The sequence below is a fragment of the Pongo pygmaeus genome, chromosome 1 (assembly GCF_028885625.2).
Source record: "Pongo pygmaeus isolate AG05252 chromosome 1, NHGRI_mPonPyg2-v2.0_pri, whole genome shotgun sequence".
NCBI classification, from domain to species: domain Eukaryota; kingdom Metazoa; phylum Chordata; class Mammalia; order Primates; family Hominidae; genus Pongo; species Pongo pygmaeus.
The window spans coordinates 155,492,487-156,645,919 of NC_072373.2; the positions used below are offsets into that span (position 1 = coordinate 155,492,487).

Consider the following 1,153,433-nt stretch of genomic DNA (forward strand, 5'->3'; position numbering starts at 1 on the left):
GACTAAAGGGTGTCTTTGAAACACTATCTTTGTTTTGTTACAACTGAAGAGCCTTTAATTTAGTTAGTCTGGAAATCAATAGCCGATTTCTAGCAGGGGGAGGTAGAAGGAAGGATGGTCACAGAACTCCATTTTGAAAGTCTTATTCATTTTGACCCACATCGTCTACAAAGTCTTTTGCCAATTTCTCTGAGAGACATCCTTCTGCAAATTCTAGGTGTTCTGTTCTGTTCCCCATAAATGACAAGGTAACTTTGAGTCTGTCACTTTCATTTCACCTGTCAGCTCTTCCTTTTATGGAATTGACCTGAAGAGAAGTGGCTTTCCTCTTCTTTTCCCTGAATTCACTCTCTGGCTGGTTCGTCTACTAACACTGTGTTTTTTGCCATCCTCCTTTGGTCATCACCTACGATGTTTCCTGCTGTGTTACTTCCCTGTACCTCTCAGGACTACAGGGGACAACCTGGGTTATTAGGAGCTAAGCTGCAAAGAGATGGAGAAATGAAAATTTACACTTGTACTGGCCAAAATTTAAGATTTGGGATATAGTAGTGTTTAACAACCTTTTTATAACTAATGGGCCCTTGTATAATTTTTTTGAACTACTATGAATGTAGTGTTTCGATAAAGATTACTTTTATGCAGGAAAAATAACAAATAATGTCTTCCTATGAGAAAGTCAAATGTACCACAATGAGATGACCCACTATAATTATTATAAAAAAGAAAAAAGCAATTTTTATTTGGCTTGGGCCACCTTGCCCTATGTAACTCTCATTTCTTCTAGGCTTGTGGAAATCCTGAGAATAGGTTGCAGACCCATATTATTATGTTAATAAACCCTAAGGTGTTGGTCACCCTAGGTTGGGAATGACTGAGCATGGCTTTAGCTGGAATTATGAAAACAAAATCATTTAGTGATAAAGGTGCTTTGTCTGAAGAATATAGTAATTTAAAATTCTAATTTATTTTCTTTTTATTTGTTTTTTAATGTTATGATGTTTGTCTTAATATTGTAAGTTCTCAGTTATTTAGTGATGCATTAGCTGCATTCTCTTAACAGAGGTAGCATGGTGAATAAAGCAAGAGCTTTGAATCAGAAGGATCTGATTCTTCCACCTACAAGCTGATACCTTCATCAGTCTATAAACCTCTCTGAGGCGTAGTTTCATCATCTATAAAAAAGATCAAGAACATCTACTTTATAAGATTGGTGTGAGGATGAGAGATGATGTATGTACAGGGAAGGTAGTGACTGGCACAGTGTAGGTATCTAATAAAGTGTAGTTATCATCATGAAGATGGGTAAATTACCATTTTTGAATGCTTGCTATATACCAGGCCCTCCTCATTTTCTGATTAGAAAATAGAGGCTTTGGGAAACTAGCTTTCTCGAAATCACATAGCTAATTTATGGCTGTATTCATCACCATAGGCCAGCTTTGCTGTGATAACCAGCAGCCCCAGATCTGAATAGTTTTAATCAGCAAAGATTCATTTCTCATACATGTCATGTCCATCATGGGTTTGTGTGTGGCTCTGTGCCACATCATCCTCAGTGAGGAGGACAGGCTGAGGAAAGCACCACCATCTGGAATGTTGCTGGTCACTGGGGCCAATAAAAGAAAGATGAAGAATTCTGCGGGATCTCTTAGAAGATTCTACCTAGAAGTGACACGCGTCACTTTTCATATTTCATTGGCCAGAACAAGTCACATGGCCATCCATGCCTAACATCCAAGAGGTGGAAATATAGAAGCCTTCCCTATAACCCAAAGTGATAACATCTTTAAAGTGATTGAATTCTAATTCAAACCTAGATCGCTGGTTTGCATATGGACAAAATAGGGGAACTGGAACCTCTTACTTCTTCTTAAATCCATTCTTCATAACATGGCCTTTTGGTACATCTGAAAAAAATTCTCAGAATTTACAGTATCACAAGCATAACTACTCAACTCTTAAGTGCAGAGGTTTAATGCCAAGCAAACTAGAGGGGATTTGTGGGCTTTCTACTTTTTGTGATTATGCATAATGAAACTATGCACCTTCCTTGTCGACTTTGCCGCTTTCTTTTTCATTTATTTGCCTTTTAAGTGAGTAAAGTTGTATATTCCCCTCTCGACTTCCTTTCCCTGCTTACAAAATATTTCTCCACATCATAGCACACTCCAGTGTTAACCACTTTGCTTTTTCCCCTTTGGCTTACAGCTTAAGAAATAGCCTTGGTTGCTGTGTATGAGTACGGAACACATTGGAACAATGAGCACCATAAAATTTTGTGCTCCTGTTTCCAATGTTGCAGAACCTTGGCTCATCAGAGCATTTTCTCACATCCTGTCTGACTGACCGTTTAGCTCAGGGATAAAAGCTCCCTAGGGTGACAGGCTTGCACAAGTGCAGAGAATAAACCCTGTAGTCATGATTCTTCCTCCTCAACCAAAAGGTGGATTTTGATGTGGCCTTTAAGTGAGAGAAAAACTTATTGAAAAAGAAGCCCAGAGGAACGAAGAAACCCCACAATTCTGATCTTGGGTCAGCTATGGGGATCATATTACAAACTGTCAATATATCAAGGAATCCCCAGATTTTTCTTTTCAAGTGAATCTGCAGAGCCTTAGGAGCATGGTTGTGCTATTTTAATCATCTGCCTGTTTCTTAATTTATTTTTACTGCTTTGGGTTTTCCTGCAATTCACCAATGAATAATCACTCTCTCCAAACTCCCACTCCAGAAATGTGTTTTTCTCTTTGTATTTTCTTTGATGTTTGTTCCACAACTTCCATTGAGTTATTGTCTTTTATCATAACAAGAAATTTTCATTAGTTCAGAATTTGTTATCACTCCAACAGCAACAAAACTTTTTTTAACCTATGTGCCCTTAGGGAGGAAGTGTTGGCTAAGCAATTTACTAGTGAAAGCATGCTTGTCTGGAGAGTATTTAAGTTCTATGAGAAAAATCCATGAACTCCTTTAACGGTGCTTATTTCCATGAAACTAATATGGTCATTACCAAAAAGAATCTTTACCTAATCAATATCTATGTCTTAAAGTCCCATCAGGTGGCATTTCCTTAATCAAGTCTGAGTTACAACATGAATGTGTAAGTAATAAAGTTATGTTTATTCTTTTTTTTTAAAGATAGTATAGGTCACATGGTTTGTTCTATGAGCTTGACTGTCATCTACCTCCCAAATGAACAATCCTAGTCTTCTGTTCGAGACCATGAATCTACTTATAACCTAAGTTTAAGAATCATAATTTTCTTGTCTATACAATTTAATTCAAAGGTTGTGGAGAGGAACAGAATAAGGCAATTCAGCCAGCAGTTTATGATGCAGGAATGCTTGAAGACCAGTGCTGCTATGCTTCCATGGAAGAGCCAACTCCAAAGTCATTTAAACCAAATGAAGCTATAAAAATGTTTTGGAGATGGTGGCTCTTAAGGGTGAGAGGGCGTGGAGTATACTATTTACTCTGTCAGAAAACAGATGTGTGGTAATGAATGAAATTCCTGCTCTTCAGTTTTGTTTTTCACCAGCCACATTATTGAGTCACTGTGAGTGATGAGGGTTGGGAGAAGAACAGTTGGCACAATTGAGAACAGCTTTTATTTGAGATCAGTGACCTTGCATTTATTACCTTCTCTTTGTGAGGTTATGTCTTCTTACCTCTTGGATGTGGGAAGCAATACAGCAAAGTGTTTAAGTGTGCGGGTTCTAGAAACATAGACAACGGGATTTGAATCTCAGCTGTGCCACTTAGTAGCTGGTATTTAATCTGTCTGAACCTCAGCTTCCTCATCTGTAAAGTAGTGATAAAAATAAAACCTACCTCACAGGTGCAAAGATTCAATGAGTACCTGATATATGGTAAATGGCCAATGGATATTTTCTGATCTTGGGCCAAGTGGAGCTTTAGTTCTGTGAATGCCAAGTATAATGTCTATTTCTAATGGCAAGCAGTAGTGTCAGCCATCTGTAGCTGTTTCAGAAACACTGGATCAAGTAAGCTAACCTATTCTTCTATTGGATCAGGCCATTGTGATGACTCTACTAAGTTCCTCTCCCAAAATTCAATGCCTGTTGTTTAGAATGCATTTTTGGCTAGTGGTGGACAATCACAGACATGCTGAGCTCCTTAATATCTCTCAAGTTCACTCATACATTGGTGGCGCCAGAGCCAAAGAAATATCCTTTTATTACTCTTTTTATGTCACATTTTTCATGTCCTCTCCTCCAACTGGAGTGTCAAGGAAAACATGGATTACACTCTTTCTATCATTGTTCAAGAAATACTTGTTAAATACTTTCTAAATCATGGTAATTTCATTGATACTGAAGGAAAGAGCAGAAATTTATGCTAGGGTTGGAGGAGAGTAGACATGAACACCAACAACACAGTGTGTGGATAGGGGGCAACAGTGACACAGACAATCCACAGTAGAAGAGAAGGCAACCTTGAAGCAGCAGCTTGACACACCTGAGCCCTGCTTGAATCCCATTTCCTTGATGAAGTTATCTCTGCCTACCACTTCTCTTTCTCCTCTCCTTTCCTCAGTTCCAAATCACAGCCTCCATTCATGTTCAGATTACAGAAGCAAGGGCAGGGTCTACAGAGACTAGTTGAGTCCACCCTCATCTGGAGAGGCTTTGATGGGGAGTCTTGGCTTGGGGAAGACTTGCCTCTTTCTCCCAACTTCCATCTCCCCAGCCAACTCTTACATATCTTTTTAGGCTCATCTTAAGCCCTGACTCTTCTGTGAGTTCTTCCTGAATTCTCTAGAGAAACATTTTGGGGTGGGGTGGGGAATGTATTTATCAGAAATATAATTATTGGAAAAAATGTAAAAATAAATGTCCCTTATTCTCCTTGGAGGTCTCTTAGTAGTTATTTCTTTCCAATGATCTTTATGTTTCTCTCTTCTTCTTTTCATCTTGTCCAGTCTCTTCCCTCTCCTCATATAGAATCTCTGGGACAGGATGGTGAGAAATAATCAGGGTCTCAAGGATAGAAGAAATAATAATGTGGTAATTGTGGAGTGATGTTTAGCATCAGAGACAGTGGGTACATAGCTGGACCTGTTGTGGGGTGAGGGGGCAGGAACATTAGTTAGAAGACACCTTACACACATTTGCATCATAGCATTAGGCATTTTGATTTGTCATTCTTTGCACATCATTTTACCCAACAGACTTCAAATTTGAGGGAAGACAGGAGTTCTGTTCATCTCTGAGACCACAGGCTTAGAAAATGTCATTGATTTCCCATGGCCACTAAATAAGTCAATTGACTGTCCCTATTCCAACTGATCGGTCTACAGATTTGATGCAACTGAAAAATAGGGATAGAAAGATCTGGAGACAGCTTGCCTATCCATGTTGTTCAGAACTCTAAATTAGGGATGCACATTTGAGTTTGTCACTCTATTCATTGAATATGCCTGGTTAGCCTTTCCTAGGTCTAATGCCATGCCTCACTAAATGGATCACTGGAATTAAGCTTATTGTCTTAGTCTGCATGTGCTGCTATAACAGAATATTAGAGACTGGATAATTTATAAAAAATAGAAATTCATTTCTCACTGTTCTAGAGTTTGGGAGTCCAAGATCAAAGCACTGGAAGGTTTGTTGTCTGGTGAGGGCTGCTCTCTGCTTCCAAGATGGCACCGGGTTGTTGTTCCCCCTCTGGAGAGGGGGAAAACTGGGTCTCACAGGCCAAAACGGACAGAAGGCAGTGAACCCACTCTCTCAAGCCCTTTTATAAAGGCCTTATTCCCATCCATGAGGTTTTACTCTCAGGTCTTATTCCATGTCCTAAAGACTCACTTGTTAATACTATCTCATTGGTGATTAAATATCAACACATGAATTTTGGGGGACATTCAGACAATAGAAAACAACTTCAGGGCAGTGCACCCCTTATTATCAAAGGTTGGAAGTTAAATTTTGTACATTGGCACTTCATTCTTCAGCCTCTCAATGCGATAGTTTTGAGCAACCCAAGCTAACATTGGGGGATGCTAGGAAACTCGCTTGTAAATTTAACCTTCTGCACAATGGAGCATGTCCTGATGAAATGCTTATCTTATTCGCCTCCTACTGAGGTTTTATATAATGCTGATAAAGAAAGTAGCTCTGGATCACATCAACTCATCATGCTTTAAGGTCCTGACACTCGTGGACTGAGATGGGAGTGATAGCCTTGAAGATCTCCAAAATGCCTTTGGGATAACATCTGGGGAGAAAGTCTTGGTAACCTGAACTCTGTCTTTCAGGAGAATAATAAACACATGGAAAACTTATTTCTTCAACCTATTCATTAATTTCTTCATGTGCCTATTTATTCAGCACCCCTCTGTGAGAGGCACAGAGCATTTGGTACTGGGAATACAAAGGTGTGGTCCTTGTTCTCAAAGTCTGTGAGGGTAAGTTACATCTCCAATTGTGGTGATAAGTTAGGCCAGAGGTCAGCAAACTTCTTCTGTAATGGGAAAGATAGCAAGCATTTTAGGTTTCATGGGCCATAAAGTCACTGTTGCAACTACTCAACTCTGCCATTGTTACATGAAAGCATAGGTCATTTGTAAAAAAAAAAAAAAAAAAAAAAAAAAAAAAAAAAAAAAAAAAAAAATACGGGTGTGAGCATATTCTAATAAATCTTTATTTGTGGACATCAAAATGTGAATTTCATATAATTTTCATGTATCATATAATATTATTCTTCTTTTGATTTTTTCCCAAGCATTTAAAACTGTAGCATCCATTCTTAGTTTATAGACTGTACAAAAACAGGCAGTGGATCAGATGTAGTTGGCAAACCATACATTGCCTACCTTTGATCCAAGACATGGTCAGTGCTATGGTTTGAACGCGTCCTCCAAACTTCCTTTGTTGGAAACTTAATCTCCAAATTCATATGTTGATAGTATTTGGAGGTGGTGCCTTTGGGAAGTATTTAGGACTGGATAAAGTTATTAAAGTGGAGCCCCCAGTGATGACTCTGGTGGCTTTATAAGAAGAGGAGAGACCTGAGCTGACATGTTCTTACCCTCTCGTCGTGTGATGCTCTCCGTGATGTTATCATGCAGCAAGAAAGCCCCCACCAGATGTGGCCTCTTAACGTCAGACTTCACAGCCTCCAGAATTGTAAGAAATAAATTTCTTTATAAATCACCTTATCTGTGGTATTCTGTTATAGCAACAGAAAACAAATAAGACCATCACTGATAGTTTAGATCTGTGATTCCTAAGTCCAATTGCTGTTCACCCTAAATGAAGATCCAATCAACACTGTAGGTGTAATCCTTATCTCCCTGCTGCCCTTCTACTTCTCTCAATCTCCTGACCCCGACTCTCACTCCACAGGTCTTTCTATAAAACTGAAATCTTTTTATAAATTTATGATACTTCTGGGGACATCTGGGGACTTTTTTTTTTTTTCCTGTGAGGAAATGAAAAGGACTCCAGTGACTATTTGGTCTTGAAACAGTTTAATTTAGTTTTTTTCTTTATTCCCTTTCCCTATCTCCATTCTAGAAATTAACATAAAAACTCATTCTGGCTAAATTCCCAATACATTTTCACAGTGAGCATTTTCTGAAGTGAAAATTAGTAGCTTCCTTGCAGTTTTCATCAGGAATGTGAAATTGTGGAGCTCACAGGGGTAGAGAACTCAAACCCCATTTATGAATTAATACATGCTGTTGAGGGTACCTCACTGTCTGCAGAGTGCTGGTGAATCTTTTCTACAGAATCCTGAGTATCTAAATAGTATATTTTAATTTCCCTTCTCATTGAACCAGTGAGAAAATACCATTTTCTATTTGCGAAAATGAATTTTGTAACAACCAGTACCTATATAAGATTACATTATTTACACCATTCTTAGGGATTGGCAACACCTGAGGCAAGTTACAATGTATCTTTCTAGTTCCTCCTCCTCCTTCCCCAGTCCCAGTTTTTATCCAGGTGAAATCTAGTTACAGTGAGCATTAAGGGCAACCTCAAATGGAAATCAGTGTTAGTGGGGATAGACATACGGTAGAGGGGCACGGGGAGATGACCTCTGCCTTAGTCTAGCTCTGGCCAGTTGGGATCTGAAGCCGCCTTGAATCCTTCAGTCTCAGGACCTAAGCTATTGGGCTAGCATCATATTTTTTTTTTCTTGGAATGGCTCTGGTCACTCAGGTCCAAAACCTGTAATGGTATAGAATATCTGGCTTCTCTGGCAATTTATAGGGGCCACGGAAAAGTAAATCAACTTGTAATTGTTAAAGGCATTTGTAGGCTGAAATCAGATAGATCTGGATTTGAATCCTAGTTTTTCCCATTGGAAGCCACTGTAGATGTCAGAAAAAATAATTAATTTCTTTATGTATTAGTTTCGATAGCTATGAAATGGAGAAAAAAACCTGTCTCATAAAATGAAGATGAGGATTAAATGAGATAGTAAGTGCTCAATAAAAGGCTGAGGAGAGCATTTAGTAACAACTCATTACAAATGCTGCCACTCAAGAGTTTCTTTTTTTCCCTTCACTCATGCTGCAAACATTTATTAAACTGTTGCTTCCTTCTGAGAATATAGAAAAATGGAATAGATGTACAAAATGAAATGGAGGAGCTTGCATTTGAGTAGAAAAAGCAGCATCTACTTTAGCAAGTGTTATACAGGGGGTAAGCATAAAACAGGCATATCCCAGCCGAGTGGCCCCCAGAGGCCAGAGTCATTAGCACACCTGAGGATGTCAAAGAGGAAGTGTTCAAGCTAAGTGTTCCAGGATGAATAGAAGTTTTCCAAGTAGTCAAGGGTGCAAAGTATGTTTCCACTAGAGGAATAGTGCAAGAGTTTGGTTTTGCTAGAGTTTAAGGTAGTAGAGAAAGTGGTCACACAGGCTCGGGAAAGACGCTGGGGCCAGGTGATGAGGGCCCCTGAATGTCACACTAAGGAGTTTGAACTCTGTCATACTCAGTGGGCCTTTACCACGTGAGGAAAAGCAGAATGACATTAATGAGGTGATGCTCTTTCCACCTCTAAATGTGGCTGACCCAGAATAGAGACCCTAGAAAGCTCAGTCACCACTGATGCGTCCAACCCTTCACTTATACATGAGGAACCTGAGGCCAGAGATCAAGTCATTCTGCAAAACACCTGACCAAGCATGAACAAAACAAGAATAGGTTATCTGAGTCTAGTGCTTAAACTTCCTCCACATTAAGATCCTCATTTAAATCCAGGCTGCTTCATCTAAGCCCTGCATTCCATGTACTGGATTCCAATGTAAGTATTGTTTCTGGGTGCTTTACTGAATAACTGCGTCTCCCCCATCTTCTGAAAGCCAGCACTGTCAGCCCTGCCCACTGGAAGTGGGAACCTCAGCTAGGAACAAGGATAGGGGTTTTCCAAGGAGAAAATGCGTCTATTGTAATGCCTTACAGATGCAGAAACAAATTCAAAACCCAAAACAGATTGAGAGACGTCCTTCTTTCCCTCGAATTTGCAATCGCTGTTTTAGCACTGGAAACCACCGCATCACACAGTAGCTGCTCCCTGCTCTTATTATCCTCAGCCGCTACCCAGTCCTTCCTTCCCCAGGGCCTAGCAGGAAGCACGCCAGCCAAAATGTGTGCGTGTGCGCCTGTGTGTGTGCACGAGTGTGTTTGTGTTTTCATATTACAGATACCTGGGGAACTCGCGCCCTAGAGCAACAGAGCAGGGGCTTGCCTGGGTCTCCTCCCTATCAGGGCCCAGAAAAAGGGGTAGAAGCTGGCTTCACTTCCAGCTTCCGCAGGCTCGGTTCCAGCAGCGCCTCCGCTTCTCCAGACCCTGGGCGCTTCTTGCCTCTCTCCTCCCTTAGCAACCGGGAAGCTGTGGATACCAACGGAGGGTGGGAGCCCGGGAGGCTGCGGGTAGCCCGGGCGCCCAGGGGCGGCGGCGGCCCAGCCCAGGTGCCCGCGCACAGGGGACTTCAGTGCGGAGCCACCCCTCGAGCGCGACTGTCGCAGCGCCAGCGCGCACGGGGCCCCACGCACCCACCCTCCGCACCTGCCGCGGGGTCCAAAAGGGATCCTGCAAAAATGAGCCATTCTCACCCCTCTGGGTAAGTGACAACTGGAGCTTTTCCACGCTGTGGCAGGTGGCGGCTTCAGCCAGCTGCCCCTCCTCCTCCCTCCTGCTGCGGAGGGAAGGGGCGAGAGGGGATCGAGGGGGAGGGCTGGGGAAAGGAAAAAATATACGAATTCTGGGTTGCAGCGAGGATGGCAGAAATCCCAGGCATCATGTCTCCTCCCTCCCCTTCTTCGTTTCTTTCACCCACGTTCGCCCCTTTTGAAATTTTCACCCTGGAAGGATTAAAAAATGGAAGTGAAAAACGCATACATTAAGCAAGAACCTTCGCTGGGATCAAGAAGATCCTGTGGTGTGGAACATGTGTGTTTAGATGCAAAAGAAGAGGTTACCAAAATAAGTATTCGTTTGGAGGTTTGAGACTGAGAGATGCATTCTCACCTTAGCTTACATACAAGCGAGGTGTGAGTTCATTCAGTATTGAAAGATGTTTCATTGGGAAGAGGGGGTATTATTTCAGGGATTTTTTCTGCCCAATCTCAAAAGGACCATAAGGGTCTTTAAAAAGTATTTTAATAAAGGAAGGTTATGTGGCACAGGAAAAGAGACGGAGGAGTTGTGTGCCTGTGTATTTACTCATGATCTTCAGTTGCTTTAGGTAGGTGAACCCCTTAGAGGACCTATTTTGGCAATATTCAATGTATTCTAGAAAGAACACCGTCATTATTGGCTGTTGCAAAAAAAAAAAAGTTTCGTTTTTTTATTGGAAGGGAGAATATCCAATTTCCTCCTGAATTAAACAATGTAATGCATATTAGACAGTTTTTTATTATGATACATCTAGTAAGAAGATAAATATCCTAGTCAATCTTGCAATTAAATTGAAGGCACTTTCCTTTTCAATTGCATTTATTGCACATTTCTAGGAGCAGCAAATTAGCAGAGGACAATATATTTGAGATCATTTGGAGTTTGTGATGTTTGAAATACCACATTAGTCGTTGTGTTGGAACTTATACCCAAACCTCAAGATTTTACTTTTTAATGAATTCTCTGAGTGTAATGGCATAAATGAAAATGTTTGAAAAAACTAAAGCCATATAAGGTGCCATGTTGGAAATCAGTTTCAGAACTTTTAGAAAAGTGATATAGCTATGATTAAATAAACTTTTTGTTTTATCTCAAGTTGAATTTAATTTAGGTACTTTTTAACATTTTGATGCTGAACTCCTGTGCAATTTTTAGTTATCTGTGGGTCATGTAAGATGCTACGTAAGATGCGAATAGCACTATTTTTCAGCAGCTGATGTTTGCAGTATGTTTGCATTTGGGAAAATAAATGTGTCAGTCATGGTTGTCTTCCTATGTTTTTCAAGTTTTTGGCTAGTTAGAATCTGATTAGACCATTTAATAATCTATTTTAAAATGTGAAAAAAATGTAGCTATTTATTAAATTGTGCATGATTAAGATTTCAGAAACTGAAGTCAAATTTTTCTGAAGTTCCATTAATTCCAAGCCTCTGGGGAAAAGGGAAATTTGTGATTTAATGCAAGAGTATGTTTCATGGTACTCTTCAGGAAAGGTATTAAGATGGCAACAAATACTTTGCACTTAAATGGCAAGCTCCTGAAAAGTAGGCACCATATTGTATTAATTTCTCTGCCCCCGTTACTTAGGACAGTGTTCAGAACAAAATAAAACTCAACAAATGTGTGTTGAATAAATGGTATTGCTGGATGGTGCATCCAATCTAGAGATGCATGTATTCAGAAATGAAAATTGTGTTAGAACTAAATATTTATTATGTGCATACAATGTGCCAGGCTCCATTCTAGTGTTTTATATGAACTACCTTATTAAATCTTCCCACTCATGCCAGTTTTTAGTCACCCTCATTTTTGCAGACAAGGAATTTGAGGACTTATTGGGGGAACCCACCCCCAATATTTCAACATAGGTTCTTTATATTTTCCATGAGTGTCGGCCAGCTGAGAAATAAAGAGAGACAGTATAAAGAGAGGAATTTTACAGCTGGGCCACCAGGGTGACATCACATATTGGTAGGACTGTGATGCCCACCTGAGTCTCAAACCAGCAAGTTTTTTATTAAGGGTTTCAAAAGGGGAGGGGGTGTAATAACAGAGAGTAGGTACAAAGATCATATGCTTCAAAGGGCAAAAAGCAGAACAAATATCACATGCTTCTGAGGGAACAGGACAAAGGGCAAAAGCAGAACTACTGATAAGATCACAAGGCAAAGGGCAAAAGCAGACTTACTGATAAGGGTCCAACAAAGATCACAAGGCAAAGGGCAAAAGCAGACCTACTGATAAGGGTTCAACAAAGATCACAAGGCAAAGGGCAAAAGCAGAACTGCTGATAAGGGTCCAACAAAGATCACAAGGCAAAGGACAAAAATAGAACTAATGATAAGGTTCCAACAAAGATCACAAGGCAAAGGGCAAAAGCAGAACTACAGATAAGGGTCTATGTTCAGCGGTGCACATATTGTCTTGATAAATGTCTTAAACAACAGAAAACAGAGTTCGAGAGCAGAGAACCGGTCTGACCACAAATTTACCAGGGCAGAGTTTTTTCCCCACCCTGGTAAGCCTGAGGGTACTGCAGGAGACCAGGGCGTATATCAGTCCTTATCTCAACCGCATAAGACAGACACTCCCAGAGCAGCTGTTTATAGACCTCCCCCCAGGAATGCATTCCTTTCCCAAGGTATTAATATTAATATTCCTTGCTAGGAAAACAATTTAGTGATCTCTTTCTCCTACTTGCATGTCCATTTATAGGCTCTCTGCAAGAAGAAAAATATGGCTTTTTGCCCGACCCCACAGGCAGTCAGACCTTATGGTTGTCTTCCCCTGTTCCCTAAAAATCGCTGTTATTCTGTTCTTTTTCAAGGTGCACTGATTTCATATTGTTCAAACACACATTTTACAATCAATTTATACAGTTAGCACAATTATCACAGTGGTCCTGAGGTGATGTACATCCTCAGCTTACGAAGATAACAGGATTAAGAGATTAAAGACAGGCATAAGAAATTATAAAAGTATTATTTGGGAACTGATAAATGTTCACGAAATCTTCACAATTTATGTTCCTCTGCCGTGGCTCCAGCCGGTCCCTCCGTTCGGGGTCCCTGACTTCCCGCAACAAGGACTGAGAAGTTTCTAGAGGTAGCATTGCTAGGAAGGGTAAGGGCTGGAATACAAAGCCAGACAATATAGCATCAGAGTCATTTCTCTTCACCATCACACTATGTTGCCTCACATGGTCAACAACTGAGATGTGCAGGAGCCTAAATATATAAAAATTTGTGTCTGGATCAGACCAACATCTGATAGAGGATGGCTGTATGTAAGTATTTAGTATTTTGATAGATGATTAGAGGCTAATTTTATAATAGTGTGTGTGTATACATTTTTTGGTTGTAATTTATCAAAAGTAAATGAAAACAATAAGCACAAACACAACAAATCTAAATGTCTTAAAATTCACCTAAGAACAAAATTATTTGAATTGCTAAAGTTTTTCCTCAAATAAAAGTAATGACTTTTTCTTGCTTATGTTACCATTTGGAAATAATAAAAGTTTCAGTAGCAAATAAAAGGTTTCATTAAACCTGAGAAGGCTTTTCTATCATTACTGAAGCAGTTTGTACTTATTACATTTTAAGAGTAAAATGGTAATAAAGTGCAGTTATACACTAAAACAAAAATTTTAAATCCCTCAAATGCCACCAATCAATAAATCATGTCCTAATTCCTTCTCTTAGCGCTTCCTTTGATTTCCATTGCTTACTTAATTACAGCATGAAACACTTGATGTAAAAATTGCAAAGGGCCTGTGCCGGCTTTGTTCCGATAGAGTTTGGAGTAAATAAAAACGGTTTTTAAAACTTCTGCCAAAGAAAATAGAGATTTTGAATCTGAGCTGCATCATAATTTGGTAGAAGTCAACTATAAAATACCATTTCCAGCATTGCTATCTCAAATGAAATTGTTTTAGAGTGGAAAATTACAATTGATTGTCCTTCTAGTTTGCTAAATTTCACTCATGTTGCTATTTATGTGTGTGTTTGTGGGTTGTGCATGAGTTCTAGAGGTGGAATAGTGATTTTATATCCCTCAGTCATGCATGGGGATAAAATGATATGTCTCCTCTGGCTCAAGTTGGCTTTCTGTGTGAAAGATACACTTGGCTCTAAATAGAGATAATCACACTCATCTGTAAATTTTCTTTGAGGAAGGAAGAATGAGAAGCATTATAGCTCATGACAAGAAAAAAATGCAGAAGACATATGTTTTGAAAGACTGTTCAAAGGTTTAGAAGCATTTTTTGTTAGTTTAGACTTATTAGTTTATACCTTTTTAATGTAAAGAAGTGTTTCCGTAATGACAGAGTACACTGAAGCATGGTAAAGAAAGAATTAATACGTCCTTAGTACTCCCTGATAATGCAGTCGTTTTTCACTGAAGGCAGACTAAAAACTACCGTTAGGTCAAGTTGTCAATTTTACATAGTATGTGTATCCAGGAGAGGCAACAATGATAAACCCACCACATTATTTCCTAAAGAAAGGTCCATTGCATTCTTAAGTAGCATACGTTTCTTGCCTTCTGAGTTAGCAAACTGGGATGTACTTTGGATAGCTACAGTAACATTCTAGTCTGTTTGTTACCCACTCACACCACCAAAATTATCTCTTTCACACAGAATTTCAGACTTTAAGTCATTAAATATTTAAATTAAACTTTGGTAGTTTCTATTCACCCTCCCGTTAAATATTAACAAATTAAGGAGTAAATTGATTGTGCTTAAATGAGTTGAATTGCACAGGCTTATTTGTTGTGGCTTCCTCTGTAAAGCATTTCATGTTATAGATTCCGCTCTTTTAAAAATATATATAGATGTCTTTTCTTCTCTTACTGCTTTAACAAACATGTTCATGTAAGTAGATGGGAATGGAAAGGGGTTTGTTATGGCAATGTCATTTAATTCTTTGAATTCCTTCAGAGTTATAAGCCAAAAATCACATAGTGATCACACACAAAAAATGTTTTTGATGATCTTTCAAATGACAGCTCAATTAGGTCCTTCTTCAACTATACTGAAAGCTAAGGATTGGAAACTACAGTGTTTGACTTGCAATTAGATTTGTTGCCCAGTCATGAAAGTCATTTGTTGTATCAATACCTGTGCAATACTTCAAATTGTCTGTTTCTCAGATGTTTTTCTAAGCTCAAAGCTCTACCTAATAAGACCACCAGATGAAGAGCGATGTGTCCTTCTGCTGGAAAATTCAAAGATAATTGTAAAAAAGTGGGTGGAAATCAACATGACTGGAAGTGCATTTTTCAGGAAGATCAATTTTAAGGGAGTACAAAGCAAACTTGAGCAATAGAAATTGATTCCCTTAAAACAATTGTATTGGCCCGTTCTTACACGGCTATAAAGATACTTCCTGACACTGGGTAATTTATAAAGAAAAAAGGTTTAATTGACTTATAGTTCTGCATGGCTGGAGTGGTCTCAAGAAACTTACAATCATGGTGGAAGGTGAAGGGGAAGCAAGGAACGTCTTACATTGCGGCAGGAGAGAAAGCAAGTGAAGAGGAAGTGCCACACTTTTAAACCATCAGATCTCATGAGAACTCCCTAACTGTCACAAGAACAGCATGGGGGAAAGTGCTTCCATAATCCAATCACTTCCTACCAGGTCCCTCTCTCAACATGTGGGGATTAAAATTCGAGATGAGATTTGGGTGGGGACACAGAGCCAAACTATATCAACTATCCTTATCCAAGTTCCCCCAGGAAAGTCTTTGGGTTTCTCTCAGTCTCTGCTGAGAAAAAGCATCTCTAACTAGGAGGATAGGTGGCGATGTGCCTAACTTATTTTGATTATTAATATATCCATGCAAGGTTTTCAGGGAGATGGGAAAATAAAACTTCTGATTCAATTCTGAATTTAAAAATCAGCCCCAAATATTTGGAACCTGAAGTAAAGTTTAATTATTTTTGATTTTTTAATTTCTGGTGCTATCACTTTCAATTAAAACTTTAGCCACTGAAGGTAGTACTGAAATAGTCTTCTAACCTTTAGTTATTCATTTTGGTACAGACCAAGAGAAGTGGTGTGCAGAATGAATTATTGGAATTTCCCCTGCTATGGCTTACTCACTTCCCCACACAAGTAGTTGAGAATAGTGTATGTTATGGAACGATTCCGTACATGTCAATCAGTTTAAATAAATCTGTCAAATTAGGTGGGGATAAAATTTGCAAAAACAAAAAATCTAAGATTAAACATTCATATTGGTTTGTAAGTGTCTTTGTCACCTTTTTCTAAACTGGAAATCCTAAATGATATATTATGTGTATGATTCATATTAAAAAAAGAGGAAAATCAGCTGAGTCATAGACAAAATAAAGACCTTGGCATCACAAAAAATAGTGAACAGATGTATATTTATGCTTTTAATTAAAAAAAATTTAAGGTAAACGTATTCATATACAGTTATTTCATTAATTTTACTTTTTGTTTAACTGACCAGCTGCTAATCCTGATTATATTGAATAGGAAGACTTGTGCAGTGCCCTACTTGTACAATGTCTACATACTCAAGAGAGAATTATTTGAATCTGTAGGCACTGCATTTTGATGTTTCCTTTGTTTATTTCTTTGGCTTAGATCCATGGTTCTAAAACTTCAGCATACAAAAATTGCTGAATAGTACGTTGAACACACAATCATGTGTATTGCACTTCATGGGTTAAATAAGTGATTTTCAAGGATAGATTTTTTTTTTAACCAGGTAGTATATTTGCATGTTGTGCTAACTAAAAAGTCGACCCAAACATAAGATAGGATTTACTATACCTCTGGGTTCCAGCAGAGCAGAAGTCGTTTGGTTCTTTCACTGGCCAGAAGCTCTAAAATCACTCTCTTCTTACACAAGTCCCAGTAAGGAAACACATCCTTTGTTGACAACATCATTGCTGCAAATTGTCGTATCAGGAAATATAGTTGGATTAAAGTAATTCGCCTGAGAGCTTGCCTTTTTGGATTAATGTTTTTCTGGAGGAAAGAGAAAAAGATGTGACAAGTTGAATAGTGCAGCTTGAAAAATCCTACCTTACTGAGACTCTTTCAGTATTAGGATTAAAAATTTTTTGACAATTGTAAAATCATTGCTTTCACAGTGAGCCACAAGAAGCATACTTTAAAAGTGAAGAACATTGAAGAGTGTAGATACATAGATTTCATATAGATCTGGATTCTTTAATAATTTCTTATTCTCTTGTGGGTCTACTTACTCTTGCTGTCTTTGTCCCCTTGTCTCTTTTGTATGGTTAACTTTTTTGGTAGATGAGCAGGTTACTGTGAAGTGCAGTTTTTTCTGACAGTGAAAGCATGGTTTCCCCCTGCTCTGGGGACTCTCTTAGAGATCCTTATTATCCTCTTCTCTTTTTTCTGAGAAATCTACATGCATGTTCTGGGATGTAGAAGGTATCTATGCCCTTTTTTGATGGTCATCAATGATCTTTTTCTGTTTGCCAGCACAGATAATTCAGAATCAAGGTATGGTATTTTGGGTTTTTATGTACTCAGAAAAGATGTCCCTTATTTCTTCTGTCTAAATCCATGATACATACTTAGGTTGGTCACCTTCTTTCTGGTTATTTCTGTGTCATGGACTTAATTGTGCCACCCTCCCTTCTGTCTGCCTCCCCCTCCCCCTGTAATTTATATGTTGAAGTCCTAACCCTCAGTTCCTCCGAATGTGACTGTATTGGAGACAGAGTCTTTAAAGAGGTAATTAAGGTTAAATCAGGCCAATATCTGGACCCTAATCCAATGTGACTGGTGTCTTCATAAGAAGAGGAGATTAGGACAAAGACATGCTCACAAACATGGCCATCTGCAAACCAAAAAGAGAGACCTGAAACAGACTCTTCTCTCATGGCCCTCAGAAGAAACCAACCCTGCTGACAACTTGATGTCAGATTTCTAGAACTATGAGAAAATAAATTTTTGTTGTTTGAGCTACCTGATGCCTTGTTATGGCAGCCCTACCAAACTAACGCAAGCTGTTTGTAGCTGTTGATGCTCTTCATTACTTGGCTCTGCAAAGGCTGAAAGTGGTTTTTATGAGAAATGCAGAATCATTTAAAATAAATGATTGATTGATAACATATGGGAGTCATGGGGGTCTTAGTCAATTTGGGCTGTTAAAATAGAATACCATAGACTGGGTGGCTTATAAACAATAGAATTTTATTTCTCACAGCTCTGGAGGTTGGGGAGCCCAAGAGACATTTGCAGGGTCTGGTGAGGGCCTGCTCTCTGGTTCACAGATGGTCGTCTTTTTTTTGTGAGACGGAGTCTTGCTCTGTCGCCCAGGCTGCAGATGGCCATCCTCTTGCTGGGCCCTCACATGGCAGAAGGGGTGAGAGAGCTTTCTGAGGTCTCTTTTTTAAGACACTAATTCCATTCATGAGGGTTTTTACCTTCACCTAATCAACTCCTAAAGGACCCATCTCCTAATATAATGACATTGTGGGTTATGAATTTTGGGGTGATACAGACATTAAGTCTATAACATGGAGAATGGAGATTTGAAGCCAAAAGTTCAAAAGGGAGGTAAAAGTCAAAGCTAACAAAAAATATGAGTAAAGCCTTAGTGAGGAGAAATAATTAAGATAATAAATCAATGATCTCTACAGGTAAGTGTTGAACTGTTAAGTCTGATTAGTAATCAAATTACTTCCTACCTCTCAGTGCCTGATGCTGGTTGGAATAGAAAATTGAACATTTTAAGCTGGTGATCCATTTTTATGTGACTGTTATTATTTTTCTATAATAGTCATAAACATTTACAAATTAATGAAAATTCTTAGGGCAAAATATTGAAGCAAGGAAAGAAACAGCAGGGAACTAAACAGACAATATAAATTGCACATAGTAGTTATGAAACAGCATTAAAAGCTAAGGATTTTAAGTTGAATTGAATCATAGTGTTTTATAGTAGCAGTTAATTTGGCATTCTCTATATGCCATGGATTGTAATATTTTATATTTGTGAATATTATTTGGCTCTCATACAAAGAAGCTGTTTCTCTTCATTGCTTGCTCCAAGATATTTACCATAATATTGTTTCTGTTGTTTAGATTGAAATAAAATAATCTGCTCTAAATTAGAATAATAGAGTTAGAAGGAACTTCAACTTTCTGGGTACTAGGGATACAGTGTTTTTTTTTTTTTTAAATCTTCCTTTTTGTATTTATCTGTATTTTGAAAATTTTTTACTTTGAGCAGAAAAGTACCATGAGGAAAATCAAACTCATTTGAACTTCTACATCCATAAATAATTATAGTTTGCATTTTTATTATATTCCTATGGATTATTCAAGTTGATTATTCTGTTTTTAAAACTATGCTGATAAAGCTATACTACTTAAAGAGCTGCTTCTAAGACTATTTTGTCTTTAAAGTTATATCAACAAGTACCACACAGATACTTTCCTTGTAGCATTTGAATAGTTTTTATATCTCCCATGTAAATTGCAAACTCCATAGGGTGGAGACCATACCTGTCTACATCTTTGGGTTCTCATTGTATCCCAGGACTATGCCCCAAACTTAGCTCAATAATTCCTACCATATGTCTCTGACTTTAGTGACCTTAGGAATACATTCAGCTGAAAGTAACAGAAAGCCAAACTACTAGTGGCTTAAATAATAATAAAAGTTATTATTAATTTTACAAGTAGTCCTACAAGTAGGTGATTATATTTTTTAGTAATATCAGGACTTGGGGCCTTATCTCTGCAACATTTTTTTATTTTTTTCTATGTTAGCAAGATGACTACCCTAGATTTAGGCATTATATTCTTATCAAACCACTCCAAACCAAAAGGAAACAGATGGGTAAAAAGAAGACTTCTTTTTTTTTTTTTTAACAAAAATAAGGAAGGACACCATTTTTAGAACCCTTCCATTAGACTTTCCTTTACATCTCATGAACCATAACTGCAGCAGTGGACATGCCTTGCTATAAGAGAGAGTAGGAAAGGGTGTTTTTGACTTTCTAACTTCTACTATGAGAGATAGGCAAGGAAGGCAAGTTTGGGCATGGCTTCTTGTAGCCAGTCAGCCATGTCCACTACAGAGCTTTAGTGACTGGCTGCTAGTGGACTTCAGCTGAGTTTTAGATTGTCATATTTGCCAGATAGTTGTTGTGTGACCCTAAGCAAATTTTGTAATTTCTCTGATTCTTGTTTTTTTCCATCCTTGTGGGATTTATATCTGCTTTGTAGTTGTTGTTAGGGTTAAATTAGATGCTGTAGTACATTTAGCACAGGGCCTGACACATAGTATATGTCAATAGGTTCGCTTGGTGTCTGGTAGCTTATAATACTGATGGTACATAAGTAGGCACAGATTTCTACAGGACAACTTCCATACCTAAGTCCTGAGCTAGATGCAGAGTTGGGATAATTGGAGAAGGCATCCTGGAGAGATTAATTTGGGGAAAGAATGTTGAAGAAGGGGAAAGACATAAAATGATATATCTGGAAACATTTTTAATTTTTTTAGAGATATGATCTCACCATGTTGCCTAGGTTGGTCTCAAACTCCTAAGCTCAAGCAATTATCACACCTTAGCCTCCCAAATAGCTGGGATTACAGGCATGAACCACCATGCCTGGTTGGGAAACATTTTTAAATAGTAAAAAGTACTCTTTACAAACATGGTATAATTTCAGTCATCACTGCAGTAGTCTATTGTGACTTCAAATAAGTGAGAGGAGACAGCAGCATTACTTGTTTATTTAGGTGACATGTTCTTAGAAGCAGGCAAGGATGATATAAAATCATGTGAAAGCTGGCCTGTAAGGAGAAGTTAATGCCTCTAATTAACTTTTGTTTTTAAGTTCTACTTACTGTGTCTTACTTAATTTTTGGAACCTTGAGTAGAACACTAACTGTACATACCAGATTAGGATTTTTCCTTTTTTTTAACAAAATGATATCTGCCTTCAATTTTAAGTCATAAATTAATTTCAGATTTATTTCTGATCATCTCCTAAGCCTTTATAAAAATGAGTTTGAACATTTTTTTTTCTGTTGAAGTCAATAGTTGGGAATCTCTCTGCAACTGCAACAAATGAATATTTCACCACAATTCATAGGGATTTATGTAAGATTATGACTTTTAGAATCTTCTTTCCCATAGTTCTTCTTTCCTTTCAGTCAAGCTGGAGACATGGAACTTCAATTCATGCTGGAACCTTCCAGAATAAAACCTTAGGGAGTGAGTGAGGCTGGCCTCAGGCTGCAGTGTGTGAAGAGGAATATTGAAATTCCAGTCCTTGGTGAGGAGATTGGCTCAGAAAAATTAATGGAAAGTCTGATGTTTCAGGGCCACATGCAAGAGCATGGAGCAAAAATCAAACTTGAGAATTCTGTGACAGGGAGAAGGAGAGCTCAGGCAGGGTGATTAAAAGACAGAGATATTCAGAAACTGTAGTCGGGAGTGTGGGCAAAAAATGGGAACCCTTCAAAGAAGGAATGAATAAAATTCCAACTGTCTGAAACTCATCTTTCCCATTTTTTTCTCTTCCTCTAAATTAAAAGGACTGCTATTCCAAAGAGAAAAAAATCAATGTCCAGTGCAAAAAACTATGAGATAAACATGCTATTTCAGAAGAGGATTTATTTTTGGAGTCAGAAGGATGTAGCTTTAAATTCCAGTTATGCTTTATGTAAACTCAGGAGAGTTAATTTCTGCATCTTATTTCCTTCCTTTAAGAATACGGAGCTAATAAATATCGACATATAATAGGTACTCAGTGAATGGCACCTGTTGTGTATTTATTTTTATCTTTGTGTAAAGCATATGTTGCTTAAGTCTTTAGGATTTAATTCTTAAGGGACATAAACCCCAAATAAATAAAATACACAGTTCAAAATAAGCAGACATGTCCCAAGCTAATTGGAAGGGAGCATAGAGAAGGTGTTTCCAGTCAATAAATCACTTTCTTGTTCAATTAAACTAATTTCTTTTAAATGACAACCTCTTCTCAGATTCATGAATCTTTAGAAAGAAAATTAACATTGACCTACCAATTCATGACCCCTCAAAATGAGGTTGCTCCTTTAAGGAAATCATTCTCTGAACAACTGAGAATTTTAATAAAAATGGAAGCAATGACCCAGAGCATTTGTACCTCTCTAGCACACTTGCTCTTTTTATCAAATTTGAGAATTCAAGACAAACTCATGAAACTGCATCATTGCTGTGACATTGACAAATGGTAGAAAGACTGGTGAAAATCTTATGGGTATTATTTTTAAATGGTTGAGCATTTAAAATTTAGTCAACCTCTTTAACCTTTGCCCAGATGTCATTACCATTTTAAATCTTACTACTGTGCGTAAGAATTACATTTTAGGGCACTTAGGAGGTTTTTAACATGGTTGATTATGTTTTCCTTCTCAACACACATAGTAAGTTTATTGATTTGTTCTCTTTGGTGTCTGGCTTTTCTGTTTTGGTTTTTCTTCCCTTTTTCCTTTCCTTCTTTTTTTCTTTCTCATAGTACCTCACTCTGTGGGATCATTTCTGAACATTTTCCCGTTGTACATTAAAATAGTACTATTCACATTGAAAAGAATATGTGAGAGTTTTTTAAAAATTTGCCAAGTTTGATTCAGATAAGCAGACCCTATGACTTGCATCACAGAAAACTAGTGGAAATCACTGACAGCCGTTAGGTGCCATTCATAAGCATTTGTGGAAATACCCAAAGACTAGAAAGTAACTGAAAATTATACATACACGAGTAAAAGTATTTATGTATATATATATATGAATATATATACTTATGTGTCTGAATGTGTGCACACATGTATATTGAGCCTTCTTATAATCAATGGATGGTAGTTTAAAGAGTTTAAGTAGGCTATTCATATCTATAAAAGACTGTGTTCCAAGATCAAATATAAAAAAAAGTGTGATCAGATTTCCAAGCCAACATAGCACTCTAAAGTCTATTTGACACATAATGGTAACTGCCTTAATCAACAATTTACAGTTTAATAATACTGTAAACTCAATTCCCTTTTATTATATTAATTTTACGTTAAATTGCATTACTCTGTTCTCACACTACTATAAAGAACTACCTTAGACTGGGTAATTTACAAAGGAAAGAAGTTTAAAGAGGTTCCTGGTAGGGTCTCAGGAAACTTGCAATGATGGTGGAAGGGGAAGCAAACATGTCCTTCCTCACATGGTGGCAGGAAGGAGAAGTGCCGAGCAAAAGGGGAAGAACCTTATAAAGCCATCAGATCTCAGGAGAATTCACTCACTATCACAAGAATAGCATGAGTAGCATGAGGATAACCCCATGATTAAATTTTCTCCCATTGGGTCCCTCCCATGACACATGGGGATTAAGGGAATTACTATTCAAGATGAGATTTGGGTGGGGGCACAGCCAAGCCATAGCATAAATAATCAACAGATTCCTATTTGGGTGACAGAAACTTGTGATCTCTCTCTCTGGGACTTTGTGTATGATTTCCCTGCTTCTTAGAATGAATCCAGATAGTACTTCTGTCCCCACAATTACCCACCCAAGTTTTACTTCTTCCCTCAACACTTGACTTGTCATTTAGGACCCAGTTCAGATTTCAGTTCTTCTTGGATACCCTTCTTGTATGAGTATAATTTACTTATTTGTGAAATGTGATAATAATCTGATACATAGGATGTTTTACAGATTAAGTGAGATTGTGCATGCCACACACAATAAACAGTTGCTGTTGTGATTGTAGCACACCATACTGCACTGCCATTCTTTCTTTGGTTGGATTGTCCCTTCAGGGCAGGGACTGTGCTTATGCAGCTGTGCAACTTTGTAACCTTGGGTTAGTAGGAGGCCAGGCTCATAATAAGCACTTTGGGTTTATTGCACAAAATAACTATTCTAATCTCCTTTGTGTCTGGCAGCAAGCATGCTGACTGACTACCCTTCTCTCAGTTTTACCCTCTGGCCTTTAAAAGACAGTGGGTGTCTTCTGTTTTTCCACAGGGGGTTTTGGAACTGTGCATGTGTGTGCACAGGCACACACACACACACACATGTGCCTGTGCAACAGGGGTGGAGACAGTAGCAGGAGGTGCTTCTAGCAGGACAGTGTAAAGACAGGCACCATGGTGCTCTCTTATCCCTGGACCTTTGCATGTGGTAATCCCTCTTCCTGGAGCAATCCTCTTGTAAGTTCCCGCACCTGCCCCTCAAATGGCCAGGCACTTATTCAGTTCTCTTCTACTGGCTCAGACTTCATTTTCTTCCTGATTGTTTAAATCATCCCCCTGCTCCCAAGTCTCCTTACTGTACTTCTTCTATGATTCTAAACCATGGTATATTTTCCTTTCAGAGCACAGGCAAATGTACATGTGGTTCATTTAAGAATAAAGCACTGCTAATAACACAATAGCAGCTAACAGTGTCATGCACTGCCCTAAGCTCTTTACTTGCATTATCATACTAATGCTTAACAGAAGTTCTGTGATATAAGGCACAATTATTTTCCCCTTTTACAGATGAGGAAATTGAGCTTAATAGTGAGTAAACAACTTGTTGAAACTCATAGAGTACAAGTGTCAATAGAAGATTTAAAACTGGGTATTTCAGAGGGTGGGGGTAAGTGAACAACACACTGGTAAGATGATCTCAAAAATGGTTAGAAACAGCATGGCTTTTTAAAAGAACCAGCTCTTAGGAAATTAACCTAATCTTTAGTGGAAAAAAATGACAGGCATTTGAATGAAGCTCTTTAGTACAATTTTATTTTTTTTCCTTGTATAATATACTCAATAATATATTTAGAAAATATAGCCTACACAGCAGCATTTTTTTTTTCCAAATGCACAATTGCTGGTAGAACCCACCTATTAGGTGTTTGTTGATTGTTCATTGACAGAGAAGCACTACTTACTACAGAGTTCCCTGATAGGTTGGCCAAGGGTTTGTTTGGTCTGTGTACGATTTGACTTCTCCCTCTGCTCAATGCTGCTTCCTCTGTTTTCCTTTCACAGGTGTTGATTGCTAATAAACATCTTGTACCCAAAGCTGCATTTCAGCATGTGTTTTGAGCAAATCTGAGAATTGATTTTCTCAAATTAGCTAAGATGGGAAAGGAGGACAAGGTATTGGGAAGTGGAGGGGAATAGGAAGAGCAGAAGGAGGAGGAATACCTCATAGAGAACATTCAGTTTTATAGTTAAAGCAGAACAATCCTGGTTTGAATCCTGGATCTGCTTTTAACTAGTTATGGACTAGTTATCTAACCACTCTACATCTGTTAACTCATCTTTGAAGAGGGAAGATAATACTAATTCACAAGATTGTGTATGTTATACAGAGTGTTTACTCTATGCACTACAAAAACTTAAGAAAGTACACAATAAATGCTAGTGATAAAAATTCTTAGTTTCCAGAAGTTTCCATTCTGGTCACCTTTCCTCTGAATAGCCTCATTATCTCCCTTAGTTTTAATTTTTCTATTAATGCATATTTTTCAAGCTGCTACAATCTTTTTCTGTTCAAAGATGTAACATTATAAAGAGAAGAATTCATGGTATATGAAAGCATATACCATGTCTCATATGCAACTAGTCAAAGTTAGTGTGTCTCAGGCCTACTGACTCCCATTTACTTCTTACCCATTGCCTCATCTGTGAACACTGCAAAACTATCTTGCCAGCAGTCAGCACAGTTGGAGACCAGTCTTGTTTTTACTAGTCACTTCAAACCATCATATTAAGGCTATAAACAAAATAATATTATGGTTCTCATCTGGCTTCATTGTTAGAATAAGCTGAGAAAAATTGTAAATCAATATTTAGCATAACTGCTGAGATCTGGCAGGTTTGGATGCAAATAAAAAAGAATGAAGAATGTAATATAAAATCATTTATATGATATTAGTTTAATCACCCCCTATAAAGTGACAGGCTGTAGAGACTCTTGGTGTAATTGTAGTTGGCAAAGAGTTTTCTTATATAGGAATACAAAATAATTGACCCTCATGTCAATTGTTCTATATTTGTCTTTCATCAAGTTTCTTCAAAAGGATATATTTTTTCTGCCTCCCTGGGGACTATATTTTTTTCTAATGCAATATGTAGCATGCCACAAAGGCACCATTTTTTCAAACACAAGAAAAAACAAAAACAAATGACAAAAACAAAATTGTTAGTATGATCACTCATGTGGAGAATGCTGCATTTAAAAAAGCCAAAATACCTAAAACATGCTTCTGCCATAGACTACTTCTATTTATTGTCCAGAAGCAGAAAAGAAAGGTGATTATCCTCACATGTGGGTTTTAAAAAAGGATATATGTCAAGGAATTGGACCAATATGCTTCGTTTCCATTAACGGATTTGTACATTTACTCAACAAATCTTGGCTGAGTTTGTGACAGTTTACTGTGTGAATGGCTCCGTACAACACCTTGTAGGAGGGTGTACAGGAAGACAATCTTACATGAGTCTGAAGACAGTGATTAAACATGGGTGAAAGAAATTCTGGTGGAAGGTGGTGAGACAAGGACCCTAGGAAAGAGATAGGTACAATTTTGTGGGAACTCCTGTGACATTTTGGCATGTTCTTTATTGATTTATTGATGAACCCTCCCTACTTTTAGAACCTCAGCTTCCTGAATGTAAAATGAGGGAGTTTGCCAGATTCTATGTGGGTATTTTCACATGTGAATTTCCATATTCCAAAAATGATGAAGCTTTAAGCAAATATATTTCCAGACCAGTAAACTGAGATGTTCACTTCAGGGAGTAGTCCTAGCATTTTACTTGATGGATAATGGCTAGGTAAAGAAGATTGAATTATTGAGGGTCATGTATCTTATAAGGGGTAGAATTAGAATTGGACCTCAAGTCGAGGGCAAGGGCTCATGGGAATGAGTGTGCTCTCTTGCTCTTTCACCTTCCGCCATGCGATGACTATTTTGTGATGGAGTTGTTTCAAAAGTGATGGTAGGGGAATTCCCACAAGGGAGGGCCTCATAACATCTTGTGATGGGGCCAGTTGGGATTCCAAAGAAAGAAACACTAAATGCCAAGGTCATCAGTCCAAAGCATTTATCAAGGGAACCTAGATGGAGAGTGCTGCAGCATATTCTCGCAACGAACAGTGAGAGAAAAGGGATGTGCTATCTAGGCGTGTCCATGGTGAGGGGGCCAGGGTATATGGAGATTATATGAAATTTTAGGAAATTTGGTTCATAGCCCAGGCCAGTTTCTTTCTAGGAAACCCAGATAACTTTTTCAGTGCCTGGGAATGTTCAAGTCCTCAGTTTGGGTTCAGGCCTGCTGGGCAAAACCTACAGCTGGTTGGGTCATAAAGCAGTCAAGGCACTCTGATTTTTAGTCATGATACAGAAAAAAAGTGAAGGAACTGGGGAAACTTTCAATGACGCAGTGAGAAGGGAGAAGGCCCTCACCAGATGATGGCATCTTGATCTTGAACTTCTCAGCCTCCAATACTGCAAGAAATAAATTTCTATTTTTTAATAAATTACCCATTTTGTGGTATTCTGTTACAGCACCATTAAATGGGCTAAGACACAGTCCAATCACCATCACATTCAGTGTCCAATGTTTCTGCTCCTTGCATCAGGCTTATGGGAGAGACCTTGCAGAACATAGAGGAATGGCCCTCAAAGATGTCCATATTTTAGCCTTCAGAGCATGTGGATCTGTTACTTTACATGAAAAGGAAGAATAAAAGTTGCAGATGGAATTAATATTGTAAATCATCTGACCTAAAATAAGGAAATTATCCTGGATTAATGTGGGTGGGCCCCATGTAATCACAAACGTCCCTAAATAGGGAAGAGGGAGGCAGAAGAGCCAGAACCAGAGAGATATCATTGTGAGAAATAGTTGACCAGCCATGGCTGCATTTGGCAATGGAAAGGGCCCAGGACCCAAGGCATGTAGGCAGCCTCCAGAATATTGAAAGGAAAAATAACTGGATTATCCTGTAGATCCTGCAGAAGGAATGCCACCTTAATTTGAGTCGTTTCTGTCTTCTGACCTCCAGAGCTATAAGATAATAGATTTGTATTGTTTTAAGCTACTAGTATGTGGTAATTTGTTATAGCAGCAATAGGAAACTAATGAACACTTTATTAATTCAGATGGAATAAGTCACAATTTGGGTTAAATAAAACTAACCTGGTTGAACCAAAATTATTTTTAATATCTCCTCAAACAAGTATGCTTTTGAGGAAATTTTTAGTGCAAAGCAGGATGCAGGAATATATATTTAAGAGATTAGCTGAATTTAAGACTTCAGCACATTGCTTTTATGCTAAAATTATGAAGGAAAGTTACGTATTTGTTAATATAAGACTGTAAGAATTTTTATTTGAAAGGTTTCTATCTCTGTAGTGGAGAATTGGGTGGATTATATTTCTCTGTGAATATTTCACCATTCACATTTTTCCATCATTATACTTAGCATACTGTAGTCCTCACATTAGCAAGACCTGATGAGTGGTGTTCACTATGATTTGTTACATAACGAATAAGCCTTAGGTTATATGGTCTTTGGCAAGTGATTTAAACTAAGGCTTGTTTTTCTCATCTACAAAATGGGGATGATCATATCTTCTGTTATGGACTGCATGTCTGTGTCTCCCCAAAATTCATATGTTGAAACCCTAATCCCCAATGTGATAGTATTTGGAGATGAGGCCTTTGGGAGGTAATTAGATCAGGAGGGATTGGTGCCCTTATAAGAAGAGACACAAGAAAGCTTGCTTCTCTCTCTGTTCTCTCCCATATGAGGACACGATGAGAAGACTGTCATCTGTAAACAAGGGAGAGGGTCTTCTTCAAGAACCTACACATGTTGGTACCCTGATCTTAGACTTCCAGCCTTCAAAAATAGTGTTTGTTTAAGCTACCTAGGCTATGGTATTCTGTTAGAGCAGCCCCAAAGAAACTAAGAGAAATTGGTACTAACAGTAGGATACACGTATCTAAAAATGTGGAAGTGGCTTTGGAACTAAATAATGGGTGGAGGCTGGAAGAGCTCTGAGGTACATGCTAGAAAAAGCTTAGATTGCCATGAGGCAATTTTTAAAGGTGATTCTTGTGAGGACTCAGAAACGAGAGAAAACCTCCATCTTCTTAGAGAATACATAAACAATAATAAACAGAATGTTGGTGGAAATAAGGATGGTAAAGGTCATTTTAATGAGGTTTCAAATGGAAATGAGGAACATGTTATTTGAAATTGGAGAAAAGGCAATATTATAATAAATTGACAAAGAATTGGCTGAACTGTGTTCATATACTAGTGTTTTTGAAAGGCAGAAAAATTGAGGCAGAGGGTCACTTGTTCACAGTTATGGAGCCAGTAATGGTGGAGCCAGAATTGAACTGAAGTTAGAGTTGGCATTTCTCTGTCTCTTTTCATCACCAAAGGTAATGAAGACAGTGTGGGGATGGGTAGTACAGGGAGAGATGAGGGTAGAGTTACAGGGTGCTTCAGGTCAGAAGAAATGACATTATCAATGTGATCCATAAAGAAATATTGCCTTAGGTTTTCCTAAAACTGACTCACATTAAGCAATAATCTTGTTTTGGAGCTTTTCCACTTTAGTAAGATAAAAGAGCTGTAATAGTTAGATATTGTTCATATTACATGGATCTAAAACAACTAGATGAGACTATGTATGTGAGAGTACTTTGTAATCTGCAAAATGGAATATGGATATTACACTCCTTCCCCAGCTCAGGATTCAGTGCCTGACATGGAGATACTTGGTAATGAATTAGCTTATGATACAGGAAGAAATCTCTCTCTCTTTCTCCTGTGTCTCTCTCTCTCTTTCTCTCTCTCTCACATACACACCCAGACACAGACACATACACACGCGCACACACAGTGTGTATCTAGTGTGTGTATCTCCCCACTAGATTGGGAGCTCCATGAGTGCAGTGTCTGTGCCATCTCTGTGTCCCTAATGCCTTACAGAATAACCTATAATTAGTCATTAAACAATAAGCTTTTCTGATTTAAAAAACTATTATAGTGCCTTTCCTTTTAGCTGGGATTTTTATATGGTAGACTATCTCTCTTTGGGATCAGGAGAAGGGATTGTTATGAATCACTGACTTTATTACAGAGCCACATTTATATATTACATGGTGGGAGGCAGGGTTAGAGGGTTAAGTGCTGAAAGGCCACAGCTGGGAAGGTAGCACCCCGGTGACTCCGCTTTGGCTCCTCTAAACTTCAGGCCCTGAAGGATGTGTTGTGTGCACTGAAGTGAGGGAAACAGGAACCAGCATGGAGACAAGGTTGCTCTGTCTCCTGGGAGACTGTTTTCCCCAGTGCATTGAGCCAGGAAGTGGGTTTTTCCCCCACCTAGTGACCAGGGGATGGGTAGATAGTCTTGTTCATCACATAAAGAAACAAACGTGTTAGACTGGTCTGGCCAGTGAGTTGTGGGTCTTGGCATGACAACATAGCCTGCGAGTAATATGGTCACAATGCCCTGGTGCTTCTTGCTGTGACCAATGGAATCGATGAACAGGGTGCAGTGGAGGATCACAGGCCTGAGACAGCACGACCAGGAAGTCTAGTGTTGACACTGGATGCAGAGTGTAACATAGAAGCTGCAACACAATCACCAAGCCCAGAGCAAGGTGACCTTATTCAGCCCAGGCTTATGCCATGAGCAAGAAAAAAAAAAGAAAAGAAAAGAAAAGTGAAGGGAGTAAGTGGCACTGAATGTAGAGGAAAGGGTGGAATTTCAGAGAAGCTCCGCTAACCTGAGTTTGTGTTGGTCAGTGAGCTCTTGTAATTGGGTAAATGCGAAGGTGGGCTACAAGCCCATATCAAGTACAGGTGAAAAGGACCAGAACAGAGAGGATCAGCCAGACCACAGTGTAGCTGACACTGGCCCACGCAGCATTTGACCATCTCCCTGGAAAGGAGTCTTGATGGTCAGAAAGATGGGCACATGTATATGCATGCAGTGGAAATGCTTGAATTGACCATTATACCAAATCTGTATATAATTTACTTTAAAGCAATTTCTTGATATCAAACAATTTAGTAATGTAAAGTTTCAGTTAAAAAAAATTCCATCATTGTCTAAAAAGGAAATAACTGAGCCAGTTATTATTCAGCTGTCCTACCAAGCTAGTCATATGATGATAGTTGTAGAAGGAGTTGCTTACAAATGGTATCCCAAGCAAGAACCCACATTTATTCCTAAGTAGGAAAAGGTGATGTGTAAAAAGGTTTCAACCCAACTGGACCTGCTCGACGATTTGTAAGCCTGGACAGGCATCGTGCACACATTTGTTAGCAGAAGCCCGAGAGAGCAGAATTAAAGTCAGGTGCTACCAAAGCTGGCTAAGCAATTGTTATTAGGATCTAAATATTAAAGAAGTTACAGAGCCTGAATTAAGGAAGGGGATACTTTATCAGTCAATAGGGAAGTTGAGGTTTATGTGATCCCAACTTTTTGACCCCCCACTTCATTTAATCGGGTTTTAGCACTCCCAGCTATTCCAAAATTATTGATTTTCTTAAGAAAAAACTTGAGCCTGAAAAACAGACAAAAGACTACATATGATATCACTCTAATGATTTATCTTAAGAATCTGTGAACTGTGGAATCATGATTGTTAGGACTGAGAGACACCTGCTCACCTTTCTGAAATGAGGAGCTGAAAAGATATTCTGAGATTTAGAAAGGGTAAGGTATACAATGTTGACCTTTTGGAGACAGGAAACCTTTGATGAACTATAGGACACCAAGACAGTTCATTTAAAAGATGGTTTCAAAGCATTATCCGGAGCTGGTTTTCTGTGTGCCTTACTGAAGCTCTTGGGTTGTCTTTTTACATAAACCTAGGGAAATAATGGCTTTTGCAGTTGTTCATGTGTCTGCAGCCCTCATGTGGCACCTTGGTTTCTAAGCTTTGTAACTGCTTTTCAGTCTCTTTTGAGGATGAAATTAAACTTTTCTTACTGTTTGGCAGCATGGAACTTTCCTGCGATGGGCTGTTAAGGAGAAAAGAGGCATGAAGAAGTCACCTATATCATCTCCATGTAATTAAGGAGTACAAACTGTTAAATAAAATTGTTGCTAATTATATTTACTTGACTCTATAATACGAGTCCCTGCTCTGATCTTAGAATAAATTAAGGATTAGCAGTTCATAAAATGTATAGATTATAAAACTTTGTTGCCAGTAATAGAGTATGCATTTTTTTAAAGACAGCTTTGTGTTTGGACTATCTTTAAGCTTTCTTGTTCTCTTTCTTTCTCTGCCTCTCCCTGACTCTGCCTCTGTCTATCTGTCTTCCTCTTTGTCTCTCTCTCTCTCTCTCTCTATGTGTATATAAGTATACACACACACACATACACACACACACACAGTAGTCCCCTCTTATCCGTGATTTCACTTCCGGTGGTTTCAATTACCTGTGGTCAGCCACAGTCCAAAAATATTAAATGGAAAAATTCCAGAAATAAACAATTTATAAGTTTTAAATTGCACGCTGTTCTGAGTAGTGTTGTCAGATCCTATGCTGTCCTGCCCTGTCCTGCACAGGGTGTGAATCATCCCTTTTTCCTGGGTATCCACGCGGTATATGCCACCCCCCCTTTAGTCACTTACCAGCCGTGTTGGATATCAGATTGAAAAAATCTAGTATACATAGGATTTGGTACTATCCACGGTTTCAGGCATCCACTGGGGGTCTTGGAATGTGTTCCCTGTGGATAAGGGAGGACTACTGTATATACTAACATCTATATATATGTCTATGTATGAATGTGTATGTGCATGCACCATGTATACATACATATGTGCGTGCATGTTTTTGTAAGTTACTGAATAATTAATGAAGGATAGATTGAAACAGAAAATAGTGCTCAACTTTGACATACAGACTTAGATTGACAATTTACTAAGGTATAGCATATAATCAACAAACCAATTTATCCTCTTTTAACTCTTAAAATAAAAGACCCTAAAAATCAAAAGTGATCTATGAATTATTGTTTTGGTGCTGGATGTGAAATTAACGCAAATGTCTAGATATATATGAGGAAGTTAACACTTCAAAATACTGAGCTTAAATTTAGTTAGGAACTTATAACAATAAAAATAAGTCCCAAACAAAATCATATCTTTATTTACTGAGCACATTATTATTTCGATACACGACAAATATCATCAATAGGGGTACCAAGAATAATGCTCTATCCTGGCCTGGCCTTCAAATCTAGCAGAGGACACCAAGAAATAAACAATTACATATTATGTGATGAGATAGTAACTCAGGGTCTTATGGGGTAGGAGCTGGGGAGCGGGAGTGGAAGGCAAGACAGCACACCAGGACATATCGGAGAATGTTTCCTAAGAGGAGATGCTTATACACCACGGATATTATCTGCTGGCTGGCAGGTGAAGGAAGGGCCTTCACAGTTGGGAGACCACGTTGTATTCTGAACATGAGAGACAGCAGGTAAGTTTGAGTTACCAGAGTTTAGGGTATGTCATGAGAGGCTGGAAGAATCTGCTGAAGGAGCCCTTACTTTCCCATCAGGCCTCCTATGTGAAGCCCTTTTTGACAACTGTAGCTGGTGGCCTCCTTCTCTGTGCTGCCATGACTTTTTGCATATTTCTGTTGTTGTACTTTCCCCATCCACTTTACCTGTTGATGTGTGATTTCCATACTTGTCTGTGGAATAATTAAAATCAGGATGATTTTCTAGATCTTATCATAAGACTTAGAAAAGAGTAGGGACTCAATACATGTTTATTAAACACATACATGTATGACTGGCAGGCTGCATGAGTGAATGATTATGCACTATTTGGGGAAAAAGTAAAGAATTGCCTTGGTTATCAAGCAACCCCTTGTAAAACCTTATTGGTTTTATTTCTGTATTTTAGGTTACTTGCTGCATATAATAGCCTTATGGATAAACACCTGGCTGGGTATTTTAACAATACAAGGATAAGGCGTCATCTCTTAAGATCAGGACTGGTAAGTTTTGGTTTACTTTCCGCTGACCTTCTTGTTTCATTAAGTCCAATAATTCCCTACCTTTTCAGGCTTTCTCTTTGAGTGACATCTTCCACTTTCCCTCATTTTAGAAAAATTACTTTATTTCCAAAGTTTTGATTTGTGTATTTGAGGTTGTTTGAAAAGATAGGAAGGCAGGTCACTATGACTGCTAAGAAAACTTATAAATTATTGAGGAAAAGGCCCTGAGACTTTCCAACAGCATATTTCAATGGTTTGTTTATTCATTCATTCAACACATATTTATTGAACACATTGTATGAGCTAGAAACTGTTAGGAATTGAAGATAGAGAAGATTTTACTGTCAACTTCAGAAAAAATATTGCTTTTGATATTCACAGAATATGGTGTGGAAGACATGTACATTTCAACATTTCCCCCAAATTTAAAAACAAGTATTTCCTGTGATGGTTTATTGATAATATTAGTGTATTTCATTAGCTTCACAACTGTTCTTTCCACAAAATTTCTATTCCTCTAAATGTATACAATGTGAAACCTTTTCAATATGTTATAGTATTCCATGGAAAGAAAGAGATGTGGTTATAGAAAGTGTTAGCTGTTTACCTTCTTAAAACACAATGGGTTTCCTTAACTATTGTTGCCATGGTGTTGAAAGAGCACGTATTGCATTTCTAATTGTTGTTTCTGTGCTTGGCACTCTAGCTGATAGATCTCAGAGAGCTTGCTTTTCTCCTTCTGAGGATTTGTTATCAGACAGACCTGGCTGAAACTGAGCTTGCCATTTATAAGCCATAGAATCTGGAGTAAATCACTTTCTTAACTTTTTCAGCCCCAACTTCCTCAATTGTAAAATGAGAATGATGGCATGCAGCTCTCAGAATTGTTGTGGCAGTTAGAGATGTGCAATAAATGGGTGTTGTAATTATTGTTACTATTAACATCACTTACTATTAACATCACTTCTTTGGATAACAGTCTGTGAACTTTGCCTACAAATGGGAAGGACTTTGTATTTACTTATCAGCATCATTAACAAGCACTTATTGAACACTGGTTGTATGCATAGCAATTCAAATACGAAAGATGCAGGCCTTTCTCTAGAGGTTCAAATATAGCCTCTCAGCTAGCAGTGTTCAGGGTCACCAAGAAACCCAACAGAAAATGCGAATGTGAGACCTAACTGAATCAGAAGCTCTGTTAAGGGACCTATCAGTTTTTCAACAAGACCTGCAGGTGGTTCTGATGCATGGTCAAGTTTAAGCACCTTTGCCCTATAGGAGCTTCCGCTCTAGTTGGGGAGATCAGACATAGTCGCACAAAGACCGTAAGTGGGTTATTTGTAATTCCAAGCACACTTTCTATAGGTATACCTCTTTCTTCCATTGGAAAATGTATTTACAAAAAAAGATTATCAATAAGCCATCACTTGTAGCACAACTCTGGTTGATCTTAATACTCCAGTGTGTTGCAACAGTAGTGTTAAAAACTACAGTTAGCAGAATTAAGAAAAATATGTGGCTTGCATGAAAGACGGGAGCAAAGCTTAAATAAGTGGAAAAGAAGAAGGTGAACAATCCGTATGGGTAACGCTCTTCGTTTACAGGGGATAGAGAACAATACAACAAATCAACAAATATGCCCACAGGAAGAATTAAAGAAAAGAAAAATAAGTAAATCCACAACAAAAATGGCCACTCCTAGGACTTGCAATGATGCCAGTTGAGACCAATATTGAATATCTTCTATGTATGCTAATGCATAATCTGTAAAATTCTGAATCAAAACAACAATTAAATTACATTTTGGGCTGGAGAGTGGAAGAAAAAAAAAAGCAGTAGGAAAACAAAGTAATGAAACCAATTATTTTTAAAGCAAACTGATGAGCTCCTCTGTAGCTCGCATGTTTGCCCTTCAAAGTACTTCCTACAAGATCATTTGTCCTGTGATCACTGCTCCTGGTCATTGTTTCAAAGTAGTATCCCGCCCCCTTCCTCCAGGAAAGTGTTCAAAAAAGAAATGAAAAGAACACCTGGGTTCCATCAAGGGAAAATTGTTACTGTGATGAAAATCTTGTTTTAAACGTCAAGTGTACCACCTGTGTGTGTTTTCACAGTGAAGGGTATATGAGACTGCCTTTCTCCTTTTTGCCTCATGAAATATTCATTAAAAGTGAAAGTTGATCAACCATAGTGATATATTCCTTTAGGCTTAAAAGCTACTGATGCTTTCTCTCCCTCTTTCTCCCCTTTCTTTTTTTTTTCTCTCTCTCCCTCCCTGCCTCCCCAATGCCTCTCTCTCTCTCTCTCCACCCACCGTGTGTGTGTGTGTGTGTGTGTGTGTCTGTCTGTCTGTCTGTCTTCTCCACCCTCCAGCCTCCCTTTTTTGGAAACTAACACCACATTTTCTATTTTATATTTCTATGTATGTTTTATTTATTCATGACAGATCACAAGAAGTGGAAGAATACTTTCTGAAAAAGAATATAAACTAAATATTATGAAGCGGGATCATCAAAAATATATCCGGGAATGCTTAGCCCAGGCAATTTTTCATAAAGTTCTTGATATGGAGGTAAAAATATATACTTACGTTTTATTTTATTTTATTTTTTTCTACTTCCACATCACTGAAGATGGAGGTATAAATCTTTACTATTTTCTTTGTAATTGATTTTGTCTAATATGATAATTAATAATGATTTTTACCTAGAAAAAGAGATATTCTTTCTGCATTTCATTAAAAAAGAAAATGAAACAAAGAAATACTCAATATCTCTCTGGGTAGCCAGGAGCCAGAAGTCTAGCATAAGCTTTTCTTCATTTCAGTTGGAGAAAAACATGGACATCATTATATATTTTGTAATATTTAATTTTCCAAATGTAGATTTTTCATTTACAATGGCTACTCTAAAACATACCAGCCCTCACCATCTGTACCTCCATTTCCATTTGCTAAAAAAGGTGACATCTGTTTAAATATCAGTAATTCCATTGCCATGAATTATTTCAGATCTGTTATTCTTTTAAGGCTCCGAAGCTCAGCCGTATGTTACATTTCAAGGAATAGGCATTTTAACATCTGCTGTCCCTCCTACCGTAGGTCACGCTGGTCAACATAGATGCACAAACCAAGCATCAACAATATATTTTTTTAATCTGACAGGGTATCTTAATGGGATATCTAGCTAATTTGATAAATTATTTCAGCCTTGCTCCATGGAACTTGTAGTTTCAAGCATCAACACCATTTTAGTCTCTGAAAAAGCATGTCACTTCTTGGCTTGACCATATAAGCAATAAATCAGAAAACTTGGCTCATAAAACCATTGACCTGTGAGTGCAGTAAACATTTATGAACAACTGTAGAATCATCAGTAAACCAATATTAAGTCTAGTGCCACTGATATTTATTATTATGCTACATTAGGTAGATGAAGTGTTCACTTAAGATGTGTATGATCTGTTAATTTAGGAATTCACTTTGTGCTTCATATCATGTCCATGAATTACATAGAATTGTTGTTTTTGGCCCTAAATTCTTGCTTATAAAAGTATTAGCTGTAATTTTTCTGTGAAAACAATAAATAAAATTAATAAAACATAAAATTAGTACCTTGTTTCAAATTTACTCAATAGGCACTGAGTTCTCTGTTAGCCTTAATCCTTGAAGTCTAGTTTTCCAAAATCTCACTTAACACACTGTGACACATCATAACTGTTGAATATGCTATTATTTAAATATTTGTGGATTCCTAGTTTTGAATAAATATTTTAGATAAATGTTAACATGTAATATATTAAATAACATAATTGTTACATAATAGAATAAATAATATACAAATATAATAGAACAAACAATATTTATCTTTAAATTGTCACATTTGTCTCACATTTAGTTTATGCTGATGCTCCTTGCTAATACTGCTGTATTCACATTCATGCATTCACTCATGCAACAAGCCCTAATTGCAGGTTTACCATGTGCCAGTATGAGGCTGTGTGTTGAAGCTGCAAGGTAGGATTTAAAAAAATACTGTAGAATGTGACTAAGTGCTAGAAGAGAGGAAAAAATAGAGTGAGTTCAGAAAAGAAGAGGAGGATGACTTTTCTCTGTGGGAGTCAGAGGAAACTGAACAGAGGTCTTGCTGTTTGAAGACTGAGTGAGGGATCCTGTGAAAATGTGGGAAAGGTGTTCCAGACCTCAGAAGTTGCAGAGGTGTGAAAGGACATAGTAGATGGAAAGGAACCCTCACTGAGGCCAGACTGCACAGTGGGTTAGTTGGCAGGAGTGGCAGGAAGTGACACTCTCCAACAAGTTGGTACCCAGTCTCTGGAGAGCCTTAAATTCTCAACTAAGTTTGGGGTGTAGGTGATGAGGCAATGAAATGTTTTTCAGCAGGGGAGTAAAAGAAATGAGCAGAGCTGTTTTAGAAAGATGATGTTGCTAAAAATGTGGAAGATGGATTAATGAACTGGAAAAGATTGGAGATGGGAGGTCAATTAGGAAGCTATTGCCAAAGGGTGTAGGCTAATAGCAGTAGTGGTAATGCTGGGAGATGCAGCTGTCTACAGAGAAGCTGAAGTGGGAGAAAGATTTAAGCTGACTGAATGCAAAGGAGTGAGGGAGAAGAAAGAGCTCAGAAGAAAGATTTTCTCACCTGGTTGGAGGTACGTGCACTGCAGATCAAGAACAACAGCGTGGGCTGAAAAGGAACCTTCAAGTGGTCAAAAATATGCCTGTTAGAATGGAGTCCTGGAAGCTGGAAGGTTCTCACAAGCTGCAGAATGGTTAAATAAGATGAGCACTGGGGGAACAGAAGGAAATTAGGTTTGACCCAGAAGACAAAAACATCGGTGGACTTGGCAAAAGTAGTTTCAGCAGTAGGGAAGTGGCAAGTCAGTAGATGTGGATGACTACAGTGAGTTGGGAATAAATGGAAGGTGGGAAAAGGTTGATAGTGAATTGAACAGTTTGATGATAAGTGGGTAGGAGATCAGAGGAAGAGAGAGAGGAAAGGGAAGTGTTAAGAAGAGGATTGATGATAGGGAATTATTGAGTCTGCAGGATTCCTAAGGCAGCAGGAGGGAACCAAGAACAGAGGGGAAACATTTTTGCAAAGGGCCAATAAATAAAACACTCTCAAATATGTCTAATTAATTTCAATTTGCCTTTTAAGCAGATTATTTTTACGTGAGGCTTATTTTTAAATTATAGAATAATATATTACAAAAACTTGGGGGGAAAAAGCATAAAAAAGGAAAATAATTACATACAATTCCTCCTTTCAGAGACAACTGCTGTTAACATGCATTTCTTTCTAGTCTCTTTTCTATTCGTATTTTTACCTTAGTAAACTCATACTATGTTGTGACAGGGACAACAAGGTTTTGTGAAAAAACAAGCGAAAAACAGGAAGTTAGTGTCAGATAGGCCAAGGTTGAAATTACAGCTCCTCCCCTGGCTGGGTATATGACCTGGGACAAGTTCATTATCCTCTGCCTCAGTGCCTTTGTTTGTAAAATAGGGTGGCTTGGCAATTAGAGTTGTTCAAGAAGAAATAATGTATATGAAGCACCTTCTTAGCACAGGGACAGATACACAATATGAGCTTGATAAATTAAATTGTATTTCTGTGAAATTCTGTATCCTGCTTTTATCCTGCATTATGTGCATTGTCCATTTCTTAAACAAAATCTGTATGAACCTTATTTAAATGATCAATTATATTTTATTCCATCATATGGATGTGCCAGAAATATAGCCATTCTATTTATAGTTCATATTGTTTCTGCATTTTTTTTTGCCTTGAAGAAAAAGGAAAAAAAATATTTCACATAGCATCTTTGTGCATAAGACATTTTTTAAAATTACTTAGATTTCCCACAGGTTTAGAAGTGAAATTTAAGGGTTAAAAGTTATGAACACTTTTAACTGCTTAATATATGTTCAAAATGGAATTTCCAAATAGTTGCACCAATTTATATTCCCACTTGTGCACTGATGCAGATGATTCTTCTCCATCTCAATGACAAGAGGAGTAATTGAGAATATAGTTAGCTGTTGGAATTATTTTCCTCTAAACTGGTCTTTGCTATAACTGATATGATTCTCTCCTTTATTCTTTCCTGTATGCTTAGCGTTACCATCAGCTTGAAATAAAAAAAAAATTGGAGACCTTAGCTAGGAAGGAGCGAATCCAGAGCTTTAAGGTAAGGAGTTATATAACTCTCTATTACTTCATAGTATTATTCTATGATTTAAAAAAAAAAAAAACCAGTGAAACTATGATTCCAGTTCCCTGGGACACTTTACTTTTGGTTAAAACATAGTTGAAGTCAATGATGGTTCCACCAAGCCTAATCTTAGCCATCATCATTACAGAAGACTGTGACAAAAATAGGAGCTGTTTGTACAAAATAAATTTTAATGAGGCACAAAACTTTCAAAGACAAACTTGAAAATGTTCTTGAAATTTTGCTTTTATATATTCTTGTGATAGAGGCCAAGGGATTTTAGTTTGTGTCTTAAGAAGGTAAAAATGGATGGTAATGTTTCCAACCTGATGGAAAACAGGGCTTTTTAAGAATGATACAATGACACATTTTCATTTGAATGTGACCCTTGGAAATATATGGTGGAAAGGATCCTCTTAGCAAAAGAAAGCATGGTAAAGTATAGATTTTGTAAAACACATTTTAAAATTCCTTGTTTGTTTTCTATTTTTAAAATATATCTTCTTTGCAGTGAACCCAGGAAAATATAAACTTGAATCAAGAGATGAGATATTCAGTTAAATTCAAAATTTCCATTTAGGTTGGCAGTTTTACTCAGTTTCTTAAGTCATTTGTAATCACATGTTGTTCTTAATTTTCTGTGTACTGTAGTATTACAAATGTGTGGCCTAAGATACGTTTCACAAACTGATGAATATTTGTAAAGCTTCTGTAGAATAACTTGCCATAAAAGACAGTAATTTTTCACCCTTGCCTGATGGACTCAGGTCTATTTTATCAGGGTGAGAAGATGATTTTGTTACAAAAATGTTTTCAAATGACAGAAGATGGGTCAGTTTGTCAAGATCAAAGAGTTGGTGTGTAGAGATTTGTGGTTAATCCAACTTCGCCAATGTTGCCCTACCTCAAGGACTAAGTCATAGATTCTATAATTTATCTGCTGAAATGTTGATGGAGAAAATGTGGTTACTGGAAAAAAAGAGTCACTCACACTGCATGAAGCAGGAAAAGCTGCTGTGTGTTATTCATCCTTGCCCAGGTAGCCAGATCCACTAAAGGAAGTACATGGGCATATTGTAGCATCGTCAGAGATTTGCTACCCTTGTGCCTCTTCATATGATTTTTATTTGAACAATTTTCACTTTATTACTGAATTTGGCACAAGATATATTTTAGCTCTCATTTTTTAAAACATGGGACACTTTTTGCCTAATGGAATTATTTATTTTCTAAGATAGAAAAGTACTATTTCTGGTAGTCTACTGATCGCAGCAGTAAAGCTCATTATGCCTTTTGTAGTGATCTGCTTGAAGCAAATTAACAAATATTATTGCTAAAATGGAGGATACACTGCTTTTTCAGTTATTTCTTTGAGCACAACTAAAGCCTACTCAATTTCTTGCCTTTTACCACCACACCTAGTTCCTTAACAAAAGTAACTCTTGGAAGAAATGAGAAGGAATTTCTTTAGTCATATAGTATTTCGTACATGTCATTCATAATCTAACCTAGATTACTAACTATGCATCTATTTGCTAAATTGCTTTCTTATTCTAGGGAGAGCACACAAGAAGGTCTGTTGAAAATAACATGCCAATCCTATCTCCCCACCCACCAGTTGGCCCAAAGACTAATCGTGGCCATAGTGTTCTGGTTGATGAAGGACATTCCTGTCCATTAGCACTGGTGAGTAATATTAAACACTTTGTCATGCAGTATCCCAGCTAATTAATTTATTATTTCTTATTCTCAGAAAGGATACTCTCTGGGAGCATGTCTCCATAATGCTGCCAGTCCTACTGAATGAAAATATAGTCTTATATCTGTTCAACTCTGTCTCTTCTGAATATCTCACTTCTAGTTAATATCACTACTGCCAAATCAATTTTGCTCGTTAATGCTAGATTAGTTTTCTGGAAGTCCAGATTACTTATGTTACTTACATACCCAAATAATTTCCCTGGCCTGTATTCCCTACAGAAAAGCTCAGACTCTCAGGTGACATTTAAGACTCTAAACCATATGACCTCAAATTAGCTATTCCAAATTTTTTCTGCATGATTACTCTTTAGCACCCTTCAATGCAGCAAAATGGGACCACTATACATATTCTATATTTTCTGACCTCTGGATTTTGTTCTTGCTCTTCCTCTACTTCCACCTTATCTGTACATATTCAATGGTACCATGTAGCATATTGGGCTAAATACTAACATTTGAGCTTCTTTTATTAAAAGTCTGTGCACATACTCTAAAATAAAAATAATTAAATGTACAGAAATTCTATCTGAAGAAACTAAACACTGATATTTTATTCCAGGTTGATTCATTTCTAATCTAAAGGTGGTGTTTGCTTGAGGGAAGGTAAAGTACCTTGAAATAATATAGATACAGGAAAAGATTTATAAAACATTTGCTGGAGGTTGATGGTTTAAGTTGTAAATAAATTGCTTGATTATGTCTTTATTCTTGCTTTGTGTAGGCTAATATATTTCCTTGTTAACATGTACTTTTTCTGAATTGCAAAATATTTATGGAGAAATTGCAATGCTTTCACAGATTGTTGAAGTAGGTTCATCATATATAGTGTTAAGCTTTGACATTTTTCAAAGGGTAAATATGTTTTGACATTTCTTGATGAACAGCTCAAATGATGAAAAGCAACCATCTTTCATTTGTTGTCACCCTATTTCCAGGTTTGATTTGAATATATATGTATACAAATTCTTTTATTGGATGGCAAATTCACTAGACTCTCAAAAGCTTAACCTGAGTGAAACAAAAGAAACAATCAAGCGCTGTTTTCTGTCTTCCCACCTGTTTCAGAGAGGAAAAATCCTTGAAAGGCTTTCTTTTCAATTTTCCAGCTGAACACCTTCAATAAATAGTTTGTGATACATCCAGCAGATCTTAATGTGGTAGGAGTGAAAAAGTAATTTTAAAATTACAGGAAACACTGACACCAGCTTCAAAAACCTTTCTGTCTGGTAAGCCAGGATTCTTCATGTGACCCGCCCTGATGATGCTTTTGCACCGTAAGGGATACCTATTGTGATCTTGGAATTAAATAGGTCCCATTTTACAGAAATCCAAATCCCCCTCCCTTTTTTTCCCATCTGGATACATATTCTTTAAATTTGACTCATGATCTCCAAGTGTCCCTGAGATGAAGATAATAATCCTTTTGAGATATTGCCATTGTTTTTTTTTCTTTTTTAACTTTTTTAAGTGACTAAGGAAAGCATCCAATACAATGTTAGTGCCCTTGGTAACCTAAACTTTCAAAATAGTATACAGATTTTTAGCTGTACCACTCCCGTTAAAACTATGGAAAATCATTTCAGCTAATTCTGCATATGCTTGGAACATTCACCGACACTAATCTTCTACTAAGAATTAGAAATGCTCAGCTAAGCTAAGTAATCACCAGGTAGTTAATTTCAATTCATATTCTGGTATGGTTTTCAGAATGTTAAGCTACAATGCCATATTTATTCCAAGAAAATATATTACCCACAATTTAAAATATAGTGAATTTAAGGTGGCTTCTGATGTGAACTACAACAATTTGTAGCGCACAGCTGTTAGTTAATGGTGCAGATTTGCTTTTAGAGATAAATGTAATCAGTTAAACATTTGACTACCACATTCATCTAACTGAATATCTATATGCAAATGTAGGGAAGTAAAATTTAGAGCACAACAGCCAATAGATCATGTTAGTTTGCAGTAAACTGTTCTCTTAAATTTCTACGATAGATTTTCCAAGTTTTTGTGTTCAGTTGGATTATTTGACAGGAGAGATCCTTGAGGCATGTTTGTTTTACAAAGTTCAAAAGAATTCTTTTGGGTGATCTGATTCCTTTGTTCAGAAACCTCTGTTCTAATTTCTCTTTGTGGGTTTTAAGACCTTTTACTTTTTGGACCATATAGGCTTATTTTTTGTTTCTTTAAACCAAATCCTGCTTTAGTCAATCCACTTGGCTTCTCATATTGGTTGTGATATAGGTTTGTGTATGAAAACTGTAAATATAATAACATTGGCATAAACAAAAGTGTCTCCTCCCCGTCTCAGCATATACATGAGTCTCAGCTGGTATGCTGTCTTAACTCTGTGAAGTCATCAAAAGCCCAGACTCCTTTTGTGTTGCTGATCTGCCAAACTTAGGGTGTTGCTTTTATCCATAAAGGCCAAGATGGTATATCACCATTGGGATATTTCACCAGAGGGGAGGGGTAAAGTGAGAGCACATATCTTCTCTCTAAGCACATGACCTGGAAGTCTCATGTGTCACTTCTGCTCTCATCTTATTGGCCAAAACTGAGGCATGCATCTACACAGAATTACAAAGGATGCTGGGAAATGTCATCTTTATTCATAATAACCATGTTCCCAGTGAAGAAAAGAGAACAGATATTGGGGAATATTATCTTTGCTACTCTTCCCATGTGTTGCTCACAACCAGCTTTCTTCCTGGTTGGATATTCAAATTTATCCTTCTTCTCTGCTTATCCACTTTCTTCTCTTGTTTACCATTGGAATAAAATCTAACTGCTTCTGTGGAACTTTAAGTTGTATTAGCCTCTTTGGCTTACCCTAAAGATTCTAAGAACTTTTACTTCTAAGTTCTGGTCTCAGGTATTTTATTGTCTGTTTGGCAGTGTTTGTGTGGTTCATTTGACACTAGTTGTTTTGTGTCACCATTAGATATTAAAAATTACTTTTTATGTTCTCACGGTTTCTATGGTAGGAATTCAATAAATGTTGACTTAACAAAATCAGAGGTTTAGCAACATATGACATGCTTCTCAAGCCTAACTTCTAAGGCTGGTTTTTGGTAGTAGGAGCTGCCTTATCATCTTTTTTTAAAGTATTTACACACACTTTTCCAGAGCTGAATATTTGTTGTTCACCATTCTTTAATGTATTAAACCCTTTTCATTAGTCACTTATATACCACCCTTCTCATCCTCCTTCCTAAATATGTATGTACTATTCTTGATAGACTTTCTACTATTTTATTGCGTTAGAACAGTTGGGTCAAAAGTCTGATGTATTCTACTTTTGACACATTGCTAATTTTTTTTTTTTTTTTTTTTTTTTCTGAGGCAGCATCCCACTCTGTGGCCCAGGCTGAAGTGCAGTGGCACAGTCCCAGCTCACTGCAGACTCGACCTGCCTGGGCTCAGGTGACCTCCCACCTCAGACTTCCGAGTAGCTGGTGCACATCATCACACCCAGCTAATTTTTGCATTTTTTGTAGAGACAAGGTTTCACCATGTTGCCCAGGTCGATCTCCAACTCCCGGGTTCAAGTGTTCTACCCACCTTGGCCTCCCAAAGTGTTGAGATTATAGGTGTGAGCCGCTGCACCCAGCCACATTGCTAATCTTTATACTAAACTAACAATATTCTTTCAATGCCCCAAAAGCACTTCTAATGCACTATACAAGCACTTTTGGCATTTGCTGCAGTATATTCTTGATTAGAAAATGCATCAGTCAGTGGCTCAGCAGGAGACAGACAGATGGCTCAAACAGTGTAATTAGAAAGTGTTTAATAAGCTATTTGCAAAGAAGTAGGCAGGGCTAAGGAAAACCAACTGGGGATGCTAAGCATGCAGGGTCAGCATATCAGGAGCCACAGCACCCAGGCCTAATGGGGGAACAGAGGAATTGGACACCAGAACCAGCTGCTGGTACCTGTAGCTGGGAGAGGGCTTCCCAGTAGGAGCTGTGGACTTTGGTAGAGGGACCCAGCTGGCCCATTATGACCCTGCAGGGTGAGTCAAGGAGAAGAAAGACCCTAATCTCATCTCTTGCTAGTGCCTGTCACTAGTGGACTCCAGCTGCAGTCCTGAGGTTAGTGGGTGTAGTCCCAAAAGGAGTGACCCCCAGAGTCTAGGTCAGGCCAGAAAAGGTGAATGGTAGATCTAGAGGGACAAATGGAAAATATCTAGTATAGAAAACATATCCAATTTTATATACATTTTCCAGAGTTGCCGGTTACGATTTTTTTATTTTTGTTTTCCTAGTATTTCAAGGATGCCGTTGAATAAATTGTAATGCATTTCCTTTCCTCTTTTGTTTGAATTATACTGTCTGCTTTTACTTCAGCACCAGTCTTAAGGCTTAAAAGATTCAGAATAGAGTTTATATTGAAGACATTAGGCAGAAATGAGTCCATTCCAATAATATCCGTTTGGACACCTAAATTAGGAACATTATTCAACATAACATTAAATTGAGCAAAGCCATTGTATGAAGAGCATAAATTAGTTATTGTCAGCAAGTTTGCAGTATGAATGAAAATACAGGAATGTAATGGAGGATTTCTCCTTTGTCTAGAATACTCTATAATTGTGGCATTTAGTTATGTAGAGGACTTCAACACCATATGTTTTAACAAATACTTTGGGTCATAAGGGTATGTATAATGGAAGGACATAATTAAAGTTTAATCTGTTCAGTAAAAAGGCACCATTAATTACTCTAGGCAATTTATTGGGTTATTAATTGGTTCTGGAAACATGTCAAGATACTAATTTACATGGAATTTTTCCCCTAATTGTCTAGACAGCCCCTCGACCATATACTGCTCCAGGAAATATGCAGCCTCCAATTCGATTACAGCCTCTTCCCAGTAATCCTGCAGTAGAAACTGTTCCAAAGGTAACTTCAAGGTCCAGATCAAAAACCTCATTGCTGGAAAATGAAGCTCTGTTTCCCATTGGGGTAAATGTTATTTTTGTCAATAAATATATTTTAATTTTTGAGTAGATTATTATAGGTTATTACAGTGGTCAAGGTATTATATTCTATTAAAATCTACACCGTGAAAATTATATTGTATATGTATGAAACACTTACTACATACTTGTGATTAATTATGTCTTACTCAAATGGGAAGGCCTGTAATTTGTGTCACTGAGTGAAAAAGTAAAGAATAGATTGGTAATAATGTATGGTGGTTTCTCCTTAGTTTACAAGGCTGATTGAAAAACAAAGGGGAAAACTTTTCCGAACCAGATATGACTTCTATCAGAAAAGACCTAGTGTTGACTTCTTGCAAATTTTAAATGCATGAAACCTAGAAAATGAAACTTTCCAAGAATAGGTTTGCATTTGCATGCCAACTTACTTTCCCATCAATGTATGAAATTGCTTCAAGTTTGACTTTTAGAAGGTTGAATATAGAAAGAATAGAATGTCCATCTTTAAAAAATGCTGGGTTTATCACACATAGGAGCTTGATTCTGCTACCCTCTCAAGGTTATATCTCAGATAATTTTCCCTTATTTTAATAGAGCACAGGAAGGAGGTATGGTAACCATGAAACATGAGTTACTTAAATAGGGAGGAAGAATTAGTGCATTCACTAATTAGGGAAGGTATTATTAATTTTTCTAAAATGAAGAAAATTTTGCCAGCTTAAGAAAAAACCTGCGACATGAGTACAATTGTCATTATGTTCAAAGGAATGATTATGTTTCATTTAAGAAACACAAGGTATATGAAATTAAGATATTTTTATTTTTAATTGACAGATAACCTTGACACTAAGAAATTAATTCAGACAAGTGATTGTGTTTCACAGTAAAAGTATAAATACAACTCTAAAAATAATAATATATTAATCCACTTAATATGCTTTTCAGTTTCTGAAGCACTTTTTATAAATCTTATTTCAGTTAATTTAATAATAGTTTCCTAGAAACCAAGAGAAATTAATCCAAAAGTGGTGGTGCTTCATCCAGGGAAGACTGCTTACAGTTAGGCAGGAACTTGTTGAGTCATATGTCAATTAGTTTGACACTTTCTAGGCTCTGGTCTCCACTTTGAAGACCCAGAGATTTCCTGTTTTAGCCAGGGTCCAGGAATAGTCACATCTTGTGAGATTGTCCAGGCTAACTAAACGAACTCAAAACAAGCTCATTTTTCTCTAGATAATAAACGAAAATAGGCAACTCAATGATATTCACAGGCTATTTATTCACCAAGAGATGTCATAGTCAAGGCTTATAGAAGAAGTGCATTATCCCCTAGTAGGCAGACATATATGAGAAGCCAAATCACAATGAGAAAGTTGCCTAGTGAGCGTGGAATCAGAATGAGGGGAGATAGTGTAATAGAATGTTAATCGTATAAGGCCTATATGGCCTGATACACCCATCTCATCTTGGGAATGGGCTAGCCAAAGGTACCAGAAAACTCAAGGGTCTTTGGCTAAAACCCTCTGTATCCTCCAGCGGTAACTTTGCCATTAGGACTAGAAATATTCAAAGTCCAATGAGTAGGATTTCCTATCCCCTAGATAGTACTCGGATGGGTACTTTCCATGCTTGCCAAGGTGATTATATTATTTTTTAAATTCCATAATTATTAATGCTACTTTGATCAATACTTTGTCCCATTAGATATGTGAACACCATCAATCAGGTATTATTTAAGCTCTGCTGGCTGGGGAGCAATTTTTTTTTCCTTTAATGTTGCTCTTCAAATCTGTTCTGAGCCACTGGATAGATTTACTAATTGAATCTTTACAGGGCCTTTTCCTGTTTCAAGTTTTTTGGGTATGTATTATTGAAAGACAGGCAGCTAATGGTAGCTCTCATGTGCTGACAAGATTGAGATAAATTCCACAATAATGTCAACTAGCTAAACTCACTTTTCTTTTAGTAAATATTTATTGAGCATTTATGATGGCCTTGGTACTGCTTTAGGCATCAAGACAGACAAAAGTAACTTATTGGAGCTTATAGTGTAATGTTCACAGACAAAGTATACTGTGATTATGTCTTATCTGTAATTTTTTTCAATGGCATTGATGATGAAAATGATTTAATATAAAATCAGACAAGAAGCTCCTAAAGAAGAATAATATTCTGTACATTGCAGAGTATGTAGCGAGCACTCAAAAAACTCTTATTGCTTTTTTAAAGAGTAAAGCATATACATGTTGAAAGTTCTTGAAGGTACAACAGATAGAAGTAGGATGAACTGAGGGAGGAGCCAAGATGGCCGAATAGGAACAGCTCCAGTCTACAGCTCCCAGCGTGAGTGATGCAGAAGACGGGTGATTTCTGCATTTCCATCTGAGGTACCGTGTTCATCTCACTAGGGAGTGCCAGACAGTGGGCACAGGTCAGTGGGTGAGTGCACCGTGCGCCAGCCGAAGCAGGGGCGAGGCATTGCCTCACTCGGGAAGTGCAAGGGGTCAGGGAGTTCCCTTTCCAGGGGTGACAGATGGCACCTGGAAAATCGGGCCACTCCCACCCGAATACTGTGCTTTTCCGACGGGCTTAGGAAACGGTGCCCCAGGAGATTATAGCCCACACCTGGCTCAGAGGGTCCTACGCCCACGGAGTCTCGCTGATTGCTAGCACAGCAGTCTGAGATCAAACAGCAAGTCGGCAGCGAGGCTGGGGGAGGGGCGCCCGCCATTGCCCAGGCTCCCTTAGGTAAACAAAGCAGCCGGGAAGCTTGAACTGGGTGGAGCCCACCACAGCTCAAGGAGGCCTGCCTGCCTCTGTAGGCTCCACCTCTGGGGGCAGGGCACAGACAAACAAAAAGACAGCAGTAACCTCTGCAGACTTAAATGTCCCTGTCTGACAGCTTTGAGGAGAGCAGTGTTTCTCCCAGCACGCAGCTGGAGATCTGAGAACGGGCAGACTGCCTCCTCAAGTGGGTCCCTGACCCCTGACCCCCGAGCAGCCTAACTGGGAGGCACCCCCCAGCAGGGGCAGACTGACACCTCACATGGCCGGCCAGGTACTCCAACAGACCTGCAGCTGAAGGTCCTGTCTGTTAGAAGGAAAACTAACAGAAAGGACATCCACACCAAAAACGCATCTGTACATCACCATCATCAAAGACCAAAAGTAGATAAAACCACAAAGATGGGGAAAAAACAGAGCAGAAAAACTGGAAACTCTAAAAAGCAGAGCGCCTCTCCTCCTCCAAAGGAATGCAGTTCCTCACCAGCAATGGAACAAAGCTGGACGGAGAATGACTTTGACGAGCTGAGAGAAGAAGGCTTCAGATGATCAAATTACTCCAAGCTACGGGAGGATATTCAAACCAAAGGCAAAGAAGGTGAAAACTTTGAAAAAAATTTAGAAGAATGTATAACTAGAATAACCAATACAGAGAAGTGCTTAAAGGAGCTGATGGAGCTGAAAACCAAGGCTCGAGAACTACGTGAAGAATGCAGAAGCCTCAGGAGCTGATGCGATCAAATGGAAGAAAGGGTATCAGCCCTGGAAGATGAAATGAATGAAATGAAGGGAGAAGGGAAGTTTAGAGAAAAAAGAATAAAAAGAAACGAGCAAAGCCTCCAAGAAATGTGGGACTATGTGAAAAGACCAAATCTACGTCTGATTGGTGTACCTGAAAGTGACAGGGAGAATGGAACCAAGTTGGAAAACACTCTGCAGGATATTATCCAGGAGAACCTCCCCAATTTAGCAAGGCAAAAGATACTCCTTGAGAAGAGCAACTCCAAGACACATAATTGTCAGATTCACCAAAGTTGAAATGAAGGAAAAAATGTTAAGGGCAGCCAGAGAGAAAGGTCGGGTTACCATCAAAGGGAAGCCCATCAGACTAACAGCGGATCTCTCGGCAGAAACCCTACAAGCCAGAAGAGAGTGGGGGCCAATATTCAACATTCTTAAAGAAAAGAATTTTCAACCCAGAATTTCATATCCAGCCAAACTAAGCTTCATAAGTCAAGGAGAAATAAAATCCTTTACAGACAAGCAAATGCTGAGAGATTTTGTCACCACCAGGCCTGCCCTAAAAGAGCTCCTGAAGGAAGCACTAAACGTGGAAAGGCACAACCAGTACCAGCCACTGCAAAATCATTCCAAAATGTAAAGACCGTCGAGACTAGGAAGAGACTGCATCAACTAACGAGCAAAATAACCAGCTAACATCATAATGACAGGATCAAATTCACACATAACAATATTAACTTTAAATGTAAATGGACTAAATGCTCCAATTAAAAGACACAGACTGGCAAATTGGATAAAGACTCAAGACCCATCAGTGTGCTGTATTCAGAAAACCCGTCTCATGTGCAGAGACACACATAGGCTCAAAATAAAAGGATGGAGGAAGATCTACCAAGCAAATGGAAAACAAAAAAAGGCAGGGGTTGCAATCCTAGTCTCTGATAAAACAGACTTTAAACCAACAAAGATCAAAAGAGACAAAGAAGGCCATTACATAATGGTAAAGGGATTAATTCAACAAGAAGAGCTAACTATCCTAAATATATATGCACCCAATACAGGAGTGCCCAGATTCATAAAGCAAGTCCTGAGTGACCTACAAAGAGACTTAGACTCCCACACATTAATAATGGGAGACTTTAACACCCCACTGTCAACATTAGACAGATCAACGAGACAGAAAGTCAACAAGGATACCCAGGAATTGAACTCAGCTCTGCACCAAGCGGACCTAATAGACATCTACAGAACTCTCCACCCCAAACCAACAGAATATACATTTTTTTCCGCACCACACCACACCTATTCCAAAATTGACCACATACTTGGAAGTAAAGCTCTCCACAATAAATGTAAAAGAACAGAAATTATAACAAACTATCTCTCAGATCACAGTGCAATCAAGCTAGAACTCAGGATTAAGAATCTCACTCAAAACCGCTCAACTACATGGAAACTGAACAACCTGCTCCTGAATGACTACTGGGTACATAACGAAATGAAGGCAGAAATAAAGATGTTCTTTGAAACCACCGAGAACCAAGACACAACATACCAGAATCTCTGGGATGCATTCAAAGCAGTGTGTAGAGGGAAATTTATAGCACTAAATGCCCACAAGAGAAAGCAGGAAAGATCCAAAATTGACACCCTAACATCACAATTAAAAGAACTAGAAAAGCAAGAGCAAACACATTCAAAAGCCAGCAGAAGGCAAGAAATAACTAAAATCAGAGCAGAACTGAAGGAAATAGAGACACAAAAAACCCTCCAAGAAATAAATGAATCCAGGAGCTGGTTTTTTTGAAAGGATCAACAAAATTGATAGACCGCTAGCAAGATTAATAAAGAAAAAAAAGAGAGAAGAATCAAATAGATGCAATAAAAAATGATAAAGGGGATATCACCACCGATCCCACAGAAATACAAACTACCATCAGAGAATATTACAAACACCTCTATGCAAATAAACTAGAAAATCTAGAAGAAATGGATAAATTCCTCAACACATACACCCTCCCAAGACTAAACCAGGAAGAAATTGAATCTCTGAATAGACCAATAACAGGAGCTGAAATTGTGGCAATAATCAATAGCTTACCAACCAAAAAAAGTCCAGGACCAGATGGGTTCACAGCCGAATTCTACCAGAGGTACAAGGAGGAGCTGGTACCATTCCTTCTGAAACTATTCCAATCAATAGAAAAAGAGGGAATTCTCCCTAACTCATTTTATGAGGCCAGCATCATCCTGATACCAAAGCCTGGCAGAGACACAACAAAAAAAGAGAATTTTAGACCAATATCCTTGATGAATATTGATGCAAAAAATCCTCAATAAAATACTGGCAAACAGGGCTAATATCCAGAATCTACAATGAACTCCAACAAATTTACAGGAAAAAAACAAACAACCCCATCAAAAAGTGGGCGAAGGACATGAACAGACACTTCTCAAAAGAAGACATTTATGCAGCCAAAAAACACATGAAAAAATGCTCACCATCACTGGCCATCAGAGAAATGCAAATCAAAACCACAATGAGATACCATCTCACACCACTTAGAAGGCAATCATTAAAAAGTCAGGAAACAACAGGTGCTGGAGAGGATGTGGAGAAATAGGAACACTTTTACACTGTTGGTGGGACTGTAAACTAGTTCAACCCTTGTGGAAGTCAGTGTGGCGATTCCTCAGGGATCTAGATCTAGAAATTCCATTTGACCCAGCCATCCCATTACTGGGTATATACCCAAAGGACTATAAATCATGCTGCTATAAAGACACATGCACACGTATGTTTATTGCGGCATTATTCACAATAGCAAAGACTTGGAACCAACCCAAATGTCCAACAATGATAGACTGGATTAAGAAAATGTGGCACATATACACCATGGAATACTATGCAGACATAAAAAATGATGAGTTCATGTCCTTTGTAGGGACATGGATGAAATTGGAAATCATCATTCTCAGTAAACTATCGCAATAACAAAAAACCAAACGCCACATATTCTCACTCATAGGTGGGAATTGAACAATGAGAACACATGGACACAGGAAGGGGAACATCACACTTCGGGGACTGTTGTGGGGTGGGGGGAGGTGGGAGGGATAGCATTGGGAGATATACCTAATGCTAGATGACGAGTTGGTGGGTGCAGCGCACCAGCATGGCGCATGTATACATATGTAACTTACCTGCACATTGCGCACATGTACCATAGAGCCTAAAGTATAATAATAATAATAATAATAATAATAATAAAAAGAAAAAAAGTAAATAAATAAAATAAAAAAAAAATACTGGCAAACAGAATCCAGCAGCACATCAAAAAGCTTATCCACCATGATCAAGTGGGCTTCATCCCTGGGATGCAAGGCTGGTTCAATATATGCAAATCAATAAATGTAATCCAGCATATAAACAGAACCAAAGACAAAAACCACATGATTGTCTCAATAGATGCAGAAAAGGCCTTTGACAAAATTCAACAATCCTTCATGCTAAAAACTCTCAATAAATTAGGTATTGATGGGACGTATCTCAAAATAATAAGAGCTATCTATGACAAACCCGCAGCCAATATCATACTGAATGGGCAAAAACTGGAAGCATTCCCTTTGAAAACTGGCACAAGACAGGGATGCCCTCTCTCACCACTTCTATTCAACATAGTGTTGGAAGTTCTGGCCAGGGCAATTAGGCAGGAGAAGGAAATAAAGGGTATTCAATTAGGAAAAGAGGAAGTCAAATTGTCCCTGTTTGCAGATGACATGATTGTATATCTAGAAAACCCCATTGTCTCAGCCCAAAATCTCCTTAAGCTGATAAGCAACTTCAGCAAAGTCTCAGGATAAAAAATCGATGTACAAAAATCACAAGCATTCTTATACATCAATTACAGACAAACAGAGAGCAAATCATGAGTGAACTCCCATTCACAATTGCTTCAAAGAGAATAAAATACCTAGGAATCCAACTTACAAGGGATGTGAAGGACCTCTTCAAGGAGAACTACAAACCACTGCTCAAGGAAATAAAAGAGGATACAAACAAATGGAAGAACATTCCATGCTCATGGGTAGGAAGAATCAATATCATGAAAATGGCCATCCTTCCCAAGGTAATTTACAGATTCAATGCCATCCCCATCAAGTTACCAATGACTTTCTTCACAGAATTGGAAAAAACTACTTTAAAGTTCATATGGAACCAAAAAAGAGCCCGCATCGCCAAGTCAATCCTAAGCCAAAAGAACAAAGCTGGAGGCATCACAGTACCTGACTTCAAACTATACTACAAGGCTACAGTAACCAAAACAGCATGGTACTGGTACCAAAACAGAGATATAGATCAATGGAACAGAACAGAGCCGTCAGAAATAATGCCACATATCTACAACTATCTTATCTTTGATAAACCTGAGAAAAACAAGCAATGGGGAAAGGATTCCCTATTTAATAAATGGTGCTGGGAAAACTGGCTAGCCATATGGAGAAAGCTGAAACTGGATCCCTTCCTTACACCTTATACAAAAATCAATTCAAGATGGATTAAAGACTTAAATGTTATACCTAAAACCATAAAAACCCTAGAAGAAAACCTAGGTATTACCATTCAGGACATAGGCATGGGCAAGGACTTCATGTCTAAAACACCAAAAGCAATGGCAACAAAAGCCAAAATTGACAAATGGGATCTAATTAAACTAAAGAGCTTCTGCACAGCAAAGGAAACTACCATCAGAGTGAACAGGCAACCTACAAAATGGGAGAAAATTTTCTCAACCTACTCATCTGACAAAGGGCTAATATCCAGAATCTAGAATGAACTCCAACAAATTTACAAGAAAAAAACAAACAACCCCATCAAAAAGTGGGCAAAGGACATGAACAGACACTTCTCAAAAGAAGACATTTATGCAGCCAAAAAACACATGAAAAAATGCTCACCATCACTGGCCATCAGAGAAATGCAAATCAAAACCACAATGAGATACCATCTCACACCAGTTAGAATGGCAATCATTAAAAAGTCAGGAAACAACAGGTGCTGGAGAGGATGTGGAGAAATAGGAACACTTTTACACTGTTGGTGGGACTGTAAACTAGTTCAACCCTTGTGGAAGTCAGTGTGGTGATTCCTCAGGGATCTAGAACTAGAAATTCCATTTGACCCAGCCATACCATTACTGGGTATATACTCAAAGGAGTATAAATCATGCTACTATAAAGACACATGCACACGTATGTTTATTGCGGCACTATTCACAATAGCAAAGACTTGGAACCAACCCAAATGTCCAACAATGATAGACTGGATTAAGAAAATGTGGCACATATACACCATGGAATACTATGCAGACATAAAAAATGATGAGTTCATGTCCTTTGTAGGGACATGGATGAAATTGGAAATCATCATTCTCAGTAAACTATCGCAAGTACAAAAAACCAAACACCGCATATTCTCACTCATAGGTGGGAATTGAACAATGAGAACACATGGACACAGGAAGGGGAACATCACACTTCGGGGACTGTTGTGGCGTCGGAGGAGGGGGGAGGGATAGCATTGGGAGATATACCTAATGCTAGATGACGAGTTAGTGGGTGCAGCGCACCAGCATGGCACATGTATACATATGTAACTTACCTGCACATTGTGCACATGTACCATAAAACCTCAAGTATAATAATAATAATAAAAAAAAAAGAAGTAGGTTGAACTTTGCTAAGTAGCAGGAGTGAGAGTCTTTAATTTAGGCAAAAGTGATTTGGTCAAAAACAGACGGGATGAGATGCAAATGAGTAAAAATAATGACTTGATTGAAAATGAATGATGTTAGAATGAGAGTTTCTCATATATCATTGGTAGAAGTAGAAATTAGTACAAGTATTTGTGAAGGCAATATGGAAATATCTACCACCATTTTAAATGAACATGCTCAAGCATTTTAACATGTAGGAATTTATCCTAGGAATACACAATATGTGTAAAGAAACAGATTCAAGAATATTTTGTACTGTTGTATTTGCAATAGTGAACAATTGGAAGATACCTAAGTAATAGGGTATTGTTTTAACTTGTTATGTTATATTAAAGTACATTTAAAAAGTATAATTACTCGCACTGGCATGAAAAGATGTCCAAAATGCTGTTGAACTAAAACAAGCAAGGTAAAGAACAACATGTTAATTTTTTTGAAAAACTGGTAAACCATTTCCAAAGAAGGCATGTAATTGATTGATGTCTACTCAGAAATAATTTTGTTTTAAATCCTTAAACACAAAAAGTTCTAGATTCATTGATTTTCTTGTCATTACTTTTTACTTATTTTTATTTTTTATTACAATATAAATGTACTCCATTACAGAAAAAATGGAAAATATAAGAAAAGAAAAATTAGAGCATGACAAAATGCAATATCAACCATTCTAACAATTATAAACTCCTTGGTGAATATCCACTTAAATCTCTTTCAGTTCATATGCTTTTTTAAATCAAAATATGGGCTATCCATGCCCTTCACTCATAAGTTCCTTTTGCTCATTTAGCAATGAGAGATATTTGGAGAGTGACTTTCCTTTCTATAAAATAATTTTTCACCAATAAGCATATTAAAATACAAACTAAGTTGATCAAAAATTAATTAGAAATTTAAAAATAAACATAAGTACAACATAAATTTATATTGTAGAAATAGAAATAGATTGGTGCAAAATAGATAAACCTACTTAAATATTCCTTAAAATTTGGAAAAATACCTCAGATACACAAAAATTACCAATTTGTGAAAATTCAGTGACTCACTTATACCTGACAAATGTAATTATTGACTATACCTTTGGTGTTTTTTAATGATTAAAATAATACATGCTGATTAAACTCTAAAACAATATGAAGGTATATCCCCAAAGGTAGCCCCACATTCAAATTTTTTCAGTCATTCTTGTTTTTAATCAGAATTCGCACGTAAATTATTTAAAAGAAATTTGTGGTCATACCATATGAACCTTTTTATTTCAGGATAAATAGATTCATGTTATTTTTGTTTAAGCCTGGTGAGATCTATCATAGGAACAAAGCAAGATGTAGTTAAACATCCTCCTATTGATGGACATATATGATGTTACATTTTGTGCAACTAACTTCTTTATATATATATATGTGTGTGTGCATGTGTGTATATGTATCCTTATACACATTTATATTAGTGAACTTGTATAGTTATCTGTGTAGGATTTATTCCTACCACTAGAATTTCTAGGTCAAAGGATATATACCTTAAATTTTTGATAAATATTTTAATTTTTCCTCTGTAAATGTAATAATTTACTCTAAATAGTACATGAGTTATTTATGCTAAACAGTACATGCCAGTTTGTTTACAGCTTTGCAAACCCTGCATATTCTAATACCTAGATGCTTGAAATAAGCATATGAAAAAAGTCCTAATTTCCTATTGCTAAGTGGACTAAAGCTCTGCTTTAAAGCACAGCACTTCAAACTTCTTGATTTTAAATTGTTTAATTGTATTGGGTTTAATGGATTGTTGAAGAAAAACCCCAAAAGTACTATAAAAGTGTCATCACTTTATGTTAGTTAAAAAATATACCACATAAGGTTAGAATTTTTAATTTGCTGCAGATACTACAAAGTGTCATTTTTCAGCAGACTGGAGTGTTTTGAGTTTGTCTATTGATATCAGTTGTGTTTGCATTCAATGTCAATCATTTAAGCTTGTCTTTAAATTTGGGTTACATTGAGTCACTGATTCTGTTTTATTGGTTCTTATGTCACAAAATATGATTACAGGGCAAGAAGGCAGTGATGAAGCTCAGGAACTCCATAGGCAATTCACAGAGAATTAATTCATATCAACTTCCAAACATTAACAGTTACATGATGCCTATTCCTCCTCCACTTCCCCTAAATGGGAAAATCACAAGAGAAAATAGATCTGAAACATGGAGAAGGAGAAGATTTCATCCAACCACTGCTCCAAATGGCTTAGAACCTCTTTTGACCAAGGTGATTATGGAACAAATTTTTCTTTTATTAATTTATCTCAGATTACATTGCACTATTAGATTTCTAGGTTTGCAGTAAAAGAATTTGGAGGAAATTGCATGCAAAATGTTGTGTGTAAAGAAATACAATTTTATAAGTAAGCTTGAATGTATCTGAAACCAAAGGTTTGAGTAATTCAGTTGCATAATGAGTTTAGCACAATTAATAATAAAAGATTTAATAATTCTTGTGGTCAAATTTAATTTGACCAATACCTATTTCCAAATCATTTATTTCCTTAAATGCACCTGTTCAGTCACATGTTGTTGGAAATATCTTAACATCTAATTTGTAAAAATTCAGAAACCTTGATATACTTAAAAAACATAATATAGTTTATTTTGAACAATTTATGGCAAATTACTGTATCATACATAGAAAAATTATTTCAGTAATTTTTGAAGAGATTACAGTTTGTTGTACTGATTTCCTCAAAATACTAGTAGAAGAAACAGTATTAAGGCCTGTTGGACTTTATACACATACAAGCTAGTAAGAAGGCAAAATAGCTCTTCATTTTTATTATGTTAAATATACAACTAATAGCAATTAAATGACAGTTTTGTGATTGGCAAATAAGCTGGGTCAACATTTCACTGACTGATCATCAGGAAGTGAAGTGCCAGCATGCACATAGATTCTTAAAAACCAACTTCACTTTCAGGAACCTTATTCACCCCAGGTCCACATCTCACTCCCAGCAGCTGTCCTTACCTCTAACCTTCTCAGAAGATGGGGACCATCTTCTTCCTGCTTGCTTGAATTTCCTTTTTTCAACTCTACTTTTACCAATTCTCTCCCCTGGTTGCTGTCTTTGACAGGATGTTTTCTCTCTCATTCCCAAGGCCCACCCTTGCCCTGCGTCTTTGATCAGATACTCTCACTGTCGGTGGTAGCTCGTACTATCTGTCATTCTCTCTAATTTGGATTTGCTGCCTTCCTCTAATACTCATCTCTGTCACTCAACATATCCAGGCCTTAGATAAAGGAGCAAATTATTTCCTCACATGCTGCAACCTTAGACTTCTGTTTTATCTTGTTCTTCATTAGTAAGTTCTCTATAGAGCAGTTTACTGGAGCTTAGTCCAACAACCCCAGGCAACTCAACTTCCAACAATATTCTTGCTCACAATTTTATCTACTGTTGGTCAGCTGTAATTCTAGGACCCAGAGTGGAGGAACAGCTCAGAATGAAGGAGTCTGGAATATGTTGGCTTCATGGGCAACAGTACCACAGATTGCTTTTAACGTTCCACTCAGGAGTGGCACATGTCACTTACACTTGAATGCCATTTGGCAAGCCCTTGACCAAGACTGACCTCAATGGAGTAGGAAGTATCAGTCTCTCACAGAAAAGGGCAGTGAATATTTGGAACAATAATAGAATCTACCACATCCACTACCTTAATTTTTCACTCTGCATGCTGGCATTGGTTTCTATCTGGCCAATGAACATGCTCTCAAAAGATGTGGCTCACACTTAGCAAAAACAATGAGTTACTCATCATTCTCAAACACTTGGGGGGCAGGATTTGATTTTCAGATGTTAAAATGTATTACTGGGATACATTCTACCTGTTCATGCTCTTTTAAAACACAAGTTTAAATGTCTCACAAGCCATAAGAATATATAAAGTCTTATCTATATGTACAAGTTCAACAACAATAACCAAGCAAGCACCATGCACTCACTACAGCTTCATGATGAACTCTACTATCATATTATGCAAGAGCCCCCTTTTTCCTGCCCCATCATTCTTTACTTTTTTCCAGAGCAACCACCATGCTGACTTCCCTGTGAACTATGTCCCTGCTTTTCTTTAGAGTTCTATCGCTTATATGCATAAAACTTCAGAAATAAGCTCAAACCCAGCATTGTAATGGAAGGACACCATTTCCAGGAGAAAATAAGGTGAATAGAATCTTTGGGTCACAGCCTGGGTTTGGTTTTCAAATAGTTTTAAAAGCCCCTTCTGGGGAAGTCAGAGTGGTCAGGTCATGAGTGTGTCAAGGTATCTGGTGAGGTCCTAGTGTGAGCCAGACACTGGATGTCCAGCAGGAAAATGACCAGGAGAATGGGCTTCTGTAGCTGGGCATGGAGGAGGGAGCAGCAGCTTCTTCATCCCAGGGTCATGACAAGTGAAGCACAAATAAGCATCTGAGCCAGGTTCCCCTGGGATTCTGCATTCAGGTTAGAAGCACAGCATGGTGTCATGAGGCATGCTGGCTTTAACAGACCTTATCATATCTGTCTCCTGAGTCACAGGGCTTCAGTCTGACTTACTCTCTTTTTTTTTCCAAGAAAAAAACCCTTTTTTCTCTCTTTTTGGAATCTCTATTTTGGGAATGTTAGAACTACTAAACTGATGCTCTAAGATTCTTAGCTTTTCTCTCCTACTTTTTACCTCTTTGTCTTTTTGTTCTACTTGCTGAGAGGTTTTTTTCAATTTTATCTTCCACACATTCTACTGAGTTTTTTCTCCTGCCATGTTTCAATTCTAAGAACTCCTTTTGTGCTCACTGAATGCCACTTTTAAAAATGCATCTTATTCTTGATCTGTATGATTTTAACTCCTTCGTATTTGTGGAGACTTGCTTTGTGAGCTAATATATGTTCAGTTTTGGGAAAGAATCATATTCTTTAAATGTTGAAATTAAGGTTCTATAAATGTCCAATAGATAAATATTAATTGTGTTACTCATATTTTTACATTTGTAGGCTTTTTATGTGTTTAGTCTCTTAATTCTTGAGTTATAATGAAAATCCATTCTCTATCATTATGGATTTGTCAATTTGTCTTTGTAATTATGCCAAGTTCTGTTTTGTAAATGTTTAGAAAATCTTATATGCTCTCAGACTTAAGATTATTTTAATCTTACTGGTGAGGAGATCCTTTTTGTCATATTGCTTTTTGTCTTAAAATCTATTTTGTCTAATAATACTTCTTATTTTCTTTAGATTAGTGTGTGTGTCTGTGTGTGTGTGTGTGTGTGTGTGTACTGTATATGGAGAGTTGACACTTGAATAACATGGGAGGAAGGGGTGTCATTTCTCTGCACAGTCGAAAATTTGTATATAAACTTTGACACCCCCAAAACTTAACTACTTATAACCTACTGTCGACTGGAAGCCTTACCAATAACATAAATATTCAATTAACACATATTTTGTATGCTATTTGTATTATATACTGTATTCTTTCAAAGTTAAGTTAGAGAAAAGAAAATGTTATTATGAAAACTGTAAATAAGAGAAAATACATTTATACTACTGTACTGTATTTATCAATACCATAAGTTATGTCTTCTCTTTACAAAATGAATCATCCACCTGTGGGCAACCTCAGCTAGAGAATTCAATTCAACCTTTTCTTATAATGTCATGACTTTGCTTCTTGGAGTGTTTCTCCAGGTGAAACTTTGTTGAGTCCCATGATGTTATTCAGTGTTTACAGTATTACGCTAAACACGATGGAAAATATGTAAGAACTTTGAGGGATTACTTTTTACTCTGATAGATGATTTACTAAAGAGATTAATTACTCGTGTGGACATGACTAGTGTCACATAGCATTTTAAGTGGATACTCACAACACTTGAACTCACTACAATAGCAACCGAAGGTGGCTATGAAATTACTACAGCAGTACAGTATTACTACAGTTAATTTTATGCAGTTATGATTTAATATTGCATCTTTATTTGTTTACATTTCTCTTGATTGTAAATGGCACCATGCATGGTCTGTAAAGAGTATGTGTAAGTTTTGATAAATCTTAACTTTTTATAATAGATTTGTGTGTATTTTATGGTAGTAAATGATAAAACAGACTAGCATCTACATATATTTTATGCATTCATAACATACATTTTTCTTATTTTTTAAAATATTTCTAGGCTATACAGTTTGTCTTCAACTTTTTCAAATTGTTGTAAATCTCCAAAGAATTTTCCAACATACTTATTGAAAAAAATCTGCATATATGTGGACCCAAGTGGTTCAAACCCATGTTGTTCAAGGGTCAACTGTATATGTACACATATGTATGTGTGTGTATATGCATATGTGTGTATATATTCCTTTCACTTTTAGTCTTTTGGTGTCTTTAGTTTTAAACTTTAGGATTTAAATATGTTTATGTAACATGGGGTGGATTGTGTTTGATTCTATCTGAGAATCTCTGTTCTATTAATAAATGAGTTGAGTCCAAGTATATTTACTTTGTTTAGTGACATATTTAGACTTATTTCTACCATCTTAGTTTTTTTTTTTTTTAACTTACCATGACGTTTCTTTGTAAAATTTTATGCTATTAACTGCCTCTTCCTTAAACCTCTCCTCTCTTGCCTTCCATGGCATTCTGTTTTCATGCTTCCTCGGGGTCTCCTTTTACCTCTTGTCCTACTCCTTTGTGATTCTTTTTCATCTTCACCCATAAATCTACCCATCCCTATAGGCTTCAGCCTTTACACTTGTTTTTCTATTCAAGATGTAGTCATCTTCACACATGATTTCATGCTAGATGTCTGTTGGAGTTGACTCTAGCCCTGATCCTTAGGCATCGAGTAAAATTGTCTCAGTGGGGAGAGTCACACACTTTTACATTAATATTTGAGTTTAGTTTATTTAGATATAGAAAAGATTCATTTAAGGGGAGATGGCTCTTGTGACTAATTTACACATAAATTCATCTTTCATTTTATGACTACCATCCAGCAAAGCATTTTTTAAAGGCTCTTAAAAAAAGGAAAGAAAGAGTAAAAAGCAATGAAATATGGCTTGCTGGTAGCCACCACCTGCTCCTCTATGAATGTGTAGAACAACATGGTCTCTGGCTTCTGTGATTCATGTCTCTGGGGATGATCAGTAGAGCCAAATGGCAAGGTGTGGTAAGACTCGCAGTCCAGCAAGTTGTCTCTGGACTCTGTTGCTTTGTCCTGTTTTGTTCTAGCACCTTCAGAGCTTTATACTGCATTTACAGAATCCATGAGACTAGTTACATTTTGCACTAAGGTTTACCTCACTCACCTCCAGACTTTTATGTTCCCATTCAGGATCGAGGTAGTCTAACCTTACCAGTCACCTACTCTACACAGCAGCCTGCTGAAAATGTGGAAAGTTTCATATATAGCTTTTATAAAAGTGAAAGTACAGGCTTCCAAATAAGAACCTACTTAATGGTTATGTTTATCTATTTTAGAAACCAATAACAAAGTTTGCTTTTATTTTTTATACATTTTTGAAAGAGAGGGCAAAAAGTTTATGACACTAGTTTGAGACTTTTCCATGAAAGCCCCCTATCTACCTCCTAGGTACCAAATAAGCCCTGTGCAATTACAGATGCCCAATTGATAGGTCCTACTGCTCCTCAAATTCAGCATGGTTACAACTTAAGCCAGTTTCTCCATTCAGTTGCCTTATTTATCTTAAAGCACAAACTTCTGTCCTGTAATTTGACCTCAAAATCTATAATATCTTCTTCCTTATGCATTGCACATCCAGCTAGTTGCTAAGTTCTCTAGATCAGAGATGTCCAATAGAAATAGAAGGCAAGCCACATATGCAATTCTAAAATTTTCTAATAGTCAATTTAAAAAGATAAAGAGAAACATGAAATAAATTTTAAGATTTTAATATATTTTATTTAATCAAGTATATCTAAAATATCATTTCCACATGTAATCAATATGAAAAATTTTAATTAAGTATGATGTATTTTCTTATACTATGTCTTTGATATTCAATGAATATTTTATACTTACAGCAAATGAGCTACCTTTCAAATGCCCAGCATCCAAATGGGGGAAATGGCTGCTGTCCTGGATGGCACAGCTCTAGATGCCACCTGAACAGTGGCTCATGTACCTGATAATCCTTTTTCATCCTTACTGCTACATCTCTAGTTCATGGGCTTGCTAACTAATCTCTTAATGGAACTGTTGCAATCATCTATATACTTGTCCTGCCTCTAAATGAGAATATAGCTCAGTCCAGTTTTTGTTGATAATGGCAAATGATATGCTAGGTCCTGAGGTTACCAAGATGGGTAAGACTAAACTCTTTCTCTCAGAAAGATTGCAGTCTAACAAGAGAGACAGATATATATATATATACAATTAACCATGATATATTGTGATGAGTACTATAATTGTGATATAAATAAAGCACAATAGAAACATAGAGGAAAGAAATATTAGTTTTGACCGAGGAGATTAGAGAATGCCTCCTAGAGAAGGTGGCATTTGAAATGGGCTTTGAATGATCAGTAGGAAGTTAGCAAATAGAACCAGGGAACTGAGATTGAAAAGCAGAAAGGGGAAAAAAGAATAAGCAAAATTCATCTCGGTTTTATTAGATTCTACATAATGGTGCTAAATTAAACTTTATGGAAAAACTCTCAACATACTCCTCTACTGCTTGAAACTTTCACTAGTTGGCTCTTTCTTAATGAAAGTAGGTATATTGTTCTGCATGGCTATTTAAAATGTGGGTTTTTAAAAATTATTCAGGTATGGTGAGACTTACAGATTAAGAGACAATTGTCATCAAAAAGATAGATTGTTACTCACAGTTCCCAAGAGGAGGGGACACACCACATGCATTGATCAGGGATCCATCCAGAATAATGTTTGCCAATCTGGGCATTGGAGTCCAGCTAAATTAATAGGTAAAATTAACCATCACAAGACCAGGTGCAGTGGCTCACATCTGTAATCCTAGTGACTTGAAAGGCTGAGGCAAGAGGATGGCTTGAGGTCAGGAGTTTGATACCAGACTGGCCAACATAACAAGACCCGATCTCTAACACCTGTAATCCCAGCTATTAAGGAGGCTGAGGCAGGAGGTTGACTTGGGCCCAGGAGTTTAAGGCTGTAGTGATTGCACCACTGCACTCCAGCTTAGGCAACACAGCAAGACCCCATCTTCAATAATGTTAGTAATAACTCTTACACCACACCATGCAGAGCCACACAAGGAAGCACCAGAGTAGGTTAGGAAGCAGAGGGAGTGGGGAAGGAAATGTGAGCAGGAACCCTTATTATCATTTCTGTGGGAAGGAATAGGTGAGATAGATCCTGAAAAATCTAGAGCTCTGATGCCTCTGTAAGGATTGAGGTGTTTCTGGGCACATTAGGAATAAGTGTGAGGTAAAGTTTACACAGAAGTAAGAAAAATGGCCCAAAAGAAAATGAAAAGAGAAACCATACTAAAAGCAAAGTGGGAGGCAAAACCAGAGAGAAAGAGAAGAGAAAGGGAAGAACGTATAATGTAGTGCTGTGAGGTTTTCATACAACCAGCTGCTTCCTAAGTCTTTGGGATATGAACACTCGTCCTCTGGCTTGTGTCAGATTTTCTCTCCCTAGGGCCACCAGCATCAACATGGGGATTGCCACTCTTTATGGTCAGGCTGGTTTTGTATCAATCTGTTTCAAGGAATAGTCACCAAAGTCGGTGTTTGGTTTAACAAGACACTGTGAATCAGTTTTCCTGTTCTGGTAACTATTGAGTTTCTGTAAATGTAGCAAGCTTCCTATTTAGGGTAGAACCAACCTACTGTAGCTTTATCAGAATATGTAAAGGACAGAATATGGAATGCCTAATTGTTCCATGTCTGTGTCCAGTTGGATCAATGTTAATTAGGTTCTTACTAAGCATCAGCACTGGCAAGTTACTGGGGCATGAAGATCAGTAGGACATCATCCTTATCTACTGAGAGAGAGATAATACAAGGAAATAGTTCCAATATCATGTGACTCATACAATTACAGAGGCCTGGAGATTAAAAGTAGTTGATAGTGTTTGGGCCACTACAATCAGTTCAGTTGCCAGACATTTAAATGTAGCATGAGAAATTGCAATCACTGGGAGATAATAGGTATTAGAAAATATAACACATTTTATGTTGCCTGGGGAATGTTGGAACTTATCCCATGGATAATGGGAATCACTGGAGGGCTTTAAGCAGGAGAGTCACATGATCTGTTTAATAACAATAGATCACTGTGATTTCCAACAGGAGGGAGATTTTGAGGGATATCAGACTAGAAGTGGAGAGACTAATTCGTAGGGTGACCATACTTCTCAGTTTTCCTGGAATAGTTCAAAATTCTGCCCCTTTCCCCCATTTCCTAATTATTAGTAACACCTCTTTCACTGTGTGTCCAAGTTTGCATGATAAATTTCATGGTCACCCTACTTGATGTCCAGAATTCACCAGGGCTTCGTGAAGAAGATGGAGAGGAGTTATTGCCCAACACTATCAACAAGAACAGGCCCTTTGACACTATACTGTTTGTGTGGGCATGGATAAAAGAGATTTCAGTGAAAACTTAGTATATCAATTGAATGCTAAATGTTGCAAATATATAATGGCTGATGGGTTAACCACTCAATGGGCTTGCTGTTTATTTATCAGCTCAGTTGTACTTGCCTGAAAAAACTGAAAAGAAATGAGAAGGAAAGTCATAAGCAACTGGTGAAGGAAGTCAGAAAGAAGAGCTTTAGTTATGCAGGGGCATGAGACCTTGCTCCTGTTCTTCAAATGGAACTGAATTTTCATGGAAGGTTTTGATACTTACTTGAGGATAGCAGAAAGGGCCGAGAAACCTTATTAAAGTTTCATTTGTCTCTGGTCATTATATCTTTGCAAGATGGTAAGTATAGAGGCAATTCAGTCAATTGAAAGAAACTACTGTTTGTTTCCTAGTGCATATATTTAATCACGAGCTGTCCCTTGGGCCTTCTGTTAGAACTCAGAAAAAATTTACTTGGTTGCAATAATTAGGGAATATTTTTTAAAACGAGAATGAAATAATGAGACCCAAGAGAAAAGAGATGTTACTATCAGAAATAAGCTTTAGCAGAAAGAAATATGAATAAGAGGAAATGAAAAGGATAAAGGGCTGCCTTTTCCTGTATTTTTCTCTTTAAAAGTTTCTCCTTCCAGTTTCTCATTTCATACACAGGACACAGGTCTTTCCCTGACTCTAATCCCACTATTACCTTGTATTTATATAGTGCTTATCTCCTACAAACTCACAGGGCTACCTCTAAATCCATGCTGCTTCAGAAAGTATTGCTTAACAAAAGGGGGATGCTTTTATTTAATCAGTCACTTCATTAAAGGTGCCAGGCGCAGCTTGGAGCTGGATTTGCCTGAGGTCTGCTGATTGTGCAGTGGGCTGCACACAGGCATGTCACAGCTCCACAGTTGCCCAGGCAAGAGGAAACATGGGATTATGATTTTCCAAGTAGGAGCCAGACCTGGCATCATCCCTTTGCTTCAACAGGGAGATGTTTCTAATCTGCAAGAAATTATCCAGTTTGCTGATTTACTTTCATGGCTCTTGATGCCCTGTAATATGTCTCTTGATTATCTCTTTATTTGAGAGCTCTTCCTTCCAACAGGCAAGAAAATTTGCTTGAATTTTTAAATCTTGGACTTTCTCCCTCATTTATACTTTCAGACGGTTGCTAGCAGAATTTCATTCCATCAGATTTCTTTCCTCTGGTTTTTGCTTCAGAGAAATAGAATGAAATGGAAAAAAAATTATCTGAAGTGGAAGAGGATGAGTTTAGAGATGGAAATATTTTAGTAGTTCCTTCAAAAATGTTTGTTGCAGCTCTGTTATTCTTTAGAAAATGCATGCTTCTCATGCATCTATAATTTGATGGAATCAACTCAAATTACTGCCTTGGATCCACTTAAAGTTGGTCTCTGCACATTTTTTGTCTAGCTTAAAATTGATTTTTAGAAAAGTGAAGTAGATGAGAAGGAAAGGCTGGCCTGTGTACAATTCTAGAGGCCTACAATTTTCTTACTAGCCCCCCTTAAAGTCTTTCAACCCTCTCAGCCTTTCTTATTTCTCTGCCTCTTCCTCCTTTCCTTTGTTCTGCTTCTACTTCCTCCTCTTCCTCGTAGAGGTCAGGCAAACACTGTGCTCATTCACTATTATGAAAATATTTCAAACAATTAATTAGGAGTCAATGCCTAGGACATTGATTTTCTGGCATACACATTTACTGCATATTTTATAAATAATTTAAATTGGGCAATGCCATAGGATATCAAATAGGTTTTTGTAGTAATTTTAGAGACTTTGTTCGGTAGATTGTTTTGATACTATAAACAATATTGATATTGGATTTTCAATCAACTGAATGCCCCTGTGAAACTGGATAGTCCCAAGCACAAATTATTGATGACCCCGATCTTCAGAATGACGGTAGAAGAAATCATACCTGTGCATTTCCCTCTCAGATGGAATAAGCCCAGGGAAGGATGTGTTGTCAGTGCTCAGTTGTAAAGATAAAGCAGCCAATTACAAAAACTATTGCTAAATCTCTAAGTCAGTTCAAATTGAAACAGAATGATGTTACTAATATTTATTTAGTTCATTTATTTGGATTTTTATTGGAGAACCAGCTAAAAGAGCCAAAAGTTTCTTCTTGGTGTCACTGAAATTTTTGCTATATATAACAAACACACTCCCACACACCTCCCCACACACTTGCACTTAAAGTAAAAAATGACAAACTCTATCCAAATCCCCATTATTTACATTAAAAATACAAAGCCAAAACATATATGTTATAGTTATTTAGGAGGATTTATTTTGCAATGGGTTTGACTTTTTGTGCATTTGTAAATTGACACTTTATTTAGATTTTGTTGGTAGGTACTTAAAAATAACCTTCTTTATTCTTCATATTACAATGTCAGGTAAGAACTCTTATTAGAAAGTAATTTGTTAATAAGCCTCATTTTTTTGTTTATTTCAGGATTCAAGAAGGGTTCATAAAACATCCTTACATAGTAATGCAGCTATTACAATGATCTATTTGGGGAAAAATGTGCACCTATCTTCTGATAATCCTGACTTCCGGGATGAAGTTAAAGTTTATCAGCAGCACTGTGGTGGGGAAAACCTTTGTGTCTACAAAGGCAAACTGCTTGAAAAAGGTACACATAAAATGTGAATGTTTTTTAATTGCTTCGAGTTGATGCTATAGATAAGCTGCTGTTGATATAATATCAAAATGACTTCAATCACTTTATGAAATTATGCATATCCAGGGACTTATAAACCAGCTGCCTAAAAGTAAATCTAGATTTACTGCTCTATGATTGAAACTGAAGCAGCAATTACTCTCGCAGATTGTGGAAGAAAGGATTTGGAGTGATTTAACCTGGTAACAGATTAATTTTGGGATGGAGATATATGATCATTAAAATGTTGCAGGAATAAGCTGTCCCCGAAATTACAAGTTAACTATTTGGCTTGCCATAGTGAATTATACCATACATTATTCTAAGAGAAAAATACCAGATTGGAAATTTGTTCTTTAGAGGTATGTTGAGATAAAATCACAAATCCAATAAACTGCAGGGTGAATCACACCTAAATAACTTGGTGGAGAATTTGGCTAAATAGCTTTTTAGTACATTTTTGCTTTCATTTGATCATAAATCCATGTTTGTCCACATAGGATAATTTTTATATGCAATATAGGTTTTTGCAAATTATACTGTAATGTTTTTCCTCAATATTTAGTTCAAAGGAGCAGCAGTGAAAAGAAATAGTATTTACGGGGTTATATTGTTACTTCCTTGCTTAAGAAACTGGGTCCAAAAAGTAATAGCATTTTTACTAATTAAAAGAAATATATGTATTTGGATAATCTTGGTAGGAGTTAAGGGGAGAATTGGGGACAAACATGGAATTTTTACTTTTAGTCTTTCTGATTTCCCTCATTAATTGAAGACAGTGACTATTACTTAAAATAAAATTCATGTCCTTAAAGAGAGACTATAAATTCATATTGAGGAACTACATATGTAAAACTTTCCATCACAAAAATGGTAAACACTTAAACGATAGTTTTAACTTAAAGTGAAACATAATATGATGCTCAATGATGTCAGAAACTGTTTATTTCCATTTCCATTTTATATATTTGGTAGGAATGCAATTTACCTTGTTTATTTTGCTGTAGCATTCCAGAGTTCATTCCTTTCATTTTATAGATGAGGAAAATGAGATGATTCCAGAGGTGGAGTGGCTCCCCAAGGTAACATTCTGACCAGAGTCGAGAGCAAATCCCGAGCCCCCGGCTAGGTGCAAGGCCCTTGATCAGTTACAGGCAGCCCCAGTGAGCTATTCTGAGTAGCATGGAGTTTCCTACATTTTCATGATATGAGTGGTGTGAAACCCCTAATGATAGTGGCATAGATACATACACTTATTTTTTTAAAGTATAACTTTCAGCTATTAATTTAGGAGAATGCTGAAATTAGCTGTAAAGTCGGAATTAACATGATGAAAACTGTCCTGGACTTTAGATCACACTTTATTCAACAAAATGCATATACAACATCTATTTGCTGGAAAATGTGATAGATACAAATGAAAAAAGAATGAGGCTTAGCTAAATGATTCTCTGGTAGATGATGTACACTCTGTGATGAGAGTGAAAAACCAAAGGTTATGGGAGAAAGGGTGTTACTTGGCTCAGTATTATTTTGCATACATATTGATGCTGGGACGTTTTGTTATGGCATTGGACAGTCTTGAATAATAGGATGGAATGGGGACTTAAATAATTGAATCCTGTCCATGCAATAATTTTGTCTCAGCTTGCCCTTGATTGCCAGGAAAGTAATTGTTCAAAATTGAAAAGTTGGGTGGCTCACAGTTGACTTGTGGTTCAGCAATCTTAGCAATTTAGCTGGACTGAAAAGAATCTGCCCTTTCTACAAATCAAAGCTGTGCATGATTCAGTAAAATGTGAATAGGGTTTTAAAAGATTTCTGTTAACAAAAGTTGGAGGGAGAGCATTTAACATTGTGCTTGGAGCAGTAAACTCATTAAAATTTGGCTTTTATTAATTCGTCTTGCCTTTTTATTAGAAGTAACAATAAAATTAATTATTTAGAAATGTGGCAAGTGCATCCTTTATTCCCAAGTAATTCATGATATCTTGCAATTTGATTTTAGACTTCAAGCCACAAGCTGATTGTTTATTATATACACCTATGAAGTTACTGAGTATTTCCTGCTACTTGTAATTTCTTCACAGGCATTTTTATTTGCCATGTTTATCTTTTCAGACAACACAAACCATGGCTTCTTGGGTTCATTTTAAGTGCAAAAAAAAGTAACATTTTTTTTTCTGGCTTTCTTAGAATCCCTTCCTTTTCTGCTCCATTTTCCTTTATTTCCATAACGGGATCCTGTTGCATCTATCTGTGCATTCCTCATTATGCTCTGGCAAATACAGCTGCTTCACTTGTCCCATACACACTATTATTTTGCCTTTGCTGTCCTATTTCCTTTGTCTATAGTACTTTCTCTTTTCTTCTTTTCAAATTCAAATATTACCCATCTTTTAGGACTCAGATTAAGGCTGTGCAGCTTTCTCACTGACTTCTACTCTGTTTTATCCCAATAGCTTTCAGTCAACACTCAAAACTGAAGCAGTTCATTGTGCTTTGACTTATATTAACGATTTTTAATTTTTTTCTTTTTTAAGAGACAGTCTCTCTCTCACCCAGACTAGAGTGCAGTGGCACAAATATAGTCACTATAGCCTTGAACTCCTAGGGTAAAGTGATCTTCCTATCTCAGCCATGCCCAGCTAATTTTTAAATATTTTTTATAGAGATAGGGTCTTGCTATGTTGCCCAGTCTGGTCTCAAACTCCTGGACTCCAGCAATCTCCCTGCCTTGGCCTCACAAAGCATTGGGATTACAGGCTTTAGCCACCACACTCAGCCCTGTTTCTTATTTTTCTTTTACTCATTGACTTTTTTTTCAGTTTTAAAAAATAGCTTTATTGAGGTGTAAATTAAATGCCATAAAATTTATTCATTGTAAGTGTATAATTCAATTTGTTTTTGGAATTGTACAGAGTTGTGCAGCCATTATCACAAACCAGGTGTAGGACATCTCCAGCACTTCAGGAAGTTCCCTTGTTCTCTTTGACAGTTGGTCCCTGTCTCATAGACAGCCCCAGGAAGACACTGATCTGCTTTCTGACTGTACAGATTTTCTTTTCTGGACATTTCCTATAAACACAATCATACCATGGGTAGTCTTTTGTCTTTTTGCACTCACTTAGTGTAATGTTTTTGAGAGTCATACATATTTGTAGTATCAGTAGTGGCTCTCTCTTTCTATTGCTGAGTATATTCCATTACATGGATACACCATATTTTTAAAAATTTATTCCCCAGTTAGAGGACATTTGTACTGATACTAGTTTGGGACTATGAATATAAAAACACAAGTTTTTGCATAGATACTTGTTGCTCTTGATTAGATTCCTAGGTGTGGTTTTGATTGCTTGTATTTCTAGGTATATGTCATATTTTCTCCTTTTTTTTTAACATGTCTTTTGATTGTTGAAAACTACATATTTAGGTGCTATTTTAAAGCTCCTGTGAATTCTGGATTCTGACTTTCCTCTATCAAAGGTTATTGTTGTTTCTGGTTTTTCCTTCCTTTTTTTTTTTTTTGTTTGTTTTTTGTTGTTTTTTTTAGTAACTTACCAAAATTAAATCTGTGAAATTTAGCCTTCATCATCCTGGTGCAGAGCCAGCCATGTTTTGCTCAGATTAAAAAATATTATATTGCTATTTTTTAGTCTGGACTCTTGGGGTAGTCTCTGTGTTTTTATACCTCATTGCTAACGTCCCCAGAAGTATATCTGAAAACATCAAGAATTTATTCTCTCATGGGTTCCTAGGCCAGATGTCAAAAATGAAGGTATTGGCAGGGACACACTCCCTGAAAAGCCCCAAGAAGCATTCTTCTTAACTCTGTCAACTGGCCTGTGGTTCCGTCACTTCAATCTCTGCCTCTGTGTTCACATGCTATTCTTGTGTGTCTGTGTGTGTCCTCACCTCTTTTTATAAGGACATCAGCCATTGGATTGAGGGCCAAACTTAAATCCAGGATGATCTCATCTTGATCCTTCACTAATTATATCTTTGAAGACCCTATGTCCAAACAAAGTCACATTCTGAGGTTCTGGGTGGTCTTGAATTATCGGAGGACACAGTTCAGCCAACTACAGTGGGTTCAGGGGTACATTCAAACTTTGGGCAATTTTCAAGTATGCTCCAACTTTTATTTTCCACCAGGTTCTCTTGTGTTTCTTCTTTGCCTAAGGGAAAGCTACTGGTAGGCTGGAGATGTATGAAAAGGTTGAACCCTCTCTGATCCATGCCACTTCCAGTTAGCCAGGGATATATAGGGAGCTTATCAAATGCTTCTATGACTGGCTTATTGCTTCTATCTTCCTTTTAAATTTTGAGTTGTCCACTGGCCTGTTGCTTGCCCTTATTAGAACTACAGTCATGGCTGGTTGTGGTGGCTCATACCTGTAACCCCAGCACTTTGGGAGGCCAAGACGGGCAGACTGCCTAAGGTCAGGAGTTCAAGACCAGCCTGGCCAGCAAGGCAAAACCTCGTCTTTACTAAAAATACTATATATATATATGTATATGTATATATAGCTGGCCATGGTGGTGTGTGCCTGTAATCCCAGCTACTCAGGAGGCTGAGGCATGAGAATAGCTTGAACCCAGGAGGCAGAGGTTGCAGTGAGCAGAGATTGCATCACTGTACTCCAGCCTGGGCGACAGAACAAGAATCCTTCTCAAAAAACCAAAACCAAAACCAAAACAAACAAACAAAAAAACCCAAAACTACAGTCACAGGCCCATAGAACCTCTGACCTTCCCTGTTAGCTTGCCTCTGAGATTCCTACTTATTACTGGCCATACCAAGGCCAAGGGTTTTTCTCCTTGCACTCTAAATCAGGTCATCCCCCACAGACAGCAAAGCGGCTGGTTATTTGTGGCCTGGCCTACCCTATTAGAACTGCTGTGATAAGGCGGTAGCAGATATTGGGGATAAGAGTAGCCCAGGCAAAAATGCGTGGATTCCCATTACCTAAAGTTCAGTAATTTTTCATGAATACATGCTTCTCAGTTTGTTTTAAGCCTTTAGTTCTTCTCCAGAGATAAAATTTTAAGGAAGAGAGGCTTTGGTGACTGCGATCCAGAAGACTGATATATTAATTTTGCCTCTCCTGTTTAATGATAATCTTTTTGAGTGAGGAGAACACATTTGATATTTTTCAGTATTTTTGTTTCTCTTTAGTGCCTAAAACAGTGCTAGCAACTGTCAGTGAACAATAAATAAACTGTACAAATATTATAATTATAATCATATATAATGCTTTCTAATATTTTACATTCTAAAATATTTAAGACTGTGTTGTGGATAGACTGGCACATTCTACCCACCCCCATCTCTGTTTTATGGGTGAAAATTCTGAAAGGCAACAAAGTTAAATGACTCACCAAGATACACTCACCTGTGCCATGAACCAAAACCTTCTAATTTCTAGACTATGTTCTTTCCACTGCTCCATGAAGAAATCGTCAAGTCAGGATGGGGACGTGTCACTGTATTTAAAATACAAAAATAAGTAACAAAGGAGTAAAGGCAAAGGGTGTCAGTTCTTGTTCTAGAAGTCTGAAAAACAATGAAAAAACAAAATGGAGTAATATCTGGGTATACTCTCCAGCTACATGAGCATCTGATGGAAGGGCAGTCACTTCTAGGGGTTGATTTCCTGAGACCATTCTCAACATTTCCTTAAGGGCACTCTCTTCCTGAACTGGGAACTTAGGAAGTTATGGAGCATGATACTGCAGCAGAATGGTTTATATTACAGGAATGTAGAATGAAGCTTCTATAACAAAAACAATCAAACTTGCTTTCACCACCTGAGGAGTCCATTTATCATTAAGACAAAAGGATTTTTAAAAAATATTGTATCCTAGTTTTCCCAGACTCTAACCTTTTTCAGCTTTCTCTTTCCTAGTTTAATTTTACATCAGAAATACTAAGGTACAAATGACTGAATTACCTTTTTAATAAGTCTGTTCTTTAGAATGAGTTGCATCTAGTGTAGAGTTTTGTTTTTTTTTTAGACGGAGTCTCACTCTGACTCCCAGGCTGGAGTTCAGTGGCGCGATCTCAGCGCACTGCAAGCTCCGCCTCCCGGGTTCACGCCGTTCTCCTGCCTCAGCCTCCCGAGTAGCTGGGAATACAGGTGCCCGCTACCACGCCCGGCTAATTTTTTTGTATTTTTAGTAGAGACGGGGTTTCACCTTGTTAGCCAGGATGGTCTCGATCTCCTGACCCCGTGATCCACCCGCCTTCGGCCTCCCAAAGTGCTCTGGGATTACAGGCGTAAGCCACCGCGCCCGGCCGAGTTTTTTTTTTTTTTTTTTTTTTTTTTTTAGGGAAAAAATGTGGTACAGTGTTTCTAAATAACTGAAAAAATAGATTAAAATAATAATTCACTCATTATTTTGGGGGAGCCTTCTATGCCATTGTCCTGGGATTTGGAGAAAAAAGATGTGTCAACTTCAGCTCTTATGGATTTCACAAACATGTAAAGCAGCAAATGTCTAGATTAGGGTTCTTAGAAGGCAGTCCCTAGAACAATAGCATCAGCATCACCTGAAACTTGTTAGAAATGCAAATTCTTGGTTCTTACCACAGACGTACTGAATTAGAAACAGAGGTAAAACCCAGCAATCTGTATTTTAACAAGCCCTCTAGGTGATGCTGATACACCATTAAAATTTGAAAACCACTGGTATAGCTACATCTTAATCTATTGTAGTAAGTGCAACAATAGGAAATGTGTACATAGTAGAGAGGTGAAAATTGTTAACTTTATTATTGCCAGATGTGGAAGGATCCAGAGAGGCTCTATTTCTTTTCTTTTCTTTTTTTTTTTTTTTAGGAAGTGACGTAAGAAATATTCATGAGACACAGGATTTTGAGTCACTCTGCAGAGAATAAGGTTTCCCAGACTTAGGGTTTAGGACGTCTGTGGGGATAGGGTGGCAGGCTTTGCAAATAACATTATAAAGACTTGGAATGATTAAAAACTATTAATTGTAAGCAGTGGTTCTAAATTTATTGGTGGGACTTTTGGGTGGATGGGGAAAACAAAGTGTTCTCAAATCCAAACAGAATTGAGTATAGCTTGGAGATGAAATAACTGCTTCATTCATGTATGTATTACAATATTTAAAGTCACAACTAAAAATAAAAGCATTTTAAAATGTATTAATGAGCTCACAGTAGCCTTTTATTATTAACTGCTTTATCAACAGATAGCATAGCAAGATAGAGGCATGGAATCTACAGAGATGTTTGGATTCAAACTCTAACTCCCCAACTCACTGTATGATCTTGAGTAAATTACTGAACTCTTCTAAGTCTTAATTTCTTGACTAGAATCTAGTGATAGAAAAATTCCCACTTCACATGATTGAAAAATAACAAGATAATAAGGCATAATGCCTGGCCACAGTAAGTGCTCATATAACCTTAGGTATTATTATTTTATTACAAATCAAAGAATTTTTATAAAAACTTGGAGTATTTATTACAAATAAAAGTAATCAAATGCAATTTTATCATTAAAAATTGTCCTCAAATTAAAAGATGATCTAGATCTAGCTTGTCCAATCCATGGGCCACAGGCTGCATGCGAGTTTGAATGTGGCCCTACACAAATTCGAAAACTTTCTTCAAACATTGAGATTTATGCAAGAACTTTTTTTTTGTTTTTAGCTCATCAGTTATTGTTTGTGTTAGTGTATTTTATATGTGACCCAAGACAATTCTTCTTCTTCCAGTGTGGACCAAGGAAGCCAAAAGATTGGACACCCCTGATCTAGATCATAATATTGTGTTTATCTAATAGAAAAACATGATTTAACGGATGTTAGTCCGAAGTCAGTTGCTTTCACTAATGTATTTCTATTTTAATTCCAGAGACCTTTCAGTTTATTTCCAAAAGGCATCATGGTTTCCCCTTCAGTCTCACCTTTTTCCTGAATGGGATGCAGGTGAACAGGTTAAGCTCCTGTTGTGAATACAAGCATCGAAAAGGTTCCAGGCTTGGAGGCAAACGAGGCTACTTTGGGTTTGTGTGTGTTGAGAGATCATCTCCTTGCTACAAGTATGGAAACAAATGTCCTTTGGTAGAGGGCAAGTTTTGCTACATTTTTCTTTGAATGCTTTTACTAATGCATTTCTCTTCACAATTATTAAGGAAATTCAGTATAGATGGGCCTACAATATCTAGGTTCAGGGTTGTTTATTGTAACATGGCGTGCTGAATTTGAAATTATAAGATATAAATCAGACTTACAAAGGTGTTATATAACGAAGATAAAAGCTAGTGCATTTTAAATTATTTCACTTTCTATCTCTCCTTCTCACTTTAAGAACTGTTTCTGAAGGGAAGGAGAGAGATATTTTTGTTTGCTTGTTGTTTTTGTTTGTGTGTTTTTCCTCATTCATCTTAGTAACTGGTTTTAGACTGAGCCTTAAAGTGTGTGCCAAGCATCTGACTTACATGACTGGACATTTTCGGTTATGCCTGTTAGAGGTTAGGTTTGCCTGCATTACTGTCTGACCCAATTTTCATTATCTCCCTTAGTTTCAATCTTGGGCATAACAAAATGCATGATAAAAGGTCAGTTTTGACTGTTATCAGCTTTCATATTGAACATTCTGTTTGAAATCAGGAGTCTTGCTTGTGGGCTTTCATATTTTCTAAAAGTATTGGCTAGATGCCAACCTAGAACACAAAAGTGAATCAACTAAAGTATTTGTCTCCATGGAACTTATTCTAATGGAGGAAAAGCTAATAACATACCTACAAAGCAATTAATATATGTGAGATGGTCAGCATGATGAACACAAAACAGGGTAAGGGAGATACATGGAGTGAAGGGAGACAAGAGTCATGGGGAGTGTGTTATTTTATGCAGGATAGTTAGGAAGGGCCTCTCTGATAAGATGTCTTTTGAACAGAAACCAGAAAAAAAAGTTTCTTTCTTGAAATAGCTTTTGAGCTAGAGGAAAAGCATATACAGAAGGCATGAAGCAGGCACGTGTTTGGTGTGTCTAAGGTAGCTTGGCCAGCGCAAAAGGAATAGAACCATGAAATTGGAGATGAGGTCAGAGAGACCATGAGGCCAAGCCATGTAGAGTCCTAGGGTCATTGCAAGGACTTTAACTTTTATCTGAGAAGGATGGGAAGCTTCTAAGGCAGGTTTTGAGCAAATAATTTATCATGATCTAATAGTAACTCTTATGGGAAAAACAAACAAGGGAGTGTGGGGAAAATAGTAGAAACTGCTTTAATCCAGAGAAGAGATAATGGTGGAATGAGTTAGAAGTAATTTTAAAGGTAGAGCTTACAGAATTTACTGATGAATTGGATGCAGGGAATGAGATAAAGAGCAGAGTCAAAGACAATTCAAAATTTTTTGTCTTGAATAACTGGAAAGATGTCCAATTAACATGTACTTAAGATGAGACTGTGGAATAAGCAGGTTTTTGGGGTGGAATGAAGCGGTTTTGGTCGAGGACTCATTGAGTCTGAGACACGTATGAGATAAGCAAGTAGAAATGCTGAGTAGGTAGTTGGATATATGAATCTGGGGTGAGGTGAGAGGTCCAGGCTGGAGATGCAAATCTGAGAATGGTTTGCATATAGATGACATGTATAAGTTTGCTTAAGAATTGAACATAGAGAAGATGTCTGAGTGATGAGTGTCACTCCATTTAAAAGGTGAGGGAGATAAAGAGGAACTAGCCTAAGAAGGAAAGGCAGTGAATAGAAAGAGAACCTAGAGAGAGTAGGATCTTGGAAATAAAGAAAATGGTTAAAGAATAAGGGCATGATTAATGGAGTTGAATGTGTGGATATGTGAAGTAAAATGAAGACTGAGGATTGGGCATTGATTTGGTAGTGTGTTGGTTACTGGTGATCATGGCACAAGTTATAGTGCAGCAATTGGGGTGTAAGCTTTCTTGGAGTGGGTTTAAAAAATAGTTGGAGAAAAACGAAGGCCAGAGACTATAGAGAAGTTTTTAAAAGAGTTTTGCTATAAAGAATGGTAATTAGGTGGTAGCCAGGAGGAAGAATGTAGTGGTTCAAGGAAGGCTCTTTATTTTTTAAGATGGGAGATACTATAATATGTTTATATGCTAATACAGATGATTGAATAGAGAAGAAGAAACATGAAATATGACATAAAGCGTGGAAATTTCTGGAGCTAAATGATTGGGTAGACTGGAGAAGATGAGATGTAGGACTCAAGTGGGGGTATAAGCCTTAAGAAGAGGAGGAACATTCTTGTGTAGTAACAGGAGGAAAGAAAGAAGGCATACAAGATAGAGACATGAGTTGCTATTAATAGATGTGCTGGGAACAACTGGAAGCTCTCTGCTGATTGTTTCTATTTTCTTAAACAATACATAAATTTATCAACTGAGGTTAAGGCTGAGAGAAGAGGCGTTGGATGTTTTCAGAGAGATAAGAGCGTAAAAGAATCATCCAGAGAATGGAAGATTGAATGGCCTAGGGAAAGATAGTATCAATGCCCAGCTGGTACTTAGGGGCCACCTGAACTGCCTTCCTATTCCAACTCAAATATGCTGTCTCCTTATTTGAGGGCAGGTCATTTAACACAATTCTATTTAATTCCCAGAAAAGCTAATAAACATCTACAATCAGCCATGTGCAAATATATTGCATTCTTTGGGAGTTGTGGTATAAATCCAAGCTGTAAATTATTAGCCCTGAGCACTTTCTATGGAAGTTTAATAATCAGTACCAAAATCTGACAGATGGCATTTACTCTCCTATTCAACACCCACTAGGCTCTGTACAATTATTTCTATAATTTCAACACTTGGTACCCTCTAGATTCTTTCTTCAACCTTTTCAAATAATAATATCAAAATAGTTACAATATTAAAGAATAAGGCCTATGACTCTCAACTAAAATGCACAGCTCTTATAGAAGAATGGTTTTCAATTTTTTTTGGTTAACTTCATAACCATTTTTCCAGTGAAATCTGTGAATGCCCAGAATAGAACAGTGCATTGTCATTGGATGTCTCCCTGTTGCAGGTCAGGTAAAAGTTGAGTCAGACTGGTTTAAATGGGACAGGGTTAGGTCAGTGAGTGCTAGAGCCTTGCTTGTTTGTCCTCTTCCTCACCTGAGACTTTTCTGGTTATTCTAGAGACCATAACACTGCAGAACTCCATGGAGAGTTGAGAACTACCCCAAAGGAGACTGATAACACTTATTATCTTCTGTAACCTTGGTTTTGTTGTCACACCCATACTGATACTTTTAGTTATGTTAAGAATGTGCACTAATTCCTCCAATACATCCAAAATGAAATTAATTTTAATTTATTTAAAAAATAATAGTCCCTGAAACATTTGTGATGAGAAAAAGGAGGGCATGGTACAATAAAACAACTGAGAATTATATTTCTAAAATGATTAGGAATTACCTGTTTAAGGTCCTCAGAAAACAAGAAAAGCTGAGCAGTGGTCACTTCCAAAGTGTAAGGTTCCACAACTGTACTCATCTCAATTGTAGGAACTGTTTGAAGAGGCATAATAATTTTCAATTGCTAGCATGAAACATGGGAAGAATTGCCTAACCATGTAGAATGCAGACTGCTTTGAGCTTTAGTAATCATAATCAACACCTCAAATTATATTCAGAAGTCAAATAGGTAGTCAGTGACGAGGAGAGCACAGATGTTACTCACTTTGTTTGTCCAATTCCCTTCAGCAGATGGGCAATAAAAAGTCTGTGCATGCAGTAGGGAGGCATCAAAGCCTTTACGCAGCCACAACATAAACTAAAAGTAACAGCATATCAGAGGCTCCAAATCAATGGATTTGGTGTTGCAATTGATAAGGGAAGAACAGCTCGAACAGAAGGCAATGCTAGTAATCATATTCCGTGAAGATTCATGACACCTTTATTCCAAGGAAAGCAATGTGCTAAGCACATCATCATTATAGTCAAGAAATATTTATCATGCTTAATATGGGTGAGATAAGTATAATCTCATTATCTCATTTTTTACAGCCTGATAGTTACTTTGAGTGCAAATCCTTTTAGCTTTATTTTATGGGCAGATATTGAAAAGTTAAGTGATATAACTCAGTTCTCATATTTGCTTGTTGGGAAAATTTATTAAGATCAATTCCTTTGCTATTTCTACACTGCAGATGGCTGAAATTTAGTGAAATCTTCAGTTTAAGATATTGCCATTGGATTTGTTCAGGTTGAGGCATTTTTCAGATTTTACATATTATTTCTATTCTTCTGGAACTGGCAAGTCTTGACTGCTTTCTGATCCCTTTCACCTGCCCACTATAAATTCAGTTCTCTGGTAGTTGTGTCACATGGAGAGAGGGGGACATGAGTAGTTCTAGAGAAAGAAGACTGAAGAGACTGATAACTACCAGAAATATTTTTCAGATCATGGATTTTATCCAGGTCTTGCCAGAAACTTCTCCAGATTGTATTAGTGTCTGCTGAGAGAGTGTGAGTTCTTTCTTTGGTGGTAAGCTCAAAGTGTAACATTTGTCTCTGTAACTAGTCATCTCTACTAGTTATATCATAACTAGGAACTGGAGGCCTACACCTGTAATAGACCAATATGGTTGTGCTTCAGTATGATGTGATGGAGCCTAGCAGTCTTGAGCTAGAATCCAGCTCCATCACCCACGTACTGGGTGACCTTGAGCTGCTAGAACCTTTTAAGCCTCAATTTTCTCATTTGTAAAGTGGTGATGATAGTTCTTAATTTATTGGTCTATGAGGTAATGAATTCCTTAAGATAATGGATACAGAGTACCCAGAAAAGAGCTTGGCACAGAGAGACTGCTCAATAATCTTATCATTATCATAATCATCATTTTTATTAATGTATATATTATTATCATTGGAATTCTTATTTTAATATCAACTTAAGAGATAGAAAGCTATAGAAGACAATTTATTCATATTACTTTTGTTATAATTGATTTAAAAAGTTTTAATGTCATAATGCATTGAGATTATCTGCATGGTTCACCAGATTTGACTTGGAATGACTTCATAACCTCTATAAATTACTGCCATTTTTGAGGAATAAGAACTTATTACCGGCAAAAATCACCAGAAGACTGTAGTACAGACTTCAAAAGGCCATTCTAAAAGCAATAATGACAGTTCTATGAAAATAAGTGAACAAACTCCTGAGTTATTCACTTAAAAGATGCAACATTTGACTGTATATATTTCTTTAAAAAATCAATCATATTTATTTAGAGCCAATCTTGTAAGTCTTTTGTTACTGTTGTTGTGTTGTTAAAATATAACTTATCAGACTGAATGACATCTTGCTTCTTCTGACCATTTTTATATCAGCTTCTCTATGTTTGTAAATCTGCATGTTCTATTATCACATAATTCTCATTTAAGGACTTGAGATATATCTTTATGTATGTAAAATTATATACCCATCTATATTTCTGTATCTATGATACGTGTTACTGTTAAGGACCAAAAATATACTTGAAGACACAGATTTTAGTTTGAAACTATAGTTCTTGGTTGACGAGTTATTTTATTTTATTATTGTGGATAACGTTATTAAGAATTTGTTGTTTGTTTACAAGATTTTAGTATCAAAAAATAAGCTTATTTTTAATTAGCTTTTTTAATTGTTTATTTTTATTAGTGTGTACTGTAATCAAAACATTTTTGTATCTGTTTTTACTAGAATAAGAGATAAGTGCTTTCAAAAGCTTTGAGGTTCCATTGTGCTGTCTATAAGGGTTAACAAACACTTCCTGTTAATATTTTTCATAGGTGCATTATTGCAATGGGCCTTGACAAAAAAACATCTTTGCCAAAATCTAGGAAAGAAAAGAGCACTGAGAAAGGAGAGGAACTGAAGAAGGCTGAGGGGAAAGTGAGGAAAGAGAGAGAGTATGTGATACCAAAAAGAAGTGAGATCAAGGAGAACAAAACCTCTGTTTCAGCCAATTTTTCAGCTCAAGAAATAAAAACAGGGCTCAGAGAAGTGATAACTGCTGTGGAGGAAATGACAAGTAAAGGAAAACCAGGACAAGAAGTCTTGGAAGACGACCAGGAAAATACTTTAAAATATGGTAATCAACAACACAAGTTTCTTTTGTTGTAGCTGTGGCTGTTTCGTTTGTCTTTGAAATGTGATGATCAAAATTTTCAAAAATACCCATTAAATGTTACTTTAATGTGGACTTTAGGCAGCTCTGTTACATGTGGGGTGCCCCTGACCTCCTTCCTCTGCTGTTTTGTATGGAGTCCTGTGTCACCTACCTTAGAGGAGGGCAGATCTAACCCCAGAAAGGTTAAAGGTTCTGGCCGCAGAGATGAGGAGAGAGAATGAGTACATATCAATATGAGTTAGAGACTCTATTGACTTCTGCAGAGACCATTTTGACCAAATAGAATTTTACCTATTTTAAAAGTTTTTGAATGTACTGTTTTTCAGGAAATTGATGAATTGCTTTGACATCAGGTAGGTACAACCTATATGATTATATGGTGATAGAGTATTCCATAACTAAAAGCAGTTGACTATAGGCTTAGGGTTGTGGAACCTATCTGTCTGCTTTTTTCTTTTGCTTTCTTCTTTTTTCTCTGTTCTCTCCTTCTTCCTCTCTCCTGCCTTCCACTGCTTCTCTGTCTCCCTCTCTCCATACACATACACCCACCCACCCACACACACACACACGCACATTCATATATATACGTACACACATACATATGCAGGCACATCTCATTTTATTGTGCTCACTTTATTGTGCAAGCTTTGCAAATATAGCACTTTTTATAAATTAAAAGTTTGTGGCAACCCTGCACCAAAGTCTATCAGCATCATTTTTCCAACAGCATGTGCTCACTTCATCTCTGTGTCAAATTTTCTCAATATTTCTAACTTTTTCATTATTATGATATCTGTCATGGTGATCTGTGATCAGTGATCTGTGTTGTTACTATTGCAGTTGTTTTGGGGTGCCATGAGCTGTACCATGTAAGAAAGTGAAGTTAATCAATGTTCTGACTGCTCCACTGACCAGCTGTTCTCCAGTCTCTCTCCCTCTGCTTGGTCTTCTCTGTTCCCTAACACACAACAGTATTGAAATTAGGTTAATTAATAACCCTACATAATACACTCTAAATGTTCAAGTGAAAGGAAGAGTCTCATGTTTTTCACTTTAAATAAAAAAAATGATTAAGCTTAGTGAGGAAGGCATATCAAAAGCCAAGATAGGCTAAAAGCTATGCCACTTGTGCCAAACAGTTAGCTAAATTGTGAATGCAAAAGAAAAGTTCCTGAAGGAAGTTAAGAGTGCTACTTCAAGTGAACACGTGCATGATAGAAAAGAAATCCTTATTGCTGATATATAGAGAATTTTAGTGGTCTCGATAGAAGATTTAAGTAGCCACAACATTCTCATAAGCCAAAGCCTAAGTCAGAGCAAGGCCCTAACTCTCTTCAATTCTATGAAGACTGAGAGAGGTGAAGAAGGTGCAGGAGAAAAGTATGAAGCTAGCAGAGTTAGCTCTTTCGTGAGAGTTAAAGAAAGAAGTCATTTCCATAGCATAAAAGTGCAAGGTGAAGTAGCAAGTGCTGATGTAGGAGCTGCTGAAATTTTATCCAGAAGACCTAGCAAAGACCGTTTATAAATGTAGCTACATTAAACAGCAGGTCTTCAGTGTAGATGAAAAAGCCTTACATTGGAAAAAGATGCCATCTAGGACTTTCATAGCTAGAAAGGAGAAGTCAACACCTGACTTCAAAGCTTCAAAGGATAGGCTGACTCTTCTTTTATGGGATAATGCAGCTGGTGAGTTCATGATGAAGCCAATGCTCATTTAGCATTCAAAAAATCCTAGGGCCCTTAAGCTTTATGCTAAATTTTATCTGTTTCTGCTCTATAAATGAAACAAAGAAAGCCTGGATGACAGCACATCTATTTACAGCATGGTTTGCAGAGTATTTTCAGCCCACTGTTGAGACCTGCTGCTCAGGGAAAAAGATTTCTTTCAACATCTTACCACTCATTGACAATGTACCTAGTCACTCAAGAACTTTGATGAAGATGTGTAGTGTGATAATGTTGTTTTCACGCCTGCTAACACAACATCCATTCTGTTGTTATCCTTATGGATCAAGGAGTAATTTCAGATCTTGTTCTTTAAGGAATTTATTTTTTAAGGCTATAGCTGCCATATATAGTGATTCCTCTGATGGATCAGGGCAAATTCAACTGGGAACTTTCTGGAAAGGATTCACAATTCTAGACACCATTAAGGACATTCATGATTCATGGAAGGAGATAAAAATATCAACATGAACAGGAGTTTGAAAGAAGGTGATTTTATTCCTCATGGGTGGCTTTGAGGAGCTCAAGACTTTCGTGGAGGAAGTAATTGCAGATGTGGTAGAAATAGCAAGAGAGTATGTTTTAGCAATAAAGTTTTTTTAATTAAGGAGGACTTAGAAGCAAGGCCATTCCAGTGGCAATGGCCACATCTAGTGCCCAGATAAAAAGGAACCAGGGATCCTCAGAGAAATGACTGATTCTAAGCCCAGGGCAAGAAATATGCAAGATGATCCTGAAGCATCTTGCAGTGGCAGAAGTGACCAGAAAAAGATACGCTATGAATATAGTAAGTGTTCAATGAAGGCAAAGTGGAACGGAATCTGATGCAGCCTTTGTGAATGGACATAGTCCTTTTTGTCTCTCGGGAGGAAAATACAGATCAATAGAACTGAGTCCATGGTCAATGACTGAGACCATGGACAATTACTGTGCAGAGAGTGTGAGGAAGAATACACACTGAAGAAGGAGTCATGCAGAGGGAAGGGAATAAGGATAAAGTTATCAGGACCAAAAGTGCTGAGAATGAGTTGCATTAAACAATACAGTTGTAATTGGTGCCTGATGAATAAATGAACAACACTAATGTAAAAAAAAAAAAAAAGAAATAGCAAGAGAATTAGAAGTGGGGCCTAAGATGAGATTGAATTGTTGCAATCTCATTATAAAACTTGAATAGATAAGGAGTTGCTTCTTAGGGATGAACAGAGACAGAAGTTTCCTGGGATGGAATCTACTCTTGCTGAAGATGCTATGAACATTGTTGAAGTGACAACAAAGAATTTAGAATATGTATAAAATGTATTAGTTGATAAAGGAGTGGCAGGATTTGAGAGGATTGAGCCCAATTTTAAAAGAGGTTTTACTGTGTGTAAATGCTATTAAACAGCATTGCATGCTACAGATAAATCTTCATGAAAGGAAGAGTCAATAGATGTGGCAAACTTTATTGTTGTCTTATTTTAAGAAATTTCCACAGCCACCCCAGCCATCAGCAACCACCACCCCGATCAGTCAGGAGCCATTAACATCAAGGGAATATCCTCCACCAGCAAAAAGACGATGACCAGCTAAGGCTCAGATGATTGTTAGCATCTTTTATTAATAAAGTGATTTTAGTTAAGGTGTATACATTGGGTTTTTAGATATAATGCTATTGTATACTCAACAGACAGCAGCATAGTAGAAACATAATTTTGGATGCACTGGGAAACCAAAAAATTTATGTCACTATCTGTATTGCAATGGCCTGGAACTGAACCTGCAATATCCCTGAGGTATACCTGTATATCGAATATATATAGGTATACATTCACAGATATAGGTATGCTTGTATATACTTACACATGTATATAGGTATGCCTGTATATACTTATACCTAAAGCAGTAATAACAACAATAATAAAATTGCCAAGCACTGAGCACTGAACTAGGCACTGTGCATACACTGTCTCATTTTATCCTCACCATTCAACATGGTAGGTATTATTACCACTTCAATTTTACAGGCTGAGAAATTGAGGCTTAGATACACAAAAAGAAAGTAGCAGAATAAGAATTTGCACCCAAGTTTGTCTAATTCCAAAGCTCAATCTTTCAAACACTGTACAACCTTCTATTCTGTATAAGTTAGCCTACCCACTACATGGTTGTGAATAGTGTGTCCAAAGTATCAGAAAAGGAGAGCTGCCTTTGTGTCCCTCATACTCAAGAGACAAAGCTTGGATAGGGGGCACAATAACCATGGGTTGGGGTACCTGTGGAAGGACTGGCTTCGGGAAAGGGACAACTTCTAGGTATCTTCTTCCCCACCTCATATTTTTGCTGCCCAAGTGTTTCAGAAATCCAAGAGAATAATTACAGGGCTGTTATAGCACTAGACTTCATGTTTGATTATTACTGAATAAAGTGAATCTTTTACAAAAGATTTCACTTAGAACACTTTTACCAGCTCACCATTCTTCACGATCTCTTCTAGTCTTTGTCTTATCTTGGGATGAGAATTTTAATATATCTGCACCAATAGTAATCACACAGGTATTAACAAATAGGATGTGTTTTCATGTGTTTTAACTTTGAAGCATGGTGGTTTATGAAAGTCATTTTCAATGAAAGCTTTTCGTTTTCTTTTTTTTTCTTAAACCAACATAACTAGTGCTATGAGTGATGTACTTTATACTCATGATACCTATGATAAAGCTTTTCCTGAAGTCTTTCTTCTGTGTTGGCTAGTTAATGGACTTTAAATGTCCATTTCCGTTTTTAAAAATTCAGCCACAGCCGCAAGGGTTTAGCTCTCTGCATAATAGTCGCTGATGTAAGGGCAGCAAGAAATTTGAATCAAGGTCAGCAAGAGAAGGTTGTGGCTAGATTGATGTTGACCCAGTGTTGACTCACGTCCTCATTAGTGGGGATGGTAAACAACAAGCTAATTAAATTCTCTAGAAGAAGGCAAATGGGATGGGGAGAACAGAAGAAATTATGTAAAAGATTTTAGAAAGCATGCTGCTGGTTTATTCATATCAAAAACATGAGTAGATGACACAAAGGTGGTGTGCTTTGAGCTATAATGACAGTTTGGAAGGCTTGTGGTTAACAGAAAGCTAATACTTAAATGTGATGATAGCAGGGATAGAATAAAGCCAGGGCAGCCTTGACTTTCATATTTGAGAGAAAACACAAAATACGACGCTGGGACTGTTCTTGTGGTTCACTTCGTGTTCCTTCACTTTTGTGCTGTGCCTCAATTATATAACTGTAATTGTGTCCTAATTGCGGACACTTGGACTGCTCTGATTTTAATCAGGTGCCTCCACTAAAGTGTGTTGCTGTCAAAGGAGTACATATCGTGTGTGATTTCTCCTGTTCTATAATCTACTCCCTTCACTACCCAATCACAAGGACTATTACTACTAACTAATCCGTAATATTTATTATGCCCCTGCTATTCATGGCACTGTGCTAAGCATGTTCCAGGGATTATTGTTCTCAATACTCACAACAGCATTGTATTACCCATGTTACAAATGGAGAAACTGAAGCTTAAAGACAAATTGCCCAAGGTCACATAGTTAGTGTTTTAACTGGGTCTTGGGCACATGAATGCCTGATTCCCAAACCCTGACATTTCACTACTATGTAACACTATGGATGGAATTGCAGCAATCCACTCATATTCTCTCTGGCCCTCTGCTTATCTTATGGTCAGTAGCAAACACCTGTAGTGTGATATATGTATGTGTATTCTGCAACTAACCTCACCTTCCTCTTTTGGGAAGTCTTCCATGAGTCTCTAAAATGACTTTCCATCCTCCTTTCATTACATTCCGATTACTTGACACTACTTCACATAATTAATTATATGTCCTATCTAAAAATCCATAGCAATCCAGCCCTGTTGTGTTGAAAAACATTACTGAGGATCACATATTACAAACTACTATAAAGTGAGTACAGTATTTCTTGTGTACCTACATCTTATTTCCTCAATAAAAATTGGAGAGTCCTTCATGGCCGGGATTGTCTTATTGTAATGTCTTCTGTCTTGCAATTTTATCCTCTTAACCATAGAAGATTCTCAAAAAATAGGCTTATTGACTGATAGTTAACAGGGTCAGGTGAGGAATTATCCTATAACTTGGCCGGTAATATTTGGATCAAAATATTTACTTGTTTTTATTAGTAGTTTCTGTTTGTGTCTAGCAATATAAAGCAAATTCTTCGTCTTCTTGCTTAGTTTACAATTTTGGTTTACTAATATTCATATTTTGTATTTAAATGTATTAAATCTCTTTTGTGGAAACATTTTTGTGATTATCTAATTTTCTTTGTTATAGGTTTTGATTTCACTTTTCCCCTTATATCTCCCTCATCCTCTATATTTACAGAGCTTTCTGGGTATACATTTCTAGATTAAGTTTCTTTCACTGGGTGGACAGCTCTCAAGTAAATTACCCGAGAGGCCCCCCTCCCCCACAGAGAAGCCAGAATAGCTAATAACTAAAACACACAAAATTGAGAAACCTTTATTTTCTCGGCAATTTTTACTGTAAGGATAATTGTTTATTTGCTTAATTGGTTCTGCATGAGATCCTTTTGCTTTCTATCCTTGGCATGTTGTCACTTGAAGATTTTTAGTTTTTGGTGGAAGAAAAAGGGGAACAATTAAATATGAAAGGTGAAAAATTACAACCATGAGGGACAGCTGGAGTTTATCTGATGTGACAATTTCCTTTTCCTGCTACAGATTTGTAGCACCTCTGCAGGGAATAAAGCAAATATGTGGCTGTGACAGGAATATTCTATTTTGTATACATTCTTATTATTGAAATGTAATTATTTAATTTATTGTAGGAATGAATAATGCATATGATTTCATTTCTGGCCTACATATAGAATCCTTCATAATGCCTTTTCTTGATGTCCATTTGTTTCTTAAAGAATGTGCTATTCACAGTGTTACTTCTCAGGGCTTTTGGACTTGATTAATTGAATTTTTCCACTTCGCTATTCATTAAGTTGATATCCAAATATTTTGAACATTTTTCATGTGAAATATGACCTCACTGGATCTCCAAATTAACTTTCATTATTATAATCCTATTCTCTTCATTTTTAATTTATTTCTAATTTATTGTTTTATATCAAGTTCTTCTCTTTCCATTTTGGTTATTTTAGATGATGATGTTCATTTGTAAATGAACTTTTATTAGGTTTCAGCCTTGTCATTTGGAGCTTCATTTCTTTTGTGCTCTTGTGTATGTAACTGATTGGAATCTTTGATCATTTGCTGTTAGTTTTCCATGTTCACTAATTGAACGAAAAAGAAGAAGCAAAGAAAGGCTCAGAGAAGAGAGGATAATGGAGTCAAAGTTCTCATTAGAGAGAAATAGGTTAAGTATAAGGGGTTCTATTTTCATTCTTATAGTGGAGATTTTCTTTTTTCAGAGTATGAAGAAGATTTTGAAGTAGATGAGGAGAAACAAGGTGAAAAAGCTAATGAAGAAGGACAGGCTGATGTTCAAATGAATGGAATACCACAGTCACCTTTGGATGATAAAAAAGATAATTTAGATCCTGAAAAAGAGAGTGAAACCTCATCACAGAAGGCACCAGATGCCCATGAAAATGTGAAAGATGAGAATGATGGATGTTCTGAGAGTGAACTGGAAGAGGATAAACAAGGCGAGTTGTTCAGCTTATCATGTAACATAGGCTGTTTACTGAGCGTGTTTACTACTTTTCTTTGTTTTCTATTTAATGAGATAATCCTCTTTTTTTTCCTCTTGAATATATATTTTTTAACTTTTAAATAAGGGGTACAAGTGAAGGTTTGTTACACAGATAAACTTATGTCATGGGGGTTCATCGTACACGTTATTTCATCACCAGGTATTAAACCTAGCACATGAGTTATTTTTCCTGATCCTCTTTGTCCTCCCATGCTCCACCCTTCAATAGGCCCCAGTGTTTGTTGTTCCCCACTAGGTGTCCATGTGTTCTCATCATTTAGCTCCCACTTATGAAAGTATGAGGTAATTTGTTACCTCCACGCTTTATTAATGCAGCTTCAAAAACCTAATGAAAGAGGGACATAAAACAAATGTGTCTGTAACAATTTTAGAATGTAAAGGAATCTTAAAAAGAACATTTACGACTATAGCCATATCCTATCAGTGTTCCAATTACACTGAAAATGTAACAGATTGTTTGGAAGGAAAAAGTTTAAAATTCCCCATTTCCACAGTTCAGTGTATCTTTCCATTACATAAACTTACATACAAATATTTATGTAATTTTTTACAAATATTTAAACATATAATTCATGTTACTCTTGAAATTGTTTTTTTCAGTTTAATATGTGCACATATTAAGTATCCTAAGAAGTCAATACATGTATGAATAACTTATTATTGCTAATAGCAATATGAAGGTTTATGGTGTGCCAGTTTATTGTTTTGTGTACTGATATTTCTGTATCTTTAGGCTAGGTTTCCTTAAGTATTTGCTTATGTTTAATTTTAGTAAATCCTGGCAGATTGCTTTCTGAAAGGGTCATATAATTGACATTCCTAACAAGGATATCAGAGAAAGCCTGTTTTGTGATACACCCACTCACCTGGATTTTATTAATCTTATTTATGTTAATGTTATGGGCAAAAAAATACTAGCTTCTTGTCTTAGTTTTTATTACCCTAACTCCTGGTGGGTTGAGCATCTTTCCTTATATTCATTGTCCATTTATATTTCCTTTTCTGTGAATATATTGCTTGCTTTACTCATTTCTCTATTGGATATTATGGCTATTGGAGGGCTCTTTATTATGCACAGTTTATCACATGCTGTCATGCTTTCATTCAATTTTTTTTTTACTTCATTAATATTTGGTCATTCGGAACTTTTTGATTTTTATTACTCTAATCTATTAATCTTGTTTGTTATTGCTTAACAGTTTCTTTTCTAATTAAAAAGCCTTCTCCTAATCCAAAGGTTAGGGACATATTCCCAAAGTTTCATCCATTTTCATTATTTAATTTTAATTCAGATACTTAATCCCTATGAAATTTATGAGTTTTTTTAAACGACTTGAGGTAAAGATTCTTTTCAATGTAAGATCATAAAATCCATGTAATAAATAGTACTAAATTTCACTTTTAGCATAAGTTGAATCAATGATTTTTCAAACATACCTCAGCATTTCAGAAATATAAGAAAGTATAATTTTAATAATAGGTAAGATGGGAGAAAGAGAGATATAAGATATAAGATATAAGAAAATATATGGAAAACAGCAGTAGGTAGACTTTCATGGTAAAAGAAAGAGAAATAAAAAAGTCCTAAGTTAGAAAAGAAAATGCAAGAGGAGTAGGAATATTGGAGAGGATCGAACCACCAGTGGCAGACTACAGCATAAGTAAGTAATGTTCTCACTAGATATTAGGAGTTTGGAAACTCAACAGATGTTCAGAGGATAGATACAGGAGATGAGACAAAATGTCTGACTCTTTTTTGGTTCCACATGAATTTTAAAATAGGTTTTTCTAGTTCTGTGAACAATCTCAATGTTAGATTTAGGTTTTACTTTTAAGTCTTTAATACATCTTGAGTTGATTTTTGTATATGGTGTAAGGAAGGAGTTTAGTTTCAATCCTCTTCATATTGACATAGCTGATTTCTCAAAAGATATTTTTTAAATATTAAGCAACTACTTGAATGCTAACACCAATAATACTAAGATGTTTTGGTTAGTGCCATGATATCTAGCTACATTTATGCTTTACAGTTATTGGAATTTTCAATGGAAAAAATGTATAATTAGCAATGTTGTATAGATACATAATATATAATATTTTAAATAGATATGTAATGAAAACTGTAAGAACACACAGCTGGTTCACAAATATTGGGAAATTTAAGAGCCAAAATTAAATTGGTTAGCTATTTTCTTTTGCTGTTTCATTAATGATGTTATTAAGCTATGCTTTTAAAGGGCTCTTTTGCATGCTTGGTGTTTTAAAACAGTGTCATTGTGAAATCAAATCTCATTGCTGATTATGGTTTTTTTTTACTCCATCGTCAGACTTTTGTATTTTCCATTCCTTTATTTTGATAACTTGCCTTTGTGTTATTCAAGGCATAAACATGCCTTTTAGTATGTGGAGTATCAACATTAGAGATTTTATCCAGTGAACAAGTAGCATGTATTAAAAATGATAATGACATGATGGATTCCTTGAAATACTCTGTTGAAAAGCCAGACAGCATTTCATTTTCAAAAGTGTGAGAGGCATATGTGACCACTGAATCCCAGACACCAGTACATCCTTTTTATTGACATGATTAAGAATCTTGCTGTTAGTATTTGGATGTGTTTCATTTGAACCTGCCTGCACCTGTTCCCAGAGGGCAAACAATTGCCCAGGCTGTCACTCTTGTGACAAGTCGGCCCCATTTGAACTGCCAGCTAACAATTGCGTCGGCCCGCCTTGATGAATACACTGTGCTGAGCAGCCCATGAGTGATAGAGTGCTACTAGCTGCAAGCTGACTAAGAGAGGACCCTGGTTTAGGAATGATGTGTGAGACTTCCTATCATTTAAAAAGAACGACAGCTTCCTTTTCTCTGCATTTGTGTTGGCAACCCCAGGCACTAATTCACCAGTTGAAAATATATTGTCATAGATGAATGTTATAAGGTTGAGGGGAAAAGTATCATGTCACTGAGGATATACTTTTATGGACAGTTTGGATGATAGTGTCCATGAGTAAGAGGTCAACGGGTACAAAGTTACAGTTAGACAGGAAGAATAAGTTCTAGTATTTCACTACACAGTAGGGTGACTATAGCATATAACAATGTAATATATGTTTCAAGATAGCTAGAAGAGAAGATTTTGAATGTTGTCGCCACAAAGAAATGATGAATGCTTAAAGTGATGCATATGTAATTACCCCAATTTGATCATTATACTATGTGTACATGCATTGAAACATCACATTGTATCTCACAAATATATACAAGAATTATTTGTCAATTATAAATTTAAAAATTAGTAATGAAAAAAAGACTAACTAGCTCCTTTTGAGAAAGATTAGACAGATTGAGATAGAAGTAGAGATAAAGAGACGAGAAGAGACTTCTCCCAGAATATGAAAAAAAGAAAGTAAGACTTGAAGTCATTTTTTTCTAGTAAGAAAGATGATTTCATTCATGCTATTTTTCAGTCTGTTGAAGAAGTAAATCTTATAAACTTTTAAAGTCCCAGAATCACAGTAATATTCTACTTAATTGATTTATGATTTTAAGAATCTCACCCTTAATCTTTTGGCTTCAACATGGGTTTGAAAAGAAGTATAGGAGTGTAGGCTTCTCCTGTGTTGAAATTCTACGTGCTGTGAGACGCACCCTTGGACTTCAGTGTAATGTATCTGCTTCTTGAATCAGAGAAGATTATGGGAATGTTATAGGTGGCTTCTGATCAAAGACTATAATATGTGTGATTTTTTGCATGGTCAATCAAACTTAAATGTTTCTTAATGGTAATAATTCCCCAATCCATAGTCACTTTTCAATTGTCGAAGTAGGAAGGCATAACTTCAGGTGAATACTTAAATGTAGAACCATCCTTTAATTCACACACAAATACTTTTCTATGAAGTGTTTCTCTACAGTTTGAATCTGCCTTGTAGAAAACAAAGGCATTACATAGACACTCAGTGAACTCTTGTGAATGAAGGGCTGATTGAATAGATCAATAGATGAATGAAAATAATGTATGCAGCAAAATGTGACGCATGATTTGATTGTATTGTAAATATTTTAACAGTTTATTTTAATGTTTAGAAAGTGAAATTAAAGGTAAATATGGAGAACATTTTATTTGTTTTATTCTCCTCCTGCTATATCTGCATTTACCTGTGAATATGTATTCTTACATATACTTGTCTCCCTGATGATTTGAGACATTTCATCTGATAATAATAACTATCAGTATGCGGGCATATGTTCCCTCTTAAGACTAAAAACCAGTTATCATTCATAGCTGGAATTTGATAATTTACACTTTTATTTTCATTAAGCACAGATTCATCCTACAATATTTATTGAGTATAAAGCACTTGTCTAATTAGCTATTACTGTACATGAAGATATTGATTGAACTGACATATAATATAAACAGATTTTCATGAACCTGTAAGTATCATTAAGACAGAACTATTTATACAACTAATAGTAGGATATATAAATTCATGTGTCATGGCTAATTTGAAGAAATTAAGAGCAGCACATATGCAGATTTTGCTGTGAACTCTTGGACTAAGGAATAGGAAGGAGAGAATTAGATGGTATTAGAGTTGAAAAGCATATTGGATCCACTGAGTTGGGATCCACGATCATGTCACTGAGATCATTTAAATTTTTAACTTAATTTACTCATTTTAGTTTGTGAACTTAAACTGCAGTTTCTGTAGGTGCTTCCAGCTAATAAACCAAAAACAAAGTAGTTAAAATCAGGACACTAATTAAGGAAATGGTGAATTTAAACTGTGGTAAAATTATGCTCCTTGCTAGCAGGTGAGAAAATGATTGAAAACTAAGGTCAGGTCTGGTCATTGGTTTAAAACAGACAACTTGGCTACTGATTGCAATAAGAGTATGGCAATAGTTTCTGAGAGAGTTATCCTCAGTTACTGTTAGAGTGAACCAATACCTTTATGAACATGTGCAGTGGATCTATTGCCCTCATGCGAAAGGAGGTGGATAATTGGTCAATCTCTGTTTTGAGTGTGTATTGTAGGTAGAAGCAAGGACCAAAGTTTCTGTTTTCTTGTAGAACATTGCCTGGCACATAGGAAGTTCTCAATATGTATTTAGTGGACAAATGAATCTATGTAAGTTGGAAGGAAAGTGAAGGACAACTCAGAACCTCAGTTATAAGGAGGGAGAGCAGACTTTATCTTGGATTTGCTGGACTGGTGTTGACTTTGGATGTGTGTGTGGCTGGTGCCCTTGGTCAGGTGTATCAAGCTAGCAATCAGACAATATAAACGGTGAGGACTGCTGGCATACAAAGCATACACACACACACACACACACACACACACACACACCATTTTGTGAGTGTCCCCACAGTGTTCCATAGTTATTTGGTAAATAACTGAATAACATGTATATTTTCATAAAATAGCATCATGATCAATGTTATAAATAAACTAGGGAAGACTTTGATTGCTACCTTTTGCTTTTGCTTTGTATTCATATTCTGTGCCTCAGAATATTTTAAATGGACTCTGAGCTCTAGAGTGGTGGACAAAATTAAGAATGACCAGTAGAGATAAAAAAGCGAGGACAGACTACACATTTCATGAGTTCTGATTTTTGAAAGAGAACAGTTTCCTGTCTGTCAGTCTTGAGTGGTAACAGTGGAAAGTTAGCTAAGAGGAGCAATGGTGGGTCCATGGCTGTGGGTATTTCCTGTCTGAAGGCCTTTTAGCAAATAGAAGGGTCTTGGTTTTATTGCAGTGTATCATTACAAAAGAAGCATTTACAAAAACTTGCTACTTACTAGCTAATGGACATTGGGTACTATTGAACCTCTTTGGACCTCTCTTTCTGGATCTCAAAATAGAAGATAATTATTATTCCATAGGATTAAATGAGATGTTTGTAAAGTGCTATTTCATGGTTTGGTTTATAGTAGGTGCATAATCATGATTGGTTTTATCTTTATCATGGTAGCTGTGATATCACTCAATATCTCAAGAAAGAAATTACAAGAGAGAAATTTATTAGACTATGCTACATGTATGATGTCATAGAGGAAAAAAGACTATAAAGAAATAATTATTCCATTTGATTAGGTTAAATATTTTTCTCATGTAATTTCTACAATTATGTAAGGAGAACAAGTAGAATTATCCCCATTTTACACTTAAGAAAACAGAGGCTTAAAGAAATTAAATAGCATAACCAAAGTCGAAACTATTAAGTAGCTGAGCTGTGATTGGGACACCAGCGTTTGTTGTACAGAAGAATATGTTATTTTTTCTCAATCTCATGCTGTGTCAAACAAGATTTTAATTATAGGGATGCCAAAAAAGAAAGAAAGAAGCAGTTATCAATGACATGAAAAGGGAAGAAGGGCCTGGAGAGCTCCTGATTGTGGAAAGAGAAAAGTCAAAGATCTTTCTTAGGACATGGAACAATGGCACCAAATTTGCTGGCTTCGGCCAAGACCTCAGGCAATGAGTGCAGATCTTTTCTTTGCCAAAACAAGCAAAAGCAGGTTCTTATAGCATCACTACCAGAAGGGAATACACAAACAAATGGAATTGGGTAGGAGGCACAGCTGTTTATCAACATGCTTCCAAGATAATTTTTCCCTCCTAATGACAAAGCGAATTTACATATGTGCTCTCAAAGTTTTTTTTAATATAAGCATTTGCTTTATTTCTAAGAGAATAAATAAAATTATTTTTGAAAATCATATTCCATAACCCTGAAGCTTTTTTAGCTTTTTTATAGGCAAAGTCTTACCCCAGTGTCTGTGTATGTAAATGAGAGAAAGAAATGAGAGTGAAACTAAATTATAGCATGAGGTTAGGGAGAAATTTGAAAACTGAAATGAGTTTGTATGGGAGGTCAGGTGCCCTGGCCACTTCGAGGCCATTCATTCTCCTGATCTTTCTTCTCTGAAGGACTGACTCAAACTTGAAGCAGAGTATATTTCAGCCCTTTGATATAAAATAATACAATTAATGGAAGCTACTAAAGAAAGGCAGAGGAGCACTCATTTTTAAAAATTATATGACCAACTCTCAGAGCCAAAAGTAGGAGTCATCATTTCCATATTCAGATGGTAGATATATTTTTGGAGTTCAGAAGGAGTATAACATTGAGTCCTAGCTAACTATGTATTAATGAAAGCCATTGATTAAACTGCTAATAAATCAGAGCTGATGTTCTTTTTTTAAGGAAGAAACATAAGACTCTGAAGGGAAAGGGGAGTTCATAGACCCTAAAGTTTCTGAATGGATACAAATAAGATGGAGAAGAACTCTCCTTGATCTGCTACATTTTCTACCAGAGAGATGGCATATCCAGATTTTATGAAATGGAGAATAAAGAATGAGTAGCTAGAGTATGTGATTTATTTGAAAAATAGTGGTCATCTGGTGTTTGTCAAGGTATCAGGAGATAAAAGCAAATGGAATTAGACTTCAGGGGCTCTGTTGCTGAAAGGCTTTTTGAGTTTGTTTTTTACTGCTGTGTAGCATCTCTCAAATCTTTGTGGAAACTCTGATATGTCTCTGAGACTATATTTAAAATGCTAAGACCTGTCATGGAGAGCCGGCAGGGCTGGAGGCATGGAGAGAAGAGGATAAGCTCAAAGACAGGTATTTTTTATCTTAAACTCTGCATTAGCTGCTACAGCCATCGGTACAGCTGCCAAATGGAACTGAAAGAAATAAAGAAACAGAAAAACGAGTAAGGAGTACAGAGAAAACAAAAAAAAATAGGCAGCATTTAAATGTAGGATATTTTATTTGAAAGTATAAAAAAAACCAATTACAGACATAGACCTATTGGTTAGAAAAGCAAGATTGTATTTCTCTGGCCTATAGCAATGTATGCAGTGATTTTTTATGCTGTTCAGCTTCCTTATTGAGATTCAGTGTGTATGGTACTTTATTGGAAATTGTTAAAACCTTTTTAGGTATTACATAAACCAGCTGTGGCTACCGTAAGTTTCTAGACTGCATATCTGTAGCACCCTGTCATCACACTGCCTAGATCTCCCAGAATCTCTTGCCAACTTTGTTGACCCATTTCCCATCTTCTGCTCCCTTCACCTTTTTCAGAGGACTGCCCTGGACTACTGGTGGTGCTTCACCCTCAGACTCAAAGAGCCTGGAAATGCCAGAGAGTTTACATTCCCCCTAGGGTGGCCCATAGCCAATGTCTGACTTTTCCAAAGTATGAAAGCCCAGCTCCTGCCTAATATAAATTACATCCTAATATAGCTTACATGTCAGAAGTGCCCATGGGATCAGGTTGAGGTTGAGATGGGGCTTGAAATAGCTCCCTTGATTGATTTCTGCCCTTCCTTCCCTTGTTTCCCCTATTCCCTTAAGAGCTCTCCTGGAGCACATCTAAAATACTTTTCTCACACATGAATCTTCATCTCAGCTTCTGCTTCTGAAGAGCTCAAAATAAGATAAAATCTCCATCTATGTACACACACACATGCAAGTGTCACCTAAAAATATTTGTCTATGTACTGGCCAAATACACAGATCTTACTGTGTCCATATACCAAGATATACTAGGATGGTGGATGGTACAGTAGGTAAAAATTTAAGTTTCATGCACACAGAATACTGTGGTGATAGAAGGAAATAAATTTTTTAAAAAAGCTTTTGTTGACGAGACAAAGGATTATTCATTTTTTTCTATAACAAAGTGGATATTTACAAAGGGTTTTCAATAAAAAATGGCTTTCAAAGAACAATAAAAAACCAGGGATGGTTGATAGTTAAATGTGATCTATTGAAAATTTCTATACACTCATATATTCCATCGATTCGATAGATTTTCTTTATCCTAACAATGATTTAGACCAGGGGTCTAATCCCCGAGCCATGGACTAGTACAGGGTCCATGGCCTATTAGGAACCAGGCTGCACAGCAGGAGGTGAGTGGTGGGGAAGCCAGCGAAGTTTTATCTGTATTTACAGCCACTCCCCATCCCCCATCACTGGCATTACTGCCTGAGGTCCATCTCCTGTTAGATCAGTGGAAGCATTAGATCCTCATAGGAGCAGAAACCCTATTGTGAACTGTGCATGCCAGGGTTCTAGGTTGTGAGCTCCTTATGAGAATCTAATGCCTGATGGTCTGCCACTGTCTCACATTATCTCCAAATCTGACCATCTAGATGCAGGAAAACAAGCTCAGGGCTCCCACTGATTCTATATTATTGTCAGTTGTATAATTACTTCATTATATATTACAATGTAATAATAATAGAAATAAAGTGCACAATAAATGTAATGCACTTGAATCATCCCAAAACCATCCCCATTCAACCCCAGTCCATGGAAAAGTTGTCTTCCACGAAACCAATCCCTGGTATAAAAAAGGTTGGGGACCGCTGAGTAGACTATATGGGAAAAGGGTATCAGGTCTATACTAAACTATGTTTTAAAATTTTTAGTATTATTAATTGCTAACATAATTTTTACAATTAAACCAATTGCTTTACAGAACAACAACAATGTCATCACTTTTATTTTTTGTAGATATGAAAACTGCTTCATCAACCTCATCCAGAAGTCACCCTTATTCTAGTGACAGTGAGGATGAATCTGCAGTGGGGCACAAGGAAGCCCACGCTGACAGCAGCACAGATGAAAGTGCCAGAAGTTCATCTTCTCAGGAGCTGAGTGAAAATGATGAGCCAAGAAAGTCTCACCTTCCAATTGAGGAATCCTTAGAAATTGAAATTGAAGACCAAGAAATAACAAAAGCAGATGTGGAGATCAAGCCAATGCCAATAGATGAAAGCTTTGAGAATGTTCTTAAAGAAGGAACAGAGAAAGGAACCCAAGGGATTGCAGAGGGTTTATCTGAGAAGTCTGGGAAACATGTTTCTGCAGAAGATAAGGAAAAGGATAAGAGTAAGCTTTGGGAAGAAAGCACTGCTCGGGTGAAGGACAAAAAGGCAGGTCTCCCTGGGGTGGAGGAAGGTGGTAAGTATGGCCGTTGAGTTGAGCTGCCATCATCCTCATGCATGGAAGCTGATTTTGGTCATTGCATTATGCCAAAGCTTGGGAAATACTACTGTGATAATGCTTTAGGGATTCAAGATTTTTCCTGTGTCTCTCTTTGTCACATAATCATACATGTAATTTCAGTTTGCTGTTTGCCTTCTCTTGCACTTAAAAAATTACTTGATAATTTCTATCCAGCCTGTTTCCTATTTTCGGTAAATTCCCTCCTATGGGAATTCCATCTCAGGAATGAAATAAAGCACAGTATGTGTCTGAAGGCAAGGATGTGTGTGGCTTTTAGAGATTATTTAATACTAGCAATACTATTTGTTTTTAGCTATATATGGAGTTTCAGATATATAGCTAATGTTAATAGGTGCTTACTACGTTCCAGGCATGGTTCTAAACACTTAGATATATTAACTCATCACATCCTCACAAAAACCCAATCTCCCTCTAAGTTACATTCTATTATCGTCATCTCTTTTTTACATATGAAAAATAAAATGTAGCTTCAAAAGGTTAAATAAGTTACCAAAGATTACACAGCTAAAAGAGGCATTCCTGGGATGTGAATTCAGGCAGAGTTGTCCCAGAACTTATAAATATTGCCTATTGCATCTGTGTAATATGAATTTAGATTTAGACAATAGTGTAAAATGTTCTTACAAGATTCCAAACTTCCCTTTGAGTTCTCTGAAACTGAGTTACTTTCTGATCCCTGGGGCTCCTGGGTGTGTAAGATTGTTCATTTGACATGGAAAGAGTAAGGAGTGTCAGGATAATCAGGCCCCAGACCTTAGACACATGGAAGGTCTGATGCTTTTCTCAACTTGAGGAGCACAATGAAAGGACTGAGGGGTGTCCTGTGGAGAGCTGGATTGTACCTGTCCGACGCTTGCCTCTCACATAGCCTCCTGTGCCCTGGAACTGGTTCACAGTCCTTTTGTTGCTCTCTCTCATCTATCTCCCCTGTCAATGCAGGAGCCATTCTTCTTGATTTTAAGGTAAAATTTATTTTCACATTTAATATTACTAAAATTCAGCTGCGTTTTAAAAGCATATGAATACTTTTAGCGTCTATGTTACTTTTAGACCCTTAAAAACTACTGTTAAACCACTGGGGTCTACTTCTAGGAATTGAAGATGTCGAATAGTTATCTATTACTTCAACCAATATTATTAATCTTCTACTATGCACAAGGCACCATAGTCAATAAAAAACGTGTAAGAGAGGGTTTCTCTCATAACTTGCTGAGTGGAAGCCTTGGCACACCACCGGACAAAAGTTAGTAGTCCTATGTAAAATAGAGAAGGTACAAAATGCTATGTGGCTTCAAAGGAGAGAAGTCCTGTTTGTTAAAGGACACCTTGAAAGTTTTCATGAAGAACATATTTGAGAGACTTTAAAGGTTAAATACAATTTCGAAGGTGGGATACAGGAGGATAAAGGTGTTTTAGATAGTGGAGTATAGCAATGCATATGACCTTTGAATAAGTTAACCAAAAATAACTCTAGAACAGAGTTTGACAAACTTTGGCCCGGGGCCAAACCACTACTATTTTGTCTTGTTTTCTAAATAGCCTGCAAGCCAAGAATGATTTTTGTATTTTTAAATAGCCCACAAAATCCTAAGAATTTACAAACTGGGACTTTAGAGATAATGTTCATTAACCCCTGCCCTAGAATTAAAATGCAAAGACCCTGAACATCTTCAAAAGGATTTTTGTCATATATAAATCAAGATTCTAGCTCAAATATATTTGAAACCCTTTTATAAAATAATTCAAATCTTTGATCTTGAATTTCATTACGAAATTTTCGTACATATAAGGTATCATCTAGAAAAGGTGTACAAGCTGACAAGCTGCTAATCAAAAAGGTAGAGGTGTTAAAGGTCAATAGAAACACTAACATTATTTTCATTTTTTAAATTTTCACTTTAGAGAACTAGATTGTTTACCTGAATTTGTGTAAGTAGACATCTTTTTGTAAAGTAGGATATACATAATGAGGGTCATAATTAGGCTGTAGAATATCAGAGATGTGGCACTATGATCATGTCACCTGGAAGGCAGTAGTTTTTTTTTTCTCTGAGTTTGTAAAATGAAAAGTGTACTGGCTTATACGTTTTCTCAAATATATTGGGAAACCTATGGTCTTGACTTGATAACATTTTGTTATCTTTTTATTAAGGTGGATTCAACACAAGGTGGCAAGGTTTGGGACTGTTTGTCTTTGATTTTAATTTTTTTTTTTTTTTTGAGATGGAGTCTCATTCTGTCACCCAGGCTGGAGTGCAGTGGTGCAATCTCGGCTCACTGCAACCTCCACCTCCCAGGTTCAAGCAATTCTCCTGCCTCCACCTCCCAAGTAGCTGGGACTACAGGCGCTCACCACCACGCCTGGCTAATTTTTTGTATTTTTAGTAGAGACGGGGTTTCACTGTGTTAGCCAGGATTGTCTCGATCTCTTGACATCGTGATCCACCCGCCTCGGTCTTCCAAAGTGCTGGGATTACAGGCATGAGCCACCATGCCTAGCCTGTTTATCTTTGTTAAGCCATAATATATGAGCTATTATTAATTTTTTATTAACAAATAATACACATGGAATGACATTTAGACAATAGAGAAAAGTAATTTTGAAAAATTACTCATAGGTTTATCACACACAAAAAGATCACTTTTAACATTTGGTCAGGCTCTTTATTTGTCAATTTAGGATTTACAAAGTTTTGTTTTCGTATTTTGTAAAATATATCCTGCTTTATATCTTAACATTACACCATGATCATTTTTCACATCTTTAATCTTTATGGACATATTTAATCTCTGTGTGTTATGCCATTCTGTGGTTTTCTCATAATTTAGCCATTTCCTTATAGTTGGACATTTATATTTTTTCTCACTTTCACTATTGTTATTAGTACTTTAGTGTCTTATTACTAAGATTGTTTCAAATGTATAAACATTTTCTTAAGATAAATTTCAATAAGTAAAATTTTTGTTCAAAAGTTATAGATATTTTAAGGTTTTTGATAAACTTTTTTCTCACAAAAATTTGGTTTAAATGTTTAAACATCACAGAACAGACAAGAATAAAGTGAAAGTGAAAGTGAAAGTCTTTCTTGCCCAACCTTTACTCTTTTTCTCCAGGGATGACTGTGGATAGCAATTTTTTTGTGTGTGCATGATTACAGAAATTATAGGTAGGTAGATAGATATAGATATATTAATATATATTGATATATTACAAAGATACATATACATGTTATCTTTATATATAGATGGAAACATACTGTACATTTTGTTCTGAGACTTGATTTTTTTTCACTTAACACCGTATCTTGAATGTCTTGTCACATAAGCACACTTCTCTTTTCTTCTTATTCACCTTATCTGTTATTCTTATATTGCCATGGTATTGTATAACTGCACATTTTCTTTTTTTTCCCCCCTTTTTTTCTTTTATTATTATTATTATTATTATTATTATTATTATTATACTTTAGGTTTTATGGTACATGTGCGCAATGTGCAGGTAAGTTACATATGTATACATGTGCCATGCTGGTGCGCTGCACCCACCAACTCGTCATCTAGCATTAGGTATACCTAATGCACATTTTCTTTAAAATACGTTGCCTTCTGTGTAAGAACTCATAGTTTTTTTCTATTGTTCATCTTCCACAAAAGAACAAAATTTGTGGGTTGTGAAAGCCAGGAAATATAGAGTCAGGGAATATAAAGCATAAGACATTAACAGGTAAAACAGAACAAAGACCATGTATAATATTCAGAATGATGTGGAAAGATTAATGCTATCAAAATCCTGAGGCTGAATAAATTATAACAGTTGGGGGGCTAATGTTTTCTAAATACAAATACTCAGGGAAACGATTCAATAAATTTGTTAATATTTTAAATAATAGATTTAAAAGTCAAAAATATTCTTGAAATTTTTTGTATGAATAACAATTTCTAAGAAAATTCCACATAAAATCACAAAATATGCACACATATATATTGTACTTAGATCCCTGACTGGAACTGTAGGTAGAAATGAAAGAGGGCTGAGAGAATGTGTAAACGACCATGTCTCACATTTGTATGGTATTTAATCATTTTTCAGTTAGAATAAAAGCTGTTATTATGTTAAAGAATAATCTATGTTACAAATAAATCTGTGGGCTAAAAATCTTATACAATTAATGATGTTTTGTAGACTCTAAGCTAACACAATTTAGTTTGAATTGTTTTTACTTGAGATCATAGCAGTGGGTAAATGAGTAAAATACAGCCATTGCCTTCATACCTTTTAGGTTGATTGCATAAAATGATATTTTCCTTCTCACTATTTTACAGTATGTCATATTTAATTGGACTTTGTCCAGTCCATCAACAAATGAGATGAATTGAATAAAAGATGTACTGTATGCAGTGAAGCAGATAAAGTAAAAGATTATAATTGCTAGCTACAATAAGACAGTGTTCTTGGGTGTTAATCCAATATTACAGGGCATAGTGTTATTTTAATGTTTATTTTTCTGTTATTTTCAGCTTAAGCTGTCATGCGTTGTGACACAATCTTGGCAATATGTTCTAATAGTGGAATAACTCAAGTGCATTAATTTGTAAAGTTAATTTAATTTATACATCATAAATATAAATGAAATAAAGAGTAGTGTATTTAATGTAAATTATAATGTAAAATGCATATGGGAATGAGCATTTTCTATTTTTATATGTGAATCAGGAAAAGTCATAGTGCTTGAGCAGGCAATTTGAACTTAAATAATAGTATAACTAAAATGAAATGCAATTTTGTCATCAGGCAAGCAGGATAAAATGGTCCTGATGAAAGAACAAGAAAGTCAAGTGTTATGAGTTGAGGTCTAAATACAATTTCTGAATGACCTGTGGAAGCATGTGGTTGTTCTAATAGACCTCTTCAGTCCATAAATATTTGCTGAGGATCTGCTTTATGCCACACACTGTTCTCAATGTGAACATAACAGTCCCTTTCCACATGAATTTTATATTCTAGATGGGAGATATGCCTGCCAAGTGAAAACTAAGCATGTGATGGGGTATCTGGGCTAAGTAATAGAAGGAAAATAAAGCAGGGTAAGGGGATAACAGAGTGATGGTTTGAGGAAGGGGTAGTATTTTCGGGATGGCCTCTCTAATGATCGGACATCTGAACAGAGATGAAGTGCAGGGGGAGGCCACTCTGTCATCTGCAGAAAGACCACAGAGAGCAGGGGTCCAGCAAGTGCAACGACCCCAAGTTGGGAGCATAGCTGCTTAATGAAGGAATTGGAAAGGAGGCCAGTGTGACAGAGTCTAGTAAACAAGTGAGAGTAGTACCAGATGAGATCAGAGGAGGAAGCTCATAGGTCATGGAGAGTAATTTATTCTGAGTTAGGAAATCTTTCCTCTAGAAAGATGTGAGATCACAATGGCATGATCTGAATGTTTCGAAAAGATTATTCTGGCTACTATATGGAGGCTAAACTTTAGCATTCTCTGCAACTGTCTTTGAACAGCTGTGGTCTTCGGTTTGTAATTAATCCTGGTATTTTGTGGGCCATGCGTCAATGTTAAAGATGACACAAGAACATCTTCACTGTGTAGGTAGATGACGTTAATCATGAATTTTGTCATGGTGAGTTGTTGGGAAGATAATCGACTGGCTACACAAAGAATGATGAAAGCTCATGGATACTTTTCAAGGTCACCAGGAACTTGGAATAAGCTTGGGCATATCTTTATGGTGTTTTTATGGCCTTCTTACATTCTTAAAATACAAATGAAAATTCTTGACAAAACCCTCTTCTGATATTCAGTGGCTCAGGATTCTTGACATGTTTTAAGATGGGATCAATTTGGTTTGTTTAAAACAGTATAGGAGAGAGAATGAATTAGATGTCATTGAGAATACACGATAGGGAATGTAAAAGATGTAACGTATACCAAATTAAAGCATTTGTGTTTTGACATTTGAGAACCTGGAAGAAAGAACCGATAATGAAGATTCAAGTAAGCATTAAATAGAGTAACCAGTATTTTTGTTTCAGGGTGTAAACCATTTATTAAAGTTTTACGTATTAGTGGTTCTACTTCTCCTTACCTTTCTACTGCCCAAACCCCTCAGACACTATTGGCTAGAAAATACGTAGCACAGTTGACCTGCTTATCTGAAGTTTCAGTTACTCATGGTTAACCTCAGTCTGAAAATAGGTGAGTACAGTACAATAAGACAGACAGAGAGAGAGAGAAGGAGAGAGAGAGAGAGAGAGAGAAAGAGACCACATCAACATACCTTTTATTATAGTATATTGTTATAATTTTCTATTTTATTATTAGTTATTGTTGTTAATCTCTTATGTGCTTAATTTAGAAATTAAACTTTATTATAAGGATGCATGTATAGGAAAAAGCATAGTATATATAGAGTTTGATACTATCTACTGTTTCAAGCATCTGCTGGGGTTGTGGAATGTATACCCTGCAGATAAGGGGAGACTCCTATACTGTAAAAACAAACAAACAAACACAACCCCTGAAGCCCCCAAGATATACAGTACATTGAAGTTCTTGGATGATTTCTTGAACTTTCCTTCTTATTCCTCTGCATATTTTCCTCTTCATCTGCTCTGGCCAACAATGACATCTAAAGCTTTACCATGGAGAACAGGCAACTACAGGACAGAAATACTGTGGCTTCGATCTGCCCCCTTTTACATTGTTTTAAAGGAGAAAAATGGCCTAGAGGATGTGTAAAATTGTGGGAGGGTCAGGGGAGAAAAGAGAAAGAAAGAAACAAAATAAGCACAGAGTTACAAAAAAATCAGAAAAGAGAAAATGCTACCCTGCAACTATGTTTGGCCTGAAAAATTACAACTTTCATCATCATCATTCTAAATATTTTTTTGTTAAATCAAAGTTTATGGTAAAGAATACCTGAAAAATTCCAAAATATTCATTTAAACCACATAAATAATGCTTCAAAATGATCATAAGAATGTTTTTTATTTAGTAAATATTTAATAATTCAATTTGCATCTTGACTAGCAGATATTAAAGTGTCAACTTTTACATCCCACTTGTGATGGCCTGAATTTTCATATGTGATTTGATTTGTTTCCACAAAAGCAGTTGAATTATTGCAGTGAGTTTCTAAGTTTCTACATTAACATAGCAGCAAGTGATATGAAGGCTATAAATCGACTTTTAAGGAGAATGTTAATTAGAAACACTGTGAAATTTACTTCATTTGGTAATATGAATTCAGGTACCTGATTTCTTTCTCCCTGTTCTATTTTAAAGAGGAAGAAAGTATAAAAATAGCAGTTTAAATGTTTTACAAAGTTTAAAAAGTGTGTTTTTGTATCTAAGGAAGGTACCATCCAGATGTCACAAAATCCAAGGAATTTGCTACATGAGGGCAAATTAGAGAAAGACATCAGGAGCTATCTTGTGTTTGTTTCCCACGAGAAAGAGGAGCATCCTCATAGAAGTTAAAAAAGAAATCATCCTAAACTTAAAGGATTAGAAGAGGCTGGAAGCAGGGGTGAGCCGTGAGGAAGTGAAAAGCCAGTGTGCTGGCCTCTAATTGTTCAGTGTTCTCCACTGTTGCCACCCCCCCAGGAAAGCTTGTGAGGCAACACCAACAAAAAGTCAGCTGCACTGATGGGTAGAGGGTCTTCTCCCCTGAATTCATAGAGGCACTTCCCTAACAAAGAAGATGGCAATGTCAAGACTAGAGTAGCTGTCTAACCAAGCCTGGAAGCTCTTGCAACCACAGAAAAGTAACGCAATGAATTACATTTCTGCTAAGAGGGTTCAAAGCCCCTCTTTCCTTTCCTTTCTCCTCTAGCTCTTGGGTCACTGAATTGGAATTGGAAACTATTTCAGCTTAACGTTTTTGAGGAAGATCTGCATCCCAGTGGGATTTAAGAGCATTCAAGAAGCTATCCACTCTCTTAGTGGAAAATACAAAATGAATAACTCTCATTTGTATTTGAATATAAACATCAGTCCTTTTCATAATACATAAGGACATAGAAAAAATGATTAATAATTAATATAATTTAGAATATGGTTTATCATGTAACTATTATTCTCCATGTGCCTTTTTTATAGCAGCAAAGAGCAGAATTTGTTGAATCCACATTACATGATAACAGTGCAATAAAGCTATAAATCATTTACAAAATATAATTAACTCTCACCAGAAAAATTGAAAATTTAAAAGCAGTACTCTAAATAATTCTTGGATCTAAGAGAAAAAATTCACTGGATAATTAATTAATTGTAATTATTAGTGCAAACAGGTGGTATTTGTAAGGTGACCAATCTCTCACTATAGCCACAAACAACCACCTCACTCACACTATAACAACAACAACAACAAAAGTAATAAACCACATGGAGAAATACTCATAATCAGACTTTAAGAAATGTATAAGAAGGAAAAACCTAACACATGGACTTACTAAGAAAAATATGCTATTCCACACAAAGTGGATGAAAAAGAAATATGATAAATGAGAAATCACTCCAACTATTTGAGTAGAAGACTAAATATAAAGATGATGATAATTTTTGCCAGATTTAATCCAAAATTTGTTGTAGAATGTCTGCAAATCCTAACAATAATAGTTTGGGATTTGAAAAAAATTCACTAATTTGGAAGAAATAGTACTGAGTAATGTGAAATTCTTTGCAATAACACCAATAACATACGACTATACAGGAAAACAAACTCTGGAGGAAATATTTGCCAGACGGATATGAAAAAATTTGTGTTTGTATGGACATAAAGATGGCAACAATAGCCATTGGGGACTACCAGGCAGGGAAAGTGAAAGGGGGCCGTGGGTTGAAAAACTACTTATTGGGTATTATGTTCACTGCATGGGTAATGGGATCATTTGCACACCAAATCTCAGTGACATGTAATTTACTCATGTAGGAAACCTGCATATGTACCCCCTGAATCTAAAATAAAGGCTGGAAAAAATGATTGATGTCTATAATACATAAAGAGTTCTTACAAATCAATGAAAAGGCAAACATCATAACAGAAGAATGTACATTGTATAGCAGGAAATTCACAAAAGGAAAGCTTGCTACTAATATTGAAAACTCTATCCTTGCCACCACTTTTCAATTACTAAATTATCAAATAAAGAAAGAATTGGTGGAAATTGTGAAAATAGTGCAGGCACATAGGCCTTTCAGCTATTATTGATGACATTGTTCATCATACCTCCTTTTTAAAAGAACATTTAGAAATATGTATAAAAAGCTTCTAAAAATTCATAGCAATTCATATTCCAGGAATGTGTCCTAAGGGATTAGTCAGAAATATGTGCAAAAATGATTATAAGTAGTGTTTAAAATAGCTTTATAATCACAATAGAAATAGCTTAATATTTAACAATAGACATTGATGAACCAAAATTTAGTAAGACTTTATTATAATGTTTTATATGTTATTGAAGAGCCTTTTAAATTTAATGATATGGGAAAATAGTCACAATACATTGCTAAATTAATAAAGTGTGATATTAAGTGCTACCTTTAGTAAGAATCGAGTAAAAAATACTTGGAAATCTATTAAAATGTTAACTTGTAGTCTTCTCTGAGTAGTGAAACTATGATAATTATTTTCTTCTTTGTATCCTTTAGTTTTTTCAAGCTTTGGATAATCTATCTAAATACTGTCTCCACATTTAGGGAAAATACAATACATATTATTTAAAATATATTTGTTTTTATACCAAAAAGCTAACATTGTAAAATAAGCATATTTTGATATTTAAAAAAATACCTTAAAGTATCATTATATCATTTGAGTGAAAAAAAAAAGCTGACTTTCTAAGAAATTTTCTGTGTGTGACAATTCCATTTTGCAACTAATGCTGTGAGAATTGACAATCACCTTTGCCTCTAGTGGTCACCTTTATTGATAGGTAAAAGACAGGAGCCTTAGGGGATGAAGGGCTAAATAGAGAGAGGCAACAAAGTGATATGTCACATTGCTGAAATGGAAGTCTCAGCATGCACAGTCCTCTTTTACTATGGGTGGAAAACAGTTGAGGTTAGACACCAGCGAAGTTCTTGCTTTTAAGTTTCAGTTTCAGAAGAACATCTGAGAAAAAACGACCAAGTGAAGCCTTTTCTGGTTTCACACCTAGTAAGTCCTTGATACTTAGGCCAGCATCCCATTCTTGCTGAATCTGAAATAGGCAACACCTAACTATACAGGCTCTCATCTACTTCCGAAGGCTAATCCTCCAGGGGCAAGCCAGCAGACGTGGGCAAGTGGTGATAGCATCCCTGAGACAGAGGGACTACAAGCTTCACTATCATTTCTGAGTGAGTTTTAATTTTCAGATGATGTTAGTATCATTTGGCTTCTTATAGTAGTCTTTTGGTTCAGTACGTGCTAATTGCTTAATTATTGTTTGTTATTAATATTGTAGACTATATTTTTTATACCCTGTGGACTACTTGGAAAAAACTTTGATGTCTTAGCACTGATGGAATGAAGCTTCATGTAATTGCCAAATAAATTTATATGCAAAACCTGAAACATTGCTTATTTGAACTCTCTAGATATACAGTATTCACATTATTATAGTAAGATGATATTTAACTCATATGTATTATGTTTGTCAAGTTTCTAAAATGAAAACTTGATAGCAAATCCAATTATTACATCATTGTCATGAGTCGATATCATCTCTAAACTCTTATTGTAAAAAACTTTTGTTATATTGGATGAATGAAGAAAACTGATGTTCAAATATTTTTAAAAGAGAATATATTTGAACTATATTATTCCTCTTTTTCATTTCTGTTTGTCCTCCTAATATTGTTAAGTCACAATTTTCCCTCCAAAACCGATTTAAGGCAGGTATTTCACTATTTGTTTCCAAATACAGAGGGGTCAGTAAGTAATTACCACTTAGCAGTTCACTTTAAACTAAGCAAGAAACTGCATTCTAGTTCTGTTTTCTCAAAGTAAAGTCATTGTATCCGCTGTAACAGAATATTGGGGGGAGGAGGAAGGAAGGAAGGAAGAAGGAAGGAAGGAAGGAAAGAAGGAAGGAAGGAAAAGGAAGGGAAGGGAAGGGAAAAAGAAAGGAAAGGAAAGGGAAGGAAGGAAGGAAGGAAAAAAGGACAGAAAAGGCGGAAAAAGGAAAGAAAGGAAGAAAGGGAAGGAAAGAAGTTTCAGAAATACTATGTTCTTACCCCAGAAGACAGATCTAAGTTGAGTTTTATTTGAAATAACTTTTGTTAACAAGGAGGTGATATAATGGTAATGTCAGGGATTTATGGAATTTACGATATGGGTAACCAGATGATAAGCAAGGGATGTAGAAAAGGAATTGTCAGAAACTAAAGACAAACTTAATTGGCTTTACACTTTGGCCTAGAATCATACCACACTGGGTGATGACACTTAGAAATGTCCATCATCATCATCATCATCATCATCATTGCTGTTATTATTAAGTGCCTAGACACTTGTTAATAAGTGGAAGATGAAGATGCTCTCTCTATATTATTTCATTTAATCCTCTCAAGAACCATTGAATAGATAACTCTTTTTGACAGATGGATAAACCAAGGCGTTGGGTTAGGCCAAAGCATTTACTCAATGTGATATGGTTAGTATGTAATATGAGACTTTAATTTAGGTCTCTGTGATCCTGAAGTCTATGCTAGTAACCAACTACAGATAACAGGAATTTCTACAATAGCTTTTACTGTCAAATTTATAGGAATAGTGTAATAGCTTTTTTGCTTCTGTCCACATGGAGTGAATATTGGGGTCAAATCACTAAAATCTACTAATGGATGAAATGCTCATAGTGTAGTCAGCTCTAGTAGTTTTAGCAATATAAAAAAGCAGTGATGATTGGTGTCATAAAAGCCATAGCACACGTTCCTAGAAGGGAAAATGCAACTAAACTGCTTTTTTCAATCATATCATTGCATGTGCATTTGGCAAATCTGTCACTGCTCCTGGCTACTCTCTCTCTCTTTTTTTAATGCAAGTATTTCTCTGCATGGATTTCTTTACTTCATGATCTTCTGTTGTGTATTGTGTTTTCTTTTTGAAATCATAACTTGGGAGTTGTTTATGCTTCAGAGACTTTTAAAACAAGGCTACATTTTAATGTAAATGCACTTAAATTGACCCCACTTATTTAAATGATGTGAAATAGCTCAGCAATGTTCCTATGACCTGTTTTTATAACTTTTGATATTTTATGTGACCTCCAATAAGCTGGACAGATAATAACAGAAGCCTTGGCATTGGGCTACCACCGCCTCTGTGCTGCTGAGTCTGGCGTCAGCAGCGAAGATGAGGGTGGGAAGCCACCGAGGAAGCTGGAGGTTGACACAAGTGGCGGTAAGGGCACATCATTACCTAGGAAGAACCTTCAGAAATCCTCTGCAAAAGACGGCCTGTTTCCACCCTTCCTATTCTTGTTTCTTCCTTCCGCCACTTTTTTTTTCTTTTCAACTAAGGAATAGCATGGCCAGAAGTAGTTGACAGGCCCTACGGAGAGCTTTACAGCTAACATCAGGTATAAATTTATTATTATTTTTGAATATTGATGTCTAGGATTAAATAAAAGAACATTAGATTATACAATACTGGTAGGAATTTTCAGATCAGTCTTCTTTCAATAGCATGCCTCCCAGATAGTTGAACGGCTAGGTGAATTTGCCTTAATTGACCCAACTGGAGAGATGGAGAACCATGGTACATTTCACAGTGATTCATTTGACCTTTTTTTTTTTTTTTTTTTTTTTTTTTTTTTTTTTTTTTTTTAAACTAGGAAAGGATTCATTGCCATTAGCCTATGACCTGGCTCTTGGTGGTAAGTATTCCATCTGCAAGTGTTCCAATTAGAGTGATCCAACAGACCATGACTCATATAAATCTGGTCAAACTTCTCATGTTCTTGAAATCACTAGGCTTTCTAGTATTTATTGAATGACTTTTAAGAAATGTGCTTATTTGAATATATTTATGTGTATGGGGGCAGGGAAAGATATTCATTTATTCATCATATGGTCACATTATCCCACCTTCAATTTTAGTAATTGTCATCAAGCACTGTGAGGCATTTGAGATTTTACCCTTCTTTCAAGCAACAACTTAGCCAGCCACAGTTTTATAGATCATGGCAGAAGACATAAGACACCTGGGTCAGAGAAAAAGGACTTTATTGCTCATAGCAAATAGCAGTAGCCAGAGTACCTGTATTTATGCTGGTTCCCTGAGCTCCATTTCTCACTTGGCAACATGAAGAGGGCCAGGTAACACTTGATTGTGCAGTGGGCTGAGTTACAGGAGAGGGACCCTGATCTTAGAGAACCCATAACTTTTATAGTGGGCATTCAACTAGAGGAACTCAGGTGCACCTTCCCAAATATTTATTCTGCAATGCAGAGATACTGGGTATTATTGATCAAATTGAATTCAAGCAAGAAAACCTAATTATTTTTAAGCAATGAAAGGTGTGCACAAGGAAGATTATTAGGGCTTGCTTTATGCCAGGCACTGTGCTAAGCATATTACATAAATTATCTCATTTACTGTCAAAGGATTCTGTGAGTACAGCGTTGCTATTCCCATTTCATGGATAAGAAAATGAAAGATTAGAGAGGTATTATTTCCCAGTTTATATAATTAGTAAATGGCAGAGCTGGCGTTTTTTACCCAGGTTAGTCTGACTTCCAAGTACACACTCATTCCACTACATCAAATTGCCACTGTTTGTGAATTGCTTGCTCTCTGATATTAAATATTTTTTCAAAAGCCCACGGGGTTACCATAAAAAATTTCATGTTTTTATACTAATATTTCTTAGAAAAGCTTCAATTACTCTTTCTCCCTTGCTTGAGGAACATCATGTCTGACTCCCTTATAGTGTGTGTGTGTGTTCATATAACATCTCAGCTGGATGCCATTAGCACTTTCTGTCCTAGAATTTAGGCATAGTATATTACTACATGGTGGCTAGGCAATTTTATTTCCCTGTTTCCCCGAATGTTCTTTAATTAATCCATAAATTTAGAAACCAGATTAGAAAAACAGAGGACTTTCTTTAAATGTTTTTATAACTGACTTTTTAATATACTTTCATGTAGGAATTTGAATAGCAACAGATACACTATTAAAGAGACTTGACACACATTATTGTTTCCTATTGTTTCAATTTAATTTTGTTTCAAATCCGGTAATAATCTGTAATGAAATAAAATGGACCATATTCTCTCAGGTGAATTGGCTATATGTTCTGTGAACAAATATTTGATTCTACGTTTCGCTTTGGAAGCTTTTAGGTAAAAGTTAGGAAATAACTGCTGTGATAAGCAGAGGATGACCTGTAAAGTCAACCTCAGCCCTATTGATAGACCTGAAATTTTTATTTTACTCCTTTGAAAGGAGACATCACAAATTACCTTCCAAACACATTTTAAGGGAAATGTAATATCAGCTATTATTGCTTTACCTCAAAATGGTTTATCATAATAGCTGGCAAGAGACTGAGGAAATGCAACAAACGATAGCCCTGTTTTGTGTTAGAAGCGGTAATGAAATGGTAAGACAGTCTTGGATAGGGTATAAAGTAGAGAAGAAGTGAGTAAGACCAGGACTTCAGGCTTCTGGTAGGTTGTTGGTGATGATGTTGGGGGTGAGATGGCTAGCCAAGAAGGCAAGCAAGTAAAAAACAAATGAGGAGCATCATACTTGCCTACTTTATAAGTTTTTTTTTTTTTAAGTTAGAGTTTGACATCTTGGTATGATAACTTATTTTATAAAATCTAGTCCAGTGATTTTTTAATTAATAAAGATTAAATTGATATAAATTATTAAGATGAACCTTTTCAAAGCTTCTAGCTCCCTAAGTGCTGTTCTGCAGTTGGGAAATTGAAATGCTTTAGGTGTTTGGCATGACGTGCCTTTCTTTACTTATTTTACTTGCAACATATATATAACTTTATTTAATAGTTAAAAAAAATCCACTTGGTGCCATTAAAAAACATATTAAACCAATATTTATTGAACTATGAACTATGATAGCTTGTGCACCCAGGTTTACCAGGAAATTATGGGTGAATACTTGTACTTCAAGAAAATTATTTATGCTGAAAACTGTCCCAGTCTACAAAGTCCTATCTTGCTTTGTGATCCTGTCTTGCCAAAGGCAAATTAGCCTCTGAACACAGGTGAGAGGTAATGCAAATCGGTGTCTTTAGTAAAAAGTCTTACCTTGAGCTACAAAGGTAAGACTTTTTACTAAAGACACCAATTTGTGATGACTAAATCTAGATATAGTAGCTTATCACCTGGGAGTGAGAATCAGCAGTTCACACTGTATAATGATTGTGTTGCTAAAGGCCCATGTGAGTACCAGAAACATAGGCAGAAGACAGACATATTATGCTGCTACAGAAAATAATAAGTTCAGGGCCAGGTGCAGTGGCTCACACCTGTAATCCCAACACTTTGGGAGTTTGAGATCCAAGAGTTGAAACCAGCCAGGGCAACGTGGAAAGACCCTGTCTCTACTAACAAAACAAAGCAAAACAAAAAAATTAGCCTGGCATAGTGGCATGCACCTATGGTCCGAGCTACTCGAGAGGCTGAGGCAGGAGGATTGCTTGAGACCAGGAAATCAAGGCTGAAGTGGGCCACGTTCACACTGCTGCCCTCCAGCCTGGGTGACACAGCGAGACCCTGCCTGAAAAAAAAATAAAGAGAGAGAAAAAGAGACAAATAAAATAATAATTTGTATGAAGATTAAATATTATTTTTCTTGTTGCATAATTTTTTCCGCTTATTATTATTTCTAAGAAAGGAAGTTTGTATGTATGTGAAAGAGAGAGAGAGAAAGAGGAAGCCAAGAGAAAGAGTGAGGTGGAGATTTTACTGATTGCAAGACATGGGGACATCAGTTTTTTTTGCTTATTGCTGCTTATTTTAAACATCTCTGATGATCAGCTTTTCTTTAATATCAATATGTTCCTTAAATTTGAAGACATTTCTTTTCACAATGAAAAACCATTATTAAGTCATGGTGCATGTTATAGTCAGCATCCTAGAAACAATGGAGAAAGTGTTTTATATATAATACAATGGCCTCTTGATATCACATATAAATATCTCACACTGTAAGTAAGTGTGATATAAGATTATAGTGTCCCCTCCCTTGTTCACTTTGATTAAAGTAACCTTGATTTCTAACCTTATTTTTATAGCACCAACAATGAATTTCGTGGTGGATGAAACAGCAGCAATCAACTCAAACAACGTATCCCAGCAATTGGCACAAAAAACGTATACACTGGAGAAGAAAGAAGCAATGGAGGAAGATGAAGCGCCCCAGCACAGAGATGCTGACACAGTACAGGGAAAAGGGGAGGCAGCACTGAGGGGAGAAGCAGGAGTTGTTCATGAGGCTCCCTTGAGGGCGTGGAAGCCAACAGCAGAGCAGCCAGAATTGGCAGAAGAGTTTACAGAAAAAAGGGAGATCCCTCCAGGCATAGAAAGGGGGGCAGAGGCAGCAGCAGAAGCAGAAGGGGCCGGAAGGCTGGGTGAAGGGGGGTCAGACCCCATAGGACAAACAGCAGCAAAAGATGCTGTGGGTCTGAGTAAAGAGGAGGCTCCTGAAAAGCAAGCCTTGATGCTCACAGTGCTTGAGACAGAGAAAGCAGCTTCTGAAGGGGAACAGGGTTTTGAGAAGGCAGTGCTTGCAAATAAGGCAGCAGCCCTGAACTCGGAGCATCTTCATGAAGTAGCAGCCCTGAGAGAGGCAGCGACATCGGAGGAGGGAGAGGCTGAGGGTAGGGTGGCTGTGAGTGATGTCAGAGAAAGTGAAGAGGAAGCATCCATAGACCTAGAGGACACAGGACCCATGGAGGACACAGCATCAAAGAGAGAGGATGGTTCTGAAGAGGCAATTCTTGGGGGAGAGGAACCAGCCAAAGAGAGAAAGGAGGTTATGAGAACAGAAACACCCTTGAGCCCCTTCACAGGAGACGCAGAGGCAAGCCGGATGCAGGTTTCGGAGGGCAGCCCTGAAGACCTTTGCAAGGAAGATGTGGAAGGGGAAGAGATGGTGACTGAGGCAGAAGCTAATAGGGAAGATGATAACAAAGAAATGTTACCCAAGGAATTAGATGTAGCAAGAGAGCGAAGGAAAGCTGAGAGGCCAAAAACATCTCTGAGGAAAACTGACTCTGAGAGAGAAGAGGTGACAAGGGCAAATGCACTCAAGGGTGAAGACGCTTTTAAAGAAGAGCAAAAACTTAAAGCGGAAGAGGGGAAAACAGAGACGGAAGTAAGATCTGAGAAAGAGACAAAAGCCCCCCCAAATGAAATGGGATCTGATGCTGAGAACGAAGCACCTGTGGAGGCATCTGAGTTATCTGACAATCCAGGGCTTCTAGGAGAAGATTCACTAAAAGAGACAGTGGTTCCCATATTTGAAGCAACGCCTGGATTTGAAAAGTCGCTGGAAAACATAACAGCTCTGAGGAAAGAAGGAGGAGGGGAAAGACTGAGCGAGGCCAGAGACACAGAGCACAAAGACAGAGAAGAGCTGTCCAGCAGGGAGAATAGGGCTCTGAAGGAGGGGCACCGCCAAGATGGAGAGGGGGCCTTAGCAGCTCCTGAAGCTGAGCCAGCAGGAAAGGTGCAGGCCCCTGAGGGGCTGATCCCAGCCACAGGCCAGGCAGAGGAGCTAGCAGCCAAAGATCACGACTCCTGCGCAGGACTGGAGGGGAGGTCTGAAGGGCAAGAAGGAGTGGATGTCGTGCTAAGGACCCAGGAAGCTGTTCCTGAGGAAGATCCCATAATGGCAGAAAAGTTCAGGGAGGAAGCTGTGGATGAGGACCCAGAGGAGGAAGAGGACAAAGAGTGCACTCTGGAGACAGAAGCGATGCAGGACAGGAACTCGGAAGGGGACGGGGCCATGCAAGGAGCAGGAAACACAGAAAAGAATGAGGGTATGGGAGGAGGAAGGGTTGTGGCTGAGGAAGTTCAACACGCAGGTGGTGAAACGGCAGAAACAGCCGCAGAGGAGAGGGAGGTGTTGGCAGGTTCGGAGACAGCCGAGGAGAAAACAATAGCAAATAAAGCCTCCTCCTTTTCAGATGTTGCTGAGGAAGAAACCTGGCACCAACAGGATGAGTTAGTGGGAAAAACAGCAGCTGCAGGGAAAATGGTGGTAGAGGAATTAGCAAGGAGTGGGGAGGAAGTGCCAGCAGCAGAAAAGATGACAGTGACATGTACAACAGAGGCTGGGGTGGGCACTCCAGGAGCCCTGGAAGGGAAGACCTCAGGGCTAGGACAGGAGCAAGAGGGAGGGTCAGAGGGCCAGGAGGCAGCCACTGGGAGTGGCGATGGGAGGCAGGAGTCGGGAGCAGCTGAAAAATTCCGATTAGGATTATCACGGGAGGGAGAGAGGGAACTGAGTCCGGAGAGTCTACAGGCGGTGGCAACACTTCCTGTGAAGCCTGATTTCACTGAAACCCTAGAGAAGCAACAGCATATGGTGCAAGGAGAAAGCGAGACTTCAGATGTTTCTCCCAACAACATGCAGGTCTAGGAGACTTGCTGGCAGACGGTGAGTTTAAGCGTAATGTGTTTGTAGGACTAAATAGCAACCCTGCGGTGGGTCTCCTCCCCTTGGGGCTGGCTTGTCCCTTTATTGGTGTCTGTGCACATGTAAACACACAGGCTTCAATTCTGTGTCACTTAGCCCTAAGCCTGCCAGGAAAGGGGCTGGGAAAGATGGAGGAGGGGCCAAAGCATGCACAGGGACACACTGCTCTTCCCGGTGTGACAAGTCATACTCAGTCTTTGCAAGGCAGCTCCTTGAAGTGGTGAGATCTGTGTCTCACAGATAGGACCCCCAAAGAGAAAATACAGAGGAGAATGTGCCACAAAGGACAGACCACAAAAGTAAAGAATCGAACTCTATTTCACAATTCATTTCCACCTTAGTGTTTTGAAGGATGAGATGAAGGTTGTTTGTTATCATTTGCCTTTAAGTGGGCCCTATGCTTTCATTTCTGCAGTTTCACAAAGTTTTTACATATATAAAACATAAGCATTCTATATTTAATATTTTACATATATAAAATATTTTACATTCTATGTGTAAAATATTTAAATATATGAATCTTGAAGAGTCGAACTAAAGACTAAAATTATTTTTTGCATATTCTGCTATTTCCTTTAGGCCCTCATATTCTTAGTCCAGTTTCTACTATTGTGAGTGATTTTATCCTGGCGCTACTATCCTTTTTATTGTTTTTCAGGATAATTTAAAGATGTCTTCTGAAGATGTAAAGAGTGGAGAAAGATTCACGCAAGCATCTCACCAGGATTCTTGATTTTCTCTCTCTCTTCTTCTTAGTTGCTGGTTGCGCTCGTCTGAGATGATTCCCAATCTGTCAGCCCTGGTCAGTAGCTCAGTAACCACCTTGAGAATAGCTCAAGTAGATCTGTAGGACCCTTCTTAGGAGCAGTGGTTCCTCATGGAGAAACTTGTGAGGCTGTTACACATTCTACACACCTAACATTATTTTCAAACAAAAATGATAATTTTCAAATGCTTGACTTTTACCAAAGATCACTGGAAGGCCTGATGTTAGGGGTTTGTTTAAAGTCCTTTTTATTGTACAATACAGAGCCCCAGTCAATTCCACAATCTCAATTTCATACATGGGAATTTTATTTAAAAATCTGTGGTTTGGGGCTTTAATGAACTGGCCTGTGAAAATGAGCTCTAAAGTTCCTCCCACGTACACTCAAAACTCAAGATTGCTCCAAATCTCTAAGTTCTTCCAGCAAAAGATTTCTTGGCATGTATATTCACTTATACTTAGAAATATTCATTCTTTTAATTTATGCCAGAATAACAAAGTGGAAATCTTATTTCAAAATGCTCTTTGTTTTTTTTGTGTGTGTTTCTGTAGTTCTGCTTTCTGGGGTAGACTAGTAAAATGGTAGCTTCCAGCATTTTGTCCCTGGGGCCTTATTTATAGGGCCACTCAAATTTAAATAAAAGTAGTAAATAATTTAGCTAAGTGGAATAAGTATAATAATTATAGTGGTAAGCATAGCACATCAGCATTATGCCAACATTCTAGACTCTTTAGTTGATGTCATTAAATGGAAAAGAAACTCGGATTAAATGAGTGTGCTGCTCACCTTCCCAAGTTCTGTTATTTCAAACCTGTGAACTAACCTTGCAGTTCATTATAAATCAACAGTAACAATTGCATTCTAAATTACTCCCTGATATTATTTTCTAGTTGTGTATCAGCCTGTCTCCTAGGGGTTTTCATTTCCTTGAAGACATACCAGTGCCCCAGAGCACATGTATGTATCTACCATTTCTCTATGTGAGAAGGCAAAAAAAATTTCCTTAAGCAGTGATTTTCCAGCCAGAATATACATCAGATTTTCATGGGACACTTTTATAAATGACTCAACCCTTTTCCCCACCCCAGAGATTCAGATTTAATTCATTTTAGATGGATCTATGCATCAGCATATATTTTTTTAACTTTTCAGTTGATTCTTCTCTGTAGCCAAGGTTGAGAACTGCTGCTTAAATCATCATATAATCCATGCTGGCCACATTACACTCAAGGTCCCTAGGGACCAGGCATATTATCATAAGAGGTATTTTCCATTTTAATGTGTAATGGAGCCATTCAATGATCAAAAATACACTGGGCCAGATAGTAGACTGGTCCCTTGATCAGAAGCATCAGCACATCAAGCATCACCTGGAAATTGTTCCCAGCCTTTGTCTCCTACCTACTAAATTAGAAACTCTTGGTGGGGTCCAGTAATCCATAGCTTAACAAGCCCTCCAGATAATACTGATGTACACTGATGTCTGAAAACTGCTGTCATGGACTATTGATTGTATTGAGGATTAGTCTCAGTTGGAAAGCCAACTACAGAGGCATTTTGAACTTTCTTTCTTTGCCTCTCTATGTCTCTCTGTCTTTTCCTGTCTTCTGATTTATCTGTCTTCCTTTCTCTAGTAAATGGCACTCAATATAAAAGTGGTGAAGTCAATCTTAAACTTATTTTTGTTATGATTGTATTGATACATGCACGAAGTCCCTCTGCCCTACTCCCTATTCAAGGATATTACTCACTGTACATCATAAATCTCCATCATCTGTCTTAAAGTTTTACGAGTAGATTTCATCTACATTATATTCAAGTTCATTTATTACTGAGCTGTATTACTGTGGAGCTCTAACAGTATTTGTTTCCTGATTTCAAACTCAATGCTACAGAGCACTTTGAATACATCACACCTTATGGGAAAGATAGTAAACTTATTAATCCCATTGAAAAATTAGTTTTGTACAATGTGCTAAATGGTATTGCATTGGATTACTTTTATATTTAACACACTCCATCAAAACATCCTGTAACAGAATTCTACAATCTGCATGTGAATTTAACTGTGAAATTCAGTATTGTGATATTTTGAATAAGTGAATTCTTTCTCTGCAAATACTATGTTGATAAAATTACTTGTATGTTCACCTGAAATGGTTTGTTTCCTGTTTCTTCATTATTAAAACATAAATCAATCATATGTTTACAGATACATGTGAATGGTTCTTTGTAAATAAGACTCAACTTTTGAAATCTCTGTGTTCTTCCCTTCCAATATTTGAACTCCACAGAGCAGAGAAGTTTCACTAGGCTGTATTTTTGACTACAGTATATGATGTATTTATACTGACTGTCTACACTCATATGTGTCTTTCACACACATAAGATAATTTCAGGGAGAAAAATTATTATCACCTATCACCATTTTATAGGTAACTGAAAAAAAGCTCAATAAAGTTAAGTGGCTTGTCTAAAAATCAGTCAATCTCAGGTCATCTGACACAAAATTTGGACTTTTTCTTATCATATACACTACTTCTAAGAAGAGGTATCTTAAATAGATACTAAGATATTATATGTGAACATCTACTTGTTTTTGTTTACTTGTAGAAGGGAAAAAAATTAAACTTCCTCAATATATCCTCTATCAGTGAGAAGGGAGTTATATTTCCAGCTAATGTCAATCAAAGAACAAAGGAGATTATTAAAATAGTTCAAAAGAAAAATAGGCAATCAAAGGAAATGTAGGTAGATTTAGGTTTTCTGCTTGTACTTCTTGAGTTAAGCCTTTTCTAAGAGTGTTGTAAATTTAAAGTACAGTTGAGTTCCTTAATCTTTCTAAGATCAATAATTTTCCCAAAATTACTGCCTTTGGAAAAATGATTGTTTGAGAAAAGAAAAGAAAGCCTTAAGGAAGATTCATCTAGTAAGTGAAATATTCCAACAGTCTCAAGGACAGCCCAGAAGAGGCCACTTCTGACCTTGGGTAATATTTCCTCTCTGTTTTCTGTACCATTTGATTATGTCATTTAAAAAATTATTCCCTGACACCATGGCCAGCAGCAAGAGGTACAAGAGAACAGGGAATAAATACAGCTGGAATTCTTTAAAAGTTGCTCTCAAACTCACCCCTCTTTTTTTTTTCCTTTGCTTTTTTGTTCTTTATTCTAACAGCATGCCCTGTGACAGGGAAACTAAGCTCTTCAAAATAACTGAAACTAAATCTGTAAGATAAAATGCTGGAATTTGAGAAGGCACATGACTTTTGTAGTTTTTTCCAGAAGGCTCAAGGTGTTCAATAATCTGTGGGACTCAACAATATTTTGGAAATTTGAAATACCCTCATTTTTACTTAGGGAAAATGCAGTACACAGAAGGTTCTTGGGACAGAGAAACCAGTGTCTAAATCTTGCTGCTTTGTCATATGTTTCCTGGTCTTTATTAAATATCTACTTATAATTAAATATTATATTAGGGACCCATAAATTATGCGAGAAATCTCACAGTTGTTCAGGAGATTGGTGCTAATGAGACACAGAGACATTCAAACTGGTGTAAATGTACCTCCCAAGGAAGATGAAGCTTTTCATGGGATTCACTGGCAAGGCTAGTTTGCAGATGCTTAACCTCCGTATGCACTTTATCTTAAAATGGACTTGAGAACTAGCCTGCAGTCAATGTTTTTTGTCAGTCCCCCACTTCTTTTCACAGTAGAGGCCAACTCTTCATTCACTTACCAAGTTTACCGTGACACAATGACCCCTAGAAATACATAAATCAGACAAAGGAACAATGTGAAATATGGCATAGGGGAGGACTTTCCTTCCTGGAAATGACTGGGTAACAAATCTCTCTGCAAATCAGGTGGTTTTCAATTCTTTGTTTACAACAAAATTAAATGAAGATGTGATTGAATTGCCAACTGATAAGTCATTGAAATATTTTTGGTATATTATCAGCTTGTAAATTTTGGCAAATTGGAAGGAGTTCAAATAGGAGCATTGTTGTACGATATAACAAAATTACTTCCATTCCCATCCACTTATTTATGTGACATGCATAATTACTATATTTTTATATCTATGAAAATAAAACAAAGTGGAATAGAACTGATACTGAACACTGTTATTCCAGCAGTAAATAATATTCATTTGCAGACATACAAACAAATTAAAAATAGAAATCACTATCTTAGATGCATTTTTGCTTTTACTTTTTATGTATAATATTTGCCAAAATTTATAGTATAAATGTTGTTTTGATTAAATGTGTATTACTAATAATTGCAATGATAGCTCAGTCCAGGAGAGATTTAACACATAGAGTCCTATGGTCACAATAAATTTTTTAAATTAAAATTTAATTTACATAATAATTTAATGGCAGATAATTAAGACAGAGTAAAAAGTAAAAGACTTTTAATTATAAAAATATACCAAAGTAGCATAAAAATCTGTGGGCAAAGTGGAACGGAAATGTAAGTTTAAGAAAATAAAAAACGTGAGATTTTTCTAACAGTAAAGTAGAGCTTAGCAACATACTTTTGAAAATGGATGTCTTAGGTCAGGTTCCCCCTGAAACACTCTGGATTAGAGGTTCGTATGCAGAAGGTTTATTGGGGCATGCCCTGGGAACAACACTGTAGAGAACTGTAAAAGCAGAAATGGGCCAAGATACAAGATTGATAGAGATGTAGTTGCCACAGAGGTGCAGCTCATCAAAGGGGAGCTCTTGAGGTGGGATTGCCAAATGCAGATGAAGGACCAGGCCTCTAAGTCCCCACAATAGGACAGTTGCTTAATGTTGGCTTCCTACTCAGGAGCAAGCATAATCTTGGGCTGGGTGGTCCCTTCAGTCAAAAGCAATTCCTATGGAGAAACTCAGGTAGCATACCCCACCCCAGGCTGCTGGAGGCTGATCGTGTCCACTGTGAAGAGACTATCAGGGTGGCACCCCACTGCATCCATGACATGGATAAAGGTGATATGGAATTGCTTTAGCATTTTCATTTCTTTGGATACATGTAGAAAAAAGATACAACTTCATATTAAAGTGTCTTGTTTTATAAAATAATAGAAGTTACATCTGTAACTACTTAAATATATAAAAATGTTTACATGTCAATATAAAAATATATGAGGACATATTGTTTTTCAAAACCCTTTCAGAGGTATGTGAACAGAAATATTGGGAGTCCACTAGTGTAAAGGACAAGATGAATAGCTGAGGGCCATGTTTCTTGTGGCCTGGCAGTCATCCTGAATCAGTAGCCAAAATTTTGATTAATGTACAAAATCTGTTTTGTCTACGTACTACTAAAGTGATGTCTGCCAGTAAAACAAATGAGTGGGTCTTCCAGCTTGGTGTTGCTATAAGGAGGAAGAGTCTTAGCATAACGTCTAGCTGTTTCTAGGAAAGGAAGCGTGCCCCTCTAGTGTGTCTGAGTACACCATCAGGGCATGATATGGTTTGGTTCTATGTCCCCACCCAAATCTCCTCTCTAATTGTAATCCCCACATGTTGAAGGTGGGGCCTGGTGGGAGGTTATTGGATCATGGGAGTGGTTTCTAATAGTTTAGCACCATTCCCCTAATGCTGTCTCATAATGAGTTCTCATGAAATCTGATAGTTTAAAAGTGTGTGGCAGCTTCCCCCTTGCTCTCTGTCTCTCCTGCCACCATGTAAGATGTGCCTTGCTTCCTCTTCACCTTCTGCCATGATTGTACGTTTCCTGAGGCTTCCCCAGTCAAGCAGAACTGTGAGTCAATTAAACCTCTTTTCCTTATAAATTACCCAGTCTCAGGTAGTTCTTTATAGCAGTGTGTAAACGGACTAATACAGGGCAGTTAACGGTTGTATTCAAACAAAATCTCACTGCTAATGAGTAGGGATTAGCTAATTTTTCCTGTAAAGAATCAGGTTGTAAATATTAAATATTTTAGGCTTTGTGGGATATAAAGTTGCAAATATTCAACCCTGCCATTTTAGGATGAAAGTTGCCATAGACAATACTTACAAGAATTGGAATTGGTATGGGGTGTGTTCCAATAAAACTTTATTTACAAAGAGAGGCAAAGTGTCAGATGTGGCCTGAGGAATGTGCTCTGCAGACCTCTTCTAAAGCACTGTCAACTTAATAAATAGTTCTGTGACTATGAAGAATAATCCTCACTCTGCCACAGAAATTTTAATTTTCAAAAATGTGCCTTAAACACAAATATTTGGAAACAACTGGAGTAAGGAACTAACGACCTTTAATCTTTCAGTGGAATGGATGATTTATTAGAATTTGCCTCTTCTTTTAAGACTATTATTTTAAAAGCTTCATTTTAGTCAGGTTTTCAATCCTTCCTTTCCATTCCCATCTTCTCTGTTACATCCGTTAGAATGCAAATGTGAGATGTTGTGATGAAGGGAAAAATAACTTTAGAATTCCGACAATTACATTTCATGTTAACACAGGCTGATTTGTTCTTCAATAGAACAGTATTAGCCCCACGAGAGAAGAGAAGTGATCTGTTCTGGTCCACATGCAGTTCCCTGTGCCAAGAGCAGTGTCTGGCACACAGTACATGCTCAATAAATATATGGAAATGAATGAATACCTGAATTAACATACAGACTGGGGGAGCATTGTTATATGCTGTTCTAAACATTTTTAAGCCCAGATTTGAATGATGCTGATAGCATGCATGGAGTATCCGACTTTGTTGACTGAAGAGAAAAACTAATAATTTTCATAATACGTTAGAGTTGGTAGGGACATTAGATATCACACATTCTACCTGTTCCCCTTTATGTATCAGATTGAGAAAGCGGAGAACAAGAGGGTCTGAGGAGTGGGTTACACATTGATCAGGGACGAAAACAGAACTGGAACTTCTATCTTTAGTCTAGAGCTTGTTTTGCTTCAAAATGCTGTTTCTCATTAGTCAGATTTTCTTTTCAGAGATACAGAATCCTAATTTCTAATCAAACTTACTCTCTAAAACTCAGTGTTTTTTTTTCTGTTTGCTGTTTGCTTTTTTAGAACAGCTAATTTAGTTCTTGCTTTGCAAACATGGAAATACAAGTTTTCAAATGCAGTATAAGGTGAAACATTTCGGTTGTCTAGATCTTAGAGGTCACTGAAATTGGTCATTGCCCTTTTATAATCACCACTGAGACTGTCAAGGTCAGTTAGAGAGAGACTGGTTATTTTGCACACATACATACACACACCTGTGCATGCACACACACAAACACCCGTGTCATTAACTTAAAGAAAAGAAAATCTCTGAGAATGAATGGAAACTCTTCCCACTGAACTAATCATAATGTTAATGGCTCCCTACTTAGCACTGAACTCTCCAGTAAAATTCAACAAATTACAAACCTATCTAAGCATACACAAATTGGCTTAACAAACTCAAATCTAAATTCCTGCATATTAACGGTATTGGTTGTATATTAGAATTTTCCTGAAGAGATTTTTTGAAATCTCTGGGGGTAGAAGTTGGGCATAAGAACAACAAAAAAAATCTTCCTAGGTGATTGATACGTGCAGCTAAACTTTCCCACCACTGACCTCAAATTTGAATAGCTACTGTGATTAAAAATTAGACCTAAATGTTATTTCACAAGCCAATTTAAATCAGTATAACACACCTTGACCCATTATGCTTTTACTCTTTTACTCTTTACTTTTCCTCTTTTTCTCCTCTACTCTTTAAACCTCAGAATGCTATGAGGAAGGCACTATCAGCCCATTTTATAGATGATAAAATTGCACAGAAAAGTGAAGTGACATATTCAAGACACAGGGCAAGGAAGTATCACAGCTGATATTCAGATCACACAAAGTGGCTCCATCTGGAACAGGAGTTCTCGAAGTTTGGTCTGTGTAAGACTGAAGGGCTTAGTAGGATAGAATTTGCTGGGCCTTATCCCTAGAATTTCTGATTCAATAGGGCTGCAAGCCACCTGTAATTCTCTATTTCTAACAAGTTTCCATGTGATGTTGATGTCGCTACAACAGGGACCAGATTTTGAGAAACTAGAATTCAGATTGTGTTGGTAATATGGATACAAGCTAGAGTTTGAGAATGACTAGTCAGTGGTTCTCAGCCTAGGCTACACATGGAGTCTTGTGGGAAGCTTTAAAAATCCTGATCCTCATTCACCCCAGACAATTTGAATCTCTAGGGTAAGACCAGGCCATCAATACTTTTTAAAGGAATCTGTGCAGCCCTGATAAAGAACCACTGCCTTAGAGTACACTGTATTAGCCACAACATTCTATCCCACCCTCCACACCACTGAAATTCATCTCTAATACATAATACTGCTACAATTACAATGTTTCCAATGCACAGTACTACTACAAGAGTCATGGTGGGATCATTGTTCTGTCACCCAAGACACAGTATTTGAGTTACGCACTACTACTCTGTAAGATGCCAATAAATATCCTTCCATTCACCACTGAGGCCTCTTCTGGAGTAGAATGTTTCTCCCATAATAGTTAGATTCTATTGGTTTTCAAATTTTCATCACCTTTTGCAAACCATAAGATCTGTGAAGCTGAGTCCTGGTGGACGTGGAGCCTCTGAACAGCCACGGCGTGTTAAGTGCTGTGTCTAAGTAGAGAGCCCATGTTCGTGGCAATCACTAGCTCATGTGACCCCTGACGCTTAATGTAAGATGGTTGTACACCCCAATCCACCCAAGTCAAGGGGACTTCTCTAAACTAAGCGCCTCTAGCCTCCGTGCTTGTCCAGTCCACCCCTGAAAAACATCTGCCTCAGCTGATCCTAAGGAGTTTGGGAAGGGTCAAATCACAGTGTGTATTTATCTTGTCTCCCAAAATTCATCTCCAAGAGAAATCAGGGTATAAGAAGCAAGAATGGTTTTGAGAAAAATAAGTTAGACAAGAGTAGCCCCAGGAGAAGAGTTGGAAAGAAACCACAGCAGTCTCATGGATTATACCTGTTGGTATGTAATAGTGGTTTCCATTTACAGGTTATTATCACACATACCTTGCATTATTCTCATGAAGTAGAATCTAGTGGCAAAGGAAAGAAGATAGGGCAGGTATTTTAGTTCCTCACAGGTGAGGCAAAAAAGCTCTGAGATTTTTTCCTACCCTTTTGTTCTCAAACATTGCATTCTATATAATTTTTTCAGAGCAATCTGCCAATTTTTTTTTATTTATCTGTTTCTAATTTTCTGTTTAATGCATCCACTGAGCTTGTGCTTTCAACAATTTTATTTTTTGTATTTTTCCTTTTTCTCTCTCTTTTTTTTTTTTTTTTTTTTGAGATAGAGTCCCACTCTGTTGCCCAGGCTGGAGTACAGTGGCACAATCTCAGCTCACTGCAACCTCCAATTCCCGGGTTCTAGCGATTCTCTTGCCTTAGCCTCTGGAGCAGCTGCGATTACAGGTGTCAGTCACCACGCCTGGTTAATTTTTTTATATTTTTAATAGAGATGGGGTTTCGCCATGTTGCCAAGGCTGGTCTCAAACTCCTGACCTCAGGTGATCCGCCTGCCTCAGCCTCCCAAAGTGCTGGGATTACAGGTGTGAGCCACCATGCCTGGTCTATTTTTTTGTTTCTTTCTTAAGGTTTTATGCAGTCACTAATCCAAATCTACCTGATCATTTTTGATGGTCACAGGCTGCTTGTTAAGTTTTCATACTTCACGTCATTTCCTTTAAAAAATTTCTTTAAATATTTTACACTTAGCTATTTTCTGTTCTGAAATGGATTCTTCCACTATCTGGAATTCTTAGTGATCTGTTTCTGCAGTTTGTTGTTTCCACTGACTTTTATTCATGATGGTTTGTTTCTTAATTTGCATGTGTATTCAGTTAATCTTAATTTGTGAATAATTTTTTGGAGTCCCATTTAATGTGCCAGTCTTTAATAAATCTTCTTCTTGTTGTCTGAAGGCTTAATCTCCAACTTTAGTACTAATATTTCATTGTCCTCAGGGAAACCTTGATTTTCTATTGTGCTTACCAAGATCACTGCTGGAAGCTCACTTTTTTAAGAATGAGTTTATTTCCTGCAAGTTCAGCAATAAAAAAAATGTTTTATGTGGGCTCTACTAGTGTTATAATGGGGTTTTATGTGGGCTCTACTAGTGTTATAATGGGCTCTACTAGTGTTATAATGGAAAGGCCCTTCAAAGTATAGAGTCCCTATATTATAAAAGGCAGACTTTTGACACAATCTTTAAAATAACTGTATCATTTAATTGAAAAATAAGAGAATACATATATGTTTTCCAAATATTCATAGGTACCAATATATAAATAGGTATGAGGTCCCAAGAATAAGGTTTGAATTTGATTATAAAGATACTAGCAATTGAGACAGTTTTTTTCACAACTGAAGCTTCTTACATGATGTTTTAATACAATTGTCTTTAGATGGTTGTGAAGAGATTTTAAAATTGCAATGCTCTTGTTATTGGCATTTAACATTGTAATATTCTTTTTAGTGGCATTCAAAATTGCAATGCTCTTGTTAGTAGTATTTCTTCTCTTATTTCGACTCCAAGGCAGGGTTCATATATGGGTCAAGGAAACAGCTAGATTGTATGGAAGTTTAGAGAAGCAAACTTTCCTATTGCTCCTAGGCTACAAACCTGGGCAGCATGTTACTGTACTGAATACTGTAGTCAATTGTAACACAATGATAAGTGTTTGTGTATCTAAACCTAGCAAAGATACAGTAAAAATATGGCATGAAAGATTTTAAAAAATGGCATACGTGTATAGGGCACTTACCACGAATAGGGCTTGTAAGACTGGAAGTTGCTTCCGGTGAGTCAGTCAGAGAGCAAATGTGAAGACCTAGAACATTACTATATCCTACTACAAACTTTAGACTACAGTAAATTTATTTTAAAAACTTTTTCTTCAATAAATTAACATTACCTTACTATAATTTTTTACTTTATAAATTTTTAATTTGTTACTGACTCTTGTAATAACACTTTGCTTAATACATAAACACATTGTATATGGTACACAAATATTTTATTTCTTTATATACTTATTCTATAAGCTTTTTTCATTTTAAAAATTTTCTATTTTTTAAACATTTTCATTAAAAACTAAGATACAAACACACACATTAGCCTAGGTCTGTGCAGAGTCAAGATCATCTCACATTACTAGGCAATAGAAATTTTTCAGCTCCATTATAATCTGATGAGATCACCATCCTACATGCAGTTAGTCTTTGACTAAAACATTGCTATGCAGCACATGACTGTATCTGAAATTTGGTCATGTATAAACAACAGAGATTTTTTTTCACAGTTCTTGAGGCTGGCGAGTCCAAGATCAAACTGCTGGCAGATGCCGTGTCAGATGAGGGCTCATTTCTCATAGGTGGCACCATCTTAGTGTCCTCACATGGCAGAAGGGACAGAAGGGAGAAGGAAACTCTCTTTTTTTATTCTTTTTGAAAATCATTATTATACTTTAAGTTCTGGGTTACATGTGCAGAACATGCAGTTATGTTACATAGGTATACACATGTCATGGTGGTTTGCTGCACCCATCAACCTGTCACCTACATTAGGTATTTCTGCTAATGTTATCCCTCCCCTTGCCCCCCACACCCCACAGGTCCTGGCAGGTGACGATCCCCTCCCTGTGTCCATGTTTTCTCATTGTTCAACTCCCACTTATGAGTGAGAACATGCAGTGTTTGATTTTCTGATCTTGTGATAGTTTGCTGAGAATGATGGTTTCCAGCATCATCCATGTGCCTGCAAAGGACATAAACTCATCGTTTTTTATGACTGCATAGTATTCTACGGTGTACATGTGCCACATTTTCTTAATCCAGCCTACCATTGATGGATATTTGGGTTGGTTCCAAGTCTTTGCTATTGAAAATAGTGCCGCAATAAACATACATGTGCATGTGTCTTTATTGTACAATGATTTATAATCCTTTGGGTATATGCCCAGTAATGAGATTGCTGGGTCAAACGGTATTTCTAGTTCTAGATCCTTGAGGAGTTGCCACACTGTCTTCGACAATGATTGAACTAATTTACCCTCCCACCAATAGTGTAAAAGGGTTTCTATTTTTCCACAACCTCTCCAGCATCTGTTGTTTCCTGACTTTTTAATGATTGCCATTCTAATTGCTGTGAGATGGTATCCCATTGTGGTTTTGATTTGCATTTCTCTAATGATCAGTGATGATGAGCATTTTTTCATATGTCTGTTTGCTGCATAAATGTCTTCTTTTGAGAAGTGTTTGTTCATATCCTTTGCCCATTTTTTGATGGGGTTGTTTGCTTTTTTCTTGTAAATTTAAGTTCTTTGTAGATTCTGGATATTAGCCCTTTGTCAGATGGATAGATTGCAACGTTTTTCTCCTTTCTGTAGGTTGCCTATTCAGTCTGATGAGAGTTTCTTTTGCTGTGCAGAAGCTCTTTAGTTTAATTAGATCCCATTTGTCAATTGTAGATTTTGTTGCCATTGCTTTTGGTGTTTTAGACATGAAGTCTTTGCCAAAGCCTATGTCCTGAATGGTATTGCATAGGTTTTCTTCTAGGATTTTTATGGTCCTAGGTCTTACACTTAAGTGTTTGATCCATCTTGAGTTGATTTTTGTATAAGGTGTAAGGGAGGGGTCCAGTTTCAGTTTTCTGCATATGGGTAGCCAATTTTCCCAATACCATTTATTAAATAGGGAATCTTTTCCCCATTGCTTGTTTTTGTCAGGTTTGTCAAAAATCAGATGGTGGTAGGTGTGTAGTGTTATTTCTGAAGCCTCCATTCTGTTCCATTGGTCTATATATCTGTTTTGGTACCAGTACCATGGTGTTTTGGTTACTGTAGCCTTGTAGTAAAGTTTGAAGTCAGGTAGCATGATGCCTCCAGCTTTGTTCTTCTTGCCCAGGATTGTCTTGGCTATGTGGGCTCTTTGTTGGTTCCATATGAAGTTTAAAGTAGTTTTTTTTTTCCAACTCTGTATAGAGTCATTGGTAGCTTGACGGGGATAGCATTGAATCTATAAATTACCTTGGACAGTATGGCTATTTTCACAATACTGATTCTTCCTATCCATGAGCATGGAATGTTCTTCCATTTGTTTGTGTCCTCTTTTATTTCATTGAGCAGTGGTTTGTAGTTCTCCTTGAAGAGGTCCTTCACATCCCTTGTAAGTTAGATTCCTAAGTATTTTATTCTCTTAGTAGCAGTTGTGAATGGGAGTTCACTCATGATTTGGCTCTCTGTTTGTCTGTTATTGGTGTATAGAAATGCTTGTGATTTTTGCACATTGATTTTGTATCCTGAGACTTTGCTGAAGCTGCTTATCAGCTTAAGGAGATTTTGGGCTGAGAGGATGGGGTTTTCTAAATATACAATCATGTCATCAGCATACAGAGAGAACTTGACTTTCTCACTTCCTATTTGAATATCCTTTATTGCTTTCTCTTGCCTGATTGTCCTGGCCAGAACTTCAGATACTATGTTTAATAGGAGTGGTGAGAGAGGGCATCCTTGTCATGTGCTGGTTTCCAAAGGGAATGCATCCAGTTTTTGCCCATTCAGTATGATATTGGCTGTGGGCTTGTCATAAATAGCTCTTATTACCTTGAGATACATTCCACTGATACCTACTTTATTGAGACTTCTTAGTATGAAAGGGTGTTGAATTTTGTCGAAGGCCTTTTCTACATCTATTGAGATAATTATGTGGTCTTGGTTCTGTTTATGTGATGGATTATGTTTATTGATTTGTGTATGTTGAACCAGCCTTGCATCCCAGGGATGAAGCCAATTTGATCGTGGTGGATAAGCTTTTTGATGTGCTGCTGGATTCGGTTTGCCAGTATTTTACTGAGGATTTTTCACATTGATGTTTATCAGGGATATTGGCCTAAAATTCTCTTTATTTGTTGTGTCTCTGCCAGGCTTTAGTATCAGGATGATGCTGGCCTCATAAAATGAGTTAGAGAGTATTCTCTCTTTTTCTATTGATCAGAATAGTTTCAGAAGGAATAGATCAGAAGGTACAAGCTCCTCTTTGTACCTCTGGTAGAATTTGGCTGTGAATCCATCTGGTCCTGGACTTTTTTTGATTGGTAGGCTATTAACAATTGCCTCAATTTCAGAACCTGTTATTGGTATATTCAGAGATTCAAATTCTTCCTGGTTTAGTCTTGGGAGGATGTGTGTGTCCAGGAATTTGTCCATTTCTTCTAGATTTTCTAGATTATTTGTGTAGAGATGTTTATAGTATTCTCTGATGGTAGTTTGTATTTCTGTGGGATCAGTGGTGATATCTCATTTATCATTTTTTTATTGCATCTATTTGATTCTTCTCTCTTTTCTTCTTTATTAGTCTTCCTGGTGGTCTATATATTTTGTTGATCTTTTCAAAAAACCAGCTCCTGAATTCATTGATTTTTTTGAAGGGTTTTTTATGACTCTATCTCCTTCAGTTCTGCTCTGATCTTAGTTATTTCTTGTCTTCTGCTAGCTTTTGAATTTGTTTGCTCTTACTTCTATAGTTCTTTTAATTGTGATGTTAGGGTGTCGATTTTAAATCTCTCCTGCTTTCTCTTGTGGACATTTAGTGCTATAAATTTCCCTGTACACACTGCTTTAAATGTGTCCCAGAGATTCTGGTACATTTTGTCTTTGTTCTCATTGGTTTCAAAGAACATCTTTATTTCTGCCTTCATTTTGTTATGTACCCAGCAGTCATTCAGGAGCAGGTTGTTCAGTTTCCATGTAGCTGTGTGGTTTTGAGTGAGATTCTTAATCCTGAGTTCTAATTTCATTGCACTGTGGTCTGAGAGACAGTTTGTTGTGATTTCTGCTCTTTTACATGTGCTGAGGAGTGTTTTACTTCCAATTATGTGGTCAGTTTTAGAATAAGTGTGATGTGGTGCTGAGAAGAATGTATATTCTGTTGATTTGGGGTGGAGAGTTCTGTAGATGGCTATTAGGTCCGCCTGGTGCAGAGCTCAGTTCAAGTCCTGTATATCTTTGTTAATTTTCTGTCTTGTTGATCTGTCTAATACTGACAGTGGGGTGTTAAAGTCTCCCACTATTATTGTGTGGGAGTCTAAGTCTCTTTGTAGGTCTCTAAGAACTTGCTTTATGAATCTGGGTGCTCCTGTATTGGAAGCATATATGTTTAAGAGAGTTAGCTCTTCTTGTTGAATTGATCCCTTTACCATTATGTAATGGCCTTTGTCTCTTTTGATCTTTGTTGGTTTAAAATCTGTTCTACCAGAGACCAGAATTGCAACCCCTGCTTTTTTCTGTTTTCCATTTGCTTGGTAGATCTTCCTCCATCCCTTTATTTTGAGCCTATGTGTGTCTTTGCACATGAAATGGGTCTCCTGAATACAGCGCACCGATGGGTCTTGACTCTTTATCCAATTTGCCAGTCTGTGTCTTTTAATTGGGGCATTTAGCCCATTTACATTTAAGGGTAATATTGTTATGTGTGAATTTGATCCTGTCATTATGATGCTAGCTGGTTATTTCACCCGTTAATTGATGCAGCTTCTTCATAGCATCAATGGTCTTTACCATTTGGCATGTATTTGCAGTGGCTGGTACTGGTTGTTCCTATCCATGTTTACTGCTTCCTTCAGGAACTCTTGTAAGGCAGGCCAGTGGTGACAAAATCTCTCAGCATTTTCTTGTCTGTAAAGGATTTTATTTCTCCTTGACTTATGAAGCTTAGTTTGGCTGGATATGAAATTCTGGGTTGAAAATTCTTTTCTTTAAGAATGTTTAATATCGGCCCCCACTCTCTTCTTGCATGTAGGGTTTCTGCAGAGAGATCTGCTGTTAATCTGATGGGCTTCCCTTTGTGGATAACCTGACCTTTCTCTCTGGCTGGCCTTAACATTTTTTCTTTCATTCCAACCTTGGTGAATCTGACAACTATGTGTCTTGGGGTTGCTCTTCTCAAGCAGTATCTTTGTGGTGTTCTCTGTATTTCCTGAATTTGAATGTTGTCCTGCCTTGCTAGATTGGGGAAGTTCTCCTGGATAATATCCTGAAGAGTGTTTTCTAACTTGGCTCTGTTCTCCCCATTACTTCTCTGAAGCTTCTTTTAAAAGGGCATTAATCACATCATCTTCCAAGGTGCCCAGTTCTTAATACCATCAACTTAGAGGTTAAGTTGCAGCCTATGAATTTTGGAGGGACACATACATTTAAACCATAGGCTGGACCACTGTCAATTTCCTGGTTTTGGAACTATGCTATCCTAACACAAAATATTCCATTTGGGGAAAGTGAGTGATGAATATTATTACCTCCCTGTACAGTATTTTGCAAATTCCTGTGAATTATTATATAAAATAAAAAATGTTTTCTAAAAAACCAAAGTGGGGGCCTAGCACAGTGGCTGTAATCCCAGCTATTTGGGAGGCTGAGGTAGGAAGATCCCTTAAGTCCGGGAGTTCAAGATTGGCCTACGCCAGATAGTGAGATCCCAGTCTCAAAAATGAAAAATAAATAATAATGTAAAATTTTTTAAAAAATCAAAGTGGAGAGTAGGGTAAGGCCTAGAGGAAGGGAGACATGAAGGAGAATGTCGTACCTATCTCTGACTAGACCTGAAAAGAATGGAGAAAAAGGAGTCTTTGTGACACACAGTTTGCTCTAGTTCTCCAAAGGCATTGTGGGCCAAAGCTCTAATTAGTGATAACAAACATTCATTTGCCTGTTGTGTACTCTGTTATGAAATCCCTGAGTGACCCGGCAGGGTGACATGCAGCTATATAAGGGTACAGAAAACCAGTCATCTTCTCCTTGGAGACATGACTAATAGCCCCTTTTAAATGAATAGTGTTATTTGGATAGTTATTAATGCCATGCTTTACAAACATACACCATAAATTAGCACCACAGGAAAAATGAACTCTATGGAATATATAAAAATAAGTGAAAACATGACTGTTAAGGCAGATTATTTAAAATTATAAGGGGATGAAAGAGGATCTTTTAACCAGAGTAAGAACATTTGTAAACACTTATAGACACTCCTGTTTGTTGTGCAATGTGGTTCTGATTAATTACAATGAAGGCTTGTGTTATGAATAATCATTTTTGATACAGCAGTAACATTTGATGGAAAAATTGCAAACAGGAGATATCTTTCTGTGATTCTTGAGCTGTATTAATATAAATCAATTAACAGCTTAATGGACTGGGTGGGGAATGGAACATACTAATTTAGCTTAGGCAAGCAACTTGAACAGTTTCCACTACTCACTATTTTACATTATGCAGAATTTCCATTCGTATTAATAACTTATTACTTCTATTAAACATGCATTTTCCCTAAAGTTTAATGTTTCTTCAGTGGACACCAATTAACTGAGACAATCTTTTCTTAGCTAGCCAATTATTTTAATTACTAAAATTTTTAAAAATGTGCTTGCTTTGCTAGATTTGACCCGTTGAACTTGGCCATAGAAGGCATTGACTTAGTATAACAAGAGGTGAAAGGTTTTTTGTGAATAAGTGAATGCTAAAAAAACCTTTTAGACAATTGGGTTCCACCGAGCATAACAATCCTGTGTTGCTATTACTTTGCATTTTAGTATTTATCGATACCTTTAATGTGGTACCTTTCCAATCCAGCAGTTTTTTTGTTTGTTTGTTTTGTTTTTTTGTTTTTGTTTTTGTTTTTTTTTTTGAGACAGAGTCTCACTCTGTCACCTAGGCTGGAGTGCAGGGGCAGCAAGATCTCGGCTCACTGCAACCTCCGCCTCCCAGGTTCAAGCGATTCCCCTGCCTAGGCCTCCCAAGTAGCTGGGATTACAGGCACAAGCCACTAGGCCTGGCTAATTTTTTTGTATTTTTAGTAGAGATGGGATTTCACCATGTTGGCCAGGCTGGTTTAGAACTCCTGACTTCAGGCAATCCTCCCACCTCAGCCTCCCAAAGTGCTGGGATTACAGGCGTGAGCCACCGTGCCCAGACTAATCCAGCAGTCTTTTGTTCTGTTTTTTATTTAGTTTCCTTGTTCTCTTTGTGCAGAATTATGGCTTGAAGGATCAGCAGGCAATTACTGTAACTAAGGAGAAACTATAAGGTGGTGGGTAGGTGCAGCTGTCCTATAGAAAAACTTGAGTGTTTGCTTCCTGATTCTTCCTGGACTAGTGGTAAAAAACAATGCGTGAGGCCCAGGTTAATGAGTATTGAAGACTTAGAAGTACAAGTAATGAAAGATCATTGTACTCATTAGTCCTCTAGGGTGGTGAGGGATGCTTAAAAGGAAGGAACAAGAAGCACCATGAAGACAGAGTTTGTTTGGGGGGTTAGTATCCTCCAGACCACACCAGGAATCCAATTATTTTCAGGCAAATAACAGAAGATCTTGAAAAGCAGGTAAAAAGTCCTTGCCACCCTGTGGAGACATGGATCAAGCAAATCAAGAATACTATTAATAATGTGAAGTTTAAATATTAATATTCTAATAAAGTAGGAAAGTGAGTAAGCAGATTAATAGAATAAGAGCTACAACAAAGAGGGAGAGAGAAGAAACAAATAACTTCATGGAAATAGATAGAGCAAAGGCAGCAAATTCCTAGTAACACCCCCTAATTTTGCTGATCATAGCCGGACTGCAAAGGGGTTGATGAAGCACAGCAGTGCTGAGTACAACATGCCACATGTAAGAGACTGTGAAACAGTGAAAAAGAGACAACAGGAGATGTCACAGGGGCTGAAAGAAACAAGACTAAAAATATAATCTCATCTTCACATCCAACTAAACCCATTCATTCATTTATTGATTCATTCTTACTCTCATTTGAGCATTAATTCACTTACTCCTTCATTCCACAAACCACTCCTTACTAAGGAGGAGCTGATGGTGAAAATTTCTTTGTATACTGTCTATCCTAGTTTGGTCCCACCTGAAAGCAGAGCCTGAGGCCAAAGTTCAGAAACTGCTACTTTTTAAAGGCATGCAATCCTATAAAAGTAGGATTGAAAGGAGGAAAGTCAGAGTGAGAAGGGAGAGGAGGGAGAGCACATCTTACAATGTGTTATTGAGCTAGATGCTGTTTGAGACCCAGGGCAACTGATTGTCAGTCTCAAGGAATTGTCTTCTGAGGCTCTAAACATGACTGTGCCTCAGGACAATGGGGTGCTGTGGAGAAGGGAAAGAATTTATTTCCTGGCTTTGGTCTCCACAAGGCTGGGAAGACCTGGAATATTTCTCCTCAAGGCAACAGGAGAGCTCCAGGGAACAGAGCAAGAGGCAATAGGGACCTGCCTTGCCCTTAGGTGAACGTGGTGAGGTTGTGTCCACACGAAGTTAGTTATGGTAATGGTGGGTGGCTTAACGGCCAAGGGTATAGGTGATGCCAAGATCTGAGGTGGGATCTAAAAGATGTCTACTATATATTCCATAAAGATATTAGCAATTGTTTAACTATATTGCAAATCTAGTTATAATTGTATCCAGATAAGATTGTGCTTTTGTGTTATTTTCATATTCTTTTTGTTGTAGAGCCTCCATTGCAGCATCCTACTTTAGGGCTTATCTTACAAACACTCAAATTTTTTCAAGCCATAATGCTTTCTTAGCATCCAGGAAATAAATAATTAGCCTTCAGTGCTTGGTTGATTCCTCTCTCAGTCATGTTATATCAAGCATGGCCAATGTTATGGAACATTTATCATGTGCCTGGCCCTGTGATAAATGATTTTCATGCATTATTTCACTTAATCCTCTCTCTGAGGTAAGAATGATTCTCTCCGTTTTACAGATGAGGAATCTGAGGTGAGAGAAATGAAGTAACTTGCCCATGTTTGCACAGGTCACACGGTGATAGGGGGAGCCAGACATTCACTCAAGCCTAACTGTAAAGCTCATGCCCTTGACAACTATGCACATGCTTTGCAAGTATGGTTCCACGACAAGCAGCATCAGCATCTTCTGGGAACTTGTTAGAAATACAATTTCTTGGGCCCCAGTCCAGAGTTTCTGATTCCACAATGCTGGCAGTGGGCCCAGCAACCTGTGTTTTAATGAGCCCTCTACAAATTCTGCTGCAGGCTAAAGTTTAAGAACTGCTCTATGCTATTCCACCTTTTATAATTCCACAACTGTACAGGGCAAACATGTGTCATCTGGTGTTCATTCACCTTTATTCTGATCACCTCAAGGTACCCTCAATATTAACATTAATTCTTATTCCTCAGATGATTTTGAGTTTCAGGAAAGGAAAAAAAATAAAGACAAGCCTGATATTCTTCACTGTGGACTAATTTTTGAAGTGGTGTTAAGCAGACCATGGATTATTGTAAGTAAAAAACTGAAGGACAAACCTACATTCAAATTATTTTTATTGCACATCATGGTCCTGCTTCAATCTTACCCTTCCCTGATTAGTTGAGATAAAAGAAGAGATGGAGGTCAGTGAAATTAGTGCGCTTAAAAACCTTCTTTAAAGATGGTAAAGATAACTTTTTTCTGCATATGAGCCCATTGGTTAAAAGACAGATACTTGAGATAATATTCTTTTTATCTCACTAATTAAACATAAAGCTAGGCTGGGAGTGCTTTGGAGACATGTCCTCATCAGCAGGGCCTGGCCCCCGTGGCAGTGTTTTAATTCAAGAAGCCTAATTTAATTAGCACCCTGGCACTGGGTCGGCTGCTGTGCTGCCTTGGATCTCTGGCCTGAGGAGAAATGTGCAACCCCTGCTCTTTTTATTTCTAGTTAGCCTCACGAAAGTAGGATGTCCAAGGAGAGAGAGGAACTTTGCTTCTCCATCATATTTTGCATATGGTGCTAATTGAGCTGACAGTCTTGGACCACAGTCTGTTATTGCTGCAGCTGAGTCTTGAGCTGATACCCAGTGAAGGGATTGCACATGTCAAATGGCTCATCTTTGCCCCTGTGCCTCTTGAAATATGGAAGCAAATTGATCAGGGGGAGCTCTTCAGTCTGCATGCTTGAGTAACTGCAAACAAAACAAAACTAGGAAAAAAATAAGGTATTCAAATCCTGCTGGTAATGGCTACACCCTCTCTCCTCAATTTCCCTACCCAGTGTGCTAATGAGGAAAGGAAAATGTGAAATGCCTTGGCTTCCCTAATTGCTGTGTTTTGCACTTATAACTTTTTTGTTCTTGCTTATCATGGTGAGAGTCCTGCTTCTGTCAATCATTTTTGGTTCTTTCTGCCTAGAAAATAACAATGCATTTTTTTTTTGAGACTTGAGATTATTCCAGCCCCTTCTCTTCCATAATTACAACAGGGAAAATAATGATTATTATTTTTTTGGTTTTACTTTGCAATAATAAGCTGTAGCAATCAGGAAAAGGTTTTTCTGGCCCCGAAACTTCTCCTGTGATAGTTTCCAAATTTTCCTCAGGACTGTAGAACTGCAGAGTTGTTCATTTTTATCACAATTCTGGATTGTGAGTATGTGCTATTTTTCTATCTTTTCCTCCCTCACAGTGGAGGCTGTATTGTGTAATGAACAGATCATGGACATGAGTGCAAGAAAAAAGTTGTTTGAAACCTGCCTCTATTCTATACGAGATTGGATTCATTACTTTCCTTCTCTGATTCCCCACTTGAATAATAATAATAATAAAAATCCCCTCTTCCCAGGGCTATGCAGAAAATTAGGCCAAATACTATATTTTAAGTAATTTTAAACCATTTTTGCCACATAATAGTGCTCAACAAGTGTATACTCTTTCTATTTTCACTTAGTATCCCCCTTGCTTGGGGAATCCTTTCTGGTTCTTGTATTTGGCTGAAAGGATTTGATTTGTCTTCTAATTTAATTTTAGGATAAACAAGGCATTGCTATCTAAGGTCTGCTGGATCTTGGCTCAAACTGCCTCAGAGGTGTAGGCTCTCCAACTTGCTGTTTGCAAAGATGAGGTGTTTAGGGACATTGATAGTTATTTTTACCATGGAGAAAAAAATCTTCACTGTTTTCATGCTCTCTTTTTATAATATAGTTCTTTGGATGCATGGTCACGTAACAATAACACAAACAACAACATATGCTGGCCAGGTCTGGTGGCTCAGGCCTGTAGTCCCAGCACTTTGGCAGGCCAAGGAAGGCAGATCTCTTGAGCCCAGGAATTCAAGACCAGCCTGAGCAACATGGCAAAATCCTGTCTCTACAAAAAATACAAAAATTGGTTGGGTGTGGTGGTGCATGCCTGTAGTCCCAGCTACTTGGGAGGCTGAGGCTGGAGGATTGATTGAGTCCAGGAGGTGGAAGTTGCAGTGAGCCGAGACTGCGCCACTACACTCCATCCCAGGTAACAGAGTGAGAGTCTATCTCAAAAAAAAAAAAAAAGAAAGAAAATTGCTATGGCGTTTGGGAACCGTAGTACATACTTTACATCATTTGAAACCCTTACAGCAAATCTACAAGATAAATTTTTGTTTGTTTGTTTGTTTTTGAGACAGGGTCTCACTCTGTCATCTAGGTTGGAGAGCAGTCATACAATCACAGCCTTGACCTCTCAGGCTCAGGTGATTCTCTTACCTCAGCCTCCTGAGTAGCTGGTACCACAGGTGTGCACCACCACATCCAGCTAATTTTTTTTTAATGTAATTTTAGTAGCTACAGGGTTTTACCATGTTGCTCTGGCTGGTCTCAAACTCTTGGGCTCAAGTAATCTGCCTGCCTCGGCCTCCTAAAGTGCTGAGATTGCCGCCACACCCGGCCAAAAAGATACATTTTATTACTATCACCTTACAGATAATAAACTGGAGCTCAGAGTGGTTGAGTGACTTGCCCAAGGTCACACAACTACTATGACAGGTCTGAGTGACTTCAAAGCCACTGCTTATTGTTAAAGAAAGGGAGAACAAATAAATAAAATAGGAAAGGAAGGAGGAAAGGGAAAGGAAAAATAAAAAAAGAGAGAGAGACAAAGAGAGAAAGAAACAGAGAGAAATCAGACACTTCATTTTAGATGGACTGTCTAGCATTAGCCTTTTCTCCCACCACAAGCACCTATTTTTTCTCTTTCCTAGGGAAATGTCAGCTTTGGAAATAATTTAACCCAAATAATCACTCTGTTGGAATAACTCTTTCCTGGTGCTGCTATAATTTGGCTTACAATTACGGTTAATTGAACATCTTCGGAGTGAGCTCAGTGCTGCATGCACGTAGAAAGAAATTTAATGTGCTAAGCATGCAAAAACATGATCTTAGAAGTTCATTTTTTCTGAGAGAAAAAGAAAGCAATTAGTGCGACATTTTTCAGCAAGGAAGAAAAAAACCTCATAAAACCCATGATCTTGAGACAAGCTCTGAGATGATCCCTGGGCCCCATTAAGGGTGCAGTAATGAAAAGGGTTTGTGAGCTACAGGTTGTAATCTGCGAAAAGGTTCTCCTTCTCAGGAATCAAGACACATTAGTCTCATTATTTGCAGATACTTGACAAGACAAGAGCCAGAGGGAAGCAGCAACATCAGGAAATGCAGTGTGAAGAGAGGAGGTGGCTAATTAGAGGAAGCAAAGAAAGAGATCTTGATGAATCTGTTCTAGAAAATCTCTTTCTAAAAGAGGGGCATTTCAGAAGCAAACAATCCTCCCTCTGGATATAACGTGGGAGGACACCTGGCTGGGGTTACCTAAGCAGGTATGCCTCAATGCAGCCAGTCAGTTACCCCAGCACTGTCCACTGCCCTGACTATACACACATTTGGCATTATGTATACTGTGATTCTTTTGGTTAAAACTATCTTTTGAAAAAAACTCTCTAAGGTATTTCTTTCAACTCAACTCATAAAAGGATTAAGCCCCAAAGTATCCCAGGCTAAGTGCTGGTTCATTTCCTAGAGTAGCTAGAGCAAAGGAATAGAGGGAAAGCTATGGAGACAGGTGTCCTTTAATCAGCTCCTTTTTCTCCTTCTCTGTCTTTGCCAGAAGGGTTTATGCCTGAGCAGTTACGATTCCTCGGTCCTGCTTATTATAAAGTCCTTTGGGAATCTGATTGGTGGGATAGAGTATCTGTGACTCCAGAATAATTGGGTAGGGAAATGGAAAAGGCTGGAGGCTAAAAGAGGATAAATCTAGTTGGAAGTACCAAGTTGCTTTTAATTTCTGTCTCTGAACCTACACTGGGCTATCCACAAGCTAATCAGAGCATGCCAGGATTTGTGACTTTGCAACCATAAGTCATAAAAAGAGGCTCAAAGGGATTTTAAAGGTGGTGTTGCTGTTCTTCTGATAGAAATTGCCCTCTGGAAACATAATTTCTAACTGGCAAGGGGGAAGTGGAGGAGAGAGGAGCTTGCCACAGATATCTAAGGAGCAATCAGCACTTCTACTATCCAATTATCCAATTCCATTTATATATGAACCCACATTACTTCAGGAGGAGGAGAAAGCAGGTATGCCTAAATGCAGCCAGCCAGAGTCAGGCTCTAAATTCCTTGTTTGCTCTTTAGGCCTGTGGTCATCCTCTTTGAATTTAGAGAAATGGGCCTCAACTTGGGGCAATTTTGTCCCCCATGGCATATGTAGAAATGTCTGAAGACACTTTTGATTGTCATAACTTGGGAGTATGTGCATTAGGGTTCTCTGTTAGGAAGAGAACCAAACAGATATAGATATAGATATATGAAATTATGGAGGCTGCGAAGTCCCATGATCTGCTCTCTACAAACGAGAGACCCAGAATAGCCAGTGGTAGAGTTCAAAGGCCTGAGAGCTAGAGAACCGATAGTATGCATTCCAACCTGAGTCTGAAATCCTGAGAACCTGGAGCACCAAGGGCAGGAGGAGATGGATGCTCCAGCTCAAGCAGTCAGGCAGAGAGCAAATCCTCCCTTCCTCCACCTTTTTGCTCTATTCAGGCCTTCAATGGATAAGATGATGCTACTCACACTGGGAAGGGCTATCTGCCTTTCTCAGTCTACTGGTTCAAATGGTAATCTCTTAAGAAAACACCCAGACACACCCAGAAAGAATGTTTAACCACATATCTGGGCATCCCATGGTGCAGTCAAGTTGACACATAAAATTAACTATCATAGGGGATGTTACTGGCATCTGGGGGGTAGAGACCAGAAAGCTGCTAAACATCCTACAATGCATAGGACAGCCCCCCACCCTCTCAACAAATGTCAACAGTGCCAAGGTTGAGAAACCTTGATTTAGAGGATATCCAAGATCCCTTTGCTAACCTTATTTCTCTTGCCAAAATCAAAACACACAATCATCCTTCAATTTTTATAGTTTCCTATCTGTTTTTTCCTATCTGTCTTTCAATGGCAAAACTATTTTGTCTCACAGAACCGTTCCTGTCTTCCAACTAGGAACCAGTATGGAAGGCAGATTTCTCATTTCTCGAAGGCAGTAGGCACTTAGGTATTCTCCCACCACATCGTGCAAAACTCTAGTATCAAAAAAATGGAAGGTTTGCATGCATAGGCTGGTTTCATAACTGACCCGATAGCATCTACGACCTCTTGTTCTGACACAACAGGTTACCTAAGTAGATCACAGAGCACTTGGTATGACATGGAAAGGGGACTAAATTAGTGCTATATTTTTGCAAGCTTCCTGACCTAAAAGTTGCTACTGTTTTTACCAATATGGCTGGAAAAAAAATATACTCAGCGGAAGTCTTGTTGAAATAAAATACACTCCTAAATCAATTTTCTATTTCACCAAAGAATCTTTAATCACACAGGTGAACACTAGAAGTAACATAATGAGAAAAGAAAATGAACAATGTTCTAAGAAATAAACCATAGCTGTCAAACACAAGTCTACATAATTCAGCCCAGGAAAACATAATTATTATCTGTCCACCACAGACTTAGGCTCCATCTCTAAGTAACTATCTAAATTTTTTTTTAATTTACAAAATTAAAAGCAATTCATATATATTCCGTCTTGGTTCTTTTGCATATTATTCTTTAGGCACAAATCCAAAGTTTGCTAATAGTGAGGAATTAAATAGGACCAGTAAAAACAAGCCCAATTTAAGGAGACCTTTGAGAGTAAACTGTTATAGTTGGAAGCCAGCTTGCCGTGGTTGGAATCGTTGCTGTCAGTTTGGGGAAAAAACTCTCCTTAGGTATACGCCGAATGCTGTCAGCTGCTGTCCTCAAAGCTGCTACTATTTCGGCAAGAATGAAAATGCATTGGGCTCATGGGATCGGATACATAGCCTGCATCAGAAAAGAAGTTCAGTTGTTACTTACTAGTCTTTCAGTACATCCCCCAATTTTTTATAACCAGCCTGAACCAGGCAGGTCTTCCAGATTATGTGAACAGAGAATCTGGACAATGGTTGATGGTGAGTGGTTGCAAAGCACAAGCAACATTTACAATGAAAACAGAGAGCTGAGACCAGGCAAATATGAATGATGAATGTCTAATTTGGACCCAAGCTGGCCAGGTGGCATTTTGGGTTTGGAGTAAAGAGGGGTACAGCTCAGGCAGATGGCATGTCAGGATGGCTAAAAGCACAGGCTTTCATGTCAGGCAAATCTGGGTTTAAGCATGGATTCCACTACTTGCTGGCTCTGTGACTTTCGTCAGCTTAACCTTTCTATGCCTCGGTGTGTTCATCTGTAAATGGGAGAAACAATAGCACTTATTCATAAGGTTAGCAATGCACCTAAGACAATTAGCACTGTCTGATACCCAGTGAATGCTAAACAAAAGATGGCTATAAAAAGGAAGGTAAAGAAAAAGGAAAGAGTCCAGGCGCAGTGGCTCATGCCTGTAATCCCAGCACTTTGGGAGGGCCCAGAGAGCGAATCATGGGGTCGGGAGATTGAGACCATCCTGGTCAATATGGAGAAACCCCATCTCTACTAAAATACAAAAAATAGCCGGGTGTGGTGGCACGTGCCTGTAGTCTCAGCTACTCAGGAGGCTGAGGCAGAAGAATCACTTGAACCCGAGAAGCAGAGGTTGCAGTGAGCCGAGATCGCACCACTGCACTCCAGGCTAGCGACAGAGCAAGACTCCTTCTCAAAAAAAAAAAAAAAAAAAAAAAAAAAAGAAAGAAAAAGAAAAGGAAAGAGCCTTTCTCAAACCAGATGGCTTTGTTTGTTTTCTTCTCCCTGGTAGCCCAAATTTTAAAGGTACATAAAGTTCTTAGGTCTAAATACCAGTGGCATTTGATGCCCTTTGAAGCAATAGCCTTGGATGTGTCCAGAGAATGAACCTAGTGGCTCACGATCAGGCCACTGTCCGAGAGAACCACAGGGCTATGTACAGGGAAGCAGTTTTCTTTTCACTGTGAAGCAAGAAAGCCATTCATTGCTTCTGTGAAAGTGAGTACATTTGTCAATAGCTATTGCTGCTTTTGCTCCCCTTTGATAGCTGAGTTTTCATAACCAACCCAGTCATCTGCATTTTCATTAAGACATCTAGCAATATGCAGTTGGATCGAAATATTTATTTTCATAAGAAAGGTCTCTTGTTAAAATATCTTAGGTAGCGCATAAACTCTCTTAAGAGAAAATGCCACTGATAGTGATACTCCTGTCAACTGGTCTCTCTCACTCACCTCTTTTGGGACTGGCTCTGGTCAGATGTGAGGAAGGTTATGATGGGGGACGATTTGATGAGGGGCAGTAGGGTACGTATCAGCGGATCTAAATTCTGTGTAGACTAAAACAAAATCTACCTTCTATAGCAAAATATTTTCTGTATCCAGGCTAAAAATGAGACTTCATTTCAGGCATAGATAGATGCTTTCATAAGCTTGTAATACTTTTATGACCACTATCAGCTTTCTAACATACCCCATGCAATTTTACTGGCCTGTGATGTTCCAGTGCCTCTTGCCCCACAGGACTCCAATGGAAATTTGATTGTGGACATATGTCCCAAAAGGGTGTGTGGGCTGTACCCTCAGGAATGATCAGCAAATCAGTAAGGCATTGAGGCTAGCATTTATTATTGATGCCATTATTGCCAGAACGTAAGAACAGATGTGTCGGATTGTGGACCTAGTCAGTTTAAGAAGAACTCAACTGAAATTTGACCACAGCCTTTAGGAAAAGACTGAAGCAAGTCTGCAAGTTTTGTTACTTTAAGGTAAAAGGTCTCAAGTACAGAGAAAACAGCTATGTGTTTCATTTTATCTCCATTTTCGAGCTCTGCTCTTTGGCGGCAAAGCAGGGGGAGAAGAAGCTCATAAAATTGCTGTTATATTGCAATCAGTTTATGAAATAGAATAAAGGGCAATTAAAGGGTTCTTTCTTGTATGATGTGATGCTCCTAATGGGAGATATCAAATGTATCTTCTTTGTTTACAGGTACTCTCACTCCATCCAAACACCCTCCATGTTTTCTTTCATCCCTGAGACAGGTATGCATAGGAAAACCCAAATTTTGCATTATTACATCACATTTGTCTTACTTCTCCATCTTGGGGGAATTCTTCTGTAAGAAACAAATTAAGTTAAAGAAATGCTTCATCTTGAAACCTTACCACGAAAGGAAAGACTTCTGGTCAAAGCACATGTTTCAAAGGATGCCCTATGTTTTGTGGTTGTGAAGTTACATCTGTAAAGGTTTGAAGAAACGATATTATATCTATTAAAAAAATGTGAGGATGTGACACTTGGAGTGCATTTTCCCCTCAAAAGGATCTGTTACTGGACTGGCCAATTATGTTGTAAAGCTGATGATAAAAAGCACTCATCTGCATTCTAGACACGTATTGGGAGTCAGAAGCACAAAATTTCCCTTTTTTAAATGTGCCCAAGTAGTTTGTCTGCTTCTATTCAGAACATATATTTTTCTTTGTTTCTTAAAAGGTTTCTAATGCCTTAGGTAATGAGTCTCTGCAGATGAGGTGAATTGGTGAGGATCCCAAAGCCGAAGGTCTCCCAGGTCTATTGCCCCCTACCCAGGCTCACATCATCTAATTTATTATTTCCCAAACCCAGCTCTTATAATAAATCTGATCTCTTTAACTGACAGATACTTTTTCAGTCCTTCAAATAGTCAAAGGAAGTTGCAATGGATAAATGGGCCCATTGTGCTAAAATTTCAATTAAACATAGTGCCTCTCAGGCTTAAAGGTTGGTAAAAGGACATCCCAGCCCTAACACATTGATATGGCAGCTGATGATAAAGGCAATTGTCCATCCTCTGGCTTCCAGGGGCCTGAAAAAAACTTTGTTAATTATTTCAAAGAGCTTTATTAATTCTTTCTGAAGAAGTCCTGTGTAAAATGGATCCTATCAAACTGTCCTCTCATCGCCTCTCCAGCTGTTTGAAGGAATGGCTGGATTTGCATTTTACCCTTGAGTGCTTGGCTAAAGGGGAACAGCTCTCCCAACATATTATGTAATTGTGAAAATTCATCTCTTGTTTTTCCTCTCCCTACCCATACACACTTAATGTGGGGCTTAGAAGCAATGGACTTAATAAAATGTTGACAAAGTATTTGGAATATCATGAGGAAGGAGTTTTTTTAAAAAAAAAAAAAGTTGTACTTTTTTCTATGTACACAAACACATACAGGCACTCACACATAATCACACATATACTTACACACTCATGCACACTCACACATACTCACACACACATTATTAACCTTAAAGGTAAATGAGTTATAAAAGACATATAAAATCAAATTTTATACTTTTATATTTTTAAAGCATCTGTCATTTTGGATATTACAATATGTAATGTTTTCTCCCTTTTTATCAAATAGACCTTACCTTTCTAGGGGTAGTTTTCTTAACAAACCTAAAGAATCTGTCTACTTACCATATTTGTCAATGGGTGTGTATTGAAGACTTCTTTTCATCTCCTCCAAAGACAGACCTTGAGAGGAATATTGTCCAGCACTGGAAAATTAATAAAACACATAGTTTCACAGTGTGGTGATCTGATAATAACATTTTTATAAACACAGAATTTTTCCACTCAACATAGATCCCAGAGAAATGGCAAAGTGATACAAAGCAGCTTTTTTCTTAAAAGTGACTAGTAGGGGAAGAGTTCAGAATTATTTGGTTCAAGTCATATCCAAGTGTGAGTCCTGGCTCTTAAGCATAGTTTACAATTTCTAGCAATATAACCTTGGGTATGCCATCCTTTCTGAGCCTCAGTTTATTTATCTGTAAAATAGGAAAAGAACATAAATAATTTCCAGTTTGTGCTGGTAATCCTTACTAAAAAGAACTAAAACAAGAACATTATTATCTTAGTAATAGTATAAATAAAACACATCCCAAGAAGTATTATTATTATTATATTATTTTTATGATAATGATAAGATATAGTGATAATATTCATTGCATGATTCTTTTGTGTTTTTATATACATCACTTTACATATAATATAATATCATTTCCTTATTTTATAGATAACAAAACTGACACTGGAACAATTAAGTAACTTGTCATGTAGGTTTGCTAATAGCTTATCCAGCATTCAAATCCTCGTCTTTTAGATTCCAAAGCTGATATGTTTATCTATTATCAAATATGAATTTCTTAATGATTCCTACTCTTTATTGATCCTTCTCCTTTCTCAAACTGCTCCTTCTTTTTTGCCAATTTGGTAAATGGGGTCACTTCCTTCCCAGTTCATCTGACTCAAAACCTGAATTTATCAGAATCCTCATCCTAACATCGAACTACATCTGTCAGTTAATTATATATCTATAATCTGTCTTGCATCCATTCATCATTTGTCATTCTCAAAGCAACTACCCTAGTTCCCCCCAGAACTTCACCATGACTTAATTCTCCCAGCCCTCAAGCCAGTTCTTTCCATTTCGGTTACCAGTATCACATCATTCAGTTACCTTGAGCCAAAATTCTTGGAGTCATCCTCGGTAATAGCTTCTTTCTCTCACATTTCTCACTCAATTCAAGTCCTTTTAGCTCTGCCTCCAAAATATAATCCTAATCTATCCAACTCTCTCCAGCCTCAAGGCCTAGACTAATCTTTTCCTCTTTGGGATTTTGCAGTTTGCCACCTAATTGATCTTCCTGCTTTCACTTCTGTCTCTATATAGTCCATTCTTTGTATATTATCTAGGGTGATCTTTTAAAAATATAAACAGATTACATCATTCACCTACTTAAAACTTTTCAATGGCTTCCCAGTTCATTTGGAATAAAATACAAATGCTCTACCTATAAGGTTCTTGTCCTTCCTACTTCTCAAACTTCAACCCATACCCCTCTCCCCATCTTTTGCTAAATGCTTCTTTTTGGCATTCTTTCTGTCTCTTGAACCCTCCAAGCTCTTTCCCAATTCAGAGCTTCTGCATTTGTTAACTCTGCTTGCAATGCTCTTCTTAATAAACGCAAATCCCCTTTTGCTGAACGCTTGCCCTGCCTTCATCTATGACTGCCTCCTCTGCCATTTAGGCCTCAGTTCAGGCCTGAATGGCAGAGGAGCCAGGAAGAGCTCCTGGCCACCATTCTGAGTGACTATTCCTCTGCCCATGGCCACTCTCTATCACATCACATCACTTTATTTCCTTCTTTCAGAACTATAGAAAATTATCTTGTTTATTTATCTGTTTACTTATACACCCTCCATATTCTTTCCACACAATGAGGGTGGGAACTTGTTTCTCTTGTTCCCTGCTATATCCTCAACACTCAGAACAGTGCCTGGTACATAAGAGAAGCTTAACAAAGAGTTTTTGGAGCATTTAATAGAATTAATAGATCCTTAAATGACATTCTACCCCCCAGTCATTCAATACTCCCCCCAAAGGGTCTTATTATAATAAAAGCCTTACCACAGCATTCCCCTGCAATTCCCCAAGCCGATATATCAAGTCCTCTATAGCCCTACTTGGGTCTCTGTGTCTTGTATTCTACAATTCCTTAACTTTTTTTTTACCCAAGTTCAAGCCAGACTAACAAATTGAATTTTGCAAACATTCCTCAATTTTCTGTTCTCTATGACTATGGCTGAGCTGCTCTCACCTGCTTGCATATGCCTATTTATCCCTGACAGGAAGCAGTATAGTGCTATGGTTAAGAATGAGCATTCTAGTGCCAGACTCCTTGAATTTGAATCCTGACACCATCACTTACTATCTTGGCAAGTTATTTAACTATTCTATACCTCAGTGATGCAACTATAAAATGGGAATTATAACAAGACTTAGCTTATAAAGTTAATCATGAGAATTAAAAGAGTTAACAAATTTAACGCACTTTGAACATTGCTGAAATTTAGTAAGCACTCAATAAAGGTCCAACTCAAAGTTGGCATCTTCTTTGAAGCACTCTTGAAAACTCCCAGTCAGAATTAACCTCTTCCTCTTCCATACCCCTCTAGAACTTGATAATTCTACCACAGTACTCATCAGAGTCTGCCTTAGGGTAGAATTATCTGTACTTGTATGCTAGCGAACCTCATTACACAGATAGCTCCTGGAGGTCAGAGATTATGTCTGACATCTTTAGATTCCCCACAGGGGTTAACCAGTACTCCGCAAATACTTAAAAGAATGTTAAATTAAATAAAATGAAATTATTACAAAATGTTCATTTGGAGACATCAGATTTTCCTGAAAGCTAACATCAGTTCACACTGATTAATTCTTTCTACCTGCCTTAAAAATGACTGCATCTTTGGCCTCACTTCCTTAAGCTATAGAGTAGAGATGCCATTTTTTAGAAGAAAGCAATACTTAAAAAGAAGACAAAGTATTGGCTTAAATGGGACATAATGTGTTCTCAATTAACATTAAATATGGCAATAGAATGTCACTCAAGACGTTTTTCAAAATACAATTTCCCTTATTAATATACCTAACTTCTTTAGAACTCTATCTCCTTTTAAGAAATGTACTATACACAGTAGTCTTGGCAACACAAGATAATAGGAAATAAATATTTTATCACCAAAATGGCTATCTGGTTTCTTCTGAATAAAAGCTCATATCCAAGCTGCTCTGTTTGTTCAGTTGCTAAATGCAATCCATGTCAAGGGATTTAACCTTTTTGCCCAAGAGATACCACATAGGCTGGCTCCAGATGCTGTTCTAGGATGACAGACAGATGGAAGCCACCCATGCCCAGGTCAAACAAAACAGAAGAAACCAGACCCTGATCAATGGAACTAGCTGTTTCCACCCATGTGCATCCAGACTTCAGCAAGCTTTTCACAGATGCCCGATTTAGAAGATACACCAGGACCTCTATTTGCTGAAATTGTGGTCAGTGAAAATAAGGAACTTACAGTGATGCAGCTGCCTCAAGAATTCAACAAAAGTAAATGCAAACTAATGACAGGTAAGGAAAGCACTCAATTTTGCAAGTATTTCAACGTTGCTGGTCAACTAGGTAGTCTTCTTTATGCTAAAAAGATGATGATATATATCATAGATAGCCATATATATGAATTATTAGTTCCTATGTGGGTAATTTAGTAGATGTAAAATGAAATTTTATTTTATGAAAAGAGAATAACATAGTCTTTAGATTAGTTTTTGCATACTACCATGTTATATTAGTATATATTATTTTAGTGCTAATTCAAATTAGCTCCATGATGTATACATAAATATAAAAATTATCATCAGTCACTGTTTTTATAAAGGTGCATTAGGATATGAATAATTTAATAAAATGAAGAACAGAAACAAATTTTTTAAAAAATATTTTTACTAATTAATTCATGCTTTAGGGGTATAGATGTCCCAGTGAACATCTGCCAATTAGACCAGTTCATGCTTTAGGGGTATAGATGTCCTAGTGAACATCTGCCAATTAGACCAGTTCACACTCAAATCCACAATATGTAAACTGTATTTTGGAGTGTGCATGCCATTTAGGCCATGGCTTGTCAGAACAAACTAGCCTGTTTGCAAATGGTCACATTGTCTGTGAATGAATTAATGCACCCTGGGTAAAGACGGGAACCAGGGCATTTAAAACTAATGACAGAAGAGTTAAGAAGAATGGGAAAAGTGCTAGAAGATAATATATGCAAACATAGACTCAACTCCCCAAAGCAGGAGTAAGACAGCCTACAAACTAGGCTAGTGAGTTAATGTACATTATAGGCAAAGCTTCAGAAAGGAATGATTTAAACAGAAGTTTTCCGCACTCTTAGAAAAATATTGATTACTAGGAGCTACCATGGATACATTAAGAAAAGAAAATCGTTCTAGATTTACTTTATTATTTTTTTGGTGAAGATAAATAATAAGGGGAAATCAATAGGCTAGAACATACAGCTGGATTCTAGCAGAGTGTTGGACAGAATTACTCCTGACTCCTTTGTAAGTAAGAAGGGGAGATCTGTGCCAGATGACGAGTGGTTAGATTGAATTGTGACTGACCGAATATCCACAACTGACACAGTCTTCAAATGGTGAAGGCATTTCATATAGATGACATTCCCACAGGGTCAAGTTGAGCCTTAGACATCAACAATAATTAAAACAAAACACAAAACACTGCATTTCCTAAGATTAGAACTGTCCAAAAATAGATTGAATTGTTCTAGTAGGGGATACTGTTCCATCCCAGGAAGTCTGTAAGCTAAGGACTGAAACACCTCTTGGCTCCAGGTGCTGTAGAGGGATCCAGGCACCTACCTGGAGGTCACAAGATGTGACAAGTGACGTCCCAGATTCCTCCATTTCTTACATTCTGTGATTCTTTTTTTGTTTGTTTGATTTGAGACAGAGTCCCTCTCAGTCACCCAGGCTGGATTGCAGTGGTGCAGTCTCGGCTCACTGCAATCTTCACCTCCCACACTCAAACAATTCTTGTGTGTCAGCACAAGAGTAGCTGGGATCACAGGCATGTGCCACCATGCCCGGCTAATTTTTTGTATTTTTAGTAGAGATGTGGCTTCATCATGTTGGTCAGGCTGGTGTCGAACTCCTGTTGATCCATCCACCTCAACCTCCCAAAGTGCTTGGATTACAGGTGTGCGCCACAGAATTCTGTGATTCTTTATAAGGCATTTGTGAATCATGTAGACTTTGAGAAGCTAGCTTTGGCATGTTGCAAAGGCAGAGTGAAATTACACAGTCCCCATTTAGGCAGGAGATTTTTAGCTTCCTTATCTGACGTGTCCAACATTTGGTCAGGGCTGAATGCCTGATTTTTGCATACGTACCACAGCATATCTGGCTATACGTTACCACTGTTACTCAGCATGCTGTTAGTAGCTTTTGTCTAAATATATTTCCTTTGAAATGGTAACTGAAACGTGCTATATGCCTGAAGGAACCATTGCATTTAGTGCTCCATTTCAAAGGAGGAACTACATTTCCATTTAAGATGAAGCAGAGGAAACTGTAGAGAAACCACTTTCACATAAACTCATCGTTAAGGATTTGAATGACAGGTTGTGTAAGGCTGGCACTAGGAAATCCAGAGCTGCTTAACAAGAATTCTTATATAAAAGAAATTTGTAGAATATTCATGTTGCAATGCTTACAGGATAGAGAAGATACTCCTAAAACTCTATGTAATTTAATCCAAAGAGATATATTGTTAAGCAAGTCCCAAGAAGAAATATGAAAAATAATGTCTGAAGAGACTGGGGAATTCTGGTGCCATCTCTCTAGTGTGGTGGGACCAGGCAGTGTCACAATGAATCCAAATGACCCCATTTAGAGCCTTGAAAACAGACAGTGTTGTGGCTTCCAAACTACAGCCTGCCAAATGTTTTTGGTATTGGAGCAATGAATCATGGTTTTGGCTGTGGGATTTCATTAATTCTCAGAATATTTGCTAGTGCCACAATTGCTTCTGACTGAATTGCATTCCAAAGAAGACTTCAAATGGGTATGCAGTCCAAAAGGAATCATTTTTTTAGAATCACATTCTTCTGAGTGTGGCTTTTGCAAACTTGGGAACTTTGATTTGGTGAATTATAACAGACGTATACTATTTTACATGGCTTGAAAGTAAGAGTGAAATTAAAACAATTAAATAAAAATAAAGAGACCCAGAACATTATGTTCTACTATGATACAATAATAATAATTTCTTATACTTGCAGAAGGCTTTATAGCTTGCATATACTTTTCTATCGATTAGCTTGTAACATTTTTATAAAACCCCTGTGTGGTGTCTGGGAAGGAATTAATTTCACCCGCGTTTTGGGGATGCAAAGTCAGGCTCAGAAAGTTTGAATGACTTGCAGAAACCCACAGAGCTAGCCAGAGGCAGAAACTGAACTTGAACAAAAGTTTTTCAGACTTTCATTCCATACTCTTTCTACTAAAACACACTCCATTTAATAATAGCACATGTCAAACTACTGTTCAGTTACCATTTCGGGAGCGCACTGAATTACAGGGCTGATAATAAGTTAAAGGGTTTTGGATTATTTGCACATAAAGATGAACACTAAATTCTTCTTAGAGAAACATCCCTTATAATCAGAGCAAAATCAGAATCAGCTTTCTCATGTTTGCTTGATCTTTAAAAAAATACTTTCCTTTATCCAACAATTGCTTGCTGTTACCTTGCTATGATGCTAAAACATGAGACACACATGCACTAAACTTTCTAAATGAGAAATGTATTATTCCTCTCAACCCTCTGATCTTGTGTAAAATTTTCTAAGCTGCATGCATGGATTCATCTTCCTAAACACAGTCTGGGCTATGTTGAGCAGAAAACCATTAGGTTATTAGTGTGATTAAAGACTTCAGGCAAAATTTTCTTCCATTCAAATTGGTCCAATTAGTTTTTATGCAGCTAACAATGCCCTCAGGCTACCTGTACTCTGGATGATTTAGCCATTTGGATTTTTAATAAGGCAACACCATTTAAGGCCTCACAAGTTTGCAAACATGTTTTGTGGTTTATTGCTGTCTGTCATAACAATGTTACCTATGTGATAATATTAGCACAAAGATCAATTCCATATGCACACTTATCCCCTTCTTCAAGAGGAATATCTCCAAGTTAGAAGTTATCTCTTATACTCAAAAGGAAACACATACAGTAATACTTAAACAGAATTTCAGCTATTTGCCCCAATCTAAGGAACTAATACAAAGAAAAGGTGGAGAAACAGCTTGCTGAGATGCCTAATAAAGGTGTTTACACTAGGATAATAAATGCCTTGCCATAGAAAAGGCTACTAGAGTCATCTGGCTCATCCTTTTGGCATTTAGCTGAAAACAGATCTATTTAAAACAGATCTGTCAGACGGGGTAAATGCCTTCCTATGCTTTGCAGTGTCTTTCCATGCAGCCCACATTTCGTCTTAGCCCACCTTTCCTCTGGCCTAAAGAGTAAGATGATATTTCTATTAGAGACAGGAATTTACTTGGCCTAACTTTGAAATGGTCCAGTCAGACTCTTATGAATGACCATTTGCTAATTTATCAGTTAAGTTCAATATGTTTATTTATTCATGGTTTCATCCTGGCTGTTTTCAAAGCATTATTTTGTTTTTGTCAATATTTCCTACTTGACAATGTCCTAAATTGAAACAAATTTATTGCTCCCATTACAGAGAATGGGCAAGTGCCAAAGCATTTAATGGGGCCAGAGGTCAGTGCAAAATATCTCTTTCAGGAATATCAAACCCATCAGTTTTTTTTCAATGGCAAATGTCCCCAGGCTATAAAAGAACTGAAAGACTTGGCAACTAGGTCATGGTTCTGCTTGAGCCATTAGGCAAATATCCAAGGTCTCAGCTCCCCCCATTTTTAAAGGAAAAAGCAAGTAGGCAAAGAATTATGAATAAGGAAAAATGCAGTGAGAACTTAAAGTGTGCATTAATTCCTTGATGGCTCATAAATTATTAATAGGCTCAACAGTAACCTAACAACACTACCACCTCTCAATTTACCTACTAATTTAAGCAGGTATAAATGAGTCAGCTGTACAAACCATTAGGAGGCAGACTTTGCATGCCTTGACTGCTAAAACTGAGGAACATACTCTATAGCAAAATCTTTCATATCCCTCACCTTCTATACTATCATCCAGGAAAAAAAAAAAAACAACTTTTTGAGTTCTTGGTAGCATGACAGTCATAAGGCCCACTCCTCACTTCCTAATTTTCCCACCTACCATCTTACCAGGAAGGAAACTGAGGCCTTGAGAATTGAAATAACCTATCCCAGTTCATATAGCAAGGTTGTAGTGAAATCGAGAATATAACCTCGAATTCTGATCTTCTAGTTTTATTTGATGATTTTTATTTTTATTTTTAAGGACAGTAAGAAAACAAAATTGTTTCATATCTGCTAAGCGTCAGGGACTCTACTCGATACTTTACAAAACTTACAAAATTTGCCCCACCTAACAGCCCATTTTATATATGAGGAAACCAAGGCTCAGAGAGTCTATGCCTTATCCAAGATAACCCAGTTGTAATTCAAACCTAGGCCAGGCAGTTATTAAATCTTTTCCAACTTAAACCTGTTGGCTCTAGAAGTGATTCTCAAAGTTATGGCTATATCCCTATCTCTCTCCCTTTTTCCATGGCTGTTTATCAAACACAATGCCAGGAGCTGTGCTATATATTAGGAATACAGACATGAGTGTGATGGATATAGACCCTACCCTCTGGGGTAAATAGAAATGTAGACACCTAACAGCTGGGCACAGTGACTCATGCTTGTAATCCCAGCACTTTGGGAGGCCAAGGCAGTAGGATCTCTTGAGGCCAGGAGGTAGAGGTTGCAATGAGCTGTGATTCTACCACTGTTCTCCAGCCTGGGTGACAGATTAAGACCCTGCCTCAAAACAAGGAAAAAACCGATAGGCATGTACAGGTAAACTTCAACACAGGAGAAAGGACATGCTCTGACACTCTCCTTATACAGAGAAAATGAAGAACAAGCCCTGGTTCACAAGGGGTGGGGTCATCCAGGGATAGAGCAAGGCAGGGGCATGTGCAAAGACTTTGGAATCAAATGGCTGAAGTGAATATATGAACTTTCTTAAGAAAACTTTTCGTTTAAAAACTATCTTAAACATAAAGAAAAGTTGCCACAATTACACAGAGTTTATTCTTCTGAACCATTCGAGATAAGTTGACAATCTAATGCCCATCATCTCCCAAATACTTTAGTGTGTTTCCAAAATAAAGACATTCTCCTACATAACCACAATGCAATCATTTGATTCTTCCATCTACTCTCAGACGCCATTCAAGTTTTGCCAATTATCTCAATAACGCTTTTTATAGCAAAAGAATCTAATTCAGAATCACATGCAGCACTGAGTTGTCATGTTTCTTTATTTTCTTTCCGTCTGAAATGGTCTCTCAGTCTCTACTTGAATTTCATAACCATGACATTTTTGAGGATGACAAGCCAGTAATTTTGCAGAATGTCCTTCAATTTGGTTTTATCAGACGTTTCCTAATGATTAGATTCAAATTATGCATCTTTGGAGGGCAGTATCACAGAAGGGATGTTGTTTCTTTCATTGTGTCCCATCACATTTTGATTTGTCCCATTATTGTGCTGTTAATTTTGATTACTTGATTAAGTGATGTCTCATAGGTTTCCACATTATAAAATTACTCTTTTTCTCTTTGTAATTAATAAGTATTTTGTGAGGAGGTACTTGGAGACTATATAAATATTCTGCATCTCAGCCAAATTTTATTTACTTCTATCACTTATTTATATCTATATGAACTTATAGTTACAATTTTATTGATGTCACTGTCCTCATTTATTTTGATACTCAAATTAGCTCATAGTTGACCACCTGGGGTGCCTTCGATGTATTCCTTTGATATGTCACCATCTTTCTTTGTATCTCTCTCCTTTCTGGTTCAAGATGTTTCAGGCTTATTTTCTTGTTTTGTACCTTCCTTGTGTCAGCCTTAAAGTCTGTCATTTCTTCAAGTGCCTTGTTTCCTTTTGGTAAATAACAGTATTTGGAAATGAGGATCAAGGTGCCAGGTGTGTTCCTGTAGTTGAAGTGCTGCTCCACCCAGGCCCTTTCATTTAGCAGGCACAGCTAGAGCATATGCATGAGCATACATAGGTGTGTAAACACATTAAGACTTCACTCTGTCAAAGCATAAGTTTCCAGCAACATCTCCAATTCCAAACCAACAAACAGAGTTGACTCTAGTTTTCATTCTCTCCATATTCACAACACCATTCTCTGACGGTGAGAAACCTAGCTCCTATTATCCTAAATATATTTACGTATTTGATCATTGTCCCTGAATGTACAAATCTCTCATTGCTGCTGTACCCTTTCCCCACTCCAACACACACACAGATATCCTCCTTTACCCACAAGGGCTCCAATATCCCACACCCATGCAGAAGGCTTCCTCACTCTCATGTGTTCTGACACCTACCTGCCTATTCCCCACCTGCCTGCCCCAAGTGGGTCCGCTCCTCACTTACCTGGGGATCCAGCACTCAGCACTGTACTATGTCCCTATGCCATGCCCTCGTCACCCTGCTCAGGCTCCAGCCCCTTGCATTGGGCTGCCTGCCCACATGTACACCTTCTTCACCACCCTTATCTCCAACTTCCTTCCAGCAGGCACTTTCCTGTGCCCATGTCCTTCTTAGCCTGCATGGAACCACAGTGGCACTACTCTGTAGGACGTCCTGCTTACCATGCTTGGGCTCTGGCCTTACTTGAGCCACTGTTCTCTCCACCCTTCTCATACATACTGTTCTTCCTGGGCTTCGATTCTGATCTCCTCTGCCAGGGTGCTCTCCCACGTGACTACCTTATTTACCATACTTAAGCACTACCACCTTGGCTAGGCAGCCCCAACCTCCTGTGGAAACCCTTTCCTTCTCCCACTTTTGTTCTGACACCCTATGCCAGGCAGTGCCACCCACCACTCCCATCCACCACATAGACATTCTCCACACCTTACTTGGACTCTGACATTCTGCTCCATATCCACTGGGGAAGTCCACCTTACTCAGCCCTGTCTAATGGTTTTGGACTAAATCATCCATGAAGGGAAGAGATAAAACAGTAACAATGGTGAAAATTTTAAAATACTAATCAGATTATGTCACCTCCCTGATTCCAATCCCTCAGTGGCTGCCCAACACATGTAGATCAACACCCTAACACCCTGTCCTGGCTGATAAAGCCCTCATGACCTGGCCTCTACCTACTTCTGGAACTTCATCTTGTCCCTATCTGCCCTGTCTCCCCTCCCTATCCACCATAGTGGCTTTCTGGTTCTCCTTTTTGCTCATGCCTTATAAATCCCACATTTGCTCTTTAGCTCTGCTGAATGCATTTCTCAGAGTATTCTTATGGCAGGCTTGTTTTTGTCATTTACCACTCCATCTAATCTTGTGTTTCCTATTTTCTACTATGCCTTGTTTCTCAGTAAATATGGATTAAAGAAATGATTGATTGAATGAATGAATGATGTTTCCTCCTCTGCAATTTTATTCATGTTTATCTTTGTCTGTTTACTCTGATACTTTTTAACAAAGTTTGTGGTCATTGGTGAACCTCCTTTCATTTCTTTAGCCACTACTCAAGGATGAGCCTTATGAGTCTCCGTGTGCCTGGCACTTCACAAAGCACCTGGCATGGGCTAGTAAAACTGTTTACAGTGACCTGAAGGTAGCCTTCATATTTTTCCACGAGGAGATGGATTTCCAATGTATAGAGTTTTGGGGCTATGTGACTTGAACAAATATAGATTTTTACGCTTTTAGAGCAGGCAGGGATCAGCAAACTTTTCCTGTAAAGGACCAGACAGTAAATATTTTAGGCTTTGTGGACCATATGGTCTCTTGCAACTACTCAACTCTGCTGTTTCAGTGCAAACACAGACATAGATAATATGTAAACAAATGAGTGTGGCTGTATTCCAATAAAACTTTACAGAAACAAGAAGGGAGTTGGATTTACCCATGAGTTGTAGTTTACCAATCTCTTCTTTAGAGTGTCAGATAAGTCCTATACGTGTTGCTCTCCTAAGCTGCCTTCTACCTTTGGGCCAAACAATGATATCTCAGCGAATGTAGGATCTCCATTCATCTTAGATTTTCATAGCTTCTCCTAGGAGAGGAATGTTAAAGACTAAAATGCCTGAGCTAATGGAAAACAGAAAAAAATACCCAATTTATATTTATTTAGTGTTTACCACATATTAGACATGTAGAAATTGCATTCTCACGTCACCTTCATTGCAACCTAATGAGGAAGATGATATTCTTATTTTCGTCCTATAGCTGAGAAATCTGAGACTTGGAGAGCTCAACCAACTTGGCCAAAGTCACAGGTTATAAGAACCGTAGAACTTGAATTTGAACTCAGGTCCATCTGAGCCCAAGCTTTTAACCACTACTTTATACTCATGGCCACTGGGTAGTTACATAAATAAAAATCACAAAACCAATATTATTGATGGAAGATAAAAGCAGCAACCAGATTGGAGCCTACAGAGCAATACATATTCTTTTCCCCTTTTGGATTGAGGAAAGTTCAGAGGCCATCTTTGTTGATTTTAGATCTCTGGGCTCCTTTGTGTGAATTCAGATCCCTGCAAGAAATTCCATGTTCCTTTGTTCTTTATGACAAGCCAGTCTGCATGGGAAGGTTTTAAAACTCCCTAAACTCTTTGAACATGCAGAACATTGATCTTCACAAACCATTTGAAATACCCTAAGGAGGTTACAAAATTTCAAGCAATGTTTTTTTTTTGTTTTGTTTTAAGCGAATGTATACCAAACCTCTGGGACCCTTTGCCTCATCACACAACACCAAAGCTTTCCTCTCCTCCTCTGTGTATTCTTTGCTGTCAGACCCTGAATAACAAAATGATATTATGTAGCTGGGGTGCCTTGTTCTCACTGAAAAGCTCTTCTCTTGCCAGTAATGTGGGGGTTCTTGCCCCACTCTGGTGTGATGTGCTGTGATACCTCTTTGAATCCTGGGGCAACCCAGGGTTTGACATTTCCTGCTGGGCCAACTGCTGCTCCTGGCTTCTGTATTGACAAGACCATGACTGTGGATGCTGTAAGAAGTTCTCTGTGGCCTTCTGCACAGCCAGACCTCCATGGTCATATTTATATTGGTATTTATTAAGCTTTGATATGTGGCACACCAGAAGCACACTTCTTCAGACTAGGAGTCATGCTTTGTTACTTATCTCTGTAGACTTGGCATTTGGGCACAGAGTTTACTTGCAACATTTATTTTAAAAATAAATTTGGTTGAACTGAGCTCCCGGTCATTTCTTCAGCCTCATCTGTCAGACTCAATGTTCTATGCAGGTTGGCCAAGTGGTCAGGGACTCAGGGTGTGAATCAGACTGAGCCAGTTTTCAGTCTGGGCACCTCTACTTCCTAGCTGCTGTCCTTGAGCAAATTTTTTACCTTCCTGTTCCTCACATTCCTTTTTGTACCATGAGGACAATAACAATACTTATCACATATGTAGGTATTTGCGAGAAATATGTGAGATGGTATACATGCAAAGCGCTTAGAAGAATCCCTAACACACAGGAGGTGCTCAGTATTAGCTACCTTATTATTGTTGTTATTATTCTCATTCTCATTTATGCCTGCTGCATTCTTTCCTTCCCCTCTTTCACTGGATAATGCTACTCATCTTTCAGGCCTCAGCTTCTCTCTTCCCAATACTTGGTTAAGTGCCCTCTTTAGTATGTTTTTTATTACACTGAAGAATCTCATCTTTCATTCTTTGTCTCTTTCCCCAGTATCCAGCTCATAGCCCATGCTAAGTAAAATACTTACTATATAATTGAATGCATAGAAAGTAGGTATAAAAAAGCAAATTAATTGGCTACCTCTCCTTCCAGCCCCAAAGTACCTCAGCCAGAGCAATCCTTTTAGAAACAATCCTAATGATGTTACCTCTCTGCCCAAACCCCTGCAGTAGCACGCATCTCAATCATAGTAAATCGCCAAGTCCTACCAGTGGCCTGTCCCGCTTCATGATGCAGCCCCTTCACTTTTACTTCCTTTGTTTTTCTTTTTTTTTTTAGACAGAGTCTCTCTCTGTCGCCAGGCTGGAGTGCAGTGGCGTGATCTTGACTCACTGCAACATCTGCCTCCTGGGTTCAAGCAATTCTCCTGCCTCAGCCTCCCGAGTAGCTGGGATTACAGGCAATTACCACCATGCCTGGTTAATTTTCGTATTTTTAGTAGAGACGAGGTTTCACCACGTTGGCCAGGATGGTCTAGAACTCCTGACCTCATGATCTGCCTGCCTCGGCCTCCCAAACTGCTGGGATTACAAGCGTGAGCCACCACGCCTGGCTGTGGCCCCCTTACTTCCCTACTTAATCTCCTGCTACACTTCCCCATGATCATTTTGCTTCATCTGGCCTCCTGGCTATATTCTCTGAATCTACAGACATAATCTCACCTCAGGGAATTTGCACTTGTTGTTCCTAAAACTTGCAAAGCTGTTCCTCAGAGACTTGTGGTTCTCTTGTTCACTTCATTCACGTCTTTGCTCAAATGCTATCTTCTGGGTGAGGCTTTCCTTCCCCATTCTGTTTGAAATTGCAAACTACATATCTTTCTTCACTCCCTATCCTCCATACCTACTGTAATACTGTATAATTTACTTTTTTAAAAAATTGCCTGTCACTCTCCTTTCACATTAGAATAAAACATCCATGAGGGAAGAGATTATTTTCTGTGTTTTATTTGCTGCTGTATCTCCAGAGCCTAAAAGTAAAAGTTTTGATATTTGCTAAGTGAACGAATACATTAGATTAAAGTATGCCCATTGCTCTTAGAACCAAGAAAAATGACAAATCTTTTATGAGCATCATTCCAGAAGAGATTTATGTGACCTTTTCATAATGCATTTTCCTGTACAATTTTTTAATAGGGAGAAGTTGTGTGGAGATTCCTCAGTTAGTCACCAGTTGGCCCTACATACTCCAGCTGTGGCCACAGCCAGTGAAACTCCACAGCAGCCCTGGAGTCCGCACAATGTCAGGTGCAGAATACTTGCACTTTGCTATCTAATAGGCCAAGCCCCCTCTATTTCTGGCAGGCCCACAGAGCTATTCACTTTGCATGTTTCCATAACCATCTGAATGGGGCAGAGATCAGGCTGTTAAAATTCCCAACAGACTCTTCAGAATGCTTCTAAATACTTCTGATGGTAATTGCCATATGGTTACTCTATGTTTTGAAGACTTTTCACAAAGAAGAATTCACTGGAGCCTTTGTGGGCACTGCCGCAAATACTACTGGATTGTGTTTGTGGCTGGCCACAGTTAGGCTCTTGACAAATGCCAATGCTTTGCAAAAACAATTTTTGGTGAAAGCAACAACTCCACATTCACTCATGCCTTTGGAACTGTGGCTTGATGGAATTGCCTTGTTCTCCATATGGGCACAGGGAGTGGAATATCATACACTGGGGCCTGTCAGGGGGTGGGGGGAAAGGGGAGGGATAGCATTAGGAGAAATGGTTAATGTAGATGACGGATTAACGGGTGCAGAAAACCACCATGGCACATGTATACCTATGTAACAAACCTGCATGTTCTGCACATGTATCCCAGAACTTAAGTATAATTTTAAAAAAAAGAAAACCACATGCAGCAGGGCACTGGTTCCCCAAGACCAAAGAAAACCTCAAAACTTGTATTAGCAATTACCAACAAATAGGTATTGATCACCTACTGCATACCAGACCAGACACTGCCAATTGTCAGGGCCTGGCATACAGTAGGAGCTCAACCTCTGCAAAGACTCATGAAGAGGGCAGAGCTGAAGTCTAAATTTTCACCGAAATTACTATAAGCAGCTAATGGCCAGGCAGAGTCTATAACTTTGAGGCCTTTGTTTTTTAAGTGAGTCTCTTTCTCTTTCTCTCTTTCTTGTTGCTTTTGGGCATTTCAAAAGAAAAGAAAAGAAAAGAAAAATCTTATACATCAGCCAAGTATGTTTGAATACACACACACACAATAAAGGAAAAAAATTGCTTGTTCTCTTAAATATGTGTATAGAAAAACACAAATATCATGCTCAAAATTTGATGATACATGTCTTTACAAATCCATTATGAAGTATCAAGTGAGATAATGTCTATAGATGTGTTTTTTGAAATCATAGGTGTCAGAAAATTTATTTCACATACAATTCCTTATTTAATCTTCCCAGCAACTGTGTGGTATTGGTATTATTATATATATTGTTTTCTTGAAGAAACTGAGGGCAAATTGTTCTGGCAACTTGCCTCAGGTCACCTGGCCAGTAAGAGGGAAGAGAGGAATCAGACAGAACCCATACTGAGGCTCATTGTTTTTCTGCTCCACAACGTGGCTGTATTACAGAAACCTTGTGATCTGCTGTAGTGAATGCATGAGGTTTCCCCTCTCATTAGTAATTTGGATTCTTCAATTTCCAGTGGGCAGTTGGGCTTGGAGTTAGAAGTGCAGGCTTCTGATCATGAACCTACTGAAGCTTTGGATCACGCAGTGCTGGATTTTATGTGTTCACAGTTTAATATTGAATTCCTTCTACAGGTAAAGTTTCCACTAAAGCCAGGGGCTAAGGTAAAAAGACTACAGATTTTCAACCTAAGAAATATACCACTTTTAATCCAGATTTGAATCGAATGATCAATATTCCAATCAGAAAATGAATCATGTTATTCTGGGATTGCTTCCTGGGGCATTTCTCTCTTTCTCTCTCTCTCTCTCTCTCTCTCTCACACACACACACACACACACAAACACACACACACACACACTTCAGGGACCAGAAAAACAGCTACTTACATTTTGGGAACATGCAGGAAAAAGACAGATTCTCTCTTTTTCATGCTACTTTTTAAATGTATAATACCCTCAGGAGTAGGTCTTCTATACTGTGTGGGGAGAATTAGTCATGCAACTCCTACTACAAATATTCCCCACACACCATTCTGGAAGTGTACTCCTTGGTCTACCTTTTAATATGAGACACCAAGCTGAAAGGAAATCCTGTCTAGGGAACAGGTAATCTGAGCTGCTGCAGGTTCCCATAGGAACGCTAGGAACTCACTGCGTTTATTTATGCGCATTTGCGGCAGCTGCCTCCTTTGGATTCTGGCTCTTAGCAAGTACAAGCAGCAGCTCCAAGAGCAGATCTGTCCTAAATGTCTCTCTTTGAAGCCCATGAGTCCATACCCTTCTATCTGTGTCTGGCCCCGATTCATCAAGGGCCTGAATGCTTCACCTGCTATATTAAGTTTCCAACAGCGACTGAACCAGATTTTTTAAATAAGAACAATCCCTGGCCAGCGAATCAGCATGAGAGCATTGGAAAAGTGATAAGGCAGATAGTAATTACTGCCTGTCATCTATCATTGGAGGGATGTTGATATATCTCCCTCATCTGAATTGCTTTTACTCTACCTGGATCTCAGTTACCTGTTTAGAAGATTAACAACAGTTGGATGCAGCCCCAGAATCACTCTGGGCTTTTGAGTAGTTATGATTCATAGCAGAAATGGCATTATGAATAGACCAGCACAGGCTTTAAAGAAATTCTGACTTATTCTCAGGGATCAAAACACTTAACATTTCAGTAGAAATAGCAAGAAACAGTCACTCACCCATTTATTCATTCATGTATTCATTTATGAGACCCTGTGCCTTTCTTATCATAAATTTATCACGCTTTGCTGAAATGGCTTGTTCACCTACTCTGCCAGAATAGGGACTGGGGCTGTCTTGCTGATCACTGTGACCTCCGTGCTAGGAATACAGTGCGTCTTTACCAATCATTTGCTAAATAAAGGAAGGCAGAAAAAGACTTTATGGAAATAGTAGCACTTAATTTTGACTGCATACATGTATATATAGGTGTATATATAGGTGTGTATATATATATACACATATATAATACACAAAAACATAATGCATTTACATGTATGTGTGTGTGAGAGAGAGATAAGGTAAAGATTTATTGTATTAGAATACATATTTCATAAAATAGTTAACATTTATTGAACAGTAACTATGTGCCATGTATTGTTTTAAGTGACTTACATAGTTTTTTTCATTTAATCCTCATAATAACCATGAAGTAAGTATCATTATTATGCCTGTTTTATAGATTAGGAAGCAAAGAGCAACTAGAAAGAAGTTAATGAGCTTGGGCAAGATCGCACAGAGAAAATGGCAGTGCCGCAGTGTGAACCTAGCCAGTCCTACTGGGAGCACATGCTGCTTATAACTACAATACACAACCTCCAAATATATCCTAATTTCAGCTCTACAAACTTCTATGGTGATGGAGAGACGAGGACATTATCTAAAAATATTCTGAAGTTGAAACTGTTGCCCAAAGGAGAAATAGCTATAAGAACACTCTGTACAGTCAGGGCATCCAGAGCAGAGAAGGTGGATCTGTGCTCCCACAGATAGGACCCCTACACTGCCACAGGGACCCTGTGGACTATTCAGTCTTCCCTTCACCTCTGCTCCCATGTCGCCACTATTCACAACTGTGCAAATTAAAGCTCGAAGCAATCCTCCCCAAGATGAGCCAGCTCCACATGTACCTTCCAGGTCTAAATTTCATACGGGGCTTCTTAGCCATGTTACACCCACCCCAGCTGCTTAAACATGTTGCAACTCAAAGGGGACTGTTTTCTTTATCACCGCCACATAGACCAAGTCCCAAATACCACATAGTATGCCCCAGGCCTCCCTTCCTTCTCTTTTGTTCTCAGTGTCTTAAAAATGGAAGCAGACCATACAGTTAATATTTAAAGAAGGATTGATTTTTCCGATTTTTTTTTGAAGTGGTGAGACAAAAATTTTGGTGTTTTGCCAAAAATTTTGGAAAGGGAGGAAGGAAAAGGTCAAAAGAGACAAGCAAGGACAGAGGGACAAAGAGCCAGAGGCAGAAGAGATAACAGGGAAATAGATGGATGGATGGGCCTCAGAAATGAGAAGGTCAGTTTCTCCATCCAAGGTGAAGAGAGGAGAATCCATCGAGTCACGGAGAGACTGGAGGGGCCGAGGAAGAAAGGTGGTGGAACTCATGTGAGGTAGTCTTAAATTCTTCAGAAAAGTTGGAAGCGGGGTCACTTCAGTTCTGTACGTGTATTTAAATGCCATATCTTAAAATTTCACACTCAAGATTCTAGTTCAGTTGATTTTTTGAAAAATTGAATTATCATTTATAATCAAGGTATATGAGGATGCACATGTATAAGAATGACACTATGGACTTTGTGGACTCAGGGGGAAAGGGTGGGAAGGGGGTAGGGGATAAAAGACTACAAATTGGGTTCAGCATATACTGCTCGGGTGATGGGTGCTCCAAAATCTCACAAATCACCATTAAAGAACTTACTCATGTAACCAAATACTACCTGTTCCCCAAAAACCTATGGAAATAAAAAATTAAATATATAAATGAGCTTGGGCAAGATCACACAGAGAAAATGGCAGTGTCCAAAGGAGAAATATCTGTAAGAACACACTGTCCAGTCAGGGCATCCAGAGCAGAGAAGGTGGATCTGTGCTCCCACAGATAGGACCACCACACTGCCACAGGGACCCTGTGGACTATTCAATCTTCCCTTCACCTCTGAATGACACATATTATAAACTTAAAGCTTTGGCTTGACTATAACATATCTTCATTATAGGTACTTGTCCTCACATTAGAAAAATTTCATGTATAAAATGTAATTTTCTTTTAAAGATATATTCTGTGGGGTTATTTTGTAAGACTATTTACTTTATAAAAAAGATTCTTAGAAGTTTTTATCTCTATTCTAACTTTCTTATGATTTTAGTTTAAAAATCAATTCAAAAATTATACTTTTAAAGTAAGGTAATTTGTTTTAAATTGAAGACTAAATACTCCTTAAATAATCCATATTTGTAAATGTGTTTTTAAAAACACACCCTTTACTTATGGAAATAAATTATATAAAAGCAAAATATGTGTTCAAAACACTAATATAATAATTTTGAGCTTAAAAAACAGATATTGTTTTGAAAACACTATTAGCGATGGATTATGAAGCCTCTGCACTGACAGTGTGCTCCCCAGACAGGCATCAGGTGAAACATGGGAACCATAAGCTTCATCATGATTAGTAGAATCCACTAAGATCTGTAAGCAGTGGGAGCCATAGAGCCATAGAGCCACCCTAAAAAGAAGTCATATTGGGGTGGGATAATCAGAGATCCTTGAGGTAAGAAGGATCTTACCTCAAGGTTGGTTGCTTCTCAGAAGCAACCAAGAGTCTATAACTGCCCTTTAGATACATTGGTCCCTTTAGGTAAAGAAGAAGAACGAAAATGCTGTGGAAATCTCATAAATAAAAACAATGAAAGGAGTGAACAGTAAGAGGCTATGTGGAAACAGGAGATGAAAATAAATATAAAAGAACTCCTTTCAATTTCTATTAATGACCTAATAATTCTTCTAGCCATCCAGACTGAAAAGCAGACTGTCACATCTGACATCTCTTTTTTCCTCCATTGATCAGCAAACCCTCTCACTCCACTGGGCCAATATTTCTCAACATCTATTATCATTTCTCTGCTTATTCTTGACTTACCTGGGAACCTCCTGGTCCACCATCTGTCCTCTAGTAACCTGCACACAGCTGCCCTATTAATCTCCTAAAAGTGCTATTCTGGCGAGGTCATCACTTGCTCAAAAACTTTGAATGACTTCCCACTATATGCTGACCACAGTCAAAGATTGTTACTTTAAGTACTAGCTAGAGCAGTGGTTCTCAAAGTGTGATGCCTGGGACATCGGCCTCCCCTGGGAACTGGTTAGAAATTCACATGTTTCACTCTACATCACACCTGCTGAATCAGAAACTCTGGTAGTGGACCCAGCAATTTGTGCCTTAAAAAATCTTCCAGGTGATTCTGGTGCATTTTCAATTTTGAGAGCCACTGGCTTTGTGATTGAGACCATGAACTAGACGTCTTAGTTTCAAATCCTTTATCTGTTTACCAGTCGTACTCTTTACACAAGACACTTTCTAAGCCTCAGCTTCCTCATCGATGAAATAGAACCTAATTGAGGTTGCCACTGTGAGTTGGACATAGCAGATTATATATAATGCTTAGCACCCAGCCCACACATATGGAGCTCTCCATAAATACCATTATTACTAACAATTATTATTAAAGGCTACTCCTGCTCTGATTCTAAATGCTTTCTACATGCTGGCTCAGTTGACCAATTTACCATTTCCTGTCCAGCCTGCTACCACCAGCACAGTACCTTGCTCAAGTAAGTGTTTGAACGTTTGACATATGAATCAGTGAGGAGCTAATGCCAGAAAATTTTTGATACTAATCAAGTTCCTTAGGGAAGAAGAAGCTTAGTTTGAAATTGGATGGAGTGAAAATTCTAACGAACGTTAATGAGGCATTGATTTACTATCTGACCTGAGAGAGTATAATAAACCAGTTGTTTTTTATTCCCATCTGTAAAATGGGATTAATGTTATTAACCTTTTTTTTAAAAGAGTTACCCCTACAAGATATATTGCATATAGAAAGTGCCCACAGGTGTTGGGAATGATTTGTGTAATACATAATAATGAACAGCATCTACCAAAATAGGGGTGGGGGAAAAGCTAAATTAAATAATCCCCATCAACAGAGCTGGGGACAAGAATGTTTCTGTTTTTATTTTTTTGAATTGCTATCAGTGTTTTCTCATAATGATGCTCATGGGAGCATGACTGTAAATATTTCTTTTAGACTTCTGTAGAGAGGTTGCCGGAGAAAATACTGTCTATCATGTAGTTAACAATTGTTGATATCATTTTTGTGAACTGGCAATAAGGGTATTTCATCTATGTAGAGTATTCTAACACTGAAAAATCCCAGAAGTAAGCTGCCTTAACTTGTTATAATAAGGGTTGGGGAAACATGTGGCTATATGAGGGCACATTTATTATTACTACTGGAGAAATAATGCTGGAATTAGTGATGGGGAATATACAAGCCATCCTCAACCAAGCTGTGGAAATGTCTTTCTTTTTAAACGTGGCTGACCACGCCACTTACTGTCGAGGTCCCATGGCCCATAGTAGTAAGGTCCCACGGTCCAGGTCTCAAGCAGCAGGCCTGGGTCTATTTCTCCAGCTTCATCCTCTATTGCTCCCTGCCTCATGTAGGCAGGCTCTACACACAATGAACTTCTTTCTCACAGTTTTGCTCACATACTAAGCCCCACAGTAAAAGGACTTCATCTCTTTACTGTGACACCTCATGCCTTGTATTGTACGGATTTAATATTGCCTTCCTGACTCAACTATTCTCATCTTAAGTCAGAAACCATGTCTTAATTTTTCCTTTATTTTCATCATTTAGCAACATATCTAGAAATTATGAATCCCTTCCCCATCCAAGTAAATAGTGATTGAGCAGATGAGTGAACAAACAAATGGATAGCCACATTCCTGGCTAGTGGGAAATTTCAGAACAGAAATAAATGACCATATTTTTAAAAATTTTGAAATACCAAAGTTATTATCAACAAAAACATGGATGATTTGCACTTCAGACCTACATTCTCAGCCTAGTTCCAACTCAAAGATCCGCAGAGGATGGCTTCAGCAATAAGTTGATTGTCCTTTCCTTCCCCTCTAGTGAGGCTCCTAAAGACATCAGTACTACTCTCTCCATTTACATTTTCTTCAAAGGCAAGTCCCTTCTTCTCAACTGAGTCAGACATCAGAACCTTGAAGGCAGCCAGGAGGTAAACTGGCTGTATGGGGCATTAGGTTGGCAGGTGTAAGTATAGTCCTTTTAATAACTAATGATCTCCAGTCTAAAGAAATGGCCAATTTAGGAAGACTAGGCTTCTGAAGAGAAAAACCTCAGACTTCCCTTAGCTTTTATCATACTTATTTTTTGACCTACTTGAATGTCATTGCCAGATTCAGCTTTTAGTTATTTCCATCAGTGTTCAGTCTCCATCCCTCACCTGTTGTGTCTGCCCACCTCAAACCATGATCCACTTAGTTTGACTACGTCGGATGTCAGCCACCTGCCCACCCTGAGTTATGTCTGACCTCAATTACTTGCAATCTCTTCCTGACTTCTGCCCTAATTAGACTTGTGCCTCTTGTAAAACTGGTTGCCAACAGCAACCATCAGAGAAACTTCAGTCAAACAGCACACCCTTTCCTAGTATCATTTCTATATGTACTGGCATGATAAAATGTTAGAATTTCACCTTAACGTTGGTTAACCATATATTTATTTTCTGACAAAGCACCAAAAAAAGTCTTTCAGGTCTCATACTGGGTTAGATGTGGGTTTTCTGCATAGTCCCAAATGATGAAGGAAAAATAACACGACTATGACCTTCAGGAAGGGCACTCACCTAACATTCAGTCCGGAGTTTGTTTTCTTCCTAAGCTCTATGAAGTTATGTCATCCCCTGTATTCATTTCCTAGGGCTGCCATAAGAAAGTTCCAAACACCTGAAGGCTTCAAACAACAGAAATGTATTCTTTCACTGTTTTGCAGGTTAAAAGTCCAGAGTCAATGTGTTGGCAAGGTTGGTTCTTTCTGAAGGAATATTCTGAGGAAAATTCTGTGCCTGTGTCCTAGTTTCTGGTGAGGGCTGCAATCCTTATATTCCTTGGCTTCGAGGTAGAGCACTTCAGTCCCTGCTTCCATCATCTTCACATGCCATTCTTCTGCATGTCTCTGTGCTCTTCTTATAAAGACACAAGTCATCTTGAATTAAGGGCCCACCCTACTCCAGTATAAATTCCTATGAACTTCTCACATCTGCAACAACCCTGTTTCCAAATAGGGTCACATTTTGAGGTACCAGCGTCTGAGACTTCAACATATCTTTTTGGGGGATACAATTCAACCTATAATATCCCTTCACATTTTTACTACAATCTTGATTTTGTTTTTTATCATGAGTTCCAAACAGAATTTCTTATGCTGTCCTGAAGAGAGCACACGTGGCTTTGGGTTTAGATAAACTGGAGTCAATCCCAGCTTCCCCACTTAATATCTCAGGAGATGTTTCTTGTTTTGACCAGTTTTCCCATCTTCAAAATAGAGATAATATCTACCTTGCAAATAATTGGGAATATTATATTAATAATATGTGTACTAGTACATAGTAGGTTCTCAATAAATTCTATCAAGACTTTTCTTCTTAAGTGAATAACTGTTAGATAGTAGAGAACAACATAGCAATTTCTATTAAAATGGACCTTTTCATCAATGCTCGCCTTTTACTTAAATGCTTCCTCTTGATAAGGAGCTTCTCTGCAAGTGTATACACAATCACACAAATTGCCAAAAGCATCACAAAGCGCTTTCAGCTTGTCAGCTTGTAAGCCTCTGACAAATACATAGAACTGTGTGAAAATGCTTTAAAACAATTGCTCCTAGCATTTTGGTCAGAATGTATTTATTAGACCGTATCTTATACTTGATTGTGAAAATAAACAAGGACATAAATGATCTGGCTTTAAATGCTCTATAAAATCTGCATTACAAGACTCTATGATTCATAAAGGAAGCTTCTATTTTGGTGTGCCTGGGTAAATTTGGCTATGCAAACTTCGAATAGCCTTTGAATTGAAAAACGCAGTTATCGTTTACTGGCTGACAACCTTTTCAAGGGAGAGAGAGGCAGGCACTGTACAACCAAAGATAACTTTACTTAATTAGTTTTTGGAAGATTATTTACTCCCCTTAGTCTATAGAAAAACAAAGGTCTGTCAGCACCAGATGCATCTGAGCTTTGCAGATGTGGTTGTGGCTTCTTGCAATCTGTAAAGATTCATCTAAAATATGCTTTCAGGTCTCCTTTTTGTGAAACTTTGACAGGATAATAGAATTAGATTTGCTGAATTTCACTAAACTGTAAAGTAATGTGTCATCAGCTTCACTTACTTTCCAAAAAATATTTCTCTCTGGTAATGCTCATCAATCTAGCTTTTCAACCCCTAAACATGAAACTCTGAAACAAAAAGGATGACTCCATCAGTTACGCAAGTGACAAGATGTTAAACATTTAACACTCCCACATAGTAGCGCCAGCTGCCTCTGGATGAAGCAGATTTGCTTAGGTTTGGCATAGAGAAAAAAAGGAAGACAAAGAGAAGAAAAATGAAAGGAAGAGGAACTCCTCTTGCAGCGAGAATGCAAAGTTCTCTGCAGATGTGCAGGAGTCTGAAGTGGGATGTGCCTACTGCACAAACCTTTTCTTCTGAGGGAACATTGCAAAGACAGTCATCATCAGGTTCTCAACTCCTACTACCAGTGCCCCTGCATCCCCAACATTTCATGGACTCACTCTGATAAGAGCACCTAGTGCACTGGATTAAAATAATGAAAGGATGGGGACCCAGTAAATTTCCACATCCCAGTATAATTTCTCAATAAATATCAGCTGAATAAACGAACTAGGAAAGCACACATGGGCCTCTGGGTCATTCAGACTCTTTCTGCACAACAATTTCCTCATCTTAGGCACCTACCTCTGCTGTAATCTCAGGCCAGTGAAACAGTATCGACTGAGCAAGCTGTGTGCTAGGTTGATTCTAACAACAGAATCCCTTGACTTTGTTAACAGCCCCAAACTGGCATCAACTTTAAAGAGTCAAGACTATTTTCCTCTTTAAGTGTCTTATCAAGAGGAATGTTAGTGAAAGGGCAAAAGTTGTCAATAGTTTTCCACGGTGAGCCATCTACCTGGATGAGGGACAGGAAAGGCCAGCTTTAGGTGATCACACAGTGACCCCATCATAAGGCTTGTTTACAGAGAAGTTTTCCTTGTAGAGTGAGGCATGCTGCAGGGGGTGCCCATTTTGAAGAATACAGTATGAAGCTCCCAACAGTGAAGACAGAATGGTATAAATAGCAACCCGTCAGTGGTAGGTGTTTGTTCTTTCACTCAGTGGACTTCTGATGAGTAACTACCATGTGCCAGGCGTTATTCCAGGCACTAAAGGATGAAGCCAGGAGGGGGTGGTGTGGGAGTGGAGATGCATATAAAGAGGAATAAGGAATATGGCTGAGATGCTGGACAGTTAACTCAGTAGGTCTCAGATTCATCATCCACCTTTTAATGTAGAGATTCACAAACTACAAGCTGTGAGACCTTTGGGTAAGTTAATTTCTTTCTTTTGGTGTTTTTGTTATGATGGCTGGATTTTTACACCTTTATTTCTCTTTCCTCACCATTTAAAGAGACAGACTTATAAACAGATGATCATGTGGGTGATGTCATCAGTACAGGAATAGTTGAGTGCCATGAGCCACCCTGCAGTGCTGCCTGTTTTGCACAGTTCTAGGGGCCAATCTTGGGTTCAAGGTGGAGCTCTACTCTGTCTATGTCACTCGTGTCTCATCTAGATTACCATATTATCCCTAGCTCCATGTCTGAGTCTGTACAATCACTCACAGTAAACACAGCTGCAGAAATCATGCCCCTTTAGGGTCCCTCACAGTTTCGAGTCATGCCCCAGGACAATTTCAATAAAGACTGGTGGCTGCTATACCCAGTCCCATCCCGATCTTTTCATGTTCACTGCCTGAATGAAGAGAAGAGTCTGAGGTCTCAGTGACTGGAAGGGAAGCTGCATGAAGGAAAGCTGCCCTCTTCCTTCCGATTCTCCTTGGGTACTGAACTTACTTGTCTCCATGTTCTTTTATTTCTACTTCTATTGACTTTAAATCCTCATCTATAGCTTCTGCTCTACCCACACCCAACCCTTTGCTGTTACCAAATGTACTGCGCAGGTTCCCACTTTCCTGCCTTTGTCCCGGTTGCTTCCCTTTCCTAGTATACTCTTTCTTCCTTTCTCTGCTTGGTTAACTCTGCCAAACTCAAATGAAACGGGATGGCTTTTGGGAAGCCTACCTTGACTCTTCCCAGGCTCACAGGGCTTCCTACACATGGCTCAGTAGTTATCTTCCTGTTTGTTTCTCTGACCTCCTCCCTTAGACTGTGAATTCCCCCAGGACTGAAGAGATCTCTAATCCATCACTGGGTGTCCAATATTTACTACATGATTCAAAACATAAGAGATGCTTAATAAATGATAGATGAATGTGTATCCGGTGGAATTAGATCAATGGAGAGGCTAGCGTAATAGGGAAAATGACACATACATTTGTGTTTTCCACCTGAAAGTAATATATTGTTAATTCTTTAAATAAAGAAAATAAGAGTGGATTACTTGAGGTCAGGAGTTCGAGACCAAGAGTTCGAGGCCAACATGGCAAAACCCTATCTCTACTAAAAATACAAAAATTAGCAGGGTGTAGTGGCGTGTGCCTGTAGTCCCAGCTACTTGGGAGGCTGAGGCACAAGAATTGCTTGAACCTGGGAGGCAGAGGTTGTGGTGAGCTGAGATCGCACCATTGCACTCCAGCCTGGGCAATAAGAGTGAAATTCCACCTCGGAAAAAAAAAAAAAAAAAAAGGCGGGGCATGGTACCTCACGCCTGTAATCCCAGCACTTTGGGAGGCCAAGGCGGATGGATCACCTGAGGTCAGGAGTTCCAGACCAGCCTGGCCAACATGGTGAAACTCTGTTTCTACTAAAAATACAAACATTAGCTGGGCATGGTGGCAGACACCTGTAATTCCAGCTACTTGAGAGGCTGAGGCAGGAGAATCACTTGAACCTGGGAGGCAGAGATTGCAGTGAGCCAAGATCGCACCACTGTACTCCAGCCTGGGGGACAAGAGTGCGACTTCGTCTCAAAAAAAAAAAAAAAGCATATTCAGTTTGCTAAAACTCTTTATACAAGAATACAAGACTAGCTATCAAAATATTGGGCCTCTCTGGATAGGGGCAGACACAGTGCTGTGTACCTAGAAGGAAATGAACACCCATTTGTGAGTTAGTTGATTAATTCCATGAACTTTTCAATGCTAGTCATATTTAATTAAACTTTGTATACTGTTCAAGATCCTATATATGTCTTTCCCAAAGAGAAAGAGAAGTTTATTTAACAAAGTATAACACATAGATCTGGTAGTTGGTAGTTTTGAACAAATTACAGACAAGGTGCTGTCTAATTTAATGAGCAGTAATTTTTTAAAAATTCAAGAGATTTGACCATCTCTCAATAATTTTTTTCTCATTTTATTCTTTTTTGAGATGGAGTCTCACTCTGTCACCCACGCTAGAGTGCAGTGGTGCGATGTCGGCTCACTGCAAGCTCCACCTCCCGGGTTCAAGCCATTCTCCTGCCTCAGCCTCCAGAGTAGCTGGGACTATAGGCACCAGGCACCATGCCCGGCTAATTTTTTTTTTGTATTTTTAGTAGAGACGGGGCTTCACCATGTTAGCCAGGATGGTCTCGATCTCCTGACCTTGTGATCTGTCCGCCTTGGCCCCCGAAAGTGCTGAGATTACAGGCGTGAGCCACCGCACCCGGCCTCAGATCTTTTTAAAAGGTGAGAACTGATTGCCCTCTGTGCTACTGATCTCAGGAAGTAAAAATCAGGGGGTAAAAAATGTAGTTAAACATCTCTAAGTCATGTTTAAACTCAGAATTGTCTACCTTTTACAAAAGAAATAAAATACCCAAAGAATACACAAGCAATAGAAAATTTGTGACACTGAAATTCAAGCTGGGCGCATAGGCTCACACCTTGGAAAGCAAGCAGATCGCTTGAGTTCAGGAATTCAAGACCAGCCTGGGTGACTTGGTGAAACCCTGTCTCTACAAAAAATACAAAAATTAGCCAAGTGTGGTGGCGTATGCCTGTAGTTCCAGCTGCTTGGGGAGCTGAGGAAGGAGAATCACCTGAGCCTGAGGAAGCTGAGGCTGCAATGAGCCATAATCGCACAACTGTACTGGGTAACAAAGTGAGATCCTGTCTCAAAAAAAAAAAAAAAAAAAAAAAAAAAGAAATTCAGATCACTCAATACCAGAAAGTATTTCATAGGTACCTTTCAAAGTCAAACACAACACTCTATTCTTTAACATGTATGATATGACAAAAACAACGATCAACATTTTAATATGGTGCTTTGTCCTCAATTTTATTTATTTCATAATTTCATAATTCATTGTCCTCTATGTTAATCTGATAAAATAGTATTGAAGAAAAGAGTATACGATTTATCTTGCCCTAAACAATAAAGGACAATTTTTAAAATAAAATGAAAATCATTCATTTGTGTAAAACCAATAAATTTAGATTTGTTAGTTCTCAAGCATCTTAAATCTTTTCTGTTTTTATGTAGTACTCTAGCATTCAGCAGTCACATTCACAATTGACCATTGCTTTATTTTCAGGGATTATAGAGAAAAATTGAAATCCTCAAAAGTCATTTTCCTGATTTCTGTCGTTGTCATAAATAGCTGCTGGGTAGAAAACATCCAGAAACCTTTAAGTTATTCCAAATGGCAACTTGACTGAGGAATGGTCAACACTGTCAAATTTGACAATCAAGTAGTGTAAATAAGTAAGGAAAAGCTATGAGAAATTTATGGGTAAAGCTGCTATTTAATGAGGAAAAAGGAGTGCTCTACTATCTCAAAGAGAATAAGTGATAAAAAGAAGAAGAAAGTGTCTGAATAAGGATCCTGAATTTCAGATAGACACAGGCTTTCATTTCTCAACCTCAGAAAGGGGTTTATCCATCCGTGGGTAGAACTGTGAAATAGGGACATTTATCTTTAGTTAAAACAAAACAACACAAGTTTCTCAGGGACGATATTAAGTGTTTTATATGAATTTTCTGCAGACCCTGTAAAAACCAGACAAGGTAATATTATGGTCCCTATTTTAGTTACCGAGGCCCAAGTTTACACTATTCTTAAAGGCAGAGGTGGGATTAGAACACATACCTCTGGCTTCAAGATGCAAGCTCTTTCCCAGTGTAGCACACTAACTCCCACTTATGTTATCAGCAAAGCACCCTTCCTCCTGAGCCTCTCTTCTACCAGACATATGCCCCAGGTTGGGCACTGACCTACAGCTTGTTGTTGGTTTTCTCAGTTCGTGTGCAGTCTCCCATGCTACCATTCTGGCAGACTGATTCACTACTTATCCTCTGAATGCAGTCTGCCTCCTGGCCTGTGGGCTATTTTTTTAATGCTTTTCTCTCTGCCTTTTGTAGAGTTTGGTGTCCAGATTCACCAGTTCTAGAACTACTCTGGCCAGGTTTAAGTCCTACATCAGGCATTTGCCACTTGTATTTTGGGGACTTTATTTTTTCTCATCTGTGAAATTGAAAAAATCACAATACCTTCTTTATTTTTATGAAGATTAAATGAGATAACACATTTAAAGTACCATAGCCTGTTATCTGGTACAAAATAAGAACTCAGTATGGTTACACTTGTGATGGCTATTATTATTACTGTTTTTATTATACTTTTAGTTCTAGGGTACATGTGCACAAGGTGCAGGTTTGTTACATATGTATACATGTGCCATGTTGGTGTGCTGCACCCATTAACTCATCATTTACATTAGATATTTCTGCATCTCTTTGGTAAGGCCACCTTTTGCAAGAAGCTATCCACATGCCCTTTAACCTGATGGAATCATTGCCTGCCTCTCCTTTTTCTTAGTAATGCCTCCGTCTGTGTTAGAATACACTGGAGTCGTGTGCCCATTATTGTATACAATCACATTGCATTATAATACATTCGGCGTCTATTTTCCATACAAACTACTTAAAGGTAGAAATATTACACTATGTTTGCTTTTTGGCATCTTTGGTTCCTGGCAAACTCCCAGCACAATATTGTGACTCTGCAAATGTTTGTTGAATGAACACCTGACTAACCAGAGAGGAAAAAATACAAATGCTGCTTCAATTTTCAGCCTTTGTAATTTCAAAGGTACTTGAGTTCCTAAGTCTCAGACCCCATGTTCCTGGATAACTAGCTCATGCCATAGTACACTAAAGTACCATATTAGTAGGGAATACCAACATGGCTAAAACAAGTTCTTTGAAATTCTCACCATAGAACTGTGCATATCCATGTTGTTGATGTCAGTGAACCATCCTAATGTGAAGGAGAACAGGAAGTACATTAAAGCAAAAAAGAGACTTTGGGGCCAGAAAGATTTGTATTGATTGAGTCATTCATTCATTCATTCATTCATTCAATACACATATCTCCATCACACTATATGCCAAGCATTGTGATAAATATGAAGAATGCAAAAATAAAAGACACAGTTCCTGGCTTCAAGAAGCTTACTCTGTGTGTAAGTGCGTGTGCATGTGTGTGTGTATGGCAATTGACATACAAAGACATCAATAATTATAATAATGTTTCTATTCTCTGATGGGATATGTACAGAATATAGTAACAACAAACATGATGGGTAACTAGTTGAGGGTATTTAGGACAACTTCCTAGAGGAGGAGACGGTGGGATTGAACTTGGTCTTAATTGAATCCTTTATGTATTTTTGTGTTAAAAAGATGGGGGGGTGAAGAAATTTAAAAACTGCTCATCATGTGTGCTATTTGCAAATTTTCCTGGACCTATATTTAAAGAACTTGGATCGTGCTTGCCTTGAAATATTTGTAATGAATAATACAGGGATCTTTCGATCAGCACACTGTGTAATATTTGTTACTAAATTAAGATAATAATTTGTTCAACATTCCTTTCAATGTATTTTCTTTAGTTTAATGAACATTGTCAATTGGTATTACAGATATGAAATTATTTAATATGAATGGCTCTCCCCCTAAAGAAACTTATTCAACAGAGACATAATACCAAGTAGAAAGTGGTAAATGAATTAAGATAGATAAATCTTTTCTGAGAAGACAGTGAATCTTTCCATCAAGTATAAGAATGAGATTAGGAATGCTCATAGGGAGCGGTAAAACAACCTTGGAGAAGGAACGGAATCTAGAAAGAGATAAGAGCAAGGTGACATTCTAAATACAGTACACTAAAGCTAAAAGCGTCCACAGAGATTGGTTACTGTATATTTGCAAGTCGCCTGTTAAAATCTTGCTAAAATGCAGATTCAGCAGGTCCGGTGTGGGGCCTGAGATTCTACATTTCTAACAAGCTCCTAGGTGATGCCAGAGCTGCTGGTCTGAGTCACACCTTGAATAGCAAGCATCCAATTCAAATGCCTCATTATAGATGATAATCCTAAAACCCAGGGCAGAAAGGGATTTGCTCATGTCACACAACTGATTAGTATGAGAGCAGCTCTCTTGTCTCACACTATAGCAGCTCAGCAAGTAGTAAAAAGATCATGGGCTTTGGAATCAGGCTGATCTCGGCTCAAATCTTGGCCCCGCTGTTTACTAGTTACAAAGCCTTGGGCAGGCCATTTATACTTTTTGTGCTTCAGTTTCTCATTTGTAGAATACTGATAAATAACTCTTAGCTGTAGAAGAGTTCTGATAAGTCTGTGCTACGACAGGCATAAAAAAATGCACAATAGCGTCTAGAACATAGTAAGTGTCTATGTTCGAATACACATTTCTGTTCTATGTCACAGATCAAAACATGTAATGTGTCTTCTCTTTTTATCCTTTGGCCAGGTCTGTATTGCCATCAGTTCACATGGCAATATTATCTACATCATTATCCCCCTAGGGCCCGGGCTGTGTTAGCATCTGGTGACACTTAGTGGCATAGTTAACACTGGCTGGGCTGGCAAATAAGAGATTGATGAAGGCCAAAAAAACAAAAAGTGATTTCAATTTTTTCACTGTCTCTTTGAAAGAGAAGTCAGGGTGGCAAACATATATCCACTAGTAAATTTTTTGTACTCTTTTGCAGATGAGGCCTTTAAAACATCTGCTCATGAATAAAAAATGTTCATCTAATATGACAAATATTAATGGTGAAGATTTTCATTCCACTTTGGTCAATCCAGGAGTTATTTTCTTCCTGGGTCCAGTATTTTTTCAGATTTCCTTAGTTGCCATTACCTAAATATCAAGAAAAACTCCATCTCATAGGTTCCAAGGAGATAATAAGAAATGACAACTGGTTAAACGTGTTTTTTTACAAGAAAATTCCTGCTTCAAATACTAGTAAGCAAAAGGAAGAATGATGCCATTTTTGCATTATATGAGGTTTAGATATAGTCCGCATGGAAGATGTTAAAGGTGAAAAAAAGAAAAAAAAAATCCATGAGGAATTAAACCTGTTAAACTGTTCAGAGCCATTGTAAGAGCTGCTTCAGAAATCTATTTAGAAATCATTGCTCTTGTATCTGAATCATTACAGACACCAGCATCACCCACTTCTTATTGCTGCGAACATAGCAACAGTTGCCATGCTAGCAAGAGATTCAGATTCGCAACACAAACACTGGAGTCAGGAGGGAGCAGGGGGAGGCCAGAGCTGGAGTCAGGGCGGATGAACAGAACACAGTGCTGCCTGTATAGATTTAATTAGGCCGGTTGTTCTCTTTGGTCCCTGTGCTTGTCCTGTCAGATATTTCAGGACAGCAGAAGCAGTCTCAAAAGCAGCATTTTTGGACCAAGTCTTACTTTTAGTTGTACACACACGCGACTGCCAAAGGCGGGATCTGTGTGCTTTGATTTGCTTAAGAGTGGGCCCGGGCCCTCCTTTGTGTATGAATGGAGAGGGTTTCTCTTCATTTCCAGGAATGAAAACCTCGTAGAACTCTCATCATTAGAAAGTCAGGCCATTCGTTGTCCCAATATGTCATTCATCTAATTGAAAACTGAGAAATCTGTCACCATTTATTTAGCAGTTTGCCTCCGGCGAATCTTCGCAGGTTCTCTTCATGTGGCTGGGAATTAGTTAATTAGTATTACAAAACGATTGAAGAGGGAAATGCACTCTGGCTAGCCCTTTGGGTTAGGAGGGAGTGCGTTTTAGGTCGCTAACAAGCACTGCTGACGGATAGAAAAGAACACGAAATTACAGCATCAGAATAGCCACGGTGAGAGCTGCATCTCATTCTCTCTCTCAAGTGGATATGTTGTAACCTAAATATGTCACTCGCTCACTCTTTTCATGCGAATCTTTTATGTGTGACAATAAATCCAGGTCCTTAAATTTGTTTTAAAAGGTGCCAATTTTACACACGTAGGGCTCTTCTCATATCTTCACTTTTATTAATTTTCCATTTTCATCACCTCTTCTTTTGAAGAGAATATTTTGTTTGATGTTCTTTCTTTTACATTTTTCAAGGAGAAAGGCTGTTTCAAACTAAGGGTGGTTTTAAAATGAAGGAAAAGATTGACATTTTTCACATGCTCCTCAACTTTGAGGCTGCACACCTTTGTTCGGCGTGAAGTCTCCAAGCCTCTATCCTTAGTACAGCAGTCAGGAGGGCCGGAGGAGGCCTCACTCGTGGTTTGGCAACTGACTGCTAGATGGCGCTAGAGAGCAAGGCAGCTAAAAACAAGCAGCTAACATGGTTGCTTTAGTCCACATCAGCCGAAAAGGAGTTCTTAACATAGAGCCCTATCACCTTTCAGCACAGACTATGTCCAATTCTGGTGATTTGTAAGATACCAGAAGCATGCAATGCAGAGGGCACTAGCAATCAATTTATAGCCCTCCTTTCACTTTTCGTGTATATGTGTGCATAAGGGAATTGCTTGTATATTTCACTATAGTGCTGTCTGGGTATGCACCTAGGGATGCGGTGAAGAGGTGTTATGTAAATATAATAAATGGCTGTGTTTATTGTTTGGATCTTCATGGAGATAGTTTTAACTTCGTGAAAGACCACTCCCCACTTTCTTTAATTTCCCCATCTATATAAGATGGCATTCAAGAACATAATGAGCTATACCAAACACTTTCACACTGTCACATCAACATGCATAGTTATATATTTTCCTTTTCAGCCCCATACCACCACAATATTAGGAGATTTTCTGATTTTGTTAATTAGTAAAAACTATGGGCATTTCAAGAAGATATGAGCTTAAAAAGAAAGAGATAAAAGGCAACTGATAGGCATCATGGCACTTGCTTAGATTCTAGCTTCTCTCCTTTGCCTTTTATATTTTGCCACGGCAGGCCCTTAATGAGCTTGATAACTGACGTTCAGGAAGGGCGTGTCATAAAAATTTTACATCTCAGAGATGATAGCTATCCTAAAAAAATGGCCTTGGCCCTAGATTTAGGCAAGCAACATCTTATTCTCCTCATTATACATACAAGATCCATAGAACTTAAGTCACAAGTGTCATTGAGTAAGAAAGACAACTCTTCCTACAAGCTCGGAAGACACTGCTGAAGTGAGGGTTAGATACTAATATAATGTTCCAATAAGCACTGCAGTCTTTTGTAAATTCTATAGATATCATATTTCAAATCAGCATTCTTTGAATAAGTAAAATATAAGTTAGAAAGCCAAAGACCCTTTTTGGTTTTATTAAATTTATAAATATTAAAATTATTTCTAAGTAGAATCAGCTAAAAGATGCTGATTCCCTATTGTATTTATGCATGAAAAAGAGTGATCTTTTTCTTCATTTCTGGCCCTGAAAAACTCTTGGACTTTCATCACCAGAAAGTCAATTGTTGCCCACAAATGTCAGCTAAAAGATTGTTGTTGTTTTTTTCATTCATTGATTGCATTTGACTACTACAGTGGAGAGTACATTTAATGAGAAAGTGAAAAGAAGAGCCTAATTTTACAGTGTACTCAGTTCCATAAAGAAATCATGCTGAAGTAGAGCTATCCTCAAAGCTAGTCCACAAGTGTCACTTCAGTTAAGTTCCTAGAAGGAAGAAGTTCGTCCTTTTATGTGCTCTGATTGGTTGTCGCTACTTTTACAAATGTGGTCAGAGAGTGAGGCTGTTTTCGAGAGGCTGTTTTGAAGAAGATACAGAGGGAGTCCACGGCACGCCTGTGAACGAGGCAGCAGCTGTGGAGTTGTGTTCAGTTTGGATCTGTATCAGCACAGGCAGGTGATTATAGTGTTTCATCAGGAGGCATAAGCTGAGGCAAGGTGGCTACTATCAGAGTTAGAGTGAGAAGGGAAATTTCCCTGCAATCAAAGGCTATTGGCCATAGACAGAGGGCAGTATGTTCCACTAGATCTGGCAGTTTAAGTGCAAGGTAGTTCAGTACTCTGGATAGCTCCCTGATGATTCTCTTCAAAGCCCAAACTTGACATTAGAACGTTCTGGTGTTGGCAAACATGTTGGCAAAGTTTAGTCTTCAGAGATAGCATGATGTAATGAAAACACTACCAGACAGGCCCAAATTAAATTATGAACTACGTTTTTTTCTACTTGTTATATGCAGTACTTGCATTATTTGAGTTTCTGTTTTATCTAAAAAATAGAAACCATGAGGCATACTTCACAAGATTGTTGAATTCAATGGCATCATGTTTGTGGGAAGTCATTATGTTCATGTACTTCACAAATAGGTGTTTTGCACCTACCATGTACCGGACACTGTTCTAAGTACTGGAGAAACAGCAGCAAAAGGAGAGATATTTTATGCCTGCATGAATGTTTACAATCTACTATGGGTATGAATATAAAAGAAAATGATTTTCTAAGATTATCATTACTCCAAGTAAATATAAGTGCTATGAAGTTCTCAGACTGACTCTTGTTGGCCTATAGCATGAATTTTAATAGATTATATGGTAGAGACATCATGGGTCCAAGCAAGGTGGAGGGTCAGATAAGAAACACCTGTATAAAGCCAAAATCTTCAAAGGGCAACATCCAGATTAGGTAAATCAGAAAAAATAAAATACACTGTACATAAAGATATGCAAAGGATAAATATCCTACATTATTCCTGGCTCCAGGTAATGTGAGAAAAAGAAAATGTATATATATATAAAACCCTCAGAAGTCTCATCTGCCAGCCCACATACAAGCTAGTTTAAGGCAGAATTATTACTACACATATTCTATGAAAAACTCCAAGTTGGCTGGATGCGGTGGCTCATGCTTGTAATCCCAGCACTTTGAGAGGCCGAGGTGGACAGATCACGAGGTCAGGAATACACAACCAGCCTGACCAACATGGTGAAACCCCGTCTCTACTAAAAAAATACAAAAATTACCCGGGCGTGGTAGTGCGTGCCTGTAATCCCAGCTACTCGGGAGGCTGAGGCAGGAGAATGGCATGAACCCGGGAGGCAGAGGTTGCAGAGAACTGAGATTGTGCCACTGCACTCTAGCCTGGGTGACAGAGCCAGTCTCAAAAAAAAAAAAACAAAAAAAAAAAAACCTGCTAGTTGAAGTTTTGGGTAGTCTTGAGGTATTAATGTCTCTAGATAAAATGCGTTTGAAGAAATAAAAGAAGAAAAGTATGGAGCGGGTCTACAGCTTTGTTAAACTCTCCTGTAAAATTGTAAATGGCATGCAACTTCTAGAACTGGAATATAAATTAGAAATAAATTGAATTAGAAATGCAATGAACAAAGTAAACAACATATTAAATCCAGCTTCTGAGAGAATAAGTGAACTGGGAGACAGATCTGAAAAAATTACCCAGAAAGCAGGATAGAGAAAGTAAAGGGTGGGAAATATTTTTTTAAAAAGAGATTGAGAAATGTGGAAAATAGAGTGAGAAGCTTTAAAAAATATCCAATTAGAATTCCAGAAAGAGATACTAAAGAAGATGTAATAAAGAAATGTTAGAAGAGAAAATGGCTGAGGATTATCCAGAATTTATGAAATATGTCAATTTTCAAATTCTGGAAACATATCACAAATAAAATAAATAAACATAAATTTATATCTATACACAACATAATTAAACTGTAGGATACCAAAGATAAAGAGGACTTCTAAAAGCAGTTTTAAAAGGCAGATTAAAAACAAAAGAAATAACAATTAGATTCATCGATGAAATTTTAACAGCAACAAAGAAAGTAAAACACGGAATAGCATTTTCCCCCTGAAGGTGCAGGGAAACAAAGTAACTGAACAATTAAAATCCTCTATCTAATAAATATCTTAAAAAAGAGGGAAAATAAGTGTTTTTCATTTGTTTACTTCCAACAGAGTGAGGCTTAAATAATTTTTAAAGGTGCATTTATGGAAAAGAAAAATGACACTAGAAGAAAGATTTGAAATGTAACCATAACAAACAATAAAACATTAAACATGAGGTAAGCCTAAATAAAACATAGTTGTATAAAACAATGAAATCATTATGGAATTTATAAAATCTTGATGAAGATAAAATACTGGAAATTAAAATAAAGAGGTATTATAGAGGTTAGGAGAGAATGATTTTAATTAAAATGGTCTAGGATCTTTCATTTAAGAATAAGACAAACATATTAAAAATATAATTAGTTATTTTAAATAATGTATTAAAGTTTCTGGGGTACTCATCAAAGAATAGAAATATAGCTCATATTCAAATAATCAAAGGAAAGAAAAAAGATAGAAAGATAGGGTGAGAAAAAATACTAGACAGAATAAAATAATACGTTTGCGATTAGTCCAAACGGTTTCAGCAGTCACAATGAATGTAACTATTTATCACACAAAAGGTATATAAGAATCCCATAGAGAAAATTATAAACTCTTACTAAAAGATATTAAAGAACAACTACATAAATGCAAAAATGTACTACATTCATGGTAAGGGGAACTCAATATTATAAAGATGTCAGATCTTTTCATATTGACCTATAGGCTTAAATATCTACAATCAAAATCTCATTTTTTTTGGTGGAAAATACAAGCTGATTATAAAAATTGTAGTAGCTCCCTCCCCTCTTATCTACCAGGGATATATTCCAAGACCCCAAGTAGATGCCTGAAACTGGAGATATTATTGAATCCAATATACAATATAATTTTTTCTTATACCTACATACCTATGATAAAATTTAACTTATAAATTAGGCACAGTGAGAGATTGACAATAATTAATAATAAAATAGAACAATTATAACAACATACTTTAATAAAAGTTATTGTGGGGCCTGGTGCAGTGGCTCATATTTATAATCTCAGCACTTTAGGAAGCTGAATCATTTAACATTAGGAGACCAGCCTGGGCAACATAGTAAAACTCTGTTTCTAAAAAAATAAAAATTAAAAATTAACTAGGCATGGTGGCACATGACTGTAGTCCCAGCTACTCAGGAGGCTCAGGTAGGAGGATTGCTTGAGCCAAGGAAAAAATTCTAGGTAAAGTGTTCATTCTTAATAAATAATCAGACACGGTCCCATTTGCAGGAAAAGTAAAGACCCTGAGTTCAAGGGAAATGCATGCTTGTTGTCCCTTGTAACCCACTGTGCACACACCTGCATTGCTGGGATGTTTCTGTCCATTGTTTTGCTGGTTTGCTTGTTTGTTTATTCATTTCTCTAATGAAGATTCACATTAATAGAATATAAAATAAATGAGTCAATAATTGGTGTATTTATCAGAATATTATGTTTTGCTTTTATCTCATGCTAAAATAAGTGTCATATTAATGCTCTGCACATGAAATCCACCTTTGAAGGAACATTACCTTTTGTTATAGAAGTTTTAAATATCAAAATTTTTTTTAAAAAAACACACACAGAATGAATGTGGTAGTCACTTTTCTCCTCACACATCTTAGTCACCTACATTCTATCCTTTTAGTAATTAAAAAAGAAAAATATTGACATTTAGTGTGCTAATAGTGGGGGGGAGGAGAGTGGAAAAGAAGTGGAATATCTAGTAGTTCACTATTTTTGGATGAGAATATATTTGAACTTGACAGGAATGTAGGAGTCAAAAAAATCTGAATGCCAGAGTTTTACTCACTTAAATTGCAGAAATACAAAGCCTGGTATTTACAGCCTAACTAATAATTTTCTTAGTTTATTATAAATAAAAATATTTAATATTCACCACATGCAGTTAAATAATAAATGAGATATTGTAGGCACCTGAACAAAACAAAAAAGAAGAGAATTTCTGTTTTTAATGTATTTATGATCTAACAGGGAATAAGACACATAAGAAAAAATAACATGAATTATAACGTGACACAGAGTACTGTGGTCTTTAGTGAGGCATGAATGGAGATGGGGTAGCCCCCAGAAAATACTTCTTCATGACATAGTGATTATGCTGATTGAGATAATTACTGAAGGCTGGTTAATATTTTGACAAGATAAGGGGGATGTCAAGGTTAAAAAACTGTTAAGATACAGTGGTAGGTTGATGGTAGGTTAAACATGAGGTGTTTCTGGGAACTAGTGGAACTTCTAGTTTGTCTGTAGTTTTCCTCTCCAAGGATGCTATTGACATTTTGTGTAAGATAATTTTTTGTTTTTTGAGATTGCCCAAAACATTGGAGAAACCTCAACATTCTGGTCCCAGCTCACTAAATAGTAATAGCATCTCTTTAGTCCTTGGGAATACTAAAACAAACAAACAAACAAACAAAAAAGAAGCCTCCCACAGTTCAAACAGCCTAGGATGCATCTGAGAAGAGAGAGATCGACAGTATCACTCTCTGTTTAGAACCACTGGAACATATGATGGAAACGTGTATCACTGAGGATTTCGGACTCCTGAATCAATTGGACTCCGGAATTCACTTAATTTTAGAGGCAATGGAGAATTATTGAAGGTTTTAATGCAAATAATATAATTAGAATTGGAGTTTTACATAATAAAGATTATGATGGTAGTAGGTGGGTTAGAGCAAGAGGAAGCTGGAACAGGAGAGAAGTTAAAGATGTTGCAAAAGCTAGGAAGCAGAGAGGTCAAGGCTGAATAAATGAACTGAGGTTGAACTGTGTGTGTGGAGGAATGTGTGTGGGTGTAGATGTGTGCATGTGCATGTGTATGTGTGTGTGTGTGTGCATGTATGTGGTGTGAGTTGAAGCCATGGGATTGTAGAAACGACAAGAAGACCCATGGAAAGAGGAAGCAATGTGTGAGAACATTTACGGTGGTCATGAGCAAGGTGCTGAAATTGCTGATTGTGGTGAGTTGACATGAAGTTAGAGATGGAGAGATGATTGAAAGATTGGAAGAAAAGGGAATATTTGAAAGTTAGAGTACAAAAAAGAGTGTAAGAGAGGTGGTAGATGAAAGAGGGGAGTATGTGACCTGGGGTGATGAGGAGGAGACATGGCCACTGTTATCTGGTAAACATCTGCTACACTGAAGCAAACGGACACTGTCCCCTTGCTGCTCTCCCTTCTTCATTCCTCCTAGGAACATCAGTGTCATGGTGCTATCATCTTACACAATTGTTGTAACCCAGAAAAACTAGAGTAAATTAAAATTTTATAAGTTATATTCAACTTTTATAAACTGCATTCCATTCTAAGTGCACTAGGCAAGCTATTTAAAGAAACCTTTGATGGACCCTTTTGTAGTGTGAAAAATTAATCCCAAATGTATCTGTTTTACAGTTCCAAACTCTGGATCCCGGTTTTCTTCTCCTGGACAGCTAACTAGGTCAAATCATTCTATTCTCAGAGCCCAGCCCCACGTAAACACTAATTGGTTTTCACATCTGAAAGGTTGTGTATCAGTTTGTCATTTCTAAATTTACATGATGTAATCCATGTACAAGATGGGATTTCATACCCTGTGGGAGGAGCAACTGCCACATGCTTAGTTTTCCAAATATATCTAGAGGCACAAAATATTTTAAAAGAGGCAGAACTTCAAGAGCGCCTTTCTCAATCTCAGATTTTATCAAGTTATGGTTTTGGTAGGAATTAGGGAATTCCTATTATCTGCGGAGAAAATCTCTGACACAATTTTGCACCTCCAAATTTATTTATAAAGAATAATAATAATTAGAAACAAATATACAAACAACCAAAAACCCCATCAAATCAAGCATTACAAAACTCAAACCTATCATCTGTGAACTTCACGACCAAAAATTGAAAAGTAAATGCATCATTTTTCAAGACATTGTTGAGGTGTCCCCACATCCATACGTTAGTAGGGACTATAGGAAAAACCTTGTACTGATTTTTCAAAACCATAATGCTATACTAAAAAATTACATTTTAACTCTGTAACTTGAATTAATTAGGAAATCCAAAGATCAGAAATTAGCGGTACATTGCAAGGAATTTTGGCAGGGATGATGCACGTAATAAGTCATCAAAATGGTCCCCTTTGGTCACAGATGCTATTTCACCTTGGCTTTCTCTTTCCTCTCTCATTAGCTGCATCCCCTTCTTACAGAATGACTGGCAGGTTAGCATTGTATCATTCTCTTTCAGTATGTTTCTTATACTTGGATGTACATTGGAATCACCTGGGAAACTTTAAAGCATTCTGATGCCTGGGTGCCAAACCCATGGGTTTTGGTTTAATTGGTCCTGGGCACTGGTACTTGTAAAAGCTTCCCAGATGATTCTAATGTGCAGCTAAAGTTGAGAACCACTGTCTCACAAGCTGTTAAACTCGTGGCCCTCCTGTACTTAGTCCATCAATTCTTATATCCTTGGGCTCTTCGACTTTAAACACCTATTGATCGCTGTTCTCACTTCCTCTGCCTTCATATACACAAGCTGAAAAGGCAGGCTTGGGAGAAATAGCTGAAGTTATTCACAGATTGACTTCCAGGAGAAACTGGAAGTCCAGCAAATACAAGTATTGGCAAAATATTTCAAGCTTCTGGAACATGCACCTCCTATGCCAGAGAAACTCAGAAAGCACAGGAGAGTCCTGAGTGAGAATTCCAGCTTTGCTTACTTACTCTTCATTAACTTGGGAAAGTAGCTTACCTTTTCTATGAGCCTCAGTTTCCTCATCTATAAAAATTGGAATACCATTTTGTAGGTTGCCTGTTCACTCTGATAGTAGTTTCCTTTGCTGTGCAGAAGCTCTTTAGTTTAATTAGATCCAATTTGTCAATTTTGGCTTTTGTTGCCATTGCTTTTGGTGTTTTAGACATGAAGTCCTTGCCCATGTCTATGTCCTGAATGGTAATGCCTAGGTTTTCTTCTAGGGTTTTTATGGCTTTAGGTCTAACGTTTAAGTCTTTAATCCATCTTGAATTGATTTTTGTATAAGGTGTAAGGAAGGGATCCAGTTTCAGCTTTCTCCATATGGCTAGCCAGTTTTCCCAGCACCATTTATTAAATAGGGAATCCTTTCCCCATTGCTTGTTTTTCTCAGGTTTGTCAAAGATCAGATAGTTGTAGATACGCGGCATTATTTCTGAGGCCTCTGTTCTGTTCCATTGGTCTATATCTCTGTTTTGGTACCAGTACCATGCTGTTTTGGTTACTGTAGCCTTGTAGTATAGTTTGAAGTCAGGTAGCGTGATGCCTCCAGCTTTGTTCTTTTGGCTTAGGATTGACTTGGTGATGCGGGCTCTTTTTTGGTGCCATATGAACTTTAAAGTAGTTTTTTCCAATTCTGTGAAGAAAGTCATTGGTAGCTTGATGGGGATGGCATTGAATCTGTAAATTACCTTGGGCAGTATGGCCATTTTCATGATATTGATTCTTCCTACCCATGAGCATGGAATGTTCTTCCATTTGTTTGTATCCTCTTTTATTTCCTTGAGCAGTGGTTTGTAGTTCTCCTTGAAGAGGTCCTTCACATCCCTTGTAAGTTGGATTCCTAGGTATTTTATTCTCTTTGAAGCAATTGTGAATGGGAGTTCACTCATGATTTGGCTCTCTATTTGTCTGTTATTGGTGTATAAGAATGCTTAAATGGGAGAAAATTTTCGCAACCTACTAATCTGACAAAGGGCTAATATCCAGAATCTACAATGAACTCAAACAAATTTACAAGAAAAAAACGAACAACCCCATCAAAAAGTGGGCAAAGGACATGAACAGATACTTCTCAAAAGAAGACATTTATGCAGCCAAAAAACACGTGAAAAAATGCTCACCATCACTGGCCATCAGAGAAATGCAAATCAAAACCACAATGAGATACCATCTCACACCAGTTAGAATGGCAATCATTAAAAAGTCAGGAAACAACAGGTGCCGGAGAGGATGTGGAGAAATAGGAACACTTTTACACTCTTGGTGGGACTGTAAACTAGTTCAACCATTGTGGAAGTCAGTGTGGCGATTCCTCAGGGATCTAAAACTAGAAATTCCATTTGACCCAGCCATCCCATTACTGGGTATATACCCAAAGGACTATAAATCATGCTGCTATAAAGACACATGCACACGTATGTTTATTGCAGCATTATTCACAATAGCAAAGACTTGGAACCAACCCAAATGTCCAACAATGATAGACTGGATTAAGAAAATGTGGCACATATACACCATGGAATACTATGCAGCCATAAAAAATGATGAGTTCATGTCCTTTGTAGGGACATGGATGAAATTGGAAATCATCATTCTCAGTAAACTATCGCCAAGAACAAAAAACCAAACACCGCATATTCTCACTCATAGGTGGGAATTGAACAATGAGAACACATGGACACAGGAAGGGGAACATCACACTTCGGGGACTGTTGTGGGGTGGGGGGAGGGGGGACGGATAGCACTGGGAGATATACCTAATACTAGATGACGAGTTAGTGGGTGCAGCACACCAGCATGGCACATGTATACATATATAACTAACTTGCACATTGCGCACTTGTACCATAAAACCTAAAGTATAATAATAATAAAAAAAAATTGGAATACCTACTTCCTAAGGCTGAATTAGATGACTATTTAAAGTGTTTAAAATAGTGCCCAGGATGTTCAATAGTGACAGCTATTTAAATTGAAAGAAAAGAGAAAATAGTTAAGGCTCATTCACTGATTACACACCAAGTGAAAAATAATTCCCATTTATTGAGCCAATTTATCTAATTTTTTATTCTTTTTCTGCCCAACAAATATTTCTTACTGACTTTATGCCAATCATACTGCTAGATAGATACTAAGGATACATTAATGAATAGAACATACATAATTTCTATTTTGACACACTTTAAAACTTAGCTAAATGCTTTACCGATTGCTAGAGTTGATTTCAAGCAGTGCAAGGATTGGGCTTACTTGGAGGAATGGTACTAACAAACTGACCTTGAATGCACCCTCACAGCAAATCCTCAGGGAAATGCCACGCTGTTAAGAGAAACTTGCACCTAGCAGACAGACACACCCTTATCAGAGTTCCATAACAGTCAGGAAGGGCCAGAAGGCTATAAAACACTTTATGAGAATATCAAAAGGAGCATCTCAAAAAAGCTGATGGGTTTTTTTCACCCAGCATGTAGGTTTTTTTTGAAAAATTAGTAGTGGTATACATCTCTAGATTCTGGAAGGCTAGAGAAGCTCTGTCCCCTCCACCTTTCATTTGCCTAACTGGGAATGCTGCTGTGCCTCCTATTCTGTGTAGCTCTCCATGTATTGTAAATTCTGTGACTTGCCTACATTTTTGAAACTATATTCTTTGCTTGGTTCTGCTGGCATCTTTCAATCAAGTACTGTCACTACTATGACAATAGTACCTCTCCTTAAAACAACTCTAAGATCTGGTATTATTATCAGTATTTTACATGTGAGATTTAAATAACTTGACAAGGTCATTGAGCTAGTACATGGCAAAGCCAAGATTTAACTTCACATCTCTCTGATTCCACAGCTCATCCTCTTAACCTCTGTCTCAAGTGGACAAACCTCAGGTGACTGTGCTTTAGAAATATCAAAATCTGGCTGTTCAGAGAAGTAGCTTTAAAAGCCACAAGTAGAGAATAAGAACAGCAGATAGAACTGGAAGATGATGATGTGACCAAATCTAATGCAGTCTTGGCCTATGGGTCCTTTAGAAATTACGTGAGAGACTAAAATCCAATAAAAAATGGTGTCCAGTTTGTGTGGTTATCAATCAAACCTACTGATACTTAATTTCATGACATTTTATAGATTAAAGACTTCACGAATCAGAGTCCCATCTCTTCATAGCTGCAGCTGTAACTCCTTTATCAGATCAGGAATATAATAACTACAGCTAAAAAAGCAACAATTGCAATTTGTAGATTATATAGAAACCCTTGCTAAGTCCAGATAATCTTTTCCCACTTAAGAACCTTTACTCTGATAATGGAGTGTATGAGTGTGTATGTATATGCAGGTGTGGGTGTGAGTGTGCATGTGTAACTGGGCTGTGTGCAAATGCTTTGGTGCTCACGTGGATGGAGAAAGATTTTAAACTAGTCTTTTCTGGTCTTCCATGGGTTGGAAAGTATGCACTCTTTAGGGTATCTATGAAGCTCAGAGTGACTGTCTTCTTTGCTCCCCATCTAGAACAGGGGACCCTGACAGCCATGTTTATATTAATGAAATATGACCCCATTCCCACTCCAGTTACCCATGCCTTTTCCCATATGGCTTTGCAATTCTTCCCACTAAAAATCAAGTGTATTTTTTCTTCCTATTGATGTTGAAGTCAGCTGTGAAACTTGCCAATGGAATGTTGTCAGAGGATACAACTTGAGCAAAGGCTTTAAATGTGCACGTAAATTTGGGCTTGTCCTCTTGAGTTACTAGTCTTTGTCTATGAGAAGAATATACCCCAGGTAGTACATTTTTCTATGTGGGTGTCCAAGGAGGTTGATAGACCCAAGGAACAGACCTGAACACAATCTGTAGTTCAGAGTCAAGCTCATCCAAAATGAGCCCACAAACAAGTGAGCAAGAAATAAATGATTATGATTGTATATCGCTGAATTCTGGGATGGGTTATTATACAGAATTATTATAGCATTATATGACAGATATACTTCTCCTTGAAACTTAACATTTAAGCTGAGAGACAGAGACTATCTATTGGGAACTGGGGCATGTGAATGGCAGAGCTAGCTATGAAAGAATGTTGATTTCTTTTTCTCTTTTTCTGACTTACCTTTTTGCTTAATCTTTTTGTTTTTGCTTCTTTTTTCATCGAGGTAAAGTTCGCACAGCATAGAAATAACCATTTTAAAACTAGCATCCCAGTGGTATTTAGTACATTCACAGTTTTACAACCACCACTTTAATTCCAAAATCTTTTCATCAGCCCCAAATAAAACTGGGTGACAATTAAGAATTTACTCCCAATTTCTCCCTCCTCCCTATCCCCTAGAAGCACCCATCTGCTTTTTGTTTTTATAGATTTACCTATTGCTATGGACTGGAGTGTGACCCTCCTCAAATTCATATGTTGAAACCCTAGCCTCTCATGTGACTAAATTGGAGAGAAGGCCTTTAAGGAGACAATTAAGGTTAAATGAAGTCATAAATGTAAAGCCCTGATCCAGTAGAGTTGGTGCCCTTATAAGAAGATAAAGAGACACTAGAGCTCTCCCTGCCGTATAAGGACAGAGAAAAAAAGGTGGATTTCTAGAAAACAGGAAGAGAACATGCACCAGAACCTCAACCGTGCTGAACCTGATCTTGGACTTCCAGCTTTCAGACTGTGGAAATAAATTTCTGTTGTTTTATGTACCCAGTATATGGTATTTTGTTGTGACAACCTGTTTTATCAATCTGTTCATTGGTTGATGGACTTTTGGGTTGTTTCCACCTTTTGGTTATTATAAATATTGCTCTATAAACATTTGAATACAAGTATTTGTTTAAGTACCTATTTTCAATTTTAGGGTATATTCCTAGGAATGGAATTTCTGGGTCATATGGTAATTCTTAGAACGCTGAACTTTTGTTGCTCAGATCCTCAAAGCTGTTTCCTGGTTTCCACACAGGAATTCTTGCTTGGATGCCACAAAATAGCTTCAGAATACTTTTAATAAATCCCTTTTGTTACTCTGCAATAGATGTGTCTTACTTAAGCTAGGTTAATGCCTGTTACTTGCAACCAGAGGACCTAGGCTAACAGATAATAAAATTTCTAATTTTTAGTCATAATATAAGAAAAATGGGCTGAAAACTCCTCTTTCAAAGTTTTTCAGGGGGTAATCAAACCCTGTTGATAGTAATCAAATCAGTTGACTATCTTGATAAGATTCTGAAATAAGACTTTACTGTGAGATTTGCTTACATTACCACTCACCTTTGGGACAAAGCAGCATAGGACCTTGCATTTAGAGCATATTCCAATTCGAAACGACTTCTTAAAGCTGCCACATGACTCCGGCCAGGTCCTCCCCGGCTCACCAGGCAATCAGAAGAAGAAGAAGGTGAGAGAGACCCACTGCTGTTACTTGATGCAGGAGACATCAGCTGAGTGGAGGAGCGGCAATTTCAATTGTTTAATACTTCCAACAGGTGTGAAGACAACATAAAATATGGATTGAACTTTCTATTCCAAGGTTTCCCATATTTTAGTTTCTACTCACTCAGCTTGCTCCCGGCTTTTCCTTTCGGGAAAAAATCTAGTGGCAACATCTGGCTAGCTTAATTTACTTTTTTGACCCAGTTCTGTGCTGACAGCTGGCCTCTTAAATTTATGCTCATCTTTCTAAAAACACAGTAGGCCCAATTCAGATTCATAAAATATATTTAGAAGGTTATTATTCAATGATCAAAAGATTCTTCACGTTCTTCACTATGGCAATAAGATTTATGGCAGAGTTCCTTTAGATCATAGCTAAAATTATTCCCTTTACATGAAATTATTCCCTTCATGTAAAATGAATTTACACACTTTTCCAAGAATACATCAATTTTATAAGATGAAAAATGCTTTAATGTGTGGCAAGTCTTTTCCCATATTGAAGAGGCCACTCCCTTTACCACGTGATAGTTTTTCATATGTTTAAAAACACCTTTTGGACTTGGCTGGGTGCGGTGGCTCACGCCTGTAATCCCAGCACCTTGGGAGACTGAGGTGAGCGGATCATGAGGTCAAGAGATCGAGACCATCCTGGTCAACATGGTGAAACCCTGTCTCTAATAAAAATACAAAAATTAGCTGGGAGTGGTGGCGCGCGCCTGTAGTCTCAGCTACTGGGGAGGCTGAGGCAGGAGAATTGCTTGAACCTGGGAGGCAGAGGTTGCAGTGAGCTGAGATTGCACCACTGCACTCCAGCCGGGAGACAGAGTGAGACTCTCTCTCAAAAACAAACAAACAAACAAACAAACAAAAACCTGTTGGACTCACCCTAATTATCTCTTTTCTGTGATAAGCATCATTAGTTCCTGCAAATGGTTTTCATGTTACGTGATTTTCAGCTTATTCACCACTCAAATCTCTCTCTTCTAAAATGTGTATCCTAGTTTTAATTATTCCTTTAAAAGGCTCAGGGACACAACTGGGTACCACATGGCCATTTCAGAACAAGAATAATCATATCTTTTATTTTGCAGCAAGACAGTCACTTTATATTCTAAATCCCAATGAGCTTATTATCCACTAGCATTCATGATGCTCCTAAGCCAGGTCTCCACCATTTGATACTGTTATTATTTTTTCTTTGGCTGTGCTGCAGGACATTATATTTATATCTATTCCTGTTAAAACTATTCTTGTTAGACATGTCCTGTTACTTCATCCTCCAAGATCTAGAGTCCTGCTTTCAAATACTTTCTGTCCCTCTTAACTTAATTATATCTGCACATGGGATGAGTAGCTCCCTCTTGGCCTTGATCTAAACCATTGACTGAAAAGTTGAAGAACAGAGAGGATAAAGTCTTATGAAACTGCACAAGTCAAGCCTCTTTAGGCTGACTCTGGTCCATTAATTAATGCAACTCAGTCCAGCAAACTCTCTTAGCACATAGCCCATTCATCTTCTCCCTTGGGGAGAGAGTATAAATAAGAGGCTTGATCAATATATTACAATAAGACAAGCTAGTTTAGTAGATCCTATCATGTTTGTAGATCCTATCATGGTGGATTCCTTTTTTCTGGAATCCACCTCCAGATATATCTATCCCATTAGGCTGGAAGCAAACTCGCTCAAACCCTAAGTTTCAAAATGAGAGGATATTTTAAATTCAAGTCTTGACGGTGTCTCTTAATACCCAAGGCTTCTGGCAGATGCTTTTGTCCACAGGGGCTGCTGAAGCCCCACCAAATATATGACTACTTCTCCCCACTTTCTGTAAGTCCCAGTACTGAATAAGAGAAGGGAAAGAGGATCTTAGGTCTAAACACTGAAGCTTCTTTTTACACAAAAGTTTTCTTTAGAAATTCCAGCAAAGAGTCATGAGACAGAGCCACTCACTGCAGGCTGTAACTGCAAATCCTTTTCCAATAGACTAGGTCCAATGATTCTTAGCTGAGTTTTTTTTTTTTAAGAAAAAAATCCTACTTTTCTTGATGGTTCCACTTTGAGATTTAGTGGTGCAATCTCAGATTGATTCTTTTTCTCTCTATTGTTGCCCCTTCCCTGCATATGCAGATGCATATGTGATCCTCTATGTGTGATGTATGTCTTCCTCCACCAGTAGCACTTATTTGCATTTGAGAATATATTATTTTTGAATTAGTGTGCATGTTTTAGCTCCCTCGATTATTTTGAAATGCTATCTCTTGACCAGATGTGTAGAAAATTAAGGCAATTATAGAGAAACTTAAAGTAAACAGCTTTAATAAGGCAAGAAAATCCCATTAGCGTGATTACCAACATATATCACATTAAGCAACATATATGTGGTGTGAAAGCAATGCCTTCCAATTAATTTATGAACATATTTTATTGATAATTTTTTTTACTCATTGAATGTAAATGAACAAGGGCTTACATATCTCTGTATGCAGAAATTTTTGCATAAAAATTGATTAAATAATTACCTTCTAACGTATTTGTTATACTTTCCAATTTTTACTTATCAATTTTTTAAGCTGAGCATGACTGTGTCCATTTGCCTGCCCTATTATTATAGCCTGCCCTAGTATATTCGAAGGTCTCGAATTCACTCTGACTTTGCCTTTGTCCCTGTAGATACAGCTAATTCTGCTCCACCATAGGAATTTAATGAATAGGGTAAATATGGATGGAGTTATGGGTCCTCATAGTAACTTTTGGTAAGTACCAGCTCATCTACATTCCCTGACAGCCTTGGATATGCAGGGCTTTTTTATGGACATATTTCAGAAGCTAAAATTTTTACCTCAATGTTGCAGAGACACTCTTCTAACTTCATGACAACTTCAGAAAACTCGGGTCTTCCCTGTAAATAGAAAAAAGAACTTTTTTTCCCCTTAAGAATAAAAGGAAGGAGACTCTCTTTGGATTTTAAAATTGGGTATTAGCATTTGTAAAGAATGAGATTAACAATAAAGTATATTTTTATTTAAAATACACTTTTATTGAAGTGTTAATTGAATGTTCATTTGCTGTTCATGGAGGGATGTTGAGTCTCCCTCTGATAAGAGTTTTAAGTCAGAATTTGCAACTACATTCAGATAATGAAATAGTGGAAAAGGTTTAATTAGCTTTGCATGTTTTTAAATGGCAGGTTTCCTCTTCAAAATGAAAGAATAATAGTGAATACTAAAAACTATTAACTATCTCAGTGCCTTGTAATATACTGCACACTGTGTATAAAAAGAACTGCTAAGGCTAGATTTATAATGAACTTCACTTTTGAAAAGGTCATCTCAGATTCAAAACTAAGATGATGATAGAAACCTCAGAACTATGCCTTACTTTAGGGTTTAAGATAAGCTTTTTACTTTCAGACAGTGCCATTAAAGATACTGCCCATTATGAACCTCTGTGTCAGATGAATTTGGTTAAAAAAATGTTTATTCCAAATATATTTCAAGCTTTGTTCCAGTTGCAAGGGATACAAAAATGATTATTGGAAAAATTCTTGGAATTTTAGAAAATGTTGGCCTCTTCTGAGAAAATTGTTTGTCTTCTTTTGTCAGATCCTAAAACCATACACCCTATCATTTCTCCCTTTATGAAACTTTCACTGCCAGGAGGTGGAGAGCCCAATTTAACATTCAGGTTCAGTAACCAACTAATTTAGATTCTTAGTAGAACAGTTTCTCCCTTACTATCTAGCCCACCCCTGAGAACATTGCTTCCCTTATAAGCTGTTTCCTCTCACATACTCCTTGTATCTCTAGGTTGGTGGGGGCAGTGGGAGCAGTGCGAGCAGTGGAGTGAGCAAAACCCTGTGTCTTCCTTGTTGTCACTGCTACTTCCAAATGGTTTCTCCTCTAAACACCACCAGCTTGACAGGCTATACCACCAGAGTCTAGCCACACCCCCTCATTCTTTGTGGATTTTAAAAACTGGCTTACTTCATACTCTCTAACACTACTCTTTGTACTTTTATTATCCATGCAAATGATCATTAAAATAGCCTGACCTCTGGGTTCCTTTGCCTACTCTTCTCCAATGAGCTTGTCCTCCAAACTCCTTTAGTTACTCAGCCCCTTAGTTATACCCTAGACCCTGTCACGACCAATGCCTTCACCCCTCCATGCTCTTTAACCCCTCAATCTTTATCAGACAACTCTCTGAGCTGTCCCTTTCTCTCTAGCTCACTTCTTCTAGAAACCTGACTCCAACAAGCTTTGATCACACTGGTACTTGGAAGCCATTTTACCACTTAAAACAAAACAAAACAAAACAAGAGCTTTTTATTATTAGCATTTCCAAATATGTCCTAAAGTAGATGCTCTTCTCTTTACCTACCTACCCATCTGCCCATCTTTTTCCCTACTTGTTTTTTTGCTCATTTCATCATCTTTTCGCTGTCACTCACTTTCCCTTTACCTATCTTACATTTCGTTTACATTTATCATTAGATTCACTTCCAACTATCACTCCCTTCCACACATCCTCAACTCCCTTGCTTCATCTTGCATTTGGTACAGTACTGAAAGAATCCTAACCTTTATTGAATCCATTCTGCCTGGTCTCACTTCAAAATCTTGACCCTCTAATCGCCCATGGACCGTCAGTACTGCTCAGAGAGCCTATTACATATTTCTAGCCCATTCACTCTCTCACACTTCAGATGGCTATTTTGTACCTTCTCCTCTCTCCTAAACCTCTAGCTCCCACTACTAGATTGACCTACTCACCTATGACCTACATAATTTGCCCTCACTTTTGTTTCTGTGGATGAACTTTGCCTGATTCTGAGGCCAACTCCTTCACTTGTGTGCTCCAGCAATGATTCTCTCATCTATTTTTTTTTGCATCGTTCATGTTCCTTCTTTATTGTTTAATCTCCACCAGCGTACAGACATACTATACATTCTTCTATCTTAAAAACAAACAGCAAAATAAAACCCTTAACGTCTCTCCTTCAAGCTACTGTTCCATTGCTGTTTACCTTTACAGCAAAATTGTTCTAGAGTTATCTAAATTTGTGGTCTCTAATTCCCCTTCTCCCATTTGCAATCCATCCTAATCAAGCTTTCTCCTACAACACTGCTGAAACTGCCCTTGTCAAGGTTACAAAGATCTCATTGCTAAATTCAGTGGTTACATCTCAGTGGTCATCTCACTTGGCATAGCGTTAAATATAAGCAACAATTCCTTTGTCCCTGAAACATGTTTTTCAACTGGCTTTGAGGACACCATTTTCTTATTTTATTTTTTTCTGCGCTCATTGGCTTCTTCTTAGTCTCCTCTTTTGGTTTCATCTCTCCCCCTTATCTTTAAGCTTTTTACTGCCCCAAGACTCAGTCTTTGAGTCTCTTTATCCTTTAAAATTAATTTGTTGAGGAGTTAATTCAGCCTTATGCCTTTAAAAAACAACTCCTAGATTATTATCTCTAGCCCAGTACTTTCTCCTGAACTCTAAACTCACACATGCAATTAATTATATTCATAGCCTTTCCCATTTCAGTAAATGGAAACTCCATCCTTCTGCTTGCAGAGGCAAAAACACACACACACAGACACACACACACACAAGTGATGATGTTTGACTACTCTCTTTATCATACTTGCCTCTAATATACCAGCAAATTATATTGATACTACCATTCAGAATCTGAATGATCAAGTAGCTTATATTAGATCAACCCTCCTACAGAAAACAACAAGAAACTCTGGACAAAATGTAAATGACAGCTACCTGAAGGCACTGGAAAGTTAATAAAAGCAAGTAGATCCTGGAGGGGAGCGAGTCACTTAGAAGAAAAGAACTAGTATATTTCCTACCTCTCTCTCTCTCTCTCTTTATAGCATTTAGCCTGAGGGTAGACCACTTCTGCATTTTAGGAACCAATTAAAATTCTGATGGTTTACTTGTTTGAAGGACCAGAGGACAAAATTCAGGGCAACTGGAGTGTATTAGTTATTGTTTTATAACAAATTACCATAAACCTAGTGATTTAAAACAATGTTCACTTATTATCTCAGTTTCCATCGGTCAGGAGTCCAGTATAGATTAGCCGGGTCCTTTGCTCAGAGTTTCACTAGGCTGAAATCAAGGAGTCAGCAGGCACTGTGATTCTCATCTGAGGCTCAAGCCCTCTTTTAAGCGCACTGGTTGTTGGCAGTACTGATTTCTTTGTGGTTGTGTGACACATGTCTGTTTTCTTGCCATCTGTTGCCCAGAAATGACTCTCAAATTCTAGAGGATGCCTACAGCTGCTTGCCAAATAGGCAGCACAACATGGCTGTTTGCTTCTTTCCTAACCGGCAAGGGCAGATGCCTGACTTCCTACTCTGTGACCAGCTGTAAAACTTATTCTGCTTTTGAAGGGCTCACCCAGTTAGGTCAGACCCACTTGGGATAATCTTCCTTTAGTCATATGATGAAACATAATCATGGGAGTAACATCTCATCATATTCACAGGTTCTGCCCACACTGAAGGAGAGGGTATTCTACATGACATGTACACCGGGGACAGGAATCTTGCAGGCCGTCTTAGAATCCTGCTTATCACAAATAGGCAGTAGAGAATGAGAGGAGATCCTGGAAAAAGCCCTGGAGTCTGTGTGTAAATTCTACCTAAATCTCTGGTTGGCCCCTGAACCACACATGCATGAGGCCGACTAACCAGCCAGGTAGGACTAAAATAAATGAACTGAGATTAGATCTGCTGCCCCATGCAGGGCATTGTTCTTACTGTTTTCTCAGACTGGAATTACCCAGTGCTTATTCTCTGCCCATGGAAATTCACTGCACTCTGCAAGGCCCAACTCAAGAGCTACATCGTTCTTAAAGCATCCAAGTTATTCCACAAAATAATTGTTCACTTGCATTTAGATTTACTTCATTTCTCCTTGTGTTATAGATAGGTATTTACATGTCTATCACTAGCTAGAAAGTTCTTTGATGCAATGGTTTATTTACTCTTAGACACCTAGCACATTCCATCAGACAGGTTAAATGAGCTCAAATTTGTTAAATTAAATTGCATCATTATGATAAAAAATCATCTGGAATATGCTTACCTCTCATCCTTGTCTACACCACATCATCCCTTGCTTGTATTACTACAATTGCCTCCTATTTTTGCTACTTACGTTCTTTGCTTATCTGAAAGTAGTTCCCAACTCAGTAGTTAAAATGATCATTTAAAAATATACATCAGACCAAGTAATGCCACTCACTATAGCCTCCAATTACTTCCCATGTTATTTGGGTTAAAACCCTATGTCTTTGCATTCATCTCTAAGGTATACAACAACCTGCTCCTATGATTCTGTGCCCTACTCTTCCTCTTACACACTCCTCTCTGGTCATCACACCAACCTCCTCATGCCCTTGAGAACTTTGCATTGGGTCCTCTCCACCATGACACACTAATGCCTTCACCTTCTCCAGCTTATTGTTCAAATGTTGTTTTATCACAGAGATTTTCCTTGTTCGCCGTATTTAGAGCCCTCGAGTCAATGTGATCTTCTCCTTTTCTTGTTTTATTTATTCTATAGCACTTATCACCATATGACTTAATACATATTTTATATTATTTGTTTATTGTTTATATCCTTTTATAGAAGGTACACTTCACAAGGGCAGGTGCTTGTCAGCCCCTGCTCTATGCCCAGTACTGTGAGCAGTGCCTAGCATGCAGAAGGTGATCCACAAATGATTGTTGAACAAATGATAGAATTAATCATTTTATGTTTTTTTCAACATTTTATTTTGTTCTCACACTATCTTATTATATAGGTAGAGGGTTTTATTATAATTTGCTCCTTGTTTTTTTTTTTAAATCAACCAGGGAAGATATTATAAATGAATTGTCTTTTTTGAACATAAAATTCAAATGATGTGAAATATTTCACTGGGAGGTTGAAAAAGCTTTGAAATAAAGGTAAAATTTAACATTTACTAAACACTTAGAGTACCTATTTAACTCTTATAACATTCTGTACTGTAGGCATTTATCATTTCTATTTTACACATGAAAAAGCAAAAAATAAAAAGAAATTTTTTTTCTAAGATAATATAGTCAGTAAAAACAGAGCTGAATTCAAAGCTAAGTAGAGCTTGTGAGCTTAATCTTGACTTCATACTCACTCCCTAGGTGTGGCATTTAAATCTATAAGGAGTAAGAATTTAGTTGTAATCATGTAAGACTCAGTGCCTGAGATTAGCTTTGCATACTAGAAGAAACACTGGATTGAAAGTTAAAAGACTTGGTTAAATACCTATCCGCTATGTGATTTAGGATGGTTTACTAACCATCCTGAGCTGTTTTTTAGTCTCCAATTGGGTTGCAGAATTAAAAGAACTAAGTAAGATAATGTTTGGTGAAAGCACTACAAACTATACATTGTTTTGCAAAGTAACTTAATTTTTTCAAAATACTAATATATATGCCCTGGATGTGAGCTCTCTGAATTTAAAGTCAAACGCTTTAACATTTCGGTTTAAATTCTATGCAAATTAAGGAATGTAGTTATTTACCTGGCATCTTAAGAGAACACCAAGATGCTCACTGAACAGTAGAAATTACCAAAATGCCTCATGAGCTGTATGTACCGAAATAATGGACAGTGAATGCCAACATTATGATATACATTGCCCTCTACTTTCCTTTCAGGTGGACGGCTGGTACTCTTTGCCATCATGTTGCGGTTGGTGGCAGCTTGCCCTGAGTCATGTGTGGTGTGCACCAAAGATGTAACCCTCTGTCACCAGCTAACCTATATAGTAGGTAATAAAACTAATAACTCTAAAAAGCAGTGCTCAGTGTACCTGGAAAATTGGTTGCCATACCTTTCATTGTACTGATTGTTCTCTGGGCTCAGCTTAAAAGAGGTAACCCTTTAATGAGTACACTTCATACAATGACTAAAGAGACTAGTAATATTTTATTTTCCTGTTCCTGATGGTCTCAATCAAAACTATTTAAAGACCTTCAGAGGTGATTGAGATATTTTGCTATTGCAAAAGAATATCACCATTTTATCCAGCTACACACTTAACAAATACATCACTTTAATATCTTTGTACATACTTTGTGCAGATTTGAACCCTACCACCAGCTGGAAGAAATATAAATAAATCAGAAACCTGAACTGCAGTTGTTCAGCATTAGTAAGATTAAGTGATGTACCAGTGAAACAGATTATTATCAAAGTGCATCTCATTTTGAAAGTCTGGTCTCTTTTTATTGGTGGTAAATGAGCTGTAGAAATGCTAACAAGATACACTGCCTGTATTCATTACATATTGCTTGCTTAAGTCAACAATTTAATAAGACACCTTATTAACAAATTTGAGGAGAATGTGATTTACATCCTGATATCCAAGAAGAGATAAACAAGCTATAAGCTCTGCCAATGGAAAATTTCCATAAACAAGCTTGAGTTACGACAGAGTGGAAGAGGATAATTTCTTCCATTTCTAATATCCCATGACTCTGATAATTAGGAGGTAGATGTTGTCACCATCCATGACAGGACAGGGAAGGTTTCAAGGATAGTTGATGTGTATATTGTTTCTAATCAGTATTGAAAATGCTTTAACACTAAACTCTCACCATCTAAAATGGATTTCTTGACTTCACTACATTTATTTTTCCTGATCAGAGATAGTTGATGTCTGTAAGAAACAAATATTTCTCATCTACATTGTTGCACCTCTATATCCTCCTTCTCATTTACAGAACACCATATTTGTGAAGTTAGATTTCATAAATACAGAGAATAAAATGGATGAATTGTGAGTGGGGTTTCTGTCTAGACCTAGACAAGAAGTAATTGACAGAAATAATAGCCTGCTCATTCAGAGTCAGCAAATCCCTAAAGGACTGGGGACCCACGAAAACAAACCTCCTTCATCCCATATCAAAAACATTGATGAGAGAAACAAAATGCCGAACTGGCCAGAATTAATAGAATTCAAATAATCAATCACACATGCTGAAGAAACCACCAGGATTTAAGCTTGCTTGTGCTGCAGGGATGAGAACAATTCTTCCAAAAGAAGGCACTCTGAGAATCTTTTGTCTTTTACATATTTTTTAATCTCTTTGTTTCCACGATGCAGTCTGAATTTCCTAAGGGATTTGTGATTTGCTTCCCTGGGGTTGACTGTTCTAATATCACCTGTAGACCTCCCAGTGACAATGGACTTCTCCATCCTTATGACACTGTCATTTGCAGTCAAAACAATTTTAGCATGATAAAGATGTGTTACAATAACTCCTGATTATAATATATCTTTATTGAGTTAAAGTGCTTTGATTTCTAATGACAGAGCAGTGATAGCTCTGAGGTGATTATGGTGAAGGGATTTAACAGTTGGAAGCCCTGAGCACCACCTGTCATCACATGAAGGACTTCATTGGAGGGAACAGATATTAGACAGGAGGCCAAGATGACCCAGACTATAATGAGAACCCCACTGACAGATACTTGGGTTGTCTGGATTGAACATATATCCTTACCAAGTTGCCAACTTTTAGCCTGGGGCTAAAAAGCAGAAATCAATGCTCCTTCTCACTCTCCCCATCCCAACACGCACCTTTATGTTTGGAGAAAAGATGATTGACTTCACAGCATAAATATACATTGCTATGGAACACTGACTATGGGGGTCAGACACAGGCTCAGCTCTTAGTTGACTCTGTCCTGGATCTGCAGGGCTAGATCAGGTCGGTACACAGGCTCGGAGGGAGGGCCTGAAAAGACACCTTCAAAATAACATCGATGAAGATAATCCGAAACAATGAATTAACTTTGACATCTAAAGTAACAGATGGGTTTATGTTTCTCAAACAAACATGTCACAGTAGCAAAGAATATAAAAATCCATCATTTTGATATATAGCCAGCTTCCCCTCAAATTTAGAAATCAGAAAATCATTTTCATTTTGGGTATTGTTTACTGTTTTTACCCAGGTGATAAGATTGCTCAGAGGATATTGATTCTCTGCTCTCTACCATACCCCCTCCCTCCCACTCATGTGTATCCTGCATCTAGTCTGTGCTTTTTTCCCCACAGCAGCCCCTATGACCACGAGGGTTTTAATCATCACTGATGGATATCTCTCCTCTATTGAGAGCACAAACCTGTCTCTCTTGTTTAATCTTGCCCTGCTCTCCCTGAGCAGAAATGCTATCGAGGATGTTCAGGAAGATGCCCTGCATGGCCTTACGATGTTGCGGACCTTGTTGCTGGAGCACAACCAAATATCCAGCTCTTCACTCACTGATCACACCTTCAGCAAGCTTCACAGCCTGCAGGTGCTGGTGCTGAGCAATAATGCTCTCCACACCCTACGAGGGTCTTGGTTCCGAAACACAAGGGGCCTGACCCGGCTCCAGCTGGATGGGAATCAGATCACTAATCTCACAGACAGTTCTTTCGGAGGCACGAATCTCCACAGTCTCAGGTATCTGGATTTATCCAACAATTTTATTTCCTACATTGGGAAAGATGCCTTCCGGCCCCTGCCTCAACTACAGGAAGTGGACCTTTCCCGAAATAGGTTAGCCCACATGCCGGATGTGTTTACTCCACTGAAGCAGTTAATCCTTCTGAGCTTAGATAAGAACCAGTGGAGCTGCACTTGTGATCTCCATCCCCTTGCTCGGTTTTTAAGAAACTACATTAAGTCTTCTGCTCACACGCTCAGGAATGCCAAAGACCTAAATTGCCAGCCATCTACCACAGCTGTGGCAGCTGCACAGAGTGTGCTGAGGCTGTCTGAGACCAACTGTGATTCCAGAGCTCCCAACTTCACTCTGGTTCTAAAGGACAGAAGTCCCCTCCTCCCAGGGCCAGATGTGGCCCTGCTGACTGTTCTTGGCTTCGCAGGTATGCCGGGGAGAAGTGTGCCCTCCTCTTTTCTCTTCTGTTGTCCGTATTTTTGCAGCATGCTAAGTGATGCTTATCTCAGACACATGGTTGCCAGGGCTATGGAAAGGAGACATTGCCAGTAGATGTGGGAGGATATTAGCTGATTTGGCACAGGTTGCAAGAATTTCCTGTTTCAGGGAAGCTGTCTAACATAGAGGAAAGGGCCCTGGACCAGAATTCAAGAGCTCCAGCCCTGGTATAAATAGCATTGTGATCTTGAACAGGTTAACTTGCTATTTAGACTTTAGTTTCCTTGTGTGTAATACAGGAATAATATCTATATTTCACCAATCATCCTTTCACCAAAGAGTACTAGTGCATTTGTTATGACACTAGGAGATAGATATTTAAAAACTGATGGGACATAGACTCTTTCCTCAAGGAACTTACATTTGTATGCTTCTCCATGGTGTATAGTAAGAGTCAGAGGGCTTTCACAGATGGACGAAGAGATGCTATTATGGCAATCACATATATCTTAGTCTGCAGTGTTTGTATGGCAGAGTAGTTAAATAAATGAGCTCTGTAGTTGGATTGCCCAGGTTTGAATCCTGGCTTTGCTATTAGCTGTGTGACTTTGGACACATTATCTAACTTCTCTGTGCCTTGGTTTTCCTCCTGTTGGGGGGTTTTGAATTCTTCTAAGATTTCTGTTTGTCCAACTCTATGTAAACTTGGCCCATACTTCCCCAGACCAACTAAGGGGAGCATAATATGCAATTCTTTATATATTTTTTGTAATTTAAAATTTATAAAACTATGCATCAGCTATCATTACACCTCACTGGATGAATAATATAAAATGGCACTTAGTGTCATTAGCTGAAGACCAAAGATGCATGAGATTTCTTAAGTTATCTAGCTCAATGTGTGTGTTTTCCCCTATGCTCTCAGTTCATGGTGAAATCCTCTGCACCTGTGGGTAACCATGGTGATGAGGGGGCAGGGAGAGAAAGAGAGAGAGACCAGAGACCAACAAATGGCATCCAAGATTGACGTATTTTAAATATGTGCTATAAATCATTATTCTATAACAGTTATCTAGTGAATTAATTGATTGTATTTTTACTTCCTGACATTACACTTTTAGTCAGGATAGATGGAGACCAGCATCAGGTATAGACAATGGAACTACCATAAGCAGTAATCCAACTCACTTGGAAGGAAATTCAAATGTTAGGAAGATAAATTCTTTCAAAAACCATGTAACTATGTCAGTAATTGTATGTGCTAAGAAATAATTTACCATAAAAGACATAAGTGATAGGGCAGCAGAGAGGTTTCCCTTAAATGTGCTTCTTAGAATACTAACACTGGTGGGTAATTAATAGATATTCCAATAAAAACACACAGATGCACACATAGGCAATAGATAGTGGGGTTCAAATAGGTTTAGAAGGTACTAAGTTAAGCAAAGTGAAACAGTTGTACTCACTACAGCACTTCTCGTAACCTTTCATTTTCTAATGAGCACTATAAATTTCTAAGAGGAAGGTGTGATATGGAGCATTTCTTGAACTTATTTGGCCATGATCCCTTTTTTTCATAGAGGATTTCATTAAATTTGTGTTCTAGAGGACATCGTTTTGGAAATATTATAATAGAGCAATTTTTAGCATCTTTTAGTTATCTTTTACATCTGTTTTCAGAAATATGTATTCAGAAATATATTTAGCTACATTAACAGTTCTTTATTAGTATTGAGATAAATACAAATTCTAGAAGATTCCAAAGGTTTTGTCAAAGTGACTGGGAGCTTAATACATGAATAAATTCTGATAAATTATAAATATGATTACATATATGTTGAGTTTTGGTGTGAATTATCATACTAATATATCTTTCATCAAATAATTGTTAAATTGTAGTGCTTTGAGAAGAGATTCTTCTTTAAAAAGACTGATTTTTGATGTTAATTTGCTCCATTAAGATTCCACTCTTTCTGAAGCACACATGTGGCGAGTTATCTATACTTCTAGATTGTGGGAAAAACACTTAGAACTATAATTTTGCCTATGAGTCCATTTTCTTCTTCAGCTATATCTAAGTCATAAAAATTCCAAAGAATATAAATAGCTATATTCAGTAAATTTAAAACTAATAAATGGTTATTTGGCATCAAACACTAATATCTTGACACTTATGCTATGAACTGGTAGATAAAAAGTTTTTATGAAGCTGTAACATGTTTCTAATGTTTCAATAAGAACTTATTAATTTTTCCTTTTTCTCTTGCCAACTCAGAAAGATTGTTAGGACACTTTTTAAAAATAGAAACAATGCCTATGGCAAAGAAAATTCAAACGTCTTCTTAATAGCACATTCCGCCTGCCTACAAGCTTCATTTGCTGCTTTTGCTTTCTACACTAATGGAAAGTGACCATACCTGACTGGTAATGGGATACAGATATATACCTAGTATCAAGAGCAGGGGAGGGAGTGGGTCCCTGCCATTCAGACACAATTAGAGGAGAAACTGTATCCTGTAATCAGATGATGTTTACTCTCATTTCAATGGCTGATTCTTGTCTTAAAGAAAACTTAGCCTTTTTGTTCCTTCATTATTTGATCTACTAACTGCACCAGTCATATAAATTATCATCATAATGATTTATCTTTTGGATTTTTTTGTTCCTGATAGGTGAGTCTTCCAGGAACAATAGAGCAATGCAAAACCTAAACAATGGTAGCTCAGTAATCATAATCATAATCATAATCCCAAATCACAATGAACACTCATTGAATCAAAGCACTGTATTAAACATGTCACATATTATTTCATCCCTGGGTAGTATTAGTTATCCTCATTTGTGAAAGGAGAAAAAAAATAAGTGTTAGAGAAATTAGAAAATACCCAAGGAAAGTGTCAGAACATAGCTTTGAGTCTTGAGTTTTCTTACCCATATGAGTTAAAGAGTGGTTCTAATTTTTGATTTTTTAATATATTCTTTAACATTTTAAAACCAAAATCCTTGTTTGGGATAATTCAAACTCTAGAATCTGTCAATAAAAGGATTATTATTTACATAATTTTGCTACAACTTTAAAAATGTGCCTTTAATAGAGATTGCTTCAATATGTTATAGCACTTTCCAAGAGTGTATTGTTGGCAAATGAATTAAAATAGATTTAAGAGCTCAAGATATGGTAAACTATACAATGGTTTGAGGATTTTACCAGAAACTGCTATTCTCCGTGTTTGCTCTTCATCTTTAACAGAAAAAAAAGAAACAATCATGACCTGATACCCTCCCTTTTCATTTAAGTTTTAAAAATATGTTTTCATTAATATTGTCTCCAGTGGATAAAACTAGGCATGGTGCAGCCAGTCAAAGAATCTGGAATGCTGTCTTCATTTCTAGAAAAGGGCACTGTCCTCAGGCAGATGTGGGTTTAGGACACAGATCTCTTTATTCAATCTGTACTGACACCTTATCTTCCTAATCACATCTTGAGAATTTATAAGGTTAGATCACCAGTGATTTCATTATCAGAATTCATAAACAGAATCCCTTCTGTTGATTTAAGAATATTTAATAAATATTTCTGCCTCCTTTGTCTCATAGTTGTGGACACTGGGGATAGAATGTTGAACAGGACTAAAAGGATGTGTTGCCTCACAGTGCTCAATTGCAGCAGAGGAGGACAGTCTGCGAACAAGCATATGAATGAATAAACAGAATAATACACCTTATAAGTGTGAAAAAACAAAGGAAATCATTGTGATAGACAGATAATGAGGGTATGACTCAGGGACATTGGTTTGAACATTTAGGTGGTTGAGGATGCCATTTGTCAAGATAGGAAAAAGTGAAATAGAAACAGGTTAGAGTCAGCATATGGGTTTGAGAAACACTGGATCTTGCAATTTTATTCAGAGGACAAACTATGTAGAACATGAAATGACGGTACCAGGCAGTCTGAGATTAGACATCATTCACTCTATTATGAGAGTTCATAAAAGGAGGTGGCATAGACAGAAAAAATAATGTTATTGCAGGAACTGTTTTATCTTAAATGAGTTTCAGTTCATGAAACAGCCTTTTTTCTACCAAAGAGATTCCAGATGGTGTTGTTTCTTATAATTTTTAATATGTATAAAGATCCAAATTGGAAAGCAGAACAATGTCAATGGTAGCCTCTTTCTGGACTGATATTTTTCCAAATGGTGAAGGACTTCCTACCCATTCTGATATCTTTCAAGCCATTAACCTTTATATTTGTGGTTTTTACATTTGATGATTTATATGTTTCTTCCCAAGATGTTATCTTTTAATGGTCTCTCTATTTGTCACAGGAGCTGTTGGTCTCACTTGCCTAGGTTTAGTTGTATTTAACTGGAAACTCCAACAAGGCAAAGCAAATGAACACACATCAGAAAACCTTTGTTGCAGAACCTTTGATGAACCCCTGTGTGCTCATGAGGCAAGAAATTACCACACTAAGGGATACTGTAACTGCCACTTAACTCTGGAAAACGAGATAAAGGTCATGTCCATTGTGGAGTCCAGAAAGGAAATGCCACTTTTACAGGAAAATAGCCATCAAGCAACATCGGCCTCTGAGTCCGCAACCCTTGACAGATCATTTAGAAACCTGAAAAAGAAAGACCATGGGGTAGGCAGCACTTTATTTTGCCAGGATGGTAGATTGCTGCATTCAGGATGTTCAGAGCCTCCTGGAAATATGACAGCTTTTAACGAAGCAGGCTTACTTACAACATATAATCCAAGGAAAGTTCAAAAGCTATGGAATCTTGAGCCTGGAGAAGTCCAGCCTCAAACTCTGCAACACGATATAATAAGAACAGAAGGTGAGTTTGTCTTGTTTTAGAAAATCCCACTCCGTTTAACTCTTTTTGAAGGAGGGAGCCTCCCTCCTTTAATGTCCTCAACGGGAAATGCTATAAAAATCACTATAACACTAGTCTATTCCTTTTCTAAAAATACTGTATGTGTGTGTGTGTGTGTGTGTGTGTGTGTGTGTGTGTGTGTGTGTTTGGGCTGAGGTGGAGATGAAGTGTTCTTACTTTTAGGAGCTGAGAGTGCATCTCCTGACTGCTAAAAGTAAATTTTGAGGCCCAACACCTAACAATGTTAAAAAAAGAAAAAAGTAGCCTTTTAAATAGCAATAGTGCTGTTAAGATCTATGGGATGGCTAGTATCAGCTTTTATTCCAACATCCTTCGAGCTCTAATGCCAATTCTGCAGTAAGCAACCTTCCCAGAGCATGACATGTTAGAAGAATGGGCCCTCTAATGCTAGTGATTCATTTCAGGAATGATGTCAAGAAACATACTTTGCTTGCTGAGCTGTCAGGGATGATAACTTCCCAGTCTAGGGAAAGTCAGGACTTAATTCATCGTCCCACGCTGGGAGCCAAGTGAATCTGGCCGTGACATCTACCCACTGTACATGGGCGATGTCAATATTTAGGTGGAGGCAATGAATTAAACGTCTTCCTTTTTCTTCCTGAATAGTAAGGCTATGCATTCAGGCTCAGCAGTGAAAATGTTGACAGCTGCTCTGTAAAGAGGTTCCTGTCATTTATTTGAATTGGTTTACAACAAGCAGAGCTTTCTCTAAGAGTATGAATGACAGAGGTGCTGTATCAAGAAATTCTTACCACAGGGGTCTGACCCTAAGGATGCATTTTGGGGCGACTGGATAAGAATAAAACCATATTTTATTTCACGTATGTTATAAGGTAGGATGTGAGTTTATTCCATTGCGTTCCCACACTCCAGTTCTTACCAGTGTCTGGGGGTTGATGATTTCATACAAGACAGGGATGGCTGAGGAAAGAAACATACGCCATAGAAACCAGGTCAGACTGGCTTTATTTTATAAAGAAATAGGCACTTACCCTTTCATTAGAATCATACCTTAGGCAGATCTTTCATTTCATCTTTTAACTTTGTCCAATGCCTGAACTTCTTTGTGGGAAACTCCTATAACTGAAGGGGATGTGGTCTCTTAACCATTTAAAACCCAGTCTGTTGTTTTCACACTGAGAACACTGGTTTGTCAGATTAACATGAATACTTTTAAGAAATACCAGAAATTCTGCTCTATGCCAGGCATTGTACCAGAACTAGAGAGGGCAGGTATTTGAGGAGAAAACAGCCAAGGTCACATCTGCTCCAGAACAGAAATCGGTAAAGAAAAATTGCCACTCTGATTATGTCTTCTGACTTGGAAAAAGAATTATAGACTTTCCAGGGTAGAGGGGACTTTAGATCTACACTAATAGTTCTTAATGTTTATCTTTGAGTCACAGAACTCTCTGAGACTCTGACAAAGGCTACAGATTCTTTCCCCACATAATTTGTTTACTTACATAAAGCTCCCATCTAGTCCAACCTTCTAATACACAGAGAACAAGCAGCTTCTCCAAGGTCACCCAGAATGTTGACGGCAGATCTTAGATTGGAATTAGATGCTAGTCTGGGACTTAGTTTACCTCTTGGGGAAAATTGGAGATGGAGTATCCCCACCCTTAGGAGCTGAGAGTACATCTCCTGTCTACTAAAAGTTAATTTTGCGGCTTAACACCTAACAATGTTAAAAATAAAAAAAAATTAGCCTTTTAAATAGCAATAGTGCTGTTAGGATTTTTTTTGGTTAAGATGTTTTGCAGTTAAGATTTCTTTTTTCTCATGGAATAAAAAACTTCTTCCTCTGGATGAAAAAATTTCATGAAACAATAGAAAGTACACAAATAAATAATTTTAAATTTTAGATGCATTGTGGTTAAGACAATAGGGTCATTTAATGTCAGATAGACTTGGGTTCAATTCTTGGTTTCAACACTTAGCTGATGTGTGACTACGGGAAAGCATTCAACTTCTTTAAAGCTCATTCCTTCATCTGTAAAAGTTATAAGACAGTAGGATCTCTCCAATGGATCACGTCTCTTGTGAGTATTAAAAGAGATGATGAATGTACATTATGAGCACAATGCCTAGCTCTTAGCATGTGCTCAATTAACGGTATTACTATTATTTTTGTCATTAATATTATTTAATGTGTAAAAGGAGATTATAGGCAGACATTAAGGAGAAGCCAGTACAAGTTTCCTTCTTCCACATGTGTCTATAGGGCTGTAGATATGGTCTATCCCCAAAGTTAAAGGAAGCTTCCTTTCTGAATGGTTCATCATGTACTGTTTTCTTTTAGTAAATGAAAGATTGTAACTTGAAGAGGAATTTGCAGGTAGACATTTAAAAGAAGCTAGCAGAAGAAGTTATAAGATTGATAAGATTAAATATTATATTAATCTGTACCATTTTAAAAGTCCCAGGCAAAGACTGCTGCCACACAAACCTGGCTATATTTCAAAATACTTATTTATTTAACAAATATTTAATGAACATTTTATTAAGTTATGGGAAATAAAACAGATATGGTCTCTGCTTTCATTGAGTCAACAGTATTGCAAGTATTTCCCTTTCGTTGTCAAATTATTATCTTATTATTGATTATCTGAAACCTGAACATTACTCAATATTGCACCCATGTTCTGCCCAATATTTAAGTTGCAAATGGGAAATGAATTCAGGAAAAAATTACTATAGCCATTTAAAAACGATTTACATATTATTCATATTTAAAGCTAACCTAACCAACAATTAAAGATATATGACTATAAATAACATTTATATTTCTAACTCCACAACTTTTAAGTCAGCATCACAACTGACTGCAGTGTGACCATAAAGAGTGCCATTGCAAAACATATGGGACTGACAAATGTCCTTTGTAGGTTTGGTTAAAAATTAGGAAATAGTCAAGAATTGCAATTATCAGAGGAGTCAGTTTTATACTTTTCATAAGGTTTCTACGCATCTGTTTGGTTGGGGTAATAAAACTCTGCTAAGTGCTAAATTCTTGCATTTCTTGTTCCACAGATATCAGCAGTGACATATTTAGAAGAAGATATGCAACACCCGCTTCAGCCTTGGCAGGAGAAAGTCTTGAGAAGCATTTAACAAATGAATCATGGCAGCCTCCAATAGAAAAAGAAGACAATGGCTTACAACCTCATAGGCAAAGACATTTTATTACAAGCTCATCATCCAAGCCTTGTGAGCCTGAGGAACACTATGTACAAAAGATCGTACAAAAACATAGATCAAAATATGATGATCCTTGTGGACTGTTAAAACAGAGCAAACCTAGGTATTTTCAGCCAAACAATTCTCTTATCTGTAAATATGTGCCCTGTGAGCAATTTGAAGATTACATGAAAGAAAAGAAGCCAAATCATAGACAACACTCAAAGCCTGAGAAAGAGCAAATCCAAATTAACAGTGCAATAGAAAAATTTCTTATGAGTGAGGACAACATAGATTTATCAGGATTATCAACAAAAACCAAGAAAGCATATTCCCCAAAGAGAATTAGCTTCCATGATCCTGATTTAGTAGAAATAAATAGGTCGATGATGTCACCCAAAATATCAACCCCTTGGAAACGACAGAAAAATCAAGGTAACCAACTGACTAAGTTGGATGTTAAAAAATTTAGCAACCGTGGGGAGAGAAACAAAGGAGAAAAATGGTTTACTAATTCATGGGTTCTGAAAAGGAAGAGAACCCCTCAGTCTGACCTCAAAGGGAAAATTAAAGGACAAAACTTAAAATTAAATTTACATCCTTTTAGAAAAGTCAGAGTCCATCCAGAAAAAACCTCGTCAGGTCTCCCAAAGCAATGCAAGCAGGTATTGTTGCCTCCTAAGAAATTATCCAAAACTTCTGAGACAAAAGCCAAAATAAATACTGTGTCTTCTGCAGATTTTCTTCAACAGTCAGAGAGTAGCAACTATGTTAGACTCACTTCAAAGAGGCTGCCTCTGAAACATGACTCAAAGCAGACCCCATATTACCAACGAAACACTAAATGTGCCCTCCTGATCAGTGCTAACAACTTGTCTGTAGTCAACCAGAGCTCTATAGAAAGCAACTGTTACTCAGCTGGCCACATTCCTGATGGAAACACATCAAAATTGCCTCAGCCTACACCCACTGATGTTGAGCACAGGCACTCACATTCTGAGTTCTTAACTGAGCAAATGGAAGATGCAACTCAGCTTGCATCAAAAGTGCTTAATTATTTACCAACTACTTGGGAAAATACAGGAAGTGATGTTTTACCACTCCAGCATTCCAGGGGGGCTACTGACCAAGGGACAACGGAGTCCACTGAGCACCTGGGACAGAATGTATCAAAGACCAGTGAGCTAAATCAGTTTTCTTTGTCCCCGAGGAATCAAACACAACTTTTAGATGCTCACAAGACTGACAGCTACAACAAGGAATACACTTTAGACCAAAATGAAGCCTTACAACACAGAGAGCAAAATTCAAGTCATGCACAGCTTGAAAATAAAGAAAAAACATTAATGACAAAACCCCAAATACCACATCAAATTGTGGAAAATTGTATTATGGATAAGGAAGAAAATGATGTAGAAAAAAAACTTTCAAAAACAGAAACTTATGATTCCTCTCTCATTCCCCAAACACAATCCAAGAACAACCTATCATTTATGAAGACAAATTCAATTCCATACCAAAATAGAATAGAACTTCCCAAGGATATCAGTACTTCTCCTGTTAGTAGTCAAGCCGTTTGGCACCTAACCAATAGTAGCGAAAAAGGAATTGACAGCACAAATGCATTGCCCAGAAATGACGGCACTGAAGCACTAGAGATAAAAATAGTAGGGAAAGAAGAGAAAAATATGCTTGATGAAAGCAAGACAGATTCTAGTATGTTAATTCAGATCACACAAATGACCTTAAAAGGCACCACAAAAGAAAGGCAGCAAACTTGGGAAAATGGAACAAGTGAAAAACATATATTATATGATGCAAGCTCTGCCGAGGAGACCATTACAGCTAAAGATTTAAGTATCACAAGTTCCCATGAAACCCAAAATAGAATACTTTGCAGTGAAGTAGATTCTGAAATTAACAGTAATATACATAATTTTAGAGAAGTTCAAAATATTCAACCAGATAAAGATAGTGCACATAAAGAAGGCGCAATGACAGTGGAGACACATGAAGCGCTTTCCTTCTTACCAGGGTTAAAAGACAGTTTTGAGGCAGAAAATGAGGTGTTTTTAGTTCCTCCAGAATAAATGAAGCTGAAAACTCTGCTCCAAAACCTGTACTGTATCCACCATCTGCTGAATACGGTACTACATCACCTTTAGAAGCAGAATAAAGTGAACAAAATAACTCAAATAATAATCCTTTTCTACTTTAGCTTTCTTCAAGAGGACATACAAACACCCACTAGCCTTTGCATGCATTACAAGTGCATCATTTTGGAGGACAACAACGTCCTCAGTAACTCTTTGTTATCAATAAAATAAAACCAAAGAGTTGAATATATGACAAAAATCAAAGATGGAGTCATAGGATACGTCTGACACAATTAACTGAGTATGCTTCTCTAAGGAATGAAAAAACAAGCAAGAAAAGTTTTGCCAAGTCTTGCAAAAGCAAGCAAACATTGAAAAAAAAAGCCTCAAACAAATGAAAAACTACATAAGAAGAGTATTTGAGCAGATTGACATTTGATGTTTACTTTATGTAAATTATTATACACATCTTAATTAATGGTATTACAATATTGCTTTCTACATGGATAATTATATATTCATATTTATGTTTGATCTGTTTTCCTAATTATAGTATGAAAATAAAAATTCAGCTTTGTTAACTGTAGTCTAACTGATAAGCATATTGGTATGTTTCATACAGTTGCAATTGTCCTGTTGACAATTATGCTAGATTTAAGTAGAAGTCTTTAAAACTTGTTATTTCTCCAAGAGAAAAAAATTAAGGATTTCCAGGGATAGTTGGCTGTTCCCATAAAAATCTGCAAAATCCTATAAATCCACTAGGTGGAGATCTCAGCTTCAATCATTTTAGAAGAACAGGGCTTGAAGATCAACACAATGGATCCTGAACAAAAGGAATTTTAATGAGCTTTATTGCCAATTGCTATTAATTTAAGATTTTGAAAACTAAATAACCTATTAGTACATAGCTTTCAAGGTCTGATCTCTTGGGTTTCACATACCACTGTTGTTTGGAGTGAGAACTCCTCCTTGTACACTGGAATTAAATGTGAATATAAATATTGAATTTAAAAACAGTGACAGAAAAAACATGTCTCACTCAAAGCCGTGCTTATTTGAAAAATATAGATATATTCAAATAATTTAATTATTGAGACCACTGTAAAAAATATTTGAAGCATACCTTCACAGTTTAGAATTTATAATATTTTACATTTTTTAGTAGGGGAACAAAAAGGTTAAAAGGGAAACAAACTTCCTTTTCTCCTGTCTCTATACCTGTCTAGGTCTATACATCTTTATATCTACATTTGGTATAATAATAATAATAAATAAGCTTTATAAACCTTATAAGTTTATTAGAACAACATAAATATTGCCTACATACCCCGCCTCTTTTGTTTCCCTTCCTATTCAGAATTGCTAGGAAATGACTTAAGTTTCTTATTTTGAAAATTCCTAAATTTCTTACCTCTCTTCTTCATCTTTTCTCACCAATATTCAAGACTTTATTGCTTTTAATCCTAATTCCTCTGGTATTTTTGTTCATTATCTCCGCTTGAGCTTAACTCCTATGCCACCTATCTGCCTTGCCTGATCCCACTTTATTTTTAAAGCACCTTTAAGGTGAGACTAGTATCTATGCCAACTTCTTGCATGATAAGTTTATTCCACCCTAATTGACAGCTTCTTCATCTTCGTAGACCAGGTCACTCTTTTTCTTGGTAGGTATCTTTCCTTTTCCTTTTTATTTTTTTCTTCTTCTTTAAAGCGCTGCCACCTTACTTCAGCACCTTTAGCTTTGTTCTCTCTCCTCTCACTGCCAAGAATATCCCTGATATCTAGAGGCCTAATGAGTACTCTTGGTCACTAGCTGACTCTCAGGAGGCAGCATTTCTAGTTCTCCTGGTCTCTTTGCTCTCTTCCATTTCTGAAATCCAGTCTTTGACCTCTTTATGATGTTTCCTTTGAAATAGTTCTCAGGTTACCTTTGCCCTTGAATCTCCATGGTAACCATTGTAGTCTGTGTGTTGTAATCAACTGGATTACTCAAACAGCAATCCAGCTGGCTGCCCCGACTTCATTGTCTTTTGCTTGAGTTTCAACCCATTAGTTTTTTATCTTTGTTGGGCACAAATCACCTGGGGCGCTTGTTAAAATGTGGAGTTTCAGGCTCCATCTCAGAGATTTTCATTCAGTAAACTTAGGTTAGGGCCCCAGAATCTTCATTTCAACAAACTTTCCAGGGTAATCTGGAACACATAGTTTGCAGCCCACATATTAAGAATCAATGCTTAGCTATTCCAATGAGCATTACAAGATAATTCAGTGCTTGCCTTACTATAGGAACTACAATTTTTTAAGTAAATAAATCCTTTGTATCAAACTCAGATGAACTTTCTAAAAAGTACGTTTATCTTTTCACTCCTTTAGAGAAAAAAATATAATGGCCATAATTTCATGTCCAAATTTCCTGTTCCAGTTTCCAAAATCTGTCACTATCTAGTATCAGGCTTTTTTCTACCTCTTACTGTTTTCCAACCTTCTCCCATCTTCAATAGACTGTTCTTACTCTCCTCAATGTTCTAGCTTATGAGTTTTGTCGACGAAGACATCCTGGAGAAAATACTGTGCTTCAAATTCAAGGAATGAAGTAAAGACAGATATGCAAGAAAAAATGAGAAGCCAAGTTGATAACCTAGAAAGTAATGACCAGAATAGCATGATGTTAAGTGTCCTCCATCTAAAGATGAACTTATTTCAAATAATGCCTGATATAGAGATTTAACCTCTCCATAGCTACAATGTTGCAACTGCTGCTAGTCTTTCCCTTGTATCTGTTCTCTCAATGAATTTTCATATGTTCTGGTTGCTTATACTATTTTTCTTTCTCACCAAGCCGCCTTCTTTCAGAAAACTCCTGTTTATGGTCTCAGCTCAAGTGTTATTCTTTTTGGGAAGCCTTCACTAACCTGCATTCTGTCTTTGTCCCCCAACTTGCGAGTAGTATTGTTTTAGTATATAGTCTCACAGAGTTTTGTCTTAATCTTGGCAGGTAACTGTAGAATCATTAATATGTTTATTCAATCAGTCTCCATATAACTACCAGGTCTTAAACTCCATTTAAGAGTTTACATCTCTATTGAATCCCTTTCCCCTATCCTAGGAGGTATACAGTAGGAACTCAACAAATAATTGTTGAAGGAAAGAATGAAAAACAGCCCATTGTTCCCTTTTCTTTGCCACTCAGCTTGCTAACATGGTGAAGACCTTACTGGACAATTAAGAAAGACTCAAGTGAGTCACATACAGAAGCAGCTCAACTTCATTATCCTGAGGTGGTTACCAGAGCCAAGTCAGGCTCAACTGACTGGCAGACGCACATATCTCAAGTCAGCTAAAGACTTTGCTTTCCTAATACGCTTTTTTTCATCTTCCCCTCTGCATCTCATCAGCAGGACAAAGACTCTGTGCTGATAAACTTCACTTCTTAGCAGTACAACTTTTCTACTAAGCAATCAATTTTTATCCTTTCCTTTTTTTAACAGTATCCTTCTTTGGCCGTATTCCAATTTCTGTTTGTCATTTCCCAACCCTTTGCTTGAGATCCATTCTACCCAAAAAATGCTTTTAGAACCTGCCAATGACCTATCTTTATATTGATATCAGAAATTCCACATGCCTGTTATCTATAATTATGAAGAGACACTTCATCAAAGAAAAAGGGATTCCCTTGATTGTTATTTGATGGTAAACTTTGTCATAGTGCGTCCAGAATCGGTGGGTTCTTGGTCTTGCTGACTTCAAGAATGAAGCCACACACCCGTGCAATGAGTGTTACAGTTCTTAAAGATGGCGTGTCCGCAGTTTGTTCCTTCAGATGTTCAGATATGTCCAGAGTTTCTTCCTTCTGGTGGGCTCGTGGTCTCGCTGACTTCAGGAGTGAATCTGCAGACCTTCGCAGTGAGTGTTACAGCTCATAAACACAGCGTGGACCAAAGAGTGAACATCAGCAAGACTTATTGCTAAGAGCAAAAATCATAGCTTCCACAGCACAGATAATGACCAGAGTGCCTTACCACTGCTGCTGGCTCGGGCACCCTGCTTTTATTCCTTTATCTGGCCCCACCCACATCCTGCTGATTGGTCCATTTTACAGAGAGCTGATTGGTCCGTTTTGACAGGGTGCTGATTGGTATGTTTACAGTCCCTGAGCTAGACACAGAGTGCTGATTGGTGCATTTACAATCCTCTAGATAGACATAAAAGTTCTCCAAGACCCCACCCCACACAGGAGCCCAGGTGGCTTTGCCTAGTGGATACCTGGCCAGGACCATGGGCAGAGCTGCTCGCCAGTTCTGCGCCACGTGCCTGCACTCCTTAGCCTTTGGGTGGTCTGTGGGACCCGGTGCCCTGGAGCAGGGGGCAGTGCCCATCAGAGAGGCTTGGGCCACGCAGGAGCCCACGGTTGGCGGGGGCACTCGGGCATGGAGGGCTGCAAGTTCCAAGCCCTGCCCTGCGGGGAGGCGGCTGAGGCCTGGTGAGAATTCGAGCACTGTGCGGGCGGGCTGGCAGTGTTGGGGGACCTGGCACACCCTCTGCTGCTGCTGGCTCGGGTGCTAAGCCCCTCACTGCCCCGGGTGGCACTCGCCGGCCACTCCAAGTATGGGGCCTGCACTCACCCGGAACTTGGCGCTGGCACGTGAGCGCCAGCCGGTTGCCTCCTGCGCCTCTCCCTCCACACCTCCCCGCAAGCTGAGGGAGCGGGCTCCGGCCTCAGCCAGCCCAGAGAGGGGTTCCCACGGTGCAGCGGGAGGCCGAAGGGTTCCTCATGTGTGGCCAGAGTGGACGACGAGGTCAAGGAGGCGCCGAGAGTGGAAGGGCTGCTAGCACGTTGTAACCTCTCAATAGCTCACCTCCCACAGAGAGAAGGAAATTCTAGAATAGGTGCTTGATATACTTTTTCTGAGAAAACATGCCTGAAGTTCATACTGAAATACAAGAAAATGTTTTCCTAAACTATTTTATGTGATGTAATTTTCAAGAAGAAATTTTCTGGACGGCAAAATTCAGATGCAGGGATTGAAGGCACTGATAGGCAATACTGGTATTCATTCATTTACTCAACAAACATTCTTGAGCATCCAGCTTTAGATGTTAGTGTTATAGCAGTGAACAAAATAAAACAAAAAGCACTGCTTTCATGGAGCTAACATTTTGGTAGTGATGGAAGATTCTAAACAAATAAACATGTAACATATCAGGTTGAATGGCCAGGATAAGAGGTTATCTTCTGAGATACTCAATCCACATCCCAAAACGATCTTCATTTTTCTTCTTAAGAGTTTCTGTGTACACAGATGAGACTGGGTAATGACTTGGTCTGGATTTTGCCTTTAGGAAAAGAATGGAAAATTTGCATTCTCTTTTCAAACATCTGGACTGGGGCTTATTCTGTGTCTCCTAAGTGAGATATTTCCTGAAATAATAACAGCCTCACTTTATTCTCTTGTTGAAGAGCTATAAAGTGCCTAGGAAGGATCAGAAACAAAGTTATAACTTAAGAGGACAATAACTAGGATGGTTTAGGATGGAAAAATAAGAACCATTAGGTCTTTACGTATGAGGTCCTCCAGTGTGAAGAATGCAAACTAATACTCTCCACTCTGAGCAATGGAATCAATTGATTGATATCAAAACACGAGGATTTTAATAGACAACAAAATATACTGGCAAAAGGATTACTAGACACTGGACTGAACTGTGTTACTAGGAAAGAAGTTGTGCAATCTCCTCTGTGAATCTCTGAGAACAAAGCAGACATAACCTGTCTGCACACTTAAGAATCCTTTCTCGCAGGCGGATTGTTTGGAATTTCATTCTGTGATAATATGACTGTTCCCTCTCTATTCTTTTAGACCTATGACCATATTTAAAAATGTATTTTACTGTTTAAATATCCCTTCCATAACATTGATCACTCCATTTGAATTCAAAGTCTATGCTGTTAACCACATCATAATACTGTCAACTCAGAAAGTTAGAGAGGGATTAGGACCCAGGTCTTCTGCCTCCTACCTGAGCCAGTGCTACTGAAAACCACCTATTCTGAGGCCTGCCTCATGTTTAAAAGCCAACACAAATCCATCTTGTGCCAAATTTATTGCTTCAGAAAATGACTAAGTGTGGCTCACGCGTAGTTAATAAAAATTGCAGCTGAGATGAGACTGTGAGTCATCTGTCATACCCTGGTCTCTCTTTTACTAATCAGTTGTGAGAAACGTTTCAAAATCAGAAAGCAGCAGCTAAGAGATATGAGATACTCAGACTTCTTGAGGCAATTAGAGACTAAGGAGCAGAAGGCAAATCAGTCTTCCCGCCTTGACAGTCTTAAAATACACACTGAAAGTAGACTTTGGAGTTATACTATTTGTGACAGATTTTGACCATAACACATTTTCTAAGAGGAAATAAAAATTACTCACTTCAGGACATGCGTTCCACCCTCGTATCAGCAGAGATGATATGGGCTTGGGAATGGAATAGCCAATGGGAGGTCTGATGTGGTGGTAAGCCATGTCTGCTGCCGCAGCCGCTGCAAACCAAATGGTCATGTCAGTTTTGAAATTCACATGTTTATTTCAAGAAACAAATGAAGACACACACACACAAAAAGGCATTAAAAATCAATCTGAGCAACATCAGCAGAGATTCAAAGAGACCTCTAGGCTTTTTTCCCCCAATGGTCTAAAGAAAGTGATGGATAATTTGATACTATAAATTTATCTTTATTCATTTGGTTTCAGACTCAATAAATAGTACAGGGCATTTATAAGGAGTGAAGGAATATGCAAGGAGCAAGTAGTTTTGTTTGTCTGAAGTATAGGGTATGTACATGATATTATAAGAAGTAAAGATTGAAAGGCAGATTAAACAAGACTGTATAATGCCATAAATCCCAGGCTAAAGAGCTTATATTGTATGTAGTAAATATGGAATACCACTGAAATTTGCACTTCTCATAGCACCTGTATCACTTGAGCAAAGTAGATTTTTTAAAGCTTAAATCCTATTACTGGTTACAAGGTTGTTGGGATTTTAATTTTTAATATTTATAAAGTAGTTATTATTTTTAAAACTCGCTTGGACACTTCAAATCCTTATTTTAGCTAACAATACTCATTGATTGAAGTCTGTCGTGTTGCCTGCCTGCATGGATTTCTGAATATTGCTCATCTCAAAGTCTGCATCACTGTGTTGTGATTCTTAGAACTTCACTGCAGATTCCTGATTGCTAAATATTTCCTGTTCTGCAACTAATGATTTCTATACTCCCTTAGAAACCAAGCTTGTAGCTACTTTTACTGAATGCATTTTGTATCAGGCGTCATGGTGGATAACTACATAAACTCCTTTAATCCTCCTAACCACCATGCAAAGTAAGTGTTGTTGTTGTTGTTGTTGTTATGTGTGGAACTAGTTTTTAATTTATAAACATTTTACACATAACTAATAGTTGGTGCAGTCTTTTGTTTCAAAATCCATGCTCTCTTTAGCACACATTATAATGAAAATACTCTGTAATCAACACATGATGCCCTGTCTATTCCTCACAAAAATTGCTCTGCATCAGTGAGAGAATAAAGTTCCAGGACATTGCTGCTGCCTGTCTTTTAGATTGTGGTATTGTAAGCATCTGTCTATATCCTAATGACTTTTGAGATATAAGCCACAACTACTACCTCTACTCTACCAAAATTTACTCCGATCAAATTCTGTTTATCCATACACTTTCAGTAGGTCTAGTGAAATTATATGCAGTGTGATTTGATCGACCCTTTGCTTTATGGATTATTCTGAATGATTACCTAATTTTGCCAATTGTAAATTCATACTTCTTCTTTGTAGAAGTGTAAAAAATTAAGAGAATTAGAAGGAATAAATGTTATCATTTAGAAGAAACCATTGTTAAAATATTTCACATATCTCTTATATATTCTTTACATCATTGACCTTATGTCAATATACAATTATGTAATTCTTCTTTTTCTAAATATTAAAGAATTAATCTAAGCAATCAAGCATTTTCTCATGTTATTAACACTCTATGTTAACATATTTTAATGACTCTGCATTTAGTTTTTAATCATTTCCCAATTTTAGGTTTTTCCAAATTTGGGTGTAAACACTTCAAAGAATATCTTTTCAACATGAGTTGCCAGATTTCATAGATTATTCATTTATGATATTTTGAGGAGTGAAAATGATGTGCCAAAGGCATAACTACTTTAAAGACTTCGGTACAACAATTATTCTAACAGTTGTACTAAATTTATACTCTCAACAGCATGTGTGTGAGGGTTATCAATACATCTGCACCAAAATTAGGTTTTCTCATTTTATAAAACATGTTACTAATTTCAGAGGTAAATATATCCACTCATTTTTTTGTTGTTTAGATTGTGTTCTTATCAAATATGTCACTACTTATCAAATGTGTCTTCTGTGTCACAAAAAATTAGGCATTTTGGAGTACTTTCCCTGGTTACTCTTGACTTTTTTTTTTTTTTTCTCGATTCAGAGTCTCACTGTGTCACCCAGGCTGGAGTGCAGTGGCGTGATCTGGGCTCACTGCAGCCTCTGCCTCCAGGGTTCAAGTGATTCTCCTGCCTCAGCCTCCCAAATAGCTGGGACTACAGGCACGTGCCACCACCCCCAGCTAATTTTTTTGTATTTTTAGTAGAGATGGGATTTCACTGTGTTAGCAGGATGGTCTCAATCTCCTGACCTCGTGATCCTCCTGCCTTGGCCTCCCAAAGTGCTGGGATTACAGGCATGAGCCACCAAGCCGGGCCACTCTTGACTATTTTTAAATTTTTTCTGGAATGAGGCAAATCAATAAGCAAACAAACTGGTGCTTAGCAATCACTGATCTTCTAACTCTACTCTACTTTGTTACCTTATGATCATTTAGATACTGTTGAACTGGTGTAGCTATAAGAACATAAGCCAGTATGGTGAGCACATTTAAAATAGTTGTGCATAGTCTAATGGGTGGGGAGGGACTAGTCATAAAATGAGTTAAACTCAGATGCAGGTGCCAGCCATCCCCCTTTGAAACTCTTTTAGATTCTGGTATCAAAAATATAGAGTTACTTGTTTGCTTCTTGGCAGTGTGTCTGGAAAATCGGTTTAAGATGAATGATATTTAATTCTTCATTATTCAAAGTAGATTCTGCAAAGTCTTGGCATCTCCTCACCTTTGCTTTAAGCACTCTTGGCAGTGATGCTACTCATTAGTGTCTCCATCAGAAAGTGGGCAATGTAACATGAGGGAGTCATGAAATTGAAATTTGTTACCTTGAGATTGTTTTGTCAGTCTTGCCTAAGCAGCCATGCTACACCAACACCTGGGAAATTTTCTGGTATTACAGATTCAGGAAGGAGATTGTCAGCCCATTAATCAAATTTTTACCTTGATTGCTACAAAAAATATGTTAGAGGATTTATGTAAATGTTGGTTTCTACTTTAAAGAGTGAGACTTTGCCGTTAAAGGAGAATAAAGCTAAATTTAAAAATATTAATAACTATTTATTGAGCAACTATTATTTTTCAACACTCTCCTGAAATATTTATCAATAGTTAGTAAAAATAATAATCTAGATCTAGAGTAGGAGTATCCAATAGAACTTTTTACACTGATAAAAATGTTCTTGTAATCCCAGCACTTTGGGAGGCTGAAGCGGCAGATCACGAGTTCAGGAGATTGAGACCATCCTGGCTAACACGGTGAAACCGCATCTCTACTAAAAACACAAAAAATTAGCTGGACGTGGTGGCTGGTGCCTGTAGTCCCAGCTACTCGAGGCAGGAAAATCACTGGAACCTGGAAGGCAGAGGTTGCATTGAGGTGAGATCGTGCCACTGCACTCCAGCCTAGGTGACAGAGCAAGACTCCGTCTCAAAAAAAAAAAAAAAAAAAAAAAAAGTTCTATGTTGTTAAATATGATAGCATAAAGTTACAGAGCACTTAAAATGTGGCTAGTGTGACTGATAAATGGAGTTTTTAATTTGTTTAATTTTATTTAATATACATTTAAATAGTCATGGTAAGTGGCTTTCATATTAAACAACATAATTCTAGAGCATAGCTTGCACTCTCATTATCCTGAAAAACAAGAGTTAAACCCAGTATTGTTGAGTCAGCCACAGAGTCTATATAACCATGGTGTCAATTTGTGGATTCAGCTTCTCCCTTGTTTCTCGATACTTTATCAAGAAAAGAAAAGACACGAATGGAGATTGTCTATGTTGTTTCTCAAAAGTGATAGACCAGTGAAAAGCTACAGAACAGGCATTCAGCACAACATGTGATAACCTCATTCATGTACTCATTTGTCAAAATGTAATGACTATTTTATGTAAGTGATAATAAACCAAAAATAATCTGGTGTTATTTTTTTCAATGAAAATTGATAAATGAATAAATAAGAAATACGTGAATGACTAGTTTTTTTCACTGCATTTTATGGTTCAGTCGTTAATTCTAAAATGCGATTCCTTTTGCTTGGAATGTTCTCCCCTACCTCTTTTTCCTTCATAACATCTACTGTCATTTAGGTCTTATCTTTGATTGACTTTTCCTGGGTACCCTTCCTATGTACTTCCATAACAACCTGTACTATCATAACATGTATTATACTTAATTGCCTCTTTATTTGTCTGCCTGTGCATATAGATCATAAATGCCTTGAGGTCAGGGACTGTGTGTTTTCACCATTGTATCTTCTGTGCCTAGCACAGTACTTGGCTATTAATAGGTATTCAAAAGGTATGCATTATTTCCCTTAGGATAATGGCCTCCAGCTACATCCATGTTGCTGCAATGGACATTATTTTGTTCTTTTTATGGCCATATAGTATTCTGTGGTGTATATGTACCACATTTTCTTTATCCAATCCTCTGCTGATGTGCACCTAAGTTGATTCCATGTCTTTGCTATTGTGAACAGTAGAGGTCATTATCCAAGGGGAATTAATGCAGGACCAGAAAACCAAATAACACATGTTCCCACCTATAAGTGGGAGTTAAACATTGGGTACACATGGACATAAAGATGAGAACAATAGACACTGCAGACTACTAGAGGAGGAAGGGAGAGAGAGGGGCAAGTTGAAAAACTACCTATTGGGTACTATGCTCACTGCCTGGTGATGAGATCCATAACCCAAACCTGAGCATCACAATAAACCCATGTAACGAACCTGCACATGTACCCCCTGAATCTAAAATAGAAGTTGAATAATAATAAACAATTAAAAAAGGTAGGCACTAAAAGTGTTATTTAACTGGAACTCATATAAATTCTGGTATATAGGACTCAGTAACATTTATTGAATAAATGAATGAAGATGATAGCTTAACAGCAATAAATATCTTATTCATTATTATGTTTAGAGAACAGGGCACAATGCCTAGCCATCAAGAAACACTGTAGAATGAATATAATGTTTAGTTTAATTCTAGATGACAACATGAGCAGGTAAATTACTGAAATCTAGTGGCAAATTTAATCAATAATATTATCTTTCATTCAAAAATATGGGAGGAGGTGCTTCAATAAATTGAAGCAGAGTGACATAATAAGAAGTACCTTTACCAAGGAAATCTGGAGGTCTAATTTTCAGTCTGGCTTTGCTGTAAACTCTCTGGGAGATACTAATTAAACCAATTTGCCTCATAAGCATTAATTTTGCTAAATGTAAGATGAAGCAGGGAAGACAGAATATAATGGTGGCAAACATGGGCTTTGAAGACAGAGAACCCGAGTATTTAAGTCTTGACTGCCCTCTTACTAGCATGTGACATTGAGCAAATGTCTTATCCTAAAAGAACTTAACCCACAGGTTACTAGGACTAAATGAGATAATATACATAGAGCTCCAGGCACATTGTTGGCTCTCAGCAAGTGTAGCTGCGTTGTTGTTGCTATTATCATCATCTGCACATCTAAGAGTCTTACCAATTCTTTTTGGTTTGAACCTAGAGAACTAGATATAAAAAACATAATTGTATGTTTTCTGTTTTGTTTAGAACACCAGTCAACTTTGGTCCTTTTTAGATTCTCTTTGGGTATGAATACCAAGTAAAATATTACATTGAGTTACTGCAAATTTTAAGGCTACAACCTATCTCACTGGTCATAAGTCTCAGCTCATAACGCAATATGACTATGCAGAGAGAATGACTGTGCAGCTCTCTATGACAACCTTAATTATCTATACCCCACTTACAGATAAGTTAGTATTAGATTCTCAATCCCTAAAGTAACTTTTCACTGTTTTCTGTTTTATAAAATTAAATTTAGAAACTCATATTAAAAAGATTAGAAAGAGAGCAATACACTACAATATTTTGTTAGTAAGTTTTGACCAATATAAAATTGCCAGAAGTATCTTAATTTTTCAACTTTGATTGTGTTTATGTGTGTTCTGAAAAGTATAATTGATTCTACTTCATTGTTTTTAATGGGCAGGGCTGTGGTGAGACAAAGCAAATGTGTTCTACAACCACAGCAAGAGCTAAGACACATTCTTTGTTAAACTGACACTTTTCAATGATGTATCACCAGAGTATATAGCATCTGAGAGAGACCATGAGATTGCAATCTTGAGATTGCACTAAGAATGGCTTAATTTTTTAAACCACATCCCATTCTCATTATATACTGTCAGAAGAATAGATTAATTTGCTCCATTGTCTGTTCTCATTGCAATATTTGTCAGTGTAATGAAATATTGGAATGTTAATATCAGCTATATTCATAGAAATATCTCCATCTATTGGACTGATTTAATCTTTCCAGTGATCTGTGTGGTGATTGGTTGGCTCTACTCTTTTTAGTGATAAACTGATAAGGATTAGCACAATAAACATAAGATTTCAGAACTTTAGCTCACTCCTATTTTCCTGTCACTTGTCAAAGAACAGTCCACATCATCAGTGTGTTTATATCCTTTGAAGTTAATATATCCAGAATGCTTTAGGGTCCAAATAATATGTGGAAAAGGACATAATCATCTAATATTTAAGGAGGGGTAGTAAATTCAAATGGCTACCAATATGAGACCTATTGAACATCTGTGTCTTTAAATGTACTTTAATTCATATTTTTAAATACCATATGTGACATAAAAAAAGTCTGCAAGCCATATTTGGTTCCCGGACTTCCAGTTTGCAACTCTGAGTTAAAGTCTCAATATGAAGTCTCACCAAAACCTGCCTAGAAAAAATTGGCAGATGTTCTTAAATTACTGCTATATCCTAGACTACTAAGAGCCTGGCATTAAGGAATCCCAGGACACAGAGTTAAATCTCTTTGTGAACCAGCTGGCATCACACAGGAAAACAAAAAGAAAACAAGAGACTGCCTTCTTTGGGCCCAGACTATAATTTGAAAGTGATCCACAAATCTGGGTACCTGGTTATAAGGAAATGGGAATGGATGCAATGCATATTGATGGATTAATTCATCTCAGCATTCTTCTTTAGTTGATCATGATGTATCAGAGGAGACAAGCCCAGGAGAGAAATGAAATCTGGGAATCAGGTGTTGATTTCTTTCTCTAAAATGTATTGAGGACAGCTCTTATTTGCCAGGTTGTGCCAGCTTCTTTTTCATCTTGCCTGGTTCTTCTCTCTCTGTTTGGCTTCACACCTTGGCTCCTTCTCCTCCTAATCTGATCATTTCCCTCATAAATCTGCTCCTCTTCTTGTATCCATCGTTATCATGATGGTTAAGCCAGAAGTCTGGAACTCTTTCTTGACCTCCTCATTTCCCTTGTGCTCCCACCTCAATCCATTGGGAAGTCCTATTAAAATCTCCCTAAACCAATATCTCCTTTCTCTTTCAAAGCTACTGCTTCAGTTAATGTAATAGATATTTCTTCTAGATGAACTGATTTCCCTGCCTCCAGTTTTGAATTTCTCCAATCCAGCCTTTGCTTTGTTACAAGGGAACATTCTAAAATAATAATGAGTTGTTCTATATTCCTTTTTAAAACTTTGCAGTGACCTCCATTCATGACACGCACAAGGCCTGTGATAGTTTATTTAATGTGTCAACTTGACTGGGCTAAGGGATACCCAGATAGCTGGTAAACTGTTATTTCTAGTGTGTCTGTGAGGGTGCTTCTTGAAGAGATTAGCGTTTGAGTCATAGACTGAGTGTGAAAGATCCACCCTCACCAATGTGGGCAGGCATCATCCAATGCCTTGAGGGCCCCAATAGAATGAGGAGACAGAGGAAGGGTGAATTAGCTCTCTTTTCTGGGGCTGTGACATGCATCTTCTCCTGACCTCAGATATCAGCACTTCAGATCCTTGGGCCTTCAGACTCTGGAACTTACAGTGGTGACCCTCCTGATTCTCAGGACTTTGAACTCACACTGAATTACATCACTGACTTTCTGGGTTCTCTGGTTAGTGGACAGCATATCGTGGGATTTCTTGGTCTTCATAATCATATGAGTCAATACCCACAATAAATCACCTCTTTATACATATAAATAGATATATTCCACTTGTTCTGCTTCTCTGGAGAAACCTGACTTGTACAAGGACCTTCAACATCTGGTTCCAGTTTTACATTTATAGTCTGTGTTGTTTGACTGATGTCGTTGTATTCTCTGATTCATCCCTACTGAACTATCTGTGGATTTCTCAGGCCTCTGGACCATGCTGATACAGATTTCTGCTGGATCATCTTCCTCACTTCTTCATAGTTTACCTATTTAATTAGTAGTCATCTTTTAAAGGTGCATTCAGGTATCATCTGTTCTAAGAATCCTTCCCTGATATCCTTTTACTTCCTCCAGTTTGGGTAAAAGGCCCTTCCAGGGAGCATCCTTAGCCCTCTGTGCTTCTCGCTAGTTGAGACTTACTCTGCTGATTTTGCTTCTGTCACTCATTCTCTATACTATGAGTAGTTTGATGGCCTGGTCAGTGACCTATTCCTCTTTATTGTCTGCTTACTATGGCACAGTTCCTGGCCCAGAAAGAAAGAACTCAATGGTGGCCTAAAGATAATAATAATAATAATAATAGCTAACATTTATTGAGTGCTTATTATTATCAACCACTGCTCTAACCTTTTGAAGTAGGTCTTATTATTATGTCCATTTTACAAATAAATGAATGCTTGTGAGGATGCAAAGAAAGGGGAACTCTGACACACTGTTGGTGGGAATGTTAATTAGTACAGTCACTGTGATGGAGAACAGCATGGAGGTTTCTCAAAAAACAAACAATTGTACTACCACATTATCCAGCAACCCCACTGCCAGGTATATATCCAAAAGAGAAGAAATCAGTATATCTAAGAGATAGCTGCACTCCCATGTTTACTGCAGCACCATTCACAATAGTAAAGATTTTGAATCAGCCTAAATGTACATCAATAGATAAATGGATAAAGAAAATGTGGCACATGTTCACAAGGAATATTATTCAGACATAAAAAGAATGAAATCCTATCATTTGCAACAACATGGATGGAACTGGGAGCCATTATATGAAGTGAAATAAGCCAGGCACAGAAAGACAAATATCACATGTTCTTGCTCATATGTGGGAGCTTAAAAAAAATGAACTCCTGGAGATAGAAAGTAGAATTACCAGAGGCTGGGAAGGGTAGTGGGGAAGATGAGATAAAGTGGAAATGGTTAATAGATACAAAAATACAGTTAGATAAAATGAATAAGATCTAATATTCAGTAGCATAATGGAATGACTATAGTTAACAATAATTTATCGCATGTTTTAAAACAACTAAAGAACAGAATCAGAATGTCCCTAATCCAAAGAAATGATAAATGCTTAAGTCAGATATCCCTATTATTCTGGTTTGATCATTACACATTTTATGCCTGAATCAAAACATCACATGTACCCCATAAATATGTACAATTATTATGTATCCATAATAACATAAAAGAAAGAATTAAGAATAAAAAATAATAAACTAAGGTATAGGTAGGTTAAATAAATTGCACAAGTTCGCAAGACACATGCCAATTCTCTTTAGCCCCTACGGTGTTAGCCAGGAAAATATTTTCTTTAAAATATTGAATTAATTGCCAATATTAAAAAATGCATAGATTTCTGAATTAATGAGCAGAAATTAGTTGATATGGTCAGCGTGGGTATACCTACGTTCCTGCTCAGCGCTGTTTGGCTGGAGCGTGAGTCACAGCACGTGATTTCTTATTCATCACACTGTTCCGCCTTGAGCATCCACATGGTCCTGTGGGCATTTGATCTTTTTGATTTGACCTTTAAGGTGGTGGATGTGATGGTTTTTCAGTTTTCCTAAACCTGAGATTACAGGTTAATTTGAACATGTGAGATGCAAAAGAGACCCTAACTTCAAGCTTTTCTGAATGTATACCTATCACTTGTGTAGGAGTCAATGCTAATATTGGTGTTCTTTGTTTATATTTTTCCCAGGAGGTAGTATGCTGTTAAATCCAGAAGGATGAGTCCTCTATAATGCTGCTACTACCATAATTGATAATGCTGTCTCACTTTGCAGTCATGGATTCGTTCCTCATTGTAAATGGCTAATATATAGCTTATATTGAATCTGATGCTTCACATAATTTATTGCTGAACATATGCTAGATTGCCTAACCACTGCAATGATATTAGACATCTTGTTTCTTGATTCATGGTAACTGTCCAACTTTGAAAAATTCAGCATCTATCATAAACAAACTCTCTTTCCAATAAAGTACTATATATTTTAATATCTGGGATATTGGAATAAAGATACTTAGGCAAGACTTTCAACTTTTTATTAAATAATATTCTCCCTCTAAAATGGGTAACTATTTCTGGGGTCCACAAACTAAAATCTCAGGGCCCTTTTTACCTTTTTTAAGTATTTAGTTTATAATTAGCAAAGTCTAATGAAGTAGAGAAAATTACAAAACTGTGAGTAAAATGCAATAAATACAATGATAAATGGTGACTTGGGATAAGGAGGAAATTGCACTTAACTTGATATTGGAGAATTAAGAAAGATTTTTGGAAAGAAATTATATTTAGACTAAGACCTAAAAATAAATTGGAGTTGGTATAATGAAAAGTGGAGAAGAGTGTCTCTGACAAAGAGACTAATGTACACAAAGGCATGGAGGTGAGAGGATACATGCTGGGGATATGAAAGTTTCCTGTGGTTGGGATGACTCTGGATGACAGGCTGCATGTGGTGAGATGGAGGCCGGGGAGGCAGGCAGGGACATAATCATAAGGGGCTTTGAAGATTGTTTCAAGATGTTTTGTTTTTATCTTAAGAGCAAAAGAAAAACACTGGGGATTTTAAGTCAGAGAAGTGCTATGTTCAAATTTGCATTTTTAGAAAGCTAAATCTAGTGATTGGTGGAAAAAAGATGATGAGCAAAGCTGAAGACAGGATACTATTTAAGATAATGTGCTGTATTTGACATGTGAAATAAGGAAGTAGCAGTGGAGATGGAGATAACTGGATGGATTTCAGAGATAAACTGTAGAACTGAAAATAGGAAAATAATTTTAAAAAGAAAGAGAGAAATAAATAAAACGAGAACTAAAGAGGAGTCAAGGATGACTTTGAAGTTTCTACATGGGCCACCTAGAGAACGAGAGTGCCACTGAAGTATAGAATCAAAGGGAGCCTTGACCTTGTATTGCACTTTTTCCTAATCTTGCACCTTACAGTTACAGAGAGTTTGCAATTTATAAAGTGTGGTCACAAACATCATCTCACTGAATGCTCCCAATAATTTTTTGTGGTAGTCATCATTAATTGCATTTACTGAGGAAACAGTACTTGTGAAAAGGCCTAGAGGTCAGATGAAATGCAACATACTGAGAGTACAGAAAGTGAACTGGTGTTAGTAATGTGAAAGGTACAGAATCAGGGAGAGTTTTACAGGACATAATAAGAATTTTGAGATTTAATCCTAAGAATATGGGAAGCCATAAAATAATTTTAAGCAATGGTAATATATCAGGCTTATGTTTTTAAAATATTATTTCAGTGGATGTTTAGAGATTGGAGAGGAAAAGAAAACAAAAATAAACCAAGAAAGAGCAGTCAAAAACAATTTCAGAAGTTCAAATGATAAAGCTGGCAGTTTGCACTAGGGTGATGGCAGATGAAACATTTTGAGAAATAGACAAATTTGAGGTATATATCTTACCACTTCAATTCAACATTGTATTGGAGGTCCCTGACTGTTCAAAAAGGCAAAGAAAGAGAGAAGAAAGAAAGAAAAGAAAGGAAGAAAGAAAGAAAAGAAAGGAAGAAAGAAAGAAAGAAAGAAAGAAAGAAAATTCTTTATTAACAGATGACGTAATTATTTATGTAGAAATGCCAAAGAAGGTACAAAAAAGGGAACTAGGATGGATAAGTAAATTTAGTAAGTTTGTGGGGTACTACATTGTAATAAAAAATATTATATTTCTATATATTAATAGTAGCAAAAAATTGGACATTGATTCATTGTATTTTATTAAGTTCTCGGGAAACATGTGCAGGATGTGCAGGTTTGTTACATAAGTAAACATGTACCATGGTGGTCTGCTGCACCTATCAACCCATCACCTAGGTATTAAGCACAGTATGCATTAGCTATTTTTCCTGGTGCTCTCCCTCCCCCTGCCTTCCCCAACAGGCCCCAGTATGCATTGTTCCCTTTCCTGTGTCCATGTGTTCTCATTGTTTAGCTCCTGCTTATAAGTGAGAATATGTGGTGTTTGGTTTTCTGATCCTGTGTTAGTTTTCTGAGGATAATGGCCTCCAGCTCCATCCATGTTCCTGCAAAGGACATGATCTCATTCCTTTTTATGGCAGCATAACATTCCATGGTGTATACACACCACATTTTCCTTATCCAATCTATAATTGATGGGCATTTGGGTTGATTCCATCTCTTTGCTATTGTGAATAGTGCTGCACAGAACACAAGCATGCGTGTATCTTTATAATAGAATGATTTATATTCCTTTGGGTATATACCCAGTAATGCGATTACTGGGTCAAATGATATTTCTGGTTCTAGGCCTTTGAGGAATCACCACATTGTCTTCCACGATGGTTGAACCAATTTACATACCCACCGTCAGTGTAAAAGCATTCCTGTTTCTCCACAGCCTCGCCAGCATCTGTTGTTTGTTGACTTATTAATAATCGCCATTCTGACTGGCATGAAATGGTGTCTCATTGTGGTATTGATTTGCATTTCTCTAATGATCGATGATGTTGAGTTTTTTTTTATATGTTTGTTGGCCACACAAATGTCTTCTTTTGAGACATGTCTGTTCATGTCCTTTGCCCACTTTTTAATGGGGTCGTTTTTTTTTCATGTAAATTTGTTTAAGTTCATTGTAGATTGTGGGTATTAGGCCTTTTTCAGATAGATAGATAATAAACATTTTCTCCTATTTGGTAGATCGTCTGTTCACTCTGATGATAGCTTCTTTTGCTGTGCAGAAGTTCTTTAATTAGATCACATTTGTCAATTTTTGTTTTTGCTGCATTGGCTTCTGACATTTTTGTCATAAAATCTTTGTCCATGCCTATGTCCTGAATGGTCTTGCCTAGATTTTCTTCTAGGGTTTTTATAGTTTTGGGTTTTACATTTAAGTCTTTAATCTATCCGGAGTTAATTTTTGTATAAGGTATAAGGAAGGGGTCCAGCTTCACTTTTCTGCATATGCCTAGCCAGTTCTCCCAGAACAATTTATTAAATAGGGAATCCTTTCCCCATTGCTTGTTTTTGTCAGGTTTGTCAAAGATCAGATGGTTATGGATGTGTAAATTTGTGGTCTTATTTCTGAGTTCTTAGTTCTCTTCCATTGGTCTATGTGTCTGTTTTCTTTTTTTTTTTTTCCAGTATCATGATGTTTTGGTTATGCAGTCTTGTAGTGTAGTTTGAAGTTGGGTACCATGATGCCTCCAGCTTTATTTTTTTTTTTGCTTAGGATTGTCTTGGCTATATGGGCTCTTTTTTGGTTCCATATGAATTTAAATTTTTTTTCCAATTCTGTGAAGAATGTCAATGGTTATTTAATGGTAATAGCATTGAATCTATAAATTACTTTGGGCAGTCTGGCCATTTTCATGATGTTGATTCTTTCTCTCCATGAGCATGGAATGTTTTTCTATTTGTTTGTGTCCTCTCTTATTTCTTTGAGCAGTGGTTTGTAGTTCTCCTTGAAGAGGTCCTTCACTTTCCCTGTTAGTTGTATTCCTAGGTTTTTTTTTCTTTGTAGCAATTGTGAGTGAGAGGTTCATTCACAATTTGCCTCTCTTCTTGTCTATTGTTGGTGTATAGGAATGCTTGTGATTTTTGCACATTGATTTGTATCCTGAGACTTTACTGACATTGCTTAAAGCTTAATAGGTTTTTGGACTGAGACAATGTGGTCTTCTTGACATAGGATCATGTCATATGCAAACAGAGACAGTGTGACTTTCTCTCTTCCTATTTGAATATGCTTAACTTCTTTCACTTGTCCTGATTGTCCTGGCTAGAACTTCCAACACTATGTTGAATAGGAGTAGTGAGAGAGGGCATCCTTGTTTTGTGCCAGTTTCCAAGGGGAATGCTTCCAGCTTTTGCCCATTCAGTATGATATTGGCTGTGGGTTTGTCACAAATGGGTCTTATTATTTTGAGGTATGTTCCATCAATACCTAGTTTATTGAGAGTTTTTAACATGAAAGGATGTTGAATTGTATCAAAGACCTTTTCTGCATCTATTGAGATAATCATGAGGTTTTTGTATTTAGTTCTGTTTATGTGATGAATTACATTTATTGATTTGTATATGCTGAAACAGCCTTACATCGTGGGGATGAAGCCAACTTGATTGTGGTAGATAAGCTTTTTGATGTGCTGCTGGACTTGGTTTGCCAGTATTTTATTGAGAATTTTTGCATCAATGTTCATCAGGGATATTGGTCTGAAGTTTTCTTTTTTTGTTGTATCTCTGCCAGGTTTTGGTATCAGGATGATGCTGGTCTCATAATATGAGTTAGGGAGGAGTCCTTCCTTTTCAATTGTTTGGAATAGTTTCAGAAAAAATGGTACCAGCTCCTCTTTGTACCTCAGTTAGAATTCAGTTGTAAATCCATCTGGTCCTGGGCTTTTTTTGGTTGGTAGGCTATTTATTATTGCCTCAATTTCAGAACTTATTATTGGTCTATTCATGGAAGCAACTTCTTCCTGGTTCAGTCTTGCGGGGGTGTACATATCCAGGTATTTATCCATTTCTTCTAGATTTTCTAGTTTATTTGCATAAAGGTGTTTATAGTATTCTCTGGTGGTTGTTTGTATTTCTGTGGAGTCAGAAGTATATCCTCTTTATCATTTTTTATTATGCCTATTTGATTATTCTCTTTTCTTCTTTATTGGTCTAGCTAGTGGTCTATTTTATTAATTTTTTCAAAAAAACACCTCCGGGATTCATTGATTTTCTGATAGGTTTTTTATGTCTCTATATCCTTCGGTTCACTCTGATATTGGTTATTTCTTTTCTCCTGCTAGCTTTGGTGGTTGTTTTCTCTTGGTTCTCTAGTTCTTTTTGTTGTAATGTTAGGATGTCAATTTGAGATCTTTCTAGATTTTTGATGTGGGCATTTAGTGCTATAAACTTATCTCAACACTGCTTTAGCTGCATCTCAGAGATTCTGGTATGTTGTCTCTTTGTTCTCATTGGTTTCAAATAACTTCTTGATCTCTGCCTTAATTTCATTTTTTTACCCAGGATTCATTCAGAAGCAGGTTTTGAATTTTCATGTAGTTGTGTGATTTTTAGTGAGTTTCTTAATCTTAAATTCTAATTTGATTGTGCTGTGGCCTTAGAGACTGTTTGTTATGATTTCAGTTCTTTTGCATTGGCTTAGGAGTGTTTTACTTCCAATTAGGACATTGATATTTTTAAGAGCAACATTTACAATACATCAAGAGACACAAAATAGATAGAGATAAGTATAATAAAAATATGCAAGGTTTGTATGCTAAAATATGTAACAAATTATGTAATGTATGAAATTTAAGAAGACCTAAGTGAATATAGAGATAAACCATGTTTATTGAGCAGAAGACTAACATGGTTAAGATGTTCATTCTTCCCAAATTGATCTAATAATTCAATGAAATTGAATCAAATTCCAACAAGCTTTTTATAGAAATATAGACAAGCTGATTCTAAAATTTATATGGAAAAGCAAAAAAATCTAAACGGCCAGAGCCTTTTTAACAAAGAAGAACAAAGTTGGAGGATTCACATTACTTAATTTCACGACTTACTATAATATAGTAAGATAGTGTGGTATTGATTTAAGGGTAGACAGAATAGAGTTGGAAATAAGTGCATACATATAGGGTCAACTGATTTTTGAAAAATGTACCAAAATAATTTAATAAGAAAGGATAGTATTTTTGAAAAATTATGCCAAAAGAATTGGACATCTGTATTAAAAAAACAAATGAACAAACCAAAGAATAACAAATTCCACCCAAACTGGGTACTTTAAAAAAATAAGAACTCAAAATAGATCTTATAAATACAAAACCTAAACCTATAAGACTTCTATGAAAAAATAGGAGGAAGTTTTTATGGCTTTGAGTAAGGCAAAAATATTTTTAGATAGGATACAAATTGATTTAAAATTTTGGTAAGATGGATTTCATTGACATTAAAAACATCTGCTCTTTGAAAGACATTGCTGAGAATACAAAAAGGCAAGCCACAGATTACAGGAAAATCCTTGCAAAACATGTAGCAGATAAAGTACTTCTCCCTATAATCCCTATAATCTAAGAACTCTTACAACTAAATGATGAAACTATTTAAACAAACATTTCACAGAAGAAATATGGATATCAAATAAGCACATAAAAATGTCAATATTTCTAGTCATCAGTGAAATGTAAATATCACAATGATGTCCCATATACCCTCACTCAAATGGCTAATATATACATATATATTTAAAAATAAACAATTCAAAGTGCTGGCAAGGATGTGAAACAACTGAAATTCTCACCGACTACTGTTGGAAATTTATAATGGTACAGACACCTTGGAAAAACTCTTATTATAATGTGTAGCAATCCATCTATTTCTCATTTATCCAATGGAAACAAAAACAACTACACAGAAGCCTCAATTATTTGAGCAGATTTGTTCTTAATAGCCCTAAAATGAGAAGAACTCAAATGGTCATGAACTTCTGTATGCATAAATAAATCATGGCACATCTATAATATGAAATATTACATAGTAGTAAAAAATAATAAATTACTGATAAATAAAGCAACATGATTCCATTTATATGACATTGGTATATAAGCAAGCTTATCCGGACAGAAATGAGGTCATTGTTTGCCAAGGGCTGGAAGTGGGAGAAGTGGATTGATCCCAAACAGGCACTGGGAACTTTTTGGAGTGATGGAAATGTTCTGCATCTTGAATGCAGTTGTGGTTATACAGCTGTATATATTTATTAAAACTCATTGAAGTGTTAACCTAGAAAGGTAAATTTTACTGCAGGTATATTATGCCTAAATAAACCCTATTTTTAAAAAGACTATCGCAGTGGTTTAAAGGAAAGATGGCTTGGGCTACGATGGTGGTGGATGATGGTAAGTGGTAGAGAAACCCATGTATTAGAAGGTAAAATAAACAGGGCCAGGTTAATGGATTGACACAGGGGATGAAGCAAAATGAGTTGTATTTCTTTCTTATGAAAAAACACCACAGTACATCTAAAATTATAATCAATTTTCTGTATATCCATCAATCTTATCAGGATGCACACTCTAAGAAGTGGAGAGAAGGAAGGACATCAGAACAAGACCTTACAAATGGCAATGTTGGTTCAGCTTAAAATAGAGTCCACATGTCCACACTATAATAAGGGCTAAGTCTAATTTAAAACTATAGAAAATATGTAGAGAAAAGTTAGGACAATTACATCATCATTATGCTTAACAAACTATGCACAGAGCACATAACCTGTGAAAAGTACTGTGCTATGCAGAGTGTAATTAAAAGACCATATGGTAGCTTGGGGAAAAAAAAAACTCCAAAATAGAGTATGAGATGAGATGTGGCTTCCTCTCTGTACATGAGTACTCATAAATATTTTGATCTTGGTCAAGACTTTTAACTTGTTAAAAGGGATGTTTAAGTAACATCTCTTTTGACTTTATCCTTCTTATATATTGTTGTAGGGTGGCCATTAGGAGATTACAATATAATTATTTAAAATTACTTATGATTACATTTGACAACTACTTTACAAGTGTGCTAAGTTTTAGGGATGCAAAGTCCTTAAGGAGATTTGTCTAGTGTGACAAGATATGAAAGCAATCCAAATGCAATTGAGAGATAGACGCAAATGAAGTTTACTTTAAACCTAAAATATGTGTATATTTTACCTGTGATTAGATTCCTCACCTTCACTTTCTACACGTAAGCAAAGCATAATGTGTATCATCAATGAAAGCCAGACTCACTGCATGTCCCATTTTTAGAATGTATCCATATATATATATGCATGTAATACAAAAATGTTAGGAAAACCCATCTTCTTTTTTATGATGTGAGATAAGCAGAGAGCAGCCCTAATAGGTTATTTCTGTGTTACTACTTTCTTATCCCTATATACATGTTAAAAGGGCAATTCTAAAATCTCATCTCAAAAAATAAATATCACATTGTCCACCTTATTTGCCCTCACATGCCACATGATCATAGTTATTTGCTTGTTTTTTTAACAATCAATAAATCAAGTCCCAAACTTTAATAAAATATACCTGCATTTCTGTGTGTCTGGGTCTGAAATCACAGGTAAGTCATTAAATTTTCTGGGTTGGGCACACACCTTAAAACAATTTAAGATTGTTTGCTTACCTCCTCTTTTGCCATCTCACAGAGACTAATCAGTTTGTGAAAAAAAATTTTCTTGAAGTTATAAAAATCCAGTGAACTTTGTAAAACAGGAAAACTTCAACTGCAGTGTGTCCTACCTGGCTTGAGATGAGCGAATGGAATTTCGCCGGTGAGAATTTCCCACAGACACAGAGCATAGCTGAAGACGTCTGCTTTGATGGTGTACCGAGTGCACTGTGTGAACACCTCAGGAGCCATCCAACGGAGGTTCTGCACATCAAGAAACATCCACAAGCCATTTACCAAGTGTTTGGTTCTTCCGCTGCAGAGTAGCATTCTTCTTAGTGAGAATTTGCTGTGTTCTTCCGAAGCTCTCAAAAGGCATAAATATAAATTAACATCCATACGTATTGCCCTCAATGTGTGCAATAAACATGTTTATACATACACAGTGTGTTTACTGTGGCTGTTCAGTTCCTCAAAGTGCATTTTTTAATCATTGGAAGATCATAAAGTTCATAATTCTTCCTAAAACATCACACCAGTAATTAATCATCAAGTAAGTCCGCCTCTTATACAATGAGAGACAGCATTATTTTTTTTTAATCTATAAACATCTTTCTCCCTTAGAAGCCTTACAAGGTTCAGAATAGCCAACCATGGATTCATCCAGGGACCCTATGTCTCCCTGGGAGTGAATCACACACTGTGGGAGGCACCTCCTTCAAGTCTTCAGGTTGTAATTTAGGAAGTTACTAAATTAGGCCCATAAATAGTGCGCTCATGGCTGAGGAGAGAAATGGCTCCAGAGGAGTGCCCAGAATATTCCTATGAAGCAGATTTATCACTGGCTGGATCAGATGTCTTACTTTCTCTGCCCAGATGTGCTATTTATGAACGCTGTTTGTGCAATATTCCAGAAAGGAAGCCCATAAAATATTACAAGTCCCTCCGTACAAAGTCCTAGCCTCTGTTTCGATAACATTATTTACATTCTTTGCATTTGTGATTTCACATTTTTCAGTTAAAAAAATTAGTTTCCATTCTGGGATGCAAATGCATAAATTTGGTTGATTTCTAGTTTAGGGCGCAGAACACTGGATTTAGAGTTAGGAGATGAAAATTCTAGTTCTGGCTCTACCACTTACTGAACAGCTCTGGGCAAGTGTCATGTTTCCTGGACCTCAGATTCCTCAAGGACAAAACAGAGGAGCCACGCCCTCCCAGTTCTAAATCCCCATGGCACCTTATCTTCTTAAGAAACTTTGCTAAACACTTTTAAACGTCCATCGCAGGAAACCATTATTCTTTTATCACTCTTAACCAAAATCTTGTGTGTAGTGTTGGCTGCTAATTCTTTTGAAATGTCCACCTTATTTTGAAACCATGCATAGTTACAGCTTTCCAATAATATCTTTATTCTTATTATGGTGCTCATATGCATTTCTTCTACATGAGCTTCCACATTCCAAAGAGCCTCCATTTTTATAGCAGATTATGCATTGTGTCACAACATTGTATATGTGGGAGCAGGTACACAGTATGCCCGTTTTTGCACGGAGGGGTCATAGAGTGATTAGATAACAAACATAAAGCCACATAACTAATGAGAAACAAAACAGCTTTCAAAATAAATTTCAAATTAACTCTCTTATTCTAGCAGCATAGTCTTTAAGCACAGCACTAATTTATTTATTAGCACTAATTTATTTATTAGTGCTGTGCTTAAAGACTATGCGGCTAGAATAAGAGAGTTAATATTATTTGCTGTTGGTTAAATTCAATTTAATTACATTCAACAAAAGTTTATTTAGTTGGACAGTCTCAACTAACTGCTTTTTAGAATTATGTGGGGGAATTTTTAAAAGATGCAGGGACTCAAGATCAATCTTAGGCCAATAAAATCATAATTTCTGGGATCAGATTCAGGCACTATGCTTAAAAAAAGTTTCTAAACTTATTTTAATGTGCATCTAGGGTTGAGGACCACTAATTTAGTTGCCTCTGTGTCCCATGTCTGGGATGAGCTTTGTGTCCTGCCAAAAGATTACTTATTGTTCCCACCTCCCTTACCTCATAAACTGCCATTTTCCTCCTTGCTCACCTTACTCCAGCCATGTTAGCTTTGAACACACCAAGAACTCTCCTGCCCCAGGACCTCTGCACTTACTATTGTCTCCACCTGCATAGCTATCCCCCCATGTAGATTACTCCCATGTCAGGCCTGTTATTAAATGTTAACTTTTTCCTTCATCCTATCTAAATGACGTCCTCATCACTCTCCATTCATTTACTCTGCTTTTATTTTTCTTCATAACAGTCATCACTGCCTGAGATATATTTTGTTAATTTGTCCAGTATTTATCCCCTTCCAGTAGAATATTAGCTCCATAGGAATGAGAACTTAGTTGATGTTGCAAAGACTGAACAAGAAGAGAGGACTGGAGTTAGAAGACTATTGCGATACTAGTCCAGAAAAGAAATGATGAGAATCTGAACCGAAGCATAAGGAAACGAGAGGTTTAAGAGGTTAAGATGAACTTAAAGAAGAAAAGAAAGAGACATCCAGAAAAGGTGATTGAGTGTAAGTAGAAGCAGGAAAGGGAAAGAATGAAAAATTACTCCAGGCTTAGGTAATTAGTTATCACAAGTAGTCCAGAAAGAGAAGTCTACTTCTTTTCAGGGGGAGGGATTGGGGAGAGTGAAGGAGAGGGCAGGTAATGAATTTAATTGCAGACATTTTGAGTACAGTTATCCTTGCTTCAGTTATTATAATTTATATTTTACTTAAGCATTAATACTTGGATATACCACTTATTACATTACAATGTTAAAGTGGAGAACGATGAATAGTTAATAGACGCTGATGAACTACTAATTTTATTGTGAGTTCCCTATTAAGTGTTAACTTTACTATAAGTAGCTAGGTGATCTAAATATGAAAAGATCCATGCCCACCACGTTCTTTTCAGTTACATTTGAAACATATTCTGTATTATTTTATCCATAATGTTTTCCAAATATATATCTCATCTATTTCTCTAGTAGAGCCTTGAGGTAGTTATTTTGACAGCTTACTAAAAATAAAAACATAAGCCATTATCCTGACACTGAGACAATGACATTTCTTCCAATTAAAACTGCTCTCATCTTGCGTCCTCTCATGCTAAGTTTACACATTTTAATTGGTTTATAATTATAGGAAACACAAGCAGCAGCAAACCCCAGGTTGTTTTGTCATGTTGTCTTCATCCAGAGACTGTAGAAATCTTGATTCTGAGGGAAAGAGAAAATAAATCACGTCAAAGGAAATATCTTAAAACCAAGGTCAAAGATCACAGTTAAAATTTTGAAACCTCAAGGAACTTCTGTCTTATTCAAATTCCCACTTCCCTTCTCTTGGCTGGAGATAACAAAGAAGAAAAACTAGAAATAAATGACAGAGTTTCAAAATGGAGGGTCATTGAAATTTGAATGATTTAGGGTAGGATAGCTGTCAGTGTTCAGTGTTCAGTTTCATGGTACAATATCAGGCGCTAACTAGGAACAAAGTAAGAAAGGATGCCATTTGGAGTATTAGTCATGGAAATCTCACCTCCAAAATCTGCCACCACAGCATGTCCATCCTCATAGAGAAGAATATTGTGACTGTAAAAAAAAAAAAAAAAAAAAAAAAGTAGACATTTGAGTAAGCTTTGCTATGTCCTAATCTAATTGGCCCCTCAAAGAAGAGGACCATAGACATCATTTGTTTGCCCTAGAGAATAAATGGGCCTCAAAGGGCTAAATCAAAATTTTTTAGTTTTGCTGATTCAAAACAGCTATTTATAAAATGTAATCATGTTTATACTTTATCTAATGTTGAATGTATAAAGAATTCCTACTTTAGACAAACCCTCTAAACTTGTCAAAAAGACCCATCAGCTGCCAAGATCAGTTTTTCAGCTCCTTGAGGCTCATTTTCTAACACAATTGTGGTTACAAGGAAAGAGTGAAAAGCATCATGGCCCTATTAGAGTCAGAGCAAGAGAACCAGCTTGCTGGAACCCTAGGCACAAGGACAGTTCAAGACAAGGCCTGAAATGAATGTAGCAAAAGGATTCTCTATGGAAAATGCCATGATCAATTCATTCTAGATACAATTTCAGCACAAAGGAGTGTTTTGAGATCTGTGAAATGATGCCAACTAAACCACTTTTTAAGGTTTTGAGGAGAATAGCATAAAGGTCACCAAAGTCCCCCTTCGACCAAGAATTCAAGTTAGATTAAGAAGAGTGTCAGAGTAGATCTTAAATGTTCTCACAACACACACAAAAAGGTAGCCATATGAGGTGGATAGATATGTTAATTAGCCTGATTATGGTAATCATTTCACAATGTATACATATGTCACATCACCTGGTGCATCATATGTATAACTTTTATTTGTTAATTATACCTCAATAAGGGCAGAAAAAAGATTGTCTTTTTAAAGAAGTAAATCAAAACTGAGATAGTCCAAAGAGAGCTTACTCTTCCCCAAAATTAGTAAATTTAATTGTGGACTATCTTACAGACATGTATATGATAGTCCAAGATTGTCTTTGAATACTTCTTACCATATGTCTTTGATGCCCATTTTACATTTGGCTTGTAAATGAGTCATTTCAGTATTAGGAGATTGCCACTGGATTTTTTTAGTGCATATGGGCTATATTATATTTATTTTATAATAAATTACATAATATTCCTTTATCCTTAGGAATATTGCTTCCTGGTCAAAACAAGAAAAATACCACTATTTCTTAATCTTGAGTGAGTCCAATATGATATTGAATCACTTTATATAATTGCCTTCCCGCCTTGACTTGACCTTTATAAAAAAGTTACTTTTGAACTTCTCTTGTAATTGCTACTGATTTTATCTTTGGAGTATAAATAATCTTCTTTTAAATTACAGAAAATCTAAAATACGTTAAAATCATTTTTCTTGTAGCAGCGCAGTGTAGAAGTATTCCAGGATGTCAAACGAAACAGGGACCTCCAAGATGATGTCTTCAACCACAAATTACTAATTAATACACATGATGAGAATGAGACTGTCCTATCAGAGAACTCTACAGCACCAGGAGCACTCTGGAAGTTCAAATGCAACAAGAAAAGTGCATCTACACGCTATACTACTAGACAGAGTGGGTTAAGAAAGGGATTAGCTTTGAAGTGGGCTTTGCAGAACAGTTAATAAGTATATAAATATGTGCTGAGACTTTATCATGTGCCAGGAAAATTTCTGTATACTGGGATATAGTGGTGAACAAGACAGGCAAAGACTGAATTTATACAGTAGTGTAAAGGAGATGAGGCTGGAAGAGACAAAGGGGAAATGAATTCTAGATTGGGGAAAGATCTTGGCAAAGGACAAGAGTTGGGAGTGTGTGTAGTATGCAATAGGAATTATACTAAAAATGTACTTACTAAATCAGAGAGTGCATGCTAAAAAATAATGAGGGAATATTTGGGTGAAAGTGGTGTTGAATTGCTAGGGAATTTGAAATTAGAGAACAATTCTGGACTTGATGCAGGATGTCAGAAGGCACTAGTACAGGTTTTTATGCATATATTTTAATGCTCTGAAATCACAGACTGGTATTTCCGGATAATTTTAGAATGCAGTTACCAAATGACTAAAGTGCGAAGGTAGAGTAGAAAAAAGAAAGCAGTAGAGTGGATCTATCAAAACATCTGAGAGCAGTTTATATCTGGGAGCCTATCTGGGAGCAGTTTAAATATTAGAGACTAAAAGACAACAACAACAACAACAACAACAAAAACAAAGATAACCTCCAAAATTCTAGCTTGGTCTTCTAACTACAAAGCAATAATATACGCAGTGAGAAAGAGCCATATAACCAGAAAACCTGGCAACTTTTATGAATAAAATAGTGGCTTACTTGGGAGTCTGTGGAACTTGAGTCAGAGTTATGCTTGGCAAGATTAGACCCACCTGATAAACAACTATAACATTTATCACATTGAGGTCACATTCCAAATGAACTCTTATGTTTAAAAAACAGTAACAAGTCAAACAAAACAAAGGATGCAGTGACAGTTTAGGAAGACAGGACAATGAGAGTTCATAGCAATAAATGTGTCTAAATGTCAAAAGGATGCTATGAAAGTGACTTTGCAGAATGAGAGCAACTTAGCAAGTGCTAGAATAAAGTGAACATTTCTATTCACTTCAAGATAGTCTTGGATTTGTCCACTCCTTCTCTAACCACTCAGTAATAATGAAAACTAAATTGTAATACCATCTCCAAGATTCTTTCACTCATTTTTTCCACTTTGAAGTAAGCCGTGCTTCCTATATGGAGTGAAATTCATGAAGAGGGGCAGGCAGGGTTGAAGCTGACAGAACCTGTACTAATCAGTCACAGTGACATAGCTTCAGTGGGCATCACACCCAGAGTCAAAGCCTCTAAAATCAGGGAGGTTGTGTGAAGGGTCAGCAATGTCAGGTTTGAGGATACCAGGGAAGGAGAAGAGCTTGGAGCTGAAGCCAGCTAGGACAACAGAAATGGTACAATTATTATTAAAGGCGAGTTCAAGAGTTTATTACTGAGAGATGTCGTGAACTACAAGTCCGGAGCAGTGTAAAGATTGTGGGAATGTGGGAGTAGTGACAGAGATGGTGGCAGTGCAGAGAGAAGGGGGTAAATATTGAGTGAGGGTCTCCTGTGAGCCGGCACCAGTGTTTTCAACATTTTCCCATTCCTCATGGAGCCACTATGGAGATGGTGTTAGCATACCTATTTTACAGATGGATAATTGAGGCTAGAGAGGTGAAATCAGTGTCCTGTATCATAGCTGGGAAGAGGTAGAGCCAGGATTCAGTCTCCAAAACTTTCCTGTTTTAGGAGAAGCTGACTCTCACACCAACCATACCCAAAGGAGGATTCAGGACTGCTATAATTAGATGTCTGGAAAGAAATTCCTGAAATCTTGTTTGGGTTAAGTCAGGCCTACCAGCTAGTGCCCAAAATACCTGTTTTGAATATGTTACTGTAAGGTAATGAGACTGAAATCAATAAGCTAATTAGAAATAAACCTAATATACCTCTGTTCCACCAAGGTAAAGCAGGCAAAGACTACCTTTCCTCCCTTCAAGAGATTGGATGCTATGTCATAGGCTCTTTAAAGAAATGTAGGTTAAGGAAACATAATCACTGCAAACAAGGAAAGTGCAATTTGACCTGGGAAGTAAGCCAGGCACATGAAGAGTGTCAACACCAGGGAGACAATCATCAGGATCAGAAGAGAGAAATAGAAGGGTGATGGGAATTCTCAGACTTCTTTTCCTTCAAAAGACCACCCAAGAGGTTTATTTACATCCATTTGCTCTTCTATAAAATCTTGAGAGAGAAAGGCAGTCTTCTGTTATATATGATATTGCAGAGTATATTCATGAGCATTGTAACATTCGTGGAAATAGCCCCATGAGTCAGATCCTTCTGATTTGAATCTGACAAATCAGCAAAATTTGATTTGATTTGACAGATGAGCAAACCTGTCAGTTGAGCTAGTGCCTCAGCCCTTACCTTTGGGGTCAAGGAAAATGGTTAACTTATACTATAATATACAAACACGTACACATAAGCTGTGCATATGCATGTGTGCGCACACACACACACACACACATACACAGACTTGCATCTTAAACTCTCCAGAAGCATCTTCAAGGGTGAAGAATCACTGAGGAATGCTTTTTAGATAAAAACGAGTTTGGTAAAGACCATTAAAGGAATTTAAGTAGATAGAAGTCAACTAGTCCTTTATGCTTAGAGTAATTTTTAGCATTTCTGTGTTTAACATTTTGATTTCATCTAAATAAGTGTGATTTCTATACTCCATGCTGTTTGCTAGCTTGCAATTTTGTTGTGTCAAGTGAGGCTTAAGTTCAGAAGCAAGTTACTTAGTTCATGAGCGCGCCCAGCCAACCTTGCCATGTCAGCAGCTCAGAAGGCTTTATTGCTCCTTTTGATCACCCTGCTTTATAGGAGATACGATATGCTAGAGGCGCATTTACTAATCTGGAGATCTGAACAAATCTCTACATTTTACTGTAATTGATCTCTTTTCATCTCTTGCTCCTTAGTCTCCTCGGCTCCTTGCCCCAGATGTTAGGACTTGGGCTGAAGTTCTAGCTCAACCAATTACTGACTCAGTTTACTATCTCTGCTGCAAAGGCTAAGTTCTGTGCTAGAAATTGCAGTGTATGCCTTCAGAAAGAGAGTGTGGTCTGCTTGGGAATGAAATGCAAACTGAAAGAAAGATCAAGGTACATAATCTAAAATTTAAAGTGGTTTTCATTCTGAGATACCTAGAAAATAATATAGTGAATGTAAGAATTTATTATAAAAAAGATCATTAACCAAGTAAACCAAGTAGAAAAAAATAGTCTTAAGAAATATGAGGAACAGGAGGTACTACATAGAAAGAGGACCTATAGTCAGAAGACTGCTTAATACCTAGTTTTTGCTATTACTAGTCCTGTGATTTTGGCCAAATTATAATACTTTAACTTTTTGAGACTCTTTTTCTCATCTCCAAAAACTGTAAGAGGAATGAAGAAAATGAAAAAGAGATAGATGGAATTTGGCAAATTCTGAACTGCTGAATAAGTATTAACTATTATTAATACACATAATACCTAGCTTACAGCATGTCTGTCCTAATTAAGTGCAAATGCACTTTCGTAAACGTAAAGTTGTATACATTAGGTATTAAGTAATGAATCTTGGAAGCAAAGTGACTTTCTGACTCAAAACTCACAATAGAGACAGACTTTACTGTGGAATATTTCAAGTCACTCTTAGTACTAGAGAGTCTTTTCTCCTTCCACTCTTATTGTCTAATTCTCCAAAACTATTTCTGCTTTGATTGAATGAGGGTGTTTCACTTAAGGGAATCTTTGTTCCCCTGACTGCACTGATACCACAGTATTTGGATTTGGCTCTAGCTTTGTCTTTTACCATGAAGCAAATGATTTGAGTCAATTGTTTATGTAACAGAAGTGAGTATTTATCTCTTTGAAGTGTCTGTCTTTCACAGATTACTCCACAATAATATTCTTTTAACCTTAACAATGCATGCACTTAGTGGAATACAAAATATAACTGAGGGCAAGATTTACTTCATCCAAATAAACGATGTGGATAGAATCCACGCTCTGACCTTCAGTTCTTTCTTCCTCAGTAACACGGTTCACATTCAGACATGAATAAGCTGTTTGCAAAGTGGTATGTGCATATGTGTGTGTGTTGTGTTTAAATCTTATAAATGTTTTCTCCAGATTTCTTTTAACCAAAAGTGAATGGAAGTTAAATTCTGCTGGTTCCTTTCTACAAAAGAAAATTTTCCCCAACCTCAGAATTGAATTAATTTAATGAAGTCATTATGTAAGGATCATGAGTCTTTTCATTTTAATTGCCTGTATTGAAAATTTACCTAAAGTGCTCGAATGATTCATAATCAGTTGGTTATGTACTGTAGTCCAATACTAATTGTCACTATTAATCAGACTGGCCTGATTATTAGACCATTTTCCAATTCCGATTTTCTTCCAGAGCTGGACTGAAGTTCATGGTGGCCTTAGAAGGATCAAGGTGACTTGCTACTTTCACTCCGCTACCATTAGGAGTTCTTTTAAGTCACTTAAAAATTCATAAATATTAATTCATTTTTTCTGAATTACAGAGCCATGTAATTGCCTGTGTCAGTTGTTACTAACAAAAACTAGTGTAAGGGCACCATGGCCAACCTCTCAGTGTCCTTATTTGAAGAGATGACAGCCCCCAGAAGTGTAGGCTTAATAACACAACTGCAATCCTTCCGAGGCTTCCTATAAGCCACTGTTTTCTGATGTATCCCTGAAGGTGATTAACTCACATGATTAAAGACACATGGCTATCGGCATGCCTGGAAGCATTCCAAGGGTTAAATCAGTGGAAGCAATTAGGCTTCATTTTCAATCTCATCACACTGTGAAAGTCATTAGTTTACAAACACATCTGCCTGACAGGCAATCATTCAAACCTGATGCTAAGGAGTCCTGGTCTTCCGATCTGCTGGCTGCCATATTTTGCCCTTAGAACTATGTGATGGCTCAGGACTCTCTTCCTGCCACAGGCCTTTCTGGGGAGTCTCACCTTGGTGACCTTCAGCATAGGCAACTACATTTTTCTCTTCTCTTGAGTCTTCCTTGAAAACCCCTCATGAACTTTTGGCAGCTGCCACTGCCAAACTCAGTGGGATACCTGAACATAAGACTCCCATACACTGAACTGATTCCAATTTGTTTCAAGGAGCTGATTAGACCCTTGAGGTGCAATTCACATCCACTTACTTTGGATCTTTGCACCCTTTCCTAAAAAACTCTTCCAAGTCATCTAGATCTGCTCCTTGTAGTTGCAAATATAGTCTCATATGCTTCCTATTTTGGTCTTTTTCTTATTTGAGTCTATCTGTTTATCTATCATCTATCTATCTATCTATCTATCTATCTATCTATCTACCTACTTATCTGATCTCTGCTTCTTACATAGCTAGGTAACAACTATTGATCATAAAGTCATTATCTTCTTGAGGATAACTGCTGGAGGTCCTGGTTTTGAGCCCCAGGATAACAGAGACAGTACGTTTGGGCTCGGGGAGATTAGCTCCTTATTCATGTATATTATGTGGTAACTGGACTGTCAGGAACTACCTGGGGCTGTTTCACAATTTGGGCTGCAGATAGAAACATAATAACAATTGTACAGTAACATGAGAAATCACATACTTTAAGTTCATAGCCAAATAAAGCCTCACCAGACATTCTGTTTTCTCAGAGACAGGGTCTCACTCTGTTGCCCAGGCTGGAGTGCTGGGATGCAGTGGTATGATCATGGCTCACTGTAACCTCGAACTCCTGGGCTCAACCAATCCTCCCACCTCAGCCTCCTGAGTAGCAAGGACTACAGGCACACACCACCATGTTTGGCTAATTTTTGAACATTTTGCAGAAATGAGGTCTCAATACGTTACCCAGGCTGGTCTTGAACTCCTGCCCTCATGCAATCCTCTCTCCTTGGCCTCTCAGAGCACTGGGATTACAGGCGTGAGCCCCTGCTTCAGGCCACTTCATCCTACATTCTTGACACCTCCGTGTACCTTGGGGCCTAACATAAACTACTTCAGGACTCCTACCATGTCCAGAAGAATTTTCTTCAAGTTAAATGAAGCCTATGGAAGTCTGTTTTTCAGACGTTATTTTATCAGGGCACTCCCCTCCTTACCAAAGGCCAGAGAACCTCAAGTGTAGGCTTCACTATTAATCCCTTTGAAGGCAGTTCTTCACTACAAATACAAACTGTAATTTTATTATTTCATGATGCCAGAAAACAACCCTAGTTTGACTTCATACAGATTGCCTTGAAATTCCTCGTATATACCCTTGGTTCTGTAGAGGAGGCATGCAGGTGAAGAGCTGTGTTGACCGTTCAATAGCTCCCAATACTCATCCAGGAACAGCAATACACAGATCTTAAACGTAATCTAGGTTAGAGAAAAGGAATTTACCAAAGCCCCTATCATGACTTCTAAACACGGAAAACCTAATTTCAGTGAACTCTTGGAAACCATGGAAACTGAAAACTCCAATAAATGCAAAGGATTGTACAACCTTGATTTTTCCTAAAACAAACTTCAATCTGTCAGTAGAAGTATATTGGAAGGCTTACCTCTAAAGCTAGTGGATTTGTCCCATTGCCAGTGGGATTGAAGAGGTGGATTGTAAGATTTGTATTGTGGTTAAACCCATTTATTGAGGGTAATGTGAAAAAAAAAAAACTCATACTCTTCATTTACTATTTGCTCAGCACCATAAAAAGCAAGTGGAAGAGTGATAATGACTAAATAAATCTAACCACATACATGCATGCTATTGATTCTGAGGTTTCTATGAGCAAGTGCTCTAGAATGAACAAGCAAGTATAATTTTCATTTCTATGTATGGTTACAGTCATTTCTCATTCATCTTAACATGGTATAATATGAAGAATCTTAGGTATGCAAACTGCAAAATGTAACATTTTTGAATGCTGAAGTGACGATCAAGGTAACAACACAGGAGATGACAGCTATGCATTCATTATATATAATTTGTTTTTTTAAATTTAAAATTGAGAAAGGGAGGAAGTATATTGGAACAAAATTGGCAATTTTTCTTCATAGGGACTAACATTTCTCTAGTGCATTGGTACCGTGGATGAACAGAGGTTTTTGACTTCCAACAATTGGTTGTGAAACTTGGATTTGGTGGTCACAGGCGAACAATGTGGGATATTTTTTTCCCATAAAGCATATAGTCAAAACCTCAGAGAATAAAGAAGATGGCAAAAGATATGTGACATTTAAGTATGAAAAGGTAATAATTAGCTAGTCTGATTACTAAAATAAAGTCATCAAGCCAAAAAAAATAAAAAATGTTTCCAACTTTTGCTCTTTAACTATTACCTAAATACTGCTTCCTAGCCACCTTTCTGAATATTCAGTTTTGAATATACTAAAAACTATAAAGTCCCTATGCAATCCCTACTCTGTACATAAGCCCTGAAATGCACTGGACATTTACATGTGATGAGCAAACACAAGTCTTCCAAAACAAAGGACTGGCAGGAAAACAATATGAAAATCTACATAGCAGAAATGTAGCAGACAGAACAAAGGAGATACAGCAAGCAATATTTTAGAATTGAAAGGAAAAGATCATTAAATGATCCCTTATTCTATAAAGGAGGAGCTGTTTTTCCTCCCAAGGCCACCTAATGAATCATTTGACTAACAACTATTCTTTTTCCTATATTACTCACTCTTTTTTCCCTGAACTGAGGATCTAAGCATGTCTCCAGCCTATGTGAAATGTGGAGATACAGATGCTAAAGGCACTAACTACAGGGTATCTATTTGCACAAAAGTGTCACCGGATTCTTCTCACTCACGTTTAAGAAACGAGATTCAAGAATAACTCTCTGGCAATGTGCCAGGGACCTTCTGAGCACCTATTCAACATCCAGACATAAAAGGTCTGTTAATACTGTCCATCTCTGCATGTTAAAATTAAATCCCAGACACTAATGGGGAAGTAAGGGAAACAAAACAAGGCCAGGGAGAGGAGAAAATAAAGGAAGAACTATACGAAAGATGAGTGAGACAGAAAAAAAGAGATGCCATTGACATTTTGTGTGCCAAGTTTCCTGTTAGAAGACCCTGGCGTAGTTGTACATGTGTCAAGCAGATGAGGGCTGAGCTTAAAAATAACAGCTGTGAGGAGAGCTGGGCTTTATCAACAAACGAGGTTTTCTGTATTAAGAAGAGAAGCCTCAGACTTGGGCAGCTCTATCTCTGACGAGCAGAGGTTTTGCTCCTGCAGAGCTTGATCTCTAAGGAGTGTTGTCTTCTAACCTCTCAGAAGGAGCCACAAATGTTGTTTTAAAAAGTATGACTTCAGGGGCATTTGTTTGCAGCTCCTCGCAAAGTGGGGATTTGTTGGTAACTCAGGAAAGGAAACTGCTTTTATCTACTGGACTAATCTGAAACTATGGCTTTTACTATGGTATCTCCATCTCCCCTTAGCGAACACAGGGAAACTAAATGCCCATGTCTCTGCAAAAGGGCAGGTTAAAAACGTACTTAGTCTCATATGCCTTCCATCAAGGACACTTTGAAAATTCACAAGAAATGAACATATCTATTTTTTTTTTAAATTCACTGAACCATTCAGCGTCTCTTCAGTTGCTGAGAAGGGAAGCTGTTTATTTTTTTCAAGACACCAGACAGTCTATCCCTGTGAGCTAGAAGTATTAGTCACAGGAATGTAAGTTATCAACCATGATGGTTTAGGGCTATTTTAGCTCTAACCCTTTGTCAATGCTGTGTGACTGTCCCCAGAATACCCTCCAGCTCATTCTTGCTTCTCTCCTTCCCTTTGTTCATGGTGTCTCCTCCAAGTTTGAATTTACTTCCAACTTTTTCTCTAAATAAATATCCCCATATTTCAGGACCCTGTTCGATTATTTCTTCTCATCCCGGCTTTCCTAGCATTTGTTTCCAATAAGGTTAGAAGCTCCACCGAAGCAAGAACCATGCCAGGGGAGTTATTGATAACCAACAAACTCATACTGAATTAAAATGTATTCCTGACACTAGAGGAGTAAAGAGCAAGAAAGAATGAGAAGAATGGGAGAATTTTATGTGGTGGTTATATTTAGCAGTAACTTTCCCTAGAATTGAATTCGTTAGTTATCAGACCAAATTGTTGTTTCATATTTTTTATAAATATCCAATTTGTGACTCAAAATAAACTTACTGAGACTTCAAACCTTAATTTTTCCCTTTTAGTGTTACTCCAGGAAAATTCTTATCTATACGTTTTCTATATATTCAACATTTACTCAATAAATATTTATGAAATATTTATTTGGCTTTTACTACATTGCTGGATATTGTGCAGGACACAGTTTTCCAATAAACTCACCTTTCCAGTAAAGATGAGGAAATGAGCTGAATAAACACTCTTCACTTTATCCCTCTAATCATTGACCGCCATGCATAAGCCAGGCCCCTCTGGCTGAAGCTCTACTCACACCAATGACTTCTGCCTCATGCCCTTCCTGACCAACGTGTTCCTCGTCCTTATTTTAAAACAAGCTTGTCTTGCCTGCTGTTTGAATCTTTACCCAAATATTCTAGCCTGCACCAATTGAGACTAAATGGTTATAACTATTTTCAGTTCCATACATTTGGCACTTAGTATATGTTCTCTCTTCTTACTACTTTTTTTCTCTTTGCACATATCTCATATTTCTCCAGGTAGATTAAAACTATTCTTAAGCCACTTTGTATCATTTGTCTCCTATGATCTGAGCAAATTATAGCAGCTCAAGAAACACTATGGTTGTGAATAATCAATATAGTTACTGATGTTACATCTTGACTCTTCAAAGTAACCTTCTAAGAAACATTCTATGTCTCTCTTCTTTTTTTTTTTTTTTTTTTTTTTTGAGATGGACTCCCTCTGTCACCCAGGCTGGAGTGCAGTGGCAAGATCTCTCAACTCATTGCAGCCTCCACCTCCTGGGTTCAAGTGATTCTCTTGCCTCAGCCTCTCAGGAAGTGGGGATTTCAGGTGCTTGCCACCATGCCTGGTTAATTTTTATATCTTTATTAGAGATGGGGTTTCACCATGCTGGCCAGGCTGGTCTCAAACTCCTGACCTCAAGTGGTCCACCCACCTTGGCCTCCCAAAGTGCTTGGATAACAGGTGCAAGCCTCTGTGTCCAGCCTCTATTTCTCTCTTCTTTATAATCAATATTCTTAAAGGGTTTTCTGCTTCTACATCTTCACTGACCATCCCCTCTTCAATCCACTACAGTCTCATTTTGTCTTTACCACTCCAATAAACCTTTTCAATGTAAACTATTGTGTGGTTAAATCCAATGGAATCCTTTTAGGCTTTATATTACACCACATAATGCCTTTGAGCCCTCCTTCTTCTCAACCAAAGCTTGTTTCTTTTCTCTTAGTGAAGGACATCACCATGAATTTAGTTACCCAGATGAAAACTGGGGGCCATTCTTGATTCCTCCCTCTTTCTCAGCCCCCTTGTAAAATGTCACCATGTCCTAACAATTCTATTTTCAAATCTATTCTAATGTGTCCATTATGCTTTTTAGGTATTACTCAATTTGATAGTGTGCACTTATCTCCACTAGACAAATCAATAATCTAAGACTTTGTATTCTAATATCTCATTTGTAGAACTACAGGAGCTCTCCTTTCAATGGTAGACATGATGTTAGGTATTAAGTAATTATAATGATAAGTATTACTCTGTGCTGGGCATAGTCGTAAGCAACATATGTTAACCAGTTTAATATTCACACAACCCAATGAGATATATAATTATTATGCAATTTTACATATGAAGAAAGAGGAGATAAGCTGAAGCATGAAAGGATGAATGACTCTGATAGTGTTTAGAAAATCTAATGAGAACGTGTAAGGAGAATATGTGATGTGTGACTAAACAGTTAAACTATAGGAAGAAATGTAATCAAAGAAAGGTTAAGTGACTGCAGTATGGTAACACAGTGAGATATTTTGAATTCCTCATCTCATTTAGTCTCCATAGTAACCTTATATGGTAATATTAATATTTCATCTTTACAACTGAGGTATAAGGTCACACATTTGATAAAGTGTCAGAATTATGATTAGAATCCACATTTTGCTGGTTTCTAAATTCATTTACTTTCCTCCACATATGCTTTGACAGGGTCACACAGAATGATTTAAGTAAAGTTAAATTAGAAAGTATGGCCTAGATTTCTAATTTGTTGAATTAATTTGGGAACATCTGTTTTGAATATTGTTTTTAGTGGAAGTAAGGAGAATGAGTGTTAGAAGAGTGCAGTCTATAAGCTACAGAAAGTATGTGCAACAAAGGGCACAAAAAGTGATGATTAAGGAAAAGTCTGGAACATGGAGAGACAAAAGAAAGAGGGGCCACATGAAGGGGAGAGGTGAGGTGTGTACCTGTGGGAGGGCTGGGAGGGGCAGTGGTGGTGGAAGTGGCCTGTGGCATCTGAAGGAGGAGATAAGCTGAAGCATGAAAGGATGAATTACCCTGATAATGTTTAGAAAATCTAATGAGAATGTGTTAATAGAAAATGTGATGTGTGACTAAACAGTTCAACCCTATGCATATTTCATGATGATGTCTTTATGTGATCAGGTTACTCATGAATCCACCAACTGAGACAAAGTCGAAAGTTACCCAGTGATTTTATCCAAGTTTACCAATAGCTGCTGAGACTTTGTATGCATCATGGAAGTGACATATGATTAGTATTCTAAAGATGTCTACGAGCTATCCAGCACATTGCGGATACTTTGTATTCTGTGCTTTATCCCTGCTGCAGAACATTTTGTTCCTAAAGAATTTAGTGGTTTTTTTTTTGTCTTGATTTATGTATAGCTGTTCTATTTAACTCCATGGTAATAGAAACAAGAATCTTATAAAGATTACCCACATACCCTGTATAGTCAATAAAACAAATGCAAACATTAATTTCAGTGGCTGGTCTCCAGCAGATGATGAGTTGAAGTGGCCCTAAACTCAGGCACTTGAAGTTTGGTTAGAGAGCTCTTGTGGAATGTGGAATGAGTAAGGGACTGTGAAGTGGAGACTTGGGTTCAAATATCAGCTCTGCCATTTAGTTCGCTGAGTGATCTGGGGGAAGAAATTAATTGACTGAGCTTCACATTTCTCTTCTTTAGCAATGTGAGATTTTTAATGAAGATGAAATTAAATAACACTTGTGGGAAAAATCATCTAGCATAAACCTGACATATAGTGTTTTCTCAATAAAGAAATAAATAATGGAAATAAAATACCTGCATTGGAGAATTAATTGGTTGCTTTCTAATAGGATATAAATAAAAAAATCAAATGAGATATTCCTCACAGAGTGATAAAAAATACACATATACCTTCACTTTATTTCAGGTAAAGGGGATGTGTGAACAATCTTAAATAGTGAGAAAAAGAATACATAACCTTAGGTAGAAATCACCTTAAGACATTAACTCTTGTAGAAGGTATTAGCACATTACGGCTCTAAAGGCTGTGAGGGAGTACATATTTATCTCCTCAATTTAAAATGCCCTTTATTACGATGAGTAGGTTTCTAAAAAGAAGCAATTGTGCTGAAAAACATTAAAATAAATAAATAAATAATAATAATAATAATAAAAGCAATCCAGGGCTCTTCTTTCCTCCCTAACTTGCGTGTGAGTTTTTCAAATTTTAACCAACTTGGAAAAATGCATTCAGAAAGTTGAAAACCTGGGAGTTTGGTGACCAGGAGGCCATTCCATGTTAAGAGTGCTGAGGGTGGTATGCTACACAGTGGGCCTGAGAAGGCCCAGCACATCCCCTTCCTCAATGACACAGAATGGCTTATGTCTTTACTCCTGCCAGATATTCAGGTGATGTCAGTCCTCTCATCCTTAGCAATCAAGCTAAGCCACTCATCCTTGTGAAGTATCTACCATTTTCTCATTTTACAATTATCTTTCTTTCCGGTTTAAATTCCTACAGCATTTAATTCATATTATAGTGTAGAAAGAACAGTGAATTTAGAGAAAAAAGATTTAGACTTTACCACAGCTCTACCAATAAATAGCTTTTCTTTTTTAAAAAATTACCTCAAATTGCTTATCTCTAAATATGTTACCTCAATTTCTCTTATCTCTAAGAGCTACCTTGCCAGGTTACTGTAAAGATTAAGCAATAAGTCTATAAGACCTTAGTAATTTGCAAAGCACTATATAAATGTAATCATTCATCACTTATGTGTACTTCTGAACCCCCACTTGGCTGTAAGCACCTTTAAAACATGAATCATCCTTTCTGTTCTTTAAATCTTTGCAATTAGAAGTCAGTAAGGTTTTGATTTTGATTTTTACACACTGGACATTCAGTAAACGTTATTCATGCTGGCAGTGTTCTGGAGTTTGTCAAATATCAGGAACAGCCTTTAAACTTCATAAAGACTCAAGACAATTCCAGTAATTGCTCTTCCACCTAAAAGCAGATAAGTAACTGATGCTGACTATGGATAGAGAAAAGATATTTTTAAACGCACTTATTCCTAGTGTTCCATTATTGGAACGCTAAGCATGTGGGAGTTATTTATATCATACTGCTCAAGATCATCGCCAAGGTCTGATTTTTCACTCATTCAAAAATTCAAAAAATTGCAACCTCTAGCATAAATGGGTTAAGCTAAGAAAAAGAACAAAACTAATTAAAATTCCTGACAATATAGATAAGAAGCAGCCATTTTTTTCCATCTAAGGTGGCATGTAAATTTGAAATCAGTTAGTTTCAAAGACTGATAAAAGTCACATTCCCAACTTTAAAGAGTTACCACGTGATAATGTTCTCTGACACTTATTATAGCTATTGCTAAAACTGGCATCTGCAGAACATTGCATCTTAATGTCAACGTTGCCTTGTTATGGCTTGAGTGGAAGCATTGCAGTTTGAATGCAGCTGCTTTATGACATGATAAAGAATTCTGAAGGCTGTGATGCTGCTTGCAGTGTTCTCTCCTGATAAAGTAAAAATGTAGGAGATGTATGTTGGTATTTAATAATTTTGAAAGCTTTGAGAAAGCTGTGAGAGCTTGGCAAAACATAGCTGGCCAGAAAACCTCTTTGAAGTATTTCTCAAGCCCTGTTCTTATCCTCAAAGGCAAAGTGAAATTCAAGGAAGACACTGCATGGCAGCAAATCCCAGTACCTTCCTCTGGCAGTCTTTCTAGAGTCCTACATTGTTCTTTTCTTCCTTTTCTTTGAACAAATAGGTGCCTAGAATGAATTATGTGAATTCTAAAATGTTAAATTTCAAACAGCAGTTTTAAAATATATTAATTTAAACATAGCAAATGATTTATTTGCAGTTTTCCTCCTCCAAATATAGGAGAACTTCTTCTAGTTAATTTTTGGCTTTTACTACGCAGATTTCTACCTCTCTTGTAGTTGCAAATGCATAAAAAATGCATCCAAATCTATTTACTCATTCATTTCATATCTATATACTAAGGAATCAAAGTGCATGTCTCCCCTAAATTATTTTGTCTTTTCTCTTATTGCTCTTCGTAACACCCATGCCATTTGAATGTATTCTCTCCTCAGATACTTATTATTTTCTTCTTTGATGTATAGCCATTTATGTTGTATCACACCCTCTTAATACATTATGAAATCTGTGAATACAATATATATGTATCTTAATCATTTCTATACTTAACATGATTCCTGGAACATCATAGTCATCCCAGAGACGTGTATTTAATGCATAAATGAAAGCATATTTAGCTTTTGTCAGCAATTTTCATTTGTTATGCTACTTTGATAATATCCTGTGTAGGTTATCCAAATTTTCTGCCTGAGAGCAGAGAACTAGATGGAAACTTTTGTCTGAAAAATAATGGATTATATAATTTCATATATATGCTGAATATCTAGTTTGTAGACACAGGCTTTTGGGTACCCTCAAGCTTCCTTTTGAAGCACCAAAGAAAAACAAAACACTTACACAATGTACACACATCACAAACACACATACACACAAATTCACAGTAGCACTATGATAGACACTCAATACACAATAGCACAAATTGGTGATTGGCTGATCTTTCAAAGAAAACACCCCTAATTGTAGCATGGATAGTGTAGTAAGTTCAATGGTGGCCTTAAAAGATAAGACCACCTCCTAATTCCCAGACTTTGTGAATATTATCTTATTTGGATAAAAGGTTTTTATAGAAAATTAAGTAATTAAGTTTTTTGAGATGAGATCATCTTGGATTATTTGGATGGGTCCTAAATCCAATGACAAGTGTTCTTACAAGAGATAGAAAAGAAGAAGACACAGACACACAGAGGAGAAGGTGATGCAAAGAAGGAGGCAGACATTGGACTGATATGACCAAGAACCACCAGAAACAAGAGGCAAGGAACAGAATTTTCCCTAGAGCCTCTAGACAGAGAACCACCCTCCTGACACCTTAACTTTGGATCTGTCCTTCAGGACTGTGAAAGAATAACTTCGTGTTGTTTTAAGCCACCAACTTTTGATAATTTGTTACGGAAGCCACAGGAAACTAATATAGATGGACTGGTTAAAAAATAATTCTTTGTTAATTTAAACCCAGAAGTTTAAAACAGCAACAGCAGAAACAAGAAGGAACTATGAGAAAGCATCTAAATGCCTCTTTGTGATTACTACCCACCTGCTAAGTAGGAGCAGTCAGCCACAACTAAGCATATCCTAGTGAATTATAAAACATTGCAACGACCGAAGGTATCCTATAAACATCTAAGAAAGAAACTGACTTAAATAAAAGGGAGTTTATGATGATTTTTATGTGTTTTTTTTTTCTCTTGAACATCTAGAAGAATGGGCTAGGGAGAATTTTGTTTTGGAGGATAAGATGGAAATTGAGTTGTTAGTTTGGACAGAATATCAGTGTAAGATTAGGTTGAGCTGTAAATGCCAACCATTTTCCTTAAATTTTTACCCAATTAGAAATGCTCTTTGCTATATAAAATTGACTACTTTATAATATTTAATATTCAAGTAAAGATAGACAATTCACATTGGACAATAATAAAATTCTTTTGAAAATGCTTTTGAAATCCAGTATCACCTCAAATAAGTTTTTGAAGATTAAAATTACTACTGAGAACTCTAAAAGAAATTATCACAAAAGAAAAAAAAAAGCATTAGAATGAGCTGTCTAAATAAATTGAAGACACCAAATAACAACTTCTTAAACTAAATAAGAGTTTATTTCTCTTTTTTATTTCAGAGTCCTAGAGGCAGGCTTCTATGGCTGATGTGGTAACTTCATTCGTTAGGAACTGAGACGCCTTCTTTCTTGCTGCTCTGCTCTTTCTGATGCATTGCCTCATGTTCAAAGATGGCTGCTTGAGCTCTAGCAATCACAAACACAGTTCAGGGAGCCCTAAAGGAGAGGGTGAAAAGGAAAGACCTCCTACCTTTTAGGAAGACTTCCCACAGTCCCATATAACATGTTTACTTGTATTTCCATTGCTTGAATGTAAGAATCAGATGATGTTTTAATTGAAATAAAATTCTAGGCTGGATGCAATGTGCCCCAAATAAAATCAGGGATTTGTTACTGAGAAGAATAGACATTGAAATTGGAAATAGATGTCTCATCAATACACATATTGAGCTTCATGTATCTTTTTTTTGTAACTTTTAGATTTTTATTTTTTAGCAGCCACATTTTACTTAAAAACTTTCAAATCTAAAAAAGAATAATGCAATGAATACACATAGTATTCTCCTAAATGTATCAATTATTAATATTTTGAGATGTTTGCTTCCTTCCTTTTTTTCTTTTCTCTCTCTCATCTCTCTCTCTCTCTCTCTGACACACACACACACACACACACACACACACACGTACACGTACACTTTTCTCCTGAACTACTTGGACATCATAGCATGTAACCCTGTTAGTTCAGACCCTCTGTGAAGTAGGTGCCAGTATAAGTTGGGCTTACAAGAGATATATTGTGTGAGCTGTGAGAAATAAATGGTTGGGGCAGCAGCAGAAGGCTGAGAGATACTTGAGACTCCTATGAAGAACAGAGAGAAGAAGAAGAGATTAGGGAGAAAAATTTCAGAATGCAGCACATTTCTAAGTAAGTTTTGGCCAGGCCAATGGGAAGTCTTTAGCCAAAGTCATCTGTTAATGGGGTCCCACTTCTTGAGGGCATGGGCCTGCATTAGTACACCCACTGTGCACAGCCACTGACTGGAAGCAGCATGAAGGGTACCTTGGCTTGAACAGGGAGGTACATGACATATAGCCACCACGGTAGTCAATTTTGCTCCTGTCTACAGGAGATCTGAGCAGTACATTTTCATAGTTGCTACAACACCTAATACTTCATCACATATATCCTAAGAACAAGTATATTTCCCTGAATAATCAAAATGCCATTATTATGCATTTCTCTCTCTCTCATCTTTTCTCTGAAATTTCAATTTTTAAAAGATATCTCTGTTAATATGTTACATAATTACCTTATATAACATATTAACAGAGATATCTTTAAAACATTCAGTGGAGATGACCCATAGATAGCCATAGGATTATGGAGTTCAGGTGAGAATAAAAGCTGGAGACACCCTATTCAAGTCTTTGTCTAACTAAAAACAATGGGAGGAAATAATCAGATATTCAAAGGCTAAAAATATACACACATCATGGAGTCTTCCACAAAGATATATTTTGGAAGAAATAAGTGGAAAATAAAAAGACAGAAATGAAGAAAACATAGTATAAAAGAATTCCAGAGAACATTACTACCAGTCAAACATTTTTCTAAAAGATTGTGGTAAATATGACAGAATTAAATCGTATGGGCAAAAATTATTCTTGAAAAAGAAGATATTTAATGTAAGAATAAGAAAAAAAATCAATTAAAATTCATGTATCTAATTTCAATTACACTGGAAAATAATGAGTAGAAGAGGAAGGGGGAAACAGAAGCATATTAATTTTGTTGCTTTTTATCAGGGGAATGCGAAGTTATAATTTGGTTCTTGGATTTGACTATATAAGCCACCTTCCCACTGTCACACCTACTAGTGTAAAGCCTCTACCTTTTGGGAGAATCTACTCTCATAACTTCTAGGCACCCCAAATTATGTCACGCATGCTAACAAAGACTTCTTTTCAGTTGCTCTGTGCTAGTTCCACAGCTCCTTCTTCAGCTCTGCTCGTTACTCTCCATCATTAGTGTAGCCCTTCAAAGGCACCACACTAAGGTCCCTTTTGGTAGTGCCTACAATGACTTACAAGGTTATTATCACCCGACTTTGCTATGAATCCTTCACTTGAAAATTTGACTCTGCTTTTTAAATTCCTCACGTCTTTGAATTTTAGTGCTATGCTATGCTTCATGCCAAAGCAAGAAGAGGTTTCCCCAGTCATGTGCTATATTTGGATGCTTGAGAACCAGAGATACTCTGGTGAAAAGGGTAAATGTGACTCACACGTACAGCACCTTCCTCCAAAGATCTCAGAACTGAAATTCTGAGGTGGAGCCTGGGATCAGTCTCAGACTGGGCCATCCTAGAAGACCTCACCTTCCCACACTAACGATTCTTTCTGTTCTTTGTGTCCACAAAACTCCTCACGACAACTATCTAAAGCATATTCCCTTCTGGAAGGCAAATCAGAATGTCTGCATACCAGTAGTAGCTGTAGCTTAGCAAAAAGCTAGGACTCTCATTTCACTCATATTATGTAGAGAAAGTAGGTTTAACAATGATTTATAAAAATATAAAGATGACCATAATCTAAAACCAAGAACAGGATATATATTGTTCAAATCACTGGGAAAAGAAAAACAAAGAAAATTTAGTCTATATAGGAAAGATATAAAAAAGAAAATATTAAAAAAGTATAAATATATAAAGTATAAAGGTCAATAAAGTAGAAAGAGTATAAAAATCAGAAATTAGTAAAGTTTAATAACAGTTATAATAACAAATGTGATTCTATTAAAGACCAACATTAAAAGACAAAGATTTTTACAGAAAGATTTTTCAAAAAGTAAGAAAGATTTACCAAATAAACATAACGGGTGGAAACAATGAAAGCAGGAATAATAAATGTTAGAAAAATAGACAGCTTTTCAAGCCATAGCTGTAGCAGTGAACAAAATACATAAATCTCTATACTCACAGTATTTACATATAGTATGACAAGACAATGAACTTTTAACAAATAAATGAATGATGGATCAGAGAGATGTAAGCTATGTGTAGAAAAATACAACACAGTAGAAGAAAAACAGGAAAAGCTGCAAGGGTGGGGGTGGCTATTTGACCTATAATGGTCAGGTAAGGACTCACTAATAGGACAATATTTGAGTGTGGAAGGAAATGAGAAGGACAGCCATATGGGCTGGGGGAAAACTGTTTCAACTTGAGGGAGTGGCAAGAGCAAAGGCCTAAAATTGGGCATGCTTAGAGTGTTCAGGAACAAAATAGAGGACCCCTCGTGGCTCGGATAGAGCAAACCAGAAAGAAAGAATTTGTCAGAGTTTTCACAGGGACCAGATGATGTAGGGCCTTCTAGACAATTGTATTTTGACTTTTACTGCAAATGATTTAGGAAGCCATCAGAAGGTTTTGAGTGTAGGAGTAACATAATCTTTTTTTTTTTTTTAATGACTTTTGCTACTTTTTTGAGGTTAGGACAAAGGGTTGGGAGGAGCAAGAACAGAAACAGACAGATGAATCAGGAATTTACTATGATAGTCCAGGTGAGTGATAAGAGTAATTTGGATCAAGATGGTAGTGATGGCGATAGTGAGAAATAGTCTAATTCTGCACATACATTCAAGAGAGTTGACAGAATTTCCTTAATGGTTAGGTGTCTTTAGTACCTACTGATTTGCTTGTCTTTCTTATAAGCTTTCAAGTTCAATGATGACAGAATAGATATATTTTTCAACTTAGATCCTTTGTACCAACATAGTATTTGCCCTAAAACAAGCAATCAATATTTTTAAACTAAGTTCAATTTATATATGCTAATATACAGGTACATCAAAATGGGCATTGTTGAATAGCAAGAGAAGCAGAACAATGTAAAAAGCATCAACACTACTCAAAAATTTTCCATCCATTGCTTGACACAAGTTCATGAGCAGAATCACAATCCCAAGTATAACTGGATGGAATAAAGGTTAAAATTAGTATGCCAGATAAATGGTCCTATGTTTATTTTATTGTTATAATTTCTTCATATCAAACTCCAAGCATATTTTATTCTTTAAAATGAAACACTATTAGACTCTTACATCACAATGTCAAGATATAAATTTTAAAGAAAATACAGAATGATTTGTTATTAATCAAAATTGTAAAATAACCAGCATAGATTTTATATATGGACAGAATATTTTCAAGTAAAAATTTCATAGGATTTTAAATCCGTGATTAATTCAGATGCCACAAGTGCAACACTAATAAACACAACAGCTCCGTTATAAAATTGTCACTCTGTATGTATTTGATGATCCATTCATTTTTTTCAGTAGGTTTTAATGAGGTGAAAACTTGTAGAGTGCTCCTATTCTGCTATCATACAGCAAATAGCCATGGAAAATGATGTACTCATTGTGAAATCCAATGCATGATATGTATCTTAAAGCATTCTAAATGCAATGATAAACATATCAACGTTAAATCATCTGCACTCACACCATTAAAAGAACTGATTGCAACTGATTTTACTGAAATCTATATATTGTTCTAACTTTACACATTCTTTTCTATTCTCTTTGAAAGACACTTGGAACATTATTAAGAAATAACATGAAATAACACAATAATTTGGATGCACACTAAAACACCAGGTCTAATGTAGAATACTACTATAATCGTAAATTTTCGGTGCTTGCATTCAAAGAATGCAACGTTCTTTATACAGAATTAAAGTGCCTCGAATTAACTTCTATGGAAGTTGCTACTTTTTAGTTTTATTAAATGTAATGGCACAGATACTGTGGATTAAATACATTTTATCAGAAGATATCAGTTAATTTCTTAAATATTAACATATCGGACTGTACAATATTCTTAAAATTTAGGAAGAATATGTGGCTCTACCGTAACAACACCTTTATAATTGATTACCACTATTTCAGAAACAATAGCTTTCTTAATATAGCTTGGGATTAAGAAGAGGTGTGAAATGTACTTTATACAGTGAAATGTATTGTGTGACTATATTGAGAAGATGCTAGAAAATTAAAATGAATAAATTATATTTAATGTTGTTTTATACTAATATCCAGGAATTTCTCATTTGTTTCTGACAAGCCTGAGTGTATTGACTTTTATTTCTATGCTTTTTAGAAGAGCCTGTCTTATTCCTTTCTCTGTTCCTACAGTGTCCAGCACATGGTAAACTTTTCATAAATGTTAAAATAAATGATTACTCTGTGAATGAAAGAATAAACACATAGATGACTGAATTAATTACCAACAATCAATTCATCAAGGTGGCATTGTTAACCTGACATCACTAATAACACCTGTTTTGTATTCTTTTCTACCCACAATGACTATCTTTCACTGAGTTACCTACATTTTCTTACCTGAACAACAGAGAAGTCATGGTGTACATTTAGAGAACAGGGGATTAAGATTTAATGTGATGGGCTGGGCATGGTGGCTCATGCCTGCAATTTCAGCACTTTGGGAGGCCGAGGCAAGCAGATCACTTGAGGTCAGGAGTTTGATGCCAGCCTGGCCAGCATGGTGAAACCCATCTCTACTAAAAATACAAGAATTAGCCAGGCATGGTGGCATACGCCTGTAAATCCAGCTACTCAGGAGGCTGAGGGACGAGAATTGCTGGAACCCTGGAGGGGGAGGTTCCAGTGAACTGAGATCACGCCACTACACTCCAGCCTGGGAGACAGAGTGAGACTCCATCTCAAAAAGAAAAAAAAGGATTGAATGTGATGAAAAAACAGTACAAAAATGTGTGGCCTGATGTCATTGAGTCAAGGTGAGACAATATTTAATAGGTATCTTAAAACTCCCAAATCTTTAGCAACCTCCTACTCTGGCTGCATCCACATCCTCCTCCTTACTCCCAGCTTGGGCTTCTCACATGGTAATAGCAGTATTCCAGAGGGCAAATTCCAATGAATAAGTATATATCAAGCCTCTGCTTGTGTCATGTTTGCTGGTGTTTCTTTGCCTAAATTAAGTCAGTTGTCTAAGTCCTCAGTCAGGGTAGGAACAGACTATGTAAGTGTGTGATAACCAGGAGGCATGATTCCTTGGAGTGGGGGAGGGGATTAATATAACAATCTACCAAAGAATAATGGAATTAATTACGTAGTTTGGAAAAGTTACTCTGGATGCAAATTAGAGATTTAATTAGATGTGAGGAAGACAAATCAGAGCCCAAACTCCCCACTGTTATGACAAAGTGCCATCCAAATCTCCTTACTCAATAAGCAGTGCTCTTTTATCTAATCTGTGTTGCTACCTTGCTACCTCTTTTGTAGTTATGTTTAAATATAAAGAAGGATTCTTTATCGCTTTGATTTGCTTAAGATTCCATGGATAATACTTTGAACTATGTATTGTACAATATGTAAACTATTTTGTTTTATATTTCTTAATAACAACTCTAATTTACCCAATTCTCTCAGCCTGGAATGCCCCTTCTCCCATGTCTACATCAGCTATGTGTCTAAATTCTGTCCAGCCTTCAAGAGAAGATTCAAATTCACCGTCTCTATTTCTTCTTCTTCCTCAATGCTCACTCCTCCAACATTTAGATGTTAATATCTCCTTACCTTATCTATATCCCGTGTTATTTTCTTTGTTGTGAATTATTATTTGTTTCCATTCTTTATCTATCTTACTATCTTTTAGAAAGCAGCAATTGTTTCTTATTCATTTTTCTATCCCCTCAGTGCAAGACACATAGTAGGCAATCAAAAAAGGTTAGTGAATAAATGCATTAGCAGAATTTCAGGCAGCCGTCTGGGGTCTTTAAGGCCATTATTTCTGGACAAGACATGTGTGTCAGGGTTGGGGAGGGGGTCCTTCTTCGATGTACACCAAATAGTTTGTTACCTATTTGACCTACGTGTTAGACCCCTTTTGACTGCATTTGTATATAAAAATTTCTAATTGAGGGTTATCACAGGTTGATACTTTCAAGAACCAACAAGTTTTACCCATGGTTATTATCCTCTCTTTTAGATGAAAATGTTGTATTTCAGTGTATCCACACTTAGCTGCATCCCAGATGGTTTATAATGATGATAATTAGCATTTAAATAGAGTCTTACCTGTTCAGGGGCCTTACAGCCGTGCTTATTATTTAATGAAATGGTCACACTATTATCTTTTATTAAGAAATCTTCAAATATAAAAACCTACGGTATATAGACATCATAAAAGCCTGGGAGCTGATAAAACCAGTGATGCTGTGCATTTTGCCAGCAACTTCAATTTTATGGTATAAAATTGAAATGTGGAAGACCATTAGAACTTTTTGAGCCCTGAAACTTAGCATGCAATATATGCTTGAAGGTATGACTACACAAAGACAAAAAAAAATTATTTTCACAATAATCCACCATTTGTTAAAGAGAAAAACCTTTGCTTTTCAACAATCTCTTAATCACCACAGGACACAAGTGAACACTGAAAGAAATCAGTCTGTTTGAAACTCTTGGTGAGATCATTCAAAGCCAGTCTCAGGCTGTGATTCCTCATAAGGCACTACTGATTTTGAGAGCACCATAAGAGCATAGTTAGGCTTTCAAAGAATACATCTCAATTCAAGATCCCTACTGGCTTTTCACAGTTATCCCATCATCTTGGCTATTATATTAGTGTATCTTAGAAGGAATACCAGGCTTTAAAAAAATTCTTTTCTTAGATGCCAAGTTTCTATCTAGTCTTTCATGGTTTAGTTTTGCAGCTGATGAGCTCTTCGAGAAATATTAGACAAGGTCTGAAACCAGGTTAATGAAAGAATTGTAGTGCAACTTGAGGTAAGTAATGAAATGCAAATAAAACTAGATTATTTTATCCTTTTAGAAATTAATATTTTCTTACTTCTCAAGAGACACACCTTTGTGTTATGAAAATTTGGAGATTCATATATTGAGGAAGCCTGGAGTAGTGGAAAGTGCACTGGATTAAGAATCAGACTTAGAAAATGTTAGTTATAATCTCAGTTTGCCATTAACTAGTTGCGTGATTTTGGAAAATTAATACAAGCTCTTTGGGACAGCTAAAGTTCCACAATTTTAAAACAAGAAATTAGGGATTAATAATACTCTAATTTTAAAATTTTAAATGGGATTCTATAAATGGCAACATATAATTAAAAAATAGAACTTCCTTTATTGATGTGGTTAACAGCCTGGGTCCTCTTGTATATTTTATGAGAATTAATTTGTCATCTAGAATTCTATTATTATATTCATCACTCAATAATTATTTTAAAACAAAATTGTTCTTACATGTATGCTTTAAATGCGTGCAGCTTAACTATCTTTTTGCTTTAGCATATTAAGCAGAGATCAGGTGTTAAACTATTTCCTTAAGTCCCATGTTTCTTACAGTTTCTAAGAGTAATCACTGAATCAGTTGGAATCTTGGTGCAACCTCACTCATTGACTTTCATAGTAAAGTCACTAACTTATCCAATTGTCAATAAAAGAATAATAACACAAAATATAAAATCCCTACACCCTACAATTTGAGATGTGCACAAATGTAATAATAAATATAAAAGAAAAGGTGGGCGTGGTGGCTCACGCCTGTAATCCCTGCACTTTGGGTGGCCAAGGTGGGTGGATCACTTGAGGTAAGGAGTTCGAGACCAGCCTGGCCAACATGGTGAAAACCCATCTCTACCAAAAATACAAAAAATTAGCCAGGTGTGGTCGGAGACACCTGTAATCCCAGCTACTTGGGAGGCTGAGGCAGGAGAATCGCTTGAACCCAGGAGATAGAGGTTGCAGTGAGCCGAGATGGTGCCACTGCACTCCAGCCTGGGTGACAGAGTGAGACCCCATCTCAAAAAAAAAAGAAACAAATAGAAAATAAAATAGTTTACATATTGTAGAATACATAGTTCAAAGTATTATGCATGGAATCTTAAGCAAATCAAAGCAATGAAGAACCCTTCTTTATATTTAAACATAACCTCAAAAAAGGTAGCAAGGTAGCAACACAGATTAGATAAAAGAGCACTGCTTGTTGAGTAAGGAGATTTGGATGGCTCTTTGTCATAACAGTGGGGAGTTTGGGCTCTGTCTTTATTTAGCCAGACTTAGGTTTGAATACTGGGTTCTGGACTTCCTAGTTACATGACCTTGGGCAATTAATATAACTTCTCTTAACCTCAGTGTCCTCAAGTGCAAATCAATGATAAATGTCTTTTCTATCTTATAGGGACGTTGAGAAGATCAAATAAATAATGAATAGAAAAGTATTTATAAATTGCAAAGTGCCATGCCAATGTAATTTTATTTGATAGAATAGTTAATTCTGGTACCTTTAAGAAGACTCTATTATTTTTTTTTTTGTTATATAGAAGCATTAGATGAATGTCATCTTTCTTGAAGTCTTCTACATTTATACATAATAAAGACAAAGCTTTTTCTAATTAAGGCGTATGTGTGATGAGTTTAAATAGGTTTTCTACAAAATAGTACAACAAAATGTCTTATACAGACCTACGTTATGAAATTATCTACTTAAATGTTAAACTATAAGCTTAGTCTGAAGGACTCTGACAATACATTACCATGTTGCATTTGGATTTGAAGCAGGGACTTTTACTTTTTTAAAATCCAGGTACACTAAATAAAGAAGGATTTAACTTTCTAGGCCTGTGACTTGTGACTAACTTGAGTAATTGATGATCAATAGGGAACTCAGAATTAGAATGTCTGTCTTTTCTGAACTTGATTTGTGGGCAGATGAAATGTATCACATAGACTTAGATTTCTTGGAAAGAATGAATAACTGGGGAAATCAGAACACAAGCCTGACAAAAGCAAGAAAGAGAGAACTGAGTGCAGGAACCACATTGTTTAGCCATCTGTTATACATTGGGCAATGTGGAAGTTATTTTGGAGATAAATCTTCATTTATTATTCACCGGAATGCTATGAAGCCAGCAATATTAACTTCAGTTTTTATAGAAGAAAACAAGAGTGCACAAAAGGGAATGAGCTGATTTAGTCCATGGGCTAATAGGTGGCATATGTAAATGAGTTTCAGTGATCACTAAGGTCTTTTCGAAAGCCAACACTTCATAAAGAAGCCTATCCCTACTTGAAAATTGTCATCGGTTTGGCATTCAATGTCCTACCCATGCACTGTATTTTGTCGTGGAAACAAGGTAGATTGTTGTATGTGACATAAGGGTGCTCACATCTAGCTATTATGTACGTGGTGATATTTAGAGAAAAGCAACTTGAAGGGTTTGAGAAGGGTTCTCCAGGAGTCTTGAGATTTATTAGGGAAAGATTGCTACTGTATGGGAGTGGTAGTGGTGTTATAAGCAGTGACCACAATAGTAGGTCAAATTCATGAGTGTGATCTATAAGGACGAGTGACATTATGGAACTTTGAAAGGAAAAATTGGTGATAACCATGGGCATATACCTGTAGGGTCTGCAAAAGGAGCAGGTGATTTTCATAATGCTAAAGTTCTGTATTATTATTTAGGCATCATAAGTGGTATCCCCTTACATCAGTTTGTAGAAGATCTAGACCATCTTCTTTGGCTGGGACCTAGAAAAAGGTTCTAAATTGTACCATTCTGTACAAATAATACAGAAAGTGGATGTAGTTTAGGGATCAGGTATCTCCTCTTCACTTAAAGTCAAGTATAAGATCAGCAGCTGTCAGGCATTATCTTCACTTCAAAATGAAGGAAATATATAAGTACTTCAAAATGGAGAAGATGTGTAAATCTGCAGAAGACGACAAAGAGTCAGCCTAAATTCTACTCAAATATGTATTTTTAGAAAAACAATACAACAAAACTACGACTGTGCCAAATGCAAATCTTTTATCATAAGACCTTAAAAATTATTTCCTGAATAAAATGTTTGTATAATTTAATGCTAATTTAATTGTCTATTGATAACTGCTATAATATTTCCTTTATACTTAGGCATCAGAATCACATTTCCTTGTATCTGATATGGCAGAAATCCCTGCTGCATGGCAGAGTAGCAAAATAACCAAGATAAAAGATTTCATACAACTACATCTTCCGAGGAGTTCTGAGTTAATAGCATTATTTCTCAATCTTAGAAGCCCCTGGTATACTTTCTAGTATATATTAACCACACCATCATTAGCTGAATATTTTTTCATTTATTTTAAATGCAGAGGAGATAGCAAAAATGTTAGCAGAATAATCTTCACTGATTGTACTATTAACTTTGGCTTTGTTGAATATCATGCCTTCAAATATACATGTTAATCCTGTGTATTCATTAGCTTAAAAATAGCTCAAATTGACAACTGATTTATTGTTGGAAGGCTTGGATGGAAATGCATTTTCACTGATACCAAAGACACTAACTTTGACAAATGGAGTGCCAGAAGAGGATAAGGAAGAAAAAAAGCAAACAGCACATCTTTAAATCATTTGCTTGATGTAGGACATTTCTGGAGGTTCTTTATGCCATTTTGGAACAGAAGCAGAGACATTCTGCAGTGATAATAGTAAACGGCATAGGCCATTCACACTTGACTATGGTTTCTGTTTTCTTAGTAGATGTAAAGCCTTAATAGGAACTGTGGTAGGCAGGATGGCCACTCAAAGATGTGTACACTGTAATTCCTAGAACCTATAAATGTGTTAAACTGTACATAGCAAAAATAACTTTGCATATGTAACTCAGGTTACAGGCCTTAAAATAAGGAGATTATTGTGAAATATCATGGTAGTCCCAATCTAATCACCAGAGGCCTTAAAAACATAGAACTTTCTGGAGCTGAAGGCAGAAGAGACACAGTAAAGTATGTTAGGGAGATTTAAAGTGTGAGACAGATTCAAAATGTCTTGTTGGCTGTAAAATGCAGGGGCCCACATACAAGGATTGCAACCTCTAGAGCAGGGGCACCCAATTTTTTGGCTTCCCTGGGCCACATTGGAAGAAGAACTGTCTTGGGCCACATATAAAATACACTAACACTGATGATAGCTGATGAGCTACCAACAACAAAAAATAACAAAAAACTCATAATGTATTAAGAAAGTTTACACATTTTTGTTGGGCCACATTCAAAGCCATTATGGGCCACATGCAGCCTGTGGGCTGTGGGGTGGACAAGCTTACTCTAGAGGATAAGGGAAGCCTTCAGCTGATAGCCAGAAAGGAAATAGGGACTTCAGTCCTACAACTACAAGAACTGTTTCTGCCAACAACCTGAATAGTTCAGAAGTGGGTTCTTTCCAGCAAGAGCCTCCCAATAGGAGATCAACTGACCCATCTCTCCATTTTGGCCTTGTAAAACCCAGACCAAATAAATTAGCCCAGACTTTTTAACCTATAGAGCTGTGAGATGATAAATGTATGTTGCTTTAATGCACTAAATTTGTGGTTATTTGTTATACCAGCAAGGAAAACCTAATACCTGAATATAACTAAATGTGAACATGCTTATAGTAAGCAAAAGTCCAATGTTCACATGTAAAAGTTTCAGATGAGTGCTCAACCGACTTTTTGAAAATCACAAGAGAACAATAACACCTCAGTTGGCTTATTCTAACATCACTAAAAGCTGTTTACAGGGAGCGCAGTAGTTGATCATAGGAAATCATGTTTATTTCTTTCTATTTCTAGAACATTTTTTCTAATCCTCTTTTTTTTCCCCCATCTAACTAGCCTCTTTAATCTTTCCTCCTGATGTGCCAGTTGGTTCTGTCATAAAGACAGTGAGATAATCCTTGGTGCTTTTCTCTGTGTCATGAAGTCTTTTAAGTGCTATTTTGTAAACAGTTTGAAAAACCTCTCTAGTTCTCCGCATATCAGTTTTCACTACTTTGGTTTATTCTCATTATCATTCACTTAGATCATTGCTTATCACCTAAGACTAGTTTATTTACCACTTTTCAATTCTAAAAATGTAAAGAGGATCATATTATTTACCTGCTTAAAATTAATGACTCCTCATAGTTCCAAAACTCATTTGCTTGGCTTAAACCACCCTGCATACTTCATCCTCATGGTTTTTTTAGACTCATATCTATATTCTTTGATCAATCACACTGAGATACCTAAGCTCTCCACAACTTTTTGTATATGCTCTCCCGTCTCTAATGCCTTGTCTTTATTCATCACCTGAATAATCCAACTGGCACCTAAGAGCTAAACTTAGCCACTATCTCTTTCTAGAAGCCTTCAGTACTATCTTCCAGGCAGGGTTAGAGCTCTCATCTCTGTGTTGCTGTAGATGCCGATGCTTAACACTGTCATAAAACACTGTATTTTGTTGACATTGTCAGTTCACTCAATGGTCTTTCTTTTTTTAAACTGTAAACTTCTTAATAGTAATATTTTTAAATCTTATATAGTCAATGACTGTCACACACTAGGCATTAAGTAATATGTGTTGAATAATGAAATTAATATGAATAAATGAAGCAACCAATCATCAAATCAGTTAACAGAGCTCTGGTTGCCCCTTAGGGCTGGGAGAAGCAGAATCATAACCAGGAGTTTACTTAGCAGGATTATAGTGGTCTATAAACATAAATAAGAATGAGAGCCACAAATATAGGAGATTCATAAAGAGGAAGAAGCATAGAGAACTGAAATTAGGTAAAATGAGTCCATAGTCTGGGAGATCAGCATAGGCCAGAGGTTCTCAAAGTGTGGTTCCCAAATCAGCAGCATTAGTCTCACCTGGGAACTTGTTAGCACTACAATATTTTGGCCCCAACTAATACATACTGAATCAGAAACTCAGGAGTGAAGTCCAGAAATCAGTGCTTTAACAATCTGTCCAGACGATTCTGATGTATGCTGAAGTGTGAGAACTACTGTCATAGGCCAAGAGAATTAGACGAGTGACTTGGATTTTAGCAAGTACAGTCAAATATTTAAGACATCAAGTTCTCAGGAGGAAGGAGACAAGTTAAGAGAAACTGGATATGAAAAGTTAAGCTGTCAAACCTGATGAAATTAAACAGGCAAGAAGAGATAGATAGAAGGGATAGAGCAATAGATAAACAAAAAACAACTCATACAGCAATATTGAGGCAATATTTCCTAAGGTTGTGGGTCTTGATAGGTTTGGGGATGGGGAAGATATAAATTCTGATATACCCTTGGTGGTGATGAAAAGGATGGATGTACTAATTCATATTTAATGAAAGCTTTCTAGGTGACTCAGATACACATTACCTCTTGTTCTTAGGTGAGAAGCATTTTCTTCTTACAATCTATATCCAAATCTCCTGACTTTTTATGTATGAAGTAGTCAATCTAGCTCAAATAAAAGGACATTGGGGTGGGGGGTGGGGTCCAGGTTCTTAACTAACACACAGTACTAAATAGATAACACATAAAAAGGACCGAAGAAATTCCAATTATTTACTCAAATGGTGGTAATAAGAACAGGATGCAGGCAAAATGAAGCATAAGAAGTAAAATTTAAAAACAAATACTCAGCTCTCTCTTCATTATCCATGGTAATGTGATTAGCATGGACTTCAGCCAAGTCTTTCAACTATGTTTCTCATTAACTATGTACAAAAATTCTTAACAAGGAGCAGAAGTTCCATGAGTTTGCATACATGATGGCAAAGATTCATATAAGAATGAAACTTCAGTCAATTATCTAGGTGTGTCCCCAAATACAAATATTTAGCTTATGTAAACAAAGCCACTGGTTCATTTTCATTTTTCATGTATACATTTTGGTAGCTACAGCCAGTATAGTATTGTTTTTGCCCCTCTGATAACTTGTTATGGGTTTGAATCTAATATTAATAATAGACAATAATAATAAATCAAATGTCTATGGAACCCCACTTTATGTTCAACGATGTCTAATTTAATTAGTATTGACATACTGAAAGTTTGGCAGTAACACGGGAGAGAACAAATGTTACTTCAGAACTAGAAAATTCGGAACAAAATATAACTCTATTTTATGAAATTGAATCTCAAGCTTGATGTTGATAAGTTAAAACGACTTAAAGGAGGATGTACCATGGATTTTTACTATTGATAATAACTGATGAAAACTACTTCTGAGAAGAACTGTATAAAATATTTTTTGAAGGTTCAAAAACAGCTAAATACAGTGAAGAATTAAGGGGCTATGATCCAGAATGAGAATGATACCAGGAGATGTGACTCCAGAATTATGGGTCACTTTTTCTCTTTGGAAATCTTCCTATTGCATTCCTAAATAAAATACACAGAAATAGATAGAACACACCAAGAGACATGTAAAAAATGCTGAGAGTAGTATATTCTTATTACAGAAATAGTTTAAATATCTATCATCATTAGAATGAAAAAATAATGATGGAATTTCATATTATGAATATGAGTGGAATACTACAGAGTCGTTAAAATTCCATTGGAAGAAGAATTGTCTTGGGCCACACATAAAATACACTAACACTAATGATAGCTGATAAGCTAAAAAAACATAAAAACTCATAATGTTTTAAGAAAGTTTACACATTTGTGTTAGGTCACATTCAAAGCAAAGCTGTCTTGGGCCACATATAGCCTGTGGGCTGTGGGGTGGACAAGCTTACTCTAGAGGATAAGGGAAGCCTCCAGCTGATAGCCAGAAGGGAAACAGGGACTTCAGTCCTACAACCACAAGAATTGTTTCTGCCAACAACCTGAATAGTTCAGAAGTGGGTTAAAATGTTAAAATTGAAGACTCTACCAAAAAAGTTTAACAAAATAAACCAGATATGAAAATTGTCTATGAATCTACATATATAGAGTTAAAAATAGGCAAGACTAATCCATGGAATCACATATCAGTATTGGGGAAGGGGTAATAATTACACATTTGAGTTTTGATTCAACTTGCCATGGTTCAAGACTTCCGTGTAATTCCAGAATAGGAGAAAAATGAGTTTTCTCCAAATGGTCCAAACCAGAAACACATTTTTTTCAGTGGGTTTTGGAGGTAGATCCTCAGCTAATAATATCTTACTATTCCTTGTTTTGTCATAGTTATCTCTACATAACTATTCCTGAGGAACTTGTAAAAGAGCAGTATAATCACCATGAAGGCAGGCATTAGGCTTCCTGGGTTGTCTACTGAAATAACTTCTTACTACCGCGCCATTTTATCCTTTTCAAAAGTCACATAATTACTGCAAGAGTTGATTCAAGAAGTCAGATCACTTGACCCAGTTGTGTTTTTGTCTGTCTACACTTGGATAATTCTTTATGGTGGAACAAAATTTAGCTATTATAAAATGAAGAAATAAACTAAAAAACTCTAAAGGATGAGAACCAGATTATTCCAACTTAAGTTTATTATTCAATATTCAAAAAATATATATATAAAATTAAACTTTGTATCATTTCCATCAGTACCTTTTAGGATGGCAGAAGTAAGCATACACCTGAAATTGCATTCTTCCCTGTTAAAATAGTGAGCTCCCCTCCAGATGTAAATACTATGGGTGATCCAGATCCTAGAGGTAATGGCAGACCTTTGCTTGAAGAATTAAATATTGAAACATAAAATAAGAAGAGTTTTGAATTAATTACATAGCAATGTTATTGTTTGAATTTACATGGCAAAGACGAATCTGATCATATTTGACATCTTATTTCTTCTGTTATTTTCTCTGTGTTAAGCTGTTATTATCTCTCTTAACCTCCTAATGGGAGGATTATATTTGAGCAATTGCCTCTCCAGCAACATTTATGAAAATGTTTAGTACTCTAAAAGTACTTCCCTCTGTAGCTCATTAAATATTCTTTTCTAACTTGTTCAAATGGAGTATAGATTATTTAGCTTCCCAATAACTGAACAGTAGAATTTACCAAACAATGGCAAGCTATACATTTTCTTTTTTGTTACAAAATGCAGACAGGTACATGCCTTCTCACTGATAGTGTTATTAAAGATTCAATACCACTTGTAAATAACAATGGTCTGAATTTTACAGTAAAGTATTGAAACCAATAAATAAAAAGTTTGAAAAACATTTTTTTCCCACTGTGACTGCATTAAAAAAAGCTTTAGAACATTGCAAAGAACTGTACAAAGTACCAGAATTGCTATGACCCAGAAAATCAACCATATATGGCATTTGATGTGTCATATGCATGCACACATATGGGCTTGAATGATTTATAGGAAGATATCTATGTTTCTATGAAAGCTTTTCTATAGGTATAGAGGCTACCCTCACTTACTTAATGCCTTTGCCAGTGTGGAACAACTACCTAAAAATTGCCTTTAGTATTAGGCTCACCGTCAACTTTGAAAAGTAAGAAAGTGAATATTGAATTAAAGACTTTAAAACTTTCCAATATTCTTGACATCCCTTTTCCAAGTACTACCATACTACCAAGGTCAACTTTCTCTTAGACTTAAAATTACTCAAAAACTTTCTGCTGTTTCCTTTTCTTCTTTCTTTATAAAACAAGATATTGAAATGGTTCAGTTCTCTGCTCCCAAAGATATCACTGCAGTTGTCTGAATTTCTTTCCATTCCTCTTTTTCTTGTTAAAAGGCATTAGTGAACCCTTTTTTTCTACCCATTTTAATTGACTTCTCTCGGGCTAAATAGCTCTTAAGAAAAGTTACACAAACAAACAGTGGTCTGGGATGTTGTATAGAATTTTTCTCTAAATTCTCATAATGCTTTAAATTGCTCCTGACCTTCCTCAGCCCAATGGTGTTTGTATCTGTGGTATGTGTGAGTACTCAAAATTTTCCCTCCTGATCCCCACGTATCTTCCTCTCTCAACTCATACAGCAGCAGAGTTTAAGTGTCCCAATTAAGCACCAAATTATCTTGGTTTATTTCAGTCACTACTATTTTATTTAATTTAATTTTATGTATTTTTGCTCTGGCTGGAAATTCCTATTCCTTCAAGTCCCAGCTCAAGTATCACGGTGGCTTTGAACCCCTTCCCATTCTCTGCGCAGAGTAGTTACATTTTTCTCTGTACATTCATGATATGATGCATTATATCATATTTGGCAATTTTGCCTCCTACTAGGTTTAGAGCTCTTTAAGGACAGAAACTACATCTAAGTTAAATTTGGATCCCCTCATACAAAACATAATATAGAGTATATTCTAAATCGATTCTTGCTGAGTATACGAACAGGCCAATTAACTGCAACAACAAGGTAAGGATGCACCCCTTTCATCATATGGTCTTTATAGTAATGAGGTCCAACTCATGTGTCATAGTCCCTTGGGTGGTCAGGGTGTTATTGCTTGGCAGTTATGCAGTTGGCAAACTGTTATTTTCGTCTATTCAGCATACACTCACACTTCTTGATTTTTCCTTGGGGAGTCTCCCTTTATGCTATTAGTTCATGAGGTTCATGTAGATCTAGGATTCTAGGAGTGGTTTATGAATTGTCTGGCTGATCAGAACATCACATCCTCCTATCTCTAGTGATTGGTTTAGGAATAAGTATGAGGCCAAAGCTAGGGCAATCAGAGCCAAAGATATACAATTGTAAGACATGTGTTGGTATTTGGTATCTAAGACGTGTATTGGTAATGTGGAAATACAAGACTACTTTCCACTGCAGGAATAGCCATCAGGTCACCAGGCGCAGATTAAGAATAAAGCCAACAGTAATAAAACTAATAAGAAAAAATGCTTAGAGATGGAGAGATAACCGATTTTAAATATATCATTTGAAATCCTACATCTAGACATGCTTAAATGACACCTACTCCCGATTTTTCAGTTCTATAAGAGAAAATCATTTCTGTTTTGCTTAAGCCAGTTTGAATGGGTTTTCTGCCATTTGGAACTTTAAAAGGTCACTTAATATTCTAACAATCCAAATTTGCATTAAGCTTTGTCTAGAGACTATGTGTCACACATATATACCATTAATTTTCAAATATAAGCAACACTACTATAGCGTAAGAAACAAACTCATCCATCCAAACCCAAATAATGGACTCAGAGGCCCAGAGAACAGCGAAAGTGAGACTTTTGATGACAGTCTTGCAAGATCGGGTGTCTGATGGGCAGGCACCCCCAGCAAGGTTAAAACAAGTAATTTATCCCCTAGTACACAGGTCCCTCCCCTGGTTCCTCATAAGCTGATAGGCTGAGTACTATGGGGTCACAGTCTTCCCAGACATTGCCTACTGGTTGTTGGGTAGGGACTTTAGGTGCTTTCTTTTCTTTTTTTTTTGAGACGAAGTCTCACTCTGTGGCCCAGGCTGGAGTGCAATGGCACCATCTCGGCTCACCGCAACCTCTGCCTCCAGGTTCAAGTGATTCTTCTGCCTCAGCCCCCCAAGTAGCTGGGATTACAGGCAGATACCACCATGCCTGGCTAATTTTTGTATTTTCAGTAGACATGGGATTTCACCATGTTGGCCAGGCTGATCTTGAACTCCTGACCTCAGGTGATCTGCCCACCTTGGCCTCCCAAAGTTTTGGGATTACAGGCGTGAGCCACTGTGCCCAGCCAGGTGTTTTCTTTAGGGTAGTCCTGCTGTATTTTGTTGCAGCCCACAAGACATTGTAATTCTAGTTAGCTTAGGGGCTCTTCAAGTATTTGACCAATGACTGAAGTAGCTGGGCAGGCTGATAAGAACAGACAAAATGGGCTATTTTGCAGGCTAGTAAACTTTCATCTTAAACTTCTTTGGTTTAGGTGAGGGCAACTAAGCAGGGGGTTGGCAGGCGGGGGCGGGGGGTGGGGGTGACAAGCAAGCATCAGCTATCCAAGCAGGGGCCTAGTATATCGTGTTTCTTCTGTAGTTTGCTGACCTAAGCCGATTCAAGGCACTTTGTCTTAGAAATGGACCACTGTATACATTATGTCCTTCAATTCCATCCTTTTCGGTTTTTTACTCCTATTGGTCCCATTTCCGCATAAGAATGGAGGCTACCAGTCCTTTCCATTTCCTGAACCAACTCTCTAGCCAATCAGTAAATGGGTCATCAGTTCTGGCATTTTTCGTGACTTCATTGGCTAAAGTTGTTAACCCTTGGAATGCCTTGCGATGGTTCCGTCTACAGCAGTATTGTTAGGAATGAAAGTGCAACACTTTCCACCCAGTGTGACGCATACACCCCTTTTCTCTGCTAAGATTGTGTCTAGTTCAAGTCTGTTCTCCCAGGCCACTCGGCTGGTGGTATCTAACTGGCTAGCCACTCCCTTGAGAGCATCTTGAATATAGTTGATGAATCTTTGTTTATTATAGTAGATGTAATTAATCCAATCCACATTTTAATTAATAGCTGACCACCAGAAGAATGCTGATTCAAACCCAGCAGCTATTTGGTTTTGGGCCTTACATTCATTAGGTACTCATCTAGGGACTCCTACTGAGTCAATATAAATGTTGGGATCAAAAGAATTTGTTAGATCTCTCTGACTTCGGGGGCCATGTGTATTCTCGGGAATCCTATGGAATGCCAGGGTGAATGGAATGGCCAATTGAACTAAGGCACAAATCCCAGTCCAATTGAATGGTAGTAGGTCATGGAGGTTCCCCTTTCCACAATACCACCAGACATCAGCCTGGGGTACATGAAGAGTCAAGTAGTTGCCTTTGTTTGACTCACCAGTAATGTTTAGGATGTGGGTATAAGTTGAGAGTTCTTTTATGAGCTTATTGAACTCTGCCCCCTCCCTAGAGAGGCAAGAGGAGTGGTTCACATTTCCTATGGAGAAGGAGGGAATTGCTCTAGGGTCTGATTTCTGCAAGGTGGGAAAGAGCAATGACAGAGTTTTGCAAGTCTCATTTCCCCATGCATCCCTGTCCTAGTATAGAGCCAACAGGCAATGCATTTGGTTGGGATTGATATCCCATCCTAGGGGAAATGGAACCACCTGTGCCTCAGGCCGCCCAGTAGATCATGCATAACAATCACTCTCATTAAGAGCTAGTACCAAAAATTTGGCCCATTCAACCTAGGTATTTACATCCCCATATCCAGTCTAAATTTGTAAAGTCTGCCTCAAGTCAGTTACCTTAATTATTTCTACTCTCTCAGGGTCATTGTATGGTGGATTAAAGGAAGTAGTAGGATCGGTAGCTATAGTAATCCTAGGTGTGCTTGGGTGGAGTTGGTGACTAGTCTAAAAGCTAACCATCCCATGGGATCCCTTCCTCAGATGTCTATTCCTAATCCATACCTCCAAGGTTCCTGGTCTAGAGTAGCTGGATTGTTTATGGTAATTAATATAGGATTGCATTATAAATTTCTACAGTTAGGTGGCGTAGGGCCCTTATACAAATGTATTTTATTCTTTAAGGGTTTGTTTTTGGAAGAATGGCTCACCCAGCCTCAAAATTGGGTGGTCCACTAGGCCTCATTCCAGCCAGCACAGGGCTTTCCCCAATAGCGACCTGTTTCGGGACATAGATATTTGTTTGCTTGTGACATCTGCCTTTGGTTCCCTAAATTCTCACAATGTAAGACTTGGCAGGCATCAAATTTTATGGTCTGGGGGGTGAAGGTTCTAGTTATGTTGACTATTAGTTTGATTGGATATTCTTTTTCTACTGGGCTCTATCCAATAATTGTAAACCCTCTCACCCTTGGTAATAGGATTAATCCTAACCACATCCACCCACAACGACAGAGCCTGCCTATAGGTTCCTTCTAGGTTTTCCTTAGGGTTAGCTTTAAGGGTTCCTTAGGTGATCTATACACTTCCCATTCATCCTTTTCCCTTCCATCTGGGGATTCTTTCACCAGTCTCTTGACTTGAGTGTAATGTGTCCACCGCCCGCCCCCCGGCCCCATCCAGCTGTTCATAAGGCTGTCTCAGTGATCAGGAGCACTTGAAAGGGACCTTCCCAGCATGGGTGGAGCTTGTCTTCTTTTTGAGTCTTAATTAGCACTGAGTCACCAGGCTGAAAGTGGTGAACCATGAACTCAAGAGGTGGGGTTTGAGTCAGAAGTCCTTTCAGCCTAAGGGATGACAGGGTGGAGGATAGGTCCAGTATATAATTTCTTAAAAATTGGTCTTTGGTTTCCACACTAGGAAGGTCACTAGTCCTACCTAAATACGGGAGTTCACATAATAACTTGTAAGAGGAAAATCCCAAGTCTTTCCTTGGGGTTGTCCTAATCCTAAGGAGTGCTATTGGGAGACATTTGGTACAAGGCATTTTAGTTTTGCTTTTGGGTGTTTTTTTTTTTTTTTTGAAACGAGTTTTGCTCTTGTTGCCCAGGCTTGAGTGCAATGGCATGATCTGGGCTCACTGCAACGTCCACCTCCCGGGTTCAAGCGATCCTCCTGCCTAAGACTCCCAAGTAGCTGGGATTACAGGCACCTGCCACCATGCCTGGCTAATTTTTGTATTTTCAGTAGAGATGGGGTTTCAACCATGTTGGCCAGGCTGGTCTCAAACTCCTGAGTTTGATCCACCTGCCTCAGCCTCCTAAAGTGTTGGGATTACAGGGGTCAGCCACCATACTCAGCCTTTAGTTTCTAAGATTAGTTTAGTAGTATGCTTTTTGAGAGTTTGATTCATTTTCTTGACTTTTCCAGAAGAGGGGAGATAACAAGGGGTGTGGTAATCCCATCTAATGTGTAAACCTTCCGTAATTCCTCTTAGCACCCTCAAGGTAAAGTGGTTCCCATTGTCTGAATCAATATTTTCTATCAGGCCAAATCTGGGTATAATTTGTTCTAAAATTATTTTGACCACATTCCCGGCAGTGGCGGTTGGGAGGGGGAAGGCCTCCACCCAGCCTGAGAGGTGGTCTACCATTACCAGTAGATACTTTAGTCTCCCTATTTTGGGCATTTCTGTAAAATCTACTTGAATGCTTTGAAATGGCCTTAACCCAAGAGGTCTCCCTCTGGAAGTCTGTTTTCTAACTACCTTTTTGTTTATTGTCTGGCAGGTCGCACAACCCCCACACACTTATTTAGCAAGGGTATAAATCCCTATACACACATAATTCTTGGTATTGCATCACATGTGGCCTGGGGACCCCAATAACTTCTCCTATGCAGTTTGGACATCAGTTCTTTCATTATGGGTTTGCTTATTTCTCTTCCATCAAGGAGCATCCTCCTCCCATCCTAAGTTTGGGTGGCCTGTATCTTGCTCAGCTCTTCCTCCTCTTTAGAAAATTAGGGTCTGAATACCATCCTAGGGATATCTGGGATTAGGCTAAACAGTTTAACTTCTTCCTCCAGGGAGGCTTGCTTAGCAGCTTTAACCCCACGCCTGTTTCCTACAGCATCTATAGTGTTTCCTTTCTGATGGCCATTTACATGAGCTATGGTTACCTCTGCTGGAAGCAAGATGCTTTCTAAAACGTTTTTAACCAGTTCCCCATGTATTAATTTTTCCCCCCTGCTATTTATTAGGCCCCCCTGTGTCCAGATCTTTCCAAAGGTGTGTACCACTCCATAGGGAATATTTGGAATCACTATATATAGTGCCTTCCTGGCCTTCTAGGAGCTTTAGGGCCTATATAATTCAGAAGTTTGGTCTGAATATTTATTGGGTAATCTACCTTTTTCACATAAAGATTGTTTGTTTCCATCAATGACAGCATAGCCATTGTGTTATGCTATCATAACATATGATATGCTGCTTATCACTTGGGATGACCCATCCACAAACAGACTCATTCTATCATGTAGTGGAATTTCTTTAAGGTTTGCTCTAATGTGAGTTTAATATTCTATGATATCTAAACAGTTATGGTTTGATGCCTCCTCATTTTCCTCTCTTTTTCATAAGAAGCTGGCTGAATTTAAGCAAGTATCTATTGTTAAGACAAATTATCTTTTTCTAGTAATATGGCTTCATATTTTAAAATTTGGGAACCAGTCAACCATCTTCCAGCTCTTTGATTTAATATATTCCTGACCTAATGTAGGGTGCTCACTACCAGGGCCCTGATGAAGGTCAGCTTTCTACTCTCCTCTACGAGCAGGGCCGTGGCAGCTACTGCTTACTTGTACTTTTGTCTCTTTGCCTCCTCTCATTTATTGCCATTCTCTCTCTTTCTCTTTCTTCCTCTTGTAGTCTTCCTTTTACATTCTCTCTCTCTCTCCAGTCTCACCTTCTGCGTATCTCTTTAATTTGTCTTTTTAAGTCTTTCTCTCACTCATTTTCTTCTTCTATCTCTCTCTCTGTCATCATGTTTCCTTTCTCCCTCATACTCAGTTTCTTCCTCTTTCTCTCTCTGTGCCTGAGCCGAGCTGTGGTGTGCCCTGGCTCCCCCGTGTCATTTCAGCAGCAGCTTTCATCAACAACTTTCAGCAGTCAGCTCCCACACACAGCTGCGTGGCTGGATTTCCCCTGCCTTCAGGGTCAGCAGCTTAACACTTTCTCCCTTACAAAAACCTTCTGAGCTTCCCTCAGTAATTTCTCAATCGTTTTCTCATTCCATTCATCAATCTTTTGCAGCTTCTTAGTAATATCAGGCTAGCTTTTAGTCACAAAATTAACCTTTAAGAGGCCTTGCCCTACTGGGTCCTCTGGATCTAATCCTGAATATTTTCTCATTTGATTCCTGAGCCTCTGCAGAAGCGGGGGGAATCTCCTCTTTTTCTTGTTGGTTCTCAAATGCTTTTGGGACATTCTGTGTCCTAGGAGTGGACTCTAATCCCTCTAATTATTAGCTCCCTAAGGACTTGTATTTGAACCCATTTCCTGGGGTCATTATTATCCCATCCGGGATGTGCATTTGGGAATTTCTGCTCAGCTGGCAGGACTCCTTGCCCGGGAGGATGCTGTCTCTCCCAAATGGTCATGGCTGTCCTTCTAATCATTCCCCTCTCTTCCCCAGTAAACAGAATATTCATGATTAACATTATCTCAGCCCAAGTATAAAAATTGGGTCCTAACAATTGATCTAGCTGCTCTGCTAAACCGAGGGGATCTTCCAAGAGTGGCCTCATTCCCTTTTTAAAATTCCTAACCTCAGTACTTTTTAGAAGTGCACTCACAAATCCAACTTCTCCCTGTCCCACAGGGACTTCTCTAAGAGGGTACCTGTTAGACATCTGCTGTTTAGAAGGAACGGGGAAATTCTCAATGTTTCTCTTACATTTTTCTAATTCTTTCCAGGATTTAAAGGAGCATTGGGTTTAGCTCCTTCATGACCCCCAGATTACTCTTACTCTGGCCTTCCTGCTGCCCTCTGATCTCCCTGTCCTCTACTTTGTGAGATGTTTGAGATGGGGCAAGCAAGTTAGGGGATCCCAGGGCTTTTCATTGAGAGAAGGCTATTTATTACGCTCTTTTTCTTCCTCTTTAAGGGGGAGCATGAGGGTTAATTCACTAATCCAACAAAGAGCATAACCCACCTCCTCTTGTGAGGATGGGGTTTTATTATTCACATAAAGAATTAAAGCTTGGCACACCCAATCCTCATCTGAGCCAAACTTAGGCCAAGAGCCCAAAGGCTGATGAATGGGCTCTTTGGGCCAGATAAAACAGCAATACTTTATCATCTTTTGCTTTTCCCTTTGGGGGAATTTCAGAGGGTGTCTCTTCAGTTCCCTCTTTCCTCTGTTCCCTAGGCCTAGAATTCTTATTTCACATTTTCAGTTAGTCGCTGTGTCTGAGCTTTTCCTTGTGTACTCAGCCCCCGCACTGGAGGTTTCCTGCATGCCCTGAGAATCACTTCATCTGTCTCCAGCCGTTTCCCTTGCGGGAGGACATAACCACGGATTGGGACTCTGCACTCACTTCGTATCTTAGATACATCTCAGTCACACACACTCAACCTCTGAAAATGCTGAACCACCAAGGCAGTACACATAGTCCAGTTTTCCTACCTTGGCTCATACAGGAGGTTCCCAGTTGCTGGGGTGCCAGCTTTCCTCCCTGTGTCACTTTCATCATCCCCTGAATAACAGTCTCAGGTTTGTCTATGGGTTCTGCGGGGAGACAAGACACTTGGGCAGAGCAGGCCACCTAAATCAGGTGGGACGCATCTCCCCTCTCGGCTGGAGTCCCACTCCATGTAGGCACAGAGTTCCCCATACAGGCCACCAGGTCCTGAGAAACAAACTCACCCTTCCAAACCCAAAGAGGGGACTCAGAGACCTTGAGAACACTGAAAGTGAGACTTTTAATGATAGTCTTGCAAGATCAGGTGTCTGATGCTCAGGCACTCCCAGCATGGTTACAACAAGCAATTTATCCCCTAAATTGCTTGTTGTAGTCCCTGGTTCCTCCTAGGCTGGGTACTATGGGGTCACAGTCTTCCCAGATGTTGCCTATCAGTTGTTGCGTAGGGGTTTTAAGTGTTTTCTCTTTTTTTTTTTTTGAGACAGTCTTGCTCTGTTGCCCAGGCTGGGGTGCAGTGGCGCGATCTCGGCTCACTGCAAGCGCCGCCTTCCAGGTTCACGCTATTCTCCTGCCTCAGCCTCCCGAGTAGCTGGGACTACAGGTGCCCGCCACCATGCCCAGCTAATTTTTTGTATTTTTAGTAGAGACAGGGTTTCGCCATGTTAGCCAGGATGGTCTGGATCTCCTGACCTCGTGGTCCGCCCGCCTCAGCCTCCCAAAGTGCTGGGATTACAGGCGTGAACCACTGTGCCCGGCCTAATTGTTTTCTTTAGGGTTGTCCTACTGCATTTTGTTGCAGTCCACAATACATTGCAATCCTATTTAGCTCAGAGGCTTTTCAAGTATTTGACTTACTACCTAAATAGCTGGGCAGGCTGAATAGAACAGACAAAAGTGAGCTGTTTTGCAGGCTAAATGGCTTCTTAGACTAAACTTCTTTGGTTCGGGTGAGGGCAACTAAGGGGGGAAAGGGGGTTGCCGACAAGCAGGCATCAGCTATCCAGCAGGGGCCTAGTATATCCTGTTTCTTCTGTAGTTTGCTGACTTAAGCCGATTCAAGGCACTTTGTCTTGGAAATGGACCACTGTATACATTATTTCCTTCATATAGTAAATAAAACATAAAAATTATTTATAAGAGTTATTCACTTTAGGGAAGCACGGTTAAGCACGCTCTAAAAGAGACAGACTCTAAAAATTCAACAGCATTCCTTGAGGTCTTCCTAATTTTTAATACTAAAAGAGACTGTAACACCTAAAAGCTTTCTAACCACTGATTTGAAACATCTGGTGCAGTCCTGAATATGGAATAAATGCATATTAATTGATTTTGATCATAAGAGGAGGTTTTCCCATTAGCTTAAAGATAGCATTACCTTGAACCAGATAATATTGTTGATTTGCAACCATTTTGATCAATATTTGACCAAAGGCAATATTTGACCAAAGGCAGTTTCATATGGTTTACCCTAATACAAGTCCAATAAATCAATAGAGTTTCACTATTTTTATCCCATGGCTGGACAGGGGTCCCAACCTGTGGCCTGTTAGAAACTGGGCTGCACAGCAGGAGGTGAGTGGCAAGCGGGTCAGTATTACCACCTGAGCTCTGCCTCCTGTCAGATCAGCAGGGTCATTAGATTCTCATAGGAGCACAAATCCTATTGTGAACTATGTGTGCAAGGGATCTAGGTTGTGTGGTCCTTATGAGCAAATCTCTAATGATCAATGATCTGAGGTGAAATAGTTTCACCCTGAAACTATTCCCCTCCTGGCCTTGTTTCCCCTCAGGGCCCCCATCCCCCACTTCCCCACCTTCTGTGGAAAAATTGTCTTCCACAAAATTGCTCCCTGGTGCCAAAAAGTTTGGGTACTGCTGCTGTATAATACTATTCCAAAAAAAGTCGAAATAGCAATTTTGTAAATATTTGTTACTTGATCCACCTTATTTTTTGTTCAAACTAGCTTGTGTGTTTAGACATAGCATAAGAGATAGAAATTGCCTGGAAAATTAATTTCCATTTCTAGTTCTTTTGTGGTCTGCTAAAGAAACAGCCATTTCAGGTGCTCGAACACAAGTAGCCCTTTCTCCACCCCATAAAGTAAGCTCACACTCTTTTGATAGATGTTCCAGGCCCATATAAATTTTTCTTTCTCCTTTTTTTTAATTATATGGTATGCTGATACAAAGAAAATGCTTGAGAATAATTTGTTTTTTTACTTAAGTTTTCAAATCCTTTCTATGCTCATTTTTTTTGTCCAGAATGCTTTTCCATCCTATCTATATCCCTAACTAATTCAATATTCCTGTCCTTCTCCACTGCTTTAATTATCTGAGATAGCATATAGAATAAAATTGAAGAAAACTGCCCTGCAATTATGAGAATAAAATAAATATAAGCCAGTGCCCGCTGCCTTTCACCTATACCTTCACTCCTCTCAGCACACTCCTTTCTGCTAATCGTCACAATGACAGCCATGCTGATTATTTGCCACCTCTATGAGTACCACATGTTCTGTGTCTTCACAGTGCCTGAGGTGCTTTTAGAACACAGGAAAACTGCTATAAGTGGCTTGTGTTTAGGCAGAAAATGTTCCCAGAAACTCTAGATGCAAAAAGTTATTTTGTATTCCTGAAGACACTTATGATACTGCCTGAACCTTAATTATGCTTCCCAACATTTGCAAAATTAAAACCTCAAATTAAACATCTCATTAATGTAGCTCCTTTGCAATTCATTCATTCGTTTCAAAAATGATAAAGGGGAAAAATTATGCATTTCAGGAGGTACTCGGTCACAATACCAACTCTCACTTACTGGAATGTCTCAGAAAATAAAAACTGCAAATCCTGTTGTGGGAAGAGTGTGGAAAACAGGAAGTCAACCAAGTGAGTAAACATGAAATGGAGGATTATCCTTATTTGTGAGAAATCCATTCCAGCAAGAAATTGAATCGGGTTTCTGCATCTAAAGCAGTAGGGCTACTGATGGAACCTGGGAGAAATGACTTTATAGATGAGAAGTAGACTGGACTAAGGGCTATGGACAGCATGGTCTAGTGACTTGAGAACTAAACTAGGAGTCAGAGATGAGGAGTTAAATCCCAGTTCTGTTACCTGCTGAGTTTAAGTAATTTATTGTAATTCAGCAGGCTCATACTGAGCTCCTACCTCTGCCAGGCCCTAAGCCAAGTGCTAGGACTTTGTTCACACATTAGATCCTTCTATTTTGCAACATCTACTTTTCCTCTGTACCAGATTATTCCCTTATCATGGAAACTGGCTCTAGTAGCTGCCATCCTTCAAATCCCTCCCTGACCCACAGCCCCCTCCAGTTACAATCCAGTTATCCATTTATGACAGACTTATTATAAGTGGAAAATATCCTAAGTGGACAGTGCATTTAATACCTTGATAAACTTATTGTGAAGTCAAAAAATAATAAGCTGTACCATCCTAAATCAAGGACCATCTGTATGTTTTGCTCATCTTATTTAAATTATCATGTATATTCAGCATAGTGATAACTTCTGACTAATTGAAAAATGCTCCCCTCTCAGCTGTCATAGCACCATTTGCTGCTGGCTTTCCTTTTTCCCTCTCTCAGGCCTTCTCAGTCTTCTCTGAGAGCACTCACTCCTCTGTCTTAGGTCCTCTTCTACTCTCTTTTCTTTCTCCACAAATGATCTCATCTACTCCACAGCTTTAAAAGACATCCATTTGCTGAAACTCTCAAATGTATAATTTAAGTATTTCTCTCTGAGCTTAGATTTGCATTTCCAACTGCTTTCTGAAGGTCTCTTCTTAAATGTCTAACAGGCACCTCAAATTTAAAATGGCCACAAAAGACCTCTTGGTTTTTATTTCCCAAAAGCTACTTCCCAACTAATGTCTCAAAAATCTCACCTGTGTCTGCCTATTTCTTCCCTTCCCCTCATCTCCTATATGTATCTAGTACACTTTACCTAAACGAACAAATAAACGAAACCCACCAAATCCATTGCTTTCTCTCCATGTCCACTGTCACCATTCTATTCCAATCTATTTTCATCTGCCACTTGGAATGTCACCATAGATTCCCAACTGCCCTCTCAGCTTTCATTTTTGCCCTTTTCTCCCTAATACATTCAGAATATTCAAGTATTAATCTAATAAAATATAACCTCCATAAAGGCAGGATCTGTTTTGGCAACTGCAGTATCTCTAGTGTCCAAAAAAGAGTTGGCATATAGTATATATTCAATAAATATTTGTCGAATGAATAAATAAATAAAGCAGACCATGTTTCTCTTTTGCTTAAACATCTCAATGGTGTACTATCATATTCAAAGTAAGATTTCAGCTCAAAAATGGCCCATGGTACATACATGTTGTGGCTTTTGCTAAAGTTTTATTTTATTTTATTTTCTATCACTCCTTCATTATCCAGTATGTTTCAGTCACACTGTTTTGTTTTTTTTTTTCTGAAAAAAAAATATATAATTTTTTCATTCCTACCTAGAGATTTTTCACTTGCTGACTCATTGTTTCTCTGGGATAACCTCCCACCCATATCTTTACCAGGATGGAGCTGCTTTGGATTATTCAGATCTCAGCTCAAATGTCACCCTCTCAGAGAAGGCTTTCATAACCAACAATCAAAATTAGTCTCTCTATTCCTAATAACTTACTCTCACATCTATACATTTTACAGCACTTACCATATCTAAAATATCCTTGCTTATTTATATTATTATCTGTCTCCTCCTACCCTACCTCTCCTACCCACTTGTAATCTGTATGCTTCATGAAAGCAGAGACCTTTGCCATCTTACTTAATCCTATAACCTCAGTACTGAGCACAGTGCCTGGTAGATAGTAGGTGCACAATAAATGTTGGTAAAATAAAAAATAAATGTTAAAATACAGTATTATCACTACTGCCCGAAGCACTGTGATGACCTCCATGAATATATCACTTCCAAAGAGTCATCTGAACCAGAAACATTTCAGAGTTAAATACTGACTATATTCACTCCTGTACCTTTTATAATTAGAGAATATAAGCCAATTTGCTGTTACACAATCAAAGCAGAGTACCTCAAAATAAAGTCCAGGAAATATGATTTTCTCTGTATGTTAATGGGTAAGTCTAATTAATTTTCAGGATCCCTAAAAGTGAGAGGTAATACTCAATCTTACCCAAACTTCTTTCATCAGAGAGTCTTTTTCCATGGCATATCTCACTTGACCAGAATTCCAAAGTTTTCCTTAGGAAAACACTGAATTAAAGAATCCAGTGATTGTAGGAGTTATTAAGATGCTCCCTACGTTTTTCTCAAACTCATTCTTCCTAGTTTTAGACTAATAATGAGACCCTTTATTTTTGCTCTGCCAGTGCTATTCACTGCCCACCACCTTTCAAATGCCTCTAATATCATCATCTTCTCCCAGTGTCCTAGATTTTTTAAGGTAACTGATACTTTTGACATCTTGTACTACCTAAAATTGTCCCTTTTCTCTTATCTCCATGATTACCCCTCTCTCCTTTTCCTAATGGTGCTTAATCCTGTATTAATGTTTTACCCCCACTGCTATTTCTAATTGAACTCTCTACATGAAGCAGTCATTTATTCCCATAGCTATAACCTTTTGTTTTCCTGAAATTTACATCTAGCCCTTTCCAACTTCTAAAGGGTCTAAATGAATGGTTAATCATTCAACAGTTTTTCAGCACTTTCTATTTATTAGGCTCTATGCTTGGTGTAATGGTACTAAGGTGAGCAAAATGGTCCTGGTCCTTTATCTTGCCCAGCCTACATTTTAAGTGAGGTGGCAGAATAAAAAAAATTCCAATAAAGGAAAGTAAGTGTTAAGATAAGGAAGAAAACAAGTGTCATAGGAACACAGAAAGGCAGTACCTAACCTGGTCTAAGAGGAGAGGTGTATCAAACAAAGCTTCTAAAAGATACTAAGGTTCATGAAATTTCCAAATGCCCTCTACCATATTCTTCACAATTCTCTATAAAGATGATTATTTAGCTGGCATTTCAAACAAAATGGTTGAAATCAGTTTCAACAACTTTATGTGCATCTTATTGTGTGCATCATTATCTACCCTGACAACAAGGCTGAAATATTGACATCTTTCCATTTTTTCTTCTTCTCACCCTTACTTGGGATCAGTTACCAGATCCAGTCAATTTCACCTCTACCATAAATCTATAATCTTTAGATTCGTTTGCTTTCCCATGGCTTCCTTCTCAGATCCAACACTCATTACTTCCAGCTTGTGCTATTTTAATTTCCTTCTGACCTATGGCAAATGCTCCTGTACTAAGCCACTCTCCATAACACTGCCAGAGAGTCTTGTATCTGTGGTCCGTTCCCTTGCAGTTAGCTGATACTGAGGTTGGGGCATGGTCTCTTCATCCAACAAAGTACTCTCAGTTGCATGGGTGCTTTGAGGATGCTTACATATTTGTGTTAGCTGCCTGTTGCAGGCAGCACATGAATGTCACAGATGGTGAACAAGAATTCCTAGCAAGAAGTTCCTGTACTGTGCTGGACTTCCCAGCTACTTATTGCCTAATTTGAAACCGGGAGGTGGGAGACATTCCTGAGAGATGTTACTCTGGCAGTATGAAAGGTTAGTGTGAGATTCTGTACTTGTAGTTTGATGGTATATTTTTCAAGAATCAAAAAATAAAAATAAATATAAAATACCAGGAAAATATTCAAATATGAGAACCATTTTCCTTGTTATATTTTTCAGATAAGTCAGGAAGATAAATAAATGTAAAGTTAAAAGTAGGATCATGTCAATTCTCAATTTTCAACCCACAGATTATTTCTGGTGACCTAATGTTTCTTTCCTACCTAATCAGATCTCAGGTGGCTGAGATAAGATGAAGTCTGATGTTGCGGATGAGATGAGGAGAGGGAGACTGATTAGTTGTGGTTTGACTGTTAAAAGGTATATTTTTAATATTGACCTTGGACTATTACTTTCTTTGAATTGCCACTGCATCTGCATTTTCCTCCTCCTCCTTTTCCTCTGTTTCTTGCTATTTCTCGAGATGATTAATGTAAACAAAGCATATTGTGGCCATCAAGAGGGAGAATATTTGTTGGGTAGGAGAGTGGGAAGACTGAAAAAAATTATTATTATTTGTTTTGTGACGGAATCTCGCTCTGCCACCCAGGCTGGAGTGCAGTGGTGCAATCTCGGCTCACTGCAACCTCTGCCTTCCAGGTTCAAGCGATTCTTCTGTCTCAGCCACCTGAGTAGCTGGGACTACAGGCACGCGCCACCACACCTGGCTACTTTTTGTGTTCCTAGTAGAGATGGGGTTTTACCATATTGGCCAGGCTTGTCTCGAACTCCTGACCACATGATCTGTCCACCTCAGCTTCCCAAAGTGCTGGGATTACAGGCGTGAGCTGCCATGCCCGGCCTTAAGTGTTCTTTAAAGGTATTATTTGAAACTTACTTGTAACAAAGATATGAGAGTTGATACCTTAATAAACATACATTCAAACAAGTTATTTCTAGAACCATTTAAGATAAAGGGACCAAGAAGTAACATTTATTGAATGTCTACTATGTGCCAGACACTGCTAGCTATTTTAAAACACTATGAGGTAGATATTGTCCCTATTTTATAATGAAAAAATTGATGTTTAGAAATAACTTGTTAATCATTGCAGTGTTTTGAAGTGGCAGAGCTGGGATTACGCCTGGATACCGCCGACTTCAAAGTGCACAGTCTTTCTGCTATACTTTGGTTACAGGTTCTCTTTTATTTTTCCACTACTCTTAAAACTGCCATCTTGATTCCTAATCTCTATATTGTTGACCAAAGCTCATGGTAACTTCCTTTATAAGAAATGATACTGAAAGCTTTTTTGGGCAAGCCAAGCCCAGCTTTTGAGACATTGGCTTCAATTTGGGAAGTCCCTATGGTTATCTTTTTGAAACAAATCCTAGCTATGAACCTTAATCTTCAAAGCAGGAATTTCTTGTGTATAAAGTTGTGTATTCTTGCTGATTATACAAACATTTGACCAAAATACGATTTTCATGGCACTTCACTAATCAAATGCTGAAAATATGAATTTTTAAATGTATTTGCTTGTTTCTTTTTTAACTGCTCTTTTTATTGTTTCTTTGACCCAGAGTATATATTCTTTGTTCTCACCATGGTAGGTTTTACATACCAGAAGACCACACTTTTCCTTAACATATTCTAAAGAATGTGACGCACAATAGAAAACATATATCATAAATTGTTTGTATTGTTCAATTGTTGAGACATTTGAACAAAGGTAAGCATAGGAAATTATACAATTACAGCTTCCTTTCAGCAAAAACTATCAGTTAAATGTATTTGCCAAATAATAAGAATGAATATAGATAATATATCCTGTGTAGCCTGTCTATACAAATTTTAACATTTACAAGTAAACAAATGGCTCTCTGAAATTCCCAAACCTCCCTTGTCTTGACAATGAGTACATATCCTTAATATACAGTTAAGGTTAGCAAAGTAAATAAACTACTGCCCAAATGAGATCAATGTAAACTATATTTTTGTGAGTCATTTATAGTCATCAAGGGATGATTTAATTTATCACAAATACCTTCATCGTGTTTATTTTGAAGTTTTAACTTTCACACTACTAATTTCTTTCTGTCAACTAATTTTAAATTGTCCAATCCAATTGTCTGAATTTGGGCTACGTTGACCTTGGATCAGAGTACAAAAGAAAATATTTTTCACAGATCAGTTATTTGATATATAATTTTCACTTGTTGAGACTATGTAAAAGTGCCCCACAATTCTAATTTTGAAGAAGTCTGATTTTCAATTTATTACACATGAATTATATTATTTATATGGCTTCCTTTCTTGAACTTGATTGTAAATTAATTTATTGTATTTTTTCTGAGTTACTGTATCAAATTTCATTAGATCCCATAGATGTGTTTTCTCATAAATGATATTTTGTAAAAGGAAAAACTCATTCTAGCTGCACCCCCATGTTCCACATTTCAGTGTTGCATATCTAGTAACACATTACTCTGAATAAATGGAATGATTTTAGGGTATTTTTTTTTTTTCTTTTCAGATGTTACATCTGTCAGTTTTCAATACCAAATAGGTCTGAAGTCTTCAATCTACCAGTTATTTGATGATGTATTAGTTTGTTCTCACACTGCTAATAAAGACGTACACAATACTGGGTAATTTATAAAGGAAAGAGGTTTAACTGACTCACAGTTCCACATGGCTGGAGGCCTCACAATCATGGCCGAAGGCAAATGAGGAGCAAAGTCACATCTTACATGGCAGCAGGCAAGAGAGTGTGTACAGTGGAACTCCCCTTTGTAAAGCCATCAGATCTTATGAAACGTATTAACTATCACGAGAACAGCATGGGAAAGACTAACCCCCATGATTCAATTACCTCCCACTGGGTCCCTCCCATGACACATGGGGATTATGGGAGCTATAATTCAAGATGAGATTTGAGTGGGAACACAACCAAGCCATATCAGATGATATATAAATACTCTAGGCCTTTCCTTTGCCATCCAATTTATGCACTTTCATATTTGGCTAAGGAGTAGTTTCTCTCACTGAATATCTTTTGCATCAGACCAGAACCTACAAGAATAGAAAGTAAGTGCACAGTCTCAAAGGCACTCTCTCATCTTCATTCCTGTCAATGTTTATGGTGCTTGGACTGAACTCTTAACCTTTGCAGACAGCTATGTTGACCTCAGTGTGATACATATTTGTATTCATTAATGCCATCTTAGTAAACCTTTTTTTCTTCCATTTCAGTTATGTTGATTTTTCTCCTTTAGCTGGAATTGTTTTTGATATCTTTGATGAAATTATTTGGCAGATGATTATTTCTCCCTTTTAAGGTTTTGAAAAGGACAAATACCTTTGTTCATGATTGGAAAGGTGCCAATTCACATTACTTTACATACCTCTTTCTAAGATTTTCACTTTTTTGTATTTACCACCCATGTTAGACAGTTTACTTGTATCCACATTAGAAGGAAGAACTACATCTACTTAAAGACTACAGTTTGATGAGTTTTAACAGTTATATACTCCTGTGAAACCACCATCTCAACCAATACAAAAAATATTTCTGTCACCCCAAAAAGATTCATGGTCCCTCTTGCAATCAATTCCTTTCTTATTCCTCACCCCTAGGAAAACATTAATCTTTTCAACTCTATTGATTAGTTTGCATTTTCTAAAATTATATATAAGTGGGATAATATGGTATGTACTATTTTACGTGTGCTTTCTTTCACAGGGCATAAGTGGAATGAAGGCAGAGAACGTTGACCATATTTGAACCCATAGTTGAGATAATTCTGATCAATTAGGAGGAGTGAAGAGTAGCTGAGAAGTGAAAAGGATGGGTTAGATAAATTAAGATAATTTTTACTAATATAAGTAGAAGGCACAATATATTGGTGCTGTTGAAACCATAAGGAATATTTAAAAAGAACAAAAATCCTTATCAGAGACCAACTTCGGTGTCAGCTAAAAATTAAAAGTTTTCCATTAAGGCATCCAATAATCACTATATTTAAGAAGCTGAACATCAACATGAAAGAAAATTGTGAAATGATTAATTTAGACATAAAAATTTAACAAGTTCAGGAAATCTTGCCACTGTTTTTTCAGGTTCACATGAATCTGATTTTAGTTCCCACATACTCTTTTCAGAGGAATATTTAAATAATTTGACTGTGACAAGCCAAACTGTTTTGAGACCTCATTGAAAGTCAAATGAAAACATTAATCAAATGCAAAAATATTCCAGTCAGGCATAGAAATGCTGCAGGTTAGAAAATAAAATGTTGCCTGTGAGAAGGAAAATCAATTGATTTAGAAAAAGCAAGTATTGGTTCAAATTTACATGGTCAGTAGTGACTGGAAATCACTACAATTTCAGGAGGTTGTATTTTTCTTCAAAATCATCAGATAGTCTTGAGCTATAGCTACATTGCAAAACCAATTTGTTTGACTAACTTTTCACCTGAGTAAAATAGAAAATCAGATCAGTCAAACAACTGATTGTCTTTCCCTTTCTCATTGTTTTTTATAGACAGGCTTTAGTGACTAGCATGCAAATAATTATCTACAGCACAAAATAGCCAGAGAAGTGACTTGTGGAATAGCAGTGTTAATTGAGCAAAAGAATGACTTTCATACTCTTAAATGCCACAGAATTGTTCAATATTAAGTGAGAACTACCTTCTCATTTCAGCTATGAATTCTAGAAAGTACAGCTCCTTTGGTAAGGCGATCTGAAAAATACATTGCATTGCTATTCAGTCAGTGCTTCTCCTGTTTTGTGGGGCCAAATGACTATACATCCCTATATTTTGGATTATCTGACTACTGCTCCTGTTTTGTGGGGCTAAATGACTATACATCCCTATATTTTGGATTATCTAACTATCTAGTGTGGGTAATAACCTTAGTCTGTCACTTACCAGCTTTATCACCTTGATGATTTGCTAAGTCTCTTTAAGCCTTTTTCTGTCATTATGTGTTCAAAACTGTCATCATACAGAGCTACGAAGATTTAATTAGATGATGTCTGTGAAGCATTGAGTTCAATACCTGGCATAAAGAACATTAATATATGTTATTCTTATCTTCCTTGATTAGTATTAATTCATTCATCTGACAAATATTAATTGAATTTTTATTAGGCCCCAGTCACTGTGCAAAGCACTGAGAATAAAATGGTGAAAAATCCACAGCTCCTGTACCAATTAAGCCTAGTGTGTAGTGGGAACACTCTCAAGTTCATGAGCAATTTTAATAGCGTGAGAAGTGCTCTCCTGAAATAAGCAAGAGTATGATGTGCTGTGGGAATGTGTAGGAGGGCTTCCTGCAGGAAGCATTTGGGATAGACAGGAGTTAGAAGCAAAGCTTCATGGAGGAAGTGTGAGGAGGGGCAGAGAGAAGAGAGAGGTAAGGCAGGGGCGAATGTTTGTGTCTGAGGGAATAGCATGTATTAAGAGCTATAACAAATGAAGCTTTTCAGATGGAGGCTATAGAGGCAGTTCCACCGAGAAAGCCAGAAAACAAAATAAGGACAAAAAAACTCTTTTTTGTCCTCTCTAGCACTTACAGTGCTGAAGAACAAGCTCGGCAAGTAACAGCTCTTTAGCCTCATTCATATTTAGGAAGCAAAAAAGAAGAAACTTTGTCAAACCCACAGAAGATTAATAAAAGTTCAACGCTAAATGTCTGCCTGCAAGGCCACCCATATCTCAATAGAAGAAGACTCAGAATGTCTTTCACATTCTTTGTATGAAAAGAAAAAAAAAGAAATTAAAGAAAGAGAAAGAATTCGAAGCCTGTAATCAATCCTTTCCTTTACAAAACCCAGCAATTCAGGAGGCCTGCCAGAGGCTGTCTTTCAGATACCATGGACAGGAAAAAGCTTATTAAAATGTGCTCCATTCCCAAAGAAAGAGGTCACTCAAGATCCCCAGACCCTTAACTCTGAATAGATTTAATGAAAGCCCACTCTATTTTAAGAATTTAGAAGGGGGATTTCCCTCCCAAAAGAAAAGAAGGCAGACAAGGTCAATGCTCCAACACTATTTCATCGATGACACCAGGCATGCTTTTCACTAACTTTCTGTAGGTTGCCAAAACCATTAAATGAGGGTTTAGTGACTGAGAATACAGTTCTTCACGTACAAGGCTTGAAACATAATTGATACAAAGACCATCCATCCAGGATTAAAGAGTTCTAATCATTCTGTGAAGCTTGCATGCTCTTTCCTCCATGCTGGCCAAAGAAACACTGCATCTTTCAGAAAGGGACTATGCTGTTTCCCACATCATTTGGTAACCACAAAACCTTTCACCTTCAGTTAGAGAAAGATAATCTAGACTATTCTGCAAATAGTACTGATGCAGCAGCTGGATACAAAATGAATCTTAGTCCAAGACTTTCCGGTAACCCTGCTTTATGTAATTAATATACATTGTATACAAATATCTCTTGTAGAATCTTTCTCTAAAATCCTCCATTGACTGTTGTCCTGGTACCCTTATTAATCACAAGGGTATTTCTGTGAAAAGGTAGACATGGACATCATTATTTCCATTTTGTAAATCAGAAATCTGAAGCAGAAAAACGTCAAGTGACATAACAGCAACACAGTAAGAACATGAATAGAAATGACAAAAACGATTGGGAATTGTCTCTTGGGAATCAAGAAGGTGTGATAGGATGAATTCTTCCTTTTCTTTCACTATTGAAGGAAGGATAAGGGACAACCTTCTCAATGCTAATTTTGAAAACATCCTCCCTGGTTGTTTATAGTCGGAAGGACAATTGCTGAGTTGAGTCGCTGAGTGCTACTTGAGTATGGAGAAGAAAAGCTGGCTAACCACATAGGTTATACACATCCTCTGCAAAAATCGAGCCTCTCTTACTTGGATTTTTTAGTTTCCATAATGTGCCTCTGATGATACTTCCCCTTCTCTGCCATTATGTTTCCAAATAAATGATGGTTGAATATCTAAATGGATGGCATTTAAATTGCACCTTTAAGTTTTGTGAAGGAGCCCTAGGAAGAAGAATCACTGAGAAGGATCTTGGATAATCAAATAACTGTGTTAACCCTCAGCTACATTTTTAATCAAATTCTATTCCAGATCTGCATCTGTCTAATGGGAGTGTCAGACTGAATCCCTCATTCAAGTTCGAACCAAGAAGGAGTGAGAGGTCTTAATGAAGACAGTAATCTGTTATTTGAATCCCCTTGACCTTCTCTATAGAAAGAGATCTACAGTAAAACAATCCAATTATTTCCCAGATCTTTAGGGCAAGAAGAAATTATCCATCTGAGATATTATAAGCAAAGTTTGTGTAATACAATCAAAAAGGAGACCTAGATCATTAGAAACATTTAATTCAGGAAAGCAACTAGGGCATGCAAGAAAATTTAATAGTGAAAAGATTCTTTCAGAAGAATAAAGAAGAAAAACAATGCTAATAATGCTAGTGTATTTTCTCATTTAAATCCAATAAGGTAGGCATTTAAATATAACCATCTTAGAAATTAGAAAACTGATATGTTAAATAAATTGACCAAGGACATAGGTAAGATGTGGCAGAGCTGGGATGTGAACATGCTTAGTCTGGCTTCAGAGCCCATGCCCTCAATTAGTTCTCCTGTGGTCTTCCAATAGGATGATAACCCACATCAACACATATCCCCAGAGGCATCCATGCTGTAGTCCCAGCCAGAGAAGACTAACATTATTTAGAAACTTTCTTCCAAATAGGGAGGATTTTGAAATAGAAAATATTAAATGAGACTTTAAAAAGGTTTATAATTATCTGTATCTCTTTTTCTAGGCCAAATTCAAAGTATAGCTAGCTATTGGAAATTCAATCAATTAGAAAGAAATTTCCACTTATTAAGATTGTTTCTCATTTATTAGCTAGAAATTTTGGCTCTGGGTCCCTAGTCAGGTTGCACTCAATTAAACTCCAGAATCTTAAGAACACAACAACACAAATGAATCTCAGCAAGCAAGGGTTGAAAACGATGAAGTGAGAAATGCACAGATTACCACACGACAGCATTAATATCATTATTGAAAGGTTAGCTGCTTAGGAAATCGACAAGGTGCCAAGAGGGCATTCACGGTGCCTCCCAAGAAATGAGAGCAGAGAAGAAACGAAGCCGAACAGAGAAAAGCTTTTGTTGACATTTTCAAAAGCCAACTTTATACAGGCCATATCCCCAAAGAATAGAAAATGGCAATGTAAGAAACCAGTAACACCAGAAAATTGCAGGCCAGTGAGTTCACCACCAGTTACAGGAAAGCATTTGAAAGGTTTTAGAGGATCAGGAGGGGCGTCGCTTCTCCCTCCACGCTCAGTCTGTGGGTGAGGGAAGGTGACATTGCTGTAGGGAAGGTACAGTCGCCACGCTAGCTTTGGGCATTCGCAGGGTGTGAGTGTTGTATTAAGGAAAGAGGCTGCAGAGTGAACCACTTCAACCACAAGAATGCACTGGAATAAGAAATCCTGATGCCAGGTTCCAGTGTGGAGTAGCAGTATTTTTATAGCAAATAAAAAGTAAACGTTGGTATGGCAGGATTTCTAGTTTTGGTCAAATTAGTACCTTTCTGTGCTGTTACACAGATACATTTATTTGCACACACACATCTTGTGTAGCATTTCAAATGGCATACAGAAGATGTGAGATTGCGGAATTTGTCTGTCTGGGCTGAATGAGGCAAAGGTTCTGATGGGAGCTACTGTAAGAGATGGTCAATTTGTCCAGGTTTATGCAAGCAATATGATAGTGTGGGGAAAACGAATGACTTTTTCAGACTTAGATATACCTGTTTTCATTTAAAGGGAGTATGTGTCTAAGGGAATTTACTTAATGGGGTGTTAAGTAAGAGCACTATTTTTAGAATTAGTGAATGCAGCCAAAATTAAATGAGACATTCTAATGAACGCAGATGAGAGAAGAACAACATTTTAACTGGCCCTGGGAGGAAACTTTAGCTATTTCTGTAGGGGGACAAAAAGAGTACAACTCAGGACTAAAGGACATTCTAGTAGTGAAGTATGGGAGGGAGAATATTAACCAAAGTGAAATGTCATGAGAATGTTTGGAACACAGTTGGCCCTCTGGAAACTACGAGCATTAGTTAAGGAGGCAGGGATGAATCTACCCTCAGAGAAAAACCAGGAAGAGTTGGATAGTGAATCTTTGTGGAAATAATGGGTATAAACTTGAGCCAGAGAGAACTCACTGTTTCTTCTGGAGGTTCAGGGAGCTGAGGACAGACAGACAGACTGACTTCAGATGGAAACTGAGCATGTCAGAAATGGGGATAGAAATTATGACTGGACACCAACACTGAGTGCAGCTCATAAATAGGATTAGAGTAATTTGTAGAAATAAATGGTTAAGGAGCCCCTTCTGTTGGATGTGGTACAAGGTTCTCTAAATACAGTGGCCATAGTCTTTTTATTTTAATGTTTACTCCTGAAGAAAAAAAAGTGTGTGCGTGTGTGTGCGCGCGTGTGTATGTGTGTTCACTGACATACAGTGCATGAGATTATGGCAATGTTTTAAAATGTATACAGCTTATTTCATACTATTATATTTATATAGTTATACATTTTTCCTCTTGAGCCATATTTCGATTCAGGGACATAGTCATAGGTTTTTCTTCTTGGGCCACATTTTGATTCACAGACATATGTCGCCACACTCCCGAAGCTATTCTCATGTTTTTAAATTAACAAAAGTGAATGAGAAGAGTTATTTCAAAATTAATTCATATATAGCATGCTTTATTAAGTAGTTTTCATTCATTTCCCAATTACTGCTATTAGTTCATAAATTGTGAAAATACATTAATAAACTAAAAATATTTAGTATGCAGCTAACATTATATTTGTATAACTGATTCATGCAAATCCAGATCAGCCTTCTTAACTACCACCACTACTCAAACACCTATTACCTGTTATCACCAGTGTACATAGGGTCAATGTAGCCCCGACTTCTGGCTGACCACTAAAACTCATTTCCTCTTCTTCTGGGAGGCACACAGCTAGACTACATTTCCCAGGACCTCATATGGTGCCACCAAGACAGAGCTGACTGTATCACCCAATGCCAAACCCTCAGCGTCACTGTCAAGTCACATTGGTCATTATGAATTATGTAAATGCCCTTGGGGATTAGCTGAGGTGATGAAATTTTATATATATATAAATATATAAAAATTTATATATATTTATATATATAAATTTATAAATATATATCAATTTATATATATAAATATATATATATAAAATAAAATTAAACTGAGAACAACAACAAAATGTGTGCCATGCTAATGCCTGGCCCATACAACATGTCATGCACATCTTATATATTCTTGCCTCATTAACGCTCACTTGAATTTGGATGACCCCCTAGAAGTCACACATTGAAGATGGGTCCTGAGTAACATCATGGATAGGGACCGCCTCAACAACTTGTTCATCCACACAATCAAGATACAAACTTCAATTGTATTGGAACCATTACACATTATGGACTCTATCATTACAGCAGATAAACTACCCTAACTAATCTGAATTTCACATTGTAAATATTAATAAATTATATAGCTTAGTTTTTTCATTACTCAAAGCGGTAATAAAATTGAATCTGATTGCAGTTGATTGCTTTTTTTAAGAAAAATTTTAACCTGAAAATCTGAAATCAGATTACAATTTTGGACATAAACATTTCAGAACTACAGGTAGCCCTAATCCTTAAGGCATCCATTGTATATTATGAATTAACTTCTCTTCTATGTACTCCAAATGATAGTGATTATTTCTCATGCTGAGGAGATTTGAAAATAATCCCTGAACTCACTTTCTGTAGAGCTGACTTCTTTCTTCTAGTTTTAAAAGGCTGGAAGCATTCCAAAAACATATGGAAATGTGTCTGTTTATATGGGCACTTACATATAAATATGTATACTAATATGTGCATTGATATAATAGTGAATTAAAAAGACAGAGATCCACAAACCCATGGAACCCATGGCACAGAATAGGTCCAAAGATCTAGCATTTTCCATGGGAGTTGTGTTATCTGTGCTAGGCTCCTCAGGAGCAAATTACTTAGAATTCATGGGTGATACCAGAAAGTTCCCAGGAGTGTAGAATCTACACAGATAGCCAAAACAGAAATAAAAATTTTAATATCAGACAACTGCAGTGCACACTGCAGTTCACGTGGGTATTCAAGGCTATAAACCCTAGAATAATATAGAATATGTACACATATATATGAATCCTTCTCTTTATATGTGTATCTATTTATTACATATAATTCTGTATTATATGGGTATATAGTACTTACATAAACCATGTGCAATATAATTGTCTGGTATTGAAACTTTTGTATCTGTTTCGGCTACCTGTGAAGATTCTACACTCTAGGGAACTTTCTAGTATCATTCATAAATTAGAAGTTATTTTCTCTGGAGGAGCCTTGTATGGTACAACTCCCATGTAAACTGCCAAATCTTGGGACCTATTCTGTGCCATAGGTAGCATGGGTGTGTGGATCTCTGTCTTTGACATTCATTACTGAGTAAGTCGATACACAAATGTACGAATGAATGAATAATTAGACTGACTAAGGTGATTATTCTGAAAACATTTGGAGTTACGTTGTGACTTGATTCCCTAATATTCCCACTTTGCTCTGGCAGCAGAGAAGAATGAAGTTATATGGCAAATGATTAAGAAGAATAATTGACATCAGACTAAAATGTGATTCTCAGTCTTGCCTAGATATTGGAATAACTTGAAGTGCTCTCTCTCCAAATATGATATGTAGGCCCCAAGCCTGGAGATTCTGATGTAATCAGTATCAGGATTTTCTTAAATTTCTCCTAGAAACTGTGCAGCCAAATTGAGAGCCACTGCACTAGAGCAATGTTTCATCTCCTAGATCATAAGAATTAATTGGTAGTCTTGTTTAAAAGTGTAGATTCTCAGGCCCAACGTAAGACATTCTGAATCAGTCCCTTCAGTGTCTTTGAATCTTTTTTTTTTTTTTAATGAAGGCCCCCAAATGATTCTTCAGGAAAGTTTGTAAATAATTCCTTAGGCCCTGTGCTCTGCTGGAAAAAGTGTTATTATCTGTCCTTCTCACCTGTATCCCTACAGCACAGCATAGACCCTAGATCATATCATGCATTCAATAAGTGTTTGATATTATTTAATGAATTAACATTTTTCAAGTGCAAATGAGTAAAAATAATTGATAAAATTTAAAATGCTACTTGTGATGACTGGTTTTATACTAGAGAATCACAGATACGGGTTGTCAAGGATTTCATAAGAGTTTTAATGGCTTCTCTTGCAGGACTTTTATAAGTATGGTAATATAATCAGTTAACTGGTCTGCATAGAGGTCTTCAGAAGTCTTCTGAAGATGATATTTGCCAATGAATGCAGAATTCTTTCTGTATAAGCACTTATTAGAAAAGTCACAAGTTAAAGAAATAGCTGAGAGAGGGACTCTATAATACATGGAATTTGAGGAACACAAGAAAATTAACAATTTCTTTATTTTACTTAATTGTTGTGTTTTCTTACATGCAGGAATTTTATATTTTGCATTCAACTGACAGGCAAATGCATATATCAAATTAAAAGCAACTATTATAATTTTCTATCAATAATATTTTTCTTTGGCACTTCCTAAAATCTTCACTATTTTAGTTAAATATCATCTTCAAAATTAAGATTCTTTTAGCTCATAACAGCTCTGTCTTTTTAAATTACCTGTCATTTGTCATTGGAAAGTCGGCTATTTTAAAATTATCACTCATTATTTTCCTTTATACCCACTAGAATAAGCTGGCAGTCAAAAACGGTGAGTCCTTCTCAGATCTAGACCCCAAACTAATTAGTTATGTCATATTAAAAAAACCTCTGTACGTATGAGAATATTGTTGTAACCCTTCAGTGGGTTCTCCTTGCCCAGTGCCTAGATAAATTTGATTTATCAAGACAGGGGAATTGCAATAGAGAAAAGTTTAATTCACGCACAGCCAGCTGTACAGGAGAGAAGAATGTTATTATTACTCAAATCAGTCTCCTCAAAAACTTGAGGATGGGGGTTTTAGGGAAAACTTGGTGGGTAGTGGTCTGAAAGTGGGGACTGCTGATTGGTTGGGTTGGAGATGAAATCATAGGGTGTCAAAGTTGTCCTCTTGATGCTGAGTCAGTCTCCTGGGGCCAGGAGACCAGATGACCCAGTTTATCAGTCTGGGTGGTAGCAGCTGAGCCATCCTGTACAGCATCTGCAAAATATCTCAAGCACTGATCTTAGGTTTTGCAATAGTGATTTATCCCCAGAAGCAATCTGGGGAGGTTTCGAATCTTTCAGCCTCCAGCTATGTGATTCCTAAACCATTATTTCTAATCTTGTGGCTAATTTGTTAGTCCTATGAAGGTAGTCTAGTCCCCAGGCAGGAAAGAGGTTTGTTTTGTGAAAGGGCTATTATTGTCTTAGTTTCAAGTTCCTCCCAAAGTTATTTTGGCCTATGTCCAGGAATGAACAAGAACAGCTTGCAGGTTAGAAGCAAAGTGGAGTCAAGTCAGATCTTTCAGTCATAATTTTCTCAGTTGCAGTTTTTGCAAAGGTGGTTTTAATTGTGGAGTGTTTTTCCATCCCCAGTATTAAAGGGAACAAATGAGGGATTAAGAGTAATAAAAAATGCATTTTGTATGGTACTTCACAGTTTATAAAATGATTTCATATACATATTTCATGTGAATGCCATGTGCAATTTGTGATGGAGGTTATCACTATTTAATTCATTACAGTGTTAATATAACATATATAATACTATATCTTTATAGAAGGAGAATATCATGTATTTGATCCATGTATGTTTGCAGTGATGTTTCTGCCTCAGTGTCAAACAATTTGAAAAATATACTTTTCCAAGAAAAACACACAGCTTCTAGTATTAAGTAAAAAGCATTAAATCCTTTAAGATATAAATAATGACTAGCAAACTCCAATGCCACAAAATGAATGTATAAATTAGGCCAAATATAAGTTGGTAGGTGGTGAGGTCTACAGCAAATTAGAGAGGTGCATTCCTGCTTGAATTATGAACATTTTCAAAATATTTAAACACTATGGGCCAAACAAAACCTATCTGCATGCCTTCTATGCAACATCTGTTCCACGCCAGCAGAACATGGAGTGTGAAAGAAGAAATAAAGCAGGAACACAGAAGCATAAGAAGATGATATGAGAAATTGTTTGGGTCACAGGAATTGACTTTTTAAAAGATTAAAGTACAGAGAGTAAGGTTGATAAATATTGCTGATGCCCATTCAATATCATCAATATGCTCCTTCTATCTCTCTCTTCTCACATGGTTTTGCAGTTGTTGTTGTTACAGTAGAAGATACAGAATACTACAGACTTAGTCTCTTTAGTCAGTTTCCTTATCTGTAAAATGGAAATAATAATAACTATCCCATAGAGTTGTGTGGTTAAATGAAAGCATGACAAAGGCTTAGCAAAGCTCCTTTCATATTGTGATAAATAAATGGTAGGTATTATCATTATCATCATTTCCATGGAAAATAACTACTTTCTTACTCTCCTTGAACTTTTCCTTAGTATATATAGTTGGCCCTCTAAATCCATAGGTTTCACTTCTGTGGATTCAACTAACCATGGATCAAAAAAATTTTTTAAAGATTGTGTCTGTACTGAAGATGTATAGACTCTTTTTCCTTTGTCATTATTCCCTAGACAATATAGTGCAAAAACTATTTACATAGCATTTACATTGTACTAGATATTATAGGTAATCTTGCAATGGTTTAAAGTACAGGAGAGGATGTGCATAGGAAATATGCAAATGCTACAGCAATTCATACCAGGGACTTGAGCATTCTCAGACTTTGGTATCCTTGAGAGGTCCTGGAACCAATCCCCTGCAGATACCAAGGGACATTTACTGAAGATCAAAATTAACTTTCAGAACTGGATGGTAAAAACCCTCAGCTGGCTTTGCTTGCCATGGGAAAAGTAGAGTTCTTTTTTTTCACTCAAATAATTGCAAGAACCACAAACTCAAATATAAAAGTGCCCCATCCTGTGGGCTCAAACATCCTTTTCCCTTTAAAATTATAAAAGTTATTGGGCAAGTTGGATGCTATACACAAGTAGTCATACTTATACCAATTAGGTCATTGCTTCGTAAAATGACACTCATAGAAATGCCACAAGAATTTGGTTCAGTTAAAAAATATTAATTAGACATCTTCTCTGTGTAAGACACAATGCTTAGTTCAGAAAATGTGAGATGAAGTCTCTGACCCTGAAACCCTGACTTGCCCAGGCTAATGGGGAATATAAAAATATAAACAGACCATGTCAATACAAATGCAAATAAGTGTACGAGTTTCCCAATCTCTGATGTGCATCTTTCTCTCTACTTCCTTGAGTGAGACTTTCTAGGTACCATGCTAAAACAGAGGTTAGTATGCTGTGAAAAGCCTGAGAAAAGATTAATGCCTGTTCTTTAAACTCTACGTTTAGCTCCACATAGGCTAAGAAGCATTCTACTCAACTTTCATCTTTGACTTACTTGAAATCCTCTGAAAGTTGCTATTTCATCATTTTGACCCTTAATTATTTTCTATATAAAGTGGAACTCTAGTTGCTTTCTGGGCATATGTCTTATATGCCAAGTAGTGCAGTACGCTCTCTGAGGGAAAGGACCCAGGCTCTTTTGAGCATGTACAATGCTACGTATGCATGCATCTGAAAAACAATGTTTTGCTGTTGCTACCAGATTAAAGATTGATAGAAAATAGTCTACAAATAATTGATACAATAGTTTGGGACTCTATCATAATGAAGGCACCTACAAAATGTTTCATAAAATTTAAAAACTTTTTGATGCAATTAAGCATTTAGGTTAGATTAGAGGCAGCAAAAATTGTAGATATAAACTTATATCAGCTATATAGTAAATGTTCTGTTTTTATTTTAATCAACATTTATATTTTTGGTCCTGCCTGACAACTGGTGGTAATAACTTGCACATAACTCAGGACAACAGAATATATAATGGCCCCACAAATGGAGAGTTACAGCTAGAGAAAACTTGCAATGATTACTTATTGCAGTGAGTACTCATTTGTTTTAATATCATGTGCAAAAATGTTTGGGATGGAAAGATAATACTCTTAAAATCATCGGTTCATATTATGCTAATTTATCATCTAAATCTGTTTCTGAAATAGTTAAATGTTGGTTAACTTAAATGTTTGGTTTGAAATTAAGAAAGGTAAAGAACTAATAGCTAAAAATTAAGAAATGACTTTTATGTGAAAACTAGTAAATAATTATAAATAGATTGAGTCTTATATATGTTTACTTTCAATATTTAAGATTCTACCACTCACATATCTGATTTATCTCTCCTACCTTTCATATCTATCTGAGAAGAGAAAAATGGCTGAGGGCAGTCTGAGCTGTATGAGCAACACAAAATTTATCAGGCCCAGAGAGACATGAGCATGGGACTTTAGTCATGTCTCCAATCTCCATTTCTCTGGGGCAATAGTGTAAAGGCATTTTGTTCCTGACTAGCTGTGTTACCCATTATCTTTATGTTCCTATAATTTTTGATTAAAGAACAAGGTATAGCCAATCAATAGCTTATATTATTTTAATGTAAATTCTTTGTAAACAACTTAAAAACTGCTTTTTTTTTTTCTTAAAAACTAACTTGTAACCACTGCTAATTGGAGTATGTATTCAGGACAACTTGAATCCATGCTCATGGGTAATGATCCTCAAGCTTTGAGCTTGAATAAACTCTGTATTTTGTTACTTAAAGTTGACATGTCTGTTCCTTTCATATCCACTGCCACCAGTGAAATTCTGCTTTTCATTACTTCTTATCTAGATTACTGCAACAACTGCCTCACTAGTTTCTCAACTTTCCCTTCAAGTCGATATTTTACCAGATGCTGGATTCATCTTTCAATAATATAGCTCCAAATTTGTGATTTTCAGCTCAAACGTCTTTATGGTCTTCCTAAAGAAAAAAAATCTGAAATACCTTAGTAATAGCATTCACTGGTGTCTGTGCTCTTGTTCTATTTTTCTATACTTTTTTCTAATTGTCCACTTCATACATTATACATATTACATACATTTATACACTTTGTATACTAAAATGAAACTATAGTTCCTATATATACCTTTAACTTTCTAATGTCTATGCATTTTATTAATGTCTTCCCTAAGCCTATAGGATGCTCTTCCAAACTCTACCCATCTTTCAGGACCAAGCTCATATGTCATCCCTTTCATGGAGTTGTCGTTAGAATCCTCAGAAGCAATTAATATTCTTGTTCCTGAAATTTTTGTACTAAATCTTGTATATAACCTATTATTTTATACCTCAAATACATTTACGTAAATATTTTTCTCCTCTACATAGAGTGTGAAAACTCCTTGAATGTAGTCTATGAACGTCCCACTTTGTAAGCTCTACTGTGCTGAAAATAGTCTTTAAACATATATGTTCAAACATAGTTGTTGACCAAATGACTGACTAGAGTAATCAATATTTAGTAGCTTCAGAACTGTAAAGCTTTTATAAAGGACTATATACACAATCTATTTGAATCTTATTGACTATCATAAAATGAAAGTGATTGATGTGGAATAATCTGACTTGCTTCATAAACTAAATCAGTGTTTGTCCAACTATTCTCTATAGCACCTTTGGGCTTCCACAGAGGTGGTGCAGGAATCTCTCTCCTTAGCATTGGGAAATGGGAAGTAAATAGAGTTTTCTCCTCCCCACTTTACCTTCACCCAACACTGCTCCATTTTGTATATTGGCCTTTCCTATAAGACTTTACTCAGAGAAAGTTTTCACCATTTAGGAAAAGTTTTGAGATCACTTGGGGTTCCACCACTGGAACACTCTGATTTCATATTTGTTTCACATGAAATCCTCTTTACCTGATAACTAGGTAAATAAGCTGTTGTGGTTAAGCTGAATTTATGGTAGCACAAAGTACGTTTCAGATAATTTTATATCAGGAGCTACTCCAACACTTCACTTTATAGGAGACATATCATTTTTTAATAGCCATTTAGCTCACTGCTTGATCTGACCTTACTGACCTGGGAACTAGTTAGCTGGTGCATCTTACAGATATTACTATATTTGTGAACATTCTTCATAGATTTAAAAGACCCCTGAGAAGCAGTTATACAGCTTTCTACTCCTTAAAAGACAATGACAAAACTTTCTATCGCCTAAGCTTATGGTAGCCTGTCCTCTTACCCACAGAGTACCCTGATCTGCAATAAGTCTAAAATGTATCTTCACTGAAATCTGTCTTAAACTCCCAGTTAGTTATATCCTTCTGAGTTCATTATTTAGGAAAAAAATACCTGTTCAAGTCACGATGTATAATTGGCTGTGTCAGGTTGTGAAGATACTCCATGCCTTTGGCAACATCTACTGCAATAATTAATTTAGACTGCAAATCAAGAATCCTAGAATTTAAAAATAGATTTAACAGAGATGAAATGGTCAAAACGAATACCAAAAAAGCAAATGATGTGTGAGAGTTGTTATTTTATATAATCTTAACCATTTTTTGTTTCTTGAAGGTTAAGCTAGAAATTCAACAAATCTGAATGGCTTTCCTACATCAGAAAATGCTTAACTATGAATCAATTAAGATATACAGCATCTCTTGTTTAAGATATTATACTTGGTTTTATAATTTATTTATAATACTATACTTCATTTCTTTGTAACATTGTAAAATGAAATCTATTTTAATCACTATATGAAACTACATTCTAATTACTATATACATAAACTCAGAAAGTGAATTCACATTGGATTTGTGCAAGATCACTTTTTTAAAACTTTATTTTATTCTGAACTTACATATATCTTCTTTATCAGTATTTCAAATTTAGCCTAATTATTTTAAGCTCCAGTTTCCAATTTAAATTCCTTAAATTTGTTATCTTCAACTGAATTTCTGCTAAGAAAGCACAAAGTATTTCTATTCATTGAAACACAGTTATTAGGCATAAATTATTAGTGATATTAAAAATGACACACTTGCTAGCAGCACTCAGATTTCAAAAGGTGAAGGCTCATCCAATGGGAAACCCTCTGAAGTATTGCAAGAGTAGTTTCAATGGAATGTCCAAGGATAAATCAGAACAAAAGACCAATACCTCTTCTGCTCATGAAGGAGGGAGAACAGAGAACCCCCTGATATGTATTGAGTGACAATGGCAAACTGGCTGGGATCATTCAAGCAAGCGCCCACAAACTGAATTACGCAGGGATGATTGAGCTGGCAGAGAATGGACACCTCTCGGCAAAACATATCCACATCTGACTTGGAGCAGTAGGTATTGGCTCGATAACTGGAAATGGCAGCAACAGAAAATCTTCAGTAAACAGATGGATCCAAACAAGGGGCTTGCCATGCATATGCTTCTCAAAGGTCACAATTCCTCCTGGATGCTAAATTTTTTCATTTGCTTGCTTACCGTTTTATAGCCACTATTTTATTTCTGCATCGTCCTTTATATACTTTCCCAAAAGAACCTACAATTGTTTAAAATAAATAAATAAACACATATTAACTTGAGCTCATTCAGCTAAACCAGACCTTTATTTATTTATTTTTTTAGGTTACCTGAGCCAATAATCTCATGGAACTCAATTTCTGAGAGCTGAAGATGGAAATGTGAAGGCAATCCAGCTCTTAGAAGGAGAATATCTGCCTTCTCTGCAAACAGAAATTGTCATTTTATTTTTTAAGGTAAAAAGCACACACGTGGATGTGTATACACATGCATATATATATTTAACTAAAAACATAATTTCCTAATAACATTTAATTTTTAATTTTCCAACTGTAATTGACTACTTGAAGATGCTAAAACCTTAACCAAAATGATCCCTGCCCCCCTGCATTAAAATCATGTTAGTTCTATGTCTTGATTACTCACTCCTTGTTACCAGGGCTAAGGGTCTATTCCTGATTTGGTCACCAACCAGCTTGCCTGCATGACATGGCAACCCTGGAGTCCAGTCCGTATCACATTATGATAAAGGTTCTGATCTGGTAACTCTCTTCAGTCTATTCCAATAGACTTAGCCAAATATCCATAAACTAATCTCAAAGGGATGCCAATTAAATGACAGGAAATAAGCATATGAATCATTCTAAGGAAACACTCATTCTACATTCTAAGGAAACAATTTGGAATTTAAATTCCAAATAGTTAAATATATATTTACACTTGAATCAAAGTTTTTACTTTCCTGGTCCAGTGTTATTCATTTCTGTGTGAAGCATACATTCAAAAAGGTCCCAAAGTATTACTTATTGGGGATATTTTGAAAAATAATATATATTTTTTCACACATGTTTTCTAGTCCCAATTCTCCTTAAAGAAATATTAATATTTATAATTCATTTTTATAAAAAACAGAAACATCTAAACAGTCCAGTGAGAATTTGATCTTTCTTTAATAGTCATGTGAAATTTTCACTGTTATTATATCTTCATGCACTGAAAGGAGATAAAGGGTAAGGTTAATTATGAAAAGAATGGTCTGTCAATAATATTTGTTGTGCTTGTAAAATAGTCATCATTTGTAATATGTAAAACAAAATTGAAAGTTACATTTGAAGCAATAGTTATCCTTAGTAATTAAATATAACAATTGTCCCAGATTATAAGTACCTTTTGTCATGCTTTTAATCTTCCCCAAGGGTGATGGAACAGACACATAGGAGCCATCTAGAAATTAAATTATATAATAGAGTTGAAAGTAGCAATCATTTTTTTCTACATAAAAGTTCAACATTATAAAAATAAGCAGGTGACGAAATGAAGTCAAACTATCGCTTCAGGACCAAATCTTTCTCTGGATACTGAAATTGTACTGCAAGTGTTTATTTAGAAAGTGCATAAAAAGATTTTTTAGAAAATCCAAGTTGTAGCAGACTCTAGCAGATTTAATTTGTGTCTGGATATGAGTATTCAGTAATAGATTACTGAAATGGAAAAACAACTGCTCTCAGCTTATCCAGGCCTTCCTAGTCATGCACAAGCCTCATAAGCATCCAGTCTGGGAAATGTTAAACTTAGAGGAGCTGCAGATTGGTGAGTTAGAAAATAGCTGAAATGGAGGCTTCTTTATGTTCAGCCTCTCCCAGACATAAGGTTACTTAAAATAAATCTAATCTGACATAGGCTATGCCCTCCTCCCTAGCCCCAGAAAGAATGATAGTAACAGAAACACAGGTTTACCTTTAGGCACAATATATTATACAACAATGAAAACTGAATAAGAAGAGGGGTACCTCCTCCAGGCTGAGAATATTCATTACAGGGCAATTCATCTTGCGGTCTCTTATAATGCTTCAGGAGTGTGACAATGGCATCATGCCCTTTATGAAAAGATACAAAGAACAAAGAGTCCTAAATTTTGTTTAAGTTATCCAGTCTACTCTCAAATCCAAAAATCATTGGAAGTAGCTTACAACATAGGACAAATCATAAGAGGTAATGTATTGCAATAGAAATTTAGTTCATTCATTCTTTGGTTCAAAATAATTTCTTAAGACTACCATATGCGAAGCACTATGTCAGGCACTCTACTGGGAATGGGTACTGGTGATGCAGTGAACAAAGTGACTATGGTCTTACCCTTAAGAAGCTTACAATGTAGTTGAACAAATAATCAGAAAAATGATGAGGATTTCTAAATAAGGCAATACTAAGTACTATGGGAGTATATAATAAAGGCACTATTAAAAGGGCAAAAAGTACATACAGTAATCAGGAAAGAGAGATGTATTTGCTGTGACTGAGCAGTACATTTGATTCAGTATTGCAGTATTATGCAGCACTAAGATAATTTACATAGGTTTTTAGAGACAGCTGGCTGCCTGCCAATATTTGTACTCCTCTTTCACAGGGTGATTTTGTCACTGGGAATGGCTGCCCACCCAGTGACATTTTCCTATGTACCTTACATCCAACTGTGGCCTTGTGACATATTTTCATGAAGGGAATATGAGCAAAAGTGAAGTAACTTCCAGGTCTGTGCCTTAAGAAACAGGTGAGCCTTCTCTGCTCTTCCCATTTGCTGGCTAGATGCAGAAGGCTCTGAAGCTCTAAGGGTTGGAAGAAAGCCATCCACCGACCAGAAATGCCCATTGTGGAGTGCTATATGAGAAATATTTTTCTATTATAACACCACCAGCAATCTAGTGTTTACTAGTTACACTAGGGGCTTATGATTTTGAAGGATAAAAAATGCCAAATGATCCTCTGAGTAATGCAATGTTTTTCAATAAAATTAAACTTCAATACTATTTTAATGCATTCACTATAAAAATAATCTATGAAGCTAATTTACAAAAGAGAAAAACAGCCAACCTTAAAGATGTTGCCACAGGATGTGTGAAATACAACAGAGCTCATTGTAAAACTGGCAAACTTAAGGAATTGAAAAAGCTTAAATACTTATCCATCACAAAGGATCTGTAGTTAACATGGGTTAAGCATACACCTAGCCTATGTAGAGAGTATATGCCGAGATTTGCTTGCCTTTCAAATCTTCCCTTCCCCAAAAACTTTAAAAGAACAGTGCATTCAAGATCATGAGGTGGAAAAATCATGGTATTTACAAGCATGAAAAGCTTTTCCAAAGGTAACAAGGCTAAGATTCTTCGAGGAAAAAAAAAGCAAAAAAAAAAAGCATTGTGATTACAATTGCTAAAACTGGTAGCAAAATTTAAATCTACATAGTTAAAAACTAGGGTCCATTTTCTCATCATCTCCAGCTTTCTGTTCATGACTAGTGGATCTCTAATTTTCTCAAATCATAGGCATAAGTTATAATGAAATGACGTGGGGGCCAGTCCCATTGGCATTCTTTCTTTGGACCGTAGTGAGCTCATGATCAGGGAAACCTTAAGACATTAAGGACATTAGCCAACAAACAAATTTCTAGGGGAGGAACCTAATAGGCAGAGATAATAGATAATGTAGTAGTCCCAAGATGGGAGCAAACATAACATGTTTAGAGAATGAAAAAAGGCCAGTGTGGCTTCACAAGCAAGGATGAGAGTGGTATCAGATTTGGTTGGACAGGTAGGCAAGTGTACTTCACGTGGACTAGTGCTTCTCAAACTTTTTACTATGTATAAGAATCACTTGAAGTGCAAGTTCAAACAGATTCCCTAGCCCTGTCCCAATAGATCACAATTGAAAAAGTCTGTAGTAGGGGCTGAGTGTTGCGTTTCTAACAAGATGCTCATCAGCAATCTGCACTTTGACTACGACTGATGTAGAGCTTTACAGGTGAGGATAAGGAGATGAGATTTTCGTGTAGTGTAGGCAAGATAGGGAGCCACTGAAGCTCTTTAATTAGTTAAAGGATATGATTTGTTTTACTTTTTAAAAAGATCCTCATCTACAGTTAGAAACGATAATCCACCCTTTTAAGATTGTTGTAAAGATTAACTAAGATGATGTATGTAATATGCCTTACAGTTCTAACACATCAATGTGCCTTTTGGGTCTTGTCACTGCTTTTTCACTTTACTTTTTGCCCCAAGAATTGTAGGTGAACTTGGAAAGTCCTTTTTGGAATTTCAGATGAATCTTCTAAATACTAGTGTATTCATTTTCTATTGCTGCTATTGTTAGTTATGACAAACATAGTGACTTGAGCAATACAAATTTATTATCATGTAATTCTGGAGGTCAAAAGTCCAACATGTTTTTCTCTGAGCTGAAATCAAGGTGTCAGCAGGACTGCATTTCTTTCTAGAGGCCTTAAGAGATAATCGGTTTCCTTGACTTTTCCAAGTTTTAGAGGCCACCCACATTCCTTGGCTTGTAGCCCCCTTCCTATAGCTTCAAAGCCAGCAATGGTTGGCTTAGTCCTCATATCATATTGCTCTGACCTCTGCTTCTGCCCCCCTTTTCCATATTACAATGAGCCCACTGGGATAATCCAGGATAATCTATCTCTTAAAGCCAGCTAAATAACAACCTTGATTCTTCCCCATGTAAGGCAGCCTACTTACAGTTCCAACAAACAGGACCTGAACATCTTTGGGGGTGGCAGGGGTCATTACTCTACCTCCTTGATTCTTCCCCATGTAAGGCAGCCTGCTTACAGTTCCAGTGAACAGGAACTGAATATCTTTGAGGGGGCATTACTCTACCTACCACACCCAGTTTCATGAAGATTTCAGTGTGCCTGTGCCTTGCTTGTGTGTTGGTGCTGCCTGCTGTTGAGCTTTTCTTTTCTTGCTTTGGTGGCCATTTTAACCTTAGGATAAAAGCAGCACTAAAGACCAGAAATTCCTTTGGAATTAAAATTTGGCTGAGTGTCTTGACTCACACCCCAGTGTTTTGTGGGGCTGAGGTGGGGGGATTGTTTGAGGTCAGGAGTTGAAGACCAGGCTGGGCAACATAGCATGACCCCTATTTCTAAAAAAATTTTTTTTAAATTAGTGGGGCATGGTAGCATCTGCCCGTAGTCCCAGGTACTGGGGAGCCTGAGGTGGGAGAATCACTTGAACCCAGGAGTTCAAGATTGTAGTGAGCTATGACCACACCATTGCACTCTAGCCTGGGCTAGACCTGGGTGAGACCCTGTCTCTAAAAAAAAAAAAAAAATAATAATAATAATAATAATACCCCTCATCTGTTCCTTGCTAGATTCACAGATTCTAAGGTTATTTTTTTATTTTTTTTTCCTCCCTTCACACTGTCTGATCCCACATTAATAGGACCTATAGTGCTTTTGGAATCTTCCTTTTACTTAATTTGGTCTTCAAGTGTTTGGGACCAGGAAAAACACAAAAACAAAAAATTTTTCTTATTTCTGTTTTCCCTAGGAGAGACTTCTTGAGGGAATAAAAACAACCCAAACCCCTAGCATTTACCCAAGCACAACAAAGCTTAATTCACAGAGCCCACCTTCCAGTCTATCTCAGCCCCTACATAGAATTGACATCGGCTGACAGACGAGAGGGCCTCATGCTTTCCCCAGTGAAGCAGAAAGTTGCATCCTGAATCCTGAGCGCCTGTGTGAGTTAGTGATCACACCCTTGATGTTACCTTTCATTTCAACAGCTCTCTTGGCTCCACTTGCTCTGAGCAGTTTCCATTTCCTGCCAGCACAGTGGCACAATTTGCTGGCATTTTCTTTGGGATGCTTTTCATCAAGAGCCTAATGAGTGCCTGGGTTCTGGCTGATGATAAGCATGAAGCTGCCAGGGAAATGCCAAGAGGCCCCCTCAGCTCTGGAAGGCTTCTCTGCCTGATTTCCCACCTCCTGCTAACTGTGGGCTAAGGCACCCACGTATGGGAAATTTTCCATGACTAGAACTGCTCTGACAAGCCACTAAAGTACATGCAAAGAAACCTGAAACCCACTAAAGCCCGGCTCCTGGACGCTTGGCCACAAGGAGTTAAGCAGAAAAATAAACCTTAATGGAGCTCACTAAATGGACTTATTAAGCCAAACTCCTGATAATGGATACACCCAGATAACCAAGGCACACTAATGGAATACCTCCAGAGACAATCAAACTTCCACTAATTAAATAAAATGTTTTCCTATATTTAAGAATTTACTATCTACACCCAAGCATTTTACCAAAATAGAAGGTTGCTATGTTATTAGCCTAATGCAGCTCTAATGATGATCTGTACTTTTAGAGTATTATTCACTGGAGCACCTAAGGGTTCTGGCAAATATGATTCTTCTCCCAGCTTGAAATCTCTTTCATTTCCTGCTCCTCACTCTTTCAGTCCTGTGTGTATTCTCCAAATTCAGTGCTTTCCCTTTAATTTGTCTACTTGTGTTCCTTTATTTCTTATATTTGGTGTGATTTCTCCCTCTCTTAAATCCTCTTTGCTTTCAACTTTCTTAATAGTTATTTTAAAACCTAAGTTTTGTTTAAGATGACAAGTCAATCCAAGAGACTGTTACAAAGACAGTTTAATATCTACATCATGGTCATATATACAATAGATGCTTTATAATTATTTAAGAAGGGAAGTACAATTTATCTCCCTATAAGGTTGTCTCTCTGTCCCCCACAATTTTAACTTAAAAGCAATGAAGGCTGATTCTAATCTCTTTCTATGAGAATATTTTAAGAACTAGATCTGCAGATTAGTGGTAAATGACACCAGTACTAAGATCTCCATGATTTGGTGACTCAGAGACCCTTTGGGTTCACAGCTGTGTAGAGAACATGGAGATTTAGTCTCAGTTACAGAAGGAATTCTCATTGATCTCATGTCTCACATGCCCAGGTCATCAAAGGAACAGCCTAGGCCTTGCTTTATAACTGGCCTAAATAATGAAACTTTCACAGTAATGATAAATATTAGCCTTTGTTCAATATTTTAATATATCCTCTTCCCATTATGTTAAAAACTCACTTTCCAAAAGCATTGAAAAGTGGAATCAGAGGGTGGCTTTGGACAATTGCCCTTCAATGGCTCATCTTCCTCCTGACCACCCTGGTCCCATACACTGTTCATTATTAGATCAGAGGCAACAAAAATTTCTGACTTGATACATCTTCTCATCACTTAAATATGAAAGATGTCCTAATTTTATATCACAGAGAGGGAACTCACATCCCCTTTGACCCATTATTCTTGTTCCTTAATCAGCAGGCCCCAGTAAGGATGTCACTGGTCCTTTACCTTAAGAGAAGAATCCACGGGCATGAAGAATGCTTTTGCCAAGATATTTTTATATGCAAACTAAATTATTTAGCTATCCTTCCTTTTTCTCTTTTTCTCATTCTGCTTTCCTTTCTCTTTCCTTTTCTTCCTCAAATATTCATTGTGCACCTATGAGGGGCCAGCTCCAATAACACCTTCCCAGAGAGACCTTCCCCTTCCATGATTACTCAATTTTAGATAGTATCCTTGAATTTTGTGTTCACCATTGCATTTCCTTTTTATTTTATTCATAGCACTTATTGTTAATCCATATTTTCTATTTGCTTTCTTGCTTGCAGCCTGTGTCTTCAAGTTAAAAATGCAAACTTCCTAAGATCAGGGAGGTATTATCTGTTTTACTGTTCCTAGCACTAGGAATTTAGTTCCTAGCACAGTGTCTATCACACATTAGGCTGGCAATACATTTTTGTTGAATAAATGAATGGTACTAAGTATGAGAGACAGGGTTGAAAAAGAAATATTATTTACTTTTATATGCAATGCTATCTAGTGTAAAAAATTATATAAATATAATTTCACTCAAATTTTATTTAGCCAAGCTCTAGGAAGAAAAGTTACATGATGTGAATGTGTATAATGGTGAATCTTACAACAGTCTGGAAGACTCAGGATAGTTGAGACTGTCTTTCAAGCTCAACTTGAAAGATAAGGACAAACTGATTAAGCAAAAAGGTAGGAGAAAAGGATTCCAACGAGAACAAAATTTTTGCAGTTCCAATGCATGGAAAGAGCAGCTTTAGAACATACTTTAAAATATTTTGCCTGTTTATTTGAATATTAGGACTGTGCAGTTAATAAGGAACCTATGATATTTACAGAAATAGTTACAGAGACAACAGAATAGTGGTAGTTAGTATTTCTTAGAATATCAACTCACCAGATGCCATGTAGTAGAACATGGAAAAGAATATTATGTCTAAAATATTTTCCTCCTGTCTCTCTCACTGATTTCAAGAAGCATGTGTTGAATATCTATTAGGAGTCACCCACTGAATTCAAATTTTTGGAAGACAATGAATTAATGGCCCAAATGCTTGCTCTCAAGAAGTTTACAATTTGGTAAGAGGAGAGAGTGTTTCAGTATAAAGTGGTAAACACAGAGAAAGAGATGTGCACATAACAAAATAAAATATAAAGAAAGGATGTATGTGCTAGGCTGGAATGTCAGGGAAGACTTTCTAGAAATATTCAATAAGACTAGGAGACTTCCATAAACTAAGTCTTGAAGACCAAGTGGCAATCAGAAATTTAAAGAATGGGGTGACATGGAGAGGACAGAGAGGATATAAAGGCAGATTGGACTGCCATGATAAAAGTCTCGGAAACATGAAATAACATGATACGTGTAAAGATGAATGAGCAGTTTTATACTATTCCTATTATGTGAATTGACACGGCCTCACAGGGTCATCAAAATGTGGATTTGATGAGTTAATATATGTGAAGTATTTAGAACATGCATGGCAGAGAGTGAACATTGAGTGACTGTTGGTGATCTAGCGAATATGATGATGGTTGTGGCATGTGGGGTTGTCCATGTAACAGGAGTAAGAGGATATGAGGTTCAAGAGGCAAGAAGTACACAAGACAATAAAGTTTCTGTATGTTATGATATCAAGCTGAGACTTTTTCTTATGGGTGATAGTACATCAGAGAAAGGTTTTAGACTGGGGAATAATATGGCCTTATTTGCACCTTGAATATATCTCTCAGTCTACAGTTGGAAAATTTTAAAATGCTGAGGACAAAAAAGGGCAGTTATGAGGTTATTAAAATGGATTAGAAGTATTATAAGGATCTGAATTAAAATAGTGATAGTAAAAAAAAAGGATGGATTAAAAATGTACTTATTAAGCAAAATAAAGAAGACTTTTGGATTGAATCGATAGGATGTGTGGTGGGAGGAGAAGTTGAGGAGGAAAAAGTAATCAAGCATCATTCAAGGTTTCTGACCTAAGTGACAAAGTGGATGGTAATACCATTAAATGACTGATTGAATAAAGGATACATAGTACAAGAAACAGAATCATGAGGACAAAAAAAAATGTTAAGTTCAATTTTGGACTTGTTGAGTTTTGCAGGGTCCTCAGATATCCAAGCAAAGAAATCAAGCAGTCGGTTGGTATGGTGGTTTGAAAATATGATCACAAATTCTTTGACATTCCTCCTTGACTGTGGAGAAAAACCCTGCTGTAGGAAAGAGGCTTGCAAATTTGTGCTACAGTTTTAAAATACTGTTTTATGTATTTGCATGCAACTATGCACATTAGAATAATGTCTTTGGATTACTTTCATAATATTTTGATTAGTTATTTTCAAAATCTCCTTTATTTTGCTTCAGTTCTGAGGCTTAAAATTAATGGTATAACTTGAGCCATAAATAAGAAATACCAATATAACAAAACAACACACACTTTTATATATGCAGGGATTGTCCAGAGGTGTTTGGCAGGAATATAAGCCCTTCATTAGAGGGTTTATAGCGGATGCCTATTATCCTAATATATCATAATTTCTAACTGTACATATTATAAATTAGGAAAGACCATGAAATTTGGGAGTTATGTGGATTCGATTGAATCTCTGCTCTGCACTTACCAATAAGAGATACCGCCATTCTTATTGAGATTCTGTTATGGGCCAAGCACTTAAATCTTATCCTTAAACCTCATCAGAATTCTGTAAAGTGGTTATTTTGAATTTGAGGGTAAATGCTGAAAGAGGTTAAAGAACTTGCCCAAGGTCATTAAATAATAAGGATGGAGTTTTGGCTTAGATCTAATTTTACAGTGTGTTGGTAAGAGCTTGAATTCTACAACAAGACAGACCCCCTATTTGGTACTGCCCCTCTACTCAACAACTGCATGGGTTGGGCAAGTGTGACTTAACAGCCCAAAGTCTTAATCTCTTTATCTATAAAACAAAGATAATAACAATTTGAAGGGTTATTTTGACTAAATTATATATACATATACATGCATCTGTAAAAGATACTCAATGAATGTAAGTTCTCTTTTACTATCCATTTTAAGTATGTGAATTCTTACGTTATCACATTTCAAAAACATTTTTGTGAATTATCTCCCTGCAATGATGAAGGTTCTTTCCATTCTGACAGTTGAGATTATTTTACTTACTTATTTTTTTAAAAGAGAGCAGCTAAACATGTAAGAAGATAACCAGTATACAAAAACAAAAATTCACACATGGATTCTTTACTCCAATCCACTCTTGCACACTAAACTAGTATCACTAAACTAAGTAACTAAACTTGAAATAGATAGGAATTTAATATAGAAAAAGCCTGGGAGTTCATAATCCATTGGTGAAAATTTACCAAATAATTTAATGAATCTATCTCTTCTTATTTGTACTCCTCTCCCACCCTCATTTCTCAGTTATTTTTTTACTGTCTAAAAACTGTAGAAACTCATGACTGTAAGATTTCATTACTTTCAGAGAATACACTATAGTACATTTACTAGAAATAATTCACACAATACTACACTTGTCAAAAGGAATGAACAAAGTATATATCATGGTACAGGAGCCTTGACTTTTATTGTTTTTGCTCACTTATTCACTAATTCTCCACCTCCAGCTTCCTGTCACTGTGAATTAGGCGCCTTTGCTGTATACAAATATTGTATTCTGGGTAATTAGATATTGTGATAGGAGCCTCTGTATATTACTTTAACTGGTGTCAGTACTGAAGCAAATAAGAAGTTTTTAGTTCTGTTTCTAGTTTGGGTTATTTTCTGACCCTAAACAGCCTGACATAAAGGAGTGCTTTTCTTTGTCAAAGGCAGCCTTTTCAAATCTAACTGCCAGACACAGTATTGAGCTATGTGTTCAATTCTAATTGGCTGAGATCTTTTCAATTCGGCAGTTTCATCTTTAATGCAATGGATGTAAGATTATGTGTAGGTCTTTTCAATGGGTTTTCCATACTGGTGATTAGGGCAGAGGATTTGAACATAAGCAGGCTGCTGGCTATTTCTTCTGACCAATTTAAATTGATTCATACAGGTCCTTTGTACCACAGGAAAAGGGCAGAACAAATCCAAGCGAGTGAGACAGCGATCGCTACACTTTCAGATGGAATAGTAGAAACAAAGAAGGGGAGAGATGGGGAGGGGAGACACTCTAAATATTGTAAAATTGGAGCTCTAAGTACTCTGGCAGATAAATATTGAAACTTAAACAGTAGGCTTCTGTGTAGGATGCAGGTCACCAGGAAAATTATTTTCAAGATTGATTTTGATATATTTAGGTTAGAAGGGCTATGCAAATAGAAAGCATTCTTTATATCCGATTCCACAGGGAACCATAGTGAGTAAACCCTTTTCTGAAAGTATTCCAAAAGAGAATATAACTCTTGCAGAACTCCAAATCACACTTCAATGTGCCATATCAGAATAGTAGAAAGAAGGTCAGCTAAAATTTAGCTTAGGTCAGGTGAAAAAATTTGGCTTAGAGCCATTCAGATAGAGACGGGTGCTGCTGAGAAAGACTGCACAGTTTTCTGTTAAGAGATTAGACTAGGATGAACTATTTAAATTGGGCATATCCAAAAGTACACCTATTCAAATAGACACCCTTGATTGTGAAGCTCCCTTCTTGTTTATCTCTCCCGGGATAGGATAGGGTACATGGTAAACCACAATGGGGCCATTCTTACATCAAGTAGAGTTTTAGTCCTTCCGCAACTTTACCTCCAAATTGCTCAGGGAACTCCTTAGTATGCCATATCAATTAATATAGTGATTCCCTCTCCAAGGAGACAGGAAAACACTTCTTGTTTCAAAGGATACAGGGACAGGTGCACTGCTGACAATATTAACAAGGCCACTTCAATTCTCCCTGAACACATGAAAACAATGCAACATTTTTTTAGGAAGAGAAAAATAGCAACAATTTCATTTGTCATTTGACTTGCTTTGCCCTAGAACATTTGCAAAACATCCATCTGTCTTCTGAGCGACAACATTCAATTTGTTAAAATTCATAGTAATAATGGAATGCAACACTGATGGCTGGCACATTAGTTTGAACAAATACGGTGACAAATACAGCATATGTTGCAGAGGCCAGTGGGCAAGTCCTCTAAGCTAAAGGATCTTTGTTGACATTTCATAGGAAATCTTAGACGCTCATACAATGATTCATTGTTTCATAAAAGTGTGGAATTCCACGAAAAATAAAAGTAAAGCCAGTTTTCAACTATCACTCTCAATCAGCTAAAAACAAACAAAGCCAACCCCTGTGAAGAGATAGCTGCAGCAGCAATTTCTGAGCTGCCTTCCAGAAGACTAATGCTTTGTAAACAGTCTTACGCTGAAGCTCACATTTCTTGAGAGTCACTGTCTGAGAATCACTTGAATAAATGCAATGTGTTGAGGAGACAGAATTTAGTAAGGCCTCCTGAGATTTCAGAAAATTAAGATTTTCCAATTGATATTAAGATACAGAGCTACCTAGATTTTTAAATACAAAGTAGAACACCTTTATATCTAATAGAAATGCAACCATATATTCAACGAAAGACATATATCTACATATATGAATGTTCATAACACAGTACTCTTAATAGCCCCAAACTGAAAATTATCCAAATGCTCATGAACAGTAGAATGAATTAAAAAATTGTGATATAGTCACAAAACATTATACTATACAATGATAAGAATGAACAATCTACAACTGCCTGCAACAATGTGAATGAATCTCACATATTGTTGGCTGAAAAAAGCCAGACACAAAGAGTACATAGCATAGCATTTCATTTATATAAAGTGCAGAAAGTGGCAAAACAACTATTCCACAAGAAGGCAGTGGTAACCTCCTTACGGGAGTGATTAGAAGAGAATGTCAATGGGGCTTTTAGGGGACTTGTTATGTTCAGTTTCTTCATTTGGGTGCTGGGTGATTTCAATCTGTGAAATTCATTGACCTATATGGTTATAATATGTGCAAAGGTATATGTGTTTGTATTTATACAATATTCAAATAAAAAGCAAAATAAGCCCACCAAAACACAGCAGGCCTATATCTAACTCATTACTTAATATTCTATGTCTGTTCACTTGTCTTTATTAAAGTAACTCCCACATCATTTTTCTACTAGCAGTCTTCAGACCTGTACATTTCTCCTTCTCTTTGTCTATATGCTTACTGCATGCTTACAACAGCTCTACATTTTCATCCATTAGACTACATTTCTCCTTTCATTGATGGACTTTCATATCCGACTTTATTTATGTATTTATTTATGTATTTATTTATTTTTGAGACGGAGTATTGCCCTGTTGCCAGGCTGGAGTGCAATGGCATGATCTCAGCTCACCGCAACCTCTGCCTCCTGCGTTCAAACGATTCTCCTGCCTCAGCCTCCTGAGTAGCTGAGATTATAGGCATCTGCCACCACACCCAGCTACTTTTTGTATTTTTAGTAGAGATAGGGTTTCACCGTGTTGGCCAGGCTCGTCTCGAACTCCTGACCTTGTGATCTGCCCACCGTGGCCTCCCAAAGTGTTGGGATTACAGGCATGAGCCACCGCACCTGGCCCATATCCCACTTTAGTCAGAAAACCTTTTGAATCAACTTCGTAGGCTAGGAAATCTTATAGCTTAATAATTGTTATTTTCAGTACAATCTTTTAGGATTTGAATATTTAAAAAGATAACTATGTTTCTTTACATATTTTTAATATCGTAAAAAGACAATGCAGTCATCAAAAGTTAAAATAACAATTAAAATGTGACTTTAAAATCTGGCATATTTTTTATAGTATTCAATTATAACCTATAATTTCAAAGATAATATACATTCTTTCATATCACCTAAAAATCTAAACTCCTTAGGAGTGTATGTGTATATGGAGAGCTTGCTTATGAGGCAAATATATCTCAGTAACAATTACAAAGATGCTTTTCACCATCTGAATGTCTTCAGTTACTTCTCTCTTGAAATGATGAATTTGTTATCAATCATCTTTATTTCTGAGCTACTAGTAGTACGACTGCTATCACACTAAAATAGCAATTAGTTAGTATTTATTTTGTGTCAGCCACTGTTCCAAGCAATTTACATATATTATCTCATTTAATCTTTACAATCTTATGAAGTAGAATTTATAATCCTTATTTTTCCGATGAAGAAAATGGAGCTCAGAAATATTAAATAATTTGCACAAGGTCAAATAATATATCTTGATTTAAACCCAGTTATTCTCATACCAGATCTCAAGCTTTCACCATTTTGAGCTCAGATAAGTTTATACTTAAGCAAATAAGTTTATATTCAAATAAGTTTACACTTGGCTCCCTCACATTTTCTAGCACAGGCATTGTCAGCAGGGTTAGAGCTGACAAATATTTCTTTTTCTCCCCTTTGTACTTCTTTCTTATAAATTTGAAACCACATCAAAATTCCCCCATATAAGAGATAAAGACTAGCTCTGAGCCCACTCTACTATCATTATCCATCACAATTTTGTTTCTCTGGTACTTAGAAATGTGACTATTCCCTTTTCAAAGTGCCAATACTGAGAATGCCTTTGGCTCATCTGCAGCCTAGGAGTTGCCTTCTCTGATTACAGTGTATTGGACTCTTTGATCCAAGGCCCCAGAAACTCAAGTAAAATCTACAGAAGAAATGAGAGTGTTCAAGTCATGCAAGCGAAGTAATTATTGACGCGCTGACATAATCTATGCACACAGTTCAATGTATCTCTATAGAGACACGATGATTAAAAATATACCTTTTTCATAAGCCCACATCAAACATGTCTGCTCATCTTTTTCACCACTAGACCTGCTGGGATCACAAGCCACTAGATTCATATCAGCTCCATTATCCAGTAAGAACTGAACCAGGTGAATGTGACCGTGGTAGCAAGCAGAGTGTAATCCTGTAATAGAAAAGAATTAAAAGAACAAAAGGAGAAAAGAGAAAACCTGCTCCCCAATTTTCAAAAGACAGTTATCACCACATAATAGCATTATTTCCAAAGGTATGAAGTAAGGATTGATTTCTTTTATAAAGAACTAATTTTATTATTGACCAAACGAGACATTACTTTAAGCAAAATGGGTATTATATTGTACTCAGTATTCTATAGAGACTGTCTTTTCCTCAGTGCAATTATAGTATTTCTATATCCACTGTAATTACCAAGAACAGATGTTAGCATCTTTACACAAGTAAAAGAACAAAGACCTATCACAGGTATTTTTTTTTTTTGATCACCAAATCAAGGGCAGAGCAGTGTGGTCAGTCTGTCCCTAGTGCTGGCCATTAGAGGATGCATTGACTGCAAATAATTTAACACAATAATAAAATTGACCAAAAAGTCAGTCTGCTTTTTATTATTATCAGTCATTATCAATTCTAAATGCTGTCAGTTGATAAAATACCCTTTCCCACTGGAGTTGAGCACTCCCTACATGCTCAACATGCCTACATGCTCAACATGCCCCTAAATGCCTTTGCATACCATTATTCTTAATCATTGATAAGCATCTAGAACTAGTGGTGCTTTCACCACATTCTTACCAGTGTGCCCATCCCTTCCTTGGTGGTTGATGTTTATGACATTCTGATCAAGAAGAAATTTGACTAGGTCAATGCTTTTGCCATAGGTACAAGCACTGAAAAAAAAACATAAAACAAGAAAGATAGAAGGTCCTTGTTATGAACTAAATTGTGCCCTCTCCCCCACACCTCGAAAAATCACATGTTGAAGTTATAACCCCCATAACCTGACAATGAGACTGTATTTAGGGATTGTGTCTTTAAAGAGGTACTTAAGAGGGGTGGAGCCAAGATGGCCAAATAGGAACAGCTCCAGTCTACAGCTCCCAGCATGAGCTACGCAGAAGATGGGTGATTTCCGCATTTCCAACTGAGGTACCGGGTTCATCTCACTGGGGTGTGCAGGACAGTGGGTGCAGCAAACAATGCCTGAGCTGAAGCAGGGTGAGGCATCGCCTCACCCGGGAAGTGCAAAGTGTCAGGGAATTCCCTTTCCTAGTCAAAGAAAGGGGTGACAGACAGCACCTGGAAAATCGGGTCACTCCCACCCTAATACTGCGCTTTTCCAACAGGCTTAACAAACGGCACACCAGGAGATTATATCTCGCACCTGGCTCAGAGGGTCCTACGCCTATGGAGCCTCGCTCATTGCTAGCACAGCAGTCTGAGATCAAACTGCAAGGCAGCAGCGAGGATGGGGGAGGGACGCCCGCCATTGCCCAGGCTTGAGTAGGTAAACAAAGTGGCAGGGAAGCTCGAAATGGGTGGAGCCCACCACAGCTCAAGGAGGCCTACCTGCCTCTGTAGGCTCCACCTCTGGGGGCAGGGCACAGAAAAACAAAAGACAGCAATAACCTCTGCAGACTTAAATGTCCCTGTCTGACAGCTTTGAAGAGAGTAGTGGTTCTCCCAGCACACAGCTTGAGATCTGAGAACGGGCAGACTGCCTCCTCAAGTGGGTCCCTGACCCCCAAGTAGCCTAACTGGGAGGCATCCCCCAGTAGGGGCGGATGGACACCTCACATGGCTGGGTACTCCTCTGAGACAAAACTTCCAGAGGAATGATCAGGCAGCAGCATTTGCGGTTCACCAATATCCACAGTTCTGCAGCCACCACTGCTGATACCCAGGCAAACGGGGTCTGGAGTGGACCTCCAGTAAACTCCAACAGACCTGCAGCTGAGGGTCCTGCCCGTTAGAAGGAAAACTAACAAACAGAAAGGAAATCCACACCAGAAACCCATCTGTACGTCACCATCATCAAAGAACAAAGGTAGATAAAATCACAAAGATGGGGAAAAAGCAGAGCAGAACAACCGGAAACTCTAAAAATCAGAGCACCACTCCTCCTCCAAAGGAACGCAGCTCCTCACCAGCAATGGAACAAAGCTGGACGGAGAATGACTTTGATGAGTTGAGATAGGAAGGCTTCAGAGATCAAACTATTCCCAGCTAAAGGAGGAAGTTCGAACCAATGTCAAGTTAAAAACTTTGAAAAAAAAATTAGATGAATGGATAACTAGAATAACCAATGCAGAGAAGTCCTTAAAGGACCTGATGGAGCTGAAAACCACAGTACGAGAACTACGTGATGAAAGCACAAGCCTCAGTAACCGATGCGATCAACTGGAAGAAAGGGTATCAGAGATGGAAGACGAAATGAATGAAATGAAGCGTGAAGAGAAGTTTAGAGAAAAAAGAATAAAAAGAAATGAACAAAGCCTCCAAGAAACATGGGACTATGTGAAAAGACCAAATCTACGTCTCATTGGCGTACCTGAAAGTGACGGGGAGAATGGAACCAAGTTGGAAAACACTCTGCAGGATATTATCCAGGAGAACTTCCCCAGTCTAGCAAGGCAGGACAACATTCAAATTCAGGAAATACAGAGAACGCCACAAAGATACTCCTCGAGAAGAGCAACTCCAAGACACATAATTATCAGATTCACCAAAGTTGAAATGAAGGAAAAAATGTTAAGGGCGGCCAGAGAAAAAGGTCAGGTTACCCACAAAGGGAAGCCCATCAGACTAACAGCAGATCTCTTGGCAGAAACTCTACAAGCCAGAAGAGAGTGGGGGCCAATATTCAACATTCTTAAACAAAAGAATTTTCAACCCAGAATTTCATATCCAGCCAAACTAAGCTTCATAAGTGAAGGAGAAATAAAATACTTTACAGACAAGCAAATACTGAGAGATTTTGTCACTACCAGGCCTGCCCTAAAAGAGCTCCTGAAGGAAGCACTAAATGTGGAAAGGAACAACCAGTACCAGGCACTGCAAAAACATGCCAAATTGTAAAGACCATCAAGGCTAGGAAGAAACTGCATCAATTAATGAGCAAAATAACCAGCTAACATCATAATGACAGGATCAAATTCACACATAACAATACTAACCTTAAATGTAAACGGGCTAAATGCTCCAATTAAAAGACACAGACTGGCAAATTGGATAAAGAGTCAAGACCCATCAGTGTGCTGTATTCAGGAAACCCATCTCACGTGCAGAGACACACATAGGCTCAAAATAAAGGGATGCAGGAAGATCTACCAAGCAAATGGAAAACAAAAAAAGGCAGGGGTTGCAATCCTAGTCTTGGATAAAACAGAGTTTAAACCAACAAAGATCAAAAGAGACAAAGAAGGCCATTACATAATGATAAAGGGATCAATTCAACAAGAAGAACTAACTATCCTAAATATATATGCACCCATACAGGAGCACCCAGATTCATAAAGCAAGTCTTTAGTGACCTACAAAGAGACTTAGACTCCCACACAATAATAATGGGAGACATTAACACCACACTGTCAACATTAGACAGATCAACAAGACAGAAAATTAACAAGGATATCCAGGAATTGAACTCAGCTCTGCACGAAGTGGACCTAATAGACATCTACAGAACTCTCCACCCCAAATCAACAGAATATACATTCTTTTCAGCACCACACCACACCTTTTCTAAAATTGACCACATATTGGAAGTAAAGCACTCCTCAGCAAATGTAAAAGAACAGAAATTATAACAAACTGTCTCTCAGACCACGTGCATACTAGAACTCAGGATCAAGTAACTCACTTAAAACCGCTCAACTACATGGAAACTGAACAACCTGCTCCTGAGTGACTACTGGGTACATAACGAAATGAAGGCAGAAATAAAGATGTTATTTGAAACCAACGAGAACAAAGACACAACATACCAGAATCTCTGGGACATATCCAAAGCAGTGTGTAGAGGGAAATTTATAGCACTAAATGCCCACAAGAGAAAGCAGGAAAGATCCAAAATTGACACCCTAACATCACAATTAAAAGAACTAGAGAAGCAAGAGCAAACACATTCAAAAGCTAGCAGAAGGCAAGAAATAACTAAGATCAGAGCAGAACTGCAGGAAATAGAGACACAAAAAACCCTTCAAAAAATCAATGAATCCAGGAGCTGGTTTTTTGAAAAGATCAACAAAATTGATAGACCACTAGCAAGACTGATAAAGAAGAAAAGAGAGAAGAATCAAATAGACGCAATAAAAAATGACAAAGGGGATATCACCACTGATCCCACAGAAATACAAACTACCATCAGAAAATACTATAAACACGTCTACACAAAAAAACTAGAAAATCTAGAAGAAATGGATAAATTCCTCAACACATACACTCTCCCAAGACTAAACCAGGAAGAAGTTGAATCTCTGAATAGACCAATAACAGGCTCTGAAATTGAGGTAATAATTAATAGCTTACCAACCAAAAAAAGTCCAGGACCAGATGGATTCACAGCTGAATTCTACCAGAGGTACAAGGAGGAGCTGGTACCATTCCTTCTGAAACTATTCCAATCAATAGAAAAAGAGGGAATCCTCCCTAACTCATTTTATGAGGCCAGCATCATCCTGATACCAAAGCCTGGCAGAGACACAACAAAAAAAGAGAATTGTAGACCAATATCCTTGATGAACATTGATGCAAAAATCCTCAATAAAATACCGGCAAACCGAATTCAGCAACACATTAAAAAGCTTATCCACCATGATCAAGTGGGCTTCATCCCTGGGATGCAAGGCTGGTTCAACATATGAAAATCAATAAACGTAATCCAGCATGTAAACAGAACCAAAGACAAAAACCACATGAGTATCTCAATAGATGCAGAAAAGACCTTTGACAAAATTCAACAACCCTCCATGCTAAAACCTTTCAATAAATTAGGTATTGATGGGATGTATCTCAAAATAATAAGAGCTATCTATGACAACCCACAGCCAATATCATACTGAATGGACAATAACTGGAAGCATTCCCTTTGAAAACTGGCACAAGACAGGGATGCCCTCTCTCACCACTCCTATTCAACATAGTGTTGGAAGTTCTGGCCAGAGCAATCAGGCAGGAGAAGGAAATAAAGGGCATTCAATTAGGAAAAGAGGAAGTCAAATTGTCCCTGTTTGCAGATGACATGATTGTATATCTAGAAAACCCCACTGTCTCAGCCCAAAATCTCCTTAAGCTTATAAGCAACTTCAGCAAAGTCTCAGGATACAAAATCAATGTGCAAAGATCACAAGCATTCTTATATACCAATAACAAACAAACAGAGAGCCAAATCATGAGTGAACTTCCATTCACAAATGCTTCAAAGAGAATAAGATACCTAGGAATCCAACTTACAAGGGATGTGAAGGACCTCTTCAAGGAGAACTACAAACCACTGCTCAATGAAATAAAAAAGGATACAAACAAATGGAAGAACATTCCATGCTCATGGGTAGGAAGAATCAATATCGTGAAAATGGCCATACTGCCCAAGGTAATTTATAGATTCAATGCCATCCCCATCAAGCTACCAATGACTTTCTTCACAGAACTGGAAAAAATTACTTTAAAGTTCATATGGAGCCAAAAAAGAGCCCGCATTGCCAAGTCAATCCTAAGCCAAAAGAACAAAGCTGGAGGCATCACACTACCTGACTTCAAACTATACTACAAGGCTACAGTAACCAAAACAGCATGGTACTGGTACCAAAACAGAGATATAGACCAATGGAATAGAACAGAGCCCTCAGAAATAATGCTGCATATCTACAACTATCTGATCTTTGACAAACCTGAGAAAAACAAGCAACGGGGAAAGGATTCCCTATTTAATAAATGGTGCTGGGAAAACTGGCTAGCCACATGTAGAAAGCTGAAACTGGATCCCTTCCTTACACCTTATACAAAAATTAATTCAAGATGGATTAAAGACTTACATGTTAGACCTAAAACCATAAACACCCTAGAAGAAAACCTAGGCAATACCATTCAGAACATAGGCATGGACAAGGACTTCATGTCTAAAACACCAAAAGCAATGGCAACAAAAGCCAAAATTGACAAATGGGATCTAATTGAACTAAAGAGCTTCTGCACAGCAAAAGAAACTATCATCAGAGTGAACAGGCAACCTACAGAATGGGAGAAAATTTCTGCAACCTGCTCATCTGACAAAGGGCTAATATCCAGAATCTACAATGAACTCAAACAAATTTACAAGAAAAAAACAAACAACCCCATCAAAAAGTGGGTGAAGGATATGAACGGACACTTCTCAAAAGAAGACATTTATGCAGCCAAAAAACACATGAAAAAATGCTTATCATCACTGGCCATCTGAGAAATGCAAATCAAAACCACAATTAGATACCATCTCACACCAGTTAGAATGGTGATCATTAAAAAGTCAGGAAACAACAGGTGCTGGAGAGGATGTGGAGAAATAGGAACACTTTTACATTGTTGGTGGGACTGTAAACTAGTTCAACCATTGTGGAAGTTGGTGTTGGGATTCCTCAGGGATCTAGAACTAGAAATACCATTTGACCCAGCCATCCCATTACTGGGTATATACCCAAAGGATTATAAATCATGGTGCTATAAAGACACATGCACACGTATGTTTATTGCGGCACTATTCACAATAGCAAAGACTTGGAACCAACCCAAATGTCCAACAATGATAGACTGGATTAAGAAAATGTGGCACATATACACCATGGAATACTATGCAGCCATAAAAAATGATGAGTTCATGTCCTTTGTAGGGACATGGATGAAGCTGGAAACCATCATTCTCAGCAAAGTATCACAAGGACAAAAAACCAAACACTGCATGTTCTCACTCATAGGTGGGAATTGAACAATGAGAACACAGGGACACAGGAAGGGGAACATCACACACCAGAGACTGTTGTGGGGTGGGGGGAGTGGGGAGGGATAGCATTAGGAGACATACCTAATGCTAAATGAGGAGTTAATGGGTGCAGCTCAGCAACATGGCACATGTACCCTAAAACTTAAAGTATAATAATAATAAATAAATAAATAAATAAATAAAGAGGTACTTAATTTAAAATGGGGTCATTAGGGTGGGCCCCAATTCAATATGACTGACATCCTTATAAGAAGAATCTGGGATTAAGACACAGGTGACGTAGACAGACAGGTAGCCATGTGAAGACACAGCAAGAAGGCAGCCATCTGCAAGCCAAGGGAAGAGGCTGCAGGAGAAGCCAAACCTGTTGACACCTTGATCTTGGACTTCTAGCCTCCAGAATTGTGAGATGATAAATTTCTGTTGGTTAAGCCACCCAGTCTGTGGTATTTCTTTATGGCAGTCCTAACAAACAAATGCAGCCCTGTTAAGCCAGGCATTCTAGATGCACACATGTATGTAAGAGAGCCAAAGAAACAGAGAAGAGAGGAGGTGATGAAAAATAAACAAGCACCATCTACAAAGGCTAAATAAAAATGTGGATATATGGTGAGAAAATCCTAAAGATTCTCACATCTAGACCTTTAAGAAAAGAGCTGTATAAAACTTCCAGTGTTTTTTATCAAATGTTTTCAGGGATATTAGTCATTTTTCATAAAAGGAGATAAGATATAAGAGTTCTCTGCATTTTTAGCTGCAGGACCTAGGAAATATTCTGCAGGACAATCAAATTAGAAATTCAGGAGGGTTCTGAGAGTTTTAGTCAAATCCAGGTCACATCCAAATCACTGAAATGATTCCCAGTAAAACCATCTATTGTCTCTCCAAACAATTCCTTGACCAGAGAGTAAGATCTCAAAGCTTTCATTTTACTGAAGGAGCATTAGTTGTGGACTCAAAATCCAGACTTCTGCCACACACAAACCAGAGGATCCTGGACAAGTTCTTTCACCTCTGTGAGTTTTAGTTTTACCATCTATAAAACAATGATAGACAATACCCTATCAATTTGCCAAATTGTTGCTGAAATTTCAAGTGAATTAATCCTTATAGAATCACATTACAAATTGTGGAGGACCTCTCATTATCAGCTCTTTCCAGGTGTGAGAAAGTATTTGTGGAAAAATTAATAAATTTCAAGATGCAAGGAAATAAGATTTTTATAGATAATTTTTGCACATAGATTTGTTGAAATACTTATCTGAAATTCTGACTTCTACTGTTTACTGGGAAAGCTAAGATGCATTGAGAAAAATATTTTGTATGAAATTAGCATGCCTAGTAATGACTACTGGATTTAACTTTTTGATTAGTAATTCTCATAAATGTTCTTTTCCTGTAGTTTCCCTCATACCTCTGCTTTTGCTATCACTTGTTAACTAACAATACTCTACATTCAAATCATGAAGAGATATGAGGTATGTAATAATTGACTGGAAGGAACTAGCATTGGGCAAAGCCCCAACTAAATAATGGCTAAAGGCAGGGCACAGGGGCTTGGTTCTAGAAAAAAAGAGGGAGTTCACTGGGTCTTAGCATTTCCTCTTCCTGGGATGGTCTTGCCTAAACTTGCCTGAGTCATTTTTCTTTCATGAAATACTATTCTTCATCCAATTAAACTGAATATGAAGTATTCTAATGAACCAAAGGCAGAATTCATTGCTGACCCCTCTGCTTCTTTGTAATTTCAATCTTACACTGCTTATCACACTGTAATATGGTACTGGATACACCTCTGTTTACTTTGATACCTTACAATAGGGCTCCTTTAAGGACTGAAAGAATCCTGTCATCTTAATGTTCCCAGTAGCCTCAATACAAGGTAGGTCTTTAATAAATTTTTCTTGAATTATTGAGTGAATAAGAAAACCACCATCTCAGTGCAATGTATCATATCATCATTAACTATTTGCATTATAAATACGACCCATAACAGTACACATTTAATATTGATTCATTGCTCTTTTTCAAAGAAACTACTTACAGAAAATGAGTTCTGAATATATGCACACATATATACATGCACATACATACATGCACATATATACACGCACACACGTGTGTACATATATACATATATATTTGTATATGTGTGTGTATACATATGAAAACCGCAACAGAAATGTACTGAGTGCTTACTCTGTGCAAAATACTATGTACATAGAAAAATTCATATTCAGAATGAATTCCTCACATAAAAGGAGTTTCTTTTATAAATATATGCTTAAAATGAATATAACAAAAACATTAATCTGTTACTCTGAGTAGCCACAGGCTTACACGAAATAAAACAATTGGGTATATACTTTCAACTCACTTCACAAATCTTCTCATATAAACAATCTTTTGGAGGTGACAGTCACCCTCTGATTACAGCTGGTTTCAATTTTAGTGCATGAAGTAGTAAAATGATTTGAAAACTAGCCTGAGGTGTCAGCTGTAACAGGCATGACCTAATGGGAAAGAGAATACTAGCAACCAGTACATATCAGTTCTGCCAACTGTCCTCTGCAGGGACAGATTCCACTGATCCATTTGACTGAAAGTATGATCTAAGGAGTTCTTGCATCTGTTCTGAGTGTGTAGAAAACAGACAAAATATTCTGGTACTAGAACACGAAGAAATGTAAAAAGCACAGGATTTAGAATTAGGTAGGCATTTGCAACATTATTTTCTATCCATAAGAAACTTTGGCAAGTTACTTAGTTTTCTGAGCCTCAGTTTTCTCTTCTGTAAAAGAGAGATAATAAATCCAACTTCATAAAATGTTGTAAGGATTACACGAGATAATGGATGCAAATCATCTGGCATATGGTCACTATTCCATAAATGGTGGTTTTACTTCACCCTTTTTTGACTGAGTCTTTGGTTGACAAGAAAAATCTGGAAATGTATGTGAAATTTGACAGGTTGATGCCTGATGCAGAAGCACAAGCTTAATTTTAGTTTGGTAAGAAATAAAGAGAGTCTCCTCATTTTTATTATTCATCAATGCAATACAAAAACATTATGTGAACAACAAATTAGTCTCAAATACATTTTTAGAGGTTACAGACTAATGGAAACATATGTAATGTGTAGGCAAATGGACAAATTTTCAAGATCTACTAAATATGAATTACTATGCTTTTACTGTTTTAGCAAAATAGTTACTCATTAAAAATGAAGGCCTTAGATTTTATAAAACATCCACCTTCCTTTTGGGCATTTTAGGGAACTATAGCTCTGATTTATTAGCAACGTTTTCTTTCCTTTTTCTCTCTTTTTATTTTGGTTGCAACTTTTCTAATCCCAGCTGTTCCTTCAGTGTGCGTTTCTAGAGCACACCGTAAAGGGCTCTCATGAATTCCTAGAGAAGAGCTAATGCTTTCTTAGGTATTTGAGTGGCCACCCTGACTAGGCTTTTACAGGCTGACAGATGGATGTTTTAGATAGGTAGACACATTTTCACGTAAGGTTTAAGTGGAAAGGAAAAAAGTGTCACATTTAATGCTGATGAATTCTGGTAATGAGATTCTTGTTGGAGGAGGATTATGGGCACATCCCTTTTTGGCAGCTTTCCATGGAGTGAAGAGGAATAGAAGCAATATGCTTACAGATGTTGATATGCCTGTTGCCTTGGCAACATCAGTCTCTGTCTTTGTGGCTGCTGCCAGGAACGCAGCATCTGGCTTCGGCCCCATCTGTTATACTGACTGCAGCATCTGCCTCCACCTTTTCTTCCATGCATCTAGCACTGGCTCTTTGTCCTCTGCCCTACCTCTGCTATTGCTCTCTGATTGCAACATCTGCCACTATTTGTTCTTGCTTTATACACACAACTTCAGGTGCTTTAGAGTGTCAGCTAAGTTTAGTGGCTATTGCACTTAAATATTCTTTTACCTATGAAAAGCTGTTTCACTGAAGATGTTTTCCTTAGTCAGACTTTCTGTTCCTGATATTTGGATGATTTCCTTGGCAACTTCAAATTTGCCATTGTAGCATGCCCTAGATTTGAAGAAAATATCTTGTTAATATTGTAAGCAAGTACATGCAGTATACCTGGAGAACCTATGGAATGCTACATAATACTCACAGGTGCAAGGGGGTATCTCCATAGATATTAACCACATGAGGTTGAACTTCCAAATCATTTTGCAGCAGGTACTTAACTATATCATGGTGTCCAAATCGAGAACAGAAATGGAGTGGGACATGGTCTTCATTATCTTGAGCATTCACTGTTATCAGCAAGAAAGAAAAAGATATGTTATCTAGAATTCTTTGTTTCTCAACCTTCATATGTATAGTACCACAGACATTTCTAAGTGCCTGAGTGATTCCTGGAAATTGCCAGTTAATGATAATCATAAAGGAAATTAAGGGCGACTAATTTTTAAAATTATAATGTTATTCTATTGCCTACTACCACATTAAACAGGTTTCCTTCTAGCTTCCATAAATTCTATGGAACACATCAAATCAAATCTATCTCACACCATGGAACAGTTCAGGAAACTAATAGCATCCAAAAGGTACATGTGGCCTTATTTCCACAAGGATCACATTTCAAATTGATTTTTTTTTATCTGAATGATGTTAAGAATTACAGATCCTGACCAGAGCACCATTCCCAGAGATTTGGGTTCAGTAGGTTAAAGTGGGGCCCCACAACCTGTATGTTTACAACACTGTTGTAAACAGCTCTGATGTATATCCTTAGCTGAAAATTGCCATACTACACTATGCAAAGCATGGTATCATGAAAGGAAAAGCACTTTAGACTTAGGCAGAACGCATTAATTGTTCTACTTTAGACAGGTTATTTAAAATTCAATTCTTCATTCAGTAGTGGACATGTGTCCTTCTCGTTGAAACACCCAGCCTTATAACCTCTTCTGATGTTTGGGTAATTCTGTATACTGCAAGTATTAATGAGAAGCCAAGACCACATTCTATCACAGAAGCAGAAAATGTGCTTTCCAAGATCTGTTTGCAGCTAGGGAACAGAATTAGCAGAGGGTGACCATATGTCCTGGTTTAGGCTTGTTATCCTGGAATAATTCTTAATAATGACACTTTTACTCTCAACAGTTCCCTGGTCTGGATACCTATCTGTAGACTCCTCCAATCAACACATCATGTGAGACTCTGACTTCAGAGCTGATGACATAAAAATCAGGGCCTAATCTATCTTGGCAATGTGGCAGTGGTGGCAGTAGCCCCATCCAATTTCCCATGGTAGCAATTTCAGCCACAGATTCAATGCCCTGCATTGTTGGCATCAGAAGCACAAGAGTTTATGTGTGCCTAGCAAGGGTGGCAGTGCATCTTCACAGGACCACATCTGGGCATGATTTTGGATGTTGTTCCTCACTGTGAGAATTTCAAACATGGCTTTCTACTCTGTTCTGAGGAAGAAGATTCTGTGTGCTACATAGTATCCTTTAATCTACTCCTTTTATGCCTAAATTAGCAAGAGTTAGTTTCTAATACTTGAAAGTAAAAAAAAAAAAAAAAAAAAAAAAAAAAAAAACTTGACAGATACACTCTCTTTCCTCAACAAGAATCAAATGATCACTATGTATTAGCCATTAAGCTAGTGTTGGAGGTATGGATGTCTTATCAGTAACAATGGATATAATAAGATCATTGTTCCAGGGATGCTGAAAAGAATAAAGAGGATCATGATTGGAAAGCGTCTATCTAGCATGATGCTTGTCACATACTAGACATTTAATAAAAGTTACTTAACGTTTTTACTAATGTCCATCTTAGAAATTTGCTATGTCCAAAGCTAATAACAGATAAATGCAGAGTCTATACTCTCAAATAATCTACAGTCTAGTTAAACAGTCAATAATTACAGTCCTGAAGTAATAACAACTGAATATCAAACTGCTCAATTCCTAATCTGGATTTAATAATTTTTAAAACTAAAATAATGGAATCAACTGCTCTAAAGCCATTTGTTTTATTGTTTGATTACTTTGTCAATCTAGACAGGGTCTTAATTAGGCCTTGTAGCTGCTATATTTGTAGACAATCATCCTCATTTTATTGTCCTGCAAGATTTTAAGCCAAAGGGAAATCTTTAACAAAGTCACTGAGCTTCTCCTCCCAAGGCTGTTATTACAAACAAACCTTTGAATCTTTTTTTGTTAATGAGTAGCTCAAAAAGACGCCTTTCATTCAGAAGAATGTTCTTGGTTCTTTTGATTATCTCTCTTTATAAAAAGCTTTTCCTTTGTTCACATTCTGTACTAAGCCAGGGAAGGTCAATGCCACAAGTCAATGCTTGAGAACAGTTAGGAGTCCAGGGCATCTGGAGCGTGACGTAAGAATTCTTAAGGTTCAGAAGGAAAAATGCAAAGCAGAATGCAGTGCAATCTTCTATTAATTTATAATTTGCCTTTGGCCATCCTTGGCCCCACCCAGTATTCCTCGCCAATTGAATCAGTAAACTTCAAATTAGGTTATTTACTTGGTGAATTATCCACAGTGGCTGAAACATTATTCCCATCAAAGAAGACGTAAATACCAACTGAAGGAACAAGCCAGGACAAATATGGAATCAGACATAGAATTTATGTGTATACACATCTGTTTTTGCTTCAGTCATTGTGATGTATTTAGTTTTGTCTTGGACCAATTTGCAAAGACAAAAAAGAAAATATATTATTATATCTTAGAAAAATTGAATGCATGAATAATATTCTATTTGCTCTAACTTAGCATCTTATTGAGAAACATATAAAGGAGAATTTAAAACAAAAAATACATGCAAATCATTATTAGGAAAATATCTAGTTCCTGGTGCTCTGTTTTGAAGAGAGTAGGTATATAGTGATGTCTTTTGAAAGAAATATTGAATATTGGGTGAATGGGTGTTGTTTCTTCTTTATTTCTGCGTATTGACCAAGCAATGTCAGCAGGTCCTACAAGATCTTTAAAATTACTCCCAGGTCTGTCTTTAATAAGCTTTCAGTAACAGATCTGTGTAATACATCCAACAAGCTATATTTCAAAAAATAAAACACTTCCTATGGCTGGAAACGTTCTAGGAATTTTTTGCGGCTTTCTGTAATATCCAGCTCTGTCCAGTTGCAAGGATTGTGTTATTTAAAAGAAATATAGCATTTATGATTAAGATGACAAAAATTATTAATTCAAAATTTAATTTTTTCAATTTTTAACATTATCAAAATGGCATATTTTGAAGGCTGTATCACTATTTTTTTTCTTATGCAGTCCATCAATATTTTACCCTTTTCAATCTCATTTAGGGGGCATTATACTTCTCCTTTTTCATTACCCTAAGAGATACAAAGAAGCAGAACAGAGACTTAAAACATATCTAACTGAATAGGTCAGCCTCTCAAACATGCTGAACCAAAGAGGCTACTTTCAGAATTACATTTTGGGTAATTTTGCAACCTGAATTTATTTTCATTTGTGACATTCTGTTACCATGGAAATGGACTGTAAATACTGGATTTCAAATTGTACTCTTTTTGGGGTCATTTATTTAATCTTTCTGCTATGTCCATTTACCACAGGCAGGGTCCAGATCTAAAATAAATCATTTGGAGGCTTAGCTACATTTTAGAATAAGTGAACTAACTAATAACAAGTCCTGCACAGTGTCCATTGGCATAGCAGATCTTCTGGTTTATTTTTTGCAACTGGTTGAAGTGCAAATGGGACTTAAATATCAAGCACGTACTAGAAAGAAATAAAAATACTTAAAAATCTGAGTCATGCCATCTCTTGATTTTATAAAATAATTGAGTAAGAGGCATGTAATACTTGCATGCACCAAAAAGAAAATGTTAAAAATTGTATCATATGATGCTGGTATGTAAGGGGGATATGGTTGTAGTATTACACATTTCAATGCCTTTTACAGAGGAGTCTTTTGATCCTAGAGACATGCTGATCATAAATGACATTCATTTTGACACTACTGAGCCCTGGAGTTGTGCAGAGGAATAAAAAGCTAAGGTTGGCATCAATAATAAAAGGAAAAAGTGATGCAGTTCCTGACCCCTTGGAAGAGTGAGGCAGTTTCAAAAACACGATTATGTGTTCAGTCATTCACACAGGTGTACCTGTGCCTATTCTAAACTAACAAAATGAAAGAGACTGCTTAAACAAGGTCCAAGGAACACCATTCCTTACATGCTGACAACATAGGTTGTTTATAATAATGCTCTAAAGTAGCTTCCTGAGTTACTGCATACTGGCGTATAGAAAACAATGCAAGCTATGTTTCTTACATTTTACAAAATAAAGTGGCCCCTGTTTACAATTTGGAAACTGGAAATTACCTTAGTCTCTTGCCACGGTTGTCTCTAGGATACTTTGTGTATTCCTTATGGGTAGTTAAAAAACATTGATTAGCTTTATTAACTAAATATCGATCTGAATTTTGGACCAAGGAACTGGCAGTTCTAGAGATTTGACAACCATGTCCTTTTGGAAATGTGTATCGTTCCCGCTGCAAAGGCCAGCAGTTCTTATGGCTGGGCTTTTAATTAGGTCTCTTGGGGGTCAATGGAAGAATGTTGGATATGCCTGAGAGAATTTAATGGCAAGATGCAACTCTGAGTGAATTTTTGTCAAAAAATAAAGTTTGTGAGGAAAAGTGAAAAAAAGAAATTTTTCAATACTTATAATAAACTTTCCAAAATTTATTTTATAATTAAGAAAATAAAAATAAAAGGAAATTCTATTCTATCAACTGATTCTGAAGTCCTTCTATGTATTCTAAAGCTTTTTTTTTCCCGAATGGATCACACTCAAACTCTATTAAAAAGTATAGTAATATAATATCAGATACTGGGGATGCTGTGGGAAGCAACTGAAATTCTCATATATTGTTGTAAGATTTTAAAATAGTACAAACATTTTGGAAAACTGTCTAGAAATTTCCTAAAACATTAAACATATGCATACATTATTACCTTTTGATTTATCAATTCTCTCATATATGTGCTTATATATATATTCAAGAGATATGAACATATATGTCCACAAAAATACTTGAATAAGAATGTTACTGGCAATTGTATTCATAATAGAAAAACACTAGAAATATTAAAATGTCTACTAGGAGAAGAATGGATATACCAATTATGGTATATTCATGCAATCATAAACAATATAAAAGAACAAACTATGATCCATACAACAACATGGATATATGTCCAAATCATCTTGTTGAGCAAAAGAAGCCAGTCACAAAATTGTACAAACTTCAAGAACAGACAAAACTATATATAGCAATAAAAGCCAGAATATTAATCACCTTTGGTGGTAAAGTCTATTTACCTGAGATGAGTGCATAAGGGAAAATTTCAGAGTGATGAAATATTCTAAATCTTGATCTGGGTGGTTATCAATGGATGTATACATACATAAATATTCATCAGGTTATATATCTAATATTTCAGAATTTGCTAGAAGTAAATAATGTCTCAATTTATAAAAGATTAGTGAACAACAGTGAAGACAACTAATTCATCTAAGAGAACTCTTTACTTTCACTGGAGCTCCTAATATATTAAGAACTGAGCTAAAGCATGTTAAGAAGGATTCGCATGTAGACCTAATAAATATATTAAAGATGAATTATGACTTGTGGAGCAAATAAGTACATGACTACAGAATTAGTCAACTTCAAGATTATTCTCTAGTAAGAGAAGTACAAGTAAAAGGTATACATAAAGCAAATGACAGCAAAGGTCTTTTAAACATATAATCTTACCATCTGCTTTGCTGCCTTCTTCCATCAAGAGTTTTGCAATATTCAAGAATCCTTTTGCAGATGCTAGGTGGAGGGGTCTATCTCCAACTTCACCACTTACATTTACATCAGCACCAAATTTCAAAAGAAGGCGAGTTACCTAAAGGATTTATTCATTTGAAATTAGTATCAAAATTCAAACAATAATGCAAAACTTTTGGCAGTATACAAGAACACAACTGGCTTAAACCACAAAAAAATTATTGTTATATCACCTAGCAAGAAGTTCAAAACTGGAACAATTCTAGGGTTGATTAATACAACAGCTTAATAAGTCAAGTTCTTTCCGTCATTCTGTTCTGCCATGCTCAGCAAGTAGGATGGATCAACTCATGGTAGCAAGAGAGCTGCAGCATCTCCAGCCATTACAAACTGAAGTTCACAGCGTAGAGCAGGAGATGACCTCTACCTTTCGGAACAAGCGACCATTTTTTTAAATCTAGAAATTCCTTCTTAAAAACTCTCCAGAAACCATCTTCCCATATCTCTTTAGTCTGGACTAGGTCATTTGCAACTTTCTAAACAAATCCCTGGGCAAGGGGAAAGATTTACTGTGAGTGGCTTCAACTAATCAAGATCTAACACATAGTGGCTGGGGATAGGAGCATCTGTAAGCACAACCTCTAGGAGAGAGGTTGAACAGTGAAATAAAATAAGGAGTCTGCAAGAAAGAAAAAAAAATATGGCCCAAAGTGGTAACAGTTGAAATGATAGTTTTGCCTAAGCAACCAATAGTGCCTGCTACTGACCTTATGTTGTTAACTTGAGGGGTAATATCATACACTGATTAAGAGTTAAGGTGCAGTTTAAGATAGTCCTAGATTCGAATCTAGAATCCGATTTATATCAGCTCTGTGTTCTTGAGAAAAATTAGTTAATTTATCTATACCCAAGTTTTTTCATATGTGCAATGGGAATAATAAGACTTAACTCATGGGTTGTCATGAGGATTAGATTAGGAATTTGTTTAAAGTGCATAGCACAATGACTGACATACAGTATTTGTTCTGTAAATGTTATTTTTTATTTTTGTTGGTGAACTGAGACAATGTTGTTTACCATTTCTGTTTCAGAGTTAATATGGGGCTAGATGAGATGCTAGGGAGCTTTGAAAACGTTTTTTAAAAATCGTCTCCACATTTTTTGACCTTGAAAACCTACTTTTGTCATTTGCTCTCTTTAGTATCAACTCTCTTGTCAACTTCATAATGTAGGTCTTCACTGTACATAAATAATCCTCTCTAGAGTCATGCAGAATCTTCTCTGAATGATCTCTTCCAAAGTCTCCTTCTGGCCAGAGCCGGTGGTAGTTGACTTGATTCTTGATTTTCACAGCAGCTTCAGCCATATGGGTCTTTTTCTGGATACGTGAGTGAATTGGAGACAGAAACAGTAGCCCTGGCATCTTCTCCATTTAACTGAGACTCTACATCCATAGGCTCAGAGAGGGATAAAGTGATGAAGCATGTAGGAGTCTTCCTCGGATTGTTTCAGGTAATTTAGGAATTCCTTTGAGTCACTTACATGTATACTTAAGAACTTTCCAAATAATTTCTGTAAACTTGATATTGGCTCTCCTGAGAATTTCAAAAGTCACCTCAGTGATACTAAGGTTAAGTTAGGAAGCGTCTGAGTCCTTAAAATAGCAGTTAGGGTTCAAACAGCAATTGACCCCTCTCAATTGTCTTGACCACTGAAGTGTCAGCACAAAAGTGAATTCAAGCTCTAAAACTATTTTTACTTCCCATGAGTCAGCAAATAAACATGTCTTAAGTATAAATCTCTCAAGAATATGGCAGACATTTGATAGAAATTCTAGAGAAAATATTAGCTGGGTGTGATGTGGGGAACTGAGTTCCTATTGAGTGTAATAGACAAGAGCAAGGGTTTGAAAATCAGGCTTCTACTTATCAGCTATATTGCTTTGAACAAATTGTTTATCATTTTGATACTTCAGCTTCTTCATTGCTAAAGTTGTAATAATAATATTTCTACCTCTTGGAGTTGTTGTGAGGATTAAATAAGTCATCACATGAAAAGCACTCAGAAAAGTGCCTGGTGTTCAATAACTGTTAGTAAAAGTGGTAGCCCCAACTTGGAGCATGTGCATTTTATCTCTTTGTTGGCTAATGGGCAGATCAAGACTTAATTCAGGTGAAATCAGAACAGCAGAAGTTTAGTTTAAAGAACCTTGCATGCCTAAGCAGATATTTTCACTTACACAGACTCCATATATTCTGATTATGTGACTTTATAATAGACTGATTTAAACTATCTCTGAAATCGATTGTCTATTAAGGACTATTATTACATACCTAGGAAATATTGCTCTTGGTACAAAACATCTACTCTTCCACTTAAAAATAAGTAAATAAACAAATGACAAGGAACATGGCACATTAGGTACATTTATATATTGAATGTACCATTCTCCTTGTCAGCATATTTTAGCAAATGACAATAGCCTGCATAAATTACTTATGTGCTGCCTTCACACACAGAAAGTGAGTCCCTTATCATAAAAGGGCCATCCACATTTCAGCATAATTTTATAAGACTGTGACTATATTTTCAGGGAAAGTAAACAAATTTAGTTCTCCACCCAACATGCATACAGGCTCTTTATGTTTCTGCTGGGTGATGAGGTTAATCGTCAAAGAGGATGACTCTACAAATAATATGCATTGTATATATCTTGTCTGTGCCTGAGGTTAGGAAATGATGGGATTTTTCCATTACTTGTGCTTTTGGGCCTGTACTTCTAAAAGTATTTTCAGTGCCCAGCTCTTCATTGCACTCCAGTGCACTCTGAGCAGCACATCAATGAAATAAGCAATCTTCCTACCTATAGGTCACGCTTCACAGGTCTTAGAGTGTCCAGGCATATGCCAGCTAGCAGAGGAATAAAGGCACAATGACTATTGAGCACAGGGACACAAGTAAGTTTGATCTTCAACTTGGAACCCTCAGGTGGTGCTGTGGCATGACCTCCAGGAAGGTAAAAAGGTATAATTCTAACCTACAATTGAATGAGTCTAGAAAGACAAAGTGAGGAAGAGTGAAAATGGAGTATTCAATGAACAGTTATATTTGGTTATCCAGTTACATTTGTATTTCTCTCTCTCTCTTTTTTTTTTTTGTTATTTTTAGTTCCATGAGTATTCTCACTGCCAAAGGGCAGTGCTTTAAAGAAACATAGAAATTTTGTCTTTTGATATGTTAAGGTTGAAAATCAGCAGACTTTGGAGTTAGAACATGTTGCCTTGAATTCTGGCTTCTCCATTTAGGAAAATTGGACTTGATAATTTGTCTCACTGGTTGAAGAAGAATAAGAAGAGGTACTTTGGTATAGCAAAACAATAAAGACTTTGGGATCAGACAGAACTGAGTACATATTCCAGCTCTTCTATTTATTATTAATAGCTGCATGACTCTGGCATGCTACCTCACCTGACTGAGCTTCATGCATACCATTGATAAGAATGGGCAAATAGGCTGGGCGCGGTGGCTCACACCTGTAATCCCAGCACTTCGGGAGGCCGAGGCAGGAGGATCACGAGGTCAGGAGATCCAGACCATCCTGGCTAACACGGTGAAACCCCGTCTCTACTAAAAATATAAAAAATTAGTCAGGCCTGGTGGCAGGTGCCTGTAGTCTCAGCTACTTGGGAGGCTGAGGCTGGTGAATGGCATGAACCCAGGAGGCGGAGCTTGCAGTGAGCCGAGATCGAGCCACTGCACTCCAGCCTGGGAAACAGAGCAAGACTCCGTCTCACAAAAAAGAAAAAAAAAAAGGGCAAATAGCCAATTTCAGGGTTGTGGAAAAATTAGAAAAAAAGATAAAGGTTCTATCATAGTGCCTATCCCATAGTATAAGCTCAGTCATGTGGCAACTCATTAACTTCATAAAGTCGTGAAGGTTAAATAAAATCATGTATTGAACAAAAGTATGTTAAAAACTTTAAAGTTTCTATATATGTTATTTATTACAGAAAATAAAATTTTATAAATATGGACCTGCTATAGAATCACACATTTAAAGTAAATTATAAAGCACATTAGTAATTGTTTTTATAGAGCCTTTATGAGTTGTTTTATTGCCATTAGCATCATCACAGCTATATTTACTGAGCATTTGCCAATTTATATTGCATCTGAACAGCAACCCTATGAGGTTATAATTAATATCTTTCCCCATTTTATAGGTGAATAAATGAAGATCAGAGGGATTACATAACCTACACCTGGTCAAAACACTAGGAATTTTTCAAATTTAGGCTGACTGATTCCTGTGGCCACACTTACCAATGTACTTTTCTGCCTCTTTGTGTACTAAGATCATCAGCAAAAATGAGTAACATGACAACCGTAATGCTTATATGGATCTACAAGCTCCTCAAGGATGGGTTGATGAGAATAGGGCAAAAATAATACAAAGATATTTTAAATATAAACTCTTTGAAGATAGGACAATTCAACAAAAGCCTACACTTAAGCAATACCTAACCTTTGGAAATCCTACTGTCAGACTTACCTGTTCATGCCCATAGTACGCTGCAATGTGCAATGGAGTGAAAAAAACTGCATCTTGAATATTGACATTAGCTCCATGTTGCAACAGCACATCAGCAGCCTGGACAAGAAAATGATTATGGTTAAGAACTTCAGTTGAGTTATCTGCCTATTAAGATTCAGTTTACAACCACCATGCACAAATCTTCTTCAGGAGTTGCCACCCTAAAACACAACTTTCTTCCATCCACCTTATCCAAGACCTCCAGTGTCCTGTTTTTTCATGAAAGATAAAGACTAAATTTCCTTAGTATGACATTCAAGGTCCCTTCAATCTGACAGTGTTTATTTTAAATGTATTTCTCATTAGTCTCTTTCCTAAACCCAATTGTAGAGTCAAACTGCATCCAGCTTCCTGCTCCTTTGAGGCTTTGTTCACATTATTTCTTCACCCAAAAATGTCCTTCTGCCTAATATATTCATGCTTTATCTCCAGCTAAAATGCCATCTCCTCCCAGATTTCCTCAATTTCCCTCCCTTCATTGCCATCTGCCTGGCTGAAATTAAATGTTACCTCCTCATAAATCTCATATAACTTTCACTCATATAATTTACAACATTTTTCTATTTATATACATGTTTTATCATCCTTACTAAAGAGAAATTTCTTTAAGGACAAAGTGTATGTCAGATTCATCTTTATACTCTTACTCTAGCATGTGGTCATGCAAATAGCAATCATACAATAAATATTTGTTGAAGAAATGAATGAACAAATGAAAAACCCTAGCAGGAACTGTTGGCTAATTGTCATCATGGAAAGCCATAGATTGGTATTTGTAGGGGAGAAAAAAAACATTTTTTCTATCCATTTTAGGTTTATTGGCTGAGGCCATATAAATTAGACTGACAAAAAGGCAGATAAATAAGAGAAAAACAATCAGGAGTTTATTAACATGTGTATTGCACATAAATGGGACTACTCAGTGATGAGTAACTCAAAGTAGTAGTTAGAACTTGGTCTCATCTATAATCTTACCAAAAATTTACAATAACTTTGTAGAGCAGTAATAAGACAAAGAAAAATAACTTTGAACTTCTACTGGCAACAAATTGGGGAGAAGGTAAATATATGGAGGAAACTAATGGAAAATAAAAGTTTTAGCAAAGTTTGTTATATAGATTCCTCTGGTGACTTCTCTGGGCTGATAAGTGTCTAGAGTTATCTCTTGTGATTAACTTCTATCCATTCTGGTAGAGAAGACAGGAAGGAATCCTTCATAAATTTATGTCCCTCTTTTAGGCAAATAGAAGGAGAGCAAAGAGTTCCTATATCTGTTTCTTTCCAATTTTCTGTAGCTCAAAATAATCAATATGCTAAAGTAGCCTATTTTGGGGGAGCATATTTTGCTACCCTTCACAACAAACTTGTTGATATTTCCAATTTCTTCTCCTAAATACCTGTCTCCGAGTCTCTCTTTTCTGTTCAACACAATGAAATAATTTCCTTCGAATGTGTTCATTTTCATTGTGGACTTTGCTAATGTACTGTCTATTCTTCAGTTGGTCAAATAATAAACATTTTGAAATTTTTTAAAAGTCTATTAGAAGAGAAAACAGAAAGATGAAATTTAAGAGCTCAAGGGACTTATGTCCTAACACCTCTTTTGTTTATATGAACAAATTGCCGCTTAAGTCATGTTTCGTCAATTGTGTGAATCATAGACCTACAGAACTAGGGAGGGACTGTGGACATTACATATCAAACCCTTACATTTTAAAGATAAAAAAATGGAGAACCAGGAATTAAGAAATTTTTCCAGGTCATAGAGCAAGTCAGTGTCAATAGCAAACTAAATCTTTAGTCTCTTGCCTCAAGCTTTGTTTCTGAGTGCTTCATAGTTTGAAATAGTTAATTTTTAATCATCTATTCATCCATTAAACACAATTTATTGAGCAAATATGAGCCAAAACTATTATTTTACATGCTTATCTCATAATTTAGTTACTCGGGGGAATAGCATTAGAGATGCTAATAGTTGTCATATAAAATAAGGAATTTTTATTGAAAAATACGAAATTTCTGATGGGTCCAAATATAAGCAGGTGCATAGGCTTCTATACATTCTCACAACAATTTTCTTTGTTAATACTTGAATATTGCTGACTAATGATCAGGAGAATACACTTCGTGTACAGTGAGTTGTTTTTATAATACAAAAATTAAAACTGCAATGAGCTTTTATTGAGGGAATATTATCTATCAGACCCAGAAACAAGTGTATCAGTGGTAATCAAAGTCTACTCTGTTTCGTGCCAAAACACAGAAAGAGGTGCTACTCTCCATTTTAAAGATGAAGAAACTGAACCTCTGGGCAGCAGAAGTGAAATTCAAATCCAGGTCTGTTTGACATCAAATCTTGTTTTTACCAGTCCAATCCTCTGACCTTGACTTTATTAACACTAAACTTTAAGTAAATGAAGTAACTAATTCAATCCCAGATATGAAGAAGCCACCTGTCAGTAGAGGCTCCATAGATTTAGACTGAAAATGAATGCTGAAGCCATTTATAACAAGAGCTTGGTATCTTTAGGCTTCACATGCCTGGGAATCTCAGAAACCTTTGAAGGAGGCCCCTAGCAATCAAGGTAGATTAAGCTTTTTACAATTCCTCTTATTTTAAATATAGCATAAAGTAGACAGCATGAATTTTTATGTAAAATGGACTTTCAAATGTTAACCTATAGAGCCAATTTCTTAGGCATGCTTCCAGAACTTTCATTCTAAAAGATAAGAGTTCTAAGGCTTTAATAAACAGTCTAAAGCCATTTTTTTTCCTCCTAAGTTTGCACTTCTCCAGTTACTCAGAAGGTCAACATTTGGCTGAACATTCATTAATTATGAAGTGTTGGTTTTCTGAGAAAGTGTCAAAATGTAAGTTTTAATGAAACCATACAGAGTCATTTTTGAATTGTAGGCTTTACTTAGTTTGTTTTAAAATTCAAGAAAATATTTAACCATTGAGAGCAATGCATGTTAGAATTACCTGATTTTAGCTAATGAGTAGAATACATGTACTAATTTGTATGACCTTTGGAGTAATGATGGGGAGAGTATCTCCCAGCACTCTAACGGGAATATGGTATATTGTCTGTCATGTGGACTAAGACAAGTACACTCATATAAACATTTAGGCTTCAATATATACCTATTAAGTTATTTTACTCATGATTTATCTGCTTCAGAACCTGAAAAAGTTGGTAAATCAACTTCACACTCTTTCCACTACATGAAACTCTTGTGAAGTCACAGACTGCATCTATTTTGTTCCCTACTATGGTAGGTAGGTAATAGGCATCCAATAATTTTAAATTGGATATATTTCCAGTACAGTTAAAGTGCAAATTTGGAAGGTATATATGCCACCAGGCATAAGGTAATATAAACATTAATAATTAGGACTTAATTATATGATAGAATTTTTAAATAATTCAATTCATCATTTATTGATAATTGATTTCAAATTAACCTTCAGCAAGTCCCAAGTGTTTGCTATATTCCAAGACCTGTTATTGGAGTTTTAAATATATTATTAACATTTTTGAGTGGTATATATTCTTTTATTTTGAATTTTTTTGTGAGACTATATGGTCATGATTTTTTTTCTCAGAAAAAAATAACTAGTAAAATTTTAAACTAGAAACAGATTTTATGACAGCTATCTTAATATACTTTAAGGATATAAATCTTTAAACACTTTAAGGATATAAATTGTATCATACTTGGATTTATATAACTGACAAATATATATTTATCTTAATATTATTAAATATATATTTAATATTAAATGTACAGAATATATTATATTTATATAAATAGATGATTATATTTAATAATAATGGTACTGATATATAAAAAGGTATATTTGACACATAATAATACTATTAATATAATAGTAGTATATAATAATACCACTGATATATATATTAAAAACTACTACTGACATATATATTATATATACTCAATATATAAAATACTGAGATATATATATTAAATACTACTACTGAAATACATATATAAGAATAATACTGAGATATATATTATATATATAAAATATATATATTATATTATATGATAATATAGTATTATTATCAAAGAACTAAGATTTAAATATGGGCTGGTAACTTGGTACTTTTTACTGATGGAAGGATAAGGACTATAAATTGTCTCCCATTAAGTGGTTGTTTTATGAGCACAGAAAATAAGTCAGAGCTCTTTATTTTGATAGTATAACAATTACTGTATGAATTACCCTTTACAATATTTTTATTTACCAGTTGACTCTCAAAAAACATCCAAGTGAAGTTCCTCCAGTTTCTAGCTCGTAATTTAAACACGAGTTGCGCATTCTGCTTTTTCTTTTTCCTTTTTTTTTTTTTTGACACGGAGTCTTGCTCTGTCTCCAGGCTGAAGTGCAGTGGCGCAATCTCAGCTCACTGCAACCTCCACCTCCCAGGTTTAAGCGATTCTCCTGTCTCAGCCTCCTGAGTAGCTGGGACTACAGGTGTGCACCACCACGCCCAGCTAATTTTTGTATTTTTAGTAGAGACAGGTTTTCACTATGTTGGCAAGGATGGTCTCCATCTGTTGACCTCATGATCCGCCCACCTTGGCCTCCCAAAGTACTGGGATTACACGCATGAGCCTGCTTTTTCTTTTCAGAATGTCTTGCCTTCTCTTTCTCTGTTTGCCACACACCCAGTCTCATGACCAAGCTCAGTTCCCATGTTCTCCATGAAAAGCTTTTGAAAATAGGTCATTGTATTAATCACTTATTTTCTGAATGCCTATAAAACTTAGTGACACAATGTAATCTTTCTGGTAATTAACATTGTGGGTAAATCACTCTTCCATAAAATTTTAAACTTATGTTCCAAAGTTGTCTCTATGAAGCGTAAGAAGTTTTGACTCCAAGTAAAAGGATTTTTCACCTGAAGCCCTGAAATTCAATCCTTATAACTAAAATAGCCAGACCTTATTCAAAATCTCAGAAATTCCAAAAGTAATGCCTATAATAACAAAGGCCCTCACTGTTATTTCTTGTTAAATGTTTTTGCTACAGTATAACTTTAACTTATTTGACTTGGTTCCATTTAGCTCCCTCTCTTTTATTTTAAGGAAGTCATTGGGCAGGGATAAAGGAGAAAAAAGAATGATCATATAAAGAGGAACTAAATGTCCCATGGAAGAGAAAATAGAATAGGGTAAATTCTAGATGAAATAAAATGGCAATCAATCTCAGTTGAAATTGGCAAACCAAATACAGTGTCTCATACCTAGCAGACTTTCAATAAATATCTACACTTGGAAATTAAATTTTTCTTTGCTTTAAGTGGTATTTTATTTTCTATTATTTATTTGGATCTTCAAATTCATGCTTATAACAATGTTTTCCTTAAGATTTACAGTTTGCTTAAAGCTACAATTTTCTCTTCTCTATGCCCGTGTCTCAACTTTATTATTGAGATTTATAGAGAGAAGAACAATGAAGCTGTATTGGGATGACACCCATTTCCATTTAGTGGAAAAATCTGTATTAGTAAAGCTTTAGAGGAAAAATTGTTTTTCCAAAGTCTACGACTTATCAATTCAAAATGATTCTAAAGACATTAGCATGAAAGTTGATTTAAGATTGATACTTTTTCCAGCTATTTTCAGTTCTGACATTCAATAACCAGTACTCAATTATTGTCCCCTCCAACTATTGTCCTTCCTCTTAAACTTCATAGACAATTTTTTAAAGAGTCATCTCCAACTTTCCTCTACCTTTCCTCACCTCCTATTCACTCCTCCGCCCACTACAATCTGTCTTTAGACCTCACCACTCCAGGGATATTTCTCTGGAAAATGACATCAAAGGCCCCCTAATTGCCCATTCTCATGGATGCTTTTTAGCGTGTAGTGGATTCTTAAAATTTTATGTTGTCTCAGGATTCATTTTGAATATAAGTTTTCTTATACCACAGCAGGACTTAGTCACCAGGGACAGTTTCTAATTCTCTGCCTCTTCCCAGTTCCTCAATGTGGTTGATCCAGATACCTGCCATGTATGACAATCTCCTGGTGACCCTCTCCTTATGGGACAGCTATACATAATCGCTGGGTCCGTCCCACAGACCTGGCTGAGCGACAGATGAAAGGGAGTACTCAGACACAGGTATGCAGTGTAAGAGCAGCTAGGGGTCTGCTGGGCTCTAGTGGCTGAAGTGCGAGCCGCTTACTTTTATTCAGTGTAGATGTAACTCCAAAAGCCTGGAGCAAACACAGTCTGTGGGTAATTAACATTTATTGTTCCCCTTTCAGGGAAACTCATGCATGCGGATGATCAGAGGTCAGTTCCTGGTCAACATAAATAAACAAGCCTGTTTAAGATTAATTCCCCCACACTTACTTGTACCTACTCCTTGCCCTCTGCCTCAGGGTCGGAGAACAGCTGACTTCAGCTTATTCTTCCCTGAAGGTATGCAGAGCCTTCTGACCTTTCAGAAGGTCTGCTCCTTTCCCTATAGTTTCTCCCACCACTCTGATCTGTCTTCTACACATAATCTCCTTGGCTTGCTCCTCTGATGCCCACACCTAGCATGAACTGAGGAGCAGATAAGCAGCAATGATCCCTCTCGATCACAGCAAGGCCCCACAGAGCTAGTGCCTGCTTACTCTAAAGCCATTAATTAGAACTTCCCTCAGGAAACCCACTTGTGTAACTGTTGGATCCTTATTGGAACCCAATAAAGGCTTTAGCATAATGGTCTCTCTTTCTCTCTCTTGCTCCCCACGTGCTGGTTGAGCATATGTGTCCTGAACTGTCCCTGGCCCCACTTCCCATTGGCCCTGTAAGGTGTGCTGCCCTCTTCTTTCTGACATCTGTAAGTTTATCTTATAAACTCAGGTTTATGGGAGCACAAAAACATCAAAAAGCACACATGCTTCTTTTTGTCTTATGTGGTTTTATTTGGGACCAGCTAGTAATTCCTTCCCGCAGCAGAAAGTCCTATTGAGCAGATAGCTTTTCAAAGGTATTTCAGTGATCACCATATTGGCAGCATATTTGTAAAAAGGATCATGACTATGTTACTGTTTGCAGTTGACAGCTTCTGTTATTTCATGTGCTTTGTTGAGTTGCCTCCTCTGTGTCTCACCTGACTGACACATTGAGCCTGTTTTCTAAGTCAGGGCTCTCCTAAAGAGTGACTGTCTTTGTACGAAAATACTGGACACAGGTCAGATAAGAGCCACAAGGAGGTCTGTAAATATCAACAAGTTTCCTGTGAGAGAAGCACCTGGTCACAGGTTGGACACTTAGGTATTTGGCTATCTGCCAAGATAAAGAGGTAGCTTTATCTTGAAGCCCTGTCAGGGCAGGACTAATGTTTATAGTCCTCTTGTGAGGGAGACCTCAAGACCAAATTAGAAAGTGCATAACATGACCTTTTCCTTATTTGACTGTTTATCCAGCATTTGTTACTATTGTCTACTTCTTCCTTAAGATTTTATTCTCCCTTAGATTGCTTGACACCACAATTTTTGAGTTTTCTTTCTACCTCTCTGCCTACTTATTATTATTCCTCCATAGAAATAGCTTTTTCTCGGTTCATCTCTTAAGTGTTGCTTTTTCTCACTGACATTGTGTTTCCTTTTGTTCTCCTTTGTTTCCTGTAATTGTCTTGTATTAATTAATACATGTAAAGCACTTAGCACAATGCTTAGTATATAAGAATAAATGTTCCAGAAGTGATAGCTGTAGATATTTTGCTCTATATATCCTTGATTGATTTCATCTATGACTACTACTTCTACTCCTGCTACTAGAAACACACACACACAAACACACACACACACACACGTGTTTTTCTCAGACTTCCTCCAACACTGGATCTACCTTCTTTGGCAACTGATAGTCCTGTTTTGTATCTTTTCCCTATTTCCCAGCCACCTTTACCCTTGGCTGATATTGTCTTTGCATTGATCGAATCTTTACCATTTGCCTTTTTGATCCTTGTTATTTTGAATGAAGCATTAGAAGGCAAAAATAATGTGGGCTAATGGGCCAAGAATATCTATTTCATTTAATGTTCACAACAATCATACTGAATTGTTATTAATAGCCCCATTTTAAAGATAAGGACCGTGAAGCTCAGAGTTTTACAGCTTGTAAGGAAAAACAGTTAAGTTTAAACTCAGGTTTATGAGAGCACAAAGGCACCAAAAGGCACCCATGTTGCTTTTTGTCTTATGCGGCATTATTTGGGGCCAGATAGTAATTCCTTCCCATTGCAGAAAGTTCTATTGTGGAGACAGCTTTTCAAAGGTTTTTCAGTGATAGTCATATTAGCAGCATATTTGTAAAAAGGACCATGATTATATAATTGTTTGCACTTGACTGAAAAAAAAAGTTAAACATATTCTAAGTCATATGTTATGGGTCTTGCAGAGTCTTATATATTAAAATGAGAATTTTACGATTTTTTCCATATAGAGATGTACCAAGAGACTTTAAGAAAGAGTAAAACATGTTTAATTTGCATCTTAGAAGGATCTTTCTAGGAAAAATGTATGGGTTGAATGGATTGAAGAAAGAACAAGACTGGAAACAAGTAATCAGTGAGTAACATCCTGCAGTAAGTTTTGTTTTGTTTTGTTTTTAAGAGATAAGAATAAAATGAGCTGAGGTAGTAGTGTTGGCCTGGACATGGAGAATGGATTTCAGATATATTAAGATGGTAGAATCACCCAGCTTGGTGGCTCATGCCTGTGATCCTAGCACTTTGGGAGGCCGAGGTGGGCAGACTGCCTGAGCTGAGGAGTTTCAGACCAGCCTGGACAACATGGTGAAACCCCATCTCTACTAAAATACAAAAAATTAGCCAGGCGTGGCAACGTGCACCTGTACTCCCAGATACTCAGGAGGTTGAAGCAGGAGAATTGCTTGAACCTGGGAGGTGGAGGTTGCAGTGAGCCGAGATGGTGCCACTGTACTCCAGCCTGGGCAACAGAGTGAGACTCCATCACAAAAAAAAAAAAAAAATGTAGAATTAGTCAGAACGACAACATATGGGAGGCTGGTGATAAGTAAAGATGAGAAGAAATGGTCAACAAATGACTATAAAAGAGGATGCCTACAAAGGGAGATGAACATGAAGATAAAACTTTGTTTACTTTATGAACTTACAAAGTAGGAAAATGCCATGAATTTTTGTCTCTTAGATTAATTACTTGTAATAGCTAGTTTATTTTGGTTACCCTTGGCAGAACTGTGCTCTTATTCAACACCACAAACTGTTTCCATTGGGGTCAATCTCTCAATCAAGATTTGAACATAATTCTCAAGGTTTCAAACAAATGAACTGAAAGCTATGCAATTAAAATTACCAGGGATTGTTTACCCATTTGTATTGAAGGCTTATATTGCTTAGAAAGCATTTTAGATGGTAACATTTGCTTTAGAGTTACCAAGCCCTTTTTTGACTCTATGCTCTAATTTCTATAGGCTTTTCTATTTTTAATCTATCTATATATATATATATATAATCTCCACTCCTTGACAACCATTACAAATGTTAGCTGAGATTTCTCTATGTCATGTGATTACAGAGTTTTTCACTTATAACATTGGTTGAATATTTTTGTAATGACTATTATTTTCTTGACATATCTCTAATTAAGTATTTGAGTACAAAAATCTATTGGAAAATAGTTTCTTCAGGCTGTCACAGAAATGAGGTCTTTTTATGTGATCTTTCTCTTATTATCACAGGTTAAAATTAAATTGGATCTTAAAATTACACAGAAGATGATTCCACAAGATAATATCATAAAAGAAATTAAAAGGAAACTCTATAAAGCCATGGAAATAAAACTTAGAGACACACACTAACTTATGTATATAAAATAATTTCATCAGTTATATAAATTTAGCATCACTTCTCAGGAAGTGACAAGAATACAAGCAGAAAAGCTGATGGATAGAGAGAGGGAGGAGAAGTGAGATGAGGGCAAGGCTGAAGATACAAGTGATATCGTTTTATAGAGGTAATAATTGAAACTAGCAAGTAACATACTTTCACTAAAGTAAGAGGAGATATTTGTAGGATATTTATGGTTTAAAACTGGGGAGGAAGGGAGCCAGAAAAGGAAAGAAAAGACTCATCTAAGAAGCAGAGAACAAAAGAATGCCTGTCAAGGTAGCCCACAAAAGAGATATTTGTAAGAAAAGAAAGGCAGACTTTCTGTGTTGTTCAGTTAATCATCATCTTCCTGTGCTATTTGCTTCATTAGATGTATACTTTTCCCCCATCATTCTCTTATGTGGAGTTCTTATTTTAAAGTCCCTGGCAGAGAAAATAGGCTTTCAACGTTCATGATGCTATGACCACATCATATTCTATGCATTTCAAAAGCCAAAATTCTGTTTTAGGGATTTATTTATATAAATTGCCACAGGCCCCACAGTTTTCACTACATTGCAATTGTTCAAACTTGGAAACTGGAGTAAAAGTTAAACTCCCTCCTTCTCACATTCCTCCTCACATTGCACCTATCTTCAACCTCACATTACAGAGGAATGAAAGTAGCATCTGACAACCAGTTTTTTTCATGACTTTCCTCCCCCTACTCAAGTCACCTGTTCCTCTCTTTTCTCAGAAAAAAATATCTTCTGCCAAAAGTATTTTGAAAACCAAAGTGATTTGCCTCCACTTGAAAAATCAACTTCTCGGAGGAGCCAAGATGGCCGAATAGGAACAGCTCCGGTCTACAGCTCCCAGCGCGAGCGACACAGAAGACGGGTGATTTCTGCATTTCCATCTGAGGTACCGTGTTCATCTCACTAGGGAGTGCCAGACAGTGGGCGCAGGTCAGTGGGTGAGCGCACCGTGCGCCAGCCGAAGCAGGGGCGAGGCATTGCCTCACTCGGGAAGCGCAAGGGGTCAGGGAGTTCCCCTTCCAGAGGTGACAGACGGCACCTGGAAAATCGGGCCACTCCCACCCGAATACTGTGCTTTTCCGACGGGCTTAGGAAACGGTGCCCCAGGAGAGTATAGCCCGCACCTGGCTCAGAGGGTCCGCAACCTACTCATCTGACAAAGGGCTAATATCCAGAATCTACAATGAACTCCAACAAATTTACAAGAAAAAAACAAACAACCCCATCAAAAAGTGGGCGAAGGACATGAACAGACACTTCTCAAAAGAAGACATTTATGCAGCCAAAAAACACATGAAAAAATGCTCATCATCACTGGCCATCAGAGAAATGCAAATCAAAACCACAATGAGATACCATCTCACACCAGTTAGAATGGCGATCATTAAAAAGTCAGGAAACAACAGGTGCTGGAGAGGATGTGGAGAAATAGGAACACTTTTACACTGTTGGTGGGACTGTAAACTAGTTCAACCCTTGTGGAAGTCAGTGTGGCGATTCCTCAGGGATCTAGAACTAGAAATTCCATTCGACCCAGCCATCCCATTACTGGGTATATACCCAAAGGACTATAAATCATGCTGCTATAAAGACACATGCACACGTATGTTTATTGCGGCATTATTCACAATAGCAAAGACTTGGAACCAACCCAAATGTCCAACAATGATAGACTGGATTAAGAAAATGTGGCACATCTACACCATGGAATACTATGCAGCCATAAGAAATGATGAGTTCATGTCCTTTGTAGGGACATGGATGAAATTGGAAATCATCATTCTCAGTAAACTATCGCAAGAACAAAAAACCAAACACCGCATATTCTCACTCATAGGTGGGAATTGAACAATGAGAACACATGGACACAGGAAGGGGAACATCACACTTCAGGGACTGTTGTGGGTTGGGGGGAGGGGAGAGGGATAGCATTGGGAGATATACCTAATGCTAGATGACGAGTTGGTGGGTGCAGTGCACCAGCATGGCACATGTATACATATGTAACTTACTGCACATTGGGCACATGTACCATAAAACCTAAAGTATAATAATAATAATAATAATAATAATTACAATAAAAGAAAAAAAAAAAAAAAAGAAAAATCAACTTCTCAATTACACTCAAAAGGTGAGTTGGAGTCATCTAATAAGACATAAGAAGGGACACAAAGATTTTGCATCTTACACAGACTAAGTAATAAAAATTCTAAACGTTATATCATTGGTTAATGAGTATCAAGCAGCTGGAATATAAAAACAAAAAGACAACATTAACAATTAAATCTTGGGCTCAAGGGTTAATCTTGTTGCAAGTACATGTGTAGAATATGCAGTGTGTGCCTTTTTTGGAACTCCTTTATTAATAAAACCAGAAAACTGACTATTTGATATACTGCAAGATACTTTCTTAATTCATTTTAGGACAGCAGATGTGGGTAATCAGTTGTACCTTACAGACTATTTAACAATAAAATTGAAAATGTTGGTCTGCAAAAATTTTAGAATAAGTGATTCCATGAAATTGGTGCTTCCATAGTTGTAAAAGCATTTAACTGGTTATGAAACACTATGCTTTGACAGATACAGAAATGGATTATGGATAATTTTCTTTCTGAGGAAGAGTTTATCAAAATGAAGAACACACATCATCTAGTCAGAAACCTATTATTGGGATAGAAAACAGTAAGCATAATGGTGGTAAATGCATCAACCATTCCATTGGTTATATTAAACCATGTTAAGGTAAATACAGGGTGGCTAAATAATAGAAGCTTACAATAAAAATAAAAAGAAGCACAATTTCACATGTGCCCAAGTAGTTTTGGCTTCAGAAACAGAAATGAACAAGATATAATTGCAGATGGGACTCAAGCCCAGACTTCTATAACCCAACACATGGCTAGGAAATGGCAGAACCTGTATACAAACACACTATGCAGGCTTGCTCCAGAGCTCACATGACTAAACTGCTATGCTATGCTATGGTCAAAAACCATTGCTCTTGGAGCCAAGTTTTGCAAAAGTTTCAAATATTTTCACACTTTTATTCAACAAACTCAGAACTCAACCTGAGTACTATGACAGAGTAGAGCTAGGTGGCACCTAATAGTAGTGGGCATAATCCAGCACCCCTTTCTTGTTCCCTGCATGACTTCCAAGGTACCATTGGAACCTTAGACATCAGAGAATACATATTGAAAATCATTGTTCCACAGAAAAGAGTTGTTACTTTTTGGAGAATAGCATTGCTACCATATCTACTTGCCAGGCCATGTTTGCTCCTAGATGAAGATGAGGCCAAAACATGAGTATAGCATCATGCTAAGTTTCCTGGGGTAATGGAGTCCATATCTTCCAGACATAACAAGTAATCTCTCTATGAATCCATCTCTCTATATATTTGATATTGTCTTTGATAAAATATAAGTGGTATTGGTGCTACATGAGGCTAAGTAGTTCCCTTGAGTTTGGGGTTGACATAATTAAAATGTCACTTCCAAGAATAGGTTACAACAAGGTTATGATTTTGTCTTATACTCTCTTGACCTCTCCCTCAGGTGCCTTGTTGTGAACTGCCCTACGGATAGAAATACATGGTAACTTTGATGCCTCTGGATAGCAGCAAGTATGGACTTAAAGCCTGCCAAAGTCCACGTGAAGAAGCATGGAAGTGGATTATCTTCCAAACACTCACTGACATGGCTACAGCCTCACCCGACACTTTTACTGCAGTCTTCTGAGAGATACTCCCTAAGCCAGGGGACCCGGCTAAGCCATTCCAAGATTCTTGACCTATAGAAACTGCAGTATAATAAATGTTTGTTTTGTTAAGCCACAAAGTTTTGGGGTGATGTTTTATATAACAATAAACAGTTTAATACACTATTGTGCCTCTCAATTCATTATTTAAAACACCCAGGTTGGAAATGACTTTTACATTGGAATAGTTACTTACGACTTACTTGTAAATATTAAAAGAGGAGCAACAGCTCAGATCAATAAATATTTTTGAGTACCTAGCTATTCTAACCACTGTGCTAGGCACTGGGGGTCAAAAATAAATTAATTACTCCAAAGCAATATACAGGTTAGCGGAAGAAACAAAATAACTATGATATAAGGTACATGTAAATTTGATGCTGCTAATGTGTGAACTATCACAACAAAGGCAAAAAGCTGTACATTTTACATTCTGTCTGGGGAAGAAAAAGAAAGCTATAGAGAGGTATAAATCTAAAACGTGAAATAGAAGTTTTCTAAGCAAACGGGAGGATCAACCAATTTATCCATTCCTCAAACATTTGCTCATCCACTGGCACCTGGCATAGAGCATGTGCTCGCCAAATTCCATCCATTCTTAAAATCTAATTCGAAGTGTACTCTCTTCATAAAGCCTTTTTAGACCTTGAACTTTATTGAACTAATTATCTAGACAAGTGATTAAATATCCTGGTAACCGAAGAGTCACACTGAGGCTTTTAAAAAGAATTTATTACAGATATCCCCTCCAGAGTTACTGAATCAGAATCTCTCGATACCACAAATCTACATTTTAAAAAGCTCCTTAGGGATTTCTTCATCCATCCAATATGGAGTAACAGGGACTGGATTACTCTTACCTGAGACAATCTCAAAATGGGCTAAATGTATGAAGCATTAATTTTTAACAAATGAAATTGGACATCAGGCAATGAAGGACAATAGTTCCTAGGCGATGAGAACAAACTCGATGAGCCCTACAATTGCCCCAGTTTATTATCTTTATACAGTTTCCAGGCCATGATATAAAAGGGGAAATTCAGACAGACCTAGGCAAACTACCTTTCTTGAGAAAACATAGTTGAGAGTCTGGAGAAAGCGAGGTGGCTATAGTTCATAAAATAGATTAGCGAAGATGAGAAAGCTGTGCAAAGGAAGAACAACAGAGATATGCAGGGGGTTCCCCTGGATGACTCAGCAGAGCATTGATCAGTGGGTCCATCTGAAGAAACTACTACTGATTGGGAAATGGACCAGCAGAGACAATTAGTGGCAACCGTGCCCAGGGCTGACACAGGTCCAGGGATAGACTCTATTCCCACTACCCAGACTGGAAAACCTCCTTTGAGAATAAAAGAGGGTTGACTTAATTACTCCAGAAAAACAGACATAAAGCAGGAGTGTCCTGAAGAATCAGGAACATGTGGTCAGTCTACAAATAAGTCTCCTAGTCACCTGGTCCCTAGCCATTTTCTCTAGGCTTCCATTCCACCATATTCCCTAACTCAGTTCCTGACATACCCTCTTTTCATGTCTCCTCACTGCATTTCCTCCAGCCAGAAAGCTCTTATACCTGCTATTTCCTTACACCTAGATTTCCTCTCCCCAGAAATCTCCCTCTGTATCCCAGCTTCTTATTTCTAAAGTGGAAATAATTTTACCTACCTTGCAGGGCAGTTATAAAGATTGAGAGTTAATATTTGTAAGCCACTTAATCCATAGTAAGCATTATATGTAATTGTCACTACTACAACTAATACTATCATTATTATTTCTTCCTCTCTTTACTTGATTAACACCTACTCAGATTCTCAGGTTGTAAGCCAAGTGATCAATTCCTCAGTGATTCTCTCCCAACCTCCATGACCATGGATATATACTTTCAGCAAATATTGTGTTGCCTATGTGGCAGGCAGATGCTGTGTTAGGAACTGAGAATAGTGAAATGAAAAACAAAAACAAAGTTATGTGTCTTTGTTGAGCTTATATCTTAGCCAGAAGACAGGCAGTAAAGAAAAGGAAATAAAAGATAGACTGTGTTATATAATGATCAGTGCTGGAGAAAAATAAAAGAGGGAGGCTGTGCACAGTGGTTTCCGCCTGTAATCCCAGCACTTTGGGAGGCTGAGGCGGGCAGATCATGAGGTCAGGAGATCGAGACCATCCCAGCTATCACAGTGAAACCCCATCTCTACTAAAAATACAATGTATATATATATATATATATATATATTAGCTGGGAGTGGTGGTGGGCACCTGTAGTCCCAGCTACTCGGGAGGCTGAGGCAGCAGAATGGCGGGAACCCAGGAGGTGGAGCTTGCAGTGAGCCAAGATCGTGCCACTGCACTCCAGCCTGGGTGACAGAGTGAGACTCCGTCTCAAAAATAAATAAATAAATAAAAATAAAAATAAAAAATAATAAAAGACGGAAGTGATTAGACAGTATCAGAGCTAGGATGGTCTGGAAGGGCCTCCCTGAGAAAATTACATTTGAACCAGAATCGTATGAAGGTAAGGGAGTAAGACATTCAGTAACTGAGAAAGAAGAAAAGTCCAGGCAGAGAAAAGCAGGTCAAAGGTCTCAAGGCAGGAGCATGCCTGGCATGTTTACGAAACTTAAGGTTGAAGAGGAATGAATATAAAAAGAGTGGAGATGAAGGTTAGAAAGGAAATGAGTTCTTTTGTTCTGAATAATATGGGAAGTCTTTGGAACAGCAGAGTGGCATATCTCACACATTTTAAAAATCTCATTCTGGCTACTATGTCAAAACAGGGTAATGGAGAAAAGGCAGAAGAAAGGAGATCAAGTTACCCTCTTTTAGGCATAGCATCATGGTGATCTTCCTCACAGCTTTTATCCTAGTGGCAGTTTTATGTTTCTTGTTAATTATTTGATTGCCAGTCTTTTTCACTAGACCATAAGCTTGGTGAGGCTAGGAATTATATACAATTTTATTCACCATTAAATTACCAACATTGAACACAGATCTTGGAACCTATTAGTTGCTTGGTAAATATTTGTTTAATAATTGTGTAAAAGAATCAGTGAATGTATATTATTATATTTCAAATTTTGATTTCTTTAACAGATTGTAAACTCCTAGATGGCATAAAGCTATATTTTATACTTCCTTCAATTTCTACAATTATCCTATATCCTTGTGCATAGTGGTCAATAAATGTTGATTGACTTGATTTGCTGTTTCCCTAGTCTATTTTTATATCTCCTACAGTATAAATTTCCTTGAAGAAAAATATGTAGAACACAAAAGAAATCTTCTAGAAAGTCAAGATAAGCTTTAAAAAGTCTAAACAGATAGCATGAACTCTTAAGGTTTACATATTGCCAGAAACTATGAAACTAACACAAAGGAGAATCAATGATAGATTTTTTTCCCCCTGTCTTTTGGGAAATAAGACTTGATAACAGAAGTTTATTTATAATCATAGCTGCAAAATTGCCTCTAGGAAAGCAATAATAATGGAGCAAGCTATCTTGTTTTCTTACAAATCCAATTAAAAAAAAAAAACCAAAAACTTGGTTTTATTTGTCAAAATCACACCAAGAGAACCAAACCTACAGCATTTACCAAACCAAGTCTCCATCTGGCTTACTAATTCCCTGACACTGTAATATACAAATGTAGGCATTAATTGGTTGACTGAAATACACAATAATACATTTTACTGCTTGGAGATACTTGATACATTTTAAATACACAATAAATGTATTATTCATTCTCTAATGGTTCTTCACTGAGCTGAAAATATGTAATGTTTTTAAATATCAGTCTCAGAAATAGTATTTAAACTAGACTAAAAATGGAATCTTCACTGTTTCTGGTCACTTTTTCTCTTCTAAAGACACTTCTACTTGTAAAATTGCTGGTATAAGCTCTCTTTCATTATGTGACAAATTCACATTACTAAATCAAAATAAAACCTAATTTCTTTCCATGAATAATTTGTATGCAAATCACAGAGTATATGCAGTATTCACGTAACAAAGAGGTTATAATGGGTTGTATTTTCTTTCCAGTAATGTTCTTCATATGCTTGAATTTTGATCACAATTAACGGAGGCTTCGTAGAGGCATTTCATGATTTTTTTTCATGATAAAATAGGCAGGGAGTGAGGTAGAAACAAGTTTCAAATTGCTTTTCTTCCTTTGACCTATTTCCTAAGTATAAGATATAAATGACTCAAATCATTTTCTTAAGCTGTAACAAAATGTAAACTATAGTTTAAGAGCCTGTGGAGTCTCTTCACTATTACTTAACTACAAACACGTTTCTACCCAAATTGTAATCAAATTAGAGGAAACGAAGACAATTACATGTATATTTTTTCACTATCAGCATTTCATTTTATTATGATTTTGATCACTTTTCTGTTAAGAACATTTCCAGGAATATTCATAAATGTGTTTATGACATCAAGGTGTGCAACCCAAGCAGTTGCAAAGGATCCTGTACTTAGGATGACTTCCTGCATGATTTAATGTTCTGCTGTTGCTGTCTTGAAATTATCCACACCCCCATTTTTAAACAAGAGACTCTACTTTCACTTTTTTCATTGAGATCTGAAAATTATGTAGCCTGTTAAGAGAAGTAAATTAGTCAAATTTTTAAGCAGATCAATAACATGCAAATGAGATAGATACAAACAAAGAAAGCGACTTTATTTGTTGTAAATATTTTAACAAAATGTTCTTTGTTAAAGAAAATTTGAGTTAAAAAAATTTCAGTGCTAATCACAATCAACCAAGAAAACACCTTGAAAGTTTTGAAAAACAGTATTTTCTTTTCTAGTTCTGAAATATACCCTTAGCAATATTCTAAATGATCACCAAAGATGGATGAAAAAATGTAGCAGGCCCTGAACTTACAATAAAAGTTAAATATATATATGTATATATATGTGTATATATATGCGTATATATATGTGTATATATATGTGTGTATATATGTGTATATATACACACACACATATATATATATATATGGCAGTAAAAATAATTACCCTGCTATATGGGGAATACTGCAAATAAGTCTTTTAAATGGTCAACTTTAGAACTTGAAATACATATATATACATACATATATATATATATATATATAAACAATGAACTTTCTCCTGTCAGCTTCCCTGAGGTAATATTCTTAAAGGTTCCCTCTCTTGGGCTCTACAGAATATTGGTTAAGACTTCAGTCTTATCAGAGGTTAAAATTTAGACTCTGAAACAATAGCTGTATGATTTGGTACAATTTACCTAATCTCTGTTTTTCTCATCAATAACATTAAGTGAGGATTAAATTTGATGATGTAATAATAAAGTAAGCAAAAGCCCTACCTAAAGTAAATTATTCATAAATATTCACTCCTCAGCTCTAAGATTAAAGCATCAACACACAGTACAGAGAATAGCTTTTCACCAGGCAGGCCCTGAGATGGCAGAGGATCCAAATCACGCTCAGCACTATGTCTGAAAGCAAGGCAAGTATAGTTCTGTAGGGCAACCCTGAGTGCTGGATCTATGGAGGGAACGCTGAAGTTGGGAGTCCCAAGAGTACTACTATAGTCCAGCAGGCAGATGATTGTCCTCTGGACAATCTGCTAAACCTTAGTGAAGCTCTAAAAGCCAAGACTCCAGGTTTAGGAAAATGCCTGACCAAATGAAGACAGGAAAAGAGGAGCCTAAACAGAAAGCCAGACCTGGGAATTGGTGTGAGAAAATTATGAGTCTAGGGTGGCTTCAGACTGTGTCACCTGTAATTATCTTCCAAGTGTCTAATGAATGCCTGCTCTGTGCCAAGCACAGGAGATAGAGAGGCCTGGTCCTGGATTTAAGTTTACTGTATAGAGTGGATAAATAAAATATGTGACATCAGCGTGGTGAGAGAAGAACGCTAGAGATAAACCGCATGTTATGGAGCAAAGAGGAGGGACTGGATGAGGGGATGGGAAGTGAGTCCCCCAAAGAGATAATGCCTGTATTGAATTTTGAAACTTAGGAGAACGTGCAGGAGCTATCCAGGAAAGAGGTAAAGGAAGTTCCAAAGATATAAACCAGAAGAATCCCAGGCTCTAGGATCCAAGACAGTGAGCCATTCTCAATTTCATTGAAAAAGACTGGATTAAAAAGTGACTGAGGCTGTTTGAATACTGTCTGCCTAGGTACAGATTGGTTCTAAAACAGAACTGAGGCTTTCCATGGGAGCTCAGGTGGCCCCACTGATGAAACAAGGAAGGCAGAGATTTAAAAATTGGGGCAAAGATAACAGGGGCAATAATAGAAGAGACAGTAGCAGTATTGTAGGAAATAAACAGCAACCCTCAACTCCCGTTTTAAGATTTCCCCTTTCTCCTATGCGGAATTTTTAATTGGTAGCTAGTGAAAAGAACAGATGTCAGGATTTCTTCTTTTCCTAACCATCCCAGCAAAGTGATGATCAAGACAGAGATGGCCAAAAGGACCATTGATAAGGCTTAACTTGGACAGTTTTGCCAATTAGAAAATAGTCCAGAATAATCAGAAATCAGCCTCCTGTTTTAATCTCTCCTCATTAAATAATTTAAATTCCTCTCGGCCTTGTGTTTATTTTGATTAAAAATATACAAGATCTCATTGTCATCTTCCAGTCAGCCTGCAAAGGCAAGATCAAAAGCAAGATCAGTCATAAATAACCTCGGTAGAAGATACCCTGTTTATCTTTTTCTTATGTTTTGTTTGCCCTTAACACTCAGCTCTGCTGCAATTTCATAAACATATTCTGTGATAAACCCTGTATCCTGAACAAAAGCATTGCCCTGGACCCAAACCAGCCAGTGTCAAACACTGTTGAACATGTATCAGAGGAGAGGATTACCAAGAAGCTAGGAGGACCTCCAGGCACTGCCCTCTTTGGCAGGTGACTGCTTTTAACAAATGAGACTGATAGTGATTTATCCTACTTTTAATAATCTCCAGAAAAGAGGTTCCACAATTTCTCTGTATTTGTATCTCCCCTCTGACTTTCTTTCCATGTCCATATGCTTTATAATTTTTTAAAAAAATGAATGAATAAACATAAGTGATTTTCAACCCAAGAAGTATAGTAACCAATATTCCCAGAAAAGCTGTTCATCTTTTAAAAGAGCAAGGGAGCAGAGAACTCATAGAATCTAAATACAACTTATATGAAATAGAAATCACACAGGTTATCAAACTTAAAGGCTGTTAACTTTATAATATTAATGAGGCATAATACAAATATTCATAGTTAATATTTAAAGTACTAATGATTAGGCCAGAATGTTATAAAGTTTGTAAATTATTTCACAACACACACCAACAAAAATATACATTATAATAATCTTTTATCAAATACCTTTATATAAAAAGCAAAGGATTTTTCTGTGCACAAAATTTCAGTATTCAGAGGAGAGGCTCAAACAGACTAAAATTTCATTTGCAGACCTGTGGCAAGACTCACTCCCATTTACATGATAAAATGTCACCAAGAACAAAGAGACTTCAGATTTGGACCAGATAACAGACATTTCCTAAGCACATTAAAAACAATTTACTGTTCTTGATACCTTCATGAAATGTGCCCTGGGAATGTATCCTCAGAAGAAGGGCTTGAATCTATTTTTGTCGTATTTCATGTTTCATATTCTTCTGTGTTAATATATTTTAAGCTATTTTCATAGAAAAATACAAGATGTTACACATGGAATCCTAGCCCTAGTTCATTAGAACCAAGGGCACTTATAATTGGAATAATAACTTTTTTCAATAAGGAGGAAATTAATTAGAGATAATAATTTTTAAAAATCTTCACTGTATATGACAGATTTTTTTCTTGACAGCTAGAAGCTTACAAGTTCTGAATTAATGTATGTGATTATGACAACTGAAAATGTATTAGTATAACTCACTCTAATTTCTAATTGCTCACATTTCTGAAAGAAGAATAATGATTAAAAGTTATGTTTTCAAATATCAAATATCTCCAAATTTGCCATGTACCATACATAGTTCAATACATAGTTCAAAAGTAATGATCCTTGCAGCCGGAGGTTAACTGCAAAAACAATAAAAACAAAAAAGGAATCTATTCAACAACAAGCTGATTTACAATTTGAAACGTATATCTTGAAGAGAAATAATGTTTAACTGGGGACCAACTGACTTAGGGCTTTCTTAAGGTTAGCTCTGTTTTGTCTGTAAGTACTGAGAGGAAAGTACAGTGAGGTAGTAGAGGTTATAGCACTTGGCCATCCTCTGTATAGAATGAGGTGGTCTTTCATTGAAGTTAAGTGAACAAGAAGTATCTAAAAAATATGACATATTTATAAAAAAATTTACCAAGATTCTAAATTCAGATACCTTTGCATGTATCTTTAAGTTCTTAGTTCATTAAAAAAAATTAAAACAATAAACTTGTAGCTAATTCATTACAAGTGTTGTTTAATCAACAAAGAGGAATACCCACCTGACAAGTTGCATTTAAAGAAAAAAGCTTAATTGTAAGTGTATGGTTTTATTCTTTATTTCTAGGTTTTCTATTGTGTTCTGTTGATCTATATGCCTATCTTTGTACCAGTATCATACTATTTTAGTTACTGTAGGCTTGTAGTATAGTTTGGAGTTGGGTCATGTGATGCCTCTGGCTTTGTTCTTTTTTGCTTAGGCTTCTCTGGCTATTTAGGGTATTTTTTGGTTCCATGTGAGTTTTAGAATTTTTTTTCTACTTCTGTGAAAAATGACATTGGTAATTTGAAAGGAATTGCACTGAATCTGCAGACTGCTTGGAGCAGTATGGACATGTTAGTAATTGATTTCTCCAATCCATGAGCATGGAATATTTTTCCATTTGTTTGTGTCATCTATAATTTATTTCGTCAGTGTTTTGTACTTCTCCTTGTAGATATCTTTCACTTTCTTGGTTAGATGTACTCCTAGGTGTTTTATTTATTTATTTATTTTGTGTGTGGCTCTTGTAAGTGGGATTGCATTCTTGATTTGATTCTCAGCTCAAACATTATTAGTATTAAGAAGTGCTACTGATTTTTGTATGTTAGTTTTGCATCCTGAAACTTTACAGAAGCCATTTATCAGGTCTAGGAGTCTTTTGGAGGAATCTTTGGAGTTTTCTAGATATGAAAACATATGGTCAGTGAACAGAGATAATTTGACTTCCTCTTTTCCCATTTAGATGCCTTTTATTTCTTTCTCTTGCCTAACTGCTCTGTCTACAACTTCCAGTATTATGTTGAATAGGAGTGGTGAGAATAGACATTCTTGTTTTGTACTAGTTCTTAGGGAAAATGCTTCCAACTTTTGCCCTTTCAGTATGATGTTGGGTAATAGTTTGTCATAGATGGCTCTTATTATTTTGAGGTAAGTTTCTTCAATGCCTCATTTGTTGAGGATTTTTATAATGAAGGGATGTTTGATTTTATCAAATGCCTTTTCTGTGTCTATTGAGATGATAATTTGTTTTTTGTTTTCAATTCTGTTTAGGTGATGGATCATATTTATTGGTTTCCATATGTTGAACCATCCTTGCATCCCAGGAATAAAGTCTACTTGGTTGTGGTGATTTATATTTTTGATGTGCTGCTGGATCCAGTTTTCTAGTATATTGTTGAAGACTTTTATATATATGTTAATTAGGAATATTGGCCTGTGGTTTTACTTTTTTGTTGTGTAGTTGCCAGATTCTGGTATCCAAGGTGATACTAGTTTTCTAAAATGAGTTAGGGAGGAATTACTCCTCCTTGATTTTTTTGGAATGGTTTCAGTAAGATTGATATTATCTCTTCTTTTTATATCTGGAAGAATTCAGCTGTGAATCTGTCTGGTCCAGTGCTTTTTATGGTTGGTAGTTTTTCTATTACTGATTCAGTTTCATAATTTTTTATTGTTCAGTTTGAGGTTTCAATTTCTTCCTGGTTCAGTCTTAGGAGGTGGCGTGTTTCCGAGAATTTATCCATTTCCTCAAGGTTTTCTAGTTTGTGTACACAGAGATATTTATAGGGATCCCTTAGAATCTTCTGTATTTCTGTGGAATCAGTTGTTATTTTTGTCACTTCTGATTTCGCTTATTTGAGTCTTCTCTCTTTTTTTCTTTGTTAATCTTGCTAGTGGCTTATCAATCTTGTTTATCCTTTCAAAAACCAATTTTTCATTTCATTGATTATTTGTATATTGTTTTGGTCTCAATATAATTTAGCTCTGCTCTGATTTTAGTTGTTTCTTTTCTTCTTCTATCTTTAGGTTAAGTTCTTGTTTTTCTAGCTCCTCCAGGTGTGACATTAGGTTGTTAATTTGAGATCCTTCTATCTTCTTGATGTAGGCATTTACCACTATAAAGTTTCCTCATAACAGTGCTTTTACTGAAGCCAAGAGATTTTGATATGGTGTGAGTCTTTTCATTGTTTCAAATAATTTTTTGATTTCTGCCTTAATTCATTATTTATTCAAAAGTCATTCAGGAGTAAGTTTTTTAGTTTTCATGTATTTGTGTAGTTTTAAGAGTTTTCCTTGGTATTGATTTCTAATTTTGTTCCTCTGTGGTCTGAGAAGATGCTTGGTATACTTTCAGTTTTTTGAAATTTATTAAGACTTGCTTTATAACTAAGCCTATGGTCAATCTTAGAGAATGTTCCCTGTGCAGATGAGAATGTATATTCAGCGGTTGATAGGCAGCTTATTCTGTAGATGTCTATTAGGTTCATTTGGTAAAGTGTCCTACTGAAGTCCAGAATTTCTTTGTTGGTTTTCTGCCTTGATGAGCTGAATGCAATCACTGGGGTGTTGCAATCACTAGGGTGTTGAAGTCCTCCACTATTATTATTATTATATATATTTTTTGAGATGGAGTCTTGCTCTGTCCCCAGGCTGGAGTGCAGTGGCGCAATCTCGGCTCACTGCAAACTCTGCCTCCCAGGTTCAAGTGATCCTCCGGCCTCAGCCTTCCGAGTAGCTGGGATTACAGGTATGTGCCACCAAGCCCAGCTAATTTTTGAATTTTTAGTAGAGACTGGGTTTCACCATATTGACCAGGATGGTCTTGATCTCCTGACCTCAGCCTCCCAAAGTGCTGGGATTACAGGCTTAAGCCACCATGCCTGGCCGTCCTCCACTGTTATTGAATGGTTGTCTATCTCTTTTCTTAGGTCTAGTAGTAATTGTTTTACAAATAAGGGTGCTCCCTCCAATGTTAGGTGAATATATATTTAGGATGGTTAAAACTTATTGTTGATTTGAACCCTTCATCATTATATAATGCCCTTATTTGTCCCTTATTACTGTTGTTGGTTTAAAATTTGTTTTATATGGTACAAGAATAGCAACCCCTGCTCTTTTTTCATTTGTCATTTGCATGACAGATCTTTCTCCATCCTGTTACTTTGAGCCTAAGGGGTCAAAGTAAACCCATCACATGCAAGATGGGTCTCTTGAATATAGCATAAAGTTGGGTCTTGATTTTTATCCAATTTGCAACTCTATGTCTTTTAAGAGAAGCATTTAGGCCTTTATGTTCAAAGTTAATACTGATATGTAAGACTTTGTTCCTGTCATAGTGTTGCAGCTAGTTGCTCTATAGTCTCAATTGTATAGTTGCTTTATAGGGTCTGTGGGCTTTGTACTTACGTGTGCTTTTGTGGTAGCAAGTATTGTGCTTTCATTTCCAAAAATAAACAATGGAGAAAGGACATCCTAATCAATAAATGGTGCTGGAAAAACTGGCTAGCCATATTCAGAAGAATAAAACTGAATGTTTACCTCTCACCGCATACAAAACCTAATTTAAGATGGATTAAAGACAAGTGTAAGACCTTAGACTATAAAAGCCCTAGGAGAAGACTTGGTTAAAAACTCTTCTGGAATTGACCTAGGCAAATAATTGATGATTAAGACCTCAAAGGCAAATGGAACAAAAACAAAAATTAACAAGTGCGACTTAATCAAACTAAAGAGCTTCTACACAGCAAAAGAAACTATCAACAGAGTAAACAGACAACCTACAGAATGTGGAAAAATGTTAAAAAATTATGCATCCAACAAAAGATTAATATCTTAACTTAAATCACCACCAACAAAATAACCCCATTAAAAACTAGGCAAAGCACATGAACAGACACTTCTTAAAAGAAGACATACAAGTGGCCAAGAAACATGAAAAAATGCCTAACATTACTAATCATCAGAGAAATGCAAATTAAAGCCACCATGAGACACCATCTGACACCAGTCAGAATGGCTATTATTAAAAAGTCAAAAACTAACACATGTTGGCATGGACGCAGAGAAAAGGAAACACTTATAGACTGTTTGTGGGAATGTAAATTAGTTCAGCCCCTGTGGAAATCAGTTTGGAGATTTTGCAAAAAATTGAAAATAGAACTACCATTTGATCCAGCAATCCCATTACTGGGTATCTACTCAAAAGAAAATAAATTGTTCTAACAAAAGAGACACCTGCACTCATATATTTATCGTAGCACAATTCACAATAGCAAAGTCATGGAATCAGTCTAGGTGCCTATCAATGATAGATTGGATAAAGAAAATGTGGTATATATGTACCATGGAATATTACACAGCCAGTTAAGATTATGTCCTCTGCAGCAACACGGATGGAGCTGGTGGCCATATCTTAAGTGAATTAAGTGTTAAGTGAATTAATACTTAGAATTAACTCAGAAACAAAAAATCAAATACTCCATGTACTCACTTATAAGTGGGATCCAAACAATTGACATGCAGATATAAAGATGGAATAGACACTGAGGTTTCCAAAAGTGAGGAATAAGGGACGGGAACAATGGTTGAACAACTACCTACATTCACTATTTGGGTGACAGATTCAATAGCCCAAACCCAAGCATTATGCAATATATTCATGTAACCTGCACATGTGCCCCCTGAAACTAAAATTTTAAAAATAGTAAGAAGAAAGAATAAGCTTTGGCTCCATATTAAAAGTATGACAATAAATGTGTATTTTTATATATTAAAACAAAATATTGAACTATAATATGTATTTTTAATGAGTTATTTCTTTTGCAAATTTTAAAAATCAACCAACTGAATCTAGGTCTTGATCAACTGAGATGGGCTTTGTAATATCTGAAGAAGGTATTCCCCAAGCTTCTGGGAATACTGTTGGGCCAACAGCAGACAGCACAGCCCTTAGCTGTCAGCCTGACTCTGGGGATTTCCCTTGGCTGAAGACAGCTGCCTTGTTCAAAGTCATGTGCCCCTTCCACCGGGCAGAAAGAGACAAATGACCAGTTGCTTTGCAAGTATAAAAGCACAGCTCCCTCCTTACAGCTTGGAAAAGCTTCAAGGGTTATCTAGTTTCTGAGCTCTTCATGGGATTGACTGGGCTTTCATTGACGCTGCATCACAACCCAAATTCTTCCCAGTTCAGTACTGGTTCCTTCCTTTTCTTCATGGGTATTGATCCTGAAAGCATGTTCCAAAAACCTCCTGATCCTAATGTCTGTGTGAGTCAGCTTCAAGTGAGTCCAGCAGTAGGCTTCTACAGTGCATTCACTTCAACCTGGCTCTTAGAGAACCCCTCACTACTTGCAGCCTGCCTGACAATCAACATCAAAATTGTCAATTTGACCAAAACACAATACATGAATATAGTCCCCACCTTCTCTACATCCCTTTCCCACTTGTAACTCCTCTCCCTATGCCTCTTTTTCTTACTCAAAGTCCAAGAATAGATATCTGATATCCTACTTTAGTTTATTTTAACTTTCATTATATCTCATTATCATATTATTATAATTAATAACTAAAATAGGGTAATACTAGCTGCTGTAACAAATGAACTCACAAATGTATGTCTCAAATCCAACATAAGCATACCTAAAAGATATTTCAGGCTTGGTTCCAGAACACAGCAATAAAATGAATTTTGCAATAAAATAAGTCACACACATGTTTTAGTTTCCCAGGGCACAAATAAGTTATGCTTACATTATTCTGTATTATATTAAGTGTGAACAGTATTATTTCTCAAAGCACAATGTAATACCTTGATTTAAAATATTTTATTGTCAGCTGGGTTCAGTGGCTCATGCATGTGATCCCAGCATTTTGGGAGATTGGAGCAGGAGGATCAGTTAAGGCAGGAAGTTGAGACAAGCCCGGGAAACATAGTGAGACCCCATTTCCACACACAAAAAATTAAAAATTAGACAGGCATGGTGGCAAAAACCCATAGTCCTAGCTACTCTGGAAGCTGAGTGAGGAGGTTCGTGTGAGCCTGGTAGTTCAACATTACAGTGAGCCATGATTGTGCCACTGCACTCCAGCCTGGGTGACAGAGCAAGACCCTTTGTCTAAAGATAGTAATAATCATCATCATCACTTTATTGCTAAAAAATTTAAAAATGCTAACCATCATCCTAGTATTCAGTGAGTTGTAGTCATTTTGCCTATAAGATCCTGCCTTGATGTTGATGGCTGCTGGTGTGGGTGTTGCTGAAGATTGGAATGGCTTTGGAAACTACTTAAAATGAGACAATCTTAAGGTTTGCCACATTGATTGACTCTTTCTTTCATGAAAGATTTCTCTGTAGCAAACGATGTTCAATAGCATTTTACTCACAGTAGAACTTCTTTCAAAATTTGGGTCAATCCTCTCAAGCACTTCCACTACTTTATCAACTAAGTTGAAGAAATGTTTTGAATCTCTTGTCAATTCAGCATTATTCACAGTATCTTCACCAGGAGTAGATTTTATCTTAGGAAACCACTTTCTTTGTTCATCCATAAGAATTCCTCATCCAATCAAGTTTTGTCATGAGAGTCTGGCAATTCAATCACATCTTCAGGCTTCATTTGTAATTTTAGTTTTTCTCTTTCCACTGCATCTGTAGTTACTTCCTCCACTGAAGTCTTAAAACCCTAAAAGTCATCCTTGAGGGTTGGAATAAACTTCTGCCAAATTCCTGTTACTATAGGTATTTTGATCTCCTCCCATGAATGGCAAATGATCTTAATGGCATCTAGAATGGTGAACCCATTCCAGAAGATTTTCAATGTCCTTGGCCCAGATCCATCGGAGGAATCACTATCTATGGCAGCTATAATCTTACAAAATGTATTTCTTAAATAATGAAACTTGAAAGTTGAAATTATTCCTTGGTCCATGGGCTATAGAATGGATATTGTTTTTGCAGGCAGGAAAGCAACATTCATCTCCTTGTACATCTCCATCAGAGCTCTTAGGTGAACAGATATGTTGCCAATGAGCAGTAATATTTTGAATTGAATTTTTTTTCCCTGAGTAGTGGGTCTCAACAGTGGGCTTAAAATATTCAGTATACCGGCTGAGCACAGTGGCTCATGCCTGTAATCCCAGCACTTTGGGAGACCAAGGCGGGCAGATCACATGAGGTCAGGAGTTAGAGACCAGCCTGGCCAACATAGCGAAACCCTGTCTCTACTAAAAATAGAAAAAAAAATCTGGGCATGATGGCAGGTGGCAGGAGAATCACTTGAACCTGGTGGCAGAGGTTGCAGTGAGCCAAGATCATGCCACTTCACTCCAGCCTGGGTGGAAGAGTGAAACTCCATCTCAAAAAAAAATAATAATAATTCAGTATACCATGTTGTAAACAGATAGGCTGTCATCCAGGCATTGTTGTTCCATTCATAGAGCATGGGCAAAGTGGATTTAGCACAGTTCTTAAGTGACTTAAGATTTTCAGAATAGTAAATGAGCATTCACTTCTAGGTAAAGTCACCTGCTGCATTAGTTGCTAACAAGAGAATCAGCCTGTCCTCTGAAGCTTTGAATCCAGGCATTGACTGCTCCTTTCTAGCATGAAAGTCCTGGATGGCATCTTATTCCAATATAAGACTGTTTCATCTACATTAAAAATTGTTTTTTAGTGTAGCCACCTTCATCACTTATCTTAACCAGGTTTTCAATATAATTTGCTTCAGTGTTTACATCAGCACTTGTTGCTTCACCTTGCACTTTTATGTTATGGAAATAGCTTCTTTCCTTAAATTTCATGAACCAACCTCAGCTAACTTCAAACTTTTCTTATGCACTTCCTCATCTCTCTCATCCTTCATAGAACCAAAAAGAGTTAGGGCCTTGCTGTGTATTAAACTTTGGCTTAAAGTAATGTTGTGACTAGTTCGACTTTCTATCCATATCGCTAAAACTTCCTCCGTATCAGCAATAAGGCTGTTTGGCTTTCTTATCATTCATATGTTCACTGGAATAACACTTTCAATTTTCCTCAAGAATTTTTCCTTTGCATTCACAATTTGGCTAACTGTTTGGCATAAGAGGCCTACCTTTTGGCCTATCTCAGCTTTTGACATATCTTTCTCACTGAGCTTAATTATTCTGGCTTTTGATTTAAAGTGAGAGACATGTGACTCTTCCTTTCACTTGAACACTTAGAAGCCATTGTAGAGTTATTAATTAACATGATTTCAAAATTATTGTGTCTCAGGGAATAGGTAGGCCCAAGGAGAGAAAGAGAGATGGGAAAATGGCCTGTCAGTGGATTAGTCAGAATACATAAAATTTGTATTAAGTTCACCGTTTTGTCTGGGCACTGTTTATGGCTCCCCAAAACAATTGCAACATATCACCATCTCAGATATAATATTGACAAAGTTTGAAATGCTGTAAGAATTATCAAAATGTGACACAGAGACATGAAATGAGTACAGGCTTTTAGAAGTATGATGCCGACAGACTGGACTGATGCAGAGTTGCCACTAACCTTCAATTTATAAAAATGCAACATCTGTAAAGCACAATACAGCAAAGTGCAGTGAAACAAGGTATGCTGTGGAAGTTCATTTCTTGCACATTTACCAGTAGGCACTTGGTAAATAGGTTGGCATGTTGGCTTTCCTCCACGTAGTCATTTAGAAGTCACCGCTGTCTTTACTAAAATGTTTCCAAGGTTCCTATGACAGAAGTTTTATTCTAGTCAACCATAGGAGAAAAGAGCATGGAAAAGCAGGTATGGTTATTGGAGGCCACACCTGGAAATAGTGCACCCCTCCTTCATTGAGTATTCAGTCACAAGGCCACCTCAAACTGCGAGTGGGACAGGAAAATTCAGTCTTCCTGAATGTCCAGGAGGAAGAAAAGAACATAGATTTTGGTTAGCTGCTCTGTTACATTAGGGTCACTGAGAAGCCATATCTCCCAGGACACAATGGATCAATTCTCTGCAACCAAGTCTTTTTTAGGGGACTTGTGACTAATCTATAAAGTTGAACTTCTTTGGTTATTCCTTCTCTCCATGTAACTATTTGATGTGATCGCTATTGATATTTTTTTCTGTTTTTACCTTTTCTAGGATTGTCTGGGTCATTCTTAATTTCCTATATCAACCCCCTCCCCACCATTTTTTTTGAGATGGAGTCTTGCTCTGTTGCCTAGGCTAGGGTGCAGTGGCTCAATCTCGGCTCACTGCAACCTCTGCCTCCTGGGTTCCAGCAATTCTCCTGCCTCAGCCTCCCTAGTAGCTGGGACTATTGGCGTGCACCACCACGCCTGGCTAAGTTTTGTATTTTTAGTAGAGACAGGGTTTCACCATGTTGGCCAGGATGATCTTGAATTCCTGACCTTAGGTGATCCAGCCTTCTCAGCCTCCCAAAGTGCTGGGATTACAGGCATGAGCCACCACGCCCGGACCTACCCTTTTTAACTAACACATATAAGAGAGAAATATGTGTATGTATTTTATACATAGTCATATCCTTAAGATAATTCTTACATATCTCTCCATAGAAATGCACATTCACACTTTATTGGCATATTTATGCTTAATTAAGGAGATAGAACCCCGTAGATCAATACCAGTCATGGTTCTAGGCCCTTTAGTTACATTTCCCCCAAAACAACATAACAAGTCAATCCTATTATTATGATTATGTTAGAGAGAAAGAAATGTAGAGTTTGATAAAGTAAGCACCTCATCCCCACCCAAGGCTAGCCAGATAGCAAACAACAAAACTGGCATTTAAATTTAAATTTGTTTGCCTCCAGAGCATACCTACACTTTTAACCAGTCAGTGCACTGCCTCATAACTGGTGTCTATGCATGAAATACAATGAAATAGATGTATAAGCTACAAACTGGGACAGGAATTGTGAATAATTCTGCTCAATCCTATTTCAACATTTTAGTGGGAGAATGGTCTTTACTAAACTCTGAGCTCCAAAGCTTTAGGCTTAAGATCTTTGCATTTTACATTGCTCTCTAGGCTCTCTTCTGCCTTTCACTTTGTCCTCTAGTAAATCATTTATTTGCTTGGATCTTCTAACATCAAAATTATAATTCTGTAATTCCATTCAGGGAGTTTCTATCAGTGTCAGTAATAACATATATCTTAGTTATATTTAAATAAAACCCTAGAAATTATGTTTATGTTGAAAGAAAACCCTTAGAGAGCTGAGATTCTGATACAATGACTTAAATAGACTGTAAAATACATGACTATGTGAGCACATATGTAGGTATCTGTTTAAATTCATTTTTTTCTCACAGAAAAACAAATCCTGTGGTCCATAAGCTTGATCTAATGCATCTCTGGCCAAGTAAAAGTCTTTTCAGAAGTATTTTCTCTTTCTTACTATGTCCCTAAATGTCCAGTGTGTTGCTTAGATTTCTGCTTCTTGAAAATTATGACAAATGTCATTTAATCCTGCCACAAAAGTGATAACGAAAGGAGATAATTCTAACGCCAAAAGAGCGAATTCAAGGTAGACGCAAATATATAGGATTCTAAGTTATAAAATTAGATAGAAAGTTTTGAAAACTTCTTGAATATGAAGAAAAATGAATGAAATTTTAATGAATATGCCATTTAGTACAACTTTAACTGTATGTATTTGTTGATATGTAAATATAAACTAATAATTTTTAGTTAATACAATATAGCAAATATTGGCTTATTGCTCTAGAAGATAACATACAAATATCTTCATAAAAGAGCCACTGCCTGTCTCTTCAGCATCCTCTCCATACCCTGTTATGTTAAACTTCAAGGTCCAACCACATAAAACTGCTAGTATTTTTCTGCATATACCATGATGCTTCTTGCGCCTCTGTGAATTTATTTATACTGTTTCCTTCACCTTGAATGTTCCCACATTCAATACGGTGACTTAGTTTCTTCATGTTTATAATGAAGATAATAATACCACCTATCTTTGGAGTTGTGAGAATATAAAGAGACAATCAATGTAAAGTGCTTAGAAAATACCTGGCATACTGAAAACTCTTAATACAGGTTGTTTTCAAAGATAGGTGGCTTCATCTGTGCTACTTTATTTCACAATAGTTCAGCCAATGATATACTGTTGGTGTGGAAATTTACTGTATCAAAAAAAGTCTTTCAAGATTTCTAATCTACTTATTTGATATATGTTTGCAAAATATTACGCTTACACTAACAACATATTTAAAATAGCAAGATAAACAGGATTACACTCATGTATACTGGTAAATTCTCTAAACAAAAAATAAACTTCAATGTTCTGTCACAAAGATGCAAAAACCAGTAACCATAAGCAGTTAAACACATATATTTGTCACCAATCAGCACACTTCAGGGTAGAGGCTGCTACATTTACAGTGGCAAATAATTTGACATATTTCATGAAATCAATGATTCAGGAGGCTTTTAATTTCTGTTTTTCCCACTCTGAAGAACAGAACCTCGCTCTGTCTCTTTCCACCTCTAATATAATTCAGGAAGAATATCAAGTCTTAATTTAAAATGAGTGATGTAGTATAGAGTTTCAGATGATATATCTTTTCAAAGCTGTCAGTTTCCTTTCACCATGTTTCCTATACTCCAAATACAAGTTTAAATTAAACATAGATCAACAATAAATCTTCCAATTGGTATCTTATTTACAGCACTTTTAGAAGAAACATTGATGCTTTTTTATAAACCAAAATGGACACTTTCTGATTCCTTCAGAATTAAAATTAAAACAACTAAAATATTTGTTGAAAATTTATTAGCCATGAGATGTCTACATGTCTCTTATCCTCACAATATTATTCCCTGATGCAACTCCCGCGTAAGGCAGGGAAGCATATTATATATAGTATGTGTGAAAGAGGCCTCAGTTTTCATCGTCCAAACTTATTAAGTATGAAATTATTATGATTTGAGGATTGAAAAGGAGAAAAAACTACAGAAGAAGATGATTTAACCAGATACCTGGGACAAAGTCTATTGCAGATTTATGATATCTCTAAAAATTTGGATGATTTAACTCTCAAATTTGAGTGACCAAAAGATCAGTGTAATTTTTATATCATGATAAAAATTTCAATTATCAATTTGCAGTTGTGCAAATATTTATACTTAAATTGGACATACACAAAAGACAATTCTTTATTTTAAAGTGCTTACCTATATATTCATATAAGTAACCAAGAGCTCTTACAACTCACTGCAATCATTCATTCCTATTTGCACTACCTGACTATGTTGCAGTGTTTGAGTCTTTGAGAAGAAGATACTCAAACTCAGTATCAGGTTATCTGTTGTGTGCCTCTAATTTTTACTTTTTGAATTGGTATATCTATGCCTACTCTACTACTGTATGCTGAGTATATGAGAGGCAAATACATGATATTTTTAGTTAGTATTCAGAATGAGATCAACTATAGTGGAGGAAGTAAACTGTGGATCCTCATCCACACTTAGACCTGATTTATTTGATGAGATCCTGAAATCTGAGCATAGTGTGGTAATGGAATGAGATTTTTGGAGGGAAACTGAAGAGGAGAATGTATTTTGCATATGGGATTAAAGTAAATAAATTATAATCAAATAACAGACTTTGGAGGCTATAAAACATAGTGACATCTTTGAAACTCTCCAATTGAGAAGTTGAGTCAGTTTCTCCTCCCTCTGAAACTGGATGGCTTTATGATTATTTTAACCATAGAGTACAATAAAAGCGAAGCTATGTGACTTTCAAGGCTAGATCATAAAAGGCCATGTAGCTTTTATTTATTTGTTGAAATATGAAAAATTATAGACCAGAGGCACCTTCTAAGAAATACAACTACCCTGACATGCTATGAGAAAACCCAAACCAAAATAAATGAAACCAGTATTTGAAGAGATATCTGTATCCCCTATGCTCATTGCACATTATTCACAATAGTCAAGATATGGAAACAACTGAAGTGTCCATTGACAGGTGAATAGACAAAGAAAATATTATATTTATACACACAAACACACACACACACACACACACACACACACACACACACAATGGACAAGATGCCAAGCATGGTTAGGTTCTGGTGAGAGCCCTCATCCTGGTTTCCTCACATGGCCAAGAGAGAGAAGAAGCAAGCTCTCTCTTACCTCTTCTTAATTCCATCATGAGGGCTCCACCATCATAATCTTACTGTCTCCCAAAGTCCCATCACCAAACATGATCCCAATGGGGATTCGTGTTTCAACATATGAATATCAGGGGGAATACCAGTGTTCAGCCCATAACACACTAGCTACATTTGAAGTATTCAACATGTGACTACAGTAACCAAATGAGCAGTGCAGAATTTCCACCATCACAGAAATTTCTACTGGATGGTGTTGATCTATGCTGAAGCACAGAGATAAAGAGAAAAAGAAAACACAGGGAAGGTACTATATTAGTGTAAAAAATTTCTAAAATTAAAAAAAAATCAAGTCCCAAGAGGAAAGGAGAGAGAGAATGGGACATAAAGCAATATTTGAAGAGATAATGCCTGAGAGATTTTCTCAAATGAAGAAATGAAGAAATGCCTGAGAGATTTTCTCAAATGAAGAAATACATGAAGCCACATATTCAATTAATACTACAATTCTGAAGGATTCCAAATAAAAAGAAAATCATCACTGGGAATATCATGGTAAAACTGATAACACCAAGGGAAAAAATTTGAAGTAGCAAGATTTTTTTTTATGTCTTAATTTGCATATCTTTGTTTAATAAGTATGATTTTTACAAGTATTTTTTCTTAATAATCCAGTTGTATGCCTTTTTTTTACTTACAATATAACCTTATTTTTATTTTTATTTTTTTAAATTTCTTTTTTTATTATTATTATTAAGAAGCAACAATAAAATTGATGATTGGTTGCTTGACACAAATAATGGAATGGTGTCTTTAAAGTATGAAACAAGTATGAAACAAAATAAAGCAAGGCCAAACTCCTGTCCAACCAGAATTCAGTAACCACTAAAAATATCCTTCAAAATTGATAGTGAATAAGTCATTTTTTTTCTAACAAGCAGAACCAGAAAATACACCCACAGTGTATGTGCATTAAAGGAAATATTCAAGAACATATTAAAGAAAACTCTTCAGGCAGGAACAACATGACTCCAGAGAGAATAACAGACACACAGAATGGAATAAATAGCTATGGAAAGGGTAAATATATGTTTAAAGCTAAATAAATAGTCTATATTAAAAATAATAATTACGACTTATAGCATTTAAATATACAAAAAAGTAATATATGACAAAAATAGAATAAAAGAAAGTGAGAGGTGTATTCCTAATGTATCCTAAAGCTCTTTCACTGTTTGGGAAGTAGCAAATTTAATTATACTATATTGAACAATGTTATATCAGTTTTTTGTTTTTTTTTTGGTTTTGTTTTGTTTTTGACGGAGTCTTGCTCTGTCACCCAGGCTGGATCCCTGTGGCGTGATCTGGGCTCACTGCAAGCTCCGCCTCCCAGGTTCACACCATTCTCCTGCCTCAGCCTACAGAGTAGCTGGGACTACAGGCGCCCGCTACTATGCCCGGCTAATTTTTTGTATTTTTAGTAGAGCCAGGGTTTCACCTTGTTAACCAGGAGGGTCTCGATCTCCTGACCTCGTGATCTGCCCACCTCGGCCTCCCAAAGTGCTGGGATTACAGGCGTGAGCCACCGCGCCCGGCCCAGATTTTTAATGAGTAGAGAATGCGCAGTATAATCTCTAAGGTGACCACTCAGAGACTAGTAAAAATACTTAATTTAAAAGAAGACAGAAAATGAACAAAAACAATAGGTGGAGCAACAAAATCAAGTAATAAAACAATATACTTGAACTCAAATATATCCAATAAATTAAAAATTAAATAAACGGATGGAATATTATTAGTCTCAAATTTTAAAATACAAATATTTCTTACAAGAGACACACATTAAATATAAAGATGCGAGAAGTTTGAACATAAAAGGATCAAAAGAAAAATGTCATGCAAACACTATTCAAAAGAAAGCTGGCATAGTAATACTGCTAAAAGTAGAAATTCAGGTGAAGAGAATTACTGAAGATGAAAAGCGACATTTTATAATTTAAAAGGAGCCATTTCATCAAGAAAATATAGCAATTCTAAATCAACAGGCATTTTATTACTATAGGCTTAAAATATATAATTCGAATATTGAGAAATAGAAATAAAAAATAGATATCCATGATTATAGTGGGAGAGTTTAAAGCAACTTTTATTAACTGATAGAACAAATGCATAAAACAGTAAGTATACAGACAATTTTTAAAATGTGATTAACAAAAATTACCTAATTGGGAACTAAAGCAGGAACTGAAGAATGGACATATTTTTCATGTATGCAGAGAACATTTGCCAAAATCGACCATATGCTTGGTCATAAAGCAAGCCTCACCAAATTTTGAAACATTGTAATAACACAAACTTTAATTTCTGACCATAATATAATTACACTAGAAATCAAAGTAAAAAAATAACTAGTAACTCTCAAAATGTTTGAAAATTTAGCATAAATACATATAATTTTTATTTGTAAATTAAAAAATAAAAACAACAATCTGAATTCAATGAGTATAAAAATGACATGTCAGAAGAAGTGCAGCTTAGGTTAGGAATCCAAAATTAATTTAGCATTCAAAACCAATGTAAATTAGCATATTAATGAAATAATAGAAGAAAATTACATAATTATCTCAATAGATGAGAAAATGCATTTGATAACAATTTAATGTTAATATTAATTGTTGACTAAATTCTTAGCAAACTAACAATAGAAGGAAAAAATTCTTAATGTGATAAAAATGTCTATACATACTTAGAAAATAAACACAAAATTATAGAAACTCTATAGTTAATGCTGAAATATAATTTTATCCCTAAAATCAGGAATAAAACAGGGCTATTCTTTGTCACCATTTCCGTTTGACATTGTTCTAGAGGGCCAGTGAAATAAGGAAAGAAAAAGAAATAGAAAACTAAGGACAGAAGAATCTATTTGCATTCGAATCATCCCCATAGTAAATATAAATCATTAAAATGTGAATTAAACAAAATCACTAGAAACAAGGCCAATGTACAAAAATTATATTTTTATTCATTAGCAACAAGAAACAAATGAAAAATTTAATTCAAATTTAAAAAATAGTTCTATCAAAAATCACAGAATTACCAACCTGATTTTAATATATAATAAAATGTAAAAAGCCAAAAAGTAACAAAAAAAGTCTTAAAGAAGATGATTATTACATTCATATGCTTGGATGTCAAAACTCATTGTAAAGCTTCAGCAAGGAAGACACAGTGGTATTGACATACAACAAATAGAACAGTAGGTTAATACAGAGTCTAGAAACAGATCATCACATATAAGGCACTTAATATTTGACTTAAGACAAGATGGAGCAAATGGAAATACAAAATATGTTGGTAGATTCAACTCCAAATATGTAAGTAATAATACCTAATAAAAGTGAGTTAATCTTTCAGGCAAAAGAATATCTGTCTAGGATAGAATAAAATTCAATTATATGCCATTTACAAAATGCCTTTAAAGTAAAACAGTTAATGAAGTCTTAAAATAATAGTATAGAAAAAGATATGTTCAATAGATTCTATGCAATAAAGTCTCATATTATTAAATTGATAAGGGAAAAATTGGACTTCGTGGGTAAAGTAAACCATTGCTGGAGATAGAGAAGTTCAATTTATTGTAATGTATTTATTAATTCACCCCAGGAAACTATAAACCATGTTAAATGTTATATCAATAACACATAGCATCAAAATATATTAGGCAAAACCTTATAGAACTACAACAAGAAACAGCAAGATCTACAACCATGGTGAAAAATTTTTAACACAAAATTGATAGATAAAGCCAACAAAAAAACAATAAAGATATGAAAGACATGAAGGACACAATCAAGCCCTTGATCGAATTTGCACCTATAAGCTGTGTAGCAAACAACTGCAGAATGCATATTCACTTCAAGAATAAAGGGAACATTCACAAAATTGACCAAATATTGGCCCTTACAGCAGCACTCAATGCATTTCAAATACTGGAAAACTAATGACAAAGTTCTTTGTTTACAGTACAACTAACTTAAAAATCAATATAAAGGTAATCTAAAAACACTAAGTTTGTGAAGTTGGAAACCTACTTCTAAATAATTTATGGGTCTAAAAAGAATTTATACAAGTAAAAATGTTTTAAACTGAACAGTAACAAAATATATCAGAACTTAAATGTGCCAAAAACAGAACTTACAAATCTGCAGCCTAAAATGCTGTTAGAAAAAAAGGTTAAATATTAATAAGCTAAGCTATGCATCCATCTTAAGAAATTAGAAAAACAGTAGTGAAATTATATGAAATTAAGAAAGATAAAAGCAGAAATTAATAAAAAAGAAGACAAACATATAATACTAGAGAAATTCAACAAAGCCAGAAGTTGGTTCTTTGCAAAGACACAAAATTGCTAAACTTCTGATTTCTGATAAGACTGACAAAAAGAGAGACCAAAATAATCAGTATCAGGAATAAAAAAGAATATGCCACTATTGATAGAAAATTAAAATTATTAAGAGACTATTCTGAGCAACTTTATATAGGATGTTGCATGACTAGACAAATAGATCAAATGAACAGAACAGAGATCTAGAAACAGATTTACAATTAAATGGACACTTGATATATGACAGAATTAGTATCATATATTATTAATAAGGAAAATATAGGCTTTTTAATGAAAGGTGTTGAGACAATTGAACATGTCAAAAATTAAGTTAAACCCACGCTTTGTACCATAAACTGGAATCAATATTAGGTAGATAAAGCACTTAAATATTGAAGGCAAACCATCAGACTTTAAGATAATAATTTAAAATATCTTTATGAAATTGAGTCTTGGGGGCTTCTTAATATATGAAAGCATTAATCATAAATAAGCAGAAGGCATCTGTAGCATACTTATCCATAACAGAAAGCAGGTTGGAACTATGGTTAAGATCACAGACTATGAAGTCAGTCAACTTAGGATGGAATGTAACCTACACCACTTACTAGCTGTGTGACCTACATTAAGTTATTTAACCTTTCTGGAACTCAGTTTCCCAATTTCTAAAATGAAACTAATAATGATACCTATCCCCTACATAAAACAAGATAATCTGTATAATGTGCTTAGAACCTTCCCTGGCACATAAGTCCTATGTAAACATATATTATGTGTCTACGTAACAGCCACATGCATATGAAAATTGTTAAAATGTCATAAGTGATCACTCACAAAGAAGTCAGAATAAAGTCACAAAAATATGCCTTTGATTTCATTTACATAAAGTTCAAGAAGAGAAAAAATTTAAAATATATAATCAATGATTTTATACAGAGATATGCATTCGCAGAGTTACACATACATTTACATATACTTAATATATAGGAAAGCAAAGGAATAGTTATAGAGTGAGAGGGATTACTCTAGAAGAAGGAGACAGATATGAAATCAGAAGTTCTCATGAAGATTCTCTGGGGAACTAGAAATTATCTACTTCTTAAACTGGTAGTCATTGTATGGATATCCACTTAACTATTATTCTTTAAACAGCCTCTCTCTCTTTATGTATGTGTATATATTTAAAATACATATGTTTACAAAAGAACATGGTGCACACTTAGAAGCTATCTGCTGTATTTTTTTAAATAAGAAAAGGATGCTTCAGAAGCATTTAGTGTGATCCTACATTTGACAAAGACATACATGAAACAAGCTAGGAGAATATCCATCAAAATGTCAATAGTAGTTGTCTTTGGGTAGGAATAAGTGGGGAGAGGTGTGTAGCCATTAATTGTGTAGTCATTTCTGTAAAGGTGAATATTTAAGAAAATGCATTCATTCTAGTGGTAAGAAAAACTAAAAAGAAAAAAACAACTTGAGTGTCACAACAAAACTTAAATAACATTATACATGTGTCACAAAGTCTTTATATGTGTCTTTTCATGTCAATGTATAATCTTGTACAATGTCATGTTTAATGATAGCATAGTGTCCCACCATATCCATGCACTGTTTTGATTTAATCAATATTTAATGCTGGGTATTTAGAGCATTTTGCTTATTTATTTTGCATGAGCACCCCTGCAATTCAATCTCTTATTATTTTTGTAAAATTAATTTCTAGAAGTGAATTTCCTGGGTTAAAAGGTATGCAAAAATGTGATGCAGAGTTCCCATCATAATTTTGACAGCAGTAGTTTGAAGGTAAATTTATTATTTATATATTGGTGCTGGGTTTTGTTCAATTACAAATATTATAAAAGTTTAGAAAGGCTTAAAACGCTTAGTTACCTAAATTAGGCCCTATTTCAACAATTCTCCAGGAAGGGCTCAGACTTGATCTCTTGAAAAAAAAAAAAAGAAATACAGAAGGCAAAATACATTAAGCAAAGAATTAATTCTGTACATCTCTTTAATCCCATACCTAGTTTATTCCTGCAGATGTGGTATGTGCTAAGTGTGCTTGATTAATTGGAGGTTACTAAATTTGCCTAATTCACAGGAGGTTTCCACTTTTCTGGCGATGCCCAGAAAAGTTAGAAGCAACTATTTAATAGAGGCAATAAGACACCAAGCTACAAAAATTCATAGGCTTTTACTATAAAATGGTGATTGACTAGATTTTCAAGGAGCTATGTTATCACATGGCTCATGGAGTACTCCCTTCTAAACAAAGTGACTGTCTCTTATTCTAACAATTCATTTCAGCCCTTCTTAGTATTATCGGTGTGAGAGTCATGCATTTGGTTTGCCAATGTATTAGGCTAAAAGATATAAAATCAAGTTGGAGAGGGACTAGACATATACAATTTTCTAAGTACGAGGTTAGTGGGGGAAATAGCAGATATAAATAATCTGAATAAACTTATTTATCTTGACAGTTTGCAAATGGATCAGAAGCTATCAATGGCAAGGCTGTGTGACATAGCACAGGACTGTAAGTCAGTAACTGATTTTATGCCAGAGAGCACAATTCCCATGTTAGACTGGAGACAAGATTACTGATTAGAACAAAGATTGGGAAAGTTCAGCCAAGTCACAGAGAGAGACATGCAGACCTAAAAGACTAATGACACTACCTATGGGTGAATTGGACTTCTTTTTTGTAGAGTGGAATAAATTTAAACTCCATTACTCTCTTTTGTTAGGGTCAAACTTCTTCATTAGATTAAGTCCAAATTCTTTTTTTATACTTTAAATGGTCAAAAGATATATTAAATGGGGAGAAGAAATGGATAAGTTTTAAACAAAAAATTTTAAAGACAAAATGTGATCATCATTTTTTAATTAATTTTTAAAAATCAAAACAGCATATATCTATTTTTTAAGTCAAAAATGGTTCTACAAGGTCAACTTTGAAAAACGAAGTTCTCTGGTTTACTTCTCTTTCCATTATTATTTCCCAAAGATAAGCACTTTGACTAATTTAGCTGCTTCTTTGGATATTTACATACACAATGTAAAAATAACAGATTTTTAAAAATATTTATTTTTTCTGTTTAACCACACTATGTGGAAGATGAAGATGTAATCCTTTTACTTGTTGCTCCAAGCCACAACATACACTCTTTCCCCATCCCCCCATATATAACTTTTAGCTTTAACTATATTCAGTGTTTAAAAATTTATTTTTCCACCTTTATTGAGGTATAACTGACAAATAAAAAGTATGTATTTATTTTGTGCAACATGATGCTTTGACTGATTTATATATACATTGTGAAGTGATTACCACAACCAACCTAATGATCATATCCATCACCTCACATAGTTAAATTTTTGTGGTAAGAACATTTAAGATTTACTCTCTTAGCAAATTTAAAGTTACAACATAATATTAATAATTATAAACACTATACTGTACATTAGATCTCCAGAATTTATTCATTCTTCATAACCAAAACTTTGTATCCTTTGACCAACGCATCCCTCTTTCTTCACATCCAGCCCCCGGCAACCACCATTCTACTCTCTGCTTCTGTAAGTTTAAAGCTTTAAGATTTTACATGTAAGTGAGATCATGCAGCATTTGTCTTTCTGTGCCTAGCTTATTTCACTTGACATAATGTCCTCCCAGTTCATTCATGTTGCTGCAAATGAGATAATTTTCTTCATTTTAAGATAAATAATATTCATATATATTATATGTATAGTATTCTACATCTACATTTTCTTTATCCATTCATAAATAGATGGACACTTAGGTTGATTGGTTGATTTCACATCTTGACTATTGTGAATAATGTTGTAATACGAATGAGAGAGCAATAGAATGAGACATCATTTTAAAAAAATGGGAGTGCAGATATCTCTTCAACATGCTGATTTTAATTCTTTTGAATATATACCCAGAAATGAGGTTGTTGGATCACATGATAGTCATATTTTGAATTTTTTGAGGAATCTTTATACTCTTTTCCATAACTGCTGTACCAAGTTTCACTTTTCTCCATATTCTTGCCAATACTTGCTATTTTTTGCCTTTTTGATAGTAGCCATTTTATAATGGTATGGGGTAATATCTCATTGTAGTTTTAATTTGCATTTCCCTGATAATTAGTGATATTAAGCATTTTTTTCATATACTTCTTGGCGATTTGTATTTCCTATTTTTGAGAAATGTCTATTCAGGTTTTTCGCACATTTTCAGATTGGAATATTTGTTATCTTTTTACTGAGTTGCTGAGTTGAGTTCCTTATATATTTCGAGTATTAACCCCTTATTGGATGTATGGTTTGCAAATATTTCCTTCCATTTCATAAGTTGTCTTTTTATTCTGTTGATTGTTTCTTTTGCTATGCCAATGCTTTTTAGTTTGATGCAATCCTATTAATCTCTTTTTGCTTTATTTATTGTGTTTTTGAGGTCATAGCCAAGAAATCATTGCCCAAACCAATTTCAAAAAGGCTTTTCTCTATGTTTTCTTCTAGTAGTTTTAAAGTTTCAGCCCTTAACATTTAAGTCTTTAATCAATTTTGAGTTGATTTTTCTCAGTATCATTTATTGAAGAGAATGTCCTGTCCCTATTGTGTGTTCCTGCCACCTTTGTTGAATAAATATTCTTATACCGTTATGAAGGTTTCTATATATGTGATGAGTCACTTTTTTTTTTGGTGCTTCCAAAATTCTTTCTCTGTCTTTGACTTCTGAGAATTTAATTATGACATGTCTCAGTGAATATCTCTGTATCTTTGGGGTTCTTTGGGCTTCAGGGATCAGGATATTCATTTCCCTCTCCAAACTTGAAAAGTTTTCTGTCACTATATCTTTCAGTAAGCTTTCTTCCCCTTTCTCTTTCTCTGTTTCTTCTTGGACCTCAATAATGCATACACTGGTTTACTTGATGATGTACCAAAAGTCCTGTAGGCTTTTCCACGTTTGTCATTCTTTTTCTCCTTTTTGTTTCTCCGAGTAATTTCAAATGACCTGTTTTTTCCTTATTTTTTTTTTCTCGCTGATTCTCTCTTCTGCTTGATCAAGTTTGTGTTGAAGTTCTCTGTGAAATTTTTTAGTTCAATCATTGTGTTCTTCAGCTTCTGAGTTTCTGATTGATTTCTTTTTATGGTTTCTACCTCTTTGTTGAACTTCTGATGTCTGTGTTCTCTTGTAGCACATTGAGCCTCTTTAAGGTGATTATTTTTAATTCTTTGTCAGGCAGTTCAGAAATCTTCATTTCCTTAGGGCCAGTTCCTAGTGCTTTGTTTCCTGGGTAGTGTCATGTTTCCCTAATTATTTGTGATCCTTGTGGCCTTGAATTGGTATCTGTGCATTTGAAGTAGATACTTCTTCCAGTCTTTACAGACTGGCAAGGAAAGCCCTTCACCAGACAGCTTGTCCAGAGATTCTGACCAGGTTATCTACTGGGGTTTGCAGTGGGCTTGCCACGGGAGTCCTCAGGCAGGCTGGCCTGCTGCCTAGGTCAGTGGGTTCATGGGCCTAGTGCCTAAGTCCACAGGGGTCAATCTGATGTCTTTTTTTGTAAGGGCAGGCCTGGAGCCTGGGTCTACTGGGGAGGGCCTGGACATTGGGTCCATATGAGTGAGCCTGGTACCTGAGTTCATGTAGGAGGGCTTAGAACCTGGGTCTACTAGGGGTGGCCTGAGCCTGACTTATGGGGGCTGTCCTGGCACTGGGGTGGCCCAGAGCAGGCCTGGAGCTCTGAGGGCTCATCTGATACTAGAATGAGCCTGAGGCCTGAGGCCACAGGTTACAGGGGCTAATTTGGCAGTGACATGGGCCTGTATGCTGGGTCCATGGGGGCCAGAGAGAGGTCTGGGGACATGACGACTGGCCTGGTTCTGGGATCCACTGGGGTAGGCATGGTGCTGGGGCCTGCAATGAAGTTAGGGACTCACTTTATTCTTTTCCTTTACATGGAGGGTATCTCTATTTGTACTGAACTGTGCAGGCCTTAGGGAAGGGTGACATGCATAATATAAAACTATTCTTCTTGTCCTCTTCAGTGTGTCTTTGCTGATTTCTCTGCTCCATTCAGATGCCATAATCTCTCATCTGAATTTCTTAGCTCTTGTGAAGGTATTTTTATGTGTGGATAGTTGCTCAAATTGATATTTCTGTGAGATGACAAGCAATGGAAACACCTACTCTGCCATACTGCTGACATCATTTGTCATCATTTTTTTTAAGGCTGTGATACTTTTTATAGGTATTAAGACTAATTTGTTTGAAGTTATTCATGAAAATTGCTTGTAATTTTGTAAGCTACTTTCTTCATGAAACATATCATTATAATCTCTTTTGCTTTTATGGAGAGGAGAAATAATTTTCCTCATTCTGTATAATTTCTAAAACTCTTGAATAATTATTAGTTTACTCATTTGACAGAAATTTATTAAAAATCTACTATATGCAAAAATCACAATATTGGAAACTGTGAGAAATATGATGATTTCTAGTGTGCAGTTCCTGTGCTCAAAAAAGAGTATAATAAAATCATCAAATAAAACTATGCTCATGAAACAGGTGGTGTTACATGTTATTAGAAACGTACAAAAAAAAGTTGTGGTTGTTCAGAGCATAGAAAAACTTCAAGATAGATGGATCCAACAGTTTTATGAAACTGGCATTTCATCTGGGCTTTGGGGATGGGTAAAAAAGGCAAACCATAAAGAGACTATAATGCTGTAGAAGCACAGGGCATACAAATGGGTAGCAGTTAATTTAATTTAGAGCATGTTTTGCAAGATAAAGAGCATAAAGATCCAGGGCTGAAAAGGTAGGAGAGCTAGATTATCACCACTAAATCCCTTGCTAGGTGTATTTTGAGGTCAGAAAGGTTTTTGTTCAGGAGAATGCCTTTACCAAAGCCATGTGTTAGTGAGTCCCTTGAATTTTTCAGGAGAATTTTGAATGAAGTGGACTGTAAAAGATCTGGACACGGGCCTTATAAATCAAGGTACTATTGTAGGAAGTCCAGGAGCAGAATGACAGAATGAATTCAGAGAAGAGTGAAGGAACATATTTGCCGCTAACTAGGAATAATCTTTATATTTCTGAACAAAAGATGTGTATCCATTGCCCTTTATCCTATTTAACTTGGAACTTTTCTCAAGTCTTCTGAATACCTCAATATATGTCTTTTCGGGACAAATTATGAGAAAAAAAAATCTTTAACTATTGTCAGGACCTGCCCAGATGTGGAGACCTGCAGTAATTGTGAGAGACTCAGCCCAGAGCTGAAGGTGTTAGCCCATTTATGCCTAGTGTTCCATTATTGGAACGCTAAGCTTGTGGGAGTTATTTATAACCTACTGCTCAAGGTCATCGCCAAGGTCTGATTTTTCACACAAAAAATGTGCAACCTCTGGCATAATTGGGTTAGTTAGTAACCTGAGATCTGCTTTAGGGCAGAGAAAATAGTAAAATGGCAGCAAAATGAAAGATGCAGCAAGGGGCTACTCTGAATTGCTTCTCAGAGTGACTTTAGAAGGTTTTGTGTGCCTTGCTTAAAAGTTCCATCCTTTACAGTAACTATTAGGTTGGTGCAAAAGTAACTGCAGGTTTTTTAGATTAAAAATAATGGCAAAAAACACATTTATTTTTGTACCAACCTGATATATTGGCCTAATGTATAGTTGTACATGAACAAGTGATAAGTAGCAGATGGGCCAAGTGCCTTTAAGGGTCACCACAAAAGAATGATTCTATGAGAGAGGACAGTTGCTGAGAGTCAATTATGGGGGCTCTAGCCTCTTCCTCCATCCCACTCTCAGCAAGCTTCTAAAGGGTCTTTGGAGATCCACCAAAGGGAGTCATCAAGAAGAACAACTCACACGATGTTTATAGAATATCTAATACTCAAAGGCCACTGTCTAAACACCATCCCAGGATGAATCATCCCTGAGAAAAAGTAAGTAGCTCCCACTTGTTATTTTTCTACTGTATTCAAAGGTCAGGTAGAAAATATTATTATTACAATGTATTCCTAATTAAGGGGAAGAAGAAGAAGAATTTCCTGTCTTCCTGAGACATAGGGAGCTCAGAGGTTTCCAAGCTCTGAGGATGTGACTTTAACAAGCTATAGAAATTTTGATTTACAACTCAGTCTTCAAATTCCTGGTAAGGAGTATGGTGTGCAAAAAGAAGGTTAAGTGCAGATGAATTAAAATATATAGGTGTTTCTTATCAACTGCTGCAAATATGTAACATAAATATTTCTGTTTAGCTAATACATGTTAATTAATAACATGAATTATACAAATATATGTATATATTTCTATGTATATATAAAAATGTGTATATACATTATCTACATATAGATGTATAGAGGACCTAGGATGTTGGAAGCAAATTCAGTGCATAGAAAGATTGACATAAGGATGCAAATTAACACAAATGGTTACAAAGGGATTTCTCATTTCAGGTTGATTTGATTAGCAATAATCGTTGAATCTAATTTTTCAGGTAATGTTTCTTCCATCATTTTCCAGGGAAGCAAGCTGATGAACATCTCATTTACATTTTTATTAGCCTATAAAGCTTTTCTTGCTTATGCTCTTCTACCTCACCCTGAAAGCAATACTTAATGTTTAATAAAGCTAACAGAGTCTATGCCAAAGACATGAGTGACAAAAAGAAATTGACAAGCTAGCATCCTTTTATGTTACTCCTTACAATTGATACATGCTTAAAGAATTGCTCTGAGACCTTAAAATAACTGATAATAATACATGATCTATGATCTTGTGTTTATCTCCAGACCAAAAGGCTGCAGAGTAGTAGATTGCTTTTTCTCCTCTAATAAAGAGTATTCTGTAACATAGGGCACACTCAGTAATGGGGTATAGAGTTTATGGTTTCAACTCCTGAAGAAACCATCTTTGAATGCCACAGAATATGCAGTGTTCTTAAATTAAGTCTTAGATATTTAAGACTATGTGTAAAAGAAAGGTTTAGTTTTAGAAACTTAACTGTTTGAAATGAAGGTATATCAAGTTTTGGCATTGTGGAACTGCACATGACTACGAAAACCAAGTATGGAAACCTATAAAGTTAATGACAATGAATGGTGATTATAATACCTATCAATCATTAATGACATTCCTTAGATTGATATTTAAACAATAATTTATAATGATGTGCATCAGCTGGCATATTTGGCCCTTGCCATGTTTTCCATATCCAAATTATGGTAGTCTGAGACGTACATATTGGTGGTCTCCTACAGAAACAGGACTTGTTTCTCTGCCTGTGAAATTTTGGGAGACTTATCAGAGACAAGGTAATATTGCTGCATTGTGTGAAATAAAAACAACATCAGGCTACATAACAGATTCAGAGAAAGAGAAAGACAGAAAGAGACAGAGAAAAGCTTCAAAATTATTTTTACAGATTCAGCATGACATTTATTTCAAAATATGACAAGGATAATTGTTATGGGGAATTGTGTCCCCTGAAATTCACATGTTGAAGCCCTAACCCCATACCTCAGGATGTGACTATTTAGAGACAGAGCCTTTGAAGAAGTAATTAAGTTAAAATAAGGTCATTAGGGTAGGCATTAATTAATATGACAGGTGACCTTATAAAAAGAGTAGATTAGAACACAGAGACCAAGATGCCAGGCATGTGCACACACAGAGATATGACCATGTTAACATACAGTGAATGCATCTGCAAACCAAGGAGAGAGGCCTCAGAGGAAATCAAATTCGCCAACACCTTGATATTGAACTTCCATTGTCCTGAATTGTGAGAAAATATATTTCTGTTGCACAGAAATGTATAGTTGTACATGAACAAGTGATAAGTAGCAGATGGGCCTTGGTAGCAGTAGCAGATATGACATGGTCATATCTCTGTGTGTGCACATGTCTGGCATCTTGGTCTCTGTGTTCTAATCTAACTCTACTCTAATGTACAGTGAAATACACTTCACTCAGTCTATGATATTTTGTTATTGGCAGCCTTGGAAACTAATGCCATAATACAAAAAAGAAAACCATAGACCAACCTCACTTATGAATATTAGCAAAACAAGTTTAGCAGCAAGCTAAGGGAATAATGTACCATGACCAATTGTGTTTCATTCCAGGAGTACAATGATAATTCAATTGAAAAATGATAATTGTTCTGAAAATATCAACCATTGCAATTAGGAAAAAGAGAAACAAGATGTTTAATTATCAGAAGGGAAGTAAAATTATCACCATATATTGGAATTTAATTGTAAACCAGGAAGTTCCAAAAGACTCATCTAAAAAATATGATGATAAAACAAATCAGTAAGTTTAATGATTTAAACTTAAATATCAAGAACCAATGTTTCTTGATTCTTAATATGTTTTATATAGTGTGTGTATAGGATACACACACTATAACAAATTAGAAAATGTCATTCACATTGCAATGAAAAGATAAAATACATAGGAGAAGAATTTATGAGAATAATATTCTGCTGAAAGATCAAAAAAGAAACTTGAATAAATGGAAAGAATTTGTTCTGAAACAGAAGACTCAATATAATGGGGATATTAAATTTCCCTAAGTTAAATTGTACATTAATGTTTTACCCTACCTAGGATACCACATTTTTTCTTTAGAACTATATAACAGTAAAATCAGAAACAAAACAGAACAGATAAAAATGAGAGCTAACTTTCCTAAAGTTTATGTGCTAGGTAGTGTCTAAGCATTTGACATATATTGACATTTAACACACACACACACACACACACACAACTATTATTGTGGGTGATAGTATAATCCACTTTCTAAAACTAGAAAATTGAGGCCAAGGGAGGATAAATTACTTTCCTATAGCTGAGACTGCGCTGGGTCACACCTGAAGTCAGCATAGTACTGGGTCTTGCCCAAAGGCTGTGGTGACTATTTCTTGGCTACCACTCATGTTTATTCAAGGCCTGAGGGCTCTTTAATCAGCAAGTGGTGAATGCTGCCAGGCCTGGGTCCTTCCCTTCAGCGCACTGGGTTCCCTTCTGTCCCAGGGTGGGTCTAGAAATGCTGTTCAGTAGCCAGGGCGTGAAATCAGGAGAGGGCTTCCGGAATCTGCTAGTTGCTTTATTTTACGGTAGCTGAGCTGGTTACCCAAGTTGCAAGACAAAGTCTTCTATACTCTTCCCTCTCCCGTTCCCAAGCAAAAGAAGTCTCTCCCCAAGTTGCACTGCGTGGAGTTGGGAGATGGGTGATGCAAGTACTCCCTTGGTCACCACCGCTGGTGTCTCACTGAGTCACGTGCACCCCAAGTCCACTGGTTGCAAGCCCAGAAGAGCATCAGTACTTGCCAAGTAGTCCTTGAGGCCTCTCTTTCAAATTTTTTCAGGACCCCAGCACTGTAGTCAACCAATGGTAGAGCTAGCTGGAAGTCAGGTTCCTACTGCTGCAGTGGAGGGTTACCTTCTGGCTGAGAGTAGTCTAAATGCTCCCTCCATGGGGGCTGGCAGAATTCTGCCCTGTATTGTTTTTCACTATGATAGGCCATCATTGAGTTCCAATGCAAAGTCTGACAATCACTTTGCTCTCTCTCTCTCCCAGACACATGGATTCTCTCTTCGTGCCATGCTGTGCCACCAGTGGGGAAGTGGAGAAGAGTTTAGGTAATGCAAGACTGTCTCCCACCCTCTTCAGTGCCTCTTTCCTTGTTTTTTTTTTAATTTTTTTTTTGAGAGGGAGTCTCGCTCTGTCACCCAGACTGGAGTGCAGTGGCGCGATCTCTGCTCACTGCAAGCTCCACTTCCCGGGTTCACACCATTCTCCTGCCTCAGCCTCCTGAGTAGCTGGGACTACAGGCACCCGCCACCACGCCCGGCTAATTTTTTGTATTTTTAGTAGAGACGGGGTTTCACCATGTTAGCCAGGATGGTCTTGATCTCCTGACCTCGTGAACAGCCCATCTCGGCCTCCCAAAGTGGTGGGATTACAGGCATGAGCCACCGCACCCAGCCTTCAGTGCCTCTTTTCTTGATGTTAAAACCAGGCACTGTGATCATTCACCTGATTTTTTGTTATTATGAAGGTGTTTTCTTGCCTGGGCAGTTGTTCAGCTTGGTTATCCTGTGGGGCGTTAAGGGGACGATTGCTGGGGAGTTCAATTCAGCTATTTTGCTCTGCCTCTTTCTCAGCCCATTTTTCAATTGGGTTATTTATTACATCTTATAATTATTGTGTTGTAGTTCCATTGCATTATAACTTTCTTCTTATTTTAATACTACTACTATGATATTTTATATCTTGGAAAGGAAAAGAGAGATAACATACATTTAGAGCACCCACAATGTGTGAAGTACTAGGCATATATTGTGCATAATGAGTGATTATGATCCTGGGCTCTAGAATGAGCCCTGAATGCCACTTTAATAGTTACTAAAGCACTTAAATCAGTACCAACCAAAAGCAAATTGTAAAGCAAAGCAAATGAAAGCTACATCTTTCTATTCATTCATTCATTCATTGTTTCTATTTATCTTCCTCAGATATCTCTTTTAAATCTAATTTCTTCTAATACTCTTTAGGGGAGGGTTCTTAAATTTGAATATGCATATGAATCATCTGGAAATCTTCTTAAAATGCTAATTATAGGCAGGTCTGAGGTAGGCTTGAGATTCTATTTTCAAACAAGTTCACTGGTTATACTATATTGCTAATCAATAAATCAGACTTTGATTAGCAAAGCTTTAGCCTATGAACTAATTACTAAAATTTTAACTACAAAAAGCTAACCGCAACTGAAGCATTAGAAACTTCTGCATTTTTACAGTCATAACTGCTTAAGAATGCAAAGAGTGAGCCTGTGGTGGGAAGGAAGATTAATCATCTGGAGTAGGGGCCTTGTCCAATATCCAGGTAAGAGGTGGCCTGCCCATTCAGGAAGACACCCCACTTAGCCACTTTCTCTCATGGAGGTGTTCCTAGTCTGATAATTTAGGCACATTCTCGTGACTAGAAGTGTAGTTTGGGGACTTGAAGTTTTAGTTGAAGATTTCTTTCCAGCATTGATTTATAATGAAAATAGACAGGTAGTAGAAAGAGAATTGCATTTACACTATCAGTTGAATCTGTATCTTTTTCTGTTTTGCTAAATAAAGTCATATGTTATTATAACATAATTTTGATAGAAATCAACCTTATTGAAAATGAATGAACCTTGAAAACTTTACACAAAATAAAAGAAGCCAGTCAAAAAAGACCACGTTACATAATTCCAGTTATATAAAATGTCTGGAATAGCCAGTCTGTAGAGATGGAAAGTAGATTAATGGTTGTCTTGGCAGTGAGGGGTGGGTGGGACTGACTACTTAATGGGTATTAAGTTTCCTTTTTGGGTGACAAAAATATTCTAAAATTAGACTTTGGTGATGATTACACAACTCTGCGACTATACTAAAAACCATTGAAATGTACATTTTAAATGGATGAATTATATGGTATGTGAATTTTATCTCAACAAAGCTATTAAAAATGTAATGCAGAAATTTTAGAGAAAAATGATACAGCCCAAAAGAATGGGGACCACACAAAAAGGCACCAGAATATCTTAATGTGCTTAGTCTTTGAGGTGGTTCAGATCTGCAGATATGGCATGTTTTCCTGACACATTCTAAGCTTCTGTGTATCATGTCCAAAGCTTAAATTCTGGTCAGGTGAGCTGAGAGGTTACTGTTTGGATCAGGAGAGAAGCAGTATAGCACAGTGAGTGAGAGCTGGCTCTGAAGCTTGGTGGCATGAGAATGCCTGCTCTACAAATTTTTGGCTCTGTCACCTTGACAAGTTACTTATTTGTACTTCGATTTTCTCATCTGAGGAAAACGAGGAGAAAAATCTCAACTGAGAATGAAGTCAATTAATATGGTCAGTACAAAGTTATCTATTCAAAGCATTAACTATTATTTTGTTTCATTATTTGTTCTGATTCCAAATGGAGTTCACAAGGGACTACTGCCTATTCACAAGATTGGGACAGACTTGCTATTGTTTAGGTAAAAAACTCATGACTACCCTCTCTCTAAAAAATTAAAAATAAGAGAAAGAGAGAGAGAAACGATATTTTATAATTCTAAGCATTCTATCATTTGTGCCTTTGGAGAGGAAACTAAAGCCATTATTAAAAAATAACTTACACAGGGTCCGAGGCTTCTTGGTAAACAAAATTCTCTACTGAAACATTTAGACGATTTAGTAAAGAATGAACTGAAACAATACTGAGTGCATTTCCTTGAAATCAGAAATAAGTTCCAAAATAACTGGGAAGCATTTCTGAAGCAGTGATTGGATAAGTGTTTACAATTTGAAAATGGGAAATGGTAGGATAGAATAACTTCAACTATGAATAATACGCTCACCTCACAAGGTGTATATGAAAGTACACTTTTCTGTAAAAAGAAAACCACTCCACAACCTCTATACATTACACATTGGTTTACATGTTTGCTGCATGCCTTTCTGTTCACTGCTCAAACAGTTGTCAACGGCTGCAGAAAACTGATTTGACTTCTGGCAACTGCAGAAACTACAGCATGTAACACCAGAGTAACAACTTTTTAAAGAGTTATTTGATTAAGTATAAAGTGTTTTACACTTATGGTGTGAGTGTGTTATGTGCTCATATACTACATTATACTTCCATAGGTTATGCCCATATAGTGAATGCGTTATAAAATTAGTTTTGAATCATTTAATGTTGCTTTAATCGTATATGTAGTAATGCTTGGGCTTTAGATAATAACATATTCAGTTTCTTTTTTCACTTTCTGAATACTTTTCTTGTGTCTTGTGGGTATAAGCTGTGTTATAGCAATAAACAGAAGAGTCTCTGGGGAGTAATCGCTCTTTTATGTATAAGACTACAGATGTGAAGGTAGATCCCCAGGTTGGAGTCCCATCCAGCTTATTTATTTATCATCTGAATGCCCATGTAGATGTCATTCAACTTCTCCAGTCCTCAGTTTCCTCACTAATAAACTGAGTCTGGCAGTAGTTATCCCACAAAACAACCAAATGACAAATGTATGTGAATGATAAAGTACCACCAAATGTTAGCTAATATTTTTCCTTTTCCATGCCTGAGAAAGCGTATGACTCATATTCTCCAAACCTAAAGGGAAGAAGAGGATTTAATGCATGTTTATTGATTGCTGACAGGATCTTAGGCCTTGTACAAAGCAGCATATGCAAATGTATTGATAGATGGATATATCAGTCAAAGAGAAGTATTGAGACCTGGGACAACTAATATTTGCCTACTCTTCAAAGCACAGTAAATTTAAATCTGAGTCCCAAATTGTAGTCAGCATGTCTAGGAATCTGCAGCACATGTTGTCTTCTATTATTGAAGAAGACAGCTGCCTAGTCAATGTAAATTTTATTGTAAGATTGTTTAATAGAATTCACAATTATGGGAGGACAAACACACTTGAGACACTAATGGAAGGTCTGAATTTGATATGTGGAGACAAAGAGTCCTCTCAGACTTAGCATCAGCTATTGTTTCACAGAGAAAGGTGGGCAATAAAAGATAGTGACTATTAATGAAACGGAACACCCACTGATCCATTGCTATTTCTGCCAACCATGATAATAAAAAATAGGAGTGGAATAAACACCTAAATTTTTAGTATAGTAAGGAAATACTCAATGCATATTTTATCCCAATGTGCTCTACCTTTCTGCACTAACTTTTTTGATACCTGGGATCCTTTAACTCTTGAAATTCTCCTAATTGTAATATTAAAATAATCTTAGTCCTTTTCATATCACTCAGCAATTCTTTGTTTCCTTCAATAATTCCTTATTCAATAATTCCTTAAGTCTCTGTGGAGATTCTCTTAGGCTCAGTCCTATGACCATCTATTATGCCCAATATACAACTTTAAGCTGTTATTATGGTTTTAAACATTACCTCTCTATATATAATTTCTAAAAATTTACGTTAAGCCCAAATGTGTCCATTAAATGCCGTTTGTATGTTTCTAAATGATTAATGAACATTTCCACTTGAAAACTTGGATGTCATCAGAAAATCAACATGTGTGGAGCTAATTGATTTTTCCTCCAAATTGAATCCTTTACCCAAGCTTTTATCTTTGTTTGTTTAATCATCATGTAATCGCACTAGAATTCATGCTAAATAATGCAGTCAAAGTAATCCTTTTAAACATGTTACTTATCAAATCTCCAATTATTCTCTTGCTGAAATATTTTCTCAAATAGTCCCTGTTTCCTATGGGGGAAAAAAATCACATTGGTTCTTCTAATTTTCTTTAAAGAGTGAGAAATTCTGTGTTCTACTAACCTCTTAATCTGCCATGCCATCTACTCTTGTGTGTTATATATTGTAAACCACAGAAATTGTGTTATACATTGTAAACCACAGTAATTGCTTCTTGCATTGAATTAAACGCCTTAGACTTCTACTCTCCAAGTTTCTTTAGTCTGGTCTATTCTTAACACCTAATTTTACCTAGAGGGACACTTCACAATTTGTTTCATGTTATCATTTTACTCACTGCCCCTTAGTGTGCTTAGCTCATTCTTTTCTTCCTATTTTTGGGCCAGATCCCTCTTATTTTTGCTGTCTAGTTCTCATCATTCTTTAGACTAGTTCAGTTTTAAATCCCCTCTCATAACTCCTTCCCTAACTCTTTGAGGCCACGTTAATCTCTGATATGGTTTGGCTCTGTGTTCCCACCCAAATATCATCTTGAATTGTACTCCCATAATCCCCATGTGTTGTGGGAGGGACAAAGTGTGAGATAATTGAATCATAGGGGTGGTTTCCCCCATACTGTTCTCCTGGTAGTGAATAAGTCTCAGGAGATCTGATGGTTTGATCAGGGGTTTCTGCTTTTGCATCTCATTTACTCTTTTTTTGCCTGGTGCCATCCATGTAAGACGTGACTTGCTTCTCCTTGCCTTCTGCCATGATTGTGAGCCTTCTCCAGCCATATGGAAGTCCAGTTAAATCTCGTTCTTTTGTAAATTGCCCAGTCTCAGGTGTGTCTTTATGAGCAGTGTGAAAATGGACTAATACAATATCTATCCTCACTGAACTCTTAACTCTTCCAATTTTGTGTTCTCTGAGATTTTCTCTATATTATTATGTTTCTAATTATAGATAATCTCTAACTTATGATGGTTCAGCTTACAATTTTTTGACTTTACAATGGTGTGAAAGTGATACATTTGAGTGGAAACTATACTTTGAGTACCCATATGACCATTCTGCTTTTCATTTTTAGTACAGTATTCAATAAATTACATAAGATATTCAGCATTTTATTATAAAAGAGGTATTCTGTTAGATGATTTTGCTCAACTGTAGAATAGTGTAAGAGTTCTGAGCACATTTAATGTCAGCTAGGCTAAGCTATGATATTCAGTAGGGTAGGTGTGTTAAATGCACTTTCCATTATGATATTTGCCACTCATGACAGATTTACTCAGATATAACCCCATCATAAGTTGAGGAACATCTGTATTCCCAATTATCAAACCTACTCTCATCCTTCCTACTCCTTACTTATAACTATATTGCTGTTTTACATTTGAATTGCTTATATATTTTTTCTGCATATTTATTTTGTGTGCCCAGTTGCATTACAGAATATTTAGGGGAAAAATCTATGTCTTATTTTGTTGTATCATTCCTATATTTCTATATTCTAACCATTTATAGACAAAGTAGGGACTCAAAAAATGTTAAATGAATTAATACATATGGGTAAAGATATATTGACAGTGAGTATTTACTACAATTATAGTTGACCCTTGAACAACACAGGTTTGAACTATGTAAGTTCACATATACACGGATTTTCTTTCATCTCTGCCTCCCCTGAGACAGCAAAACCTACCCCTCCTCTTCCTCCTCCTCCTTTGCCTATTCAATGTGAAGGCAATGGTGATGAAGACCTTTATGATTATCCACTTCCACTTAATAAATAGTAAATATATTTTCTATTCCTTATGATTTTCTTTATAACATTTTCTTTTCACTAGCTTACTTTAAGAATATAGTACATAATACATGTGACATTAAAAATACATGATAATGGACTGTTCATATTATCAATAAGGCTTCCAGTCAGCAGTAGGCTATAAATAGTTAAGTTTTAGGGTAGTCAAAATGTATATATAGATTTTCAACTGTACAGGGGATCAGTGCTCCTAACTGCCACATTGGTCAAAAGTCAATGGTAATAGTTTTCAAAGAAATACTCCAACAAAAACATTCATTTTGAATATAATTATTTTAGATATTTTTGGATACCCTTTTCTTTATTATTTGATCAATAATTTAATTTGTCCCCCATATAAGAAGAGAATAAAGGCTAATGTATCTATACTTGCTTTTTGCAGTGCTAGCTATTGACTGTAAAAGTCATCAAATATCAGCTAATGAGGGAAATCAGAAAACCCATGAAGAACTGCGAGGCAAGAGTAGAGCTCTATTTGGAATACTTTGGTGAAGTTTGCCCCAAGTCTGGTAAAATCAATATAATACCTTCTTCCATATTATGATTTAGAAAGAAAGAAAACAGAGCTATTTGAATAGGAGATGAAGAAACTAAGCTCTTAACCACTTTGCTTTGGAAGCCATTGTAATGCTATCATTCACAAATGTAATCAACACAACATTAGGAAAAAAAGGATTTTGTTTTGAAGACATAGTCTGTAATTTTCCTGGCATTAAGAGGTTGATCATGTTTTCCTAGAAGTTAGTGTCTAACTCATAAATTATTTCACCCAGATTTCTTAATGTTTACCACTCATTTACTTTATCACTGGCCTCAGTTTCTTTCTTTCTTTATTGGAAAACATTTATATTTAAGTGAATCTAATGGAATTTCCCCTTTCCTCATAAGTAACACAAACTCACTTATATTTACAATGAATCTCACTAAAAGGATTTATTTTCCAGGAAATAAGGTGATATGGAAAGGAATGGAAATGTCAACATGAAGAAAACTATTTTGCTCTCAATTAGATATTTTAATTTGTATTGAATGGAAGAGCCCTTTGAAGTGACACTGTTAAGAGAGATGGATCACATCTGTTTTATAGGCTTCACGTATAATTTTATATGCGGCTGTATTTGTTCATAGTTTGTGTGCGTATATGTGTGTGTATTAGTGAAGAAGGTATAACTGAATTGCAACATGACTAAAAGGGGGAAACATAACTATTTAATAATGAGGATGTCAGACTTCTCATCTTTTACATTGTTGAGCTATTGGTGTTTCCACAATTGATAGAGTGTGACAATCATGAGATTTTTAGTAAAATGATCAGGATTCCAAACATGGCTCTTTTCCTCAATAGCTTTGTAATTTGTCAAGACAATTACTATATAAGAGCCTTAGTTTTATATCTATCAAATGGCAGCTGCAATAAAAACTATTCCATGAGGATTTGTGAAGTTAGCCAAATCATGCAAATGGAAGTCCTTCCCATAATAGGATATATAAAATTAATACTGTAAATTTAAGACAAGATCCAGAGTCCTTCCTATGACCTTTAAAACACTGTGGATTTGGCTTGGAACCATTCATCACCAGACCTTGTCTTCATCATTCTTCCTCCGCTCACTCCACTCTAACAACTCTGGCTCAATCATGTCCCTCAAACACACCCAGCCTTTTTAGGACTCAGGGTCCTTAAGCTTGAAATCCTTTTCTCTCCTTTTACATGGCTGACATTCTCATTACATTTAAATCTCTTTTCCTATATGACCTCCTTTCAGAGATATTCACTGTACATCTTATTTTAAATAGTGCCCCCTTCTCTCTCATTGTTTTCATTTTACCTCACTTTATTATTTTTATGGTACTCACTACTAATTAAAATTATATAACATTTTCTTGTCTTTATTGTCTATTTTATTCTTTACAGCTAAACTCTACAAAATGAAAATTTTGCCTGACTTTCTTGCTACTGTCATCCCAGCACCTAGAACAGTATCCGGTGCATAATAGGTGATGAATAAATATTCATTCAAGTAATACATAAGTAGATGAATGAGTGAATGATTTTTTATTTTGTCCTTACTCTGCATTAAGCAAACTACAAAGTGATTTATATAAATTATCTAATTTAATCATTATAATAGGCTTACTAATATTCCTATTTTATAAGTGAAGAAAAGAGGGAGGTCATGAGATTCAGTAACTTCCCCAAGGTTAAAATAGCAAGTTGTGGAAACTAAGCTGCTATAAAGCCTCCGTATATCTAGCTACCTTTATGTTAATTGATGATTAAATACACTGTTAGAAAATTGACTGAATTGACTATCCAAAGCTCATTTATACAGCTAAATTTTACCCCAATAAGAAATGAATGTGTTCAGTATCTAAAAAATAAACCAACTTGTAGAGTCTCAAAGACAGTATTTCAAAACAGTTAAGAACAACAACCCAAAAGGTAATAACCTTTGTTTTCACAGGTGCCAAAGGCATGACTTACCTCTAGGTGGCCAGCTATTGTAGCAATATGGAGGGCAGTGAGGCCACCGTATCCAACCTGCTGTATATCAGCTCCACCATGAAGCAGAGAAGTGATCAATTCTGCATTATCCTGTAAGGAAACATATCTTTAGTGTTACTTTTCTGCTAATAACAGATTCAAAAGCTGTGCAACAGGATGTATTGATTTTCTGCCTATCAGCCAGTTCAGGTGCTCAAAGGAAACTTAAGTGTGATTTCTAGCATAAGAGCACATTAGATACCAGAGAATAGTTCTCAGATGGTGGAAAGTAGGACCAAATGACAGAGGTGTTCAGTTCTAATCAATTCTGTACCGCTTGAACAAGAAAGACAGAAAGGACATTACCTATGGTGAGACTCTTGCAACCGCAAACTCAGTTTTACATGTAGGTTACTCCAATGAATATGCTTTTCCAGCAACTAGAATTAACTCCCAGTGAGGTCAGGAATTTACAGTAACAGTTTAAAGGTTTATTTTTTTTTCTTTTAGAGATGAGGATGAAATATGCCATTTAAGAAGAGAGTAAGAACCAAGTACTGAACAAAGTACATGCAGCCCAGTAGGCTGTTTCATGATAGTTCAGTAATTTCTTCTTACCTAATACATAATATCATTAAATCTAGGCACAATAAATTCATAATATCTTTCTTAACTTGACTCATTTTACCAGTGAATATGTTAGAACCATTATTTGAGCCTCCAAATTTGAAAAATTTGTGCAACAGTTAAAGTAATTCTTACTTTTTTATAATATTATTTGTGTTATATTTCTGCCTTTGGAAATACATGAAATAATATTTATAATATTAATAGCAATTAACATTCATTGGATTTTTATTTTGAAATTCAATATTGTAATTTTGTTTTGTATTTAATCTTTGTAATACAAAGATTTCCATGTTTAAGCCTCAAAGTAGGAATTTAAACCACAACTTCTATAATATTTGGTCTATCAACACACCAAGTAGCAATAAAGTCAAGTCATAAGATAGGCCAGTGCATTTATGACTTACATACATATAATATCAAATACTGTTAAGAAAATTTTACCACTAAAAAGCAAAGTTCGATTTCTTAATGCTGTCACACCTGCATAAAGGCCTACAAGAAGTTCTAAAAAATGAAAAAACTTTGGTAAAGAGCTACAAATAGTAAAATTAATGTTATAGTCTCCAAATCCTCCCCTTTTTCTACCTGCTCGCCTGAGAAAGTGAAATAAATATTGCGTCTTCAACCTTTCTTCTTGCATTGGCTCTATATACTTGAACTATAAACTTATGTTTTCTCCATTCTAAAAAAAAAGGGTTTTTTTCCCCACTGAAGCTAAGCTAATTTTATCTCTATTATTCCCTTCATTTTCCAACCTTCTGAAAAAAGATATTGAATCTGTTGACAGTTCCAGTCTCATTTCTTTAGCAATCTTTAGGTAGGTATACCCAAGTTCCACATAAATCTCAAATGAGTTCACCATACTTATTCTACATTGAATTTTGCTTTTCTCACAATACTCCTCACTAAGGCAGATTTATTTCCCACTTCTCTTTTCATTGTATTACCAGGTGAAGTCACCATGACTGTTTCTTCCACCTGAGGCATTAAGGACCTCAACAGTCTCCTGAAATCACTTCCTCAATTTCTAAAGGTAAACTATTTATCAAATCCAGTGTCCTTGTAGTCATTCTATCTATGATTAGATCATCTCTTTCTTCTCAAAATTCTTAACTCCTTTGCTTTCCTAAGTCTATACATTCCTTGATTCCTTTTTGTTGCCTATTCATTGTTTCTGACTGTCTTGTAAAAGCGTATGATTTAGAAATTTAGCCCTAAGCTGCTTTCCCATTCCTAAATGCCACTTTGGTAATTATTATACAAGCTGATAAATGCATCTTTGGTCCTGACTTCTCTGCTAAGTCTGAGTCCCATATATTTTGCCTATCAATGGCATCTCAAATGCAAAATTCGAAATTGTTCTTGTAATTATCATTTATAATTTTCCCAGGCTGACTTGTCATCTAACATTCCTTACTTATACGAATGGCACTTTTTTATTCCAAGGGACCTAGAGTCCCTTCAGCTCAGTTTCAGAATTCTACTGGTTTTAACTGACTTACACTTCTCACATTTCTTCTCCTTATTTCTAGCATCATCCTCCATATTATGCAGCTTCCTAACTAGTCTCCTTGACTAATACTTTTTTTCATTGCAGTCCATCCTCCATATGATTAGATACGTTTTCCTACACCCAGTTTTGATCATGCATTTCTCTTTTCAATATACCCTGTATATGCTAAACAAATATTGATTGAGCATATCTGGTGTTTCAAACTCTTTTCTGAGCAGTGGTGACACTGCAGTGAGTAAAGATAGTGAAATCCCTGCTCTCACAGAGCTTATATTTTACTATGTTTATGTGAATGGAGAGACAAAAAGTAAACAAATAAGAAATTGCTATACAGTAGCTTAAAGTACCAACTGATATGAGATAAAAATAGACAAATGATTAGATGGCTATTTTAAACTGGTTAATCAGGGAAAGCTTCACTGCAGAGGTGACCTTTGAGATAAATGGTAGATGGCAAAAAGTCACAATTTCAAGGATAAGTATTAAAATATGAAACATAGCTAGTGCCAAAGTCGTAAGACAGATATAAGCTTGTTGTGTTTGAAGACCAGCAGTAAGGCCAATGTTGAGTAAATGGTTAAACAAAAGAAAAGAAATTTTCAAGATGAGGTCAAAGATGTATAATCTTGCAGGGCCTTCTAGGCCATGGTATGGGGTGTTTGGATTTTTTTCCAAGTGCAATAAGTAGTAGGGAAATAAAATGATAGAGAGATAGGGAAGAACCAGGAAGAAGCAGATTTGGAGGCAGAAGTAAAATGTTTCGTTTTCACATGTTAAATTTGAGCTGCATATAATGCAGGGTTAAGATGTAGGTCAGAATTAGCCTCACTAATTAGAATTTCAGCTCTCACTATGACTATGTGAACTGGAGCAGTTCTGTCACCCCTTTTTGCTAATTTCCTTGATTATATAAAAAAAGAGTAATTGTATCTACCTTAAAATTGTTCTGATAATACCTAGAGTACCTTCCAAATAAAATATTGATTTGATTTCATCACTTAGCTTCTCTTTCTCCTTTCCCTTTACCTCTTCCTCCTAACTCCACTCCCTCTGCTTCGTGAGTTAGGCACTGCAACAAACAAAGGAATAAAACATGGAAAAAGGCTGTACCAGTACTGGAAGTGAGAAAATGTCTACTAGTTTAGCTGTGGATAGGCTGCCAGAAACTGAGAATTCCTCCTCCAGAGAAAACAGTTCACAGGAGTTAACTCTCACTTTACCAATAATCTTGGTGAGGGCTAAAGGCATGATTAGTCTTGAGATAAATAGGAAAAACATTGCCTTAAAACATTTTCCCTGCAGATGGTCAGAAATTTAAATGCAGAGTAGTAGGGAAGGTCTTTTTAAGCATAAAGTTATATTTTTAAATAGAGAGAAAATATGATAGATTTGAGCAAATTAAAGTGTTAAAAACACAATAAGGCAAGTGACAAGTTGGAGAAATATTCACAACATATAAAACTGACAAATGGTTTACATATTTAATACATAAATAACTTGTATAAATCAGTAGAAAGATGGATACTGTTTTATTCGACAAATATTTATTAATGAATGTCTATTTTATGACAAGCACTGTACTAGGCTAAATTAAAATAAATTTTATGTAAATCACAGAGCATGTGAAACATTTATCTATTAGGCAGTTTTAGTAAACACACATTTATCCTTTCTTCAAGTATCTTTGTATTTTCTCCTTATTCAGTCAATATTTGTGGAATTTTTTTTAAAGTATATTAGGATTCCTTCAGAATGGGCAAATGGTAAGGTCAAAAGTTAAGAGTAATAATTTATCCTTTCATACCTTGGTTGGATTTCTCAAGCTTGACCTCTAATTGATCTAAATACTTTTTAACTAAATACTGCCAAAATAAAACTTTTATCTTATGCAGCTATGCTAAAGATAATAAACATAAAGCAGTAATTACTGCATATAAATTGCTTACTATGAGCCAAGTTCCATGCAAAATGTTCTATCTATATCCTCTCATTTAAGCTTCTCAATTTACCTATGAGAGAAAATAATTATTAACCCTATTTTATAGCCGATGTCACTCAGGCTCAAAGAATTTAAAGTGCTAACTGAACCTGAGTTTGTAAGTGTTGAAGGTAGATGCAAACCCAGGTCTGTTGGACTCCAACGTCAGTACTTCACTTCTGACTTTCCATAGTGGTTTTCCTGATTGAGTCACAAGGAACAACTTGAGAGGACATACTTTTGTTGTATTTAACTGATAAGCCTCTTACTCTACTGGAATATTTTGTCCTAATGGAATAATTTTAAGAGTCAGCAATATGGTACACACCTCCTGGAAAAAATTTTCCTGTAAAATGCAAATATTAGGCAAATTTTGAATACCTTAAGTTTGATCTCATTTATTGCTTGCAGTTTACCGTATATAACAAATATCTAATGGCAATGTTTTTAAAATAAAGTCTCTTAAGACTTGTTTAGAAAAGAGTCTTGTGGAAACTGGCAGGTTTCCTTTATGCACTCTCTAGCCAAATTTAAAGCATTATTATTCAATGTGACACACAGAGGCATCCTATAAGTGTGAGATAAATAAGCTCTTTGTAACGTATTTGTGTATATCATATTTATTATTTTTAAACAGAAGAAAATCCATGTGTGGAAGAATAAGGCTTAGACAAAAAAGCACTCCAGCTATATCCTTGAGAAATAGAATTTGAGGTAGAATAGATCTCCCAAAATGTATGTAAATGGATAAAAATATTTTGTAATGGTAGTAACTGCAACTCTGTACTAGTCATAAAACTCTAAAACAATGCTTACCTAATATCCTGCTTTGTTGTTAGCTCTGTGATTATTGCTATGGATAAAGCCAAGATAAGCAACCACTATATCACAGAGCTTAAATCCTCTACTACCATATTACACCCATTTTTAAAATGTATTTATTAAACAAAAAAATTTCAACTCTATTTCAGTATAGAAAAGAAACTGATGTATAAAAATGTACTTTCTTCTGATTATGGAAAAAATATACCTTCTGGTGGTTTTAAAACATGGTGAGCATTCATCTATACTCAACCCACAGATATTTGCTATCTATGCCCCTTCCCCTTGAACCTGGGTGGATTGTGATCAATAGCATGGAGCAGAGTGTTTCTTTTCTAAGGCTAGGACATAGAAGACCACACAGCTTCCTTCCTGTTTGCCGAAAAACACGCTCTGGGAGCCCTGATCTATAACGTAACAAATATGACTAACTGGTGTCAGCCATGGTATAAGAAAATGCAGGCCACATGGAGAAGGTACATCGCACATGAAGGCTCTCCAATCATCTGTTCTAGCTAAGTCCAGCCTTACAGTTATCCCAGTCAGTGTGTTAAGCCTCCAGAGAATTCCAGTCTACCAGCTGATGAATAAACCCATTCATTCACATTTTCTCAGCTAAGGTACTAAACATTGTGGGACAGAATCAAGCCATCCACACAGCATCCTGTCTGAATTTTTGAACTAAGAATCCTTGAGAATAATAAAATAGTTGCATTAGAGGACCAAGTTTGGGATAGTTTGTTATGCCTCAACAGACAACCAGAATACCTTAGAGAAGAAAATGTAAAAAACAAAGAAAATGAATAAATAATTCAATAACCCATAGTACTACCATATAATCACTATTATTTATGTGTGTATTTTTCCCTTCCATTCTTTGTCCTATGTACGTATGTTTGTGCAACCAGATGGAGCACAAGCTACCCCAGCAAAGTAAACTCGTGTTTCCATATTGATGGGCACTTCCTACATTTGCGACATGTTTCTTAACCTTTTGAGCTGTCAAGTTTTTGTCTGTAAAATGAAGATACAATTGTATCATTCTCATAGCATTGTTGTGAGGATTAAATCAGATAATGCTGTAATGCATTTAGTACAATGCTTGACACATAATAATTGTTATTATGTACACTATTGATCTAATTCTACATATAGGTAATTTCCTTTTTTCATATATTATAGAATCATGAGCATTTCCTCATGTGTGGCAGAAATAGATATGCCATTGAGTCCTCCCTTTATGAAGAGTGTGGCAGGATGGTGGTTCACTGGCAGCTTTCTCAGTTATTTCAGGATCCACTGTAGTATTAGAGCTGTGGTCAGTCTCTTCTCAGGGTGGACCTTACTCCCAGTCAATGACTGAGTAACGTGGTGGTAAAAGAAGGGCCTCGACATTTCTACCCCGTGTGGCACTCCTTTCATAGGCAATTTTTCCTCTGGAGCTCCTCAATGGGCTGGTGGAGATTTTAGCAGCTCTGTATTGGGATCTGATGGCACCCCATAACCAATTCTGTTTCATTCCTTTTCCTTTCACAGGTGTCACCTTTAAATAAATCTCTTGTACTCCTATATTCTTTTCAGAGAACACTTTTTAGAGAACCCAATTGGCATTCCATAGCATAAAATGTGTTTCTTTAATGTAACTTTAAACTGAGGCTGAACTGGGATTTGAAATCAGGTCTTCTGATTTTTAATATTATGCTTTTCTTAATACATCATGTTATTTCTCCCTCCCCCCCAATTACCCTTCAACTGCTAATAATTTGTCTTTCATGTTTCAGCCCTGACCTTATATTCCTCATTTGTATAAAAAGAAATATAATACCTACCTTACTTACCTTACAAGATTGTAATAAAGATCAAACGACATAATGTATGTGCAAATGCTTATAAATTCAAGATACTTACAGGTGTAAGCTTATATTTATATTAAATGTATCACCCCAAGATTGGCCTACCTCTATGAGAATATTCACCTTATGATTCAGCCCACTCTGTCCCAAGAGATGTTTAGTCATAAAATACTTCCATTTCTTTATCTGCAGGGTTACAGAGTTGGGCTAAATTTTTTTCTGTAATATCTTATTCACCTCTAATATTCCCTGAAGTGTCATACCAAACTCCAAGAATGAGCTGAACTTTGATTGGAAAGAAAACTAAGTTTCTGGATATAAAATAGGGACATATAAATAAATGTTTTTAAAATATGTTTCTCTAAGTATAATTTTTCTTCACCAGCATAGCAATTGTTAAAGTTTATGTGTTTTTATAAAGAAAAAGGTTTTTTTAGAAAAGTAATTTTGGAGGCTTTGAAGAATATTATTAAGTTTTCCTTTAGGACAAGGAACCATTCAGGGCTTCAGTATGAAATGTACTTAGTTCCAGGCATTAAAATTTAATGGACTAGAGCTGCCTCGTGCATCATAGACATCCCCAGTGAAAGTATCCATTAATCAGTATGAAAATAACTGCTCAACTCACAAAGGTTCATACCTATACATCTCTTGTTGAAATAATTCTGGATTTATTTTGACAAAAGATATCAGTTTTTAAGAGTTTCAGTGTGGTGGAAATACTTGACTTTGCTTGAAATTTTGGAAAAAAAAGAAAAAAAGAGAAGTAACACACTCTTAGATTGAGTATCTGTACTCCTGCTTTGGACCTATTTTTTCCCCTCACCTCTGCCAACCCTCCTTCTTCTATTTTCTCATTTTCCATAATGTATTTCTTCCTGCAGGCTGCTTCCAATTGAACATCCTTAAATCATCCTTTGAACATCCTTAAATCATCTCTCATTTAATAATATAGAGATGATTTAACAGGAAGAGGATAATAAGAATCTCTACCTATGCAGTGGGGCGGGGGAAGTAAATACATGCTACTTGAAAAGGCATAATGAATATTCTAATTTTTTAAATTTGTTTTTAGCTATAACATAATATCTATTTTAAAGTTTAAAAATAACATTGAAACAAACTCTGAACTTTTATGTTTATTCAAGGAGCAAGAGTTTAAAAAGATAGGACAATGCTGTTTCAGAAACCTTCCTGATCTGGCCATTCCTCAAATATTGCCTGATCTTATACTTTTTGGAAGAGCAATTAATGTTTATTTGCCTCCATTTCCCTAACTCTATTTATTTTCAACCCATTTTTATATCCTTTTCTCCCAAAAATTTACTAAAATATCCCTTAAAGAGATATCTGACAATTTCCTAATTTCCTATTCTAATGGCCCAAATAGGACACTATTTTGCCCATTGTCAACCTGATCCTACCTCCTTTGAAACACTTTTCTTCCCCCCAGTTACCAGAGAACTATAACTTCATTCTTCACTCATAAAACATCGATTTATTAATGTATATATATCAACGGTTGTTCTAAGCACTGAGAATAAGATGATAAGCAACTTGGATCTGATCTCTGCCTTGATGATGCTCATAATTACTATCAGAGATTACAAACAGGCTACAAGAGGAATGGAAATATATATGGCTTAGCCTGTTGAGTATTTATGACTAAAAATATGAATATTAGGAAACTTCACATAATTTATGATTCTCTGAAATTTTGGGAAATAATGGGTCTACATTTTTTGCATGACAATGATTAGCTGAAGCTGAAGAGTGACCATTCCCTTTACATGGGGCATATGTTTTCTAAGTTACCACAGTCTTTGCCACTCTCTCGTATCTCAAAAATATTCAGTCTTGAGTTTTACTTCCCATTTATCATTGTCTGTTGTATTATCTAACACTTTCATTTACTTATGTCATCCTTAAAATATGTGAGATTGTGACCCCTAGTATAGAGGAAGATATAAAGATTTAACTAAGTAATAATATACAGTAGCATACACAGCATAATAAGTACCAGGAGCTAAGAGAGTACAATGCAGCAATACCTAACCCAAACTTGGGAGGGATCAGGGAAGGTTTTCCAGGAAATACTACTGTCTGGTGTAAGAATTGAAGCATAAATTACAAATTACCATCTTCAGCTAGGATCCTATTAACTTTTTATTGAGAATATGTTCATTTAGAAAGAGATTATAAAATATTTCATTACTAAAGGGAAATGTGCATATAAACAAGCTATCTTAATGATTGCTGTAATTTAAGAGTAAAAATTTTCTCTAGTTTCTTAAGTGAAAAGCTACTATTAAAGTGTTTAAAAGTCATCATTAACTGGAAAATTTAGTTAAATATGCAAAAAGTGGGATTCTTTTTTTTTGAGTTTTTTTTTTCTTCAAATTATTTCTTATTGCTATCTTGTCAAATTCCCATTTAGGGAAAATGCAATCTTTAATCAGGAAACTTTATTTGTTCAAATATAAAGGTAATTAAGATTTAAAAAATCCATTTAAGTTAATGAATATTGAAATCTGTCCTCTAAATCAGTTGTTCTCAACTGGGAGTGATTTTTGCCTCTCAGGGGTGATATCTGGAGATATTATTGGTACTCACAACTGGGCATGAGGGAAGTGGCTGCTGTCATCTAGAGAACAGAGGACAGGGATGCTGCTAAACATTTTTATAACACAAAGGACAGCCTCCCACAGCAAAGAATTATCCAATCCAAATTGTCAGTAGTGCCAAGGCTGTCAAACCTTGGTCTAAATCGACAGCAGTTAGAAACTATGAAACACTTACTTTGGGTCTTTAGTTTCAGGATAGTTGAAAATTTCAACTTTGCAGTCAAATATATGTGCTAAGGAGGAAAAAAATAGTCAGGATAAAAGATATTAATACAATGATTCAGGCTATAAATCGCCACTGATAGAAAACAGAGTTTTCTGATGGGCACAGTTACGTAGCAAAAAATACCTAGGTCTGGTAAGCCAGGTAACATAGATTTAATTCGATTTTTCCCCTATTCATGTCCTTCCCTTTTGTAACACATATATAAAATGAGTTGTTTCTGAATGATTGGAATTAGATGTTGCAAGAAATATATAGGATGGGATAAATGACCATTACCATTCAATATCTGCCTTTATCATATGAAATGTTAAAAAGAAGTTAATGAATCAAAATGATACTTCTTTCTCACTAAAGAAATTTCATTAAGTGGCTTGTCTGCATATTGAATGAGAGTTACATGTAAGGCTAAATTAGATGGTCTAATAGGATTTTGTTCATTAGCTTTCTCAATTAAGATCTTCTAAACTATATCAGAGGTCTCAATTTTTTCCCCAAAGTCTTGTGTTTCATTTTAGGAATACAATTTAGATACCACCTAAAGAAGTATGCACTACAGAGGGATATAAATGTGACAAGAATCTTGTGATAAAATTCATTAGGGTACAAAAAGAATTAGAAAATCTACTTATATAAATTTATATATAAAGATAAATGAAGTTTCATTCATGTTTAACATGTAAATTTACACTGGCGGCTTCAGTTCATATATCAGCTAGTCATGTGTCACATATAGTACCCAAAGTATAATATATATTTAAAATTCTACATGGGAAAGGACTGAGAGCTGCCTCTCACTCTTTTTTTTCTTAGCTTTTAGTTATTGGGGATGTGCTGTAGCTTATGTGAGCCAAAGTAAGTGTGTTTATAAATTTTAATATCAAATTTTAACTGAATAGACACTTTAACTGAATAGACAAAATTGGCAGGTATCTTTAAAAGAGTCCTGTGAAGAAAATACACAACATGTATATTACTAAGGTAAGAAGCAGCAAAGAAAAAGCTGGTACTTTTTTCTACCAATCTGAGCTTCCTTAAATCAATTTTCTAATCTAATCATATTTGTAATAAACTTGTCAAAATATTTTATATTATCAAAAAGGCTATTTGAAATATAAATGTATAGCTACAAACTTTAACACTGGTTGTCTTCCAAAGAGTAGATTTTGTATTAAGCTATTAACTGATGAGTTTTTTTGTTAATGTATATAATTTATGAACACATATATGTGTTTGGGGGTGCTAATTTTATAGAGTACATGATAAAAGATGTTTGGAGTCCATTGATCTAAGTATAGATGCCATTTCTTTTATATTGTTAGGATTACCTTTTCTCATCTCTTTAGAATGTAATAATCCAGAAAATCCAATCCATTTCTTTTAATTTTTCTATGCAAAATGAAAAACATGTTAGTTTCCAATAAATGTTTGTCAAAGTTAGAGTTCAACAATAATAATGGTTAATTTTTATTAAGTATTTACTATATGCTAGGTATTTTGCTAAGTACTCCATATGATTTGTTTCCTTAAAACTCTAAACTACACAATAAAATAGATAATTCCATCTGCTTCATGTTAGAGGTTAGAAAATTGAGGAGCATAAGGAAAACTCAATTTGCCTAAATATGCATAATTAGCAAGTCTCATAACTGAGATATGAACAGAAGTATTCTAGCTTCTAAGCTGACAGTCTTTCTTAAGCTACATAATATCAACAAATGTCAAGTATTGTTTCTTCTAATGTTTGGACACTCACTAATTTCCAAACAAGTATTTCTCAAGGATCCTTTACAGGTCCCATATACTGAGGAATCAAAGAAAAAGACTTAGTCCCAGTGTCCAAAGTTTACAGACCAACATTTGAAATATGCAAATAAATAAATAATTATAAGTGCTACTATAAAAGATAATGCAAACTTAATAACTGAAACCCAAAAGAGAGTGCAATAATTTCTGTCTGCGAGTTCAATAAAACTCAATTTATCTTGGTTTTAAATAAGTAATAATTTTGCATCAGGAAAAGAAACTAAAAAATATTTAAGCAGAAGAAATTATAAGAACAAAAATAAAGACGTGTGGAACTGTCTGGCCTAAAGAATGGAGTTATCTAAAATGGCAATCTTCAAACTTTAGTCTACAAATATATCAGCTGGGATTTTTTTAAAAATGTACATTCTGGTTGTGATGCTTAATATAGGTGTCAACTTGACTGGGTTAAGGGATGCCTAGATAGCTAGTAAAACATTATTTCTGGGTGTCTGTGAGGGTATTTCCAGAAGGCATTAGTTTTTTGTTTGTTTGTTTGTTTTCGAGACAGGGTCTTGCTCTATTGCCCAGCTGGAGTACAGTGGCACAATCTTAGCTCACTGCAATCTCCACCTTCTGGCTTCAAGTGATTCTCCCATCTTAGCCTCTCAAGTAGCTGGAACTATAGGTGCGCACCACCACATCTGGCTAATTTTTGTATTTTTAGTAGAGACAAGGTTTCACTCTGTTAGTTTCAAACTCCTGAGCTCAAGTGATCCACCTGCCTCAGCCTCCCAAAGTGATGGGATTACAGGCATGAGCCACTATGCCCTGCCAGCATTTTCATTAGTAGACTGAGTAAAGAAGATCACCCTCACCAATATGGGTGGGCATCATCTAATCTTTGGAAGGCCTGAATAGAACTAAAAGGTAGAGGGAAGGTGAATTTGTTTTTATTTGAGCTGAGACATCCATATTCTGCCCTCAGACATCACTGATCCTCGTTCTTGGGCCTTTAGACTCAGACTAGGATTTACACCATAGGCTCCCCTGGTTCTCAAGTCTTTGGACATGGACCAAATCATACTATCAGCTTTCCTGATTCTCCAGCTTATAGACAGAAGATCGTGGGACTTTTGGGCTCCATAATAGTGTGAGCCAGTTAGTATAATAAATATGTCTCTAGATAGATAGATAGATAGATAGACAGATAGATAGATCCATTGATCCTATTGGTTAAGTTTCTCTAGAAACCCCTGAATAGTACTGGTTAAATAGGGCTGGAAAGGAAATAAGAGCAGCATTTCTGAAATCTTTTAGTTGAGGTGGATGCTACTGATCATATGACCATAATTTGAGTTTGCCACACTTGAACAGTAATCCTCAATATGTAGACTAGATTGTTTACATCAAAATTCCTAGGTTGTTAAAAATGTAGATTCCTAGAATACCCTAGATGTACCAATTTAAATGAGAGTAAAGTAGAAAGGGAAATATTCATTTTAAACATATATTACTATATGATCCTCATGCACATTACATTGAAAACCATTAGGGTTGAACAGGCAGAGACTACAGGAAAAGAGTATGGAAAGTGATTCCAGAAAAGTTATAAATTAAGGGATCTTGAGACTCTTATTTAGGAGTTTGAATGTCATTATATAGACAATGGATGACAATAGTAAGTGTTAAAGTGAGCACTGATATCATAGATTTTTGTTTCATTCAGATCATTTTGGAAGCAATGCAAAAGTAGATATGGGCATGACAGAACAACTTATATAGACTTTCTCTACTGGCAAATAAAATCTACAAAATGGAACAAAATATATGACATAACTGTTCTCAAGCACTGAAGAGCATGAGCAAACAGCTGTGTCCTTTAAGAGAAAGATATAAAGCAAGTCACACAATATCCCATGATTGCCACGGTTTTCTGCCTGAAATACTTTTCTGCCACAAAGCATAATAGGAAGTCTCACTGAGTTAAGAGTGTAAATGAGAGTTCTGATACTATGAAGGGGCTGTATTTGTGGAGCAGGATAACTGAGAAGAAGAAGATGCACAGAGAGGGCACTGCAGAAATCTGCATGGAGATCCATTATGAATCCTTGAGCTGGGCTGCATAAGCACAGAGAAAGATTTTGGAAGATCTAGAAAAGATCACCTGATTTATTACTAAAAGGTGAATGGTGGTGATACTGGAGGTCATGCAGTACTGGGGGATTTTGGAACTCCTGTCAGTTGGTATGAAGAGACTTTACTGAGTCTCTCAGTAAGGCTTGGGAATTCAGGTGACATGCCAGAAAACCATACTTTAGGAGTAAGCACCACGTCCAGGGGTGAGAACCACATGCTAGAATAAGAGGTATGCCAAGAGGCGGCCGGGCACGGTGGCTCACGCCTGTAATCCCAGCACTTTAGGAAGACGAGGTGGGCGGATCACGAGGTCAGGAGATCGAGAACATCCTGGCTAACACGGTGAAACTCCGTCTCTACTAAAAATACAAAAAATTAGCCGGGCGTGGTGGCGGGCGCCTGTAGTCCCAGCTACTCCAGAGGCTGAGGCAGGAGAATGGCTTGAACCGGGAGGTGGAGCTCGCAGTGAGCCGAGATTGCACCACTGCACTCCAGCCTGGGCGACAGAGCCAGACTCCGTGTCAAAAAAAAAAAAAAAAAAAAAAAAAGGGGTAGGCCAAGAGGCTAAGTTCAAACTGAAATAGCTTCAGCCTAACAAAAAATCAAATCAAGACTGATTTGATTGAAATGTATCCACGAGAAATGTAACTGCCCTCCAAAAATGAAACAAAAACAAACATAAAAAAAAACTCAACATTCTTTAAAGGAAGAAGACATGATAAAGATTTCCTATAACACATAATACATAATTTCTAGCTTTCAATAAAAAATTAGTTGATATATGAAGAAACAGAAAAATGTGCTCTGTAGTAAACATGAAATAGAAACAAATACTGAGCTAATCTAGATGTTGAAAACAGCAGATTGGACATTTAAAGTAGTCACAAATAATAGGTTCAAAACCTTGAAGGAAAATATGGAAAAATGAAATAACAGATGTGTCATCTTAGCAGAGAAATTGAAATTATATCTTAATCTTAATAAATAAAAATCCTAGAACGGAAAAGTAAATAACCAAAATGAATAATTCACTGGTGGATTGTTATCAGATGGGAGATGGCAGAGAAGTGGTTTGTGAACTTGAATTCAAATAAGTAGAAATAATCTAATTTGGAGAACAGAAAGAAAGAAGAAGGAAGAAAAAAAGCAGACTCAGTGATATGTGGAAAATTATCAAACAATCTAACATATGTATTTGAAAAACTAATGGTCAAAATTTCTGAATTTGATGAAGCCATAAATTTACAGGTATAAAAACTCAATGAATCTCAAAGAGCTTTAAACAGAGAAAACCATATGTAGGATTATTATAATCAAACTTCTGAAAAGCATATTTTCTCTCTTGTTAATTTCTTTAAAAGTTATAAATGTTTAACACAAAAATTCTAATAATATATTTAGGTTCTTATCATGTATAGATGCAATGTATATGGCAACAATGGCACAAAGAATGAAGATAAAATGAAACTATACTACTGGAAGGTTCTTATATTTTAAGTGAAGTAGATCAATATTCACAGGGAGTGGACTATGAAATGTTGAGAATCTATAACTGTATGGTAATCACTACAGTCATGAGTTTAAAAATAATGCAAAAAACTTTTACTCTTCAAATGACATTTATGAAAATGAAAAGGCAAGTCATAGACTGAGAGAAATTTTTGCAAAAGTATATTCAAGAAAAGAATTGTATTAGGATAGATACAGTTCTCTCACAATTCAAGAAAATAATAAACAAAATTACAAATGGGAAAAAGATTTAACAGACACTACATTAAAAAATAAAGGATGCCTAATAAGCACATAAAAACCTATTCAACCTCTTTAGTCATCAGGGAAATGCAAATTAAAATTATAATGAAATACTAAAATTCATCCAATAGAATAGCCAAAAAAAAAAAAAAAAGACCACACCAAGTGCTGGAAAGGATGTAAAAAAACTACAGCTCTCATACCTTGCTGATGGGAATGTAGGAAGGAATTGCTAGTTTGTTAAAAAGTTTGGTAGTTTCTCATAAAATTAAGCATGCACTTATTATGTGACTCAGCAATTCTACTTTTAGGTATTTCCCAGGAGAAATAAAAAAGTATGTTCAAATAAATACCTGTATGTGAGTGTTCAAAACAGCTTTGTTTATAATGGTCAAAATCTGGAAAAATGTCCATCAGCAGGTAAATGGTAAACAAATTGTGGTATATCCATATAAGGGAATACAATTCTACAAGAAAAGCATTAATTACAGAATATACAACATGGGTGAATCCCAATAGCATTATGATAAGTGCAAGAAACCATATAGAAAAGAAAACACACTGGATGTAATAAATTTATTTAAAATTCTAGAAAAGAGAAAACTATAGTGACAGAAAACACTTGTTTCCAGAGACAAGGTGAGAAGGAGATTGACTGCAAAATGGCATGAGGGAACTTTTTGGTATAGTAGAAATGTCCTATAACATGATTGTGATGATGGTTACATGATTACATACATTTTCAAAAGTTAACAATTATAGACTTAAAATTGATAATTGTATTTGGTATATATTAAACCTCAATAAAACTAAACCCTGTGAAAAACTCAACAAACTAAAACAAAAAAAGATGTATGAGGATTAATTATTCACGTGGTATTAAAAAGCTAAATATCTGCTTCATTTTTATTAATGAAAGCAGAGATTACTCTATTGATTAGAATATATACAGTCATGATGTCAGAGGCATTCGAACCAGAGTGAGCCACTCCATTTTGAGTGAGGGCTAGGAAACTAGGAAAATGAGGCTGAGACTTACGGGGTTACATTCTCAGAAAGTTAGGCATTTTTAACCTCTAGATGTTTACAGTTAAAGAACAAGTTAATAATGTTTACTGAACAGACCCAGACTTGGGAGTGTCCAGATATCCTGATATCTGTAGAACAAAGGCATTACTAATTTTGCTTTAAAGATAATAATATCGATTCTTGCAAAATATAGTAATTAAGAAAATTAATACGCTATCACAAACCCTTGTAGCAGAACACATCTCCCCATATATACGAGCATTGTACCTAGGGTGGATGCGCACCTCCTCTTACTTTCAGGAACATCCTACCCTGTCTATGGAGTAGCTGTCCTTTCACCACTTTACTTTCATAATAAACTTGCTTTTACTTTGCACTGTGGACTCGCCCTGAATTCTTTCTTGCGTGAGATCCAAGAACCCTCTCCTGGGGCCTGGATCGGGACCCCTTTCCTCTAACAATGAGTCAGGCCCAGCATGCCAGGGTATATAATTGGAAGAGCTATTTGATGTAGTGAACCAAAGGATGGGAGAGTTACATTATTCATTTTGTGAGTGTTATGAACAAAATAAAATTCGATTGTAATACCAAAAAAATTCAAAGAAATATGTATAAATAACTGGTATGCATGAAAAATATTAAGATAAAAAATACAAGGATCAGGTGAGAAATTCTTTCAGAGTAAAGGAGATTACAGAAATAAGAAAACTGAAAATGCATGATTGTGGATTGAATCCTATCCTAGACAAGAAAAAATAATCTATAAATGACACAATTGGGACAATTGATAGAACTTGAATTTGAACTATAGATTATAATATCATAATGTTAATATCATCTCAATGTTCTTTTTAATTTTATAATTGCATTGGAGTTATGTAAGTGAATTTTCTTTTTCTTAGGAAATGAAGACTGAAGTGGCAACAGGGCATGTTTTATACAATTTACTGTCAAATGGTTCTAAAAAAACAATAATGGAAATGGGACAAAACGCAAACAGTTAATGAACCTGGATAAGGAGTTTCTTGTACTATTCTTGCAATTGTTTTTGTAAGTTTGCAATAATATTAAAATTAAAAAGTTAGTAATACTATTTGGGGAAGGGAACTGGAGCCCAAAATGAATTATATACTTACTGGAGTAGTTCTGTCAAGGGATTAGAAGTAGGTTTAATGCATTTAATGATTACTAGGTTTAATGCCTGGTAGTGTGAACAACTGAGAGGTGACAGCGTGCTGGCAGCCCTCGAAGCCCTCGCTCACTCTTGGTGCCTCCTTGGCCTTGGCGCCCACTCTGGCTGCACTTGAGGAGCCCTTCAGCCCGCTGCTGCACTGTGGGAGCCCCTTCCTGGGATGGCCGAGGTGTGGAGGGAGAGGCATGGGCAGGAACTGGGGCTGCACAGGGGTGCTTGTGGGCCAGCTAGAGTTCTGGGTGGGCGTTGGCTTGGCGGGGCCTGCACTCAGAGTGGCCGGTCGGCCCCGCTGGCCCCAGGCAGTGAGGGGCTTAGTACCTGGGCCAGCAGCTGCGGAGGGTGCTCCAGGTCCCCAGCAGTGCCGGCCCACTGGTGCTGTGCTCGATTTCTCCCAGGCCTTAGCTGCCTTCTTGCGGGGCAGGGCTCAGGACCTGCAGCCCGCCATGCCGGAGCTTCCCCCCACCCTCCGCCGTGGGCTCCTGCACGGCCGAGCCTCCCTGAAGAGTGCTGCCCCCTGCTCCGCAGGGCCCCGTCCCATTGACTGCCCAAGGGTTGAGGAGTGCGGGCACATGGCATGGGACTGGCAGGCAGCTCCACCTGCAGCCCCCGTGCAGGATCCACTGGGTGAAGCCAGCTGGGCTCCTGAGTCTAGTGGGGACTTGGAGAAACTTTATGTCTAGCTGAGGGATTGTAAATACACCAATCAGCACTCTGTATCTAGCTCAAGGTTTGTAAACACACCATCAGCACCCTGTGTCTAGCTCAAGGTTTCTGGATGCACCAATTGGCACTCTGTATCTAGCTAATCTAGTGGCAATGTGGAGAACTTTTGTGTCTAGCTCAGGGATTGTAAATGCACCAATCAGCACCCTGTCAAAATGGACCAATCAGCTCTCTGTAAAATGGACCAATCAACTCTCTGTAAAATAGACCAGTCAGCAGGATGTGGGTGGGGCCAGATAAGAGAATAAAAGCAGGCTGCCTGTGCCAGCAGTGGCAACCTGCTCAGGTGCCCTTCCACACTTTGGAAGCTTTGTTCTTTGGCTCTTTGCAATAAATCTTGCTACTGCTCACTCTTTGGGTCCACACTGCCTTTATGAGCTGTAACACTCACCGTGAAGGTCTGCAGCTTCACTCTTGAAGCCAGCGAGACCACGAACCCACCGGAAGGAATGAACAACTCCAGACATGCCACCTTAAGAGCTGTAACACGCACCGTGAGGGTCTGCAGCTTCACTCCTGAGCCAGCAAGACCACGAACCCACCAGAAGGAAGAAACTCTGAACACATCCAAACATCAGAATGAACAAACTCTGGACATGCCGCCTCTAAGAACTGTAACACTCACCGCGAGTGTCTGTGGCTTCATTCTTGAAGTCAGTGAGACCAAGAACTCACCAATTCTGGACACATTTTGGCCACCACAAAGGGACTATCACCTATCACTAAGCGGTGAGACCATCGCCTATCGCTGAGTGACGAGACTGTCACCTATCACCAAGCAGTGAGTACCATTGGACCCCTTTCACTTGCTATTCTGTCCTATTTTTCCTTAGAATTCAGGGGCTAAATACTGGGCACCTGTCAGCCAGTTAAAAGCAACTAGCATGGCTGCTGGACTAAAGACACGGGTGTCAGGCTTTCTGGGAAAGGGCTCTCTGACCACCCCTGACTCTTTGGAGTTGGCAGCATTGGTTTGCCTAGAACCAGCTTCTGCTTTTCCTGTACTTCTGGGCTGAGCCGAGGGTTGACAGAGAGGAAAGCCATGCAGCTCCGGGATCCTGATAACAAGTTGGTTGACCCTGCAGCCATGAGCGGACCTGTCAAAGGCATGTTGCCCAAGCGAGACTTGCCCATCTATCCTAACTATCCTGACCCTTGCCCCCTGGGTCCTAATGCCTGCCAGACAAATTTCCTCTCGCCTCTCTTCTCCGAGGTTAGTCCTGCTTCTAAAAATCGCTACCTGTCTCTGGTGCTTTTCTAGTTTCTCCTATAAGAATGACTTCTAGTATAAACTCCAAGACTCTGTTACCTTCTTTAGGCACCCTGGCTCACCAATCAGAAAGACATAATTTTTGCCCAAAGCCTCGTCATAGTGGGGACTACCTGGAATTTTAGGATCTCTCCTCAGACTAATAGGCCTAACAAAAGCTATTCCTGAAGCTAGGATATGGGGAGCCTCAGAAATTGTATTCTTCCTATTCATATAAGTGAGGACAAAAGGTGTCACTCCTCCAACCCTGGAGATCCCTTCCCTCTATCAGGGTATGGCCCTCCACTTCATTTTGGGGGCATAACATCTTTATAGGACATGGGTAAAGTCCCAATACTAACAGGAGAATGCTTAGGACTCTAACAGGTTTTCGAGAATGTGTCAGTAAGGGCCACTAAATCCAATTTTTCTCAGTCGGTCCTCCTTGTGGTCTAGGAGGACAGGCAAGGGTGCAGGTTTTCGAGAATGCATCAGTAAGAGCCACTAAATCCAACCTTCCTCGGTCCTCCATGTGGTCTGGGAGGAAAACTAGTGTTTCTGCTGCTGCGTTGGTGGGAGCAACTATTCCGACCAGCAGCGTCCAGGGGCCGTTGCGGGTTCTTGGGCAGGGGTTGTTTCTGCTGCTGCGTCGGTGACTGCAACTATTCTGATCAGCAGGGTCCAGGGACTGTTGCGGGTTCTTGGGCAGGGGGAGAAACAAAACATACCAAAACCATGGGCAGTTGTGTCTTTCAGGTGGGAAACACTCAGGTATCAACAGGCTCACCCTTGAAATGCATCCTAAGCCATTGGGACCGTTTTGACCCACAAACCCTGAAAAAGAGGTGGCTCATTTTTTTCTGCACTATGGCTTGGTCCCAATATTCTCTCTCTGATGGGGAAAAATGGCCACCTGAGGGAAGTACAAATTACAATACTATCCTGCAGCTTGACCTTTTCTGTAAGAGGGAAGGCAAATGGAGTGAAATACCTTATGTCCAAGCTTTCTTTTCATTGAGGGAGAATACACAACTATGCAAAGCTTACAGTTTACATCCCACAGGAGGACCTCTCAGCTTACCCTCATATCCTAGCCTCCCTATAGTTCCCCTTCCTATTAATGATAATTCTCCTTGAATCTCCCCTGCCCAGAAGGAAACAAGCAAAGAAATCTCCAAAGGACCACAAAACCCCCCGGGCTATCGGTTGTGTCCCCTTCAAGCTGTAGGGGGAGGGGAATTTGGCCCAACCCAGGTACATGTCCCCTTCTCCCTCTCTGATTTAAAGCAGATCAAGGCAGACCTGGGGAAATTTTCAGATGATCCTGATAGGTACATAGATGTCCTACAGGGTCTAGGGCAAACCTTTGACCTCGCTTGGAGAGATGTCATGCTACTGTTAGATCAAACCCTGGCCTTTAATGAAAAGAATGCAGCTTTAGCTGCAGCCTGACAGTTTGGAGATACCTGGTATCTTAGTCAAGTAAATGATAGAATGACAGCTGAAGAAAGGGACAAATTCACTACTGCTCAGCAAGCCATCCCCAGTATGGATCCCCACTGGGACCTTGACTCAGAACATGGGGACTGGAGTTGTAAACATCTGTTGACCTGTGTTCTAGAAGGACTAAGGAGAATTAGAAAAAAGTCTATGAATTATTCAATGATGTCCACCATAACTCAGGGAAAGGAAGAAAATCCTTCTGCCTTCCTCGAGCAGCTACAACAGGCCTTAAGAAAATATACTCCCGTGTCACCCAAATCACTCAAGGGTCAATGATTCTAAAAGATAAGTTTATTACCCAACCAGCACTCTGTATCTAGCTAATCTGGTGGGGACTTGGAGAACTTTTATGTCTAGCTAGGGATTGTGAATACACCAATTGGCACTCTGTATCTAGCTCAAGGTTTATAAATGGACCAATCAGCACTCTGTATCTAGCTAATCTAGTGGGGATGTGGAGAACTTTTGTGTCTAGCTCAGGGATTGTAAATGCACCAATCAGCACCCTGTCAAAATGGACCAATTAGCTCTCTGTAAAACAGACCAATCAGCTCTCTACAAAATGGACCAATCAGTAGGATGTGGGTGGGGCCAGATAAAAGAATAAAAGCAGGCTGCCCGAGTCAGCAGTGGCAACCCACTCGGGTCCCCTTCCATGCTATGGAAGCTTTGTTCTTCGGCTCTTTGCAATAAATCTTGCTGCTCCTCACTCTTTGGGTCCACACTGCCTTTATGAGCTATAACACTCACCGCGAAGGTCTGCAGCTTCAATCCTGAGCCAGCGAGACCACGAACCCACCAGAAGGAAGAAACTCCGAACACATCCATACATCAGAAGGAACAAATCCTGGACACGCCGCCTTTAAGAACTGTAACACTCACTGCTAGAGTCCACGGCTTCATTCTTGAAGTGAGTGAGACCAAGAACCCACCAATTCTGGACACACAACTACTTTATATTATTTTTGTGTTTAAAATGAAATAGTAACTTTAAATTGTTTTTCACCCTTGTTAAGAAATTTGCAAAATAACTATGCATTTTCTTATGGCCTTTTAATATTTTTGCCTGCTTTGTTTCCCAAGAATCTAAATTTTCATTTAAACTTGCTATGAAAAAGTTATAGTTTATGCACCCTTCTCTAAAATAGAAGAAAACATAAAAATAGAGCAAAGAAAACTCTAAAAGTGGAAATTTAGTTATTATAAACAGAGGTTGAAGAAATATATTCTCTAAATATTGTATCCCTAAATGATTCAGAACCCATTTGTGTGCCAGTGTCATGCTAAATCTCTGCAAAATGAACTAATACAGAAAAAATCTCCCAGACGGTGAGGTTCAGAATTCATGGTTTCATACAGTGCCATGACTATCCATCACTACCTTCCTGTTCCTTGGAGCTCTTCTACTTTCACCTCCTGCCTTTCAGAAGAAAAGTCCACATCAGATGCTGTTTTCTACACTGGAAACTCAGACTGTTTTGTAGTTTAGCAGGATAATTAACTGGTATTAAAGACAATTTAGCACTTAACTGAGGCTTTCTCCCAGAAGGAATTAGAAGAATTGACTAGGCATTGACTAGGCATGAAAAGAGATGAAACTTTAGAGTATTTGCACTGTGAATTACAGGAATTTGTGATGCTAGACCATGGGAAAATAAGGTCCTCTTCCCTCCCAATGAGAAACTCTCTAGCAGTTGGGGGAGGGAGATAGTGCAGGGGGTTCCTAATACAAGCAAAAAGTTGTCCCTCCTCCCACACGTGCACACCCAAAATTGAAATAAAATTCTGTCACAGACTCGCATGAAAATGAGAAAGAACAAAATACACAATATACAAATGAGATTCTGGGAGTAATGAGCCAATCGTACTTGACTTTAATCACTATTCTAATATTGTCCAGGTATCTACTTTAGCCTTCAATTGCATTTTCTGTAAAATAAACCCTAACATGCAGTTATTTTAATGACTAAAAGACATTAAACTTAGTATGATATTTAGCTCATAATAAATACAAAGTAGAAATTGTTATTATAATTATAAAATGATCAATACATATTATATAATTTGTATGTTTTATAAATTTATATTTATGAAAATCTCAAGGTTCAATTCCAACACTAAGTATCCCAGTTTGTCCAATCCACTATTATATTTATTATTCTATCAGGTGCTGAGATTAGGTTGGAGCCAGGGGCTAATGTAAGAAAATAAACAGCTAAAGCAAAAAGGTTTTTTAAGAAAAATTTGCAGTAAAGAAATACAGCTTCAGTGTGCTTCTTTTGTCTTTAAATACAACCTCATCTCTCTCTGCACAGAGGCATCATGGTGTTCTGATGAGGAGCTTTGGCAACAGAACTAGACTGCCTTGTCTTAAATCCTGGCTAACCCCTGGCTAACCATGTAACGTTGGGGATAATAATCATATTCACTCATGGGGTTCTTGTGAGAATTAAATGAGTTAAAGAAAGCATTAAAAAGAGTATGTGTCTAGTATGCAGAAGGTATCTGCTCAATAAAGAGAAAGAAGTCCTTTAGTAATGTAATGCCTCTGGTCACTGAAAATTTTCCATGATTACTAATTTGAAAAAAAAAAATAAAACCTAAAGATACACACTATCCTTAGTTCCAATGCAGTGTTTATGGGAATTAAAGTGTCATACCTTGTAAACTGCTAAATGCAAGGCTGTAAATCCATTTCTTGTCAGTCGAGATGGGCGGAGCCCTTTTAACATAAGAGTTCGAATATGTGATTTGTTGCCTTAAAGAGAAAAATGAAAAAAGGCTAAATCGTTGTGGGGATGGGGTGAGTTTAAGACTCTTTTTGACTTAATGATAAATGCCATACAGCTGTATAAAAATGTCAAGCTGCTGTTCTGCAGGCCATTTGTAAAGTGTTCTATTAATTGACAACCTTACTAGGGGATATTTCTTTTCCATTTATAAAACTTTATTCAAATGCTGTGTAATTTGACTCTTTGTCTTAGATTTTTTATTTAGTACTCTCATCATCAGATGGTTTTGAAACATAAACACATAAGAGAATTCACCATAATAAACTATTACTGAAAAAGCTTAAGTTAAAAAATCTAATTGTAGAGGATTTATCTGAACATTATTAACAGTAGAGCTTATTTAGATCAAAGAAATATGAAGGATATAACCAAGGTTGGGAAGGCACATTTAAAGTTGAGAGAACAATCTGTTAAGCAGAGTCTGTTTGGTTTGTTTGGGAGAAATTGTTAAGGAATATGGTTAGAGTTGACACACATTTCTGTTCCATTTTAAGAAGTTAAGTTCAATGAATTTAGTTTGGATTAACAAAATAAATATTAATGGTTCATTCATTAATTCAATAACTTTACTGAGTGGCTATTACAGGCCAGGCACCATTCAAAGTGCTTGAGATACATTGATAAACAAAACAAACTAAAGTGTAAGCCAAATTAAACCCTTAATCTTCACTTCGATCAATCTTTACTTTTAGATTTTATCTTTGGCATTTGTCACTTTTCCACATACTCTTGTTGAATATTGTGAAGCAACTGCTTGATGATATTTTGGGGAATCTTTAAGTGCTTCTGAATTTAAGTTAATCCCTGACTGGCATGCCCAATATTGAAAAGTGCTTTTTGATTTCCAAGCAAACTGAGTGACTTGGTTTCCGGTAGGAACACAATGAAGCTTATATTTAAAGCTAAATCAATTGGAATATTCTGCCTGATAGTTACTGCCTAAACTGAGATTATCAAGGTTGGAAAAGGCAAAGCAGAAGGGAAAACTGAGTATGAATAGAATTCTTTTGTAGACTATTAAGCAGCTCAAGTCACTGACAATATACACATATAACCAGTTTAAGAAGTACTAAGTTTCAAGTACTCACCTCCACAAATGCAACATAAATGAAGTAGAGACAGCCCATTTTCAGTGTGGTAATTTAAATTGACTTTACTGAAGGCTTCATCAGAGCTGAAAAAAACATTTTACAGATGATCACAAAATTCATCTTTTAGCATATTGTCTTTCATTTGAAAATTATAAATGCAAATCCTGTTACTATCAATTCAGAAATGTATTGTTTCTAAGATTATTTTGCACTTACAGAAAGAATCTTGAACCCTTTATATGAAGAATTAAAATTGAGAGGAAATTCTGTAGTTTTACATTGTAATGATGTCACCAGAAATAACACTATGATTCCAATAGTTCCTCCAGAATCACTGACAGCTACTAGATGTCACAATAGCGAATTTAGTGGCACTTTTTAAAGACAAGTAAAACCAAGGTCAGACGTAATCTAGGAACCTGAAAGTCACTATTAGTAGGGAATACTTATATAATACATATATAAAATTGATTATTATGTAAATCAGGAAATCAGAAATCAGAAAATTATCAAATATAAAAGGCCAAGAAAAGTCAAATATGGCATGAAATTATAGGGTCAAAGAAAGACCTTCCCCTTTGCCTTTCTGAAGGTTTGCTGAAATCAACTGACAAAAGGGACATTAATAGAAGAAAAGGCATAAAATATATTTGATCATAGTTTTAAAAGGCACAAGAGACACAAGACATAACAGCCTTCAGAATGAAGACTCAAAGATACAGGAACAACTCTGTAAGTTCTCCTTTCTATGACCTGCCTTGAGGGGAGAGGGATTCTAGTCTCTATGGCTATCCTCTGGGGAAAATGAGGGGCCAGAGGCAAGAGGACAGGAGAAGGTCAGAGACAAAGTTTTGCTTCTAAGGCTGCTTGTAAGGCCTTCATTTTGAGGTGTCATTTTCTGAGCCTCAACAAAAATGATGCTAAAATTATCCCAAGAGTCACACTTCAAAAAGAAAGTTGTATATTCACAGTGAAGTCGGCAATGGTAACAACAGTGCAATAATCATTTTCTGATTGCATATCACATGCCAGATACTGTAGTAAGCACTTAACCTTACTTATTCCTCACCACAGTGAGAGGTGACAATGTGCTAGCAGCCCTTGCTCGTTCTCGGCACCTCCTCAGGCCACGGTGTCAACTCTGGCCACATTTGAGGAGCCCTTCAGCCTGCTGCTGCACTGTGGGAGCCCCTCTCTGGGCTGGCTGAGGCCAGAGCTGGCGCCCTCTTCTTGTGGGGAGGTGTGGAGGGAGAGGAGTGGGCAGGAACTGGGGCTGTGCACAGTGCTTGCAGGCCAGCACAAGTTTGGGGTTGGCGTGGGCTCAGCGGGCCCTGCACTCTGCGCGGTGGGCTGGTGCCCCCGGCCCCAGGCAGTGAGAGGCTTAGCACCTGGGCTAGCAGCTGCAGAGGGTGCATCAGGTCCCCCAGCACTGCCAGCCTGCCCGAGCTGCGCTTGAATTCTTGCCAGGCCTCAGCCGCCTCCCCATGGGGCAGGGCTCGGGACCTGAAGCCTGCCAGGCCCAAGCTCCCTCCACCTCCCTACCCCAGTGGGCTCCCAGGCAACCTGAACCTTCCTGACAGGCACCACCCCCTGCTCCGTGGTGCCCAGTCCCATCCACTGCCCAAGGGCTCAGGAGTGCAGGCACGCAGTCGGGACTGTCAGGCAGCTCCGCCTGCCGCCCCTGCGCGGGATCCACTAGGGGAAGTCAGCTGGGCTCCTGAGTCGGGTGGGGACTTGAAGAACTTTTATGTCTAGCTGGAGGATTGTAAATGCACCAATCAGCACTCTGTGTCTGGCTTGAGGTTTGTGGATGCACCAATCAGCACTCTGTATCTAGCTAATCTGGTGGGGACTTGGAGAACTTTTATGTCTAGCTAGAGGATTGTAAACACACCAATCAGTACCCTGTCAAAATGGACCAATCAGCTCTCTGTAAAATGGACCAATCAGCAGGATGTGGGTGAGGCCAGATAAGGGAATAAAAGCAGACTGCCCCAGCCAGCAGCGGCAACCTGCTCGTGTCCCCTTTCATACTGTGGGAGCTTTGTTCTTTTGCTCTTTGCAATAAATCTTGCTGCTTCTCACTCTTTGGGACCGCACTGCCTTTATGAGCTGTAACACTCACCATGAAGGTCTGCAGCTTTACTCCTGAAGCCAGTGAGACCATGAACCCACTGGGAGGAATGAACAACTCAGGACGGGAGGAACAAACAACTCCAGACGCGCCACTGTAAGAGCTGTAACACTCACCGCGAAGGTCTGCAGCTTCACTCCTGAAGCCAGCAAGACCACAAACCCACCAGAAGGAAGAAACTCGGAACACGTCCGAACATCAGAAGGAACGAACCCCGGAAACACCATCTTTAAGAACTGAACGCTCACTGCGAGGGTCCGCGGCTTCATTCTTGAAGTCAGCGAGACCAAGAACCCACCAATTCCGGGTACAACAGCACAATGTCATGCATATTGTCACATATATTATTTTACTAATTTTATAATTGAAGAAATTGAAGCTTAAATAGGTTAAATAACTTGCCCAAGTTGGAAAAAAAGAACAAACTATTTAAAAGGCAGAATCATGATAGGATTTGAATCCTGGTATAACTATAAGAATGAGGCTTTCAAGGATTACCACACTGATGAAATGATTTTTTCCACTTTGAAAACATCAAAACCTAACAGGTATTGCTATATAACATTGGACATACATATTGAAAAACTGCATTTTGTCAGGTGTTTATTGCTACAGAGGAGCTCCAAAGCCTTTTCTTCTTTCAGTGTTTGCCATTAAGTTCATTATGATTAGCTCAAAAGAATGTGCATCCTTCCCTGTTTTGCTTAGGCTGCTGGTTACAGTTTTTCTTAGGATCACAAGGCCCCTCTCTCCTCCCCCAATCCTTTTTTTTTTTTCTTGTGGTTTTATAGTGTGTTTCATTTGCTGGACAATAGAAAGACCAGGGAAGAAAAGCCAAAGCAGCTCAAAGCTGAATCATTGTCCATCAACATTCTCAGTTTCCAGTCACAGTTTTCATTCCCTTTTTATTTATGGACACTGATTTCCTACAAACTTTAAGAGAAAAATCCAATCTACCTAGCTTGAAAGGCAGAGTTCAGCTCTGCTGAATACCTCTACTATTTGAAGTCATAACCACAAAGAAGACCTCTGTGACCTGTGAATGCATTTCCAAGTGTGTTCCAAGTACCTAGTTTACTTTCTTCCAAGACATCCATAATATATTTGGCTTTGAGGGTTTAAAAGCCGGGCTGGGCCAAAGATCACACATTTCTAAGAATCATGTTATTTTGTGAAGTTACTGCCATACCATAAATAGCTCTATCATTTATAAGTAGACCCATTTTATTATAAGTAGACATTTAAAACAGTGGCATTTTCATCAGAAATGATTTTGATTGCAGTATTTTTTGAGCTGAGGGAAATTGCTGATAGAAGTGAGTTAAATTCTTAACTATCTTCATGAAATTCTAAACTCCCTTCTTATATTATTAACATTTATAAACACTGGAGTTCGTTGTACTTCTACAAAAGGCTTTCCAAAGCAAGTTAAGGTGTGTTTCTCAGTATTAGTAAGCGTGTCTACGTGTTTTGCTGCAGGGAAACACAGAAAGCAAGAAGGGTAGGAGGGTAAAAAAAGTTTGAGAATACTGTATTCCCATGGCTGTGAAAACAAACCACAAGGCTTGCCATTTCTAATTAAAGCATTTCACTGAGGTTCTTCAATGACCCTGGATTTAGAGCCTTTCTCTTTTTAGCAGTGCCCTGGAGAATAGCACTTTTTCTTTTTCTATTTTAAAATTCCAATAGCTTTTAATGTTCTTAACTGGATGCCTTGATGATAATGTTCTGAATTTATAGTACCTTTCAAGTGTAAGTACTTTACAAGTGATATGAGACTTTGGCTCACTCACCAAAGACTATGCTATCTCTCTAAAGCTGCTAGAGATTTAAATAGGCAGGAGGCAGCTTGAAATTGACCTGTGAAGCCAAGGATATGATCTCATTTCTACTGAAAAATGTCCTGGGAGCACCATGGACCTCAAGAGGTCGAGAATTTTAGCTTTACATTCCTTTTGAAAGGCTACCTGTGGCTCTCAAGGGCCCTCCTGGGGCAATGGTCTTTGTTCAGACAAAGACAAGGATTTCATTAATAGAATCACTCCACTTCTCACCAGGGACTATATCACAGTACCCTACCAGAGATTAGACCTTTATCTGTGAAATCTGACCCAGTCAGAGTACAAGAGAACTTTGCTTCAGGCAGAAGTTGTAATACATTGGGATTATATTCTTTTTCCCAATATCTTATCAGATGCTACTTCTCCCCACCTTTCTTTTTGGAAAGATTTTCCTGAATTTCTCTGTAGATATTATGTGAGATTTTGGGTGTGAGTGAAATGAATTTACTTTCAGATGTCTGTTTTCTATGTATACATAATTTTTATTTATCAAGGTGCCCTGAAAAGTTTAAGTTATACATAGAACACAGAACTGCACATGAGATTCTCTTATTTAAACTTGATCTCTCAAACTTTTAATATTACTGTATTTTCAACAGTGGAGAGACTCAAAGAATGAAAAATGCAAAGGAGGGAAAAAAGGTTAAAGTTGAGATGAAAATCACTTTCTTTGAGAGGGTAAACTCAATTGCTTTCTTATTCTGTGATCTAAATTTGATGATCCATTCAATAAGTCTGGCACAACACCTACTAAACACCTACTATACGCCTCACTTCTGCTCTTAAGGCTCACTTCAGGCTGTTTTCAAGAGTCTCCTTGATATAAACTACTGACTAAATCCTGGATCCTTTGAATGCATCAGTCCTGAAAATACACATACTAGATAAAATCCTGAAATTGACTGCTGTGTTAGTCCTGATATCTAATACTCTGATGAGCTTTGCAAAACAAATGAACATGGAATAAACAGAAAATACAAGATGCCAGGTTCCATTGCTTTATTTTTAAAAAAGAAAGGCACTAGGTGAATGTTTATTATTTACATAAATAAAATTGAAAGCAAAATTAATGACTCTTTATTCAACAATTGTTCCTCAGCTAACTGAATCTTGAACTAGACTTTACCATCTATAAGTGACTCAGTATAGAGTCCTAAAGAGTTCCTTGCTTTAAACTGAGCCGCTGCTTGTTGCTTTTGTTCTCCTCTTGAATTATATCCTCCTGGAACTCATGCAACTTCTATTAATGTCAACAAAATGAATCAACAGAGAATAGACTCCTGTAATATTTGGCACTCAAGTGTGATTTTTAATAGTACAACTTTTAGCTCAACTTTAATAACTGGAATGTACATTTTTAAAATGAGAGTTACTTTGGGGGCTATATTTGAATCCTAATTCTCACTTCCCATTAACTTCTAGTCAAACGTTTCTGTTTTGAAACATGTAATTAAAATATTCAAGATATTTAAGCAATCGTTCCTAGGAGAGAAATTTCATTTTCTCTTCTTTTGCCTCTTCTAAAGTAACTGTGTATGTCAAATTCACTGCCAATTGAGCATCACTTATGTATTCTAATACCCTAAGCTCAATTTATTTTTTAATTTCCCCTTACATTTTTCATCACCTGCCATGCCACACTGTAACTTAACATATCCTAATGAGTTCATAGTGCATGCTGGGGCATGAATGAAGTTCCTAATTAAAATAAAGCCACTATTATGAATATATTTCTAATAGTAAATGCTGTTCTTAATCATTAAAAATGATAGTTCTGTACCCAAAGGTACTTTCTTTCTTGTAGCATAATGAATTCTTTTCCTAGCCTTTACCTTTTACCGAGAAAAGTGTGCAGTTTTGTGATTCAATTAAACTTCTTTTTCATGACCTCATCCTTTCAAGAAGATATCTGACATGACCACAAGTGGGAACTTATTAAAATGTAACATTTGAACAGTTGGCCAAAAAGTAACACACTACTCTCCAAGGTATTCAGACAGGTAGGTACATTTTAAAGCTAATTCATTGGTTAAAACTTAGGGGAAAGCCAAGAACGTAGAAAGAAGGTAAGGATTTTTTATGGGTCGTCTAGTTTCCCAAATTGATCATTTAAGTTTAAAATGGCTAGTTGCAACTTCTTGCCTATTCATTGCAGATTCTTCCCTGCCCCATGCCCTCCAAGCAATAGAAGCAGACTATATCAATAAGATCTGTTTCTAATATATATCTCCAAGAAATATCCAGAAATATATTTGTTCGATATCTTCCAAATAAAATCTGCAAACTAATACTGTGAAGTATATTCATTTATTCAGTCATTCATACAATAAACAATTATAGAGTTAGAGTGACAGATACAGCAATAATAGCTAAGTATGATAAAATTGGCATAATTATTGTTATCTCATAAGATTGTTGTGAAGTGTAAATGAGTTAGAGCTTGTAAAGCTTTTAGAAATATTAGCTGCTATAATAGTTATTTCTAGTAAGGCATTGATATTATTTTTACTGTTTTTGTATTGTTTTGCTCTTCAAAACAGGGATAGGAAAGAAGGAATCATGGAGGTACAGGATGGAAAAGAAGAAGAGACGAAGGGAAGGGGGAGAGAAAATGATAGAAAGATAGCGAGCTACAGATGGAGAAGGAGAGGGAGAACAATAGGGAGAGATAAAGAGAGAGAGGCAGAGAGAGATTGAGGTCAAGTTGCTTCTCAATGATTTCACAAAATATTCCTGTAAAATCATGGTTCTTAACTAGTTTTACCTGGACAAACAAGAAAAGAATTAGAGAAATAGACTGCCTTCGGGCATTATGAATTCTTTGTTTCCTTTTGGATTTGAGGGTTTTTTTGTTGTTGATGATTCTTATTTTTTGTTTTGTGGCTAATTGGCAAAACACACTACCCAAACATGCCAAATAATATTTTCATTCTATGTTAATTATAAGATGACATTTTGCCTTCAATATCCTACTTAGTAGTTTGACAGAAAGGGTCCACTCCTCTTAAATAAGATCAGCTTGAAAAGTTTCCAGTGCTATTCATCTTAAAATAGCCAAATTTCATACTTAGCTATAGTGCAATAATTTTAGAAGATATTTTGTTTTAAGGATGAGTATAGTGGAATGCAACAGGCCTCAGAGGAACTTTTCAGAGAGAAAAGGTACAAAAAGGTATATCTCAGAAAACTTTTTTTTTTATTTCCTCTACACATTGTGACTATTTAATGGAACAGAGCATTCTTTGGACCACTTTTTTGTACATAATTAAACCTAGTCAATTTTAAATTGAGGCACTGTATTTACTGACCAAGATGTATCTACTCAATGCCAAAAAAATTGTTTTGGATTATGCTGATGTCATAGTGTTTAAAAATTATAACTTTTCTGGGCCAGGCACAGTGGCTCACGCCTGTAATCCCAGCACTTTGGGAGGCCAAGGTGGGCGGATCACGAGGTCAGGAGATTGAGACCATCCTGGCTAACATGGTGAAACCCCGTCTCTACTAAAAATACAAAAAATTAGCCAGGTGTGGTGGTGGGCGCCTGCAGTCCCAGCTACTCAGGAGGCTGAGGCAGGAGAATGGCATGAACCCAGGAGGCAGAGCTTGCAGTGAGCCTAGATCGCGCCACTGTACTCCAGCCTGGGCGAAAGAGCGAGACTCCGTCTGAAAAAAAAAGAAAAAGAACTTCACGTCTAAAACACCAAAAGCAATGGCAACAAAAGCCAAAATTGACAAATGGGATCTCATTAAACTAAAGAGCTTCTGCACAGCAAAAGAAACTACCATCAGAGTGAACAGGCAACCTACAGAATGGGAGAAAATTTTTGCAACCTACTCATCTGACAAAGGGCTAATATCCAGAATCTACGATGAACTCAAACAAATTTACAAGAAAAAAACAACCCCATCAACAAGTGGGCAAAGGATATGAACAGACACTTCTCAAAAGAAGACATTTACGCAGCCAAAAGACACATGAAAAAATGCTCATCATCACTGGCCATCAGAGAAATGCAAATCAAAACCACAATGAGATGCCATCTCACACCAGTTAGAATGGCAATCATTAAAAAGTCAGGAAACAACAGGTGCTGGAGAGGATGTGTAGAAATAGGAACACTTTTACACTGTTGGTGGGACTGTAAACTAGTTCAACCATTGTGGAAGTCAGTGTGGCGATTCCTCAGGGATCTAGAATTAGAAATACCATTTGACCCAGCCATCCCGTTACTGAGTATATACCCAAAGGATTATAAAACATGCTGCTATAAAGACACTTGCACACATATGTTTATTGCGGCACTATTCACAATAGCATAGACTTGGAACCAACCACCAACCCAAAGGTCCAACAATGATAGACTGGATTAAGAAACTGTGGCACATATACAACATGGAATATTATGCAGCCATAAAAAATGATGAGTTCATGTCCTTTGTAGCGACATGGTTGAAGCTGGAAACCATAATTCTCAGCAAACTATCGCAAGGACAAAAAACCAAACACCGCATGTTCTCACTCATAGGTAGGAATTGAACACATGGACACAGGAAGGGGAACATCACACACTGGGGCCTGTTATGGGGTGGGGGGAAGGGGGAGGGATAGCATTAGGAGATATACCTAATGTTAAATGACGAGTTAATGGGTGCAGCACACCAACATGGCACATGTATACATATGTAACTAACCTGCACGTTGTGCACATGTACCCTAAAACGTAAAGTATAATTAAAAAAAAAGAAAAAGAAAAATTATAACTTTTCTGGAATATGCTAATAGTTTTAAATTTTATATTATAGATTAAGCAGATACAAACTTGGCTTGACAATGAAATTAGAAAACATAGTCTTAAAATTTATTATGATAAAAACTATTGAAACAAAATAATTTAATTGAAAACGTTTTAAGTCACATGTGGAGAGCCATCACTTCCATAGTTTTTTCAAAAAGGTTGTATAATATTCATAACCAAGATTATGAATATGATACATTTTGAAATCAAATAGAGATGGATGCAATCCTAGGTAAATCATACAAATTGTTTAATCTAGTTCAAGCCAGTTTACTTTGATTAGCCTCATTTTCTCCAGGTATAACATGGCAATTGCAAAACTTACTTCAGAGGGTTGTTAACATAAACAATAATGATTAAGTGTTAACTAATATTTTTGAGGGTTTGCCATGTGTCAGACACTGTGCTAAAGCACTTTACATATACACCATTAGGATTATATAAGCTGATGCACAAAAAGATACGTAGAAGCATTTCTGGCATATGGTAAGCACTAAGTTATTAGTTTGTTTTACAAATAAGTACAAACATAAATAAGGCTAAATAAGGAAAAAAAGCTGCCTTTAGTGAACACATATACTAGTGGGGAGATAGACCTATAAATGGATAAAAACAACATCATGTAGTAAGTGCTGTTATGTTGATAAAGATTAGAGGCAGCACAGAGGAGGATATAATCAGACAATGGTACTCTAAAGTGCCCTTTCTGTCTTTCCTTCTCCTCCTGCCTTCTCTTTTTCTTCATTTCTTCCTGTCACCAATCCATTACCTAAACAAATGTCCAAAGTTATGAGTGAGTGCAACTTTATAGCAGAAGATGAAAGAACATTCCATTTCCATTTCCCCTCTTTCCCACATCAAGCTCCCATTCCAAAGCTGCTATAAATTGGCATAAGCAGGATAATTATTTAGCTATTTCTGTCTTACATTTAGCACTATATTGCTGTTTATTATATTGTGGGTAAAAGCTACGCCAGGAAGATTGTGTATTCGAGCTGATAGAGCAATGGTGTATTATGTGGTGAAAAATCTCTTATAATGAATGAAATTTGCGTCTATCGGGAATGCCATAAAGAAATTGGTTAGCAAATGAAAAACTGTGTTTACATCAGTGATCCTTTACCTTTGACGCTAGTTTAAATGTTCCTTTTTGGGCATTGTATACAGTCTTCTTGCTATCTAAATGTTTAGAGAAAGGCTGATGTCAGGCAACATAACAGTTGTTTATCATAGGAATGTTCTTTATAAGAAAAATAAATAAGGGTGAGTAATGAGATTCTAACATTTATTTAGCACCTATAATGCTCTAGATACTCATTTAAATGTCATTTCATACAGCGTTATGTTTGATCTTCCCAACTACCTTTAAAATTTTGTGAATGAGTGAGTAAGACAATTTATATTCTCAGCACACTATTCTTTTCTTTCTTTCATCCATCATTTTATTCCAAAGAAAAGAAAATCCTTAGAACTCTGCCCTGGAAGCAATTCACTTTTTTCTCCCAGATTATGCTCTCTACCTTGACGAAATCAGACAAAAGCAGATTATTCTGTTTTTGCTTGTTTGTTTTTGGTTCTCTTGACTATCTGTAGACCACACCAGTTGCTTACTTTCTGTTCCCATATTCCTCATCCCTTCACTAATATCACCTCAGGCAAAGAGTTCTCAGTGCAATTTGGATATCTTTCTAGAAGTATAGTTTTCAAACTTTAGAAGTATTATTTTTATTATGCATACTTTTATCTGGGGAGCTTGTTAAACATTTAAGTTATTGGAAGACATATCCAGAGATTCTGATTCATTTGATAAAGGGTGGAGTCATGGAATCGAAAATTTTAGCAAGTACTACAGTCTCCATCTCCATTAACATAAGAGGCCCCTAGTTCTTGCAGAAACATCATTCTAGACTCGATAATCCTCTCCTCAGCTTCCTTATCATCACATTCTGTAGCTTCTTTAATGTCATCAGCACCAGGCTATTGGTCTTTCTCTCCAAAAATGTCTCACCATTATCCTCAGTAAATTTGATAGCCATTTTGATGAGCCTTCTAATACTCTAGTCTCAAAATTCTTCAAATCCCTTTCAATCAAAATCATTAAAAGCTATATTTCAGATTTCGGCATTTTCCTAAATTGTGCTAATACTTTACATTTTTAATTTTGAAATCATCCTCTTCATAAAAACTTTCACTCTTTCTAACTTTTAATAAGCTATTTGTTACTCTCACTTTATCATAAAGTCTTCTATCCTTCAAACTGTCCTTATTTATCCAATCAATCATGATAATAGAAATTTCCAACTATTCAATGCTTACTATGTGTTGGGCTCTGTACTTAGTATTTAATTTACCTCATTTCGAAAATATCCTGTGAGGTAATTATTATTCACCTCATTTTATAGATGAAAATGAGGATTAAGGAGATTAAAAAACATATCCATGGATATACAGCTTATAAATAGAAGAAGCTGTATTTAAAACCATGTTTGTATGGCTCCAAAATTCTTACATTGATTCACATAGCTTTCTTACTCAAGTCAGATAATACGGTCAAGACATTATTTTTTCTCACTTTTCCTAAACTTTCTATGGTACTCATTCATTCTTGCCTACACACCTTTACTTAACTATGCTTTTTATCTATAATGATTCCAAAAATTAATGAATAAATCAGGACCTAAATTTTGTTTTTGTAAGCAGGGTATAGTAGGAAGAGCGCTATCTATGGAGTCAAGCAGACCTTGACACAAATCACATTCCAGAATTTACTGACCATATGACTTGACAACTCCCAATGCCTTGTCTCTAATACTTAGTTTATCATTCACCGGAGTTAATATTATTCGGCGCACATGAAATGACAACAATCTACATATGACTATAGATTAAATAATGTCTTGTATTTGATGTATCCAGAACAACACTTGAATATGAGCTGGCACTCAACAAATTCTGGACTGTAAGCTCCCTGACACAGATTCCTGCATCTCACCCCCAATGCTAATCCGAAAAAAGAAGGTCACATTTGTTGCATTTAGTAGAAACATAGGAAAAGTCCATTATAGCAGTTGTCAAGACAGCTTGTAGTTGTCGATGTGGTATGAGAAAGAACCTACATCTTAAATCCATTGTTAATCCTAATATTCAGGTTTGGATACATCTAGTTTAAGCTAGCCTTGACCTATGTGCTCAATACTTTCTAAATTAAAAAATAATACTAAATAACTGAGGCTTTGACCTTTAAAATTTGAGGAAAATCTTTTCAATGTAATCATATTTCATTTAGCATATTTATTTAAGTCAATAAGAGCTGGATGTTTATGATTAAGTTCTATATTCATACTTTTCCAACAAAATAAATACATATTTATAATTCTACTATACTAACGTGCCAGTTATATTTCTACAGGAATTTCAAATGTAGTTCCATATCTCAACATGTGATACTACTTGCAAAAGTCAGATCAGTGGTATCTCATCACAAGTGTCAGTGTTGAGTTCATCATCCTGGGCCAAACTATAGAGAGAATCAACTATTTTTTGAACCATAAGTTGAACACTTGTGAAAGCCTTGTTACATCCATTGACAAATTTTGTATAAACTATATTATACATGGATGATTCTATTTGCCAGTTATGTGATATTTATATGTTTACTATATCTACAATTTTGTTGTAAAGATGTGTCATTTGGTCATTGCTTTACACTTGTTTTCTAAGTAAAATAGAGGGAGTTCTTTGCCATGAGTGCATTACATAACACAGCTATAAATGAACATGGCTAATTGGCCTATATGGAACTTTTCCTTAGTCAGGCAGGTAACTTTCTTGACCCTCTAATGGACATCTAGTTTCTCAATGTCAGATTCAATTTAACCAGAAGGCTTTTTGTGTATATAAGGGTCTTGCTCTTCTTTTCTGAACATTTTGTGTCTTCCAAGGTTGTGACACTTAGATTATTTTTCTCTTGTTATCATGGAACAAAATCTACTGAAATCCTGAAGGCAATATTATATGTTGTTATATGATTGTTCAGGGGCAGAATGATACTCAGTTCCATTAAGGGATAGCCTTTCAATGTCAAGAGACCAGAGGGTTTGTTAAAATTGGACTTACCATCATAGTTCAAAGAGAACAATGTGGCCAATATGCGGCCACTATGTGGGAAGAAAAATCTTGCTTTTCATTGCTGGCATGGTTTACAAGAATGATCTAATTCCTGAGAAGATTACTGAGATCAACAATAGCTTGCATTCAAAGGCTAGCCCTTAGGTTTTTATTTTTAAACTCTAATGATGGCAGATTACAATTTATATTTTAAGGAGGTGAGACGTTATGTTTGCAGTTTGAGAGCTATATGAGTGGTCAAAAAGAGATAATCTGACATCCTAAGGCTTAGAACATGACTGCCTATGTCTGAGGTTCTACGGGTTTAAAAAATATATAGACACTTTAAAAAATAAGGTGAATACTGAAGACACTTATACAAAGAAATAATAACTCTTACAACTTTACCCAAATATATTCCTTAGTTCTGTCAGTTCTTTTTCCTTGATCTTCAGGTCATCTTCTAATCTTTCTATTGTGATAACATATGATTCACTGACTTTTTTCTTCCATTCATCTAGTAAAGAAGAACAAATGAGATTGATTTATAGTTGTGTTTTGCAAAATGTAGACACAGATCATAACAGACAAGTAATCAAAACTGTTTTTTTTTCTAGATTCTACAATACTTAATTTAAATTACTGATTGTGAGTTTAAAATGCAGATGTTTATATTTAAAATGCAATCATATTGAATTGTAGTAATTAAGAACTCATTTGATATTGGATAATATATTTACATAGAAAAATATATTTGACTTATTTCATTTGATTTTATTGCATTTTAATTATAGCAATCTCTAGTTGCAAGACGGTTTTTAGTTTTTAAATACTAGATACTTAAGATATAATTCTAAAATCTCTACATTCAGCAATATTCCAATTTTTTTCTGTAACATTATACCAAGGAACTAAAATAATATTTTTGTAAGAAATTTCTTGTTTCCTATAAAGATCTTCAGAAAAAAATAATTTGAGTTCAGATAGTTTTTCAAAGACTTTCACATAACATGCTGCCTTATCTTCCATATACAAATTGACACACATTCCAATGAGTTGTTAGTTATCAGTAACTATAATTGAACCATGTTACATTTAAGGAAATAAGAATAATTAGAATAATTACCAGTACAAGTTTGAGTTGGTCTAGATTTATAATTTCCCATTTATTATAAGTTTCTTCTTTTCTCCAGGGCAGTTCTTCAAGTTATAAGATTCCAAGTTCAAGTGCAGTGACAGTCCAGTTGAAAAATACTTTGATAGTCTGGCTAAAAATAAGCCCAACTGCCAAATGGAATGTCATGCAACAATGATAAAGAACAAAATCGTGTGTGCTTTCGAGGGTGAAATCATAAAGGGAACTAATCAGTCTGTTTAAAGAACTGTATCAAAAATAAATAGCAAATGTTTCAATAGGATTATTTGTTTCCATCAATTATCTACCTGTACATACTTTCATGGACCATTTATTTAACAGATAAATCTAGAAAATGATTCAGTTACATCTGAAGTTCACAAAAGAGCTGTTAAAACTACCTAGACCTTCTTTCAAGATCATTTTCTCCTAAGCCAAAATGATGGCAGTTGGTAAAGAGTGGTAATAGAATGTGTCTACATAAATAAATAAATAATAAAAACTCATTACCTCTAGCATATAACTAATAGAAATGAATGTAAGTTTGGCCTGTATAAGAGCTACATAATTATGTTTGTATGAAGAAATTCTCAACATAGACCAAGATTTATCTTATTGTGGATTATTCTGACCATAAGAATCATAGATCAGAATCTAAGACATTAAGTTCTACAAATAGCAATTCGTAAAATAATAAGTGACAAGAACAGTAAGATTAAGAATAAGAAGATTTAGCATTTGCTATGTGTCAGACCCTAGTCTAACTGCTTTACATATATTTCATTATTTAATCTCATACAATGCTGCTAGGTAGATATTATTCACAAATTATGGATGAGAAAACACAGAGTTACTAGTAAGTTGGAAGTCTGGAATCAATTCTGACCATGTGACTCTAACATCCAAGCTAGATATTATTGATTTGTCTTCCAGAATTTCTCTTTTATGCACTTCCATTTACTTTATGGGGACATTTCTCTTTGTATGCATATTGTATGCCTATTTCTACTGATATAAAGAACCCAGTCTATGATGGAGAATAAATGGGAAACCCAGAAAGAAAACATTCAATTTTTCACTATATATTTATTTCAGATAATCTTCTTATACCTAGAAAGTATAAACTTTAATCTTCAGATTCACATCCAGAGGATATAGCTTTAACTTAACAGATATGGATTTCATATTTTCTATAGTTAAATGTTCAAACAACTCTCTTTTTGAATAAATGCTTAGACAAAGTTAGGATTCACCACATCTTTTGCTCAGCAAAAGTAATCAAAGTTTCAGAGGTAAGGCTTCCAGACTGATAAGATATAGTTGGCGCGTCAGGTATCTGGCTTCATAGACACTTTTTGTCCTCACCTGGACATATTCTCCTTTTCCCTTCTTATCAGTACATGCCTACCACAGCTGTTGATACTTGCTATACTGCAGTGGCATCTGGTTACCTTGGTCTATACACTCGACATTCTCCTTGTTTGAAAACCAGACATCTTCAGTTCCACCAGCTTTCTTTAAGCACTTCTGCGACCCCCATTTTCTCAGTTTGAAAAGTCTTTGTTTTGTCCAGGGACCTTCCTGCTTAATCTCTTCTTCCTTCCTTATCTTGAAGACCATACTGGACAGCCTTCTTTAAAAGACTTGCAATCTCCCAGGGCTACACTTTGGGAAATAATGCACCAGCTCTTTCTCCTCTCAGAGTTTCTTAAAATAATCATGGTTTCTACACTCTGAATCCAGAAGGACAAAGATAGGAGCCTTCTAGAAGACAACTAAATATATTTTTCTTGATCTCTTTTCTTATTTCTAATATCTCAGATCTTCCATCCGTGTGTGTGTGTGTGTACATGTATGTTTTCTACATATGGAGGAAAAATTAGCTCTTACATCATCTTCCACTGTGTTTCTAATTTCCTGCTTGGGACACAAGTCTGATGTACTGCTTTTTAGAATTTTTCCTTTTGATTTTCAAGAATACTTTTATTCTCTTAAAAAGCCTAGGTTTTACAAATGAAAGCTTTGGCTTTCAAAGGTGTGATTTCTGCGATGAGTTTGAAAATCCAATCAGCAACTCAGTTGAATTCTCCCACATTCTAATGCAATACATTTTGCTGGAAAAAAAAAGAAAGGATAGCAATATAAGAAATGCAGAAAATTACTCAAAATATTACCCAAAATATTAACCATTATTGAACTATAACAGTTTCCTGGTTTGAAAGAAACAATATTTATCTATAAGCCCTTCTTAAGAATGTGGATCTAGGTAATGGTTTGAGGTACTAGAGTAATTTTTTCTGGGTACCTTCAGCCTGATGAAGAAATGCTGGAAATGTAAATGGCCCAGGATAATATCCTTGCATTCCTTTTCCAAAGAATGTTGGAAAGAAACAACATAGAATCAAAAAATATTTTCCCTAATACTCAGTACATTTCTGTAGAAAGTACTTCTTTCTAATAAAGAGTTGGCCACATACTCTAAGTTGAATCCCACTCTCCCCAGTCCTGAGACATCCAAAAGTGGAGAAAGCATGTTATACCATACATTATCAAAAACACAACTTGATTACAAAAGTAGTCTGCTTTCAAAGTTTAGTGAGGGTAGGCAACATGAGGAGCTTTGTTTAAAAAAATAGAAACCTGGGCTCCATCCCCAGAAATTCTGATTCAGTAGATCAAGAGTAGAGCCCAGGAATCTGAACTTTAACAAGTAACTGATGATTCTAATGTAGACGCTACTTGGAGCATCATTTAAGAAGCACTATTTTAAGGTTGCTTAAAGTGAGATGCCTACTTAACAGAAATTTTTTTACGTTTGAATTTCATGCAAGAGAACAGAGATAAGTAGAATAAAAACAAAAGAAAGATTACTTCAGATTATCAAAGAGTTCTATCCTGTGGTAATTCCTGGGGCAATACATGATTTGGCTATGCAAGTATAGTCTCGTATTTTAAAAGTGATTCACAAAAATTGAACCAACCAAGATATTCCTTCATAAGTGAATGGAGAAACAAAACTGTGGTATATCCAGAATACGGAAGATTATTCAGCAATGAAAAGGAAGGAGCCATGAAAAGTCATGGAAGAACTTTAAATGTATATCACTAAGCGAAATAAGCCAGTCTGATAAAGCTACATACTGTATGATTTCAACTATATGACATTTTGGAAAAGGCAAAACTATAGAAACTGTAAAAAGATCAGTGGTTACAGGGGTAGAAGAGAGAGGAAGAGATGAGTAGGTGGAGCACAGGAAATCTTTAGAGTAGAGAAATATTCTGTATGATACTCTAATGGTGGATACATGACATTATCCATTTGGCAAAACTCACAGAACTACACAACACTAATGTAAACTATGGACTTTAGTTAAAAATCATGTATCAATATTGGTTCATTAATGTTAACAAATATACTATATAAGATGTTAATAAGAAAAATTGTGCGTGTGTAGGGGGAGTATATAGTAACTCCATACTTTCTGATTCTTTTTTTTTGTAAACTTAAAACAATTCTAACAAAATATTAATTTAAAAAATTATGAAAAAATATAAAACAAATTATGCAAAAAATAATAATTCCTTAAAAAGAGCATTTGAAGTATTCAAGAAAATTTAATAATTTATAAAGAAAAGCCAACTCAAATACATGATTAATAGTAAGGTTTCTTTATTTTATGCTTGCTCGTTTCTTCATTAGAAAATGTCAGAACACATTTAGTAAATATTATTTCTTCAACTACTTTGTTTCAACTACTTTGTTTCAACTAAGTTTGATATTCTACTGAATTGCCTAAATCTAGTTTTAATGCCTCTGTCTTTTCAACTGATTTATCAGACCACTTCTGCATACAAATAGTTATATTCTAATACTCCTTCAATAAGCCTACTTATGTTCTTTCGTCATTATTTTATTTGGGGTTCATACAATTTATTTATCCAAATCTACACTTACGCATCTGCTATTTATATTTATTTTATACTGGTTTCTTTATAAAGATTTAAAAGGATGCTTTCAAAATGAAAAACATAAAAGTTGACTTTGACACTTTTACCTTTATGGTTCCAACAGAGAAATGATAAGGAAAATGTATCCCATGAAATCAAACTAATGCACTTGGGACAATTATTATCACATTTAGAAGTTGAATTAATTTATACTTTGATAATTTCTTCATTGTATATTAGTCCTTATTAATATATTTCCACGTTTTGGGGAAGCATAGATTTTCAATGTGTTGCATCTGGTTGACAAATTAATCATTGCTTTAAACATAAGAAGCTGGAATTACTAGTTAGTTTATATTTAGGTTTTTTCCTTTATTTTTAATAAAGATTAAATAATTTGTGTTGAAATAAAATTATTTAAAAAATAAATTGACCATTGCCTAAGATGCATACAACTATTCAAGTGCACACAATTATTTGATTAATTTTCTTTTAAATAATGTGTTTCTGCATTTAAACAAGCATAATTTGTAAGAGTCTTATTTATCAAACAATTTTCTTTCTTTTTCACTAGAATATCTAAGTTTTTAGTATGTTGGATGATTTATAAATCACCATCATCAATCTGAACATGTTGAGGTAATATTCAGATTAATCCTCAAAAATGAGTAAGACTTGAGAATACATTATAATGAATATATATTTATAATACGAAGAAAACAATGTCACAGTAATTTAAGTATGTGTTCTCAGTATCTTTAACTGCCAGAGTATATTTTAAAAAGGAATAAACAACATTGCTATTTCTGTGTCCAATAAAGTATAACGGCAAATGCAAATATCATAGTTTTTCCTGTGACTTCCATGTTGATATTTAATCAACATGAAATAAAGTTGATTAAATAATCTAGATTAAATAGAGGTAAGAGTCACATTTCTGTAACTGGCTAAAATTTCTTTTCCAAATTTATATGACTTCTTTGAATTGTCAGTCTAGCTCAGTTTAGGAATTGATCAGTCCATTTATCCATTCAACAAATATGTATTGTACCAAGAAATCCACAGAGCTCATGGGGCCAGAGATGCATGAGTAAACAGGTAACCACAATGCAGTATTTGTCCTATGATGAGATATACATGATTGACATGAGAAATTCCATCTATGAGAGGCTAAATTTCAATCAGAAAAAGTTTCTTTGAGGAATTAAAATCATCAGAATAATCTAAACTTCATGACTCAGGCCACTTCCATTCCTTCTTAATTCTTTCTTCACCCCTCCCAGGAGTTAATTAACCAGCTTAAAAATGATATTGTGTGATAATTATAGTTCAATTAATAACTAATTATTGTTTTGGACAAAAAACATTTTTAAAAATGTCATTTAGAATCTAATGTAATCAACTTTATGTTTGTTTGTTTTAAGAATTAGAGGTTTCTCTAATTAGAGGTTTCTAAATCGTATAATAAACAAACATAAAAAATTGGGGGGAGGGAAACCAAAATAATAGTTCTACTTATTTGAGAGTTTTCTTTTCTTTTCTCAATTTTTCTTTTCTTTTTTTTTAATTTTTCAATTTTAATTTGTGTGAGTATATAGCAGATATATATATATATTTAAGGGCCACATGAGATATATTGATAGAGGCATACAGTGCGTAATAATCACATCAGGGCAAATAGGGTATCCATCACATCAAGAATTTATCCGCCAATCAAATTAGAAACTTTTAGTTATTTTCAAATGTATAATTAAATTATTTTTGGCTATAGTCACCCTGTTGTGCTAACAAACACTAGGTCTTATTCGTTCTTTTGAACTATTTTTTGTACCCCTTAACCAACCCCACCCCCCACCACCTGCTACCCTTCCCAGCTTCTGGTAGCCACTCTTGTATTCTCTATCTCCTTGAGTTCAATTGCTTTTATTTTTATCTCCCATAAATAAATGAGAGCATGCAAAATTTGTCTTTCTGTGTGTGGATTATTTCACTTCACATAATGATCTCCAGTACCATCTATGTTGTTGCAAATTACAGGATCTCATTCTTTTTTATGGCTGAGTAGTACTCCATTGCATATATGTGCCACATTTTCTTTATCCATTCATCTATTGATGGATACTTAGGTTGCTTTCAAATCTTAGCTGTTGTGAACAATGATGCCACAAACATAGGAGTGAAGTTATCTCTTTGATACACTGATTTCTTTTCTTTTGTATATGTAATTCAGCAGTGGGATTGCTGGATTATATGATAGCTCAAATTTTAGTTTTTTGAGGAACCTACAAGCTGTAGTTCTTCAATAATGAATAGCGGTTGTATTCATTTTCATTCATACTAACAGTGTACAAGAATTCCCTTTTCTGCACATTCTTGCCTGCATTTGTTATTGCCTTTTTGATATAAGCCATTTTAACTGAGGTGAGAAGATATCTCATTGTAGTATTGATTTGCATTTTCCTGATTATAAATGATGTTGAGCACCTTTTCATATGCCTGCTTGTCATTTGTATGTCTTCTTTGGAGAAATATCTTTTCAAATATTTTGCACATTTTTAAATAAGATTATTAGATGTTTTTCCTATAAACTTTTCTGAGCTCTTTATAAAATTCTGGATATTAATGAATCCCTATCAGATGGGTAGTTTGCAAATATTTTCACCCATTTTGTGTGTTGTCTTCACATTGTTGATTGTTTCTTTTCTATGCAGAAACTCTTTAACTTGATGTGATCCCATTTGTCCATTTCTGCTTTGGTTGCCTGTGCTCATGGGATACTACTTGATAAATCTTTGCCCAGTTCAATGTCCTGGAGAGTTTCCCCAATGTTTTCTTTTAGTAGTGTCATAGTTTGAGGGCTTGTAGTTAATTAAGTCTTTAATCCATTTGGATGTAATTTTTCTACATGGCAAGAGATAGAGGTCTAGTTTCTTTCTTCTGCATATAGATACCGAGTTTTCCCAGCACCATTTATTGAAGACACTGTCCTTTTCCCAATGTATGTGCTTGGCATCCTTGTAAAAAATGAGTTCATTGTAGATGTATGAATTTACCTCTGGGTTGTCTATTCTGTTCCGTTCATCTATGTGTCTGTTTTTATGCCAGTATCATGCCATTTTGGATGCTGTAGCTCTGTAGAATAATCTAAAGTCAAGTAGTGTGATTCCTCCAGTTTTGTTCTTTTTGCGTAGGATAGCTTTGGCTACTCTGGGTCTTTTGTGGTTCCATATAAATTTTAAAATTGTTTTTTTCTATTTCACTGAATAATGTCATTGGTATTTTTATGGGGATTGCATTGAGTCTGTAGATTGCTTTGGGTAGTATGAACATTTTAACAATATTAATTTTTCCAATTCACAAACATGGACAATTTTTTCATTTTTGTGTGTCTTCAATTTCCTTCATCAATGTTTTTTAGTTTTTATTGTAGAGGTCTTTCAATTTTTTGGTTAATTCCTAGATATTTAATTTTATTTGTAGCTACTATAAGTGGGATTAATTTCTTGATTTCTTTTTCAGATTGTTTGCTGTTGGCATATAGAAATGCTACTGATTTCTGTGTATGTTCATTTTGTATCCTGCAACTTTACTAAATTTATCAATTCAAGTCATTTTCTTGTGGCGTCTTTAGGTTTTTCCAAATATAAGATCATATCATCTGTAAATAAGGATAATTTGACTTGCTTCTTTTCAATTTCGATGTCCTTTTTTCCCTCTTCTCTGATTGCTCTAGCTAGGAATTCCAGTGCTATGTTGAATAACAGTGGTGAAAAGTGGGCATCCTTGTGTTCCAGATCTTAGAGGAAAGCCTATCATTTACAATGATACTAGCTATGGATTTGTCATAGATGGATTTTATTGTGTTTAAGTATGTTTCTTCCATATCCAGTTTTATGACTTTTATCATGAAAAGATGTTGAATTTTAGCAAATGGTTTTTCAGCACCAATTGAAATGTCCATGTGATTTTCATACTTCATTTGGTTGATACAATGTAGTACATTAATTGATTTGCATATGTTGAACCATTCTCGCATCCCTAAGATAAATCCCACTTGGTCATGATGGTGACCTTTTCAATGTGTTGTTGAATTTGGATTGCTCGTATTTTATTGAAGGTTTTTGCATCGATATTCATCAGTGATACTGGCATATAGTTTTCATTTTCTGACGGGTCTTTGATTTTAGTATCAGGGTACTACTAGCCTCATGGAATGAGTTTGGAAGTATTCCTTCCTTTTCCATTATTCCAAACAGTTAGAGTTGGATTGGTATTATTTCTTTTTTAAAATGTTTGGTATAATTAAGCAATGAAACCATTGAGTCCAGGCTTTTCTTTACTGGGAGGTGCTTTTTATTATTGCTTTGGTCTCTTTTCTTGTTATTCGTCTGTTCAGGTTTTGGATTTCCTCATGGTTAAATTTTGGTAGGTTGTATGTGTCTTGAAATTGATTCCCTTCTTCTATATTTTCCAATTTATTGACATATAGTTGCTCATAGTAGCCAATAATGATCCTCTGAATTTCTGTGGCAACAGTTGTATTGTTTCCTTTTTCATTTTTTATTTGGATCATTTCTCTTTTTTTCTTAGTCTGGCTAAAGGTTTGTACATTTTGTTTATCTTTTCAAGAAAAACTCTTTTTGTTTCATTGACATTTTTTGTTTTATTTCAAATTCATTTTTTTCTGCGCTAGTCCTTATTATTTCTTTTCTACTAATTTTGGGTTTGGCTTGGTTTTGCTTCTCTAGTTCTTTAAGGTGTATCATTAGGTTGTGTATTTGAAGTTTTTCTACTTTTCTGATGTAGGCACTTATCGCTATAAACTTCCTTCTTGTTCTGCTTTTGCTGTATCCCAAAGATTTTGGTATATTTTGTTTCCACTAATATTTGTTTCAAGAAATCTTTCAATTTCCTTCTTAATTTCTACATTGACCCACTGGATATTCAGGAGCATATTGTTTAATTTCCTTGTGTTTGTATAGTTTCCAGAATTTCTCATGTTGATTTCTAGTTTTATTCCATTGTGGCCAGAGAAGATCCTTGATATTATTTCAATTTTTGTGAATGTTTCAAGACATGTTTTGTAACCTAACTTATGGTTTGTCCCTGAGAATGACCCAAGTGCTGAGAGGAAAAATGTGTATTCCAAAGCCATTTGACGAAATGTTCTGTAAATATCTATTTCGTCTATTTGGTGCATAGTGCCGATAAAGTCCAATGTTTCTTTGTTGATTTCCTGTCTAGACGATCTATCTAGTGCCGAAAAGTCAGGTGTTGAACTCTCCAGCTATTATTGTATTAGGGCCTATTTCTCTCTTTACTTCTAACAAAATTTGTTTTATATACCTGAGTGCTCCAGTGTTGGGTGCATATATATTTAGAATTGTTATATCCTCTTGCTGAATTGACCCCTGTACCATTATGTAATGACTTCTTTGACTCTTTTTTTAGCTTTTGTATTGAAATCTATTTTTTCTGATATAAGTATAGCTACTCATGCTCTTTTTTGATTTCCATTGGCATAGAATATCTTTTTTCATCCCTTTATTTTCAGCCCATATGTATCTTTACAGACGAAGTATGTTTCTCGTAAGCAACAGATTATTGAGTTTTTTTTTCATCCATTCAGCCAGTCTATGTCTTTTAATTTGAAAGTTTATCCCATTTACATTCAATATTATCATTGATAAATAGGGACTTAGTTCCTGCTATTCTGTTATTTATTTTCTAGTTGTTTTGTGATTTTCTCTTCTTATCTTCCTTCCTGCCTCCCTTTCAGTGAAGGCGATTTTCTTTGGTGGTATGATTTGTTTTCTTGCTTTCTATTTTTTGTGTATCTGCCACATGTTTTTTGATATGAGGTTACCATGAGGCTTGCAAATACTATCTTATAACCCATTATTTTAAGCTGATAACAACTTAACACTGTTTGCATAAACAAATAAGCATAGAGAAAACAAATAAAAACTCTACACCTTACCTTGTGCCCCCACTTTTAATTTTTTGTTGTTTCGATTTACATCTTAATGTACTATCTATGTCTTAAAAATTTGTTGTTGTAGTTATTTTTGATTGGCTCATCTTTTAGTCTTTCTACTTAAGAATGGTTTACATACCACAGTTACAGTGTTATAATATTCTGTGTTTTTACTTACTATTACCAGTGATGATTTCTGTTCATTAACTCCCTTTTATTTCTAATTGAAGTACTTCCTTTAGCAGTTATTATAGGACAGGTCTGGTGTTGATGAAATTCCTCAGCTTTAGTGTGTCTGAGAAAGTATTTCTCCTTCAAGTTTGAAGAATATTTTCCCCAGATATACTATGCTAAGGTAACAGTTTTTTTTTTTTTATTCAGAACTTTAAATATATTATGCCACTCTCTCCTGACCTGTAAGGTTTCCACTGAAAAGTCTTCAGCCAATGTACTGGAGCTCCATTATACGTTATTGTTTCCTTTCTCTTGCTGCTTTTAGGATTTTTTTCTGTATCCTTGACTTTGGGTGTCTGATTGTTAAATGCCTTGAGGTAGTCTTCTTTGTGTTAAATCTGCTTGGTGTTCTATAGCCTTCTTGTATTTGGATATTGATGTGTTTCTCTAGATTTGGGTAGTTCTCTGTTATTATCCCCTTGGATAAAGTTTTTATCACTATCTGTCTCTTTCTCTACCTCCTCTTTAAGGCCATTAACTCTGAGATTTTTCCTTTTGAGGCTATTTTCCAGATCATGTAGGCATGCTTGATTCTTTTTTATTCTTTTTCTTTTGTCTCCTCTGTGTATTTTCAAACAGGCTGTCTTCAAGCCCATTAATTCTTTTTTCTGTTTGACCAGTTCTGCTATGAAGACTCTCATGCATTCTTCAATATGTCATTTGCATTTCTAAACTCCATAATTTCTGCTTGATTCTTAAAAAATTATTTCAATCTCTTTGTTAAATTTATCTGAATGAATTCTGAGTTCTCTGTGTTATCTTGGATTTCTTTGAGTTTCCTCAAAATAGCTACTTTAAATTCTCTGAAAAATTAAATATCTCTGTCTCTGCAGGATTGGTCACTCGTGTCTTATTTAGTTCATTTGGCAACATCATGTTTTCCTGAAAAGCCTTGATGTTTGTGGATATTCATCTTTGGGCATTGAAGAGCTAGGTGTTTATTGTAATCTTTGCTGTCTGGGCTTGTTTGTATTTGTTCTTCTTGGGAAGACTTTCCAGGTATTCCAAAGTACTTGGGTGTTGTTGTCTAAGCCATATCTGCATTCAGGGGCACCCCAAGCCTATTAATGCTATAACTGTTGCAGACTTGTGGAGGTATTACCTTGATAGTCTTGGATAAGATCTGGAAGAATTCTCTGAATTTTTAGGCAGAGACTCTTGTTCTCTCCCCTTGCTTTCTCCCAAACTAACAAAATATTTCTCTCTGTTCTGAGCTGCCTGAAACTGGAAGTGGGATGACACAAGCACCCCTGTGGCCACCACCACTGGGGCTTCACACTGGGTCTCACTCAAGAGCCACTATAACCTCTACCTACCTATGTTCACTCAAGGCTCTGGGCTCTATAATCAGCAGGGGGAGGGGAAAGCCAATCAGGTTTGTTTCCTACTTTTCAGGATGGCAAGATTCTCCAGGTCCTGGGCAGGTCCAGAGGTGCCATCTTGGAGCCAGGTACTAAAGTCAAAACCTTGGAGGTCTACCTGGTGTTTTATTGTACTTTGGCTGAGCTGGCACCCAAACAATGAGACACAGTCTTTTCCACTCTTCCCTCCCCTTTCCATAGGCAGAGGAACATCACACAGTGACTACCACCATCACTGGCCCTTGAGGAGTACAGCCAGACTATTGCCAATGTTCCTTTAAGACCCAAGGGCTGTTAAGTCAGCTTGTGGTGAATGCCACCTGGCCCGGACTCAACTTTCAGGGCAATGGTCTCACCTCTAGCCCAGGGCAGGTCTCAAAATGCTGTCCAAGAGCCAAGGCCTGGAATTAGGGACCTTAAGAGCTTGGTGCTCTTCCTGACTGTGGCTGAGCTGATACCTAAGCTGCAAGACAAAGTCCCCTTTATTTTCTCTCTGCTTTTCTCAAGTAGAAGGTGTCTCTCCCTGTACTTACCACAGCTGGAAAAGTGCTGAGTCTTATCTGAATCCAGCAAGTCTCAGAGTCTCACCCAAAGCGCACAGCATACAACCTAAGTATCACTGCTGGTTATTCAGGGCCCAAAGGCTGTTTAGTCAGCAGGTGATGGGTCCTGCCAAAACTTGGTCCTTCCCTTCAGGGCAGCAGGTTCTTTTCTGGCCCAGGGTATGTTTAGAAATGTTGTCCTGAAGCTAGAGTCTAGAAGGGGTACCTCATGACTCTGACTGGTGCCCTATTCTACCGTGACCGAGCTGGTATTAAAGATGGAAGACCAAGTCCTCTTTATTCTTTCCTCTTCTTTTTGAGAGTTTTCTTTTCACTTGTCATTTATCTACCTGTGGCTGTTCCTCAAAGTGAAAAGAAATATATTTTGATATAGGCAGGACAAATTATTTAAAGATTTGAAAAATCGGACTATATAATGTGGTTGTTAGCGAATCCATAGATATGTAACTATTATGTAGCAAAATTAAATAAACAAGTTTGTGTGGTTTCCCCTTGTTGAGTCAGTGACTAATTCCCTATTGCTTACTGCAGCAGACTCCAGTGATAGAGAAAGCAGGAAGCTGCTGTGTCTGCTACACTGTGGCCACTCAAAATTAAAATCGGTCCTGGTAGTTCTTCAACTTTAAGAGAAATGCCATGCCTGAGCCGAGATCCCGCCATTGCACTCCAGCCTGGGCAACAAGAGTGAAACCCTGTCTCAAAAAAAAAAAAAAAAAAAAAAGTTGAAGGCCCTGGGACAGAAGAGCATTATCTAAGCACCATGTCTCTTGGTTTGTGTAAGATCCTTGAGTTAGCATGATGAGTGATTCCATAGGACCAGTTCTTTGCTGATTCCCTCCAAGCAGAGAAAGTCTCAGTAAGCTCTCTGTTTGTAGTTACCATTATTTTTGTTACATCTTCTCCTATATCTTCTTAATGCCAGAATGGTGATTATAGTTATCATGTACTATGTTTTTTAACCCCCTTGTCACCATTCTCTATAACAGTGGCAGAAATAGCATTAGCAATTTGTGTGTACGCAAAGGTTCATGATCTTCCTTCATCACATTGGCAAGCTCAGCACTCCACCAATAAGAAATAACTTTGATTCTGTTGTATTTTGTTTCTATACATTGTATATTTAGTTGTGGAGCTAGACTGGCTCTTCTCATAGTTGAAATTTCACATATATAATCTTTAATATCTTGCATAAAATTTAAAGGAGTGCTAGGAGTTAGTATAATGCTGTTGGGGTAAAAAAAAAAAAACTCAGCTTTCATTCATAACCCCATTAGTGGATCAACACATTTCATTTGGTGAATTAATAGAAAGTTGCAGTTTGTATGGTCACACAGATTACCGATTTCTTTTTGCAGAGACTATTGTCTCTGAAGCCAATTATTTAGGGACTTGTTATAGCAAGTAATATTTGAGTGCGTCCTTAATGCCAGGCAGACTTTTAATAATAAACCCAAGTTAAGTGCTTCCAATTCAACATATGTCCTCATAGATTTATATCTCATTTTATTGGCATCCAAATAATATAACCTTCCCAACCAGAATTCAAGTTTAGTATCCAAGTATATACAAAAAGATTTACATTTTAATTACAATTTGTGAAAAACTTCATGTTTTCCTTACAACTGTACTCCCCTTCTTCAACATGGATTATCAAGAGTAGACTATAATTATTATGAATTTCAAGACCACTTGTTTTCACGAAAAGCCATTTTTAGGAGTTCTCACTACTAGTAAGCCTAAATTGTACTTCCTTGTCTGGTAATATGGAGAGTGACTGCTCTAGTATTCTTGCCTTTATCTCCAGGAAAGTCATATTCCTGCTTCAAAATGTCAGCTCTTCTGAGGAGTCTTTACCAACTTCACAAAACATTTTGGCCATGTTGTCCTTGTTGCTCCCATTGTATCTCACACCCTGCTTTGTCTCTTAAACCCATAATTTGGTCACATGAAGTTCACACTAATGGAGAAGAAAAATTGTGAATTAATGGACTTAAGCTCAAGCTAGAAACTTTAAAAATGAAATTGTCATCAATACTAAGAGGCATGTTCTGAATTACATAAGGAAATTGTACATGCAAAGGTGTTAGAAGCACCTCTGTCTTGTCCGGGGGTCTCATTCTTCCCATACCAGTAACTTTATAATTTAAGGTCACCCCCTCTTGAGGTCTAAAGCAAATGATGCAAAGACAATTCTAACTGTGGTGTTTCTGATGCCTAGGTTTATTAAATCATAATAGAATATACTGGATTTGATTACAAGTCTTGAGCCTATTTGTTTAAGTTGGCTCACCATGTGTTATCATGTCTTAACTGCTGACTGGAGTTTCCCAGGTTGAGGTCTAGGTCTGATTACACAAATAGTTACCTAAAATTATCACCCATATTTCCCTAGTTCATATATACAGCCAGAGAATAAATGATAGGGCCTGTGGTAAAGGGTAACAAGGCATTTGGAAAATGTGTAGGCCTTAAGCATATCAGAACAAGAGATAAATGCATATTATCACATTGGAGTTTTCACAAATTAACTCCATCATTATGTTTCTGAAACTCTCATTGCCCACGACGCTCAGTGCAGCTATATAACAGTTAACCTATTAGTGAACTACAATAGTTATGTTTGGGTCCCCTAAAGACTATATATTCTCTCTTTGACTTATTATATAAAACTCATTTCTTCTACAGAGTCTGGACATGTACTAATTTACAAAGTCACCTTGAGATGATCTATCAGGGCTGCATCATTTAATGTTACTAAAGATGGCTGTTACTAAAGATGGCTTCATTTTGAAGACTAAACATATTTATATTTGGTAAGTTTATACTATAATTTTATATGGGTGCATATATACTATATATAATACACATGTATACATTACATAAATATATATACATATATACAATACATATATGTAGTTTAAGAATAGGCAAGAAATTAAACACATTTAAATTCTACTCTAAGTTGCTACCCATGCAGCATCTGCTTCTATTAAGGGATTTATTATAGAATATAGAATTAATGTTTTTATCCCTCCTCCCAGGCAATAAGTAACTTGAATGCAGGCATCTTTGCATTTGAAATAGCCCAACACAGTTCCTTATAGGTAAAGACATAAATTTAATTGTTTTGGAATGAATTGAACTGAATAAAATTGAACTGAGCTGAAAGGGATTGAACCAATTGAATTGGATAGAATCCATTCCTTCGGTAAGAGGAATATTGCTAAGGTTGGAAAAGAGGTAAAGTGAAAATAGAGTAGGCCATTGCAATTCTGCAGACTAAATACTACAGCCTTTTGAAATTCTATGCAAGGAAAATTCACACAAATATTAGTCTCTTTGTTTTCCTCATCTTACTGTATAAGTAATCCTTAAGAAGTTTTCGCATTAGTTGGAGTTGCTAGCATTAGCAATTTATACAAGGGATTTGATGCTCTAGCAATAACTTACAAACCAGACTTTCAGGGAGATTTTACAAACTACAATTACAAGAACCTACTCATGATCAACTAAATCAAAATCTGCTGAGGTTAGGTCCTTGAATTAGAAGTAAAATAAAACTCCAGAAAGTGGTTTGACACAGCTTGTCTATAAGGAAGTATAAGGCAGGGCCCTTGCTTACAGAGCTTATAACCTAATTTGATATTCAAAAATCTAACTAGCTTATTTTACAAAGTAGCTTTTGATGAGTATCAAAAAAAAAAAAAAAAAAAAAACAAAAACAAAACCTCCACATGCTATGAAAGAGGAAGAAAGGGTTAATTGGGCTAGTACAGAAGGATTTTTGAATCTGGCATGATTTGCAATAAGTCTTGCTACTTGTAGATTTTTAAAAATCTTAGACAGTGGGAAAATAAATAACAATTTAATATCTAAAATATGATAAATCAAGAGTCTGGACACAATTTAGATTATATCACATCAGAGAATTCAGAAAAATTATTAACATGATGTTCATTAAAATCTCTATTATTGTTTTACACAGTAAATAAATTAAACAAAATTGATGGGACCAAAGTAATTTAAATTTCATCTTGGATTTTTTTGGGGGACTAAAAATTGATGAGGCTAAATTAGGCAAAGTCATAAATATCAAATGACAGAGAAATTATATAAAGTAGCAGCAATGGTAGAAACTATGAACAGAAAAGATAAAAAGAGTTACAAAAAGAAACATGTAATCAAACCAAAAGAACTTAGAAAAGCTAAAAAAAATACCCCACAAAAACACAATACAATTATTGGAGGAGAGAAGTACCTGAAGAGTGGTATAAGCCAGTGTTCTGTAAGTGGGAGAAATACACAAATTATATACGAATTCATGGTATGTTGAAGAAAGTGAGTGGTTTAAACAGAGGCATCATTTTATAAAGAATAACATAAAAAATTTGCTTGTTGCAAGTCTGTTGGGATTACATTTGAAATGTAATGTTCAATCCTGTACACATCTACCTCATTATCATGAAAGAAAGATCAAAGAAATAAAACTGTTCTTGGAAATGAAGAAATCGGTTATGAAATATACTTGTCCCATCTAAAGAAAGTAATTGCACATATTCTGTAAGTGCTCCTTTAATAATTCCATTAAATTTTCTTAGATATCATAACTGAATAGAAGGCATATTTTCACCTGTCGGGAAGGTTTTTTTTTTTTCTTTTCCTTTAAATTTCAAAACACTTTCTAGCACACCATTTCAGACTCGCAATGCCCAGTGGCCTTTGCTGTTCATATATTTGACTTTTGGTTTAATGACTATCACAGTGAGTTAATAACAGTGCTAGGAACAAAGCTAAAATGTTGTTTCATTTTTATACATTTCCTTTGTTGAGCTTTATGCTTAACTAGAAAGTTATATTTTGTTTTTATGCAATAAAAATCTTTGAAGATTGTTTTATTGGTTTAGCTAATGTCTGACTATGGAGTATAAAATGTGCATTTGTGTACATATTTTCGTCGTTGCTGTTGTTATTTTTCTACTAAGAGCCATGAAAAAAAAGTTTACGCAGTGTAGTTTACTCCATAAACACCTTCTTTTAGCTCTTTAAATCAGACTGATATAATAATATGTGGTGTCATTTCTATGCTGTATCAATAAAAAAGCCAGCTGCATACTGAATTTTTAGCTCAGCACAGATAAGGATAAACTTTTGTAAAGACAAAAGTACCTACTCATGTCTAAACAAAATCATTTCCAAGAAATATGTGTTTTAATGTGAATATAAAATAAGGTTTTTATAAGGTTTTGAAATCTAATTTAAGTATTTTCAGGTTCAAAGTAAATAAACTTCTGTACAATATTTGTACTATGTTAATTCATTTGTGAAGTTTCTCTTTTCCAGTTCTCTTTTGTTTCAGTTATACACAGTTCAATAAGTGCTGCTTATCGTTAAGCAAAGCTATCACATAAATTACCATATCCTTTAATTTACAGTGTTTTATTAGGAAGTGATCTGTGGGAAGACATTAATTATTATTATTATTTGTTTCCTTATTCGTTACTATTCATCAATGTCTAAACTCAATTTTGTCATTTGGTAGCCAAATACTGGGACTATCACTCCCATATTACATACACACACATAAACACATACAACTTTCTCTCTTCTTTCCTCTTCTTTGAAATAAATTGTTAATCATAATTTGGTAAGAGGTTTAATTTCTAAGGTACCTGCGTATTTATATAAATATGAAATTACCTGCATATTTATTAAAAATACTATAAATTAATCAAGTTTAGACCTTTTCCCAAGCCACTCTTACACTTCCATGTGATTTCTGAAGTGATACACTACACTTTGACTGGGTTTCTTTCAGACCTTGCTATGCACCGAGCACTCTCGCGTACCAAACTAAGAGATCTTTCCTCATCATGTAGCTTTTGTTAGTCTCTTTGGCTGACTATTCAAAAGCCTTACTTATGGTAGCTCTACCTAGGAATTATTGCAATTATTTTTTTTCCTATCTTATCCTCAACTAAACTGGAAGAACCCTGAGAGCAAGGGATAAAATATTCTTAGTGCTGATCAAATATCCTTGGCACATAATTAACTTCAAATTGTGATAATTTGAAGTCAGAGAGGGTCTAACACTGGTCTATGTGTTCTATCTACTATAAATGGTAACTTTTTTAAAGGAAATTTTGTAGGCTTATTTCCTATTTCAAAAAGTATACATTTAACATACTTTTGTCTGCTTATGTTTATTCTGACCTGCTCTGTAAAAGATTTAACATGGTTTTATCATCTCGTAGCAGCATCATGCTAGGTGCTGAGCTGTCTACTCCATCATGTGGCTTATGGGATGGGGGATTCCCCGTTTTTTCTTCATATGTTTAGCATTTTCATAATCATTACTTTCCATGACTGTAACATTCATTATAAAAATATATCATCCACTAGTACTATCCCCTCCACTAACATACCATACCCTCTACTAACTAAAATATATTACTAGTGAAAATGTTGGATAATAAGTCAATAAGATAATACAGAATTAGAGTTCTGTTTCACATAAGTGAGAATAATGGACTGATTTTAAATGCTAAGTATAAAAGTCATAATCGCAAAAAACAATGAGGAACTAAAAACAATAAAGTTGTATACACAAACCATTTCAGGAAAATGCTTAAATCCAGAAATATAAGTGGATATTTCTTTGTATAAGAAATATAGGTCGTATGGAGTAAGTTTCTGCCCTGAGGAATTTGCCAAAAGCACACATTTAAACTTAGGTTCTAAGGAACCAGAGGGTAGCCAAGGGTTTCTTCAGGTCGGAAATTCTTAGAGGGTGTCTTTGACACCCTAATAATCTAAAGCCTCCCAAAAATATGCCTTTGGATAAGAATCAACTAGAAGTAAATATGTCCTCCTTTATTCCAAACCAAAGAATTGTCAAGCAGCTTGCCTTGCTGTTAAGCAGAGCAGAAGAAATTTAAAAAAACAAGAAAGGAAAAAAGAGAAGGAAAAGAAAGTAAAATAAGGTTCCTGAGAAATTATTGCTACAAAAATATTCACTTTGGATTTATACAGAGCCTGGTAAGTCAGAGAAGCTCACTCTTGAACTTAATCTGAGGTTGCTCTTAAGTGGCAATGCTTCTCTGGTCTCCTGATAGAAGCAAATGCAAAGTCTCTACAGGAGAGTCCATTCATCTTAGGCCATGGGAAACCTCTGCAAATACTTTGCTAAGGACAATGACCAACAAATAAAGTCAATCAGATATACATGAAAGCATAGCAACATAACACTGAAGAAGGATCAGAAGCATATCCACCCTGACTTCAGATCGTAGAATTATTAGATATGTTTTACAAAACAACAGTGATTACCACATTTGAAGGAAAAAAACAGAAGATGGAAGGTGGGGACAGCAATGATGATAGATGTCCAGAGAACAGGAAACTTTAAAAAGGGACATAGCAGATTTAAATGAAAGGAAAACGCTATGAATTAAAAAAGAAAAAAATACTATTTTCATTTATTCTCTCCCCAAATATGTTGGAGAAAAAGCTTTTAATGATTAAGTTATATTTTCATTTCAAATTCACATCTGTGATTTTAACCTGAAAAAAGTACCCCTAAAAACATACTGATAGACTTGACAAAAATGGTTAATACTTTGTGTTGTACATTTGAATATTTTAGAGAACTAAGCAAATTATTAAATTATGCTAGCCACGTTAAATCCTCTTTTTTTCCAAAATGCTAGTCATTCTTGCTGAACCTTCCTTATTTCAGATTTCTGATATTTCAGAGACTAACAGAAAATAACTATATTGAGTCTGCTGTTAGTAATTCTCAAATATACATAGAATCATGATTCAGTCCAAAATATAGTTAGCATTGGACACCTGTTATTCCTTGACTCCTTTTTGAAACAAACTTATTAGGAATCTCTACTATTTTGTGCACTTCTTGGAATAAATAATGTACAGGAATCATTCAAATGCATATTCAGTGGGAAGCCATCTGGCTTCATGTGAATTTATGAATATTTTAGCTTGCTCAGCTAGTCAAAAGTAAAATCTGGCACTAGGGATTATCATGTAGATTTGTGACAGTATTACAAAAAAAAAAGCTTCTGTAAATCAATGATTGACATATCTACTAAAGCATAGTTTCTTTTTGGATTGGGTACACTTAAAATATGTACAACATTGCATGATTAGTTTGGAAGTCATAATTCAACTTGAATTAAAACATAATGTTTCATTAAAATAGTTACATATAGAAATCGAATCTTGGAATTGAGTGGACTTTATAATGTTATTGTGGTGGACACTGTGATGGCACCCATATCGCTTCTTCAATGAAGGGCTTGTTAATTCAGCTACTGCAAGTGCTGTCAGTAGATAGCTTTCATCGGTCAGCCCCCTTTCACAGATTGGCTTATTCCTAAAGAGATATCTTGTCCATTGTCTTCCTTATCAATTGGGCACCTGAGAAAAGATAATTGATGTGTAGTATAAATGCTGGCCAATCAGGTTCAACTTGGGAAACACTGAAGTGCTGTTCTAGTATCCAGAGCTCCTCTTGGGATTAGCCAATTAAGGCTGTCTTTGGGATTGCATCTCAGCTTCACTTTCTTCTTCTCTGTTTTGCTCTCTCCCCTTCCTTGTATAAGTATTAATCCCACAGGCCCTCCTTAAAAATATTTTGCATTCTAAAGTACATCTCAGATTCTGGTTTTCAGGAAATCCAACCCACAGTCATTATCTAATCCTGTTACTGGTGGAGAGTGACCAGGTTCTTGGCACTTTGAACAAAGAATTGGACAAAACACACAAAGCGAAGAAAGAATGAAGAACTTTATTCAGAATGAAAGTACACTCTACAGTGTGGGAGTGGGCCTGAGCATAGGGGCTCAAGGACACCGTTACAGAATTTGTGGGGGTTTAAATACCCTCTAGAGATTTCCACTGGTTACTTGGTGTATGCCATATGTCAATGGAGAGGATGAAGTAAAGTTACAAAGTCATTTACTCTGCATACACCCTACGAAAAGGATACTTCCTGTCATAACTTAAGTGTGAATCGGCCTTATGTTCCCTGCCTCCAGGCTCTATTTTCCTGACTCAATCCTACCTCTTATCTAAAATAAGAACTTCTTGAGAAAACTCTTGCTAAATTGTCTTTTAGACTTTTTGCTTAAGCCTATTATCTCATAAGAAAATGTACTCTATTATTGGAAAAAATTCTTTATAATGTTGTATATAAATTTTCTTCCTTGTAGCATCTGGAAAAATATAAAAATCAACTTCATAATCCTGCTGGCTTCCTTATTAATTAAATCCTGACCCATGTTCACAATTTATGGATTCATATTTTAACAATTTGAGAGTTACATTTTGATAATGAGAAACACAGATTTGAGAATTGATAACACATAGATGCTATGCGAATGGATGGTATTCCAAAGGAGTGAATGTGGATAGAGAAATTCAAACACAAATATCTGTGACCTTCTAGTGATATGAGGTGAGGAAGATGAGGAGAAATCAGTTAAAGAGACTTAAAAAGCGTGACCAATAAGTTAGAAAAAGAACCAGTAATGTGGGGTTCCTTGCATCCAGGTAAAGAATGCAAGTCAAAGAAGTAATCAATTGATATAAATGCTGTTTAAAGGGCAAGAAGATGAGACCAGGAATGACCCCTGGATTTAGCAAAGTCGAGAGTGCTGGAAATCTTCAGAAGAACAAATTTAATGGAGTAGTGGTGATGGAGAGGGGTGCTAAAAGCCTGAATTGGGTTGAAGAGTAAATAGGAAGATGGGAACTGAAGAATGGAAGAACAGACAATGTATTCTAAAAATTTTAGTGTAAAAGGAGCAAGGAAATAAAGTAACACCTGAACGAAGTGTAGTGAAGGGTTTTTTTTTAAATTGGAAAAATCACAGAATATTTGTGTGCTGATGAGAATAATCCATTAAAGGAAGAAAACTAATGGCACAAGAGAAAGAAGAGATAAATGCTATATGTCTACAATGTAAACAATGTGTGCATATCTCATAAGGGGATGGAAGAAGTTGATCTGAGGACGAGAAAAAAAGTTAAGACATAATTTTGGATTATAAAAAAAAATAGCTAGTGAAGAAAGTCTTGGTGATGAAGATGTCAAAGGATTTCTAAGAACAACTATTACTTAATGTTGTGCTCTGATATGTATCCTTCTCTTTCCTTCCAGCACCTTCCTCCCTAGCTCCAATGATTCAGAGAAATTTGCTACACATAAAATTTGGTGAGAAGGCCTTTTTCTATGGAGGATATGGTGATGCCCTAATTGCGGGAAAGAGGAAAAGTTTGAGACTCACATAGTGAAAAACAGGCGCTCAGCTCATAGAATTGTGAGAAAATCACATGCAAGCCCAAACAGAACTAACTCACCAGAAATGGAAGCTTACAGTCCAAAGTAATTGTGGAGATATATGATCTTCAGGAATTTCACAGATATTTGAGAGAAGTTTTTGACATCTCTGGGGTTTAGAATAGAGGTTCAACTAATGTTGCCTACATCTAAAGGGAAAGCAAATTTCCAGCTGACATCTGATTACACATAGCAAATATGAAAAAGGTAAAAAAACAACAATGTGGGTGGTAAAGAGATTGCAGACTATCACCAGGCAAAACTTCATGGAGAAAATAAAGTGCAGAATGTTAGAAAGTAGTATGAATCTTTGTCCTAAAAGGTAGTCTTCAGGGGAGCAAAATGGGATACAAAAATAGTACCAAATTAGTGAAGTAAGGTTGAGATGGCTACAGTATTCCTTTTTCTTTCAATGCCTCATACACCCCAATGCCAATCTTTTAAATCTTTCCTTTGCAGGCTTTCTGCAACTTTGCCTTCACGTGCAATTATAAAAGTCAGATCATTGTTATTACTGCACACAATAAGGCATTGTGGCATGTAAAAAAAAAAAAAAAAAAAAAAACTACTGCATTAGTCTAGAAAACAGTGGTAGCTCAACAAGTTGAGAGAGGTAGATGGATTTTGGTTGTGTTTTTCATATATAGACTTCACTTGTTGAAAACAGGATGAAAAGGATGAGGGGAAGTACCTGAAGAGTCATGGTAAATTTCCAGGTTTTTTCCTTGAGCAATTTGGTGAATGGCTGTGTCATTTATCTAGATGAAAAAGATTATCTTAATTGATAGAAGATTAGAGCTCTCCAAATAGAGATGCCTATGTATTTTTTTTCCAGTAAGGGAGGGATACGAAGCAGGGAGGTACATATCTGAATCTGGAATTCAGTGTTGGGTATAATGGCTAGTACAACTTCGGTTTCATTGTAGATGAAACTAGGCTGACTATATCCTGATGAAATAATATGGCTAAGAGAAGTATTGTTTTTGTTTTTGCTTATTTTTATGTCATGGAAAATTCCAGCACGTTTGTAGTCTAGAGATACATACTCAAAGACACTAGAAACATGGCTAATTTTGTAAATTGCTTCTTCTCACTGAACTCATGGTAAATATTTCTTTTGTATTGAAGAATCAGCTGTTGCAACAAGTAAAAAAGAATTACTCGACAACTTTTTCCTTCCTTCCTCATAGGCTAGCTTCCATAGACAGCTCTTTATTTGACTGGATAATGCTTAATTAGAAGCTCTATCAACTTCAACCAGTCATGAGTGATCTTTCTTATTCAATTTCATTAAAGATTGATCCCAGTGATATATAATTAGTGCATTTTTAATTTATGACTTTGTCAGTGTGCCTGCACATTTAAAATCTGCACCTGGGCCACCTGATATAATCATAATTATTTCTTTGTGTAGTCCCAAGTTTTCTAGTTCTAGAAATATTTGAAACTTCTCTAAAGTACAGCATATTGATGGACATCATTTACTTTCTCAAACCCCAAGGCTAAAAATAATAAGAAAGAAACCACTCACGTAAAACTTCATTAAGCAGTGCAACATTTCTAAACCTGCAAATGAACACTTACTTGATTTCTACATAGTTGTATTTTAAAAGATTTTTTTGCCTCAAGATGTAAATGCTTTAATTCTATTCTGGGCGATGTGACACTCTCCTACAAGGAAGTGGTAAATTAAAACTCACTTGAACCATCTGAATGTGCTGCAGAGAAAAGAGTGGATACTGGTAAGAAAAGAAATTAAAAAAAATCATTCACATGTGCAGATTACTTAGCTACGATGTGTTGGTTGTAACAAAGATTTTAAAAAGCATTTAAGGAGGCTGGAGATTCAACAAGCATATCAGTAACACATCATAAGCCAGTGGCCAAAGAATATAGACAGTTTAGTTTAGATTGTTTCAGAAATGCACTGAAGCACAATTGAAGGAGTGTAATTCTGGCACAGATAGCTAGGAAATGACACTAGCAGATGGATTGCACTAGTCTACAGCAATCAGAAATGAATTGCTCTGTGTGAATGGTTGAAATTTATATGTGTGATGGCTAAGAGATCCCTGCAGCCAGAGGCTTCAAAAAGATAGACTTTTTGTCCAAGCAGCCCAAAATAAAATGTTAACTCTGTTAGTATCAATCAGTTACTTGCATGCACAATAATACTCTTGGGATGAACATCTTTAGACATAAGTGTCAACAATCAAGCTGATGTGCAGGTAGTTGATAACAGTGACTCATTTACAGGCATCTTCCCTCCACACCTCCAATCCTCCAAGTAGCAATACAGTAGGAAAATCAGCAGCTTTTATTATTCCATTTCCCCAAATATTAACCTGACCTAAAGTTGTTATCTACTAAACTACAGCCAAATTGGCAAGTTTGAATGATGTGGCAAGTTTGGTTTGTTGTGGCTCACGTAGACAGCTCTTCCAGGGACAGAACTAGTATTCTTCAACCAAACTGGTATGACTAGACTTTCTTTACATATTAAAAAAACCTAAGCAGAAGTTTCTGTATATACAGATAAATGGGAGCATGAAAAATGCTATTATGTTACAGAATTTGGCATACTGGTATTGGAGGAAGGAAAATATGACAAAGTTAAATGCAAGGAATGTTAATAATTTTACTAAGTATTAGAATTGTGTTCCTCAACCTCAATAGAAATAGGCTTTGTCTAAAAATTTTAGAGGCACAGAAGACTCAAGTTAACTAGATGTATGGTTGCTATTATTTTTCTTGCACTAAGCAAATTAAAAAGGTTTTTAACAATTTAGTCCTTGACACAGATGAAGACTTGATTTAGATGAACAAGAAAAAGAGCATTTGAAATCCTTTAGCTTGTTTTGAGCTACTAATGAGTTTTCACTTCTCTCCATTGTAACTCTGCTAGGCTAGACTGAGGTGCCTTAATCCTGAGCCGCCAAGGTGCTCAAGTCCAGACGGCCTCATGATGTATGTAAACAGCAACTCTGATTTTGTGTATTTCACTTAACAGCTATATGTGACAGAAGGCGGTTTTGATTTTGGCTTTATTGCTGAATTTGGTAATCTTAACATTAGGAGTACTATGTAGCTACAGAAGATGACCAGATCATCACAGGTTATGGGAATTAATCCTAGATTCATGCCATCAAACTTTTGACAATTTCAGAGTATCACTTGGATTTTTAAAGCTTTATTTCAATCAGTACACACTGATACATATCCTTTATTTCTGCTTTGCTTAGAGAATAAATGCCTAAGGTAAAAGATTATTGTCAAATGTTGAATTTTTCCCATGCCCTTGATAGTTATTAAATCATCAATAAGTTTATGGATTACGTTACAAATAGCAGGCTTTTACACACCTGAGTATATGATGTAAGTGCCATGATTTTATAAAAATAAAAATTATAAAATGAGACAAAATGTTTAATTTCAAACTTATCCATGTAGGTCTTATTTTTCTACTGCTGACAAAACTCAGAAAAAAAATTATCTTTATTGGGAGACTAAATGAAAAGCCTGAAAAATTAAGATTGTCACAAAATTTAGTCACTTCTTATCAAAAATACACTTCTCCTCTATCATCATGTACACTACATTATTCAGGGATTAAATTTAGGAGTGACTTACTTTTTTTTTTTTTTTTTTTTTTTTTGCCTAGATCCTGTTATTAAAACACATACTTAGGTTAGAATCATTCCTAATTCATCTTTTTTTCTCCACATTTAGACACCCCAGAAAACAGAATGTGCCTTACAAACGATAGTATAATAGCTATTAGCCAGGCAGCAACAGTCATGGAGTTGTTACTTGCTCACATATGAACTTGGTCATATCTGTGTATATGACTGTTACTTCAGTTGAATTAGGTACATTATTGGTGGTACGTTTGTGCTACTACACACCAAGCAATACATCTCAAAGCAAGAGACATTGATAAGTCCTTTCAACAGAACCATTTCAAAAAAACTAGAATCTATGCATTGTGCAGGATTATGATTAAAATTCAGATTAGGTAAAATATAGTATTGAGCACTTAATAAACATATAACATCCTCTGAACGCTCTATAAGTAGATAAATGTTAAACAACAGCTACCATATATTTTCTTTAAAAAGAATCTTGAAAAAGAAAAAATAAACACACAAATACCACAATTGAGGGCTTCAGACAAGTCACTTCTGGTTTACCAAACAATAATTTTCATATTAACATGTTAATATAACATCAATTTGTGAGAAATCTCTTTCTGACTTTGAATAGAATCACAGGTCCGATCTTCTAAGGACCTGTGATTAAACTGAAACAAAAGTGAAACTGAGTTTTGTCAAATAGAAGGGTATCAAAACTTGCAGGAGTGTGGGTCTGCAGCTGGGTAAAAAAAATCCAGACATAAGTGTGGTAGAGCACTCAGGAAATGCAGCCTTACCAATAACTCTGAAAGCACAGAAGATGGTACTAGGTGGACATATGCATATCAACAGCTCTGAAAGTGCTGAAGAGTTTAAATGTGAAGCTGTAGAAATTTCTTGATGATATCTCAATATTTTACTTTTTTGTTATATGTATATGCAAGAGGGTTAAATAAAAATCTGTATTTAAAAACATCTAAAAGAGATCTCCAATAAGTATGAAAATTTCAAGTAACAAAAAAAGCATTGTGTCATGTTTTATTGTGTTTTTCTTAATGGAACATAAAATAATGGTGATTCTTATAACTGATGGCACTTCAGATTTGGTAAAACTACAATTTTGAACATTTAATGGATGACAAAGACATAACATCCTCTGAAAAATCTGCAAGTAAATCAATCATTTTTAAACAATAGCTACCATATATTTGTATCTTCTCCTTGGGAAAAACTTTGGAAAACAAAACACGCACAAAACTATTATAACTGAGGGTTGTGGACAAGTTACTTCTAGTTTACCAATTTTTATATTGACATAAAGTAGCACAGACTAGTTATTTCATTTAAAAAAACACACTGACAAATCTTTTCTCTATTACACTTATCAGACTTTTCACTTACATGCTTATACCAATATAGAAAAACATAACTTGAGATTCTAGCCAATTTTTATTTTCTTGAAACTGTTTATCATCTGTGTATTATCTCAGTTTTTCCATTTTCCTGCCTGCTTCTTGATGTCTGCATTTGGGCCAATTATTGTTCCTCAGCATCACCAGCATGTAGACAAAAAATAAGATGAAAAGTAAAGGCAGTTCATTTGGTAATTTAAGTTTTGTTAGAAGGACTGATAGGAGATAATGCAAGTAATGTCTATAGTGAAATTATATGATTATTGATGAATCTCAATTATTACTACCACTTTCCCCACAGATAAATGAGTTTTGTGTGCATATGTGTGTTTTCCTATGGAATGGAACATAAAAGAAAATTTTAAAGATACACAAACACATGTTCAAGTGTATAATACATATGTACTTTTAGTTTCATTTTGATAAAATTAATGAGATACAAATTTTATCATCAATTTCAGAGGTCTTTGTATCTAGTTCTTTATCAACTAAAATAATCACAATATATCGGGCACTGAGTGAATCTGTCAGCTATGGATTTGTTTCTGAAAAAGTATTTCTACAGTATTCCTACACTACTCTGAAGACCCTACAGTATGCCATTTTTATTATTCAAAACAGAATTACAGTTGAGGAGAGAAGTGCCAGTGAATACTTAGAACTTCACTGGATCAAAAGTCTCAAAAAAGATGGAAAAATTCCAAAGGTATGCTTAGAAAATTACCTTTAAAACTAATTATGTGAAAAAACAATGCTCCACAAATCAATCATTATTAAAAACAAAAATACTGATACACATCCAAAATAGTATCTCTTTTCTCAACTTAGTCTTGAAATATTTTTCATCAAAATGATTTATATGTAATTTTGCGCTATTAATATTACGCTACAGCAATTATGTTAATACAGTTTTCATTAACTGAGTTCAGTGAAACAGCCTACAGAAAATACCTATCTCTGGAATGTTACTCAAAAAGGCAAAGTGTACAATATTTAAAATATCTCTAAATCAAATTGCTTTTTAAACTGATTTCTAGAAATATTTGTTCCCTGTAAGTTATCATATCTTCTACATCTTTGTAGATAAGCATTTCTTCAATGGACAGCAACTTATAGCTATTCAGGCTGAATGCTGACTTGTTCTTAACAGCATTTAACATCTTTAGGGATGTTGTAACTGAGTCACTCAAAGAAGAACAAACTGGGAAAATGCGTGCAGTCCACAAACTCAGACATGTCTTGTTACCAGAGAACAGTTCCTCTGTAACTTTAAGATTCCAAACATCTAAGCATGACAGGAAACAGACTCCAAAGAATTGAAGTAACTTTATATCTGACAATGTTTTCACACTCTTTTTCAAGTTGTCTTGCACTCCAAATGCCATAGTTGCATACTTTAAGTATCTATTCATCTTTAAGCTTAAGGAACACACAAAAGAATGTGCGGGGAGGACAGCTTTTGTTAGGACGTAAGAACCACTAATAATGCAGTTTTCCCCAACTGTAACATCAGGCCCCAATCTGGAATACTCCACAACTGAGCCAGGTGCCACAGAACATCTTGAATCCAGTATGCTTTGAATGATACAGGATGTTTTGCCAGAGCATTCTGGTATATCTGGAAAGATACTAAAAGTTATGGACTGTAAGCCGAGCTCTGACTTTAAACTGTTATCTGAGGTAAAGTAAAACAAATATTCTTCGGTTGTTCCAATGTGATAAAATTTGGAGTTATTAAGAACAACAACATTTAGTGATGTTCCTTTAAGAAGATGAAATATTCTCTGCCTCATTTCTACCAACTCTGACTCTTCTTTAATGACATTTGATGTGTTTCTGGTGTACTCCACACTTGCTCCAGGTCCCAAAGCCTGCAGAAAGTCACCATAGGCATCTATTTCACAGCTCAGTGTGCCTACTTTTTCATAAAAAGCAAGTAACATTTTTGCTGATTTATGATCCATATAAAATAGGCTATCTGTGTAGACATAGTCAGAGTCTAATTTAAGATCGGCAATGTCACCCCTAGCAAAGTCCTGTTGACAAAAATTTCCAGGTCTACAAACAGCATTAAATTGATACATCTTTTCTATGCTGGGCTTATGAAGGAAACGATGGCAAGACCTGTATTCAAGGTCTCTATGTTTTAAATCATCAAAAGGATCTAAGACAAATACTCCATGTGTGGTACCTATAGTCAAACTAGAAGGATGAGCTAAAGCAGTAAAGCCAGGTTTGTCAAACCTAATAAACTCAAATTCTCCAATACTATAAAGTTCAATATCATCTGCACAGGTAACCAGAATTCCAGGATTCATATTTAAGGGGAAATCAATGTACATGGCTAGTTTTAATTCTAGCATCTGATAAATGGGGTTACCAAGAGGTAAAGCAGTGAAAATTTTTCCCAGAGCACTTGCATTTGGAAGTCGTTGACTGTAGCCACCTATAAAATTAAAACGAAATAACCATTTAAAAATGCAGTATTATTTATAAAATTTTCAAAACCCCGGGGTTTTATGACCCATAAGTTACAAATCAAAATATCTTAAAAGATATTTAATATATACCACTTGTTACTGCAAATCAGGAAAGAATAATGAAATCCAGATTAAAAATTCGAAGAGAAATTCTCTTGTTGCCATTTGATATAAGACAATTTTAAAAACTGTAGGTCAGGAAAAAATTTAAATATACTGTAGAATCTGTGAAATGTTTTGAATTACATGTATAACAAATAAGAAGGACCACGGCCCAAAACATGATGTTGCATCTACATTTGTTTTTTTTTTTTTCTGAGATGAAGTCTTACTGTCACCCAGGCTGGAGTGCAGTGGCGCGCGATCTTGGCTCACCGCAACCTCCGTGTCCCAGGTTCAAGCGATTCTCCTGCCTCAGCCTCCCGAGTAGCTGGGATTACAGGCGCCTGCCACCACGCCTGGATAATTTTTGTATTTTTAGTAGAGACGAAGTTTCACCATGTTGGCCAGGCTGGTCTCAAACTCCTGACCTCAGGTGATTCACCCAACTCGGCCTCCCAAAGTGCTGGGATTACAGGCCTGAGCCACCGCACCCAGCCTGTATCTACATTTTAAACAACACATTTCAACTATGTTTAGACTTCTAATTAAGAATCTACTTCACAGAAGGCCGGGCGCGGTGGCTCAAGCCTGTAATCCCAACACTTTGGGAGGCCGAGGTGGGCGGATCACGAGGTCAGGAGATCAAGACCATCCTGGCTAACACGGTGAAACCCCATCTCTACTAAAAATACAAAAAATTAGTGGGCATGGTGGTGGGCGCCTGTGGTCCCAGCTACTCTGGAGGCTGAGGCAGGAAAATGGCGTGAACCCGGGAGGCGAAGCTTGCAGCAGTGAGCGGAGATCGTGCCACTGAACTCCAGCCTGGGCGACAGAGCCAGACTCCGTCTCAAAAAAAAAAAAAAAAAATCTACTTCACAGAAAATAAAAGTTATAGAAAACTAATATACTAATGCTAAAATACTTGCTTCTTTACAACATTTCGCTCAATGATGGACAGCATATACATAGGTTGTCCCATAAGATCATAATGGAGCTGAAAAATTCCTATCACCTAGTGATGTTGGAGCCATTGTAAAGTCCTAGCACAACGCACCACTCAAGTGTTTGTGGTGATGCTGGTATAAACAAACCTACTGTGCTGCCAGTTTACTAAACTACAGAACACACAATTATGTATAGTATATAATAATTGGTAATAAATGACTATTTTACTGGTTTATGTATTTACTATACTATACTATACTATACTTTTCATTGTTATTTTAGAATAAATTCATATGATACATATAAAAAAAAGTTAAGCATAAAATGGCCTCAGTCAGGTCCTTCAGAAGGTATTTCAGAAGGCAGCATTGTTATCATAGGAGATGACAGCTCCTGAACTTCAGTAGGACTATAGAGGTCGTAGACACTGATACTGATGATCCTGACCCAGTATAGGCCTAAGCTAATATGTTTGTGTCTTCATTTCTAACCAAAAGATTTAAAAAGTAAAAATAAAAACAACAAAATAAACCCTAAGGATATAAAGAAAATATTTTTGTACAGCTGTACAGTGTTTGTGTTAAAGCTGAGTGTTATTACAAGAGAGTCAAAAAAATTAAGTTTATAAAGTAAAAATGTTATAGTAAGCTAAGGTTAATTTATTACTGAACATCAATAATACCCATAAAGCACTTGGCACCACACAGTACATTGTTCAACAAAGGAGAGCCAATAAATTTCTGTTTTTTTCTGTTTTCAAAGAGCAGCCAATAGTAAAGTTTAGCACTAAGAATTATCTATTTCCAAAAAATAAAAATAAAAAAAATTATCTAACTATGCATTTCCTGGTATCTAATTTAATTTTTACTAAACTGATAATAATTATTTTCTTAAATAAAATTGTAAATTAGATTTTTTTACACATTTTTAGGCTTCAAACCAGAACTTGGATGCTTTACTTTGACATCATCTTTACAAAGAATCATTGTTTTGTATGTAAATCATAAGAATGAGAAAATGCCTTGGAAGTCATGTAGATGAACAATTCTAAAATACCTGTCCCTGGACTGGTGTCAGTTCATGACAGTTTTCATTAGCCCCTTAACATACACAGAAAAACAACAAAGGTTTTCATGTAACCAAAATCTTCACACAACTAAACGTATTCAATTTAAAAAGCTATTCTTTATTCTGAGACCATGTCCTTCCTACTCTTCTGTTTTAAAATGTCTTATTTTGTGTGTGTGATTTCTCTTTTATATATTTACTTGTCCACTCTGTATCTTGTCACATTTTCCTTTTATTTTTAAGCAATGTGGCCTCTGGCTACCAATAATCACACAAAAATGCAAGATAAAAAGTACTGGCAAAAGTCTAGTAATGACAGTGTTAAACCACCCTTCTCTCAAAGCAAGAATCCCCATTAAGGGGGAAAGAGTGTTAGGAAAAATAGCTAATGCATGCTGGCTTAATACCTAGGTGACGGGTTGATAGGTGCAGTAACCAACCATGGCACATGTTTACCTATGTAACAAACCTGCACATGGACCCTGGAACTTAAAATACAAATTAAAATTAAAAGAAAAATCCCCACTAAAGTATTCCCGAGAACTATTCATATTTGAATGAGTTGTCTTAGGAAAATAATTTTCTATATACATACCCAAAACAAAACAATATTCATAAAAGGTTGACGATATACGTGATCTACAATTTTACAAGTAAAATTTGTGAAAATCACTATACTACTTACAACCTAAAAAAAGTCATGAAAATCATAAAATTTTTGTTTTCAAAGCAGAATAACTTCAAAGATTCTTTTAAAAAAGAAGGAAAGTGTTTGCAAGAAAGAAAAAAGTCTCTAAAGTATTAAAGGTGGAAGACTAAAAAGAAAATGTAAATTAGTAAAGTATAACGTTACCAGAGTGAATTAATAAGATGGTAAAAGAATTCCATTTATCTCCATATAGCTTTTCCAAACATTGAAGGGCACAAAGTGTTGATCCTCCATTTCCTTAAAAACAAAGTTAAAAAAGCACAATTTATTTAATAGAAACCTACTAAAACTTTGTCATGACGGTAAATTTAGGTGTTATATAACCTTAAGGATTTGCCTTTCAGGAATAATTAAATAGATGGACATCAAAGGTATTGGCAATAGAACAAAATTAAAAACATCTCATAGCAAACAACCAATCAATAAATTAGCAATGAAACCCAGACAACAACCCTCAGTAATAAATGATGAGGTAATATTCTCCCCAAAATAGTAATTATAAGAAAGAAGAAATAATAAATTACACAATCTGTAACACTAGAAGACTGATAAATATAAACATTCATACAGAGTTACAAATCACAAAGCCCATTTAAATAATTCTCCCAAATGACACAATCAAAAACACAAGTTAGAGTTCCTTTCGAAAAAAGATTTTTAGAACTTAGATTCCCCCAAAAAAATCTTAAATATAACTACCACACTAGTTATCTTGGGCCAGTTACTTAACTCTGAGTACCTCAGATTCTCATCTATGGAAATAATATCACGCCTGTAATCCCAGCACTTTGGGAGGCCGAGGCAGGTGGATCACGAGGTCAGGAGATAGAGACCATCCTGGCTAACACGGTGAAACCCCGTCTCTACTAAAAAATACAAAAAAAAAATTAGCCAGGCGTGGTGGCAGTCACCTGTAGTCCCAGCTACTCGGGAGGCTGAGGCAGGAGAATGGCGTGAACCTGGGAGGCGGAGCTTGCAGTGAGCTAAGATCGTGCCACTGCACTCCAGCCTGGGCAACAGAGCAAGACTCCTTCTCAAAAAAAAAAAAAGAAATAGTAACAGTACTGACCTCATAGTTGTAAGGATTAAAATAATGCTGGCTAATTAGAATAATGCTAATGTCATATTAATGTCATATACAGATATCCTATCTCTGGTATCAAGGTGCTTCAACTTTAAGTATCACATAGAAAAGAGCCTTCAGAAAAACAGCATTTATTTCTATTTGCAATGGAAGGTCAAAGGGCAAAGTTGACCTAAACTAGGGTTTTCAAATATATGTATTATCTTTAAGCCATGCAACAGTGTTCTTTTGCATTCTGCATTATGTCCCCAAAAGGTCAAGAGTATTTTTTCCGACTAATTTGCTTTCTTCATGTAAATTGCTGGAGGAACTCCGGAGTGGAGAGGACCTCAAGGGTTCTACTGATAAGGTCCAAAGGAGTATTCCTATATGAATAGAGTGAATTTCATTAAAACTAATAAAATTATCTTTTAAGTAACATTCTGGAAGTTTTTCAAGGTAAGTTATAATGGGTAAGAACAGTTGCTATTCCTTTTATCTTTCTAAAAACAGTCAATTTATGTTCATATTTTAAAGTTTGTAAAGCTGTGGGTAGAGATATGCAGCTTATACACTGTAAGTCACAGAAACCTTTTCTTCAATGATTATTCTGCTTAGGACCTATATTATAAACTTGACCATAAAGCACGTACCAATTTTGGCTCCAGCAGGATCTACAAAAACGTGATATTGAACTCCAAGGGGTAACTCCTTTCTTTTCAGCTTTTCTGACAGCTGTTGGTTGTAAGCAAGTTCCTGTTTTTCATCAGCCGCTGTTATTGCAACTATGTCCCAGAATTCTCCAGGTGCTACAAGTTTGCCTATTTGGAAAAAGCAAGGAAATGACAACAAAAATTATCGGCATTTTCTAGTTGCCACAGGTTTGCCTATTTAGACAGATGAAAAAGAAGGTAACATCTATTACCATCTTCCAAAATGTATCTTTGGCTTTTGAAAGTTAGGGAATAATTAGTGGTGCATTAATATGATTCAAAATAGTTATAATGAGGACTGTTCATAAGTTCCTTTTTTTTCTTTTAGATCACTCCCTCCTTTTATGGTCTGCAATCCAATTTAATTATAAATTCTGAATGACATAATGTTTCTTGATTAAGAGAGCGACTTTTAACTTACCAAAGACTATTGCCTCAATTCTTCAATAAGAAGAGGAGACAAACATCTCCAGCTTTGCAAATCAATTCTTATGTATCAGGGACACTTAGTGTTAGGTGACTAACAAAGACACAACCCAAAGATCCCTTCTCTCAATGTTGCTGTTTATAAATGTGGGTACTTTATTTTCTATTACTTTAAGATGAACCATGAAAACTTACATAGGCTGTTAGAATATAACATAAGATTCTGGATAACAGAAGGTCCCAACTCTATGATGACATCTTTAAAAGACAGTCTGCACTTTTAGTAGACAGTTGGAATCTCCTTATTGATAAACAAAATGATTTAGCGTTTTAATTAGTTAACAAACAGAACTTGTCAGCTAGAATCTAATAGTCCTGAATGTTTTACTGTTATCCAAGAATTAGTCCCAGTATTTTTTAAGCAGTCACTGCAACATAAATATAACCACTTTTATTAGACAGTTGTACAGGGATTAAGTGGCATAGCCAATTTTTGATAACAAATTTCTTCCTTTTAATTTTTAATCCATAATTCCTCCATGTTCTGTTACTCCCTCAACAAACGTTTACATTACAGAAGTAGATGAACGTAATGTAAAGCGTGAAGTAGATAGGGGGCTGGCAGCTACTCCTAAAGGTCAAAATACTGTGCTTCATATCTTTTAGATTTAAAGTAACTTTTATTAATGAGCTAATCAATGCATAACTTCACTAGTCAGATTTTCTTTCTTCTTCTTCTTCCGCCCTCATTTTTAATATCTATACCACTAAGAATAAAGTAAGCAACAAGCATGTCAAGCAGGGACAGTGAAAAGAATAAAAAACTCAAAAGGATTATTAGCTAGCTACTCCTGGGGAGCGTCATAGGCCTGCATATGAGAAGTAAACGGGAAGTGACAGTCCAGCAAACCTCCTGGCACGCAAAAGCACCCTCCCACTGCATGGCCCAGGAGAACTCGGGTGCCTTGTCTGGTACCTCTCAGCTCGGAAAACCTCCGCAATTTTCGCTGGGTGGCTTCTCGCAGCGATACTTCCGGAGGGACCCCAGCAGCTGCCATAGCCCCACCTTCCCTGAGACCTCGCCGCACAGCACGCATGCGCCCTGGGGTGCGCCTCCGTCCAGTTGTTTCTGAACCGCCCCCTCCGTGCGTCGCTAACGTAACCACGCCCCCGGAGCGCCTTGGCTGGCGCCGGGAAAACCATGATGTGGAGAACTTGGGTGTTGTCTTGTTTCTCTAGCAACGGTCTCAGGAGCAGATGGCCACCCAGCAATTTGTCTGACTGTGTTGGGGCTGGGCCACTTGTCTCCAACTCATAAGGGCTTGCAGCCCTGTTGACCCGGTGAGTGGTTCAGGTTGGGTGACAAAATTGTTAGAACCGACCCGCTAAGGATAAGGCGAAACTACAATCTAGCTTCCCAACTTTCACATCAAAGGCGATTCGTCCTAACTGGTGGTTTGTTTCAGCCTGGAGCAGTTCCCCAGGATAGCCTGATAGAAGATCTCCGCCATCTTTCCTTTCCCCCGCCACCCCAGGTCATCTGGAGCCATCTGCCCCCAACCCTGGGTCATGATACATACACAGTCTGAATATTTAAAATCTCTGTTCTTTTTAGGAACCTTAAGTTTGTGGTTCCTAGAGAGTGAGCCACTCCACCCCTCTGTTTTTTCTTAGTAGGCTACACACGACAGCCTCTCAGATAGTGTCTTTGGAAGTTTATAAAATTCAGTCCGCGACCAGGCTCCAAATATTTTTGGTATTTTGGTTTCTTCTCTGTCATTGTTTTGTATATGCAGTTTAATCTAGAATGTTCAATAACATTCTTAGGAATAAGTCAGCCTTTTTAGGTGTATTTTGGGTAGCTATATAGAGGTGTTCCTGTTATAGAACACCAGGTTTCTTAGTTTAACAGACCACTTCATCTTTACACAGAAGAAAACTGAATCAGAGAATAGTGACTTAGTCAAGGTATCACAATTAGTAAGTAATAAAAGATTTAAGAAATATATTTCAATCCCAAACCCAGAACTTGTGCTATTTCACCATACCGTTTGATTTTTTGAGAAGATTTCTGTGTATCAACGTCTTCATTAGGTACGTAGACATTCAGGGCACCATAAACTCTTGTCATAAATTTACTTAGTTTTTCTTCTCGGGCTTGTTATACAATCGTGTTCTAATAGTGGAAGCATTTGGATAAAATGGCAGATTAGATTACTCTTTCATAGTTTTATCATTTAAAACTTTTCATTAATTAAAAAAAACAGTATCTTATTGAAGAACATTTAGAAAATACAGAGACTTGAGTGAAAGTAACCAAAGGAGAAAGTAGCGAGAGAAGGTCAGAGAGGGAACAAAGGGCCATAGAAAGAATTTTGGTTTTTACTCTTAAGGGAAACAAAGCCATTGCAGGGTTTTGAAGTGACTTGCCTTATGTTTAAAGAGATCACTCAGAGATATGAGAATAGATTATAATGGGGGATGAGGCAATGATAGAAGCAGGGAGACTTCTTTGGAGGCTACTGCAATATTGCAGGTGAGAGTTGGTGAAGGCTTGACCAGGATGGTAGGTAGCAGTGGGAATGGTGAGAAGTTGGTCAGATTCTGGCTATATTTTTAAGACAAAAACAATAAAATGTGCTGATGGAATTAATGGGTGTGGACTGTAAGAGAAAAAGAGGAGTCAAAATGACTGCCTTGGGATGGATTGGCCATCAATTAAGATGGGTAAGTTTCTGACTGAGGAAGGTTGTTGGGGTAATAGAGTCCAGAATTTGATTTTGGACATGTGGAATAAAGAGACATGTGTATGCAGTGAATATGTAATGGAAGTTTGTGTGTGTATGTGTCTGTATGCATTATACATACGAGTCTAGAATTCAGGAAAGAGGTCTGGGCTAGAGATACAATTTTGGGAATTGTCAGCAAGAAGATAGAATTAATTTTAACTGTGGAACTAGGTGAGGTCCCAAGGGAGTGAAGGTCAGTAGAGCCTATATGTTTGGGGTCTGTATATTCTAATAAGGTGAAATAAAGAAGGAAGAACTAACCAAATAAAAAATCCAGTGGTAACAATTGTGAGGAGACAAACAGAGTGATGTGTTAGATTCTATCATACAGAATATTAAATAGAGTATTTCTTGGATCTGGGATGGTATCATAAAGAATATTAGGGTATTTCTTGGATCTGGGAAGGATGGCCATAGAAATGGGATATTATTTTTTCTCAATATGACTATATCATGCAATCAAAATTTGCTGGAAATAAATATACCATATTATCAGCTATGGCTTCTGTTACCTTTTCTTTCTTTTCTCAAATTTTCATTAATATTAATTTTTAAGTAAAAAAAATTAAAAAATACTATATATATGAGTAGGAGTAAATTTCCGTGGCAGTTGATTGTTGGGGGCAAAAAAAGTTTAGGGATTTTATTTGAGTTCATATTCAGTATAATAAAACAGTGTGATATGACTGTTTAACATCTTAAGCTACCAGAGTATTATTTTACTAGAGAATTCGCCACAGAGTTTTTCCAGGTATTTATCAGAATATTATATTACCAGAGTAAAATACATCAATCCAGCCAAGCTGTAAGCCCATTAATTCTGCACAAATCAAACACACAGGAAATAATCTGTTTAGTTTTGGATTCTACATTTTTAAAAAGATGTTGAACATACTAGACTATAATAAATTGAAAAATTATATTCTGTGGAGGCATTTGGGCTTTTTATTTCTAGGAGGAGAGTAGAGAGTATCTGAAGAGCTGCCATAAAGAAGAATGAGATAGATTTTTTAAAACAACTTTATGGAAGTACAGATTTAGAACATTTTCATCCCCCCATTAAAATGTCTTCCAACCCATTTACAGTTAATGCCAGTTACATTTTTTTTTATTACTACAGGCATAACTGTGACTGTTGTGTGGAAATTATAGAGAAGCATGTTTTAATTTTCCCCCCTTCTTTATATGAGGAAGTTGAAGCCAAATGAATAGGGTCCTGGATTATATACTGTGGAGCTCATAGTGCATGCTGTGGTCAGGCCAAGCTAGGGCTGTACTTGTTTCCAGTCCGTGTGCTTCATGGCTCTGTTTAACCACTGTTTCCTCCTGTTACCCTTCCTGACATGCAACAAAAGCAAAAATTCTCTTTTTGCAGTTTGTTTTATTTCAATTTATTTACTCAGCTAGCCTGTTCTCAATTTATTTCTTAAATATATTTTTTTCTCACTATGCCCTGTTGGAGGAACCCTCACACCCCTCAACTTTCTGTAGTGCAGAGAAACATTCTCCCACCCCTGAACTTTTATTATACTTCCTCCCTTAGTATTTTGTAGATTTTTTTTCCAAATGGAGTTCCCCAGTAGTGTAATCATAATGTACTTTGTCCAAATACCAGGATGAAGTTTCGGGGAGGGGAAAGGGATAGGGAGAGGGCAAGTGGTTGAAGAATATAAATTAGTAGAGTCAAGAATTAAATTTTAATTAATGTAATACAATATTTATGACACTTAAGAGAAAGGTATTAATGGCTTAATTTTGGGAGATCCAAAATCTGTTCTATGAAAGCTAACCAAGGAATGTTTTGGGCTAGAAGAAATCTTTGTCGTGCTAATTTCTTTATTAAGAGGTTGTGATTTCTGTGCAGATTATTTTCTGTGAATGTTTTTATTAATTTTGGCTGTTTAATATCCCTCTTCTGGCTCAGCACCTTTTAGTTTTTTCAGGCTTATGCTTTTGCAGTCTCCAAGTTGGAATAAAAATAAAAATTGAAAAATGATGTCTCACAAAAGCTTTGTTTCTGAACAGAAGTATATAACCTTCTAAAATTTAAAAAGCCAATATATTTAAAGAAAAAAATGTTATAATTACAAATGAATTCTGATTCCTTATTCTGAATGACTTTTCATGTCATTTGAAAACATATAGAATATGCCATGAAAACATAATGTTTTGTGCTACCAAGGTTATTTATATTAAGTTATAAATGCACTATAGTCTGTGTTCATTTTCCGGGACACATGTACTAGTCTGACTGTTCTACTAGACTCTCCCCTTCTTAATTTTTAAAATGTATTTTTTCTGTGATATAAAATCATGACAATTCTTTTATATTTTTAGAGATAGGATTTTTATTTTTAGAGACAACCTTTCACCCAGGCTGGAGTGCAATGGCAGATCATAGCTCACTTGTGGACTCAAGCATTCTCTTGCCTTGGCCTCTCAAAGTTCTGGGATTATGCAGGCATGAGTCACTGCACCGGCCCATGGCAATTCTTTATTAAAACAGTCGTTACTTAACGAATCTGTTATCCAAATAAAAAGTATTTAAAAAATATAATTTCTTTATTTTGTTACTAGAGATGCACTTAATATGTTGCAGACATTCTAAACTAAAAATAAAGCTTGTAATCACAATATGTATAAAATATTACTGATTAGAATCCTTACAGTTAGATTTTCTAAAAACTAAAACTTTTTATTCTTTTTTTATGATTTGATTTTATATGCAGATAACAGCTGTTGTGATAATTCTGGAGTCTAGTATTCAGATTTCCATCTAATATTATAGTTCATGCTTATAAAATAAATTACTTTCATGTAGACCATCAAATCTAATATTTTAATATATTACTTAAAATAATGATGATCTGTCTTCCAAGTATCTAAAAGCTTCAGTGAATAAGTGTTAAGTCTAAAGGTAATTGGTACACTCAGCAAAGACTTTCTTTGAAAACTTTTTTCCCAATATTTATTATGTATCACATTTGGAAAAGAAATAAATATACAAAATACATAGTTTTTACTTCTTAATATTTAATTTAGATATTCATGAGTTATAACCTTGTATAGTTACACTTAATGGGTTTGCCATCAAAGTTGGGAGTAAAGATGAGATATAACTGATGTGCATTTTATTTTATAGACATGGTTTATATAGTGTGATTAAAATGTATGATAATTTTTAAATTAGTACTTTAGTTGATACAAACTAAGGGAAGGTTTACTGATAATGGTACTGATTTATTTTTAACTGCAGAATTTCTTTGAAACTGTAGTTGGAGCCTTGATACTTTCTGTAACGTGTTGCTATACTTAATTTGCCTTTGAACATTATATTATTATTTGAACTTGATAATTTACAAATGTGTATATACATTTCACAAAATAGTTATAAAGTTATCAAAGTCTAAAATGAACAAAAGTGACTAGATTCCTCCTCTATGTGCATATTTTAAATTTGCAACAAGTGGTAAGGGGCTTCTAACTTGGTAGAGGAGGAGATATCAATTGTAGTGGTTTTTAGCTTCCCTTGGTAGGCAATAGAATCATATGGGCCCATAGCTGCAATGATATGATTCAGGGGATATGCTCTGGGGCCTGGTCATTTGAGTTATTCCAGTTTTCAGATGTACAATATAAATAAATAATGAGAAACAAAACTGAAAGGCTGCATGTGGTAGTTAAAACAAAATATGAAAAATCCCCACTTTTCCATAATGATTGGAAAGTTTGACAGAATATGTAGCTGAATAATATAAATAACTGACACATACATTATATTCTGAATATAGAATACTAGTTTTTTTCTGTAATTTATTAATCATGTTAATCTTTCCTTTTAATAGCAATAACCAGGTATTATTATGTTCTGTTTTGTAATTTTTAAAAATATTAAGGTTGTTTATGTACTGGCAAATACATATTGTTGGCAGAGGTGAATATTAACAGAGAAAATGAATGTAAATTAATATAGTGTATGGGGAAGACTGCTTATAAGACTAAATTATTTTAGTGTTCATATCACATCAACTAAAAAGAAACCAGTTGAGAAGATTTTAAAATATTGAATACATATAAAACAAAAATCAGTTAAGAGGAACTGAAAAATATGTTTTTAGACACCTGGGATAAGATTTGGTATTTGAGAGGAATACAAGAATTGGGAGAGAGGTTGACAGGTAAGGGCTGAAAAAAAACTACCTGTTGGGTGCTATGCTTACTTCTTGGGTGACAAATTCATTCATACTCCAAATTGCAGCATTATGCAATATACTTTAGTAACAAACCTGCACATGTACTCCCTGATTCTAAAATAAAAGTTGGAAAAAAATTAACTCTGAATGTCCTAACAGATAAGGAAAGGATACATTTTGGAGTAATATTTATTATTGCATGGTAAAAGTAACCACAGAGAGTATATGGAAAGACCTCCCCACTCTTCACTAAAGATGTGAACTACAGGTTAATGGTTAGATGCTTTGTATTACAGAAGAACCTACATATAATCTGAGTAGAGTATTTATTTTTTATAGAGACTGTAGATCTTTATGGAGTCTTCTGGAATGAGATAATGATAAATATGCCCCTCCACCCAGAATATTTGAGAATATAATTAAGAATTACAATTTTCTTGAAAACTAACTTACTATATTTGTTACTTTTCTTGTATTTACTTTGGACTAAATTTGCTGCTCTTTTTCAAGTTCTAGAAATGGCAGCTTATATGATTCATTTTAGATCTTTGCTCTTTTCTAATATATGTATTCAGTGCTATGAATTTCCTTTTAAGCACTGCTTTTACTATATCCCACACATTTTGCTAAATTTTACATTTTATTTTTATTAGTTCAAAATATCTTTAAATTTTTATTGACCTATGTGTTACTTAGAAGTGTGTTGTTTACAAATCTCCCAAGTATTTTGAAATTTTCCAGCTGTTTTCCTGTTATTGATATCTAGTTTAATTCCACTGTGGTCTGAGAGAAGACGTTGCATGGCTTCTGTTCTTTTGAATTTGATAAGGCATGTTTTATGGCCCAGAATGTGGTCTGTCTTGGTGAGTGAATGCTCCCTGTGAGCTTGAAAAGAATGTATATTCTGCTGTTGTTGGATGAATTAAAACTAGTTGCTATTATGATTTTGGACAAATTATTCAACTAAGAATAAGAAAAATAAGAGATTTTTATTTTATCCTCACTTGTTCCTTTCCCAACACTCTTTCTTAACATAGATATGAGTATCTGACCTATATCATTTCTCTTCTCTCAGAACTTCTTTTAACATTTCTTCCAAGGCAGGTCTACCAACAACAAATTACTTCAGTATTTATCTAACAGAATTTATTTCTTTTTCACTTTTAAAGAATAATTTTGCACAATACAGTGTCCTTGATATAGTTTTTGAAGCATATATTTTATCTTGAATTGTTAATGGAACTAGGCATTCAATTAATTTTGTAGAGCTTACTGTGTTAGTCTGTTTTCATGCTGCTGATAAAGACACTCAACACTGGGTAATTTATAAAGAAAAAGAGGTTTAGTGGACTCACAGTTCCATGTGGCTAGGGAGGCCTCAGAATCATGACAGAAGGTGGAAGGCATATCTTACATGGCGGCAGACAAGAGAGAATGAGAACCAAGTGAAAGGGGTTTCTCCTTAAAAATTCTAGGTTGGTGAGTTTTTTTTCTCTTAACACTTTAAATATTTCACTCCATTATCTTCTGCCTGCATGGTTTCTGATAAGTCAAATGTCGTTATTATCTGTGATCCTTTATAAGTAAGATTTTAAAAAAATTCTTTGGCTTTTTCCAAGATTTTTTTTTTTTACCTTTGATTTTCTGAAGTTTGTATATTAAATGTCTAGGTGTGAGGTTGTTTTTTTTATTTTCTTACATTTATCCTACATGATGTTCTCTGTTTCTTGAATCTGTGGCTTAGTGTCCGATGTTAGAGTAAATTCTCATTCATTATTGTTTGAAATACTGCTTTTATTCCTTTCTATTTTTCCTTTTTTGGCATTTTTATTACACGTATGTTACACCTTTAGAAGTCTCACACTTCTGGAATATTATGCTTTTTTTTCAGTCTTTTTTTTTCTCTTTGGTTTTTAGTTTTGAATGTTTTTGTTGACATATCCTCAAAGTCAGAGATTCTTTTATCAGTCATGTCCAGTCTACTAATGAGCCTTTCAAAGGTATTCTTCATTTCTGTTACAATGTTTTTGGTCTCTACCATTTCTTTTTTATTCTTTCTTAGAATATCTGTCTCTCTACCTACATTATCCATCTGTTCTTGTATGTTGCCTACTTTTTCTATTAGAGCCATTAGCATATTAATCCTAGTTGTTTTCAATTCCCAGTCTGATATTTCCAACATCCCTGACATCTGTGGGTCTGTTCCTGATGAGTTTCTGTACTGCCTGTCTGTTGCTCCAATTCTGGGGTCAGCAGTTTACCCTATGACCTTACTTTGTGTAGCTAAGAAGAGTTGTTGATTTTTAGTTTGTTCAGCTTTTTAATGTGTTGTTAGGATGGAGTGACTACTCCAAGCTCCTTACATAGCCATACTGGAAACTGCAGGTCCCTTGATACACTTTTTGAAGCATATATTTTATCTTGAATTGTTAATGGAAGTAGGCATTCAATTAATTTTGTAGTGCTTACTGTATTAGTCTGTTTTCATGCTGCTGATAAAGACATACTCAACACTGGGTAATTTATAAAGAAAAAGAGGCTTAGTGGACTTACAGTTCCATGTGGCTGGGGAGGCCTCAGAATCATGGTAGAAGGTGGAAGTCACATCTTACATGGCAGCAGACAAGAGAGAATAAGAACCAAGAAAAAGGGATTTCCCCTTCTAAAACTATCAACTCTCATGAGACTTATTCAGTACCACAAGAACGGTATGGAGAAAACTGCCACCTTCATTCAATTATCTCCCACTGGGTCTCTCCCACAGCAAGTGGAAATTATGGGAGCTACAATTAAGATGAGATTTGGGTGGGGACGCAGCCCAACCATATCATTAAGTGCCAAACACTGTTCTAAACCCTTTACGTCGACTCATTTCGTCCTCATAACAATTCTATGGGCTGTTATTATTATCTTCTTTTTACAGATAAGGAAACTGAGGCACAGGATACATAACTTACTTGAGATCACCAATCTTAGAACAACTTATATTTCATTTCCTTTTTCTGTACTTAGTTTATAGGGTGCTTGAAAAATAAAATGAACTTGTCGTAACCAGTAGAATGTGGCTGAGGAGATGCTTCAGTTGAACCTAAGCCTTAGGAAGTTTGGACAGGTTCTGCTTTTATGCTTTGGGAGCCCTTAAGCATGTAGAAAGTCTGGCTACCCTATTTCAGACACACATGGATAGATGACATGGAGAGGACAGGTCAAGATAGAGAGGTCCTGAGACAGTATGGAAAGAAAGACTGGTTCATCTCAGCATTCCAGCTGAACCTAACCTTCCAGCAGTTCACTGGAGGAGTGAACTGACTGATGCTTCAGCCACTGTCAGTTGGAGAACTGCTTACTTCAACTGAATCAACACACAGAATCTTCAGAGTAACAAAATGATGGTTATTTTAAGCCAATAAATTTTGGAGTGATTTGTTACACTACATAAATAATTGAAAAATAAACCTTTTTTGTTGTTTTGCAAGAGATTATTGGCTGTGCAGAATTAAAAATAAAGGAATTTACAATAGATTTCTACCGAAATGGGAGAGACTTTGTCATTTGTACTTAGAAGTCTTTTAAAGGTTCCTTCCCCATAGTTTGCTATTTCTCTGAGGAAAGGAAAAGACAGACATGTGTATGAAAGAGACATTTATTGAAACCTGAGTCAATTCTAGTTCAGGTCCTATGGAAAAATTTGAAAAACTACCTAACCATAAAACAAGTTTTCTGTTCACAGGGTACATATAATCTAGTGGAAAACAGGGTCATTAAATAATAACATATATAAATATGTAATCACTAAATTGGGGACGTGGGGATGGAATCAGAGTCTAAATAATGACTAGACAATAATTTGCCAAAGAAGGTTACACTGAGAGAGAAATGTGACATCATAAGATAGCAGGTTAGCACATTTCATTAACTAAGAAGCCAGGGTTCTTAATAGTTTGGATTTTTTAAATTTTTGCTTTAAGTTCAGGGATAGATGTACAGGTTTGTTACATAGGTAAACTTGTTTCAGGGTAGTTTGTTGTACAATTGATTTAGTCACCCAAGTGTTAAGCCTAGTGCCCATTAGTTATTTTTCTTAATCCTCTCCCTCCTCCCACTCTCCTCCCTCCAGTAGGCCCCAGTGTGTTGTTCCCCTTTATGTGTCCATGTGTTTTCATCATTTAGCTTCCACATATAAGGGAGAAAATGCAGTATTTGGTTTTCTATCCCTGCATTTTTTTGCTAAGGATAATATCCTCCAGCTTTATCCGTGTTCCTGTAAAGGACATGATCTCATTCTTTTTATGGTTGTATAGTATTCCATGGTGTAAATGTACCACATTTTCTTTATCCAGTCTACCATTTATGGGCATTTAGGTTGATTCCATGTCTTTGCTATTGTGAATAGTGGTGCAGTGAACATACGTATATGTGCCTTTATAATAGAACAATTGTTATTGCTTTAGGTATATACCCAGTAATGGGATTGCTGGGTCAAATGTTATTTCTGTTTTTAGGTCTTTGGGAAATTGCCACACTGCCTTCCACAATGGTTGAACTAATTTACACTCCCACCAACAATGTATAAGCGTTCCTTTTTCTCTACAACTTCACCAGCATCTGTTATTTTTTGACTTTTTTTTTGTTTTTTAATTTTTATTTCAATAGTTGTTGGGGTACAGGTGCTATTTTGTTACATGGATAGGTTCTTTAGTGATGATTTCTGAGATATGAGTGTACCTGTCACCCAAGCAGTGTACACTGTACCCAGTATGTAGTCTTCTATACCTCGTGACCCTCCCAACCTTCACCCTTGGGTCCTCAAAGTACATTATATCATTCTTAGGCCTTTGCATCTTCACAGCTTAGCTCACACTTATATGTGAGAACTTATGATATTTGGTTTCCATTCCTGAGTTACTTCACTTTGAGTAATAGCCTTCTGGGCTCCATCCAAGTTGCTGCAGAAGACATTGTTTTTTTCCTTTTTGTGGCTGAGTGGTATTCCATGGTGTGTGTGTGTGTGTGTGTATATAAACATATACCTATATATCTATCTATATATATCTATATATATCTCTCTCACATTTTTTAATCCACTAATTAGTTGATGGGTACTTAGGTTTGTACCATATCTTTGCAATTGTGAGTTGCGCTGCTATAAACATGTATGTGCATGTGTCTTTTTTATATAATGAATTCTTTTCCTTTGGATAGATACCCAGTAGTGGGATTGCTGGATCAAATGGTAGTTCTACCTTTAGTTCCTTAAGGAATTTCCATGCTGTTTTCCATAGTGATTATACTAGTTTACATTCCCACCAGCAGTACTCCCTTTTCACCACATCCACGACAGCATCTATTGTTTTTTGACTTTTTAATTATGGCCATTCTTGCAGGAGTAAGGTTTTAATTTACATTTCCCTAATGATTAGTGATTTTTTTTTTTTTTTTTGCTTATAATAGTCATTGATTAAAGCTAAAAAGCAGGCAGTTGAACAAAATGGGGGAAAAGACATTGCATTAAGTAATATCAAAAAGATCTCAAATTTGAATTTAATATATCCTTAATTACACTAGTACTTAATTCTTACAATTTTTTTCTAATAGACATCTTTTTGATTGAAACTGAAAAGTAGACTGTTGTACAAAATGGAAAAAAAAGGCATTGAATTAAGTAATATCGTGAGCATTATCCCAAATTTGGATTTGTGTGAACCAATATTTCATTTCTTCCTCAAACTCCATGTATTATTTACAAGAAGTTTTCAAGTGAGGCAAGAGTGCCAATCAAACCAATTCCCTTATTATATATTACAAATTTTATGTAGAAAAATATTTGAACATATTTAAGAATTTTGGTGGGAGGGGACAATGTTATTTTATGAGGTTCATTACAACAGTATTTGTTAATGTCACAAAGCTACTAACAAGGTTATTCATCTAATAGCTAAAATTTGAATATCTCACATAAGTGTAGAACCTCTCATTTTGGAAAATTATCTAGTATATCTGAGATCAGTAAGGAAAACAGAAAAAACTCCACTTTGGAATAATACCATTAGTAGTTCATTGGCATGTTCAAATGACATATAGATAGTATTAATGCAGAAGGTTTAAAATAAACAATTATTCCTGGTGGATGAATCTATAGACATTACTAACTATATTTGATTAATAGCACTGTTGAGAATCCCTGAAAATAAATTCCAGGAAGAAGATAATATCTTCATAAAGAAATTTCAAAAGAGACTGTTAGAGATGGAATAATCAATGTGAGAAATAAATCCTTTGAAATAAAAATACTTATATATATTTATATAGCTATATATTAAATATAATTATATATATAATTTTGTGTACATACATATAATTTGTGTACTAATGCCATGATTAACAGTATAAAGCCACCTTTAGCATTATGTGAAGAAATGAGATCTCTGAGGTTCCATTTTGATGGGTGTTGGTTTTTCAAGGACTTTTTTTTTTTTTTTGAGACATAGTCTTGCTCTGTCGCCCAGGCTGGAGTGCAGTGGCGCGATCTCCGCTCACTGCAAGCTCCACCTCCTGGGTTCACGCCATTCTCCTGCCTCAGTCTCCTGAGTAGCTGGGACCACAGGCGCCCGCCACCACGCCCGGCTAATTTTTTGTATTTTTAGTAGAGACGGGGTTTCACCGTGTTAGCCAGGATGGTCTCAATCTCCTGACCTGGTGATCCGCCAGCCTCAGCCTCCCAAAGTGCTGGGATTACAGGCATGAGCCACCGCGCCCGGCCCTTTCAAGGACTTTTTATGCATTTGTGAGCTAAAAAAGAAATGAAAATTAAGAAAATGAAAAGGCAAGCCACAGAATGGGAAAAAAAATCTTTGGAAAACACATATCTGACAAAGAATTGATATCTGAAATAATACAAAGAACTCAAACTCAACAATAACACAATACCACAATCAAAATATAATGGACAAAAGATCTGAACAGATACCTCACCAAGGAAGATATACATGTGGCTAATAAGCGTATGAAAGATGCTCAACATCATATATCATTAGGGAATTGCAAATTAAAACAATGAGATACCATTATTCACCTATTAAAATGACCAAAATCAAAACATTGACAACATTCTATACTGGTGTGGTTGTGGAGCAATAAAATCTCTCATTCATTGCTGGTGGGAGTCCAAATGGTACAACCACATTGGAAGACAGTAGCAGTTTTTAACAAAATGAAATATATTATTTGATTCAGCAAATGAACTCCTTGGTATTTATCCAAGTAAGTTGAAAACATATCCACACAAAAACCTGCACATAAATTTTTATAGCACTTTTATTCATAATTGTGTAAAGTTGGAAGCAGCCAAGACATTTTCAATAGGTGATTGGATAAATAAACCAAACCATAGTGCATCCATGCAATGGAATGTTATTCAGTACTTTAAAAAATGAGTTATTTTTCTAAAGACTTGGAGGAGCCTTAAATTTAAGCTTTCTTTAAATGAGGAAAGACTTATATCTTTTCTATTTTGGATGTCCAAATGATGGATGCAATGTGGATATTATCCTACATCCCAGCACCAATAGAGCTTCATGAGTTTAATTTGTAAAGGCTTATTTATATCTGTCTATTCCATATCTGACTCTATATTTTTAAGACTGGTTTACTTGTAGTTGAGGCTAATCTTTCATAAGGTGTTCATCGATCACCTGTTAACATTATTCCTATGCCCTTAGCCCAGAAATTCTGATACAGTAGATATGAGATGGGGCCCATGAATCTGCCTTCTAGTTAATTCATTGACACTTAGAGCTGGAGGATTCTAGTTTTAGGCCTTGGTTATGATATATAAAGTAACCAGTGGCTTGAAAGAGTACAAGAGTGTATCTGGATTTTCACATTTATTCTCATTTGAATCACACTGATTTAGTTCATCTGCACATCGTAGAAATCGATTCTTCCATTGGGGAATGTTGATCTTAAAACATACTTCCAAATAGACCACTTGAGCTTGTACGTTCTCTTCTCACCTATCACTGACTACCTTTTATGAAAGCTGAAATTACTCTTAATAAGTGAAAATTCACATATATGAGAAATACTGTATAAAATTATATTAAAAACCATTTATCCAAACATTTTAGATAAATTTAAGTAGTCAAAATTTAAAGCTATTAGAATTCTGAGCCTAATTTCCTAATTAAATTGAATGTAAATATTGTGACAACAAATTTTCTCTTTAAGACACAAATATTGTTGATAACATTTGAAGGCCTGTATAGAACCTTTATTTTATCTGGCTGCATTGTTCAGCCTCTTTCACAAAGATTATCACTCTCCTGACTTGTTTATTATTCAGTGTATTTCTTTAACAGTATATTTTAACAAAAATTATCATACGAGTTATATAAAGTATGGTTTCGTTTGTTTGTTGTTAGTTGTCTTGTCTAGAAGGGATGATTTTATCTCAGCTTCTTCACTGAATTTTTTAAATATTCTATGAAAATGGAATTTTGTCTTCCTCTTGCTAATTAGTTCGTTCACTGGTGAGGGCAGTGATAACATTCTGATTAGCTGTTATTGAAATGTTAGATATTTAAGGTATTTTGGGATAGAAAGTTCTATAAGAATTAGTTTTTTTAAATTTTAACTTTAATAACACTTTTTACTTGCACTATCTCTTGGCAAAATTTTCTTTGTTTTCAGGTAAATTTTTGAAAGTGGAAAAAAAAATCAAAGCACTTTCTTATCTTTCCTAGATGTTTCATGGAACAATCACAGAAGAGCTAACCAGTCATGAAGAATGGAGTCACTATAATGAAAACATAAGAGAAGGTCAAAAAGATTTTGTTTTTGTGAAGTTCAATGGCCTTCATTTAAAGTCTATGGAAAATTTGCAGTCTTGCATCTCTCTTAGAGTATGCATCTTCTCAAACAATTTTATTACAGATATTCATCCACTTCAAAGTTGTATAAAATTAATCAAACTTGATCTCCATGGAAATCAGGTAAGCAATAGCCATTTCAGATATTTGCATATAAATGAAATTTCAGTTTTATAATAAGTACTTATGTTTCCTATCCACAGTATTTCTTCAAGATGGTCTTTTGTCTAAAATATAAACAAAAATTTAACAATAAATTGAAAGCATGTAAGATGTATATAAATACAGACACTTTGATGTAAATGAAAATACATAAATAGTGTGTAATCTGGTATGTTTCACTTCTTAAATCTATAGCCTGGATTAAGAATGCCTCATGATTCCTTAATTTTCGTTAGGTAAGGAAAGTATTTTAGAAAAGTTTAAAGAGTCAACCTATTACAAAGAAATTTTCGTTGAACAAAAAAGTATGGTTATGCATTTTGCTACGCTAATAATAATAAATTGTCTCAGATGCCCAGTGTATTATGGTTTTCAACTGGCCATCATTGGATAATTATAAATACTCTGTTTGCTTATTAATTAGAAACTTGCTATTTGGGGAATATTGAATTTTATATGTGTAATATTTTACCATTTTCTGTGCTATTCGAAAAAAGTAATTTTGGAATTTAAAAGATTTTTAATAATATTTCAGATAAAGAGTCTACCAAATACCAAATTTTGGAATGGATTGAAGAACCTAAAACTACTCTATCTTCATGACAATGGGTTTGCAAAGTTAAAGAATATATGTGTATTATCTGCCTGTCCAACCCTCATTGCCCTCACTATGTTTGATTGTCCAGTAAGCCTTAAAAAAGGATATAGACATGTTCTTGTTAACAGTATATGGCCTCTCAAAGCACTGGATCATCATGTGATTTCTGATGAAGAAATAATTCAGAACTGGCATCTTCCTGAAAGATTCAAAGCATGTAACCATCGACTTTTCCTTAATTTCTGCCCAGCTTTGAGAAAGGTAATTGGCTTCTTTAGGGTTTCATTTTAATTAAATGTATAAAAGGAAAATTTTAGCTTCTGAGTTCTATATCTAAATTATGTAAACTTTTTAATAGTTTTGCATCATTTATATAAAATAATATAAACCAGTGAATATATTTGTAATGTCTTTCTATCTGAAACTTTATAAAAGTTTGTATGCCAGCTACATAAAAAAAAGCCTGAAATGATCAAATTGTAGAGAAACAAATTTTTGTTTTTTAAATTGAAAGTAAATCTCTAATTTATTCAGGATTTGGTATATGAAAGACTCCATTGGGAAATACTTAATGTTTTTTAAGAGTGTTAAAGGACGACTTAGATTATTATTAGAAAATAAAATATTTAATTCTTACACAATTAATTTGGTTATTTAACAAGATAAAACCATCATTATCTGTTGATTTATAAAATGTTAGAAGAAGTGATTGTGAAAAGTTGATACCTAGTTAATGGATACAGACTACTTAAGTGGATTTACAAAAACATAAGGAAATATTCTTTATAACACGTGAATGAATATTGGAACAAATCATTTAAGAGTTCAAAAGAGGGGGTTAAATTAGGTACAAGATATAGTAACAATGTAAGTTGCAGGAAATGTTTATAATATGTTCTAAAGATATGTGAAGTCACATATATGTGTAGAAATTTTGAGGAAGAATAGAACATCACTTTGAACAGTGAGTATATCTAAAAGAATATATAAACATTGAACAGTGATTATGCATGGAAAAACTGAAAATTACAAAGTTGGAAGAATTTTATTACTGCATATAATTTTTTTAATTAGGGGTATAGTACTGATTTTGTAATAGTTTTAAAAATTTAGGATTTTGGTAATAATTTTGTACTAATAGTTAAAAATATAAAAAACAAGGTAGTATTTAAGTCTGATATCTTAACCTGGGCCATAAATAAATAATTTCACTTAGGTACTTCAGTTGTGTAGTATGGCATAATCAAAGGTGGCAACATGCATGACCCTTTTAAGGATAATCAAAGTGACTGAGATTCATTTAAGGAAGTAATGGAAAGTTGGGCAGTGGGCATTAAGAAAGAACTTGGATGACCTGCTAAAGAGCTTAGACTTGATGAATATAATGAAGATTAATTGAAATTATTTGAGTAGGAAAATTAGGGTAGGTCCCTCATAGTAAGTGCTCTATGAATAAATGGTATTGACAAGGTTTTTAAAAGGTGATCAACCCAACATTTAGCTAGCAGATTAATGGAGGATAGAAGCCAAATGAGGGCAAGGGGATCAATTACTATAGGTTCAAAATGATGTGATTAGGATTGATATAGGCAGATACCAGTAATAAAGAAGAAAGAACACAGTGTAGAGGACAGACACATATTCAGTGAATGCCATTGTGGTAGGCACTTTATACATTTTATTTCTTCATTCTTTCACCAAGTATATACTGAGTACCTAATATATGAAAAGGACTGTCTGGGACTTGGAGATTCAGTGGTAAATAATACTGACAAAATTCTTGTCCTCATTAAGTCCAAGGGAAAGGCACAGAGAATAGACACATCTGAAAATAAAAATAAAACAAAACAACCATAAAATGTAAGCTAGTGTTAATTGCTACAGAAAAGAAAGTAAGGCATTAACACAGACTGAAAGGGGTAGAGATTTGGGCTACATTAGCTAGGATGGATGGGGAAGGTCTTTTTGAAAAATATTTATTCCTCATTGTTTCCTTGGATGTGGAAAAGTATTAGTCTTATTTTACAGGAGAAAATGAAGCATAGTGAGGTTTAGGAACTTACCCAATATTGGACAGAAAATGAGTCATGAGCTGGGATTTCAACAAGTCTACAGTCAACATTGCATCACAAATGACAGACAGTGCAGAGATTTGAGTGTACTTTTCACACTGAATGTGGAAAGAGGAGAAGAATAAGTGTGGAAATACTCCTCTACTATTTTGAAGCTGGATAACTGGGACAGAAAAGAACTTATTTAACAGAAATGGCAGCACTTAAAGACTTTTGGTAAAAAGATAAGTTTGGTCATACTTATTTGAGGCAGGATATTAAAGAAGAAATATTAACTAGACATTGGAAATGAAAAACAAAAATTCAGAAATAGTGTTCTGGACTTGAGTGTAAATTCAGGAGTATTTGCTTGGGGTCATAGTTAAAGCCTACTTCTCTCAGGTAAATACAGGGATCAATAAAGGCTGAAAACTAAGGACACAACCTTGGGCACGGTCTCATTTTGTGGGTAGAAAGCAGTGTAACCAATGAAGATAAAGGATAATTGATCTCAGCAGGTAAGAGTAAAAAAAAAGTTAAATAGAAAAGAAAAAAGCATATTGGAAGAATTTTTGATGGTAAAGAGGATGTCGCATCTTCAGAATTTCAATAGCTTGCAGTTGTTGGACATGAAATTGCAATGGGTTATATATAATTGCCGAGTATAGAACCTTTACTGAGAATATTTTGGACAGAAGAAAAATAAAGCTTTAACTATAGGAAATAGAATTTATGAAAGATTTATCAAAGTGAAGTGGTACTTACTTCACTTTAACTTACCAGATTTATAACTTACCATATTTATAAACTGAGGATAAATGAGTTTTGATTAGAAAGAGAAAGAGACTGAAAATATCATAAATGAGGAAATAATTGGAGAAAATCATTGTGAAGAAGTATAAATGGACGGCAACACAAATGGATTAAGACTTAAAGAGATATAGGCGTACCAAATGCTGACATGATTTTTATGAGTTGTGAAGATTTAAAGAAATCTGTTTGAATAACAATTTTTGAGGCTACCTATAAATTTGTGTTCATTACTTCCACTAAGCAAGGTTCTTTTGATTATTCTTTGATCATTGAAATGTTTTGTATTTTATTTAATTTACAGCAACAAAAATAACTCTTGAGAAGGAATAAATATGAACCTATGCAGATAATTATTTAGTAATGTTTGAAATATGTGTTTTAGAACATTGCACTTATTAATGAGTATAAGAATATTATGAAAACAGAAAAATAATGAGCCTTGTAAGAGTTCACACGATTATTTTATATAGTTGGTATTCTACATTCAAGGAGAGCTTGAATGTAGAAATTAAAGAAGCATATGCTCATTTGAAAAGAGACAAATCTAATAGTGTAATTAAAGCTTGTGCCTTATAACACAATAAAAATATCCAGAAGGATTTTATCCTAATTGTGACATAAAATGATTTCTAACCTTTATTTTTTAAGTCAGAAAAAAACGAGGAAGCGTGGGTTCTTCTTTGCTATACGAAATCAAAGTAACTTTACAAATTTTAAGTGCTTAGTTATCTAAAATCATATCATAGAAGGATATATATTTATATTTTGATTGTTGTATATATGTAACTTTTTAAAGATCAGAGTGATATGGGCAAGAAACCAGTGCTATCAGCCAGTATTGTATTTTGTTTACATGTAATAGAAATCCATCTAAAGAAGGATTTTATTTTCATCATGTTACAGAAAGTTAGGATATAGGAAGTCCTTCCTTGTAGTTGCTCAAGGAAACCATGAAGGACCAAGTTTATTCTAGCTTCCTGCTCTGCCACCTTTAGCAAGTGGACAGTCCCCCTACCTCTCATAGGCAATGAACTTCTTCACATCCAAGAATGTGCTTAGGGCAGAAAAAAGGGATTGGTGAGAACAAAAATCACATGCCAGTGAAGTCTGTTCATTTTATATTAGGAAATAATAGCTCCTGCAAACGTCTTACTTGATAGACTTCTGCCACTGGAACTGCCTCACATGACTACCACTAGATAGAATGGAATCTGGTTTGATGAGTATTTTTAAGTGGACACATTTACTTCCTAAACAAAACCAATATTCTATTAATAAAAAAGAAGGAAGATTCTTGTAAGGCAGCTAATATCTCTGTTACACAGAGAAAAACAAATTGATAATGCAGTACAAGGTTGATATTTTAAGGTAGAGATTTTTAACTTGAGCATTTAGCATCCATTTGTTCTTTTAATGTAAATGTCAAACAAAATATAAAAATCGTATGTATAATTACCAAAAACTATTTAAAAGTAAATTTATAATTGACTCAGTAGAGTAATATAGATTAAATAATTTTTGTAAAATTTAACGTGTTTTTGCTTTCAAAAAATACAAAAGATAAAAAAGAATATACATTTAAACAGTCTATATAAGAAAACCATAAAACTGTCAAAAGTAAGATGATGGCTTATGAAAATTACATGTTTACATTTATGGATGTTTCCTGAATGTAAATGTAAGTAAATTGTAAGTGTATTATAAATGAATGTAAAAACCGAAATAAAGTTGTTTATTGGCAAGATTGATTCCAAAAACCAAAGTAATGGTGAACAGATCAACATAAAATGCTAAGCAAATATATATTAAGTAGAATAAAGCAAATACTTAACATTAGTTTCAAACAATGTAGAATTCAGTATATAAAGCATTAAATGGCATAGATAGGAACTCTTTCATTGATATAAAAAGTAACAGCCACAATAATGATATTTTAGTTCTGACAATTAATGTGCACAATAGTATTATGCAAAAACATATACCATAAATACTTTGATAAATATAAGAATAAATCAATAGAAAATATTATAGTGGAAGGAAAACATAACATTTTTATGTCAACAAATTATGTGTGGAAAAATAAGCACATAGGGCTTCCATTTCTAAGAAGATAGAGTAGATATTCCTGTAGCTAAGTACAATTAAATATCCTGGACATTATATGGTAGTAATTACTATGTATTATATAATTAAATTATATGATCTGTAATAAACATATTAATTCCCTAAAACATTAAAATATATGTTCCTTAAAACATATAATGTAAAACATATAATTCCTTAAGATATTATATGTAATAAACATATTAATATCTTAAAAATTATACACAAACATCAAGAGACTAAAAAGGTAAAGAGAAGAGGCAGACTGGATAGAACAGTTGAAACCCAAGAAATGACACAGTGGTAAGTTCTTCATTTTGCTGGTTTGTTTTTCTTCTTTATTAGTCATGGTTCCCCAGAGGGACAGAACTAATAGGATAGATAGATATATATATAAAGAGGAGTTTATTAAGTATTAACTTACATGATCACAAGGTCCCACAATAGGCTGTCTGCAAGCTTGAGGAGCAAGGAGAGCCAGTCTGAGTCTCAAAACTGAAGAACTTGGAGTCCAATGTTTGAGGGCAGGAAGCATCCAGCACAGGAGAAAGATGTAGGCTGGGAGGCTAGGCCAGTCATTTCCCCAGTGCCAGACTGCATAGTTGGCATAGACATACTTAGCAGCTGAAAGAACCCCTACACCTTCGTATATCCAAAACCTGAAGCTGACAAAGCCAGCAACACAGAAGGGACAAAGGGTGCAAACAAAAAAATACATATTAAAAAAAGTAACAGAAGCCTGCTCTGTCTATCTAAATGAACAGGAAAGGATCAACATAGCAAGACTGATAACTTTTAGAAAATAACCACTCTACTGCAGTCAAAGTACAGAAAAATCTGTGGTCTCACATTCGCCCATGCAGCAAAGTCTGGGTGGGGAATTTAGACCTCTACCTTTTTGAGACTCAAGTGAAGCAACCCAACACCCTGTAGGGTGATGTCAAAGGAGGCCAAGTAAGGAACCAGGGATTTCATTTCTGTTGGCCAGTTATAAGCTCTTACTAACCCATTGTAGTACAACATTCCTGCCCCTCTCTGCTGAGGTGGTGTCAGAGGAGAACTAATGGAGATCAAGACTTTTACCATTGCTGGGTGATAACAAGGCTACCCCTAAAGCTGTGCCAATTAAGACCACACAGGAGCTATAACCCCTACAATATAAACAACAGAAAAAAAATACTGAAAAATGAACATAGCTTCAGGTGTCCATGGAATTATAATAAAAGATATAACTTTCATGTCATCAGAGTCTCAAGAGAAAACAGAGTGCAGCACGGAAAAGGTGCTTGATTAAGAAATAATGGCTAAAAACTTCCCAAATGTTGCAATAGACATAAGTCTGCAGATTTAAGAAGCTGAGAAAACCCCAAATCAGCCCAAAGAAATCCAATGCCAAAAAATATCTTAATTAAACTTAAAACTGAACACAAACGAAAAAAATCTGGAAAACAAAGAAGAAAGACAACACTTTACCTATAGGTGAAAAACAATGAGAATGACAGAAAATTTTGCACCAAAAACCGTAAAGAATATAAGCAAGTTGCAAAATATTTTTCAAGCTCAGAAAGAAAATAACACGATCAAATCTTAATTCTATGGCAATGAAAATATTCCTCAGGAATGAAGAAGGAATTAATATATACTCAGATAGAGGAAAACTAAGAGAATCTATTACTAGCATACCTCCCCTAAAATAGTAGCTAAAGGAAGCTCTCTACATAGAAAGAAAATGATAAAAGAAGGCTGTGGAATATCAGGAAGGAAGAAAGAACATGGTAAGCAAAAATATGGGTAAATGAAATACACTTTCTTTCTCTTGAGTATTATAAATACTGTGTAAGCAAAAATTATAACACTGTCTCAGGTTGTTCTAAATATATATAGAATGTATACTTAAGAATTATAAACAGGAGTGTAAAGGGATGTTAAGAGGGATAAGGTTTCCATACTTCACCTGATCTGGTAAATTGGTGACATTACATGGTTGTGACATTAGTTGACTGTGGTATGTTAAATCATCTACTAAGCTGTACAAAGAGATATACAAAAACAATATATAGAGAGGAGTGTGATGTCAGCAAGATGGAAGAATAGGAGATTCCCAGTTCTAGCCCTCCCTCAGAAGCACCAATTTAGTAACTATTCATGGATAATAATGCCTTTGTGAGAATTCCGGAACCCAGGGGAGAGGTTACGCACCCAGTAGAGTGCAAAATCTGGGGAAGAATGTTAAAAGGATAAAAGGAACAATTTTACTTTACTTGTATCACCCTTTCCCCAAGCTAGCAGAGCATCACAGTGAGAAGGATCTTTTTGGCCTCCCATTTATCCAGTGCGGGAAGGAGAGTCTGAGATGAATGTTCATTTTCCTCAGCATTTCAGGGTGTTGCCTGAGAGGTGCATTTCTGTCTTGCCTCAGCCAGAATATGGGAGAATTAGCACAGCTAAATCATCAGGGGACAACTAGGAACAACAACAACAAGAAAAGGGGGAGGGCAGAGCTCTTAGTGGTGGGCAAACAGATATTGGTAGTAGCCCCATAGCCCCTACCATTGGCCTTCACTGACTGTAGACCTGTCAGCATCTTCACCTAACAACATTTTCTTACATTTGGCCCCAGCAGACCAGCTGGCCTCACCTGACCTTGGACCTCATTGGCCTCATCTGACTTTAGAGCCAGTAGACACTGGTCAGCAGGCTTCACCAACCATAGACACCAGTCAGAGCCTCAGAATCCCAGGGTGCACTGACTGGTGAAGACCTTTAATTCCTAAAGCCAGCCTATGAAGATGAGAAGATTGTTTTAGATGTAACTTCTTCAAATGCACAAGCACCAACATAAGTATATAAGGACAATGAAGAATAAGGGAAACATTCTACCATCAAAGGAAACTAAAGGAAACTAATAAAGCTCTCTCTAGCAACCAAACCTAAAGAAATGGAAATCTGCAAACTGCCTCACAAAGAATTCAAAATAATATTCTTAAAGAATCTTAGTGAACTACAAAAGAACATTGACAAATAACTAAATGAAATCAGAAAAACAATACATAAAAAATGGGATGTTAAAGAAATAGAAACTATTAACCAACAAGAAATAGAAAACATTAACCAAAATGAAATTGTAGGCTGGGCGCAGTGACTCATGCCTGTAATCCCAGCACTTTCAGAGGCCGAGGCAGGTGGATCACCCAAGGTCAGAAGTTCAAGACCAGCCTGGTTAACATGGCAAAACTCTGTCACTATTAAAAATACAAAAAAAAAAAAAAATTAGCCAGGCGTGATGGCAGGTGCCTGTAATCCCAGCTGCTTGGGAGGCTGAGGCAGGAGAATTGCTTGAACCTGGGAGGCAGAGGTTACAGTGAGCTGAGATTGCACCATTGCAGTGCAGCCTGGGCAACAAGAGTGAAACTCCTGTCAAAAACAGGAAGGAAGGAAGGAAGGGGGGAAGGGCGGAAGGGGGGAAGGGGGATTGTAGAGTTCAGTGTTATAATGAATTAACTGAAAAATTCAATAGAGAGTTTCAACAGTAGACTCAGTCAAGCAGAAGAAAGAATTAGTGAAATTAAAGACAGGTCATTTGAAAGTGTCCAGTCAGAGAGATGAAAAGAAAAGAAAAGAAAAAAAAAAGTGTGAAGAAACTCTATGGGACTGATGAGACACCATCAAGTAAAACAATATAACGCATTATGGATATCTTACAAAGTTAAGAGAGACAGACAGAGAGAAAAGAGGGAAGAAAGCGTATAAAATAATGACTGAACACTTCACAAATCTGGAGAAAGAAACGGATACCTATACTTAGGAAGCCCAAAAATCTGCACATAGATAGAAATGAAAGAAATTTACATCAAGATACATCAGAAACCTTGTGGGCTGGAAGAAAATGAGATGGTATATTCAGAACGCTAAATAAACAACAACAAAAAACCCAAAACGTGCCAACCAAAAATACTATGCCTAGCAAAATGCTTATTCAAAAAATAAAAGAGAGATAAAGACATTTACAGATAAACAAAAATTGAAGTAGTTCATCACCACTAGGCCTACCTTGCAAGAAGTGCTAAAGGAAGTTTTTTGAATTGAAACAAAATTTATTTTATTATTTTTTATTATTGTTTGAATTGAAACAAAACATTAAGTCTAAACAAAATTTGTTACTGAATATACAATATGAAAAGCATGGTATCAGTGACAAAATATGGGAGGGGACAGTAAAAGTGCAGAAATGTACATGTGTTTGACAATAATTTATGGCAGCTTAAAATAGACTTTATTAAGAGGTTTGATACAAAACTCATGATAACAAAGAAAAAACCTATGGTAGATACACAAAAGATAAAATAGCATCAAAGCATAGCAGTATAAAAATTATCAAGCCACAAAGAAAGAATGCAAGAGAAGAAGAACAAGAGAACTACAAAACAGAAAACAATAAAATGGTAATCATTAGCCTTACTATTAATAATTATTTTAAGTGTAAATGGATTAAACTCACCAGTTAAAAGATAAGGAGGGATTGAATTTTTTTTTTTTTTTTTTTTTTTTTTTTTTTTTTTTTTTTGAGATGGAATCTTGCTCTCACCCAGGCTGGAGTGCAGTGGCGTGATCTCGGCTCACTGCAAGCTCCACCTCCTGGGTTCATGCCATTCTCCTGCCTCAGCCTCCCAAGTAGCTGGAACTATAGGCGCCCGCTACCACACCTGGCTAATTTTTTGTATTTTTAGTAGAGACGGCCAGGATGTTGGCCAGGATTGTCTCAATCTCTTGACCTCGTGATCCACCTGCCTCAGCCTCCCAAAGTGCTGGGATTACAGGTGTGAGCCACTGCGCCCGGCCTGAATGGATTTTTAAAAAACCGAGACCCAACTATATGCTGTCTTCAAGAGACTTTCCTTGTATTTAAATCCTCACATATTGGTGAAGGGAAAGAAATGGAAAAACATATTTCTTGCTAATCATAACCAAAGGATACCAGGAGTGTCTACATTTATTAAAAAAGTAGGATTTAATTTAAAAACTTACGAAAGACAAAGGAAGCCATCAAGTAATGATAAAAGGGTTAATCCAACAAGAAGCTATATCAAATATAAATATATTTGCACTCAACATTAAATTATGTAATATATGAAGCAACATTAGCAGTTATTAGGAGAAAACAGAAACACAATAATACAATACTTCAATACCCCACTTTCAACAATTGATAGATCATCCAGAAAGTAAATTGATAGGGAACAGCAGACTTGAATGACACTGGGGGCCAAATACACCTAAAAGACATGTACACAGAATCCAGCAGTAATATAATATACATTCCTTTCAAGCACACACAGAACCTTCTTTAAAATAAATGACATGGTCACATATAAGTATTAAGAAATTTAAAATGATTGAATTTATTCCAAGAATATTTTCTAGGCACAATGAAATAAAACTAGATACCATTAACAAAAGGAAATTGGGAAAATTCACAAATGCAAGGAAATTAAACAACTATTGAGTCAAAAGAGAAATCAAAAGAAATTATAAAACACTGATACAAGTGAAAATGAACTTAATAAAATTTGTGAAAACACAACCTACCAAAACTTATAGGATAAAGTAAAAGCAGTATGATAAGGGAAGTTTATAGTGAAATCTATTTTAAAAAAGAAAAAACGATCTCAACCAACTGTATACCTGAAGGAACTAGAAAAATTAACAAACTAAACCTAAAATTGGCAGAAATAAATAAAGATCAGGGCAGAACTAAATGAAATACAGAATAGCAAAGAAATTCAACAAAAATCAGTTGTTTTTTTTAAAAGACAAACAAGATAGACAAACTCAGCAAAACACAGAAAAAAAGAAGACAAACTCAGAAATGAAAGAAGAGACATTACAATTAATGCCACAGATATAAAAAAGATTTTGAGACTCATCTAAAACATACTCCAACAAAGTGGACAACTTAGAAGAAATAGTGAATAAATTCCCAGAAACATACAAGAGTTCCTTATATAGGTATAAAAACCTCCCAAGAATAAATCAAGAAAAAATAGAATGCTTGAACATACCTATAACAAATAAGGAGGTTGATTATGTAATCAAATTCCTCCCTAATGAGAAAAGCCCAGGGTCAGATGGCTTTATATATGAATTTTAAAGCATTAATACCAATTATTTTTAAATTCTGCCCCCCAAAAAGAAGAGCACACACTTCTAAACTCATGTTATAAGTCCAGCATTACACTGCTACCAAAGCCAGGCAAAAACAACACAAGAAAACTACAGGTCAATATCTGTGATGAACATGGTTACAGCAATTTTCACCAAAGTATTAAGAAACTGAATCCAACAGCACATTGAAAGGATCACACACTATGACTGAGAGAGATTTATCTCTGGGAGCCATAGATGGTTCAACCTATGCAAATCAATCAATGTGATGCACCACATTAACAGAATGAATAATAAAAATCACACAATTATCTCCATAGATGCAGAAAAACATTTGACAAAAATTCAACACCTTTTATGATTAAAAAAGCTCTCAACAATTATGTATGGAAAGAGTTTCCCTTAATGCAATATAAGGACTATATATAAAAAGCCCACAGTTAACATCATACTCAACAGTGAAAAACTTAAGTTTTTTTTCCTAAGATATGGAACAAGGTAACGATGCCTCTATTCAACATAGTATTGGAAGTCCAAGCCAAAGCAATTGGACTAAACAAATAAATAAATGCCATAAAAGTTAGGATGGAAGAAGTAAATTTATCTCCACTTGCAGGTGGCATGGTCTTATATGTTGAAAACCTTAAAACATGCCACAAGAATACTGTTAGATTTAATAAATGAATTTAGTAAAGTTACACATAACTCAGTTACATTTTTATACATTAATAATAAAAAATCTGAAAAGGAAATTAAGAAAGCAATCCCATTTAAAGTAGCACCAGAAAGAATAAAATACATAGGAATAAACCTATCAAGGAGGTGAAAACTTGTACATTGATAACTATAAAACTCTAATGGAAAAACTAAAGTAGACATAAATAACTTGGAAGGTATCATGGGTTCATGGACTAAAAAATTAGTATTGTTAAAATGTCTATCCCACCCAAAGCAATGTACAGATTTGATCAATTCCTATCAAAATACCTAAGTAATTTTTTACAGAAATGGAAAAAAATCCTAAAATTAATATGGCACCACAAAAGATCCTGAATAGCCAAAACAATCTTAAGCAAAACAAACACAAAAACCAAATAAAGCTGGAGGCATCACACTTACTGGTTTCAAAATACGTTACAAATCTATAGTAATTAAAACAGTGTAGTACTGGCATACAAATAGGCATATAGAACAATAGAACAGAATACAGAACCTAGAAATAAACCCATGAATATATGTTCAACTAATTTTCAGCAAGGGTGCCAAGAATACACAACAGAGAAAAGATATTCTCTTCAGTAGAAGATGTTGAGAAAACTGGATATCCACATCAAAAAGAATGAAATTGGACCTTTGTCTTACACTATACTCAAAAAGAATTAAAATCTTAAAGGTAAGATCTGAATCTATAAAACTTCTAGAAGGAAACAGGGGAAAACCTTGACATCGGTCCTGGCAATGGTTTCTCCAATATCCCACTAAAAACACAATCAACAAAAGCAAGAACAGTCAATTAAGACTACATCAAACTAAAAAGCTGCTACACAGCAAGGGAAACAATCAACAGAGTGAAATGGCAACCTATAGACTAGGAGAAAATATTGGCAAATCATTTATTTAATGAGGGGTAAATTTCTAAATTATATAAGGAACTCTTATACCTTAATAGCAAAGACAAACAAACAAAAAATAACCCGAATAAGGAATGGTTAACAGACTTGAATAGACATTTCTCCAAAGAATACATAAAAATGAATATATAAAAAAGATATATGAAAAGATAACATTACTAATCATCTGAGAAATGAAAATAAAAGAATGAGGAGATACCATTGCATACTTCCTAGGATGGCTATTATTAAAACACAACAAAGCAGCCTGTAATTCCAGTGTTTTGGGAGGCTGAGGCAGAAGGATCACTTGAGGCCAGGAGTTCAAGACTAACCTGGACAACATAACAAGACCCTGTCTCTACAAAAAATTAAGAAATTAACCAGGTGTGGTGGCGTGCACTTGTAGTCTCAGCTAGTTGGGAGGCTAAGGTGAGAGGATTGCTTGAGTCCAGGAGTTTAAGGCTGCAATGAGCTACAATTTTGCCAGTGGCACACCAGCCTGGGTGACAGAGTAAGACCCTGTCTCTTAAAAAAAGTGTTGGAGAAATTGAAACCTTTGTACACTGTTGGTGGCAATGTAAAATGGTACAGCTATTATGGAAACATTATAGAGGTTTCTCAACAAAGTACAAATAGAGCTATCATACGATCCAGCATTTCTACTTCTGGGTCTATATAAGAAACAGTTAAAATCAGGATCTTGAACAGTATTCCATGTTCATTGTAACGTTATTCATAATGGCCAAGAGACAGAAACAGCCTGCATGTTCACAGAGAGATGAGTACAGAAATAAACTATACATACACAATTGAATATTGTTTAGCCTTAAAAAAAGAAGGAAATCCTACCATTTGTGACAATATGGATGGACCTGAAAGATAACTATGCAGTGTGAAACAGGTCAGTCATGGAAGGACAAATACTGGATGATTTCTCCTGTGTGAAGCATCTAACATAGTCAAATTTACAGCAGTAGATAATCAAATCATGTTTACCAGGGGATAGGGAGGACACCATGGGAAGTGTTGTTCAAGGTTTACAAATACCCAGTTATGCAAGATGAGGAAGTTCCTGCAAATTGTGGTACAACATAGAGCCTAAAGCTTGCAATAATGTATTGTAAACTTAAAAGTTTATTAAGTGAGTAGATCTCATGTTAAGTGTTCTTACCACAAACAAACAAAAGAAAATAAAAGTGACACAAGAGAACCGAAAGAACTTTTAGAGGTGATGGATATGTTTATTACCTTGATTATGGACATAGTAACACAAGTAATACATATGTCCATACTCACATTAATTATGTTTAGGCTTTTTGTGTATACTAATTATATGTCGGGAAAACTCAGGGAGAAAACCTCACTATAGATAAATCTAAATGTAATTCCAAAAATGTTTAAGTAACCCATAGGAAATCAAGAGAAGAAAACAATGAGAGAAAAAAACAGAGGAATCTAACAGAAAACAAAAAATAAAATGGTAGTCTTAAGCATTAACCTGTCTATAATTACATTAAAATTTACAGTAAATGGTCTAAATATGCCAATTGTAAGAAAGAGACTGGCAAATTGGGCTTCAAAACATTATTCAGCTATGTGTTGTTAACAATAAACTAATTTCAAATTGAATGCTATAGGCAAATTGAAAATAAAATGATGGAAAAATATGTATCATACAAAAATTAGTTAAAGAAAAGTAGGATTGAGTAGCTGTATGAATATCTGATAAAGGAAATTTCAGCACAAAGGGAATTATCAGAGGTGGAGAGAGATGTTATATCATGATAAAAGTTTCAATCTACTAATAAGGCATAGCCATTCTAAATGGGGATGCATTAAACAATAAAGCAAGAAAATATATGGACAGAAAACTGAAATGAGAGATAAGCAAATCTACAAATATAGTCAGAGATGTGAATACTTCTCTCTATCAACTAGACAGGAAATTAGAACAACTAGATATGAAATTAGGATATATATAGAAAATATGAACATCCTATTAACCAATAGTATGTAATTGACATTTATAGAACACCACCCAACAACAGCAAAATATACATTCTTTTCAAGTGTCCATGAAATTCTATATAGACTATATCCTTAAATCAAATATCAGCAACTATCCCTAAAACAAATATCAATAAATTTAATAGAATTTAAATCATACAGGGTGTGCTAGCTGATGACAGAAAGATAAGAGGAAAATCTCCAAACACTTGGAAACTATTACACATTTCTAATAAATCCATTAGTCAAGGAGGAAGTCTTTCGTGTGTGTGTGTGTGTGTGTTTTATTTTATGTTTTTAATTGTACAATTCAGTGGTTTTTAGTGTATTTTATCATTTCAATAGATTTTTGTGGAACAGGTGCTGTTTGGTTACAAGAATAAGTTCTTTAGTGGTGATTTCTGAGATTTTGGTGCTCCCATCACCAGAGCAATGTACACTATATCCAGTGTGTAGTCTTTTATCCCTCACCCCCTACCACTTCTTTCCCCAAGTCCCCAAAGTCCATTGTATCATTCTTTAAAAAAAAATGTGGAAGTTCAGAGTGTCATATTTTTTAATTTTTATTTTTATTTTAAGTTCTGGGGTACATGTGCAGGATGTGCAGGTTTGTTACATAGTTAAACATGTGCCACGGTGGTTTGCTGCACCTATGAACCTATCACCTTCTTATGCCTTTGAGTCCTTATAGCTTAGCTCCCACTGTGAGTGAGAACATACGATATTTGGTTTTCCATTCCTGAGTTACTTCACTTAGAATAATGGTCTCCAATTTCATCCAGGTTGCTGCAAATGCCATTATTTCATTCCTTTTTATGGCTGAGTCGTATTCCATGGTATATGTATACCACATTTTCTTTATCCTCTCGTTGATTGATGGGCATTTGGGCTGGTTCCATATTTTTGCAATTCCAAATTGTGCTGCTCTAAACATCTGTGTGCAAGTGCAAGTATCTTTTTTGTATAATGACTTCTTTTCCTCTGGATAGATACCCAGGAGTGGGATTGCTGGATCTAATGGTAGATCTACTTTTAGTTATTTAAATAATCTCCACACTGTTTTCCATAGTGGTTGTAATAGTTTACATTTTCACCAATAGTGTAAAAGTGTTCCCTTTTCACCACATCCACGCCAGCATCTATTATTATTATTTTTTTATTATGGCCATTCTTGCAGGAGTAAGGTGATATCACCTTGTGGTTTTGATTTGTGTTTTCCTGACAATTAGTGATGTTAAGCATTTTTTTCATATGTTTATTGGCCATTTGTATATCTTCTTTTGCGAATTGTCTATTTGTGTCCTTAGCCCAAAAGAGGATAGTGTAAAAGAAATACAGAAATGGTTAACTGAATAAAAATACAAATACAAAGTATTAAAAGTTGTGGGACACAGCTAAGGCAATGCTTAGAGGAAAATTTATAGCACTAAATTGGAAAAGAGGGAAAATATCATATCAATGATCTTTGCTTCTCACTCAAGAACTAGAAAAGAGCAAAATTAACCCAAAGCCAGCAGAAGGAACAAAATGATAAAGAGTGAATATTAGTGAAACTGAAAAACCAAAGAAGTTGAGAAAATTAGGAAAACAAGCATCTGGTTCTTTGAAACAGTGAATAAAATTGACAAACCTGTCAAGACTGACAAAGGAAAAGGGAGAGACAAATTATCAACATCATGCATGAAACCAGGGAGATCACAGGCCTTGCAAATGTTAACAGAATAATAATACTAAATATTCTACACACGTAAACTAGACAGTCTGGATGAAATGAAACACTTCTACAGAAAAAAACACAAACTACAAAAACTCACCCACCATGAAATAGATAATTTGAATAATTGTATAACTATTAAGGAAATTGATTTCATAGTTTTAAAATTCACAAAAGAGAAACATACAAGCCTAGATTGCTTCACTGGAGAATTATCCCGAACATGTAAAAGTAACACCAAATCTGTACAATATATTCCAAAAAATAAAAATAAAAAAGAAACACCTCCTAATTTATATTATGAAGCTAAAATTATCTGGATACCAAAATAAAAGACAGCACAAGAAAGGAAAACCACAGATCAATATTCCTTAAGATTATAAGCATAGAAATCTTTAAAAATATTAGCGAATACAATTCAGCAGTATATAAAAATATATACTATGACCAAGTGAGACCAAGTATAGGGATTCAAGGATGGTTCAACATTCTAAACCAATGAATGCAATCCACCTTATTAAAAGACTAAAGAAGAGATGTCATACCAATTCATGCAGAAAAAACATTTGACAAATTTCAACATCTATTTGTGACAAAAACTTTCAGAAAAATATGTTTAGAAGGCAACTTCCTCAACTTGAGGAAAAACATCAAGAAAATACCTACAACTAACATTATGCTTAATGGTGAAAGAACGCTTTTCCCACATTATTGGGAATAAAGCATGGGTGTCCACTATCACTTCTCTTTTCAACATAGTGCCAGAAAATAGCCAGTACAACAAGGTGGGAAAAGGAAACAAAAGGAATAGAAATTGGAAAATAGGAAATACAACTCTATTTGCAGATCAAATGATCACCTATGTAAACAATCCTCAAGAATCTACAAAGAATGTGTTAGAACTAATAAGTAAGGTTAGCATTGTCTCATTATGCCAGATAAACCTACAAAACTTAATTATATTTCTATATACTAGCAATGAACACATGGAAGCCAAAATTTGAAATACAATTTATCATCATTCAAAGAAATGAAATACTTAATATATAAATCTAATGATACATGCACAGTATTGCTGTGCTGAAAACTACATTAACACTGATTTAAAAAATAAAAATAAAGATCTCAATTCTACTGAAATTTATATACAGCTTCAATGCAATTCCTATCAAAATTCCATAAGATTGTAGATGTAGTCAAGATTATACTGAATTTTATGTGGAAATATAAACAAACTAGAATTGCTAAAAGAACTTAGAAGAACAAGAAAAAAGTGGGATGCATCAGTTACTTTATTTTTAGACATGTGTAGCTATCATAATCAAGACTGTGGTGGTATTGATAACACATGGGCACATAGATCAATAGAACAGAAAATAAAACCTAAAAATAGGTTCATGCAATATGTCCAAATGAATTTTGGCAAAGGTACAAATGTAATTTGATGAAGTAAGAAAGTCTTTTCAATAAATGGTCCTGGAGCAATTAGCTATCCATAGCCAAAAGACCAATAACATCAAAAACCCTCAGTCTAAGTTTCATACTTTATACAAAAATTATCTCAAAATAGGTCAAGCAGTTGTGTAAGATGTAAAGTTACAGAATTTTAGAAAAGTAATACTTTTGGGGATCTAGGACTAGACAGAGTTCTTAGACCTGACATCAAAAGCATACTTTGTAAAAGGAATAAATGATAAAATGCATGTAATCAAATTTTTTTTCAAAAATTTTGCTCTATGAAAGACCCTGTTAAGAGAATGAAAAGATAAGCTACAGATTTGGGGCAAGTATTTGCAAACTCTATGTATTTGTTTGCTAGGGCTGCCGTAACAAAGTACCACTAGGTAGCTTAAAGAGAAATGTATTTATTTATTTACAATTCTGGAGGCTAGAAGTCCAAGATTGAGGCATCAGCAAAGTTGATTTCTTCTGAAGACTCTCTCATTGGCTTGTAGATGCTCTTCTTCTCCCGGTCTTTACGTGGTGTTTCCTCTGTGAAAGTGTTTGTGTCCAAATTTCTTAAAAGAACACCAGTCATACTGTATTAGAGCCCACCCATATGGTCTTATTTTAACTTATTTAACTCTTAGAACTCTATCTCCAAATACAGTCACATTCTGAGTTATTGGGGGTTAGGAATTCAGTATATGAATTTGAGGGGAAACGATTCAGCCTGTAACACCATGTATCTGGAAAAAGACTAGTATATAGAAAATGTATACAACTCTCAAGCCTTAACACACACACACAGACACACATACACACACACATCAAAAACATATGAAACAATCTAATTAAAAATTGAACAAAATCCAGAAGAGGAATTTCACCAAAGGGTATATACCGATGGCAAAGTAATCACATGAAAAAATATTCAATATCATTAGCTGTTAGGGAAATGGAAATTAAAACCACAATGAGATATTACTACATACTATTCAGAATGGCTAAAATTAAAAAAAAAAAGGAGTGACAATAAATTCTGGCATGTATGCAGAAAAAGTGGTAGGAAAATAAAATAGTACAGCCACTCTGGAAAAGATATTGGCATTTTCTGAAAAAACGAAACATGGAATAATCATATGATTCAGCAATTGTAATACTGAGAATTTATCCCAGAGAAATGAAGGCTTATGTTCACATAAAAGCTTGTACATGAGTGTTTAAAGCAGTTTTATTGGTAATGGCCCCAAACTGGAAAATACCTACATGTCCTTCAATGAGTGAATGGTTAAATGAATTGACACATCCCTACCATGGTATAGTACTCAACCAGAAATATTAACAAATTATTGATATACATGCAGCAATCTGTATGAATGTCCATAGAATAATGCTATTTATGTAGAATTATTTCAACAATAGAAAAATTATATTTTCACTGCCTAGCACACTTAGAGTACTCACTTTTATTATATAACTACTATGTACTATGTTACAGTTTTGTTGTATGCCCTGGGTTCACAGTTAATAAAACATAGCCCTCTTGTACCTCAGTGTTTACCAAGTGATCCTTAGAAATACTGATTTAAATAATACAAAAGCTTCCATGCTAGTGTGGGGAGTTTCACACAGATTTTTTACCATTTTGTGGAACTATTAAAAGTGAACATAATATTAAAAGAATAAATAAAAAGGTAAAAATGATATGATTTTTCTTTATTTGAAATAAACACTTATGGGATTGGTATGTTTTACGCTTTTCAAATATGCTGAGAAAATGTGTGCCAAATTTGGATTTTTTAAAAAAAATTAACTGATATAATTGTACATATTTATGGCATTCATGGTGTTTCAAAATATATAGTGTATAGTGATCCAATCAGCATAGTTAGCATATTCATCATCTCAAACATTTATCATTTCTTTGTGTTGGGAACATTCACTATCTTCCTTCTAGCTGTCTAAAACTATATAATATGTTATTATTAACTATAGTCATTCTGCAGTGATATAAACACTAGAACCTATTCCTCCTATCTACATGTAATTTTCTATCTTCTGACAAATCTTTTCCTAGCTCTTCTTTCCCTCTACCCTTCCCAGCCTCTAGTATCCTCTGTTCTACATTTTACTTCTATGAGATCAAATATTCTTATGGAAAATATTCACAAATAAAATAGAAAAAGATAAACTTTATGGACTAGATCGTAGAACTAAAAACATGGAAGTAGGAAAGATAAAAATTATATAAGTACAATAGACATTTAGAATGTCAAATTAATTGGGAAATTGTTTTGCATCATTTTATACAATGTGACTAGAATATAGTTTTAGAATTAGTTTTTAAACAACTCTTACTGTCGACATGCAAAACACTCTCATCCATATGAGTCATAATTATAAAAGTCCTTAATATTCTTTTGCATGTCTCACTCTATTTTGTTCCAGGATTAGTAATAGCCCCTGGTTCATTTCAGGCACAGTGTATAGAATTTCTATTATTCTACCAATCATTTTATTGATTGTTGATAGTTTTTTGCCTAAGCATCTTTTGTTCTTTGCTAAGCCTTTACTAAAATTCCTTTGATTGGATTGAAAACATTTGTAGTGATTATCTTTTATAGTTAATTTGTTGATTTCATAATTTTACATTATATTAGTTTGGATAAATTAATTAGTACATGTCTCTTTTTAGATAAAATTTTGTAAGTATCAAATATAATAATGTACGTAGAAGTCCCTTGTAAACCCTAGAACACTATATCATTTTAAGTATTGCTATAAAACTGTTGAAAGATAACATTGTTTGCATGCTTAAAACCTCACAACAACCCAGTGAGTTGTACCATCGTTATCTCCATTTTACAAATGATGAAAACATGAGACAGGTTATTCACCCTATAATACACAGCTAGCAAGTGGTAGAACTAGGATTTAAGCAAATGTAGTTTTTCTTCAGAGCCATCACTTCTTTAATGGAGTGAATGCATTATTATTATTATTATTTTACAAAGAGGGTTCCTTCATCTTCAGACATCAAATGGTTTATGGCATTTGTAAAATTTTGCAGGGTCTTTATTGCTACTTTTCAAGATCATTGTTTTACGACATCAGAAAGCTTAAGTATTGTCTGTAGGTTACTTGTTTTCTGGAAGGGACACTCATACTACCCAGAGCTGATGAATATTCCGTTTATTTCTTTAATGAGAAGGAATTTTTCATGACTCAGTGAGAAGCAGGACTCTGATGTAAACTGCAATATGAGCTTAATGGTTCTCTACTGATGAGAACTGCTTCTGACCAGGGCTACTTGGGTCTAATCATCTAAATTCCCTCCTGTATTCTTTCTGCTTCTCCAACACTTCTACCCCCCATCCCCTTGCCACCACTTATGCACTCTTACGTCATTACACTCAACCCCTTTAATCATAAGCCACAGGTGGCATCATGAGCACAAATGTAATTAACAAAGAAACATACAGATTTGTGGAAATCACATCTATACTAGAAACTAGTAAAAGATAATATTCTTACAAAATATTATTAGCTCTGGATAATTCTAGACATAGCAAAGACTTTTTGTCAGATACAATGAAGGTGAGACTGCTATGGTCTAAATGTGGCCAGTCTAAAATTTGTATGCTAAAATCTAATTTCCAGTGTGATGGTGTTTGGAGGTGGAGACTTTTGGAGGTGATTAGGTCATGAGGGTAGAACCCTCATAAATACGATTCGTGTTCTTTGTAAAGAGGCCCCAGAGAGATCCGTCCCCTTTCCATTACGTGAGGACACAGTGGGAAGGTACCATCTGTGGACCAGGAAATGGGCCTTAATCCAACACTAAAACTGCCAGTAGCTTTATCTTGGACTTCCCAGCCTCCAGAACTGATAGAAATAAGTTTCTGTTGTTTATAAGCTACCCAGTCTATGTATTTTGTTATAGCTACCCAGATGGACTAAGACATAACTGAATCAAAAGAAGAAACTAAGGCAGCCTGACTTTAAGATATTCTTCCTGAAAAATATTATAAAATCACAGGAACTAGAGGAAATTCTGCAAAACCCTCTATGTTTTCAGGGTGATGATAGAACAAGTGACAGGATCCATTACTACAGAATAGTTTTCATGGAGAGATTCAAGTACAGTCAGGGTTACAATAAATATCAAATGGTATATGACAGGACTCATGTGAGAGCAGTTAGGAGCTTCAGAAAAGAACTTAGACTCAGCCACATAACTGAAATAGTTGATAAACTAAATCAAAAATTCAATATGAGAAACTGACCTTTGACAGAATGGCTTCACCAAAATGAGAATAAATACATAAAGTTGTGAGAAAAAATGTAGACATTCATGTAATATTTATGAATAGGATGGAATTACAGTAGAGAAAATTAAAGCAAATAAAGGAGAAGCAATAATCAAGGAAATAATGGATAAAACACCATGAATCTGAGTACTGGGAAAAATTCTGTGAGCAAAGTACATATATTTTCTATAAAAATCTTTGAAGTTCAATTCTCTAATCACAGGAAAAAATGCAGAAGTATTTATATTTCTGATGAATTTTTTGAATGTAAGAAATCACTAGGCAAATAGGGGTGTTGGCATGAGTGAAGAGCCTGTGAGGCAGAGTGGAAAGCATTTGCAAAGGCACAGAGGTATTGATAGAGCTTGGCACATGCAAGTGACAACAAGTAGTTTCGTGTTCTTGGAGTTTAGAGGATATGTTTGGGCATGTCAAATGATGCTGGAGACAAAAACGGGATTAAAATAGCAAGGGGTGTTATATGTAATACTAAGGAGACAGGACTTTATCTTGCAAGATCTTGGGGAAACATTTCAGGCATTTATATGACCTGATTTTTATTCTAGAAAAATCATCTAGTAATTTTGGAGTGGAGGGAAATTGAATATAGGGGAATTAGGAGTCTATTATAATAGTTTAGGTGTAGCATATAAGGAACAGATTGAAGGGCTATTTGATAGAATTTAGTGATTTATTGAATGGAAAAAGGTGCGAGAGAAAGAGGAATATGGGTTTATTACTTGGTTGACAAGATGAAGAATCATTTTTATGACTATATAGATAATACGATATGAGTGTGGATTGATTCAAGTTAGGGAGATAATTATTTATGGTTTTGACATGAAAGTAAATAAATGGAATTGGAAGTTTATTTTATATGCCTGTAATTTAAGAAAGAATGTCTGACAGGAGATTACAGCTATGTGGATAATCTAGGTATGTGAGGCAGTAAGATATAACAAGGAAGGTGATCACTTGAGAAGAGTTAGCCAAGAAAGATGAAAAAGAATGAAAATCTAAGTTAAATCAAATGTTTAAATGTTTGCAGAAGAAAATGAATCAGCAAAACAAAGAAAAGTTTAAAAGGGAGAAAAAGAGTGTGATGTCTTTGTAGCCATGCAAAGTAATTGAGTTACAAGAATAAATTGATTGACATTGTTAAGTCATGCTTGGAGGCCAACAATGATAATTACTTAGTATTTTAACAGTCAGTTGATAATCAAATGCCAGTTGTAGACCAGATATCTCAGTTAGTCCAGATATGTAGGATGAAGAGTTGTTAAATTTGGTAAGCTTATATGGAGAAGATACACCAATGATTGCATTAAAGAACAATTTGTCAGATAAAAACATCAGGATTAATAAATAGAGACCTTATTCAAAAAGCTGATTGCATGTGAGGGAAAGGAACTATTGCAATAGGCAGAGTGGGATTATTACAATATGGAGAATGTTCTGACCATAAGATCTGCAAAAGTCATAATGGTTAGGCAAAAGAATTTCTCATTTATAAGGAGGAATAAACAAGACTATAAATAAATGAATGTGGGGAAGTGGAATGAAGAAAAGTGCTATGGTCTGACCTTAGAGCACAGACTGTTTTACCCTGAGAAAAACCTATTCTTAGGAGGGGCTGTTAAAGGGAGACTGTGTGCTGGCTGGGGCTGATGGTGGCCCAGAGTTCAGGGGCCCAGGGGAAGGAAATAATCTCAACTAAAGTTTGACTAACAAATATTTTATTCCAATTGACTGGTGGGGACAAAACCTTTCAGCTAATTGTTACAGAAGGGAAGAATGGGAATTTGGAAGGTCTGTGTCAGGTCTTGTTATAAACAAACAAGAAAGGCATCCAAGAGTATTATTTAAGTCAGTCATAAAGAGCAGGGTGCTTCTTTTCAGTAAGCCATTTCGTGTAACAAAGGACTGAGGAGATTTCTTAACTTTCACTGTTTTCCAAGAACACAGGGGTCAGGTGAAACTCAACATTGTCGAGAGTGACAAATGAATTATTTCACAGGACACAGGATAATATTGTATAAAGACACTGAATGCAGATCAACATCAAGAAAGTCTTCTTGGGGGAAGGAACTGAGTCTCCCAAAGACTAAAATTGTGAGACAAATCATTGAAAAAGGCAGTTCAAGAAATACAGATGGCATTTGTAAAAAGCATTTAAGTTTGATTATCAGGTAATTCTATGTAGGATAAATGGAGATGAGATTAAGGAGCTAGGATGGGACTAGATCAAGAAGGACTTTGTGTGGCAAACCGAGACATTTGTAATTTGTCTTTCATTGGTAAGCCAATAAATATATTAATCTAGAATGTCATATGATAAGATTTGCATTTTGGAATGCTCAATCTAGCAATAGTGCATTTTATGGTTTGGAGGAAGTGGGGGAACAGGAATTAATTAAGATATAAGTTAGGAGAATTTTAGTAAGTTAGGGAAGTGGTGTTGAAGACATGGGAAAAGCAATGGCAGAAAGTAGAAGAAAAAGAGAGGTAAGACTGATATTTGGGATGTTGAATGTACTGCATCTAGTAACATTTGCATGCCAGGAAGCATAAAAAAAGAGAGAACCTAGGATGGTTCCAGGGTTTCTGGTTTAGGCAACTGTGGGCAGTGGTACCATTTACTAAGGTAGTGTATATGAGAAAGCAGGTTGGGAAAGAAGATTCATATTTGGGAAAGTTGTATTTAGTTAGATATCAGTTTGACTATATTGTTACATAGCTCAGGAGAGAGGTCAGGCCTAAACATAGAAATCTGAGAGTCTGTAGCACAAAAGTGAGTGTTCAAGCTATGAACTTAGAAGTGGTCATTTGGAGGATGTGTAGAGATTAAAAAGCGACATGGAGAAAATTCTTTCAATGTAACAATGAAGTCATAAACATGGTATATATAGTTTTTTTTTTTTTAAGTGCAGAAGTAAACAAGATTTAGAGGAAAACTGAAAGGAGTGTAGTACAGAATCTAAGGCAAGTGTTTCAAGGAGGGAATGTCCAATGTTAACCTTAAAAAAGTGCCCTTGGATGATAGGGATAGAAGCCAGTGGAATGAGATACAGAAAAAAAAGAAAGTGGGAGAAACAAATGTGGAATTCTGTTTCTAGATTTTGGGCTCTTAATGAAAGTTAGATATAAAGGATTGAGGGTTAGGATTTAAGGATAGGTAAAGTTATATCATCTTTATATATGAACAGATAGTGCTAGCAGAGGGAGAGCCTTAGAAAATAGATATGAGACTCATAACAGTGACAGAGTGCCAATCTTAGACAAAAAGAGAGTTACTTCTTGTTTTAAGTTTGAGTAGAAGGCACTTCTACTCAGTATAGATAGGAATATAGTTAAATTTACAGAGAATGGAGGGGAGTTAATTGATGGAGTTCAGACTTGGTGGCTCTAGTTTCTCTGTGAAAAAAGAAGCAGTGTTTAGGAAGCTCCAGGGAATGGACTGGAAGAGTACTGAATAGTGTCAAAGGTTTTCAGTAGCTAATGTTGGGAATGGAATAAAGACAGAGCCAAGGAAATAAGTTTATAATTAGCAATGAGTGTTTGAAAGTATAAATCGGAAGCAGTACTAATCTGCAGGGTGTTGTGATTTTTTTTGTTTCCTGTAAACTTTTTTATTGAGTGTATATGCAGAAAAGGTGTATGTTTTAAGTGTAATATGGTTGATAATCTTCAGAAGAGGTGCTTCATAAACAATGCAATTGTCAGTATTTTTAATGCATTATCTTACATTCAAAACAAAATAGTGACCTTATTTCTAACCAGTCAAATTGTCAATGAAATATACTGAACCTATGATCTCAAATCTAAAAATTTTCAGGAAAGGAGATCTTTCTCAAAGCCAATACGGAATCTCTTCCAAGATAATTTGCTGTGTTCCAATAAAAGTGTCCAACATTCTAGTTAAGCTACAACAAAATTTTTAACTACTATACATTATTTTATGAATCAAAGTATATCAATTTTCTTTATGGGGGCTGACAGAGTATTTGCAGTTTCATTGGACACCTGTTTGTGCCACTACCATTTAGAGAGCAGAATGATTATGGTTAAAATTTTATACATATATTATCAGATTGGGAAAATAATCTTTAATGGAAAAAGTTATCATCAAGAATCTTACGTTTTGTGTAGAGAATTGAAATTATTTGATGCTACTAATTATTGTTCTTTTACTCTAATAATAAAAATGTATTTATTATTTTTATTACTCAATTTCATTGCTATAAAGAAATACCTGAGGCTGGGTAATTTATAAAGAAAAGAGGTTTATTTTGGCTCATGGTTCTATAGGGTATATAGGAAGTATGGTGCTGGCATCTGCTTCTGGTGGGGGCCTCAGGAAGCCTACAATCATGGTGGAAGGTGAATGGGAGGCAGGCAAGTCACATGGTGAGAGAGGGAGCAGGAGACAGAAGGGGTGGTCCCACAACCAGATCTTATGTGAACAATATGAGCAAGAAGTCACTCATCATCAAAGGGATGACACTAAGCCATTCAGGAGGGAACAGCCCTCATGATCCAATACCTCCCACAAGCCCCTATCTCTAATATTGGGAATTGCATTTCAACATAAGATCTGGAGGGCACAAACATCCAACTGTATCATAATTTAACTATAATGCCTATAAGACCTTGTGAACATTTTGTTAGTTTATTTAAACCAATAGATTACCAAATGTAAAATATCTTTTGAAAATACTTTCATGAAAGATAAAAATTATTAATTATATTTTCTTTATACAGGGAACAACCTATGAAGAGGAAATTAATAATATTAAACATATTACTTCAAAAATTAATGCAATTCTGGCTCATAATTCACCAGTTTTGATTGTTCAAAGATGGATACGTGGTTTCCTAGTTAGAAAAAATTTGAGGTATGTTTTGTTTTCTTTACTATTCGAATATTGAAATAAGAAGGTGAAGAAATAAATTATAAGAAGTCAATTCTCCAATAATTTGCGTTTTTGTATTCTCTATCATTAAAATGGTATAGTCTGTTTAACCTAACTTTAAGAAAAATACCACAGACTCTACAGTAATATAATATTTAACATAATCAACATTTGATATTTTATTTTTTCTTTTCAATTTACCATATAAATACAAATGTAAGCCATGGATTATATAATGGGATACAATAGAAATATAAAACATGGAACATATATGGAAGATTTTGTATTTTGTTTAGATGTGAATACAATTTTGCTGACACATCTGCTACCACATCAATCTATATTGTCCTTTATTTTAGTTGTCTTTTCCTCTTTTCTTGTTCCTTGCATTCCTTATCAGTAACTAAGCTTTGCAAATAAATGGAAACCTTTTTGCTAGAATTTCTCAACGTTGTACTTGCAGAGATAAGATAGGATACTCTGTCATCAATTTATAATATTGGTCATACCAAACGTCAAACATATGAAAAACTAAATGAAAATATTCATATAGCTTATTCTAATTGGTAAAGTTCAGAAGATAGAAATGAAATTTGGCCCTGAAATATAGATAGGATTAACGTAGATCTGGAATAAGAAAACAGACATTTGTTGATAAAGCAAGATTAGAAAGTTTCACTGAAATGAGATTCAACATTCTGTGGTAAGATAGACACAATGAGATACAATGCCTTCCAGCACAAGCCAATATATGCTAAATCATAGGTAGCAATAGTCCTGATACAGAGAAACAAGTATGAGGGATAAGTAGTGAAACTGACCATAAATACAGTGCCTCCTGCTTCTGAGGAAGTGGTTCCACATAATTTTCCACACTGAGGTCAAAATATGAGAGAACATAATCTCACATTGGAAACAAGCCAAATTATCTGAGTAAAGGAGGTGCAAAAGAATCAATCAGGCAGTTGCTGAAAAGTGCATACTTTTAAAAATATTAGTTATGTCTTTATTTTGCATTTGAATTTAATGTGCTCTTTCTATTAAATACAGATCTAATTAAAGGGTCTTGTTTTTAGTTTATTCCCCAGGGATTTTTTCCTCTGGTAGAATGAAGGTTCTCACTGATGCTCACGTAACATGAGATAAAAACTTTGTTCATGGGAACAATCTTTAAAAACTAAGCATGTATGAATAGAGAGTTTTGCAGGAAGAGATTTCAGTAATAATATATGGCAGGGTTCAAGATAAAATGATTTGTATTTTCTCTCTCTTTAAAGCTCTGTTCCATTAGTTACATTACTTACCTGTGCTGGGCTTGAATTTCTTTATCTAAAATTGTAAAGAACAGGGGATAATAAAAGTACTTATTTCTATTTGCTTGTGGGAATTGAGATGATCAATATAATGCTCTTAGCACCCGACAAAAGTAGATATTACATTCTTTTTTTTTTTTTTTTTTTTTTGAGACGGAGTCTCGCTCTGTCGCCCAGGCTGCAGTGCAGTGGCGCGATCTCGGCTCGCTGCAACCTCTGACTTCCGGGTTCACGCCATTCTCCTGCCTCAGCCTCCCCAGTAGCTGGGACTACAGGCACCCGCTACCACGCCCGGCTAATTTTTTATATTTTTAGTAGAGACTGGGTTTCACCGTGTTAGCCAGGATGGTCTCAATCTCCTGACCTCGTGATCCACACGCCTCAGCCCCCCAAAGTGCTGGGATTACAAGCGTGAACTACCGCGCCCGGCCTTAAAAATTTAATTATTATTGTTCTTGTTATATGTAGTGCTCTCTGTGTTATTTGGCCCCATGGGAAATTTTCCTTGGATTTCTTGCTCCCTTCCAGCATGCAGACAGTAATCTTTCAAAAATACAAATTTAATCATTTTATTTACCAAGTTAAAGTCCTCCAGTGGCTTTCAATTTGTTTAGGACAAATGTTTAGGATATTGCCTCTTTGATGTGTTTCACATACTTTTATTATCACAAGCTCTTACCATACCGTATTATAGTCGTCTCTATAGTTATCTATGTCTCCAGATTTACTATAAACTGTGTGAGACTGTATCTCTCTTTTCCACTCTGTATCTTTAATATGTAACAGAATGCCTGACACATGTTAGGTGCTCAAAAATACTTTCTGAATTGAATAATACATCAACAAATGGAGAGACAGTGGGAGCTGAAATCAGATCTGGATTCATTCATGGTGAAAGTAAGAATTAGGAAATATGAAGAGCTCCCCTGAGAGGGAACTATAGATTCCCACAACCTAGGGTCCGAGTGATTAGTCCTCTTGTATCTCTATTTCTAGGCATGAGAAATGTCTCCTCACACCCAAATATTTTGTACTTTGAAATTTTTAACTTTAAGTACTTGAAATATATATGGCCAAAATTTATAAAATTATTATGATTAATGCTATTATCTTTTAGAGTGGTAGTATTTCTAGTACGGGTGATACAATATAAGGAAAGTATACTTTTATTCTTAGAATGAAATGTTGTAATTAGATTGATAGCCTCCTAAACCTACGTAAAGGCAGCTATACTGAGATCATGGGGAGGATTATTGGTTGTGTTGATGGGTTGTAAAAAAGGAAAAAGAATGGAAAAGAATATAGGAAACAAACATTTATTGAATGTGCAATATTTGTAAAGCACCATGTTAGGTACGTTAATCCATTATATTATTTAATAAAACAGAGCTTCTGAGTCTTTCTGTATTTTCTGTTTTACAGATGAAACATTAAGATTTTAAACTTGGTGGGGAGGCTAAGATATGAATCAATATAGAAAGCCATTTTGTGTCGGTCATTTGTGATCAGTTATGAAAAGATAAAACTGCATGTACATAAATATCAAGTTCTGGTGTTTAACATATTCCACATTCCATGCTCCTTTTACTTTTCTAACAACACCCTTGAAGTCAGCTTTTCCAAACAGCTGTAGTCCTTTCAGTAAGGAATGGTATATGGAAAGTAAGATCTAGAAACTAGATGTATTCATTGCTATTGGGATGTCATTATTCCTAGCCCATTTTAGCAAACAGAATATGGATTATTCTTCCCATCATAATTTCATGTTAACACCCCAAATGTTAATCCAACACAGAGGGTTCTTCACTGCTTTCATTCAACATTATATTTCCCTTCGAATTTTGATTGCCAACATTATTAATTTTACTCATTAGCTTAATCCTACAATATACACAAAATAGTTTCATAATCACTATTACACACTACTATCAACAACGTATTTAATACAATTCAAGATTTGTTGCAGGATTTTTTTAATCATTAGACTGGAGATATATTGTTGAAATAGTTTGTTGAATAGTTACTCATATTCATTTATCATCGTGATGGTAGTTCTTTTTCTACTGATTTTCTTTTTAATTTTAAAAATATTTCTTATTTTAGTCTATTTCACTTAGGAAATTTTTTGTTGTTTTCATTTATAATTATAATCCTGGTTTAGTCTTTATATATAAAATGAGTTTTTAAATACTGGTTTTTTTAATCATTTCTATCACTGCATTTCTAAATTTGCTCTTACATGTCCTATATAATTTTCTTGCTATCTTTTTGTTCATTTTGAAATAATAGGTGTAATTTTATTTTTATTTTTTATAAGCTTCACTTTCTGGCCTGCTTCCATTGTCTACAATGATATTGTTATGCTCTTTATTTTCTTCTTATTGTAATTCTGTAAAGGACGAGATAGTGATTTTTCTGCATTGCTATTTCTATAAAATTAGTTTTTCTGAACTTTAAGAAGAAGCTTTTCCTATTTTAGTATTTGAAACTACTCCTATTGTGTTTGTGTAGCATCCACAGTGTTGTGGTTCTCTTTCTGGTATCTCTGGCTGTGGTTTCTATTACCTCCCTGTTAATGTGGATATTTTGCTCTCTCTTTTCACTGTTTTTCTCTGCTACTCAATTACTATTCTTTTCCCAGGAAATTGTCCTCACTTTGGGCTTTGACCTGTAGGAGAGTTTTGGCTGGTTGGTTTTGGGGGTTTAGAGTCCCGGAATGCTTCAGATCCTTTAGATCTTACCATAGATTTTTTATTTATTGTATTCACACACTAATGCCCATCCTCCCAACCCCGGATTTAGCTTCTGTTCTATTTGTTTTGTTTCTATCCATCAAATGCCTCATTACTTTTGTCTGTTTCCTCCTGAATAATTGCTAACACAGCAGTGGGCTTACAATTGTCAATGATTTTTCCCCATTCATTCACATTTTAGATTTCCCGAGGATACCTTGTCACATGGTACTGTTGTAGATATTTAAAAAAAATTGCCTTCTAGTTGTTATGTTTGTTTCTATGAAGGAATCTGGAGAAATTAGAAAACTATGTCACTGCCGTAACTATTATCCCACAGTGCCTTTAAAAAGTAGTGTTTACATGTTAAAAGCATCATTCAGGCTGAGGTGGGCAGATCACGAGGTCAAGAGATCGAGAGCATTCTGGCCAACATGGTGAAACCCTGTCTCTACTAAAAATACAAAAATTAGCTGAGCATGGTGGTGCAGACCTGTAGTCCCAGCTACTCAGGAGGCTGAGGCAGGAGAATTGCTTGAACCCAGCAGGTGGAGGTTGTAGTGAGCCGAGATCGCACCACTGCACTCCAGCCTGGTGACAGAGCAAGACTCCATCTAAAAAAAAAAAAAAAAAAAAAAGCATCATTCAATAACTATTTCTGGTAAACTAAATTTCTGTGACTTTCACATTTTAGGTGATATTTATTAAATAAATATTTATTTCTTAAAACATATAAGGTGGAGAGAAATGAAATATCCTGTAGTCATATCATGAGAGGTATAATTAGGGGAACTTGGATATATAAGTATCACAAGAGTAAATTTAAGGCAATTCAAATAGTTGACCTCAAATTGTGGAATATTTTCTGTAAGTAAAATAGATAAAAGAATCAGGTATAGTGAGTGAAAGTTTTAGAAAGACAAATTTCAGCTTATTTTCCAAGAAAAATGTTTAATTCTGTCTGATTGTATGGTTGCAAATTTCTTTTTGCAGGTAGTGTTAATGTAGGAATGATCTAAATTCTAGGGCTATAATAAACTAGGTTTTAGCAGAAGCGAGAAAAGTCTAAGATACTTAGACTGCATTTTCCAGTAAATATGATTAAAATACATTAATGTACATATTGGAAAATAATAACAAAATAGTACATTATCTTATCCAATGAGGAGCAAGATAAGGAGGCCCATAATCATCACTATATATTACAATTTCCTGAAAGCTTTAGTAAATTTGATAATTAAAAAAAGAATAAATAATATATTTGTATGTTTTACTTATTAAATTCAGTTCTATGTAAGAGGGATCCCCAATATCTTGGCTTAAACTAGGCAGAAGTTTTGTTTTTTATGTGAGAAGAGTCTGTGGTTCAAGAAGTCCAGGCCTGTGATACTGCACAAAATCAAGGACCCAACCTTCCTCTAACTTTTCAGTCTACCTTTCTAATTTGTGTGTTTTATCTTCAAGGTCATTTATGGTCAAAATGGCTGCCAGAGTTCCAATCTTTACATCTGATTTTATGCTGGAAGACAGGCAATACTGAATGGCAGAAAGGGGCACATCTCCCGATTATAACAGCAATTTTAATCACCCTTATCGGATATACTGCATTTCCCTTTTCCTACATTTTGTTGGCCAGAATTCCCCTTTCCTACATTTCCTTGGCCAGAATTTAGTTGTATGGGTACACCGGCAGCTAAGAAATAGGGTCTTTTATCTGATCACTTTGTCACCTGCATGAAATTTGGCTACTGTTATAAGGATTAAAAAGAGAATTGGAATTGAGTGGTGTCAGGCAGTTTCTGCCACAGAATATTTGAAAGCAAAAGATAAAATAATAATTATTGCCTAGCAGCTACAAATGCATGTATGAACAAAGGAGAGAGGCTAGAATATCAAGAATCTAAGCATCTGTCTCATGAAGATAGAAAAATAGCAGAAGTTATACCCAAACACAGTAAAGGGGAATAAGAAAAGTAGTATCAGAAATGAGTGAAATGGAATACAAATATACAATAAACATGAGAAAATACACATGAAAAAATTAATATATTTAAGAATTCATTATTTGTGGAGAGAAATTGATAGTACTCCAGCAAGACTGATAAAGCAAAGAGTAATTACCAACGTAAAGAATTTAAAAAGGCACATTGCTGTAGGTCTACAGATATTAAAGTGAATAAGAACAACTTTATACCAAAAATTACAGTTTTTTATGTGATATGAAAAAATTCTGTTAAGAAACACAGTTTTTAAGCTGACAAAGGAAGAAATAAAAATACTAAATAGTTGTACATACATTAAAAAATTGAACACATTCTTGAAGTCCTTTTCACAAAGAGACATTGAGCCTGGATGAATTTACTGATGAATGATTCTATACATGTAAGGAAAATATAATGCTATCTCACATAAATTTCCCAGAGAGTAAAAGAAAACACTTTACATATTATTTTGAGGGATCAACAAAACCTTAATACCAAAATCTTACAAAGACGTTACAAGAAAGAAAATTTCAGGTCAGTGTCATGAATACAGATGTAAAAATCATGAATACGATATTAGAAAATTAGACCCAATGATATAGAAAAAATAATACCTTGTAACCAATGTAATTTATTCCAGGAATACAAGGTTAGTTTAACATTAGAAAATCACTTATATTAACAGACTAAAAGAGGAAAATAACACCATGGGCATTCCTCACTTTTGCCTGGAACCATGTTGACTAAAATGTGTGCCTATTATAAGCCAATTGTGTCCTCACTTCGCATGGTTTCAAGGTAACAAAGATTTGATCTTATTTAATCTCATCTCACATGTGGTAGATAGAATTCCTAGGTGACCCACATGGCTTTTGTTCCCTGGTGTTACTCGCATGATCATGTTATGTTGCAGGACAAATGATATTACGCAGATGTAATTAAAATGACTTACTAATCAGTTGACCTTAAGAGAGATTATCTAGATGGATCTAACGTTATCTCACAAGTACTTTAAAAACAGAATTTTCACTGAATAACTGAACAAGTGAAGGTTCCTCCAGAAAAGCTCCATGCTTCTTCCCCCACAACATACCTTATGTATCTCTTTATCTGTATCTTTTATAAATTACAACATCCTTGAGGCCCAAGGACTGGCCTAACCACAACCATAACTACTGCCACCCATGTATGCCATGTGGAGGCCTAAGGACCAGCATGTCTAGCCCACCACTGCCACAACTGGTGACTGAGGACTGGCCTGACTGGTGTCTCTGTCACCAGCAAAGTCTTGCTACAGCCTCTACCAGCAACTGCAGCCTCAGGCACTGAAGAACTCACAGATACTTCTGATGCTAATTATGGTCAAATAAATTATACTGAGACTACTCCACTACACCCACCAGATTCAAAGTCAAAGCATCCTGTCCAACCAACACTGTAGATACATCTATAACAAAAAGTACTTCCCTACAAAAAATTGGAATAAGCAACTGTTAACACCAGATGTACAGACATCAATGTAAGGACACAAGAAACATGAAAAAGCAGGAAACATAATGCCTCCAAAGAAACACAATAAATCTCTATAAACAGATTCCAAAGGAAAAAATATATTTGAAATGGCTGAAAATTTTTTTTAATGATTTTAAAGGAACTCAATGAGATATAAAGGAACACAGATAAACAATATAAAGATATCAGAAAAGCAATTCATGACTTGTTGAATGAGAAATTTAAAGTGACCAAATTCTCACATTTTGAAAGACCCAGAAGGAGAAGAGATGGACAAAGATGAAGAAAACCTATTTAATGAAATAATAGCTGAAAACATCTTAAGTCTTGCAAAACATATAGACCCATATACAGAAAGCTTAAAAGTCCTCAAAAAGATTCAATCCCAAAAGGTCTTCTCAATGGCACATTATAGTTAAACTGACAAAAGACAAACGCAGAGAGAATGCTAGAGACAGCACGAGAAAGGCCTCAAGTCACATATAAGGAAATCCCCCTCAGACTAACGGTTAAAACTGTATCCAAAACATGTTTTTATCAATAATGCATGCCTTTTAAATTAAATTTTTAAGATTTCTGACACTTTCACTTTATTTTATGGACATTGTGTTGATATTGGAAAGCTCTCCTGAAATGATTAGCATTTTGACATAAAATCATTATTCTGTACTATGATTGTCAGGGTAGCAACCTATGTTATCAAATATCAAATTAATTGGGTTTGAAAAATACCTTAAAATGTTTTTATTTATCATGAGTTAGAATCTTTCATGGTTGACCAAAGAAAAAGAGTAGATAAAAAGAGAAAAATTTATTTATTTCATGTGGAGTTTTTTTAGAATTTTCTTGTTGCCTAGAAAATTCTAGAGATTAAGTGTACCAAATTAAATTTGCTTTTTAATTTTTATTGTTCGTAGGCAATTTTTTTCTTTTGATACAGAGTCTTACCTGTAGTCCAGGATGGAGTGCAGTGGCGTTATCTAAGCTCACTGCAACCTCCACCTTCCTGGACTCAAGCGATTCTTCCACCTCAGCCTCCTGAGTGGCTGGGACCACAGGCACGCATTGCCATGCCTAGCTCATTTTTGTATTTTTTATAGAGATGGAGTTTCACAATGTTGCCCAGGCTGGTCTCCAACTCCTGGGCTCAAGCAATCTGCCTGCCTTGTCCTCCTAAAGTGCTGGGATTACAAGTATGAGCCGCCTTGGCTGATCAATCATAGGGAACTCTTATAAAGACTATTTTATTTATTATAAAATAATATTAACTATTTAGGTCTAATCAACTATCCTACTTACTGTGAATTTTTTGGTGTTATTCAAAGTTGACAGTGGATTAAAATCATCAGATAATTTATTCAAGTTCTGGCTTGGCATTGTGTGCCAGACATTTTATGTAATTTACCTCATTTGATCCTATAAACAATCCCAAATAACTTGCCTGAGGTTTCAAAACTTGTAAGTTATAGACATAGGACTCAGGCCCATATTTCATGGATCATAACCAAATAAAATAAAATAAAATAATCTGTATTATTCTGCTAGCACTTGCTAGATCTTGGGAAATATTATTTGTTAATAAAGTTTTCATAGCAAAGTTATGAAATTATATGCAAATGTGCACTACCTGCCTTATAGCCATGATATAATTATTAATTTTTATCGATCAGTTCATTCTACAAGTATTTATTGAGTGCCTACCATAAGTTAGGCCCTTTCCAGGTCCTGAAGATACAACAGTGGACAAAACATTTAAATTCACTGCCTTTGTGGAGTTTATATTTTAATAGAATTACTATTTTCACATATATAGTGGCATATCATGGAACATATATAATGGTACACTAACATTGTATATGATTTTACATTATAAATAACATAATTATTTTATTCCTAATAGATTATTTTTGCTGAAATACAGTCATGCATTGCTTAATGACAAGGATACATTCTGAGAAACGTGTTGTTAGGTGATTTTGTCATTGTGTGAACCCATAGAGAGTACTTTGACAAACTTAGGTTATATAGCCTACTACACTTAAACAAACTTAGGTGGTATAGCCTATTTGTAGCCTAGGCCACAAATCTGTACAGCATATTACTATACTAAATTTTATAGGTAATTGTAACATAATGATAAATATTTGTTTATCTAAATATAGAAAAGAGAGTAAAAGTATGGTAGTATAATTTCATGGGGACCACCAGTGTATATGCAGTTTGTCATTGACTGGAACATCATTATATGACATATAACTATATACTTTGTGGGAAATTTTAAATGTACACTTGTCTTTATTAACTCATTTGATCCTCACAGCAGTTCTGTGAGGTAAATATAATTACTTCATAGATATGATAAAGAAAATTGAGGATTTATTTTTAAAAGTGGATAAAAAGAGAAAATACTACATTTAAATACTTAATACAAATATAATTAAGAAAAAAATAAGTAATTCATTATATTTTAGTGGTGGGATATTTTACAAAACTCTTTTCAAATTTAGATTGTAGGCCTAGTATACTTGTGATGTTTTTCTGATTATTTGGTTGATGAGTAGTTAATGAGTTATTTCTTTCATAATTGATTAAAGCAAATAATTTTTTTAATCCTCCCATAAAAGTTTAGAAGATTAGATTATGTAGTATCTAGAGTTCTTACTTGCAAACAGCAGAAGCTAACTGTAAATGACTTAATAATAGAATTTGTTAGAGGTTTTTCAGGAAGCTCACGAAAAATTCAGGAAGACACAGTAACTGGCTTTGGAAAATGAACGCAGTGAGAAGCATGGCAGAGCCGACTCCACCAGACAGCGTTCCTAGTTTTCTGTTATTATTGGCTACTTGTCTCCCCATTATTCTGTTGCAGCTGTCATGAATACCCTTTTGTTGTCCTTGTGCTTTTGGATTGTCCCTGACAAGTAAAAATCCAGGGAGAAAGCACCGAATTGGTTAAGCTAAGTCATATGACTGTGGCCTTAGCTCTTAGGAAAATGGAAAATGGAATTTGTTTTCTTAAGTCATTCATACGCTAGTGATAACAACATTAGTAGAGGTACCCAAAATGGAAGGATTTTCAGGTGTTGTATACCTCTACTAAATGTACATTAAATTATTTTTGTATGCATAGAACATATTATCTTAATAAGCAAGATTGATCTGGGGTCTCTATAAATATTTCTGTAGGTAAAAATATTTTAAATTTAATTTAAAATTGTATATGTATATGTGTGTATGTGCATTTATTTTTCATTTTTCCTCAAAAATTTCTAAGGCCATATGGGAGAAAAATATGTGTGTGTGTGTGTGTGTGTGTGTGTGTGTGTACACATACATGTATGAATTAGGATAAAATATAGATGTAAGGTTGGGAAACTGTAGTCCACAGGAAAAATCTGATATAGCCTGTGCATAAGGAATAATGGTTTTTATAACTTGAAAGGATTGTTAGAAAAAAAAGAAAAATATGCAATAGAACATATGTACACTCCAACACCTACATATTTACTAATTAGCTTTATATAGAAAAAGTTTGTTAACCCTGACTGATACAGAAGATACAATGGAGATAATTTCGTAAATGTTTTTTTTTGCTGCTTTTTTTTTTTTTTTAATGGACTGTTACAGTCCTCTGAATTTAAGGATTGCTTGAAGCTGTGTCCAAGAAAGTGAAAAAAAAAACTTTTTTTTTCTAATTTTTAAGTTGATAGAAAAATATTAATCTAGTTTCCTTGAAATATAAAATATATTGAAAATAAAGGAATGCTTCATGTTAAACTGGACTACAGAAATTTGTTCTAGATTAGGTTTCCATATGATAACTAACTTAGAAATCTGCATTGTTGATTACTTGGGCAGTATTTGATATGTGGATATCCTGGGATCATGCCAAATATGGTTGCAAATAAGACTCCTTGTCAAATGAAGGGACACTGATTATAATCTAGGAAATTAGACCACAGGTCAGGACTAGGAAGTTAGCTAATTTGTGTGTCAAATTTAAGGGCACTTTGTTAAGGAGAAAAGAGAAAAAACAAGAGCTACTAACTGAAAGGTGCCCAAATAGGTAAAGAATAAATGGATCATAGTTGATTCTGAGGTCAAAACTTTAAACACCAACATCTATTTATGCATTTTAAATGTACATCATTAATGCTTCACTAGTTCTTAAAGGAATATAAATTATTATAAGATAATACTCAAAATAGCATTATCACAACTTATATCAATCAGGAAATGATTAGTCTCATTTAAAATTACTCACCTTAAAGATTTACTTTAAGTATAAAACATTTATAATGTACTTAATATAATTTGTTAATATGAAAGCATTATACGCAACTTTTTAGTAATGTATCTAATATGCCAAGAGTAGTTACCTTAGCTACCTGGGTTTTGAGACTTCGTTTTGGAATTATGAGATAAAAAGTTATAATATATAATACATAAAAGATTATTATAACGTGTTATAGTAAATTATGTAATTCTGAATGCTGAGTTTGTTTAACAATGATTATATTACTTATGTATAATGAAGATTAGGTTAATTCCTACCTTAAAAGTTAGGTATATTGAAGATACCAGTAGCACAAGTTTCTTAAAGAAAATTATATTTTAAATAATAATTTTATGCCAACATTTGCATGAAAAATGTTTAATACAGTGAATTTCCTGGATATATACAATGATTTAAAATATTGTCTAGCTTTGCATATGGTAGGGATTGTTAACCATCTGTTAAGACAAAGTACAGATTCAAGGCAATACTATCTAAAATTTGCATCTTCAAAATTTACCTTACTTCATTTAATGCTATCTTGGAACACAGATGTGCTTTCTTCTACTATTTGTCAACCAAAAACTATCTTTATTAAAATGCTATTAAAGAATCAATAAAATTTTGTGACTGACTAAACAGTTTTTATAATTAAATATTATCCATAAAATAGTGTCTCCTGTTCATCTTACCCAGTTGAATAATGGCTCTGCTGAAGTTGTCAGAATTGTACTGAATTGTTTCTTTATTTTATTTAAAGCTTACTTCAAATAACTTTAATTGCACTAATACTTTGCAAAACATTTTGACACCTTTGAAACTCAGAATAAAAAATAGATGTTTATATTAGTCTTATTAGAAAGTAGTTTTCCATTTTTCAGAAGTGGTACTAGGAGCAGAATATTTTGTGTGTTTGCTTTCTTTCAAAATGAATGGGCTTCTACATAGATACACATACAAGACAGCTTTATTGCTGTCTTCTTGTCCTTATTAGACTTACTGGAAGACTGGTGTCATAAAAAGTTGGGTGGGCTCATTCCAATAATCTGTGGGTCTTCCTGCACTTAAGGCAAGAATAGTACATCCATCAGCAAGTTTCAGGAGCTGCAAAAATAAGTGGCATGGCCTAGACGCATGCCATGATGATTCAAGCTGTAACAGCATGATCGCCTCTGTCTGCTTCTTTATGGGTTCAGATGAATATACCCCTGACTCTTTTAAGCAAGCATTTGTGGCCATTCCAGGAATGGCCTTTAAAAATACAAAATTCATGTGAAATTGTATATAATACATGACAATGAAATTTAAGCTACTTTAACAGTCAGCCTTATATCTGTGACCTTTACATAGGCTTTGGCTACCTACTTTAAGAATGGTTTGGCCATCTAATTTGCAAAGTCAGAAAGTCACATTACAATGCAGTATTTCTTGGTTGAAGTGGACTGGGTGTGATGTGATTAATTCTGCTTTGGGAAAGTAGGTAAACACTATAAGGAGGAGAATATGCTAAAATTGAAGCTTTAACAATTCCTGAGTAGTATGTGGATTTCATTATCTCATTTGATGGGATAATTAATAATTTGAGAAGCAGTATTTTTAGTAAAGTGGAAGTACTGGCGATACTATGAGTGTGAATTAGAGACTGGTACAGCTACTGTGGGAAAAATTTGGAGGTTCCTAAAGTAACTTAAAATAGTACTACCATATGATGCAACAATTCAACCCCAGTCTTTCTAACTTAAAGGAAATGAAATCACCAACTTGTAAAGATATCTGCACTCCCATGTTCATTGCAACATTATTCACAATAGCCAAGATACAGAATCAATGCAAATGTCCATAAAGGAATAAACAGATAAAGAAATTGTTATATATGTTTGTGTAATATGTGTGTGTGTGTGTGTGTGTGTGTGTGTATAAATGGAATATTATTCAGAATAGTATTATTCAGCACCTTTAAAAAGAATGAGAATTCTTTAGGGGAAGAAGTGGTAACTCTCAGTTTAATCTCTCCAGGATTAAGTTATGAAACTGCTTTTCAGTTGATACTCCAGTTATCTTTTAATAGTGGAAAACAAAAGTGGACTAGGAAAATTTTTCATAAAGCAACAAAATGAGCCCAATATTTTACCAAAATAATATTGTTTGTGTTTTTTTCTTAGTTTTATTTAACTCATAATTTTGGATAAAAGTGACATAAAATTGTTGTAAAAATTAGAACATTTTTTATCAAACAAAATACGTATCTAATACGCATTTAGAAATAAAAAGTATTGAGTTAAATTATCTGCATCTTAAAAATACCAGATGTTAGTAAATAATTATTGAATAAGCTAATGTCTACATTGGTGTGTTCAAAACATTTAGAAATTTAAAAATTTTTAGAAACAATTCAAACAATATATCTGTCCATTCATATTTTCTAGCTACTGTTTTTGTGGCAATACAGGCAAACTGATTTTTTTTTTCTTGAAAAAGCCATAGTTATACTTTTTTTGTAAAATATTAGCTCAAACCGTGTTTTATAGATGCAACATTGCCATCTAACCATGCTTATTTTTAGAATCATCAGCTTATTTGTATTTTGAATTGATAATGTATCATGTGCTATCAAGAAACTGAAGTATATTTTTTAAAATTTACTATTGGAGATATAAATTAGAATAGACAACAAGAATATCTTGGCAGCCAAAGAAAACCTAGTTCCATGATGTTAGTATATTAGTTGCCTGCTGTGTCTTAAGTGCTTTAGGTGTTTTAGGTGTTGAAAATACAAAAAGACGCAAATTATGGTTCCTAATCATAAGAAGATAATAGTTCAGTTATACAGACAAACAAACACAATATTTTATCTACTATGATAAATATTATAGTAGACAAATATTCAGTCAACTTTGTGGGCATACCATTAATTCTGATTGGGTGAGGTTGTCAAGAAGGACTTCATAGAGCTTATATTACATGAATTTTTTCAAAAATTTAAAAATTTCATCAAGTATGGAATGTATGTATGTTTTTATATTGGAAGGGGTGTGGTGCCAGAAGAGTGGGATTAGTTGTAAAGGGTTTAATTCTAGTCAAACTGTAGGATGTGTAAAGTTATTGAGGTAGCGAAGGACATTTCACATTGATATGATAATAACTTATTTGGTGTGAATATATCATAGGGCAGGGGAAACAAGCTTAATTGCCTTGCAGTAGGAAATCCTGTCCTATATGATTTCAGTCCTTTGACTCTGAATTTCATTGAGATTTGCTTATGGCAAACACTTTCCACATGTGCTTAAAAAAAGTGTCCTCTATAGTTATTGGCTAGGATATTTTTTGTATTTCTATTAGGTCACTGGTTAGGTGGTGTTCAACTATTCTATTCCTTATTAATTTTGGGATTACTAGTTTTATCAGTCACTGGGAGAAGTGAATTTACATCTCTCACTGTGATTGTAGATGTATTATTATTATTTCATTATAGTTAGGTCAAATTTTGTTTTACATATTTTGAACTATGTTATTAGTTGCATAAAAATTAAAAATCATTATGTCAATCAGTCAATTGAACCTTTTATCTTTATGAAATGACTCTCAATTCATCTAGTAATCTTTATGGCTTAAAGTTTACTTTATCAGATGTATTTACATTGGCTTGTTTTGTATTTAGTTTTTGCATATTTATTTTCTATCCATTGGGTTATAATCTTTCTGTATATTTATCTTTATCTGTCTATCTAGCTCATAAATAACAGAGTTTGGTTTTTTAAACCCAGTCTGACAATTTTTATATTAACTATCATATTTGGACTATTTACATTAAATGTTATTCCTGATGTTTGGGGTATTAAATACATTGTGTTATTTTTGCTTTTTGCCTTTCTCTCTTGTTCTGTAAATTTTCTCCCTCATATTTCCTGCCTTCTTTGGAATTTAGTTTTTATTGTTGTATGTTTTCCCCTCTACTGTTTTGGAAGATACACTCTATATTTCCAATTTTGAAGAATCAGTAATCCTGGCAAATAAAATATGCTTATTTCCTTTAATATATCTTCATTTAATTAGTACCTTTACTCTTCTTCTTGACCATATAAAAATTTTAGAATTCTATTTTCATTATTTTAGAACTCTATTTCCTTTTCAACTTTCATGCTATTTTGACATGTACTGTAATTTTATCTATGGGTTATAATAAGACATTAATATTGTTATTTTTATATAGTCAGTATTTATATCAAGAAATGTTATCCTTTGTTATAAGTAGTGGCAAGCCATTACAAGTGTTTAAGCACAGAAGAGATGTCATGAGATGTTACTCTACAGTTATGTGGAATAAAAGTTTTAATGAGGGAAGACTAAAGCCATCAATCCTAGGTTACTAAAATAGTTTAGGTGAGTAATAAGGGCCTGGAATAAAATATAGATGTAGGGATTGGATAAAGGTATTTATGGGTACAATACAGAGAATTAGAGAATTTGGTGAGCAAATAGGTAATGGTTGTTATGGTGAGAAAAAGAAGCATATGATGGATGACACTAAAAATTTTGGTGTATGCAATTGCATGGATAGTGGCCAATTCTCACTACTTCCCTTCCTAGCTTCTCGCTTTTTCCTTCCCTCGCTCCCTCCCTCCTTCCTTCCTTTCTCCCTTCCTTCTTTCCACTGAAGAGTTTGAAGTCAAATTATACATTTTATTTCCCCAAAGCCGTCATATTTTCATCATTTACAGCCTAACATTTTACATTTATGTATGTGTGTATATATATACACAAACATGTGTATATATATACACACACACATACATATAAGTATATATATGTACACATAAATACATTTTTTTGTGTTTGTGTTTTATTTATTTATTTTTTGTAGAGACAGGGTCTTGTTATGTTGTTCAGTCTGGTCTTAAACTCCTGGCCTCAAGTGTTGGCCTCCCAAAGTATCATATTACAGGCATGAGCCACCATGCCCAGCCACTCTCATATTTTCTATGATAAGTGTACTGGGGGCTGTATTGGAGAGGAAGGGAAGGTGGTGGGAGAGGAACAGGTATATCATAGATAACTGAATTTCTTATGTAACCCAGTTACATCCTGGAGCCCATGTAGTCCTGGGAGTTATGAAATGTGATTTGAGTATAAACATGATCATCTTTAAAATGAAAAATACTCCCATTACAAGTATAACTGGCAACATGTTCTGAGTCCAAAAATGTAGTTTCTCAATCCGCTTGTTTTGAAACACAGTCTTTGCTGGCTGCTTTCTTGAAAGCAGCCATAAGAGAGGATTTTTGTTTAAACTGAGGCCATTTCACTCTCCTGAAGAGTTCCACTTGCAGTTTTTCTCCTTTTGTTTCTCATATTGAGACAACAGACATTCAACTTGACATGCCTAGCTGAACTCTGGGTCAGACCCTGCCCATGGGACACCAAAAAGTAAGTTTATAAGTCTGGTAATGGATTGAAGGATATTTGGAGACAGTCTGGGCATTTTGGCCCCAGTTTACTCAGAAGGAATAGCTGAAAATAGACTTTTTGTGACCTGGGATAATTATAAACTGTGATTTGGCTATAAACATGATTGTCTTTAAAATGAAAAATGCTAAAGGTCTTTATGCTTATCTGTACTGGCCTCTACGCCATACTTGGAATCATACATCCAGGTCACATTACCATTAAATAAAGTCAGGGCCTTGTTTTTTTTGTTTTTTTTTTTGTTTTTTTAACGGAAGCAATAGAGCCAGAATATTTATTTCTTTTCTTCTTCCTTCTTCTTCTTTTTTTTTTATTATTGTACTTTAAGTTCTGGGATACATGTGCAGAACATGCAGGTTTGTTATATAGGTATACTCGTGCCTTGGTGGTTTGCTGCACCCATCAACCCATCATCTACATTAGGTATTTCTCCTAATGCTATCCCTTCCCTACCCTCCCACCCCCTGACAGGCCCCGGTGTGTGATGTTCCCATCCCTGTGTCCTGTGTTCTCATTGTTCAACTCTAACATATGAGTGAGAACATGCAGTGTTTTGTTTTCTGCTCTTGTGTTGGTTTGCTGAGAATGATAGTTTCCAGCTTCATCCATGTGCCTGCAAAGGACATGAACTCATCCTTTTTTATGGCTGAATAGTATTCCATGTTGTATATGTGCGACATTTTCTTTATCCAGTCTATCACTGATGGACATTTGGGTTGGTTCCAAGTCTTTGCTATTGTGAACAGTGCTGCAATAAACATACCTGTGCATTTGTCTTTATAGTAGAATGATTTCTAATCCTTTGGGTTTATACTCAGTAATGGGATTGCTGGGTCAAATGATATTTCTGGTTCTCAACCCTTGAGGAATCGCCACACTGTCTTCCAAAATGGTTGAACTAATTTACACTCCCACCAACAGTGTAAAAGTGTTCCTATTTCTCCACAGCCTCACCAGCATCTGTTGCTTCCTGACTTTTTAAAGATTGCCATTCTAACTGGTGTGAGATGGTATCTCATTGTGGTTTTGATTTGCATTTCTCTAATGACCAGTGATGATGAGCTTTTTTTCATATGTATTTTGGCTGCATAAATGTCTTCTTTTGAGAAGTGTCTGTTCATATCTATTTTTATAGTATATAGAAAGATGTTGGTTAGGTAAAATCTGCAGTAGCAATTTAGGTTGATTGTTTAATTTTAAAAAGTGTTGCAAATAAAATAGGAGTGAATTTAAAAAATTTAAAGAGGAGATGCTTTTCCCACTGTAATTATACTAGATACATTGTCTGTTAGGTATACATGATTTTTATTTAGATCATTGTAAAGGCATGTCTCCTGCCCCTTAGGAACCGAAAGTTGAAAACAAAAGCAATCATGAATTCAAGAAATAGACAAAAATATTATACTCGTAAAATACTTAACATGTTTTTAACAAACAGCAGTAAAATAATAAACTTAATTCAGTGCTTGAAGATGTAAATAAAGAACCGTTATGAGGTTCAGCAAATAAGACTCTAAAAGTTTTCGACTTCAACTGTTTATGGTTTGAGTTGCAGTATAAAATGAATCAAAATGGTTTTCCCTTTAGCCTTAATGATTTCTACTGAATGATAGTGAAGAGAGTGGAAAGAATGAAGAAGGCTAAGGAAATTTTGCATTTACAGTTAGCAAAATAATTACTAAGAACAGGCTTCCCAATTTGCCTCTGAGAAATTGACTGGAATAACCAAAGTAATAGAAAAATTTTGAATGGTGGATAAGAAGGTAGATAAAACTCATTAATGCTCACATTAAGGAATAATTCCAACAACAAAATCAAAGTCCCTGATGATTTTTTGCTATTTCTAATATATATATAATTAGATCTATTTCTTCTTTATGGATTCTTGAACAATGCTTTATTCTTGAAATTGCCGTTCAGCTGCTCAGTAGGGTTCCAGAGAGGTACCTTGGAATGATGCTTACTGCTGTGCTAAGAAACTTTCTGTGTAGCCACCATCTGGAATGATGGCAAAACACCGTGGTCTTACAGAATTATTTGGGATGTGTTTCCTTCTCTATTTCTGGAGGAGTATGTAAAAGATTGGTATTATTTCTATCTTAAATGTTTAGTAGAATTCACCGGTGAAGCCATCTGTGCCTTGGATTTTATCTGTGGGAACATTTTAAATTGTGAATTCAATTTCTTTACTTGTTACAGATCTAGCTAGGTTTTCTATTTCTTCTTAAGTTAGTTTTGGTAATTAGTGTCTTTAAGGAATTCGTCCATTTCATCTACATTTTCCAATTTGTTGGCATAATACTATTTCTCATATTTTCTTTTGATATTTTTAATTTCTGTAAGGTCATTAGTAATGTAGTCTCTTTTTTATTTTCGTAATATATGCCTTCTTTTGTTTTACTTAGTTAGCTTACCTAGAGGTTTGCCATTTTGTTGAATTTTCAAAGAATCAATGATTTTATTAATTTTCTCTACTATTTTTCTAGTTTTTTATTTCACTGATTTCCTCTCTCATATTTATTCCTTCAATCTTGCTTCCTCTCTCATATTTATTGCTTCAAGTTTGCTATCCACCTCAAACTTTTCAAGAGGAAGTTTGGATTTTGATTTAAGCCATTTCTTATTTTCTGATATAGGCATTTACAGCTATGTTTTCATCTAAGCACTGCTTTAGCTACATCTCGTAATGTTTTATATGTTGTGTTTTCATTCAACTGAAATAATTTATAATTGCTTTGGTGATTTATTCCTGTCCCCATGGTTATTGAGAAATAATAAATTTATTTCCAGATATATTTGAATTTCCAAAATTTTCTTCTGTTGTTGATTTCTTATTTAATTTTACCATGATTATTGAACATACTTTGTTGATTCCAATTATTTTAAATTTATTGAGACTTATTTATAGCCTTGGTATAAGATATATCCTAGAGAATGTTTCATGTGATTGAGAAGAAATTTCATTCTATTATTGGGTGAATTGTTCCATAAACATCAGTTAAGTAAAGTTGGTTGATAGCGTTCCTATAATTTGCTATATGTTTGTTGATTTCTTGTGTTGTCATTCTGTCTATTATTTAGAGTGTGGTATTAAAGTCCACAACTCTTACTGTTGAATTGTGTAACTCTTCCTTCAATTGTGCCACTTTTTACATCATATATTTTGGTCTCATTTTTGTTGGGTACATACACATTTAGAATTGTTGTGTGTACCTGATGAAGTGACATTTCCAACACTGTAAAATTTTTGTCTTTGTTTCAGTAACATATTTTATCTTAAAGTCTATTTTGTCTAATATTAGGATAGCCACTCCAGCTTCTTATAGTCACTCTTATTATGGTATTTTTGCATTATTTTATTTTTGGCTGATTTGCATCTCTGAATTTTAAAGTTTCTTTTGTAGACAGATTGTAGTTAGAACTTATGTTTTGCTATTTTTAAGTTAATCTGAAAGCATTTGTATTTTAATTGGAATATTTAATCCATTCTCATTTAAAATTATTATTTATATAGCTGGACTTACATAAACCATTTTTCCTTTGGGTTTTTATATATCACATGTATTTCCCTGTGTTTCTCCTTTACCACATTCTTTTATATTAAACAGGTATTTTCTAGTGTACCATTTGATTTCTTTCTTGCTTTTTACTGTATTTTTTGTTATTTTCTCAGTGGTTGCTCTATGTACTACAGTATGTATCTTATCACATTTTACTTCAAATTAATACTACTTTTATTTCAGTAAAATGTAGAACTTTGCTCCAGTATAACTTAAATCCCTCGACCTTCCTTTGCCCTGCTGTTGCTCTATATTGCATCTATATATGGTAATTCAAACCAGACAAAAGAGTGTTATAGTTACTGCTTTTAAAGATATTAAGAGGAGGGAATATATACTTATAGACTCTTTGAAATTAATGTATATATTTATAATTTCTATTACTTATGTTTTCTTCCTGTGAATTGAAGTTACTGTCTGATGTCACTTCAATCTGCTCTCAGTCTGCTATGCCATAGTAGTACCTTTGCACCATGTAGGTAGAGATGGTAGGGGTTATGGGGGGCTATTGGTAGCAGGAGCAGCACCAGGCTAACATGCTACAAACTCCCCAGTGTTCTTATTTATATTTGTTATCATTTCATCAATAAATACTTTTCATTTGGTTGTATGCCTTTAGTCAATTTCTAGTCTTAAAATGGTAATTTTTGGAAATTTTGTTCAGTTTTACAATTACTCTTTGGAGAGAGGAGTTGCCAAGTCCCTCACTCAGCCATTACAGAAGACCTCTATTTTTTAAGAAATAATTTTTGAAGATCAGATACTCTTACTCCAATAATGTTAGAAATGAGTAATAAAAATGTCAAAATTTCCTGGGAATCAAAAAATACTCTCATAAATAATACTTGAATCAAATAAAAATTCAAATATAAAGTTAAAGCATTGAGTGTCATTTCATATGAGACAAATAAAATACAGCTGAAATAATACTTATAAGGAAATATAGAGATTTTTTTTTTGGTAGGATTATGTGCTTTGTCTTTTTTTATTATTATACTTTAAGTTCTAGGGTACATGTGCACAATGTGCAGGTTTGTTACATATATATACATGTGCCATGTTGGTGTGCTGCACACATTAACTGGTCATTTACATTAGATATGTCTCCTAATGCTATCCCTCCCCCCCTCCCCCCACCCCACGACAGGCCCCAGTGTGTGATGTTCATTTTTTATGTACAAGTGTTCTCATTGTTCAATTCCCACCTATGAGTAAGAACATGCGGTGTTTGGTTTTTTGTCCTTGCGACAGTTTGCTGAGAATGATGGTTCCCAGCTTCATCCTTGTCCCTACAAAGGACATGAACTCATCATTTTTTATGGCTGCATAGTATTCCATGGTGTATATGTGCCACATTTTCTTAATCCAGTCTATCATTGTTGGACATTTGGCTTGGTTCCAAGTCTTTGCTATTGTGAATAGTGCCGCAATAAACATACATGTGTATGTGTCTTTATAGCAGCATGATTTATAATCCTTTGGGTATATACCCAGTAATGGGATGGCTGGGTGAAATGGTATTTCTAGTTCTAGATCCTTGAGGAATCACCACACTGTCTTCCACAATGGATGAACTTGTTTACAGTCCCACCAACAGTATAAAAGTGTTCCTATTTCTCCACATCCTCTCCAGCACCTGTTGTTTCCTGATTTTTTAATGATTGCCATTCTAACTGGTGTGAGATGGTATCTCATTGTGGTTTTGATTTGCATTTCTCTGATGGCCAGTGATGATGAGCATTTTTTCATGTGTCCGTTGGATGCATAAATGTCTTCTTTTGAGAAGTGTTGGTTCATATTCTTTGCCCACTTTTTGATGGGGTTGTTTGTTTTTTTATTGTAAATTTGTTTAAGTTCTTCGTAGATTCTGGATATTAGCCCTTTGTCAGATGAGTAGATTGCAAAATTTTTCTCCCGTTCTGAGGTTGCCTGTTCATTCTAATGGTAGTTTTCTTTTTGCTGTGCAGAAGTTCTTTAGTTTAATTAGATCCCATTTGTCAAATTTGGCTTTTGTTGCCATTGCTTTTGATGTTTTAGACGTGAAGTCCTTGCCCATATCTATGTCCTGAATGGTATTGCCTAGGTTTTCTTCGAGAGTTTTTATGGTTTTAGGTCTAACATTTAAGTCTTTAATCCATCTTGAATTAATTTTTGTATAAGGTGTAAGGAAGGCATCCAGTTTCAGCGTTCCAATACGGCTAGCCAGTTTCCCCAGCACCATTTATTAAATAGGGAATCTTTTCCCCATTTCTTGTTTTTGTCAGGTTTGTCAAAGATCAGATGGTTGTAGATATGTGGTATTATTTCTGAGGGCTCTGTTCTGTTCCATTGGTTTATATCTCTGTTTTGGTATCAGTACCATGCTCTTTTGGTTACTGTAGCCTTATAGTATAGTTTGAAGTCAGGTAAGATGATGCCTCCAGCTTTGTTCTTTTGGCTTAGGATTGACTTGGCAATGCGGGCTGTTTTTTGGTTCCATATGAACTTTAAAGTAGTTTTTTCCAATTCTGTGAAGAAAGTCATTGGTAGCTTGATGGGGATGGCATTGAATCTACAAATTACCTTGGGCAATATGGCCATTTTCACAATACTGATTCTTCCTATCCATGAGAATGGAATGTTCTTCCATTTGTTTGTGTCCTCTTTTATTTCGTGATCAGTGGTTTGTAGTTCTCCTTGAAGAGGTCCTTCACATCCCTTGTAAGTTTGATTGTTAGGTATTTTATTCTCTTTGAAGCAATTGTGAATGGGAGTTCACTCATGATTTGACTCTCTGTCTGTTATTGGTGCATAAGAACGCTTGTGATTTTTGCACATTGATTTTATATCCTGAGACTTTGCTGAAGTTGCTTATCAGCTTAAGGAAATTTTGTGCTGAGACGATGGGGTTTTCTAAATATACAATCATGTCATCTGCAAACACGAACAATTTGACTTCCTCTTTTCCTAATTGAATACCCTTTATTTCTTTCCCCTACCTGATTGCCCTGGCCAGAACTTCCAACACTATGTTAAATAGGAGTGGTGAGAGAGGGCATCCGTGTCTTGTGCTAGTTTTCAAAGGGAATGCTTCCAGTTTTTGCCCATTTGGTATGATATTGGCTGTGGGTTTGTCATAAATAGCTCTTATTATTTTGAGATACATCACATCAATACCTAATTTATTGAGAGTTTTTAGCATGAAGCGTTGTTGAATTTTGTCAAAGGCCTTTTCTGCATCTATTGAGATAATCATGTGGTTTTTGTCTTTGGTTCTGTTTATATGCTGGATTACATTTATTGATTTGAGTATGTTGAACCAGCCTTACATCCCAGGGGTGAAGCCCACTTAATCATGGTGGATAAGCTTTTTGATGTGCTGCTGGATTCGGTTTGCCAGTATTTTACTGAGTAATTTTGCATCGATGTTCATCAAGGATATTGGTCTAAAATTCTCTTTTTTGGTTGTGTCTCTGCCAGGCTTTGGTATCAGGGTGATGCTGGTCTCACAGAATGAGTTAGGGAGGATTCCCTCTTTTTCTATTGATTGGAATAGTTTCAGATGGAATGGTACCATCTCCTCCTTGTACGTCTAGTAGAATTCGGCTGTGAATCTGTCTGGTCCTGGACTTTTTTTGGTCTGTAGGCTATTAATTATTACCTCAATTTCAGAGCCTGTTAAGTGGTCTATTCAGGGATTCAGCTTCTTCCTGGTTTAGTCTTGGGAGGGTGTATGTGTCCAGGAATTTATCCATTTCTTCTAGATTTTCTAGTTTATTTGCGTAGAGGTATTTACAGTATTCTCTGATGGTAGTTTGTATTTCTGTGGTGGTAATATATCTCCTTTATCATTTTTTATTGTGTCTATTTGATTCTCCTCTCTTTTCTTCTTTATTAGTCTTGCTAGTGGTCTATCAATTTTGTTGATCTTTTCAAAAAACCAGCTCCTGGATTCATTGATTTTTTGAAGGGTTTTTTGTGTCTCTGTCTCCTTCAGTTCTGCTTTGATCTTAGTTATTTCTTGCCTTCTGCTAGCTTTTGAATATGTTTGCTCTTGCTTCTCTAGTTCTTTTAATTGTGATGTTAGGGTGTCAATTGTAGATCTTTCCTGCTTTCTCTTGTGGGCATTTAGAGATTTTTATTTAAAAACAAACAACAATACCTCTTAAAAGTGGAAATACTGATTGAAAGAGGTAACGCACCGTAGAAGAATAGAAACCTCTACTGATCATCCCCCTTGCTGAAGCACCAAATTGAACAACTATTGGCACAAAAAAATCACATTTATAAAAATCAAGTGAGTAATCACTATATTTGGTTTTATCTTCGTATCAATGAAGGAGCCACTCAAGAGGGTAGGAAAGCCAGTCCTTAATTGCCAACATCACCCTTCCCCCACACTCTGGCAGTGGCCACATGGTGTGGAAAGAGAATCTGCACTTGGGAGAGAGCGAGAATGCAGTAATTCTGGAACTTTGCATTGAAATTTAGTGCTGCCCTGTCACAGTGGAAAGTGGCACTGGGTGGAACTCAGCTAGTGCTCATGGAATGTGCATTGAGATCAGCCATAGCCATAGGGAAGTCGCTCATCCCAGTGGTCAGAGCCTGAGTTCTAACAAGCCTCACCACGTTACCCAGGGCTAAAGTGCTCTGCGGAGGCCTACGTTAACTTGAAAGGCAGTCTAGACCACAAGGTCTGCAATCTGTGGGCAAGTCCTGGTGCTGGGCTGGCTCAGAGTCAGTGGAGTTGACAGGGGGGCATAACCAAATGAGATGCCAGAGGAGCAGCCAAGGGAGGGTTTGCATCACCCCTCACCCAACACTAGACAACATAGCTTGCAACTCCAAGAGAGACTTCTGCCTTCTATTTGAAGAGAAGAGAGAGACAAGTAAGGAGGGCTTTTTTTTTTGGCAACTTCGATACATGTTTACCCACAGTAGAAGTCGGCATGAGGCAGAGTCCTGAGGCCCCTATTCCAGGACCTAGCTCTTGGACAACATTTCTAGACATACTCTGGGCCAGAAGAGAATCCACTGTCTTGAAGAGAAAGACCCAGTCCTGGCAGGATTCATTATCTGCTAGCTAAAGATCCCTTAGGTACTGAATAATCAGCAGTGGTACCCAGGCAGTACTCATGGTGGGCCTTGGGTGAGACTGAGAGACATACTGGCTTCAGATGTGACCCAGCACATTTCCAGGTGTGGTGGCTATGGCTAGGGACTCCTTCTTCTTGAGGAAAAATGGAAGAAGAGAAAAGGTGACTTCATCTTGCGGATTAGGTACCAGCTTGGCCCCAACAGGGTAGAGCACCAAGGGTTCTCAGATTCCAGGCTTTGGTCTTGGCTCTGAGATGGCATTGCTGTACCATCCCTGGTCCAGAGGGGAGCTCACTTCACTGAAGGGAGAGTCCTAGGCCTGGCAGCATTTACCACAAGCTAACTAAAGAGCCCTGGGTCCTTGAATAAACATCAGAGGTAACCAGGTAATACTCACCACATAACTGGGGTGGTGATAGTTATGGGGAGAGACTTCTCTGCTTGTGGGTAGAGGAGGGAAGTAGGGAAGGACTTTGTTTTGTGGCTTGGGTGACAGGTAGATTCCTAAAGTAACTGACTGAAGGTGCTGGCTCTTGGATGGCATCTCTTGACCTACCTGGGACCAAGGGGAACTTGCCACACTGAAGAAAAGAAAACAAGCCTGACTGGCTTCACCAACTGCTGATTTTAAAGCTCTGCAGGCTCGAGTGAACATAGACAATAGCAAGGCAGTGGTTACTGAAAGACTTGGTTGAGATCCAGTTCTGTGCTGACTGTAGATCTGACCTAGCACAGTTCCAGTGGTGGTGGCCACAGGGATGCTTATGCCACCCTTCCGCAACTATATGTAGCTCGTCACAGAGAGAGACTGTTTATCCATGGGAAAGTAGGAAGAAAACAAGTGTTTTTGCTTTGCAATCCAGATAATTCTTCCAGATCTATCCAAGAAGAATTTCGTGGAAGTACCTGCATGAATCTTTAAGAGCCACAGCATTACTGGGCTTGGGTTGCCCCCTAATGTATATATGACTACAGTGATCAAAAAACTTAGATCACAACACCCAAATTCCTTTAAATATCTGAAAAACCTTCCCAAGAAGCACACATACAAACAACCTCAGACTGCAAAGAGTCCAATAAATACCCAATTCTTCAGTGGCCAGACACTGATAAACATTCACAAGCATGAAGACTATCCAGGAAAACATGACCTCACCGAACAAACTAAATAATGAACCAGGGACTAATCCTGTTGAGAGAGACATATGTGAACTTTCAGACAGATGATTTAAAATAGCTGTCTTGAGGAAACTCAAAGATATTCAAGATAACATAGAGATGGGGTTCAGAATCCTATGAGATCAATTTATCAAACAGATTGAATAATTAAAAAGAATGAAGCAAAAACTCTGGAGTTGAAAAATGCAATTGAGATACTGAAGAGTAAATCGGTTTCTTACCAGCAGAATTAATGAAGTAGAAGTAAGAATTAGTGAGCTTTAAGACATGCCATCACAAAACATACAGAGGAGACAAAAAAAATGAGATAATAACAGAGAACTTCCCAAACCTAGAGAAAGATGTCAATATCTAAGTACAAGAAGGCTATTGTACACCAAAGAGATTTAACCCAAAGAAGACAACCTCAAGGTATTTAATAATCAAGCACCTAAAAGTCAAAGATAAAGAAAAATTCCTGAAAGCAGCAAGAGAAAAGAAACAATTAACATACATGGAGCTCCAATATATCTGGCAACAGACTTTGCAGTGGAAAACTTTTAGGCCAGGAGAGAATGGCATAATATATTTAAAGTGCTGAAGGAAAAAAAGCTGTATCCTAGAATAGTATGTCCAGTAAAAATATCCTTCATATAGGAAGAAGATATAATTTCCCATACAAAAAAAACTGAGGGATTTCATCAATACCAGACTTGCCTACCAGAACTGCTAAAAGGAGTACTTCAACCAGAAAGAAAAGGAAGTTAATGAGCAGTAAGAAATCATCTGATGATACAAAACTCAGTGGTAATAGTAAGTACACAGAAAAACACAGAATATTTTAACACTGTAATTGTGGTGTCTAAACTAGTCATATCTTGAATAAAAACAACCTAGAAGATAACTACTCAAAAATAATAACTACAACAACTTTCCAAGACATAGACAGCATATTAAGATGTAAACAGAAGCAACAAAAAGTTAAAAAACAGGAGGATGAAGTTCAGTGTCGAATTCTTATTACAATTCTATTTTTTTGTTTATACAATCATTGTTAAGTCATCAGTTTAAAATAATGAGTTATAGAATATTATTTGCAAGGGTCATGGTATCTTCAAATAAAAAAATACAGCAGATACACACACAAAAAGCAAGAAATTAAAACATACCACTGAAAGGAAGACAGGAAAGAAAGAAGATCACAAATCAACTAGAAAACAAATAACAAAATGGCAAGAGTAAGATCTTACCTATCAACAATAACTTTGAATGTCAATAGACTAACCTCTCCAATCAAAAGCATAGAGTGCCTGAATGGATGAAAAAACAAGACTCAATGATTGGTTACCAGTAAGAAATACACTTCACCTATAAAGACACATGTGGACTGAAAATAAGGAATGGAAAAAGATATTCCATGCCAATGGAAACTAAAAAGGAGCAGGAATACTTATACCAGACATGATACATTTCAATACAAAAACTATAAACGGAGACAAAGAAGGTTATTATATAATGGTACAGAGGTCAATTCAGCAAGGGGATATAACAATTTTAAATATATATGCACCCAACACTGGAGCACCCAAATATATAAAGCAAATATTATTAGAGAAAAAGAGGGAGATAGACCACAAAACAAAAATAGCTGGAGACCTCAACACCCCACTTTCAGTATTGGAGAGATCACCCAGACAAAAAAATCAACAAAGAAACACTTCACTTAGACTACATTATAGACCAAATAGACCTAATAGATATTTACAGAGCATTTCATCCTATAGCTGCTGAATACACATGCTTCTTCTCAGCACATAGATCATTCTCAGGGATAGACCATATATTAGACAACAAAACAAGTCTTAAAGTATTTTTTAATAATTGAAATTATATCAAGTGTCTCCTCTGATGACAATGGAATAAAACTAGAAATCAGCAACAATAGGAATTTTGGAAACTATACAAACACATGGAAATTAAACAATATGCTCCTGAATGACCAGTGGGTCAATGAGCAGATTATGAAGGAAATTTAAAAATTTATTTAAACTAATGATAATGGAAGCAGAACCCACCAAATATTATAAAATACAGTGAAAGCACTACTAAGAGGTAAATTTTAGCTATAAGCACCAATATCAGATATATTAAAAAATCTTTAAACAACCTAACAATGCATCTTAAAGAACTAGAAAAGCAAAAGCAAGTGGAACCCAAAATTAGTAGAAGACAAGATCATAATAAAGATCAGAGCAGAAATAAATGAAATTGAAATGCGGCAAATAATACAAAGGACCAATGAAATGAAAAATTGGTGGTTAAAAGATAAATATAATCAACAAACCTTTAGCCAGATTATCCAAGAAAAAAAGAGAGAAGACCCAAATCAGCAAAATCAGAGATGATGATAGAGACATCACAAGCAATACCACAGAAATCCAAAAGATTACTAGATGATACTATGAGAAACTATATGCAAATAAATTGGAAAACCTAGAAGAAATGAATAAATTCTTATACACATACAACCTACGAAGATTGAACCATGAAACGATCCAAAACCTGAACAGAGCAATAACAAGTAATAAGATCAAAGCTGTAATAGGAAGTCTCCTAGCAAAGAAAACATCAGGACCTGATGGCTTCACTGATGAGTTTTACTAAACATTTAAAGAAAAACTAACACCAATCCTATTCAAACTATTCCCAAAAATAGAGAAGTAAGGAATACTCATTCTACAAGGCCAGTATTATCCTGATAAAAAGAATCAGAAAAAGACAGGTCAAAAAAAGAAAACTACATTCCAGTATCCCTGATAAACATTGATGCAAAAATCCTCAACAAACTAACAGCAAACCAAAATCAACAACACATTAAAAAGAGCATTCATCACCACCAAGTGGAATTTATCCCAGGAATGCAAGGATGGTTCAACATACATAAATCAATCAATGTGGTGCATTATATTAACAGAATTGAAGGACAAAAATTATATAATTATTTTAATTGATACTGAAAAAGCGTTTGACACAATCCAATATCCCTTTATGATAAAAACCTAAATAAACTAGGTATAAAATGAACATACTTCAACAAAATAAAAGCTGTGTACTAAAGACCCACAGCTAGATTCAGAATGAATAGGAAAAAACTGTCTTTTCTCTAAGATCTGGAACATGACAAGGACGTCCACTTTCATCACTGTTATTCAACATAGTACTCGAAGTCCTAGCTAGAGCAATCAGGCAAAAGAAAGAAATAAAGGGCATTCAAATTGGAAAAGAATAAGTCAAATTATCTTTGTTTGCAGATGGTATAATCTTATATTTGAAAACACCCAAAAATCCCACCAAAAAAATTGAGAACAGATAAATAAATTCAGTATAGTTGCAGGATACAAAATCAACATAGAAAAACCAGTAGCATTTCTGTATGCCAACAGTGAACAATCTGAAAAATAAACCAAGAAATTAATCCAATTAACAATAGCTAGAAATAAAATTAGATATCTAGGAATTAACTTAGCCAAAGAAAGTGAACCATCTCTACAATGAAAACTTAAAACATTGATGAAAGAAATTGAAGAGGATACAAAAAAATGGAAATACATATGTTCCTGGATTAGAATAATTGATATTTTTAAAATGTCCATACTACTCAAAGCAATCTATAGATTCAATGCAATCCCTACCAAAATATCAATGACATTCTTCACAGAAATAGAAAAAACAATCCTAAAATTTTTATGGAACCACAGATGACCCAGAATAGCAAACGTCAGCTTGAGCAAAAAGAACAAAACAGGAGGAATCATATTACCTGACTTCAAATTATACTACAGAGATATAGTAACCAAAACAACATAGTACTGTCATAAAAACAGACATATAGAACAATGGAATAGAATAGAGAACCCAGAACCAAATCTATATATCTACAGTGAACTCATTTTTGATAAAGGTGCCAAGAATGTGCTTTGGAGAAAGACAGTCTCTTCAGTAAGTGGTGTTGGGAAAATTGGGTATCTGCAGTCAGAGCAATGATACTGGACCACCATCTCTCACCATATAGAAAAATCACATCAAAATGGATTTACAGCTTAACGCTAATACCTCAAACTATGAAACTACTATAAGAAAACTTTGGGGAAATTCTCCAGGACATTGGACTGTGCAAGAAGTTTTGAGTAATACTCCACAAGCACAGGCAACCAAACAAAATTGGACAACTGGGATCACATCAAGTTAAAGAGCTTCTGCACAGCAAAAGAAACAATCAATAAAGTGAAGAGACAACCTGCAGAAATTGATAATATATTTGCAAAATATCCATGTGACAATGAATTAATAGCTACAATATATGAGGAGCTCAAACAACTCTGTAAGAAAAAAATCTAATAATTTGATTAGAAAATGGGCAAAAGTTCTGAATGAACATTTCTCAAAAGAAGACATATACATGGAAAACATATATATGAAAAGGTGCTCAACATAATTTATCATCAGAGAAACGTAAATCAAAACTACACTGAGATACCATCTCACCCTAGTTAAAATGGCTATTATCAAAGAAACAGGCAAAAACAAATGCTGGCACAGATGTAGAGACATCTGTAGATGTCTGTTTTTATGACAGTACTATGTTGTTTCGGTTACTATATCTCTGTAGTATAATTTGACATTGACATTGTTGGTAGGAATGTAGATTAGGACAACCACTATGGACAACAGCTTGGATGTTCCTCAAAAATCTACAAAAACTACCATGTGATCCAGCATTCCCACTGCTAAGGACATACCCAAAGTAAAGGCCATCAGTTTATTGAAGATATATCTGTGCTCCAATGTTTATTGTGGCAGTATTCACCATAGCCAAGATTTGAAAGTAACCTAAGTGTCCATCAACAAATGAATGAATGAGTAAAGAAAATGTGGTACATATACACAATGAAATACTATTCAGCCACAAAAAAAGAATGAGATCCTGTCATTTGCAACAACATGGCTGGAATTGGAAGTCATTATGTTAAGTGAGATAAGGCAGACACAGAAAGACAAACTTTGCTTATTCTCACTCATTTATAGGAGCTGAAAATTAAAACAGTTGAATTCATGGAAGTAGAGATAGAATGACGGTTACCAGAAGCTGGGAAGGGTAGTAGGGTGGGTGGAGTGGGGACAGTTAATGGGCATAAAAATATAGCTAGATGTAATGAATAAGATCTAGTATTTAATAGCACACCAGAGTGACTATAGTTAAGAATAATTTATTGTACATTATAAAATAACTGAAAGAATATGTGTGGATTGTTTGTAAAACAAAGGATAAATGCTTGAGGTGATGGATACCCCATTAATCCTGATGACATTATTATGCATTATAGGCCTGTATCAAAATATCTCATGTACCCCATAACTATATACACCTCCTATGTACCTACAAAAATTAAAAATTTAAAAATAAGTAAATAAAAGTTGGAATGGAAAATTAACACAGAAGTTGAACAAAAAAACTAGAGTTAGGAAACAATGCTTTTAATTTTTAGCTCCCACAAATGAGTGAGGACTAAATGTTTATTCTCTCAAAAGACTAATGAAATAGATAGGCCCAGGCCAGAAAAAAATATTTTAGAAAAGTAATGAGAAGTTCATTGTAGATCCTGGATATTAGCCCTTTGTCAGATGAGTAAATTGCAAAAATTTTCTCCCATTCTGTAGGTTGCGTGTTCACTCTGACGGTAGTTTCTTTTGCTATGCAGAAGCTCTTCAGTTTAATTAGATCCCATTTGTCAATTTCGGCTTTTGTTGCCATTGCTTTTGGTGTTTTAGACATGAAGTCCTTGCCCATGCCTATATCCTGAATGGTATTGCCTAGGTTTTCTTCTTGGGTTTTTATGGTTTTAGATGTAACACTTAAGTCTTTAATCCATCTTGAATTAATTTTTGTATAAGGTGTAAGGAAGGGATCCAGTTTCAGCTTTCTCCATATGGCTAGCCAGTTTTCCCAGCACCATTTATTAAATAGGGAATCCTTTCCCCGTTTCCTGTTTTTGTCAGGTTTGTCAAAGATCAGATAGTTGTAGATATGCAGCATTATTTCTGAGGGCTCTGTTCTGTTCCATTGGTCTATATCTCTGTTTTGGTACCAGTACCATGGAACTCCAACAAATTTACAAGAAAAAAACAAACAACCCCATCAAAAAGTGGGCAAAGGATATGAACAGACACTTCTCAAAAGAAGACATTTATGCAGCCAAAAGACACATGAAACAATGCTCATCATCACTGGCCATCAGAGAAATGCAAACCAAAGCCACAATGAGACAGCATCTCACACCAGTTAGAATGGCGATCATTAAAAAGTCAGGAAACAACAGGTGCCGGAGAGGATGTGGAGAAATAGGAACACTTTTACACTGTTGGTGGGACTGTAAACTAGTTCAACCATTGTGGAAGTCAGTGTGGCGATTCCTGAAGGATCTAGAACTAGAAATACCATTTCACCCAGCCATCCCATTACTGGGTATATACCCAAAGGATTATAAATCATGCTGCTATAAAGACACATGCACATGTATGTTTATTGCGGCACTATTCACAATAGCATAGACTTGGAACCAACCACCAACCCAAAGGTCCAACAATGATAGACTGGATTAAGAAACTGTGGCACATATACACCATGGAATACTATGCAGCCATAAAAATGACGAGTTCATGTCCTTTTTAGGGACATGGATGAAGCTGGAAACCATCATTCTCGGCAAACTGTCGCAAGGACAAAAAACCAAACACCGCATGTTCTCACTCGTAGGTGGAAATTGAACAATGGGAACACATGGACACAGGAAGGGGAACATCACACACCGGGCTTGTTGTGGGGTGGGGGGAGGGGGGAGGGATAGCATTTGGAGATATATGTAATGTTAAACGACGAGTTACTGGGTGCAGCACACCAACATGGCACATGTATACATGTGTAACAAACCTGCACGTTGTGCACATGTACCCTAAAACTTAAAGTATAATAAAAAAAGAAATGAGAAGATCTATAACCAGAATTACTAGTAAGATTAAAATTATATAAATGACTAGCATACAAAACTATGAAATATTAAAGTCTAGAGAAAAACTTCTCACCAGCTTACTGTGCCACATAGACATGCCCATAAGGGGTTATGGTTCAGCAATCAGCGCAAGCCTAGTGTAGCCATAATCCTCTGCACCTTTTTGGCAGGTCCCTTCCAGCCACAAGTTACTTGGTTTGTTTTCAATAATAAACAAATAATATCTTATTCTTTGTTTGCCATGACATGGAAAAGTTGGATGGCACTTATCTGCCAAAATAAGAATGATATCTAGCAAATACGAACCATCAAAATGGACTCTAGCTGAGTATAATATCTCTATAGACCAATAAGCAAACAATAAAATAATGAATGAACATTGACAAAGACAGTATTCTCAAGTGGTTTTATTTCTGAGTTCCACATAATCTTTAACGAACAAGACTATAATATTGTTTACATTATTCTTGCTCATAGGAAAAGTTTTTAAAATACCTATTCATTTTATAAGGTTGGTACAATTTTGATTCTAGTACATGACAGGGTAATAAAAATGTTACTGCCCAGCATCAGGAACACAGGTAGACACAAATGTTAAATGTTAATCAATCATAATGTTCTGCAATATATGAGAGGTTTAATAAATCATGACCAAGTAAAGTTTAGTCCACGAATCGAGGGATAATAAGTGGGAAACTTATTAATACAATTAATTAATGGAGAAAATGTAATCATGTTATTGAGTGCCTGAAAAGTAACTTAATAAAATTAATACTCTTTCTAATAAAAATAATTTTAAAAGACTGAGCTATTTATTAAATATTATCGTATTTATTTTAAAATTTAAAATTTTTAACATTGTTTTGGAGTTTCAAGTTAAGGCCATACATGATAAATCTGGCCACATGTTTAGAAAATAAGAAAGAAATTATATTATTATATAATGTATTAATGTGAATGGTAAATCAAAGAGATTAGTAGAATTTAAAAGTTTGTTTGGCTGGTGGCTGGATACAAAATATGCATATATAAAAATGGATGTTTTTCTTCATACTAACAAATTCCAATTGCATATAAATGGAATATTTTATATTTCACCTTGTTAATAAAACTGGAAAATATTTAAGAAACAACATACAGGCCAGCACTGTGGCTCACGCCTGTAATCTCAGCACTTTGGAAGGCCGAGGCAGGAGGATCACAAGGTCAAGAGATCAAGACCATCCTGGCCAACATAGTGAAATCCTATCTCTACTAAAAATACAAAAATTAGCTGGGCATGTTTGCATGCACCTGTAATTCCAGCTACTCAGAAGGCTGAGGCAAGAGAATCACTTGAACCCAGGAGGCAGAGGTTGCAGTGAGCCGAGATCACGTCACTGTACTCCAGCTTGGCGACACAGCAGGACTCCATCTCAAAAAAAAAAAAAAGAAACAACATACAAAAAATAAAGGTCCTATGTGAAGAAAATAATAATTTTTATCAAACAATAAAACCTGAACATATATAAATAAATACCATATTTCTGGGTGAGAATTCAGTATAATACAAATAACCATCCTTTCTAAGTTTATATTTAAACATAAGTGATTTCAATTACAATCTTGTTTTTGTAGAGATACTGGGAAATATGCTTTTAAAGTTCCAGAGAAGGAAAATTAAATTCTTTGTAATATCCAAGAAACATCTGAAGAAGTATGCCTTTCCAAATATTAAAAATTACTTTTAGGCCACTTTATCAATATATGGTTGTATTGGCACAGGGATAGAGAAATCAGATGAACAGAATAACAAGGGCCCCTAAAAAGAGCTGTGTATATAAGGGAATCTCAAAGTAGGATAGGAGTATTATTTTAATTTGGTGGGGAAAGGATGATTTATTTAATAATTAATAGTGGTAAAATTGTTTATCTTTCTAAACAAAATATTTGTTTTCTTACTGTACACCCATAAACAAAAATATATTTCAGATGAGTTAAAACATCACATATAGGACATTAGAAGATAAGTTGAATATTTTTGTAACCTTGTTGTGGGGGAGACTGTTCGTAAGTGACCTATATATGGAGAAAATGTATTTAACTACTTTCAAAAGAATATGTCTATACAAATCAGAAAATGTTCACATATAAATAGCTTGTATATAAAGTAGTCGAGCAAAACAAAATGAGTCAGAAAAAAATGGACAAAGGATGTGAATAGACAACTTACAGAAGAAGAAATATAAACTACCAACCAACATATCAAAAGATCTTTAACCTCATTAATATTCAAGAGTATGCAAATTATATCAGCAATTAGATATATTTCCCTAATAATTTGAAAAAAAAATTTTAAGTGGGATAATAGTTCTTATAAGGATTTAAGGGAAGGGGAATTATATTACTGGTGACAATTGCTACCACTATTTTAAAAAACAAAATGACAATTCTTACTAAAATTAATTTTTAAAATGTTATACTATTTGTAATGTTTAATTTCATGTGTCAACATAGCCAGGCTACGGTGCTCAGTTACTTGGTCAAACACCTGTCCAGATGTTGTTATAATGGTAGAATTTTAGATGTGATTAACGTTTAAATTTGTAGACTTTGAGTGAAGCATATTACCCTCCATAATGTGGGTGAGCCTCATCTAATCAATTAAAGTTCTCAAATACAAAGACCAAGAATTTTTTGAAGAAGCATTTCTTCCTCAAGACTGCGACATAGAAACCCTGCCTGAATTTTGAGACTGCAGCGTTGTACTTGAGATTGCAACATCAACTTTTTCTCTGCAGGCCTGCCCTACAGATTTCAGACTTGCCAGCTTCCACAGTTGTGTGAGCCAATTCCTTAAAATAAATCTCTCTCGCTATATATATATATATATATATATATATATTTTTTTTTTTTTTTCTACTGGTCCTATTTTTCTAGAGAATCCTGACTAATACACTCTTACGCCAGCAATAACAGTTCTTGAAACTTATACTACAAAAATAAAATGTGTGTGTGGGAGGTAGTGGGGTTAGGGAGAAGGCTGGGAAGAGACAGAGAGAAAGAGAGCAAGAGAGAGACTGTCTTATTTGTGGCAAAACTCTTGAAAACCTTATATGTGTCCTTTGTTGAAAACTGGATACAAAGACAGTATAAAACATTATGCAGTTGTTAAAAAGTAATGGGTTAGTTCTAAAATTTAATTTGAGTTATTTCAGAAATGTATTAAGTTAGAAAAGCAAGTTACAAAAAAATACATTTAACAAACTTCTTTGTTTGCACAAAACAAGGGCAAAAGTTTATGTCCGTTTGAACAGGGGAAAAATGTGGAACCAAATGTATGGGTAGGTGCCTGTGCAATGGTCTGTAAAAGCGAGAGTGTAGTAATGATTGATAATTGTGTGTGTGTATACAATTTTAAAAATGTGTACATATACATGTGAGTGTATTTTTATTTTACAAAAAAGGGTATGTTATGCCTGCTATTTTCTAATAGGGTTGGTTCCATTTTCTATAGTATTAGATATTATTCCATAACAATTTTTAATAGCTAAATGTATTCTTTTAAATGGTTATGTTTTATTTAGGTAAATTCTCCCTTCTTGGTGGACATGATTATGGTTTCTATTTTCTCTAAATTATGAAAAGATAGGGACAAAACCCTGTAAATTTACGTATGTCTATATATCCATTATAATGTCTTTATTAACAGTTTCTAGAATTTGATTTGCCAGGTCAATGGATATATAGAATTATATTTTTATTATTGTATTACTGATACTAGTAATTGCTAGTTATATGGTGTATTATTACTATTATTTTGAGACAGTCTTGCTCTGTCACCCAGACTGGAGTGCAGTGGTGCGATCTCAGCTCACTGCAACTTCTGCCTCCTGAGTTTAAGTGATTCTCCTGCCTCAGCCTCCCGAGTAGCTGGGATTACAGGTGCGCATCACCACGCCTGGCTAAGTTTTGTAGTATTACTAGAGACAGGGTTTCACCACGTTGGCCAGGCTGGCCTGGAACTCCTGACCTCAAGTGATTTGCCCACCTTGGCCTCCGAAAGTTCTGGGATTACAGGCATGAGCCACCTCGCCAAGCTGGTATATTATTAATATTATCAAGACAATATTTGTTTTTCTATTATTTCTGCTAATAATTGTACTACTGTTAATACAAATAATAAGGCCTTATCTTTTCTTCATACTTTGCTTATCTTTTCTTCATACTTTTTACATGAGACTTTTGTCATTAAGTCAAGTCTTTATTTAATGAAATGAGCCACAAGAATGAAGGTGGTTGGAGGTAGCTCTTAAAGGCTATGTTGAAAGTTAATATTTCCAATTGTGATAAAATATGCACATCTTTTCCATCTATCTATATTTTTACTTTCAACCATTGCCAAAGTTACCTGGAAAATCACCTTTTATCATCAGTTCTGGATAACTTCTATTTAAAATATTTTGATATACAAATGTTCTGAAGATGATAGTGACTTTTCCTTTACTGATTGTGATGAGTATTGTGATGATTCTTTTTAAATAATTTAATATACCTTTCTTTGTTTTACAGTAGAAAAGAACTAAAAGGTGGCACTACATTATAACTAATCATTTCCTTTTTAGGACAAATAGAGCTGAAGACTAAGTACATAACAGGGCAGATTTACTCTTTTCAATTAATAATCATTTGAATTATTGGTCTTTATAAGTTTTGCTCTTCATGGTTCTGCAATTTATACCTTATTAATGGTATATTACCTATTATCATAAAATCTTAATACTTACATAATGGTTTAAATTTTTTCATTAATATGTAAATTTAAAGCTCTTTGCAGATAGCATTTTGTAGATACTTTTAAAGCATTCTAAACATATATATCTTCTTTCTCATTTAAAAATTACTGTGATCAACATTTCCTTTGAATTTTGATGCTCACTACCTTGTATATTTCTACTGAACCCAGGTAATTAGCAACAAACTTTGAGGAAAACTTAAAAATTATCTAATATTTTTTAGTTAATAATACCTATGTATTGAATTGTAAAATAATAATTAATCCAATTGTTTTTTATTTAATACCATAGAAAGAAATCTCAATTTTTTTTCTGAAATTGCTGAAGTTATTATCTCACCCTTTGACAGGTTCAGTGGAGGTGATCCTTATATTTGATTGCCTGTATGTTGTCATTTCAGAGAACTGTTAATAGACCCTTATTTTGGTTTTCTAGCCTTCAAATTTCAAGCCATGATAGTATTCTTTAATACATGACCTTATATTTCCAAAGTTACAAAAGAACATAGTGAAACTCTATTACCTTAATTTCAGTCGGCAAGGGCAAGAGCTACAGGTGTAGGGCAGTGTATGGATTTTTAGTTTTTATTCTTTTGGTATTCTCTCTACACCAACACATTTCTCTAATATTGGGTACTCTGCTGTGGAAAAACTTCTATATTGGAGAATTCTTCTGTTTTATTGTTTCAAGCTGTAGTGGGTTTTTTTTGTTTTTAGGTTTTTAAAATCAATATATTTTGATTTTTAAAAAGAAAGTTAGAATGTATATTTTGGACTTATTTTTAATTGAATAATGTCCTGATTTATATTGTTTTAGTTCTTTGTATTGATTTTCTATTTTACATTATGCATTTTAAGCATTTAATATTTGGTTTTTGTCATCAAGTCTTGTTTTGCTTCTCTTTTAGAACATTCTTAGTTGTTTTAACACCTGTTCCAACATTTGACATTTTTGGTGGGAGGGTTCAGATTCCTTTGGGAATCTGAAGAAAGCTATGGGTATTTTTCTCAGTATAGATTCATGACCCTGAAGCTAAACTGTAATATATACCATAACTTTAAAATTCTCCTGTTTTTTTAGCCTTTATTCTTGGAAAATTAGAGTAAATCTGAGTTATTTCATGAAAGATCCAAGACCCCTCTCTTCTGACTAGGTTACCTTGATCTTGAGATCTAGACTGTCTCACACTGTCCAGCCAGGATCTTAATGGATTAATGAAGCCACTTACTTATTGAAGGCAAAGCAAAGTTTTACAAACACGCCATTTTATTTTGAACTCTTGAGTTATTTTCTATTTTGTAATGAGAGTTTTAATTGCTAAGGCAACCAGATAATTCCTGAATTCCTCCAGCCAGTAGTTCATTAAAAAGCCACTTCCTGTTAGAATGTTATTTAGGGAGTCTCCAGTAAAAATAAGATGAGATGGAAATATTAAAGAAATGTTGAGATTAAATAATTGATGTCTTTAAAAGTTAAATTTAAATGTTTTGTCCTTATAATTCATTATAATAAGAGAAAAATAATCTTCCATTGAGAAGTTTTTCTAATCTAAATATCATTAGACTTTGGATTTTTAATCAATAGGTCCCTAGAGTCTTGAACAGTGCTTTTTGAATGAATGAATGCTTGAGCAATTCATGAAAGAGTGAATAAATACTTCTGCTGAGATAAAAATTAGGTTTTAACATCTATAGGTTGTGGAAATGATTTGTACCACTTCAATTCTATGAGTTTACTTTCTATCAGACACTATAAAAAATAAATCATTAGATAAGATAGTATATTTTAGAAATAAAATGAAAATAAAATTAGATTATATTTAAAATAGGAGCCATGTGAAATTAATCATATAATTGTATAAAATATTAAGAATAAAAGAGAAATTTATTTTGAAATAAACTTAAATCTTAACATTATTCACAGATACGTCTTATATCTTTTTTGTTCCTCTCTTCTTTTACAGCTTTTATTGTTAGTGAATATTTTATAGCTTAACATTTACATTTCTTCATTGATTTCTTAATTGTATGTTTTTAGTGATTTTCTTGGTGCTTTTTTTTTTTTTTTTTTTTTTAAGATGGAGTCTCGCTCTGTTGCCCAGGCTGGAGTTCAGTGGCTCCCTCTCTGCTTACTGAAAGCTCCGCCTCCTGGGTTCATGCTATTCTCCTGCCTCAGCCTCCTGAGTAGCTGGGACTACAGGCGCCTGCCACCGCCTGGCTAATTTTTTGTATTTTTAGTAGAGATGGGGTTTCACTGTGTTAGCCAGGATGGTCTCGATCTCCTGACATCATGATCCATCCACCCACCTCGGCCTCCCTAAGTGCTGGGATTACAGGCATGATCTTGGTGCTTTTATTAGGCCTTACAATATACACTTTAACTTATCTTGTCTACTTCATATTTATACTAACTTAAGTCTAGTAAGATATGGAAACATTACTTCTATATAGCATTATTCCCTTTCCCCACTTTTTGTACTATTAAATTAGACATATTACATCTATACATGTTACAAATCCAACAGTTTGTGACTATAATTGTTACATTATAAAACTGTAAGCTTTTTAAAGAAACTAAAAGATGAATGGATATAGTCAGAGTTTGTTATATTAATATTTCTATTTATCATTTTTAGTTCTCTTCATTTTTATGGATTTGAGCTACCATTTGGGGTAGTTTCACTATTCCAACTTTGCTCTCACCTGCCTCCTTGTGCTCTTATTGTCAGATATATTTCTATATGTTATACATCCAACAATACAATTATATATATGTGTATATATATAACAACATACACATAAAATGATACAATTTTATATATATATATAATTGTGTGTATATATAGAGAGAGAGAGAAAGAGAGAGGGGTATATATATATATATGTTTATATAATTACTTTTTCAATTAGTTAAGAGAAAAATGCATTTATACCGATTAATAATTACATAATTACCTTTGCCAGCACTCTGCTTTTTTTAATCTTAAAAAGCATGGAGGTCTCTTGACTTCAGCCTAAAGAGAACTTCCTTTATTAGCTCGTAAAAAGCATGCTGCTAGAAGTAAATTATTTTAGCTTGTATTGATCTGGAAACATTGTTATTTCACCTTCAGTTTTGAAAGATCATATTTTCTGGATTTAAGATTGTTGACTCAATTTCTTTCTTCTTTTTCTCCTTTCAGAACTTTGACAATGTCATACTATTGCCTTCTGGCTTCCATTGTTTCTCATAAGAGAGGCATAGTTAATTTTATTGGGGTTCCTTTGGACATGACTCATCATTTTTCTTGAGTTCAAGAAGATATTTTCGAGATTTTCTGTCTTTAGATTTCAATAGTTTTACTATGATGTGTCTGGATGTGGACCTCTTTACATTCATTGGACTTCTTGGATGTGTAGATTAATTTTTCAAAATCAAATTTTAGAATTTTTAGCCATTATTCTAATATTTATTTTCTGCCTTTTTCTCTCTGTCTCTCTTATTTTCTTGTATTCCCATTATTTGTACTGGTGGACTTAATTGTATCCCTCAACTTTTTGTGGGTCTGTTCACTTGTCTTCATTTTATCTCTGTTTTTCAGCATAATCGGTTGAGCCACCATAGTAAAATTTTTTTGTTTCAGTTATTGTACTTCTCAGTTGCAAAATTTTTGTTTTTTTAAAATTATTTTTATGTCTTTATTGATAGTCTTTATTTGAAAAGGCATTGTTATCATGCCTTTAAATGTATTTGATTTCTTTTAAGCGTATTTACTTACTTCAGTTTGATTTTCTTTCAACATATTTATAACACCTGCTTTGAAGTCTTTGTTTCGCCTGTTGTCTGGGCCCTTTCTATGTCTGGGCCCTTTCTATGTTGGTTTCTGTTGTCTGCCCTATTTTGTATATAATTTACATTTTTGTGTTTCTTTGCCTAATAACACTTTGTTTAAAATTAGACATTTTAGGTAATATATCGTAACAATCCGGGATACTGTAGCCCGACCCAGAGTTTCTTGTTGTGATTTATTTGTTTAATAACTTGGCTGGACTATTTTAGTGAAGTCTATTTTCCCTGCATTGTGCAGCCTCTGATATTGCTCCTCAGAGCGTGCACCAGCTATAGTCAGCTATTTGGCCAGCTATGTTGCTCTTGGGACGACAGTGGTATAAGCTTTCTTTGACTGTCTTCTGTGATTTCCCTGTTAAGCTGTCTGAACTTTTTTAGTATCAAACCCAGTGTCAACCTCCACTAATTGCTGGTTGATTGCTCTATTGTCTTTAACAATGCTCTGGAACATAAATTACTCCACTATCTGATTCATTTTATGTTGGGGCCCCTTCCAGAGTAATCTTTGAGGCCAGTTTTTGCTGTTTGCTCTAATCCCGGTACTCTTCTTAGTTCTTTTCCTGTTTCTCTCTGGAAAACTTCAACCTGATCTTCAGTTTACCTTTTTAGTCTCATGGAGCTACCATCCTCCTCTTAATTGCTTAACACCATAATCTCTACTGTTTTTAACAGTGCCTTTAGATTTGAACTTCTCCACACTCTGTTTCATAAAGTCAGTTCACTTTGAGGGGATGAGGGGAGCACTTCACGGTCTATGTTCATATGGGCTACATTTATCCTTGGGCAAAATCACTGTGCCACTGTCCTAGATCAGAGGGAGGAGGCAGTGGCTCACTTTTTTTCAGAGTGACATTCACAAATAGACTTCTCAGCTGTGACAGCAGTCGCTAGTATTCTCAACTTGCCTCACCTGGCACAGAATCGCTATCTTACAAGTGATCTAGAGTAAGAGCTACCAGGGCTCCAGTATTCTCTACCTGTTGCACCTTGATTAGAGCTTCTGCCTATCAGTGGGAGCTGGAGGGATGAAGAAAGCCCCAGACCTCTCAACTATTCTTTACTGACATAATACCTCTGAAACATGGAGGTAGGATCGGGATGTGAGATAAATTTATGCATTTCTTGTGAAAATACCATAGCCCTCAACTGGGACCCAGTGGTAGAGGGATCCTATGTTCTTGGCTGTACTTATTCAGGATGGAACTTCTGTCATACTGAACTGGGGTTGAGGGAGGAAGGGAGGAAAGAAGAGAGAAAATTGTGGTTTGAATGGCAAAGATTCACTGTTAACACTGAGATGTAATAGATTTTCTTGAATAGATGTTTATTTTGCTGTACGCCCTTTGGACAATTTCCAGAGATATATAACTTAAACAAAAATTTCCACCAGATACTGTTTCACTGGGAAGAGATTCCACAGAATTTCTCACATCTCTATTCCAGAAAATCATCTCCCCAACATGATCCTTTTCAAAGCCACTCTTCTGCTCAAAGCTCTGCAATGACTTTCCATCTCAGTGACCTTCTTTCTGTTTTTCAGACATGCCAAATGTGATCTTGTCTCATGAAGCGTACTTCTGCCTGGTTCTTTGCACTTGGTATTTGCTCTGACTAGAATGTTTTTTCTGTGATGCCCACTATATCTTGTCTCTTCTTAGCAATATTATCCCAGACCAGCCTATGTAAAAAGCAATTTACTTATTATATATTTTGTGTTTTATTTCTATACTATCTATCTCTACATAGTAGAGAACATAAGCTTCATCATGTTAGAAACTTTTTTTTTTCTCTTCACAGGGCACATACTGAGCATTTGCAGAAGACTACTTTTCCCTTTAACATCCATTCTTTTCTTTTTTGGCAATTGACTGAAAACTAGAGATTGTATTCACACTCTCTTGTGGCTAAGTATGTTCATCAGACTACAATTTTTGTTGTTGTTGTTATATTGGAAAGTGAGCAGAAGTAATGAGTACAACTTCGATTTTATGTGCTTAAATTGTTATTGTTCCCTCTTTGTTTTCACGTTTCCTTATTCCGTGGGCTAGAGTGCATTCATCATGTAGCTGATGGCAGTGATTTTGGATATGGAAAAACAAAATCAAATGACTTTATGGAGCAGAGCTACTCCACTAGCCTAGACTGGTCAGCATGAGAAAGTAAACGGCCTTATTTAAATTATTATAAATTGTATTATCGTAGTATATTATACCTTAACTAATTTGTATGTCATTAATACAAATATTTTGAATGAAGGAGTAAATAGGTGGAGTCTACTTAAAACATCTTAGAAGTGAGAAGATTGCTTTCCTCAGTTAATTTTGTTTTATTTCTCCTATTGAATAATAATGGTAATAATGGTAACCATCTACCTCATTTATCATTTTACTTCAAATGATTATTTTATCACTCAGAATGGATGTTACTGATTTTTGGTAAATCACCTCCATGATACTAATGTGGTTTCTTTTGATCCTGTTTTACAAAGATTTTTCTATAAAGATAGGCTGCTAAATTTTATCCAATGCCTTTCCTGTATGTACTTATATAATCACACTTTTTTCCTCCACTAATTTGTTGATGTAGTGAGTTTTACAATACATGATCATAGTGTTATTATTCTTTGCTTACATTACAAGATTCTTTTCACTAATATTTAGAATTTTTGTGCCTGTGTTCAAAGGTGAGATTGGTCTATGGTTTTCTTTTTATTGCCTTATTAGACCAGTAGGCCTTGTAGTACAATATTGAGTAGGTTTGATGAAAGATTACATCCTTTCTTTGTTTTTAATCTTAGAGGGAAAACATGTAGTTTTTGACCATTGAGTATGATGTTAGCTTGTAGATGCCATTTATTGGGTAATATTTTTGATCTATTGGGTTAAATAAAGCGTAGTATTAAAATTAAGCTCACCTGTTTTTTAAAATTTATTTTTAGTGTGGCTAATCAAAAACTTAAAATTATTTTTGGCTTATATTATGTTGGACATACTGCTCTAGAGCATATTTCCTAGTTTGTAATGAAGTACAAATATAATTTTTGTGATATAGTAATAACTGTTACCTCATTTAAAAAGTTCCTTCTTCACTAGGTTTGGAAAAAAAATAACTTCACACTGGTTACCTTATGTTTCTATAGATAATTTAGACATGTTCTCCTTCCCATTATTTATTAAAATGCTTAGCCAGATGTAAGTACAGAATTGTTTGTAGATTCATATCAGCTGAAATTTCTCAGCATTCATTTATCCTCTGATGAATGTTGATGAACAAATCTTAGTTACTATATAACATTATATAATGTTAGCATTATATAACAATACTATGAAAATAAATATATTATTACATTCAATTTAACACCATGTTTTCTAAGTTGTAAGTGAACTCATGACTAATTTTCATGTTTTTTAATGGCAAAAAACTGACAAATAGTTTTCCCCTCCCCTTATATTCAGCCCTGTGTTTTTCCATAAAAAACAGCAGGAGAAAATTATTAGAGGATATGAAACAAAATGGATTTATATAACCAAAGGGTATGAAGATAAGCTCCTTAAGGATCTCTTTTTCAAACCTGAAACTAATATAAAAGGAAAGCTTGCATATTGGAAACATGTAAGTATAATTAGTTTATTATTTTTCTTTGAAATGTTTTTATTTAAGATATTAAAGTTATAATTTAGGTAGCACTATTATTTCTTCAGTCTCTATTAAATGTCCTTCATTACATTATTAATATCCTGCTTTATATTTTTTGATTGAAAAAAGTCATATAGTAATGTAATACAAATATATTTTTGTGGTGCATTAATAGTATACCACAACCATTTAATAATTTATGCTTTATATATATAATTTTTTATTTAGTTTTTACAAGTAGTAATAGTAATGTAAAAACCACTTCTCAGTGATTGAAAACATAAATATTTAGTTTATTAAAGAGTGGTAACTCTATAATACAACATTCATCATTGTTTTATGCTATATTATAAATTGCTTTGAGGACACAGTGGAAATAGAAAGAAATTCATTTATGTTGATTGAATGCCTATTATATCCCAGGCACTGTGCTAAACATTTTGCAAGTGGTATGTAACTTATTCTCTGTAGCACCATAGATAGACATTTTTATCTCATTTTGATCAATATGAAAACTAAGAGACGTAGAGGTTAATTAACTTACCAAAAGCTACAGAATTAATAGGTAGGATCGGACTCCAGGTCTTCTGACTCCAGAATTTGTGTTTTTTTATCTTTATAATTTTGTTTTGATTTGAACACTAATTAATGGTAGAAATGAATACTTAGCATTATAGTAGAATTAACTGGAGTGAACATTCTATAATTTCTAAAGCACTTGGTTTGTGATAAGCTCCTTCATATGTGGCTCTCTGCTTGGGTAGCCTGAACTACAAATATTTCTATTACATTAGCATTGTTAGAAGGCAATACAAAAGGTCCAGACTGTCATTAGTCTTATTTCAAGGCAAATGAACACCTGTGTTCCAGATATAGCATAGGAATGTTCTCAATTCCTTAAATCATGTGAAAGTTATTCATTGAATAAAAACATTGGATACAAAAGGCAAATGTATTCTACTCAAAACTTGTCCCTCATCAGCACTCAGTGCCAACAGTATTTGCTCCAGATGATAGTGTGTATTATAAAATTATAAATTTCATCTGAAGTATGTTTTGACCCTCTGTGTAGAATATAAAATCACTGGATTTCAGAGCATACCACCTGCTTTTTTGCATACTTTATACAGAGTATGATTTCAGAGTATGATTAGAGAGTATGATATCAGTATACTGATAACCAATTTGTTGTGTAATTATAACTACTTTGAATATATTGACAACCAATGTGTGTGTGTATAAATATATATTATGTGTATATATTGTGTTGTGGCAAGCAAATATATATGTACATGAAATCAAATAAAATATTCATTTTCCAAAGATTTTTTAGTATGTATAAAGTTATATAAAATGTACCATTGTCAGGGTTTTGCAAGTATTTTGAATATTATGAAGTTTTTTCCAGATAAATTTATTATAAAGAATGTTTGAAATCTCCCTTGTATTTTTAATAATTCTGCTAACTATATCATTATTAATGTTACTTTTTAAGAACTATTCTTTCATAGTTGATAAATATGTACATTGTGTTGTGCATTTTTATTTTTTATAAACACCATTCATAGAATATTATAGAAGTTGTCTTCATCTCAATTTCTTAAAGTAATTAAAATTATTTTTAATTGTAAGTTTTATTTTTTGATGAATACTTTATTTGTATAAAATTGTCCTTCAATCTTCTGCTGGCCTCATTTGTAGTTTCCTCTTCAGCTCACTTAGTTGATATATTATTCTTTTATTATTATCTTTCATTATTCTTATTTTATTATTTATATAATAATTACATATTATTATTTTATTCATTATGTATTATTTTTATTCACTTATTATTCTTTTATCTTTTATTATTTTGAGTGGTAAAAATAATAATATCAACTAAGTGAGCTACCTGATTTCTTGTGCCTTGGAGTTTGGTTTGTAAGAAACTGTAGTGATAATTGATAAATCTAAAGGAACAGTGAAAGGGTTAAGGAGTAGGGAAAGGGGTGGAGTTGAGAAAACATGAACATTTAATACTGAGAGTTCATTAAAAAAAAGACAAAACAATAGCAACAACAAAACATGCCATGAGCAAAGCAATACAAAGGATTAGCCAAGAATAGAACTCAAGGTTCAGTAATTAGATGAAGTAATCAGTATCTGAATCTTCTCCTGTTTTGGGATAAAACGTGCTTGACTTAAAGAGTTTAATAATTCCCATAACTACGGAACCTAAAGTGCGAAGAGACAGAGGAGTGAGTTCAAGCTACATCCACTTAGGAAATACCACGGTGCAAAACTAGATGTTCAAATAAACATCCAGTGTTTATGGAGCAAGAACTAACTGTAAATGAGATAGAGAACCAGAAGTCAGAAGCCATGAGGAGTGAATTTGACAAAAGCAGCTGGGTCAGACTAGAAGAAATGGAGGATGTGGAACACTTCCTAGACACTTACTAGGGACGTTATTTTTCCATGGCTTACAGGTATTGAAGCGTGGTTGTGACTGGTACAGATTAGGCTGGCATAAATACAGAACTGTGGGAGTTCAATTAGATCCAATTGAAGGAAAACTTGTATACTATTATGATAGATTCTAGGAAAATTTGAATACTAATATGAAAGATTTTGCTAGGATACCTAAGGATTTTTTTTTATTATTATACTTTAAGTTTTAGGATACCTAAGGATATTTAAAATCGGCTTTGGTATTGTTGATCCTTTCCCTTGGAGGTTACTGCTGTTCTAAGCAAAATATATGTTCAGGGAGTAATAGAAAACACACCAATACCCCACCGGGGCTTTGACTTCAAATTCCTTGTAAACTTATAGTAATAACCTAGGCTGGACTGTGTTGTAATTCCTTCATTACCTACACTTTGTTGGCATAAATAGTCTTCTTTCATCTACTTCCTATATTTCAAACATGAATTTTAGAAGGACTATAGTGTGAGAGATACTCACACCCATGGGAGCCAAAAGGAAATAGATGGGGGCATTTCCCAAAATATTTATGTCAGAGGCAGCCTAGCTCCCCTCCCTTCCTCCCCCCGCCATCCCCACTCCTTGCCACATACATCGGAAGCTTCCTTGTGCTGATTTAGTTCCTGTGTTGTAAGGAAGGAGAGAAAGCATCTGTGAAGTACGAAAGTGATGGCCAGAAACCTTTACTGCTTCAACCATGTGGAAAGAAAAGAATCAGTCTATATGTTGTGAATTTCTATCTTTTTTGACAGTCCACTTCCTAGGATAATGATCTAATCTTTTTCTTAGAACTTGAGCAATACCCTTTCTCCTTGAGGCATGAAAATTGGAATTTCACACCCTTTGTCTTAATCTTCTGGAGAGGGTGCCTGATTCTCCCTGGTTATCAGCAAAGGAGGAAAGCTATCTATAGGGTAACCATATACAACCTCTCTGAAAGGGATCTCTTACTCGGAACCACTTCTAACATACTGAATGTTCACATCTTGTACGCTATGGCTTCGTATACCTCCAGAAAACACCTGACATAAAATAACCTGGCATTCAACTATACTAAAGTAAGATTTGTTTTATAACTGCTGATTTGCTTGAATTCTAGAATATTTTTATTTATTTTTGCTTTGCTTCCAAAGATTAATTTTTCCCATAAATAAGACTCATGGAACTATATACATGCTATGTTGAGTGCCATTTTGTAAGATCAAATAAAATTAAATGTTCTCATATACAGTTCTCCCTGTGAACCCTTTCCATTAATTATTATTAGATGTATTATTCTAAAGGTTTAAATATATATTTTTAAATCTGATGAGCTGTTTGTATTTAAATCTATTATAATTTTAGTAAGGACTCAAAAATATCAACAAGATAACTTTTTAATTATACCACATAGGCCAGCCATGTTGGCTTACGTCTGTAATCTCAGCACTTAGGGAGGCCAAGGCAGATAGATTAATTTAGGCCAGGAGTTCAAGACCAGCCTGGCCAACATTGTGAGACCCCATCTCTACTAAAAATACAAAAATTAGCTGGGCATGATTGTATACCTGAAATCCCAGCTACTTGGGAGGCTGAGGCATGAGAATCACTTGAATCCCAGAGGCGGAGGTTGCAGTGAGCAAAGATCACACCACTGCACTCCAGCCTGGGCAAAAGAGCAAGACTGTCTCAAAAAAAAAAAACAAACACACACACACACACACCACGTAGATGTGAAAAAATACATTAAGGTATAGTCAGCAAGATATTAATAGTGTTTATAGTTAATACAATTTTAGATAATTGTTGCTTTCTAAAGGTTTATACATCTTTTTAAAAATTCAAATGTTTTATTTACAAAATAAAAACGTTTTTATTGTGAACAAAAAATTTACTTACTTTTTTGATAACATAAATACAGAAATATTGCCTTCAGGTACCTCTGTTTTATATTTTATGCCACATCATCAGTTCTCTTCTTTTTAATTCATAAACTTTATTTGTTAGAGCAGTATTAGTTTCATAACAAAGTTGAGTGGGAAGTACAGAGAGTTTCCCTATACCCCACAAACGGCATCCTACACCACAGTAGTAAATTTATTAAATAGATGGACCCATACTGACACATCATTATCACCTAAAGTCCGCAGTTTCCATTGCGGTTCATTGTTGGTGTTGTACACTTTATGGGTTTTGTCAAATGTATTACTGTATGTATTCACTATTGTAGTATTCAGAATTGTTTCACTATCCTAAAAATTCTTTGTACTCTGCCAATCCTTCTTACCTTACCCCTGGCAACCACTGATCTTTTCACTGTCTCCACAGTTTTGCCTTTTCTGAAATGTCATATAGTTGCAATCATATAGTATGTAACCTTTTCAGATTGGCTTCTTTCACTTGGTAATACGTGTTTAAGTCTTGTTTATGCCTCTTCATGTGGCTTTGAGCACACATTTTATTTTTAGCACTGAATAATATTCCATTGTATGAAAGATCATCCGTTCACCTGTTGAAGGACATCTTGTTTGCTTCCAAGTTTTGGCAATTATGAGTAAAGCTCCTACAAATATTGTATGCAAGTTTTTGTGTGGGCATGTTTTTTATTCATTTGGGTAAATACCAAGGAATACAATTGCTGGATTGTATGACAAGAATGTCATACAAACAGCTGTACCATTTTGCATTCCCATCAGCAATGAATAAGAGTTCCTGTTGCTACACAAGACTTCAGCTTTTGGTATTGTCAGTGTTTTGGATTTTGGTCATTCTAATAGGTTGGTAGTGGTACCTCGTTGTTGCTTTAATTTATAATTGCCTTAATTATGTATGATGTTGAACATTTCATATGCTTACTTACCATCTATGTATATTCTTTGGTGAGGTGTAATTTTCCTTTTACTATTAGAAAGATGAGATAATTTGTCACCTGTCCTATATAAGAGAGAAAAGAGAAGGATTCCCCTTACTCAGGACTATTGCATTGGTAGCACAGGAGTGCATTTACATCACAGTCTGTGTAGCTGGCTTTGACTAGAGTGTTGCAGAACACAGCTGGCAAGTCAGGGTGAGGTTGCTGTAATTTCATACATCAAGAACTAGTATTATTTGATTGCTTTTAGTATTTTATGTCTACTTTAAATTCAGGTAAATATGGGGGGGGAAGGACAGAGGGAGAATAATTAGTTCCATAATATTACAAGCCAAAATATTGAAGCTACTGCTCATCTTCTTTTTTATCTTGTTCAACAGAAAATGATACTAAGAAAATAGTGAAGGAGTTGATTCTGTATGAGATTTAGGAAATGTGGAACTGGTCACCTTCTTTTATAACATGGAATGTTAAAAAATATGTTTAAGTATTTTTATTTTGGGGGTCAATTTATGTCATTGTTTTGTGAAATAGTGTGTTTCCTTATGCTGGAAAGTAAAATTTTATTGTTATTCAGTTTCTGGGATTTGTTGTAGCTTAACTAATGCTAAGAAATGAGCTTTGTGATGACATTCTTACATCTACTCTAGAAATTGTCATTTGTTATTATATAACTCTCATTTTAGGGTTCCACCAGTAATGCAATTTATTTTAAATAGATATTTACTGAATATTTACAATATTCTAGGCACTGTAGTAAAGCATAAGGCCTAAAAACTTGCAATCAATCAAGTTCTATGCTGGAACTTGTAGGGGATGGGGAAGAGCTAGAAAAATCTCACTGGGCACAGGTTGATTTTATAAAGAATGGAAATGAGGGAAATATAAACAATGAAGTACAGTTTAGTCAGTCAGCCACCTGCAACTAATGGGTCTCATATAAGAAGCTGGAGTTGTCCTGAGTATTAGGAATTCTGAGAAGTAGTGGTTTTTAGTGTCTACTTAGGTAGAAGTATAAGATACTTATCAGAAGAAGCATAGGGAAGATACTAGAGCTACCAGAGGCTAAAGATAATTTTAGTTCAGCCTTTAAGGTCCAAGGAAGCAATATTGATGGCTTAGAAGGGAGGCTATAGCCCTTTCTGGAGAAACCCATTTTTGACACTATTTATTATACCTAGCTCCATATATGTGGATAAGAAAGATTTCAAGCCAAGTAATTGCAGAATTGGTTTCGAAAAGCAGCAAGTGGGTGCTAGATTAATACATAATCTGAGGTAAAAAGCTGTGTGAATTGCCAAAGTCAATAGAGAGATCACTGGGGAAATGAGAGAGTTGAACAGAGAGTTTATCAAATGCCACAATATATCCTAGGAAAGGGAAAGAGTAAGAGAAAGGAACTAGGAAGTGTTCATGTCTTTGAGATCTTGATCTCAATTTTTTTGGATAAATATCCAGAAGTGGGATGGCTGAATCATATCGTAGTTCTAATTTTAATTCTTTGAAGAACCTCCATCCTGCTTTTCGTAGCTGCTACATCATTTTGCATTTTCAAAAACAGTGCAAAGGAGTTTCAACTTTTTCATATTCTTACCAACACTTGTCTTTTACTATTTTTTATAATAGCCATCTTAACAGATATGAGGTAATATCTTATTGCAGTTTTGGTTTGTATTATTCTGATGATTAATTTCACTGGGCATTTTTATATACTTTTGAGGCATTTCTGTATCTTCTTTGAAGAAATATTTATTCAAGTTCTTAGGCAATTTTTAAATTAGTTCTTAATGAAAACATTCAACATTATACCTTTATTTACCACTCAGTGAAGATAATACTGTATCAGTATCGAATAATTTGGAGAGTAGTAGTTTCATTTTTATTCTTTTCTAAATATTATTTTCCCTCTTGATCTGAGATAAACTATGAACAATGTTTTTTCTCATCTACTTTGTCCTCTTGATAGTCTCCAAATGCATTCTCTTACAAACTTGAGAATTTTCTTTTTTTTTTAAATTATACTTTAAGTTCTAAGGTACAGGTGCACAACGTGCAGGTTTGTTACATATGTATACATGTGCCATGTTGGTGTGCCGCACCCATTAACTCGTCATTTACATTAGGTATATCTTCTAATGCTATCCCTCCCCGATCCCCCAACCATATGACAGGCCCCAGTGTGTGATGTTCCCCTTCCTGTGTCCAAGTGTTCTCATTGTTCGATTCCCACCTATGAGTGAGAACATGCAGTGTTTGGTTTTTTGTCCTTGTGATAGTTTGCTGAGAATGATGGTTTCCAGCTTCATCCATGTACCTACAAAGGACTTGAACTCATCATTTTTTATGGCTGCATAGTATTCCATAGTGTATATGTGCCACATTTTCTTAATCCAGTCTATCATTGCTGGACATTTGGGTTGGTTCCAAGTCTTTGCTATTGTGAATAGTGCCACAATAAACATACATGTGTATGTGTCTTTATAGCAGCATGATTTATAATCCTTTGGGTATATACCCAGTAATGGGATGGCTGGATCAACTGGTATTTCTAGTTCAAGATCCCTGAGGAATCGCTACACCGTCTTCCACAATGGTTGAACTAGTTTACAGTCCCACCAACAGTGTAAAAGTGTTCCTATTTCTCCACATCCTCTCCAGCACCTGTTGTTTCCTGACTTTTTCATGATGGCCATTCTAACTGGTGTGAGATGATACCTCATTGTGGTTTTGATTTGCATTTCTCTGATGGCCAGTGATGATGAGCATTTTTTCATGTGTTTGTTGGCTGCATAAATGTCTTCTTTCGAGAAGTGTTGGTTCATATCCATTGCCCACTTTTTTGATGGGGTTGTTTGTTTTTTTCTTGTAAGTTTGTTTGAGTGCTTTGTAGATTCTGGATATTAGCCCTTTGTCAGATGAGTAGATTGCAAAAATTTTCTCCCATTCTGTTGGTTGCCAGTTCACTCTGATGGTAGTTTCTTTTGTTGTGCAGAGCTCTTTAGTTCAATTAGATCCCATTTGTCAATTTTGGCTTTTGTTGCCATTGCTTTTGGTGTTTTAGACATGAAGTCCTTGCCCATGCCTATGTCCTGAGTGGTATTGCCTAGGTTTTCTTCAAGGGTTTTTATGGTTTTAGGTCTAATATTGATGTCTTTAATCCATCTTGAATTAATTTTTGTATAAGGTGTAAGGGAGGCATGCAGTTTCAGCTTTCTACATATGGCTAGCCAGTTTTCTTAGCACCATGTATTAAATAGGGAATCCTTTCCCCACTTCTTGTTTTTGTCAGGTTTGTCAATGATCAGATGGTTGTAGATGTGTGGTATTATTTCTGAGAGCTCTGTTCTGTTCCATTGGCTTGTAACTCTTTTTTGGTACCAGTACCATGCTGTTTTGGTTACTATAGCCTTGTAGTATAGTTTGAAGTCAGGTAGCATGATGCCTCTGGCTTTGTTCTTTTGGCTTAGGATTGTCTTGGCAATGAAGGCTGTTTTTTGGTTCCATATGAACTTGAAAGTAGTTTTTTCCAATTCTGTGAAGAAAGTCATTGGTAGCTTGATGGGGATGGCATTGAATCTATAAATTACCTTGGGCAATATGGCCATTTTCATGATATTGATTTTTCCTATCCATGAGCATGGAATGTTCTTCCATTTGTTTGTGTCCTCTTTTATTTCATTGAGCAGTGGTTTGTAGTTCTCCTTGAAGAGGTCATTTACATCCCTTGTAAGTTGGATTCTTAGGTATTTTATTCTCTTTGAAGCAATTGTGAATGGGCATTCACTCATGATTTGGCTTTCTGTTTGTCTGTTATTGGTGTATAGGAATGCTTGTGATTTTTGCCCATTGATTTTGTATCCTGAGACTTTGCTGAAGTTGCTTATCAGCTTAAGGAGATTTTGGGCTGAGACGATGGGGTTTTCTAAATATACAGTCATGTCATCTGCAAACAGGAACAATTTGACTTCCTCTTTTCCTAATTGAATACCCTTCATTTCTTTCTTCTGCCTGATTGCCCTGGCCAGAACTTCCAACACTATATTGAATAGGAGTGGTGGGAGAGGGCATCCCTGTCTTGTGCCAGTTTTCAAAGGGAATGCTTCCAATTTTTGCCCATTCAGTATGATATTGGTTGTGGGTTTGTCATAGATAGCTCTTATTATTTTGAGATATGTCCCATTAATACCTAATTTATTGAGAGTTTTTAGCATGAAAGGCTGTTGAGTTTTGTCAAAGGCCTTTTCTGCATCTATTGAGATAATCATGTGGTTTTTGTCTTTGGTTCTGTTTATATGCTGGATTACATTTATTGATTTGAGTATGTTGAATCAGCCTTGCATCCCAGGAATGAAGCACACTTGTTCATGGTGGATAAGCTTTTTGATGTGTTGCTGGATTCTGTTTGCCAGTATTTTATTGAGGAATTTTGCATCGTTGTTCATCAGGGATATTGTTCTAAAATTCTCTTTTTTTGTGTGTCTCTGCTAGGCTTTGGTATCAGGATGATGCTGGCCTCATAAAATGAGTTAGGGAGGAGTCCTTCTTCTTCTATTGATTGGAATAGTTTCAGAAAGAATGGTACCAGCTCCTCCTTGTACCTCTGGTAGAATTCGGCTGTGAATCCATCTGGTCCTGGACTTTTTTTGGTTGGTAGGCTATTAATTATTGCCTCAATTTCAGAGCCTGTTATTGGTCTATTCAGGGATTCAACTTCTTCCTGGTTTAGTCTTGGGAGGGTGTATGTGTCCAGGGATTTATCCATTTCTTCTAGATTTTCTAGTTTATTTGCATAGAGGTGTTTATAGTATTCTCTGATAGTAGTTTGTATTTCTGTGAGATTAGTGGTGATATCCCCTTTATCATTTTTTATTGTGTCTATTTGATTCTTCTCTCTTTTATTCTTTATCAGTCTTGCTAGTGGTCTGCCAATTTTGTTGATCTTTTCAAAACACCAGCTCCTGAATTCATTGATTTTTTGAAGGGTTTCTTTGTGTCTCTATCTCCTTCAGTTTTGCTCTGATCTTAGTTATTTCTTGTCTTCTGCTAGCTTTTGAATGTGTTTGCTCTTGCTTCTCTATTTCTTTTAATTGTGATGTTAGGGTGTCAATTTTAGATCTGTCTTGCTTTGTCTTGTGGTCATTTAGTGCTATAAATTTCCCTCTACACACTGCTTTAAATGTGTCCCAGAGATTCTGGTATGTTGTGTCTTTTTTCTCATTGGTTTCAAAGAACATCTTTATTTCTGTCTTCATTTCGTTATGTACCCAGTAGTCATTCAGAAGCAGGTTGTTCAGTTTCCATGTAGTTGAGCAGTTTTGAGTGAGTTTCTTAATCCTGAGTTCTAGTTTGATTGCACTGTGGTCTGAGAGACAGTTTGTTATAATTTCTGTTCTTTTACATTTGCTGAGGAGTGCTTTACTTCCAACTATATGGTCAATTTTGGAATAAGTGAGATGTGGTGCTGAGAAGAATGTATATTCTGTTGATTTGGGGTGGAGAGTTCTGTAGATGTCTGTTAGGTCCGCTTGGTGCAGAGCTGAGTTCAATTCCTGGATATCCTTTTTCACTTTCTGTCTCGTTGATCTGCCTAATGTTGACAGTGGGCAGTTAATGTCTCACATTATTTTTGTGTCGGAGTCTAAGTCTCTCTGTAGGTCTCTAAAGACTTGCTTTATGAATCTGGGTGCTCCTGTATTGGGTGCATGTATATTTAGGATAGTTAGCTCTTCTTGTTGAATTGATCCCTTTACAATTATGTAATGGCCTTCTTTGTCTCTTTTGATCTTTTGATTTAAAGTCTGTTTTATCAGAGATTAGGATTGCAACCCCTGTCTTTTTTTGTTTTCTATTTGCTTGGTAAATCTTCCTCCATCCCTTTATTTTGAGCCTATGTGTGTCTCTGCATGTGAGATGAGTCTCCTGAATACAGCACACTGATGGATCTTGACTCTTTATCCAATTTGCCAGTCTGTGTCTTTTAATTGGAGCATTTAGCCCATTTACATTTAAGGTTAATATTGTTATGTGTGAATTTGATCCTGTCATTATGATGTTAGCTGGTTATTTTGCTCGTTAGTTGATGCAGTTTCTTCCTAGCATCGATGGTCTTTACAATTTGGCATATTTTTGCAGTGGCTGGTACCGGTTTTCCTTTCCATGTTTAGTGCTTCCTTCAGGAGCTCTTTTAGGGCAGGCCTGGTGGCGACAAAATGTCTCAACATTTGCTTGTCTGTAAAGGATTTTATTTCTCCTTCACTTATGAAACTTAGTTTGGCTGGATATGAAATTCTGGGTTGAAAATTCTTTTCTTTAAGAATGTTGAATATTGGCCCCCACTCTCTCCTGGCTTGTAGAGTTTCTGCCGAGAGATCCACTGTTAGTCTGATGGGCTTCCCTTTGTGGGTAACCCAACATTTCTCTCTGGCTGCCCTCCACATTTTTTCCTTCATTTCAACTTTGGTGAATCTGACAATTATGTGTCTTGGAGTTGCTCTTCTTGAGGAGTATCTTTGTGGCATTCTCTGTATTTCCTGAATTTGAATGTTGTCCTGCCTTGCTAGATTGGGGAAGTTCTCCTGGATAATATCCTGCAGTGTTTTCCAACTTGGTTCCATTCTCCCCGTCACTTTCAGGTACACCTGTGAGACGTAGATTTGGTCTTTTCACATATTCCCATATTTCTTGGAGGCTTTGTTCATTTCTTTTAACTCTTTTTTCTCTAAACTTCTCTTCTCACTTCATTTCATTCATTTGATCTTCAATCACTGATACCCTTTCTTCCAGTTGATTGAATCGGCTACTGAAGCTTGTGCATTCGTCATGTAGTTCTCATGCCATGGTTTTCAGCTCCATCAGGTCATTTAAGGACTTCTCTACCCTGGTTATTCTAGTAAGCCATTCGTCTAATCTTTTTTCAAGGATTTTAGCTTCTTTGTGATGTGTTCGAACTTCCTCCAAAAGGCAGCAGAAATCTCGGCAGACTTAAATGTCCCTGTCTGACAGCTTTGAAGAGAGTAGTGGTTCTCCCAGAATGGAGTTTGAGATCTAAGACCAGACAGACTGCCTCCTCAAGTGGATCCCTGACCCCCGAGTAGCCTAACTGGGAGGCACCCCCCAGTAGGGGCAGACTGACACTCCACACAGCCGGGTACCCCTCTGAGACGAAGTTTCCAGAGGAACGATCAGGCAGAAACATTTGCTGTTCAGCAATATTTGCTGTTCTGCAGCCTCCAATGCTGATACCCAGGCAAATAGGGTCTGGAGTAGACCTCCAGCAAACTCCAACAGACCTGCAGCTGAGGTTCCTGACTGTTAGAAGGAAAGCTAACAAACAGAAAGGACATCCACACCAAAACCGCATCTGTACGTCACCATCATCAAAGACCAAAGGTAGATAAAACCACAAAGATGGGGAAAAAACAGAGCAGAAAAGCTGAAAATTCTAAAAATCAGAGCTCCTCTCCCCCTCCAAAGGAATGCAGCTCCTCACCAGCAGTGGAACAAAGCTGGACCGAGAATGACTTTAACAAGTTGAGAGAAGGCTTCAGACGATTAAACTTCTCCAAGCCAAAGGAGGAAGTTAAAACCTTGAGAATTTTCATGCCTTTTGACTGGCTTTCCTATAATTGCCTTTTGACTGGCTTTCCTATAATAGGTCCAGTTTTGTAAGATTTATCTCTGTAGTTATTCTGTATAATAGTGGTTCTCAAAGTGTAGTTCAGGGACCACCTTAGGTTCCTGAAATCTTTTTAAAGGATCCACCATACCAATATAGCTTTTATAATAATAGTAAAACAGTATTTTCCTTTTTGATTCTCATTCTCCCATTACTGTATCATGGAGTTTTTCCAGAGGCTGCATGACGTGATACAACAAGAGATTTAATATATGAACAGATATGAAAATCTCTGGGTTATCTATTAAGCCAGACACTAAATCTATTCTTAAAAATATAGACCAATCCCACTCTTAACAGTTATTTTTTTTGAAATATAGTTCTGTTTTATAATAATGTGTAATTTCATGAAAATAAAATGGGTTTCTTATTGTTATTTTAAATAAATTAATACATACTTTAAACTTATTACACTTTGAATTTCTAGTATGGTAAATATTGAAAGAATATAATACACATAAATAAAAGATTTTAGGGGCCTCATAATTTTGAAGCAAATAAAGGAGTCCTGTGACCAAAAAGTTTGAGACCCTCTGCTAAACATCTCCATCAGATATAATTTTTATAATTTCTTTTTAAATATAACTATATGATAGTAAAGTAACATTTAGATTAGGAATGTTTTGGATAAACATATAAGTTAGCAGTAATGACCTAAATGTATTTTCACATTTTTTATTTGCTATGTTCCCGTGTGACCATGGTGTAGTTATATATGGCTATGATTTTAGAGTACAAAACTATCCAATATTGAATATACTGTCTACATAAAAAAGCATTCTTACTCATTAGCTAGAATTCCTGTGCTTAATGTAAGTTGCTTATGAGATTTATTTAGGCATAATGTATTTAACAAATTTCCTTCCCAATATCTTAGTTACAATAGTTCACAACACATATGCCTTTAAATAACTTCACTAATGTTACATTTTTAAAGGCAAAATTTTGTCATACATGTCATGGATATGTATGTAGAGACACGAGTAAAAATTTACATGAACAGTTCTATGAGAGAAATAATAAAGAAGGAAGAGAATGCAGTAGTTAGAATTGGGAGTAATCATCCCTAATAGCGACTTAAACAAAACAACTGTTCTCTCACATAAAAATCAAGAGATAGACAGTGCATCGCTGGTATAACAACTCTGCATCATAATGTTCTCAGAGTTCTTCACTCCTTCCATCCTGTTGCTCCAGCATACATGGCCTCTATTTTACAGGTCCTCTCGTGGTCCTCAATAGTTTCACCAGATCCAGTCATTATGCTTTCATTCTAACCTGCCAGAAAGAAGAGGAAATAAAGAAGAAGAGGGCATAGCTATTGTGTTTACTTTGGAAAGTTCCTAGAAGCTGCCATGCAACACTCTGCTTATATCTGGTAGGCCCCACAAACTGGGCTCATAGCTACAAGAGGCTAAGAAATAAAGTCTCATTCAGACCATCCAAATGCCCAGCTAAAACATGATTTTCCTTTATTGTAGAATAAGATTGGAATGACTGTTGAAGGACAATTTCAAACATTTGCATGTACCTTTTCCAAAAACAAAACACAAAGCCTCTACCAAAGGGAGCAAACCTAAAAACTTATGTCACTATAATAGTCAGAAAAAATTCCATCATTTCTGGTTGTGGTAGTAAGTGATGTTTGCTCTCTAATATCTATCGTATCTCTCTTCCTCTCTAATAGCATCCCCAAATTTTAGCTGTCTGGATTAATTTGCATTTCTCAGCTTCTCTAGCAATTAAGTATTGGCATGTATATTAGTTTTCTATTACTACAAATTTGGTGGCTTAAAATGAGATAAATTTATTTCTTTATAGTTCCAGAAGACTAAAATTGGCTTTACTTGACTAAATCAAAGTGTTTACATGGCTGATGTTTTTCAAAGGGCAGAATATGTTTTCTTTCCTAGTCTAGTTTCTGGAAGCTGCCTATATTCTGTGGCTTGTGACCCCTACCTCACATTACCCTAACCTCTTACTTCTGTCATCTCATCTCTTACATACATCCTCTCTAATGTCCTGCCTCCCTCTTACAAAGACCCCTATCATTTTATCAGGCACACCACAATAATCCACTCATCTCAACATCCTTAATCACATCTGCAAATATCTTTTTGCCCATGAAGTGTTATGAGCTGAATGTGTCCCTTCAAAATTCATATGTTGAAATTCTAAACTCGTGTGGCTATATTTGGAGATGGGGACTCTAAAGAAGTAATTAAGGTTAAATGAGGTCATAAGAATGGGGTCCTGACCTGATAGGATTAAGAATCTCCCCCTCCCCCAACCCCATGTGCACATACTGAGGAAAGACTATATCAGGACATAGTGAGAAGGTTGTCATCTGCAAGCCAGTAACAGCCCTCCTCAGAAACTGAATCAGCTGGAACCTTTACCTTGGACTTCCAACTTTCAGACCTGTGAGAAAAAAAAGACTATGTTTTAAGCCAGTCAGTCTATGGTATTTTATGGAAGCCCTACCCAACTAATATATAAGGTGGCATTCACAGGGTTCAGGGGATTAGGACATAGATGATTTGGCAGCCCTTTATTCAGCTCATCAAACCATGTCATGAATGGAAGTATTTGGCAGATTCTGAGAAATGTCCCCAAAAGACAGTTGGCAATGGATTTTGTCTCTTCTTTCTGCCTTCCTTCATTCTGTGGCTTGGAACTTCATTTTAGACCATGAGAGTGAAAGCCATATATGAGTGGAAACTTGGAAGTATCCTGGGTAACAGAAAATTGCAGTTTTCATACCAGCCCTGGTCTTCTTACATTCAGATATTCATGTGAGATGGAAGTACTCCTATATTGAATAAGTCACTACTTGCAGCTAAACTTAATTCCAGTTGTTATAATGGTAGATGTCCAGTCTGCTTCACTTAGACAAGATATAGTCTAGCAACCTATAGCTAAATTATAAAATATTCACCTTATACATACCTAGCATATAAAGTGGCATAGAAACAGCATACCTATAATAAAACTCTAATTTGGAAAAGGGAAACACAGTTGTTTCTGCCCCCATAGCAGTTACCAAATCAGTCTGATAGGAATAGTAAACACTCTCTTCTTTTGAAATAGAGTAAACACATCTGGAAAATCTCCTGTATTTTCCCTGTGAAAACATCTTACCTGTTTATTCATATTTATGGCAACATCAGAATTAGGTATTAGGGAATTTGTTCCTCCTGAGTGTTGGAGTTTCATAGTCTTAATAGATTTAGGGGCCTATGGGTTGCTATAGAGATTGAAAAACCACAGGTATTTTTAGGACAGACTTTAATTTATTTGGTAATACATTTCATTCAAAAACTTAGTATGCTTCTGATTTATTTGATGTCAGTAGTTTCTATCGTTAAGCAAGTAGAAAGATCTTGTTTAGACATTGTTTATAATCCTGAAGCTTCTGATGTTTCACTTACTGGTTTTTGTTTTCTACTCATTTTCCTCTCTTCCAAATTAATGATAGTGACCATAGGTGGACTTTCTGAAACAATGGGTGTTGGAGGGAAGACAAAATTCTTAATCTCATCTTTCCTGCAGACATTTACACCTTTGTATATAAGTCTTATTTCTACTTGGAAGTCCCCTATTGTAACCACTTCAATTTGAGGAATGAGATGTTGGTTTTTTCATCTACACAAGGCCCTGAATCACTAGAATCTCAGTAAGCTTAATTTGCAGACTTCAAAGAGTACCTGCCTTATCAAAAATTTTATTCTATTTTCATCTCTTATTTCAGCCTGGCTAGATATAAGCCAGATTTTTTTTTTTCTCTCAAAAGACATAAAAGCTACAAGTAACATCTAAGACACACTGAAATATGGCATTTGTTTGACAATTTCTGTAACAGAACACACTCAGTCAGCATGTAGCCTGCCTTCCAAAGTGAAAATGTTTTGAAGCCATAATAACAAGGGTCACCAGCTCTTCAGCCTGTAATATCTTGAGTCCTTATCACTGGTCACCCAATCTCCTGTACTAAGGTAGTGTCAAATGTTTTACATTTCTTTCATCTGTACCATCCCACTTCCAGCTACCATATTGCTATCAGTTTAAATTAGATTCAGCTATGTGTAATAAAGATCTAAAATGATACTAATATGTTTGTTCACCTCTCAGGTAAAACTCCAGAGGTATACAGTCTAGGACTGATATTATGGAACTATTTCACTCAGTACTTAGTGACTGACTGTTTTTATCTCATGCTTTTCTGCACATGACCTCCAGTCAAATAGTACCTCATGACCCAAAATGACTGCACTTACTCCACCCATCACATGCACTCTCCAGCCACCAAGAAAGAGGAAGAGAGAGAAAATAAAAGTGTGAGGGAACTTGTAGTTGTGTTTTAAGTAAGGTTTCTAAATGATGCCACACAATATATCTTTAGCTAGATTTTGGTTTTATCATTACATTCAGCTGCAAGGAAGGCTGAAATATGTAGGCATTATTTTAAGCAGAAATGTGCCCAGACAAAAACCAGAGATTCTAATATGAAAGTGAAGGAAAACCAATATTAAAGAACAAATGTAAGTCTTTGCTGCAGAGTAGGTATGGAAAGCAATTGGCAAAGCAATAGAAAATAATCAAGAAGTATAGAAAGTATTTAATGGAGGTAGAATGTTATAATAAAATATTATAAAATAAAATAGATACTTTCCACTTGAATTATTAAAACATTTATTTACCTGAGACAGTTAAAGCAAAGCTAGGTTGTGCTGATGTCAAAAATCTTGCTATAGGATGTTTGTTACTTTTTACTAATAAACTTGTATTATCTGTGGTTCTTGTTTCTCTTATTTGAATTTCACTTGTTTTTGGTTTCTCTTTGATGCTTTCTGAAATTTTTTTCAACTACTCTTCCAGTTCACTAATTTTCTTGTTAGCTATGTTTAATCAATAAATTTTAATTTTTTGTTCTTTTCCTGCAGATATATCAAAATTGCTCATTCTTTATTGAAAAATAATAAGCAGAGTAACTCTATAGTCTTTGTCTGTTCATGTTCATTTGATACCTCATGTCTTGTGTACTGCTCATTGTATTTGAAATATCAGTTGTGAAAATTTTGGGCCTTAGAATGAAGGTACTTTCCTCCAGATAGTGTTTCCATTTTCTACCACTAGAAACTGAATCACCACCAATATTTGACCATGGTACAATTTAAATCTTGAGATTTTATGGATTATTCAGGTATCATTTTAATTTACAGCCTGTTTTATTCCATGTTTACCTGTATCATGCTGTAGCTGTGTGAGTTTCCAGCTCACTATAGACAGGATCTTCTACTTTGGTGAACATGGGATTTGATTTTTGATTCCTGATCTCCTTGAGCCACCAAAGTTATTCCTGATCTGCAAATTTTATCAGAACAAAAGCATCTTTGAGGACTTACCTCTGGGGATCTTGCCTTCTCTTAAATTTTGACCTGATAAGTCCTAGCTTTCTTGGTAGCTCTTTCCTAATTTTCAAAAGACTTTTAATTTTTTTATTTTAATTTATGTATTTACTTATTCTTTTTGAGATAGTGTCTCACTCTGTTTGTTGCCCAGGCTGGAGTGAAGTAGCACATTCATGGCTCACTCCAGTCTTGACCTCCTGGACTCAAGCAGTCCTTCCACTTCAACCTCTCTAGTAGTTGGGAATACGGGTACACACCCCCACACCCAGCTAAGTTAAATTTTATTATTATACTTTTTTTTAGAGACAAGGTTGTTGCCCAGGCTGGTCTTGAAATCCTGGGCTCAAGCAGTCCTCCTACATTGGCCTTTCAAAGTGCTGGGATTACAGATGTGAGCCACCATGCCTGACCTAAACAAATCTTTCATAGGGCTTTTTGAAACTTGAAAATTAGTCCAAATTTATATTTTACCAGTCCTGGTTATGGATGTCTCTACTCTCCAAATTTTATTTTCATTACTAAGTATTTCTGGAACAGTCTTCTTTTGACCTGATAATCATTCTCTCTTTTTAGCTGTATTTTAAATACTAAATCTGATGTACTTTGTGTTGATTTTATAATTTATTTTCAAGTTTTAAAGTTCTCTTATAGTTTTCTCATCTTCCTAGCACTTCAGTTTTAAAAAAAAAAAAAACTGTTTTGTAGGTTTTCTCTTCCATTCTGACTAGTCTATCTTGAATCCTGATTTATTATAATTCTGTAAATGCCACCAAATAATTTATATTTGGATCCCCAAAGACAGAAAATGCATAAGATCCTATTACCAAGTTTAAATGAAAGTTCTGGAAGTGTTATAGCTAGTAATTAATGATAAATATGTTGTTTTCTGCATTTTAGTTATTTTGAGCTTCAGTTTTATCAAACAGTAAAAACATAGTAAAGTTCATATTTACTTGGCTTCTTTTTACATTCTTGAGTTACCACTAGAAATAGTAAAAAGTGTTACAGTTTTTGAAAATGTGAATCCTAAATTGCCTGAAAAATTTTAATAATTTTCTCAGGTCTCTTGCTATTATGTTAATTATTTTTGGTATCTCACATGGTTTACATTTTGTTATAATTTTGAGAAACACTACTGAAGTTACATTGCCAACTTCACCATTTTTAAAAACATCTTTACTGAGATGTAATTCACATACCATTAAAATAAAACAGGTTTTTTTTACCTTTAAAAAAAACAACTTTATTTATATATACACATACCATATTATACAACAACTGTAAGTGTATATTCAGTGGCTTTTGGTATATTGATAGAGTTTTGCAGCTATCACCACAATCTAGATAAAATAAAACAGTTTTAAGTGTCCACTCCAGTTGTTTTTAGTATGTTCACAAATTTGTAAAACGATCATCACTAATTAAATAAAATTTTCATTCCTCCACAGAAGAAACCCCATACCCATTAGAAGTTCTCTCTACAGCCCCTGGGAACATTAATCTATTTTCTCTCTCCATGAGTTTGTCTATTCTTGGCATTTAATATAAGCGGAATCATGCATATATGTTATTTTATGTCTGGCTACTTCCACCTAGTATAATGTTTTCAAGAGTCATCCATGTTGAAACACTTTTTTTCACTGCCCAAATCTCATGTCAAACATGTTGTAACATTTATCAACAATGTATTTGTTTTTTATGCTCAATAATATTCCATTGTATGGATATGCCACATTTTGTTTTTCCATTCGTTCGTTGAGTTCCTTCTAATTTATGGATATTTTTAATAATGCTGCTCTAAACATCCATGTACAAATTGCTGAATGAATATATGTTTTTAGTTTTCTTGGGTGTACCTAAAAGTGAAATTACTGGATGATATGGTAATTCTACACTTGACTTTTTGAGAAACTGCCGAACAGTTTTCCATAGCAGTTGTACCATTTTGCATTCACATGATAAATGCATGAGGGTTATGATTTCTCCAAAACCTAACCAATACTTGTTATTTTATGTCTTTATGATTATAACTGTTCTACGGGATACAAAGTAATCTCATGGTGGTTTTAATTTGCATTCCCCTAGCAATTGATGATGCCAGCATCTTTTTGTGTATTTATTGTCCCTTTGTATATCTTCTATGGAGAACTGTCTGTTTAAATCCTTTGATCATTTTATAATAGATTATCTTTTTATTATTGAGTTGTGAGAATTCTTTACATATTCTTGGTACAAATCTTTTATCACATATATAATTTGTAAGTTATTTTCTCATTATGTGGGTTGTCTTTTCACTTTCTCAATGGTATTCTTTAAATCCCAGATGCTTTTTATTTTGGTAAACTTACATTTATATTTTTTTCTTGTTGCCTTTATTTTTCGTGTCATATCTAAGAAACCATTCTTTCAGTCGAGGCCTCAAAGATTTTTTTTCTATGTTTTCTTCTAAGAGTTTATAGTATTAGCTCTTATATTTAGACCTATAATCTATCATGAGCTAATTTTCATGTGGTGTGAGGTAAAGGTTGACTTTATTATTTTACATGTAAATATCCACTTGTCCCACTACCATTTGTTGAGAAAAATTTCTTATCTCTATTGAATTATCTTGGTACTCTTGTCAGAATTCAATTGACTATATTCAAGGATTTATTGCTGGACTCTAAGTTCTATTTTATTGATATGTATGTCTGTATATATAATTTTGGCATTGAATAATTTATATTATTTAATAGATATGCTACTACTGAAGAACAAAAAATCTTAAGAATCTTCAATGGTATAGTTTGTTATTGTTTTATGCTTAATATTTAAATCTATTATCCTAAAATGTAAGCATTTTTGTCATTATAATAAATTTCAGAAATTAACATGCAAATAATTCCTCCCATGTTTATGAATGTTGCGTTATTTTCTTTGAAAAAACTTATGAAATGTTTGTAATTTTTAGACTCGTAATGGATAGAAATCTATGTGGAGAGTTAGTTTCTGAGAGTTGACATATGGAAAGAATATTCAAATACCTGAGAGACAATTGATGTTTTTTTGTTTTGTTTTTTTGTTTGTTTGGTTTTTTGTTTGATGGAGTCTCACTCTGGTGCCGATGCTGGAGTGCAGTGGTGCAATCTCCACTCACTGCAACTTCTGCCTCCTGGGTTCAAGCAATTCTTCTGCCTCAGCCTCCCGAGTAGCTGGGACTACAGGCGCCATCACACCCAGCTAATGTTTGTATTTTTAGTAGAGACAGGGTTTCACCATATTGGCCAGGCTGGTCTTGAACTCCTGACCTCATGATCCACCTACCTCAGCCTCCCAAGGTGCTGAGATTACAGCTGTGAGCCACGGCCCCTGGCCTGATGATTTTTTTACCTATAGAAATACTGATTCATACCACTGTTAGGCCACATAGTATAATGCAAATATGAAGGTCTTTGTAATTAAAAAATCAGTTTTGCTCATATACTTAAAGGTCAGTAGATAGGTACTCACACAAATTCATAGATATAAGTATCAATACAGATATCGACACAGATTGTTTTTACATGAGTACTAAAGATTAGCTAAAAATTTCACATTCTATGCTCTTGCGTGCTTTTTTCACCTCAACATGCGATGGGATAATTAAATAGGGTAGATTTTTTTTTTTATGAAATAGCATTTTAGATGAGGTAATAGAAGAATACAGATGAAATAGAGACCAATACATTTATATATTTAAACACCAACTCTGTGGTGGATCATTGAAAAAAATGAAAGCCAAAAATTAAAAAAAAGATAAAATTTTAAATAATACTATTCAGAAGAACAGAGGAAGGAAAATGCTAACTAAGAAAACTATATGATCAAAGCTGTGGAAGTGAGAATTAGCTTTGCAAATGTGTTAATGGAAAGGAAATTATCTTAAACATAGAGATGTATGAGACAAAATGTGGAAACAAGTGGATAGGGCTGTTAATGAACATTTTAATTTCACATGAGCACTCAAAATGATTATTTGGCAATAAAAGTTCTCTCTATATATTTTAATACCATATGTGGAGTTGTGGAGTTATATGCATAATATTTATCAAAATACTTGGAGTAAACAAGTTACATTTATTATTTAATCTTCCATATAAGCAACCAAATGTTAGGATTGCTCTTTAATTGTAATTAAGATATGAAGGAAAGAGTAAAGAGTAAGTTCTTACACCTATCAGCCTAAAGTTTTGTAGGTGGTGAAATGTTACAGATGACAAGAAAGTGTAGAAAACTTCCTAGAGCCTAGATAAAAGAGCATAATAGGATTATAGATTACAGGAGTTTATGGGTGTTTCGGCTTACCGTTTGTTTTTTGTTGTCTTTTCATCATTCTCTTTAGTCTTTTGTCCATTATTACCTGTTTTCCTAATATAAATTAAGTATTATTTACTCTTTTATATCTGCCTAACTCATGTTCCCAGTTTCTTTAAGATGCTTTCCAATGAGCTCAATCTTTTGATAACTTTTAGAGCTTTTAGCCTATTACTCATATTAAAACTTAAACATATACTTTATCTTGAGATTCACAGGTGATGGTATATTAATTAAAAAACAATAGATTAAACTAAGGAAGAATTTGAACTGGGTTAGTATGACAGTACAGGAGACAGAATGGTTATAGCACTAGGAATTAGAAAAAGAGAGTCAGTCTGGTATCCAGTGAGTACTGTAAGCTCTATTCATTGTCCACACAGCAAGAAAGAGTTGAGCAACTGGCATGAAGCATTTAGCAACATTGAAATTGGACCAGGTTAAGATTAAAAGTCAGTTAATGGAATCTGTCATCAGGTATCAAATCCCAGACACCATGCTGAAGTATTGTCTTAAGAAGAAAACTCTGACTAAAGACTGGATAGGTGGAATAGAGGCTTAGGAAATGGCTCAAGGCAGATGTCAAGTTTGAAGAAACTGGGAAACATTGCAAAGGCAGAAAGGGGTGATGAAGTCTCAAAATGAGGTAAAAATCTAACTACCAGCATTATATGTTAGGCTGTTCACAAAGATAAATTTATAAAGAGTTCTAAATTTTGGTTTGAAGACACTTAAATAGCTCCTGTCACAGGTACTAGAACTGGAAAGAGAGTGGGGTCTCTGTTGATTTAGTAGCTCCAAAGGATGGAGAGGGTGATTAGACAGATGGAGCATTATTTCTACCAGCAGCTTTTTTCTCAGAAGCAAACCATGGCTGCATATTGTGAGAGATTCCATTATTAGAATTGTGTGTTAGAATTAACTGTGTTTGATCTTAGTGCCTATGAATCAATCAGTCAATTACTGAGAGCAAAGTCTTCTTTTTCGCAGATAGGTCTGACATAAAAAAGCATCACTATATGTCCTTCTCTGCTTCACCTCCATTCCAGCACACTGCCTTCTTTCTACAATTATGCTATCTTAAAGTAGGCACTAAAAAGCCTTTGTTCATTTGCCTTAAATTAAATTCTGGGCTCCCAGGCTAAAACCTCCTTCCTGGTAACTCCTTCAATTTATTTCAGAATAATTTATTCCAAGATTGTACCTCTTTATCTTTTCCCTCTTCACTTCAACTTGCAATGGTAAATAAAATAATATGGTCTCTGATGTCATCCAGAATGAAGATTCATTTTCTTTTAGTAAAGATCACTTTTAGTATTAGGGGAAATTAGTCTCTCTCTGATTTGTTATTCAGGTTTAATTTGTGTATGTCTTTATTTAAATTTATTTATATTCGACCTCCTTTTAAGGTGACTATTCTATACGAACATTTTTACACTAAAAATATTAGCCATTTTATGGCAGGTTGTGTTTTATTTATTTATTTTTTATTTTTTGCCACCCTGTACTTAGCATAGTGATATGCACATAGGATGCGCTAAAAAGATATTTATTTATTTATTTAAAATAGTATCTGTTGCATTTAAAAAGTATAATCCAAATTCTATTTACATTGTTTTGAGTTACAACTTATAAATCACATAATCATTTTCATATATTTTGTGAAAACATTATTCTACTGCCCTAATATAAAATAATAGCTAACAGAATCTGCTTATCATTGTGATATTTGTATGTGGGTGGGAAGATTGAAGGGAATCATTGAAAGAAAATACATTAACATTATAAGATGCAAGTCAAAGAATAAAACATAAAGTTATGAGCTATAGAAATAAAACTGATTTTCTTGACAGTCCTGTTATAGTAGAACTTGGAATACCCTTCAAAGATAGATAAAGTAAGGGGTTACCAGTACTGTGGTCATTATAATGAAATTCATTACTCTGGAAATTCTATAGGCTGATGATATTAACAGACCAAAAATAAATCACGTAGATAAATTAATGAATAGTAGATTCTTAAGGGTTATTAAAGAAAATTAAAATGTTTTGGTGGATAAACAACTTTTTACAGCATGTTCCTTTTTACTACTTGTTAGAGGTAAAATGCTTGGTATATATGACAATTAGTCTGCCTCAGTATGCCAAGTCATTTTCCCCTTAATTCTTAGAATTCTGGTATTATCTTGATAATACTACTAGAGAGACAGCATTGGAGTTTTACATAAGATCTGCACTTTTTGTCTTTCTGTGGGAAATAAATATATATTCTCAACTGCTAAATATTTATCAGAAATGCATACACTCATTTCAGAAGAAAAATATTCGGGGACAGTAGAGATAGAAGAAAATAATTAAAAAGTATGCCTGTCCTTTTGAATTTTAACTTTTGAGCTCATTGAAATGTGAAAATTCACATGTTTAGGTTTCTTGCTATCATTTGGAGAGCCATGATTATTAGAATTCATGAGCACCTAAAAGCAAATCTTGAGCTCACTGTCCTCCAGGCAAAATGTAATGTTTGCTGATTATTATTAACTAATGGTACACCTCAAGAGTTTAACTGTATTTTTTCCATCTTTAAACTTTATTACTGTATTTTTCTTCAGGATAAAAAAAAATTATGGGTCAATTTTCACTGAAGTGGGCTGGATGTGTGTATTCATCTCTCATCAGTGCCAAAAGGAATTATGCACATCATTCATTGGACAACAGGATGAAAACTTGTCTCTGTTTGGACACTAGGGATATCAGCTGTACACACAAGATAAGTGTAAAGTTGAAAAGAGAAATACACTTAGTAATTCACTCAAGCTAGCATTTATTAACAATTTAAAACATGCATTAAAATGTTCATGATATTATTTCCTGCCTCATATAAGAAAGCTAACATTACAATTCTTAAATTGAATGAAACATACCATCATAAAAATTGCTTTGCAGAGACTGATAATGCAAAAACTTTTAAGCTGTTCATCCTTTTCTAATGAAAAAGATAATAAGATCAATAAAAGCACCATTCTTTACCACTTAGAATGAATTTTTATTTGTTCAATGTAAGAGAGATTGGCTATTTCAATGTATTTCAATATTGGTCTAAGCTTTAAATGACAAAGATTTGTGTTTTATGACTTACCTATACATCAACAGCACTGAATTTTCTCAAAACTTATTTAGGCAATATGACTTGGAAGGAAAATGTTAACTATTGAATCACACTGATGCTCTCTGGTTTACTTAAGATAGTTTTTTAGATACTCCTTATAAGCCTGGGTTTTGCTGACAAAATTCACCTACAAAGCCCAGAGAGACTTACAGTCACTTGCAGGCATTTCTTTATATTAAAGCCTTTAAAAAATAAAATATACAAGATTCTGACAACACTTGCCTTAATTGCTTAAGAACTTAAAATAGGCTTGTTGGTAGAAATAGTTTGCCAACTACAGTTTTGAGTCACCTTATCCAGTCCCTGGAATATTGGAGTCTTGTAAATAATTAACATTTGGGCAGTGGCTGAAATATTTCTGATCAGAGCTGTAGGCATAAAGTTGTTAAGCAAGCTGTGCTGAATACAATGTGGAGTGAAACAGACTAAGATTTGTACTAAGGCTGTAGAATTTTCGGGCTGCCTACCTTGGGTGAGTGATAGTAGTTTACTGAGACTGAACCTCAGGAGATATATAGGTACATACATACGCACGTGTGTGTGTGTGTGCGTGTGTGTGTGTATTTTCTGCCTTGTTATATAATCCGTCATTTGATAAAAAGAGTCCCTGAAGTTGTAAAGATACATGTGGCATTTGGTGGAGAAGAAACATAACTATACTGCATTTGAGACAGTCATTTTAGGCTTCAGTATTGTAATAAAAACTTATGTGAAGTAACACTCAGGAAATATTCTGAAATCCTAAAATGAATATATTATTCCAAGTTGCAGGGGGATAAAACCTCAATTTTAGAAAATATTATTCAAGTAATTGTTATTGAGTCAATTTCATAATTTATCAATATGTGTTTATAAAGTACATGCAAGTAGATTGTAATATGCCTTACTTTAGAAGTCTAATTTTATATATATATAGCTACTTTGTTAATAGGAGACATTTTTCTCATGAAAAAATATAAATCCCTCCTCAGATTCAAACTCAAACTTAAAACATATAAATTATAAATTTCTGAATTACTTAAGGTGCTTAGGTAAAGTAAGAGCAAACTAATCAGTAATAAAATATTGGCAAGTCACCATTTGTGACTTTTTTCTAAATCTTTCATAAATATAGACATTGTTCAAATACACTTAGAAATATAGACTTTTGAACTATGTATTTTATTGTTAAGAAAAAAGGATTTCCCTCTTGAAAATTCCATTTTATTGCCCATCATTAAGTTTTACATGACCCTATGAACTTTTCAGAATTGCAAATTACTTAAGCGTGTAAACTCATATTACTCATATACGTATGCCTCTTTCATTAAAATGATTAGATTTATAAATTGAAAATATTATCGTAACTAATTGACCTAAAACATGAGGTTTAATAAAATGCAGATTTTTATCAGGAGCCTAAGAATTTAGCCTATGTTTTCTACTATGTTTTTCTCACTTTCAATGCCTTTTTTCTTGTTTTCACATCTACGAGGGAAATAATCAGTGAATTATGAAACATTTTGAAAAAGACATACTTTAAATATTTACTAATAATAACTTTGTGCCTATGTTTAATATTATGCCATGGATATAGCTGCCATTCAATACATAATTGTTGAATAAACTAATCAAATTTATCATCCTTTTTTGTTATTTGTGACTTGATAATACAACAGATTGAAGAATACAATCAAACTGGTGCGGAAATATCAAGATAAGTAAACCACAACCTCAGTCCTCAGAGAGAGTAATTTTTACTAGGGGTTAGCAATGGACATAACTATGATATAAAGTGGAATGCAACAAATGCTTTGAAGGCTATAAACAATGATATTAATTATTTAAGGGAGAGTTATACTGTTTAAAGTGAGATCTTTAGATAAAGATATAGAAGTATTTTTAATCATTACTAATAATACGTTAGCTACTAGATAATGTAATCCACATACTAGAAAAATAGGGTTGTGAATAGAATTGTATTGAAATGTAAAGAAAAATTAATCAAATACATTTTTGGAGAGATTTTCAAATAAAATGAATACTATATGTTCTGAAATTTCCCCATGTCCTTTATTTTACTTATTCCATCTAGTATCAATTACTACAATACACAAACTAGCATTGTTTTTTCCTCAGTTTGAAACTATAACCTGCTCTAAAATCTCATGGAAGTTTGCATCATCTCTTTTTCACTGGGTTCTACAAAGGCTACTACCAAGTGTCCACTGTAGTGTAGCTAAGAGTAGGCATCATTAATTTACACATTGGTGCCTCCAATCTTAGTAAAGATAGACATTAGACTATTAGACCATTCTTGAACTGAGGGAGAACATAAGCTTTCTATTATCTTTTTTGTCATGTGTTCTTAAACTGGACACTTGCAGAATAATATAATATTCAGGTGCCCTCATTTCTTGGCTACTTTGTGTATAGAAGAGAAATGTCACATTTCTTTTATTTATACTATATGTTTCCTGTGTTTATTTATCCAGGCCATTCTTTTTGGATTCTCTCCTATGTATCAAGGGTATTATCACTTCTAGTTCACTCTCTTAAGATAAAGTAAGATTGGTATCAAATGCAAGATAGTAGCAATTTTTCAAACAGCAGTTAAACCTGCCAGTCACATAAAGGAGTTATCTTTTTTAAGTAACTTTTTAGAGTTACTTTTTAGTAACTATTTCTGGTAAAACTTCATTTTAAACCATTTGAACCATGCTCCTTTCTCCATGGCTTTTCTTGTTAGCCAGTACTTATTATTGAAAGAAGATTCCAAGTGCTACTCCATAGTTTACCCACTTTGAGGACAATCCTATTTACTTGCCATACATGGATTGCTGTACACGTTAACCTCCCCCTAAGGTGAAGGCTTTGCATACTATGTTAATGAGCGGCTGTGCTGCCAAACACTAGAGCTAACAATATTCATTCAAACAAATGAGGGTGACTCTTTGTTTGTGTTTTAGTATAATCTCTTTGAGTATTATCTGGAAAAGGTAAGATCTGGATTAGCACTCTGATTTGTATCATTCAGAATGTGAAAACAAAATTACAATTTTTTAGAGCTCTAACTAGGCTAAGTTGGGAAACTCAAACTAGGAAGGGTTGAAAATGCACCTTGAATTTGAAAGACAGCAGAGTTCAGTATAAAGTGTTTATTCTTGATCTAGAAAGAAGATAGAGGCAATTGTTACCACTGCTACTGCTCCTTAATTTTTAAAGATAAATCATTATCTCTCTTGGGAAAATACATATCTAGTACCATAATCCATCTGACTTTTATAACCAGGTACTTATTTAACTTGTCAATTGTGGAGAGTTCTATAGCTCCTCAGATAATCTATTCCAATTTTCAATAATGCTCTGAGAAATTCTTATTATGATTAGATGAGATTCATTAATATACTATGTCTCCCCCACTTCTATACCTATTATAGATTATATTTTCTTAGCTTCTTCACTCTGAATTACCTACGGATGGCTCTTTTATTGATGTTTTGGTTTTTTTTGTGATATAGAATCAACAGAACAGGTAGATTTATGTATCTGACTAAAGATATAATTATTCTTACCAGATGTTTATGTTTATGCTTTTTGTGTGTGTGACAAATTCAGAAATTGATAAATTGATAGAGACACCAAAAAATTCAGAGAATCTAAGACACCAAAAAATTCAGAGAATCTAAGACACCAAAAAATTCAGAGAATCTAAATTCAGAGAATCATGATAAACAGTTTATAAAGAGATGCAAGAGTTGTGAAGGGTTGCTGAGTGAGAAACTTTGGAGTAACAAAAAGATGTGAAAGAATTCAGGAAGAAAAGAAGAGAATGTTGAATGTGTTATTGGGGCAAAGTCCTGTAGAAAATACAAGCTATACGTTTCTTTTAAAATTATTTATGGTTGTTGGACTGTCTCCAAAGAATGGAGCTTTGTTTTACATAATATTGAACTGAAGTTTCTAAATCTCCACTCATTCCTTCTGCTATTTCTCTTTGGCTATATTCATCCAGCATTTAACAAATAATTATTGAGTATTTATTGAGTGTCAGAGAACATTCTCAGCATTGAGTAAAAAAGGAAAGAAAAGTCCTTGCCCTTGTGGATTAGATTCTAGGAAAACAAACAAACAAACAAACAAATCTTAACCTATGTTAGCAAACAAAATTGTGATAAATGTTATAAATAAAACAAGTAGGATGTTGAGATAGAGAATAATAGGAGGAGGACTATTTCTCATAAGATTGTTATGGATGGTTTTTCTGAGGAGGTAATATATAAAGTTAAGTCCTGAAGGAAAAGGAGCTAGCCATGCACATTATGGGAAGGAGAGTGTTCCAGGCAGAAGAAAGATCTTACACAAGGACCTGAGGCATGCAATAGCTTATTTTGTTTGGGGTTTGTTCAAGAGACTGCATTAAATCTAGTATAGCAGGACTGTAATAAACCAATTCAACAGTAGCATGAAATGAGTTTGGCTGTGTGGTCAGGAGCCATATTTTGATGATGTTCTATACCTCCTAGAAAGGACTTAGCATCTTGAACAGTAGGAGGATTTAAAGCTAAAAGAGAAACATCATTGGATTTACATTTTGACAAATGCAAATGTATATTATAAAAGCCAGGGTGAAGGCAGAGTCCAATAAGAGGCATTTGTGATTGACCAGAAATAGATGATTATAGCTGTAGAATAGAGAAGTAGCTGAAAATTTAGAGAAGGAAGCATATTTAAAATATATTTCGGAAGTAGCCTTGCCGAGATTTGCTGATAGCTTAGGCATAAGGTTTCAGAAGACGGGTTAAATAACAAATTCTAGTATTTCTGAGTTGATCAAAGAATTATTTTTTTCTGCATTATTTTTCAAAATGAAGAAGATGGACAGTGGAGGAAATAGGGACCCTGAATCTCCCTTTATCTTTTCTCTATACTGGATTTATCTATAGCCTATTTATATAGGGCTTATGTTCACAATAATTCAGTAGGTAAGCTGCTTACTATTCATGTTCCAGGTTATCCAAAATCATCTGAAAATATGTTTTCCTCATCTGACATAGTTCTTCAGAAGTGAATATGGTAAAACTATTGCTTCTCTCTTTCTCAACGAAATGCTTAATACAGCTTAGGGTCACATCACATAATGAATTCCTAACTAATTTACTTTTAACTAAAACATATTTTATAAATATAATATAATATGTCTTATCACGCATGTTTTTAAATCATTGTCAAGTATCCCAGTGATTAAGTATATGTTGCCCAACTGCAATATTTATTTCTATTTTACTTCATCTGCTTAATTTACTTCCAGGCTGTTGACACTATCTTAGATTTTTTTGGTATTAATTGATTTTGTTTTTTACTATCTCATTGGAAAAGGTAGCAAGCATTTCTTTTATATTTGACTTCTCATTTATATAAACGTTGACCAGAATGGAGCTGAAAACAGAACCATGTATCATGCCATTAGATACCTCCCTTCAGCTTGGCATCATTTTATTAATCTTCAGTCTTTCATGGTCACTCGACATTTCTGATCTCTATCTAAAAGTAATGAAAGATTTTTATCAAACATACTGCTGAATACAGGTTTACCATGCCAAAGATATTTGAACCTGAATTAATTTTGACCTTGTTAAAAATGAAATTGTATTTGATATAATTAGCTTATTGTCAACCTATAATATTCCTTGATTATTATTCCTTTACTAAGTGCTACCAAATATCCTTAAAATATTTTCTGCAATTATTGAGGACCAGTGTTAAGTCTAAAGTAGGGTAGTTAATCGAATATACTTTCTGTTATTGAAAGTAAGATCGTTATTAGATCATTCCCAGTCTTCTGATAACTTTTCCTTCCCTATGATCTCAAAGATCTATCAGTAAGTGCACACATTCTCTTTCCCTTCTTGCATTACGTATAACAGAAAAGCCCATTTCTTTACTTTTGCAGCTTGTGTGAGCCTCAGTTCCTTTAGAGCTTTAAACTTTTTGATCATCTTTCTATAGATTTGTTCCCCTGTCATATATGTACCCTTTGTCATGAATTCTTCTTTTCTAAAAACATGGAAGGAAATATTTTTATAAAACGTGACAAGCAATGACAGCCAGATACATGAAAAAGGATAATTAGGAGAAACGAAGAAAATATATTTCTAAAAGGAGCTAACTAGCTATCTACTTAATTTCTGACCCTTTACATTTCATGAGTTTATAAATTAACTGTATTTGTGATAGAGTTTGGATATCTCAAATTTGACAGATTTCTTTGGGGGGGTTCTTGTTTTTTTCAGGGGAATCTAAAGTTGTAAGTACTAGTGGAAACAGGATCACTGAACACACTCATTATTTTATCATGGGTAGGATAAAAGTGAGATATATAGAAGAAAGAAATGACACATTTCTATGGTTCAAATGCAATTTGAGGTGATTTTCAACATGTGATGAATTGCATCGTTAGGAGGGAGAAACAGAGAGAAGTTTCCAAATAGAGCAAAATTCTTAGAAGTAGGAAAATACAAGAGTGATCATGTAACTTGAAGAGGACTTGCAGAAGAATTTGAGGTTGAAAAAGTATTTAGAGTTGTTGTTACAGACTGGAATTGCAAAATAGTGCCACACATTGTATTTTGTCATACTTCTCTAATAGAAAAATCAGGGCCTAAATGAAAATAGAAGCAGCATTACTTAAAATTGTGTCATATTTTGACAATATGTTTTGGTATTGTGACTTCTTAAATTTTAATTATCCTTGGCAAGATTGAAAAATTTTTAAATGTAAAGAGAATGTATGAGCTTAAAAGTACCTATTTGTGTTTCTAGCAAAATGAGGTGATTTTATCACATAAAGAGTGAATAGAAATTGTCTTGTGTAAGAGATGAGTGAAGAATTTTTAAATGAAAAATAAAAACAGGTTTATTCCAGGAACAGATGATACTTAACACCTATAATGAGCATTAAAAAGCCCTTACCCTATGAGTCACTGCTTGGAGACAAATTGTTTTTGATAAGTAAATTAGAGAATATCACATATAAAATTTAAATAATAGAAACTAAGAAAATTGTAAATACAGGGGACCAAGGCACATATCCAAGTGTCTTTTCTAAATTATCAAATAAAGGAGGTTTGAACAAGTGAACAGGTCGAAGCAGTGGGGGAAATGTAAGGATGAATTCTCTATTTGAAAATTCTGTCAGCTGTGACATATCAGAGAGTTTACCTGACTTTCTTCTTCTTAAATGAATGTGGTGCCATTCACTGAAACTAGGACTAAGAACTAATATATTTGGAGGAAAAAAATATGGTTTTGATTCTCTTGAGTATGCGATGTCCATGTGAAAGAGCTCAGTTTATGGTTGTTATGATTATTAAATGAGTTAATATCCATAAAGAACTTCACAATAGCAAATGATAAGCACTATGTAAATGTTCCAGAAACAAATACACAAAAGCAAAGATCTCAGAAAGATCTATGGAAACTAAATATTTGTGAATCTTCAGAAGTTAGATCAGTGTTTCTTACCAAAGAAAGTATCATATCCCAAGAAAGTTTTTTAATATGTAAACACATACCCTCATCTAAGCTTCTGAACTTTTTCTCTGATAGAGACTATTGGTTGCCTACCAATATCTACTCTTTTCTTCTGTCATGGTAACGGGCCCAAATTTCATTCCAGGCAGCAAAACACCTAGCAAAATACGTTATTCTTTACGCTCCCCTTCATAGCCAGATGTGGGGCCAATGAGATATTAAACAGAAGTTATTTGAAAAACCTCTGGAAAAGCTCCTTAAGATACATGGCGTGTGTCCTTTTGTTATTTCCCTTTTCCTCCAACTTCTGACTGAAATGGTGTTTGGAGCTCTAGTAGCTATTTTCACTCATGTGAAAAGTTTGAGGATAGTACCCATGCAGATACAGTAAGAGATGATAAAGGAATTTTGAAAGAGCCTATGTCCCTGATAACCTGATGAAAGCTCCATAACAGTCCTAGATGAACTGTGAAGAAGAAAATAGATAACACTGTCACTAAAACATCCCAACCAGTTCACAGATATTATACAGTTTACATTTGACAATGCCTCTGTTCCCCATGAAGCTACTTGCTACTCTTCCCAGACATAGCTGATCCATTTGTCCTTTTTCTTTTCTTTTTTTTTTTTTTTTCTGAGATGGAGTCTCATTCTGTTGCCCAGGCTGGAGTGCAATGGCACAATCTCGGCTCACTGCAGCCTCCGCCTGCTGGGTTCAAGTAATCCTCCTGCCTTGGCCTCCCGAGTAGCTGGGATTACAGGCATGCACCACCACACCTGGCTAATTTTTGTGTTTTTAGTAGAGACAGGGTTTTACCATGTTGGCCAGGCTGGGCTCGAACTCCTAACCTCAGGTGATCCACCTGCCTCGGCCTCCCAAAGTGCTACGGTTACAGGCGTGAGCCCCTGTGCCTGGCCCATTTGTAGTTTTAAAACGTGTGATAATTCTGGTCCCATTTCTCCCTTCCTTTCTTCCTGTTATTGTCCCTCTTTTTCCTCCTCCATGTTACTGCCTTTTAGTGCTCTGTGAAATAATTTTGTCCCTCCCTTTATTACTCTGAATCTTCCTTCAGGCTTTCTGGGGAACACTATCTTGCTTCTCTTTATTTATTCCTTGTTTTCCCTCTTCCCTGTTCCTTTTGTCACAGCACTTTCCTGGCAGGTCTCTCTTTCCCTCAATCTCTCTCACAGCATTGGCCAAGGTACAATATTAGTAGAAAGACAGATTGTTAAAATTATACACAATGGAGCTTTTTTTATTTTTTTCTTATCCTTGCCTACCTCACAAGTTTTTGTTTTTGTGTTTTAAATGAAAATCAATCATGATAATGTATAATTCATGTGAGAACACTTGACGAACTCTAAAACACATGAGATATTATCATTGTCATTGCTTTTATTTTAACAGAATATATATTATCCTGTTGATTTAAAAAATTCCAGTGAACACAGAAAACATGTTTCATCTATTTTATGTGAATTAAAACCAAAAGATCTAGGCATGAAATCAAAAACGTCAAGACATCTCATTCAAAAAGGTTAGTTATATGAATTTTTAATTGTATTTAATAAATATATTTTGATGAAGAGTAAATAATGCAATTAGAAATTGGGCATGTTGATTTGCAAGTATAAATCCAAAAGTCTATGAAATATATGTTGAGACTTCTAGACAAAATATCCATATCTTGGAGCAAATGAAGCCAGACACAAAAGAGTACATGTAATCCGTATATAAAATCTAAAAAATGATAATTATCTTCATAGGGGAGTAGTGACTGGAAGAAATTACAAACAAGCATCTAGGATTTTGATAATATTATTTCTTGATCTGTGTGTTGGTTACATGCTTTGGAAGAATTCATCCAGCTATACACTTGTGATTTGTGCACTTTTCTCTATGTATTCTCTATTCCCATTAAAAATATTACAGCAATGTTAAAAAATCGTATCTTATTCAACATTTTCTAAATATACATATTCAGAAGGTTACTTTATGGATATCAAGAACCTCATTTGGGATAGAAGTCGGGAATTAGGAGAAATTTTTGTTAGGAAGAATCATTGAACTGATAGCTTTGTTACTGTATGGCTATGTCCGTATTGTACCTCCTTCAGGAAATCTGTCAAGTATCAGAATAATTATTACAAATTAGTTAAATTTTATAAATTATTAAATTTCTTTCAGACTTTGGACATCATCATTTTTGTTGAATAAAAATGCAAATTGTCTTATATGATTGCTGATAAAATTTTAATTTTAAATGTGATCTTGTTTTTGTTTTACAAAATTTATTCTGATAAAATTTGTCATGATTAACCTTTTCTTTATCTTTCACAGAAGAATCATAAAATCACTTTTGTAAAATCATTTGAAGATCTTATTTTTCTCAAGGGCTTCTCCTAATTCTTAAACATTCAAATCTTTCTTTTTTAATCCCATGATGGTGTCTTTATCCCGTTTGATTTTCTCTTCTTTGCATATGAATTGGTCAAACTCTGTTAGATCCTCATTGCCAGTGGCTTTATTTCATCAGTTCTCCATTTTACACATGTACTAATTTAATAAAACTATTTAAAAAAAAAAAAAAAAGAATGGACTCTTCAACTGTGTTGAAGGCTAGCTGAAAAGCCTTTGTGTGTGTGGTCTTTTTATTTTGTTTGTTTGTTTGTTTGTTTGTTTGTTTTAAGACAGTCTCACTCTGTCACCTAAGTTTGAGTGCAGTGGAGTGGTTATGGCTCAGTGCACCCTCAACCCCCTGGGATCAAGTGATCCTCCACCTCAGCCTCCTAAATAGCTGGGACTACAGGCATAAGCCACCATGCACAGCTATCTTTTGGATTTTTTGTAGAGATGGAGTTTCACCATGTTGCCCAGGCTGGTCTTGAACTCCTGAGCTCAGGCAATCGCCTGCCTCGGCCTCCCAAAGTGCTGGGATTATAAGCGTGAGCCACCTCGCCTGGCCAAAAGTCTTGGAATATGAAAACTAAATAGTATTTATTGAATCTGGAACATAGATATCAACGGTGGCCTTGACAAAAGCAAATTCAGCGAAGGAGCAGAGATAGGAACCATGTTGGAGAAGGTTAAGAGTGAATGGAAGTAAAGGAGTAAAGACATTGACAATATTTAACACTTTTGAGGTATTTTAAACTTTACAATTTTTATGCTGTCAATAATCTCAAGGCATTGAAAGAAAGAAATCAACCTTCTGAGTATCAAAAATTCTAAATTATGAGCCAAAAGCATTTTTAGTGTTATCAATATTTTGTTATACTTTGAAAATTTATTATATATGTATAAATTATAAAAGAACATTATGGTCAGAATATTCGAATAATCAAAACTTCATACCCAAGGTTAATTTTGGATATAATAAATTCTAGATATTACTCCTGCCTTCTAAGGTAAAGGGAATTTGAGTGCATGACTGTGGATTAAATTTTTTTTCAAAATGGTACAGTCTGCTAATAGGTACCTACTTCTAACTAGGCTAGAGATCTCTTCATAATCAGAGCATAAATGTGAGCATAAATTGCCCCACAATATGGATCATCTCTCAGTAGACCTATTTCCTAGATACTATTACTCCTGAGCACTGATTATTTTTTCTTCCTTGTTCACAAGCCCAAATATGAAGAAATTTAAGAACATGATAAAAACATTAATCTTTCAATTTAAAAAACATATATATATGAGCACAAAAGCATTTTATTTATAATTTTAGGAGGTTCATGGGATCACCAAAGCCCATCTATGGTCCTTAAATTAGTTGATAAGAACAATAATCACATAATTTAGCTAATATACGAGATTTTATACTACCTCTAAAATCTCCAAGAGAAGCTCACCTCAGTAAGCAATGGTTCTGGTATTATCAATTACATATCTTGCACACTTTCGTATCTTCATTCCTTTAGCTATTCCTAAACATTAGACATTATATAAGACTTACTTGAGATATATGTCATGCTTAATGTTTCTGACAGATTATAGATTAATTTGAGTGCTATTCATATCATCTATTACCATAATTCCAACTTTGAGATACCATTCTTAAATACTGATATTTGTGTGGCTAAATATAATGGTGATAATCAAACTACCCTTAAGAGTAATATATGATTTGTTAATTTTTAACTGAAAATAACATGTTATTCTATGTATTTTCTAATCCTTATATTGTTAATATAAGATCAGCCTGAATAATTAATATATTGCTGAGTATTACAAATCCCATATGGGACCATATTATTCCATTTTCTCACCTAGACTTTCAAAGTTGGCAAAATTTTTTAAATATTTATTAGATAAATACACTAATGAAAGGGACCCATGCTATTTGTGCTATAACTACATGTCCCAGTTTGGCCCCAGAGAGTCTCAGTTAGTGCCTGTTGTCCTGGTGTATAACAGTGCCTTTCAGTCTTGAACATGCTCCAGTCTAAATGATATTTTATTGTTATACAAAACATATGTGCCTTACTTTTTCTTCTTCATAAATCAGTTTAACATGATTGGCTTATCAAACTAGAATGACACAAATCAAAGATCTTATCTCAGTATGAAACTATACTAATAACATCAAGGCTACAATCAAGAGACTCAAATGAAACAAGGAGACATCTGGGACATCAAGGGTAGCTTTCTAGATCTTCTCTTCCCTTGGAGAACATGCACTTCTGACCCGGAAAAACGAAGTCTCTAGTGAGGATTATGAGTTTACTTCCAACAGAGGCAAGTGTTTACATTAAAAAATATTTTCATTTTATTTTCCGGAGGGTTGTGTAGTTTATTGACATTTTCCAGGGAACACACCTCACAGACTCTGTGTTTATTTAACAGAAGCAATCCTGGCAGGGCACAGTGGCTCATGCCTGTAATCTCAGAGTTTTGGGAGGCCAAGGTAGGAGGAATACTTGAGGTTTGCAGGTTGCAGTGAGCTATGATCATGCTATTGCACTTTAGCCTGAGTGACACAGTGAGGCCCTGTCTCTAAAAAATTATATAACTATATATAACTGGATAGATAGATGATAGACAATAGTTATATATACATACAAGCAATTTACCTAACAACCTATATATATAACTATAAAATTTATAAGTTTTATATATATATAATGTGTGTATATATATATATATATATATCTTTCAAAGACAAGGAATCAATTATACATATTGATATATATAAACAATCTTTAGCCAGGGACCATCCTGCTGAAGGCATGCAATAGGTAAGGTGTCTTTCTTCTGAAAAATATAATTTCTCTATTTTTTCTGGAGTTCCAGTTGACATGGAGATTAGATTACATCACAGTTTTCTTTTCTTCCTACATACCCTCATTTTGTAAACAAAATGAGTGGATTATTGGACAGATACTTTAACTCCTTCCTCCTGCCCCTTCAACACATTTTGAAATTGAGAGGCATTTTATTATGCTTAGATTTCTTTTTACTAAATCATAAGTTATTACTAAACATGCACACACACACATATATACACACAATTATATATATACATATATATCATTTTCAGGGGTACATATGCAGGTTTATTACATGGGTAAATTATATATCACAGGGGTTTGGTGTACAGATTATTTCCTTACCCAGATAGTAAGCATAGTGCCCAATACATGTTTTTTTGATCCTCTCCCTCTTGCCTCCCTCCACTCTCCAGTAGGGCCCAGTGTCTGTTGCTCCCTTCTTTGTATCCATATGTACTTGATGTTTAGCTCCCACTTATAAGTGAGATCCTGTGGTATTTGATTTTCTGTTCCTGTGTTAGTTCACTCAGGATAATAGCCTCCAGCTCCATCCATCTTGCTGCAAAGAACATTATCTCATTATTTGGGGGGCTGCATAGTATTCCATCTTGTGTATGTACCACATTTTTTTAATACAGTCTACCATTGATGAGCATCTAGGTTGATTACATGTCTTTGCTATTGAGAATAGTGCTGCAATGAACATGTGTGCATGTGTCTTTATGATAGAACAATTTATATTCCTTTGGGTATATGTCCAATAATGGAATTGCTAGGCCAAATAGTAATTCTGCTTTATTTCAGAAGTCACCAAACTGCTTCCCATAATGGGTGAACTAATTTACATTCCCATCAGCAGTGTATAAACCTTTTTTTTCCTCCACAACCTTGTCAGTATCTGTTGTTTTTTGACTTTTTATAATAACCATTCTGACAGATGCGAGATGGCATTTTATTGTGGTTTTGATTTGCATTTCTTTAATGATTAGTGATACTACATAAATATTTTTATTAGCCCTAGGCATTCAAAATTCAACTAGGGCATGTGAAATCCTACTGTCATGGGGCTTTCATATTATTGTAAGGATGATATTACAATTTTCAGTGGAAATTTTGGAAGATTATGAAGTTCAAAGTCTCCATGCACCTACTTGTAACTTGTGACTAAGGATAGATATTATGTTGTCTCATTTATATTATCAAATAAATGGTAAATTACTTGTATGTGATATTTTAGCTGCTGATTGATTTTGTTATAAATATTATCCAGAATTCTTGTTTTATTAATTAGCTAGTTTGTAATAATAGGTGCTTTTATCATCTTTAACTTAAATTAAAGCTATTATTTCTCCTAGCTTCATTTTATAATACTTATCCAAATTTTTTTATTTTTCTCTACAAAAATGATATAACACTGTAGGTCAGACATTTTTAAATAATGCTATACTTCATGAATACCTATTTCATCGGCTGCTGTAAGAGGCATTTTCAGTACTAGAAATTAACATACAAATTTCTTGATTTATACTGAAAAGATGTGGCATACAAGACTAAAATTGAAACCTTAAGTGTGTTCTGTTAGTGATTTTTAACCCTTTATAGTAAGTATAGCTGCAGAATGTGCCAATATTCTATAGCCATTTCAAGGACCATTTATATTTCAGATACAGTTATAAAAAAGTAAATTCAAATACTTTCCAGAAAGTGCCAGCTGCTACATAAAAGATATTTCTGAGAACAAAACTGCTACTTCCTATTCAGCAAAAAAGGTCAAAAGTTTAATTATTTGATGGTCATTGTATCAACCTGCCTGTGATCAGATTTATGCAGTCTTTAGTTATTTTACCTTCATTATATACTTTGTCTTGCTCCAACTCCACTTATATCTGAAATGAAGACTCTAAAGGTGATTTTATGGTTTCCATTGAAACACATTACATTTTCTGCCTCCAACATTTTTCTTCCAAATTCGTCCAATTTATCACATCTTTCTGATTTCAATCCACTTGTGCTTTATGCAATTTTAACAGTGCCTTTTTTTTTACCATTTTCCTAAATTGTTTGGTGGAATGACTGATATAAAATAATATCAACTAGGATATAAAATGATATCAACTAAATTACTCCAGATGAGCAATTAAAGCATACGCATGCATATAAGACTAGAAATCTTTGCCACCAGATGTTAAATTAAAAGCAAACAAGCAAACAAACCAAAAATGTATTTTGTTTTTGTATCTGTGTAATATTTCAAATTGCTTTTAAAATATTTTAAATACTTTTACTACAGAGAACAGAGAGGAAGAAGGTGAAATTTAAATCATATACGTTTCAATTTATTTTGTAATTATAAGCACCAGTGCCATATATTCCATGTGCTCCCCTGCATTGCCCAGCTTCCCATGCAATTATGTAAAAATTATGTGATCAGTCTCTCCACTTGACTGTGAGCAAAAGTAAAAGTGATCACTTCAGAGTGAAAGCAATTAAAAGAATCATTCTATTTCCCTGCTATGCAGATCTTAGAGGCCATATGTTCCATTAATATAGCTGCAAGGTCCTCCTGACCCACACTGGTTCTTAGATGAGAAATAAAGAAATCTTCACTGTACTAAACTGTTGAGATTACAGGGTTTATCTGTGAGGGAAATTAGGATTAATTATGCTATTAAACACAGAAATTAGTATCATAACATAAAACCTAAAATATGGCCTTATCTTTGTGATTAGTTATAAAAGATGAAAAAATTGATATCAGGAGCTGAAAAGATGGCAGTCCAAGTTGTTTAGTAGCAAAGAATTTCCCCATGATAACTTGGAAGGCAAACTATGTGCCTACTAATTTATGTCTCTAAGACAAGAAGCTGGAAGACAGAATATTGATTCTGTGTGTTGGTTGTACTTGACTATGTTTTGCAAGTTACCTTATAGCAAAAAGAGAGCTCAGAAAAGTAGCTGGTTTTCAAGACAAAATAAAAGAAAAAGAAGAGCTCCAAAATTAGGGCCTTGCACATTTGGAAAGCTGTCTGCTTCTAAATCACAAATAGTAAAACAATAAATTTAACAAGTCTTTTAGACAAGGGCGCAAACTTCTTAAGTGAAAATTATGACTCACAGCACAGTTTAGATTAAGCGTATGGGCTTCCCAAATATTATTCCAGATTTATAGTAACTTCCATTAAATTGCTAGAGAGTGAGTTGTGGGAAGAAATTAAGAAAAAAAAAAGCAGATATGAAAACTACATATGACTCCAAAGGAATTTTGACTGTGATCAACCACATATGGAACTCACAGAAGAAAATAGATCAGATATCTATAATTTTAACGGAAAGGTATTACCAGAGATTTTAGCCTAAAATACCTTTGAGCATTCAACACTTAAATATACACTTGATTTCCTCGTCTTCAGCACTAAAAAGTGCACTGAAACAGCTTTTGTAGCCTCTGAGGCAGGCAATTCCCTAATTCTCCACACCTTCAGAAGGCAGGAGAACTCCACACAGAAAGCAGAATCAGGGACTAATTCAGGAACCACCTGTACCTTAAGGTAGGAGAAGTTCACAGAGTGTGTACTTCCACTTGTGGTTAGTCTTTCCCTGTTCCACTTTTGTATATTTAACGTGTATATGAATGGGTGGGGCAGAAGGCAGATGATTTGTCTTTTAATTCATAAGTCTCTGGACTAAAAACTTATCCAGACCTGATTGAGAGATACTGCACACATAGAGATTCTGGACTTGATGGGATTTCAGTTGTCATTTTTTAGGAGTGTGTTCAATGTTTGGGGAAAAGGGATCAAAGGATCTTTGGTGACTTATGGCAATAATTTTGTTCTTACAAAGTATTCTACTTGTTTCTCTACATTTTCTAGCTTTCCTTAAATTTAATTGGGGTGACATAATTTATTACTGGTTAATAAATTCTGGCTCAAAGTAAGTGTGTCACTTCTGGGCTAAGCACACCATTCTCTTTATTTCGTTGCTTTAGCATCCCTAGAGCTAGCTTGTGTTTCAGATGGTCTAGCTATATTACATACGAAGAATGCCCCATCCAGTTTAGGTTTGAATGAGCAAGAAATCAACTTTTGTTAACTATTATGATTTTAGGTTTTGTCTGCCATGGCATCTAGTGTTAATTATCTTGAGTAATATACTAACCATGGTGATGGACTTTTCTTATAATCAAATAGCTATAATAAAAACATGTATTTCGTAAGTAGGCTAGGAAAATTAAGTGAGAGAATGCATGGATAGCACTTGACATAAAGTCTAGCACATGTGTATACTCAATTTTCCAGTAGCACAGAATAATTGTTAATAAATGTTAGCTGCTGCTGCTGCTGATATTGTTATTATTAGGCCTCATATACCCATAGAACTGAAATGTATTGTGAAAAGTAGCTGTGGTTATACCAAAAAAATGTGTCTATTGTATAATATTTTTTGAGAATTTAGAAAGAAAAGAGATAAGAAATGGAAGCCCATAGGGGATTATTAAGTACACATTATGTCAAATAAATCTAATTTTCATTATTATTGGTGTTAAAATAATAACTTATGTAATATTTATATGGGCTATCTTGATTTTTAGAGATCTTTGAATTTAAGAGATTTTCTTAATAATCTTAGGACAAAATAGAAAATATTAAGGTATGGGTACATTTTTACTTTTTTTTTTTTTTTTTTTTTCGAGACGGAGTTTCACTCTTCTTGCCCAGGCTGGAGTGCAATGGCATGATCTTGGCTCACTGTTACCTCTGCCTCCCGGATTCAAGTGATTCTCCAGCCTCAGCCTACCAAGTAGCTGGGATTACAGGCATGCACCACCACACCCAGCTAATTTTGTATTTTTAGTAGAGATGGTGTTTCACTATGTTGGTCAGGTTGGTCTCAAACTCCTCACCTCAGGTGATCCACCCACCTCGGCCTCCCAAAGTGCTGGGATTACAGGCATGAGCCATTGCGCCCTGCCTCAGTTTTTATGTAGTTGAATAATCTTACTTAACAACTATTATAAATGCTTCAATGTTAACCTGAAGTTAGCTTTTTAAGGGGCTATCTCAGGATCATTCTGTTTATTACCATATTAGAATTAGGTACAAACAACATGACTATACATTATATGAGGCCAGAAGAGTGAGCTAATATTTAATAAAAAATAAAATTACAAATATTTAGACTGAAAGAGCTAAACCCGGGAATATAAAATTTTTAACAAATATAAGTCTGCCATTTAAAAAATTCTATTTAAACACAGATTAAACGATATATGATTTAAAGAAAATTCATGTGAAGACATTCAACTTTTAATTGACCTCAAGTTAACTATGGAGGAACAGTGTATTTTGTACCTCTTCAATAGCTGATATATCTTCAGCTTTATGAATTGATGCATCTACAGTGAGATAAAAACCTATTATTTTACTCTGATGTCAGCTCTCCTAGGATTATGATTCACCTTTGACAATGATTATAACTAACAGAAGCTTTTATAGAGAAGGGTAATTATGATGCTAAGGGGACTTGGAATCAAAACAAGGGGAGACTGTTCCTTAATATAAAACTTTCTTAAAGTTAGACCAGCGTAAAATCAAAATGAAATACTTAAGAATTAGTCACTTCCTTCACTGAAGATATGCAGACATAAGCTGGGATAAGCATTTGTTGAGCTTTTTGAATAAGGAAGGCAATAAAAATAATTGGTTTGGTTGTACTAGAAGTCTTCTGTAGTGCCAGCTATCTTGTAATAGTCTGCAGTTCTTTGATTGTAAGTACAGTGAACAAAGTCTTGAAGAAATATATGAGAATATTAAGTAGCCAAATGTAACGGGAGAGCTAGGTGGAGAAAAGAGACAAAAGGGAAAGAAGAATTATTCAAAAAATGGTTACTTTCCAAATTTGATGAAAAACTCTATTCTACACATTTAAGGATATCAACAAACTCCAAATAAGGAAAATACAAAAGTATTTCCATCCAGAAACATTATAATCAAAATATTAAGAACAAAATATAAAGATAGAATTTTGAAAGTAGTAAGATGAAAACAAATAATTACATGCAAGGAACTCCAATGAGAATAATAACTTACTGCTCATCAGATATAATGAGGCCAGAGGCAGTGAGATAACATCAAAATGCTGAAAGAAAAGAAAACTATCAACCAAAATTCTTAAATCCAGAAAGTGTCTTTCAAAAATAAAGGTGAAATAAAGACATTCCAGATGAATGAAGGTGAAATAAAACCATTCCCAGATATATGAAAGCTGAGAGATATCATTGCTAAAAGATGTGCCTTAGAAGGTGTATGAAAGAAAGTTCCATGAGTTGAAAGCAAGTGGCACCAAACAGTATTTCAAATCCACATGAAAAAACAAAGAGTTTTAATAAAGGTCATAAAGTCAGTAATTATAAAACAATGTAATTGCACCTTTCTTCTCCTTTTCTCTTTTAACTTACTTTAGAAACAACTGAATAAAACAATATGTATACATAATTATATTGTTGGCCATATAACATATAGTAATGTAATATATTTGGTAATAACAGCATAAAGGAGGCAGGTGTAACAAAGCTATATTGGAGTAATGAAATGATGTGAGATAACAAGCCTACAGAAAGAAATAGGATAAAAATTGGTAAATAAAAAAGGTAATAACAAGCTCTTTGACTATATATACTTGCTCTCCACTTTTCGTCAGCTTTCTAAATATATATACAGTATAATTACAAAAATATTTTCACCATATATAGACATTATACATTATATATAGTATCTAAATATGCACAAAAGTGGGGAATGACATTTGCAAGAGTAAAGTTTTCATATTTTACTGGAATTTACTGGAAATCTGGTGTCATTTTGATAACTTAAGATACATATCTATTGCAAGCCCTAGAGTGACCCCTGAGAATATGGCTCAAAAATAAAATTAAACAGTCATTAAAATAATTAAAATGGTGCCATAGAAAATATTCACACACCATATCAAGATAAAATTAAATGTGAATTGATAAAGATCCAATCAAAAGACAGATTGCCAGATTTAATTTAAAAACAATCTACCTACATACTTTTTAAAGCAAACACACTTTAAAGTTTCATGTAATTTGAAACTAAAATGATGGAAAATGATATCATGCAAACAGCAATCATCAGAGAACTGGAGGGACTGTATTAATATCAGTCAAAAAAATTAAAATGAAAAAGCAGTGTTGCTAGAAATAAAGAGAGGCATGTCACAATAATGAAAGAGTCAACACTTTAAGAATATATAACAAATATAAAAATATATGCACATAACAACAGAAACCCCAAATTGACAGAAAGCAAAATCTGACAGAACTTAAGAGAGAAACAGACAATGCAACAATAAGAATTGGAGACATTTATACGCCACTTTGAATAAAGAATTCAATAAATGGGTAGAAGATCCAAATGGACCTAGAAGATCTGACCAACAATTTAAAGCAGCCACATTGAGCAAACCACTCATCAATAGCAGAATACACATTCTTCTCAAGTGTGCATGGAATATTTTCCAGTTTAAACCATATACAAGTATACCAGGTTATGAAAAGAATCAAGGAATTTTAAAAGATGGAAATGATACAAAGCATGTTCTTTATTCATTATAAGATTACATTAGAAATGATAGAAGAAAATTTTGAAATCTCACAAATATACAAATACGTGTAAATTAGGAAACACCCTTCCTCGTTTTTTGTTGTTGTTGTTGTTGTTTTTTGGTTTTGGGGTTTTTTGTTTTGTTTTGATTTCTTTTTTTTGTTTTGTTTTGCTTTGGTAGTGGTTGTTATTTTAGGACTACTTGAGTGTCTATTTTATTTAATTGTTTTTACTTTCTATTTTTAACTTCTATTTTAGGTTCAGGGGAACATATGAATGTTTACTACATATATAAATTGTATGTTATGTGGGTTTGGTGTACAGATTATTTCCTCATCCAGGTAATAGGCATAGTACCCAATAGGTAGTTTTTCGCTCCTCACCCTCCTCACACCCACCACCTTCAAGTAGGCCCCAATGTCTGCTGTTCCCTTCATTATATCCATATATACTTGATGTTTAGCTCCCATAAGTGAGATCATGTGGTATTTGGTTTTCTGTTTCTGTGTTAATTTGCTGAGGATAATGGCCTACAGCTCCATCCATGTTACTGCAAAGGACATGATCTCATTCTTTTTCATGGCTGCATGGTATTCCATGTTGTGTATATACCACATTTTCTTTATCTAGTCTACTGTTGATGGACATTAATGTTGATTCTGTGTCTTTGCTACTATGAATAGTGCTGTGATTTCTATTCCTTTGAGTACTCATTCTGTTTTAAGTCCTTTCAGAAATTGTCAAACTGCTTTCTACGATGAGTGAACTAATTTACATTTCCATCAGCAGTGTATAAGCCTTCCCTTTCCTCCACAGCCTTGCCAGCATCTGTTGTTTGTTTGACTTTTTAGTAATAGCCATTCTGACTGGTGTGAGATGGTATCTCACTGTGGTTTTTATTTGCATTACTCTAATGATTAGTGACATTGAGCATTGTTTCATATGCTTGTTGGTCATATATATGTCTTCTTTTGAAAAGTGTCTTTTCATGTTTTTGCCCAATTTTTAGTGGGTTTATTTTTCACTTGTATATTTGTTTAAGTTCCCCATAGGTTTTTGGATGCTAGACCTCTGTTGGATTCACAGTTTGCAAATATTTTCTCCCATTCTGTAGGTTGTCTGTTTACTTTGTTGATAATTTATTTTGCCGTGCAGAAGAAGCTTTTTAATTTAATTAGGTCCCAATGGTCAATTTTATTTTCTTTTGAGAAAAACTCTCACTGTGTCTCCCAGGCTGGAGTGCAGTGGTATGATCTCAGCTCCCTGCAACTTCAGCCTCCCAGGCTCAAGGAATCCTGCCACCTCAGCCTCCCTAGTAGCTGTGACTACAGGCATGTGCCACCAAGCTTGGCTATATTTGTATTATTTATGGAGAGATGGTCTCACTAAGTTATGCAGTCTAGTCTCCAGTTCCTGATCTCAAGAAATTCACTGGACTAGGCCTCCCAAACTGCTGAGACTACTGGTGTAAGCCACCATGCCCAACCTCATTTGTCAAGTTTTGTTTTTGTTGCAATTGCTTTTGCCATCTTGATCATGAAATCTTTGCCTGGTCCCATGTCCAGAATGGTATTTCCTAGTTTACCTTCAGGGTTTTCATGGTTTTAGGTTTTACATTTAAGTCTTTAATATATCTTCAATTGATTTTTGTATATGGTATAAGGAAGTGGTCTAGTTTTCATTTTCTGCAAATGTAGTATAGTTTGAAGTCAGTTAATGTGATGCCTCCAGCTCTGTTCTTTCTGTTTAGGATTGTCTTGACTATTCAGTCTGTATTTTGATTCCATATGAATTTTAAAATATTCTAATTCAATGAAGAATGTCATTGATAATTTGATAAGAATAACATTGAATCTGTTAATTGCTTTGGCCAATATGACCATTTTAACAATATTGATTAACAGTATTGATTCTTCCTATCAATGAACATGGAATGTTTTTCCATTTGTTTGTGTCATTTCTGATTTCTTTGAGCAGTGTTTTATAATTCTTATTAGAGAGATCTTTCACCACCCCAGTTAGCTGTATTCCTACGTATTTCGTTCTTTTTGTGGCTATTGTGAATGGAATTGGATTCTTGATTTGACTCTCAGCATGGATGTTGTTGGCGTATAAGCATGTTATTAATTTTTGTACATTGATTTCATATCCTGAAACTTTGCTGAGGTCATATGTCAGATCAAGTCCTGCCCGTCCACCTCTCTAAGCAGCTTTCCCTGCCAGCTGAAGTGTCCCTGAAAGTTGTGACATCTCCCACTGCCAGAATTCCAGAGGTCTGTGGTGAGAGTGGGATGCTTCTCGCCTGCTAAACTCACCCCTTCCCCAGAAGTCATTGGGGGTCAAAATGAGTTCTAGAAGAAGAAGGAGAAGAAGAAGAAGAAGTGTGACTCAGGTTACTAGAATCAGAAATGAAACAGGGGACATTACCACAAAATTTCCAGAAATAAAAAGGATGATAAAGGAATACAATGAACAATATGCAAAGAAATTTTATGTTAGATGAAATGAACACTTTCCTAGAAGTATAAAAATATGCAAATATTTGAAAATCAATTATATAGCGAATAATTCGAAAATAATTTAAGAATACAATTTTATTTATAATAGCAACAAAAAAAGAATAAAATTTAACAAAGGAATAAATTTAACAAAGGAATAAATTTAACAAAGGAAGTACAGGACTTCTATACTGAAGAATTAAAGTAGATCTAAATAAATGGAAAGACACTCATTTTCTTAAAATGGGTGACTTAAAATTGTTAAGATGATATTACTACTGAAAGCAATCTAGAGATACAAGCAATCCCTGTCAAAATTTCAATGCTTTTTCTTTTCAGAAATGGAAAAGGTGATCCTAAAGTCCACATAGAATGTAGGGGATTTCCAACAATCAAATGACCTTTAAAAATAAAAACAGATTTGAAGAACTCACAGTTCCTGATTTGAAACTTACTGCAAAGCTACAGTAATTAAGACAATGTGAAACTGGCATAGTGAAAGACATTTAGATCAAGGCAATACAATTTTTTGACAAGAGTGCCAAGATAATTTATTGAGGAAAGAATAGTCTTTTCAAAAAATGGTGCTGGGACAGCTATATATATACATTCAAAAATTGATGTTGGATCCCTACATCACACCATGTACAAAAATTAACTTTAAATGGATCATAGATCTAAACATAGGCATTAAAATTATAAATGTGTTAAAAGAAAAGATGGGAGTAAACCTTTATAACCTTAACTTGGGCAATGATTTTTTAGATCTGCCACTAGGAGAATAAGCCAAAAATAATAACAAAAGAAAAAAAAGGAAGCAAATAAATACAGATAGAAAATGAAAGATTGAAACACATCAAAGTTGAAAAAATAAACCACTTAGTGCTTCAGAATATACCATCAAGAAAGTGAAAAGACACTCAGTGAGTAAGTTGCAAATAACATATCTGCTATGGACTTGTACCCGGAAATATTAAAAATCTCTTACAACATCTTTGGCCACCAGGCAATACAAATAAAGAATTTAATGAGATTCTATTTCATACCCATTCAGATGGCTATAATAAAAAACACAGACAGTGCAAAGGGTTGGCAAAGATAAGGAGAAATTGGAAACTTTGTGGATTGCAGATGGATTTCCATACATTGCTGGCTGTAAAATGATACATCAATTTACTTTCTATTTTGTTTATAATTAATACATAATTATACATATTTATGGGGTACAGTATGATGTTTCAATACATGTATACATTGCACAATGATCAATAGCATAATTAGAATATTCATCGCCTCATTTACCATTTCCTTGTGTTAGATACATTAAAAGTCCACTCTTCTAGCTATTTGAAAACATGCAACAAATTGTTGTTGATTATAGTCACTCCCCAGTGCTACACAACACTAGGACTTATTCGTCCTATCTATTTGTGTATCTGTTAACCAACCTCTATTTCCCTTCTCCAACACTCCCCAGCCTCTGGAAACCACTGTTTTATTCTTTACTTCTATGAGATAAACTTTTTTAGCTTCCATATATGCAAGATAACATGTAATATTTGCCTTTCTGTACCTGGCTTATATCACTTAATATAGCATTCTCCAAGCTCATCCATGTTGTAGCGAATGACAGGATTTCATTCCATTTTATTTCTGCATAATATTCCATTGTGTATATATACCACATTTTCATTATCCATTCATCTATTGATGAACAAAGGTTTATTCCATTTCTTGGCTATTGTGAATAGTGCTGCAACAAACATGGGAGTTCAGATGTCTCTGAATACTAATTTCATTTCCTTTGGATGAATACCCAGTAGTGGAACTGCTGGATCATATGATACTTCTATTTTTAGTTTTTTGAGGAACCTCCATACTATTTTCCATAGTCATTGTACTAATGTATGCTCCTACCAACAGTGTATAAGAGTTCTCCATTATCTGCATTCTCACTAGTATTTATTTTTTGGTTTTTTTTTATAATAGCCATTCTAAGAGGGGTGAGGCAATATCTCACTGTGGTTTTGATTTGCATTTTCCTGATGATTGGTGATATTAAGCATTTTGTCATATACCTGCTGGCAAGTTTTATATCTTTTGATAAATATCTAGTCAGGGATTTTGACTATTTTTTAGTTGGGTTGCTTGTCTTTTAGCTATTGAGTTTGAGTTCCCTATGTGTTTTTGATATTAACCCCTTATCACATGTATAGTTTGTGAATATGTTCTCCCATTCTGCTGATTGGTTCCTTTGCTGTGCAGCAGCTTTTCAGTTTGGTGTAATCCCATTTGTCTATTTTTGCTTTTGTTACCTGTGCCTTTGAAGTCTATTTCAAAAAGTCCTTGCCCAGTCCTATGTCATGCAGCATTTCTCTTTTGTTTTCTAGTAGTTTCAAAGTTTCAAGTCTTACATATAAGTCTTTAATGCATTTTGAGTAGATTTTTTATATGGTGAGAGATAGGGGTCTAGTTTCATTCTTCTGCATGTGAATATTTAGTGTTTGCAGCACCATTTATTAAAAAGACTGTCCTTGTTGAATGAGTATTCTTGCCACCTATGTCTAAAATCAGTTGGCTGTGAACATATGAATTTATTTATGGGCTCTCTATTATGTTCCACTGATCTATGTGTCTCCATTTATGCCAGTACCATTCTGCTTTGGTTACTATACCTTTTTAGTATATTTTAATGTCAGGTAGTAAGCTTCCACTACCTGACATTAAAATATACTAAAAAGCTATAGTAACTTATATTCTTTTGGCTCAAAATTGTTTTGGATATTCAGGATCTTATATAATTTGGGGAATTTTTTTCTATTTCTGTGAAGAATGTCGTTAGTATTTTGATAGGAAAAACAATAAATCTGTAGATCACTTTGGGTAGTATATTAGACCATTCTCACACTGCTATAAAGATATTACCTGAAACTGGGTAATCTATAAACAAAAGAGCTTTAATTGACTCACAGTTCTGCATGGCTGGGGAGGCCCCAGGAAACTTACAATCATAGCGAAGGCAAAGGGGAAGCAAGGTACATCTTACATGGTGGCAGGAGATAGAGAGTGAGTGCAGGGGAAGCTGCACTTTTAAACCATCAGATCTTGAGAGAACTTCCTCATTATCATGAGACCAGCATGGGAGAAACCACCTCCATGATCCAATTACATCCCACCATCTCCCTCCCTCAACATGTGGGGGTTACAATTCAAGTTGAGATTTGGGTGGGGACACATATCGGGTAGTATGGACATTTTAACAATACTAATTCTGACAACCCATGAACACAGGATAGTTTTCCATTTATTTTTGTGTTCCTGAAACTATTTCACCAGTATTTTGTAGTTTATATTATAGAAATATTTTCTTTTCATGGTTAAATTTATTTCTAGTTATTTTATTTTTGTAGTTATTGTAAATGGGATTGCATTCTTGATTTATTATTCAGACAGTTCACTATTGGTGTATTAAAACACTACTGATTTTTTAATGTTAATTTTGTGTCTGCAACTTTACTGAATTCATTTATTAGTTCTAAGAGTTTTTTGGTGGCGTCTTCATAGTTTTTTATATGTATGATCATGTCATCTGCAAGGAGGGACAGTTTGACTTTCTCTATTCCAATTTGGATCCCTATTTTCCCTCTTGCCTAATTGCTCTGGCTGCGACTTCTAGTACTATGTTGAATACAAGTGGTGAGAGTGGGCATCCTTATCTTTCTCCAGATCTTAGAGAAAAAGCTTTAAAATTTTTCCCATTGTGTATGATATGAGCTATGGTTTTGTCATATATGGTCTTTACTGTGTTGAAGTATGTTCCTGCTATGTCTAATTTGTTGAGTTTTATTTATTTATTTATTTATTTATTTATTTATTTTTGAGACAGATTCTCACTCTGTCACCCAGGCTGGAGTGCAGTGGCACGATCTCGGCTCACTGCAACCTCCACCTCCCGGGTTGGAGCGATTCTCCTGCCTCAGCCTCCTGAGTAGCTGGGACTACAGGCACCTACCACCACACCCGGCTAAGTTTTTTTGTATTTTTGGTAGAGACGGAGTTTCACCGTGTTAGCCAGGATGGTCTTGATCTCCTGACCTCGTGATCTGCCCACCTCGGCCTCCCAAAGTGCTGGGATTACAGGCGTGAGCCACCGTGCCAGGACTTTGTTCAGTTTTTATCAAGAAAGGGTGTTTAATTTCATGACTGCTTTTCCTGCATCTGATATGGCCACTTTTGAAAAACAGATTGGCAGTCTTCAAACATTAAACAGTTGCCATATGAATCCCTAATTTTATTTCTATCTGTATACCCAAGAGAATCATAAACATATGTCCACATAAAAATTGTATATGAAAGAAGCAGTACTTATAGCAGTTCAAAGGTGGAAACAAATCAAAAAATCAAATAACCATCAACCAGTAAGTAAAAAATGCATTGCCCAGTCCTGGGCATATAATGAATATGTATAATGAATGATATTCAATTACAAAGAGGAATGAAATACTGATATATGTTACAACGTGGATGATTCTTGCAAACATGTTAAATAAGAGAGAAGACACAAAAGGCACATATTTTATGACTCTGTGTATATGAATTGCCCAGAAAATACAAACCTAAAGAGATATAAAATAGTTTTGTAGTTGTCAGGGGCAGAAAAGAGGGGGGAACAAGAAATGACTGCTAATTTAAATATAATTTAAATTAGATACCTGCTTTCTTTGTAGGGTGATGAAAATGTTCTTGAATTAGGTAGTCATGATAGTTGCATTATTCTGTGACAAAGTGTCAGAAAAACACTGAATCATACCCTTTATATGTATGTGTGTATATATATATATAAAGTGTCTATGTATGTATGTGTGCGTATGTGTATGTGTGCATGTGTATGTATGTGCATACATGTCATGATGGTTGTGTTATTCTGTGATAAAAAGTGGCAAAGACCCACTGAATTATACACTTTATATGTATGTGGGTATTTATATAAATTATATTTATATTTACATATTATTTAAAATATATTTAAATTTTATATAATTATATATTTATAATTATACAATTATATAATTCATAATACATAATATAATTATATATTTTATATAATTTATAGTTGTAATTCATAATTGTATTTTAAATTATATTTATAATTGCACATAAATATATACCTATATAAACATACATTAAAATGTGTATGTATGTGTGTATATGTATGTATATATGTATGTATGTGTGTATTTATATGTATGTGTATGTAGGTGTATATATATAAATATTGATTTGTGTTTTCTTCCTTTTTGTAATTAATAAACTTTTAGGACAGTTTTTGTTCATAGCAAAATTGAGCAGAAAGTACAGAGATTTTTCCATAACAGTCTGTTTCAATATACGCACAACCTCTTTCATTATCCACATCCCACACCACATATAATATAGTGGTACAATTGTTACAATAGATGAACTTAAACTGACACATTATTATCTGCAAAAGATCATAATTTACCTTAGGGTTTACTCTTGGTGTACATTCTATGAGTTTTGACAAATGTACAATGACATTTATCCAACATTACGGTATCATTTAGAATCATTTCACTGCCCTAAAAATCCTTTCTGCACTCCTTATTCATCCTGTCCTCCCCACCTTATCCCTGGCTACCACTGATGTTTTTACTATTATTTACAGGTTTACCTGTTCCCACATGTTGTATACCAGTATCTGGAATCATACAGTATGTAGCCTTTTTAGATTGGCTTCTTTCACTCAATAATATGCATTTATTTTTTGTGTTTTTTTTTATGGCTTGATAGCACAAGTCTTTAGCACTGAATAATATTCCATTGTCTGGATATACAAAGGTTTATTTATCCATTCACCTACTAAAGAATATTTGGTAGTTTCCATATTTTGCCAATTATGAATAAAGCTGCTATTAAATATAAATATCCATGTGCAGGCTTTTGTACAGACACAAGTTTTCTAAGTTTTCAATTCATTTTGATGGGTACCAAGGAACATGACAGCTGGATTTTACGGTGAGAATATCTTTGGTTTTGTAAACACTGCCAGTCTTCCAAAGTGGTGGTACCATTTTGCATCCTACCAGCAATGAATGAGAGGTCCTGTTGTTCCATAACCTCATCAGTATTTGGTGTTGTCAATGTTTTGAATTTTGGCCATTCTAGTAGGTGTGTAGTGTTATCTTATGAAGTTGCAATTCTCTAATAACATATGATGTGGAGCATCTTTTTATATACTTTCTTGCTATCTGTATATTTTCTTTAAGGAGGTCTCTTGTCCATTTATTTATTTATTTATTTGCTTTTAGAGACAAGGTCTGGCTCTGTTGCTCAGGCTGGAGTGCAGTGGTGCCATCATATCCTGTTGCAACCTGAAACTCTTTGGCTCAAGCAATCCTCCTGCCTTAGCCCCACAAAGTAGTGAGATTACAGGGGTGAGTCAGTGCACCCAGCCCCTTGCTCATTTTTTCATCTTGTTGTTTATTTTACTATTGAGTTTTAATAACGTTCTTTATCAACTGTGTGTTTTGAAATAGTTTTCTAAGTCTGTGGCTGCTCTCTCATTCTCTGGATAGTCTCTTTTGCAGGGCAGAAATTTTAATTTTAATGAAATCCAGAATAACAGTTATTTCTTTCATGGATCTTTGGTGTTTTTTAAAGAAGTTATTGTCATACTCAAAATTATATAGGATTTCTTCCATTTTCTTCTCTGAGTTTATAGTTTTGCATTTTATATTTAAATCTATGAGCCATTTCAAACTGATTTTTGTCATGGGTGTAAGGTCTATGTCTAGATTAATTTGTTTTTTTGGCATGTGGTGGACCGGTTATTTCATCACCATTTGTTGAAAAGACTGTCTCACTTCATTGTTTTGCCTTTGCTCTTTTCTTAAAGATAATTTGACTATATTTATCACGGGACAGATCTATTTCTGGGCTCTCTACTTTGTTCCATTGATCTATTTGTCAATACTCTTGCCAATACCAAACTGTTTTGATTATTGTAATTGTACACTTTAAAAAGATACATTCTTTGGCATATGAATTTTATCTCAAATAAGATGTTATTTTTAAAAACCAGAAAGAATAGTGAACAAGGAAATTGTTAAATCAAAATTAATTGAAGACTTGAATTAAGATCAAGTGTAAGTAAGATTCCTACAATCTAGAATTTATTTTGTTTTAAAGAAGTCAGATATAATACACATTATGAAACAAAAAGGAAATGCAGATTTAATATATTCCACAGAGAGAAGAGCTCAGAGAGGGATTTGTAATTGTTATATAATAAGAGATTAAGCAAAATTTATTATATCAGATAAAAATAGTAAATCTGTATTGGCTTATAATCTACTCCAATGAATAACCGCTGTCTTCCCAGAGTGTGAGAAAAGCAGTGTGAGAAAGGCTTTTGAGTATATTAGAGATGTCTACCATTATTGAGGACATAAGAAGTTGTAAATCAAAAAATGAAATTGAGAGCTGATTTAAGAAGAACAGCTAAATTTTAAAATTTCTTCCTCAGTGCCAAGCAGATTTCACTCAACCCTCACAGCAAATCTATAAGGTGGGCACTTTCATTCTCCCATTTTATAGATGAAGAAACTATGGCATCGTGAATTTAAGTAACTTTCATGAAGTTACTTTCTGAAATGATAGGATGTGGCATTTCAGACATACAAGTGATTGTGCTCCTGGTCTTTCACCCTAACTACTATCCAACAGTGGCTGTAGCTGTCCAATGGCTCAAAAAAAGAGAAAGTTAGATCCAAAGTACTGTTTCAGTGGACATCGGACTAGTAAGACTTACGTAGTCAGCACGGTCCTGGTGGAACTCACATATTTGGACCTAAGATATCAGGTAGAGAACTTTAGATCTTCAAATTAAGATCCCAATCTTAGAGGAAAAAAAGATTGAAGCGTCACGATCCTTAGAAGATGAAAGAAATGCTAAGCTTGGGAAAAGGGAAAAATATAATTATTAATGGACTGATTCATAGTTATTCAGGAACCTGTAGAAAGTTTGACCTTAATTCTAAGCCAAACTTGCCCACTCTATTTTTTTTCACTCTTTATGGCCAGGTATGAAATTGGTTTAAATATTTTGTTCTACCTAAAATTACCAGACAGGTAGAACTCAGGGTGGAGTGGCGAAGGCAAACTGTATAAAAGGCAAATTTTAAAAGGGAACACATCATAAAGCTGTAATTTACTACCTTAGAATAATGAAACCCCTTATAAAAAACCACATATTGTATGATTGCATTTATAAGACATGTCCAGAATAGGAAAATCTGGCAGACAGAAAGTAGATTAGTGGTTGCTTAAGGTGAGGGAGATGGTAGGAGACAGGGGATAGTGAATGACTCTAATGGGTATGGGGTTTCCGTTTGGGGTGATGAAAATGCTCTAAACCTAGACTGTGGTGATACTTATGGTTGCACAACTCTATAAATGTATTAAAACAATTACATTGTACACTTTAATGATTTAATATACCACTAATATGGGATATTAAGTATATCTCAATATGGATGTTTTTAAAATCATATATAGGCACTTTTAAAGCATGCCAAATGTCAACAACAGGTATGGCTATTTGAGACATTGTCACTAACAGCCACATCATTGCAATGGATACTATTTGTAAGCAGCCTTAATAACTGATAATCAAAAAGCAATGTTTTAAGCAATTTATACATTAATGTGAACGGTACTTATAAATTCATGTTTTAGTGTGTTTTCCTGCTTTAATGTTTATAATGCTCTATTTTCATTTTTGGAAATCAAATAATGGTTGGTGGTTAACATTTAATGTGTTACAATTTTCCCATGTAGAATATAGAGAAATAGGCTCCAGGATAGCACTTCTTTGCAGAATGTCTAATTTTTAGAAATGGATTAAAGATGTAAAGTGAGAGGGGTAAGTCCTGTGCATCTCTGTAACTTTCTATTCTATTACAATAAATCCCCAGTAGAGCTTTATTACATGTGAGATGTAAGATGTTTCATAAACTATATTCTTTATTATAGTGATCTCATACCATATCTTAGATAAGTCATTTATACCAGAGTATATGTGTGTGTGTAATGGGAGAGACTTCATTGAAAACATTTGCTACTAAGAAAATAGGAAGAAATTGCAACCATTGCTATAAGTTAAGTGAAATTTTTGCATCTAGCAAATCAGGAAAAACTCAGTACATGACAGAAGTTTATGCCACTTCTTTCTTCCTTATATCCATTTCATTTTCCTTATTTTCCTGTTCTTTGCTTCACCTAAACTTAAAGCTTATGTATCACATAAGGCTATAAGCTTGTGCAAAGGTGTCAGGCCAGTTTGCTGAGGAAAGCAACTGCTTCAGACCCACTTGTGAGCATTCAAATCACAGCTATACTGATTTTAAATAGGTTTGGACCATTTGTTTCTTCACAGATGGTTCATAAATCTGCAATACATTCAGAAGAATCAAACAAGCTCTGTTGACCACAAATGGTGTTGGCTTCTGTGTTCCTCTGAGTCCTAAAAGATCCGACTATCTGTTCAGAAAACTGAAAGTAAATTGGCTGGTATGATCCAGTTGTTTTCTCTTAAGTTGAGAGGTACATATAAGGTACAAATATAAGAATAATTGCTTTTTAGCAAGCTTTTTCTTTAATACTATATCTAAAACGAGCCATTTTGTTGCCTTTGTGTCAAAAAAATTCAGTTTGTGGAAGTTATGGCTGGAGAAAGGAGAACCTGTACTTCAAGTATTATCTGGTATTATTATTTAAAAAGTATGCAAGGTGGGTGTGATGGCTCACTCCTGTAGTCCCAGCACTTTGGGAGGCCGAGGTGGGCGGATCATGAGGTCGGGAGTTTGAGAGCAGCCTGATCAACATGGTGAAACCCCATCTCTACAAAAAAATACAAAAATTAGCCAGGTGTGGTGGTGTGTGCCTGTAATCCCAGCTACTCAGGAGGCTGAGGCAGGAGAATTGCTTGAATCCGGGAGGCAGAGGTTGCAGCGAGCTGAGATCATGCCATTGCACTCTAGCCTGGGCAACAGAGTGAGACTCCGTCTCAAAAAAAAAAAAAAAAAAGATGCAAAGGTGTCATTTTCCTCAGTTTTAACCTGAGTATTACTAGGAATTATGTAAATGGAAATAAATGGTATTTGTTCAAAATGATTTTATTTTAAGAATAAAATACTTTAAAATGACATTGTATTAGTTAAAGTTTTAAATGATTTTTTAAGATAAACAATTTGAATACGACGTTGAATTAGGAAAATGTTAGTTATGTTTTTAAATATGAAAAGTATGAACTGCAAAACAGTAATACATATAAAAATATTTCTTCTAGCTCACTAAATCTGCTTTTCCTCCAGTTTTTCCCATGTCAGCAAATGGCATCACCATTCACCTGGTTTCTCAAGCCAAAATGCTACCATTCATCTTTGATTTTTTTCTTTCTCACTTCTGCCATCTAAGTTATCAGCAACCCCTTCTGACTATACTTGTAAAACATATGCCAAATCTTTCTACTTCTCTGTGAATTTATTGCTTTCATCTAGGCCCTTCCTATCATAAAATCTTACCTGGGCCACTAGAGTAGCCTCTTAACCAGTCCCCTACTTAGACTTTTATGGTCCACATTCCAATCCATTGCCTTCATGGTAAAACACATACCATATCAGTCCCCTACTTCAATGGCTTCAAATCTCAAAATGAAGTCCAGAACTTTTCTTCTGTGACCTACAATGCCGCATAGAATCTGGCCCCTGCCTTACCTCTGTGAGCGTCTCTAGCACCACTCTCCTGTTACTTAGTGGATTTCAGGTGGCTTTCTCTCTGTATCCCTAACAGGCTAAATGTGCTTCTGTCTACTGCCTTTACATTAGCTTCCCTTTTCTTCTGGAATGTTCATTTTTTCTCCTTGCTTGTTCTTACTTATCTTTTCTCATCTAGGGTTAAATCAGATATCCTCTAAAAACCCATTCCTATTCACCCAATCTAATTACTAGACCCTCTCACTGCCAATTAATTTTTATCAGAGCATTTATTTCTATTTGATATTTTCTTGTTTATAAATTTGTTATCTGTCTTCACTAGAATAGAAGTTTCATGAGCCCTGGGATAGTGCATTTCTTAGTAAATACCTCATGTATTTTGTTTAGAAAAGCGTCTTATACACAACAAACATTCAATTTTATGTATACACTTTTCACACATTATATTATTATTGGACTTCTATATTTAACAAAGAAAACATTTATGAGTAAAGACAGACTGCTAATATTCATGGAAAACAACTCTCAAACACAAAGGAAAACAAAATTTACAGAAAAAATTAAGAACTAAAGAAAGTTTGAATAATAACTTTTATATTTGTGATCCCTGAATATCCGTAGAATTTGCAAGCTACTAAAATATGAATGAATGGATGGAAGGATAGATGAATTAATAGGTGAATGAATCAAAATGATTCTAGGAAGCCAGAAGCTACTTAATCCTTCATTGAGATCATACGTAATTTTAAGTAGCTGCTGGGAGGTTATGGGGGAAATTGGTATCTGTTACGTTAATAACACAATGAAATTGAGATATGAGACCCAAGACTGGACAAATGGTCACATTTTGGACATTCTAGGAACATTATCCTCCCCTCTCCAAATTAGAAGAATTATTGACATGCTAGGATGAATTAAAATTGAAATAAAATGGAAATAAATAACCATCCCAGGGTGATCAATGTCTCTGAGCACTCCTATTATCCATTAATAACACACTAGTTTGCCACAGCATACCAGTTGGGCAACTTTACTTAAAAATTCAGGAGAGGGAACTTCCTTTGTGTTTGTCTGTTCAAGCTGTCATAACAAAATTCCAGACTGGGTGACTTAAAGAACAGAAATTTGTTTTCTTACAATTCTGGAGTCTGAGATCAGGATGCCAACATGGTAAGTTTCTAGTGAGGGCTCTCTGCCTTTTAGAAAACCACCATCTTGCTGTGTCCATATGGCCTTCCTTTGATATGTGTGCATAGTGAGAAGGGAAAGTGAGCTATCTGATATTTCTTCTTATGAGAACACTAACCTGATTCAATCAGGGTTTCACCTTTATGACTGAATTTAACCTTAATCAGTTTCTGAGGGGCCCCACTACCAAATAAAGCCACACTGGGGGTTGGGGCTCTATTTGGGCTGTTATAACAAAATACCATAAACCAGGTAGCTTATAAACAAGAGATTTTTTTAAATCATTCCAGAGGCTGGGAAGTCCAAGAACAAGACACCAACAAATTTGGTGTCTGTTGAAAACCCACTTTCTGGTTTATATATGGTGCCTTCTGGCTGTGTGCTCACATGATGGTAGAAGATGAAGGACCTCTATCAGGCCTCTTTTTTTATATATATATACTTTAATTTCTGGGATACATGTGCAGAACCTGCAGGTTTGTTCCATAGGTATACACGTGCCATGGTGGTATGCTGCACCCATCAACCCATCATCTACATTAGGTATTTCTCCTAATGCTATCCCTCCCCTAGCCCATCACACCCCAACATGTCCCCAGTATGTGATGTTCCTCTCCCTGTGCCCATGTGTTCTCATTGTTCAACTCCCACTTATGAGTGAGAACATGTGGTGTTTGGTTATCTATTCTTGTGTTAGTTTGCTGAGAATGATGGTTTCCAGTGTCATCCATGTCCCCGCAAGAACATGAACTCATCCTTTTTTATGGCTGCATAGTATTCTGTGGTGTATATGTGCCACATTTTCTTTATCTAGTCTTTCAGTGATGGGCATTTGGGTTGGTTCCAAGTCTTTCCTATAGTGAACAGTGCCACAATAAACATACATGTGTATGTGTCTTTATAGTAGAATGATTTATAATCCTTTGGGCATATACCTAGTAATGGGATTGCTGGGTCAAATGGTATTTCTGGTTCTATATCCTTGAGGAATCACCACACTGTCTTCCACAATGGTTGAACTAATTTACACTTCCACCAACAGTGTAAAAGCATTCCTATTTCCCCACATCCTCTCCAGCATCTGTTGTTTTCTGACTTTTTAATGATTGCCATTCTTACTGGTGTGAGATGGTATCTCATTGTGGTTTTGTGTTGCATTTCTGTAATGACCAGAGATGATGAGCTTTTTCTCATATGTTTGTTGGCCACATAAATGCCTTCTTTTGAGAAATGTCTATTCATATCCTTTGCCCACTTTTTGATGGGGTTGTTTGTTTTTTTCTTGTAAATCTGTTAAGTTCTTTGTAGATTCTGGACATTAGCCCTACATCGTATGGATAGATTGCAAAATTTTTCTCCCATTCTGTAGGTTGCCTGTTCACTCTGATGATAGTTTCTTTTGCTGTGCAGAAGCTCTTTAGTTTAATCAGATCCCATTTGTCTATTTTGGCTTTTGTTGCCATTGCTTTTGGTGTTTTAGTCATGAAGTCTTTGCCCATTCCAATATCCTGAATGGTATTGCCTAGGTTTTCTTCTAGGGTTTTTATGGCTTTAGGTTTAAGTCTTTAATCCATCTTGAGTTAATTTTTGTATAAGGTGTAAGGTACGGATCCAGTTTCAGCTAGCATATGGCTAACCAGTTTTCCCAGCACCATTTATTAATTAGGGTACCCTTTCCCCATTTCTTGTTTTTGTCAGGTTTGTTGAAGATCAGATGGTTGTAGATAAGGGGCGTGATTTCTGAGGCCTCTGTTCTGTTCCGTTGGTCTATATATCTGTTTTGGTACCAGTACCATGCTGTTTGTGTTGCTGTAGACTTGTAGTATAGTTTGAAGTCAGGTAGCATGATGTCTCCAGCTGTGTTCTTTTTGCTTAGGATTGTCTTGGCTATGTGGGCTCTTTTTTGTTTCCATACGAACTTTAAAGTAGTTTTTTCCAATTCTGTGAAGAAAGTCAATGGTAGCTTGATTGGGATAGCATTAAACCTATAAATTGCTTTGGGCAGTGTGGCCATTTTAATGATATTGATTCTTCCTATCCATGAGGATGGAATGTTTTTCCATTTGTTTGTGTCCTCTCTTATTTCCTTGAGCAGTGGTTTGTAGTTCTCCGTGAAGAGGTCCTTCACATCCCTTGTTAGCTGTATTCCTAAGTATTTTATTCTCTTTGTAGTGGTTGTGAATGGGAGTTCACTCATGAATTGGCTGTTTGTCTTTTATTGGTGTACAGGAGTGCTTGTGTATTTTGCACATTGATTTTGTACTCTGAGACTTTGCTGAAGTTGCTTATCAGTTTAAGGAGATTTTGGGCTTAGACGATGGGTTTTCCTAAATATACAATCATGTCATCTGCAAACAGAGACAATTTGACTTCCTCTTTTCCTACTTGAATACCATTTATTTCTTTCTCTTGCCTGATTGCCCTGGCCAGAACTTCCAATACTATGTTGAATAGGAGTGGTGAGAGCAGGCAACCTTGTCTTGTGCCGGTTTTCAAAGGGAATGCTGCTAGTTTTTGCCCATTCAGCATGATATTGGCTGTGGGTCTGTCATAAATAGCTCTTATTATTTTGAGATACATTCCATCAATGCCTAGTATATTGAACATTTTTAGCATGAAGCCTGCTGAATTTTGTCGAAGGCCTTTTCTGCAACTATTGAGATAATCATGTGGCTTTTATCATTGGTTCCGTTTATGTGCTAGATAATGTTTATTGATTTGCATATGTTGAACCAGCCTTGCATCTCAAGGATGAAGCTGACTTGATAGTGGTGGATAAGCTTTTTGATGTGCTACTGGATTCAGTTCACCAGTATTTTATTGAGGATTTTCGGATCAATGTTCATCAGGGATATTGGCCTGAAATTTTCTTTTTTTGTTGTGTCTCTGCCAGGTCTTGGTATCAGGATGATGCTTGCCTCATAAAATGAGTTAAGGAGGATTCCCTCTTTTTCTATTGTTTGAAATAGTTTCAGAAGGAATGGTACCAGCTCCTCTTTGTACCTCTGGTAGAATTCAGCTGTGAATCCCTCTGGTCCTGGACTTTTTTTGGTTGGTAGGCTATTACTGCCTCAATTTCAGAACTAGTTATTGGTCTATTCAGGGATTCAAATTCTTCATGATTTAGTCTTGGAAGAGTGTATGTGTCCAGGAATTTATCCATTTCTTCTAGATTTTCTGGTATATTTACATAGAGGTGTTTATAGTATTCTCTGATGGTAGTTTGTATTTTCTGTGGGATCTGTGGTGATATCCCCTTTATCATTTTTGATTGCATCTATTTGATTCTCCTCTCTTTTCTTCTTATTAGTCTGGCTGGTGGTCTATCTATTTTGTTGATGTTTTCAAAAATCCAGCTCCTGGATTCATTGATTTTTTGAAGGATTTTTTGTGTTTCTGTCTCCTTCAGTTCTGCTCTGATCTTAGTTATTTCTTGTCTTCTGCTAGCTTTTGAATTTGTTTGCTCTTTCTTCTCTAGTTCTTTTAATTGTGATATTAGGGTGTCAATTTTAGATCTTTTTGCTTTCTCCTGTGGGCATTTAGTGCTATAAATTTCCGTTAATATTATGGCAGAAGGTGATGTGGGAGCTGGCATATCACATGAAGACAAAGGTGCCAGGCTTTTTAAAACAACTAGCTCTCATGTGAACTACCATAACAGGAACTCTCTCATTATCATGAGAGGGCACCAAGCCACTCATGAGGGTTCTACCTCATGACCTAAACACCTCTCACTAGGCCCAATGTCCAACATTGGAGATTGCATTTCAACATGAGATTTGGAGGGGACACACACCTAAACTACATTGCTGCACAAACCAAACTGTGCAAAACAGTAGGCTAGGGGCTGGGAATGTAGCATCAAAGACCAAAGGAGTAGATCCTTACTCATAAGAAGGTTATATCAAGTTCGATCCTATAGCTAAAAACTACTACATAGAGCTTTAATGTAAGTGGACTATGATTAATTCTATCAGGAAAAACATATGTGATAGTTTAAAACATATGAATTCTTTTTTAAGCAATAAGGAAAATATGACATGTGAAAAGACATGGAAGAATGCATAGAATATGAACAGATATAGATAAGAAAAACAGCATACTGAGCAAAACTTAAAATAATAGAAGCAAAGGCCCAACGATGATAAGATATGATGCATGTGTTGGGGAAAAATATGTCGCTCTTTTCTGGTATTATATAATCCTAGGCCAAAAGTGGAAACTATTCTTCAGTCTATGGGTGGAAAGCCATAAAGATTTTGTCTTCCTTTGTTTGTATATAAGGTACAATGTTGTTAGAACCCTACTTAAGAAAGATAAATATTATAGCAGTGAGTGATTTCTTGAAACAGAGATTCTGAAAACAGAGAAAGAAATTAGGAGACTTTTAAAAGTGTTAATGGAACTATGTTCAACCAGCTAATGAGAGACTCTGACTTTTGACTCTTTGGCTCCCCAGTCTCTTGCTTTGGACGCACATATTTAGTGTTTATTTCTGGACACTTTGGCTTTATATCCTGATGGACTGCCTTTTCTATTTGCTAGACTTGATTTCCTACTTTGCTGTAGAATTTACTTACTTTTCCAATGTTGATACTCCTGTAGCCTTTCGTGAAAATCTTGCCTATTCAATTATTTTCTACTGTCCTTCTAGACCACAAGCCCTGCCCTTCTTCATAGTTCCCTTAACTTCCATAAAACCACCAGCATCATATTTGACATTTTTACACATAAAGACAAGGTAATTTTCTAAGGAAGATCAAACCCTTGTAGACTAGAGTTAGCAGGAATGTAATTTTAATAAGTGGAAGAAATCAGGAAACATCTTTTTCTCCTAAATTAAGAAGCATAACTTTTATACTTGTATTTGTCACCTGATTATGAATTCATTAGTAGGTCTGTCAAAAAGTAAATATGCAAACAACAATGTGATTTAATTTATTGTATTAATTAGGTTGGGTATAGTAACAAATAGACCCAGAAATGTATATTGACTGAAACATAATTACTTTTGATTTCTGGCTTCATGAGTGACCCAACTTGGATGATTCTGGTCCATGAGCAGTTTTTTCAACAAGTGATTCAGGCAGGCAAGCGGCTTCTATCTTATGGTTCCACCATCTTTTGGGGTTTCATTCTCATCTCTACGTAGTGGAAAGAAGGTGCACATTGTTTCTTAAAACAATCCCTTGGACAAGGAATGACACATAGCAATTGTGTTCACACTCTATTAAAAAGAACTTAGCCCATGGTCACACAAAGGAAAGCAAAGGAAGCTAAGAGTTTTAGTATTTTTGTCTGTCCAAAAAAGGGAAAAACAATTGATGGCTGCTATTATTTTCCACTAGAGTTAAGAAAAATAAGGTAAAATGGATTATAATGCCCTTTGCAAATATGACATACTAATAACTTGTTAAATGTGGCCTAAGGCTGCCTCTGTTCCTTGAGTCCTTATATAATGAATTGCAACCTAACTTAGTATGTAAACAAACTGAAAGCCTAACTTAGGGGTATACTTTTGTAAAAGATAAGTAAGTCATAGCCAATCACAGCAGCCAAGCTTCAGCCAATCACAGGCCACCAACTGATACGATTATGTCCAAATAAGGCAAAATTGAACCATAACCAATCAAGCTGTTTCTATATTTCTTCCATTTTCTATCTATAAATACTCCCTGCTCATTTATTACGCAGAGTTTTCTAAATTTTCACTGGTTCTCGGTGCTACCCAGTTCATGAATTATTCTTTGCTTAATTAAACTTTGTTTCTTTTAGCAAACTATATGAAAAAATAATACGTGTGGTTAAGTAGTACTAAGTATGTGATAAGATGCTGCTATTAAGTCAGTGTAAGTTAAGTAATTGTGGAAGATAATACAGAAAATATAAGAATTAGATTCAGTGCATTTCTATGTGAAAATGTTTTAATAGTGATTTTCTTCTCCAAAGTTACTATTAAATCACAAGTTGAAAAGGTACTTGGGGAAAATTCTTCTTAGTAAAGTAAATAACAGGTTCTTATCAAGTTTATTGATATATTTGGACAGAAAATAAAATGTGCTTAGCTCTCATATAATGTATGATATTTGTGTTCTGTTTGATGTAGGTCAGGAGTCTGAAGATGAAATTGTGGGTGAACAATTGGATACCAGTTTTAGGATATCAGTTTTCAAACTACCCATATACACTTCAGGTTCATTGAAGAATAATGCAGTATTGAGAGAGAAAAAACAAGATTTTTTTCCTCCATATCCTCAGCCAATCTTTACTACTCATCCAAAGCCAATCATTAAAAAAGACATACGATTGGAGAGGAGTATGAAAGAGTTTTTTGCAACACAGAGAGCTGGTATGAAACTCCGAACATTTAGTGATATTGACAAATATTACACAGAACAAAAGAAGCAGGAATGCCATAAAGAAAAAGTAAGAGTTGTAGCCATGGCACAAGTTTCTCGAGAAAGAGTTAGAGTAACTGTTAATGAACATTTGAATCAGAAAAAATATGCTACACAAAAGCTAATTGAAGAAAATAAAGAAGCAATTCAGAACAGTTTACGACAAGTTTGGCAAAACAGATTCAACTACCTTGAAAAAGCTAGAGAGAGAAGAGCTCTGTTTCTAAAAGAAAAATCCCAAAAGGCTGCAGAGCGTTTATTAGTTCAAAACTTAAATAATGAGCGCACTCTTTTGACCAGAGGACTACTTAAAATTGACAGACTGAAGAAGAATGAGGCTGTCCTAAAAGAGAAAAGCCTGATTGTTAAGCAAAAACTAAAAGCAGAAAAATATGGAAAGAATTTACTTAAAGAAATGAAAAAAGTTAGGTAGGTACAATTTAGATATAATAGAAGCATTTAAATCAATTACATATGAATATTGCATGCTAAATTTTAAGATCTAATAATTAGTATTCTGTTTATAACATAGTACATTCTACTTTGAAAAATTAAAACAAAGAACAAATCATGTACTATTACCAAAGATAAGGCAATAAAATAACTCTGTCTTTCCCCATCTCTCCACCTGTGCAACAAAACCTATCTACCTCTTAGTTATGAGTTGTTCTTATTATCACAAATGGCATCATCATCAGCCTCTTGACCAGTGCTATCAACCTCAGTTTTTTTGCAACAAAGTCTTCGTTGCCAATATCTAATGTTTTTCTACTCACTTTACTTCTAAAAGGAGTCTCAAAAGGATCCTTCCTTGTCAATATGACTCCTCCTATTCTAACTTAGGCTCTCATAATCTCTCCACGAATTCACATTATTCTTCCAACTGAGATCTTCATTCCTATTCTTCATCTTTTCATCAACCCAAGTCTTTTCTCTGGCCTACAAACCTCAACAGTCTTTAAAATAAAGTTCTGATCACATCACTTCCTATTTAAATATGTTAATAGCTTGCAGTTGTTCACAGAATAAAACTGAATTTGCTCTAAATGGTATTTCAGACAATGTGCTCTGTTCTTTCTGGTCTAGACTTATCTCACGCTAAATTTTCTGCTATAAATTCCTCCCTCCTCCCTCTAGCAGCACTCTGCTCTAAACAGAATATTCTCTACTCCCTACCCAACTTTATAGTCTCTTATTCCTATGCCTTTACTGATACTATCCCCTTTTTTCTCAAATGTGTACTCCTCAAGAGCACTACAAGCTCACAATGTTAATGTTGTCTAGATATTATTATGCAACACAAGCCTCTATGTTATTGTGCAAATCAGAATGCTTTGCTGTGTTCTAATTGGTGAGAAGGTGGTGCCTACATGTGAAGAAAAAGACACTCTTTTCTCCCGGGAAGTGCCTCACAAGTGGCTGCTTCTTGACTGTGTGTGACCTTGTTTTGTACCTACTTGCCCTCATCATACAATGCATGAACTGCACAACCACTGGTAAAATTTATACTTTTATTACCCATCCTTTAGCAACCAACTCAAAGGCATTTTCACTTTTAATCTTACCAACTGCTCCTCCAGTCTGAATTAGTCTCTTTAATTTTGTGGTGATTTTATATACTTTATTGGAATCTCCATGTTACCAGTTATAACCAGAGAGCTTTTATCATAGTTGCATGGTTGGCTTACGAAGTCTTTTTTTAAATTCTTTATTTTTTATTTATTTTAGTTTAAATTCCAGGATAAAAGTGTAGAACGTGTAGGTTTGTTACATAGATACAAGTGTGCCATGGTGGTTTGCTGCACCTATCAACCCGTCATCTAGGTTTTAATCTCTGCATGCATTAGCTATTTGTCTTAATACCCTCTCCCCCCTCACCCCCAACCCCCCAACTGGCCCCAGTGTGTGTTGTTTCCCTCCCTATGTACATGTTTTCTTGTTGTTCAACTCCTACTTATGAGTGAGAACATGCAGTGTTTGGTCTTCTTTTTCTGTGTTAGTTTGCTGAGGTTGATGGCTTCCAGCTTTATCCATGTCTCCCTGCAAAGGACATGATATCATTCTTTTTGTGGCTGCATAGTATTCCATGGTGTATATGTACCACATTTTCTTTATCCAGTCTGTCACTGATGGACATTTGGGTTGGTTCCATGTCTTTGCTATTGTAAATAGTGCTGCAATAAACATACGTGTGCATGTGTTTTTATGGTAGAATGATCTATATTCCTTTGGGTATATACCCAGTAATGGGATTGCTGGGTCAAATGGTATTTCTGGGTCTAGATACTTGAGGAATCTCCACACTGTCTTCCACAATGGTTGAACTAATTTACATACCCATCAACAGCATAAAAGCATTCCTATTTCTCCACAGCCTCACTAGCATCTATTGTTTCTTGACTTTTTAATAATCGCCATTCTGACTGGTGTGAGTTGCTATCTCATTGTGGATTTGATTTGCATTTCTCTAATCATCAGTGATGTTGAGCTTTTTCCATATGTTTGTTCACCACATAAATGTGTTCTTTTGAGAAGTGTCTGTTCATATCCTTTGCCCACTTTTTGATGGGTTTTTTTTTCTTGTAAATTTGTTTACATTCCTTGTAGATTCTGGATATTAGCCCTTTGTCATATGGATGGATTGCAAAAATTTTGTCCCCTTCTCTAGGTTGGCTGTGCTCCCTGATGATAGTTTATTTTGCTGTGCAGAAGCTCCTTAGCTTAATTAGATCCCATTTGTCAATTATGGCTTTTGTTGTCATTGCTTCTGGTGTTTTGGTTATGAAGTCTTCACCCATGCCTATGTCCTGAATGGTATTGCCTAGGTTTTCTTCTATGGTGTTTATGTTTTTGAATTTTACATGTAGGTCTTTAATCCGTCTTGAGTTAACTTTTGTATAAGACATAAGGGAGGGGTCCAGTTTCAGTTTTCTGCATATGGCTAGCCAGTTTTCCCAGCACCATGTATTAAATAGGGAATCCTTCACCCATTGCTTGTTTTTGTCAGGTTTGTTGAAGATCAGATGGTTGTAGATGTGTGGTGTTATTTCTGAGATCTCTGTTCTGTTCCATTGGTCTATATATCTGTTTTGTTACTAGTACCATGCTGTTTTAATTACTGTAGCCTTGTAGTATAGTCTGAAGTCAGGTAGCGTTATGTCTCCAGCTTTGTTCTTTTTGCTTAGGTTTGTCTTGGCTGTATGGGCTCTTTTTTGGTTCCATATGAAATTTAAAGTAGTTTTTTCTAATTCTGTGAAGAATGTCAATGGTAGTTTGATGGAAAAGTATTGAATCTATAAATTACTTTGGGCAGTATGGCTGTTTTCATGATCTTGAGTCGTCTTATCCATGAGGATGGAATGTATTTCCATTTGTTTCCTCTCTTATTTCCTTGAGCAATGGTTTGTAGTTCTCCTTGAAGAGGTCCTTCACATCCTTTGTTAGCTGTATTCCTACATATTGTATTCTGTTTGTAGCAATTGTGAATGGGAGTTCTTCATGATTTGGCTCTCTGCTTGTCTGTTGTTGGTGTATAGGAGTGCTTGTGATTTTTGCACATTGATTTTGTATCCTGAGACTTTGCTGAAGTTGCTTATCAGCTTAAGGAGTTTGTGGGCTGAGACAATAGGGTTTTCTAAAGATGGAATCATGTTGTCTGCAAACAGAGACAATTTGACTTCCTGTCTTCCTATTTGAATACCTTTTATTTCTTCTTCTTGCCTGACTGCACTGGCCAGAACTTACAATACCATATTGAATAGGAGTTGTGAGAGAGGGCATCCTTGTCTTGTGCCAGTTTTCAAAGGAATGCTTCCAGCTTTTGCCCATTCAATTTGATATTGGTCATGGGTTTGTCATAAATAGCTCTTATGAGATATGTTCCATCAATACCTAATTTATTGAGAGTTTTTAACATGAATGGATGTTGAATTTTATTGAAGGCCTTCTCTGCATCTATTGGGATAATCATGTGGCTTTTGTCATTGGTTCTGTTTATGTGGTGGATTACATTTATTGATTTGCATATGTTGAACCAGCCTTGCATCCCAAAGATGAAGCCAACTTGATCATCATGGACAAGCATTTTGATGTGCCGCTGGATTCAATTTGCCAGTATTTTGTTGAGGATTTTCACATTGATGTTCATCAGGGATATTGGCCTGAAATTTTCTTTTTTTGTTGTGATCTCCGCCAGGTTTTGGTATCAAGATGATGCTTGCCTCCTAAAATGAGTTAAGGAGGATTCCCTCTTTTTCTATTATTTGGAACAGTTTCAGAATGAATGATACCAGCAACTTTTTGTACCTCTTGTAGAATTCTGTTGTGAATCTGTCTGGTCCTGTGCTTTTTTTTTCGGTTGGTAGTTATTAATTACTGCCTCAATTTCAGAACTTGTTATTGGTCTATTCAGGATTTCAACTTCTTCCTGGTTGTCTTGTGAGGTGTATGTGTCCAGGAATTTTTCCATTTCTTCCAGATTTTCTCATTTATTTTGTAAAGTTGTTTTAGTATTCTCTTTTTTGTAGTTTGTATTTCTGTGGGGTCAGTGGTGATATCCCCTTTATCATTTTTTATTGTGTCTATTTGATTCTTCTCTCTTTTCTTCTTTATTAGTCTAGCTAATGGTCTATTTATTTTGTTAATTTTTTCAAAAAAAAAAACAACTCTTGGATTCCTAGATTTTTTGGAGGGTTTTTCGTGTCTTTGTCTCCTTCAGTTCTGTGCTGATCTTAGTTATTTCTTGTCTTCTGCTAGCTTTAGGATTTGTTTGCTCTTGCTTCTCTAGCCAACCCCCCACCTTTTTTTATGAAATGGATTTTCACTCTCGAAGCCCAGGCTGGAGTGCAATGGCATGATCTTGGCTCACTGCAACCTCTGCCTCCCAGGTTCAAGGAATTCTCCTGCCTCAGCATCCCAAGTAGCTGGGATTACAGGCTTGCGCCACCATGCCTGGCTAATTTTTTGTATTTTTAGTAGAGATGAGGTTTCACCATCTAATTCAGGCTGGTCTTGAACTCCTGACCTCAGGTGATCCACCCACCTTGGCCTCCCAAAGTGCTGGGATTACAGGCATGAGCCACCATGTCTGGCCTCTAGCTCTTTTAATTCTGATCTTAGGGTATCATTTTGTGATCTTTCTATGGCTTTCCGATGTAGGTATTTAGTGCTATAAATTTCCCTGTTAATACTGCTTTAGCTGTGTCCCAGAGATTCTGGTATGTTGTCTCTTAGTTCTCATTGGTTTCAAATAACATTGATTTCTGCCTTAATTTCATTATTTACTCAGGAGTCATTCAGAAGCATGTTGTTCAATTTCCATGTAATTGTGTGGTTTTGAGTGAGTGTCTTAATCCTGAGCTCTAATTTGATTGCACTGTGGTGTGAGAGACTGTTTGCTATGATTTCAGTTCTTTTGCATTTGCTGAGGATGGTTTTACTTCCAATTATGTGGTCAATTTTAGAATAAGTGCCATGTGGCACTGAGAAGAATGTATATTCTGTTGATTTGGTGTAGAGAATTCTGTAGATGTCTTTTAGGTCCACTTGATCCAGAGCTGTGTTAAAGTCCTGAATATCCTTGTTAATTTTATGTCTCATTAATCAGTCTAATATTGACAGTAGGGTATTAAAGTCTCCCACTATTATGTGTGGGAGACTATGTCTCTTTGTAGGTCTCTAAGAACTTGCTTTATGGATCCAGGTGCTGCTGTATTGGGTGCATATATATTTAGGATAGTTAGCTCTTCTTGTTGCATTGATCTCTTTACCATTATGTAATGCCCTTCTTTGTCTTTTTTATTTTTGTTGGTTTAAAGTCTGTTTTGTCAGAGACTAGGATTGCAACACTTGCTTTTTGTTTTCTTTTTTCCTTTCCAATTTGCTTGGTAAATCTTCCTCCATTCCTTTATTTTGAGCCTATGTGTGTCTTTGCACGTGAGATGGGTCTCCTGAACACAGCACACCGATGGGTCTTGACTCGTTATCCAATTTGCCAGTCTGTGTATTTTAATTGGGGCATTTAGCCCATTTACACTTGAGGTTAATATTGTTATGTGTGAATTTGATCCTGTCATCATGATGCTATCTGGTTATTTTGCACACTAGTTGGTACAGTTTCTTCATAGTGTCATTGGTCATTATATTTTGGTGTGTTTTTGCAGTGGCTTGTACTGGTTTTTCCTTTCCATATTTAGTGCTTCCTTCAGGAGCTCTTGCAAGGCAGGCCTGGTGGTGATGAAATCCCTCAGCATTTGCTTGTCTAGAAAGGATTTTATTTCTCCTTCACTTATGAAGCTTAGTTTGGCTGAATATGAAATTCTGGGTTGAAAATTCTTTTCTTTAAGAATGATGAATATTGGCCCCCACTCTCTTTTGGCTTGTAGGGTTTCTGCTGAGAGGTCCACTGTTAGTCTGATGTGCTTCCCTTTGTAGATTACCTGGCCTTTCTCTCTGGCTGCCCATATGTGTCTTGGGATTGATCTTCTCATGGAGTATCTTAATGGTGTTCTCTGTATTTCCTGAATTTGAATGTTAGCTTTTCTTGCTAGGTTTGGGAAGTTCTCCTAGATAGTATCCTGACATGTGTTTTCCAGCTTGGTTCCCTTCTCCCCATCTCCTTCAGGTACTCCAATCAGTCTTAGGTTCATTTTTTTTACATAGTCCCATATTTCCCAGAGATTTTGTACATTCCTTTCATTATGTTTTCTCTAATCTTGTCTTCATGACTTATTTCAGCAAGGTAGTCTTCAAACTCTGATATCCTTTCTTCTACTTGGTCGATTCACCTATTGATACTTGTGTATGCTTCACTAAGTTCTCGTGCTATGTTTTTAGCTCCATCAGGTCATTTATGTTCCTCTCTAAACTGGTTATTCTAGTTAGCACCTTCTCTAACTTTTTATCAAGGTTCTTAGCTTCTTTGCTAAGAACTTTAGCACATGCTTCTTTAGCTTAGTGGTGTTTATTATTACCCATCTTCTGAAGCCTACTTCTGTCAATCCATCCATCTCATCCTCTGTCCAGTTCTGCACCCTTGCTGGAGAGGCATTATGATCATTTGGAGGAGAGGAGGAACTCTGGCCTTTTGGTTTTGCAGCATTTTTTTCACTGATTCTTTCTCATCTTCATGAGTATGTCTAGTTTTGATGTTTGAGGCTGCTGACCCTTGGATAGGGGTTTTGTTGGGAATTCTTTTTTGCTGATGCTATTGTTGTTGTTTTATGTTTGATTGTTTTTATTTCAATGGTCAGGTCCCTCTTCTGTAGGGCTGCTGAGGTTTGCCAGAGGTTCACTTCAAGCACTATTCATCTGGTTCACTCCTGTGCCTGGAGATGTCACTTGAGGAGGTTGGAGAACAGCAAAGATGAGTGCCTGCTTCTTCTTTTGGGGTCTCTGACCTTGAGAGGCACCTACCTGATCTCAGTAGGAATGCTTATGTATAGGGTGTCTGACAATCCCTGTTTAAGAGTCTCACCCAGTTGAGTGGCACAGGGAGCAGGACCTGTTTAACGAAGCACTTTGACCATCCCTTGGTGAAAGGTGTGTTTTGCTGGGGGGAAACCCACTTGTCTGGGCTGCCCAAATTCCTCAGAACTAGCAGGAGGAAAAGTTAAGTCTGCTGGTCTGCAGAGACTGTGGCCACCCCTCACCCTAGGGGCTCAGGCCCAGGGAGATCAGACTTCTGTCCCTGAGCCCCTGGCTGGAGTTGTTGGAGTTCCTGCAGGGAGGCCCCACCCAGTGAGGAGGGAAAGGTCCGGGTCGGGCCTGAAGAGGCATTCTGGCTGCAGTCTGCCACAGCCGGTGTGTTGGGCTGTGGGGGATACCTCTTGGGACCAAGCCACCCAGCCTCCCTGGCTCCATCAGGGGAAAAGCATATCCTGGAGCTATAGAGATGGCTGCTGCCCTATACCCGCCCTGGGAGCTTAATGTGTTAGGCAGCTATCAGTCCCAGTGTTGGCTGGTGCCCCTCCCCTAAGGACCTCAGGCAGCTTAGACAGTAGGCAGTGGCACCTGTGATGCTGGTTGCCCCTCCCCTGGGAGGCTTAAGCAGATTCTAGTTGAGTGGCTGTTGAGAATCTGAATGGCTTCCCGGTGGCATGGGTTCATGAGTGGGATCCTCCAATCCTTGGGTTGCACAGTTCCATGGAAAAAGCACGCTTTCCTAGGCTGGGTAGCACACTCACCATCTCCCTTGACTGGGGTGTGGAGGCTCCCCTGCCTCGTGTGGCCCTTAGGTGGGCCACCACAGCACACTGCTCTTCCTTCCTCTCCATGCATCATACCAGCTGCCTAGTCAGTTCTTGTTTTTTTGTTGTTGTTGTTTGTTTTTCATTTTGTTTTGAGACATAGTTTCACTCTTGTTGCCCAAGCTGGAGTGCAATGGCACGATCTTGGCTCACTGCACCCTTCGCCTCCCAAATGATTCTCCTGCCTCAGCCTCCTGAGTATGGGATTACAGGCGTCTGCCACCACACCCAGCTGTTTTTTGTATTTTTAATAGAGACAGGGTTTCACCATGTTGGCCAGGCTGGTCTCCAACTCCTGACCTCAGGTGATCCGCCCCCCTCAGCCTCCCAAATTGCTGGGATTACAGGTGTGAGTCACCTCACCTGGCCCTAGTCAGTTTTGATGAAGACCCTGCATACCTCAGTTGCCAGTGCAGGATTCAGAGGCGGTTATGGTTCTTTTTGATGACAGCCTCCAATCACCGCTGCTTCTAGTCAGCCATTTCGGCCCCACCCCCTCAAGAAAATAATCAAGTCTTTGTATTATTCACTCCATCTTTCTATTTCAATGCCCACTATAGTACCTAGTTAACAAATTTATTCAACACATATTTCTTGAGGAAAGTAGGCAAGAACCTCAATTAGTAAAGGTTGTATATAAACTCATTTAAGTCATATAACAACCACCGAGAAGAGAGTGCTTTTTATGTATTTGTACTTAAGTCATTTAGAATAAGAAGCAATGTATATTTTTTCTAAATGCTTTTACAATGAAGATAAATAATCAGAATAATATTAAACATAGAGTAAAAATGTAATTAACCAAGTTACGAAAGTAGCTTCACTAATCATTAGACTAAGTAAACTTCTTAGTACAAGTGCTTAATTCATGGCAGTAAATTTGCCCTGCACATTTTTTCTGCCCCTCTGTGATCACTGGTGCTTCTACTAAGTAGTACCTACCTTCAATTCAAATAATTCAAGTAGTAATTCATTTCTAGCTCTTGAAGAGTTCTCTTACAGGTGACGTAGGCACGTAAAGATCATTTGGCCCAAGAAACTGAAAATTGAGGTGGGAAATATGGCAAAAAGCAATGAGATTAACAGAGTTACGTAATAATACCAGCAATAACACAAACACTACAAATAGACAATTAAAATTTCAAGTACATTAATAGGTTTATGGCTGACACTTCTATAACAAAGACAGATTAGCAAGAAAAAGGCATAACAAATTTATTTCATCAAAATATTATGTGACCTAGAAGCTTTCTAAAATGAAGACCCAGGGACAGCTATTATTATGCTTAGATTTGATGAAGAATAGACAATTTTGTAGAAGTATGATTGGAACAAAAAGAAAAGGGTATGACCTAATGGTAATGAACTGGGGATGAGGAGTACCAAGCAAGGCCTGTTTGTTCAGCTTCTTCTTGGCCTTTCTATGTAATATTCCTTCCCTCCTGGTTTAAAGTATGGCACTTGTCACAGTGTTTAAAAGAGAGGAGGCAGAAGTTGAGAGCAATCTTTCTGCTTCTGCAAGTTTCTCAGTTTCCTTCAGCTTAAAATACATAGTGTGCCAATGTGCCATATTTGGGGGCAGCATTTTTTGCTACTCCAAAATCAAAACCTTCAAAGAGAAGCCTTAACTAAACCAGAGTGTTACTTCACTTAAATTCTCCCTTGCCCTGCCATACAAAGATGAATAAGATATGCTTGATCCTCCAAGAACTCAGTCCAGTGGCAAACATAAGCATACATTTCAATTGTTACAAAAAATAGTAGTAGGAGAAGTACTATTGTTGATTCACATTGGAAAAGCAGAGAGGTGAGAGGATACCATTATAGTAGAGAGGTAAGGCAAGGAGAAGAGGATAAGCAAAGTTGGAAAGTTCAAAATAGGTGAAGCTAGGGGAGATCAAGGAGATCGTGAATATTCCTGTATCTATAGCAGAAAGTTTATGAAGAGTAGTTGACGGTGCAATTGCTTGAGAAACATCAACTTTATTAAAAAGAGCATCTAAGTCTCAGTAGACAGTTGTGCAGTAAAGACCATTAGGATTCCTACCAGAAAGATACATTGCATTTTACACATGTATTTTACCATAAAACTTTCCTTTCAAGAAATATCTCAGAAAATAATTCTTAGGACACACTTTGGACAAAACTTTCTCAAACAATTGCAAAAATAGAAATTGTTTTATGGTGGAGGTTTTAAAATTTTAAACCAAATTTGGTAAAGTAGGAGCTTTGTTGACTCAAAATATTTTAACTTACAGTTAGTAAATTTAAATTTTATTAGTTGCCAAGGAACATTTTTAAGAACATAAAACCATGACCCATATAAATATAAAATGAGCACATGCCAAAGGTATCATTTAACTCATTAAAGAATAAATAAGTTGTGAGAATTCAAAAAGCATTTATCTATCTATCTATATATTATATCTATGTCTATGTTTATGTCTACTCCTATGTCTATATTGATATTGGCAATCAAAAATGCTAAATTAAGTTCACAGATAGGTGCAAAACTAGTCAATATTCACTGGGCATTAATCAAACCTAACTTAGCTGAACACAATTATTTATATCTCTATAAACAAGAATCATTTGTATTGCTCATAGTTTTTCTTAATTTAGAGTTGTAAAATTGTTCAAGGAGATTGAAAGGCACAGATAGTTCTGAAGGGTGTACTAGCCAGGACTCCGAGTAATTTTATTTTAGCCTTTCAAAGTCTTTCACACATTTTTTCTCTGATATTAGATTGAAACTGATCAGCCACAGTTTTATCCTAGTGGTATTTCAAATGGCCAAATTATGTATATACGTATTTAAGGCTTGTATAGAAACACTTAAGAGATCTTCAGAACTGCTTATTTTATTTAAAATTTTAAACAGCATCATTTTTAAAAGCCTGTGCTAGAAAGGAGTTTTAAATAAGAAAAAGCATTTGCCTTTTCCTACTTATAAGCAATTTAAGCTATTTACTGATGTGTTTTATGTAATACTTTATTATGTATGAAAAATATTATATATTTCCCCCTCCAAATTTAAAATCATTTTCTTTAGTGTACACTTTGTGTGGGGGGTGTGTGTGTGTGTGTGTGTGTGTGTGTCTGTGTGTGCTTTGGAAATATTTTCTATAACTTATTTTAATTTAAAAAAGTATTTTGGAAAAGAAAATGAAAGCTAGTATGATGTATTGAAATACAAATCTAGTGCAAGTCAATCTAATTTAATCAGCTTAGTTTTTTCACAGTAAATTGAATGTCTGGCCATAATTAATTTTTAAGGAATACAGACTCAAACCAGCATCCTAATATATGTTAACTGAATTATCTTCTCTCATAAGCTACTGCAAAAGTATTAACCTGCAGAGAACATAAGAATAGGGCAATGTTTTGGTTATGTGAGTAGTATGTCCCAGCAGGCATCTTTGAGTTTTACTCTAAATATTTTCAAATAAAGATTAGGTATCAATATACAGAAAGAAGCTGTGATCAAAAAGTGAAATCTAACTGGAGACTTCTGAAATTTTTCAATTCTGATACTTTTTCCGCTGATGATTCTTTATTCTCTTGACCTAAAAGCATTCTGATAAATTTCAATAACTAGTGAAGTCATTATTGAGAATGTAGCTCCCTAATCCTGCTATGTGGAATGAGAAAGAGTAAAAGAAAAAAGGGGAACCATAAAGCTCTAATTTAGAAAGTTAATAAAATACCCACAGGAGTATTTAAGCATTAATTAAAGATAGACTTTGAAATGAAAGAATCTATGTATCAGATAAAAGCTAGTCAGGGGTTTTTCTAAGATATTCATGTCTGTACTCTGAGAAAGTGATGATACTGTTCAAGCCAGGACAGCAGGGTGTCCATTTTGAAGTAGGGTATCACTTAGCATAGAAGAGCTAGAAAATAAAGTGGTTTTTCAATTACACCATCTTCAACTTGTCCTTATTTGGTCATCAATTGACCCCCCATACTACCATCTTAATTTACTGTGGTCTTTACATCATTTTGACTTATGAAGCTTTTTCTCTCCATCCAATTTCTGCCATAATCATTGTTAACTTCCAAATTCATAAGAACAGCCCTCCCAATTACCTAATATCAACATTTTTGGACACCAACAATCTTTATCCTACTGGACGTTAATAAACTGATTTCCATAGACACATACAAAGATCCTCTTATCACTTGGAACTGCCCCACCTCTTAAATCTTCAACTCCTATATATTTATTTATAACTAAAATCTATCTTTTCAACTCCTTTCTTCCTCAACTCGTTTCTTCCTTTACTTCCACCACACATATCCTCCAAATATATGGTGACACCCATCCATCAAATAACCTCCTTTATGCACTTTTATTTTCATTTCTAGTGTAGGCTCCGGGGTTCTTTAATTCAATTATTATTTTGTCCATTCTCTCCAGTGTCTCTAAAGTTCTTTCATTTCATTGCCTTGATTATGCTAAAATGTTCCTTACAACCCTCACCTTGGAACAATTCAACTATCTATCTTCATTTCCTGTATTCAGATAAAAATGTCTAGAAGAAATCAATGCCCCATAGATTTATGCCAATATTAATTTTATGGTCTCCAACTTGAGCTGCTCCCACAGTTGCTTGCTTTCTCTTGTTACCTACAAGAGCCATTTAAAATCTTCAACAGTACAGCTTTCTATTCAAACACCACTTATGCCCTCTCCTTCTCAACAAGATACTTTATCTATTTCCCAAAGAAATTTTACGACTTCAAGCTTTAATTCATTCAACTTCCTATATCCATATTTATAAAATTCTATATATTTTATATTTACCACAGTTTCCTTTTCTGCTGTCTCATGATTAGGTTTCCATTTTCCTGTTAAAAGCTAATAAACTCTCCTCTTATAATTCTTATAATCTTTAAAATCAAGTAATGTAAGGCTGCTGTGTTAGTTAGAATTATGGCTACCAAGAAGATAGATACCATGCCCTCCTTGATTCCCAGAACTATGAATATGATGAGATAGCACACCTGTGAATGTGTTGGTAAAGGGACTTTAAATATGTAATTAAGGATATTGCTTAATTAACCTTAACATAAGGAAATTATTCTGGATTATCCAGATGGGCCATTGTATCACATGAGCCTTTCAAATACAGAGACAAAAGAGAACATCAGATTCAAAGTATGAGAAAGGTTTTACATGATATTGCTGACTTAAAAATGGAGGGAAGCACAGGGAAAGAGTGATGATAAAATGAATTCTGACAACAACCACTGATCCTGGATGAGGACCCAAGACCTAAATGAGAACCACTGCTCTGGCTGACACCTTGATTTCAGCCTTGTGAGACCTAAGCAGAAAACCCAACTAGCCACAATGTGCCTGGACCTCTGACCTAACGAAACTATGAGCTATTATAAGGTGGTTGTTGTAAGCCAATACATTTATGGGTAAATTGTTATGCAGGATGAAAAATAGAGATTCCATCTTTGTTCTGTTTTCCCAAGATTGTATTGGTTGTTCTAGGACCTTTGCATTTTCATATAAATTTAAATTTTAATAAATTCAAAACATTTAAATTTAACAAATTTAAAATAAATCTGAATTAATATATATTTAAAACAAATGTAAATGTTAATTTCTAATTTCTATCGTAGAGGCTCTTGGCATATTAATTGTAATTTTATTAATCCATAGATCTACTTGGGAAAAATTGACATCATAGTAATATTATCTTATAATCTTTGAGATGATATAACTCCCCATTAATTTGATCTTTTTAAATTTCTTTCAGCAATATTTTATCATTTTTAGGTATAGACCTTGCCTATCTTTTATTACATTTATGTCTAAATATTTTATGCTTTTCTGGTCACAGTGTAAGTGGAATCACTTTCTTGATTTTATTTTCCAATTGTTTGACATTGGTATACATGGATATAATGATATAATTGATTATTTCATATTTCTCATTCTCTAAGACTTTTTTATATATTTTTATTATTATACTTTAAGTTCTAGGGTACATGTGCATAACGTGCATGTTTGTTACATATGTATACATGTGCCATGTTGGTGTGCTGCACCCATTAACTCCTCATTTACATTAGGTGTATCTCCTAATGCTATCCCTCCCCCCTCCCCCCACCCCACAACAGGCCCCGGTGTGTGATGTTCCCCTTCCTGTGTCCAAGTGTTCTCATTGTTCAATTCCCATCTATGAGTGAGAACATGCGGTGTTTGGTTTTTTGTCCTTGTGATAGTTTGCTGAGAATGATGGTTTCCAGCTTCATCCATGTTTCTACAAAGGACATGAACTCATCATTTTTTATGGCTGCATAGTATTCCATGGTGTATATGTGCCACATTTTCTTAATCCAGTCTATCATTGTTGGACATTTGGGTTGGTTCCAAGTCTTCGCTATTGTGAATAGTGCTGCAATAAACATACGTGTGCAAGTGTCTTTATAGCAGCATGATTTATAATCCTTTGGGTATATGCCCAGTAATGGGATGGCTGGGTCAAATGGTATTTCCAGTTCTAGATCCCTGAGGAATCGCCACACTGTCTTTCAAAATGGTTGACCTAGTCTACAGTCCCACCAACAGTGTAAAAGTATTCCTATTTCTCCACATCCTCTCCAGCACCTGTTGTTTCCTGACTTTTTAATGATTGCCATTCTAACTGGTGTGAGATGATATCTCATTGTGGTTTTGATTTGCATTTCTCTGATCGCCAGTGATGATGAGCATTATTTCATGTGTCTTTTGGCTGCATAAATGTCTTCTTTTGAGAAGTGTCTGTTTATATCCTTCGCCCACTTTTTGATGGGGTTGTTTGTTATTTTCTTGTAAATTTGTTTGAGTTCTTTGTAGATTCTGGATATTAGCCCTTTGTCAGATGAGTAGATTGCAAAAGTTTTCTCCCATTCTGTAGGTTGCCTGTTCATTCTGATGGTAGTTTCTTTTGCTGTGCAGAAGTTCTTTAGTTTAATTAGATCCCATTTGTCAATTTTGGCTTTTGTTGCCATTGCGTTTGGTGTTTTAGACATGAAGTCCTTGCCCATGCCTATGTCCTGAATGGTATTGCCTAGGTTTTCTTTTAGGGTTTTTATGGTTTTAGGTCTATCATTTAAGTCTTTAATCCATCTTGAATTAATCTTTGTATAAGGTGTAAGGAAGGGATCCAGTTTCAGCTTTCTACATATGGCTAGCCAGTTTTCCCAGCACCATTTGTTAAATAAGGAATCATTTCCCCATTTCTTGTTTTTGTCAGGTTTGTCAAAGATCAGATAATTGTAGATGTGTGGTATTATTTCTGAGGGCTCTGTTCTATTCCATTGGTCTACATCTCTGTTTTGGTACCAGTACCATGCTGTTTTGGTTACTGTAGGCTTGTAGTATAGTTTGAAGTCAGGTAGCGTGATGCCTCCAGCTTTGTTCTTTTGGCTTAGGATTGACTTGGCAATGCAGGCTCTTTTTTGGTTCCATATGAACTTGAAAGTAGTTTTTTCCAATTCTGTGAAGAAAGTCATTGGTAGCTTGATGGGGATGGCGCTGAATCTATAAATTACCTTGGGCAGTATGGCCATTTTCATGATATTGATTATTCCTATCCATGAGCATGGAATGTTCTACCATTTGTTTGTGTTCTCTTTTATTTCGTTGAGCAGTGGTTTGTAGTTCTCCTTGAAGAGGTCCTTCACATCCCTTGTAAGTTGGATTCCTAGGTATTTTATTCTCTTTGAAGCAATTGTGAATGGGAGTTCACTCATGATTTAGCTCTCTGTTCAAATAAACTAGAAAATCTAGAGGAAATGGATAAATTCCTTGACACATACACCCTCCCAAGACTAAACTAGGAAGAAGTTGAGTCTCTTAATAGACCAATAACAGGCTCTGAAATTGAGGCAATAGTTTATAGCTTACCAACCAAAAAAAGTCCAGGACCAGACAGATTCACAGCCAAATTCTACCAGAGGTATAAGGAGGAGCTGGTACCATTCCTTCCTAAACTATTCCAATCAATAGAAAAAGAAGGAATCCTCCCTAACTCATTTTATGAGACCAGCATCATCCTGATACCAAAGCCTGGCAGAGACACACACAAAAAAGAGAATTTTAGACCAATATCCCTGATGAACATCAATGCAAAAATCCTCAATAAAATACTGGCAAACTAAGTCCAGCAGCACATCAAAAAGCTTATCCACCATGATCAAGTGGGTTTCATCCCTGGGATGCAAGGCTAGTTCAACATACTCAAATCAATAAACATAATCCAGCATATGAACAGAACCAAAGACAAAAACCACATGATTATCTCAATAGATGCAGAAAAGGCCTTTGACAAAATTCAACGACCTTTCATGCTAAAAACTCTCAATAAATTACCTCAAAATATTAAGAGCTATTTATGACAAACCCACAGCCAATATCATACTGAATGGGCAAAACCTGGAAGCATTCCCTTTGAAAACTGGCACAAGACAGGGATGCACTCTCTCACCACTCCTATTCAACATAGTGTTGGAAGTTCTGGCCAGGGCAATCAGGCAGGAGAAAGAAATAAAGGGTATTCAATTAGGAAAAGAGGAAGTCGAATTGTCCCTGTTTGCAGATGACATGATTGTATATCTAGAGAACCCCCTTGTCTCAGCCCAAAATTTCCTTAAGCTGATAGGCAACTTCAGCAAAGTCTCAGGATACAAAATCAATGTGCAAAAATCCTTAAGACTTTTAAACAGTTCTTTTACTTACATTTTCTTCACAGCTTATAATGTTTATCTGTAGGAGGGCTATTTTAGTACATTTATTGACTTAATTAGTATCCTTAATTACATGTGCAAGATTCCTTTGCTATGATTTCTACACTGCTACATGTCCAGACCTGACTACTCTCCTGATTTCTAGGCTTATAGTACTAGTAGCTAACTTTTAGCTACTGCTAAAATGATTATTAAATGCTAGGCACTCCTTTATGGATTTTAAATGTGTTAGTTTATTTACTTCCTACTAAACCCTGTGAGTTGAAATGTCCTCTTTATAAAGATGAAAAAAAAATGATACAGAGAGAACTTAAATAACCTATCTAAAATCACACCAACAATACATTTCAGAGCCAAGCAGAATGGCTTTACTTCCTGTACTCTTAACTATAAGCCTTCACTTCTCTGTATTCAACATCCTGGGCATCACCACATGAATAAGTAGGCTCTTAACACTAACCATTTCCAGTCAGAACTCTAATCTTTCTTCCCATCTTGTTGCTCTACCTACATTTCTTTCTGTTGAATGCCACTATTATCCATCCAGTAAAATGAATTATTTAATGTTAGGCATTCACCTAAGAATTTTTAATGTATCAACCCACTTAGTCCTTTACCAACCCTATGAGTTAGATTATCTCCCTAACAATGAAGAAAATGAGCCAGAAAGAACATGAATATCTTGTCTAAAATCACATCATCAATAAGCTGCAGGCTTTTTAGACTTAACCCTCTCTTTCTCTCCTCAAGTTCAGATTTCTGAGTATACCTACACATAAATAAAGTATTTTATGATCTGGCCTAAATTTGTTTCTCCAGCCTTGCCTGCTCCCTTGTTCTCCTTCCCAGACTGTAAGACCCAGACAATTAGATTGATGTCAGTTCTTGGAGCATTCCAAGCTGTGCTACCCTCTCTACCTTTGTTTTGACTGTGTTCATGCTATAAAAATAATTTGAACAAAATTCTCTTCCACTTTCTGACTGGAAAATACACATCTTTCAAGATTCAGTTCTAAGGTTATTTTAACTCTAAACTCTTTTTATCTTCCCCTCCTTGCTCTTTAGTTTATATTTACCAAGTTTTTACTCAAGTTTTTCCTCACTCTGACTTGTTACGTAATGTTTTCACGATGAACCATAATCTCATTTGTATATTTATATACATTGAATTCTCTTAACTTTTGATAAGCTTCGCGTAGTTACATCATGTCATATTTATGTCTCCAGCATCTAAGGTTAGTGCCATGCATCACAATACATAATTGTTGAATAAATAAGAATGAATGAATGAAATCTCCTAAGACCTGTGACATTTCCCCGGTTTGGCAGAGTATTAGTCCACTAGGACTGCCATAACAAAATATCACAGGCTGGGTAGCTTAAACAGTAATTTATTTTCTCCCAGTTCTGGAAGCTGGAAGTGCAAGAACAAAGTGTCAGCAGGTGTGGTTTCTGTTGAGCCCTCTCTCCTTGGCTTGCAGATGGCCACCTTTGCCTTGTGTCCTCCCATGGCCTTTCTTCTGTACACTCACATTTCTGCTGTTGCTTCCTCTTCTTATAAGTACACAAATTATATTGGATTAGGACCTACCCATATAATGTCATTTACCCTTAACTACTTCTTAAAGGCCTTATCTCCAAGTAGCCACATTCAAAGACACTGAGAGTTAGGACTTTGACATATGAATATGGTGGAATGCATTCAGTCCATTACAGAGTTGAAGAAGTAGCTTGGGTTTAGTGAGGCTTAAGTAGATGTATTTTAAGTGACGACATAGGGTAGTTTAGATGCCTCTTTGGAAATCTAAGCCATAGTTTGTGAGAATTTTTAATTATAGCTTATAGATATCTCATAAATACTTGTCTAATATGAATATTGTTTAATGATATAACCAAGTTATATAAATGGAATTCTGTCTTTCTCACTTGGATATGCCTATTTTGAAGACATCTAATTATCATCATTAACAGTCTAATAGATTGCATGGTTTCAGTATTTAAAAGTATCTCATTCTATTACCTTTCTTTCTCCTCTTAGGTCTCGAGAAATATATAAAAGACATTGTGAAGAAAAATTTGTTATGGATATGATTGCCTTTGAAAAAGCCTGTGAAAGACTTCAAGATGCTAAAACAAAAGTAGCAATTGTGAAAACAAATTTAGACTTTGAAGTTCCCAATGGACTGATATAATGAATCAATGCCAGATCACATCCTATGATCATCTTAAATTATAGTCATTATTTTTAGTTGAAGGAATTTGAAATAATACTCTAAAGCAAGAAATACTCTACATCACAAGATGGATTTATATATAAATCTTCTAAAAATATAAAGATTAGTTAAAATGTTTCTCTTATTGGTCATAATTTAACTTAAAGTTGACTTAGCACCTCTGAAAAATTTCTTAGATCAGATGCCTAAGGAACAATTAAACTGATTTTATTTATTGCAGACAATGTTGCAATTACATTGCTGATGTTCTGTTTCATATTCTTTCTAAATATAGCAATTCATAAGCTAATTTAGGTTTTTCTGGAAACCTTAGAATAGTAATTTCTACTCCAACTGCTGACTTTTATTAAGACACTGTGTACGTTGATGACTTTTATTACCTGCTTTTATATATTTAATTATATTTCCTGCTTATTTTGTTAAAACAATTTCTGAATTTATTTTTTAAAATATGGTTTCAATATTTTGTCGGTGATATATGCTGTTATAAAAATTCAGAAAATATGAACTATGAAAAGTAAATTAAACATTCTTATCACCTTTCTTGAAGACTGTAAGATTTTTGTATATTTACTTTTGATGGGTTTGCCCTGTTTGGTATATATGTGAAGACAGGGAAAAGACAGAGGAGAGAAGCAAGAGAGAACCCATATAATTATATATTGGAATCATAAAATATACAGAAATGGTATATATTAACCATAAGTCTGTTTAATACATACCAATGGTAGAAAATTTGAAAAATAAACTTAAAAAAGACATAAAAATCCTTTGTAAAATTTGCATCCATTTTCAACAGGGATTTCATATATCTAGAAAGATGGGTGTCTCACTATAATTATGACATTGTTCACTAAATACGATGTAGCTAATGCTATTCAAAATTTCTCTTTAATACTCATTGGTTATATATGTAAGCTTTTAAAACATTGTTGCTTAAAAAATTCCCTAGATAGAAAGAACCTGGCCTCCTAAATCCCTGTTTGGAGTATGATAGAGAACACCTGTTTAGTGCTTTACATCATCCAAAAGAAAATTCAGTTATATTAAGGGCTTTGCAACCACATCAATTACATTAGGCCAGCATCTATGAGTGATTTAATCAGTAGAGAACTTGTTACCAAAATAAGAGTGCTACTATCACAAAAACCCAACGTATCTGGTACTGGCTTTGTGGGATGGTAAGAAAACCAATACTGAAGACAGAAATATGGAGACCGAGGTCTACTGATGCTATAGCCCATGTAAAGTTTTAAAAGTTATGGGTTCTGGGTGTTAGTCTCCTATACTGCCTTTAACTTCATTATTCAGATCACTTATGTCTAAAAAAATTTTTTTAGTTAAATCTAGAAAGCAATATATATATTGTTGGTTAATTTGTTTTTCTACTCCTACCCTTTCAGCCAGCGCTTTTTTAAAGATTTCTTAGAATTCTGTTGCACTCCTGCATAGAGTAACTCTTGCCTTCAGTGCAAATTATAGACTTAAGCAGAATGATTTTTTTTAAATTTCACACACCCACACAGACACAGATCACACATATGTACAGACACATACATAATAAAAGAAAGTCTAAAGAACAATATATTATTTCTACCTCAAATACTCTCTTTAGAAGCGCTACCATATTTCTTGATTTGTTTCTGTTATTTATCTTCTACAGATTGAGCATCCCTTATCCAAATTGCTTGGGACCGGAATTGTTTCAGATTTCAGATTTTTTTTAAAATTTTGGAATATTTGCATATACATAATGAGGTATATTATGGATAGGACCAAAATTTAAACACGAAATTCATTTGTGTCTTATATACATTTGTACACATAGCTTGAATGTAATTTTATAAAACATTTTCAATAATTTGGTGCATGAAACAAAGTTTTGACCACATTTTTACTGTGACCCATCACATGAGGTCAGGTGTGGAATTTCCCACTTGTGTCATGTCAGGTGTCAAAAAGTTTTGGACTTCGGAACATTTTGATTTCAGATTTTCAGATTAGGGATGCTTGACCTATAATAGCACGTCCCATCCCATTCAAGTTAGAACATTAATGGTTCTTGAAAACCATGATTATATGACTTCTTCCTTGACTCCAGTTATTTTTCACTCCTGGCCAATATGCTCCATATCACAAATGTCACCTGCATAATTTTTAACAAAATCTAATACCCCAACACTATGATCCATAGAAATTGGGCTAATCCTTCCAATTAGATGTATTTTACACTTTCTTCTGAGTCACTATAACAATTTAAAATATTGTATTTCAATTATAATAGCAGCATTATTTTTGAAAAGTAGAAAATGTATTTAAATTATAAAATGAAAGTAATAGCCTATGACCCACAGATAACCACTGTTAATATTTTGGGTTCTTTTTCTAGGTTTAGGGGTATATGTATGTATGTGTGTTGTTCTGTTTACTGATCTCTTTTTCTTGCTTCTCACGCAACTTCTCCACCCTACCCTGTCACTTTCTGGGTCACTGACACTTAAACAATTGTTGGCTGAGCTCTTCCTGTCTTTGTCTTCATCCATAATTCTACGGTAACTTTCACACATAAAACAAATGAGACATACGAGCACCACCTATACATTCAAACATATACATTTTCTGACCAACAGTTTTATTGTAAGTAATATATCATAATGGATGAGTCTATACAGAGTGATTCAGCAGACTTCTAGCTAGCATAAGTAGCAGCAAACACATTCATACTGGGGAAGAGATCCTATTTTTATACTGGTACAGATACAGGGTTTGAACTAGGAGGCAGTAGTGGAAAGGGAGTAACCTGTCTCCCTACCTTATTTTAGGCAAGTGAGGCTTCTCGGTTTTATGAGGCAAAGTATTAGTAGGCTTTGTGGGTTTTTAAGGAAGAAACTTGCTTGTCATTCACAATGGGGGCTAAAAGTATCAGACATTCCCTCCCCCTACATTTGGCTACAGTGAGGGCACCTGATTGATTATTTATTCTTGCCCATGATTCTGGATCTTGAAATATTGCTAAGACAGAGGTAATTTATAAATTATTCACTGCCATTGCAGCTCAACTTTCCAGAAGAAGCAGCTACTAGTTTCCTATGGCAGTAGTACCAGAAGTTCTTCCAGATTCTTTCTGTATGCTAACATCACTTTGTTTTATGCCACTGGATTTGCTAAGTTCCTGCCCATTCTTTAACCAGGGAATTTCTAGGCTTACTTTTCCCAGTAAGTGTCTGATTATCAACAGGAAACAGAGAGTTTACACACAATAAAACTATGAAGGAGTACAGATAGAGCTCCAGCCATCCCTTGGAACATCTCCATATACTTCCATGTCTAGAGCTAAAGTTAATGGAAGGCTGCCTCAACACTTTACAAGCAAGGGCTTGTATTTCTCAGGAAAGAATATTTGAGTAAGCCTACCAGGTAAAGCCTGTTATAGTGAATTGTTGGCTGAAGGCAAAAGGTAGCTTGAAGAGATGGTGGAGGTGGACAGTAATACATTTTAACTATGGCTTCATAAATATATACAGAAATAAAGATCATAACCTCTACTCATATTGCCTTCATGTTTTATCATGAATGCATTTGTATACTTTATATTTTTTCTTCCTCTCCATTTCCTCTGCTCCATATAATATTAATGTAGTATCATAATAGAACTGGAGCATAATGGACATTGCACAGTGATCCTGGGCTCCAAGGTAAATGTAGTAACTAATGAGACTTTGAGTTATTTCCCTTAGGGAAGTGGATGTATGCTTTTTTGGTTGTATAAAGAATACTTATATTAGGATTGAGCCACCTTATGGGAGTAGTGAGAGGTATTAGTATCATAAGAAAAATGTAGATGTACATTTGTCCGATTCTTTTGTTTATTTTTGCGTATAAATCATCTAAATGTTCTTTTTCTGGGAAAAAACGCTTTGGCCTGTTTTGAGTTATTAACCATGTCTTAACACAAATTTAGAGGGATCAAAAAGTTTTCACTTCAACTCCTGGGATATAGAGCCAGTCGTCTGATGCTCATGTTAGCACTTCTAAAGGACCAGGACGAAAGACAAGAAGTCATTCCCAGTGGTGTTGAGTCCAAGAGTGGCAGCGGAAAATTTCCAGTGATAGCTATGTCAAAGATGGCCATATATGTGGCATTGTCTACTGAGTGTCTGCTACCTAGCCTGCTTTGATATCTACCCATTTTCTGAGCTTGGTCCCAGATTTCTTCATTTAGATTCATGAGTTACCAACAATCCTTCCAGTGAGTATCTTTGTTGTTCTTACTAGCAATGGTCTCAGTTGTACACCAGAATAAGAAGAATTCCAATACATTTATTTTGTCTCAGTAAATCTCACTTTACAAATGTAAGAGTTTTTTTGTTTGTTTGTTTGTTTGTTTTTTTTTTGAGACAGAGTCTCACTCTGTTACCCAGGCTGGAGTGCAATGGTACAGCCTTGGTTCACTGCAACCTCCAACTTCTGCCTCCCGGATTCAAGCTATTCTCTGTCAGCATCCCAAGTAGCTGGTACCACAGGCACGCACCACTACGCCCAGCTAATTTCTGGTATTTTTAGTAGAGACGGAGTTTCACTATATTGGCCAGGCTGGTCTCAAACTCCTCACCTCGTGATCCACCCACATCGGCCTCCCAAAGTGCTGGGATTACAGGCATGCGCCACCGCGCCTGGCTGTAAGAGATCTTTTTAAAGCTCAAAAAGTAGGCTTTTTGTCTTAATAATCTGTCAAATGGATATAATATTTATCTATCATGAAAGTTTTAAACATAAGTGAATGTGATATACCCAGAACAGTTCCTGGGCCATAGTAAGTGTTAGATAAGCGTTTGCTGTTATTATTCATTATTTTCCATGCTGGGAATTTTCCGCTTTGGGGAAAACTGGAAGGGAATGCTTCAGAGGCTGCTCATCAGAAGGCACAATAAATTGAAGTTCAAGCATGATACTTTGCCTGTACAGCCCTATGGCACTCATCTTACCCTATCTTTTGTTCCAGTCATTTGCCTATTTGTTTAATCGCCTCACTTAGGTTATAAAGTCTTTACAGTCAGAAAATGTGTGTTACCATCTTTCTATTGACAGCCTTCTCTAGCAGTGTCCTACACATCACAATGGTCCTTAATAATCATTCACAGATATCTTCCTTGGCTATGATTTAGTGTGTAACAAAGTTGGAAGATTTTTTAAAGCCTACATTCAAAAAGAACAAAGAATCTCTTTATATATATTTTTACTTTTATTATAAATATGTATATTGAAATGATTAAACAACTATTTTCTCTTTTCTGTAGTTTCCTGTCTGCCCCATTTGTCACCTTTATTGATTTCTTCTCTTCTAAATATACACTTTCTCAGGCCATTCAAATCATACCTAAATACATAAACATCCTGTCTTGTGTTTTACATATCAATTCTATAAAATCAGACTTCCATTTCATCTTTTGACCCTGTAATGAAAACATCAACAAAATCACTAATAACCTCCTCCTTGCTAAGTCAAATCAAAATCTTTTAGCCTGTATTTTGCTGGAATTTTCAGAAGCATTCGCTACTATTAATTTTGCCCTCTTTGACACATCTTTTTCCATCTCAATTTCCATGACACCACATGCTGCTCTTTATATCTTTTCTTACCTTCTGACTTTTTTTCCTCCTGTTATTTTTTCCTTAAATTTTGGTGCTATCACGTTTGTAAACTGAATGTTTGTGTCTCCCGAAAAGTTATATGTTGAAAGCTAATCCCTCAAGTGACCATATTTAAAGGTGAGGCCTTTAGGAGATGATTAAGTCATAAGGGCAGAGCCCTAATGAATGGGATTAATGCTCATAAAAGAGGCCCCAGAGAGTTTCCTCACCCCTTCTGCCATGTGAAGACACAGCAAGAAGACAGCCATCTATGAACCAGGAAGCAGGTCCTCATAGACAATGAATCTGCCAGTGTCTTAATATTGGACTCCCAAGCCTCTAGGGATATGAGAAATAAATTTCTGTTATTCATATGCCACCAAGTCTATGGTATTTATAGCATCCTGAACAGACTACTGCATCATTCTCCAATATATAGCTTTCTTCTCAATTTGTATGTTTCCTGGTTCACAGCATGCAAGGCCATGTTTCTTGACATTGTCCATAATCACATTGCCCATGTTCTAACAGGTCCTAAGAGCATCTCTCTTGAGGTCCAGACATATATCTAATCATCCACTGAACATGTTCACTTGGATGACCCACATGGCACTCAAACTCAACATGCTACAGACTAAAATCATAGATCTTCCCTTTCAGAACCTATCCTGCAGGTCATCCTTAACATAATTCTCCACCATATGTCTTATGTAACTAAATCTTTTGCATCCTCTTATCTCATTGCTCTTAAAACTCTTTTCTGAATCTCCAATGACAATGTTTAGTTCTTGCTATTTCTTTCTTCAAATCTATTCTGCATATCCTGAAGTGGAAATCAACTCTTTGGTCATATCCCAACTGCAATAGGATAAAGTTAAAAAAAAAAAAAAACCTTCCAAGTATCAGGAAAGAAGAAAAATCTTAATGGCCTTGACAGTTCCTACCTTTCCAGTTTCTCCTGCCATCAGAAGTCTCAAGCCCCATGGTCCATCTATCAGATTATTCAATTCTCTAATTCCTCTGCCTCAAGTGCCCTTATGCTTTTGTCTGCTTAGAGAACTTCTGATTGATCTTCTAGAGTCAAGGGGCATGTTCTGAAAGTCTTTTATCCAGTGCTTCTGTGCATGCCTTTATTATATTATTGTTTTATTACATTACTTATTTACATGGCATTACAACAAATTTATTATATGCTGTTCCACACATTTGACTGTGGATTCCCTGTATCTTAATTTGTTTATCCCCAGTGCTTAATAAAACAAGAAAGAGGGATATCTTTTAATTTCCTGTGTGTACTGTTTAGCCCTTGGAATGACATCAAGAACAAATAATACCCTTTAAATATTTTAATTGTTTTTACTAAAATTTTCTGTCCTATGTAGAGGTCAAAGATTGATAAATATATCCTATAGATTGAGATATGAGCATTCAGTGCCACTAATATTTCAAGAAAAAAACCCTAATCTGCTTCATTATTTGCATTAACTATCTAAACTATTCCGCTGAGGAATCAACTTTTAGGTTAAAAGCCCTATTTATAGTAATTTCAAAAACCTCCTATTTTCCCTTCTTTCCTACATTTAGAGAAAAAAAATACAAAGTTAAAGGCTGACTTTTTTTAGAATTTTGCTTCTAAAAATGTGGTTCTTCAGATAAAAAAGAAGAGTGATTATGAGAGTTAAATAAAGAATGGAGTACTTTATCATCGCTTTAGAAAGAGAGTTTCTAACACGCTACCTGCATGTGTAACTGTTAACCACACTTTTCCTGGCCACCCCTTTTGCCTCCTCCTGCCATCCTTCTAGCCAGAATGGATCCATATAAAAATGCCAGCTGCTCTCATGATTTACACAATAAAGTACTTTTGAGAAGTAGAAAGTCACCTGGTAATCATACAGATGTTTTTTTTAAATTTTTTTTTTGGTTGTTCATTTGATAGGCTAGCTCCAAAAACTCATCAGCATAGGTTAATATGGTTTAACTAATTTGCCTAAGAGTACACTATGTGGCCTCCGAGATGAGCTGGACCTTGTGAAAATGACAGACCTGTGCAGTAGAAATCTTTAGACAGTGGCCTTGTTCACCTGATATTGATACGTGGTAAAGGTCTCTATTACAAGGTGATCTTATTATATGAAATAAACACATCACAAAATGTATTTTTCCATGTGTGTTCATAAGTCTGTGGGTGTGTATATGTGTTTCCATGTATATGTGAATATGTAGGTGCCAGTCTCCATATGCAAATGAGAGCTATTGAAGATGACTGAAGCTCACAACATCAATGGCTTAAACACCCAGGCAAAGGAAACATCTTGTGGGCCCAGTAACCTAAAGAGGGAAATATGCATGGTCATTGCCCAGGCCACAAGGGGAGAAGGTTTTTTTTATTGTTTACTTCTGGAGAACTTGATAAATAACTGGTAAAACACAAAAATAAAGCCGAGTGCCAGGTAAATGTAGTAATGTAAAAGATCAGTTAGAGCTAGATCTAGGTTTTTATGGGGCCTGAAGCTTATTCAACTTGAGAGGATTCTCTTTTGGGAAAATAATACAAAATTATCAAGTTAAGTATAGGGCCTTGGAAGGGGACCATAATATGAGGGGTACTGAAGGTTAAGCCTCATTATCTTCACTATAAATCTGCCTGTATAGTCTGAGAATCTAAAAGTCTCTTCAAGATGAAGGAAATAATTCATGAGAAAGTGGATCGTCAGAGGTGTAGAACCTTCTTTTATCTTCTCATGAATAGAGGTCATTACCAACCAGGCAAAAACTAAATGGTTATATTTGTATAATATGCAGTACTTTTCAATTGATACACACAGTTCCTAGAAGTCAAGAAATGTATGATTTGATATAGTATAATCCCTACTCTTCATATCAACACCTCCTCTATCATTTCAGGATAATTCCATCATGTTTAACTGCCTGACACTGTCAGACTAGGGTAACAGACCCTCTACTCTCAGTGACTTAGCCCAGTTTAGTTCATTTCTCACTGATACTCCATGTCCAGTGTGACTAAGGAAGACATCACTGTTTAATAGTGTCAGTGTCTTACAGATGGCCTATGATGCTGCTATGGCAAAGAAAGAACATGGCAGAAAGGAGGGGGCCCAACAGCCCTTAAATGGTTTGGCTCCAAAATGACATGTCAAGTCTGCTCAGAGTCCTTGGCCAGAACTTTTCACATGGCTTTACCTAATACAAGAGCTTTTGGAAATGCTGGGGAGCAGATAAATGTTTTAGGGAGCAAGAACAGCCAAGTTCATCTCTAATATAGAGAATATTTATGGGGGCATTATCTTTGACCAGCCATCACAAGGGAACTTCATTTCAAATGCACACACACACACACACACACACACACACACACACACAGAACAGGTCCTCAAATAATATCGCTTCATTCAACAGAACTTCCTTATAAAATTGATGAGAAAAAAAAATTGATCCCGGGCTGGGGCCACTGTCTGTGGGGGGTTTGCATGTTCTGCCCATGTATTTGTGGATTTTCTCCATTTTGGTGTCCTCTCACATCCCAAAGCTGTGCACATGAGGTGAATTGCCTGTCTTTATGGTCTCAGTTTGAGTGAGTGTGGATGTGTGTGTGCGTGCCCTTTGATGAGATAGCAGCTTGTCCAGGATGGGTTCCCAGGATAGGCTCCAGCTACCCACTAGAATAAATGGGTTGGATAATGACTGAATGAATACAAATTATTGTCAAATAAAAATTTGTAAAGTATACAATAATCTTACAAATGTATAACAATAAATGATGCTGTACAAAAGCACTCAGTGAACTTGCCATATTTGTCATTGTTTTTGAACCGTGTGGTGATAGGAAGTACTCTTTAAAGTTTTCACTTTGCAAACATCTTGATTTAACCCACCACCATGATGACCACCGTCATTCACTTATTCACCAAAATTGAGTAAATAATGATCTTACTTGTTTTAGTCTTTCTTATATGTATGTATAACTCACTGTTATTTCAATATTTAATATTAGAGTCTTTTGTCTTTATTTAGAAGTTTGGTGATGCTTTTGTGACCAGAAATATGCCATAAGAACTTAACTCTTTTTAAAAATATATATCATTTATTTATTTATTTTATTATTTATTCATTTATTTATTTATTTTTGAGATGGAGTTTCACTCTGTCGCCCAGGCTGGAGTGCAGTGGCTTTAACTATTATTGTGTGGGAGTCTAAGTCTCTTTGTAGGTCTCTAAGAACTTGCTTTATGAATCTGGGTGCTTCTGTATTGGGTCCATATATATTTAGGATAGTTAGCTCTTCTTGTTGCATTGATTCCTATACCATTATGTAATACCCTTCTTTGTCTCTTTTGATCATTGTTGGTTTAAAGTCTGTTTTATCAGAGACTAGGATTGCAACCCCTGCTTTTTTTTTTTTTTGCTTTCCATTTGTTTGGTAAATATTCCTCCCTCCCTTTATTTTAAGCCTATGTGTGTCTTTGCATGTGAGATGGATCTCTTGAATACAGCACGTTGATGAGTCTTGACTCTTTATCCAATTTGCCAGTCTGTGTCTTTTAATTGGAGCATTTAGCCCATTTACATTGAGGATAATATTGTTATGTGTGAATTTGATCCTGTCATTATGATGCTAGCTGGTTCTTTCACCCATTAGTTGATTTAGTTTCTTCATAATGTTGATGGTCTTTACAATTTGGCATGTTTTTGCAGTGGCTGGTACCAGTTGTTCCTTTCCATGTTTAGTGCTTCTTTCAGGAGCTCTTGTAAGACAGGCCTGGTGGTGACAAAATCTTTCAGCATTTGCTTGTCTGTAAAGGCTTTTATTTCTCCTTCACTTATGAAGCTTAATTTGACTGGTTATGAAATTCTGGGTTGAAAATTCTTTTCTTTAAGAACTTTGAATATTGGCTCCCACTCTCTTCTGGCTTGTAGGGTTTCTGCTGAGTGATCCACTGTTAGTCTGATAGGCTTCCTTTTGCGGGTAACCCGACTTTTCTCTCTGGCTGCCCTTAACATTTTTTCTTTCATTTCAACCTTGGTGAATCTGATGATTATGTGTCTTGGGGTTGCTCTTCTCAAGGAATATCTTTGTGGTGTTCTCTGTATTTCCTGAATTTGAATGTTGGCCTGCCTTGCTAGGTTGGGGAAGTTCTCCTGGATGATATCCTGAAGAGTGTTTTCCAACTTGATTCCATTCTCCCCATCACTTTCAGGTATACCAGTCAAATGTAGATTTGGTCTTTTCACATAGTCCCATATTTCTTAGAGTCTTTGTTCATTTCTTTTCACTCTTTTTTCTCTTATCTTGTCTTTTTGCTTTATTTCATTAGGTTGATCTTCAATCACTGATATCCTTTCTTCTGCATGATTGATTCAGCTATTGAATCTTGTGTATGCTTCACGAAGTTCTCATGCTGTGTTTTTCAGCTCCATCAGATCATTTATGTTCATCTCTACACTTGTTATTCTAATTAGCAATTCGTCTAACTTTTTTCAAGGTTCTTAGCTTCCTTGCTTTGGGTTAGAACATGCTCCTTTACCTCGGAGGAGTTTGTTATTACCCACCTTCTGAAGCCTACTTCTGTCAATTCACCAAAGTAATTCTCCATCCAGCTTTGTTCCCTTGCTGGTGAGGAGTTGTGATCCTTTGGAGGAGAAGAGGCGTTCTGGTTTTGGAATTTTTCAGCATTTCTGCACTGGTTTCTCCCCATCTCTGTGGTTTTATCTACCTTTGGTTTTTGATGTTGGTGACCTACAGATGGGGTTTTGGTGTTCACATCCTTTTTGTTGATGTTGATGCTATTCCTTTCTGCTTGTTAGTTTTCCTTCTAACAGTCAGGACCCTCAGCTTCAGGTCTGTTGGAGTTTGCTGGAGGGTCACTCCAGACTCTGTTTGCCTGGGTGTCACCAGCGGAGGCTGCAGAACAGCAAATATTGCTGCCTGATCCTTCCTCTGGAAGCTTAATCCCAGAGGGACACCCATCAGGTGCCAGCCAGAGCTCTCCTGTATGAGGTGTCTGTCAGACCCTACTGGGAGGTGTCTCCCAGTCAGGCTACATGGGGGTCAAGGATCCACTTGAGGAGGCGGTCTGTCCATTATCAGAGCTCGAACACTGTGCTGGGAGAACCACTGCTCTCTTCAGAACTGTCAGACAAGGACATTTAAGTCTGCTGAAGCTGTGCCCACAGTTGCCCCTTCTCCAAGATGGCTCTGTCTCAGGGAGACTGGGGCTGCTGCCTTTTGTTCAGAGATGCCCTGCCCTTAGAGGTGGAATCTAGAGAGGCAGTCATCCTTGCTTAGCTGCAATGGGCTTTGCCCAGTTCTAACTTCCCTGTGGCTTTGTTTATGCTGCGAACATAATACTGCCTACTCAAGCCTCAGCAATGGCGGACACCCCTCTCCTTGCCAAGCTCTAGATTTTTCAGGTCGACTCTCAGACTGCTGTGCTAGCAGCGAGAATTTCAAGCCAATGGATCTTAGCTTGCTGGGCTCTCTGGGCGTGTGACCCAAGGTACAGTCTCTCACGGCTTCCCTTGGCTAAGAAAGGGAAATCCCCCAACCCCTTGTGCTTCCTGGGTGAAGTGATGCCCTGCCCTGCTTTGGCTTGCCCTCCATGGGCTGCACTCACTGTCAAACCAGTCCCAGTGAGATGAACCAGGTACCTCAGTTGGAAATGCAGAAATCACCCATCTTCTGTGTCGATCCTGCTGGGAGCTGCAGACTGGAGGTGTTCCTATTCGGCCATCTTGCCAGAAATCCTCTCCATAACTCTGTTCTAGTATCAATTAACCTTTGGTAAAATTGATTTTATTACATTGGTTTCCTTAAAGTCACAGTTTCTAAGAATCTATTGACAGTGTTAAGTGAGGACTTTATGTATGTATATACATATATATATATATGTGTACGTGTGTGTACATATATATGTGTAAATTTAAGATCAGTGCCATCTACATTTAGAAATTTGAATAGTGATTGGCATATATGAGAACTTAAGAATGTTTGTTGAATAAGTGAAAGATTAATGAGTGAATAGAGAATATTCATGATGACTGTAATTGTTGGAAGATGAAAAAAGAAGGCATGTGTTCCTAAAGTTCCAGCAAGAAAGCCCCAGTACTATAATATAATTCTGCCTTTTTTCCCCATATCTCTTTTCAGGTCTGGCCTGCTTGTGGCTCTAACTAAATAAAATTACTTATATTTCAAAAGTATTATATTCTGTCAAGTGAGCCAAATTTAGCAAATAATTTGAACTCAGGATTCTTACTAGGACTGTTATTTTTAAACAAACAAAAGAATTGACCTTGAGAAGTCAAATGTAAAAAAAAATAATGTTAGGCCAAGGGAGAAATTGAGGTGAACTACAGATCTACATGGCACTTCACTCACCGGGAGCTGAGAAGGAGAGCTAAGCAAACAGAAACTAAAAAATTAGTATTTATATTTTCTTGGCCGCAACCACCTAAAGTTTTCTTTAGAAAAGGGAATTATATAATTCTAATGAGTAAGTTTCCATAATTATTTTATTAAGAATATTTGTTTGGGTGGTATACAGATATATTCACTGCTTTAGCTGCTTTTAAAATATACTGAAAGCCATTATTCTTAGCAAACTAATGTAGGAACAGAAAACCAAATACCGCATGTTCTCACTAATAAGTGGAAGCTAAAAGATGAGAACTCATGGACGCAAAGAAGGGAACTACAGTCACTGGAACCTATTGGAGGGTGAAGGGTGGAAGTAGGGAGACGATCAGAAAAAATGACTAATAGGTCCTAGGCGTAATACATGAGTGATGAAATAATCTGTGTAACAAAACCCCATGACATGAGTTTACCTATATAATAAACTTGCACATGTACCCCTGAACTTAAAATAAAAGTTAAAATACATAAATAAATAACCTTTTTCTCATTGTGTATTTTTTCATTTGTAATGTTATCAACACTATTTCTTTGTCATGCAAATTTATGTTATCAACATTTAAAATGAATTTATTTCTACTAGAATATACTTCATAATGGCGAGTTGTATAATGTAGCTTATTGCATTACAACACTGTTTGAGGAACTTTTTATCTTTTATCTCTCACTAGCTGATATCTGGCCCTGTCCTTAACTGTCGTGCATGAGTTTTTTCCCTCCATTTTCACTACTGCTTTCCAAAGAATTGCAAGTCCAGCAGAGTTCACCTGATTTTGCCTTTCTTTTCCTCCTATAAATTACAGGCAATATCTTTGTTCTTAAGTACTGGCTTTCTTTTGAAAAGACTAGCTTGCACCCTTATTTCATGGTATGTGAGCCTATCACCACATAAGAGCCATGGGGAACCATTTCCACTAATGGACTTTGTACTCCCCAGTGCAGTTAATTTCACCCTTGTGGTCAGAAAGAGTTAATTTCCTTTGCCACCAGGGTGTTAACACAGACACTAGGGAGAAGATGATACCCTGTGTTTTTCCGGAATGGATGTCTTACAAGTCATTAACAATTTTATCTCCCAGAAATTTTCTTAGGTTTTTTTTGTTGTTGTTGTTTTTTGTCTCTAGAAACTTTAAACATATACAACATGCAACCATTGCTCTTTAAAGGGCATCTCAACAGATTTCATTTTCTTATATATTTTTTGCCTTTCAAACAACTTGATGAGTTGCTTCATTAATCTCTTGGTCTTCCTGCCTCTCCTCCATCTGGCATCACTAGCAGATGGAGGCAGAGTTGCTCAGATATAAAGGGACAGACTCCAACTACAAATATATCATAAAGATAACAAACAAAGATACTTTGTGATTATTGGACAGTAAAAATTACATAAATTCCATCTATTATTTTCATATAGCTATTATTAAATATGGAATTTTACAATGTAATTTGGTACATAAACTGTGAACTACTGATTCTGGTTCATGCATTTATTCAACACATATTTGTTGAATACATACTATGTGCCACGAAAGTAGCTTGGGATAAAATGGGGGTAAAATAAGACAGAATCTTTGTTCTCAAAATATATGTAAGTAATAGTTTCTAAGATACTGAGTATTGAGGGTACACATTAAAAAACTTATGGCAGAAAGATTTTCATAAATGCACCATGCTTCTGTCCTTCTACCCTTCACACAGAAATCCTTTGTAAAGCCCTCTCAAGTAAACTGTATCCAACTTAACTTAGTATGTATCAGAGTCATTCTATTGCAATTAAACAATGCATTTATTGAGAAACAAATCCTTACTGAGCAACCACTATAAGCAATAGATTGTGCTTGGCCTGTGGTGAGTGCAAAGGACTATAAGGCAATTCTCCTTCTTCTTTCAAGGAATTAAAAAAGAAAAAAAAACTTGATTAGATTAAAAACATGCACAAAAATAGTAAATTACAGTTAAAGAGAATATGTGGTAGATCTCAACTAACTCAGGGAGAAATATCTTCTGGGTATCTCCATTTGAAAGGTTGGTAGGCACCTTAAGCTATAACCAAATGCACCCTCACCTTCTCCTTCACCCCAGTGGGACTGCTTTCCTCTAGAGTCCCACCATCCAAGGCAGATACCGAGGCGTCATCCTAGATCCCACTGTTTCACTATCCTGTTCATCTAAACAATCTATAGCCCATTTCCAGTTAAAATATTTAAAATCAATTTCTTTGGTACTTCTCTCCATCACGAGTTCAGACCTTCATCATCTTTCACCTGGATGTACTGCAGTGCAGCCCATTAACCCTTCTCCTTCCAGCTTTTCTGACCCCACACCTCAGATTCATCATCTTTCTAAAATATAAATCTGTACCTACACTCCTTAGCTAAAAAATAAAGCCTTAATGCCTCCCGCGTTGCTCTCAGGTTAAAAACCCAAGAAATTTAGCATCTGAGAGAAAGCCCTTTAAAATTTATTTTCTTCATCTGCCTTCAGTCTCATCTCCACCAGGCATTTACTTTGTGTTCTAGTCACGTACAGCCACTCTGAACATGGTGCTCCATTAGCCTGGAGTATTCTGCACTCACAAGCTACTGGTTTTGGCATACCTATATTCATAATTAAGAGGCTGCCTCCATATAACAAACCTGGAAATTTTTCTGTCTCACTCCACCTTCCTACTTCCATTTTGAGCCTGGTGTCCCTCCCATGTATGCATAGGGCCCTCTACACCTCTGTCATTATTTTTTATCATATAGTAATATATTTTCCCATTGGCTTTCTTTTCATAGACTTTAAGGTTCTTGAGGGTACAGACCTGCCTTCTTATCATTTTCTCATCAGTAAGCAACACAGTACTTGATATATAATGAGAACTTGGTAAACATTTGTTGAATTGAATCAGTAAATACCAATGATGCTCAGGAGAGTGAGAAGTGACTTTAGATATAAAGACTTACTGGATATAAAATCAGGTATGATGCAAACAACGTAGCACACATCATCAGACACAGAAGCTGCTCAGTAAACGCTAGTTCTCTTTCCCTTGAATTGCCTTCTAAAAATTGGTTGCAATTACACAGATGAAGGTGAGAAAGGGGGGCTTTATAGATTGAAGAGAGTGTGTCAGTCTTAGCTTGGTAAGGTATTTTGGGAATAAAGGTTGTTTATTAGAAGATTTAGGGTTTAAAGAATGTGTGAGGAGTTGAAGGGGAAATGCCTGAGAGCACAGCTGGAGGACTGGACAACCATCACTCACTACTGCAGTCTGAAGCACAGGTGGAGACACTGGAGCACAAGCACTCCAGGAAGCCTGATCACCCCGCACGGGAGAACAACGGAGTTTCAGTTTCACTTTCACCTTCCAAATGGTGTTAATGTTCCCCCAAAGGCCAACTGTACCAGCATTCCTGGAAAAGCACATCCAGGAAAATGTAGTTTGCAGCGCTCAGGAAGTTGTGCTCTGCCACTGGTGTTGGTGGTGGCACTGGTGATACTTGTGTTGCCCAGTTGATAACAGCCTAAAACAAGGAGAAAGGTGCAAAAGAAAAGGATAATTGTGTGCTGAGGTCAGAGGGTAAACACAGGCAGTAAAACAGAAAAAAAAATAATTATTCAGAATAGATTAGCCAGGTGAAGCAATTCTAGAGCTTGTGTGGGAAAATGGGAAAAGCTTGGACTTTGGACTTGAAATAATTTGTTCTTAATCCGTACTCTGCCATTATCAGCTATATACCCTGACTAAACACTCAATTTGTCTAAGCCTGAGTTACCTCATGCGGAAAACAGGGCCAAACCCTGCATGCAGGGTTGTCAGGAAGAATAAGTGAGACTGCATGTAAAACTCCAGGGCTTGGCATGCATTAGGCATTCTGTAAAATTAACTACCATGTTATTGTTATAGCTGCTTGGGTCTTTCATGACCCTTTCGAAATTTATTGTGGCTAATATTATTTGCAATGGAATATTATTGTGCTTACTACATTTATTGTGCCTAATATTATTAGCAATGGAATCCTAATGAATGTTTTTTGAACAAAGAAATGAACACATTTCTCTATAATTAATTTGGTCCTTGAGCTTGTTAAATATGCAAAAAGTGTTTCTCTAGTGTACCATATGTTTCCATGGGTGTGTATTATATAAATCTCATTAGATTGCGTGTGCATTGAAGGCAGAAGCAAATGCCCCTCTTCTTATATCCTTCTACAGTGTCTAATGCAATCTGATTCTGTGTACACAGTTGATAATTGATGAGTGTTGTTAACAGCACCAACTGTATCAATTTCTGTCTCATATCAGCTGTAATAACTTTCCCAAGCTGGAAATGAGAAAAAATGGAGAAAGAATAACATTTTCTGTATTTGAAATGAATTGGCCTACTATGAAAAATGGCTAAAACATGACTGGCGTGGTGGCTCAAGCCTGTAATCCCAGCACTTTGTGAGGCCGAGGCAGGTGGATCAGAAGGTCAGGAGATCGAGACTGTCCTAGCCAACATGGTGAAACCCTGTCTCTAATAATACAAAATTTTGCTAAATACAAAACTTTTCTGGGCATGGTAGCGGGCACCTGTAGTCCCAGCTACTCAGGAGGCTGAGGAAGGAGAATCACTTGAACTTGGAAGGTGGAGGTTGCAGTGGGCTGAGATTGCGCCACTGCACTCCAGGCTATGTGACAGAGTGAGATACCATCTCAAAAAAAAAAAAAAAAAAGAAAAGAAAAAATAGCTAAAATAGGTACAGGTAAGTACAGGTAAAAAATATAAAATGAATCGAAAAGGCAAAACTCGAGTAAACATAAAAATAACTTGTATTCTTTGCTTTTAACCTTAGCTAAACGGGTAGGCTAAAAATTATCACAAGAACATTATTTCAGCTGACCTTGTCATACTGGAAATTGTAAAAGCATCTATGAAAATTTTCATTTTTTAGGTCACAGCAGTATATTTTTCATACAATTAAAAAAATCTACACTCTTCTTCTTTTTTTTTTTTTTTTTTTTGTTTCTTGCTCTTTTCACCCAGGCTAAAGTGGAATGGCAAGATCTCAGCTCACTGCAACATCTGCCTCCTGGGTTCAAGCAATCCTACTGCCTCAGCCTCCCAAGTAGCTGGAATTACATAATTACATAATTACAGGCACCAGCCACCATGCCTGGCTAAGTTTTTGCATTTTTAGTAGGGATGGGGGTTACACCATGTTGGCCAGGCTGCTCTCGAACTCCTGACCTCAGGTGCTCTGCCTGCCTCAGCCTCCCAAAGTGCTGGGATTACAGGCATGAGCCACCAAGCCTGGCCAAAAATCAACAATCTTATTGTTAAAAGTAAATCTGTAAGACTCAGATAATGATTTGCTTTACGATCAGTTGTTTTCTCTCTATTGTCTACAAAACTAGATCATTCAGAGGGGTCATATTTTTCTTGACTGTTTGGCATAATTGACCAAATATCCACAGAGACATTTGCTCAGCATTCTAAGTAATTTTCTAATAAAATATTAAGGCATATTTAAAATGGAAAAACCAACAACATCATGATATACAGGTTTAAGACTTTTAATTTTAATGATACGAAAAAAGCTTTTTATGAATAAGGAATTGATTTGTTTGAAAATTGTGCAAAAATGGAGAAAGGAAAAGATGGGAATCTGGAGCTGCTAATCCTAAGAGTGACTAAATCTAAGATTAGTCACTACTACAATGCACTGCATTAGCCATGGAATTTTTTTTTATTCCTTCATCAAGTGTGTAAAGATGGATATATGCCAAAGATTCTGCTTCATTCATTTCCAGTATCTTCAGTCATAGCTGATTTACTTCAATCTTGGCTCATTGTCATCGAACTAGTAGACTAATAGCTCTTATGGATTTAATTGACTTATTTAGGTGATAGGCCCATCTATATCAGAGCTACAGAAATAAAGAAGGCATAGGATTACTTCCCAGCAAAGCAGAAAAGAGGAGATACAACATAAAAACATATAGTTTAAAAATGTCAACTGAATCAGACGCATGGCCTAAAAAACCCTAAAAATACTTATTAATTTTACTTTTAATATTTAGTCACTTTAAAAATCCCGTGTGAATTTAAAAGAAACAACACATGCAGATCAAAGCTTTCATAGAATCTGCTCTGCACAGCAGGTGATGGATAGAGGGGCCCACTGAGGCAGGTGAGGCTCTCTGCAGTTATAACAAATGTAATTTGGAAAGCAACAAACATATTCCTCCTCAATAGATCTATTTTTTTCCCTTGATCTATGAAGTTTGCAACTCATTGATTACAAATAAAATTTCAATTAAGCTTTGAAGATTAATCACCATTAACTGCTGAAGAAAATAACGTGGTAGATGCAATTATGTGTTCAACTCCTAGTCGACTACTCATTGAGTGTATCTCCCAGCACTTTTCAATAACCTTTCTAGGCTGCATACTCAGAGTATGGAAAATATGCCTGGTATAAAATATGTTTTTTTGAATGACAATAAGTGAAGAAGCTCCTCATGTGTAAGTTGACTACTGCATTACTCATGGATTTATGGAGGGAGTTAAAGGAGGTCATGTTTACTACATGTTTTAATCAGGGTGTGCCACATAGTTAGCACTTAGTAAACGGTGGTTATTTTCATGATTAGGGTGGTGATCTTCTTCATCCAGGAATTCTCTCAAATTTTTCTTTAAAAAAACAGGATCAAACTAATGTGTTCGCTGAATTCATTTGACAAATTACAAATACTGTTTTACACGGATACCCATTACCAGTTCAGCCATCATCTAGGTACTTACTCTTACATGTAATATTGTCAGATTTACAGAGCGCAGGATTTCTGTTGATATAAAGGCTAATAAAAAGCCTGACAGGTTTCTACCATTTTTTCTAAATGAAAAATTGACCTAAGGGTGTTACTAATTCACCCTATCAACAAAAAATAATAAGAGAAATAAAATGGAAGCTTTTGGAACCAGTGGAACTTGAGCTTCACGTTCCCAAATTAACAACCCAATAACTATGTATGGCTTACTAAAAAGTCCAGCTCCAAAGAATCCTTGAGACCATTGTTTTCATTTTATTTTAGGATTTGATACTGAAAGATGTGTCATGAGGACTCTCTCTCTCTCTGGTATTATCATGTCCAGCATGCAAGCTGTTCATTCAGCCTTTGTCACCCCTGCCATGTCTTTGGAAGCCATTGAGAAGTGTGTCTTTTGCCATTGTTTCTCAAATAATCTGATCGGTGTCTTCTTTCAATTTAATTTAACTAATCTTATCAAGAAAATGAAGCAGTAGCAATTTTTTCTTCTCTGATAGTCCAAAAACTTATTAAGACAAGTTTTGGTGGCAATACGTTCTGCTTCCTATTATAGTTATTTGTGAATGACTTAACATTCCTTCATTGCATAACCACATCTTATTATCAAAAAGAGTAGTTCTATAGGCATGCAAAAATATGTGCAGAGTGTGGTATAGTTTGCTGTATATATGTGGTATATATACAGCAAAGGCTCAATAAGGTTTTTTAATTGAATTACCACCTGATGATCTTCAGATTGCACTTCCCGAGAGGATAGTTCCCTCTCAGACTCAGTTCCTTGTTTTGTTATTTCATAACACCATTTATTTCCTCATAGGTTTTTCATAATGTTAGCTAATAATTAATTAATTATAATAATTCACTTAATAACTGTTTAAATAAATTTTTGAAAGAAATACCTGTACCTGTCTTAATGATCACTATTCCTACAGCTAACATAGTACCTGTAAGGCACTTAGGGGATATTTTATAAATGGCTAAGAATGCTTAACCAATTACTTCCCTGTTTCACAGTTACAGAGACTAAATTTTTACTCTGTTACACCATAAGATCTGCTCGTTTATTCTCTCATATCTCATAACATATTAGAGAATATATCTCATAATACATAAGACCTTTGTAGATATGTTTGGCTTACATCCAAAAATAACAAACTTTGGCCTGCATTTTATTCAATAAAATAATCCTTCTCCACTTCCCTGCTGCCTCATAAAGGAGCATTTTAGAATCAATAAAGCAGCTAACAAATTTTCCAGTCCTTGTTTCTGTTTCTTTTCTGTTTTGCTACTCACTCTCCGGGTTTCCTGCTCATTAACATATCAACTTGAGATGAAGTTGTTCTGTTAAATTTATTAGAAGAAGTTTAGACAAGGAAGGGACTTTTAGATTTAGTTATCTTTGCTATTTCCTACGTTCTGCTCTCTTAGATCATCAAGAATTGAGTACACGTTTGGGAGAATAATTCCAAACAAATCTCACGAAATTTTCTAATGACAAACCTAGTTTAAATAAAAAAGCTGGTAAATGCAACCATAAGAGATATTTGATTTATTTTATTAGATAAATATTTTTCTGGCTGTTACTGTCCTATCTCACAGTTGGAAATCAAAATGTAAAAAACTCTATTTTCTGATAGGCCAATATTTTACTATAGTAGTGTATAAAGTGGAAATAGTAGGCCGGGCGCGGTGGCTCACACCTGTAATCCCAGCACTTTGGAAAGCCGAGGCGGGCGGATCGTGAGCTCAGGAAATCAAGACCATCCTGGCTAACACTGTGAAACCCCGTCTCTACTAAAAAATACAAAAAATTAGTGGGGCGTGGTGGCGAGCGCCTGTAGTCCCGGCTACTCGGGAGGCTGAGGCAGGAGAATGGTGTGAACTGGCCAGGTGGAGCTTGCAGTGAGTCGGGGAGACGGCGCTTGCAGTGAGCCCAGATCCCGCCACTGCACTGCAGCCTGGGAGACAGGAAGACTCCGTCTCAAAAAGAAAATAAAAATAAAAAAGGAAATAGTAAATAATACATTACTCAGAATGCTACCAAAATGTACATACAGCTTATTTATAGAATAAAAATGTGCTCTATTAATTATGTTACCTTAAATGAAATCTTCCCTCCATCCACATGGTAGTACAGGATTTTCTCTCATTTGCTGAGGAGAGTGAGAAAGAGAAATGTATCCCTTTGGAGCTGAGTTCCTCCAAAGTGGAGTGTCTTTATCTTTGTTATCTTTCTACATGATGCAAACAATTGGCTTGTCCCTAAGCAATCATGCTGTAATTAGTCAATAATGACAGTAAACAGGGGTCCCACTCTCTCTTTAATAGTTCACTCCTCCAACAAAATGATTTGTACAGTTAGTTTAATGGAGTGCTGTCACCAGATTAATGGCCTCACTTTGAAACAGTGTCAACCTCTTGACTGGACATGTTTTTGATAGGTGTCCTGGCACATAGCTACAAGTAAGAAACTATTAGCTTGTAACAATGTTTTATTTCTCTGAAGCCTTCAGATTGTGTACTTCGTTTGCAGAAATACACCAAATCATCATATTTATGTTTCTTTATTTTACAAAAATAAAAAAATGTGCTTTTTGTTTTGTTTTCATTTTTGAAAGGTGACATAAAAGTGTTCTGAAGGGCTACATAGTTTCATATTCCAGTTGTGAAAGGCAGGGAGAAAAGATCCTATAAAATACTATATTTATTTCTCTCCAAAAAAAAAAAAAAAAAAAAAATCACACTTTTCTATCCAGTAAGTGGAGGATAGTTGTGTCTGTGAACACAAGTTGGTTTACAAAACAAAACAGATTTTGTTCAAAGCCTCACTTCTATACCATTAAAAAAAAAAAAACCCTCAAAATACCTGTTGTATTTCACACATTTTTCTTGCATGTCATGCATTTCTTTGTTTGGAAGCAAAGCACGGTAGAATTTATTGTGCTGGAAAAGCTTACACTCTGAGAGAGATATCTGTTTTAGTTACGCATTTTTGGTGTCTAAGCCTTTTAAGTCTGGCCAACTTATCATGAAGTGCTCTGGGGACATTAGCAACTAACCCTATTTGGATGGAATCAAATATGAGATTATTCTACATAAAATATTACTTCTTTGTATCTAATAACTTTACAGCAATATTCCATTGTATTAAAATTAGTGAAACTGATCATCTAAAAATGAGTTTGGGGGCACTTTTATTCACAGAAAGAAATATTGGCAGCAAAAAATATATTTTTTCCTGAATAATCTGATTATTTTACTATTGTATTAAATCGGTAAAATTAAAATAAATTAGTAAAATTGGATACATTAGACAGCTTTACTGAGTACTTACTATGTGGAGGGGGCACTGCTGGGTGTTAAGAAGAGAAGGATGAACAAGATAACATAAGATGCTGGCCTTGAAGGAATTTAGGCAATAGTTGGGGAAACAGAGAGGTGCTCAGGTAATTATCACAATAGACAGTGATAAAAGCTGTAATAAGATTTAAGTACTGGTACTGAGTGCTTAGTGGCAGTACTTAATGGTAGTGGAAGGTAACACCTAATCTATCCTTTGGAGATGCAGAAAAGATTTATGCAAGGATGAAAGGCTCAAATGAGTTAGCTGCTTGTAATGAGCGACAGTGGTGAAAGAGAATTCTAGGCAGAAACAAAAGCAAGAGCAATTTCCTAAGAGACAGAGGGTGTAAGGTGAATTTAAAGAATTGAACTTCATTTAAATAAGGGCCTGAAAAAGCATTATAAGAATTTGGTACCTTATCCTGAGAGCAGTTTTGAGCTAAGATAGGATTTTAAGGAGGGGAGTGGGTGACTTAAAAAGATCATTCTGGGTCTAATGTGGAGAGTGGATTAGAGGTAGACAAGATTGGAGATAGGAAGCCCATTAGGAGGTTATTAAAATAATCCAGGCAGAATATGGTAAGGCCTGAATTTACGTAATGGAACTGGGGATAAAGGAGGTCAACAGTTCAAGAGATGTTAACATTTCCCTTTCTCCCTCTCCACCTCCATTTGTGTAATGTGCATTAACCAGAGGTTTTGCTTATATCTGCACTATGACAGAATGCCTGAAGATCTAGATTCCTTAAGATCTTTGATATTACAAAGCGATAATTTGATAGGAATTTTATGAGTAATTGCTGAAACAACTGCTAGGTACTTGAAGAGGAGAATGGACAGGTCATGTATTTGTGGATATGAATGATGCAATCTCAACTGTCCACAAAAAATAGCGCAAAGTGTCAGGCTTCTGAGCCCAAGCTAAGCCATCATATCCCCTGTGACCTGCACTTATACATCCAGATGGCCTGAAGCAACTGAAGAATCACAAAAGAAGTGAAAATGGCTGGTTCCTGCCTTAACTGATGGCATTACCTTGTGAAATTCCTTCTCCTGACTCAGAAGCTCCCCCACTGAGCACCTTGTGACCCCCGCCCCTGCCCGCCAGAGAACAACCCCCTTTGACTAATTTTCCACTACCGACCCAAATCCTATAAAATGGCCTCACCCCATCTCCCTTCATTGACTCTCTTTTCGGACTCAGCCTGCCTGCACCCACGTGATTAAAAAGCTTTATTGCTCACACAAAGCCTGTTTGGTGGTCTCTTCACACGGACACGCGTGACACAAAGGAGATTCTAGGAAGGAGGACTTGGTCTTGACCACTTAATTAAGGTAAAAGTTCAAGGACATTGCAGTGTCAGTATTAAGACAGAGGACTAGTGTTATGTGTTGAATTGTATCCCCAAAAAGATGCTGAAGTCTTTACTCCCAATACCTGTTAAGTGTGACCTTATTTGGAAAAAGGGTCTTTGATGATTATCAATTTAAAACTAGGTTATTAGGGTAGACTCTGGTCCATTATGTCTGTGTCCATATAGAAAGGAAAAATGTGGACACTGAAACAAATGCGCACAGGAAAAATACCATGTGAATGTTGGAATTATGTTGCCCCAAGCCAGGAAACTACCAGAAACTAGGAGAGAGGTCTCGATCAGATTTTTCCCCAGTGCTTTCAGAGAGAGCATGGCCATGCTGACACCTGATTTTCAATTTCTGACCTCCACAACTGTGATACAAAGCATTTCTGTTGTTTAAGTGACTTTGTGGTATTTTGCTATGGCAGCCCTAGAAACCTAATACCACTGGAGAAAGGAAGACTTCAACTGGACACATGAGAGAATTTGCTAGATTCAGGAGAAGGAGGACATGTTGATATGCCAGTCAACTATTTCCCTATAACTGGACCATACTACCATGTGAGATGCATCCAAATTTTCAATGGTGTATCTGTCAGAGTTCAGTGTGACTTTCTCACATTACTTCACAGACTTGTGGGAATAAAAACTATACTAGTTATCGAGCTAGGCCCATGATTCTGAAGCAGAACATTGATTCCATAGCCCTCCTAACTTTCTAGTCAGTACGCCTGTATTCAACCTATCTCCTTCTTTTATGCCTTATCCTTTTTCTTATCCCTCTTTCTCAACCTAAGCACTGAAATGTCTCTGTTCAACTATATTAACTTTGGGTAATAATCTCAATATCCTCCCTCTGTTCTGGGCTCATTCGCTATTTCTCCACATTCTCCAATACCCTGTCTAGTAGACAGTATTACTTCTATCAGTGAATTGAAACCAGCTGCAAGCAGATTTTGATGAATGAAACTAGAATATGAGGCTGTCCTGAAAGCCAATGTCTTTTTTATTCATGTTTTTAAAATTATTTTATTGAGATACAACATACACAGAAATGCATATATCTTAAATGTATGGCTTGATAATTTCTACTTATATACATGTTACAGGTGAATTTATATTCCACAGCTTAGACGAAGATTATGATTATTATGTATGATTGGTTTTTTAAAGTTTGCCTCTTCTGGTGAGTGCATAGTGGTGTTTCATTGTGGTTTTAATTTGCACTTATTTGATGACGTGTCCATACCATTTATGTTTGGCTCTTGTAAATAACAAGAATTATTTTATTCCAATAAGACAAATTTTAATAATGAGTTTCATATATTTATATTTACTGTGATTACAGAAATATTTGGATTTTTTTTTACCATTTATTTTATACTTTGTAGGCCATTCATAATAAAAAGAAAGCTAGGGTGGCAATATTAGTACTTGTGTAGTGAAGAACTAACTTTACCAAAAGAGAAGTCTGGCCTTTGTCTTGGCTCTAGGAGGTAGCCTCTAAACCCTTTGAATTTTCCAAGTAATTAGAGTGTCTTTGTTATGGTGGGCCTGTTAGAACCCACTTGATAGAGAGTTATGCTGATTAGGTGACTGATGGTTAGCTCCTGGATAGTTTATGCTAAGGAGTTGACTAGGTTGGATTTGGCCATACTGGAAAGATCAACCTTATATTTTTATATTAGCCTAACCCCAGTGGAAGTGAGAACTAACTGGAGATTGAGTCAGTGGACAATGATTCAATCAATTGTGTCTACACAGTTAGAGTCTGATTTAAAAAAACAAAAACAAAACTCTTAACACTGAAGCTCAGTGAGCTTCCCCTGGTTGGCAATACTCTTGAGTATCTCACACTTTGACACTGAGAAGATGATGAAAACTGTGTTTGGAACTCTCTGAGTCTTCACCCTATGCATCTCTTCTAATTTGGGTATATATATATTATATATACTATATTATATATATATTAAAACTATAACTTTAAGTATTAGACTTTCTTTTAGTGAGTCCTATGAATTTTTCTCTTGAATTATCAAACCTGAGAGTGGTCGTTGAAACACTCTAATTTGTCACCAACTGGTCAAAAGTAAAAGTGGCCCTGGGGATTCCTGACTCTTAACCTGTGAAGTTTAGCCTATATCGGGTCATATTAAATTATACAGAATTTAAGATGAAGAATGTTATTAAGAATAAAGAGGGACACAATATATTATAAAATAATACATTTCTTAGGAAAATATAAACAGTCTAGTTAAACAGTCATAAAATATGGAAAGCAAAATCTGCTGGAACAGAAAAAAATAATTTATCACTACAATGGGAGATATTAATGTACTTTTATTAATCAATCAGTTAGGCAGTGAAATAAATTAATAATGATATAGACAATATGGACAGCATAATTAACAATTGACAAGTTTGATTTATCTATCTATTTAGCACCTAAGAAGTAGAAAATGAACATTTTCAAGCTCACATGAAACATTTTTTAAAAAATGACTGTGTGCTAATCATAATGAAAGTCTCAATAAATTCAAAGACAATGATAATATATACAACTTACATTAAAAAAAAGAAAACTGTGTCCTTTTGCTGAATGTACACTTTTATCTGTGTTTCTTCTTCAAGTAAGAGGCCTCTGGCACACTAAATAAGATCACTTGAGCAATGGAGTCTCTTTCTATTAAAAGTGATTGTAGGATCTGTGGAGAGCCAGGGAGCCTTTAAATTTTGGCTCCTGTGGTCTGCCAACTTGATATTGGGAGATCACCCTCAGTGTGTGTGTGTGTGCGCGCATATGTATCTGTACATGTGTATGCATGTGCATGAAGTTTAGCACCCCTCATTGACTTTACTCTTAACTCCAACTCCTTACTTTGTATCTTTTCTTTGACTATTTCTTGACTTTCTTGGGAGGCTGCTGGCATAGCTGTCTCAGTAATTAATGTTATGGAAAGTCTCATCAATGATGCTGAACAGAAAAATGAATTCCAATATGCACAAATGTATAATATTAACATTTAGCTCTAGGGTATTGTTCTTAATTGTCTTTCATTATAATTTGTTTCATAACTGCTTCAATTGATCTTACAGGATTCGAAATATTTTAATTGCAAGATGAAGTCCATTTAAAGATTGAAAAATAAAAAATGATTCCAGGACCATGAGTTCCTTTGTTCTTTGTTTTTGATTTTTAATATTTCAGACTAGTGATTTTGCCTATGCAGTGCTATACTTTACTTTGTGCCAGGGCTCCCCAAACTCTAATGTGAAAACCATTTGCCTAATCATCTTGTTAAAGTGCAGATTCTAAGAGGGTCTGGGAAGAGGACTGAGATTCTGAATTCCTAACGAGCTCCCCGATGTTTCTTGTACCTAAAGTGTGGTCAGCAGACTGCACCTTTGCACATCAAAGCTCTGTATTGTTCTGAACTGTACTATCCTATTCAATATAATACAATAATTGGACTTGTTCAGATATTTAACCCTGAATCAGTTAAAAATATTTTAGAAACCAAAAAACATTTTTCAGAAAATATAAGATAAAACAGTATTTAAACATGGTGAGTTAATAAATAAATTATGGATATAGAATATAAACATTTGTTGTTAGGTTTGTTGAGAGGACCTTTTTTTCAACAAATATGTTCACATACTTATTGCAAGAAAGTGCCATTTGTTTTAATTTGATTTTGTAGTATTTACCAGTAGATGGCAGTACATATTCAAGCTTATGGCAAGACAGTTACTGTAACTAAAACAGTGTCCCCTAACATTCAAGAAGGCAGTCTTTCTGTAAGTGCTCCTCAAGCCCTAAGACAGAGTCATGGAACTCTTATTTGCAACGCATTTTTATTTGATATAGGCTCTAAACATCCTTTTTTATTCAACTTGAATGTTAATAAATATTTTCACTTTAGAAAATCAGAAAAACCCTAAGAGGTCAAATGAGAAAAAATGAAGTTAGGACTATAGCAGATGGAGATTTAATTTACATTTGTACATTGGGTGTGTGTGGGGGGTAAATAATCCTCTTTCAAAGCAGGTATCAAATAAAACACAAATCTGCAATTGGGGTAAATAAAATATTTAAAAAGATTATTTCAAGGAGGAAAGACAATAGAAGGAGGGGAATTGTAATAGAAGGAGAGGGACTACTGTAATAGATCATGAGACCTGCCAGTATTCAAAGGTTAAACGAAAAGAGTTTTCCTTTTATAATAAGAAGTAAACAAGGCTAGAAAAAAATTAGGTGTGGAGAAATGGGATAAAAGGGTGGACAGCAGATTGGACAGTAAATAAGAAAGTGTGTTACTGAGATTATTCTCAGGAGTTGCTGTTAAGGGGCTGTCTGCTGGTTTAGTCTGAAGGTGGTTCAAAGTTCAGGGACCTAGGGGAAGCACAGATGCTTTAACAAAGTTTGCTTAACAAGCATTTTGTTCTCATTGATCCATGGGGACCAGCAGTTCAGTTAACTATTAATGAAGCAAAGAATGGGAGTTTGGAGGGTTTTGTCTGGATTGGTCATAGGTAAACCAAGGAAAGCATCCCTAAATAAGTCATAGGGAAGGCTGTTTCTTTGTAGTAAGGTATCTTCTGGGACACAAAAGGATGGGGATATTTCTTTAACACCTTTGTTTTCCAAGATCCCTGGGTTCTAGTAAAATTCTACATTGTCATAGCTAAAAAGTTTAAATAAGGGATTTAAATGAATTTTTATAGTTATTGCATTTATTCCATAAATGTTTATTGGAATTCAAGCAATGTGTAGGAATGGGCTCTGGTCATTTAATGGTCCAAATGTTATGGCTAAAAATGCTCCCCAAGGATCTTACTACATACTCAGTCCAAAGCATTCTGTAGTTATGTAGGTAATTTGAAAAACATGGTTTGATTTTTTCCTAAATAATGTAAGTTAATAAGCCAAAGTAAATGCTTAATAAATGTTTGTTTGATAAATGAATGAATACATGTTCTGCATTAAACATATTATTACATGTTTATATATTTGACTGAACTGAATAAGACCTAAAAGTTAAATTTCTCAAAATATTTCATTGCTGCTTGTGGACAAAATCTTCCCAGGTATTTCCTATGAAGTCTAAGTGCTGCTTTTCAGGGTGTACTTATGTCTTTACTTGTAAGTTTACAAAATCTAATTTTTCTATCTTCCTATAAGTAGTATGGTGACTTATACCTTTCTGAATAAAACAGCAAGAACAACAACAACAACAACAAGGTTTATGGACATAAACTGAGGGAATAAAGGCATATTTCAATTCCTATACCTAACATTAGGATTTCAAAAATAGGCCTTCTCTCCATCTCCTACTTATGAAGGGGCTGTGGTTTCAGGTGGAGAGTGAGGATCTGGGAAACATCATTTATATTTAAACACTTAATATATGTTTCTCATCTAATGCCCTCAATAGCATTGCAGGGTACATGTTTTAATAATGTTCTTGTAGATTAAAATATTTTCCCAAATACACAGAAATAAAACACAAAAGTGACAGAGAGTATATATATGTATATATATATAAATATATATAATTTATTTATTTTATTTATTTTTTTTTTTACAAAATAATTGCTCTATCCTGGAACAGGGTAACATGCTGGAAGATACAAGGCTAAAATAAAGATTGTCTCTGCTGTTAAATTTTTGCTACCTAAAGAAACCAACTAATGTAGATGTCACGATAGCATTCTGTCTGAGTATAGGGGAAGCAACAGAGAGAAGTGATAAATTCTTCAATGGACGGAGGTGACGATCAAGAAAGACTTGAGAATATGTGCCAGGGGTTAGATGTTCTCCAAAAATTTGAGTCTCTACTTCCACAGTGTGAAGCTGGTGCTGGGAGAGGAATCTCCAGACAGGAACTACATTTCTCCAGCCTCCTTTGTATACAGTTGCAGTAATGTGCTCTCATCTATGAGAAATTCATCCCAAAAAAAGCTAAGCGGAAATGATGTGTGCCACTTACGGTCTAGGTTTTTTCCACTCTCCTTCCTTTTTTTCACTAGAAGCAGAGGACTCTGAAGCTCCAGTGAATGAATGATAGAGCAAATAGATGGAGAAGCCTGTGAATGAATCACCATGTGGAAAAACAGGAACATTGTTATGTGGATGAAAAATAGAATTATACTATTTTAAGGGATTGAAATTTTGAGGAGTAGTTACTACAGCAGTTACTGCCACCATAACTATTATAGAAGTTACTCCTAATCTGAGTTATGACGAGTTAACTCACATAGCTCACATAATTTTAAATTGTAAAGAATCTTATACATTATTCAAGATTTTCATTTTATACAGCAAGACATATGCCTACAGGAGAGTCGAGGTTACATTGCTAATAGGTAATTAATTTAGGTCTAGAATTTTGGGCTTTCCTGCCCCAAAGCCCTTTCTAAGGGAGGAAGATGTCATGCTGCTTTTATATAGCACTTATGAAAATCACCCCATTTAACTTTTTATTGACCTTTAAGTTTATTTCTCTGTATTCAACAATCTGCAAACAATTAGTCATGGTTTTTCTTATTATCACCTACTGTGTAGCTAAAGACAGTTATTTTCCATAAAAAATAATAACAATTATTTCTTGGTCTTAAGCTAAGGTGTATAATTCCTTGAACAGTTTCACATTTATTTTATCTGAATTATTTTAAAATAAAAATGCCCACATCCTTGGTATTTTTCTTAAATGAGTGTATCTCACAACTGCCTAGTAGAAAGAATACTGGGCTAGAAACAAAAATTATATTCAACTTAGCAAATATCTCTGACATACTTATTATATGTAAGTCTCTGTACTGGTCTTGACCAACTTGCATTTTTAAGGAAAATGGTTGCTAACCAAATATCATCTCCAGTTCAAACATGGTAGAATTATATTTTCCAATCTTTTTGTTGTTGGCTGGGGATCCTGTGATGAGTAATGGGGGGGAAGTAACATCTTCCAGACCAGAGAAGTTAATTGCTGTTAGACACTCTTCAGAATATTTTTTTCCCTGTGGCATAAATGCAATCAGTTTTCAAGACTGTGGCTGCTCCATCAGCCTGTGTCTCTCAATGGCAGTATAGATACCCTCCTCTTACCTATGATGGACCTGTAGCAGGAGCAATCAGCAAACCTTCATTGTTTCAGTATGTAGGAATTTGGAGAGTATTACTGCAGCATAACCTAATCTATGCTGACTGAAATAATGATGTTTCTGACATTATAAATGTGATCTTGAAAAATTCATTAAACTTCTTGGATGTCTAGCCTGCAATTTGGGAATTAACTGCTGTTTAGAGACCAAGTTATATAATTATGGAAAATACTAGACTAGGAGTCATAAATCCTTAGTTTTGTTATCTACCTGGTCACTAATTTGTATAACTTTGGGAATGTATTCCTTCTCTAATTTATTCCCAAATATCTATTGAACACTTATTGTGACTAAGTACCAGAAGACACAGATGAATAAAATCGTATTTCTTGCCCCCACAGGAGCTCACAGGTGACACAGAGAGACAGAGAGATGTAAGTAAATATGATGAGATGTGGTGAGTTATAGTAAAGGTAAGTGCAGATTTGTATGAGAAGTGTAGGAGGGACAATCAGGTAAAGGCACAGGGGAGTACGGGAGGGATCACAGAGAAGACATTTCAACTTGAACCTTTTTATTAGAAGAAGTAGCATTTTTAGCAAGAGAAAGAATATATGAAAAGATCTAAAACTGTATGTTTTAAAAGAGTTATCTCTTTTCTTTCTTCTCTAAAACTCGTATGTCCAATTATTTGAGTGGGTTTTTATTTTCTGGACAGGAGCAAGATGTAGATGGTTCTGATGTTTGTCAAGGTATTCTAATGGCCCACTTAAAAAAAAATCCAATAATCTTTTGTGTATTTTCTGGAACCTACAAAAATAAAGTAAATTTTCTCTTCATTAGAATACCCAGCTCTACATACATTGTGGCCAGGGATAACAGTACAAGCATTTTTGCATATAGAAAGAAAATTTCTTAAGGTGTTTCAGACTATTAATTTTTAATGTCCTTATAAATGGCTTGTATATTTGTATATGTGCATGTGTGTGTTTTAATAGTTACTCATTCCAAAACTACAGGAAAAATTAAGAGGTACATCGGTACCTCACCTTGTCATGGCAAACTTAAAGAATATACATGATGTCCCAAAGCATTTCTTATATTTTTCTATTATTAAGACTAAGAAAAAGGGCATTAATTATTATTTATTTTTTCTTTGAATACTAGGAACAATCGTAGTAGCATCTAAAGTTGTTTGTTTTACATTTATTTTAATTTCTTTAGTTATCAACAGTGTAATAAAATGTGTTACACACATAAAATCTTATTTTTTGTAATGATTTTTATGGAGAATTAAGGGATGGGTCCAAAAAGGAAAAAGTGATTCTCCTGGTATCGCCTTTCATTGTAGCTAGTACTGCTGCCACAGTGCTATACTGAAGAACCAAGCATCCTGGAGTATCAGGTAGTGCCCAGCTGTAGGGTAAATAATGACCAGAGTTAGAGCTGAAAGCAGGGGAGAAAACATATCTCATGTGGTAGCAACAGCGAAGGAGATGACTCACAATCAGACATGTGACATGCTCACTTTCCCCCAAATAAGCTAGAGAAAGGGAGGCTAACATTCTATGTTTACAGTATGAATGTGCCTGTCATAGTTCGATAAAAGTTAGTACCTCTGTGTGGCACATGGGTCTGTAGAATGGTAGACCCAAAGCTTGAACATGAGCAAGAAAAGATCCCCAAATAAAGGGAAGGATCACTCTGAGAAAGACCAATGGAGTTGATGTTAATCTCACATGGTAACAGAAAGCTACTGAAGAATTTTGAATAAGGGAAATCATAATAAGATTTGTGTTCTGTAAAACGCTCTCCAATAGATTTGTGGAAGATTGATCAAAATTAGGAGGAAGTGGGAACCCAAGGCAGCCACAGACAGACTATTACTGTCATATTTTCAGTATTTGGTGCAATATGTGGCTGGCAGAAGATGCACAAGAATATTTGGGGTATGAAAGAGTGGAGGCAATGATGAGGACCTGAACTACCTTAGTGTCTCTGGGTTAGTGAGATATGTAGGATATAAAACTAAACAGCATGCGGATCACTGATTGGATATGAGATAAAAAGAATAATTTCAAAATGACTCATATTTTTAGCTTGAATGAGTTCTGATGGCTTCACCTGAGGAAGGGAAATCAGAGGGAAAATAATTTTACCTAATTAAAGATCAATTTAGCCTACCTGGAGCTTAACTTCTTTATTTTTTAAATGAGGAAGGCAAACTAGGAAATCTCTAAGTTGTCAGCCAGCTCCAACAATGTATGATTTGATAATTCTAAATATGTGATAAAAGAAAATACACTGCCATAAAAAAAAGTTGGTGCAAAAGTAATTATGCTTTCAGGCTGTGAATTTTAAATCATTATAACTAGGCTCGAACACATCTTTATTAATCAAAATAGAAACCATTACAATCAACATATTTTTGCCAATGAAAAAAAAGTTTGTTTATTCCTGTAGCATAAAAATCCATGCTTCAAGATTCTACAAACTCTTAGATAGCATTTTTTGCATCTTGCTCATTGTAGAAACATTTTCCCTGCAAAAAGTTGTTGAGATGCATGAAGAAGTGGTAGTTGGTTGGCGAGAGGTCAGGTGAATATGGCAGATGAGGCAAAACTTTGTAGCCCAATTTGTTTTTGTTCACCTTTTGAAGTGTTGATTGTGTGACATGTGGTTGGGCATTGTCGTGGAGAAGAATTGGGCCTTTTCTGTTGACCAATGTCAGCTGCAGGTATTGCAGTTTTCGATGCATCCCATGGACTTGCTGAGCATACTTCTTAGATGTAATGATTTCATCAGGATTCAAAAAGCTGTAGAGGATCTGACCGGCATCAGACCACCAAACAGTGACCATGCCCATTTTTTGGTGCAAGTGTGGCTTTGGGAACTGCTTTGGAGCTTCTTCTTGGTCCATCCACTGAACTGGTTGACGATGGTTGTCACATAAAATCCACTTTTTGTTGCACATCGCAATCTGATTGAGAAATGGTTGATCGTTATTGCATAGAATAAGAGAAGACGACACTTCAAAATGATGATTTTTTTAAATTTTTGCTCACCTCATGAGGCGCCCAGTTATCAAGCCTTTTCACCTTTCCAATTTGCTTCAAATGCCGAATGACCATAGAATGATCGATTTTGAGTTCTTCAGCAACTTCTCATGTAGTTGTAAGAGGATCAGCTTCGATGATTGCTCTCAATTGGTCATTGGCAACTTCTGCTGGCCAGCCGCTATGCTCTTCATCTTCAAAGTTCTCGTCGCCTTTGCAAAACTTCTTGAACGACCACTACACTGTAGGTTTGTTAGCAGTTCCTGGGTCAAACGCATTGTTGATGTTGTGAGTTGTCTCTGCTACTTTACAACGCATTTTGAACTCGAATAAGAAGATTGCTCGAATTTGCTTTTTGTCCAACATCATTTCCATAGTCCAAAATAAACATAAAGTAAATGGGAAGTAATAAGTCATTAGCAAAAAAATAAAAATAAAAATAAATAAAGTGAGAAGTGTTTATTAAAGTGATTTATAACATAACCACATTTATTTAAGAATGTATTCCAGTATCAAACGGCAAACTTTAGCAATGCAAGAACTTTTGCACAAACCTAATATTAATTACTATTGGTAGAAACATTGGCTTCCAACAATGCAGTGTTGTTACAAGGGCCCAGTTAGCACTGAATAAAGAAAGACAATTATTCACAGACTCATCCTTGTCTTTTTTTTTTTTTTAACATAGTCTAGTATCTTATGCATTGTTTTCTTCTCAGACTGCTTTATATAACTTACACATCTGCTTAGTTTGTGAAATATAGATGCTCCTTGACTTAAAATGGCATTACATCCAGATAAACCCATTGTAAGTTGGAAATAACATAAATCAAAGATGCATTTAATACACCTAAACTACCGAACATCATAGCTTAGTCTAGCCTACGTGGAATGTGCTTAGAATACTTATATTAACCTCCAATTGGGAGAAGTTATCTGGCAACACAGTGCGCTATAGAATCTCTGTGTTTACCCTCATGATCCTGTGGCTGACTGGGGGCTGTGGCTCACTGCTACTGCCCAGCAGTGCTAGAGAGTATTATACTATATATTGCTAGACTGGGGGAAAAAAAGTCACCATTCAAAATTCAAAGTATAGTTTCTACTTAATGCATCTAGGTTTTGTACCATCATAAACTCAGAAAATCATAACTTGAACCATCGTTAAGTTGGGAAGCATCTGTACTATGATTTCAGTTTATTTATTTTTTTATTCCTCATAATGTCTTTTCTAATACACTCCCATTTTTTTTTCATTGTTAGGTGCCTGCTTGTGTTTTGATCTCAATTTTATTTCCATTCACTTTTTGTTAATTTTGAACTACTTATTCTTAAGATGTTAACAATTCTAATTTTCTTGGCATTATTTGAAAGACAATGTTTTTACTCTTAATCATACTCTTGAGGGAGGGAGAGCACCAGGATAAATAGCTAATGTATGGAGGGCTTAATACCTAGGTGATGAATTGATAGGTGCAGCAAACCACTTTGGCACATGTTTATGTAACAAACCTGCACGTCCTGCACAAATACCCTGGAACTTAAAATAAAATTAAATTAAAAAATAAAAAATATACTGTTAAAATTATTTATAAAGATAAATAACAATCAGAAAGTAAAACGATAATAAAAAATACTTTCACATTAACAACCAATGTAAAACAGGAATAATTTTAATAAGAAATGCATGTGATATTTTAGGGACATATAAGAATGCTTGAGTAAATGAAGCAATGCACCATATTTCTGGATGAGAAGACTGAATATTGTTAAAAAGTCAGTTTGTCTAAACTTATATTGTAGGTTTATTGTAATTAAAATAAAATTCCAATTAGAATATTTTTCACCTAATAAAATTATGTTAACATTCTTCAGAACAATGCTCTGAAACAAGCAATTAAAAGGAAAGAGTGATTTATTAAGAGTGCTCTCAGAAGAAACCTATGAGGGAGGGAGGTAAGCAGGATAAGGAAACGAAATAAATTAAGCAACGATATAATTCAGATCATATATTTTCAGTGGGGCAATCTCACCCCCAAGGGAGTGAAAATTGGTTGTTGGGAGGTGAAAGATGTTGTAATGGTGTGTAGCCCTCCAAAACACCACAATACACAAATAAATACATAGATGGCCTCTCATGACATTAAAATTTCATGGCAGTGGATGATTAGGGAAAAAAACTGTCTATGAAGTTTCTTTAGGGGACAATAATGGAAAAAAGGGGGCTGAGAAACACAATTTTATGTGAAATGTAGCCTCAGAATGATCTTAAGAAGATTTCTGGAGTATAAATTGCCCAAAGTTTATTCTGTATTTAGGTAAGCGAGACTCATCATCAGTCATGAGATACGCACCATCCTGGAGTGAGAGGGCATAATTTCCAGGCATGTCCTTGTGCAGCAGCTCTAATCACTGAAAAGCCATTCTATGGAGGACGTTGCCTGTGTGAGCCATTAGCAGTGACATTCATAGCAACTGGGGGATGGCCACACTGAACAGTGTATACTGTGGAAGGAAGAGATTTAGTAGTCATTGTTTTCACATTCTATAATGTTTTGCATAGAAACATATGAAATTCAACAAACTATTAGAACTAAAAGGAGAGTTCTCAAGGTTGCTGGCTATAAGATTAACATGTAGAAACAACTGTTCCTCTATACTGGTATGAAACTACTAGAAAACAAACAGAAATTAAGATATTATTTTCAAAGAACAACAGAATTCTGAAGTATTTAAAAAGAAACTTAACAAATACACACTATTTGGGGATAAACCTTATCAAAGAACATTTAAAAAGACATAAATAAAAGATATTTATGGATAGTATGAGTTAACTACTCAACCAATCAAAATTATGGAGGGTTTTAAGAAAATAATTAACAAATTTCCAAATGTCAATTGTAGCACTATTTGAAATAGTGAAAAGGTAAGAAATACTTAAGTGTTCATAAATAAGCGAAGACACAGCCACATAATGGAATATAAAAAATAGTGATCCAGACCTATGTTACTGCTATAGTGAGATGTCTAATGTATATTAAGTGGGAAAAGCCAGTTGTAAAACACACTTGTGTGTGGAAGTGGCTTTGAAATTAAGTAATGAGTAGAGGCTAGAGGAATTTTGAGAAGTAAGCTAGAAAAAACCTAGATTGCCTCAAATAGACTTTTTGTAGAAATATGGATGTTAAATTCCACTGGCAAGGGCTCAGAAAGACATGAGGAACATATGTAACATAGTTTTTCTGTGTTTATCCAGAGTTTAAGTTTTATTTTTAATTTACAAACAATAATCACATATATTTGTGGGGTATAAAGTGATACTTTTATATGTATCCACTGTGGAACAATGTCCTGGCTAGAGGCTGGATAGTTCCCCTTCTTGAGCACCTGCGTAAGTCCACACTGTAACCACATCCCTTATCAAGCTTTCATATTATGGGCCATTATGCATCAACTTTAATCACCCCAGAGCCAGGTACCAGGTAACTAGGGAGAAATTATTCAAATTAGCCAATCAACAAGGAGCCCTTGAAATCTAGCACACTTCACTCCATTTGAGGTACAGAAACTTTCCCCTAAAGCACCAGCTTGCTATTACCCTGTCTCCAGTTGCAACTCCCCATGTGGCTCTGCCTGCAGCCTTATTTCATTTCAAGCCATAAATAACAAAAAGTTATGCCTTTTATCTGAGTATTCCTGTATTGGGTCTTGCCATCAAAAGAATCTTTAAATTTTACAAAACAATATACTATTGGAAACAGAAGTAAAGATAATTTTTTTATATATATGCAGAAAGCTTACCTTCATTGTGTCCTACAGTTGTAAGTGATGAACTTGGATATATAACTGAGATTTCCAAGCAAAGTGTTGAAGCCAAGCCTTAGTTTCTTTTTTGCTACTTATGGTAAAATGTGAGAGGAAGAGATAAATTGAGGAAACAACTATTAAGCAAAGAAGAATCAGAAATTGATGATTTTAGACATTCTTAGTTTATCTAAACTTTAAAAGATGTTATAATGAGGAGATTTACTGTCAGAAAAGCATGTTCTGAGGAAAAGCCAAGAATTTAGCTGGACAACATTTTGCTAATTTCTTAGAAGTAACAAAAGCTCACAGTCAGTATTCAGTCAAACAAAGGACTCTTTGAGGAGCTTAGTTGTCTGACTCATGGATCCTCTCAGCTATCTCTGGAAAAGCCAAAATTAGAGAAAGAATAATCCAGAAAAACCTGTGGAGGACCCACTTATCTAATGGAGTGAATTCCTGTGACATACACAAAAGACTCACTCACTGATATTTGAGAATGTTATATCAGAAGAAACATGGCTAATTTTGCTCTAAAAGGACAGAGGAGATGAAATGAAATAAAGCTGTTGGACTTCCAAAATTCTATAGGCAGGAAGCAGGCTGATAAAACCATTTAGTTGCAAACACATGCTATCCTGTAACGTAAAGGAAAAATGACTCTGAGGGTGGAACCACTGGCATAGAGGGATGAGCCTAAAGTCACAGAAGATTATTCCAGGCCTTAAAACGTAGTGGAGTTGGCCTTGCTGGATTTTAAAATTGCTTGAGAGAACCAACTCTTTTTTTCTTTTTCTTGATTTTTGAATGGAATTGTCCGTAATTCTTCTACTATGGCTATCCTACCGTTATATTTTGGAAGCAGTGAACTTGCTTTCTAGGAATTTGCTAAGAGAGTAACTTGGATATTTAGCTAAGGAACTTTCTGAGCAAAGTTTTAAAGGTATGGCTTGATTTCTGTTTGCTGCTTGCAGTAAAATGCAAAAGGAGGCAATTATGATGGGAGTAAAGAGAAATTTGAAGACGTACATTTTGAAGACAGAGAAAATTGCCACAAGCCAAAAAACAAGGACAGCACATAGAAACTGAAAAAGGCAAGGAAATAGATTTTCTCCTCAGAACCTCCACGAGGAACCAGTCCTGACAACACATTGATTTTAGCTTACTGTGACTACTTGTGGACTTCTGACCACCAGAAATGATAAAGAGTAAACTTGTACTGTTAAAGAAGATACGTTTGTGGTAATTTGTTATTGTAACAATAAGAAATGTGTGTGTGTATCTATAGGAATACTATTTAAGTAAAAACACATTTATATGATGCTTATTATAGCCCACACATTTTACTAAATGTTTTGTACAAATATTCTTATTTGATTCTAGAAAGAATGATATTTACTTTGCATTTCTATGTGTCTATATATGGATGTGTGTATTATGTGTGTGTGTGTGTATATATATATATATATATTTCATAAATAAAAAACCTAAAAATTAGGTTAAGTAACTGGAAAAAGGTCAAATAGCCAGGAAACTTTGTATCCAGAAACTTTGCTGAATTCATTTATTGGTTCTAGGAGCTTCTTTAGAGCTGTGCTTTTAACGATAAGGTAAAGTCGTGATCTGGATAATCTTTTAAATACAGGAAGAAAAAAAGAAACCTGGAAATAAATATAACAAAATGTTAAGCAGTATTACTTTGCAGGTTGAACATTATGAACATGTTTTTCCTTCTTTTTACCTTTCTGTATTTCTTTTGTATCAGGTATATATTATTTTCATCATGTGAAAATCAAACAAACATAATGCAAAACTTTACTTCTGTGTAGAATTGGATTTTCTAGATATTAATGATTTGTACTCTTCTTCAGACAATCACTTTATACTAGCTCTATTTTTTTTTTTGAGACAGAGTCTCACTATGTTGCCCAGGCTGGAGTGCAGTGCTACAATCTCGGCTCGCTGCAGCCTCTGCCTCCCAGGTTCAAGCAATTCTCCTGCTGTAGTTTCCCGAGTAGCTGAGATTACAGGCATGTGCCACCACACATGGCTAATTTTTATATTTTTAGTAGAGATGGGGTTTCGCCATGTTGGCCAGGCTGGTCTTGAACGCCTGAACTCAGCCAGGTGATCCACCTGCCTCAGCCTCCCAAAGTGATGAGATGACAGGTATGAAACATAGCACCTGGCCCATGCTAGCTCTTTAAAGTAATTTTTCACATAACTACATGGTCTGGCTAGTGATTGTTTTTCAGAATAACAAATGATTAGAGATTGATGTCTAAGATTCTTTGAATCAGATTGTGAAAGATATACACATAGAAGAATATGGCAACACCTGATTTGTTGAATAAAAAAAATCGCTTTTTTTGACATGGAAAAGCAGATTATTTTGGTTCAAAATGAGTTTCTAGAGTACAATAGACAGAATTCTGAGATGGTCCCCAGACTTCTACCTTCTGGTACAGATTCCCTGTATAAACCCCTCCTCTTGAATGTGGGCAGGACCTAAGAATATAATGGGGGAGTTATTCTCTTGATTAGGTTGTTTTATATACAACTACATGCTTTGAAGAAGTAAGGGGAAATGCTAACAAAAAAAGTCCAGGACCAGATGGATTCACAGTTGAATTCTGTCAGACATTCAAAGAAGAATTGGTACCAATTCTATTCACAAGATAGAGAAAGAGATGGAATCCTCCCTATATAATTCTATGAAGCCAGTAACACCCTAATACCAAAACCAGAAAAGGACATAACAACAAAAAAAAAGAAAACTATAGACCACTATCCCTGATGAACATAGATGTAAAAATCCTCAACAAAATACTAGCTAACTGAATCCAATGGCATATCAAAAAGATAATCCACCATGATCAAGTGGGTTTCATTCCAGGGATGCAGGGATGGTTTACCATCCATAACTCAATAAATGTTATACACCACATAAACAGGATTAAAAAGGAAAATCACATGATCATCTCAACAGATGCAGAAAAAACACTTGACAGAATCCAACATCTCTTTATGATTAAAACCCTCAGCAAAATGTGCATAGAAGGGACATATCTCAATGTAATAAAAGCCATTTATGACAAAGCCACAATCAACATTACACTGAATGGGGAAAAGATGAAAGAATTCCCCCTGAGAACTGGAACAGATAAGGATGCTCACTTTCACCACTTCTATTCAACCTAGTAGTGGAAGTTCCAGCCAGAGCACTCAGACAAGAGAAAGAAATAAAGGGCATCCAAATCAGTAAAGAAGAAGTCAAACTGTCACTGTTTGTTGATGATATGATCATGTACCTAGAAAACCCTAAAGACTCATTTAAAAGCTCCCAGAACTGACAAATTAATTCAGCAAAGTTTCGGATACAAAATTAATGTACACAAATCAATAGCACAGCCACACATCCACAATGACAAGATGAGAATCAAATCAATAACTCAAACGCTTTTACAGTAGCTGGAAAAAAAACCCATAGGAATGAAAGACCTCTATGAGGAAAACTACAAAACACTGCTGAAAGAAGTCATAGATGACAGAAACAAATGGAAACACATCCCATGCTCATTGATGGGTAGAATCAATATTATGAAAATTACCATACCACCTGATATGGTTTGAATGTATTCCCACCCAAAATCTCATCTTGAATTGCAGCTTCCATAATTCCCATGTGTTGTGGGAGGAACCTAGTGGGAAATAACTGAATCATGGGTGCAAATTCCCCCATACTGTTCTCATGGTGGTGAATAAGTCTGATGAGATCTAATGGTTTTGTAAGGGGAAACCCCTTTTGCTTGGCTCTCATTCTTCCTTTGCTTTTTCTTCATCTTCTACCATGATTGTGAGGCCTCTTCAGCCATATGGAACTGTGAGTCCATTAAACCTCTTTCCTTTATAAATTATCCAGTCTCAGGTATGTCTTTATCAGCAGTGTGGAAACAGGCTAATACAGTAAATTGGTACTGTTAGAGTGGGGCTCTACCAATCTACCTTTACTGCTGTAAAGATACCCAAAAATATGGAAGTGACTTTAGAACTGGGTAACAGGCAGAGGTTAGAATAGTTTGGAGGGCTCAGAAGAAAACAGGAAAATATGGGAAAGTTTAGAACTTCCTAGAGACTTGTTGAATGGTTTTAACCAAAATGCTGATAGTGATATGGACAATGAAATCCAGGCTGAAGTGGTATCAGATGGAGATGAGGAGCTTGTTGGGAACTAGAGTAAAAGTAGCTCTTGCTGTGTTTTAGCAAAGAGACTAGCAGCATTTTGCCACTGCCCTAGAGATTTGTGTAACTTTGATCTTAAGAGAACTGATTCAGGGTACCTGGCAGAAGAAATTTCTAAGCAGCAAAGCATTCAAGATGTGACTTGGGTGCTGTTAAAAGCATTCCATTTAAAAAGGGAAAACAGAACATAAAAGTTCAAAAAATTTACAGCCTGATGATGTATAGAAAAGAAAAACCCATTTTCTGAGAAGAAATTCATGCCTGCTGCAGAAATTTGCATAAGTAACAAGGAGTTCAAATGTTAGTCACCAAGACAATGGGGAAAATGTCTCTAGGGCATGTCAGAGACCTTTGCAGTAGCCCTTGCCATCACAGGCCTGAAGGCCTAGGAGGAAAAAATAGTTTTATTCGCTGGGCCCAGGACATCCCTGCTCTGTGCAGCCTAGGGATTTAGTGCCCTGTGTACCAGCTGCTCTAGCCATAGCTAAAAGGGGCCAAGATACAGCTCAGGTTGGGGCTTCAGAGGGTACTTCAGAGGGCAGCTTCCACATAGTGTTGAGCCTGCAGGTACACAGAAGTCAATAATTGAGGTTTAAGAACCTCAATTATTTCAAACCATGTGTGTAGATTTCAAACCATGTATGTAGATGCCTAGATGTCCAGGCAGAAACTTGCTGCAGGTACAAGGCCCTCATAGAGAACCTCTGCTAGGTCAGTGCAGAAGGGAAATGGGGGGTTGAATTCCCTACACAGAGTCCCCACTGGGGCACTGCCTAGTGGAGAAGTGAGAAGAGGCCACCATTTTCCAGACCCCAGAATGGTAGATCCCCCAAGAGGCTGCACTGTGCACCTGGAAAAGCCACAGACACTCAATGCCAGCAAGTGAAAGCAGCTGGGAGCGAGGTTGTACCCTGTAAAGCCACAGTGGTGGAGCTGTTCAAGACTATGGGAATCCAACTCTTGGATCAGTGTGACTTGGATGTGAGGCATGGAGTCAAAGGAGATAATTTTGGAGCTTTAAGATTTGACTGCCCCAGTGGTTTTCAGGCTTGCCTGGGGCCTTCAGTCCCTTTGTTTTGGCTAATTTCTCCCATTTGGAATGGGTATAACATTCAATGCCTGTGCCCCCATTGTATCTGGGAAGTAACTAACTTGCTTTTGATTTTACAGGCTCATTGGTGGAAGGAACTTGGCTTGTCTCAGATGAGATTTTGGACTGTGGACTTTTGAGCTAATGCTGAAATGAGTTAAGACTTTGGGGGACTGTTTGGAAGGCATGATTGGTATTGAAATGTGAGGATCTGAGATTGGTATTGAAATGTGATGTCAGGGGTGGAATGATATGGTTTGGCTGTGTCCCCACTGAAATCTCATCTTGAATTGTAACTCCCATAATTCGCATGTGTGGTGGAAGGGACCTGATGGGAGGTAATTGAATCATGGGAGTGGTTTTACCCATAGTGTTCTCATGGTAGTAAATATCTCTCATGAAATCTGATGATTTTGTAAGGGTAAACCCCTTTTGCTTGGCTCTCATTGTCTCTTTGCTGGCTGCCAATGTAAGATGTGCCTTTTTCCCTCCACCATGATTGTGAGGCCTCCCCAGCCATGTGCAACTGTGAGTCCATTAAACCTCTTTTTCTTTATAATTTATCCCAGTCTCAGGTATGCCTTTACCAGCAACATGAAAATGGACTAATACACTTCCTAAAGCAATCTACAAATTCATGCAATTTCCATCAAAATACCACCATAATTTTTCAAAGAACTAGAAAAAAAAATCCTAAAATTCTCATGGAACCAAGAAAGGGCCCACATAGCTAAAGCAAGACTAAGCAAAAAGAACAAATCTGGAAGCATCACGCCTCCTGACTTCAAACCACACTATAAGGCCATAGTCACCAAAACATCATGGTACTGGTTTAAAAAAATAGGCACATAGACCAATGGAACAGAATAGAGAACCAAGAAGTAAAGCCAAATACATACAGCCAACTGATCTTTGGCAAAGCATACCAAAACATAAAGTGGGGAAAAGACACCCTATTCAACAAATGGTTCTGGGATAATGGTCAAGCCATATGTAGAAGAATGAAACTGTATCTTCATATATCATATTAAATAAAAATCAACTGAAGATGGATCTAAGACTTAATCTAAGACCTGAAGACATAAAAATTTTGGAATATAACATTGGAGAAACCCTTCTAGATACTGGCTTAGGAAAGACTTCTTAATCAAGAACCTAAAAGCAAATGCAACAAAAACAAAGATAAATACATGAGACTTAATTAAACTAAAATCTTCTGCACAGAAAAAGAAACAATCAGCAGAGAAACAGACAACTCATAGAGTGGGAGAAAATCTTCACAATAGATACATTTGACAAACGAGTAATATCTATAATCTACAAGCAACTGAAACCAATAAGCAAGAGTAAAACAAACAATCTCATCAAAAAGTTGGTGAAGATTGAATATACAATTCTCAATGAATATATACAAATTGCCAAAAAATATAAAAATTCTCAACATCACTAATTATCAGGGAAATTAAAATCAAAAACCACAATGCAATACCACCTTACTCCTGCAAGAACAGCCATAATCAAAAAATCAAAAAATAATAGATGTTAGTGTGGATGTAGTGAAAAGAGAACACTTTTACACTGCTAGTGGGAATGTAAACTGGTATAAACACTATGGAAAATGGTGTGGGGATTCCTTAAAGAACTAAAGGTACATTCACCATTTGATCCAACAATCCCACAACTGGCCATCTACCCAGAGGAAAAGGAGTCATTGTAGAAAAAAGATAGTTGCACACACATGTTTATAGCAGCATAATTCACAATTGCAAAAATATGGAACCTGCCCAAATGGCCATCAGTCAACAAGTAGATAAAGAAATTGTGGAATATATATGCCATGTAATAATACTCAGCCATAAAAAGGAACAAAATAATGGCATTTGCAACAACCTGGGTGGAATTGGAGACCATTATTCTAAGTGAAATGACACAGGAATGGAAAAACCAAACATCGAATGTTCTCGCTCATAAGTGGGAGCTAAGCTACGAGGATGCAAAGGTATAAAAATGATACGATGGACTTTGGGGACTTGAGGGAAAGAGTTGGAGGGCGGTGAGGGATAAAAGACTATACATTGGGTACAGTGTACACTGCTTAGGTGATGAGTGCACCAAAATCTCAGAAATCACCACTAAAAAACTTACTCATGTAAACAAATACCACCTGTTCCCTATAACCCTATTGAAATAAAAAAATAAAAATAAATAAAATAGTGAGAAATACTTAAACAAAGAAGTAACGGGCAATGTTGTGGCAGGTTGGATAGGACCTAACAGTGGCCTCTAGTCACTGAGTGACCCCCACTGAATAGCCAACAAGAAATAGGGGTCCTAGTGCTACAACTGCAGGAAACTGAATTATTCCAACAACCTGCAAGAGAACCATGAGCTACAGATGAGAATACAGCCTGAGCTGGAACCTTGATTTTAACCTGGTAAGACCCTGAGCAGAAAACCCATTTAAGCTAGACTTTGACCTCTGACCCACAGAAACTAAAAGGTAACAAATCTGTGTTATCTTAAACCACTAAATTTGTGGTTATTTGATATACAGCAAGAGAAAACTAATATATATAAACTTAGGTATAATATTATCCTTTAAGATAGAGAAATATTACCTGGAAGAAGCTTGGCAAAAGATATGAGTTCTATTCCACCCTCTGAAGTCTCATATAGTTGAGGCTGGTGATGAATTTGTATCCAGGGAATGTCTCGCTCTCTAAATATTTTCCTTCCAAGTTTGTCTTAACTTATAAAGGCTAAGATAAGAGTGTGTAGAGGGAGTAAGAGGAAATAGTAATTGGGTGCCCACTAGGTTACTAGAACCATGGTATATGTTACTACCTTTTTCTCATTATATTCTCAAAAATCCATGGAGAGGTAGATACTAGAATCCCCATATCTTAGATGAGAAAACAGGGTCAGAGATATTAAATAACTTTTTCAAATGCAATATAGGTAGCCAAAGGCTCATCTTCCAGGGAGCTATTGACTTTTATTGTCTGTTCTCTGCTTGTTAATGTTATTTCTACCCCTCCTAGGCATCTTCTTTTAATTCCTTTTGCTCAGCCATCCCTAGAACAAATAACAAATATAACAAATATCTAGCTGTGGTAGATAAATTCATAACCCAGTTTATTCACAATCATTTTCTATGTTTTGAGAATAAAGTGAAAAAATAGCACCTTTATTAATATATAGAAAAAAATTGTGTAGTTATACACTTTGAAATACCTGAGAGAAATTCATTATTTATTTATCTTTGCAGGAAGAGGGTTATATTGTTAGTCATACTGTGGGTTCAAAGTCCTTCCAACTATTCAAGTAAAATCTGATATGAAACTCTGCCTCACAGCACAATGCAAGATGCTTTATCAGCCATCATTTGCATTCCCAGTTGCCCTGGGATATTGTATTATTCAAATTGTCTTTGATTGTACTCTATGAACACATGTGTTTTCTAAGGGTTACTTTGTTAAGTAATGTTTTAAATTTTTAAAAATAATGCCTAAAATTGTGTCAGTTAACTGTTTCAAAGAGGCTCAGAGCCATAGAAACAATTGAAGTTAAGACAAACGTTATCAGCCAGCATGAAAAAGGCTAAGGGGTCACAGACATTGGCTGCATTCTTTCCTGAGAGAATTTCATCAGAACAATGCCCACATTGCTGCCAAGATTAATAAAACTGCTAAATCTGGAACATGACAAAGACTTTGAATGCCATTTAGTGAAGGGGATGGAGAAAAATACAGCTATTAGAATGGGCAAATGCTATTTATTGCTTGATTTGGTATTGTCAGTAACTTGTTTTATGAATGCACATGTTAGATATAACATTTTTCAATAAATTATTTAGTTACTCTTCATATTTATGTTGTATGTGTAATGAACAAGCCCGAATTTTTTTGGGATTCTACTGGAACATGACTTGCTTTTTCTTTATCATGATACATTTCATTTTCTGTTAGAATTATCCACCACTTTTCAGGAATTTGCGTACATAATGATACACATTTTTTTAACCCCAGATTTTTTATACAAAAAGACTTAAAGTGTTACATAAGTCTGCCTCATGCACCACTGTTAAGTCCCTCACCTTCATTATTATCAGCCTTAACTATGCCTTTTCACCCTCCAACCAGACTTGCTATGTCTTCCCAATCTCAGCCTCTTACAGAACTTTTGAAGAACACAAGAGAAGAATAATGAACCAGATACCAGAGGATATTAGACCTACTGAATGCGAAGGAACCTGGAACAATAGGCCCCATGATTAGTGGCAGTGTTTGAAACTAAAGACACACGTGAATAAGGAGAGACAAAAGGCGACAAGAAGTGCTGCACTGGGAATGAATGGGCCTGGATTTTAGTTCTGATTCTACAGGAGCATTATCAAGCTCCACTGCCATAATGAATAAACCATAAAATACAGTGGCTTGAATAAGATATAATTGTTTTCCTCTCTTACTTAATAGGTCAGAAATGAATGGTTTGGGTTTGGGAGGGTGGCGTTGCCATTTTCAACACAAGGCTTCCTAGATCATTCATATTACTGCTATTTTTAAGTTAATTTAAAGGGAGAAAGGAAAGAAACATGGGAGGAGATTTTGGGTTTAATAAAATAAAATGTACACATTATTTCAATGTACCTCCTATTTGCTAAAACCTAGTTGTATAGTATAGTTCTTTCACACCACACACCTCCAAGGGATGTAATTTAATTATATTTTCAGGTTCATGATGCTCTGTGGCTTCTGCCAGAGAATGGTGGCCCTAGCATAGCTGCTTCTTGCGCGACAGAGTGGTAGGCAGCATGTTGCCCCCCATGAACTTTCCCCAATGTTATGCCAATGAGTATGTTTCATTATATAGCAAAAGGGATATAATTAATGTTACTAATCCACTCACTGTAAAATTACCCTAGATTATCTGGTTGGTCCTAATATAACCACAGGAGCCCTTAATAGCAGAGTTCTTTCTCTGGTGGTAGCAGAAGTGGAAGTCAGGGTTTCAAAACATGAAAAGGATTCATCAAGCCATTGTCAGATTGAAAGTGAAGGGTCCACATATCAAGATAACAGAGACCTCAGTTTTAACAGTCAAAAGGAGCTAAATTCTGTCCACAATCTGAACAAGACTGGCTCTTCCTCAGAGGCTCTCAGTAAGATCCCAGCTCACCCACCAGTTTAATTTTGGCATTGTGAGGCCCTGAGTCAATATACAAACAAATGAAACGACATCTCATGCTCATGGATTGGAAGAATTAATATTTTTAATGACCATACATACTACACAAAGCAATCTATAGAGTCAATGCAGTCTCTATGCTAATACCAATAACATTCTTCACAGAAATAAAATTAAAATTTTTATGGAATCACAAAAGATCCCAAATAGCCAAAGCAATCCTGAGCAAAAACAACAGAACTATAGATATCACATTACCTAACATCAAAATACACTACAAAGCTATAGTAACCAAAATAAGATAAAAACAGACATATAGTACAAGGGAACAGAATAGAGAACCCAGAAATTAATCCATATATCTACAGCCAATTGATTTTTGACAAAGATGCCAAGAACACTCACTGGGGAAATTATAGTCTTTTCAATAAGGAGTGCTGGGAAAACTGGATATCCATCTGCAAAATAATGAAATTAGACCCCATCCCCGCCTCTCACTCTGTATGAAAATCACCTCAAAATGATCAAAGATCTAAACGTAAGGCCTGAAACTATAAAATGACTAGAAAAAAAACACAGGAAAAATGCTTCAGGACATTGTTCTGGATAAAGATTTTATGAGTAGGATCTCAAAAGCAGAAACAACAAAAGCAAAAATAAATAAATGGGATCATATTAAATAGAAAAGTTTCTGCAAAGCTCAGAGTGAAACAATCAACAAAGTGAAAAGGTGACCTACATAATAGGAGAAAATATTTGTAAACTATTCATCTAACAGGGAATTCATATCCAGAAAAAATAGGCAAATGATCTGAATGGACATTTCTCAAAAGAAAACATAAAAATTGCCAAAAAATAAGTAAAAAATGCTCAACATCACTAATCACCAGGGAAACGCAAATAAAACCCACAATGAGCAATTATCTCACAGCAATTAGGATGGCTATTATCAAACAGACAAAAAATAGCAAATGCTGACCAGGAACTAGAGAAAAGTGAATTCTTATACACTGTAGTGGAAATATAAAGTAGTGCAACCACTATGGAGTACAGTATGGAGATTCCTCAAAAACTAATAGAATAACATATGATCCAACAATCCCACTACTGAGCATTTATCCAAAAAAAAAAAAAGGAAATCAGTATATTGAAAAGACATCTGCACTCCAATGTTTATTGACGTACTAGTCATAATAGCCAAGATAGGGAATCGTCCTAAGTGTCCAACAACAAATGAATGGATAAAGACAATGTGGTATATACACAAAATGGAATAGTATTCAGCAATAAAAGAGAATGAAATGCTGTAGTTTGCAGTAGCATGGATGGAACCAGAGAATATTATGTTAAGTGAAATAAGCCAGGAACAGAAAGTTATAAACACAACATGTTCTGATTTATATGTGAGAGCTAAAGAAAGTTAATCTCATAGAAGTAAAATGTAGAATAGAGAATACAAGAGGCCGGGAAGGGTAGGGAGAAGTGAGAAATAGAGAGAGACTTGTTAAATGATTACAGCTAGATAAGAATAAGTTATAATGTTCTATAGCACAGTAGTATGACTATAGTTAACAATGACATATAATTTCAAATAGCAACAAAGAGGATATTGAATGTTCTCAACACAAAGAAATGATAAGTGTTTAAGTGATGGATATGGTAATTACCTTGATCTGATCACTAGACATTACATGTATGAAAATATCAGTATGTGACACCATAAATATGAACAATTATTATATGTTCATTAAAAAATTTAAAAATCCAGCTGAGTCCACCTGGACTTCTTATCTATAGAACTATGAGATAATACATGAGTGTTATTTTAAGCCAGTATATTTGTGATAGTTTATTATGGCAAAAATAGAAAACTAATTAAAGTAGTTTTGAAATGTAGACTATAGCTATGAAGTCAAATGCCAAGCCAAAATTTGGAAGCTTCTATTGCTAAAAGGTAGTAGGAGAGAAGTGTACTGGTGCTAATCAGTGGACCCTCAACAGCCACTGTTTGCAAGATTGTGACCTCAGGTTACTCACCTGTGGAGCTTTGACCTAAACAGAGCATCTGTATATTTCCTTTTCTTGTGATCTGATGTTACGGTTACATTAAGGCTATACTAAGGCTATACTAGGGCTATCTTTCTATGCAACTGCCCTACAAAGAATATCTGAGGAGTCATGCCACCTTCTACTTGCTTCATAGAGAAACCTGCTCACTTTGGCTGGCTTGATTATCTTTCTCCCTTTGCTTTAACACTCCACAAACATGCTTAAGGAAAAGAATAAAAAATTTAACAAAGATAAAAATAGCAGCCTTTATAATAATAACTAAAACAATAGGATGTCTTTCCAAAGCTGAGTGAGTTGGCATAATTTCTGTAGACTTAAGGGTGTTCTATTTTCAAAGATGAGAGTGGAATCCAGGATGATATTTTTAATATGGAGGTGATTCCAGTAAGGCTACCCTTCATGGCTGATTGTAGCTCCTGTGGCAAGGTCATTAGATGCAGTAGTGGAAGAGAGAGGTAAAGCCAGAGGAGAATGCAAGAGAGGGAAGGAGAAAGAGAGAAGCTGTTTTAGGCTTTCAGCCAATCAGTCTTTTCACAAAAACAGAGAAAATCTAAAGTGTTTTGCCTGCATACAGAAGAAAAGAGTAGAATTACAGTTACTAAGAAGACAAATGAACTGTGGATCGAGTTCATTCCTTCTTTCTTCTCTTTTCCTCAAGCCTGGATTACAATGTTCTCTCTCAAAGGCACCTCCACTGCGCCACCCCACAAAAAAAAAAAGATGAAACGAAAAGAAAGAAACAAGAAAAGAAAAAAGAGATAAAAAGTTTAAATTAAGAGCAGCAGAATGAAAAAGAAGATAAAGGACAATATATTTCTCATTAGATTGTATATAGATTAATATTTTATTCCAAGGCATTATAAGTAATTGATTATTTTTAGAAGTAGGTAAGTCTGCTCTCAAAAGCTGCAACCAGAGGTATAATGGATCTCCAGCATATGGTAACAAATGATTAAGTGATAATGTTTAAGGCTGTGAACTTTACCAACACTAGATTTTGATTTTGTTTTTGTTCCATTTAAAATCTTGTAAGATGTTAATTTCCTCTGATAAAGGTTTACTTAAGAAATAAAACTCATTAAGCTCTAAAAGACTCATAAAAATTCACGTTTACCTTCCCCCTGAAATGCTAACTAAATTTCAAGTAATGCAATAAAGTAAAATTAAGCTTTTTTTTATTTTCAAGTATCTTGGCAATTGACAGGTTTGGAGTTAATTTTGTCTGTTTAATTTTTCTCCCCAAGAATTCGATGAGTCAGAAATTTATTTAAGAAAACATGACCCTCTATAATTTTATGTTGAACCTACCATTTAAGAATTGTGAAGAGCCTCAGACTTATGAAAGTTTAACTTTTTATCATTTTAGATATCTTTTTAAAACAAATCACATGGGTCTTTTAGTTACAAGGTGGTAGAGTTAGAAAAGGTTTTAAAAAATAACTTTCCATGTTTTTTTATTAGAATTAGGACTGGATATTTGTGTAAAATCCACTGAGGAGACCTGTTGTGGGTTGAATTGTGTGCCCCTAAAGATGCTGAAGTCTTAATCTGTAGTACCCATGAATGTAGTCTTTGGAAACTGGGTCTTCGCACATGATCAAGTTAAGATAAGGTCATTAGGATGTGCTCTAACCAATATGTCTGTGTTCTTCTATAAAAGAATAAATTTGGACCCAGAAACAGACATGTATGGGGGGAAAATCATGTGAAGACATGGAGATAATGCCATCCATAGCTGAAAAAATCCTGAGACTACCAGGAGGTAGGAGAGAGGCATGAAACAGATGTACCCTCACAGCGCTCAGAAGAAACCAACCCTGCTGCACCTTGAATTTAGACTTCTAGACTCCAGGTGTGTAAGACAATAACTTTCTTTTGTTTAACCCATCCATTAGAAAGCTCTTGGAGACAGTGACAAGGCCCAAGTCAACGACCCTACAGTAAGGTGATCTGTCACTCTTTACATATGCTTTTGGAAATTGTGGCAATGGCCTTTCTCTATGCCCCAGAGAGTCTCCTGAATTTGAGAACACCAGTGGAGTTCCTCCCAAAACATTTGTAGCTGGATTGGCTCCATTATTGGTGTTCAAAAGGAACCTCCTGTGAAATAACTGAAATCCTCACCCTTCTTTCCACTCTTCTTCCCTATTCCCTTCATTTTTCCTTCATTTTTTTTCCTCTTTCATATGTACACACAAAACATCCTCACAAGACACGATCCACATTTCATTGGAAGAAGATGGTACTTTGACCTATCTCCTTGTGTAGAGTTGAAAACTCAACTATCTCCTGGAAAGAAACTTATGTGAAATAATTGGGAATCCACCTTACCTCACAGATATTTTCCTCTGTTCAATAAAAGTAGATGTAAAAAATAGGCAGAATTAATATGTTCTTAAATAAGAAATGTTCAAAATAAGAAAGACATCAGTTGTTCCTAAGTTAATTAAAAATATATCACAAGTTTCATTTTTCTGGAACTATAAAAATTGATTCTAAAAAGCTTATTGAAAAAATCTAAGCAAGGAAGAATATCCAGGGAAACGGAAAAAGAGGAGCCATATATTCAAATTACCACAAACTTAATGGCTTAAGGCAACACAAGTTCATTATCTCACAGTTGTTATAGGGCAGAATTCCAGGCATAACTAGGTTTTCTGCTCATGTGTCATAGGTTGAAATCAATGCGTTGGCTGGGCTGTGTCATCTGGAGCTTGGGGTCTTCATCAAAGCACTTTTAGGATGTTGGCAGAATTCACTTTTTTGCAGTTGTGGGACTGAGGTCTCCATTTTCTTGGGAGTTGTGAGCTGGTGGTTGCTCTCAGCAAGTAACGATTGTGTACTTTCCTTGTCATGTGTCCTTCTATCTTTAAAACCAGCCATGGAGAAACTCCTCTTTCAAGGGCTTACCTGGTTAGATCAGGCCTACCTAGGATAATTCTTAAGGCAAATGTGCTTTATAATGTAACCTAATCAGAAGAGTGATATTCTATCACAATCACCAGTTCCTCCCACACTCAAAGGCTAAGGAATTATAAAAAGGCATGGGTCATTGGTGGTCATCTTAGAATTCTGCCTACCACAAAGCAAAAGGTTATTGATTACAAGACAGTTTATGATGGCAGAAATATAGCCACAAATAATACCATGCAGCTACAACAGAGTACAAAGATGTTCTCAATGTATTGATATAGAAAGACACATTATTAAATGAAAGAACTGTCAAGAGCAAAACATCATATCGGCTGTTGATTTTTGTGTAAGACTTGAATAAAAGAGTTTAAGGTTATTTATTTTAATTTGGATATATTTGCATGAAGAAACACTTAAAATATATCCAAGAAAGCCATTAACTACTGGGCATAGTTGGGGGGATAGGTGGGCATTGAGGAGATGGAGTCAGGGATGGTAGTAAGGGCTTTCAATGTGTACTTTTTTAAATTTTAGTTATTGAACAATTTAAATGTATTGTCTATTAAAGCTAGAATTTAAGGAACAAGGCAAATATTTATTTATACTTAATGTGCTGGGTGAGAAGTAAAACAATTATTAGAGCTCAGCTCCTGTTCTAAAGTAGCAGACAGTGCGGTATGGTCAAAAGTCAAATCCAAAATTGACTACCATTCAAATAAGAGAAATGTCATAACAGAAAGAAAGCAAACCACTTAGTGGATTTTAAAAGAGAAAGCAGTTCTACCAAGTGCCTGTAAACCCAGTTCTTTAGTTGGATATATTCTTCTGCTCAGTCAGGCTGCCTGCCAGAAAGGGCAGTTTGGATCATTTTCTATCGATCCATGTAATTCAAGCTTTCTCATTTAAAGAACTAAGAGAAGCATTACATCCCTCAAATTTCATTAGACATCATTGGATCATTGATTTCCACATATCTATTAGAAGGCAATAGATAGTCTGCATGATTTAAAAAATAACTTCTTGTAAACCATTAGTAGGTGTGAAAGTCAAAAAATTGAATGCATGTTCTTTATTCTTGTTCTGATTGCTACACAAAGAAGGGTTGCTGATAAAATGTAAACAAGGCATGCTTATCAGACAATTAGACTACCCAAACTCTTTTTTTCTACTTTTTCAACTATCATTACTATAGCTTGAAATTCTTCTTTTGTTAAAGTCTGTGTATTCATTTCTATTTTGATAAAAAGCAAAATAAGTCCACTGGATTTTTTATGTGGTTTGCCTCCACATTTCACTGGAAACTCTGCTCAAATATCAGTTCCACAGTGAGGGCTTCTCTAAAATAACTCCATCCCCCATCCCAACAGCCTACCCCATTACCCTGTTTTGTTGTGTTGTGTTTTGTTTTCTTCTTTTTTTTTCCTTTATAGCAACCACCTTTAAAACCATGACATTTATGTTCTCCCATGCTTATTGTCCATCTTCTCCACAACATACAGTATACTCCCTGAACAGAACAGGGACTTTCTTCTGCTTTCAGTTGTGTCCAGCATGACTAGAAGAGTGGCTTAATAGGCATATTATATATATATATATACACACATACATATATTATTAATTATATATAATTAATGATCAATTTATTGAAGAATAAACTCTATTCACTGCCATTAAATGAGCTTTTATTAATTCCTATTTTCCCTTTCCTCAGGGAAGGGAACAAAAGCTCAGTGCTTCCTCTCTGTCTTACCAGAAGTGCTCCTTTCTGGAAGTGTCATGAGGGCAAGTCATCAGATCACTGCCTGGCAAATGTCTAAAGCAAAATAAAATGCCAGTTTTCTTTTCTTGCAAAGTGATATACTAAAATATATATATGTATATATATATTTTAATATATATGTATATATATTTATATATGTATATATTTATATATATATTTATATATGTACATATTTATATATATATTTATATATGTATATATATTTATATATATTTATACATGTATATATTTATATATTTATATATGTATATATTTATATATATATTTTATATATGTATATATAAATATATTTATATATAAATATATATTTTATATATTTATATATTTTTTTACATATAAATATATATATTTATATATAAATATATATTTTATATATAAAAAATATATATATTTTATATATATATAAAATATATATATTTTATATATATATAAAAAATATATATATTTTATATATATATAAAAAATATATATATTTTATATATATGAAAATATATATTTTTTTATATATATGAAAATATATATATATTTTATATATATGAAAATATATATATATTATATATATGAAATATATATATTTTTTATATATATGAAATATATATATATTTTATAGATATGAAAAAATATATATATATTATAGATATGAAAATATATATATTTTTTATAGATATGAAAATATGTATTTTTTTTTATATATATATTTGATCTGTGTCCCCAGTTCCTGGCACAAAACTCTTTAAAACCTTACAGCTTACTGTTTTTGTATAGTAATGAAACAACTCTTGAGGGCCCTAGATAGCTTCAGAACAGGGGCTGCTCTCCAGAAAAACCAACCATGTCTTTAGAGGGTTAGAAATTTCAGGCCTATTCTCAACCTCCAAGGATGAGAGAGGGATGGCGATTGAGTTCAATTGCCGTTGACCGATGATTTAATTAATCATGGCTAAGTAATGAGACCTTTATTTATTCTTAACAATGGCAGGAATAGAGAGCTTCCAGGCTGGTGAACACATCAATGTGCTTGGAGGGTTGTTTGCCTGGAAAGGCATGGAACCTCTGTACCCCTTTCCCAATATCTTGTCCTACACAGCTCTTCCATTTGGCTGTTCCTGAGTTGTTTCCTTTATAATAAACTAGTAATCATAGGTAAAGTGCTTTCCTGAGTTCTGTAAGTTGTTCTAGTGAATTGTTGATCCTGAGGAGAGCATTGGGGGTACCCCCAAATTTGTAGTCAGTGGATGTAGCGTGGATAGCCTGAGCAAACCCTTTGCAGCTGACATCTGAAGAGGGGGTAGTTCTCTGGAACCAACCCCTTAACCTGTGCGGTCTGCTCTAGTTCTGGGTAGATAGTGTCAGAATTGAATTGAGTTGTGGAATGCTCAGTTGGTATTGGAAGATTGGATAATTGGTTGTTTTTGGAAACACATGGCATTTGGTGTCACAAAAAGTGCACTTGTAGGCAACCCAGTCTCTGTGAGCAGTTTTTCCTGGAGGGGCTCATTACCTGCCTGTGGAAGTACCCCCTTCCCATTGCATTCTTTCTCTAAAAAGGTAACTCTTACTTGTAGAAATTCCTCAAAATTCTCCCTAGGCTTCTGCTTGAATAGGTCAGACAGGGTGGTTGTGTAAGGATATTGGTTAGGTAGTCCTGGAGGTGTATGTTTGACTAGTTTCTTTTGACTGAACTTTAAGATTTTAGCTGCAATTCCAAGTTAACATAAAAGGTTCCAATCTCCAATCTGAAATGAACAAGCAAATGTTGAGACCTCTTATTGTGTATATATTTGTCAAAGTTGGTTAACCAACTTTGTAAGGTCTTGAAAGGTGTTTACTCAGGAGGTCAAGATTCATTCTAGGATCCACTAGACTTCTGACTGACATATGAAAGATCATCTCTTCCATTCTCTAATTTTCATCTTTGGAATCTTGGAACTAAATATAAATTTTAATTAACCCACAATACAAGACAAATATTATTTTGTTTTTAAAAACAGTTACGAAAGTAAAACCCATTGAAAGGGTAGAGATTTAAACCAAAAGTTGGGATTATATATTAATTCTAACTGAATATTAAATTATCACTTTGGAAGCAAATGTAAAATAGGTACAGATACTGTTACTTCAGTCTTTTTGTCTTAATAAGAGGAGACCTGTCCTGTTTCAACAGAATTGATAAATACCTTAAAGGAGTTTGTAGTCTGATTTCTTTTATAAGAGACACTAAAGATAAGGATGAAAAGATTATAAGAGATACAACTCAGTTTTAATAGCAGTTTCACAGAGGGTAAAAAGGAGAATGTTAAAACAGGGCACAAGGCCATGACAGGCAAGGGTTAATTTGCATACCACTTCACTTAAAGAATAAGCTGTGTTCTAACTACAACAAGATTTTTTTTTCCTCTGGCAGTGAGATAAACAATATTGAAACAACTGCAGCTCACCAAATGTGACACTGACTAACTGACAAGCCATAACTAGTTCCGCAAGCCATAATTACAGCTTTGATTGGACAAGAGACTGATTTCAGTAACTTTCTCCTGACAAACCACTGGCCATGGACTGGTTCTGGCTGGTTTACAGAGGCTGTGCACTTGAGTGCCTTCATGTTCCTCCTTCATCTTCTGATATATAGGGCCTAATTGTAATGCATTAAAGTGTTAGATCTCCACCCCAAAGTGAGCATGAGACATATGTAACATGCATGTTTGCTTACTACACCTGTGCACATCCCCTCTCTTTGTGAATACTCATAGCTTCTACTATAATCTGCTGAATATTTATACTTGGCCAACTCATTCAACATAAATTATTTTTCCACTCCCCATCCTCAAAGTGCTCGCTTTTGGTCTCTGCCACTTCCCAGCCTGTCAAGATGGCCAACTTACAGGCTGGAACACTTCATAAGAATTAAAGTCTCCTCTCCAAATTTATGAACCTCATGATTTTAAGTCAATCATCATAACAAATGATATCATAAAAGAGTATTTGATATACTCCTGGCATTATATGAGGCACTTTACATATATGATCAAATTTGATATTCATAGAATTGCAATGTACAGATGAGATACCTTATTGAAATGTATGGATAAGATACCTCATTTTGCAGAGGTTCACAAAAATTATGCAATTTCCCCAAGATCACATAGCTGATAGCTGTCAGAACCAGGACCTAGGATTACATCTTTCTGATTCTGTATCCATAGTGTACACCAGTGATTGCCAAGTAATTGTCAGTGACATTGTACTGGTCCATGAATAATTTCTACTCATCAATAATAAAATAAGAACAGTATTTTGAGTGTTCTAGAAAACTAAATTTATTTAATTAAATTTAATTTGAAAGGCTGCCTTTTATCCTGAAGTTGTGTCCTCCCTACTCTTTGGTCTTTATTTTGAAATATGAAATGATCATGATGATAATAAATTGAGTTTTTTGTTTTTTTAGAGGATCTTAACTTAGGGAGAAAAAACAGAACCTTTTGTGAGTTTCCAATATGAAAAATAAAGTTACTTGTAAAATCTAAATATTTGGAAATTAAAGCTGTATATACTCCCTTGTTAATGGAAAGTCTTTATGTCTTCTATTGATCCCCCAAATATGACACTACCTTATGAACATCTTTAATCCTCCTATTTGTCCCTCTTATACTTGGCCAGCAAAAGCCCAGTCCTGGTTAAATCATCTGTCTATATAGTGCCTGCTCCAGAGGCACTGAAATTTGCTCAAAAAAGACTTAAAAATCCCACAAGTATTACACTTTAAATTCATATTCACATAATTCAAATAGATTCCCAGTACTGCTTGGCAGCCATTATGCATTCCCTTTCCCTCTCTCCAAGTGAAGGTTTCATAGCATCAGCTCTTCCCTAAAACATCTCACACCCTTCCCCCACTCTCAGTCTTAAGAAATGACTCCTCCTCATAATTCTTGGAGAAAAATATCAGAAAGAAACACCCTCTCAGTGCCAATCTTTTTTAAAAAAATTTTACTTTAAGTTCCAGGATACATGAGCAGAATGTGCAGGTTTGTTACATATGTATACATGTGCCATGGTGGTTTGCTGCACCTATCAATCCATCATCTAGGTATTAATCCCCACATGCATTAGGTATTCGTCCTAAAGCTCTCCCTCCCCTTGCCCCCTACCCCCTGCCAGGGACCAGTGTGTTTTGTTCCCCTCCCTGTGTCCACATGTTCTCATTGTTCAACTCTCACTTAGAAGTGAGAACATGTGGTGTTTGGTTTTCTGTTCCTGTGTTAGTTTGCTGAAAATGATGGCTTCCAGCTTCATCCACGTCCCTGCAAAAGACAGGATTTTATTATTTTTTATGGCTTCATAGTATTCCATGGTGCATATGTACCATGTTTTCTTTATCCAGTCTATTATTGCTGGGCATTTGGGTTGGTTCCAAGTCTTTGCTATTGTGAACAGTTCCACAATAAACATACGTGTGCATGGGTCTTTATAGTGGAATGATTTATAATCCTTTGGATATATACTCAGTAATGGGATTACTGGGTCAAATGGTATTTCTGATTCTAGATCCTTAAGGAATCGCCACACTGTCTTCCACAATAGTTGAACCAATTTACACTCCCACCAACAGTGTAAAAGTGTTCCTATTTTTCCACAGCCTAGCCAGCACCTATTGTTTCCTGACTTTTTAATAATTGCCATTCTGACTGGCATAAGATGGTATCTCATAGTGGTTTTGATTTGCATTTCTTTAATGATCAGTGATGGTGAGTTTTTTTTCATATGTTTTTATTGGCTGCATACATGTCTTTTTTTGAGAAGTGTCTCTTCACTTCCTTTGCCCACTTTTGGATGAGGTTGTTTGTTTTCTTCTTGTAAATTTATTTAAGTTTCTTGTAGATTCTGGATATTAGACTTTTGCCACCTGGGTAGATTGCAAAAGTTTTCTCCCATGTGTAGGTTGCCTGTTCACTCTAATGATAATTTCTTTGGCTGTGCAGAAGCTCTTTAGTTTACTTAGATTCCATTTGTCAATTTTGGCTTTTGTTGTAAAGGCTTTTGCTGTTTTAGTCATAAAATCTTTGCCCATGACTATGTCCTGAATGGTATTGCCTAGGTTTTCTTCTAGAGTTTTTATGGTTTGGAGTTTACATTTAAGCCTTTAATCCATCTTGAGTTAATTTTTGTATAAGGTGTAAGGAAGAGGTCCAGTTTCAGTTTGTGGCATATGGCTAGCCAGTTTTCCCAGAACCATTTATTATAGGAAATCCTTTCCCCTTTGCTTGTTTTTGTCAGATTTGTCAAAGATTAGATGGTGGTTTTTTGAAAAAAATAACAAAATATATAGACCGCTAGCTAGATTGATAGAGAAGGGAAGAGAGAAGAATCAAATAGACAAAAAATGATAAAGGGGATAGCACCACTGATTCCACAGAAATACCAACTACCATCAGAGAATACTATAAACACCTCTATGCAAATAAACTAGAAAATTTAGAAGAAATGGATAAATTCCTGGACACATGCATGCTCCCAAGACTAAACCAGGAAGAAGTCGAATCCCTGAATAGACCAATAACAAGTTCTGAAATTGAAGTAGTAATTAATAGCCTACCGACCAAAAAAAAAAGCACAGGACCAGATAGTACTATTCCTTCTGAAACTATTCCAAACAATTGAAAAAGAGGGACTCCTCCTTAACTCATTTTATGAGGACAGCATCATCCTGATTCCAAAACCTGGAAAAAAAAGAAAACTTCAGACCAATATCCCTGATGAACATCAACGTGAAAAATCCTCAATAAAATACTGGCAAACTGAATCCAGCAGCACATCAAACAGCTTATCCACCATGGTCAAATCCACTTCATCCCTGGGATTCAAAGCTGGTTCAGCATACACAAGTCAATTAATGTAATCCATCACATAAACAGAACCAATGACAAAAACCACATGATAATCTCAATAGATGCAGAAAAGGCCTTCGATAAAATTCAACATCCCTTCATGCTAAAAACACTCAATAAACTAGATTTGATGGAACATATCTCAAAATAATAAGAGTTATTTGTGACAAACCCACAGCCAATATCATACTGAATGGGCAAAAGCTGGAAGCATTCCCTTCGAAAACCAGCACAAGACAAGGATGCCCTCTCTCACCACACCACTCCTTTTCAACATAGTATTGTAAGTTCTGGCCAGGGCAATCAGGAAAAATAAAGAAATAAACAGTATTCAAATAGGAAGAGAGGAAGTCAGATTGTTTCTGTTTGCAGTTGACATGATTGTATATTTAGAAAACCCCATAGTTTGAGCTCAAAAACTCCTTAAGCTGATAAGCAACTTCAGCAAACTCTCAAGATCCAAAATCAATGTGTAAAAATCACAAGCATTCCTAAACACCAATAACAGAAAGGCAGAGAGCCAAATCATTAGTGAACTCCCATTCACAATTGCTTCAAAGACAATTAAATACCTAGGAATACAACTTACAAAGGATGTTAAGGATCTCTTCAAGGAGAACTACAAACCATTGCTCAAGGAAATAAGAGAGGACACAAACAAATGGAAAAACATTCCATGCTCATGGATAGGAAGAATTAATATCATGAAAATGGCCATATTGCCCAAAGTAATTTATAGATTCAATGTTATTCTTGTCAAGCTTCCACTGACTTTCTTTGCAGAATTAGAAAAAATTACTTTATATTTCATATGGAACCCAAGATGATCCCATATGGCCAAGACAATCCTAAGCAGAAAGAACAAAGCTGGAGGCATCATGCTATCTGAATTTTCAAACTATACTACAAGGCTACAGGAACCAAACAGCATGGTACTGGTACCCAAACAGATATATAGACCAATGGAATAGAACAGAGACCTCAGAAATAATATCATACATCAGTGCCAATCTTACCAGCTCATCTGTCTGCTTCATACTCTTTGTTTTCCTTTTGTTACAATGGATGACATAGCCCTGTTCCAATCACAGTCCACCCCTTCCATAAACACCCTGGATCCTTTTGCCCCTCACTTTCTCAAAAATTCCAGTCTTTAAATTATCATATTTCTCTCATATTACCAACATCAGTATATAAATGCAACATTATCATTGGCATTCAAATATGCCCTAATATTATGAATCTTGATGTGATCTTTCTTTGAGGTCATGTCCCACTTCATCTGTATCCTCCTTTTGCTGCTCGTCTTTCATAGCAAAAATTTTTGAAAGAGTTATCCGTGTAAGTGCTCTCTATTCTACCATTTTTCAATCCTCACCTCAACTCACTTTAATCAAACTTCCTTGGTTACTACTCTACTAAAACTCTTCATACCATGGTCTCTAATAATCACTAGTTTGCCAAAGTCTGAGGTTCATTTTTCTCTTTTATTTTACTAGATTTCAGCAGCTTTGACAGAGTAAATGACTCCCTTGCCCTTGAAACCTTATCTTATGTCTTCTATAATACTAAGTTCTTTTGGCTTTATTTTCCCTGAATAGTTACTTCTGCTTCTCTTTTTGCTATCTTCAATACCTTTTCTTAATCTCTAAATATTGATGTTATGACAATCTTGTTTCTGGAAATGTTTTTTAATTGCTACTCTTTTCTTAGATAATTTTATCCAGATTTATGCCTTGAAATTTAGTCTCTGCAGGGGCACACTAAACCCATTAGTTTCATCTCGATTTTTACTCTGAACTCCAGCCTCTTGGACCCAACACTGTGTGACTTATCCATTTGAAAGAAGTATCTCAATTATTAAGTGTTTAAAACAGAGTTCTTGATCCTCCAATCCAACATTAATGTTTCCCTGTCTTTTCCATCTAAGCGAATGTCATTACGATTTAGTAGCTCAACCTCAAAACATGACAGTTAATCTTTATTCCTTTCTTCTACCTCCAATATGACATATAGAATGTCACTATGTTCTGTAGACCTAAAACTGTGCACTCTTTTCCTCTTTAATCCTACTATCTAGTCTTCTGTTGACAACTGAAATGACTTTTAAGTGGCTTTAGCATTTTCATTCTGTTCCTATTCTCCCAGCCTGTGCCCAGTCTCTATATGATATGCACAGGAACTTCTGAAATCACATTCTATTTCTCACCTGCTTGAAAATCTTCAATTATACACAATAACCCTCAGAATAAAATCCTAACTCTTATTTACAAAGGCCTGGCTGATCAAATTCCTGCTGATCTCTCTGACCTCATCTTATTTTATGATCCACTGTGCTCACTAAGTAGGATCTTGGACTATTTTTTCTGAAATACTTTTCCTAGATTTTCAAGAAGTTGACTCAAACTCAGTCTTGGTTCAAATGCCTCTTCCTTAGAATTTTTTTTTTTTTTCTGATTATACAACCTGAAATAACTCCATAACACATCACACCATTTTATTTTTATCATAGCACTTGTCATCTCCTCATTTACTCTGTTCATTTGTTTATTTTTATTTCTACAGTGGAATGTAAGCTCTATGAAAAAAAATTGATCACGTCTGTTCGTCTTTTGCTATATTCATAACGCTCAAAACACATGGACACATAGAGGGGAACAACAGACACTGGGGCCTGTTGGAGGATGGAAGGTGGGAGGAGGAATAGGATCAGGAAAAATAAATGATGAGTACTAAGTTTAATAGCTGGGTGAAGAAATAATCTATACAACAAACCCCCATGACACAAGTTTACCTATATAACAAATCTGCACATGTACTTCTGAACTTAAAAGGCTTTTTTTTGTTTGTTTGGTTTTGTTTTTAAGGGGCAGGACTTGAAAATAAGTAGACTTTCTATAAATTCTCATGGAGTAAATAAGTGGTTTTGTTTTTAAGGGGCAGGACTTGAAAATCGGTAGGCTTTCCAAAAATTCTCATGGAGTAAATAAGTGGTTTCGTTTTTAAGGGGCAGGACTTGAAAATCAGTAGGCTTTCTATAAATTCTCATGGAGTAAATAAGTGAATGATCAGGTGAATGATTATCATTCATGTACTTTATAGTAAAAATATTGAGAACACCTTGAAATAAATGGAAGTGTAATGTCAATTATAAGCATACCTCAGAGATACTATAGGTTTTGTTCCAGACCACCATAATTAAGTAAAAATCTCAACAAAGTGAGTCACACCCATTTTTTGGTTTCTACGAGCATATAAAATGTGTGTTTACACTATAGTGTAGTCTATTAAGTGTGCAATAGCATTATTTCTAAAAATAAAATGCGCATACCTTAATTTAAAAAATTGATTGCTAAAATGCTAATGATCACTGAGCCTTCAGTAAGTTATAATCCTTTTGCTGGTGGCAGGTCTTGCCTCAGTGTTTACGATTGCTGACTGATCAGAGGGATGGTTGCTGAAGGTTGGGGTAGCTGTGACAATTTCTTAAAATAAGACAATAATAAAGGTAACCACATTAATTGACTTTTCCTTTCATGAAAGATTTACCCATAGCATGCAGTGCTGTTTGATACCATTTTATCAACAGTAGAAGTGTTTTCAAAAGTTGAAGGCAATTATTTGAAACCCTGCCTCTGCTTTACCAACTAAGATTATGTAATATTCTAAATCCCTTGTTGTCATTTTAACAACATGCATGGCATCCTCACAAAGAGTAGATTCCATCTCAAGAAACAACTGTTTTTGCTCGACTCTAAGAACTCCTCATCCTTTCAAGTTTGATCATGACATTGCAGCAATTCAGGAGCATCTTCGTGCTCCACTTCTAATTCTAGTTTTCTTCCTGTTTCCATAAATCTGAAGTTACTTATACAAAGAAGTCTTGATTTCCTGAAAGTCATCCATGAGGATAGGAATCACTTTCTTCCAAAATCCTGTTAATGTTGATATTTTGCTTTCCTTTCATGAATCACAAATGTTCTTAATGACATCTAGAGTGATATACCCTTTCCAGAAGATTTTCAATTTACCTTGCCCAGATCCATAAGAGAAATTACTATCTATGGCAGGTACAGCTTAGGATGTGAAAGAAAATTACTCCTTGATCCATGGATGGGCTACAGAATAGATGTTGTTAGCAGGTATCAAAACAACATTTATATCCTTGTACATCTTCATAGAGCTCTTAGGTGACAATGTCAATTGTCAATGAGCAGTAACATTTTAAATGCAGTGTTTTTTTTAGCAGTAGGTCTTAACAGTGGGCTTAAAATATTCAGTAAACTGTACTCTAAACAGATGGGCTGTCATCCAGGCTTTGTTGTTCCTTTGTTAGAGTACTGGCAGAGTAGATTTAGCACAATTCTCAAGAGCCCCAGGATTTTCAAAATAACAAATGAGCATTGACTTTAACTTAAAGTCACCCTCTGCTTTAGTCCCTAACAAGAGAGTCAGCCTGTCCTTTGAAGCTTTGAAGCTTGGCATTCACTTCTCCTCTGTAGCTATGAAAGTCCTAGATGGCATCTTCTTCCAATAGAAGATGACTTTTCTACATTGTTGTCTACACTTGTTTTTTAGTATAACCCTTTTCATCAATGATCTTAGATATATCTTCTGGATAACTTACTGCAACTTCTACATCAGCACTTGCTGCTTCACCTTGAACTTTCATGTTATGGAGATGGCTTCTTTCCTTAAACTTCATGAACCAAACTCTGGTAGCTTCCAACTTTTCTTCTGCAGATTTCTGATCCCTCTCAGGCTTTGTAGAATTGAAGAGAGTTAGGGCTTTGTTTTGGTTTTTGATTAAGAAAATGTTGCAACTAGTTTCATCTTCTATCCAGTCCACTAAAAGTTTCTCCATATTGGCAATAAGGCTGTTTCCCTTTTCTGTGATTTATTTGTTCACTAGAGTAGCAATTTTAGCTTTTTTAAAGAACTTTTTATTTGCATTCACAACTTGGCTAACTATTTGGCACAAGACACCTAGCTTTTGGCCTGTCTCAGCTTTCAACATACCTTCATCACTAAGTCTAATCATTTCTAGCTTTTGATTTAAAGTGAGAGGTGTGCAACTCTTCCTAACACTTGAACACTTAGAGGTCATTATAGCATTATTAATTGGCTTAATGTCAATTTGTGTGTCTCGGGGAATAAGGCCAGAGTAGAAGAACAGAAACAGGACAGTTGCCCATCCTCAGTGTATTAGTCAGAACACATACAACATTCATTAAGTTACCACTGTGGGTGTGGTTTTGGCTCCTCAAAACACTTAACAATAGTAACATCAAAGATCACTGATCACAGATCACCATAACAAATATAATAATAATGGAAACGTTTGAAATGTGAGAATTACCAAAATATGACAGAGACATGAAGTGATTACATGCTGATGGGAAAAATAGTTCCTACAGACTTGCTCACCACAGGGTTGCCACAAACCCTCAGTTTGTAAGAAACAAACAAACAACAGATACACCCTACCTGTAAAACTCTATAAAGTTAAGCACAAGCAAACAAAATATGTCTGTAATTAAAAGTTAAAATTTTATGTTTAAAAATGTACTTTATTGTCTTCAGGTAAACTAACTCAGGTTAACCAAAAAAACAAACAAACAAAAAAACATAGAAAACCTGTTAAGAAGCCTGCTTTAAGAAACCAAAGACAGTAAAATTACAATTATAGTATTGATTACTTTGATGTAGAAACATTTTTCTAAGAGCTTTAAGTAATTATATTAAATCAGATAAATATTTCCTCTGCAATCCCTTTTAATATTCTTCTTTAGCTTTAAAAGCTTGATTTTTCTTTGAAATTCACAAGGTAAATTTCACCCTAGTCTATGACTGAATAATTATACATTTTTAATGAGTGGAGCCTGAAATAATGTGACTCATGTAGTGAAACTAAATTTTTAAAATACTTGGCATATAAAAATTTCTCTATGAAAGTTCTAGCTCATTTTCTAGCATGTTTCTCTTAAAATTTTAAATGTATTAATTATGGGGTGATAAAAATAGATTTTCAATTGATCTTGAAATAGGGCAAGTCTTTAAGATCCAGGGCATGAATATATATTTGGTACCATCATAGCATTCTTTTAGTTATAATCTGTTGGCTACACAATAATTCTCCCATTTGTACAAAAGATTAATTAAAATCCTCTGAATGTCTTCATTTCTGATTTTCTTTCCTAAATATATATTGATGACCAATTATGTGCCAGGCACTATGTTTGATGCTGTACATGTAATGATGAGCTCTATAGTTCCTGAGCTTAAAGAATACCTGCTTGAATTGAGACAGGAGGATAAATAAACAGACAATAACTGGTATTATGAAAGGTATAAAAGGCCAGTGTGAAGGTGTTATTAAAGGGGCTTCTAATCTGAGTGGGAGGGAAGTCATAGGGCACAGACATCTTCCGAAGAACAAATGAAGCCTGTTTTGAAACTTGAAGTCTATAGAATACATGTTTGCCAGGTAATATGGAAGGGAAAGGGAAGGATATTTTTGATAGGTTCAAATTCAGAGACTTAGAAGTCGGAAAGAGTGAGAGAATGTCGAACATTTGAGAAACTCAAGGCAGTTTATCATACAGTTTAGAATATCAGTGAGGTTTTGGCAATAGATGAGACTGTAGTTCTGAGCAGAGGCCAAATCATTGAGACCTTAAGACATATTTCAGGGCTGGATATACCATGGATTAATGTGGGGACCAAGGTTATGAAAGGTTCTGTCATCTGTTGGCTATTACTTTTTGCAGTTTCTATAATATGCTGGTGCATTATCATCATCTTTATAATGTTTAAAAGCACAGTAAAAGCTCTTTTAAAAAGTATGTCAAAGTGGGTAATCATAAAAAGTGATGTACATATCTTAAGCATGTGATTATAACTTAAAGATACAAGCATTTGCCAATATTTTGATGAAGAGTAAAAAACATTTCTTTTAGTATTAGTCTGCTGATTGGACTTCCTTGTTGTATTCCATAAACCCCGTTTATTATGTATCATCTATGATTTTTCATATTAGTTTCTTTAAAATGAATGAGAACTTAGATACTTGTGAAGCAATCTGTCTACACAATCTTCCTTAATTTATCTATGGTTCCCAACATTTTATAGTGGCTGCACAAACTTGTAATACAATAAAAAATTTTTTTATTGACCCATCTTTTTTAGACTCCAAAAATGATTTACTTAATGTTTATAAAAAATTGTTTAGAAATTTCCAATTATTGGTTTATAAGTTATTTTTAAAAATTACAAATTTTAAAACAGTCACACCTGAATTTGACAGGTTTTGGATCTAACTCAATGCATTCTTGGTAGCATTGAAGTGAATTTTGAGTAGAGAAATTAACACTCTTCAGCACTCTTTAGTGTTAAAGATTAATTTCATGATTTTAAGTGTTCAGTGCTCATTATGTTTCACTGAAGAGGGTAGAGAATGTCTTTAATCTACAGAGTCTTTTAGATAAAAGATGTTTAAAAGGGTCCTTTGCAATAGCATCTATCTTATACAGTTTATGGAAAAGTTTAATGAGATTGCATTAAGTCTGATGCATAGTACATTTTAAAGACATGTAATTTTCAGTTCATATCTAACGTCATTTACCCTTAACAGCGGTGTCTAAATAATTTTCTTTGGTGTTTACTTCTAGGTCAACACTAGCCCATACTGTGCTGTTGTGGGAATTAGTAAAAACACCTTATTGAAAGAGGTGGAGTCCTTAGGAGCCATGACTTATGAGACAACTAAGCTTGCATATGAACTAGAAAAAAAAGTGTTCCTTATTCCAGAAGCAGGGGCTGGATGTCATTCCCCTTTTGTCCTTTTGGCTGAGTGCCTTTGTTTGGAGAACAATCAGAAAAACTATACATTGCGGATCTGGATCACAACCAAGTCTTGCTGAAATGACAAGGTTCATGTTTCAGTACATCTCAGAGTTTGAGAACTGACCTGTTGTGGTCAGGGTTCAGACCTCTCCTGTTTCCAGAAAAAAAATCTGCTTCCTTCAGGTGATCAAATCATTTTTCTGTTTTCATTTCTGTGTAACTAGTTTGTGAATTTCCATCAGTATATCCGCTAGAAGTGTACATTGTTGAGGGAGGCTCTTTTATATATTTGCCTGAGATGAAAGAGATAGGGATTGAGTGTTTATGAGGGAAGACTTTCTAGTTAACAAAAAAGTACATCCATGTGCATGATATTTCTCCTTCAAACAGGATGACAGAAGAAAAAAATTGTGGACTAAATATAATTTTCCCATATTTCTCTTACTTGGATAGAGAATTGAATCACTTAATCCTACACTTTCTATTGCAATGAGTTTACATACAGACCAAGGCAGAATTTTCTTCAGCTTAGAGGGAACTACCCTTTCTTTTGGTCCTTCTCAAATGTCACAGATTTCATGAAGCAAAAAGCATATAATTTTACATAACTTAAACTTGGAGATTCAGCCGTCTTCCTTCTTGGATTTCCTGCTGATACTGAATGCAAACTTGTAAAATATCAAATGGCATATTTTTATCACTTGGAAACAATATACACATGAAATGACAGTTTAGTTGAATTCTTACTTGCAGTTAATTTTATTTCGGATACTTTGAGTATAAACAAACGTCCTTCAATAGAAGACATTCTTTGTTTTTTTCTTGAGCCCATCTTCTGCAAAATACATTTTGATTCCTAATAGGGGTCTATTTATTGGGGCTTATTCATGATCAGATTATATGAAGAAGAGGCAGTTGTTTACTTTGCAGAATTATCAAGAAATTGGAAGGTCTAGCAACAGATCCTATAAGCCTGGGAAAAAGAATGAGATATGTTGACTCTTTACTGACTGTGAAAATATTTTTGATCAGATTAGGGAAGCCTATAAAAAAGGGTAAAATAACATACGGTTTGCTAATAAGTGTTGGATTACTGTAAGAATGGAAGCAATCAGTAAAAACAAAAGTGATGTATATTTTAGCTGAAGTTAAAAGAAAATATTTGTTATTTTAATTTTTAAAGTACCAAGAAAATAAATAATCTGCACACCATTTTTCAGTTTTTACCTTTGTATTAGTCCATTTTCATACTGCTATAAAGAAATACCCAAGCCTGGGTAATTTATAAAGAAAAAGAGGTTTAATGGACTCACACTTCCATGTGGCTGGGGAAACCTCACAATCATAGCAGAAGGCAAAGGAGGAGCAAAGGCACATCTTACATGGTGGCAGGCAAGAGAGCGTGTGCAGGGCAACTGCCCTTGATAAAACCATCAGATCTCATGAGACTTATTCACTATCATGAGAACAGCATGGGAAAACACACCCCCATTATTCAATTACCTCCCACTTGTTCCCTCCCACAACACTTGGGGATTATGGGAACTATAATTCAAGATGAGATTTGGGTGGGGACACAGCGAAACCATATCAACCTTTATCATGATTCCAATTTTATTATTTCTCAAAACATTTCCTAGTCTGCTTATCCAGAAGCAAAATTATCTTGATCCTTTGGATGCTCGCTCTTAAAGTACTTATGTTTTCTAGCTTAATTTGATTCATTTATATACATGGCTTTCCTGAGTTGTAAGATTCTTGAAACCCAGGACAATGCCTCTCAAAAGTCTTGCCTTCAGATGATTTTCCACAAAAGTTTAAAGTATAAATGAATCAACACATATGTGCTGTGGAACAAGATCTCAGCATTTTAGACATTAGCTCCTGAGTGCTGTGAAGATAAAACACTCCAGGGCAAGTGTGTCACATCTGCCATAAAATTTTAGGAAACCTTAAAAATGTCACCGAAAAAAACAACGATAAATAGAACATAGATTTATGTTTTAAAACATGATGACAGCTGAAACTCATTAAGTTCAATGTCAGTGTAAAATGACAAAACTTGGGATAGTTCTTTGTTAAAGCCTTTAAGGTATTATAGCCTCTGGCAGGAAGTAGAGCCAAGTGGTTAGACTGTAGGAAAAAATTTAAAACACATATCTCAGACACATATGAAGGAGTTTTACTTGCAGTGCACTGAAATAAAGTGTTGACAAAGTTATTAATGTTTTCTCCTAAGGAGTATATATTTTCTTTAAAAATGAAGAGAAGACAGAGTACCTAAGTCAGTTTGACCATTTATGATAATAAATAGTCTTATTCCTCATAAGGTTAAAATATTATAGTTCAGTAATTTACATATCACCATTGTTCATCAGATAAGTTTTACAGGAAGTCAGATAAATTCTCTCCTGCCAGCCTTATGGCAGTAGCTCAACTGTCTCACCCAGGGCACTAACAAATGGTGGAAAGGTCTGACTGAGTTTTATCTCAGTGAAGGCTAGTTAGTGGTAAAAGTAAAAATAAATAAAAATAACATAAAAAGAGGTGGGATTCCTGTTAACCTACACAGGTATGTCCCATGGAACCCAATGGCAAAAAGCACGCTTGAGACTCTAGAAAGAAGGTGATATGAATTGGCAGGTTCCCAGGTAGCCACTGTCTTTGTGTGTGTGTGTGTGTGTGTGTGTGTATGTTTAAGTCATGGTCTCTCATCTTGGCTTCTCCCTTCAGCTCTGCTTGATTTTGCTTTTTCTGTTTCTCTGGGCATATGATGGAAGTTGGGTTTCTTGCAGCTACCAAATGAAGATCTTCTCAATTCAACTTAAACAGCCGAAACCAGCATCTATCTCCCATTCACCCAAACTTCTGGAAGAGAGAATACTCATTATCTAGCTTGGTGCATACCTTGTCCAATCAAATTCAGTTAGAGGATTGGTGTCAGATATTTTAATAGAATATTTGATAAAAATTTGATAGAATATTCCTCAATTTGCAAGATCTTCAGTCTCACTAGCCTCTCGTCACTCAGGTGAAAACTGTGCCAAAGGAAGTTGTCAGAGATATTGAGAATCAAAATATGTGAATGTGGCCTTCTCAGGAGGATAAAATGATACAGTAGGTGATGATTTTCCTTTTACACCCTCTCAACTGCCACCATCCAATCATCCAATCTTAAAATTGTCTGTTCTCTTTATTTCCTCAGGTGCTTATTGAGTCAGCATCAAAAATCAGCTTTCTCACTACAGTGGCTCCCAAGGAACACCTTGGACACTTGCCATAGCCCCACTTAGATAAATCTATGCCTGATTATCAACTATGGAAGAATCAGTATTTAAATTTTATACACTTTAGTCAATGAAAAGCCAAACTTCTTGACTACTCTTGAAACATCTGGATGAAAATAGGAAAAATAATGTTGAATATGATGATGTAATGTAAGTGATCTTCTTAAATTGTTAAAGAATAGTCTTCCTTTTGATTACCTTGAATTTTGATTAATTTGTTATCTTCTCAATATTTTTAGGCAAACACTAGCCAAAATGCATATGCATATATAGAGACACACATGCACATATACATACACACAAATGCACTTACAGGTGCATATTCATGCTAACATTATTACATTTCTAACATTTCCTACTGCAGCTCTAGGAAGCTAATATAATCTGAAATAAAAAAAGACCATAATCTCAGAGACATTGCTGGCTCTGTATAATCATTTGCTAGATATATATCTAACATAATTAGCATGAATATACACCTGTAAGTGCCCTTTGTGTGTATGTATATGTGCATTACATTATTAATGGCACCATTTATTAGGCTCTAACTAAATGCCAGGTATCATCTAAGTGGCTCATATATATTATCTATTGTGATCCTCAAAGCTAGTTTTGAAGACTGAACAATTTAGGAAGACTGAACAATTTTCCAAGAGTCACATTGCAGAGTTGTCATTACAACTGTAATAGAAAGAGAAAAGGTGCTGGCTTGGTGCAGTGACTCACACCTATAATCTCAGCACTTCAGGAGGCCAAGGTGGGCAGATTGCTTGAGGCCAGGAGTTCGAGACCAGCCTGGCCAACATGGCAAAACCGTGTCTCTACTAAAAATGCCAAAATTAGCTGCTGTGGTGATGCTGCACACCTGTAATACCAGCTACTCAGGAGGCTAAGGCATGAGAATTGCTTGAACCCAGAAGGCAGAGATTGTAGTGAGCTGAGATCGTACCACTGCACCAGCCTGGCAACAGAGTGAGAGTGTTGAAAGAGAGAAATAGAGAAGGGAAGAAAGGAAGGAAGGAGGGAAGAAAGGAAGGAAGGAGGGAAGAAAGGAAGGAAGGAAGGAAGGAAGAAGGAAGGAAGGGAGAGAGAGGAAAGAAGGAAGGAAGGAAGGAAGGAAAGAAGGACGGGAGAGAGAGGAAGGAAGGAGAAAGAAAGAGAGGGAGAAAGAAAGAAAGAAAGAAGGAAGAAAGGAAAGGGAAAGAAAGAAGAAAAGAAAAGAAAGAAAGAGAAAAATAGTGCTATTGAAAACCACACCTGCTGCTTTGTACTACTACTGCTGCTGCTATTGCAGCTACTATAATATGTGTTATGGAATGAATTGTGGTCCCAAAAATATGTATTGAAGTCCTAACCCCTAGTACAACAGCATGTTCCCTTATTTGGAAACATGGTTGTTGCAGATGTAATTAGTTAAGTTGAGGCCACACTTAGTAGGTTAGGCCCTCAATCCAATATAACTGGTGTCCTTAAAAGAAATGAAGAGACACAAAGGTACAGATACACACGGGGAAAATGCCATGTGGCAACGTAGGCAGAGACTGCAACGCTGTGCCTGCATGCCAAGGAACAAGGATTGCCAGCAAACCACCAGAAATTAGGAAGACACAAGGAAAAATTCTCCTCTACAGGTTTGAGAAGGAGCATGACTGTGACAACACCTTGATTTTGGACTTGTAGCCTCTAGCCATATAACACAATGAATTTGTATTGCTCTGAGCCAACAAGTTTGCTGTACTTTCTTACTGCAGCTCTAGGAAACTAATATAATCTGAAATAAAAAAGACCATAATCACAGAGACATTGCTGGCTCTGTATAATCATTTGCTAGATATATATCTTTAATGGTGGTTTTGAACATATTATTTCTCATAGTCGAAAGATAAGAATTTGGATCAGAGATGGCAATCTGGAAAAATGATATAATAAAATAAGATGGGAAATTGAAAGGAATAAAATAAACCAGCAGATGGTAAGAAGTTGAGGCAGTTGGGGATGGGGTTGGGGGAAAGCCAGCAAGAGGGTGCTGTTGGCAATCGTACTAAGAGAGTGTCTAATACTGTCGATCGTTTAGTAAAGGTGGATTCTGAATTTAAAAACTTGCCCACTTACTAAAATGTATCTGTAACCCCAAAATCAATATGAGTGGTACTTTTTCAGTCATTCATAGATATGCGCAAAATGGCAAACAAAAAAAAATTTGAGTCATTGTATGGGCACAGCTTGAGGTCAATGAACAAAGCAAAGCTCTGTCGTCCTGTTTCAGCCTTTATATGGTGAAAAAGTATTCCTTTTGCAGTATACTTAGTGACACTTTTAGGCATGTTTTTTTGTGTGTCCTTTTTGTTTGTAATTTTTCTGTTTAAAACAGCCCCCAAGCATAGTGCTGAAGTGCTGTCTACTGTTTTTAAGTGAAAGAAGGCTGTGGTATGCCTCTCAGAAAAAAAAAAAAAAAAGTCTTAGATAAATTTAAATCAGTCATGAATTACAGTGCTGTTGGTTGTGAGTTTCATGTTCATGAATCACCAATATATATTTTTAAAAGATGTTTTTAAACAGAAACACACATAAAACAAATTTATGTATTAATTTGGTGATGGAATGTTGTCACCGGAGGTTCACAGGAGACTAACCTTTCTTCCCCCCAGGACCAATGTTTCAGTATTGCTAATTCAGGGTTTGTACAGACTTTATTGAAAAAAGCTATAACAAGAATCCACTGTATATGATTTACATTTGTATTCTTTGTGTTTCAGTGGTGTAACCTCTTCACCATGATCCACAAATCTCTAGTAAAATTTCTGCTGCAGACTTTTATCTATGGTTTACTTTCTGTTGATGGGTGAAAGAGGAGGCTGGGGACAAGGCAAAGAGTCCCAGGTTTTGTCAGATGTCAGAACTGCACTAAGATAAGGAAATAGTCTCAAGAAAAAAAGCAGAGAATTAAGGAAAGCAGGAATTCTAAGCTGTAGGTTGACCATGCAAGGCTCCCAGTAGTTCACAGCTATTTTGAAGAGCATACAGTCTTTTACAAGACATTGAATGAGGATTTAAGATATTTGCCCTTAGATGTTTTATGGCTGGTATTTGGATAACACAGTCCAGATATGTCTTATTCCTTTTGCCTTGGCTTTTAACCAAGAAAAAATTGGTTCAAGTTATAAGATGGATTTATTTATCTTGAATGTTTAGCCCAGACATTAATTATACCAAAAATCTTACTTTGACCTGGACTACTTTAATTTGGACCATACACACCTCACCAGTATTATAACATGTACACAGTATAATAATTATTTTGTGTAGGTCTCATTCCTTTTTTAAACCATGAGTAACTTGAGGCAAGAACTATGACAGTTCATCTTTTTATCCGTTTCACCTAGCCCAGTAGTAGACACAAAGGAACTCATCTCAATAAAATCTTATTTTTCTTCTTTTTGGTGTCAAGTCCTTATACAAATGATCCCTTAAGACTGTATTTATAATTGTGAAGGAAATGAGTATAGCAATTAAGAGCTCAGATTCTGGAGTCAAGAAGACCTGGATTTCATTTCTAAATTATACAACCTCAGACAGAAAAGTCTAAGTTTCAGGTTCCTCATCTTTAAAAACATGAACAACAATAATACCTATCTTGTAAGGTTGTGAATATTAAATAAAACATATACATGATTCCCCTGGCATGGTGTACCACTTGTAGTATTATATTAGTCAAAAAACAATGACAATAGTAGTGGTATTATTTGCACAAATGCTGAGAGATCAGTATTAGTTGGGGTTGTGTTGAGTTATGCCATCTGCAAAGTGGAGCTTGAAATAGGATTCAGAATAATAGAGCAAGCCTTATAGAGGATGTAAATTTATATATCATCCAAAGCATCCTCGGGAACTCTTTTGTAACTACCTTTAGTAACTACTCCTTTTGCCTCCAGAAATAGCCACATATGCTTGACATTCTAGAGCATATTGTTGACACACATGCTTCCATGGAACCTTTTAATACTACTGAGCATCCTGCCACTCATGCACAACGGGGAGACAAGGAGAGAGACTGACGCAATAGTCCTATTAGAAGGTCCTGGCTAGTTTGGACTACCTGCTGTTGGAAGATTTGACCAAAATGAGTTTCAGTACAAATGACATTTTTTTTTCATTTATTCATCTAGGAAACATTTTATGAGTGCCTACTTTGTGTCAATCACGAAGATGACACAGTTCCTGCACTCTTGGAGCTTACATTACAATTGAGTAGTCTGATTTAAAAAAACACATATAAACAAGATAGATAAGGTAACAGTGATGGGGAGGGATGGGTGTGGTGATGATCAGAGAAGGCTTCTCTGAGATCAGTTTTGAACTAGGATCTGAAAGATGAGCCAGCACCTATAAGGAGACCTACACATAAAAGCAATCTAGGTAGTGAGATCAATAAGGATCATTCTCTGAAGAAGAGTCAACTTGGTATGTTCCAGAGACAAAGTGAAGGCCAATGTGGCTACACTGTAATAATGAACAAGCAGGATAGTGCAGGAGTTGAATTCAAAGAAATAGGCAGAAGCCAGATAATATAAGACACTCTAGGCTGTGACGAAGAGTTTTATTTTGCTATAATCACAATAGGAAAACATTGAAATAAAGTGTGAAGAGATCTGAGTTGATATTAAAAACTTAATTTGGTTTTGTTTTATAGAGAATGGATTATGGGGACAAAAGTGTTGAGAAAACATGGAATGAGAGAAATTATGGGGCAGTTATTGCAGAAATCCAGACTATACATGCTGGTGACTTGGATTAGATATACAACAACAAGAAATGAGAGGGGGCAATCATGGTATAATATATTTTAAACATAGAACTAATATACATTTCTAATGGATTGAATCCGGAGTTGAGAGAAATTATGGGTGTAGTAAAAGATCATGGTCATGAAAAAGATATTTTCTGTAGGTGCTGTCAGAATGAGCATGCAGGCATGTAGGAATCTAACAGCGTGTCTGGGAAACTCCCAGAGTCAGCCCAAAATGGCTACAGTCAGGGTCCCTGAATGAAAGGAGCACAATGTAAGTCACAAGAGAAAATATTTCTTAGATCATAGGGTGTATTATTTGACTCCAAATACATCCTTTTATCTGATTACCACACTGAACATGGGCTGTAGTAGTAGGCAGGATTTACTTGACTCTAAGTGATTCAGAGTAACTATATAAATTTCTAGTGTTATTCAGCTATATGGGGGACATCTAACCCTGTAGATGGTCAGTCCACAGAAGAAATCTGTATGTTGCATGTTAGAGATGTGTAACTCTAAGATCCTTTCTTCACACTATCCTTGTTAGTCTGCTCCCACTTGTAAATTAACCTTTTTACTGGATAATTATCACTACAGGGTAGAAGTATTTTCTTCAGCCTCAGTAGTGTTCCAAAACCTCAATAGTGTTAATGAACTTCAGGACTGAGCTCTCCCAGGGTGAAAGGACCCATAACATTCCTGGAAATAAAAACTTTTTTTTCCAATGTTCCAAATGCTCAATTACCAAAACATCTACACTTACTTCTAAATTGAAACTATAAAAGTTTTCACAGTAGGCTTGCTTTGAGTTATCTTTTTCTTTTCGTCAGCTACTTCCTTGTCTCCTCCTCAACCCCTTATCCTGTATTTTCCTCCTCATCCTTTTCCTCCACCTTTTTCCTTCTTTTAGTGTCATCGTCTCTATTACTGTGCTAAATGACTCCAGCTGTGGGCTCCAAGTGTGGGAGCCAGTACTTCAATTAATCACACATTCTTTAGTTCTCTTACTTTCCCATGAGCAAATCACGCATTTCTGTTTTCTAATGGAGCTGCTGCAGCATGTACATTCTATATTTCTCAGGCTCTAAGGCAGACTTTGAAACTGACCTGATGAATTTGCTTGTTTCTGAGTTATGATATGCTAGTGGGTCTGGTGGGATGGCTGCTGTTTGTACAGGAAGTCACCTAGAAGGCATTAACCCTAAAAGGTATCTCACTGATTATCAGACACCCAATATCTTTGAGGAAGAGCACCATCTGCTCTCCTAATTCTTCATGGTAGCATTTTCCAAAGCATGTTCCGCAAGACATATTCTATGAGGAGGGATTGCATGGTCAATGTGTTTGGGAGATCTTGTGTCAAATGAGTTTCTTTACTGTATCAAAGAATTATCAAAGCTTTTAATAGACTAACACACTTCTACAATTTCCAAGTTTTTAGAATCCCCATATTATAAGGAAGATGACCATGAAACTCCTTTAAGAAATATCTCTTGGGGCAAATATTCTATTCCCTGCTGTTTCACAATTATTGAGCTGCCTATGCCTTATGGGAGAGCTAACTTTGAGGATACTCAAAGGAGCAGTAGTCAGGTCAATGGAAGCAACTTAGCTCACTGATCGCTGTCTCCACTGTGGATAAGCAAGATATGTTCATAATGAAAGTCTCTCCCTAGAGTTACATTCTGTTACTTAAGTCAATTTTTGAAAGAAGTTTAATAAGAAGTTTCCCCAATGGAAAACTTTGACCTTGAGTGAGGACAAGTTTTATGGGCAGTTGATAATTGTCCAAGGTTTGAGCTCTGACTATGGTTCTCTTTGATTTCAGCCCTGCTATTTTCATATTGCAAGGAAAATGGCTTAATTTCTTTAAGCTCTTCGGATCCTTAATAAATTTACAGTGAGAATAGTGAAAATTGTTCTCTCTTTAAGATGTGTTGAGAATTAAACTGTGTCATCAAAAAAGATTGTCCAGAAGCAACAAACTCAACGTTTATTAAGTTGCTACTGCTAGTGTCCCACAGGCCCTGGCTTATTCTGGTCACTATTTATTGTACTATGCTACAAAATTCTTGTGCCTGAGGGCCAAGGGCTGATAAATTATGGGAATAAAGCCAAACATGTGCTATGGCCGTGTAAAGGAAATAAAAAGAAGCAATAATCTTATTGGATTTTCAAAAAGAATTCTTTCCTGAATAAAGCCTTAGGCAAAGGGAAATATAATAATAAGGGATAAGACTGTCATGCAATTGACTTTACAATGATTGCTTGCTCTACAGATCAGTATCTTAGCCTATGACTCAAGACTCCTGTTGGATCTTGGAAGATACTCTGACTTCCCCTTAGTTGATATGCTTTCTCATCCAGGAGCACTTAGATTCCTGTATGTAATTACAAGCTTTATTTGATTTTGTGCCAGCCATTATGAGGTTGTCTCAAGAGAGTTGTATTTACTATCTACAATGTCCAGTCAGAAAGATTGCTGTGTTTTAGATATCACTAGAAGTTGCGAGTTTCCAGAGAAACCATGTATTCATTTTAAAAATTATCCAGCAAACATTTAGTAAGTCCTCCGTGAGTAGCATTTTTCTAGGTGTTTGGAACCCATAGAAGCCAGGTATCTTCTTAATGCCATTTTCTGACCTCATAATGCTACTACACAGATAGCTTAAACTTATGCCATAGACTAGCTTTATTCAGAAGGTCATTAAAGCAAACGTTGACCTCAAAAAGACAAGCAGATAAGGGAAATCTACTGGTTTAATTTCAGTCATCCAGCAGGTTTTGTGCTGATATAATAGCCACTTTGTTTAGTTTTGTACTTGGATGTGGCTGCAGCCTACAACCAAATGTTACTCTCACATCTGTATTTAACCACTAACTGTGAGAAAATATAGAAACCATCTCTCAGATGATTTAGCTCACACTGATTTTCCTTCTTCTGGATTACATGACCTGGGCTTACTGACCATAGTTTATTGATACAGGGGAAGACACTTGACCCTGGAGCTGTGTCTACAGTAAAGGTCTATGAATCCTTGCTACAGTGGTCTTTGGGTTTGTCTGCTGCCTTTTTATCTCAAGTCATAGATATTCCTTTGATTATATTAGCTACTTTGATATTCTTTTGATAAATTCTTTTTTTCTTTTTATACCAGAGGCTTTTCCTTTATACAACAAAAGGAATATATACTAGATCAATAAACGTTTAGAAGTTATGCACTTCTAAACATTTACTGTGTGTAGCGTTAAATACACTCTAACAGTAAGCACGATGTTAATGTCATTACAATTCCACTTAAGACAGTCCAGAATGTTTCCTGTGCTGCTTCTAACCTCTCTTGTTTCTCATCACTGCTGGCAGACTTACTGCTGTTTCAGTCTTCTTGTTTGGACCCTGAAACTGACCTTTGGACTTGTTGACTGATCCTGCATTTCTGGCTTGGGCGTTATACTCTGGGACTGTAGTTCAGACTGACTACTATGATTCTACCCACTAGAATTTTGACCATCCCACATAACGCTAATTTCTCCAGCTTTGATCTTGCTTTGGTTGGGGCAATAAATAGATCCATCCTGTTTCTCCACAGCTGGATCTGGATAAATAGTTCTGGTAGCAGTAAAGTATCAATAACTAAATATAATATTTGTGATTTACAATCTTGATATCACTTTTCTGCTTCTTCCAATATACTCAAATCAGTTTAAAATATAAATCAGTATGTTTAAATGTATGTTCAAATTTTTGAACACAGCAAAGCAATTAGACTTGAAATGTGGAGCAGTGAAATATCCAAGAATAGAGATCCTTATGGGATTCCATTTTAATTATAGAAGGCAAATGTAAACAAGCACCTTTGTGGAACAGGATGATTAATATTTAGTCCTATTTCTGCTAGAGTTTAAAGTTTTCAAAGCGCGAACATCTGTTCTTTTTTTTTTTAATATTCTTTTTTTTTTTTTTTTTTTTTTTTTTTTTGAGACAGGGTCTACTCTGTTGCTCAGGCTGGAGTGCAGTGGTGCTATCACGGCTGACTCCTGGGGTCAGGTGATTCTTCCACCTTAGCCTCCCGAGTAGGTGCACTCATGCCCTGCTAATTTTTTGCATTTTTTTGTAGAGATGGGCTATTGCAATGTTGCCCTGGCTAGCCTCAAACTCCTAAACTCAAGGGATCTGTCTGTCTTGGCCTCCCAAAGTACTGAGATTACAGGCATGAGCCACTGCGTCCAACCTGTTCATTTTGAAAAACTCTTCTTATGTCATCTTCTATGAAGCTTTTTCTGACCACTTAGGTAGAATTGACCATTCCATTCGTGGCCCCACTGTACTTAGAGCCCAGACTCTGCCACACAACTGAATAGAATTATTAACACATTGGCCATTCATCCCACCTAGGGAACATATTTCCTGAAGCAGTGGCCATATCATGTGTTTCTCTATGCAAAGGGTCTGATACAAAAGAAATCACTTAATAAATTTTGAAAAATAAATTTTTGAGTATGCTGGAAGACAAGTCAGAAAAATATTTTCAGATTAAATCGGCTTTTTACTGACCAACAATAACATCCCGGTTAACCACTAATTTAGTTCACCATTATAAAATTTATGATTTTACTATTGTTCTTCCACTTTTATCTGTTCTATAACTATGTTCCTTTTGGTCTGATAAGATTTAGAATCTATATTGAATCTCTTAATTATCTAAATGTAACCTAGGAATTAAGCTCAAGTCTTATTTGTATACTTAGCATTTTCAAGAAACTTGGTATTGTGAGACTAATCATGAAAAAGATGTTTCTAGAGCTTAGAACTGAGATTAAAGTGGTTGAAATATTGACTTTAATGCTTGAAAGAACTTTAAATTAATTTGGTTCAGAAGAATAATTTCCTTTCTATCAAGTTTCTAAAAATGTACTCCACGTATACCAACAAATACTTTTAAGAACATGACCCAAAGCTGGAAATATAGTTTATATAATATATGTTTCATACACTTAAATCACTAATGCAAAAAAGATCAAGAAAAGACCTTTTAGGAATAAATATAGCCCTACAGTTTTCATAAGTGCAGTTTGAGGAATAAATTATTTCATATGAGTCTGTTAAAATAACCAAGAATCTGTGTTAACATATATTTGTGAGAAGATAAAAAATATGTGATATAACCCTAAGCTTGAATTAGATAATAAAATGTAGTCTCATTTGACAACCAAGCATTTAGTTGCCAACAGAGATCCCCCATAACTCTATCTTCTACAATGATAATTCACGTCTCAAATAGTGGTTGCTCTGTTAGCCTGAGTCTCACAGTGAGGGTGATGTGGAGGCAGAACTGCAGCTTATCATTTATATACATGATGTATGAGTGAAAAATTAACATTTGTTGCTTTAGTCACTGAAATGTAGGAGTTGTTTGTTACTACAACATGGCCTATTCTGACTAATACTATAAGACTGTGTTAGAGGAAGCTTTTTTGGTAGAAATGAGGGGTTTTGTTCTGAATAATTTAAGTCAAAATTATTGATATATGGTGGCTTCATCAAGTTATAATCTTCAGTAAAACTGGCACCAATTGTAAATGTGGGATTCATTCATTTTTCATTTTATATGCTTGAACTAAACCTGGTTACTAGGAAGAATCTGAAGTTGCTTGTCCATGTAAATATAAGGTGGGAAGACACTCAGAAACTATTTGATATTGATTATGAGCATTTCAATTTTACATTTTAGCTGCACGTCTCCATTCTATAGTTTCATCATGCACAGTATTCACATGTGTAAAAACATACTGTCCTCACAGAAAATTTCTAAGGAATCCTTTAATGACTTTTAGGCAGTTGGCTTTTGGAAAATGTGTTCAACTTCAGTTCTTTAATATTCTCTTCACAAGTAATTTTTTGGTTGATACTTATTTGTTTTGTTGGGTGACAGAGCATGAAGAGAACCTTTTCTTGAGCTCAATGGCAATTTGATCAAAGTAATATCTAATCTGGGTTCCGTGGCTCTGAACATTTTCTAGGAGACGGAGAAGTGCCAAACATCCCTAGAGCTGCTCAGATGTAAAGTTTGATAAAAGGGATTTAATGTGAAAAGACTGGTCTCTAAAATTCAAATATTCAGACTGAAGTATTGTCATTTTGCTGGTCTGACTGGCAAGTGCACATATAATCATATTAGGAGCCTCTAATCTTGCCCTCATATATCAAACTTTTCACTCTATTCCCATCTTGCATCCAACGTCTTACTGTTTCTCTTCTTCATCCTCCCAGTGTACTATCCACTCATACTTCTATCCCTTTGCTTATGCTGTTATCTTAATGAATGTGGTTGTTTCCTCTGTGCTTTCTCCTCTTCTCAAGCTCTTATTCATCTTTCAGACTCTGCTAAAAAAGTCTCCTTCTCCCTGCTTGTGCTAATGTCTTAGAGAATTTCTAGTTGTACAGTGTTTCTTTCATTTAGTTTTTAGTTTTTCTTTGTATACAAGAGGCCCAACTAATCACCTATATTCCCAGTAGTAGTCATCATAATGTTCTATGCATACATGTAGGTTCTCAATGCATGTTTATTAATTTTAAGTGGAGTAATAACAAAATTTTAAGCTTCTTTTCCCTCAGAAAATCCCTGATCAGGGGAATCAGGACCTCAGCTACCCTTGCATATCTTTTATCCTGAATGTCATTCATTAGTTTATGGGAGGGGATGGAAACAGAAAACTATGATTTTCATATTTGTATTCAATTTTACATTTTCCATCATATTATCATCTATGTGATCCCTTTTGATGCTCAGAAGAGTCCTTTGAGATGTGAAGGGAAAAAATGTTGCTACTTCTAGATGTGGGATGGAAAAATGGAGAAACTTGGCTATGTCAAGACAAATGCAGGTAGGGCAGTGTATTTTACCGTTTCCCCTGTCACACATCATTTTCCTACAAGAATTTCTTGCAATTTCAGCACATTACCAGGTCAGGAAAAGCCTCTCAAGCCCACATAGATTTACTGGGCATAGTGAATGTCCTTCATCTGATCTGTCTCTGCAGAGGTCTTCTCACCGTTCTGCTTAGGTAGCACATTCCCACTTTAAAAAGCACGGCTTTCTTGCTTGATTTTGCATGACAATGCACAGAGGTCACCAGACAGGTGGTTTAACTTGACCAACAGCTCACTTTACTTGATTCAGTTACTTTAATCTTTGCAAGTAAATGACTCATCCTAACGTTTTGAATCTTTGCAAGTAAATAAATAACTACTTGTATGAATCAACTAACCCAAATGAATGGAGAGTTTGTAGAAGAACATATTAAGTTGGAGTACTAGGTAAAGTAGTATCTGGTAAAAAGTAGCATAGGTAAATAAGCACTTGGTAAATTCAAGCATGAATGCTATATTTTTAAAAGAAGAAAATAGTAGAAATAATTTGGAAACAGAAATCTAGTTAATAAAGTACCAGGCTCCCAGAGTATCCTGAAAATTGGTAAACATTAGTCAAATCTATAATAAACTTTACATGTATAAAATTAAATTAGAAGAGGATATATTTAATTCAAAAAAGTTAAAATTATCCTCAGCATAATTTATAAACTAGTGCATTATATTTACTCCATTACCTATATTAAACAAAAGCATATTAACATGAATCATAATAGCATCCCACCACTCTGTCAACATTTTAGTTAATTACGCATAGATAGTGGAATTACTGAATTTTTAATCAGAGCTAGCCGGACCAGGGTAGCTTCTTTGATCAAGAGTTGAATTTTGCTGCTGGAAGACAAAAGTGCTCAATTAACCAAATTTTTTTCCAGTCTTTGTAATATTTTTTAGTTGGGCCATTCCTAAAAGTTGGTCAGAAATAGGCAGAGAAAGAAAGTCAGGTTTACTCTATAAATTAGATTAAATTATTGTGCATAATAGAGTATCAGCTTTGATATGGGATGCATGAATTATGGATCAATCAATGTATTGAGGCATGGATTACCTTTAGCACATGAATAACTTGTTGACTGTCTAAAGAAGCAGTAAAAGTTGAAGACAGGCTGACACAGGGTTGCACCACAATTGCAGAAGGAACACAGTGTTCTAGAATGCACTTATACATACATTGCTTCATTGGACCGTCAGAACTAAGTATCATAATTAATATAGTTTTCCCACTCAAATATGTGAGAATTTAAGTTCATAAAAGTTGGCTATACCTCAACTTGCTCATCTAGTGAGTCTTAGCCCAGAGAATAGGTTTTCTATTTCCCTGTCCAGGGCTCTTTGAACAACATCATACAATCTTAAGTGGGTGCCTATTATTTATTTAAAGTATACTAGGGATACCAAGTATGTAATTGTTCATAGGACTGAGAAATTGTAATCTAATTAGTTTGACAGGAAAAAGAACAAACACATATGTTTACAAAATCATTGGCACATAAGAGGCACAGAAAAAATGTGTGACTAAAGGAAAGAACTAAACGTCCAAATGATAAAAAGCAATACATGCTATATGAATGAAGGAAAGAAAAGTAACCACTAAGGCAAGGCTATCAGAACAATCTTGAAGATAGGAATGAGAAAGCAGAATATAAACAATTTGAATGTGTATGAGGAGGGGGAAAGTGGGGAATATAAAAAATTTGGGTGTGTATGAGGAGGTGGATGGTGGTTTCTCATGGCCAAGTCTAACATGAACCAAAGTACAGAGACCTCCTTTTGATTCAGGGAATGTACAGTTGTATAGTTTGGATGTAGCAGAGTTTATGCAGAAAAGGAATGGAGGTAGGAATAGGAAGTGGAAATAGGTGTAAGAGTTGGAATCAGACTACAAAAGTAATATGGAATTTAATTGTGAAGAACTTTTGAGTTAGTTTAAATTTAATGTTGTAGAAAATATACAATTGGAAGTATTTTTATTTTGTTTCATTTTTGATAAAGTCCAAAATGAAACAGGTTTTAATTCTAGTACTGTTAATGACAGTGATCTGTTTTTTAAACTAAACTTTTAAAAATATTATTTATGTGTAATTTGTGTTGGATGAAGCACATCCATTAAAAGAATACAATTTGATTACTTTTGACAAATTTACATGCTTGTAAAACTACTGGAACAATAAAGATACAGAACATTTCCATAACACCTCCAGGCTCATAAAATAAACTATAAATTCTTGTTTTGACTCCATCACTACTTAGCTAGTTGATCCTTCTTTGGTCCCTTATTTTTCCAAAATGGTAAAAGTTTACTTTTACTAAACTATATACCATCCCTGACTAATTTAGGATTGTTGTGAAGGAAAAATTAGAGTGAAAGTATAAATTATTTGAAAAAATCAGATAAAATATGAGGCCTTATTATTCTAAGTTATATATAGTTACAGGAAGACTGATAGGACCATGGAATGTAGGACAGGCTCAAAGAGCAATTAAGACTATAAAAAAATCAGCAAAATTATTACATTATTACACGTATGATGTGATTTGGGAAAGTGCTAATACTAGGGACTTAGATCCTTGATACGAGGATACAGAGTTGGACCATAGTTACTAAAAGACCCCAGGCTTTCTCAATAGTTCTTTCCATTCCGGCCTCATATGACATGGGGTTCAAGTTCACGCCTCAGCAAAATCCCAAACTATTTCAAGTCAGGAATCACTGAGGCTGCTCAAATTTGACAACAATAAGTGTATAATCTATGAATGCAGAGAGCTGACAGTACAATTTCTGTAAGATTTTTCTAAAACATAGCCTGATCTTTTTATTCCCTAGATTAGATACTATTAATGTCCCCCATTATATTTAGATTAAACCAAAACTCCTTAGCATGATGGACAAGATACTTGAAGAAAATCTGAAACCTGCCTAATCATATTCCTCTCTCATCATGCCTCACCTATTCTAAGTAGAGCAGGGAGGGCATGATGGCTTTTATTCCTTCTCCAGGATACTTGAAAAACCTTGATAATATGCAATGTTACTTCTTATTAAGACTAAGCTCAGCATGGTTCAAAGGTCATCAGTATATACCATCAGACTAAACAGAGTGCATTAGTTACTGGTGTCTTAGTTCAGGCTGGTATAACAAAGTATCATAGATTGGGTGGATTAAAAGCTACAGAAATTTATTTTTCACATTCCTAGAGGCGGAAAGTCTGAGATCAGAGTGCCAGCATATTTGGGTTTTGGTGAGGGCCCTCATCTGGGTTGCAGACATCAAACTTCTTGTAACTTCTCATGACAGAAAGAGGGCAAGCTAGCTCTTTGACCTCCTCTTATAATATAATTATAATTATATATAATTATATAGCTCTTTGGCCTCCTCTTATAATTATAATTATATATTATATATAATTATATATAATATAAAAATTATATATTATATATAATTATATATAATATAAAAATTATATATTATATATAATTATATATAATATAAAAATAATTATATATTATATATAATTATATATAATATAAAAATTATATATTATATATAATTATATGTAAAATATATAAAAATTATATATTATATAATTATATAAAATATATAAAAACTATATATTATATATAATTATATATAAAATATATAAAAATTATACATTATATATAATTATATATTATATAATAATTATATATTATATATAATTATATATTATATATAATTATTATATATTATTATATATCATTATATATTATATATAATTATTAATTATATTAATATATAATTATATATTAATATAATTATATATCATATATAATTATATATTAATATAATTATATATCATATATAATTATATATTAATATAATTATATATCATATATTATATATAATTATATATAATATACGATTATGTATTATATATAAAAATATAAAAATTATATATATAATGAGCTGTATGATCTTGGGAAAGTTACTTAACTTTGCTGTGCCTTGGTTTCCTCATATGTAAAAGGGGGTAGAATAGAATCTACTTCCCAGGATTGTTTTCAGGATTTGAAGTGCTTAGAAAAACTAAACCACTAAGAAGAATGCCCAATACAAAGTGCTCAGTAGGTATAATCTGTCATCATCACTGTTGAAATTTATTGTAATGGGAATAAAAGTATTAATGTTCAAATAATTATAATCTCTCTCTTCCATTTATATCCCCATGCCACCTACAAAGGAGTAAGTATCCTGCATATATATATATATGTTCTGCATATATATATGTATATATATGTATATATATATAGTCGAGAGCTCATTCTCACTATGCTGTTCCCCAGAAGAGCAGAGTAACAGTAAGGGTTCAGCCTGTTTTCTCAGCAAGAAGAAGGGATCCTTCACAAGGACTGTGTGTGTCATGAGGTCCTGCAGTGCTTTTGGAGGGTCTGCATCAGCAGACAGGAAAGGGAGATTTCCAGAGGACTAATTTTACCACAGACATCCTGGATCTAGATGCCACAGGGAGTGAGGAGATGGAAAGAGGAAAAGCATGGTTCTGAGACAGCAGCAGAGACAGAAAGAGGAGCATTTTAGTAGCTTCCTAGACTGGGAATCTTTTGGGAAAGAAACACCCACAAAGGCTTGTAAAAAGTGTCTTCTATACGGTACTACGTAAGAGTCTCCTTTAAAGAAATAGTCAAGAAAGATTTGAATCAGTCTTCAAAATTCTGGAGTCAGATTATTATTTCTTAGATGGGGATTTGGCATAGGAACTAGATCATGTTGAATTGTTGAGAAAAGTTTAATACAGTTCTTCCTATAAAGTAGGCACTTGACAAATGACAGCAATCACTATTGTTGATAGACACATTACATTATATGTGGTCCTGAAATTCCATGTTGTTTCCTAGGTACTTTTGAACACTTCATCCCCTTTTCCTACCACGCTCTTCTGCATGTATATCTCCGATATTCATAAATATTCAACTTATTGTTTAAGACCTACGGGAAGTACTTTCACCTCTTTGGAATTGATTGTTTCCTGCTTTGTCCCACCACACTGTCTCCTATAAAGCATTACTACAATTCCCTGCAGCTGCAAATACCAGTATTTCCCAACTACATGCAATGCATGTGTCCATTATGGCAAGAACAGTCTCTAACTGGTTGACTAGAAACAAGCCTCCCACAAGCTGTTCTTCCTATATGTACAAGTAATTTCCACTTACATCCTCAGATCCACAAGAGTTGAACCCTGGGAGTGACTGGACTACCCTTTCAAAGTTTTCTAGGGTTCCTTCCTGCAGAACCCATGACCAATCTCTGGCCTGTAGAGTGTATATAGTAGTAATGACTCCATGACATTGCTTGTGATCTCATTCTTGAGAGGAAGGTAACCAGGACAATAGAAAATCTGTCACCTATCCCAGGCCAAATCACCAAAGATGTTATGTGAGCTTTATAGGCAGCAGATTAGCCTTGGCTTTTTGGCTAGGATAATTTTAAACAATTAAATCTGTTGGCCAGCCAAGGAGTAATCTGCTCCCTGAGCAAACATGTTGTGTGTAGGTAGAGTGACCACATATTTTTGTTTTTCTGGAACAATTCCAGCTTTACAGCTATTGAGCAAGATTGAAATTCTGACTAAGCATCTTCTTTAACTCTTAAATATCATGTGGCTTGGATAATAAATTCTATGGTCACCCTATATAAGGATCAATATCAGTGATAAGAGAAATCAATTAGTCCCCCAAATGTGGCAGAATGATGGTTTAAGAGTTCCTGGGATCTCTTCTGCAGTCTAGATCTAGGCCTCTTTGGCTTCCGGACTAGTAGAGAGTCACGGGTGTTACTCACTTACTTCCTTTTCCTGTTCATTGACTTGATTGTCTTCAAGGGTCTTACAAGCATGACCAGTGATTAGTATCATGGGCCTGATAAACAAAAATTGTATCAGTGGCTGAAAGAGTGGAGTATAACACTTAGAGGCCACATTTTGGGCTCATGAGTGTAGCCTGAGAGATAGATGTAATTGTGTATAAGATCGATTTTCTTTGGTCTGGCTTCCCATAGAGGCAGATGGTCTTCTGCAAAGCCAACAGGTAAAGCAATTGGTCCTCTTTTGACTTGAGGGTGGCTGCGTAAAGCTGGAAGCCGAAGGTATGTCATACAGTTTATTTGTTGTTGAAGGGAAATTCCCTAAATCCCTTGGTAATATCAGAGAAGGGGTTGGTACTCTCTCAGCAATTAGGTAGCAGGGTAGAGTGGAAAGTCAAGATTCTACCCTGTCATATACTTCTCTAACTATAAGATTTGATCATTATCATGGTCATAACAAAAAAGGAAATTGTTTATGACTACTCATGAATCTTAACAGTCCCATAGCCCAAACGCCAGTTTCCTTTTCCCAGACTCTGATGTCTGAACTATTAGATTCCTGGTTTTCAACAATAACCTTGACATACATTTAATTCATATGGCTTCTTAAATTTTAGTTAGCAAAAGAAAATCAAATCTATTATCTTCTATCTTCTGCTACACCACAGTTTAAAAGACTGTACATCCCTGTTTCTGATAGCACTCCTTTACAACTCTCAAAAGCATTGTCCTATTTCTTCTGCAAATCACAGAGCTCTTCAGAGAAATTCCTCTGTCTTCACCCTCTTGCTCTATCTGAAATCTACCTCTCACATGAGGACACTGCTTCCCTTGAAGCCATTTCATGTGGTGGCTGTTTTCTTTCCCACTCATCTTGTACCACATCTGCTGGAGGAAGGCAAAGAGTGTGGCTGTCCGTCTTCTCTTAGTTGCTTCCATTTTATTCTTCCTCCTTCTTACCTAAGCCTCCCACCTTTGACTCTCTTGCACAAAACTATATCAACTACAATACCTCCTTGGTATAGTCAACTTCTAATCCTCTTTCTTGAAGATATTATTCACAGGCAAAGAGTTACTTTCTTTTACACCACTGTCATAATTTAGGGTATATCATTATCTTTGTAGATTATCCTAATAGTACTTTGGGCCTGCATTTCATTGAACTTTCATGCTCTAATTATCTTAATTTCCACCTACCTCAGCTACTTTCTCTAATGGGCAGAACCTAAACATTGTTGAAACATAACCTTAATTTCAAGCATTTGACTCTCTCTTCATCATTTCCAACCTTTTCAACTTAATTATTTTAGTACCCTAACTCCAGCAATCATTTTATATCACTAGGACCTACAATTCATTGATTTTTATGATCTTTTCTGTCTCTTATCCCCTCATTTCTTGACTACCCTCTGTTTCAAGTTTTAATATTATGAACAATTACTATAATCATTCTCTTGCATATACTCCTAAAGCTCTTGCCCCTTTCTTACTTCATTGTATTCACTTACCAAAATTATAACCCTCCTTAATTGCAAATTGCTACTCTGTAACTGAATGTTATTAGAGAAAAACACACAGCCATGCTGAATGGTTTCACTTTAAATTCAGGATCACTAACCTAAAATGAGCCCTTAATGCTGCCTAACAATTATACTAGATTTTTCTTGTTCATTTATCCTTCAGCTCTCATATAATTATTTTATATAATTTCCTCTTTTCTAAAACTGTTAATGTTCTCCTTTATCTACAATATCAGATTAAGGTCTTGTTTTCTTTTAATTTGGAAAAATTTAATCAATCAGAAAATAATTTCAACAAACTCCTACCATCACATCTAACCTTCCATCTGTAATAAACTTCTATTACTATAGTTGAACTGTCTGTGATCTGAAGAAAGGCCAATCCTTTCCCCTATTGAGTAGGCTTCCTCTTAACCCCTTTGGTCTCATTAAGATCGCTCCAGCATTTTTTCTCTCACCTGAATATTTATTTCTTCTCATCTCCTTTGCTCGCCTTTACTGGATTTTTCTTACATGTACAAAGAATCTGTTATTTCTTCAATCTCAAATCTCTCTTTTCTAACCCTATTTTAATCTCCAGGCATTTCACTGTTCCTTGCCTTTCCTTTATAGTACAAGAGTTGTGTGTACTCACTCTCCTGTGTTACTTTCCAGCAATTATTCCTTGAACTCCTTTAACAAAGCTTTTACTTATGTTCCTCCACTGAAACTTTCTTGTGAAGGTCAACAATGATCCCCAGATTGCTAAACCCAGTGGTTAGTTCTCAGTCTTCATCTCACTTGATGTGTTAGCAGCATCTGCCACCACTGATATACTCCCTTCTCCATTAAACACATGACTTGCAGGATCACACACACTACCAGTTTTCCTTCTACTTCATTAGTTGTTTCTTCTTAGTCTTCTTTGTTGTCTACTTTTCATTTTCTGGTCTTTACATCGTAATGTTCAGCCCTTCAATCTTTTTATTAAAATCAATATATACTTTCCTTGGTGATATCATTGCTCTAAGTGTTAATGTACTATAAGGTATTATATTTATAAGGCATCATAAGTTCCTGTCCCAGTTAATCACATTCAGAGGAGCCAGAGTGGTCCTATTAAACTGTAAAATTGTATTATCTTTCTATTCGAAACACTCCAGTTGGCCTCTGTCTTAGTTTTGTGCTATTGTAACAGAATCCACAGACTAAGGAATTTATAATGAACAGAAATTTATTGGCTCACAATTCTGGACGTTGAGAAGTGTAAAATCAATGGACCTTCTTGCTACATCATAATGTGAAAGGCATCACATGGTGGAAGGATGAAAGAGCAAATGGAGAGACAGCATGAGGGAGTAAATACACTTCCGCAATAATGAACCTACTCCCTTGAAAGCAGAATTTGTCCATTCATGAGGTCAGAACCTCATGACCTAAAGATCTCATAAAGGTCTCACCTCTTAATGCTGTTTTAATGACAGTTAAATGTCAATGTAAGTTTTGGAGGGTATAAACATTCAATCCATGTGTGTTAGCCCATTCTCAGGCTGTTATGAAGAAATATCTGAGACTGGGTAATTTATAAAGGGAAGAGGTTGAATTGACTCACAGTTCTGCATGGCTGGGGAAGCCTCGGGAAACTTAGAATCATGGTAGAAGAAGAAACAAACACACCCTTCTTCACATGGCGGCTAGAGAGAGAAGTGCAGACCAAAGTGGGGAAAAGCCCCCTATAAAACCATCAGATCTCAGGAGAACTCACTCACTATCATGAAAACAGCATGGGGGAACCAACCTCATGATCTAATCACTTCCCACAAGGTCCCTCCCTCAAAACGTAGGGATTATAATTTCGATTACAATTCAAAATGAGATTTGGGTGGTGACACAGAGCCAAACCATATCACCCAATATCTTCCCATTTCCCTCAGACTAAACTTTTCTACGGAAGCTTCTGCACTCTTATTATTTATCTAATCTTCATTTCCTACACTTCCATCCCTCCTTCATTCTTCTCTTTGCATTTATTGTTCCCTCTACTAGAAAATGCTCCTTCCAGATAGCCATATGATTTGCTATTTATGTCCTTCCAGTCTTTACTCAAGTGTCACCTGTATAATGAGGCAACTCCATCAACACTTCTTATTCCCCTTCCTATTAACATCTTATGTATTTTACATATATTATTCATTATAATTTTTTTCCTCCACTGGAACATAAAGTTGATACATTACAAGACCATTCAAAAGTTTACCTAAAAGAACATAAGAATCAAGAGGGCAGGAGTATCTGTTTTCTCACAGTTGTATGCCCAGCAGTTATATACATTTCTGATGAACAGATGAACAAATGGACTACATATAAACCAGAGACTAGTGGTTTTAAATAAGATTATTCTGAAGTTACTTTTAGTCTTAACTGTTTTGATTCAAGCTAGATAAGAGAATCACTTATGGTCCTTTTACATTGAGATAAACTTGTTTTAGGTTTACAAAGTAGCTTGTGATTCTACAGAGTGATGGAAATTGTGCAAGGTGCTAACATTACAAAATATTGTCATTGGAGTTTCTGGGGAATTCAGAGTAGAGGGATTTAAGAAGCAATTTAGGTGTTTCTGTGAACGTCAAGGAAGCAAAAAAATTTAAACTCTCTTTATAACTGGAAGTATGAATGGCTGTAAGACATATTTGGAGACAGTTCCCTGGGCCTGTTCTCATCACAACCTTTCCAAGACTATCCTGAGAAACTTTGGTATGTAATTTAATTTTGATTTGGGTGTACATAATCTATGGTTATAAAGCCTATGTAAAAATATATACTCTGAATCACATGGATTTGTATTTTAACTGAATATCAGTATAAGTGATTTTAATTTTAAATGTTTTAGTCTAGTTTGTGTGTGTGTGTGTGTGTGTGTGTATGTATGTGCATGTGTGTAGCATGGGTAAAAATTAAGGGGTCATTTGGTTTTAAATGTATACCTTTTTTAAAAGCAAGAGTGATAGTTAAAGACTAAACTTCTAGGCTCTAAATAGTGATTTCTAACAGAAAATGTGCTATTCAGATTGGATCCAAATGACTAGTAAGAAAATGGATATACTTTATAAAACATAAGGTGAATTTCTTCAATATTGTCTAAGCCACTGTAAAACTTGAATGAAAAATAAACACTTATTAATAAAATGTATGACACTGATGGAAGATAGATGAAGCATAAGTAGACACGAGAGCAAAGTTGATACATTAAAAGACCATTCAAAAGTTTACCTAAAAGATGAGTGGGGTCTGGGCATGGTGGCTCACGCCTGTAATCCCAGCACTTTGGGAGGCCAAGGCTGGTAAATCACAAGGTCAGGAGATTGAGACCATACTGGCTAACACGGTGAAAACCCGTCTCTACTAAAAGTACAAAAAATTAGCTGGGTGTGGTGGTGCACACCTGTAGTCCCCGCTACTCAGGAGGCTGAGGCATGAGAATCGCTTGAACCTGGGAGGCAGAGGTTTGCAGTGAGCTGAGATTGTGCTGGCTGCACTCCAGCCTGGGTGACAGAGTGAGACTCCATCTAAAAAAAAAAAAAAAAAAAATGGGTTCAAGGTTACCAAGGACTTATGGGCAGATTAAATGTAATGCCTTTTATCAGAACAATAGGCACCACAGAAACTTCATGATGATGAGTTATATTTTAGATTCTGTGGATGTTTAAAGGCATGTTTTATAGCTGCTAACAGTTTTGTTTTAAATTTGTCATAATTTACTAATTGATAATATAATTAATAATATTTTCATCATTGTGTGGATACAATGTATATAATGATATATTATATGTAAGAATAATAAAATAACTATCCCTCCCTTTATATGACAATCTTAGGAATGTTTGTGTTTGATTCAGGAAGGAAGGTGAGGTCTATTCTCTATTCTGGAAGAGAGGGCTATGCAAGGATGTCAGCTAACACCCAGGGTGGAGTTCGCCAAGGGCTAATGAATAAACAGGGATCTTTAGGGCACACTAGATCACGTGTGTTCCTTTCTGTCTTTTACTTTTAGCTTCCTGTGAACAGTCTAACCAAATCCTCCTACATTTCAGGCATCTGCTTAGATAACCTCTGTTGCTTTCCTCTTCTTTTCTGGTGAAAAGTTTTCCCCCTTTCCATGATTGCACAACAACCGGCTTATCTTCCATCACTTTTCACACTCCAAGTGTATTTTCTTTCTTTTCTGTATCTCCCCAGAGGATTAACTTTTTGAAGTAACAACTTGTTCATGTTTGGATTCCTAGAGAGACTCGTGGTATCTAAATTATTTAAACATGTAACTTTCTTCTACTCTGTTTCTGGCATGGCACTAGAATAAGAGTTTTACATGCAGTATTTCATTTTCTCACTGTATCCTAAATTATTAGTATGTGCTTTTTATTCTTTTTCATTTTAAACATAAGGAAATTGAGGAGTAAAGAGTTTGAATGACTAGCCAAATGTCACTCAAAACCAGCACTGGAGTTGAAGTATATCAAAAAGTCTGAGGAAATTCTTAATCACTTTGCTATATCCAAAGGCTTGTTGAATGAGGGTTTCTATTCTAACATAGGAGTGAGTTGGGACCCATGAACTATAGATCTTATTCCCATGTATCTCTAAACCAAGGTCACCACTACCCAAGAATATATTAATGTTATGCATTTAATGGGTATGGTTGGGAGGGTTCTTAATAATGAAAAAAAGTCATTAAATAGGCTCTCTTCTCACTCTGTAACCTGGAGTGTGGAGTGAGGGAGAGAAGAGTCCCAGTAAAGTTACTTACTCCAAAGTATTCAGAAGAAAAATGTTTTCCCTTTTGAATTGAAGGCATCAGTTCCAAAGCAAGAGGGAACAAGAACTTGTATCTACACAAGTTTGAACTTCAGCTTTCTAACTATTTTTCTGGTGGATTAAAAAAACATGAAAGATAAAGCTATATCTCATGTTTTCAAGTCTTATGTTTAATAAAAATCAAATGAAACTCTGCCAAATGGGCGAGTGGGAGTCAGATGTATAATTAAATCTCCTTCTGGAATATATGCCACTCAGAGATCAAATGTTAGCATCAAATTGGTCTTTCCAAATATGATCTATTGACTCATGGAAAGCTGTCAATAGTTTTTGCCATGGAAATTTAAAAGGAATAGATTTTTTAAAGGAAGTGTTCTGACTCATTTAAGAATCTAAGCACAAATTTAGAGAAAGAGAAAATGACTAAAAATGTAAATCATGCTTAGAACAAATTATGTCTCTCTTTCTACGTAGATTGCATGTTAGGTTTCTTTTAGATTTAAGGCCACAAATGAGTTATCTCTAGGTTTTCCTTCTAAGACCTCTCCCAATAATGATTTTCAATAAATGGATGGCTATAGCCATGTGATGAATGACATTTTATATGAAAACACTGGATATTTGAGTTTGCCCTTTCCTGACATCTAAGAAAAAAGAGGGAGGCATCAGGAGATATTCACAGCCAGAATAGAACAGATGAAAATCCAGCATTACCTTTAAATAACACTCTATACAGACAGCTCTCTCTGTTAGGAAGAGGTAAATAACATTTCAATTACAGAAAAAAAAAAATGTTTGTACAAACACTCCCTTTTACTCCAAAGCCTAAATAAATGCTATATTATGAGATTATGTCTATACTAATAATTGCAATTCATTAAATATCATTAAATAACTATTCTCAAAATCGATGTACTAAGAATACAATATTTTAAATGCCACACATGTCTGTGGCATTTCCTATTCAAAATTTGTTTTAAAAAGAAGACTTGCTTGGGTGCAACGAACAGTTACTTCTTCTATCAAAGCGACAGGTTGCAATTGATCTTTCTCAGTGTGGTTAATGAGCAAAAGCAGCTCCCATTGGTGCAATGAGGGGAGAAGAAGCAGTTCCATTGTTTGAAATCATCTTTGAATGCTGGAAATTTTCTGTTTCTCTTCATACTTAACAGACACTACTTTATTCCGAATCTGGTTACTGATCTTTGTTGTTTGCTCTTTTTCTAGAAAGTGAAATCTCACTGTAACCTTGTACCCTGCATAAAAACAGCCTGGCTCAGTAGGTGGTACTAATCTACAGAAATGGTAAACGAATCCCCCTATGCTAAAGGAACAACTCTTAAGTTCATTGTTCCTTAGGAGTGAGAAGGAACCTCGCTCCTGTGTTTCTGGGGTCATAAAAACTTTATCCCCATTTTCAGTGAGTGGTGCTACCCTATACTAGCACACTCTCTATACTAATATAACAAGAGCTTGGCCTCCCTTTGAGCTTTCAACTGGGAGAAGGATTATATCTTCTCCTCCATGGCCTGATACAGGATTACTGCATGCTGAGCACATTTGCTATAGTTTTCTCCTTGAGGTCAATTGTGGTTGAAGAGATGTATGGGCAGAACTTAAACCTCAGTTTGGGTATGGAGGTCTTTGGGCGTCTTCAGGTTAAAGGGTTTTGTATTAGAGAAAGGTTATTACCTCTACTAAGCAATGGTCATTAGGGGTGTCATGGGGAGAGTTCATGTGTCTCTGCTCCCTGAATCTTGCCTGTGGATAAAGGAAAGATACAGAGTGCATTTAAATGATCAGAGTATGGGGCTGGGAATTCATATGCTTCATTTCCACCATTACCATGATTAGGCCAGCCACTAAACTTTTCTTAATTAGAATGTAAATCTTCACAGTCTTTTATTAAAGAATATATTGTTTAATTTTCTTTCTTTAGTGTTCGTGTCTTTATAATCACTAACTTTGGATTTTCTGCAGTAATGTTAACATTCATATGGAAGCAAGTGTAGGATTATTAAAGAAGTCATTGTTGCAATGCTAGTTTTATGTAAAGCCACCAGTGTGGTTTAAAAAGTGTAGTTTATATTTTGTAATTAAAGGGGCATATATTTGGTTCACATTTAAAAACAATAAGAACAATAACTACCTAAATAATAAAAGCAACAACAGTCATTGTCACGAGTTCAACACAGACATCAACTACAAATGGATGTTTCTACTCAGTCAATTTTTAAAAACTGGGATGTTTGGCACAATGTTTGGAGTTGTGACACAGTTGCAAAACAGTTAATTCCTTTTGACTTCTGCCAGTTAGTGTTAAACTTATGAGGCATGAAATCATCTAACTCTCAATAATAGGTTTTCTATAGAGTTCCCAGTAGAAAACATTTATGCTTGAAACATATGTGCCTAGATCTCACAAACCACAGGCACATTTATTTGCAAAAATGCAGACAGTCTTCCCTTTTCAGTGCTCAGAAACAAAATAATTTTTTTAGAAAGACAGGAAAAAAATGGGCCATAAATTTGCCCATATCTTTTGTGAAGGCCAAACAAATCAACTGAGTTAAAACCTGGGATATATTACATTTGCATATTTGTATGTCCAAACTTTCAGCAATTGCTAGTTTTCCTCCATCTCCATTTTATTTCAGTTTTCTTCATTTTTTTTTTCCATCGGAGTGGTATGTTTTATTTTTGTCATCAAGTGGAGAGGTACAGGATGCCTGATAAGATCAAACTGAGATGAAAAATTATCCCATTTCATGGTATGAAAGGATCAATTTTAACCTATCAAGTTTCATGAAAGGCAGAGAAGAAAAATGCATATTGGACACTGAACTGTCACTAACTTATTCTCAATCTTATTTTCACCTGATATTTCAGAATATAGTCAGACCCTTATGACAAAATTCTGGGTTGAAATAGTTTAGATTCAAATAAAAGTATATCACTACATTTTAGCCCTCATCATGATCTTTTAGAATATGCTGACCACTTATAGGAAATAGTTGGCTCTCAGTTTTTTGTTTTCCTTCAGATTTTCAATAATTTTCACGTCTTCATTCCGGAAGACTATTCTCTGTTTTTGTGAATTGTTAATATTTTGCAGTTTTGACCCTGGGCATCTAATTTAGTCTGAATTTTTACTTATTAATGTTGATTTACTATCTCAGAGTTTAGAAGTCACACATTTCATTGCAGAAAATTTAAAAACGTAAAAAAGTACAAATAATAAAATCATAAGCATTTTCAAACCCATCATTCGGAGGTAAACATGATGTTTGTATCTCTCTGTTTTCCCTTGTAACGTGTATGTATACATATACATATTTGCATATATATTACATATATATATACATGTAATACCACATGCACATGCATATACATAAAATTAAAACTATGCTATAATGTGACTATTTTTTTAACATCCCTTGCAAAGTGGAGACTGTTTACTTCTGTAAAACCCTTCCTGCATATTACAGTCCCTTGAGGAATTGTAAAAATTTTTTTTTAAAAGTTTGCCTTTCAGCCTCAGTACATTTGATTTAATTGATCTGGTTTCATGCATAGGTATTTTTACAAATCTCCTCAGGTATTTATATTTCTCTATAAAATAGAGGAGAGAAGATATGCTACAAGAAATTCTCATTTCCCCTAAATCTTTATACTTGGAAATGAGTGAGTAATTACAAAAACCCTAGACTCCGCTCTATCTGGCTCTTCCCTTAATTGATCCTTGACAGTTGACCACATTCTTCTGTTACAGATTGGATTGGATTACAGTTTTTATTTCTTCACTCTGTCCATATTATAGAATTATAAACCCATGCTGTTTTGCAGATGACTTTGCAAAGCCTCTATTACTAGTGTATGTGGAGTATATACTGCTGATCCTTTGACATGTGATTTGCTTGGACCCATAGACTATTAATGGATAAGACATGAGCCAGAGCACTAGTATGCTTGGCTTCTCATGCTCTTTCCATGTTGCTTGAGAATATTTCCAGCTAGTGGTGGTCTGGAGAGAACAAGGAGACACATGGTGGACACCTGAACTCAACCTATAACTGTAGCCAGGCCTGGCACTGCCCAAAACATGAAGCAGAGCTGCTCTTGCTGACTCATAGATCAATATGCCAGAAAATAAATGCTTTGTTGTAAGCACTGATATCTTGTGGGTTTTTTAAATAAAGTATCAATGCAGAAAAATAAAAGAAAAACCCTGGGTGATTTAATCTTCTTGTGATATATATATTTTGCAGGGTGGGGAGGAAGTTTCCATGATACCACTTTCTGCTTCTTTTTGTACTTCTGACCATTGCCACTTAAGATACTTTGCTGGCCTCTTTCCTTCTTTTCATCATTTAAGCATAAATGTTGCCCCAGAACCTCATTCTCAGCCTTATCTATTCTTACTCAACATATTCTCCCTGGCCAACCTTTTTGATTCCCCTCAATGGTATTAACTGTTTCATAATCAATATCTCTAGAACTTAGCAAGTTCTTACACTGCATATCTGAAGTGCCATCAAGACTCAAATTTGATCACATAGAAATTGAATTAATTACTTTCTCTTCCCAAGCTTCTACTTCTCATGAATTGCCCATATTGGGCGCAGTACCATCAATGATATCAATTCAATTTTTAAAAAAGAAAAAAAAGAAAGAAAAATTCTAGACTCTTCTTCTCCCAAATTCCCATAGCCAATTAGTCATCTGGTAAACTTCTTGAAATACATTCTTGTGATCCATTTTATAGTTTCCAGGCAACTCCTATTCTCTTGGTAGTTTGGTGATTTTGAACTTTACTTTGCAACATGCATTTATAATTTTCTCTCACTTCTTTCTCTCAACTCATTTATGTCACAGCCTATGTTGTCTTCATGGTAGATAATGGCCAATACAGTGTTGATACATGGTAGGTATCCAGCAAATGTTTGTTGAATTCATTGTGTCTGAAGTTACCGGAGGCTACATAAATAACATAGCCTTTTTAGAAATTGCCACGGATAAATTACTTGGCATTTATCTTCAGTTTCCACGTCTATCAACCAGGAATGTGTTGTATTATTCATCTTCATGAAAGAGATGTAGAAAGATTAGCAAATAGAGTCATTTAAAACAAAGCTGAAGTGCTAGAGAAATTATAATGAATTATATTAGATAATGAAATTTGGCTCATTGTATTATTAGTATTCTTTTTGTCTATTGAAATCACATTACCAAATGATGACCTAATTATAACTCATTTGCCAGATGGTTAATTGTGGTGAAAAAAAAAAACAAGATTTGCCATTATTGTAAAAGTTGTCTTTTTATAGTAAAACATTTTTCAGAATTACTAATTTATCTTTTAGTATGATAATTTTCACCTTGCAAATTTAAAGGCCTATTTCTGACTTTAATAAAATTATTCTAAAAATACAGAAAGACGATCATGATTCAAAAAGGTCTAGGCTCTAAAATAACCAGTGCAATGTAATTTAAAACAATGTGTTTTTCTTTAAAATTTTGGTTAAATTTTGTTCCGAGAAACAGGACAACATCATATGAACCATCAGGTGTCTTCTAAACTGTGCCTTCTGTTCTCTACTCTTAAAGCCTCAGTCTCTAAAACAGGGGCAGTGTATGTCCAAACCCCAATAAACACTTCTGTCAGCCTTGTGAAAAAAAGACGATGTCAGTCAGGTACTATTTCCTCATCCTCATGTGTGGAGTTTAATTTATTCTTCAGAGTCTAAAGCGGCTTTTTATATTTATCTAAAGGCTGGGCCTTATTAAAACTTTTGTGTCACCCTTTAATTTATGTTACCTTCCAGCCTCCACTAAGCTTAATGTAATTCAATACAAAATAATACAAAATCATCAAACAAATTTAGGAGAGTACAACATAGTCTTAACAGTTCTTGTTATAACTAGTCCTGTGCATTTTATTTTTAAAAAATTCTTTCCAAAAATGATTTTTGTGGTCTTCTTTGCTCATTCCTTCAGCAAGTATTTGGCCTGCCTGTTGGGCAATCCAGATGTGATACAAAGACTTTTTGATTTATTATTATCCATGTGTTTCATTCTTGGACCTGCTGTTGATTATTACTTGAGTCAAATGTAAAAATAAAAGACCTTAGATTTTTACATATCTGACAAAATTTGTTTTAAATGGACTATTTATTTATTAAAGTTTTTATTGCTACAAGGAATGTTAAGAAAGGAACAAACAAACAAAAGAACAAAAACAACTTAATAACATATATTCATTGGATCCACACCATGTGCAATGTATTGGGTTTTAATATAATTTTACTTTCTGAAAATGTTGGCTATATTTCATTTTATTATTATTTATTAGTGTCAGGCAAATGAATTGGCAATCAAGTCATAGCTTACAAATACTAATGCTCCATGATGTTCATTTCTTCTTCCTCTCACAGATCAATAAATTAAAAAAAAAAAGCATTTACCATTTTACACTCATTACGGTCCAACACTGATCTCATCTGTGCCATATTACAGTGTTTGCTACCAATCACTTTCATTGTCAAATGAATTGCTTAGTCACATATTTAATAATGAGTAGAATTGGCCTTCATAACCACTTCTTTATTGTTATCAATCAGCTATTTACATAGTCACAGGGGAAACTATAACATTATTCACTGTGAGACACAGTAACAAACATCAAATTTAATTGCCCTACTAGGCACTGGAGTCATAATCTTTACACAACACAATGTTTTCATTACCTATCAATTCAGTTATAATTATGCTACACTCACAAAAGTTAAGTAGCTAGCAAACAGTAGATCTTTCACTTCTGTTTATGCAGCAATAAACAAATAGATGCAAAATAGGTTAGAGTGAATATATTAACTGAAATGATTATGTAGAACGTCAATTGTTCCAGTCTAGCTTTACTAACATTGCTGAAACAGATCATGTCAGAAGTGCTTACCTTTTGTAGATAAAGGTTTTATATCTTTTCATTTACTTTAATTTTTGAATGGCCTTTCCTGAGAATTGTTCCTGGTTTGTGCTGCCACCTATTAACTCTTTTTTTTCTAAAGAAGTGATTCTCAAAGACATAAAATGACTACAATACGTAATATAATTCATGTATTCATTCACTCATTTATTCAGTTCTTTTTTTTTAAACTGTGCTAGGCTTGGAGAATATAAAGATGATTAAAAGCAAAAGTTATGCCATCCCAGTGTCTAAAATCTTGTAGATATACAAGTAAATTCTGAATTAAAGTGCACACAGCATTTCTGAAATTTCCCTAATGAAGAGAGAATGGGGACCAAGGAAGACAGCCTGAATGCTTGGCATTTATAACTTTTCTTTTTAAAGAATGCTATTTGGAGTTTTTTTCAAATAGTTTTCAGACCCCTTTTATTCACTATTTATATTTTCGATAGAAAATTCAATCCAAAGTAGACAGATAAACATATAAAATACATGGGAATATACACCCCACACACTCATTACAGAGATGGCTCTGCAGCAGACTGAGGTTTCTTGGAACCATCTTGAAAACCATGGCTCTTTTCCACCTGTGTTTGTTATGTATACAAATATTTCAAGTATGTAATTAAATTGCTTAACTTTATTGTAAAACTATTTACCCAAATGCCTCTGAAGCCTGGGCCACAGTTATTTCATGTCTTTGTTCACCCAGATGGCATAGCTGAATACACCCACAGGTGACTGCCTTGCCTGAGAAGCACTGTGCTTTCAATGCAATAGGAACCATAATGTGTTTAAGGAGAGAATACTGAGAGGCACAAGGAGCAGATGTTGAAATCAGGATAGAAAAGAGTAAGGAAGGACATATCAAGAGGACCTCCCAGAATTGTTGATAAATCAACATACATTTATCAAACACTGTGTGCTGGAATATAAGAGCAACTACAATAACAGATATACATCCTGTTTTTATAAAGTTTATAGTCTATCAAAGGAAACAGGGGAAATGGCTAATAACATTTTTTAAAGATGAAAAATATCAATTTACTCACTGGAGAAGCCCTATGAACTCCAGGAAAAAGAAATCCTCACTTGGATAAACCATAGTAAATCAACTGTAAGCAAGAAAATTAAGAGAAAATTATGAAAAGGGAGAAGAAAAAGAAGACATATTATCATTATAGTATCATTATAGAGGTGATAATTAGAATAAGAAATGATATAATAATAAGTACAAGAGAAAGTGGAAAATGAAGACATAACAAATTATAAATTTCTGAAAGATGATATTTGCTAAACCAAAATTCTAAACCTAAACTCACAGTTAAGAAAATAATAGAGAATGTTCTCCAGAAAAGAAATCATTCTAGATGTGTATTAGTAAGCTTGGGCTGCTATAACAAGACCACAGGCTGTGTGTCAAACAATAGAAATTTATTTCTCACAGTTCTGCAGGCTAACTCTGAGATCAAGCTGCCAACCAATTCAGTTCCTGGTGAGGGGCTGTTTTCGTGACTCACAGATGACTTCCTTCTTGCTCTGTGCTCATGTGACTTTCCTCGGGGTAGAGGAAGCTGGAGAGAGAGAGAGAGAGAGAGAGCTCCTCTATGGTGTCTCTTCTGATAAGGACAGCAGTTCTCTCATGAGGGCCATACCCTCATGAACTTATCTAACCCTAGTTACTTCCAAAAGGTTCCACACCCAAATGCCCAAATTCTATCACATTGATGAGTAGGCCTTCAACATATGAATTTTGTGGGGGACACGATCATTCATTACAAGATGGAAGATCAGAAATATAGGCAAGAATAAAAAGTTGTGAAAATGTTAAATATCTAAGTATTGACCTTGTCCTTATGGTATGATAATAATAATAATTTGAGCATTCTAAAATTTATGTAGAATTAAAATGTATGACATGCATGGCATAAATGTCAGGAAAGAAGTAAAAGTGTTTAAAAGTCTGTACATTGTCTGAATAAAAGGTAAAAATATCAGTTAATATTAGACATTGGTGAAAAAAATATGTTCTAATCTCTAGGGTAACTATTAAGGGCATAATGAAGGAATGCATAACTTGCAAGAGGTAGAAGAGGGGAATGGAATAGCAAGTAATGCTGAATCAAGGAAAAAAGCAAGAAGGAAGAGACAAAAATATAGAACAGGTATGGCAAATAGAAAGCACTTAGTAGGATGATAGATTTAAATACAAATGTAACAGTAGTTATATTAAATGTAAACTGATTAAATTCCATTTAAAATACAAAGTTCAGACCAAACAAAAACAAATCCTAACAACATGTTATTTTTAGAAGTTTCGTGTAAAACATAAGGATTCAGAAAAATGCATGTAAAATGTGAGAAAAAAACAGTATCATCAACATTCAAACATTATTCAAGTGAAAAAGTGTAGCTACATTAATAGCAGACCAAATAAGCAGGATGCCTAAGTGGGGGCAAAGAGGAAAACAATAATAATACAGGAACTAAGATATCTATATTTATCTGTATCCAGTAGCATAGCTTTAAAACATATAGTACACAGACCCACGATGAACAGTAGGCAAATCTGCAATTTTTAGTGGCATATTTTAATACTTCCAATCTGTAACTAATAGAAGAATCAATGATGATGTGGAATATTTGAACAACACAAATACCAAACCTGATTTAATGAACATATTAGTATAGAGTACACAAGAAATGAAGAATACGCATTCCTTTCTAATGAAGGTAAAACCTTTGTAAAAATTAACCATTGAGTCTCCATACATTTCAAATGATCAAAATTTTTCAGTACATATTCTCTGTTAAAAAATACATTTATCTAGAAATCAAAAAATTTACACTACGAATATTTTTATTGCCAGAGAAGAAATAATACTATAATAAATTAATAATAAAATAAAATAAGAAATTATTTTCAGAAGAATGATGATAAAATTAAAATACATAAAAATGTGAAATTAGAATCAATCAGTACTTGAGGTAGTTAAGAATCAATGACCTAATAATATTAAAATTTTAGAAAAAGAACAAAAATAATATTAACAAAACATAAAAAGAAGGAAATAAGAAAGGTGAGCACAAAATTAACCTAGAAAATAAACATATAATAGAGGAGATCAAAACATAGAATAGAAGGGATCAATAACATTTAATAACATGTATTACAATTAACAAATGACATCTACATAAACCATTTTTACTTACATAAAAGGTATCACAAAAACCCTATAGTAAACATTATACCTTGTTTTGAAATGTTGAAAGTTTTCCCTTTGAGACAGGAACAAGATGTAAATGTTCATTTCTTTTTTATCTATGTTATATTGTATTAAATGCTCTAGCCATAGCAGTAAGTTAGGAAAATAAAAATAGAAACTGTAAGTATGTATTGAAAGTATGAAATAAAACTGTCATTATGCACAGGTAACATTACTGTGTATGCAGAAAATCCAAAAAGATCCACAAAAATGATTAAATATAATAACTGAATTTATAACATAAAGGATCCTAGATACAAGGAACTGAACAAAATTAATTATATTTTTATATTCTAGAAACAAATAGAAAATGACATTTAAAAACTGATACAATTTATAATAGAATTAAAAAACCCACCTAGAAATAAATCCAGCTAAAAATGTGCAAGTTGTCTATACTGGAGACTATAAGACAATGTAGAGATCAATTAAATACGAGTTACACAAATGGAGGACTATATCATGAACATAAATTGGAAAACTATTTTTGTCAATATATCTCTTTTTTTATGTTTATCAACAGATTTAATGAAATTCCAATAAGGCATTTTCATTTTTGTTTTGGAGAAAATTGAAAATTTGATTCAAAAATTTATTTTGAAATGCTAACAACCAAAAATTATGTAGGCAGTTTTGAGTACAAATAATAAAGCTGAAAGACCTACATTATCAACAATCAAAACAAAGAATAGTTTTTGATTTCATTTCTATCATGCTCAAAAGAAAAAAATGCAAACAAATCCATGCTTTTTGTGTTCGGGATATATGCTTAGATAGTAAAATTCTTCAGGTTTTCAATAGACAAGTCATAACAATGCTTCCATTTGGAGGAGTGTTGAGAGTGTGCGTTCATTGAGTACAGGCATGAATTGGGCATGGATAATGCATGCAAAATTCTACCTCCTGTGTGGTGGGCACATGATTTATTTCCTAATGATAAATCATTCAGCAGGTCTTTTTTGTTTTGTGCACTTTTCTGTATTCTATTTTCTTTGTGAAAAACATTTTAAAACTTAGAATTAACACATATAAATATATTCTGACATGGGCACATTGGAATAAAGCAATACCAATCTGTGACAGAATTTAAAAACTAAACAAAGTAAAGCTTGAACTGAGTTTTAAATGGGAGAGTAGGAAGTAAGTAAGCTAACGGAGAGTGGGGAGAATGGAAAAAGCATTCTAGACTAAGAAAGAGCCTATGCAAAGGCTTGAGGGCAAGCAAGAGATGCAAAGAATTGAATAAAACCTAGAGTGCCTGCAGCATGGAGAAGTGTAAGTTATATAAAACATATAGGCAGATTTATAGATAGATCAGGTTAATCTTATGAGCAATGGGTAGCTATTAGCAGGTTTTGAGTGGAATGTTTTGCTGTGTGACACAAACAGATTTGCATTAGAAAAAGTTAACTCTGGTTGCAGTGTGGAGAATGGATAGAAAGGCCATATAAAATATTGTAGGGGCCCAGTTACTGAGAAGGTCTGCGTGAACATTGACAGGATATTCATCTGTGATGGAGACAGTGGAGATGGTGAAAATGGATAGATATGCGGCATTTCTAAACTTGGAGACAAACAAAAAGCTATTGAAACTTGGTTGTTTTATTTGCAAATTAAGTCTGTTACAATACCAACTGCTAAATCCATTTTGTTTCAGAGGATCACAAGCATCAATTAAGGAAATAATAATAATACTTCTAATAGCCAGTTGCATTTCTATCATGAAGAGAAACCAGAACTGTATATACGTATCTCTGCTGCCTGGTACAAATTGGAACATAGAGTCTCTACTTCTTAGATGATATCAAGCAAATCAATTTCTTGCCAGTAAATGCAGTGTGGTCACTATTTCTTCAACATGATTGTATCTAAGTAGGCATTTTTTGCTATGTGACTTACAACAGTTAAAAATGCATATAACCCCATACACTGTACTGACTCCACCTTTTTTCACATTTTCTTCCTAAGTCACAACATAAAGCTTCCCGGCACTTAATACCAAAGGGTCTACTTAATCAATTGTTCATTGTATTGTGCAATGAGTGATCCCAACTACATTGGTTAGTGGAATTTCATTTTAAAAATTATAACCTTTGAGTAAAAACTGGCTCAGCAATTGTCTTGGTATCAAATATTTTGTGTTCTACTTTCAATAACATAGTTTCCCTACTGAGAATTAGGATTACTCATTTCACTCCCTTTTGACTTCATTTTACTCCTTTCTTCATTTATATTGTACAGTGATCGGCTTCTCAGAAAGGACTCTAAAATGAGATATATTATGCAGTGTCAGTGCTTCCTGATCACAATATTTGATTACTAGAAATCCAAGATCTCTGTAATAGCATGCCATCGAGGTACAAGTGAAGAAAGTGATGCATAGCAATTTCAGTTGATTCATCAGCCATCTAAAATCAAGTCAGTAAAGGCTTTACTAGATTCCAACTCCTAACTGCAGACTTTTCATCACAGAATTCTCTTGATCATTTGCATAAAAGGCTTTTGTTTGTTGCCCAGAGAAAAAGGAATCAGATTAAAGTGGACATATTAAGGTAATTTAGCACTGCAAAATACTCCTCAAACCAGGAACAAAATCTTTCTGGTTTGATATCCACGTCTCACACGATTTTTTTGAATTGCAGTTAGCTATTTGTTCTTAAGATGTACGTTAATATATGAAGCACCGAACAATTTATTGAACTCTAACTCTTTCGTTTAAGTTATTGCCTAATCATTATTCACTAGATGAACAAATAAGGAAAGGTTAAATAATTCATAAGTATTGCTTTGAGAAATGCATTGTTCAAGAAGAGCAGAACTACTTTTTTCATTTCATGTAAGGGATTTCTGAAGTATATTTTTTAGGGAAAATAAAATATTAACAAGAAATATTGTAGGTTACTGGACACTTTTATTCTATTTCTGCTGATATTTCTCTCCTGAGCAATTTAAGAGTTACTTTTAACACTTTGACACCTATCTTCTTTTAGTTTTCTTAACCATTCTCTGTGAGCAAATTTCTCTGGTCAAAATGAAAAATATCTTCCTCTCCTACTTTTACTTGTGCAGCTAGTTCATATAGATGCTTTGATTTTCCCCTGTTCTTCTATATTTGAGTTGTCATAAATGGATTTTGAGAATTTTTTTGTGTGTGTTAGTTTAGTGAATATAGTATGCCTGATCAAGGCAAAAACTTGCTTCCAGTAAGAGGCATGGAGCATAGCCCATTTTTTTCCTTTCCTACAACACATACAATCAGAGAAATACACGTCAATAAACTATCCATTATTGGCTGCACAGTGTTATGCAATCTTTTGTGATCTGGGTACTTCTTCTCACGGGATAGTTTAAAATCCACAATGTATTTATAGAGGTGATCCATGTCTATATTTCAATTCAAATCTATATTTCATCACAAGTCTTTTATTATTTTTGATGCACGTTTACTGATCTATCATTATTTTAGTAGTGTTTTGTGCCTACTATTCCTTTAGCAAAACCATTCTTCGAAGATAAATTTATATGCAAGCTTGTTTAAACACTATTTGTTTAGACTTTAATGTAGCTACGTATTTGTAACACAAGGCATAACATCAAATTGTCATTATACTTATGATGCTATAAAACCATAACAAATTATCAACCTCATTTACTTTGTGACATTGTTTAATTTGTAATTGTATAATGATGGAGAGGGTGGCTTATGGGTAACCCATTTCCATCTTGGGAATTTTAAGTGTCATTCAATTGAAATTTAAAATTCAGTCATTTATAAAAAACATGAAGTATGGTTTTATCTTTTCTTTAAACTCTCTATTGTATGGCAATTGTTACATTGTTCTGTTTTCTTTTTCTTCTCATTTGTTCTCTATAACTATACCTAATTTTATACCAATACCATTATATTAATACCATTATGTGAATACCTTATATGAATAATTTGCAAAGAGGTCCAGTTCCCTTTCAATTCACAATTACCATTTCCATAGCTGGGGCAATTGTACTTCTGTGTATTATGTATTTATAAGTATGACTTTATTTGAAAAGTTGTAATTTTAAATACAATTACAATACCAATTGTAATTGTGTGTATTGTGTATTTATAAGTATGACTTTATTTGAAAAATATAAATTTATATTAAGCATATAGTTCTCCCACTTCCAACTTTGTGCATAATTTGTAAACAACAATGCACAATGAGCCAAAAGAACTGCAGGAAATGCTGTTATGAAGCTTCAGATTTTCCCATAGCATTGTTTCTTTAAAATTTCAGCCTGAAATTTAGACAGAATTTAGGGCTATTAAGTACAAATTTTGGTTAAACAGAAGAAGTATATAAAGGATGAAAAGTCGTTATGATTACCACTTTAATAACTTTGATTTAAACAATTCATTTTCAAATAAGAGTGATAGTGACAATTTTGAGTCTCAAAATTAGAATTCTAAAGTTAGTCCCTTAGGCTTCTGTTTCAATGGGACAAACACAATCCCCACTAATCATTTTGTTCATTTATTTAACACTGATTTTCTTACTTAACATTTGAATGTGAATAATAAGAGCAATGACTCCTCTTCTTTTCTTGACTATCCACAGAAGCAAAAGAAATCTGGGGCATGAGGCAAGAGTGGTTTCAGCGATGTAGCCATAGGACATGCACTTTCTTTAAAGATGAATTTCAGCCAGGAAGTTAGATTTGTGCTTTTATGCTCCAATTTCAGTTTTCTTATTGGAGTCAGTCACTGCCTCAAACTCTCAGCAGTATTTCTATTTTTGCCTTCTTTAAATGGAAGGTTCATGGAAAAAGACACTACATATGGATGATTTATTATGGTCTGGGAAAGGTCACTTTGGGAATAAATTACTAAAACTTGTTATTCCTGAGCATGCACCATTTAAGCTGTTTCTACTAATGTTCAGATAGCCACTTAAGAATCTGATTTTGTCAGCCTTTTAAGGAGTACTTATTTCAAGAGGAATGTTCTCTAACTTCTGCTGATTTGCATACAAATGTTTTGTATTCAAGAATTCTCATTTTGTTTCCTAGTTTTGAATCATATTTTTGTTCTTTCAAAACACTACTTTTTTGTTTCCTGACTAATTGGACTTGAACTTTTCACAAGCAAGGTACATGCTTCTGCTGGTTCCTCTGATTTTTATTTTATACCTCCCACCATTTTGTTCTGCTGGAGACATCTGGATCCAGCCACAGCAATTCATAGAATTTCTGTAAGAAGGATTTACCCACCCTCCTTGAAGAGGAGAGGCTAATTTAAATAGATGCTTTTGTTTATTGTTATCTCCATTTGAGACAATATCCCTTATATGAATAATTTGCAAAGAGGTCCAATTCCCTCTCAATTCACAATTATCATGTCCATAGCTGAGACAATTGTACTTTTTCCTTCAAATTCACTTAAATTATCTTCATTATTAACTATTCTTTTACTATCCTGTTGCCAATAATTTAATAATCATCAAATTAAATTTAATATAAGAATAATTTATTATTATTATTAAACACTCTTTGTTTAGACTTCAATGTATCTACATACTTTTAATACAAGGCATTAAATTGATACCAATGCATTTTGTAGCCAATTTTGGCTACAAAATGCATTGGTATCAATTAAGCAGACAAAGCCACAAACACACGTAGTAGGACAAAAATTTTAAGGGAAAATGTGAGTGGCAAGTAGTAATTTAATTCTTCCTCTGCCTTTGTGTTGTAAAGCATTTATGTGTGAACTCGAAAATGGCAGAGAAAAATGCTTTATAACATTTAAACAGCATTATCCAGAGTCAAGATTCTTATTAAGGTGTTAAAAAAAATCACACATTCTAGATGTTAAAAGTTCTTTTGAGTTCTTTTTGTTCGGCAGTTGTTCAAATGGGTTGCCTTGTTCCCCAAATCTTGACCTCTGAACAAGGGATAGTAAAGGTCATCTCTCACTCATATTAGACTCACCCAAGTGTTACGTTTTTGATTTTTAACCACATATCATCATTCTTGGTACTGTCAGTTCTGTGCTTGCATAAGTCCGACCTAATAAGAGAAAAGGCTTTCAATGTGTCCCAGATAATATGTCTTAAATTTGGTTTCAGGTGACTGGAGAAACATTGAACAAATTTCCCCCACTTTGCAAATAACAATTTGCGGTTACTGTGCTCTAATGCATTGGAGGAGAGAGCCCTTTATTCAGACCTAAATCACAGACAAGATGGTCCTGTGCTTCTGCAGTCAAGTAAAAGTGGAATCTCTGTCAATGTGAATCAGAATCACTTCTCAGCAATACAGCAGCCTTCAGTCCTTGCTGACAGATTCCTTCTAAGCTGCACGGGGGCAACCATGCAGAAAAAGCAAAATCCTACCTTCAGCCAGGGAGTTTGTGAATATAACACGGCCAATCTCTGTGCATTCATATGGGTGATAAAACCCAGGAAAGAATGCTTGCTGTTGATGGGCATTCTCCTGTAGGGGCCTTGCTTTTCCTGTGCTTATAATCTTTGCAGAGTATGAATCCAGGCGTCCTCTGGATGCAAATGATTTATGAAGGTTAATTATTTGGAGGAGGGCTGATTTTACAATGTGTTTTGTGTGAGGTCACCCAATATCCTTTGAATTCTATGTGTGTGTTAATTGCAGCAATTTGAATTATTTTATTTAAATTGCCGGTGAAATTGTAGCAATTATAACAGCATGAACTGTTTCTGTTTCTTTTTTTTCTCTGCTGCATATGCCATTTTGGACTCTGCCAGGTTAACTTTATTAGTGCTATAATTTACTCCTCAACTTTTATATCTGCAGGTTTTACAGAGGATTGTTGTCAGCAACATGAGATTGACTTCTTTTACACGTAATTTAGGTGATGCTACATAAAGACACAGCTATCTTCAAATGGCACAGACAGTTTTCTTTCAATGGTCATGTGTTAAAATTTCTATGTATTATATTATAAATGTTAATGCCTGGTGAGAGACTCAAGTGGTTAATCCATGGATTCCAAATCTGAGTCTTCATGATAAACAGGTACTCCCACTTTAAGTTCTGTGTAAAAAGATAAATGGAAAGAGCTCTTCAGAAGTTCACAATTTGATTTTTGTTGTTGTTATAGTGTTTGAGACAGGGTCTCATCCTGTCAGCTAGGCTGGAGTGCAGTAGTGCAATCACAGCTCACTGCAGCCTTGACCTCCTGAGCTCAAACAATCCTCCTGCCTCAGCCTCCAGAATAGCAGGGGCCACAGGTGTGTACTAGCATGACCAGCTGATTTTTGTATTTTTTGTAGAGACAGGGCCTTACCCTTGATTTTAACTGATGTCACCCAGGCAGATTTTAACTCCTGGGCTCAAACAATCCTGCTGCCTGAGCCTCCCAAAGTGCTGGTATCACAGGTATGAGCTGCTATGTCCAGCTGGGAGTTCACAATCTGTAATACAAAATTGTCGTAGGCAATTTTTACAGACAGGCATCATCCTGGTAACACACATTTAAAAATGGAAGCTAATACAACTGTGTCTCTCCTTCACCCTTCCTGTGCACATTAAACCCCGTTACCCTAACTATGGACTTGAGAATAAACTACCTCAAGCTATGTATACCTGTCTGAGGACAGAGGAAGTAAGAAAGATCTCTTTCAAGTGTTCCTCCCTCTTTACTTGAAGGTCTCATTTTTCTTTCTCAAATATAGAAGTTATCTTTTGGGTCTGATGATCAAAAGTTGATGACTAAAGGAAGCTCAGAGGCAATTTCATCTTTAATATGTTCTTGTTCATACTAGCAGAGAAAAATCTAAATACACTTCCACTAAATTATAGAAAGACACATACACAGTCAATAACACAAACTGCATTCTTAAGAGATGCAAAAGCATTTATAATGTCACTTACTTTGGCTTACATATGTATCCTGATATGGTTTGGCTGTCTCCCCATCCAAAATCTCATCTTGAATTGTAATCCAAATTATAATCCCCACACGTTGGGGCAGGAACATAGTGGCAGGTGATTAGATCATGGGGGTGGTTCCCTCATGTGGTTCTCATGCTAGTGACTGAGTTCTCATGAGATCTGATGGTTTTACCCACCTCGGCTCTGCAATTTTCTCTCCTGCCACCAGGTGAAGAAGGATGTATTTGCTTCCCCTTCCACCATGATTACAAGCTTCCTGAGACATCCTAAGCCATGCAGAATTGTGAGTCAATTAAACCTTCTTGCTTGATAAATTACCCAGTCTCAGGCAGTTCTTTATAGCAGCATGAAAATGGACCAATACAGTAAATCAGTACCAGGAGTGGGGTGCTACCATAAAGATACCCCAAAATGTGGAAGTGACTTTGGAACTGGGTAACAAGCAGAAGCTGGAATGGTTTGGAGGGCTCAGAAGAAGACAGGAAAATGTGGGAAAGTCTGGAACTTCCTAGGGACTTGGAAGGCTCAGAAAACAGGAGTATATGGAAAAATGTGGAACTTCCTAGAGACTTGTTAAATGGTTTTGATCAAAATGCTAGTAGTGATATGGACAATGAAGTCCAGGCTGAGGTGGTCTCAGATGGAGAAGAGGAACTTCTTTGGAACTAGAGCAAAGGTGACTCTTGCTATGTTTTAGCAAAGAGACTGGTGGTATTTTGCCCCTGCCCTAGAGATCTGTGGAACTTTGAATTTGAGAGAGATGTTTTAGGATATCTGGTGGAAGAAATTTCTAAGCAGCAAAATATTCGAGAGGAAGCAGAGCATAAATATTTGAATAATTTGTAGCCTAGCAATGCAATAGAAAAGAAAAACCCATTTTCTCAGAAGAAATTCAAGCCTGCTGCAGAAAATTGCATAAGTAATGAGCTGAATGCTAACCACCAAGACAATGGGGAAAATGTCTACAGGGCATGTCAAAGACCTTTGCTGCAGCCCCTCCCATCACAGGCCCAGAGGCCTAGGAAGAAAAAATAGTTTCCTTGGTCAGGTCCAGGGTTCCCCTGCTGTGTGTAGCCTTGGGACTTGGTGCACTGTATCCCAGCCACTCCAGCCATGGCTAAAAGGGGCCAAGGTACAACTCAGGCCATGGCTTCAGAGGGTGCAAGCCCCAAGCCTTGGGAACTTCCATGTGTTGTTGATCCTGCTGGTGTGCAGAAGACAAGAATTGAGGTTCGGGAACCTTCACTTAGATTTCAGAGGATGTATGGAAATGCCTGGATGTCCAGGCAGAGGTATGCTGCAGAAGCAAAGCCTTCATGGAAAACCTCTGCTAGGGCAGTGCAGAAGGGAATTGTGGGGTTGGAACCACCACCAAGAGTCCCCCACAGTGCACTGCCTAGTAGAGCTGTGAGAAGGGGGCAATGCTACTCCAGACCCCAGAGTGTTAGATCCACTGACAGCTTACATCATGTCCCTGGAAAAGTGTCAGACACTCAGTATCAGCCTGTGTAGCCAGGAGGGGCTTTACCCTACAAAGCCACAGAAGTGAAGCTGCTCAAGGCTGTGGGAGCCTACCTCTTGCATCAGTGTGACCTGGATGTGAGACATAGTCAAAACTGATCATTTTGAAACTTTAAGGTTTAATGATTGCCCTATTGGATTTCAGACTTGCATGGGGCCTGTAGTCTCTTTGTTTTGTCCAATTTCTCCCATTTGAAACAGATGTATTTACCCAATGCTTGTACCCCCATTGTATCTAGGAAGTAATTAACTTGCTTTTGAATTTACAGGCTCATAGGTGGAAGAGACTTGCCTTGTCTCAGATGAGACTTTAGACTTGGACTTTGGGGTTAATGCTGGTGAGTTAAGACTTTGGGTGACTGGAAGACATCATTGTGTTTTGAAATGTGAGGACATGAGATTTGGGAGGAGCCAGAGGGGAATTCTATGGTTTGAGTGTGTTCTCACCCAAAATCACATCTTGAATTGTAATTTGAATTATAATCCCCACATGTTGGAGAAGGAACCTCATAGGAAGTTATTGTATCATGTGGGTGGTTCCCTCACACTCTCCTCACTGTTCTCATGGTAGTGAGTGAGTTCTCATGAGATCTGATGTTTTTATAAGGGGTTTTTCTACTCTTCACTCTGCACTTCTCTCCCCTGCCACCATATGAAGATGAATGTGTTCATTTCCCTTTCTTCCGTGATTATAAGTTTCCTGAGTCCTCCTAAGCCATGCAGAACTGTGAGTCAATTAAACCTCTTTCCTTTATAAATTACTCAGTCTTGGGCAGTTCTTTATAGCACTGTGAGAACGGACTAATACATATTCTTTCTGACGTCTCAAATCTTCCAAATTCTTTCTCAAATCTTTTTTTATCTGTTACACTTTTTGGTAAATGATATCCTTAGAAAATGTGTTGCCGTTTTTAAAGTTGAGAACGTTTTAAGAATATTCAGAGTATTTTGATATTTAAACCTAATAGGATAGGAACCTCTTCTTACATTGTGAGCTTTTAAACACTTTTCTAAACTGTAAATGTAATTAATTGAGAAACATGCAAATATAAGTTAACCTGTTGGGCAGACAGTTTCACCTCCTTCTCCTCTCATGCCTATTGGTCCAATTTATTACAACGTATTTAATCATATAATGTTGTTAAGAGTAATTTGGCTATAATCTTCGTCCAATTTTGTTTTGTAAGGACAAATCAAGATTATTAACACTAAGATCTCTACCAAACTTTATATAGCAACATGGTAGGCACAGCTCTGAGGACCCAATCTGTAAAATGTGTCGCTGTTGCTAATCACTGTGTGACGCTATAAAGACTAGTTTACTGTAAAAATGACTCTCAGGAGACTAGACAAAACAGAGAATGATTCATGGTTGCAAAATGAAATGCTACATTGTTTCAAGGATTATAATTAACTTCTGTGGTGCCAACTAGCTACAGCATTTGAGGTCACATGGTAGTGGTTATCTCCTTCATTCATCAATTACAGTTAGAGGAGAAGAGACTCACTAGTTTCTCATAGACCACACATATGACTAATTCAGGGAATTTGGAGATAACTTCTTGTGAACGTGGAAGTTTGAAATTGGATTTTCTGAAAGATTAGTTTTTTTGTTTTGTTTTGTTTTGTTTTTCCAAATTCATGGCTTTCAGCCATAGAAATGATCACCTTTGTTTCTTGTTAGTGACTTTTGTTTACAGCTCTGCTCATTTGTTTTCTAAGGGAAACCTGGTTGCACACATAATTGCAAAGCAGAAATAAAACAGACCCATGTGAGATACTCTTGCTGCTGCAGATCTCTGAGTAATTAACGAAGGTAATTAAGTATGCTGTGGCCATTTTTCATATGGTGCTCTTGCTGGATTTGATCCAGTGTGAGCACAGGAGACCAGCAGAGATGTTGCCTGAAAAAAATTCTAATAAAGGAAACCAGTGGTTTCTACACTTCAATTTACGATATCCTGCTTATTTTAACCGGGTCATATCAATGATATTTTCTTCTTTCTACTTGTCTCCCAGCTGAAAATTTTTTCCTTAAAATGAGAAATTACAGTGCATCCCAGGAAAAAAATAACTTTTCACAGTACACATATACAGACAATTAAATCTAGCAGGGATGCTGTATCTCTTTAGCTTTATAACGACAAAGTTTATTCCTTAATCTGTCCTTTAAATTCTGAAAGGTTTTATAATCCATGCCACACACATTACCACTTGATTGCATACTGCATGCTTTCATAGTTTATATGCTGATGCATAAAACGGGGACTGGGCCAGAAGATTCTTTTCAATGCTCTGAAGCACATGGACTTCTTCCTGGCCCCCTGGTATGTTCTTAAATAATACTTTGATTTTCAACCCAAACTCTACTTGTTATTTCTCTGGTTGAAACATAGATCAGAAAATAATAACATTCATTATTTATACTACAGGAACACTTAAAAGTATAATTAAAAGAACAAAAAACATTTTTATTTTACACAACTATTTATAAGATATATAAGTATCTCATAATTATGTATTACTAGATAAACTGCATAGCCTATTACATGAGAAAAGAAAATAATGATGCCACTTTTCATTTGGAAGGAGCTTCTGACAGTAGTTCCAGTTTCCACTGCATAAAGATACTATTTTCATTACTACTTGAAAAACCAGTCAACCAAAAGGCAAATCCCTTAAGTAATAGGTTTTGAAGTTAGGCAGAACTGAGTTTAAGTCCCTTGTCAGTTGCTTCCTATGGTTGTGACCTTGGGTAAGTTGCTCATTTATTCTTTGGTTGAGCCTCACTCTCTTTCTGTGTAAAGAGGAGAAAATGCTCCTTGTTGAGGTTGCTAAGAAGTTTCAGTGACATATGTGAAAATGTCTCACACAGTACATGACTTCTGACAGGAGTTCAGTTAGCTTCCTTTTTAAGTAGAAAACCTCAGGGACACAGAGAAAGAGGATATTGTTTCATACATGTCATCAATTTATATACTATAAAGAGAGTTTGCAATTTTGATGTTGTTAAATTTTTATTTGCACTGTGATAATCGCTTATTTCTTAATTTTCTTCACACATGTGGAGTGCAGCAAGCAGAGACTGTGTATAAAGTTTTGCATAAAAAAATTTCCAAGACAACTTTCAATTAAACAGAAGACTGCAGTATTAAACGGTGACCTTTTTTGTTGGGGGTGGGGGGAAGAAAGAAGAAAAACACAGAGAAAAAAAGAAACATTAATTACCCTGTCACCTCCTATTTTAATTGTAAACTTATACGAATTTAAGGCATTAAAGTTTCAGTGCTTAATTATGTTAAAAATTGGGTAAATTCCTGGCATCTCATGAATAAATATTATGTAATGACTAGTCACAAGGGTTCATACTCCATAATCTATTGAACTTCTTAGCATAATAACTATACTGTCTCATAAAATAAATTTTATAAAGTTATTTTTCATTAGAAGCTCTTCGACTTCATTCTTGTTTTAATGTATTTATTTATTTTTCTCTCTTTACTGAGACACAGTAGAGGGATGCCATAGCAATGTCTATGACCATATGTTTTATGGGGAGATGTGACAAACAAATTATTTAATAATAGTCATCTTCCCTCATTCCCTAGACTCAGAAACTATAAGGGGAAAAAATATGGTAGAGTTACGGTTTAATTACATAATTCTTCATGCTGAAAAGACCTTAAATCATTATCTTCCACTTCTTCCACATTTTTCCCAGAAATCCTCAGTACTGTAGTCATCGCAGTGATCTAGCCTCATATCAGACCCACGACAACTACAAGGAAAGAAGTTGTATTCTGATGCAAATAAATGACCAAAGAATACAATTTTATATATGCATATAAACAGAAAGATATAAACTTAGATTTAAATAAATACATTTTATTGTTTAATTTATTTTCACATTTTATCAATATGTTTTTAGCTGTTTTGTTGAAATACTGCTGACATCTGCTGAAATTGAGATCATTCTCATTGTTTTGCTATAAAGAAGAGGTTCCAAACTGGCATGATTTCATCACAAAATGGCATGATTCTATCACTAAAATGTGGTTGGTTTGAAGAGATCAAAGAGACCTGCAAACAAATAAATTCTAGTAATAAAATTTTAGTAAATGGAATTGAACAATGTGTTTCTTTAGTTTTGAATTTTCTATATGCTTTATTTTGTGTGGCTCATATTTGCTAAGTGAATGGCTAATCTCCTACCAAAAGTTAACTTTTGTTAACGTGTACCTTTTCTCAATAATTGATCTAGCATTATTTTTTATATAAGAAATGTAATAATAATTAAAACACTCTTGTATATTTTCCGAATTCAAGAGGAAAAGAAAGAAAAATAAAAGAGAAATTTAGGTAGCTTCATAGTAAAAAATCACTAATAGCATTTTTTGTATTCCATAGCAATATATTTATATCTCTGAAAATTTTTATTTCAAATTTTGAAAAGTTAAGATAGTGTTTAATATATTGTTGCTGCCACATGAATCTTTCAATAATATCAAATTTCTGTGTGTTTATCTACATTTTCTCTCCAGATATTCATTTAAGAATTTTTCTTTTGAGAAGTGTCTGTTCATGTCCTTTGACAACTTTTTGATGGGGTTGTTTGTTTTTTTCTTGTAAATTTGTTTGAGTTCATTGTAGATTCTGGATATTAGCCCTTTGTCAGATGAGTAGGTTGCGAAAATTTTCTCCCATTTTGTAGGTTGCCTGTTCATTCTGATGGTAGTTTCTTTTGCTGTGCAGAAGCGGGATCTAGAACTAGAAATACCATTTGACCCAGCCATCCCATTACTGGGTATATACCCAAAGGACTGTAAATCATGCTGCTATAAAGACACATGCACACGTATGTTTATTGCAGCATTATTCACAATAGCAAACACTTGGAACCAACCCAAATGTCCAACAATGATAGACTGGATTAAGAAAATGTGGCACATATACACCATGGAATACTATGCAGCCATAAAAACTGATGAGTTCATGTCCTTTGTAGGGACATGGATGAAATTGGAAATCATCATTCTCAGTAAACTATCGCAAGAACAAAAAACCAAACACTGCATATTCTCACTCATAGGTGGGAAGTGAACAATGAGAGCACATGGACACAGGAAGGGGAACATCACACTGTGGGGACTGTTGTGGGGTGGGGGGAGGGGGGAGGGATAGCATTGGGAGATATACCTAAAGTATAATAATAATAAATAATAAATAAATAAATAAATAAATAAATAAAAGAATTTTTCTTGAATACTTCCCTGGATATTAAACATAAAAATCATATTAAGACACAATCCCTGACTTGGAATTATTTGCAGTCAACTGGGAGAAACAGAGAGGAAAACAAAGACAATAAAGAGAACTTTTTTGGTTTCACATGACCACGTTATAATTCAAATAGTCTTTAAAATCAAAGAAAATGAATTGTCCCATAAAACTAATAGTCCAGGTCCATCTTCAGAAAAGGCTGATGGACACTCATATAGTCAGGAAGTCATCTTTCCGCAAGTCTCAGCTCGAGTTGTCTTTGTGTTGACTTGTTTATCTGATTCAGGAGGATTCTAACTTCATAGGGGCAAGATGGCCTCCAGAAGCTGTAGACGTCACAGGAAAAAGATAATTCCTCTTTCCACATAACTCTAAGAAAAATCCCAGAAAGTACTATCACTGTCCTAGAGAATGAGACACTGTCAGTGGGAAGCCTTGACAGGACTAATATACATGTCCAGAGCACGAGGGACTTAACATTGCTACAACACACGGGCAAAGACATGCAGAGAGCATTCTTCAGAGCAAAATCAGAGTGATGTTTTACACTGGAGAGGAACCTGAGTGCCAGGATGGGCAGATAAAGATTGTAGACTGAAATACTCTAGTAACAACCATGCAGATGGCATGTCTATCCCATTATTGAAAATGGTCTCTATGTCACTATGGAAATGGTCCTGGGTCTCAATAAGAAAAACAAAAATTATGGCTGGGTATGGTGGCTCACCCCTGTAATCCCAGCACTTTGGGAGGCCAAGGCAGGTGGATCATTTGAGGTCAGGAGTTCAAGACCAGCCTGGCCAACATGGTTAAAACCCCGTGTCTACTAAAAATACAAAAATTAGCCAGTCGTAGTGGCACGCGCCTGTAATCCCAGCTACTTGGGAGGCCAAGGCAGGAGAATTGCTTGAACCCAGGATGCAGAGATTGCAGTGAGCCAAGATTGTGCCACTGTACTCCAGCCTGGGTGACAGAGTGAGACGCTGTCTCAAAACAAACAAACAAACAAAAAAAAAACAAAAATAAAAAAACTAAAGAAAGAAGAAAGAGAAAGAAAGAGAAAGAAAGAAAGAAAGAAAGAAAAAGAAAGAAAGAAAGGAAGAAAGAAAAAGATTATTTTAGCTTCAGATAAAGGGCAGCTATATAATTTTACTCCCGTTCACCCTGTTCTGCCTCATGCCCACTTGCTGGGCAAACTGAAGTTGCAATTTCAAGTGGACAATTCCAGGGTAATTTTGTTGTCTGAAGATTGAATGCAATTTCCTGCATTCAGTTAGTAAAATGAGCACAGCACATGTGTGAGTAGGTCTCCAAGGATTCTTAAGAATCATAGTCATAGTATTTCTCTTCCCATCAACCAGGCTGGCTACCTCATATTCATCTTGATAAAGATGTCTCCAAGAGCATTTGTAACAAGATTTGAGTCCTGACCCTTCTTTACACAGGTAGGATAAATATTCCTTTCCCTGGAAGTTCGTGTGGAGAGGAAGAGAGAAGAGGGAGGGAAAGGGGAGGAGAAGACAATATTATCTGCTCTAGAGGAATTGAAAAGGAATTATGGAGATGTTGATATTATATAGAATAGAGCAATGAGTGGGGGAAGACAGGAACAAAATTATAACGACTATTTGAAATTATCATTTCACAGTAGCATTAATATTCTTTGTTTCTTCATTATATATTATATTATCATAAGAGCAGAAATACATGTAACATAGTTGTCACAAATATACGTATAGGTAATATAAAATTATTTGATTACTCACTATGGAACTGCTAGAGATAGAGTCTCTCTATAAATTGAATATAATAAGTACTAACACTACAGAAAACAATCGTGGCAGTCAGGCATTTTATATTATTGCACCCACCTGAATAAATATGTTTTCCTCTTCCTGTCATTAGTAATAGAGATGTTTTATTTTTAATCCTTGTAAGCATCAAAACATTTATTTGACACTTCATAAAATCAAAACTTTCCAAAATCAGTGTAATTATACAATTGACCCTTGAACAACACAGGTTTGAACTTCAGGTCCACTTATACATGGATTTTCTTTGGCCTCTGTCACCCCTGAGACAGCAAGACCAACCCTTCTTCTTTCTCCTCCTCTTCAGTCTATGTAACATGATGATGATGAAGACCTTTATGATTATCCATTTCTACACTTAATAAATAGTACATATACTTTCTCTTCTCTATGATTTTCTTAATAATATTTTGTCTTCTCTGGCTTACTTTCCTATAAGAATACAGTGTATAATACATATAACATATAAAATGTGCTGATTGACTGCTTATGTTATCGGCAAGGATTCCAGTCAACAGTAGGCTATAAGTAGTTAAGATCTGGGGGAGTCAAAAGTTATACATGGATTTTCTACTGTGCAGGGCGTTGTTTCTGTTAATCCTTCAAGGGTGAATTGTACTTTACCTTCTTAAGCAAATATATTGAAGATTAGAAAGGAAACAAACAAAAAAAATCTTTGTTCTTGTTTCCAAGGTCATATACATCTTTTAATTATTTTATTTTATTTTTAATTTCTGTTGGTACATAGTAGGGATATATATTTATGAGGTACATGAAATGTTTTGATTCAGGAATGCAGTGCATAATAATCACATAAAGAAGAATGGGATATCCATCCCTCAAGCATTTATCCTTTGTATTACAAACAATCCGGTTACACTCTTAGATATTTTAAAGTGTACAGTTCAGTTATTATTGACTATAGTCACCCTGTTGTGCCATCAAATATTAGGTCTTATTCATTCTGTCTATTTTTTGTACCCATTAATCATCCCCTCCTTCCTCTCCTGCTCCGCACTACCCTTCTCAGCCTTTGGTAACCATCCTTCTACTCTCTAAATCTGTGAGTTCAACTGATTTGATTTTTAGATCCTACAAATGAGTGAGAACATTTAATGTTTGCCTTTCTTTGCCTGCTTACTTCACTTAACATAATGATCTCCAAATCCATCCATGTTGTTGCAAATGACTGGATCTCATTCTTTTTTATGGGTAAATAGTAATTCATTGTATATATGTACCACATTTTCTTTATCCATTCATCTGTTGATGGATAGTTAGGTTGCTTTCAAATCTTAGCTACTGTGAAAAATGCTGCAACAAACAGCGTGCAGATATCTCCTTAATATACTGATTTCTTCTCTTTTGGATATATAATCCAGCAATGGGATTGCTGGACCACATGATAGCTCAATTTTTAGTTTTTTAAGGAACCTCCAAACTGTTCTCCATAGTGGTTGTACTAATTTACATTCCTACCAATAGAGTACAAGGGTTCCCTTTTCCACACATCCTTGCCAGCATTTGTTATTACCTGCCTTTTGGATATAAGCCATTTTAACTGGAGGTGAGATGATATCTCATTGTAGTTTCGATTTGCACTTCTCTGATGATCAATGATGTTGAGCACCTTTTCATATGCCAGTTTGCATTTTGTATGTCTTTTGAGAAATGTCTATTCAAATCTTTGGCACATTTTTTTTGGTATAGGATTCTTAGAATTTTTGCCTATAGAGTTGTTTGAGTACCTTATATATTCTAATTATTAATTCCTTGACAGACGTGGAATTTGTAAATATTTTCACAAATTTTGTGGGTTGTCTCTTCAGTTTGTTGATCATGTCCTTTGCTGTACAGAAGCTCTTTAACTTGATATGATCCCATTTGTCCATTTTTGCTTTGGTTTCCTGTGCTTATGGGGTACTGCTCAAGAAATTTTTGACCAGACCAATGTCCTAGAGATTTCCCCCAAAGTTTACTTTTAGTGGTCTTATAGTTTGACATCTTAGATTTAAGTTTTTAATTTATTTTAATTTTATTTTTGTACTTGTGAAGGATAGAGATCTTGTTTCATTCTTCTGTATATGGATATCCTGTTCTTCTAGCACCATTTATTGAGAAATTATTTTTTCTCCAGTGTATGTTCTTGGCAACTTTGTCAAAATGGGTTTATTGTAGGGGTGTGATAGGTGATCACTGGCAGAGCTGAAACTGAAACCTGTCTTCTTATTCCAAATCTATTTTTACTTTCATTACCAGCTACTGTGGCCAGTCTTGTGGGGATCTAAAATACCACACTGTATGAATTCTAGCTAGATGAACTGTGTTTTACTCAAATATGCAAAGGCCAAATGGCAATCTGCTAGCCATGCTAGCCAATCTGAGGATGGTTTCACTAAACTTTCACCTCTATTCCTATTCCACTTGTTAAGATGGTTATGATATTCTTTCTCAGGGCAAAAGAATGTGTTTGCTTCATTGCCATCCTTTGTAATTCTTTGTTACTGACAACACGTTAGCTCACTCTGTAGGAACTCAAAGGAGAAACTGAGGCAATAGTCTCCCAGAGGAAACTCTACTTATAATGGCAATAAGCCTTCAATCTTTCAGTAAACCAATGGAGAAATCTGGGACCTATTCCAACCCCCACTTCTCTTTAGACTAGCGGTGTCTAACACAACATACAGGGCTTAGATTTTTTTAAATAGGAAACTGAGAAGCCAGCTATAATTTCTGGTTTTCGTCCACCATATTAGAAGTAATATGACTCTCTTGATAAATTTTAAAGTAGTGGTCACTGTGTAAAGTTGAGATGAACCCTCTACCCAAAATATGGTTAAGTGTTGAGACTGATGACATATATGCAACATGGTACAAACACATTTTCTACTTAAATAATGAAACTTTCTGGGAAGAGTTGGAAAGGCCCATTAAGCAGTCCAAAATGGCCTTGATGAGCAGGGGGTAGCAACCAGCTTGGAGTTTTATGGAAGTTAGAAGGTGGGCCTGGGATGAGGGTCACTCTTATCAGCTGAGCATTGTGTAATTTTAACTTCCCACTAGTCCCAAAGGAAGGAACACCAGACTTCTTATTAGCTTTCCCAAATGTGGGACATAAGGGGAAGGGAGAGTTATGGGGCTTGAAATCTGTCAGTAATCAAATACCAAAAATGGAGTCAGTCTGTTTATTATACCTAATAAATATTTAGCAGTTGATAGAAAGAAACACTCTTTTCATCAAGCTTTATTTGTAAGTCCTGTCTTTACAATATGCTCACTCCTTTAAGGATGATCAATTCAGATTCTGGGGGTATTGGTGGTCTTCAAATGGGAATACTCACTTTCCCAAGATGTATTTATGCGTAAAATAAAGCTAGCAAACAAACAGAACAAATGGTTAGGCAAATATGAACCTACCTCCCAGGAAGGGCTCCACCATCACAATCACATATCTCTTTTGCATATCAGCTCTTTACAAAGGCTTTGACTGCCCACAGGGACTTGTACACTACACTGCGTGCTGTCCATACTTCCTGAAAATTAAACAATAGTGGTAAACCGGCAATCTACAGGCAAGGCACTTAGCAGAGCAATCTGGCTGCTTCTGAATGACCATCAACAGGATTTGCTTCCTTTCATCTCATTCAGCTATGTAACAGAGTGCTTGAAGTACCCCCAGGAAGTTCCTTTATCCTTGGCAGAAGGGGTTTGTGAGTCTTGATTTCAATGCCCTTTTATGCTACTGACTGTCAAAGGGGTTGCTGTGCAAGTAGTGAATCTGTAACAGAAATGACAGCCATGACAGCCTCATAGAGCCAGCGTCAAAAATATTAGTGAGCAATTTAGTAGGCCATCAAGCACATGAATAGACTGGGCCTTTTGCCATGTATGATCCATCTAGGTGGGAAAATATTGCAGCAGGATCAGAGGAAAGAGGTGAGTGGAAATGGCACTCTCTGATGTTGGAGGGACCTTTTCGTTTTCTCAAAATGCTGATTACCATCAGGCCTGATCCATGGTCATTTTTTTCTAAGAACCTGCTAGCGGATCTGTAGGTGGCTCTGTAGGGAGCTCGAAGGCATTATTCCTCTGGGCTCTATTGCAGCTTTCATCATGAGTTTTACTAAAGCTTTCTCAATTAAATGTATCACCTAATCTTAGATGCACAATTTCAGCCCATTTTAACTCTGAAAGTCCATTCTAATTCCCCCTTTTAACATTAAGCTTGCCTATTTATAATGATACTTGTTCACAATTATTATTGCTGTTCTAGTGGAGTAATAGTTATAAAATGTTTTACATTACCAAAGTTCAGTCCTGTTTTCTAGCTCCTGCATCTCTTTTAAAGTTAGATCAGTTTATTTATTTATTTTGACTCAATGTACATTGTTATTTTTGCTTGCCAGCTTAGGTCTTTGAAAGAGCACGGATCACACAGTATATGAACATTTTCATTCTGCATGTTTCTGTGTGTGTGTGTGTGTGTCCACCCACTATATTATATTTTCTTTATTTAACTACAGCTATTTTCTAATTCTTGGATGATGAAAGAAGATTGCTGGAAACATTCTGTAAAGTGTCTGACTAGACCATAAGCTCCGTGAGAGCAAGAGCTTCTATTTTCCTTATCAGGCCTCAGTGCTTAGCATACTACTGAGTTTAGAATAGTGCTCAGCTAATAGTTATTGAATGAATAAATAAGTGAATGCTAGAGATTAACTTTTTCTTGTACTCATTTACCAGAATTGTCTGCACTGCCTGCCACTCTTGTGCTTTTTAACCTTTCCTTTTACCTCTATTTTTGGACAATATTTTAACTTATTGGTACTTATAAATCATGGGCAGTGTAGATTGGTGGATGACATGATATGTCCTGACATTTCTTCAGGAGCTAACCTTATCTCCATTGCCACTCTTCTGTCTTCCATGCTTAAATTACTAAACATTGATCAATATTCACATCTGATCTGGAAATTTTCTGGCAATGGCAACTGAGTGCTCCTCCCTGTTCTTTCTAGGAATATCTTTCCATCACGGTGCTTTTCCCCTTATTTCTTGGTATATAATGTGTCCTGGGACTAATAGTTAACGAGTTATTTTACACAGGAAAACCATATCTCTGCCTTTTAAGCTAGAAGTCCTTTATTTAACTGTATGATTATTTAGCCTGCTGCTTCTGTGACCTCTCAGTTTATAGATTGCATACTAGTTAATATTTAATTTGCCCTAAACGTAGAGTACTATTGACCTTAGTTTATTTTTCACTGACACAGAAGTCCCTACCAATCCAACCACTATGCTCAAGCTTTATTGTCCAGCAAAAACACATTTGGAACTTCCTAGAGTACTGAGAATGAACGCAAACACCAAAATTTCCATGTTTTCTTTCTGGAAAAAAAAAAATCTGGAGCAGATGTTGACTATTCAAATACCTATGGGGGAACCATGTAATGTGCATATGGAAATTAAGTTGTAAGAAAATAGAAAGTGGTCAGTGCTATTGATAAAACAAAATATGCATTCCCTGACTAAAGATTATCAAATTCTATTTTTGTAAAAAGTGGTCTAATAAGACCGTAATAAAAAAAGGTCTAATAAAACAAAATGCGTCTTTAAGCCATATTTAGATTGCAGTTTACACCCACCGATCTCAACACTCCTTGGCAGCTTACTTCTTTCACAAATTTAGTAAGTGGTATTTGACTTTGCATAGAAAAAGATGGATGGGAGAAACATTCAAGCTTCCTAGTCTTTTGGCTTCAAGGTTAAGTTTGAATATCTGTTTTCTCCTTTGTTAAGAGTAAATACAGACCATTGCTTCCACATTTGGGCATTTAATCCTTCTACAATCTGTTAGAGTACGCAGATAGCTAGACATGAGCAGGAGGGGAAGCCCTTGAGAAAGGAAGTTCTGGAACATTTCCTATCCCAGAGGCTACCTGAAACATGCACGAAACATACATGCTAAGAGCAGAGGGGAGGGGAAATACCTATGCAGAAAGGAATGCCTGAAATCACCTCTTAAGATGCCCAGTAATTGCTGACTTTGCAGTTAACCTGTCAGACTGTAGCCAGCTACCTGAAGATAAGAAGAGAAAAGGGACAAAGGGGAAATTCCTAAGAGATGTGCAGGCACAGTAAGTACAGATTTGACCACTATATGACCTTCCCGGGCTGGCAGTAATGAGCAACGCTGCCATCAGGCAGAATTTGTATTGACTGACCACCTGGCCCACAGGTGATCATCAACTGAATCTAAGGAAGAATCCCACAAACTTAGGGCAGTAACTAGCTGAGGGATACGACAGAGACTTAAGAGAGAGGCAGGAACTTAAAAAGTGAGACTGACATAATAAAAATCGCAATGCAGAACTCTCAGGGCTGCTGGCTTATTCTCTTTTGAGGAGCCCACTCTGTCTCATCTTTCAGAGCATACTGTCTCTTTAAATAAACTCTGCTACTACTTAATCTTTGCTGCTACTGCTGATGTTTTCCAGCCAGACCATCCTGCTCCTCTCTTAGAGTGTACACTATTTCCTTAGTAAAACTCTCTACTCTCTTTATTAAATTATCTCTTGGCCGAATTCTTTCTCCCAAGAAAGACAAGAACTGAGAACCCCCACACTTCCCAGTAACAAATCTACCTTTCTGTTTCACTGTCAATGCTGACTACCTGATTATTCCACTTTACTCATGGAAGCTTTTGATACCCAGTTTAAATGTTTACTTTCCACTGAAATATCTTATGATCATCTTGAGTGTCTTCGACAAATGTTGTGAAAAGCCAGCTTTTGAACTCTGGGCTCTTGGCCACTGACTTCCTCATTTTTAGGCATCATTACTTCCACACCATTTCATCTACTCATTCATATGATCACACTCTGAACCTTCTTCTCATGTGGAAATGTTACTCTCTTAAAATCCTGAACTCAAACATTCCATTCGCTTCCCTAATTTCCTAACTTTAAAGTAGTCTAATAAGTTACTGCTGATCATTCCCCTCATTTAGTTATTCAGTCCTTTGGTCTACCTACTTTTTCTCTATCAGCCTCCTCACCCAATCCCTATCCTTATTTCATTTCTTATTCATACTGGACTTCAAGTTATCATTACTTTCATGACTCTCTTAGCAATATTTTCAACTCCATCACCTATTTTTGCTGTTGAGCTTGCACAGGGAACACGTTGATTAATTTAATACCCTTGCCTTTACATCTGAGGTGCTTAACACAGCTGAAGAATTCACAGAATGGTGCAGTTTGGTTCACTGTGCATTTAAAACTGCTTCTCAATCTTCCCATGTTTTTATAACCATGTTTTTCTAATCTTTCTTTCCAATTTTACACCTCTCAGAAGACACAATTTACTGATGTTCTTTCCTCTCTCACATAGTTTCACCTCTGCTTCTCTGCTGATTCCTTTCCACAAGCAGTTGAGCATTCTCTTATTGCTACACAAGAAAACACACACACACACACACACCCCACTTCTCCATCTCATATCCCTTCTAGATGCAGTAGTGTCTTTCTCCATTCACAAAGTTCTTGATATAGGTACTGTACTTTTTCTGCTTTATTGTCACTCATTCCTCTCCCAGCGCTTGATTCTTACTCTTTTTTTTGCCAAGGTTATCCTTGTTGATAAATATCAGTTTCAGTCTATGTCTTCCCAGATCTTTTAGCCATATTTGGCACAATTGACCTTCCTGCTTCATGAAGGGTATTTCTTTTGCCCTTTTTTAGACACCAGCTCTCTTGGGTTTTCTCTTACTGTTGTGGCTGCTGCTTCTCAGTTCCATTTATTTTCCTATACCTAGCCCTTAAATTCTAGTCTCAGTGTTATACTCTCCTCTCTTCTCCCTCTACACAATCTTCTTTGGAGATCTCAATCAATTTATTTATCATCTATAGAATGAACACTCTGAAATCTGTACCAATCTATATTTTACATTTTTGCTTCCCACTTTGTATGCCACTGTGAGGTGTACATCTCATATGGAGGTCCTTGAGACACTAAAGCCTAAACATGCCTAAAATTGAACTCATTACCTCTCGTAGTCTTAATTTTGTTTCTGTCATACTCTTCCTTTTCCCCATGAATGGCACCTTCCTTCATCCAGTTGCTTAATCCGAAAGTTGAACATGTTCTTCCTCTACCATTTTTCACAGTGAACTATTAATGCTACCAATTTTACTACTAAACATCTAATCATTAAATCTATTCACAATTTTATAAAAAGTTTTAAAAAGAAGCAGGGTATAATAAGAGTGTATTAAAGGGAAATCTAATTTATATTATAAAGTTTATAAAGAAAAATGACATACAAATTGATATCTAAAGAGGGACTGGAATTATGCAGATGTGGAGAATGAGAGTGGCAATGGGATGGAGAGCCCTCTAGGAGAAAGGAATAGCATGTACAAAGAAGGACTAAGGCACAGTTAAGGAACAGAAGATCAAGTATATAAAAAGTACCAATGTAAAGGAGAGAATACAGGAAGATGAGCGGGTAGGAAAAGCCATGGCTAATTCACCCAGGGCTTTGTATCTTCTATTAAGAATTTTAAACTCTATCTTGAGAAAAAGAGAAAGCTATCAATGGGTTGTAAGCAGGAGACATTGCCTGATAATTTGTCATATAGTATCTACATAATTAGAAGTGACTAATTTCATGGTGTTATTTTCATATGTATGTGTGTGTATATATATATATATGGACACACACACATACACACAAATACAAAATAATTCAAGAACTTGAATTCTCTCTTACTTTGCTCTTATATTGTTCCTCTATGTTTCACTATGTTGACCCAAATAACCAGCCTGCTTAACCAAAGAGTAGAACCTCGATGAAAGGAATATTTCTAATAACCCAATCACTTCTTTCTTAGAAAGATAATTTTGATGTATTTGGTAAAACACATTATTCAGGATGTTATTAACTATCTCTATATATTTCACATAGATTTGGTGGATGTCTTCCAAAGGACCATTTGTTTTTTTCAACCCACAATATGTGGCACAAGTAGGTGGCTATTTTATGAACTGATCACCTTTATTTCAAAAGTTATAAGAAAAATTCTATTAGTGGTTTGGAGATTTTATTCTGATTTGACAAACAATGAATAGCTTTTTCTGATAGCACTTTTAGGATGCAGCTGGGTGAAAAATCAACCACAAAGGGAGCTCTATTTTATTTATCATTAGTTTTGACATGCTTCCACAGATGTTTTCTGGGAACCATTTAACCTGCTTAATTTGTCTCTGTATAATGGGAAGCAGATAGCCTCAATTAATGTACTGATTAGTAAATTCTTTAATGAGTTTCAGTATTTTTACTCATTATTGCTGATATAGTACGCTGAATCCTGGAAGCTGGGATTTGAGCATTATTAGAACATAAAACCTGAACCATTGCAGAATTGCTTTTCTATGGCATATTTGTTGTTTACTGGTGACTTTTCTCTTGTGTGTATGTGTAAGTAGGGAAGACGTTGAAACACAGGAAAATGAATTCATAGACTTGTGGAGTTTGCAAATTTGTTGATGAGTCCATGTAAGCCACATATAATAAGAAACTGGCTGTGGCAACCCCTTGGCGACTAGGAATATGATTATTCCTATGAATGTGTCTGATACCAGGAACTAAAGCAGAGTGCAGCCTCATTATGTGGTTTTGATGCATACATCAAGAAATATATTTATTATGTATATTACATATTATAAATATATGTAAGGAGAGTTCATTTGGTGCTACTTCCTAAAAGTAGGCAATAAAATATCTATCCCTGGGAACAGGATTAACTCTTTCAAAAGGTAGCTTAACCATAGCAGCAGGATTTATGGAAAAGCATTAGAAAGTTATATTTGCCCTGAAAAGGGAGCAGTAAACATCTACTGTTTATGCATTACTGAAATAATAGATGAATCCTCTTCTCTGGCTTAGTATCTTACTCTTCTAAACAAGAGAATTTAAGACCTGTGGGATCGTCTAAATAGCATAGGTACTTGGATAGCATTGGCATTTTTGGTTAGAAAAGGAATATAGAAACTGTGGTCAAAGCATCAGGCATTCTCTTATGAAAGTTTACAGCCAATTTTTCTTCTGCTTTTATTAGGGGCATTTATTCTTATAGCTACAATGTGCCAGATCAAGCAAAGACCAGAGTATCCTGCAAAGGCCTGTTAGAGAACTTCTCTTCCACAGAAAGGTTCTTCCTTGTCGTCATATTTTGTGATAACATAAAGATTAATGACATTTATGGAAGTGTGTGTCATGAAGCAGATGGCTTGTTAGCACATTTTATCAAGCTCACTCATATACATACAATGTTAAAACTTTTCCAAGTTCATGAATTATAAAAGAACACTAGATGCTGTGTAGTCCAAAGAGTCCTTTAATTATTAAAATTAGATATGCCAAAGAATTCAAACCTGAGTGGAAATTAAAGACGGGCTTTGAATCAAGATAAGGATGCTGAATTTGTTTCTTGCAAAATTACTTCTCTTCAGGAGGTAGTGGATTTCTACTAGTATTACAACTACTAATTCAGCTTTACCTCTTATTACTTCCTGACATAAAGCCTTTGTTAGAGTTAAATTTATATTACAAGGACTGTTCACTTCTCTAAGAGGGTGAGACATGCTCTCTTAACTGAGTGTTTTTGTACATCCTGTCCTCATGTCTGAAAGCCTTACCTGAACTCCCATGTGTCCAAATTTCATAAACCTACTTAAATGTCAAGGCCTATCTCAAACAAAATTTATTTTAAGAATACTTTCATGATCTTTGCAATCATGTGTGATTTCCTTCGCCTCTGAATCACATCATACTTCTTAAGGATATTTTCCATCTTGCCCTGCGTTACTTTCATGTATGTGTTTGTTTTGTGTCATACATTAGATAGCCTTTGTAAGGCTGATGACTCTATTTTCTTTATCTCTGTCCAGCCCCACATTGCCTAATGAAGTGTCTTCAAAATATTAGATGCTTAATGGATATTTATTGAATTTTATTTTTTAAAGTTTCTTGTAAACTTAAAATATGATTTTAATATGTATTTTTCCACCAATTTAAATGTTGAAACATTTAACACTGTTGAATGTTGAAATGTTGAAATATTAACCTTTTAAGCAATTATTTTTATTTTGGCTCTTGAGAAGTTCTGAGCTGTTTTCTGTTCATTTGTAATACCTTCTCTTAGCCTTTGCTTCTGATAATAATTTTTCTTTCCTCTTCTTTAGCATCTGGATCAATATTTTTTACTCTTATTTCCATGGTTATAGATTTTATTGTTACTGCTAGCTACCTCAGATTCTTACTGATTTACCTATCCAACATTTATTGTCTTTTAGGTTGTAGGCATTATGCTGAACAATAATGATATAAAGATTAATAAAAATATAGCCGACACTCTCAAGCAACTCACAGCCTACTAAAACTGAAGTTGGAGTACTTAAACAATTACAAAAAGGAAAATAAAAACAAAATCATAGCGTTTAGTTCTTTACTCTTTTGTAGAGATGGAAAATCATTTATGCCCCAAGCCAAATAGTGCTTTTTAGTGGCTTATTTTCCAGATTTCTGTGAAAAACTAGGTAGCCTTTTCTTTTCATTTATCAATCATCTTTTTTTTTTTGAGGCAAATATATCTTCATGCAGATAGGATGCCAGGGAAAATACCTGGTAGTAGGAATACCTATTAACCTTTTTGGTACTGCAAATGTTTTACTTACTTTGGTGGAAATCATTAATGTTTTAACCTATTTCCTTTTTTTTTGAAATGGGGTCTCGCTCTGTTGTCCAGGCTGGAGTGTAATGGTACGGTCTTGGCTCACTGCAACCTCCACCTCCTGGGTTCAGGTGATTCTCAGCCTCCCGAGTGGCTGGGATTACAGGCATGTGCCACCACATCTGGCTAATTTTTGTATTTATTTATTTTAGCAGAGACGGGATTTCACTATGTTGGCCAGCCTGGTCTTGAACTCCTGATCTCGTGATCCACCAGCCTCTGCCTCCCAAAGTGCTGGGATTATAGGCATGAGCCACCGCGGCCAGCCTATTTTAACCTATTTCTTTTTTTTTTTCTTTTATTATTATTATTATTATTATTATTATACTTTAGGTTTTATGGTACATGTGCCCAATGTGCAGGTAAGTTACATATGTATACATGTGCCATGCTGGTGCGCTGCACCCACCAACTCGTCATCTAGCATTAGGTATATCTCCAAATGCTATCCCTCCCCCCTCCCCCCACCCCACAACAGTCCCCGAAGTGTGATGTTCCCCTTCCTGTGTCCATGTGTTCTCATTGTTCAATTCCCACCTATGAGTGAGAATATGTGGTGTTTGGTTTTTTGTTCTTGCGATAGTTTACTGAGAATGATGATTTCCAATTTCATCCATGTCCCTACAAAGGACATGAACTCATCATTTTAAAAAGAGCCCGCATCACCAAGTCAATCCTAAGCCAAAAGAACAAAGCTGGAGGCATCACGCTACCTGACTTCAAACTATACTACAAGGCTACAGTAACCAAAACAGCATGGTACTGGTACCAAAACAGAGATATAGATCAATGGAACAGAACAGAGCCGTCAGAAATAATGCCACATATCTACAACCATCTGATCTTTGACAAACCTGGGAAAAACAAGAAATGGGGAAAGGATTCCCTATTTAATAAATGGTGCTGGGAAAACTGGCTAGCCGTATGTAGAAAGCTGAAACTGGATCCCTTCCTTACACCTTATACAAAAATCAATTCAAGATGGATTAAAGACTTAAATGTTAGACCTAAAACCATAAAAACCCTAGAAGAAAACCTAGGCAATACCATTCAGGACATAGGCATGGGCAAGGACTTCATGTCTAAAACACCAAAAGCAATGGCAACAAAAGCCAAAATTGACAAGTGGGATCTATTTTAACCTATTTCTAAGGTAATGTTGAATCACATTACCAGAAAAATGTTGTTTTAGTGTCAAACTCAAAAGAAAGCCATTAGATTTGACAATGAGTATCCTAATCTGACACTTTCTTTCTTGAAGTGTATCTACAGAAGATTCATAGCATGATGTTTATAAGTGAAGGGTAGAGGTTGGATATAATATGAAAATGTTATTTTTCACCATATCTTACAACATGTTCTTATTTTTCAAGGTGAGATAGGTTTAAGTCATGTTTCTGAAATAATTTAACATATAATTTTATTTCCCTAGTTACTATTGTCAAAAGAATATTAACACATGGGACACCTGAGTTCAAATTCTAAAAAGTCAAATACAGTCATGCACTGCATAATGATGTTTTGGTCAATGACAGATCAGATATATGAGGTGGTCCCATAAGATTATAAGGAAGCTGAAAAATTTCTATCCCCCAAGTAATGCTGTAGCCATCACAATGGCAGAGTGCAATTACTTTTTTTTTTTTTAATAAATTTAGTGTAGCCTAAGTGGATAGTGTTCATAAAGTCTACAGTATTGTGCAGTAATGTCCTAGGCATTCAGGCTCACTCACCACTCACTCACTGACTTACCCAGAGAAATTTCAAGTTCTACAAGCTCCATCATGGTAAGTGTCCTATATAGGTGTATGCCATTTTTAATTTTTTATTCCACATTTTTACTATACTTTCCTATGTGTAGATATGTTTAGATACACAAATACTTACTATTATGTTACAGTGGCCTACAGTATTTAGCACAGTAACATGCTATAGAGGTTTGTAGCCTAGGAGCAATAGTCTATACCATATAGTTTAGGTGTGTAGTAGGCTTTAACATCTAGGTGTGTGTAAGTACACTCTACAATGTTAACACAATGATGAAATTGTCTAACGATTCATTTCTCAGAATATATCCTTGTTAAAAGTACATGACTGCACACAAAAACAGAGAAGAAAAGGATGGTTACCAGGAGCTGCGGTGTAGGGAGGGGAAATACAAGTCAAAGGGTAAAAATTTTCAAATGTCTAGGATGAATGTTTAGAGATATAAGGTACACCATGGAAGCTATAGTTTTAATATTGTATTGTATACCAGACATTTGCTTAGAGTTGATTTCAGGTGCTCTTACCACACACACAAAAAAGCAAATACTGTGTGAAACGACGGATATGTTAACTTGATTGAACATAGTAAATATTTCACTATGTATATCAAAACATCATGCTGTACACCTTAAATATACACAATAATAAATAAATAAATAACTCCAAGTACTTAGCTCCAAAAAAAAAAAATTGATCATGGAAAGAAACCTCTCTTGAAACCTCTTCAACCTCGATTGTCTTATCTACAAAATTAAGAGACTGGACTAGTGCAGTCACTAAGGTTGTTTTCAATGCTAACATTTTATACTGTTACCAGTTTGACTCAAGGGGTCCTGCAAAACAAAAATTAATATACTTTTATTTATTCAGATAACTTCTTTTATGTTCTTTTGCTTCTCCTAGTTAAAATGAGAACTTTATTTCATTAAGTTTACTGCATTAAAAAAGTTATTCTGAGTATAAATGTTCTGCTCCTACAAACCTTAGGACTATGAAAAAGAGAAAACCGCGTTTGATCTCTGCATCTTGGCGGACAGTAATTGGACTGATCACTTTGAAAATTCACTGTTGGTCAATTAGCTATAGCTAGTCCTTTTAAAATATGCATTCAGGGTGACTAATTTTACGTAAAATTATGTACAAAGAGTCACATAATTAAAGTGAGATCCCCATTTGTTTGTAAAAGGATGATTTTTTCCCCAATTAAAAGCAAGCAAAATGAAGCATGAGTTTTTTTCTCTCTTAAATCGTTTCTAAAACCAGTATCTGATTATATATCAACAAAGTAGGTAGTTTAAAAACAGACAGACAACCAAAGCAGGGTTATACATGCATGTATAGTATTTAGGGACTGTCATGGGTCCCTCTCATTTCCATTATAACAAAACCCCCATTTCTACCTGTCAAAATTGTAGCCTACTCCTAGGTGATCTCACTTAATTAGCAGTCATGAAGATTATCATGGCACATTTATGAAAATTTTTAAAATGTCCTTCAGAAAGTTGACTGGGATAACTACATTGTTCTTTACTGTAAAATCAAAAGGTTATGCAGTCCCCTTCACATCCTGACCTCTCTGAGTCAAACCAATTACGGGCCAATTTTTGATAATGAGCAATCATATAATCAGAAGATTGGAAGAGACCTTGAGAGGGCATCTGGTTCACTCTCCGCTACCAATGTGGGGTGGGCTGCACTAAAATCATCTTGGAAAGAAATCCCTACCCTCTCCTTTGACATTTTTAAAGCAAAGGATCCGCTGTCTCCGAGCTCTGGCTGCCCACAGTAGTAACTCCCTTGATCCTGCACCGTGTGTTGGCTTTCTCCTCTTCCCTGTCTTATCCCCCACTCCCATGTTCATGTTTCCTGGGCTCAGGTCACAGAGAAACTGCTTTTCCCCTGATCCTCATCTCAGGGTCCACTTTGGGGGAACTCATTTAAGACACTCTACATATAGCCTTTAATGAAGCAGAAGTTATCAATTAAAGAAAGAAAGCATTAGATTGGTCACATTAATATTAACCCAAACAAAATCTTCTGATTGGTGTATTGTTACAAAAAACAGATTGCAAAATATTAACCCAAACAAAATTTTGTGATTGGTGTATTGTTACAAAAAACAGGTTGCAAAATATCCTTTGCAAAAAAATAGCTCTTTCCTGCATGACTTACTACTGCTGTTTCTAAATCTTAAACTGCTTTTTGCTCAACTTTCATGATGATAATAGAGGTATCCAAATCAATAATTATGCACTTTAACCATTATCCACAATGCAGCTATTTCATCCAGGAATAGGTGGAACCCAATCCTTGTAATATTTCTGGGATGTTGAAGAGCTTTTAAGGGAACATTTGAGGATATCTGTCAAAAAAGATTTGAGAGTCTCATCCTACCCTTATTTTTCACAGATGTAGGTAAATATGGGTTTGAAAAAAAATCACCTCAGCTAAATCTGTTAGAGCTATATTTTGTTTAAGTAATGTGTACAGGGGCCTAAAATGTCAGTTTTTCAGTTTAGTTCATTAAAGTTAACATAGATCTAGATCTATTGATAGCTTAAAATGCCATTTAGAAATAGAGCATGTTGAATAAACTTGTCTATAGCATAGCTAGGGGGCCACACACACTCAGCCTGCACTCCTGCTCTCCATTCTGTGTCACGTGGTAGATTTTAAAGGTCATCCAATTGATCACCATAAATAGTATTCTGTCACCACCTCCCTAAGAGCAAGAGGGTGAATCTTTGTGGAACGCAAATGACAATGATGAAATTCTAAATTTTCTCTCTTTAATTTTTTTTTCCTTTTCATCATTTTATAGAAATAGTGAATGGGAAATAAAATGATTTTTTTCTCTCTTTTTTGAGTGATAAAATGTATCTTGGTATACCACTAGCTTTGGGGTATCCCTGAGCTCTGACAGCTTAATTTCAGTTGGGGTAAGTACAAAGCCAGGCCTTGAGGGCTGCTGTCTCTGGTCCCATTCTAGTAGAACATCAGAAGGAAGGCTGGGCATGGTGGCTCACGCCTGTAATCTCAGCATTTTGGGAGGCCACAGTGGGTGGATGACCTGAGGTCAGGAGTTTGAGACCAGCCTGGCCAACATGGTGAAACCCCGTCTCTACTAAAAATACAAAAATCAGCTGGGCATGGTGGCAAGTGCCTGTAATCCCAGCTACTTGGGAGGCTGAGGCAGGAGAACTGCTTGAACCTGGGAGGTGGAGGTTGCAGTGAGCAGAGAGCGTGCCATTGCACTCCAGCCCAGGCGACAAGAGCGAAACTCCGTCTCAAAAAAAAAAAAAAAAAAAAAAAAGAGAGGGATTCAGATTTGCAGAAAAGCCTCCCTGCTTCTTGTCTTCGTTGTCTCAAGCCTACTGCATATGGCACCTTTCCTTTCAAACCCTCACTGGGAATGACAAGTCAATTGCACTTCGTTATCTGATTATGTGCTCATTCTCCAATAGGAGAGTAAACCTATGTTGTATTCAATCTGCTGGACTCTGGTAGGTATTTTTTCCATCTCCTCTTCATTCCATTGTTGAGGGAGATTTCCCCCAACTAAGATTATGAGGATGTCTGAACACACAGCACCCAGTACTGGACACATGAGACTGACAAAAGTTTCTAAGTCATGGATAGTCACAGACGCGGGGAGTAGGACACTACACAATGCAGGGCCACACAGGGCTGGTACATGACAGCAGAGTGAATAAGCATGGGTTGTGAGAGATAGGATCTATAGTAACAAGAGGATGCTGTGATCCCTGGTTCCTGTGGGAGTGTGGTATTAATTTTGTTGAATACCTTAATGTGATGATAAGGAGGTGAATCCTGTTAGATTCACTTCTGACAGAACGGGGTGGAGTGTAGCTGCTCTAGCTGACAAAGGAAGCAGCTGGGTGGGGAGCCTTCCCATTTCTGTGAGGGCCACAACTGGTGAGAGCAAGGAAACTCATAGTTCGTTCTTTGGGGTCCTATGAGGTTTGAAGACAGCAAGGCAGCTCATGAAATTTTAGGCCTTATAATATAGTAGGTTAGGTTTTACTCTGGGAATTGGAGACCAATTAGGTGTGTCCCTATTATCCTAGTCACTGTTTGTGGTTCTGAGTAGGATTATCCTTGCTATTTGGAGAGCTTTCTATCCACTTCAAGTTCATCCAGTTTGGGCTAAACTTGGGATATTAATTTCATCTAGTTGATTACTATATAGAATCAATTTAGATTAAATATAGGCTCAACATATTTCATGTAAACTTGTGGATTTCATAATTGTTTTTAGGCACAATAAGCCTCCAAACCTACTTTTCTTTAACCTTATGTTCCTGTTCTTCTGAAGCCTCATTATACATTTTGACTGGTTTTTAAATCTCCTATGCCAGGTGTATCAGTGATCTCTAAGAATAATTTTAAATCAGAGCCTTCACACCAACCTTACTCCAATTTCTATTCACTTGTTTATTAGAGACAGAGTCTCACTCTGTCACCCAAGCTGGAGTGCAGTGATGTGAGTATATCTCATTGCAGCCTCAAACTCCTGAGCTCACGTGATCCATTTACCTCAGCAGCTGGGACTACAGGCATGCACCACTACCCTCAGCTATTTTTTTTTTTTTTTTTTTTTTGTAAAAATGAGATCTCACTATATTGCCCAGGCTGATCTTGAACTGGGCTCAAGGGATCCTTCCACTTCAGCCTCCCAAAGTGCTGGGATTAAAAGTGTGAGCCACTGCACCCAGTCTTGAACTTCTAATAGCAAATAAAATAATAATAATGAAAAATATTAATAGATATAGTTATTTGTTTATTATTATGTGCTAGCTGCTTGGCTAAGTTCTTTATATACATGTTCTCAGTGAATCCTCACAATCCTAATTTCAGAAGTGAGGAAAGTTAGGCTCAGTGATCCAAGGCAACTTTTTCATAATCAGGCAGCTAGGTAATGGCAAAGTCAGAATTTAAATCTGAGTCTACCTTGACTCTAGGGATTTGCTATATCTATTATAAAACTCATAAAAATTTAAGTGATGTGATTAAGCATTTCAGAATTTCCAAATGAAGATTATGAGTTCATGGAGATTTGGGAAAGCTTGACACATTTAGAAACCCCTGAGCCTGACCAGGACAAGTGCCCAGTGCACTGTTCCTGGATGTCCTGCCAGCACTAGACCTCTGTTGCCAGCCATTATCTCACCGGATAACACCTATGATGCAAGGCAGAGGGCAGAGATCCTCTGGGAGTCACATTTTAGTGTGGGAAGGTAGCTTTTAATGCAAGAGTAACATCTTTGTGTGAGAGGGCAGCAGACATTAAAATGAGGCTATTAGAGCTGTACATTTTGGGAACAATGCCATGGGTCGGAGAGTAGAAGGGAATGTGCCTATAGCGGCAGTGAAATATTTCAAGTCCTTTGGGAAATTATACCAATAATTTTTAGTGTTCAGTGACAGTGTCTTCCTCCATTCCCATTTACTATTGTGGTTAACGCAATTGTATAAAGAGAAGTTTGATATTCCTTAAAATTATAATTTTTATCTCGCCTTTTTGCTGGATGTCAACTTCCAGGGAAGAAAAATAAGACAGACTGATTTTCTGAAGGATTTATAGCTTTGGCGTCACCATCTGGGTGGGACCTTGGTACCCTATAGGCAACAGAGTAATGGAAATTTTCCATGCTCAGGGTTGATTTGAGTTTGCCTATCTGGTCAGTGCCAACTTATTCTGTGGGCAGCATGTGTGAATCCCAAGATATTTTAGTTTTGTTAATCTGATCAGTGCCAGTCCATTTCTGGCTTTCCTGTCCACCTGCTGACTCCCTGGTGCTGGCTTCCTGCTGGTTTGTCCATCTGTTAAGAATTTATTTACAAAATACACTAAAATGCAAACTGCACCAGTGTGGGACTTAGCTTCCCCTTGCCAAGAAAATGGCGTCATGCCAGAGAATAATTTTCAATTGTTACTAAACTTGAGTACAAGAAATTGGAAGATTCAAGGGACTCTTACTTTCACTTGAAATCCCTCAGGCAAAATGTTAATGAAAATCATCTTTATTTCCATCCAGGGTAGGCAATGATTATACTACATAAAAGTATAGAGTCTAATTTCAGAGTGGTTTGTAGAAAGAGCATTATATTGATAATCAAAAATTCATAATTATAATCCAGGATATCTCATTACCAGTTCATATGATTTTAGTCAGAGTTTCAATTTTGAAAAAGGTTGCATCTGTCAATGTCCAAAATTCACTCCAGCAGAAAATAAGGATGTTTTTCATTTGCATGTAGCTATTCACGTGCATGTACATTAAGCACATGGATGTAACACATATGGAAGTCAATATAAAACACCTGGAGATTATTCTGGCTTGACTGTTGCCCCACACTGAGGGGAGGATGCTGTCGTGATTTATAGGTTGCCATGGTGGCAGGGGAGGGGCAAGATTTTGATAGATGAAGTAATAAAGTCCTTCAAGGGAACAAAAAAATAAAAACAAATTCAAATAATTCAAGAACTATTAAAGGAAAAAGTAGAATATTTATGGAGGTGAAAAGAAAGCAAAAAAGAGAGAAATAATCTGTAGTTTTTCAATTTTTTTTCTTTAAGGTTATGTGTATGAGTGGCAGAAATGAGATATTATTCACAGCTGGGCACAGAGTTGGTGATTAAATCAAGATGATAAAACAAATATTTAGAGGAAATTTTCACAGATACGGTTTTGGGGCCAGTAAGGGAATTCTGTTAGAAGGCTCTCAGCAGAACCTAGAGGGGAAGCTGAACTAAGAAGGCTCCACATCACTTACACCCATTAAAAATAAGATTCTCAAAATTGGAGCTCAGTAACTTGTGAAATTTTCAGCTTTCATGTGCCATTATACACTGACTTAATGGTCATTACATACAACCTTTTGTTAAATATCTTCATTGATTACCTTGAGGTAAGATGTAGAAGTAGTTTGGCAAGATTACATTTTTCTGTGTGTCAGGTATTCCCAGAAATACTCAAAAATGATAAAGGTGAGAGCATCCCAGTTGCCTTTGTTCAAGTTGCTATAATAAAACACCATAGACTGGGTAATTTAGAAACAACAGAAATTTATTGCTCACAGTTCTAAAGGCCGGGAATCTAAGATTAAGATGTCAGGAGATTCAGAATCTGGAGAAGGCTCACTCTGCTTCAGTGATGACCGCTTCTTATGGAGTCTTCACATGGCAGAAGGACAAACAAATTTTCCTCAGGACTATTTTGTAAGAGCACTAATCCTAGTTATGGGGGTGTAGCCTTCATGACCTAATCGCCTCCCAAATGCCCCACTTCTTAATATTGTTTCATTGGGGATTAGGTATCGATCAACATATTAATTTGGGGGGAGCAAAAATATTCAGATCATAGCACCAGAAAAGGTAATATTTCATGAACTCTTTTTTGGGGTTCCACAGATAGGCTAGATTATATTGATATTACATGTTGAATTTTAATTAATTTATTTAACAAATATTTATCTAGAAACTACTGGCCGGGCATGGTGGCTCACGCCTGTAATCCCAGCACTTTGGGAGGCCGATGCGGGCAGATCACTTCAGGTCAGGAGTTCGAGACCAGTCTTGTCAACATGGTGAAACCCCATCTCTACCAAAACTACAAAAATTAGCCAGTCATGGTGTCTGGGGCCTGTAATCCCAGCTACTCAGGAAGCTCAGGCAGGAGAATTGCTTGAACCCCGGAAGCAGAGGTTGCAGTGAGCCCAGATCGCGCCACTGCACTCTAGTCTGGGCAACAAGAGTGAGACTCCGTCTCAAAAAATAAACTACTGAGTTCTGATTCTTATAAAGTTTACAGCATAGAATGGAGAAGACAGAGACATTAAACAATGTTAACACATATTTTGTTATAATTTAAGAATATATTTTATTTTTAGAGCAATTTTAAGTTTGAATAAAAATTGTGCAGAAAGTAGAGAGAGTTCCCATATACTTCTTTCTCCTCCTCTGCCCCCAAAATTTCCCCTATTACTAACACCTCACATTAATGTGGTGTATTTATTGCAATTTATGAACTAATATTAATACATTAACTAAAGTCTATAGTTTACGTTAGAGTTAACTCTTTATGTTGTACACTTCTGTGGGTTTTGAAAAACATATAATGTCATGTTTCCAACACTGTAGTGTCTTACAGAATAATTTCACTCTCCTAAAGATGTCCTGTGCTTTGCCTATTTATCACTTCTCTCACCACCCTCAAACCCTGACAACCATCAATATTTTTACAGTGTTTATGCTTTTACTTTTTCCGAAATGTCATGCGGTTGAAATTATGCAGTATGTAGCCTTTTCAGTCTGGCTTCTTTCAGTAAGCAATATGCATTTAAGCTTCCTTCGTGTCTTTTAATGGCTTGATTGCTTATTTCTTTTTAGTGCTGAATAATAGTCCGTTGTCTAGATGTTGATCATATAAAATTCTCATACATATAAACAGTTTATTTATCCATTCACCTGTTGAAGAATACATTAGTTGCTTTCATTTTTGACTATTATAAACAAAACTAATATAAACTTTTGTGTGCAGGTTTTTGTGTGGTCATAAATTTTCAACTGATTTGGATACATACCTAGCAGCAGTAAAGCTGATTCATCTACCAAGCCTATGTTTGACTTTGTACAAAACTGCAAAACTATCTTCCAAAGTGGTTGTATTCTCACCAGTCGTGAATGAGAATTCCTGTTGGTCCATATCCTTGCCAGCATGTGGCATTGTCAGTATTTTGGATTTTGCCACTCAAATAGGAGTTTAGTCATAGCCCATTGTCATTGTTTTGCATCCCCCTAATAATACGTGGCGTTGAACATGTTTTCATATGTTATTTGTCATTGATGTGTTTTCTCTGGCGAAGCGTTGGTTCAGAGCTTTAGCCCATTTTTTATTGAGTTGTTTGTTTTCTTGTTGAGATTTTGTGTTTGTGGAAAACGGGTTTTTCTTTTTTTCAAAAATTGTACCAGAGTAAAGCAAAGCTCTAGTTAATGTCATTAGCAGTGTTACTCTCACTATGATTTCACTGGACAGTAGCGTAATCCCAAGAAAAATATGTTTCATTGTCAGGTTTTAGGAATGCTTTGTATAATTCGGATATGAGTCTATCAGATACATGCTTGTGAAGTGTTTTTTTTGTGGAAAACATTCTATCAGGTCTGGCTTTTTTTAAATCCACTTTGATAGTCTCTTTTAACTGATATATTTAGACCATTTACATTTAAAGTGATATTGATATTATTGATTGGATAGCTACCTTAATTATAACAGCTTTTTGTCATGGGTTTTTTCTTTTTTTTTTCTTCTACTATTTTTCTGACTTCTCTGGTTTTAATTGAGAATTTTATATAACTCCATTTTGTCTCCTTTCTTAGTATATTAAGTATACTTATTTTGAAAATATTTTTAGCCACATCCCTAAAGTTTGCAATATGTATTTACAAGTAATCTAAGTCCACCTTAAAGTAACATTCTATACCTTCATGGGTAATATAGGTACCTTATGTTTAATTATGATTTTGTTAAGTGGTAAATTAGAGCACACGTATATTGGTTGAACTCTAAAATTAGCACAATATATAATCCCTCACATATTTAAATATTATGGATTACTCATAATGATTTAAATCTAATGGAAATATTAGGCAGAGTATGGTATATTGAATTATTCATCTCAACATTTTACTCTTTTGTAATAGTATTATTACACCTCATGACTCTGTGGTGAATGGTGTTGAAAGATAATTCTGTATGGATTTTTTTTACATTTCTTTACAGTATGGATCTTCTTAGCTGTTTAAGTAGAAAACAACTTAGGAAGGTAAAGACAACATATCCCTGCAGAGAGATTTAGAGTCATACCTTCTTCTAGCTGGATCATATCTCCCTACGATCCCTCCAGTTCATGGCTACTGTCCCACTTTGAATGGGCTGAGAATTTGAAATCTGTCCAGAGTCATACCTCTTCACAGATATTCCAAGAGAGTAACCATAAACCCTAAAAGCAGCACATATGAATAACTTAGACTCAATAATTTTGTATTATTTTAATTGATATATATTTATATATAAATATATAAATTCTTTTAATTTATATTTATTAATAAAATGTATTAAGTTTCTTTAATTTATATTTATATATAACATTAAATATATATATATAGCAAAATGAATCTCTAGTTTATGGAATTTCAAACACTGTGGAAAAGGAGATGAAAAACATTTAGTCAAACGGTGTCCAAGGCCTCTGCTAGCACATAAAGGATCTTTGGACATCAGAAGTACCCAGTCCTTAAGACACCTTACTTTCATCTGTTGGAAAATTGTGATATGCTGACTTTGCTGCAACAGAACACTGCCATCTGCCAGGAAATTGTTGTTCTAAATAAACAAATTGATGAGGTCTACAATGTGAATTGTCCCCTTTCAGATATGTTATTGTCTTTAGGGTACAAACTGTAGAACCATATGGGGCATCCCTGAGTGGGAGAAAACTTTTCTCAAAATTTTCACCCTTTTGAAAGAGATCCTAGCCTGGAAGTCTGCACCAAACTTCAGGTCTCTTAGAACTTCTCTGCTTTCTACAGACTGCTGAAGCCTCAACTGATTTTCATGAGAGGGAGATTAGCAAGGAAAAGGAAGTCATGTTTATTGAATGTCTACCTACTAGTTACCATATATAGCCCTAGACACTTTATAATGTCTCATTTAATCCTCCTCCTAACACTTTGAGTCAGGTTAAATTATATGTGTTACTAGGAGGAGGAAACTAAGGCTGGTGATTGCAAATGATGTTCCCTGCTAGTAAATCGTCGACCCAGGATATAAGCCCAAGGTTGGCTCTTCCAAAGCTGAAGACTTTCAATGACAAAATTCTACCATCACACATGAATTCTTGACAGTATAGGTGCAAGAAGACTGAACAGAAAGAGTTCTATACAAGTATGTATCTTATGCCCATGTCTCATCACCTTGGGAGTACAAATTATTACCTTTCCAGGAAACTAAAAATCTTGCATTGACTACTAAACCAATGTTTTTCTGACTTTACTTTCACCACTGCCATACCCTGGGACCCCCTGGGAGAAGGTGTCAGCAATGAGGGCCCACAATGTGGTGAGGTCTATAGGACATTCCAATTCATATGCTGTCACCTCTGGGGATTTGGGATTTGCAACAGTGGTACAAATCACAACTGTAGCTGCTTTCACTGTTCTGTATGTGTGGCTTTAACATTGTTTTCTATTTATTGTTTATTATCTTAAGAAGTAGTAGTTTTTTAGGGTGCCTTTCATAAGTTAGGGTACCTGATGTTACTTCATGGCTCTGCTGTGGGATATTTAAAAAGTCACAAAAATTTTCTATCCGTGGATTTTCGCAAGTGAAAAACAAAGGTAATAAACACGGTATGCATATAGCAAGATTAAATATATTAATATATATAAGGGAATTTTAGATTCATTGTCTTTGTTGTTTTGAAGGCAGTAGCAGCAGAGGCTGTATTTTTTTAAATGCTTGTCTTAAGCTGACTAATTATTAGAATTTATTTATAAACTTCATATGATGATTTCGCTTGCCAATCAGCCCCTGCCTTCTTTCAGCCATTCCCTGCTGGTGCTGCTAATGCCTTCCACCTGTACATTGAGGTTCACTCAGTTTCTGAACAACATTGATCTTGGTAAGCTACCTATTAAGATCATTGGCACCTCAACCTATGGGACATGGAGCTAGTTTTGCTGCCTTTGACTGGATTCTGTCCTAGGCACCTATAGGCTCTTCAAATTGCAGCCTGCCCTTTATCTCTTTCTGCACCTGGAAAAAGTCTGCTTTGCCAAAGTCATTTAACCTCACATCTGTTTGCTTACTGATCACTTTGCTTAATGAACACTTTATTTAAAATTTAACCCACTTTGCCAATTCTCTCTTGCCCTTTCTTGTCTTGCTTCTTTTCTTTGTTGAGGTGTCATCATTGGGCTTTTGGCTTGATTTTGGAATGTGGTACCTAAGCTTTCCTCTAGTACTGAAGCTTTCTTTCTCATCTGCAGTCCACTTGCTGGAGTTAGACACCCTCCATAGCTTCTTCTAGCTGGATCCTATCTCCCTATGATCCCTCCAGTTCGTGGCTACTATCTCACTTTGAATGGGCTGAGAATTTGAAATCTGTCCAGAGCTGCACGTCTGAGGCTAATGTTACCCACTACTTGGGCTTTCCTTGGTGCAGCTCACCTAATGCAATAAATCTTCTGAGTTTTCCAAACTAGGCTATATTGACCACATCTCTTATGACTGCACCCAGTATTTTAAGCTTCTACTTTTCATCCAGAGGCAAACTTTTAGGAAGCTGTCTTTCTTAGCCTGTACCCTTTCTTCCTAAGTTGCTAAAGCTCTATTACAACTCATGCTTCAGTTCATGTCAAGTGTCCATACTAATAAATTTCGTCCCCAAAAACTATGTTTTCCTATGTTGGCTCATACCTTACATCCTGCCTTTTACTATTTTCTGTCTTTCATAACAAAGCAGAGTGAGTAGAGATGCTTTGTAATCATGTTTGAGTAGGGAGCCAAGAGCCTATGACTCCTAGAGGCGAGCTTGCATCTCCTAGCACAGACTGTTAAATAATGCTAGGCAGTCATGCATTTCTGCCAGAGTTCAACAAAACAAATTTTCAGAAGTCCCTGTCAGTAAAGAGGCAAGCAAGCACACAAATAGAAGTGGACTTACGGCAAAGCAGTGCTGTTGTAAAGAGAAAGTGGTAAATTTAACTATGGGCCTTTTGACTCCACAATGTATGCAGCTATCTCTACAGACAGAAAAAAAAAAGCCTCTAAGCATGTTCCACTGAATTTTATTAAACATTGTATTTGAAATCAGCTCTGACTGAATCACACTTTAGAGTTTGTTCAATGCGATCTGTAGAGACACATTATTAAAGTGCCCTGTTCCAGGATAAAAAGTCAGATCCTCATTAGCTGGGACAAAGAATGTTAGCATCCAAGCTCAAGAATGGAAGGAAAATCCCTATCTCTGAGTGACAGATGTGGGTGTTAGTGGTATTGTCGCATAACCCTGGGAATTCATTAAAAGTGTCAGGCTGTGTCACAGGGGCATGTTGCATTGACAGCCCCAGTGGAAAAAAAACACTGATAATTGCTTTCATTCTATGCTTACCTTTTACCTTAGCAAGGAAATACGATTGTAAATAACCTGATGCTGACACATTGCGAACTTCTGAGCAGAAAACTGCTTTGTGAAATGTACATCTCAAGGACTGCAGGGCACTTTTCATAAGAGAACTAATAGAATTTATCCAGCTTCTTTTACTTATGTGTACACTAAATCCCCTTATTCTTAACTAAAGCCAGGTTATGTAGTAACTCTTGACTTCTTGAGACAAAAGACAGAGTAATCAATAGTGAACAGAAAAATATAGTAAAAATAAAGAAAGAAAGAAGCATAGAGAGAAGAGAGAGAAAGATAGAATCATATGTTTTAGAGGCAGACATGCATGTATTGAAAATCTACTAAAGTTCTTACCTGTGGGAAAGAGTAGTTATACTTCTTACTATTTGACACTCTTGTTGTTAGCTGGCAAAGCACAAAAAAAATCTGGAAGAACGTACAAAATAGTCCTTTATCTGATGTGGAGTGTGTCTTTCTATTTATAAGAAGTCCTCAGGGAGCTTGGGCTTCTGAAATGGCCTTTCTAATCTATTCAGCTTTTCATCTTCGCTCCTCAGAAGTCTTTCAGTCTCCAAGATTAGTACCACACCCATCACCACACCCATCACCACACCCTAGAGCAGTTCAATCCATCTGATCTCTTCTTGTGTTTCCTTTATTTCCTCTGCTCTACTTTTCTAGGGTATCTCTGTTATTTGCTTCGACCTCCAGCTCGAGTTTATTTCCACCTGTTTCCAATCTGTATGGGCCCTAAATTGAAGGTAAAGTTGAGAATATTTAGGACACATTCAGTTTTTGTAGATAGCTCATCCATAAGCTAACTTTATCTTTAATCCTGCCAAGATGCATCTTCTTTAACCTGTTGCTGTGCACTATTATGCTAAATAGCTTTAAGGCAACGTAATCATCCAACAGGTTCTTCCTGCCCACTGCATAGGCAAAATCAATTTACTTAGATCATGGTGTTGCAGTAAAGAAAACGTTTAATTAACTCAAGACGGCCACGTGACAGAACTGGAGTTATCACTCAAATCAGCCTCCCTGAAAATTCAAAGCCTAGGGTTTTTGTGAATAATCTGATAGGCAGGGGCCTAGCGAATGGGTACTCTTGCTTGGTTGAGGATGAAATCATGGGGGTGAGGAAAATGGTACACATGTGCTGAGTCTGCCACTGGCTGGGCAGCTACAGGACCTGCTGAGTCATGAGTCATGGGTCCAGGTGAAGTCAGTAGGTTGGCAGAATGCAAAATTCTAAAAAAACATCTCAGAAGACCAATCTTAGGTTCTACAATACTGATATTGTCTATAAGATCAATTGGAAAGTCACAAATCTTGTGATTTCTGGTCACATGACTCCTGAGCTGTAAGGGATTATAGAAACTACACCTGCATTTTAGCAGAATTCAGGCCCCTCCCATAACCCTCATCTGATGGCCTTTCATTAGTTTTTGGTCCCTAAGCAAGGAGGGATTTAGTTTTGGAGAGGGCCTTGTATCCTCCTTGTTTCCAAATTAAACTGTCAACTAAATTCCTTCCATAGTCAGCTTGCCTACACCCAGGAATGAGTGAAGATAGCCAGAATGTGAGGTTAGAAGCAAGACAGAGTCAGCCATGTTAGATTTCTCTTGCTGTTGTCATAATCTTTGCAAATGTGGTTCCAGTGATATACTGAAAGTGACTCAGTCTTTTCCCCAATGAATCTTAGAGCCAACTGACTCTTTGTTAATCTTAGCCTTGTTATGAACTAGCTCTTTGTAAGAGAGAATGTGTTTATATTAACATCAAGTTTTAAAAAGAAATGGTACTAGAAAAATAATCCTTAGTTCTTTCAGTTTGATAAAAAGTATATATTAATGCCTGTTTTTTAAAAATAAAATAAAGTAGAAAATGCTCTAAAATGTTTAAAAGTTAATGCACATTTAATAAACAGTGACTTCTAGTACTTAGGACTAAACTGCTGAAGAGGATCTGATAATTGACAGGGATACATTGGACCCTGTCAAATGTATACTTCTTTGTCATTATTATTAAATGTTATACTTAAGGAAGAGGACATTTGCATAAATGAGATTTTGTAGCAAGCGAATTCTAGAAAAAAAACTTTATTTGAGGGAACATTTTTGCATCAGCTACCCAATGCAACTTTACAGTCATGTAAACAGCATTCAGAACTGGATTTTGATCTTGACCTTCTGACTACAAGCTATATATAATGAACCAGGCAATTAAGAAGGTGATTTTATTCAGGTTGGTACAATAAGGCTAACTTTCATAATGAGAAAGATTACAAGGAAAAGATAGGATTGAGGTCTTATAAGGGCCAGTCAACAAAGGAATTTTGAAGAAACATGGAGATAGGTCTTGTCTGAGTCATTGAGAAAGGGTGGAGGTGGGTCTTATCTAGGACTATTCCAGGTCAATGTAATTTTTGCAGTTAGCTGGTTAGGTGGTGAGCCTTTCTGGAATACAGAAAAGTTGGGGGATGGGGGAGTTGGTTCCAACAGTCCCTAATTTCTTGGAGTATAGAGTCAGGTGAAGTTCAAAGTTGACTGTCTCTTCTTTAATTTAAGGCAAATATTGCTCATTAATTTTGTGGTGATATTTTTTATATATATAACAAATATATACATACATATATGAGTGGGTTCTGAGTGGGTTATAACAAGGTCAAAAAATAGGCCTCTGGAGGCCTTTTCTAGGACTTGATCCTGCAAAACCAGTGGAACCATTTATAGAGAGGTAGTGAAAAAAGTCATTTGCTTTGACGAGTTCAGTCATTTTTAGAAGAGGGATACCTAAAATGAAAAAGAGAAACATTAATATTAGAGATTATATTGAAAAGCCAATAGCTTAACTCTGAAGTTAACCAGTCCAGTGAATTTCAAGACATTGAAGGAGGAAAATCTGTCAGTTATGCAGCATAGATCGTTGAGTTTTTTCCAGTACTCTAGATAGTATGTCAATGCTTTCATTGAAATTGTCCAGTCTTAAACCTCTTATATAATGACATGGATGACCTGAGCATTTCATTCAAGCTTTCTTAGTGAATCAAATAATAATTTGTCTAGGGAGAAATCCAGTCCATATATGGCCCAGTCCATATATGAGGCCTTCCATATCACTGAGCTTTGGTTCTGAAGGCTTCTTAAGATCCTGAGGAAAAGGTCAAGCTGGAAGGGAACACAGAGTCTGGATGGGGATCTGGGTTTTAAGGTTTTAGCTGTCAGTGACATTAGGTCAGGTGGGAGGGAGAAAAATTGGAAAAGTTAGTTTGGAGGATTGTAGCCAAATACTAAAAGAAACGGAAAGAATTCAAAGTTTAGCAAAGATGAACAATTTGCAGGTAGGTAAGCAAATTGTCTTTTTAAAGGGTGGGAGAAGGAGGAGGAAATAAATGAAATCTCTACCAGATAAGAGAAGATGATTCATTGAAACAAAGAATTCCTCAATAGCTTTACCTTGAAAATAAAATGAAATACCTAGAAATATATAATTAATATTTTTATTTTTTTGGAAACTGTTTACTAGTGTTACATCACTTATATTGCGTGAAAATATTTAAACCAAATAAAGCACAATATATTGTTATTGTATAATAATAGTTGGATGAGTAAATTAAATTTTTTAGGATATCATTACAAGCACCAAATATTGCTAGGGAAAATTAATATATTTACCTAATTCTCTCTTTGGAAGTTATAAAAGTGAAATTTTGAGAAGAGAGAAAACATCATGCACAGTTTAAACTAACTTTTGCCACTTACATACACATATATACAGACATGTACAGACACATATGCATAAGTGAGTTACATTTATACGCTAATAAGTTACTATGATTTTTTTCTGGGTATTAGTGCTATCAGTGAATTAGGATTTTTATCTTTGCACTAATATATTTCCTACAAAAGAACATGTATTAGTTAAATTTTAAAAGTAATTAAATACCTGGAGCAAAATAGATGACATTAGTAATGGCGCTTAGCAACACCTGAGGAGTCACATGAAGACTATAACGACAAAGAGAAATGATTCAAATCTTAAAAAATAAAATGTGGCCTCACAGTAAATCCTTCAGACTGCTATTTAGTTAATAATAAGTGAGAACAGCATTTAGTTTATATTCAGAATAAAAAACGTCAGTGGAGAATTTCCTAAATTTCCTAGAAAATAAATATTAAAAGATGTAGTATAATTTTTTATTCTTATAGTCAAATGAATATAAGTTGGTTTTCAGAGTTTACTTTTTATTATTAAAATACTCCTATGATAATCTATCAGCAAATTGCCACAGGCTTTGATATTGACTTTTGATTGCTAAAATAATCTTTTTAATTTATTTTTTTACTCTTTGGATCAAATATAGGTCTCTATATTCTTTTAAAGATTGAAAAATGGCAGAATATACCACCCCAAAATATGCCACTGTGGCATAAAGATTATTTTGAGCTGGAGGAAGCTGAGAAACAGCAGATACAAGCAGAGCTCTCTGTCTTCCCCCATTTGCCTGAAAAGCAGGACAAATATTTAAGAAAGCATCTCTCCTGCCCTGTCTTACCAGAAGCACAAAGGTTGATCACTGAAAATGACATCAGCCTGGAGTCAGCACCAGAGGATCCTATGTCACAAGCTTTACTAGCTGGAATTTATTTAGTTCCCCATATATTTGTCTTCCCACAGTTTGCTGCCCCTGGAGACTCTAGGCCCTTTTCCCTTTGTCCTGTCATTTCTTTACAAATTTATTCTTCTTCAGTGAAGATGCTGCTTAAACAAGAGTTGTAGCCACTTCATTGAGAGTTATATTTTCCCTGACTTTTCTCCCATATGTATGAGGTATACATGTTAATAAACTTGTTTGTTTTTCTCTTGTTAATCAGCTTTAGTTACATGGGTCCCAACTGAGAACTTAGAAGGGCAGAGGGAAAATTATTTTTGCTTTCTATGAGATGGACATGTGATTAAAATGGCCATTAGTATATTAGTAAATTTCATGTTCTTATAAAGCAAAATTTATCAGGGGAGAATGAAACCTCTCTTAATAGAAGGAGACTAATGCAAATTTTCTGGAATTAAAATAAACTGTTCCCAGAAACAACATAGTAACTAATGGAATATATCTTTAATATTAAAATGTCAGGATAAAGCAAAATTAGATCGAATGTGTAATGAGAATTATCTTAAAAACCATCAGAAACATCTAAAAGCACTGATAGTTTTGCATATGGAACAAAATATTTGTCTTAAAAATAAAAAGCATATTTAAATGAGTTATTTGGCATTGGGGGAGGCTTTTGTGTGAAGAGTCTAGCAATACACTTCTGTCTCTGGAATAGGGAATGGAAGGCAAATCCAACACAATATAAGGACTACTATGTTATTTTGAGAAGCACAATAGTAAAAATGTAATATGGTTTCAAGGGTGACAATGGCGGCAACTAGAATACCACTGGAAAGAATCACAAGGCTCTTGTGGGCTGTCTCTGTCCCACCCTCCCTTGCCTGTGAGTCTCAGTTATCTCATCCTCAATTTTGGGGTTCTTGGAGATGTTTTGAACCACCACACTGGGAAGTATTTAGTTGAGGCTTATTTCATCAGTTGAGGCACAGCAAATTTTGGGCCCAGCCACTGTCATCTCTCCTAAATGATCATAGAAAACACTAGACAGCTATTGACAGGCGCACTCTCAGACAATAGCATAGCAAGAATGACAGGCCTTTGACTAAGTACAAGAGTGGTTGGAAATTTGGTTTGATTCCCAACCTAATCTATTATTGCTACAACAAAAACTTTTTTCTTTTTTCTTAAAGACAGAGTCTCACACTGTTACCCAGGCTGGAGAATAGCAGCATGATTATAGCTCACTGCAGCCTAGAATTCCTGGGCTCAAGCAGTCTTCCCACCTTAGCCTCATGAGTAACTGGGAGTTTAGGCATGTGCCATCATGCCCAGCTAATTTTTTAAAAACAATTTCTTGTAAAGATGGGGATCGTGCTATGTTGCTCAGGCTGATCTTGAACTCCTGGCTTCAAGTGATCTCTAAGCCTTGGTCTCCTGAAGTTCTAGGATTACAGGCTTGAGCCACCATGCCAGCCAAATTCCATTCTTGACTTCCTACTTGGCCATTCCTATTGGATTCCAAGGCCTTATTTGGAAATTAAAAAAAAAAAATTGACTTCCTTCTTTCCTTCCTTCCTTCTTTTCTCTCTGTCTGTCTTTATCTCCCTCTCTCTTTTTTTTTTCCATTATCAATCCTTCTTATTTCCTAGGTAATGTGAATAGATTCCTGACTAGAAAAAGGGTCAGAGTTAAGAAAGGACAAAACATTTAAAGATTTCTGCTTTAAGAGATTATTTTGCCATATGGATGATATTTTGCCATTTGTTGAATGCCTAGTATATACTAGCTATTTGGATGCATTTCACATAAACCTTCAAAGCAAAGCTTCAAGATCAGTGATTTATAGATGAGGAAAAGATTAAGGGGGCAGCCCTGCTATAAATTCTTAAAAAGGATCTCTGGATTTTAGAGAACACCCTCTTCAGCAAGCAATAGCAAAGGGGCAAAAGAGAAGGATGATACTCAAATATGAAGTCGAAAAAATATAGTATTTTCTGTGTTCTACCAATGGATACATTTTGCCTTCAACCCGGTTCTCTGCTTTCAAGCCTTTTCTACAGGTTAGTAAAGATCACTAATCCCCAATTTTATCTGTGTTTTCTTTTCAGTTCAATGCAATTTACCAGAATGCTCTGAAAGACACAGATATATTTAAAGCTAGATAAGGGAATACATTATATAACTCTCTGCTGTTTCACTACAGAAAACATGGGTGCTTTGATAACCTCAATGAAAATAGGATACTTTCAGAGCTTCCTCCAATGACAGAGAAATACCTAATCTCATAGGCATGACAAGGTCTTATACCTTATACAATTTGATGCTGAATGGTATAAAAAAAAAACTATGAGTGACCTCAGGCAACATGTGCATATATTTCAAAACACTTCTTCAATATCACTAACAACTGGCCAACCAGCTTTTGTGCAAAAGCATTCAAACAGAAATCCTCCACACTAGTCGTATGGACTTGAGTTCAAATAAAAAGATTCAACTCTCAGCACTGTCACTGACTAAATATATGAATTTTCAGCAAGACATTAACCTTTCTGAACCTCAATTTCTTTGTAAAAGAAAGAGCCTAATACTTTCCTTGTAGAATTATTATGAAGATTAAATTAATAAAGGAAAAAGTAAACTTTAAACATTTCAACTGAGTTCTACTTTGTAGATGGCATACGTAAAATCATGCAGTATATAATTGTTGCTATCAAAGTCTGGGTTTCTTTAAAAGGTTTGAGTACAGGTAGTGTATTTGTGGGGTCGTCCAGGAAACACTGGTAAGAAAGTAAGGAAGTGAAGAATGGAGAGAAATTTAATAAAGTGTGTTATTGAGCAGGTTTCTACAGTGGGCAACCTATGTTCGATTATGCTGGAGAACTCTGGGAAGCAATATAGAATACTTCTCAGCAATGTTGCATTCAAAAAGTAGAAAAAATTGGTGCTTATCTTTAATTGCCTGAGGCATAGTCCTAGGAGATTTAATTCCATGGCACTTCTACTCCTGGCTCCCCTGTGCAGAAAGAGTAACAGGTGATTGCAGTTAAAAGGTGTTGGTGTGTATCCACAACATTTACTATAGATGATTAATAACAAAAACTGGTAATTAATAATAATTTAAATATCAATGCTATGATAGTTTTAGATTTTCTAAATCTTTTGCAAAGGTAACATGGCTTGGTCTTCCTACAATCTTTTTTTTTTTTTTTTTTTTTTTTTTTTTTTTTTTTTATAGAATGAATGTTGCTCTTGCTGGGATGTTCAGTAGTGATTCCATGAAACTGAAGTCTGTATTATGATTTGGTCTTGAGCAATAATTATTTTTACTCCAAAAGAAATTATTTTCTAATTGCCATTACTCTTAATTATTAATAATAACTGAGGGTAACTGAAAGAGCTGCATTAAAATATAAACTATGCTTCATATGTGATTTACAGATATGTGATTTACAAAATATAGAAATTACAGAAAGATGTATATGCGATATCTTTTGGAATGCAGTGTGACATCTCATTTTGTTAATAAGTGTACCACTTTGTGTTGTTATACAAGGTTAAAGGTTGCCACTTCGGTTTGAACGTGATTGAGGTAATGAAAAGAAACCTCATTTGTACAATCTTCTTCCCATGTGAATTATACCATTTTCTTAGAATTACATAAAATTTTAATTGGTACTATGTATGAGATTTTTTTCTGAAAGCAACATATTGATCATTTCTGCAAAACACTATTAGAATGATCTCACAAATAAAATTTTGTACACTGTTTTCACATGAATATTTGTACTATATGATGGAGAAGATATGTAACTACTGTAATTGGAGAAATACTGCTTTTTATAGTTTTTTTCAAGAAGTCAGGCCAAATGCAGTGGCTAATGCCTGTAATCTCAACACTTTGGGAAGCTGAGGCAGGAACGTTGCTTGAGGCCAGGAGTTCAAGGCCAGACTGTGCAACATAGCAAGACTCTGTGTCTCCAAAAAAAAAAAAAAAAAAAAAAAGCTGGTCATGGTGATACACCTGTAGCCCTAGCTACTTGAAAGGCTAAGTCCAGGGGATCGCTTGAGCCTATGAATTTGGGGCTGCAGTGAGCTATGATAGCCTTACTGCACTCCATCCTGGGCAAAAGAGCAAGACCTTGTCACACACACACAAAAGTCAGACACTTTTAAAATAACAAAGAAAATAATTTCTTTGTTATTTTACTTGCTTGCTAAATTCTCTTTCAGAATACTCGAGACTTGTCTCATATTTATCTTGAGCACAATGATAAAAACATGATAAGAGGTGTTTAAAACTGTTAATTTTGACAGGTTTACAGGTATCATAGTAATAAATATTAAATTTAAAATATTTTTCTATCAGTTTTTTGGTTGAATCTTTAAAATGTTGAGGACAAAATGATAGCAGCAAGTTGTATTTCTACATTCCTTAGTGAGAACTTACATGATGAAACCCCTAAAGTGTTATGGATTATCTTCTTTTAGTGAGGTATAGTGGTTAAGAATATTTCTTTTTCCAGTGGCATCATTCAAGTCTCACTATGTGCACTTTATAGTTATGTTATGAAATCCCTCTCATATCAAAGTCACGCAGAAATGAACAGATTGGTACAAGTAGACAACAACTGATACCAGTCTCTAAGGTGCCAAGGACTTCTTGCTCTTACCTGCTCTTGGCCAGGTAGTGAATTGGGTGTGGAAGTTTTCTGTCCAAGGAAGGAGGCTTGAAACCATATTTGGGACTCACTGGCAATTCTGTTTGTTAATGAGACAACAGACCTAAGAATGCAGGGAAATGTGTTCACCTAGGCCAGCTACCACCTCTCTACTCCGCTGCTGTAAAGTTATGCTGTTTGGTATTATTCCTCAGAGTTGTCAGAATAATCATAATGAACAAATAAATTATAGCCACAATAGGTACATTTAGAATCTCCTTCCAGACACTGGGCCCTGTGCTTTACAAACATCATTTGAAGGAACTTCCTTTTCATTTCTGTTTCCTGTGAAGAAAGCTTCATTAGAATACTTTTTTGCCTCTTGCTACACCCCTATAGTCAGTACTCCCTTGAGATGAGGCAGGCAAAGAAGATATGCTCTTCCCTGCTCTTGATCGGGTAGTAAATTGGGTGTGGAAGTTTTGGTCCCAGTAAGTAGGCTATTGTACAATGCTGTTAACAATTCAGAGGGTCAGTTTAGGTCTGGGATAGAGTATAATAAGCAAGCCATGGTCATCACTATAGATTTATCAGAAATATAGGTAACCTTTTTACCTTTATTTGCCTAAATTTTAATTTGTCCTCAATTTAGGATTGAAAAACAAAGAAGAGTTTTTTTTTAGCAAATACCTTCAAACATTAACACACAGCATTTTATTTAATCTCCCCCCACTCCCCATCAACATTCCTAGTGCCTACATGTTATCACTTTCGATCTGACAGATATGAAAACTAAGGGATTAAAAGGTTAACTTGCAAATTTCCAATATAAGAATCATAAATATAAGAGAAATAAGGTTTCTCTGTGCATATTACTAAAGAAGACTTATGCCATTTTTATGATCTAGTTCTAACTTGTTTCATTCTTATAATACATTTGTTTAAAAAGATAAATATTTTTAAAAATGTATAGTAATGGAATAATTCTACAGTAACCCAAGAGTGAAAGCTAAGTTTTTTTTGTGCTGTACCCACTGTATCTGGATATAAGTGCCCTGAGAATAGTTAAAAAGAGGTTTGTATTGCATATAGATAACATACAGAGGACACAGGTACTGCTGATAATAAATTTGTGAAATTTATCATAGGGACACCCAAGCCTGTTAAGACCTACTAAATGTAACTTTAAAGTAATGCTAATTCAGAGAGGGGAAAAAATTATGCATCATCTGTCGACAATTTGATAGCCAGTGATATGTGTAACCAATTGTCCTTATTTACATTAATTTGCATTGTGAAAAGCAATTTTACAGTTTCAGTCAGACTTAATAGGCAATTTGCAGCGAGTGCCTAATGGCATAGTTACTTAAGCCTGCCCCAGGGGGGCTTTCTAGAACTGATATGAGACTAAACCTTTTAAATGTACAATTGAACATCTTAAAAGTCAAAAAGTCTTTAGCTATTAGACCCAGTTTTCATTTGCTTTGTCATATTGAGTGCCACTGCTGAAGACTTCCTTGCATTCGAAGACCATTTCTCTCTGTAGGTGAGAGATTAGATTCTACAAAATATTGTAGCATACACCGGATGACTTTTTCTCCCAGACAATATTTAAAACAATACAGACTCCAGGTAGGTCATAAGTGTTTGATAAGATGCCTTTGGTTCCTAAGACTTGAAATATTTTCTTTTTCTAGAATAAAGCATATGTGAATATGCCTAACATTATATCCCTTTTCAGACTTAAGAAAATAAAGCTTTTACAGAAATAGCTTATGTTTCCATACCTTTCTCATTTACAAAGTCTTTTCACATACTCCATCTGATTTAGTCATTTTTATGTCTTCTTTTACGATTATTGCCTCCTTTCTTCTTCCTGGGCCTAGCATATTTTCTGACACATAGTAGGCATTTAATAAATATTTACTGAAGTTTGGAATTACTGAGAATTAGAACAGGTATTATACCTAGCTAATGTCTTGAAGAGTGGAAAATTCAGTTAAATATTGACTGTGTTTACATTCCATGATATTAAATCAATTTAATTGGTGCTTTACCCTCAATGGGGAAAGTCAGTTTTATGGAGGAGAGTACACTCCACTCCCATTACAGCTGATTGTGCCAGGGAGATGCAAACAGTGAAGGTCATTAAGGGCTTTCTGTGCTTAGCTCTTCTGTGGGAAGCAGAAGGTGGAGCATTGGATAGGTAAAGCTAGCACCGTATTTTTAAAAGCTACAGAAAGCGACATCATATTTTCAGAAAATTCTTATAAGTGGACTTATAAAAGGCAACTTGTATTGGTTTGCTCAACTTTGCACTATTTAATACAGAACACCCATGAAAGAGAGGAGAAAATCACACACCTGATTAGGATTTGCTAGCAAAAATATTAATATGCTCCAAAGAGCAGGTGCTATCTTGTCTGTAATGTATTCCTCTATTTTTTTTATTATTATTATTTATTTAATTTTTTTTTTGAGATGGACTCTTGCTCTGTCGCTCAGGCTGGAGTGCAATGGCACAATCTCAGCTCACTGCAACCTCCGCCTCTCGGGTTCAAGTGATTCTCCTGCTTCAGCCTCCTAAGTAGCTGGGATTACAGGTGTGTGCCAACATGCCCGGCTAGTTTTGTATTTTTTGTAGAGATGGGGTTTCACCATGTTGGCCAGGCTGGTCTCAAATTCCTGACCTCAGGTGATCCACCCACCTCAGCCTCCCAAAGTGCTGGGATTACAGGCGTGAGCCACCACACCCGGCCATATTCCTCTGTTTTATGCCAAATGCAGAGAATGCAGAGCCCCTGGATTTGTGTTTGGCTGCACAGCTCCAAGAAAAAGTGGACTGTTCAGACTGCTAGTAGCGCATGCTGCTTGGAGTTCTCAGACACTTTCCTGCATACCTATAGAAGTAACAGAGAAAAATCTTTTTGGCAAAAGTTGTCATAGATGCCATAATTGTACCAAATCCTAAAATTGTGTGTGAAATGGAAAGTGTATACGGCTTAAGAACAAAGATCTGGTTTAGAAGATTCAGGTAGGATTTCACACTCTGCTACTATGGAGACAATGACTTTTTAAAAATTGAGACGGCCCAGGCTGGAATGTCATGGTGCGATCATAGCTCACTGCAGACTTCATCTCCTGGGCTCCAGGGATCCTTCTACCTCAGCCTCCCAAGTAGCTGGAGCTACAGGCTCACACCTATGCCCAGCTAATTTTTAAAATGTTTTTGTACAGATATTGTCCTGCTTTGTTGCCTAGACTGGTCTCGAACTCCTGGCCTTAATTAATCAACCCATCTCGGTTTCTCAAAGTCCTGGGGTTGCAGGTGTGAGCCACCACACCCGGCCAAGAAATTGATCTTAAGAAAGTCACTTTCCTTGATAAACCTATACCTCATCTCCCACATGAAGATATTAACTTCTATACCATGATTATATATGAGGATTAAATGAGATGTATATCCTAGCACATAGTGAATAATGAAAAACAATACATGTTTTCTAGTACCTAGCACATTGCCTTGTGTATAATCTATGCTCAGAAAGAATTTGTTAGAAAGGACAGGAAAAGGAAGTTTTCTCCTTCTGTGCTTTACACGAATACATAAAGGTTACTGTGGTATCAGGAGTTTGTAAGAGGTCAATTTAGATAAAGCTGATAGCAATAGCATTAGAATTGTAACTCAAATAGCAGGTAGGAGTTACTTCAGGAATAATGTTGGAATAATACTAAAGTTATGTGTTGAATGGCAGTTTTACACTGAAAAAGACTTTTTTTTTTTTTTTTAAGACAAGTCTCGCTCTGTCACCCAAGATGCAGTGCAGTGGCTCAATCTCAGTTCACCGCAACCTCTGCCTCCCGGGTTCGAGCAATTCTCCTGCCTCAGCCTTCTGAGTAGCTGGGATTATAGGCACGTGCCACCATGCCCAGCTAATTTTTGTATTTTTAGTAGAGACAGGGTTTCACCATGTTGACCAGGCTGGTCTTGAACTCCTGACCTCAGGTGATCCACCCACCTAGGCCTCCCAAAGTGCTGGGGTTATAGGCATGAGCCACCACGCCCTGCCTGAAAAAGACTTTTATAAATAATTAATTATATGCTTTTATAACTGCACTTTAGCTAGAAGAAATTTGGAAAACTATCATCTATCCATATAATTGTAAAATGGTGACTCTTAATTTATCAAGAGAACTATTAATAATTTGATGTCTTTCCTAAATAATATTTACGGGAATAAGCTTTTGTTGGGACACAGAAGTGGTTGGGTAAGAGTTAAATGTGTATGACAAGGAGACTTGGCTTTGAGTCTTCTGCAGGAATGGCCTCTAGAACATCTTCCATTGTTCACAGAAGTCTGGTGGGCCTGCATCTTTAATTACCACCATTACTTCTGGGGAGGGCATTTTTTCTAAGTCCTGAATGTCCATAGCCCACCAGAACATTTCTGCTTCCTTGTGTTTTCTTCTACATGTGTATTAAAAACCTTTGTTTCTGAGTGAGATGGCTGTTCTAGGTCTTCAAACCATAGCAATGATACAACTGAGGTGTGGATGACAGCAATATTGTTGGAGTCCCCTAGTTTATTCTTTTAGGCAGAAGTCCTGAGAGATATCACTATTAGAAGACTTGGGTTTGAATCCAGATTTGCCGTAGGATTGCTCTGCTACCAATTTCATCATCTGTCAATATATACTAAAAGTACACACATGGCACGTGATACTCAATACATATCAGTTCTGTTCTTTATCTAGGGCAAAGGAGTTTTAGAAAGTGGGAGAAACTGTTTGACACTGAGGACAATTAAATGTCACAAAGAATACAATAATTTTAAAGTGAATTATTTCCCCCAATAGTAATATTGGAAGAAGTTCTCCTATTTATTTACATGTCATCTTTGAATTAGTTGGTGTAATGAAATCAACAATTTTTTAATGATTCTCTCTAACTATTCAAATGTGCTTCACAAATCAGCAACATCAACATCACCCCAAAAGACTGTTAAAAATGCAGAATCCTAAAGCTATCCTCATCCCAGATCTATTGAATCAGAAACTGCATTTTAACAAGATTCCTAGAGAATTATACACACGTCGAAGTTAACTGACTCCTACTGCAGACCAACCCTCTTAATTTATAGGCAAGGAAACTGAGACCTAGAGAACTTCAACCGTAGCCTGAAGATCATGGCCAGCTGGCACCAGAAGTAGAACCAGCTGGGGTCCAGATGTTTTTTCCTTTAGACTCAGCAATCTAGTGGATGTGCATCATTTTTCTGTTGTGTTGCATAGGTCTGTGTCAGAAGTCATTGTATAGGGCAGTGATTGGAGTGACAACACAGAAACAAATTACTCCTTTTTAAAAATATTTAATCTAATTTATTAATTAGTTAGATTTACATATTATAAATTATATATTATTTATAAAATATGCACGTTTAGAAGTATGCCTTTTCTTTCTTTTCATATATCACAAAACAACCTTGCTCAAACTCTCCAAAAGTATCTTTGACATCAGTCTCTTTGTTTATACTGGAACTATTTTTTTTAACTTTTTAAAATTAAAAAAATAGTCTTGTTTCTTTTATTTTAGGTTCAGAGGGTATATTTGTGGGTTTGTTACATGAGTAAATTGCATGTTGCTGGGTTGGTGTACAAAGGATTTTGTCACCCAGGTAGTAACATAGCACCTGCTAGGTAGTTTGTCAATCTTCATCTTCTTGTCACCCTCCAGCCTCATGTAAGCCCTGGTGTCTATTGCTCCTGCTTTGTGTTTATGTGTACTCAATATTTAGCTACCAATAAGTGAGATCATTCAGTATTTGGTTTTCTGTTCCTGTGTTAATTCACTTAGGATAATGATCTCCAGCTGCATTCATGCTGCTGCAAAGGACATAATTTGATTCTTTTTTATGGCTGCATAATATTCCATGGTATATATGTACCACACTGTCTTTATCTAGTTCAACATTAATGGACACCTAGGTCAATCCCATGTCTTTGCTATTGAGAAAAGTACTGTGATGAACATACTTGTGCATGTGCAGTGACAATTTAATTCCTGGAAACAGAAGAAAGGGTTTTTCTTTTGAGACAGAGTCTCACTCTGTCGCCCAGGCTGGAGTGCAGCAGTGGGATCTTGGCTCACTGCAAGCTCCACCTTCCAGGTTCATGCCATTCTCCTGCCTCAGCCTCCCGAGTAGCTGGGACTACAGGCGCCCACCACCATGCCCAGCTAATATTTTGTATTTTTTTTATTTTTATTTTTTTTAGTAGAGACGGGGTTTCACCATGTTAGCCAGGATAGTCTCAGTCTCCTGACCTCGTGATCCGCCCGCCTCGGCCTCCCAAAGTGCTGGGATTGCAGGTGTCAGCCACCACGCCCGGCCAGAAGAGAGGGTTTTTCTATTCCAATCAGCCAAGACACATTGCTTCACAGAAAATCAGTAGCAAGTACAAACAACATGCAACAGAAAGATTTAAGGAAAGTGTGGGTGGTTGCCAGGTAAAACACCATGAATATGAAGTTCAAGGTGAACTTCCTTATTTGGATGAAGAAATAGCAAATCTCTCAAAAAGGCTTGCCTTGGTTAGCAATGCTTGGTCTGCCCAGTATTTCTATTTGCAGTGAATTACACGAGGAGAAACAAGGGATTTCAGTCTGTGCCTGCACAGCTAAACCCTCTTCTCTGTTGAGTGATTAGAGAGCGGTGTGGGATTGCTTACTTTAAATGCCTTAATAGAATGAAATCAGGGATGTCATTCCTCTTTTTAAAATGCTGATATCCATAGAGAGATGTAAGTCTAATATTTTGACATGTTGAAATTAACAGCTACAATGGTTATTTGCGTATGACTATTTCATGTCCTGAGACCTTTTTAAAAGCTCAGAATATTTTCTGATTAAAACTGGAAACCAGAGGAAATAGGATTTGGGAAATAGATGAGTTTGTCCCCGTGCTTTGGTTCTTTTCACTACAGAATGAGAGCATTTACTTATTGAAAATTATTTTGCATTTATAATTGATTAATTAATTAATAGATTTATTAACTTAAAAAATTTTACAGTTTTTCTCCAAATAATTTTAGGCATTTTTCAGGGATACATTTACTAGGAGATAAAAAAATTGATACTGAATTGGGGTTGCAAAGAAAAATGAAGGTCGCAATATGAAGCTGATGAGTCAATATTCAAAACATTTACTATAAAGTATTACAAATTTAATAGATTTGAGAAGCAATTGTGTCTTTCAGATCCTTATAATTGGGAAAAAAGAAATGAATATAAAAGAATTTATGATGTCTGTAGCAAAGAAGTTGCTCTAAACTCAAAACAACTTTTACTGATCCTGTGGCTAGAGTGGTCTGTGTTTTTATTTTAAATTTTTTTCTATAAAGGAAACATTTTGAGATCAAGTGCTTTGTCTATTTCATAGAACTCTGAATAGATAGGTTTTCACATAATTAATCTTCATTTTAAAATTCACCATAAAACAAAATTTAGACATGAGATGGATGCACAAAATAAATGTTACATGTAAGAAGATGTTATAATAATTATTGAAGTGCTAGGAATTTTAATTGGTATAGGTAAGATTCTTACTGCTAAACATAAAAAAAACAGCGTTAATTTACAAAGTAGCTATGAGGAGCTACTGACACATAGTTAGCAGTCTATATAATAAGAACAGATATGCAGAAGACACACAGCAATGAACAAAACACTGTAAACAAATGCAGAGTCCTCACTACCTGAGCGCTGTGAACACACATTCTTCAGGGCACTTAGGTGACATGCAGCCATTAGCTAGTTGGTTTTCACATGCTGTCAATTAATCTTTAAAACCATTAAGGCCTGGCATGGCACTGGAGGAAAGCAATCACAGTAATCTTTCAAACTGGGAAACAAAGATAATTCTACTAATTAGTTTCCTCTCTTTGCTGAAAGCAATTGAAGTCAATGTTGGCATAAGCATACAACTTTTAGCAATTCTCCAAAGGCCTCCCTTTTATTTTTTTTATTCCCCCTTCTCTTTTACATTCTCCTGTTCTTTGATCTTTTTGTAAATCTTTTTTTAAAGTTTCCAGTGCAAAACATAGTCATTTTTTTTCATCTGAAAAGGAATTTAATGATTACCGGAGATTCTTATTGAAAAGTATCTAGATACTAGGAATTATAAACCTCCTGTAATTTTAATAAAATTATTTAGTGTATGTACATTTACTACTTTATTCTATAAACATTTATTGCATGACTACTATGTGCAAAGCAGGAAGGTAAATAGAAACAGACACGTTCAATGCCCTCAGCTTAATTTCTAGCTGAGGAGATTAACATGAAACTAGTGATTATTTAACTATAAGCATAGTAGTGTAGTGAGGGCAACATTCTTTGGGTCTGTGTCCTTGCCCAAATTTCACGTAAATTTCATTGTAATCCTTAATGTTGGAGGAGGGACCTGGTGGGGGGTGATTGGATCATGGGGGCCAATTTCCATTTTGGTGCTATTCTGATGATAGTGAGTGAGTTATCATAAGATCTAGTTGTTTGAAAGTGTGTAGCACCACCCCCTTTTCTCTGTTCCTCTTGCTCTGTCCATGTAAGTTTTGCTTGCTTTCTCTTCACGTTCTGCCATGACTGCACGTTTCCTGAGGCCTCCCTAGCCATGATTCCTGTACAGCCTGTGGAACCATGAGCCAATTAAACTTCTTTTCTTTATAAATTACCCAGCCTCGGGTAGTTCTTTACAGCAGTGCAAGAATGAACTAATACAGAGGGTAAAGGGTAAGGTACTATGAGAACATGTAGCTTAGGCAGGTAGGGAAATGATGAGGAAATAGTTTTGAACTGAGTTCTGATGGATGAGTAGGAATTAACTGTGACAGGGATTGTGTGAGGGACTAGGGGAGAGAAGAGTTTGGGGACAGCATCAGTTAGATGAAGCAGCATCTCTGAAAGCTCTGAGCATTTCATGTCAAGGAACTGAAGGATGGCCAATTAGGCTGAAGCCACAGTGTCTCTAAAAAAAGTAAAGAGACTCAGACTGAATTACACCAGTGGCTTTCCTGGTTCTCCAGCTTACAGATGGCAGACGGTGTCATATGGAGACTTTTGGCCTCCGCAATCACACGAGCCATTTTCCATAATAAATCTCCTCATATGCATATATACATACATATATCCTATTTATTAGGTTTTCTTTTTCTGGAGAACCCTGATTAATACAGCTGTGTACTGCTCAATTTTATACAGTCTACTTATAGCTGCTCTTTGAATTTCCCCAAACCTCTTTTTTTTTCCCTCACCACACACAGAACATCATTAGTTATTGCAAAATTATAATTAGAGAAATAGTACCTGCCTCAAGGAACATGAGACACACTTGGCTCAGTAAAAAGTCTGTGAAGAGAGAAGTGCTCCACTTCATGCAGCATATTCTGCTTCTGTCAGTATAGTGATGGTGGGGGAGGGACAGAAAAAGGAACAAAGAACCAAAAGCTCTGTCCTGTTTTCAATAATGATAGCTAATATGATAGCCTGTAAAACCTCAACAAGATGAGGCAGAAAGAAAGCAAATCAATTTTATCAGTGGGCCTAATGGGACCTTGTTCTGTATCCAAGATTAGCAAGATTAACTCTTCAATAGTAGAGATCTGGAATCCTGTGTATTCAAGCCACTAAGTCACACTGGCCACTGGCACATAAGATATTCTGGAACTGGTCCTGAACTGTCAGAAGGTTAGTGCAGCTCTTTAATGCCTGTCGTTTCTGAAACAGCAACGCATAGGTGTATACTTACAAGTACAGTGTTTACAAACTATAGGGCTTTCATTGAGGAGAACCCATTAAAAGATATACCAAGCTATTTAAGTCTGAAGCCACATATCAGGAAATAGAGATTGCAAAAGTAACTCCTTTTTCTAACAAAAGACAATCTAATGTTAAAAATCGCTGAAGAGTTTAGAAATTGATTTGTTTTCCCCTTATTGTTGTTGTTATTTTCAATGAAAGAGAGACACAATGAATGCCTTCATTCCACCTTAGCTTTTGTGGGAATATTTTTATGGATAGTGAAAATATGAGTCTTGCTCACATAACTGTTGAGAGAATCAGGTACTACCTCATTAAAAGACCTTATTCAAGGATGTGTTTCACATTGAAATATTGAAGTTACTAAGGGTGATTTACAGATCTTAATGAAAATTTTAGGGGAACCGTGTCAAAAAATAAATAGTAAAGTGAAATGGAGTCACACATTGGAATATTATATAGCAGTTGAAATGAATGAATTACAGGGGTATACGGTTACATATAGACAAATACTAGTAGGAATATACTCAACGGGAAAAGTTCTGAAAGATTAAAAACCACATGGTAAACCTGCAAAAATTAAAAACAACTGAAAAGTAACTTTTATATACGCAATACAAATATGTAAAAATAAATGCAAGTGAATGATGATCATGTGATTCAGATGATGGTTTGAGTTGGGAAGAAGGGCAGTGATATGATGAGGAAAGTATGTCATTACACTTAAGTGTTGCCAAAGTTCTAGTTGTTCTTTTATGTGGTGGATTCTCACGTATTTATTTTCTTTTTAAAAATGATTAAGTAACTCTAATAAATCAACTGTCAAAATAGCCTCAATTTGTTCTCTCTTTGTATTCATGCCCCTTGCAATGTAACTTTGAAGTTCTTCCCATGAGAAGGTGGAGTCTGTCTATCTATGCCTTGAATCTGGACAGGACTTGAGACTTGCTTTGTACAATAAAAGTGGAGAAGTGATGGTATGCCAGTTCTGTTACAGGCCAAAAGATGACTAACATTATTCATTATTCTACTTTCTTTTTAAATCCTTGCTACAACCATGAAAGCAAGTCCAAACTGGCCCCAAAATGTATTAGAGCCCAGATAAACATAATAAAGCCACCTACCAGCTTTCAGCTGACTCATGAGTCAGCCTGAACAAGACCAGAAAAATTGTGAAGCCAATCTGTAGGCTATTGAGTAAAATTAAATGACTATTGCTGAAAGCCACAGAGTGTGAGCTAGTTTGTTATATAGCAATGGGTAGCAGATACAATAACTAACAAATAAGAGCATCATGTATGGACACCCAATACACAATAAGAACAAGAAAGAAAGGAAGGAAGGAGGGAGGGAAGGAAAAAAGGAAGAATTAAGGCATCCAAAAAGATAAATTTTTAAATTGGGATATAAGATCTCCACCAGAGGCTGGGCACGGTGGTCACGCCTATAATCCCGGCACTTTGGGAGGCCGAGGCGGGCGGATCACGAGGTCAGGGATCGAGACAATCCTGGCTAACACGGTGAAACCCTGTCTCACTACAAATGCAAAAAATTAGCTGGGCATGGTGGTGGGCGCCTGTAGTCCCAGCTACTCGGGAGGCTGAGGCAGGAGAATGGCGTGAACCTGGGGAGGCAGAGCTTGCAGTGAGCCGAGATCGCACCACTGCACTACAGCCTGGGCGACAGAGCAAGACTCCATCTCAAAAAAAAAAAAAAAAAAAAAAAAGATCTCCACCAGAATAATAGTAAAAATATAATTAATAATATTCCATAATGCTCAATGCAAGTTAACATCCAAGGGTTTGTTCTTCTAACAGCAAATTTGTCTCTTCAAAGACAACCACCAGTGCTTGACCCATTTCAGTGCACTTCCTCTGGCTTCAGCTTGCCAAAATGAATCTTTAAAACATACAACATAGGTATGACATGGCCAGAGATTCAGTTGAATTTTGGAACAAAATATTTGGGAAATTAATAGAGTTATTTGAGATCATTAAGTCTATGACCCTTACAGATGTAGAAACTGAGTTATAGAAAATATAAGCAATTTGTTCAATGTCAATCCACTTGGTAGCTTCTAAACTCAAGAGAGCATAAACTTAAGGTTTCTGTAGGTATTTTTTTTCCTCAGGGGAAAAAAAAAAGATATAAACTTACAGCCCGTAGATATGAAAGTGGATACGTTCCAATAGAAAGTTCCTATATTCTCTTCCAACACCCTACTTCTTATCTATTTAAAGAAGTCTGGAGAGTAAAGGAAGGAAGAGAATTGAAGAGTTTGTGGGTAAGAACAATCTTTACTCTCGCCTTCTTGCTTGGATGACTCTTGGATAAAGAGAAGAAAAAGAGGATCCATTTAGGAGTTTGGGGGTAAGTCCGAATCTTGGTGGTGGCACTCATCATCTGCAATATACTAAGCAGCAGAATGTTTAGACTTCTCATGCTCTGCAAATGCAAGGGAGAAAGATCCTACAGATCACAGAATGCCATTCTTGATCCTAACTGGTTATTTTAATCGTGCCTTTGGAGGCAGAGGAGGTAAACAAGCATCGTCTCCTCCCTTCAAGGGTAACATCTATCATTTTGGGAGAGCTATAGAGCCTCAGCACTACTTAATTTCAAGTTAAGAAAAGTCGCAGTGGGAATAAAGAGAACATAGTATCTCTAAATTATGAAGTTTTCTTGAATTACTTGCTTTGTCTTCCAAAGCTATGTGGCAATTTAAATAATTAGGATTTATTAGGTGAGAATGATACATGGTATTAGAAGAGGCTTCTTAACAGAGGCATGATTTTAATTTGCGTGCATGTGTATCATTTCCTAGGTTATCAATCAGTTGATCCTGAGAGCTCAGTTGATATTAAATATTTTTTTCATCATAGCTAACCTGACTATATAGTTAACTGGGGAACTTTTCTGGGAGGGGTGGGGGAAATGATATATGGTGAATATCCAAGATCTAATAAATAATAATACAAGATGGGGTGGCGTTTGGTTATTTGTGTTTTTGAAAAGCTCTCTGGACCCCATATATATATCCAGTTAGAGCTAGTTCAAGATCTTCTCACACAACATCAGTCACTGCTTTTACCATTAGTACCTTCTTTCTTTAGCAATGATCATACAGTTTTGAAGCAAGAAGACCCTTATCTTAAAACAGTGTCATTCCTAGGAATATGTGTATCTTACAAAAACCTTAAACAATTTCTCCTGTCAATATACCTTTTAATAAGAAATATCAGAGATATTGGTAGGTATGAAAGGTGATAGTTTGAACAGAAGTATCTACCTGGTATTCTTGCCTTACACTGCATGTGAAAGTATACACTGTTTATCTTTGAGGTCAACCTATAAACTGGCTTGGGATGTAATGTTCCAGTTGGAGTGCTTAGAAGTCATATGGTTGCTATTATTATTAAAACAGTATTAAGGAGTCACTTCTGAAATGATCTATGGAATTTGTATTTTGTTATCCAAAACAGCCTCGGAGCTGCATTATTCAATAGGGAGGCAGGGGATCAGTTCATTGTTTTGGCAAGTATCGGAGAGATAGATGATAATTCATTCTGTTAGGTCCCTGCTTCTGGTTCAACCAAACATGAAGTCAGCTCAATTATCTATGCCGATGAAAGGAAACAGTGACCTAAGTGATTGAAAAATGAAAAAAGAAAAAAAATGAATGGCTTGTCTTGATAACACAATTAACAAAAAAATTAAAAATTACCTACTCAATTATTCCAGAATTAAACTCTGTTTTCATCTCCCTTTTAGCCAGTTGGATGGGGAATCAAGCGTTACTTTATATAATGCAAAATGTATAATAATATTAATGGTGAAGACACTATTATTTAGCAGTTATTGAACACCTACTTTGTGTCAGATATAGCTAGAAAGATTTGGTTATTTTTACTTTATTTCTTTAATGTTTACATGGATTTCTTGTTAGTTCTTACTCTAGTAAGGACTAAAAAAATTTATCAAAATTAAGAGTTTAAACACAGTCATTTCATGGAATAACTACATTTTCTGTAGTAAACAAACATCCATTTACTATTAAATCACACATCTAGTATTCATTAAAATGAACATTAAAAAATTATAGTAGTAGTTTGTAAAAAAGAATTCTAACAAAAAATCATAGCCATCTGCTCCTTCTGTCCACAGATGTAGACTCTCCCTCTACAGATAACACTTTGTTATCTTTTAGATATTTCCTTTGATATTTACACTAACAAAATTTTTAAAATTAAAAAATAAAGCTTATACTGCTCTTTTTTGACTATTACAGAATACTGAGATGTTGCACTGTTACTATTTATATTAGTTATCTATTACTTAGTAACAAATTATGCCAAAATGTAGTGGCTTCACACAACACACATTTATCATCTCTCTGTTTCGGAGGGTCAGTTATCTGGGACCCACATCATTGGCTGGTTTTGTCTCAGGGTGTCTCAGGAAGTTGCACTTGAACTGTGATTGTATCATTTGAAGCTTTGACTGTGGCTGAATAATCTGATTCCAAGAGAGGCTGTTGGCACGTGGACCACTCCAAGGGAGACTCAGTGTTTTCAAGGCATGGCAACTGGCTTCCCCAGGGCATGCACATAGTGATGTTGGGTAATAAAAGATACCATGACTTTATATCACCTAATCTTGGATGTGACTTGTTATCTTCCCTATCATACTCTGTTGGTCATCCAGATAAACTCTAGTGCAATGCCAGAGGAGGATACACACAGGAGTTAATACAAGGAGGCAGGGACATTAGGTTCCCTCATAGGAACTAAATACCACATTTTCCAGCACTGTCTCTGAGCTTCTTGCCACTTTCCGTTTCTCTAACTTACTTCAGTCTAGCCAAGTGGTTGTATTAAAATTTTATTTCAGTCAATGCCCAATTTATACAACTATGGCTACAGGAGTAAATGTTTTGAGACATCACATGTCTGAGAATATCCAAACTAAGTCAATGTGTCTGGGTATAGAATTCTAAGATGAAATTTTTACCCCCAGAGTTTTAAAGGCATTGCTCAATTTTTGTGTATCTTTTTTGTAGTTGCTGTTGGAAAGCCAGATGCCATTCCTATATCTGATTCTTTTAATTTTTTTACGTAAGATTTTAAGATCTCTTTATCTTGAGTATTTTGAAATTTTTTTCAATGATGTACCTCACAGAGTTCCATATACAATATGCAACACAATTAACTCTGTGTTCTCTCTTTTTTTTTAATTTTAGAGACAGGATCTTGCTCTGTTGCTCAGGCTGGAGTGCAGTGGCATGTTCATAGCTCACTGTAACCTCGAATTTGGGGGCTCAAGTGATTCTCCTGCCCCAGCCTCCAGAGTAGCTGGTACTATAGGGATATACCATCATGCTGGGCTTAAATTTAAATTTTCGGTAAATAACAAATATATTTTTACTTGAAGTATGTTCTAAATATTGCATGGAACATATATATGAAAAGATTGTTTGTTGTTTATTTGAAATTCAAATTTTACTGAGTATCCTGTATTTTATTTGCTAAATCTGCCACTCCTAGTGCCTCAGAGTGCTTTTTTTCTTTCCTTCCTTCCTTCTTCCCTTCCTTCCTTCCTTCCTTCCTTCCTTCCTTCCTTCCTTCCTCCCTCCCTCTCTCCCTCCCTCCCTCCCTCCCTCCCCCTCTCACTCTGCCTCTGTCTCTCTTATCTAGAAAGTCTTTTTCTTAGTCAGTTTGGGCTACTATAATGGAAGACCATAGATTGTGTGGGTTGAGCCACAGAAATTTATTTTTACAGTTCTGGAGGCTTGGAAGTCCAAGATCAAGGTGCAGGCAGATCCAGTGCCTGGTTGGGCATCTTCCCAGTTTGCTGATGACTGTCTTGTCCTGTATCCTCAGGTGGTGGTGGGCTGGGTGGTGAGCAAGCATTAGCTCTCAGATCTCTCTTATAAGGGCTCCAACTCATGACCTAATTCCCTCCCCAAAGCTCCACCTGCTAGAACTATTACATTGGTAATTAGGATTTCAGTGTATGAATTTTTGGATGGGGGGACCAGGTCACAAACACTCAGTCCATAACAATCCTGTCATTAAGTGTAGGGAGATTAAATAAAGATATTTCTAAAATATCTTTACCCTTTCAGTTTTAGTTCAGTGTCACACCCACACACTCTCCTCTGTGGAGAGGAAGGGCTGTCTTCTGGTTGTAAGAAGTGGAGGCGAACCTGGTTGTTCAGTCTCCTTATTTAGACTTCCAATCAATGTTCCTGCATCAGACATATCCAAAACACCATCTCCTGTAATACTTCATGCTTCTAATTTATGCACATTTCTATGGTTTTTGTGCTATGAACCTGTTTATTTCTTTTTGTCACTCCTATGCAGGCTTTTGGGTTTTAGCTTTTTTTAAAAAAAAAACTTTGCTAAGTATGTTAACACTCTGTATCCTTTCCCTTTTCCAAAAATTTCTGAACTTCCTTACTGCTTGTGCTAGTTTGAGGTCATCTGAGCAGAAGACACCAAGATAGATATAGACATATCAGAAACATATTATTTCTTATAGGAAATGCCTGTGAGGAAAAATTAGGAGGGATCTGAAGGAAGCTGGGAGGGCTGTTAGACCATTATGCTGGTCTGATACTTTTGAAGGGGAGAGGAAAGCAAGGAAGAAAGAAGGGTTAAGTGGAAGAGTCTTAAGCAGCAATGCATTTTTTTAAGAGTTCAGCAAACTTGATGGGATGGATCTAGCCAAAGTCAACCCTCAGGGGAGTACCTCATCTCCCAGGACCTGAACTTAGCATTCCTATAGAGATCACTCTTTTACCAGGAGCAGCTTAGCTGCTTATGGGAAATGTGGCCTCTAGATGAATGCAGTGATGGATTTCAGAATGAAGCAGCTGAGCTGTTCATCATTTATGCTTCCCACAGTAGGAGATCAGAGAGGTACATTTTCATGGCCACTATACTGCTACTTTCCCATTCTATCTATCCTTGTGAGGTATGTATATATAATGTCATTTCAATGGAACTTCAGTAAAGGGTGTAAACAGATGCAGGTGTTCTATCAATGGTGTCTAGACAGGAATCCTGTGTTAATTGCTTTGTCGCCCAGGCTGGAGTGTTGTGGAGTGATTATGGTTCACTGCCTCCTTGAACTCCTGTGCTCAAGTGATTCTTCTACCTCAGCATCCCTAGTAGCTGGGACTACAGGCACATGCCACCATGCCCAGCTAAATTTTAAAACATTTTTTATGTAGAGATGGGGTCTGATTATGTTGCTCAGACAGGTCTTAAGGGTAGAAAAACCTGCCCCTCTTAATCGAGATATGTCAACATTGAATTGTAGGAAGAGCATATTGGATGGGCTATCACTATCTATCTATCTATCTTTGTATGGTAATCCTTGAAAAATAAATTCTGATATATATCCTCAAATGAAAACTGGAAGAGATATAATTTGTACTTGCTGGAGAGTGTAATGTAAATTTCTTAATCTACTCATCACTTTTAGTTACATTTTATACATCACCCTAAAAGTATTGCTGCTTTAAAATAGAAAAGACATCAAGGAAAAATAATAGCCTGTTAAGACTTGACTACTCAGAAGCAGTTTCTCTTGATTTAAAGTAGCTTTGTCTTGTCTTACAAGATGCCATCTCGATAGTATATAGTGTGATGGTAAGAGCATAGGTTTTAGAGCCATACACAATGAGTTTTAGGGCTCAAATCATTACACTGACTAGCTTTTAAGCTTGGGCAAGTTATTTAATTCAGTTCTCTTCTTTGTGGAAAGGATAATAATAGCTAACTTATAAACAGATTGTATGGGTTAAATAAAATAAGACATGTTGAATACATAATACAGAATTAGTCATTGTATTTCCCTCCTTCATTCGGAAACAGGTCTTTGGAAGAACATTCCTTTTTTAATCCATCCATGAAATAAGCAAGTCTCTTCAAACTAAAATTCTTTTGTCATATAGATTGCAAGTAGGTTATGCTTAAAAATCTAATTTGAAAGACATAAATATATATTGGCTTGCATTGCATTTATATAACTTGAGATATAAAAATTTGAGAACAGCCCAGAAATAATACCCAGAACACTGGATTGTGGAACATTCACTCATTCATTAAAATATCTTCATTAAGTCCCCATTATATGCCTGGCATCAGGCTAGGATCTGGGCACAAAATATTGAACAAAGTAGATAAGTCCTAATAAACAAACACATAACAAAATAACGTTTACTGAATATTTTGTTGTATTAAATGTTATTTTTCCTGCCCTCCTTTTCAAAATTTTTAGAATATTTTCTACAGACACCACTTCTTTTCATCGCTTTATTACTTCACATATTCATGCCACATGATGATCATCTAGGCCTTGTTTTTTCTTTAGTTTATTTTAGAATTCTGGAGGGATTCAGAGAAGAGCTGCCTCACTGGAAGCCACAGAAAGTTTGTGCAATACATAACAGCTGTCTGTTTAGCCTTTATTACATTTCAAACATATTGGGCTTTAAAGGTTGTCTGGAATAAATTTGAAGCAGAGAGACATTGTTTCCATCAAAACTCAAATACTGTTCTTCTTACTTAACTTTTCAGCTAGTGTCCCGCTTTTCTGAATCAAGAAACAAAGTATACAAGAGTTCTACAGTAATGCCAGGTGAAGATGTAGATAGCAGTTCCACTTCTGGTGTGCCAAGGTGTGCCTGAGGTATGATTTCTACTACATTTCTTAAATCTAGGTGCTTGGAGTAGTGAGAGACAGCATTGATATCAGAGATTTCTTGGGCTTTAATTGTATATTACTAGGTCAAAATGCTAAAATTAGACACAGTGTTCACATTTTACATGCCTCTTCTGTATATATTTTTTGTGCTCCATCTCGAAGTCAACTTTTATCAATAATCTATAATCATCAAATGAGCCTATGGTGGTCTTTTTTAAAAGTATATATTTCTAAAGGGACTACAGAGATAAGTTGCTAGAAATCCTACCACTTAAAAGAACATCTTTTTCTGTTATGGTCACAGTACATGTACTCTATGATTTAGGTGTTCTGTGGAAGAGGGGATATATGTTTAGTTTATATTTTAGGATATGACAGTTTTCAGTGTACTTTATACTGGCTTTTAAGTGCTGATAAATTTGATTATATTTAGTATTTTATTACTTCTTATTTGTTCTTTACTTTGGTAAAATTTATTTTTATTGAGATAACAAAAGAAGAGATAGGTAGTACTCACATTCATGAGCTAATATTAATTAAGTCAATAACTACATATCAAGAAGATTTGCTTTCCTCATCCATATATTTCCCATTTCTAGGTGTATTTTATCAAACACAATAGAATTGAAAATGATGGGGTCACTTCAATTAAAATAAAACAGAGATTTGGTTGCAGCAGTTTTTTTAAGTGGAGAAACATTAATAACATTTACTGATTTTTATCTTTTTGAGTGATTCTTAATTATCTGATAATTTCCACTATTGAATTCTGGTTCAAATGTCCATGGCAACATTTTTGATGGCAGACTTGTGTTGCAGAAAATGAAGTAGGAGGAGGAGAAAGAGGAGTAGGACAAGAAGTAGGAAACAAAAAACAAAGACAAAACTCATGGATTTTGAGCTCTTTAGACCTGTGTCATTTGCCGAGTTATCTATTTATTAGCTATGTGATGTTGGGTAGGTTACTTAACCTCTCTTGATTATTTTTTTAATTTGTAAAACAAAGGTTGTTATGAGTAAAATGTAGAATAATATGCCTGGCATAGAGTAAGTGCTCAAATAAGCTTCGTCATTCTTCCTTGCATCACATCACTTTGGTAATTACACAGTGATGAAATTCAACACATATTAAAAGGCCAAAATATGGTACATTGAACTAATTGGTTTTGGTACAACTAGTTTTCATTAAGTTTACTGATAGATTTGATGTACACATCAAAAATTCAGCTTATTTATTTTAAAACATTTATTGAGAATTATGGCATTCAAAACACCACAGGGAGGAGAGGTTAAAGAAATAGATAAAAAACAAAGAAATAAGGTCAACTGGAAAGTGACCACAGGGGAACAAATAATCCTAATGTAAATCAGGATCAATTAAGTGCTATTAGAAAGATGCACAATGTTATGGGGGTTTCGTGAAAGGAGAGAATATGTTAAATCAGGTGGGAATAAATTTCAAGTTGCATTTGATTCAGGTATTAATGATTTAAATTGGTGGAAATGGCAGCATCCAAGGCAGTGAAGACAGCATGAACAATATCCAGCAGCTAATAACTATGGGAAAGGCTTATGCAGCAGTGGATAGTTTTATGTGAGATTTTTGAAACATCAGCTTGCAAACCAGTGTTGCGTTCTTTCTGCTTACGTTGAATTTCAGCATTTGAAATTAAACTGTAATCTATAGGGAGATAGTGAGGATTTCTGAGTGAAGGAAAATGAACACCTTCTGAAGGCAAAAAAACTGCAATTGTTTCATCTTTGAGTCTGTTATTGAATGGTTTTTCAGAATTTTGCATTAATTTACTTAAGACTGTAAGCTATTTGAAAACAGGGGCTATTTCAGTCCATTGTTCTTTTCTGTATTATCAAAATATCTAATGGGCTTTAAGTACCTCATATGTTCTGGGCAATGTTCTAAGACTTTATAGATGTAAACCTCATCACAACCCTGTGAGATTGGGACTTCTACTTTTTCCATTGTAAAGACGAGAAGAAAACAGAAGCAGAGAGTGGCTCAGGATCTTTCTGTATATCATATAATTGGTAAATTTTGAGGCTTCAAGCCTGTGTGGTTCAGCTTGCTTTTAATGTCCCAAATTTGGTGTTTCAATGAATTCCATTTACAATATCATAAAAAAACTTAGAAATGAACTTAACAAAGGGAGTGAAAAACTTGTAAAATGGAAACATAAATACATTGCAGAAATAAATTTAAAAACACAAAAATAAATGGAACTACCTCTCATGTTCATTGCTTGGAAGGCAATATTGTTAGGATGTCAGTATTACCCAAAGCAATCTATAGCTTCAATGCAATCCCATTAAAACCCCAATAATATTTTTTGCAGAAATAGAAAACCCCATTCCAAAATTCATATGGACTCTCAGGAGATCCTAAATAGCCACACTTTCTGATTTCAAACTTACTGCAATGCTAAATTAGTCAAATAGTGTGGTATTGGCATAATGACAGATGTATAGAACAATGGAATAGAATAGATAGTGAAGCAATAAACCTTCACATACATGAAAATGATTTTTGACAGGGATACCAAGACCACTCATTGGTAAAGAACAGTCTTATCAACAAATGGTACTGGGAAAACTAGATATCTGCAGGAAAAATAATGAAGTTAGATTCTTAAGACCATATATAAAAATTAACTTAATGGATCAAAGGCCTAAATGTAAGACTTAAAGCTATAAAACTCTTAGAAGAAGACATAGAACAAGAGCTTCAGAACACTGGATTTGGCATTAATTTCTTACATATGACACAAAGCATATGCAACCAAATAAAAAAACAGAAAAGTTTGACTTAATGGAAATTTTAAAAAATATGCAGCAAGAGACACTATTAACACAGTTAAAAGGCAATTCACAAAATGGGAGAAAAGATTTGCAAGTTATATTTTTGATGAAGGACTAATATTCAGAATATATTACGAATTTCTAAAACTCAATGACAGGAAAGCAACAAACAACTAAATTAAGAAATGGGCAAGGAATTTGAATAGACATTTCTCCGAAGAAAATATATGAATAGCGAATAAGCGCCTGAAAGGATGCTCAACATCACTAATCAATTGGGAAATGCAAACCAAAACTACAATGAGATACCACGCGACATTTCAGGATGGCCATTTAAAACAAAACAAAACAAAAAACAAAAACAAAAAGAAACAAACAAACAAAAAGTGTTGATGATGATATGGAGAAATTGGAACCCTTTTTCACCATTAGTGAGAATGTAAAATGGTACAGCAGCTGTGGAAAACAGTATGACAATTTCTTAAAAAATTAAAAATAGAATTATCATATGATCCAACAATTCCACTTTTGGGTATATACCCAAAATAACTAAAAGCAGAATCTCAAAGAGATACTTGTGTACATGTTTATGGCAGCATTATTCACAATAGCTAGAAAGTGTAAGCAGCACAAGTGTCAATTCACAGATAAAATGTGGATATGTAGTCACTCCCTGCATCACGATGTTTCAGTCAGCGATGGACCATATGTACAACAGTGGTCCTATAAAACTATAATGGAGTTGAAAGATTTCTATCACACAGATACTTACCATTATGTTCTTACTTCTTTACACTATTCAGTACAGTAACATGCTGTACAGATTTGTAGCCTAGTAGCAATAGGCCTTACAACATAGCCTATGTGTGTAGTAGGCTATACCATTGTGAATACACACATCAGGGGTCCCCAACCCCTGAGCCACGGACCAGTACTGGTCCCTGGCCTGTTAGGACTCAGACCACACAGCAGGAGGTGAGTGGTGGGCTATCCAGCATTACTGCCTCAGCTCTGCCTCCTGTCAGGTCAGGGGAGGCATTAGATTCTCATAGGAGCACGAGCCCTATTATGAACTGCGTATGTGAGGGATTTAGGTTGCGCCCTGCTTATGAGAATCTAACTAATGCCTGATGATCAGAAGTGGAGCAGTTTCATCCTGGAACCATCTCCCCTAATCCTCAATCCATGGAAAAATTGTCTTCCACGAAACTGATCCTTAGTGCCAAAAGTGCTGGGGACCGCTGCACTGAAGGATGTTCTCCTAATAATGGAAACTCCTGACCAGCCATTTCTCGAATGTATCTCTGTTGTTAAGCAAGGCATGACACACGTTCACACACACACACACACACACACACATACACATATACAACGGAATATTACACAGCCTCAAAAAGAAAGGAAATTCTGACATGTGCTATAACATGGATTAAGCTTGAGGAAATTAACCAGAAACGAAAAGACAAACACTGTATGATTCCACTTATATGAAGCAATTAGAGTAATTAAAATCATAGAAACAGAAACAGTGGTTGCCAGGGGCTGGGAGGAGGGAGGCATGGGAAATTATTGTTTAATACGGAGAGTTTCAGTTTTACAAGATGAAAAGAGTTATGGAGATGAATGGTGGTGTTGGTTGCAAATTATGAATGTACCTAATACCACTGAACTGTACACCGAAAAAGGGGTAAGATGGTAAGTTTTATGTTATATGTATTTTACAACAATTTAAAAAAGATTTTAAAAACTGGCAGTGAACCCAAAAGACAAAGTAATAAGCAATCCAGAATATGTTTTTTAAAATTATTGGGGTATATTAATAAAATGAATATAAGTTTGTTGTTATTGAGTTTGTTGTTTGTGTTTGATGTTGAGGGAAGAGGAAGAAGGAGTAGGGGGAGCAAAGTACCTGCTTAATTCATCATGCGATTCTTAATTCCTCCTTGCGTTCAGTGCCAACTATTGTGCTGCTTGAAAATTGACTAAAACCAGTGCTGAAACGTAACATGTGAATACATAAGTAGAAGACAGTGTGATTGCTTAGGATTCAGTAGGTGTATTTGACAGATTTAATAAATTAATGAATAATAAGATGTTATAATAATATAGGAAAAAGAAGAAACCCCTCACTAACATTATTTTAATGCTGTAACTGTAGACGTAGACATTCCACAAAAGAGATTCAGAATCGTGTTGTATATTACTTAAAGGTCTATAAAGAGTCCTTGTTTTTCCAGACCAGAAGTTTATGAAAATGATTCACACAAGGATTAAGCAGCAGCTCGAGTAATTGGATCCAAAGAAGGAATAGAACTGTTTAGTGGTTAAGAACTTAAATCATGCTTGATAATTAGATAATGTGTGTTTCATTCCAGGGATGTGAATTGTGAGACTGCCCCATGTAAAGGGCATAATGATTTATCAAAAGCAGAAGAGGAACCTGTTTATCTCTTACTCTGGTAAGAAAAGTAGGCTTAGCCGAGCATGATGATGTGTCTGTAGTCCCAGCTACTTGGGAGGCTGAGGCAGGAGAATCCTTGAGCCCAGGAGTTGGAAGCTGCATGAGCTAAGACCCTACCACTGCACTCCATCCTAGGTGGCAGAATTAGACCCTATCTTGAAAAAAAGTTTAAAAAGGAAAGAAAAATAGCCTTGGATGTGTACAACAACCAATACACCTAACCTAAATCTCTGTCGACATGCAGCCTCAGCTAGTTAAGAGGCAAACCCCAAAATTGTTCGGGTAAAAAACCCCAAATCATACTGGATGATAAACCTGAATTATCAGGTTTTGAATTGCTGAAAAACACATAATTGTGTCTTTTGTGAATGACTATGCTTAATCTTGGGCAGATTTAAAATTAAATTTTAAATGACGAGATAAATCAAATCCATAGTATTTGTAGTTTTGTGTTATATTTGGAAATAATCTGTACATATTTAGTATTTTGAGTATTTGTAACATTAAAGAGGATTTGACATTTTAGGAGTACAATTTGGCAATTTAAAGTTTTTAGCAGATTAGACTTGTAATTTTAATTTAAAATTTGTCACTGTGATTTTTTATACCAAGATTTTCTTAAATTTGTGAAAAATTATTAGTATTTTAAAAAGACATTAAAATTATTAGTTTAATTTTTAACTTATAAGAACTACATAAGAACTTATTAGACAATCAATGTACTTGAAAAATAAGATCGAAATACTAAATTTATATGTAGATTAAAATGTTTAAAAATTTTTAATAAATAAAACTTCTCTTAAAAGTAAATATTGACATGCTGGATTTATCAACAGAATAACATGATATATTTAAATTAGAAGTATAGCTAAAAATTAGGTTTTTAAATTTTTCCATTAATAAAATATTAATAATGTAGATATTGAGTAGCATTTATTTTGTATGAAAGTTACCTTCAAAGACACCAAAAATCTCATATTGATACTCTTTTTGACTCAATTAAATTACACAAGGAGGTATGGGGTTTTAAAAGAATAATTGTTGACACATAATTTTAGTTATTTCAACGGGCTGTTACTTATTTAAATGTGTTATTTATGTATTCAAAATAAGTATATATCTTTTTTTTTTTTTTTTTTTTAAGGCAGGGTCTCACTCTGTCATGCAGGCTGGAATGCAGGGGCTGATCTCGGCTCACTGCAACCTCTGCCTCCTGGGCTCAAGCAATCCTCCTACCTCAGTCTCCTGGGTAGTTGAGACTACAGGCACCCACCAGCACACCAGACCTTTTTTTTTTTTTTATTTTTCATACAGACAGGTTTTCACCATGTTGCCCAGCTGATCTTGAACTCCTGAGTTCAAGCAATCCACCAGCCTCAACCTCCCAAAGTGTTGAAATTAGAGGAAATATATATCTTCTTCTTTTTTTTTTTTTTTTTTTTTTTTGAGATGGAGACTCCCTCTTTCACCCAGGCTAGAGTGCAGTGGCATGATGTCGGCTCACTGCAACCTCCACCTCCTGGGTTCAAGCAATTCTTTTGCCTCAGCCTCCCGAGTATCTGGGACTACAGGTGCCCACCACCAAGCCCGGTGAATTTTTGTATTTTTAGTAGAGATGGGGTTTCACCATGTTGGCCTGGCTGGTCTTGAACACCTGACCTCAGGTGATCCTCCCACCTCGGCCTCCCAAAGTGTTGGGATTACAGGCATGAGCCACCGTGCCTGGCTGGAAATATATATCTTTTTAATGAGGAGCTTTTCTCACCTGCTTCTAAGAAGTAATGCGCCCAATTTCACATAAATTTTCATAAATTTTTTTGATTTCTCAATGTGCTTTCATTCCATTCACAGAAATTCTTTTTGATGTTTAATTAGATACATTAATTGAGTTTAGACTCAGAAACTATACTTCTGAGTAGACAGTTTTTCAATAGTAGTTTCTGAATTCTATTGAGGTTTTATTTTTCTTGAAATTTTTATGTGCCTTTCTTTTTCTCCAAACACCCTTCAATTAATGTTATGAATACATATTCAGCTAAGAGAATTTGAAGGTAAGATAAAAGGTAATTCAACAAATACAAAACATTGTGTTATGAAGGGATATGTGTGGAAGCTCTTGGAAGTAATGCCCCAGACCTCTAGCTCATAACTAGTAATGAAGATATGTTTGAAAACAAAAGTGTTCCATCCATAAATTGACCTGTAATTCAAACATTGATTCTTAGACATTTTGTTAAATTATATAGTGCAATTTTCAAACAGACTGTGATGGTTAATATTGAGATGGTTAATACTGAGATTAACATTTGAGTCAATGGGCTGGGGAAGGCAGATCCACCCTTAATCTGGTGGGCACAATCTAAACAGCTACCAGCGAATATAAAGCAGGCAGAAAAATGTGAAAAGGAGAGAGAGGCCTAGCCTCCCAGCTTGCAGATTTCACCTGTGCTGGATGCTTCCTACCCTGGAAAATCTGACTCGGACTGGCTCTCCTTGCTCCTCAGCTTGCAAACAGCCTATTGTGGGACCTAGTGATTGTGTAAGTTAATACTAAATAAACTCCCCTTTATTGTTGCTTGTTGATTGTTGAAAAAGCCCACCTTAGGGATACTGTTCTGAACACACTGAAAATGTCAAATTCCCAGTTCCGAAGGCACCTCCTCATTGATCTTAGTTATCCCTGTGGTTTTGACTATTAAAGTGCTGGAAGATAATCTTGCTATTGCATGTATTTCCTTGAGAGAATAACAAGTTTGGTTTTTCAAAGCATAATATACTTATTGAGATATAATTTATATGGCATACAATTCACTCATTTTAAGATTACAATTCAATGGTTTTTAGTATATTCACATATTGTATAACAGTCACCACAATCAAATTTAGGACTTTTTGAATCACCCAAAAAAGAAATCCAGCATCTGTTGGCAATCACTCACCATTTTTTCCCAGTTCCCTGCCTCTATCAATATTACGAAGCAACCACTAATCTACTTCCTGTCTGGAGACATTTGCCTGTTCTGGATATTTCATGTAAGTGCAATCATACAAAATGTGCACCTTTATGACTGACTTCTTTCAATTAGCATAATGTTTTTAGGTTCATCCATATTATAGAATGTATCAGGACTTCATTCCTTTGTTTATTTGTTTGTGTTTTTTTTTTGCTGACTTGAACAGTTTGAAAATTGATTTTTAAAGATTAAGATACCATTACACACACAAAAATGCTCAGAACTTAAGTGGAGAGTTTAGTGAGTTTTGACAAAGTATATGCCCATGTAACCAACACATAAGTTGAAATACAGAGCATTGTTATCACCCTAAAATACCCCCAAATGTCCCTTTTCATTCTTTGCCTCTCCCCGTAAAAAGTAAATATTATTCTAATTTAAATTTCATGGATTAGTTTTGGCCACTGTTGGACTTTATAAAAATAAAATCATACAGTGCATACTCTTTTTTTCTGGATTATTTTCCTAAACATAGTGCTTTTGAGATTCATTTATGTGGTAGGATGTATCAGAAGTTGCTTCCTCTTTACTGCTGAGTAGTATTCTATTGTACAGATAATATCACAATTTGTTTATTCTTGTGTTGTTGCGCACTTGGTTTGTTTCTGTTTTTCTCCCAGATTTATGAAGGAATAATGGACAAATAAAAATTGTACATATTTGTGGAGTACAGTGTGAGGTTTTAACATATGTATATATTGTGAAATATATCAAACTAATTAACATATCCATCATATATACTTTTTTGTGGTGAGAATATTTAAGATTTAATCTATTTTTCGAGTATATAATACATTATTATTGTTAACTATAGTGATAATGCTGTGCAGTACGTCTTCAGAATCTATTCATTCTAACTGAGACTTTGTGCACTTGAACCAGCATCTCCCCGAGACTTCTCTGCTACACTCTCCACCCATCTCAGCCCCAGGCAAACACCATTCTATTCTTTATGAATTTAACTTTCTTATATTCCACATATAAGTGAGAACATACGGTATTTGCCTTATCTCACTTAGCATAATGTCTTTCAGGTTTTCCATGTTGTCCCAAGACAAGATTTCCTCCTTGTTTTTAAGGCTGAGTAGAATTCAGTTTTGTGTCTGTCTGTCTGTCTGTCTATCCATCCATCATCTATCTATCTATCTATCATCTTTTATCTATAGCACATTTTCTTTATTCAATTTTTTTGTTGATAGACCTGTAAGTTGATTTCATATTTTGGATATTGTGAATAATGCAACAATGGATACGAAAGTACATATATCACTTTGACATATGTAGTGATTAAGTTGTTTTGAACGTCTACCCAAAAGAGGGATTACTGGATCATATGGTAATTCTGTTTTTAATTTTTTGAGGAATCTTCATGCTATTGTTCATAATGGCTGCACTAATTTACATCCCCATTAACTTTATACAAGGGTTCCCTTTATTTCCACATCCTTGCTAATGTTTGTTTTCATTTGTCTTTTTGATAGTAGCCGTTCTAACAGGTGTGAGATGGTATTTCATTGTGGTTTTTATTGGCATTTCTCTGATGGCAAGTGACATTGAGTACTTTTTCTTATACCTGTTTGCCATTTGTGTCTTCCTTTGATAAATATCAATTCAGGTCTTTTGCCCAATTTTTAATCAGAATATTTGTTTTCTTGCTATTGAATTGAATTCCTTATATATTTTGAATATTAACTTCTTATTGTATGTATGGTTTGCATTCCATAATTTTTGGAATTTTGTGTCTTCATTTTCTTGCTTCTCAAAGTATTTTATAATTTATCTTGTGACACCTTCTCTGACTCATTGGTTTTAGGAGTGTCTTAATTTTGACATATTCATGAATTTTCATTTTTTAATTATTGATTTCTAATTTCATTTAATTATAGTCAGAAATCACACTCTGTATGGTTTCAATTCTACCTTTTTTCATTATTTTTGAGTGGAGTATTCCATATGTGTTGGTTAGGTCTAGTTGGTTTATAAAATTGTTTAAATTTTAAATTTCATTTTATTTTCCACATAGTTGATATAATTTTTATTACAATTAGGTATGGTAATTTCCAGTTTTTATTTTGAGTTGTCTCTTTGCCTTTCAATTTTGTAAGTTTTTTCTTCATGTGCTTTAGGGTTCTGTTAAGTGGATATATTTTTATAATTATTATAACTTCCTGATGAATTATTACATCATTGTTAATATGTCATCCATTATCTCTAGTAACTTTCTTTAGTCTATTTTATATTATATTAGTTAGTTCAGCCACACCAGTTTTCTTATGGTTGCTCTTTGATGATATATATTTTCATCCCTCTACTTTTAACCTATTTCTATGTTTGAATCTAAAGTATGTCCCCTGTGGATCATATGTAGGTGGATTTAAAAAAAATCAAATTTGAAAATCTCTGTCATTTGATTAACTTTTAAAATCTATTTACATTTAATACCATTATTGATATAGTTGGATTTATATCTGCTATTTTACTTTTGTTTTCAATATGTTTCATGTCTTTTTTATTCTTCTTTAGTGCTTTCTTTAGTATCAACTGAATATTTTCTAGTGTGTAAAATTTTGATTTCATTGAAATGTTTCCTAATATTTCTTTAATGTTACAGTATATTGTTACCAGTTCTATATGAGTTTATCTTCTAGTGGATGCTTTAGGACTTACTATATGCTGCTTTCCTATGAGTGTCTACTTCTGGTTTATACTAATTTCAGTGATACACATAAACTCATTCCTATATTGCTCTATTCTCTTTCCCATTTTTGAACTATTACTGCTGTATATTTTACATATATACATATTAACAACCCAACAGTCTATTGATATAATTATTACTACATATAATTTAATTTTTAAAGAAACTAGGAGAAAAAAAGAGTAAGTATATATTTCTAGAGATCCTTATTTTAATCTTTTTATTTATTGCTTCTGGTTCTCATTATTTGTTCCTGTGCATTCAAGCTATTATCTTACAGCATTCTCCTACCACTTTGCTTTGTCTTATCTCCTTTTCTTCATTGTTATCAAGTATATTCTATATTTCTATATGCTTTAATCCCAACAAGCAGTTATATGTAAATATATTCTTCATAAAATTACTTTTAAAGTAACTTTCGAAGGAAAATGAAGAAATATGCACATATGTTGTATTTAATAATTGCATAATTATTTTTACCTGTCTGTGTTTGCATGTGTATTCTAATTCCTGTCTGTGCCACTTGCTTTTGGCCTTAAACTTTCTTTAGTATTTATTGTAAGGCAAATTTGTTACAGATGAATTATCTTAGTTTTCATTTATTTGGGAAAGCCCTTATGTTGTCTTCATCTTGAAACGTACCTTAGCTGAATACAAGATTCTTGACTAACTTTTTAAAAATTTATTTCACCCCTTTGAACGTGCCATCCCACTGCCATCTGGCAGCCAGTGTTTCTGATGAGAAATTAGCTGTTAGCTCTATATTACAAGTACTTTTCTCTTGCTGCTTTCAAGATTTTTGTCTTGTCTTTGGCTTTCTATGTTTTTAATATGATGTGTCGTCTGTGAATCTTTTTATATTTACCTTTTTGGTTACTCTCTTTGCTGATGTGATTGCTTATTTACTCAGAGACTTGGCTGAACTATTTTACTGAAGTTCATTTTTCCCACAGTGAAGCCTCTGATGTCATTTCTTAGAGGAGAAAGCCTTGCACCTGCCAACAATCATATTGGAATGATGGTTCTTTAGCAGGGCTCTCTTTGCCTCTTTCCCTGATCACTGTTAAGCTAGCTGCCTCTGTTAGTATCATACTCAGCATTAGGCTTTCCTAATTGCTATCTGATTGTGTTGTTGTTTGCAGCAATGTCATGGGGCATACATTTTTTTACACTCTGATCCAATTAAATTCAAGTTCCTTTGCAGGTCTAGTTTTTAAAGCCAGTATCTGAGGTTGGTTATGACTCAAGAAGACTCTTCTTAGCTATCTGTTTTCCTGCTTCTCTCTGGTAAACTAGCTGCCCTATGTTTTAGGAGGCACTAACAGCCTTTTCATAATTGCTTAACACCAGAATCTACATTGTTTTCCCAAATACTCTTAGGCTTAAAAATTTCCACACCCTGTTCCAAATAAAGTCAGTTCCTTTGCGTAGAACTTCAGAGTTCTCTCTTATTATGGCCTGCCTCTTTCTCCAGGCTAAATGTCTGAATCAGTACTCCAGAACTAAGGATGGTGATAGTGTCCTACTTTTCCCAGAGTGACAACACTGCTTTATCAGCAGCACCCTGGAAAAATGTGGTAGCATTAGGTTTTCTTGGCTTGCCTTTCCTGGCATTGAACATTTGCCCTACTAGCAGCTACGGTAAGGGTAATTGAGGCCCCCGTATTCTCTGTGTGCCACACATGGAGTACAGACTTTACCCTCTGAGAACTGACTGGATGGAGAAGGGAAATGCTCAAATTCTTGTTGGCACTTGCCTGGAATTGAACATCATTAACAGAAAGCTGGGGATTATGAAAAATACTGACAGCCTGACCATACCATGAAGTTACTTTAGCCTTTCACTGTGAGCTTGGGGAAAAGGGAGTGGCATCTTCTTAGCCACAACTTCCTGGAGCAGAGTTTCCATCACATTGGAACAGGAGAAGGAGGAAACTGGTAATGGCTCAAGTACAATCGACTCTCACCGTTCTGACAGAACTTCAGCAGATTTTCTTGAACACATTTCTTAATTGTTATATGCCTTCGGTAAAATTTTCAGAGACCTTAAATGGTTATTTTTTAAATATATAATCTTCACTAATTATGGTTGTTTTACTGGATAACTGGTCCATTGAGCGCCTCATACAACCATTATGAAAGTGAACAATGACAGTGATTTTAAATTTCCCCGAAGAATTAATGCTAAACCAGAGCCACAAAAAATAGAAAAACCAAAAAGTTCTTTCTTTAGTATGTATGCTTCTGTAATTTTAGCAAGTGCCCAAATGCCTATCTATTTTGGCTCCATCTGTGACCCTTCCAGAGTGGTCTGTCTCTCGTCAATACTGGATGACAAATTTGCTACATTACCAGACACAAGGATCATTTAATCAACTAAATTGTCTAACAGAGTATAATACTGATAGATCTCAGGACATATCCAAATTTTCTTTTTGAATGGAAGTATTCATTAATTTTATAACCTAATCAGAGTGTTGGCGGTTGAGTAGAAATTATTCAGGGAAGTTTGGGTTAAGTGTGGGGGAGATGAAGAGAAGTAAGTCATCGTAACTGCTACCTGGGAGGCATAAGAATCACTTGAACCTGGGAGGTGGAGGTTGCAGTGAACTGAGATCACACCACTGCATTTCAGTGGATAGAGGGAGACTCTGTCTCAAAAAAAAAAAAAAAAAAAAAAAAAAAAAGAAAGAAAGCAGAAGGAGTAACAATGTGTCTAAGAAAATGTGAACTTGAGGAATTACAAGAAACTTTATGTGGCTGGGGTAAAAGATACGGGGTAAAATCTGGCAAGATATTTAATTTTGTACTTACAAAGGGCTATAGCAAAAGGTCCTTTATGTCAGGCTCAGTAGTTTTGATTAAACAGGAAAGTGGTATTGTGCCTCAGTTACTAGAAGAGTTAGATTGGAGTACATTTTTAAAACCTTTCTTTTGTGAGCCACTCTTTAGTTTTATTTGAATTGAATTTTCTCAATTCTTCAAGAAACATTCTTAGAACTTGGATGAAGTAGAATATCATGTTCCTCAGAGTGATAAAGAGTTTGTAAAGTACAGCTAGTGGGCATAAATGGATTGCAAGGCATCTTTTATTCCCTGGAATCATAAAAACAGAGAAAATTATTACCAAACCATGGAGAACTCTGCATATAAATCATAGATGGAACTGAATAACTGGAACCTATCAGAGAAATGACGTTGTCAAAACAGCTACAGCTCTATTACGCTGTCCACTTTAGCCAGGTCACACACTCAACTGGATTAGTAACAGTGCTAGGTTAGCTGAGTTAAAATTGGATAGAACCGAAACAGATTCGTAAGGCTTTGGGTCTTTAGTTATGACAGAAAACCACCCTGGGGACATCATAATATCCATAGTTTATATTCCACTGGGCTGTTTACTATCAGACCAAAGGGGTTTCAGAAAATTGCTAATTCATGTTTAATTTGGTGAATTGTTCCCTTAGCCTTTAACTCTTGCATTTATATAATTATAATTACAACATAGTTATTTCTAATTACTTTAAGAAAATGGAAGATGTTTCCCCCTGTGTCCAGGCCAAACACCACAGGATTGTGACTCAGTAGAGTCCTTATTTTATTTTATTTTACTTTTTTGAGACAGAGTCTCTCTCTTGTTGCCCAGCTGGAGTGCAGTGGCACCATCTGGGCTCACCACAACTTCCTCCTCCCAGGTTCAACCAATTTTCCTGCCTCAGTCTCCCGTGTTGCTGGGATTACAGGCATGCGCCACCACACCCGGCTAATTTTGTGTTTTTAGTAGAGACGGGGTTTCTCCATGTTGGTCAGGCTGATCTTGAATTCCCGACCTCAGGTGATCCGCCTGCCTTAGTTGCCCAAAGTGCTGGGATTACAGGCGTGAGCCACAGCGCCCAGCCTTTTTCTTTTTTCTTTTTTTTTTTTTTTAATTGAGACTGAGTCTCACTGTCGACCAGGCTGGAGTGCAAAGGTGCAATCTCTGCTCACTGCAAGCTCCGCCTTCCAGGTTCGAGCGATTCTCCCACATCAGCCTCCCAGTAGCTGGGATTACAGACGTGTGCCACCAAGCCCAGCTATTTTTTAAAAAAAATTATTATTGTTCCTACCCATGAGCATGAAATGGTCTTCCATTTCTTTGTATCCTCTTTTATTTCATTGAGCAGTGGTTTGTAGTTCTCCTTGAAGAGGTCCTTCACGTCCCTTGTAAGTTGGATTCCGAGGTATTTTATTCTCTTTGAAGCAATTGTGAATGGGAGTTCACTCATGATTTGGCTCTCTGTTTGTCTGTTATTGGTGTATAAGAATGCTTGTGATTTTTGTACATTGATTTTGTATCCTGAGACTTTGCTGAAGTTGCTTATCAGCTTAAGGAGATTTTGGGCTGAGACAATGGGGTTTTCTAGATATAAAATCATGTCATCTGCAAACAGGGACAATTTGACTTCCTCTTTTCCTAATTGAATACCCTTGATTTCCTTCTCCTGCCTAATTGCCCTGGCCAGAACTTCCAACACTATGTTGAATAGGAGTGGTGAGAGAGGGCATCCCTGTCTTGTGCCAGTTTTCAAAGGGAATGCTTCCAGTTTTTGCCCATTTAGTATGATATTGGCTGTGGGTTTTTCATAGATAGCTCTTATTATTTTGAGATACGTCCCATCAATACCTAATTTATTGAGAGTTTTTAGCATGAAGGGTTGTTGAATTTTGTCAAAGGCCTTTTCTGCATCTATTGAGATAATCATGTGGTTTTTGTCTTTGGTTCTGTTTATATGCTGGATTACATTTATTGATTTGCGTATATTGAACCAGCCTTGCATCCCAGGGATGAAGCCCACTTGATCATGGTGGATAAGCTTTTTGATGTGCTGCTGGATTCTGTTTGCCAGTATTTTATTGAGGATTTTTGCATCAATGTTCATCAAGGATATTGGTCTAAAATTCTTTTTTTTGGTTGTGTCACTGCCCGGCTTTGGTATCAGGATGATGCTGGCCTCATAAAATGAGTTAGGGAGGATTCCCTCTTTTTCTATTGATTGAAATAGTTTCAGAAGGAAGGGTACCAGTTCCTCCTTGTACCTCTGGTAGAATTCGGCTGTGAATCCATCTGGTCCTGGACTCTTTTTGGTTGGTAAGCTATTGACTATTGCAACAATTTCAGATCCTGTTATTGGTCTATTCAGAGATTCAACTTCTTCCTGGTTTAGTCTTGGGAGGGTGTATGTGTCGAGGAATTTATCCATTTCTTCTAGATTTTCTAGTTTATATGCGTAGAGGTATTTGTAGTATTCTCTGATGGTAGTTTGTATTTCTGTGGGATTGGTGGTGATATCCCCTTTATCATTTTTTATTGCATCTATTTGATTCTTCTCTCTTTTCTTCTTTATTAGTCTTGCTAGTGGTCTATCAGTTTTATTGATCCTTTCAAAAAACCAGCTCCTGGATTCATTTATTTTTTGAAGGGTTTTTTGTGTCTCTATTTCCTTCAGTTCTGCTCTGATTTTAGTTATTTCTTGCCTTCTGCTAGCTTTTGAATGTGTTTGCTCTTGCTTTTCTAGTTCTTTTAATTGTGATGTTAGGGTGTCAATTTTGGATCTTTCCTGCTTTCTCTTGTGGGCATTTAGTGCTATAAATTTCCCTCTACACACTGCTTTGAATGTGTCCCAGAGATTCTGGTATGTTGTGTCTTTGTTCTCGTTGGTTTCAAAGAACATCTTTATTTCTGCCTTCATTTCGTTACGTACCCAGTAGTCATTCAGGAGCAGGTTGTTCAGTTTCCATGTAGTTGAGCAGTTTTGAGTGAGTTTCTTAATCCTGAGTTCTAGTTTGATTGCACTGTGGTCTGAGAGACAGTTTGTTTTAATTTCTGTTCTTTTACATTTGCTGAGGAGAGCTTTACTTCCAACTATGTGGTCAATTTTGGAATAGGTGTGGTGTGGTGCTGAAAAAAATGTATATTCTGTTGATTTGGGGTGGAGAGCTCTGTAGATGTCTATTAGGTCCACTTGGTGCAGAGCTGAGTTCAATTCCTGGGTATCTTTTTTAACTTTCTGTCTCGTTGATCTGTCTAATGTTGACAGTGGGGTGTTAAAGTCTCCCATTATTATTGTGTGGGAGGCTAAGTCTCTTTGTAGGTCACTCAGGACTTGCTTTATGAATCTGGGTGCTCCTGTATTGGGTGCATATATGTTTAGGATAGTTAGCTCTTCTTGTTGAATTGATCCCTTTACCATTATGTAATGGCCTTCTTTGTCTCTTTTGAACTTTGTTGGTTTAAAGTCTGTTTTATCAGAGACAGGATTGCAACTCCTGCCTTTTTTTGTTTTCCATTTGCTTGGTAGATCTTCTTCCATCCTTTTATTTTGAGCCTATGTGTGTCTCTGCAGGTGAGATGGGTTTCCTGAATACAGCACACTAATGGGTCTTGACTCTTTATCTAATTTGCCAGTCTGTGTCTTTTAATTGGAGCATTTAGTCCATTTACATTTAAGGTTAATATTGTTATGTGTGAATTTGATCCTGTCATTATGATGTTAGCTGGTTATTTTGCTCGTTAGTTGATGCAGTTTCTTCCTAGCCTCGATGGTCTTTACAATTTGACATGATTTTGCAGTGGCTGGTACCTGTTGTTCCTTTCCATGTTTAATGCTTCCTTTAGGAACTCTTTTAGGGCAGGCCTGGTGGTGACAAAATCTCTCAGCATTTGCTTGTCTGTAAAGGATTTTATTTCTCCTTCACTTATGAAGCTTAGTTTGGCTGGATATGAAATTCTGGTTTGAAAATTCTTTTCTTTAAGAATGTTGAATATTGGCCCCCACTCTCTTCTGGCTTGTAGAGTTTCTGCCGAGAGATCCGCTGTTAGTCTGCTGGGCTTCCCTTTGTGGGTAACTCGACCTTTCTCTCTGGCTGCCCTTAACAGTTTTTCCTTCATTTCAACTTTGGTGAATCTGACAATGATGTGTCTTGGAGTTGCTCTTCTCGAGGAGTATCTCTGTGGTATTCTCTGTATTTCATGCTGCTATAAAGACACATGCACTCATATGTTTATTGCTGCACTATTCACAATAACAAAGACTTGGAACCAACCCAAATGTCCAACAATGATAGACTGGATTAAGAAAATGTGGCACATATACACCATGGAATACTATGCAGCCATCAAAAATGATGAGTTCATGTCCTTTGTAGGGACATGGGTGAAATTGGAAATCATCATTCTCAGTAAACTATTGCAAGGACAAAAAAACAAACACCGCATGTTCTCACTCATAGGTGGGAATTGAACAATGAGAACACATGGACACAGGAAGGGGAACATCACACTCTGGGGACTGTTGTGGGGTGGGGGGACGGGGGAGGGATAGCATTGGGAGATATACCTAATGCTAAATGACAAGTTAATGGGTGCAGCACACCAGCATGGCACATGTATACATATGTAACTAACCTGCACATTGTGCACATGTACCCTAAAACTTAAAGTATAATAATAATAAAAAAAATTATTATTACTTATTTTTAGTAAAGACGGGGTTTCACCATGTTGGCCAGGCTGATCTGGAACTCCTGACCTCCGTTATCCATCTGTCTCGGCCCCGCAAAGTGCTGGGATTACAGGCTTGAGCCACCGCGTCCGGCCGCATCAGAGTCCTCCTTAGGGTGTCTCCTTTAAACAATGAAGTCTGGCACAGATTTTGCCACATAATAAGACTCAACAATGCATGTTTTAAATTACACTGAAAGTAGATGACTTTTAGTGCTGGGTGCTGTGGCTTACGTCTGTAATCCCAGCACTTTGGGAGGCTGAGTCAGTCACATTGCCTGAGGTCAGGAGTTCGATACCAGCCTGGCCAATATGGTGAAAACCTGTCTCTACTAAAAATACAAAAATTAGCTGGGTGCGGTGCCAGGCACCTGTAATCCCAGCTACTTGGGAGGCTGAAGTGGGAGAATTGCTTGAACCTGGAAGGCGGAGGTTGCAGTGAGCCAAGATCGGGCCAGTGCACTCCAGCCTGGGTGACAAAGTGAGACTCTGTCTCAAAAAAAAAAAAAAAAAAAAAAAAAAAAAAAAAAAAAAAAGACTTTTGTCCCTATTCTGTAGCTAACATGTTTTATGAAGAACACAACTCCAAAGAATACAGAATTTCCCATTTCCTTCTCTCTTCTTCTCCTTAGGGTCAGTAGTTCACCCCCTCTTCTAAGGGTAGTGTTCTTAATCCCACACTGCTCCTGGGTGAATTTATGCTTCTTAAAAATTGGAAAGCTGAATTGATTACTTATGAAATAATTAGGAAATAAATACAGGAAACTCTGGAATTTCTTTTCACAGAGAAGTAAATCTGAGGATTAGTCTGGCTATACTTAGATTAGAGAATATTAGATAAAACGGCACTTCTATTTGGGAAGAAAGCAATTCCTAGCTTAGGAAGATTTTAAACTTTTAAAAATGTGCCTTTTATTACAAATAGTTTTGAAGCATTTGTAAAGTATGGAAAGGTACAAAGAACAAAATTAAATTACTTATATTCTCATTATTCAATCCTAAGTTCTGTGAAGTTGAAGTAGTTCTTAACAATCCTCTACATAATTTTAAAACAATTAGATCATATAGTTTTTTCTTTTAACATTATTATTTGTACCTTTTCCTATTATTAAATAATCTTTAAAATAATTTTATTTGTTATCAGTCTGTTAGACATTTAGATTGTTTCTACTTTTCTACTTGAATAGTGGCACGGTAATGATGTTTATGTATCCATATTTGTTTGCCCTTTTATTATTATTTCCTATCACATTATTAGAAAGTAATTAATAACAAGATCTGAAGTAAACTAAGGATGATAAATAATCAGCACTCAAAAGACTGTGTATTATTAGTTGATCATGACCTTTGTATTTTCTACTGAACCTGGTCAAGACTTCAGAATACTTCATTTTTCATATATACAGTATGTATTATATATATTTATATATTTCATATATATAATATATATAGATTTTATTATAAATATATATGTGTTTAAGATATTCCTTCAGTTTGAACCTTTTCATCTAAAAATTTATCCCTGTATTTAACCAATTCAATTTCTACTTTTGAATTCTTGACTTCTAAAATTACTATATAGGTAGCTTAATTCATTAGTATGATTTTTGTACCCTCTTTTTTTCACTCAATCTCCTTAACTCCTCCAGATTTTCTTCACTCTCTGAATGTCTTGCTCCACTTCCAAACTAGCCTTTTTTTTTTTTTTTTTACATCCTTTCTTGTTCATGAACTTTAGTAGAGGAAGAAAAATATATTTTTTCTTGAAGCAAGAAAGGACCCTTGAAGCAAGGGTGTCCTTAAATCCTTAGAACCCCTTCACTCTAATTCAGTGACTTGCATAGGACTCAAACACATTAACTGAATAAACTCACTCAATAGAGATCAGTGATTTTTACAACTATAAAATAGCATTTTTATGACCCTTCTCGAATGACAGATTTTTGAAGCTAATGTAACCAAGTTTTGAGCTCTTTGAATTTTTAGTGATTAAAGAGGATACATATCCCCAATGATAGGGAAAGTAGGTTTTAAAATCATAATTTTACAGGAAAATTGAACAAAGAAATAAATGCAAGTCAATTACAGTGAAATGATTTTGGCAATGATGGCTTAGCTTTCTTTCTCTACCACAAAATAAAAAACACTTCCTATTCAAGAAAATATTTAATTATCTTTGACTAGCTGGAGAAAGAGAAAAGTCTAACCAGAAAGAAATCCAATGACATATCAGAAGTTTGGATTTCATATCAGTATAGATATTGTATGTTTGTTTTGTACAGTTTGCATTAAAGTCACTGCTTTGATTTCAGTGTTTAATTTCCTGGACTTTATTTGTTAGTGTCTCAACTTCATCAATATTGGCATGTAGTGCTTTAATAACGTATATTTAGTAGCATCTCTTAAAGGAAATCAGTGATTAGTTACAGTACTTTTTAATTTTACTTCACATGTAACATTCATGTTTGATGGTACTGCACATACTTATTACCAGCATTTTCATGGAGATCAGTACTATGACTAAAACATAACTTTTAATGATAGTGTTATCAGTCTAAATTGGAGAATGCTAGTATAACTAGGCTTACTAGAGTATAATAGGAAGTAGTGACATTTCTGTAGTAATGAAATGTGCAATGCCAGGAAATTAAGAAAATATGTGTTTCTGCAGAAAAACGGAAGAAGTCCCCTTGAATTTACCATATATTATAAGAAGCTTGAAAGCAGAGTTCCCTTACGGAAGACCTTTGTCTGCACATCAAAATGCAGCTGTTGTCATTTGCAATGTTTTATGGTCTTCAAACTATACTGCGAAGATCAGTGCATTCTTTCAATGCCATCATTATTAGATCATGTAATCTTAGAATCTTCCATTAAAAGTTCTCCAGTAGCCTTAGCTGTTCAATTAGTCGGTGCCATACTCTAATGTTCACATGTTGTATTTATGTAGGATAATTAGATCAGCTTTCTGAGGTTATTTTTAGTCTTTTTAAAGAGTTGAGAATGCAATAGATTTGCTTCATGCTGTTATTTATGGGGAAAATGACTTGTATTTGATGATAGTTTACTCTGCTGGTATTTGGAGAAAATTGGCAAAGTTTTGACTTTTTTTTTTTCATCAATGGCTTCTGTTTCTGGCACTTGCTTTTAAAAAGTGCCATGCCTGCTGCTGTACATAATAAATTCATCACACCACGATTCAGCGCCAAGTCAACTTGGGAAAAAATAGCCTGGGCTCTGTGTCTGGGCTATGCATTCTGGAAATGATGGACTTATGAATCTTAAACCTAAAGTCTCATTATAGGACTGGTGAGAGCCATATGGCCTAAAAAGCCTGAGGAAAATGAATAGAGAAGTACATCTGGCTCTTTTGGCATATACCACCACATTCTGGTTTGAGTCACTGTGGAAATGTGAATAGGTCTTCGGGAGTGAGAGAGCGATCTGGTATTTCAAGCTAGGTTAATAAGCTGTCATTTCAGTTTGGGATGATGTTTGCTATCAGCAAGAAGGATTGTTTCTGTTTAGTTCAACCATCACATGGTTAGAGCTTATTAGGTATCACAGTGGCATATAGGTGCTGTGGAATGTGATCCCTGCCCTGTTGAAGCCTGCAGGGTAGTGGGCAAAACAGTTATATAAATGAATAAGTACAATATCATGTGATAAATGCTATCTATGAGATAAATAGACCATGCAAGTTGGAAGAAATGTATATTTGAAAACCATACCCTCACCTAGGTTGAACCCATCAGCTGTTTCTGTGCTGGGGTGAGAATGGGGGCTCTGTACTGCTAACCAGAGCCTCTCAAACTCATCCATGGCACCCAGGGTCTCTTACTAGGAAACATGTTTCAAAAGTGTGGTTATACTTACTCCAGAAATTTCTCTACCTTTCCAAAACAAAAAGTATCTTGTTAAAAAGGTTATAGTTATGTGACAAGCATATACTTCATTTTTACCTTGACATTTAAGTGGTTAAACAATTCATCTTGAAGATGAATCACTAGGATTAATGCACGGAAAGAATCCTGTCTGATATGTAAGAGACATTATATATTATATCACATTTTTTGTGTGCTCTTTAATTTGTCTGTCAAACTTATTTAAACTTCAGATGACATCTGCTCAGGTGTCAACATTTTTTGTTGTTTTTTAAGTTTTCCTTAACCCTTGCTTTGAAGAAGAGATATACATGTCTAACTCTATTTCTTCTACCTTGACATGTATCACATTATATCCAGGCTTTACAATTTGTTTGCTGTGTGATTATGGACAAGTGATTTAACTTCTCTTTCCTCAGTTTCCTTTAATTTGAACTTCAATTTGAACTTTCTCTGAGGGCTAATTTGACTTTGTATGTAAAGAGTCAGGCACAGTATCTGGCACACAGCGATTTATGATCACTGTATTTGGCTTCTCTATGAGAGTATGCACTTCTTAATGCCAGGGACGGCTCCTTGCATATGGTCATATCTCTATAAACCTTGGCTCTACCTAATTATGTCCCAGTCCTTCTAGATTGTAATATCTTTTAGGTAAAAATGGTTGTAAAATGTTTTATTGTTTTTTTTTTTTTTTTTTTTTTTGAGAAGGAGTCTCGCTCTGTCACCCAGGTTGGAGTGCAGTGGCACAATCTCGGCTCCCTGCAAGCTCTGCCTCCCAGGTTCACACCATCCTCCTGCCTCAGCCTCCTGAGTAGCTGGGACTACAGGCGCCCGCCACCATGCCCGGCGAATTTTTTATATTTGTAGTAGAGACAGGGTTTCACCGTGTTAGCCAGGATGGTTTCGATCTCCTGACCTCGTGATCCGCCCGCCTCGGCCTCCCAAAGTGCTGGGATTACAGGTGTGAGCCACGGCGCCCGGCCAATGTTTTATTGTTTAAACTAACCTGTCAGAGGAAGCATCTCATTTTAAGTCATGGAAATCCCTTGACTTGGAAAATCCTTCAGGCATGATAATCAAGTAGGGTTGTATAATCTTGTTCCAGGGCAGTGGAGGTCTTGGGAACTTGGGGTGTTACATAACTCTAAACTTACATCATGCCCTCAACTACATATTCACTTACAATTCTGGAGGCAGAATTATTAGCAAAATGGATTGAAGATATTCTATAAGGCCCTTTTTGGAGACAAAATCCAAAAGAATGATTTTATAAATTATATATCCTGCACCAGGACAGAAAGATGGCACAGAAAACAGTATGTATTACAGGCCACATTAAATGAGAACAAGTTCAACTTTATATGACGAGTCAGGTTGAATCTAAATTCCACTTACCAGGTGGTCTGGGCAAGTTATTTACTCTAAGGTTCAAGTTTACTGTCAATAAAATAAGGTGAATACTTTTTGTCCTAGGGATTAGCATTAAAATTAAATGTATTGCAGATGAAAGTACAGTACACAATGTTTTCTTGATGTTGGAGACTTTGATGATTGCTAACAAGTTTTTGGTGTTGAATCCTTCTAAAATTCTGGCTTTATGACATATATATTCCTGATGAAGACTGTTTCTTGTGGCCTTTGCCTCTGTCCTTGCAATGTTTGCTCCTGTGAACTCTCCAGCCAGATAGTCTTTCAATTCTCATGCCAAAGTTAGGCATGCATGAAGTTCTGTGCTTTGTTTTACTCCATGCTAATCATGAAGTCCTGTGCTTTGTGTTAGTCCACCCAGGAACCAGGAAAACTGAGCTCAGACCCTCGGACTGCCTAACCACAATGCTGTTTGCTTAGCTATATCCTCTTCTAGGCTTAGGTAGAGGCACTGTCCTCTGGAGTTCTCAATGGCAACCCCAGCAAAAGCCCTCCCTTGGCATTTACCTGGTCAGGGCAATAGCCTGACTATCTACTTCCCTTCCCCTCCCTCCTTTTGCTGCCTCTAGTCATTCAGTTCCATCTGTAAGATGTGAGCACCCTTTTATAAAAGTCTATCATCAGTTGGGCCTGCCTCCTTGACATGCTAAAGGAAGTGACAAAGTAATTTTGAAACCCCCCTTTTTTTAATCAACAAATATTGGTTTTTAAACTTATTGTTAAAACTTATTTTGGATTCAGATGATAAGCTTTTACATTTCTGCTTTGACAGACAACCATAAAGTACATGGCTTAATATGTTTAAGAATACTGTTGCCAGGCTGGGCAATAGAGCTACCACTTGAGCATGGACACGCCTACATCCCAGGCAAGAGAAACTACACCAATTATCAGCTTACCCCAACCCTCACTATGTTTGGGACAAAACAACATTCAAAAGCTCATAGGAAAGAAATATCCACCTATCTCAGCCTCAACTGAGAATAGCCCTTCCAATTATTACATAATGCTATCTTTTCATCTTTATTTTACTACTCATTTTAAGCCAAATATGATCAAACTAAGGTACTATTAGAAGTTTTATTTATCTATTCCTAGTTTAGTACTTGCATCTATTTATTGTTAAGGACTTTTATAATGCTAATACCTACGGACAAGAGCATCCAAGCTCCTTATAATGGGAGCAGTCCTTTCACACTACTATATACACAGGATAGTCCATCATCTGTTGCACAACTAAATCTGTCATTAAAGAAGTTCTTTATAGCAAAGTCTTATGGCTACATTTTTATGTACTTGTAACTTGCTCTTTTAACCCATTTATGACTGAGGTTGCAATATTTTGAATTTTTGCATTCAGACCTTGGTGACGACCTTGAGGAGTAGGATATAAATAACCCCCACATGCTTAGTGTTCCAATAATGGAACACTAGGCACAACAAACGACTCCCAAACATTAAAAAAACTTTATGGCAGATAAGTCTGTTGAAGGTAAAATGAGTAGACATCCTTATATAGTTTGATATTTTCTCTAATTTCCATCCCAGTCATAACAAAGTAGGATTTGGGAATCTAGGAGGAGGAAATTCTGGCTCTCTAGAAAGGCACTGTATCACAACGACTGGGCCGTATTCCATTTCATCATCTCGGGGTCACCGATGGCTGTGCTCTCCTCTTCCTAGACTCACAAATTAGCTCCATTTTCCCACCTCCCTATAGTTAAATATAGCCATAGAACTGAGGTGTGGACAAGTAAATGTGAAACAGTTCTAGGCATGGCCCATAGTGTATCACTCCCATCCTTTTTCAATGCTGGTGGAAGACAGAGGATTTTGAGGACCTGGAGGGAGCAAACCATAGCATGGAAACTTACAGTTCCTTTCATTTTTTCAGCCAAAAAAGTTAGGAGGTAGGGAGTAAAATAACTGTAAAAATATTTTTGTAGTAAAATAACTATGAAAATGTTCTTGAAAACGGGAAATATACACCTTTCAGCATATTGACTCCACTGTTTTATGATCCTATGAGGACAGATATATAGTGCCTGATTTTTAGTCTATGCTCTTTCTTAAATTTCTTATAGTGCATCTCTATATACTAATTATGTTTCTTTCTCTTCACTGTTTTTAATGGCATTAAAGAGGTGTACCAGTGGATTTAATTGGGGTCTTAAAAGTCACCATATTGGCTGGGTGCAGTGGTTCACACCTGTAATCCCAGCACTTTGGGAGGCCTAGGTGGGTGGATCACCTAAGGTCAGGAGTTCAAGACCAGCCTGGCCAACATGGTGAAACCCCATCTCTATGAAAAATACAAAAGTTAGCCGGGTGTGGTCGTGTGCACCTGTAATTCCAGCTACTCAGGAGGCTGAGGTGGGAGAATTGCTTAAACCCAGGAGGCAAGGTTGCAGTGAGCCGAGATTGCACAACTGCACTCCAGCCTGGGTGACAGAGAGAGACTCTGTCTCAAAAAAAAAGAAAAAAAAAAAAATTTCTTAGGAATGTTTGTCTGTCATTGCCTGTGTCCATATTGGGTATTCCAAATTGCATTCCCTTTTTTCCTTCCATATATGAAACGTAACTTTTTAAATTTGATTATTTAAGCTCATTTAAAAAAAGTATAAAATTTTCCAAATGTATTATAAAAGTGTTGTTAAACAATATAAAACATATTATATATAAAAAGTATATAATCATGTAAATATAAAAAGTATATTTGAAAAGTGAAAACAGCAACCCCTGGCCCTTTTCCACTCTTATTCTTTCATATTGGGCATGTATTACTCCAAATGTTTTCCATTCACATAAATGTAAGTGCTCAATTTTAAGAGTAAAGGTTTAAATTCCCACAATATAAAGTGCAATTTTAAAAACTTACAACTATAATATTAGCCAAAGTTTATTTTAAATAAACCCTAATGTTTCTGAAATATCTTGAAATTGGGGGGAGGAGCCAAGATGGCCGAATAGGAACAGCTCCGGTCTACAGCTCCCAGCGCGAGCGACGCAGAAGACGGGTGATTTCTGCATTTCCATCTGAGGTACCGTGTTCATCTCACTAGGGAGTGCCAGACAGTGGGCGCAGGTCAGTGGGTGAGTGCACCGTGTGCCAGCCGAAGCAGGGGCGAGGCATTGCCTCACTTGGGAAGCGCAAGGGGTCAGGGAGTTCCCTTTCCAGGGGTGACAGACGGCACCTGGAAAATCGGGCCACTCCCACCCGAATACTGTGCTTTTCCGACGGGCTTAGGAAACGGTGCCCCAGGAGAGTATAGCCCGCACCTGGCTCAGAGGGTCCTATGCCCACGGAGTCTCGCTGATTGCTAGCACAGCAGTCTGAGATCAAACAGCAAGTCGGCAGCGAGGCTGGGGGAGGGGCGCCCGCCATTGCCCAGGCTCCCTTAGGTAAACAAAGCAGCTGGGAAGCTTGAACTGGGTGGAGGCCACCACAGCTCAAGGAAGCCTGCCTGCCTCTGTAGGCTCCACCTCTGGGGGCAGGGCACAGACAAACAAAAAGACAGCAGTAACCTCTGCAGACTTAAATGTCCCTGTCTGACAGCTTTGAGGAGAGCAGTGGTTCTCCCAGCACGCAGCTGGAGATCTGAGAACAGGCAGACTGCCTCCTCAAGTGGGTCCCTGACCCCTGACCCCCGTGCAGCGTAACTGGGAGGCACCCCCCAGCAGGGGCAGACTGATACCTCACACGGCCGGCCAGGTACTCCAACAGATCTGCAGCTGAGGGTCCTGTCTGTTAGAAGGAAAACTAACAGAAAGGACATCCACACCAAAAACCCATCTGTACATCACCATCATCAAAGACCAAAAGTAGATAAAACCACAAAGATGGGGAAAAAACAGAGCAGAAAAACTGGAAACTCTAAAAAGCAGAATACCTGTCCTCCTCCAAAGGAACGCAGTTCCTCACCAGCAACGGAACAAAGCTGGATGGAGAATGACTTTGATGAGCTGAGAGAAGAAGGCTTCAGACGATCAAATTACTCCGAGCTACGGGAGGATATTCAAACCAAAGGCAAAGAAGTTGAAAACTTTGAGAAAAATTTAGAAGAATGTATAACTAGAATAACCAATACAGAGAAGTGCTTAAAGGAGCTGATGGAGCTGAAAACCAAGGCTCAAGAACTACGTGAAGAATGCAGAAGCCTCAGGAGCCGATGCGATCAAATGGAAGAAAGGGTATCAGCCCTGGAAGATGAAATGAATGAAATGAAGCGAGAAGGGAAGTTTAGAGAAAAAAGAATAAAAAGAAACGAGCAAAGCCTCCAAGAAATGTGGGACTATGTGAAAAGACCAAATCTACGTCTGATTGGTGTACCTGAAAGTGACGGGGAGAATGGAAACAAGTTGGAAAACACTCTGCAGGATATTATCCAAGAGAACTTCCCCAATCTAGCAAGGCAGGCTAACATTCAGATTCAGGAAACACAGAGAACGCCACAAAGATACTCCTCGAGAAGAGCAACTCCAAGACACATCATTGTCAGATTCACCAAAGTTGAAATGAAGGAAAAAATGTTAAGGGCAGCCAGAGAGAAAGGTCAGGTTACCATCAAAGGGAAGCCCATCAGACTAACAGCGGATCTCTCGGCAGAAACTCTACAAGCCAGAAGAGAGTGGGGACCAATATTCAACATTCTTAAAGAAAAGAATTTTCAACCCAGAATTTCATATCCTGCCAAACTAAGCTTCATAAGTGAAGGAGAAATAAAATACTTTACAGACAAGCAAATGCTGAGAGAATTTGTCACCACCAGGCCTGCCCTAAAAGAGCTCCTGAAGGAAGCGCTAAACATGGAAAGGCACAACTGGTACCAGCCACTGCAAAATCATGCCAAAATGTAAAGACCATCGAGACTAGGTAGAGACTGCATCAACTAACGAGCAAAATAACCAGCTAACATCATAATGACAGGATCAGATTCACACATAACAATATTAACTTTAAATGTAAATGGACTAAATGCTCCAATTAAAAGACACAGACTGGCAAATTGGATAAAGACTCAAGACCCATCAGTGTGCTGTATTCAGGAAATCCATCTCACGTGCAGAGACACACATAGGCTCAGAATAAAAGGATGGAGGAAGATCTACCAAGCAAATGGAAAACAAAAAAAGGCAGGGGTTGCAATCCTAGTCTCTGATAAAACAGACTTTAAACCAACAAAGATCAAAAGAGACAAAGAAGGCCATTACATAATGGTAAAGGGATCAATTCAACAAGAAGAGCTAACTATCCTAAATATATATGCACCCAATACAGGAGCACCCAGATTCATAAAGCAAGTCCTGAGTGACCTACAAAGAGACTTAGACTCCCACACATTAATAATGGGAGACTTTAACACCCCACTGTCAACATTAGACAGATCAACGAAACAGAAAATCAACAAGGATACCCAAGAATTGAACTCAGCTCTGCACCAAGCAGACCTAATAGACATCTACAGAACTCTCCACCCCAAATCAACAGAATATACATTTTTTTCAGCACCACACCACACCTATTCCAAAATTGACCATATACTTGAAAGTAAAGCTCTCCTTAATAAATGTAAAAGAACAGAAATTATAACAAACTATCTCTCAGATCACAGTGCAATCAAGCTAGAACTCAGGATTAAGAATCTCACTCAAAACCGCTCAACTACGTGGAAACTGAACAACCTGCTCCTGAATGACTACTGGGTATGTAACAAAATGAAGGCAGAAATAAAGATGTTCTTTGAAACCAACGAGAACAAAGACACAACATACCAGAATCTCTGGGATGCATTCAAAGCAGTGTGTAGAGGGAAATTTATAGCACTAAATGCCCACAAGAGAAAGCAGGAAATATCCAAAATTGACACCCTAACATCACAATTAAAAGAACTAGAAAAGCAAGAGCAAACACATTCAAAAACTAGCAGAAGGCAAGAAATAACTGAAATCAGAGCAGAACTGAAGGAAATAGAGACACAAAAAACCCTTCAAAAAATAAATGAATCCAGGAGGTGGTTTTTTGAAAGGATCAACAAAATTGATAGACCGCTAGCAAGATTAATAAAGAAAAAAAGAGAGAAGAATCAAATAGATGCAATAAAAAATGATAAAGGGGATATCACCACCAATCCCACAGAAATACAAACTACCATCAGAGAATATTACAAACACCTCTACGCAAATAAACTAGAAAATCTAGAGGAAATGGATAAATTCCTCAACACATACACCCTCCCAAGACTAAACCAGGAAGAAGTTGAATCTCTGAATAGACCAATAACAGGAGCTGAAATTGTGGCAAAATCAATAGCTTACCAACCAAAAAAAGTCCAGGACCAGATGGATTCACAGCCGAATTCTACCAGAGGTACAAGGAGGAGCTGGTACCATTCCTTCTGAAACTATTCCAATCAATAGAAAAAGAGGGAATCCTCCCTAACTCATTTTATGAGGCCAGCATCATCCTGATACCAAAGCCTGGCAGAGACACAACCAAAAAAGAGAATTTTAGACCAATATCCTTGATGAACATTGATGCAAAAATCCTCAATAAAATACTGGCAAACAGAATCCAGCAGCACATCAAAAAGCTTATCCACCATGATCAAGTGGGCTTCATCCCTGGGATGCAAGGCTGGTTCAATATACGCAAATCAATAAATGTAATCCAGCATATAAACAGAACCAAAGACAAAAACCACATGATTATCTCAATAGATGCAGAAAAGGCCTTTGACAAAATTCAACAACCCTTCATGCTAAAAACTCTCAATAAATTAGGTATTGATGGGACGTATCTCAAAATAATAAGAGCTATTTATGACAAACCCACAGCCAATATCCTACTGAATGGGCAAAAACTGGAAGCATTCCCTTTGAAAACTGGCACAAGACAGGGATGCCCTCTCTCACCACTTCTATTCAACATAGTGTTGGAAGTTCTGGCCAGGGCAATTAGGCAAGAGAAGGAAATCAAGCGTATTCAATTAGGAAAAGAGGAAGTCAAATTGTCCCTGTTTGCAGATGACATGATAGTATATCTAGAAAACCCCATTGTCTCAGCCCAAAATCTCCTTAAGCTGATAAGCAACTTCAGCAAAGTCTCAGGATAAAAAATCAATGTACAAAAATCACAAGCATTCTTATACATCAATAACAGACAAACAGAGAGCCAAATCATGAGTGAACTCCCATTCACAATTGCTTCAAAGAGAATAAAATACCTAGGAATCCAACTTACAAGGGATGTGAAGGACCTCTTCAAGGAGAACTACAAACCACTGCTCAAGGAAATAAAAGAGGATACAAACAAATGGAAGAACATTCCATGCTCATGGGTAGGAAGAATCAATATCATGAAAATGGCCATCCTTCCCAAGGTAATTTACAGATTCAATGCCATCCCCATCAAATTATCAATGACTTTCTTCACAGAATTGGAAAAAACTACTTTAAAGTTCATATAGAACCAAAAAAGAGCCCGCATCACCAAGTCAATCCTAAGCCAAAAGAACAAAGCTGGAGGCATCATGCTACCTGACTTCAAACTATACTACAAAGCTACAGTAACCAAAACAGCATGGTACTGGTACCAAAACAGAGATATAGATCAATGGAACAGAACAGAGCCGTCAGAAATAATGCCACATATCTACAATTATCTGATCTTTGACAAACCTGACAAAAACAAGAAATGGGGAAAGGATTCCCTATTTAATAAATGGTGCTGGGAAAACTGGCTAGCCATATGTAGAAAGCTGAAACTGGATCCCTTCCTTACACCTTATACAAAAATCAATTCAAGATGGATTAAAGACTTAAATGTTAGACCTAAAACCGTAAAAACCCTAGAAGAAAACCTAGGCAATACCATTCAGGACATAGGCATGGGCAAGGACTTCATGTCTAAAACACCAAAAGCAATGGCAACAAAAGCCAAAATTGACAAATGGGATCTAATTAAACTCAAGAGCTTCTGCACAGCAAAGGAAACTACCATCAGAGTGAACAGGCAGCCTACAAAATGGGAGAAAATTTTTGCAACCTACTCATCTGACAAAGGGCTAATATCCAGAATCTACAATGAACTCCAACAAATTTACAAGAAAAAAACAAACAACCCCATCAAAAAGTGGGCGAAGGACATGAACAGACACTTCTCAAAAGAAGACATTTATGCAGCCAAAAAACACATGAAAAAATGCTCACCATCACTGGCCATCAGAGAAATGCAAATCAAAACCACAATGAGATACCATCTCACACCAGTTAGAATGGCAATCATTAAAAAGTCAGGAAACAACAGGTGCTGGAGAGGATGTGGAGAAATAGGAACACTTTTACACTGTTGGTGGGACTGTAAACAAGTTCGACCATTGTGGAAGTCAGTGTAGCGATTCCTCAGGGATCTAGAACTAGAAATTCCATTCGACCCAGCCATCCCATTACTGGGTATATACCCAAAGGACTATAAATCATGCTGCTATAAAGACACATGTACACGTATGTTTATTGCGGCATTATTCACAATAGCAAAGACTTGGAGCCAACCCAAATGTCCAACCATGATAGACTGGATTAAGAAAATGTGGCACATATACACCATGGAATACTATGCAGCCATAAAAAATGATGAGTTCATGTCCTTTGTAGGAACATGGATGAAATTGGAAATCATCATTCTCAGTAAACTATCGCAAGAACAAAAAACCAAACACCGCATATTCTCACTCATAGGTGGGAATTGAACAATGAGAACACAGGGACACAGGAAGAGGAACATCACACTTCGGGGACTGTTGTTGGGTGGGGGGAGGGGGGAGGGATAGCATTGGGAGATATACCTAATGCTAGATGACGAGTTGGTGGGTGCAGCACACCAGCATGGCACATGTATACATATGTAACTTACCTGCACGTTGCGCACATGTACCATAGAGCCTAAAGTATAATAATAATGATGATAATAATAATAATAATAAAAAGAAAAAAAAAGAGACGAAATATCTTGAAATTAAAATAATTATAAATTTGCAAAACAATGTGAATTTCATAAGCAGGGGTTATGAAAAATGTGTATGACTCTGTGTAATTTCTGATGGCCCCAGGTGACTCAGAGGAATCAGTGAACTCTGAATTAGATTCATAAACTTGACCATGTCATGATACTAAAAAAGGAAAACAATTCTGATTTTTATGGTTAAATTGATGGTATTTCAATTAGCAAAATATTTGTTTAACCTTTAATGTGGTTTTTCCTTTTTTTTTTTTGCTGTCTCTACGAATAATTATTAAATCAACAATCCCTCTTGATCTTGGCCTCAGAAAATTAAGGGATTATGCACATAAAATTTAAAGTTGTTTAAATTGAATTACGTCATTACTAAAAATATTTTATTATGCATATTATCAATTTTGTCAGTTTATTTGTTTGTTTGTTTGTTTATTTTGAGACAGAGTTTCACTCTGTTGCCCAGGCTGGAGTGCAGTGGCACAATCTCGGCTCACTGCAACCTCTGCCTCCCACGTTCAAGCGATTCTCCTGCCTCAGCCTCCCGAGTAGCTGGGACTACAGGAGTATGCCACCATACCAGGCTAATTTTTGTATTTTTAATAGAGACAGGGTTTTGCCATGTTAGCCAGCCTGGTTTCAAACTCCTGAGCTCAGGTGATCCACCTGCCTCAGCCTCCCAAAGTCCTGGGATTACAGATGTGAGCCACCGTGCCCAGCCAGTTTCTTTTTTATACTCAGAAACACAGGCATCTTTTTATGTAGTACAGATCTTTCTCAAGACATTTCTAATAGATGAACATGTACACGTTCGTTTCCTTTTCCCTTCCCTGTCCTCCCCTCCCCTCCCTTTCTTCCCTTCCTCCCTCCCCCATTCCTTTTCCCTCCCCTTCTGTTTCCCTCCCTTCCTCTACCCTCCCTTCTTCCCCTCCCGCTACCCACTCCCTTTTCCCTCCCCTTTGGTGTCCCTCTCCTCCCCTCCCTATTATTTGTTTTAAACCCAAATTCAAGAGGTGGAGAAATAGATCCCAATTCTTGATAAGAGGTATTTCAAAAAATTGAAGCCAATTTCAGTGTACTACAGAATCCATCTGTATCATAACTTCCAGAGAGTTCTCAGTGATCCACTCTATCCTATGTTGCAATGTGTGTGTGTGTGTATCTGTGTGTATGTGAGAGAGTGATAGCAAGAGACAGACCCAAATTCATTGAAGATTTGGATTTAGAGATAGAAGAGAAAAATGTGTTTTTTCATTCATAGGATGTTTCAGTTAGCTATTTTTGAAAAAATAAACTTTAATTTTATTAATGAAAGGACTAAGTACAAATAATTTGTGTAATATAATTTTTTAAATCTGTTAGTTCTTTAAAAAGCTTACAACAAAAAAAATTTCATGATTCCTCAATCCTGACTTCATTATTTATACATTGTCCTAGCATATTTATATCTTAAATTTTATTAAAAGCATAATCATCATTTTTATTATTGAGATTATGCAAATGTTCACTACCAAGTAAATATATATTCTTTGATTACATTTCTGCCACAAAATTTTGCTTTTCAAGGTTTAATTATTGCTTCTTTTTTATTTGCTTATTATTCTCAAAACATCTGATCAACACTTCCCATATTTATTCAAAGTTCCACAAATTACCTCCCACTATTTGGTCAAAACAGTAACATAGTTAATGAGTTCATTTTGTTGCCTTGGACACATTCTCTTGGAGACCTTTGGCCTAGAACTTCCATCAGAAGACGTTCTTCAGCCCTACTATTGTTTGAGAATTCTCTCAGCTAGTATCCTGGGAACTTTCTTCTCCTCTGTTGCTTCCTGTATTTCCTTTAAACAAAAAAAAACAAAAAAAGAGACAAAGTTGTGTTCTGTTGCTCAGGCTAGAGTGCAGTAGTGTTATCAAAGCTCACTGCAGCCTGGAATTCCTGGGCTCAAGCAATCTTCCTGCCTCAGCCTCCCAAGTGGTAGAACTAGAGATGTGAGCCACCATGCCCAGTCAATTTTTAATTTTTTTGCTAGAGATGGAGTCTCACTAAGTTGCCCAGGATGGTCTTGAACTCCTGGCCTCAAGTGATCCCCCCACCTCCCAAAATGCTTTGAATAAAGGCATGAACCACTGCACCACAGTATTTCCTTTTTTCCTCTTTTTTGAATTTCTTTCTCATCAGCTAGTAGCTTCCTGATAAAGGCTAAATGGAGTTTAGCCTTTATCTCAAGTTTTTGAGGCATTGAAGGTTGATAATTGTTTTTATTATATTCTTACACTTCATTGCTCACCTTATAATGCTATTAATATTTTCAAAATAAACTTCCTAGTTTTCAACATTGCTGTTGGGAATCTTAAGTTATTGTAGTTCTTAGTTCTTTATGTAACTATTTTTTCTCTCTTAGAAAGTTATATATTCTCTTTTTCTCTGGTCTCATGCAATTTATGGTAGTTTGCCTTTCTATAGGTCTTTTAAAAGTTGTTGTTTTGGCTGCTGTTGGGTACTTTCAATATGGAGTCTCATATCTTAATGAGAGATGAAGCCAGCTGGACTTCCTGGGTTGAGTGGGGACTTGAAAAACTTTTCTGTCTTACAAGAGGATTGTAAAATGCACCAATCAGCACTCTGTAGCTAGGATTGTAAAACACACCAATCAGTGTTCTGTAAAATGCACCAATAAGTGCTCTGTAGCTAGCAAGAGGATTGTAAAACACACCAATCAGCGCTCTGTAAAACACACCAATCAGCAGGATCCTAAAAGTAACAATTGCAGGGAGGATTAAAAAAGGGCACTCTGATAGGACAGAAACAGACCGTGAGAGGGGACAATAAAGGAATAAAAGCTGGCCACCCCAGCCAGCAGCGGCAACCCACTGGGGTCCCCTTCCACGCTGTGGAAACTTTGTCCTTTTGTTCCTCACAATAAACCTGTTACAGCTCAATCTTTGGGTCATGCCATCTTTAAGAGCTGTAACACTCCCCGCAAAGGTCCGTGGCTCCATTCTTGAAGTCAGCAAGACCACGAACCCACCAACAGGAGTCAGCTCTGGACACATTAACGGTCTAGGAAATGTTTTGATTTTTTTTGACAATTTCTTCTCATTGTTTTGGTGATATTTTATACTGACACTCATATTAATCAAATGTTGAAACTCCTGGATTGATTCTTTCTCTATGTGTTTTTCTTTCCTTTTCTTCGTCCATCATTTTGTCTCATGTTTAACTCAATTTTATTTTCTAATTATTTCGTTTCAGTTTAAAAATTGACTAGTGCATTTTTACAAACATTACAAAAGATCTTTATTCTTTCTCGAACGCTTGTTTATATAATTAGTTTTTATGGGTACATTATATTCTTATTTCTGAATGACAATAATTAATTTAGCAGTCTCTTACTTTTTTGTTTCCTGTGAGTCCTTTTATCATATGTACTAAAATTTACTTCTTTCTTTTATATTTTAGGCTTCTTCAAACAAGAGATATGTTATAATCATTGGTTCCATTCCTTCGTATTTTAGAATGAGACATTAAAATGTTTATTGAAATCTCTGTGCTTGGGTAAGATTGGTGGCTGAGTGGAAATCACTGTATTTAGTGATAATTAGTAATTCCTTGGATTTTGAATAGGAATCCTTAAATGTCAGTATCTATATGTCATTGCTCAAGGCATTCAGCTTTCTAGAGAAAACCTTCTAATATTCTACCTGGCTGCTTTTGCTTCTAATATTCTACCTGGGGATTATAGACCTGGCTGTCGGCATTTCTGGAGATGGCAGGAAAGGGAAATATTTTAATACATACATCAGAGTTAGTGTAACAATAGGCTGCTATAACAAAGAGCTCCCCAAATAACAGATGTTTATTTCAGTCTTACAATATAATTTTCTAAGTAGAACATCATTCATAGTCATAGGCTCCTACTGTCTTGTTTCTTTGTTGTCCTGAAGGTTATTCGTCTTATTTCTAGTTTTAGTTGGGTCAAAGCAATGTCCATGAGTATGTAACAATTTAATGAAGAATATTATAGGACTGGACTACATGTTCACACATCGTTTCTGTTCATATTCCTTTGGGTAGAACTTTGTCTCATGCCTTGATTAAATTGTAAGAGAGGCTGTGGAATATAGAGATTAATGGGCAACCATGTCCTAGCAGTAATTTTCTTACTCAGGGAGGAAAAGTGTATCAATTATTATTGCTTCATAATAAAACACTCCAAACTTTGTGCCATAAAGCCACAACAATTTTTGTATCTTCACAGGATCTGTAGGTTGTTAAACTGGAGAAGATTTGTCAGGAAAAGATATCCTCTGCTCCACAGTATCTGGGACCTCAGTCTGGGGTGAGCAGAGTTGGGGGCTAAAACAGCTGAGACTAGAGGATCTATTTCTAAAATGACAGTTTCAGTTACATGGCTGGTACCTGGGCTGGGTTGATTCATGCTAGGATCATACTGTTGCCTGGAGGACTTACAATGTGGCCTGTCCATGCTGTCTGGGCTTCTTATGGCATATCAGCTGGATTCCAAGAGGAAGTATTCTGAGAAGGATTATTGTCAAGAGAACCAGGCAGAAACTGCATGGCCTTTTCTGACTTAATGTCAGAAGTCCTGTGGCATCACTTTCACCACATTCTCTTGGTTACAATCAAGTCATAAGGCTAGATTGGGGAAAACAGGAGAGAAATTACTCTCTACCACTCTTTTGAAATGTGTCAATGTCACACTGTAGAAGAAAGTGTAGAACTGAGTGTATCGTGTGAGCATCACTAGAAAAAAAAGCATTGCCACTAAAAGATAATACATTCGGGCAAATAACAAGTAAACTCAACCACAACATACATTTAAAACATGTAAGCAGAATACATAACATAAAGCCAATTGAAAATAACCAGCCAATGCATCAGAAGCTCAAGCAAGTTAAAACATATTATTCTTCCTTGTAATCTACATTTTGTTTGCAAAACTAACTCCTCCTCCTGGCTTTCCAAAAATAACATGCACTTTCAAGGTTCCTTACCTTTACTCATGCTGTCTCTCTCAGCTTGAAATCATTTTCTCTACATTATTTATTGAAATCCTTCAAAAGAGACTTAAATACCATCTCCTCAGAGAGGCTGTCACTGACACTGATCTTCCAAATTACAATTAATCATTCCCTCTCTGATTGCTACAGTACAGTATTTCTGCTTCTACTTAGCACTTACTCTATTCTGCTTTTATTATGATTAGATATTTATAGATGCACTTTCTTTACTAGTCTGTATGCCCCTCCAGAGACAGATAACTTACCTGGGTTCATTTTTGTTTCCTCACAAGACTTTAATAATGACAGACTACTTTATTGATCATCATATAGTTAATTAAGATACAAATGATTCTATGTTTAAAGTGTATGTATTTTACACATTAGTCCACTAATATTTCTAGCTCTCATTTATGCATTATCTATATGAATGGGGTAGGTTAGAGGTGAAAAGAATAAAGCAAACAGGGAAATTTTGGAAAATGGAGGGGATTTTGGTCTAGATATTATAAAATATTCTAAGGAGAGGAAGTATGTTTTCCCTCTAGACCCAGTCAGTCTCAGTATGAGTAAGAACAGTAGTCTATAAAAGCATCTGTATTAGCTTTGTTCAATTATGGCTTCTTAGTTATTAGCAACTTAGAATCTTCTTAGATATATCTGGAAATTCAGAATGAATTAAATCTTGATTCCCATTAGATTCTTATGCTTCCAGATGCTATAGTGTTGCCCAATAGTTTTGCTTCTGGACTGAAATATTTTTAACAATCCATCCTCTACTAGTATCCTTTCCCTCTGGAACCCCCACTGAGGATTTTCTTGCTTTGTGAATCATAACTCAAATGTTCATTCTTTGCTTCAGGTTGATTTAACATATCTTCCTCAACTGTTAGCTACTGGGCTGTGGCTACAGTTGGCTACAATGGAGCTTTAGAAACTTCTGGTTAATGCCACCCTGAATCAGGATGAACCAAACTCATATAAGCTACAAGCTTCTTTTTCATTTTTGTCTACTTTTATCTCTACCAACCTCTATCTTATTCGGTAATGAAGATAGCTCATTACTGAATCCCTTTTTCCTGCATAAGCTAGAGATAAATGCATTGATTCATTTCTCAGGGTGTTGAATGGTTTAACTAGGACTATAAAGGCTATAAAAATGTAATTCGATGCTGTATTAGGTGCTATTAGCAACACATTGCTAATTCCATGAGTCATCATATTCCTCCACACATCTTAAATATTCTTTACCTTAATATTTTTTCATACCCATATAAAGTTCGATTTTAGAATTTTCATGCCTATTCACCACTACTGAGCAAATAGTGATCATGTATCATGTTTTGTTTTAATTTTAAAAAAATAGGTGATTTCTTTAAAAGAAATCATTTAAAAATTGTTTATCCCAGCTATGCTGTAAGATGCAGTTTTTCAATGAAATTTTTGACAGAAAAAAACTACTGATCTTAGAAAAAATATCTATAAAATTTCTGCCTATGTAGAGTTTAATTTTAGAATTTTCATGCCTATTCACTACTACTGCTTATTATTTTTAAAATAAAAAGATACATGATATTTCCCTGGCAGCATATAAGTTATAAGAGTAGGAAAAAATAGCTAAATATTGGAAATATGTTCTGGGTTCTGATAAACACTTAAATAGATGTCATTATTTTCTATCTATTAAAAACAAACATTCTCCATAGAAAATTCTGCATTTGATTCTTTTTTTCTTTAATTTCTGTTCTTTTTACTTGCCCACTAATTGATTTGGTACATCAGTAAATGTGATCATATTTTATTGGTTCCAAGAAGCACATCTATTAATAAAATTGGGATGCATCCTAAAATATTTGCCATACCACAGTTGCTGTTGATCAGGCAACAACTTTGACGTGGTGTGTGAACTTGATCATATTTGTTCATACTGCCATTACATAAGTTGAGTTTGTACATTTTTAACACTAAAGAGTTTAGAATTTAATAGCCATTTAAAATAATTTGAAGAAATTTATACTATGATTCAGCACTTAAGCAAAAAGTTGCTGTGTATACTGAAAGTTCCAGGAAAAGTGCAGTGATATTAATTTGACATGATAGAAGAAAATATTTGTCTTGAGGGAAATGAATCGAATTCTTGCAAAGCAACACATAAGAAAAGGAAAGTACTCAAAGAAAGAACCTTATAAAGAGGTGAGGCTAAATGTTGTTACTGAGGTACATGCATAAGGCTTGTCTAACAAATATTAAACAAAGCAACAGAAAGGCAGGTAAACTGACAATAACAAGTAAAAAATTTCAAAGCAGCAAGAGCCTCATATGATCCACTTATGCATTGTGCAGAACTATCTTTATAGGGTATCAAATATAATTTGTCAGAAACTTTGTGCTTACTTTAAACAGAAGCTACTTCCAGTGACATTCAGTTCAAATGAGAAAAAAAAGAAAGAAATATTGCTGTGTCATAGTTTAATGGAATGTTTTTGTGTCTTAGAGGTATATAAAAATTACAAAATGTCTTACATTAGATGCCATCTATATTTAATGAACTATGGTAATAAAATCACAGTTAAATATAGAAAAAAATAGATTAAAGCAAGATTTTATAAGACATTTATTAAGCTACCACTTTTATTTTCTTCTTTTCTAGTTTCCAATAATGTTATAAGCCACCATTATTGTTACAATCAGTTGAGGCATTGTAGTAATCTCTTTATATTCATTACCTCTTTTATTATTTGTGCCTGTTTGGTAAGACAAATGTTCTTAACCACAATTTACAGATTAAAAATTTAAGGCTGGGAGAAGGTTTATTATAGCTTGGAAATGACAGAACCAGGGTGGAAATCTAAAACCTGTGCTGTTGCTATACTGCCTCTCAATTAAATCATTAATGGTTTTAAAGAAGCATTCCTTGTACCCTCCTGCTTAGAAGCCTACCAGTAGTAGGCATATTTAGAACAAGCTAGCTTCTAGGCTTTAATGGGTTTGTTGCTTTATATCTTTAATCATTACAGTCTAACTAGATTACTATGCTGGTCAACTCCCTGTTTGCTCTCAGATCCATGACCCAGCCTTCCACTGCTTTTCTTTAGATTGCAAGAGGCTACATTTGCCATTCTCATGTTCTCTTTGATTTTCAGGGAGGCTATGGCAGAGAATTGAGGGAGGAGGTAGGAAAAACGCCTGAGAAAGCTTCATCAGAGATCCTGCTCCACCACAAACAATGCTCTTGTTCAATTTTTCCATGAATTTTTTTGAAGTCTCCTCATATAACTTAGCTTCTCCCCTACCAAATGCATTCACTAATTTCAATCTACTCTATTGTAGGAAGATATTCAATTATAATTAGTATTCATTTCATTTTTTCCTACTTATTATACCTTTGCGTTATCTTTATCTCATTTGATTCTGAAAATATATTTGCCTTACAGTTGAGGAAGTTGAGGCTTATAGGGTCACAGTGACATTCCTATACAAATGTTGATAGGAGATGGCAGAATGAAGGCTCACTTCCTCTGTGAACTTACTTTGAATTTTATCATTTTTCAATCCTATCCTTATGAATCCTACATACAGGTCAGTAGATCTCTTATACCAAAGTACCTGGAATGTTTGATAAATCCTTTCCTAGACTCTACCCTAAAAACTATTAAACCAAACTTCCAGGATGAAGTGCTAGAAACTACACTTCCAACAGTCCTTGAGTGAGTCTGACCAATTTGAAAACCACAACTAAACCTGTCTGCCCTCAGAGTCATAAAAGGACTCTGTCTTTTCCTTGTAAATGAAACAGAAAACTAGTGTTCTTAACACCTTAAAGTATTGTGTGCTTTAGACCAGTATTCTATAAAAGAGAAACATTTTGTTCTAAAGTTCACTTGAAAAAAATAATAAATTGATAAAAACACTTTCAACAAAACTCCACACTTAGGAGTTTAGTTATTTTGTGTACCAATTTTTATACAGTTTTATGAAGTTATATTATTTAGACAAAAACATGTGAGTACTTTCCTTAGACACGTTCTTATCATGATAATAGATTCTTTCTCATACATTTATTGGTGTTATAGTCAGGAAGAGTGTTATGTTTGCAGATGTGAAAATTATCTTAAATTTTTTTCATTCAGACTTAAGGATGTTTGCCAGTTGGCTTTTCTGTCCTAGAATGTATGTAGTTTTTTTTAAATTTTTCACGAAGGAGAACTTTTGGAATGTAACACAATAAAAATGATATCAAGTTGCTCTCTTTGAAAAACTGTCCCGCTTTTTATTGTATTTATTTTATGATATTAAAATCTCACTACAGTTTCAATATTTCAAATGCATCTATTGTTAGTGTAATTCTAAAACATTAAAAGGCATTAGTGTAGTCATTTTTTTAGAAAACAGAAGTGAGACTATTCATATAATTATTTGGTGAGGACAGTTTCTTAAAATACCTTCAGGAAAAAGTAGTTAGCAAGTACTTAAGTTTATATGATCTTCAAGCTCTTAACATTAGAGTGATGTAAGTGAAGAAATAATGAAGATCAGAAAGAATGTAATTTTCTAAGTAAAATAAGATTATATATATATATATACACATTACAGAAATGTCTCCCAACATATCATACCGAAAATACATATACATTAAAATTTTAAAATATTAATTACCAGAAAGACACATTAAAGATTCAATACACAGTCTATGTGCTAATATTAGGACTTGGGTACAAGGTATATATTTATAGACTTTGAAAAAAAATCAGAAGACCCGTAATGAATTCATTACTCTAGTCAATATTGCATGTGCTATAGCAGGAAAGAACATTTTAACAAAGGCTTTTAAGATTTAAAATTACATATAAATGATAATTATTTTCATGGTCACGCTAATCAAGACTAGATTAGCATGATCATTAGAGTAAAATCTGTCCTGGCCAGATCAGAAAATTATTCTAAAAGTCATCATTTGAACCTGGGTACTTTTTTCTTTTCTCTTAGTTCTTGCTGTCTCCCAGGTGAAGGATTGTGCTAATGTCATCCTGGAGATCATTTATTCCTGAAGTGTGAGCATTACTAGTAGGTATTTTTTTCCTTGACCCCAAGTACTTCATTTTCAGCGGAACTTGAAGGATAATAGGAAGGCTTTCCCAAGGTTAGAATCAATAATAGATAGAGTAAGAAAGCTGACTTCTGGAGAGGCGGCTGTATCATATATGAAGACCATTTTGCTACTTTTGTGACAGTTCTTCGGTCGTTTTAAAGAACTCTGTAAATACAAAAATATATAACATATTAACTCAGAGATGAAAAACTCTTTCATGATCTGTGACCTTGTACAAAATGCTGAGATTGCAATAGATAGTTTTGAAGGCTCTTTCTGGCTCTGGAAAGCTAAGATTCTGTAACTTACTCTCAAAGTGTGCAAGTAATCCCAGAAAACATCTCAGAAGAAAACTTTGAGAGTAAGACTGACCTGTTAGGATTTTCCAAAAGTGATTGGAATATTAAAATAAAATGAAAAGCTTCTTGGGCTCTTATTGACTTTTCATAAAATTGAAGACTCCCTTTGGGGCTGCATATCTGCTTCATGAGACATAGAACCACGTTTTCCACTGGCTTTCGTAGTTATAGATTCATCAACTGCTCTTTTCCTCCTTCCTTTCATCCTTTTGTTTCTCTCTTTAATTCCATCACTAGCTATCATTTTTTAAAGTAATATGTTAGAAAAATCTATCTGAGGATTTCCAGTATATTTTCAAGGCTAATTCTTTATTGCAGAAGAACATGAATTCTTTCTTAGATGCAGACTTAATTTACATCTTTCTTGTCTCCAGATGCTTAAGTTGTTGCCCCTAGTACATGGTAAGTTACTCTCATGTAGCATTCAATTAAGAAGGTACAGAACACTTGCCAATAAAACACAGTGTCATTTGTTGTGAGGTTGGCTGACAATGTGAAACTGCCTAAGTCACTTACATACACTGTGCACCTTGTTTTGGCCATGATTTGGTTCCAATGCCAGATTTCTGACAAATGCTAGACCTATATGCTTATACTTACCTGGCAATTGGCCTATTGTTTTCCTTAAAAATTGTAGATTTTCCAGTCATACTATGCTTGTGGGAACTTTGAAAACCTTCTTGGCAGCACTGCCTGACTCATATGTTGACTTATTTCATGTTGTTAGATATTTTCGATCCAAACTTGCGATTTGTCAGTTTAATTTATCTAATCTTGACAATAGCATCCATGCTAACTGAAATGATTTCTATGTTTTGCTGATCTCTGTAATTGCTGAATGAGAATAAAGATGCTGTACTACATAGCAGCATTCCTTATCTGTGAGGCTTACATTTTGAGTTTGAGATCCCCCCCAATACCCCCTCACCAGTGCAATTTTTATTGGAGCTATATTTTGCTTTTCTCATAAGATCAGTTTTCCATGTTCATTTCTTGACATGACCATGTTTAAGAGATTCAGAGAAATCATTCTTTGTTATTATAGAGTGCTGTAGAATACAGCTTTGCATTTTAAAACTAACTATGAGACTCATAATACTTGAACATGATAGGCTGTTGTTGATCTTGATCCAAGGGAATCTCCTTAGTAAGTTCAGATGATCTCATAGTTAAGGTCTAGAGGCTCGAAGCCCAGTGATGATAAATCCATTTTTCACAGAATACTTGGCTAAAATCATGTAGTGCTGAAGCTCAGGAAACAAGCATCATAGTCCCCTTATAAGCCTTCTGTCTTGTTTTCTTTGCAGGACTTCCAATTTTGTAGACAAGAATATGAATTTCTCCATGGTGTTTTTCCCTCTTTTCAATAAAAAAGTGACATTCCTTTTGTGTGACCTGTTTGATGTTACTGCATTGCTGCAAAATATCACTACTTTCTCTCCAGAGAAAATGTCAGTTACTCAAAACATCCCTCTTTCTTTAAAATGTCTTTCAGACTTTGTTTATACAGCATAAAGTCAAGTGGTGATTCAGTTTACATGTTCTATCGAATTGATATTTAGACAGCCAAATAAGATAATTCATGGCCTAAATTTGCTAATTGAATTAACTTTGTTAACTGTCATTTATTTATTTATTTATTTATTTATTTATTTATTATTTTACTATTCACATGAATTTTAGGAATTCTGCTCACAAATTATCTTTAAGGTTTTTTTGCCCTTTTCCAATTCATTTGTCAGGTTTTCATGTGTGGGTCTGTTTCTGCGTGAGATCTTTCGGTCTGGTAGTCTATTTGTGATTACTGTGCTGATACCACAATTTGTAATAGATTTATAAAATGTCTTTATACCTTATGTATAAAGATCCTCTACACTGCCCTTCTTTAGCAATTCCTTGGCTTTCTTGACCCTTTGCTTTTCATATAAATATTGAAATCAATATGTCAAGTTCCCCAAACCTTCTGTTGAGATATTTATTGATATTATATTTACTTTGAAGGGTATTATATTTTGGAATAATTAAGATATTCATAATATTGAATGTTTTAATAAGTAAGCATGTCATAGCTATTCATCTATTTAGATCTTCTAAAATTTTCATCTAATTTGGATATCTTTTTTCTATAATGGTCTTATATATTCTTTATTTATTTTTATCTGTTACTGTCTTTGTGATTGAGGGTTTTTTTTTTCTAGCAGTATATTTTGATTTTGTGCTATAAATTTTTGTGTACCTATTACAGGTTTTTGCTTTTTGGTTACCATGAGGCTTACAAAAAATATCTTATAGTTACAACAGGCTATTTTATACTGATAACAACTTACCATTTATTGCAAAGAAAGCATCAAAAACAAACTCTACACTTTAACACCATCCCTCCCTACACTTGGACTTTTGATGTTTTGGATTGCATATATCTCAATCAATTATTATAGTTTTGTTGTTTTTAATAGTTTTGTCTTTTAGTCCTTTTTTTTAGAGACGGGGTTCCTGTCTGTTGCACATGCTGGAGTACAGTGGTGCCATGACAGCTCACTGCAGCCTTGAACTCCTGGGCTCAAAAAACCCTCCCACAACCTTCCAAGTAGATAAGAGTACAGGTGCATGGCAGCATGCCTTGCTACTTATTTTATTTTTTTATAGAGATGGTGTCTTACTATGCTGCCCAGACTGGTCACCAACTCCTAGACTCAAGCAATCCTCCTGTCTTGGCCTACCAAATCATTGGGATAACAGATGTGGGCCATCATCTGGTGTCTTTTAGTTTTAATATTTAAAATAAAAGTGGTTTATTTATCATAATTACGTTATTAGAGTATTCTGAACTTGTCTGTTTTCTTTCATCAGTGAGGTTTTTATCATTAGATTTTTTGTTTGTTTGTTATGTGTCAGCATCCATTTATTTCTGATTGAAAAACTCTCTTTAGTATTTCCTCTAAGACAGGTCTGCTGTTGATGAATTATCTCAGCTTTTGTTTGTCTGGGAAAGTCTTTATCTCCTTGTATTTAAATAACTGTTTTTTCAGGTAGAGGATTCTTTGTTGTCAGTTTTTTGTTTTGTTTTGTTTTCCCTTTCAGCACTTTAAATGTAGCATCTCTCACTCTCTTGGCCTACAGGGTTTCTACTGAGAGATTTACTGAAAGTTATATTGGGACTCTGTTGAATGTGATATATATTTTATTTTGTCTGTCTTCTTTGAGTATTCTTTCTTGGTCTTTGATTTTTGCTAATTTGATTATGATGTGTCTTGGGAAGTTCCTTTTGTGTTGAGTTTCATTGGAGACCTCTGAATTTCTGTACTTGGATGGTGTTGTCTATCTCAAAATCTGGCCAATTTTTAGCCATTTTTATTAAATATATTTTGTAGGCCAATTTTACCCCTTGTCTACTTTGGGAGTTTCAATTATGTAGAGATTAATGTTCTTGATGGTGTTCCATGATTCTTGTAGGTCTTCTTTACTCTTTTTTTATGCTTTTTTTCTTTTTGATCTTCTGTTATGTAATTTCATATGTTTTGTTTTCAATCTCATTAATTATTTTCTCTGTTTGATCAGGTTTGCTTTTGTAGGTCTCTAATGAGTTTTTTGGTTCAGGTTCTAGGCTTTCTATGTTTTAAATTGTTGTCAATGTTTTTATTGGTTGTTACATTTCTCATTTTGTTTCTGAATTGTGTTCCAAATTTTATTTGGTTTTCTACTCCTATTTTTCTGTTATCCCCTGAACTTCTCTAAGAAAATTATTCTGAATGCTTCAACAGATATTCCAGATATTTGCAACTATTTTGGATCCATTGCTGGAGCTTCACTGGCTTCTTTTCGTGGTGTCATGTTTCTCTGAGTTCTAAAATTCTTGTGTCTTTACATTGATGCCTGTACATTTAAAAACACAGCCACCTCTTCCAGCTTTTGCAGGTGTTCGTTAATGGTGTTAGACCATTACTTCTTAGTATCGGAACCTAAACACTGTCCTGTTGTTGCTTCTCATTCTGGAATGGACTTACAGTGAGCACAAGAATTAATGCACTACACTAGACATAACTTGTTGCCCTGCCATTGTTTCATGGTGTGGGGAAACTTACAGTGAACCCTAGAGCTTAAATACTGTCCTGAAATGACATTGCTGACCTGCTGTTGTTTCCCAGTGGCCATCTTCCTGGAAAGTAGGCACTGGAACGTAATATCAACCTTTTAGTTGTTTACAGGCCAAAAGAAGGCTTCACCTAAGCTCTTGGGCATTGTGAAAAAACTTGCTAGGGATTCAAGTCTTGTCATGAACTGTGTCCTCTTTTATGATTATGGCACTGAACATTCTCTTCAACATGGTATTCCCACTAGTCTGAGCACTTAATAGCCACTGAGATCTGCACACTGGTCACTAAGATCAGCACCTACTTTTTGTCCCAGTTTAACTCAGGTGGTTAAAGTCCCCCTGGCACTCCCCGTATTTCCCATGGGACAAGACTAGAGTCATTCCCATGAAGATTCCCAAACCAGTGGGGAGATCAAATGTGTACCTCCAATTCTCTCCTCCCCCATTGGCAACCATGGGTTTAGAGAAATTCTCTGTGAGTGGCAGTATGCCAGCTTGCAGACGGGTGTCATCTAAAGTGAATATTTCTTTTACTCATTGCAGCTTCTCTGAATTCTGTGGGTCTAGGAATTTCCTCCACTTCTCTTTCAAGTTCTGGTGTTTCCAGGGTGGCATTCTTATATTTTAATACTTTCTAGTTGTATTTTTGTAGAGGGAGTGATGCCTGGGGATCTTCTATTTTGCTATCTTTCTTGCTCATGCCACTCTCTCATTTAATATTTATAACATGTATTAAATAGGTACTATTACCCTCTGATTTTACAGAAAACTGATAAATGGAAAAGAAGTGTTTTGTTCTAGGTCACTCAGCTACTATATGATGGAGCCAAGACTTTCACCAAGGAAATATGACTTCAGTGTCTTACTGGTCTTAGGTTACACAAGAACTATTATAACATGGCTGATAAAGATAAATTCCCCTTCTGTAATTCATGGGTCACTCAGTTAAACTTAGCTTCCTGAAAAAACAAATTCCACTTAAGATGCCAAATCTCATGATGACAAATATCAGTCACACCAATCTTCGATCACACTTAGGTAAAATAGTTAATTCAAGGACATATAATTACATGAAAATAAAATTCCTATTTTGTTCTGGAAATATAAACATTTAAAAACAAAAAATGTAAATAAAATTGATTTTAAATGAGATAAACTTAATTTATAGTGAAGTGTTTTGTTTCCTGAATGTTGAATAATCCCTCAGTCTTTTCTTTAAAGCCAACCATAAGACTCATTCTCCAACGCTGACATGACTGATCTATTCTCTAAAATCCATCTATTTTTTGCAAATTGGTGTCAAAAGCCACTAGTGAGCAAGTTTTCAATACCTCTCTCTGGAAATCAAGGCCATTCAACCCAGACAAACTCCATCTAGAGAAAGGGACCATTGCTAGACCTAATAGACTAATTGTAACTTGACTGTCAGAACTAACATTCTATGTATTCACGTTGAAGCTCTGTAATGCTTGATAGAAAAGCACAGGAACAGTCATCCCCTCACTTGGTGCTGGATATAAAATATTTTCTATCTTAGAGAATATTGACAGTGTAATTTTTACTTGTTTGATGAATTAATTACTTTGTTAACATATTTTTGTTAGAGGGTGTGATGGCACATACTTGTAGTCCCAGCTACTTGGGAGGCTGAGACAAGAGGGTTGCTTGAGCCCATGATTTGGAAGCTACAGTGAGCTATGATTGTGTCACTGCACTTCAGCATGGGCAACAGAGCAAGACCCTTCCCTAAAAGTAAGATAAAATAAAATACATATTTGTAAAGGTTTCCTTTTTTTAAGGTACATATCTGGACACAATATCTGAAAGGGATTCTGCTATTTTAGTGGTTTCTGAGTTCCCAGTGCCTCCTTCAAAACATACATAGCTCTACCTTTATTTCATATATTTATTTTTCTGAACTTGGAAAAGTTAAAGGAAAAAAGGCCAACTGCAGTTTAAGTACACATGGCATAGACACTTGTAGAAAATCTGTGGTTGCTTGGCAACCAAAGGGTGCCTTATTTGGAGAGCTCAGAGAGGTGCACAATGTGACTTCAGGATGGATGAAGGGCAGCAGGAGGCACTGAGTTGACTGAAATGATTCAGAACATGGAAGCAATATTCAAATAATATGCATCTGTATGTGATTATTCCCAAAGGATAATAACTGTTGCTGCTAAGCTCCCCTCTGCAGATATAATAAGGAGAGGGTTTCAGAGGCAATATAATATTAGTTTTTGAATTTTACTTCTACAAACATGTCTTGTGCGGTTAGGGTGCTGTGGTAACTGCTGAAATAGCATGTTAATAACCAGAGTAGCTATCAGCACCTCCTTGGTCAATTGACATGTCAGTGAAAGAGATTTGATTTTTAAAATCTCGCCATCCCTAATAAAGATCAGCAATCATTAAAATTAACCACATGCTGATTCAATCAGCATATAGCTTTGTTAATTACTAGTTCTTTCTTCATGTCCATCTGTTTTTAAGATTTTAGTGAACCTGCACCAGATGTTCATGTAAATATAATAAGCTGGTTGCCATGTAAATATAACATTTTCAAGTTTGTTGTGTAACAGTCTTTCAATTTATGCATACTGTTGTCTGTGGTTTTCTTTTAGCAGCTTAAATACAAAACTGATAACTTTGTTAAACGCCCCAATAGGGACTGTTTCTATTTACTTCTTTGTGTGTGTGTGTATGGAGGGGGAGGTTGGGTGTGTATGGAGGGGGAGGTTGGTGGCTATTTATTTATCATATATTGTGCTAAGTGTTCAAATCCATAAGATGTAGCATAGCATCTCAGGGTTTTCTAGGAATGGCAGTAGAGAAATTAGATACAACTATTCCATTTTCCTTAGTTCAATAGTATAAAAAACCATCAAATTCACAGTAAATATTATCTATTCAAAAGGAATGATAAAACAGTAATGTGATTCTTGCACATAGGTGTTTCGGTTTTGTGACTGTCACTACCATCCCATCCTCAAGTCTATCTGGAAAATTCACTTGACTAATTAGAGGTCTGACACATGGCATTTTCACATGTTTTACATAAGGAATTGCTGAAATTGATCAAACTGAAAGATTACGGGATTGGTCAGAAGAAAGATCGTAAGAATCAAATTAGGGCAAATTTGGGCTTTTTGAAGAAGAAAGTGCATTTTAAAATGCTGCCCTGTACAATAGGCTTAAAAGAGTGTTTCAGTAACAGTTTTATACCAACTAAAATGTTTGAACCCAGCTGGTTATGGATACAGCAATCAAGTAGAATCTAAGTCACAATGTAATATTGAAAAGATATCAATATAAAGAGCTGAGATCTAAGACAAATTGTAAAATGAGTATTAATTTCTAAGACTGATCACATTTTACCTAGACTTAAGGGATTAGTAAATTGAATTCACTAACAAAGATTAGAGGCGGAATATTTTCTGGATAATCAAAGAAAATAGGCCTGTGAAAATTGAAAAAAAAAGGTTTGAATAAAATAAAAACATAATTTAAAAGTAAATAAGATACATTGTGTGAAAAGAAGGAGAGTGTCCCTTTGTGACATTATAGAAAGAAAGAATTCCCATCACTTTCCGTTTCTTGCCAGTGACTCTAAAGCAAACAATATATCAGAACACTCAGAATCATAGGCCTAGAATGAGAATTTGATTACACAGACTTAGGGAGACAGGGTGAAAACTCTTTAATGAATGTGTGTTTACATAGTTTTGACTATTTTATTAGGCATTCATTTACTTTTCATTCAATTTTAAAATAAGTAGAACATTCACGTGGTTTCAAAAATCTGTAAAAATATACATAGTGTAAATTATCCCATCCCGTTTTTATTTTCATCTCATTTGCCTAGTTCCCGGAAACTCCTCTTTACATGCCATCACTGTCCTTATTTTCTTAAGTATCTTTCCAGAGTATTATTGTGCTTATAACAAAAAAATTGAATTCTTTTTTTCTTTCATTATTTCTTTTCATTTAATTTTTTTAATTATTAGATTTTATTCTTTTTTAAATTTAATTTTATTTTAAGTTCTGAGATACATGTGCAGGACATCCAGGTTTGCTTCACAGGTAAACGTGTGCCATGTGGTTTTCTGCACCTATCAATGCATTACCTAGGTATTAAGCTCAGCAAGCATTAGCTATTTATCCTGATGGTCTCCCTCCCCCTGCTCCCCGGGCAGGCCCCACCTTGTATTGTTCTCCTCCCTGTGTCCATGTTTTCTCATTATTCAGCTCCCACTTATAAGTGAGAACATGTGGTGTTTGGTTTTCTGTTCCTGTGTTAGTTTGCTTCTGATAATGGCTTCCAGCTTCATCCATGTCCCTGCAAAGGACATGATCTCATTCCTTTTATGGCTGCATAGTATTCTATGGTGTATATGTACCACATTTTCTTTTTCCAGTCTGTCATTGATGGGCATTTGGGTTGATTCTGTATCTTTGGTATTGTGACTAGTGCTGCAGTGAACACAAGAGTGCATGTATCTTCATAATAGAATGATTTATACTCTTCTGTGTATATACCCAGTAATGAGATTGCTGGGTCAAATTGCATTTCTGGTTCTACGTCTTTGAGGAATCGCCACACTGACTTCCACAATGGTTGAACTAATTTACATTCCCAACAACAGTGTAAAGCATTTCTATTTCTCCACAGCCTCATCAACATCTGTTGTTTTTTGACTTTTTAATAATAGCCATTCTGACTGGCATGAGGTGGTATCTCATTGTGGTTTTGATTTGCATTTCTCTAATGATCAGTGATGTTGAGCTTTTTTTCATGTTTGTTGGCTGCATAAATGACTTCTTTTGAGAAGTGTCTGTTCAGGTCCTTTGCCCACTTTTTGATGGGGTTGTTTGTTTTTTTTCTTGTAAATTTATTTAAGTTCTTTGTAGATTCTGGATATTAGACCTTTGTCAGATGGATAAATTGCAAATTGCTTCTCCCATTCTTTGGTTGCCTGTTCACTCTGATGATAGTTTGTTTCTTTTGCTGTGCAAAAGCTCTTTAGTTTAATTAGATCTCATTTGTCAATTTTGGCTTCTGTTGCAATTGCTTTTGATGTTTTCTTCATGAAATTTTTGCCCACCTCTATGTCCTGAATGGCATTGCCTAGATTTTCTTCCAGGGATTTTATAGTTTTGAGTTTTACATTTAAGTCTTTAATCTATCTTGAGTTAATTTTTGCAAAAAGTGTAAAGAAGGGATCCAGTTTCAATTTTCTGCATATTAGACAGATCATGGAGATAGAAAATTAGCAAGGATATTCAGGACCTAAACTCAGCTCAGGATCAAGTGGACCTGATAAATATCTACAGAACTCTGCACCCAAAAAGCTAGAATATACATTCTTCTTGGCGCCACATGGCACTTACTTTAAAGTAGATCACATAATTTGAAGTAAAAAACTCCTCAGTAAATGCAAAATAACTGAAATCATAATAACAGTCTCTCAGACCACAGCACAATCAAATTCGAACTCAACATTAAGAAACTCACTGAAAACCACACACAACTACTTGGAAATTGAGCAACCTGCTTTTGAATGACTCTTGGGTAAATAATGACGTTAAGGCAGAAATCAAGAAGTTTTTTGAAGCCAATGAGAACAAAGAAATAACAGACGAGAATCTCTAGGATGCAGCTAAAGCAGTGTAAAGAAGGAAATTTATAGCACTAAGTGCCCACATCAAAAAGCTAGTAAGATCTCAAACTGACACCCTAACATCACAACAAAAAGAACTACAGAACCAAGAGCAAACAAACCCCAAATGGTAGCAGAAGACAAGAAATAGCCAAGATTAGAGTGGAACTGAAGAAGATAGAGACACGAAAAACTCTTCAAAAAATCAATGAATCCAGGAGCTTGTTTTTTGAAAAACAATTGATAAAATAGGTAGACTACTAGCTAGACTAATAAAGAGGAAAAGAGAGAATAATCTAATAGATACAATAAAAAATGATAAAGGGGCTATCACCACTGACCCCATAGAAATATAAACAATCATCAGAACATACTATTTAAACTTCTATGCAACCACACTAGAAAATCTAGAAGAAATGGACAAATTCCTGGACACATACATCCTTTCAAGGCTGAAGTAGGAAGAAATTGAATCCCTGAATAGACCAATAATAAGTTCTGAAATTGAGGCAGTAATAAATAGCCTACCAACCAAAAGAAAGCCCAGGACTAGAGGGATTTACAGCTGAATTCTACCAGAGGTACAAAAAGGATCTGGCACCATTTTTTCAGAAGCTATTCCAAACAACTGAAAAGGAGGGACTTCTCCGTAAATCATTTTATGAGGCCAATGTCACCCTGATACCAAAATCTGGCAGAGATACAACAAAAAAGGAAAACTTTAGGCCAATATCTCTGATGAGCAACGATGAAAAAATCCTCAATAATATACTGGCAAAGCAAATCCAGAAGCACATCAAAAAGCTTATCCACCATGATCTAGTCGGCTTCATCTCTGGTCTGCAGAGTTGGTTCAACATGTGCAAATCAATAAGTGTAATTCATCACGTAAACAGAACTAAAGACAAAAACCACATGATTATCTCAATGATGCAGAAAAGGGCATCAGTAAAACTCAACATCCCTTCATGTTAAAAACTCTCAATAAATTAGGCATTGATGGAACATATCTCAAAATAATAAGAGCCATTTATGTCAAACCCACAGCCAATATCATACTCAATGGGCAAAAACTGGAAGCATTCCCCATGAAAACCGGCACAAGACAAGGATGTCCTTTCTCACCACTCCTATTCAACATAGTATTGGAAGTTCTGGCCAGGGCATTCAGACAAGGGAAAGAAATAAAGCGTATTCAAATAGGAAATGAGGAAGTCAAATTGTCTTTGTTTGCAGACGACATGTATTTTTCAATATTTACAACTTTCACATCTTGGTACAAAATCTACAAATTCAATAAATTTATGTGTAATTAAAATACTCTATGGTTTCTCCCTTTTTTCCTGTCTCTTCAGCCACTTTTACTTGATCTGTTCAAGAAGCCAAAGCCATATAATCTCCAGGATAGACTTTAAAAACTGTATTGTTTTACTTGTGTTTATATATAAAAATGACTTTCAGTTTTGGTTTATAAGAGCATACTTTTCTTTCCAAAGTTCCTAATAATATTTCTGCAGAAAGCTGAACCTGTATTAGTCCTTGCCTTACTGTTCAGCTATGGATAGTTCTTTTAACCTGGTGGGCATTTAAAATTTGTTTCTGAATAATGTGTGATGTTGTTAATTAGCCAGTCCTTTTCAGAGAAATGTAGTAAATAAAAATGGTGTATTATCCAATTTACATTCTTGGACTACAGAGACTTAGATTACTAGAGCCAAAGTGAAAAAGTAGCATCCTAGGAGTTTGAATGAGCTGAATGCTACCCTTAATGGGTTTTGGAGATGGAGACAATAAAGTACAATACAGTCTTGTGTGAGAGGTTTGGAATAAAGAGTGGGGAGATGAGTTAAAGTGGCTCATCTTCTGATTTTTTGTGTCAAAATTCATAAGTCTGCACCAAGAATTTTGGTTATACTCTACCATGTGTATAAAGTACTTGCCCTCTCACTCAATTAAACTCTAGACAAATTTTAAATGACTTTCCCTTTTATTTTGGTGACTATCTTTACAACCTTTTTAATTTATTCGTGATAATTACCCTCTAAGCAATTGGATGGCTTAATTATTAAAACAATAAAAACATGAGCAATGATAACAAAAATAACAAGAAGAGCAAAAATAACAATATTACAATGTATAAAAAAGAGACCAGGGTTAAAACAAACTACAATAAAACAAGTTAAACTGGCTTATTTTTCCTTTTGTAGTCACAAAATATTAGAGTAAAATAATTTCACAAGTATGCTTTTACTGAAGAACTGGATTAGGAAGCTATGCCAAACCAGTCTGGTGGTAAAGTCAACATAGCTGAGATAGTCAGGATGGTAGAGGGCTTTGCTTCCAATAAGAAGTTTATTTTATGGAAGCAAGCAAAAGGGAATCAGTGAGATCTCTGGAACTTACAGTCTTCTATCATCTTCGACGAAAAAAGACAGAATACTAAAAATGGAAACATTTTACTGACTTTATCTTAGTTCTTTTGAAATGCTTGATTTGAGATTATTTCAGGCAACTTTAATTGAATCATTTGGATAACAGCAAGTCTATTTCCCTGTCTTCTTGTCATATTTAGGATCTTAGGTGTTTTTTTTTTTTTTTTTTCTGGATGTTTTGATCCAGGGGAGAAAGGTATACATCATTAACTCTTTTTTTATTATTATTATACTTTAAGTTTTAGGGTACATGTGCACAACGTGCAGGTTAGTTACATATGTATCCTTGTGCCACGTTGGTGTGCTGCACCCATTAACTCATCATTTAACATTAGGTATATCTCCCAATGCTATCCCTCCCCCCTCCCCCCACCCCACAACAGGCCCCAGTGTGTGATGTTCCCCTTCCTGTGTCCATGTGTTCTCATTGTATAATTCCCACCTATGAGTGAGAACATGCGGTGTTTGGTTTTTTGTCCTTGCGATAGTTTGCTGAGAATCATGGTTTCCAGCTTCATCCATGTCCCTACAAAGGACATGAACTCATCATTTTTTATGACTGCATAGTATTCCATGGTGTATATGTGCCACATGTTCTTAATCCAGTCTATCATTTTTGGACATTTGGGTTGGTTCCAAGTCTTTGCTATTGTGAATAGTGCCACAGTAAACATATATGTGCATTTGTCTTGATAGCAGCATGATTTATAGTCCTTTGGGTATATACCCAGTAATGGGATTGCTGGGTCAAATGGTATTTCTAGTTCTAGATCCCTGAGGAATCACCACACTGACTTCCACAAGGGTTGAACTAGTTTACAGTCCCACCAACAGTGTAAAAGTGTTCCTATTTCTCCACATCCTCTCCAGCACCTGTTGTTTCCTGACTTTTTAATGATCGCCATTCTAACTGGTGTGAGATGCCATCTAGTTGTTTCCGTAGTGTAGTGGTTATCACATTCGCCTCATATCATTAACCGTTATCTAAACTCTTAGAACATACAAGTTTTGTTTTTTTTTTTCGAAAATATTCTGTTCCACTTCTTTTTTTTTTTTTTCTTTGAGACAGAGTCTCGCTCTGTTGCCCAGGCTAGAGTGCAGTGACGTGATCTCGGCTCACTGCAACCTCTGCCTCCTGGGTTTAAGCTATTCTCCTGTCTCAGCCTCCTGAGTAGCTGGGACTACAGGCATGTGCCACCACACCTGGCTAATTTTTTGTATTTTTAGTAGAAATGGGGTTTCACCGTGGTAGCTAAGATGGTCTCGATTTCCTGACCTCATGATCCGCCTGCCTCGGCCTCCCAAAGTGCTGGGATTACAGCCATGAGCCACCGCGCCTGGCCTGTTTCACTTCATTTTATGTTGAGTTGAGCTGGCCAAAAATGAAGAAGTAATCTAGTAAACACATGGATGTTAATTTCTTGTCATGTTCACAGTAAACATAAAAATTGACTTTTTTTTATTTTCAAAATTTACGTTTTAAGACAAGAGTATTTTGGGTGCAATTTGTGCATCTGTAGAGCCTGGAAGTAATCCTAAATTAGTTAAATCTCCACGTGTAACTATTGAGCATGATAAGCTCACACAGAGGAGGCAATTATTTACCTGATAAGACAACAGAAAGAATAAATCAAATCCTAAGCAAGAATTATTATTTTAAAATTCAGTTTATCATATTGAAATCTTTGAGAAAGAATTGCTTCTTTAAAATTTTCTAACCAGTAATAAGAACATAACTTGCAATGCCAAAATTTATAGCCTCTTCTCCAGCTGTTTGATAATTAACGAACAAGCACAATAAGGAAACTTATTCAAATCAATGAACAAGTTAGACGGATTTTGACATCCTAGAGGAGAACCTGGATTATATGAGTTGACATTATGCTGAGCGTTCACTTTAAAATAATGAAAGTCATGAGTTTTGCGTGCACAAGAAATGTTAAGAAAGGTCTGCCTGAACTGTTTCCTGTGTAAACAATAGTTTTAATACCTGAATATCCAAATATAGTACACTGTGTTTATCCAAAATAGGTTAAGCTAGGATTTGTTCAGTAGTTCTGAAAGACTAGGGATATTCCTGGAGCAAGAATCTTAAAGAAGCTGTAAACTTTGGGATTTCCTGAGGCCACAGAAATAATCTGCTGCAAGTCAGTAATCATCAGGAAAATATGACCAACACACGTATTATTCAGAGGCCATCATTCTATTTAAGTTGAGGAGTACCTTATGTCTTCATTGATCTATGTATTCCTTACCATTCCTCAACTCTGCCTTTGCTTATGCTTCTTAAGACTTACTCAGCTACAAGAAATGATCAGTAGAAAATCCCAACAGCTATAGCTGACTTTTTATGCTCTTTGTCCACTTATAATTGCTCTTGAATGAATGCTTCTTCTGTAATTTCATGTTAGGGAATAAAGCTAGTTAATGTAGATCAGGGGTCAAAAATTACTGACTAAAGGAGATTTATCCTTTGGAGTGTTTAATATATTTTTTAATTTGAATACTTTTACAGAGGGCATGTCCTCTCCTCTTCAAAACAGGGCCCACTTTTCTGGATTCTACATTTGCATTTTCTGTCAGGCACCTGAAGTAATTTGAATTTGCTGTCTCTTCATTAGACAAATGGAATCGAAAACTTACAAGTGATGTTTGTAATAATCATCAATTCAAATAATAAATGCACAGCATTCAGGATCTCTCTAGCCTAATATAGAAAAGAGTTTATTTTGGGCACATTTGCACTTACAATTCTATGCATTGGCAAATCCTTAGAAAGTGTGACAGATGTCAAAGGAAGTGACATGTGGGTTCTGTGTGTTGTAATTGTTTTCATACATAAGGGTCTTTATTTGGGCTAGAGGAAAAAGATGTATCAGTGAAAGCTGAATTTAAATTAGTATTCCAAATTTTATTTTGTATTTCCTAGCTTTCACTCCCTTATTTACCATAGGTACTATGAGTACAGATTGGATATGCTAATTTTTTTAAAGAGTAGTATTATTCACTGAAATTTATCCACTAACTTTCAACTTCTATGGATAGGATTATAAGTACTTGGTATTATAAATTATATATTTACTTGTGCTCTTAGATGACTGAGAGGGACACTCAGGTCAGCTTCAATCATAACCGTTTTAGTAACAGTAAATTATCTGGATTTGAAAAATTAAATAGTAATCATACATAATATAGGATTTTATCTGAAGCAGCCTTCGATTGTCTATATATAGCTGTGTCTTAACATTATCTAGCAATCTGTGCTTGCATTTTATTAACATTTATTCTGAATAAATTCTTCCCTCACATATGAATTCATTGAGCACCAGCAAAGGTTCCATTTTTTTTTGCTGTCACGTTGAGATGAAGCCTACTGTGATGAATTATTAGGACAATGAAAATTAAGCAAGAGTGAAGGCTGTAATTTGAAAAGGAAATAAATCTGCAACTTGCAGAAAGGATAGTAGCTTAGAAGATATATTCTCTCTTTTAAAGTTGCCTGTCACAATATGGTAACACTACACATCAGGATTTGAAAGACAGCTTCAAAATTTTCTCATTGACAACATTTCTAAGTGGCCAACTTTTCAAGTGTCACTGCGGGGGGCCTTTGCGCCTATCTTTTATCTTTGCCATGATTAGAAGGCGCCACTTGAGATAATTACAACAGGGAAGGTACAAATAGGCTATTTTGCAAGACACATGACCATACAGTCAGGTAAGAAAGGTAAAATAAGAAACAGACACACACTATTGTGAACTGGTGTTGACATATAGAGCAATGATGGGCCACGATAGGAGGAAATTCCAGGCTCCCCATAATGGGACACTGTGTATTCTTCTGACCTACTTTGTCCTACCAACATTAACTAATTTATAGTTTATGCTTATGTCTCAGATTAGGATTAAGAGAGTAATGCCCAATAAATTTAAAATTTCCAAGTGAAATGAACAGAAAGGTGCATGTTTCAGTAAATGTCTCCTTGCTTATTCTTTGTTTTCTGATGTATTTACTCACATTTGTGGAATTTCTGCCATGTTTTTCTCCATGGGCAATGCAAAGAATATGTGACCAAGACTCAGCTTCTTTGTAACTAGAAGAGAAGAGCATTAAAATTTATGGGGTACCTACTTAGTGCTCAATAATGGCCTAACAATTAATTATAACACAACTATTATTATACTCATTTTACAAAATATAGGCCTTGAGAACTTCGATACTATGACGAAGGTCAGGTAACTAGTGCAAGGTTTTGTCATGATTTGAACCCAACCTTGTCTAACTAGTTTTTCTTCAAATGTTACTTATCATTTTGCCACCCTAGAAAACAATGTTTACTTTGGGAATTTATGAGTATCAGAATGCCTAAGTTCTTATGTGCAAAGGCTAGACCCTCACATGAACACGTCCTTAAGCCTTTCTGAGCCATATTTTTCTTGTGTAAATAGGCCATAGACAGCTATACAGACAGCATAATGGGGGACATTCAGAGGGTCAGGTTATACGTGTGAGTTATTTGGTAAATCTGAGGGGAGCAAGTACAAAATCTTTGTGAAATCTGAAGTCAAATTATCTGTTAAGAATAATAGAGCTACAGTGAGCCAAGATTGTGCCACTGCACTCCAGCTTGGGCAAGACCCTGTCTCAAAAAAAAAAAAAAAAAATTCTACTGTGGCCAAATATACTTAGGTACATTGTAGGCATTCAAGAAATATTTAATTAATAAATATGTATGCATATGGGGACAAAAAAAAAAAAAAGAATAGTAGAGCCAGACTGCTCAGTATAGCACTTTGGCGCCACTAGTGATTCAAGGATATAGCTCAGAACAGAGAGTGTTTCTCTGCAGCCACTTTCACCTGCTGAGGCAGGAGTAGAATGTGAGGAGAGTTGGGTTTAACGAGGGTTGGATTTTAGCTTGGCTTGGAAGGTGGAGTGAGTTGAGGATGTATGCAAAGCAGAAATATAATGATGAATCATAGATGCCAAGCTCAGCGAGGAAGAGAATGAGAGTGTGGAGAGTTGGTGGGTGGTGGGGGGGGAACAGTGAACAAGTGATGGTGCAATTAATTCAATGTTTCATTGAGATCTAAGGAATACTGGAGTAGGGCACTAGCGGGAGTGTTCTAGAAGAACACCAATGAGCTGAGCACTGTTTCATGTGCTGAGGATACAGCAGCAGACAAAACAATGTTAGAGATTCCTGATATTAATACTGAAAAGAGATTCTTATCTGCCAAAAAAGTTGATAACCACTGGTCTAGACAGGGTTAGAAAAAGCTTAATTAACAATTTAATTGAGGAGTAGTAAAGAAAACAATCTACTGTGGCTTTCTAGTTAGGCTCCAGAAAAGAAAAAAAAAAAATGTTTCCAGAGCTTTTGTGTTCCTTGTAAGAAATTTCAAATAAAGGACATCTCATCAGAAAATATCCATTAAAAGCCCATATTCATGAACAATATCTCAGAGTTCATTTACTACTGGGAATAATTGTGAAGTTGGGGAGAAACATATTTCAACAATAAGAGCCAAACACGTATTTTCATTTTTTTTCTATCCATTTTGAGCAAAATTTGCAATTAAATTAAATTCACCCAATGTTTACTAAGGTGTCATCTCTGGCCTAAATGTTTTTACAATCTACTTGGAAAGAAAAATATGTTTCAAAATTACCATAACAAAAAGCATGAAGTGACAAGTGTCAAAAGTTAAGTATAAACACATTACTAGGGAGCCCAGAGGAAGATGTGATTCATTCCTGCTTGTGGTGACTGAAGACTTCAGAGTGGAAGTGTCATTTTAGCTGTATTTAGAAGAATGAGTAACATTTATAAAGGCCTGATGGAGATGCAGGAAAAGAAGAGTTTTTGGAAAATATTCCAGGCTCAGGAAAAGCAGGAATAGAAGCCAGAGGCAGGCAAGGACATAATATGTTCAGAGACTCACAAATAGGTTGTGCAATTGTCCCAACATTATCCTCGAAGAGGAGTAACAGTGTAAAGCAGTGACCTGGATTTAGATTACTGTTTAATGTACATATCGCTGGAAGAGGAGAGATATGGTGAGCATAAAAGTATAAGCTTTTTTGCACCATTGAAGGAATGTGATAATGTTATTTTCTTAATAAACATATTTTCTGGGTATTTTGAGTCTGACATTAGAAACCCTGGCTTTGATATAAACTTGGGTTTAACTCAATAACAGAATGACTTTTTTTTTTTTTTTTTTTTGGCATAAGCCTCTCACTACATCTTACTCTTGATTGATTCTTTTGGAGGATGTTGTGAGACTTACATTTGAGAAAAACTCAAGATGCCTACTAAAAATATAGGTCACTTTAAAAAACTATTATCAATTGTTCTTCAACATTCATTGCAGCTCTTATGAATTTTCTATGGTGAAATAAATATGCTTTGAGTTTTTTTTGGTAAACATGAAAGATATAAATTAATTATACATGCATATATATTAATTTCAGAATACTTATCTTTGGCATTTGTCATAAGTAGCTAATATTTTAATATATTTAATATTTTTCTATGCTATGAAAGATTAAAAATTCTTAATTTAATTCTGAAGTTCATATATATAGCAATGTTTATTATGCTTATAAAATCTTACAAGTTTTGTCTAATGGATTGTTACAGTTTTAATTATGAGCTGTATAGAAATGAATGGCTTTATCATTAAAATTGTAGGAATATAACCAGAAATGGGAACTTCAAGTATACTCAATAAAATGAATATACCATTGACTCCTTTGATCTGTATTTTGAATTCTGTATACTCACTAATCTCATTAACTTTCAAAAAAGTGGAAAAATCTTTTGTCTTAAATTTTCATTTAAAAATATGCAAAATATTGGACCCTTAGTAAATCTCAGTAAAAGAAGAAATCAAGAATATTTTCCTTGTTTTCGTAGTGGGACTGAGGCCTGAAGGATTTGGAATATTAATACCTGCATTAGTGTTAGTTTGAGAGCAGTTTTATATAGCCCAATCATATTTTCCCTTTCTGGTGTAAAATTAAATATCAGATCTTTTCTGACTCTGCAACTTTCAGAAGTAGTAAGGATGCACAAAAGAAACAGTGCATGGACCATAACTCCCTCTGCTCCCAGAGACTATTTCCCTTGCTGGAGGTGTTCAGCGTGTATTTAGAGCAGAACACTCATGACATAGAAGCGGAAGGTTCTGTGCTTTCATAATGTGTTATTCCATGTTACCAATCCAAGTGAGTCAGACCAAACCAAACCAAAGTGTTTTATATAAACATAAAGCACCAGCTGAGATTGTAGTATATTAAATTCCTATTTCCATTCTCTTGTATAGCTATTAAGAAAAAGATTTTTCCCTGAGTCAGAGCTTTGTTATTTTTACAGCCTTGCCCTCTGTATTGTGCAATTACAGCTGACGAGAAATTGTGATGTTATTAGTCCCACTTGGAGAAATTTTCTCCAAGGAATAGCCTGTTCTTTATGACATTTACTATTGTAAAGTAATCCTCTTTTGACTTTTATTGATAACAAGTCCCCACTCTAGTGGTTAAAACCCAGCCGTTCTTGAACTAATCAAATGGAAACAGATATGAAGAACTGAAAAAAGATACAAACAGTAAAATCAAAGTATTTATACAGCTTCACTCTCCTTTGATTAAAGTTCCCCAGAAATATATGAGAGAGACTAAATTACTATAATTAGTGCTAAGATCTGCTAAGAAATTTTACCTGACTAAGCTAAGAACTTTAAGCCTTTAAGTGGTTATAATTTTTTTCTTACTTATGGAAAAAGATATTTACTGGCTACGCAATTTCCTTTTCCTATCTGTGACCAATTCTTTTGTGGGTTAGAAATGGATGTGATTAAACTCAAAATATGTGTTTGAATCTATGCAGTCTACATAGACTTGCTCTGTTCGATGGCCCAAATCTTACCTCTAATTCAAGTTGCCTCTTGCCCATGTGATCAGTAAAATCATTGGCCTGAATGATAGAACATAGATAGTGGGTCTCAGTTGTCACCACCAGGCCCAGAAAGACAACAGCGTCTTCTTTGAAAGTAAATCTGAGGAGTATGTTCTGGCTTTCATAGCCCAAAACAACAGGCCAAGTTTCAGCTAACAATGGAGCTCCTATTTACTGAATACTTACTATGTACCATGCATTTTATATTTATTGTTTCTAATCCTTATACCAAACCTGCAAGGTAGTTAAGAGTATTGCCATTTTTATACATGAGAAAACTGAGGCTCAGTAAAATTAAGGGGCTTGCCCAAAATGGAATAGTTAGTACAGATGAATCTAGACTTTTACTGTGGGTTTATCTGGCTCTATCCTGGCAGCTCAGGGAAAATTTATTAGATTTACCAGGCTAAACTGCAGTAGACCAGAGCAATATTAGTTTTCTATTGCTGTGTAACAAATTATCACAAACTTAGTGACTTAAAACAAGACATTATTATTATTCTAGAGTATCCGTGATATAATAAATATTTATAAGTATAATTTATATATAATTTGTATTGTATTTATACATGTTATAATTATACATATTTATATGTATAAATAAAACATAATGTAAGGATGGGAGTGACACTTCATCAGCTTTATCGATTTCATTGTTTAGAATTGAGTCACATTCAATGGGAGGGGATTCTATGAAGACATGGACAATTGGTGGTCACTCTAGGAGTGTCTGGTCTACTATAGTGCCTACAATCAGAGTAGAACACAGCTATTAGGATATTTTTCCATGAATTCATTACTTTGTCCTGTTCAGTTTATTTTAAAGACAGTTTATTATTCCTCATTTGCCTGAATGTTCTTAAAGGCCTTGCTGCTTATACAGACACTTAGGAAAAGTAAAAGCAACATTAGTGTTCTTGTCTTTATTTCAATGTTCTGAATGACATTTCCAAAAAGTACGTTATTTATGCTTGTTTGTATATTTCTATTTGTGTAAAATATTGAGAAAAATGATATTCCAGTCCCAATCATTCAAAAACATTAAAATAAAAGCCGAAGAGGGACAGAAAATCATCAGTGTTCTGACCATGGACATTTCATTTTGTTCTTTGTCTTAATAAGACATGTGGGAAAAGTTTTATTCTAAATGTTTGGCCAGAATTTCATTTATTTTCTTCCTTCCCCTTCCCTTTCTTGCCTTTCCTTTTTTCTTTTCATTTATCTCTTCTTTTTTTTCCCTCTCACCTTTGCCCCCTCTCCCTCCATTTTTGTCTTTCTGCCAATTATACAATGTTATACCTGAAAATAACGAGCCTGGAAGACCTCTGCTTTATTTCTAACTCTACTGCTAATTGTCTTTACACATGTTAGCTTTATTTCCTTTTTCCATAAAATGAAGAAGCTAGTTGAAGTAACATAGTGCTGCAAAGAAACATATACAGAGAGGGGTAACCCAGTTGCTTCAGGCAGCATCTCACATGTGTGAGCGGTTTGTTAGAATCACAATAAAACATCATGCGATTCCATCCTCACAGAGTTCATCTATCCTTAATAAACTGACTAGAGGTACTGACACGTACATATGCCATGAAAATCAGGATGCCACCAGACTCACCTGACATTTAAGCAATATTTGACTAATCCAAACTCTGCTGCTGGTCTCCTCTGGTGGGTAAATACATTGTTAGTATTAAAGAGCCTTAATTAAGAGAGAAGGAGATACTACAAAGGGGTCTTTTCATCAGCATAGGGAAGTTTGATGCCATGACTGCCCACAGGCCAGAAACACAGTCACTATATATTAGTATTAGATTGACACCAAGTGCTCCTTATCCTTTGACATCCACTTTCAATCCTTCATATAGACCACAGACCTTCTGTCAGGTTGGCATATTTACTGTATGTTAAGTTGTTACATTGTACAGCTTGTTTTGTTTTGTTTTGAGAGACATCCATTCTTGCTTGGATTCAGAAGACGTTCTATTTACATAATTATGATATATATCATATCATTGTAATACATAATATATTTAGCACATATACAATCTCATGACTTCAGACTTCTCTAAAACAAAAGGCTGATTTGATTTTTTATCATTTTATTTGTTTTGGAAAAGGGGCTTGTCTTAGACCATTTGTGCTTCTATAAGAAAATACCACAAACTGGGTAATTTATAAAGAAGAGAAGTTTATTGGCTCACAGTTCTGGAAGCTGGGAAGTCCAAGATCTAGATGTTAGCATCTAACCAGGGCCTTCTTGCTGCATCATCACATGATGGAAGGTAGAAGAGTAAGAATTTAAGACAAGAAACCCACTCCCATGAGCCCTTTTCAAGATGGCATTCATCTATTTCTGTGACCTCTGCCCTCATGACCAAAATACCTCCCACTAGAACCCATCTCCCAAAACTGTCCCACTGGGGATTAAGTTTCTAGCACTTGATTCTGGGTAATGCATTCAAACCATAGCAAGGCTTTCACCTGAGTTTGCTACCAAATGCTGTAGATACACCAGTATTGCTATAGCAGCCTTTTACTTCTTATTCTGGAAAGAGTATGATTCACTTTAAGGCTTACACTAGTCTGTTTTGGCAAGAGTTCATACTTAGTAGGCAATAAGTTCAGAGAATCCCACCTTATGCTTTTTTTGTGGCATGTATTCCTTCTTTGTTCTTCTTAACTGTAATTTTTTTGTCTCTGTTATATAGGGGGTAATTTAGTTTACACCAGGGATAAATCTCTTTGTTTACTTTTAATACTTCACTATTATAATCACAAAATACTTTTTAAAAATGGTATTTCATATTTTACAGAGTTTTATATATATATTATCTCATTCGACCCTAATTGCACTTTAGCAATAAAAACACACATTATTTGTAACTTATAGATAAAATAATTATCGTGGGACAGGTTTATCAGTTTATAAAATAATAGCCAATATCTTGTGAATGCTTAATATGTTTCAGACACTGTCCTAAGAATTTTATATGCATAAATTTTATTAGACACACACACACACACACACACACACACACCCCTATTGTTTCCATTTTGTAGAAGAGGAAACTGAGGCTTAGGAAAATTAAGTGACATGTCTGGAGACACAGTATGCATAAGTGCAGAACTGGGATGCAAGCCCATCCATCTGACTCCAAAGATCATACTCTTCTTCAACATTGTGTTTCCCAAGATGAAAATATGGTTTAGCACTAATAACATTCTGCTAAATTGGAGGAGTAAAGTGTTGGTCTCTGGGAACTGTAATAACTATAGTGTTGCTTAGTGTATTCAAAAAAAATCTTCACATTTTAAATACAAGAGGAAAAATAGTGTGTTTTGTAGAAAACTAAAATTAGCTGTACCCTTGAAAAGCAATTTAATATGATCAACTTACCCTTCCAACAATACTATCTAAGATACAACATCTCGCTGTACAATTAACAGGCAGTTAGCAGAATGCTGTTGCTTGGATTCAAATAGCAAATCAAGTGGCTATGCTGGGATTCTACTTTGGGTTTCCTACCTGTTGTCAAGCAGGTCCTTGAATTGTTTATTCCTTTTACCAGTGGAAATTGCTAATGGAATTCCTTCACTGGTGTTTATTCTATGGTCATACAACTTTTTTCTAAGTACTTGAAGAGACCTTTTTCTTTTAGTGGAGCAATTGGAAGCAGAAAACATAAGAGTTCATACCCTATTTCTGCCAATACGAGTGAAATAATAGGAGAGCTCTCTCATCTTTCTTTAGGTCACAGTTTCTGCCATGATCACAATTGAACAAAACACAGGTAGCTCAACCAGGCGGAAAAAAGTCAAGCCACAGCAAGATGCTATTAGTGATCTTGTTTACCTGGTTTATCTATGTTGGGCATCAGAATTTTGATTGTACTAGGTAGTGGTATATACCAAATACAGAATTTTTTTTTTTTTTTTTTTGATGGAGTCTTGCTCTGTCACCAGGCTGGAGCGCAGTGGCTCAATCTCAGCTCACTGCAACCTCTGCCTCCTGGGTTCGGACTATTCCCCTGCCTTAGCCCCCAGAGTAGCTGGGACTACAGGTGCCCGCCACCACGCCTGGTTAATTTTTTGTATTTTTAGTAGAGACCGGGTTTCACCGTGTTAGCCAGGATGGTCTCAATCTCCCGACCTCGTGATCCACCCGCCTCAGCCTCCCAAAGTGCTGGGATTACAGGCGTGAGCCACTGCGCCTGACCTAGAAATATTTTTTAAAATGCTTGGAGAAGATCCTTTGCCATGTGACATTATGAAGCTAATACAGATTGCTCCAGAATGAATTTCTAACTTGTTCTCACCAGTTAGTAAAATTATTTTCCCCTTTTTATTTTTCTTGCCAACAGAATAATTCTGTTCCACTTTAGACATCTTAAATTATCCAAGTTTTCTTATTTTGTTCCTATCTAAGTCTGTTCTGAAGTATGTTGTGGACATTGGTTGGTTTGCATTTTTGACATCTCTTCCTCTTCCTATTGATAGCATGGAGGTGATTTTGCTTTAAGGAGCCTATCCCATTGGATATGATGCAAAGTAACCAGTTATCAAGGGCCCTGCCCTTCTCAAGGCAAAGGGCCAATGATCCAAGTTAAGCCAGCTAGATTTTCTCATCTTAGAATTAGATTCCTAAACTGAGAACCAAAAGAATAAACATGGTGAGAGCTGATTGCTTCTGTTTTTAAAGAGACTGCTCAACAGTTTCTGATTCCAGATTCCTGTAGCTGCTTTTCCAAAACTGTTGGAGATGATTTTTAAAAAATTATTTTCTTTAATTGTGTGTTCTATCCTGTATTCATCTTTCAAATGCCTTTAGCCAGCTCTGGCTTCAGTTGCCTGCCAAAGATTCTAACTGATATAAGAACGTAATTGAATTGTTCATCCATATTTTATCTACACTTGTGTAGGTCCTAAATGTAGCTAACAAGAGTGTTCTTTCCATATGTATATCTACCTGTTCCTCTCTCTGTGTTCTGTTGTTTGTTCTGTCCCTACTGCTACTTTTAGAAAGAAAAGTATGTATATCAAATTGTTGCTGGATGTGTATTGAAAACTAATTCTTCCACTGGAAAGAAATAACAGATATAGTTTATTTTGTATTAATAACCTTGCCTTAAACTCATCCAGGTTGATTGTCTATTTGTTTCCCTCTTATAGCTATGTAGCCTTCAAAATACTAAACACAGTACTAGTCAAATTACCTTAAATGTACATTAACTCTGTCACATTGAGAGTTCTAATAAATTGTTAAGGTATTTAAGCAAAGCCTAAAAGACAACAAAGAGTTCCCTAAAGAGGTAGCAAATTTGACAGTGTGACCTTAAACTGTTAAAACTTTGAGCACCTTTGAGGCCATATTATCTTTGTTGTTAATGGATAAATAGTATCAGATGGAAGGATGGACTCCTGGAGCAAGGCTGTGCACAGGCTGTGCAAGCAGGGGACACTGAATGAGGAGATTCTGTTCAGAAAAAAAAAAAGTGAGATGGTTATGTACTGAGGAGCAACCTTAATCTGAAAAATAACAGTAGGAAGCAGGTCTCTGAGAAAAATATATGTCAGAGTTCATTATTACATCAGAGATCAAAAAAGAGATCTCCAATTCCAAACAGAATGCTAAAACATGCATGAAAAAGGGGTGGAAATGACTGTCATTAAAACACTTTTCTTTTAGCTATACTCACCCAGAAAACCTCAGTAGTCTTGGGCTAACACTTGAGCAAGAATAATATGAATTTCAGCACTCATATATATCCAACACCTTCTAAGAATATGCTTAGTTATTATTTAAACGGTCTAATGTTAATCTGCCATATCTTTCCCACTAACTCCAAAATGCAACTTATTGGCATGTTAGGTAATAAATGTAACGGCATTACTTACTTCTTGGCATGCTTCAAACATTAGGAGGCTTAAGACAGAATATCATGTTTTAGAAATACAAATTTATTTACTACAGAACATCTTCTGTTCTGAAATGAGATGCTTAGGCTTTCTTTGTGTTTTCCTATTTTAAATTTTCTTGATGTTCTCTGGAAAGGTGAATAGTAGATAATCTCTAATTGGTTGAATTTCTGAATCTCTCCAGGAGCTTGCAGAAACATTCTCTTGTATTTAGAATTACATGTAACAAGTTATTAGGGAGATAAAGACAGGGCTACAACTAGAATTCTTACCATAGATATCATGATATATACGTACATACATACACACGAGGTCCTTGTCTTACAAGGTAACTTAGCATAAAATAATAGACATCAGAAAATCTCCTAAAGTAAGGTCAAAATTTCATACCAAATGCTGGGAGATGTGGGGGTTGATGGAGGCTTTATTTGAAAAATTAATAATAAAAGTAATTTTATCTTACGCTTTAAAAATCTGGACTACAGGCCAGGCGCGGTGGCTCAGGCCTGTAATCCCAGCACTTTGCGAGGCTGAGGTGGGCAGATCACCTGAGGTCAAGAGTTCGAGACCAGTCTAGTCAATATGGTGAAACCCCATCTCTACTAAAAATACAAAAATTAGCAGGGCATGGTTGTGGGCACCTGTAATCCCAGCTACTCAGCAGGCTGAGGCAGGAGAATCTCTTGAACCTGGGAGGCGGAGGTTGCAGTGAGCCGAAATTGCGCCATTTCATGCCAGCCTAGGCAACAGAGCAAGACTCTATCTCAAAAAAAAAAAAAAAAAAAAAAAAAAAAATCTGTGCTACAATCATAATTTGTTATTAATTTTTAAAACAGACTGACTTAAGCATTATATATATATACGTATACACATATATATAGTATTTTTACATTTAGACAAAATAGTACTATGATAGCACCACATTATATTCTAAATACAATTTTGACTTGTGCAGCAAAATCACAAAAAGAATCAATTTTACAAAGTATACTAGAGCTTCATTAATTTTTCCAAGAGCCATTTTTTAGACTTTAAAACTCAAAGCATTATCATTTGAAGCACCTTGTTGATTTTCTCTTCTTCAATTGTTAACAGGTTTAAATCAGCCTAATCGTCACATACCAGTGGCTTTGCCTATGATTCTAGCAGTTGTTCAAGATCACTTATTCCCATGCCATGAAATGTTATTTTTGCAATATTTAACATTTTGCATGTATATTATATGTTTTCAGTCTTTTATAAGGCAGGAGGTGATCATGTCAACATTAAGAAAAGACCTGTGCTAATAATTAGAAGGATAGATGCTTGAATGCTGTTTCTTCCTGTGGGTACTGGAAACTATATAGACTAAGTAAAAACAGACAATACTTTGCCTAACACACTGAAAACACATTTAGGATTTAATATGAAATTACCTTGAATTATCAAGTAGTGTCTGAAATTTGTCAAAATCGTTAGGAGATCTTGGGCTTAAGCTTCCAGTCATTCTTTGCTATCATTGATAAATCTGGGTATTAGTGAAAGCATAAATATCTAGAACACCTTTATCACACTATAGAACTAAAAAATGATAGCCAAACCCTTCCTAATTTCTGCTTCCAGCTTCCAGTAGAATGTTTATTTTATTACATGATTGTTCTTTGGATGCCTTAGCTGTCACTGAAGACCTCTAGCTATGTAACCTTATGTTCCAGCTTTTCCCCCATGGACTTTGATGGCATGGATTGATTTCTAATCAATATATTATATAGAATGAAAGAAGAAATAAATGAGCCATCTCTCAAAATGTGTGATATAGCTCAGAAACAATGGCTTTTCTTTATATTGATTGTTGGCAAATCCTATGCCTAGTAATAACCATTAAATTGTCCACTCAACGGCTAGGGAGAAGAATAATTTATCTTATATTTTGAGTGTTAGTGGTTAGTTACACAATAAATTATGTTATGCATTTAGTCTAATAATATTGAATTTTGGCTTAATTAGAGCATTGTGTCTAACATGCTAGGTAGTCAGAATCTGTTTTTGTAAATTCTAATGGAGAACACTGGAGAACAGGATGAGTGTAATATGTCATTGATATTGCCATCATTTTTTTTACATCCTCAAAGGAACATTATCTTTTTTTCTCTGCATATTTTAGCTACTTTAACCTGAATTTCACCTTCTGTCTTTTCTCCTTTCTGCATTTTCTCTCTTTCAGTTTTTTTCCTTGTCTCCTCCACATTTGAATTCCCATTTCCTCAGTTGTTATTGTTACCTTAATGATTATCAATATTCTCTCCAGAGTGGGGCCATGTACAATTCTGTCATTTGGAGTAAGGCCTAGCACTGCCAAGCATTCTGCTGAGTATTTTTACATTTGCTCCTTCTAACAACCTGCAGGACAGTTTTCTGATTAGCCTGCTCCCTTTTCTCACTTGTAGTTCTCAAGAATAGCTGTAGATTGTGCTGTACGGTATATTGTGCTGGGAATGCAACAACCTGAGATGAGGAGGGACTGACAGGAACAGACTGGATCAGTTCTAATCCTCCCCTAAAAACAGATGTCCATCAGCATTTCTTTCCAACATGTCAGTGACCCCAGGGAGTATAAATCCCAGGCATGCCTGCTTTCCAGGGTTCCTGAGCTGTGGTGCAAGTGAGGCACACAAAGATGAGACTTCATCTGCTCCAGCAGCTTACTGGAGCTTGGGGCACATATCTCACATTGAATATTCTAGGCTTCTGTTTTCCCTTGATGCCTATCTACAAGTAGTAAGCCTGCTTCATGTAACTTGTTGTGTGTGCAGATGTTCTGTCTTACCAAACATAGACATGCTGGTAACCAGTGAACAGTGAACCTGCTTTACAAAATTGGCTTAGCAAGCAGGGTCCAGGTTGACAGAACCATGCGTTATTGGCAAATCAGGAGGAGTGATACCTCCCAGTACCAAGCCTAGGACAGAAACATCAGCCTGGGGATGCAGGAGCTGGACATGCAGCCAGATGTTTTATGGTGAAGAATGGTAGTAAGGGAAATATAAGATAAGTCACCCTTCCCCCCACAGATGTGAATGAGCTGGCTGCAAAGATCAAGGCACAAAAAGAATTGTGGAAACAGGAAAGCAGCGCACCACCTCCTGTTTTTTGGGGGCATGTAAGTGATTGTTCATTTCCAGGGCTGGGGAGCTCTAGAAATTAGTGCTCAGGTAGATTCTGAGGCACCTGAGCAAAAATTAACACTTGGTTTACAGGTCTTCAAAGAAAGGGAGCACTATAAAACAGATAAAAAGAAAATCTAGGGAACCTTCTGTAGTCTAGCTGATGTGTTTGTCTGATAAAGTGACATTGCAGAACCAAGTGTCTCAGACCGAATGGTGCAGTTAAGAATGGGGCCAAAGTCTCCAGTTCCCCATCAGAGGCCAGTGACCCTATACTCCTGTGAAGATGAAAAAAGAAAGGACTTTTCTGGGGTTTTTGGATACTTGAGCCCACATGACAATGTTTCTAGGGCTTCTTAGAGGAAAAATTAAACTGATGACATCAGGAGGTTTTTGAGACAAATGTGATGATTCATTGTGCTTACTTGCCTATGATGCTTATCTGTTTGTGGGTGGGACTCTGCGGGCCATTTTGGGTGCCAATGACCACGGTTCCCACTGCTGAATGATTTTAAGCATTGTTATTTTGGCTGCTTGTGACACAGAACATCACCACTACCTTAGGGGGTGTGTCCCCTCACAGCTATGAATTTGAGCCTTAGCTATTCAATAAAAGCTGCGATGCTTACTAAGTGGAGGAGAGGATACTACTTGGTTAATTCACAACTTGCTACAGGTAAAAATGTTACAACCCACCTTGTCACAGTGTAATATCTCAGTTTGGCTCATCAAAAAGGTCTTCAGAGGAATGGAGACTAACAATGAACTATTGCAGGTTGAATGCCAAAGCTACTTGGGTGAGCAGCAAAAGAAGTATCCCAGATATAGTCAAGTGATAATTTTGACCTTGGCAGTATCCACTCAGGAAAAGGAGGCCCAACAGCCAGTAGGTGTCTTTTGTACTGGAGGCAGCATGTAACTCACCTGCATATTCTTTTGGGCCCCCTTAGACAAGTTGACCAGCAAAGCTGCCAAGTTTAAATGAGGCCCTTTGCAGCAGCAGATCTTGAAAGCCATTCAACAAGTCAAGACCCAGACACCACCTTGAAAACCTTGAGTCTGCTACCCTGATAGAATTACTGGTGTGTGCAATGCTTATGCATGCAGATTGACGTCTGTGACAACAGAAAACTGCTACCAGGGCATACCAGTCTCTCAAATTTTGGACTTACAAGTTGTCTGAGGCAGATATATCCCCTTTCGAATAGCAACTCCTTGTTTGCTCTCTATCGGGCACTGGTGGAGACTGAGCATCTTACAGGTGGAGTGCCACATGGGATGCTGTGACCCGAACTGCTCATTATCTCTCTTAGGCCTCACAAACTGAACCAATAATGTTAGACAGGCTCCACAGAGCTCAATTATCAAATGGAAATGGTACATTTAATATCAGGCCCAGCCAGGACTCCAAGTTACTAGTAGATTCCATGAGCAAATGGCTAGCTTATCAGAAGGGACTAAATGACCCATAAGGGATCCTCCAGTTCCTTCCATAGATACTTGCAACCCAAGATTCAGAGATATGCATGCCAACAGCATAGCATGGTTTACTGATGGCTCTGTGAAATAAGCAGACAGGATCCACAGGGGTATGGCCACCGTCCAGCCAGTGGATGGCCTTGTTTTGACTGAGACTGGACATGAATATTCTAGCCAATGTTAGAAGGGTGGTGCCCCCATCTAAAAAGGTAATATGTACACTAAAAACTGTACTCAATGCAAGGGAAAAATGGCACATAGTGCATGTTAGAAAACACTGAGCATGGTAGGGGTGGAGGTCAACCAGGCAGCCTCCTGATTAAGCTGTGCCTGCAAAATATCAATTTCAGTGTTCCCAACATTTTTTCCCCTTTTCCCATTACAGTGCACATCCTGGGGGTGGTTTACATTTCAGATTGTCATAATACCCCAGACAAGGACCCCTGACTCTAATCTGGAGACAATTCTTCCCCCAGGTGCCTCCCTTTTATGAGCTCCCACAGTGGTGAGGAACAGAACCAAGGAATACCAAGGTGCTAAGGTCCCTCTAGTAGCTTCTGGGGCATGTAATCCTTCCATTTGGGTGAACAAGTATGGGACATGACCTCTTCTTAACCTGAAGGTTGAAAGTTATTGGTCAAACAGCATAAGGCAATGGGTGCCTTATACAGGTGGTAGTCTTGAGACTGAGACAGGACTGGGTCACTACACCAACTCAGCCCAATCCTCATGTGATAGGTGGGGAACATCTGGGACTCCAGGAGGGAAGTGGGGTGAAGTACTAACTGTCAGTCTGCTTTTTTTACAAGGATGTGACAGCAGAGTCCTGGAAGAAAAATGCCTTGATTTGGCTGTGTAAGCTGCGGCCACTGCAGGTAACATGAAGAAATGCTGAATCTGCTGTCCTGGACATCATTCTGTCCCAGATCACAGACACCTTTACATCCTGCCAGTGGTGAACTACACCAGCATTCCCAATACTACAATGCACGTCTATAGAAGCTGAGCCCTGGATTATCAAGTGAAGACCTGATACTTGCCACATGGGAGAGAGCCAGAGGGACCCTGTTTTAATTTAGCTGGTCTAAGGTGGCACAATGTCACAATCACAACTAGCAAAACTTTGGCGGGATGGTATTTTGACACAGCCAGTCTTCTTTTGTCCCTTGCTGCCTATCTGTAGGCAATAAAACCACTTCATGTAACGTTGTGTGTACGGGTATACTGTCTCTACTGTCTCACCAGATTCAGACAGATCAGTAACCAGTGCACAGTGAACCTGCTTCACACAGCCCTAGGACAATGGGTACTATGTTCAGCATTACCATTTTATAGATGAGAAACTGAGGCACAGAGAACTAAATCATATAGCTAGTAAGTGGCAGAATCAGAATGTGATCCCAGGCAATCTGGCCTGTAGAGTCTGTAATATTAACGACTATGCTATGGAGTCTTTGATGGATTAGGGAAAAAAAATTATCATTGCTCTTCCCAAAAATCTTATAATTAAGTGACTATAATGATCAGATGTGAGCAGAACCTTGGAAATGTAATTTTCCATAAATTTTACATCATTAGGAAATATTGTCCATTTTCTTTCTTGGCTAACTTTGATCATTGAGAACAGCAGCCTAGGAGTTTAATATTTATTTATTTATCTGATAGTAAGCATTTATCTAAACTCTATGGAAATCTTCAAATCAGTCATTTCATTTATGTAGACAAAAATGCAGCTGAAAAATCTAAGTATATATTTAAATTTACTGAAAATCATATTTTTTCTTTGAGTAAGCTTTTCATTATTCCTCTGGAATTTCTCTTTTCCATGTAATGGCTCTTTTGTTGGTAAGATTTTTCTGTGTTATTCATTGACAGCTGCAAAACTGCTTTGCCAAGTTAAAAATGAAATCTGTATTTTGAAAGATACTTGTTTGTTAAACATAAAATGATTTATTTAGTTGCCTATTTATAATAGTTTTAGAGAAATATTACTCTAGGAATATATTTTTATCTGAAATGACTACTAAGAGTTCATTATATTTTTCCATGTTTAGGATTCTATTCTCTCATTTCTTTAGTATCCTCTGCAATTAAACACTGACAAAAATGGACACACTTCTACTTTTTTGGTTTTATTCTTCTCATATCCTTCCCTGTGAATATCCTCACATAACTTTCCACTGTCTACTAGATAGATAATCAAATGAAAATTACCTATTTAACCCCAATTAAGAGCTCAACACAACTGTTCAACCCCTCAATCTGGCATTCATGAAGCCCTTAGCCTTGCACTATCTTGCCTCATTCAACCCATTTTCTATTTCTTCTCAAATGAATTAATGAAATACTCAACTACTGACCTCACTACTTTCTACAAAGGCATTTGTCCCTTGGAAAGGCTTTTGGTTTTGGTTTTGTTTATTTAAGCTACTTTCTATACCAGGAGACTCTTTCCAATTCTCTCTCTCTCTTTCATCCTTCAAAATTTAACTTGAATAATCTTTATACAGTATAAAATCTGTACATTGAACATTTTTAATAGTTGTCACTAATACATTAGCACATTTCTTTCAATTTTTTGTAGTCTTAAAAACTTCAAATACAACATTAAATTGATATAATGACAGCATTCTTGAAAGAGCAATGTATATTTGCCACAGATAAAGGCAGGTTAGAGGATGTTTTAGATAATCTGGTTCAACATTTGTTTCCATGGCAGGATCAGAGGTGTGCACAACCTTAAGTAGGGAAGGAAATCTTAAAAATAGTTACTACCTTCTTACCACATGTCCCTGTCAAGATGTAGTGTAGTTCTCACAGATGTTTTGTGTTTTTAGCTTGATGTGTTTACGGGAAAACCACACCAAACTGAAATGTAGCAAAAGTTCAGCCTTGAACTAGAATCACTGAGTAATCTCAGCCTTCTCTGCCCTTTATGTATAACCCAAGGCAGCCAAGGTAGTGAGGGCAGATGTTTTCCTGGGTGCCAAGGGAAGGGTTGGGGAAAGGTCAAATATGGTGGTATACTGTGTTTTCTGTCTGCCTTAGCTCACTGATTTTAGACGGTCAGAGGATTTGAGGTGATCAGTGACTCTAAACTGCCTTAATTGTGAATGTTAAGGTTTGTTGAGACAGTGTTCTGGATCACCCTGAGTATCTAGGGCATCCTTGTAAACAGAATGGCTGGTCTCTTAGAGTCTTCAGTACATCTGAGAAAGTCCAAGCTATGTGCCCGGTCTCACAGTCTGATTAGATTTGCTTAGTCTATCTGTAAAGGTTGTTAGTCTGGCCAGTCTTTCTGGACTGATTGATGTATTTACCATACCAAGATGTTTCTTCCAGTCTTCTTGATACCTGACTGAAACTTTGCTGTTCTGGTTAGCTGGAAAGTTTAGGATAGTCATGGCCCGGGTGGAGGTAGACGTTGAGGTTATGTACGGCAGGATACCCAGTCCAGCTTCCAGTTGGATCAAGGCATCTGGGTTTATTGATTCATCCCACTTGACTCTTTCATTTAGCCCTTCCATCAGTGTAATAGAGGGAAATCTGACACCTATCTATTTGACCCCTCCACATGAAGTTGGAGATATGAAACAGGTCCAAGCAAAAGGCAACCACAGCCATTCTCTGGTTATCCATGTAGTAGGACCTCATTCACCACTTTTTTCTTTTTTTTGAGACAGAGTCTCACTCTGTAACCCAGGCAGGAGTGCAATGGCATGATCTCGGCTCACTGCAACCTCTGCCTCCCAGGTGCAAGCAATTCTGCTGCCTCAGCCTCCCAAGTAGCTGGGACTACCGGCGTGCACCACCACACCCAGCTAATTTTTGTATTTTTATTAGAGACTTGGTTTCACCAGGTTGGCCAGGCTGGTCTTGCACTCCTGACCTCAAGCGATCCTCGTGCCTTGGCCTCCCAAAGTGCTGGAATTAAAGGCATAAACCACTGCTTCTGGCTCATTCACCCTTCTTAAGTACTCCTCCCCCGTCTCAGATCCTATGGCAATCATATATAGAGATGTGATCAACTTTCTTTTGTGATTCCAACATCTGTCTTTCTCCTCTGTCCTGCTCTTGACACTGAAGCTGATGTGACTCAGTAGAACCTGTCAGATACAGGTAGCTTAGAAGCTGTCGTCAGCTAACCTTGGTTCTGTTCCCTGTTCTACATTTTACAGCCTAATTAATGTAGTGCAAAGAAAACGAAATGCATTAAGCCGAGTTTTCTGTAAAGGATGGAGAGAAATCCTGATAAATAATAGTTTGGATGCTTCCTAGATGTACTGTATTCCTGGATATCTTTAGGTTGCTGAGCAGCTGCCCGAGAGGAGGTAATGCAAATGAGACCAGTTTCTATCTTTTCCTGATAGAAAGAGCTTATTCAGTCATTTGTTGCTCCATGGGAGAAGAGCCTAGGGGACAGCACTTAAGAGCCCTGGGAGTGAGCATTGGAACATAGATTATAAAGATAACCTAGCCAGAGAGATCTCAAATTATCTAAGGTGGTTGACATTAATGTGTGTTTATAGTCTCTATGGTTCATAAAGAGCTAAAGAGAAACTTAAAAGATGGGCTGAGTTTAATCTTCTGAAGCACTGGGGCTGGGAGGAACTGAGGGCTTTCTGCTAGGTGACAACCAGAGACTGACCTCTTTGATAGCTAATACCTACTGGTTCACAAGAGCAAAGACACGGACACTTGCATAACTCATTGGCGGCCCCATACATAAGCTGTCCCGGAAGCTGGACCTGAGCCCCAATAAGCAGATAAATGAAAATAACAGGCCATCCAATAGGGGTCTAACGGCCAGTGAGAGGAAAAAATGCACAAGAACCCCAAAACAGGTGACCCCTGATGAATTTGAGCTGCTATAGGAGAAATATGAAAACTTGAACCAAATGAAATATAATTATAAAAGCATTTAGGAAGATTGAAGCAGAGCTCACTAAATATTTATGCTTTTCACTATTTAACTAGTTCTGGCTGGTGGTTCATAAACAGGTGTAATATTTGTCCTTTATAGGCTAAGGCAATGAAGAGCTAGTGAGCCCCTTTAATTTTTCTTTTTTTCCTGCCACGGTGACCTTGGAGGCCACTTGTTCCAGATGGTAAAGCTATAACATGCAGAAGATCACCTGACCTATATTGAGTTATAACATGTGTGAGGGAAAACAAAAATCTAAAACCAAAACCTTCTATTGTATTGTGAGATTTCTGAGTTGTCTATTTCCATAACATATGGTAGTGCTTCCCTGGCAAATGCTAATATTCTGTGTTTGTATTCAGGCAGTCTTAGCACATAGTCTATTCTCTTACTCCAAGTCCTGGGAGCTGTATGCAATAATAACCATAAGTGCTTGAAGGACAGTAATATTTAGGATGATATGCAGGTTCTTTCACTCTGGAAGGCAGAATTTAGGGCATTGATTCTCAGACCTTAATGTGCATATGACTAAACTAGGGATTTTGTTAGAATTCAGATTCTGATTCCATACATTTTGGGTAATCTTAGACATTTGCTGCATTTCTAGCAATCTTCCAGCAATGCTAATGCTGTTGGATAGTGGGCGACACTTTCAGCAGCAAAGTTTCAGGAGGTATGTAGAAAGGTACTCTCTCCTGGCCTTTCAAGAGCTTGACGAGTAGTGGAGACTTTGAACTGTTATAATAACACCTCAGGCGGCAAGGCTTGGTCTTGTACCACTGAAATTGACCTATCTGTGTGTGATTGCCCTCGTTATGGAGGCAATCGATTACCTCTTCCTCTTCTCTGCTTTGTGTATGTGTAAACAGCTTTAGCGGTTGGAAGAAGTCAGGAGCAGGATGTTAGTGCTGTCTGCTGTCTGAGCTAGGAGCAGAGCATGTCACTTAACTCGCCCTGCCTACATACTGACCGTAATGTAGTAAAGACAAACTTCCTGAGTCTGACTTTCTCCAGAGCAACACCCAGTGAGTCAAATATTTGATATAAAGTATGACTTACTTGAAATTCCAGGAGCATATTCCAATATTCTCAGCTGTTTTGTCAATGATGAATTGTTAAGTCAGTGAATGTAAATGGCGATGAAGTATGGGAAAACACGAAATTCTATCAGCTGTGACTATATCCTAGCCTAGAGAATCACCATTGCTACAGCACTAAGATTGTATGTCTTACTTAATAGTCAATGTACTCTTCTTCTTTGAGAGCCATTTTATTCCTGAAACACATCGTAATTTGGGAGTAATTACTTTTCTTAAATAGGCAAAACAATTTTTTTTACCACCTATCCAAAATAGGTTGATAAGTACAGCATTAGGGAAACAAGGGCATTCTTTAAACTGGAATGAGTCACAACTAAGTATTTTGTGCCTCTAAGGATGATTCCAGATGTTTAGATCCATAGTCTGAAACATGAAGGTGAAAGACCACTTTTAATCTCCTTGCTTTATAGGGAATTGTGCAGATATTAATATTGTCAAAAAATTCTAGCAAGGAAACAATTCACACCTTTCTCCTTTTTGAAAGTTCTTTTCCCTTGTCACCCTGTATCTTCTCAAGGGTTTTAAAGCATTTTGACATAATTTTGCAAACTCAGACTCATAACAGTCTACTTATATTCACAAAGTCACCAGTAACTTTTGAGAGTTCACAGTTACTTTTATGCACTAGATTTATCCCAGATCATGGCTGTTTTTAAAGTCAGCTCCAATTCTAGAGTTTTTATTCTGTCTGAGGTGTCATTATCTGATGCATACAAATTTTTAATAATCTTGGAAATTTTTTCATATATGTACCAAGTATGAGTTTTCAGTCACTACATCTGAGTTCAGAACTGTCACATTGGCTTATTATTTCTAAATTAAATAAAATGTGACTATGAAATTATATTTATCAATATGGGAAGAACTTCAAACTTGATCTTGAAGTGATCTTTCCTACTTAGAATTATATAAGGATCAGAAGACTACTAAAGTGATGAGAAAAGTCAGAGAAGAATAATTACTTTTCTATTTCTCATGGTTACTACTGAGATACTTATTTTCTAAGATTGCAATGTATTTTACAGAGAAAACCTTAAAATATTCATGACAGTTTTGAGCATGGATATTCTTGAGTAACTTTAAAGCCCTGATACCACCACTCCACAGAAATCTTGATCTGAAGTTAACTCTCCAAAGTTCTATAAAAAATGATGATAGTACACTTTATTTAGGAAATCTAACCCTCAGAAAACATATGCTCTTTCCAGTCTTGGGGAATTTTTTTTCTTTAAGGATAAGCAGCTTCTGCCTTTATCTCTTTAAAAAGTTCTCTTTATCTTCGTTCTCACTCAGAAAAAAGAGAAGTTAAGGGAAGTAATAGCTGATGGGATGTGATGCAAAAAACAAAGAATGGACTGGCTATTTTAGGAGTCTGGCCCTATATGTGATCTCAGGTGAAGAGGCAGCATATATGGGTAAGAATTCTGGTAGGTAGGTGATGTGATAACGGGCACCTGAAGAAGTTCTTCAGAGAAATTAATTAGTGAAATTGCTTCCAAAAGTCTTACCTGAGAGTTGGGATGGGAGAAAAATGTTAAAATGTGAGGAAAGAAAAAAGATTGTAAATATTCACTTAGAAGAGTTCTAGAGTAAATGAATTAGAAATGTATACAATGTTTCTTCTTATAGCACTGATGTTTGTGATTGCTACCCAACATGACACTGATTATTGTTTTTGTATCCTTTTTTCTTCTACATTCATCTTCAAAGAAGAGATTCTGAGAAGGCAGAGAGATAGAGTGTTCAGAGTATAATGAAGAGAGAAGCAAGAGACTTTAGCCTAATTATAATAATTGGCTGTATCAAGGCTTTTCAGAGTAACAAAATGAATGAGATAGATAGGTTGACACTCAAATGTACAGAGAGAGAGAGGGAGAGATTGGGACTTACTATAAGGAATTGACTCATATGATTATGGAGGCCAGCAAGTCCAAAGATCTGCAGAGTGAGTCAACAAGTTGGAGACCAAGGAAAGCCAATGTTTCAGTTTGAGTCTAAAGGAAGGAAAAATGCTGATGTCTCAGTCCAAAGGTTGTCAGACAGGAAGGATTCTCTCTATCCATGGGTTGAACTGATAGGATGAGTGTTACCCACATGAAAGAGGACAATCTGCTTCAATCAGTCGACAAATTTAAATGTTAATTTCATTCAAAATCACTCTCATAGAAACTGAGCACCCCATGAACCAGTAAAATTGACACATAAAATTAACTACCACATTATGGAATGTAAGATGGATTCTGTGAAAAGGTGTTAGGATTAATAAATTCAAAGGGATAAAGGATAGTTTGGATCATGGCACTGAAAGAAATGACCTGGATAAAAAGAGATGATGGTCAAACTGGGTGCATAGCATTATTGGTGATGGTAAGATTCAGCAACGAAAATGGTTTTTATCTAAAGAAAACTATAGATATAATGGATGATCTAGCACTACATTGTCTAATGTGATAGTCCTTACTCACATGTAGCTGTTTTAATTGAATGTGCAATTAAAGAGCTTTTTGAACTTAACCTGGACTAAATCTACTAAAGCCTAATCCTAGTTCTATGTGAGTCTCCTAGTTCACAGTCTTTAGAATCTTTACCCCATTTTGATTATGCTTTTGAGTGGCTTTTTCACTTGATTTGATTTTCATTTGCAATACCAGTACCTAAAGTCCACGTATCTCTTAGTATATAAAACAAACAAAAACTAATGCATTACTACTTTTTTTAAACCTCCTAAATGTATTACTTTTAAATTGTACACTGTGTTAATTTAGGATGGCATTATAATGAAAGAATCAATTTATTTTCTCTAAATCAAAGAGTTTTTTCTCTGGCTACTGTTCAGAAAGATCTTTTCCTGACAAAATAACACTAACAGGTCCTCACAGATTTCCAGGATCTCTAATAGGCTGTCACAAGAATATAGCTTAGAAAAGTGCATACACCAGGTAAAGACTCCACTGCTACACTAAATTAAAAATACCAACTTTTTCTTATAGCTCATTTAGAAAAGTAACAATTAGACTTTTAGCTGTTCTAAGAAAAAACATTCACTTTTTTTATATTCCACCAAAATGATTCATGTTATTTACATCTTCATCAAAATAACTTATTTTATTTTGTCTATTTCTGGAAAATTAACGCAGAAATGTTAATCATCTCAACTCTTCTTGTCATTCTTCCTAATTTATCAACTATTTTGTCCATAAATTTTAAGCTGTATTTCACTCTAAATGATTGGTTTGAAAATTGTTGAGGATAAATAGCTAAGACCTGTATTAATTCCATATTAACGATGACAGAATAAATGCTTTGAAGATGGTAAACACCTGACCTAGAAATGTATGTAGAATGCTGAAAGAGGCAGAAGAGTTAAGTATATTAAAATGTTATGAGAGAACATTCAATTTATAGGAAGACAACAGTTGATTTTTAAAGAGGCAATTAAATCATATTCTGCTAGGAAAACTAAGATGTATTTTACATTTGTATAATATATGCATTTAAAATGTAGTTTCTCTTATCAACCTTAAAGTATTTCCTTTTGTTATTTACATGACTTTAGTTTTAGAGAACAGTATTATGTTCAAACATAAATATATCCCTCTGATAGATAATTTAAATTTTAAAATGCTGGTATTCACATACATGATGTAAGGTATATATTATTTTGCTTCTGTATATTACTGATATATAGTCAGTCATGCTGAAGAAACCATTACATATTTTGTTTGATATGTTAATCTCTCAATACATTTTTCTGTCATATTAAACTTGAACAACAGTCTGAAAAAATGAAAAACTACTCTTCAATTTGGAAAACCTTTGTTCTGCCTTGTTCTACGGACTCATTGTCAGATGTATAACCTGGTTTTTGTAAGTGTACCTGTGATATCCTCAGTACCCAATCTCTGTATTGATTACTGTTCCAGGGGCAGTGATTCCTGAACTGTGGCTACCCACATGGGTCATGAGATTTAATATGACTCAGAACTAGACTGGTCAAATTTCAGAATTATGATGGCCTTTCCGCTTGAACCATCAGTTCTTAGAGAAAGAAGGTGCATTTAATCTAGGCAGTACATGCTGAGGGAAATGTTTAAACTTGTCCAAGTTTGGGAGGAAGATAGATGTAGAGAAGGCAGGGCTTCTAATTCTCTTTCAACCAGTATACTTCCTCATGCATACAAGCATTTTTGTGTGATTTAGTTTAACTGAGATTAAAATGTCTATTATTGGCTATTCTTGGAGCCTTGGTTTTAATTTTTGTACAATCCAACATTTCTCAGTCCAGTGCTCTGGTTCTTCTCCTTGGTACTCAGAGTACGAAGTACAAATTCCTACTGAACCTCTTTCCTTGTCCTTCCATTTCTCATTCTTCCAAGTGCCCTTTCAATAGTATAAGTGTCTCCTGTCAACTCATGAATTTCTGTCATTGTCAAAGGCCAGATTAGAGTCTTCTTTAATATTGATAGGAAATAAGTGGGGTTTTCCATGGATTTAAACAGGAGTCTAGTTATTATAATCAACTTTCTGCTTTATCCTTTCTAGACAAGGGTTAAGTACTGGTCTGATTAATTCCATTTCTTTGCAAATTTGGATTTCTGTTTTAAATGTACGCACAATAGCTTGGACTCTGATATCTGTTTCCCTTATGTTGACCATATGTTTTGCTACACAATTTTTCCATCCTGGCTTCCATATCCTCACACTCCGTTGTCCTGTAGAGAAATCTGTTACTTTCTGTCCTTGGAAATAACTGATTTCCCACGTAACCACTTGGCATATGTCAACATTTTCCTTTTGATGAACTATCTGCATTCACACTAAACTTTCCCAGCTGCTGGCTTGCTCTGTTCCCCAGGATCTGTCTCCTGAGGGGTTCTAATTCATCCTACTAAGTGAGAAAGTTGTCAGAACATTCTCTAATTCCATATGGAAACAAGACAGTATCTTTAGAAGAATGCAGTATTTTGAAATTACAGTCTTGACATTACTTTTTTGTCAAAACCCTGAAAAATCAAGTACATTACAACCTAGTCATTAATGTGTTCTACAAAATACTGGAAACTTACCTTTCTGTCTCTGTCTTTATTTTCCACTATAATTCTGTATGTACCCTAAACTCCATATACTCTACTGACTTTTTATACTGTAGTCTTTCTTTATGTACATTTTCTAATCAATACTTATCCAAAAACAAGTGATCACTCAAGGTCCAATTCAAATGACAACTCTTACTTTAAACTTTCCTTGATCCAATATTTGAAAAGAGAAGATATTTTCTCTTCTATAAATTCTAGTAACACTTTAAACTCTTCCTGTAGGAAACATAACTCTTTCTATTGAATCATTATTATTTATATACATATTTGTAGCTCTTGCTAGAAAATAATCTATACCTAATTCATTAATGTATCCTCCAGCTAGTGGTACAGAGTAGATATTTGATAAATATTTGCTGACTATATATGTATTTCTAATTTGTTTTCAAACTAAGTAAATAAGAGGACTGAAAAAAATAGAGCAGAATACTTTCAATATTAGATTGATAGAGTCTATGTTAGGCTCAATCTAGTAATTTTCCCTGAACCACTTAAATTAAAATAGGTTTATGCATGAAATAATGTATATAAAATCTTTTAATTTTGTATTAATTTTAATTCACATAAAAGTTGCAAATGTTGTACAGATAATTTCTGTATACTCAAACCAAATTTCAGTTTATATTATTGTGCTATATTTGTCAAAACTAAGAGCCCAACATTGATATATAAATATAAATTAAGCTTTAACTTTTTTTTTTTTTTGAGATGGAGTCTTGCTGTGTCGCCAGGCTGGAGTGCAGTGGGTGCAATCTCGGCTCACTGCAACCTCCGCCTCCAGGGTTCAGGTGATTCTCCTGCCTCAGCCTCCCAAGTAGCTGGGATTACAGGCGTGTGCCACCACATCTGGCTAATTTCTTTGTATTTTCAGTAGAGATGGGGTTTCACCATGTTGGGTCAGGCTGGTCTCTAACTAAGCTTCAACTTTTATTCGTATTTCATCAATTCTTTCACTAATGTCCTATTTCTGTTCCAGGGTTACATGCACAGTGATTTTGAATTGGAATTTCCATTTAAACAGGAGGAAACATAGCAAGCCTATCAGGAATATTATGGTTTCAGAATCACTCAAGACTGGCAAACATGTGGAAGAGAGATTGGGTTACCAGTATTTAATATTTAGAGTTGGTTTCTATAGCTAGATTATTTGTGAAATAGAGTACTGAAACTCTAATAGTAAAATAATTTTCATTAAGTGTAAATCTTCCATGTTCTGTTATATATGAAACTGAGAACATTTGGGGTTTTCCTGTGCAGAGGAGTAGCATAGCTTCTTTTATTTTTTAAATTTTAACTCCAAATAATAATAATAATAATAATAGTATTTATTGTGTACTTACTAAATTTTATAATCATATAAACACACTTATATACATTTATATGTATTTATACAGTGTTTATATGTATATGTTTGTATATATGTATATGTGTTTATACAGAGTGAAAGTTCTTATCTAATTCTTTTCAATCTATTCTTTCAAAAAATGTATATAAGTATATATACATATATATGTAGATATACATATATGCATGTATACATATAAATGTATATGTATATATGTATGTATGTATATATATGTATGGCTATATAAGAATATAAAATTTTTACGTGTCCTTTGAAAAATGGTCTTCTCTTAATATATGCACCTGTGCTTATCTCTTTCTTGGACAAATGATACAATGCTTTATGTAATGTTCAATACCTTTTTGCATTTATTTGTTAAGAGACCTTTCCATCTCAATTTGTTTAGTTCCAGGTTTTGCTATTACAGACAAGCCTGCTATATGCATACATATATATTTACAGTGCATACACATATATTTACAGTTGACCCTTAAACAACATAGGTTTTAGGAGTACTGACCCTGTGGCACCAAAAAATCCACATCTAACTTTTGACTCCCCCAAAACTTAACTACTAGTAGCCTACTGTTAACCAGAAAAGTTACTGATAACATAGTCTATTAACACATATTTTGTATATAATATGCGTTATATACAATATTCTTAAAATACACTAAGTTGGAAAAAAAGTTGAGAAAATCATAAGAATGAGGAAATGCCTTTACACTACTGTATTGTATTTATCAATACTGTAAATTTCCATCATCTGTTTACAGGATGGACCATCTGTCTGAAACAGCAGGGAACCATAGCAGCAGACCTCAATCTACAGTACATATCAAGCAATTAAGCTTTTTCTTGTAATGTCATGACTTTCTCTGCTTCTTGGGAGCACTTCCAGCATCACCAGTGCCATTTCATATGTATTTCATGGTGTTATCCATGGTTTATGGTATTGCACTAAACATGAGAAAAAATATGCTGGAACATGGAGGAATAACTGTTTTCTGTGATAATGCAATTTCCTGGAAAGACAAACTCCTCACACAGAGTAAGCATTACACGGGATCCTGGCAACACATGAACTCACCTCAATAGCAACAGGAGGTGGCTACAAAACTATGACAGTGATACAGTTAAGATTGAATACTGCATCTTTACATTTGTTTACATCTATCTTGACTTTGAATGGTGCAAGGTACAATCTGTAAGCATTTGGGTGCATAGATTTTGATAAATTTTAGCTTTTGATAATTGATTTGTGTGTATTTTATGGCAATAAACGATAAAATAGACTAATATATACATGTATTTTATGTATTCATGACATACTTTTTTGATATTTCTAGGTTACATGGTTCATACTGCCATGAATCCCTAAAAATTTTTAAAAATATATTCGTTGAAAAAAAATTCATGTATAAATGGACCCATGCAGTTCAATATCATATTGTTTCAAGGGTCAGCTGTATGTGGTTACATGTGGAGGATGAGTTATAAATGAAATTGGAAAATACTTTTAATTTTCATCTGGTTTTCTACTTTTATGCTTTCTTTTTGTCTCATACAAGTTTACTTTTGAAGTAAAATATTAATTTAAATTTTTAGAAAATGTAAATAATATATTGTGCTTAAAATTATGTATAAATACACAAAAATTATATATGACAATATATATGCACACATTAAAGAAAGAAACTGGATTATATGTCCATATATATTGGGAAGCATTCTACCAGATATTGATGTAGTTACAGCAAGATGACTTCTTAGAACATTTCAATCTCAAATCATAAGTATTCTAAACATAAATGTGAAAATTAAGCCAGGCGTAGTGGCTCATGTCTGTAATCTTAACACATTGGGCGGCCGAGGCGGGCAGATCACTTGAGGTCAGGAGTTCATGACCAGCCTGGCCAACATGGTGAAACCTCATCTCTACTAAAAATAAAAAATTAGCCGGGCATGGTGTTGGGCGCCTGTAATCCTGGCTACTGGGGAGGCTGAGGCAGGAGAATTGCTCAAACCCAGGGGGCAGAGGTTGCAGTGAGCTGAAATCACGCCATTGCACTCCAGCCTGGGCAACAAAGTGAGACTCTGTCTCTAAATAAATAAATAAATAAATATATAAATAAAATAAAATAACTGTGAAAATTAGGAAGGCAGTGATCTTAGCTTAGTAGTCAAACCCCACATAAAGAAGGTAACAGTAATATAGCTAGAATTTTCTCAGATTGGAAGGAGACTTTGCTGTGGAAATGTTCCAGATCCAAGGCAGCTCTAGAAATTTAGATCTGTGTGGTTCGCTCAACAGCTGTAGTGTAATAATTTCTACTGGCCACTCTTGAGATTTATCTACTTTCTCCCTATGGTTGTTTTGGGTACTTATGCTATTAGAGACCACTTCATAGACCTCTCTGTATAACATGTAATTTGACATTTACTCCCATCCCCGACTCCGGCCCACAACTCCTGTGGCCAGAGAATTGATCCAGAGTGGGAGATCACATGAAAACAAACTAGGTTCTATGACTTTACTGTCCATGGAGTATAATCGTGAAAAAATAAAAATTTTCCAATCTTGAAAACTCCTCAATGAGTGCAAAACTATCAGTTCTTACTATGCCATTTGTTGACTATTTGTTCTGTGAATTTCGAATACTGAGTTAATTTTTTATCATATTCAGAACACACATAAGTAATTCATTTAAATAAGCTATCATATTCTTTTTAAAAACAATACATGATAATAATGTAATATTTGATATATAAATATAGCTATATATTTATGACATACACACATAAAACTCTAAAATAAGTAATTATACAAAAACATATATACAAAATCTTTATATATGAGTTTTGAAGTATAATAATGAAAACAAATAGATATGGTTGTAACATTCTACTTAAGGAATAGATCAAAACAATATTATTACCAGTACATCCCTTTCTCAATGCATCTTTTTTCCTCACAGAAATAACCTTTATTCTGAATTTTTAGTGTATCATATCCTTGCTTATAGATTTTAATCTCATGAATCGAATTGCACTAGATAATATATTTTTCAGTATTGGCTGCATGTATTTTTCTTTCAGCAATACTGAAACAATGTATTTTTCAGTACTGCTTTGAACTTCATTAAAATGTTATCATAATAGCAACAGCCTTTTGTGACTTATTTTTTATTAACTCAATATTATCACCCTTCAAAATTCATCTATATTGGTTCATAAACTATAGTTCATTAATTTTTCATTCTTATGGACTATTTTATTGTATGACACTATCCCAATTTATCTATCCACTTTCGTTTTTTTTTTTTTTGAGTTTTGCTCTGTTGCCCAGGCTAGAGTGCAGTGGCACGATCTCGGCTCACTGCAAACTCCGCCTCCCGGGTTCAAGTCAGTCTCCTGCCTCAGCCTCCTGAGTAGCTTGGATTACAGGCACGCACCACCTCGCCTGGCTAAATTTTATACTTTTAGTAGAGATGGAATTTCACCATGTTGGCCAGGTTGGTCTTGAACTCCTGACCTCAAGTGATCCACTTGCCTTGGCCTCCCAAAACGCTGGGATTACAGGTGTGAGGCATCGTGTCCAGCCCCAATTTCCTTTTGACAGATATGTGTGTTGATTCTAAGATTTTGCTATTTTGAATAATGCTATTACAAACATTCTGCTAATTACCTAGTAATTCAAAATTCAAAAATTTCTCTAGAGTATATGCCGAGGAGTGTAATCACTGGTTATAGCATGTCATAGTAACAAATTGTGCCAAACTGTTTTCAAAAGTTGTTTAAACAAATTATATGTCTACCAGCAGTGTTCCCCTTCCTCCAGTCTTACAAATACTTGATTTTGTGAAAATTTTTCACCAATCTAGTAAGTATAAAAGCTATCTAATTGCAATCTTAACTTTTGATTTTGTGACCTTAAAACCTTTATATTAAAGGTGTAAAGCCTGTTTTGAAGTTTCAATGTTTCCTTTTATATTTTCTATTTAGGTATTTTACCTACTTTTACTGTATTATTTATCATTTTCTTAAGAGTTGTTAAGTACAACGGATACTAATATTTTATCAAGTTTTACATGCTGCAAATATCTCTTCCCAATATGTGGCTTATCTTTTTATGAATAAAAGTTAATGAAGAGCTGTTAAAAAAAAATGCTATTCCAATGAAATATGTCAATCTCTATGAAGTTGCAATATACATCATTATTTGATATGTGCTATTATGTTTTGTCTATTAAATTCTAATTATTGTGCTATCTATATTTGGAGTCATTTATGTATAACACAAGAATAACATGCCATTAAAAATTAGATATTCATATAAGTTTTGAAAATAAAAGATATTCACCAAAGTGGATTTAGGCTTTTTTTGTGTATGTTTTGTTTTTATTTGTTTGTTGCTTTAGGATCATGGGTAAATTTTTGGGGTTATAGTGGCTTAGAAGAAATATGTTTTTGTTTATAGATCCTTTAAAAATAAATTAAAAATGATTGTCATTAGCTTGTTTAGATGTGCTTTATTACATCTATCAAACCATTTCGACATATTATTTGTAAAAATAAAAATAATGTCTGTTATCAGCAGGAGTCTACATGACTGTCATTGCTATTTCAAGGGAGCACAAAAGTAACAATAATGTATCAGTTCATCAATTTATGCTAATAAATTTTTAAAAACCCCTGTGCACATATCCCATAAACGGACCAGAATATATGTTTACAAAAAGTGTAAAAGTTAATTTCTCACTATTACATAAAATAGAGCAAGAAATATTTTTTAAGGACACCCTTAAAAGATAATGTTGAGAATATATATGTCTCTTTCTTTATGGAAAGTACAGTAAATTATGGTGGGGAAGAGTAGAAAACTGCTATAAAAATCAATTTATGATTTTACCCCCGGAATCGGAGGGCTGAGAATGAGCAAGGAGACTAGGATGGTTGAAAGATCATGCATGCACTCCTTAAGGCTATATTCATTCCCTTTACTGCTGATAAATAGCACCTTCATGGCTAGAACTAGAAGAGATGTCCAGCAGAGCCACTATTTTCTTAAGCCTATGGCAAGGTGCCATTATGGGATCTTTGGGGTGTTGTTTTTCTGTCTAGAAATCTTTGGCTGGTGATACCTTCGTCCACTGGGCTTGTTCCACTCATTCGGCCTGGCAGACCGCGCTCAGCTCATGCTACCAGCCTGGATCCCATGCATCCAAGGGAGACTGGAGCCAGGCATGGAGCCGCAAGAGTTGTGTGTGAGTGAGCATGGGGTCCAGCCACTGTGTAGTCAGACACGCCGACTGCTGACATGGGGCAGGCAGCTCCAGGTGCTGGCATGAGTGCCAGCTCTCTGTGAGGCTGCGGCTGAACCAGGTGCACTGCAAGCAGCTTCCCTGGCTGGCACTGGGGAATGCAGTGGTGCCTGGAAGCTCAGAGATGCCAGGAACCACAGGGCCCCAAAGAGGGAGTCACAGTCCTGGCTTGGGGAGCTCCCAGGTCTAGGATCCCCAAAGGGCCACAGCTCTTCTCTCCTTCTCTTCACCTGCAACATGGTGAGCAAGGGGCATGTTTCAGCCCTGTTTGTGTTACAGCAACTCTTTTACCCTCATCTTTCAGTTTGTGCCAAGTTCTTCTCCTGCGACCAGGAAGAATGAGGTAGACAGACAAGTGGAGGGTGAGCAAGATAAAGAGGAGTTTTATTGAACAACAGAATGGCTCAGAGAAAACCCTCAGTGGGCAGCACCTCTCCATAGCCAGGGTGCCCCAACAGGTATTCAGCTCCTAACAGAGAGGGTAGCTCCTCTCTGTAGCTGGTCATTCTAACAATTGTTCAGCTGTCAGGAGAGAGGGCAACTCCTCTCTGCAGCTGGTTATCCCATTGTCTGCAGCTCTCAGCAGAGAGTGTAGCTGCTCTCTGCAGCTGGTCCTCCTATCATCTCTCCATCCTCTAGTATTCTCTTGCTGAGCCCAGGACATTTATGGGCCTCAGAAGGAAGGAAGTGTGAACCAATTGGTTCATGGGCAGCCATGGGTGGGCCTGGAAAAGGAACCACAAGTCCCCACTCAGGTCAGCAAGACTGGCAGCCCAGGTCCCAGCCTTCAGGCCCTCCCTGGCTTGAAGGTGGGGCCTAACCCAGGACCCACTCCCTTCCACCCAAGATCCTGTCTGCCTCCCATTGCTGTTCATGGTGCCCAGGCTGTTCATGCAGAGGGGCACCTGCAGGCCAGTGCTGAGACACCCTCAGCCCACCCTTGGCTTGTCGACCAACACTCACTGGCACCTAAAGTCCAAAGGGTGTCGAGGCAGCAGGAGACTGGCATGTCAGCACTACCTCAAGTGTGTGTACCCCTGGCTTGTCTGTGACAGCACCAGGGCTCGGCCCCACAGTGCTCTGAGATTGGAATGGGCATGGCAATACTGAGTCAGATAGCTGTAGCCATACCTGGGTGGGTGGAGCTGCCACATGCTCCCAGTTCCTGCCAGCTCCGTGGAGCATGCAGCCCCAGCAGTGTCCCCTTGCAGCCTGGGGTGGGGTCTCCAGGTCCTCGCTAGGCCTGGGCTGGTGTCTGGGGCAGAGGTGACATTGTTAAGAGCTTCCCCATTACCCGAGTGCTCAGGGGCAACCCAAGACAGAGCAGATCATCCCTGGGCCCAGCCACAGGGAGTGTCAGGCTTGGCGGTCACCCCCGACGTGGGTTGACCCCAGGGGTATGGCCCCTGGTGGCTCCATGCAGAGCCTCCTCCCAAGGCAGAGGATCCCAGCAGCCTTGGCTGGGTGGGCACAGCGGCTGTACTACTGGCCGGGTCCCCAAAGCATCGCAGCTCCCACTTTTCACCCCAGGCCAGAAGCATGGCCCCAGCTCCACTTTCCCTGGGAAGTACCAGATCTCTGTGTACAAGCACAGCACTGCCAGGGCCCAGCTCTACCTCAGAGCTCCTCTCTGTCTGATGGTGCTGCTCCCCTGCCAGAGGGTGACACGGCTTAGCCCTATCTTGGCAGTCAGCAGGGTGGCGGGCTGCAGGGGGGTTTGCTTCCTCCACACACCTTCCCTGCAGTGGCTTGGTGATGGCAGTGGCCGCTCCAGACAGTCCGCTGCTGCCATCAATACTAGAGACAGGACAAATCTCTTCAGAGAAATTTTCTTGGCCAGAAGTGACAGTGGCAAACGAAAAAGGCAGCTAGGTGGGAATACAAAAATGTAGGAACTTAGTGTAACAGTAAAATCCAAGAATCATGAGAACATGTAACTAAAATGGCAGACTTGCTTCCAAATAAGTAGAGCAAACCAATACTAAAAGAACATACTTTTGGGGGTACATCCATTCTTTTTCTTTTATAACTGAGCAGACCTGGATGCTGTGCAAGTGTTTCAACAAATGTATGTAGAAAGAGATCAAAGCCTTCTCTACTATCCTCAGGTAATTGATGGTCAGGGATTGTTGCATGGGTAAAAGTAAACAGCAGCAGGTCAAAAGTGTGAACAGGAGGGAAGTCTGAGTGGTACAGTATGAAGTTATGTTTTAATGGGTTCTCTACTGACTTTTCAGGGAAGACTTCTAATTCTAGATCATTTGGGAACAGCATCATGCTCTTGTGAATGTTGTTTTTTAAGAACTTGATCCATTTTGTGTGTTCCCAGCCACGAAGTAAAATTCTTATTGAAACTGGACGTGTATCCCCTACAATCACTTATACCAGCTCTCAAATTAAGATTTGTGAGAAACCTGCCTCATTGACAGTCATACAGTTTCTGGTGGATTCTTAAACCTCAGACACCAATGCCTTCGGTAATCCATATACATTTTCTCGCCCTCTTTAGAAAGTTTTTATTGTCTAAACCTAACTCAGCAACTTTAAGAGCCAGTTTGTTTTCCAACCTAATTGGCCCTAACTTCTACCTTCTGTGTAAAAAACTCATAATTATAGCTAAAATTTAGAAAACTTACAAATTTCTAGATGCTTTTATAAGCATGGTACGTATATTAGCTAATCTAATCTTACCAAAAACCTTATGACATAGTCTTCATTGGTAGTTATTTCAAAATAATCTATGTTTGTTCCTTCCTTCACTTACTTATTACATTCTCTTTTACTCATTCCTTTAATAAGCATTTACTGCGCATCTTTTTACATGCCTGGCATGAGAGTGGTACTAGCATTTATCAGCAACCAAAAAGGACATAACTTCTCTTTGGGAATTTTAATTTAGCTGAAGTCCTGGCATGTCTTACTTGAATGTATTTCTATTTCATCAAGTCACTTATGATGACGTGGTGTTATTTTAATCTATTTTAGTCATATATAGTAAAGAATTGTGTATATATAAGTTTGGGGAAAACACTGTGCAAACATAACTCAGTCTCCCAAGTATAGAACTTTTTGAAGTCTTCAATATTATGATTATACTGAATGAATCCAAAATCTTGAGCACTCAGTCCACATTAATGACAACTTCAATGTGTCAACACATGCTTGGTTAAAACAGAACTAAACAAAATATGACTCATTTAAATATTTTATCCTCTCTCTGTCATGCTTAATATGGCTTTTTCTCTTGCATGCCGTTTTAGGGTCTTTCTTATATTGCTATTGTTCTGCTTAAAAGCAGTTCTTAAATGGTTTTATCTGCTTTTGGTTCAAGTTCCTATCTTTGGGGAGAACTGTTTGACCTAATAGCCATGCCCTTTACTACTCGCCATTGTTTACATACTGATTCTAAAATTATTAGGGTTTTCGCTTGATTGCAGTTTTTAAATTTCAAATTCAGTGACCTTGGAAAAACCCTGATAGTTTCTCTTTATCAGAAGTTTGTAATGTAATTGAACTAAAAAGTTTACCATGTCAACGAAAAGTAATACATGCCACTGACATACTTGTAAAATATAAATTATTGTATATTTTAAATAATTTATACATATATGTAAAATATCAATTAAAATATCTAAAGAAAGCTTACAGTGCATGCATAGACATTGGTGAAATGGGAGAAAAGGAAGATATGCAGAGACTTGCAAATTTCTTATACATAAAAGAATAATTACTATGCTTTTATCTCTCCAGATAAGAACTATTAAGGATTAAACTCCATCAGTATTTTAGAAAAAGTGGTTTGCCTTTGTTTTTATCCTTAAGCCCTCTTTTATAAAATAGTGTGCATTTTTATCACTTGTGGTTTTTACAAACCTTTCCTGAGTGCCAAAAATTATAGGTTAAATTGCAACATAATAAATCATAATTGATCCACATGGAATCTTTGTTCCTCAACACTGTGTCTATAAGAAGAAAATGCCCTCTGCCAAGATGAGAATATGTCCAGAATTGCAGCTGTGCAGCTCAGCATTGGACTGCTCTTTGTGTACTAGTTCTTTTGTAGTAGGGCTCATGTGTCCTTTGCTTCTAAGTCTCATCACCCTTTATGGGTGATCTCATGCTAATTGAAGTGTAAGCGAACTGGAAATCTATGTATTTAATTCATCTTTTAAAAATGAACAATTTCTAAAAGTTAGAAAAATTGAGGTATGAAAGGTTACACTTAGAAAATAAAGTCAAAGTCCACAACAAAATGAGTCATAGAGGTTTTTGCGCCAATTCATAATAATTACAATACTGTAAGCTCATAGAATGCTTTTGTCTGGAGACTCAAAGTTTCCTACATCTATTCAGTCATTTCTGTACAAATAGTTGTTTCATTTATTTAGTGGTATTTTCATAGCAATAAGGAAAAGGCAAAAAGCTATATTGAGAGGAAGTGGTTAGAAAGTGAAATTATTAAATAAGAGATTTTGACTTATTTATCTTTCTGTTCACAATACTTAGGAAAGTGTCTAGCATATAGTAAGCGCTTAAAAAGCTTATGCTGTTAAAGAAGACATTTTGGAAAAGAGTTATTAAAAATGTGGTTTACTATTAAACAGCATGTATTCTGATGCTAGAGAGTAGTGGGTTTGAACCATAATCCGACTGCTTACTGTCTTGACGGTCTTTAACTTGGTTGACTTTAACAAGTAAAATGAGAGAGTAATTTGTATACTTATTTGTAAATAAGTATACAAATTACTTATTTTTAAAATGAAGGAGTACTCGAAGGATATTTGTGAAGATTATATGAAATAATACATAGAAAAATCTCATGCTTATTTCCTGTGACACCAAAATCACCATTAATCATTACTGTGAAAATACCACATTGGTATAAAGGTAAGAGTCAACTTTCTTCGTCAAGATATGTTTTGCTCAATTTCACTTCATGTTACCCTAGTTTTGAGATTATCTCTTTCTCAACAATGTTAGCAATTTGAATGGGCACCATAACCTCTATAGTGTTGAATCAGTTGAAAATTAAGACAAAATGTGACACTGATATTAATATAGAATAAATTGGAGTACGTAGTCTACTGTGAGAAATTAGAGAATTTCACCAGTCAAAGGCTTATGTAATGTGGTGAGAGAGAGAGAGAGAGAGAGAGAAAGAGAGAAAGAGTATGTGTGTGTGTTTTCACAGAATGAAAGACTGGAAGAAATGATTATATCAGGTTATTGTTAGATGGGAAAACTACTTTTGAAACCTGAAAACCATAAAGCAATTCTCATTGTTAAAAGAATGAATGCATTATTATCAAAATGTTGAATATGCTGAGCTGCAGGCTGCACTTAGCACTGTGCCAAACAGACTGGAGTAAGCAAACATTGACATGTTTTCTGTCTTTGAGCAGCCACTCTAGTTCAGAGAGAAGAATAAGTGCACTTACAACTACTAAACCAATTCAAACCATTGTCAAATATGAGGGAATGGTATGTGCTACCTAAACTCACAGGAGAGATGACTGTTGATTTTCAGGTGGAATGCTCAAGATTAGTTTATTCATGTCATTGAAAAATGCTGAGCTCCCAGTCTCTATTAGTTGTTGCTAAGTCCTGGAAATATGAAATGTAAAATAGAGTTCCTGACCTCAAGGATCTCAAAAGGAAGATAGATGAGTATACAAAGAAGGACTATACAACAAAATACACACAATAATATAAGTAAGCTCTAGAGCAACTTATCTGATTGGATGGATTATGTAGTAAGAATGCTCAGCTCAGCACATCCCTTTAACTTTTTGGGAACAGACTATTTACTGTCTCACTGATAAGGCCCTGTACACACACACACACACACACACACGTGTATAATGTAATTGGATTGAAAATTTATCATGTCAGCAATAAGTAATACATGCCAATGACATACATGTAAAATACAAATTATTTTATATTTTAAATAATTTATACATACATGTAAAATATCAATGAAAATATCTAAAGAAAGCTTACAGTGCATGCATAGACATTGATGAAATGGAAAAAAATGGAAGACATTCACAGGCTTGGCAATTTCTTATATATAAAGGAATAATTACTATATTTTTACCTCTATCTATATACTTTAATCTCTACATGTGTTTATGTGTGCACATGCACAAACAACTATTACAAAAAAATGGAATAATTCAATGCAGAGACTTTTGAAACTCATGTTTTCTATTTATAATGAATCATTGACTTCTATTCATACCAATATAGTTAATATGATTTCCAATGGCCGCAGAGAGTATTATAGCATGGACACTAGCAATTTCTAATTATGATGTCTTGTAGGTAAACCATGTTTCACTGATATTTAAAATTTTATTTTTCTATTTATAGGATGTGTGTTGTTTTGTGAATTGGCAATTTATATCATTTGCTCATTTTTAGAAATCATTTTTATAGATATATAAGAACTTTTAATATGCTTTTTGTATACAGATAAGCCTGTATCTTTAACATATATTCCAAATATTTCCCCAGGTCTCATTTGTCTTTACAAAATGTAGATCTTATTATGTCAACCTCCCAAAATACAATTTTCAACATCTTCTCATTGCTCTATGGATGCAAAATTACACTCTTAAAATATGGCCATTTCCTTGCCCCTACTTACCATTGCAAATATTTCAGTCTTTTGTATTCCCACATATACCTTTTTCGGTTTTGCCTAATCAGTCACCAACGCTCTATCTGATTTTCGTCTGTTTTTATCTTCTTTGCCATTCTCTTTGTTGTTGTGCATTTATATTTTTATTATTCCTTTACTGTCATCTGAAGAATCATCATGAATCAGAGATATCATTCTGCTCTACAGAGTCAGAAGTGCATCTTATATTTGAAAAGTGTTTTAGTAGATATATGATAAGGGAACTGTATTCAAGACTATGTAAGACCTTATAAAATCTCCTTTTCTTTATTTATTAGAATAGGGATAAAATAATTTATCGTATCTAGAGTCTTTTTGAACATCTAGTATTTGACAAGGAACTAAATAACAAAATGATGTAATCCTTGTTCTCAAAATCCTTGTTCAGTGTCAAGAGGGAAAAGAAGTTACCGCCACTTGGATAAAACAAGAAACTTCATGGAAAAGATAGCATTTGGTAGATGTTTACATATGAATAAGATTTGAATATTTGAAATAGGAGAGAAAGAGCACTCCAAGCTTCACAGTGTCAGCAAGTGCACAAAGAAAGGGAAGGAAATGGCCTGTTGCCACCTACAAAAGGATATAATCTATCTATCTCTTTATCATCTATCTATCTATCTATCTATAATCTATCTTTCTTATATCTATTTTTTATTCTACATAGCACTGATGAATTTGAACTAACTTATATGGCATAGATTTTTATTCTTTTTTTTTTTTTTATAGATAGGGTCTTCCTCTGTCACACAGGCTGGAGTGCAGTGGTGCAATCAAGCTCATTTTAGCCTCAAACTCCTGCCCTCAGGTGATCCTCCCACCTCAGCCTCCCAAGTAGTTTGGATTACAGTCATAAGCCACCACATCTGATAATATATTAATTCTTTATAGGAGCAATAACAATCTTTATGTTTTGTAAATATGGTTACAAATATATCCACATTTCAAGGTACAGAACATAGTCTACTGGTTTAAATGTGGTCCACACTTAGTGCTATGGCCAGTGATTTGTGTCTTATTAACTCCATAAAGGTACCACCTGAACTAGCTGTAATAAGAAGGTTGCATTACTTAGAAAGCTGTTAAAGTGAAGATGCTGTATAAATGCTGATTTTGTTATTCGTTATATGCATGGAAAAAAAATTCTACTTAAAAACAAAAATCTTCAAATACCTAAAAATGACTTTGACTAGGGTATTATTAGAGGAAAGAAATGAATACTATAATCCCCTGTAGATCCTAACACAGAATTGCAGAAAAGATATGTTTAAACTACCATTTCTGCCCCCTGGGAATTGTCTCATCAGCTCTTTTATTTCTCTAATATAATTGCATGACAGAACAAACACAAATTAATGCTACCAGGCCCCCATGGAATCCATTTTGCAGTGTTTATATGCACTACTGGACAACAAAAAGAGTAGCAGATGCCTCTATCAAAGAAGTAGTGGTGATACACTGTTCTGTTTCTGTGAGCACAACACACAGTGAAAGTGCTTGTCAGCCATGAGAAGGCTTGGACTTCATTGAGATGGCTATAAGCTGCTTCTGAAACTACAGAACCAACGAGTACAGCTGGAGAACAAGTATTTGATGCTTAAAAATATTGTGCCTCTAGGACTAATTATGCTTTTGCAAACTTAGTAAAACATTGCTGTTTATTTAAACTTCGGCTGTACAAGATCTCCCTCAAATGAATGGTAGCTATTCTGAAGCCTGCACATAAACATCTATTTTGTAGAGAAACTGGCAATTAAGAACTTGTAATGAATTCTAGTCTTTTTCAATCTCTTTAAAAGAACACCATGGAATCAGAGAAAACAAGATATGAGGATTCTTTAAAAATCTGCCCTGTCTTTTTCTGATGACTTTAAATATCAAAAAACCTGTTTTTCTATGTGTTGTACTTTTATATATTCATTTCCTATTACAAATCTTATGTAAGTTATAATTCATGATTCTCTAGAATGACTCCACATATAGTTAAACATTTTTAAATATCTATGAGACTATTTTGGGTAGGTGTAATTCTAGAGATATTTATTTGTTGACACTAATTACATGACAGAGATTTTCTTTATAGGTTAATTGGTTTTAAATTTACTTTAAACCCTGTAAAATATCCAGGGCATATAATAGTAACATGTGAAGACGTTTTATAAATACTGGATTTGTTTTATTGCATGTAAGTGTATACTTAAAGTATAAACTCCTATATATTTAAGGCTTTTGAGAAGCATAACAAATGATTAAACCCTGTTGAGATTACAGGTATGTTATTCTCCTGCAAGCTCGTCGGGCAAATACAAAGGATATATATCTACCTGGATTTCAAGATTCATATTTTGTAAGCAACAAAATTCACGGCCAAATACAAAATAAAAAGCGAAATATTTTAGATAGATATTTGATAATTGCATCAAAAGTTTAACCTTGAGAGGGCCAGATATTTAAGAGAAGAGGTGCTTTGTGATGATACTGAAACCACTACTATGAAATCCTTACTTCCTGCAAGGAGTGAATATTCTGGGAAAGGTCAGACTGCTCCTTTGGTCTCCAATGGTGTTCTCCCCATGGATTGCACATGGTGGAGAGTCTTTTATCTACTGCAACTGTTGGTGCATTTTTTATATCCTGAGTCATAAAGTATTCATAGAGCAAGGAAAAGCAAACAATTACAAAACTAGAGAGGGCTAAAGCCTAAGTATTGCCTCACGCCAGATCCTTCTGCTTTAAATTTCATGAGCATTTAAGGTTGAATTGGAATGCCATGCAAGTTTCAAGGCAATTATTTGGACTTCACCTGCATCAGCCCGTGCCCATAGTGCTTCTCTTTCTATAAATACAAAGCAATTGAACAAAAACAAAAATAAAAGGAAAATACTTATCATCTTTTTAGAAAGCAACATTAACAACAACAAACATGTGCTGTCCCTGTAGAATCAACCATGGAATTATTCCTCAGAGACAGTATGCTATTATTAGTGAATATGTATGGCTTTCTATGTTTGGCTAAGATAACAATGAATTAATGACATTATATTCTGTCATCTCTTACATAGACAGGACGCTGGTATTTGTGTTATTTTCCCAATTGTCATGGTCAAGCTCTAAGGAGCTGTGGGATTAATTTATAAGATAAGTTCTCTCACCCATAAAAGAGAAGGTTGTGGGAAGGATTAAATGTCATTTTGAAAATCTCTAGCCTAGTACCTGTCACAGTGTAAATGTTCCATAAATGTTTGTTAAATTAAAATATGATTCCCTTTAGGATACTTTCAATCCAAATAGGGTCTCCTACCCCAACTCTGCTTTTAGTACTTGGAAATAATACCATTGATGCATTAATAAATGAAGTAAAGTGGCTAAAAAAAGCACTTGCCTTTTCTCTTTCAATGACAAAATTAAAGCTCTATTCTATTTCAACTGATGTTAAGATTGATCGTAAGTAGAATCAGACTAGGTGGCCACAATGTGAGATTTGAGGACCAGCAAAAACAAACATATTCACTCCCCTTTCAAAACAATTTCCTTTGTCCCCAGTACTTTGCATTTCCAAAAACTATCCTTTACATCAAGGTGTACTTTCTGGTTATATTTAGCTCTGTATTGTTAGCACACATCTTGGTGCTTAGCACATAAGGATTAATCCATACATTTTTCTTGAAAGGTATTACTGTTGATTATAGTGTAGGAATGAGCAAAATGTTGTGGGAGGGAAGACACATAGTTGGTTGATACTAACTGAGATGGTGGCTAAAGGAGAAAGTTTAATGGAATATGTTCATTTGAGCTGGGCCTTGAGGATCTACTTATAGGGAAGGGTAGTAAAGAGTGAGGAAATTAAATGAAAAAGAGGAGTCAGGTGACTTAAGAATACATAAAAGGAGAGTAATAAAAAGAGGATAAAGAAGTGTGAAACATAAGTTTCACCTTCTTCACAGCTTTGCCAGCAGCAAACACTGCTGAGGCTGTTGGTCAGTGTGCCACTGGTACTTTGGGGTTAGTCCTCAGGTCCAAAGAGTTCCATGCTCTAACTTCATTTTGTCAGTGCTGTCTCAAAGGGCACCTGTTTTCTGTAAAGGAATGTGGAAATCTGGCAGCTGAAGAATAAAACTGTGTTGGAAAGAGCACAACAAAGCCAGGAGAACAGGTCAAACTGAGAAGAGGTCTCCAAAGAAAGGTAGTTGACAGGGTCGAAACTGAGGAGGCAAATTCTCAGGCCAACTGTGGAAGTGGGCAGTAGGTCATGAGTTGAGAATGAATGAGTTAAGGATATTTTTGTGCCAGAAAATTACAGTTACAGTAAGTGCTGGGTCCTGAGCAGTATATTACCAGGGAAATCACAAGTGGAGAGAAATACACTGAAGAAGTTTGAGTTAAATGTGAGTAGCTTGTGCCAACAGGGAACTCTTTCTTTGAACTTCTGAGACATCTCTGTAGCCATATTTTTTAAAGTATCTTTCTTAAATATTACTGTTACTGCTACATATTCCAGTCCTTAGTAGCAGTGTGACTTCCAGGCAGTAACTAACCTAATGGTAAGCTGGAGATAACTAGTACTAGATTGCAAGTATCTATTTTTTAATTTTCAGGAAAATTGCAAGCCAATCATGAAATACAGCCTTTATTAAAAATTAAGTTACATAAACATAAAATAAAATACCCAGTGTTAAACAAAGGCAATTATTATATTGTGTGCAATATATACTTTATTTCAGTAACACATTAAAATAAAATTTTATAAATACATACTTTTTTTTTCAGAGAGCTGCTTGCTGGTTGTTAAATACTTACCAGCATGATACCAAAATAACTACTGTAAAATTTAGTTTTCTAATTTGATAAACATCAAAAGTAATGCTGCATATACACACCTCTTAGGCAGAAAAAAATTAGATAATACAATAATTAACAAATTAGAGACATTACCATTATCACCTATTACTTTGTAAAATAAAAACTAAGATTTTGATAAATATTTGTAGCTAACTCTCAAATGTGTAATAAAATATTTTAAATATTTAAGCTACAAGATTAGTTTTCTAGTCAGAAATGATGTTTTTGCATATTTATTAAAGAGTTATTGGTTCCATTAGAAAGCCTGTCTGAAGACTCTCTCCAGAAAAAGCAAGTTTTGAGAGTTGCAGACTATTAAAGAGTTGCTAAGGCAACCATTGCTTGCTACTAATGTAGTGATTAGAAAAGAAAAGGCAATTTGAGGAACAATGCTTCTCAAAATTCAGAAGAGAAATATAGCTGAACAAACCTCCAACTGAAAAAAAAAATGGCCATGGGCAGCTTTGTTTCTTGAAATAGCAGAGAGAGAGAGAGATGGCATTCAGCACGATGGAGAGCAATAGAGGCCAGCACATGTTTGAATTCTTTTTAATTCCATTGCATTGATTTTTCATCATTAGTTTCTCATGATTTTAAAAGCAAAGAAATTAGAGACCCACCACAATAATCTTCACACTAGATTCTTGCATTTTGGTAATGATATTAAAGTATCTATTGCTATATGGTTGTAGTATACCCCAATGATCAGTTTATTTCTTTTAATGAATCAATAAATACTTAGAGGTTGGATTTAAAAACCGAAACTTGTACCCTGACAATAGCAAATGTTACATGTTCATGTGATACTACACCTTCAGAGGCATAGCAGTTTTTTCAGTTTATTGCCTTTTGAATTTTGTCAGTATAACAAGAGTTGATTAATTAATTTGAATACTAAATTGAAGAATTTATTAAGTGAAATGTAATAAATACACTGACACTTTTCAAATACTATAGTTACTTTAAATTACTCATTAATTTTGTGATTTAGGTGATATTACCACTTTCTTAATAATATGATTGAAATTTCTTGAGATTAAGTGCTGCAAACTGGTAAATGCCAACAGCTGGATTTTAATCTAAGCCAATTCTAATCTTAGATTTTTTTCCTCACTGTCCTTAATAATAATAACGGTTATTCATAGACATATTTAAAACAATTTTGTCGTATTCTCCTTGAAAAAGTTTTACCTTATTTTACTATGCTAGATTCCTCAGATTTTTAGGTATCTTTTTTCCATATATTGTTTTTCTGATAGAAAAATACCTCATTATCCCAGTTGGATCTGGTTAAAAGAGCCATTTTCCTTAAACACAATTATTTTAATTTTGGCTGTTGACCTGCTACAAATCACCTTGCAAATAAGTAGGAAACACAAAATCACATTCAGATATTAGGATTTAGATCAAACAGATATGTTCTTTGTGAATTCCTTAATTTTCAGGCTTGCATCTGGAAATCCTGGGCACAAAAGTAAACAAAAGAAAAGGCTCCCATTTGTGAATTTGACTGTACCACATTACGATTTGACATGGACATATATTGAGGTTGCAAACAGCTGAAGCAGCAGCAGTAGCAGCAGCAAACAATGATTAAAATATTTTTAAATCAAATCTAGAAAATGATCACCCCAAAGAAAGAAACTTAATATATTCAAGTAATAGATTGGCAATTTAAGACTTCATTCTACGCAGCCTTTTTTTTCTTTTTATCCTGTTGGCTATTTATTCTACATTTAATCTTCTCTGACTCATAATCTCCACATGTTATATTTACACATTTACAATTGCCAAGTTATGCATTTTTTACAATAATAAATATATTTCAAAACATATACACACATAAAACGTCAATGCAAAAAATCCATGCTTCTTGCCATTTCATCAAAAACAAGAAGAAATTAATGGGTACTATGATATCAGTGTACTTTAGGGCTGTTTATATTGGAAAGATGCTTAAAGGGCAAAGGCAAAAAAAATTGATTAAAAAAATCCTAATTCCCAGAGACTTCACTGAATAATGAGCTCTAACTAGGCATGGAAATTTGCTCACATACTATGCAGCTAATTTAGGAGAGAATGAAGAATGGACTGTTGTAAAGGACACACATTATTTCCTCTGGAAAAGCTTTAAACAGTTTGCTAAGTCAAATTTAAAATGCTTTTAATTGCAGTTCTTTATTGTTGCCATGTAAGAACGTGGTTGAAGTCTGTTGAGCAGATTAGATCTTAGAGGAGATGAATACCAGTTAATACAAAAAGAGGCCTTGGAACTTACATTTTTAATGCATACGTTTTCTCAGTAAATCTTTTGTCTACAGTTGTAAACAACCACTTATAAATGAATTTCTGCATCTCCTTTGCCTGTCTTATTACATACCAAATAGACATAGACAATTAGTTCTAATGGGAAGTCACCCATCATAGCATTGCTACCTATTTTTTTTTGATTTCTCGATATTTACTACTGTGTTTCAAAATTACCATCCTGTTCACTCATGTAAAACATTACTAGTCACATTTTCTCTGTTTCACCTAATAATAATTAAATTTTATGTTTCTTCAGGAAACAAGCTTTTTCAACAGTTTTACTAAGCATTTTTTTTGTATTGAATTTATTTGAAAAGAGAAAGAAGGATGGATCCGTTATTTAACCAGCCTCTTCGGTTTACATAGTACAATTTGAAAGCTCTGAACTCTTTCATTTGTAGTACACAGGGCTCTCAATCTATGTCAAATTCCTGCAAACCGTCTCTGCATTTCTTAGGGATAATTTCCTTTTGAGAAATAAAACATACAGACCTAATCCATATCACTCAAAAATGCATACACACTACACCATAAGGTAGAATATAGCTTTCTATCACCAAAATTTGCTAAATTTTGAAGATGTAATTTAAAAGTTATTTGATATTTTATTAATTTTTGCAATATACATTTGGAATTTAAACAATTTAGGCAAAGTCATGAGATCAAGCCTTGCCATTAAGAATTTGTTTTCCCTGCTTATGTAAGTTTGCCAAAGTTACACTTTACATATTTGTTTATTTAACCACATGACCTGTGTGAGATTAGGAAATATACATTTGGTCTTTGTCCCAGGTTCCTGACATAAAGCTCCTAGAACACTGGGAATCCCTAATGATTAGTGTACTTTGCACGTTTATATGCTAATGAGATGACTGCTGGCTGGGGCCCCTTGATAGCTTTAGGATAAGGGCTGGTTACCAAAAAGACCAAAGCATGATTTTTTTTTTCTGGCATTATTGATTGGACCAAAGCCAATCAACTTAATGTTGGCATGATTGGACCAAAGCCACCCCAACCTCCAGGTAGGGAGAGAGGCTGAATGTTGAGGTGCTCACCACTGGCGAATGATTTAATCAATCATACCTACGTAATGAAGCTTCCACAAAACCCCAAAAGAATTGGTTTCAGAGAACTTCTAGATAGCTGACAATGTGAAGGTTCCTGGAGAGTGACATGCCTGGGGAAGGCATGGAAGCTCCGTGCCCCTTCTCCCATACCTTGCCCTATGCATCTCTTCCATATGACTGTTCATCTGTATCTTTTGGAGTATTCTTTATAAGAAGTGAGTAATGTAAGTAAAGTGTTCCCTTAAGCTCTGTAAGATGCTCTAGCAAATTAATAAACCTGAGAAGAGGTTTATGGGAGTGCCCAGTTTATAGCCAGGGAGGTCAGAAGTACTGTATAAGTGACAACCAACTATTTGCAAGTGGCACCTGAAGTGGAGAGCAGTCTTGTGGGACTGAGCCTTCAACCTGTGGCATTGATGCTGTCTCCAGGTAGACAGTGTCAGAATTCAATTGAATAAGAGGGCACCCAGCTGGGGCCAGCTGGAGAATTGCATGGTTAGTGAGTGGGGAAACTCCCCAACATCTAATGTCAGAAGTGTTGTGTTGAGTGGAGAGTAGTGTAGGAAAGAGCACTTTTTTCTCCCTATATCTTTAGAGAACCTGTTTTACCAAATGTGACACAGTCACATCTATCCCCCTTCTCCAGCAACCCATCTCCCATAAGAAACTTGTAGTACATGCCCTTATTACTATAGTGTTTTCCTTTTGAAGTCCCTCCATTCCAACCTTAAAACTAATTGACGGCAAATCTAAACTCATATCCAAATTTTGTTACTTCAGGTCTTGTTTTCTTCCTTTCACAAGAGTTTGATTTGTTGGAAATTAGAATCAAGATTTTTTTATTCAAAGTACATGAAAGTGGAGAGGCAGCCACATACTCACTCATACAACGCTAGGACTTCATATATCTCCTCTTTCTAGAGGTCCTACTTATTTTCTGAGCCCCAGTTCCAACTTACTTATCTACTGAGCGTGTCTACCAGAATATTCCCAAGTGAGTTCTGAGTCAGTAAATACAGCACAAGCCACACTTAAAATCTTCACTCGCAACCAGTCTTTTTTCCCAAATTCCCTAGCTGGTTAAACGCTATCGCCATTTAACCAGCCATTCAAATAATATATTTTACTGATCTTTTCCAGTATTCCCTATCCCTGGATTAACATATTTACTGACTTTCCAAGTCTGTACTTCAACTAAAAATTAAAAGGATATCACTAATATACATCTATCCTTCTCCTACTTCCTATTGCCATAGTTGGAGCACTGGTTCATCTTTCACCTAAACTTTCACCATCACGCTTCACTCTCCACATAATAAAGTTGAACTTCTATGCTGTTGTTATAATTACTCTACAAGACACCTGTGATCATCATGCACTTTCCTTTACTCAGAAAAACCTTACTCATTCCTTATAACATATAAAGTTCCAACTCTTTTGCATAATACACAAGATTGTATCAGATTCTGTAAGCCCTTCGCCATATTAATCTGATTTTAACTATTTCAGGATACTCTTCCTGATAATATTGATTTCTCTGCAATTTGCTAATGCATATAGGAAGTTGGTATAGCTGGAGAATTAACACTCTCCAAGAACGGCTCTCAAATAATGCCACTTGGGAGCTGATAAGTTCATACCTCATATTTCATGCACACTTTGGAAAGGACAATCCTAGAGTGAGTGTTTTACACCATTTCTTAGGTTTCTCATGAGATTAAGCTCCAGACACCCAGTCACTCTTGCTGTGGTAATTAGCTTGATAATGCAAACCCATGGGCTGCATTATCTTATTTGATCACTTCTCCACTCCTCTACTGGTGCCCACCCCTTCCAAGTAACTACTTGTATTCAAATTATTGTCTCATCATCTGATTCTGGGAACACAGATTTAGAAAAATATCTTTCCCAGTGAGCATTCCAACTTCATCTAGGCCACTTTAAGCCATATACCTATAATCTAGTTCAATCAAAGCTATCTATCTTTCTTAAAGTAAACAAATTGCCAATCTGTGTACATTTATTTATACATTCCTCTTTATCTCTAATGTCTTACTTCCCTCCTTTTGGGGGAAAACATTCATATTTCAAGACCTATTAATAACATGTCTCTTCTTTGAAATATTTTCTAAATCCCAACTCAAAACTATTGTTTCTTCCCTCCTTCCACAGCAGAGTATTAGAACTTCATTATTCATCGTATTATGTCACAGTTAATTGGTGTCTGCATGTTGCTCCTCCTGAACTCTTTATGAGCTCCTTGATGGAGGTGTCAAATTAAAATTATGAGCTGATTTTCCCACAAAGCATTACAAGAAATGATGGTTATATTCTAAAGCAGAAATTTACAAGAAAATATGATATGCTTGTTACCACCTTCTACTTTTCGCTCGTATGTATTAGTCTGCCCTGGCTGCCATAACAAAACACCATTGACTGGGTTATGTAACCGTAGAATTTTATTCACATTTCTGGAGGTTGGAAGTCTGCGATCAGGGTGCCAGAATGGTTATGTTCTGGTAACAACATCTCTCTTCCTGGCTAGCAGACAGCCACTTTCTTGGTCTGTCCTCACATGGCAGAGAAAACAAGCTAGGTCTCCAGAGTTTCTTCTTATAAGTGCAATGATCCCATCTGAAGGGCTTCACTCTCTTGACCTAATTACCTCCCAAGGGCCCCATCTTCAAATACCATCAGTTCTGAGGTTAGGGCATTTTAGGGGAACACAAACATTAGGTCCATAAGAACATGGCAGACAATTGGATGACCTCAGCATCTGTTATTGTTAAACTCAAAGGAGGTTCATAGTTTTACTCTAAACAGAACTTCAATCAATGCATAGCTGCCATGTACAACTGTGCAAACTGTGCTATTTATAAACCCAAGGGTGATATTTATATTAACTTAGGATATGAACGAAGGCTTCTGGAGTTGGAAGAGCCTTGAGCTTTTCCATCTCTCCATGTATTTCTTTTTTCTCTGTCCTTAAAATAGTCTATATTCTCCTTATGCATACTCCTTAGAACTCATAATAGTATATGAGCCTGTATTTTCAAACATATAAATATGGTTTTTAAAATTAGATTTCATTTACCCAATTATAATCATATAATTTACCCTTTCTGAATTTTGTTTTTTCCTCCTCAAAACCACGTAACGGAAATAAGAACTAATATTCTTCTGTAGCTCTAATCATGCATAACAGCTCCATAATAGTTCATATGTGTCTGTGCCATATTTTATTCAGAAATTAATGGCCATTTATTTGCTTCCTGGGTTTTGTCTCCACAAACATTTGCACCCACGAGGTTTCTTCCCCCACAAACAATAGATATATTTCTACCTATATCTTTATATGTATTTTTATTTGTATGGGGTATATTTCCAGAAATAGAATTGCTAGATTGACTAGTATATCAGGTTTTAACTCAAGGGGCTAAAAGTCTGCTTCCCTCAAGTGGTAAACAATTTGCTTTTCTACCATCAATGTATGAGGGAATCCCTTTCACCACATAGCTGTCAACAATACATTTTAAAACAATTTTCAAATATTTTGCCAGTCTAATGGGAGTAAAATAATTTCTCATTGTTAATTTTCTTTTGCATGCCTGCTACCGAATTTTAGTATTTCTTCATATTTCTGGTGGCCATTTAAATTTACTCTGATACAAAACTTCTGTTAATACCTTTTGCTCATTGATTTTTCTTAGATGATTTTATTTCAGATCACTTAGTTCCATATAGATATTAACTCCTTCGTTTATCATCTGAATTACAAATTTTTTAGACTCATTTTATTTTCACTGAAGTTTTTGGTATCTTTAATCATGTAAAGTTTTAAAATTGTTACGTCATAGTGTCTATAATTTATGGCTTCTTTGTTTTCAGTCTTGACTGAGCAAAATATCATATTGTTTATACATGCAACTTTCTATTTTGTTTGCAAGATTTTCATTTCTTCTCTACTTTTCATTAATTCCATTGAAATTATTTCTTTATTGAATTATTTTATTTTTTCTTCCAGATGGAAGTCTATTGTCACAGTACTGTTCAAACTCTTTCATGCTTTTCCCAATGTATTGAATTAGCTCTGTCAATATTATATTCTCATACATGTCTTAATCTTTTTTCTATTTAATTAACTTTTGTATTTTATTAATTCATTTTTTATTATTTTCTTTGGTTTATTTATTTTTTTCTCAATTCCCTGAGAAGGATACTGAGTTTATTATTTTGTTCTTTTTGATAAGCATGACAATTAAAATTATACTTTTATCCTCTAAATACAGGTCTTGCTTATTCTTTAGATTTCTTGCAAATAATTCTCCTTTCATTTCTTACTAGATAGTTTAGAATTTTAATTTTTTGTGTGTATCTTTTACCTAAGTATTATCCAGGAGCTGTTCATTAATTTTATGGAATATTTTGGTAATTAAAAAATAATTCCAATTTTATTGACAACATTAGAGAAAGTGGCCTTTCAAATCTCTATATTTTTCACTAACACTAGAGCTTCTTAAATTGTGTCTTCATCATTAGTTCACTATTTCCTATTTATTGTTTTCAAACTTAAATTATCACCATTTCTGATATTAATATTGCCATTCTGTTATTTTTAGATAGTACCTGTGTTTTATCTTTTTACTTTTCTTTATTTTCAATATGTACCAATTAGCCATTGATACAAAATAATCCAATCTATCCCCAAAATTAGTGGCTTAAAATAACAACTGTATATTCTTAAAGAAGCAGCTGGTGTTTGTCTTACTTTGGCTGTTCTACTCATGGATCTGTTGTAAACTGCAGTCTCAGTAGGTGGTTCTGCTGATCTATGACCAGTTTTCTGAAATATTTGAGAATTGGCTATAGGCTTATCTAGGATGGTCTCAGATGGGAAAACTGGACTTTCACTCCATGTGGATTTTTACCCTCCAGCAGGCTAGCATAGGCTTTTCCATGATGGTGGTAAGGTTTCAATATAGGTCAGAAACATGCAAGATTGTCACTTTTATCAAATTCATTTGGCCAGAGCAAGTCCCAGGAACAGCTCACCCCTTGATTCTGAGTCCCAGGAACAGCTCAGAATCAAGGAGTGAGGTGATAGACTCCACATCTAGTTCAGAGGGGTTACATAGGAAAATGGTATAGAAATAACATGGTTGGAAAATTGGAGTTATTTTTGCAGTTATCTCTCAATAGATCTCACTTTACTGATTTGTTTTCTAAGTGTCCTTATTATAAACAGCATTTGTATAGGTTTTAGTTTTTAATTCAATTTGATAGCCTCTGAATTTGTGAACAAATTTATATTATTGATTCCTTTTTTTCAATTCCCCATTTTTGATGGCTGGATCTAATTGGTTTGTTCTTTCTTTCATTTGCTTTTTTGAAGTTCTCTGACACTTTTTCTTGCTAATGACTGCTTTTGTTTTTTTTATTTTAATGGAACACATAGCATTCTACTGTATTTTTAAAGATAGTGTCAGTCGTTTCCTCTTTGAGATGCATTGTTTTTCCTACTACAATGTTATAGTCCTAAACATTACTCTCAAGAGAAGATAATTAGAATAATTTTACTCCTTCCCTTCTTCCCTTTTATGTCCAGTGAGCTGATTGGCTTGCTTTCCTTCTTTCCATAATTTAGAAATGGTTAGGATTTTTCTGGTAGTAATATTTCCATTTTCTTTTCATATTTTGGTTCACATGAAAACATGATCACATCAGATTGGCTAGGTTCAAGATGCTACTTGTGATTGTGCAACGTATGTTTTATACAACTCTGGAGAACACATTCACCTTACATTCATCCTAGATTTGTACAGTTATAACAGTAAAATTTGGGCAGATGTTATTAAAGTATCTTGAGACAGTGGCATCTTTTTTATTACTTTATTCTACATTACCATATGGACTAGGGTTGTGCTGGCACAATAGGATAAGGCAATCAATACAACCAGCCTTAGGTGGTCTGATTACCACAGGACTTTTGGCACTCCAACTACTGAGATGAGTTGGAAGTATAATGAGAGAGAAGAATGTGTAAAATCATTCTTTAGGATAGTGGAAGACTGAATGGATAGCTATGTAGAAGAGATAACCCAACCGAGATTAGGAGTTGTAAATTTAAAATTTAATCAGTCAGCATGGGTATGAGTTTTTCTTCTTATTTTTTTTAATCCTCTAGCTATTTTTAGCTGCAGAAGAGCACTCCAGAAGTGAGAAGAGAATTAGATTTAATCAGGGTTGGAATTTTCCAGGGGAGGACAAAGAATTAAAGAGAGGCAAGGGAGCTGAAGATATATGCAAATGAATGATTGTAATGAAGTCACATGCTAAATTTATATTAGAACGAATATGGGCATAATTGATAGTAGAAGCCAAAAGTTGCATAAATTTTTAAATAAAATACAAACTTCAAGAGAAAAGTTTTCTTTTGGACTTGCTTAGCCTATTATATTGCCAAACTAACAGAGAGCTATTCACTGTAGTGGGATCAAAAGGACTATAGAAAGGAAAGTTTGAGAATTGTATGAGAAAATCTGCTCAGTCTATGGCCATACCACCCTGAAATGCGCTAGATGTCATCTGATCTCGGAAGCTAAGCAGGGTCGGGCCTAGTTAATACTTGGATGGGAGAAAATATGTTCAAACTAAAACTATTAACATAAATTTAATATATTACTGTTATCTGTGATTTTAATAATAATCCAGATAATATTATTTCAAATTTGATCAATTTCAGTGGGTGCATGAAAATATTTTGACCAATTGAAAATTGTGAAACATTTTTACAACTATAAACTTTCATTGCAGAACATATATTAGTCAAAATGTTTAACTGTTACTAATAAAAAAGATGCTTATAATAAATAACAACTAAAATAGTTCTACTTTTGAAAGTCATGATTATACAGATAAAGGAAAAGGAAAATTCAGCTACAACTTTTTTAATAAGTTGAAAACATACTACATTTTTTTCTTTGAAGATTTATAATTTTCTTACATAGATTTATTTTTAAATTTAGAAATGACTTTATAAAGCAAAATTTAAAATATGGCATGCATAATTCCTATATAGTAAGTGATTTTTTTAAACACACTCTGAATTTGTTTCAATCTAATGAAGTTTTACAGTGCAGACTTGTTCAATGACTATTTAACTTGGACTTATGTCCTTTTTCATCATCTAACATTTATAAAGACAGAGCCTGCCTGAAAAAAAAAATTTAGTCTTCATAGTACTAGAAAGATATTTTAAAATATATACTCAAACATTTAGTGTATTCACTAGAGCTGATTGCTGTAAATATTTTACAGATTTAAAATACAGAATTCACTGAAATAACTTTGAATCTTGGAGAAATTATTAGGAAGTATTACCAATTTATGGTAATTAAATAATTTGTTTAAGTAACCATCAGTAATGGACTATGTATAAAAATGCAGAATGATGGGCACAAAGTAGAAAAACACATGCCAAAGGTAACCAGAGGTTCTGAGAGAGCTAGAGAATTTGTTAAAAAATTTTATTTTCAAAGCGATAAAGAAGGCTTATGTTGTTTCTAATGGATCTGAAAATATAATAATCTTGAGAAACGCTGACCCCAAGGGAAGCTTAGACAGTTCAACTTCTTTTATCTGATAGGTGAGAGCCATGCTTGCTGTCAAATGGGTTTCTCGTAGAATAAATAGAGCCACTTTTCATGGTACCTTTCAAATCTCAGTAATAAAAACATGTCAACTAAATTAGGCTACTCTTTCCTAAGATGTCACAGTATTGCTATATCACTTTTTGTCTTAAATAATGCTCATACTTAATATTGTATTTTCTTGTTTATTGTGAATTATATTAAATGTATAAATAGGTCAGTTGTAGTGGCTCATGCCTGTAATCCAAGCACTTTGGGGGGCCAAGGTGGGTGGATCATTTGAGGTCAGGAGTTCGAGACAAGCGTGGCCAACATGGTGAAACCTCGTCTTTACTAAAAGTACAAAAATTAGCCAGACGTGGTGGCAAGCACCTGTAATGCCAGCTACTCAGGAGGCTGAGGCAGGAAAATCACCTTAACCTGGGAGGCAGAGGTTTTTGTGAACCAAGATCGTGCCACTGCACTCCAGCCTGGGAGACAGAGCAAGACTCTGTCTTTAAAACAAAATAAATAAAATAAAATAAAATAAAATAAAATGAAAGTGTACAAAGTACATAAACATACCTTTACAATCTAAGTAATAATATAACAATGATTGCATTGAGGTAGGCAAGTTAACCTTCATTCTTAAATTGTTTTACATCAATGGTTACTTCCCCATGTAATTAAAAAAATTTTGTTTTACAATATCTTTATAATAATCAATGTAATTTCTTATTTTTTATGCTTTTATCTCAGTTGTTCTTTTAAAACAACTGTTTGTGTATTTTGTTGAAATTGTTAAGGTACAGGATTTTGATTTATTAATTTAATCTATTATTTTTATTTTTGCTACCTTATTTTATATTTTTATCTTTATTATATTATTCTATGTACTTATTTTGGATTTACAGTAGTCTTTATTGTCAAGCACTTTGACTTAGAAATATAAGCATTTATGTATAATTATTTACTTTATATTGATATAGATGTTTAGAGCTAGAAAATGTCTAACTATTGTTAATTGCACTTGTTAAATCCTAACATGTAGTATTTTATTTGTTATTATTTTCAGATACTCTATAATTTCTGTCTGCATTTCTCCTTTCACCAAAGAGTTGTTTAATAGAATATATTCTAAGTTTCCAGTTGGAAGGGATTTTTTTGTGTGGGGACAAAGAATAGGAATGGGTATTCTTAATTTTCACTTTTATGAATGGCAGTCACACAGAATGGTTATAATATTTTTATTTTATAGATGGTCATTTTTTGTGGATGCTCCATGTAAACTTGAGGAGATGTATTCTTTACTATCTGAATATAATATATATTTGGATCCAGCTACTTATTTTTTGTCCACTTGATATATCACATATTGAGAGTGGTATATTAAAGGCTACTATCGTTATTCTGTTTCTATCTACTTCTCTTTACTGTTTTTAAAGTTTTATTTTATATAAATCATTATTGTGTCATTTGGTGCATATATATTCATATTTTTACTGTGGGTGATATAGTTTAGACATTTGCCCCCATTCAAATATCATGTTGAAATATAATCCCCAGTGTTGGAGCTGAGGCCCAGTGGGAGGTGTTTGAATCATGGGGACGGATTCCTCATGAATGACTTAGGCCATCCCCTTGATGATAAGTGAGCTCTCTTTCTGAGCTTCCAGGAGATCTGGTCATTTAAAAGTGTGTGGCACCTTACCCCGCCCCACCCACTCTCACTCTCTCTCTCTCTTACTCTACCATGTGAGATGCCTGGTCTCTCTTCACCTTTTGCCATGGGTAAAAGCTCCCTGAGACCTCCCCAGAAGCTGAGCAGATGAAGGTGCCATGTTTCCCTTACAGCCTGCAGAACCGTGAACCTATTAAACTTATTTTCTTTATAAATTACCCGGTCTCTGGTATTTCTCTGTAGCCATGCAAAAACAAGCTAATACAATGGGACATGGCTTTTAACTTTTTAATTTTAGAGTGTTCTTTGGTTCATTTAATGCTTTCGATTAGATTTTGCTTTGTTATGTGTCAGGATTTCAGCCCTTACTTTCTTGTTCTTCCCATTCACCTGGCAAATCTTTGTCCCTCACTATTAGGTCATTTGTATAGATTATAAAATAGGTTTTGCTTTACTCAGCAAATTGCAATTATATTTGGTTTCAATTCTGTCATATTATCTTATTTGTATATATTCTGTGTGATTTATATTTATGTTTATTTCTGTATTTTATATGTCTATTTTGTTTTTAAATGTATTTCTACTATTTAGGAAGGTTTTTAAAAATATACTAGTAGTACTTTTGTGTGAATACTACCTTTGGTATCCTTAATTCCCTCTATCTAACCTAACTATAACCTTAACCATTTGATATGCCAGTTATAAATGGCATTCTTTTGACTCCAACCTAGTTCCTATTAAAAAACTATGATCTTATCCTACTTCTCCGTTTTTTCTTTTCTTTTTAAATAATTCTGAATCATTTCTACTTTTTTCAAAACATGTGGTGTTTACATACATATATATTAATGACACTAACATTGTTTTAGCCTTAGCCGTCTAAATAAATGTTTTAAATAAGTATTCATTATTAGTAACTTTAAGAAAGCTTTTCCAGTCACTGTTTGGTTGGATAAAGCTTATCCTTTAGTACGGGTTGACAAACTAAGGCTAACAGGTCAAATTAAGCTTGCTTCTTGTTTTTATAATTAAAAAGTTTTATTGTAATGCATTGATTTCATTATGTAATATGTATGTACTATCTGTGTCTGCTTTTGTGCTGCAATACCGTAGTTTAGTGGTTTTGATAGAGACCAAATGATCCCCAAAGCCTAAAATATTTACTATCAAACATGTCATAGAATAGTGTGCTAATCTCTGCTTTAATAGATTCTTCAGGAATGACACATGTCTACAGTATTCACTGAGTTCTGGCTCCTCTTAATACTGCTTTTCCTGTTGTCTTTGCACTTGCTAACAGCCTAGGTGGTTTGTACTGATTTGCTTAAGGTTCTTGAAATTACATTTCCATTGTTGCCTTGTACATTGCTTGTGAGAAACCTAATGCCAGCATAATTATGTTGCTTTGAAAGTTTCATCTCTTGCTTGTTGAATTTTTTTTAATCTTTAAATTCTAGTCATTTTACTGCAATATATATTAGAGATTATTATTCTGGGTCAACATTTGTCAATACCCAGTTGAACTAGTGGGATCTTTCAATGTATAAATTCAGATCTTATTCTTGGAAGTTTTCTTTAAAAGTTGTAATTATTACCTCTGTTATGTTGTTTTGATTTTGTTCTTTAGGGATATCAATTATACATATGATTTACCTTCTTTGCTGGCATTCCATTTCAGCTATTTTCTTTCTAATGCTTTTTATTTCCTCATTATATTCCTTTTGGTTTTTTTTCTTCTTTTCTATTTTGGCCTTAATTAAATTTTTGTTTAATCTTTTCTCCCTATGGTGCCTTATAATTTAGTTTGTGTTTCTGATTATTTACTTAATATATCTCATACTGAGAGTGATGATCAATATGTTATCTTTCTTTTCTATTTATTTGCTAAATTTAATTCTTGTTTCATTCCTTCCCGCTTTTTCTGTTTTGTTTTTGTTGTTGTTGTTGTTGTTGTTGTTGTTCTTTGTTTTTGATTTTCAGGTTCAAAGTATTTCTTCACATACCTAAAGGCTTGTTTGAGGATATTTAATTCAGTTGGGGTATTGTTTTTCGGTTTTCTTCAATTTTGTGTTTTTTAGGGTAATGAGACTTTGTTAATAGGAAAGCTTTTCCATGTATTTTCTAATTTTTTGTATTACTTTTGTATGGATGTGGTCTACTTTCCCTTTTCCAATTAATCTCCCATAATGAATTCTTAGTTTGCGAACCCCACTCAGTACAGTTTCTATTACAGATAGTGACGGTGCTTGGGATGCGGTTGAAGTGAAATATTAATGATTCTTGTTTCACTCTTTTTTTTTGTCTCTTAGTTTCTTTGTTCCATTTATTTCCATACCTCTTTCTTCCATATATATTCCTCTCTTTCAAAATTAACATTTCTTGAGCTGCCACTTCTTGTTCTATACACTTTCAAGTCCTTTTTCTAAAAGGAAATTTCATCTGTGTTTAGTACTTTGGGATTTATTTCAATTAATCTTATGGGGAAAACTTAATATGTCTTTTGTTTAATCCATTCCTCTCTGCTCTTTACATGGAATCTCTTAAGCACCTCCCACCCAACCCGACATAGCCTACCTTCTCAGAGATAGTAGGGAACTTATTTATAGGCGATTTGAAAGTTGATATGTACTCTCTTAGTAATGCTAAAATTGTGAGACCTATCCAGTTCAATTTGCTTTCATTGTTCCCATTGCTTGGGAAACATTAGGGTATTTGTTAAAAAGGCAGATCAACTGACTCAGATGGGTTGCATAATTCTGAATTTTAATAAACTCTCCAGTGATTGCACTGAAGTTTTAGATTCATTTATACTTGAACTTACTTGTATCATAATACTACGACATACTGATATGTTTTGGCTGTGTCTCCACCTAAATCTCAACTTGAATTTTAGCTCCCATAATCCCCTGTGTCATAGGAGGGAACAGAGGAATGTAATTGAATCATAGGAGTGAGTTTTTCCCATGCTGTTTTCATGATAGTGAATAAGTTTCTTGAGGTCTTATGATTTTATAAAAGGCAGTTCCTCTGCACACGCTGCCTTGCCTGCTGCCATGTAAGATGTGCCTTTGCTCCTCTTTCTCCTTGGTCCATGATTGTGAGGCCTCCCTAGCCATGTGAAACTGTGAATGCATTAAAACTATTTTCTTTATAAATTACCCTGTCTTAGGTATTTCTTCATAGCAGTATGAAAAGTGACTAAAACACATACTCTGTGTAGCAATGCACCACTATGTGGGTGATTATGAATGAATAATAAATTTCAACTAATAAAACTTTTCTATTTGAGGTTACACATTTCCTCTCATAAATCTGAGATCTAAAATACAAAAGATCCACTTTAAGTCGAGGGTACAAATTATTTTCACTGTGGTCACTATTGGAATCAAGTCAATTTAAGGAAACTAAAGAAGAGGAATAAATGAACAATGCCTTCAGAACACTGCCAGTGGCCGTGAAGTGTTTTTTCTCCCTATGTTACTTTGCTTAATAAATAAATCCCTAAAAAGAGAATTTGAATAGCGTATCTTGATTTGTGTGCCTGTCCTTGAGAAAGTGAAGGTAATTGGAATAGATGAATAAAATTTGATAATCCCAGTAGAACCACAGAAATAATAAAACAGAGTTCTCCAGTGAGAAAGCAGAATGTTGCTACTGAAAAAGGAGAAGAGATGTTGGCTAGACATAAATGATGGATGTCTATTATACTGATTTACTATTCAGTACAATCAACACTTCACGAATATATGGTTTAACATTGAGTTATCTTGGCGACTATGAACATATATCACACTGTATATCATCTTTAACTTGTCCAAATGATTGGATTCTGAAGTCAAATTCTCAAGATTCACACTTAGTAAGATTTTTACTCTGTGAAGAGTTTCAAAGATTTTTATCTAGTAAAAATATCATTAAGTGTTACATATAAATTTATTTTTACTTTTAAATTTTATTTTATACATGGTCTTACTATGTTGCCCAGGCTGATCTTGAACCTCTCGTGTCAAACATTCCTCCTGTCACACCCTCCCAAATTGTTGGAATTATAGGCTTGAGCCACTGCTCTTGGCAATATCAAATTCTAAGAGTAATTTCAAGGATAGAAGAAATCGAGAGGCTAGAAGAAGCATGGAATCTTTCTGGAGACTGAGGGCTATTCTGAATGTTTCTTTTCTGCATGGAGGCACCCTGTTGTCTCAGAGTAGATAAGGTCTCCAAGTGAGGTACTAATTTTATTACCTCACATAGCAAGAAGTGTTTAGTCTTTTTATAACAGAGAAGTGATGAAATTTTCTAGAGATCCACACCTTATAATGCATAAATTCTAAGTGTATTAATCCATCCTTGCATTGATATACAAAAATAACGGAGACTGGGTAATTTATGGAGAGAAGAGATTTAATTGGCTCCCACTTCCACAAGCTGTATAGGAAGCATGGTTGGGAGACCTCAGGAAATGTACAGTCATGGCAGAAGGGGAAGGATAAGCAGGCATGTCTTACATGGCCCAAGAAGGAGGAAGACAGTGAAGGGGGAGGTGCTACACACTTTTGAACAACCAGATCTTGTGAGAACTCACTCACTCTCAGGAAATCAGCAAGGGGGATGTCCGTCCCCATGATTCAATGACCTCCCACCAGGCCCCTCCTCCATATTTGGGGATTACAATTAAACATGAGATTTGGGCAAGGACACAGGTCCAAACGTTTAGTTTATCACGAAACTTTTTCTATAAGCAATTTCCAACCAGGCATGTTATGCTAGGAACATTTCTCAAATATACCTCCAAGTAAACCTCCCTACTACTAAATATAGCTACTGTATATACTTGGAGGTCTAATAATTATGTTAACAAGAAGATAAATTAGAGTGTCTGTCTTCTTTTCTTTGTTTCAGGGATGTTCCTCTGTTAAGAAGGAAAGAACAGCCTTAAAATCAGATCCTTTAAATTCTTTTTTTTGTAAATTGACAATTTGTAATTGTATAAAATTGTGGGGTACAAAGTAGTGTCATGTTTATGAATACAGTGTAAGTAACTAAATCAAGTTAAGGAAGATATCACCTTAAATATTTAAAAATTTTGTTCTGAGAACATGTGAAATTTATTCTCTTAGCAATTTTGAAATATACAATTGTCTATTATTAACTATATTCACCATGCTGTGCAATGGATCCCAAAACAAACGTATTCCTTTTCTCTGAGATTTCGTACCCCTTGATTATCTTCTCCCAAATCCTTTAAATTATTTTCTGCATATTGTAAATAGCTTCTGAAAGTGATTGAGTTAGAAATGTAGAGATATACATTTCTATAACAATGCTTTAAACTCTTGGAAGACATTTCTGCTTGGACTGCCCTGTCTCCAAATGGCCACTTGGCACTTTCACTCATTTATTCTAATTATTCAAATGTTACCTTCTTAGTGAGGTCCCCAATACTACTCTATTTAAAATCATAAATGCCAAAGATATTCATTTCCTCCTTTCCTGTTTTATTTTTCTCCGAAGTACTCATATCAGTATTTAACGTACTACATATTTTACTAGTTTATTTTGGTTTTCCTTATTTCTCATTCTTAACCCCACCATTAGCTTGTAAGTTACATGAGAATAGGTTTTTTGTTTAGTTTTTTGAAATCTGCTATAAAACTAGTGCATGGGCTGTAATTGGAACACAGAAAATATTTGTTGATTGTAATGAATTGAATAAATTTTTCTAAAATCTATTTATTCTTCAATTCATTAGAAAGTAGGTGTAAAATGAGCTCCCCATTATATATTAAATTTTACTGTTTGGCACCATTTTAGAGGAATTTACTTCCATCTATTATTTTATAATAGGTGGAACATACTTCCTTTTAAGATAATCATTCTTTATTATAAAGGCAACTAAAACTTCGATGATTTTGTTTACATATTTGGAATATGTAGATTACATAGCATTTCTTTTGTCTAATATGTTTTTGAGATTCATCCATGTTGTTGAATGTAGCAGCAGTCTGTTCCTTGTTTTTATTGTGGTATTCAATTTTATATATAAACCATAATTAGGTTATCCATTCACTTGTTGAGAAAGATTTTTATTGTTTCCAATTTGGGGCTTTTATGAACATTGACTTAGAAATTTTTGTGTGAACATATGTTGTTGTGTCTGTCAAGTAAATGAATTTCTGGGCTATTTAAGTATTAAATGCTTAAATGTATAATAAATTGCCAAAAAATTTTCCAAAGTGCTTACACCATTTTATGTTTCCACCACTAAATATTGAGCATTCCAGTTGCTCCATATGCTTGTCAACACTTTGTATTTCTAGTTGTTTAAGTTTTCCTTATTTAATGGGTGTGTATTGCTATCTTATTATTAATTTAATTTGCATTTCCGTGAATACTAGAGATGTTAAGCATTTATTCATATCCTCGTTGGTTATATGTATTTTTTACTAAGCATTCGTTCATATTAATACCCTGTTTTTATTTAATTCTAATTTTTTTCTGAGACACATTCTCATGCTGTTGTCCCGGCTGGAATGCGCTGATGCAATGATGGCTCACTGCAGCCTTGAACTGCCACACTCAGGTGATTCTCCCACTTCACCCTCTCAAGTGACTGGGACCATAGGCACATGCCACCATGCCCTGCTAATTTTTAATATTTTATTGTACACACAGGGTTCTCTCTTGTTGTCTAGGCTGGTCTCAAACTCCTGGACTCAAGCAACCTGCCTGCCTCAGCCTCCCAAAGTGCTCTTATTATGGGATTGAGCCACCATGACAGTCCTAGCTAATTTTTAAATAGTTATCCTATTAATGAAAATTCTTTATATATTCTTTTTACAAATCCTTTGTTATGTTGCGAATATTTTCTCCCAGTGTGTGACTTGATTTTTAATTTTCAGAAGTGTCCTTGGAAGTTCAGAAGTTTCACATTTTGATGAGGTCCAATTTATTTTTTTTTTCTTGTATTAATTTTGGTGACTTACCAAAATGGGTTTTGCCTAGCACAAGACTCTACGGATTTTTTCCCATGTTACCACTAAAAGTTTTATAGTTTTGTTGTTTATGCTTAGGTATATAATCTACTCTGAGTTTTGTTTTGTCTTTTTTTAAGGTGTGAGATTACAATAAAGATTTAATTTGTTTCCAAATGTAAGAGTGGTTTTTCCTGTATGATTTGAATTAATTGACCATCAATTTGTAAATTAATTTGGAAAGTTAATTGACCATAAATTTGTACATTTATTTCTGGATTCTAGCCTTTTCCACTGATCTATGTATATCTTTATGCCAACACTTCACTGCCTTAATTACTATGGACTTAAATTGTAAAGTTACATAGTGCTTTTTATCCTTTCCTTTCTTACTTTAAAGATTGATTCTGCTATTCTGTTTATATTCTCATATAAATTGTAGACTAAATTAATCAATTTTAACAAAAATTCTGCAGACATCTTGATTGAAATTGCATTAGATCTATGTATCTGTTTAGAAAAAAAGTCAGGTATTAAAAATATTGAGTATTCCAAATCATGAACATGACCTAATTCTTCATTTATAAGATTTTCTTGAGTTACTCTCATTAATATTTTGTTGTTTTTATTGTAAAGATTTTGTACACATTTTTAAAATTTATGACCAAGTATTTTATTGCTGATGTCACTTTAAATGACATTAATTTTCAAATTATTTATTGCTAATATATATAAATACTGTCTATTTTTGTATATTGAACTTATATACTAGTAAATAACTACATTTACTTTGTTTCAGCAATTTTGTTTTGTAGATTCATAGTTTTTATGCACACGATCTTTTTTTTGAGGTGAGTGACGGTTTTTCTTATTTTGCCATCTATATAATTTTTATTTATTTTTAATGCTTTATTAGTCTGATTAGATCTTCCAGTATAATGTTGAGTAGATATCTTAAGATTGGAAGTCCTTGCCTTATTACTGATCTTAAGAAGATTTGAACAATACTATTAACATATTTGGAACAATTTGCATTTATAGAATACTACATTTAATGTCAGAATTCATATTATTTTAATTGCACTTGAAAATATATATGCCAAAAGCATAAATCTCAATCTCAATATATTTCACAATATTGAAACCATACAGGATATATTTTCTCACCACAATGTAATCAAAGAGAAATAAAAATCTCCAAAATTAGGTCATAACCAAATATTTATTTTAATAAGTACAGAAAAAAAATTTGACAAACAAAACTACCCATAATAAAACTCTCAGCAACATCAAAACAAACCCAAAGAGCCTCTCTTAATTTTGATTTTGATGTGACATCTATAGTTATAAATTTTGCAGATATAACCTTATAACTGTGTGCATGTGAATGATATCTTTTAGTGCTTATTTACCCATTTTTACTTGAAAAATTTATGGAAATATACATGGAAATGTGTTACTTCTCTAACATCACGGGAAAATTATGCTGTATTTTAAGCAAGTCATCAGAATAAGACATGATCTTTCACTAAGATGTGTTTTCCATAACTCTTTCTTGTTTCTAAACTTCAGTTGTATCAGTATCAATCCCCACTATTCAGTCCACCTGGACCTGTGGCACTATCAGTCACTCCTGAAGAAATGTCAGGAGAAGACATTAGAAACTCAAGTGGGATTCACCACATTAGATATCAGCAGTGACAGGCTTTGTAAAGTTGGCTTGAACTAGCACATGGTAAATGTTAGCTTTAAAATTGAAAATGACTAATGATGGACTGGACTTAATTTAACACAACCTTTATTACTTGCATTGGCTTTTAAAAGACTAAACCTGTACTGGACATTTTTAATTCTGGCCCCTTTGAAAAAAATGTAGATCTTTTGCTTCCTTAAGATAATTCATAAAATATAAATGGAAGTACTTAAATCACAAATCTGATAATTTTTCTTCATTATCTTGTTAACTGCAAATAAACAACAGCATCCAGACTTTGTTAAATTCATTCCCAAAGGGATTTTCCATAGTCAAATGTGACTTTGGAGTGACTGAATCTACTTGTGTATGGTAATTATATTATCTATCTTTACATATATAAAATGAGGTGCCTAATTTTATCTGCAATGCTCATTATGATACAGGGCATTTGTTATTTGCTCCATCAATATTTGTGAAAGAGAAGAAAGGGAAGGAAGGAAGGAGGAGCTACAAAAGAGAAAAAGATTCACAAAGGTCCCCCCAAAAAATCAATTAAAAAAAAAAAAAAGAAAGTGGAAGCACATGCTACAGATTGGGAGAAAATTACTTGCAATACATATATCCAAAAGGGGACTAATATCAGAATATAAACAATCTACACAAATCAATAAATAAAATCAGACACTCTAATTAAACATGAGAGAAAACTATCATGAAAAGTACACTTCACAATCAAGATATGCTAACCATAGGGTGCTAACCGTAGAGAGATGCTCGGCATCATTAATTCTCAGGAAAATGGAAAAAAATGAGAAGAATGACAATATGGCATAATGGGGAGGATGCAGAGCAACTGGAACCTTCATACATTGTTGGCAGGACTGCAAAATGCTAAACCCTTTGAAAAATTTCCAATATAGTTAACACTCTAGGTCCTAGTATTCCTACTCCTAAATGTTTACCCATGAGAAAGACATCCAATTAAAGACTTGTGAACAAGAACGTTGGTAGCCCCCAAATGTTTATCAATAGTAGAAAAGATAAGCAAACTCTGTACATTTATACAATGGAATACTATCGGCAATAAAAGAAAATGAGCGACTAATGTAATCATACCTATCCCTCACATTTTAGGTAAAGCTAAAGAAGCTAGACAGCAGAAAACAAATACTCTATGAATACATGTACAGAATGTTCAAGAACATAAATAACTAATCTGTGGTGATAGAAATTATAGTATTGGTAGCCTGGCTGGGGGGAATTGAGTCAAAAGAGGCACAAGAAACTTTCTGGGATGAGAGGCAAGTTCTTAAACTTGATCTGGCTCATGGTTGCACAGGACTATTCATTGGTCAATACTCATTGAGCTGTATACTTAAAGTTTGTGTACTTTATTGAATGTGAAAAAGCCAAAGTCTTCACAATGACTTACATGGCCCTTTGAAGTCTAGCCTCACTCTATTCGTTTGCACCTCATCTAATACTTGCCTGCACATGCAATTGCATCCAAGACACACAACCGTCCATGCTTTTATTAAATGTTAAAGTATGATCTGACCTCGGGCTTTTTAAGTAAGAGTAGTAACTCTTACTTCCATATTTTTGTTTTTGTTTTTTAATATCTACTGAGATTGGCTTTTATGTCTCCTTCAGGTCTTTGCACAGATACCACTTCTCTGTGAGGACTCCCATGACAACACCACTTAAAATTGCCACTTTCCTCATTCTTCACTGTCTTCTTCTGTTTTTATTCTCCTCCAGAATGCTTATCAAATTCTGCTATTTTGTAAATTGTCTATATATATATGTATATACGTATTTTATCTCCCACCAAACTTCATGAGATCAGAGATTTTCATCTATTTTCTGTTCACTGCTGTTTTTTTTTTCTTCTAGTGCCTAGAATAGTGCCTGGCACATGATTAGGATTTAATTATTACTCCTGAATAAAGGTATTTATGTTTCAGACTTTCTTCTAATGCTTGGGTAAACTTCTATACCTTAAAATGAGTCAGTGGAACACCTTTATTATTTCATATATCAGTGAACAGAGTTGTAGACCTGAAAGCTTGACCTTGTCGTTGGTAGGCAGGGCACTGGACAACGTGCCCTGTGGCCCTGAGGAGCCAGCATCTGCTGGGCTTTGCTCTGGTGTGCTAGTGCTTGTTCTTCCCAGAGTTTCTAGACAGTGTTTCTTTAAGAAAATAAATAAATAAATATATGTAAATAAAAAATAAAATAAAATTTTTTAAAAACCTTATATCGCTTTTGCTGAGGAGTAAATGCCTCCTTGCTGTATTATGTAGTCACAAGTTGATGACGTTTGGGGAAGTGCCTTTTCGCCTGTACTGCCCTGAATCCTCCCAATTCCAGTTCTCTTTCTCTGGCTCCGAAATACTTGAGGTGTCTTGTGTCTGAACCTCTTTACAGTGCTGAAGGCAATAGATTTATTTCTTGGCTGCAGCTCCCTTCTTACGTATCCTTGGATATAGTGTTTTCCCTCAGCTTCTTAAGTCAGAAATTATTTGTATTCTATTTTATAATAATTGTTTGAAACATTACCACTCTCCTTTTCTTTGCTGTTATTATTTTTCCCTTACCATTATTTCACTGAAGTCTTAAATGGAATATCTGATAACTATGTGTGCTTAATCTATTATATTAAACTAGAAATCTTTGTTGTATTTTTTTAGTCAGGAACCAGTCCTAGTCTAATCTTTACAAATATGAAATCCAGTCAATAGCTGACATCACTTCCTTTTCCTCCCCTGTCAAAAATTAGAACACTGATTGCATCATATGTTCAAACTACAGGGGAAAGGAAAAATTCTCATTTGGAGTGACAGCTCAGTGTTTTCAAGAACTAGGCAAACTTATTGTAGAGTACTATAATCAGAATACTAAACTCCTCATATCTTCAAACCGGCAAAGTACTGATGTCTCATTTCTTACCTGTTAGTCCAGAGAATGAGAAACCTGGATTTAACATAAATTTGTAATTGTGAATCATTAAGGGATTCTTAGAGATGCCAGGAAATCTGTTCAAACACCCTGACTATAATTGTCATTGGATATCCTCACTTTAATTGTATCCTGTTCTGATCAATCAAATTAAATCCTATTTTGTTTGGTGGCAAGAAATGATTTTTGTGTGTGTTTTGAAGAAACATAAAAAAAGAAAAGAAAATCAACCCGTAAAATCTAAGGGGAAATATGTCTTACAACAGAAATCTTTCAGTTGGTCAATCGGCTAGGATCGAAGTTTGTTAGGCAATGGATCCTGGTGGGGCAGGACCAGAGGGCTGAGTCTTTGTGGAAGTCTGGAGCTCTGAGGAGGGCTGGTTCTGTGCACTGGCCTGTGCCCTGCCCAAACAGACTTCTGCAAAGTGACCTGGTTCCAAATTGTATCTCCGCTCCAAGGAACACACCCGACTTTCTGTGGAGAGAACAGAGGTGAGAAAACGAGGAGGAACAGAGACCTGCTCAGGAGGAACACAGGCCTGCTCAGCAGGGATATCTTTGAAGGACAATTTTCCTGGGAATAGTAGAGATTTCCATCACATCACATGCTATCATCTGAAGTATACCTACAAGTACAGATGGGCCATTAATAAACTTCTTTATAGGAAGTTATTGGACTGTTTACATTCCTAATTTAGCTAAAGTACCATTAATTTTGCCACCTTTGACCTCACAATAGGTAAACCTGAATTTGAATCCTGGCTTTATCCCTTATTAGTTTGTGACTATAGACAAGTTACATAAATATATAAAGACTCAATTATATAATGTGTAAAATTATGGGACATTATATTCCAAAGTATATGGCAAATGTTAAAATGATACAAGGCAGGCAAATCAATTATTTGCTATAAAATACGTGTTCTATAAATTATAACATTATTATCATTGCTATTATTTCAATAATTACATCCTACTACCTGGATAAAGTTATACTCATTTTTTGTATTAGGTATCCTATTCTTAATCAGAAAAGGTGCTATTTATTCCCCAATTTTTCTTCCAGACCTGTGACTAAGGAAAATTTATACTTAATCTCTTCAAAAGGAACACATCAGTTTCTAGCAGGCTATGACCCTGGGAATATATCTATTTTTCTATACATTGTGATCTCTTTGCCTTTACTTTTCAGCTATCTTTAGAAAACAACAATCATGTTCATATTGATAGTACGAGTGAATCAACAGAACAAAGCATTTAGCCAAATAGGATAAAAGGCAAGTTAGCAAAATCCCAGTAGAAAAAAAAATCAAGGCTCCAAAGTATCCTGTAATAATTTCTGAGTGACTGATGTTCTCTCTCTGCCTGCCTTAAGAAATCTTGGCATGTGTGTACAGTCAGCCTTATAACAGCCAGTAGGTAAGTGCAAACTGTGTTTGTACTCTGGGCTGTTCCTATTCACACACCTGTAGCAGACATCTTATAAGATTCTGTTTTCAGAGCATCAGGGAATAAATATGGCCATCCTCAGTTCATACATCAAACCCTGGAAGTAAAGTAATTCTTTTTTCATAGAATAAAGCAACAGGCTAATTAAAAGAAAGTCACAGTATTCTATTCACTAATATGAATCCCTGCTTGGACAGAATAGAACTCTCTGAGGGCTCAGTCTCCAAATATTGATCTCAGAATTAAAGAAGAAAGAAACAAAAACCATAGTTAACATGAGAAAATAGTGCATTTATTTAGTTCTACCAAAGGACACCAGAATTTTATAATTTAGAAAACTCATCACAGAAATCCACAAGCCTGAGATGCCTAAAAATCAGAAAGCTTCTTTTTAAACAAATTAATATAGTTTATTTTTGAGTAGTTTTGGGTTTGTAGAAAAATTGAGCAGAAAATACAGAGAGTTCCCATATAGTCCCTCACCCGCCACCTAGTTTCTCCTATTATTAACATCTTACAATTTGTGTGGTATATGTGCTGCAACTAATAAGCAAATATTGATACATCATTACTAACTAAATCCATAGTCTATATTACAGTTAACTCCATATTGTATATTTCATAAATTTTGACAAATGTATGGCATGTATGCACCATTACAATATCATACGGAACAGTTTTACTGCCCAACAACCTCCTGTTTCACACCAAATCTTTTCTCCCCACTCCCTTACTGCTACACTGAACACTTGGATACCACTAATTTTTGTATTGGCTCATTAGTTTTGCCTGTTCCAGAATGTCATATAATTTGATTCATACAGTATGTTGACTTTGTAGATTGATTTCTTTCACCTAAAGATATGCTTTTAAGGTTCATCCAGGTCTTTTTTACATTAATAGCTGATTTCTTTTAATATCTGAATGTATCATATATCATACAAATGTATTACAATTTGTTTATCCATTCACCTGTTGGAGAATGCATTAATTACTTTCATTTTGGTAATTATTAATAAAGTTTCCATAAACATTTATATACAGGTTTTTGTATGGCTATAAGTTTTCCAACTCAGTTGAGTAAATGTCAAGAAGCATAATTACTGGATTATATGGGGTATTAGTCTGTTTTCACACTGTTTTAAAGAACTACCTGAGACTAGGTATTTATAAGAAAAAGAGGTTTAATTGACTCACAGTTCTGCATGCTTGGGGAGGCCTCAGGAAACTTATAATCATGGCAGAAGGCAAAGAAGAAGCAAACACCTTCTTCATAAGGCTCCAGAAGAGAAGGTAAGGGGAGAATGCTGCACTTTTAAACCATTATATCTCATGAGAACTCACTATCATGAAAACAGCATAGGGGAAATCTGCCTCCATGATTCAATCATCTCCCACCAAGTCCCTCCCCTGGTACTTGGGGATTACAACTCGACATGAGATTTGAGTGGGGACACAGAACCAAATGATATCATATAGTAGGGTATATTTAGTTTTGTAAGGAACTATGAAACTATCTTTCAAAGTGGCTGTACCATTCTGCATTCCTACCAGTAGTGAATAAGAATTCTTGTTGCTTCACACTCTCCATAATATTTGTTACTGTCAGTGATTTTGATTTTGGCCATTCTAATAGGTGTATAGTGATATTTCATTGTTGTTTAATTTGAAATTCCCTAATGACATTCGATGTTGATTATTTTTTCATATGTGTATTTCTCATTGGTTAATTTCCTTTGATGAGGTGTCTGTTGAGATGTATTGCCAATTTATTAATGGGGTTGTTTGCCTTCTTATTATTTAGCATTAAACATTCTTTGCCTATTTTGAATACCAGGGTTTTTTAAATGTCAGATATGTGTTTTGCAAATATTTTCTCACAGCCCATGGTTTGTGTTTTCATTCTCCTAACAGTGACTATTACAGAGAAGTTTCTAACTTTAATGATGTTTAATCTATCTTTTTTTCATAGATTGTAATTGTGGTGGTGCATCTAAAGTAACCACAAAACCCAAAATGACATAGATTGCCTCTTGTTATTTTATATTATTTATAATGATATTATATAGTATATAATTTAAAACTATGAACAAAGATAGTTTTCTTTCTTTATAATCTGCATAAGTTTTATTTTATTTTCCTGCCTGATGGCACTAGATAGAAATTCCAGTACAATGTTGAATACAAGTAGTGAGAATAACAGTCTTTGCCTTGTTTCTGATCTTAGTGAGAGAGTATCTAATTTATCACCATTATACGTGATGTTAGCTGTAGGATTTTTGGTAGATGTTCTTTATCAAGTTGAAGTTCCCCTCTATTTTTATTTTGCTAAGATTTCCTACTGTGGATGGCTGCTGAATTTTCTCAAATGCTTTTCTGCATCTATTGATATGATCATATGATTTTTCTTTTTTAGTTTATCAATGTAATGGATTACATTAATGGATTTTTGAAGGTTCAACCAGTCTTGCATACCTGAAATAAATCTCATTTGATTGTGGTGTATAATTATCTTTACAAACTATTGGGTTTGATTTGCTAATATTTTGTTGACAATTGTTATATGTATGTTCATGAGAGATATTGGTCTGTAGTTTTTCTTTCTTGAAATATATTTGTTTGATTTGGGTATTAAGATAATGCTGGCCACATAGAATGAGTTAGGGAGTATTTCTCCAACCTATATTTCCTGGGAGATATTGTAGAGAATTGTATATTTCTTTCTTAAATGTTTGGTAGAATTCACCAGTGAACCCATCTAAGCCTAGTGCTTTCATTTTGGGAAAGTTATTAATTATTGATCCAATGGATATAGACCTGTTTAAATTGTCAGTTTCTCCTGGTATGAGTTTGAGTAGAGGGTGTGTTTCAAGGAACTAGTTCATTTCACCTGGGTTATCAAGTTTACGGGCAAAGAGTTGTTCATGATAGTTCTTTATTATTCTTTTAATGTATTCTTGATATAGATATCATACAAATATTAGTTTAAAAGTTGAATTTTGGCAGGGCGTGGTGGCTCATGCCTGTAATCCTAGCACTTTGGGAAGCCAAGGTGGGCAGATCTCTTGAAATCAGGAGTTTAAAACCAGCCTGGCCAACGTGGTGAAACCCGTCTCTACTAAAAATACAAAAAAATTAGCCAGGCGTAGTGGCGGGTGCCCGTAATCCCAGCAACTTGGGAGGCTGAGGCAGGAGTATTGCTCGAACCCGGGAGGTGGAGGTTGCAGTGAGCCAAGATCAAGCCACTGAACTCCACCCAGGGTGGCAGAGCAAGACTCCATCACAAATAAATAAATATATAAATAAATGTTGCATTGCAAGCCTGTTCTTTGAGTAAGTGCACAACTTGACTTTGTTCGAAATTCCTGTATCATGAGGTGCACAGAGACTGGGTTACTATTTAAACTGATATTATGGGAAGAAGGGGTTGGTACAGAAAAGGGGTTTGTTTAATTTTTGTAACATGGTAATATTTCATATATTTAAAAATAACATTCAATAAAGAAGATTGTAAACATAAACTTGAAAGTTAAATAAAAGGCAAACAAAAATATAACTCTACATTAAATGAGCATAACTAAACAGAAAATAATTGATTCAAGAAAATTTTGAACATGTTGCTCTGGTTGTATATATTGATATACAATATAAAATCAAAAAGAACTACGAGTTTATCTTGAATTTTTCTAAGTAAGTTTTCTTTTGGACATATTGAGCTTCTTGGATATTTATTTCCTTTTACCAACATGGGGAAGTTTTCAGCCATTAGTGTTTCAAATACTTTCGTGCTTTCTTCTCCCTCTTGTATCTTCCTGCTACTTCTAATATACATATTTAGATAACTTGGTAATACCCCACAGCACATTAAGCCTTTTTCTGTTTTTTTTTTTTCAACTTTACTCTCTCTTTTTTTCAGTTGAATTTTTTTATTGCTCTATCTTTAAATTTACTGAATCTTTTTTTTTTCTTTTTTTGAGACAGAGTTTCACTCTTGTTGCCCAAGCTGGAGTGCAGTGGTATGATCTTAGCTCACTGCCACCTTTGCCTCCCAGCTTCAAGCGATTCTTCTGCCTCAGCTTCCTGAGTAGCTGGGACTACAGGCACATGCCACTATGCCACCACGCCTGGCTAATTTTTGTATTTTTAGTAGAGACGGGGTTTCACCATGTTGGCCAGGCTTGTCTTGAACTCCTGACCCCAGATGATCTGCCTGCCTTGGCCTCCCAGAGTGCTGGGATTACAGGAATGAGCCACCACGCCTGGCCTAACTTCACTGACTTTCTTTTGTGATCTCTGGTCTACTCTGAGACCAATCAAGTAAATTTTTTATGTCAGTGATTATCCATTTCAGCTGTAGAGTTTCCATTTGTTTGTTATTTATAGCTTCCACTTCTCTGCTGAGATTCCCCATGTCTTTTCTTTTATTATTAATATATTTTATACTTTTTGAAATATTAATACATTCAGCCCTCTGTATCCATGGATTCTGCACCTGAGGAGTCAACCAAGTGCGGGATCAAAAATATTTGAAAAAATAAAAGTTGGTTGCATCTGTACTGAACATGTGCAGACTTTTTTCTTGTCATTATTCCCTAAACAATAGAGCAGAACAACTGTTTACATAGCATTTGCATTTGTATTAGGTATTATAAGTGGAAATAGTGTGTGCTATTCTCATCAGGTTATATAACAACTTCCTTTTTTTTTAATCTTCCCAATATTTTTTTCAGTTTATGGCTGAAGGCATAGAACTCCAAAAACCTAAAATTGTAGCTACAAGAGTGAAAGTATCCTGAGGAGAATTCAAGCAGGAGGCTTTTTGTCAATCAGAAGCACCCACAATGGAGTATTATGTAAATAAGAATTAAACTCTTAGTGAATTAAGCCGTATAAATTATAGGATTCTTTTCTGTTAGCAGCTAGGATTACCCTGATACTTGAATTAATACACATATATTAATTCTGGATAAAATATTTATAAGTAAGTGAAAAACCCAAGAAAGATGAAAAATTAAAATTATAAAGCAGGGAGTCTTTTCAAAGAGGACAGTAAGGGAAAACACAGTTGTACAAAAGAGTTTAATGGTTATGTACTTTTTGTTTTCTTCAAATATTAATAAAAATTATATATAGTTTTATGTATTTTTCTCCACTCAACCATGGAGAAATCTCCAAGGATTCACAAAGTTATTGCCACAAAGAGGATACTCAGCAACACTTTGTTAAATGAATCAATAAATGTAAGATTTTACTAAATCATGTTTATTTTATATCTTTGGTATTTCTTGAAACTAAACCCTCCCTTCTTCATACTATCATTCACTTTTTTCCAATTTGGTCTTAATAATTCTGACATGGAATTCTGAATAGTATTGTGGAATTCTGAATAGGGCTTTCACCTCCAGCTTCTTCTCCTTTTATCTAGCACCCATTTACTTCCAGAGTGATATTTCTAAGATCAATAGACATAATGCAACTCTCTGGCTTAAAATTCTTCAGTGGCTTATCATTGCCTATGACTCCAAGTCCAAGTTCGTAATCATGTCATGTTAGGTTATTTTTCTTTCCTACTCATCCCTACTTCTCTCATGTTCTCACACTATATGCTCTTGGCATAGAAAACTGTCTTCAAAAATCTGAATATACCATACTTTCTCGTTACTGACATATACAGCCTATGTTTCTTTACTTTGCCCTTAAAGTGTCTCTTTATATGTCACTTGTATTGGGATGTGCCCCTGACAAACATGGCTCACAGAGCCTGGAGATGCAGTTGCATGCATAAATACAAAAATTACAACCAGCGTTTGTTAAGTTTGCCCAATTAAAAGAGTTTATAAAGCAAATCAGATCTTCTTATTGCAAATCTTCTCATTTTGCAATAAAAAGAAAAACTGTTATATAAAATCTTGGGTTCTTTACAGTTGATTTTTGTGACTTTGTGCAAGTATTTCTAAATTAATCTAAATCTCAGTTTCCTGTCCTGTAAAATAAAATGTATATCACACCTGCATTATAAAGTTATTATAAGATGAGATGATATTATTATTCAAAAACTTTTGTTCCAGCTCCAAGGGCAAAGAAATATAGCAGAAATACCTTCCACATAATTTTTATAAATTTTAAAAGTTTTTAAAACTCTTACTTGAATTTTATTAGAAGGACAAATTTGACTAATATTTTTCGAGCCCCAGCCTTATGCCAAGAAATAGGTTGATCAAATTTAATCATTACAGCGGTATTTTGAAAAAAATATTATCATCATTTCCACCATTGTAGAAGTTGTCGTACAGACCCAGAATCTTCACATCTTCTGGGAATGCTGTCCAGAAATATACCCTGCAGCTCCCAGCCCCTGTAGAGCATTGCCTCAGCTGAAGAGAGCTGCTTCACCCAAGCTCACTAGCCCTTCACTGTTCAAAATGAATGGCTAGTTAATTTAATGTTATAAAGACCTATATCTCTCAACCCAACTCCATATAACTCTGAAGCATCATCTTATCTTCAGAGACCACTGCAGGGTCACTTAAGGTTCTGTTGCATCACAGTTTAATTTCTTTTTCTGTCCATTTGTGTTTCTTTCCCTTCTTTTCATAAATAACGATGCAAAAATCACTCATTAATAAACTTCCTGCATGGTTTTATCAGTCTTGGAGCCTGTTTCTCTCCAACAGTCATGACTCAGATGGGAAAAGCAAAAACATCCTAGGGGCTACACAGATGTTTCACACAGCCTCAAAAACCAAGACATTCTGGTGGCGTCCTTTTCTTCTGCCCTTTTTATTGATAGGTCCACATAGAGGTTCCAATTTACTACACTAAAGTAATTGACAAAATGTGAGTATATCGTGTAAATAACCATTTAGAAATGTATGCCTCTCTGAATTTAAACATGTGCACATTGTAATTTCTGACACATGCTCACTCTTGTATATTCTTTACAAGTTGAAAGGCTGGAAACTGTCTGTCCCTCAAATCAGGACACAATCCATCAAAGAGCAGTATTTTTTAACTCTCTTAGGACTAGGACAGAGTGCATAGAAACAGGACTGGAAGACAAACTACAAGTTATATGTAAAGTTATACTCAACCCCATCTGTTTTGTCCTTAGAACATCATTGACTCTCCTAATATGGGGGGGTTACTTTTTCTGTTTCTTAGTTCCTGCCATTGTTCCATACCTATGACCATCTAGACACAACAACTTGCTTGAATTTCTTAATATATCTATATCATATTTTATTATAACATCCCTTTGGTCATTTTCTTCATATTCCCATCCCTGCTAGCTAATATTTAGTAAGACATCTCCAATGAATGGCCAATACATACATATTTACTGTGTATTTGAACAAATTCTATGGTGATGAAACATTACTAAATAAAGGTATTCAAAGGATCAGACTAAGTTAAATGCAGATAAGTGTGTATCATGAGGGACACAGGGCCATTTTTCTCTGCTACTATAATGTAATAAATGATAGAAAAATCATCCAGCCAGAGGCCCTCTTTATTCCCCATAAAAACATTCCTAAATTGTCCTTCAACCAGAACTAATGTATATAATAAAAAATGCAGTGGCAATGAAGTTGGCAACTGTGTCTTAATGAATATGTGCTGGGGAAAAATATGCTTAATTGACAGCCTTGGAAACATAAGCACCATTGCTCCAGGAACAGATACAGCGTAAAATGTTCCTGTACAAGCTTCTCTTATTGCGTCCCTCTGGACAGGCTGGTTTTGACATATGAAAAGGCAATTAAATCTGTTTAGCTTGTGCATGGCTGAAAACAAGGCATGTGCAGAGTCCCCATAAAAACAGGCATTAGGTTTATTTTGTTTTGTTTTGTTTTTTTAAACAGTTTTTTTTTTCCTCTTGGCAATAGAATCTTTGAACTGAGATATTGGTTTTTGTAAAGGTGTCACTCAACCAGAGAATGTTTTTCAGTCTTGCAAGAAAATTTAAAGTGCTCTTGTTGATAGAATAAGTAAGAATACAGGGCAAGTGGTCTCACCTATTTAAATTGGCATAATAGTCTTCGCTTCAAAAATCATAACCACTCCATTCCTTCTCACAGGTTCTTTTGACAAGTAATCTGATTTATAATCCAGACAAGCAGATTGCTGCTAGAGTTCAGGTTGAATCTTTATTTCTTTAGGAGCTGGAAATCAAGCCAAGGGAGTAGATGTTAAGTGGAAGAATTATTTAGCACACTGCCCAGTAAGAGGGTTTGGGAAGTTATTATAAAGGAAACATTGAAACTCAGTTCAGTGCATAGTAGTAGGCAAGGAAGGTAAAGATGATAGGTTATGTTAGTAACAAGAGAGAAAGGAACAATCAGATATAATTCCTTTATACTACAGCTAATTCCTATTTTCCATAGTAACCTCAGAAATCTGTGGTTTCTGTATTGCAGACAAAAATTATTACCATGTGGTAGACAGGTAATAAGACATCTATTGCCAAAATAACTTATAAGGTTCTGAGAGCAAAGAAATAGGTTTTCCTAACAGAAAAGAGTCAATTAGAAAAGGAAAGGAATAATAATAATAGCGAAGATTATGTATTGTGTCCATGCACCAGAAAATACATCAGCACATGGCATGGTAAAATACATTGACAAGTTGAATAATTGCTACATCAAAAAAGGGTAAACATTCTATTTCCATTTTGAAGATGAGAAAACCAGCTCAAAGAGATTAAGTAGCTTGCCAGGGTCAAGGAGTCAGTAAATGGAGGAGCTGAATCTGAAACTACTGTTGCACTCCAAAGTCTCTGCTGTTTAATGATACTCCAGTAATAGTTTTCTCACTACTTTTCATTAGTATATTTTCGAGATTTTTTCAATAAACATTAACTTGTAAATTTTTTTTGCGGGGGTGGGGTGGGGGGACATAGTCTTGCTCTCTCACCCAGGCTGGAGTGCAGTGGTGCAATCTTGGCTCACTGCAACCTCTGCCTCCTGGGTTCAAGCAATTCTGCCTCGGCCTCCAGAGTAGCTGGGACTACAGGTGCCCGCCACTACACCTGGCTAATTTTTGTATTTTTCGTAGAGACGGAGTTTCACCATATTGGCCAGGCTGGTCTCGAACTCCTGACCTTGCCTGCCTTGGACTCCCAAAGTTCTGCCTTGGCCTCCCAAAGTGCTGGGATTACAGGCACGAGCCTACCTCGGCCTCCCAAAGTACTGGGATTACAGATATGTGCCACTGCACCCGATCGACTTGTAAATTTCATACCTCATACGCATGGAAAAATTGAGTAGTTACAGATTTGACAAAATGTGAGCGACATGGAAAGACATTATTTTAATTGTCATGAGAACTTGTGCTCTTCTGTGCTTAGAGAAATGGCTGACTTCAGGTTTGGAAATATGCAAGATGAGCCTAGACATCTGAACATACCACTGAGTAAAATATTTTCAAAGATTCTTGAGCCCTATCAAGAGGATTCAGGAGTCAGTTTGAAGAGATCCTACTGAAAACATAAGAGAAAACTTTGCATTAACAAAAATTAATAACTGTAATGAGTTGAAATGAATAAAGTATATTTAAATTCATGAGTATATAAAGATAATAATATTAACAAAAGAAACCTGGCCTATCACCATTGGAAGATTCTACTGAAATTGGTTATTATTATGAAAAAGCAGCTATAAGGTGAAATAATTTAGCTTTTATCCTCCTCTTTCTATACACTTTCCACCCCTGAGTAGTCCAATAGTAGTTGTGAGAAAATTCTATTTAGAGAAATATCCCAGCTAATAAATGAAAGAAGGAGTAATAGAATTAGAACAGCAGTTTTTCAACCTTTAATGGATTAAAGTATCCAAACATTGAGTATCAATCACTTTTAGCATGATATAAAGAAAGACATTCAGGCATCACGTACCTTCTATTGGAGGGACACAAAACCTTGTGACGTCATCTATATTAGTCAGAGTTCTCCAGATAAACAGAGCCAATAGAATATATATACACATATGTGTGTGTGTGTATACATATATATATATATGTATTCCATATATTATACATGGGATTAGCTCACATGGCCATGTAAACTGAGAAGTTCCACTATCTGCTCTATGAAAGCTGGAGAACAAGAAAATGCAGTGATGCAAGTAAGTCCAAGTCCTGTGGTTTTAGAACCAGGAATGCTCATATATAAAGCCAAGAGAAGATGTCTGTATTCAAACAGAAGGTAATTTGCTTTTTTTTTCCCCCAACTTTTTATTCTCTTTGGGCTCCTAGTGGATTGGATAGAGCCCACCCACATTGGGGAGCGTGGTCTTCTTCACTTAGTCTGAAGATTCAAATGCTAAGCTTTTTTAGAAACTCCTTCAGAGACACATCCAGAAATAATGTTTTATGAGCTCTCTGGGCATCCCTTAGCCCAGTCAAGTGGACACATAAAATTAACTATTATAAGTCTATCACTTGTCATCACAGCACCCATATAGATCTCCTTAAACCATACCTAAACTCCAAATAAAGACACTAACACAGTCATAATTCTACCTAACGTGAAACAAACTGTTTTGAGCACAACCAAAATGCATTAGTTCCTTCCCCAGAAAGGGAGTTAACATATTTGAATGATGTTTACTCATTATTTATTATCTTGTAACTTAAAAATATAATAAAAATATTATACTTAAATATTGATACAATGTCAATACATCTTATGGTGCATGATAAATAAGAGGAAAAAAGATACTTGCTTAATGTATATAATATATATGTAAACACAAATGAATTCATAACGAAAAAGGAGGAAATTCTCATGACAATTACGGTTATCATTTACGTAACTTATTATGTAGTTGTATGTGGCATTTATAAGTACCTTCTACTACCCATTCTGTATTTTGTTTTTTGCCTTCAGCTGGTTGTAGTCCTTTACTTGGCAAGGTTATCTGACCTTTCATTTCTTTTTTTTTTTCAATATTTATTTTTAAACAGATAGGGTGAAACTATGTATATTCTTTCATAGCCAGTGTTTTTCTCTTCATAGTATATTGTTAAAATAATTTTATCTCGGACCGGGCACAGTGGCTCACACCTATAGTCCCAGCACCTTGGGAGGCTGAGGCAGGCAGATCACGAGGTCAGGAGTTCGAGACCAGCCTGGCCAATATGGTGAAATCCCATCTCCGACCTTTCATTTCTAAAGGATCTTGGCTATTAGTGGTTCAGCCTGGAGTGTGTCATTGTAATTTTTTAATGACCTTAATTAAGAGCCTGACAATACTAAGACATATCTTAAGGGAACTTCTGCCTTCCAGACATACTCTTTATCACTTCCATTTTAAAATAGTCATCCAATTCCCCTTGGTAGTCCATTTCAATCACCCTAGACAACACTCTAACTCCCTTCTCTGCATGTTGATTCTGAGGCATGAGGAGCCCAAAGTGGCTGTGTGGCTATCTTAGCTTCCACTATTAGTGGAATCAGTGTTGTTTCTTCCGGTGAAAGCATTCCTCGTGCTCATATTAAGGCTTCTAGGCCAAAAGAGCATAAATTCATGGAAAAAGAAGCAAATATTTTGTGAGAGGTTCACTAAGAGTGATAGTGAATGAAGACATTCTCATTTCTACCCTTTGAATCCTGGGCCCATGAATTCTGCTATCAAAGAAATAGCAGCATAAATTGGATGATGATTCAGAGCATATACAACCATCTGGAAATCTTTTCCCCAGTCATCAGAAGTATTGCCACTAGCTGGTACTGTAAGTTCGTCTTCAAAGGCCCTTACACCATTCTGTCAAGTCAGCTGCTTCAGGATGGTAGGAAACATGATAGGAACAGTAAATTCCATGAGAATAAGCTCATCACCTCACATATTTTACCACGAAGTTGAGTTCCTGAATCAGAAGCAATGCTATGTGGACTACCATGATGGTGGATTAAGCATTCTATGGGTCCACAGATGGTAGTTTTAGCAGAAGCAATGAGTCTAGGGAAAGCAAATTCAAATTCAGAATAAGTGTCTGTTTTAGTAGGGACAAAACACTGTCTCTTCCATGATGGAAGTGGTCTAATGTCATCAACCTGCCACCAGGAAGCTGGTTGATCACCCAGTTTAATAGTGCCATATCAGAGACTCAGTATTGGTCATTGCTGATGACAGGTTGGGCACTCTACAGGAACAATAGCCATATCTGCCTTAGTGAATGGAAGTTCATGTTACCGACCCATGCATAACCTCCATTCTTGCCACCATGGCCACTTTGTTAATGAACCCATTGAACAATGACAAGGGTGGCTAGAAAAAGAACCTGGAATCCACAGGGTGGGTTATCCTATCCACTTGGTTATTAAAGTTCTCTGCAGAGGTCATTCTTTGCTAAGCATTCACATGAGACAGAATTATCTTAAAGTGTTTTGCCCATTCAGACCAGTCAATCTACATACTTATTCTTCAAATATTTTTGTCGCCTATTTTTCAACTGTGCTCCTTCAAAGACCCTAATTATCCACCAAACCATTGGCTCTAGCCCATGAATTGGTTTATAATTCTAAATCTGGTCATATATACTTCCAAACAAAGTACTCAGCCAGTTGCATTCCCCAAAGTTCTGCCCAGTGGGAGGATTTCCCTTCATCACTGTCCTACAGGGATGTCCCAGAAAGGGTTTGTAGTGCTGCAGCTGTCCATTTGCCACTGCTGCAGCATGCTATGCAGAACTATCTGTAAACTAGGCCTGAGTCTTCTCTTCCTTTGTCAACTGATCATAGGGGACTCTCCATGAGGCTGTAAGTGCAGGCTGGAAAAGAGAAGACAGTGTAGCTGGAATGGGGACCATGAACATTTGAGCCACTTCTTCCTGTAACTTACTTGTACCTTCAGGGCCTGCTCAGACCTGCTCACATAGATATCACTTCCACCTGATGAGGAAGTACTGCTATTTATGCCCAATTATGGCTTGGGTGGGTGAAATATTACCCAGTTTATGATGTGTAGCTCAGGTGGCATGGTAACTTGTTAACCCGTAGTCAAGTGCTCACTTTCTGTTAAGGCTTAGTAACAGACCAAGAGCTGTCTCTCAAAAGGAAAGTAGTTATCTATAATTAGTGGTAGGATCTTGCTTCAAAATCCCAAAGGCTTGCACTGGGATTCACCTCTAGGAACCTGCCAAAGCTCCACACAACATATCTATCTGCCACTGACACCTAAAATTCCATTGGATCTGTTGGTTCATATGACCCAAGTGGCAGAGCAGCTTGCACAGTAAGCTAGAATTGTTACAATGAGCTTTCTCCTTTGGACTCCCCTTAAAACTAGCAGCTTTGGGGATCACTCTGTAAATGGCCTAAGGTAACATCCCTAAATGAGAACTATGTTGTATGCAAAGTCCAAAGAGGCTCAGTAAACATTGTTCTTCTTTGTCGGTTGAGGGAGAAGTCAACTGCAACAAGTTATTGTTCAGCTTAGAAGAGATATTTCAAGATGCTCCATACCACTCGACTCCTAGAACTTTCACGAGGTAGAAGACCCCTGAATTTTAGTTGGATTTATTTCCCACCCTCTGACATACAATGCTTTATCAATAAGTCTACAGTAGTTACTTCTTGCTCTCTAGGTTCAGTCAGCATAATATCATCAATGAAATGAACCAGTGTTCGATATCTTATGAAAGAAAAAGGTAATCAAGATCCCTGTGAACAAAATCATGACATAAATCTAGAGAGTTGACATACCCCTCAAATAGGACAGTGAAGATATATTGCTAGACTTGCCATCTTAACACAAACTGCTTCTGGTGAACTTTAGGGATAGGTATGGAGAAAAAGGCATTTGCCAGATCAATAGCTCTATACCAGGTACCAGGCAATGTGTTAATTTCCTCAAGCAATGAAACTATTTATGGTATAGCAGCTGCATTTGGAAGCACCACATGGTCAAGCTTGTAACAATCCACTGTTATTCATCAATATTAATCTGTCTTCAGCACAGGCCAAATCAGAGAGCGGAACAAAGATGTGGTAGAAATTGCCCACCCTGCATCTTTTAAGTCCTTGAAGGTGGCACTAATCTCAGCAGTCTCTCCAGGAATTTAATATTGCTTTTGGTTTACTATTTTCTTAGGTAGAGTCAGTTCTAATGGCTTTTACTTTACCTTCCACACCATAATAGCCCTCACTCCACAGATCAGGGAACTGATGTGAGAATTCTGCCTCTTTCTAAGTATTTCTATTCCAATTATACTTATGGAACTGGGGAAGTAACTACATGATGCATTTTCAAACCCACTTTACCCAGTATGTGATGAACATGAGGTAAAACTTCATAAGCCCATATTCTGACTGGATGGCCACAATAATGTTTTTGTTATTCTAGAATCAGTGTCAGTTCAGAGCCAACGTTAAGTAGTCTCCCAAAGGCCCAATTATTTCTTTTTCTCCAATATACAGTTACGCTAATAAAAGGCCAAGATCCTTTTAGATTCCTTGGGAAAAGCCTGATTGAAAGCTTAACAGTATACATTTTGGGTAGGATACCAGGGTCTTTCCTCAAGGGAACTTGGCCTCCCCTGTACTCAAAGGGTTCTGGGTTTGTAACCTGACTCAAGTCTGGACATTGATTGAGGATCAAGTAAGAATTTAGTAGATTTCCTATCAATTTCACTTCTGGAAACACTATGATCAATTAGTCTGCATAAGCCATACTATTCTGATTGCTTCATTGACTCTGCAGTCTATAATGGTAACCACCCCCACATTGCCTTCGGCAGTTGAATGCTGCCTTTTGGCTGCTGCCACCCTGAGGTCCAATTACTCCTGTTGCATTCAGGTTTCCCAATTGAGTGGCTGCAGTTCCCACTGAAAGGTCTGGCCTGCAGAGAATAATGATCATGAAGCTCTTCAAGGATGCAGGGCTTCTATCACAATGTTATTTCTCAAAATATTCATAATAAATATGTCTTCTAGACTTTCCCACTGTGAGCGAGTATCTTAAATAACAAATCTACCCTAACATTCGAGTTTCCTAAAGGCTTTGAACTTTGAATCCTTTCCTCTACATTAAACTAAGGAAGATTAGGCTCGCTCTTTTTTTTCTGCCTTTCCTTTCTTTCTTTCTTTCTTTCTTTCTTCCTTCCTTCCTTTCCATCTTCCTTTTTTTTTTTTTTTTCTGTAGTCTCACTCTGTTGCTAGGCTGGAGTGCAGTGGCAAAATCTAGGCTCACTGCAACCTCCGACTCCCTGATTCAAGCGATTCTCCTGCCTCAGACTCCTGAGTAGCTGGGATTACAGGCACATGCCACCACGCCCAGCTAATTTTTGTATTTTTAGTAGAGGCAGGGTGTCACCATGTTGGCCAAGATCTCCTGACCTCGTGATCAGCCCGCCTCGGCCTCCCAAAGTGCTGGGATTACAGGCGTGAGCCACCATGCCCAGCTAAGATTAGACATTTCTAATTCACTCATTGGAGATCATCTTTTGATCCATGTTTCAGCCCACAAACCAAATAAACTATTACAGCCCTTTTTAAATTCTCTGAGCTACTTCGTTAAATGGAAAATCTCTGCATAGTGAGCCAATATAAGTAAATTCAGCACGATTCAACTTTATGTTCCTTTCATCATTATCCTAAATCCTTAGCTTACATTCCCATACATGTACCCTGGATTTCTATCTGTATAAATTGGAAAAATCTAGAGCTTCTGGAGTGTCACAAACCCTCTCATGGGTCACACTTGCACCTCACCTTGAGGGGTCTGCTGGGTCTTGAGTTTAGTTTTAAGTCCAGAAGCAAACAGAGGTGGTGGACATAGGTACTGAGGAGGAGCTGTATGTTTTGATTGGCCGTTGCCTCAAGGGAGGCCATTTCTGTTTCCTTGGGAAATAAAGGGTTAATCCCCTCAGGTGGATGTACGAAGACTTCCATTTGGATTCAAATACCAGGAAATACCAAGAGAAACAGAGTCATCTACACTATGGGGGTACAATTAGAAAATCAAGTCTTCGTGAAATTCTATAGGAAAAATGAAGCAGTTTCTTTAATATATAACTCCCTAGGAACATCAAGAGAACGATGATGAAAACATAAAGATTTTAAAAGACTTAAATCTAATCATATTATATTTACTTTGTACTCTAATTCAAACTATCCACATGCACCCACTCATACCCACACTCACACATATATATGTGTATTCTTTGTCTATGTGCATGTGAGTATGTACTTATCTTTCCAGAGATGAGTGTGTGTACCTACCTGTCTGTCTGTCTATCTATCTGTCCATCTATCTATCTATCTACCTATCTATCTATCTATCTATCTATCTTTTAACATTTATCTACCTAGAGATTGAAAAAGAGAGAGGAGACAGAATATAACACACAAAAATAGACTGTAGAAAGAAAAATGTGTTATATATGAGTGAATTGGAATTTGGAGAAGATTCTGGCTATTTAATGACATTGAGCAATTGTTGTTACATATTTGTAGTTGTAGTGATGGTGTTGTGATTGTTTATAAGTCTTTAGATAGATAAATAGATAGATAGATAGATAGATAGACAGACAGACAGATGGATGACTGGAGAATATATGGATTAAATCATGTATCTGGAAAGTAAGGGAGTGGTGGATGGCCTTTGCAGTAGTTCTTAAGCAGGATCAATTTTGTCCTTCAGAGCAGCGGTCCCCAATCTTTTTGGCACCAGACACCGGTTTTGTGGAAGGTAATTTTTCCATAGATGGGGTTGGAGGTGACGGGTTTGGGATGAAACTGTTTCGTCTCAGATCATCATGCATGAGATTCCCATAAAGACTGTGCAACCTAGATCCCTCATATGTGCAGTTCACAATAGGGTTTGCCATCTTGTGAGAATGTAATGGCACCATTGTTTCTGACAGGAGGCAGAGCTCAGGCAGTAATGCTGGCTTGCTCACTGCTCACCTCCTGCTGTGCGGCCCAGTTCCTGACAGGCCATGGACTGGTACCAGTCCATGGCTTGGGGGTTGGGAAGCCCTGCTTCAGAGAACATATGGCAAGATCTGGATATATTTTGTATTTTGATGGCTGGGAGTCAGATGCCACTGACATCTAGAAAAAGAGGCCAAGGATACTGCTAAATTTTCTAAAATATACCTAAAGGCACAGGACAGCACTTCCCCAAAATAACTATTTGGTCTAAAATGTCAACACTGCTGAAGTTCAGAAACAAGTGGTTATAAGTAAAAATAATTTTATTTACTTTTACATATGCTTAAATTATTACATAATGAATTGTAAAAATGAATAAAAACAAAAAGAGGTGACTTTGTTAGTTTAATTATGTCAGATAACAGTGATTGGAAGGATGTTCAAATGTGACCAAGAGGATTAACCCTCACTCAGTAGAATTAAGACAGGGAAATGTGTTAGTTTTGAAGTCAGTTTAAGATACATACTAATCAAACAGTAAAACAATGTTTTTATTACTAAGAGAAAAAACAAGCCAAAAATATTTTTAAGCTAGAGAAGTTTGGAGATACAGGGGCTCCTATGATAAGCAAACCTTATAAATGCAAATCTGAATTTTAAAATGAGATGTTTTAGAGAGTGATGATTCACTTAATAAAAAAAGTCTTTAAAAAGGACTCACTGTACAATTTCCTTAAATAAATCTTTCTCCTGAATTAATTTGAATTGATTTACACATATTTGACTAAAATGCAAATTTTCTAGAACTTGCATGGAGTGTGAATAGAGTGCAACCAAAACACTAGGTTTAAAATATGTTTAGTTATGCGCTTAAAATGTTCGGTAAGAAAACACTTGGATACCTTTAATAAGATCTTTAGTTAGAAGCTGCTTTATAGTTGATCTTATAGTAATGTAATGCTTTTAAAATGCAAAATTTAGTCAATTAAATTCCTTTTATGTTAACTAAAGGCCCTAGAAAGGAGGAGTAACTTAGAAAATTCAGGAAGATAGGAGCAATATGAAAAAAATTCAACAGTTACTTATTGCCAGAGTCTTAGGAGAGATGCAAGTGGCATGAATCATATTTCTCTGTTCTGTTCTGATAAAGACTGATATAGAGGAGGAAAAAGCCTGGGGGAGAAAAAAGGAAATTTGCCATTCTGCTCCGTAAAGAATGTACATGAATGGGGGCAAAATTTGCAGCTCAGTGCTGCAGTCAAAAGACAGGATGTTGCCATGGACCAGGACAGTGGTAATGTAGGATCAAGAAATGGTGATTCGGCACGTATTTTAAAAGTTAATACGTTAGTGCTGGCTTATGAATTGAGTTAGGAGTTTAGAAGAAAAGGAAGAGCTATGGAAGACTCTAAGTTTTGGGGCCTGACTACCTGAAGAAATGGTTCAATTTATTGGAAACCTGAGGGAAGAAAAATTTACATGGAGAAAAAGTATTCTGTTCTGGCCAAATAACATGTGAGATGCCTTTTAGATATGAGGTGGAGATGTGAGAACACAATTGGATACATGGGTATATGAGTATGCAGCTCAGAATAAAGATTCAGACTAGACATAGAAATTTAGAAATATCAGAGCAGAAGTAGTATTTTTTTAATCGGATTGGATGAGTTTATTTAGGTATCTGAATGTACATGAGAAGACAGGAATTGAGAGAAGTGAAACACTCTCTGAGAAGTTTGCAAGAGGAGCAGAAGCTGGTAATGAGACATTGAATAGGCTGCTCTTGAGGTAAAAAGTTGTTGTTAGATATATCGTGTCCTAGAGTCAAGCGAAGAAAATACTTTAAGAAGGAAAGAATGATCATTTCCATCAGCTGTGTATGATAGTTCCAGATAGGATGTCAGACCATCAACAGAGTATTGTGGAAAACACTAGTCAGTATTGCATTAGCTGTAATAGTGGTGCTGTGGAGTCACCTCCATTTAGATTGAATTGGATTGGTTTCAAGGAAGAATGCAGTAAAAAGAGAGAGAAAGAATGAGGTAATTATTTTTGTAGTGATCTTTCATGGCATGCTAAATATGCTTTTAAAAATAGAGCTACTAAATAAATGAGTAAAATACAAAGAATAAAATAATAAAACATTTTGATGAGTTTATACAAAAGGAATTTTTAAAATATATATATGCAATCAGGAATATTAGGAAATAGGTAAATGCCAAAATTATTTTTTGTTTCCTTAGTGACATTATTATTCAGAAATTTAGGTGTTTCATAAACACAAGCTGTAAGTATAATTGTGATTGGCCTACGCGCTGAGTGTTTCTATAATTTTAGAGGAATTCTACAGGGAAACTAACAAGGACAGCTTTAGTCAGTGTCTTCCATTTAAAATATTTTCCATTGGAAATTCTGTCACAGTTATGTGTTTTATTTACTATCTTAGTCTGTTGTCAGGACAAGAATATATACTATACGATTCCTCAAGGATCTAGAACCAGAAATACCATTTGACCCAGCAATACCATTACTGGTATACACCCAAAGGATTATAAATCATTCTACTATAAAGATACGTGCACATGTATGTTTATTGCAGCACTATTCTCAATAGCAAAGACTTGGAACCAAACCAAATGCCCATCAACGATAGACTGGATAAAGAAAATGTGGCACATATATTCCGTGGAATACTGTGCAGCCATAAAAAAGAATGAGTTCATGTCCTTTGCAGGTACATGGATGAAACTGGAAACCATCATTCTCAGCAAACTAACACAGGAACAGAAAACCAAACACCGCATGTTCACACTCCTAAGTGGGAGTTGAAATATGAGAACACATAGACACAGGGAGGGGAACATCACACAATGGGGCCTGTCAGGGGATGGGAGAGTAGGGGAGGGATAGCATTAGGAGAAATACCTAATGTAGATGGATGGTTTGATGGGTGCAGCAAACCACCATGGCACATTTATACCTATGTAACAAACCTGCACATTCTGCACATATATCCCAGGACTTAAAGTATAATAAAAAAAGATACATGTTTATTAAAATGTATCTCATCTTTAGAGCTCACTGTTGAAAACAATACTGATTTGGTTGATTACTCCTATTCCAGTTCAAATAGGCTGAAATTACACATACATTTTAGAATGAATGGCCCTAGAAAGGGGTGCCTGTCTTGAGAAAGAGGACTTTGAAGAGAGAGGTGTAAAGTTGTGACTCCAAATGGCTTCAAGTGTAGGTGTATTCCTCCATCATCTTCAGAGATTGAACTTGTACCTCCTGTTTCACAGAAGAAGTTATAACGTTTTGTTATTATTTCTCTTGTTACCACAAAGCCAGATATCATGGGAATACTATGTGTGTGAATCTCAGAGACTCAATTTATGATGTTCCCCAGATTCACTTTGTTTCACAGTTAATTGCTAAATAGTTAAGTTCCTGGCCCCAAACCTCTTGCTCAATGGAAAGTCATGTTCCATCATATAATACCGCCACTTGTCTCTGCCAGCCTCAAGATTATGATTAAGGTCTTGCTTCCCTTGGTCCCAACATAATGAGGAACTTCAGGACTTAGGAGCCCAGGCCAGGAACAAACAGATCTCAAGAGGCTCTGGCTCCTTCCACCACTCTGGACTTAGGTAAAGCCTCACACGTCAGAGCATGGTTATGACTTCCAGAACAGCTTGCTGGCGTGTCTGGTTGACACAACCCGAAAGGTTTTTTTTGTAGGCTTTGTTAATGCATGTGGTCAATTTTTGGCCACTGAGAAAGAGGAGACAAAGTCAGAAAATCTGAAGATAAATTATTTTCCTTTCTTTCCCCAGGAAACTTTTGCAAAGCAGCATGGCTCTGAACAACCTTACCTGTTTCATGTAATTAAGTCATTGTTATATTTTCTTGTGGAGGTTTGAATAGTTTCGAAATATATATCCTGTATTTGATTTACCTTCTTCCCTCTCTCACCCTTGCTGCCTTGGTAATGTACCTCCCAGTAAGCCTCAAGCTCTATATGAAATCATTTTTAGTCTATCTTTTATATGAAAAATACATTGAGACAAACACCTTGATAAAGACCTGAAAAATGTTTTGACCACACTTAAAAAAATTCAAAAGTATTTCATTATGGCAAATGATTTTAATTGTCAAAATGGAAAAAAGGTAAATATGTTTTATATTCATTTTTATTTTAAAAAGACTTATTGAACTTTTGCTGAAATAGAAGGTTAAATATCCAAAAATATATCCTAACATGAATCCTTTATTCTTGGAACTTTCAGTCTAATGACCAGAGGTTAGTTAGGATCTATTGAAAATGTAATCCATCTCCCCAGAGAAACCACACATTGAATGGCACAATATAGAAGGGTGAGAAGTTATAACTACAATGACATAAACATTCTGGATGATGGAAATAGGCTGTGAGGCTACACATCTTTCTAAACTGTAGAAAGCTTGGTAATAATTAGAAATTAATGATGTAGTAGCATTAAGAAGCATTTGAAAATACACATACAAGAGCTGTCAATTTTAGAAGTTGTCAATTTGTAAATTGTAATTTTGCTAGAATACCCCTAGCAGAAGGGCAGAGTCCCTGAGTTCAGCAAAAGGTCCTGGAGCTGGGTGAATGATGGCTTAGTCTAAGCTTGTTATGTTATTTTCCTATGAACTTAAAGGTTACTTAATATTAGTCAGTGGAGCTCAACTGGAAACTAGATGTATTCATGAATTCTGTTTGGACATTCAGATCTACTCTTTAACCTTCTCTGACTTGCTATGTACCCCAAGAGGATAATCTATAAGAATTACCTCCATGACCTTTCTTGTTCTCTCTCTGGATTCCAGTTATATTAAATTACTCCAGAGTACTGGCTGGAGACTGGAGGAAAGGAGTAAACCTACTCCTTGTGGATATGCCATGAATAGGCTGGATCTTTTGAGGAAAGTCACTCAGATTGCTCCACACATCTCTCTCTCTCTTTCTGTCTACAGATTTTGGTAATCTTTCCCTCTTGGTGTTCTACTATTACTAACATTAGGCACCACACTAGCCCTATGTTGTGGTTATGAATGCACTTTTTTAAACAGTACATTAAATAACCTCTTCTCATATTACTCGATTTGAATGTCCCATCTATCTGCTTTTGTGACTCTCATACACAGAATTATGGAGGACAGATACTGGTCTTTTCTTTATGAAGTGCATTTTCTCTCCCTTTTGCGAAAATTACATCAAAAGAAAAGAATTGCTTTTTCCAAATGAATTGTCCAATCAATAACATAGCAAACCAATTTGTTTCTTCCTGTATGTAAAATGGTTTACTAATCACAGTGAGTCAGCAGGCAGACATTGCTCTTTTCATCAAGTGAAGTAGAAGTCACAATCTAGAAGATGAAGCAAAAATGCCAGAAAGGTAACAACTAATTACAATTCTCAAAGAGGCAAATAAGTACTCTATTTTTATAAAACTATTATAAGTGTATTAAACGAGCAAATTATGTAGTTTAAGAAGTAGAAGTGAATTCACTGAGAGCAATGATTTGGATAGGCCTGAACTTAAACCAAGTTGTCACCTCTATTCAAATCTCATTCAGATTCCTCAGAGAGAGCTATATAGAGGCCAACCTCAGAGGAAGAAGATATGACAAAAAGAGTAAAGAGACTCTAAAAAAAATGGATAAATGGATAAAATAATGATGAAAGATATAAATTCAATGAGCACCATTGTAATTATATAACATTGTGAAATGTCCCAAATTTTAGGTTAGTAAAAGGAGTTGATATTTACTGATATAATTGTTTTACCTAATAGATACTTTTCAACTCCCTTCATCAGTAGTAAAAGTATTAATTCAATAGTCAATATTTTTTTAAGCATTTACTATGAAGGTCTGGTACTGTGCTAAGTGCTAATAAAATAAAGGTGAATACGACATTGCACTTGCTCTCAAAGAGTTTATAATATAATGGAGAATACAGATCAATAGTAAGTCGATTTCAATACTAAGGGTCAAGTACTAAATGGAATAGTATAGTATATTATGGGAATACATAGGAAAGTCATCTACTTTTAATTTAGAGAACTGAATTAAGAAAGATCTTTCAAAAGAAATGTTTAAATAGAAGTCCAAGGATGAAGAGTGATTAACTGAGCAATAGAATTGCAAAAAGCTCTGGATATGAGCAGGGATTTAGGAAACAATTAGAAGTAACTAGAGCACAGTGTATGGATTTTTAAGTGAAGTTGAATATGACTAGAGTTAGGTGTAAAGCTGGAGAATTAGCTAGGAATTGATCATCAAGGGCTATATTTTCCCTAGTTGGGACTTTATATTCCAGAGAAGCTACTGGAGGATTTCAATCTGTGGAGAGTTATTTTGCTTTGCTTCTTAAGCCAGGCTAGACCCAATTCTTAGGAATGTACAATGGAAGACAACAGAATTAATAGATCACACATTTGTTCATTCATCAGTTGATCGCTTTTTACATCAAATCTATGTGTATGTATACAATAATAAGAAAATTTGATATGTAGTATTTATATTTTTCAATTCTACCAAAATTTCAGAAACTAATTTTTAAAATGCAACAGTGTCTTATCTGGTAACCAAAAGGTTGCATTAAACAAATTTTATTCTTAAAACAAATATTTAAAGTTGTCACATATAATATCTGCATGAATTTTTATGCAGAAAAACAAGACTTGAAGGAAATGTCTCCCTCATTAGAAGAGTAATAACTTTTATTTCAGATAAGCAGTTGAGAGCAAAGTCTCTGGTTTCTGGATTTAAACTTCACTCTGCCACTTGCTGTTTATATGTTGGTGGGCCAGTTATTTATCCTCCCTGGTTCTTATCTTCTTATCCACAAGAGGGGAAAATAACATCATCCATATCAGATTTGGTGAGAATTAAGTGAGATAATACATTTAAAATACTTGGCTCAATGCCAGTAACATTGTAAGGACTCTATAAATATGAGTGAAGACTTTTGAGCTCACTTAACTATAGTCACATATTTTTTGTCTTCTGCCTTTATGGATTCTTGTTTAGTGAAGTTGAGAATCAATCAGAAGAACTTGAGGAGATAGAATGAACTTATATATTCCAAGGTTAATGCACCTATATACTCCAAGTTTAGTATCATCAACCTGTTTCTCTTACAAGATTAAGTTAATTCAATATTACCTTTAATTTTGAAAAACTTGGAAGTTGGTATGACTAAGGAACCTGATAACTTGGATAAGCTCTAGAATTAATGGAGGAAAATGACTTTCTTATTTTTCTCCTATACTCTGATCCCAGATCCCTAGAGCCATTCTCAGGACAGAAATCTGTACATAACTAATACTGGGTATTTTTTTTCTGTAGGATGCTATATGTTGCATTTCTTGGAAACCTGACTATGGCATGAGAGTTAAAAGAAGATGAGGAATCCCAGTGCAGACCATTAGTTCTTGGTGAGGAAACAGATAATTCACAGTGGACTGCTGGTGGCCTTTTCTTGACATCTTTCACCTCCCTTATTACAGAAGGTAAGATTTTGAAGGACATTGGACCTTTTCCTGAAACTTCTAACATTCACTTTAGGAAAGGGCAGGTTCTCTCAGCACGCCATCTTTGAAGCACCAACACACACAGCAATGGAGTACAAAGCTTGTTATTTTATCATCTGGGCAGAGAGAATGAATAATGGGCAGCTGACTGTGGGGTGTAACAGTGCGAACTATGAAGAGACCAAAATGTTTCTCTCCAGAAGCCTGAAAGCTTCACTTTGAGCTCTACCTGAGAGGAAAAATGCCAATACATTTACACTATCATTAAAATAGCATAGGATTATTATGGTGATCTTTCTGTTCAGCGTAGATGAAAAAAGAAAAAAAAAGAAAACCAGTAATCCTGAGAGGCATATTTTTAGTTGTACTGAAAGGTGAACTTCCTGTCATTAAATATCAATAGATACAGCCAAGAAGATAAAAATAGATTTACCTTCACATTACTAGGGCAGAAACTAAAAACACTAATGAAAAAGAGCTGCTTGGTCCAATTAGCCAGAGCACAATGCCATGCAAGGGGCAGAGCCAGACAAGCTGTCTCTGCAAAATCACTGACTGTTAGACACACCAGTGAAGTCTTTCTTTATGTCTAACCTGTAACAATATAAAAGGATTTACATTTCATCTTCTCATTGCCACATCCACACTGTCTTCTCACAAGGCAAGCTGTCTCTTAGTTTTCTTTCATATAAGTTGGGAAATAATATACGAACATTGCCAAGGGAGACATATCGAAGTTTTGATAATTCTCCTTACCGAAGAGGGACTCCCTGGGTCAAGGAAATAAATTTTCTGCAGCCACTGAGCCTAAATTTCTTTGGATGCCAGCTTTCTAGTCTCCTTTCATTCTTAGCCATCCTCCCTCCTTCATACTTCTGTCCTTTCATTCCTTCATCTCCCTTTCATTTTCTCTTCCTTCTTGCTTCCTTCCCCCAAAAGGACCTTCCTTGTTCTCTCTCTGGATTCTAGTTATGTTAATGCCTGAGCCTAATATTTTCTGTGACACTTTAACTATTATTGTTACTAGGGTTTCCCAGTTACCCTAAAAGGTGGGGTCTTCTATGTTTGGTGTTGTCAAGCCAGTATATGAAATGGGAAAGGAGCATTAAGAAGTGCAGGCTTTATTTGATGGTAATAAAATGGAGAAGTGGGAGAGTGGCCCACCAATCAACTTCTCGGCTCCTGAGAACCAGGAAGTTACAGATATAGGATAGCTTTAATGAAGGGGTTGAGAATTGAAAGCAAAGGCAGGAATATTTACGCTTTTCTTAGGAAGGGATAAAGATTTTCCTGGAATCAAAGAGGGATGAAGATTTCCCTGGAATCAAGGAGCCCCTTTTCTGCCCTTTTTTGGTCTCTTCTTGTCATTGTCATGGTGATTTTCAACTTTCATGGTACTGGCCGGACTGTCATTTAATATGGAAATTGGATTACAATGAAGCCAGTGTTTCTTCAGAGATCAAGTAAGCTTCCATCATGGATTTTCCATCTTTCACTGGTTTAGTCCTAAGGGGGAACTTCTGACCGCAGACATCCTGTTTCCTAAAAATAAGCAGAGTTAAGACCGAGTAGGAATTCACCTATATCACATAGATATTGATTGGGCAAAAAAAGCAGCGTAGGAGTCGGCTAAGTCACATAGGCACTCCAATGGGTAACAGTGTGAGGCACATGCTGCATATTACATACATGTGAACAGATGGGCATGTGGGCAGAGCGTAATGACCTATGATTTACTGAAAGAAAAGATAAAGACATTTCCAAAGTCAAAGCACAGGGTATTGGCTTTGTCTGTCAAAATAAATATTTGTTATAATAGCACAGTGTCAACTAAAGAATGACAAAGTTCATAAATTTGGAAAGGAGAGCTTTATTTCTTACAAGAGGGTACAGCCTGCAGGATGGCCATTCTGACAGGCTGAGAACCATAGCCTGTGGCCAGAAGCCAGAAACATACTTTGAGGGAGGGGCAAAGGGAACAGAAATTTATGCTGAGCAGGAAAACCAAATACACATATTTAATAAGCTACAGGAGGAGTCCTGATATTTATGAGAGGAGAAATGTGCCCAATTGAGCTTCGTGCCTCTTCAGGGGTTCCATATACAAAAAAACAGTGGCATTGGCATGATTCAAGGGTGGAATTTTCAACTCCCTGACATGAAAAGGTGAAACAGAAGACACGAAAACTCTTAGCCAGAACTACCAATGGTTAATGGTCTCTCATCAGGAAGAAATGGTGGTCACTAGTTTTGCTGAAACTGCAAAAGGGAAGGCTGGCAGTCAGGCAGTTGGTTGATGGCAGGGATGGAGTCTTTTGAAAGGGCTGTTTTCTGTTTGGCCCTTAGGGAAGAAAGCCTAATGGTAGTCAGCAAGGGAGGGATTATAACAGGCATGTCTGACCTTTCATCCTGTCATGGCTGACAACTTAGTTTCCAAAGTTTTCCTGGTGACCCCTTGGCCAAGAGGGGAGATTTCAGTCAGTTGAGGGGCTTAGGATTTTGTTTTTATTTCTAAATAGTATAACTTCAACTAAACATCAGGGATTTTAAAACATTTCAAAAATTTCTTGAACTCTTTATGGTTTTGCTAAACAGTCACATGCTGCATAATAACATTTTAGCCAATGAGGGACCACACGTTTGACGGTGGTCCCATAAGATTATAATGGAGCTGAAAAATTTCTATTGCCTGGTGACATCAGAGTCATTGTAATGTTTTAGTACAATGCATTACTCACATCTTTGCCTGTCTGTGATGATTTTGGTGTCAACAAACCTATTATGCTATCAGTCTTATAAAAGTGTAGCACTTATGATTATGTACGGTACACAATACTTGACAATAGTAATAAACAACTAAGTTAAAAGTTTATGTATTTACTATACTATATATCATTATTTAAGAGTGTATTCCTCCTATTCATTAAAAAATAAGTTAACTGTTAAACAGCTTCAGGCAGGTCCTTCAGAGACATTTCAAAAGAAGGAATTGTTATAATAGGAGATAACAACTCCATGTGTATTAATGCCCCTAAAGATCTACCTAAAGATGTGTAGGTAGAAGACAGTGATACCAATAATCCTGACCCTGTGTAGGCCTAGGCTACTGTGTGTGTTTTTGTCTTAGTTTTCAACAAAAAATCTAAACAGTAAAAAATAAAAATAAGAAAATTTAAAATAAAAACATTTAGAATAAGGGTGTAAAGAAAGAAAAAACTTTTGGACAGCTGTACAATGTGTGTGTTTTAAAATGTATTATTACAGAAAAGGTAAAAGGTTAAAAATAAATAAAAATTGTATAAAGTAAAAAAGTTACAATAAGCTAGGGCTCATTTATTATTTAACTCCAATAATTGGGGATTTCAACATCACGATTTCAGCATTGGATAGATGATCTAGACAGAAAAATAAACAAAGAAATATCTGTTTTAATATGTAATATAGACCAAATGTACATAACAGACATTTACAGAACATTTCATCCAACAGCTGCAGAATACACATTCTTCTCATCAGTATATGGAACATTTTCCAGGATAGACTATATGTTAGGCCATAAAACAAGTCTCAGCAAATTCAAAAAAAATGAAATCATAGTAAGTGTCTTTTCTGACTACAATAGAATATAATCAGAAATCAAAAACAAGAGGAACTTTGGAAATTATACAAATATATGAAAATAAAACAATATACTCCGATTTACTGATGGGTCAATTAAAATATTAAGAAGAAAATTTAAAAAAAAATTGAAACAAATGAAAATGGAAACATAGCATACCCAAACCTGTGGGATACAGCAAAAACAGTACTGAGAGGGATGTGTATGGTAATAAATGACCACATCCAAAAAATTGAGTCTTTAATGATGCATCTTAAAGAACTAGAAAAGCAAGAACAAATCAAACCCAAAATTAAATAAGGTAAGAAATAATAAATATCAAAGAAGAAATAAAAATATTGAGGCTAAAAAAACTACAAAAGATTGGTGAAATGAAAAGTTTGTTTTTTAAGAGAGAAACAAAATCACAAACCTTTAACTAGACTAAGAAAAACAGACATAAGACCCAAATAAATAAAATCAGAAATGAAAAAGTAGACATTATGACTGATACCAGAAAAATGCAAACTATCATCAGAGACTACTGTGATCAATTATATGTCAATAAATTGGAAGACCTGGAAGAAATGGATAAATTTCTGGACACATACAACCTAATACGATTGAACCATGACAAAATAGAAAATCTGAACAGATAAATAACAAGGAATGAGATAGAAGCAGTAATGAAAAAGCCTCCCATCAAAGAAAAGCCCAAGATCAGATGGCTACACTGCTGAATTATACCAACATTTAAAGAAGAACTAACACCAATTCTACTCAAGGTATTTTAACAAATTAAGTGAAGGCAATACTTCCAAACTCATTCTACAAGGCCACAATTACCCTGATACCAAAACCAAACAGAGACACTTACAAAGCAAACTACAGGTCAATATCGCTGATGAACATAAATGCAAAAATTCTCAACAAAATACCAGCAGACTGAATTAAACAATATATTAAAAAGATAATTGACTGTGGTTAAGTAGGATTCTTCCCAGGGACATAAAGATGGTTCAAAGTACATAAATCAATAAACAAGACACATAACATTATTACTGAAGAGATAAAATTTTAAAAAAATAAATTTAGTGTAGTCTAAGTGTACAGTGTTTACAAACTCTACAGTAGTGTACAGTAATGTCCTTGGCCTTCACAGTCATTCAGTCATTAACTCACTGACTCACCTAGAGCAACTTTGAGTCCTGTAAACTCTACTCATGGTAAATGCCCTATTCAGGTTTATCATTTTTTCTTTTATACCATATTTTTACTGTACATCTTCTATATTTAAATATGTTGAGATACACAAATGCTTACCATTGTATTACAGTTGTCTATACTATTAAGTACAGTAACATGCTGTACAGATTTGTAGCCTAGAAGCAATAGACTATACAATATATTCTAGGTGTAGAGTAGTCTACACCCTTTAGCTTTGTATGAGTACACTCTATGATGTTCGCATAGACATGAACTTGCCTGATGATGCATTTCTCTCTACAACATTGGAAATATGACTTTAATTTAGAAAGTTTAAATATTTATACAGTCACCTATGAGCGGCTCCTTACCTTGGAAAAAAAGAGGAATCTGACATTTTGCTGGGGTGAGACGTGGGGGAAAAATAAGCGATGAACTGAAATTTCCAGAGTCATTTGTATTTGAAAGCTCACAAATAATACAGAATAGAATCCCTTCTCCATTCCATCCCCCAAACCAGAGAGGTTTAATAATTTAGAAGTTCTAGGTTAATTTAATTATATCAGATAAATGCTTGGGGAGTCGTATGTGTCCATTTGTGGCTTGGCTATTACTTTATTTCTTGTTTCTTAGATGTAAGGTCTAGGGCAGAAATCTTTGCACATGTGATTCACTGAAGGAGGGCTCTCAAGGGAAACTCAAGTGATAGGGCAGGAGAAGCAGCTATGCAAAGATATGGTTTCAGGAGAAATGTAGCCCAGGTCTGATTATTTGGGGAGCTCTGGTAACTGAATTACACCACAGAACTAAAGGTGCTAGACTCTTAAGGGCTTCACAAGGCAGGTATTGACTACTAGTAACTCTTGGAAAGGGATGGGGTCTAACCTGCTTCTCCCTGCAAGGTCATTCTCATCAGCCAAGGGCAAGTCTCCAGAGAATAGTAAAGACAGAAACAATGCAAAGGCTGAGGGATGTGCAAACCTGGCTTGCAAAGATCTGGATGGGCATCAACTGCATTTTCTGTAGGAATACTTTCCTATTCTGTTTAACTCAACAATGATTGGACATTTAATATATTCAAGAAATAGTCTTAGGTGAAATTATTAAATAATATATGACTTCTAGCTTTGAGAAACACCCAGTCTAGTAAATGAGACAAATATATATTCAACTATTCGACTCTAATCTGTGTTCCTTGAGGTCCTAATTTGTCTGTAAGTGAAATAAATTGTGTTCACATTAACAGTCTAAATTGCACTGACTTATGTGGTATCTGCACAGTCTCATCTATGTTTGTTCTGAGACATGTCAAGGGCTAAGTCACAAATAAGTCACTACCCCTCTTGTCCCTTACTCAAAAGGGCATTTCATCAAATCTCACTGCTTTAAAACCCATTTAATGGCTTCCAAGTCTCTATTTTCAATTTGAACATCTCCCTTCAAATATAGACTCATACATGTTCTTTTGGATATAAAATAGGTTTCTAAAACTTAACTTTAAAGTGTAATCCCATTTGTGTTTCCACAGCTGCTTTTTCTGCAGTTTTCTCAATCTCAGTAAATGACAACTCCAAATTTCTAGATACTTGGATGAAAAAAATTATATTAATCCTTGATTACTCTCTTTTTGTAATATTCAAATCAGCAAAACATGTCCGTTCAAACTTCTGTCCTAACTGGTCTCTTCTTGCTTTCTTGAGCCTACCCATTCCCCACCCCCACCCCTGACCCCAAAACACATATTTTTTTACAGTCTCTATTTCATTTGAAGGTGAAAACAAATTCTTACAACAGCTTACATGGTGCTCTATGACTCTGTTAAACTAAAATATCTGCCAGAGTGAGCCATGGAGAATTCTTTGGAAAATAGCCTTTGGATTTAAAAAAAAAAATAGTTTTGAACCCATTCTGCAGTCAGGTTGAACCTCATAAATTAGTGAGCAAGTATTACAGCTAGAAAATTGGCAATGATTGAAGTATGGCCTCATAATTAAAGTTATGGGAGTGACTATGATTACATTTGTAGAAAATAAAGTCAGGAGATAAGGCACCTAGCAAGAAATCTGAGAAACTTTAATTTGTGATGATTAAGTGAGATTGGAAAGACTAGCTCAAGAAATGAAGAAGTAAATGACAGAGATCAAAAGAGTATAGTGTCAGGAGAGCTCTGGGTTATGTAGATGAATCACATTTTTTTAACCCCAGGAAGCTAGTATTAGACTTACATATGTGTAAATTAATTCAGTGGCTGATCCTGCACTGCATGTATTCTACAATCATTGAAGTTTTTAAATACAGTTATAAAAGTTAGAATATTAATATCCCATGTTCTATGGCAATTATAAGGTTAAATATTTATAATAATAATAGTGATTATTAGTGTCTTATCACATTTTATATCAATTTTGGAAGCTCCTATTTCTATGTTTCATCACTGTTTCTCTGAGAAATGTTTTAAACATGTCAGTTATTTGGCAATAATACTTATTTTCAAATAATCATGACTATTTTAGCATCCTTACATTTGCTATTAGGGAGAAAACAATGGTCATGCTATTTTGTCCATACAGCCTCTGATTTCTTGACCATTGAGTTGCATATTTTTACAAGTTTTACTATTTAAGAAATCTTTGGAAATTTTTAATATACTATTTGGTATGAATAACCATTGAAATTCTAGCAAGATCTTTAAAATAAGGCTAATTGTACATATCTTATAGTTGCAATGAGGATTAAAAGAGATAATATATTATAACATATTTGATAAATAATAATTTGTTATATTAGGGTAAATATTGCAAAGCTTATTATGTACTCTGTGATGAGCAAAGAGGTATCCGAGAATAAATAAGCTGTCATGTCCTTACTGAAGATGCTTTCATTCCAGTATTCTAAGACCAGAGAAATTTTAACATAAATTGGAATGCATTAAGTGAAAAACCCAGATGGTAAGCTCCTTAAGGACAAAATTGTCTCATATTTGCTATAACTTCTTCAGTGCCTAAAAATGGTACTCATCATGTACAATGTGCATAATTAATGCTTATTGAATACTTTATGGAGTATCAAATAAATGATAGATGAATCAACAAAACAGGTAGGTGAAAACAGATTTCACAATATAAAAACACGTTTGAATGTAAATAAAAACATATCATGAATTTTCAAAGGAAGGAAAAATGACTTCTGAATAAGGAGAATCAATTAAGCATCAAGAAGTGGTATTTGGTCAGATTTTATAAATGAAATATATTTTAACAAGTGAAGATTAAGATTAACTTTTAGAATAGAGTAATGATGAAAGCAAAGGTCAAATGGATTGTCAAATGCAAATAATCTAAAGTTTTACATGTATTACTAGTATACAATTTGATAGCTTTAAAAGAGTTATTTTGGTGTAGATTCGGACCAGAACATGGTAGTCAATAATGTTTGCTAAATTCACAATTTAAAGGAGAGTTGTTTCTGAACAGTTGAGTAGGCTGAGAACTATAAAACTATGCATTTGAAAAACTAGTCATGCTGGTGCAGAAAGATGATTTGATTAAAACTAAGACATTTTAAATTAGTCATATTGGATAATTAGAAAAATAACATTAACTAAATGTTGACTAAATAGGAGCTCTCACTCCCACTGGAAAACCTATTAAGAAAAAGGTTATAAACTATGGAGAAATGTTTGCTATTTGTCACTGTTTAAAGAACTACTGCATGACTGAAATGTTTAAAGAACTAAATATTTTTCCACAGTTGCAGATACCTGGTGAGTTGCTAACAGTCAGACAAAGGCAACCTTAAGGAAACATATTTATCATGACACCCCATGCAGTTTTAGCCATAAAGAGTTCAACTCCAAAATGGATATTTCCCCAGGCTGTAAAATTTTGTTTCAGAAAAAGCTCCCTAGGGGAATTAACTTTCTTCCTCTATTTAATTGACTTGATTTTATAGTTTTAGAGTTATTCAATGATTTTGGTGTTCAATAAACATTTATTAAATCTACATGTGCCTAATACAAGCCCAGACACTGTGGGAATAAGCAAGATGGGTTTTCACACTATTATAATAAATACTTAAAATACAAACATTACAACTACTCTTGACAGAGAACTCCAGAGGGACACTTTCTGATGATTTATACAAAAGGTATAAACATTTTCTTCATTATGTCCATTTTAATTGCAGTGAGAGAAACATATATAGGTGGCAATTAAACACAAAATTATGTCCTACATTACAATCTATTTACTTTCAAGATGAATTGAGTAGAAGATAAAATAATAGCATATTCTGCTCTAGCAATCATCTTCATTGCTTTCCCAGGCTTTGCCAAGAAAGATTCTTACATAACTTTTATTTAATATATATGCTTATTGCAGGAAAGTGAAAAATACAGCAGAATATAAGTAGTAAGATAAATTACCTTCAATCTAACTTCACTAAAATAGCACTGTTAATACTTTATTTGGTTTCCTCTTTAAAAATGTATTGCTTAAGCTATTTGAACAATAGAAATAACAAAATACGAGAAACTACCCTTGTTTCCAGTTTTTTTGGCATGATATAAAGAAATGAACGAAAGTCTTTTCCACCAACTCCAGTTCACCTTCAGAAGTAACCCCTCTTTAGAGATGGCTACAGCATTCCTGTGTTTTAGTTGGATTTATTCATATCTTTCTCACTGTCTCTCTCATTCTCTGTCTTCTCTTGACCTATGTGCAAGTGTGCATTTTGTTTCTTAATAATCATAATCATGGGATAATGCTATACATAAGAATCTGTAACTTGCTATTTTTTAAATATGTGGATGATACATTATTTCAATGTATAAAATGTATATAGGTCCAACATCTTCTTTGCTGTGGATGCATGGTTTTCTACAACAGAGATGCCTCACAATTTATTAACCAATTCTTTCGCTGTTCAATATTTAGTTACCAATTTTTGTTATTACGAACAATAGTGCATTCAGTATACAAATGCACATTTTCTGGACTTGACAGTGAGATTGCTGAGCCTTAGTTTCTCTCTATTGACAATTTGAAACTATCCTGCGAAGATTTTATTTTTCTAGGTTTCTTTTATTCATTTATTCTACACTATTAAGATCAATTATGTCCAAGGTCCTATGCTAAATGCTGCCGATGCACTATTGATTAAAACATAATCTAAGCCAGTAAAGACTAGGGTAGGGAACTTGGGAATCTATGTAGGCAATTTTATATATTATGGAAGATACTTTTTGGAAGAAAGTGGAAAAGCAACTAACTTAGTCAAGAGGGATGAAAGAACTTCTGGTGGAGATACTTATAATTAGAAATAGTGGGAGTTAGCCAAGTGAGACTGGACTGGGAGAAAAATAGTCTTACAAGGGTAAAAATATTTATAAAAGTGATGAAAGTTCAGGATTCCACCCTGACAATTTCTGGGCATGATGGGTATTTCTTTCCCTCTAATGGAAACCTTAGGCAGGCATAGCTGGTGCACCCTCCAAGTGGCAGTCCAGCCAAAAGAGGTGATTCAAATTTAATTGTGGCTGAGTTTTATAATAATGCTCTTGCCTCTCTTGCAATTGACTCTTATGGACAAACATTCTAGGTGTGAATAGGAAATTATCGGAAAAACAGTGATCTTGTAGCTACTGGAAAGGAACAGATTGATTTTGAGCTAGTGGAGTAGAGTAACCCTAGTATCTGAGGAGAGAATACCTTGGACCCTGGGAGGTATGGCAGAGAAAGAACCATTAATGATAATTTGTCTTTCAGAAGCTCTTTTGCCTTCACCCTTTCTCATAAAGGAAAATTCCCTGTGTGGCTCTCCCACACTGTGGCAAGCACCTTAAATGTAACTGACTGCTGGGTTGACTGCCATCCCCTCCCTACCCTCTCACCATGACATCATGACTCTGGTCTGATCATAATTTGATTGCCATTTCTCTTAATCTTGCTAAGAAGTATATTGAAAATAGCAGGTTGGCTCCAGCACCTCCCAAGCAAAATACCACTGGATGTAGTACCTGCTCCCATCACTGTAGTCTTCTCTTCTCTCCATTTTCCCATGGAGCAACCATCCTATCTGGTGACATGAAGAAACAGGACATACCACCCATCTGGTGACATGAACAAACAAGACAGTTTGAACCAACTATCTTCAAACATTCCCTCCAAAACAAGAACTAGAGTAAAATATTCAAACTGAACTGGCAATTCTAAGGCATATCAGTTGGTTGAGAGGACTGTTGGAAGAAATGTCAACCTGTCACCCAACTCATATCATTCCTATTTAGGGTGTCCCAACAACTGTAAGCAACAATTTCCTCCCATATGTAACTCCAGGACTGTGCTTCCTGTGTGGAAGACAGACATTATCTTGCTGTCTTCCCCAAAACACAGAAACTGGCACTTTAGGAATTGTCACAGACGCCTTCACTTATTTAAGGGAATGTCACCAGTAAAACTATATCCCTCAGATGACTCTGGAGATCTCTCTAAAATGAAGTTGCCCTTAGTTACTTGGGAGAAAACTTACTGGAAGAATAATTAGCTTATTATTTACATACTATAGTCAGTTATCTATACAATGAGAGTTCTCCCATTAGGAAAATATGTTGTAAAATTTGTCTCTGACTGTAGCTGAATTAATCCATGTACACTCTTATCCCTACATGGCATTCAATTCAGCATCAACACACTGGCCAGGGTTATGATGAACAATAGACTTTCCCCAGAATTGTTTCTTGCTGATCAATGCAGAGTCTGTGCAACTGCTAACACATTCTGCTCTACCTTGGGCCGAGTGAAGGGGATAACACAAAAACCATAGAAAACTCAACACACAAACTGAAGAAAGAAAAAATGAAGCTAGATTTCTAAGTTAGATCCTGATGATTTGTGGAATGTATTAATCTGGTGGTGTCTGGGGACTTGGAAGTCCTGTTTGGAGCCAGTCCTACAGGTAGGCCTCATCCTGATGCTTGGAGCTCTGTTAATAGTGGTCTCAATTAAGTTATCTATGAGACAAATACAGCAGGTTGAGTTCCAGTCTTTATTGGTCAGGTTAATCTAAGTGGACAATGGATTAGTGCACTTACAGGAAAATTCACTAGAAACCAACAAAGTGGCTGGATTCCTGAATAACATTGTTAGACTGTCTGGCATGACCCAAGGCCTCTAGGCATATAAAAATAATCCTATCATCCATGACATTCCAAAGGCTTTTAGCTTACCTCCTAGAAATCAAGGACAAGGCCCATACTATTTTGGGGGCAAGATTAAATTCTTTACTACACAATATCCCACCTTACTCTGTGATTGATTCTTCTTCCTCATATGTAATACTCAGAAAAATTCATCATGTGCTAATTAGTCATCTTTCCCATGTATGATACTTCTGGTGATGGGAAACTACTTCTAACGTGGATCCCTTTTATCTTTGGAAAATTTATTATTATTTATATTGAGACTTCATATAATACACGATACACATCCTTTTACATCCACTAAAAGTTCTGCATGTAATGGTTGCTCACTGAAATTATGTTAAATGAATTAGAGCATATATTCTATTTTACTGTACCATGATCCAAAGCCAAGTCTCACAAGTGATTGCAACCAGACATGTATTACAACAGGGAAATGTTTTAAAAGGGATGCTTCTGAAGTAAGCAAATGAGAAATGGAAGAATTTTTCTTATGAAGAAGAGAGAGAAATCTTAGAAACTAGAATGTTCTGCTGGCAGATGTATATCACAGCTTATGTGAACAACATGCTATAAGCTGTGTTCCATTGATAGCTGGAGAAGTGATAAATCTGAAGCAAGCCAAGTAAAATAAGATTGTGCGATCTCATGCTGCCTTCAAGGCAAAAAAGAATATGTGACAGACAGCTGACCTTTCAAATATAAGGTAAAGAGTATATATTTCTTCTTATTGGTACTCAGTTAATGATTAAAGTTTACTGAAAAAGAATATTTTTTCTCTGTGAACCCGATTTAGAAAAAATAAAATTAAGTGAGATTATAAAAAGGGTCTTTGGCTTAACTAATATATTCACCTCTATTCACAGGCCAGTTGAAAAGCTGTAAAGCATTTTAAGCTTTGAAATGATAAACTTGTAGCCTGACATTCAGGAACTTGAACAATGCACTTCATTTTCTCACTTCAGTTCACTTAGTAGATTTGATTTTGAAGCTAAGGAGCACATTTACAAAATACTTGCAGAAATATTCCAACATTAAAATGATTCTGTCTTTGAGGTTTCCATTATCTTTCAGAAGTTAACTTTGTTCCATGTTTTAAATGGGCTAGTCTTTCTAGAATTGCCGTGTTTTATTTTCTTTTGAGTGAGAGGGTTAAATTTGCAAATCATTCTAAGTCAAATCTAAGTTATAACCATGCAAAACTTACTTGTAAATCATCCCCTTAAACAGCCAAAGAATTACAAACCCATTTGTTCTATGTAAGAGCCATATGAACTACACGTATTGTAATCAAGACAAATTTTGCATAAATTAGACTGGTATGGTTCCAGTAATATGTTTTAATAAACACTAAATGGGTTATTTGTGCCATAGCTTTGGAGATAATTACGATTAAATAAATGGATCCTTTTTTTTTTTTTTTTTGAGACGGAGTCTTGCTCTGTCACACAGGCTGGAGTGCAGTGGCGCGATCTCAGCTCACTGCAAACTCCGCCTCCCAGGTTCACACCATTCTCCTGCCTCAGCCTCCCTAGTAGCTGGGACTACAGGCGCCTGCCACCACGCCCGGCTAATTTTTTTTTTTTTGTATTTTTTTAGGTGAGACGGGGTTTCACCGGGTTAGCCAGGATGTTCTCGGTCTTCTGACCTCGTGATCGGCCCGCCTCGGCCTCCCAAAGCGCTGGGATTACAGGCGTGAGACACTGCGCCTGGCCAGTGGATCCATTTTTAATACAAATTGGCTAAGCTGGTTTGTCAGTGCTCTGGACTTCTAAATGAAAAAGGGGCTTAAATTATTTAGTGGTTTTGATTCATTGATGTTAACCTAAAGCTTATGACCATAACAAGGAAGAATAGTTAACAAAATGATGAATAGCATTTTAAAATATTTATACATTTATTTTTAAGATTAAATCAAAGTTACTCATGGATACAGTTTTTAAAATTATTTTTATATCTCACTATTAAAAAAAGTTTTCCTCACCCAAATTCCCAAATTTCTACCCACTAGAAAAAAAAAACTTTGCCACTTTTTTTTTCTTTGAGATGGAGTCTCACTCTGTCACCCAGGCTGGAGTGCAATGGCGCAATCTTGGCTCACTGCAACCTCTGCTCCCAGGTTCAGGCAATTCTCTAGCCTCAGCCTCCCGAGTAGCTGGGATTATAGGCATCCACGACCACGCCCAGCTAATTTTTGTATTTTTGGTAGAGATGGAGTTTCACCATGTTGGCCAGGCTGGTCTCAAACTCCTGACCTCAAGTGATCCATCCACCTCAGCCTCCCAAAGTACTGGGGTTACAGGCATGAGCCGCCACGCCCGGCCCTTTGCCACTATTTTTTATTAAAATTGTTCTCGCAGTTTTTGTAATTGTGATATTTTAGTTAGATATATACTTTTATTTCCTAGAATTATAGGAAGACCTAGGTTTTTTTTACTTATTACACACACACACACTATTCCTTCAACCTTTCTCTTAAGTTTATATCACCAATTTTGTTTATAGTAATATGCAAAGCTTATATTATTAATACTGTGTAAATATTTCCACAGCTGAGTGAGGTAGTAGACTATGAGCTTATGTTATTTTTTGTACAAACATTATTTTTCTTAGAATTAATAACTGGAGCATTTTTTCGTTTGTTTAATACATATTGTTTGCTACTTCATCCTCAAAGTCTGGCACAGAAACAATTCTCTGAGAAATATTTACTGAGTGCCTTTAAATTGCTAGGTACTTCTCTGAGAATCTGGAACCTAACAGTATCCTCATAAACAGCTCTCTGACCATTTGGAGCTCACAATCTGGCTAGTGAGACATATAGTAAACCATATTATAACAAGGCATGTACTATCTACAACATTAGAAGTGCTAGAAGTTATGGGGACAAAAGGTAGGATAGGCTATGATGAGTAGAAAGCAGAGTTCATAGGTCTCCTTGAAAAGCTAACACTAGAGAAGAGGTTTAAAGGAACTCCTTTAAATCCTTGAAAGTAGTCAGGGCAAAGGACCCAATCTAGAAGCATGCCTGGCATGTTGGAGAAAAGTGTGGTAGGAACTGACAGAATGAGGAGTTGAGGAGTAGGAGATAAAGTTAGGAAATGGGGTTTACATAATGTGGGGACTTGTAAGTCACTGTTCAAACTTCGATTTTATTTTATGGGAAATAAGTTTTCAGGGTTTGAGCAGAGAAGTTATATTATTTGAGTTTTAAAAGAATTTAAAAGAATGTGCTTCTGAAAGTCTTTTAAAAGGATTTTAAGAGGATTTGCTTGGCAGCTGTGTTGAGAATAGTGGGGACTATATTGGGAGGCCGACAGGGTGGAACAGAGAGAAGAGTTAGGAGGCAATTACAGGGAATCAGGTGAGATATTTGTTTTTTCTGTTGTTTACACACATCAGGAACTCTAAGGTTTTTGGACTTTTTAAAAATAATTATTGCCAGGGCTCTTGCCCTCGTATAGCAGTCTGAATGGAAGTCCTAACGAATGTGCTTATCCTGGAATCTCCCTTCACCATCATCTGCAGGATGCCCTTTGCCTGTAATAAATATCCTGTATGTTATCCAAAGTCTTCCTCTTTATTCATGACTCTCTCCTTTTGGTGAAGCAAATTTTTAAATAAATTATTGAAAAAGAGCACAACAAAATTACTTTTTTGAGTATATGCAAGTCTGAAAATGTATTTATTGCAGCCTCATATTGAATGGATACATTGGCTGGGGCGCACTGGCTCACGCCTGTAATGCCAGCCCTTTAGGAGGCCAAGGCAGGAGGATCACCTGAGGTCAGGAGTTTTGAGACCAGACTGGCCAACATGGCGAAACCCTGTCTCAACTAAAGACACAAAAAATTTAGCCAGGCATATTGGCAGGTGCCTGTAATCCCAGCTACTCAGGAGGCCGATGTGGGACAATCACTTGAACCTGGGAGGCAGAGGTTGCAGTGAGCTGAAATTGCACCATTGCACTCCAGCCTGGGCAATAAGACGGAGACTCCATCTCAAAAAAAAAAAAAAAAAAAAAAAATTCTGAATTGAGAATTAACTCCTCTTAGAAGTTTGAAGACATTATTGTTTTGCCCTGTGCCTTCCTGTATTAAATTTTCATATCCTGTCAATGGGGCTTTGGTGTGAATCTTTTTCTTCCTTCTTACCTGTTGTGCCTCCTTCCTGTTTGGGAGTAATTTTTAAATCTTTTCTAATCTTGAGATCTTGAAAATTATCTCAATAATTTTCATGAATTTTTCACTCTTTTATAATCCTGTATGTTTTATTTTTTATTTATAAAACTTCTATTATTTAGATATTATGCACCCCTATACTTGAAATTTTCTCCCTATTTTATAACCACTTACTTCTTTACTTCATATTCTAGGATATTTCCTCAACTTTTTTTCTAGATTTTCAATTGAAGTTTTCATTTTTGCTATCATAAGTTAATTTCTATGAATTCTTTTTTCTCTAAATATTTCTTTTCTAATGCCTTCTATTTATTACAGATCCTTAATACTGCTGTACAATCACACTAGATACCCCAATCCATTCAATTTTTCTAATAGATGATGAATTTCTTCTTCAACCCCTGAATACAAATTTACAAGACCTTCTCTCCTATGCTCAAGACATTGCTTCCTAGTTCACTGAGAAAGATAGAAAATATTGTATAAAAAAAAAGGTTTTACAGATTTTTAGAACGACATTTACCCAGATACCACCACCTGGACATATTTATTCTGCCTCCTACCTATTACTATAGATGAATTATCCCTGCTTCTTTCAAAGACTCCATATCCTCGCACATACTAAAAGACATCCCTCCAGGAATTTTCAAACCTTTTGTCTATATCATTTTTTCATTTTATACAGGCTTATTCTTATCAACGTATCATCATACAATAAGTTATCCCATCTTAAACACTCTTGGACCTGCTCTGTCCGTCAGCTAACCACTCATTTTTTTCTACCTTTACAGCAAAACTTATTGAAAAGTGTATTTATACCCACTGTCTCTATTTTTTCTCATCTCATTTTCCCTTAAACTCATGTGAAACATATCTTTATTGATAGTAGATTAGTTTTTTGTTCTTGTTGGAACTTCTTTTGTAAAGCTCCTAATGGCCTAATTTTTGCTAATTTAAATAGCCCGTTCTCAGCCCTCATGTTAATTAACCTGTCATCAGTATTTGTCAAAAGCTTATTCCCTCCTCATTGATAATCTTGCTTTATTTGGCTTCTAGGATGTCACTCTCCAGTATTTCCACCTAAGTAACTGGCAGATTCTCATCAATCTTTTTTAATGGATTTGTCTCATCTTCCTAAGCCTCTTCATGTAGTGGTATCTCAAGACCCAACTCTTGGTTCTCTTCTCTATTTGTACTAACTCAATGGGTAACCTAATTTAGCAATATGGTTTTAAATATTCTACACTTCGTTGCTTTCTGAACACATATATCAGACATGGACCTGTAACTTGAACTCCAAAGTTTTGTTTTATTTGTTTGTTTGTTTTTGCTTCTCTTTTTAAAGTTTCATTAGAATGTCTGTTAGATATCTCAAATGTAACAAGGCAAAAATTTAAATTCAGGTCTGTTCTTTATCCCTTAAACATGTACTACCCAAAGCCTTTCCCTGTTTAGTTAGTATTGATGGCTCTTCCAGACAATTAAACCAAATACCTTGAAGTCAAGCTTCACACTTCTCTTTTTCTCACAACTCACAATAACATCACAAAATATGTGTCACTTTATCTTCAACATAAACAGGGCTCACTACTTCTTGCAAATCAAGTGCTGTTGCTCAGATCCCAGCCATTACCTTTCCTTTCTCAGAGTTTTACAACAGCTCCTTACCTGACCTCTTGCTTATAACCTTCTTTTTCTATAGTCTATTTTAATATATTAATGAAAATATTTTTAATATATTAATGAAGATATTTTAATATATTGATGAATATAGTATTTTAAAGATGAAATCAGATAATATTATTTCTCTACTTACAACCCTCTAATGATTCTCCATCTTTTTAAGAGTAAAAACCAAAGTCCTTAAAGTGGCCTACAAGCCAATACATAATTTGGCATCCTCACTACTTATCTATACCTGCTTCTAATGCACTTTGCCCTTGCCCATTTCACTGTAAGCAAACAAGCCTGTTTGATGGTGTTTAAGCACACCATTCATGCTTTTTCCTAATGGTATTTTCACTTTTTGTTCATTGAGCCTCAAGCCTTCATCTTAGCTATTTGAACTGAATGTCTTTTTCCCTCATCATCCCCAAATCTGCCCCAATCATGTTGAGTGATGTCTTCTCTAATTGTCGTATTTAAAATTATCTGTTTATTGTTCACTTTTGTAGTAATTACTGTCTTTTAATATGTAATATAATTTACTTGTTTATTGTCTGCCTTCTCTTACTAGAATATAAATTCCACGAGGAAAGATTATGGGTTTGTTTTGTTCGTTGACTGAAAACAGTACTTCATACAAAAGATAATCAATAGAAACCAACAGAAAGATGCAAAATTTGAGAGTAAAGACATTTAAAACAGCTATTATAGCTATGTTCAATAATACAAATAAAAATATGCTTAAAATAAATGAACAATTTGGAAATATCAGCAGAAGAAAACAAACCACAAAGAATCAAGTTGAAATTTGAAAATTGAGAATTAGAATATATAAAATAAAAATACCTGGTTGGGCTTTAAAAAAGAAATGTAGGTACTATGTAAATAGTCAGTAGATTTGAAGATAAATCAATACAAATTATCTAATTTGAAGAACACAGAGGACAAAAATGGTCCCATAAACAAACAGAGCCTAAAGAATTTGTGATGTTAAAAGTTCTAATGCACAAGCTATTAAAGTCTCAGAAATTAAGGGGAAGAAAGAAAAGCAGAAAAAATATTTTAACAAATAATTGCCAAAAACTTCCCAAATTTAGTAAAAGTCACAAATCTATTGATTCAAAAGTCATTAGCCCCAAAGTAGAATAAATGCAAAGTAAATTACATCATAGTTATACTGAGATAACTAAGGATAAAGACAAAATGTTAAAAAGGGCTAGAAAAATATTACATTAAAACAGGAGGATGTGGAATAACTATGCAGCCATAAAAAGAATGAGATTTTGTTCTTTGCAGGAGCATGGATGGAGCTGGAGGCCATTATCCTTAGCAAACTAATACAGGAACAGAAACCATATACCGCATGTTCTCACTTATAAGTGAGAGCTAACTATAGAGGGGAATAACACACACTGGGGCCTTTCAGAGGGTGGAGGGTGGGAGGAAGGAGAGAATTAGGAAAAATAACTAATGGGTACTGGGCTTAATACCTGAGTGAGGAAATAACCTGTACAACAAACCCCCATGACACAAGTTTACCTATGTAACAAACATGCACTTGTACTGCTGGATTTAAAGTAAAAGTTAAAAAAAAAACTTGAAAAAATAATAATAAACAATTTCAAAAGTGGGTATTTCTCATTAGAAACATTGGAATTCAGAAGATCATGAAACTACTTCTTGAGGACTAAAAGAAAGAAAAAACTGTATATTGGGAAATACATCCTTCAAATGTAAAAGCAAAATAAGGCATTTTTAAATAAATCAAAACTAAGAAAATTGATTGCCAGCAGACCTGTACTAAAAGATTCTTAAGCTGGGTATGGTGGCTCACACCTATAATCCCAGCACTTATAGTGCCCAGGCCTGGAGGATCACTTGAGGCCAGGATTTTGAGACCAGCCTGGGTAACCCAGAGAGACCCTGTCTCTACAAAAATTAATAAATTAGCAGCCAGGCGTGGTGGCTCACGCCTGTAATCCCAGCACTTTGGGAGGCTGAGGCAGGAGGATCACAAGGTCAGGAGATCAAGACCATCCTGGCTAACACAGTGAAATCCTGTCTCTACTAAAAATACAAAAATATCAGCTGGGCGTGGTGGCGGGCGCCTGTAGTCCCAGCTACTTGGGAGGCTGAGGCAGGAGAATGGCGTGAACCTAGGACGCACAGCTTGCAGTGAGCCGAAATCGCCACTGCACTTCAGCCTGGGTGACAGAGCAAGACTCCGTCTCAAAAAAAAAAAATAATTAGCTGAATGTAATGGTGCAATCCTGTAGTCTTAGCTACAGGAAGCTGAGGTGATTGGGAGAATCATTTGAGCCTAGGAGGTCCAGGCGGCAGTGTGCCAAGATTGCACTACTGCACTCCAGCCTGGGTTACAGAGTGAGACCTCATCTCAAACAATAAATAAATTAGGAGAAAGCTTCCAGAGGAAGGAGCAGGCAGCAATCTTTGCTGTTCTGCAGCCTCCACTGATGATATCCAGGTGAAGTGGGTCTGTAGTGGACCTCCAGCAAACTCCAGCAGACATGCAGAAGAGGCGAAGATGAGGAAAAACCAGTGCAAAATGCTGAAAATTCCCAAAACCAGAGTGCCTCTTCTCCAAATGATCACAACTTCTTTCTAGCAAGGGCACAAAACTGGATGGAGAATGAGATTGATGAAATGACAGAAGCAGCCTTCAGAAGGTGGGTAATAACCAACTCCTCTGAGCTAAAGGAGCATGTTCTAACCCAAAGCAAGGAAGCTATGAACCTTGACAAAAACCTTGATAAAAGAACTGCTTACTGGAATAACCTGTTTAGAGAGGAACATAAATGACCTGATGGAGCTGAAAAACACAGCATGAGAACATTGTGAAGCATAAACAAGTATCAACAGCTGAATCAACCAAGCAGAAGAAAGGATATCAGATTGAAGATCAACTTATTCAAATAAGGTATGAAGACAAGATTAGAGAAAAAAGAATGAAAAAGAACGAACAAAGCCTCCAAGAAATATGGGACTATGCGAAAAGACCAAACCTACAATTGATTGGCGTACCTGAAAGTGATGGGGAGAATGGAACGAAGTTGGAAAACATGCTTCAGGGTATTATCCAGGAGAACTTCCCCAACCTGGCAAGACAGGCCAACATTCAAATTCAGGAAATACAGAGAACACTACAAACATATTCCTCAAGAAGAGCAACCCCAAGACACATAATCGTCAGATTCTCCAAAGTTGAAATGAAGGAAAAAATGTTAAGGACAGCCAGAGAGAAAGGTCAGGTTACCCACAAAGGGAAGCCCATCAGACTATAACAGCAGATCTCTCTGCAGAAACCCTATAAGACAGAAGAGAGTGGAGGCCAATATTCAACATTCTTAAAGAAAAGAATTTTCAACCCGGAATTTCATATCCAGCCAAACTAAGCCTCATAAGAGAAGGAGAAATAAAATCTTTTCCAGACAAGCAAATGCTGAGGGATTTTGTTACCATCAGGCCTGCCTTATAAGAGCACCTGAAGGGAGTATTAAATATGGAAAAGAAAAACTGGTACCAGCCACTGCAAAAACACATCAAAATATAAAGACTAATGGCACTATGAAGAAACTGTATCCACTACTGTGCAAAATAACCAGGTAGCAGCATGATGACAGGATCACATTCACACATAACAATAGTAACCCTAAATGTAAATGAGCTAAATACCCTAATTAAAAGCCACAGACTGGCAAATTGGATAAAGAGTCAAGCCCCATCAGTGTGCTGTATTCAGGAGACCCATCTCACATGCAAAGACACACACAAGCTCAAAATAAAGGAATCAAGGAATATTTACCAAGCAAATTGAAAGCAAAAAAAAAAAAAAAAACAAAAACACACAGCAGGAATTGCAATGCTGGTCTCAGATAAAGGGACTTTAAACCAGCAAAGACAAAAAAAGACAAAGAAGGGCATTACATAATATTAAAGAGATCAATGCAACAAGAAGAGCTAACTATCCTAAATATATATGCACTCAATAGTGGAGCACCCAGATTCATAAAACAAGTTCTTAGAGACCTACAAGGAGACTTAGACTCCCACACAATAGTAGTGGGAGACTTTAACACCCCACTGTCAATATTAGACAGATCGACAAGACAGAAAATTAACAAGGATATTCAGGACTTGAACTCAGCTCTGGACCAAGCAGACTTAATAGACATCTATAAAATCCTCCACCCTAAATCAAGAGAATATACATTCTTCTCAATGCCACATAGCACATATTCTAATATTGACCACAAAATTGGAAGCAAAACACTCCTCAGCAAATGCAAAATAATGGAAATCATAATAAACAGTCTCTCAGACCAAATGCAATCAAATTACAACTCAAGATCAAGAAACTCACTCAAAACCACACAACTACATGGAAATTGGACAACCGCATGATTATCTCAGTAGATGCAGAAAAGGCCTTCGATAAAATTCAACATCCTTTTATGGTAAAAACTCTCAACAGACTAGGTATTGATGGAACATATCTCAAAATAATAAGAGCTATTTATGACAAACCCATAGCCAATATCATACTGAATGGGCAAAAGCTGGAAGCATTACCCTTTGAAAACTAGCACAAGACAAGGATGCCCTCTCTCACCACTCCCATTCAACATAGTATTGGAAGTTCTGTCCAGGACAATCAGGCAAGAGAAAGAAATTAATGGTATTCAGATAGGAAGAGAGGAAGTCAAATTGTCTCTGTTTGCAGACGACAGGATTGTATATTTAGAAAACTTCATCAGATCACCCCCAAAACACCTTAAGCTGATAAGCAATTTCAGCAAAGTCTCAGGATACAAAGTCAATGTGCAAAAAGCACAAGCATTCCCATACACCTACAATACACAATCAGAGAGCCAAATCATGAGTGAACTCCCATTCACAATAGCTACAAAGAGAATAAAATACCTAAGAATACAACTCACAAGGAATGTGAAGAACCTCTTCAAAGAGAACTACAAACCACTGCTAAAGAAAATAAGACAGGAAAACCATTCCATGCTCATGGATAGGAAGAATCAATGTCGTGAAAATGACCATACTGCTTAAAGCAATTTATAGATTCAATGCTATTCCCATCAAGCTACCCATGACTTTCTTTGCAGAATTAAAAAAAAAAAACTGCTTTAAATTTAATTTCATAGGTAACCAAAAAAGAGCCCATATAGCCAAGACAATCCTTGGCAAAAAACAAAACAAACAGCAACAACAACAACAACAAAAAAAGCAAAAAAAAAGCTGGAGGCATCACGCTACCTGACTTCAAACTATCCTACAAAGCTACAGTAACCAAAACAGCATGGTACTGGTATCAAAACAGATATATAGACCAATGGAATGGAACAGAGACCTCAGAAATATCATCATACATCTACAATGATCTGATCTTTGACAAACTTGACAAAAACAACCAATGGAGAAAGGATTCCCTTTTTAATAAATTGTGTTGGGAAAACTGGCTAGCCATATGCCAAAAACTGAAACTGGACCCCTACCTTACACCTTATACAAAAATTAACTCAAGATGGATTAAAGACTTAAATGTAATACCCAAAAGCATAAAAACCCTAGAAGAAAACTTACACAATACCATTCAGTACTTAGGTATGGGCAAAGACTTCATAACTAAAACACCAAAAGCAACTGCAACAAAAGCCAAAGTTGACAAATGGGATCTAATCAAACTAAAGAGCTTCTGCATGACAAAGGAAGCTATTATCAGAGTGAACAGGCAACCTACAGAACGGGAGAAAATTTTTGCAATCTACCCATATGACAAAGGTCTAATATCCAGAATCTATAAAGAACTTAAACAAATTTAAAAGAAAAAAACAAACAACTCCATCAAAACGTGGAGAAAGTATATGAACAGACACTTTTCCAAAGAAGACATTTATGCAGCCAACAAATATATGAAAAAAAACTCATCATCACTGGTCATTAGAGAAATGCAAATCAAAACCACAATGAGATACCATCTCATACCAGTTAGCATGGTGACCATGAAAAAGTCAGGAAACAACAGATGCTGGTGAGGCTGTGGAGAAATAGGAACGCTTTTACACTGTTGGTTAGGGTGTAAATTAGTTCAACCATTGTGGAATACAGTGTGGCAATTCCTTAAGGATCTAGAACCAGAAATACCATTTGACCCAGCAATCTGATTACTGGGTATATACACAAAGGATTGTAAATCATTCTACTATAAAGACACATGCACACATATGTTTATTGCAGCACTATTTACTATGGCAAAGACTTGGAACCAACCCAAATGCCCATCAATGATAGACTGGATAAAGAAAATGTGGCACATATACACCATGGAATACTATGCAGCCATAAAACAGTGAGTTCATGTTTTTTGCAGGGACATGGATGAAGCTGGAAGCCATCATTCTCAACAAACTAACAAAGGAACATAAAACCAAACACCGCATGTTCTCACTCAAAAGTGGGATTTGAACAATGAGAACACATGGACACCACACACTGGGGCCTGTCAGTGGATGGGGGCAAAGGGATGGAGACCATTAAGAAAAATATCTAATGCATGCGGGGTTTAAAACCTAGATGACGGGTCGATAGGTGAAGCAAACCAGTATGGCACATGTATACTTATGTAACAAACCTGCAGGTACTGCACATTTATCTCAGAACTGAAAGTAAAATAAAAATAAATAAATACATAAGTAAATAAGAAATGAAAAGAGATTCTTCATTCTGTAGGGATCTGATACCAGGTGGAAACCTCCTCAGGAAAGAATGAAGATAACCAGAAATTGTAATTATATAAATAAATATAAAATACTTTTTCCTCTTAATTTATTTAAAATGCATATGATTATTTAAAGAAAAAACTATTTGTTCTATGAGGTTTACAACAAATATAGATATAATACAAATAAAAACTAGATCATAAATGATGGTGGTGGTGGTAAATATACTTACTGATTTGTGAAATTCTTACAATTTATTTTCAATAATGTTATAGCAACACTAAGTGGGCTATAAAAGCTATACATTATAATCCTACAGCAAACACTAAAGAAAAAAGTCGGCAGAAAGTTGCAGCAAAAAGCCAATGATAAATTATAATGAAATTACTTAAAAAGAATAGTTATTTAACCTGAAGATGGCAAAAGAGCAAAAAAGAAAATCTAAACAAGAAACAAACAATAAGCCTAAATCCAATCATAACAACATGTTAAGCTTAAATAGCTTAAAGGAGATTGTCAGAATAAGTAAAAACCTAACGGGAATCTGGGTTTATATGGGCTGCCCTTGTTGAGTCATGAAGTTCATTAGAGAATGAAATGGCTGTAGGCCTTTACTCTCGGTTCTCCACTTTCCTACATAGGCACCATCCTTCTATATAAAAGGGCGAAGCCTGGCTTGCTGTGCATTGAATGAAGTTAAAATGCTAGAGATCTCTTTATTTAATATGTAGTCTTTTATTTAATACTGCTACTTTTGATATGATATTTCTACCTCAACTGTGTCTTGGGCCCTTGGGTCCAAGTTCTCTCTGATTGAATCTCTTCAAATAATAAACCTCTTATTTACTGCAAGAATAGAAGTAGGTATAATGATCAGTCTGCCAACTTAAAAAATGACAATTTATCTTGCAAAGGCTTATCTTTATCAAAAGTGTACACATAAGAACGTACTTTGATAATGCAAAAAGCAGTTGTTTAAATAATGCTGTATTATGAAGAAGTAGCCCTTTTAGGAAATTACAGGAGGAAGAAATTGCTCTGGCTTTGTGTAGCTGTGTGGTGAGACTTCATATACGCTAGTACTCCCCATACTCCCAGAAAATTTTTCCACTCTCTACTCTCTCCACTTCTTGGTAATTATCTAATTGTTACTCTTGGAAGAAGTAAAGAGTATGCTGAGCCCATTCCTTTTTGTTTTGTTTTATTTCTTTTTCTTTTTCAGGGCCTGCTGAAAAAGTATCCTGAAGTGAGAATGTATATAATCACCTTTCTTTCAGGCAGAGAGGTGGGCAGATTCTGTCTCTTAGAGAGATATGTGATCATCTACGTCAATGGGCATAACTGTCTAAATATGGTGAGGGATGTGGTTGCAAATCTAGAGCCATAATATTCAAATAGCTTTAGCCATATGATAAAATGACAATTACTTTTTTAATTGTCTGTATCTTGGATTTTATTTCTCAAGCAGTTTCAAATAAGGAGTACAAAAGGGGTATTAGTACATTTATGTGACCAACAAACATATGAAAAAAAGCTCATTGTCACTGGTCATTAGAGAAATGCAAATCAAAACCACAATGAGATACCATCTCATGCCAGTTAGAATGACGATCATTAAAAAGTCAGGAAACAACAGATGCTGGAGAGAATGTGGAGAAACAAAAATGCTTTTACACTGTTGGTGAGAGTGTAAATTAGTTCAACCATTGTGGAAGACAGTGTGATGATTCCTCAAGGATCTAGAACCAGAAATACCATTTGACCCAGTAATCCCATTACTGGCTATATACCCAAAGGATTACAAATCATTCTACTATAAAGACACATGCACACATATGTTTATTGTGGCACTATTCACAATAGCAAAGACTTGGAACCAACCCAAATGCTCATCAATGATAGATTGGATAAAGAAAATGTGGCACATATATACCATGGACTACTATGCAGCCATAAAAAAGAATGAGTTCACGTCCTTTGCAGGGACATGGATGAAGCTGGAAACCATCATTCTCAGCAAACTGACACAGGAACAGAAAACCAAACGCCACATGTTCTCACTCATCAGTGAGAGTTGAACAATGAGAACACATGGACACAAGGAGGGGAACATCATATACCAAGGCCTGTCAGGGTTGGGAGGCTAGGAGAGGGATAGCATTAGGAGAAATACCTAATGTAGATGACAGGTTGAGGGGTACAGCAAACCACCATGGCACATGTATACTTATGTAACAAACCTGTACATTCTGCACATGTATCCCAGAACTTAAAGTATAATTTTAAAAACTCAACAGAAAATATTTTGTTTTTGCATTCAAAATATAAATAATATGTATAGTTTATGATTTTGCTGCCTACTCTCATTGGGATATTTTAAAACAATTATGATATTATAAAAATATAAATTATCATTTTTCTCAGATTACTTTTTTTTTTCCTGAGGCTTACTTTTCCTGTGTAAAAATAATTGTCAACGAGATACCAGTATACAATTAGAAGAAACTGGACTCCGTTCTTACGCCATATAAAAAAATCAACTCCAGATGGATTAAAGACCTAAATGTCAATCTTAAAACTATAAAAACCCTGGAAGATAACCTAGGAATAACATCTTGGATGTACAAATTGGCCAAGATTGCATTATGAAAATGCCAAAAGCAATTGCAACAAAAGCCAAAATTGGCAAATGGTACTGAATTAAACTGAAGAACTTCTACATAGCAAAAGAAGCTGTCAACAGAGTAAACAGGCAACCTACAGAATGGGAGATAATATTTGCAGATTATACATCTGAGAAAGTCTTAATATTCAGAATCTATAAGGAATTTAAACAAACATACAAGCAGAAAACAAACAACTCCATTAAAAAGTGGGCAAATTACATGAACAGACACTTTTTAAAAGAGGACAAAAATGTGGCCAACAAGCACACGAAGAAAAGCTCAATATCGCTGATCATTAGAGAGCTGCAAATCAAAACCACAACAGGATACCATCTCAAGCAAGTCAGAATGGCTATTATTGAAAAGTCAAAAAATAACAGATGCTGACAAGGTTGCAGAGAAAAGGGAACGTGTATACACTGTGGTGGAAGTTTAAATTAGTCAACCATTAGTGAAAGCTCTGTGGCGATTCTTTAAAGAACTAAAAACAGAACTACCATTTGACCCAGCAGTCCCACTACAGAGCATATACCCAAAGAACTATAAATCATTCTGCCATAAAGACACATGCATACACATGTTTATTGCAGCCCTATTGACAATAGCGAAGACATGGAATTAACATAAATGCCTATCAGTGGTAGAATAGATAAACAATATGTGGTATGTCTACAACATGGAATACTATGTAGCCATAAAAATGAATGAGATTATGTCCTTTGCAGGAACATGGATTGAACTGGAGGCCATTATTCTTAGCAAACTAATGCAGGAAGAGAAAACCAAATACCCTATGATGTCACTCATAAATGGAAGCTAAACAATGACAACACATGGACACAAAGGTGAACAGAACAACAGACACTGAGGCCTACCAGAGGATGGAGAATGGGAGGAGGTAGTGGTTCAGAAAAAAAACAAACAAACAAGAAGTAAAAACTATTGGGTACTATACTTAGTACCTGGATGACAAAATAATTTGTATACCAAATCCCTAAGTCACAAATTTACCTAAATAAGAAACCTGCACATGTACTCTTAAACCTAAAATAAAAGTTAAAAATTTTTTTAAAAAGAGATTAATAATAGCAAGAAATAACAAGAGGATGGTATAAGTGGAACTTTTATATATAGGTGGTGAGAGTATAAATTGGCAAAACTACTTTAGAAAATCACTTCATAGTACCTAAAACTTGATCATAGGTTTATGTTATGAACTGACACAGGAATTGTACTGCCTGGCATATTTTTAATAGAAATAAGTGTATATCTTCATCAAAAACATGTACAAGAGGCCAGGAACAGTGGCTCGCACCTATAATTTCAAATCTTTAGGAGGACAAGGCAGAAGGATGACCTGAGGCCGGGAGTTCAAGGTCAGCCTGGAGAACATGGTAAGACCCCACTTCTACAAAAAACACAGATAAATTAACCAGACATGGTGATGAGCTGTGATCATTTTTTTGTACTCCCAACTGGGTGACAAAGTAAAATTCTGTCTATAAAAAAAAAAGTGCAAGAATACGCATGACTACTTTTTTTTGTAATAGCTAAAGACAAATTGCAAATAGCAAATGCCTGATGCCAGCAAACTTGACAAATAAAATGTGACACATTAATAAAACAGAAAATTATGGAACAATGACATGAATAAATTACTACCATATGCAACAACGGGAGAAATCCCATAAACATTATGTTGAAAACAAGAAGCCAGATACAAGAGTACATATCACATAAATTCATGTACATGAAGTTCAAGAATAAGCAAAACCAATATATTGTAAAAATAATCAGAATAGTAGCTACCACTGTAGGTAATTAATGAGTAGGACACCAGGGGACACCAGAAAAGATTCTGAGGTGCTGAATATGTTCAAAATCTTGATCTAGATGATTGTATAAATGTATGCTAAATCTAAAAAAGGTTTTAAAAGTTGCCACTTGCTTTATATCTTCTTTTTTTAACATAAAAAATCTTTAAATATTTGATTCCTATAACACAATCAAACATAGTGAATCTCACCATATTTTAGTATGCTGTTCATTTATCTATAAATATATTAACATTTTCTGCACAGTGCATGAAAATTTAGCCATGTTTATGAAATAATCATAAAATGAAATAAATTTATCTGCCAATTTATTATTTCCATATATTTTAATAACTTTTTTGTAGATACTTAGTAAGTACTTATTTAATAAGAGTTAATGAATAAAACTGATGCTCAAAAATATAGCAACTACTTATATTCTACAAATAGTAATAATAATTTATCAAATCTAAAATCTGCTGAATCAACATTTAATTAGGCAGTTAAATTGTAATTGTTCCTTTCTTAGAAACAAGATTCAGTCCTGTATAATTGCTGAACTATAGGAGTAAATGTAAAAATAATAAAATGATAAAATAGTTTAATCATTTGTCTATTACTTATTGTTTAAGGCAGAAACTTACATTTGTTGGCACTATATCATAAGAATTAACATAATTTCTATTTTTGAGGGGGAAATTAGTTTATTGATTTAATAATTACATCGTGATATCTATTGTGGCATATTTAGATAGGATTATAGTCTTGTAGATGGTGAGTTGGCCACATGACAATCTAATTATATGATCTCATTGCAGCCTTTAAAAGAGAGAGAGAATCTATGGCTACTTTCACTTATAACAAAACACTATCAATTCCATAATATTGTCAGTTGTTATCATACAATTTTATTATAATCTTCCATAAATTATTTCTAATCTGCTTAATCAGAGTTTTTTGTCTTTGTTTAAGATTCTTATATAAAACTTTTAGCCATGTATTGTAAATTAATAATATAGAAACTGGACACTGTCTCTTTTATTTATCTTTTTTGTTGGATTGACAGTGCAGTGAAACCAGGTACTTGATTAGAAGAGGCAAAGCTGTCAGTTCTGAAAAGACATGGCTAAATTCACAATTAATTCTCTTATTAATCATGCTATCTTGAATTTTGAATTTAAGAGCCTATGCAATACAGGAAAATGCACTTTTCATAATATTAGTTGATTATAAGAATTTCATGTCTTAAATTTTCAAAAGAAATATATACTTCATCAGCATCTTTCTAACATCATGGGAAAAAAAGGGTCTATCATTGCTGGTGTCAAAAAAATTGGTCAATTGAATTATCTGGTTGACTTATCATTCCCCTGTACTTTAGAAACAATGCAGCAGGTGTTTCATTTCACGATGATTATTTCATAAACGTGGCTAAATTTTCATGCACTGTGCAGAAAACGATAATATATTTATAGACAAATGAACAAGGAATCTTTTTAAAAAATTATTTCAAATTTCCATTTCAATAAAATTAATTGAAATACTTCAATTTTTTAATCTCCATTGTATAAACGACATGGAGACTTGAAGCAAGTGTGAGTTTACTTTTTAATCATAACTTTTCTTAATATCAGTAATCCTAAGGAATCAACTTTCATTATTCATGTGAAAAGTAAGTAACGGTGAGTGAAGTACATGCCTTGTCTTCAAAGGGCCTCATGTTTAATGGTGAAGACGTAGTAGTCATATTGTGATGTGCAAGTGTGCTAGCATAACCACAGAGATAAAGTGACACATTGATCTTCCAGAATCACACAAAACAATAAAACAATGTACATAATGGAGGATCATGTGCCGAATCCATCTTCAATTAAGTTTTCAAAGCTTCCACATTGATCAAGGGTGACATTTGATGTAATATGTTATGCAGTTGGTTTCAAAATGACTTATTCTTGAAAAGTCAAGAAGTATTGCTAGAATATGCTCATTGCCATTGGATCGAACTTTATCCCTCCCTGTACTTTGCTTTAACTCCTTGTACTGTCCTTTAACTAACATTTTCCACTGTATCCTCTGGACCTGTCCTATTTACAAGAGTTTCTCTCACGTATCGTTCTTTTCCTAGAACACTCATCTAGCCTGTGACCTCAGAAAATCCATAGAACCTCTCTTCACTTTTAACTAGCAATTAGGAGTTGGCCATCCTCCTCTTCCTTTCAACCTGCCCTTTCTTCTCCCAACATTTCCTGGTACAACAGAAAAAGCAGTTGTCTTCCAGTGCTTCACTGAAATTTTGTGGTTTGTACTTATTTTTTCCTAAAATAGCCTTTCCTCTGTAAATATATTTTATGACTATCTTCCCTCCTACTTTCCATCATCTTAGCTCATGTAGATAGGCCTCTAGTGTTTTCGCCTTCTTTTGAAGAGGACTTGGGCACATATTTGAACAGTTTTCCCTCTTTTCCAACTCCTATAATCACTTAGACTATTTCAAAATCCAGTTGTATGACACATCAAATCCATTTTTTGAAGAAATAGTTATTCAACATTTTTAATCTACTGAGCAACTGAGCATTGTGTATATCATTATGAATACACAGGTGATAATTTCAGAGCCTTTAATGTGAATTATCTCATATTGGAAGACAGACAAATGGACCAAGTAGCTACAGAAGTACCTTTCATGAACTATAAAAGAAACTTATATGAGGTCTGTGGAAATAAATTTTTTAGTAAGACTTATGCCATCTTACAACCCTGACTCCAATCTAGCCAGTTAATTTGATAACCTTACCTTCACTTCTCTACCTCTCTATTTCCCCTCCCCAGTACTACCCACCAGAACTCCAGACTTTATCCTTATTGAACTTATCTCCATGCCGTTCCTTTTCTAATTTTCTGTCATTTTTCATATGGTTCCATCTGTCTGAAATATCTATCACTCCTCTTGGCCATCAGTCAAACTCCTGTTCATAGATTTTAGCTTAAAAATTAACTATCAGATGAAAACTTCCCTGACACACCAAAGAAGGTTGAAATTTCAACTCTTCTGTCCTTCTATGCCCTTTGTGTGTACTTCCAGCATCTCTTTAACATGTCTCTGAGCTCCTAAAAGATAGAGTCTGAATATATATACTTAGTAACGAAGACATAAATTTTCAAACCTTTTATGAAATGAAGCCTGACATACAAAGGAGGAAAGATGCTAGAGAAATTCATATCAAAGAACAGGTCTTTTATTCCTATGATGTTCCTTAGGAACAACTTTCTTGTTAATAATTGATCAATTTTATAGTGTAATGAAAATTGACTCCAAAGTCTCCGAATTGTCTAGACATCTTTATTATTCAGGTAGACTAACTTTTTTAAAGAAGCAAGATGCAAATTAGTGTTTACCATGATAAACTTTATTTTTTGTTTATATAAATTCCAATGCTGATGTTCTTATCAAGTAGCTCAACAGGGTGTCTCTCTTTCACATGATGTCTCTCACTAATTCAGGCTTCGTTCATTTTGTGAACCTACCATCTGTAAAACTAGGTTTTTAAATTGATTAAAAATGAGAGCAGAGCACGTATACTTAATAATGACAGTCTGTAATTGACACTTATCACTTCTGATCATGTTTCATTAACCAGAATTAGTCACATAGCACCATCTAGATACAAGAGAGACAGCAAATGTTGTACTATAGAAGACCATGAATATTGGTGGTCTGTTAGCCTTCTGTGTCAAACAAGTGAACTGGCATAAATATCTGCAAATACTAAGTATTGTCTAAAAGCAAGGATCTGATAACTGAAAAGAATTGAAATCTTCCAAAATATTCATCTGTAGATGACTAGAGAAGAGACTTAACTATGGATTAATAAACTATTTTTTCTGAAATGCTCTTTTTAATTTGGATTACTCTTTTAAGTTACAACTTGAGAGTTTTAAAAATGCACAACTATGACTGGCTCCCTGCTTTTTATTATTGTTTCAGAGGAAATATTTTTGGAGGAAATATGCTTTGGAAGAAATATTCATGGCCCAGTATAAAAAACAGGTTTTATTTAAAGTTCCGAAAATTGGTACCAGGTATTAGAATTTTGGTTTGTCCTTGATCTGAATGATCTCTGTGAAATGCTTATTTCATTTACAATTACTCTTCCTATCTGACTTTTGTTTTTGTTCTGTGACAAATGGGCTCACAATTCTAGCTCAATCATAATAAAATTGAGTATTGGTACTTTTTGTTATTGAACTCATACATGCACTTATATGGTATCTAGATTCTAAGAGAACTAGCTCATGCTATTTTCTTGACAAATTGTCTCTTGATTGGTATCTACATGCGAAGTAAATTACAAGGCCCATGACTTTTGTAAAATTTCAGTTAGATTAAATTGAGTAAGTTTATTTTCTGTAGAACATACCAAAAATATTTTAGATGCTACTTTTATTCTATCGGAATTAGCTAATAATGATACCTCACATCATTGGTCTTACTTAATCTTTAGAGCAATCTCATAAGACTGATATTTTTATTATCTTAATTTTATGAGCCTGTGAAAATGCAAAATGGTAATGCTAAGGTCACAATATTAACAAGTGCTAGAACGGAGGCAGCCTGATTCTAGTCTGCATGCTTAACCACCATGACTTAGTGCCACTACCACTGTGGCAGCTTATTTAGCATTACAAAGATGTATCACTAAGGGCATAATCAAAGCAAATGAAGACTTTTAGTCTTACTTGATAGATATATATTTATTAATTACTTATTCATGATGATATATATTTGAATGAACAGATTTATGAGTTCCAGGAATAAGAAAGACTCCTATTTTCAGAAGGGCCAGATGGTATAAATGATAAAGTATTATAACATTTTAGAGGGTACTGAGTTTTAGATTATGGGCTTTGCTTCAAAATCAAGAGTTGAATTTCAAGAAATAAATTTATATAAAACAGTTTTACTTATACTACATTAAATGAGTTGGGTTGCTCTGTTTCACGTGGCTCAATCTGTGACATTATATTTCTGAAACCATTGCTTTGCCATCGTTTCTTACTATCCCCTCCTAGACTTGCTAGTAAGTTGATGTGCTTCCAACATGACAGCTGCAACAAAATGGCTATTTTGGGAGCAAACTATTATAAATGTGTAGAAAGAAAGATGGGTATTTTACTTGCTACTTCATACAGGTTGCAACACTAGTATATATGATATGATTAGATATTTTCAAGAACAGAGAAAATATTTTCTATTAAATGAGTTTAATTTTTCACTTCTTTCTATTCCACTGTTTTAACAGAGCCAATTATATAGCTTAGAAATACAAATGTGCTTTAAGAAATAATTCTTGCCTTAAGAAAAAGAAGGTAATATTTACAAGTGATATTAATATAAATCATTGCTGTCTTGCTAGCATAGGATACATTACAGTCATTTACATTTGTTTATAAAGCTCCTCCCCTTTACAAAATAACTACTAGTAAATCTCTAAGCAGTAATTAAAGGAATTGAAGGTAGTATTGAAATATTTAATAGTACCCCCAAAATTCGATACTCTATAATTGAGACTTTAACCATTCTTAATAAATGCTCTAATTTGCCAAAAATTTGACTAAACTTTTTATGTGTACTTCATGTAGACATCAAATCTTTACTAATTATACCAAAAAAAAAATAACAATAACAACAGTAACAAAACATCACACATGCTTACCTGGTACATAATTCTTGTAAGATTTTTCTGCCTTCTTAAGTAAATATTCCAGGATATTAAGATAAAGGAAGATTTAGCATTTTTATGGTCAATATTTTTTCCATGTTGCAGGTAAATTCTAGATATTAAATTTACTTTAGACCCTTAACATTTATTTGGACTTTTGATATCATTTAAATATATATATATATATAGAATGCTTCTCCTCAATTTATTTTGCAAAACATGGGTATATTTTACACAGCACAGGTATATTTTACTTAGCTTATATGGAGGCTTTGCAGATCTCTTAGTCTTTGCCTGTCTTAATTTTCTCAGTGTGAATGAAAGAAGATATATGTTAAAGATTAGAAATAATTTGAAAACAGTACCTAGAATATATTAAGCACTCAGTAAGTAGTAGCTAAATTTAAAATGGTAAAAATATATATTTGAAACAGATTTTAGTGATTATATGGATTATAGTAAATTCTTAGAATATATGGCAACAATTTTGATTCTTCCACACATCCACAGTCATTTAGTGATTATGTCAAAATTGGTTTCTCAAGCACGTCCTCAGTACTGTCTGCTTTCTACTTTCACCTGTGGTTATTTAGTCACCACTAGATGATGTCCTTTTATGTTAGTAGCTTTTAACTCAGTTTTCACCAGGAAAGAGGTTTCATTATTCCTTCCTTCTTTTTTTTCTTCATTCACTCATTTATTTCTTCATTTATCCATTCATCCCATTCATCCATCCATCCAACCATCCATCCCTCCACCCACTCAACTATCCAGCCATTCACTCATGCTACCATTCATTTAATAAAACTTAATTGAAAAACAATCATGTGCTGGGCAATGAAAATTTAAAAATAAAACAAAACTAAAACCAATAAAAAAAAACCTTGGAATTTTACATTGTCTCTGTTCTTAAATAGCTCATAGACTATTTAAAGTACTTTTATTCAGAAAGCACTTACGAGGCACATACCTGTGTCATCTTCTGTTCTAGGTGTTGTGAGCATAGATGAAGAAAAACAGGGAAAGCATCCTACCCTCTTGGAACTTGTATTGGCATACAGAACAAGCAAACCAACCAATAGTTGAACAGAAAAAATAGAAGGTAATTTCGTACAAGCGATAAAAGGTAGCTCAGGGGATAGTTACCCTGACTGAACAAAACCTTTTCTCATGCTCAGAGACACACAACTTATAGAATCCATTTTTATTAATAGGGTTTTTTTCAGTGTTTCTGTTTTGATTACACTGCTTGCCATTGTCCCGCTGTGCTTTAGTTTGTCCTAAAGCTAAATTGTCCAGGAATTATAACTGATTTTTATTTTCAGCTAATTAATACTTCTCTAAAGTAGTTTATTTTGCCAGTTTGGGAAATGAGAACAAACATCTCTCTGGTCTCTTCTCTTTCTTCATAGTATTAGGATAAAATGGAAATTGGGGCTATTCTTTTTCTTTGTCCACTTGAGTGTGTCTGGTGAAGGAAACCTCCCAGCCAGAATCAGATACTTGTACAGGAAAAGAACTGCTGAACGCCTAAAGCATGTCTGAGCAAGCTTTACTGCCCTATTTATAAGACAACAGGGTGCTTCGCTTAGAAAGCCCAGCTTCTTCTGGGAGCCCACAGGCAAATCTGTTACCAGGCAACAACTGATTTCTTATGAAAACCAAATATAAAAGCCTACATCATTAATTAAACAGATAAGAATACAGTCTTCCCACAGTTACTAACCTGTAAACAATGTAGTTCTGCATCTAATATGTATCAATCGCCATTTTGGTTTTAAAAGGTTGCTATTGTTTTCAGTCATATACAGCGGGTAATTGCTGTGAGGGTAAGAAGGGAAATGGCCTGTATTAAAAGTTCACTTAGTAATTACAGCGAATGAATAATTTTTATCTATTAAAAATACAGTATAGTCATGAGGTCTATATTTAAGCTTCAGGAAAGGTGCACATACTGATGTTATCAGTTTAGCATAAGAGGTGTCGTTTCAGTCTAAGTGATAGGCAGAGGACAGACAGAAAACAAACAAGTCATAATAGACCCAGAGAGAGCCAAAGAAGCAGAAAAAAAAAATTACACAACCCCAAATCTCAGCAGGTCATAGTCAGTATTTAGATCCCCCAAATTATGTAGGAAAGGCGTATTGTACAACTGACCAATGACCAGACTCATAATGCAGTTTTCATTATAAATATAAAACAGAGGCAATCTGCATTCTATTATTTTCTTAAGCACTGCAAAACCATGACTTATAAGTGTGGCAGGTACAGAAAAATAGAAGGACCCAGGATCTAACATCGTACTAAGAGGTGAGTGATAGGTACCAGGAGGTAGGAGGACTCAGGACTAATTTTCCTCCTAATGAAAGATGAGAATAAACTATTTGTAGGAAGATATTAGTTTAATAATCTTAGAAGGTATGAACTGACTTGAATATTAACTCAGAGTATTTGGTGAGAACTCATTCTCCACTTCCAACGGTAATCTCTGTAATTGGTTTAAATAGTGATGTCAGTACAGTTTACAGTCCTCTGACAGGTAAGCAGTTGTTCAATAAATACACAAGAATGTTGATTTGGAAAGATATATTTTTATTTTTGAAATAATTTTAGTGATATTATCCTTTCAAGTGGATAAGACTATGATATACTCGAAGGGGAGAATATAGTTAACCACTCCCTGCATTGTATGTTTAATTCACATGGCAGAGTGTCATTTTACTTATGAATTTGACAGACGGGTAGAATCATATACATTCTCCATCTATACAACATGCTGCTTGAGCAAATTTTGGTTGAAATTTTTGTCTCTGGAACAATTATTAATGAGAAAATGGCTAGCAATATATGCCTATTTTTAGGAACTATTAATTTCTTATTTTCTAGTTTACGTTCTCCAAGTTGAGGAAAAGGCCTACAAGTCACAGACCTTGAGTATTATAAGCAACTACCACTCTGATTCCTTAAAGAATTCTTCCAGAGCTCAGTCATAATCTGCATCCAGCGTGATGCTAAATGCTTGCCAGTCTGGGGCAAAAGAAAAGTCAAATTCTTCTCTGGAAAGTGTCTCTGGTGCTAGGCCTAGAAAATAGGATGATAACAGCTGAATTGATGTTGCTACAAGTTTCTTTTAAAAAATAAATGATTTCATATTATTTCATGATTAAGTTTGAGTTATGCTTCCCCAGTAGAAATACCACAAAAACTTTGTTGTGTCCTTTTTTAAGGGTACTTTATCTGGAGATACGTGATGTCTGTCGGGTAATGTCAATTTTGATCAATTTGCTTGACTTTTTTCCCCATGTGATTATCAAATTTCTGTTTAAATTCTTGCCCAAATGAATTATTACTATGTTGGTTGCAAAATGTTGCTTATCTAATTCTACAATTTATCCACATTCCTTTCTTCATTATTAACTAACTACTTTAGTTAGTTGGTTATGCATTTATTTATTATTACCTGTGCTCATGGAGACTTATTCAGTTAATCTAAAGAAGTTATTGAGAAAATTAGAATGTGGGTTACAGATAAGGTAAACATATCAATGTTAAATTAATTTATTTTGAAATACAAAACATACCTTTCTTTCTTGGAAATATATACTACAGTATTAATGGATAAGGATACACGACGTTTGTAATCTATTCTCAAGCGGCGCAAAAATAAAAAATAAACGAACAACTATTTATATATAAAGATAAATAAAATGGTCATACATTGATGTGTGTATGTATAAGTGTCATGTATATATATTTATATGAATTATAAAGCAAATGTAGTAAAATAAAAATAGGTGTATCTGAGTGTATGGTATATGGAATTTCTCCCTAATATTTTTTGTGACTTTTCAGTAAACCCAACATTATTTCAAACTGAACAGCTGAAGAAGAATGGCATAATTATTATTGGCATTTTGTACATATTCAACAACATATTTCCAGTGATTCTTGTGGTCTTAGTATAGAATTATGGAAACCGTCTCTTGAGCTTACTAAAACTAATGAGGTCACTCTTTTGGTGTTGCTGTTGTTTTTGTTTGTTTATTTTAATTTTGCTTTGTGTTTCCATGTTTGTTTTAAATATGATCACACAGAAGGCTAAGCATGGTGGCTCACACCTGTAATCCCAGCATTTTGGGGGCTGAGGTGGGTGGATCACTTGAGGTCAGGAGTTTGAGACCAGCCTGGCCAACATGATGAAACCCAGTCTCTACTAATAATACAAAAATTAGCTGGGCATCTTGGCATGCACCTGTAAGTTCAGTTACTAAGGAGTCTGAGGCAGGAGAATCACTTGAACCTGAGAGGCAGAGGTTGCAGTAAGCCAAGATTGCACCACTGTACTCCAGCTTGGGCAACAGAGTGAAACTACATCTCAAAAAACAAACAAACAAACAAAAAACCCATAGTCACACAGATGATTTTGTATTAGCCTGTTCTCACACTAATGATGAAGGCATACCTGAAACTGGGTAATTTATAAAGAAAAACAGGTTTAATGTAGTAACAGTTCCACGTGGGTGGGGAGGCCTCAAAATCATGGCAGAAAACAAAAGGCATGTCTTACATGGTGGCAGGTGAAAAGAGAGAGCCAAGTGAAAGGGATTTCCCCTTAATAAAACCATCAGATTTCATGAGATTTATTCACTACCATGAGAACAACATGGGGGAAACCGCCTCCATGATTCAATTATCTCCCACAGGGTCTCTGTCACAACAGGTGGGAATTATGAGAGCTACAATTCAAAATGAGATTTGCGTGGGCACACAGTTGAACCGTATCAGATTCCTTCTGATTATGTTAATAGTAAATGTTCAATATTAATGGCTACATTGTTGACAAGTTAATTCAGACCTATGTTTTTGTAATGTTTTATTTTAATTTAAAGGGCACAGATTTGGTTTGTTTTTTTTTTTTTTTGAGACATAGTTTTGCTCTTGTTGCCCAGGCTGGAGTGCAATGGTGCAATCTTGGCTCACTGCAACCTCCACCTCCCAGGTTCAAGTGATTCTCCTGCCTCAGCCTCCCAAGTAGTTGGGATTACAGATGTGTGCCACCACGCCGGCACAGATTTTTTCTAAGTGTTTTTAATGTGTGATATCTAAGCTAATCCTTCCAAGAACCCAATGACGATGAGTTATATTGTACTATCCTAGCATTTTAAATGAAGAAAATGACATTCAATACATATTTTTTCAAGGTCACATAACTCTAGTAAAAAAGCCAGCACTGGAATCCAGAGCTATCCGACTTCAAGCCAGTGATCTTTTCAGCACATCAGTGTCTTCTCATAATTAAATTTCTTCTTTGCAATTGTTAATATGCATACTCTATGACCAAAATTGTATGAATGTGATAAGGGAACATTTGAAAAAACAGGTTTTCAATTTCATTTTTTAAATAAACATTTCTCAAGTGCCCAAGATGTGTAGAGCAACATATTCATAGTACCAACTGATCAGCAAATTTATGGTCAGATCATATTTTTTTCCTATCTTCACCATATGTTCCAAATTCAGAAGTTGACTAGATCATTAAAACATACACTCATATCTCTACTTTGCATGATGAATACACATCATTTTGTTATATTTTATTTGTTATTGTTATAACACATTAATTTCCAGCTGGAGGTGAGGAAGAGAAATACAGACAAATATCACCACTCATCGCCTCCTACTCCACAGCCCCTCATGGTATAACAAAATCTGGGCATAATTTAGAACTTGTATATTTTTTAAATCTTCCCTTTATAATTCTTATAATATCACTAAGTTGCTAGGAGCAAAGTTATATTCTGAGAGCTACTATTTCATAATTCACAAGGGCAAATCAGAGGAAACATTTATGCTTTGGTAACATTACTAATTACCGCTGCGTTTGATCTAGTCTACGTGAAATTCTAACATTTGAGAGGTTTAAAACATCTCAGATGAAACTATTTTGCCATCAATACACTTGATTTTAATAATTTTTCAATAATAAGAAATTCTAGTTTGACAAATTAGAATCTCCAGTCATCTTTTTGTTGTTGTTGTTCATGATCATCTATATCCATTTTTCCACCAAACAATTGCATTTCTACTTTGAGATTTAAAAATATATATATACCCTCTTCTTTCAGTTCTTAAGGCTAGTGCTTTAATTCTGGGTTATATTACTATATACTAGGAATGTTGCAATATAACGAATTGTCATCTCCAAATACAAATTTGTGTGTATGCATCCACAGTTGCAGAGTCTCCCTGTTCCATTTAAGATCAAATTTAAACTTCTGACCCCTATGTTTTTTTCAGCCTCAGGTCCATTTTTTACTTTATCTGATATACCCCTATTTTCCATGTTTTTGTCCCTGGAAAAAAAAAAGAAACCCTCCAAAAAGATTTTCTTATCATATCTCCACAGGCAGAAATATTCTTTTGTACTTCCAGATCTGATTTTTAACACCTATTTTCACCTAGAAAGTGCTTAACACATTGCCCCAAATTAAGTAAGAGCTCAACAATTGTCATATATTATTTTATTTTGGTGAATATTGGAAGGTTATTTCTAAATCATCCATTTCTTATCAGGTTTTAAAGCTATTCTGACCCTCCCTTTGGTCGAGAGGAATAATGAAATTTTCTAAATAATGACATGAAATGTATTAAAGGATTGAGTATACAATATCAATGTACTAAGATAGAGAAATGCTTTTTATCAGGTATTTTGGATGAATAATTTTAAATTTATTACTTGTCTTTTCAGAAATAAAATAATAAAATACATCATTTTATATTAACTTATGAAAAAGCTTGCATTGCCAACCCCCAAACATACAGTAGTTAACTTTGCTCATTATCTTTCTTTTTAGCCTTTTCCTACAGTCTTTGTGCAAATAAATAAAATAACACCTAGTGTAAACAACTCATGGCTTAAAATCATCAATGGTATTAATAATAAATGACCATAGAGGAAAAGGTGCCAAATTCATCATTTTAAAATCACTTATTTAAAAAACTGTACAAATGCTTATAAAAAGACATACAAATACCACTTCTTTAGAACAAACACTTGGCGGGTTCCAAGACGGCCTAATAGGAACAGCTCCAGTCTACAGCTCCCAGCGTGAGCAACGTAGAAGACAGGTGATTTCTGCATTTCCAACTGAGGTACTGGGTTCATCTCACTGGGGCTTGTCGGACAGTGGGTGCAGGACAGTGAGTGCAGTGCACCGAGCATGAGCTGAAGCAAGGCGAGGTATCACCTCACCCAGGAAGTGCAAGGGGTCAAAGAATTCCCTTTCATAGCCAAGCAAAGCGGTGACAGATGGCACCTGGAAAACTGGGTCACTCCCACCCTAATACTGCACTTTTCCAATGGTCTTAGCAAATGGCACACCAGGAGATTATATCCTGTGCCTTGCTTGGAGGGTCCCAAGCCCACAGAGCCCCCTCACTGCTAGCACAGCAGTCTGAGATCAAACTGCAAGGCGGCAGCGAGACTGGGGGAGGGGCGCCCTCCATTGCTGAGGCTTGAGTAGGTAAACAAAGTGGCCAGGAAGCTCCAACAGGGTGGAGCCACCGCAGCTCAAGGAGGCCTGCCTGCCTCTGTAGACTCCACCTCTGGGGGCAGGGCATAGCTGAACAAAAGGCAGCAGAAACCTCTGCAGACTTAAATGTCCCTGTCTGATAGCTTTGAAGAGAGTAGTGGTTCTCCCAGCATGGAGTTGGAGATCTGAGAACAGACAGTCTCCTCAAGTGAGTCCCTGATCCCCAAGTAGCCTATCTGGGAGGCACCCCCCAGTAGGGGCAGACTGACACCTCACAAGGCCAGGTACCCCACTGAGATAAAACCTCCAGAGGAATGATCAGACAGCAACATATGCTGTTCAGCAAAATATTCACCGTTCTGCAGCCTCTGCTGCTGATACCTAGGCAAGCAGGGTCTGGAGTGGACCTCCAGCAAACTCCAACAGACCTGCAGCTGAGGGTCCTGACCATTAAAAGGAAAACGAACAAACAATGGACATCCACACCGAAACCCCATCTGTATGTCACCATCATCAAAGACCAAAGGTAGATAAAACCACAAAGATGGGGAAAAAACAGAACAGAAAAACTGAAAATTCTCAGAATCAGAGTGCCTCTCCTCCTCCAAAGGAACGTAGCTCCTCACCAGCAATGGAACAAAGCTGGATGGAGAATGACTTTGATGAGTTGAGAGAAGAAGGCTTCAGATGATCAAACTTCTCTGAGCTAACGGAAGTTCGAACTCATCACAACGAAGTTAAAAACCTTGAGAAAAGATTAGATGAATGGCTAACTAGAATAAACAATGCAGAGAGTCCTTAAAGGACCTGATGGAGCTGAAAACCATGACATGAGAACTACGTGACCAATGCACAAGCTTCAGTAGCCAATTTGATCAACTGGAAGAAAGGGCATCAGTGATTGAAGATCAAATGAATGAAATGAAGTGAGATTCCACAATTCCACATGGCTGGGGAGGCCTCAGAATCATGGGCAGAAGGCAAAAGTCACTTCTTACATGGTGGCAGCAAGAGAAAAATGAGAAAGAAGCAAAAGCGAAATCCCTCATAAACCCATCAGATCTCATGAGATTTACTCACTATCATAAGAATAGCACAGGAAAAACCAGCCCTCATGATTTAATTGCCTCCCTCTGAGTCCCTCTCACCATACGTGGGAATTCTAGGAGATACAATGCTAGTTGAGATTTCGTGGGGACACCGTGAAACCATATCCTTCCACCCCTGGCCCCTCCAAATCTCATATCCTCACATTTCAATACCAATCATGCCTTCCCAAAAGTCTCGAAAGTCTTAACTCATTTCAGCATTAACCCAAAAGTCCACGATCCAAAGTCTCATCTGAGACAAGGCAAGTCCCTTTTGCCTATGAGTCTGTAAAATCAAAAGCAACCTTGTTACTTCCTAGATACAATGGGGGTACAGGTATTGGGTAAATACAGCCATTCCAATTGGGAGAGATTGGCCAAAACAAAAGGGTTACAGGGCCCATGCAAGTCTGAAATCCAGTGAGGCAAATTTTAAAACTCCAAAATGATCTCTTTTGACTCCAGGTCTCACATCCAGGTCACACTGATGATGCAAGAGCTGGGTTCCCATGGTCTTGGGCAGCTCCGACCCTGTGGCTTTGCAGGGGACAGCCTCCCTCTTGGCTGCTTTCATGGGCTGGCATTGAGTGCCTGCAGCTTTTCCAGGCACATAGTACAAGCTGTTGGTGGATCTACCATTCTGCGGTCTGAAGGACGGTGGCCCTCTTCTCACAGCTCTACTATGCCGTGCCCCAGTAGGAACTCTATGTGGAGGCTCTGACCCCACACTTCCCTTCCACACTGCTCTAGCAGAGGTTCTCCATGAGGGCCCTGCCCCTGCAGCAAACTTTTGCCTGGGCATCAGGTGTTTCCATACATCTTCTGAAATCTAGGGGAGATTCCGAAACCTCAATTCTTGACTTCTGTGCAACCACAGGCTCAACAACACATGGAAGCTGCCAAGGCTTGGGGCTTCCACCCTCTGAAGCGACAGCCTAAGCTCTACATTGGCCCTTTCAGCCACGGCTGAAGCAACTGGGACACAGGGCACCAAGTCCCTAGGCTGCACACAGCACAAGGGCCCTGGGCCTGGCCCACTAAACCACATTTTCCTCCTGGGCCTCCGGGTCTGTGATGTGAGGGGCTGCCGTGAAGGTCTCTGACATGGCCTGGAGACATTTTCCCCACGGTCTTGGGGATTAACATTTGGCTCATTGCTACTTTTGCAAATTTCTGCAGCTGGCTTGAATTTCTCCCCAGAAAATGGATTTTTCTTTTCTATCACATAGTCAGGCTGCAAGTTTTCTGAACTTTTATGCTCTGTTTCGCTTTTAAAACTGAATGCCTTTAAAAGTACCCAAGTCACCTCCTGAATGCTTTGCTGTTTAGAAATCCTTTCCACCAGATACCCTAAATCATCTCTCTCAAGTTCAAAGTTCCACAAATCTCTAGGGCAGGGGCAAAATGCCACCAGTATCTTTGCTAAAATATAACAAGAGTCACCTTTGCTCCATTTCCCGAGTTCCTCATCTTCTGAGACCACCTCAGTTGGACCTTATTGTTTATATCATTATCAGGCTTTTGGTGAAAGCCATTCAACAAGTCTTTAGGAAGTTCTAAAATTTCCCACATTTTCCTGTCTTTTTCTGAGCCCCCCCAGACTGTTCCAGCCTCAGCCTGTTACCCAGTTCCAATGTCACTTTCACATTTTTTGGGTATCTTTTCAGCAGTGCCCCACTCTACTGGTACCAATTTACTGTATTAGTCCATTTTCATGCTGCTGATAAAGACATACCCAAGACTGGGAAGAAAAAGAGGTTTAATTGGACTTACATTTCCACATAGCTTCGCGAGTCCTCAGAATCATGGTGGGTGGTGAAAGGCACTTCTTATTTGGCGATGGCAAGAGAAAAATGAGGAGAAAGTAAAAGCAGAAACTTGATAAACCCATCAGATCTCGTGAGACTTATTCATATCATGAGAATAGCACAGGAAAGACTGGCCCCCATGATTTCATTACCTACCCCTGGCTCCCTCCCACTACATGTGGGAATTCTGGGAGATATAATTCAAGTTGAGATTTGGTGGGGACACAGCCAAACCATGTCACCTATTATAGGGATTTTTGCTTTCCTCAGGAATTTAATGTTCAAAATGATAGTAAATGCAGAAAGCTGCCTCTCTGTTTTAAGATGCCTGTTCTTCCCACTCTTCATATACTTGGTAGAGTTTGGGGCATTTAGGAACAGATTTTTACTAAGAGGCTATATTATCTCATCACAGGAACAGTGCTATTTAAAAACAAAGGGATTGAGGAATACTACTGTGCAACGAATCAAATAAAAATCGCTACCTGTGTATACCTCCCATATACCCAAAGGATACAGTTTCACATGTATTAGATATTCTAATGTTAGAAACAACTTCTATTTTATGGAAAAAGCATTGTTCTAGGCTATAAAACAAAGTTTGCTTTCGCTTGAACTGGGTGTGGGTAGGTAAGGAGTTTTCTAAGATTAAACAGTTAATTATACAGCAAATAGCAGGACTGGACCAGATTTTCTAAATGGAAGTGCAGGACTCTATTCCAGTTTACTTACCAGAGCTATCTTCAAGCATACAAAATTAAAATTGAAATACAATCACTTCTATCAATATATAAGGCTACAATCCATATTTTTGTCAATTCCTTTACTTTGCACAGACATAGATTAAGCTCTAAGCCTAGCTCAGCCAGCTAACTCAAAATAAGATTCAAGGCTATTAAATGAGAGATAATAGGACACTTGTTTTATTGTTGTTGACAAAGTGGTCATGAAATTTTAACTCCTATATCCCATTGATGACGAATCAGGATTATTGTATTTTCCATGAGGGAAAGCCTATCTCTGTTACAAAGACTTTAGAATCAGTGAGATAAGTACATGCAAATGCTTAATTCCACTTATTCACAATTTATTGACCTCAGTTTATGTGGAAAGGCAAAAGATCCAGAATAGCCAACACAATAATGAAAAATAGCAAAGACAATACTTAAATTCAGACCCACTATAAATCTACAATAATCAAGACAATGTAGTATTGGCCATAAAACAGACAAATAGACAATGACAATAGACAGAAAAGAAGGCTCAGAAATAGACCCACATAAATATAGTCAACTTATCTTTGACAAGGAGTGAAGGCATTACAATAGAGAAAATACAGTTTTTGGATATTAGGCCTTTGTCACATGTATAGTTTGCAAAACTTTTCTTCCATTCTGTAGGCTGTCTGTTCACTTTGTTGATAGTTTCTTTTGCTACACAGAGGCTCTTTAGTTTGATTAGATATGATTAGTCAGTTTTTGCTTTTGTCATAATTGCTTTTGTTGTCTTCATCATGAAATCTTTGCCTGTTCCTATATCCAGAATAGTATTGGCTAGATTGTCTTCCAGGGTTTTTATAGTTTTGAGTTTTATATTTAAGTTTTTAATCCATTTTGAGTTAATTTTTGTATATGGTATAAGGAAGGAGTCTAATTTCAATCTTCTGCATATGGCTAGCCAGTTATCCCAGCATCATTTGTTGAATAAGGAATCATTTTCCCATTTCTTGTTTTTGCCAGGTTTGTCAAAGATCAGATAGTTGTAGGTGTGTGGTATGTTCTCACTTATGGGTGAGAGTTAAATGATGAGAACACATGCACACACAGAGAAGAACAACACACACTGGGGCCTATCGAAGGGTGGAGGGAAGAAGGGAGGAGAAGATCAGGAAAAATAACTAATTGGTATTAGGCTTAATACCTGCATGATGAAATAATCTGTACCACAAACCCCCACAACAAAATTTTACCTATATAATAAGGCTACACATATACTCTTGAACTTAAAAGTTAAAAAATATTGATAATTCAGACATCAACAACAAAAAATTAGAAAATATAGTCTTTCCAACAAATGGCGCTGGAGCAAAACCCTTCACAAAAATAAACTCAGAAAGGGTCATATGCCTAAGTGTAAAATGTAAAACTATAAGAATTTAGAAGATAACATAGAGGAAAATCTAGATGACCTTGGGTATGCTGAATACTTTTTAGATATCATGTCATAAATAAAATCATTGAAAAACTGGACTTTATTAAAATTAAAAAAAAACCTTATGGTCTGTGAAAAACACTGTCATGAGAATAATAAGACAAGTTACAGTTGGAGAAAAATCTTTGCAAAGGACATATCTGATAAAGAACTCTTATCTAAAATACATAAAGAACACTTAAAACAATGCAAAAGAAAAAAAACTGAATTAAAAATGAGATGAGCAAAAGGTATGAATAGACCGCGGCTTACTAAAGAAGATAGCAAATACGCATATGAAAAGATGAGCAATACCATGTCATTGGGGAACTGCAAACACAAACAATGAGATGCCACTAACACCTGTTAAAATGGCTAAAATCCAAAACACCGTCAACACCAAATGCTGGGAAGGATGTAGAACAAGAGAGAGTTTTACTTATTGCTGGTGTAGTGCAAACAGCCACTTGAAAGATAGGTTGCAAGTTTCTTGCAAAGTAAAACATACTCTTTATATATGATCCAGCAATCACACCCCTCGATTTTTCCCCAAAGGAGTTGCAAACTTGTATCTGCACAAACACCTCTATATGGATGTTAATAGCAACTTTATTCATGAAGGCCCAAACTTGGAAGAAACTAAGATGTCTTCAGTAGGTGAATGGATGAATGGTTAAAGAAACTGTGGTACATCCTAACAATGAATTCTTTTATTCAGTGCTAAAACAAAATGAGCTATCTAGCCTAGAAAAGACATGGAAGAATCTTAAATAACTATAACATAATGAAAAAAGCCAATTTGAAAAGGCTACATACTATATTATTCCAAATATATAACATTTTGGAAAACACAAAACTGTGGGACACTAAAAATATCAGTCATTGCCAGGTGTTGGGAGGAGGAAGAAATCAAGAAGCGGTGCACTGATTTTCAGGTCAGTGAAACTATTCCATATGATATTATAATGGTGAATATATGTCATTATACATTTGTCAAAACCCATAGAATCTGCAAAACCAAGAATGAACCCTAATTAATGTCTAGTATGGAGTTTGAGTGATCCTGATGTGACAAAGTAGGTTCATTATTAACAAATAACACTGTGGGAGTGTCAGGAAATTGACAGTAGGAAGGCTGTAGGTACGTGAGGGCAGGGAGTATATATATGGGCACTGTCTGTATATTCTGCTCCGTTTTTTATTCTGTGAAATTAAAGCAGCTTCAAAAACAGTTTATGTTAAAAAAAATTGAATTCCTGCTATGTGCCAGGCATTATTATTGGCCTTGAGAGTATGAAGATGTATTAAGCACATGGAAGTGATAAAAATAGGCAATTAAACAAGTAATTTCAATATAATTGAGGGACAAGACAGTGGTATACATAGAGCATAGAAAAGATAAGAGAACTAAGTAACAAGAAAAGCCAAATGAAACTTCTTGGAAGAGATTTTACTTTTCTGTTTGAGCTAAATCTTAAAATAATTGTATTATATGCTGCAACAGTGTAGAATTGTTACTAATATGAGAAAAAATGAATCATTTTATTTAAGCACTTTAGAAAAATACTATTTTAATATTGTAAGTTCATATAAGGTGAGCTAGAAGTGTCATTGTTGAAAATGTTTTTTATTACCCATGTTATGATCTATTTGTGTTTTGACCCCACCATCCAAATTTATATGTTAAAATTCTAACACCCAAAGTGATGGAATTGGGACATGAAACCTTTGAGAGGTGATTATATGTCATGAGGTTGAAACCCTCATGAATGGAATTAGTGCTCTTAAAAAAGAGGCCTCACCTTCTCTTCACAACCTTGGCAGCATCTGCTATTTTTTGACTTTTTAATAATTGTCATTCTGATTGGTGTAAGATGGTATCTCATTTTGGTTTTGATTTGTGTTCCTGTAATGATTAGTGATGTTGAATATTTTTCATATGCTTGTTGTATGCCTGTATGTCTCCTTTTTGGAAGTGTCTGTTCACATTATTTGCCCATTTTTAATGGGATTTGCTTTTTGCTTGTTGATTTAAGTTCCTTTTAGATTGTAGACATTAGGCCTTTGTTGGATGCGTAGCTTGCAAATATTTTCTTCCATTCTGTAGGCTGCCCATTTACTCTCTTAATAGGGTTTTGTTGTTGTGTTGTTCTTGGTTGTTGGTTCAGGTTTTTTTGATTTTGTTTTTGTGCTGTTTTGTTTTGTTTTGTTTTGTTTTGCCTTCCAGGAGCTCTGCAATCTGTTTCTATTTGTCAATTTTTATTTTTGTTGCAATTGCTTTTGGTATCATCATCATGTAATCTTTGCCAGGACCTAGGTCCAAAATGTCATTTCCAATGTTATCTTCTATGGTTTTTATAGTTTAAGGTTTCATCTTTAAGTCTTTTATTCATCAAATGTCATTTCCAAGTTATCTTCTATGGATTTTATAGTTTAAGGTTGTATCTTTAAGTCTTTCATTCATCTTAATTTGATTTTTATATATGGTGAAAAGATGGGGTCCATTTTCAATCTTATGCATGTGGCTAGTCACTTATCCCAGCACCATTTATTGAATAGGAATTCTTTTCCCCATTGCTTGTTTTTGTTAACTTTGTCAAAAATCAGATGGTTGTAGGTGTATGACTTTATTTCTGGGTTCTCTATTCTATTCCATTGGTCTATTTGTCTATTTTGTACCAGTGCCATGCTGTTTTGATTACTGTAGCCTTGTAGTATAGTTTGAAGTTGGGTAGTGTGATGGCTCCTGCTTCGTTCTTTTTTCGCAGGTTTGATTTTGCTGTTGTGGCTCTTTTTTTGGTTTCATATAAATTTTAGAATTTTTTTTTCTAATTCTGTGAAAAATGTCCTTGGTAGTTTGATAGAAATAGCATTGAATCTGTAAATTGCTTTGGCCAGTATGGCCATTTTAACAATATTGATTCTTCTCATTCATGAGCATGGAATATGTTTTCATTTGTTTGTGCCATCTCTGATTTAGTTCAGCAGTGTTTTGTAACTATCATTGTAGAGAGCTTTTACTTCCTGGTTAGCTGTAATCCTAGATATTTTATTCTTTTTGTGGCTATTGTGATGACATTGCATTGTTAATTTGGCTCTCAGCTTGGATGTTGTTGACATACAGAAATGCTACTAATGTTTGTGCACTGATTTTGTATCTTGAAACTTTGCTGAAGTTGTTTATCAGCTCTGGGAGCTTTTGGACAGACTGTGGGGCTTTCTAAGTATAAGATCATACCATCTGCAAAGAGTTTGACTTACTCTCTTCCTATTTGGATGTATATTATTTCTTTCTCTTGCCTGATTGCTCTGGCTAGGACTTTCAGTAATATGTTGAATTGGAATGTTGAGAGTGTGCATTCTTGTCTTGTTACAATTCTCAAGAGGAATGCTTCCAGCTTTTGCCTGTTCAATGGTATATTCTTTCAATGACTAGTTTGTTTAGGGTTTTTAACATGAAATGTTATTGAATTTTTTTGAAAGCTTTTCATGCATGAAATATTGAGATAATATTTCAATAGATATCTATGGAGATATCTATTGAATCTATGTTTTTCATTTTTAGTTAGATTTATGTGATACGCATATATTGCTGGTGGGAATGTAAACTACTTCAGCCACTGGGGAAGGTAGTTTGGCAATTTCTCAGAGAAGATAAAACAAAAACTCCTATTCGACCCAGCAATCTCATTACTACGTAGATAACGAAAGGAATATAAATTATTCTACCATAAAGACACACGCATTATGTTCATTGCAGCACTATTCACCATAACAAAGACATAGAATCAATGTAAATGCCCATCAGTGGTGAACTGGATAAAGGAAATGTGGTAAATATACACCATCAAATAGTATACAGCCATAGAAAAGAATGAGATCATGTCTTTTGCAGTAACATGATTGGAGCTGGAGGCTATTATTCTAAGTGAATTAACACAGGAACAGAAAACCAAATATTACACGTCTCACTTATAAGTGAAACATAAACGTTGAGTACACATGGACACAAAAAGGGAACAAGACACACCACGCCCTACTTAGGGGTGGAGGGTGGGAAGAGTATAAGGACTGAAAAACTACCTATTACCTGGGTGACAAAATAATGTGTACAACAAACCCCCACGACGCGCAATTTACCCTGTAACAAACACATACATGTACCCCTGAACCTAAAATAAAGATTAGAAGAATAAAAAATAAAATAAAATCTAATTATTTTTAAAAAGAGGCCTCAGAGAGTTGTTTTGCCCCTTCCACCATGGGAGGATGCACAGAGAAAGTCCTGCCTGTGAAGCTGAAAGCAGAACTTCATGAGACACTGAACCTACTGATGCTTTGATCTTGGAGATCCCAGCCTCCAGAACTGTGAGAAATAAATTTGTGTTGTTTATAAGCTAGCCAGTTTATGGTATTTTGTTATAGCAGCCCAGATGAACTAAGCTAACCCATGAAAAAAATTTCAAAATTTTGCATAATGGAAGAAAGTGCTTACGGGGTAAACACTTAGTTTACTCCATTATATTTTAGAGTTATCATCTAAAAACTTACCAAAAAATTAATTCTCTTCTCACTTACGTGCTTCCTTATAATACTTTTTATCAATTAAGTCTTGACAAGTATGTTTTGACTTATATAGCTGAAATGTCTACAGATAAATATTAGTTTAAAAAGGATTGGTTACAGGGCTCATAGAAGGTAATTAAAACCTTATCTATCTCTATTGTTTGGTTTGGGTTTACTCTGTATTGGCTTCATTGTTAGGCTCCATGTTATGGCTAAATGGCCCCTAATAGCATCAAAGCAATCATGCTTTATAGTCACATCAAATGGAAAAGAATTCAGTTCCTGTCAACAATGACAGAGTATTTATTTGAACCTAGGTCAGTTTAACACCCACTGCAGAATCAATCACTATGACCCTCAAGATAAAATCATTATAATTGATAGACCTAGGTAAAATGCTCCACTCCTGCAATCAGGTAATGAAAATCAAATGAAATCTTCCAGAGAAAAAGTGGAAAAGGCATGGTTCCACACAGGAAATTTGGAATGCTGAAAAAAGGACAGATACTTAGCAGCCAAAAAATCTTCTAACTTCCATAAAGTATAAACTACAAACGTGCCTCAGTATCTAATATCTCTTATTTTATTTGGTAATAGGACCCTTTGACTATTAACCACACATATTAATTTATTCCCCTAGGTACAGGCTGTATTTTCTAGTCTCACTTAAATCTATAAGGGATTATATATTTAAGTTTGAGAAACGGGAGTGTGAAGAGAGGTGATCTGTGTAGCTTCTGGGTAATCTCCTTAAAAATGATCACCCTGTACTCTGCCATTCTATAGGCAGTGAAAGAACAGTGACTTATTGACACCATTGGAAGCCAAATATGGTACCATATAGTCCTTAAGGACTACAAGAGAAATATGTAATAATATGTAATATTTTAAAGAAAATAGTGTGTGCCTGTGTGTGTGTGTGTATTTCTAAACAACCATTGTATCCTTTACTTATCACACTCATCTTCATGCACACAATTACTATTATATTATAATTGCTTAGAGTTATGATGGGATTGGCAATGTTATTTTGCCTTGGGCAGAAAAGACATTTTTAATTCATATAATACTCTATAACCATTCACATTTCTAAAAAATGTTTCTTTCAATAAGAAAATCTGCTCTTAATAGGGGAAAAAATGGTGTCAAATTGGACACTTGCCCAAAGCACATAATGAAGTCTACAGTCAATATTGTTTAGAATTAGGCCTATTTTTCTTCTATGACATAAATGACATATGTCAACCCTTCTTTGGCCAAGTACAATTATCTTTAAGTCTTCCTCTGAAAAAGTTTATTAGTATTTATCAAGTGCATCCTCAAAATTATCACAAAATAAGCAGATATAATCTCCTCCTTCAGGACGGATTGTTTTAAACACTAAGTATGATTAATTTTGACACAAACCATGTTATGGCTCTAATTATGTGTCCTGGTGGGTTAGTCTGTGTTGAAAAGATTCTCTGACCCTTAATGACAAGTATAAATGAGAGGAGTTACTCATTCAGTCAGGACCTACGAAGGCTCCCATGGCAGCCCATTTTCTTGTAGAAAAGCATAACATTCAGAGATGCAAAAGTTAAATGGAGTTGAAACAACATTATTCTCTTAATGAAGTACAGATTGTCAATATACTCAAATTATTGTTGTTTTGTAAGTCAGTAGGTCCAGTGGCTTGAGCTCTTAAATAATACTTCTCACAAATACTTGGCCTTTCACACCCTTACTTTTATCTGGTGAGATTGCCTGGCAGTAAGTATAAACAATCCAGAGCTGAGAAATTCCACAAGATCCAGTGCCTCAGAATTATATCCCTTTAACTTTACATTAAGGAAAACAAAATATTCTGATTATCATTATTTACCAGGTAAAAACTATCCATACATTTTTTAAGATGTCGCTACTTCTACCCATTTTATTTAATGCCTACTATACTGTCATTTGATTAAACCTTTGTTTAGATACACATTGTTGACCATTAAGAAAACTGTTACAAAACATATATATTCTAATGTGTTTTTCATATTTAAATACCATAAAAATAATCAAAAATATCATTTTGGTGTAAGTATACCAATACAGAAGTAAAGAACTTAAAATAATGCATTTTTATAATAATGTTTAAAAAGGAAGTCAGAGACATATTCTTCTGTTAAGAAATGCATGACTGTACTTTTTATTTTATTGCCAATCTAGGAGATAAACTATTATGAGGAAATATAGGTGCTTGAAAAAGGCATTGCTTACTTTAAAACATTTGTGTGTGTGTTGGAGAGGGTGTATTCATATATATATATATATATTCTGTAAGTTGGTAAGAAAAATGATTAGAATATAGATCATATTCCCTGATGATAAGAAAGGTACACATAGTGGTTACCATAGTTTCAAAATCAGTTTATTGGATCTTTAAGGATCCCAAAGTATTTATAACTGTATTTTTTTTTCCGATGACTAGGAGGTCATAACCTGAGCTTAAAGGCTTGGAAGGACCATGTGCTAAGTTCTGATACATTTAATATACTTTGGCAAACAGAGGTTGAGATAATAAGGGGGTGGATACTTGGGAAGTGTTGTAGATCCTACAGCCAGGATATAGCAAGAGACTCAGGTTTGATCTGAGACCAGAGCCGTAAAAGGTGACAGAATACTCTGTGGGCAGAGGAGGTGATGTTTCAAGCTCCTCTCTCATTGTGCTCCTCTAAATCGTCAACTGGTTTTTAAGAGATTGTCTATCTCTATCTGAAAAGCTATTGCCTACTGGATATGGTCTATTATCCATACTTTATAAATGAATAAGAAATAATTTGAAGACCTTTGTGCTTTGCAGCCCATGATGCTTTGCAATTCTGTTCGTCTTGATCATGTATATAACCTGTATTTGAGTTGTTTGAAAGCATTTTACATCAACGTACTGCTCTTTTGCTTAGTCTACCAATAAAAACAAGGTGTGCCCATATTTATTTTCCAGCTTCAGATATTTTTCACTATATGGGAGGATATTTTAATCTGTCACCCTGAGACTGTGTCTATATGAAACAAAGCAATAGTAAACCATTCTATTAAGTATTGTTAATTTAGGAAAAACAATCCTGAACATACAATTTTGGACCCAGATTGCTTAAGGTTTTTCCACTTGATGCCAGTACACAGACCCTGTGGCATTATAATCCAGAAATATTTAGGTTAACATTCATTTATTTATATATTAAATTAATTTAATGATTATTAATGGTCTGCAATTTATCAGATATTGTATTATGTCCAGATATATAGATGAAAACAGGCAATATCTGTCCTTAAGGAAGTCTCAGGTCCATAGGAAAGGATGGTAATGTTAGCTGGAATTTGTTTAGAGCTTCTATTACGGGGACAGTGCTAGGGACTTCACAAGCATTATCTCATTTAGCCCTCAAAACTATGCTAGAAGTAGACTTTATTATTGTTCCCACTCTACAATTGAGAAAAATTGATTTATGAAGAAGTGAATTTCACAAGTATAAATTGTGGCTTATTTACAAAGCTTATTTACAATAAGTCTGCCAACAATCCTGTGACTCACAGTGCATTTGTAACTCCCCAAATGGGAGGTGAAGTCTATTTCTCCAAGCCCTTAAATGTGGCCTGTCCTGTCACTTCTGTGCATGTATTAGTTCATTCTCACACTGCTATAAAGAACAGCCTGAGACTGGGTAATTTATAAAGGAAAGAGGTTTATTTGACCCACAGTTCCTCATGGCTGGAGAGGCCTCAGGAAACATACAATCATGACAGAAAGAGAATGGGAAGCAAGCACCTTCTTCACAAGGTGGGAGGAGAGGCAGAGAGAGCAGGGGGAAAGCATCAGACACTTATCAAACCACCAGATCTTGTGAGAACTCACCCACTATCATGAGAACAGCAAAGGGGAAATCTGCCCTCAGAATCCACTCACCCTCACCAGGTCTCTCCCTCAACATATGGGGTTTACAATTCAAGATGAGATTTGGGTGGGGACACGGAGCCAAACCATATCAGTGCATGTACTGAATCTTTTCTCTAAGAGCCTCTAAGGGCCCTGGCGGTTTCTGCTACCTGCTTCTGGAAGATGCATACACCATGTAAGAAGTTCATGCTTACCTACTGGAGACAAAGGCAGCAGGAGGAGTGGTATGGTACCAGACATGTGAGGTAAGAGGTCATGATGGGAGTCCTTCCAGTCTATCCTTCAGATAATTCAGTCTAATTCAGTTTAATAATACAAGACAGGCATACTACAACAGTAATCTCATAAGAACCACCCTACTGAGTCCAGTTGACTCACAGACTGTAAGAAAAAAATTGTATTAAGCCACTAAATTTTGCGTTGGTTTGCTGCAACCTCAGAATAGATAACTGGAATCCACAGTTACTAATATATTAATATCTTAAGTATTCTAAATTGGAGGCCTTCAAAATAATTAGACTGTTGCACAACACCATTAAAAGTTCTACATGTCTCTCTTATTTGTTTTAGTTTGTTATAAATAATATTAACAATTCCAGTGGCAATAAATTATGTTATTACGTTATTTAGATTCAAAAAAACTTTAAAAATTAGTTAAATGTAATAATAAGAAACATAAATTACTACTATTTTATTCTCCAACCTAAATTTTTCCATCTTAAGCACATTCTTAGATTTGATTTAGAGATCATTACACAATAGCAATACATAATAATAAAACAAGATGATTTTTAGTGACAAAGAAAAACACAGTGCATAATGACAATATGGGGTAAAATTGATTTCATGTGCTTGAGGATTCAGATAACTTTATCAAAAAGATATGTAATTTGTATCTCCAAAATCACAGCAAATGCTAAAATTAAATGGTAGAAAAAAAAACATGGTTCAAAGGCGCCTGATTTATATAATCATACATCCTGTAACATTGTTATGAATCAGGTCACTAGAAGGCAAATACAGACTCCCATGAAATCAATGTTATGAAATTAAAAAAGAAAGAGTTAATTTCTAAGTATTAACCATAAAACAAGCCAGAGGCATACTCAACAATATATGATAAAAAACAAATATAAAATATTCATAATCTTCTTCAATTACTGAAAAATAATAAAATTATATTTCAAGTACTATAAAATAGATATAAATATTTAAGTAGTATTGTACCTCATGTTTGGGGCTTCATTTTTATTTTATGATGTTATGGAGAATATAAAACAATATGATCAAATGTTGGACCCCAAATTATTTAGTCATCATAAAGCTTAATTAAAGATTCCATTTTTTTCAAACATCGCTTCTTGTAAAATCAAGAAGAGCATTGGGTAAATTATTTGATTTACTTAGGGGAAGGTTAAAGCTGACATTAACTTTGTTTCAGGTGACTTTTCAAGTTTTTCTTTTTTTTTTTTTTATACATGTATTTGGTATTTTATTTTATTTTATGTTTTTTTATTTTTTATTATTATTATTATTATTATTATTATTATTATTATTATTATACTTTAGGTTTTATGGTACATGTGCGCAACATGCAGGTCAGTTAGATATGTATACATGTGCCATGCTGGTGCACTGCACCCACTAACTCGTCATCCAGCATTAGGTATATCTCCCAATGCTATCCCTCCCTGCTACCCCCACCCCACAGCAGTCCCCGAAGTGTGATGTTCCCCTTCCTGTGTCCATGTGTTCTCATTGTTCAATTCCCACCTATGAGTGAGAATATGCGGTGTTTGGTTTTTTGTTCTTGCGATATTTACTGAGAATGATGATTTCCAATTTCATCCATGTTCCTACAAAGGACATGAACTCATCATTTTTTATGGCTGCATAGTATTCCATGGTGTATATGTGCCACATTTTCTTAATCCAGTCTATCATGGTTGGACATTTGGGTTGGTTCCAAGTCTTTGCTATTGTGAATAATGCCGCAATAAACATATATGTGCATGTGTCTTTATAGCAGCATGATTTATAGTCCTTTGGGTATATACCCAGTAATGGGATGGCTGGGTCGAATGGAATTTCTAGTTCTAGATCCCTGAGGAATCGCTACACTGACTTCCACAATGGTCGAACTTGTTTACAGTCCCACCAACAGTGTAAAAGTGTTCCTATTTCTCCACATCCTCTCCGGCACCTGTTGTTTCCTGACTTTTTAATGATTGCCATTCTAACTGGTGTGAGATGGTATCTCATTGTGGTTTTGATTTGCATTTCTCTGATGGCCAGTGATGGTGAGCATTTTTTCATGTGTTTTTTGACTGCATAAATGTCTTCTTTTGAGAAGTGTCTGTTCATGTCCTTCGCCCACTTTTTGATGGGGTTGTTTGTTTTTTTCTTGTAAATTTGTTGGAGTTCATTGTAGATTCTGGATATTGGCCCTTTGTCAGATGAGTAGGTTGCGAAAATTTTCTCCCATTTTGTAGGTTGCCTGTTCACTCTGATGGTAGTTTCTTTTGCTGTGCAGAAGCTCTTTAGTTTAATTAGATCCCATTTGTCAATTTTGGCTTTTGTCGCCATTGCTTTTGGTGTTTTAGACATGAAGTCCTTGCCCATGCCTATGTTCTGAATGGTAATGCCTAGGTTTTCTTCTAGGGTTTTTATGGTTTTAGGTCTAACATTTAAGTCTTTAATCCATCTTGTATTGACTTTTGTATAAGGTGTAAGGAAGGGATCCAGTTTCAGCTTTCTACATACGGCTAGCCAGTTTTCCCAGCACCATTTATTAAATAGGGAATCCTTTCCCCATTTCTTGTTTTTCTCAGGTTTGTCAAAGATCAGATAGTTGTAGATATGTGGCATTATTTCTGATGGCTCTGTTCTGTTCCATTGATCTATATCTCTGTTTTGGTACCAGTACCATGCTGTTTTGGTTACTGTAGCCTTGTAGTATAGTTTGAAGTCAGGTAGTGTGATGCCTCCAGCTTTGTTCTTTTGGCTTAGGATTGACTTGGCGATGTGGGCTCTTTTTTTGGTTCCATATGAACTTTAAAGCAGTTTTTCCCAATTCTGTGAAGAAAGTCATTGGTAGCTTGATGGGGATGGCATTGAATCTATAAATTACCTTGGGAAGGATGGCCATTTTCATGATATTGATTCTTCCTACCCATGAGCATGGAATGTTCTTCCATTTGTTTGTATCCTCTTTTATTTCCTTGAGCAGTGGTTTGTAGTTCTCCTTGAAGAGGTCCTTCACATCCCTTGTAAGTTGGATTCCTAGGTATTTTATTCTCTTTGAAGCAATTGTGAATGGGAGTTCACTCATGATTTGGCTCTCTGTTTGTCTGTTATTGGTGTATAAGAATGCTTGTGATTTTTGTACATTGATTTTGTATCCTGAGACTTTGCTGAAGTTGCTTATCAGCTTAAGGAGATTTTGGGCTGAGACAATGGTGTTTTCTAGATATACAATCATGTCATCTGCAAACAGGGACAATTTGACTTCCTCTTTTCCTAATTGAATATCCTTTATTTCCTTCTCCTGCCTAATTGCCCTGGCCAGAACTTCCAACACTATGTTGAATAGAAGTGGTGAGAGAGGGCATCCCTGTCTTGTGCCAGTTTTCAAAGGGAATGCTTCCAGTTTTTGCCCATTCAGTATGATATTGGCTGTGGGTTTGTCACAGATAGCTCTTATTATTTTGAGATATGTCCCATCAATACCTAATTTATTGAGAGTTTCTAGCATGAAGGGTTGTTGAATTTTGTCAAAGGCCTTTTCTGCATCTATTGAGTTAATCATGTGGTTTTTGTCTTTGGTTCTGTTTATATGCTGGATTACATTTATTGATTTGCGTATATTGAACCAGCCTTGCATCCCAGGAATGAATCCCACTTGATCATGGTGGATAAGCTTTTTGATGTGCTGCTGGATTCTGTTTGCCAGTATTTTATTGAGGATTTTTGCATCAATGTTCATCAAGGATATTGGTCTAAAATTCTCTTTTTTTGTTGTGTCTCTGCCAGGCTTTGGTATCAGGATGATGCTGGCCTCATAAAATGAGTTAGGGAGGATTCCCTCTTTTTCTATTGATTGGAATAGTTTCAGAAGGAATGGTACCAGTTCCTCCTTGTACCTCTGGTAGAATTCGGCTGTGAACCCGTCTGCTCCTGGACTTTTTTTGGTTGGTAAGCTATTGATTATTGCCACAATTTCAGCTCCTGTTATTGGTCTATTCAGAGATTCAACTTCTTCCTGGTTTAGTCTTTGGAGGGTGTATGTGTCGAGGAATTTATCCATTTCTTCTAGATTTTCTAGTTTATTTGCGTAGAGGTGTTTGTAGTATTCTCTGATGGTAGTTTGTATTTCTGTGGGATCGGTGGTGATATCCCCTTTATCATTTTTTATTGCATCTATTTGATTCTTCTCTCTTTTTTTCTTTTTTAATCTTACTAGCGGTCTATCAATTTTGTTGATCCTTTCAAAAAACCAGCTCCTGGATTCATTAATTTTTTGAAGGGTTTTTTGTGTCTCTATTTCCTTCAGTTCTGCTCTGATTTTAGTTATTTCTTGCCTTCTGCTAGCTTTTGAATGTGTTTGCTCTTGCTTTTCTAGTTCTTTTAATTGTGATGTTAGGGTGTCAAGTTTGGATCTTTCCTGCTTTCTCTTGTGGGCATTTAGTGGATGAATTTCCCTCTACACACTGCTTTGAATGCATCCCAGAGATTCTGGTATGTTGTGTCTTTGTTCTCATTGGTTTCAAAGAACATCTTTATTTCTGCCTTCATTTCATTATGTACCCAGTAGTCATTCAGGAGCAGGTTGTTCAGTTTCCATGTAGTTGAGCAGTTTTGAGTGAGATTCTTCATCCTGAGTTCTAGCTTGATTGCACTGTGATCTGAGAGACAGTTTGTTATAATTTCTGTTCTTTTACATTTATTGAGGAGAGCTTTACTTCCAACTATGTGGTCAATTTTGGAATAGGTGTGGTGTGCTGCTGAAAAAAATGTATATTCTGTTGATTTGGGGTGGAGAGTTCTGTAGATGTCTATTAGGTCCGCTTGGTGCAGAGCTGAGTTCAATTCCTGGGTATCCTTGTTGACTTTCTGTCTCGTTGATCTGTCTAATGTTGACAGTGGGGTGTTAAAGTCTCCCATTATTAATGTGTGGGAGTCTAATTCTCTTTGTAGGTCACTCAGGACTTGCTTTATGAATCTGGGTGCTCCTGTATTGGGTGCATATATATTTAGGATAGTTAGCTTTTCTTGTTGAATTAATCCCTTTACCATTATGTAATGGCCTTCTTTGTCTCTTTTGATCTTTGTTGGTTTAAAGTCTGTTTTATCAGAGACTAGGATTGCAACCCCTGCCTTTTTTTGTTTTCCATTTGCTTGGTAGATCTTCCTCCATCCTTTTATTTTGAGCCTATGTGTGTCTCTGCACATGAGATGGGTTTCCTGAATACAGCACACTGATGGGTCTTGAATCTTTCTCCAATTTGCCAGTCTGTGTCTTTTAATTGGAGCATTTAGTCCATTTACATTTAAAGTTAATATTGTTATGTGTGAATTTGATCCTGTCATTATGATGTTAGCTGGTTATTTTGCTCATTAGTTGATGCAGTCTCTTCCTAGTCTCAATGGTCTTTACATTTTGGCATGATTTTGCAGTGGCTGGTACCGGTTGTGCCTTTCCATGTTTAGTGCTTCCTTCTGGAGCTCTTTTAGGGCAGGCCTGGTGGTGACAAAATCTCTCAGCATTTGCTTGTCTGTAAAGTATTTTGTTTCTCCTTCACTTATGAAGCTTAGTTTGGCTGGACATGAAATTCTGGGTTGAAAATTCTTTTCTTTAAGAATGTTGAATATTGGCCCCCACTCTCTTCTGGCTTGTAGAGTTTCTGCTGAGAGATCCGCTGTTAGTCTGATGGGCTTCCCTTTGTTGGGTAACCCGACCTTTCTCTCTGGCTGCCCTTAACATTTTTTCCTTCATTTCAACTTTGGTGAATCTGACAATTATGTGTCTTGGAGTTGCTCTTCTCGAGGAGTATCTTTGTGGCGTTCTCTGTATTTCCTGAATCTGAATGTTGGCCTGCCTTGCTAGATTGGGGAAGTTCTCCTGGATAATATCCTGCAGAGTGTTTTCCAACTTGGTTCCATTCTCCCTGTCACTTTCAGGTACACCAATCAGACGTAGATTTGGTCTTTTCACATAGTCTCACATTTCTTGGAGGCTTTGCTCATTTCTTTTTATTCTTTTTTCTCTAAACTTCCCTTCTCCCTTCATTTCATTCATTTCATCTTCCAGGGCTGATACCCTTTCTTCCATTTGATCGCATCGGCTCCTGAGGCTTCTGCATTCTTCACGTAGTTCTCGAGCCTTGGTTTTCAGCTCCATCAGCTCCTTTAAGCACTTCTCTGTATTGGTTATTCTAGTTATACATTCTTCTAAATTTTTTTCAAAGTTTTCAACTTCTTTGCCTTTGGTTTGAATATCCTCCCATAGCTCGGAGTAATTTGATCGTCTGAAGCCTTCTTCTCTCAGCTCGTCAAAGTCATCCTCCGTCCAGCTTTGTTCCATTGCTGGTGAGGAACTGCGTTCCTTTGGAGGAGCGGAGGTACTCTGCTTTTTAGAGTTTCCAGTTTTTCTGCTCTGTTTTTTCCCCATCTTTGTGGTTTTATCTACTTTTGGTCTTTGATGATGGTGATGTACAGATGGGATTTTGGTGCGGATGTCCTTTCTGTTAGTTTTCCTTCTAACAGACAGGACCCTCAGCTGCAGGTCTGTTGGAGTACCTGGCCGGCCGTGTGAGGTGTCAGTCTGCCCCTGCTGGGGGGTGCCTCCCAGTTAGGCTGCTCGGGGGTCAGGGGTCAGGGACCCACTTGAGGAGGCAGTCTGCCCGTTCTCAGATCTCCAGCTGTGTGCTGGGAGAACCACTGCTCTCCTGAAAGCTGTCAGACAGGGACATTTAAGTCTGCAGAGGTTACTGCTGTCTTTTTGTTTGTCTGTGCCCTGCCCCCAGAGGTGGAGCCTACAGAGGCAGGCAGGCCTCCTTGAGCTGTGGTGGGCTCCACCCAGTTCAAGCTTCCAGGCTGCTTTGTTTACCTAAGCGAGCCTGGGCAATGGCGGGCACCCCTTCCCCAGCCTCGCTGCTGACTTGCTGTTTGATCTCAGACTGCTGTGCTAGCAATCAGCGAGACTCCGTGGGCGTAGGACCCTCTGAGCCAGGTGCGGGCTATACTCTCCTGGGGCACCGTTTCCTAAGCCCGTCGGAAAAGCACAGTATTTGGGTGGGAGTGGCCTGATTTTCCAGGTGCCGTCTGTCACCCCTGGAAAGGGAACTCCCTGACCCCTTGCGCTTCCCGAGTGAGGCAATGCCTCACCCCTGCTTCGGCTGACACACGGTGCACTCACCCACTGACCTGTTCCCACTGTCTGGCACTCCCTAGTGAGATGAACATGGTACCTCAGATGGAAATGCAGAAATCACCCGTCTTCTGCATCACTCATGCTGGGAGCTGTAGACCGGAGCTGTTCCTATTTGGCCATCTTGGCTCCTCCCCCCCAAGTTTTTCTTTTAAGTGACGCTTTTAAGCAGCAAAACTTTCTCCATGGATCATTCATTTAGCTTTTCATTTGACAAAAATTATCCAGTGCATCCTTGTACTTAGGGTACAAGGATGATCCAAAGGTTTCTGTCTTCATAGAAGTTATACGCTAGAAGGGGGGACAAAAATTATAAACATAAATATATACTATATAACTACATCATTACATATAGTAAGTTACAATATGGTTATTGCTATGGTAAAAAGAAAATATAGAGCAGGGTAATGGGGATTGGAGGTTTCAGAGGTAGAGGTGGCATGCAGTATGCTGATTCAGGTAGATCTCACTGGACAAAGCAAAAGAGAGAGCCTTGAGGATACACAGGCTAAGCTTTTCTGGGGCAAAGAACTGTCAATCAGGGGCTCTAAGTAAGGAGCCATTATGAGCAAGCAAGAGCAAGCAGGCTAGTATGGCTGAAGTAGGATGGGAAAGGGGAAAGGAATGTGTGAGAAAGACAAGAACAAGAGTGTGGTAAAGACTTTGACTTTCACTTTGAGTAAAATGAGGAGCAATTGCAGGCTTTTCAGCAGAAAATTACATTTAAAAAATATTACTCTGACTGTTTTATTTAAAATAAACTTTAGGGAACAAAGGGACTACATAGGGAGCTGTTGCAATTAGTCCTCAAAATGCTATTGGTGATTCAGATTGAACTATCTCTGTTTCTCACTATATCTCTGTTTCTGTCTCTCTGAAAGAGAAATATGCATACACTTCTATATATGTATACATTACCAAAAAAGTCAGATAGTAAAAAGTTAAGTGGAAGTACTCCCATGTAGCTGTCACTCAGCTCAATTATCAAGTCATACATAAACTTGTTTATCTATACCCCATCAACTTTCAACCTCCTTCCCAATTCTTGAGTTACTTTGAAGCGACTTTGTATATTTTAAAGGTACACCCTCCAGAGCTTACCACAGACTGGATGTAAGGTATGGGAGAAAAGAGAATAGTTCCAGGTATACCAAAGGATTTTGTCCAGAGCAACTGGGAGGATGGAGTAGTCATCAACTAAAATGGAGCAAAGTCAAAAATGGAAGTTTGGGGTGGGGAGAAGGAGTGTCATCAGAAATTTCTGGATATATTTATTTCAAGATACCTATTTGGCATCTAGGTATATATACTCAGAATCTCCCCTTACATGACCTAAATACCTAAAGTCATTATTAGAAAGTCTGGCTGTGGATTTTTGACAAAGAGATGTTTGTGAAACTGTTGCCCTTATTCCTCACCTTTTCTTCACTCTTTTCCTTAATACTTGACCAAAAAAAAGGTGCTGAGACATGGTCATATTTCCTAGTATAAAAGATTATTCAAGAAGTACTACTAGGTTGATTGGTAAGGTGGAAGCTATTTATGAAATGATTAGGCTTTATACAACACATGGTAGTGTCACTAACTTCTATGTGGTTCGAAAAACTATAGGAAGTTCTGCTGTAGGAATCCCCAGGAATACACTGATGGTTTACAGAGTCTGTAACACAAAAATGAGGAGCTGCTTATTTTTTATTACCTTTATGATTTCCCTAATGTCTGATAAATTCAGCACTTTTATAATGAGCTAGAAAATTCTAAAGAAAGACCTACAGATTTGGCACCAACTGAATGGAAACTCCAGATACCAGATGTTTATTATATTATTGAAAATAAATCAATTTAATAGACTGTTACATGTGCTCTGAAAACAATGAGGCTGGGTCCAAATTTCAGTTCTGCCACTTTCTAGTGGTATAATCTTAAATAAATAATTTAACTTTTAAACCTCTTTTTTTGTCAGTTCTAAAATGGTAAGAGGAACACCAAACTTTTAGGTTTGTTGTAAGGATTAAATATGTTATCAGTATTAAGAACTACACTGAGCGTGGTGGCTCACGGCTGTAATCCCAGCACTTTGGGAGGCTGAGTTGTGTGGATCACAAGGTCAGGAGTTCAAGGCCAGCCTGGCCAATGTGGTAAAACCCCATCTCTACTAGAAATACAAAAACTATTCAGGCGTGGTGGCACATGCCTGTAATCCCAGCTACTCAGGAGGCTGAGGCAGGAGAACTGCTTGAACCTGGGAGGCAGAGGTTGCAGTGAGCTGAGATTGAGCCACTGCACTCCAGCCTGGGCAACAGCAAGAGTCTGTATTGGAAAAACAACAACAACAGCAACAACAGAAATTACAAAATATTCTGCATAGATAAATGTTAACTGGTTTTACAACATAAGTAAAATGGACTTCTAATAATGAAGCCATTTTCTCCTCCTTTTGTAGTACAGAGAATGGTAGCTTTAACTAGGTATAATAATAAAACACCAGATATCTTTGTTCAAATACATATAATCTAATAACTTTAGACAGCACAGATATATTAAATCACAAACCAAGGAGACTCAAATGAGAATCATTTCCTCTGTGCATGCTTAAGCATTTCTTTCATCTTTCCAAAGCTTAAGAATGAGAAACAACTTTAGAGATTTGCAGAAAAATGGCAAGAATTAGGCCCAATCACATACTCATCACAAAATTCTAGAAAACACAGTGTAGGGAATAGCCTTCTCTTGCTCAGGGAACAGATTAAATGACCTAGTAATTGTGTAGTTCTTTCCTTCTATAACTTCTGTGAATACAAATGAACTATTCAGGTGGAATTTCCATAATAGGTAACTGCAGCAAACTTATAAGGAACTAAACATTTTTGCATAGCTCTGATCCACACATTCAAATTTCATCAGTGTATAATGTATATGAGCTGGTAGATTTTGTAATTTAGATTTTAAAAGAGCTTTGCCTAATTTCATCTAAAAACTGTCCTGAAACTCTAAAAGTGACTTTGTTCCATTTTTCTCTGTTTGATGGTACAGAAAAGGCAAATTTTTTTAAAAAATGAGAAGAATGCCCTCTACTTTTAAATTTTATATGTAGGAAATTAATTCTGTGTCCAAAGGTAATAATTCTATGAGGACAGAAGTCACTTAAGTATTTTTAGCAGAGAAGTATGGACAATTAGCTTTATTTTTTGCTTATTCCACCTCTAATAATATAAGAGGCATTAAAAGAAAATTTGCTATGCTAACTTCACTATTTCCAGAGGAAACTTCAGAGACAAAGCAATATACTGTATATATATTACATATATATGTATATTAGTTATTTGCATTTTAGGAATATTGTTTTACATTGTATATTGCTTACAATATCCCCTCTTGATATTTGATCATTTTTTGGCTTCTCAGCATCTAAATACCATTGTTATTTTGTGGGAGAAGTCCCTTATTGTACAGCTTGTTATTGAGATATAGTGCTCTGCTATCATCTACTGAAAATGAAGAAGGGATACCCAGTGAGAATTTTCTCATGGCAGCCAAGGTGAAGGCCCATGATCTAGAGCCAAGATAATCTGAAATCCCATACAGGAATTTGGGTCTGGAGTGTCTGATGTGGGTATGAAGGAGTGGTTGGGTTTCACACATGGAAACACGTGGTGGTGACATGATGATGCCACATGTGCTACAGCAGAGACTTTGGAATACTTTAGTAGTGGTGGTAACATTGGAACCTTGTCTGTATTGTTTCTGCTGCCTTATATCCAAAATGATTTTATGTCAGAATAAGTGCTACAAACACAGCATTGTATCCTAAAAATCAAGTATGAGTATGTGATGTGAGTGTAACTTAAATAGCGTATCAATGATTGATCTCTAAAAATAGTTTTGAGGTGAGATTTAGATGGCAAGATGATGTAAGACATGAACATATTTAGGGTTGAATGATCAAATGGAAGACATGGTAACTGCAAAGACTCTAAGAAGCAAATCAGTTTGCTGTCATTTAGGGATGAAAAAAAAAAGGCCAATCCATAAAAAGAATGAAGCAGAATGGCATGAGATAGAGCTTATTTGTTGTGTGATATGAGGAAAATTTTTGTATTAACAATAGTCCGGCCTTGTATGATGGCTGACACCTGTAATCCCAGAACTCTGGGAGGCCTGAGGTGGGCAGGTCACTGGAACTCAGGAGTTCGAGACTAGCCTGGTCAACATGGCAGAACCTTATCTCTCCAAAAAATACAAAAATTAACTTGGTATGGTGGCACACGCCTGTGTTCCCAGCTACTTGGGAGGCTGAGGTGGGAGGATTGCTTGAGTCCTTGGGGCAGAGGTTGCAGTGAACCAAGATTACATCACTTCACTCCAGCCTGGGTAATGGAGTGAGACTTTGTCTCAAAAAACAAAAACAAAACAAAAAAAAACACCCACAACAATATCCATTCATCTTCTTAGAAAGATAAGGTGAGAACTTCAGAGTGTTCCGGAGAAAGGCCAAGAACAAACAGCCGAACACCTCTGCATAAGGAATAAACAAGAATTTGGAAGAAAGGTGAAGAAGAGCAGAGAAGAGAGGAGAAAGTGAGGACGGAGAGACATTATAGAATGCTGGAACCAAGTTGATGGAAAAACCTGGGGTCTTTTGAAAAATTGAAAGATTTAATGTTTAATTTTCAACTTTCTGTTCTAATTGGTGCCATATACCTATTACACCTTAGTTTCCATTAAAACTGTGTTACATGCAGTTGCCTGTGTTGAATGCTATTTTAATGTGATGTGGGCCTGGAGATAACAAAACCAGCCGCAGGATATAAAACAGAGGCTAACAGAAATAGAACTGAGGTAAGATAATAAAACATGAAGAATTCACAGAAAACGTAGTTCCAGACAATGTTGCCTATACCTTAAGAAGCAAGGTGAAAATACCTTCTGCTACTGCCATCTCACCCTCCACCCCACAAAATACCTCTGTTTGTCCTAGAAATAGTGAGAATTAAAATTTGTAAAATCAGAGGATCCCTACTCATTCTTTAGTAAGAGCTGCCGTTGGCATAGTAGACATGCAGAAATCTAAAAAGAAAAATATTCCAAATAAATTTGAAGATCAGAAAAGTGCATTTAAACAAAAAATCTTGGAGAGACACTAAAACCTTATGAAATTACATGAGAATCAAAATCTCTTTGTTTACATATCTTTGCATTCAATTGACTGCAAAAGATAAAATCAACTCTATGGTTATAGAAAATAATACTGTTGGTGTGCATCAGCCTCTGGATAAGCAACAAAAATACAGAGTCCAGACTTGGCTGGTATTTTTCATGAAAATGAACATATTGGTTCCTCATTTTAAAATCAATTTGCTTGTTCTTAGGTGCTAGGAGCAGATAAAAACAATGCTGTCAACTCCACACTATTTTGAAGGTGACATCTGCAAATGCAGGTTTCATTCTTCCATTGTCTGAGCCACTTTAATCATTCACTTTTGCAGCTGTCTGAAAGGACCCTTCATTCGCATCCTTTTCCTGGGGGTAGAGAAATGGAACTGGCTATTCATTTAGACCACTTAGAAAAATCCAAACCGTGTATTCTGAGATACTGAGCTTATCTTTTTGGAGTTGCAGCTGTTTTCTAGCACTGATCCTTTTATCATTCAGAGAAAGAAAAAGAAATGGCTCTATTTATTGCTTAGTAAAATACATATTTTTTTGAATTTGCTGCAATTATATTTCTAAAATTGAATGCATTGAACTTGTATCACTCTGGGGCTAAGAAATAATAAGACATGTGCTTGATTACTGGAAAGGCTTGTTCTTGTCCATATCTCATAATTTTTAAATTTATTCAAGAGCCATCACTGCTATTTTCATCAAAATCTCTCCCCCTTTGGTGTTCCTGACACTGTAAGGTCAGCACAGTGGTAGTGAAGAGACTTTATTGTGCCTTTTGAGAGCTAACTACATTGCTGGATTCATTTCTTTTTACTATGGAGCAAATATCTGATAAATGTAATGGCAATTTCAAAATGAACAAAAAACAAACAAAAATATTATATAGATATTTTAGACAGATTTTTGACTTAGCAGAGCAAACAGCTATATCACTGATTATAAAACTATTATCAGGTCAGAGGCACTAGGCGTATCATAATCTTATACTGAGCACCAATGACAAACTGTCTTTCAGACTCAATGGCTTCGAGAACTCTATGTGACATAGTATTATATTTTATTTTCTTGTGTCCTTGAAATCTTTAGGACAGAAGATTGAAAGCATACCGACAGGGACAGCACGAGAGACTTTTAAAGCAGTCTTATTGGGTTGTGGGTTACTCAAGAGCACATTTTTATTGGCTCCTGAAAAAAAGTAGCTCACAATTTACTAAACAGCCATATATATTTATGTCATTGTAATCTTAAATTACATGACTATCTGTTTGTTTATTTATTTACTTATTTTTAGTCAATTAGATGTTTACTACTGGCAGAACACCTAAGACAACAGATATTACCAAAAACAATTGTCATGAGGTATCATTATAAGAAAAAGCATCAAGCCAGTTGTCATCAAGAACCTGAAATAGATTATTATTTTTCAGAGGTAACATTATAGGTTGCTTACTCTTCAACTATAATGTTAGAGAATTAAATATTTAAAATGGTTAATAATTTTGTTCAATAATTACTGAATACTATTCTAACCACTTCATTGAATAGCCTGAATTCAGTGGATGCATAAATATGAAATAATTTTTCTCCTATTACTACTTTCAGCCATGATGTCTCAGGCAAATCTCATAATTTTCCATTTATTTTCAGTCCTGTCTACTTCACTCTGTTTGGAAACTCCAATATAATTTCCAAGATAGTGATTATTTCTTCCCATTTCTCAGCCCTCCTCAAACTTCAGCTTGAGCATCTTGACATAGTAAGTTATTAAGCAAGTCTTCAGTAAAGAACATTTGCTGAGCTCCTCAGCAAGGGGGAACGGGTCTTCTTGTGGACCACTGAACCACAGTAATTGGTAGGAACTTCTACGCCTTTCCTCAGTTATGATAAGAAGTGGGCTATGATTTTATTTTTTTCATTTCCTTTTTCTAAGTTTTTCTCCTCTCTGGTGCTTTGGGGTTTACCTAATTGGAGCTATTTTTGTCCTTGATTGATTCTGCTACTGCTCTAACATCACCCAGCCTCTTGATAGTAGGCATCCAAACCCTGTAAGGTGCTTGCATTTGCTCTTTAGGATGCATTTCACGGAACTCCTCATTGTACAGGTTCCTGTAGAATGTCTCAATTCTTTCACACCCTTTGAGATCCCACCCTTGCCAATTCACCCTAAACCGTCTTCCTGCTAGGATCCCTTTTCATGGATGAAGTATTAACAAGATAGCTAAAGTCTGACTATGCTGCATGGCATCTGCTTGGCTCATGTGAAACGTATGCATCCATTTCATGCCAAACTGTGGGAATGCAGGCTGTTCTACTGTGTGCTCCCTCTACTCCCAGATTTTCTCCAATTCTCTTCTATTACTATTAATATAAGTATCAAAGGAGATAAGAGAGACTGCTACATAATTATACCATGTTTTAGGGACTGATATAAACAGCCTTTTTATATCTAAACAGCATTTTTTAGGGACTGATAATCTAGACTTCTTGTAATCAACATGTTCCTATAAAGAATTATCTTCGAGCTCTCTTTATTTGGCTTGGCATTCCCCACAAGACAAAAAAAAAAAATTATGGCTCTGAAAGTTTCCCCTGTTCTTCTTCTTCATGCACTTATATATCCTAAGAATTAGTTAGGACTTGTGGTGACTATTGGGGTAACACAGCCTCACAAGACTTAAAACAATTTTCTCCCCAGCTTTGAATTCAAATAGTCATAGAGCAACAAAAAATGTCATGTCACATGTATCCAATGTTTAAAATAATAATTTGCATTATTTCTTTAGTTAAGTAACCAGATAAAATAAGTAAAACAGAGTTGGCTTCATGGAGAGGTAGTGTAAAGTGTTAAATATATGTATTCTATGTACAAAATTTCTGCTGAAAAAATTTCTTTACACCTACAAACCTTTCTTACTAAACTTTTATCCAATATATATCCATGCTCCCAGAAGTTTGCCTAAAGTTAGATTACAGGAAGGCACAGAGAATCTGATATGAGATTAGAGAGAAGAAAGGATAAGAAGACTAGAAAGCACGAGTACAGGCAAACAGCAATGGTTTTTGTTTGGTGGACACCAAAGTAAGACATGAGCAAATTCACCAGTGCAAAGCATTTATTAAGGACGCTCACAGAGATGCTGCACTCACATCCTTGCCATGGACAACAAGTGAAAAAGGGTGTTCTGCCTAAGTGTGTTTGCAGTGAACAGGTCAGGGTATGGAGTTTATATGAGTTTAACAAATTTAGCTCAGAGCCAGGGTCAGTTTATTTCAGTGTTTTGGGCAACAACCTAGTGCCTGGGTATGTTCAAGGCCTTGGTTTGGATTCAAGCCTGCTGGGAAAAACCTGTAGTTGATTGGGTTACAGAGCAGTTAAGGCAATCAGTAATTTTACAGGCAGGATACAGAAAGAAAGCAGGGAAACTGGGGAACCCTACAGAAGCTATGGATACCAGCAGTTCTGGTGTTTTTTCTACCAATTTTTATTCACTCAGGAAAGAATTGCATTTTTCTATCTGCTATGTGGACAGAAATAGTGTAAGGTAATACAATATAATAAATTATCATTAGAATTCAATACAGTGTCCAAAATAAATTAATATAAATTAAAACCCTTTAATTTGGGACTTAAATGTTGCCTCACTCTATTACCCTGAGCAAGCAAACCTCTTAACCTTAACCTTGGTTTCCTCAAACTGGGGGCTAACAATTATTTACCTACCTCATAAGAGTATGAGGATTAATTAGTTACTGTTTACAAAGTGCTTTAAAGAGGAAAGGAGCTGAATAAGTATTGCTTTTAATAGTACAGCCTCTTAATTTGATTTTAGTGTTTCAGAACAATGTGGGTCTAATTCTGCAGTTGCCACACAGCCATAGTTGCTATGTCTTTAGAAGGAATTTATAATGCATTCTTAATTTCTAGAAGAATAGCACCTTATAAGGAAACTATTACAATACTAAAATGATATAAATGAACTACTATATTCATAAGACTACTGGCAACACAGACCTACAGCCAGATAACCTAAGCCCAGAGAGCCTTCTCCAAACAAACGTTGGATATAAGGGGGAGGCATTGGTATGTAATTTCTATATGAAATGATGGCATTTATTGAGCTCTTACTGCCTCCCAGGCCCAGTTCTAACTGCTTTATGGGGATTATCTCATTTGAGCCTGACAACAACCCTATGAGGTAGGTACTCTATTTGTCCCATTCTATATTTGGGATATTAAGGTTCAGAAAAGTTAAGTAACTTGACCTAGAATCCATAGCTTCTGATGGATAGACAGGAACTGTTCAAAGTCTAAAGTCTTTGTGATTGAATATTGAGATTTATTGCCTTCTATGAATTAACATAGAAATTTAAAGAACATTTGTCCTTAGTCACATTTCCCAAGCCCCCTTGACAGGAATACTGAGAGGCCCTTTCATGTCCACATTTACTAGGCAAGCCCCCATCTGTATGACTGTTCCTTCCATCTTCAACCACTTTTCTGTCTCAAGATAACTGTAAGCATGCTATAGGACTAAAGTTCATTGGCGATGTCGGGATTAACCTAGGAGTCAGAGTCAGAGGAAAGAAACCCTACCTTGTGCAGCCAGACTTTCACTGTCTCTGTGCCATCTCCCAAGATGCTCATCATACTCTATCTTGGGTTAGAGTGTGGATTTAAGACGTTACCACTAAGTCCAAGGCTCCTCCAATATCTATTTCTCTGAGCACTTTAATTCAGTGTTCTTACCATCTAATAATCCTGCACTTACTGTTTACCACTTCTTCATTCAAACTCTTGATCTCCTAATTTCCAAACCCTAAAATTTCTGGTGTATTGCAGGTTTCAGAACTGAACAAAACCAGTTTGGGAGACTTGGCCACAATTCACAGTTGTTCTCTTTGAGAAGTCATCTTCATGATCTAAATAAACAATTTCACAGTCTATTTTCCCTAAGCTATCTGAAGGGATTTATCAATAAAGGCCCAAGAATCCTTACTAATCCAGGCTTATGTGATCATAGCCTCTACTAGGTAAAAGTAACTTACTCGTTACAGAGTACTTCATGGCAGTAGTTGGGACTCTCAGGAAAGAATTGGGATCCATGAAATTGGCACATGGCCACGGCCAACTGCAAAAACTAAGAGAATATGTCCTAAACAACATCAGAATTTTTTTAAATTATAGACTGGGGTGATTATTCATTAGAAATACACAGAGAATATTTATTTAACATGGGTAATTAAATTAGATGATATCTATTCCCTTCTAGTTTTAAAACTCTATGAGTCCAATGTTTATCTATGCTTATAGGAATTTAAGACCATATAAATTTCTGAATTACTTAATGGTATAAGGCTACTGTGTCATGTGTCATACCACTGTGTAGATATGCTGTAAAATATTGATGTGATGATTATTTACTCCTCATTAACAACTTGTGGTGAAAAAATGATATGTGAAGTGGGTTCTGGTTTTTACTCTGCTGTCAACCTAGCAATGTTACCTTAGGTAAAAATTTGACATATTTAGACAATGGTTTTTACATCCATATACACGGTGGGTGGAAAAACATACCAATTAGTATTTAAGAGGACTTATTAGGGAGACTTTCGAGGTGAAGAGGTTAGTAAAATTTTAGCAATTACTTCATGAACAAAACATCATGGACCTGGAAAAAGAATGGAAGACATGGAATAAAGGAAGATATCACCTTTTTTCACTGGCAAGCAGCATGGTCTTTAGGTCCCTGAGAAGACCCGTTGAAAACCTCTGATCCAGAGCACTTTCACATTTTACAGTTAAAGAAACCAATGACTAGAGAGTTTAAAACACTTGCTAACATTACAGCAGTTATGACAATACTGGGTCATGACTAGAAACAAGGTCATTTATCATCATAATTACACGTTTCTTTTCCTATATGCCTTTATCCTTTTTTACACCACCCCCTCTTCATAAAACAGCTCATATGATTTACATACAGATTTGCCACATAACATTACAGGATGCTACATTTAGAAAGGAACCGAGGGGTACTTTTACTTTATAGATGAGAAAAGTAAAGATAAAATTTACACAAAAATATAATGTTCTTTTTAAGATACAGCAAATATTTGAGTCCCAGGTGTCAGTCTGAGTCCAATGATCTTTTCACATACCACCAAAGTAGCCTTATGGAGAAGAATACTCAATGTTTGAAAAGAAATCTGATATTACAAATCCTATAAGGTATGGCTGGTATCTCAGTTGATGATAAACAAACATGCTATTTATGAACTGTTTGTTAATGATGCTACCTCACTGGGCTATGAGATAACCAGACAACTATAAAATAGCCAGAAAATATCCTAGAGAATGGCATGCCTTTGCATATTCTACATGAGGAAACAGAACTGGAAAACTAATATAGAACAAATAGAAGCCAGAGACACAAGTAAAATCCACATTGTTTCATTCTCACTGCTAAATAGTTATAGTGAGATAAAAACTACATTCTCATCTTTGAATTATATGTCTTCCAATGAAAAGCTAATAATCACAGGCAGGCTTTAAACAATGGGATACACATACATTTTAGAGGAAAAATAAAAATTGTTTTTTACTCACTTCCACACATATGGAGCGGTTCAATATTACACTGTCATACTTGATGATTGATATTGCAGTTTCTTGATTTTGCAATACTCTGTGTAACTCGATAATGAATCTTTTGTGTGTTCTATATGTAACCTCTTTTCAATGCCAATATAAATGACTCCTTTTCATTACTATCATTACCTTGCATTATGGGAGTATTATTCTTGTAGGCTGTTGTTTCCTATGTCTGTTTTAATGAAGGTCTGTCAACGAACTGGGAATTAAGTGTTTCTGCTTATCAGTTCACACAGTCAAAGAAAAAATGCTAAAGAAATTGCTAAAGCATTGGCAGCAGAATTTTGGTGAGGGTCACTTAGCTTTGTGTACTACAAGCAGCTTACAACAAACCCTATAATTTCCTTTTTCTTCTAATCCTGCTCTACTCCTCTTTTAATCATCTAATTGTATCTAGAGTAGTACTATGCAAAAGTTACATGGGTTGAAATAATGCAGCAACAGGTGGGCTATAAAATTGGGAAGATTATCCAAATGATAACTTTATTTACCAATTATGTTATTATTATAGCTTATTGTTACCTAACAATTTAGAATGCACACACACAAACACCATGGAAAGTTGAAACATGGCTTCATGGCTTTCCCAAGAGATATACAACTTATATCAAACTGGAAATAACGTGCTTACTATTTGATGTCTGTATTTTTATTTTTTCTGGCTGTTGTTAGATGTGATCTTAAGACAAATTATTTTAATGGTTGTTTTTAGGGGTGTGAAAAGGAAAGGGGAAACTATATCTTCTGTTCATGATGCTGTTTGAACAAGAATCAGGAATCAGGATGTTTAAATAAATTACATAAGAGTTTAATAGTTGATGAGTATACTTAGTGACCATGATTGCCCAAGAAATGAGCAAACAACAAAATACTGGGTACGAGATGAGAGAAAAGGGAAAGTTACGTCAAGGTGGGTGCCTATGTCATTTCTTTGATCTGAAGGAATTTTAATCCAAAATAAATCCAAAATGAAAACACTTCCAAATGAAAAGCTTTGTCTCATTAGTCAAATCAGATATCTAAATTGAGGAAAGATAAATCCTGTCACATTTTGGACTTGTTAAATGTCTGGAAATATTTTCAAAAGAAAGATGTTTCTAAAATTCGATAAACTGTCACTCAGTCTTAACCTTAATTTAAAAAATATCTGAGTAACATAGATATAAAACTTATTCCCATGTTCTTAGATTATTTTAGAGTCATCCAATTAAAACTTTTCTTTTTTGGGGTATTTTCAAGGAGATGGCTCTAAAAAGTTTCAAATTCAATTAAATAAACTCAGTAAATTTAGCTGTTTAATTTTTAAATTTCCTACTCATGGCTACATTGGTCATCATGTATTCAACTGTTTCTTTTCCCTTTTTCCTTGTGAATATTTCCCTGAAAGTACCAACTGACACATGGTGCAAACATTTTAATACATGTTACAAAGCCAAATGAAGGGTGTCATAAGACATATTTGTTTGGAATAATAGATGTTAAACAATGTTAAAAATTATATTGATCTTGCTAAAATACAAATAGCAAATTTTTAATAATCTCCCATAATGAAAGAAATCTAATTTGGAAGGTGCTTATGCTTTTTTCCATAAGAATACATGATAAGCGAGGTATGCTTTCACGTAGCAAGAAAATTTAACACCTAAATGCCAACGGTATTCTTAATTCCTTCTACATTAACCCATTGTTTTTATTGAATAAGGCTATGTAATCCCTCTTTGTTCTTCTGGAATATAGCATTCTAAGTTTTATGGTGTTCAAAATAGCTTTTAATGCTGACATGTAGACTTTCCTGGGATCATAATTAAAGTCTGAGTGTACCTTTCAGTCCATTTAGTGTACGTTCCCCTAGGGATTTGGCATCTTGCTTTCAGTCTGTCTTAGTTTTTATGATTTATGCTTTTATCTAATTTTTGTATACCCATGGAAAATTGGTAATGCTTCAGTAAGAGCTGCTGGCCAACCTCATTTTGAACCATCAGTTTTGGAATATCCTTTTGAGACTTACTTGGACACATATTCAAGAGCATGAAGACCTGAAAGCCCAGGTGAGGAAATGGCACATGATTTGGTAAGATTACAACCACTGGTCTGTACTATGCAGGGAGTTTCTTTTTTTATCATAATACAGATTTACATTTTTAAATAGGAAAGTTCGCACTACTGAAAAGTTAAGATTTACACAGTTCAACAATTAAATTACATAATGAAACTTCCTCCCTCAATCCTTGTCCCATCAACCCATTTTAACACCTCCTAATCACAAGTAGCCCTTATTTTGGATACGCTGACTATGCCTCCAAAGTTTTAAAACATTTAAAAAAAATACATCTCCTTTCTTCCCCCTTTGCTTTTTTAACCTAAGTAATTGCAATATAAACTCTGTTATGCAACTTAATAATATAACTTGAAAATTTTTGCATATTGCATATACAGACTTTCTCATTCTTCTTTTACATTAATTAAACTTATTTAAATCAGTTCTCTATTGATATTCATTTAAAAATTGTCAATAACTTGCTATTACAAAAATGCTTTAAATAATTCACTCTACACTTGATATACATAATTTTGTGGAGATACTACTATGCTTGAAGTATATATTCTCAGAAATTGAATTTCTGCGGCAAATGAAATATGGATTTGTAATTTTGATAGATACTGCTGTACTTTGTTCCATAAGTATTGTGCTGATATATATAATTACTAGCATTTTTTGAGGCTTCCTGTTTCCCATACCCAAGCCAACAGAATTGTTATTAAACTCTCAAGTCTTTACTGAGCCCTTATGTATTTGGACTTTGCAATTCACTTATTTAGTATCTTTTCACATTTAAAATTTCTCATATCTCCTGACTGCAAGGGAGGTGGGGTCATTTCAATCACCTCTGGAGGTGTCATCCACAGGTGGTAGACGTGGCAGCTGGATCTCCCTAGACCTTTCAGAGAAACAGATGGCTTAGCCACTCCTTATCATTTCCCCACCCAAAATAAATAAATAAATAAAATAAAATGTCTTGTATCTCCTTTACAATGAACTGTTTGTTCATATCTTTTGCCCATAATTTCTGCTGGGTTGGTCACTTTCATATCAATTTACAGACTCACGTATTAAGGAGATTAATCATTTTTTTCCACTATGTTTTAAATATTTCTTTCTATGTTGTTTGCCTTTTGAGTTTCTTTAAGCATAATATTTGCCCTGTGGTTAGAGTTTAGATTTTGTGGTCTAATTTATCAACCTTTACTTTTATGGCTGTTGGATCTTGTGTCATATTTATAAAAGCTTCCCTACACTGAGGTTATAAAATAATCCCCCTAAATTTTCTACCCTACATGGTAGATTTTTGTTCCATGTTTACATCTTTGGTTCCTTTGGAATGTATCATGATATTAAGTGTGGATCCAGTTTTTTTTACCAAAAATGGCTACAGTGCTGCACCAACACCATTTATTGTGTAGGCCACTAGATTCTTCTGTAATTTGAGATGCTACTTTTCATTTATTAAATCAATTCATGCAACAAACAATTACCAAGTGCTGACTGTGTCTCAGGCATTGCTGTAAGCACTGGAAATTCAGCAGTGCAGGAAGCACACAAAACTCTGACCTAGCAGCGCTTATATTCTAATGGAGGAGACAAGCCTCAAAGTGAAAAAGTAACATGTAATACAGATGTTCATAAGTGCTAAGAAGAAAATAATGCATGGAAAGGGAATAGAATTTCTGAGGGGAAACATGATACTATCTTAAGAAAAATGGGCTGCTTCCTGGTAAATGTGGCCTTCGAGCTAAAAATCTGAAAGAGGAGGAAGCAAAGCTTTGGGGAGGAGAAATCATAGCACTGCAGGAGGGGGAAACAGTGTGTGAAGCCCTGAACCTTGAGCTTACCTGTTACATTCTCTGTAAAATGAGAAATGGTAAGTGACTGAAGCAAAAAGAGCAAGAGACAAAAACAGGAAATAAAGCCAGACACTTGATTAGATGCCATGTTGTGAAACTGTTGTTATAGGAACCTTGTGTTTTCCTCTGGGTGAGATGGGAAGTCAGTTTTTAACAGAAAAGTGAAATGATCTGACTTACGTTTTTAAAAGATTACATGGGTTGTTGAATGGAGAATAGATTGTAAGAGAGCACAGGCAAAGCGGAGAGGAAATTTAGGAAGCTGTTGCAATAATCTGAGTGAGAAATGATTTGGAATAGAGCGGTAGTTAGTGCTACATGTAGTGGTAAGAAGTAATGTTTATGAAGTTTCCTAATGAAATAAATGTGAGTTATGATGAAAAGACAGTCTTGAAAGAATGGAGTTACTGTATGCTGAGATAGAGAAGATAGCACAAGAAATATATTTTGAAGAAATTTTAAGATCAAGAGCACAGTTTCCAATGTGCTATGGTTAAGATACATTGTCCACTTCTAAGTGGAGATGTTCAATAACCACTCTGGACTTCAGGCATAAGGTCTGAGCTGAGATTCCATCATGCATAGATACTATTTCAAAACATAAGATGAACATGAAGGCCAAGAGTTAAAGTTCGGCTCTAGTAAAATAAAGCTTGTGAATTAAGCCATAGCGACTCCAACACTGAGAGCTCCCAGAGATGTGGAGGGTCCAGTAAGCAACACTGAAAAAGAAAATCCAGAGATAGAAGGAGAAAATGAGGCTATCACAGAGTTTTGAAAGTCAGGTAAGGAAAATATTTTAAAGAGAAGAGAAATCCATTGTATCAAAATTTGCTAAAATGTTAAGAAACATAGGGACTGAGAACTACTGAGTTTAGTACTGTGGAGTGATTGGCAACACTTACAAGAGCTATTTCAGATAAATGATGATGGTGAATACTCAACTGAAATAGATTCAAGAGAGAATGAGTTGTTAATATAATAAACCATATTGATAATTTTACTTATATTGAATAGTTACCCATATTTGTAACCAAATCTACTAAAAATCAATGTATTATTCTTTCAATATCTTGCGGGATTCTATATGCTAAACATATTTGTTAAGGAATTTGATAGTATTGAAAAGTAAACTTAGTTGAAAGTATTTTTACAGAGCAATATTTGTAAAATTTTGCTGTGTTATGCCCATTTCATAATAAGAATTTGGACTTTTATCGCATTTTATGCCAGAAGAGTTTAAATAGCACTGAAAGTACTTCTTTTAAAAAAAAAATTTTTTTTGATTGAATTGCACTCTCAAGCCATCTGGGCATGGTGTTCTTTTATAACTATCTCTATTTTGGCCATGGAAATCAGGCTACACAGATATTATATTTCCTGGAGTTAACTTCAGTAAATTATATTTTAGTCATTAAAAGTAAATTTAAAGTAGTCCAAATATTTTCTTCTTTTTTTAAAAAATTACCTCTCTTCTGATGGTTATTTCTTTATTTAATTTATTATATTGCTTATTCATGCTCCCTTTATCTCAATTAAATTTTTAGCAGTTTATCTCTGCTTTTGTGGTCTTGTCTTAAATGATCAATTTAGGTTTTTTTAGTTTTCTGTTTTTTAATTTGTTAGCATGTGCTTCAGCTTCATTAATTTCTTCCATCCGCTCTTTTGTGCTTTATTAATTTTTCTAAATTATTTAGGTGCTTAATTCATTTTTTCCTTTTTGACTATTTGTATGAGCGTTTTAGACCACAGATTTTTTTCTCATGATTGCTTTAGTTGAATCCTCTAGTGGGCAGCATGTAGGTCGTGAGCACAGACCACTAGCACCACACAGGTTAGATATGATCTAGGGCTTATTAAGGGGAAAGTGTCAAGCAGAGAAATAGTACAGCACATAGACTCAGCAACTCCCGTTGTTCCAAAAAGCAGACCAGACATAGATGTTCTTTATGCATCATGGACAATATTACAGCAGAGAGGGATCTAACACAACTAATAGGACATCCCTGAGTGAAACTGAGTCCTGCTCCTATCCTGTATACGTATTTGGAGGCTAGTCTAAGAAGGACTAGGTATACCTTTTCCCTAAGTAAAATGAGCCAAAGTCTGCAACTGAAAGACCTGGGGACAGCCTTACCTTGTAGGAATGTGGCCATTCATGGCAAGTCTTGTTGTTTCTCCTTAAATGGGCTTAGTTCAGCTAAGCCATCTCTCTGCCGAACTATCAGAAGAGGGAAGGAAATGAGCTTCCAGACTCACCCAGACCTGTCTTTGATCAGTTCATACCCTGGATCTCCAGGATTATTGACTATAAGCATGTCATCACCTTTGATTGCTGCTGGTATCAGTAGAGGGCATCACAGCATTGTCTGAGAGTGGTAGTTTTCCAGTGCCTTCTTGGAGTGAGGCCTTAATAAGGTTCCGTGCATCTGTAACAAATAGAGTAACATATTCAACCTTTTAAGGAATTGTCTTTATGAGTCCCCGCTCAAAATAGTTGGAGAAAATAATTTTTGGCCACCATGTATGTAAGCAAACGAGAGAGAGAGGGTGTGTGTGTGTTATTCTGTTTATTGGTCCCTTGTTAGAGGGGTAATTTGCAAATATTTTCTCCCATTCTTTGTGTTGTTTCTTCACCTTGTTGACTGTCTGTTGATGTGCAGAAGCTTTTTAACTTGATATGACCTCACTTGTCAATTTTTGCTTTGGTTGCCTGTGCTTGTGGGGCATTGGTCAAGAAATTTTTGCCCAGCTCCATGTCCGGGAGATTTTCTTCAAAGCTTTCTTGTAGTTGTTTTGTAGTTTGAGGTCCTATATTTAAGTCTGTAGTCCATTTTGATTCTATTTTTGTACATGGCAAGAGACTAGATCTAGTTTTATTCTTCTGCATATGGGATATTCAGTTTTCCCAGTACTATCTGTTGAAGGAACTCTTTTCCCCACGGTATGTTCTTGACACCTTTGTTGAAAATGAGTTCACTCTAGGTGTGTGGATTTGTTTCTGGGTTCTCTATTCTGTTCCATTGGTGTATGGGTCTGTTTTTATGATAGTATGATGCTTTTTGGTTACTATAGCTCTTTACTATAATTTGAAATCAGGTAATGTGACTCCTCCAGTTTTGTGCTTTTTGCTTAAGACGCCTTTGGCTATTCTAGGTCTCTTCTGGTTTCATACACATTTTAGGATTTATTTTCTATTTCCGTAAAGAATGTCATTGGTATTTTGATAAGCATTGCACTAAATCTGTAGACTGCTTTAAGTGGTATGGATAAATTAACAATATTGATTCTTCCAATCCGTTAACATGGAATATCTTTCAATTTTTTGTGTCCTCTCAATTTCTTTCACCAATGTTTTATATTTTTCATTGTAGAGATCTTTCCAGTTTTTCAGTTAAGTTAATTCCTAGGTATTTTATTTTATTTGTAGCTATTGTAAGTGGGATTAGTTTCTTGATTTCCTTTTCAGATTGTTTGCTGTTGGCAAACAATCAGTAGAAATGCTACTGATTTTTGTATGTTGTTTTCGTATCCTGCAATTTCACTGAATTTGTTGATCAGTTCTCATAGTTTTTTGATGGAGCCTTTAGGTTTTTCCAAATATAAGATCCTATCTGCAAACAGGGATAATTTAACTTCTTCCTTTTCATCCAACTTGGATGCCATTTATTTCTTCCTCTTGTCTAATTTCTCTAGCTAGAAATTTCAGTACTAGTTTGAATAACAGTAGTAAAAGTGGGCATCCTCACCATGTTACAGATCTTAGAGGAAAGGCTTTTGGTTTTTCCCCTTCAGTATGATACTAGCTGTGGGTTTTACTTATATGACTTCCACCATGTTGATGTACATGCCTTCTATACCCAGGTTTTTGAGGATTTTTATCATGAAGGGATGTTGAATTTCATCAGGTGCTTTTTTTCATCAATTGAAATGATGATGAGGTTTTTATCCTTCATTCTGTTGATCTGATGTATCACATTGATTGATTTCTCCATGTTAAAACATTTTTTCATCTGTGGGATACATCCAAAATTAGTTTTGATAAATGATTTCTCATTGTGTGGAATTCACTTTGTTAGTATTTTGTTGAGAATTTTGAATTAATGTTCTTTTGAGTTATTGCTCTGTAGTTATCTTTTTTGATGTGTCTTAATCTGGATTTTGTGTCAGAATAGTATTGACCTCATAGAAAGAGTTTGGAAATATTCCCCCCTTCTCTATTTTTTGGAATAGTTTGAATAGGATTTGTATTGTTTCTTCTTTAAATGTTTGGTAAAATTCAGCAGTAAAGCTACTGAGTCCTTGGCTTTTCTTTGCTCAAAGACATTTTATTATGGCTTCGATCTTGTTGCTTGTTTTTGATCTGTTCAGGTTTTGGTTTTCTTCGTGGTCCAATCTTGTTTGATTGTATGTATCTAGGAATTTATTCATTTCTGATGGTTTTACAATTTATAGATATATAGTTGCTTACAGTAGTCTCTAATGATATGTTGAATTAGTTACAAAGTATCCTTTCTTATCTCTGATTTTATTTACTCTATTCTTATCTCCTTTTTCCATAGTTAGTCTTGCTAAAGTTTAGTCAATTTTATTTACCTTTTCAAAAGCCATCTTTTATTTTGTTGATCTTTTGTACTTTTTTAGCCTCAATTTTATTTATTTCTGCTCTGAACTTTATTTTTTTTCTTCTACTAATTTTGGAATTTTGTTTGTTTGTTTTCTAATTTTTAAGATGCCATATTTTGTTGATTATTTGAAGTTTTTTTTACTTTTTCTATGTAGGCATTTAATAACTATAAACTTTCCGGTTAGTTTTGCTTTCACTGTATTCTGTATCCCATAGGTTTTGGTACCCTCTGTTTTCATTATCATTTGTTTTAAGAACATGTTAAAATTTCCTTCTTAATTTCTTCATTGACTCAATTGTCATCTAGGAGCATATTATTTAATTTCCATGTGTTTGTACAGTTTTCAAACTTCCTCTTGTGTACTGCCCTCTAGTTTTATTCTGTTGTGTTCAGAGAAGATACTTAATATAATTTAAGTATTTTCAAAATTTTTAAGACTTATTTTGTGGCCTAACACAAGGTCTGTCTTGAGAGTGATCCATATGTTGAAGAGAATAATGTGTATTTTGCAGCCATTAGATGGAATGTTCTGTAAATATTTATTAGATCCATTTGATGTACAGTGCTAATTAAGTTCAATGTTACTTTGTTGATTTTCTTTCTGCATGATCTGTCCAGTGCTGAGAATGGGTTGTTGAAGTCTCCAGCTATTATTGTATGGGGAACTATCTCTCTCTCTTTAACTTTGATAATATTTGCTTCATATATCTCAATGCTCCAGTGTTGGATGCATACATATTTAGAATTGTTATATCCTCTTTCTGAATTGACCTTTTTTTCTTTTATAATGGTGTTTTTTGTCTCTTTTAGTAGTTTTTGTCTTGAAATGTATTTTGTCTGATATGAGTATAGCTGCTCCTGCTCTTTTTTGGCTTCCATTTTCATAGAATATCTTTTTAAAATTTCTTTATTTTTAGTCTAAGTGGTCTTTCATAAGTGCAGTGTGTTTCTTGTAGGCAACAAACCATTGGCTCTTGTTTTTTTTAATCCATTCACCCACTGTGCCTTTTGATTGAAGCATGTAGCTCAATTATATTTAATGCTATTATTGATAAGTAAGAACTTATTCTTGCCATTTTGTTATTTGGTTTCTAGTCCTCCCTTCCTTTTTTCCTTTCTTCCTGCCTGCCTTTTAGTGAAGGTAATTTCCTGTAGTGGTACATTTTAATTCATTGGTTTTTTTTATTGTTTATGTATCTATGTTATAGTTTTTGTTGAGGTTACCATGAGGCTTGCAAATAATATGTTAATACTGATTATATAAGAAAACTAACAATTAAGCAAAGAGAAAAATAAAAAAGCTCTACACTTCAACTTCATTTCCCCACTTTTTAAAGTTTCATTGTTTCTATTCATATATCATTGTCTTGTCTATGTCTTGAAAATTTGTTGTAGTTATATTTTTAATCATTTCATATTTTCGTCTTTGTACTCAAGCTATGAGTAGTTTATGAGGTTTGCAAATCATATCTTAACGTGGATTGCATAAGCAAACTAACAATCAAGCAAAGAGAAAACTAATAAAAACTCTACACTTCATCTCCCCACTTTTTAACTTTCTATTGTTTCTATTTATTTCATTGTATTGTCTATGTCTTGAAAAGCCATTGTAGTAAAATTGTTGATCTGTTCACATTTTAGTTTTTCTACTAAAGCTATGAGTAGTTTACACACTATAATTACAGTGTTAGAATATTCTGTGTTTTTCTGTGTACTTACTATTACCAGCAAGTTTTACACCTTCAGATGGTTTATTGTTGCTCCTTAATGTCCTTATCTTTCAGACTGAAGAACTCCTTTTGGCATTTCTTTTAGGATAAGTCTGGTGTTTATGAAATGCTTCAGCTTTTGTTCACCTGGGAAAGTCTTCATTTTTTATTCATGTTTGAAGCATATTTTTGCTGGATACACTATTCTAGGGTAAAAGGTTTCTTCCTTAAGCAATTTAAGTATGTCATGCCACTTTCTTTGAACCTGTAAGGTTTTAACTGAAAATGCCAGATGTATTGGAGCTACATTGTATGTTACTTGTTTCTTCTATCTTGCTGGTTTTAGGATCCTTTCTTTATCCTTGATCTTTGAGTGTTTGGTTATTAAATGCCTTGAGGTAGTCTTCTTTGGGTTAAACCTCCTTGTATAATCTCTTGTACTTTAATATTAATACCTTTCTCTAGATTTGGGACATTCTATTATCCCTTTGAATAAATTTTCTACCCCAATCTCTTTCTTTACCTCTTATATAAGGCCAATAACGTTTAATTTGCCCTGTTGAAACCGTTTTCTAGATCTTGTAGGCATGCTTCATTCTTTTTTATTATTGTTTCACTTTGTTTCCTTTCAGTATTGCCAGAAAGCCTCTCTTAAATTTCACCAATTCTTTCTTCTGCTTCATCAATTCTGCTGGTAAAACACTGCTGCATTCTCCAGTATGTCAACTGCATTTTTTAATCCTAGAAATTCTGCTTGAGACTTCTTAATTATTACAATCTTTTTGTTAAATTTATCTGCTAGGATTCTGAATCTCTTCTCTGTGTTATCTTGGATTTCATTGACTTTCCTCAAAACAGTTATTTTGAATTTTTACTCTGAAAGGTCACATATCTCTGTCTCTACAGGATTGGTGCCTGATTTCTTATTTAGTAAATTTGATGAGGTCATGTTTTCTTTGATGGTCTTGATGCTTCTGGATGCTCTTTGGTGTCTTAGAATTGAAGAGTTTGGTGTTTATTGTAATCTTCACAGTCTGGACTTATTTGTAGTTGTCCTCCTTGGAAAGGCTTTTGATATAGTTTGGCTGTATCCCCACTCAAATCTCATCTTGAATTCCCACATATTGTGGGAGGGACCCAGTGGGAGGTAATTGAATCATTGGGCAAGTCTTTCCCATACTGTTCTCAATACGTCTCATAAGATCTGATGGTTTTAAAAGAAGAGTTCCCCTGCCCAAGTCATTCTTTTGTAAATTGCCCAGTCTTGGGTATGTCTTTATCAACTGAGTGAAAATGGACTAATACAGTAAATTGGTACCAGTAGGTTGGGCATTGCTGAAAAGATACCCAAAATGTGGAGATGACTTTGGAAATGGTTAACAGGCAAAGGTTGGAACAGTGTGGAGGGCTCCGAAGAAGATAGGAAAATGTGGGAAAGTTTGGAACTCCCTAAAGACTTGTTGAATGTCTTTCACCAAAAGTCTGATAATGATATGAACAATAAGATTCAGGCTGAGGTGGTCTCAGATGAAAATGAGAAACTTGTTGGGAACTGGAGCAAAGGTGACTCTTGTTATGTTTCAGCAAAGAGACTGGCAGCATTTTGCCCCTGCCCTAGAGATTTGTGTAACTTTGAACTTGAGAGAGATGATTTAGGGTGTCTGGTGGGAGAAATTTCTGAACAACAAAGCATTCAAGAGGGGACTTGGGTGCTGTTAAAGGCATTCAGTTTTATAAGGGAAACAGGACATAAAAGTTCCAAAAATTTGCAGCATGACAATGCCATAGAAAAGAAAATCCCATTTTCTGGCTGCAGAAATTTGCATAAGTAATGAGGAGCCAAATGTTAATCCCTAAGACAATGGGGACAATGTCTCCAGGGAACGTCAGAGGTCTTCACAGCAGCCCCTCCCATCACAGGCCCAGAGGCCTAGGAGTCAAAGATGGTTTTGTGGGCCGTGCCAGTGTTCCCATGCTGTGTGCAGCCTAGGGAATTTGTGTCTTGCATCCCAGCTGCTCCAGTTGTGGCTGAAAGGGATCAACATAGACCTTGGATCATGGCTTCAGAGGGTACAAGCCCCAAGCCTCGGCAGCTTCCACATAATGTTGAGTCTGTGAGTGCAGAGAAGTCAAGAATTGAGCTTTGGGAACCTCTGCCTAGATTTCAGAAGATGTATGCAAACGTCTGGATGTCCAAGCAGAAGTTTGCTGCAAGGGTGGGTTTCTCATGGAGAACCTCTGCTAGGGCAGTATGGAAGGGAAATGTGGGGTCAGAACCCCCTCACAGAGTCCCTACTGGGGCACTGCCTAGTGGAGGGCACTGCCTATAAGAAGAGGGCCACTATCCTCCAGGCCTCTGAATGGTAGATCCACCTACACCTTGCACAATGCACCTAGAAAAGCTACAGACACTCAATGCCAGCATGTGAAAACAGCTGGGAGGGATACTGTACCCTGCAGAGCCACAGCAGTGGAGCTGCCCAAGACCATGGGAACCCACCTCTTGCATCAGCATGATCTAGATGTGAGACATTGAGTCAAAGAGATCACTTTGGAGCTTTAGTATTTGACTGCCCTGTTGGATATTGGACTTACATGGGGCCTGTAGCTTCCTTGTTTTGGCTATTTGGAATGGCAGTGTTCACCAAATACCTGTACCTCCACTGTATCTAAAAAGTAATTAACCTGCTTTTAATTTTACAGACTCATGGTAGAAGAGATTTGCCTTGTCTCAGATGAGATTCTGGACTGTGGACTTTTGAGTTAATGCTGAAAGGAGTTAAGACTTTGGGGGACTTTTGGGAAGGCATGATTGGTTTTGAAATGTGAGGACATGAGATTTGAGAGGGACCAGGGGCAGAATAATATGGTTTGGCTACGTCCCCACCCAAATCTCATCTTGAATTCCCACATGTTATGGGAGAGACCTGGTGGGAGGTAATTTAATCATGGGGGCAAGTCTTTCCTGTGCTGTTTTCATAATGGTGAATAAGTCTCATGAGATCCAATGGTTTTAAAAAGAGGAGTTCCCCTGCATAAGCTCTCTCTGCCTGCTGACATCCATGTAAGATGTGTCCTGCTCCTCCTAGCTTTCTGCCATAATTGTGAGGTTTCCCCACCCATGTGATACTGTAAGTCCAATTAAACCTCTTCCTTTTGTAAATTGCCTAGTCTCAGGTATGTCTTTATCAATAGCATGAAAAAACAACTAATACAGCTTTTCAGCTGTTTAGATGGACTTAGGTGTGGTAATCTAAGTTTATGGTCTGTGAAGCTGTATCTGCATTAGGGGGCACTCCAAGCTCAGTAATGCTGGCTCTTGCAGACTTGTAGAGGTACTGCTTTGGTGGTCTTGGATAATATCTAGAAGAATTACCTGGATTATCTTGTTCTCTTCCTTTACTTTCTCTCAAACAGAGTCTCTCTCTCTCTCTCTCTCTCTCTCTCTCTGTGCTGAGCTGGCTGGAACTGGAAGAGAAGCAGGACAAATATCCTCATGGTCACCACCAGTGGGACTGCAGTGGGTCAGATCTGAAGCCAGCATGATACTGGTTCTCATCCAAGGCCTATGGTAACTACTGCCTTGCTACTGCATATGTTCACTTAAGGCCCTGGTGCTCTACAATCAGCAGGTGGTAAACCCAGCCAGTCTTGTGTCCTTCTCTTCAGGGCAGTGAGTCCCCCCCACCCAGAGCTGGGCAGTTCCAGAGATGCCATCTGGGAGCCCAGACCTCGAGTCAGCAACCTTAGGAATCTACCTTGTGCTCTATTTGACTGGGGCTGAGCTGGTACTCAAGACACAAGACAAAGTCCTTCCCACTCTTCCTTCCACTTTTCACAAGCAGTGGATTCTCCCCCTATGGCCTCACTGCCCCAGGCTCATGGCAAGTACTCCCTGACTACTGTCAATGTTCACTGTAGGTCCAAGGGCTTTTTGGTCAACTTGTATTCAGTGATGCCAGGCCTGGATTCTTCCTTCAGGGCAGCAGGCTCCCCTCTAACCTAGAAAAGGTCCAGAAATGCCATCCAAGAGTCAAGACCTAGAACTGGGGACCTCAAGAGCCCACTTGGTGGTCTACTCCACTGTGGCTGAGCTGGTACCTAAACTGAAAGACCAATTACCCTTTACTTTTCCCTGTTCTTTTCTAAAGCAGAAAGAGTCTCTCCCCATAGCCGCCATAGCTAGGAATGTGCTGGGTCACACCTGAAGCCAGCACATCTCTGAGTTTCATTTAAGCCCATGGCAAGTATTGCCTGGCTATTTCACTGCTGATTATTCAGGGCACAATGGCTCTTTAGTCAGCAGGGGGTAAATCCCACTGGGACTGCTTTCCCTTCATGGCAGTAGGTTCTCTTTTGGCCCAGGGTGTGTGAAGAAATGTCATCAGGAGCTAGGCCCTGGAATGGGAGCCTCAGGGAATCTGCCCAGTCCCTATCCTACTATGGTTGAGTTGATATCCAAGTTGCAAGACAAAGTCTTCTTTACTCTTCTTTCTCCTCTTCTCAAACAGCGAGGACGAGGCTCCTGGAGATGTGAGTTGCACTGTCTGGGGTTGGGGGAGGGGTGGTGCAAGCACTCCTTTGACCATCCTGGCTAGTGTCTGTCTCACTAGGTCACATGTCCCCCAAGTCCACTGGCTCCAAGTTCACCACAGCACTAGAATGTTTCCAAGAATTGCAGTCCTTGTGGGCTTGACTACCTTTCAAATTTATTTACTTTAGCCCATGGTGGTGAGGCTTGATGGAACTCAGGTTCCAACCACTGGGATGGGCAATTTGCCTCTGGCTAGGGCTGATGTAAAAGTTATCTCTGTGGATGCTGGCTGAGTTCTGCCTGGTGTTGCCTTCCACTCTGACAGGGCAGCATTAAGTTCCAATACAAACTCCCACAATTATGACACTCTCTTTTCCGCAAGCACATAGATTCTTTCTCCAAGCCATGTTGCAGCTTTTAGGAGATGAAGATGTGGTGGCATTGGCAATTCAATATTGTCTTTCTTATTTCATCAGTGCTTTTTTCTGTGATATGTAGTTAAAACTAGGTACTTTCATCACTCACCTGAATTTTGGTTCTTCTGAAGGTACATGTTTGTGCAGATAGTTGTTCACCTGGTGTTCTTGTAGGGAGGGCAATCAGTAAAAGTTCTATTCAGCAACCTTGCTCTGCCACTGCCACAATTTCCCACACATTTTCACAGAGCACAATAAACACAAAAAAAGGAAGCAGCGTACTCTTATGTGAAAAGGAGGAGAATATTAGGTTCTTTCTTAAATTCTCCTTGTTTTATACCTCACTTGTGGGTGCCAGAAAGTTCAAAAAGGCACAGTTGAGCATGCCATTAGAAATTTACAAACAGTTAAAGACAATGGAATGTTTTGGTTTGGAAAAGGACTTTGTTTAATAAGTGAGAATAGCTGGAAAAAGGAAAGGTCTTGTGAACAACAGGGGCTCCAACATATGCAAAAATATTTTATTGGTGTATGTCCCAGTTCTTTACAGTAATTTTCATTACTGCAGTGGCTGACAGAATGAGAGAATTGGACCCATAGGCTTGGTAGACAAGATGGCCATGCATGTTTGATGGGGCTCATCATTCCAGATACTATTTCTTAATTATGGTCACTTTATGTGGGTATAAATATGTATAAATAAAGATTAGTTCATGAGCAAGTTAATGTATGTGGATGTGTCATTAGTAATAAGGTCCTGATAGCTTAATGTCATCATCATAGGATTAGCCTATTATTGGTAGCCCATGAATCTGTGTATCTATCTCAGTGCACTGTATGGACAGGAACACCATTTGATATTTGGATCATTGTGCATAGTATCCAATTCTATGGTCCAATGGTAATTTGAAGTAATTATGATGAATGGCTGTGGTAGTTTTTTGGATTGATCCAATCTGAAGACAGGCTGTTTTCTTTTTTTTTTTTTTTCTATTTTTTATTTTTATTTTATTTTTTTGAGAAGGAGTCTCTTTCTGTCACTCAGGCTGGAGTGCAGTGGCGCGATCTTAGCTCACTGCAAGCTGCGCCTCCCGGTTCACGCCATTCTCCTGCCTCAGTCTCCTGAGTAGCTGGGACTACAGCCTCCCACCACCAAGCCCGGCTAATTTTTTGTATTTTTAGTAGAGACGGGGTTTCACCATGTTAACCAGGATGGTCTCAATCTCCTGACCTCGTGATCTGCCCTCCTTGGCCTCTCAAAGTGCTGGGATTACAGGTGTGAGCCACCGCCCCCGGCCCCAGGACACACAGCTTTAAAATTTCTCCTTGGTCTCACCCAGTGCCAACCACCTAAAACCTCTCATTTTCCTCCAGGCATTTCTTCTGACTCCAGGATGGAGGTACAGAATCTTGGCCTTGGGCCATGCACTGGGGACCATGCTGGGCTGCCATGGTCAGTGACGGACTCAGGTTTTCACCAGGATCCCCAAGATAGGCCCCTGAAAAAAATGTTACCATCAGGGTGCGCTCCCTGATTCTTGTGTCTGCTGGAAGGAGGAAATCAAGCCAGGAACATTGTCAGGATAGATATGAAAATGGGGCTCACTTTTCTGTCTCTTGTGATGTCAGGCAAGCCTTTCAGCTCTAATCCTTATTGTCTTTGGAAGTATCAAGTCTTTTAGGCAACGTCCCCTGTGAGCCAGAAATTTGCTTGGAGTAGTAGGCAAGGTTATTTCTATGTCTAATAAGTGAGCAGTTATCTGTTTATAAATGTGGCTAAGGTGTTGAGGGTCATTTGAGCCCTTAATTAAAGATTTCACTGTGGGATGAGAAGATTGATTAGAAAATCATAATTGGTTTTTCCATTTCTATTAAGAGCAAGTTGCAAAATATTTATAGTCACTGATCTGTAGTGGGATGATATCTTCAAATACAAAAGCCTAGAAGATGCTGAGTACTGATGGAATATTTTGACACACTTCCCAATTAGCTTTAATTCTATGAGGTCTAAAGAATATAGAGGACTCTAGGATTGAACTTAATTTATTGTCTGTACTTCTTGCAAGGCTTCATGCTATAAGAACTTCCACTTAAATTTGAACATACATCTATTGACTTGTTATAAAGTTCCTGGGAGTAGAATGTGCTGTCTTCAATACCCAAAGTGACTAATCAGGTGTTGGGCCTCCTCTGTTGATATTAACAGTTTGCCTTTAATGTTCTTTAGTGGTAGTCTGGATAGCTCCCAAGGTGAACACTGGAGTGGTTGGGTCATAGATTTTGCCCTAGCAAAGTCCATTTATCTTTAGTCAGTGTGTTTATATGGTACTCAATACAATGTCGTAAGCAGTTTTCTCAGCAGAGATCATTACCAAAAAGTCATCTTAGTACAGATTGTACATCCACCAAAAGTTTACATTCCTACTAGGTAGAGTTAGTCTAACTCATTAATGTTCTGTAGTAAAAGCAAATTGATTTTGATTTTCTTTCCAGAGGCACATAAAAAATAAAAGCCCAAGCCTCTGTTCTAGGTGCCAGTAGCAGCAGCACATTCAGTCACTATATAAACATCAGGGGAAAGTGAACAACAGTACAACTGTCTGATCTAAGCCTCTAGAGTCTACAATTAAGCTCCAAGCACTAATGATTTTCACTACACAGTTAGGGATGTTAAATTTAGAGAAGACATTGGGTAACACACCTGTCTGAACTAGCTACCCTCTGAGAAGACTGAGTATTTTTTTCTTATAGTCTGAATTATTGTTTCAATTGTAAAATTTGGGCAAGCTTCCCAAATATAGACTATTCTTGTACATGAATTTGACTTCTGTTGAATCCAAAGAGTGCCTGTGTCTACTCAATCTGTTCATCCATCCATGGTAGGCAGATTGTAAGATGGCTATTGAGATTCCAAAAACCCACTGTACCAGCACTCTCTCCAAGTTATTCAGCCAAATATCAATCCATGTACCAACTCTGAAGGGATTTTGAAGAGATAATTATGGTCCCAAATCAGTTGACCTTAAAACAGGGAGATAATCTTGGTGGGCCTGACATAACCACATGAGCCTTTAGTTTCCTTTATCTGTTCATAGAGCAAGTCAGAGATTTGAAGCATGAGGAAAATTCTAAACAAGGGAGATTTCTTGTTCACTTGAAAGTTGAATGGGGCCATGTGGGAAGGGACTGAGGTGCTCACTAAGAACTAAGACCAATACTTGGCTGACAGTAAGAAGAGCAAGGGACTCTTTCTCTTCTATGCCTCGAAAGAACTGAATTCTTCCAATAGTTTGAGAGAGTTTGGAAAAGGATTCAGAGCTCTAGATGAGAACACAACCTATGGACAGCGTGATTGCAGTATTGTAAGATGCTAAGCAGAGAACACAATCAGTATATCTGGGCTTTTGACTTACATAGCTAGGGGCTGTTTTAAGTTTCTATATTTACGGTAGTTTTATGCAGCAATAGACAACTCGATGATCTACAGCTAAGCTCCAGATGCTCTAAGCATCCTTACCAAAGCAAAAAGAACAGAATACTAAGGAAAACACACTCAAAAAACAAACAGCAAGCATAGCTGAGGAAGAACAAAAACAAAATAGTAGTCAAGCAAACTCCACTATTAAACAAGTTGATGAAATTTTGTAATTTTTACCTGTGAGGTAAATGTAGGAGCAGATTCCAGACCAAGTCTTTATCCATGTTTTTTTCCACCTTCTTGGTGTTCTGAAGTTCAATATGAGTTTTGGTAATTGGCTCATCTACTCTGTTGCTATTTAGAATAACCACTGTATCTTAGCTAGTGCCAGTTTTCTTTATTATTTTATCAGTTGCCCAGTCTTCAGAAATAAAACATATATGTATTAGCATACCCCCCAAAAAATTACCCTCCTACTTTCAGGCTACCAGGTATATCACCACCTGGGATTTTCTTTTTGTAGCATATCCCTAGGTCCTTTAAATAATCTACTTGCTTATGGGTTATAAGTTATAGCTATAAATTTCATAAGGTTATAACTTCAGAGTCCAGTACATTTGAATTTTAAAGATTAAGTCATTTTTTAAAAACAATTTTGGATTTCTTTGTTTGGAATTCTTTTCTCAACCTCCACACATAGTTTTAATTTTCTCCTATGTTGACATATTAGTATTGTCTTAAAGGGTATGATTTAATTTTTCAAAAGGTTATTTTTAAATACAAAATAGCTTGTATTATTGAGGTGTTACTATGTGCCAAATAATTTGCTCAGTACTTGACATTCTTCAAACTCTCATAATTTTTACCACAATCTGGAGGTAAATGCTACTGTCACGTGCTTCATTTTATAAATTCAAAACTGAGATAAACAGAGAGATTAAGTAATTTTTTACAAAGCTAGTGATAAAATAAAACTAAGCCTTAAGCTACTGTCTATCCAATATAAAACTTCAGAATCTTCATTCATTCTGCGTGCCATCTCTTAGAAAGAAATTCTTTAGGAACTGTCTCAAAGTGTCTTGAGAGATTAAAACTCTGCAAGTGCAAGTTCTGAGTAACTACTACAGAGAACAGAATATATTCCTGTATGTAAATATTTTGGTGTATTTGTTAAGATATTGATTTAAATCATTTAAAAAGATATTCATTTTTCTTTTAGCCTTTAAAAGCTAAAATAAGATGTGCCATTTCAAAATTAATAAAACAAGAGTTAAAGAGATCAGATCTGGTGGGCTTGGGGGATAGTTGGAGATGTATCTATTCCTTCTCTTGTTTACTGGGTTATTAGTCATGATAGTTTTATAACAGCACTATAATAGAAAAAGATACTTTAAAAAATCACCAGTATTGAGGGCTAAATCTAATTTAAAAGATTAACTGCAATATATTTTAGAAGGAAATACCAGCTTTTATCAAAAGGTTTAGAGAATATCACATATTTAGAAAGTATCTATATTTTTAAATAATGCATTTGGTAAGTTTAACTCTAAAAACAAAGAAAAAGGTATCTGCTGTAAGCTAAATAAGAACGTTATATTGGTGGAGGCACATCACCCCGCAACCCCCAACAAAGGACACTAAGTTAATAACTATCTACAGAGAAGAAAATAGCTTCATAAAAAATAAAAATCAGATAAGCACCCATAGTACCTGGTTTAAAATTCGCTGAAGGAGGCACTGAAGAGATAGAAAATATAGTCCTGAATCACCAATGCCATGTGTTCCCCAACCCCTGGCAGCAGCTACATGGTGTGGAGAGCATCCGTGGGTACTGGGGGAGAGAGAACACAACAACTGCGAGGCATTGAATTCAGTGCTTTTCTTTTTTTTTTTTTTTGAGCACTTGATGATGATTTATTGAAAATTATAATTGTCGAGACAAATATTGAAAATAATAATTTTATAAGGTAATAAAAGTCAATTTTTAATTTATATTTAATCTTCTTTAAATGAATAAAAATAGGTTTATTTGTTATTTATTTATTTATTTTCATTTTATTTTAAATTCAGGGGTGCATATGCAGGATGAGCAGGTTTGTTACATAGGTAAACATGTGTCATGGTAGTTTGCTAAATAGATCATTTCACCACCTAAGTATTAAGCCCAGAATCCATTAGCTATTCTACCTGATGCTCTCCCTCCTCCCCACTTCACCCTCTGACAGGCCCCAGTGTGTGTTGTTCCCTTTGTGTCCATGTACTCTCATCATTCAGCTCCTACTTATCAGTGAGAACATGTGATATTTGGTTTTCTGTTCCTGCATCAGTTTCCTGAGAATGATTACCTCCAGTTGCATCCTTGTCCCTGCAAAGGACATGATCACACTTACTGACTTGTGGATGTTACACCAACCTTGCATCCTGGGGCTGAAGCCTACTTGATTGTAGTAGCTAAGCTTTTTGATGTGCTGCTGGATCCAGTTTGCCAGTATTTTGTTGAAGATTTTTATATCGATGTTTATCAAGGACATTGGACTGCCATTTTCTTTTTTTTTTTTCTTCTTTCCTTTTTTTTTTGTGGTTTTTTTTTTTTTTTGTATCTCTGCCAGGTATCAGGTTGGTGCCGGCCTCACAGAATGAGTTAGGGAGGATTTTTGGAATTGTTTCAGTATAAATGGTACCAGTTCTTCTTTGTACCTCTGGTAGAATTCAGCTGTGAATCTGTCTGGTCCTGGGCTTTTTTTATTTTTATTTTTCGTTGGTAGTCTATTTATTACTGCCTCAATATCAGAACTTGTTATTGCTCTATTCAAGGATTCAGTTTCTTCCTGGTTCAGACTTGGAAGGGTGTATGTGTCCAGGTATTTATCCATTTCTTCTATGTTTCCTAGTTTATTTGCATAGAAGTGTTTGTAGCATTCTCTGATGATTGTACTTCTGTGGGGTCAGTGATGATATCCCTTTTATCATTTCTAACTGTGTTTATTTGAATCTTCTCTCTTTTCTTTTTTATTAGTCTAGCTATCTATCTATCTAGTTGATCAATTATTTCAAAAAACCAGCTCCTGGATTCATTAATGTTTTGAGGGGATTTTTCTGTCTGTATCTCTTTGACTTCAACTCTGATCTTGGTTATTTCTTGGCTTCTGCTAGCTTTGGAGCTTGTATGCTCTTGATTCTCTAGTTCTTTTAGTTTTGTTGTTAGATTAACTTGAGATCTTTCTAGCTTTTTGATGTGGGCATTTAGTGCTATAAATTTCGTTCTTAACACTGCTTTAGCTGCATCCCAGAAATGCTAATCCATTGTATCTTTGTTCTCATTAGTTTCAAATAACTTTTTAATTTCTGCCTTAATTTCATTATTTACTCAACAGTCAGTCAGCAGTAGGTTTTTCAGTTTCTATATAGTGGTGTGGTTTTGAGTTGATTTCTCAATCTTGAGTTCTAATTTGGTTATGCTGTGGTCTGAAAGACTGTTATGATTTCAGTTATTTTGCATTTGCTGAGGAATGTTTTACTTCCAACTATGTGATCAATTTTAGAGTAAGTGTCATGTGGCTATGAGAAGGATGTATCTGCTGTTGTTCTGGGGTTGAAAGTTCTATATATATCTATCAGGCCCACTTGATCCAGAGCTGAGTTAAAGTCCTGAATGTCTTTGTTAATTTTCTGTCTCAATTATCTGTCTAATATTGTCAGTGGAATGTTAAAGCCCCCCACTATTATTCTGTGGGAGTTTTATTCTCTCTGAAAATCTCTAAGAACTTGCTTTATGAATCAGGGTGCTCCTATATTGTGTGCATATATATTTAGAATAGTCCACTCTTCTTGTTGAATTGAACCCTGACCATTATTTAATGCCCTTCTTTGTATTTTCTTTATCTTTGTTGGTTTAAAGTCTGTTTTGTCAGAAACTAGTATTGCAACCCCTATTTTTTTCTGTTTTCAATTTGCTTGGTAAATTTTCCTCCATCTGTTTATTTTGAGCTTATGTGTGTCTTTGCATGGGAGATGGGTCTCTTAAAGACAGCATGCCAATGGGTCTTGATTCTTTATGCATCTTGCCACTCTGTTTCTTTTAATTGGGACATTTGGCCCATTTACATTTAAAGTTAGTATTGTTATGTGTGGATTTGATCTTGTCATCCTGATGCTAGCTGATTATTTTGCAGACTTGTTTATGTGATTGCTTCATAGCATCATTGGTCTGTGTGCCTCAGCATGTTTTGTAGTGCCTGGTAATTCTTTTTCCTTTCCTTTTCTTTTTTTTTTTTTATTATACTTTAAGTTTTAGGGTACAGGTGCACAACATGCAGATTTGTTACATATGTACACACGTGCCATGTTGGTGTGCTGCACCCATTAACTCGTCATTTAGTGCTTTCCTCAGGAGCTCTTGCAGGGCAGGTCATGCGCATTCCCTCAGCATTTGCTTGTCTGAAAAGGATCTTATTTTTCTTTTGCTTATGAAGCTTAGTTTAGCTGGATATGAAATTCTGGGTTGGAAATTTTTTTCTTTAAGAATGTTAAATACACACGTCCAGTCTCTTCTAGCTTGCAAGGTTTCCACTGAGAGATCCACTGTTAGTCTGATGGGCTTCCCTTTGTAGGTGACCTGGCCTTTTTCTTTGGCTGCCCTTAACATGTTTTTTTTTTCTATTTTGGAGAATCTAATGATTATGTGCCTTGGGGATAATCTTCTCATGGATTATCTTACTGGAGTTCTCTGCATTTTCTGAATTTGAATGTTGGTCTGTCCTGCAGGGTTGGGGAATTATTCCTGGATGACATCGTGAAGTATAATTTCCAACTTGGTTCCATTCTCCCATCTCTTTTAGGTACCCCAATCAATCATAGATTCGATCTCTTTAAATAATTTTATATTTCTCAGTGGTTTTGTTCATTCCTTTTCATTCATTTTTTTCTTTTCCTGTCTGCCTGTCTTATTTGAGAAAGATAGTCTTCAAGCTCTGTGATTCTTTCCTCTGCTTGTTCTATTCTGCTATTAATACTTGCGATTGCATTGTGAAATTTTTGTAGTGTGTTTTTTAGCTTGAACAGGTTGGTTATGCTCCTCTCTAAACTGGCTATTTTGGCTGTCAGCTCCTGTATTGTTTTATTGTGATTCTTACCTTCTTTGCATTGGGTTATAACATGCTCCTCTAGCTCAGTGAAGTTCATTATTACCCCCATTCTTGTCTACTTCTGTCATTTTAGCCATCTCAGTCTCAGCCCATTTCTGAGCCCTTGCTGGAGAGGTGTTTCAGTCATTTGGAGGAAAAGGGGCACTCTGGCTCTTTGACTTTTCAGCACTTTTTGTGTTGATTCTTTCACGCCTTTGTGCTGTTCTTGTAGGCCAGAAAGAAAAACCAAGCCAAACTCAGCTGACATCCATGGAGGGAGGATTTAAACCAGCCCTAGCCAGAGGGGAATTGCTGATCCCAGCAGTCTACACATGAGTGCCCACAAACCTCACTACCTAGTGCCAGAGTGCTCTGGATCTCTAAGGAAACTTGAAAGGAAGTCTAAGCCACAAGGACTGCAATTTGTAGGTGAGTCCTAGGGGCAAACTAGGCCGAGAGAGAGTAGAGTGGCTGGGGGCACGCAACATACTGAAATACCAGCTACGGCAGCCAAGAGTTTCCTTCCTTCCACTTGAAGAAAGAAGGAAGAGTGGGGAGAACTTTGTCTTGCAGCTTGGATACCATTTCAGCCACAGCAGGATAGGGCACTAGTAAGAGTCATTAGGCTGCCATTCTAGGCCTTAGCTCCCAGACAACATCTCTAGAATAACCCTGAACCAGAAAGGAACCTGCTGCCTTGAAGAAAGGACCCAGTTTTGTCAGCACTCATCACATGCTAACTGAAGAGCCCTTGGGCCCTGAATAAACCAACAGGGAAACCCAGCTACTACATCATGGTCCTTGGGTAAGCCTCTGAGAACTCCTGGCTTCAGGCAAGACTCAGCACATTATCAAGTTTGGTGGCTATGGTCCAAAACTCCTTCTGCTTTAGAAAAGCATAGATAAAAAAGTAAAGGGGACTTTTTCTTGCACCTTAGGTACCAATACTGCTACAGGTGGGTAGAACACCAAGCAGGCTCTTGGGGTTCCCGATTCCAGACTTGACACTTGGACGTCACATCTGGACCTGCCTTTGGCCAGAGGGGAACCCACTGCCCTGAAAGGTGAGTCCCAGGCCATGCAGCATTCACCAGAGCTGACTAAAGAGGGCGGCCGTAAGGGAACATCAGTGGTAGGCTGGCAGTACTCCTCATGGCCATGGATGGTGTTAGCTACAGAGTGAGGCTTGTCTGCCTTTGGAAAGTGGAGGGAAGAGTGAGAAGGACTGTGTCTTGTGGCTTGAGTTCCATCTCAGTGGCAACACAGTGGAATATCAGGTAGACTTCTAAGATTTTTGACTTTAGTTTCAGATTCCTGATTGGCACTTCTGGACTCACTCAGGGCCTGAGGCACATCACCTGCCTGAAGGGAAGGACACAGGCCTGGCTGGCTTTGCCACCTACTGATTGTAGAACCTCGGGGCCTTGAGTGAACATAGGTAGTAGCTAGGGAGTGGTTCCAGCAGGACTTTTTAAATATTGGTATAGCTCTTTTTAAAAGATATTCATTTTTATAGTTTGTAAAAGCTATAATAAAGCTTGCCATTTCAAAATTAATAAAAGAAGTACAGAGATTGGATCTGGTGGACTTGGGGGAATAGCACAGATGTATCTATTTTTCTTCTTGTTTATTGGCATGTACCTATTTCTCCTCTTGTTTATTGAGTTATTATACCCAGTATTGTGCTGGCTTCAGGTCTGACCCATTGCAGTCATAGTGGTGGTTACAGGGGTGCTTGTCACACTCCACCCTCAGCTATAGGTGGCTCCGAGCAGAAAGACTCTTTTTGTTTCAGAGAAGAGAGCAAGAGTCTCTGTCTGGTAATCTAGAAAATTCCTCCATGTCTTGTCCAAGACCATCAAGGTGGTATCTTTACAAGTCTGCACAAAGCACAGCATTATGGGGCTTCAGGTACTCCCTAAAACAGAAACATCTTAGATAACAATACACAGGACTTTTTAAGTATCTGGATAACTTCTCTGACCACAATGAAATAAAACTAAAAATTAATAAAAAGAGGAATTTAACAAACTTTACAAATATGTGGAAATTAAACAATATGCTCCAGAATGACCAGTGGGTCAATTAAGAAATTAAGAAGAAAATTGAAAAATTTCTCCAAACAGATGATAATCGAAACACAGCATACCAAACCTATGGGATACACCAAAAGCAGCACTCAGTGGGAAGTTTATAGTTATAAGTGCTTACATCAAAAAAGAGGAAAACATTTAAATTTTAAAAAATGGATCTTAAAGAACAGAAAAGCAAGAGCAAACCAAACCCAAAATTAGAAGAAAAGAAAGATTAGAACAGAAATAAAATTAAAATGAACAATAAAATCAGTGAAAAAAAAGATCAAGAAAATGTCTGAAACAAAAGATCAATGAAACAAAAAGGTGTTTTTTGAAAAGCTAAAACAAATTGACAAGGCTTTAGCCAGATTAAGAAAAAAAGAAGATACAAATAAATAAAAGCAGAAATAAAAAAAGAGACATTAGAACTGATATTGCAGAAATTCAAAGGATCATTAGTGGCTACTAAGAGCAACTATATGCCAATAAATTGGAAAACCTAGAAGAAATGAACAAATTATTAGAGAAACACAACCATCCAAGGTTAAACCAGAAAGAAATCCAAAACCTGAACAGACCAATCACAAGGAGATTAAAGTCTTAATAAAAATTCTTCCAATAAAGAAAAATCAGGGACTAGGTGGCTTCAATGCTGAATTCTAGCAAACATTTAAAGACAAACTAATACCAATCCTACTCAAACTATTCTGAAAATTAGAGAAGAGACTACTTCCAAACTCATTCTACAAGTTCAGTATTACCTTTGTATTAAAACTAGACAAGGACACATAAAAAAATACACGCCAAATATCTCTGATGACTATTTATGCAGAAATTCTCAACAAAATACTAGTAAACAGAACTCAACAACACATTGGAAAGGTCATTTATTATTACAAAGTGGGATTTATCTTTGTGATTCAAGAATAGTTCAACATGTGCAACTCAATCAACATGATACACCATATCAACAGAATGAGGAATAAAAACCTTATCATCATTTCGCTTGATGATAAAAAAGCATTTGGTAAAATTCAACATCCCTTCATAATAAAAACCCTCAAAAATCTGAGTATGGAAGGAATATACCCACAACTAGTATCATGAAAGTAATTTAAGACAGAACCACAGCTAGCATTATATTGAATGGGGAAAAACTGAAAGCCTTTCTTCTAAGATCCATAACATGGCAAGTTGCCCACTTTCACCACCACTGTTATTCAAACTAGTATGACAATTCTAGCTAGAGAAATTAAACAAGGGAAAGAAATAAATGGCATCCCAGTTTGCTGGAAAGGAAGAAATTCAATTATCCTTGTTTGCAGATGCTATGATCTTATATACAGAAAAACCTTAACACTCCACCAAAAAAATATGAGAAATGATAAACAAGCTTAGTAAAATTGCAAGGTACAAAAAATTAGTAGTATTTCTATATACCAACAGCAAACAATCTGAAAAAGCAATCAAGAATGTAATCCCACTTACAATAGCTACAAATAAAATAAAATACTTCGGAATTAATGACCAAAAATGTGAAAAGATGTCTACAATGAAAACTATAAAACACTGGTGAAAGAAATTGAAGCGGACACAAAAAATGGAAAGATATTTCATGTTTGTAGATTGGAAGAATCAATATTGTTAATGTATCCATACCGCCTAAAGCCGTCTACAGATTTAGTGCAATCTCTGTCAAAATATCAATGATATTCTTCATGGAAATAGAAAAAATTTATGTGAAACCACAAAAGAGCCAGAATAGCCAAAGGTGTCTTAAGCAAAAAGCGCAAAATTGGAGGAGTTGCATTACCTGACTTCAAATTATACTGAAGAACTATAGTAACCAAAAGGTCGTTTTACTGTCATAAAAGCAGACCCATAGACCAATGGAACCGAACGGAGAACCCAGAAACAAATCCACACACCTACAGTGAACTCATTTTCCGTGAAAGTGCCAAGAACATACACTGGGGAAAAAGACAGTCTTTTTCATAACTAGTGCTGGGAAAACTGTATATCCATAGGCAGAAGAATGAAACTAGACCCCCTATCTCTCACCATGTACAAAAATAAAATCAAAATGGATTACATAATTAAATATAAGACCTCAAAGTGTGGAACCACTACAAAAAAAATAGGAAAAATCTCCAGGATGTTGGTGGTCTGGGCAGTTTTCTTGACCAATGCCCCACGAGCACCAGCAACCAAAGCAAAAATGGACAAATGAGATCACATCAAGTTAAAAAAGCTTCTGCACAGCAAAGAATACAACAAAAAAGTAAAGAGACAACACAGAGAATGGGAGAAAATATTTGCAGACTACTGCTCTGACAAGGAATTAATAACCAGAATATATAAGGAGCTCAAACAACTCTATCAGAAAAAAATTAATAATTTGATAAAAAATGGGCAAAATATTTGAATACAAGTTTCTCAAAGAAAACATACAGATTGCAAACAGGCATATGAAAAGATGCCAACATCATTGATCATCATCAAAATTCAAATCGAATTACAATAAGATACCATCTCACCTCAGTTAATGAGATCCAGTCATTTGCAAAAACACAGATGGAAATTGAGATCATTATGTTAAGTGAAATAAGCCAGGCACAGAAAGACAAACATCACATGTTCTCACTTATTTGTTGAATCTAAAAATCAAACAATTGAACTAATGGATGTAGAGAGTAAGAGGATGGTTACCAGAGACTAGGAATGACAGTAGAGCTTTGAGGAGAGGTGAGGGTGTTTAGTGGGTACAAAAAAATGGAAAGGATAAATAAGTCCAACTACTTTTGGCACAATAGGGTGAGTATAGTTAATAATAACTTACTTGTATATTATTAAATAACTTAAACAATGTAATTGGATTGTTTGTAACTCAAAGGGTAAGTGCTGGAAAGGATAGATATAAAAACCAATGTTCTATTACAGACAATTATTTTGTCTAATAATTAAGGTCAAGGGAAGCAATAAAATTTAGACTGGATTCATATTAAGTAGAGTGATTATAGTTAATTGATACAGCTGTCAAGATAAGTTATTTTAGTCTTATTGTTATAATATTAAATACATTTAGCTAGTAATGGGCATATATTTTTATTTTGGAATAACATAACAAATTTTGATATAATATAAAAGTGTATACAAAAATACTTCATTAGAATTCTCTTCTGACTGGTGAATTCTTAAACAATCACTGTTCTTATTTAAAATCCATCTTTATGATAATTCTAGGCACAAGATTTTGTATGATTATCTTTATTCTAAAAGTGCCTGAAAGTATAGTGGGTGGCTAGGCAGAAATAGAACTATCAGGTGAAAATACATGTATACATATGTAACTTACCTGCACATTGCGCACATGTACCATAAAACCTAAAGTATAATAATAATAATAATAAAAGAAAGAAAAAAAAAAAAAAAAGAAAGAAAAAAAAAAAAAAAAAAAAAAAAAGAACTATCAGGTGAAAATAGAATGACACAATTTTTAGATCGTGTTGGAGTACATAAATTTTGAATAGAAGAATAAGGTACCGAATATTCAATAGAAATAGTGTTATAGTAAAATTAAGTGATAGTTTTAGTCACACAGAAGGTAACTTGTTGTCAAGCTCAGATTTTGTTTGCAGTGTGCGGTTATCTGGATAACCTACAAACAGGGTTGCACTTTGGGAGGTCAGGCTGGTTTAAATCCTCCCTCCATGGGCGTCAGCTGAGTTTGGCCTGGTGTTTCTTTCTGGCCTATGAGAACAGCACAAAGATGAGAAGGAATCAACACAAAAAACACTGAAAAGTCAAACAGCCAGAGTGCCCCTTTTCCTTCAAATGACTGAAACACCTCTCCAGCAAGGGCTCAGAAATGAGCTGAGACTGAGATGGCTAAAATGATGGAAGTAGACCAGAATGGGGGTAATAATGAACTTCACTGAGCTAGAGGAGCATGTTATAACCTGACGCAAAGAAGCTAAGAATCACAATAAAACAATACAGGAATTGAGTATAATATATCACAGTCTATGGTAATTTGGGCTTTTTCAAAATTAATATTGTTTAGCTGATACAGGATCATTTAAACAATTGCAGGCATATAATTCACATGTCTGTGGTCTAAAATGAAAAATGAAATTAGAGGACAATATTTTATTGAACATTTATAAATATTGTATAAACAAAAATAACGAGTCTGTCTCCTGTGAAGTTGTAGCTTGCATCTCTACCTTTTGAACTATGAATAGTCATTGTTACATAGTGGTATCTGAAATCTTTCAAAAGTGAGAGGAAAAAAAGGCTCTTATTTGTTTCTTTTGAATTTCCTTTTCTAATGAGTTGGTAATGTCTGCAATGCCCACTGCTGATGTAAACCTAATAGAATTCTCAATTCACTTAGCTACTGTCTGAATAGTCAGACAATGCCTGGTGGGAGTGATGATTAAAAAGTAACAACAGAGGCAGAATAGATGAGGAAAAACCAAATCTATGATAGGAACTTTGCTGCTGCTGTTGGGCTGTCCTTTCAGTTCAGCAAACACAATGCTTTAGTTATACAACATTTTTGTTGAGTGATTGGTAGCCATACTAGAGAAGCAGCAAAGATGAAGGAATTTGGTAAGCAAACTTCCTTCTGATAATGTGCCCAGAGTATCAGCTACAGGAGGTGCAGTCCTAAGAATGAGTAATATGAACCATGTTCCTCAAGCTGTTAGGTGTTATTTATGAGGGGAAAAAATAAGGTAATTATGTCTTGCATACTGATAAGAGTGGGATAGTAAAGGAGGGGAGTCATCAGTATAATGCACAATTATTTTATGACTTTCTGATTACTAATTCCATTGATTTTATAATCATTTGAGAAAAATAAATTCAGAGTGGCCTCTGAGCCAGCCTCTGCAATTTGGGATACATCTGAGACTCAGAAACAAAAAAATAACAGATACTATTCATTATTTCCCATGATACATTGACATTAGATTCACAATTTAAAATGTACATATGTTTGTGTGTGTATATATCTCTATATATCTTTATCTGTATCTATCTATTTATCTATCTAGCTAGCTAGATAGTTATATCTATTACAGATAGAAGAAAAGGTTTTCAGTTTGAGGATGATTCCTTTATTCCAGGAAGGTGAAAAATCTAGAGTAACTAGCATCGTTGTTGAAAGTCACTGAAAAATATACAGCTTTTCTTCCCAAGGGGAAGAAGAAAAATAAGGTTTTAAGATTAAAACAATCTGATTTTCAAAATTATAGAGAACAAATAATAATTTCTGACTAAATGCACTAGTGTAAGACTGTCAACATCTTTTCCTGAACATAGGTATACAGATTTATATATTTTATAAACAGCATTTTTCTTCTTTGTCTTAATCCTCATATAACTACTGCCTCATTGTAGTACTATACCAATAAACTTAAACACAGTGATGTAATTGCATTTACCTTTCTGTCCTCGGTAAATTCATAGTGACATAATAAACATTTAAAATTTCTATAATAACAAAGTTTGACTCCAATTGCTTCAGGTCAATTTCAAACCTTCTCACTGAGTAAAGGATAATCATATAAGAAATATAAAAACAATGCCACTTTATTTTTATTTAATCAGAGTTTAGAATTGTGTTCTGGGGACAAAAATGAGCAAAAAGAAACACACATACACACACACACACACTTTTTTATATGACAGAAGCAGGTTTGTTCATCTAAAAACAAGACAAAAATGGTTTCCGTAGGAACAAGGCATCATGTGAAAAGAAAGCTCTCAGAACAACTCCTCCCTCCATTTCAAGTTCTTTCTGAGCCTCTACTTGCAGATGAGCTTGGATAGAAAATCAGCTATTTGCCTCTTTCAAAGTTGGCAGGTAAACTTAAGCAGGGAAAGAAAGATGCCGACAGGTAACAGCATATGCATCACTCAGGGATGCTTACATATCAGAAATGATTTGTATCAATCTGTTCCCAAACTGTACAGCCCTTTAAGTGCAATTGCATCAAAAAAGAAAAACAAGATAAAGAGAAAATATCTTTGAGCTTTGTTTTCAGTGACACATGTAAGATATAAGAAAGGAGGATTCTAAGGCACTTGCTCTTGAGTACTTGTTTGAAAGGTTTTCACTAAAACAAAAGTGGGGAGGCTCTGCATGGTGGCTGATGACCATTGGGAGTGAGAGGAGTCCTTTGAGGAAAATGAAATCTGACTGCTGGGATAAATGGAAATTTTGTAGTACCTTAACTGTAGGGAAGTTAGTGGACATTCATCAAGCTAGGTTAATGGTTAATGAATGGAAAATGGTTTAATGTAATTTCCTAAATGGCAAGCTATAGTAGGTATAGATTTGCATAAATTGCAAAATGCATTAAAAGGATCTTTCTTTGGCCACATACATATTTTTTTCTCATGACTTCTTTTGAATCCCTTAGAAAATTAGCAGCTGTAAAATTATATCCATTCCATGTGGACCCTGGAAACTACTCAGGAAGAACAGTAGAATTAAATGGACTTCTGCTCTCTAGTCAGATGGGGCAGTACCTTTGTTTCCTCACATTTAATTTGCCTATTTACCACAAGGTCAAAAGCATAATATATTTGAGAAAAATATCTTACAAATGCCGGGAAAAAAGCAATACTTTAGCATAAAGTCTGATAGGGTGTAGAAGTAGGGTAGAGATGTGGTATCCTATTTTACACTAGGTATTCACTAATCGAAGAGAGCTAGTATGTGTGTGGTGAGATGAGGGGGAGTGCCAAGCAGTAAGGAATAGAGATCTTGATTGACATGCAGCTCCACATGCATACACACTGCTGGGATTAAAACCAACAGCTTAACAGAGGGGTTTAAAAGCAGGAATGGGCATTATTTTACTAACTTCCAGAGAAAAATGATCACATTCAAACTAGCAAGAAGATAAGATATTCATAATGTACTGATGTTAACATCTACCAACGATAAATATTTTATAAATTGGTAGATCTGAAGAGTACATAAAAGTTATTTATAAAATCACATGTTTTATAGTATTTCTATATATGTCTGAAAATATACCAAATCAATAGAGAATGTCTTATTTATTTATATATCAGTTAGACAAATAGTGCTTCTAGTAATAACAGTAACACAGTAAAGACAATTGGGGCTTTAAAAATGTGAGGCTATTAGAATAGCAATTTTTTTCTCAATTTTTCATTTACCCATAGTTTCCTTAGTACCTAAAAAGAGCCTGGTACAGGATTTTTTCTTTTTGAGGGTTAACTTTAATTAATTACTAAATTAATCAATAACTCTACATGTATCTGAAATAAATATTGCCATTACTTTAATCTTTCATTTAATATCCTATTTCTTTTCAATTTCTACTCAGGTGAGGATTTGTGATTTGTACCAAATGTAGTTTCATGTAAATATAATATCCTCCTATGATTGGGTTTTGTTGGTGGTGCCATTACTTTTATAAGGTTCCAAAGGCAGAGATATTAGTTTACTTTTTCCTTGATTAATAGACTGTGTCATATACAGCAGTATAAATAAGTGTTCATTGAATGAATATGTTGAGTGTGATAAGTATGGAATTCTGGTTTCAAAATAGAATGTATTCTTTTAGAGTTCACATATTGTATATTAACAAACACAGTGCTTAAGAACTTGAGCTTTGATGTCAAAGTAACACTCACTCAGGTTTTCACCACTTATGAGATGGGCAATACCAAGCAAGCTAGTTGAAGTCTTTCTATGCCTTCATTTCTTTATCTTCATATAGGAATTATACAGTAAGTTCTTGCTTAATATAATTGATAGATTCTAGGCTCACCTTTAAGTGAAATGATGTACTGTATGCTGTAGACACATAACTCTTGTTTATATCAATTAGCCTACAGTAAAATTGGTTTCATTTTGCAGTACAGTTGCAGTTTCCAAGAACCTATAGGCAACATTGAGGACTTACTGTAAAAATATCTATCCAAATGTTGTTATACAGAAATAAGTAAGGTCATGGTTCAAATTGTGCATGCAAAATGACTTAGCATCTTCAATAGCACCCGAATGCATCTTGAACCCGTGTTTACATGAACCTGGCATCAAATCTTTGATGAACCTGGCAACAAATCTTTGGCTTTACTTCTCACAACCTACATTACTTTAGAGAGGTTATTAAACTCCTCTGAGCTTGTTTGAAATAGTATTACCAATGATGAAGGAAACACCCGGTTGTATTTTAGGCATAGAGTACATTGTAGCTACTATGGTGAGTGCCTGTGTTTCCTTTACTTTTCATTTTGGCCATCTTTCATGGCAGTATTTTTGCCTGTTTGTTCTCCCTGTCTTCTCAGGATGAGATAACCTCAGGAGAGTATTTCAGATTCTCATCTCAAAGGTGACATTTGTGTTAGAGGTGTAACACATTTGTCATTCAAACTTCTGCACTTTGTTGAATGCCGAGGTTTTTTTTTTTTTCTTTTATTAAAGTCGAAGGTGTTGAACATGCTTAGGAATGGAATTGGAAGGCCTACTGAGGAATGCTAATTTAGTGTATCACAGAACTGAGTACCTTAAACTATAATTCCTGACCAAAAAAACCAAACAAACAAACAAAATCAAGCGAAAACCTACCACAGTGTACACATTGCTGAGCTATATCCCTGGTTGTCATATATACTGCATATCACAATATTAATATAAATACATGAGCTGATTAATTTGTTTGCATAGTCTTTACATCTAGAATATGCTAAAGGAACAAAATACTATCATAAACTTGCCTGCTTAATCAACTGATAGATGACTATGTTGGTGGGTGGTTGAAAACATGTTCCCTATATTTATCGTGTCTTCTTTTAGACTCAGAGTTACTACTACCAGGATCATGGCAGGACTCATGTCTCCATGAGAGTGTGATATAGTTATGCTTTGTATCCACCCAAATCTCATCTTAAATTGTAATTTAATCCCTGCAAGTCAAGGGAAAGACCAGGTGGAGTAATTGAATCATGTGGGCAGTTTTCCCCATGCTATTCTCGTTATAGTGAGTGAGGTCTCACGAGATCTGAAGGTTTTTTTTTTTTTTTTTTTTTTTTTAAGACGGAGTCTCGCTCTGTCGACCAGGCTGGAGTGCAGTGGTGCAATCTCGGCTCACTGCAAGCTCTGCCTCCCGGATTCACGCCATTCTCCTGCCTCAGCCTCCGGAGTAGCTGGGGCTGAGGTGGGCGGATCTGAAGGTTTTATAAGTGGCTCTTCCCCTTTCACTCAGCATTTCTTCCTCCTGCCGCCTTGTGAAGAAGATGCCTTTCTTCCCCTTCACCTTCTGCCATGATTGTAAGTTTCCTGAGGCCTCCGCAGCCATGCAGAACTGTGAGTCAATTAAATCTCTTTCCTTTATAAATTACCCAGTGTCCAGTGTATCTTTACAGCTGTATGAGAACCAACTAATACAGAGTGATATCTGATGTTTTTTTATTATGAACCAAGAATTTCAGAAATACCAGGTACAAGAGTCAGGGTGTTGCCTGAGAAGACCATGAAAGATACCCTTACACTCTGCCCCCAAGTTATGTCTGGCCCCAATGAGCATTCAAATATCCATGCCATGATTTTCATGGAGAGAATGATTAGACGCTGCTATACTAGCTTTTCAAAATCTCAAGCCCTTCTGTGCAATGATTTCTAGACTAGCGAACCTTTCAAAACCCTAGAACATCAAAGAAGCAGCCTGAGTAATACAGGAATGAATGTTAAAATGAAGACAAAAGGAAAAAAAAAAGGCAATAAGGGGCCATATAGAAGGACACAGAGGTGAGTGTAAGCAACATTTGACATTGGTGACCAAAGGTAAGAGCATTAAGTTTTAGGTCTTATCCTGAAAGCCAGCAAATAAATACAAATTAGCTTTAGGATGTATATGAAGAATACTGCAGAGAAGGATTATTAGAAAATATAATTAAAATTTGGAACAATCTGACTTCCCCACTTCACAGAACAAGTTGCAGAGTACCATTTCACAGTTTTGTTTAAGGTTACAGGCCTATTTTGCTGGGAAGGATTTAACTACAACTGTTATTTTATTACCTATGCTCTTAGTGAAGTAGGGGAAGGGAAATAAATGGACAAGATATTCACAGAATGGTCACCATGGTCTGACTATTTAAGATACACTTCAATAGGCTTTGTCACTTCTGAAATGTATAAAGCTTTCCTTTTGACCATAGTCAGTTTCTAGTAATCCTGTTGACAGCAATCTTCTTTGAAACGATTCACTTAGCCTCAAGGAAGTTAGTTTATCTTTAAGCAAAGTTTATTGAGATGACTTGTAATTCGGTACTCTATTTCTCTAACTGCTTTGAAACCAAAGACGTACATGGCCGTTTCAGATTACTTTTTTAAGGACTCCCACCGACATTTCTAGTTTATTTCTTGACTCCCTTATTCCTTCTAGTATATGGCCATTTTTATGCACGTCCCTGTGAAGAGACCACCAAACAGGCTTTGTGTGAGCAATAAAGCTTTTAATCACCTGGGTGCAGGTGGGCTAAGTCCAAAAAGAGAATCAGCAAAGGGAGATAAAGGTGAGGCCTGACATTCCTGCCTTCTTATATTAATAAGAAAAATAAAACAAAATAGCGTTGAAGTATTGGGGCGGCAAAAATTTTTGGGGGGTTGTATGGAGAGAGAATGGGCGATGTTTCTCAGGGCTGCTTCAAGTGGGATTAGGGGCAGCGTGGGAACCTAGAGTGGGAGAGATTAAGCTGAAGGGAGGTCTTGTGGTAAGGAGTGATATTGTGGGGATGTAAGAAGAAACATTTGTTGTATAGAATGATTGGTGATGGCCTGGACACGGTTTTGGATGAATTGAGAAACTAAATGGAATAACAGAAGGAGAAAAACAGGTATAAAAGGTCTAAGAATTGGGACAACTCAGGATATCTGATTAGAGAGTGCCTAAGGAGATTCAGCATAGTCCTGCCAGCAAAAATTATTTATTTACTTCAAGAGTTAAGAGTGGCAGTTTGGGGATGGCACCAGGAGATATCAGCTGTGATGGCTTGGAAAAACAGTGTAAACCGGCAGTATAAACAAGAGCAGGGCATGTATGAGTAGTTGAGAATGGTGAATAGGAGTATGACTAGACAGAAGATAGTAGGGATGACAAGTTTTTTTGGGGCACAGTCTAAGTTGGTCTGGTGTCTGGAATGAGACTGGGGTCTAGTAAAAAGGAGCGTCTATACAGGAGCTTAAATGGGCTGTACCCTGTAGCATTCCAAGGACAGGCCTGAATTCTGAAAAGGGAAAGTGGTAAAAGTATTGTCCAGTCCTATTTTAAGTTGGTGGCTGAGCTTGGTGAGGTGTATTTTTAAAAGACCTTTAGTCCATTCTACTTTTCTTGAAGACGGAGGACCGTAAGAGATATAAAGGTTTCACTGAATACTAAGAGCCTGAAAAACTGCTTGGCTGATTTGACTAATAAAGGCTTGTCTGTTATCAGACTGTATTGAGGTGGGAAGGCTAAACTGAGGAATTGTGTCTGACAGAAGGGAAGAAATGACTGCAGTGGCCTTCTCAAACCCTGTAGGAAAGGCCTCTACCTATCCAGTGAAAGTATCTACCTAGACTAAGAGGTATTTTAGTTATCTGACTCAGGGCATATTGAGTAAAGCTAATTTGCCAGTCCTGGGTGGGGCAAATCCTCCAGCTTGATGTGTAGGGAAGGGAGGGGGCCTGAATAATCCCTGAGGAGTAGTAGAATAGCAGATGGAACACTGAGAAGTTATTTCCTTGAGGATAGATTTCCACGATGGAAAGGAAATGAGAGGTTCTAAGAGGCGGGCTAGTGGCTTGTACTATAGCATAACCTGCCTTTGCTGGTGTGTGGTGATTAGGCCTGGTGGAACCGCCATCAGTAAATCAAGCGTGATCATGGTGAGGAACAGGAAAGAAGGAAATTTGGGGAAATGGGGTGAATGTCAGGTGGATCAGAGAGATACAGTCATGGGGGACAAGTGTGGTATCAGGAATGATGTGGGAGGCCAGATTGAAGTCCGGGCCAGGAACAATGGTAATTGTGGGAGACGCAACAAAGAGTGAGTACAGCTGAAGAAGCTGGGAAGCAGAAAGTATATGCGTCAGGTATGAGGAAGAAAATAGATTTTGGAAGTTATGAGAACTGTAGAGAGTGAGTTGAGCATAGTTTGTGATTTTGAGGACCTCTAAAAGTATTAAAGCAGTGGCAGCCGCTGCACGCAGACATGAGGGTTAGGCTAAAACAGTAAGGTCAAGTTGTTTGGACAGAAAGGCTACAGGGTGTGGTCCTGGCTCTTGTGTAAGAATTCTGACCACGCTAACCATGCCTAAGAAGGAAAGGAGTTGTTGTTTTGTCAAGGGTGCTGGGGTTTGAGGATTGGCAGGGAGAGCACGTGTGTTCTTATGAGAATTATGCCGAGATAGGTAACAGATGAGGAAGAAATTTGGGCTTGATTGAAGTAATGGGGGCTGTCTGTGAAGCTTTGCAGCAGTACAGCCTAGGTAATTTGCTGAGCTTGATGGGTGTCAGGGTCAGTCCAAGTGAAAGCGAAGAGAGGCTGGGATTAAGGGTGCAAAGGAATAGTAAAGAAAGCATGTTTGAGATCTAGAAGAGAATAATGGGTTGTAGAGGCAGGTATTGAGGATAGGAGAGTATATGGGTTTGGCACCATGGGGTGGATAGGCAAAACAATTTGGTTGATAAGGCACAGATCCTGAACTAACTTGCAAGGCTTGTCTGGTTTTAGGACAGGTAAAATGGGGGAATTGTAAGGAGAGTTTATAGGCTTTAAAAGGCCATGCTGTAGCAGGCCAGTGATAACAAGCTTTAATCTTTTTAAGTGTGCTGCAGGATGGGATATTGGCATTGAGTGGGGTAAGGGTGATTAGGTTTTAATGAGATGGTAAGAGGTGCATGATCGGTCGCCAAGGAGGGAGTAGAGGTATCTTATACTTGTGGGTTAAGGTGGGGGGATACAAGAGGAGGACGCAAAGGAGACTTTGGATTGGGAAGAAGGGCAGCAATGAGATATAGCTGTAGTCCAGGAATACTCAGGGAAGCAGATAATTTAGTTAAAGTGTCTCAGCCTAATCAGGGAACTGGGCAGGTGGGGATAACTAAAAAGGAGTGCTTAAAAGAGTATTGTCTAAGTTGGCACCAGAGTTGGGGAGTTTTAAGAGGTTTAGAAGCCTGGCCGTCAATACCCACAACAGTTATGGAGGCAAGGGAAACAGGCCCTTGAAAAGAAGGTAATGTGGAGTGGGTAGCCTCCATATTGATTAAGAAGGGGACGGGCTTCCCTTCCACTGTGAGAGTTACCTGAAGCTCGGCGTCCGTAATGGTCTAGGGGGCTTCCATGGTGATCGGGCAGTGTCAGTCTTCAGCCGCTAAGCCGAGAAGATCTGGGAAGGAGTCAGTCAGAGAGCCTTGGGCCAGAGTTCCAGGGGCTCTGGGAGTGGCTGCCAGGTGAGTTGAACAGTCTGATTTCCAGTGGGGTCCCACACAGACGGGACACGGCTTAGGAGGAATCCCGGGCTGCAGGCATTCCTTGGCCCAGTGGCCAGATTTCCAGCACGTGTAGCAAGCTCCTGTGGGAGGAGGTTCTGGAGGAATGCCTGGTCACTGCGGTTCAGGCGTTTGGAAGTTCTTGTGTGCTGGAGATGTGGCTGGGGTTTGTCTCACAGTGGAGGCAAGGAATTGCAACTTTTTTCTATTATTGTACATCTTGAAGGCGAGGTTAATTAAATCCTGTTGTGGGGTTTGAGGGCTGGAATTTAATTTTTGGAGTTTTATTTAATGTCAGGAGCAGATTGGGTAATAAAATGTATTTTGAGAATAGGACGGCCTTTTGACCTTTTAGGGTCTAGGGCTGTATAGTGTCTCAGTGTTGCTGCCAAACAAGTCATGAACTGGGCTGGATTTTTATATTTGATGAAAAAGAGCCTGAACGCTATCTGATTTGGGATAAAGAAAAAGGAGCATTAACCTTGACTATGCCTTTAGCTCCAGCCACCTTTTTAAGAGTAAATTGCTCAGGAGGGGGAGGGCTAGTCACAGAATGAAACTGTAAGCCGGACCAGGTATGAGGAGGGGAAGTGATAAAAAGATTATAGGGTGGAGGAGCAGAGGCTGAGGAAGAATTAGGACCTAGCTCGGCCTGGCGAGGAGCAGCCTGGGGAGGAAGGGAGAGGTCAGATGGGTCTGTAGAAAAGGAAGATTAGAAAGACTCAGCAATGCTTGGGGTTGGTACTGAGGGGACAGGCAGGAGGGAAAGAAGGAAGATTTGGGACAAGTTGCACTGGGCACAGAGACTAGGAAGGGACTGATGTGTAAAAGAATGCCTGGACGTCAGGCACCTCAGACCGTTTGCCTATTTTACGACAAGAATTATTTAGATCTTGCAGGATGGAAAAATTCAAAGTGCCATTTTCTGGCTATTTGGAACTACTGTCGAGTTTGTATTGGGGTTAAGCAGCTTTGCAGAAGAAAATAAGGCATTTAGGTTTGAGGTCAGGTGTGAGTTGAAGAGGTTTGAAGTTTTTGAGAACACAGGCCAAGGGAGTAGGAGGAGGAATGGAGGGTGGAAGGTTGCCCATAGTGAAGGAAGCAAGCCTAGAGAAAAGAGAGAGTAGAGAAACGGAGGGAAGGGGGTTCTTACCTTCCAGAAAAGTGGGAAAAGGGGTTGGGGCACAGAGATAAGAGGTCGGGGCCTGGAAATAAGGGATGGGGCATGGAAATAAGGGGTCGGGGCACAGAGATAAGGTGTCAGGGCACAGAGATAAGGGGTCGGGGCACGGAGATAAGGGGTCGGGGCACGGAGATAAGGGGTCGGGCATGGAGATAAGGGGTCGGGGCGTGGAGATAAGGGGTCAGGGTGCGGAGATAAGGGATTGGGGTGCAGAGATATGAGGTTGGGGTACTTGCCCCTCCTCTAGAAGAGCAGGACTTGCCGCTGAGAGTGAAGGAGAAGGGGTTGAGGGGTACTTGCCCCTCCCCCAGAAAAGCAGGACTTGCTGCTAAGGGTGAAGGAGAAGGGGTTGAGGATTTCTTGCCCCCCAGAAAGGCAGAGAATGGGTAGAGACACAGAGAGAAGGGGTTGGGGTACTTGCCCCTTCCCCAGAAAAGCAGAGAAGGGGTAGAGACACGGAGAGAAGGGGTTGGGATACTTGCCCCTTCCCCAGAAAAGAGGGACTTGCTGCTAAGGGTGAAGGACCAAGGCAGGCATCCCTGCCTGGTCTGACACCTTTGAAACGTGGGTGAATAATCAGAGAGGCATCCATGCAATGATTAAACACCAAGGGAAGGCTGCCTTCCCAGTCTGTGACCGGCGCCGGAGTTTTGGGTCCACAGATAAAACGTGTCTCCTTTGTCTCTACCAGAAAATGAAAGGAATTGAAATTAAGAGAAGGGAGAGATTGAAGTGTGGCACCAAGATTGAAAGGAGAAAGAGGTTGAGGGATAGTGAGGGAAGCTGGAGAAGAGAGTAAAAAGAGGCCGCTTACTGGATTTGAAATTGGTGAGATGTTTCTTGGGCTGCTCGGTCTGAGAACCTGAGGTTGTAGGTGGATCTTTGTCACGGAGCAAAGAGCAGGAGGATGGGGGATTGATCTCCTAAGGGAGGTCCCCCAATCCAAGTCACGGCACCAAATTTCATGTGCGTCCGTGTGAAGAGACCACCAAACAGGCTTTGTGTGAGCAATAAAGCTTTTAATCACCTGGGTGCAGGTGGGCTGAGTCCGAAAAGAGAGTCAGTGAAGGGAGATATGGGTGGGGCCGTTTTATAGGATTTGGGTAGGTAAAGGAAAATTACAGTCAAAGGGGGTTTGTTCTCTGGCGGGCAGGAGTGGGGGTCGCAAGGTGCTCAGTGGAGGAGCTTTTTGAGCTAGGATGAGCCAGGAAAAGGACTTTCACAAGGTAATGTCATCACTTAAGGCAAGGACCGGCCATTTACACTTCTTTTGTGGTGGAATGTCATCAGTTAAGGTGGGGCAGGGCATATTCACTTCTTTTGTGATTCTTCAGTTACTTCAGGCCATCTGGGCATATACGTGCAAGTCACAGGGGATGCGATGGCTTGGCTTGGGATGAGAGGCCTGATAGCCATCATACGTAAAAAAACTAGAAAAACAATAGTCTTGTTAGGAAAAAACATTTGATCTTATTTTGTGAGAAGATTATTTACCTGACTCATTTTTTTTAATTGCTTGATATTTATTTCCATTAAAGAGAAGCACAGCTTCGCTATAACCACAACTTATTAAACATTCAGTGTAAATGTACCAGGCATGGCTTTTAACATTACCTTTCAACATTCAGGAAAGGAAATATATTATGCTCCCACATACTTGTTTAGAAATCATCATATTGTCCTAATTTTAAATTCTCTTTAGCGTTATTCATTTTCTGGAAAGACTGCTGATATTATATCACTTTTGTATTGTGCTCTATATCTTAAAATTTTTCTTCATATGTTTTTCCTGATTTCAGTCTTATAATGGCCTGCTGAAGTAAACAGGACAGTCATTATCATCCACATTATAGATAAAGAGGCCAAATTTAAGGGTTAGCTGAGTTTTCCAAAAGTCACATAACCAGTGAGGGAGATGGAATATTCAAACTTAGGCCTTTGATTTTATGTTTTACTCTTCTTAAACACACTATTCTTAAAAAACAAAGGAGATGAGACAGATGCTTGTTTTTTTTTGTTGTTATTGATGGTTTTTTAAAAACGTATTCTGACAGTTTATTTTTAACCTGTAGTCACCATCTTGGTAGGTATCATTTCTGGTTACTGTGTAAAGTATCCTTATTGCAGCATGTCCTTTGATTTTATGTTTATTTTTCTCCAGAAGGAGAGATTATTCATAAAATGTGGTTAATGCTCACTTGTAGCTGAAAGGCAAAGGTTATAAATCAAATAACAATAGGGTGCAAAATCATGTCACATTGAGAATAATAAGGGATGAGCTTAATTATTGCAGAATTACCGACTTCAGCAATAAATAGGAAAGATTATAGCAAGAACCAATTTCCTGCTCTCATGAATAAATTGCTTCTTTGAATAGCTTTTTTGGTGCCTAGAAAGGAGAATGGAATCATGCAGTTAGTTTCCTGGTGTGTAACATTGAATAGTTGATGATAGCTGTTTTCACCATGATCATGGAAATAAAAGTTTGTTTCCACAGTGAAGTATTGTTCCCTTAAGGCGGAAGATGAGTCATCCTCTTATGATGAACAATGGATTTAAAGATGAAACTGCCTGCACTTAAATAAATAGTTAACAACAGTATGAAGGGCAATTGAAACAACTTTGTAATGTAAAATCAGCCTCAAGCTATTTAACAACAGTGGAGTAGAGATGCAGATGGTTTATATGCTATATTTATTAATGATTTTGCAGATGAAATAGGTATTAAGTTGGCAAAGTTTGTCTATTATACTAAGTTGTCTCTGAGAGTGAATACTTGAGAGGATTGTGAGAAATTCCAGATGCAGTATTAGATGTTATGCTTTTAGGAAGTATTACTTAGATTAACCTGAAATAGTGTGTGTTGTTAAAAAAAAAAGCCTCAGTTATGTATTTAAACATTTCTAATCTTATGACAGTTCAATCAGTCCTTCTGGGGGCTAGAGTGAAATATGTGTTTACAGTGTGACAATAATGGAAAACAAAAGTACTTTTGGAGAATTTCATAATCCAGATGACAGCTGTCATGATCCTACAATCTCATTTCACAATAGGAGTATCCTTCTTTGAGTGTAATTATTTCAACAAAGGAAAACCAGAGTAGTTGTTTCAAGTGAAGAGGAATAAATGATGCTAAAAGATGGCAAGTCAAATATAAACCATTTATAAATGTATTTATTTGGTGATAGTAAGCATGCTTGAGATACTACGTTCAAAGCTATGAAAAATAATGTGAGAAATCAAATTTATCTTTTTACCCTATTGTCCTTAATGTTTGATCAAAGAAATATTTAATTAAAGCTAAAATTTAATTGTTCGATCTTAATAAAATATTATGGATTCTATACCACAGAATAAAAATTTGGGATTTAAGATTTCTCATCCCAGAATGAAAAGCCACATTTTATTTTTAAAGGACATTTGTTTAGATGACAACTTCTATGTGAAAATTTCAGTTAAATGTTATTTTAACAAAGATCTTTCTCATACATACAGAATTACAATTAGTACATAACTTTACTGTATTTTAATTTGCCAGTACTCTCTTGGTGCTAGAAAGTTTTGTCTGATAGATTACTATATTTTTTTTGAGACAGAGTCTTGCTCTGTCACCCAGGCTGGAGTGCATTCATCTGATCTCTGCTCACTGCAACGTCCACCTCCTGGGTTCAAGTAATTCTCCTGCCTCAGCCTCCTGAGTAGTTGAGACTACAGGCATGTGCCACCACGCTTGGCTAATTTTTGTATTTTTAGTAGAGATGGGGTTTCACCATGTTGGCCAGGCTGGTCTTGAATTCCTGACCTCAGGTAACCTGCCCGCCTTGACCTCCCAAAGTGCTTGGATTACAGGCATGGGCCACCACCCCAGTCTGATAGATTACTATTTAACTGTGTATAAAGACTCAGGTTATGATAAATCACATAAGCATTATTGGGAATATAGCATATTTTAGACTCTGTGCCTAGTTCTGGGAATACAAGACCAGCTCCTTGCCCTGTTAGAAATCTTTAGACACAAGATACTGAATCATATTTCAATGCAATACAATAAGGGTTCCAAAACACATGGATACTTTTAGGATGCTTTGGAAATACAGAGAAGGAGGCACTTAAGGTAAAGATAAGTTAAAAGAAAATTTTTGGAGAGGGTAACAGTGAAGTTAAAAGTTGAAAGATGAGTAAGATATTTGAAGTTAAAGTGGATAAATCTATTCTATGTGAACCTCATGAAGTGAAAAATATGTGACACGTATTATATAATTAAATCAGATTTCAGAGTACACATTTTAGAGTATAAAATGTGCTTCTGTGTGTTCACATTTGTGTATTTGTAGATTTGTGAAAGTGTTGGGGAGGAGTGTGGACAAGGGTGTGGTAGAGGTAGGCTTCTAGATATAGTCTTATCATTTACAGAGGGAAAAAATAGTTTAGACCCTTTATGATAAATTTACTCTCTTCTTAACACACTGTATACATTTGAATCTGGAGAGACTTAATAGGCTTGCTCTATCTGATCTTGACTGCTGTGAAAAGTTCTCAGACCTGAAATGTGGAAAATATCAAAAAGCCTCCTTGGCTTATTTCAGGATGAAGGTCACATCCATATTAATTGCCCTGATAATGAAACCTTCCTGGAGGCCACCTGTCAGAACATCTGGAGCTCTTGTTGTTACTGCTTCCAACAAGGCCCCATTTCCATCCCTACGCTGACTTCAAAGACCCATCTTCAAGGTTGATGGTAAGGACTTGGGAAGGGATGCAGCAGGGATTTACTGGCCCAGGTTCAGGTCTATTTTAGAATACTAAAATTTCCTTTTGTAAGTTTCAAAACCTAGCAAAAGAGGGATCATTTAAATTTGATATTTTCCAAAATGAATTTTGGACAGATAATTATTGGAAAAAGAATGCAATTTGATTTTCCCGGTTTCCCTCAGGTTTTGGGTTGAATATGAATCAAAATTACCTGTTTTCAATATCAATGAAATAAAAAAAATCATTTAAGGGGCACCACTGTGTATGTGATGATTAATTTTAGTCATCAACTCAACTGGATTAAGGGATATCCAGATAGCTGGCAAAGCCTTATTTCAGGGTATATTTATGAGGGTCAACATGGTTTGGCTCTGTGTCCCCACCTAAATATGACCTCAAATTGTAATAATCTCCACATGTCATGGGAGGGACCTGGTTGGAAGTAATTAAATCATGGGGACAGGTTTTTCCTGTGCTGTTCTTGTGATAGTAAATAATTCTCATGAGATTTGATGGTTTTATAAAGGGGAGTTCCCATGCACATGCTCTCTTGCTTGCACCATGTAAGACATGACTTCGTTTTTCCTTCGTCTTCTGCCATGATCGTGAGGCCCCTCCATCACGTGAAACTGTGAGTCTATTAAACCTCTTTCCTTTATAAATTACCCAGTCTTGGGTATGTCTTTAGCAGCAGTGTGAAAATGAACTAACACAGTAAATTTGTAACCAGTTGTGGGCTGTTGCTGTAAAGATACTCAAAAGATATTCAAGTGACTTTGGAACTGAGTAACAGGCAGAGGTTGAAACAGTTTGGAGGGCTCAGAAGAAGACAGGAAGATATAGGAAAGTCTGGAAGTTCCTAGAGATTTGGAGGACTATGAAGGCAGGAAGATGTGGGAAAGTTTGGAACTTCCTAGACACTTGTTGAATGTTTTCCACCAAAATTCTAATACTAGTGATATAGACAATAAAATGCAGGCTGAGGTGGTCTCAGATGGAAATGAGGAACTTGTTGGGAACTACAGCAAAGGTGACTCTTGTTATACTTTAGCAAAAGACTGGCAGCATTTTGCCCCTGCCCTAGAGATCTGTGGAACTTTGAAGCATTCAAGATGTGACTTGGGTGCTGTTAAAAACATTCAGTTTTACATATTCACAAAAAGATATGCTTTAGAATTGGAGTTTATTTTTAAAAGGGAAGCAGAGCATAAAAGTTTGGAAAATTTGCAGCCTGACAATGTGAGAGAAAACAAAAACCCATTTTATGAGGAGAAATTCAAGCCAGCAGAAATTTACATAAGTAACGAGTTAATATTTATGGCCAAGACAATGGGGAAAATGTCCCCAATGCATGTCAGAGACCTTCCTGGCAGCCTCTCCCACCATAGGCTCAGAGGTCTGGGAGAGAAAAATGGTTTTCTGGGCTGGATCTAGAGGCCCCTGCTGTGTGTAGCCTCAGGACTTGGTCCCTGGTGTCCCAGCTGCTCCAGCTATGGCTAAAAGTGGCCAAAGTACAGCTCAGACCATGGTTTCAGAGGTTGCAAGCCCTAAGCCTTGGCAGCTTCTGCCTGTTGCTGAGCCTACAGGTGCACAGAAGTCAATAATTGAGGTTTGGGAACCTCTGCCAAGATTTCAGAGGATGTATGGAATAGCCTGGATGTCCAGGCAGAAGTCTGCTGCAGGGGTATGGAGAACCTCTGCTAGGGCAGAGCAGAAAGGAAATTTGGGGTCAGAGCCCCAACACAGAGTTCCCACTGGGGCACTGCCTGTTGGAGCTGTGAGAAGAGGGCCATCGTCCTCCAGATGCCAGAATAGTAGATACACTGACAGTTTGCACTGTGCATCTGGAAAAGCCACAGGCACTCGGTGTCAGCCCATGAAAGCAGCTGGGAAGGGGAGTGTATGCTGCAAAGCCACTGGGGTGTCACTGCCCAAGGCCATGGGAGCCTACCTCTTGTATCAGCATGACCTGGATGTGAGACATGGAGTCAAAGGAGATCATTTCAGAGCTTTAAGATTGGGCTGCTCCATTGAATTTCAGACTTGCATAGGGCCTGTAACCCCTTTGTTTTGGCCAATTTATCCCATTTGGAACAGCTGTATTTATCCAATGCCTGCACCCCCATTGTATCTAGGAATTAACTAACTTGCTTTTGATTTTATAGGCTCATAGGCAGAAGGGATTTGCCTTGTCTCAGATGAGACTTTGGAATTGTACTTTCGGGTTAATGATGAAATGAGCTAAGACTTTGGGGGACTGTTGGAAGGTATGATTGATCTTTATATGTGAGGATATGAGATTTGGGAGGGGCCAGCAGCAGAATGATATGGCTTGGTTCTGTGTCCCGAAACAATTCTCATCTTGAATTTTAATAGTTCCCATACATCATGGGAGGGACCTGTTGGGAGGTAATTGAATTATAGGGATGAGTTTTTCCCATGTTGATTTCATGATACTGAATAAATCTCATGAGATCTGATGGTTTTATAAAGGGTAGTTCCCCTGCACATGCTCCCTTGACTGCCACCATGTAAGAATGTGCGTTTGCTCTACCTTAGCCATTCACCACCATTGTGAGGCCTCCCAAGCCATGTGAAACTGTGAGTCCATTAAAACTCTTTCCTTTATAAATTACCCAGTCTTGAGTATGTCTTCATTAGCAGCATGAAAATAAACTAATGCAAGGTTCTTTCTGGAAAAGATTGGCATTTGATTCAGTGGTATAAGTAAAAACTGCCCTAACCCAATGTGGAAGGGTACTATCCAGTTCTTGAGGACCCAGGTAGAACCAAAGACAGAAGAAAGATAAATTCACTTTCTCTTTCTTCTGAAGTTAGGACATCCATCTTTTTCTGTCCTTGAACACCAGGACTCCAGATTCTCTGGCCTTCAGCTTCAGACTCAGAGTTACACTCTCAGCTTCTCTGGTTCCCAGGCTTTCAGATTTGAACTGAGCTATGCCTCCACCTTCCCTAGTTCTCAAGCTTGTGGATGGCATGTGGTGAGACTTCTCAGCTCCATAATCATGTAGGCCAGTTTCCATAATATATTTCCCCTCATCTGTCTATCTATTTACATATATTCTATTGACTCTGTTTCTCAGGAACAGAATAGAACCCTAACTAATACAGGATATCTGGGTTCAGTTTGGATATTGTAACCACAATCTTTCATTAAATCACAGGGAATAAAATAAATAATACATTTAGGGGATCGTTGGAGAATACAGGGCCCCACACAGAACTCAAACTCAGACTCAGCAAAAGAAAGTATTTAATAAAGTCAGTAAAAGACCTGAATCTCTCAGGATGAGGTCACATCTCACTGAGCTGAGTTTGTAGGGGACAACAGCTTAAGGTACTAACAGAGAAGTTGTTCTTTCTTTTTCTCCTTCAAGGCCACTGGTGGTATGTCTTTTTCACTGGAAATAACCCAAGGGGTTTAATTCACTCCCTACATGGCTAAAACTGTTGTAATTTTTAATTATTGTGAATATTACCTCTTTCAAACTCATTGTTAAACATACGATGTGAGGAAGAAATAGTATTTGATGAAATAAGTTTAGGAAACAAGGGGTATTCAGTTAAGGAGGGTTTTTTTGTTTTGTTTTGTTTTTTTTTTTTTTTTTTTGCTCCATGGATTCTCATAGTTTATGATGTGTTAGTATTAAATGCAAACCTAAAAAAAAGATGTAGTTTACAAGCTCCTGATTTTATTTTCCCACCTTGTTCACTTTTCTTTCTTTCCTTTGTTCTTCTTAATCTGTCAAAGTATTTAATAGAACACACTTTGAGAAATGCTGACTTAGGCTTTGACATTCAAACAGATTCTTCTCATATAGCTTTCAGTACTGCCAGCATTCCTGGAGAGAGCCACATCTATACTGTACGTCTATCACTGCCCAAAACCAGTCTTGACCTCTCAAAGTCTAACTCTATCTTGGCTCAGATTTTATCATTTTTATAACCTTAAATCAACACTCTGCTTGTGGTCTGCCCTCACCCAATGTAGATGGGCATCATCCAGGCCTTCTACTTCCATTATGTTGAGTGAGGAAGAGACAATAAATGAATAGAAAGTAACAGCATCTTAAATGGCGATCAATGTTATAGAGAGAAATAAAGAGGATAAGAGGTTAAAAAATAAGTGGTGAGTTAACTGACGGTACTTTTTAACTTGCACCAGTGGAGGTTGGTGCAAAAATAATTGCAGTTTTGGACAGTGAAGTTTAAATCATTATAATTAGGCTCAAAGAGATCTTTATTAATCAAAATAGGAATCATTATAATGTACACATTTTTGCCAATAGGAAATAAGTTTATTTATTCCTATAGTGTAAAAATCTGTGCTTCAGGATTTAACAAACTCTTGGAAAGCATTTTCTGCATCCTGCTGATTGTGGAATCATTTTCCCTGCAAAAAGTTGTCAAGATGGTTGAAGTGGTAGTTGGTTGGCGAGAAGTCAGGGGAATATGGTGGATAGGGCAAAATTTGTAGCCCAATTTGTTCAACTTTTGAAGTGTTGGTTGTGCAACATATAGTCAGGTATTGCCATGGAGAAGTACTGGGCCCTTGCTGTTGACCAATGTGGCTGCAGGCTTTGAAGTTTTTGGTGCATCTCATTGATTTGCTGAGCATACTTCTCAGAAGTAATGGTTTCATTGTGATTCAGAAAACGGTGGTTGATCAGAGTGGTAGTAGACCAAAGAATGACTATGACCTTTTTTTTTGGTGGAAGTTTGCCTTTGGGAAGTGCTTTCAAGCTTCTCAGTCCAACCACAGAGCTGGTCATTGGTGGTTTTCATATAAAATTCACTTTTCCTTGCATGTTCACAGTCTGATCAAGGAACTGTTCCTTGTTGTTGTGTAGAATAAGTGACTTTTTAAAAATTTTCAGTCAGCTTATGAGGCCCCACTTACTGAGATTTTTCATCTTTACAATTTGCTTCAAATGCTGAATGACCATAGAGCATTTGAGCATTTGCCCATAGAGTCATTCAGCATTTGAATGTAGAGTCTACATTGAGTTCTTCGGCAACTTCTTCTATAGTGAGAGGATCAGTGTCAATGGTTGCTCTCAATTGGTTGTTGCCAACTTCCGACGGCCAGCCACTGTGCTCCTCATCTTCAAGGATCTCCTCTCCTTTGCAAAACTTCTTGAACCACCACTGCACTGTACATTTGTTAGCAGTTCTTGGGCCAAATGCATTGTTGTTGTTGCGAGTTGTCACTACTGCTTTATGACCAGTTTTAACTCAAATAAGAAAATTGTTCAAATTTGCTTTTTGTCTAACATCATTTCCATATTCTAAAATAAACATAAAATAAACAGCAAGTAATAAGTCATCAACAAAAAACATAAAGTGAGAAATGCCCCTTAAAATGATGTGTAACACAGCCACGTTTGTCTAAGAAAGCATTCCACTATCAAATGGCAAATTTCAACATTGCAAAAAACACAATTACTTTTGCACTCACCATGAAAGGTGAGGAACCAGAAATAGCTTCTCCAATCAGGTGATATTTGGACAGAGATTTGCAGAGGTGCATGAGTGAGTTGATGACAACAAATGGCAGAAGATTAGATGGGCCTCATCATAACTTTGGCTGTGACGTTAGTTTTATCCAAGGACACCATTAGGCTCTATTTGAGAATCTCTGGCAGCACAGGTACACAGTTAGTCTCATAATTCAACTTTACTTACATGGGAAGATGTACATACATTCTTCCCCTTTTAAAAATAATCTAAATATTTGGTGGTGCAAACTTGGAGTCCCAGTTACTCAGTAGGCTGAGGTGGGAAGATCACTTGAGCACATGAGTTCAAGGCTGTACTGAGCTGTGATTGTCCCACTGTACTCCAGCCTGGGCAAGAGAGAAGGATACCATCTCTTAAATAAATCTAAGCCGTTAACCAAAGGCTAGTTGCAACCATTCTGATTTTTTTTCAAGGGAGTTCCAAATCTACCTTGAGCTATTCATAAAAAGAAAAATTTATAAGCTTTAATTTTACTTTTCTAAGCACTCATATACCTAAGTAAAGTTACATTCTAGCTGTATGATTTCTATTACCTGTAAATATTTCTGCTCTGAATCAGAATAATCTATCTTGCTGAAATGAAATATGCATTCTTAAATAAAATTTAATCTCCTTTTATTCTGAAGAGAACCAGAGTCTACATATCTGTTATGACTAATTTATCTTATTTTGAAACTTCTCATATTTTAAAGTAATAATAATAATAGTAGTAGTAGTAGTAATAGCTAAGTTTACTTTTCAGGTCCCATTACAATTTTATATACAAATTTTATCAAATTAACATCTGCAATAAACTCACAAGTATTTTTTGATCAATTACTATGTGCTATTGGCTGTCTGAGATGCTGAGGATACAGAGAAAGTTGATCTGGAACACTGTTTTCATGGCGTTTTATCTCCTGTAGAAGACAGACAATAACCAAAACACATGAGGAGGTGTTGATTTATCTCTTCCATGGGTGAAAAGACAGGCAAAATGGAACTTGGGTTTGCCTTACTCTAAAGCCCATCATTTCCATAGCTATGCCATTTCTGTATCATTAAAAGGGAAATAGGAAACGTCATCAATAAGCTGAGAGTTCATTAAAGTATTGGTTCAGATTTTGCAGCCAAAGGCTTGATACCCAGTTCTAGAATAAATATTTCTCATCTTGTAAAATCAGTGTTTCTCCAACTTAATCTTGGAAGAAAATCACTTGGGGTGCTGGTTTGAAATAAAGGGTTATCAGAACCATCTTCAGACAGTAGGTCTGTGGTAACCTGCCTTTGTCACAAGTTTTCAGGTGATTCTGATGCAGATAGCTTCTGGGTCAAACTCTGTGAAACTCATTTGATAGTAGTAAGGTCTGGCAAATGCTAGTACAGACAGTAATTAAACTAATGAGTTCATCAGATAAGACAGACATGAATAAGGCCACAGAAGTACAGGATCAAAAAGATCTCCTAATGAGTTAGAGACATTGAAAAGGTAAGGGCGTAACCTTGGCCTTCCCTCCATCCACCCTCCAATTCAGTGCTAATAGATTCATGTCTCTTGGTTCATGTCTGAGGCCCCATCATAAGGCCCAGACCCTATGAGTGCCACTGGATTTTCTCACTCTAGTGAAGCCACCATTTCCTCCTCCTCAGAGATACGGTTATCAGAAGCCTTGAACAAGTTTCTCCTTAGAACTAGACAAGAGTTTTAATGATAATGACTAAAGATTAATTTTAAATCAAGTATGAAGTATCCTCCTATTTTGGTTATTCAATTCTATTTATCATCTAAGGGTTGATATTTTAAAACATAGCAAGCTTTGAAGAAGGTGGCATGCACAAAAATTAACAGAAACTTTCAAGATTTTAAGAAAAAGTATAAATATAATATTTTGAATTCAACAGAGAAGTCATCCATAAAACTAAATGTATTATTTTGTATATTAGATTGAGCACAAATACTTTTCCTTTTTGCTTATCTATTGTTCTTTGTTTACTTCATTTTAAGTGGAAAGAATAAGAAGAAAGTAGCATTGAAAAGAACTTGAAATTCTTGTGCACTTTTAAAGTCCCTCTCACAGGTAAATAGTAACTTATTTATAATTTCAAGGTTTTATGATATCAGGCCATAGCAAGTTCTTTGTATAAAAATTGAAATGAGACTTAATTACCCTGTTTTTAGGAGGTGAGTAGACTTTTAAATTTAAGTAGTTTATTTTATTGGTGATTTGTGCTTGTATAGTTTGAGGGAAGGGATAAGCACATCATTTTTTCCTGTCTCTTGAGAGGGACAGGTTTCTAAAACCTGATTTATTTCAAAGATCCTTTGTCATGCTTCTATTGCAGCAAACTATTGAGAACTTGTTTTTAAGACATTAGAGAAAAGTGTTGAAGATGAATCTACTGACAGTCCAAATGCTCACCGAGGTCACCTTTTTCATAATCAATGTTTGAAGAGTCTGATCTATCAACAATTTAATCTAAGTAAATGAATCCTGCTAGTGAATTAATGTGATTTTAACTGGGATTCACTCATTTTCAATAATGTTGTTGCTTTTGTTGTCTAATAATTTAATGTCTCAAATTATGAGAGTTTCAAACTTTGGCAGGCCAGCAGGTGTTTGGGGGGGACATCTCATTTCATTTATGTCAAAGTTAGAAAATGAATCTAAATATGCCAGCCTGGTGATTTCCTGCGGGCTTAACAGAATCTTAAGCAGTATGTTTTCTGCAATTTAAAGGGTAAGAATAATTGTTAATCATTCTTGCTTCTCCTATTCTTTAAAAAAAATTCAAATACTCTTCATACTCCCTGATGATTAAATGTTTAATATCTTTCTCTCTTCCTCTATCTCCCAATTACGACCTCCTTGGAGATTTTGTCACTGTGCTTAACTTATAGATGCATAATAAACGTTTGATGAATAAATGAGTCAATGCATGTGTAAATTAATAGAAAGTTTAGTTTGAAATTATAAAGAATATATTTCTCCATGGAAAGAAGGAAGCAAGGAGGGGAAACACACAGTGAAGATATCATTCTTGGGTGTAGTTGCACAATCAGAAGGCAGGGTGAAAGCATGCTTAATCACTGCCCTTGTTTTCATAACATGTTAAGTAGCAGGGTAGAAAACCCACTGCATGTGTCATCATGAGGCCAGGGTTGCAGCTGAAGGTCTTCCACTTAACCATTTGACCTCGTGCACAGCACTTTGATTACTTTAATTTTGATTCCTCATTTAAAAAATAGATCTTTGTATGAAGCCACTTCCATGGACTCAGATGATCCTGAAAGGCACAAACCATTCCTTTTGAACCTTTCAACCCTTTATTTCCAAATAGCCAGCTGCCCTATATATCTTGTGTCCTGGAAATAGGGTAATGATTTTATTTTAAAACTTTGCAGATGTATTTCCTGAGTATCTGTCTAGAAGCCCTGCAATTCACTCAGGCTTAACTTACAAAGTGGCAGATCTTTCCCTTTAGGCAAACACATCGGCTGCTGTGTTTACAAAACCAGTGAAGGCATATTCCTCTTTCTTTTTTAAAGTTTATTCATGCCTCCATGTGCTCAAGGAGGCATGACTAAGCTGCATGGCATGAGGAAGTCTCCAGAAGTAGAAGTCTTTTAATAGCTATAGAGCCTAGTTCTAGCAAAACAGATTGATTAAAGTGGCACAGCTCTTATAATTTATTTCGTGCATACAAAGGTAAGTTTTACATATTAAAAATGGAATCTTCCCTCTATCAGGCAGCATCCAGGCACATTTTCACATTATTTAGCTGCATAAAGTATTGAACCGAGAATCCGAAGCTGTGGGTTGGGTTTACGTCCCTGACTTGTTTTTTTCGACCTTGACTTCACCCATGACTGACTGTGAGGGAAATAAAGCATGACAAAAACTCTATATGCTTAATAATTATCAAGTAGGTACCACTTCCACCTTCATCTAAAAAAAAAAAAAAAGTAAAAAAACCTCCTGCAGTTTCTGAACTCATTTTACTGCTCCAGTAGCTTTTTTTTTTTTTTTTTTTTTTTTTATGTTTTACTCTGACTTCAGCTTCAACAGCCAAAAGGGTAATATTTTTAAAACATCAATTTTATCATGCTTAAAACTCCGATTACTCTGACACTGCATTGCCTGTGGGAATAACTCCTAACTTCATAGCACGGCTTTCAAAGCCCTTTACAAATCTTGCCTCAGCCTACCTTGAAGCCAAACAAACATGGGCAGAGCAGGGTCCCTGTCTGCCTACCTTATATCTCACCCCTCTGCTCCTCTCTCAGCGACACTCAGCACTCATTATATTGGTCTATTCTCCATCCAGGAAGCCCATCAAGCACTTTTCTCTGTAGTCTTTCTGTTGATGCTGTTCCTTCAATTCAGAATGTCCTTCTCTTTTTTTTTAAACCTCATTTTCTACGGGACTACCCAGAAAAACTCTTCCCTGTAGAGTTTCTCTAACATTTCTCTTGTTATGCAGAGACACATGCTGTCTTACCCAAATATACACCACCATAAAGGTTTGTATAAAACTACATCGTTACATTTACCTCAGATATAAAACTTCTTTTGTTGTTTGTTTTTAACAGACTTGAGACAACTTAACGAGAGACAATTATGATTCCAGCAAAAATATTAATTCCATTGGTACTTTTCAGTTTGAAGTAAACATAATATTAATACTAATATCACCTTTATTGAACGTTCACTATATACTTGACACTGTGCTAATGATTTGTTTTAGTATGTTTTTTTTTTTTTCTTTGAGACGGAGTTTTGCTCTTGTCACCAGGCTGGAGTGCAATGGCACGGTCTTGGCTCACTGCAACCTCTGCCTCCCAGGTTCCAGTGATTCTCCTGCCTCAGGCTCCCATGTAGCTGGGATTACAGGCACCCAACACCATGCCCGGCTAATTTTTGTATTTTTAGTAGAGATGAGGTTTCGCCATGTTGGCCAGGTTGGTCTTGAACTCCTGACCTCAGGTGATCCACCCGCCTCAACCTCCCAAAGTGCTGGGATTACAGGTGTGAGCCACCGCGCCTGGCCTGTTTTAGTGTTATTTAAATCTATCTATTTTTCTTATCTAAACATAAGTATTGTCTCAATTTGCAAATGAGGACAATGAAGCTAATAGAAGACAAATTGCTTGAATAAGGTCTCAGAACTAATACATAGCATATCCTGGATTTGAATTCAAGGTTTTTTGGTTTTAATGTATACAACTAAAAGTCCTTCTGGGTCCTTCTTTATCTTAGTCTGTTTATGCTGCTATAACCGAATTCCTAAGACTGAGCAATTTATAAAGAACAGAAATTTATTTCTCACAGCTCTGTAGCTGAGAAGTCCAAGACCAAGGAACCAGCAGTTTTGGTGTCTGGTAAGGGCCTGGTCTCTGCTTCCAAGTTGGTGCCTTAGAGGGTAAATTCTCTGGAGGGTAGAAACACTGTTCTTCACATGGCGGAAAACCAAAAGATAGTGCACCAACTCCCACAAGCTCTTTTAGTACTGGTATCACATTTTTCATGATGGTGAAGCCCTTATGGTCTAAACACCATGCATTAAGCCCTGTTTTCCATTACTGTTGCATTGGGGATTAAGTTTCAGCATGAGTTTTGGAGGGAACGAAAACATCCAAGACAAAGCACTCTCTGTTCTTCACTCTCTGTATCTAATCTATTGGCAAGTCTTTTTGACATTACCTTTCTAATAGAGTACCAAATACATGTAGATTTTTCCCTTTCCCCATTTTGATTCTACCTACCATCATTGTTTTCTTTTCACTATTGTATAATCTCCTCACTGATAGAGCTTTGGATCTTTTCTTCTTATCTGCATACATAATTTTTTACTCATTCATAGAATCTTTTTAAAAAATACACATGTTCCCATGTCATCCCCTGCTTAAAGCCTTTCAGTAATTTCCTATTGAGTTTGGCATAAAATTCAAGCCTTGCTATGGCTTGTATAATCTGGCTTCAGCCTTCCTCTCAGGACCTCATGTCATAGGTGAACCCTGAAAGAGTCAGTCCTTGAGCCTAAATTCAGAATAGAAGCAATGGTCATGTACTCACTAAAGGTCACACACAAACCTGTGTTCCCAGAAAACCCATGTGCTCACATAACTTTGGGACTTTCATAGCTGTGTCCTATTTATGCCACCTGAAACAATGGCTGGAAAATATCGTTTAGCCTCCTGGACTAGACAATAGACTGTGACCTGCTTTGACCAATCACAACCAAACAAATTTGCATTCCTCATTTTCATAGTGAAGGCTGTATCTCCCTGGTTTGCAAATTATCTACTCAAAATCTCTCCATTTAAAAAAAAATTATTTTCAGTAGATTCATTGACACATATTAGCTCACTTTTACACAGAACTCTCCAGTTGCACATGCCTTCTTGCTTCTGAAATTCTCCAACACTGCTCTTAGTAGGTCATTTGCACTTGCTGTGCCTTCTGCTTGCAAAGTTCATCATGCAGATAACTTCATAGCTAGAGTTTACTTGTTATTTAGATCTCATAGAAGATTCTCAGGCCTGAAATAGAGTCCACAGCTGTCAGAGGCATTTGAACCAGAGTGACTCCATCTTGAATGGGGGATGGGTAAAATAAGGCTGGAAGCTGCTGGACTGCATTTTCAGGAGGTTAGGCATTCTAAGTCACAGGATGAGACAGGAGGTCAGCACAAAACACAGGTCATAAAACGCTTGCTGATAAAACAGTTTGTAGTAAAGAAGCTGCCAAACCAAGATGGCAGCAAAACTGACCTCTGGTCATCCTCACTGCTCATTATACGCTAATTATAATGCATTAGCATGCTAAGAAACACTCCCACCAGCACCATGACAGCTTACAAATGCCAAGGAAATGTCAGGAAGTTACCCTATATGGTCTAAAAAGGGGATCCTCCCTCAGTTCCAGGAATTGCCCACCCCTTTCCCGGAAAGCTCTTGAATAATTCACTGCTTGTTCAGCATATAATCAAGAAATAACCATAAAAATGGGCAACCAGCACCCCTTGGGGCTGCTCTGCCAATGGAGTAGTCATTCTTTATTTATTTATTTTCTTAATAAACTTGCTTTCACTTTACTCTATGGATTTGCCTCTAATTATTTCTTGCATGAGATCTAAGAACCCTCTTTTTGGGTCTGGACCAGGGCCTCTTTTGAGCAACGCGGCCTCCATTACTTTCTGTCATGTTACTATTTTATTATTTTCCTGACAGTAACCACTTTTTAAAACCATCTATTATTTTTGTATTATTTCCCTTATAAAAATAAAATCTCAGGATGACAGAGGCTTCGTCAGTATACTTCAACTGTAACACAAACCTAGTCAGTGTGCATATTTCAAATTATTTTATGTCATTGATAAATAGAATTATAGGAAAGTACATGATTGATTTCCATTTGTAACTTTCAAGCTGATTATCATTCCTCTGACTTGGACTTATGAAACATTTTCTTTAAGTCAGTGGCATGCTATATCAGAAAGTCTGTTGTAATCAAAATAACCTGGTCTAAAATTCTGGCTCCACTCTTTACAGGGCTTGTGTCATTGGTTTCTTAGATGACTCAGTGTATTCATCAGAAGACTTGGTAAAACATAGTAATAGTACTTACCAAATGACTGCCACACTGCCTGGCACTCAATATTTCATATTTTTATGTGCAAATATCACAAGAGAGATTCAAAGAAGTACCAAAGACTGGTCTTAGAAATATCTAGATAGATCACAGTGAGAAGTGTTAAGCAGTGAGAACTGTACCAATAAATACACACATGTGGTGAATGAAAGACTCCTTTGATGTACTAAGAGTAGAAAAGATTTTCCAGATTAGGACAGTTTGTGTAGAGTAGTAACTTAAAGAAACTTGTGAGAAAGGTTGCAAAATTTTAAAAATATACTGTTTATTCTCATGCCTAATGTATCTTCAATTTGGAATTTGCTAATGTTCTTTATCCTACAAAATAATCTACACATCTGACAAAGGTCTAATATCCAGAATTTACAAAGAACTTAAACAAATTTACAAGAAAAAAACCATCAAAAAGTGGGCAAAAGATATGAACAGACACTTCTCAAAAGAAGACATTTATGTGGCAAACAAACATACACAAAAAAGCTCAACATCACTGATCATTACGGAAATGCAAGTCAAAACCACTATGAGATGCCATCTCCTGCCAGTCAGAATGGCAATTATTAAAAAGTCAAGAAACAATAGATGCTGGAAGGCTGTGGAGAAATAGGAACACTTTTACACTGTTAGTGGGAATGTAAATTAGTTCAAACATTGTGGAAGACAGCATGGCGATTCCTCAAGGATCTAGAACTGGAAATACCATTTGACCCATCAATCCCATTACTGGGTATATACCAAAGGAATTTAAATCATTCTATTATAAAGATACATGCACACATATGTTTATTGCAGCACTATTCACAATAGCAAAGACATGTAACCAAATCAAATACCCGTCAATAAGAGACTGAATAAAGAAAATATGGTAGATATACACCATGGAATACTATGCAGCCATAAAAAGGAATGAGATCATGTCCTTTGCAGGGACATGGAAGAAGCTGGAAGCCATCATCCTCAGCAAACAAACACAGGAACAGAAAACCAAACACCACATGTTCTAATTCATAAGTGGGATTTGAATAAGGAGATCACACGGACACAGGGAGGAGAACAATAGGCACTGGGGCCTGTAGGTGTGAGGGTGGAGAGAGGGAGGGCATCAGGACAAATAGCCAATGCGTATGGGACTTAAAATCTAGGTGATGGTTTGATTGGTGCAGCAAACCACCATGGCACACATATACCTGTGTAAAAAACCTGCACATTCTGCACGTTTTACAGAACTTAAAAAAAAAATTGAATTTTACCATATATTATTTTTTGTCTGCATTCACATTAATGTGTTGTGTTATTAGCATCTTAATATGTCCCCAATTTTAATTATAAATATTATTAGTGAATGATAAACTATTTAAAGATTGTTAATACATATAATCACATGATACTAACCATGTGTAAAAAATGACTTAACAGTTGCTAGGGTAACATAAATTTTAAATATACAAATCCAACCCTGGATCTCTTGAAAAAATATTTGGATTCAATTGCAGTTAATTCTTTGTTACCTTGGATATCAATTTATACAGTACCCATGGCTACTGTCTCAATCCTTGATTCAAAACAGGTGCTAATAAACACATTATGCGTTGTTTGTATTTTTAAGAAAGATTATTAATCAACAGAATCTGTTGTTTTATATCCTTATTTCCTCTTTTTTCCAATAAAGATACACTGGTTTTATTTGCAGTGTAAAAAAAAAATAATAATTGGATTAAATTTTTGCCATGAGATTGGCTAAGAAAAAGGGAGTAACAAGATTATGGAGACTCTCTCAGCTTCTAATACTGTGCTAGATGCATCCACATATTATTTTAATTCACCTTTTATAGCTGTCATGACATGAATGCATTCATAATTTAACAAAACTTAATGAGTATGTGGTTTCAGAGACAGAGACCCATAAAAGGCTTTCAGGCTTTTTATTTTTTTATTTTTTGGTCTTCCTGAGTTTATCGTTGCAATCCAGGCAATATCCAATTTCATACATTTTCTTAGAGAATCCTTTTGCAGAGTGCTATTAGCATAGAAAAAATAAGAAATTGACCCTGAGACAAGTGGTTATTCTAATGGATATCAGAGACATGAAAGTATTTGAGTTAAAGTCAGCTAGAAAAGGATATTGGAAGGAATGTGGACAAATGTAATCAAGATAGCTGGAGGTAATAATTGATTTGCCTCTGTCTTCAGTCAGGTCACTGTATCAGAGGCTCAGTATCCTGACTTAGCTAAAATAAAGGTCTAATAAGTAGGATAATGGCCACATTGCTGCAAAAATAATCCACATAGTGTTTGTGGAGCAATATAATTTTATTTCTTATTTTTATTGCAAAATATTGTTACAGAAGGAATTCAGGGTCTTGGTAATTTTGTACCTTTTTTCTCCACCATCTCCTAGAGAATTTTCCATGTCTACATGATGGAGGCTACTTTAATACCATCTGTGCTCCAGACTGTATGAAAGGGGTAAATGGAGTCCTGGGCAAACTGGACTTTCTTGAGCATCTGAGATGTCTTGTACACTCATTATTTCTTTTTTCATTCCATTGGAGAGGACTTAGTCACTTCACCATACCAAGTTGCAAAAGAGACTAGGAATTGTTAGACTGACTAGTTGTGGCTATATGCCCCACTAAAATTTAATTATTCTGGAAAAAGGGGCTAATAGATTTGGGATGGCAACCAGCAGTCTGCAATAGAAGACTTGATAATATTTCTCTCATTGACTTATAAATGCACATAATTTCCAGCAGGTACCAATAACTAATGCTTAAATATTTCTCATTTTTTTGGAGGCATTGGCTGCCTAAAGTTGCTTGGGGGGCATATAGGAAATTTCTCTATGAATCAAGTGTTTAAAATTCTCTTTTATTTTAGTAACAATTATGTTACTGAGAAGGACTTGGCCTCTTTTCCATTTCTTCATCCAAGATCACATTTTAACATTGTACTACTCCTGTTGTGTAGTGTGTCCTAGTGGTTCTCTAGTATCTGGAGCTCTGTGGCCAATTCTCCCGACTCCATCTGGCATGTGTTGGTCACTATTCCCCACCCAATTCTCAATTGCCTACATGGTTAAGTTACAATTGGTGAATGATGTTCATTTGGCCAATTGTTTTTAAAGAGCCTGAGCTGTGGGTTCCCTCTGGAAAGACAAAATTGTGCCCTTGTCAAAGGGTATTAATTATAGTAGAAAACAAATAATCTAAAGCCTTCAATCAGGATTCATTCTAAATTGGCAAAGCCTGCTTATAATTCTACATAAATAATATGGCTATTTTTATAAATTATAAATATATAATTTATATTTATATTATATAAATAGTATGGCTATTTTTAAATTATAGACATATCAGTTACATAAATGGTTTGTCTATATATATATATATATATATATATATATATATGGTCTTTATGAACATGCAGGGACATACCATTGTCATTGTTCTCTATCATGCTTCATTTTTAACTTAATCACACATACTCCAGCACTATTAAGTAAACTCATTTTTACTCTAAGGGCTACAATATTTCACTGTATAGAAGCACCACCATTTATATAATTAGTCCTCTTTTTATAGGCTTCTAGATTGTTTCCAGATATTTGCTATTATTAGTAGGGTTACCGTTTACATTCTTGTGCATAAGTATTCCTCTACATGGGCAAATATGCTTGCAGAAGAGATTCTTAGAAGAGTTGTCCAAATGTTTTGTTTTACTCTCTGATTCTTTTATTGTTCATTTAAAATTTGAGAGGAGTTATATAAAATACAAAGAGACATAAATACAATATTATATATCCAAAACTATCTATCTATCTATCTATCTGTCTATCTATCTATCTATCTATCTATGTATCTTTCTAATCTATCATGTATCTGTCATCTATCTATCTGTTTATACTCACATCTATTTTATTCCTCTGTCTTTACCCTCTGCATTCTGGTCTAGAACGGAGTGCTTTCACTATTCTGCCGTTTGGTAGACCATTGTTTGTAGCTGACTGCTCCAAGGAAGATTGTTTCTCTTTGAAGGATTCCTTTAATGCAGTCACCTGTTTCTGAAACATGTAGCTCTCTGTGTGTTTATCAGCTTGCCTCAGGCTCTAGCCTCACTCTTCAAGCTTGGCTATGACAGTGAAGTCTTATTTTTGTTATGTGCATTTCCCATGCCATTCTTGTCTTTTAAATACGAGAGAGAGTGAAAACAAGTCCGTTGTACTTTTTCAATAAGATCCTATCAACTTTTATCTAAAAAAACAGAACAAAACATAGTTTTCAGCAGTTATTCAGATTTTTAACTTTTTATGTATATGCTGCTCATTTCCTTGGGAACTTGACAATCAGATTTTATAGTGATTTTTAGAGATAGAAATCCAGTTTTTAATTCCTCTAGTGATTTTCTTTAAGTTATTGAAGTGAATGTGTTGAAGACAACATTATTTCTGTAGGTACCAAAGTTAAAAACAAAATAACAACTTGTATTCATCTGGATACATATAACTCGTGTATTCATCTGGATACATATACATTTCCCTAGATTTCCTGTCTCATAATTCTCATATTTTGTGTTTATAAATCCACACTTTTTGTATTAAAAAAACAAGCATTAGAGGGTTGGACTTTTTCTTAGCTTTCTCAGAGTTTCTAAAAATACCAAGTTTTCTAAGTATTGATAATTTTGCCTGTATTTAGGACTTGAAAAGTAATGTTATTATTAGTGTCACCATCTTTATCCTCCCTCTTCACCTTTTCATCACCATCACCCTATTTTAGATCTCTTTTTCTATTTTCTTCCTCGGCTGCTGAGCATTCTTAGGTTGGATTTACATTCTCTGTTGTTATTTATCACCTTCTTTCTTATACTTTTATTTTCTTCCTTGTCTTTCTGTTTCTTCTCTCTTAATTTTGATAGAGATTCTTGTTTGCCCATCATCTCTCTAATTTTCTTTCTAATGCTATTCTGCATCTTATATGTAAACTGCATATTGCATTAAAATACATATTATGTTAAATTACACTATTGCATTTTAGGTTTGTTGAATTATTTTCTACTTTTCTATGATCTTCCATTGCATATTTATTTCAATATTCTTCTATCTTCAAACTACCAATACTTTTTTGTAAAACCTATTTTTTCCAGCATAGTTAATTGGACTCTTACAAAATTGCATTTTTTGAATGAAAGATTATGAAGAAATACTCTCTTGCACTGAGATTTCCCAGTAGTGTTATTTTATCTTTTTTGCTTCAGTGTTCTTCTTCCTTGGAACACCACTTATTCTCTTAATTTATCTTCAAATTTGGAGATATATTTATAAGTCCAGTCAATGTCCATTTGTATCTGTTACATCCTATTACTTGCTCATACTCAAGTGTGAAGGCCGTGTTGATTACTACAGCCCCTGCCATCTCTCATGATTTCCCAACATTTGGGCATGCCTCGAGTGTGAATCTGATGGACCTGGGGCGAATAACTGCCCTTTCATGTTCTCTGTCTCATCTAGGAAATAGAGCATGAGAACAAATACAGTACCCTGTAGGTAAAGATTAAGCACTTACCTTGAATTTCATAAAACACTTTCTTTACACTGCTGAGAATCTCAGAATACAGCATAGCCCTGCTTCATCATCTGTGTAATGATTTTATACCAAATGACAATTTTACTCTCTAAATGGAAGGAGAAAGAGAACTGAAGATCGGGAAAAGTGAGGATGGGCAGAACTCTCTCTTTAGTGGACTTGAAATGTTGTGTCTCCTTTGAAGGAATGATTGATTTTTATCTGGCCTACACTACTCCACCTTGGGTAGAAGTTCCTGTTTTCCAAATACCCAGTGCTTCTCCCAGTCTTAGCATTTAAAATATTGTGAATCATTTTGTCTCTTCTGCTGACAGCATACTCCTTGATGGCACAAAAGAGTATCTTTTAAAGTACATGCAGAGCCACCTAGCAAAGATCCCAGCACAAAATTTGCTAAACAATTTCTTTACTAAATGCTTCCAGGGAGGTAAATGGCAAAGTACTCAGGATAAATAGATGTCAACCTTCTTATAAAAATCCCAAAAATGGAGAATTTATATTTTTTCATCTCTGATTTTGAGAACTGAAAAATATTTCTTTCTTAATTTTCAAATTGCATAACTTAGATCTGTCTGCAAGGTATTATTACAACATATATTAATACTTATTTATCTTTGCTTCTGAAGGCTTATCTGAAAATTATACTGCTAAGAATGAGAAGTGTGGTTAATGTCTGACTTCCCACAGGGTAAGCCAAGCTTACTTAGAAGAAGTAAGATAAAAATAAACAGATTTAATAGATACTATTCTTGATTGGAAAATTAAAGTAAATGCTAATAAAATAAGCCAATGCTGTCAAAACTGGAAAAGAATTTTTGCATACAAATAAGAGAGGAAGTAGAAAGCTCTAAAAAGGTTAAAAAGTATGTGATGTTCAAGAATGTATTTACTCATCACTGTCTAATTTGCCAAGGAAGGGGAGGAAATAAGAGTTTTAAATTTGCAAGTTTCAACTTGGCAATTCTCAATGTGAATTTTGACTAAATATGTTCTGAAAGCAGAACAAATTAATTTTTCCAAGTTTGTATTTGATTTTTGTCTGTGTAACACAGATCCTAACCTTGCCCAGCTATAGAAGATCCAAAGCAAATAGGGCTTTCAGAAAGCTTTATTTTTCTAAAGGCTATAGCATCACCTTGTATATGATTTAATAAATTTTAGAAAATAACCAGAATTTTTAACACATTCTGATTCAACTGAAACATTTATATTAGATATTACTAAAACAGTTTACAGTTGCTTCCATCCCTAAATCAATGTCCCAACCAACATTAAGTAGATGTTGTTTGAAAATGACAATAATGATTTCTTATTTTTTTAATTTTTAAATATTCATTTATTCATTCATTCAATAGATATTTATTGGGTGACCAGTGTGAATATTACTAGTGTATATTTCATTTGCATCATAACTTTATCTGCTTTGCATTAAGTAATCATAATTTTGTTTATTATTTTATTGTAAATTGACAATTTATAATTGTATGTATTAATGGGGTACAAAGTGGTATTGTGACTTATTACTACCATATGGAATAATTAAGACAATCTAATTAACACATCCATTATCTCAAACTCTTATAATTTTAAAACAAAATTTTAAATTTATTTTAGATTCAGGGGGTACAGGTTTGTTAACTGGGTGTATCAAGTGATTTTGAGGCTTGGGGTATGAATGATCTCATACTCAGTTAGTGAGCATAGTACCCAATAGTTTTTTAATCCTTAGCCCCCTCTGTCCCTCTATTCTCCAGTAGTCCCCCGAATTTATTGTTGCCATCTTTATCTCCATGAAGTAACCATTGTTTAGCTCCCACTTATTAGTGAGAACATGTGATATTTGATTTTCTGTTCTGGCATGAATCCACTTAGGATAATGGCATGATTTCATTAGTTTTTATGGCTGTGTACTGTAGCATGATTTCATTAGTTTTTATAGCTGTGTAGTATTCTATGGTGTATGTGCATATAAGGGCATCATTTCATTAGTTTTTATGGCTGTACAATATTCTATGGTGTATATACACCACATTTTCTTTATCCAATCCACCATTGATTCCGTATCTTTGCTACTGTGAATAGTACTGCAACAAACATACCTATGCATGTGCCTTTTTGTAAAATCATTTATTTTTTTGGATATATACCCAGAATTGGAATTGCTGGTTCTAATGGTAGTTCTATTTTAAGTTCTTTGAGAACTCTCCAAACTGCTTTCCACAGTGGCTGAACTAATTTACATTTTCATGAAAAGTATGTAAGTATCCTTTTTTCTCCACAGCCTCATCTGTGTCTGTTGTTTTTCAACTTTTCAGTAATAACCATTCAAACTGGTGTGAGATGATATCTCATAGTTTCCATTTGCATTTCTCTGATGGTTAGTTTTGTTGAGCTTTCCTTCACGTTTGTTAGGCACTTGTATGTCTTCTTTTGAGAAGATTCTGTTCATGCCTTTTGCTCACTTTTTAATGGGGTGACTTGTTTTCTGCTTGCACATTTGTTTAAGTCCCTTATAGATTCTGGATTTAGACCTTTGTCAGATGCATAGTTTTTGAATATTTTCTTCCAGTCTGTGAGCTGTCTGTTTACTCTGTTCATAGTTTCTTTTCTGGTGCAGAAGCTCTTTATTTTAATTAGGTCCCACTTGTCAATTTTGGTTTTGTTGTAATTGCTTTTGACGGCCTAGTTATAAATTGTTTCCCAAGGCCAATGTCCAGGATGGTGTTTCCTTCTTCTAGGATTCTTACAGTTTGAGGTCTTACATTTAAATCTTAATCCATCCTGTACTGTTTTTTGTTTTTTTTTTGTTTGTTTGTTTTTTTGTATATTGTGAAAGGTAGGGGTTTATTTTTACTCTTCTGCATATGGCTAACCAGCTATCCCAGTACTGTTCATTGAATAAGGAGTCCTTTACTATTGCTTATTTTTGCCGACTTTCTTAAAGATCAGATGGCTGTAGGTGTGCAGCTTTATTTCTGGGTTCTGTATTCTGATTTATGTGTCTGTATTTGTACTAGTACCATGCTGTTTTGGTTACTATAGTCTTATACTAAAGCTTGAAGTCAGATAATGTGATGACTCTGGCTTTGTTCTTTTAGCTTAAGATAGCTACTTGGGATCTTTTTCAGTTCCATATGAATTTTATAATAGTTTTTTTCTATTTCTGTGAAAAATGAAGTTAGCAGTTTGATAGGAATCATGTTGAATCTGTAGATTGCTTTGGGCAGTATGACCATGTTATATTGATTCTTCCAATCCATGAGCATGGAATGTTTTTCCATTTGTTTGTGTCATTTATAATGTCTTTGAGCAAGGTTTTGTAGATTTCCTTGTAGAGAACCTTTACCTTTTTAGTTTAGATGTATTCCTAGGTTTTTGTTTATTTGTTTGTTTTGAGGCTATTATAAATGAGATTGTGTTCTTGCTTTGGCTCTCAGCTTGATAATACTGGTATATAGAAATGCTACTGATTTTTGTACACTAATTTTGTATCCTGAAACTTTATTGAAGTTTATTAGTTCCAGGAACCTTTTGATGCAGTCTTTAGGATTTTTTAGGTATAAACACATATCATCAGTAAAGAGAGATAATTTGACTTCCTCTCTTGGGTGCCTTTTATTTTTTTTCTCTTGCCTGATTGCTCTGGTTAGTGCTTCTAGTACTATGTTGAATAGGAGTGGTGAGATTGGGCACCCTCATCTTGCTCTGGCTTTCAAGGGGAATACTTCCAGTTTTTGCCTGCACAGTACAGTGTTGGCTGGGGGTTTGTTATAGTTGGGTCTTATTATTTCGACGTATGTTCTTTCAATGCCTAATTTTTTATGGTATTTTATTATCAGGGGATGTTGGATTTTATCAAAAGCTTTTCTGCATCTGTTGAGATGATCATATAGTTAATGTTTTTAATTCTGTTTATATGTTGAATCCCATTTATTTATTTGCATATTTTGAACAAACTTTGCATTCCAGGAATGAATTTTACTTGATCATGGTGAATTAACATTTTGATGGGCTGTTGGATTTGTTTTGTTAGTATTTTGTTGAGGATCTTTGAGTCTATGTTCATCAGGGATATTGGCCTGTACTTTTCTTTTTTCATTGGCCTTTGCTAGGTTTTGGTATTAGGGTGATGCTGGCTTTGTAGAGTGAGTTAGGCAGGAGTCCGTCCTCCTCAGATTTTTGGAATAGTTTCAGTAGGATTGGTAACAGCTCTTCTTTGCATGTCTATTAGAATTCAGCTGTAAACCCATCTGGTCTGGGGCTTATTTTGTTTATGTTTTTGTTTTCTAATTACTTATTCTAGTTTGGAACTTGATATTAGTCTGTTCAGGGTTTAGATTTCTTCCTGATTAAATCTTGGGAGAATGTGTGTTTCCAGGAATTTATCCATTTCCTCTAGATTTTCTAGTTTGTGTGCATAGAAGTTTCATAATACTCTTTGAGGATCTTTGTATTTCTGTGGGATTTGTTATAATGCCACCTTTGTCTTTTCTGATTATGGTTATTTGGATTGTCTCTCTTTTTTTCTTTGTTAATCTAGCTAGTGGTCAACCTTTCTTTGATTCTTTGTATGGATGATTGAGTCTCAGTTTCAATCAGTTCTGCTCTGATTTTAGTTATTTACTTTCTACTGCTAAATTTGTGGTTAGTGTTTTCTTATTTTTGTATTTCCTCTAGAGGTAATGTTAAATTGTTAATTTAAGTTCTTTCTAACTTTTTGACATGGTCATTTAACGTTATAATCTTTCCTCTTAACACTGCTCTGGCTGCATCACAGTAATTTTTGTATGTGGTGTCCGTTTTCATTTATTTCAAAGAATTTCTTTGATTTCTGCCTTGATTTTGTTGTTTACCCAAAAGTCACTCAGAAGCAAGTTGTTTAATTTCTATATAATTGTGTCATTTTGAGAGATATTCTTGATATTGGTTTCCATTTTTATTCCACCATGACCCAAGAGCATGGTTGGTATAATTTTGATTTTTTAAAAAATTTATTGAGAATTGCTTTATAGCTGAGCATGTGATCAATCCTGGAGCCAATTCTGTGTGCAGATGAGAATGGTTTATATTTTGCAGTTGATGGGTGGAGTATTCTGTAGTTGTCTGTTACATCCAACTGGTCAAGTGTCAAATTTATGTCCAGAATTTCTTTGTTAGTTTTCTGCCCTGATTATCTGTTTAATATTGTCAGTAGGGCGTTGAAATCCCTCACTATTATTGTGTGGCTACCTAACTATTTTGTAGGTCTATAAGTACTTGTTTTACGCATCTGGGTGCTCCAAAGTTGGGTGTGTACATATTTAGGATAGTTAAGTCTTGTTGAATTGAATTATTTATCATTATGTAATGCTCTTCTTTGTCCTTTATTATTGGTTTAAAGCCTGTTTTATGTGATATAAGAATAGTGATCCCTGCTCTCTTTTGTGTTCTATTTGCATTATAGATCTTTCTTAAACCTCTTACTTTGAGCCAATGGGTGTTGTTACACAAGATGGGTCTCTTGAAGCCAGCAGACAGCTGGGTCTTGTTGTTTGTTGTTTTGTTTGTTTGTTCGTTTTCTCTCCCAACTTGCCATGGCGTGCCTTTTAACTGGACTGTTTAGGCCATTTATACTCAAGGTTAATATTGATATATGAGGTTTTGATCATATCATTAAGCTGTTAGCTGGTTGCTTAGTGTCTTTTATGTGGTTGCTTCATAAGCTCTGTGGGCGAAGTACTTAAGTATGTTTTTGTGGTAGCAGGCATCATTCTATTTCCATGTTTAGAATCCCCTTAAGGATATCTTGCAAGATTGATCAAGTGGTAATGAGTTTTTTTAGCACTTGCTTTTCTGCAAAAGATTGTATTTCTCTTTTGCTTATGAAACTTACTTTGGTGGGATGTGAAATTCTTGGTTGAAATTTCTTTTCTTTAATAATGCTGAAAATAGGCCACCAATCTCCCCTGTCTTGTACGGTTTCTGCTGAGAAGTCCACCGTTAGCTTGAGCGGGTTGCTTTTGTATGTTATCTGGCCTTTTTCTCTAGCCTCCTTTAATAATTTTTTAGCATTGACCTTGAACAGTCTGGTGACTACATGCCTTGGTGATGTTTGTTTTGCAGAGTATCTCACAAGTGTTCTCTGTATTTCTTATATCTGTTTATCTACCTCTCTAGCAAGATCAGGGACATTTTGTTGAATTATTCCCTCAAATATTATTTGTAGGTTATTTTCTTTTTCTCTGTCTCCCTCAGGAATGCCAATTATTTATATAGGTTTGGTCACTTTACATAATCCCATATTTCTTGAAAACTTTTTCATTTATTAAAATTGTTTTTCTTTATTTTTGTTTGACTGGGTTACTTAGAAAAACTAGCTTTCAAACTCTGATTTTTTTTTTTTTTTTTAATTCTGCTTGGTTCAGTCCATTGATAAAGCTCTGCACAGGATGGGTGGGCTGGCTCCAGCTGCTGTTCCAGGCAAGGAGGTGCTCTGAATGCCTGGAGATCTACCTGGGCATGGAGCAGAGAGGGCCCCTTTGAACCAACACCTCTGCAAAGGAGGGGTTGGGTGACTCAGGATGCAGAACTAGGCAAGCAGTTGTTCTGAATGCCTGGAGATCTGCCTGAGTGGGAAGCAGAGAGGCACCTAGTGCACCCAAATCTCTGCACAAGAAAGGTGGGGGCAGTTCAGGCTGCTGATCCAGGTGAGTGGGTGCTCCACATGTCTGGAGATCTGCCTGGGCATGAAGTGGAGATGGCCTCACTGTACCATGATTTATGTCCAGAAATGGTGGTGTGGGTCAGGCTGCTGAACAAGACAAGTGGGTGCTCCAAGTGTCTGGAGAATCTGCCTAGACATGAAGCAGAGAGACCTCCTTGCACAGGATCTCTGCACAGGAATGGTGTGGGTATTCTGGCTGCTGGTCCCTGCACTGTGGTTTCAGGGAAGCCAGCTGGGGCACAAAGAAGTGACACACGCAGACCAGTTGCAAGTTACCAAGCTGGCCCTGGCTGCAACTCCCATCATATAGGAGATACTGTAGCTGTAGCAGCTTTTCTCCTGCCCCAGGCCAATGACAGGGGGAATTACAATTCCAGTTCCTGCTGCTGAGGCACTTTCCATAGTTCTGGCTGTGGAGGCCTCTATTCTACTCCAGAGCAGGTGTTCAATCTCTGCGCAAAGACTAAAATGTCTGTGCTGTCATGCTGCAGACCAAAGAATGGTTGATTTTGTATGAGCCTGGATTAAAAATGGCGTCCTTGGCCAGGCGCAGTGGCTCACGCCTGTAATCCAAGGTCAGGAGATCGAGACCATCCTGGCTAACACAGTGAAATCCCGTCTCTATTAAAAAAAAAATACAAAAAATTAGCCAAGCATGGTGGCAGGCGTCTGTAGTCCCAGCTACTCGGGAGGCTGAGGCAGGAGAATGGCGTGAACCTGGGAGGTGGAGCTTGCAGTGAGCCAAGATCATGCCACCGCACTCCAGCCTGGGCAACACAGCAAGATTCTGTCTCAAAAAAAAAAAAAAAAAAAGAAAGAAAAAAATGTCATCCTTCTCTCTGTCCCAGTTCTGGGAAAACACCTGCAGCTTTTCCTGGTGTCTTTCCCTCACTACATCTCCAAGCTTCTCCATGTTAGCTCTAGGGCTTGGGTAAAACAAAGTGCTCTCCCTCAGTTTGGTTTGCTCTAATCCCCAGTGGAAAGGTGAGTCATAGAGGGAAGCTGTCTGTCTCTCTCATGTACTGGGGTTTTACTCACTTTTATCAGCAGGATGCCATCATGGGAGCTATTTGCCTGCCTTCTCTTTGAGACCTAGAGTATCATTCATTATTGCAGTGGATTCCCATTTTCCTCATTGAATTAAAGCTAACAGAGTTGATTTTTATGCACTATGTAGCTATTTCTAAGTGGCTGAGGCATGCTAAAAACCTCTAATCTGCCATCTTGGAATAAAACCCAATAATGGTATCTAACATGAGTAGAAAGTCAATTTTTCAGTGGCTAATTAATCACTTTCAAATCAATAATAATCTGCAACCACGCTATTCTCCCATAAACTAAGAAAATCAGCCAGATGTAGCTTTAGTTGTACTAATTCCTTGATTTTTGTTTGAATGATGTAACGCTGAAGTTTTCAGGAAAAAAAAAACAATGAATGTGATACCTAGCCTGCACTTGGAATGAATATTAATGAAGATGATTATGCAATGCACACTTCCCATTTCAGAGGATCGGTGCTTTAACAAAGCCCATCTAAAACATAAAAAATACAAAGTTGTGGATTTATCTATTCTCCATATTCTTATATTGCCATCACAAATTTTTTCTATTTATTTTGTTCTTTCCATTCATATTTGGAAGTGATAAATGTCCATGTTTTATATTTCATATTTGGTTTATCTATTTATTTTGTATTCATTTTACATGTAAAATGTAGTAAGTCTATAAAATAATGCAGCAGATATTGAGTTTTGTATTGCTATTGGGCATATACTGCATAAGGAGGTTATCTGATTTCTAACTTAATCACAGGGAAATATTGCTATAGGGAAAGCTAACAATGAAAGACTATGCCTTTGTGAAATTTAACTATAAACCCATTATATAGCATTAATGTATAATTTTCTTACTTTTTGCCACAGATGAGATTTACTGTATAGAGCTATTGAATGTGAGCAAAAGTAAAAGAACAAGTAAAAAAAAAGTCTTTATATGATGCAATTTAAGCATATCTAGAGAAGTTATCAATGTCTTGATAATGTTGTGGATACAAATAAAGCAAACATACATTTCAGAGGAATACACATTTATACTATTTGAAAGTTAAGCTATAGAAATATAATAGTGTGTTTTGTGTTAGTTTTGCCACCTGAAACAGTAGTTAGTTCAAGGCAAATGAGAAACTATACCTTAAAAACTTACAAAAAAGCTTCCTGCAACATTTCATAAATCTGGGGCTGTAATCACTTTCTGTGCTTCATCTATGACTATAAAAGGAGACATATTACTTACTTATTATAATGCCATATTTGAAGTACTCCATTTATATTTTTAATACCTTTTGTATCTATTTTTTTTTCTGTAGCTTAATAGCATACTTGGGCTTTGTAGGCCAAGAAAATGAAATAACATGAAGACAATAGAATGTACTCCAGCTGACTGAATGTCTGTATTTGAAATGGGCCAGTTAGCACAAAAATAACAAGTCTTTAGCAAAAGAGCTACAAGTGTAATATATTCCTTTCCTTGTTTTTGAAGCTGTACTTAAAATGATATTTTCTCCTTGCAATTGATTTAAATAAATCTTCTTCAAATCATCTTCAAAATAAATGATTATCTTTTGGGGGAAGATCACTTCTTATCCATCTTTTACATAAACAGTTGCTAAGGCACACTTTTATAGTACATACTTTAAATAGCCAGAAATTCTGGGATATTGTCTTATTCACCTCTTTACATTTTCACAATTTAGCTGAAGCTCCAATGCATCAAACAGTGTTATGTGTTCACCCTAGCACATAAATTGTTTTACAAGAAGACAGTGAGCTGTTGCTTGTTGGAACAGTTTCACTATAATTTTCACATTGATGGTAGTATTGCTCCACAGGAATTTATTAAAGAGAAAAATGTATATATTAAAAGAGCACTTTGCAATTAGAGTGTGGGAAATGCCCCAAATCCACATTTTACCTTGATGTGATAATATGGACTGTTTTCTAAGAAGAGATCTATACTTCAGGTGCTGTTTCTTAAAGAATAGTCTGCTGAATACTGGTGGTCTCGGGTGACATATTAAATGGCTGGCAAGCATTTTGTGGCTTTAGAAATAAACTTGCATGAGACACACAGGATTTATAAATTTATTTATAATTATACATACATTTTCATTATGTTATTAAATCATGAAATTTATGAAAGTTGGCACTGTTTTACAAGAAATTTTAAGCTAATATGTAGTTGATAGGGCAAAATAATTCTCAGTGAACATAATTTTATAGGCTTTGTGTTCTGATAGTTTCATTTATTAAATTTACATTTTGTGATATTTGTTCTATTCCATCACTGTAGCCACAGGTACTGTGGTGATTCCCAATGATCCCTATCTCCTGGTGTTTATGCATTTATGCAATCACGTACTCTTGAGTATGAACGGGGACTGTGACTTGGACTTAACCAGTATAATATGGCAAAGGTGATAGGATGTCACTCCCATGTTTAAGTGACCTTATATAAGACTTCTCTTATATAAGTCTCTACTTGCAAGCTTGATAAAGAAAGTGACTGTGTGTGAGAAACCTGTGTGGCAAGGAACTGTGGAAAGTCTCAGAACTGTAGATACCTGTGGGAACTCAGAACAATCTGCACATCGCAGAAAGCTAGAGCCCTTGGTCATACAGTAACAAGAAAACAGATTCTGTCAACAATCTGAGTAAGCTTGAAATGGATTATTCCCAGTCTAACCTCCAGATGAAAATGCAGCCCAGCTAATACCTTAATTGAAACTTTGTGGGATGCTGAATAAAAGACTCAGACAAGTTGTGTCCTGACTCCTGACCCATGGAAACTGTGAAATAATTGTGGGTATTTTAAAGCCCTTAAATTGGTCCTAATTTGTTACACAGTAATAGAAAACTAATATAACCACAAATTCACAATGATGTATGTATAGTTTTAAAAGCAGTTCACTGAGAAAGTGAAAGTGTGAAAGTGAAAGTGCAGAATCAAGTTGTAATCACGGTGAACAAGGACCCTCTAAACATATATAATGTTAAGTCTGTTTGTGCTAGATAAGAGAGTCTCAAAGTTTAGTGCATTTATATAAATATCAGAAAGATAAACTTTATATATATGTATATATATGTGTATATATGTATATATACGTATATATATGTGTATATATGTGTGTGTGTGTGTGTGTGTGTATATATATATATATATATATATATATGTATTTGGAGCAGTGATTAGTTTGCTCCAATCCAAATTGTATTGTTTTTTATGGAACTTTTCTAAAAAAGTCATGCTAAATCATCACAGATTGCCAGGCTTTTCAAATTAAACATGCTAATTGCTCTAGTAAGCCAAATTATTTTATTTTTCTCTCTAAAATTACAAATCAGTACTTTCTAGTTAAAAAAAAGAATTTTGTCAGTACACACAGAAGAAGGACCCAACTATGCAGGAATTATTCAAAGTTGCTCTTCACATGTTGCATTAACTGATATAAGATAAACTGCCAAGGCTCTTGGAAAACAAGACAAATAAACAGAAAACAATTGCTCAGAAGGAAAACAGAATTAGCTGTTGGCAGAATTATTCTGTCAAATGGCACTCTTGGTCATCATATGTTATCAATGGCATATAAGACAGAAGAAAAGTTAATATCCCCTATGTGTCTTAACAGATCCATTAATTTTGAGTTATTGAAAATGACTAATATTGAAAGTATGAATCAGCACTAGCCATATGAGTAGAAGCTATAAAAAGAAAACAAGCTCAATGACTTAAATTTTAAATAGTTATTTTAAAATAATTTTAAAGATTTGCAAAGATGATACAATTTCCATACACCACAGCTTCCATCTCACATAGCTATAATATATTTATCAAAACTAGAAAAATAATATCAAAACAATGCTATTAACTACATTATATATTTATTCAGATTGCAGTTCTTCACTTTTTCTTCACTAATGTCCTTTTTATGTCCCAGCATACAATCCAGGATACTACATTGCAGTTGGTCATAAATTCTTCTTAGTTTCCTTCGTATCTATGAAAGTTTCTCAGTCCTAACTTGTCATTCATAACATTGACACTTTTGAAGAGTCGTGGTCAGGTGTTTTATAGAACATCACTCTATTTGAGTTTGAGATTTTCTCGTGATCAAACTGGGATTAAGGATTTTTAATATTACTGTAGAGGGGAAATGCCCTTTTTATTGCATCACATCAAAAGTATATGATATCAACATGACTTATTGCTGGTCATTTTAACCTTGATCACATGGTTAAGGTGATGTCTGCTAGGTTTCTCCACTGTGATGTTGCTATGTTTTTTTCCTTTCTATATGCTCCTTGTTAGAAGCAAGTCAGTCATTCATTCTGACATGCTTTCAAGAGAAGGGAAATTAGTCTCCACCTCTTGGAGGGAGAAATATCAAGGACTTTATGGGCATAAGTTAAACAACTACAATAATTAAGAAATACTTGGTAGGAGATACTTTGAGGCTATGAAATTATTCTTCTTCTTCTTAATGTTTGCCCGCTAATTATATCATTCATCATTTGATCTTGTCTGTAGCAATTATAACTGCAGTGTTCAATAGTGATTTTCTATTATTTCCCTCATTTCTCCTACATTTTGTATTTGGAATCCATCTGTAAATGAGGTTTGTCCCTTTTCTGCCACTTATTTTGTTATTTGATCCTTTATTTATTTTAATATATACTCATTGATATTTATTTCATTCTTTGAATTATAATCCAATATTATAATAATTTATTTTGCTGTTCAAATATTCCACCTTTGGATGTTAGGAGCCGTTTCTGGTTGGTCGCCATATCCTTTTGATATCTTTTTGACATGTACTCAGACTTTGTTTCTAACACTTTGTTATGGTTGGCAGCCTAAGGTGCTAGGCTCATCTTGTATTTTATGAGTTACAGCCCTAGAATCAGCCATTGCTAAAAAGAACCCTGGTCCTTTACTTAGAGATTGGAATTTAAAATCCAATCTTATAGAGTCACAAGTTCGAGATCTTCTATGTGAAAGAGCTAGCAAATATATTTATGTATTGTTGCCTATGTATACACCCATATCTATATTTATTTCTGCATTCATTTATCTATATATATATTAAAGTAAACATGAGCTCATATTAATATATCCCACCTTAACACAAACCACGGGGTTTGTTCATATCTCCCCCCTTGCTTATTTATGTACAACAGGTCTTTGAATAATGTTGTCTCATTCAATACCATTTTGTTATAATGTGGATGAGAAAAAATATTATTCCCAGCTGGGACCACTATCTATGGAGTTTGCATGTTCTCCTCATGTTTATAGGGCTTTTTTCTGGGTACTCTGGTTTCCTCCCACATTTAGGCAAGCAAATTTACTTAGCATGCACATCCCAATCCCAATCCAAGAGGTGCATACTAGGTGAATTTTCATGCCTAAATAGTCCCAGTCTGAGTGAGTGTGGGGGTGTGTGTGAGAGTGAGCCCTGGGAGGAAATGGTGTGCTGTTCAGGGCTGGTTTCTGCCTCACACCCTGGGCTGCTGGGAAGGGTTTTAGCCACCTCTAACCCTTAACTGAATAAGCAAGTAAATAATTACTTTGTTTTATTTATATTTCTTAAATGTATATGTGGTTCACATTTATTTTAATGTTTAATATTAGAAGTGAGTCAATCTTTATTTAGAAGTTTGATGATGGTTTTATGACCAGAAATATGCCACAAGCACTTAATTTTTGTTTATATCAATTGAGCTATGGTAAAATTGGTCCGGTTATATATTGCTTCGCTTAAAGTCAGTTTTCAAGAATCTGTGGAGGGCATTACATGAGAATTTACTATATTTGAAAGTAACTTATTTCCCTAGCAATGAGAAACCTATTTCCCATCATCTACAATGCATTTAACTACTTGATGAACTCTAACATGCATCCAAATTAATTTCATAATTGCTAAATGAAATTCTTTTTTTTTATTTTTATTTTTTTGAGACAGAGTCTTGCTCTGTCACCAGGCTGGAGTGCAATGGCATGATCACGGCTCACTGCAACCTCTGCCTCCTGGGTTCAAGCGATTCTTCCACCTCACCCTCCCCAGTAGCTGGGATTACGGGCGCCCGCCATCATGCCAAGCTAATTTTTTTAGAGACAGGGTTTCACCATGTTGTCCAGGCTGGTCTTGAACTCCTGAACTTAGGTGATCCACCTGCCTCGGCCTTTCAAAGTGCTGGGATTACAGGCATGAGCCACCATGCCCAGGCAATTGCTAAATGAAATTCTATGTGTAACATCTTTACTAACTAGAGTATAATGTTATATTACAGGTGTGTCGTATATTTTGTTTGTTTGTTTGTAATTTGTCTTTAACCTTGTTTTCTAGTCAAAACTGTTTTTGAGTTATATTGATTGGAGGTCAGCTTCTCTCTTGGAAAGAGAGTGCTAATATATATACAGTCATGTGTTCTTTAACCACAGGGATAAGTTCTAAGAAATGTGTCCTTAGGAGATACCATTATGCAGACATCATAGAGGGTACTACGCAAACCTAGATGGTATAGCCTACTGCACACCCAGGCTATATGGTATAAGCTATTTTTCCTAGGCTACAAACCTGTACAGCATATTACTGTACTGAAAATTGTGAGCAATTGCAACACATGGTAAGTAATTTTGTATCTAAACATGTCTAAACTTAGAAAAGGTACCATAAAAATCGCAACTACTCAGGAGGCTGAAGCAAGAGAATCATTTGAGCCCAGGAGCTTGGAGGAGTAGAGCACTATGATTGCTCCTGTGAATAGCCAATATTCACTGCACTCTAGCCTGGGCAACATAGCAAGACCTTCTCTCAAAAAAAAAAAAAAAAAAGGAAACAATAAAAATACAATATTATAATCTTATGGGACCACCACATTGTATATGTCATCCATTGTTGATCAAAATATTGTTATGCAGCACAAGACTGTACTTTTTTCAGATTTCATTGAAGTTGTAGTTATATTTGTAATAGGGTTAATTAACTTGTCACCGCTTAAATTCCATACTTGAAATGGTATCTTGTTTGATTTTTCTCATAATTTGCATAAAATGTATTATTTGTGTTGTGTTGTTCTACTGGTTTTGAAAATGCTCAGAATCATATATCCAGAACTGAAGTATAACACAGAACAGTTCCATCATCTGAAAATTGTCATGTGGGATTCCCTTTTACTCAGTCGTGCCCATGGCAACTCCTGGAAACAACTGTTTAGTCTTCCATCCCTGTTGTTTCACCTTTTCCAGAATGCCATATATATTGGAATAATACAATATGTAGCCTTTGGGGTCTGGCTTCTTTCAAGTATCAAAATGTGTGAAAGGTTAATTTATGTAATTGTGTGAACCAACTGATCACTTTCTTAGGTCGGAGTAGTAATTCATTTTATGACTGTATAATCGTTTACGTTTCATTTACATGTTGACATCTTCTTATTCCCAGGCTTTTACCATTATCAACAAAGCTGCTACAAACATTCATTTGCAGGTTTTATGTGATTAGAAAATTTTGATTCACTTAGGGTAAATATAAAGGAGTGGGATAGCTGGGGTTTTTGGTAGATATACATTTAATATTTCAAGAAGCTCTGAACCTCTTTTCCAAAGTGTCTATACTATATTGCATTCCCAGCAAGAAAAAATGAGAATTCATGATGTTCTGTGTTGTGTTATTTCCATAATTTCATATTGGTATTTGTCTTCTTTTTTTTTTAAGTCATTATAATAGATGTCTTGTGGTATATCATTGTGGTATTAATTTGCATTTTCCTCACAACTATTAATGTTAAGCATTTTTTCATATCCTTATATGTATATCTTTTTGAAGGAGTATTTATCAGATCTTCTATTTTTAAGTGTGTTATCGTTGAGTTATAAATGTTCTTAATATTTTATATGAATCTTCTATATGTTATTGGGAAATATTTGCTCCCAATATGTAAGCTACTCTCTTAATAGCTTATTTTGCAGAGCAAAAATTTTAATTTAATGAAGTCTAGTTTATAAACTTCTTTCATGAATTGTGATTTTGCCATCATATTTAAAATCTAATTGCCAAATCCAAGGTCATGAATATTTTGTCCTACATTTTCTTTTACTAGTGTTATAGGTTTAAATTTTACATTGAGAGCTGTGATTTATTTGAGATAACATTGCTATAAAGTGTGAGACATGTGTTGAGGTTTATTAGGTTGCATATGAACATTCTATTGGTTTGCAACTTGTTGAAAATACTTTTCTCCATCAAACTGTTTTAATATCTTAATCAAAATTCAGTTGTCTAAGTTTCATCAGTATTTCTGGGCTATCTATTCTGTTCCATTAATCTATGTGTCTGTATATTCGCAAAGACCATACTGTCATGATTACTGTAGCTTTATAGTGAGCCTGGAAATCGGAAAATATTACTGTCCCAAATATATTCTTTGCTAAAATTGTTTTGACCATTCTTCTTTCATCTTTTCATATACATTTTAAAATTAGCTTATAATAATATTAGCAATGGCATGATCTCTGCTCACTGCAGCCTCTGCCTCCCGGGTTCAGGCAATTCTTCCACCCCAGCCTCCCGAGTAGCTGGGATTACAGGCACCAAACTGCGAAGCAAAAGGATTTGGGGGGAATTTGTATTGAATATATAGATCAAAGTTAGGGAGAATTGGTATATTATCAATATTGAGCTTTCCAAATCAGAAACATTGCATGTATCTCCAATTATAGCTTTCCTTTGACTTCTCTCATCAGTGTTTTGTAATTGTCAACTTACAGATCTAGCAAATATTGTTAGATATATCTAAATGCTTCACTTTGGGGGGCTATAATAAATAGATTTTTTAAAATTGTAACTACATTTGTTTATTGCTGGTATATTGAAATCCA

At 36.0% G+C, this 1,153,433-nt stretch overlaps 5 protein-coding genes and 1 pseudogene across 11 annotated transcripts; 3 read left to right on the forward strand and 3 right to left on the reverse strand.

Annotated features, from left to right (window-relative positions):
* The first annotated feature begins 9,800 nt into the window (after nt 1-9,800).
* On the forward strand, nt 9,801-123,075 carry ERICH3 (glutamate rich 3). Of its 3 annotated transcripts, none has more exons than XM_054482167.1 (15): nt 9,801-10,099; nt 34,121-34,214; nt 36,664-36,789; nt 40,356-40,427; nt 42,009-42,137; nt 47,027-47,185; nt 58,514-58,729; nt 69,552-69,732; nt 77,645-77,831; nt 83,557-83,858; nt 91,068-91,304; nt 100,922-101,371; nt 114,265-114,306; nt 117,698-120,066; nt 120,764-123,075. In XM_054482167.1, the coding sequence occupies exons 1-14, from the start codon at nt 10,077-10,079 to the stop codon at nt 120,046-120,048; spliced, it is 4,569 nt and encodes a 1,522-aa protein (XP_054338142.1). In that variant the 5' UTR covers nt 9,801-10,076; the 3' UTR covers nt 120,049-120,066; nt 120,764-123,075. The 3 variants fall into 3 exon arrangements, with proteins under 3 accessions (XP_054338142.1, XP_063510204.1, XP_054338150.1); XM_063654134.1 differs by having other exon boundaries at nt 9,882-10,099; nt 47,027-47,122; nt 120,764-123,054; XM_054482175.1 differs by lacking the exons at nt 47,027-47,185; nt 58,514-58,729 and having other exon boundaries at nt 9,882-10,099; nt 120,764-123,054.
* A 23,456-nt stretch (nt 123,076-146,531) lies between these two features.
* TNNI3K (TNNI3 interacting kinase) lies at nt 146,532-489,083 on the reverse strand. Its single transcript, XM_054482207.2, has 27 exons — nt 489,041-489,083; nt 487,469-487,561; nt 454,525-456,647; nt 453,807-453,915; nt 440,515-440,600; nt 439,295-439,392; nt 415,659-415,769; nt 355,627-355,725; nt 351,054-351,192; nt 345,381-345,525; nt 345,188-345,292; nt 335,064-335,158; nt 334,270-334,419; nt 321,079-321,165; nt 320,456-320,512; nt 319,399-319,491; nt 319,250-319,307; nt 318,929-319,123; nt 318,122-318,226; nt 249,450-249,502; nt 249,078-249,130; nt 245,992-246,124; nt 227,391-227,500; nt 201,681-201,740; nt 198,676-198,845; nt 150,622-150,701; nt 146,532-147,050 (listed from the first exon to the last, which is right to left on the reverse strand). Exons 3-27 carry the CDS (start codon nt 454,562-454,564, stop codon nt 146,974-146,976), a joined length of 2,508 nt encoding a protein of 835 aa, XP_054338182.1. The 5' UTR covers nt 454,565-456,647; nt 487,469-487,561; nt 489,041-489,083; the 3' UTR covers nt 146,532-146,973.
* LRRC53 (leucine rich repeat containing 53) lies at nt 176,886-221,548 on the forward strand. Its single transcript, XM_054482192.1, has 5 exons — nt 176,886-176,905; nt 207,545-207,658; nt 209,953-210,768; nt 215,108-215,623; nt 218,720-221,548. The coding sequence occupies exons 2-5, from the start codon at nt 207,571-207,573 to the stop codon at nt 220,954-220,956; spliced, it is 3,657 nt and encodes a 1,218-aa protein (XP_054338167.1). The 5' UTR covers nt 176,886-176,905; nt 207,545-207,570; the 3' UTR covers nt 220,957-221,548.
* On the reverse strand, nt 475,404-490,651 carry FPGT (fucose-1-phosphate guanylyltransferase). 2 transcript variants are annotated; one of them, XM_054482295.1, is made up of 4 exons: nt 490,503-490,651; nt 489,041-489,208; nt 487,469-487,561; nt 475,404-484,466 (listed from the first exon to the last, which is right to left on the reverse strand). In XM_054482295.1, exons 1-4 carry the CDS (start codon nt 490,621-490,623, stop codon nt 483,025-483,027), a joined length of 1,824 nt encoding a protein of 607 aa, XP_054338270.1. In that variant the 5' UTR covers nt 490,624-490,651; the 3' UTR covers nt 475,404-483,024. The 2 variants fall into 2 exon arrangements, with proteins under 2 accessions (XP_054338270.1, XP_054338277.2); XM_054482302.2 differs by having other exon boundaries at nt 483,483-483,649; nt 490,503-490,637.
* Nucleotides 490,637-666,605, forward strand: LRRIQ3 (leucine rich repeats and IQ motif containing 3). Of its 4 annotated transcripts, XM_054482274.1 has the most exons (9): nt 490,702-490,867; nt 505,250-505,325; nt 505,440-505,498; nt 506,073-506,396; nt 533,113-533,246; nt 579,462-579,618; nt 614,463-614,592; nt 646,539-647,259; nt 665,863-666,595. In XM_054482274.1, exons 2-9 carry the CDS (start codon nt 505,250-505,252, stop codon nt 666,014-666,016), a joined length of 1,755 nt encoding a protein of 584 aa, XP_054338249.1. In that variant the 5' UTR covers nt 490,702-490,867; the 3' UTR covers nt 666,017-666,595. The 4 variants fall into 4 exon arrangements, with proteins under 4 accessions (XP_054338242.1, XP_054338255.1, XP_054338249.1 ...); XM_054482267.1 differs by having other exon boundaries at nt 490,637-490,867; nt 505,250-505,498; nt 665,863-666,605; XM_054482286.1 differs by lacking the exon at nt 506,073-506,396 and having other exon boundaries at nt 665,863-666,605.
* Nucleotides 666,606-700,118: 33,513 nt separating this feature from the next.
* On the reverse strand, nt 700,119-701,157 carry LOC129012685 (histone-lysine N-methyltransferase SETMAR-like; annotated as a pseudogene).
* Between the last annotated feature and the right edge of the window lie 452,276 nt (nt 701,158-1,153,433).

Coding starts and splice junctions, on each gene's coding strand:
- ERICH3 (XM_054482167.1), top strand. CDS start 10,077: ATGAGCCATTCTCACCCCTCTGG. Junction 42,138..47,026: donor ATTCCTGTCCATTAGCACTG/GTGAGTAATATT, acceptor CTAATTGTCTAG/ACAGCCCCTCGACCATATAC. Junction 83,859..91,067: donor GGAAAATACTTTAAAATATG/GTAATCAACAAC, acceptor TTCTTTTTTCAG/AGTATGAAGAAGATTTTGAA.
- LRRC53 (XM_054482192.1), top strand. CDS start 207,571: ATGTTGCGGTTGGTGGCAGCTTGCCCTGAGTCATGTGTGGTGTGCACC. Junction 207,659..209,952: donor CCAGCTAACCTATATAGTAG/GTAATAAAACTA, acceptor TTTTCCCCACAG/CAGCCCCTATGACCACGAGG. Junction 215,624..218,719: donor CGATATAATAAGAACAGAAG/GTGAGTTTGTCT, acceptor CTTGTTCCACAG/ATATCAGCAGTGACATATTT.
- TNNI3K (XM_054482207.2), bottom strand. CDS start 454,564: ATGGGAAATTATAAATCTAGACCAACTCAAACTTGTACTG. Junction 453,916..454,524: donor ACCAACTCAAACTTGTACTG/GTAATTATTCTA, acceptor CTTCTTTACTAG/ATGAATGGAAGAAAAAAGTC. Junction 249,131..249,449: donor TGTGGTGGCAGATTTTGGAG/GTGAGATTTCCA, acceptor TCTTTCCCTCAG/AATCAAGATTTCTACAGTCT.
- FPGT (XM_054482295.1), bottom strand. CDS start 490,623: ATGCGTGCTGTGCGGCGAGGTCTCAGGGAAGGTGGGGCTATGGCAGCT. Junction 489,209..490,502: donor GAGGTTTTCCGAGCTGAGAG/GTACCAGACAAG, acceptor TTTTCCAAATAG/GCAAACTTGTAGCACCTGGA. Junction 484,467..487,468: donor CATCTTATTAATTCACTCTG/GTAACGTTATAC, acceptor TTAATTTTATAG/GTGGCTACAGTCAACGACTT.
- LRRIQ3 (XM_054482267.1), top strand. CDS start 505,250: ATGTTTCATGGAACAATCACAGAAGAGCTAACCAGTCATGAAGAATGG. Junction 505,499..506,072: donor TTGATCTCCATGGAAATCAG/GTAAGCAATAGC, acceptor ATAATATTTCAG/ATAAAGAGTCTACCAAATAC. Junction 614,593..646,538: donor AAGACATCTCATTCAAAAAG/GTTAGTTATATG, acceptor TGTTTGATGTAG/GTCAGGAGTCTGAAGATGAA.